Genomic DNA, 1135138 nt, shown 5'->3' with positions numbered 1-1135138 from the left:
AGTCTGGGAGTAATTTAAAGCAATGCCCAAAGGAAGGAGAGTGAGAGTTTTTAAAACAAATTAATTGCCTACCATACAAGTTAACTGATGATCTTCAAAAGTTAAAGGGAACAAAACACCTAACCATAAATAAAATTAAAAGACAAGAACAGAATGGGAGAAGATAGTCACAATAAATACAACAAAGCATTCATGTCCAAAATACAAACAGAAAAAAAAAAGAAAAAAAATACAAACAGAAATCATACAAAGCAATAAGACAAACAACTCAGAAGAACGTGGGAGAGACAGTAGGAGCACCCCACCCAGGCACCAGCGATGAGGGAGAGGGGGCATTGTCTATAGAGAATTTTAAACTGGTAATAAGGCCAGCTGCAAGCCAGTCTTCTTTTTATCATCATCATGCACAGCAATCCTGAATAGCATCAGTGGCAAAACTGTCCTCCCTGGCAGAGATGATCACTCTTGCTGTGTGCCCCATCCCCAATTTGTACACCACTGGCATGGAATAGGATGGGCAGTTCATAGAAGAAGAAATGCAAATGACTGAAACACATCAGGCCAATAAAAAGTAAAACAATGAGATGCTATCACTTTTGCTCATTAGACTGACAAAAATTTCAATATCAATAATATCAAATATTAGCAAGGATGAAGCAAACCAATAGTCATAACCTGTGGGTACAGTATTGGGTGTCTGTCTTTTTCTTGTCCATTTGGGCATTTTGGCAGTGTGCATTACACTTTTTCTAATGTGCAAAAGTAAAAATTATTTAGCAAAGAGCAGACACATGGCTCTTGCCTGCCCGCATCCTTTCTTTGGAGGAAGCACTGTGTCCTGGATACATAGAGTCTAGGTGGGGCCGTCAATCACAGACCCTTAGGCCCCCTCACCCATCCTAGCCTCCGGGGCAGCCTGAAGCAGCATCACACTCCATTTGGTATTTAGTTCACAGACAGCAGCAGCTCCAGGATTTCCACAGAGGAGGGGGTTTAATCTGCTGTAAAGAGGGGCGGGAGGCTACTTGACAGGTCATGAAGTTGCATTTGCTTCATGGCAACCACACTGTTTTTACTCTTATGTTATCTTGGGGTTTGTGGGTACTGAAGCCCCTTGAATTCAGTGTGCCTAAGTTTACCCAGAAGAGTCCAGTGAAATCTACCTCTTGGTTCTTTCTGCTGGAATTCTGTCTACCACGTGAAGATAGTCTTCGTGCAGAATAGTGTCAAGAGGAAGGGAGTGAGGGGCTTCCCTGGTGGCGCAGTGGTTGACAGTCCGCCTGCCAATGCAGGGGATGCAGGTTCGTGCCCAGGTCCGCGAAGATCCCAAATGCCGCGGAGCGGCTGGGCCCGTGAGCCATGGCCGCTGAGCCTGGGCGTCCGGAGCCTGTGCTCCGCAACGGGAGAGGCCACAACAGTGAGAGGCCCGTGTACCGCAAAAAAAAAAAAAAAAAAAGGGGAAGGGAGTGGAGTTGCAAGATGAGAGAACAGACATAATCCTGATAACCATATTTGAGCCCCTGAATCCAGTTGGCCTTTACAGATCAAGCATTTCCCTTTTTGTTTTAAGAGGGTGTGAGTCAGGTTGCTGCCCATCTGCACTCAGAGAGCCCTGGGAAAGAAGGATGAGGAGAAAGCTGAAATAATTGAAGTGCGGCACACCAAAAAGAAGAGTTTACAATGATAATCATTGAACTTACATCAAAATGTTTTTAAAATCTCATTTTTCTCTTTAATTTCTCAACATATCTTTAAAATCTGTTTATTGCAAAAATACTGAATTAGTACAATGAGAATTCTTTCGTGTAAACTACCACCCAGGTCAAGAAATAAAACATAGCCGAGCGTCCTAGAAGTTCCCTCACCTCCACACCTCCAGAGGGAGCGACCTTCCTGATGTACAGCAACAGGGATTTGTTTTACTTCTGTGTGTATGTATGCTGTTGTTGTTGTTTGGGTTTTTTACTTTATAAAAGTATTCTTCTGTGTCTTCTTCTGTGATCGAAACTATACATGTGAGATTCATCCATGTTACACATCCATGATTGTAGGAGTAGTTCATTCATTTTCACTGCCATACAGTAATCTATTATATGACTATTCCACAATTTATTTATCCATTCTAATGCTGGCTGACATTTAAATTGTTTCCAATTATTGGCTGCTACAAATAACTTTGCTGTGACATTTCCTAACTATATACTTAGGAGAGGAATTGTTGGGTTATATGGCATGTGCCTCTTCAGCTGTAGGAGATACTACCAAATCGTTTTCCAAAGAGATTGTACCAATTATTTCAACAACCAGTGTATGAGAGCTGCTGTTGCTCTATGTCCTCCTCTTGGTATCATCAGGCAGTTTAATTTTAGCCATTTGGGTGTGTGTAACTGTATCTGATTGTCATTTTAATTTGCCTTTCCTGGATGACTAATGAGGTTGAACATCTTTTCTTATAGTTACTGGCCAAGTGGATGGATATCCTCTTTTTGGACATGCATGATTTTTTTCCCGTTGGGTCATCTGTCTTTTTCTTGTTCATTTGTAACATTCTCATATTTCTGGAAAGAAATGCTTTATTAATAACTGTAATTGCAAATCAATTCTCCTATTCTGTGGCTCTGTGAATTTTTATTCTTTTAATGATATATTTTGATAAACAGAATTTCTCGATTTTAATGTTGTTCAATTTATCAATATTTTACCTTTTGACAAATACAAGTGTGTCCTCTTTAAGAAACCTTTGTCAACCCCAAAATAATGAAGATATTCTCTCACATTATCTTACAGAAGCTCTGGTGTTTACCAGAATTACCAGTCTACCCAGAATGAATTTTTGAATAAATATTGACACAGGGGGCAGATCAATTTTTTTCTACATAGATAGGCCATTCATCAAGCACCACTTATTTAAGCAAAACATTTTTCTCCATTGCTCTAGTGCTGTCTTAGTCATAAATTGAAAGTCCATATGTGGGTGGGTCTTTTTCTAGACTTCTGTTCCACTGATTGATTTGTTCATGCTTGCATGAACACCACATTGTTTTAATTACCGTAGCTTTATAATAAGTATTTATAGCTGATAATCTACGTCTTCCTACTTTGTTGTTCTTCAAGGTAGTATTGGCTATTCTTAGCCTTTTATTTCCATGTGTAATTTAGAATCAGCTTATCAATTTACACACACATGTATATACACATACACACACAGGGATTTTTCATAGGGATTGGATTTAATCTATAAATCAATTTGGGGAGAATTTATATTTTTACAATATTGAGCTTTCCCGTCCATGAATGTAGTAAGTATATCCATTTATTTCAGTTTTCTTTAAATATTTTCCAATAACAATTTATCATTTTGGGGGTGTTTTTGCTCATTTTTCATTAGGTTTAATTCTAGGTGTTTTGTGTTTTCTGATGATATTGAAAACGACATAGCCAAGTTTTACTTTCTAATTGTTTGTTGATTTTACATAGAAATATAATTTTTTTTACATATTGACCTTGCAGCTAGCAAGGTTATCAAATTCACTAGCTAATTCTAATAGGCCATTTTTAGATGCTTTTGGATTTTCTGAGCACACAATAATGTTATCTACAAATAATGTCATTTATTTCTCACTTTCCATTCATTACACCTTTTATTCATTTTTCTTAAGTTATTGTACTGGTAAGGACCTCTGATAGAATTTGAATATGTCTGGTGATAGCAGTCTTCTTTCTTTAGTTTCTGATCTCAAGGGAACACATATTTCACTATTAAATAGGATGTTTGCTGTTATGACTTCTGTAGACATTTTCTATAAGATTAAGTATGATCCCTTCTATTTCAAGTTTGCTATGAATATTTATTGTAAATAGATATGAATTTTATAAAATGTTTTTTCTGTATCTTCAGACAATCATGATTTTTCTTGTTTTCTTCTGTTAATGTGATAGATTACAGTGATTGATTTTCAAATGTTAGGCTAAATTTACATTTTTGGAATAAATTGAACTCCGTCATGAAGTAATATCCTTTTTACATTAGTAGATTCGGTTTGCTAATGTTTTGTTTAGGATGTTTGCATCTATGTTCATGAGAGAGATTGCTTTAACCTTCTCTTCTTATAATGTCCTTGTCATTATGAGCTGGGGAGTGTTCCTTATTTGTCTATTCTTAAGGAGAGTTTGTGTATGTTAAGTGTTCTTCTATCTTTAAATATTAGAATTCTTGGGTTAAGTTATCTGGGTCTGGAGTTTTTTGTGAAAAGGATTTAAATTATGGATTTAATTTTCTTTAATAAATTTTCCCATTGTTTCTATCAGTTACTGAATGCCATATTTTCAAGAAATTAATCCATTGCACCTAAATATTCAAATTTATTGCCACAAATTATTCATGATATCCTCTTAAATTTTTAAAAAATTTTGTAATATCTGTAGTATTTTTCACTTGTGATACGGGTAATTTATGCCTTCTCCCTATGTCTTTTATAAGTCTTATAAGAGGGTTATCAATTATATTGTTCACAGAACCAACTACTGGCTTTTTGTTTCATGTATTTTATCTTTTTTAATTGCACATTGTTTTGTTTCATTAATTTGTGTTAATTTCTTGATGTTTCATTTGCTGTTTTTTCTAACTTCTTGAGATAGATGTTTAGATTACTTTCTTCCTTTCTTCTTTTCTAACATGTGAACATATGAGTTAAAGATTACTTAAGAATATCTTTAACTGCATTCCACAAGTTTTGATCTATTATATGGATTATCATTCAACATATTTTCTAATTTTCACTAGTTTTTCTTTGACATATGTTTAAAGGTATATTGATTCATTTCTAAACAGAAAATTTTCTATTTATCTTTTCTTAAGCTTTTAATTAATAGTTTAATACTGTTATGGTCATAAACCATATTCTGTAGGATTTAATTCATTTGAAATTTGTTGAAATTCTTTATAGCTCAGCATAGGTCAATTTTTGGTAAATGTTCTGTGTGTAGTTGTTGAGTGCAATGTTCTATATATTCGGTATACAACAGTTTGGTCAATTTTTTTAAAATTAATCAATTAATTTATTTATTTTCGGCTGCATTGGATCTTCATTGCTGCACACAGGCTTTCTCTAGTTGTGGCGAGCAGGGGCTACTCTTCGTTGCAGTGCGCAGGCTTCTCATTGAGGTGGCTTCTCTTGTTGGGGAGCACGGGCTCTAGGTGCGCGGGCTTCAGTAGTTGTGGCACGCAGGCTCAGTAGTTGTGGCTTGCGGGCTGTAGAGCACAGGCTCAGTAGTTGTGGCACACAGGCTTAGTTGCTCCATGGCATATGGGATCTTCCCAGACCAGGGCTCGAACCTGTGTCCCCTGCATTGGCAGGCAGATTCTTAACCACTGTGCCACCAGGGAAGTCCCAGTTTGGTCAATTTTGTTAATCATGTTGTTCAAATCTTCTGTATCCTGGTTGACTGATCGATTGATTTTTGGTCACTGGTTCTATCAGTTACTGAGAGAGGTATGTTAAAATCTCCTACTATAATTGCAGATTTTCATATTTCTCCGTTTTGTTCTACCAAGCATTACCTTATACATCACCAGGTGTATATAAATTTACAATTGTGATATTCTTATGTTGGAATGACCATTTTCTTATTATGAAATGTCGCTTTTTATCTTTATTAACACTTGTTGCCTTAAAGTCTGCTTTATCTGATATATGTACAGGTAAATGAGCTTCTTTTGGTTAATATTTACATGCTATGTCATTTTCCATCCTTTTACTTTCAACTTTCCTGGATTCTTATACTTTGCAACATGCACTTGTGTACAACATAGAGCTGGGTTTTGTTTTGATTTAGTTTTTTGTTTGTTTATTTGTTTTATTCATTCTGACATTTTTTCTCTTTTAATTAGAATTTTTATTTATTTACATACAATAAGTGATATATATAAAATCAAACTCACCATCTTGCTATTTGTTTTAAATGTGTTCTTTCTGCTTTATGTTTCTTTTTTCCTTTTCTTCTTGTGTCTTCCTTTAGACTATGAATTTTTCTTATTTTTATTATCCCATTTCTCCCTCTTTACCTGGCTATTTTTAATTATACAATATTGCATTATGTATTTAGTGGTTACCATAGAGATTTCAGCATTCATCTCTGACTATTAAAGACTAATAAATAGTATTAAATTTACCACTTTCTGGCCAAAGCAGGGCCTTAGTCCAGTTTAACTCCATCTAATCCTTTTCTGCCTTCCCCTGATTCATCTTTCAGTTTATATTCTCTCTCTTCAACTGTATCTAAGCCATTGTGAAACGAATCCATTGAAATCTTAATTTTAGATATTAACTTTCAAGTTTAGATATTCCATCTGATTCCTTATAGTTTCCAGTGCAATTTCTATCTCATCATTTCAATTCTTGAACATACTAATCACAATTATTTTAACCTCCATGCCTGATAATTGCAATATTCAAATCTCTTGAGTGTTTCCCCACTCAGTTTTCAGTAATTTTCCCTTAAGGTATACTAGATAATTTTTGTCTGAATGCAGGGCATTTTCTATTAAAATTTTTTGAGATAATTTAAAGCTCTAGATTGCATTATCTTCCTGAAGGGAGTTTATTTTTGCTTCCAACAGGCAGTTAACTTGGAGCAGATTATCTGACCCAATCATAAACTGAAGTGATTTGAAGTTAGGCTTCTGACTTTTTTTAAAAGAGTATTCTATTTCCTATGGTATAGTAATTTGAGGGTCCCAACCTAAAACCTGACTGGTGCCAAGACCCTAGATCACTGGCTGTCCCTAAACACCAATTTTTGCTCTTCGTGCCCCATAAAACTATTGGAAGCATAGCTTAGCTTCTCAACCTCTAAGCCACAGCTTGGATATTTGCAAGTGCCTTGAGGGAGAAAACCAGTCCGAATGTCACTTCATTTCTTTTTTTTCTTTTCTTAAGGGCCTTGTCCCTTCAAATTTTTGCTGTCTGAGTAGCACTCCAGTGCCTTCACACAGGTATTCTATACATTTTCTCCATCTTTGCTAGTTGTTCTTGGAGGGAAGGTTACCCTGCAACAAGTCATTCCACCCTCACCAGAAGCAGAATTCTCACCCAGCTTGTCTTTTGAGCATCAACTTCATCATCTTGAGATTCTGGAAATTCATCATACTTCCTTTGAGCTCTAAAATTAAATGATGCCCTATGGCTTTCCTTAGAGTTTCTGTTTCTTTAAAGAACCAACTCTAAGGGATCTGTTTTTTTGTTTCAGCTAATATTTTGACCTTTATTATTATCTAATACAACGAAAATATTAAAGATCAACCATAGTTGAAACCAGACAAGTAAGTTTTTTCCCATGTGCCAAAGCACCTGAGGCCACAACTGGTCCAACAGGAAAGTGTGCCATGATAAATTAATAATGCCTACCCTAGAGAGAAGTGGTGGCAGCATATTTACCAGGCATTTGTCAGACACAAAGGAGATGATCCACAAGTGGATTCATCTCTCTGAGAAGTTGCTTTGTATCCATTCAAATTTTAAAAAGACAGCTACTGCCTCTCTCTTCAATGTGGACAAGGATTTGCTAACATGGCAGGTATTCATCCCATAAACTGAGACTAGCAAAAACCAAATCCCAATGGCTGATGGTTTCCCATCGTCTTGTATAAGAGTTTAAGTTTGAATTAGATAGGAAGAGGGGGCAAGCCAGCAACTGCAGAGTTTGACATAGAATACAGTTGTCTTAGTTCATTCAGGCAACTATAGCAAAATACCTTAGATTGAGTGGCTTATACACAAGATAAATTTATTTCTCACAGTTCTGGAGGCTGGGAAGCCCAAGGTCAAGGTGCCACCAGATTCAGTGTCTGGTGAGAGCCTGCTTCCTGGTTGATAGATGGCCATCTTCTCACTGTGTCCTCACCTGGTGGAAGGGGTGAGAAAGCTCTCTGGAGCCTCTTTTCCAAGGGCATTAATCCCATTCATGAGGGCTCCACCCTTACGACCTAATCACCTCTCAAGGGCACCACCTGTAAATACCATCACATTGGGGATTAGGATTTCAACAAAGGAACTTGGGGGGAACACAAACATTCAGTCCATAACATTGCTTGAGACTCAGCTGTCAGAAAATGGAGGGTAATTATGGTGACCACATTTTCTATACCCCAAATAGAGGGAGGCACTGTCTGAGAAGGGCTAATGCTCTTATATTAGCAATAAGACAGAATGTTAGAAATTAAGACTGACCAGAAGCCAGCACATAGGTATAAAAAATATAATTGTCACTGGTTCAAGATGCTCTTGATTTTCACTAATTTGGTTCCAAGACAGGACTTTAGAGAGTTGGCCACATTGATGAGATTTTCCAGAACAGAGTTAAAGGAGGGAAGAGCCTCCCTGCAGCCTGGTCTCAGCCTCCAAGCTGCTCCCGGACTTTCCTACAGGGAACCAGAGAGCGGACTCCTAACCTGCTTATTTTAGACAGTGGCTTTGCTTCTTGTCTCCAGCCTCACAGATTCCAAAGGCCTTTACTTTGAACCAGCCTGCGAGCAGGGACAGTCAGAAGCGGCTGCCACCGCGCCGATCATGGGTTTGTGCAGCTGCTTGCCCAAGGAGCTGCTTTGAGTTGACCATCTGGACCAAACCCACGGCCTCCGCGCTGGCTGCCGCCGGCTCCGGCACAAAGAGAGCACGAGCGCCACCTACTGAGCACTGCAGATGTAGCCGGCGTCGCGGCTAGCCGGGTCGGCCCGTCACCCAGCCACGGGCCTGAACCACCTTTATACAGAGGTTAAGGTGGCCTCGTTTTCTGCCAGAGTTAGAGATTGTTTACCATGGTTAGGCTGAAAAAGTCTCAAGAAAGTTTATTTTGCTCTGAACAAACGAAACTAAACTACAGTTGGGATCCAGGCTGTATTCCACTTTAAGTGAGCCGTGGGCAAGCCAGCCAGGGCAGAGTTTGACATAGACCACAGTTATTAAGGACTCACCCTGAACCAGATGCTGGGTGAGGCACTAGGGACAGAAGGATGAATGATCTACACTAGACCAACAACAGAAAGATGATAAAGCTGTATCTGTACTCCACAACTGGCAAACCCACTAGAGGAACCCAGCCACAATTCACTCCACAGAGTATATCTCAAAGTATGGAACTGGGGGGAATCCAGGTTTCCCATCTTTCCCTGTGTTCTAAATAACCCCCCCGTCACTAAACTTAGATTAAGAAGTCATGATGAAAAAAAAAAAAAAAGTCATGATGACTTCTTTTTTGTTTTGTTTTGGTTTGTTTTTTGAGTTACCAATTAACAAATAAAATATTTGGAATTTTGTTCTCAAAATAGCTGTTTTGCAGATGCCCTAAGCATCCTCTTGGCCTGCCTTTCAGAAAATCTTGCCAGGAAAACTCTCAAAGTGCTAAATCCTTTCCCTGTATTCACAAACTCCTCTACATATGCTAATAGCACATTTCTGACAATGATTAGTAAAATACATTTTTAAACGTTTTTAGCGCCTAATGACATTAGGAAATCTTAAAATACAGACAGACAGACAGACATTAGGCTAGTTAGTAAGTAAACACCCTATTAAGTCAAGACCCCAACACACAGTGATGCGGTCACACTTTTGCAGCTGGGCAGCAGAACCTGAACACCCCGGGGGGCCCCTTCCCTACAGAGAGATCCTGGTGTTTTAGCCACGAGGCACAGCCATCATCCAGGCGTATTCTAATAAGCTGTACAGGTGAGCCTCCTCCACTGGGAGGAGATCAGGTAAATGCAAATGATAGGAAATGGGCAAAGGAGTGCCCTGTTGGATGCAAGATACATAGACTTAAGGGAGAAATGAACATTCACAAACTAAAACTTCTTAAGCTACTAGTGTGAGAATTGTATCTGAGGCCCTGCTAAAGTTTCTGGTATTATACTATGATTTTACTCTTGAATACAGTCCAGGTGAGCAATAACTTGAGTATTAGGTATTAAATATTTATGTTAGCTCCTATTTTTACCCATAAAGATTCATTCATCATGTTTTCCATCCATCCCAACCCCCTTCTTTTTGCAAGGTTCTGTGCAAAGTAGTTTTGAAAATGTTTCCATCCGATCATTTTGACTGCTGACCTGATAAAATTTCTTACATGCCTTATTCCTACAATTCAGTTTAGACAGGGCACTTACAGCAACCATCAGCTACTACAAATCCACAGTTAGCCATTAGGTGGCTGCTGGGAGGACAGGCATACACCGCTCTGGACTTCTCTCAGAACCTGCCACAGGACCCTAAGGCTGCTCTGGCCCTCGTTCTTTCCAGAATACCTGCACTGGTCTGAGGATTGGCCTTATGCTTCTCTAGTCTCTTTTTGAGAAGTGCCGACTGGTCGGTACTGGGCAGGACCCAGAGGCTGAGGCTCAGCCTTCATTCATCCTCCTTCCCTCCCTTCCTCTCCCTCCTGCTCCATCCCTCAAGGTCAGCAAGAAAGTATGAACCGTCACCTGACAGAGTCAAAAATGCTCAAGACTTGGGGACAGCCTTGGTGAAAACAGACAGAAAATGAAACAAAACAAAACAAAATAACCGTACATGCTTATGCAGGAAGGAAACTTAATACTCCAACTCAGCCTCTTACTCAGAGCTTCAGTGCCCTCCGTACTCCCTGCCCAACAATTGTCATCACAATAAACATCTCCAGCGATGGGAACTTATAACCCCAGAGCAGCTCATTCAGTGTTTAGATGAACTTCCTTATATCAGCCAGAATATGACATAATAATACTAGTTAACTTGTTATTCAATTTTGTATATATAATATTTTTTATTCTCCTCAATAAAGCAGTGAGGAAGATACTAATATGGTCCTATTCTACAGATGAGAGAAATGGAGCTTAGAGAGGTTACATAACCTGCCCAAATTTATCCAAAAAGGAAGATTCAGTGCAGGATTTGAACACAGGCTGTCTGACTCCAGAACCCCTCTAAATTATTGAGTTTGCATAGCATAATGATTCCTGCTTCCTCTAACGTCCACTAATTTAGTCTTTGGTTTACCCCTTGGGCCATGAGGGCAACTCCTTCCTCTTCCTCGTGTTAGCCTTGACGTTCAGCATAGAGGAGGTACTGTCCCTTCTCCTAGCTAATTACCCAGGTCCTTCAACGTGCCTCGTAGGGCATGATTTTCATTTCTCTCATTTTCCAGGCCCTCTAATCTCAAATGCTCTATTTGGTCTATGTCCCTCTGAAATGTGTTACTCAGACCCAGCATAACCATATCTTTGATGTGGTAGGACCAGTGCATGGTAGAAAGATGTGACCACTGCCTGCACTCTAGACCAGCACCATCCAACACAACCTTCTGCAATGACAGAAATGTTCTACAGCTGCACCGTCTCACTCAGTAACTACCAGCCTCCCTGGGCTAGCAGGTGCTTGAAATGTGGTTACTGAAACCAAAGAACTAAAATTTGTGTTTTATTTTATTTAACTAATTTTATTTTGCACAGCCCAGTTTGTTAAATGGATACCTTGTGGAGAGTGTAGTTCTAGATTCCACATTTCTGCATCACATCCTAATCCATGTTGAGTCAAATGTTCCCAATAAGTATGTCATCCCCATCATAACATGTAGCTGGCTTTTGGAACCCCTGCACACATTTTACATTTATTTTTGACAGATGTCTCCTCGTGATCATTCCAGGTGTCAACTTAAAGAAAAACACACAACATAAGAGTTGTAAGTTTAAGTTTTATTCTGGGTCTTGCTGAGGAGTATAGCCCAGGAGACAGCCTTTCAGTAGCTCTGAGGGAACTGCTCTGAAGAGGCGAGAGAGAAGCCAGTTTATATATGATTTTTGGCAAGGGAATACGTTCAGTCAAGCATACATCTTGGTAAAAGGCTACTACTGCTAATCACAAAGAACCAATATCTCAAGTTAATGATTTTAGTGCTTTTCTATGTATGGGAAGATGCAAGAATCTGGGTTCATTCAAATTCTTCCTGAGATATGCATCTAACTGCCTAAGGGGCCTTCTTGTCCAAAGCACAGAGGGCCTCACCCTGTCATCATCTTAACTTCTTCTCAGGGTGCCTTGTCAGTCAGCAACTGCAGCTGGTTATAACTTAACCCTTGTAGAACTGGGTGCTGAGTAATGCAGACGGAAGCAGTGTTGCTAACCAGCTGACCTTAAAGTAGGGAAATTATTCTGAATTATTGGGTGGGCCCAATGTACTCACAAAGGTCCTTAAAAGTGGAAGAGGGAGGTAGAAAATGATGTTGGAGTGATGCAATATTAGGAGGACTCAACTCACCATTGTGGACTTTGAAAATGGAGGGAGGGGGCCTTGAGCCAAGGAATGTGGACAGCCTCTAGAAGCTGGAAGGGCAAGGAAACAGATCCTCCTCTGGAGCCCCCAGAAAAGAATGCAGCCCAGGCAACACCTTGATTTTAGCCCAGTGAAACCTGTGTCAGGCTTCAGACCTACAGAACCGTAAGCTAATAAATTTATGTTGTTTGAAGATGCTAAGTTTGTGGTCATTTGTTATATCAGTGATGGAAAACTAATGCAAATGGAAACACATTGGTAAGTTAGAGAAATAGCAAGGAAACATCACTGAAACAAAGTAAACAAGGGAAGGCGTGGTAACATATGCACTAGAGAAGTAACTGGGGGCCAGACCATGTAGTTTCTTGTTGGCCAGTCTAAGAATTTTGACTTTTACTCCAAGAGAAAGGCGGAAGCATTACACAGTTTCAGGTGGGACTGTTATGCTGAAAATTCACTGAGAGGGCAAGGCAGAAGCAGTAAGAGGGACTGGAGGGCTACTGCAACGAGCTGAGCAAGAAACAATGACTTTTTCTCTTGACAGTGACACTGACAATGACCAAGGAGCAGCACTGGGCTGTGTGAAGTGTTTGGATTCCAAATATATTTCAATGGCTGAGTTGACAGTACTTTCTAAAATATTGGATATAGAATATGCAAAAGAAGAGTCCAGCATGATCCCAAGGATCTTGGTCTAAGCAATTGGAGTTGCCAGTAACTAAAACGGAGAGGGATATGGGAGGAGCAGTTTTGGAGGGAAAGATCAGAAACTCGGTGTGGGACATGTGAAGCCTGAAATGTCTAATAGACAATTCTGCTAGATTGTATTGTTCGACATCATTCTCTCCCTTTCAGCTGATGGAGTATACTTCCCTATTTTATTGACTTTGGTCTTGGCCATCAAAAATCCCCACCTACCCTTTCATTCCTGCTCTCTGCTACAAAAGAATAGACCAGACCAGACAGAGGTGGTGCCTTCAGACTGGTACCTAGAATGAGAAGACAGAGAAGATCCATCTATGGAACAAGGGAAAAATCTGAACCCAACCTATAGCCTGGAGCTGAGATGCAGCTGAGCTACAAACCCATGAGCAAGAAATAATGTGTGTCAGTGTAAAAGCCACTGAAATGTGGGGTTCATTTGTTTTTGAACTAATGCAGCCTAGAGTTAAGGGAAGAAGTCTAGGCTAGGTATGTAATGTAGGTATCCTCACTATATGGTTAGCATTTGAAGTCAGGAGACAGGATGAGACCATGAGTATAGACAGAACAAAGAAGAGGGTCAAAGAGTGACCACTGGGTACTTCACGGTTAAGTGAGTGGGGAGATGAAAAGAGCCAGGTGGGGAAGGATTGAGAGGAAGCTAGCCAGTAAGGTAAGAGGAAAAACTGGAACCTGTGGCATGGTGCCCTGACAAAGGGAGTGATCGCTGTATTAAATGCTCATAATTTAAGTACAGTGAGGACTGAGAAATGAACACTAGCTTTAACATATGGAGGTCACTGATGAACTTCGCAATAGTCTTAATGGAGTGATCAAATGAAAACATCACTCTTTGTGATCCTGGTCACCTATTTATTCATTCATTCAATAACTACTCAGAGCACCTACTCTGTGACAAAGCACTATTCTAGACATTTGGCATATACCAGCGAAACAGACACCCACACCCACCCCAGAAAAATACATGTCCTTAAGGGGCTTAGATTTTATTAGAGACACACACAATAAACAATAAGCATAATAAATAAGACAGAAGGTGATGACTGCTATTAAAAAATAGCGCAGGAAAAGGGAAATCAGGGATGCCAGAGGATTGCTGTTTAAATAGGGTGGTCAGGGTAGGCTTCGTAAAGGTGACATTTGATTAATAGCTGTAAAGAGCTTTCTGAGCTAAAACTATACTCCAAGATTTTATTTCCCTCAATGTCCTTAGTTTACATCCCTCAGCTGACATTAAGTAATCAAGTATATCTACAAGACCTGTGACTTTAAAGGAGTCCCCAAATGTTAATTAGTTGAATAAATAAACCAGGAGTAAAAACCAGGATTCAGCCTCCACTTATTTCACTGTTACTCAGGATAATCCAATTAGTACTGTGATCTATCAGAACCACTCAACAAAGAAAACTCATCTTGGATTAAGTCTTATGAAGGTTCATAAGATATTATCAACTCAAAAAAAAAAGCCATTAATGATAGATTATTAAAAACTGAATTACGGGGACTTCCCTGGTGGCGCAGCGGTTAAGAATTCACCTGCCGATGCAAGGGACATGGGTTGGAGCCCTGGTCCGGGAGGATCCCACATGTCACAAAGCAACTAAGCCTGTGTGCCACAACTACTGAAGCCTGGGTGCCTAGAGCCTGTGCTCCACAACAAGAGAAGCCACTGCAATGAGAAGCCCGCACACAGCAACGAAGAGTACCCCCCCCGGCCCCCGCTCTCAACTAGAGAAAGCCTGTGCGCAGCAACCAAGACCCAACGCAGCCAAAATTTAATTAATTAATTAAAAATTAAAAAGAAAACTGAATTACGTGTACGTTTAGCTACTCATAGAAGAGGCTTAGTTAAGCAGACTTGCTAAATAAAACACCAGCATTAGGAAGTTACTTTCACATGACACAGACCTGAAATTAAACTTGGTGTTTCACATGAGGCAGGCAAGGGCCAACAGCCAGTTTCCATTCTGTCTGGGGAACATACCCTGTGATTGCTCATTCAAGACTGTTGATGTCTGAACCACACACACTCCATGGGGCTCCCGGGTACGCCTCCCTCCTAGGAGAACCAAAGATGCATAATAAGTAACAGAATAATTTCACACAAGGTTTCATTTCACACAAGGTTTCCAATCTTAAATTCTTTATTGAAATATATGACCCAGTGCTAGGGGCCAATCATCAGGAACCTGTACATTAAGGTTTTTCATGGTGGAGAGGAAAGAGTTGTGTTGAAAAAGTCTAGTCCAGCAAGGTCCAACAGAACTTTCTCCAATGAGGCACAAGTTTTACAATTGGCCCAGCCCAGTATGATAGCCACTAGCCACACATGGCTATGGAGAACTTAAAATAGCGCAACTCGGGAAGGGGATTTTTATTTTAAATATTTTAAAATTTAATTAGAATGGCCACTTGTGGCTCTTGGCCACTGGACAGGATGGGACGGCTCTGAAGCCCTCGATTCTAAGTGATGCTTGTATCTGTTTCCCTTTCTATAGGAGGCGGATTGACAAAGAGGATTTTTAAGGTGACTTCTATTTCTGACATTCTCTAACTCTGAGTTTTTAATCGTAACCACTTAAACAATCATAAACATGATCACCTTTCTTCTAAATATGTGAGAGATGAAGTGACTTTTTACCAATGCCCCAGAATAAATGCCAGTTCTTATGACCTAGCTATTTCTTTCCTTTTAATATTTTGATATTTGATTTTCTAAAAGGAATCCCCAAAGCAGCAGGCATCAAAAACACAAAACCAGGGAACACAGGATACTGTATGCTATGGTATAACATGTGAAAAGAAAAACCCTTTGAATTCTCCCACAACTAGCTCTTTCGTGTCTCTGGCATGCAGAGCTGCTAGTACATTCAACTGTTCATTTAGTTGATGGGTAAGGCTCTGTCCTGGGCATTATGAACACAAGATGTTGAAAACAGAGGGCCGGCCCTCAGGGCATAATCAGAGTGGTATCTGCCTGGAATCCTATCACATGGTTTCCAGAGCACAACAGTCTAGCATCATCTCTGTACCCCACATCTGGGCAACTTCCTAACAATAAGAGCATCATTGCTAAATGCTGACACTGCAATCGTATAAAACTCTGTTTTCATCTGGCTCTGCCCTCCCCGCTCCTGCACCCCCTGACAGCTGCAGAGACAGTATTGTTTTTGAAGAGTTGAAAGCCTACTTCCTTGGCCCACATTAGAAATCTGACCCGGAAGTGTATACTTTCAAAATGAGCACATCTTCACAAGCAGACCATTTACTTCAAGACATTTCTGATTTTCTTTCTTTGGGGTTTAATGATAAATTTAGAAATCCTTACATTCATAATTAGTATCTTGTTAACTAAAATTATACGTAAACCAAGAAAACTAGTAGTACCAAAGTACTTGTTCCAATCTCAAAATAGAAGTTCTAAAAGAAAAAACTTCAATTTGACTATCTTAAACATCATTCTTCTTAGATAAAACCATCTCTTTTGAATTTTAGCAATTTTGAATACACTTTCTTCCATAGCTTAGATGATTTGCTAGAGATATTTTCTTAAAACTTTGAACTAGTGCAAATCCAAATATGCACATCAGCTCTAAGAGAATCATAAACTTTTTAGCAACAGAAACAATATGCCTGTCACCTCCTTTGCAATGTTTTTACCTCGAAAGCTATAATAAAACATTAGTACTTCTTACACTAAGCATCATATAAATGCTTAAAGTTAAAATCCCAATTTCAAAAGAATAAGAACCAGAGCCTATATCCCGCCTACACAGACACCAGATTAAAGACATCTGGAACATGACTGCGATTCCAACACAATTCTTCAAAAAGCTCTTGCTTCCCTGCACACAAAATGTTACATATGCATTAATAAACCTGAGAAAAATGTAAACGAGAGACATGCCAGGAGTGAAATTTCTCTTTCAGAATGTTTTCAATCTAATAAAATTCTTATTAATTGAAAAACGCAAACCTTGTAAGTCAAACGCTTTGTTAGAACTTCAATTCATTATTTTAAAAAGGATCTACATTTACAATTTCATTTCGGTGTTAGGGTAATCACAGATGAACACAGTAATTTTGAGCAAGAAGTATTTTAGTTGTACATACCTCGAGGAGTCTTGTCACCTCTCACGGAATACCACCACTTCAAAAGTAGAATTCAGCAGAGTTTTCAAAAGATGTTCACAGCTATTGAAGGTGATCAGCCTTCTGAACAAATAATCATGACTCCTTTTGGCTCCTACTCCTGCACATAGTATGTGCTCAATAAATGCTGAATTGACTAGCATTTAGCATGTCAAGAATGACATGTGAAAGATTTATTTTAGTGAGAAAGTCACAGATGTTTAACACCAAAAGTTAAAGGCAGGGATAGATGATTATTATTATTATTTTTTTTGCCATGCGGCATCCAAGATCTTAGTTCCCTGACCAGGGATCAAACCTGCACCCCTGAAGTGGAAGCATGGAGTCTTAACCACTGGACAACCAGAAAAGTCCCAGATGCTTTTTTTTTTTTAACATCTTTATTGGAGTATAATTGCTTTACAATGGTGTGGTAGTTTCTGCTTTATAACAAAGTGAATCAGCTATACGTACACACATATACCCATATCTCCTCCCTCTTGCATCTCCCACCCACCCTCTCTATCCCACCCCTCTAGGTGGACACAAAGCACTGAGCTGATCTCCCTGTGTTATGTGGCTGCTTCCCACTAGCTATTTTACATTTGGTAGTATATATAAGTCCATGCCACTCTCTCACTTTGTCCCAGCTTACCCTTCCCCCTCCCCATGTCCTCAAGTCCATTCTCTACGTCTGTGTCTTTATTCCTGTCCTGTCCCTAGGTTCTTCATAACCATCTTTTTTTTTTTGGATCCCATACATATGTGTTAGCATATAGTTTTTTTTTTCACTTTCTGACTTACGTCACTCTGTATGACAGACTCTAGGTCCATCCACCTTACTACAAATAACGCAATCTCGTTTCTTTTTATGGCTGAGTAATATTCCATTGTATATATGCGCCACGTCTTCTTTATCCAGTCATCTGTCGATGAACACTTAGGTTGCTTCCATGTCCTGGTTATTGTAAATAGAGCTACAACAAACACTGTGGTACATGACTCTTTTTGAATGATGATTTTGTCAGGGTATATGCCCAGTAGTGGGATTGCTGGGTCATATGGTAGTTCTATTTGTAGTTTTTTAAGGAACCTCCATAGTGGCTGTATCAACTTACATTCCCACCAACAGTGCAAGAGGGTTCCCTTTTCTCCACACCCTCTCCAGCATTTATTGTTTGTACATTTTTTGATGATGGCCATTCTGACTGGTGTGAGGTGATACCTCACTGTAGTTTTGATTTGCATTTCTCTAATGATTAGTGATGTTGAGCATTCTTTCATGTGTTTGTTGGCGATCTGTATATCTTCTTCGGAGAAATGTCTATTTAGGTCTTCTGCCCATTTTTGGATTGGGTTGTTTGTTTTTTTGATATTGAGCTGCATGAGCTGCTTGTAAATTTTGGAGATTAATCCTTTGTCAGTTGCTTCATTTACAAATATTTTCTCCCATTCTGAGGGTTGTCTTCATCTTGCTTATGGTTTCCTTTGCTGTGCAAAAGCTTTTACGTTTCATTAGGTCCCATTTGTTTTTGTTTTTATTTCCATTTCTCTAGGAGGTGGGTCAAAAAGGATCTTGCTGTGATTTATGTCATAGAGTGTCCTGCCTATGTTTTCCTCTAAGAGTTTTATAGTGTCTGGCCTTATATTTAGGTCTTTAATCAATTTTGAGTTTATTTTTGTGTGTGGTGTTAGGGAGTGTTCTCATTTCATATTTTTTTAAAGTAGAAGCAAATGGAGTCATTACTGACTTGCTCACTTTAATAACCTCTTGTGTCTATATCTCATTAGAGTTTATAAATTCATGAAGCTATTAATTCATTAAACCTCACTCTAAGAATGTTAGAAAGTTGGTATTTACGTTTTCCTGTTGTAACAGAAAGCACGATTCCAAAGGTTAAGTGATGGGCCTGAGTGTGTGAGAGGCACAATTTAAACCCAGGCTTCCTGCCTCCGAAGCCAGGTTACTGGCCCTGGTCGGCTGAGTGAGTTCAGATGCCTGTCAGGGGTTAACGACCCTGCAGCATGTCAGCAGGTGCATTGCAACTTGGATCCCTCAAGCTGCATCGGGCCAGTAGAGGCAAACACCAGTACCGAAGGGCATCATCCTGGCCAGCACAGGGTGACCATGATCTGCTTCCGTCACATTCCAAGTGTTAGCATTTGCAAGTGATGTTCACTGCACCAAGTCTGGAGTGTGGATGCCAGCCTCCACGGGCAAACTTCAGATGAAAAATACAATCCCTATAGCACAACTGGTAGGCCGGTTTGTTTTCACCATGAAGGGGAAAAAATCATTTTCCAGCCCAAGAAGGCGTAGGTCTTAGTTTGAAGCTACACCCAAGTGGGAAAAAGCAAACGTGGGTTTCATAAAATTTATAACCCACCTTATTAAATCAGATTTCATCTGTTTATTAGTCCCACAACCTCCTGACTCCCTTCGCGGCTCACTGAGGCCTGGTTTTAGCTCGCTTCACACACCCACTGATTTCAGCTGTGTGAAGGAATACCGACACTTCAAAAGTAGAATTCAGCAAATGTTTTTAAAAGATGTTCACAGCTATTGAAGATGATCTGCCTTCTGAAAAAGTAAGGCTGCTCTCAAAAGAAGCTCTTTTATGAGTCTGACATAAAGTGTGCAATTCCTCCCCTGGTATTAAAGAACTCTCTAGATTTTCAGAAGCCCCTTAGGAAGAAGCCTCCTGGGAAGCATCCTGAGATTATCAACTTGCTGGCAATTGCGCGACCTTCAGCCCTGCTTGCCAATATGTGTGTTGTTCAGCCACTTTCCTCATCTGTAAAATAAACGGATTGAGTCAATCTCTAAGGTCCTTCCTGCCCTAATGTTATAAAGATGTTTTCTGAAATAACACACATGATCAAAATTAGGCACATTTTTAGCACTTACTACATGCCAGGATAAGTGCTAAAGCACTTTATTGCACTAAGCACTTTATTTACATTACTTCACTTAAACCTTAATAATACCCCTATCCCCAGGCAGAGACTCTTAATACTTACAGCTGAGGAAAGTCAGCATTAGCATGCTGGAGCAGTAGAATCTTCCTCAATCAACTTTTCCTTAGCCAATCCAGCAAATGCACTGACTCCAATTCATTTTGTAAAACTGCACTGTGATGAATGCCTTCAGTACAGTGGATGCTAGCGGCTGGTAGCTTCTATTAGGCAGGGTCTGCATACAGTTTCCCCCTGCAAAGCTGTGTGCTTACCAAAAGTTAGTCATGTTTGTTCCCAACCTTGTTTATGCCAGTTACACTTGGCACTGCAATAATGTAATTTAATAAAAATAGTACATAAACCACTGACATATAATTATATAAAGAAAATACTATTTCAGTAACTCAGTAGGATGCTTTGGAACGATAGGACAAATCATACACACACAAAAACATTGTTGAGTTAAACATAGGAGATAATACAGTAAAAGATTAGGGGACAGAAATCCCCAAAGTCTAGAGAGTTGGTAAATTTACACTGTTTCTCATATGTCTTTAAGTTCTTATTCCATTTTGAAGAGAACGAGATGGGGGGTTTCTTAGATAATGCATCACAAAAGGAGATTTTGCAAGAAAGGAAGCATGGCCCTACAAGTGCAGGAATCACACATGAAAACTAACAAAAGAAGCAAATCTGTCCAATGAATGTGTCTTCCTGATTTAAATAAAATGTTTATGGTACATAAGTCATTGGGGGTGGGACTTCTTTATGGAGGGGTATAATTAATGTAATAAACTATACATATTTGAAGTATACAGTAAGTTTTGACATATATATAAGAGACCATCCTCATAATCAAGATTATGAACACATTTGTCACCCCCAAAATTTCCTCATGCCCCTTTGTAATCATTTTCTCTACACCCCCCCATTAATATTCCTCTGCCCATCCCCAGGCAAAACTGATCTGCCAATACAGGTTCATTTGCCTTTCCTAAAGTTCCACATAAATGGAATCATGTAGTATATACTTCCCACACCCATCCCGGCTTCTTCCTCTTTAGTGTAATTATTTTGTGACTCATCCCTTTTGCTTGTATCAATAGTTTGTTCCCTTTTATTGCTGAGTGGTATTCTACAGTACAGATATCCCATATTTTGTTCATCCATTCTCCTGTTGATAGACATTTGTGTTGTTTCTGTTTGGGGCTATTACAAATAAAGCTGCCAGAAACATTCATAAACAAGTCTTTTTGTGGGCATGCTTTCATTTCTCTTGGGTAAATACAGAGAAGTGGAATAGCTGGGACACAAAATAGGTTATGTTTAACTTTTTTTTTTTGTTACATCTTTATTGGAGTATAATTGCTTTACAATGGTGTGTTAGTTTCTGCTTTATAACAAAGTGAATCAGTTATACATATACATATGTTCCCATATCTCTTCCCTCTTGCGTCTCCCTTCCTCCCAACCTCCCTATCCCACCCCTCTAGGTGGTCACAAGCACCGAGCTGATCGCCCTGTGCTATGCGGCTGCTTCCCACTAGCTATCTATTTTACGTTTGGTAGTGTGTATATGTCCATGCCACTCTCTCACTTCGTCCCAGCTTACCCTTCCCCCTCCCCGTGTCCTCAAGTCCATTCTCTAGTAGGTCTGTGTCTTTATTCCTGTCTTACCCCTAGGTTCTTCAGGACATTTTTTTTTCTCTTAAATTCCATATATATGTGTCAGCGTACGGTATTTGTCTTTCTCTTTCTGACTTACTTCACTCTGTATGACAGACTCTAGGTCCATCCACCTCATCACAAATAGCTCAATTTCGCTTCTTTCTATGGCTGAGTTATGTTTAACTTTTTAAGAAACTGCCGAACTGTTTTCCATCAGCAGTGTATGAGTGTTTCTTACTTTGCTTATATCTTTGCCAGCAATTGGTATTCTTCAACTCATTCCAGTGGGTGTGTAGTGGTATTTCACTGTGGTTTTAACTTGCATTTCCCTAATAACTAATGATGGTGAGTACCTAATCATGTGTTTGTCACCTTCATTTTTTTGGCAAAGTGTTCAAATATGTTGCACTTTTTTTAAAATGGGTCATTTGTTTTGTTACTGCATTTTGGGAGTTTTTCATTATTTTCTGGATACAAGTCCTTTTCTTCCAGTCTGTGGCTTGTTTTTTTATTTTCCTAACAATGTCTTTTGAGAAGCTCTTAATTTTAATAAAATTCAATTTATCCATTTTTTTAGATTTTACATTTAGATCTATGATCCACTTTTAATTTTTTTTTAATGAGGTATGAGTATGGACCCAGGTTTGGTTTTCACAAGTGGTTATCAAATTTTCCAGCTCCATTTGCTACATTATCCTCTCTTCATCGAATTCTTTTTACACCTTTGTCAAAAATTAACCATATATGTAAGTGTGGTTTACTTCTGGACTCTATCCTTCCATTGATCAACTTGTCTATGTCTGTGCCAACTGGAGGAATCTACTCTTTTTAACTTTTTTTTAAAGTTTTTTTTTGATGTGGACCATCGTTAAAATCTGTATTGAATTTGTTACAATATTGTTTCTGTTTTATGTTTTGGTTTTTTTGGCCCCAAGGCACGTGGGATCTTAGCTCCCCGACCAGTGATCGAACCCGCACCCCCTGCACTGGAAGGTGACGTCTTAACCACTGGATTGCCAGGGAAGTCCCTAACTAACCTTTTTGATTTACTGACCAACTCATGTCTAGGTTTGTCAGGTGGCTTTTACCGTATTCCAATGGTTAAGAAACTTGATACAACAGGAGAGGCAGGAGAAAGGACAAGATAGGAAAGAGAGATGGGCAGGTACAAAAAAGATAAAACAGAGATATCACAACAGGTAAAAGGAAAATGATTAGGAAAAGCAGACACTTTTAAAAAATGGCTTTTTCCCAACTCTGCCATCACCAAAGACCACCCTCACCTAATATAACTCTATCTTGTTTTGAAAGGTTACGTCTGTAAAATAAACAACATTTATTAGGTATTAATTCATTTGTGTTCTCATATATTATTCATCAAAGGCATATACTACTGCCAGTGTTTCTGAGCAGTATGAGATAACCAAGGTTGCTACAACTCCTGCCAAAAATAAACTGACCTTTTAGATATTCTGTGCAGCTTTGTGGCAGGCAATGTTCTGATCTCCATTAAGCTTTCTGAATTATTCACAACAGCCCCCGGGACTACCACCATCTCACTCTCAGCCCAAACTACTTTCTTCTTAGAGCCATGAGGCTCTGGAGCTTCAGACAAACCCTAGCCTAGGGGCTTCCCCTGGCTTTACTTTCTTCATCAACCACTTGCTGTGTCATCAGAGTTTCAGAAAAATATGTGATTCGTTAATGTGATGCAAATAACAAGAAAGTGTAAGGCACCGATTGCCAACCCATGGTTTTGCAATAACTAGGAATATCACTAATTATTAGCTCAAGAGATAACCCTTACACCATGAAAAATTTTAATTGTCTCAGACATGTAACCAGCACTACAAATAAACAGTGACCAGGTTTAGCAACTCAGAAAAGTCTGAAATACCAGAGCTTCAGACAGAAGAGTACTGAAGAGAAACTCAAAGTGAAACACACCAAGGGCAACTGTTTGAAAAGTTTGAAAAGGAAAACTCTGCCCCAATTGGGTTGTCAGATCCGACAGCCTGACAAGGTTGAATCCAGAAACATCTCAAAGTCAGATCCCAAAGTGAACTGAATGATGGATTCTTAGTGTAGATTGTTAAAATGTCACCTTACACTAAGACGCAGTTCTCCTCAAGCAATGACCGATCTTAACAAAAGGGAATAGAAGTCAACAAATGAATGCACAAAATATGAGGTAAAACACACAACTATTGATTTCAAATATTATTTCTCCCTTTTAGAAGTTAGAAGTGTTCCATTTGTTTTCTTCTTTCTAAAAACAGGGGATGCTTTCAAATGTGCTCACCCTCATGCAAGGGTCTCAGCAAGGCCTCTCAGAATTACTTCCACCTGGGCTGCTGAAGCAAGGGCTACTGTACCTTTTACATCCAGTGCCTTGTAAAAATAAACCCAAAGTTCTCAACCAAAAACAAAGTACCTGGGCTTCCCTGGTGGCGCAGTGGTTGAGAGTCCACCTGCCGATGCAGGGAACACGGGTTCGTGCCCCGGTCCGGGAGGATCCCACATGCTGAGGAGCAGCTGGGCCCGTAAGCCATGGCCGCTGAGCCTGCGCGTGCGGAGCCTGTGCTCCGCAACAGGAGAGGCCACAACAGTGAGACGCCCGCGTACCGCAAAAAAAAAAAAAAGTACCCTCCCGCTGATGTCATTTTGAGGACTAGAAGGAATCCAGACTTAATTCCCAGTCAGCTGTGAACTACACGGACTTATTTATATAGATTTAAGTTCTCTGGGCCTCAGTTTAACTCTACAATGAGTACAATAGTCAATACGATTTAAACACACAAATGAATGTAACAAAACAGAGAACCAACTAGTGGTTACCATCGGGGAGAGGGAGGGGGGAGGGGCAAGATGGGGGAAGGGATTAAGAGGTACAAACTACTATGTATAAAATATATAAGCTACAAGGATATATGGTATAGCACAGGGAATATTGCCAATATTTTATAATAATTTTAAATGGAGTATAATCTATAAAAATATAGAATCACTGTTGCACACCTGAAACTAATATAATGCCATAAATCAACTATACTTCAATTAAAAACAAATACACACACACACACACACACACAGACACTATGTGAATACGACAAAAAACACAGTCCCTGCTTTAAATTCTGGTATCTCTAATTCTATGACTTTATGGCTATGAGTTTTCTATAATACTTTGAGGCTTGTGAGAAATGCAATTAGATAGTTCCAAACTTGACTTTAAGATATGATCTAAACTTTCAAACAAGTGTATCAGAACCACTTGGCATGGTGTCCATCACCAGGAAACAGTGCTGTAAGGGCAGATTCCATTTGGACACTGACAAATGTAATCAACGTTTTTACTGAACACCATGAGACAAAGTACTTTGCTTATTTTTACAATGTTTTTGCTGTCCCTGAGGCTTAGCAATACCAAATCGAGCTTATATAAAGTGATTATCACAATGCTAAAGGCTGCCATTAGAAGAAAAGTATTCTTTAAAAATACATTATTTCTAGTACATCTATACAACACTTTACTATCTTCAAAGATATTTCACATTCAGTAGATAACATTTATCCTGTGTATAGAGAGCTGAAAGAACATGAAAAGAACAAAAGCTCAAGAGAAGCTTTTTTTCTTCCAAAATTTAACTCTTTACTAGAGAAACAGCCTATATAATTAGCAATCTAATTGCTGCTAAATTGAAGTCAAAACAATATAAGCAAGGTTTAAAGAAATGGAAACCACTAAGAACAAATAAGATTCTCTTCCATTAAACTTAATTCTTAATAATCACTGTTTAACTTTGGTTTTTTTCTATAATAGTAAGAACTGTATTTTCTTTTCAATTGCAAAGGAATTTTGTTGATATAAATTACACTATCACAAGTGTAATATCCCAAGTCGTTAAGGCTTTAAATGAAATAAAATTTACGCCTCAGATGTCTGTAGTAAATAATGGTAAGACAGGCTGTGAATCCACTGGAGACTCTTTCTTCACCCACGTTTCCTGTGTTCTTATGACTTTGTGGATTTCAATCCACTGGCTGAGTATAATACCTGAAATGAAGGGGACGAGGAAATTTGAAAGATAAGCTAAACTAGATCACAGTGCAAGTCAGCAAGAAGTTTAACAGCAACTCAGTTCTCATTTTCTTATAATGAAGAAGGATATAATCCAGTCTTTTTATTATGAAAATTGTTACAGGCCTAGAAGCAACAACAACAAAGTGTAGAATAGGATTATCTACTTAGTCAATAGGATTCTCTATAACCAGAACAATAATTGTGGATTATCCACATGGAACAAACTTTGTTATACAGAATGCTTCTTTTGTTGCAAAGGGAATTTACATGTGGTACATCACTTTCAAACAGCCTAAAAAGTTCGTAGTTTTTATTAGCTGCAGTAGTGACTTTGAAGTGGCTACCTGAATAGTGATCAAACTCTCAGAACGTCTTCTCTACTACCTTTTCTTATCAAACAATCCCAAGTTCAAAAACCTGGAATCCCAACAAAAAATAAAGTGACACACTAAAGAGAGAATACAATGTTAGTTTCTGAGATTTTATTATTTTTAATACATACATTTCACAAACAGAAACCTTCTAACACCACACAATTCCATAACCAAATGTTTCAATTTTATCAACATTCTTTAACTATTTACACTGTCTTCCCTCAACAAAAGTGCAATCCAAGACATTTGACAAGAAATCTTCACTGATAAGAATATGTTTTTGAGCTGGTGTTAATGATGCCCATTCATTATATTTTCTTGCAATTACCTGGAATAATAATAAAGTCAACAGGACACAGAGATGAGCTGGGTTAGGCAGCATCCTTTTATAGGAAACAAAACACTGAACAAGAGCACTTTCTCCTCACCTCCTCCCCAACCTCCGACTAAAATTACCCAACAGCTGCTACCATGAGACTAAAGAGAAGAGCAACCTGGAGTTACTGACCTGGGCACGGGAGGAGAGACTGCATGTTAAGCATTGATCTTACAGGACAAAACAAAAGATTTCAGCAAGTTAGTTTGGGTGATCTAATAAGTTACGTATCAGTTTAATCTGTTAGTTTTAGGACTTAAACACCTAATAATATTTTCCTGATGAGTTAATTTCCCCCCAGACAGATACGAAAATACTTTTTACTCAGAAAATGAATGAGCTTCTTCTACAAAAACTGGGAATTAAAGACTGTTTGGGGAAAGCTCTTTCTTAATTACAATGGGATAATTCACCCCACTCCCTAACTTCACAGCAAATGTCTATCTTTTAAGGTGTAAACCCAGTATATCAACTGCTTCAAGCGCAACCAGAAGAGAGTGAAGAACTGAGCTGGCCTGAGGAGAAGAAGATGAGATGCTCAGAAACAGTCTTCCCATTAAACTAAAGCAGGTGATTTTATTTGTTCAAGGTATAATGCTTAAAACTAAAACAAGCTAAAGTAGATAAAAATCACTTCTTAGTCACTCATGAGTAGGTTCATGTTACTGAACACTATTTATCAGAAAAACAGAAAGTGGATCTCTTGGGTGACTAATACCCTTTAATATCCAAACCACAACAAAAATAATCATCTTTTCTGATATATTCCAATTCCTATCAAGGTACTCAGAGCCAAGTACTTTGAGAAAGTGTGGAGAACATATTAAGGTCAGCAGGTTCCAAAATGAAATTTATTCTTCACATGGCTGCATACTCAATTACATTTTATTCTCAAATCAGCCAAATTTTCCATTTTAGACAAGAACGCAATGCCTTAAAGGCAAAAGATACTCTTGCATATGATACCTGTGCCTCTCCTTTTATATCAATTCAGCATCCATAGAATCCTAACTTAATCATCAAAATAAAGGCCCAAAGCAAATTTTACTCACTTACAGTGAAACTTCCTCATACTTATTTCTCAGAGTAGACAACAACATGAGGAGAAAACAGGGAACGCATCAGACGCTACACCTGCAGAAGCTTTAGGCTGAGGAGCTTGCTGAATGTGACCTACACGTAAACTTGAAGCTTCAGAACAACAATACAAGCAGGTTTCTCTTTAGAAACCGAGGTGGGTTAAAGAACAAATATTTTACTATTCATTTTAAATTCAGAAATAAAATCCAATGGTACTCTGAAGACAAGAGAAACTCACCAATTTTTATAACTGGGTACGTGAGAGAATCAATAGCAAAACAGCTAGTTCAGTTACAGCTTTGTGTATTAAAGACAAATTTGCCACGGATGTGTCCTATAGGCCTCTTTTCCTTGCATCAAATACTGTGAGAGCAATGACAATTTGCTGCTTCTTACAGACATTCAGCATTTCGCCTCACTGTGATACTCTTCAGATCATCAAACATCAAACTGGATGTTGTCAGCCGAATTACAATCATGCAAACCGAAAGATAAAGAATATTAGTCAATCTCTCACAGTCAGCTGTGTTCTTTCTAACAAAACATCAAATATTCCATGTAGCAGAACTGAAACTCACTTGCAATGATGCCTAAACACTTCTGAGAGGAAAAACAACTGTTTTTCTGAGGGAAAAAAATGGTATAAACGAAATAATAGAAAATATTCACATAACCCCAAATTTAGCTACCCATAAAAGGATCATATTTTCAACATTCTTTTAGCATATATGTGTATTATGGTTGAAATTATCAAATTCATTTTTGAGAAATCATATTCCAATTCCAGTTCTCTAAAGGTATGGGGTGTCAGTCTACTTAAATCAGAAAGCTCTAATAAACAGAAGGCTGGGATTTTGGAAAGCTCAATGCTCTGACCAATCAAGTTCTGTAAAGTATCATCTTCTTCACCAATGGTAAGGTATCATGGAGCTCTTCAGAATAATCTATTTTCAGACATATTGTTATGCATTATAATCAGTGATTTTCCAAAATGAAACACTTTAAAAAGAAATACTAAAATTATTCTTTTCCTTAAAGGTTCACAGATAATTTTTTCCTTTCCTTCTTAGGGCAAAATCTTTGATTTGGGAAACGCAGCATTAAAGGGGTAAAATGCAGCCATAAGCAATTTGGGGGGAAGACAAGTACGGCAATTGGTTCTGAAACTCACCAGTCAGGGTCTGTGGCTGTGAGATTTACCTGTGAGAAGGATCTGACGTCAAATGGCACTTCGACAGTGCAAACTATATAAATCAGTACCGCTCAAATCATGTTATTCTTGGATTCTCCTTAAGAGTTTGTTTGACCAACTTCAAAGACACAGTTCAAATGACAGCGTTCTGCCTGTTTGCCCTCTTGAGTCAGTCTGCATCATTTCCAAATTCATTTAGCATATTCTCTTTGTTATAGGTCAGCTTACCTAAAAATATATACTTTCATATGCCTTATAATTTGGATATTATTTTCAGTATGAAAACTGCCTGCTAAACTACAACAGGGATAGAATCAGGGCTCATGTCCACCTTCCAATGATCGGTCAGTGAGGGGAAACTGCAGGCCAGCATGCACTGCGGAACGCCAAACCAAGGTGGACAAACACACCATCAGCTCTCCAGGCACAGATTACATTCACTTGTCACATGTTTTTTCCAAGGCCCAGAGAAGATCTAAAAGTGGGTCTTTAGACAGTTAACATTTTAGTAAGAGTTTCTTCCCAACTCCTACCGTGCTCTCAGTTTACGACCACATAATCCTTTTCCTAAATTCACCCCATCTTCCCCACCACCCTAAAAGCTGCCCGAGAGACTCTTAGTGATAGTTAACCGCTCTCCCAAGCTCACAGGAGTACCGGCTGGGCTCTGGTCATGACCACAGACTAACACTCGGGAGTCAAGAGAAGGCAAGGGGCAGCCCCCCTTTTAGTGGCACACATACACAAAGGAACTCTCCTTTCAATTAGAAAAGAAATGAATGTCACAGAAGGCTTCCCTAGAAAAGATATGTAATAAAGTAATAATATCAATAAAATAGCTATTACTAAAGCAAAGCTTTCATCAATAAGCTTCGAGAACTTTGAAGGAGGAAAATGGCTTCACGAAATGGTAGTCCAGGTTGCCACAGTGTGGACACTGCTGGACGTTGCTGTACTCGGAGAAGTACTGCATCCCAATCCGCACGTCGATCACTGGCTTCCCGCAGTGCTTACAGTTCAGGCGGGCCTGGGGGGGGGAACACAAGATGCCGTGAGCCACAGTACCCCTCTACGTCACAGCACTGCCAACGTCAAACCAACGAAAACGTGAGACTGCTCTACCTGGGAAACTGATCAAGAGTTTAGTAAAGTATCCCTTTTATTACCCAAAACAGGGTACGCAGAGCATCAGATAAGCATGAGATATACACTCAAACATTCACCCATCAGCCTGAAAGATTAATGGCTCTTCTCTCCCGATGTGCAGCGCTGCTAGTAATTACTACTACTGGTGGGAAGAAAATTCTCAACTTGTACTGCCTAAACTTCTCAGGTAAAGTTCCCCTAACAATTGGAAATCTCTGCCCCCTGGATTTTAAAAAGTGACTGAAACCAACTTCCCTCATCCAAATTTGCATGAAATTTCTTTGAAGATTTTTTTTGTTTATTTTTAAAATCCATATACATTTTTCATTCTACTGGTTACTACATTTCTGTTTTCTTTGGGGTAAAAATAAAATTTCCCTAAAATACTCTAGTAAAATTGAGGATCCAGGAATAAGGGCCACCTTTACCCTGGGGCTTCTGGAACCTGCGAGCACACTGTACCTTTATTCATGCCCCAGCCTCCCTCTAACAGCACAAGACCCAAGCTTTCAGCAATAGGTCCAAGGACTTCAGTGAATAACCAGAAATTATAACAGACTCTCAATTCAGACTCATTCTACAAAGGTAATAGAGAAGCATAATGTCATTTTGTCCTCAAAACGCTCCTGTAGGTAGGTAGTAGTACATGAATTTTAGATGATGGAACTGAGGCACATGGTGATAAAGCAGAAAGGCTGAGATCTGAACCACAGTAGCTTACTCCAGAGCCTGCCCTCTTAGCCATTACATGGACTACCTTTCTGTAACCTGAGAAAAATTCCCTTTTAACTGACTAATCTCTCTGAACAATATTAAAAGTGAGATTCTAAGCAAACCTCTCTCTTTAACCACTCTCTTTAACCTATTATTCCTTTCTAATAATGAATTCCTGCTTACTTTGGTCTCGAAGTCTTATCGGAAGATACTCCTTGATGCCTTAATAGTGTCTAACACTTGTACCTTCTCAGTGAACACAGTTAATTGATTTTTTTTTAAGCCAAAAGTAATCAAACCTGTTTTCCATTTCAGTAAGGGGCCAGAAAAGAAGTGTTTGGGCTTAAATTGTTTTAAGGAAGAAATATATAATGAGGAACAGCAGGCTGGATGTGGCAGGATGCCATTCTGCTTTTCTCCCTGAAGATGACGAAATAACCCCAGTGCCTTTCAGTGGTGGAGTAGAAAGAGCACCAGACTGGGAGTGACAGAGGCTGTGGTCACGGCTGTGACACGTGTGGGTAGACCTGGGAAAAACATTCTAATTGTTTAGGCCTCCACTGTATGTGGAAAATACGAGTCTTTTCCAGTGCTAACACTCTATGAGTTATAGGCCCACACATTCTTTCACTTCCTTACTTCTTTAAAAGATAACCCTGTCTGGTGTGTGTGGGAGAGAGGCATCCCTTCCTTTTGTTCCTCTCATTTCAAGAGCTGGCATCAAGGAACAGTGGGTATTATAAAATGCTACAGTGAATAACTAAAAGACAATGATATCTCACTTCCAAGGCTAAGTTTTAAATGGAAATGTGGTCCATGTATGAGAATAGCGTAAAGGAGTCAATCCTATCTGGAATCAAACGACAGGCTACAGATGGCCATTCAGGTCTCTCACGACCATATTTCTCTTCTAAGATCACTAGTACAGACACAGCATAGCTGAAATACCAACTGTGCCAACCTTTTAATTCAACCAACACAGCTTATCTTCTGAATAAACTAATAATGGTAAGGATATTCTCTTTATAAAAGTCAAACCATAATGCTAAAGATATAAAACTGTGTAATAAAACTAATGAAATGTTTATCAGGTATTTATATTAAAGACTTAGCCACTTAAGAGGGAAGGAAAATACCTCTCCAATCCATGAATATCAAAGAATTATATAACAAGTGTTTTCTTTTCCAAAGCACTTGGAAATAAATCAAGATACTTCCAAGGATTTTGTTTTGTCTCCTGTGTTTCTATGGACTTATGTAAGGCATTTTCCAATGTTAATACTTCCCTCTTTTCCTCATGACAGCTACAGTTCAGATGCTTTCTTAGCATCAGAAGATGCCCCCCCTTAGCAGAGCTTTAAGGACTACAAATCTTTCAAGTCAACCTCAAACACCTGACAGGGCAGGCAGTTCCTGGATAACTGCACTGTCCCACAGAAAGGAAACAAAAAGAAAATCCTGTCTATTTAAGAAAGTGAAACTTTCTTCTTTCCTTTTAAATGACAACTTTTTCTTACTAGAAACTATGTTAATCATATAAAACATTAAAAAATATAAGTAAGCAAAAAGAAGACTAAAGGAACCACTCAGCATCCCACAACCCAGAGACAACCTCTGGTAATAGGCTAGCCGGTTCCTTTTCATGTTCACTTTTTACAAATGGAAGCATATTATTCTGCCATTTAAAGGCGGCTTTTTTTGACTTAAAATACTGAAAATATTTCCCACATAATTACAAGATCCCTTTTAATGACTGCCTAGTATTCCAGTAACAGCAGCACCGTGCTGCAGTAAATCAACCATCACTGCTGGACTCTGGGGAGTCGCATGGCTGCTCACTCCTGAAGCACGTTCTCCACACCCTCCCACCTCCTCCAACATAACTGCAGTGCTGCCTCTAACTCCTCTGCATTCATCTGGGGACAGAAGCCTGATAGCACCCACTACTCGCTCTGAGGGGTAAATACCAACCTGACAACATGGAGAGGCGGCCAGGATGTCATAGGTGTACATGGTGCCCAGTTGGTGCCAGCTGCCATCCCACCGCGACTTACACTTGATGCAGATGATCTTGTGAACCCCTTCCAGGCAGTCCACACACACTGCGTACAGATGCATGAGCCTCCCTGTACACAGAAGACACGATGCTGAGAGTGGCTGGCCAAGAAATCACCTTTTGTCACCAAAGGGGATTAAAACAATGGCTCATCTATCAGTTATAAGCAAAACTTTATCATTTGAATAAATATACAAAGCAAAATAGATGATATTTATCATATATCCCCAAGTTGTCCTTTTACAAAAATGATGGGTTACTAACTATTGTCAATGGGACACATACTTTAAGTTCAATCTTATTAAATACCTGCTTCAATTCATTTTTCCGAAAAGTGCTGCCAGGTTTATAATACGGACGTCCAAACTCAAAATGACCAAGCCACGGATGCTCAAAAGCAGCTGTGATCATGCAGGACTTTCTGCTCAGAGATCTACTGTGGATTATGGAGGCTGAACCAGCAATGTTGGTCTGTGTTCATGGGCTCTCGTGCATCAACAAGTCCCATCATGAAAAAGTCCAAAGTCTGTCTTGGTATTCGTAGCCCAGAATTATACCATAGTCAGAATTACTATGTTAACTGTTCTTGTCTCCAAAATTGCTCATCCATCACCACATCCAATTTAGGAACCAGAATTATATCTTACTTGTGTGTGTTTTGTTTCTTTTTTCAAAGGAGTTCAATGTCTTGTTATTTACTGGGCTCTTGAAAGTCATAAGCCCATTCCTCCACTATTTATCAATATCTAACGCTTGTAAAGGAAAGATGTCACGCTAGTTTATATGGAAGGGTTCAGGTTCAAATCAGGGAAAAGCTGCAATGTCCAGCATCTGTCTGGGCAATGTGTAACAACAATAACACTGCTCTCTATGTGGGGATCGGGGTTCCACTGTGCTAAAAAACTACCAGCAGCAGAATACATACTCCTAAGTGACTTCTTTTTTTTTTTTTTTTTCTAAGTGACTTCTTATTCAGAGTGTGCTGCTCGTTGCCACCAGCCAGACCATGCTCTTCATATTTTCAGTGGTTAAGGACCAGCCTGCTCCTTACACATTAGAAGGGGGTATACAGTACTCACAGGGAAATCTTTCATTTCATTCATTTACGAGACTCTCTCTCCCCCTCCCTGAGGGCAGGAACTATGCCCTCCTTGAAGGCTCAGTGTCTTGCACAATATCTGGAACGCGGAAAGCACTCCATAATTGTACATTACATGAATGGATGAGATATATTAACAGCCTAAGACGTTAAAACCTTGGAGGTCTCTATGCCAAAAAATGGGAAGGGTGACAAGAGCTTCTTACAATACTGCCCACCTCTGCTGTAGGGCACTGAAAATAAAACAATCTCACACTCAGAGTGGGCTGGGGCATTTCAGGATGTCATTTCAATATCTAGCAGCCACACTGGAAAAGGCTTCATTTCCAATCTCCGTCCTAGACGGAGTTCTCAAACACTGCAGATCTCAAACATTCAAAGACATCAAGGTGGCTGCTAGGAAGGGTGGGGACAGGGACAGACGGAGAAGTCACATGTTGGTAGCAATGACCATGATGATGAAGTTGACAGGGAACTTTCACTGAGTGCTTACCAAGGATCTGACACTGTGCTAGGAGGCTACGTGAATCATTTCATTTAACCCTCACAACAACCCTCTAAAGTAGGCATTACTGTTATTCCCACTTCAGATAGGAGGAACTGAAGCTTAGAGAGCTGGAATAGCTTGCCCGAGTTCAAAAAGATAATAAAGAGCAAAGTCCAGACTTGTCTGACTCAACCTCCAGGCTACATCACGGGAATTCCTGGCTGGGAATTTGTTTCAGTTACTGTTATATATTGTCCTAAATACTGAGAATTTAAAATTTCTAAATTCTAGGGTTGTGAGTTCAAACAAAAAGCAGATTTTTGAGAGAATAATTACCTATGGTTCTAAGTGGTAAAGAACTATTGTACCAAAAGAAATTCCTAACTCGATCAACCTTAATAAATTATTAAAACCAAACAAAAACATCTTCTTCTGGAAAAATGAGGGAAGAGAGGCTGGAGCTGGAGGCTGGGGAGGGCACTGAGGGGGAAAGGGCCCAGAGCAAGGGAATGACAATCCACACGGTCCACCACTGGAAATTACACATTATTTCAGCAGCGTATAATCAACTGCAGCCTGGAATCCTGTGGCCTGGAATGTGCCTTCCTACTGGAACTGAAAATGCTTTAAGGAATACATGGTTGAAACTCTGTGATGGAAGAAATTATTGACACTGGCTTGTTATAAAAGAAGATGGCATGGACTTCGAGATGTGGCAATAAAAACACGGACATATGCCAAGGCCCCACTTACGGCATTGACTTGTCTGGTGCTGATAAAACAACCAGATCCTCAGATTTTATCATCAACAGTTAAACTTCTCAAGACTTCTGTAGTGCACACCTAACACATCCATTATCTATTTGGATAATGTGTGTATGTACTTAGGTGTGTACACACACACACACACACACACAGAATTCTTAGGCCTGTCTAATTTTTACCTTTCTCCATCCACTCTGATGGGTACCCTTAAGATCTGGTCCTGGGCTCTGTCATATACTCCTCCTTTTCTTTCTCTTTTCTCCCCATTCAAGGCCTCTTCCACTCTTTTACCCACTAATCTTATAAAATAAGCTTCAGTGTTCATCCTAAATATTTATTTCTAATAGCGCTTGTGAAAGACACCTCCACACAAAAGTTCCAACATCTCTTCAAACCCAATACACACAAGTACCCCATCTTCCTTCCTCTAAGATCAGGTCCCTTCCCCAACTTTCTCTTCTCCTGTTCGTGACAATACTGTTTACCTGGTCTAGAGCCAAAGTGAGCCAACAAGGACACATCTTTATCCCATAGAGTAAAGCTGTCCCCAAAGCTGTGATCTTCCCTTTAATATAATCTCTTACAGCTGTTCCCACCTTTCAATCCCCACCATCACCACCCAGCTGTCTCTCTTCTCCTTGCATCTAGAATACAGATTTAAGTTTCAACTGTATCCACCCCTTTCAAACAACTTTTCCCCCAAGCAACCATTGGTTTTAAAAAAAAAAAATTGTTAAACCCTTCAATTCATCAATATGGCAAAGCTCTTTGTTATGGCTTGAAAGGACACCCACAATCTGTTCTCCACCTACCTTACTCATTTCCTACTCTAGAACCTCTGCTCCAACCAGATGGTGCTCTTCGGTTCTCTCACTGTCTCCTGACCTTTTTATGAACAACTATTCCTTTGCTTACATTACTCCTTATCAACAAACCCCCAGTGTAGTTAGACCGTGTACTTATCAAAGTCCAGTGCCCCTCTTGACATCTGCCTTCACATTACCTCCTTTGACTACCTAGGCCAAAGTGTCCCCTTCCTCTTTGGAAACGATAGGTTGCTTCACGTACATAATATCCAGGCGATACCAGTTCCAAAGGTGGTACTAGTGCCTTAGGCCTGGTAAAGTTAGTTACACTTTTGCAAATGCATCTTATATCCTAAGATTATAGACTGATGAGTGGCAAGGACTGATAGTACCCAGTACAAGTATACAATTCATAAGTTTGATTGATTGGTGAACAGATTAAATGAAAAGGATTTGTCCATCATGAGTAGAAAAAGGACAACTCTCCTCTCATGTACCCTGTACCCTTGTATCCTCATTCATCTTCATAAAGAATATTTCCAATCATAAAATGGTGAAGTGAAGATGTTTCCATCTACTTCCCTCTAAAATTATCCTCACGCAGTATAAAGTACAAGTAACAAAATACAAATTCTATCTTCCATGAAACTATGAGGTACTTGCAACCCTGAATATGAGATCAGAAATTAGATGGAGAAGTAATAAATGGTTTAGCTCTGAAACTGGAAAACAAGCACAGGGGAGGTTGAGATGAGGTGCTGAAAGAGAAAGAGTGGGGTATAACAAATTACTAAATAACCACACATTCTATACAACTTTTTTCATCAAGAAGCAGAGTCTGTTGAATCATCCCCTGAATCTGGGATAGCCTTACAACTTATTTTTTTGAAGAACAGAATGTGATGGAAGTGATGTTACTCAGTCCCAAGCTTAAGCCTCAAGAGAGAGAGGCCATGCAGCTCCATTCTCACCATCTTTAATGCTATCCTGAGAACACCATGTGAAAAAGCCCAGGCTAGTCTACCGGCAGATGAAAGGATATATAAACAGGGATAAGCCATTCTAGCTGAGGCTCCCAAGGCCAACCAGACTGCCAACTGCTAGACATGTGTAAGAGGCCATCCTAACCAACCAACTCATAGAATTGTGAGAAATTATAAATCATCACTGTTTTACACCACTAAGTTTTAGAGTGGCTTGCCCTATAACAAAGGCTAAAAGACACAGGACAGTAGGCAAAACTCTAGCAAATGAATGAGACCACCCCTCGCAAATTCAGCTCCCTTTTCCTGCTGAGAAAGGTGAAGCAGAAATAGCATGCATGAAACAAGAGCAGGATGCTCTTAAAAAGAACTTTTGGAAATTACAAATATAATAGATAACAGAAAATCTTAAACTCAGTAAAAATACTGGAATATAAAATCAGAGAAATCTTCCAGAAAGCAGAATAAAGATAAAGAGATGAACAGGGCCAAAAATATACATAATAAAGGATCTCCCCCCTCCTCAAAAAAAAAAAAAAGGATCAATCTAAGAGGTCCAACATCTCATTAACTGTTCTACAGAGAAGAAAGAAAGGAGGGAAGGAAGGAAAGAAGGGAGGGAGGGAGGGAGGGAGGGAGGGAGGGAGGGAGGGAAGGAAGGAAGGAAGGAAGGAAGGAAGGAAGAAAGAAAGAAAGAAAGAAAGAAAAAATGAAAATGGGAGGAAATCATCAAAGAAATAAATCAAAAGAAAATTTCCCCAAATTGAAGACTATAAGTTTACAAAATCAAAAAGCCAAGAAAGCATCCTGCCCAACAAATGGAAAAAAAGACATCATGGTGAAACTTCAGAATACTAGAGAAAATCTAAAAACCTTTGGAGGATGGGAAGGAGAAATAAAGGGCCAGGAATAAGAATAATATTAGATTTCTCAGTAGCAACATTGGAAGACAGGAGACAGTGAAGTAATGCCTTCAAAATTCCAAAGGGAAAATAATTATAACTTGGAAGACTATGGGAAAATATTCCAAAGGGAAAATAATTATAACTTGGAAGTGTGAAGATAGAATCAAGATACTACCAGACTTTCAAAAACTCAAAACATCTATTCCCATGCTTCCTTTCTCAGAAAGCTCCTAGGGGATGCTTCTTAACAAACTGAGGAAATTTACCAAGGAAAAAGAGAGTATGGGATCTAGGCAACAGAAAATAAAAAATAGGAAAGAGATGAAAGAATTCCTAGAAGGACAGCTATGTAGTACAGCAGGCATTAAGTGCAGCAGGACAGACAGGAGCAGCAAGATGAAAGGCTCCATGAAAGAAATTTCTAGAAAATAATTCATAAAAATGTTTGACAGGTATGTGGACATGTTTTTGAAAGGTGGTTTGTAGAGCTGCTGGAGAGTTAGAAGCACCAGCCAAAGCTTCAAAAAAAAGGCTAAGCAAATGAAAATGTGAAGCAATTATTAACTTTGATAAAAACAAAAGGAGTACCAGAACATACAGTTCTCTAAATAGGAAATACATCTATACTTCTTGGCTCAGCACTAAATATTTATATACTCATAATAACAAAATCATTAAGGATTTAACTAAGAATTGTGATGGATTATCCTGAGAGAAAGGGGAAGATGCAAGAAAGCATGAACCATCATCCACCTTAAAAGTAAATCTAGAGGTAATATGTAAAATCGGAGAATGAAGATAGCAGTTTTAAAATTATGATGGTAAAAACCTGAAGAATCAGTTAAGATTTGAAAGTGTCTCACTCTGAGAAGTGAGACAGCAGGGGTGGGTGGGAAGAAGATAGGTGGGGATATATCATTTTTACTATAGGCTTTTTAAAGCACACTTTTAAAGTTATAAACGGGTTATATGTCATGGATCCCATATTTATATAAATTCAGTAGTTTTACATGAATTGACAGATTCCTCTGTCAACTGACCCACCCCCTGTTATTCATTTTCTGGCTGAAATGTCCCAGTTGTATGTCATCCACAGCGCTAATAGTAAGAAGCTCCCAACGCCTCTCCACCAGGGTAATATCTGAGCTTTCATTTTCCTTTTGCTGCTATCAAGAAAGTCTCACCTTTCATACATTTCAAGATTAATTCAACTAATCTAAAAACATATTGACCCTTCCCTCGCTGTGTTATGTTTACAAGGATCAGAGAGAATACACAGCTTGCTGGGCACAGTAACATAGGTTTGAAAGGCACCTATTTTATAGCAAGTGAAACATTTTTATGCAATTCTTTCTCTAAAGTTCCTCCCAATTACGAAAAACTATACACCTGAATCCTCTCTTCAAATTACAGCAAGACAGAAACATAAAATTACCCACCAGGACCACTGTACTTGGTATAGTGTGACATCAGAGGAAAGGACACCACCTCACTGGGCAGAGCTGAAATATTCAAAAGTTAGCTAGCTCCTGACTAGAACAAAAACACGTCATCAGTTAAAATTAAGCCCCAACAGAGCCATCCCTTCTTGTTGGCTTTTCACTTCTCACAAACAGAAAACAGGCAAGGTGAGCGAACACCTGTACCTTGAAGGTGACAGGGAACATCGTATTCGATCTCATCGTGTCTCGAGGGGCTTAAGAACAGAGTTCCGTCCACCAGCGGGAACTGCTCGAACACCGGGAGTGCCCGGTGGCACAGGGCACAGTTCACCACGTTCCTGTGGCTGGCGCTGAGGGCCGCGAGGATGAACTTCCGCAGATCCTCGCCCTGGCCCATCTGGGCATCGTCCTCCACCCGCACGTGGAAAGTGTTCAGCTTGTGCCGGGGGATGTGAGTGAGGAGCTCGGACAGGTCCAGGCGCCGCAGGAACTGCACGGGCGCGTCGAAGTGGCCCCCTCTGTGAACTGACAACCCGGCCGGACTGTAGTCAAAGTGGGCGTTTCGGAACACGTGGCCCCCCGCCAGGGCCTTTTTGTGAGGCTCCAGGTGGATGGCGTTCTTTAGGAACTCCCCGAGGTACCTGGAGGAGCGGGGGCCGCTGAAGTGGGCGGGGGAGAGGATGGAGTAGCCGGTGGGCGGGGACTGGCCCGGGGAGCCGCAGGGGGAGCGCGCCCCGTAGGCTGCGGCCCCGCCGCCCTTCTCCTGGGAGTTCTGCCGGTCCATGGAATGCCGGCGGGGCAGGTCGTGGCTCAGGCCTTTCTGGGGCTTGGTGGGCGGCCGGCACTTCTTGGCCTCCTCCACCGCCTCACCGGGGGGCCTCCCGGTGTTCCTCTCCGACCCCGACTTCTTCTTTTTCTCATCCTGCATCCGCTTCACCTGGTACCAGTCCGTGTCCTTCTTCAAGTGGCCCTGGCCGCAGCGGCAGGAACAGAAGCGGAAGGCCAGGTCGTAGCCCTTCTTGGTCCACATGTTCTGGCGGCACTGCTTCTCGTTCCAGCTGCGGGCCCGGCCGATGCAGTTGAACTGGACCAGGATGCTGCTCTCCCACTCGTAGAAGCACTGCAGGTGCATCCAGGTGCTGTGAGGGCAGTGCTCGTTGTTGCACACCACCTTCTGGTAGTCGTCCTTCTCCAGGTCAACCGGCCTCCCAAAGCTGCAGATCAGCGGCGTGGCACAAGGGGCTTCTGGGGAGAAACAGAGAGAGAGAGAGAAAGTCAGCTAGCGGGCTGTGGGATTCCAACCCATGGCCAAGTGTGAGATCAAAGCTACCATCCCACCTTAGCCCATTCACGCCAAAGGTACAATTTTTCTGGTGTGGAGATTTCTACTACTGGCATAACACCAGACAGGGTTCAAAAACATTCACCATTTTCTTCTGGTGTGATGTTGTACCAAGGGAATTTATTTTCTGATTATCTGTTCTCTGCTGAAAAACATACCAGTAAGCTTCAAAAAGTCCAAATCCTTCACAGTGCAATTAGCCATATGTCAGTACTTGTAACAGTGTAGTATGAGGTCTTCCTGAGACGTGGGTGTAATGAAAGGCAGTTTCAGGGTTCTTTTAAAAATGAATCACTCCTGTGGCTTCCCTGGTGGCATAGCAGTTAAGATTCCGCCTGCCAATGTAGGGGACACGGGTTCCAGCCCTGGTGCAGGAAGATCCCACATGCTGCAGAGCAACTAAGCCCGTGCGCCACAACTACTGAGCCTGCGCCCTAGAGCCCGCGAGCCGCAACTACTGAGCCTATGCGCCTAGAGCCTGCGCTCCGCAACAGAGAAGCCACCGCAATGAGAAGCGCAAGCACCGCAACGAAGAATAGCCCCCGCTTGCCACAACTAGAGAAAAGCCCACGCACAGCAACAAAGGCCCAGTGCAGCCAAAAATAAAATAAATAAAATGAAAATTTTTTTAAAAACCCACACCATTCACTTTATAAAAACAAACATACAAAATGAATCACTCCAGTGAACTAGGAAATATGACGGAGCCACTGAACCAACAAGTTCAGATGGTAGCTCCAAAAGAGCCCTCGAAACACTATCACGGGATTTAGGTTATACTGAATACCACAGAGAAAAGAAGACAGACTTGCCTCATATAATACAACATGCCACCAAACGAAGTGGCAGAGATGATGGGACCCACAAAGCCTATGGCTATGTTACAAATCATCCCCTTCAGTGTCGGATTCCAGGAACTTAGCAAAATGGCCCAAACTGACCTGTCTACCCCCGTGATCACCGTGGCTTCCCCATCTACCTCCCGGGTGTCACAACGCTTAATCTTCACTTCTCCAAACCCCAACCGTCCAGTGGAGCAATTCACAGCATGGACTCTGCAACCAGACTACCTCGGTTAGAACCCCAGCAGTACCACTGATGAGCTGTGTGCTCAGTGAACAAGTTACTTTACTTCTCTTTGTGTCAGCTTCCTCTGTAAAAAATGGCAGATAACAACTGAATGTACCTTATATGGCTCTTAAAAGGATGAAATATACAGATACACAGGTGGTGCTTAGAGCAGGGACTGGCACGTAGTAAACCTCTTCCCCTTCCTCCCAGTCTTCAAGGCCCATCTCTAGATGCCACGACTCCCCTCTTCCCTTGCATCCTGATCTCCCCACCCCCAGGAAGCTTCTGGACTGAACCTTACTTGAGTCCCCACTGTGGTTGGTCCCCACCGGGTGATGACTCAGGAAAGGACGCCTATTACTCAGCTTTGTGCTCCTGGCACCACTGGGCTCATGCCTTGCACAAATCCAGTGCTGAATAAAGGTGCATTGAAAAGACACTGGCACATGAAACCCACACATGACAAGCAGAGCAGAAGGAAGAGAGAGGGCTGTAATCCTAGGCAGAAAGACTAGTGCAGGGAAGCACACTGAAAAGAAGTAGAAGAGAGTGGTATGTATACTGGGCAAATTAACTGTAGTCACCTGAAATGTAGACACCTTTAGTATCTTAAAATGTTAATTAGTCAATTAAACCAAGTTCAGTTGCTTTTATCTTTAATCCTTCAGAGGAACAGCCTCAAAGGCAGTGACTCTGTAATGTAATGGCAATAACCAAAGTGATATTAACCCAGGACTAAGGAAATCAAATTTAAAGAATGACCTAGCAGTACCTTTGCATTCACGATACCCAAAATTTTAAATGCTGAGATGGACTTGATATTTCTTTTAAAAGTATTTTCACATTTCACACACTAGGTGTTTAGAAAGTAAGTAAATGAATAATGTCATGCCTCTTTTTCAAATTCCTAAGTCTTACAATTTACAGAAACATATAGGAAACTTTTTTTTTTTTTGGCGATACGTGGGCCTCTCACTGTTGTGGCCTCTCCCGCTGCGGAACACAGGCTCCGGACGCGCAGGCTCAGCGGCCATGGCTCACGGGCCTAGCCGCTCCGTGGCATGTGGCATCTTCCCGGACCGGAGCACGAACCCGTGTCTCCTGCATCGGCAGGTGGACTCTCAACCACTGCGCCACCATGGAAGCCCAACATTTTTTTAACTGTAAAAAACAGGACTGGTGGCATTCAAAAATCACACCTATAACAAATTAGCCATATTATAGAAATGTATTTGATTGTTTCCTGAAAGCTGTTTCTAAATTTACAAAGTTCCTAGCTCTTAAGAACAGCAGGCCCACAAAGGTATAAATGGAATACAAACACCTGATACAACCAAACCTTTAAGGAGGAAGTGGAAAGAAGGGAATCCCACATTCAGTGAGGTCCTGTGTTACACACCTCCCCTGGGACATTAGTCTGAGCTGTGATAGCTTGACTAACAAGCAAAATGAGAAAAGGTTCCTTTATACAAAGTCAGCATGGTTTTAAAAGATGTATAGGAGGGCTTTCCTGGTGGCGCAGCGGTTGAGAGTCCGCCTGCCGATGCAAGGGACGCGGGTTCATGCCCCGGTCCAGGAAGATCCCACGTGCGGTGGAGCGGCTGGGCCCGTGAGCCATGGCCGCTGAGCCTGTGCGTCCGGAGCCTGTGCTCCGCAACGGGAGAGGCCACAACAGTGAGAGGCCCGCGTACCGCAAAAAAAAAAAAAAAATGTATAGGAACACTCCAGTACCTGTTTCTACGGCTTCACCGCCAAATATTCCATACTCAGCTTGTATTTCTCCCTGCCCAAGTGAAAATAATCAGGGCTCACCTCATTCTGGGCACAAATCTCAAGTAGTTTCAAGTCTGGACAATAAGATAATGAGGCTGACGTCACTTGGGCAATGTCTGTCACTCTCTTTCTCATCCTGTATCCTTCCTCCCCACTCAGGCCTCGGTCCTCCCCCACCCAGTAAAAGGGAAGGACCTGACTGTAGTCACTTACACTGGCTGCCCAACAAACCCAAAGCCCCTGACAGACTCATCCACGCTAACAGGAACCCCCCAAAGCAGACACTGCCATTTTCAGCTTCTCAACTGTGAAATTTACTGTTTTCACCACTCTTAAAGTAGTTCCAGGCATCACAAGAAGATGGGGAGTTCGGCGGGGTGGAGGGGCGACGAGGGGCTTCTGAAGTCACATGAGGCTTCCTAGACAAAGCCTAAGGTAGGGACTCGGTCATTTTCATCATTGTAAACCCACTACCGTGAAGATTGTATCGTGCCTAACAAACGTCTTGTTGAAGGCAAGTAAGGCCCAGTCGGATTTAGGACTCTGCAGCGACTGGGTGCTGGAGGAGGGACAGGGGAGGAAGGTGGCCACTGGGGAGCACAGCCCACTGCTCCGCCCCTGAGTCGCAGCAGGCCTTCTAGACTCAGCACAGGATTCTCTCTGGGGCAGAGCCTGGCCCTCACCCTCACTTCCTCAGACTTACCATAATCTATTCTACCCTCCTTCGGCAACCAGCTACCAAGTGCAAACTTTAGGGTTTCTGAACAACTATTTTATTTTACGACGGGGATCTGTTCCATACAGTAATTCTTCTTACATGGGAACACATCCCCTTGTTTACAGGGCAAGTTCCCCTCCGGGTATGACGGTTCTGACCAGAGGGTCCTCATCGCTGAGCTTCCTGCAAGGCCAGAGCATGGTGACTGCGGATACGGACTCTGGAGCCAGCCAGCCAGCCTGCATTGACTCTCAGCTCTAAACTTGTTAGTTTTAAGACCTTTGACTAGTCACTTAACCTCCCTGTGCTTCTATCTTCTCAGCTGTGAAATGGCAGAAATAAGAGTGAGCACCTACCTGAAAGGGTTGCCATGAAAATCAAAGGAGTTATTAAGGCAGTTTGAACAGTGTCCGGCACATAATGAGCACCAGTTAAATGTAAGCAATTATTATTAAAAGCTTTATCACTTTATATTACCTGATGGAAAAACCAAAGGACTTTGAATGTGTTTAGAGCAAAGCTACAACCAGGAAGTGACCGTCCTCCTTTCTCCATCTGTAAATAAGTGCAGGAAATGTTCTGCTTCCCTACAACGAACAAAGCAGGGTGGTGTGCGTAAAATAATTCACTAAATATCTACTGACAAGTTTTAAAGAAGAAGGAAAATTTATTTCTTCTAACCCCTTAAAGATTTTCTACTCAGTGTCAGACAAATAAGTATCTTGCTATGTGTATTTTTCAACCTAAACCATCTTTTCCAAGCCTGGATAACAGAGATTCATAAAAGGCATGTCTGTATTTGATTCATGAGATGTGTTCCTAAAGAACTTACATAATTCAAGACTGATTATCCCCTAGTCTGGGGGTAGAGTGTGGGGAAATGCATCCTCAGAATGCATAAATCTGCAGCCGTGTGCTGTATTTTTGCTTTACTGGTGCTTTTTAATATCAGCATTACCTCTAATATTTCTCAGTTGTGCCTCATAAATTGACAGCATGGCATATCATAGTGTTTTATCACCTTTCTGTTCCAAAGTTACAGATTTTCAGGATGTTTTTCAGTACCAGTATTAGCATACTTGGATATTTTGAAAGCTATAATAAAGGTTTAAATTATAAGTTAATTTTAAAATAATAACACAAATGTCACCAAAATCCATGAAAAAGTTCTATAAACAACAAGGGTTCACATAATATTGCCAAGGGTTAGTAAATATTTCTCTTTAAAAGAAAAGGTAATGACATTGGGTAACAAAGCATTTTTATAATTCAGTTGACCTGCTGGCTTTGAAAATATGAGATGGCTTGATGCATAACTTAGGGGAATGTGTCTGTTGAAATTTTCCATATAATGTGAAGCTTTTATTATTATTTATGTGTCATTAGTTGAAATTTGCATAATTCAGTTCGCATATAATGGGATCACACTGTACTAGGAAATAAATTAGCAGGCTGCCTTTTCTCCTGCTTGGAGATTTAGATCTTGAAGACGCTGTATCAGGGAGAACTACATAGCACCCTAGCATTTCATGTACTGCATGCACTCACCCTGAAGGAGAGGTCGGTCCAAGAGCCCTCGGAACCAAACCACAATACCATAGGATGGGAACAGAACTCCAGATTAAGTATATGTGTATGTGCACTAGTGTGTGCATGTGTGCCTGTATGTGTGCATGCATATAACTGCAAAGAGACTGCCCAGTTGTTAAATTATCCCACTGTCAAAGACTTCAGAAAAGACCTCACGTCATCCTCAAGTACTATAATCCAAATTTAAAGCATTTTCCTTGCTTCTCTGAAACACTCTAGAACCTGATTTTGATTATCCTTGTCAGTGGCCTCCCCTTTACCTGCACAAATATTCAAAATATGGCCATAATCAAAACTCCTAAATAATACTTTTTATATGTAATTCCCATTTTACCACCTAAGTTATAAGCACAGTGTGCCCAAAACGTTGACCTACTTCTCTCTTGATGCACCCAGAATGGTGCCTGGAGACCAAAGGCCACAGTGGAGTTGTCCCCTCCCCTTGCCTCTGGATTCCCAAAGCTCTCAGCTTAAAAGACAAATGGCTTCACCTCCCCTCAGTCTGCCCAACAGGTAAAACATATGGCTGCATGATTAACTGGCAACATGGGTTATCTGCAGACCAGGTACCTGTCAAAGAATACGATCCATAACTCACTGCTATTCAATGTCTTCCAAAAGCTCAACTGAGAGAAACAATTTTTAAGAAAGAGTCCATAGATGATGTCCACACATTCCTCTAGATCAGAGTTCCAGCGGGGTGGTCTGGCCTGCAGTGCCTTATTAAACAGGGTTTTTTGTTATGAAGTGTTAAGTGCCTTTTAGGTGTATTATGCCCTCTCTGGGTCATCCAGGCCTCCACTCCAGCCCCGTTCATATACTTACTCATATGCCAGGACCCTGGATTCATTTGGGTGCGTGAGCCCTGCACTAGATAAAAGCTATCCCTTAGTTAAGCCAGGTGTCCCAGAGTTGGTTACTTGGACCACATTGTTTTATTCCCTGGACAGGCTGTTTTGAATGACATGAGCAGGCCTAATTTGTTTTATTTGTTTTATTTATGAAGGGACATTGTCATGGACATTGCTCAGTATTTTATAACATCTTATAAGTCACTGGTTTTGTTTTGCTTCATTTGTTAATCTGATGGACACTGTAGCACAGGCCACTGCTTCTGTTTGCCTCTTTCCTCTGTGTGCTACAAATCTGAAAGCCACATTTGTGACCTACCTCTTGTAAAGCCTCAAGACGTCCATTATTTTTCCCAACAGTATCATCTCTATTACTAATATTCTCACTTATTTATTACTTCTTATAGTATTACATGTATTTTTGAAAGCCACTTTATTTTTAGAAGAAGGAGGCTATAAATGATCAAAACAAAAATCTGTTCCCCACCTCTCCTCATAACCTTCAAACCAGCTTTGCCTAATACGTGTCAAAATTTGGACTTGATGGGGGCCCAGGTGTTCCCCTCCCTTCTCACTTTCCAAAGTCGGCCATAGCAGGGTGCAAAGTGAGAGGGGAGGCCGGTGCTGACCCACAACCCCGGGAGCCCCACAGACACAGCACCTTCAGGAAAGGCTGCCCCCTCTGCCTTGCCTGCGGCACAAGCGGTGGGTCCTGGAGCCGCTCTGCTCACCCGCTCCGTGCCTCTCCCCCATCCCACAGCCCACGCCTCTCACCCACTTTCCCTGGGCCCAGCTTCCCACTCTGCTATTCATACCCAGGCCTCTACTGTTCCCAGCCCACCTGGCTTCTCTCAGACACATCTCGGGCTGGCTTTGCCAGACAACCTGGCTCCTCTGGCCTCCTTGCCCCACCTGGACCGTGCGGGTGCCTCCCCCATCACCTGCTCCCAGCCTCACTGGTGAAATTAGACATGGTGAAGTGGGCTCAGACTCCCCCCAACTCCACCCCGCCTTGTCTTCTTCTGGGGGTGTGTGGAGGGGGGGTCTCTCTCCTGGGCTCTAACCCACAAAGTCTAGACTCTTCCAGGCATTGTCATCCTCATGTGGGCCCAGTCTTGCCTCCACTTAGCTCTTCCCAACAGCAGCCTCTTTACCTCCCCTTCTCCCCTTCTCCCCCCTCACCTAGCAAACCCAGGAATTCAGTTCTGGAAAATATGAAAAGGAGAATCCCATGTTCACTGCAGAGACTAGCTCTAAGGGGTGAGGCAGAAAAGAGAGCAATGAACTGAGAAATTGCAAGTATTACAGATGTGGCCACACAATCTGAACCTGCTGCAGGGTCACATCACCACTGACAACTACAAGAATCCAACCAACTCCATCTTCCTAGGATGGCTACTGAAAAAACGCCAATGTAAAAACTTAATAGCAAGAATAGCAGATTACTGTAGTCATCTCGATTTTATTAATGGCATTAGTAGTTATAATAACAACGTGTTTTAATCATAAAAGTCATATTCATTGGTAAACTAATCATAGATACATGTACTCACATATAAGAATATAAGAAAAAATAAGTTTATACCAGGTGCCAAGTGAAATAAGGCACATGCGGTCATATATATGTGTACATGAGCGTATCTATGAATAACCAGATATCACCTTATCAATGTAATTTCATACACATGCACGTGTACACACACACACGCCTACTCTAGATGCAATATTATTTCCACAGTGAACAACAACAAAAGACCCTTGCTTTTGCTAACCAAGTTCTTAAACAGTTAAATTTGAACCTCGAGATCCACTGTAAACCCATCCTTCTGGCAATTACAATTGCCAGTAAACAACTGTTTGCTTTATGGGTTGCCCTTGCTCATGTCACTCTTTGAATACTGGCCAGCTCAGCATTAGCCACGGCAGGAATCTGTCAACACCTTTTGGAATTCTGACCACATTCTCTAAGATATTAATCATCCCTTGCCCCCCCTGCTTAGCATCAAAGCAAATTCAGTGAGCATCTTCTCCTTGCAGTGACACAGGGCTTTGAAGCTTGTGGGTCCAGCAGGTTTGCCTCATCTTTTTTACAGACACTGGAATAAAAAAGAATGATGAAAAATATAGAAAAATATACACAAATGAGTATTTGGAACCAGGATATATTGTTCCACTCTGTGCACAGATGTGATTCCATCAGCATTTCCGCTTTCCTCCTTCTGCTCCTGGAATGAATCAGGGAACATCAATACAGTGCATGACAACACTGAATTTCTTCCATTGTCGCAATTGATCATGAAAATGGTAAAGGTTTTTCATCTGCAAATATTATGGATTTGAGGCCAGATTTTTTTAATCAGCATATCCTGATAAGTAGACTTAACACCAGTTTACTAGGTCTGACACACTAAAATCTTCTGAATCTTTACTATAAAGAAGTCAAATACAGGATAATATGAGTACTTGACTACAGGTCTCTAGAGATCTGGACATCTGCAAAACAGTACAATAGTTATATTCTCAAAATGCTGTAAAAACTCAAACTATACAGATAAACTTCATATAGGAAATATTTCTAAGTGATCTGGTCTCTGAATAACTCAGTTTTCTTAGCAGGTTTATTATACATAATTACCTAAAGAAAGAGCCTTCAAATTTTCCAGGATACTAATAAACACTCATTTGGGCAAATGTATGGCTTCTTTTAGTAGCTATCATTTAATAAAGACCCTGTTTTAGAAGACGTAATAAAAACACCAGGGTTTGTCTTAGGGTTAAACACTTAACTACAGAAGAAAGAAAATACATGGGGTCTCTGAAAATCAGCTAATAACAAGTCAATTCAAATAACGTTTTTAAACACCTGTTATGTGCCCCGTTCAGAGTCTAACATAGAGGCTGCAAGTGTTGAATAAATTTGTAAGCCATACTTTCCTATATCTTTGAGTATCTTATACTTTTTTGTTGAAAACTGGACACTTTAAATAACATAAAGTGGCAACTCAAAATCAGATTCTCTCTCCTTGCAGGATATGCTTCTGTTGTTACTGCTGTTTGTTTAGTGACGTTTAACTCTGTAAAGTCTCTATTTTTTCGTCAAGTGTAGCCACTGAAGTTTCTGCTCAGTTAGCTTAGTGGTCAGCTAATAACTGGACAGAGACTTCCTTAAATGCCCTAAACCAGTAAGTGTCCCATCCTTCGCCAAGGGGCTGTGTGTGTGTGTGTTGGGCAAGCCTTCAATGCTTCAACAGTTTACAACCTTACTTAGCCTTTACTTTCTGCTTACTCAGAGCCTCAAGGTCAGCCAGAGGTGAGAATGAGGGCCTCCTCAGGTCTTTCCTGGACATGATCAGAGCGCTGCCATGTGCACAGTCCTCTAGAGCACCAGGAATACACCAGAGCTTCTCAAAGCCCCTGACGGACCTCCTACTTCCAAGATATTCTTTTTAAGTTTTTTGACCCATTTCTTGTTTGCTCCAACTGGTATCACTGCTGCAGGCAGTTGCAATGATAAATAATTGCTGCTGAGTGTTTTCAGCAGACATCCTAAGAGGGCTTCCAACACTGGGTGACCTCTGAGCGAGGTCAAATGGTGAGAGTTCCCTAGGGCTAGGGCTTTGGGGGAAGCTCCAAACCTGTCCTTCTTCCTCTAGTGACTACGAGGTTGCTCGTTTTAAAGCTACCATGCATACTACTGTATAAAAAATAAAAAACAAGGTCCTACTGAATAGCACAGGGAACTATATTCACTATCTTGTAACGACTTATAATGGAAAAGAATCTGAAAATTATATACATATGTACACATACATACGTATGTGTGTATATATATATATATATACACACACACACAGACACACACACACACACATATATACAGCAAAGTGATTCAGGTGTCACTCTGCTGTATACCTGCAACTAACACAACATTGTGAATCAACTATACTTCAAATATATATATAACTTTTAAAAAACAAAGCTACCACAGAGCTAGGGAGAAGGAATGGGAAAATAAAGCAAGTTAAAAGAAAACAAAATTCACTGTTCTTACTACAATTCAATCATTTCCCCGAATAAACACTCCTAGGATTACTGCAAGCCTTTAGTTAATTTCTAGAATTTTGAAAAGTTGATTTTGATCATTTTTGCCAGTGTTCTCATTGTTTCTATGGAAAGGCAGATTTCTAGATGTCCTTCTTCTGTCATTCCAGAAGTGCTTCTTAATATAGATTTAAGTTTAAATACATATTTTGTTACAGAAGAATGATAAGATGATCAATAAGAGAGTTTCAAGCAGGACGATACTCTTTCTTCGGATCAGACAGATTCTGGGTAAGAATTTAAAAATAAAGAAAAAATGTAAAATTTCTGACCATTATCTTTTAAATGGCTGATAATGGTTAGCAAGTTACTATGATATTTGGATTCTGTTTAAATACATTAAAATGACACCATTTACAATAAACTATGATATTTGGATTCTGTTTAAATACATTAAAATGACACTATTTACAATAAACTGGAGACTGTATCCTCTGCATTTACTTAAACCTTTAAAAAAACTGGGTGTGACAGTATTAATATGCAAAAGAAACTTTGTTTTCTCAAATTCTTTTAGAGGATACACAAGCAAAAAAGTTTTATCACCACCTTCAAGTCAGCCTTCTAAAAATTACACTTTGACAACATCATACACACATTCAGGAACCTCGGAAACTCCCAGACTGAAGCCCCATGTCCTTTGGCTATGATCAAGGAGCTCCAAAACTAGGTCCCCAGGCTGGATCTCCCACCTGGTCACCCACCAGGCCCTCGCCCCAAGCCTCTGCTTCAGCTGCCATCCCTCCCTGTGGGGCAGTGCAGAGCGCAGATCAGAAAGGGAAGGAGTGGACCCGGACCGCTGTGCCCACACCATACCTCAAACTCACCAGGGGGTTAAAACTCATTTCTTGATTAATTGGTGAGTATTTGAAGTGAAAACTAAAAAAGTTTTAAAGTAAATGTTCTCAAATATTTTGAGATCTTTCTATACTAAAAAATTTTAAAAGACACTAAGTCCTGTACAAAAGGGAAGCTAATACTTCCAAAACATTTTGTCAACTTGTTTTAATTAGTATGGGAGCTATAGTAAAGCTCACTTAAGCATATCTGTCTTAACCTCTGATTTAGTTTATCCTCCCTTATGTTATTTTAGTGTGTGAGACTGTTCCAAAGAGGGTAGCAGGTTGAGTACAAGGAGATTACATTCAGTTAAACATGTTTTTATGCTTTGAGTAGGATTTAAACACAAGGCTTTTCACTCAGACAAACTCAGAGAAATCTATCCAAATAAACATGGAAGCCTCACATTCTCCCTCAACCAAAAAACAAAACAACAATGTGCTCTTCAACTATATTTAACAACTTGGGGTTTTAACATTCTCTTAATATATTGGATTTATTCTCCTAGACTCATTCTTTTCTTACGTTCAGTTAAACTCACAAGCCTACCCAGCCTCAAGTTCAAATTAAACAGAAAGCTACAGCCTTCTATTTTACCCATTTTTGAATTTCCATTCTGGCTCCAACACTCTGACATCAGTAAGAAATCTGTATAAATAATGACTTTAAAGTAGAAAATTCATATTTTTTCTTGTCTGCCAAAGGCCATGTCATGACCTAAAAGGACATGGACCCAAAATATGTCTGGTTTAGGCTGAATATCAGGATGAAGATAATGGTTTCATAGTTTTCCCTGAATGTCTCTTAAAAATACCAACATAGGGCTTCCCTGGTGGCGCAGTGGTTGAGAGTCCACCTGCCGACACAGGGGACACGGGTTCATGCCCCGGTCCGGGAAGATACCACATGCCACGAAGCGGCTGGGCCCGTGAGCCACGGCCGCTGAGCCTGCGCGTCTGGAGCCTGTGCTCCGCAACGGGGGAGGCCACAACAGTGAGAGGCCCGCGTACCGCAAAAACAAAGCAAAACAAAATACCAGAATAGAAATAAGACAATCCCTTGGTTCAGATTCTACAAACACGTCCTGAGCCCACAAGAGGATTCTTTAGTGATCTGCCCAAGTCATTCAGCTGGTAAGGGGCCTTCCCTCTTCCATTCCCACCCACACTGCACACAGATCAATAAAGAACACAGAGCCAGTTTATAAGGAGAGGAGGCAGTGACCAACAGCTTTGTGTAACCAGATCATAGTAAGCAGTTCTATAATTTGGAATAGTGTCTCATTCAAAATTATAGAACTGCTTACTATGATCTGGTTACACAAAAGTTTATTCAATATGGTCAATGTCCATATTAATCCTCAGAATTATTTAAAAACTAGGTCTACAGAAAGTCAAGTTAAAGAAGCAAGTGCTTAGGGCTTCCCTGGTGGTGCAGTGGTTAAGAATCAGCCTGCCAATGCAGGGTACACGGGTTCGAGCCCTGGTCCGGGAAGATCCCACATGCCGCGGAGCAACTAAGCCCATGCGCCACAACTACTGAGCCTGTGCTCTGGAGCTCACGAGCCACAACTACTGAAGCCCGCGCGCCTAGAGCCTGTGCTCCGCAACAAGAGAAGCCACGGCAATGAGAAGCCCGTGCACCGCAATGAAGAGTAGCCCCCGCTCGCCGCAACTAGAGAAAGCCCACATGCAGCAATGAAGACCCAACACAGCCAAAAATAAAATAAATGAAATAAATACATTTATTTAAAAAAGCAAGTGTTTACACCCAATTACAATATAAAGGTTTCCCAATCTTTGCACTCCTTAAAAACAAAGAGAGACAATGAGGTAAATCTACTCTAGCTAACAGAACTGCTAATTTCAAAAAATAAATAAATAAATAAACCATGAGCAAAGGCTTACTCGTTTCTTAATGAGAATAAAGCAACTTTTCTTGGAAAGCATGTAAAGAAACGGCACTCTATCAGTATGCAGACTATCGAATAGGGCAGCAGAAAGAGCACTGATGTTGAGAAACAGAAGCTCAACCTGCTTCTCCTGAATCCTGTTTGGGTCAACATGCCAACTCCCAAGAAGATTTTTAGGGTTACTACTGTATTTAAATCAATAAACCCCCAGCACAACGTGGTTAAATTCATTTCCGTACTCTATCTGTACCCTAAACTAAACTAAATCCTTACACTCCTTTGTTTTCCATGTGCCTTTTCTGTCCTGCTAAACTCCCTGAAAAATGCACTCTTTCACCTCCCCTGCCTTCCCATCAAAATAAACCTGGGAAAATACTTTATAGCAGTAGTCCCCAACCTTTTTGGCACCAGGGACCAGTTTCCTGGAAGACAATTTTTCCATAGACAGTGGGGGGGAATGGTTCAGGCGATAATGCGAGCTATGGGGAGCAATGGGGAGCAGCAGGTGAAGCTTCGCTCACTCATCCACCGCTCACCTCCTGCTGCACGGCCCAGTTCCTAACAGGCCGGGACTGATACCAGTGCACGGCCCGGAGTTTGGGGACCCCTGCTTTACAGCAATCCTTCCCACACTGGCCGTCCCTCTGCTGTGATCTAGGGAGAAAAGACAAAGCTTTTGCCTGTGGGCCACACCACTCAGCCTATTTCTAAAATGATGCATCAGCAACCAACAAGCAACTTATAGAATCTGTTGCAACAAGGAAAGACTTGTCAAAGGAGAGGGCGTGTCTAAGTCTTCTACAGACCTCAGTAAAGTGAAAATGAGACTCAAAAATAAATTACGTCTATGTCCAAGCCCAGTAGTTCACCATATATACACACTCAACACAGCTGTTATAATATGACTTGTTTTCAGGAGAGCATACCATAAAAGTTCCTACTGCAGAGGAAGCTCGACGTTTAGAGCCCAGTGATATATTAAGCCAATGATGTCATTATAACTAGACATTCATTCCTTTTCCAATTACTAACTTTTGTGGAACACAGATATAATTTCCTAGTATGACTATTTTCAAAGACTCAAAACTATTCATTTCTAGGCTTCCCTGGTGGCACAGTGGTTAAGAATCCACCTGCCAATGCAGGGGACACGGGTTCGAGCCCTGGTCCGGGAAGATCCCACATGCCACGGAGCAACTAAGCCCATGCACCACAGCTACTGAGCATGCACTCTAGAGCCTGCGAGCCACAACTACTGAGTGCGCACGCCTAGAGCCCGTGCTCCACAACAAGAGAAGCCGCCTCAATGAGAAGCCTGCGCACCTCAACAAAGAGTAGCCCCAGCTCGCCGCAACTAAAGAAAGCCTGCATGCAGCAGCTAAGACCCAATGCAGCCAAAAATAAAATAAAATAAATTTATAAAAAAACACGATTCATTTCTAAACTATTCATTTCTAAACTCATTTATAAAAGAGCTACCAAATATATCCAGAAGGGCTTCCCTGGTGGCGCAGTGGTTGAGAATCTGCCTGCCAATGCAGGGGACATGGGTTCGAGCCCTGGTCTGGGAAGGTCCCACATGCCGCGGAGCAACTGGGCCCGTGAGCCACAACTACTGAGCCTGCGCATCTGGAGCCTGTGCTCCGCAACAAGAGAGGCCGCGTTAGTGAGAGGCCCGCGCACTGCGATGAAGAGTGGCCCCAGCTCGCCGCGACTAGAGAAAGCCCTCGCACAGAAACGAAGACCCAACACAGCCAAAAATATCCAGAAATTTGTCTTTTGCCGTAAGAGAATTTGTCCAGTTAAATATAGTTCTATTAAAATATATAAATATATACAAATGTATATATGATTATATTCCATATGAATTCTAAACAGTATTTCCAAGTCTGTCAAGAGAAAAACATTTCAAATTAATTCTTCAAAAATTCTTCCAAGTCATCTTTAGATCACATATCTCATGGAACATTAAAAAATAAATTATGAGGAAAACTGATATATTCCAAAGTCAAAAATTTCAAATCTGACTATCTCAAAGAGGAGGCTTGTTTTTAATCGACCAAATCCCAAGAAAAACAATGATTTAAAAAAACACATCCATACATTTACATAAACACACTGATACAGATACATACCCAGTATCACGTGCCTGTAGAAGTTATTTTGATAAAATCCATAATACGGTTTGGTACATTCACAATTCTTTAAACATTTAAAACGCAAAATGTGAAAGGGAGGTAAGGAAACAACTGAAAGTCTTAAGTAAGCATTCCACGTGCTTTTACAACACAAACTCCCACTCCATAGGACCCTAGAGGCAGATAAAGAGCAGAAAGCAGAAAGGCCTGAAGTGAACAGAGATACAAACTAAAGAAAGTGTGATTACAGATACAGGTACACCAGGGTAAATCATGAAGTACAACAGGCCAAAAGTAAGGCTCTGTTAATCAAATGGTTAAAATCACAGTACAATCTGCGGTTATAATGAAACCTGGGGACAGATGATTCACAGATCACAACAAAACCATACACAAGTCAGCTCTGCTCAGGCTGGTGAAAGCATCCTCCCAAAGGCTTCAGCCTCCACAGTCCTTCCCCGCAGTGGGGTCTAGAAGGAGCTCACTCAAGGAGTTGGGCCTGCCCTGAGACCAGCAGGTGAGCACTGCATATTCTCTGGGAAAATCCACATAGCGAGAGCTCCCAGACCGGAACTTGTAGAGAAACTAAAGGCTCCCCCAAGGAAGCAGAATAAGGATTTTGGAAGAGTAACATTCACTTCAAACTCTGTGGGGCAAAGCCCAGGTTGGACCTGGGTTCTTTCAACAAATCGGAGTGTGCATTCATCACTAAGGGAAGCAGCCACCCCACCACATGACAAACAAAAAACCAAACCCCCAACTAGAAAACACTAAAAAACCCCAAATCATGACACAACCATTTGCTTTTTCAAACAGATCTATGGTTTTTTTGCAAAGAGTTAGTCACAGACAATAACATGTTATCCTCGTTTTCCACAGATAAGAATAGTTGGGGTCAGAAAGGTTCATCAGCCTTGCAAAATGGCAGACCTCAAGCTATGACCTGTGTCTCTCAAATCTCACACTCTTTAAACAAGCAATGCGTTTGGGAACCTCTTCCAAGCCACAGACATTTGAGAAGCACAGGGCAGACTGGATCAGCGTGACACACAGGGTGCAAATAAGCTCTTGGTTCAATTCAGTACCACATTCTCATTTTACTAACACAGAAATGTAATTTCAGTGCAAGTGCCAGAAAGACAAAAGTGAGAACTTTCCTATGATTCAGGATTTAAGTTCATTATCACAAGGAAGTTATGGGTAATTTAGCCTTAAGAGGGCTCAGTTTGTAGCAGAGGTGATAAGTAAATAACAAGCCTTTATCTACAAGTTTCAAAGTCCTTGGAACTGGCTCGAATAAAAACCGCAGGGGATTTTAGGAATGCGCAGGAAATGACAGGTGTTGAGCACAGGAGCTTCAGCTGTCAACCAGACAGCAGTGGTCAGGGAGTAGGTCAAGGAGGGCGGCAGGAACTGTAACCAATTCCGAGAAACAGAGCCTTGCAAATTAAATACAAAAAGGAAACAGACCCTCACAGATGTAGCAGCATTACTGTGCACTGATACCCAAATGAACTCAGTCACTACCCTGATGCCAGGCCCAAACTGCTTTTCCTACAAGTAATTTCACAGACAACTTTCTCCACTCTCCCCTTTCTCTTGAGGTTCTATCTCTATGTGGATGTTCTGTGATCATACAAAATTGAAACATGTCTAATCAGCAACACCTTAAACAAGGCAAAAAGATAAACAATAAGCCAGGGAAACGTATGTCAAAAAGTATGCTGAATATAAAAAGACCTTGTTTAGGACAATGAGAATACAACTATCCCATTAGTAAAATGGACAAAAATCACAAACGGAAAAAATACAAATGAACCATATACATATAAAAAGACATTCATTTGGCTGGCAATCCAATAAATGCAGATAAAAATTACAGCGAGATGTGATTTTTCATCTATCTGATTGGCAAAGGTGAAAATGGCTATCAAAATCCCTGTGGAAGGGTGAGAAGAAAGAAGCACTCCATGCAGGGCCAGCATTAGTGGAAACAGGGAAACCCTTTCTGGAAAGCGGTTTGGCAACATGTATCAAAGCCTTGAAAGTCACACGCCTGCTGACCAGTGATCTCACTTCTAGGACTGTAGCCTAAAGAAGATAATCGCATCCTCACTATGAACTGTGATCCATTAAGAACAGGAAGTGTCAGTTCAAATGTTCACTATCGCCACAATCCCAAGACCAGGAAGTCCTCGTGTCATAACGGGAAGGATCAGATTGACAGGAGCGTACGACCAGGAGCGTACGACGTGTCAGCTAAGTGCTTCCTTGGTCAAGTGTTTTCTTGTTTCACAAATTTAATTTCAGTTCAAGTACCAGAATAATAAGCATGAGGCCTTCTAAAAGTAATTTAAATAGCCCTATTGCCTCTTTAATGGTTTTATACTAAATTTAAGCCCTCTACTTAAAAACTTGTTCATTATTCATACACATGTCTGCGTATCAGTCAAGATGGAGCCAGTATCACATAGGATCCAACTGCCACAGCAGGGTCAGGCACATCTCTCGGACACGAGTGTGCCTTTTCTGCAAAAAGGGAAGGAGGCTGTCCCTGGAGCTGAATGCTGCCATCCTCCAATGCAGACCGCAGACGGCTAGGTGTCCTGCTTGGCTTCCAGTCAGCACTCCATAAAGGGAGTCAGCATCATCACTGTTCCTGTCGCTGGCAACAGCTTCTCCTCCTTCCTATGGGTCCATGGGTTCTGTAGCCCCAACACACCTACCATCCAGGTATCTTACCTAATCTCCTACTGAACTGCAGCACATCGTCGGCATTTGTAAAACTAAATGCCTAATACAGTGGAACCATATCATTATAGGGCTAACGTTAACTCCAACATATAAGCACTGCCCAATAAGAACAGATCTGAGGAGTTGGAAACAGAAGAATTCTTGGAGCTGCCCTGTGTATCAGACGTGCTCGTTTCTGCCTCTACCAAGGAAGCATGCTTCCCATTTCCCAGTGTCAGGCTCTCTCCATGGCTTCTGGCAGCACCGTGTCTGTTCGTTAACAACAGTCACCAAGCATCCCAGACTCAGCCTCTCAGATTACAGACTGCACCTGCTGCCAATCAAAAATAGCCAGACTTTGGGCTTCCCTGGTGGCGCAGTGGTTGAGAGTCCGCCTGCCGATGCAGGGGACGCAGGTTCGTGCCCCGGTCCGGCAGGATCCCACATGCCGCGGAGCGGCTGGGCCCGTGAGCCATGGCCGCTGAGCCTGCGCGTCCGGAGCCTGTGCTCCGCAACCGGAGAGGCCACAACAGTGAGAGGCCCGCGTACCGCAAAAACAAACAAACAAACAAAAATAGCCAGACCTTGATTCCCCCCATACCCCAGTCTCCATTTCTGCCCAGACACTGAGGTTTGTCAGGCATAACAAGTAATGTGTCACTTTAATAAGAAGTTATGTTGTAATACAGTTCTACTAAATATTATATTGACATAGTCATCACACAGGAGTGCTCATTTAGAAACCTAAAACAGTTTGTGATTTAGTTTCAACACTAGCATCAAAAGACTATCCTGAGATGCTTTTATAACTTGAAGGGACATCATCTAAGATATCAAACCTATGCTAACCCCTGGGAAAAACATCCATTTTTTAAGTGAGGGAGACAAATATCTCCCTCACTTATAGGAGCAACTTGATACCCTGCTAACTTTTGCCTACAGTCATTCTATCAGTTTTATAAAGGCATATGCCTTAAGGCCATCTATTTCTAATAAATTTCCAATAAAATGAAAAATAGAAATCCGGATTTATGACACTATCTTTTGCTATCTATCTGTAACTGCTATTACAGGGGTGATACTGAACTGCAACAAATTTTGAAGGGGTCCAGAATATACCAGTGTGGGCTAAAAATTATTTTGAACTTAAGGCATTTGAGTTCCTGAAATCGCTTATTTGCCTAAAAGCAAAGCCTCTCAAAAGAACTCAATTGTCATAAAGCCCCTCCCAAAAAGCAACCTGGGAAGACTGACTTTTACCACCAGAGATAACTCTCCACACCACACCTAAACAGACATTGTCACGAAACTATCATCGCCCATCTATTCTCTTAGGGCCCATTTATCTTTTCAAAACGTCATTTGTGGGCTTCCCTGGTGGTGCAGTGGTTGAGAGTCCGCCTGCCGATGCAGGGGACACGGGTTCATGCCCCGGTCCAGGAAGATTCCACATGCCGCGGAGCGGCTGGGCCCGTGAGCCATGGCTGCTGAGCCTGCACGTCTGGAGCCTGTGCTCCGCAACGGGAGAGGCCACAACAGTGAGAGGCCCGCGTACCAGAAAAAAAAAAAAAAAAAAAGTCATTTGTTTTCTATAGGTGTCCTTTCTCCCCTTCTCCTACTCTAAGAAGCCACTCATTTACCTAGAAGTGCCCTTCTCCCCTCCCCTTCACCTATTAAGATGGTATATAAGCGACAAATTATAACCACCCCTTTGAGTCACATTTCTTCTGTGAGTAAATCTGTCTTTTCTCTTGCTGCTCTGTCTTTTGTCAGTTTAATTTGCAGGCCCCAAATCCATAAGCCTAAGAGGGTAAAGTTTTTCCTCCCCGACAATTTAATTCAGTGAAATACACTGCACTATATGTGCATATGAGAACCATGCTAACATTTTTATTAATTATTCTAAACAGTTATAAGATTAACAGTTAACACTTCATTTTTAGGTTTTCCTCTTCCTTCACTTTTCTTTAAATTTCCTCTTAATATCTTTCGTTTCTAATCCTTATTGTTTTCAAGTATTATTCTCCTAAGTATAATTTAGCAGAAATAATTTGTTTTTTCTTTCTACTTCTGATAAATCAGAACATATAATTATTAAGTATTAGAAATGCTACTTATTTTTTGCCAGTTTATAAAAGCCTCTCAAATACAATCAAGCTAAAGCATCCTGTTGATTAAATAAAGCAAGTTACTATTTCACCAACCACTGAGAACTGGAAGCCTTCTGAAACACACAGATTTAAAACACATAGTCAGGGCTTCCCTGGTGGCGCAGTGGTTGAGAGTCCGCCTGCCGATGCAGGGAACACGGGTTCGTGCCCTGGTCCGGGAAGATCCCACAAACCGCGGAGCGGCTAGACCCGTGAGCCATGGCCGCTGAGCCTGCGTCCCGAGCCCGTGCTCCGCAACGGGAGAGGCCACAACCGTGAAAGGCTCGCGTACCGCAAAACAAACAAACAAAACACATAGTCACTTTGGAGAAAACACTGACATCCCCCCTCATCAGTCTATCATTTGTTTCTGTTTTTTGGTTTTTTTTGCGGTACGCGGGCCTCTCACTGTTGTGGCCCCTCCCGTTGCGGAGCACAGGCTCCGGACGCACAGGCTCAGCGACCATGGCTCATGGGCCCAGCCACTCCGCGGCATGTGGGATCCTCCTGGACCAGGGCACGAACCCGTGTCCCCTGCATCGGCAGGCGGACTCTCAACCACTGTGCCACCAGGGAAGCCCCAGTTTATCGTTTTAAAACTGATTCGATGAGGATAAAAATAAAATGACAAAGATAATTAGTCCAACCTGGCACAGAGACAGATACTCTTCTACCAAGATATGAAAAATAAACCACAGGGACAGCCCCTCCCTCCAGAGAAAGTCCTTCTGTTCAGATGGCCCCAAGTCCTCCCTTGGCGTTAGGTTCTCTGAAGTTCACCTCAATTAGCTAACCTCCCATGGCTCGCAAAGCATCAGGATGCTGGTGCCCACAAATTAGGACAGACTTTCCAAACAGCAGCCTTGGGTGCTGTGACACTTTCATCTTGCTGTGCAGAAAGGCAGTGTGTGCAGTGTGCCCACTACTTTACTGAAAAATCACAATCAACAGTCCGCAACAGGTTGTACCACCAAACCTTGATTAGCTGTATTAAAAGGAAGATTGCCAAAAGATACCCATTCTGTTAAAATATACAATAACTTTACAAGCTTGCCAACAACGTATGATTATCCCCCTTTGCAGGCTCAGCTGACCATGCCTTTGCTTATAAACCTCAGGGATGGTTCTGCACTGGTGACGAAAACATCCAGATTTGACCGTCTGGCCCCACTCCCTTTCCAGTCCCATGTCCTACCACCGTACCTCAAACCAGCCACAGACTCCTGGCAGCAACCAGAACTCAAGGCTCTTTCCCACCACCTCCTGCTGAAACATCCTTCCTCTGCTTTCAGAGCTAACTGCGTCTCTTCCTGCAGCACTGAGCTCAAATGTCCCCTCTTCCAGGAAACGAGTCCTTTCTTCCACTGGGCACCCATAGCTCATTATCACACCTCCCGATGTTTGTATGTCTCTGTCCCAGCTCCACCATAAGCCCAGGGGGGTGCAGATTCTGAGGCCTCCAAGAATAATTCGACATTACACTTCCAGTCATAGAAGACAGTAGGCACATAATAAATGTTTAGTAAATGCATGAGTGCATACATGAACAAAATAGTGAATGAGCAAACGAAAGCACAAGCTAATGAATGAACTTTCAAGTTGTTACCTCGGGAGAGAGGAGGGTCTTTTGTTTACTTCTCAATAATATTAAGCCCCGGCTCATCCCGAAAGAACACCCTCAGTGCCTCACCTTCTCTGAGCTACCCTTCACTTCCACGTGCTCAGTTCACTTGCCCCTGTCCTCAGACACAATCCCCAGCTGTAATTCAGTATGTGACCAGCTCACAAGCTCCTGCTCTTTATTCCACAGCTGCCCTTGTGTAGTACACGCAATAACCTACTTGCACTTATTTCCATAAAGACTCCCAACTAGACCGTAAGGCCCCGGGCCCAATTCTTCTGTCCTTGTAATGCCAGAGCCTGACACAGTGCCTGACAAATAGCAGGCACTCAAAACATATGAGATGGATAAATAAATGAATGAAGAAAGGAAGAGGAAACTGTTCTCACACTATGTTTTTAACTTTTTTCTTTTGGTTAAATCATCTGATTTTTCAAGGTAAACTATGATCAGAGAGAGATGATGAGGGAAGAAGAGAAGACCCTGTATAGTCAAATCAATGCCTGAATAAGAACCTGTACGATACCACAGTCTTTTTCTATATTAACACAGAAACCATCTTACTGTCTCTCAGTGTCTGTTTTCAACAGAATAGTTTAACAAGCTTTGTAATCGGATAAGGCTGAACAAATCACAAAACTTATAAAAGATACTGTTGATAGTGTCCATATCTGCCAGACCCTATGCCAAGATCTTTCATAGACGCTGTTTTTCTTAATCTGCAAAAACATTCCAAAGGGTTGCATTTAGAAAATGAAGGCTGAGAGAGGTTAAGTCACTTGCCCCAAAGTCACTCTGCCAGTAAGTTGTGGCACCTTGGGTTACACCTAGGTCTATTGAAACAGCATGCTTTTTGACTAAAACTTTAAAAATTCTAGGCCTTACTTCTTCAGATTAGAATAATGGTGCAGACAGAATTTCAAAGGCTTATGCTTTCATCTTCACTATCACCGGTTGCTAAAATGTCATTCACCATTATTAGGTACTTTGTTGAATCCTTGTGAGCCAGCAAATCACTAAAGAGCACGGGGGAAATAAATGCAGCCTTCGAAAAGCGTGGCAGCATCTGCTCCAGGCTCTTGATCCACATGGGGCCTTCCTACTGCTGCTACATTTGGGGGTATCAGCAATTCTCCAGCATGCCTTTAAAACAATAAGAACTAGGAACTGAAGAGGCTGTGGGGAAAGGGCACTCTGGCCACAGCCCTTCCACAGGGCAATCTGTAAGCATGTATTCATTAAAAGTCATAAAAATATGAATATTCTTTGACATAGCAAGTCTACAGGTAAGAATTTATCTTAAAGAAGTAACTGAATAATGCCCAGAGATGTACAAATAAGAACTTAAAGATCAAACAACAGCAGAATGATCAGTTTATCCAAGATGCAGACATAAGATGGCATATGAGGCAATCATTAAAAATAGTGATGCACCTGTATTTACCGCTCTGCTAAAATGTCCACAAAATATTATACATGTTAAAAGCAGATTATAAAATATATGATCTGATCTTTTTTTCCCCTGAAAACTGCATATGTACTTTTAAAAGTCTGTAAGAAAAAAATTTAAAAGGCTATAAGAATATGTATCACAATGGTGATCTAAGTGGTAGGATTACATGCTTGACTAGAAAGTCAAAGAGAACTTTGCCTACCTTCTCTACTTAAAAAAAATTTTTTTCCACTACACCCATTCTATTACTGGCAAAATAATAAAATAACGAAATATTTTTAATTAAATCAACTCCTTAAAAATTCCAAGGAGCTGGTGATCAAAATCAATCAAGACAGACCTTTTTTCCTAAAGTCTTCCTTTTGATACCTTCAAACTCTTTAAATTGTACATAGCTAACAGCCTGGAGTAAGCTCATAGGAGGATTAAGCTGCAAGATATTTCCCACTTTATCTCCTGTTTTCAATTCTCTATGGAATGATACATATTCTTGGACTTATAAGAAAGCTGACATTGAAGGCTCAGGTCCTGTAACAAGTAAAAAGAGAAAGAGTAAGGACTGTGCATAAGACACCATTAGCAGAGCATGGAATGGTTCTTACTATAATATACAAAGTACACAACATGAAGCTTTGATGGATGAGGGAATATTTTCTACCAATCTCCATTACAAAGGTGGATTTCAAAAGACAAGGTCTAAAGCCAGCAGATATTTTTAAAGACATAAAAAACTAACTTTTAAATAAGGTAAGAAAACTCCAAGAGGACAATGGTGTTCTATATACCTTAGACCCTCAAATAAATATTCCTTGATTTTAAAATAAACAGCAGGCAAACATTCTGCATTTTCCTTCTGATGGATATAGGTAATTTAAATGTAGTAAAGAGGGACTTCCCTGGTTAAGAATCCGCCTGCCAATGCAGGGGACACGGGTTTGAGCCCTGGTCCGGGATGATCCCACATGCCGCGGAGCAACTAAGCCCGTGCGCCACAACTACTGAGCTGGCGCGCCACAACTACTAAAACCCTTGCGCCTAGAGCCCATGCTCTGCAACAAGAGAAGCCACGGCAATGAGAAGCCCGCGCACCACCGCGGAGTAGCCCTGGCTCGCTGCAACTAGAGGAAGCCCGCAGCAACGAAGACCCGACGCAGCCGTAAGTAAATAAATAAAATAAATAAACTTTAAAAATAAATAAATAAATGTAGTAAACATTTAAGTAAACACCTAAAAAGAGAAACTATTTAAAATATAATACAAACCTAGGACTATAAAAGTGTGTTTGATGGCCTAAGTATGAGTAAAATACAATTCGTGTTTACGGGGAAGAGGTGGCACTCCAAAAATCTATTTGTAAGCAGACGTATGAAATTCAGAACACATTTTCCATCAAAACAATGTTACTGTATTATGATGGTTACCTCCTGGCCTGTTCTGCGAAGACTTAGTCGTTCCTGAGAACTATTTATCCCACGCCTGCATTTTAGGTGAATGGCACTAGTGGTCTGAGTGAAGAATCTAATATGACCAGCAGCTCTCCTTCACTCACCGCTGAAGGCTCTCAGCTCCCTCTGCACGGAGGCTCTCCAGCTAAGAGATGCCACCCCCCAGGTCACTCCCTCTTCTCCAGCTAAGAGATGCCAACCCCCAGGTCACTCACCAGTCCATGGCGGGGGAGGGGGAGGAGGTCCCGTCCTCATGCCTCAAGGTAAGATAACTCTGCAGGACCATCCTAGCTCCAGAGCTACCTGTAATCACTGCATCACAGTTCAACTCCTCCCTCTGCCCGGCCCTGCTTCCCTCACTCCCCCACCAGTAACGATGCCAAGAACACATTCAGTAAACCTCTGGCAGGTAAATCTTTGTCTCAAACGCTATTTCCAGAATCTAAGACAAGTGGCTAACCCTTAGCAAGCTCATATCATATAAGTCAGTCACTCTGTGTGTGTGTATATATATGTATATATATGTGTGTGTGTGTATATATGTATATATATGTATATATAAATAATACATAATAGATATAGATATCTTATTATATATGTATGGGTAGGTACTATAATCCCATTTTAAATATGCAGAAACTGAGGCTCAGAGAAGTCAAATGACTTGCCCCAGATCACAGAGCAAGTAATTTGAGGAGCCAGGTCTACTGAATGCAAGGTCAATCACCAGGTAAACTGACTCCATCTACTACAAAGAACTGTTGAATGAATGAAGGCAAACTCAGCAGCCCAGGGGTTCTGGTGGCAGTCAGGAATGAGTGGAGTGGTGAACCATGGTCATCCATAAAACAGGAATTTATAAAAGGACTTGGGATCCAGGCCCATTAAAAAGTAGATACTATGACCAAGGTTCATATATTTTTAGGCCTCAAGCAAAAAAGCAGTGGCCTGATGGAACCAGAATTCCAGAATGAAACTACGCGGGTATAACCCACTGCATGATTACTACTAGATCCTAAAAATAATGACTGGCAAATCTTGTCCACCTACAATCAAAATGTTGCAATATGTGCAGACAGATGTTTACTATATCGGAAGAGGACAGCGCTTTTACTCCAGTCCCCACAGAAATCTTCATAAACCTTCATATCTAAAAACAAAATAAACCTTCATATCTAAAATAAAGCTTCATTTCTAAAAATACTAATAAATTTCTTTTTAGGGCTATAAAGTCCCTACAATTGACATGCAACTCACCCAAGAAGCACAACTGCAACTAGTCCAACTCCTTCAATTACAACCCCGCCCTGGCTTCCCCAAGCTTTCCCTAACTAGCAAATCTTTTTTTATAGAATCAGTAGTTATTTATAACTACTGACTAACAGTGAAAAACTAAGAACTAATATTATCCTACCCTGGTGTCCATGCTGCCCAAGAACCACAAGACATAAAACCATTCTATAAACTCCATACAACTACAAACAAACACTATTAACTTTAGGTGAAGTCATTAAGTTTGCATGTTTGCAGATGCAGATCACAACTGACTCGAACAGTGAAAACAAACTGTTTAAAAGATTAATAGAATGTAGATTTACTACACCCTTGGAATAACTGTTTGATTGGTAATATTTATAATCACAAAATCTAATGTCACAGCTAAATAAAATATTGAAATATACTTAGAAATACCATAATAGTTGATTAATGTCATTTTTTAATTTAAAAATAATTGGGCCTTATCAGTTGATTCTGAGAGTTTGCACATATCAGTTGCCCCTTCCTTTAAAAATTCACCAATGGCACCTCTCCCACCCCTACATTATAAAGCACAGCTTTAAATAGCAAAAAACAAACAACAGAAAAAAGCATTTATAATTTCCTTATTTACCAATTTTGCACACAGGAGGCCTCAGCATCTATGTTAATTGTCATCAACTGCAGTGAGAGGTTCTTCAAATTAAGGTGCATCATTCACTGAGACTTCACACCAGGTCAGAACCAAGAATTTGGCAACATAAAATTCAACTCACTGCTCTAACATAAACTCAAGTTTGTACCTTCTCTAACTGTAATTACTGCAGTGTTTGCCCCATTTCTTCCTTCCCCCCCACCCCATTCATTTAATAAAACAAGCTCCAAATCAGAAATACATACCTTCACACAGATATATACATAACTGCTAAATATACCTTAGATTGCCACTTCAGAGGAGAGCAGTAATAGGGACACCATAACCGTAGCTTAATTTTTACGAATGAGGAGATACCACCAGCCCGAGAAAAACATTTCCTCACACCGCCTTAAAGTGGCCTAATCTTTTGGAGAAAGAAGAAGAGGAAACAGTCAACCTGAAGCTTCCACTCGGACAATAAAACAGCAGGGTAAGCCAGAAACACCCTGGGAATACCAGACCCATGCAGATGTCCTCTCTTGATTGCCACCTCTCCTTTAATACTTAACACAGCACTTGTAACACAGTAAATGTTTAATATCTTTTGAATGAGTGAATGATAGCTATCATTCACTGATCACTTACTTTTCTTGAGAAACTTTACTAAGCTTGTTACAAATGTAACAAGCCTTTAAAACAAGTACTGGGGGCTGGGTAGGGAAGGGACACTCTGAGCCTCACAATAACCTTATGAGGGAGCCAATACAATCAGTATATAATTCTTTTCCCCAATTTTACAGGTGAGGACATTGAGCCTCAGAAAAGCCATCCTTCCCAAGATGACAAAACTCTAAATGGCTGAGCCAGGAGTCTGTCTTCTTTCCTTTTGCCACATCAATACCAAAATGAAGTTTAGAGCGAGGAAAACAAAAGAACATGGAGAATACAGTCTGGCCAAAAGTTGTATTTTTAAACATTCACAAATGGGATGTTTCTGGAAAAAAAAAAAAAACTTCCCATTTCAAAATTGCAGAGACACAGCCAATGGGGCCTAAGGTTCTGCTCCTAATAGGCTACCTTTAATCTCCTCTGTTCAATCACTGTCAGGTTCTTCTAAGTGCAGGTAACCTGTTTAAAAAGTGAGTGATCTGCGTAAAGAATGGCTTCAAAAGCTGAAACCTACAAGTTAAAAGCCAGATATAAAGAACCTAATCTCCCTTCATTAAAATACACCTATATTCCCTGTCCTGAAAAACTGCCTGACCAGAGGAATTCAAAGAACAGTCCAAGTCCGAAAAAGTGTTTGCCCTATAACTAAAATTATATCTCTGCAGTGACAACGGCAATCCTGTCACATCTTCACTATTCCTTAAATGCACCCTCAAAAGGTGCATTCAGGCACTACCTAAGATTATTAGGCTTTCTTCTAAAAATGTGAAGCAGAATTAAATAGAGGATGATTTTTTTTTTTTTAAACTCCGGGCTGAGAACGGAAGTCAAGTTCAGATTCTCTTCCTTCCTCAAGCGAGCAAGAGAATTAAAGAGCACACCCCCACCCCCAGCGACACACACACACCCTACAGTAAAAATGTCTTGGGGCCTCTTCACCTGTGGCAATCGACACAGCAAGCCTCTGTTTTCTGGGATTTTAGGCTCTCCTTCACTCTGGGGAGGGGAAGGCGGGTGGGTGAGGGGAGCCGAGGCAAGATGGAACTGGTGCCTAAGTTTTCAATCGGACCATTCTTCTCAACTTGGGCAGCTCTTTTTTTCCTTCCTTCCTTCCTTCCTCCCTCCCTTCCTCCCTTCCTCCCTTCCTTCCTCTCTCTCCCCGGTCCGGGGCACACGCTCGGCTTTGCCAGCGAGGGCACGAAGGGCAGGGCCCGAGCGGAGCGCCGCCGCAGCCAGGCACCCAGGAGTCCCTTGGAGTCTGGGGCGCAGGCTGCACGGGGCGCGCGACCTGTGCGCCGCGCGGACACCGAGCCGGGGCCGCCGATCGATCGCCGCCGCCGGGCTGTGGGGACCGGGAAGGGGCAGCCGCGGCGGGGCGGAGGGGCGGGGTGAGCACTTCCTGACTCTCGCATTGTCCACGCATCGCCCGCGCCACCCAGGGCCCCGCCGACGCGCCGTCCCCGTCGGCGAGTAAGTTGGCGCTCGCCCCTCCGGCCCCGTCTTACCGTTCTTGGCGTCACCAGCGGCTGCAGTCCCCGCGGCGGCCGCCGCGGCCGCGGCGCCGGGCCCCGCGCTTCCCGCGCCCGCCGCGCCCCCGGTGCCCGGCACGCCCGCCGCCGCAGCTCCGCAGCCGGCCGCCGCCGCCAGGGCCCCCCCGGCCGCCGCGCCCGCCGCTGCCAGGGCGCCGGCTCCATTTTCCTGCTCGTCCCCGCTGCTGTTGGCGCGCTTGTTTTTGCGGCCGCCTTTACTGTTTTTGGGGTTGGGCATCTCGCGAGTGTCCAGGTGCCCCGCGTCGGCGAAGGCGGCTCCCAACGGCTCGGCGCCCGGTCCGGGAGGCCGAGAACGGAGGGCGCGGGCCGGTGGCTCCTCTGGCGCCCGTCTAGCCGCGCGGCCCGCGCCGCGCCATCCCGGCCGCCGCGCCCTCCCCGGCTTCCTGGAGCCGGCGCACGGCCACCCGAGGCTCGCAGCCGCGCGGGCGCCGCGGGCTCGGGGCGCAAGCTAGACGCTCCCGAGCCGGAGGGAAAAGGCGGGTCTCAGGCTTGTTTTGATTCGGCTTCGCTGACACGCTCTGGCCCCGCCCCCTCCCGTGACGACACAGGGGATTCGGCCTGGCCGCGCCCACCAGGTGACCTCACGGTAGCCCGGCCCGCCCGCGTGACGTCACGCCCTGCGCTGAGCCGGCCACCTTGGAGTGACGTCATCGGGGCGCCCTCACTTCCGGGGCCCTGCTGCACCCCGGCGCCTGCGGACCGACCTTCCTGAAATGGCCCCGAAAGCCAATTCAATGGCATCTGTAGTCGGGGGCCTCCTGACCTTCATGCAACTGAGGCTTAGAACAATATGGTCTGGGAAAAATAGGCGGGCGACCAGAACAGGAATGGAAAGCAGAGGTTTTCTAATTAATCATCCATCGAAAGCCTTTGCCATTCAGAAACAATCGTAGATTCAGAAATTAAAGAAATAGAGTTGAGTTCCTAGACAATGGGAAAGCACAGCAGAGTCCGTGAATGGAAGGCCGTCACAGCCTAGTGGTGAAACCGCTCACTCAAACAGGACCCACCATTCAGGGATGTTACTGAACATCGCCTGGGACCAAGAAGCAGGTAGTGCCTGGAGGGGAAACCCAATCCCCTTGGATAGGACTGAGTTGTCCTGAAAGATAGGTGGCCACTGTTGTGAGCAGGTGGAGATTAGAAGGTGACACCTGTGATAAGGTAGTGACTTGAGGGGCAGGGGACCCTGGGAAAAGTTTCACATGGTCTCTTTTTCTGCAGCTCTTTTTCTGCTTTATGGAAAACCAGCTCTTTCCCAACCCTCCGGTCTCAGCTCAAACACATCACTTCCTTCATGATGATATAACTGACACACCTCCCCAGAAGAGCTATCAGAAGTATCACCTCATCCGTCTCTAAGTATGTTGTCAAAGTATAAGTTTACTTATTTCCTGTCTATCTGCTTCTCAAATGAAAGCTCCATAGGTAGGAGATTTTATGTGTCTTGGGCACCCCAGCGGACAGCTAGCATATATTTGTTGAGTGTATAAATTAAGTACTCTCCCCATAAACTATGGAGCGAAAACTATGTTAGCTGACAATTTACAGTTCTCCCTTCCTATATAGTGTGATCTTCTTTAATTAACCCAGCTCTCCAGTAAAGAATCTTAGGCTGTGTTCTGAAGCATAAAGAGGTAGACAGGGAAGTACCCGCCCTGTGCCCATCTAATGGGGAGGCTCTGACTGGGAACTCTGGGCATTTATAGCAGAGTCTGTTCCAGAGCCTGGAGCTACAGGAAAGAGCACTGGATACTCAGGAGCAATTGGTGGTTGGGCTTTTCAGTAGGGAAGTGATGAATCTTTTAATTCCCTAATTTTGTTTGAGGAAAGTGACTCTTTATAGAGGGCCACCTCATAGTTATAATAGATATTTTGTGCCTATACTTTCATGTCTATTTCTCTCCCACCCCAACTCCCCTAAGCACTAGAAGAGCCGGGATTGTCTACCTTTCTAACTAATTCTGCAGAGTCTAGCATAAAGCCTGACCCACAGTTAGTGTTGAATAAAATTTTGTTGAATGGAGGATGCCTAAAGCATTCTTCTTCTGGATATATTTTTCTGAACCTTAAAGTCTCAGCTAAATCATCAATTCTCTAGGAAGCCTTCTCTGATACCCCAAAGTTAGATTCATCCCCATGTGCTCCCTGTACCTTGCCCACCACAAGAGCTTGCACACACAGTATTGAAATTGCCTATTTACTTGTCTGTTGTCTGGGCCCCCACTAGACTATAAGCTCTGTGATGGCAGAAGCTGTCTGTCTTAGTCGTCACTGTATCCATGGTACCTAATGCGGTGCATGGTACACAGTAGGTAGTTAATGAATGCATGACAAATACATGAATAACTAAATGGACAAATGCTTTGAAGGTAGATGCAGCAGGATTTGGTGGCCACTTGGACGTGAGGGATGAAGGAGAGAGTTAAGAAATTCCGAATACTGGAGGAAAGGATGATGGTAGTTAATGAAAGGAAGACTTCAAGGGGAGGGTATTGGTGCTGTGGAGGAATGTAGTGAGTTAATGTGGGCCACTGGACCTAGATTAATTTCATTACTGATATCCCTCACTAGACATGGCTGAGAGATCTCAAAATATTTTGGTAACTTTGGCTGTGACTTTTTTTTTCTTCAAGTGTTTTGAGTTTTGGTTTTTTCTTTAACGGTGAGGATGAAGAAGCTTTAAAGTACAGGAAAATTTAGATAATTCTTTTCTTGAATAAGCGCATTGCTCTCATGCCATATTGAATCAGAGTAATCGTGCATGTACCCTGCAGACAGACATTCCCACCAGCTGCCTCCCACCTCTACATAACTGAGACTTCAGAATTGGAAACTTTCCCACAAAAATATCATAATTGGCTCAAAGCACACAGACACCCAGCCAGTTGCTGTTCTTGTTCATTGTGTGAGCCACCTCCTTCTCATTCAAACTGAAACAAAATGAAAAGGAGGAAGGAGAAGCGGGCCACTTCTTCCATGCCCAACCTTGCTAGTCTATTTTTAGCCTTAGTCAAATTTGACACACAGGCAATAGTTCTGATTTTATTGCAACAACAAAGAAAATGTACTAAATTCAAGATGTTAAAAACAAAACTTAGGTACAGTTAAAAGATTCCATTTTCTACTTTGCATAAAACATGTGGAATTTCACAGGAATCCTACTGTTCTAGCCCTTTTATCTTTCCCTTTTCCCCACCATTTCTGAAGGAGAAAGAGAGGGAGGAGGGAGGGAGGGACGGAGGAAGGAAAGAAAGAAAAGAAAGAGAGAACCAGGTTAAAAAGCACAAGATGGAAGAGATGACACAAAGCCCTCCCCTCAGATGCTTCCGGGGGAAGAACTCTAGGAAAACTGAGGAAGCCACTGAGCTCTGTAGAGCCACACTTGGCTTCTCTTTCTTTAATTTCCCTGATCAACTCATGTGCTCTGAAATGAACTTCAGAAAAATCGTACCTCTACCCAAGCTTTCCTTTCTCCAAACATCATCACTCGCTCCATCACCCAGGTCTTTGCAAAATTCAATGAAACACAGCAACAAATTAAGGTCACCGAAAGTAAACAATTTACACCCTGGAGAAAAGGAACAAGCTAATCTTCAGGGCTGGATGAGACTAAGTGGTCATTGTTTCAATGTTCTTATTCTGTTTGGTTTCTTTGTTTGAAATTTGTCCCTGTCTTCTGAACTCTCAGGGTGAACTAACTCATCTGGGCCAGAGTTAGCTTGATCTGCTAACATCACTTTAAGTAAATATACCTTGAACAATGTATATTATCTCTTTGCACCAGTTTCTTCCTCTGGCAATGGCTTCTCCTTTGCCCACAGGTTTACTTTGAGGAATAATGATAATTGTGATTACAAAGAACTTTGACAAAAATGGAATACTAATATAAATAATAATATGGATTATTAAATGTCATAGATGTGCTCTCCTATTAGGTCATTCCCAATTATCAACAGTAATTTTTTCTCAAATATGTACCCTCAAAATCTCTGTTCAGGCCTTTAGGTTGACTTTTACATTATTTCCATAATATACAAAAGCAGTCACATAAAAGGTCAGAATTCTGCTCTCAGTGACCCCTGTACTGGTTGCTGACTCCACTTCAGTGACTTCTTTGCTCATACTGTTGTCGCAACTCAGCATTAACACTGTCTTGGACCCCAATAATCTAAACAGGATGCTCCTTTCAAGGAATAGGTCAAGTATAATCTTTTGCAAGACAGATTTCCCTGGACTCATACCACCCCATACTCTCATTTTCCACCTCTGTGTGCCTACCACCTGGCTCCACCAATGTTTTCCAAACTGTGGGTCATATTCTCCTGACAGGTTTTAAAATTAATTCAGAGGGTTTCTCTCAGGATTTTTTGTAAATTGGAATAGAAGAGAAAATATCAGAATGCATTGCATATAGAAATTAAGTATTGTTTTGTAAAACATACATATTATTTTGTAAAATTTAGTTTTACACACACACAAACCCAAACATATATATATATATATATATATATATATACATATATATATATTATATATATATATATACTGAGTCATGATGTAAAGTCCATTTCTCATTGTGGGTGCAGACAAATGAACAATGACAACAAAAAAGTCTGAAAGTCACTTGCTATACCATACCATGAAGTATCAGATTTTATACAGGCTCTCTTTCCAAGGTCTTCTCACCACAGGGAGAGCATTTTCTCTCTCCCATTATATTTTAAATTCTCTGAAGATAGGCACCATATCTCATCTTTTATATTTCCTCCGATGAGCCTACCAGCAAGAGTGCTTTGCTTGCAAGTACAACAAACACATATGAAACAAACAAAAAAAATTAATCACCTATTAACCTGAATGGAAACACTTCTTTTCTCATACAGTGGTCCCCTCAGGTCCCCAGGGGATAGGTTAGCAGAGGCTAGCATTGTCAAAGAAGTCTTCATTGGAAAGTGTTGAAGATCAGCCTTTTAAAAAGGCATGAAAGCAAGAATAAGTATGGAGCATACAAAGGGGAGAGAGGAAGCTGTAGACACTCTAGTGTTTGTCGGGTGGAGCTGGAACAATCAGATCACAATGGGCCCAGTGCAGCAGTGGACACACAGCTGGTTACAGACCAAACCTTGATAACTGCTGAGAAAGCTAGAACTCACCCTCCCTCTTTCCTTCCCTTGCTTTCTTTTTCCCCAATAGTACTTAATTACTATACTACATATTTTTTATTTTTATTGATAAATTTATATTTTTTATTTTTATTTAAATTTATATGATATATTTTATGTTTATTTACTTTGTTTACTGTCTTTCCTCACTAGAATGTAGATTTCAAGAGGGTGAGGATTTCTCTGTTGAATCCTCAGTGCCTAAAACAGTGCCCCACAGATAGTAAGTGTTCGACACATATTTGTGGAATAAAAGAACATATAGAAGAACACCAGAAAAGAATAGTTCAAACCAGAGGTCAAGTGGGGGAAGAAAGAGCCTTCTAAAACCATGTTACTATGTTCTTGGTAGACATAACATCCTTCTCCCATAGCTAGTGTAATATTTAATCCAAAGGAGACTAGCTTTTGTATAACAAGGAGCCCTATGACAGCCATATCTTCTTCAGCAACTGCAGTGACCACGCTAATATCACTTTCGACACCTTATATCTCCTCCCAAACTGGCACTGAAAATTCCAAGACTCTTTCATCACCTAGATTTCATCTTCAAGATCCTCTTTGTTTCTTCCCAATTAAATCAGTATTTTTCTACACTGCCACCCTAAAGCACGATTTCACCACTATGCTTTTGTCTCTCCTTCAACTGTCTACAAGGTTTGATTTAAATAATACAGCATTGGTCTTCTCTAAATACCTCTTTTAATACTGCACTAGTTCTATTGCTGCCTACCAAATTACCCCACAATTTAGCAGCTCAGAACAACAAACATGCATTATTTCAGTTTCTGCATCAGGAATCTAGGCATGGCTTAGCTGGGTCCTCAGGCTCAGAGTGTCTCACGAGGCTCCAGTCCAGGTGTCAGCAGGGATGCAGTCCTGTCAAGTCAAAGCTTATCTGGGGGGAGGATCGCTCCTGAGGTTGTTGGCAGGATTCAATTCCTCAGGGCTGCTGGCCCGAGGCCTCCCTCATTTCCTTGTCATGTGAGTCCCCACAGAGGGCAGCAGCTTCATCCGAGTGAGCAAGTGAGACAGCAGGAGAGAGTAAACAAGACGGAAGCCAGTCTCTTGCAACTTAATCTCAGAAGTAACATCCATCATCTTTGCTGCACTCTGTTCCTTAAAAGCAAGTCCCTGGTTCAGCCCACGCTCAGGGGGAGAGGATCACACAAGGACACGAATACCAGGAGATGGGGATCATTGAAAACCATCTGAGAAGTTGCCCACAAGTATGTTAATATATCGCTTGCAATCCAAATTCTAATTCCTAAGGGCTTCAAGTTTAGTTTATAAGACAAGAGGGGTGGATTGTGGTAATCACTTCATAATGTATACGTGTATCCAAACATCGGTCTCTGTACACTGTAAATATAAACAATTTTTATTTGCAATATGACAAAAAGAGTGAGAAAAGCTACTGACTTGTTCTGGTTCTTTCTTTTTAAATTACTGTTTCAACTAATCAATCTTTGATGACTAAATTTCACGAATTTAAAACTTTTGCAAAATGACTTTTGTTTAAACTGTTTCAGTCATCTTATTCAAAACACTACTGATGGGGCTTCCCTGGTGGCGCAGTGGTTGAGAGTCCGCCTGCCGATGCAGGGGACATGGGTTCGTGCCCCGGTCCGGGAAGATCCCACATGCCGCGGAGCGGCTGGGCCCGTGAGCCATGTCTGCTGAGCCTGCGCGTCCGGAGCCTGTGCTCCGCAACGGGAGAGGCCACAACAGTGAGAGGCCCGCCTACCGCAAAAAAAATAAAAACCCACTACTGATGTTTAGAACAAACACACAGTATAGTATATTATTGGATCCGAATGCCTGCTTCAAGGACACAACTTTTTTAAGTGCTAAGGTTACTGCGTGCCTGTTTCCGGAGTTAATTTTGATTGATCTTAAATAGAATTCTCTCTCAAGATTCCTCTTCCTCCTTTATTTCCACTTAGAACAATTTCTACCAAGGGTATCCTGAGAAACACTGCTTATGAAAGATGTGCCTCTATTTCTATGGTTAAATAAGTGTAAGAAACACTGCATATTTTATGAGTCATGATATACATTGCTATAGTAAAGACCCTAAGAAGTCCAGCTGTAAAGAAACCTGCTTACTCCTAACTTAGAATTTCCCAAGTCTATACAACCTATAAATTCCTTTACATGTAATACCATTAACATCCTGTAAAACTAGAGTTCTGCTAAATAGTTTTTTGGGAAAATAGTGCCTTTGAGCAAAAGATAACTACTTCTAGCATTAGCGTTCAAGTGAATAAATACAATGGTGAAAATTCAAATGAAAGGTTGACAGTGGATCCCTCTTGTATGCAACCAGTTCTTTGGAAAATGTCTTGGGAAAGATCTTTAAAAACTCTATAAACTCCAGCTGTTATAATGATAAGGATGCATTAAGTACTAATTCTAAATTATGTAAAACAGCTGAACATTCACGCTACTGTTTCCATTTTCAGAAATGTATTTATGCTATCATTATTCCATTGAAGAACAAAAAAATTAGTGTCCACAGCCTACTAAGGACTACTTTTTTTTCCAATGGGGAGACATCTTTACCAATATTGCAACCAGAAGTAGCGTCCAACTTTTGTTCAGAACTTTTGCTATAATAAATACTCTAGAATCTGAAAATAAATCTCCTGTACCCTCTGAGTATGATGACAGTTCTTTTCTTTGCCATCACATGAAGAATCAGTTTCACCTTTAGTCCAGTTATAAGGGTTGTTATGTATGTTGCTGGAGTTAATTTTGCTTGATAGTGAATAGAATTCTCTCTCAAGATTTCCTTTCCTTCTGCAGAATATTCATTCTGAGTGCTTGAATGTAAATATGGTACTGCATGTATTGAACATGACCACAAGTTTGCTACTCCTCTCTTCAAGAGGCCAAGTCTATTTCCCTCCCCTTGAGTCTGACTTGGCCTTGTGACTTGCTTTGGCCAATAAAAAATGTAGCAAAACTGATGTTGCTGCAGTTCTCATCCCAGCGTTTGCTCATCCTCTCTTAAAGCCAGACATTATGCTGTGAAGGAGCCTGAGCTGGACTGTGGAATGATGAGAGTCCAGTGGAGGAGGTGACAAAGACTCTTTGCTTTTGACCAAACTTGAATCACACTCCTCAGGGTCCTCTTGTTGATTAGGCCAGTTTATCAAAAATATCCCACCCTTGTATCTTATTGCCCTGGCCTGCCCTCAGCAAGAATCCTATCAAGTTGGTTTAGCCAGACTCTCCCTACCCCTGATGTTTTCTCTCAGTAATTTTCCATCCACTGACCCCCACCCAGCTCTGTGGCTATAAAGTCCTAGTTTTTCTTGTTGTGTTTGGAGTTGAGTTCAATCTCTTTTCCCTTGTAGTAGTCCCCCTGAATAAAGTCCGCCTAACCATCTTAAACAAGTTTCAGGAATACATTTTTCCTTAACAAAGGATCTTGGACAGCTGGAAGATAAGAAGCTGTCTTCCAGCCTCAGCCAAGCTCCTAGCTCAATGGTTCTCAGCCTGAGCAGTTTTGCCCCCAGGGGCATTTTTGGTTGTCACTTCTAGCATCTGGTAGGTAGAGGCCAAGGATGTGGTTAATCCTGCAATGCACAGGACAGCCTCCACAACAAAGAATTATCCCAGCCCCAAATGTAGTGCCAAGGTTGAGAAACCCTATCCTAGCTGAATGCAGCCATATGAGTCACCACAGCTTCACCATATAGAGCAGATTGTCCAGAGGAGCCCGTTCAAGCCACAGGATTGTGAGAAATGGTGCCTAGCTGCTGCTCTAAGCAGCTCTTGGGGTCGTTTCAACGCTGTGCTCTTGCTTAACCACTGAGGAGGGGAAGGGAAGGAGTCCTGACTTGCAGTGTTTGCACCTGCCCAAGGTATAAATGCTCCTACCACAGCCAAGTTCAGGCTACCAACATGAGCCACTGAACACAAGGCTATAAAGAGGCGTGACAGTTGGCTCTGTGAATCAGTAGGACTTGGTTATACTGTCATAGGCAATGGAGGCAACATGTAAAACGTCCTTTTATATCTGAATTCTAGGCAGGGGCTTTCCCATGTTCCGTTGACCACCTAGTCAGGGGTCTCTACTTATATACTGTCTGTGATCACATTTCTATCAGAAGCTTCTTTAAATGCCGAGACATTGATTCCAGTACTTCTGGCTTGCGCCATTTTTTACACCATTAAAACTGTCAAATTGGGTTTAGTCAAGAGGCTCCCACAGAGGATCACAGCATGGGCTCCACTCCAAAGTAATGCCACAGCACTCTCAAATCTGTAGTCCTGAGGTGAATGGTCTGATTTGGAATAAAATATTGCTCTCCCTAAACTGTGGGTTTTCTTTGTGAAATGTAACTTCTGAACAATAACTAGAGGATCCAGGTTAAAGTGGAAGCAGGGGTGGGGAGACAACCACCTAGGCCGGCTTTAGGCCCATGCTAAGGCATGCTTTTGTTCAGAAAAAAAAAAAATTTTTTTTTGGCCACTTGGCTTGCAGGATCTTAGTTCCCTGACCAAGGATCAAGCCCTGGCCCCTGGCAGTCAAAGAGCGGAGTCCTAACCACTGGACCACCAGGGAACTCCCCAGAAAAAAAAATTTTTTTCCCAGATAGATGGAATTTCTTCTAGCACATAAACCCAAAACATTCTTTGTTATTTCCTAGAGCACCCATTTGTCAGGTTTCAGGGTGGACACTGGATTTAGGTTCTATTAAGTGTTATTAGAGCTGTGTGGTTAGGAGACTATGCACAGAGCCAAACTTCCCGGGTTTCAGGCTTGGCTTACTAGCTGTGTGACCTTCGGCAACATATCTGTGAAATAGGGATAATAATGGTATCTATTTCAGAGTTAAGACAGATAATTTTTGTGTAGTGCCTAGCACATAGTAAGCTCTCAATAAACAATAGCTATTATTTTTATTAGCAGGAACATTTGAAGTTTATATTCACTGTTGCTACTCAAAGGCCCTCCTTTTAACTGTAAATGCTATTTAACATTCTACTTTTTTAACTGTAAACAAGTTTTTTTTTCTAAAAGCAGTGCTGGTTCTAGGTCAAGGATAAACTGTTTTCAGCACACAACTTTAGTCTCATCCAAGAACAAACCACACACTACTTCCTGTTGTGTGCAAATACAGGTACCTTAAAGAGACAGTCAAAACCAGGAACACACACGGATGCAAAGATTGCAACAGAGTGCACTCTGGTGTACACAGCTGGCAGCCAGAATGGGAGAAGATTATAAGAAGCACTAGTTTCTTTGCCCAAGAGTTTGAAGTTGATTTGTGTGGATATAAGAAGTTATTGCAAGTTACTAGATTAAAAAATAATGCAATGAAAACAGTATTTTTGGAAGAATAGTCTGACAGTAACATTCAGGACTGATAGGATAGAAAAAGTGGTGACTCGGAAGCCAGCAGAAAATCTACTGTATCATTTTGGGGATGAGATCATGAGAGTCTGGGATTAGGAGGTCAATGGGGAAACCAGAGGAAAGGATGTACATGACAGACATTTTGAAGGAAGAAATCATAGGCCCTAAAGACAAAAATCTTTGACCTTAAAGAAAGGCAATCTCATCACTATCTTATTTGGTTTAGATGGATACCATGAATTTCAATACCCACAAATAAATTGGTAGCACATTCCATTCTGGGAAAGCCCATAAGGGTAAAAAAGAACCCAATATTCACCCTATTGGTTTGTTTGCTTTTAAAGAACAAAATTAATTTACTATTAATCAAGATTTGAAAGCTCTAGTTAACACTGGGCATTTTACCACTAAAAGATGCTGCCCAGTGAGCTAGATGTCTTTTGTACCAACTCTGGATTAAGCCAACAATCCTGGGTTCAATGGTTTCTCAAGACATTTTTAGGTTTCAGTCTGAGATGAAAGAAGTGCCAGACATTGCCTGCCCAGCCTTCTAGGTGACTCTATTTCCTAACCTAGTATCCAAAGAAGTAGATTTAACTACTCAACATGTATTTTTCTGGTACCAATTTTATGCAAAGCTCTGTAATAGATGGCTAGCAAGCACCATTCATTTATAAGTCACGAAGGTGTCATGACCATAGCATGAACAGGTTAAACAGAAGGAACTTTAGATTTGCTCCATCTATTTACCTTTAACTCACGTGTGGGATATCTTCTGACTTCTTGTCTATAGGTGACAATTTGATTCACAGTCTTTTCCCTTTGAAGAGAGAAACAGAAGAGAAAACAGGCATGGATCAAATTACCAGCTGATTCTTTTCTATTTTATAATGACAACTGCATTTGGTTTATTTTCAAAATATTTACTGAGCATATAATGAAGGTCTGTGCCACATCCAACTGCAGTGATGAAGAAACAAACCCAGTCCACTCTCATGGAGTTCAGAGCCTGGTGAGAGAAAGCCACAGATAATGTCCTTATTCTCATGTCTTTCTTCAAAAGGACTTACAGAGAACAAAGAGATGTGCAACATAAGAAAATGAAGTATATTAGAAGAAAATGAGAAAGATAGGGCAAAGGGAAAGCAATGATGGGATCATACAATAGAGGTGGACTAATACACAAAATAAATACAATGAAGGCCTACATGTATTTGCTAAGGATCCACTAGGAATTTGGCTTTAAGCTTTTTAGCAATCTCTGTAAAAGAAGAAACATGGTCAGTCACACAATCCACAGGTTCCACCAGATAAAAGCGGACCAACTACTCAAGAAAAATATAGCTAGTCCTGATATAAGGCCAAACAAACAAACCCCCAAGGATCCTACAAATGCAATACTATTGATATCCTGAAGAGCATCCTCAATAATAAGCCTTATAGTGAAGGAGTGGGGCTATTTCTTATAGCACATCTTAGTGTGAGCTGATGTCTTATCATCAAAGTCCAGTTCAGTAAAAGCAATTTTACATGGTTTTGCCTAAGCAGAAAAATTCATTATAATGTGATAGAAATATGCATAAAGTTCTATGGGAGAACAGAGGGGACACAACTGCAATTTCATTGTTCAAACCGTTGGAGCGTGGGACTTCCCTGGTGGTGCAGTGGATAAGACTCCGTGCTCCCAATGCAGGGGGCATGGGTTTGATCCCTGGTCGGGAAACTAGATGCTACATGCATGCCGCAACTAAGAGTTAGAATGCCACAACTAAGGAGCCCTCATGCCACAACTAAGGAGGCCGCATGCCGCTCCTAAGGAGTCCAGCTGCCAAAACTAAGACCTGGTGCAACCAAATAAAAAAAACCCAAAAAAACTGCTGGAGCAGATGTCATCATTGAGGAGAGATTCTGGGAACTTCTATTCAATTTCCAAAGGAAATATGCAAGTTTTGCTGCAAACACCTAACCTTCTTAAAACTCGAATTTTTATTATGGATGCAATATTGTTTTAAAAGGGCATTCTCACCATGGCAAAATTCACATTAAAAAATCAAGACACTTTCAATTGAAAGATTCTCATTTTCTCTACAGGGTACATATCTCAGCTCACCTTTAATATTAAATATAATGAACAATAAATTGAGGGAAAAAAAAGTGTCTACTAACCTGAGGGGTGGGTGCCCATAGAATCGATGAGAGGTTAGAGTTATATCAAGTTTATAGTAGGCTCCCCCGCAAACCCAAGACCACAGAACAAAGGGAGTTCTTGGGAGATGAGTTCTGATTCCATGTTAAACTGCATTTTTAAAAAAATGATATGGTCAGGAGTTAGATTTCTACCTGATAATAGAAAATGAAAGGACACACAGAAAAAGAGGTTGTCAACATAATTCACACATCTGGTATCAAAGTGTCTTAAATTGCTAATCCATTTAATGAAAAGGGGTGACAAGATTTGTCTTGAAGGGAAAGAAAAGCAAAAAGAATGTAAATGCTTCTATGGTTGGTTTTATGAAGGCAGTATTTTTCTTCAATATTCAAAGAGGTGTGAAAGGGAAGTGGCATTTTCCAGCTCTTTGTACCATGACCAGCTTCCTCATCAACAGGTTCAGGGCAGCCTGGGTGAACCAATCAAGTGAGTGACAGCAGGGTCTCCATAGCACGGTGATTGAGACTAACACCAGATAGCAAAGGATAACGTTAAATCCCTGCAGATAAAAATGCACAAAACGAGAATGATTGGCACAGATGAGAAATCTACTTGCCCACCACCAGTCAAAGAGAAATGAGAACCATTTGCATTGATGCTCTATCTCCCAGTACCTGTGATTAGCTGCTGAGATTACAAAACAATATTTAAGATCTTCACCCAGCAGTGCTTTAGATACTAAGGTTGACAACATTGTGTGCGTGACAGAAATAAAAACCGAGTATTTCAAATCCATTTGCCACCCTGTAAAGAGGGTGGATCACTCAGCTTAAGAATCTTTTGTCTGCTGAGCACAAATGAAGTCATCCTTGGTACTACAGACACTTGGAGACAGTATTAAGTGATGGGTGAGGAGGCGTGGGCGTGAGATCTATTTCTAAGCAGAGAGAGGGGAAAGGTGGGCGGGAAGGAAACTAGAGGGGTAGGAAGCTGGAGGTGTTATGAAAGGGAGGGAAGAGGAAACACAGGGCGCTAGCGACGCATCAACTGGCGGGAGGAAGAGGGAGAGATCTGGGGGAGAAAAGAGATTTGAGGAAGGAGACTCGCCTCTTCGAGGAAATGTTTTGCCCTGTAACCAACTGCCCCAGTCTCCATATACGCATATATCACAATGTAAAACCTCGTGTAAAATGCCAGCCTCTCAACACTGGCTTCCGGGGTGGATTTTCTTTGGGGGAACCAAAAGTCGTGTTTGATCCTACTTCACAGCTGGAGTGGGGCGAGAATAGAGGCGGCCCTGAGAGGACAGGCACATCCGTCCAGTGTATTTTCCTAACTCTGTGACGAGCCAATAAAAATCACTGAAAGCCTGCAGCCATCTTTGTCTCCACATCACTCTTCCCACTTCATCCACTGAGTGTCCAGATCCTGTAGATTCCGCCTCTCCAGTCTCTCACAAGTAGACCTCCTTCCCTTCTATTCCCACCACCATTTCCCCTGTATGACCTTCCCCGACTTCTGGCAGGGCTCAATCTCTCCCAGCCCTCAATACCCGCCACCCTTTTCTGTAATTCACTTCCACCTTGGATCTGTTCTAACTTATATTTTGAATTATTGATATTTACGCAGACACTGACTCTCTGAGTACACCGGCAGCTATATGAGAGCTGCGTTCTCCTCAACTTTATAGATTTGACAAATAGTGTTTAGGAAATCTTCGTGAAAGCAAGGGAGAGAGAAGGAAAGGGGAATGAAAAGGGAAGTCGAAAGGGATGGAATAAAATGAAAGGCGAGAGAAGGAAGGGAGTGGAAGAAATTCAGTAGCATCTTTTTTTCCGGGGTATGTAATAGGTCTTCCGTACAAGTTTCATTTTGTTTCTTCTCAAAATAATCTTTTCCGTACTTTTTCTTTTTTCATAACCGCATCCCTATTTTATTTGGAATAGGTGACTCACACAGCATTTATACATATTCAAATACCAGTGTTTAGCCCCACATTTCCCTCTTACCCTAATACCTCTTCTAGTTTGATTTTCTTTACAATCAATGTTCTTTATTCTTAAGATAGTAGAAAAATAGACTAAAAAGTTTGGAGGCTGTTCTAAATAATTTTATTGTACTATATACTTCATTTATCCTTTCTGAGTATCAGAGGTATTTCATGAGGGCCAGTATGTTATATATTTCTAAAATGATTATTTTTCTCATTTCTCTGGCTCAGAGAAATCTGACAAGAACCTCTGCAGCTGCACTGGTTATAGTCTCAGACTGATCCCCAGCCAGGTGCAAGGACAATGGCTGTTTATTAATATACCCCAGGCCAGCTGTTGTCTTAACATGTGCAATGCCCAGGCCCTGGGGATGAGGACTCTATTTTATCTGCAGCCTCCCCCTTTTTGGTAAGGAATAAACTTTGCTATCAGTTTTGAAATAGCTTCTAATAAGTTAAAAGAAATAAATTTTGTTTTATGCAATATATTTTTCACCCAAAACACCAATGATAGACCCTAATGTCTTCTGTGAAATGATGGGTGAAATGATGTATGTGATTTCACTCAAGTCTGCCATGGAAATCAATCCTCCATGAAAGTACCCTGTAATCGGGTATAATTGAACATAATGAACAGGTAAAACATGGAACAGAAGAACACATTGGCAGGTGATATGTAAGAGGACCAAGGGAATACTCGTAAAAGGGAGACAAGACAATATAGGTGATATTTCAGTTTTTAAAACTACTAACAAAGTTCTCTAAGGAACACCCAAAATAGCAAGAGGGGCTCCAGCTTGCAAATAGGCCATACTCTCCATTCTGTCACTTTTAAGTTTGTGCCTTATTCATAAATACTTGATCATCATCATTCATAAATACTTATCATCTAAAATCAGAAAGGCGGCAGAAACTAAAGTATTCTGTGTCAGATTTATTTTATCCAAAGTCATACAATCTTACATTGGGAAGAGACCTTGCAATCTGAACTCCCGTTGAGCCCTGGAATTCCTTCTACCAAGTCCTGAAGCAGATAATCATTTAGCCTTAGACTGACTCCAAACTTGCTTCATCATTTAGCCTTAACTTGAACTCTTCCCATGACAGTGAGCTAAGGCAGGCTACTACACTATTGGAGATTTGTGTTTCCCAGAAATTTCCTTTGTATGTTAAGGTGAATCTTGCTTCCTTATAATTTCTCTCGATTGATCATAGTTTTGCTCTCTGGAAGATTCTATGTTATCATTTGTGGAGAAACCCTTGAGTAGATAGAGTGACAATTTAAGATATCCTAGGTCTGAAGAGTAGACAATTAAGAGAGGTGAAATAAGATACATACTTATATATCCAACGATGCCTTTGGATCAAAGTAAATAGCATAGCTCATTATTTCAACTTACATTCACAGTACGTAGTGTATACAGTTAAGATTTAAAGGTATGTCACCCTCAAGTACAATGTGATACCTTCTATAACTAGACTCAGCTGTCATCCCTCAATTTGTTATATTGTTCCAATTTCTGTGATCTCCCTAGCCTAAAATCAAGCAGGTGAAAGGCTCTGGGAATGAGAGACATAGGAAAATAATTTTTCCAAGTATTTTTTCCCCTGAAAGTATTCGGGAATGGCATTTCTTTTTGCTTAATTTTTAGCCCAATAAGCTCGATATTAAAATTTGTCACATATAAACAGAGAGGGCTTGGGAGACATCTGCATCACTCCAGACTCAGGCAAAACTACAGACTTTGCAAACAACACCTTGAAACTCTACCACTTCCCCTGCTTCTGAGGTTAAAAGCAAGTGCTTGCCCTCATTACTCTAGTTAAGATCTTATCTTCTGTTGTTTTTCTTCCTCTGATAGGCTGCCCTGGGCACAGTAGAAAAGTGCTTTGATATTTGCTTTCCTCCAGGCTCAAACTAAAAGAAGACCATCAGGAAAATACACTCGCACTCACACATACACACGCACGCGCACGCGCACGCACGCGCGCGCACACAGCATTAGTCTATGCATTTCTAACTTTCCTTCCTCGTTTGTGATGGATAAATCACCATGTCCTCTGCTTTGGGTTTTTATAACCATAACTTCATAAAAGAGATTTGTTCACTTCAAGTAATTAACTTTTTCTTCCTCTAAACAAATTTCGAAAGGGATATATTTTCAACACTGTAGATTAGTTCTCTCATAAGTTACTAATATGCTGAATTCCTTTTGAACAACAACGGAGCATATGTTTCTATCATATACTTCAAAGAATATAGCAGACTGAGTTCTAGAAAGCAGGAGTGCTTTCTAGAAATGGATACATTTTTTAAACCAAATGGCCAAATTAAGCCAGATTATGCTGGGAATCTGAGATATTTAAAAATCATTAGAATTGACAGAATAAAGAAATACCTATTTAGGGCTTCCCTGGTGGCGCAGTGGTTGAGAGTCCGCCTGCCGATGCAGGGGACACGGGTTCATGCCCCGGTCTGGGAGGATCCCACATGCCAAGGAGCGGCTGGGCCCGTGAGCCATGGCCGCTGAGCCTGCGCGTCCGGAGCCTGTGCTCCGCAACGGGAGAGGCTACAACAGTGAGAGGCCCGCGTATCGCAAAAAAAAAAAAAAAAAAAAAAGAAATACCTATTTAAATGCAAAATAATTCTTTTTCTCTTTACCTTTTTAAGGTCAGTGAAAGAGAGTTCTCACAATTTTACGACTGTTAAAAAAAATAAACTATATAACATCTACTTTCATAAATATTTATCCAGTTTAGTCTTAAAAAACAAGCCAGGAGGCAGTACTTTCCACATGTTTGCAAATAAGGAAACAGGCTGAGGAACGAAGAGCTGAGACAGCCTCAACATCCCAGGAGCCAAACTTGGCGTCTCATGACATCAGAGCCCAGGTGTGTCCACTACAGCATCACTATTCTACTGATCTGTGGGTTCACTTTGGTCTGCTATTCCAAATAAAAAAGACCCTTGCATTTGCTTTCTAAATAGTTATATTCCAAACATCGTTAGCTTAGTAAATCTTGAAAATTTTCAGATGATTCTTCATTCATGGACTAAGCCGGTCCTTTGCAGGAGATTTCCAAAAATAAAAAATAAATTGGAACAGATGAACTAAAAGACAAGGTTTAATTGTAAAACTAGTAATTCTAGGGACTTCCCTGGCAGTCCAGTGGTTAAGACTCCAAGCTTCCACTGCAGGGGGCACAAATTCAATCCCTGATTGGGGAACTAAGATCCCGCAGGCCGCACAGCATGGCCAAAAAATAAATAAATAAAATAGTAATTCTACGAGATTACACACAGACACACATCAAAGCAAGAAACAAACATATACTTAAATAGACAAATTAGGGTATGTGAGAATCCTGCTTTATGCAAGACAGACAAACATTAAAATGACCTGGAATTTTCCAAAAATAAACTGTGAGAGCCTCACCCTCAGAAATTATGATTTAATTAGCCTGGCAAAGAGCTCCCAAATTAAAAGTTTTTCTTAAACTTCTTAAAAAGAACTTCTTTAAAGGTCCCTGGGTCATTCTAACGTGCAGCCAGGACCGTGTCTGTGGGGAATTTGGAGAATGGAAGCCAGGCAGAGGACAGTTCATACTTTCTCTTCTTGAGAGTCAACATTTCTGCTTGTATTAAAGAGGTTGTGGTGATAAATACCACAAGAGGCATCCACTGGTATTAGTCTTGGAAGGCCTTTAAAGGAGATGAGGCTTAAGCAGAATTTTGAAAGAGAACAGAGTGTAATTTTGCTATGAGAATAGAGGAGCCCAGATTAGGTCAGGGAGTTAGACGTGTAAGAGTGAATTATGTTCAGAGCTGAAACAGAGCTTTTAACTGAGAACAATTAAGGAATACCAAGAAACCCATGATCAAAACTTTGTTTCTTCTAGGCACTCAGTAAATAGTAATTAAATTTCATTGTAATTGAATTGAAATAATCTTAATGGAAGATCATTAAGTGGCTCAGATTAAGTTCTATATTTATCACTGTGTCCCTGTGTCTGTTTAATCCTGGGTCTGCTCTCAGAGATTCAGAAATATTATGACCCAAGGATCATTCTCTTCACTCTCCCTTCCTACTGCATATTACCTTTATTTGAATGGAAATGCATACTCGTAGTAACATCTCCTCCTTATTTTCAGCAGACCAAATGTTACCCTGACCCCACTCAATTAAAGATAGTTCTGAGATAATATAAAATTTCCCATTATCCCAAACATAGTGGGTAGCTCTTAAGGTCCTATGATGATGGTCCCATGACCATGGGGGGAAATGGATTATATTAATATTTCACTAAAACATTTCCGCTGAACTTTAGAATCTAATAATACCATTAGTGTTATACCTAGTTCCTTGTTAAAAATTGTAAGATATGTCTCATCCTGTTTTAAATATTACTTTTGTTTCCAAGAGAGAGTAGAGCAAAATAAGGATAGTTTGTGAGGTATATAAAGAAACTATTCACTGGCTAATTAACTGAGAGTGAAATTTTAATGAGACTTGCTTGAAAATCCAACATGACCTTCCTGTACCATCTTTCCTTGAGGACCATGCCATCAACGCTTAAAGATCGGTACCTGTAGCTCCAATAGCAAACATAGCAGCAGCTGTCATCAACAGGTAGCAAGACATGGCAGGATTAAACAGAGCATCCTTATCATCTTCAGGTGGAAACGTGGCATAAGGTATGCTGGACATTAATAGGATCTGTGGGAATGGTGTAATCTCTGACCTTGCAAAATATTGAAAGAGTCACAGGCTGTCTTTGAGGACACTACCCTCAATCATAAGTTTATTCATTCACCCATTCATTCATTCAGCAAACACTGAGACTGCACTATGTGCAAGACGCTGAATAGGCCAGGCTACTCTCTGCTCTCACAGGGCTTCGTGGGGGAAAACTGTCAATAAACAAGTAAGCAGATTTAAAATTATAATTAGAAATTGAAAAATAAATATCGTGAAGGCAATAAACAGCGGGTAACGTAAGCGACTAATGAGAGGGCACCAGCCCTGCACACAGTCAGGAGAAGGAATTTGAGCAGAGGGAAGATTCTAGATGAGGCTGGATGGTAAGGAGCTCAAGGCCAGGTTGTACGGGACCTCTTTTCTGTTCGGCCCGGATCCCCTCTGCTGCCCAAGAACACCTTCTGCAGGATCCAAACCGAGTCGGTGCCTCACTGTCTCCTTTGTGAGAACTATTCTGCAGTAGATTCAGCCTTGTATTGTGCATACGCACATGCGTGTATGCATGTGTGTGTGTGTGCATGTGTTGGGGCAGATGTTGCTAGCATAATTCAGGTTTTGAAATAAAGTTAATTATTTTTTTTCTCCCGCAGTTATAAACTTAATTTTTCAAGAAAACTACGTGGGCAATTACTGTTGAGTATTGCTTATCTGGGGAGCCCAAACTTACTGACAGTGAGAAAGCTACCCCAGTGAGACCTCTGAATCCTCTAATTTGCTGAATTTGGGGGGTGATTTGGGGTGGGGCAGGGAATAGGAGTGCTATAACAAGAGCTTAAAAGGCGGTGATGCATGTCAGCAAGTTAGGGAGTATCTCAAGGGAACTGATGTAAAAAGTCAGTTGTGATGGCTACACCATTTAGCTTTGATGTTCTCAACCATTTGAACCTAATATCTACTTTTGATAAATATAAAAAGCTCATATACTCTGTTATGGAGTGAATTGTGTCCCCTCCACCACCCCGCCCCCAAAATATGTTGAATTCCTAATACCCAGTATCTGCAAGTGTGACCTTATTTGGAAATGGGGTATTTGCAGGTGCTTAAGATGAGGTCATTAGGGTGGGCCCTAGACTAATATGACTATATCTTCATAAAAAGGGGAAATTTGGACACAGACACAGTCACACAGGGTGAACGCCATATGAAGATGGTGGCAGAGATCAGGGTGATGCAGCTACAAGTCCAGAAATGCCAAAGATCGCCAGCAAACCATTAGAAACCACGTGGGAGGTACAGAACAGGTTCTCCCTCAAAACAGCCAAACCTGCTGACACCTTGATCTTGTACTTCTAGCCTCTAGAACTGCAAGACAATGAATTTCTGTTGTTTTAAGCAATCCAGTTTGTAATACTTTGTTATGGCAGCCCTAGCAAAACTAATACACAAGACTTTCCATTTTTTACCTCTTTATTTTTAAATAATTATAGGAAGTTACTTTTCCATTTATTTTGAAATTTCAAAGAGACTTGTAGGAATGCGTATAGGCTTATCAAAAGTAGATGTTGGGTTTAAAAGTTTCAAAACTTCAAAGCTAAAGGGTGTAGCCACCACAACTGACTTTTTACATAGGTTCCCATGAGCTGCTCCCTAACTTGCTGACATGCTTTTCAAAAATATGTATCACAGCCCACCCATTCCTGGGCTGATATCCATCATGGTAAGAGAGTATGTATCCCACCTTCACACTGCACAGGTGAGAATCACTGTTCTAGCTTCTCTGAATTATTGGGTGGGCCAAACAGTGCCTTCGGTTTTTAAGTAAAAATAAAAGAAACATTTTTCATTTTCACCAACAACTTTATTGAACAACATATTCACCCTTTTGTTCCACTACCTTCTGCCATTTTTCAGGCAGCTTCATAATTCCATCTTCCAAAAACCTTTCATCTTTTTGAGCAAAGAACTGTTCCAGGTGCCTTTTACAGTCTTCCAGGGAATTAAAATTTTTTCCATTAAGAGAATTTTGTAAAGACCAAAATAAATGGAAATCCGAAGGTTGATTTCCAGTGTATGGAGAAGCACCTTCTCCATACACTGCACAAATCTTTTTTTGTGTTTCAGTTGCATTTTTACCTTTCTTGAAATAATAAAGCATAGTATGCCAAAGATGTAGCTTTTTTTCTTCCATCTTCAGTATTAAAATGGCTACACAAAAATTCACCAATTTTGATGTCTTTCTTAAAATGCACGCTGATATGACAGCTGTCACATACAATCTAACAGAACTGTTTTGAATGAAGTTAAAGACAACTATGTGTGACTAGAGCCATCTTACAGAAAAAACCAAACAAAACTTTTGCCCAACCCAATATATAGCAGTAGGGAGGGAAGGCCTGGGTGCCAGCCAGACCTCTTCTCAACCCCAGAGGAGATCTCCACCAAGATATAATATTGGGGGGAGGTAGTAGAATGCTATACAATGCCCCCCCTGAAACCTCCACCTGGTGATGTCCAGAAAATACTCCAATAGCAGGCTGGACAATTATTTCCATCCTTAGGCATGAGTATCTGGGAAACCACCAACTTAACAGAGGAATGGGAACCAGGAAGACCAGGAATGGAGACCAGGAAGATCTTTATACCATCTTGGCCCCAATCCTAATATGCTATGGAGTGACGGAATTCCACCTTGTCTTGGAACTAAAGTTATAGGTAATGTATCAGCTTCCTGGGCACAGTGGGGGGTGGGGGTGGGGTGGTCATAACAAAGTACCACAAACCAGGTGGCTTAAAACAACATAAATATATTGTCTCACAGTTCTGGAGGCTAGAAGTCCAAAATCAAGGTGTTGGCAGAACTTGTTCTTTCTGAGGTCTCTGAGGGAGAATCTGTTCCATGCTGCTCTCCTACCTTCTGGTAGTATGAAGCTTGTAGATACATCCCTCCAACCCTCTCTCTTCATGTGGCATTCTCCCTGTGTGATTGTGTCTGTGCCTAAATTTCCCCAAGTCATAAGAACTGTAATATGAACACCAGTCATATTCGGCCATGACCTCATCTTAACTTGATCTTCTGCAAAGACCCCATTTCCAAATAAGGTCATATTCACAGGTACTGGAAATTAGGATTTCAACATATTTTGGATAAAGGATGTAATTCAACCCATAACAGGTATCAACCCGGCTCTGTATACTGTGAGAGACAAAAAAGTGTCTATCAGTAAGGTTCTCAGATCGGGACCTGATGCCGCAGGATCAACTACTCAACCGTTGGGAAGAAGCTACCATGAGGATGGATACTGTCAGTGGGCTCCCCCTACTGGAAGAGTCAATGATATGTTCAAACCACTTTCATCCAGCTGCATTTGTACCTGTGTCTCCACGTAAAATTAGCCAATAATTTTCCTTTCTTGTTCAGTCCTTAGATTCAAGGTTATATTATTCTCATAACATGAATTGGAAGATTGTCCCTACTTAACTATTCTTTGGAATATTATGTATAAGATGAAAACTATCTGTTCTGTTGCTTGAAGATTCAGTAAACTTGCTTATAAAACCATTTTGGCCTTATGATGTTTAGTTTTGTTTATAGGCAGGTTTTTTTAAACTGCTGATTCTCTTTCTGTTTGTGTGTATGTGTGTCTGTCTATCTCTTTCTCATTCCCTGCTTTATTTTTTAATTTTATTTATTTATTTTTTATAAATTTATTTATTTATTTTTGGCTGCGTTGGGTCTTCACTGGTGCGCGTGGGCTTTCTCTAGCTGCAGTGAGCGGGGGCTACTCTTCGTTGCGGTGCGTGGGCTCCTCATTGCGGTGGCTTCTCTTGTTGTGGAGCACAGGCTCTAGGTGCGTGGGCTTCAGTAGTTGTGGCACGTGAGCTCAGTAGTTGTGGCTCACGGGCTCTAGAGCTCAGGCTCAGCAGCTGTGGCGCACGGGCTTAGCTGCTCCGTGGCATGTGGGATCTTCCGAGACCAGGGCTCGAACCCGTGTCCCCTGCATTGGCAGGCGGATTCTTAACCAGTGTGCCACCAGGGAAGCCCTCCCTGCTTTATTTTGAATGAATTTGGTTTTATACATTGTCTTTTATTCTTCAACTAGTTTGGAAGTCTTACTTTATATTCCTATTACTTTACTTTCACTTTACTTCTTCTTAAATGTTAACATGCTATGGCAGGTTCTGGTCAAGCTTGTTGTACCTAATTGTTCTTCAACTTTGAAACCCAGGAGACAACTGATTGCATAGCCTACACATTATTACACAACTTCTGTACCTAGAACCAGATGTTCAACGACATAACTATATAAAGGCAGCTTTTGAAACCATAATAGCTAATTATGTTGAAATTTGAAAAACTGGGGGTACAAGAAGCTTGATAAACATTGCTTTACCTGAAACAGGCAGAATTCTATTACCCAGTTCAAACCTGTCTGTGAAGCCTTTGGGAAGACTCAAGAAGCCACCCTCACTGAATATATCTTCGTGTCTCATGTTCTCTGTTATGCTTAGAGCTTATCACAGTAAAATGTACCTGGTACACAATTTATTTGTCAAAGTGCTCACTTTCATCAAGACCTAGAATCAGTCCTCAGCAGAACTAATCTGCCTGGATACTTAACAAAGTCTAAGTACCAGGACTTAGAATACAACACTCTAAAAAAATCCTCCCATCTATCTCACTTACAAACTATTTTCTAGAATTTAGTTTTACCTTGTTTTTAACTCCATAAATAGACATTATTATTTGTTTTACAGACTTATTTTATAATCTTTTTCATTTCATTTTTCATCTTGCATTTCAAATTCCTGAGGGCATGTTTGTTGTATCTACTGACTCTCACTCATGGTAGATCATCTCTCTGTTTGTTTTGTGACATTCTATGTATGTTAGGGACCTTGTTTCACCGGGTTTTATCCTGTGGGAATCCCATCCAGCCTTGGTTGTAGGGCAGTGTCTCCAAGGAAGTTTTGTGTTTTTCTCTGCTCTGACAGGAGATCAATTTTTATGCTAAGTTCTAGATTAGGAGGTTCAGGTACCATACAGATGGTGAGCAAAGAAGCAGATAATAGTAGACATAGAATGTAATACATGACAAAGAAAGCCTTACAAATTAGATGTGAAGAAAATAATTTTTTTAAGTAACCCTGGAAACACAAAGAGTGCAAGAATGACTGCAAATTAAAATAAAACTGTCTAGGAGGTATGTGGCGGCATAGACCAGAATGGAATGCAGAATATGACAAGACAATCTAACTATATTAGGAATATATGAAACAACCTCACTGAAGGAGGTTGGGGCCAGCAGTGGAGGGAGGCACTGACCTCAAACTTTGGAAACGAGTGGAGTCTGTAAAACTAAAGGCAAAAGGAACTGTATATAGACACTACTCTAGCTGATAAAGCTGTTTCCCACAAAATTTGATTTAACAATTCTGCTACTGCTATACATGTATACTGAATTTAAACAATTAAGTAAAAGGATGGCGGGCGGTGGCACCCTGATTTCTCACTGTTGGAGTGAGAGATTACAGATAAGCAAGGTGATGCACGTGTTAATGGTGATGCACGTGTTAATGGATTAAATGATGCACGTGTTAATGGATTAAAGTTGGAGACAGTATAAATTTATGTTTAACTTCATATAGATGTAGATGGTTACATATAGAAATATGTATAAATATGAGTATATACATGGGTTATTATACACATATATATGTCCTTGCACAATTCTCTCTACTTCTGTATATGCTTACAATTTTTCCGTAGTATAAAGTTAAAATAAAAGTTTCACCTTACTAAAAATGACTGCGCATTTTTAACACAGATGCCATATCTATGAAATTGGATAAGTTTTGTTTGTTTAATAAAATCCATTTGTGGAGGTGCTATTGTGGAATATTACACTGATACTCAGCAAATAAAAATATAAGTTTGTAAAACCTTCATGGAAAGCAGTTATGTGTAGATATCTATGTATAATGTATATTTTTATAAATATATATATATGCATATATATATATATGCATACACACACAGACTTAGAAAGGTCTCGTGTACTTAAACTTTTAGGTTAAGATGGCAGACTGAGTGCATCTTTATCATCATTTTATCCCATATCCCACTGAACTGTATAAAAGATACATGGAAAAGAATACATGAAAGAGTGCAACTAGCTGTCTAGAAAGTTTAAAGAACTGGGAGAGAGTATAAAATCAAACTGACAAAGAAACTAGAATTAAGGACATGTAACAAAATAGGAATTGGATTTGAGAAGTATGCTACTCTCTGAGAACCTACTGGAAGACTAATAGAACTCCAAGCTTAGAGTAAGAAAATGCAGTGAGCTAGAATAAATCATGGGGCAATCATCATGATAATTACTTAAAAACTTGGAATATCTAGGCCAGCTTTCTCTACATGTATCTCTCTTCCTCTCTTAATCCTCTTCCCTGGAATATTTGGCCCTAGAATAACGACTCTTTAAAATAAGTAAGATTTTGTGTCATGGGCCAAAGAGAAACATAGAATAAGCCTGCTTTGAACCCATATGACTCATATGGAAGACTTTCACACCCAGGAGAGAAATTCACTGAACACTTCCCACACTATCTTGGCCCCTAAATGAAATTTGCTTCATCTGACAGCTGATGTTGTTCTAAGTCCAACTGCCTGAGTCCCTCCAAAGGCTCTTATGATTCATGAAGAGACGCTTAGCATTGGTATAACCTACAGAGAACCCTACAATCAGCCCTTCTATTTGGGGGACAGTCTGCTATGGAAAGAGATTCACAGTTGCTAGGCAAACACAAGCAGACACCCTGAATGATCAACCATGTTCCTTATTACAAACGTAAACAGAAATCACCAGACCTTTGAGGCATGTAAAGGTTAGGTCAAAATGAAAAAACAGCAAGCTTATCCCAGAAGAACCCAAGGTAATATAGGAAAAAGAAGATAAGGTTGAGGACACCTTTTTCAATATAGATTTAAAAGATTGATGAAGATGATAGAAAAGTTAAGCAAAATAGCTAATATATCTAGCTGAGTAACAGGTGTTTCAGAAGTAACAAACATCAAGAGTAGAAAGAAACGTGTAAGAGATTAAATATAAAATGATTTCCCTGAACTGAAATATGGAAGCATCATGTCAAAAGGACCACTAAGTATCAAGCAGGGTAAATGAAAAAAGACACAGGGAGGTAGCCAGCTGCTGCATTCTTTCATCAGGAAAGAACTGACTGTTCATCTGCCTGGAGTGCAGTTAGCTGACAGTCTCCAGATGTTGGAGGCTTTAGGATCTATTTTTTAGCTTTCGAGCAGAGCCTTTGCCCTTCCCAAGTAGTCCCCAGCCAATGAATGCACATGGCACAATTTTTTTTTCTTTTTTCTTTTTGGCCTCACCATGTGGCATGGGAGATCTTAGTTCCCCAACCAGAGATCAAACCTTAGCCCCCTGCAGTAGAAGTGCAGAGTCTTAGCCACTGGACCACCAGGGAAGTCCCTAACAGACACCTTGGTTTCAGAGCCCCTTGCTGGGTTGGCCAAGGCTTGGTTCAACCTGTCAGATGACAATCTCACTCCTTTAGTTTCATAAGGATCAGATCTGTATCGTGATCCAAACGTTCTCCCTGACCAATTCTTCTTCCTCCTCATTATATTTTTCCTAAGCATTACACCCTAATAAGTCTCTTATACTCAAAACACTTTCTCAGCTTCTGGGCATATATCTGGAGAAAACTCTACATCAGAAAGATACATGCACCCCAATGTTCATAGCAGCACTATTTACAGTAGCCAAGACATGAAAGCAACCTAAATGTCCATTGACAGGTGGAGGGATAAAGAAGATGTGGTACATATATACAATGGAATACTACTCAGCCATAGAAAAGAATGAAGTAATGCCATTTGCACAAACATGGATGGACCAAGAGGTGATCATAGTAAGTGAAGTAAGTCAGAAAGAGAAAGGCATATATTTGCTATCACTTATATGTAGAATCTAAAATATGACACAAAGAAACTTATTTACAAAACAGAAACAGACTCACAAATTCACAGTTACCAAACGTGGAAGAGGGGGGATAAATTAGGAGTTTGGGGTTAGCAGATACATACTACTATATGTAAAAGAGATAAACAACAAAGTCCTACTTATAGCACAGGGAACTATATTCAATATCTTGTAATAAACTATAATGGAAAAGAATCTGAAAAGAATATATATATATATATATATATATATATAAACTGAATCACTTTTCTGTATACCAGAAAGTAACAAAGCATTGTAAATCAACTATACTTCAATTTAAAAGAAAAATTTTAAACAAAAAATCCAAAAATCACTTTCTCAGGTCTGTTTCTCAGAGGACACAACTGAAAAAGCTACACAACTGATCATGAAATTTCTTTTTCTTTTTGTTAATTTTATTTTTTTCCCTAAATATAGTAAAGAGTGTTTATTAGAAAACGATAGCAAATATATTGAACAAATAAAAATATCAAAGGCATTTTCTCAAAAATCAAGACTCAGGGGGCTTCCCTGGTGGTGCAGTGGTTGAGAGTCTGCCTGCTGACACAAGGGACATGGGTTCGTGCCCTGGTCCGGGAAGATCCCACATGCCGCAGAGTGGCTGGGCCCGTGAGCCATGGCCGCTGAGCCTGCGCATCAGGAGCCTGTTGCTCCTCAACGGGAAAGGCCACGACAGTGAGAGGCCCACGTACCGCAAAAATAAAAAATCAAGACTCAGAAGGGATGATCATCCTTGCTACTGTTACTTTGTTTTTGCAATAAGAAAAAATTATCAGTGATGTAATAATGTAAACGAAGAGATAAAACTATCATCATTTACATAATATGATCAAAAACTGGGCAAGTAAAAAGACTCACTTAAAAATAGAGACAATAAAATAGTTTAGTGAGGTGTCAATACAAAGTAAATATTAAATAATGAGTAATTTATCTTTTTAAATTTTAATTTTATTTATTTATTTTTTATACAGCAGGTTTTTATTAGCTATCTATTTTATACATATTAGCGTATATATGTCAATCCCAATCTCCCAATTCATCCCACTACCACCAACATCCCCCCACTTTCCCCCCTTGGTGTCCATACATTTGTTCTCTACATCTGTGTCTCTATTTCCACCTCACAAACTGGTTCATCTGTACCATTTTTCTAGATTCCACATATATGCATTAATATACGATATTTGTTTTTCTCTTTCTGACTTACTTCATTCTGTATGACAGTCTCTAGGTCCATCCACATCTCTATAAATGACCCAATTTCGTTCCTTTTTATGGCTGAGTAATATTCCATTGTATATATGTTCCAAATCTTCTTTATTCATTCATCTGTTGATGGGCATTTAGGTTGCTTCCATGACCTGGCTCTTGTAAATAGTGCTGCAATGAACATTGGGGTGTGTGTGTCTTTTTGAATTATGGTTTTCTCTGGGTATATGCCCAGTAGTGGGATTGCTGGGTCATATGGTAATTCTATTTTCAGTTTTTTAAGGAAACTCCATACTGTTCTCCATTGTGGCTGTACCAATTTACCTTCCCACCAACAGTGCAAGAGGGTTCCCTTTTCTCCACACACTCTCCAGCATTTGTTGTTTGTAGATTTTCTGATGATGCCCATTCTAACCGGTGTGAGGTGATACCTCATTGTAGTTTTGATTTGCATTTCTCTAATAATTAGTGATGTTGAGCAGCTTTTCATGTGCTTCTTGGCCATCTGTATATCTTCTTTCAAGAGATGTCTATTTAGGTCTTCTGCCCATTTTTTGACTGGGTTGCTTGTTTTCTTAATATTGAGCTGTATGAATTGTTTATATATTTTGGAGATTAATCCTTTGTCCATGGATTCATTTGCAAATATTTGCTCCCATTCTGAGTGTTGTCTTTGCATCTAGTTTATAGTTTCCTTTGCTGTCCAAAAGCTTTTAAGTTTCATTAGGTCCCATTTGTTTATTTTTATTTTTATTTCCATTACTCTAGGAGGTGGGTCAAAAAAGATCTTGCTGTGATTTATGTCAAAGAGTGTTCTTCCTATGTTTTCCTCTAAGTGTTTTATAGTGGTCAGTCTTACACTTAGGTTTTTAATCCATTTTGAGTTCATGTTTGTGTATGGTGTTAGGGAGTGTTCTAATTTCATTCTCTTACATGTAGCTGTCCAGTTTTCCCAGCACCACTTACTGAAGTGACTGTCTTTTCTCCATTGTATGTCCTTGCCTCGTTTGTCATAGATTACTTGACCATAGGTGCATGGCTTTATCTCTGGGCTCTCTATCCTGTTTCATTGATCTATATTTCTGTTTTTGTGCCAGTACCATATTGTCTTCATTACTGTAGCTTTGTGGTATAGTGTGAAGTCAGGGAGTCTGATTCCTCCAGCTCCATTTTTTTCCCTCAAGATTGCTTTGTATATTTGGGGTCGTTTGTGTCTCCATACAAATTTTAAGATTTTTTGTTCTAGTTCTGTAAAAAATGCCATTGGTAATTTGATAGGGACTGCATTGAATCTGTAGATTGCTTTGGGTAGTGTAGTCATTTTCACAATATTGATTATTCTAATCCAAGAACATGGTATATCTCTCCATCTGTTTGTGTCATCCTTGATTTCTTTCACCAGTGTCTTATAGTTTCCTGAGTACAGGTCTTTTACCTCCTTAGGTAGGTTTATTCCTAGGTATTTTATTCTTTTTGTTGCAATGGTGAATGGGATTGTTTCCTTAATTTCTCTTTCTGATCATTCATTGTTAGTGTATAGGAATGCAAGAGACTTCTGTGCATTAATTTTGTATCCTGCAACTTTACTAGATTCATTGATTAGCTCTAGTAGTTTTCTGGTGGCATCTTTAGGATTCTCTATGTATAGTATCATGTCATCTGCAAACAGTGACAGTTTTACTTCTTCTTTTCTGATTTGGATTCATTTTATTTTTTTTTCTTCTCTGATTGCTGTGGCTAGGACTTCCAAAACTATGTTGAATAATAGTGGTGAGAGTGGGCATCCTTGTCTTGTTCCTGATCTTAGTAGAAATGGATTCATTTTTTCACCATTGAGAATGATGTTTGCTGTGGGTTTGTCGTATATGGCCTTTATTATGTTGAGGTAGGTTTCCTCTATGCCCACTTTCTGGAGAGTTTTTATCATAAATTGGTGTTGAATTTTGTCAAAAGCTCTTTCTGCATCTATTGAGATGATCATATGGTTTTTATTCTTCAATTTGTTAATATGGTGTATCACATTGATTGATTTGTGTATATTGAAGAATACTTGCATCCCTGGGATAAATCCCACTTGATCATGGTGTATGATTCTTTTAATGTGTTGTTGGATTCTGTTTGCTAGTATTTTGTTGAGGATTTTTGCATCTATATACATCAGTGATATTGGTCTGTAATTTTCTTTTTTGTGTAGTATCTCTGTCCGCTTTTGGTATCAGGGTGATGGTGGCCTTGTAGAATGAGTTTGGGAGTGTTCCTTCCTCTGCAGTTTTTTGGAAGAGTTTGAGAAGGATAGGTGTTAGCTCTTCTCCAAATGTTTGATAGAAATCACCTGTGAAGCCATCTGGTCCTGGACTTTTGTTTGTTGGAAGATTTTTAATCACAGTTTCATTACTTGTGATTGGTCTGTTCATGTTTTCTATCTCTTCCTGGTTCTGTCTTGGAAGCTTATACCTTTCTAAGAATCTGTCCATTTCTTCCAGGTTGTCCATTTTATTGGCATAGAGTTACTTGTAGTAGTCTCTTAGGATGCTTTGTATTTCTGTGGTGTGTGTTATAACTTCTCCTTTTTCATTTCTAATTTTATTGATTTGAGTCCCCTCCCTGATTTTCTTGATGAGTCTGGCTAAAGGTTTCTCAATTATGTTTATCTTCACAAAGAACCATCTTTTAGTTTTATTGATCTTTGCTATTGTTTTCTTTGTTTCTATTTCATTTATTTCTGCTCTGATTGTTATGAATTCTTTCCTTCTACTAACTTTGGGTTTTGTTTGTTCTTCTTTCTCTAGTTCCTTTAGGTGTAAGGTTAGGTTATTTGTTTGAGATTTTTCTTGTTTCTTGAGGTAGGCTTGTATTGCTATAAACTTCTGTCTTAGAACTGCTTTTGCTGCATCCCAGAGGTTTTGGATTGTCGTGTTTTCGTTGTCATTTGTCTCTAGGTATTTTTTGATTTCCTCAGTGATCTCTTGGTTATTTAGTAACGTACTGTTTAACCTCTATGTGTTTGTGTTTTTTACGTTTTTTTCCCCTGTAATTCATTTCTAATCTCATAGCTCTGTGTTCAGAAAAGATGCTTGGTATGATTTCATTTTTCTTAAAAATATCAAAGCTTGATTTGTGACCCAAGATGTGATCTATCCTGGAGAATGTTTCGTGTGCACTTGAGAAGAAAGCGTAATCTGCTGTTTTGGGATGGAATGTCCTATAAATATCAATTAAATCTATCTGGTCTATTGTGTCATTTAAAGCCTGTGTTTCCTTATTAATTTTCTGTTTGGATGATCTGTCCATTGGTATAAGTGAAGTGTTAAACTCCCCCACTATTATTGTGTTACTGTTGATTTCCTCTTTTATAGCTGTTAGCAATTGCCTTATGTATTGAGGTGTTCCTATGTTGGGTGTATATATATTTATAATTGTTATAACTTCTTCTTGGATTGATCCCTTGATCATTATGCAGTGTCCTTCCTTATCTCTTGTAACATTCTCTATTTTAAAGTCTATTTTATTCTGATATGAGTATTGCTACTCCAGCTTTCTTCTGATTTCCATTTGCATGGAATATCTTTTTCCATCCCCTCACTTTCAGTCTGTATGTGTCCCTAGGTCTGAAGTGGGTCTCTTGTAGACAGCATATAGATGGGTCTTGTTTTTGTATCCATTCAGCGCCTGTGTCTTTTGGTTGGAGCATTTAATCCATTCACATTTGAGGTAATTATCGATATGTATTTTCCTATGACCATTTTCTTAATTGTTTTGGGTTTGTTTTTGTAGGTCCTTTTCTTCTCTTGTGTTTCCCACCTAGAGAAGTTTCTTTAGCATTTGTTGTAGAGCTGGTTTGGTGGTGCTGAATTCTCTTAGCTTTTGCTTGTCTGTAAAGCTATTGATTTCTCCATCAAATCTGAATGAGATCCTTTCTGGATAGAGTAATCTTAGTTGTAGAGTCTTCCCTTTCATCACTTTAAATATATCATGCCACTCCCTTCTGGCTTATAGAGCTGCTGCTGAGAAATCATCTGTTAACCTTATGGGAGTTCCCTTTTATGTTATTTGTCATTTTTCCCTGGTTGCTTTCAATAATTTTTCTTTGTCTTTAATTTTTGTCAATTTGTTTACTATGTGTCTCGGTGTGTTTCTCCTTGCGTTTATCCTACCTGGGACTCTCTGCACTTCCTGGACTTGGGTGACTATTTCCTTCCCCATGTTAAGGAAGTTTTCGATTATAAGCTCTTCAAATATTTTCTTGGGTCCTTTCTCGCTCTCTTCTCCTTCTGGGACCCCTATAATGCGAATGTTTGTGCATTTACTGTTGTCCCAGAAGTCTCTTAGGCTGTCTTCATTTCTTTTCATTCTTTTTTCTTTATTCTGTTCCACGGCAGTGAATTCCACCATTCTGTCTTCCAGGTCACTTATCCGTTCTTCTGCCTCAGTTATTCTGCTATTGATTCCTTCTAGTGTATTTTTCATTTCAGTTATTGCATTGTTCATCTCTGTTTGTTTGTCCTTTAATTCTTCTAGGTGTTTTATCTTTAATTCTTCTAGTTCTTTGTTAAACATTCCTTGCATCTTCTCCATCTTTGCCTCCATTCTTTTTCTGAGGTCCTGGATCATCTTGACTATCATGATTTTGAGTTCTTTTTCTGGAAGGTTGCCTAACTATCTTCACTTCATTTAGTTGTTTTTCTAGGGTTTTATCTTGTTCTTTCATCTGGTACATAGCCCTCTGCCTTTTCATTTTGTCTATCTTTCTGTGAATGTGGTTTTTGTTCCACAAGCTGCAGGACTGTAGTTCTTCTTGCTTCTGCTGTCTGCCCTGTGGTGGATGAAGCTATCTAAGAGGCTTGTGCAAGCTTCCTGATGTGGGTGACTGGTGGTGAGTAGAGCTGGGTGTTGCTCTGGTGAGGAGAGCTCAGTAAAACTTTAATCCTCTTGTCTACTGACGGGTGGGGCTGGGTTCCCTCCCTGTTGGTCTGAGGCGAACCAACACCAGAGCCTACAGGCTCTCTGGTGGGGCTAATGGCCAACTCCAGGAGGGTTCATGCCAAGGAGTACTTCCCAGAACTTCTGCTGCCAGTGTCCTTGTCCCTGTCGTGAGCCACAGTCACCCCCTGCCTCTGCAGGAGACCCTCCAAAACTAGCAGGTATGTCCAGTTCAGTCTCACTTCCGGGGTCACCACTCCCTCCCCTGTGTCCTGATGCACACACTACTTTGTGCATTCCCTCAAATGCAAAGTGGAGTGGAGTCTCCACTTCCCACAGTCCGGTCGTAATCTCGTAATTAAATTCTGCCAGCCTTCAAAGTCTGATTCTCTAGGAATTCATCCTCCTGTTGCCAGACCTCAAGGTTGGGAAGCCTGACATGGGGCTCAGAACCTTCACTCCAGTGGATGGACCTCTGTGGTATTAGTGTTCTCCAGTTTGCGAGTCACCAACCCAGCGACCATGGGATTTGATTTTATTGTGATTGCACCCCTCCTACCATCTCATTGTGGCTTCTCGCCTGTCCTTGGACATGGGGCATCTTTTCTGGTGAATTCCAGTGTCCTCCTTTCGATGATTGTTCAGCAGTTAGCTGTGATTCTGGTGCTCTCGCAAGAGGGAGTGAGTACATGTCCTTCTACTCTGCCATCTTGATCAATCATGAAATTTTTGATCTTAAATTTTTTTTAGTTCCAAAAACATATTAGAAAACAGAAGAATGAGAATCATATTGGCATCAGACTTATCAGCTGCTAGACAGGGTGTTTAAATAATAAAACACTTTCCACAAACATTTAAGGATAACAGATTTTATGGCTATACCATAGCTCTATATTCAAACTATATGATTCAAAGGGGAAAATGATACACATCTATAAAATCAAAAAGCTTGCCTTCCACATACAATTTTTGAAAAAAATTCTTAAAGATTTTTCTCCAGAGAAAATTTAAAATAAATAATAATAGAAGGGTGTTATTATTTAAATCTATTTTGTTTACAAGTAACAGGAATCGATGTGAACTAGCTTAGACAAAAGGGCAAGTTATTATAAGAATGCAAAACTATTTTTCAAAATCTATCTTAGATTGAGTCCCCTAGAAACCAAAGCCTGATGCAAAAGCTTATGTGCTTCTATTTAATTAGAGCATGCAAGCCTGGGAGGAGTGAGGGGAAAGGAAGCCATAAGGGAAGGAAGGAGAGCCAAACGAGGGTATGTTACTAAGCTGGTCGTCCCTTGGTGTCTAAAGAGTGATCTGGCAGGAGTATCTATTTTCCAGGAGGCTATGTGGATGACTGAATATCAGAACAGTCTATTCAACAGCTCCTGACTCCATTGGACAATGGTTTGCCCCACAAAGAGGTGACTTCTCTGCACTTCCGTGTGGTACCGTCATAAATGGGCACAACACAGATCCTGAAATTTCCCATGCTGCAGGTCCAAAAGGGAAGCCCCAGGAAGGAGCTAAGAGGAAGAAAGTGAGAGTCAAGCTGTGCAGACATGCAGCAGGCCCTGTCTGGTTGTGCCTAAGTGAAGTTAGAGCTCACCCAGAGCTACTTGCTTATTGGTATAAACAATTGTTCAAAGACTCCAGGGACAGGCGGGGCAGAAAGGATCTGAAGTGCACTTTAGAGGTTGTCTGATACAGAGTCCAGGAGTAGAGATGTAGTTGGACCTCTGCAACAGACTAGAAACAGTGACTGGGACCCAGGAGGATCACTGCTGCCCCTGTTACCATTTCTCTTTTTCTTCTCTCTGTAGGTCAGCTTTATTCTCTTTGACCACAGATGGACTTTCTCAGAAATGAAGGGCAATTGAAAATACATGAGAGAATAGCCTTAAACAAACCAAAGATGATGAGAAGTATGTTTAAGTCAACTCTCTGAACCTAAGTTTCCAAAAAATGAAACAAGCAAATAAATAACTAAAAGGGACACATCGTATAACTAGGTAGGAAGGCACTTATTATAAAGTATCAATAATTCTAAATTAATGTATAAAATGTATTGCCATCCCAATCTCCATTGTAATGGAATATGGAATAGGATCTTAAAATGATTCTGATTTTTAGCTAGAGAAAGAGTTTAACTTTTAAAAATGAAAATCAATGGTAATATGAAGAAATTAGACTTTCCAGCTATTAAAATATATCTAATTATACTTGCTTCATCACAAGAATAAATAGACCATGAGAGATCAATGTACAAAATAATTTATCAAGAATGTCCCTGGTCATTATGCAGACATTAAAATCCAAGTTATTAAGCTGATACTGAATCTGACAATACCTCAGTCTGGGGCTGTCATAGTTTTACCTTGTGCTTTTACTAATCTAAGTCTTTGGCATTTAGGAATTTCTCATTCTTCCTTGTAAACACAAGAAAGCATTAAAAATCGTATTTATCTGAATCCATTCTACATGGTGAGAAGTGAATTTATAACCTCTTCACTCAAGAGAGAAGCCAACAGCCAAACTGAGCCTTGAACCTCCTAATTCAACTCTAACTTTCTCAGGAAATGGAGCTTATATCTCAATTTGGGTCAGAGGTCCACCAGAGGTCCACAGTCAACCGTAGCTTGAGTGACAAAGTCATGTATAAGAATATGGCTGCTCCCACTGTGACCTTGTGGATTGAGCAAGTAAAGAGGAGATATTCCCAGAAAAGCAAGAAATAGCAGAGAAACTTGTAAAACTTAGAGTTAAGTTGAAATGATTGTCAACAATGTGATTTCAAAGTTCAAAGCAATTACTAAGAAAGAATTTCTAAGATAATAGAAGCATAATACTGATCATCAGGAAACAGAAGTGCAGGTGATTGCAATAAGAGATGGTTTATTTGTTTGGAAGGGAAGCTATGTATATTAATTACTTCTTAATAGAAAATTATAAGCTAAATCCCCTGTATTTCATACATACTTTATAGTAAGCAATCATTACATTTGTAATTTTTAAAAAATAATGAGGATAAAAATGTTCATATTCTATGATCCAGTTATTTTACTGGTAGGAATCTATTGTGAGAAATAATTTTGAAATGCAAACAGACATGCACAGGATGTTATTATTTATTTATAAGCATAAAAATTGAAAATAACTTAAATGTCCAAATTATGGAGAAATTATTTTAAATAACTATTGATATATTCATAGAACATATGCTACTAAATCATTACAATGATGTTCCCAAGGGTTGTTAATAATGAAAAAGGTTTTTAGACTAAGCTTAAAAAAAACTAAATATGAAATTGTATAAACTCAAATAAGTGGAAAGAAAATGAATTTTGTGATGCCAGAAAACACATCAAAATCCTAGTTTGAGAGTCAGGACAACAAACGATGTCAGCAGTTCTTGGGGTTTGGGGGAGTCTTTCTCTAGAGGAAGAAATGAGAGAGAAGTTATCCCTACAAAATGACAGATCCATGTACAAAACACATAGCCAAGGATATCTCTGGCCTTATGTAGACTTTAAAATTCACATTCCTAAGCCAATACTGAATCTGAGGTCAACCAACTGGATGCATGAAGATCACACCTTCAGGACTGGAGCGCTCATTTTCCTAGTGGCTTGGAATATTGGCAGCTGGTGGCTCTCAGATGAGTGGCTCTCCATGAGTTGCCATCAGCCAGACAGAGCCACCTGACCCAATGACTGAATAATGGGTCAAATGAAACAACTCTGAAGGGTTTTCTAGTTCCAGAGCTCCCCACAGAATCAGCTGCCTCCCTCTGCCCAAGCCTACTTTCTTCACTCTCCTCACACATGATACCAAGAGCACTCCCCAATAAACTTTCCGCATACAAATATTTATCTCCAATGTATGACACTAACACAGAGGAAAGCATATAGGATCCTAATATAGGATAACAGGATCCTGATTACCATGTTCAAGGCCATGGATCCAACCCTTAGACTTCTTGGTTATATGAGCTAATAAATTTCCTCTTTACTTAAGCTCTTTGGTGTGGGGTTCCTGTCACTTTCACCAAAAGAGACTTGACTAATGATAGCACCTTGGGTACAAGTCTCAGAAATAATCTAGTGTGATCAGCAGAGGAATGCTTATACATTCATTCAGCAAATATTATGGAGCCTCTGCTCATCTATTTCTTGCCAGGTTCAGTTCTAGGCACTGGGAATACAGAAGTGTGTAATTCAATGTCCCTGTTCTCAGAAGGCTAACATTTAAGTGGGGAGAAGAGAAAATAAGCAAATAAGAAAATAAACATAGTGTAGAACTTTGAGAAAAGGCTACCCATCCACAGTTGGCCCTAAGGGATTAGAGTGCCACAGAGATTGGCTCTATTAAGTTGGCCATTCCCAGGTTCTGTACCTATGCCAAAATGTCTCCCTGGAGAGCTACTGTGGCCTATTGAGAATCATCTACAGGAACTAGTAGGGGCCTTGCAATCAACATGCTACCCTCCAGTGCTCCTCTGACCAAGGCTTAACCAGGCAACTCTGGAGACTGCTACATCAGATCTTGACATTCTGGAAAATCTCTCTCTACGGACTTCACCTCAGTCTGCCTTTCTTAGCTCATTCCAAGTGCCTTATGTGAATTATTTCATTTAGCACTCAAAACAGCCCTGTGAGGTGGGTATGACCATCTTAATTGACATGTAAGAAATCTAAGTCATAGAGAGAATAAGCAATTCCTCCACATTCATACCACCACTGAGTGGTTCTGAGCCCAGTCAGTCTGACTCCAGAGACCTTAGGGCCCCTTTGGAAGCCTGCACAACTTGGCAAATCTTGGTCCAGAGGTCATAACTTTCAGGGTGACTGTCAGAACCGTATCTGGGTCTGTGTTTCTTGGCAAGGTCAAAATCATGAGAAAAGGGATTAACATTTACTGGGCACCTACCTTGTTCCAAATACTTTCCATGTGTAAGGTCATTTAATCTTATAAAACAAACCACCCTGCAAGGTTACCATCAGAGTCCCCATTTTTCTCATGAGGAATTAATGCCAGCACAGGTTAACAATATGTCCACAGCTCTAACTAGTGCTAGAGATGGATTTCAGAGCTGGATCTGGCTGACTCCAAAATACACGCTCTTGTTATGACTACAATTGCACCATGGTACTTTCCAAGTCGACAGTCATCTGGATCCACTGAAGTTTAGTTGTTTACTTTGACTCAGCTTCCTCTGAATGCAGCTGCTGTTATTGAAACATCTGAACAGGATTCTTTATCTTGAGAATTGAGAACATACAGAGATTAATTGAGTGAGGCTACACTATAGATGTGCCAAGTTTTTAACGTGGACATATATTTGTGTTCTGTTACCAATAAGGAGTAATACACAGGCATGGTTTCCATGTGATCAACACATACTTTCTCATCAAAGGACTGGTGAGTGTGTCCAGACACAGAAGTGTATGGACACAGCCTCAGTCCTAGTCAAGGTCCTCAGCCTTGCTCTCTCCTGTATTCTAGGCTTGACCTGGCCAGATTACTCTGTCTTTGGCAGTAGTCAGGACTTTGCAGGATTTTCCTCAAATATCCTTAGGCCTTTTGCCTTTTCTCAGGTGACCACCGTTACTTCAATGTTTTTATCTTGTACCTCCTATCACCGTGGAATTCATGTCCATTCACAACAATACCAACCCTATCCCTGAGAACCAGACTCTTGGTGAGGTCCCAAAGCTAGGACTCCTGATTTGATCTGTGATTCTTTATCCTTCGCTCTGCCTTCTCAAAACTGTGATTTCTCTCTGCTCACCAGCTCCCAAAGACAATCTCCCAAGAGGACATGTCTTGGCTGTAAGACCTCAAGATCAGTAACCTCTGTCTGGCCCTCCTCACCCTCTGGTCCACTCGTCCCACCAGCCTCAGTAAAGCCTTTGCTCTTTCCCTGGGTGCTGCTATGGCTCACTCAACTTCTCAGCTCCAAATGCTCCTGTGTCTTCCAGAATCTTGGGTCTCCGCTCACACCTTCCTGGGAAGAGCGACTTCTACCATCCCTGTCATTTTTGGAGGGGAGGATTAAGTTCCTTAGGAATAGATGACTCCTTTCTCTAGAGTTGCTTCCTAGATCTCCTTTGAAAAAATCTCTCTTCTTCCACAGCTCCAGGGCAAGAAACAAAAAGATCTTTACTTAATATGCAGACCTTGCAACTAGCCCTCCAACCACCATCCCTGCGGAGAACCCTTTTCCATGCTTAAAAAACTCTTTTACTTTTTCATGCTCTACCCCCCTGCATATGGGTTATACATTTTTATCACAACATTATAAACTATTTAATGTATCTTTTAATATATTTAACATCATTACAGTGGACTAAAGGAGCTGCTGCTACTTCTTAAGAATTAAGGTTAACCGCCAAATGTAGACTTGAACTTCAGGGCTGATAGTAAACACCATTTTCTTGTTATTTTACCATGAGATATCTATAAGTGCTCTGATAATAACATATCGGTATATGCTTATTCTTAATGCTATTTCCTCCAAAAATGAACATTTAAAAAATTTAAACATAATTCCTGTCCATTACAATTTCACAATGTGGTTTGTAATTGTTCTCTGAGAATAAAAGAAATAGCTTCTACTTAATGAGGATTTACTATGTGCCATGTTCTGCACTAAGCATCTCACAGACGTTACCTCGTTTAGTCCCTCAACAACACTAAGAGGCTGGTATGATCGTAATGATTCCCAATGAGTTAACTGAAGTTCAGACGAGTTAAATAGCTCTAGCAGAGTCCCAGAACTAGGCCACAGTGGAGCCTGACTGCAAAGTCCAAACTTAGCTATCGAGTGGCATTGCCTCCCAAAACCAGGTAAAGATAAAAAAGTGTGTTTCATGTGCCTGGATGTGAGAGAGAGACAGAGAGAGAAATAGAGAACCAGGGGGCAGGGGGGTGTGAAGGGAGGTGGTAGGGAGGAATAGAGAAATATGTAGAGGAAGAAGTCCTTCTTCATCTCAGACCCTCCTACCCCATCACATTCCCCTACATAGATCCTCCACTGTGAACAATAATGGGACTACCGCTAAGACTTAGAACATTCCATTTAGTTATCATGATAACAGAAGGGACACCTTTTTTTTTCTGACCACTGGAAGGAACTTGTCTTTTGTTCTCTCATGAAGTAATCTCCTCAAAACTTCCTTTACTCATAACCTGCATTTTCAAATCACAAATGTACTCAGATTCAAATCTACAGGTGGACCTCAGTATATGAAAAGTAAGCATGATTTGCGCAATTTTGTTTGCTGGGACATCACAGACTTAAAAACAGGCTGGCCTTTTTGTTATCTATAGCATATCATTTATGTAGTTTTATCAGGTTACAAGAAAAATCCTTAAGATACAGTACTAATAATCAGGTCTGTCTTGTTTATTTAAATGTGGTCCATGAGAAACAAAAGAGCAAATGAGCCAGATAATCCTTTTCTTTTTTTCAGATAATCCTTTAAATCCAAATCACATGTTCATGGTAAGGTACCCACAAAGTTGAATTCAGTTTTTCCATCTTGCAGCCTACAAAATTACCATTTGGTGTATTGCCACTTTAGAGTGACAAACAGGCAGCCACTTTGCCCAGATTTCATGGTAGGGAGGGTTGTAGTGTTAATAATAGCATCAATAGTGAGTCATCCTAGTGGCGGCAGCAGCAATAGCAATCTTGATATTGTATTTATTGCATGAAGATGCTATTATTAAGGCTACGAAACCAGAACATGGCACATCTATCTTGTCATCCTGCCATTTATCTGGGAAGAAGCAAATGACTCCTGTTCCATGCCAGAGTAGGTCCAAGAAGCCCTAATTTGTCCTTAGTCCAATGGTAAAATGATGGGGCCTCTTTAACCCCTCTCCCATTTCATGGATCTGGTGCTGGCCCTTGAGAACTGTGTGGGCTCAGTCTGTATGGCCTGATCTTGCCAGAGGTCTTGGGAGCACCTTCCACTGCACGATGACATTCACAAAAATTACTTTCCAGTGCATAAAAAGACTCTGGAATTTTCGAACACACCCCCACCCAAGTTATAGGGCTTAAGGACTTCTAACTGTGCAATAAGATCTCCTAACTTAACATCAGTGAGAGTCATAGTGAACTTCCTAATCTAAGTAAATGCACTCTGTTATAACTCTTGTGATGGATACTGTGGGTTGGTTAACTCAACATGCAACCCATCTCATTCTGGATGGAACGATCAGAAATCTAAGAATGATCTTTCCAAAACTCCCTTGCAGCTGGGGTTCTGGATATGAGTTGTATTCTGTCAAGTGCATACAATCTTGTGAGAAATAGGAGGCAGAAATGAGGCAGAGGCCATATTCCTGCCATGTTCTGGTCATTTTTTTATGCAGTAACGTTCAAGGGCCTGTTCTCAGCTTCCTAAGTGTCATGAACAGTTGGAGCAGCAAAGATGATGTCTTGGTTCCAGTTTCCTGGCCACTGGAACACAGCGGAAAAGCTGTGGTCTTGAATTCATGACTCTAGTGGCAGCCTCAGGAAGAATACCTCCCCCGGGCATCTGATCCATATCATTCTTGGACCCTTAAAGCAACCCAGGCCTTCAATCCTGTACCCACAGATACAACTGTAAAAGCTGTCTGCCCCAGGGAAGGCACACTCTCCAGTGCCCCCCTCAGATGCAGTCAGAGGGCTTAATGGACCAAGAGAGGAAAGCCAGGGACCATGAGGGGTGATGGACAGGGGTACTCCTCCCAAGGAGAAGATGCAGGGTCTAATCAAGGACCTTAGTTCATCACCCAAGTTTTCACAGCTCCTACCTAGCAAGAAGAATTTATAACTCCCATTGACCAATGACCTCACCATGTGCTTCCTGTCCTCTTTTCCAAATGATATTATTTATTGAAGCTACCTTGTTTCTACTTCTCCATTGTATTTTGAGCATAGGTGGAGGGAAGAACACTTTCTATTTATTTATGGGCCAACAAACCAAATGCTCCATTGCCAGCCCAACTAAAGTACACCGCACATCACCCAGAGCTCTTGGACTTGGAGCTGGTTGTAATATCTGGAAGGGAGTTTGAATTGCCTCCTTTAGGGGAGTGAAAGTGTTCAGTGTATTGGAAGAAGAACATGCATATGTGGAAGGCAACAGTGGAGAACCATGGCACAGATCTAATGTCCACCAGATCCATTTTTCCCTTTAATGCTAGAACTCCCAAGTTCTAGGGGCCATATGACTGCCAAGGCATACAATATATCTCTCAGTAGCCCTTACAGTTTGGTGTCCTCATATTACTAAATTCTGGCCAATGGGAGGTGGATAAAAGTGATTTACGCCTCTTCAGAGTGGTGTCCCCCAAAAGGAAGGCATGTGTGCTCTCCTGCTCTGTCCCCCTTTCTGCTGTGTGGTAAATGAGGAGCTTTGGGAAGGAGAAGACACTTATTGAGGATGACAGAGCCTCCCACTGACCTTGACCTGATTAATTCTGGACTGTTACATGACAGGTTTATACTGTTGTCTTATTCGAGCCACTGTTTTGTTATAAGAGCCCATCTTGTAACCTAATATTTGCAGTTTACTAGACTAATGCAGAAACAAATGCAAAAGTTAATGACTAGTTGAACATGGCAAAATCTAGCCAGACGAGAAATTAGAACCACAAATAATAATTACCAGTTGTTGGGACTTCCCTGGTGATCCAGTGGTTAAGACTCCGCACTTCCACTGCAGGGGGAACGGGTTTGATCCCTGGTCAGGGAACTAAAATCCCACATGCCCTGCAGCATGGCCAAAAAAAAAAAAAGAATTACCAGTTGTTACCATTACTCCTGGGGCCTTGCTTTTCTGTGGCATCTGTGGTGATCCCTAAGGCATCTTTTTTTTTTGTTTTTAACATCTTTATTGGAGTATAATTGCTTTACAATTGTGTGTTAGTTTCTGCTTTATAACAAAGTGAATCAGCTGTACATATACATATATCCCCATATCTCCTCCCTCATGCGTCTCCCTCCCACCCTCCCTATTCCACCCCTCTAGGTGGACACAAAGCACCGAGCTGATCTCCCTGTGCTGTGCGGCTGCTTCCCACTAGCTATCTATTTTACATTTGGTAGTGTATATATGTCCATGCCACTCTGTCACTTCGTCCCAGCCACTCTGTCACTTCGTCCCAGCTTACCCTTCCCCCTCCCTGTGTCCTCACGTCCATTCTCTACATCTGCATCTTTATTCCTGTCCTGCCCCTAGGTTCTTCAGAACCATTTTTTTTTTTTAGATTCCATATATATATGTTAACATATGGTATTTGTTTTTCTCTTTCTGACTTATTTCACTCTGTATGAAATACTCTAGGTCCGTCCACCTCACTACAAATAACTGAATTTCATTTCTTTTTATGGCTGAGTAACATTCCATTGTATATATGTGCCACATCTTCTTTATCCATTCATCTCTTGATGGACACTTAGGTTGCTTCCATGTCCTGGCTATTGTAAATAGAGCTGCAATGAACATGATTCTTTTTGAATTATGGTTTTCTCAGGGTATATTCCCAGTAGTGGGATTGCTGGGTAGTATGGTAGTTCTATTTCCTAAGGCATCTCCTCCTTTCCCTTTTCAGGCTCTGATGTCCTTGTGACCTCTCCACTGACCCTTTCTCTGAACCCATTAGTATGAAATAAGTAGGGAATAGATGACAACTCACATATATTGAGCAATTTCTCTATGCCTGACACTATACATGGTGTGAGGTAGACTGTATTATCCTCCGTACTTCTCAGATAAGAAACTTATTAACTTCTCCTAAAGTCACTTGTCTATTGACTGGTGAGATCTGGCTGAAAATCAGTCCCTCTCACTTTAAACCTTAAAGGTGTACAGTTATACCCAGATCTATTAGTGTAGTTTCAGGTGTCTTTGAGTTGGGCAGGAGAGTGGATTTCCTATTTGTGTTCTCTGTGGAGCCATTGAATGAATCATGGCAGAGAAATATCCACACACTTCTGGAAGAACACTAAACTTGCAATTCCTTTGGGGACTTTTAATTAATGTAATAATGACACCATTATAATGCAAGTGACCATGGTGGCTTTCTTTCTTGCATTAATTATTAAACACTCCAGACATTTTCCAATATATCAAGCACTCTCCTTTAGGAGTATTTAGTTCAGTGCTTGCCATGCTGTAGATTTACTGAAAAGAGCATGGCATCCTAATGAAATCAACATAATCATAGCCAACAATTAAACAAAATATAATAAGAGTATACAAAAAAATATCAGAGTGCATTGCAAGTAATATAGGTGAGCATTATTTTGTGAAAACATAGATGGATAGATCAATAGATAGTTAAATAGAGTTTCCTAGTATAACAAAACACCACAAACCGGGTGGTGTTGGCACAGCTACGTTCCCTCTGAAGCTTCCAGGGGAGAATTCCTCCTTGCCTCTTCCTAGCTTCTGCTGGTTGCTGGCAATCCTTGGTCTTCCTCGACTTGTAGCTGTATATCTTCCAATCTCTGTCCCCACCTTCACATGGCCTTCTTCCTGTGTATGTGTCTCTGTGTCTCTTCTCTTCCTACAAGGACACCAGTCATATCACATTAAGGGCCCAGCCTAATGCAGTATGACCTCATCTTAACTTATTACATCTGCGACAATCCTATTTCCAAATCAGGTCACATTCTGAAATTCCAGGTGAACATGAATTTAGGGGGACATTATTCAACCCAGTAGGATACATATGTATATATTTGTGTACTAACGTGTATGTGTGTGTGTACTGGCGTCAGTAAAAACTGTATTTCATATGGGTCATGACCCCAAATACGAAATTCTCTGATTCTAGTTGAAGGGGGCATAACATTCCCTTGTGAAACCTGGCAAAATATCACAACACGTAGTGAACACACCAGTCCTAGGACGATGCAAAGTAGAGATGAGAACTGGGTTATATGTAGCTCAGAAAAACACTCAACATAACACCCACTCTCACTCTTAAGCTGACAATAAAAATATCATTGTCTGGATCGGCGAGTGGGGCTTATCATAAAATTTGGGAATCAGACAATATTTTAAATTATTTTGATGATGGCTTTTACAGTGTTAGCGAACATCATGAATAGTAATTGTTTTGCTGCCACCCTAGTGATCTGAAGCTGGATTTGAACTAGTAACCTAGAAAGGAGTTTCTTGAGCACACTCATAATACTTCAAGGACTTCAAGGATCACTTAGTTATAGTGAGAAAACAGAAGAGTTCAATTAGATATTATTATGAATCCCACACAATCAAGGACTAGAAATTCACTGTAAAAAAAAGTTTCAAGGATACAAGGAGCAACCCACATATTTCTTTTTTAAAATCTATTTCACATCAAAGTATCAAGCTTTCCCTAAGCTAAAAACCTCACACTATATTGCTGATAGAGTTAGAATTAATTGGGGAAAAGCTGAAGCAAATATAATAAAGTGGTAATACTTACTTTTGGTAAGTTGAATGTGGACTCTTCTCATAATATTCTTCATGTCTTCTTTTTTTTTCTTCATATCTTCTTGTACATTAAAAACATTCCTTTCTCGACAAATACCATATGCTATCACTTATATGTGGAGTCTAAAATATGACACAAATGAACTTATCTACAAAACAGAAACAGACACAGACATAGAGAACAGATTTGTGGTTGCCAAGGAGGCGGGGTGGTAGGGATGGATTGGGAGTCCGGGATTAGCAGATGCAAACTATGTACGTAGAATGGATAAACAAGTTCCTACTGTATAGCACAGGGAACTTACTCAATAACCTGTGATAAACCATAATGCAAAAGAATATGAAAAAGAATGTATATACATGTATAACTAAGTCACTTTGCTGTACAGCAGAAATTAACACAACATTGTAAATCAACTATACTTCAATAAAATAAATTTTAAAATAAATACCGAAAAACCCATTTCTTTCTCTTTTTAAGAAATCAGTTATGCCAGACAGTGTTATTGTGCTTATTCAGACCTCGAAGACTCGAGAGGTGGCTGCCAGGGTCCATTCTCAGAGCCCCTGACTTCCTTCTGTGGCCACCTGTACAAGCTCTTCCTTACTCATTCTCTTGCTCTTGAACGTAACAGAAATTGATTTCAAATTCACCAGAAGACTTAGACCTCTAGACCTCGTTTAGGTGTGGTGTCCAGGTCTATCCTGGCTTCTCTTCTTTGGCCACTCTTTAGCCCCAGAATGCCTCCCAGGATCAGCTTTCAAGGAGCCCCAAAAGAGCTCATCACAATAATATCTCATCCTAGAAAAACTGTGGCTCTGGAGGAGGGGCGAGGCCCAGAAAACAGATGTGTGTTGTGCATGGCCAACCTATACGGGGCCTGGAACCCAGGAAAGTCTGAAGGACCAGCTTTCCATAAATGACAATAGGATATATTAGTGATCTTCAAATTACAGTTTGCTCCACAACCTAAAAAGCTTATGTGTTGCGTAAAGACTTTGCAAAACTGTGTACCTCTTCACATATTTTAAAACCTGATTTCAGGAGTACTGGTTATCATAAGGTTTAATGGTTGCAAAGAATATCATTTCCAGTGTGCATTAAATATTGATGCATTATTACAACTGTTACCTCAGTCTTTTAAATGTAGCCAATGGAATCTAAATATCCTAGCGATTTGATACCCACACGTCTGTTTTTAAAAGAGCTGAACAAGAAATTCCATTTAGCAGTCAGAAATTTTACTTTGTTCCTTGCTAAGTCCATTCAACCTCTTCCACATAAATTTATCCAAATGTAGTATCATTCTATGTTCGAGTCTTTTCTAGATCATCATATTACCTGCAAGGCAAACGTGTATATACATTGAAATTTTTTTGCTTTATGTGCCCATAATGTTTTAAATGTTAAAATTTTCTATCATTACAATTACTAGTACACAGTTGATCAAAAAAATCAATATGCTGACACTTTAGGTAGATAATTATTAAACCTAAAAGAATTTTTTTGTTGGAAATGCATCTCTTAATGAGATGAATGAGGGTGTGTTTTTAAAGTTAGTTCATGTATCCATCCATGAATATTATTATTACTAACATAATAAAGACTTGGCATTGTTTTATTCCTATTTTTGATTTGTGTAAGTGTAGGGACTAAGAAATCTTGTTGAGATAAATAAATATACTGGGAATAAAAAATATTTTGCTGAAACACAGTCATTCAATTCTTTGAACTCGTTCTATGTCAAAAGCACCTAGTGATTTGTTATAAAATTCTTTTTCATGTTCTATCAAATGACAACTTGATTAGGTTTGCCTTCAATTTTTGTTAGAAGAAAAGAATTGGAAACCACCTGTCTTGTAACAGAATTTTTATCCAGTTATTAGGTCTTTCACCAGGAAAGCTTTGCCGAGACTTATCAAATGACTATTAATTATACATGCTACTTTTGACTTAGAGGTACTTTGTATCATAAGATATATTCAAAAGGGGTTGATAAAATAAAAATTCTTTAATACGACTTTGCACAGTCATAGTTTTTAATAAAATTATTTTTATCTCATCACATGTTTTAACTATATCTTTTTGTCAAAACTTTGATGAGCTAAAACAACAGATTTAGGTCACTGAATTTATGGAAAATGTTCACCATTTAACTGACCTGGTACAAGCTGTCATATCAGAATTACTCTCTTCAGAATAATTCTGTCTTCAATTTTCAATTCAATCTATTAATATATATTTTAAGAAATATTATGAAAACTATTGGGAAATAAATTATGAAGCACATCTTATAAAACAGATTGTTGAGAGCAGTAAAGTCAAAATTTAAATTATGCAGAGGTAATAGAATTAATTTTTTTATTTTTAACAATAAATCATGAAACAAGAAAATAATGGTATTTCTTATAATAAGTCTGCAATTACATGATGTAGTATGAAATTCCAGCTGAGTGGAAGCATGTTTTTCCCTTTCAAAGGGTAAGAGGACTTCTGGGAAGGCGGATATCAGAATGAAGAACCTTCATAAACATGGCAGCCAGTTCTCAGGCTGATCAATTTCAAGTAAGAGTATGTATGGGTATTGAGAACTTAGAAGTTGATTTCCTTAAAACCACGTATGCTCGGATGCCCCCTGGCAAGTCTTCTATGCCCAGGAGTACCCAGTTTGAAGACTACTGCTGTTAGGAAAGAAATAAACAATCTGCTTTGACACCTAAAGGAACCCGACATATAATTAGTAACTATTATTATTATGCTGAGAAAGGTCAATTGCCATTTATAGGCTAAGGATTCCCAAAACTATCATCACTTGTGCTTTTTCATGATTTTCAGATGCCAGGTGAGTATCACAACTGATGACTCACAGTCCCTCAAACACAGCACATCCATAACCAAACTCATTGTCTTTCTCCTCAGGCCTGCTACTCATTCTATATTTCCTGCCTCAGAGTATGAAACCAACATCGACCTGATCACCTGTAGAAAATGCTTCTGTTGTTCACCCAAAATCCATTCTTCACTAACAGAACAACCATTTAGTTCAGAGAGGCAATATACGCAGTTTAAAACCTTTCTTGCAACTAAGGGTGGCTATACAAACTAGGTCTGGCTAATGCATATTATAATGACAGGGATGGGACATCCAGGAAAACTCTTTTAAATGGGGCAGACTCAGCCTTTTCTCCTTGGCCAGTCTTCTCCATCCAGCCTGGACCACAGATGTGGTAACATATGCTTCTCACAGTAGCAAGATGACAACACAAGGATAAAGGCCCACACTAAAGAAAGCTGAGCAGAAAGCTAGGAGGAGCCTGTGACCCTGGCCACATCACGATCTGCAGAACCGCAGTAGACTGCATCGCCAGCTTTCCTAGCCAAGCACACTCCTGACATCTTAACCAACCCAGAAACTTGCATCATTCTCCAAGGTTCCTTTTCTCTCACTCCCCGTGTCCACATGGTGCCCAAGCCCTAATTACTTTATCTCCCTAACATCTCTGTCGTTTCCATTTTCTTCATCCCTACAATGACTGCCTTAGTTTGAGCCCTTGCCTTTTGGTTTGTCCATTTCTCTGGTAGCAATGTTTTCTTATTAGAGTCTCACCTTGCCACTGAAGCCTTAAATGGCCTTTGTTGGCTGTAGAATGAAGCACCAACATCTTCAAACGAAACATTAAGTCCTAGAATATGATCTGACACTTGCCTTGCTAGATTCATTTCTGACCATGCTTCTCCCATCCTGCACTCCAGACAAACTGAGCTACACTAAGTTGTCTGTTGTTTTTAGACCTTTTCTCTCTCTCATCTTTCCCCTAAAAAAGTCCATCCCTCATGTCATCATAGCAGACATCTACTCTTCTTTCAACACGCGACTCACATCCCTCTTGAAGGCTTTCCTGATTCCACCCCTCCCTTACTGAAATACATAAAGAAAGAGCATTAGGGGATTCATAAAACTTGATTTAACATTTATTTTATCCTTTTCTGAGAAATGGGAATTTAAAATGCTACAATCTCTATGAGAATGTAGAAAATGCTTGCATATATATGTATTTTTGTACAAATATAGGTAAAAATCCAACCTGTTATAGCTGACATAGCTTTAATGAAGTTAATATTTCCACAGAAACTAGTGGTAAAATGGAATGAGCTCAGCCATTTCTGAAAATGCCATGCCTATCAGACTAAGGTCATTATTTTATGTGTTGTCTTAGTATTATTGTTTACTTTGAATAGCCTGGGTGGTTACCTGTCTGATTAATTTGTTTTATGTAGAATCTAATCACGGCTCCATCAATATGTCAGCATTTAATAAACATTTGGGGGTGCTAACTGAATACTAACAATGTGGATTGTCCATTTAATCACCATAATACAGGCGCCATCGTGCAGCATGTGTTGGTTACGTACTCACAGTTGAGAAGAGATAACGGTGCCCAGATTTATTTTGACTATATTAAAATAAACCCTGTGTTTGAAACATCTGGCCAGTCTTTGTTTCCCTGTAATATGCAGCGATTAGTAACTATTTTTAAAGGCCCTTTCTACAATGCTGGAAACCCTGGCATGATATGCACAGAAAGAAAGAAGATTGGACTTGAGAAACTATTTCCTTAGCTTTGTTGAGCATTTATTTTTAATGATCATCTAATCTACTTAATTGAAACACACCTGCACAGTGTGACAGGGCACAATGCTCCAGGAATGTGGGGTAAATACATAAAGTAAAGGCCTCTCCCTTTACCCTTCAGTGCACAGTGGGAAACTGAGTCTGGCGAAATTGCTTCAGAAAGAGCTCTCCATTCCAGGGTTACACAGAATGTCCCTTTCCGCCCTCTTCCTTCCAGATATGCCACAGCTCAGTGTGTGCCCTGGGCCGCTATTCATTCTCCACACCAAGCACAGCCCCCTGCTTTGAATCCGGACCAATTGTTTGGAGGGGGAAGTAGAAAGGAATGGCTAGATCAGAAGGAGAGGTCAGGAAGGAGTCAAAAGAGAGAAACTTCTCTGGCTAAAGCCTCCTTCCCAGTCACCGTTGAGAAGAGAAGTGACTCTCAAAGAGGAGGGCTGGAAAAGGAGGGGAAAATGGTCCTGGCTCACCTCTTCCACCCATGGCCATCAGCCTGTGCCCCAGGGCCCCTGCTCTTTTTTTTTTGGCAGTACGCGGGCCTCTCACTGGTGTGGCCTCTCCTGTTGCGGAGCACAGGTTCCGGACGCGCAGGCTCAGTGGCCATGGCTCACAGGCCAGCCGCTCCGCGGCATGTGGGATCTTCCCGGACGGGGGCACGAACCCGTGTCCCCTGCATAAACAGGCGGACTCTCAACCACTGCGCCACCAGGGAAGTCCAAGGGCCCCTGCTCTTAACTCGGACCCACAGCCCTGGCCCCAGCCTTGCTCTACCTAAAAGGTGGCAACCCCGTGCCCACCCCGGTCCCAAGCATGAGACCCTCCCCAGCAGATGGAGCCAGGGAGGACCTGCGCTCATGGAGCTGTTGGGGAGAAAACTTGCTGCTAGGATGACAGTGAGGAGAGAGAGAGAGAATGAGAGAAAGAGAGAAAGGAGGGAAGGAGGGAGGACAAAGCAAAGGGGGAGAAGAAAGGCAGAAGGAAGAAATGGAGACAAGAGAGAAAAGCAGGCAGATGGGTAAGGAAGGGAAGGAAGGCTAGAGAACCTCCCCCTCTCAACTCTACCCACCCACCCAGGCCCGCCGCCGCACCACCAGGGTTTAAGGATTTAAGCCTCTTCCTCCAGACGTAGAGAAGCATTTGGGCAGCAGGCGTCCCACGGGACAGGGCTCCTAGTGCTGTGTATCTACTTGGCAGACAGGAGGAGAGAAATAGAGGCCATAAAGCCCAACTGACAGATGCTGGATCTGTGACAGAGCCCCCAGCAAGGGGTCACAGAGTGTCTCTAGGACAGAGGTCACAACTCAGATGCCTACAGGGCCGTGCTGGTTTCTTAGCAGTGAAGTCAGCCAGGGAGGACTCTGGTGACTGGTGAGCAGACGTCAGGGGCTACTGTTACTTTGTTCCCAACAATGTTTGCTGTGTCATAATCTTGACCTAGTATTATCAGATATCCTGTTCTGTTTTATTTTTCAAGAGAATCCAGGAATCTGTTTTTTTGAGAAATCTCCTGATTTTTAAATGTCAATAACTGCTTCTAATTGTTTTTAAACATATGGATCAAAATGAAATGCTTCTGTGGAGTAGACATAATCCCGAGGTCCATTTGTCAGTTACATATTTTTTTCTGTTTGTTGAACTTCTCCGTGGACCTTTCTGGCAGGAGCACCTGATCACTCATCTCTGACACTTTCAGGAGGTCTGAGAAAGGGGACTAGGTGAACTGGAAATTAATTGTGAAGCTAATTACTACCTAAAGGAATTGTTAAAATCACACAAATGGAGATACTATCTATCTAGGTTTTTCTGGGAGCCAGGGAACATAATAGCCACTATTTATAACATTATTTTGGGGAAAAACATGTTTCAAGTTCCAACAACAACAACAAAAAAGCAATAAGCTTTTGGAACTCCACCCCTTCATTGGTTGAAGGATGGCATTATATCCAGTATTTTAGTGGGAGAGGGTTTTCTATGATATGACCTGACAAGATTTTGGAGAATTCCTGAAGACTTAGCTAGCTATCTGATGTTCTTGCTGTAACATAGATATCTAATTTCCTATATAACTAAGATATCTCAGCCAAGATTAGCATCGTTGCCTGTGGCCCATGCAACATTAAACAATAAGATCGTATATCACTTGGAATGGACATAAATAGCTACAAGAAGATTAATGTGCTCTGACTAAATACTTGTCAGGGCCATTTAAGCAGAGTACATAACTGACTCTTAATTTTAAACAGGATTTATAGATGCTGTGATGGTTAATTTTATGTGTCAACTGGCTGGGCTGTGGTACACACACACTAGTGTAGATATTGCTGTGGAGGTACTTTTTAGATGTGATAAACATTTCTAATCAGTTTCCTTTACGTAAAGGAGATTACCCTCCATGGTGTGGGTGGGCCTCGTCCAATCAGTTGAAGGCCTTAAAAGCAAAGACTGATTATCCAGAGAAGGAATTCTGTTTCAAGACTGTAACACAGAAATCCTGCCTGAGTTTCCAGCCTGCTGGCCTGCCCTACAAATTTCAGACTTACCAGTCCCCACAATCACATAAGCCAATTCATTAAGATAAATCTATATGTGCATGGATATATATCATATTGATTCTGTTTTTCTAGAGCACCCTGACTGATAAGATACCCATCTATGAGTCTGGAAAGTACACTTCTTCTGGTCAGTCCCTCTCATCTGTTCATCAGTTCTACCCTAAAGCTTTTTTTTTTTTTTTAGTAAAAGGTAAATATGATGAAGTTAATACTTTGTAATGTGGATGCTTTCATGTTGCATCATAAGTTCTAATTCTTCCTTTAGCTGCACCTCTTAGTCTATGGGGAAATAAGAGCAAAGGAACTAATATTTACTGAGCAGACACTTTTTATATATCATTCAACAGACTTCTGAAATAGGCATTATTTTTATTATTACCCTCATTTTTACAGAGAAGGAAAGCATCTCTAGAGTACATGTCTTACATGTAGCCTGATGAATTTTCACAATCTGAGCACACCTGTGTAGCCAGCACCTAGATCAAGAAACAGAACTTGACCAGCACCCCAAAAGCACTCCAAGTGTTATGTCGTATATGTATATATAAATACGTTTGCATGTATATGAATGTATATGTGTGAGGGGGGAGGGGTTGTAACCACTATCCAGATCAAGATATAAAACTTTTCCAGCACCCCAGAAGGCTCCCTTTGAGCCCTCTTACACTCATTACTTCCTTTCAAAGGTAACCGCTATCCTGACTTCCAACGGCAAAAATACATTTTGCTTATTTTTATACCCTATATAAATGGAATCATACAAATGTATACTCTTTGGGCTCCAGATTCATTTCCTCAACATCTATCTCTGTAAGATTCATCCACGCCATTAATATAAAGTTACAGTTTATTAATATGAGACTCAGAGATTGTAAACTATCACTTAAATCATAGAAATTATTTGACCAAGAGCACACAGCCATAGAAAGCAGCAGAGCCGGGAGTCCAGCCCAGGAATGTCTCATTCCAAAGCCCACGGCTTTTTTTTTGTTTTATCAATGCTTTCCAAAATAACATATGTGAAATAATTTTAAGTGGCACATGGGTAAACAGTAATAATTATGTTATTAATATTTTATTGTATTATTAATATTATTAATATGAATATTTACTGTGCATTTGGAAAAATAACTAGCTCCTCAAGCCCATAATAGAAGTTCCTTTTTATAAATATAGTTCAAAAGCTAGATAGATGCCTATTCTACGATCCAGTACTTCTATGTATATACCCACCAAAAGGTAAGTACAAGTTTTATTCTTAATAGTCAAAATGTAAACAGCCTAAATTTCTATCAATATTAAAATGGATGAATAAGTTGTGGAATATTCATATAATGGAATGCTACTCACTAATAAAAAAAGAACAAGCTACTACTACATGCAATAACATGGATGAATCTCTCAGACACCGTGATGAGCAAAGATGGCAAACACACAAAAAAACACGTGCTAAACAACTCCATGTGTATGAGTTCAAGAATAGGCAAAACTGATCTATGGAGATAGAAGCCAAAACAGTGGTTACCTGAGGGAGCAATATTCACTGGGAAGGGGCAAGAGGGACCCTTCTAGTGTTGGAAAAGTTTTATATCTTAATATAGGTGGTAGTTATCTGTGTGTCTGTGTGTGTGTGTAAAAATTCATGGAGCTATACACATAAGACTTGTGCACTTTATCATTTATTCTAGAAAAAAAGCAATAAAATTTACAACAAATTAATGTATTTCCATTTTTTAAAAGTAAATCTACTTAGTCAAAATTCCTGAATTAAGAGTGGTTCCAGCATTCCATGGATATTGTAAGAACCAGGAAGGTGGGATTCACTTCATAAAAGATACTTGAGAAATGCTGCCCTGCACCACAAGGCCCTCTAGCAACAGTAGTGCCTGGGGAGGAGGAGGGGGAGGGGAGGGGGGGAGGGTAGACAGACCTCCCCCCCCCATTTCTCAAAGCATAGTCTGTGGCCAGCAGTATTGGTATCACCTGGGAGCTTATCAGATCTTCAGTCTCCTGTGCCTCACTCCAGACCTACTGAAACGCTGTCTGCATTTTACCAAGGTCTCCAGGTGATTCATATGCCCTGAATGGAACATAGAAGCACTAATAGAGACAACTATTAGACTATTTCACGTGCATTTATTTTATCTTCCTAACTAGATTGTGAACTTCTTGAGGACAGTGTAGAACAGTGGACAGAGAGCTCCGACTTCCAGTTATGTTACTTCCTGGCTGAGTAATCTTAGGAAGCTACTAGATTCCCTTAGCATCAGAATATAAAGTGAGAATAATAATAATGTTGTTATTAATACCTATTTCATGGATGTTGTAAAGATTAAACAAAATAATGTGAGGCGCTTAGTACACTGTTAAATACAGAGTAAAACTGTAATAAATGGTAGCTATTACTATCACCCTCATCATTTCACTTTGGGCTGAGGGCTGAAAGCCATGTAGGGTATACTTGAACATTTATCATTTGATTTGATGGTGAATAAAAAGAAGAGAAACCCATTCACGGTTCTTTGCCTTTTGGTGTCCTTCAGTTTTTGTCTTATTGTACTTAAAATAAACCCATAGTTTAACCCAAAATGGAGAGTCCTCTTGGACTTTGGCAGATCCTAAAAGAGAGAGGAGTAAATTGCTTTGAGGAGCCTTTTTCTATTCTTTCCCTTTCTCGCCCTCTTCTGTCCGCTTCATGAGTCACCGCCTGAAAAGCCACCGACAACACCTGAACCTGTTCAGGGAATCACTGTGGGCCTCAGACCTTCTTCATTCTCAGCCTACTTGTCCCTCGTTTCTCACGTCCCATGTAGATTTCGGTTAAGCTGAGCCTTGAAGACATTCTAACAGAACAGAGAGTAGGCAGACCTGAAATGTAACTACAGTTGACCCTTGAACAGCAGGGGTTTGAACTGCACAGGTCCACTTACATGCAGATATTTTAAATGGAAACACTAGAGTATTACACAGTCCACGATAGGTTGAGTTGGCCCATGTGGAAGCTCAGTTACAGAGGAACAGTGGATATAGAGGGCTGACATGGATAAATTACACTTGGATTTTTGATTGCATGGAGTGTTGGCACCCCAATCCCCTCATTGTTAAAGGGTCAACTGTAGTTAAGAGGCATCTATGCTTTTGCCTAGTTGAAGATCTAGGATTCTGGACCAGAATTCTGGATTTGAGAACTCCCAGTATCAGCATCTCGCAGTTACAGAGATTGGTACCTTCAACCTAATTGGGTCAACGTGGAGTTTCGCATATACTCAGCTATGGGGACCATGTCTTAGAAACCCAGAGCTACCGAAGTATATGCTTCCTTAGCCTCAGGCTTACCAGCTTCCTGCTTGCTTCTTTTTCCTTCTACTTGACACTGGTCTATCAACATGCTTTGCAATCAAATCTTGCTGAATCCTGACACATAGACTTACAAGTATTTGATAATAAAGTGAGGTTAAGACTTTTGTTACAGAACTAGATTCGTTGGCCTGACATCCAACAAGCCAAATGTTGAGACGCTGAGGTTTGCAACAGAGAAGCAGTTTATTCACAAGGCAGCCAAGCAAGGAGGCAAGAGAACAAATCTCAGATCCACCTGCCTGAAGGTGAGGGCCTTGGGATACTTATGGTGAAGAGTCTAATGTGCAGGGGAAGGTGAGTAGAGGCTGGAAAAAGGTGAGGTAACCAATGCTCTGTGCAGGGGTATCTGAGTTACATGCTTCTTCATGGGATGCATGTTCAGAAAATGGCAGCATTTGCATGATCTGAGGGTGGAGTTTTTGTCCCTTTGATGTCAAAAGGTCATCCATCGGACACTCACACAAGCCCAATTGAATGGTTGGTGGCCTCAGCCAGTTTGAACCGGGCAAGATTAGCTCCATGTTTTGTTTTGTTTTTTTGCGGTACGCGGGCCTCTCACTGCTGTGGCCTCTCCCGTTGCGGAGCACAGGCTCCGGACACGCAGGCTCAGCGGCCATGGCTCACGGGCCCAGCCGCTCCGCGGCATGTGGGATCTTCCCGGACAGGGGAACAAACCCGTGTTTCCTGCATCGGCAGGCGGACTCTCAACCACTGCGCCACCAGGGAAGCCCCGGAAGCCCCCTAGAAACTCCTCTTTTTTATTCGACTATATACTCTGAACTTTGTCATTCCCTCTCTCTCAACCCAGAGCTTGAGGCCTCTCCAAACCTTCAAACCTTTTGTCATTCGAAAGTAAAGACTCGCCAAGCCTTTATCCCAATCTACCATTTCCTACTCCTGTTCTTTGATTATCTTTGGAATGTTACAGGCAACAGCAGCCTCATCAGCCAGGCCTGTTTATAGCGGAAGCTTCTATCGGGCACAGGTCTCTGGGAGAACAGCTGCCATCCTCTCTGCCCCTGCATCACAAGCTCTTGTGTAAGTAAGGCTCTAGTTCCCAAATAGGCACAAACCTAAGACTGGATTGTTCTGGATGCATCCCCAAACTTTTCAATTTTGGCACAATCTGGTGAAGGCTCATTTTAATTTCTCTAATTATGAAACATAGTCTAAAAGTCTGGCAATGAAATGAAGGGTTCGTTATTTCATAAAATACAGGAGCCATGTGTTACCTTTCTGTAAGAAAGTACTCATTTATCATCCAAACACTGTATAATAAAAGCTGCCAGAATACTGACTTAAAAAAGCTATAGCACGCCGCCAAATTAAAGAACTGTAACTGCCAACGCATATTCTTTCTTATTATTTTAAGCTGTAAGTGACCATGATACATGAGCACACTTCTGATGCTCAGAACAGCAACCGAGCTCTTCTGCTAAATTTATTCATCCATCCATCATTCTTTCACTCATCCATTCATTTAACAACTATTTATTAAGCACCTATTATGAGCTAGCAATGTTCTAGTACTAGAGATTCACCAGTGAACAAAAAGACGAAGTCTCCATAGGATGGATGAAGGTATGGTGAGTGATGAGAGGTGGAGATTTGGCCTTCAAACAAAAATCCACCAGAGAAAAACCATCATTTGTAAATTTGTCTCTGGATTTAGTCCTATGCCTTTCAGTAAGCCTCGTTTCCTCCCCTTGATTTCTGATGCAGTGAAACCTCGACCACGACCACTTCCTGTTTGCCAGAGTCACCCTTGATGCTCAGGTGATTTTCAACACTGCATAAAACAAATGATGATGACAATTACAGCGCTAACAACAAAGTCCCTACCAAGACAATAATAGCAACAACTAACATTTAATGAGCAATTACAAATGGTCCCTGACTTATGATGGCTTGATTTTCAATTATTTGACTTTACAATGGCGTGAAAGCGATACGCATTCAGTGCAAACCATACTTTGAATTTTGATCTTTTCCCAGGCTAGCGTAAGTGGTATGACCCTGTCTCGTGACTCTGGGCATCGGCAGTGAGCTGCAGCTCCCAGCCAGCCACACGATCATGAAGGTTAACAACCGAAACACTTACAACCATCTGTATCCACACAACCATTCCATTTTTCATTTTCAGTAGTCAATAAGTTACGTGAGATATTCAGTACTTTATTACAAAACAGGCTTTGTTTTAGATGATTTTGCCCAACTGTAGGCTAACGTAAATATTCTGAGCACATAAGCTATGGTGTTCAGTCAGTTAGGTGTATTAAATGCATTTTCAACTTAGGATATTTTCAATCTATGATGGGTTTATCAGATGTAACCCTATAAGTGGAGGAAGATTTGTACTGTATAGTTAGATATTATTATTCCTCCTATTTTACAGAGGGGAGAGACCAAGACTTGAAGGTTATTATGTTTTCCCACTAGCCCAAGCCAAGGATCCAGTTCTTTGATTTGCTGAAGCCCTCTTGGTTGCAGTGGTAGAGTCCTGAACTCAGGGGTAGATCCCAGCTCCAAAAACACCTCACCATTATCACGGGCTCTAGGTGCTAATACCCTTTGCCTCTCCCTGCAGCCAGCTTGTCAGCAAGCTCCCTCTGATGATCACAACATCAACACACAGTAAATATTGAATACATGTACAGACTGTTTTCTATTCTAATCAAATAGTGCACTGTACAAAGTTAATTTGGCACCTATTTAATCAGACACATAATTGTTATTGAATTGTACAGCAATTAGATGAAGTTGTTCCAATAAATTTTGTAATCCGTCCCCAAATATTTATCTCATATTTTCTACTCCCATTTTGTAATTTTGCAGGATCTACCATTTCCTGATATGATGTGCTAGTTCTTCTCCCACTTCCTCTTCTTCTATTTCTTCAGAACACACTCACGTGAAATAAAATATGATGAGTCTAGACTGTATTCCCCAGTGGCCTAAATCCTACATTCCCCAGGGATAAGATCTTTCTGGGCTTCTCCTGGTACACCACACGGACTTTGCTGATCCTCTGTCTGGATGACTTGGAGGCTGAAGGAGTCAAAGAAAGCAAGAATCTGGCAAAGCTTGTTTTGACAGGGCTACAGATGTAGCACAGGCTGGGGAATCAACACAACAGTGACCTCCAACACAGATGATGCAAAGTAGAGCTAAAAATGAACTCTCAGTTTCTTACATTTGCGATCTGGGAGTCTTAGAGCAAAAATATTAGAGAAAAGTTTGGTAATAAAAGAAAGGGAGAGATTTACCACCTAAACGATGGTGAATCAATCACCTTTTTAATGTTCTTTTACTCCTGAATCTTTTCTTAACTGCAGCAAATAAAGTCACAAATTCACAAGGATAAAGAGAATGTGAGAGGAGACAAAACTGATGGGCAGCATCAGTAATCTTCTGGAGTTTGGAAAGCAGATGGAGGAATGATAATAGACTTGAGAAAGGTGCTACCTAAGCATCTACGATAGGGACTGAGCCATCCACCCCCCGCACAGGGCCCCAGAGAGGCTCAGAACATGGCACTTCCAGGGGACCCTTAAGGCAGGAATGAGATCCGTGACTGGAATTCGGGGGACTGGCTGACCATCGGTAAACTGAGCTGGTAGACTTTCCCCAGGTCCCATCTCCCCTCCCATAAATCCAGACAACTCCCCCTACCCCACCACTACACAGAGACACATGGGAAAACGGAGAGGAAGTAGTTCCACACCAGAGAACCCCAGTTATGGTAGAGAGAAAGGGTGATGAGCAGAGCTGAAAACAGGAGTAAAGTTTGCTGATTAAAGAGTAGGACCTGCCAGTCTCTTCTACTGTGCTTCCAAGTGCCAGCAGCCATTAGATAACACCCAGGCAAAAAATAGCTGAATTCTTCTCAGGAGACTGAATGGCTTCAGAGGGAATTAAGCAAACTACAGTGTCGGTGTTTGGGATTTTCACAATGAGAATCTTGCTTTCCATCTGATTACCACACAGCAAATCTCACTAGTACAAGTTGGCAAAATCTACCCCCAATCCAGAGCCTGTCAATTTTTTAGTGACTCACTATTAAATGTTAATGGAAAGCCAAAGATCTCTAGGTATTTGAGGAAATACTCCAGCAAAAACACACAAAAATAGAGATACAAACAAATTGAAAACAGGACCTCAGTTGAAAGAGACAGTGCAGGAAATAGAAGACAATGTCAGTGAAACCATAATTAATATCCTCAGAGAGATGAGATACGAGATATTGTATCAACAAATGGAAACAGAATGCTACCTTTAATAAAAGTATTGGAAATTAAAATATGAAAATAGAATTTTAACTATTAATTTTAAACAATAAACCAAAGTAAATCCCTTAGAAAAATGAAAAGAGACAAAAGATGGAAGGGAAAACTTTTTATATTAGAATATCAATTCACAAGTACTAACATCTAACTAACAAGAGTTCACAGAGGCAGGGGAGACACACACACCCACACACAAAATGGAAGTAAAGAAATTATCAAAGAAAAAATGCAAGGAAATTTCCCCAAATTAAAGAACATAAGTTTCCAGTTTGAAAGAATCAGTACAATGCCCAAATTAAAAGGTTAAAAAATTATCCATACTAAGGTGCAATATGGCAAAACTTAAAGATCCTAAAAGTTTTCACAATAAAAAAAGTCACATAAAACAGGTAAGAAATTAGAATCTCATCTGACTTCTCCACAGCAGAACTAGAAGCTAGTTGACAACCTACTGATGCTACTTTTTCTACCTTGGAGCTCCTCTCTTTCTTACTCTCTCAGATACCTCTCTCTCTCTCTCTTTTTCCATCTCTGTCTCCCTCTGTCTCTCTCTCTCTCCAAGGAGCCATGTCACCCCAGAAGTTGCTGGAAGCTATTTTTTGACCAGGAAGGAAGTCATACTTAGAAACTGACATCACAGAAGGTGGAGTGGAAAAACAGAAAAAAAGCAGGATCTTGGTGACATCACTGAATTACTTGATCAAGCTATCCCTGAAGCTCTGCCTCCCTCTCAACATTTCATTACTCTTGACAGGTAGCTGCTCTATGGCCATTTAGACCTAGCCTCAGAAACCACTAGCATCATTTCCACAGCATTCTATTTGCTGAAGCAGTCACAAGCCTGTCTAGATTCCAGGGGAGGAAAAGCAGAACTACCACTGGCTCTAAGAACTGAAGTTAGTGAGTAGTAAACCCTGAGGCTCAAACGCAGCCTTTCCTGATATAGGACCTGTGCTTAGTGTACCACAGACTCATTCATAACCTGTGGACAGAACACCCCTTAGGAGACACAGAGTTATTTCAAGGAGTCCAGGAAACCATATGCACCAGGCATTTCCTGTGGATAAATGATGTATCTTATATATGTAAATAACCGTATTATTATCTTTAAAGTGTAAGTACTGTTCTTACAAGTAATAAAATGTAAACTTATTTAAAAATCTTTGCTGAAATTGTAGCTTTTGTATTTTATATATTTTGTATTACACATTTTGTATTATGTATTTTTTAATCATGAATACTAAATGTACAACTAACAACTAAGAGGAAATATTTTTTATGCTTAAAAGGGGTGGTCATATCTTCCAAATTGAAAGTTACTGCTTTCGTATTCTACTATAAATCACAGAGAATCTCCGAGGAAATGGTTAGAACGTAGACACACTGCCTACCTGATCCACAGGCACATCTAAGGCAGCTCAGCTCACAGACCCTGTCGCAGCAGCTCCAGGCAATGTGCCTTCCCTGCCTGCATTTGCAGCACAGCTGATTGGACCAGGGGTGGGCAGCTGACCCAATCAATCCTTAAACTGGCCAATGACCTATGGGGTGGTCTGGCACCATAAGGACAAACTGTGCTACTCTTTTATATTAAGCATTTTCATTTAGACATACAGACATTCAGCATATGAGACAGCCAGCAGCAAGAACTGACACTAGTAGATCAAGGTAATGAGGGAGCAAACTAACCCTTAAGTAGAAGCTACCAATAGAGAAAAGATAGAGGAAGAGAAAGCTATTTGCAAGCAGGAGGAGGATCAAATAGAACGAAGTGGATCCAGGAACACAGCTGAGTGGTGTTGACAGAGAAGCTCTTAGGCAGCCAGGAGTGATTCTTCCCCACAGCTGTCCATTAGAATCGGACTGGGAGATGCTACTTCGTGGAAATGCTTGGGGCCCAACCCGGATTTATTCACTCAGAATCTCTGGAATATTTAGATGTTGAAAAAGCTACAAAAGCCATTCTGATGCCCCCTGTTTAGGAGTCCCTCACCCCCCAGGAGCCCTGCTGTGGTGCATTTTCCAGTCTCCTATTTCAGTGCGTTACTTTATCTTCCTAATTGCCCTGTATGCATGCTCATAGTTAAGCCCCGTTACCCAGCGAAGAGCCTCCATTCCCTCCAACCAAAAGTATCTCACTACAACAGTCACTAAAAGGAGAGCTACAGGGGTAAAAAAATCTAAGAACCCTTTTGTTGAGGCTGCTAGAGATACACAAAAGCTACAAGAGAGAACTTTTCATATAAAATCATCTTCCGTAAAAAACGTGTTTTTTTCTGATTTCTTATCATAAAAGCCTCCTGAGGAGTGAGTTTTCTTTGAACAGTTATTTATATCTTTTGTTAAAGAAAAGGAAACTCCAAGATTATCCGACGACAAATAAATTAAAGGTACATGCCTTTCTCTTGACTTTTTCTAGATATACGAGGCTATAAACTAATGAGGTCAACCCCGCGTGCCACACAGAAAAGCAGGCTTGTTCCTTTGCCATCACATGTGTTTGTATTTTGTCTGTCAGTCCATAGGCCTTTTTTCCCCTCATTGTCTGGAACTGTAGGAAGCAACTCAGACACCAGGGAAATCTGGGATGTGAGTGTTCAGTTAAGACAAATTCCTCAAATCAACATTTCTGTAACTTATTTTAAAATTGTGCCTCCAGCACACGAAGGAGTGCTTGGATTTTCTATGACGGGAACTTAAGGAAATTTGAGTTTGCACAAGTGGTAACATTAATCAATTTTTCAATTAACAGTCATTCACTCTGAAGACAATAGATTGAAGACAATAGATATAGATTGTTTTGTATAATCTCAGTATACAAAATAGCACTGTTATGGATCTTACAAATTAAAGTTACTTCATAATGAGTGGTACTTATCAAATTATTTCATATAAGTTTTTTTTTACAGTTCTTCGTAATTCACTATTATTAAGACATACACTTAGAATTGTTTCTTCTGTCTTAATGGTTCAAACTAATGTCCCAATCCTTTCCAGCCTCACTCCCAATACTCCTCTTTCCTTCCTTACCTTAAGTTACCTGCCTTTCTTTACCTTTGTAGGCAGAAACAACTCCACCAGTAAAGTCCTTCGGATCATCCTCCTGCTTTAAGGCAAACTTCACTTCATCCCAGTCTACCCTGTAACAAGTCATCATTTTTGCACCTGTATCCCTCTATCATTTACCCAAAGCTTCTTCTATATTTAATACATATTGTGCAAATTATTTGCTTCTCCTTGAGAATAATAATAACCTCTAATGCATAGCACAGTGACTTGAACAAAGTAGTTACTGTACATTTTTGTTGCAAGAATGAAGAAATGCTTGTTTATAATTTCTAATTCCCATCCACCTATAGCCAATGACACTCATTACTGAGATGATTAACTGGAATGCAGTTTATGGCCAAGGAAAAGCATTTTCACTGTGATTCTGGATCAAAAGAAATCAAATTTATGATTTTGAATTTTAAGACCATGATCCAAATAAGAACTATCCATATATTAAATTGTTACAAAGGAATCGACCATCTTGAATCTAAAGGAAAATACATAAAACTATAGTATGGATGTCAGTACTAGATAGGAATGCTGTTCTATTAATTTTCTCAAAATAACTAAATAACCCCATGGATATATTTTTTCTGGAATATATTTCTCAAATTCTAAGTCATTATGGGTTTGAAACTTTGAAACTTCATTGGATACTCACCAAGAAGATACTTAACAAAGTGACAAACTAAGTAACTATTTCAACTTCTGAAGATTTTTTAAGGAGGTCTTTGACTATGACGTCAACCTGTTTTCTAAATGCCTAATAATTAAAATTTCAACTTAAAGATAATAATAGAGGCAGAATTATGATTATCTATACATATCAAAATTGAGATGAAAATCAATCCTGAACCATAATTCTCAGGTCTCTGTCGATATTCCTGAACCTTCACCTGAGTTCCAGAACCAAATCCTCACTTGCTTACTACACATTTGCAGTCCAGATACTCCAAGCTCACCATGTCCAAATGTAACTCTCCCTAAAACCAGCCCTCGCGCTCCACTCAATTTCCCCATCTCTGCTAACACGTTATTCTCTCAGTTACTAAGGCCACACAAGTAGTAGCTTTTCACCATTTCTTCTCATTTATCTTTTGTTTTCTGCCACATATATATTATATGGATTCATCCTCAAAAGATCTCTTGTATCTATATTCAACCTGTGTTGTTCCCATGTACTTAGCATCCTTCCCTTTGGGGAACTATCCCTCTCCTATTTGAGGTGAGGCTGTGAAGCACAGTCTCCTACCCAATCCTCACTCAGAAACAAGCATGTGACCCGGGTCATTCAAGATATCTCATCCCTCTGGCAAATGTTATTGATCAGAGGGGTAGATTTATGCTGCAAGTGGAGCCAATCAGAGTTTCCTTCTTTGAATTCATAATTAATATATAATTCTCTCTCTGCTAGAGTTGCTCATCTAGGAGTAGATGAATTTGCAACTACCTGCAGGCATCTATATGCAGGAAACATATTTAGAGTAGAAAGAGAATGAGAATAAACCAAAGAAGTCATCAGAGCCGACATGGAAAGTCAGAGTGTTTAAACAACAGTGTTTGAGCCCCTGGAGCCAGCCATGCCTGAATTCCATCCCATCCCTGGACTTGCCAGTTAGATGAGTCAAATTTCAAAATCCTGACTTGCCCACTTTCTGGCTAGGTAAACTTGGAAAAGCTCTTAACTCTTCTGTGTCTCTCTTACCTCATCTATAATACATTCCTCACAGGGTTATATGAGGATTAGAATAATAAATGCTTGATAAATGTTAGCAATGACCATGAAGTACCAGTGAATTCTGTTGTTCTTTAGTCTAGTTTGAATTGGGGTCCTGTCACGAAAGAAAAGGTACTGGTGACAAAGTTTCAATTTCCTTTAAAATGTGCTTGGACTCCATCCTTCCTCTGCCTTCCCATTATCACCACCCCCATGAGATTCTTGAGCAATGTTTTTGCTGGCTTGTCTGACTACCTCTGCACTCTCCACAGTCCACCCTAGTTACCAGTGGCAGAGCTACCTTCACTAAACATCACTTTCATCATGGAATATCCCTGCTCCAATTTTTCCCCAGACTCCTCTCCCTGGCTTCCCAGGTTTCACCTTAATTAGCCAGACTGAATCACCTCTCTTCCTAACATTCCAGTCAACCTGACATCCTACCTTTCACAAGATCGTGCCTTGCTAATTCATGTCCCTCTGCCTTACCTTGAATCATCACCCTCACCCATCCCATCTTTTTCCCTCTGGATATAATCAGCTCCAATCCTGCAAATTCAGCCTCCTCTATACCTCTTCCAACCATCATGCCTTTCACTGATCTTATCCTCCTTGAGATTCGGTATCATTTTCAGTTCTGTACTACAAGCTGCAACATGCAATCACGGATAATCCTGTATTATTTCAGGTGGGTCTAACTAATCCAATTAGAAAGTGAAGTTTTTAGGTTACATTTCTGGGGGCACGTCCCCTATCCCAGTGGCAAGCACAATATAGGCATCAAAATTAATATTTTTTGTAGGGCCAAATCGTAACACTAACCATCCCTACTTTTCAAATTCTGTAGTTTTAAGAGAATTTTTCTTCAAATCAAGATAACTTTTACTGCAGTTACCTAATGTTGATGCAAAAACTCGATTCTGAGAGATACATAAATCTCAAATGACAAAATAAGGCAATAAGGCAATTTGGAGAGAGTTACATGTTTTTATTACATAAACATTACATTCATTGTGGGAGCTAGTCTTCAAGTTTGCTTCTTGATTTCATAGAATGTCAAATATCTGTAGAAATTATCTAAGAATGATTTATGAAACAAACACTCTTGCATCCCCACCAAAAAAAGCCTCATTGCCTACATTTTCCAGCCGGATTCCTGAGAAAAAATAATAGGTTTTATTTATTTTACAGTGTAATACATAAATTTACTTTCAAGATATAAAAAAGGACAGGCTTCTAAAATGAGTCTCCTTTTGTTTATAAAGTTCTATAAAAATACATTAAGTTATGCTAATACGTTTGTCCTTTGATGTAATATTCCAGTTTACCAGAAACAAAAAAACCCACAATAAGCAAAGCTATGCAAGCCACATTAATCTTGCAGCAATATAATGTCCACATCATCATGAACACCTTGCAGAAGTAGCTCTCCTGGGTACGTAATCATCTTCCTTCTTTTTGCAGCTTTGAGAGTTCCTACCAGTGCTTCAAAGAGATTGGCACATTTGTCATCTCGGAAGAGGACCCCAAATTTCACACTTAATTTTCCATCAGCATCTAATTTGAGAAAACACAACGTTAGCCAGTGCAAAGTCTGTTTCTTGCCACCATGTGTGGCAGATACACATAACCTTTCATAAACATCTAACTGAAGGTTAACCAAGATTACAGTTTAGCAGTCAACAGTCAGAAATTCAGTGTAACCTCTTGCCAGATTCAAAATGTGATAGAATAAAAGCAATGTGTGGTACATCTCCTAGCTTCAGTGTCATCTGGACAGAGAGTGGAAGAGAACTAAGAAACAGTAACAAAAAGTAAACGTGTGGGACTTCCCTGGAGGTCCAGTGGTTAAGATTCCGTGCTCCTACTGCAGGGGACACAGGTTCGATTCCTGGTCTCCCTAGCCGGGGAACTAAGATCCAGCATGCCACACGGTGTGGCAAAAAAAAAAGTGAATGTGATACAGCACTGCAGTGGACAATTCCTCTCTGTCTAAATTTCGATTTTTTAATTGTTAGTTGTTGAATCGATAAAAATAACAAGTACAAGAGAAATCCCAGATCAGGAGCAGTGTTTCTCTAAGTGTGTTCTGAACATGCTCAGAATCCCCAGGGAAGGAGTGGTGACCTTAAAAATGAAGAAATCTTTATTTACCAGAATCCCTAGATTATCTAGTTTGAAGGCCAGTTTTTAGTATAGATGTTAAAAGTTAAGGTAAACACTAAAAAGAAGTGAGCTACCAAGTCATGAAAAACGTGGAGGAACCTTAAATATGTATTACTTAGTGAAAGAAAGCAACCTGAAAAAGCTACATGCTGTATGATTCCAACTATGGGATATTCTGGAAAAGGCAAAACTATGGAAAAAGAGAAAACTAAGTAAAAAGATCAGTGGTTTTCAGTGGTTAGGATACGGGAGAGATGAACAGGCAGAGTACAGAGAATTTTTAAAGCAGTGAAGATACTCTATGATACTATAATGTTGGAGACACGTCCTTACGCATTAGTCAACCCACAGAATGTACAATACCAAGAGTGAAATGTGATGTAAACCATGGACTCTGGGTGATAATAATATGTCAATGTAGAGTCATCAACTGTAACAAAGGTACCCCTCTGGTGGGGGATATTAATAATGGGGGAGACTATGTATGTGCGGGGGTCAGAGGGTATATGGAAAATCTCTATACCTTCCTCTCAATTTTATTGCAAATCTAAAACTGTTCTAAAAAAAAGTTTTTTTAAATTAAGGTAAACAAAAGGTGGATCTTTGGCTAAAAGTCAATCAACTGAAGTCTCAAAGGGTAATCTAGGACACCTTCCAACTGTTGGCTGTATCCTTTGATCTACCAGGCTGAACCCTTGACCCAGTCCTATCCTACTGCACTGCTCCAAGTTCTTCCCTCCTAAAGCTGCGCCCCCTGTCGAGTAGATGGCCATCACAGTGAGAAGGGTTCTTGAGTTCCTTCACTCCCCTGCTAGAGCTTATAGCCTGCAGCTTAGTAAACTCCTACTGTGGGTGCAGCCCTGTGCTGGGCACTAGAGGCAGAGAGAAGGAAGTATAGAATCACTTTCTAGCTATCAAAGAAATGGCTTCCATTCCACAAGGAAATAAACATACAGTAAAACAACAGCACAAAGCAGTACGTGATTGGATGTCAAGAACAAGATGACTGGGCTAGAATGGGAAGGAAAGACTTCATGAAGGGCAGTACCTGTTCTGGACTTTAAAGGGAGTATAACACAGAGCTTTTTAAAAAAACTTGACAGTCCTCAGTTGAAATCCTGGCCATCTGCTAGTTGTTTGGCCTTGAGAACTTTTATGTAAGCTCCCTAAGCCTCAGTTTCCTCATCTGTATAATGGGGATCTTAATACCTCCCACACTGTGAGGTTGGGGACACAGTTCTAAAGCACAAAGCACAGTGCCCAGCACATGCTAAGCACTTGATCGATGATCATTATTGGTTCAATTATTTTTTATGGCTATAACACATTTTATTTATCCATTCATCAGTTAACTTTGGTTCAATTATGAATGAGAGAAAGGGGGTATGTGCCATTAGGCACAGGTGAAACAATCAAGTGTCTAGGAGAACAGTAGTTAGAGTGGCTAATTTACTTACCGCAAGTAAACCATCTAAGAGGAGAAGAAGGAGATAAGTTTGTAAAGGAAAACAGAGAATGCTTGGCCTGGAAAGCAAAGATGCACCTGTTTGATTTCCCTTTCTTTTTTTTTTTTGGCCGCACCTCGTGGCTTGCGGGATCTTAGTTCTCCGACCAGGGATTGAACCTGCGCCCTCGGCAGGAAAGCTCAGCGTTCTAACCACTGGTCCACAGGGAATTCCTGCACCTGTTTGATTTCTTAACTTCTAGCTGCACAACCCTCTGTTTGCAATGAGAATCTTTCACTGATTACAGGAATCAGTGCAGCTGCTGGTAACCTGGCAGGTCCTTCAAGCAATCTGAGTTGCAGTTAGGAGGGTAAAAATACCCCTCACACAGCAAGAATACGGAAGAGCTGGGATTCATTCCCAGAGTCTGACTCCAGGGCACACACTCCTTTTTTAAAAAATAAATTTATTTATTTTTGGCTGCATTGGGTCTTCGTGGCTGTGCGCAGGCTTTCTCTAGTTGCGGCGAGTGAGGGCTACTCTCCTTTGTGGTGCGCAGGCTTCTCATTGTGGTGGCTTCTCTTGTTGCGGAGCACGGGCTCTAGGCACGTGGGCTCAGTAGTTGTGGCTCGCAGGCTCTAGAGTGCAGGCTCAGTAGTTGTGGCGCACGGGCTTAGTTGCTCCATGACATGTGGGATCTTCCCGCACCAGGGCTTGAACCCATAGTCCCCTACATTGGCAGGTGGATTCTTAACCACTGCGCTACCAGGGAAGTCCCCCAGAACACACACTCTTAACCACTTCCCAATACACGTTTCCAGTTTATCTGTCTTTTCGATACCTAAAGAGGCCCACAAGGGCTGAGATGGAATTTTGTTTATTTTCCCATCTCCAGCACTTGAGCACAAAGGTAGCACTCAAGAAATATTTGTTAAACAAAGGAGTTTAAATCTCCAAATAATCTTTATCCACTTAATTCTGTTCTACAGGATGAAAAATGAGAGACTTTAAAGAACTTTATTTTAAAAGAAACAGGTAAAACTAAATTCATCAATCTCCAACTTCGGCTGATACATCATATTCAGATTAGTCTAAATCATAATTTAGTTTAGTCAAAATTATTCCAGATACAACATAAATAACCATAACCTGTCAGTAGATAACATATCTCCATAGATGCTTTCCAACTTAAAAAGTCATCTATTACCAGGAACAGGTAAGTCAAGGAGGCCTAGTGAAGTTGCAATGTTCAAAATATTTTCATCTTTATAGAAGTTAGGATAATTACTTTGTAGTCATCTAGTTTGTAAAGCTGCTCATTTTGAAGTGCAGGTTCAGTTTGCCTTAGCAAATAATAACACTGTGCTAGGGATATAGATGTTAGACTTTTAAATGCAATTGAATCTGATCAATAAACACTAAGCTGACATTGAGAAGGATCTAATAAGAAAACCCGACAAATCTTTGGAAATATATCTTTAATATCTTTAACAATCCAAACAATAGTACTACTCCCAAGAGTGACAGAGTTCGTCACAGAGCTCAGGAGAAACTGAGAATGTAGAAATGAGGAACACAGGTAGGGGCATCACTATCGAAAATAAGACTCACTGAGGGACTTCCCTGGTGGCGCAGTGGTTAAGAATCCGCCTGCCAATTCAGGGGACATGGGTTCGATCCCTGGTCTGGGAAGATCCCACATGCCGTGGAGTAACTAAGCCCATGGGCCACAACTACTGAGCCTGTGCTCTAGAGCCCACAAGCCACAACTACTGAGCCCACATGCCACAACTACTGAAGCCTGAGCGCCTAGAGCGAAGGCAGACTGCCTCTGGAAGCTAGAAAAAAGGCTAGGAAACAGATTCTCTAGAGCTTCCAGAAAGGAATGCACCCTGCCAACACCTTGATTTTAGCCCAGGTGACCTTTATCAGAACCTGCTGTGGTCTGAATGGCTGTGTTCTTCCAAAATTCATATGTGGAAATCCTAACCCCACAAGGTAATGATATTAGTAGATGGGGCCTTTGGGAGGTACCAAAGTCATGGGGGGTGTAAGGGTGTAAAGTCATGAGTCATAAGGATTAATGTCTTATAAAAGAGGCTGCAAGATTTCATCAGCCATAAAAAAAAGATGAAACCTTGCCATTTGTGACAACATGGATGCACCTTGAGGGTATTATGCTAAGTGAAATAAGTCAGAGAAAGACAAATGCCATGTGATTTCACTCATATGTGGAATATAAAAAACAAACAAACAAAACCCCCCAAATAAATGAACAAACCAAACCAAACAGAAGAGCATGCTGTGTTGTATCACAGGAAACTTACACAATTTTATAAACCAATGTTACCACAATGATAGATACATAGATAGATAGATAGATAAAAAGGCTACAAAGAGGTCCCTGGTCTCTTTCACCATGAGAAGATACAAGAAGTCTGAGACCTGGAAGAGGACTCCAAGCTGACCATGCTGGCACCCTGATCTCGGACCTCCAGCCTTCAGAACTATGAGCAATTAATTTCTGCTGTTTATAAGCCACCCAGTCCAGGGTATTTTGTTATAGCAGCCCAAACAAACTGAGACAGACTCCCAACCTACCTGACCATTAAGATATTAAATGTGGACAAAACTATAACTCAAAAAGATACATGCACCTCTATGATCATAGCAGCACTATTCACAATAGCCAAGACATGGAAGCAACCAAAATGTCTATCGACAGATGAATGGATAAAGAAGATGTGGAACATATATACAATGGAATACTATTCGGCTATAAAAAAGAATGAGATAACACCATCTGCAGCAACATGGATGGACCTAGAGATTATCATACTAAGTGAAGTAAGTCAGAAAGAGAAAGACAAATACCATATGATAACACTTATATGTAGAATCTAAAATATGACACAAATGAACTTATTTACAAAACAGAAACAGACTCACAGACATAGAGAACAGACTTGTGGTTGCCAAGTGGGAGGGTATATTGGGGGAGGAACGGATTGGGAGTTTGGGGTTAGATGCAAACTATTGTATATAGAATGGGTAAACAACAAGGTCCTACTGTATAACACAGGGAACTATTTCAATATCCTGTGATAAACCATAATGGAAAAGAATATGAAAAAGAATATATACATACATACATATATATATATATATATATATATATATAACTGAATCACTTTGCTGTACAGAAGAAATTAATACAATGTTGTAAATCAACTACACTTCAATAAAACATATTTTTTAAAAAAGATATTAAATGTGTTGCTTCATGCACAGTTTGTAGTACTGTTACATCAGCAACAGAAAACTACAGGGGACATTTGATACTAATGGCTTAATGGAATTTTCAAGGTACCTCTTGTTATTTCAAATGATTTGTGATTCATAAGTAGACAGAGCTAGAAGTAAGAAGAATCAAGCTATAATGACAAGCAACTCTTTCAAGGTACTTTTTAAAGTTGTTTTTCACTTATATGATGTAATTTTAAAACTTTGGGTTCCATTATCCCAGTTGTGGCTGAATGTATCTACTGCTCTTACAATTTTCGAAATGCTCCCCAAACTCTCGTATGTCTGGTCTGAGATGCACGAAATACTTATAGCTACAAGCATAACAGTTGCTTTCATTACAACTTAGGAAAAGGACACTAATACTACCAATTTTACATGTCACAAATTTCACAATAGCCACTTATATGCTGCTAGGGGGAAAGCTAACTTTAAAAGAAAACTACCTAAAGGACGGCTTCTTTTAGTTACATACACACAAACACATGATTACACAAAACTCAAAAACTTGGAGAAAATAAAGACAATTTATGAAAATTTCAATCCGAGTCCCTAGTCATTTGGCAATTTGCAAAATGGTGGCAGGGTAATGCAGAAAAAAATGAATTTTAATAGTGTGCCAAATAAAAATGTGAACATGATTTAATTACAAGATTTCAATGCAGCTAGGTTACAGAAGCACAGCAATTATCTTTCCATTCAAAGGATAATGAAATATCTCAACCATTCTTTTTATAAATGACAGTGGCTCTGTGTCTCCAGAAATCACTTCAGGGCTAAGAGCAGTTATCACCTGAGGCTGACAGAAGAGCTGCCATTAACTTTGTCCTGAATCCCTAGGTGATCCCTTCATATGCCTCTAAAAGTTAGTCCTACCTGCTCTAACACAAACTCAGAAGAAATTCTGTATCCATGTTATAATACTTACTTCTTGAACCCAGACGATGAATTTCCTCCACTAAGAGGTTAACTTCGTGATCCACATTCATTGCTGCCTGAGGGAGAAAAAAATAAATGTGTGTTACTACAGTTTCTACATTCCATTAAACACACCTTGCAAAATCCAAGGGCCCTTTCTTTTTTTCATGTAGCATTTGTAACTATTAATTTACTGTGGCCCTCTTCCTAAAAATACTTGCATGATGTACCCGGCCTTAGAGTACCTCCATTTCCCCAATTTTATAACTGCCCCTCTGGGCTGACCCCACACAGTCTACCGGGCAGAATGAAGCCATTCTCCTTGCACCCACTATGAACTCTAAGCCCGTGCTCTGGGCACCAAAAATACAAAGGTGAGTGACACAGGACCTGCCCTCAGGGAACTCACCATACAGACGCAGAGAAAGGCCTGGAATGAATAGCAATGTGACAAGAAAGCACTCTTTTAGTGGTGGGTCCAAGGCATTAAGGGAACACAAAGGAGGAAGCCACAGAAGTTTTTGTCACTGGGGAGGGGTGGCCAGTAGACAGTTGGGAAAGGATGTTCTAGGCACAGGGAAGAGTATATACAAAAGCACAGAAGCAAAAAACGAAACAAAACCGCAGCACACTTGGAGCAGGCCCTAAGCTAGAAGCTGGTGGTACCAGGATAAAGCAACACAATCCCTCCCCTCCGGGAGCCTGCAGTCCAGTAAGGAAGGCGGATCCAGGTGGATCCAAGGCAATTTTAATACCATGGGGTCAGCGCAGTGATGACCTCTGGGTCCCTTCCTCCAGCAGGGCCCAGTGCAACCTGACTGTAATGGAGAGCCTGTGATGAAAACCATTCATCTTTGGATAAGGAGTTCAGGACTAACAGCGGCTGTGAGAATCCCCTTGGCTCATGAGGTCCTCCATGGGCTGGGCCCACCATTCCACCATTCCAGCCACCTCAAATCTACCCCCTTGAATCCAGGCTGCAGCTCCACGGGGCTTCTTTTTATTCCTCAAATACCCCTCACTCTCACACCTCCAGCCTTCACATATCCTGTTTCTTCTGCAACCCGGACTCTGGCTATTCCTCTTTCTTGGGGCTAACTTCCATACGTCCAGTCCCAGCTGAGATATAACTTCCTGCAGGAAGCCCTCCCTGAATCCCTGGGGTAGGAGAGCTCTCCCACGTGTGTTCCCACAGCATGTGCGCCCTCTTCATTTCACTTGATTGGAATGACACTTCTCAGTTTTTATCACTAGACAGTGAGCTCCTCTATGCGGGGATCTGACTGTCATGCTCACTGCTGGACCACATCTGGCACCAAGAGCAGGAGTTCAATACATAACTGGTGTGCAGACTGGAAAATGATCAAAGACATGAGAAGGGATGGAACCACACCTGTGGGTGTTGTCACCATGGAGCTGCTGATTTATGTGAGGAACAGAGAGGAGCTCTAAGAGGGAGGAAGTGCACTCCGACAGAAAAGGTAAAGGGGCCTGGCAAACACCTACAGAAAGTGGGAGGAGACAAACACAGCAAGAAATAGGAAAGTGCAGGTAGAGCTGGAGGAGAGAAACCCAACCTTGTTGGATCAAAGAAGTATAGAAGTAAAGGAAGAAGAATGAGTTTCTATAGGAAGGCAGTAATTTACAGTGAAAACAGCAACATGAGGGTTGGAAAGTATGAGCAGCTGGGCAAAAGGAATCAATTCAGTCTGTCTGCAAATCGTAAGTTTTCCAAATCAAATAAAAGAGTGGGATTGTGTGAATGGTTTACGTTGGGGTGATGATTTGGAAGAAACAACTTTATTCAGACAGATTGTAACTACTTCTGGGTAGCTTTGAAAAAACAAGAATGATATCTATGTTTAAATGATATTGATCAAGACCCCAGATTTGCTATCAGCTAATAATAAAAGCACCACTATACTACTACACTGCTACACTTTTGTGTAAATCTTATAATTTAAGAAGCCTACATTGCAATAAAAGGCCACATCTTAGGTTAATGCATCTACATAAAACCGAATATCAAAAATTATAGTGTCCAAATGTGGGAACTTTGTGTTGGTGAAATTATAACATTATATTCAATTCAAGATAGTTTAAGAGAGACACTAAAAAGCTAAAACATACCCAGAGGACACAACTGAAAGACATGCCATGAGAATAATGGTAAGAAAAAAACCTGTTAGTGTCAGTGTGGTGGACAGCTGTTATATCTCCCTGCTCAGCACCCATTCCACCTTCTGGCACCAGCAGTCTAAAGTTTGTTTGGATACAGCCTTTCCTTCCTTACTCTAAACCCATGTATCTTGGGTAGAGCCTCACCCTGGACTCCAGGAGTGGTTCAAAGTCAGAATAATTGGTTTGGGACATAGGATAGGTGATCCCATCCTGAACAATGGGTTCAGCCCATGAATTTTGCCTGAACTACTAGTAAAAAGACACTTTCCTACTGGGTTTTAAGGTATAAGCTCACAGCCCCTATATAAATGGCTACCATGTGAAAAGAGCCTGCCAGGAATAAAGCCGACACAAAGAAAACTCCAGCCACATAAAAATGATTGAGTCTGTATATGACCTTGGACTTTCCAGTTACATGAACCAATCTTTCCTGGTTTGGCTTGGGCTGGTTTGCTTAAGTTTCTGTCACTTGCACTCTAAAGAATCTTCACTTTTAAAGTTAACCTAGAGAAGACCTGCAGCTATTTTTTTAAAAATTAAAGCTCCTTTTATGCACTTGTGTGAATAGTCTTATTTCGTGTTGCTCTATTGGGTAGGATGGATAGATGGAACAGAAAGGCAGATTTGAAAGCCATATGAGACAAAATTTCTCAAACAATCAAAACAGTCTAACAGTGAATAAAGTTTGCAGTAGTAGTATGGATCTGTGAGGGTTGATGAAGAAATCAGCCCACATTGGACAAAATAGAAAGGGAAATGTCCAAGGGGATTACAGTCCTTTCCAATTCTCAGATGCTTTGATTTCCTCCCACCCTGAATATTTATCTCTTTAACATCGTTTTCCACTCCTTCCACGCCCCCACCAGCCACGCACTTCAGACCTAATTCTCCTTTAATAATGAGACTCAAAGAGGAAATCCCGCCCTTAAATAGTGTGAATTCCTGGATCACATTAAGCAGATGTATGTTCATCCAATTTTAAGACAGGAAGACAACCAGAATTTCTTTGTAATTAATTACACCTGAGGCTCCTTATCTGCATTAATTCATGTAAACCTAAGAACGTTACAAAGTAATATTATTTATCCCCATTTTATGGATGATGAAACTGACTCCGAGGGGCTTCCCACAATTAAATGCCATTTCTACTGCATCATTCTGGCTCTTCTCCTTTTTTAAAAATTTTGTTTTATTTATTTATTTTTTTGCTGGTTATTATGCCAACTACACTAAATATAACAGTGGGTTGTATTTGTGTGAAATATTACATGCTGAGTGCTTACTAAGGCAGGCACTTACAAAGTAAGAAAGGCTCCCTGCACTGACCCTTCCGAGTGGGAACATAACAGGCTTAGAAACTATTGCTAGCATACGTAATTTGGCATGGTTTACGTCTTTATTTGATTATTTGACGAGGACAAAGGAGTATAAAATACGCTGTTGCACAATCCTTGGAAGGCCCATGACATTTTATAAGGACAGAAGCCTGGGACCGGTGTTAAGCAGCGAGATCAAGAACAATGAGAAGCCATGGGCAGAGCAAGTCTAAGGGAAAGAAAGAGCCCCTCAGTGGGAGGCTCAGGGGAAGGCGATGGCAGATGCTAGTCGGGCCCTCTAATTGAGACAGAATCCAATTAGGCACTGTGCGTGGGAATCACAAAGAAAGCGGAATGTGGGAGCACCGGGCCATCTGGGCCATATGCTGAAATGCTCCCCCATCAATATGCGCTTAAGAATATATTTAAGGACTCTCATAGCTTTTTTCTTTGAGTGGTTGGTTCCTTTTTTGTTTTGTTTTGTTGGTTTGTTTTTTGGTTTTTTTTTTTAAGTTTGGAGGCAATACCTAGAAATTTTCTAATGTCAGGGAATAAGCCTACTGGAGTGGGGACATCTTGGAATCAGGAGTCACCTCTCCACCCTGGGGCTGGCCACTGTTTCCCCACCCTCCTTCACAATCCCTGACGAGCAGCTGGTGCGGGTCAAAGAATGACTGGGTTCCTTCCTGCCCCTCGCAGGCGCGCACACACTCCATATTTGGTCATACCTGCACCAAGTTTGGGAGCTGGCCCGGAAGGGGTCCCAAAACCCTGTCCCCAGCGGGCCATCACACGGTCACCACCGGTACCGGTGCAGAGCTGGGGAGCGCGGGGTTCGGCCCCCTGCTCCGGGGCGCACGGCTGGCTCCCGGGCGACCTCCCCAGGAAGAACCGCATTCCGGAAGCCTTTGTCTCCGAGAGTCTCGCGCCAGCGCCGCCTGCCTGCGCTCCCCGGCTGTCGGTGCGCCCCCGGCGCGCCCCGAGAGCGAGCGCCTAAACCGAGCGACGCAAACGGACCCAGCCCGGGGCTCCCCGAGTCGCTGGTGTCCCCTCACTACCACCCACGCCGCACACAGAATCGGGAGCGTACAGATCCGCACCCGCCGCCGGCGCCGCAGAATCCACTGCCCTGAAGCCACCAGATTCCTCGGGGGAACCTGTCCCCTCACTCCCAGCCCGTCCCCGCTCCGCTCTGCGGAACTGGCTCCCCAAGCGCAAAGCGGACACGTTGCTCCGGGTAAAAATCTTTAAACGCTGCGGATCTCCCTGCCCTGTCCGCCCCCGGGCGGCAAAACGTCACGTGAGCCGAGGGCGGAAGTCTGCTGCAGAGTTGGGGGGCGCAGGGGCGCGCCCACCCGGTCCCCCGCACCCGCTCAGCCCAAGGTCAGTTATACCCTCCAGGCGTCTTAGCCCCGTCCCGGTCCCGGCTCTCCACCCGCAGCCCACGATCCCCCCGGCTGCTTGGCCTCCACCGGCTACCCCCGTCCATCCTTCATACCTACCTGGCCACATCTTCCCAGGGCAATCACTCACCTCTCCGCCTCCTTTTCTTTTCCGAGAAAACTGGGGCTGCGTCGGTGCGGGGTGGTTATCTTCTTCAGCGCACTGGGGAGGAAGAAGCTGAGGAAGGAAGTGACTGAGGCAGAAAAGAGAGGCTGGTGTGCAGGAGGAGGAAGGCTAGCGGGGGGAGGGGGGAGAGTTTCGGTGCTCAGGAATGCGGCCGCCCACACTCCCAGGGACAAGCCTATGAGGAGGAAACTCAAGAGAGGAGATGCCCGAGACGGGGGCAGACTCCAGACAGGTGGCGGAGCGCTGGAGGCTTCTAGGAAAATGCGCCCAGAGCTTCGATTACCGCCGCCTTTCCCCCACGCCGCTCGGAGCCACGGATCCTCAACCCCAGCATCTGATCCTGGTCGTTGACTTCCTGCCAGGATCTCTCTCCTAACTTAGGAAACAAAGCGTCCCCAGCGTGCTGAATGCTGAGGTCTCCTAGGAGGAACGTAAGCCAGGAGCCGGGGCCTTCAGAAAGCTACAGACGTGACAACAGGATGGTCAGTTTTGCAAAAGAAAATTCATGTTTGAAAACCAGTTTGTTCTACTGCGAAGAAACTTTACTTGGACAAAGCTAATTATTGGTCCCGGTCAATATAGATTTCTTCCCCTCTTTATTATTTCCTACACGTAACCGCATAATTCAATCATTTTATTCATGCATCCTTTATTTTAGTAACTTGTTTTAATCAGCGTGTGTTTGTGTGTGTGTATGTGTGTGACATGTTTGCTGTACCTGGTGTCCCTTCGAGAAGGAAACCGAGACCCTGCTGAGAGAACTGACCCAAACTATTCTTAGGACAAAGGTTGCACAGATAACTGCCCCCAAATTTCTCCCCCCGCCCCGCCCCACCATAGCTGACTGGATTAAGAGTGGTCATGTGACCCGAGAGACACAGTCCATAAACTGGCCATCACCCTAAGAGGTGACCTGGAACAAACAATCCTCACCAAACCGGGACTCGGATCATTAGATAAGCCAATCAGATTCTCCCCTGGAAATGGAAAGGGGAGAATACAGAGAATGAGCTATCTGACAGGAAGGCTGAAGCTGAGAGGGCTTGAGGCAGAAGTAGAGAGAATGGGCCACCACAAAGCAAACACTGGAGTAAGCAAAAACCAAAGATGAAGTAGAAGGTGGATGGGGGTGGAAGTGGTAGAAGTGCCTCTATGGGAAGCTGAGACCCAGTGGTATATTAAGAACAACAAAGACCTGCTCCCCAGGAAGATATGAGTATCCAGGTCCCTAGGGCTGCACTGGATCCCGCCACTTCCCAAAGAGCGTTCTAGTTACCCTTTCACAATAAACACCTATGACTTTGGGTGTGACTTCGAATGAGTCTCTGTTCCCTACCACCAAAAGATTACTCTTCAACAAAGGTCTGATTCGTCAAGGTTTCTCATGTTACATGAAGTTTAAGGTGATCCCACCATCCGTTTGAGGACTAATTTTTTCTCACTAAAAGAAAGCTGAGAGGTAGTATTTTATATCTTTCAAAGTCTACATAATGCAAAAATTATAATTCAAGAAACGATCATATTTAGCAATTCTCTAAGCAGGACCTGGCTACTTTGGTTTGTGGCAGTGACCACAATTCTTCATTCGGATAATATCCAGTGAAATGAATAATCAGTTTGTAGTTGCGCCACTTCTTTATGACTAGGTAGTGTTTCACAGTACTTTGCCAATGGGGAGAAAACAAAAGAGAGAGAGAGAGAGGGAGAAATCGATTACTTTTAGCAAGTAAAAGTCCCTGTTACTATAAAAATGGATTCACTCTTAAAATACTTTGTTTATACATGTTGCACTAAGTGTAACATAAACTTCATGTAATCTACAAAGAATTACAATTCAAGAAAGTTGTTTAGAGTAAAAGAAATATCAAAATCTCGCCAAGTAATATTTTTCATACGTAATTCCTACTCTTTCAGTTTCCATGCAGATTTTTGCCATTATCTTTTCTTGTTCTTTTACCAATATTATCATCATGTAGCTAAGCGATGTGGAATTTTAACCTAAAAAACAGAAAATAAAGTTTAACAGTTAAGAAGTACTTATTAACTATCAAGCATGCACTGGCAACAATGTGCCCAAACTGGAGGGTACAAAGTAGCCTAAAGCATGATCTTTGTCAAAAAGAACTTTCAGCGATGTACATATAAAATTTTAATTTGTCATAAAGAACTTTCAGGGCTTCCCTGGTGGCGCAGTGGTTGAGAGTCCGCCTGCCGATGCAGGGGACACGGGTTTGGGCCCCGGTCCAGGAAGATCCCACATGCCGCGGAGCGGCTGGGCCCGTGAGCCATGGCTGCTGAGCCTGCGCGTCTGGAGCCTGTGCTCCACAACGGGAGAGGCCACAACAGTGAGAGGCCTGAGTACCGCAAAAAAAAAAAAAAAAAAAGTGAAATTAATTTTAATAATATGGTTTTATATAATGTTTTCTTTAACCCAGTATATCTAAAATACTATCATTACAACTTGTGGTGAATATTTTAAATTATTAATTAGATATTATAAACTTTGTTTTGGACTAAATCTTCAAAGTTATTGTGTATTTTACTCTTAGAGTGCATGTCAGGTGCTCAATAACTTTATATGGTTAATGACTACTGTATTGGCTGGTGTAGTTACAGATAATTCCAGAATAGAGCATGACATATAGGCTAATAAATTTACTTAAGAAATTACATGTTCCTGGAATGAGGAAAATAATAACACTATATTTAAAGGTTCATTTTTAAAACTATAATTGTCTCTCTTGTAATGAATAGAAAAAAATCTTTGTAAAGGCAGGACAGCAATTCTATCCTGAGTATATACCAATAGAAAAGGTACCTAGATCCACCAAGAGACATGTACAAAATATTCACTGAGTATTCATGGCAGCACTATTTATAATATTTCTAAACTAGAGCCACCCAGATGCCCAGTAACATTAGAATGGATTAATAAATTGTAACATGTTCAAAAAATGGAAATTACCCACCAAGGAGAAGGAACAGCCAACAACTACATAGAAGGGTATGGTTGAATCTCACAAATACAGTGTGGAGTGAAATAGCCTATTATTCATTTTACATAAAGGTTTAAAAGCAGGCAAAACTAATCAGTGATGTTAGAAGTTAGGATAGTGGTTATCCTTGTTGGGTGGTGGGGGATAGTAATTGAGATGGGGCATGAGGGGGGCCTTATGGGGTGCTGACAACATTCTGCTTCTTGATCTGTCTACTGGTTACGCGCGTGTTTGACTCTTCAACAAGCTGGCCAATTAAGATAAATTTTTTCTTCCTGTGGCTATGTTCTTTTTACTAACATTTTCTTAAAAATAAAGAAGAGAGGATCTTGACCAAACAAGGCTTATTCCAGACATATAAGGATTATTCAACAATATTAGGAAACTTTATAATTCCCTATGGCCAATAGTCTCTAATTTTTATCTTATTCTTTAAATGAGGTTTATCATTTGGACCTATCATTCTAGTTCAGACTGTCATCACTTTGTACTCGTGTTAATGTTGGTTATTATGGTAATAATAATGATTATTGCGTATCTTGGGCACTAATTTTGGATCCAAGTACAGTACTGCTTGAGTGCTTTGGGTGATATAAAGAAGTAAAAGTAAAATCTGTGCCCTCAAGAAATAATGGAAAAAGAATTATATACCATGAGTAAGTGAACTTTATTTGAGGAATGCAAAGTTGGTTCAACAAATGGAAAGTAATCGATGTAATACACTATATTAATAGAATAAAGGGAAAAGTCCACATCATCATCTCAACAGATGCAGAAAAAGCATTTGACAAAATCCAATACCCTGTCATGATTAAAGACACTCAACAAACTAGGAATAGAAGGGATTTTCTCCAACCTAACAACAAGCACATACAAAAAACTCACAGCTAACACCACACTCAATGATGAAAGACTGAAAGCATTCCCCCTAAGATCAGGAACAAGACAAGGATGTCTGCTAAGGAATACACAAAAAAAGCTAGCAGGATCAATAACCCAGTTCGGCGAGGTTGCAGGAAATAATATCAATATACAAAAATCAGTTATATTTCTATTTTTTCTATATACTAGGAATGAACAATCTGAAATTGAAACTAAGAAAACAATTCTATTTACAACAAGATCAAAAGAATAAAATACTTAGGAATAAGTTCAACTAAAGAGGTGCATACACTTGTACAAAATAGTATTGAAAGAAAAAAAATTTTAAACCCAAATAAATGGAAAGACATCCTACATTCATAGGTTGGAAGGCTTAATATTGTGTAGATGGCAATACTCCACCAAATCAGCGACAGATTCAATGCAGTACCTATCAAATTTCTAACATCGTTTTTGCAGAAATTGACAAACCGATCCTAAAATTCATATGGAAATGAAAGGGATTCAGAATAGCCAAAATAATCTTGAAAAAGAGAATAAAGTTGGAGTATTCATATTCCCTGATTTCAAAGCTTACTACAAAGCTACAGTAAATGGTACTAGCATAAGGATAGACATATGGAAAATGGAATAAAATTGACAGTCCAGTAATAAACCCCCTCATCTATGGTCAATTGATTTTTGACAAGACAGCCAAGGCCATTCAATGGGGAGAGAATGTTTTTTTGTCTGTTTTTTTTTTGGTTTTTGGCCACGCTGTGCAGCATGTGGGATCTTAGTTCCCTGACCAGGGATCAAACCCATGCTCCCTATAGTGGAACCTTGGAGTCTCAACCACTGGACCACCAGGGAAGTCTCAAGAATGATATTTTTAACAAATGGTACTGGGACACTGGTTAACCACAGGAAAATAGCTAACTGGATCCCTATCTCACACCATACACAAAAACTTAAAATGGATCAAAGACCTAAGTGTAAGAGCAGAAACTATAAAACTCTTAGAAGAAGACATAAGTGTAAATCTTTATCATCTTGGACTAAGTAACATTTTCTTAGATGTGACACCAAGAGCACAAGCAATCAAAGAAAAAATAAACTGGGTTTCACCAAAATTAAAATGTCAGTGCTTTAAAGGACACCATCCAGAAAGCGAAAAGTAACCCACAGAATAGAAGAAAATTTTTGCAAATCATGTCTGACAAAGATCTCACGTCCAGAAAATGTAAAGAACTCTTACAACTCAACTATGAAAAGACTAATAATCTAATTTAAAACTGGGCAAAGAATTTGAATAGATATTTCTCTAAGGGAGATACACAAATGGCCAATAAGCACATGAAAAGATGCTCCACATCATTTGTCACCAGGGAAATGCAAATCAAAAACACAGTAAAATACCACTTCACACCCAGTAGGATGGCTATAATTTAAAAAAAAAGGAAAATAACAAGTGTTAGTGAGGATGCAGGGAAAACAACCCTCAGACAATGCTGGTGGGAATGTAAAATGAATGGTGCATCCTTTGCGGAAAACAGTTTAGCACTTCCTCAAAAAATTAAAAATATATTTTAAATTCTTTGACTCAGCATTCTACTCCTAGTTCTATAGCCAGGAGTTGTATGTCCAGAGCAGACAAATCCACAGTAAAAAGCAAATGGGCTAATGAGCATGGCGTTCCTTTTTAGCGATGAAAAATACTCTGGAATTAGATAATGAAGAAGATCACACAATCACGTGAATACACTAAAAACCTCTGAATTGTACACTTTAAAATGGCAAATTTAATGGTATGTGAATTATATTTCAATTTTAAAAATTTTTGAAAAAGAAACAATGGAAAGACAAGACTAATAAACAATTAATAATTTAAAAACAAACCAGGGAATTCCCTGGCGGTCCAATGGTTAGGACTCCGTGCTTCCATTGCAGGGGGTACAGGTTCAATCCCTGGTCGGGGAATTAAGATCCTGCAAGCCACAAGGCACAGCCAAAAAACAAAACAAAACAAAAAAGAGAACAAATGAAGATGCTTTGGCTGAAAAAAAACTGTTGCACAAAAGGGTTGATAGACTGCCCTGGGAAGATGCTGCCTTTTCCCATTGCTCATTTATCCATTCACTCATTCATTCAACAAATATTTATTGAAAACCGTTATGGGCTAAGATTTACATGTCTCTTTCTCAAAGAGTGGTCAAAGAGAGCAAACTTCCCATGTGAAAGAGAGCAAACTTCCCATGTGAAAGAGAACCATTCTTTGTCAACTGAAGGACAGGACTTTTCTAAACTGGTTTATTAGACAGTATATATCACCATTATTTCCAGGACTTACATTAAGATATTTTTCTTATTTTATTTTTTTCTCTTTTTTCCCCTTCCTCCATATCTTTCTTTCTTTCTTTTTTCTCTTCTCTTCTCTAACATGCAAATTAGAAACAATGGAGTTCAACAAAGCTCAGGTAGTATGTCCATCACTCATCTGAAGTGATTTATTCCCTCTTTCCCTCCTCCGCCCCCCTTTTCCTCCCCTCCCCCACCTTCACTACAGAGTTTCTAGTCTCCACCCCAACATAACTTCGGGTTGCACAAGGCTTTGAGAGTCCAAGGCACAGGCTCTAGCGCCAACCCTTCTTGCTCAGCTCACCACTACCAAATGCATGCAGGCTTTCAGTATGTCAATTCCAGATTCTTGAAAGAGAAAATCCAGTTGGGCCAGTTTGGATCGATTATTATCCCAGAATTCAATCTTCTGTGTCCAATACATAGGGTTGCCCTTTCTCTACAAAGAAGGTGTGGGAGATGAATCAGCCCATAATGTCTACCATAGACAATAGCAACTCTATAGTACAATAAAAATAAAGCCTTGTACAGTAAGTAACTACTAAACCCCTATAGATAGTTTCATTTTTATTTAAATTAATTGAAATGAAATAGCATTAAAACTTCAGATCCTTAGTCAAGGTAGGCTCAATTCAAATGCTCAATTGCTACAAGTGGTTAATGGCTACTGTATTGGACAACACAGAATATTTCTATGTCCTCAGAAAGTTGTTTTGGACAGAGCTGTTAGAGGTGGTTAAAAAAATCAACAAAATCTGGAAAATTATTAAGAACCTTAATAAGATAACTACCATTTAGTTTTTGCATTTCTTCCCCCACTCCCAACGCACCAACCAAAAAAATTTACAGATCACCTCTGTTCTAGGCCCCCTACTTTTCTGACAAGCAATCTAAATTCTTACCCGAACGAGGGGCTAAATGCTACATGCAAAGAGCAGCCACGCAGGCAGCTGTGATGATCACAGGGGAGACAGGTATCAAAGTGGGCACCAAGAAATACAATTTCTAGTCCAAATATCCAAGCTGTTGTCCAGGGGGTGACAGAAGGCCTGGAGTGGAAGGGGTTAATGCCACAGAGCATGACAGTTCGAGTTAATCAGGCTACACGTTAGAATCACCTGCTAACCTCTAAGACACAGTGCCCGGGACCCACCAAAACCAATTAAATCATAATCTCTGGGACATCTGCGTTTTAAGGTCCCGAAGTAATTCTAATGTGCAGTCGAGGTTAAGAACCACCGGTTTGGACAAGTTTTGAAGCCAGCTGCCAGGGAAAGCTTGGGGCAGCACTTGCTCCAAGGGATTCCAAGGGACTTCTGCTGCTTTTCAGCTACAATAGTTCATTGATGTCTTCTTATCCCGCAGCATATAAAGGGTCTGCTCTGGTCTCTGCCCAGGCTCCCTCACTCATGGTGTCTCTGGTAGGGACACTCCCAGGATGAGCAGAGGACAATCTGATCCCTAGGCAAGGTAGGGACCCAGCAACATTATCAGATTTGAGGATTGCTTAGGAAAGTCTCTTTTCCCCCAAATAGCTCCTCTACCATCATAATTTATGCCTGAAATTTCAATCCGTATAGATTGCTTTAAAACAGACATTACAAATTCAAATGCTTTTAGAGACAGGCAAATAATAAATGACAGCTGTAGGAATGTTTACCCAATGTTGCTAACTCCTACCATTTTTCAAGAGATGACAGAAATCCAGATTTGTAAAATATATATATATATATCTCCCATTTTTAAAAAAATGAGGCAATTCATTGAAATGCTTTTAACACACTGTGCAGGCAAAATGAAACTTGTCTGCAGGATGGAAAAGTCCCTTTCCAAAATGCAAATGTCCCTAGAAGTAGCCAACAGACGATTTCCTTTTTCTCAGGTCTCTGTAGGAGCGTTTGTCTCTTTCTACAATCCTGATAAATCCTCTGCTTTATTCACAATTCTTTCCCTCAATTCTGCTGCTTGCTGCGCTTCTGTTTTCTCTTTTTCTCAACATATTTCTTCAAAGAACACTTTAAATTTGCTGCTTCTAGCCCTCACCACCCGCTATGTATTTCACTACTTATAATATGGCTTTTGCCTTCACCTTTTTGCTAAAAGTATCCTCTCTAGTCTAAGGTCACTAATGACTCACGATTGGCGGACACATTTACCTGTCCCCAGCTCTCGTTGCCCTGCAGCTCTCCATAGCACTTGGCATTGTCACCCATCCCCTTAGTCATGATCATTACACAGTAAGGGAGATTAAGTGGCTCTAGGCTGCTGGAGATCAGAAAGAAGTGGGATCCTCAGAGTGGATCTGAGAGTGCAAACAGGGGGCAGAGGAATGCAGGCAATAGGGTCAACTACAGTCTCCTGGGAGAAAAGTGATATGCTAAGGCTGAGTTCAAAAGAAGCACGTCTAAAGCAGTTCAGAGTTGGAGTTCTGATGTGGAAGTTTCAGGTCCAAGAGAGAAGATATAAGCCTGTATGCCTAGCACAGAAAACACTAAATAACCATTTACAGAACAGAAGTGGTCTTCACCACATCCCCTCACTATACTCTGGACCCGATGCAGAAACAGAAGCAGATCTTGCCACTGGGTCCAAGACTGGGGACGGAGGGGAGGAATTACAGCCAGAAGCCAGGGCTCAGGCAGAGGAAATCAGGGGTCAGACCCCGCAACATGCATACCCTAAAGCTCTCAGGAGAAAGTTGGTGAATACTGCCATGCTGATGGGCACCCTCTCCTGCGGAGGGGACTCTGGGAGAAGCTGGAGTCAGACAACCTCAAGTTCCTTTAATCAGCTGTGGGAGAGGAGTGGGAAGACAAGAAAACACTCGCATGTGTGCACAGAAAGGTTGGGAAGGGACAGAGCAGTTCACCAACTCAGACCCTTTCCTGTATCAAGGATGAATAAAGAGCTACCTCGAGGCTTCTCCCATTGCCATTTCTTCCTTCTCTAAATCTTTTTCCTCTCCTGAGACTCTAAACAAAGGAAGAGTTCCCAGCTTGAAACTTGTCACTTTCCCTCTGGTCCATCCTGCCAATGCTTCTCTATGCAGAGTTCTCAGATCCCTGAACCCACCCTAGCCTCCCTGGGTCAGAATCTTTAAGGCAGAGAGTTTGTTAGAAATGCAGAATCACAGACTCGCTGAAACAGAGTTGGCATTACATTCAAGTCTGAGATGCCCTGCTCTGGGCTATCCTTCACCTTACTGTCAGGTTAATTTTCTGAGTACAGCTTTAATCATGTCACACCTGCTAAAAAAGAAACAACAGGCCCCAAATGGAGTCACTTGTGCTAAGCCCCACATCAGCAAACCAAGGCTTAATACTTAACTGAATTGCAGTTACAACCTCTCCCAGGAATGTAGTCTTAACTGGTCAGTATAGAATTTTCTGGTCAGCTCCAATGAGGTAATCTGCCTCCTTCCATCCCCCATAGGTAAGTTACCTAAGCCTGAAACAATCCACTCTTTTCCCCCTTCTGCCTATAAAAGACTTCCATTTTGTACAACTCCGTGGAGCTCCTTTCTACTTGCTAGATGGGATGATACCTGATTCATGAATCATTCAATAAATCATTCAGTGAAACCAATTAGATCTTTAAAATTTACTCAGTTGAATTTTGTTTTTTTTCACACACCCTTGCTCAAAATCTTCAGGGTTTCCTCATGGTCCATTAAATAAAGTATATACTTTTTACCATGCCTTTTAAAACCTTCTACAACCCCTACTACCTTCCAGATTCCTGACCCCCCAAAACCATCTGTGAAAACCATGAGTCAGTCAAATTGAACTCCATCCTCTTCCTTCGCCTGGTCCAGAGTATGGGGAAGAGGTGGAGATCAGTTTTGTTCTGTAAAAGTTTATTTATTTAGCACTTTCTGTGTGCTCGGCATACAACCTGTACCTTCTTTCTCCTGGGCCTGAAATCACAAAATCCTCACTTTCTTTTTTTTTGAATTTTATTTTATTTATTTTTTATACAGCAGGTTTTTATTATTTATCTATTTTATACATATTAATGTATATATGTCAATCCCTATCTCCCAATTCATCCCACCACCACCCACCCCCCTGCCACTTTCCCACCTTAGTGTCCATACTTTTGTTCTCTACATCTGTGTCTCTATTTCTGCCCTGCAAACTGGTTCATCTGTACCAACCAAATCCCCACTTTCTTGCCTTTGCCTTATTTTCCTCTGCCTGATGAGTCCTTCTTTCCCGCCATGTCTTTGCCTACTGAAATCCAAGGCCAAAGCCGAATGCCGGCTCTTTCATCAAGCCCCATGTGTTACCTACAAGGCAGAGGTTACCCAGGCACCCAGTGTGGCTCCAGTCCTGTCTGTGTATGTCCTTAGGAAAGGTATTAACCTCTACAAGTCTCAGTTTTCTAATCTAAAAATTAGTGATCCTAAAACTTACTGGCAGGGTTGTTGTAATGAGTAAATAAAATCGGGTCTCTCTCTTTTTTTTTAATACATTTATTTTATTTATTTATTTTTGGCTGCATTGGGTCTTCATTGCTGAGTGCGGGCTCTCTCTAGTTGCGGCGAGTGGGGGCTACTCTTCCTTGCAGTGCGCGGGCTTCTCATTGGAGTGGCTCCTCTTGTAGTGGAGCACGGGCTCTAGGCATGGGGGCTTCAGTAGTTGTAGCACGTGAACTCAGTAGTTGTGGCTCAAGGGCTCTAGAGCGCAGGCTCAGTAGTTGTGGCGTATGGGCTTAGTTGCTCCGTGGCATGTGGGATCTTCCTGGACCCTGGCTCGAACCCGTGTTCCCTGCATTGGCAGGCAGATTCTTAACCACTGCGCCACCAGGGAAGCCCAAAATTGGGTGTCTTTTTGAAGCATCCTTCCTCTTTGCAAAAAAACTTGGGAAATGAATTAATATAGCAACGTGCCCAGCCCTGCGTCTTCTCCTTCATTCCATTCCTCTCTGTCCCCAATGTGTCATATGCCTCTCTTGGGAGTCCTCCAGCACTTTGGGCATCTTCTAGGACAGTTATATCATGTCACCTTATGAAATGCAAATATCACCATCACCTTTGAAATCTAATAAAATTAATTCAAGTTTCCTACTTTAATCCTCTAGGAAGTCCAATGCTCTTCTATTTTTGCAATTCTCAGGATGTATGTTCTGCTTTCCACTGTTTCTGAGTTCTCTAGTCCTAATTACATCTCACACTTCGTGAATGTTTAGCCATCTACCCGAAGCAGACGTGGAAAAGCTTCGCTTCTTTATTCACCCTTCACACTAACTCCTTCCCCGCTCCTCCCCAAAACTAACCTTTGGCATCTGTGATGAATGTCAGGCTTTACCAAAGGTTTAAGGGTGAAGGCAAGGTACATTAAAGCGAAGCAAGCAGTTTATAATGGAATACGAAAGTCTCGTTTACAGGTTCCCTCACGGCCCTGCCTCTGGAATTGCTCGCTGGCCCCCCTCCCCATAGCTCCAGCCTCCCCATCTGCTGCTGGGGCTGTCCTCACATCTCCCAGCTGCTTCCTAAGGCCCTTCTCCGGCACCAAAACCTCTAGTTCGCTTCCTATTGTGCAGAGCAGTTTAGCTTTCCGGTCCAAACTCCAAAGTCTCATTAATGCGCTCTGCTGAAAAAAAATACCTTCCTCTCTGACCCTTGAACAGCTTGGAAGACCTGGCAGAAGCTTTAGAATTCGCGTTTTTCTTCTTTTTTCTTTTATTTATTTTTTTTGTCTCTCTCTACCACTTACTAATCCCTATGAGTGAAAGTAAAGTCTACAGCCATTTTTTTTCTCAGTGATGTGAGTAACAACAACTCTCTCAGGGAGGCAAAAGTTGCTACGGTATATTGTTCTGAATAATACATTTATGTAAATTTGTATGGAGCTTGTGCCGTAGTCATTTCCTCTTAGTAGACTCTAAAGCTCTTGAGGGTGGACAGTGTCTTATTCATTTTGTATCCTTTGCAAAGCTTGGCACCGCGCCTGGCAGGGAGTGGGCACTCAACAATTGTTTAGTTGAATGGACTTAAAGGTTGACTTTCTAACCTCTTGACTCCTCTCAGGGCTATTAAAATGAGAGATTAGATGTGTACACCAAATACCTTAGTCACTGTAGACTGAATATCTTTTTCACCTTCACCAAAATTTAAACAAGTTTCTAGGGAAGAGATAATATAAAAAAAAAAAATTAGTATGTAGTGAATACATATAATTACCAGCATTTATATTCTATTTCCATTGCCTTTTTAATGTGAGATTAATGCACCTCCACCCTCAGTATCAATGCCTCTGGACCATATTCAATTGAAATAAGCCACTAAAACATGCAAAAGTTAATTGAACGCATTTTTAATGGGATAGAGTGGCAAGCAATCACGACAATGAAAGTTTCATTGATATCATTTCCAACATGATGTGAATCTTTAAAATTATTTATTTATTTATTTTTATTGACGTATAGTTGATTTACAACATTATATTAGTTTCAGGTGTACAACATAGTGATTCAGTATTTTATAGATTACACTCCATTTAAAGTTATTACAAAATGATGGGCTACATTTCCCTGTGCTGCACAGTATATCCTTGTTGCTTATTTATACATATACATTTTATTTTATACATAGTAGTTTGTACCCTTTAATCCCTTTTACCCCTCTTGCCCCTCCCCCCTTCCCTCTCCCCACTGGTAACCACTAGCTTGTTCTCTATATCCGTCTGTTTCTGTTTTTTTACATAGATTAGTTTGTTTTATTTTTTAGGTTCCACATACGAGTGATAACGTAGAGTATTTGTCTTTCTCTGACTTATTTCACTGAGCGTAATACCCTCTAGGTCCATCCGCATTGTTGCAGATGGTAGAATTTCATTCTTTTTTCTCTCTTTTTTTTTTGGCTGTGTTGGGTCTTTGTTGCTGCACACGGGCTTTCTCTAGTTGTGGCGAGCAAGGGCTACTCTTTGCTGTGGTGCGTGGGCTTCTCATTGCAGTGGCTTCTCTTGTTGTGGAGCACGGGCTCTAAGCATGCGGGCTTCAGTAGTTGCGGCACATGGGCCCTAGAGCAGGTGGGCTTCAGTAGTTGTGGCACGTGAGCTCAGTAGTTGTGGCACATGGGCCCTAGAGCAGGTGGGCTTCAGTAGTTGTGGCACGTGAGCTCAGTAGTTGCGGCACATGGGCCCTAGAGCAGGTGGGCTTCAGTAGTTGTGGCACGTGAGCTCAGTAGTTGTGGCACATGGGCTTAGTTGCTCCACAGCATGTGGGATCCTCCTGGACCAGGGCTCGAACTCGTGTCCCCTGCATTGGCAGGTGGATCCTTAACCACTGCGCCACCAGGGAAGTCCCTCATTCTTTTTTTTGACTGAGTAATATTCCATTGTATATCTATACTACATCTTCTTTACCCATTCATCTGTTGATGGACACTTAGGTTGCTCCCGTATCTTGGCTAACATGATGTGAATTTTAAATATTATTAATTGCATGTAAAATTCTTTATAAAAGCTACCTGTTAACTATCAGTTATCAGTATGTATTCACAGTACATATTTTTAACTCCTCAGAGAAAGAGAGGAGAAACGTAGTTTGATGTTTTGTCAACATCAATTGAAAAGATCTATCTACAAGAGTAAATCTTTAAGTCTTTTTGGTAGTTGTTCTATATGTTTAATTAAGGGATAAAACAACAAAAATTTGCTGGGAAGGCACATATACCACATTTTCTTCTTTCTTGGTCTTAACAGTTGGGGGAATTCCCTGGGGTCCAGTGGTTAGGGCTCTGCGCTTCCATTACAGGGGGCACGGTTTTGATCCCTGGTCAGAGAACTAAGATACCACAAGCAGCGCGGTGCAGCCAGAAAAAAACTATTTGGAATGTTCTAAATAAGCCATAAGAATTCTTTGATAAATGGAGAGTTTTTCTTCTAGAATTAATTCCAATCTTTCCATTGATTTCTTAGGAACTCAGAACATGGTTTTTATTGCCACAGATTTCCTTAAAATAGCTAATTAGTTCCATGGGCTTACAAAGTCTGATTGAGTTTGATAGGTTACGTCACTCAAACACTTAGATTTTAATTTAAAAATTCAAAATCCAGATGTGTCTACATGGGTTTCTCTTTTGAATAGTTAGGTGGCTTCAGGGTGCTCCTCCAGCTATGCCACATAGCAGGAAGAATGGCTAATAGTAACCAAGTATGTAGAAGATTGTCTTTGAAACATCAGTATTATTACACAGTAAGAACTGCCACTGTACAAAAAGTTAGATTAGTTATCCACCTAGGGGCATCCACAATTTACAAATGGATTGCTGTATTTGCAAAACCAGATTGGTTTTCACAAAGCAGCTTTAATAATCACAGAAATAAAGACAAAACAATGGGGATTATCCTAGAGGTTATCTATTTCCTGGCACATTGATAGGAATTCAAAGCTTATGAGATGTGGGCTTCCTTGGTGGCACAGTGGTTGAGAGTCTGCTTGCCGATGCAGGGGACATGGGTTCGTGCCCCGGTCCGGGAAGATTCCACATGCCATGGAGCGGCTGGGCCCGTGAGCCATGGCTGCTGATCCTACGCATCCAGAGCCTGTGCTCCGCAATGGGAGAGGCCACAACAGTGAGAGGCCCGCGTACCACAAAAAAAAAAAAAAAAAAAGCTTATGAGAGAAAAGATGAGTGGTAATGTTATAGTCATGCAAGACTTTAATACTAATATTTTGTCAGTTCAAAGTTATTTTTGTCATTGGTAATTATAACCATTAAACAAACATTTATTAAATATTTATTTTTAAATATATATATATATATATATATTTTAAAGTGTTTATCTAGTACCGACTATGAATTGATAGGTTGCTCTTTCCCCTAACAGGGTTTTTTGGTCTGATATCTAGAACCATTTCCTCTGTTGGGGAAATACCTACAAGATAATTCTTGAGCTGAGATTATGTAAGTCCCTTATCAAATGCTCTCTTTCAGTACTTTGCAATGATCTTCAGAAGCTTCTGTTTGTAGCTGTTTTTCTGTCCCCCCATGAGTACATAGGCTCTAATAGCTTGTTAAATGTAGCTTTTATTTTCAACTATTATTTTCAAACCAATTAAAAGTAGAGAGGCCTTACGTACACATGGGGTAGGCAGCCATCACCGTGGTAAAATTTGAGATTAGAAAGCATAATGGTCGCCATACTATGTTTCAAAGCACCTACTTGTATTCCACAGGCAAAGCACTAGAATTTGGCCATATTAGGAAGGCCACTTTCTCAACAGTGAGGCATCAGCATTACCTTGTGATGATTCTTGTTTTCAGTTACTGTTAGTCTGCTTTTTAATTATCGTAAGTGTATTATTAAGTATTTTTATGATTCATTATAAATGACTTTTAATTAAGTACATCATTGTTAATTTAGTGTGTATCATTATATCTTTGCATCAGTTTTATTTCAGGTTCATAATTTTCTAATAAGCCACTGCCAAATGACATGTACTTCTGAAAACACCCCAAATTTGCTGTGTGGTAACATTTAATTCATTATATGCACCCAGTGAATCTACACTATTTAAATAACTTTCATAACACTAAGTTAAGTATAATAATTTACTCTGTTATTTTATAATTTATATATTATTGTCTTAGGATATATGTTATATACCTGTTTTTATGCCTCATAAAGTAAGCTAAATGTTTCAAGCTAGATGTTTACTGTTAACTTTTTTATTCTCTCCATTTTTTTATTATCAAACAGTTCTGGGACTTCCCTGATGGTTCAGTGGTATAAAATCCACCTTCTAAGGCAGGGGACATGGGTTCAATCCCTGGTTGGGGAACTAAGATCCCACATGCCGTGGGGCAACTAAGCCCCTGTGCCACAACTACTGAGCTCGCGCGCCTGAACAAGAGAGCCCTCATGCCACAAACTACAGAGTCCATGAGCCCTGGAGCCTGAGCACCACAACTGGAGAAGAGAAAACCCACACGCCACAACTAGAGAGAAGCCCACGCACTGCAACTAAGACCCAACACAGCCAAAAAAGGAAATAAATAATAAAAAAATTTTTAAAATAAAAGTTCTTTTTTCACTGGGAAAAAATTGGTCCAGTGAAGCTGTGCACTCATACAACAGTGGTGAAAACATTAAAGCACAGACTTTGGGGCCCAACATGCTGTGGATGAAATCCCACCGCTATCACTTCATGTGTGTGGACTCCATCTCTCTAAGACTTAGATCTTTCATACGTAAAATAGGAATAATAACACTTTCTTTGTAGAATAATTGTAAGGCTTACCTAGCCCAAAGCAATCATTCAATGAATAGTAATTATTATTATTATGTATGTACAGTGGGAGTAAATGATGGAGTTTGTCTTTCCAGGCCTTGGGAGGCAGATGTGGTCAGAGAATTAAAATCCCACGAGCAGCGCAGTGGGATAAAGCCAGGCAGACTCTTCTGGAATTGATGGGCAGGATCTGTGTGTTACAGCTTAGTTTCAAGATAAGAAAGTGGGTACCATGTCCCTTTTGCTGACTTGCATTTTGTAGGGACCCAGGAAGCTGAAAGAAATTGCCATGATATCCCAGCAGGAACTTCTGATCTTGCACAGATATGGTAACGCAATTTTCTATTTAGCTTTAAACAAGTTAGTCTGTAATTTAACCTTGTATGGGTGATGGAAACCCCCTTCCCATCGGTTGGATGAGACATTTCAGGATATGCAAAGGGTTCCTTTCAAACCATATCAGGTGCTCAAAGGGCCAAGTAAAAGTGTGTCTTATGCCCACAGATCTGAGCTCTCATAGTTACCTGATGCAGCGGCTTACCCAGGGCCTGGTTTTAGAGCAGAATAGAAGTTTTTTAGAGCAGAATACAAGTTCTTTCCACCTTTAGAACAGAATAGAAGTTCTTTTTCTGAAATTTCCAGAACGCTACTATGGTTCAGGAAACACATTTGTGTGATACCTCAAAGGAACCTAATAGGAGGACCTTACAGGTAAGCTTAACTGGAAACAGGGCCGTGGTAACAGTAACCTGGACTTTGTCCTAAGGCTCAGAAACAGGGTCCGAATCTCTCCCTTCCATTTAGTGAGGGGAGAACATAGCCTGATTAGGGCACTGGTCAAGGGGCAGGAGTTGACCAGGGCTCCATGTAGGGTAGGAGACACAGAGGCTGTAGGAGCAGGAAAATTGAGCTCTCCTTGAAGGAAATTCAAAATCATGCATGATAGCCAAATTCCAAAGAACCAAAAGTATTAGGAGCACCAAATCTGGGGTCTAGTATGAAGGTCGAGTTCAGAAAAAAGGCAGAATATAAGCAAGGTGGAATCGAATGTAGTAGAGGGCTGGATAAAGGGAAAGAAATAAATGTTTTTTCCTGAATTTTCTTCTAGAATTGACATTGATAGTTTTCACGGAATGGCTTGCCGTAAGAACTGAAAAGGTGTCAGTGGCAAATGAGTGTGTGGGTGCTCACAGCTCAGAGATCAGTTATTATCTGAGCCCAGGCTGATTTTTAACTTCTTTGGTTCCACCCTTAACCAAGTATGGGGGAACCTCCCCTTTCCCCCCATGCCAACTAAGAGTAGAGCTTTTACCCTTCTCTCTCAGATGGATGGATATTCGGTGTCTTCACAAGAGCGGAGGGCGGTCTCCTTGGGTAAGCCTGAGTGCACTCCACTCGCTGGGCAGTACACAGTGCAGACAGAGACAGTGGCTGGTTTGCTCCCTGTTCCTAGACGAGGGGCTTTTCCAGTGAAGTCAGGGGTTCTGAGTTTTACGACTATTGGGTCTTCAGACAGCACCCCTCTTGGTAGTCCTTCCAGCTCACCCTGCTTCTCTTGAGCAGTGGCCTAAAGCCTTCTAGTCTGCTTCTCCAAGATCAACCCGCAGGCTCCCAAGGGGCCCTCTGTAAGCCCCTCTCGTTGGAAAATCCCTCCTCTCCTACTTCCCTTTTCCCTCAGAAGCGTTATCTCCCTTCATGACGCCTTCTTCTCCTGTGGTGTTTTCACAATAGACCTTGACAAGTTAGAAAGTAATTTGTTAATTAAAACCTGAAAATTTTGCTCTTCTCGAGAGCAGGGAGAGCTTAACTCCAAATCCTCCCTGGAAGTGGGGAGAAATGTTTGCATTCCATCTTTCCAGTGCAGACAAGCAGGGAAAAACAAAGCATTCATAGAAAACAGCCTGAACTGTCACAAGCTACTGCAAAACATTCACGTGAAAGGGGATCAAAGGCCATTAAAAGAGAACCAGACATCCTCAAACTAGGAACAAAGCCAACTTGGGACTCAGAAGTGTTGGGTGAGGGTGGGGAGGTACATAGACATAATGTACAATACAGGGGACAGAAAAGGAATCGTTAGGTAGTATACACATGTCTCCTCCACTGGACTATAAAGTCCTCAATGGCAATGATCGTGTTATTCACCTTTCTGTTCTCAGCATCTAGTAGAATTATTAACACTTAGTAGGTGCTCAATAAATATTTGCTTGAAATGAACTAAACTTACCAAACTATTTATATGACAGATATTTGTAGGTATGAGCAAAGCCCCCAGGATGTCTTAAAAGTTCCACACATCTCAAACTACTCAAACCTTTAGAGGGTTAGAGATATATTGGAACATTAAATGAATGCATATCAATGAAGGTCCGAGAAAAATGAAGAGAAAGACAAATATAAAGGAAAAAGGCAGAAAAGTACCTGGATGTAAAATATAAACTAAGCGGTAGTTCTCTTCTTCCAAAGCTCATCACATCAAATAATTTCTTTAAAATAATTCTAGTTAATCTAATTAGAGCAGACTTAGAAACACTGAATATTAGTCTTATTTCCAAATAAACCACCTTTTTCTCAAAATGATGAAGGCAACAGGGCAGATATTACAAAACAGAAAATGTCGAGTAAATTCTGGGGTCTGGCAGATTCTCTGTAGAGAATCAGGCATCACTCTCCACTAAGGTTCAGCCTGGTCAACACAAGGATTTGTATTGTGGGAATATTGTTGTTATTTTTTTAATCTATTGCCATTAAGACGCTTAACATTAGTTCTACCCACTTAACAAATTTTCAAGTGTATGATATATTATTGTTATGTGTGCAAACTTTGTTGCAAGAGCAGAACCCTGGAACTTATTCCTCTTGTGTAACTCTTTCATTTTTGTCTCCTTTTTCTCACTGTCTTTCACTTACCTTTGCCTTCAACATCACCTCTAGTTCCATTCTCCATTTTCCCAGCTCCAAAGACATAACTGGACATGTCCTTGCTTTAATCTTGTTAACTTTCACGTGTTGTTTTCTATCTATCAAATTACTGATCATCCTCCTGCAGTTCTCTCCTAAAGAGAGCAACAGCAGGTCAACAGCAAAAAATTACATTGAACTTACTTCTCACCACTCCAGGTCTACGTAGGGAAAATTTCCATATATTCTAGGAGTATTCTGTTTCTCTCTCTTAGACCATGTACCACACTGCATTATAATTACTTGTTTACTCATAGTGAATGTCACCCTCACTGACTTCTTACCTCTTTAAAGGCAAGAAATATTTTCTTGAAATCCTCAAACTGAGCACAGTGCCTGACATGTAGTATGTATTTAATAATTGATGAATGAAGGTTGGGGGAGAGAGAGAAGAAGGAAGCAAAGGAAAAAAGGAAGGAAGGAGGAGGAAAACAGTTAATTTGCTAGTTGGAGAATTCTAGTCATAAAAGAGAAGAATATATATTAAATTTGTGGAAACCAATCATTCATATGCACTCTCACAGTAACTACTCCTCAGCCTGGTCACTTGAAATGACCTGGCTAATTGGGGAGCATATCTTGAGTTGGGGGCAATGGGCCAGTTTAAGCAGCTATTTTTTTTAAAGTTTAAAGTTTCCAAATTCTACAAACACAACCATCAACAACAAACATTAGGCCAAACTTACCAAACAAAAGCAAATTTCATTTTGGTTACCAGGCAATTTCAGGGAAACTTTTGGTTTTGATTCCTCAGCTGAATTTCTCTATTTTTTAAATTTCTTTTTGTACATATAATGATTATCTTAATGACTGCTTTCTAGTAAATAATCCTTTGAAAAGTATTCTCTTTGAGTGAATAAACTGGTTTATTGAGTTACTTTGGGAAAATAGTTTTCTGTTCTTAAATCAAAATATTGATCCAGGGAACATGAGCATTGTGAATCCTGGGATCACTGAGACTGAATCTCAGTGAGTTTATCAACTTCTTGTGGGATTGACCTTTATGAGTTTCTTTATTATATGCTACAGAAAGTAGCATACAGTTAATTTTATAGTTCTTAGCTCAAATAAACTTATTTTGGTAAAATTAGCTTTGCTACTATCCAAACAGTACATTTTCACAATGACAAAAAAATTTTTTAAGACACTATAAATCTCTTTCAAAATAATCCAAGAAAGTAGTTAAACTTATCTTCTATCTTGAAGCTTAATTGTGTCCTGTCTTTAAAATAGCTACAAAAGGCACATTAAAAAAGATTTATGTCAAAAAACAGATTTATGTCAATTTAAAAATCTTAATGCAATGGATAAATTTTTGAGGAAAAAAAAAGAGTTATTCAACAAGAAAAAGAAAACCTGAAAAGGCCAATAAGCTAGGCAGAAACTAATAAAGTTGGCAAAGAAACACCAGCCAAAAATATCAAGTGGTTTTATAGGTGAATTATTCCCATGGTAAATAGAAAAAAATTATCTAGTAAATTTGGAGACCTAAACATAATCTTGATAGGAAAGTGGCAACAGCACAATGCCAACAACAGAAAGATGTTAGATTGACTAACAGAGAAATCCAAACTACAGTAAAGCCCCTGGGAATTCCCTGGCGGTCCAGTGGTTAGGACTCTGGACTTCCACCACAGGGGGTTCAGGTTCGCTGCCTCGTTGGGGAACTAATATCTCACAAGCCACACGGTGCAGCCAAAAAAAAGAAAGATATAAAGTAAAGCCCCTGGTTAGTTGTTTTCATTTTTTGTCATTTATAATATGTATGGTTTAAAAAGGCAAATCATTTTACGTGGCTTATTCATCATAATGAAAAACAGTGGATCCTTCCATCAAAAGGTGGGATATAATTTTCATTTTATTAAATCTGCACTGGCCATCATGACTCACCTATAATCAATAGAATGCATTAAAAAGCTGTTGCATAATTTCTGCCTTGATCGCTTGGAATACTTGTTCTTTAGATACTCCCTCCATAAACCCAACCACTATGCTGTAAGAAGTCCAAGCGGATGGAGATGCCATGAGATGCTCCAGGAGATAGCCCCAAATGAGCTCCCAAATGAGTCAGCATTAATTGCTACCCACATTAGTGAGTCATCTTGGACATCCAGCCCAGTGAAGCCTTCAGGTGACCGCACATAGAAGATACCACAAAAGATATCTGCTTAGCTGAGCCCTTCCCACATCCCTGACCCACAATATCATGTTTTCTGCTGTTCAGTTTAGGGGTAACATGTTACGCAGCAATAGCTAACCAAATCACCTGCCAATTCTCAATTCTAAGAAGCACCCCTACCCCAAGTTCCTACATGGACCAGTGGAACTACTACAGAAGTCACCAAATGCAGAGACTTAATGATTAGAGGTTAAAGGTTACAAGTGATTTCATGATACCAGCCTGATGGCCCAAAAGGCCACACTAACTCTGAGGATACCTCAACATAGACTAAGGGACCAGGCCACAGCAGCCACTTTGCAGTAGAACCAGAAGACAGCACAAGGACTCCTGCCTGTAGATTTGAGGCCCCTTCTCTCTCACAGTTAAATTGTGTTAAGCTGATCTCCATCTTCTGTCCTCATATTCCCCCATGACATCTGGGAGGAAAACAGAGAAAAGAGGAAGAAATATGAAAGGCTGAGCATTTAAGTGAGCGAGACTGAATCACTCGTGATTACATTTTAACAGGAAGATTCTGAGATACGATAACTGACAAAATTAAGTTCAACCCCATGCTGATACTAATGAAGATTATAAGTATTAGAGAAAATTAAAAAGCCACATATAGTGTTTAAAATGTTTGATCCCACTGCACGTATATAATCATTAAAGAAAAGAAAAAAAGATACGTAGATTTTAAGCACTACATGCTTAGTGACCATAACACTTGTTGAATATACCCAAAGCACTAGACACATCAGTTTTTCTCTGTCCAAAGGGTTTACAGTATAGTAACGACTAGGAGGAAATGGATATTATAGCTGGTAATCATATGTTGTAAATAATTATTTATATCTTAATAAAGGTTATCAGCCCTGGTCATTTGAATTATTTGAACAAAGAACAAGAACAAATATAAACAAACAGATTTTTAATGATCATGTTTGTCCCTGATAATAGCTGCCAGTAGTTAAATACCAGTTAGATAACAACCTTTTATATTCATTCTTTCTTGTTCTTATACTGGCCAAATAAAGCATCCCATTTTACAGAAGACACTGAGACTGAGAGATGTTAAACTTGCCTTAGATTACACAGCTAATTAATAGCCAGAATCAGGCCTCAAACCTATTTTACCTCAAACTAGGATTATCTGTTTTCATTACAACTTGATACCTTCCTATTGCTGTAGCCATTAAGACATATTCATTTTCACTTTACTCATTTTTAGTTTTTAAGATTGTACAGAGATAACCTCTAAGCATCCTTGGAAAATGAAATATTGACAACAGCAAAGTATGACACAGGATGAAAATGAAAATACTTCACAAAGCAGAAAACCTCTAGCTCTTAAGCACCATGAAAGGTTATGGAACCCATAACACTGTAAAATGTTTTCATGGCAGGGCAATGGGAGTTAACAGACACTAATAAAGATTGTAGATGTAGAATTAAAGACAGGTTGCTTTATTTTTGTTAAATTACTGGTTTAAAAAGTTGCAGTTTTGGGCTTCCCTGGTGGAGCAGTGGTTGAGAGTCCGCCTGCCGATTCAGGGGACACGGGTTCGTGCCCCGGTCTGGGAGGATCCCACATGCCGCAGAGCGGCTGGGCCCGTGAGCCATGGCCACTGAGCCTGCGCGTCCGGAGCCTGTGCTCCGCAACGGGAGAGGCCACAACAGTGAGAGGCCCGCGTACCGCAAAAAAAAAAGTTGCAGTTTTTGGAGGTGACCCTGCCCAAATGCAAAAGTTTTGCTTTAGAAAACACTACTAATAAAAAAAAAAAGAAAGAAAGAAAAGAAAACACTACTAATGACAAGCAACATGCATTTAGTATTTTTTACAACTACCTCTGCATGCTTCAGTTTTTAAAGAATAGGGAAACCATTCGGACTCTTCTCATTTTAAAAATTTAAAATATTGAAACCACGCTAAATTGAGAAAATGTTTACAAAGGAAACTTAGGGGGAAAACTTCCTTGCATAGAGTAAATAATAAATATTTGTTGGTTTGATTTTTATTTGGAGAAAAGTGCTTTTTCATTTTTGGTTAGTCTTCCCTGAGAACTTTATTTATACAAAGAGTTGATTTATTTTTGCTGTGCCAACAATTTTGTGTGGATTTCTATGCCTTTGCTTCTGATGAACTTCATGCTCATATGAGATCTTACATTTATCTGGCATTTTCTATCTCATTATTAAACCCCAACTGCAACATCTAAAAAAATAATCATTTTATGATTCTCTCCTAGTTAGGTAATGAAAATAGATCCCATTGGTAAGACAGTGTAAGATTGCCTCATGTGGTTTCTGGAGGATACAGTTGTGGTTTTTCAAGTTAACCTGATTATATATCATTTATATTGATGACTCCGAAAGAGGAAAATAAATAAGATTCATATTAAGTTTGAAAAAAAAGGACAACTCTTTTACAAGTACAATCTATATTTGAGTGAAAAAGACCTGCTACAAAAGATATAACAAAGAAGTAGGCATACAATATCAAATACATGGATGGAATATATATATATGTGTGTACATATATATATGTAATGCAGGAATAATATATAGTAATATATAATGCATCTATTGATTTTTTAAATTATATGTTTGTAATGTATACATAACATATTATTTATAAAATATAATGTGTGTATATATACATATATATACTATATATAAAATACATCCCTTTACTTGATATTGTATGCCTATCTTTTTGTGTGGCTTTTAAATAAATGATGTCAAGAAAAATATTCATCCAAATGTTAATAGAGGTTGCCTGTGGATGGCAGAATTCAAGGTAATTTTTTTTCTTTGTTCTTTTTTGAATTATTTTGTTTTTACAGAGAGTGTGTATATTTTTATAAAAATAATAGATTTTTCAAAAATAAAAACCAGGAATTTTGATTACAGGTAAGAAACTATATTCCATTCCAAACTCTACGTCAATCAAACAAGAAGCACACACTGAATATCCCATGTGTCCAACCTATAGATACCGTGTTGTTTTTTGCAACTCCAAGTCTTTCTCCACGAGTTCCACAGCTAATTCAACAGCCACTTCTCTTAGCAATTCACCATCATCACATCTTCCCACAGTATCATTCTTGGTTTCCACAGAAACAAAAACCATCTTTCTGTTTTCTTAATTTGTTTATGTAATGTTTAATCCAGTTATAACAATTACAATATTAAGTGCAACAGGTTGGTAAGCACTCACTAAGTCACTTAATAGGAGCAGAAGTGCGTGAGTGGTTGAGATCAGGTTCCCCAGGAAACACACTGAAATGAAGATTTGCATACAGGAATCCCTTGATAACTCTTGTCAGGAATAGCACCCATACGAAGTGAAAAAAGCCCATAATTGGGCAGAGGGACAACTGCAATGAGGTAACAACAGAGGCCCCCTCCAATCCCTGGAAGAGATCTGGAACTGAGATGGCTCTTCAGAGTTGCTCCTAAACAGTTCAAGGACCTTTAGTCTCCTTTATCCACTGGCCAGTCACTGGATGTGGGCTGCCCTTGGGGCAGGGGTGTAACCTGGGTGAGGCAAGTTCCTTCTCCCAAGGACAATTCCTGGCAAGGGATTCCACTGTGGACCCCTGACAGTTCAATGTTCTCAACAGATGGAAAAATGGGTGAGGTGGGCAGTGATCTGGGTAGTTCACAGCAACCACATGGTCCACACTCACACCACTCAGATCCACTTGCTTCATATAATATAGTACCTGATATGGAAACAACTCCCCCAGGACCCTGATGGGTCTCATTTCCTGGGAAATTTCACAAAAAGAATGTGAGTGAACTACATCTGCCACAATAGCAGCTCATTTCAAGGCCGCCTCTGACACTTATTGTCCCTTCTCTACTTCAATAGAATGAGAAGCGGAGAAGAGTAATGAGAAGCAGAATGTCTCCTCACCCTCTGCTAACACCTCTGTTGCTCTAGGTGGCTTGCCTTTTGGGGTGACACAGCCCCTCATCCCCGAATGGTCTGAGTGCCTTTGTCACCATGCCCTTCTCAATCTGTGGCAGTTATACTTGTCCATTTACCATCAAAACTAAACAGGGGAGACCAATACACCCCAGTGGATCTTCTGGGTGTGAAACATATTCCTTCTTGCCTCAATTGTGTAAAGTAAGTACTATTACCTCCTGATGAGTAGGTTCAATACCCTCCAGTATGTTCTTTTATTCCCTACTGATCTATTGGCACAAGGAGCCCCAAGTGACAGAACATCATTCGTGGCATAAAGTTTAATGGGACTAATAATAACTAACTAATAATAAGCCTCCTAGAGGAGGCAATCCCATGTGAGAAACAGGACATTCAGATGCTCAAAACCTAGGGTTGAAAACCATAATTTAAAAAGACACATGCACCCCGATGTTCATTACAGCACTATTTACAATAGCCAGGTCATGGAAGCAACCTAAATGCCCATCGACAGACGAATGGATAAAGAAGATGTGGTACATATATACGATGGAATATTACTCAACCATAAAAAGGAACAAAACTGGGTCATTTGTAGAGACGTCGATGGACCTAGAGACTGTCATACAGAGTGAAGTAAGTCAGAAAGAGAAAAACAAATATCATATATTAACACATATACATGGAACCTAGAAGAATGGTACAGAAGGACTGGTTTGCAGGGCAGAAATAGAGACACAGATGTAGAGAACAGACGTACGGACACCAAGGGGGGAAAGCAGCAGGGGGTGGTGGTGGTGGTGTGATGAATTGGGCAATTGCGATTGACATGTATACACTAATATGTATATAATAGATAACTAATAAGAACCTGCTGTAAAAGAATAAATAAAATCAAAAAATAAAAACAACCTAGGTTTGAGGGGATGGGAAACTCCCCCAAGTGGGTCACGGAGGGCAAAGGTAAATGGGGCCAGTTTTACTTCCATCCTTTGGTTCTCTGTCCCATATTGTCTACCTATTGGAGACAGAGTAACATACAGGATCGTTAATTTAGGGTGCTTCTGCATCCTGGAGTATGGAGTCCCATCTTCACAGAATATCATCTGTGAATGTGCACCTTTGAAAGGCCATTCTACACTCTCTGAAGTCAGCAGCTTCTGGATGATGCGGAATGTGAGTTTAGTGGGTTATGGTTATGTGTCCACTAATGCACTTCTATTGCTGCAAGGAGGGCCTCTTTGTCTGAAGTCATGTTATGCAGATTACAAGTTGGAGATAAAAACAGTCTTAAACACTTAGATGGCTAAAGCCCTGTGAACAGGAAAGCAAACTTATGCCCAGGATACATTTGATTCCTATAAAGATAAATCAACTTGTCACCAAACGCATGACTGGTCTCCTCGAGGGATGATGTTACATCAGGAATTGAACTTGGTGTTGAGCTGACACCCAGGTGAGCTGAGCTGAACTCAAGTGTTGCTGGCAGGTTGGACATTTGGCCTTGGTAAGTGGAAGCTGTGATGTGGGGCTCATATATACTTTCCATTGCTGCCACAATAGCTACTCAGTTCCCGAGCCAATGTGCCAACACTGGGGTGGCTGCTTGCAGAGGCTGCCTGACATCATCTGGCCAGGTTGTTTTGTCTACTTATGCCTCCTCCATAGTGGATGCTTTCTGGTGGGTGTGAACACGTGATGCAAAGATAGTCACACTTCATGCCCCTTCCCATAGGTTCAACCACATGATTTCCTCCCAGACTTTCTCTTCCTTAATTTTCCAAACTGCTTCCTACCAAGTCCCTGCCCTACCAGCCCAAGCATTTGTCACTGTCCGTGGGTTTACTGTGTATTCTTACCTTGGGCCACCTCTCTGACATTAAGTGAATGACCAGGTGCACCAACAGAAACTCTCTCCAATGGCTTTCCCCTCACTAACATCTTTCAGGGCCACCCCTGAGTTGGACTTAAACCAAATTTTAACAATTATGTTCAGCAAAAGTGAATAAAAAGGCAAGCCACAGACTCTAGAAAATACTTGCAAATCATGTATCTGACAAAGAGCTTGTACCAAAAATGTATAAAGGATTTTCAAAACTCAACGATAAAAAAAGCAAATAATCCAATAAAAAATAGGAAAAGTTTTGAATAGATATTTTACCAAAGAAGATATTCGGATGGCAAATATGCACATGAAAAGGTGCTCAACATCATCAGTCTCTGGGGGAATGGAAATTCAAATCACAGTGAGATACCACTGCACACCCATTAGAATGGTTTGTGAGGATGTAGAGAAACTAAAATTCTATACATTGGTGGTGGGGATGCAAAATGGTACAGCCATTTTGGAAATCAGTTTGGTTGGTTTTTTTTTTTTTGTAGTTTCTTTTAAAGTTGAACATTTAGTTACCATATGACCCAACAATCCCTCTCCTAGATATTTACCCAAGGGAAACAAAATGAACGCTTAAGTTTGCAGAAAAACCTGTACACACATATTTATAGTATCTTTATTAATAGTCACTCAAAATTTAGAAGCAACCCAAATAGCCTTCAACTAGTGAATGGATGAACAAACTATAATCATCCATACAATAGAATACCATTTAACAATAAAAAAATGAACTGCTATACAAGGAAGATCATGGAGGAATCTCGAATGCATTATGCTGTGTGAAAAAAATTCAGATTCAAAATGCTGATTATCGTGTAATTCCATTTACATGACATCCTGGAAAAGGCAAAAGTACAGAAACAGAAAATAAATCGGCGGTTGCCAGGGGCTAAGGGTAGAGGGCAGAGTAGTACAAAGGGGAAGCCCAGAGGAATTTTAGGGGAGAGTCACAGAATGTTTCTGCATCATGATTTTGGTGGTGGTTACATGACCGTTATGCATTTGTCAAAACTCACAGAACTGTATACCAGAAACGACGAATTTTACTGCATTTAATTTATTTTAAAAACTTCATTAGAGGTTTCCAGTTTAAAACAGTTGATATTTGCTAGCAGTAACCGACTATTTGATCTTACCTGAAGACCACTATCTTTAAATTTGTAGCTATATAATATAGCCCAGCTGTTTTAAAATAGCTTTCTCATAATGTCACTTTTTAAAACTGATATATCTAGAAACATATAGGAAAGAAATTAGAATTGGTCTCAAAGGGCCTGTTAAATCATTTTTTCCCCTTTGTACGTGAAAGTATAAATTTAAGTAACGGATATAAAGAAAAATCCCTTTAATTTGTGAAACTGTCAAGCCCTCCAGCACCAAGGCAACCCAGTACCTGGCTGGGGGGTGGAGAATGTCCCCCCTTCGTACAAGACTTTCTGGTTTTTCAAGTGTGTGTATGTTTGGAGGGACTTTAAGCAGATACAGTGCTCCTTATAAGCACTGACGTTCAGGACTCCCCCACCCCCCATAAAAGATTGTATGTCAATTGTATCTCAGTGTTAAAAATGTAAACAAATATACATGCTAATGCCAGGTAGTGAAAAGTGTTATAAAGAAAAATAATTCAGATAAGGGGATAGAGCGTGGTAGTGGGGCTATTTTAGGTCAGGTGTTGAGAGAAGGTCCCTCTCTCAGTACGTGATATGTGTACAGGGACCTGAGGTGTGGGAGAACAAGCCATGCAAAGGTTTGTGGGAAGAGTATTTCAGGTGGCAGGAGCAAAGGCCCTGGGGCAGGAAAGAGCTTCAAGGCCTAGGAAAGGTGGTGGAGAAAAACATGCTGAAGACGATTGTAAGCCAGTGCCTACCTCATGTGCTCCTCCCTATTACACCTTTGGAAAACAGGCCATCTGTGGGTCTCTGGTAGGTGTCCTGTAGGGACATGTGAGGTACTGCTATGGCAAATTTAAAGTTTTAGAGATAGAGAAACTTGAGATTAATGGCATGTTATATATGTAAGTGTACAAAGTGCTACTATTCAAATACAGCTCCACAAACCCTCTTCCTTTTTAAAAAAAGAAAAGTAATGCTGTGCCTATAACTGTGTGCATATTAATATCCCATTGAAGCCTGGAGTAAAATGAATAAATATTGACATTAAACAGCATACATAAAGACTATAAATAGTCTCATGTGAGTTGAGTTGAGATTTTGCCTCCAAATGAAACAGGGCAGGTTTTGCTGACAAAGTGTTACAAAGAACCCTTTGGATTTTCAGTGCTCTTTGAATTTTGGAATTCCAGATACAAGATTTTGAACCTATAATATTACTTTCCTTTTATGGGTCATTTGTAAGATCAGCACTCTGGGGAGTAACCTGTAGCAGACAAAATAAAAACCAAAACTGAAAAATCTGTCTAATTCTGCCCTAGCTGTTTTTGAAATATTTCCTATTTGCTAAGGATAAACTGTTGTTAAGATATTCTATTTGAGATATCTTGCGAATCACTTCTCAGATAGGCGCAGAATAGTGCAACCTCATGATTTTCATAAAGGAGGAAATTGGGGGTCCCAGGAGTGAGCCCCTGTGGTCTGTCCACAGCCTAAACAGCTTTATAGAGCTGATGCTATATATTTATAGCACTAAGTTCCTATTGATCAGAACCACCTTGTACAAAGAGAAAAACTTTGCCAGCTCTTCCCCCTATTCAACAACTTTGTTTCTCAGGTAAACACGGCTTGGAGCAAGAGTGGGAGTTAGGTCTCAGTGGTTGGTGTCTGATGAGAGTTCTCAGATGGGTTGGATGTTCCTAGCCCTTCAGAGCACAAAGAAATATTGAATTAATCCTCAGTAACATCTGACCTCAAAACGCGACGCATACAGTAATAACCTGAACAATGTTCCCCTTTCACGTAATGTTTATTAACCGTTTAGTGCCAGAAGCTTTGAAACAATCCAAACTACAGCCGGTTTCTAAGTTCTCCTGGTCTGAATGGGCGGCGTGCTGTTCCCCCCTGGTCTCCGCTCCCGGGGGTCCCAGCTCTTCCTGCAGGGCGCCAAGGGCGGCTCGGCCCTCCGCCGCGGGACCCCGGCCACCAGGGGGCGCTGCAGCCCCCTCTCCAGGGAGCGGCCGAGCCAGCCCGGTGGGTGTTTCTCTCTCCCTCTCGCGCTCTCTCCTCCTGGCCTCACATCCGGGTCTGGAGCGCGGCAGCCGCTGTCAGTGTTGGTGCGGTCGCGTCGGGGGCCGGGCCGGGGCGCAGTAAATGGCGGCGGAGGGAGGCGGAGCGGCGGCCGCGCTCAGCCTAGAGCCCCCGAAACTTTAGGAGCCCCACAACTTTTCCGGGAAGTGCTGCCTCTCCGGGGGCGTGGACGGAAGGGGCAGGCGAGGCGGGAAGTCTGGGGGGAAGCGGCGGGGAGCCGGGGAGACTCGAACCCGCGGCGGGGGCGGTGGCGGAGTCCGCCCGGGCCTCGCGCCGCCGCGGCCCCCGCCTCCTTCCCCGCGCCCTCCCCGCGGCCGCCGAGGCGGAGCCTCTTAGGCGGCGGCGCGCCGAGCCCAGCCGGGCCCCCTCCCCGCGACCTCCGGGCCCTGTGGCTCGGACGCCCCCGGCGCGCGCGCGAGGCCGGGGCTCCCCGCCGCTTCGGGGGGCAAGGAGGAGGCGGCCGGGCGGCGCGCAGTCCCCGCCGTTCCGGCGTCGCGGGGCCGGGCCCCGGGTGTTGCATGCGGGGCGGGGTGGCTGTGAGCGGAGGCGAAGATGGAAGGTTTAACGCTGAGCGATGCGGAGCAGAAATACTACTCGGATCTCTTCTCCTACTGCGACAGCGAGAGCACCAAGAAGGTGGCGGCCCACGGGCGGGTGCTGGAGCTGTTCCGGGCCGCACAGCTGCCCAACGACGTGGTCCACCAGGTAACGCCGCCGCCGTCCCCGTCCGCCGCGTCCAGGGGGTCGGCCGGCCGCCGAGGTGTCGCTTTCCGGCGGCTCGGGCCTCCAGCCGCCAGCCTCCTCGAGGTGGGAGTGGGCGCCGTTTCCAGAAGGGCCGGCGGTGGGCAGGTTTCCCTGGGTTTCTCCGCTGCGGACCGGGGCCGCAGGTGCCCGGAAGGCCCGGACTCGCGAGGGGAAGGGGGTCGCTCTTCGAGGACAAAAGTCATTCAAAGATACGATGGGGGTGGGGTTGGGGGGGGTCTGTGTATTATCTCTGGAGAGCGTAAGTCGTGTATCTCTCGGCTGCCCCTCAGAATGTGTTTTTCAACACTGGAAGAGCAACTTCAGATGAAAGATCTTGGATTGTTAACCATGTCTTTGAATCCTAGATCCTGGTACCTACTTTTATATATTTTAAGGAAGCTCAATTCTTAGGGAGATTAAAAAATTAGAACTTTTAGCTAGTAGTTTGCAAGTAGCTATGAAAAGAACTTTATAGGATGCGTGGCTGATGTAAACTGGATAGTTTTTCGATTGGCATTCGATAGCCCTTGGTGGAATTTGTGGATTGGGTTGGGAGGTAAGTATTGAGCAACTGGAAGTCAAAGGTGCATATTTGCCTCAATCTGTAGCCCTAGAGGAGCAAGCAGAGTAAGTTTTAAGCTTTCTTCATCACGTCTGCTTTTAAAATAGAAGGCTTCCTGGAAGTTCTCTCTAATATATGTGGTGAGCGTTGATGTTACTCTGTGTTTAATGATGCAAAGCTGCTAGTGAGAGTCTGTCTAAACAACATATCAGGAACAGGTTTTAAGCTTCATCTTTATGGTGATCCAAGCCAGTTATCCAGATCTCCAGAACTTAGAGCCACGTGCATAGGTATGATGTAGTGCCCTGCAGAGAGCCCTGAATGAGGACTTTTCACACCTGGGTCCTTGACCGCACTCTGTTAACCCCCAGTGTGGCTTTGGGCCAAGCGCTCTCAACTTTTCAAGCGTAAGTGTGCTTCTAACAAAAATTCTGGGAAATATAAAAATGTCCCCAAGGCCTCTGTTTTAGAAGTTACCTGTGCACTAGCTATGACTAAATTGAATGAGTTCTCTCTTTTCGCATAATCTTGTTTGTTTTACGTTGCTTTTTAAAAATTTTGGGAGGAAAAGTTCGGTGTCTTACGTACCAACAGCTAGGAGTCTCATATTCATTCTGCTGAAAACAAAGTAAGTATTTTACGCTCTGCTGGCCACATACAGTCTCTTTATGTATATTCTTTGTTTTCATTCTTACAGCCCTTTAAAAATGTAAAAATCATTCTTAGCTCAAGGGCATACAAAACGGGGTACGCGGCTGTGCGGGTACTCTACGCTCCCCATATGGCTTTGGAGTTACACTTATAGGAGTAGGTCTGGTCAGAACATGCTCATTAATGATTTTGCTCTTTTTGTAGAAATACTTTCAAGTCATTAAAAAACTAAAATTAAGGGGAAACCTCTTGTGTTCTATTTGGCTTATTATGTCTGGGGTGGGGGGAGCTGAAATAAACTGACTTTCATATTTTTAAGAGTGCATGTTGTTAAAAAAAAAAAAAGAGTGCATGAAGACTTTATGTTATTCAGGATGCAAATTAGCATTAATTAACCTTTGCTTAAAATATGTTTAATCCAATCCAAGTTATTTTCATGTTGTGCTCAATTTTATTAACACTCAAAAATAAATTTCTGTTGCCTTTTTGTATAAAGAGAGAACTTAAATAGCGTAAATAGTCAGGATTCAGTTACACGTTGGAAACTGGGAACTCCCTGAAGCAGAAGCAGAATTCTTATAGCTTTCTGGGTATTTTGCAGGCAGTTAACTTAAAAATTGGCCTAACACATAAAATGTGGAACAAAAGAGGAATATGGACAATTCCCTTATGGAAGTTCAGCATTGTCTGAAAACACAGCCCTCCCTTGCTTCCTAAGCGGGAAACATTTGGGGCAACTCACGTGTAATGTTTAGTTTTTACTTAGCACTGGGCGAGGCATTGCAGGGCATCAAAACAGGAGTAAGAAGTTCTCAAGGGCCTTGTAAACTACAGGAATACACATGTGTAACATAAAGCAATGTGAATGCCCTAAGAGAGGATAAAGGAGGGTATGAGCAGGAAAGGCCTCTTGACTTAATTCAGGTGGACCTTATATTAGTGTGGAGGGATGAAGAGGACTTCCAGGCTGAGAAAAAACACGACCAAAGATGGAAAGTGTGGGAAGGAGCCTTTGCAAGGACTAGCAGACAGATAGGTTTTACTGAAGCTAGAGTATGTTTTGGGGATACTGGAACGTAGAGTCAGAAAGAGACCACGGTAGGAAAGATTCTAAAGAACAGACAGATTTCATATTTCAGTAGGCAATGGAGACTCAATGATAGTTTTCTTTGTTTGTTTTGTTTTTGTTTTCTTTTTTTTTGCGGTACGCGGGCCTCTCACTGTTGTGGCCTCTCGGGACCAGCCGCTCTGCGGCATGTGGGATCTTCCCGGACCGGGGCACGAACCCGTGAACCCGTGTCCCCTGCATCGGCAGGCGGACTTCCAACCACTGCACCACCAGGGAAGCCCCAATGATAGTTTTTGACTTTGAGTGAAGGAGAGAGTAGAGGGTGGGGAAGGAGGCTCGAACAGTGATCCGGAATGGATGCTAGGTACTGGGCACCCAAACCAGGGTGACAGCAGTAGAACAGAAAGGAGGGGCTGGATGAACAGGTCTGTGTTATTGAAGGGCTGCTGGGTAGCCACAATGTGAGGTGCTTTGTGGGATAATGTTTCATTGAGACCAGATTATCAAGGCTGGGTGGAGAGCTTTGAACTAATTGTGAAGGTGGCAGGGAACTGTAGATTTAAGAGAACTGACTCGTAAAAGCAGTGCTTTAGGAGGCATTTAGAAGATCAGAGCGTCTGGAAGTAGAGGAAAGAAACTGGAGACAAATTTGGGGACTGATTGTCTCGCACATACTGGACTATGGGACTCAAATGTGGGAGTGGGGGACACTGCGGGGAGCGTGATTCTGCCCCCCAGGAGGCATTTGGAGACGGTTTTGCTTGTTGTAACTCAGGGAGAGGGAGCAGTTCTACTGGCCTCTAGTAGGTAGAGGCAGGAGCGCTGCTAAAACAGCCTGCAATGCACAGAACAGCCCCTACAGCAAACAATCACCTGCCCCAAAACGTCAGCAGTGCCGAGATTCAGAAAACGTGATGTGGACTCTTGTGGTGACAGTGGGACAGAAAATGAGGCTTCAAAATCTCATAAAGAGATTATGAAGGTAGACTTGATGGGCTTGGGTTGTCTGGTGATATTTTGATGAGAGAAGAGTAGGGCAAGTGTACTGTCTGTTGGACACCACTCACAATTAGAAAAGGGGCAGGAAGAGGGCCTGATTTTAAAAAGTTGATAATGAGTTTGATTTCAGGCATTTTGAGACGGCAGTGCAAATCTCCAGGGGATAGTTGGAAATGTGTGATTTGTCTACCCTGAGTGCCGGTTATTACAGTGAAATTCACATGTTTGGGGTCTCTCCTCTTTATCACCTGAGTATCTTGGAGGTAGAGGCCAGACGGCTTCTCACACGGTAGGCATGCATTTACACATCAGGGCTTTGACTGATGTGGTAGTTTTCAGCATTTGTTAATAAAAGTCATGAGAAGGCTGAGTCATCTGGGGGAATGAGTATAGAGGACAAAGAACAGAGGGCCCAGAACTGAAGGAGGAAGGAGCTGGCGTTTATTGAGTGCCTGTTATGTTCTTTTACTGGGCAGATCATTTTCATGCAGGAGCTCACTTGATCCTTGTAAGAACCCTGAGAAGTGAGGAGTATTCTTGTTTATTAACTAGGAACTTGATAGGCAGAGAAGTTAAATAACTGGTTAGTTGTATACACTGATGTGTATAAAAATTGATGACTAATAAGAACCTACTGTATAAAAAAGTAAATAAAATTCAAAAATTCAAAACAAAACAAACAAAAATGACTAGTTAGTGAATAGAGTACTTCTCCTTTACCATTATTTCTTGCCACCTCTCAGCTCTTTCCTGCTTTTCACTGTTCATGTGATTGGTTTGCCCATAGTTCTTACGAAGAGTAGAGACTTAAAATTATTTGATTTTGAGTTATATGTGGATTTCTTCCTTTGCAAAATAAATAATTTTATGTATGATGATGTCTGGAAACAGCCACTTACGAGAAATAGGAAGATTCTTGTAGTTGGTATCCTGAGTTTTACATTGCTACAACTGTCAAACATCTTGAGAAACGTTCATTACACTTGTTTTGGAATACCAGAGTAAAACCTGTTCTGAGTTTAAGAGTTTGTTTTGGGGAGACAGTGTGTTAATAGCTAAAGCGAGTGAGCTAAAGCTTTATAGAATTATGCTCCACACCAGAGAGGAACAGGACGAGGGGGAGAAAAGTCTGGTTCATAGGATTTAGTCATGAGGAATTTTGCTGTCTGCTGAGCGAGAAGATATTCAGTGGCTTAAAAATAATCTTCAGAATTATTTTGTTTTTTAAACATTAGGGAAGGTATGCTATTTACCACACTAATCAGTATGCTTTTCTAGCTTTTACTTAAAATTTCATCTTTGGGAAAAGCTTTAAAACTTCATACAGACTTTGAATGAATAATAGCTTGATAAAAGGTTCTAGTACTAACTGTTCTTTTATTGAAGATAATAAGCAATGCATCCTATAAATGAGGCTGAGAAAATCTTTCAGTTCATTTGTGTTGAGCAATATCTTGGTAGAATATTTGAATAACACGTTAGTTTAATGGAGGAAAAGTGATGACAATGAAACATAAACCATTTTGTCTCTCTTGAAATTTGTTCAATTATGTGATCGGATTAGAGATAGGATTAGAATAGAGAAGCAGAGCCTCATTTATGCATTGAAAGTTACAAACTTAATACTTAATGAAATAAATGTCAGGTTTGTTGTTCTGGAGTAGTGATTTTGTCTGTTTGTTTGTAATCACTAAAAAAATTATAACAAACTATAAAAATAATCTTACCTTGAACAGACACTTTACTATACACAGTTGAAAAACATACTGTTTGTGAAAGAAGTCATACTTCATGGCTCTCTGTAGTGTCTGTCATATTTACTTAAAATTTTTTTCTTTCCTATATCATAATGTACTTTTAGTCTTCTCTTTTTTAGACAGTAGGCCAGAGTTAGAGTCTTAGTATCTTGAGAATTCGAGCTAGGCATTTTGACAGAGCTCTAAAAGAGTGTGAGAAGTTGATGTAAGGAGAACTAAACATGGAAGGCAAGTTCCAGCCCTGACCTTGAACAAATCACTTTAATGCCTGGATTTTAGTTCTCACCATGGAAATGATTGAATTGGGGTTTTCAAAGGAGAGGCTACAGTGTAGGGATGGCCACTCTGTCCAGCCACATCCTCAAGAAAGTAGCCACACAGACTTGAAATTAGTTGATATGCTATTTTGAAACTGGAATTGATTTCTTTTACACACTTTGGGAGATTTGAAGAGGAGAATCTTGCCTAGAATGCTGAAGTGAGTATATATAAAAGAGGGAACTGATGAAAGTGTTTTAATGTCCGTGGTACTTATTAGTTCTTCACAGTGTCTGGCCAGTGGAAATTTGAAATGGGTAAGACTTGGCATTTCTGATGTTTTCCCTGATACATGTTTCATTTTCTGTAGCCAAGCTGTGGTAGATGCATCTTGATTTGTCATTTCCCTCTGCCTCTGTGTAAGGAATTTGTGGTTGATGGGTTGCATATATAGGCATGACATAAAAATCAGGTTGTAATAATTTTGCTTCAGAAATCTTTAAGTTCATACCATATACCAAATTTTATTGCAGTTTGATAAATTATAGGACTTAAAAGTCTTAAAACCACATCTCTTCATTTTGTTTTAAGAGTTGACTCTATGTGGAATTTAAGCCTCTTTTGTTAAATGATGAAGACAGAATTTATTAGACTGTATTTCCGTCTAACCTCTTTTTTGGTTGTGGATTCCTTTGAGATTCCTGTTGCACACCTAAGTGTCCATCGACAGATGAATGGATAAAGAAGATACGGCACATATATACAATGGAATATTACTCAGCCATAAAAAGAAACGAAATTAGAAACGAAATTGAGTTATTTGTAGTGAGGCGGGTGGACCTAGAGTCTGTCATACAGAGTGAAGTAAGTCAGAAAGAGAAAAACAAATAACCTATGCTAACACATATATATGGAATCTAAAAAAAAAAAAATGGTTATGAAGAACCTAGGGGCAGGACAGGAATAAAGACGCAGACGTAGAGAATGGACTTGAGGACACAGGGAGGGGGAAGGGTAAGCTGGGACGAAGTGAGAGAGTGGCACGGACATATATACACTACCAAACGTAAAATAGATAGCTAGTGGGAAGCAGCTGCATAGCACAGGGAGATCAGCTCGGTGTTTTGTGTCCACCTAGAGGGGTGGGATAGGGAGGATGGGAGGGAGACACAAGAGGGAGGAGATATGGGGATATATATATATATATATATGTATAGCTGATTCACTTTGTTATACAGCAGCAACTAACCACTGCAAAGCAATTATACTCCAATAAAGATGTTAAAAAAAGAGAGAGAGATTCCTGTTGCACATGCTGGACATCTGCTTAGAAAACATATTTACACAAAAATTTGCATATAATTTGAGATAGCCAGCCTTCACCCAACCTAGTCAAGCTCATCCCATGGACCTCTACATTAAGACAGTTTTAAGGAAGAGCAGGCAGACCTGGGAAAGCTGAACATAGGTCTTTCTTAAGTCAGTTTTGTATATTTTCAGGAAATATTTCTTCATGGCTACTATTTATACTCAGGGTGTGTATGCAGTGGTGAAAACTCAGAAATCTTCCCTGCCTTCATGGATTATAACTTGTGGTAATGTTAAAAAGGAAAAGAACTGTATTAATGGGGAATCATGGGAGGCTATGTGGACCTACTTAGGTATAAGGGAAGGCCTCTCTGAGGAGACGGGGACGTGCTAAGGGAGTGAGAATGAGATGTTTCACATAGAAGGAATGAGCACTCAAAGGGCCTGAAGAGCATGTGAAGAGCTCTGTGTTTTTGAGGAGATGAAAAGCTGGAGCATTATGGGCAAGAGGGGAGAATGGCAGGGGCCACATGCTGCAGGGCCTTGTACACAGGGATAAAGAGTTTGGATTATAAAAGACTGAAAGTTTATATTCAGGGGAGTGGCAGCATCCAGAGTATATTTATCAAAGGTTACCCTGCTGTGTAGAGAAGAGAACATTGGGGCAAGCAGAAACAGGTTGGCCACTGGATGGATATGCAGTAGTTCAGGTAGGAGACCATGATGGCTTACGTTAGTGATGCGGTAGGTGGAGAGGAGTGGACATATTTGAGATATTTGTAGGTGGTAGAAATAGGAGGATGTGATAATGGATTGGATATGGAATATAACCGGGGGAAACATTCAGGGATGTTGCCAGAAGTCACCATTATTGGATGCCTGAAAGACGAATGGGTTTTTCAGGGTTTTTTGTTTTATTTGGGTGGAAGGTAATGGTGAATTTGGGAGTTTTCTTTTATCAATCGTAAGTTCTCAGAAGCCTGTGAGATTGTTAAGAAGGCCTCTATCAGAGAGGATCATCCAATCTTGAGGAACTCAGAGATATTTGGCTTGGAGATGTCAGTTTGAAGCTTATCAGTGTGTTAGTGATATTCAAAGCCATGCAAATAGGTGAAATCACTGAAGAAGAGACTATAGAGAGGAGAGAAGGATTGGTTAGACATAGAAACCTGAGGAACACTGCACATTTCTAAGTTGGGTAAACTGGAAGCCCTCTAGGAAGAAAGCTAAGAAGGACAGCCCGAGTGGTTGTAGGGAAATTGGGAATATATATTGGATCATGTCATGGATACCAAGTAATGCAAGTATTTCAAGAAAGGGATACTTAACTATTGAGTTTGGCTGAGAGGTTGAGAAGATATGGGCAGAAATATGGCTGTTGGATTTGGCAACCTAAAGGTCATCAGTGACCATAATGAGCCAGTGTCATAGACTGGTAGAGGTGGAAGCCAGATTTGAGTGACTTGAGGGATACACAGTGGCCCGGGAACTAGAAATTGGGTTTAAAGAAGTTAAAGGAAACAGACATGGGGCCAAAGTGGAAGAATGAGGATGTGAAGGAAGTCTTTGATTTTTTGAGTATATAAGAAATATTGCAGCATGGTTTTAGTTGTTAGGATTAATAAGGGAAGGAAGGAAGATGAGGAGAGAAGTCCTTGAGGAAGCAAGAATGGTCTAGGATCCTGATGGCACAGGACAGCAGTTCTTTGATAGGAAACGGATAACTTCCACAATTTCAAAAGGAGGAGAGAAAGGGAAAATATAATCTAGTCACAGTAGCATCAAAAAGAATAAAATACTTAGGAATAAACTTAACAAAAAAAGAGCACCAAGATGTTTATATTATAAAACATTACTGAGAGAAATTAAGTACGGTTTTTTTTTTTTTTTTTTGGCTGCACCGTGCAGCCTGTGGTATCCTAGTTCCCCGACCAGAGATTGAACCCAGGCCCTCGGCAGTGAGAGCGTGGAGTCCCAACCACTGGACCACCAGGGAATTCCCCTAAATAAAGATTTTTTTTTTTTAAATAAATGGAGAGATAGTCTGTATTCATACATTGGAAGATAGAATGTTAAGATGGCAGTTTCCCAAATTGATCTATAGATTCAGTAAAATACCTGTCAAAATTCCAGTAGACTCTTGTAGAAATTGTCAAGCTGATCCTAAAATTTATAAGGAAATGCAGAGGATCTAGAATAGCCAAAGCAGTTTTGAAAACAAAATAGGAGACTTACCCTGTCTAATTTTAAAACTTATCTACAGTGATCAAGACAGTGTGATTGGCATAAGGATAAGCATTATAAGTCAGTGGAACAGAATTGAAAGTCCAGAAATTAACCCTTATATTTATGATCACTCCGTTTTTGAAAAAGTGCCAGAACAGTTCAGTGGGGAAGGGATAGTCTTTTCAACAAATGGTGCTGGGACAATTGGATGTTTGTATGTTTTAAAAAATGGATTTAGGGCTTCCCTGGTGGCGCAGTGGTTGAGAGTCCGCCTGCTGATGCAGGGGACATGGGTTCGTGCCCCGGTCCGGGAAGATCCCACATGCCACGGAGCGGCTGGGCCTGTGAGCCATGGCCGCTGGGCCTGCGCATCCGGAGCCTGTGCTCCGCAACGGGAGAGGCCACAACAGTGAGAGGCTCGCGCACCGCAAAAAAAAAAAAAAAAAAAAAATGGATTTAGACATACTGTTTTATATACTTCACACCGTACATGAAATTATCTCAAAATAAATCATAGACTTTGTAAATTTGTAATTGGAAAACCTAAAGCTATAAAAATTCTAAATATTACATAGGAGAAAATCTTTGTGACCCTGTGTTAGGCAGAGTTCTTAGATATGGCACCAAATGCATGGATCATTAAAGAAAAAACTGATAAATTGGACTTCTTTAATGAAGTTTTAGAACTTTTTACACTTCAGAAGATACTTAAGAAAATAAAAAGACAAGCCACAGACTCTCAGAAAATATTTGAATATTACAAACTTGGTAAAGGTCTTTAATCTAGAATATATAAAGAAATCTTACAACTCAGTTATGCAGAAAAAAACCCAATTAAAAAATGGGCAAAAGACTTTAATAGGTATTTCACCAAAGAAGATATTATAACTGGCCAATAAGCATATGAAATGATGTTCAACATCATTAGTCATTAAGGAAATGCAAGTTAAATCGCAATGATATATTGTAACACACCCACTTAAACAGCTATAATTTAAAACTGACATTACCTATTACTGGTATTGTGGAGAAACTGGAATCCTACACACTGCTCTTGGAAAGGTAAATGGTACAGCCATTTTGGAAAAGTTTGGCTTTTTCTTAAAAAGTTAAACATATGCTTACCATACAAACCAGCAGTTCTGCGCTTAGGAATCTATCCAACAGAAACGAAGATGTGTGCACGCAAAGAATTGTAAATGTCCATTTTAGCAGTATTATTCACAATAGTCAAAAATTGGAAAGCAATCCAAATGTCCCTCAAATGGTGATAAACAAAATATGGTATATCCATACGATGGAATACTATTCTACAATAAGGAGGAACAAATTACTGGTAAATGCTACAACAAAGATGAATATCAAAAACCTGATAAGTGACAGAAGCCAAACAGAAAAGAGTACGTATTGTGTGGTTGCATTTATATGAAATGTCTAGAAAAGGCAAATCTATACAGAAAACAGAACAGTGGATACCTGAGGCCAGGGCAGGAGTGGAAACACTCTGGAGGAAAATTTTGGGGGTGATGTGATGGAAAAGTTCTAAGATTGGATTGTAGTGATGATGCACAACTCTATAAATTTTCTTAAAGCTCAATGAATTGTACACTTACGGTTGAATTTTGTGATGTATAAATTATACCTCAGAGCTGTAAATTAAAACTTTAATAATTTGGAGAGTGAGGGGAATGCATGAAATAGTCATCTTGGAGAATGCGCAGGTGAGTGTGGTAGAGAATAAAGGACTCTGTGCTGTCTATATAATTTTAATTACAAGACCTCAGTGTAACTTAATGTAATCTGGCATTTGGTTACGCATTTGTGTTTTGAGTATCATATGAAAGGTGATATATCAATAGATATTATGTATGGAAGAGATTGCCATATGAAGATTCATTACAACTGGGTATAAATAAGTACATTATTTAATAGATTAAGAAGGGGTTGAAAAAATTGTGATTTGGAATAATGGAAATATATATATATTTTTGAAGATTTAATATTTTTATTTATTTTGGCTGCGTTGGGTCTTTGTTGCTGTGTGTGGGGTCTCTCTAGTTGCGGCGAGCGGGGGCTGCTCTTCGTTGTGGTGCGCGGGCTTCTTCTCGCAGTGGCTTCTCTTGTTGTGGAGCACGGGCTCTAGGCGCGTGGGTTTCAGTAGTTGTGGCACACGGGCTCTAGAGCGCAGGCTTAGTAGTTGTGGCTCATGGGCTTAGTTGCTCCACGGCATGGGGGATCTAAGCAAACCTGGGATTGAACCCATGTTCCCTGCACTGGCAGGCGATTCTTATCTACTGCGCCACCAGAGAAGTCCCTATATTAATGTGCTCCTTTGGATAAAAAATAGCTGCTCAGAGTGCTGATCTAAGAGTGATTATTGCTTCTTGTCTGTGGATTATGTAAAATGTTGTATGTGGAAATAGGAATATCTGTGTGCTTACGAAAAGAAATTATTGTCTAGAAACTATTCAAGAGTATTTTTGATTTTTCTTGTCTCATTTGTGACTAGAAGGATCAGAGGTTTGACTGCTTAAACTACAGTGTTTATTGGTATTGTATGTTATTAATAGTTGATTTAGAAGAATTCGTATTTTTTCTAAAGCACTTAATTATATTTCATAGAAAAGTATTTACTTACAACACCCTTGTAATTTTCTGCGTCAGCAAGTATTGAGTATGGTCAAAATTGCATAGACTTAGGAATGTGACAGTTCTAGATTTGAATCTCCACCTCAGTGCTTATTAACTTTCTTGCTCTGAGCAAGTAACTTAACCCCCTTTGAAGACTCCCGTTTCCTCATCTGTAGGCTGAGGATGATACCAAATCCAAAAGTTTCGTAATACCACAGTGAAGTAACATGTAAACATAGTGTAGTGCCTGGCTCTTAGAGGGTGATCAGAGAAGTTTCGTTCACTCGAGCTCTGCTCTATTAAGGAAAATTCATAATTTGTAGGATCTTGGCTTTAATGGTAGTAAAAATCTCCCCATTGTTCTTCAAACCTAGCTTTATACGTTTTGTTGTTTTTGTTGCATTGAACTTACTACACTGCCCTCAATCCTTTGATCCTATCAATAATGCTTTGTGTTTCTCCCTTTCATGGTGTAATTAGAGGATTTTTACTCCTGAAGTGAAGTTTACCACCAAAATACTAAAATAAAGGATAATTCTGAGGTTCTGAGCCTACTTGGCTTGCAGAATGATGATAACCATTAATGGAAATAAAGAAGTGAGGGGGGGCCTAGTTTAGTTGAAGGCAATGTGCTGAATTTGGATGTGCTGAGTGAGCACATCCATGTCATGTTCAGTCCATCTGGGCAGCAAGGTTTAGTGGGCATTTGAAAGCTTGAGAGCAGCAGCTGGGTGGCTTTAGAAGCTTGTGCAGACTTGGTGGTGGTTCCTGAATGACGCTATTCAATAGAAATGAGGGATGCAAACTTAACTTAGTGTATTTGAAATGTCCTTTCAGAGTAGATGGTAAATTGCACTTTTGTGTAGAGATTTAGGTATTCTCACTTACGACTTCAGAAATTTTCTGAAACTCTCTTGAGACTGTTAGGAAGGCAGGGTGGATGAGGAAGTGTAAAGTCTCTTTACCTGAACTTAGTCCAGCCTCCAAATAGCTGTTTGCAAGCAACCTCCAAGGCAAAGAAATTGCATTTAGCTGAGGAATGCGCCTCAGAGCTGGAACAGACTAGCCTACCCTTTCCCATCAGCATCTCGTTGCAGCTTTGTGCTTCTCATTTAACACAAGATCTCTTTTCATCTTTATAATATAAGTCTGACAGATATTGTTATCCCCATTTAATTAATAAGAAATTGAATGCTCTCATGATCCTCAACAATTAGTAGATGTGTGGAAAAATTCCTTGAGGGTGAGTTATCCTGGAGCATTGCTGTACCATTTCTTCAGGGATGGTTCTGTTGAATTCTGCTTTCCATATATTCAGAGTACTTTCTTCTGTTTAATATCTTACAACTACATCATTCATTAATTCAACAAATATTATTAAACATCTGTTATGCATCAGGGTATGCACCAGCGGCATGGAGTATGCAGAGGTGAATGGAAGAGACATGGTTCCTGCTCTTCTGGAAAACTTAAATCTTTCTCCTAAGCTCCAAGAACCTAGCAGGGGGTCACTGTTCCTATCTGGTCACAACTATATCTCTGGCACATTGTTGGTAGTTAACATTTGTTGAGTGTTGAATGAGTGATCATGGATTTATCCTTTTTTTCCCCCCAAATATGTTTGCTTGTCACTAGCTTGAATATATATTGCACCCAATTCAAATAATAATAGTAATAATAAATGCCGGTGTACTGCCTACTGTATGTCAGGCACTGTTTGCAACCCTTTACAAATATTAATTTGTGAAGTGGGTACAGTTTACTATCCCTGCCTTTAAAATGAAGATAAAGAAAGGACAAGTAGCTTATTACAAGGTCACACAGCTCGAAAATGGTAGAGCTTAGATTTAAGTAGTCCTTTTCTTAACCACTTTGCTCTACTTCCTAAATATTATATGATTAAATACTTATTATCCCACTTCCATGCTCATATCTTTACCGTCTACTATATCTCTCAATATTCTAAATTCCCCAATTTCTTCTTTAGAGTTACTTGACATTTACAGATCACGCTGAGGTCCCCACACCAGCTTGTGGAGTCCCTGTACTGCTGTGAGTCTTGTTAGGTTCTAAGAGTTATTATAACAAGTCCGGTTTATCCATGTCTTTCAGCAGCGTGTCTTGGGATAGTTTTGTAAATAAAACTTAAAAATAGGTCCTTCTGCTACATTTACTTAGATGCCATTGTTTATTTTTGGTAGTTTGCTGAGTAAATTAATAATTTTATTGAAATAAAGGGATAAAATTTTAAACTGTTTTTATATAGAATACAAATAACACTCTACAACACAAATAACATTCTAAAAGATGGCTAAACAGAATACTTTTATCCGCCAAGGCCGACTTAGTCAGTGTCTCCTCTAGGAAATCTAGATAACATTAATTTGTTTGACTTTATGAGGACCTGCTTCTCCAGAGGACTGAAACTTAGGAGAGGGTCCTTGGTAACCTGGTTTGGCTCTCCTTAGCATAGGAGTGGCAGTTTACGCCATAGGTATAAATAAGATCAGCCAGGATGAACTTGTGGAGTTAAAGGAAGGAGAGAGCAAAAGGAAGCCTGAGGTAGTAGCTGCCTGAGGCATTGGAGGGAAAGCAGAGAAACAAAGAAAGGAAGGAGAGTTATGGAAAGAGTCATCTGTCACGTGCTACCAAACTCAATATTGGGTTTCATGGAGGCATGAGTGGAAGTCGGATTGCTTCCTGACAAGTTGGTACATTACTCTTTCAAAAATGTGTTCTAATTTAGACTTTGAACTAATTCATACTTGGTTTTTCTTTTACATTCTCTACGCTGTTACTGAGGTTTTATTTATTCAGTATTTTTCCTTAGGATCCAGAGCATATCCTTCTCTTGGTGAGTTCTCTATATTGAGATATTTGAGATATTTGCAAACTAACTCATTTTTTATAGTCCTTTAGTTTCCTTCAAAAATTTTATCCCAGATGTGATAAAAAAAAATCTGAATCATCAAGGAAAATCTTGATGTTCATAAAAGACAATGTTGTACTGTTTTCATGGAATTAGAAAGAAAACGGAAAACCCCGAATGAAGTTTTTGGCCAAACCAATGGTTTGACATCCTGCTTCTTTGAACTTTCCCCTAATCCCCTCTACCAGATAACCCCCTTTCTGTAATCTTCCCATACTGTTGTATATGTTTGTACTTGTATGTACAACTTGTACTTCTAGCTTCCTGTTCGTGTATGTATGTTATCCTTGAGAGGTGACAGGCAATTTGAAGGCAAGCGTTAGCTTATTCTTGTTTTCCTCAGATCACTCTGCTTATGCTAGGCACCCAGATCTTATTGGACTGGTTAATTGGTGCTGCAGGGCTTCACTCTTCGTCAGTACCTTGATGGGTACTAGCCTAACCTCGTCATTTTGTCATACCACTTAAAAAATTCCAAACGACAGGGAATGAGCCTTTTTGAACAATATGGAGCTTCTGAGACCTGATTATATAGATCTTTCAGTTAGACTGTGAATAAGCCAGTTAATATTAATACTTTTGAAGTTGTTCAGGTGGCTTTAGTCAGATATGGTGAGCATGCATATTAATAACTGTTCTTTAAACCATTGTACCTCAAGGATGTTCTTTTAATTTTTTATTTTTAAAGATACCATAGTTTACTTTAGTAATAAACTCACATGAGATTCTCTGCCTTTCAGAAGTATAATTTCTAATTCTTGAACATGACAACGAGCAAATAGTGGTAGATAAGTAATCTAAATAAGGAAACAGGTCAGTAGTTTCTCATTTAATTTAGTTGACTCTTTTGGAGGAAAGCCTAGCATTCTCGTAAAATGCATGGCAATAGGGAGAGCATATCAAATCTGAGCAGTCATGCTTACCCAGCCTTAAAAGTTATCTACCAACTCACTCCCACTTCTCACAATCTTGTTTCTGATTATTCTTCTAACGTGGACTTTGTGTTCTAGCAGATCTGTTTTCTGTTTCTCACAGTTACTTGTTAGGTTTTTTTTCCTCATCATGTTAACTTTCTTCATCTGCGGTACCCTCCCCCGGCTTCCATCCTCCCCCTTTTATTAAAAACGTGCCTTAGTTTTTATATGTTTGGAAATGTCATTTGAACAACCTTACCTTCTCTCTGACTCTCATTTGCCTCCTGCCTATCCTTCTGTATGTGTTTTGCACTGTTACTGCTTTTTGTTCGTTTATGTCATTGCTTGACTGCTTTTCCAGGATATTTACATCCCAGCAATATTATAAGTAAATATTATAAGTAAACCGTAAATAACATTCAGATTTCTTTTCTTTCATGACCTCATGATTATCTAGAGCAGCAAAAGCACATAGTAGATGTTTATAAAACAGAGCTAACTATTTAGGGAAGCCAGTTGCTTAGCTCTGCTATTGCTGTGCATATATGGATGTGATTGGGGTGACGAATTAAGGCACTTCTGGGGTCCTCACCCAGGAAAGTAAAAAGTGCGGGTGGTGAAGCTTGCAGCCTTGGATGTTCCACTGCTAGTGCCATGGGTACTCTCTCCCCACCCCAGTCAGTATTCTGGGCATGAGAAGAGAAGGAGGCAGCAAGAACAGGAACAAATAGCACAGAATTCTCAGAGTTTTGACTTTGCAGCTTTGCTGACCAACATTGCCAGTTCCCTCTCCTTCCCTTTCAGAATGCTTTTTTCCCTATTCTTTTTTTTTTAATAGCAGAATGTAAGAAGTTTAAAAGAAACAAAATAGGAATTTATTGGCAACTAGAATAAATCATGGTGGAATCTTGGCACTGTTGCTTATATTTTCTTTATAAAATATAATAAAGCACAGCTTCTGTCCAGTTCCAGTGTACCTGGCTGAAAGGAGAAGACCACAAATCCATTTAGAGGGAGGGTGCTGGGTACACTCACATGATATCACACAGCGATTGCACATTCCCTAGCACAGGCCATTGAGATTTGTGCCATTTCAGAATTACAGATTATACTACTTGTCACGGTCAATGTAAATCTCACAGGAATAGTAGAAACTACTGATGTTAACCTTTGAAATCTAAGGGCCTACTGTATTCTGTGCCTGCCTTCAGGAAGCTGAGTATTTAATAACCAGAGGAAAGGAATTTATAGTTAGGTTTCCTATTACTACCCACAATTTAAAACTGGTAGAGATAGAAGTCTTTTACTTCCGTAATCACATTTCTGTAGATTACCCCTAAGACTTGTTTCTGGAGTGAATCCAAACTTGTGTTTCTCACACCTAACAAAGGGAAAAAACAGAATTGTCAAAGTTACTAATTGTATTGTATAATGGTTATTTTCTAATAGTGTTCCTTTTTGCTTCCTGTGTTATTTATTTGACTGTACACCCATCTATCTGCCTTCCTATTTTTCTTTTACTGCCAAGTAACAAATGACCCAGATGTCTTCTCTGCTGTCTGTACTAGTAGCCTGACTTTTTTCTGTTCCTCCTACCCTACCCCTTAAAAAAAAGAAAAAAGAAAAAGATATTCTTAAGGTTCACCTTTGTCCTAGCCACCAAGTCCAGTAATATTTTCTTAGGTTTCATTCTGTTTTATCATCTCCCTTGTAAATTGATACTGAATTAATTCTTGGTGGATATTATCTCTTCTTTTTGTTCTCTGTGATGCTAAATTATTATGTTATTTTATATCTTTAAGCATCCTGTCTTCCTACTGTGTCTTTCTCTTGTGTAGAGTCAGCTTTGACCCCTTTTCTTACATTCAGCCTACAAAGTCCTTGAGATTTTCTTTCTCTGAAAAATCTCAGTCAGTCATCCTTTTCTGTCCTTTGCATTAATTATTTTCTGAGCTCTGACTATGTTATTGCTACACTACTGCAGTAGCCTCCTAAGTCTTAACTAGGTTTTCTGTAATTGCTAAAGAACAAAAGAGCGAATTTCTAAAAACTTATATGATACTCTTCAGAAGTGCTCAGTAAAGATTAGTCTGGCATTTAGAACCCTCTCCATCTAGTTTGGTCCAGTTTACTACCTAACCACACTACAATCCCTACTTTGACCTGTTGGCACCCCCCCAGTTCGGATGCCCATCTTGACTTACCCAAAAACCTGTCCATTCTTTAACATCCAGGTTAGGGTTTTTTTTTTTTTTTTTCCTAACAAATATTTCCAACCCATAGTAACTTCTCTCTAATTCTTACAGAAACAAGTATTAATTACATAGCACCTGCTATGGGTCAGGCATTGAACTATTTGGCATATGTTTAATTTTAAACTTAGAGAATATATATTATTTCCGTTTTATAACTGAGAAACCTTGGGCTCCAGAGGCTACATGCTTGACCTAAGCTGGAATTCAGATCCAGCTCCATCAGATGGCAAAACTTGTGTTCAAAACACCAACCATTTCAGTGTATAAGATTACAGCCTTATATGATAGCTTATCTTTGTCATTTGTATGTTATGTTTTCAGCTAGGTTAGAAGTTTCTTAAGAATAGGGGATGTGTGTTAAAACTTTACATGCCTCCTAGGGCCTACTGTGTACTTTGAACATTGTGCGTACTTAAGAGGGGAGCATTTTGCTGAGGCTGAGGCATTTCTGTGGTGCTACTAATTATAACAGTGTGCCTACGTTTCTTGTTAGAGCATTCTCTAAAATGTTACGAGTGCAAGAAAGACTGCAGACATGGCTGCATACTGAATTAAAGGGAGGCAGTAGAGCAGCCTTATGATTTGTTTCCCAAAGTGTGGGCTATGTACCCAACAAATGCGAAAGCACATAGTGAGCTATTCCTTTTGAATTGTTTTTCAAATCTGATTAAGGAGAAAGTTTCGGTTTGTTACTTGTAAGTTTTTAACACCTTTCTAACACAGGTAACTCTCTTAATAAAGAACAGGTTTTTTTGCAGACAGTGGTATTTTGGCTGAAATTAAATGACAGTTTTGTTTTCATTGAATGTATTACTGTTTTTGTTATTTTCTATTTATCTCAGGTGATACTTAATTTCCATTTACATAGTGATACATTTTCCTTCTAAAATAAATTTATTAAGTTTTTAAAGTGTCTTGATTTAAAGAAGAAATATTAAGAACATAATAGCACAAGTAGCCCGTAGACATGGCAGGGCTTGTGATGGTGGTATGCAAGAATCTGAAGTTTGGGAAATGCATAATGGAAAAAGCCAGGCTTTGGAGTTTTCTCAGAGTTGGGTTCATGTCTTGGCCCTGCTGATTTCTAGTCTGTGACCTTGGGCAAGGACTTTCTCTTTGCCTCACTGTTTTGATTTATAAAATGAATGTAACAATGCTTCTTAAATTGTTTGAGGATTGTCTTAAATAAGTACTGGTATACCACTCAATAAATAGTAGCTTTTTCATCATCAATTTTGATAATTTGTTGTTTATTTCCTCATTTGGTCAACTAAAAATCTTTAATAGAATTTTAAAGATGCAGTTGAATTCTTAGTATTTTTGACCCTCAAGCAAGTATTTCACTGCCCTGGGCCTTAGTTTCTCTGGGCATTAGTTTTTTCATCTGCATATTGAGAATAACTTAGCACCTGTATAGGATTGTTTTGGGGACTAAATGAATTTGTAAGATGTCTGATATTTGGAGTAGTGCTATATAGCTATTAGTTATTACTATTATTATTTCCTTAGAAAGGATGTAGCTTTTTGGAAGATCCTGAGGCTATTTTTCCTTTGTTCTTACCATCCTGAGTTGGGGATGGAAGGTGTTTTGTGATATTTGATATGTTCATTAAGATTTACTGAGTGTAAAGCATCTTGGTACTAGCATCATTGTAAACCAGCAAGGGAGAATAAGGAGGTCTTCAGCAAAACTACTCTGAGCCACCACCCAATTATTACAGCATGCAGTTAAAGAAACTCAAAGGAAGACAGATAAGCCACAAAGGACTGAGGGGGTCTGATGTTGAATCATCATGAACTTCTGTATGTTATAGCATTTTCTAATTGAGTAAAATGCCATGGAACATTTGATATTGATATGTATACTTTATCAGCATTTTTTAAAGGCAGTAACATGGGTTCATATTAGTTGAATGGTTATATTTAGTACTATTTTTGTTCTTCAATTTTTATCTATTTTCTAAGGTATACCTGGTTTCAGGACAAGTAGTGTTTGTTTTTTATTCTGTGCATTATGTTCCTAAATGTCGGTTATAAAACAAATGTGGTAAGCCAAGTCATTTTCCTATTTTTCTTGAGTAATTACACTGGTTTTCTTCCTATAAAAGGGAAAATTGACCTTAAGGCATAATAAAAAACTAGAGTCCAGAAAGTTTTTTGTTATCAAATATTTAATACAAAAATATGATAAAACACTCATTTACAAAGCGAAAGTACCGATGCTTGAATTTCACACCAGATATCTTTCCTTTGGAGGCAGATTTACAGGACAAAGTTTAGCAAGTGACTTAATTATTCCTACTTAAATCCCCAACACAGTGAAATTAATTCCTTATAGTTTTTGCTCATCATAACAATTCATATTTAAATATGTATTTAAATATGTATCATTTTTAAAAGGGGGCACGTAACTAATAATCTATGTCTGGTACTTTGGCAGAAATAGATTTTTGAAAATCAGATGTTTTCAGAGGATAGTTTGTATTGTGGTTACAGACTTCATATAAAATTTTCATTCAGAGAAATAATATTTTCACTAGAAGGGATCTTAGAGGTAGAATCTAACATTTGCCTTTTATTTACGAGGAAACAAAACATATTATGTAACTTACCTATATTCACATAGCAAACAGTTATCAAAACTTGATTCTGTGACCTAGTCGTCAAAACTAACAACTCTTGTTTTATGATGTAACATAGTAGAACTCTGGTATAGCACAGCTTATTATATGAATTTACCACTGGGAAAATACGATTGCTATGAAATAATGTAGTGGTTAAGTGCATGGGTTTCAATCCAAGTTCTGTTGTTTGCTGTGTGTCCTTGAGCAAGCTCACCAGCATATCAGTTTTCTGTTTTGAAAGAAGTACCTACCTCATAAGGTTGTTAGGATGATTATGTTAGTTAATATGTTACTGAGCTTGGAACAGTGCTTGACACATTGTATATACACCATCAGTGTTAACTACCATCACAATCATCATTATTGTCATCCTCACCCTTTAATAACCTTCAATAGCCCATAGCACGGGTTAGAACATTATCCTAAGAGTGGGATAAATGGGTTTCTCTTTATCACAAGTAATAGAGGGACTTCCCTGGTGCCGCAGTGGTTAAGAATCAGCCTGCCAGTGCAGGGGACACGGCTTCAAGACCTGGTCCGGGAAGATCCCACATGCCGTGGAGCAACTAAGCCCATGTGCCACAACTACTGAGCTGGCACGCCACAACTGCTGGAGCCCGTGCTCTGCAACAAGAGAAGCCACTGCAATGAGGAGCCTGCGCACTGCAACGAAGAGTAGCACCCCTCCCCCCCAGCTCGTTGCAATTAGAGAAAGCCCACGTGCAGCAACGAAGACCCAACGCAGCCAAATATAAATAAATAAATTTGTAAACAAACAAAACAAGTAATAGATATTTCCCAGGCCTGTGTTTTACTGACAACTGGCCAATGATAGAGAAATATGTACAAGAAATTACATCACAACTGCTTAACCCTGTTCACTCTAACTACTCACTGAGTGCAGACACTTTAGAGCTCCAGTCTATTCTGTGTACTTAGGGAAAGTCATGGGCTTCCAGTCCTCCCAGTAAAGGAGCTGGAGTGGTAACATAGTGCAGTAGGGAAGAACATGCCCTGGAATCCTCCGCTTCCCCATTTCCTTTAACCATGGTGGGTTACTTTACCTCTATCCTTTAGTTCTCTTATCTGTAAAATAGCAGTAAAAGTCTCTGTCTTTCAGGGATGAAAGTTTCTGTTATGAAGACTAAATGAGCTAATTTATAAGGTGCTTAGAATGATGCCCAGCCCATGTTTAAATGTTTAACTTTTATTATTATTTTTAAAATTTTGATAAACTAGAGTTGCTGTGGCTCTAGAATAGTCAGTTAAGTCTCCATGTAAGAAAACAGAGGGGCTTGATTACTAGTACTGGTTTCTGAAAAATGTTACTCTTTAATTAAGATTAATATTCAATATGACATATTGTAAGGGAACATGTTTTAAGTGTTGGCTTTTCCTGTAACCTTCTGCCTTCTGTTGGTTAAATGGAATCATTTATCTTTAAAGGTGTTTTGGAAAGGCAAGTTGTAAGTCTCTCTTTGCTTGAAACAATCCTGGCTTATGCCTCTTATCCAGGCATATTTATAAATAGTACTCCCTTTCACTCTTGCAAATGTCTCAGGTTGGATGTAAATTTTATGGTCACCCTAAGTATAGTTTATTGGCCAGATTGATTTTACTAGATTATCTCCATGTCTCAATAATATTTTCTAAAGGCAAACACTACTACTTTAAGCCTAAGTTTTAGATGGTTTGTGGGATTTTTCAAATCACTTTTGTATTTTTATTGTTTTTATCCTTTCTTACCTTCAATCTATATTTCAGTTTTTTTTAAGTTTTTTTGGTTAAGTAGGTAATACAAAAAATTATTTTAATTGGACATGGGGACTTGAACTACCAATAAACTTTATAGGTAGTCATATAATTTTTCATATTAGAATCTTTACATTTGAGGCTGTCAGAAGTGTTTTATTTCTTTAGACAACTAATGACTGTGATACTGATTATAAGCAATAAAATATTTATTGGTCTGTATGTACTACTCTTATCATAGTTGACTGTCAAAAGGAGTTTATATTGCCCAAAGTGAGTAAAATTATAGAATTAGGGATCAGATATATTGCTAAGAGGAATCTTTTTAATTACCTGTACCATTCAGAAGTTCAAGTCAAGAACTTCATAAACTTTTAAAATCTACGTCTGTCCTCTTTTTGTTTTTTAACCTCTGTCCTCTTTTATAGTAATTAACTCAATATTCTTTTTTTTTAATTTTTAAATAAATTAAAAAAATTTTATTTATTTACTTTTATTTTTGGCTGCCTTGGGTCTTTGTTGCTGCACGCAGGCTTTTTTCTAGTTGCAGCGAGTGGGGGCTACTCTTCGTTGCGGTTCGTGGGCTTCTCATTGGGTGGCTTCTCTTGTTGCAGAGCACGGGCTCTAGGCGCATGGGCTTCAGTAGTTGTGGCACTCCGGCTCAGTAATTGTGGCGTGCAGGCTCAGTAGTTGTGACGCATGGGCTTAGTTGCTCCGCGGCATGTGGGATCTTCCCTGACCAGGGCTCGAACCCGTGTCCCCTGCATTGGCAGGCGGATTCTTAACCACTGCACCACCAGGGAAGTCCCTCAGTACATTCTTTATGGTTCCTTGTTTTAGCGGGTAGAATGAAATCTGCCTTCCAGTATTAAGCTTCTAAGGCCTGTAGCAGTTATCTGTATTGTTATAGTACGTTCTTTGATGAATTGCTGTGATAATATTAGTAAGGGAAGAAGAACTTGTATAATATATTTGAACTTTTTTCTGCTGAAAAGTTATAGGAGACATTTGTAGTTTTTCTTTACACTGAAAAATATACCTTTTGCAAATACTTGTAGTGTAGAAAGGGGATTATTACTTATTTAGTACTTATCTGATATTTCAGTCCCTGATATATAGTAAGGGTGCAAGAAAATTCTGATATTGCTATTTAGCTACAGTATTTGACAAATTTTATACGTATCTTATTTTTGAGGTGGTCTGCAGAATAATGTGTGCCATTTGTCAGCAATGTATAGATGGTTTTCTTGGTTCTTTCTGAGGACATACCGTTGAGGAAAGACTTGGAGAACTCATCCTTAACTGAGATAGGAAAGTGGTTGAAATGTGACATGGAAGCTATGCATGAGGGTATGAGTGAAAGGAAGAAAAGAACCAAGAGAATACCTGTTTATTTACCTAAGTGTTAGGATAAAATCATAGCAGGAGAAAGCAAAGAAGCCATGTGGTTTTGAACTGTAGGCTTGTAATCAGAAATCATTTGAGGGCTTCTCTGGTGGCGCAGTGGTTGAGAGTCCGCCTGCCGATGCAGGGGACACGGGTTCGTTCCCCGGTCCGGGAAGATCCCACATGCCGCGGAGAGGCTGGGCCCGTGAGCCATGGCCGCTGAGCCTGCGCGTCCAGAGCCTGTGCTCCGCAACGGAAGAGGCCACAACAGTGAGAGGCCCGCGTACCGCAAAAAAAAAAAAAAAAAATCAGTTGAGTTGTATAAGCAAAGCAAAAAGCATTAAAGGTTCTGGATAAGAAAGTAATATAGTAAAAGTGAGATTAGATATTTGCCCCAGTGCAACTAAGTATCTCAAAGGGGTTGGTAAGATTGCATTTCACTTCAGACCTGATAAGTTTAGTAGGAAATTGGCGGTGGAGTTGGTCACAGAGTGATAGCTAGAGTCGTTTAGGAATGCAAACATGCTTCATGAATCCAGTAATGGATGAGTTACCCACTTTGTTGGACTATGCTAAGTATTTAAATTAAATTGATTTTGTAACAGAGGAAAATACTAGAGATTAATATGTCCACATAGCTTGTAAACAGGTGAAACATGCTTTGTGTTGACAGCAGTATTTGAAAGGGAATTAAGTCATGTTGGAATGATTGGGCTTTGATGTATGCCCTTATCTTCTTTGCCACTGACTTTTTTTTTCTTGACCTTTTCTACTTGCCACAGTGTACTGCAGCAAAGATGCATGGATGGATCATGTGTAATCCAAACTACATTGGACAATGCAAACTATGTTTATTATTAGAAAATGTTTCATTTTTAAAGGAATGGTAAAAATGATCTTTCCTAGTAAGAAAGATTTAATTCAAATGAAGACTAACAGAATGAATTCGGTAAATCAGGAGGATGTGGGCACCATGGGAGAGCAATTCTCTTCAGCACTAAGTGGCAAAATACAGTGCCAGATCTTTCGGGGGGTTCCAGTATGACTAAGTCATGGTCTCTGCCCACAAGGAGTTTAATGGAGGGAGGAGGTGTCAGGAGTGTGCAGTGTGGTTAACCTAATTACACAGGTAACTCAAGTAACTCAAATGGTAGAAGCTGGAGTACTAGTACAAAGAAAGAAAAAGTCATTTGCATATGGAGTAGAAAGGATAGCAAGTGTTACAGGAAGGAGGAGCCTGTTATGATGGGTTGTGAAGAAAGGGTATAATTTTAATAGGCAGACATAGGTTAGAGAGTGATCTGGTGAGAGAGAAAAGCAAAAATATGGAGATAGGTGAGCCCAGTCTCTAGATTGACCGAAGTAAGACTAGAAAAGCAGTTTGGGACGATTTTACAGAGAGTCTTGAGTGCTAGACTTATGAATTTGTTCTTTAAATATAATATACATTATTCAGAGCTATACTTTAGGTTTGTTAATCTGGTAGTCTGTATAGGAGTAGAAGGAGACTGCAGCAAAGTTGATTCAAAAATATTTCATTCATTCATGTATCCAACCAAAAAATGTATATAGGTACTGTAAATCAGGAGTTGTTCTAAGTGGTGGGAATATAAGAGATCTTCTCTGTTCTTTGGAAGCTCATTCTTTTGGGAGATGTTGACAATAAATAACAGTAGGGTACTCAGAGGAAGGATTGCACTTTGAGCTGAGGCCTGAATGACCGAGGAAGTAGCCAAGCAAAGATCTGAGGGAAAAACTGCGGATACGGCAAGTGCAAAGTCCTTGAAGTGGGAGCAGTCTTGACTTATTGAAGGAAAGGAGGAAGAGGTGTTTTAGAGTTCTTGTATTAGTTATACTGTGGGTGTGTGTAAGGACTGGACCTGACACTCCAGGGAAGGATGAAATAATGCATTTTCTTTTAATTAATTTCCCTTGGTTATTCTTCAGTTGTCTCAGTACTTTGAGTCACTTGCTAGATAACAAGATCTTATATAAAGCCATTGTATAATGATTCATTAATGACCTGAATTAATGACCTGAGAATAATTTGGGGGTGCTTCCAGAGTCTCAGCTGAAATACTCTAGGACCATTATATAAGTAGGATAGGTTAATATATAATAATACCTGTATATATGGTTATCTTTCATGAAACTTGGTCTCACTTTTTTCTACCCTGCTTGCTAGAGGAACTGAAGGAACATTATTGTAGTTTTTGCCATTTATTTTATGCCATTTTTCTAGTAACTATAAAATACCCTCTGAGACAGAATATGTAGATATGTGGTCTAGGTGTTTTAGTTGATCTGCATATTTTAAAAAATTATCTGAATCCACATTAGCATTTTAAAATGAGAACAATATCATAGAATATTCCAGATTTCCAGCTTTACAGAAATCTGAAGATGGCATCATTTGACAGATGTTCTTCTATAGCAGCAGTTAGCTAGAGCTGAATAGCAGCTGCTCTTGTCACACCTGCTCACCTTACCTCACTACATCCCCCATCTGGCCAGTTTCACTGATTTATGGTATACTTGCTTGCGCCTGTAGACATTGTGTTTTCAGTGGCTGCTCTAGAGCAGGGAGTATGTAGCATTGACATCAAAGCAAGAGGTCCTTCTATCACTACCATATAGAGAGTGTGCTCTATAATAGCATTTCTCAGAGTTTGATCTGCAGAGCCCTGGTCTGATATTTTCATAATAATACTAATATGTTATTCCTCCCTGCTCCCCCGCTTTTTTTTTTTTTATCCTGTGTTGACCTTTGCATTGGTAATGCAAAAGAAGTGGTGGGTAAAACTGACTCCTTAGCACAAATCAATGCAGTGTCACCAAACTGCAATAGTATTGTATTCTTTACTGCCATACAAGAAAGAAACCAATTTCACTGAAGAATGTTCTGTGTAGGAAAAAAAAACCTGATTTTATTAAATCTTCACCCTTGAGCATATATCTTTTTAGTATTTTGTGTGATGCAGTGGGAAGTATGCATAAAGCACATTTGCTGCATACTGAAGAATGATGGTTGTCTTGAGGAAAAATACTTATTTTATTGTTTGAGTTGTGAGCTGTACTGACTTTTCTTTTTTTATGGAGCACCATTTTTCTTGAAGGAACAGCTTACTTGGGTATTGGGCAAAGATTTTCTTGAAAATGAAGCAAGTATGACTGTCACTTAAGGGAAAACAACTAATGCTATTTGTTACTAATGTTATAAAATTTGAGCTTTCTGGCAAAAATCAGGATTTTGGAAAACTTAGCTGCAGCCATGTGTTTGAGACCAGTGGTGATATTAACAAATGTAATTTTAAAAAATGTTTTGTAAATAAAATGTGTCAACATTTGGAAGATCTGCATGACTATGAACCAGTAGTTTACATATGACCAAAGCAGGATGCAGTGCACCAGATACACCAATGGATTTTTAATGTAAGAGTAAGCAAAAGAGTTTATTAATATGGCTTTGGATTCTATATTGCAGCTAACCTTTAAGCAACTACCACTTGTAGAGTTTTGGTATGGTATCAAAAAATGATAACAGATTTATCTGAAAAGGCTATTTAAATTGCCCTCTGTTGGGACTTCCCTGGTGGCACAGTGGTTAAGAATCCACCTGCCAGGGCTTCCCTGGTGGCGCAGTGGTTGAGAGTCTGCCTGCCGATGCAGGGGACACAGGTTCGTGCCCCGGTCCGGGAGGATCCCACATGCCGCGGAGTGGCTAGGCCCGTGAGCCATGGCTACTGAACCTGCGCGTCCGGAGCCTGTGCTCCACAACGGGAGAGGCCACAACAGTGAGAGGCTCGCGTACCGCAAAAAAAAAAAATCCATCTGCCAACGCAGGGGACACGGGTTCAGTCCCTGGTCCGGGAAGATTCCACATGCCGTGGAGCAACTAAGGCTGTGTGCCACAACTACTGCCTGAGCACCTAGAGCCCATGCTCCACAACGAGAAGCCACCGCCACAAGAAGCCCGCACAGCGCAACGAAGAGTAACCTGTTGCCACAACTAGAGAAAGCCTGCACATGGCAACGAAGACCCACGGCAGCCAAAAATAAATAAATAAAAATTTAAAAAAACTGTCCTTTGTCTTCCAACACATACCTGTGTGAAGTGAGTGTCTTTAAACAAAGCAACATATTGCAGTGAATCAAATACAGAAGCAGATATTAATCTTCTCATAAGCTGGACATTAAGGAAATTTGTATATATATAAAACAATGTGCTCTCAATTTTTTATTTTGGAAAAAAGTTATTTTCATAAAATTTTGTGTTACGTGTGATAGGATTATTCTTGTGTTTAAATGAATTCATAGGTGCATGTTATTTTAATTTCCCAATTTAAATTCTAATATGGTAAATATCAATAAATACAAGCCACAAAAACAAACGCTTTGAGGGAGTCCTCTTTAATTTTTTTAAGCATGTATAAGGAGGGATCCTGATACCAAAAAGTTTGAATATCACTGCTCTGGGCTCTTAAACAACATTGATTCCCAAAGTGTGTTATACAGAGCATCTGATCTATGGACCACTAGTTCTAAAGCATTTTAATAGATACTAAACCAAATAGAGGTTTGTTTCTAGGCTGTAGGATTTTTTAGTGCCTCTTATGAACTAAAAATGCATTGTAAAGTCGCCAAGGGGGCTATAATATATGTTTATTCAACTACAGAGCATTTAACTTGACTGGTGTTCTTTGGAATACATTTTGGAACTACTGCCCCATAAACATGCCATGTTGAGAGTTCTGTTTAGCTATGCCTTGGAGGCACCTGGGAAGAGAGGCTTCAGACTCAGACTAATCTGGCTTTGAACCCTGACTGCCACCTACTAACCTCAGTTTCCTTTCCTATGAACTGGGGATAATGGTAGCCAACATTAGAGGAGTGTTCTGAGCGTTAAGTGGGACAACAAGTAAACAGTCTTCCTAATAATAGGTATTCAGTGTAATTGTTCCCTGTTTTCCTCTAATTTCTCTAGTAAACCTGAGTCTCCATTACAAGTTATTCCCATGTCGGTAAAGCTGATGAGTCACAGAGAGGTGTGGGGACAAGTCTAACAAGTTAATGGAGCAATAAAAGTTAGACTGACTTGGGAGCCAGCGTTGTGCATGTAGGTAGACCAAACTGCCTGGGCTTTTAAGCCAGCAAAAACAGTCAGCTTGTCCATTGACCCAGTCCAACTTAAATTAAAGAATGTTTATAAAAATGAAAGCAATGGGGTCACCTTCTCAATTTTAACTTGATAGTGACTATAAAGGGAGGATCTTACTTTCTATTATATTTTATTAAACATTCATAACATTTCATTTTGGAGAGAATTTTGACAGTATTCTCAGTGATGATGTATTGATTCTTAGTATTATGTATAGTTTCAATATATTCCTCATTCCACTTTTTTGCATTTTTCTACTTTATAATTCAGCTCGTAGATTCAAGCTGAAATTCTCAAATAACTTCCATATACCTTTCTTGTTGTTAGAATTCCCTGTACCTCATGTTCTGAGCATAGGATTAAAGAGCCTTCCTAGTGCATTTAAACTACTCTTTCATTGTCACTTTGTACTAGGCACTCAACTTTTAGGACTTACTGAGGGTACTGGCTCTGAGGCGCTGACATTATTCTAGGAAAAGGACAGTGGACAGCATGTCTTGGTAGAAGATTAAAAGCATGACTTTGAATTATAGCTCTGCCCTTTTTTGAGCCCTCTGGCCTTAGTTACTTGGCCAGTCTGATTCTCTTTCTTCTCCTGTAAAATGATAAAAATAGCAATTCTACTCCATTATTTTTAGGATTAGATGGGAACACCTTGAGTATTTAGCACTGTGCTTAGCATTGTGTGCACTCAGTAAATGTTAGCCCTCTCCCCATCATGTCCATATTTTGTGTATCAGAAGTAAAAAATGATGCTTGTGTACATTTTGCTCATTGGAGAGCTCTTTGAGTTATTATTAAAGAACTATTTATTCTTGTTTTCTACAGTATTAAAAGGTTGATTCCTTTTCTAAGCCATGGCATACAAGGTAGAAAGGCAATGACTAGAAAGACTGCTGATAGAGCAAAAATGCTACATTGGCAAAAAGGAAAAAGTCACAAATCATTAAGAACAGAACAAAACAAAAACTCTTAATAGTGTTATTCCATTAGGTGAAAGAAAAAAAACCCACTTTTTCTTAAGCACCCCGAATACATATGTTATCTTCCAGCAGTTGTATAATTTTATGCTTTACATTTAGGTCTGTGATCCATTTTGAGTTAATTTTTGTAAAGGGACTAGGTGTACTTTTTTGGGCATTCATTCTGCTTTGTGTTCTCTTAGCTTACTGGATCAGTGGTTCAGTTTCTGGCATTAATTTGGGGGAAACTTTTAGTTATTATTGTTTCAAGTAAATTTTCTGTTCTTTTTATTCTCCTTCTTGTCTTCTTATTGTAATTGTCATAACTTATTGTAATTGTCATACCTTTTGTAGTTGTCCCACAGTTTTCAAATATTCTGTTCTGTTTTTTCCCCTTTTAGTTTTAGAGGTCTTACTGAGGTCTTACTGAGATCCTCAAGCTCGAAGATTATTTCCTCAGCCATGTCCAGTCTACTAATAAGCCCATCAAAGGCATTCTTTGTTTTATAGTGTTTTAGATATCTAGCTTTTTTGGGGAGGAGGGGGGGTTTCTTAGGATTTCCATTTCTTTGCTTATATTGCCTATTCTGTTCTTCTATGGTGTCTACTTTATCCATTAGAGCCCTTCACATATTAATCATAGTTCTAAATTCCTGGCCTGATAATTCCAACATCACTGCCCCTTAGTGGCAGAACAGCAACTTCCTCCTGTGCTGATTATTCATAGCACAAATGACTGTATTTTTTCCTTGTGCAAGTAAACAAATGGTTATTGTTATTGTGATATGTTGCTGAACCATTGATAGTTGCTTTTTTGCAATTCTAGTAAATACTTCTGATTTAGTACCACAGCGTCTCAGGTACCTTAATCTTCCTTGGAGTGTTTTGGGAAAAAGAAAATAGACAAAATATGTTCCCTTTGTACAAGAAGTTGAATTTTTTGAGAAGCTGAGACAAGGATACTTAGTGCTTGTTTTAAGATTACTTTATGATGTCTGTATAGTAGATGTTACTCCACCTTTGGGGATTATAATTTAATCTTGTAATTCAAAATTCTCTTTTCTAGTCTGATACTTGTAGTAGCCAGTCGAGAAATACTTGTTGAGTGACTAGAATGATCCTTGAAAGCCTTCATGCTTTAAAAAAAAAAAGCAAACAAACAAAAATTGTTTTAAAGAAAAGTAGTATAACCACATTAAATATAATCTGGAAAATAAGAGGGAAAAAAACCATACTGTTAATCTCACCTAACAAATTTGTTGGTAGAATTTTTATATATCTGTTTGTTTTAAAAGTTCTGTTTATGTAGTTAAAATTATGCCTTCTGCCTTTTCCCACTTAGTATGTCATTTTATGACTTACTTTAAATGGCTGCTTAATAATCTATTAGTTGCAGAAACTTTTGGCCCTATTGTATGCACAGTGTTTATGAAGAAGAGTAGGTGGTACATTTGTTTCTAAAAGATGTGATTCTTAATAAAATGTAGTTACTTATCACATGAATTTTAATACGTAGGAGAGTGATAACCCTCTTATTGTAAGGTCAGTGCGTTTTTATTTTCAAACATTTAAACCTGAAACTTGAGGAAGTTGGTTGTCAGTTGAGAGTAATATACCATATGTCAGCTATGTATTTTGGAGAAGTGATAAACAGAAGTTAGATAGCTGCTTATGTGGAGAATTATTGTCATAATTCTTAATGTTAACATTGTGTTCTTTTATAGATTATGGAGCTTTGTGGTGCAACTAGACTTGGTTATTTTGGAAGAAGTCAGTTCTATATTGCTTTGAAACTTGTAGCTGTTGCCCAGTCTGGCTTCCCCTTAAGAGTGGAAAGTATAAATACAGGTAAATATGGAATATATTAGTAACTGAAATGAAAATGAACTTCTAATCACAAATGAAGTAAAGTCAGAACTGTTGAGTCTTTCTGATGTTTCAGTGGCATTTGTGACGTTGAGTTAGTGTCATGTCTTTTACTACCATGCTCTTTTCATTTGTTAATATTAGAAAAATATGTCTGTCTTAACTCTGTTATGGCATATATGTACTTCATACATATTTGATGGTAATATAAAAACTTTTAAAATGGTGATTTTTAAAAATTAATTTACTAAAAATTGCTTAGAATTTAGATGAATAATTTTATCAAGGTAAATGATGAATTATAGTGCCCATCTTCATATATGCTTTCCTTATATTCTTTTCTACTAACTAAGTATAAAACAACATTATACTTTGTGTTTTCCTGTTTGGAAAAGCCATGAAAGCTCCATTTGAAATTAGAAAGTATTAGTTAACCAAAACTTTGATTGAAAGACACAGTATTAAAAATATTGGCAGACTAAAACCCAAATACAAGCATCTAACCACCTTACAAATGTCACCTAGGATAATTTGTTTTTCTGTTATTTGGAGGCTCATTGATGCCGAAGTAGATGGAAATTCTATAAAGGTAGGCACTTAAATGCAGAGTTCTTTGGTTTTCATAGGAAAGGCGGGCAAGAGAAAACTTGAGGTTTTCTCTGATGTTAGAATTTTTATAACATAGTTTTCAGTACCAGCTCAGTTTATTAGTCATCCAGAGGTTTTCATTGTGGAGCTCTGGTTTGCCACATATCATTGTTTTAGAGTTGAGAGTTTACATTCTTTCCAGGTAATTTTGAATTCCTTTACATAAATGCTGAATAAACAATGTTTTCCCTTCTTAATGTGGAGATTCTAAAGAGAAATTCTGGTAATCATGGTGGAGGGAAGTACACTTTCCTCTAAAAATGGTTTTGGTGCTGTACTGTTCTAGTCTAAAAGTGTGCAGAGAAATTCTCAGTCTTTTATCCTCTTTTCTACTTAAAATTGAATGTAGAATATTTGCCTGTAGGAGTGTCATAAGCTAGACTGAAGTGGGTGGGTATAACTGACGCCTTGTTCTGTGTCCTTGGTAGGTGAACAGTAAGTTGTTTTCAGGAATTTCTGCAATGAAAATGTCTAGATTAATCTAGTCTCAAACTTAGTGACATATTCTTATTTTGCTTAGAGCTCTAACATCTTCCTTTAGGGAACCAGTGTGAGTAGAAACAGCCTAGGCTTCGGGGTCCGATTCACCTGGGTGGAAATCCTAACTGTCAATGACCTTGGTATCTTGGAGTCTCAGTTTCTTTCTCTGTAAAATGGGGTTGATAATGGTTATGAGACGAGATAGATACAAAGTACAAGCATAGGGCCAGACATGCAATGAACATTTAATACAGCTTAACTCCTTAAGGACAGTTTGGTGTTACTTCTTTCTAGGTTAAAGTTTCCCTAAACAATCTAAGAGAGATGATCTGAATTTTGTAGAGGTAAACATTTTATGCCTGTTGTTTCTGTATCAGTTTTTGCAAAAATTCTTTCTAATGTCAAATTCATCTCTTATTTCAGTTTTTCATGTGTATACCTTTTTTTATTTTGAAGTAATAATTATTTTTGTGGTTAACAGTAAAGGACCTTCCTCTGCCAAGATTTGTTGCTTCAAAGAATGAACAGGAATCTCGTCATGCAGCCTCATATTCTTCAGATTCTGAAAATCAAGGGTCTTATTCTGGTGTAATTCCCCCACCACCGGGCAGGGGGCAAGTGAAAAAGGGATCCACAAGCCATGATACTGGCCAGCCTCGTACATCTGCAGATCAGCAGGTAAGCACGTGCATGTAAATGCTATCAGTTGATGTCCTGTGCTAATGCTTACACTGAAACATTTATTGAGTGCCTTAGTAATGAAAATGTTACCTTAAAATTTAAATTTTAAAGTAACGATGTTTTTCTAGGAACCTGTATCCCCAGTAGTTTCGCCACAGCAGTCTCCACCAACTTCTCCACACACATGGAGGAAGCACAGCCGCCATCCCAGTGGAGGAAACAGTGAGAGGCCTCTTGCAGGACCTGGGCCATTTTGGTCTCCCTTTGGTGAAGCACAATCAGGTATTTAGAAATTTTTTTAAAGTAACATTTATTAAGCGTTGTAAATTGAAGAAAACTTGATAATGTTCCTTTAAGAGTTGCCTCCAAGTCAATTTTTAATTATATGTTAAGTGCCTTAAAGAGAAGCAAAAGCCAGCTGTGAAAGTTTCTAAGTAGATATATCACTTTGCAGAGTGGTAATTGCATTTATTTATATCTGTGATGCTTAGACAAAAGTTTACTGGGATCAGATTCTCTGAAGGGTAAAATGAATAAATAAATATTCCTAGGGGTATATTCCTAAGTATAGATTATATTAGTGAAGGGAAGTACACTTTGTTGTAAAAATAATTCTGCTGCTATATTGCTTATTACAGCAATAAATTGGTTATACCAAATGAGGTATAATTTTAAATTGACAGAAAAGATTCCATTTTGGAAATTGTTAACATTTCTTCAAAGTTAGCATTTAAAAGAAAACTTTTATATGTGTGTGGTGATTTGTTATCATTAAAAACCTTGTAACTATTTTTTTCCTCCAAAAATGAGTCAGCATGTTTACCCATTCTGCTTTTAGGTTCTTCTGCTGGTGATGCAGTATGGTCAGGGCATTCTCCACCTCCACCTCAAGAAAATTGGGTCAGTTTTGCAGATACTCCACCAACCAGTACTCTTTTAACCATGCATCCTGCTTCTGTCCAGGTGTGACATTTTATTGGTATTGCATTTTTATTTGCTTCATTCAGAGTATTGCTGCAGTCATTGTTTTCATATTTTGCTGTTGCAAATTTTATAAATGCAAGTTCACTCTTTTACAAAAAAAACAGAACTCTGTGCGTTTTCTTCAAGTCTGTTTTCATTGGAATGTTTCACTGAAAGTTTTGGCTGATTTTCTTGCTAATTCCATAGTGAAGCTTTGAAAGGTTTCTGCATCTAGGAATATATTTGCTTGGCTTTCTTAGCACATTTTACATAACTTTCTGTTGCTTACATATTGCTGTCGTTCTACACATTTATATAATCATTGTGTGAAAACGTTTAATAACCTATGTAACAAATATGTGGTTTGCTGATGAGTTTGTGAAGACTTCTTATTTTTTAAACATCCACAAAAAGTTTTACTTTCAAAGATAAGTAACCTAGCGATCTTGGTCCATGTAATCATATAGATAGATGCTGTACTGAGGAAAAAATGTTTCATTACAGGACCAGACAACAGTACGAACTGTAGCATCAGCTACAACTGCCAATGAAATTCGTAGGCAATCCAGTAGTTATGACGATCCCTGGAAAATAACAGATGAACAAAGACAGTATTATGTAAATCAATTTAAAACCATTCAGCCTGATCTAAACGGATTTATTCCAGGTGAGTTGTTAAAAACAGAAGTTCTTCTAGATGGGATAGGACAATCTCAATTTCATAATCTAAAAAACATGGTTTTATTGGTCAGAGATTATAAAGGATAAATTAATTCTCAAATTGCCTAAAAACTTTATAATCGCTGGAAACCAAAAACATAGCATGTACACATGTTACGGTTACCTTTTTCTCAGTGACAAAAGTCTTAAGACTCTTACCTCACATTTTATTCTTGGAGCTGTAAGTTCAGAATAACATTAAACAACACTGTTTTAATATTTCAGGATCTGCAGCTAAAGAGTTTTTTACAAAATCAAAACTTCCTATTCTTGAACTTTCTCATATTTGGTAAGTGTGGTATATCATTAGTTGGGTAATGTGGGTTGTTTCAGAGGAGTTTATAGCAGGTAGATTTTTGAACTTTAAAAAATAAACTATTAGAGTAACCTTTTCAGGAATATTCTCAAAGAACCCAGTATTGCCTTATAATAGCCAGCTTCTCTCTCACTCTTTAGAAAAGAAATAAGTGATAACACTGTAGTAGTTCTTTAAAATGGGTTATAAAAATTCTTTAAGCTGTATCACCTATTTCTTGTTGAAAGCATAATGTGTGGAATAAAAGCTAGTTTGCTCATACATGGTTATGTTTATCACATTTGTTTTTTAACAAGTTTAGTAAGTCCTATACCAAGGCGTGATCTTAAGGACATGCTTAGCTGCCATTTAAATATAGACTGAGACTCAGGATAGCTGCTGTGTAGTTGAAATTAGCCATTAAAACACAAATTACAATCACAAATTATTTTTTAAAAACACTTATTGGATAAACAAATGTTATTTCTACTGTATATCAGTGTATTTCTTTACATTCTAAATTATTTTGTTATTAAGATTTTTAGAAGCATAGGATGCTATGGTAGGAAGTAGGTAGATAATGCCTAAAACCAAAAAATCAAGAACTAGCAATATATGCATGCTATTTATGTAGTTTAAGGTAATGAATGAAAAATGGTTGCATCTGCAACCAGAAAATCGACATCAGGGTGGGGCTGCTCTTTCTTTGTATCAAGTCTTGTAATTCTATTGGATGCCTTAAAGTGCATACATGTAGAGGTTTGATAACAGTAAAAGCAGTTTTTAAAAATTTCAGTGACTTACTAACTAAGCCTAGCTTTAACTAAATCCTGTTACTAAAAATGCATATGGGGTAAAGGTCATTTTTTGGTGACTTACTTTATTGGGACTGTTTCTTCAGCATTTTATTATGAGAATTTAAGGCATACAGAAAAGTTTAAAGAATTGTTCCTTGAGCACCCATATGCCTGCTGCCTACAGTTAACAGTTTGCTATATTTGTTTTATTACATATCTTTCCATCTATGGAATTTTAAAAATTATAGATTGCAATTTTCTGGGAAAGGATTTCTCTCCTTTCTGAGACCTAAAGGGAGTCAAAGCAGAATATGATTATATTAATAATAAGTTTTTCTTCCAGGGAACTCTCAGACTTTGATAAAGATGGAGCCTTGACACTGGATGAGTTTTGTGCTGCTTTTCATCTGGTAGTTGCTAGGAAGAATGGCTACGACTTACCGGAAAAACTCCCTGAAAGCTTAATGCCCAAACTGATTGATTTGGAAGATTCAGCAGGTAAGACCAGGAGCTGAAGAGACCTGACTGCATGCCTTAATAAACATAACACTTGATTCTTAAAGCAAAATAAAGATAGACGTTAAAACTTAGTTTAAGAGCATAAACATTTCATCAGAAGCATTTAGATTTGCCATCAGAATAGGATGTACAGGCTGAACCTGGATTAATGGCTTGGCTTATTTAGTAAACTTTAAATAAAGAGATAAAGAATACATGCCACTATTTCACCTTACACTAGTGACTTGCAGAGATCTGAAGAGCATTTCATAGCATCTTGTTACTTTGCTGCCTTTAATTGCATTATAAATTGTCTGAAGTGGGTAAAGTAGCCTGTCTTCATTATCAACATTTTTCCATTTAATGCATCTTAATTTGTTGAAGGGAATGCCTGGTTTATCCTTAGACCTCTGCAGTCGCAAGCATTTTCCTTTAAAAAGCCCACTTCTTTTCTTCAGACTCTAAAGAAATCTGGGAAATTTGTATTTCATTGTAGATAGTGCTTTTTTTTAAATGTTTACAAGAATGCTTTTATAAGTGCTCATACTTACTGGTAGCTTTCTTTAAAAGGAAATAAGACTACAAGGGGTAAAAAATGAGTACTTTTTCCTTACATTCTGAATGAATAAGAGGAAATTAATGCTAAATTATTAATGTACCTAATTAAAACTAAATTATTGTCTACAATTTTTCTATCTAAATTCTCTTGTATTTTATGTTGGAAGGAATTTTATGCTTTTAAAAAGAGAAGATAGAACGAAATTTGGCTCTTAAAAGGGCAACGTCTGTTTAACTCAGAAACGCAAGTCATCTGACTTCACTGTCTAAATTTTACGGAAAGAACCATGTACATGTCATTACTGTCAGGAAGAGAACAGTCTCCTTGGAGTTAAGAATCTGAGTGTGCTTCTAGTTTTGCTACTTAACTCTGACCTTCCTTGGGCAAGTTCTAACCATTTACTCTTATTTTTTCCTTCTGTTTCTCCACCTGAAATGTGGATTTGATGCCATTCATATTTTAAGACCTGAATTGTATCCTGACCTTTTATCAATCAATAGGTTGATTAAATAATTTACTGTTGATTTCAGTCTTTTAGAAACATTATCCTGTGAGAATCCTAGGATTTGCCTAATCATTTCAGGTAGTTATTTGGCGTCAGTTACCCTCTAACTTGAGCTGAAAGCGAAGCGTTTTTGTCAGATAATTTTGCTTCAGAGTTCTTTGGTTTACCTAATTAGGAAATAAACAAAAATCACCTCTTTATTTAGCTTTTTGCTAGTAGCCAAAAGGGAAGCAATTTTGATAGCTACAGACTTGCTGCATCATTGATTTATAAATTGGGCTCGTATGTAGAGTTTTTTTATGACTTTAATTTTTTAAAAACTGATAGCATACTAATACAAGAAATAAGTCAAGCTTATTCTGTTGTATGTCATTTTCTAGAGACTTGTCTGATCTTGTCATCTATTGGATTCAGATAGGTGAATCTGACTTTTGCATGTAGTCAGTAGAGTCTTTGTTTTCTTTCTTTAATTTAAATAAAGTGTGGTTCTTTGTCATGTTGATCTACTGACGGAATTTTAAGGCCGATGATGCAAGTTCTTTCCTGGGCATTTGTCTTTTTACACCTGTTAGATTTGTTTAGCAAAGAGACACTCTGTTTTTTTGCCTGCATGTCTCTATACACTGTTGCTTTAACTATAATTTTAAAGGTGTCAAAGACTCAGTTTTTTCCAATTCTAACATAATATTATATGGTTTCCAGTCAAATTTATTGTGAACATTTTGACCACACAATATTAGATTAAAATCTGCTTTGCCTACTCATAAATGATAAATTTGGAGTTCTGTTTTGAGGTGGGAAGAACCATTTAATCTTCTTTCTCCTACCTATCATAAGCCTGAGATTCATGACACAAAGTTCTTTGAATATAGAAATTGTCCTGTGACACTGTGATTCAATCAGTATCCTTAAAAACCATTTTTCAATAGCTGTGTTTTTAGATGTTCCCAGTTAAAGGAGGCACACCCAAACACTTTCTTTTGGCTGACCTGAGAACTTATCATAAATATTCCTTCTGTGGAGACTTTGTGCCTTACAGGCAAAGGTGGTTTCTATCTTCTCTGATCTTGCACAGCATATCCTATGTGCTGTTCATTATGGCACACATTATGCTGAATCCTGTTCTTTTTTTTCCTCTTTCTACCACTACACTCTGAGCGCCTTAAAAAAATAGGAAATGTATCATATTCATTGTAGTATCCTCAGGACCTAGCACTTGCAGGCATGGACTAAGTAGCTTAGTAAATAATTATTGAGTAAATTATGCTAAATATGTGCCCTTTTTAAAGTAGGGTTTTTTCCTTAACATTTCTGTCTTTGGAAAAACAGTCATTTGTTTTAACTTTATGATGTTGGGACATATTAAAATATTAGCTCCACAAGTATTCTATATTTACAATTTAAGTAACTCTTACAGAAAAATAGATGATGAATAATGATGACTTGAGTTACAGTTGCTTGAAGTAACAAGCTAAGCTTTCTGTAGGCATGCAAACACAGGTGGGATATATATGTATTTTTTCCAAAGTCATTTGATTAGATTTATAGGATTAAATATACCAGATAAAACAGAACAACCAAGGACCAGAGGTAGAAGTACTTGTGTAGGCCTGAATTAAAATATTTAACATTGAACATCACTGAATTTGACAGCTGGAGTAAATAACTTTCGTTGTCTTACAAAAGAAAACATACAAGAATTCATCTGTGGAAGCTTTCTGAAGCTGAATTCAAGAAAGAATGGTAATCTTCTAGGAATAGCTATCTTCTTTTTTTCTAAATTTTTAAAATTTTTATTGGAGTACAGTTGACTTACAATGTTGTGTTAGTTTCAGGTGTACAGCAAAGTGAATCAGTTATACATAGACATATATCCACTCTTTTTTTAGATTCTTTTTCCATATAGGTCATTACAGAATATTGAGTGGAGTTCCCTGTGCTATTCAGTAGGTACTTATTGGTTATCTATTTTATATATAGTAGTGTGTATATGTCAATCCCAATCTCCCAATTTATCCCTCCCCCCCTTAGGAATGGTTATCTTCTATTAAAAAAAAAAAAAAGATTAAGGTGACCTGCTAGCCTACCACAATTGTATCTTAAAGAAAAAAAAAAAAAATGTTGAGTTATTTACATTTTAAACTCAGTCTCCACCTCTTAAACTCAATTTCCAAAGAATCATCTTTGTAGCACAGTTTCAATTTTACATATTTTTTTTTGCGATTATTTGGTCAGTCTCTCTTAAACTAGATTAGAGGTTCCTGGGCAGATAGTAGCCAGATTGGTCTTGTTCATCATGTTTAAGCACCTAGCAGGGTGCAAACTGAGTACACATAAGTAGGCGTTCGCATTTTTGAAATGACTAAGTTGGCTGAACCACTTGTTTAAAACTGTTTCCTGTCTTCACACCACACTGCTCATATGAGCACCTCAGTAGTATCTGCTTGAGATGCTCAGAGAGGTAAAGGAATTTGTTCACTATTCTGTGTCCTCCTCCATAATCGCTGCTTTGTACAGTAAACTTGAGCATGTGTTTCATTGTTGTTGATATGGTGCAGATAGCATAGGTCCCCAAGCTCCTAGTGGTACTTTTAACATGAATATTTTTAAAAGCCAGACTTTTTATTTATGAGTCGTTTACCAAAAATACATACTTGAGACTAGCTTGATGTGAATTAATCAATGTTAATAGTTTCTCTTGTGTTCACACAGAAAATTTTAACATATAAAAGCCTGTAGAAGTAACACATGCAGCTATCTGTTTTTACACAAGTGCATTCACACTGTACATCCTTGATTTTTTTCTAATAATGTTGTACATCTCTGCACTTTGTTACATATAGAGCTGTCACATTCTTTATCATAATTTGTGAATGTTCCTTAATTCAACCAGTTTCTTATTGATGGAATTTTCGGGTAGTTTCCTGGCTTTACTTTTAAATTGGTGTTGCAAAAAAGAAGATACATATGTTTTTGTTTTGTACAGAGAACCTCGAATCTTTGTTTTGGAAAATTTACTCTCCAAGTGCCTTTAGTTGCAGAGGAAAATGAAAATAGGCACTAATATTCATCATTAACTTTACACCTAAGGAATTAATTCTCAAGCCCCCCACCCCATATATGTATACATTCTTAACACTCGTGTCATTTCTTTTCAGATAGCGGGGTATTGGAGGTGATGAATCAGTACAATTGTAAATATTGGCAAAGGTGCACCATTTAGTGAAACTGGACAAAATAACTAAACTCCTCAAATTCCTGGCAAAAACAGTGACAAACAAGGCTAGCTAATACTTGAAGGAGAAAACCTCTGCAAGAATGACACAATAGGGGCTTTAAAAGATTATGGTTTAAATATCAGTGGATTCAGTAAGAGTAAGAGTCCTTGGGTATATTTAATGATACCATTAATTATTTTTTGCAGAAATGAGCTTTTTTCTTTATGATTGTGTTGTGAAAGTCAAAATGAAGTGAAGGATGTCTGTCTTGCTCTGTTAGGACGAGAACTCCATGGAAATAAATGGGAGCCTTGTCTTCTTGCTCAATACTGTATCTTTGTTTACTATATTTACTTATAGGCCCTCAGTAAATGTTCACTGACTGAATTCATGCTTTTATTAATTTTGCCACCAAATTTCGCCCAAAATCTTTAACATCTTTTATGGTTTGTTCTTTATACTCATTTTCTGTGTAAGTCTTGAAGAAAACGCCCCAGTTTAGTTGTTTTTTCTCTTTATGAAATTTTAGTCCTTATTTTAAGTGGATTAACTTTAAATGGGCTTTTTCCATTTTTAGCTATACTTAGATAATGGAAACCTCCTGTATATCTGTGGGTAATATTCTTTGAAGTATAATAGCTGAGCCAAATGGTATTTGCTATAAAATGTTGATCAGTACTGCAAAAAAAGAAAAAAGGGCAACAGATGCAATTTAATTAGTATTTGGGGTGTTTTATTGTTTTCAAACCTTGTTAGACATGTTTTTACATTCATTTTTAAAAAATCTTTGGCTTTAATTCAAAACTAATAGACTTCTACATAGTCCTTCTTAAAATCTGCTTACTGAGTAAGTTTCCATTTTGTGGAATATTGGGGAGAAGTGGAATTACTTTTGGAAATAGAACTTAGTTTTTCGATCCATGTAATATCATTCAAGGCAAACAAAGCATATCTTAAATTAAGTCTTTAATTTCTTTCTGCATATGCATTGCTTATCCCTGTCTTTTAAGTGTGAATGAAAAAGGTGCTATTTATAGGGGGGTTTTTTAAACTTAAAATTTATCCACACCTGTTTTTTTAAAATTTTAAATGTTTTTTCTTGTACAAATAATATTCACATCTCAAATAAATAAAAGATATAGTTACTTTTTGCTTAGATGAAGCTGATAAATGAAATTAAAACCTTGAACCTACATGATTGAAGAATTCTTCCTAGATTTGTTTTGCTACTTGAAAAGAAAATAAGTTTTAAACCATAAGACTTTAGGGAGTGTATATATTTCTATTAGATTGATAGTAGCTGGCAGTCATTTTGAAGCAGTTTTTTAGTGTATTGAGTATAATACTAGGAAAATGAGAGAAATTTGGGGTGGGTAGATTATAAACCTAGAATGAACCTGAAACAGGTTCTTTCTCTTTAAGAAAGAGGTTGTTCAGCAGGTACACTGAACTGAACTGAATCTGGGAACTTTTTAGGGTCTGTGGAGCCTAGAAGGATGAAAACTACTGACAGTGTTTTTATTTTCTAGTGCGATCCTGAAAATAAGGTTTGCACTTTTCATATTATCATTACTAACTTTTTTTTTTTTTTTTTTTTTGCGGTACGCGGGCCTCTCACTGTTGTGGCCTCTCCCGTTGCGGAGCACAGGCCCCGGACGCGCAGGCTCAGCGGCCATGGCTCACGGGCCCAGCCGCTCCGTGGCATGTGGGATCTTCCCGGACCGGGGCACGAACCCGTGTCCCCTGCATCGGCAGGGGGACTCTCAACCACTGCGCCACCAGGGAAGCCCTATCATTACTAACTTTTAAATGTAGATTGACAGTACATCAGTATGATCACACTGGGTTGTGCCTTCCAGGCACACTTTTATACATGGAAATACTTTTTGCATAAAAGCCCTTTTGGGGTTTATTTTAACAAATAATTTAGGCTCATGCTCTTCTTTTTCAGCCCTGATGCTCTGATGATGTCAGGGGCAGAGCAGAACCCTCAGGAGGGAGGCAGGGTTGACACAGTGTTCCAGCAGGAGGCTAGGTTGGAACACTGCATCAGGTAAGAGTAAAATTACACCCCTGCCTCCGTAAGGATACAGTCTTAAAGACTAACTTTTGTGGGCGGCTATGAAACTCTTTGTTGGAGTATTTATAAGGAGCCAAGTTGAGGGAAGTGTAGTTTATTTACAGACCTAATGCCTCTTCCCAGACTCATGACTGTTAGTTTCTAGAACATAGGTAATTTGCTCCTTTTCTACTGCCATTTGTTGTACTATATATGAAGTTAGAAAAGAAGCAATGTGTAATTTTGCTAATTTATTCCAGAGATAATTTTTGAATTTTCTAGGACAGTGATTTTTTTCAAACTTTCTCATCTTAGGGACCCCTTTACATTCTTAAAAATTTTTGTGGACCCCCAAAAAGGCTTTCTTTTTGTAGATTACATCTGTCAATAGTAACCCTATTAGAAATTAAAGCTGAAACATTTTTAAAAAATACTTACTGCTTTATTTTAAAATAACAAAAGTATACCCCTTACATATTAGCATAGGTATTTTTAGGAAAATAACCATATTCTCCAAAATAAAAAAATTGTGAAAAAGGTGGCATTGTTTTACACTTATGCTAATCTCTTTCATATTTGGTTTAATAGAAGACAGCTTAGAATCTCAACTAGCTGCATTCTGCATTCAATCTGATGAGTGTGTTACTTTGTTTGAGGTATATCAGGTGTTGGCACACCAAGCCCTGAGGCCAGATCCAGTCTGCTGACTGTTTTTGTATAACCCGCAAGCAAAGAGTGGTTTTTGTTTTCAAAAAAGAATAATATTTATTACACATGAAAATATATGAAATTTGAATTTCAGCATCCATAAGTAAAAATTTATTGGAACACGGCCAAGCCCATTCCTTTGTGAATTACCTATAGCTGCTTTTGACAGCATTACAGTTGAGTGGTTGCTGCAGAGACCTTATAGCCTGCAAAGCCTAAAATATTTACTGGCTAGCCCTTTGCAGAAAAAGGATGCCAGTCCTTAGTACATGAAGAAAATTTGGCCTCACGTAGTAAAAGGGAGGACTATTTTCAGATAATTTTGGATATTCTTTGGTATTGCACCAAAACTCAACAAATGGTAATTTCTTAAAGGTTAATTGCAGTGTAAAAGCTGAAACCATATTAATGAATTGTTTGTACTGTTACATAGATCTGTCTTGAACTTGGAATGAATCTTTTACCCATGCACGGCTTTGTAACATAATGCGCTGATTATTTGTAAAATATCGGTTCATTGAGTTGTACAGCTTTTTCAAACGTTGGGACATTTTATTATAAAATATCAAAAAGTGTGTTTGTTAATATCACAACCTATCTTATCAAGGAAGTACTGGGAAGCTCTTGAGCTTATAGACATGGATATACATTTTCCAAAATTCTAATCTTCACTTAAAAGCTCAAACTTTGTCATTAGTAACAAATACTGAAAATTGTTATTTTCCTTGAAGGGACAGGGTCACTTAATCCATTTTCAAGAAAATCCCTGCCTACTAGCCATGTCTGAATAATTACAGTTTATCACCTGTTCTTTCAAGAATAATAGTGGCCTGTTCAGCTGACATCTGAATCACACTGAGACAACCGTTGCACTTTAATATGGAGAAGTGCTTCATATTTGTTTCCCATTTTGCCACAGAATATTTTAAAAATGTGTTTCCAGGGGTGAGATTTAATAAAATTAATAATTTTTACTGCTTAATTGTGAACATCCTTCAGTGAAATTGTCATGCATATTTATTGATTTATTTATTTTTACATATTTTAACTGGAATGCATGGTGGTAAAGAATACAATGACTGCTATATTGTAGCAGTAATCACTATATATTTAGGTGCCACTGCCTTGATTCTTGCTAATAAGCTAGCAGTTTTACCCACCATTGCTTTTGCATATGCGAACACAGAGAAAAAGCATTATTACTATTACAAAATAATTTTGATGTTTTAGATCCCCCTAACAGTGTCATGGGGACTCCCAGGAGTCCACGGTTTGCAGTTTAAGAACTGCTACTGTAGGAAAGTAACTGTATTGGAATGACTATGAAGTATAATTATTTGGGTGAATAACACTTCAGTTCTTAGCCTCAAGGGGCTGGACCCACTGCAGCTTGGTACTAGTGAATCAAAGAGGTACCCAGAATCCATCCCAAACCTGAACTTCCCTGCAGTGGGGATGGTGTACATTCTGGCCCTAAATTTGTCAGTAGAAGACTAACAGGAGAACAGAGGTCCAGGCAAGTCAAATCAGGGCCCCAGTTTGCCTTAAGGTGACATTTGAAACTTAAATAATAATGCAGTATGACTTTTAAATAGGTTCTTTTGAAAATTAATCATCCTATAGTTAATACTATTTTTATTCTATTTTTCCTTTCTTTAATATCTGCTTTGGGAGATCTTTTAAAGACGCTTCTTCATTCACCATCCTTCTGACAGAGTTTCACTTCCGGTAAACTATCAAATCTATAGCTATTATCCTTCTTTCTTTAACTCCCTTTCCTTTTGTTTTGTTTTAATTTAATAAATTTATTTTATATTTATTTTTGGCTGCGTTGGGTCTTCGTTGTTGCACACAGGCTTTTCTCTAGTTGTGGCGAGCAGGGGTTACTCTTCGTTGCGGTGCACGGGCTTCTCATTGCGGTGGCTTCTCTTGTTGCGGAGCACAGGCTCTAGGCGCGCGGGCTTCCGTAGTTGTGGCACGTGGGCTCAGTAGTTGTGGCTCGCGGGCTCTAGAGCGCAGGCTCAGTAGTTGTGGCACACGGGCTTAGCTGCTCTGCAGCATGTGGGATCTTCCCGGACCAGGGCTCGAACCCAAGTCTCCTGATCTCTGCCCAGTGACATATGTGGTCTCCCTGCATCCCTCGTCCATCCTCTCCCACATTTGCCAAAGTAGGCTGTCATACTGCTCTGATGTAGAGCTCACTAGAAGCATCTTGCTGGTGAGGTCCAGCTCCAGTTTGCCGTCGAGCGCCTTGCCGTCCTTGCTGCAGTCCAAGTTGAAGCTGCTGTGGAGCCGGGCAGCAATCACCCCCGGAGAGCTGGGCTCAGGGGCGAACATAGAGGCCGAGACCGGCGAGTCCATCCGGGAGCGACTCTGCTCCGCCACCATCTTTAATAACTTAGGCTAATTCATCTCCCTGTGTTACCATAGGAAAAAAAGTCCATGATTTTTGTTCACACTGAAAACCACAAGCTATTTCCATGAGGAATTTGCTGCTACTATTTATTATAAATAATTTTTTCATTAGTTTTTCTCTAAGAGCATTGTGTTAAGAGGTCTTCATAGAACATTATATAAAGCATTTCTGCCTCTTATTTGTTCTGTATCACTTTGGCACTTCTACTGAGAAAGAGATAATTAAGAAAAATAGCAAGAATGCTTGATCTTAGAAAACAAAAATTTATCAAAATATGATGCTGGACTACAAATTAGAACTTGCAGTGTGATATGACTATAAAGAAATAATGTCAGGGTGAGTAAAAGGGAGGTATTTTGAGATAGTCATGTAACAGAATAGGTGAAGAAAAATTTTGAGACTTCTTCAGAGTATCAGTAGTTAATTTTGGTTCTAGAAAAATAATGGTAAAGGAGAATGAATTTAAATGAAGAAGAACACTCAAAAGTAACTCATTCAATAAATATTTGAGTGCCTAATATGTGGTAGGTCCTGTGTTAGGCACTAAAACGTGAAGGATTTACTTATGAATAGATTGGAAGGTTAAAACCTATACATTGCTAAGTTGTTATATGGCTGTCTATATAGGAATCTGAAGTATAGTACTAACATTTAATGGCAAATGTCTTTCTTTCTGATGGAGAAACTCAGGTGCTATTTATTTTATTCAACTTGCCCATGGTCAAACAATGAGATAGTGACAGATATTAGAGTCATATTTTTGATACAGGTTCTAAACAGATTAGGTACTCCCCATTAATTTGGCAATCAATGTGATTTTCAGACTGGGATTATATTCAAAGCCATGTAAAATTTGGGAAGATTGGAATGAGAATTTAGTTACCATTAAATTCCTTCTGTTTTTAAATTACAATTTGAGAGCTTGGAGAAGCCTTAACTAATTAAAAGTAGAACATGATATCACATAATACTTTAAAAACCACTTTGAAATCCTGTCATGGATTTGTAGATCTCTCAGTTAAGTCTGTAAATGCTAGTGAGCCTAACGATAAAAGTTTGTTTCGTGTGGGCTCATTGACTTTGCTTTTTGCTCATGCCTGGGCTCTTTCTCTCCTTTTGCTGTCTGCCTTGAAAATATATGCTGCTTCTTGGTAACAAGGAAGACTTGTAGAGAAAATTCGAGAGAATTAGTGTAAATCAGCAGTTCCCAAAGTATATGCCAAGGGAATATTGAGGGATTTTTATCTGATAAAAAAAGGTTTATATTTGGGAAAAACTGATTTAAACATGACAAGTCTTTGATATACAAATGTGCGTGGGGACACTCCAACAGGGAATTTTAGTATTCCCAGATTTATTTGAATAGAAAACCTAATTTTTAAAAAGATCTTACTGATTGATATTCCATGGAATACACTTTGGGAACTGGTACAAATCCATCCCTACTAGATTCAAAGTATGTGCCCTATTGCATTGCTATGTACAACACTCTTTTTCTACTTATTTCTAACTAGATTTTATTTTCATGGAAAACTCTGGTTTCAGGTAGACAGTAAGTTGCAGGAATAAGTATTGCCTGATTGTCTGATTGTTAAGATGTTTGTTTTGGGAAAGTGAGAAAAGGAAATTCAGATTATAAATTACTACTTGTGAAAACCTTCTGTTAGGTTTTTATGAGTAAATATTCCTAAACTAAAATATATTGTTTATAGAGAATTTCTCTTTTTTAAATTGCAGACGTTGGGGATCAGCCAGGTGAGGTAGGTTATTCAGGCTCTCCTGCAGAAGCACCTCCAAGCAAGTCTCCATCTATGCCGTCACTAAACCAGACTTGGCCTGAGCTGAATCAGAGCAGTGAGGTTAGCAAAGCTTCCCTTTTCTCTCACTAACATTCACTTTTTTAAGGTAAGAAGTTCCGAGCAGGGTAATTTCATCATATAGCTCTTTCAGCATGCATGCATAGTTGAGGGACCATATCAAATGTGACTGTGATAGATATCTGTAATTATATGACTGAGGTTTTCAAAGTACTTTTTCATATGTATATACTATCATTTAGTTTCCACCATTCATTCCTACTAAATCTCTGTGGGTTAGATGGGGCAGATGCATGAACTTAACAGTCGAAAGGGTAAATGTCTTGGACAAGATATCTTACAGCCAGTAAGCGACAAGGGCTGAGATTTGAACACAGGTCCTTTGGACGTTCAGTCAGCTAGCATACCTGCTGTGTCACACTGCCTTCTCATTCCTGTAAGCAAGGCCTGCGATAATAGATTTGGAATCTTAGCATTGGAAGTGATGTGAGAAGCCACTAAACCAGTTTTCCACATGAAAAAGTATTTTCTACATTCCAGGCTATTCATAGTAATTTATTTTATTTAATACAAAATGGAATGATTTAACCCTATTAAATACAGTGGTTAAAGACCATGTTATATAAGACCAAGCCCAGCGTGGAAAACAGAATTTGAGAACCACCCCCCATTACTTTGGAACTCCATTATACAAAACAATAAAAGTAGGGCCACTATGATTAGAATAAGGGAAGAGGACCTGAGGCCCTGCCTCCACAAAGCACCCTCTGAGGCCCCTCTGTTAAATCTTCATGCTCTGTAGAACTTCAATTGAAAACCACTGCTCAGCCTGTTAGAGCACTTTTCTTTGTGAACAAGTTATATTTTTTTTCCTTACAGTCTTTTGTATCACTTTTAGATAGTGCTTGAAGCTTCTGTGCTTTCTGTGTCTTTTAAAGCCAGAAAAATACTGGATTTAAGAGACACTAGTTGATTTTGGACAACTGAAAAACAAGAGAAGTAACTGGCAGGTTTAAAGTACTTTGCTGCTGCTTTATGACATAATCACAGATACCTGCTTCTGAGACATTATAATATACATCCGTCATGCTGTCAGATATAAAACCATTTATATAAGTGTTTTTCTGGAGGGAAGATTTAAGCCTTGAAAGAATTTGCTAGTAGAGAGGCTTTATGGAGAATAGGCTCAGTGTTCTTGAAACCACTGTTTTTTGCTGCCTTTATTCATTTCTGTCATTTTTTTTAAAAAGCAGTATCAGATTAAAAGATTATTTTTACTGATATCTGTTCATAAATAAAAGCAACTCTTTCTAAAGCATGTCAGTTCAAAAGCCCATCTTCATTCCAAGTAAAAATCACATGTGATCATTAAAGACTAGCGATGGAAATCCCTTTCAAATCTGATTTAAGCAGTTGCATTTTCCCTTCTTAAATATTCTTACCAAGTTTCATTTTGTGGTGTTTGCTAATAAGGACATGAATGTCATAATTGGTTTTTTGCACTATGTGTGGAAAATCAAAATGTTACTAAAACTAACATTGATTTTTGACACATTTTAATAATATTTATTTTTTTAAATTTACTTAGGATATGGAAATTATATTTTAATTTCTACCTCAAAGCACTAATATTCTTTCAACAAATATTTATTCAGCATTTGCAAATATGGATGAGGCACTGTAGGGGATAACACTAATAATAATCCGTAACACATTGAGCACTTTTGATGTGCCCATTCTGTTCAAAAAGCTCTTTACATATATTAACTCTTTACATCCTTATAACAATCCTGTGACATAGGCATTATTAATCTCACATTACAGATGGTACAACTGGAACACAGAGAGGTTAGATAACTTGCCTGAGGGTGTGCAGCGTAACTAGGATTCCAGTCGTCTGGTTCCAGAGCCTGTGCTCTTAACCATTATACTAAAGTTACAAAGATAAGAGTGTTTCTCTGCTCTCCAGCTAGCTTACATACAGTCTTGTAAAATCAAGTAAAATCTCATGCCACCAAATAGGTAGACAGATGTCTTCTTTTTGGAAAAAATATTCTGCATCTAAACTTTTCTCCATAGTTAGATAATTAGGATTTTAAAAATTCCTTCTGTACCTATGCAACAATAATTATTGAAGAAACTAATTATATTAACAAATATTGGTAAGTCACTTCCCTGAAGTGATGTCCCTTGATAAAAGTGAATCACTGTGGATTTTCTTTATTCAGGAAACACGCTGAATGCATCTCTTATTTCTTAGTATATCTTAATTTTATGATTTCAAAACTAATCTTTAGGGAAAGCTGTTGAATGATTGCATTAGCCATTTCTGTAGATAATTTTTATAAATGTGTTCATTTGCTAACATTTAGTTTCTACATGCCTTCTCAAATTGAATATTACTATTTTAAATAGTAAGTCGAACTTTGAAGCATAAAAATGTATACTTTTCTATACTGAATTATAAAAAGAGGATTTTGGTTAATGGAGTAGGTGTGTCTGTGTGTAAACATTCATGTGTATATATTGTATATGTGCAGATGTTTTTCCTTCTTCAGAGTATAACTGGTAATTCTTAAGAATCAAATTTTAATGATAATTTTAATATGATTTTGATATAAAATCCTATACTGTTTATTACTAAGATCTTCAAATGGAATTTACTAAAATTAATAATCACTTATCACTCCACCTAATTTGAGGTATGATATTTGTGTACCTCTTTTAGAAGAGTAGTATTTCATATCAAAATACCTCTTCTATATATAACACATACTCAGTTGCTTGATTTGCTCTCATTGTGGCCGCATTCTGATTTTTCTAGCATGGGGTTGGAGGTGGGTGCCTGATTGGCAGTTTTGTCTTGTGGTCTGGCATGGCCCTGTTCATAATGCTGATTACAGGGGTTGACTTGCTACAGATTGACATAAGCTCAAACTTACATTAATTCCAGAATTCTTTGCATTTTATCTCAATTATATTTTATTAAATATCTATACATATGTACAGAATATGTGCACATACATAATAGAATCATCTTTCAGGGGTCGCACTGGCAAGTCGCACTGACTTGCTTTGTTTTGACCAAAACTTTGGTACTCAGAATTCATTAGTACCACCAAATCAGTGCATTAACATTTGGATTTTAAAAGAAGGATTTGAAGTTATTCTTTCTCTAGTCAAGACAAACCCCTTTATATTTTTCTTTTGTCACCATTTATACCACTTAGACTCTGTTCCTTTATTGTGTTTTGAGTTGAATTCTGTAAGGCTTTGAATCTCTCCCATAGAGATTGCAATAAATTGTTACTGTACATTTGATCGTGAAGCTGCTCACTTTACATTACAAGATGACCCAGCATAGATAATGTAGAATGTTTATGGAAAAACAGAACTTACGGAATTTTGTCAGGCCTACGAAACACAACTTGCAGTGCAACCTCTGAATTACTTTGCTAAATCTTCTCCGGTGATCTTTTACTCCATCTTTCTCATCATGCTGACTTGTCTCTCCTCTGTCTGTTCAGCAGTGGGAGACATTTAGTGAACGCTCTTCAAGCTCACAAACTCTGACCCAATTTGATTCTAACATTGCACCAGCTGATCCTGTAAGTCAATCACTTAGCTTGCTTGTTTGAAATTAATTTTATTAACCCAAATTTTCATTCATTATGGTTTTTAGCTGATATGCATGATTCAGTGGAGTGCTTAGAGGGAAATGGTGGCAGGCTTTTCAATTTTTGCGTGTTTAATGGTGGAAAGAACTTTTTTTTTACCATTCTTTGTATTTTCTAGTTATTTTAATGAGAGAAATCTATGTTTTTAAAATCTGATACATGTGTCTAAAGGAGCATTTTGTGACAGTTGATTTAGTTGACCTTGTTTTCATTTGCTAATTGAGTGTATGTTTTATTAAACATATACTGCTTATTGCAGTGTAATGACAGTAAATACTATTGTATTTGTATGCTTACACATCATGTACATGTGCTATGTTTGTAAACATGCAGTGTCATCTTTTATTTTAACAGTCCAGATGGTACAGCTTTGACTTAATTAGTACGTTGAGTCCTGTTACAAGAGAATCAAGTTCAGCAAAACAATAGTGCTGTTGGTCAAAGATTCCCATTGTGCAGAGGAGGCTCTGTCTTGTCTTCCTGTGGTTCACTGTGTTGCTTTGAAAATGCTACAAAGTTCACATCCTGATTTAAACAATAAATTCTGTCCCATAGATTGAACTTCATATATGCCCCACCCGTCCCTCAAGTTATTTGAAAACTTCTATACTGTAGCTGTTACAGTCTTCTCACTGTTCACTCCTGCTTTTTCTTTTATTTTTCATTTTTTCCTATAAAGAGAAGGACATGCTAATACGTACCTTTCAAAAAGAAAAGAGGAAGTAAGTAGGAAGGGAAGAAGAGTGTAAAGGTAGGATTTTTAAAAATGAGTTCAGTGAAAAGAATTGGAGAAAGTGACACAAGGCATTCTTTCTAGATGTTTCTGACCAAAGATAGCCAGCATTTATTAATTAAATGTTAAAATAGTCTTGTTATTTAATATGGATTTGGGAGAAGTGGCATTTAAAGATAATAGTACATCTTCAGCATTTTAAATTAATGGCTCCTTGGTGTGTTTTATAATTTTAAAGAATTTATATCTGTTTGAAATACAGAGAATGCTGTTATATTGAATTCAAACATAATGTATGGAAGTGTTTTAAGTGTCTATTTTATAATCTATTCATTATTCAGGGGCCAATTAATATGTAGATTATCTGAGCCTTTGGCCGTCTCTTTCCTTACTACTTTGAGGACATTAATCTTTGCTTTTAGGCTCTGAAAAATGGGAGAGAAATAAAAAGGCAGCACTTAACAATTTTTACTGCTTATTAGCAGCAGTAATTAAAGTTTCTTGGGAAGTGACACGTGCTATAAGCTAAAAGAAAGTTTTACTTTAGCTCTGAGTTTCATTTCTCCATATTATTCTTATCTCCTACTTACAGAGTCAAGTTAATTTTATTTAAAGTACTTAATAAAAGTATTTTACAGGGAAGGATGTAGCAGTAGAGACTCTTTTATTCTCTAACCCTTAAGAGATATTCAGAGTAATAATTCATAGTATTATGATCTTTGTCAGGCCAGAAAAGAACATTAAATATAAAAATCTAGAACTCAGAGGCAAACTAAATTGACTCGTGACTGGCAGGAAATGCAGGGAAATAGTTGACTTAATAACAGTGATATTCTTGTAACTTTTTGGAAATAATATCCAAATTTGTGAATTCCAGCTCTAGTGTTTAAATGATATGGCATAATTCTTTCTTTTGTTATTTCTAGTATGGCAGGAGGCTCTAGGAAAGAAAGTTTTAAATGGTTAATTGACATTTTAAACTTGAGTTTAGGCCTCTAAATTTGATAAAGTTGGCAGTCTTAAATATTTATAGCCTGGTACCTAGAAACATTTTTTTCTTTTACGCTGGCAAACTATAATCTCACTGTAAACTTTCAATTAGTACAATGCCCTGCTTTCAGTGAGGGTCTGAGTTTCTTAACCTTCATTTAATTCTTACCTGACATCTTACCAGTCTACAGAACACAGCCTATGGCCACATTCCCAAATGATCCTTTGCAAGGTTTATTTAAATAAGGATTATAAGTAAGTAAATAAGGTCCATTCAGATTAGAAGAGACTCACATAGGAGAAAAAGAACACTACAGTTCTGATATGAATTTAACATACCTTACAGTTTCAGAAACACTTAATGGAATAATTTTTAAAAGCCAAATTTTGATAAGTAGATATTGCTCAATAAAGTTTGTCTGTGAAGGACACCAAACTGCTCTGTAGCACTTAGAGACAGCCATCACCCAGGGCAGTGACCTCACATGCAAACTGAGATGGTTAATTATTAGGCTCCCAGAATTGTTATGAAACTGAGTTTCTGATATCTCATTTCCAGCAACCTGATTACTTTTGTTGAACTGCTTATTCTGGTAGAATGTGTTTCCACCAGGAAATTCTAGACTGACGGGAAGTGCAGTGCACTGGTCTCTGCCGTGACTTATCTCTGACCTTGAGTGCCGTAGAATGTTGGACTCACTCAGGGTAGGACAAGGGAGTTCATTTGATCACTGATTATGCCCAGCCAACTCAGTTGGTTTGGTGGAGCCCCCTTCCAGGTGCCTGTGTTATCCTCTAGGAATACCAAGATGTCAAAAAACAAGTCCAGTCTTAAGTAGACCACAGCTTAATCATTATAAATTGATGGTTGTAATATAGCTGACTTTGATAATTTTCATATGTACCCGTGAACAAAACTGTGGGCAGAGAACTGTGGGCTAACTCAGCCCAGTGTGTTTGGGCAAGTTTTCACAAAAGAGGGTATGTTTGTATGATGAGTTTTGAATGAAACCGTGAATTGGCAGAAGTGGACAAGGGCATTGCAAGAAGAAGGTCATGAGCAGCAGGAATTCAGTGCAGTGAGAGTGTAGGGTAGACACGTATGGGGGAGTGATGGGGAGCTGAAGAGTGTGGCTGAAACCTGACTGGGAAGATCTTTGTTTCCTAGACCAAGGATCTGAACTTAACTGGGAGCTAACAAGAAGTACCATGATAAGATGGGGGCGCCAAAGAGGTAGCTGGGGAAGATCGTTCAGGCAACAATGTGAAGGACTGATGGGATCAAGAGAGAGTGAACAAACACATGAAAGAATGCTCAACATCATTAATCATTAGAGAAATGCAAATCAAAACTACAATGAGATATCATCTCACACCAGTCAGAATGGCCATCATCAAAAAATCTAGAAACAATAAATGCTGGAGAGGATGTGGAGAAAAGGGAACACTCTTGCACTGCCGGTGGGATTGTGAATTGGTACAGCCACTATGGAGAACAGTATGGAGGTTCCTTAAAAAACTACAAATAGAACTACCATACGACCTAGCAATCCCACTACTGGGCATATACCCTGAGAAAACCATAATTCAAAAAGAGTCATGTACCAAAATGTTCATTGCAGCTCTATTTACAATAGCCCGGAGATGGAAACAACCTAAGTGTCCATCATCAGATGAATGGATAAAGAAGATGTGGCACATATATACAATGGAATATTACTCAGCCATAAAAAGAAACGAAATTGCGCTATTTGTAATGAGGTGGATAGACCTAGAGTCTGTCACACAGAGTGAAGTAAGTCAGAAAGACACATACCGTATGCTAACACATATATATGGAATTTAAGGGGAAAAAATGTCCTGAAGAACCTAGGGGTAAGACAGGAATAAAGACACAGACCTACTAGAGAATGGACTTGAGGACACAGGGAGGGGGAAGGGTAAGCTGGGACGAAGTGAGAGAGTGGCATGGACATATATACACTACCAAACGTAAAATAGATAGCTAGTGGGAAGCAGCCGCATAGCACAGGGAGATCAGCTCAGTGCTTTGTGACCACCTAGAGGGGTGGGATAGGGAGGGTGGGAGGGAGATGAAAGAGGGAGGAGATACGGGGTTATGTGTATATGTATAGCTGGTTCACTTTGTTATAAAGGAGAAACTAACACACCATTGTAAAGCAATTATACTCCAATAAAGATGTAAAAAAAAAAAAAGAGAGAGTGAGATGATGAGCACCTGAACGAAGTGACACAGGAATAGCAAGTAGACAGGGCTGGTTTCAGACAGACAGGATAGTAAGATTTAAGCCAAGTAGAAAATGTAGATATTTGAGCACAATAGAATATTCAGTAAAGTACGAAGATGTATAAAATCAAGTACCTAAATATATGATACAAATGTGCCATGAGTGTTTAGGAATGGGTTTCCTAAAGGCTTTGGGTGATTTGGATAGGTAGAAGAAAGTGAGCAGAGCTTGCCAGTCAGTCTCTTTACTTTTTTCTCTGTTTTTAAATATGGGGATGCTAATTTGGAGCAGAGAAAGTGTTACTTTGGCATCTTGTGCTCAGGACCCAGAGACTTACAGGCATTTATGGTTCTTCATCTGGGTGTTGAAACGCTTAAAGTCAAAGCTCTTTCTTCTGCTGCACATCACAGTCACAGACCGAGCTTCTGATCACTAGTCTGAGGTTGGGCCTGGTCATCTGTGTTAAAGCTCTTCCAGGAATTGCCTTGTCCTACTAGTAGCAGGATCCACTGGATTAAAGCTGTTGCAGGCTCATAGCAACAATTAGTTATATGACTGAAGTATGCAATAGGAAATTGATTTGCTGGTACAGAAACTTATGCAAATTATTTAGAGAATGAATAGAACATGATTTTCTTTTTGGGGGGTCATTATTGTGACTTCCCTTTATTGTACTGGAAATATATGAAAAGGCTACTTAATATATCTGTTACAAATTTTATAAATATGACTATGTACATATACACAGAATATATATTAGATCAATATTATGAGTTAAAGCATCTAATAAGTTTTCCTTGCTTGTTTTTTCTTAGTGTGCTTTGGGTTTGGAATAAGCATGAATCTATCATGCTTTCTCCTTTAATCTTGCCTTAGAATGTTAAAATCTGATTCTCAGCAGTTATTTCTGCTATTAAAATTGTAAGTTAAGAAAATAGTAGTTATTCTTAAAGCCATGTTTTTCATAACCATAAACATAACAGACAACATCTTGAGTGTATTGTTAATAATTTCCTGAGTATGACTCATTCTTATGTGAGAAATCTAAACTTTTATCCATCTATTATGTTTATGTTTTATAACTGTAACTTTAGAGTTGTAGGGGAAATGTTAGTTCAGGTTTATTAAATAGTACATAACCCTGTCCAGAATCTCACTAGTGTAGGGACAGGAAATTACTGTAAATGGATTTATCTCTATAATTGCAGTAAAGAATTCATTTGTTATAAATGGATTGAATTTAGAGATTATGCAAATAAGCCAAGGAGACCTGTCAAACAGGAGATGGTATGCTAGAACTTGCAGAGGTGTGGTGTTAATACTGTCACCAAAACAGTGTCCAACTTAAATTGAAAGGTCATTATCCTTCACACTAAATTATAAATTTAAACTCATTACTAGATATTTGAAATTTAAGGATCTCAAGTTCAGTCTTTAGCAGCAGCACATACAAAATATGAGCTGACTCCTAGTAGAAGGGGCTGAACTCCTGTAGGCATGTTTTTTAGCTGGTCTGTTGCTGTTAAGCCAAATCCTTGATCCCGTTCTAGTTCCTCCCCTGCGTGTCTCAGCTCCCAGGGCCAGGCCTCCCTGGCTACCCAGATGCACCTTTCTCTCTTCCTTCCCTTTTGGAGAGGCTGCCATACATTGCCTTATACTCTTTTCAGAAGTTTATTCTGTCAGTTCCTTTACTCCTCTAACTAGACTTGCCACTCATGCCTTATGTTGAGAATTATCAGATGTAATATAGTCACAAAAAAATTTAAGGAAAGTATTAATGTTACAGTAGGAGTGTTACTTATCCTAACTCTTAAAAAAATGGGTTCCTTTTGTGGAAGTTTTATGCAGTTCTGTAGAACTAATCTATAGAAAGTATGTATCATGCCTACTGTTACAATATGACAGGCATCTCATTAACTTTGTTTTATATATGAAAAAGTAAAGTGTCAAATTTTTTGAGCAGTTTAGTGAAAATGAATTCAATCTTTTACTTAGTCTTTGGGTTCTCATGAAATAGTTCCTTTTAACCTCAAAGGTTCAGATTTGAATAATTTCATCAGATCATTTCACACTTTGCCTTTGAATATTGTCTTGAATTGTATTTTTATAAGATCAGTTTTCTTCTCAAATCTTTAATCACTCAAAGTTAAAATGTACTTTTTATAAAAGAAATCAGATTATTAGGCGTATACAGAAAACTTGACTTTTTAAAATATAATTCTGGAACTTTTATTTAAAAAATTAATTTTCATGCTTGCCTTAGTGTGAATGAGGAACTCTGTCCACCGGTTTTTGAAGTGTTTTTAATTTTGGTTATTTCAGGGTACCTGCTTGGCATTTTTAATACAAATTCTGTATTTCCTCCCATTTGTCTGTAGGATACTGCTATTGTTCATCCAGTTCCCATTCGTATGACTCCAAGCAAAATCCACATGCAGGAAATGGAACTTAAAAGGACTGGCAGTGGTAAGGAAGCTGTTGCTGGGTTGTGTCTTAGTTTAGGAGGTTATATTTTAGATTAGCATCAAACCAAAATACACAGGTAATCATTCTGAGTTCAGGTTTCTTTTGTTAATTGCTTATTTTTTTAACATAGTACTTTTTCTGCAATTATATTTGTACTGTGTGTGTGTGCTTGTATATTTTTTAAAATTTATATTACAGTTTTAAAAGCAAATTACTGAATTTAATTTATAAAGTTTTTAAATAAGGACGTTTGGAAAACGTGACTTTTCTGATACCCTGTGGGTTTTTATGATCATTCTTGTGAATTTACATTTAAAGCATGTTCAAATTTTAACCGAAGAGGTATATGTTAAAGTGAATCTTGACTTTGAAATAGTATATTTTGCTTTAACTCTTGAAGTTTCTCCTCATTTTAGATTAAATGTTTTAGTTAGGGTCTCTCACAGATAGATTTGTTTTCTATGTAAGTCAACAACATAAATTACTTATTTTACAGTCATTTGTGTGGTGTTTTATTTAACTAATTGCCCTACAGGGATAAAATTAACAAAGTATGAACATGCAGATTGACTTTTTCATTATAAAGTATCTTCTGTTGTGGCAGAAAACAAAATTCTATATAAACAGGTTTATGTTTGTCCTAGTAAATATTATTTTGTCTTACATTTCATGGATTTACTTGCTACTTCTTCGGAGTATTGAAACAAAGTCTTGTACTCTGATGTTTATGAATTTATTAATTCAGATATCTATATCTTGTATTTTTACCTATTAATTCTCTCCTAGATCATACTAATCCCACTAGCCCATTACTTGTGAAAACAGCTGACCTTTCAGAAGAAAATAAGATAAATTCATCAGTGAAATTTGCTTCTGGAAATACTGTAGGTAAGTGAAAGGTAGAATTACATCTTCCATTTGAGGTTTATTAAGTCTGGACTTAGAGTCTGAATAATTCAAATATATAACCATTTAATATTATCTTCACTGGATAATGCAGAGAATAGTCAGTCCTTTTAAACACCCTACCCTCTGTATGAATAAATGGTTGCCCATTGCCACTAAACCTTCTTCAAGGCAGGCCTCCTGTTTGCCATCCCTCTTAACTAGCCAGATTTTGTACATTGTCTCTTTCCCACTAGCTCCTTTCTTTCTGTCTCACAAGAAATTGTGTATATATTCATTCATTCAGCCAATGTTAATGGAATACTATGTGCCAGGCTCTGTTCTAGACACGGGATTCAGCAGTAAACAAAACAAAACAAAAAAATCTTTGCCCTTTTGGAGTTTACATTCTGTAGGGTAGGTAACCGAAAAAAAGGACTCATATCTTAGGAGATAATTAACACCCTGGATAAAAATTAAGTTGTGAAAGGGGAGAGGTAGTGACATTTTAAATAAGGTGATCAAAGAAGGCCTTACAAAAGATGACATTTGAGTTAAAACTTGAAGGAGACGAGGAATTGGGCTGTGTGAATATCTGAAGGAAGGATGTTTAAGGCACAAGGAACAGCCAATATGAAGCCCTGGTTTAGGGAAGATGCCTTATTTACTGGGAACAGCAAGCAAACGCCCGAAATAGAACTAGTTAGTAAATTTGGCAGGTAGAGGTAGCAAGTGGGAGAATAGTAACTGGGGAGCAGTGTAAGACTGACTTGTACTGAGTAAGATGAAAAGCTATTTAGAAGGGTTTTGAATGGAGAAGTGACATAATCTGACCTTCCTTTTTTAGCAGGACTATTCTGGCTGCTGTATTGGGAATAGGCCAGAAGAAGGCAAGAGTTCAAACAGGGAAAGACCATTTTAGGAAACAGTTATAACAATACAGGCAAGAGAAGATGATGGCTTGGCCTAGGGTGGTAGCAGTAGAAGTGCTGAGAAGTGGTCAGATTCTGGTTAGATTTTGGTAGGAAAAGACCACAGGATTTGCTTGAATGTCAAGGGGTGGGGGTGGGCAGTCATGGGTGGTTCAAGGGATCTTAGCAACTGGGAATTGACAGAGTCTGTGGTAGAAGGTTTGTGTGGGGGGTGGGGGAGTCGGAGTTCAGGTTTGGACATGATAAGTTTGAGATGCCTATTAGAACATCCAAATGGAAATTCATTAATTTTAGCATCCTTCTTGTACCAATTAAGTAAACTTCTCAGTGATTTGACAAGAAAAAGGAAAGGGATACATTTTGAAATGAAACTAAACCAAACAACCAGTCCCTTCAATTTATCACTCTTGAAAGGTATGAGTAGTATTTCTTCAAATTATCCCTAGAGTTTCTATTTTAAAACTTCTTTACTGCTTCACAACTCTTAGTCTCTTCTGGGATTCTCTTCTCTTTCAGAAGACTTTGAGGAAATTGAAAATGATATTACCTCAGGTGAAAAATTGGTACCCTCTGGTTAATTTCATAAATTTTATTATTGTCTAAGCACATTTTATTCCCTTGTCAAATTTTTAAAAATTTTACATTAACAGTTTTTAAGTTAGCTTTTTTACTTAAGATATTTCTAATTTATTCTTTAAAAATGAATTTTTTCATTACAAAAATTATTCACACTTGTAGAAATGTAATAAATAAAAATAAGAAAATGAAAATTACTTGCAATCTCACTATTCTGCGAGTGACCGTGATTAGCATTCCTTGTCAACCTTAATCCTCATTCTGTGCATGTTATATTCTTATATGAAATGAAACTGTAATATATGTACTGTTTTCTATCCTCCTTCCATGTAACTTATTTTGAATATTTCTGTTATTAAATAATAACTTTTTTAGATTGTAACTTGTTCACTGTGCATAGTATTGTGTTGTGTAAATAGTCCATGATTTATTTGATTTATATCTAATTTTTTACAGTTAGTAATACTATGATGAAATGTTAACGTGTTAGCCAATCTTTGAATATTTCTGATTTGAAACAATAATTCAGTTATATAAATGATTATTATTAAATAGGATATATCCCATTTATCAGCAGATGGCTACAGTAGTTCAGACTCTTTTACTTCGGATCCAGAACAGATTGGGAACAATGTAGCTCGTCAAAGGTTAGTGTTTCTGTCAATAAAAAGCATAATTAAAATATCTTGTTAACGTTTTAATATTTAAAATTATTTAAAACCAAGTATAAGTTATTTTTCTCTATTCTTCAGTTCTGCACTTCTCTAAAGGCTATTAGGTTACCTACTGATTTATGTAAAAGGGAAATGATTTTGATTCTTTCCAACTTTAATAGGAAAACAAAAGGAACCGTTATGTCTTCATGGTATTCTGTATGAGCTGATAATTTCTTGGCAGTAGTGGTTGAATACAGTCCTTTTTGTAGCTCATCAGTGAGAGTCTATTTAAGTAAGAAATGTGCAGATTTCCTTTCATAGCCTTATGGGCAAGTACCAAAAGAATTCAGTGTTTTAAAATGTCATCTGGAAGCACAGCCCAGTGTTGGACTACCTACCCACCCTGAAGATCTGCATTATATATAACGTCTCAGGCACAAACAAAAAAAGGTGTGGGGTAGGGTGAGGGTAGCAAGGGCTCTGTCTACAAGGGCTTCACCGTCCACTCAGAACTGTGCACAGGACAGAAGCATCTTTCTCCCCCGCTTTTCATGCATTGTAAGAGCCTTTTGCCACACTCCTGGAGGATATATGGAGAGAGTGGTAATATAGAATCTCTGAAGAGCTCACACAGTCAAAAGGCTGCCTTTTCATATATCTTAGAGTTCTCAGCCAGTTTGGATTTTAGTCTACTTTTTATTCCTAATAGTGAGGATCAGATTGCTAAAGTCCATGAGACTCTTTTCAGAATACATAGAAGACTTTGGTGGCCAGTAAGTGAATCTCGAGAGAGGGTTGAGCATGAAGATAAATAATCACCTCTAAAATGAGAGGGCCTGTGGTAACACAGGAATGGGCATCTCACATAGTGGAGCCACATTCTACCTCAGCTTACCAAACTTTAAATAAGTTGAAAGCTAACCATATCTGAAAGTAGAGTTTCTCTTTTTTGAAAATAGCTTTTCAGACTAATATTATCTTTAAATGAATGGAAAAACATTACACTAGGTTAGAAGTCTACCTTGAATTCATGTTAATAACTAACTTTCTTTTTAAATTTTTTGAAATTTTGTTGAATGTATAATTATACTTTATAAAGAAGATTCTTTGCTATATTAAATAACTACTTGTGAGTGCACATAATAAACAGCATTGTTTGTTCATTGTAATACTCGTCTGTCCTCTGGAGAAAATGTCTCACCAGTAAGATCCTTTGCTGCTTAGCTGAGTTTGAATGCTTAAGAAGAAAAAAGAAAAGCTCCAATGTCAGTAGCATGACCAGTTGTAACGGGGCGAATTTTGCAGGTCTCATTCAGGAATGTCGCCTGATAACACTGCACCACCACCTCCCCCTCCAAGGCCTCAGCCCTCTCATTCTAGATCGTCGTCTTTAGATATGAATCGGACCTTTTCAGTCACCACAGGTAGGGGTTAGAGAACCATAATATATATTAAATACATTAAATATATTAAGCTAAAGATACACAATATTTTCTCTTATTTTTTGATATTTATAATGAAGAAAAATTTTGAATTGAAAAAGTATCAAATGAGAGGGAATTTTTTTTTCTTAATGACTACCTAAATTGAGTTCAAATGATAACGATGGGAACCTGAGAGATGCCACAAGAGATTTTAAAAGAACGATGTGGAGGTATCAAGGAGGTAAAGCTAATAGGTCTTAAATTACATGACAAAAGAGAAAGAAGAGTCATAACTTACTCAAAGGTTTCAGTTTTTATATGACCGGTCGTATTGTTATCACGCTGGTGGAAATAGAAAAGTTAGGACGGAGGGTGATGATGTTCTCTTTTTGATATTATGCGTTTGGAATGATGAGAAAAAAGAGAAATAATCAACAGGCCAATTGGACTTGTGGATTAGGGAAGATTGATGTATTATTTGAGAATCATTTACATAGAATTAATAGACCGAAGTGTTAAATGAGAGAAAATTTGGAAGTCTTCATATTTGATAGCTAAAGAGCAATCAGAAATATGGGAAGAAAACCAAGAATGTATAGTGTTATGGAAATAGGGAGGAGCAAGACAAGAGTGCCTCATGCAGCAGAGCAAGAGAGATGAGGTCTGAGAAGAGGCCATGAGGTCTGACCACATCTAGACAGCTTTACAAGTTATATGTGGCTTACAGTACCATATGTTGGTATTGGAAATCTTTTATCATTTGATCGCATTCATTCAGCCTGTCTGTTCTATCAGCAAAGTAATTATATATTTACAAAAAGAAGACTTGTGTGTTCATACAGGACAGCAACAGGCTGGAGTTGTTGCCCAACCTCCTGCAGTGCCTCCAAGACCACAGCCCTCACAGGTAATTCTCCTAGGTATTCACTACTAAGCATCAGTTATTATAGTCCCCTTAGTCAACTTGTCTGTTAGGTCTTTGATTCTATTCTAGAATTATTCTGAAGATCAGGAATTACATAATTGTCATTCTTAATGTGCATTTATTAATAATGCAGGGAAGGGGACTTCCCTGGTGACGCAGTGGTTAAGAATCCACCTGCCAATGCAGGGGACACAGGTTCAAGCCCCGGTCCAGGAAGATCCCACATGCCGCGGAGCAACTAAGCCCGTGCGCCACAACTACTGAAGCCCGTGCGCCTAGAGCCCGTGCTCCGCAACACGAGAAGCCACCGCAATAAGGAGCCCGCGCACCACAATGAAGAGTAGCCCCTGCTCGCTGCAACTAGAGAAAGCCCGAGCGTAGCAACAAAGACACAACGCAGCCAAAAATAAATAAATACATTTATTAAAAAAATAATAATAATTCAGGGAAGCTAGGTCTTATTTTAGAAGATAAGGATTCCAATAATGATTTATTTTTTGAAAGAAGCTCAGAAGTGAACCAAATGATAATGTCTTGACAAAGGAGGGTTTAGAGGAAAGAGCAATGGACTGGGAGATATGAGGTGTCCATGTTATGTCCTGGATCTAACAGTGACTCAGAGTAACCTCCCTGCATCTCCCTGGATTTGTTACTGCATCAGTGAAGGAAGTGTTAGATGACTTCTGCAACCCCCCTGCCAGGTCGAAGTTGTTTGCATCTGCATAAAACTGTTATGTTCCAAGATAGATTCTGGAATATAGCTTAGTTCTATGTGACTGACTGGCTACCTTTTACATGAATGAGTTCGGTTGATTTTTCTGAGTTAGATTCTTATAATGAAGTTGCTTATTTGCAGTTAAAAAGATGGTTTCCTAATCATCAAAGACACTGAAATTTGAATATTCCAGTATTTATTTTATCTAAAGTGCCAACAAAAATGCTTTTACTGTGTTAAGCTGTGAAACCCAGTGAGTTGGTCTCTTGACTCAAGAACCAGTCTAGTGCAAAAGACAGAACTGTAAACAACAATTATAATAAAAGTGCTGCAGTAGACATATTTATAAAATACTTCGGCACAGCTTTTCTAGCTGGTAAAGTCAGGGATCACGTTGAAAAGGTCTAAGTAAAATGAAGTAAGTTAGACTTAAGCAGAGACTTGAAAGATAAAATGGTATTTCTTGGGGAGAGGGCATTACAACCAGAAGGAATGGCATAGAGGTGTAAGGTGAGTCTGGCATATTCTTCAAGGAAAAACCATTGAGTTCAGTACAGCTAGAGTCATGGGAAGGGAAATTAAAGAGGTGGAAAAGGGGCAGAGCATCTCCTATGTCATACTAAGAAGGTGGAATTTTTCTTATAGGATATAGAGAATTTTTAAAGGGACTTTATAAAAAGACTTCAGATTTATTCCTGTAGCATCCTGTACTTAACTTCCCTTGTCATAAAACTCCTCACACGGTATTTTAAACCCTTGTTTATTTATCTCTTGTCCTGCACTAGGCTTTATTAGGGGATGGGCCTTACTTGTTTATTCACTATTATATCCATAGTGCTTGGCCAAAAGTAGATACTCAATAAATTTATTTTTCGATTGAAGACGTTAGAAGATTTGATCTGGCAAAGGAGTGGAGGACAAATTGAAGAAACGTGCACTGGAGTGTCAGAGAGTAGCTAGAGCACGGGTTTTCACACTTTAAAAATAACAATCTTTGGGCTTCCCTGGTGGCACAGTGGTTGAGAGTCCGCCTGCCGATGCAGGGGATGCAGGTTCGTGCCCCGGTCCGGGAAGATCCCACATGCCGTGGAGCGGCTGGGCCTGTGAGCCATGGCCGCTGAGCCTGCGCGTCCGGAGCCTGTGCTCCGCAACGGGAGAGGCCACAACAGTGAGAGGCCCACGTACCGCAAAAAAAAAAAAATTTTTTTTTAATTTCTTTAGAAACAAATGAAACATTTAAAAAAAATAGCTTTTTTAAAGAATGAACAATTATGCAGTAGCCCAATTAAGAAAAAAATAGATGCATGGGGAGAATCAGATTAGGGCCAGAACTTCCCCTCTCCTGTGATGCCCTTTCTTTGCAATAAGAGTTTTGTAGAAGTATCTTTTTTATTGGAGGTTTGTCATCTTAATTTTTTTAGTGTCTTAGCATTTCACTTAAGGTTTTTTAGAGCTAAATGTTACTGTACCTCACCTCCCTGAATTTTCAGCTAGTAAAAAGAGCATCCTTATAATAAATTTTCAGAGAAAAAGAAGGCTACTCTCTGACACTGATAACACCAATAAAATGTCTGTTCCTCTATATCCTAAACCCTCATATAGGCTGCTGGTCCCGTCGTGCATCGCCCGGTGGATGCCGATGGCCTAATAACTCACACTAGTACCTCACCTCAGCAGATACCAGAACAACCAAATTTTGCAGATTTCAGCCAATTTGAAGTATTTGCTGCATCAAATGTAAATGAAGAACAAGATGATGAAGCCGAGAAACATCCAGAGGTCTTGCCGGTCAGTTTTCAAGGGCTTATCTAATTTTCTGCTGGGAATCTTCTCATATCATGCTCAGAGGAACCCCTAAAAGAGCAAATAATAGAAGGGACATCAGCGAGTAAAATATCTGCTGCTGCTTCTTTTAGAGGATTTATATTCCCTAGGTCAGTGCTTCTCAATTTCTTATTGGCCTCAGATACCTGCTGGTTGCATAAAATGCTTAATGAGAATCAAAATCTGGGTGAGGGGTAGCTGTCACATGAAAAGACACAAACACAACCATCTGGTCTTGGCTAAAACACTGTTCTGGGAGTTGTACCTTAATGCTAAACATCTCGTGTGATTTGGTGAACATTTCTGTATAATAAGAGGCTATGGTTACCATAGCTACACTCAGTTTGTATGAGACTAAGTCACTTTATGGGGGCTTGCATCTTACTGCTAAGCATTTGATTGTGTGATTTGGTGGAGATTGTATGAGAGGAAGTCACGTTAGTTAGACTTAACAGACTACAGGGTGTCGAAATTTAATCTTTGCAGACAGTGTTCTGGGAGACTCTTTAGTTCTAGCAGCAAGAACTTCTCTAGGGATCCCTGTCTTCGCTAAGTGTAAATGTGGAGTTGGAGGGAACAGGGGAATTCTGAAGTCCATTCTGATTGTTTCAGTTTATACTGATCTTCTGTTAACACATCCAAAAATCTGATTGTTTGACTGGCGTAATTTAGACAAAGTGTTCTTATAGGTCTGATCCATGGAAAGTTTTCTACTAGCCACTTCTTCAATCCTGCAACTTTCTGCCTGGCCTGGGGCTACTAGGGAAATGGGCTGCACCTCCAGGAAGGCAGGGTGGGCCTAAGGGGAGTGCAGGTGTGTACAGGGTACTGGTACTTACTTGCCTGGAATGGACGCTTCCCCTCCCCCAACCAAAGAACTTCCCAGACAGTGCTGCACCCTCAGCCGCCCCCCCACCCCCTCAGAGATTTATTACCTCCCCTCTCTGCCCTTTAGTAGTAGAGAATGATCATTTTATAAGGTATTCTCAAATTCCCTCTCATCTTCATTTCACGTTTCTTATTGTCAGAATGAATATTTTATAAACATTTAACTCTCTGATTTGTTACATGTATATTTATTCATATATGTATATTACTTATATATAATTTGTGATAATAATATATTCATCTCTAGGTTGAAAAAGCTTCTGATCCTGCAAGTTCTCTTCGAGTTGCCAAAACAGATAGTAAGATTGAAGAAAAGACAGCTGCTAGCGCTCCCGCCAATGTGGTATACAGAAGTCTTTTTAAATATTGATCATTTTATGCATATGAAAAGTTATATGAGATAATTTGAAAATCTTAGAAATAAAGTTCGAGATGATCTAACTCATTCCACTGCCTTTAACTGTAATATGCCTAGTCCATCTCAGAACACAGTCCACCTAGAGATAGAAATGATAGCCTATCATTTGTATTAATGCATGCCACAGGTTCTCAAATCTTATGTGGTTATTACAGTCTTTCAAACATATAAAGTAGAACTTCCTTATTTGTCATATTCAGTTTCTCTTATTGCAGTTATGAGTATAATAGGGAAAAATTATCAACCCTTTAAGGTTAATGTTATACTCTGTGCTCTTTTTCTTTAACTGTCTTAGGAATGATTTTTTTTCCCAAAAATTTATTATGAAAAATTTTAAACATACAGAATGGTTGAGAGAATTTTACATTGTACATTAGTAAACCCACACCTTGATTATACCATTAGTATTTACTATACTTTTTCTTCCAGTTTTATTGAGATGTAATTGACACACAACACTGTATAAGTTTAAGGAGTACAGCGTAAAGATGTGACTTACTTACGTCATGAAATGACTGTCACAATATGTTTAGTGAATGTCCTTCATTTCATATAAATACAAAATTAAAGAAATAGAAAATATATATTTTTCCTTGTGTTAATATACTTGCTTTATATCTCTATCCTTCTCTCTAACTATATCAATCCTTCTTATCTGTTGCTTGCATTTCAAAGTAAATTACAGATATCAGGACACTTCCCCTTGAGAAAAAAATTTTGGTAACTTTTTTTTGTCATCATTAAGACATTCCCAGTAGTCATGAAAACAGTGAGTGTTTCTGAAAGTGCTTAAATTCTACTTTCTGGACACTTTAATTTTTACTACATTTAGTAGTTTTGTGATTTTTTTTAATAGTGAATTTTATTTTTGTCAGTTAATGGCAATAAATTAAAAATAGCACTTAACCAAAGAGATGGCATTTGACTCTTGTTTTTATTTATTAACAGGTCAAATCAGGTTATGGTAAATACCAGAATACCATATTTGATTCTGCTGAGGACACATTCACAGTTACCAATAAAATGTCCACTCATTTTCAAAAATTATAATTATTGTGCATCTTAGTGATGGATTTTTAAAGAATTGCCTAGTTTTCCACTTCTTTATAAATTGTTTTATTCATTAAGATAATATATCTTAGGATTTTTGAGTAGGAAAGCCTATGGAGATAATGGATGCATATTTCTGGAGACTCCCTTTTATAGTTATTGAATAAGTATATATCGAGTGTATCATATGTTAAAACTGAATATGATAGCTTTGAGTCACAGAATTCGGGCCTCAAGGAGCTTATTATGTCACCCTATAAAAAAATTTGTCTAGTAAGTACATTTACAATTGTAGTGTCACTAGGAACGTTCTTTCCCATTGCAATTTAAGTCAGTTGTTGCCACAAATATATAAATTGTTTCAAAGTAGGACAGGTGACTCTTAATTTTTGGAGAATGAATGGCTTAACAAAACCATATGATGTTGGCAAAGTGCTAACTAACTGTGAATGTCTTCAAGAAATTATGAATGGAATTCATAATTATCATTATGATGATATAATCATAATCATTATGAATGGAATTCTTGTCTCCTAGAGCAAAGGCACAACACCTCTTGCTCCACCACCTAAACCTGTTCGAAGGAGATTAAAATCAGAAGATGAATTAAGGCCAGAAGTTGATGAACATACACAAAAGACAGGTGTCCTAGCTGCTGTTCTTGCATCACAACCTTCTATTCCTAGGTAATCAAAGCCATTCCTAAACACATGTAACTACTAGAAACAAAAAGCACAGCAATTAAAAATATCAAACTGAAAGGAATTATGGTCAGACTAGTCCTGTAGGTGAGCATAGGCTTTCACTGCTCCTCTTTGAGAGTTTTCTCATTTTTGAGCGGGTAGAATATTCTTCCCACTTTTTTCCCTTCTATTTTTAAGTTCAATTCCCATTCCATTTTTACACTCTATTGCAAATCCTGGAGCAGACTTTAAAAATTATAGTGCACAGGGACTTCTGTGCTGGCGCAGTGGTTAAGAATGCGCCTGCCAACGCGGGAGACACGAGTTCAATCCCTGGTCTGGGAAGATCCCACATGCCGCGGAGCAACTAACCCCGTGCGCCACAACTACTGAGCCTTCGCTCTAGAGCCCGCGAGCCACAACTACTGAAGCCTGCGTACGTAGAGCCCGTGGTCCACAATAGGGGAAGCCACTGCACTGAGAAGCCCATGCACCACAACGAAGTGTAGCCCCCGCTCACTGCAAGCAGAGAAAGCCCAGGCACAGCAACGAAGACCCAACGCAGCCAAAAATAAAATATAATAAAATTTTTTTAAAAAAATCTTAACCTTTAAAAAAAATTACAGTGCACAGTAACACTGATGTTTTAACTATGGTAGTTGTAGACCAGGAATTGGCAGACGAGGGCTCATGGGCCAAAGTCAGCCCATGGCCTGTTTTTGTAAGGCCCGTGAGCTAAGAATGGGCTTTTACATTTTTGTAAAAAAGAGAAGAGAAAAAGAAAAGATACAAAAAAAAGAAGAACATTCAGCACAAATGGTATGGCCTGCAAAGAAAATACTTAACTGTCTGACCATTTACAGAAAAAGTTTGCTGATGCTTGCTCTAGACTGACTTAAACTCAGGTAATTGTACAGAATAATCATTAAAACAACAACTACAATAATTAAGCCTCTGAAGCTTAGATACTTTTGGTGGAGCATTAAAACTGAGCAAGTGAGGTTGAGCTATGCTAACAAGGCAAAGATGCTTCCTCTGCATTCTGGGTTTAGAGATCAGGGAAGAATGGAGAGAATTTAAAGATAAAAAATGAAGGTAATTTTTTTTATCTTCTCAGGTCTGTTGGAAAAGATAAGAAAGCTATTCAGGCGTCAATTAGACGCAATAAGGAAACCAACACAGTTTTGGCCAGATTGAATAGTGAATTGCAGCAACAATTAAAGGTAATGTAGTTTCTGAATCTTTATTTGGGAAGTTCCATGGACTCAGAGCCTCTTAGTGTTGAACTGGAACTTGGAGGAGATCCAGCAATTCTTAACGCTAGTATGAAACTTTACACGTAGCAAGAGAAGTGTAGATCTGAAGTGTTTTATATGCCTTTGAGTCCTTTAATAGTAAAAAGAATTTCCTGTACTCAATTCTGGTATGATTGCCTTATCCTACATGTATATAAGGCATCATATTCCTAAAATGTTTAACTTTCATAATGAGACCCAAGAGCAGAAATGTTGTGACCTCGGATACCTCCAGTATCACATGTGTGGCTCTCTACACTCTAATTCTAAAATGATTTGAGTATTGTTAATTTACTCTTTTATCAAAGACAACTCAGATTCTATTAAAATGACTTAAACAGGTCTAAAGATGAGGGATGGGGGCAATTTAGATCATCTCTAAAGTAGAAAAGACAAGCCTTAAATAGAAATGGTGCTTAGCGCCAGTGTGTACTCCTGTCATCTGTACTTGAGAGGAATGAGTTTGTTTTTCTTACTTACTACTAACCATGATTTCTTTGAATCCCTACAAAAAAAGCTAACAGCCAGAATCATTTATGACTCATCAACATTATTAAGCATTCATGTCTTATAAACCAGTGGTTCTCAAACCTTAATGTATATATGCTTAATTAGGGGTCATGTTAAAATGAAAATTTTGATTTATATCAGGTATGGAGTGGGACCTGAGAATTCTGCAATTTCTAATAAGCTTCCAGGTGCTGAAGATGCTGCTGGACTTTTGGCTCCACTTTGAGTAGCAAGGTTGTAAACCACAAAGATGAGGAAAGAATCCATTGAAATGTAAAATGAATACAGAGTTATTGAGTCCCATAACATTCTTTTCATATTCCTTATCTAGCCTTTATCACATTGTCCATATCTATGGCACATTTGTCTCTCTGTCCTAGTAAAACTGAACTTGTTGAGGGTAAACCATGATCATTTCTGTTTAGGGTGACCATATAATGTTCAAACCAAGGTACATTTTTTTTTTTTTTTTTTTTTCTGGCTGCGTCGGTCTTAGTTGCAGCATGCGGAATCTTTTGTAGCAGCGTGCGGGCACCTCGCTTTGTTGTGGTGCACAGACTTCTCTAGCTGTAGCGTGTGGGCTCCAGAGCACATGGGCTCTGTAGTTGTGGCACGTGGGCTCTCTAGTTGCGGCACACGGGCTTAATTGCCCCGCAGCATGTGGGATCTTAGTTTCCCAACCAGGGATTGAACCGGTGTCCCCTGTACTGCAAGACGGAGTCTTAAGCACTGGACCACCAGGGAAGTCCCCAAACCAAGGTACTTTTGAGAGAAAAGAGAGAGATGTGTTAATAGGCCAGGACATGAGAGATAAACTGAGACTGTCCTAGATAGATTTGTAACTATCTTGTCTCTGTCCCCAAAACCTCGCACATGTTAGGCATTTGATAAATGTATGTTAAAGGAATAATATTCTTGTATAACTCTCTGATCAAAGAATATATTCATAGCTGTTCTATGATTATGAATTTGGTCCACTGTAAAGGAAGAATGTAAAACTCATGACAGGCTTGCTAGTACCATACCTCAAAGATGAAAGTTTTATTAATGCATGTTTTTCTGAAGAACTAAGGAAAATCATAGCAACATGTATATAGGAGCTATTTTAAAAATCACTTTTCTCATTATCTCTGAGGACAGAAAATAGGAAGTATGGTACCAAATAGGAAGAGGTCATCCTGGTTAAAACACTATACTATTAGTATGATAGAGAAAAAGAAAAAAGGAAAATGGATGAATTAGAAGTTGTGGGCTATCTGAAAAGTCTGCTCAAAATCAACAGTAATTAGAAATTCTGATTACAAAATACATTTATTCATTGTGAAACTGAAACTCAAAAGGTGGTTCAGGAGTCGTTATGACCAGATGTAATCACCAGGGGAAAGAATCTGTGTTAACTGATTCATCTACGGTTACTACAGGGGGTAGGCGTCATGCAAAATTCATGCATCAGTAACTATCATTTGCAAATATTGGCTTTTCTGATAATGAAACAAAAAACATTTTATTACCCTGACTTAAGAAATAAAGATTTAATTAAGATCACATTTTAACATTACATACATATAAAGAAACTACATCTCTAAAGTAAAGTATCCTTTTAAAATATGAAGTTGTCCTTCCTCTTCTTAACAAATTTAAATTGTTTTACTGAATGCAGAGCCGCTGTTAGATGTGTCTTCATTTTTATACATGTTGAAACGTAACTTGGCTTTGCATCTTTTTCAGGATGTTCTTGAGGAGAGAATTTCCCTGGAAGTTCAACTGGAACAGCTTCGACCATTCTCTCACCTATAAGCCAATTGCCGTTAACTGTGAACATACCCATTTTTAAGCGGTTTTGGGTTCAAAGCCAATTTGGAGACCCAAACGTTCAGCTCACTGCTTAATTCAACATTAAATTTTATGATTCTGTTTCGCCCTATGTGTTCACCATTGTATTTAAGTACCTTTTATTTTTTAATTGCAACAATAAAAGGGTCAGGATGACTTCGTGGAGGGTATGTTGTGTTTGTTGGCACAGCCCACCCTTGTTGCTCCGTAGCGTTAGGAGTACATAACATTGGTCCATTATACTTATGTGGCCAGAACCGCTCACTGCTTGGATTTACAGAACGGGCTTCTCATTTACACCTCGAGCACAGACTCAGAAATATTTACAAAAGGAGACAAAATTAAATAAACTGTCAGTTTGTCTTTAGGTTTAGTACTTAACATAAAGAATCCAAAAATCTTTAAAATGCGTTTCCTATTTAATTTTTGATTTGAAAGAACTATATGGTATAAGGCATTCGTTAACCATAAGCTCTGCCATAATTAACATTCTTCAAGAGTCACATGGTACTTTCAGACTTTTCCACATCAACTTGGGGGGCAGATTTTGTTTTCCTTGTGAAAATTTGATCAGTTTCACCTGTGACTTAAACTTGCTTGTGTGTGAGATTTTAATTCCACAGCAGTCATGTAAACTTACAAATTAACTGTGAAGACAGGCCTTTTAAAATTGTCCCCTAGAAGCAAAGGGAAAGTGTTGACACCATAGACAACGTAAGTACTGTCCATTTGCAAACATCACCACTTTTTGCATGATTTATGTACTTAACTCTCAATTAGAAGCTTATGCTCATCAGCCTCTACAAGTTTTTTCAAGTAATATGTTTTAAAATTTCTGAGGACCTTAATTATTCACAGAATAAATGGAAATTCCTTAAGATTTCTAGTTTATCTTGAGCTATCTTGTTACTCATTCTTTTGCCATAGAGAGAGGTTTTTCCTGTTAACAAAGAGTTTCTGAAGTTTGTCCTATTCAGGATAATGTAGCGTCTCAGGATTTGTTTTGTATTAGATGATATTTTCATTTTGATCACATTTGTAAGTTTGCATTTATTGCTGACTAACAGCAGATATTCCTTTAACGTTTTCTTCTGTGTGTGGCATCATAGATGTTAAGCTGCATGGATATATCATAAAAGAATCAAAAGTGTGATTTTACACTAATAAAAACAGTATTTTAACTTTTGTACATTTTTTAACAAGAGTTTAAATTTTTAAGAATTAGAAGGAATTTGTATTTTGTTGAAAGAAGAAAATGTTTAAAATAGCCTAGTTCACAATCCTAGACTGTACTAGTAAATTTCATTTCCTTAAAGGAGAATGTGAAGCAAAAAGGAGACTGACAACCAAAAGCTTCCTAGATTAATACAACTTTATCTACCATTATTAAGTAAAAATATTTTTACTACTGCATATATCAGCTAAAGTTTCAAAGTGGCTAACAGGTTATAGCTTCAGTTTATTAAATAATTAAATGAAGGCTTTAAGCGCCCAGAAAACTACTCAATACCTATTTTTATTTTTCTCTGTTTTAAAACAGTTGTCTTAATTTCTTCATTTTTTTACTCAGCAAAATTCCATTACAGGCAAGTTTTGTTTTTTCAAAGGTACCTCCCCACACCCCCTGCCAAACAGCCTTCTAATTTAACAGTGTAACAAATTTTTTAATCTTTTTATTTGGAAGGTCTAAGAATTTAATTTTGCAAAAAAAGACCGCTTAAAAGTTACAGAAAAATTTTTAGTACTGTATAGTGGTATATTTTTAATGCTCTCTGGAGGAGTACATTTATATTAAGGATATATGTGACAAGTTTTTAAATAAAGTACCAGTTATATTTCTTTTTTTTTTTTTTTTTTGCGGTATGCGGGCCTCTCACTGCTGTGGCCTCTCCCGCTGCGGAGCACAGGCTCTGGACGCGCTGGCTCAGCGGCCATGGCTCATGGGCCCAGCTGCTCCGCGGCATGTGGGATCTTCCCGGACCGGGGCACAAACCCGTGTCCCCCTGCATCAGCAGGCGGACACTCAACCACTGCGCCACCAGGGAAGCCCCCAGTTATATTTCTTATACATATTTTTTAAATCCATAACTATTTCATGAAAATGTTAAAGATAATTGGTAAATCACCAACAGATAAAGACATTTCTCTGATCATTTAAGAAACACTTTTCATTATGACTTTATTTTTCATTAGATCGGAAAACAAAACTTTAAATACCCAATATCCTTATTCAGTCTTAGGTTCTGTCGGTCAGATTACTCTAAATAATACTGTTCATGAAAAATAACTACCAAAAGAAGTGGTTCAAAATATCGTACTCAAATTTTTCTTACTGTGCATTTCACATAATTGAGCATAGATGATGAAGTTTAAAAGTTAGGAAGAGCTTTATGGGTCATCCTAGTTCATCCTCCCATCATCCATGACAAATAATCATTCTGCTCCTTACTGGATCTTCTGGAACAGAAAATAACATGCTGTCTGTCTTTGCCAGGGCAGGTTGGAACTCCCAGTGTTTTAAGTCCAGTCTCACTTTTCCATACTACTTTCGATGGCATTTTGGAGTACTGACAACCGCAGGAATTTATCATCCTCAACTTCTGTAGCACAAATCCATTCATGCTTTGGACCTTGAAGAATAAATGCATTCCTTGATATCTATAAAAAAAAACATTTGAGGTACACTAATTAGTCTTTGCAGGTAAAAATCAAAAGGAGAAAATGTTTTAAAATTCAAGTCATCTTGAAGAATTTTTTGAAAATTAAAAAGATTCAAACAAATACAAATCCAGTTTAGAAAATAACTTCCTAAATTACTGAATTATTCAAATATAGTCTAAAATAGTCTTATCTTTACATTATAATTGTTTAATTATAATTAGCAATTATTTTTAAAGACTAAGTGGTAGACGATGCAATGTTCTTTAATTCCAGAAGGTACTGGAACCAGTAAAGGTCTTTACTAAGAGTTAACTGTAGATAAGAAATGCTGAGAGCTAGACCTAGGCCATCTTGGTATGAGGCCAGGACAGAATTAAGCCAGTGACTTAGCTGAATGCCCACTTTTAGCTAACATTATGATGTTCTGACATATAGCATAACTGATTAAGGGGAGGTGAAAGGAGACATGTCATACATGTTATGGTTAACTAACCCTTCTTAGCTGAGTTTGTCTTCTAGGTGAAATATTTATTCCCACATTTAGTGTTCATTTTTTCTCATCCTCAGATTTTAAATGGAGCTGAAGCTAATGGGAAGCAGACCTTTTTAGATAAATTCCTTCTCTAAGATCTTGGTTCTGGCTTTAACCTTAAGTTCTACCTTCACATGCAGTGAAGAATATTGGAATGAGAGGTGTTACATTCAGATTGCCTGGCCTAACAGAAATATAGGAAAGAGATACGGATCCTTTTAAGATTGGGAAGTAGAATGTAAGATAAAAACTAAAAATAGGTACAGTAGGTTTAAGTAGGATTTCTTTTTGTAACAAATGATATTTGTTGAGATTATTATGAATGAAATGTTTGTTATTAAATACCCTTTACAAATCGATCCTTTATACAAGAACTCTTAAATATGAACTTACGGAAGAAGAGGTACAGTCAGATCTGCAAAAATCACTTAGTCCTAGTAGAATGGAAAAATAATAGATAAAAACCTAAAATTGTAACATCCTCAAGCAAAATAGAGTAATGGTTAAGGACTCCAGCTCTCCTGTCAGATTACTTCAAAGAATCCTTCACAATGATGTAGGGTGGTTTCCCTTTGTGATTTTTTTTTTTTTAAGATGTTGGGGGTAGGAGTTTTAATAATTTATTTATTTTTGCTGTGTTGGGTCTCATTCCTGTGCGAGGGCTTTCTCTAGTTGTGGCAAGCGGGGGCCACTCTTCATCACGGTGCGCAGGCCTGTCACTCTCGCGGCCTCTCTTGTTGCAGAGCACGGGCTCCAGACGCGCAGGCTCAGTAGTTGTGGCTCACGGGCCTAGTTGCTCCACGGCACGTGGGATCTTCCCGGACCGGGGCTCGAACCCGTGTCCCCTGCATTAGCAGGCAGATTCTCAACCATTGCGCCACCAGGGAAGCCCCCTTTGTGATTTTTGAAAGCTGTTTTCTTAATGTCTAGGGTGTGTGTCTGATAATGCCAGCATTCCTTTCTTTTGCTATTTTAGAGGTAGATGAAAGTTTACATTAATGAGACCCTAGAAGTATTTGGGAAATTATTTGCAAGCTGTCAAATTCTAGTTCTTGTCCTGCTTCTCTATTTTAATAGTTAATATGTTTTATATAATGTAGCTTTCTAAAGGTATTTAACTCTTGGGAGGAAAAGAATACATACATTTGGAATCTGGAATATCTTCGATGAGTAGTCTGTGAAGGGCCACTGATGCAATGAACTGGTAGGTTGATTTTGAAGTCCTTTCAAACGGAGTACGAGATGTGCCCCCACTAGAAACAAGCAGTGCATCGTTGAAGAGGAAAAGACTGAGATCACAGGTATGTTCATAGAGCCTGGGTTTAAAAAGAGAAGGAGCAGTTTTAGAAGTTGTACATACGTGTTTTGTTACACAGTTCACCATCTTTACGCTCATAAGCTGATAGTCAAGGTTCTTCCCTACCTCAGACCTTTTGAATGGCTTATTGAAGTTCTCTGTATATTTTCCTCCTGGTGTGAATAGTCCCTCTGTCTCTCAGACCAGTCATGTGGGTGGGCCTCAAGGTTCCTGGTGAAATGGTTTGAGCTTATCCATTGGACAAGTATCCAATCAATGCAGGAAGAATGAACACTGCACTTTCCCAACTTTATGACATGAATCAGGTTAAAGCTGTGTTTTTAAACTTTTGTCAGAAGGTTGGTATTTCGTGTTGATGTATTTAGGCAATCTGGGGAAAATACGTTTTCATTTGGTTTGGTTTCATCTTTAAGGGTAACACGTTGGGTTAGAAAAAAGCACAAGAATCAGTAAGGTGCAAGGTGTCTTAAGTAGGAAGCAGGGGAAAGAAAAGCATTCACTAAATAGGAAATAGGGATTTTTCTAATTTTGATTGGAGGAAAATTGATAAGTATGAAAAGCTGGAATTAAGTAGCTCTTCATTTCCACAGGGGTTGCTACCATGGTCAACGGTAGGCATGTTTATCAGCAGGCAAAATATTGTGTCCCTAACCTCCATCTAGTATCTTCTGTTGGTGGACCCAGGTCACAGTGTTTAGTAGGTTTCACTGTACTCTAGTATGGGTTATCTCATGTCAGTACTCAATGCAGCATCAAGTGATGTGCTAGGGAGGAGCTTCGGGGAGCCCCACCGAGCCCCGCCCATCTTCACCCCCCACCAGGAATGGCCAAGTACAGCAAGCTCATTTTTTTTGATGGAGGATGACTGAAAAAAAATATGTTTTGCTGAGAAGCATCAAGCAACCCACAGGAAGCTACTGTGAGGAAATGAGTCAATTTACTGGCTTATTCAGAGGAATTCTCTTATTTTTTATCTTCATCGTCTTTGTTTAATTTTAAAGTTGTTGATTTAGATCCACATAAAGTTTTACAGCAATGCTAAAGTAACATCAGAATATACTATCAGCTTTTTTCGTGTACTGTTCTTTTGTTTCACTTTTTCTTTTTGCTTGGCTCACTCCTCCCTCCACTCAGGTCACCCTAGTGCACATCTTTCCACTTTTCTTTAACCTGCCCAGGTAGTCACTCACAGATGTACCTGTATATACATCTATTTACAGGTAGGGTGCCATTGTTTCAAGTATTATTCGAGAATTTTTTCTTGATTTTCTCATCAATGGAAATCACCTCAAGTTCTTTTTAATGACTAAGTGATACTTAATAGTGTGGATGAACCATGATTTATCCGACTCTTCCCCGTTTGATGGGCATTTGCTTTGTTGACAAGCTCAGGTCTCTTTCTTCCCTCCTTCCCTCCCTCTCTGTCTTCCTCCTTTCATTTGTTCTTTCTTAATTGCCACTGTGAGCAATGTTGGGATAAATCGATTTCCTTACATATAAACAAATTCCTTACATGTGCTGTTACTTCTATCAGGATTCCCAAGGGTAGGATTGACTGGCCAAATGGCATATATATTTTTATCAAAGACTTCCAGGTTGTTCTCAATAAAAGCTGCTATAATTCACATTTAGAATCCACTTTGTATTATAATGGCTCTGACATATATAGTACAAACTTTAATGTGCATCTGAATTACCCAGAGATTTTATTAAGATGCAAATTCTGATTCGGTAGAGCTAGACTAGCCTGAGATTCTGCATTTCTAACAGCTCCTGGGTGATGCTGATATGCCGACCACACTTTGACTAGTGAGGCACTTAAGTTGTTTATTTATTAGTCATGTGTGTGACGTAGGCAGAGGACTAGATCGGGAGTTAAACATTTTTAAGGAGTGCTATACTTCAGGTTCAGCTCTTTGGAGCGTGTTAGGAAATACAGGTCACGTTAGGTGTGCGGATAGATAGAAGTGCAGTGGTCATCCAACCACTGGAGCTAACTTCCTTTTTCAAACATTTCCTTCCCACCTCTGTGATTATTTAGGCTGGAAGGAGTGGGATGCTTCATATTTACTCATAGTTTATAAGAAATAATGTTCTAGATCAATTTGATAGGTTATTCTGAGAATAATGGAGCACATAGAGCTAGGGATGAGGGAGAGGGGAATCAAGAAAGATGGGGTGTGTTTAAATCGGTGTGTGGTGGGCTGTATATGGTGAATGGCCACTTTAAATAGGCAGAAGAACTTCACCCATATTCTTGACCCTTTTTTGGCAATATTTTTACTACTGATAAGAATCATGATATCATTTTAGAAAAATGTTCAAAGCTATAATAAAACTTTGCCGTTCTATCTGAATGACCAGGGAATGTGCCTACAAGAGTGTTTTGAAGAAGTAGCTTTGAAAGGGGTGTTTGCTTGATAAACAGATGTTTGTTTTTTTCCTGTGGAAGGGACAGCATTGAAAGTAGAGGTAAATGAAGGAGAATTCTAGTTTTGTGACCCACTTGGACTGGTTGGGTGGATGGCCCAGAGGAGGGAAGGAGCAGGCACATTAACTTGAGCTTGGAGTTGAGGCCACTTGTAATCTGAGGACATGAGAAGGGAAAGATAAACGCACAAAGAGGTTTTTATTATTTTAATCTGATTAGGAAAGTGCTATTTAAATTATATATAAATGAATTTTACCTACAATAAAGCTTTCCGAAAGCCATTTACACCCCCCCCAAGATCTCCAGTAATTTTCATCCAAAGACAAAAAACAACAGAATCTTTTTTAAAAAACTTAGTTCTTCTGCACGTGTAAAAACAAGTAATTTTGCCCTTCATACCGACATAATGGAGCAACTGAAATGGGAGCTCTGGATCCTACTAGGGTTTCATAAAGCTGCTTCTGCTCACATTCAAAGGAACCAACTCCAAGGTTAGAGTTCTTTCCTTGAACTTGGATAGGATTTCTTTGCTAATTCACAAATAGGCTCAGTGAGTCAGCCAACCATAGTTTAAATTCTTAACACCATTCAAGAAGTGTTTTGTTGTTTAATTACTACATTAGCCAGACCAAGAGACAAAGTACCCAACTTCCATAAATACATAAAACTTTGAAAGTAATTTTCAGAGCACAACTTTGGCATGAACAGACAACAGTAGGTCATTGGTTCTGTGAGCGGACCTGAGCCAAAACTCTGAATGGTGGATCATTGTGGCTTCTTGGGTTGCCAGGATAAAAATCAATTCAGAGCCAGAGTCCAGTATCCCTGAGAAGTCTGGGTATTTCTCTTTCCCCAGTGCCTAGTTGCCCTGGTAAATGACTCTAGGTCCCTTTGGGTAAGCCAAAAGGAATGTTAACAGTATGCATGCTCGGTAGTGTAGTAGTGTTCTTCCTCAAGAGGACTCGGGGGTCTGAGAAGTGGATGGCTCTATTTGGTGATTTAAAGCCATGCCTGTATTCACCAGTCTTAGAGGGCTCCACTTTTGCATCTTTGGCGACACCCCCATTAGAAGGAGAACAAAAATAAACAAAAATGCTAAAAATCAGCAAGCTTAAAGTCACATAGATGAAAATTGGTGTTTCTGAAAAAAACAATAATATAAAAATTCCAAGGTACATAATGTATTATAAAAGCTTAACAAACCCAGAACTCTGAAGGCTGTATCCAGAGAGGGAAAAATGCCTCCAGATTCCCTAACTCTAAAAGGACTGCGACTTCATCTCTACCCCAGAGCAAATTTTTTCATTTATAGTACAAATATTTACTTGCTCTTTTTGTGTCACTGCTCTTGTTTATTGGTAATTTGTTTAGTACTTTTTGCTGTGTTGGTGAGTTTATTATGAGGAAGTCTCAGTTCATCTTTCCACCTGCTGGTCTAATCAGTGGATAGAACACTGAGACCTGGTTTTGAATTCTAAACAAGCACTTACTAGTAATGTGACCTCAGACAAGTTACTCAAGTCCAGATTCCCCACGCATAACATGGTTCCATTCCTACCTTCCTCACCAAATGATTGTAAAGAGTATATCAAATGAGAGAAGTTAAAATATGTGGTAAACTATAAAGCTTTAGACTCATGTGAGTTGGCACTGTGTGCAAAAATATAAGCAGACTTTCTTCTAAGTAGAAATCCCTGATAGAAATCATGGGAATGTCATTTCTTGGGTTTCATATGACTTCCTAAAATGACAGAAAACAAGGTTTCAGCCTAAATGTTCTGTGATAACTTTTGGAATATGAACCTTTTTTGCATTTACTTAATTTAAATATTAATGTAAAATTACATTTGTATTTATTGCTTGGCAAATCACTGAGATAGTGCCTACTTAAACATAAATGTACCTTGTAATTAGAGTGTAAAATAATGTAGTATTCCTGTTTTCCTGAAACTCTCAAATGTACTGTTGTCCAAATACTAAAGCAGAAGTCTAAATTCTAATATTTGAGACTTCCGATTGGACGTGTAAAGAGCTTGGAAGTCATCACTTGCATCGCACGACAAAAAGGAAGCTGAAAACTCAGAGTCAACAATTCTTCTTAGATCCATCGAAGAAGTGAGGTTATAAAGTAGATTACCACCCCAAAGCTGAAGAGACAAGCTGATACGTAGAATCACAGCTTACTGAAAGCAGAAACTGCTGTTGCAGCCAGCATCAGGTAAGAATATTAAAGGGTAGTTGACTAATTGCTAGAGCCTGAGTGTGAACTAGTTCAAGAGATTACGAATTCCTGGAGGCCTAGCACTGGCCCACACCACACCCCCGCACCCTTGCATGAGTTTAAAACTTGCAGGAGTTTTACCTTCAGGAACCTCACCAGCTTCTCACTGTGAAACTCAGAAAAATACCCTCATTCTTCCCATGGAGAGGGAGAAAGTAACCATTTGAAACATGCCCACAGAGTCCTATTCTATTCTCTTAACAAAGGCCTGCCTTCAAGGGAAACAATTTTACCAGAATCTAACCAAGATGAGGAAAGGGAAATACCCAATCCCACAGCTACCTCTAACCGTCCTGTCTCATCTTAGAGGTGACTAACAATAATAATAATAATAAAATAATAAAAGTAAAAAAGCTGATAGACACTTGTAAAGGTCATAGCCCAGGGCTACAGTCTCACTAAAAACCTGAGACCTAATGATAGGACATACAACTCTTCCCTTCCCCTCACATCTTCCTACCACATCAACAGGACTTATAATAACAAGGTATTATAGCTGAAAAGGACTGCAAGGTTCAAATCCTATTTAAGGAATATCTAGGAAAACCCAAAGACAACAGGGGAGACAAAAATGAAAATTTTAGCCTCTGACACCACAGCTACAACAAATGGTAAATACAGGCTAACATTTAGCCAGATAAATGTAAAACTTCATACTAAAGACCTATTGACCTCATTCCTTTTATCCAATACATCATGTCTAGCTTTCAACAAAAAAATTATAAGGCATGCTAAGAGGCAGGAAAACACAGTCTGGTAAAACATGGCAAGCAGCAGAACCAAACTCGGATATGGTAGAAATGTTGTTAGAATTATCAGACCAGGGAGTTTAAAATAACTAAGATAAGCTAAGTTAAGAACTCTAATGGAAAAAGTGGACAACATGTAAGTACAGATGGGTAATATAAACAGAGAGATGGAAATTCCAAGAAAGAACTAAAAAGAAATTCTAGAAATCAAAAACACCATAATAGAAATGAATAATGCCTTTGCTGGGCTCCTCAGCAGACTGGACATAGCCAAGGGGAGGATCAGTGAGCCTGAACTACATCAATAGAAAGAAAACAGAAGAGTAAAAAAGAAGGGAGCAGAATATCCAAAAGATGTGGGACAATTACAATGGGTGTAGAAATGTCTAATGGGAATATCAGATGGAGAAGAAAAAGGATGAAACAGAAGAAATAGTTGAAGTAATAATGGCTGAGAATTTTCCAAAATTATTGACAAGCACTAAACCATAGGTCCAGGAAGCTTAGAGAATACCAAGAAGGATAAATCCCCCCAAATCTATACATATCACATACAAGTTCGAGAAAATCAAAGAGAAAGATAAAATCTTGAAAGTATCCAGAGACAACAATGAAAAACAAAACAAAATGAAACATCTTTCTTATAGGGGAACAAAGGTAACGATTACACTGGATGTCTCTTTGGAAACCATGCAAGCAAGAAGAGAGGGGAGTGAAGTAAGTGTTGAAAGAAAAAACCCACCAAACTAGAATTCTGTAGCCAGAAAAAGTATCCTTCAAAAGTGAAGGAGAGGGGACTTCCCTGGTGGTGCAATGGTTAAGAATCCGCCTGCCAATGCAGGAGATACGGGTTCGAGCCCTGGTTCAGGAAGATCCCACATGCCGCAGAGCAACTAAGCCTGTGTGCCACAACTACTGAGCCTGCGCTCTAGAGCCCGTGAGCCACAGCTACTGAGCCCACGCACCGCAACTACTGAAGCCCATGTGCCTAGAGCCCGTGCTCCACAACAAGAGAAGCCACCGCAGTGAGAAGCCTGCGCACTGCAACAAAGAGTAGCCTCCACTCACCGCAACTAGAGAGAGCCTGCACCCAGCAGCGAAGACCCAACGCAGCCAAAAATTAATTAATTTTTTTTTTAAAAGTGAAGGAGGGGCTTCCCTGGTGGCGCAGTGGTTGAGAGTCTGCCTGCTGATGCAGGGGACACAGGTTCGTGCCCCGGTCCAGGAAGATCCCACGTGCTGCAGAGCAGCTGGGCCCGTGAGCCATGGCCGCTGAGCCTGCGTGTCCAGAGCCTGTGCTCCGCAAAGGGAGAGGCCACAACAGTGAGAGGCCCACGTACCGCAAAAAAAAAAAAAAAAAAAGTGAAGGAGAGGGACTTCCTCCTGGCGGTCCAGTGGTTAAGACTTCACTTTCCAATGCAGGGGGTGCAGGTTTGATCCCTGGTTGGGGAGCTAAGATCCCACATGCCTCACAGCAAAAACAAAAAAAACAAAAAAACCATAAAATATAAGCAATATTGTAACAAATTCAATAAAGGCTTTAAAAATGGTCCACATTTTTAAAAAAAATCTAAAAAGAGAAGTGAAGGAGAAATAAAGACATTCTCAGACAAAGGGAGGGAATTCATTGAGGGAATTCATTGCCAACAGATCTACCTACCTAGCAAGAAATGTTAAAAGAAGTTATTCAGAGAAAAGGTAAATTATATAAGTCAGAAACTTAGACTTACATAAAGCAAGAGTGTTTGAGAATGAATATATGAAGGTAAAATAAATTCTAATAATAAAAACTGGAATAATCCCTAGCATGTCTCCTACTACACCAGTGCGTTTAGAATTGCTGGCTTGACAGCTAGTTTCCTTCTACCATTGTAGCTCATTTCTATTGCTACTGACCAAAAACAACAAAACAAAACAAAAACACCATGACAATGAGAAAAGTGACACAACTGTGTGATTTGATTTTCATTTAATATCCACTCCAGGTGGGGATGAGGTGAAGGGACTGGAAGGGACTGGTTTCTTCCAACCTCCCCCCTCCCCTGCCACTGCCACCACCCTGCCCTGGGCCTTTGGGAAACATTCACTGAAATATTCATTGAAATAACAGGCAAACCAATTTTCATTTCTTTTATTGCAGTTAATTCCTCTCCATTTGGTTGCTCTTTGTTGAGTTATCATCTTTGCCATTAATACTGAAAACATAGATTGGCAAACAAGTTTCTAAAGCAGGAATTGAAAAACTACAGCCCCACCCCTTGTCTTCTGTAAATAAAGTTTTATTGGAACACAGCTACACTCATTCACTTAGGTATTGTATTGTTTTTGAAGATTGTATTCATTATGTACTGTATTTAGGTAGCTGCTTTTGTGCTACAACAGCAAAGTTAGGTAGTTGCCACAGAGATCATTCAGCAAGAAAGACCTAGAATACTTACCATCTGCCCCTTTACAGAAAAAGGTTGCCCATCCTTGTTCTAAAGGAGGAAAGGGAATGCTAGCACCCTCTCGTCACAATAGCTCTTATACTGTGAGCACTGTACAAACTAGATATGTGAGACCTCAATACCATGGTGGTCTTAGGGTGAGACCTTCTGAATACTGACCTCAGTAACTAACTGCGGATAATCAACTGGTCTTCTCTTTCTCAGAGTTGAGCAGATCATCCATGTGATACCCGGCAACACTTGGCTCTCCTCTCAATAGGAAAGTGACCAAACTTCAGAATTCCTCTTTCAGTGGAGTTAGTGGTCCCGGCAATGACAATTTAGTTTCTTCCATTCTACCCAGTAGCTGCCTGGTATGCGAGTAAGGTGATAAAACACCTTACTTCGTCTCAGAGAGGGGTGTGTGTGTAACTTTTTAGTTCAACACAAAGACTTATCGTAAATTTACAATATGACAGGCGTACTGGATTCTGGGTACAAGATAAATATGACACAGTCACAGCCATAGGATAGTTAGATATTTACCTTAAAGAGAAACTTAGTTCCTCATCACAGCAGTGAAGTTGGGCTACATCTTGGACCCTAATCAGATATCTGTTTACTTCTGATAGAGTCTATGAAATAAAAAACAAAATTAGAAATATATAAATTTTTAGAAAATAATTTCCACTACTGAAGAACCATTTTATATCCCAGAAGATGTAAGTGTTGAGTAGAACTCAGTTCAGTTATGAAAAAGCATTGTTTGTGAAACAGTGAAAACTATATTTGAGGGTGTAGTCTAATTTTTAAACTATTGAAAACATTGTTTTTTTATAAATGCTTTCCTAGCATCAAAAATAAGGTGGAGGTGGGGTGAGTCAGAAGGGATCTATGGAGAAAAGGAGGTGAATGAAATGTTACAAATTAAGAAGTCAGGCCCTTTTACTGATCTAGCCATGGAGATGATCACTTGATGTGTATAGTGATCCAAAGGTAAAGTTCTGTGGGCTCTGTGAGTTCCAAGATTTTGGATTTTCTGTAATCCAATCAACTCCACCTCTTTCCCTATCAAAATGTGCAGATCTAAATTAGGCCCAAACAACTCCACCTTGCTTCCCCAGTTTGAGCAAATAACAATAACACTTCCAGTCAACTGATACTTTAATTCAATATAATTCATATATTGAACTCCTAGTATATGCTGAATACTAGAAGACATGTAAATCATAGTTCATACCTGATGGAGCTCCCAATCTTGTGAATAAAGGACTGAAGGAAAACGTGGCAGAGACCTTCAGGGTGCTGCAGAATACCTAGGAAGGGGCAGCTCACACTGGAGATGTTGTGGGATACTTTACAAAGCTGACAAAGATTGAAATGGATCTTAAAAGGATGAATAGGAGTTTATCCAGTGGAGTAGAAAAAGAAGGCAATTTCTGAGAAGGAAGAGCATGGGCAAGGCACAAATGTGTGAAGAGAGGCTCACGTTATTAGAGAACTGTGAGTAGATTTATGTGGTTTGATCATAAGGTGGTAGGCGAGGCAGTGAGAAGGAGGGTGGAATGGGACCAGATGATATTCCGTAGGTAACAGATAGCCAGCAGAGGACTTCTAGGATTCCCGCTGATGTCCTCAGTGGGCAGAATCCTGCACCAGATACTATGTGCAGGGAGATATAAAACAGTAAAGACACGGCCCCATTCCTCAAAGGGGGTCATGATCACAGTAGTCCCAAGAAAGGTGCTAAGACTGCAGAGAAGTTATGGGATGGTGTCAAGACCACTTGTGCCTCTTCTCATCTAGCATCCTTGCCAATAACAGGGATGTGGAATATGAGAGCTTGGCAGCCCCTGGCACACAGCAGGCACTCAATGGATGTTAGCTGAATCAAAATCTGTATGTCTCATTTTTGCCAGTGACTTGAGGTTATAATTCATGAGCCTGAGATGGAGCAAGTGCATCAGAATACATACCGGGCACCCACAGATGATTCTCTCTATGTCTGACAGCTGATCTTTCATATTGATGTTCTGCTTCAACTAGAAAACAAAGTGATTTTAGGGAAAATGAAATTGTGATATTTTTATACATAAAAAATAGATTAAAATATTTTATGGCGCTTGATAAGGGCACGGTATTTTCATAAACTATTATGAGAATCTCCATTTCCTGTACCCAATATGTTTTAAAACAATGAGGCTAGCGACAACACTGTATTCAAAAATTTCTTCTGGGCATAATGAGCTGTTATTTACGTTCAGCCCAGACTCCCATGCACTGTGCACGTCACAGTGATATTTTCAGAATGATAGTACCGTACTCCAGGATGCTGAATTCCTGCAGAATATAGCTGTACTTACTTAGGCAGGAAAGTTAATTAATACATGAAAAAGTACATTCAGAAACAAAGGGTTTTACTCTTTTTCTTTTCTTTTAGTTATCTAGGAAAATCACCCAAATACTCCATTTTTTAAACTTTTATATTAATAAAGATTTTATTGTACTTCTACAGGTATCTGAAAACATTGTCTCATGTGATTTGGTTTAGAATAGGTGCCCTCTGTGCTCAAAATCACTGAATACAATGATTTCACATTAAAAGGATGAAAGACTTTGAAGTAAAGAATACCCCAGGAGGATAAGGTATTTCAGGATCTTTGAGGTAGAGTACACAAAAGCACTGTAACATTTTTAAAGGACACAGGCTCTTAGCAGCAGCCAACCTGATCTATGCAACCTTTGTATTTCTTGATTACTTCAATTGCAGTGGTCAAGTCCCGTGGTCAACATGTTCTGCAGAAGTGTGAAGCCTCAGAGCGTAGAGAAGATGAATATATTCTTCAGACCTTTGGGATGGGTGCAAAAGCAGCTCTGGAAGGCTGTATGAGGCACAGACAAGGGAGCCCTGGTCTCTTTCTGACGGCCAGAGAACGCCCATACTTGGGGTGCCCCGGCTGTGCTCTCCCTCAGAGCTTACCTCAGCATCTTTGTAACAATGGTCTTATCATGCCTCTTCAGGAAAGCTCGGAGTGCTGGTATCATTTCTCTGCACTAAAGGTGAGCATTATATTGTCAAATCTCTATAAGACAGTTTTGAAGCATTCAGTTCCACCAGGCGAGCACCATCTGTGAAGCACTCAAAAGCAAAAAGGCAACATCTACATCTAATCACAGTGTTATTAACACTATAGGTGCTTACTGATATCCTAAGTATAGTGTTTTAATTATACCATAAACCTAACCCTATTCATTGAACTTAATAAGTATAGAAAACTGAAAATGGGCTTTGTGTGCAGGTAGGCCTGGATTAGAATTAGAATTCTAATTTAATTCTATCTAATTCTATGTGACTTTGTCAAGTTACTTAACTTCTCTGAGCCTCAGTTTTCTCATGGATATCATATCTAACCTTGCAGTGAGTGGGGAGGGGGCGAATCCTATCTGTAAAGTGCCCGTCACACAATAAAGGTTATTTCCTAATAGTAAGAGACTATTAATGGGTTCACCGGTAATACTGCTGTTAAGCATGTTTTCCACAGCAACATTAAAAAGGTGCTCCACTATACTTAATATCTGTTTTAAAATGTATTATTCATCACCATTACAGCCCCCAGGAAGTTACCTCATTTTTCTCAGATGGAAGTAATGCTAATTTCTAGAAGTCAAATAATCACTGATTTCAGAAATGTTAAGAGCTAACATTTATTGCGTGCTTACTTATATTCACCCCCATGCTAGTGAAGTAGATACATTATTATCCATAACTATAAAAATGTTGGCACAAATTTGCCTGTAATAATATATGATGCTTTGTTCCAATTCTTGTCCTAAATGTCAGTTCTATGAAATTGCTTTATTCATGCAACTTTCACATAATCGAGTTGTCCTGCAGTGTTTAAACTCCCCAGGTGGGGCAGGAAGAGGACAGCAAAGGGCAATGCCTGAGGTCAGGAATTGTCCAGAGACTCCCCAGCCCCGGGCTTTCCCTTCAGGGCCTCAGTGCAGACAGGTGGACACGGCCACACTGGACGTGGGGACCGTGGCAGAGTGCACCGCCACGTCACAGGGTGCCTCTCCTGCTACCCTTTTGATGTAAACTGAGGAGGGAAGAGAGGTATCCTACTGCCATCAGAGGAGATCCCAACAAGAGCAGCAAGGGGCATAGACGGGAGCTGCATATTCCCGCTCAGACAGTGTATGGCAGGAGTCACAACAGGGACAACTGTTTATAATGCACTCGCTCGGGAATGTAAGACAAAGGAACTCCTTATTTCATTGTGAGATTTCACACATTGAATGTTTTTATTCCAATGTGTGGAGTATGAATTCCTTTTCTCCATGAGAGAGCTGGACTCGCCCAGGCCACCCAGGCCTGTAGTGGCAGCATGGAATCAGGGTTAACAGTCTTGCTTCTGTCTCATTGTGAAGCATGTTCCTGTAACCGAGCCCCAGGGTAACTGGGACAGGTGGGAGTCTGGCTTTTTGCATGAGGATTAGTTCAGTCCCACAACCAGTTCCAGGGTGCTGCTGGGTCAAGCACTGTGCCAGCCCATAGCGACACAAAATTAGGTAAGTCAGGGTCCCCGTCCTCAAGGAGCTCACAGTAAACCAGAGAAGATCTGGAAGCCAAGAGTAGAGAAGAAGTCTTTCCTGGTAATTCTAGTCCTTCGGGTTACACATGAAACTTCCTCTCAAGCTCAGAAGGGCTAATAAGTGCCTGGATGGTCACTCAATCTTTTACCTTCTCCATAGTTTTCAGAATAACAGGGTAATTGTTGAAGAAATTGGCGTATATGTTCAACTGGCTTCCAAACTTTATGAATATTTCTCCCACGCAGTGAGCTGGGCCCCATTCCTGTAGTCTGTCTCTCAAGTCATCTAGAAACCACCTGCAATATGAGGAAAGCGTGGCCATGAAATATTGGCTAGTGACAACCTATAAACTTAAAAAATAAATTTGTGGTCAGTCGTTTAGGGCAGGGCTTTTGTCAAATCCTTTTGTCTTGACACTGAGCGGTTCAGATTTGACAGGAAAGGAGGAGATGGGAAGTGAGGTTGCAGGTTGAGTCAGGTGGTCGTCCACCGAAGACCTTCCACCAGTTTCCACCGAAACTCAGGCTCTTCTTTCCATGTTTAGGGAAAAGTACCTGTGAACCCGCCACTCCTGGGTAATTAGGTTGCCAGGTGGTCCGTATTTTCTATATATCATAGAAATAAAAATAGTCCTGTTTTATTTTGTATTGCAGAGGGAAAAGCCATACACTGGTGTAAAGAAATCCCACATCCTGATATTAACTGTGCTATGTTTATGTATGGAGAAATTAATTTTCCTTACTCGGACTAGGTAATTCCTTTCCTTATATTTGTACTTTTGAAAAGTTGTAAAATTAGTATCTTTACAACAGAAAACAATTACAGTATTCAATTTTTAAAAATCTAATGGTCTAATGGTGTTTTAAAAATCTAATGGTCTTTTGAGCCTAGAAAGATTAAAACTCCTAGAACACAATTTCCTCTTTCCCCTCCAGGCCTAGGTCTGCCCCACACTGCCCCAAATAAAATATGACAATACTAACGTGTAATGCCATGTGATCTTCACCTGAAATGTCAACCATAATTTCATGAACTAAAATTAAAATGTAAAAGTAATTTAAGAGAAAAATCAGAAAACTCATTCTGTTTGAAATACTATAGGCACTGTTCTTGGTTAAGTTTTATCTTTCAAACACATGGTCTGTATATAATGCCTATTTAGACATATCTAATGAGTTAAAAAATACATCTATATCCCACTTGGCAGTTGGCTTACAGCCCACATTATATTTTATGTGTATTTACATATTTTTAAAATACTGGAGTGATCTAATATTTAGCATCATTTTGACTTAAGGTTTCAGTTGTCAAAACTTCTGTCGTTGTCTTAAAACCATTGTCAGGTATTATTACCAATAGCCGGATGAGATTCTATCATAATGACTGCACTATGTAAATGCCCTCCTCCTTGGTGGTTCCTGGGGTTGGGTTTGGGGATGAGTGAGCGCGGGGTCGGCGAGGTCCACTGCGGCACCATTCACTGTAGGTGGACCGGCCCTGGGTGTTGTGTGACTGGGAAAGAACCTTGGGGCTGAGCTCCGCGCTGCAGGATTCAAGATTCTCTCTTTGCCTGTTGTCTGACCTTAGGGAAATCCTTTAAGTTTTCTGACTTTACTTCTTCCTCTACAAAATGTGGGTTCTAACACCTGACTTACAGGGTTCTGTGGTTGAAACGCGATAATAAATGTGGATGTGTGTTGCAGAAATGCTAGACGGCATGCATGCACTGTGTTACTGTCGCACAGGACCAAGCCTCTGCCTGTCTGCACCTGCTTCACCCACTACTACCCTTTCTAAACGGAAAGACAGAGCCCTAAAAGTTATATTGATTATACTCAGCGTTTGAAGTCAGACCATAGCTGATGGGTCGGTTAAACCCTGTGAACCTTCACGTCCACGTACCACTTCTTTAAATGCCGTCCTAGTGTCCTATCAGAAAAGCAAGGAGTAGCACAGAGATGGCTCTGTGCTATGTTACACGTAGCACATGTTACACGTCCGAGATGTGTAACACGTCCAGCCTCTTGCCTCAACTTCTTTTTAGACCAGGATTTATTCAAAAGAAAAATCTACTGGCTGGATTTCCCCCAGTTATATTTGGAGGGTTCTTTCCCCCTAAGAGAAACTTTCAAGAAAAAAGGAAGAACAAACCAGAATAAAGGTTGAAGCTTTTTTTTTTTTTTTTTTTTTTTTTTGGTCAGGAGCAAAACAAATAGAAAATTCTTATTATGTGATAATTGGCTTACCAACTCAAGCAGCAACTCAAAATTTGGACCGTTTTTGCTGAGACTTGATTTTGTGTCCTGAGGATTCTCTTCTATAACATTTCTTTCCTGAGGATTAAATGCAGACTTGGTTATTTGGGGCAGGCCCTGGGATGTCTAACTGCCCAGTCAGCGCCAAGCTCCCTGAGGGTTCAGAAGCTCTGCCCTTCAGCCATAACCATAGTGGCCCTGAGACACAATGAACTAAGCACTCGACAAATTTGATGCCTCTCTTAAATTAAATGTTACGTTAAAAAAAATAATAACCTTTTGCTTCCTAGGAACTGCATGATACTTGAGAAACTAAATGCAGTGCAGCTCCCGTTCGCCTGGAGTCAGGAGAGGGATTCTGCTCTTGAGCTGCTCCTCCCAGGTGCCTGGGACCAGGCCTCTGCCTCAGCTCTGCTCTGTCACCAGGCAGCAGATTGCAAACAAGTTATCTTGCTTTTAAGCGCCAGAAGCAAAAGCTCACAGTACTTTATAAAATTCACCTCTTTGTTCACCTCGTGAAAAAGCGTCAGAAGTAATTCACATGCCATTTCTAGATCTGTTTCCACGTTAAATATGGCTTATTCTTTCTTTACTTTGCCTTGTTAATTGTTCTTGTGGCTTCCATATAATTTAGCACGTTAAAAAAGAAAGCCCCCCCCTTCGGCCTGCAGCATCCCAGGGTCCACCCCAGCAACGGAACAATGGTCCCATGTTTGTGCTGAGACGCATGATAATTAATGGCCACTACTGCTGCCCTTCCTAGTCAAAGACAAAACTACCTATAGCAACCCATTGATATGTAGGGGGGAGACTGAAAGAAAACACCAATTTATAAGCAAGACTCCTTTTGCCTTACTCTACTCAGGCAAAAACAAGTTTTTATTCTGTACCTGCAGCCGTCCCCTATGGCTGCCTGAAGCCTTTGTATAAGAGCCCTGGTCCTGGAACTGCATGCAGCCAGCCAGCGCCTGAGCCTGAGCGCTTCACAGCTGCCCCACAGAGCCTTTCTGCCCTGTCCTTTGTCTTCCCCGTTCGGGGCTGACCCATAGCGGCCTGGCACGTACTTATACTTAAATCTACTTTGAATTTTGACACAATAATTTCTATGCAAGGAACACTCTCTTCTTTCAAAATAAATTATAGTGCTGATAATTTATATGGAGAAATGATAACTTCAACCAGTCAGGGTGACACCCGTAGTTGTGTAGGTAGACGTGGTTGCAGGCATAAAATGAAAATGAAACTCAACCTGCCTGGCTGAGGTTAAGAGAACCCAAGCGGTACAGATCGGATTGTGGATCCCACAGACGAGGGAGGCCCCCTTATCTGGGATATCATCTTTTTGTACAGGCCCCCATGAGTGCTCAGGCATTAAACTTAAGGAGTGGACTCCTAGACCCCCCTGGCTATCCTAGAACCTGCTTGCTCATACTGGGGCTTTGTTTCATCTCTGGCTCAGCAACAGCTTTTTAAATTTTTTATTTATTTACTTTTTGGCTATGCTGAGTGTCTTGCAGGATCTTAGCTCCCTGACCAGGGATCGAACCTGGGCCTCCTGCAGTGGCAGTGCAGAGTCCTAACCACTGGACCGCCAGGAATTTCCAGCAACAGCTATTTTTTAAAGGTAAAATTTTCTCTGTGGCTAGGAAATCAATTTGATGCAGTAATTGTGTTTGAACCTAAAAACAGTGAGTTCTCTCATTTTATATTATCCGTCTAATTATTAGGATTTTTAGAGTCTATTTTTTGGTTAAGATACCATCCTCTCTTCGTTTTTAGGGATGAATTTGGATGAAGTAACAGGGGCAGCAAACTTTGCACATTTTTAAGAAAACAATTATTTGGAGTTGCTGGGCCTTTGCCTTGGCTCTGTCCATGACCCGTAAGCAAGACCTTGGATCACATGTTAGGAATTTTCCTCTAGGATCTTACTTATTGCTAACATCCTAGTTATTGCTGGTGCTTCTCCCAGAAAACACTTGGCTGCCTGAATTAGGGACCAGAAATAGTTGTGAAAATGACAGGTACAACTATGTCATATGTCATTGTCAAGAACAACTATGATTCTGGCTGTGACTCATCACTGTGGTTGTATAGTATCAGTGTAAACACTATAGGCATATCAAGGCCAGGAGTTAACTACTCACTGGGCAGCAAGATGATAGATAGAGTGAGTGAGCTATATATGTATCTGTCCATATGTATATACATGTGTGTGTGTGTGTGTATTTGGTCCTGGATTTGGCAGACAAGCCCTCTTACACAGGACCCTGTGGAAGGGTCTTTAAAACAATTATCTCAGAAGAAGGCATTACTTTCCACTCCTATGGCTGAGAATTTGTGTGCTTTTCTGGACAAGTATCTACACCTTTAAAAATAAACCCCGAGGTGTGGAGATACTCAGCTTCTCTATTTTATCTGAATTCAGCACCTACGTTTAAGCTGTGGTTTTCCTTCCTAGGGTCCCCAAATTTGTTTCATAGGCATCACGCACAAGCTCTCAAGTGTATAACAGAGAACCAAATAAGGATCTAACACCTGTTTTTTCTGATTTGATTTTGAAAAAGGAAGATATCAAAGACATTCCTAGGCACTAAGGTGTTTCACATTTCTGTAGTTTTATTACAGGCAGACCATGTAACAAGAGCAGGCCTGATTTCCAGCATGGAGGCAACTTTAAGCCCAAACTTTCTGCATCATTTTATTAAAGTGATTAGATGATTAGGTTGAAAAGACTTAATTCAGTGTGGATTTTATTTGGCAGTGGAAAGAATGAAAGTATCTTTGAGAGGAAATGTTCTAGGTGACCATTCTTTTAGGGGTCAGAGATTCCAGAAATTGTTCTCAACAATAGTAAGGTCTTTCAGATGTAAAATGAACACTTCACAAGAAGAGGCACTTATAGTTTTGTTCCTTTTGCTTTCTTCAAGCTATCCTGCTCCAAAGAAGGGCATTTCTGGGGCCTGTATGTCCATGGTTGAGGGTGACAGCTTCATTCTTAGGAATAAAGGTTGATGGAAGAACTTCAGTAAGGTTTCCAGGGAGTCAGGAATGACCAAGATGTTGTAAGGACTTTGGAATAATTTGGAACCTGTGTGATGTGGTTACATGTCGATTATTCCCTTAAGTGAACCAAGGGGAAATGAGTGGTACTGGAGCCCTGGGTGCTATATTTCAAAGGTTTTCACAGGCTGAAGGAGGGATGGAGACTACATCCACCTTTTTGGGAGAATAATCCTCAGAAATCTCAAAGAGATAGTGGCCACCATAACAAGGCAAAAGGACTCTGAGAGGCAGAAAGAGCATCTCGATTAAATGCCTCCCCTTGTGCCCCACCCCCTCCTGGTCATTCTGCTAACAGGAATTAATCAGGCTGCGCCATCTATGTATGTGTCAGTCTTATCCACCCCAAAGGCAGAGGCTGTGTCTTATTTTATGTCTATCCGCAGGGCTAGCACAGTGCCTAGCACATGATTGCTTCCTGTAAGTATTTAGGGAACTGAACTGAGAAGCTGGGGACTTGACCTCTGCCTGAGAAGTGGTTTGTGATGGTTAATTTTATACGCCAACTTGACCAGCCCACAGAGTGCCCAAATGTTGGCCAAACGTTATCCTGGGTATGTCTGCTAGGATGTTTTTGGATGAGATTAACATTTAAATCAGGAGACTGACTAAAGCAGATTGTCCTCTCTAACGTGGCTGGGCCTCATCCAATCAGTTGAAGGCCTGAGTGGAACAAAAAGGCTGACCCTCTTGCAAGTAAGAGAAAATTCCTCCTACCTGATAGCCTTCAGACTGGGACATTGGCTTTTCCCTGCCTTTGTATTTTAACTGAAACATCAGCTCTTCCTGGGTCTCTAGCCTGCCCTGCCTTTGAACTGGAACTACTCCGTTAGCTCTCCTAGTCTCCAGCTCACTGACTCATGCTGCAGATCTTAGAACTTGGCAGCCTCCATAACTGCATGAGCCAATTCCTTATAACAAATCTCTTTCTCTATATATACACTCACATCCTATTGGTTCTGCTTCTCTGGAGAACCCTGATGAATACATGGTCCGTGAGCGTTTCCTGAAGAGAGAGATTTAGGGGTGGGGCGTCAGGGAAGCAGGGCTCGGACCTCTAAAGGGTTTAGATGTCCCTGCGAATGTGTTTATGAAGACTCCTCTCGGGGAGGATGCTTGTGGTTGGGAAGAATAAGCCACTTCAGGGGGAGGAGCGGCCGCTAAGGTGCACAGTCCGCTAATGACGGAGGGCGGGGGCTGAATAACTGCAGGCCTTCCGTTCTGCTGAGCAAGTCTGGTGGAGGGGACGCTGCCTCCAGCCGTCCACCCTGTTTGCCCCTCCCTGCACTGTGCTGTTCTCTAAAGCCAGGTGGACAAAAACTTCCAGAATATCAGGTTAATGGGGCAACACACGATTTGCCTGCTGGGGGAACCCACAAGTCTATTCCTCCTAACACTGTCCATGGTGACTTTGTGTTGGGGGTGGCATCCAAGCCTTCAGTCATCACAGATAGGTGCTTTTTCAATGGGCATGAAATGACATTTTCATAGAAATCAGCTCTCTGAATGACAATGCAATTTTCAGTGTTTCCTGAATCCAGATTATTTCACTTAACCAAGAATGTACGGATTCTGAATATAGTACTGGCAAAATTATTTTTTCTTGACTGAAGAACTAGCTTCAAACCCACTTTTTTACTTTTATGAATTTGAATCTCAACTTAAATTTAAAAAAAGAAAAAAAAGAAGAACCATTTTTAGTTTCACCAAAAAAGTGTCCTGGGCCACAGATGAAAAAAAAAATTCTTTAGGTTATGTTGGGCAGAATGCGAGTATCCAGTTCTTCCCCCAAAAGCCAACTAGTTTTACTCCCGTCAGTGTGATGCCACGTATGCTTGTAAGTGGCTTAGATGTTACTCACATTATGAAACTACAAAGCATACTTTTTTAATAATAATCCATGAAAAGGTAGTTCTTAGGAGATATGACCAGGTGAAAGCTTTCCAGGCAGAATTATCCGTTTTTGTTTATGAATTTCTTAAGCACATGTGTCTAACTGTACAGTGAAGCAATGGCATAAAAATGCAGCAGCAGCTTTACCTTCATGAGTAAATTGCATGTTGCCTTTGGGTCACATTTTGTCAGAATAACATTTCCTTCAAAGTCTGCTCTTTTTACTACATTTCTTCAGCAGGAAATATGACAAAAATTCCAGAGGGTTGTCCTGAAAAATCCACCCCCCCCAAGCAAATTTCTATTTCAAATACAGGTCAACAGAAGTACAGCAGAAAACACATTTTTTAAGTAGAGTTTTCATCTCTCTACCTAATTAATTTGCAAGTCCAGAAAACAAAGTAACTGTTATTCAATTAGAGTCAGTAAATGGAGCTTTCCAGTTAATCTTGATTCTCAGCTTATGGTCGCAGTTCAGTTAGGATGCCAAGATCTTGTGGGAGGGTCTCAAGATCTTCAGAACCAAAGTGGCCCACACTTTTTAGCCAGATGAGGAAAGGGGACAGGACAACTCTTGTGTCTTCACAGGAAAACGAAGGTCTGGGGGAGAGGCTCCAGCAGCAGAATTCCCGGGGAAAACACCCCGTGAGACTCCCAAATTTGGTTGCCGCCCTGACTGTAGGTTTGAGCACCACCAAAATTATATCATACAAGGTTATTTTAAAATAATTTGACGGTAATAAGTACCATGAACCTACACCAAACATGTTGACTAATTCGTTGGTGTTTGGGGACGGTGCGGAGAATTTCAGGGCCTCAGGATCATCCCTGTAAACGTCTCTGATCATATTATCAGCAAAGTTTTCCAGGGCCTTTACCACTGAGCTGCCTGAGGATTGGCTAGTGCGGTGCGGAGCTGAGTCTTCAGGGAAGAAATTCATGGCTAACGGCAACTCCCCAGGGTTCTCATTGGACAGCGTACCCAGGAGATGTCTGGTGCTTACCCAGGAAGCCAAGTTGAAACCACGATAGATAAGGAGAGAGTGTCCAAAGACGTTGTTAAAGCACGCACAAAGTGGAATTACTACAGTGAGAGGGAAGGATTTGAGAATTTTTCCTTGGAAAACTAGAGACCTTACACAGCATCAGGTATGTTAGTATCACCCCCTACTCCTGTCCTATTCTCAACTGCCCCTGAACTGAGCACTGCATACAACTGTCCCTCCGTATCCACGGAGATTGGCTCCAGGATCCCGGCAGGTGCCAAAATTCTCGGGTATTCAAGTTTCTTATGTAAAATGGTGTACTACTTGCATGTAACCTAGGACATCCTCCCGTATACTTTAAATCATCTATTGCTTAATACCTCGTACAATGTTAATAGTTGTCAGTGCACAGCCCAATTCAAGTTTTGCTTTTCGGAACTTTCTGGAATTTTTTTCCCCTATATTTTCCACATGTGGTTAGTTGTCCTAGGATGCAGGACCCATAGGTGCAGAATCCACGGATACATATGGCTGACTGTATTTTACTTTCCTATAACCTTGCCATGGTCTTGGGGCAGAGTGTGTTCTGTACACTGCCTCTACTCACTGTGTCCTGGTATGTGGACTGACCTTTGTAGAAAAGCGTTCAAGATTTGTTTCTGATGAAAATGCTTCTTCAGGCTTTCTCCCATGCCTCTGCCCACCCAAATTACTGATTTGCTTACTTCTGTTCTTCTGTGTTCTCTTTCCCTTCCTCTTATCTAGCCTTCCTTGCCCTTCATCTTTTTATATCTGATTTCACATTTTCTCAGGTTTTCTGCCATAATTGTTTTAACTGTTGAATAATGTTTATGTGAAATATAAGCCACTAAACGTGTTTTTTAAAGCCACTTCTGACTGAAATTAATCACAAGACAGAAAACAGTGCATCATGTGATCATCTTTAACTTATCGAGATTTTTCCTATATGTCTATTTTATGCAGCTAATACATCTTGGGTTCAGAATCTCTCAGTGGCTTTTTTTCATAAATTGATGCACTTCCTCTGAGGAATTGTGTCCCAGAGGGATAAACTGGTAAAAAACAATAAATGCAAACTAAAAATTTATTTAAAGTTGGGGTTTTTGTACTTTATGCGGGCCTCTCACTGTTGTGGCCTCTCCCATTGCAGAGCACAGGCTCCAGACATGCAGGCTCAGCGGCCATGGCTCACGGGCCCAGCCGCTCTGCGGCATGTGGGATCTTCCCAGACCAGGGCACAAACCCGTGTCCCCTGCATGGGCAGGCGGACTCTCAACCACTGCACCACCAGGGAAGCCCTTGTACTTTGTTTTATTCAAAGGAACACTTACAGAATTTTCTTTTGAAAGTTCAATCAATCCCTCTGCCAGAGCTTGTATAATTTCTTGGTTATTCAGAATGTTAGCCATACTCATGGTGTCAGATACAAATTGCCCTGAAAATATAAGGTGATAGGCCTGTAATTAAAATATGTAAGAGATATGATCAAGAAGAAAACTCAGTCCTCACAGTTGCTTGTTAGTGGATAAAAACGCAGACTAAGAATAAAAATTCTACTATGCCATGTTATCTACCATGATGAAGTAGAAAATGAGCAAAAGCGTCTAGATGTGTAGCGTATAGAAAGTACCCACCCTGACAGAGCTTGTATTGAATGAAATCTGTAAATTGGACAAGGAAAGAACATGTGAAAAAAAACCTTATAAAGTTTAGATTCTCAATTCCACCAAAAACGCTTCCATATTCTGCATTCGTTTTGTGCTCAAATCCGTAAATATTTTAAGTCCATAGGGAATAACATACAAACATACATACACAGACATCTTCTACATTTTAAAAATATTTTTAAAAACTTGCATTTATTTGAAAAACAACCTTTTTCCATTTGACTTTTCATTGCTTATGACCTACATGACATACTTCTATCATTCCTCTTGCCACTTTTCTTTCTAGTCCTTAATATCTGTGAAAGAACCAGGAAAAATAATTTCTCCTTGTTTATAGTCTCATAACTTTTAAAATACTGGTTGAACATCTACTAAATGTGGTAGAGTTAAAACCAAGAAGACAGGGCTTCCCTGGTGGCGCAGTGGTTGAGAGTCCGCCTGCCGATGCAGGGGACACGGGTTCGTGCCCCGGTCTGGGAAGATCCCACATGCCGCGGAGCGGCTGCGCCCGTGAGCCATGGCCGCTGAGCCTGCGCGTCCAGAGCCTGTGCTCCGCAACGGGAGAGGCCACAACAGTGAGAGGCCCGCATACCGCAAAAAAACAAAACAAAACAACAACAAAAAAAGCCTAGAAAACCAAGAAGACAAATCCCTGCTTTGGAGACCTTTGTGTAAAGAGATGTAGGCATATGTTGACATAAAATATCCCCATGCATATTTGTGTGTTACAGCTCTTGTGTAGACAATAATTATGTTAACAGATGTCAAATAAGGAGCAGGGCAGGGGAAGGGAAGAAGTAAGGCATATGACTTGATTGGTACAGTGCTTCAGTGACATGTGAAGAGTTAGAGAAAAATGAGTAGGCAGTTAAAGACACAGGAGAAACCTATTTAAATAGGTGGGCTTTGTTTGTTTGTTTGTTTTTAAACACTTCATTTTAAAGAACTGACTGGTTTAGATGAAGATCTAAAGTTGAAACAGGAAATGGTTTCCAAAAGACTTTATTGTGATAATTGGATCATGAGTATGACGTGTAAATGAGAAAACACATTCAGTGATGTCCGATAGGCTTGTCCATGGAGCCCATCACCAAATTAAATATTTTAGATAGAAAATAAATAGAACTTAATTATAGAACAATTTAAGTCATGGGTGCTGTGGTCTAAGAGATGCTTAATTGGGATGTTGGCAATTAACTTTCAGAGCAAATTGTAGAGGGAAATGGACCGAACTCTCTGGCTTAGCAAACAGTGAATTTTGCCTAGGTAAACAATTGACTGACACAGAATTAATAAGATGGTAAAATTTGAACCCCGGAACTAGCTTCAGCATTTTGAAGATGAATATATTTTTTCTTAGGAGATATGAAAAACAAAGGGAATAAAGTTTTACCAAAGATGCTTAAGAGTCAACTTTTACTTGTGCATTCCTACACTTGTATTCACTCTGGATGTGTTAACAAGCTTCAAAATTAAGTTGCAACAGAAGTAGCAAGAGTTCTTACCTGTCATCCTGCCACTTACGTTCCTCTGCAACTCCTTGAAGAGAGGACTTAGCTGTTGCCTTACTGATTTCAAGGTGTCTTCCAGGAAGTCGGTGAGGCTGGACCATGTCTGCAGCTTTGATTCGCTGAAGTAGGTGGAAGGGGGCGCCCTTTCCCACTGCCGTCCCAGCCAGTCACTAAGAACTGACATTATTTTCTCCTTTTAGCATCGCAGACTTAAGCTCAGATGAAAGAATTCTTCCTGTTTACAGGATGAAAAAAACTTAATTGCATTTATATCAGGCTTATTATCCTTTCTCATTAGAAGACTAAGATAAACACCCATAGTCTGCTTTCAAAGGTAAAATTAGAAACGCAAAAAGGATGCAATGAAATCAAAAATTAATAGCTGCTGGATTTTTGCATCAGAAAGCAGAATAGACACCCAAGTAAGGATATACAATTGTATGTTTACCTCCTAACAATAAAAATACAGAAAAACCCCACTCTGCCTGGTTTCCCCATCGTGTCATCCAAAGTCATCCCCATTGTAGCCAAGCCTGTATCTTGTTTACATCATGTCAAGCTACTCTTTCTCTACAAATATCTCTACAAGACTGTACTGGGTGCTTCAGAAAGTTCCTCTCCTTGAAAATCAGTGACTGAATGTTACAGGGCCAAGTGAAATTTGATTTTCTGTCCTAAATGGACAGTTTGATTCTTCTCCCCACATTTTTTGCTGATAAACGTGAAAGTATTTGTAACATGTTCTTCTAGAAGGAGAAGAAGAAGAGTGGGAAAAGGAGGAAAAGGAGACAGAGGAGGAAAAAAAGAAGAAAACCTATTTTATAAACAGCAGTGTCTGCACCCCGCTGTCTCTGCAAGGCTGATTCCTCCCTGCTCGGGGCCAAATATGCTCTCATTGGATGATGGTGCTATATAAACTAAAATTAACAAACACTTCTGCTACAAAACTATATTAGGTCGATGTGCTTTTTGTTGTATCTATATGGAAACTTTTCCCTTACAAGCCTCCCAATCATGCCGGCTTTCCTCAGTCTTGAAAGGCCCTTAGCGTTCAGGATTAGAGAAGCAATGCTTTATATAGTTTTACATCACTCTGAGTCCTCTTTGATAGAAGGTGAGGGATTTTTGAAGGGGTAAATGATTAACATTATTATAGCAAAGCAATTTGGCTCTCTCTGTTGGTCAGCCTATGTTACATTTTGATCCAACAGTTGCAGCTTTAGTATCTAAGTGAAATTTTGCTCTCAGGTGTATTTTACCTTTGTTCTTCCTCTCGGATAATGAAACTTGAGCTGGTCCCTTCACCATCTCTTTATAGCTGCAATTCATTTTTCCAAATGAAAGCACATTGATAATGTTTTACTAAGAAAAATTGTTCTCTGTATTTATTATTTCTCTAAATCAGCTACTATACATCTTTGTTTAGCTGTTAAAGCTGGTGTTTTCAACGGAGTTTTTGCAAGTGATGGTTTGAAGCAAATATTTGCAGTAATAATCCCCTTCTGAGCAATAATAATCCCATTCTGAGTGATGAGAAATGACCTAGTTTGGGAAGTGACAGCATTCCTTCAGAGAGGAATGAACCATTGCCAGAACCAGGATTATGAGCTGTGCTTTGTCCTTGGTGATCCTGGAGTTGGTGGCTGTCATTGGGCACAGTGGTCAGTGCCCATATTCCCTTACTGTGTTGGTATGAGCCGGTGGCAATCCCAGTGGGGGGTGGTCAATAACGTGCCAGTCAGTTGAGACAGCTGAGAAAGAACTTCTGTTCCTGCCTCTGCACAGCCAAAAATACTTTCATGAGTTTGCTCACAGGTTTTGCCATGAACAGTTAAATATTACTTAGAAGCACTAATGAGCTGGCCAAGAAAGGCCACTTGTAGGTCTTGTCTTCAATTCAAATCCCTCATGGAATAGTCCATCAACACTTTGCAGTTCACCCCTAAGTGCTGAAGTCCAGACACTTTATTCAGGAAGACCGACAACAGGTTGGAGAAAGAGGCGAGAAGTTTGACCTGGTGCTAATTTTCAAATTTGGAATTCTCAGGCCAAAGACAGAGAAAAGTCTACATATATTTTCTAAAATAGCCTGATTCAAAGAAGTCTCATTGTCACAGGGGACAGATTTAAAACTGTTAAACATATAATGGAATACAATGGTCAAATTTTAGCATTAATTTTACCCCTTCTTTGGTGACACAGCATATAGATTGAACTACTTCAAATAAAACTATAGGGTAATATATTTTAATTCTTTGTGGTCTAGGAGTAAATAATTACTCCAACTTGTTTCAGTTGCTTGCAACGAGATGGTAGTGGCTCAAAGGTCGGGGTGTCTCTCACTTATTGGTGTCTAATGTTTTCACTGACAAATAGATCAGTGAAATTAAAGAGCATTCATAAGTTACCTACACATATATAGTCAGTTGATTTCAACAAAGATGCAAAGGAAATCCACTGGGAAAAGGATGGTCTTTACAAGGAATGGTGCTGAAATAATTTGATAGATAGCCACATGTGTTTAAAAAAAAAAACAAAAAACTCCAATCCATACCTTGTGTTCTACTTAAAAAAAGAAAAAGCATAAATCAAATGGATCACAAACCCAAATTTCAAACTTAAGACTATAAACAATTTAGGAGAAAACACAGAAGTGACCTTGGTTAGGTAGAGTTTTTAGATATGACATCAAAAGCATGATTTATAAAACTTAAAGACGGATAAATTTGACTTTATCAAAATTAAGAATTTCTTGTCTTCAAAAGAAACTGTTCAGAGAAGGAAAAGATAAGTCATAGACTAGGAGAAAATATTTGCAAACAACTTTTCCAGAATATACAAGGATCTCTCAGTAAAAAACAAAAAAACCTAATTTTTAAAATGAGCAAAAGATTTGAACAGACACCTCACCAAGGAAGACAAATGGCAAATAAGCACATGGAAAGATGCTCAACGTCATTAGTCATTAGAGAAAATGCAAATTAAAACTACAGTGAGATACCACGACACACCCACTTGAATGCCTCAGATTAAGAAGACTGACCCTACCAAGTGCTGGGCAGCTGGAATGGAAATATAAAATGACACAACCACTTTGGAAAACAGTTTAGCTTTTCTTTTTTGTTTTTTCCTAAAGTTAAACATACACCTATCATATGACCCATTCATTCCACTCCTAGGTATTTTCCCAAGAGAAATGAAAGCATATGTTCACAGCAGCTTTACTTGTAAAAGCCCCAAACTGGAAAGAACTCAAATATCTATCAACAGGTGAATGGAACAAGTTGTGGTATATCTATACAATATAATCATTCCCAGCAGTAAAAAGGAATGAACAATTGATAACAGCATGAAGTGGATGAATCTAAAATAACTATTTGGAGTGAAGGAAGCCTGACAAAAAAGCATGCATACTGTATGATTCCATTTATGGAAAATTCTATAAAGTGCAAACTAATATATTGTGAAATCAGTGGTTGCCTCAGGTTGGAGTGGAGAAGCAGAGTGAGAAATTGCAAAGTGGCAGGAGGAAACTTTGGGGGGATGATGAATGTGTTCATTATCTTGATTGGTTTATGGTTTCACATAGTGTGTAGACAGACATATGTCAAAATTTATCAAATTAGGGACTTCCCTGGTGGCACAGTGGTTAAGAATCCGCCTGCCAATGCAGGGGACACAGGTTCCATCCCTGGGCCGGGAAGATCCCACATGCTGAGGAGCCACTAAGCCCATGTGCCACAACTACTGAGCCTGTGCTCTAGAGCCCACAAGCCACAACTACTGAAGCAAGCACGCCTAGAGGCCGTGCTCCGCAACAAGAGAAGCCCACGCACCGCAACGAAGAATAACCCCTGCTCGCTGCAACTGGAGAAAGCCCGAGTGCAGCAATGAAGACCCAACACAGCCAAAAATAAATAAATAAAAATTTAAAAATCACTTAAAAAATTTATCAAATTACACACTTGAAATACTGTATATCAATTGTACCTTAATAAAGCTGTTTAAACAATTTAAGTAATGCCGAGAAAGATGAGTTTTAGGTGTCTGGCTTATGCAGTAACTGGTGAATGATGACATCTTAAGTGAGGAATCCTGGGGGAGGGGGAGGTTTGTGCTGGGAGGCAATCAAGAGTCTGCTGTAGGCGTGTGAACTTTGAGATGCCCATTAGCCATGCAAACTAAACACCCACATGAAGATGTCGAGTAAAGCCTAGATATGAGTGCAGCTGAGAGATTTTAGAGCTGGAGACATAAGTTTGGGAGTCTTCAGCATCCAGGTTGAATGTAGAGTCATAGGAATAAATGAGGCTCCCTGGGGGAAGAGTGTAGTCATGGAAAGGATGTGAGCCCGAGATCAAGTACGGGACACTTTTTTTTTTTTTTTTTTTGGTGGTACGCGGGCCTCTCACTGTTGTGGCCTCTCCTGTTGCGGAGCACAGGCTCTGGATGCACAGGCTCTGGATGCACAGGCTCAGTGGCCGTGGCTCACGGGCCCAGCCGCTCCGCGGCATGTGGGATCTTCCCGGACCGGGGCACGAACCCGTGTCCCCTGCATCGGCAGGCGGACTCTCAACAACTGCGCCACCAGGGAAGCCCCCGGGACACATTTAAGGGTCTTGAGGAGGAGAAGCGGGAGCCAGCAAAGGAGTCTGAGAGGAAGAGACCCCTGAGATAGGAGGCAAACAAGGAGAGGGTAGGTAGTATTGGGGAAAGCACGGGAAGAAGGAGAGTTTCCAGAAGTCTTCACCCTCCTCGAATGCCGCTGAGAGGTCAAGTCCCGGTGAGGATGGAGAAGGGACCGTCGGATTTGGGCACATGAGAGTCACTTATAGTTTTCCCAAAGTGATTTCAGCAGAAGGAGACCACTTGGACGAGCTTGAGGGGTGAGTGAGAGGCGAGGAAGGTGAAGGCAGCCATATAGACCAGCAGTTCTCCAAGTGTGGCCCCCGGGTTAAGCAGCATTGGCATCACCTGGGAACTTGTTAGAAAGGCAAATTCTCAGTCCCTGTGCCAGACCTACTGAATCCGAAACTCTAGGCTGGGACCCAGCAATGCGGATTGTAACAAGCCCTCTGTGAGTCAAATACACGTGAAAAGTTTGAGAACCACTGGTATAGTCCACTCAAAAATTGGTGAGACAAAGTTTACGGTCTCTCTTTTTGGTGGGGGGGAGCGAGAGGGGAGGAGCTACTACAGGTGTTCTTGATTTGATAGGAATAATCCAATAAAGAAAGAGGACTGAGGCTGTGGGGGAGGATTTGAGCATAGGAATGACGTCTTGGGAAGGTGAAAGGCGATGTGTTACAGAGTCCAAGCGGAGTAGTTGATGTTTGATTCGAGCAGGGGTGCTTCTTCCATCGTAACAGAAGGGAAGACAGAATGAAGGTAAGAGGCGGGATAGGTGGTGGATTTTGTGGTGGGCGGTAAATTAAGGAGTTTCCTTAGGGAAGTAAAAGGCGAAATCAAGTGAGAGTTATTGAAAGATTGACTAAAGGAGAGAAGGGGGCTTCCCTGGTGGCGCAGTGGTTGAGAGTCCGCCTGCCGATGCAGGGGACACGGGTTCGTGCCCCGGTCCGGGAAGGTCCCACATGCCGCGGAGCAGCTGGGCCCGTGAGCCATGGCCGCAGAGCCTGCGCGTTTGGAGCCTGTGCTCCGCAACGGGAGAGACCACAGCAATGAGAGGCCCGCGTACCGCAAAAAAAAAAAAAAAAAAAAAAGGAGAGAAGGGACAACATAGTCATTTTAAGAGTGGGGAAACGAATTTACCAAGGAAAATGTGATAGGATTGCTTATCAGAGCTGCAATCCCATTTGATATTTATGCCATTAAAGTTAGATCAGTAAGAACAGTTGTATTACTCTTTCCAACAGTCTTCAGCTGCTTTAGTACAGGCAGGCATAGATTATGCAGATGGTTGTGTTTTAACCAGCATTGGGACTTAGCCAAATGAGCTGAGATTTGGCCAGGAGAAAAAGAAACAAAGAAGTTCAGATTCTTTGCAAGAGAGTAATGATAATGACGAACCAGTAAATCCAAGTTTCATGAGGAAGGAACCAAGGTCGAAGCCATGGTGATAGAGAGTGAGAAAGTGGGAGTGTGTGCATTGGAGGTCCTCAGACGAAGAACTGATAGAGTGGGAATACTTGAGTATATGATTTGGAAGTTGTACTCGGAGAGACAAATGCTTGAGATCAAGATTTCAGAGGTGATACAGCTACTGGGGAGGACAAGCTCAAGAGTGATGCCTGAGGCGGTGGGAAAGAGATTTGTGACTGAGAAGCCTGGGCCTTCTGACTGAACCAGGGGCTCGATGGTTCACCCAGGTGGAAATTATATTTGACACGAAGTTCAGCGATTATTTTGGAGCCCAGAATGGCGGTGGGAGATACATTGTTTGAAGACCATTAAGTTTCACTTGAGACCATTTTTGTGTCACCAAATCTATTATTCTTTTCCCTTTTCACCCTCATTCTCTCGGCCTTTGAATACTTTACTTTCCCTCATCCTTTCTTTTTTTCCAAAACAAATTTTAGAAAATTTGTTTTGCTCTCATTTTAAAAGTAATACTAGTTCACTACAGAAAATAGAGGCAAATAAAAGACATAAAAGAAAAAGGAAAAAAAAAGAAAGGAAAACTCACTCATCCAATTATTGTTAGCATGTTGGTATACATCCTTCCAAACCCCTTTTATACACACACACCACCACCACCCTCCCCGACACATACACGGGATTTAAGCATTGGGATCACACCTTCCATATTCTTTGTAACTTACTCTTTTCAAACTGATTTTAAAAGTAGGAAATTTGAAAAACACATCCAGAAATAGATGGTGTTAAGAGTTTGTTATATTTCCTCCTAGAGTTTTCTATGCCTATTTTCTACATAGTTGAGATTATGTAATTGTAGTAACTGTAAAAAAAAAAAATTTTTTTTACAATAATTTATACTTTGTTTTTTTTTAAACTCCTTCCTATCCTTTTTCTTTTGCCTCATGGAATCCTGCCAGGGTCATGCTTTGTATGTACTGAATAGTTCAGTGAAATCTGAGGATTAAGAACTTTAAAACTCACAGTTCCCTAAGGAATGGGTAGTAAGAAACAATTTGAGAAACTTTAATTTCACACTCCCTCTCCTCTGCTTGATTAAAAAAACAACAAAAGCAGACAAACAAAAAAAACATAGCCCATGAGTCCATGAATACAGAGCTTTTATTTAACAGATATCTGTTAAATATGGCTGATATTAGACAGGTAGGCACTTAAGATTATCAGCTACCACACATCTTTACAAGGCACTTCACCATTTTTAATACTCAGAAGAAACAGAAATACATTTCCTGGCTGGCTCTTGCCACTAGTGACTTTATTTCTTTAGGGACAGTTACTCTGACCACTAACCCTGATGCCCTTTCCCCCTAAATACCTGAGTATGTGAAGTATAAAGAGAAAAAAAATAAAAAATAAATGTGACTGAATCATTTGAACTGACGGCATTTTATAAATCCACAAAATACCATCACGAGGTAGGTATGACCACTACCACTCAAAACTGACCTGATGCTCCGAGTTGTACAAAGAGGTCCACATGACCCCCTTCTTCTCCAGGGGCCACATAGCTTCCTAATTTCTCCCAGAAGTCTCTCACTTCAGGCCTCAGTAAATTTTTAATACCAATTTTATAGCCTGAGGGGGGAAAGATCAAAATGTCATATCTGCTCTAACACTGTTCACCACCATCTAGAAAATGAAACCAGAGCTGTAGGAACCAAAGCTCATTACTTTAGAACACTTATTAATAAATTAAAAACAGTGAATATGTAATCTGTGATTTTTAAAGACTATTGTTTTTCTTCAAAAGCCATAGGAAGAAGATAAGATTTCCCCTTCATTGGTTCCTTTTTAAATTATTTTGTTTCTTTTCTAAGAGGGGAAATTTAACTGCATTTGTACCTCCACCACTCAGAGAGAAATACTAACAAATTATTTTCCTCTAGCTTTTTTCCTTGTACACACCCATGCACAGAGACATATATACTGCTTTTAAAAATAAAATCGAGATCATACAATTTTGTAATGGACTTCTTAAAAAGATTTTGGGGGCTTCCCTGGTGGCGCAGTGGTTGAGAGTCCGCCTGCCAATGCAGGGGACACGGGTTCGTGCCCCAGTCCAGGAAGATCCCACATGCCGCGGAGTTGCTAGGCCCGTGAGCCATGGCTGCTGAGCCTGCAAATCCAGAGCCTGTGCTCCGCAACGGGAGAGGCCACAACAGTGAGAGGCCCGCATACCACAAAAAAAAAAAAAAAAAGAAAAGAAAAGATTTTGTTTTCCTCTTAATTATGAATTTTCAAATGATCAATGTTGATAAATATTTCCCATTTAAATAAATATTAAAACCACTGTTCTTTTAATTCAACAACCAAATAAACCTTTCATTGTGATATAGTGAATTCATTAGCAGCAGACAGGTTGGAAAGTCATTGAAGGCATTGATTTTTCCCAAAACTTCATGCCACTTTCTGGAGGTCACAGTTCAACTGAATAGAGAACTGCCACATGGTTACATTCTAGTTTTTACCTAAACCTCCATTACATTCATAGTCAAATAAGTAATTATGGCATAGTCTTATGTAAAGAAGACAAATAGGAGAATGGACTCATTTGATTCCAGTTTATTCACCCTAACTCTGTCACCAGTTATCCTCTGTGCCCAGCATTATGCATTTTTAAACATTAGAGAAACTATCTATGGCCCACATGGAGATCAAAACTCTGATCTTGCTTTCATGTGGATCCATTAAGCTAGCCAGTTGTAAATGATCAAAGTCAATTCCTAGATGCCCAAAAAGAAAAGTGATTTCATACCTTGAAAGCAACCATTTTGTTACAAATAAGAAATTTTTGCAAAAATTTTCTAGGTAAGCCATTGAATGTAGTCTACTAATGCCATCCCTTATATATGCGCTTATGTGTATATTAATGCATGTATATATACACATATATACATACATATATAAATACATGCTTCCTATGTCTTCTTTGTGCTTCCTTTTTCTTATATTGAAAGTTAAAATATATAACTTTATTATAGAAAGCAGATTTTCATCTAATGGCACCCTCGTTAAATAGATCACAAAGTAGGATTTCTGACATTTTTCTTTTGAGAGATGGTAGTTATATGATATTATTAAGTTCCTTGGTCATTCCAAAGAAAATTTAAAATAATTTGTGTCACTTTGCTCTTTTAAGGATTAAGTGCAACAAATTCGATTCAGTAAAAATGTATTGGACACCTACTAAATGCAAGGCAGTTTGGGTCTTTAATACTTTTTAAAAAATAATTTTGACTTATGGTTATTTTTATTGCTTCTGATTTTTTAAAACTGTTTGGGTCTGTACATTTCCACCTAGATCAGACCGCTTTCCTTTTAGAAGATGAATCATTTTCGTACACATGGTGACCAAAAGATTGCCATACGTCCTCTAGGGGAGATGAAAAAGACCCGATTCAAAACAGGACTGGCCTCCTAACACACTCTGTACCTAATATGCAGGAATCCGAGATGATATTACTATGAAGTGTGGCTGGAGAGCATGTGAAGAGCTGCTGTCATTTTTATAAACTCCATGCCAATTTTTCTTTGATAATAAAGGGTAGGAATGGCATCCAGAAACATTGCTTCTGTAGGGAAAAAGGGAGAATAAGTGAAGTTTTGATTTTCTCTTAATTTGACTTTGACAAGTGAGCACCAGTGTGTCCTCTGGACATCAGTTATCCTGTACAAGGCAAGCGGCCTCAGTACCTCCGTCTCTCCCTGCGGTTTTCAGGGACAGCAGCAAATGGGGTTCCTGGGTGAGTGGGTCCAAAGCTGCCCTCTGGGCCTCTCCTCCTGCATTTGTGGGATGCCAGAAAGGGCTCTTGGAACTTACTTTTGTGGGGCACTTAAAACCAATGTAGTGACATACTTAAGGGCTCAAAATGACATCTGTAGAAGGATTAGTCAAGAGATTTTATTTATTTATTTATTTATTATTATTTTTTGCGGTACGCGGGCCTCTCACTGCCGTGGCCTCTCCCGCTGCGGAGCACAGGCTCCGGACACGCAGGCCCAGCGGCCATGGCTCACGAGTCCAGCCGCTCCGCGGCATGTGGGATCTTCCCGGACTGGGGCACGAACCCGCATCCCCTGCATCGGCAGGCGGACTCTCAACCACTGCGCCACCAGGGAAGCCCCAAGAGATTTTAAATTTCCTTAATCACCTGGGCCTCATGATTTTCTGAGTAGTGTCCATTCTCTCCACAGTCACCCCTCTCCCATCACCATTCAGATAGGCTTACTCCTTACAAAAAAATTTCTGGAAAAATGTTACTTTTGCTCAATAACTTTATACAGAAAATACGGTACGTCCACAATATAGCCTCTTTGCGGGGTTAAGAATATTTAAAACGTAAATTTTGAATGTTTTGTATCTCCCTCTTCAAGAAGCACGTTTAAGACCACTGTTCTTGAAGATTAAGGAACTATTTCTATTGCTGTTTCATAGGATAAGAGCCATATAATTATACAAGATCCCTGCATGTTAGCTGAATTATTCTAGAATGAATTCTTGGTGTCATAGGATGGTCCTCCACCTTCAGTAGATGGAGGTTTGCTTACCGCTTGGGCAAAGCTTCTAAAGATGCAAAAACAAGCTGTTTCTCCAAAGTTTCCTGTAATCCCACTCACAGTTTGGGAGAGACGTGGTTGGCATTTGGATTCGAACAATCTAGAGCAGCATGTTCCATTCACCCAAGGGGGTCGAACTTTGAACAAATCTTCTGAAAAACAAACAGCAGCAGGCTCGGCTGTTTACTTCATGCTTCTCCCAGCCAAGTCTACACAGTTAATGGCATAAAAATAAAGCTGTTCCAAGGCAGTATTCCAGATGGCAGTAATTAGAGCCACTTTTTACACTCTTTGGCTTTCTTATCCTCTCGGCTCTGTGGCTGCAAGTTACCAGTCACTTCAGGTCAAGAAACAAGCTCAGAGAATAAGCAACTCTTTTCTTGTAGAAACCAGTTCATCAGTTTGTAGGCTTTACCTCATTTTTGGCCTTCTTGGCTTCAAGTAATTTCCCATTTGTTACAATCTCGCAGAGGGTGAGTAAGTGAAAAAAAAGGATGGGAGAACTCAAATCAGGTTTGCTCATTACCTTTACACACCGTGTAAATCAGAAGGCTTAGCTCAGAGAGTGTCTCATCCTTACTCCCTTTCCACTTTAAAAAAAAAAGTCATTATTCCTGCTTCCGTTGCCATTTTCATTTTTCCTCCTTTTTCACCGATCCTAATTCTTCCGAATTGTCCTGATCCTATTTATTTGCTTTTGCCTGTATTCGTACTTCCCTCTCCTTATTTTTGGTCTCACAGAGGCACTGACATTTGACCTTACATATTTTATCAGAAATCTTTTTGTTTTTCTTAATTAATAGTGAAGAAAAAAAGAGTTTGTCCTGAGATACTTTAGAGAATGCCACCTACAGGCTGTTTCAGAAAGACCTCGCTATCTTCTGTGGGAATTTGTATGTAAATCCATTGGTTTCTACAATACTTGGTTAAGATATAAAGTTGTAAAATGCCACTCACTCTTTTGTAGTGCAATTTTCTCCCAAATTATTTTCCTTAGGCACTTTTCTCTTTGCCTCTCCTGTAGTTGCTCATCTTCTGTTTTGGGTTCATTCAGGGTCCCATAAAGAGCTGCGGCTTCCCTAGGGGTTAGCCAATCTAGGTTGGACACACAGCAATGTAATGGTGCTTCCAAGCACCATACTCATTATCTGTTGGCGTATAGGGCAGAAACCATCCAAACTTCATGCATTTGGGCATCCATAAGCAATCCTTCAGAAAAAGAAATGAGAAACATAAGTTACAAGGACCATTTCCCAGTAATAATCTTTTCCGGTACACAGATCATTTTTCTTATTACACTGAGATTTCTAGTGCAGTTGACTTGCCATCTAAACTTGACTCTGAGAAATAAGAAGCATACACCTTACTACACAGGAAAAATATTCTTTGATGAACATGTTTATTATATATGAATATATGTATTAGTCATCTTTGTACACTTATTCAATGCTCTCATAGCATTTGGTTACTTTAACCCCAGATTTTGAGAATTCTGCTTCTAGCAATGGTATAGTAGTTTGTCTCAGACCAACCCTCCCACTGGGACCCGTATGATATTGCCAATAGGCAACCAGTTTTGAGATATGAAAACTGCAAATTTCATGTAGTTTCATCTAATCAAATATTCAGACAAAATACTATAAAACAATGACTTGAGCTACCAATTCAATAAGGACTTGTGCAACCAAGACCTCAGAGAGGAGGGAATCCCAGAGAGGTAATATCCTGATTTGGCCTCACTTTTCACTTCAAGGCACTTGACAGTTCCAAAGTAAAACTAAGGCTGAGAAGCAGAGAAGGAAGTTATGACTGAAAGACTTAGAAGCTGTTAAGAATTTTAGGTATTTTTGCAGGGAAGAGAGGAAACAAATTTAAATTCAGGGCCCACTAAGGGAAATAGCCCTGGTAATGACACCAGGCTTTTAGCTGAATCCTTTTCAGTAAGGATGACAAGGAATTAGACTGAAACTAGCTTTGAAATACTCTCTGATTGAATTTAAGTGAGCAATTCCTAGCCTAACCAAATGCCAGAAGCAAAAGCAAGATCTCTCTGGAGGAAGATAATATCATCCGGCAACTCAAATTATTGCATCGATTTTTTATATTCAATATTTGGTACTCAACCAAAACTATCAGGCATGCAAAAAGACAAGAACTGTTTGTTTCTTCTTTTGTTTTTTAATAAATAGAGACCCTCAGAAGATCCAAAAGTTGTAATTATCAGACATGAACTTTAAAAAAGCCCTGTAATTACTATGCCTAAGAAATTAAATTGCTGGGTGGAAAATTTTGGCAAAGTAAGCAAATTGACACTCTAGAACTAAAAAATATAATAACAAATTTAGAACTCAATGGACCAGTTTAAGAGCGAATTAGAATCCAGCTGAAGAGATAATTAGGAAACTGAAAGCTAGGCCAGAAGAGAAATCTAGACTGAAACACTGAAGGCCAAAATGATGGAAAAGGCACATTAGAGAATATGAAACTTACGGGACATGGTGAATCAATCAAATGTATTGAAGCCCAGGGCTTCCCTGGTGGCGCAGTGGTTGAGAGCCCGCCTGCCGATGCAGGGGACGCAGGTTCGTGCCCCGGTCCGGGAAGATCCCACATGCCGCGGAGCGGCTGGGCCCGTGAGCCATGGCCGCTGAGCCTGGGCGTCTGGAGCCTGTGCTCTGCAACGGGAGAGGCCACAACAGTGAGAGGCCCGCGTACCGCAAAAAAAACCAAAACCAAAAACAAATGTATTGAAACCCAGAAGAAAAAGAGAGAAAGTGGAGCAAAGGCAATATATGAAGAGATAGCATCTGAGAACTTTGCAAAACTGATAAAAGACATTAAAACCCCCAATTAAAAAATCAATGCAAAATACAAAACAGGATAAATACACACACACACACACACACACACACACACACATACACACACCCCTCCAGGTACATTGTAATAAAACTGCAGAAAACAAAAGACAGAGAAAAAGATCTTAAAAGCAGCTAGAGAAAACAGAAATATTACCTTTAAAGGACCAACAATAAAACCCCCTACTTCTCCAAAAACATGAGAGAACAATGGAACATTTTCAAAGTTCTATAAAAAATTAACTGCCAACCTAGAGTTCAAATTCCTGGTGGAAATACCCTTCAAATTTGAAGGTGAAATAAAGACATTTTCAGACAAAAACTGAGACTCTGTCAGCAGCAAGCTGCACTAAAATAAATATTAAAGAGAATTCAGAAGAAAATTGATCCCAAAAGGAAAATCAGAGATGCAGGAAGGTATAAAGAACAACAGAAAAAGTGGTTACTTCCATGGTGGTGCAGTGGTTAAGAATCTGCCGGCCAATGCAGGGAACACGGGTTTGATCCCTGGTCTGGGAAGATCCCACATGCCACGGAGCACCTAAGCCCGTGCACCACAACTACTGAGCCTGTACTCTAGAGCCTGCGAGCCAGAACTGAGCCTGCATGCCACAACTACTGAAGCCCATGTGCCTGGAGCCTGTGTTCCATAACAAGAGAAGCCACCGCAATGAGAAGCCTGTGCACCACAACAAAGAGTAGCCCCTGCTCGCTGCAACTAGAGAGAAAGCCCACGTGCAGCAACGAAGACCCAATGCAGCCAAAAAATAAATAAGTAAATAAATAATAAAATTACTTTAAAAAAAATAAAGTATATATTCTGACCACAATGCAACTTTGAAAAAAAAATTTTTTTGAAGTGGTTACTCATAAATAAATATTAACTATATAAAGCAATAGTAGTAAAGCCTTGTGAGGTTAATATATATATATATTTTTAATGTGTGTTTGTGTATTTTATATATGTATGTATGAGTAAAACTAAAATATTTGAAAACAAAAGCGTACAAACCGAGCAGGGAAGCAGACAGAGTTTAAGAGTTCTATGCTCCTTCCATTACCTTAGAGGTGGTAAAATAACCCTGGATAAGTGGTGTAATCTCTATGGTAGCCATAAGAGAACTGCTAAAGGGCTTCCCTGGTGGCGCAGTGGTTGGGAGTCTGCCTGCAGATGCGGGGGACACGGGTTCGTGCCCCGGTCCGGGAAGGTCCCACATGCCGCGGAGCAGCTGGGCCCGTGAGCCATGGCCGCTGGGCCTGTGCGTCCGGAGCCTGTGCTCCGCAACGGGAGAGGCCACAGCAGTGCGAGGCTCGCGTACCAAAAAAAAAAAAAAAAAGAGAGAACTGCTGAAGAATTTACAATTAACCTAAAAAATATTTAAGCTAATCCTAAAAGAGACAAGGAGTAAAACAAAATATAAAATAAATTAAAATCGTAAAATGTTGGACTTAAGCCCAAATATATCAGTAGTTACATAAATGTGAACAGACTAAATTACCCCAGCTAAAAGTCAAGGATTGTCACATGTTAAAAGAAAACCACCACCACCATATTCTGTTTATAAGACATGTTCCTTAAATATAAGGACACAGAAAGGTTGAAAGTAAAAAGAGGAAACAATATACCATGGGAACACTAAGCTTGGATTCATAAATGCTCTAAATCCAGGGCTCACAGTTGCCTTTTGCATGTGGCCCCTCCATGGAGAGCCAAGTATTCTCCAAGATCAGAATCTCAACATAAGCCCATTCTGGAAAGTTTGTATAAGTTAAAGGAGTAAATTATTGACTTGTATTTAAAGTATGTCTACCTTTACATTTCATTAAGTCTTTTAAAAGAAAAAGAGGAGACAAACAGGCCAAATGCAGAGATAATGGCAGAGGATGTAGATCTAGATTTATATTCTTCAACAGATGTTAGCCAAAGAGGAGCAGTTAAAGTTGTGGTTGTATAGCAATTTTTGAGGTGGGTTATCATGAATAAAACAATATCATGTAAAAACCAAAGTTTAAGTAATTTTTCACAAAAAAATGGACTTCTTAACCAAGATAGTTTCTAAATAACTAAATTGAGTATTTAAAGATTATTAAAATTACATGAATTATTAGAAAAGTGTATATCCCTCTGACTTATAAAATAAATTACTGTATTTAATTCATCCCCATTTTTTTCTCTTAGGGGTAAGTTAATTATGGTTCAGATACGCTCAGTTATTATCTTCAGGAAAGGGAGCTACCCCAATCACCTCATTACAGATGACAGCTGCATTTGGGCCCTATTACTAGGAAATTACAAGTGGTAAAGCTGTTCAGTTAAAAATTTCCAGGGCCAGCTGACTTGTGCCAGCTGCACACAAATCTTTTGGAAAGGAAAAGATACATAGAGAAATGAAGCGTGGTAGAGAAATCCACTTTGGCCACTTGCATCCTTTCTGAAAACCAGTCTTGGACAACCCTAAAAAGAAAAATGCAGAAATTTAGTTCAGATCACTAATATCTAAAATTGATTAAAATCCAGTATAAATATTGGTCACTGTTCTTTCTCTAGTGTTCTACCTATTAAAAAATTAAGTCCTAAATAACATAAGGCTAGATTTTTAAGTATCCACTTTCAATGATCCATTCTAAAGAGCAAGATGCATTACAAAAATATCTAAAATCCACAGGGGAAAAAAGTCTGAAATAAACATAGTTGTTTGATATAAATATGGGTTTTTTCCTTTTTCTTTATCCAAATTCAATAAATCAGCAAGTCCTGTCGGCTCTATAGATATACATGCCTCAAATATGTCCCCCATCCCAGCCACTTCTCTCCACCTCCCAGCCTTCACTCTAGTCAGGGCACCTCCACCTCTCTCCTGGGCGGTTGCAGCTGCCTCCTGATTGCCTCCCTGCTTCCACTCCAGTCTTCCTAGAGCCCATTCTCCACACAGCAGCCCAAGTGGTTTATAAAAATGTAAATTAGATAATGTCACTCATGCAAGTAAAACCCTACAGTGACTTCCCAATGCAATTAGAATAAAAACCTATATAGCTCCATCACACTTAGTAGTGAAATAGTAAACGCCTTCCTCCTAACAAAGCAAGGTTGACTACACGCTCTACTTTAACATGGAATAGAGGTTGTAGCCAGTTCAATAAGGAAAGAAAAAAATAATGAAAGGTATACGTATTGGAAAGGGAGCAGTAAACTGTCTCAACTCATGTACCATGTACGTGGAATCTATAAAACAACTATTTAAATTGTTGAACTTATTAATAAAACATTGTTGCTAATTTTCTTTTTTTTTCAAATGTTTATAGAATCTATAGCAACATCCCCTTTTTCATTCCTGATATTACTAATTCACATTTTCTCTCTTTTATCCTTGGTTACTCTTCCTAGGAGTTCATTGATTTTACTACTACTTGTAACAAACCAGCTTTTGTTTTCATAGATTTTCTCTATTGTTTGTTCATTTTCTATTTTATTGATTTCCACTCTTATTTTCATTTCTCTCTTTCTATGTACTTTGGGTGTAATTTGCTATATTTTTCCCCTAGTTTTTTTTTTTTTTAATTTAATTATTTTTGACTGTGTTGGGTCTTTGTTACTGCACACAGGCTTTCTCTAGTTGCGGTGAGCATGGGCTACTCTTCGTTGTGGTGTGTGGGCTTGTGGTGGCTTCTTTTGTTGCGGAGCAAGGGCCCTAGAGCACGCGGGCTTCAGTAGTTGCAGTGTGTGGGCTCAGTAGTTGCAGTGCACAGGCTTAGTTGCTCCTTCCCAGACCAGGGATCGAACCCGTGTCCCCTGCATTGGCAAGAGGATTCTTAACCACTGTGCCACAAGGGAAGTCCCTCCCCTAGTTTCTTAAGGGGGAAGTTGAGATCATTAATTTTAAATGCTTTTTCTCATTAACATAAACATTTACATTATATTGTTTTCCCTCTAAGCTGTGCTGCAGACCACATGCTTAGCCATGTTGTATATTCATTGTCATTCAACTTGAAATATTTTCTAATTTCCCTTGTGATTTCTTCTTTGACCATAGGTTATTTATAAGTGCTGTTAGTTTCTAAATGTTTGGGGATTTTCTAGATGTTTTATTTTTATTAATCCCAAAATTTATTGCATTGTTGTTAAAGAATATACTTAATAAGATTTCAACCATTTTGAAATGTATTGAGTCTTAGTTTGTGGACCAGGAAATGAGGTATAAAGGTATAAATGTTACTTTGCTCATAAAAAGAACATATATTTGGAAATTGTTGTGTCTAGTTTCTATAAATGTTAGTTCAAGGTGGATAAGAAGATTGCTCAGTTCTTCTATATTCATACTGATTTTTTTCTTTAGCTCTATTCCATCAGTTTTTGTTTCATGTAATGTGAAACTCTGTTATTTGGTACATAAACATTTATAATTGTTATGACTTCTTGATGAATTGTTACTTTTCTTATTATAAAATGTCCATCTCTACCTATCTCTCTGGTAATACTCCTTGTCTTGAAGTCCATTTTGTCTGATATTAATATTGCCATCCTACTTTTATATGCTTACTATCAGCATGGTGTATCTTTTCCTATCCTTATACTTTACCAATCAGTGCCTTTATATTTAAAGTGTATCCCTCGGGGCTTCTCTGGTGGCACAGTGGTTGAGAGTCCGCCTGCCGATGCAGGGGACGCGGGTTCGTGCCCCGGTCCGGGAAGATCCCACATGCCGCGGAGAGACTGGGCCCGTGAGCCACGGCCGCTGAGCCTGCGCGTCCAGAGCCTGTGCTCCGCAACGGGAGAGGCCACAACAGTGAGAGGCCCGCGTACCGCAAAAAAATAAATAAATTTTAAAAATAAAGTATATCCCTCATAGTCAATATACAATGAAATTTTTTTAGCTCATTTGACAACCATTGCCTTTATTTGAGGGTTTAGTCTGCTTGTATTTAATATAATTATTGTTATAGTTGAACCCAAGTCTCAATTTTGTTATTTGTTGTTTGGTTGTCCCATCTGTCTTATGAGCCTTTATTCCTCCTCTCCTGCCTTGGTTTGCGTTAATACATATTTTTGTATTTCATTTTAATTCCTTTATTAGCTTTTTAGGATATCTTTGCATTAGTTTTATAAGTTGTTGCTAGGAAGTATAATATGCATCTTTAATTTTTTGTAGTCTACTTAGAGGTAATATTCATATAAAATTAAAGACCAGTGCAACAATATAATTCTCACCATCGTTTGTGCTTTTGTTGTTATCTCTACTGCATCTACTTATGTTATAAACCCCACAATACATTGCTTTTGCTTTAAATAGTCATATGTCTCTAAAATAACTTCAAAATTTTATATCTTCTCACACATTTATCATTTCCTGTTCTCTTCATTCCTGTTTATAAATCCATGTTTCCATCTGGTATCAATTTCCTTAGCCTGAAGAGCTTCCTTTAGCATTTCTTTACTGCAGGTCTTCTGACAACAAATCTTGTCAGTTTCCTTTTATTTGAAAATGCCTTTATCTCACAGTAATATTTGTAATACTATTATGACCCCATTAATTAATTCAAATAATTATCATCCTGTAGCCAATCTGGTTTCTGCTACATCCTATTTTTCTTCTTCCTCGCTCATGCCGATATCATTTTAAAGCAAATCCAAGACATCATATAATTTCTTTTTTTTTTAATTATACTTTTTAAAAATTTATTTATTTACTTTTGGCTGCGTTGGGTCTTCGTTGCTGCACGCGGGCTTTCTCTAGTTGCGGCGAGCGGGGGCTACTCTTGTTGTGGTGCGCGGGCTTCTCATTGCCGTGGCTTCTCTTGTTGCGGAGCATGGGCTCTAGGTGAGAGGGCTTCAGTAGTTGTGGCGTGTGGGCTTAGTCGCTCCGCAGCATGTGGGATCTTCCTAGACCAGGGATAGAACCTATGTCCCCTGCACTGGCAGGTGGATTCTTAACCACTGCGCCACCAAGGAAGTCCCAAGACATCATATAATTTCATCCATAAATATTTCAGTGTGTATCGATACATAATATGTTGTTTTTTGGTTTTGGGGTTTATTTTTTGGCCGCACCTCGTGGCTTATGGGATCTTAGTTCCCCGACCAGGGATAGAACCCAGGTCCTTGGCAGTTAGAGCATGTAGCCCTAACCACTGCACCACCAGGGAATTCCCTATCACTAAATACTAATAATAAAAAAATTTTAAACATATACTGCATATAATACTATCATCATACCTTAACATTCAACAATTTTTTAATGTGACATTCATAAAGAAAACTTTTTAAATATGACATCCATCAAGAAAGACTTGTAAGTGAGGATCCAGAAGAAGTAAACTTCTTACAAGCATGCCACCTAAGTACAGACAGATCTTGAATGAATACGAAATCCAAGACCCTACTCAAGGGGTCATCTTGGAAGCTATATAGATCTTAGGCCAAAGAAACGTTTCATGGCCCATGAAGGATGTAGTGCTGGCTCTGCAGCCAACAGCTGTACACAAAACAGGACACTGACTACCTGATTGTCCTCTGTATATAATGAGCAATAAACATCTGCTAAAGCCCCAAAAAGCCACCAGATGGCAATCCAGGTATGAGCAAATCTAGCTTTTCCCTGAAACTCCCGATCTCCTCCAAACTCAGCAGAATTAGATATTTGTGGCCAGTCTCACAGCTGATTGGAAACTTTGGTGTAAGAACCCACCAGAACTCGTTTACCTAAGGCCACTGGGAATACAAGACTTCTTCTCGCTACTAAGTGGCTACCGCTGCCCAATTACTTGGTCCTAACGGACTCAGATTAACTCACTGAAAGAAAAGCGGTAACTCTGAACAGACTTCATCCTGCAGCGGATCTTCTCTGACCTGAATTGCCATAGAGTGGGTCAAGCCTCAGAAAGTTTCAATGTGAAATGAAAATGACACCTCCAATTAGGTACAAACAAGACCTTAGTTACCCTCACCAACACATTGTTGAATATCCATTAGACCCAGAGACAGTCTTGACCATGAGTTAACGAACTTTTGGCTTAACTGGAGCCTCACTTACAAGTCTTGGGAAAGGAAATGTTCTACCTTGCTACACAACACCAATTCATACATGTAGAAGGAATTAAGAGATGAGAAAATCACCACTTGGTACCAATACAGTAATAAGTGCTTCAGGTAAGAATCATCCATGTATGCTAAAACTAGTAAGTAAAAGTTTGACGAGGAAAAAAATACTTGCATAGATTCAAATACTTTTTAATTAAGTTAAAACTAATCACTCAAATACTTCTTAGTTACTTATTAATTAATAAATACTAAATACTTAATAATTAACCGTCTTAACCAAGTGGTAAAGTTAAGATCATAAACAGTAGGACAAATTGACATGCTATTCCCCCAATATGATCCACTGAGAAGAACATAGCATTAAGTCTGTGTTATTCCTGCCAAGAATGCATGACCTCAGTGTCGTCTTGAGGAAATATCAGCCAACCACAAACGGAAGGTCATTAAACAAAGTAGCAGATCTATGCTCTTCAAAAGTGTCAAGGAAGAAAAGATGAGGAAAAACTGAGCAATTGCTCCACATCGAAGGTGGATGTAGAGACATGAAAACTAAATACAACAGATGACCTTAGATTGGATTTTGGACTGAGAAGGAAAGGACGATTATAAAGGACACCGTTGGAACAATCAGGAATATTGAATGGAGTCTGTGCACTGGACAGTAGTGCTGAACCAATGCTGATTTCCCAACATTGCAGGATGTACTGTGAGTTTTCAGCAGTTTGCTTGCTTTTTAGGAATCATACTGAAATGCTTAGGGTTAGTGGGGCGTTACGTTTACAGCTCACTCTCAAATATTTGAAATAATAAGGTAAAAATGGTAAAATGTTAACAATCAAGGAATCCAGATGAAAAGTTTAGAGGAATTGTTTACACTATTTTTGTAAGTTAAACAATATTGTAAAAAGTGGGTTTTTTTTGTTGTTTTCTTGTTTGTTTTTAAGAAGCAGCTACCTGCTTCAGTTCCAAGGTTTAATGATTGCCTGTTATTTTTGTGTATTTCTACTCCCCTGACTTTAAGTCACTGCTTTTTCTTGGTCCTTGTCCATGCAGCTTTGTCATAACTGGAGACAAAACAGAGTGGCTTAAAATGAACCTGTTGGCAGGGCAGTCTGGAGAGAGGGCGGGAGTCGGGGTGTAAGTGGGAGGAAAAAGAACGGAGCTGTGTGTGTGCTGACAGCACAGGTGTCCCTTAGGAGTCTTCTCAGTATTGATAGAGATTAACGTTCAAACTGAATGAGACTTGTGACCACACCAAGGACAGTTAATCCCAGTGGATTCGTGACCTTAACTCCTGCTTCATAGTCATTCCACTGGCCCTTGAGAGACAACTTGCTCTCATTTGGAACTCTAAGATCAATAAAATAAGATGCAAAACAGAAACGTTTTCAGCCTCCTTTTCAGAGATGGGTCTCAGTATCTTCAGAGTCTTTGTGCCCACCTTCACAGCATCTACTGTTCCATCCCAGCCAAGCAAAAGAATTGAGCCTTAATTGCTTTTTAAAGTAAACCTTAATCATACATATTTTATATTTGTTCCTAGTCTGTGCTGCTGCAAGGACACATTCGAGTATAATGGATTTTAAGCAAGAAGGAAATAAAATGCTTCAGTCACATTAAAAAAAAAAAGTCAGTACATGAGGAGCAGAGAACTAGGGTGGTTTGCGGTAATGACATTGTGGCTCATTGCATTTTAGTTAATGTCACAAAGTAAGAAATCCGTGAAGAGAAATACCAGCATGTGAGGAGACAGTGAAGAAAATGTGCTTCGCTCGTTTGTTGTGACAAAGATAGCTTCATTGGAATAATTCATGATAGCGCCTCGCAGCGCCACGCACAATGTGTGCTTTGCAAAACTAATAAGCTTAGCGATATGGGACTTGAATCTAATTCTCTGCTCTGAAGTTTGTGATAAGAAATAGAAGGACGCTGCCCGAATTGTGATGAAATGGCTGAGGAGCAGATGGGGGAGGTGACCTGGAGAGGGCCGAGTGCCTTTGGCAGAGGTCCCTGCACTCTAGTGGCCCAAGCGGCACCTCCCCGTCTTGTCTGGTGGCTTGACACATGCTCCATGGCGTGGTAAGGGTCTGTGTTGGGTGGATTTCCACATGGAGGCCAGTGTCACACAGCATAACGACCAGGTCTGGGGTGGACAGAAAATGCAGAACCGTGCGCTGAGCTCTCCAGTGAGCGAGAGCAAAGCTGGGTGTGGGTACAGCAATAAGGAGGGCGACTGAAGGGTTTTTTATTTTAAGCTTTAAAAATAATTTGTATATTCTGATTTGTAAATAGTTAAATGGGTACATAAAAGCATAAAAAATTAGGTTACACTTAGTTGGTACAATTATGGGTGATTGGTAGTTTCCTCTTTTTGCTTATTTAAACTTTCCAGTGTGTCTCCAAAGGCCTGATTTTACCACTGAATGGTAAAAAATGTCTTGTCTATTTCCTACACATCCTTCAGAATCCAGCCTAAATGTCAAATCCTCAGGGAAGGCTTCCCTGAGCCCCTGGACTAGGTGAGGTCCCAGTTACTTTTCCTTTGTCACTTAGCATCACCGTGGCTATTTCTTTGATATCTGTTGGGTTGGCCATGCCTGCCCTTGGGTGGTGGAAAATAAAGGATAATGCATGCACATGGATGTGACATCACTACATGAGTGCAGGATGACTTCCCTTGTGTGATTCTTATTATTATATGACTTGTGGCCAATGAAGCAGTAGGGTCCTGAGGAAGGAGTAAGAAACTTTCTCTGGAACCAGCATGGTAGATCCAAGTCATGTGGCTAGTAAAAAGCTACTTTTGCAACAATGTAGGTAACACTATAAGGCGATGTTAGTGGGTTTTTGGGGTGGTATTTCTGGGGTACTGCCAGAATCCTCTCACCTTCCCAACAGGCTGACCATTCCTGCTCCCCAAACACTTCCCCGTGGGACACTACTCTCGCCCACTGAGCCCTGCCTGCTTCACGCCATCTCATATTCTTTGCCGAAACCTGTATCCTTTACACTTGATGTGCACTGAAGTGTAACCTAAGCACTATTTTTGTGTTTCCTTTCTTGCTGACCCTCAAATTTAGTCCTTTTTTGGACTCATTCACCATTTAAAGTCTTTCTCTTCCACTGGACTGGAAGCCCCGTAAACAAAAGGTATGGCAGCCGTCTTGTTTGCTGCTCTGTCCCCAGCATCTGGTATGGTGCTTGTAACTTAGCAGGGGGTAAATAGATATGTGTACATTAGAATAAAGAATGAAAAAAAAAAGTTGAAAAACAGGAAGAGAAAATCACTGCTTGTATTAATTTCCTGTTTATTATAACAAATTACCACCAACTTAGTGGCTTAAAGCAGTACAAATGTATTCTCTCAGACTTTTGGAGATCACAAGTCTGAAATCAGTTTCACGGGGCTATAGTCAGGGTGTTGGCAGGGCTGGTTTTTTTCTGCAAGCTCTAAGGGGAGAACTTGTTTTCTTGTCTCGTTCAGGGCCTAGTAGCTGTCTCTATTCCTCAGCTCAGGTCCCCTTTATCTTCAAAACCAGAAGCATAGGATCTTCAAGTCTCTCCATCTCTCCCATCATCACATCATTTTCTCTTCCGACTCTGATGTCTCTTGCATCCCTTATAAGGACCATTGTGATTATGTTGAGCTCCAGTGATGCAGGATAATCTCCCCAACACAAATTCTTAATCACATCTGCAAAGTCCCTTTGCTGTACAAGATAACACTCATAGGTTCCAGAGATTAGGGCCTGGACATCTTTGGAGACAATTATCCAGTCTACCACAGTGCTCTAACTTCTGAGACATGCAAAGCACCCCCAATTATTTCCAGCGGTGCTACGTTGTACTGTCAGATATCCAGTGAGGTGCATGAACATCCCTCTTGTTCCATTTTAGGCCAAGTTTTAGTCTACTAAAATATGAACTTCAGAGGGTAGGGGTCTCTTACACTCTGTTTAGTGTTGAATCCCACTCACCCAGAACTATGCTTGATATACAGTAGACCCTCGGTAAATATTTGTTGAATGCTGCATGAATAGACTTTAGCTTTTGTCATCCATCATTTACTTCCTCTTCTTTAGATAAAATAACTTCAGTTCCTATTTGGTGGTCCATGTGCTTCTACAGGAGCTGACTTCATTCCTGACTCCAAAAAGCACATGGTCAAAGCTAATGAAATTCATGTGGGTCAATCCCGTGGCCACAGCCACTGGCAGGAGGGGGCATGGACCCAAAGTAGTCCAGAGGGAGACCAAACAGAGAATTCTTTTCTTCTGGACACAAATGAGGAGCCATAATAATGACGCCATGACTGCTGAAGGCAGAGCAGAGGGCCAGAAAGAAGCAAGTCGTTTAATTGCTGAATCTCTGGATCGAGCTTCAACTGCAGCCAAACCTACCTATGGGTTTTCCAATTACATGAGAGTCAAATATTTCTTTTATTATTTGTGTCAAGTTTAAGATTACTTACAATGAAACAGTCTAAAACCACTAAGAAGTACTGCAAGTGAAACATGAAAAATCTACAGAAACAGAACAAATAATTTTGTTTTGCTAATAGAGAATAGGAGGGATGGGACACTCATACCATCTGTGTTCCAGCCTCCAAGAAGGAGTAGATGAAAAGGTGGAAGAAGCCTTGGGGCCTTTAGGTCACCCAGGCCTTGTGTCTTACCCTTGGCTGGATACCAAATCACCATGGGAACTTAGTAAAAACAGCTTCCTCAGCCCCATCCCAGGTGTTTTGAGCCAAAATGTCTATGGGTGAGGCTCATAGTTCATGTTTTTAACAAACTCCAAGTGACTCTAACGGGTTCACCCTCCTCAACATTGGTGAACTTGGCGGCCCACTGGTAGAAGAGGCAGCCTAGAAGATCCTGACGGTGATGCCAAAGTACAGAGTGTTGGATACATGTATGGTGTCCTTAGGAGAATGTATAATCCTATTTGAAGCCCTGAATTAATTAAATACTTAGACTCTGCATGAGGGTCTGATGTGCTCTCTCCTATGTGTAAAAGACATCAGTTTGACTGCTAAATGCTTTTTGTTTTTCCAAACCTGGCTGGTTCTCAGCTAGATTCTGGAGAGTTGGTATAACAAGAGAAGTGACAACTAGATAAATGGACTATTATGGACCATTTTTAAACCTATTTATCTTCCTTTCACTTTCCTTAAATAAGGGAAATCAGGATAGCTCCAGGGTTAGTGAATTCAAGAACTCAGTGTCACTAATGGCCAAGGATTTTCTGTATTTTCACTTTGCCTGCTCAGTAATTTGCTTTGGTCCCTCCAACTTGTTCCCTGAGGTGGTTCCCAAATGACTGACTGTTGTGAGCAGAGATCTGCACACAACAGAGATCACAGGCTATAGGGCAGAAGAGGGCATGTCCTTCCCTCTAGTTCCTTTTTAGGTCCCTTTGAGAGTGAAGAAAACTCTCCCAGAAACTCTAGCAGCCACTCTCTTGTGTTTCCTTGGGCAGAATTAATATATACATGCCCTTTCTAAACCAGACGCATCAAAGAGGATGGAATGACCATGATTCTGTCCAACCCTGACTCACTCTTTGGGGGTCAGTGTGACCCACCACCCCTGAAGCACATGATACCTGAGGGGAAAAAAAGGGTTTTGTCAGGAAGATGGAGAGGAATTGGGGAATGGCATGGGTGTGTGGGTGTGTGATGGACAGTGTCTAGCCCACTAAACAGGAATTGATGCAAGAAGAGGAAGGATCTCCAGCTGCCCAAGCTTCTTTCTGATCTACCCAACCCTTAAAGACGCCTGCCCTTTCCCTTCCCTTCAGAGCACTTACTTATCTCAGTCCTTGCTTCCTTACACTTGAGATACTACATGGGGATATTTCATAAATGGATAAAAGTAGTTTTAATATCTGGTAGTACAACTCTTACTAATTTTTTTCTTTATATTTAAATTTTTCGTAGCTGTTGTAGTCCATTTTCTTTTCCAGATTAGCTTTAGACTCCATTTCTCAAAGTCCATAAGAAAATGCCATTTTGGGATTTGTACCAAGATTGAATTGAATTGAAAGATTAATGTGGAGAGAATTGGCATCTTGAAACATAGCATATCTATCTATTTACCCAGGGTTTTTTTTTCTACTACCCTTTAATACAAATTTCTAATTTCCTTCATAAGGGTCTTGCACTTATCTTTTTAGTTTTATGCAACGCACATAAGGAAGCAGAGCTGAGAGAAGGAAGAGAGTGAGTGAGCCCTGGTAACATTGAATCTAAGGATCTAGCGCAGCCTAAAGAAGACAAATCTTAAGTCAATAAATTCCCTTTTCTTCTTAGGCTGGTTTGAATTCCATTTCTGTTATTTGCACTTGAAAGCATTCTGACCATGACATCAAAAGAATACATAGAGAGGGTAGGACAAAAGATGACAGGCAGTCACCAGGCACTTGCTCTGTATGTAATAAGAGCATCCTCCTTCTGCTTCTAAGACTTGCTAGCCGTTTAGGTCTCACAGGGAGCTACGTCTACTCTCATTCTGCCTCAACCCTCCTGAACATTTCCTAAAGAGATTTTAAAAGACAGAATGGAGACAAATGGTCTCTTAAAACCTTGTCTCCATTTTCCCGTGAACTATCTGTGGATTTGACCCTTCGCAGAGGGTAAAGGATACTTGGTAGATCTGGAAGCTAACATCATGTCCTTTATGAATGGCTGGTAGTATCATCAGGGCTGCTACATTTGGGAAGTTGTGCAATGAACAAGTTTAGAAGGTGCCATTCACACAGGTGATAGAGTGAAATAGCATCCCTTGGAGGTGTGCGATATGGCACCCTTGGGTACTATTACTATGCAAAATTCCTTTTGGAATTGCTTTATAGAGGTCTTGAATTAATTAAATAATGAAAAGTCTTCAATGAAGCAAAGTATTAGTAATATCCTATATTCTAAAACTTGTAATATCTTGAAAAAATCCTTCCTCTGAGAGAACTACCAAAGGAAAGCTTTGTTCTGATTACCTTTTTGTTATCATCGTCATTAGGAGTGTTTTACACATCTTCATTCATTCAAACAAGCATTTATTGAGTGGCTACTATGAACCTGGTATTGTTTTAAGTGCTAGGGACAGAAAGAGTTAGCAGAAAAAGTCCCTGCCCTCATGGAGCTACCTTCTAGTGGAATAGGCAGATGGTAAATGAATAAGCAAGTACTATGGTGTATAACATAATGGCAAGTGGAGCTACCATACTGTAAAGAGAAGTGAAACATTACAAAGGGAGAGTAGCAGCACTTATAAAACCAGAAGTGAGGACTTGAAGTGCAGGGGCTTTGCCTAATGTAAGCCAGTGACCGTCCTACCACCCACTCTCCCTCTGTCCCCACCTCCACCCAGTAAAACAGCTTTGGGGTTTGGCTTCTCCTTTCAAACTCCAGGATTTCCTTTCTTAGCTTCATCCACCCCTAAAAGCCACCCAACAGCAAATGCTAATATTATATGTGGTTGCCCACGACCATCTGATCTATGTGAAAGGACAGAAATATGTCCAGAATATGGGGCTGAGGGGAGGGAAGAGTCAGGATGACCCACGTTTCCAGACCTGTCTTGGATACTTAGAAAACAATGGGTCTCTGAATACTCCCCTCTCCCCTCCACCACCTCCACACAAAAATGTCCTTTCACATGGACGTCAGTAACTCAGCGTGATGTAGCTGTTCTATATTTAAGGATAATCTAGAAGTGTGTTGTCTCTGAAAAATTTATGTACCAGATTTCCTCAGAAATTACAATCGAGATAAACATCCTCAACTGAGCCCTCCCAGGGGCTGCAGGGAAGACGGGGTGGGTGTACTGCGGCGAGAGTGCGGGACAGCGTTGTTAACTATACATGGGTTGGTATGTTTTTTGGTACGTTTTTCTGCCCTCCAACCCCCCTTCCAGGTGACTCTGATGGAGACAAGCAACAAGAGCTAATCCTTGTTCGGTGGTGATCTCCCTCTCCCTACACACACACACACACACACACACACACACACACACACACACACACACACACACACACACACACACACACACACACACACACACACACACACACACACACACACACACACACACACACACACACACACTCCATGTCTTAGGACTGCAGTTACATGAATCATGAATGTTGCCCCACCTACCAGGAAAAGCTACAAGTTTGAACAGCTCCAGCCCTGTAATGAAAGGCCTTTGTAGGAGGCATTACCTCTTGCTGAACAGAAGCAGTTTGAAACCGGTCCCACCAGTGTGACTAGGAGACTGATTCAATCTTCTCATAGGTTTCTTCAAGTGTGGCAGACACAAACAGCCCAGTTTCCTTTAAGGAGTCACAGGAAAGGTCAGCCTACTCAAGTGGCAGGGGGACAACACCACTGGAAACCGTCAGACGTGTGGACAGATAAGCATAATGTACAGGGAAAATGCCACGATAGAGGTTTGTACAAATGATGGGGGTGAAAGATGAGCAGGAAAGGCTTCCCAGTGGAGGTGACATTTAAGTTGAAGTGAGAGGGAGAACTTGCCAGAGGGAAGGTTTAAGAAGATGAACCTTTGAAAAATGTCTTAAATATTATAAAACTCCATTTAAGAAAATTTCCAAAGTCTTAACAATATGGAATATTTATTAGGATAGAAAAGAAAAATCTTAGATATTTGAATATATCTCATAGAGATTAAGAAGAAACTTTTAATGAAAACTGTGACAACATATTTCTGACTGGTACTTCAATATCCTGTTTAAGCTTTATAACTGCCTGAATTAAAACAAAGTTATTCAGAAATTATAAAACAAAGCATCTAAAACAATGGCTTCTCTGTCTGAAAAGCAAGGTATCGCACAAATATAGCTGAGCTTACATGCAAAGATTTCAGGCATTCGAATAATGCTAAATTCTCTCTTTTATTCACAAGCTTATTCATAGTTATGGGGGAACAGGGACTAGAGGAGTAAATATAATTCAGAAAAAACACATAATAATTAAAAGTTGATTGCAGTGCTACCATTTGATGCAGCAATTCCATTTCTAGTTATATACCTAAAAGAAGAAAAGCATCCATATAGAAAGACTTGTACACAGTTGTTCATAGCAGCATTACTTACAGTAGCCAAAATGTGGCAACTACCCAAATCTCCACCAACTGATGAGTGGATAAATAAAATGTGGCATACCCACGCTATGGAATATTATTTGGCAATAAAAAGGAAAGTCTTGATATATGCTATAAAACAGGTGAACTAAAGGCCACATATTGTATGATTCCATTTACATGAAAAGTCTGGAATAGGCAAATTTATAGAGAAATAAAATAGATTAGTGGTTGTGCAGGGCTGGAATTGAGGGGGATTGGAATGGGGAGTGATTGCTAATAGATAGGGGGTTTCTTTTGTGGGTGATGAAAATGTTCTAAACTTAAATTGTGGTGGTGGTTGCACAGCTCTGTGAATGTACTAAAACCAGGGGTCCCCAACCCCTGGGTCACCAACCGGTACCAGTCCACGGCCTGTTAGGAAGCAGGCCGCACAGTAGGAGGTGAGCGGAGGGCAAGTGAGCGAAGCTTCATCTGCCGCTCCCCATTGCTCCCCATCGCTCACATTACTGCCTGAAACACCACCCCCCCAACCCTGGAAAAACTGTCTTCCACGAGACCGGTCCCTGGTGCCAAAAAGCTTGGGGACCCCTGCTAAAACCATTGAACTGTGTCCTTTAAATGCATGAATTTTATGTATGTGAATTACATCTCAATAAATATACTTTAAAATTTTATTGCATTAACTTTAGGCTAAAAATGAAAATAAGTTGGGCTTTTAGATTGGGTTAAAATCAAGCACAGCTCAAACTGGATTAGACCATCTGCACATGGTGTCTTCAGCTGTCAGTAAGAGGGAAGAAATGGCTGACCAAAAGAGATGGCAGGAAGTCATGTAAGAAAGACTTCATCCAGACTGTGGGGAATGACCTGATTGATGTTCAACAACAAAAACCACCACTACAAATTAAAGATCCTGGTTTCAGGATGCCAAACCCAGAGACCAGAAATTGACAAACAACTTCCCCCGAAATTAGTAGCCCAGAACATGTAATAACAGCTTCATGGGACTATGAAATACACATAACTCTGCAGAAACACAGCTGCTGTCAAACAAAGCAGCGTAATTTCACTTAACAGGTTAGTTCCATATCCTTCTCCCACAGAAAGAAGAATTCAGGTGCCAGACAGTGAATGAAGTTTCCAGTGAAAAAATGTCAGGCCTAATATTGATGAGCCTCAAAATATACCACAAGATCACTAATGACCTCCAGTGGTTACAACTAAAATTGCTCGGTTTGTGATACATGAGACTAGAACAGGATGGCCCACAAAGCAATTATGGATAAAGGGTTTGGTCTCTTATTTTCTTATCTTGAAAGCTGCAAAATTGAAGTCAAAGGAAGCCTACCCAATGACTACCATAAAAATCTCCCTTCCTTCTGATTTTTTAAAAAAATATACATTTATTTATTTATTTATTTATTTTTGGCTGCGTTGGGTCTTTGTTGCTGTGCGCGGGCTCTTCTCTGGTTGCGGCGAGCAAGGGCTACTCTTCAATGCGGTGCGCGGGTTTCTCATTGCGGTGGCTTCTCTTGTTGCAGAGCACAGGCTCTAGGCACGCGGGCTTCAGTAGTTGTGGCACGTGGGCTCAGTAGCTGTGGCTTGCAGGCTGTAGAGTGCAGGCTCGGTAGTTGTGGCGCACGGGCTTAGTTGCTCTGCGGCATGTGGAATCTTCCCGGACCAGGGCTCAAACCCGTGTCCCCTGCATTGGCAGCCAGATTCTTAACCACTGCTCCACCAGGGAAGTCCCCTCCTGATTTTTAAGCATTGACTGAAGAGCCTCTTTGTCTGTGGCCTGTCTTTGCAGCCTCTTTTGACATGCCTGGAAGATGGCTGTCTCCCTCCAGTGACTTGGTGACTCCATCGGGGATAATCCACTAGGAGCCCCACGGATGCAGAGAAAGCTGACAATGGAGAAGGTGCGTTCGTAGGTAGGAGAGATGAAATGACTGTGTGAAAGTGTAAGAAAGACTGAGAGAAGCAGGTATTGTAAACTAAAATTACCCAATTTGGTCTTGCACAACTCTGACACTTTTTGGTGAATATCTAAGAAGTTTGAGGGTTAGCCTGTCCCCCAAGCCCCACCACCAGGTTGTAGTGAAAGCAGCCCCAAATGATCCCTACCTGGAGTTTCACTGAACAAACTTTAGTAAATAAGCCCAAACCACTTCATACAGCCTCCTCTGTAGGCCTGACAAAAATCCCAGCTCTCTGCCCTTTGGGTGAAAGATTCATTCAACTGAGAAAGAACAGTGTTCCATAAACAGGATTCCATTACTATCCTTTTTGTGGCCTCAGGCTACCAGAAAAGCCCCAGTCAGACAGGGCCATTTTTTGGAGATGAAACCATCCTTAATAAGCACCAACTGGCCTGGCTGGATTCTTCAGACTGGTCCAGGCATGCCAGAGGGCTCTCTGGAATATTTTGGTCAGTTCACATATCTGAATACCTTTAATTTCACCAAAGACAGGCCATTTCTAGCATTCAACCAGCATGTTAACAAGCCACTAGTTGCTCTGATAATAACTAATATCTAATATTTGCTATGCTAATTAGCAAAGTATCTGGTATAACTAAAACACTGTGACCTTTCCAATACAGTGCTAGCTAATCACCCCTAGAGTACTAACTCTTGATCAGAACACTAGCTGCCCCTGGGTGTAATTTCAACTAACACTTTCCCATGTCACACCAGCCATGCTGGAGTATTTTAAAATAAATTACAGATATAATAGGATGCAAGGGAAAGAATAAGAAGAACCAGGACTTAACGGCAATCAGTGACCACTGCCATATGAATCTTGCCCATATTCCTAAATGCTGCTGCCACTGTCATTTCTCAGATATTTTTTGGATCTATTCATTCATGTAACAAATATTTCGGAGTACCTACTTCAAATATCTTATCTGTCTGAGAGTTCCAAGGAGAATTTAATATACTAAGAGAATGTTAAAAATTCATTGGCTGGGGCTTCCCTGCTGGCGCAGTGGTTGAGAGTCCGCCTGCCGATGCAGGGGACACGGGTTCGTGTCCCAGTCTGGGAAGATCCCACATGCCACGGAGCGGCTGGGCCTGTGAGCCATGGCCGCTGAGCCTGTGCGTCTGGAGCCTGTGCTCTGCAACGGGAGGGGCCGCAACGGTGAGAGGCCCTCATACCGCAAAAAAAAAAAAAAAAAAAAATCAGTTGCTTTTTTTCTGTAGAAAAAAAGAAACTCTTAAAAGTTATATGAACATTTTATGATATTTTATTTTCTTTAAGATAATTACATCATTAGGCTACATTTACCTTAATTGTAATTTAGTGCATCATAAAAAAATCGTGAATAAGAATTCTTGATGTTGCTTGTTAGTCCAGAGGTCAAATCAATGACTTATAAGAGCAACTCTTTCCTGAAAGAGCAATAAGGGAGAGAAAATGACATTTTCCTTTACAGTTCAATATGTTCTTAGTTGCTAAGCAATCCATAGGCAACCTAACAACCTCACAGCTAATGTTTGCATTGCACGTTACAGTTCACAAAGCACTTTCACATATGTAGTAAGGGTCTCTCCCTTCAGCTTAAACTCCTTTTATCTAGGGATGCAGGCAAGCCCAGGCTTGTTGGGTGGGTTGGTGGGAAAGGCTGGCAGGGATGTAATTGCAGAGGGGCTCAAGGAGGGCCCAAAGAGGTAATGGATCCTCACTATTGTTTCCACCTAAGCTAATGTGGTCCGGGAAACAGATCCCAAACATTTCATCTTGAAAACACATACTGGCTACTTGCTTAATTGTGAAAACAGGGCCATGTGAAGTAGGTGTGATTTTACTAACCCATAGTCCTACCTCTTCATAGCACCCACCAAAAGGAAAGTTAGTAAATTTTGCTGAAGAGCCATTGTTAGGAGCGTCTCCATGAAAGACATACACCAGGACCAGCGTCCCCCCAAACCAGGACTTCAGTCCAGCTTGGCTCACAGGACATATATAAACCCACTGTCTTTATTATTAGTCAGGCTTTGGTCCCAGCCCATCTGGTCTCCTTCCCTTGTGAATGCGCCTGGACCACGCAGGAGCTCTGAGGACCCAGGCAGCCCCCTTTTCCATGAAGGTCTGGCAGAGCTGCCTGGGCCATTCCAGTGACTACTTCCTGCATTATCTTTCAAAGGAGGGGCATCCCCTGGCCCCAGGGAACCATGCAGTTGGCACAAGAGGGAAGAGAGAATTAAAGAAACAACAAACATATCAACACTCTCCACACCAAAATACCACCAAAGCACCTTCTCTTGTCTCCTCCCCCTTACAGCAACCAGGGTGTGTCCTGGAGGTTTCTGTTTCATCTCTGGAGGTGCTGACAGGGCAAAGGTGGGAGCAGCTCTTGCACCTCCCATAAGATTGGAGTCGTGGACTGGGGTGAGGAGAGACTGTCTTTGGGGTAGGTTTATTTCTGTTTAAAGTGACTCAAAAACTAAGTTCTTTACAAGTATTTATTTTATTTTAAATATGGCAACATGAGACCCAATATATCACAGTAAAATTCACCTTAGAAAGCTTGTCTTATTCTAGAGTATGTGACTCACCTGTCAATTTAATGACTTGTTGCTAAAAGGTGTCCAGGCACTGAATCTTGTGTGGAAGCTCTTCATTTCCAAGCTTTCCCTGGGAGAATTCCCAGCTGACATCTCAGCAAATTATTTTCGTCCACACCTAGAACATCCAGTATATTAATGTTGTCCATATAGGAATAATCGAATTACAGCAATTCATTTACATATATTTGTTTCTATAGATACAATTAGAGCAATTCATATATATATATATATATATCCATACAAATATACACAGAGAGTTCATGAACTCTAAATCATTGCGATTATTCTCTCCTCAACTACCTGGACCCAAATGTGAATCCAAACCAGAGCTGTTTTTTACTCTGCTGGCAAAATGACTCAGAAATTGGAATGATTCTTTATCAGCCATGAATACTGAATTTTTCTTTCTCTGGAAAGCAAGAATCTGAAGGGCTCAAAGAGGGCGCCCCCCACCCCCACCCCAGTGCCTAGCTTTTGAGGACATAAGTCAAAGAGGATATAGAAGAAAAAGTTAGGCTAATATAGTAATGATCTATTGCTGCATAGCAAATTACCCTAAAACTTAACAGCTCAGAACAACAAACTCTTCTTATTATCTCAAAGTTCCTGAGGGTCGGGAATCCAAGCACAGTCTAGTGGGGTACAGTATTGTTAGTCTACTAGGGCTGCCACTGCAAAACACCACAGACTGGGCGGCCTGAACAACAAAAATTTGCTTTCTCACAGTTCTGGAGGCCGAAAGTCCAAGATCAGCATGTTGTTTCTGGTGAGGCCTCTCTTCCTGTTGTGCAGGCAGTAGTCTTCCTGCTGTGTTCTCACAAGGCCTTCATTCTGAGCACACACGGGGTGGGGTGCAGGAGGTGCTCTGGTATCTCTTCTTCTTCTTCTTATAAGGATACCAGTCCTATTGGATTAAGGCCCCCCGTATAACCTCATTTAACTTTTATTACTTCTTTATAGGCTCCACCTCCAAATGTAGTCACATCGGGGGTTGGGGCTTCAACATATGGATCTAGGGGTTGGGGGACACAATTCAGTACATACCAGGTACCTCTCCTTCAAAATCTCCCATAGGCTGCAATCAGTGTGTTGGCTCTGAAGCTCATTCATGTGTCTGTGACCAGGATTCAGTTGCTCGTGGACTGTTGGGTGGAGGAATCCTTTGCTTTCCTTGCCACATGGGCTTCTCCTTAGGGCAGTTCACATGGCAGCTGGCTTCCATCAGAGGAAGCAAATGAAAAAGCAAGAGAGGGCACACAAGAGGGAAGCCACAGTCTCTTTGTAACCTAACCTCAGAACTGGTATTCCATCACTTTTGCTCTGTTCTATTAGGTAAAAGCAAGTCACTACGTCTGGCCCACACTCAAGGGGAGAGGATTACATAAGAGCGCAGGTAGTAATACAATCTACCACAGTTCACCCTTTGGATCAGTTCCCTTCCTTTCCCACATGCAGAACACACTCATCCACGCCTTAAAGCAGACAACCCCAAAGTTCCATCTCATCAATATTTTGAGCTTAGATCCCAGGAGATAGAAATGATTCATAACAGCCTCTACAGACCCAGATATACCTACTCTTGATCTAGAGAACACTGAACTAAAAAGATAAGCTATCTGGTACTAGCCCCTACACACAATATATATAATGGTAGAACAGGAAAAGGATAACTGCAATAAATATTCCCATTTGTAAAGGAGAAGAACGATATATAAAAGAGTTAATCCATAGCAATTCTGAGATCCTGCTGTAGAAGGCTGGAACCCAGTTATCATTTTTAGTCTCAATCACATTCTCTTTTGTACCGTGTAGGTAACTCCTTTGACAACACGGCTTTCTCAATATCTATCTCAAGTTATTTGATTCCAGGCAGTGCTATGTGCCACAATTGTTTAGAGACTTGTCTCTCTCTCTCTCTCTCTCTCTCTCTCTCTCTCTCTCAATTTAATAGCAAGTACTTTGAGCCTATCAGACTTTCCTTAGGAAGAGCCAAACCCTAAGTCTCCCCTCTTTGAGAAATTTTCCCAGTGTGAAAGTATTTGCTGGGTACCACCTTATTCCATTCAGAGATCCTAACAATGGTGTGACAACCATACTCTTCTTGACTTGGTCTTTGCCACTAGGCAGAGTTTTAAGCAGACTTTTTCGCTCAAAGGACTTCTCTGTTGCTTCTTAACTAGTTGAACATGTGAATTAGTTGCACCTTCCAAGCTTGCAAAACCCTGAGTTTTTTGGTTGTCTCTGATTTCCTTTTCATTCCTGCTTGCAAACCAGCCAAATATTTTCTGAGCTCCTTTAATTCTTGTAGTACCTTGGCAAATGCAGCCAGTAGAAATGAACACATTCTAATAACAGTCATTTTCTACCTCTTTGTATAAAGTACAAGCTCGTTACATATGTAATATGCCTTTTAAGCTATTCTAGACTATATTTTTATACATATTTTTTGGTAACATGGATTGCTGACTGTCCAAGTCTCCAATAACAATTTCATGCTGCCAGACTGGATGTTAATGTCACATAATTTGGAATGTATTGATGTTGGTATGGCAGCACCCTACTTCTGGAACCAATATTTGTTTCTACCAAACATTTAAGGAAGAAATAACAAACTTATTCCAGAGAATAGAAAAAGTGGGAATTATATCCAGGTCCTTCTATGAAGTCAGCATAACCTTAACACCAAAACCCAACAAGAACCTTATAAGAGAGGAATATTATAGGTTTATTACCATAAACATAGGTCCAAAAATCCTAGTCAAAATATTAGAACACCAAACCCAGCAATGTATTAAAAATGTTAATATATCACCAGCAAGTTGGAATGTAAATTTGATTTGATATTACAAAATCAATGCACTTCTCATCATTAATAAAACAAAGGAGAAAATCATGAAAATCTCAGTAGATACAAAAAGTGCATTTGATAAGATTCAACTCCCATTCATAACAAAAAAAATCTTACCAACCTAGAACTAGAAGAAACTTCCTAATCCAAATTAGGACATATTATAAGAAACTAGCAAACATTAACTTAATAGTAAAATGTTGAAACTTTCCTTATAATTGCCACTACCATCTTTATTCAATATTGTTCTGGAATTCTGTCCAATGTAATAAAGCAAGAAAATTAAATTATAATCATTGAAAAGGAAAAAAACTGTCATTATTTATTAGTGGCATAATTGTATGTAGAAAATACTGAAGAATTTACAGGTAAATTGTCAGATTTAACGCATGTTTAGGAAGGTTGCTATACACAAGGTCAACATAAAAAAATTTGTATTTCTGTATACTAACAACAAATTTTTATTAAAAAACAGTATGTCATTTATAATAACTTTTAAAAATCCAATTTAAATCAGAGGTACAAATGTTCCACATAGAATACTAAAAATTTTATCAAGAGAAATTTTTAGAGATCTAAGTAACAGTAACGTCTATATAGATGTTTAGTTGTACCAAATTAATCTATTAATCAAAACCCAGCAGTGGGGTGGGGTGTTTGTGTGCACGTGTGTGTGTGTGTGTTTGACAAACTAATTATGAAATGTGTATGAAAATGCAAAGGGTCAAGAACAGCAAAGACAACTTGAAAAAGAATAAAGTAATAAGACTTACTCTACATGGTATCAGGACTTATTTACTATAAAGTTAGTGTAAATAGAGCATGAGGTATTGGCATAAGAATAGACAAATAAACCAGTTGAGTCCAGAAACAGACTCGCAAATATATCTCACTAGATTTATGACACTAGTGGCACTGCAGAATAGTAGGAAAGGAAGATTCTAGTCAGCAACACATGGAGTAGAACCACTGCATTCCGTTGGGCCCAGCTGATCCTCAGAATCATAACAGTAAGAGATTGTTTTAAGCCACTAGAGTTTGGAGCGTTTTGTCATTCAGCAATCAAAACTGATAGAAAAAATTCATACCTGGAAGTAGAGTATTGCCATAACATAACTTAAAGCATATGGCAATGATGTCGAAAAAGAGCAGCAAGTGGAAATTGGAAGGGTGGTGAGGAGACTGTCAGTGGAGCCTAGAAGAACAGTGAAGTTGCTAAGAAAGGCTAGAAAAAGGATCACCTGTGTTATGTAGCAGTGGAATGTTTAGTAACACTGTTGCCTGCATTAATGTGGACAATGGGAAATCTACCAAGGAATGTGCAGACCCGGCTAAAGAGATTCCAAGCAGGATATAGAAAGTTCTGACTGGCTTCTTAGCTGAATATGATACAATAAGAGAGACATGAACTGACCTGAAAATCTAGTTTTTTAGCAGAAATAAAGAACATCTAGTACAGTATCTCCAGCCAGCAAAAAGTCTCAAAGTAATAAATGGCTTCATTTCAAAGACCTCCTTGATAAGGTCTTTGAAAGGTTTAAGGTGGTGTGTCTCACGGACACTCTCATTTAGAAAATAAAAGAGTTCCTAAGAGTCTTAGAGACTTTGTCCCACAGCACCCTGATTCATATCCCAAGGCAGCCAGGGGCCTATCTCAAAGGGATTTGTGGATGCAGCCTTTGTTGAAGAGAATGGATTATAATAAGATAACACAGAAAGCCCACAAAATTGTCAAGAAGATTGTTCTGGTGAAAGCATGACCAGTTTGAAATAAAAGGGACTGAGAAGGCCTGAAATAGTCTCTGAGCCTCCAACTTTCTACAGGTAAGAAGCAGGCTGAGAAAGCTTTGCAACTACAACAACCACAGATAATTTCTTATTGAAAAAGATGGGTGACGCAGAGGACAGAGCGAAGAGTCAGTAGTGCAGAGCCAAGAGAAGCTGAGAACAATGGATCAGGAGATTACTCCCAGGGAGTAGACCTGGACCATAATCAAGGAATCATCAGGACAACTGGTCTGGCTGAATTTCAGAATTGCTATGGACCAGAAACTACCATGTGACTTGCTTCCTGCCTTTGTGAATAGGAAAGACTGCTGTGGTTACCCTTTTTGTGTTTCACTAGTGTAATCTAGGTGTCTGGGAGACAGCTAAATTCACAGGTCTCCAGTTCAAGTGCAGAGACAGACAAGGAGCCTCACTTGCAATTGGACCTGATGCAGATCACGAGAGACTGGACTTCTAGACTGATACCATAATTGGATGAGACGTTGGGTGTCTTGGGATGGGGTAAATGCATTCTGCTTGTGAAAGGCATGTGAATTGTTGTGACCAGAGGATGCAACGTGGTATATTGTCTGTACATGTGGCCAGGAATGATTGCTCCCATCCAGTTCTCCCATCAAGAAGTGGAGTCTTATTGCCCTTCCTCCCGACAAATCTGCATTAGCACTGCCTTGTTATAACCAATAGGATGCTATGGAAGTGATGATATATGACTTCTGGTCCTGGGCTTTGAGACTTGCAGTTTCTCTTTCTGCACTCTTGAGATCTAGTTGCCGGGTAAATAAGCTCGGGCTAGATTACTGAGTGAGGTGAGACCACATGGAAAGACAGAGGTTGAACCAGCCCCCAACTATTTCAGCCACCCCAGTCAGAGCACCAGATGTGTGAATGAAGCCATCTCGGGTATTCCAGTTCCAGCTGAGCTCTCAGGTAAATGCAACCAAACGAATGACCCCAGCCTACAACAGCAAGTGGAACTGCCCAGATAAATTGTGAACCCACAGAATTGTGAAAGACGATTCCTGTTTCAGATTTGGGGATGGTTTGTTATCCAGCACAGACTGACAAAGTTGTGTGTTGGTGAGCATCCAGAACTCATATATAGCTGCTCAAAGTGTAAATTAGTATAAGTACTTGAAAAACGGGCATTATTTCCTAAAGTTGAACATGTGCATACACTTGACCCAACAGAAAAACATGCACATGTGGACCAAATATATCCACAAGAATGTTCATAGCTGCTTTGGATAGCTCCAAACTGGATACAACCCAAGCATCCATCAACAGTTGAACAGATAAATATATTGTCATATATTCATACAATAGAATGCTACAGGTCCATGAACAGGCTGCTGCTACACACAACAGTATGCATGAATCACACACCTAAGACATTAAACAAAGGAAGCTGGAAACAAAGTAAAATATCTTGCATGTTTTTTTTTTTTTTTCCTTTTTTGCGGTAAGCGGGCCTCTCACTGTTGTGGCCTCTCCCGCTGCGGAGCACAGGCTCTGGACGCGCAGGCTCAGCGGCCATGGCTCACGGGCCCAGCCGCTCCGCGGCATGTGGGATCTTCCCGCACCGGGGCACGAACCCGTGTCCCCTGCATCGGCAGGCAGACTCTCAACCACTGCGCCACCAGGGAAGCCCCTTGCATGGGTTTATTTATACAAAGTTCTACGCTCTAGTGGTTGAAGTCAGGATAGTGGTTACCTTTGGGGAGGAAAGAGAAGGTAATGACTAGAAGGGATATGAGAGGGGATTCTGGGGTGCTGGTATTGACCTAGGGGTGGGAGCCTGGGTGAGTTCACTTTGTAATTCATCGAGTATTACACTTATAACATGCATATTTTTCTGTATCTTCTATTTTGATTAAGAAGTTTTAAAATAACATCAAATACTACTAAGTACCTAGAAAAAGTAAAAGTACAACTTTATAAAGATAGAAAACTTTACTGAAAAACAATTTTTAGAGACCTAAATCAATGGAGAGAAATGTTTAGAGATATGTATTAGAGATTCAGAAAAATGAAGAGACTAATTCTCTCAAATTGAGATTCGATGCAATCTCAAAAAAATCCCAAAGTGATACTGTATGTGTGTAACTTGAAAAGCTGATTCTGAAATATTTATGGAAATTTACAAGGCTAAAGTAGTCCAGACAGTCTGGAAGAGCAAGAGAGGGAGATGTGTTTCTAGATATCAAGACTTATTATAGGAGAGGAGGGATAAATTGGGAGTTTGGGATTAACATATATACATTAACTGAATCACTTTGCAATACAGCTGAAACTAACACAACTTTGTACATCAACTGTACTTCAATAAAAACAAACAAAAAAACAAGGATATATTGTATAGCACAGGGAATTACAGCCATTACCTTGTAATAAATTTTAATGGAGTATAATCTATAAAACTATTGAATCACTATGCTATATACATGAAGCTAATATAATATTGTAAATCAACTATACTTTAATAAACAATTAATGTAGAAAAACTTATTATAAAGCTGCACTAATAAGATGACGTGGTATTAGCATGGGGACAAATAACTAATCAGGGGAGCAGAAGAGAAGGGTCCAAAATAGATAGACTCATGTATACATGGGCACTTCTTAGATTTCAAATCAAAGAGGAAGAGAGAGAATTTTCCATTTATAGAAAACAGAGTATCTATTTAAAAAAGAGAAAAGCAAGTGGACCACTTTCTCACACTGTACCACACGTACATTAATATCTGGAGGCTTTTTACATATAAATTCAATTACACGTGGCTTGTGAGTGCCCAGAAGACAAAATTAAGAACAATGGATGAGGTCAGAGAGATGGATTTTGGCTCAGTCTAAGTGGGAAAACAATCACTTCAGCAGCATTCGCTGTCTTGGGAGGTTATGTCCATTACAGAAGATGTTAAAACACAACTGGATGACTGCTTCCAGTGAAATTCTAGCTGAGATTCAAGCATCAGAAATGTCTAAGTTTCTAAGCAACCCTCTGTTGCTATAAATACCAAGAAGAGAGGGAACAATGTGAATTTCTTCAGCCTGGAGTAGCTGAAGAAATTTTATTGGCAAGTCAGAAGAATCTGAGAATAAGCCAAACGCTGGTGGTGCCTCTACGCTTATTACACTTCAATGAGACAGAAGCACATTTTAAAAATGAATATCTCGGAAAGGCATGTACCATCTTAGGAACAGTTTTAGAAATATTACAGAAGGGCAGCATGACATGGTGATCATCAAATTTGAATTCCTGCTCTGATCCCCCTAAATTGAAGCCTTAGGGACTTCACTGGTGGTCCAGTGGTTAAGACTCCATGCTTCCACTGCAGGGGGCATGGGTTTGATCCCTGGTCTGGGAACTAAGATCCCACATGCTGCACGGCCAAAAACAAACAAACAAAAAACCTCAACCTCCCCACCCCAAAATTAAAGCTTTACAAGTAATTTCATCTCTGAGCCTCAGTCTTCTCACGTGTGAAGCAAGGCAGTGATGTGTCTTGGCAAACTACAGTACAATAATGTTCAGATAAAAACCTCATGGCAATGTGGAAAATTAAATACCTCCCTCTGAATCAACATTAAATCAAAACAAATCCTTAGTTTCATAAGATGCCCAGCTGTTGTTATGTGAAATCTCTCCAAGAGCCAACATAAGGGATTTTTATTTAGCAACTTCTCAAAATTGGTATTATCCTCTGTGGTAAGGTATTACTGAGTTACAAAATGAGCGGAACATTACAGAAAGAATAGTTGCTATCTCTGCTGGTGGGCTTCAATATGTGAGTACAGTACATCATATACAGATATAAACATAGACACAGATACAAATTCCCACAGGATTACATTCATTCTTTTAAATGAATACGTTACTTTATTGACTAGTTATTTGATCCAGGGAGAGACAGCATGCTGGCAATCACTACTTCTTTAAATGGGATGATTTATTTTCATAGTCCAGCATTTAAAATCTCCCAGGGACTTCCTTGGTGGCACAGTGGTTAAGAATCTGCCTGCCAATGCAGGGGACATGGGTTCGATCCCTGGTCCAGGAAGATCCCACATGCCGAGGAGCAGCTAAGCCCGTGCGCCACAACTACTGAGCCTGCACTCTAGAGCCTGCCAAGGCATAACTACTGAAGCCCGTGCACCTAGAGCCCGTGCTCCACAACAAGAGAAGCCACCACAATGAGAAGCCCATGCACCACAACGAAAAGTAGCCTCCACTCACCACAACTAGAGAAAGCCCACATGCAGCAATGAAGACCTAACGCAGCCAAAAATTTTAAAAATAAAATAATTTTTAAAAATTCTTTCAGCCTCTAAAAAATAAAACACAAAACTCTCCAAATAGTAGCTCCGTAAGATATTAATAGGTATTTCCCAGAAAAGCAGCGTCTGTGGTTAAATATGCCTGGAAATGATTGATTGAAAAAACTTAAAACTTTTTTTGTAGGATGTTTTGCAAATTTAGTATATTGATGTTCAGTCAATCTCCAAGAGAAGGAGGTAATATGTAGCATATCTCTTGTTCATTGTTAAAGGAGCTTATCATGAAGTGTATTAGTTGTCTAGTGTGGGTATCATGGTGGGTATCTAGTGCTGTGTAACAAACAGTCCCAAAACGTAGTTGCTTTAAAAAAGCATTTATTCTCTCACAGTCAGGGGTCAAGCATGGCTTAACTAGGTCCTCTGGTTCAGGGTCTCTCACAACCCAAGTGTCAGCTGGGGCTTTTGTCATCCCAAAGCTGAACTGGGGAAGGATCCACTTCCAAGCTCGGGTAGAGGGTTGTCACACGATTCAGTTCCTCACAGACTGAGGAGAAAGGGCCTCAGTTCCTGGCAGGCTGGAGGCTCCCCTCCCAGGTGGGCTTCTCCACAGCTTAGCTCACAAAACAACAGCTGGCTTCCACCCAAGTAAGCAAGCAAGAGGGCAAGAGAGGGCAGGCAAGATGGAAGCTAGAGTCTGTAACAAAATCTCAGAAGTGATATACCATTGCTTTTTGATTCATCAGAGCAGGGGTCAGCAAACATGGTCAGCAGGCCATATTTGGCCCAATGCCCATTTTTGTAAATAGTTTTATTGAAAGACAGTTAATCATATTTATTTACATATTGCCTGCGGTTGCTTTTCAGTACCACAGCAGAATTGAGTAATTGGGAAAGAAACCATATGGCTCACAGAGCAAAAAAGATTTCCTACCTGGCCCTTTACAGAAAAAGTTTGGCAAACCCTGCATTAGAAACAAGTCTAGCCTCCACTTGAGGGGAGGAGATTCAAAAGGGCATGAATACCAGGAAGCTGGGGTCGTTGGGAGTCATTTTAGAAGCTGCCTACCTTGTAGTGCCTGCCAACAGGTAGGGACTTGGCAAGTAGTTGCTGAGTGAGTAAATGAATAATTGTTCACATCCACCAATTTTCTAAATTCAAGGGCTGAAAGAAAAGTTGCTAGCCAAGAAAAAGCCAAATTCCTTCACCGATTATTAGGATTTGACAACTGCATCACAACTGTAACAACTTATCAACTTGTGTGATCTTCTTATTAGTAATTTCTATCATTATGTCAAGTGAGTTAGATGGCAAAATAAGCTTAGGATTGAATTCATATGTAGATTGGACAGATTATTCTTTCACAACATCAGCAAATTGGAAGAAAGCGTACGTATTTGAGATGAGAATTCACTCTGGGGGCAAGAATATTTATTGTGAATTATGTTTACAATCGGACAGCTACAGTATCTTCTAATACCAAGAGAGACTCAAAACCTAAATGTATAAAATCAAATTCTCATCCATTTTTTTCATCTTTTCTCCATGTGCTTTCTCCAAAAGCCAAAATACTGTACCACAAAGTTCTTCCTTGATCATTTAGGATCTCTCTTGTTCTAGTACAAAGTAGCGAGTCATTCTTGGAAGAGGAAATGCCCCGCTGCTGCTGCTTTGCTTACAGCCTAGTTTTCCACTGAATTGAAACTCCAGTGTGGGTGACACAAACTGGAGAACTATTTCTTACCTCGCTCTGTAAAACAAGGGCTCTAAATATTTCTAAAGTTTGGTGCAAAAAGGGAATAAAATAGGAGACCCCAATCTGTGGTTTTTCTCATGTTACTGGATCCAACAAACATATTAAGTAACTAAATCAAAGTGGGGAGGGGGACATGGAATAAAGGCTATATTTAACATCCTACATTTTTTTGAGTAGCTACTCTGACTGGCACAGTGCTAGTAAGTCTCTTTCCCATACACGAGCTCATTTATTTCTCACATTCATCCTGGGAGTTTGATTACAGATGAAGAGAACAGGGTAAAGAAAATATTCCAAGGTCACACAGGTAGTAACTGGTATCAAGTTTAAAGGTTATACTGGATTTTTCCTAACATGTGAGTGTAACTTGAATTGGATGTATGACTGGTATGGGTTAATTTGGAAATATACTTTCTATCCCATGACTTATTATTCTTTATAACTGACATATCAATGAGAAACTCAGCAATCCACACTTGCACCTCCATGCTTAGGGAGAAAAAGGTGGGTGGTGGGTGGTGGGTGGTGCCTGTTGTGTGACAACCAAAGCCAGGTTAAGGGGTGAGAGGGCTGGACAGCTGCCAGTCCATACAGAGAGCTAAATCGTCACTGGGATAAATCAAAACCCTGTTGTCATTAACTGTGTTTCCACAGGTGATTGGTTACACAGCTGGAGGAATGTAAATTACTCGGGTCCTACTCCACTGTGCAAGACACTGACTTGGAGTGGAAACTGGAAACAAAACATTGTTCCCTGGCACAGAGGTACCTACATTTGAGTACTTTGGCAATTCACATTGCAAGTTGTACAATGATTCATTTATTTTCTAAAAGTTAATTCTTTAAATATGCCTCCTCAGAGGTTGTGTGGTTCTAAAGATTGCAGAAAAGAACGTATACAGGAAAAGTGAGTGTGATTTGTGAAAAAATAGAAATGAAAGATAATTCCAGTTAAGTAAAATGTCCTATATTCAGGGCATGTAAAAACATGCCATTTTGAACATAAACTGGTATATAATTTTTATTAAATGCACAAATAAATAATGAAAGTAATAGCATGTTTTGAGGCACAGGAGTTTTGTGGCCAAAACTGGACATAATCAAATGCTGGATTTGCTCACAGATATAGAAGTTTAAAGCTATAACATAAAAATTATAACAAGAAGTGACTGTACTATTTAAATTCATTCAAGAATAATAATCAATTATTGTTGTTCTAAAACTTCCAAGTCCCAACCCCTACTTTCTTTCACGTAAATAATGGTTTTTAGAGCACAATTTTTGAGGTTCCTATGATGCACAAATGTCAAGACGGGCCTGAAAACAATTACACGGGTTGTGCTGCACTCGAATGCGTGTGTTGTTAGGATATTCTGTTCTGATACATGGCAAGGTTGATTAATAAGCAGAGCATGGGTCCTTTTAAAAAGATAAAATATAAGTATCACGATTTTAACTAAGATCTGATCTTATTGATCTATATATGACTATAACCCTATTCATCAAATCTTAGCATATTAACTATTCAGAGCTATACAGTTCTAACCACTTACTGTATTCGCAGTAGATTCTTTGTATTTCTCTTTCACTACCTGCCCCCCGATCCCTCTCACTCCCCCCCCCGCCTCGTGACCCCACTTTTCGGACTCTGGCCGGAGGAAGAGGGTGAGAACTGCCCGAAGGAGGGAGGGAGTCGCTGTGAGCCAGCTCAGAATCCTATGAAGATCAGTGTTTTCCAAACTTCTCAATAACTCAATGACTTCATCCCTATCTCAAATGCATGCTCTGCAGGAGATAAGAGTTTACTGGCCACAGCCCAGTTCAAACCTGACCCTAGGCAGGGACAGTGGTGTTTCTCCCAAACGCCACTTCAGTGCTGTGGTTCTCCAAGGTCACCGAGGGGGAGCCCAGCGAGGGCGCTGCTTTGGGTCTTTCCGAGGCCGCACCGGGAACTAAACCGCCCGGGAGCTGAGCCCCCATGGCCCCAAGAAAAAGCTGTGCAGCCCGGAAGGCAAGCGCTTTACCTCCGGGAGGTGGCGGAGAGTCGCGGCTCCGAGCGTCTGCCTCCTCTTTGGACCTCGTGGAGCTGCAAGAGCAGGACCCCGGACGCAGCCTGAGGGGCAGGGGCGGGTCCGGCAGCCCGCCGTCTCCATAGAGACCGACCACATGGCCCCGCCCTCCCCCGCAGCTCCCGGCACCAGCACCCAAACAGGGTTCCAGAGCGGCTGGAGGGACCGCGCATGACCGACGCCGCCTTCCCAGCTGGAAGGCCCAGAGGCCGGGCGAACCAAGCCCGAGCGCCAGTGCCCTGCCGGCCAACGCCCCCTCCTTAAGGGCTGCACTGGATTCCGGCCCGGGGCGGCGTTCCCGTTTGTCACCCTTCAGGGAGTCTGGGGTGGGATCCCGGACATCACTGTAGTTCCAGAAGCCCCTGAAGACACGGAGCATTGGGGCCAGACCCCGACAGGAGACTTGGATACAGAATCCAACGTTTGCTTTCTCTCAAAGAAAGCCAGCAATTTTAAGGCTGTGTGATGGAAAAGGTGGGGTTTCTTATCTTCAGCAAATCCTCATAATATTTTAATACTTATTGCCAATTTTCACATTATACAGGAGGTACCAAAGCCAAAGCAACATCCTTCTTAATTAATTTCTAATGGTTCTGGTCAAAATGGCTTTAAGTATTTATTGTGAAGCCTGGAAGTTTTTTTCATTTATATGTAGATGAATAGTTACCACCAAGGGAAGATGTTCACAACATGAAAAGCAGGTTAGAAAACCATATGAATATTACTACCTAATTTTTGTAAATAAACGTTTGTCTAAGAAGTCTGGAAGTATGTAAACAAATGTTAAATGGTTTGCTCCCGTAGTACTTTTAAAAAATCAATTAAAAAAATTCTACAATAAATATGCAACATCTATATAAATAAATTTTATTCTGATCCAGGCACCTCATTTTTTTCCCCTGTTGCCTTTAACATGTTTTAGTTGTGTGAAAGGATACAAATTAGATAAACTAAAAATTTGTTACCTGGGACCCACATGGGGTTCACTGACACAAAGGACAAATGAACCAGCTGAATAAACAAGGTCAATCTGCTGCTCTGTCACTAAGCCACAGGAAACAGCTTTTGCTTTACTCTATCTCAGGACCCATCCAAGAAAAACACGTCAATTGGCAAAGTTTCCTTTTGCTCTGTCAGACCCTAGAATGCTTTTTCCCTTGGAATCCCTATTTGCTCAATCCAACAAAGCAGTTTTGAAGGTTACATTGAATGTTCTGGTGATTTTCTCAGTTTTAAAAGGGGTATTAAAAGGACTGATTAGATAAACTGATCAAAACTCTTGGAACGCAGAATGCCAAAAATTACTGAAATTGAGACTTTTAAAAAATATTGTTCAATGGGTCCCCACCCTCCCCATCTCCCATTGGGTGCTTGTTTCTGTGGCCTGGAAACAAGGAGGAAGAAGCATGGACCTATTCTACAAGGTGAAGGCAAGTGAGCTATAAATGAATAAACAAAATGTGGTATATCCATACAATGGAACGTGATTTGGCCAGGAAAAGAAGTATTGATAACATGCTACAACATGGATGAAACTTGAAACCTTGAAAACATTATACTAAGTAAAAGAAGCCAGTTACAAAAGCCATGTATTGTATGATTCCATTGATAGAAAATGTTCAGAATTGGCAAATCCGTAGAAACAGAAAATAGATTACTGTTGTCAAGGGCTGAGGGGTTCGGGAAGTAGGGAGTGACTGCTAATGAGTTTCTTTCTGAGGTGATGAAAATGTTCTAGAATTAAATTATGATGAGGGATGCACAACTCTGTGAATCTATAAACCGCTGAATTATACGCTTTAGAGAAGGTAAATTCTATGGCATATGAGCTACTTCAACAAAGCTATTTAAAAACTCATGTTAATGTTCAGCTGCTGTTTGCTGAACATTACTGGTGTCAGCTATTGTGCTAAGCATCTTATAGGTACTTTTTTACTTCTTCATAACAACCACTACAAGCTGGTCATTAACCTCATTTTCTAGATTAAAAATTAAAATTAAAATAGAAACTGAGTAAACACACATGAACCCAAAGCTAATGGGCAGAATGCGGATTCAAATCAAGGTCTAAGCAAGGTCAAAGACCATATGCTCTTTTCATTATGCCAATATTTAAATGTGCATAAGTTGCAATATTTGCAAGAAAGTTACAGAACCTCAATTTTTTAAACACAGTTTACCTTTGAGGACTGAGCCCTTGTATTCCCAGATTGAAGACTACAGGTTTCTCCAAAACAGAGAGAGAGACTAATTTAAAACAATCACTTTATTAAAAATAGCAAATTTCACAAATACTCATTTAACATTTTGTTGTCACTGGCCACTGGAAAACACACCGGGCGTGTGTACTGATTATCTAACGTAAACTGAAGCTGGGCTCCCACAAAAAGCCTGGGCATCATCAACTTATGATCAACAGTGGAGTAAGTTTGGTGAGCTCAGGAAGGATAAATTGTTCGGCCCCATCAACAACATTTAGCACAGTGCATTTCAAGTATAACCCGTAAGGCAACAATATAAAGCATAGCAGCAAAAGCTCTGTATCACATTTCCTGATTATGCCTTCCACGAGGCCGAGGCCTCCAGTTATGGGGAATTATGGCAAGTCGAGTTCACTGAAAGCAGCATGTGAAAGCAGTCGCTGCACTTGCACTTTAATTAATTCCTTATTGTGGAAGATGATTCTGCTACTGGGTTCAGCTAGAAGAGTAAAGAATGCTGCTTTTCTTCAAACCACGAGAAAGCGACTGCATTTCATTTTAGCCGGCAGAAGTATTTGGAACATCTTGTGCATCTGCCAAATGGAGTTTCTGTCTGGATTCATCAGTTAAGAAGATTTTCATTCTCTAATGAGTGCTTCTTTTAAGTTTCTGGAAATTACATTCAAGAGCTAAGAGACAGAGGTAATAAAAAAAGAAGTACGTTTAAAGGGAAAGTGCCTATGCTGCTATTGAGAAACTTGGATGTGGTAAGACAATCTTTAAATGGAGTAAAGTAATTTTACTATGTCTAGAATTCGAAGATTTAAAAACAAATCACTGATTCAAGACTATGTTCCAGGACTTCGCTGGTGGCGCCGTGATTAAGAGTCCGCCTGCCAATGCAGGGGACACAGGTTCAATCTCTGGCCCGGGAAGATCTCACGTGCCATGGAGCAACCGAGCCGGCTCTCTAGAGCCTGTGAGCCACAACTACTGAGGCCCACATGCCTAGAGCCTGTATTCCACAACTACTGAGCCCACGCGCCTCAACTACTGAAGCCCGCACGCCTGGAGCCTGCGCTCTGCAACTACTGAAGCCCACGCACCTACAGCCCGTGCTCCGCAACGAGAAGCTACCATAATGAAAAGGCCGTGCACCACAACGAAGAGTAGCCCCTACTCGCCGCAACTAGAGAAAGCCCACGCGCAGCAACAAAGACCCAAAGCAGCCAAAAAAAGAAAAAATAAAAATAAAAAATAGGGCTTAAAAAAAAGAAAAAAGACTATGTTCCAGGTTCTAAGAGAGCACAGAATTATTTTAATGCAGCAAGAATCATTCTCATGGTAAGAAGCTGATTAGAGGCAAATATGAAAACTTACTGGATTAACAAAATTCACTTGAAAAGACAACACCACTTCATTTCCTTGGGAAAATAATTTCTTTGTGGAAGTCCAAGAGAATGAAATAAAAGCGTCATAGCTCTAAAAGCTTTCCTATAATCCTCTGAATTATTCTTCAAGAAAACTTGAAATAGAATAAAATTCCTGTATAGTTTATTCCATTCCCTTCTCATCACTGCCTTTCATTTTCCTCTTTCATATATATGATCCACTTGCCACCTGTTTTTCAAGACTCAATTCAAGACTCAACAATGATCTGGATATACTGAGGACAACTAAATGCTAGGAATACGTGTACAGCAGACGTTTGCAAAAATGTACAGACATGAGCTGTGCCGTCAGAGACATATCTTGTTCAATTGGAAGGTTGAGATTTAACACATATCAACAGATAATGAAATAACGCAGAATGCTAGTTTGGGGTACAAACAAAATGCTTTATGGAAGTGGTCAGCTTGAGTGTTATTTGATAAGGAGAAGGGGGAGGCCAGAGCAACTCTAGGTAGAAAGTACAACCTGAACAAAGGCATTAAGGTGAGCATGAACTTGGGCATCCAGAGAGCCAACTTGGTGGGAATGAAAAATAATGAAAACTATAACAGGATGAATATGCCGTGATCAAATTACTGAGAACCTTTTAAAAATCTGACATAGTAAAAACTTGGTAAGAAACAAGAATGGCAAGATGAAAGTGATGTTTTAGGAAGAATAACTCAGTGGCAATGTCTGAAGTCTACAGCAGTACTGTCCAATAGAAATATAATGTAAGCCACAGACATAGTTTTAAAAATATTTTACTTATAATCATGAAATTATCATTTCAACATGTAATCATAAAAATATTGAGATAGTTTACATCTTTTCATTCTAAATCTTTGAAATCAGGTGTGCACGTTATACTTAAAGCACATGTCTATCCATGTTGCCGACACTTCGTGTGCCCAGTAGTTACTTGGCTAGTGGCTGCCATATTGGACAGTGCAGCTCTAGGGTTTCTAGAGAACAGAAATTTGCAAGATTGTGGAATCAGGTGATGAGGGTAGAGAATGAAGGAAGAATACAAAACAGAACTGCTAACACCTGACAACTAACTGTAATTAAGAGACAGCAAATAATTTCCTGTCCCTGCCCGCTAGAGGCAGATAGTGCCAGGACTGATGAGCAATGTCTGCTACAGTCACAGAAGGGATTTTTAAACAATCTTCAAGATTAAAATAATAGGGGCACTTGAGAAAACCATAATTCAAAAAGAGACATGTACCACAATGTTCACTGCAGCACTATTTACAATAGCCAGGACATGGAAGCAACCTAAGTGCCCATCGACAGATGAATGGATAAAGAAGATGTGGCACATATATACAATGGAATATTACTCGGCCATAAAAAGAAACGAAATTGAGTTATTTGAGGTGAGGTGGATGGACCTAGAGTCTGTCAATACAGAGTGAAGTAAGTCAGAAAGAGAAAAACAAATACCGTATGCTAACGCATATATATGGAGTCTAAAAAAAAAATGGTTCTGATGAGCCTAGGGGCAGGAGAGGAATAAAGACGCAGACATAGAGAATGGACTTGAGGACACAGGGATGGGGAAGGGTAAGCTGGGACGAAGTGAGAGAGTGGCATGGACATATATACACTACCAAATGTAAAATAGCTAGCTAGTGGGAAGCAGCTGCATCGCACAGGGAGATCAGCTCAGTGCTTTGTGTCTACCTAGAGGGGTGGGATAGGGAGGGTGGGAGGGAGGCGCAAGAGGGAGGAGATATGGGGATGTATGTGTATGTATAACTGATTCACTTTGTTATAAAGCAGAAAGTAACACAACATTGTAAAGCAATTACACTCCAATAAAGATGTTTAAAAAATAAAAATTATAGGGGCACTGATGACAGAGAGGAAAATTAGGAGGGGAAAGTATGAATACGGAAAGAACATTTATTACAGATGAGGAAACTAGGGTTGCTAGGCTTTGCTCAAGGTTACACAGCTGCTTACCAAGACCTGAGACCAAGCGATTCAAAGGCCATGCGCTTGCAGTCTGCCACCACGGCCTGCTGAACCGTTGGGGCTGAAGTGAGGAAAGCAGGAGACAAATGAGTCTAAATGTTTAACAGAAACTCAGATAAGAGGAGAGGAGTTATGTGTCATAAGCAGAGAGAGAATATAAAGCATAGAATATAACGTAAAACAAATACAAAGAAAAAAAAGAACCGGGAACTACTCCTAAGAAAAGCCTCCTAATTAACTCCTATCTTACCCCCATATTAAACTCTTTCTTGGCAGTGGTATCTTACATTAATATCTCCTACAGATTATGTGGCTTCTCAAAACTGTATTTTCTTCATCTGTAAAATGGGGAGTATAATACCACCTACTTCCAAGAGTAGGACCAAATGAGATAATGCATGTAAAACACTTCATATAATACTTGGCAAATAGTAGGTATTCAATAAAGGTGAGATATTAATTACTATTACTGGATTTGTATATATCTTCCTATTTCTTCATTGTTTTTACTGCACAATTCAGCAGTTAGTAACAGTATATGTTATTGCAGTAAGAGTGATTTTTTAAAATATATATTCTATATAGTTTGGAAATTTTCATATACACATGATTACATGTAGCAGTTACCCCATATATTAAAGACGATACTCTGAAATGTTAAACAATCTACCCAAATTTACATTAGCAAAACGTGGAACCAAATTTCGAAAATCAAATCTCTTAACTCTACAACCAGTATCCTTTCCAGTATCTCCATCTTCAAAGAGATGTCTTACCACTAAAATTATTTTACAGGCAGGATCATTTTTTTGTTGTTCTTATATATCTCACATTGTGCCTATCAGTATGTTCAAAAATACATTTTAAAAATTTCTTGAAATAATTGCTCTAAATTGAAATGTCAAAACATGAATATTTTACATGTGCCTTTGTGATTTCCTTTAAGTTAATCCTATAATACACTTTAATGCATCTAAAATATTCTAGTCCTAATACTAAATTTAGAGTACTGTATTATGTCTGCTATCCCACTTCCATTTAGCTTAAGAATCTAAGATTCAAAATAATGTATACGGCAACTAGCCTAATTCTTAATTCTCTTGATTAAAACATTTTAAAAATTTGTCTTAAAAACCCAGAAACCATACAGAGCAAAGCACAAACCATAGAAAAACAAAATTGCAGCATACAAAACAACTGGGAAATTCCATTTAGAAACTAAAGGGAAAGATGGCCCCAGTAAATAGCAGTAGGTTTCTTCACTTGATTAGGACTATTCACCAAAAATTATAATCTGTGAACTTTTCACTGTTGATGTTAAGCAAAGGATACATGGAAGAATTCAATTCTTCTAGCTGTAACACAAAGTAACAAATTTAATTTTTATTTTTATAAGATAACTATCATAGATAATTGTTAACCATACATTATTAAAGACATTATTTTGCATTTAAGCTTTCTTTAAACAAAAAAGTATTAAAGAAAAAACTTTCTAAAAATTTCCAGACGGGGAAATTCACTTATGCAAAATAATAATAAAGTAGCTTTAGTATTTATGAAATAAGAATATAAGAGAATTAAAACCATATGATAAAAACTGAAGTTTTATAAGGATTCTTAAAACCATGCTTAATTATAATCATCTCTAATAATAGATTTTTTTTTAAAAAGCTGCCATTTTAATGATCAAAATCTTTAAAAACTTTATGAATTACAAAAACGATTTTATGTGATATTCAGTTTTTAGTATGAGGTAGAATTAACCACCTCTATTTTACAGAGAGAAAAATCTGAGTTACAAAAACATTAAATTGCCCAAAGTTATACAGCTCTATGTAGACCCTGGACTAAACAAAGGCTCTCTGGTTTCAAATTCAGTTTTCAGCATACCACAATCACAATTAAAAGTATAGGTTTGGGCTTCCCTGGTGGCGCAGTGGTTGTGAGTCTGCCTGCCGATGCAGGGGACACGGGTTCGTGCCCCGGTCTGGGAAGATCCCACATGCTGCGGAGCGGCTGGGCCCCTGAACCATGGCCGCTGAGCCTGCGCGTCCGGAGCCTGTGCTCCGCAACAGGAGAGGCCACAACAGTGAGAGGCCCGCGTACCGCAAAAAGAAAAAAAAAAATATAGGTTTGAGGGCTTCCCTGGTGGTGCAGTGGCTGAGAGTCTGCCTGCCAATGCAGGGGACATTGGTTCATGCCCCGGGCCGGGAGGATCCCACATGTCGCGGAGCGGCTACAGGCCCGCGTACCGCAAAAAAAAAAAAAAAAAAAAAAAAAAAGAATCCTATATGGTGTTACTGGTTGAATTGTATCCTCCCAAAATTCATGTTTTAGTCCTAACCCTTAATACTTCATAACATGACTATATTTGGAGACAGGTTCTTAAAAGAGGGAATTAAGTTAAAATGAAGTCATTAAGATGGGCCCTAATCCAGTATGACTAGTGTCCTTACAAAAAGAGGAAATTTGGACATAGGGACCCACACAGAAAGGAAGAATGCCATGTGAACATGAAGATAGTTTTCAACAAGCCAAGGAGAGAGACCTCAGAAGAAACCAACTCTGCTGACACTTTGGTCTCCAGCTCTCAGCCTCCAGAACTGTGAGAAAATTAATTTCTGTTGCTTAAGCCACCCAGTCTGTGGTACTTTGTTACAGCAACCTTTGCAAGCAAAAACACATGGCAACCTACTAAATTACCATAAACACCAAACACACTATAAGTAACTACCACCTGAGTAAATAAGGCAAAATGCATTAATCATGCCAGGATCTTTTGACCTACTATCGTCTATATCTTAAGATCTTTTATATGTACAGAAGCAAATATTTTCCTTTTAGATTTGCCAATATCCCAGAAAATGTGCTTAGATGTAAATATAAGGATATATTGGATCCCAGTATATCCTTTGGATATACTGCTTTCAAAAAAGAGTATGAAGTCCAACGTGGATAAAACTTGAAAACATTACACTAAGTGAAAGAATCCAGACATAAAAAGCCACGTATTTTATGCTTCTCATTTATATGAAATGTCCACAATAGGCAGATCTATAGAGACTGAAAATAGATTGGCGGTTGCTGGGGGATGGGGGAGGGGAGCACTGAGAGGTACGGATTTCTTTTTGGGGTGATGAAAATGTTCTGAAATTAGATGGGGTGATGTCTGCACAACATTGTGAATAGACTAAAAATCACTGAATTTATACTTTAAAATGGTTAAAATGGTGAATTTTATCTCAATAAAAATTTTGATTAAGAAAAGAGTAAAGAAAGAGGACTGTACTCACATCAGACAGAAGCCTATCCAGATTGGAGTCACTGGCTGCTTTTCTCTTATCCTCAGGAAGTTCCTCTAGCTCCCCATAGAGCTCCAAATTCAAGCGAGCTAATTTCTCCTGCATTCCCCGAACATGTTCCATCTGTTCAATGGAACATTCATTTCCTGGGGGAACATTCCAGAACATTAATAAAGATTAGGATAGGTCAAACTAACTGTCTTGAGGAGAAACTTCTAAAGTCAAGTTGCTTAAAAGAAATTGGTTTTCCTTCTTTTGTAAATTACATTAATGACTGCATATTTTCTGTGTAAAATTATAAATCAAATCTCCAACCAGGAACACAACAATCTAAAAAATAATCATGGGCATTAAAAAATGATATAGAAAAAAAATTTAAGAATGAAAGAACCCTTTAGGTAAAAAAAATTTTTTCAATAGTAATATATAGAGAGGTGTTAACACCATCTATTCACGTCCTAGTTGACAACTGCCATTAAAACTGAGTAACCCAGGGGCTTCCCTGGTGGCACAGTGGTTGGGAGTCTGCCTGCCGATGCAGGGGACGCGGGTTCGTGCCCCGGTCCGGGAGGATCCCACATGCCGCGGAGCGGCTGGGCCCGTGGGCCCGTGGGCCTGTGGGCCTGTAGGCCGTGGCCGCTGGGCCTGCGCGTCTGGAGCCTGTGCTCCGTAATGCGATAGGCCGCAGCGGTGAGAGGCCTGCGTACTGCAAAATAAACAACTGAGTAACCCAACATTTTATAATGATTTGAGTGAAACTAAGAGTTCTATAAGGACTTCAACCGTGAATCATTCTGCCAACCAACCGTGTACTCCTCCTTTAAGAAATATAAGTGAAAATATTAATAAAGTGTGAAGAATGTAATGAAGCATGAGAACCACAATGTATACACAGTAGAGAAAGACAACTTATTGCTAAAGGATAGGTCTTGCGTTGTTTATTGACTAGACTCCTCTGAGGTAGCATTATCTGCCCAGATCAACTGATGTATATACATGAAATATTACATATTTTCATTCAGTTTCAGTACAGCCTCTCCAAATTCTTGATACTATCATTTTCCCCTCCCAAAACCTTTGATTTTTCTCAAAGGCATAATATAGCTCAGCTAAAGTTGAAGTATTTATCTTGAATAAATATGAATTAATGTAAATTATACTATCTTTTCCTCTAGCCAGCTTTATAACATCTTCATAAATTGACTATATTACATTATGTTAAGGACTACTAATAATTTTAAAGCTAGTTACAGCTCTTTCAAAATCATCCTTTCTTCATAGTAAAATATCTCATATTTCCTCTATTTTAATGATGTTTTTCAACAGTTAGCAACCTGGAAGGTCAAGTGGAAGAACTACCTCAAGAGATATATATGTATGTGTGTGTGTGTGTATACATATAAAGATGTACATATATTATATAGACAGAGGAAAACAATATAGAGTAAAAATATAAAGAGGTAGAAATCACAAGGAACAAGAGAAGAGATTCAGGGGATGGACCCAGGTGACCTAACATGAGAACAACAGAATCTCCAAAAGGATAAAAAGGAACAGATGGAAGAGAAATAAATGACCAATAGAAAAAAATGTTCCTTGAGATGAAACATGAGTTGGCAGATATGAAGGGCTCACTGATTTCCAGGCAGGGATGATACGGTCCTAAGCATATTCTGGTAAAGGCTTAAACTTTAAAGATAAAGAAGAATATCTTTCAAGCATTGAGACTGAAAAAAGTTACTTGGTAAGAAAGAATCCAGGGACTTCCCTGGTGGTCCAGTGGTAAAGAATCCGCCTTACAATGCAGGGGATGCGGGTTCGATCCCTGGTCAGGGAACTAAGATCCCACATGTCGCGGGGCTGCTAAGCCCACACGCCACAGCTACTGAGCTTGCATGCCTCAATTAGAGAGCCTGCGTGTTGCAAAACTACAGAGCCCATGCCCTCGGGAACCCGCACGCCACAACTACAGAGCCCACGTGCCCTGGAGCCTGCGCGCCACAACTAGAGAGAGAAAACCCGCATGCCAGAACTAGAGAGAAGCCCGTGCACCACAACGAAGAGCCCCTGTGCTACAATAGAAGATGCCGTGTGCTGCAACTAAAACCTGACTCAGCCAAAAATAAAATAAAATAAAATAAATAATAAATAAATCTTTAAAAAAAAAAAAGAATCCAACTGGCAATCAACTTCTCATCTGCAATGCTTATATATAGCAAACCATCGAATAACAGAGACTTCAATCCAAGAATACAAAGTCACTTAAAAGTTAGGGCAGGAAGGGTGTTGGGGAGAAGAGTGAAGAAGTAAAAGTGATCCAGAGATTATATCTCAAGGGTGGGAGAGAAGAGAGGGGAGAGGGAAGTGAAAGTATTCTAAAGATGCCACCTTACCGGGATGGAGTAAAGCAAGGAGGAAGGGATGTCATAAAACATCTTTGTGAAATAAATAACGTGTTTTAATGTCTTCTTTGCAAATAATAGTATAACCATGACTGGAAACCCAGAGAATATAAGAAAAAATAGACATATTTGAGTATACAAAAATTTAAAACTTTTATAAGGCGATGTATACCATAAAATCCACAGACACACTAATGTTGCTTAAAAAAATAAAAACAAAAGAGGTCAGAGGGTTAGTACCTAAAATATGCAAAGGGCTCTTAGTAATTAACAACAAAAGGATAAATAACCAAATAAAAAACTGGGTAAAGGTCCTAAAAAAGAGCAATCCAACCGCTTAACAAACATTCATGGCTATTCAAACTCAACAGTAATAAAAAAAACTCTTTACACCAACAGGCTGGCAAAAATGAAAAGGCTGGTAATACCTATTAGCTGGTGGGAATTCAGAGAAAAGAGTTGTTTCATAAATTGCTAATGAAAACTAAAAGTGCAATAGCTTTTCTGAAAAGCAATCTGGATACTTTTATTAATATTAAAATTACTTCTATGCTTTGACCCAGTAATCCCACTCATGGGAATCCATCCCAAAGAAATCAAAACAGCCACATAAGGATATATGTAAAATGATGTTCACTACACCATTGAGTTTAGCGGCTCCAAACTGGAGACAAAGTAAATGCCCTTCAACAGAGAAATGGCTGAATAAACCAGGGTATATTCACAACTTGAAAATTATGTAGCCATTAAAAAAAAGAATGAATTAGAGCTATACCAGGTGACTCAGAGAGATTTTCATCAGGTATTGTTATTTTATTTATTTATTTTTTTTTTTGCGGTACGCGGGCCTCTCACTGTTGTGGCCTCTCCTGCTGCAGAGCACAGGCTCTGGACGCGCAGGCTCAGCGGCCATGGCTCACGGGCCCAGCCGCTCCACGGCATGTGGGATCTTCCTGGACCGGGGAACGAAACCGTGTCCCCTGCATCGGCAGGCGGACTCTCAACCACTGCGCCACCAGGGAAGCCCCATCAGGTATTGTTTAGTGAGCAAAGCAAGACACCGAAGAGTGTATATAAGATACTATTTGTAGAAAACAATGAAAAGAAAAATCTGTGTGTGTGTGTGTGTGTGTGTGTGTGTGTGTGTGTGTGTCACACAGTTAAATGGTTGGGGCTGGGGGGAAGCAGAGGCAGTAGAGGGCGTAAGGGAAGGGGTAGGGAAGCCAAGTAAAAGAGCTGGGGAGGGAAAGACAGCACTTAAAAACACAATATTTATGTTGATGACATTTATGCTTTTGTGTGAGATTCCATATGTGTGCATTCAATAAGTTTTAGATTGCTTTTTAAAAATGCAGGGAAATAATTTTTATCATCAGAAAAAGCTTATAAAGTGAGCTGGAAGCTGAACATGAAATATCTGACCATACACTTTGTGAACTCGTATACAAAAATACCTATTCAGAGTTTTATTGGGACGATCAGTTAACTGTTCTTACATCTTCATCAAGCCAGATTCTTTAATATTCGAAAGTCAGGCATTGTGAGCAAGAAACAAGTTTAGGCTTGAAAGGGTAAAGAAAAATGATCTTGAGTCTTTCTAAAACTGAAACACTAAATCTAAAATATTTCAGTTGACAGAAAATGTCCCTTTTGTTTGTCACACTTTCAAGATACTTAGTCCCTCAACAGCAATCCTACTTTAACAATTCAACTAACCCTCCCTTTTTAAAAAACTTTTTCCCTGAAATCTTACAAGACAAATTATATCCCATGACAAATGAAATCTAGGTTGATTGCGTTTTATGCCTCTGGACTGTTGTTTTTCTTTTTAAATAAAAGAAAATGACACTTCAAAAAGGAATTGCAAAATACATGCAGAAAATATGATGCAAACATCTTGAGAAGAAAAAGAGTAGAGAGAAACAGCTATGGATTACCGAATGCTTGGAGTTTTCCAGAGTGGAAGTCATTCAAAAGGCTGAGGAGCCCCCTCTCCATCTCCTGGACATCGGAGACGTCGGTGAGGAAGGAGTGCTGGATCGGGGTTGACTGAGCGCCTTTGCCTTCTCCACCCTGAGGTTTGGTCTTTTCTTTCATCACTCTGTAAAAAGGGTGCAATAAAAAATTAATTGCCTATAATTACCTTTAAAGAGAGATATTTTTTCAGGCTGTTCTAGATTAAGGAAAAAACAAGACATCCGAATAAAATCAATACTAAATAAAAACAGCCATTTCAAGGCAGAAACCAAAAGAACAGGCTATGAAAATCTCAAACAAATGTATAAAATATAACTACTAAGGTATATAAAGAGTTTGAGTAATGTACTTTTACTCTATGGTAATTCTTTGGACTGCAAAAAAAACTGAAGAGAGAATTAGTAAGTCTTTTTACTAGCCTGTGTTTCATATTTCACTTCTCCGTAAACATATTCTGCCTTCCCATCTAACTTTATCCTAGCTGTTCCCTGAACTATGGGCTGTCCAACAAGTGGTTATGGGGCCCCTACTCTGTAGCTGACATGGTGCTAGATACTGAGTATATGAATGCATGCAGGCCATCAGTGACTGCACTGAAGCACGCCCAGTCTAAGGAGAAAGACAGACATAAATTCACAATCAACATGTGATGGAGCGCTAGAACCTGTTGGTCACACCCATAGAGCTGTCTCTAATCTCTCCTCCTCCACTGCCACTGTCCTATACCTGACCCAACTACTCCAGCAGCTTCCCAGCTGGTCTCCCGGCCTCTACGTGCAGTCTCTGAGCCCACAGAGCAGTCAAGTCAATTTTTAAAAAGTAAAGTCAGATCACATAATTTACTTAATGCAAAGCTTTCAGTAGTCCGATAACCTGAAGAAATTCTATCCTCTCTTGTATGTCAATGCTCTACACATTCTGAATCTCTTTTGCTTCCTAGAAATCCCTTCTCTCATCTCCTTGCAGCTAATCCTCTGCCCACGTTAGCACCCTTCCCCTCACTGCCATCCTTGCCAGGCTACCTCCCACACATGCTTCAAGTCTCAGTTTAAATGTGATCTGCTCAGGAAGGCCCTTTCCGAACCCCTAGACTAGGCTAGTTCTCATTACACAGGTCTAGCATATGCCAGGCTCTCAAACTCTGGAGTGATGGTGCTATACATACTGTGATATGGGAGCAGAGAGAAAGAACAGTCTACTCAACCTAAGGGTAGCAGAGAAAACTTCCTAAAGGTGATATGTGAGTGAAGGCTTAAAGACTAGGAGTGAACCAGGCAAAAATGGGAGAGGGGGTTGTGTGTTACTTTTATAACCCCGACACGTGCTATAGATCCTGACGTAACACATATATTCAGGACTCAGTTAATTTCTACATAACATAGCATGAAGACCTCTTCCCCACAAGTGCGCTCGCCACAATGTGGGTAAGACGAATAGGGTGTACTGGGGGCTGTGAGTGTGTGGGCAAAGGTGGCAAGACTAATTAATTCCCGTGAAAAGAAATCAACTTAGAACACATAGGCCGTTGACACTAGGTCACTAACAGTTCTTCACAAAATGGGATTTGTAATTTTACATACATGATATTAGATTTACTATCACTATCTAGTATCTTGCTACTCAAAGTGCTGTCCAAGACCTGTACCATCAGTATTACCTGTGAGCTTATCAGAAATGCTTAGCTGAAGCCCCATCCCGAACTAACTGATTCAGAATCTACATTTTAAAAACATTCCCAGGAGATCCATATTCACATTAAAATCTGAGATAAACTACTATGGACTATAAGGTTTCAGTATAGCAAATTTTTTTTTCTTTCAAATTGGAAGCTTTATCCAAGTAAGTGTTTTGCATCAGTTCATCACTTAACAACCTTCTCAGAAAAGAAAAGAAAAATCTGTTTCTTCTTACTTCGGTGTTTTTGATCATGTCACACTGTCTCACTTTATGTTAAAATAATTCAATTAAAAAGCACTCACTGAAATTATACTATGTGCAAAGCCCCACTCTAAATACTGTCTGGCACACAAGACCCAGCCCTCAGGAAGCCCACATTCTAGAAGAGGGTAGAGAAATAAAAGTACAAGGTAGAAAAGACAATGAGATACAAATAAACTGATGCAAAAACTTGTAAAAAGGAATGATTTCCTTTCAAATCTCTTGGCTTTCTTTCCTCATCAACCATAACCATATTCAAAATCTGATTCTAAATTAAACTCCTCCAGGAGGAAAACCCCTTTCCAATCTGATAGTATATTAAAAAGAAGCCCTTATAACTTTATTTTTCATTTAGTCCTTATTGGAATGTTCTTTTCCAAGGGTCTCTGGCTATGTCCCTTTTGTTTCCTCAAACACAGTGTGAGATCATCACCAGCAATCTTGTCTTTTGTGTTAATCCAGTGGCTACAAAGTGCTACAAGCATTACTTCCTTAACTAACTCTCATGATGAGCTTGCAGTTAGAAGCTTATTTAATCATAATTATCTAGAGGATTGAGATTATGAAATGCTTTTTCTCTTAAGATATTATCCTGCTTTCCAAATATCTAACCCTACAAAATACTCATATATGCAGCAATAATAGGTAACATTTAAACTTGCCCCTTTTCCTTTAAAGCCTTAAGACAAATATTAATATGTTCACTAAATATTAATACTGATACTTCTAGGTGGTAGGATTTTAGTATTCTTCTGTTTCTTCTTTGAATTTTTCCTGTGTTTAAATATTTACAATAAATACAAATCACTTCTATTAAAACAGTGAACTCATTCTTTAAAAAAAAATAAAACTACCAAAGCACAAACACTCAGCTTAAAAAAAAACAACCACCAGATATGTCTTTTCCATTTCTGGGTAACTCATCAACTTTGTCTGCAAGGTTTCTTGCTCTGTATTTTTTTTTTTTAATATTTATTTATTTGGTTGCATTGGGTCTTAGTTGCGGCTCGAGGGCTCGTTACTTGTGGCATGCAGATTCCTTAGTTACGGCGGGCAGGCTCCTTAGTTGCAGCATGCATGTGGGATACAGTTCCCGGACTAGGGATCGAACCCGGGCCCCCTGCATTGGGAGCACAGAGTCTTAACCACTGTGCCACCTGGGAAGTCCCTGCTTTGTATATTTTAATACGAGACAAAGTAAGAGCCTTAAAGCCAATCATTCATTCTGCATTTTCTAATCTCTATACACTGTAACCTTCAAAAAATTCTTTTCTAAATCACATGTAATATGTGCCTCAAAAGTCAAACCAAGAGGAAAAACATGTTGTAAGAATTAGTGGATTTAGTATTTACTTTATAGCATTTTGCTGTGATAATGTGAAAGAAGAGAATTCACCTTTTTAACTTTGGTCGCTGTGAAGTTGACTGTGATGCAGGATTTGAAAACCCCGTGCTTTTACTAACTGGAATGGCATTTTTTTTGGCATTAACAACCTGAGTAGAGTGGGCACTAAAAGACTTAGGACTCCTCCTCTTCACTTTGCGCTCCTCCATTGTTTTAAGTTCCTTACTGCACCAAGGCCAGCTTCTTATGACCTAAGGAAATACAGCAAAATTATACATATATGCTATAATACGCCAAAATGAAAGGGCTTCAAAGACCCACTTCACGGGCTGTAAGAGGATCAAGAATTTCAGAGGTCATTAAAGAAAGTTAGAACAAGGATTCTTAAGCTTAGTTTACTGTATTATGTACACAGAAGCCCTAACCAAAACTGCCTGTTAGACAAAAAATTTTTTCACTGTTTATTAATTCATCCCACAAAAATTTACTCTCTTCTACATGTCAGGCACTATTTGGGGCATTGGGGAGACAGTACTGAACAAGACAAAGTCCCTGCCTTCAATGTTCCCTACATTCTTATCGAAGGGGAACAACATATAAACACTAAACAAATCATCCAGCCTGACTCAAGCTTTATGTGCCCCTTAGGTCTCCCTTCTAAAACGTATTCTTTGAAAAACCACCTAGATACAAACAGATATATAATTGACATGGGTACCTGCATTTTAATTAGCAACTAGAAACCTTATTTCAACTACCAAGTAGAAATTCAGTTGCTGCCTAGAGTTAATACTGATTCTAGTTCCTTGATCAAATGAAGTTCTGTAAAATTAAACTTGTTCCATCACAATTTTAAATTTACTTTCTCTACCTATTTCCAATGAAACATGAAACTTTATTATATATGTTTAGTTTTGTCAATGTCAAAAAAGTTACACTATGAAGTTACAGTTGGTCCTTCCATAGAGAATATGTGTAAAACCTTCTATTTATCCAGTACTTTCCCTTTATGTATTAACCAGCTTTATTTCTCTAACAGCCACCCATCTAAAAATATCCTTCCACATTTCCTTTTTATTTATGCATAATATTAAATTCTTCCTAAATATATTGTTTCATGCATCATAAGATGAGAAATTTATATGGCTATTCTTCTCATCAGATTGTAAAGTGCACTAGGACTGTTAGGTCTTTTATTGTATGTTGTGTTGAATTTAATCATTCTATGACCATTCAAAAAGTCTCAAATCCACTGATGTCACTCCTCAAGTAATTATTTGAGAATTTTAATGAAAATAGATTTTTTTTGGCTACTGTCTGGACTCCGAGCTACTAGCACTGTTATTTAAACCATTGAGCTCAGTTGGCTCAGGCTGACTCTAGACAATCATAACTGGAGCTAAACCTCCAAAGGACCAAAGGCTGTAAAGGAGAGGCTCTATTGCCCAGTCTCTAATCCCAGATAACGAACGTAAATCCGCTTAAATCTTGGCTAACAATTTTTCCTTTAAGAAGCATTTTAAGTAACAGAACAGACATTTTGGGGTTGTTTCAGCATGCAACACAAATTAAATGTTTAAAAAATAACTGAATAGAGAAGATGCGATATCAGTTCTCCAAAGAGGCAAGGATCCGTATAAATTTATGATACACATAAACACACTGGTTTTCGAATTTAATTATGCTTATACACAGTTGGTGACACAAGAATAATAATAAAAAAAAACCAGGAAACAATGCAAATAAACCAACAGTAGTCTAAACTATTGATAAGATGTTCTGAGGGGCCAGGGCTCAAAAATTATGCTTTTTTGGTGAGATAACATCACTACTACAAGAGCACCGAAACCCTTCTTTTATACCAAGCAGCAAGGAACCATTCGGAGAAGACCTTCATAGACTACAGCTCGTAGTCTAACTCACACATTGGTTTGAGAGCCAGGAACCCACAGCCTCCAAGCCGGAGAACTAGAAATTCCTCTTGACTTCACCTCATTGCCCTTCCCTAATCAGCCGTCACGGAGAACCTTCCCCGCCCAGAATCCGAGAGCGGCCAGAACCGGTGGTGGGAGGGGCCTACAGGGGAACATTAAGGGGGTGCCTTTGCTTCCACTTCATACCTGGGGAAGAAGGGGATCGGGGTCCTCTTCCTCAACCTGCAAGGACCCTGGGGCCTCTGAAGCCACCGCCGCAGCTGCAGCCGCCGATACTACAGCTGCAGCTTGAGCCGGGGTCACATCCCTGAGCTCTCGCCTTCACAATGCCCTTTGTTTACGGAAGTGACGTAAGGAGGCGGAACCTCCGCTTACTAGCCGGGAGCCTCGCCTCTTCCTGTTCCACATGTGCGGCTCCCGTCTCCGGCTCTGGCACCGTATTGCTTCCCCTGTCCTGCATTCAACTGTAAGTTCGACGGGCATGGAAAGGAGGATCCAGAACTGGGCTTTTATTTTGGTCTCAGTGGCCCAGAAGCTGGGAGGGTCAGGAGGGGAGGTGGAGGCAAGAACCGGAAATGTAGTACCTTTTCCGGAAGCTGTCCCGCCCCCTCCGTGTCAGCTCCCACGCACTACAATTCCCAGCACGCTGTTCGAGCAAGCGTGGAGGCGGAACTAGAGTGTCGCCATAGCAACTGTTCCGGATTGTTTCTGACGCCTCGCCTGGACTTCGCAAGGTAAAACAACGTTGGCTTGTAAGGCCGCGTAAAAAAACGTGATTCTGTTTAGCAACCCCGAGGCTGAGCCCCTGAATGAAATGCTATTACTGATGCTATAAGTAGCTACTGTTCAGGCACTTGACAGACGTCATCTCTAAACCTCACTGCAATCTATGAATTAGGTGTTAGAATCCCCCTTTTAGAAATGAGGAAGCTGACACTCAGGCTGCGTCTCTCTGTCGCCAAGACAGTTCCTCCGTACCTTTACTCCCTCTGGAGAAGGAGTTGAGGATTGAGAGAGATCGAACTCTCTTAAATGAGGGGAGAATCCATGTTTTATACCCTCATCTGAGTAGCCTTCCCCGTTGGGGGTGGGAGATATTAGGTTCATAGACCTTTAGATTGAAGAGACTAGAAAGCACCATGTACTTCTCCCTCGTTTGCTAATAAGGAAACCGTATCTAGAGGTCGTTTTAATGCCCGAGAGGCAGAGCACAGACGAATGCAATTATCCTGGTTTCTAATATGGGATGTTCTACCGCCACCCCCTCCATTTTTAAAAATTCTGAAATGTTTTAAAAAGAAAAACAGAGTAAACATTCATGCACCCACTATCTAGAATTAACGGATATTACGTTTTATCATTTTATATTTTTAAATGAAGAAATATACCATTACAGATAAAGCGGGTGCTACCTATTCTCAGTGCCACTCTACTTCCCTTCTGAGGGGTAACTACGGTCTTAAATTTGATACGCATCTTGCTAATCTAGTTTCGTATACTTTCACTGTTACTATGTATTTGTAAACAATATATAGAATGACTTTGGGCTTTTGAAGTTTTACATGAATGCTTTATATTTTGTGTATTGATCTACAAGTTGACTTCTAACCCAAGTCTGTTTTTGAGAAATAGGCTTGCCACAAACTATCTGAGAATTCCCATAGTGATGGACGTTTAGGTTGTTTCCCATTTTTCACCGTTACAAACAATGCTGTAGGGGGCAATCTTCTCAATATCTTTTCTCAATGTCTCTTAACTCATCCCTGAATTGTCTTATCTGAATAAGCAGAACTTGCAAACTGGTGATTCACAGACTATTTTTATTTTTTTTTCAAGTTGGTTACTAACAGTTAAAAGCAAAGGAATTAAAAATGTCAGCTCATCCATTTGGCATCCCAGTAATAAATGGGAAGATCTGACCACACTAGATCTGCACAACAGACTGGCAACAGTCGTTCAAGCCCAAGAGCAGCTGCCTCCTTTAGATCAGTTCAGGTGATCTCTATTTTTCTCTAAGACACAATGTGTTTAGTATCCCTCTGAGCCCTGTGGTATTTGCATTTGCAACATAATACAGTAATGAGATAGAGTCATAGAGGTACTTTTATTTGAAATCTAGAGTTCTTGAAAGAAATCTTGTTCTTTGAGACTTACTAGATTTTCCTTTATACTGAAAGATCCCTGCTTTGGATTGTTAAATGCACACCTTGTGTAAATTAATCAGATACTTTCTTCCTAAAGACAGTATGTATTTCCAGGATAGGAGCTGTGATCAACAAGACCACTCCCCTCACCCCCCACTAATGTACTCTATATAGCATATTTTCAGGACTTCTCTGGCAGTCCAGTGGTTAAGAATCTGCGCTTCCACTGCAGGGGGCACGGGTTGGATCCCTGGTCGGGGAAGGTACCACATGCTATGCAGTACGGCCAAAAAAAAAAAAAAAAAGACTAGCATATTTTCAAAAATATTATTTCTTATGGAAAATTTCAAACATATACCGAAGAAGACAGAATGGTATAATGAACCCCTAAGTATCCATCATCTAGCTGTTGGCTCATGGCCAATCTTGTTTCACTTATACCCCTCCCCTGACATTTTCTCCTGTCCAGTAATATTTACATTGAAGCAAATCCCAGATATCACTGAATCTGTAATATTTCAGTATGGATCTCTAAAAGACTTTTAAAAACTTTACCATAATATCACTATTATTCCTAACACAACACTAATTGCTTAATATTTTCAAATATGCAGTGTTCAAATTTCCAATAGCATCATAAGTGTCATAGTTTTTTTTTTTACATTTTATTAAATCAGGAATATTTTTCTGTAACGTCCTTAGGTGATGAATGGGTTTGGAAGCCACTGTTGTACATCTTCATTTGTTGAGCTGCAAACTGGCAATGTCTTTCCCCTGGAGGTTACACTCTAAAGGAGATGGAAGGTATCTCAACCCAAAGCAAATGGCTATTCTACCTCAGTGCCTGGAAAAGAGTCATGCCTTATTGTCCCTTGTGGTTCTTTTAGGGAAGAGATTTTTGGGTTTTGATTTTTTAACTTGGAAGCCTATCTATCATTTCCAAGGGTTCCTACATCTCCTTTTCCTCCTATACCAGAATGCCTAGGCCAAGATAGATCAGAATCAATGCTTCTTTGCATGCCTGACTCAGGAAACAGCTAGTAAACAAGCCTTAAAGCAGAAATGAGCTTGCCATATTCATGGAACTGAAAGAATGCCAGTCAGTGTGGTGGTGTGGATTCTGGTCTACTCTAAGATGTACATCTTAAGCATTAGTGAAGGGTCCCAAAATAAACACAGGGACCCTTAAAATTGTAAGTATTTTACTGCTGACGGCTTTGGAAATGCAAACAAGGGGGTAAACAACTGATTTGAAAAGTTACAGACTTAGACATTTACAAAATTCTCACATATATGGTCTTTGATTAATCTGTCTCCCTCAATAGGCTTTAAGTTCCTTGAGGGCAAATACTATTTTTTATTTGATTTTTGTATCTTAAGCACATTTCATTGTGCATTACATAGAGCATGACATAAGGTAGGTGCTCAATAAATGTATGCGTTATGAATGAATGAAGTTCTCTGATTTTATTTCTGAAAGTAAAGTGTTTCACATAATTCTTCTTTAAACCCCAAAGTCCATAGATGTAGGCCCAGTCATAATGCCAATCAGATGATGTCACTAATCCCCAGGCAAGGGCTCTGTTTTTAGCCGGGCAGTTTGTGTTTTGTTTCCCAAGCCTTCATACCAAGGGATCTAATGAAGGAACTAATCCTGAAGCTTAGGGAAATTGTTGCCCGGGTGATTATTTTAAAAACTTAATATTTGGTATAGTTTCGGTTTGTGATTCTACAAAATTAATGTTTTAATATAATTTCGTATTCACACTTCCTTTTTAAGGGCAGGAGTAGTTAACAGGATTAGGGGATGGCTGTCAGCAAGATACGAGGACAATTCATCCTTTCTCTAAGTTCTTGTCAGAGGGACACTCCACCTTTAGAAGAAGGCTTACTGTAGGCTTAACCAAAAAACAAAGTATACCGGGACCAGCAAATTAGCTACACTGCATTACAACCCTTCCATCAGTTTTATTTCTTTTTGTTGAGCTTTAATTAAGTAGCAGTATTATCATGAAGCATCACAAGATTGCTAAGAAATACCTGTTGGGATAGCTTACAGAGTAGCAGTATGAGATGCAGGGGAGGAAGGAGGGAGGAAGGAGGGAGGAGGGAGAGAAGAGGGAGGGCGGGCGGGAGGGAGTAAAGAGTAGGAATGGCTCCCATAACACTATTTATATCTCTATTTAACGAAGAAATTTTGAAATGTTACCTAAATTCTAAGCTGCTACCACTCTGTCTTTTGAGTTGCCATAATTCCTATCAATGGGGAAATAAATGTTTACATTGGGGCAAGAAAAGGGATGAGACTCTAGGCAGATGGCCCATGTGTGTCGTAATACAGTAATGAGAATTGGATACGTACAGGTGAACGGGAGGCTGAGTTTGGGGATATGAGGTTAACAAAGGCGAATTGTTCTGTATGATAAAGTGGGGGAAATTGTTCTCAGTGGCAGAGGATGTGGGTTGAGAAATGTTGCTCATAGTTAGCAAAAAAGTGGAGAGCAGAGGGGGAACGGAGGGACAAAATGGTGGGAAGAAGAAGAGCAATGAGGGCTGTTATCCAACTGTAACTGTTAGTGTGGCTATAATTACATACACACACACACACACACACACGTTCTCGATGCTTCCAAACATCAAAATAAATCCCCTGCAAGCTCAAGGCTTTGTGTAAATTAGTCATTATGGAAATCAAAGGAAAAGCTTTGTATTCTACATCTTTAGGAGATTTGGAGAACAAGGGCAGTATGTATGGAATAGTAAAGTAATCCATAAACTAAACTATGTCAGATGAAGCAGGAGCTAAGAGTCCAAGGTGAACGAGAAAATTACAAGCCACAGTTTCCCCTACAATCTTAGAAAGAGGGAGAGACATGAATTTTCCACCATCTGAAGATTGGAGGTTTATATTAATTTCATTTTAACCTTAAAGGGCAAGGGTACCTGGGATGACACCTGGTAATCTGCTGGTCTCTCCCACTAGTCTGTTACCTACCTGAAGGAAGGAACTATATCTTACACAACTTTATATTCCCAAGGTCTAGCATATTGTCTGTCATACAGTAAAAACCTAGAAAATGTTCATAAAATGAGTGAATAAATCAGGAGAAAACTAGACTTATATGATTGCGAGTAGCAGAATGGCATTATTAATTTAATCAAGTGTCACCATAACTCAGATGACTAATTCATAGAAATTACAAGGATTCTTAGTCATACCTACCTCTGACCTCCAGGTGGCAGTATTATATTAAATTTTTTGAGACCAGATTGCATTTAACATTTGAGGGGGGAAAAAATAACCGTAAATGAATTAAACAATTCTGTAGCTTACTTCTGTAATTGTACTGAGCAAAAATAAGAAATAAAATGTACTTACATGAGATTATAGATTTCTTCTCCAATTTCAACACAAATGAGAATTACCGGTCATTCTCTAATTCAAGCAGTTTCCAAAACTTTGAAGGTAAATACAAATTGGTGTACTTTGCTTACAAAACACATGTATTTCTTTAAAGTACGGAAATGTGTGTGGGGGGCAGTAATATGTCTAGAAATAATTCATCTACCAACAAACAAGTTGACCAGATTAAATACAGGATGGTCAGTTAAACTTGAATTCTAGATAAAGAATACTTTATTCATATAAGTATATCCCATGCAATACTGGGAACTAAAAAAGTACTTGTTTATCTGAAATCAAATCTAACTAGTCATCCTATATTTTGCTTTGCTAAATCTTGCCATCTTACCAACAACATTTTGTTGTCGTCATTAATTACAAAATAAGCAGAACTCTCCCAGGTCTGCAGGGCCCAGTGCTGTTTCTTTATTTGGAGAGATGAAAGGGAAGTAGCTTGGTAGGGTCGGCTTCCTCGCTGTAAGTCTAACTTTACCGTTCTTTGTACTCTACCCATGCAGATCAGAGTTCCCCAGCTGAGTAACTTATCTTCAGGAAACTGACCTCTCAAGCAAGTGCAGATGGTATAGCCTAAAGTGGTGATTTTACACAAACACAGTGTTTTATAGCACTTGTGAGTCTGGTTGCAAAAGCCAAACCATGAATGATATTCTAGACTCCGTCACCACTGATTTATACTTTTCAGAGGTACCTGATCCATAACAGCTATGACAACAGAAATAGGCGAATTGCTTATGAAATAAATCCTATTTCAAGAAAGTAAAGAATTTTCTGGTAAATTCAATCATATGTTATAGTTCTATGCACATTTGCATTTTTAATATAAGCATTCCCTATCTTCTAGATAAAATGTGCTTCATAATGTCATTTATAAACATTTCTGAATTTAAAATAAGCTTTCCAGGAACTTCCCTGGTGGTCCAGTGATTAAGAATCCACCTTCCAATGCAAGGATGGGTTCAATCGGTCGGGGAACTAAGATCCCACATGCCTCGGGGCAACTAAGCCTGCGCGCGCCTGCAACTATAGAACCCACGTGCTCTGGAACCTGCACTGCACAACTAGAGAGAAGCCCGCACGCCGCTGTAACAAAGAGCCTGCGTGCTGCAACTAAGACCCATGCAGCCAAAAATAAATAAATAAATATTAAAAAAAAAAAAGCTTTTCATAGAAACAATATTATGAATGGTAGCTCTTCAGGTTACCTAGTAAAAGTGTATTTAATTATGTGACTGAACCACTGTATTTTAAATTTAAAACAGGTTTTTTAAAGGTAGTTATAATAATAGTATTTTAAAGAGTAAGAAAGAAAATAGGTTTTAATTTTTTAAATTTTTTTTATTTTTGCGGTACGCGGGTCTCACTGTTGTGGCCTCTCCCGTTGCGGAGCACAGGCTCTGGACGTGCAGGCTCAGCGGCCATGGCTCATGGGCCCAGCCGCTCCGCGGCATGTGGGATCTTCCCGGACCGGGGCACGAACCCGCGTCCCCTGCATCTGCAGGCGGACCCTCAACCACTGCGCCACCAGGGAAGCCCAGAAAAAAGGTTTTAAAACATTGAATATTCGTGTTTGAGGAAATCTCAGTAACTCTTTGGCTCTTGCTCTGTCCCAGAAGTCATTCTAAGTGATTTAAATGAATTAACCCGTTTAATCCTCATAGTAACCCTAGGCAGTAGATTTTGTTATGATCCCACAAAAGTGGGGCAAGGGTTAAATAGCTGCCCAAAGTCACACAGCTACCGAGTAGTTGAACTGGGACTTGGGCCCGCCCACATCTGCATTAAGCCCTGTACATCACAGCTGCGTTGATGTAAATACAGAGTTCAGTGAATTGTGGGAGAAGATTCTGAAGGGGACATCTGATCACTGTCTAGGGTAGTACACTGTATTGTTCACTGAGCCTAGAACAGTTCAAAGTGAAGGGCTGGTCTTTTCCTTAATTTAGGTGTATTTTGAGTGCTCCTTTTGTGCTTACCAGCCAGAATGGAGCTGTTTTGGAGTTTATAGATGCAAAAAAAAGAGTGTCAGAAAGAGGAAGAAAGATTTACCTGAGGTAACTGGATAAGAGTTAATAAAAGGTGGAAGAAGATTAAGGGGCACATGTGTGTAGGTATGAGAAAGAAATTTCTGGGGTGGAATAACTGAGTTGAGACCTGAAAAGAAAAATCAAAAGGAGAAGAATTTTACTTTGTTAATTAACTATAGGAAAAGGAAATGGGAAGTGGAAGAGATATTGCCCCAAACTGTTGCTAGTTCTATCTAACTCGCTCAGATTTGTGATACCTGAGGTGAGTCATGCATGACCCAGTTGTGGCAATGGTGCACTTCCTGAAGGCCGTTGTTCAAGGCACAGTCCCTCATGTGCTGAAGGAAGAGTCAGACTCCAAACCCCACTTAGTCGTCTTTAGACACTCTGTCCACCCTTTACCCTCTCCCAAAGAGATAAGAGGTAGGAGGCAGGAGGGAAAAGAATCCTGGACTTACTCTTTGGGGAACAGCCTTCTGACCTTGCCACCTGGCTAGTTGGATAACCTTTGGCCTCTGTTTCCTAAGCTGGGAAAACAGGCATGATATTACCCACCTTGTGATATAAGCACCCAGCAAATATTAGCTCTCACCCCATTTAATCTTCATAACTCTGTGAGGAAGGTATCATTCCCATTTTACAGATATGGAAAAGGAGGCTCAGAGGGGTTAAGGTCCTTGTTCAAAATTACGTGAGTGAGGGCTTCCCTGGTGGCGCAGTGGTTGAGAGTCCGCCTGCCGATGCAGGGGACGCTGGTTTGTGCCCCGGTCTGGGAGGATCCCACATGCCGCGGAGCGGCTGGGCCCGTGAGCCATGGCCGCTGAGCCTGCGCGTCCAGAGCCTGTGCTCCGCAACCGGAGAGGCCACAACAGTGAGAGGCTCGCATACCACAAAAAAAAAAAAAAAAAAGCACGTAAGTGTGAGTACAGAGGTGGAGATAGGATTAAACCCTGTCGTTTAATCCTAATGACTGTTGCTCTTTCCTTTGCAGTATTGCCTTCAGTAGAAAATGCAACCACTGAAATAAAATGGATTACTTTTTTTCCCCTATAGTGAAAATAAAATAAAGCCTTTTTCTACTTCAGTCCTGATAAATAGGAAAAAAATAAATAAAACCCAGAAATATTTTGTTTCCTAAGATAGCAAAAATGGAAAGGTTTTCTAGAGCAAAATATACTGTTTATAAACTTCCAAAAAGCTTTCAAATTATGAATAAGTAGACACTAGTAGCCTTCATTCGTTATAGTAACTTTTATTTTTAAACTATGCCTTATTACACAAGTAATACAAGCCTATGCATTCAACATGTGTTTACTGAGCATCTACTAGGTGTCAAATATTTTTCTAGGCTCAGAGAACAGTACAGACAAAAATACCCGTTCTCATGGAGCTGGTATTCAAATGTAAGCATGGCAGATTGTACGAATAACCATAATAACGAAATCACTTCTATAGAATAGAAAGGATAAGTATTATGGGGAAAATAGACTTGGGAAAGGGGAATAGGGTTGTGGATTGCAGTTTTAGATAGGGAGCTGTGTACGGGAAGGCCGAATTGAGCAGGTGAGTTGTGAGCAAAGACTTGAAGAAAGGGAGGGGGTGAGTCATGAGAACATCTGGGGTAAGAGCAGAGCAAGGACCATTGCAGTGGCAGAAGGTGGGGGCATGCTTGGTGTGTAAAGACCAGTAAGGGGGGCAAGCTGGCTTGAGAGGGCTGAGCACGGGGAAGGGCAAGAAGTGGGGAGGTGGGAGAGCTAAGGCTGCGTGGGTGGGAGGGTGGGAAGAAGTGGCAGATTATGTGGGGCCTGGTGGGCCATTTTTAGGGTTTAGGGTTTTTTCCCTTTGAGAAATGGAAGCATCTGGAGAGTTTTGAGCAGAGCAGTAACATGGTCAAGCCTCTGTTTTGATAGATCACTACCTCAGGCTGCTGTTGGGAATAGACTGTGGGAGTAGAGGGGAGGAGCAGGGAGACCAATTTGGAGACCATTGAGGTGATCCACGTGAGAGATGATGGTGTCTGGACCAGGGTGGCAGCTGGGAAGGAAGTTAGAAGGGGTCAAAACCTAGATCCATTTTGAAGGTAAAAGTAACAAGGTTTGCTGAGAGATTGGATACGGGGCGTGGGAAGATGAGTCAAGAATCACTCCCAAGTTTTTTGGCCTGAGCAACTGCAAGGAAGGATTTGCCATAGACTAAGATGGCAAGACTTGTGTGTTGGAAGCCAGGGAGGGCAGGAAGTTCATTTTGAGATATGTTGTGTTCAAGGTGATGTTTTAGGCATTCAGGTGGAGATGCTGAGTAAACGATTGTATGCTTAAGTTGGAGCTCTGATCCAGCCCGGATGTATAAATTTGTTCAGCACAGAGCTAGCATCTGCAGCCGTGAGACCTCATGAGATCACCAAGCAAACGCAGAGAGCGAAAACTCCTGAGGACTGAGCCTTGGGAAAAGAGGAACTGGCAAAATTAGGAAATCAAGACAGAGAAGACTAAAGAAGGAGAAAATTAGAAATACCAGACAATGGCTATGCCATTCACATTTTCATGTATATCATTCCAGACCTTTTTTCCTTGCTTGCATATGGCTTCCTTTTTCAAAAGTTCACTTAGAAATATAATCTAAAATTTTACTTTATAGATCCCTTTAAAAATAAATTTTGAGTGTATCCATACATGTATGTGATATTCTAATAAAAGGTAATAAAAGTTTTATGATGAAAAGGAACTCTCTCTTCCAGACAGCCTGGTTAGTGGTCTCATCTCACATGTGGACAATATATGAATGTATGTGTATATATACACACATGTATTCACACATGCTTAGGATATGCACATTGTTCTGCCACTTTCTCTTTTCACTTAACAATGTATCTTAGATCTTGTTCCATATTGACATATGCAGAGCTTGCACTTTCTAGACATACTAGTATATTAAGATTGATTAATATGATAGCTACCCAGGTTATTCTAGTCAAAACTGTCAGGTGATCTTGCCTGGAGAGACCCCCACCACTGCATCTGCCAGAGCTTTGGGTCTGTCTTTCCTTTCATCCCCTTTCTCCTTCTAATCATTCAGTTCTTGGTTTCTTCGTTTTCTCCTTATAGAAACATATCTGCCACGGATTGCTTCCTCTCGGGGTTTCTTTCTGCTTCGTCATGTGAAAGTGTAGCTATTCGCTTACTAAATATTTATTAAGGATTTTCTACCTCTTTGGAACACAGTGTGAGTCAGGAGACAGAGTCTGCAGGAGCTCCTGTCTAACTGGAGGTGCAGGATTGTAAACAAGTGATTACAGTGCCACTTTATATATAGTGCAGTAACAGAGAGAGAGCAATGGAATGCTTTGGGGGCATGGGGAGGGAGGGGGGAAAGGAGCGACTAACCTGGCATAAAAGGTGAAGCTACTATAAGAAAGACTATTTAAAATATATATATAATACATATAAGATATATGATAACATATATATGCTCATACACACACACACACATATATATATGGCTAAACAAGACAGCTTCTGTCCACAGACCTAAGGATAAGGAACAGACTCCCTGGCCTGGGCGAGCAGGGCCTTCTTGACCTAGCTCTAGGATATCCACACCCCTTTCCTCTGTCCCTGCCTGCCGTTCTCTGTCCTTGGAGGCACTTCCATAACTCTGTTCTCACACATTCTGTTCCCTTGGCCTGGAACGCCTTTCCATATCTGAATACCTCTCAAGAGCACAACAGTGATAGTGATAATATCATTGTGAGAATGACAGTAGTCAAACAATACAAATAACTTTAGAATGTATTATGCACAAATTTACATGCAGTCTCATCTAATCCTTTTAACAACCTTATGAAACAGATACTGTTTTAACCCTATTTTTAAAATAAGGATGTTGAGGATAAAAGATATTAAACAGCCTATCCAAAGTCACACGGCTAGTCAGTAGCACAGCGGGGATTTTTACCTAGCTCTAGCTAATTCTAGAGCCCACCTCTCAACTTTGTTGCTACTCAAAATTAACTCTTTAGTAAAATAATCCTGCAACGTAAATATCTTAAGCAAAAATTTCCTCATATGTTCTCCAGTTATTTTATCGCCTCACTTATTAGTGTAATACCCATTACGATTAATTTTTACTTTTATTTTTCTTAATTGCAAAAGTAATGTTTATTATAGAAAAGTCAAAACTATAGATAAGCAAGATAACAAGAATAAGGTAATTATTATCCATAGTCCCCCATTCTGGGGAAAAAGGACAATTTTAATCGAAAGACTACATACTGTATGATTCCATTTATTTGGCATTCTGGAAAAGGCAAAAACTGTAGGGAAAGAAAACAGTGGTTGCCAGGGGCTGAGCTACAAAGGGCATTAGGGCTGATGGGAATGTTCTATACCTTGATTGTGGTGATAGTTACACGACTGTATATATTTATCGAAACTAATAAAACTGTACACTAAAAAAGTACATATAAACTATACCTCAGTAAACCTGACTGGAAAATAATTAACATTTTCCTGTATATCCTTCCACACTTTTCCCTATGCATATATATTGTAAATATATATACTTTTAAAATAGTTTATATATGACTTTTATTAATATATTTGTTAGAATATTTGAAGATTTACAGAAAATTGCAACGTTAGTGTAGAGTTCTCATATCCACCTCCTACATAGTTAACAACTTGTATTAGTGTGATACATTTATTACAGTTAATGAGCCAGTGTTGATACATTATTATTAACTGAAGTCCAGAGATTATTCAGATTTCTTTAGTTTTAACCTAGTGTCCTTCCTTTCCTGTTGTAGAATCCCATCCAGGACCCCACATTATTCTTATTTCTCGTTTCTCTTTAGGCTCCTCTTGGTTGTGAGTTTCTCAGACTTTTCTTGTTTTGATGACCTTGACAGTTTTGAAGTACTGGTCAGTGATATTGTAGGATGCCTCACTATTGGGATTTGTCTAGTGTTTTTCTCTTGATTAGACTGGGGTTATAGGTTTGGGGAAGAAGGCCACAGAGGATATATGCCATTTTCATCATATCTACATTAGGCTTTATAACCTACTTTTCACTCAAAAAATGTATCAAATGCATATTTGCTACTCACTACATATAAATCTATAGCCTTCTTAATGGTGATAATAATATTCTGTTGTATGGGTGTAGCAAAAGTCGCTTACCCAGCCACCACCTCTTCTGGACACTGTAGTGTTTTCACTATTGCAACAAATGCTACTCTATATATTTGTTCAAACATCTTTGCAAACTTGTCTGAGGATTTCCTTAGGTTAAATCCTGAGCTGTGGAGCTGCTGAGGTAAATTGTATTCACCTTTTGTTGGTTGTTTAAAATGCTTTTGATACATAATACTGAAGTGCCCTCCAGAAAACTTATTATTAATTTGAGCTTCTAGCAGTCATTTTTCAGTGCTCTGTTTCCTCACGTTCTAGCTAATGCTGATTATTATTCTTTTCAACCTTTATTATTTATTATATTAGAATATGTATTTCTTATTATTTTCAACTTCTGTCAATTGTAGTAGAAAATGTATCATGTTGCATTATATTTGTGTATTATCTTCTGCCAGACAATGCGCTCCTAAAGGAGAAAGACTGTATCTTATTCATTTTCCAATATCCAGAGTCTAAGTTTCTGCCTGAAAGAAATAGGGGATATAATCCGACAAGAGAATCCATGCTAAGGAGAGAAAGGGTTTTCACCATCCCTGGGTGCAGTTGCATCCTCTGAGCCAATGACCTGTGTGCATTATGTAATTGAAAGGTGTGGCTCTAATAGTGTGAGCTTCAGACCAGGAAGGAGAGAAATCTACACTAGACCAAAAGAGGGTGAACAGGATCTTGCCGTTTTCCTCAAATAACAGGCATGATGGCTGGGGATTTATTTTACCAACTCTGAAAAGGAGTGTCACCCGATAGTTCCTTTAAGCTGTAATGCTATCAAAGCATTACATGTCACAGCCTTTTAAAGCAATTAGATATATTTGTGATTTCGAGATCAAAAAGAAAAATTTTCAGTCAATACCATCTTATATTTGTGGCCTTACTTAACAGTAAGAGCTGCTAAAAATTTTATTCCTCTTTTTTTTCTGCACACTTCTCCAATATTTTATTTATACCTTTTCTTATAAAACCTTGACTTTCTCCCCTTCCGCACACTTAGTTCTTCTTAAATCTTGATGTCACTTATAAATGTATTATGTAACCATAATGATAAATGTCATTGTTTCAATTTGTTACTGGAAGGGAGCGCTATACAAAAAGAAAAGGAATCTGTATTTTCATAGTAAATATCAATATTTTTAGTTTTGTTTTCTAGTTTTGCAAGATTGACTCAATAGGGTCTGAAAAAAGGAAAAAATGTTTTTGAGGTCTAATGGTAATTCATCACTCTTCTAAGATTATTAAAATTTTCAGTGGGAGATTTCCTCAAGGTGCTGCTAGATAGAGTATCCCTCACATCTAAGAATTTCCATATGTTCCTTACAGGGGCTTCACCATCCCTCCTCGTTATCACTTAACCTCTTTTGAGTTATGGGAGTTCCCTTACTATATAATCTAGGCTGACAAAGACGGGGCCCCAAGTTGTAAGATAGGATAAAAAAGAGAGCCATCATCATTAGGGCATGATAAGAGAAATTATCCAGTAAGTAAGAAATTATCTTACTCCAGACAAGTTCCTGGAGTAAGAAGTGCTGTAGTATTACGTAATTTCTTTTTTTTTTTTAATTTTTGGTTGCATTGGGTCTTCATTGCTGCGCGTGGGCTTTTCTCTAGCTGCAGCAAGCGGGGGCTACTCTTCCTTGCAGTGTGCGGGCTTCTCGCTGTGGTGGCTTCTCTTGTGGAGCACAGGCTCTAGGTGCGTGGGCTTCAGTAGTCGTGGCACGCGGGCTCAGTAGTTGTGGCTCGCAGGCTCAGTAGTTGTGGTGCATGGGCTTAGTTGCTCCGTGGCATGTGGGATAAATGCTTTAAAATTATGTCTTTAGTTTTTTCTTTCATGTCCTTAGTAATTTCTCATACTAATTGTCTTGGTTTGATTACTTAAAAATTATTCAGTGATTTTTTTCATTGAAGCATTATTAATAATTATGGTATTTGAAAAAGTAATAGTCTCTATTCAAGTTAGATTAGTTTATGTTTTAATGGCGTACTTTTTGTTGCTACAAGTTATATTTATTATTCACCTAACAGTGCCTAGACAACCTTACTATTAACTCCTAATCTAAAATTTAGTAATGTGTTAAGATGAATAGAAGTCAAAAGAGTAGGAGATAGGAAACAATGAGGACTTTAAACATCATTTAAATTATCAACGTTGTCTACCTGAGACTGTAATTGAGAAAGAGGGGGTTCAGAATTGAGTTACAAGAAGTAGCCTCTTACTGTTTCTATCTTTAAAGAATCAAACCTGATAGGGACTCTAGAATGTTTCCTTGACAATCTGAGGAAAGGAACTTGGGGCTCAAAGCCTCCTCAGTCACGCTGGAGTTTAGCCATTTAATGATCAAATGATAATCATCAGGCATTTAGGTAAACTAAAATGAATATATCTGACTGCATCCCATCACTTCAATTCCAGAAGGTTAAATCTTTTAGAATAACCTGAATATTACAGCTACATTAAACCTTTCAAATATGAAGTTAGGTATATAGAATTCCCAATATAGTATTTCAGAAAAGAAGTTCCACAAGGCCTATGAATCTCCTTGACAGAGTAACATGCAGAATGATGTCAGCCTAGTCAAATGTTTTGATAAAACAAGACTTTCAGATGGAATGATAAATTTAGCCATTGTATAAGTCAGTCAAGATTTTCTGAACAACTCTGTGAACTTAAGATGGCAGAGGCAAACTTTCCCACGTGAAACAATGAGAGAACAATAAGTAGTAGCCTCTCTTCCTAAACTATGTTCCCATCATGTCTCTATCTTGCTCAGAAGCCTGTCCTTCCCTCTTTCTTAGAGAAGCATCTCCCCAAATCTGTGCCATGGATCACTGGTATTCTAAAAGATAGTAATAATCTTGCTGAAAAATAGATGCCTGTGGGAAAAAAGAATTCAAAAATGTGTTTTTAATTCTACGTATGTAAGAAAAACTCTAGGGACTTCCCTGGTGGTCCAGTGGTAAAGAATCTGTCTTGCAATGCAGGGGATGCGGGTTCAATCCCTGGTCAGGGAACTAAGATCCCACATGCACGGGGGGCAACTAAGCCTGCATGCCACAACTACTCAGCTCGCGCACCTCAACTAGAGCCCGCGTGCTGCAAACTACAGAGCCCATGAGCTCTGGAGCCTGCACGCCACAACTAGAGAGAGAAAACCTGCATGCCACAACTAGAGATAAGCCCTTGCACGACAACAAAAGATCCCTGCGTGCCTCAACAAAGATCCCGCGTGCTGCAGCTAAGACCCGACGCAGCCAAAAATAAATAATAAATAAATAAATCTTAAAAAAAAAAAGAAAAACTCTAAACACCTTTAAGAAATTATTAACGTGGAATAATTTGCCTTTAAGAAATGGAATGCCAACTTCTGTACATCAAAAATCACTTTTAAAAAGTTAAAAGACAATAGAGACTGGAGAATTTACACGCTGTACATTTAAGTGACAAAAGATTGGTATCAAGAATATATTAAAGGACTTACCTCGTGGCGCAGTGGTTAAGAATCTGCCTGCCAATGCAGGGGACACAGGTTTGAGCCCTATTCCAGGAAGATCCCACATGCTGCGGAGCAACTAAGCCCGTGCGCCACAACTACTGAGCCTGCACTCTAGAGCCCGCGAGCCACAACTACTGAAACCCACGCGCCTAGAGCCCGTGCTCCGCAACAAGAGAAGCCACCACAATGAGAAGCCCACGCACCGCAACGAAGAGTAGCCCCCTCTCGCCACAACTAGAGAAAGCCTGCGCTCAGCAACAAAGACCCAACACAGCCAAAATTAAATAAATAAATAAAATGAAAAGAATATATAAAAAAGTGAGCAAAAGGTATGAACAGTAATTCACAGAGGAGAAAATCAAAATGATCAATAAACACATGAAAAGATGCTCAAATTCACTAGTGATGGAGTGAATGCAAATTAAAACTAAAAATATCATTTCATACTCAGATTGGCAGAAAACTAAAGAGTCTGATAATGTCAAGCGTTGTGAAGAATGTGAAACAGAATTCTCATACACTGCAGGTGGGAATATGAGTAAGTACCACCCTGGAGAGTTGATTGGCAATATCCAGTAAAGATGTGCTTAACTCATGATCCAGTAGTTCTAAGTAGAAGCACATGTGCACAAGGAAATAGACAAGAAAATGTTCATGGCAACATTGTAAGAGCAAGAATTATGTCTCATGTGCCTAAATGGAATGGATATGTTGGGAAATAGTCCTTCATTGATTCAGTAAATATTTATTGAGCTCCTGCAGTATGCCAGTGCTGTTCAGGGTGCTGGGTACACATCAGTGAACAAAACAAAAAATATCTGCTCTCACAGAGCTCACATTTTATTGCGGGGGTGGGAGGTGGGGGCGGGGAACGGTGAGATGCGTTGTGGAGAAAAACAAAGCAGAGGACAAGGAGGGACCAGGGGGAGGTCTTGGGTGCTCAGGAAGCTAAGACCCTGCAGAGCGAGGGAGTGAGCTGCACAGACATCGGGGGGAGAGCGTGGGAGGCACAGGAGGCTGCAAGTGAACTTGAGGCAGGAGGATTCCTGGCGATTCTGAGAAATGGCATTGGTGGGGTGGAGGGTTGGCAGGTGACTGGAACCAGGTCAGCCTGAGCCCACTTTGAAGACCGCTGCTCTAACACGTGGGGCACTTGGTTACTGAGCGCTCACGATAATGCTCGGCACCATTCTCAGCTTTTTACATGTATCTTGTCATTTCATGTTCACAGTCTTCTTACGTCTTCTGAAGGTATTTAGCCTCATTTCATAGATGAGGCGTGTCGTTTAGCATATGCTATTGTATTCCAGTGAGTGTAAGATGCTCCAGGTCCACTGGAAGTCGAATCTTCCACCATCTGGGGCCTGATCAGTTCTGAGGAGTTTGTATTGTATCCTCAAAGGCAATGTCATTCTTTGAAGGTTGTGCCCTGCCCCCTTCCCTCCTGTCTCACTACCATTTGGGTGTAAAGATACTCTGTACAAGGACATGAGTCACTGCAAGCAGTGGTGGTCTCTGGGGAGGTGAACTAGAGTAACATGGCTCAAGGGTAGGAGGTAGGGAAATGGGCTTTCACTCTTGACCTTTTGTGCAGTTACAATTTTTTTTTATCAGTATACATAATACATTTTCCAAAAAAGTAAAAACTGAAATGAACAATCTGGAGGTGAACTATTGAAAATATACAGTGATTTTTGGAAGAGCCTATTTCATATATTATAGCATATGCAGTGCTTGCTTTGCTATGATGCACCTTGTGAAATGTCATTTTGTTTTGTGAAAACAAAATGAAGGAGCAGACTTGATGCAGTACCTGATACAAGAACCTGACCTGAAACATTACCTTTAGCATCAAGCAGCCACATTATGGGGAAAAAAAGAGCCCCTTTCACATTTAAAAAGATTTTTGCGTGTCATTTTGTATAGTAAAAATATAACGTGAGAGATATTTAACATTAGGTATCATTTGTTTTTAATAAAATGTTTTGATTCTATAAGTGGATCTGTTAAAAATGGAAAAAAAATCCCATTTTGATCATTTCTTATCATTCATCTGAGGGGACATTTTTGGCCACCTATTTTAATTTGGGCAGAAACTGTAACTACTGATTTTCTGATGGTATTACACGAAGATATTATTACATCAAAAAGCATTTAACTCCTGGTGGTCAATGTGAAGACATTGTAACGTTAAAAAGCACTCTGGGGTCAGTTTGCTTTGACAAAGAATAAAGATGAAACTCCTCAGGCCTTCTCATGGTGGTTCCCAGCCACTGTGCTTTCCCCTTTTGTGAACCTTCCTTTACCCAAAGTATTCTATCCTTTGTACCCTAGTTCCATTTCATTTCTTACATTTTCCAGACTTTGTTCTTATTCCTTCTTTCATTTGGACCCCTCCCACTCCACTTTTAAAACTGTGCTTTAAGGGCCAGAATAGATCTGCCTTTTTCTTTAAGCTTTCACTGACTGTCCTCAACTGCAGTGACTTTAACCGCCTGCCAAAATCCTATCATGTACCATTTCTTTACCTCACTTGGTCATTATCATTTACTGGGTGCAGAATGCAGAATAATGGCCTCCCAACGATGTCCACATCCTAATCCCCAGAGCCTACGAGTATGTTAGGTTACATGGTAAAGAAGAATTAAGATTGCAGGTGGAACTAAAGTTGTAAATCAGGAGATCTTAAAGTAGGCAGATTATCCTGGATTAGCCAGATGGACCCGCTGTAATCATGAGTCCTTTAAAAGTGGAAAAGGCAGAAGAGGGAATGAGAAAGATGCAGTGTGAGGACTCAGCCTGACATTGCTGGCTTTGAAGGATGCCATGAGCCAAGGAATGTGGGGAGCTTCTAGAAGCTGGAAAAGGCAAGGACACAGGTACTCCAACAAGAGTGTCTAGGAGGATTGCAGCCCTGCTGACACCTTTATTTTAGTCCAGTAAGATCTGTTGCAGACTTCTGACCTCCCAGACTATAAGATAATAAATCTGTATTGTTTAAACGACTAAGTCTGTGGTAATATGTTACAGCAACAATAGAAAACTAATATACTAGGATTACTTAGTTATCTTTTTAGGTATTTTGACATCATCCTCTTAAGTGATTTTAAGTTCTGAGAAGATTGGGTACCAAGCTTCAAATATCTTTATAGGCCAGCATTATAACAGGGTCTTGAGCCCAGTGTCATAATCCGATACTAAGAATTCAGGAAAGAGAGGGGAGAGTTAACCCACTAAGAAACCCTGTACTGATTTTTAGATGTCATATCTACACACACAGCCTTTATTCACAGGGCAATCATTCTTGGCTTTACTAGTTCTGATAGGGGCCATAAGTCTTTATGCTGGTATTAAACAGCTCTCCTGAACAAACTTAAAGGGGAGGATATAATTTGTGCATCTTCCTAGTGAGTCATTTATTCAATGCACATGATGTGAAGGGCTTCAGATTGCTGTTTAAAAAATGTACTTCCATAGCTTCACTGATGCTTGTGAAGCCAGTAGTTAATATTTACAGTGTGCTTATTAAGAGCCAGGTACAGTTCTAAGTGCTTTACATATATTGTATTATCTCATTTCACCTTACAACCCCATAAGTGGGGCCAGTTATCACCCTATTCTGAGGAAACTGAGGGACAGAGACCTTAAGCTGCCCAATTACACAGAGTTTGTAAGTAGTGGAGCAGTGATTCATCCCTAGGCAGCCAGTCTCCAGAACCCAAGCTTTGAATTTTAACTTGTGCAAACCCAGCAGTTTATCATAAAATCCTTCATACCTCAGGCCTGTGGTGTTTAGGTAAAAGTTCAAAAAAAATGTTAGTTATAGGGGCCTCCCTGGTGGCGCAGTGGTTGGGGGTTCTACTGCCGATGCAAGGGACGCGGGTTCGTGCCCCGGTCCGGGAGGATCCCACATGCCGCGGAGCGGCTGGGCCCGTGAGCCATGGCCGCTGAGCCTGCGCCGCAACAATGAGAGGCCCGCGTACCGCAAAAAAAAATGTTAGTTAGAGGTGGCTCCTTATTCATTTTTCCCACCTCTTTCCAATCAGATTTGTTTCCTGATCAGAATTTGGAAAATAATACCCAGTTGGCATCTCTAACTTTTCTGAGTTATTAGCTCTTTTCAAAGTTCAGGTAGGAATAGCATAATTCACCCTATTTACATACAGGATTTACTCACTTGTCAACGTTTGGATTTGAAATTGAATTTGACATTTGGGTTCCCAAAGAATATGTTTTTAATCCATTTCTTTACACTGGATTCTTATCCATAACATAACATACATCAAAGTATAAACAGTGAATATATCTGGTTGGTGAAATTTTGGGTGATTGTTATGTTCTTTGACCTTTGTTTTCCAAATTATTTTCATGAATGTGAAACTTTTATGATGAAAAATGCTATATAAATATTAAATCACAAAATGGTTCATACTACATAGATTTTATGTGTTTTTCTTCTATGCTGTTTTTAAAATGTATTCCCATCTTACTGATGCTACTTCAGTGACATCATCCTATTCTATAATATGAAGATATTATAATTTACTTTGCTGATATCTAATCACCTTTTTTTCACATTTCAGTTGTGAGAAACAATGCCACAGTAAACATCTTTGTAACTAAATATCCATGCACTTTCATTATTTCCTTACGATACATTTCTAACTGTGAAAATGCTATGCCAAGGATTTGCAGGTTTTGTAGAGCGAATTTTCGTGGCATTTTAAACATATGCCAAATTTCCCTTCAGAAAACTTGTACTGCCTTTCTCTTCCCCACTAGTGTTTGAAAGGTTAGGTTTCCCCCTCCCTTGACAATACGGGATATTTTACCCTGCATTGTTTGTGAGTTTAAATATTTCCTTTTTATATATTTGTGAGGTTTTTTTTTGATTGCCTAATTTGATTTTTTTTTGGTCCATTTAAAAAATCTGTCTGTTTTCCTTATTGATTGATAAAAACTTCTTAAAGACATTAGCTCTTTGCCTTATTTTTTTAATGATTATTTTCCCTAGCTTTTCTTTGCATTTTGTTCATGGTGGGGTTTTTCTGCTTGTTTGTTTGACCTTGAATCAGGGGGAAGAAACTGTACAGACTCCTTGGTTCATGACACACCTTTATCACTCTTTCATTTAAGGCTCTTCTCATGTGTTATCTATTATTTATTTTTTTCTGTTTTCCATTAGCCTTTGTCTCCAGTCTTATGGTTCTACCTACCCCTGGCCCTGGACTCCTGCTCCAAAGTGTGATGTCATTAATATATGTCCTTGAATATGTATACGTTGTTTAATTATATAGATAGAGAAATATATTATAGTGTTATTTTATGTGCAACTGTTTTAAATTTTCCTAAATTATACTCTGCTATAGATCTTGCTGTGTCCCTTTTCATTTTCACTCAAGCTGTGATTTTAAGATGAATTCATGTTTTAGTATATGTATCTTTAGTAGTCCATCGAATAAAACTACAGCATTTAACTTATCCCTTCTAATGATGAAGACATAGCTTGCCACCAGCTCCCATCTGTGCTAAATAGCGTTGGCTTGACTATCCCTGTGTATGCCAGTAGACACCGCTGAGTGAGTGTCTTTAGGACAGGGTTCTCAACCGTTTTTGTGCTGTGACCTCTGTAGCAGGCTGGTGAAGCCAGTAGACTCATCTCAAAATATGTTTTTAAATGCGTAAGACAAGATACATGGGACTGCAAAAGGTATGCTTCTTTGTTAATGAATTAAATATATGATAACTAATAACTAGCCATAAATAAAAATGAAAACATGATTTCTGTTCATCCCAATGTCACAGATACTACCAACGTTAGTGTGGTTAGTTGTTTACATACCTAATCAAAGAAAACGCTAGATTTCTACATTTAGCATATATTAGCTCTTCCTTTGGGAGGATTTCCCTTTACCTGCATCTTTTTGGGCCATTCCTGTGTGGAGTTGTGTGTGTCCGCATTCTGTTTTTGGCTCACACCAACATACTGAGTGAACCTGTCTGACAACCAAGCCTGCGTTTTATCTTCCTCCATCATTTGGTCATAGGTGCAAAGTGAGGCATTGGTACAATAAAAGTAGGAGATGTGGGAGCTTGGACTACCTGTTTATGTAATTTACTTGAGCCCTGGGGACATGCGGGACCTTATCCTGTATGTACCACTTACGTTTTACGATGGGTTACCGCTACACCCATCTGAATTTATGGTTTAGTGGATCTTCTAATCTCTAATTCATGATGGGTAGGTAGCTCTGGTCACACAGTCACTTGATGTCTCACGACAGGAAATCAGTCTCTACTGGGGCCTAACTGTACACCAGGAGCTGCTTTTCTTTTCTTTCTTTTTTTTTTTTTTACGGAACGCGGGCCTCTCAGTATTGCGGCCTCTCCCGTTGCGGAGCACAGGCTCCAGACGCGCAGGCTCAGCGGCCATAGCTCACGGGCCCAGCCGGTCTGTGGCATGTGGGATCCTCCCGGACCGGGGCACAAACCTGTGTCCCCTGCATCGGCAGGCGGACTCCTAACCACTGCGCCACCAGGGAAGCCCAGGAGCTGCTTTTCAAATGACAAGTAGTTCTCTGCCGCCAAAGACATCACTTTCCAGCAGAATCCTAGGGTCTGAGTTGCAACTCTCCTATCGAGGTTCTCCAGTGATCCTTAACATCCTTAAATCCTTAAATATCAAGTATACTTCTAACATCATTGGTTCTTGGTTAGCATATGACTTGAGTGGCTTAAAATTGCAGGTGCATGTTCTCTTTCTCCAGGCCCCACTAGCTGGCAGCCCTCTGAACTGCTTGATAAATGGGTTGGGGCAGTATTCCCAAGTTTAGTATATACTGCCTCCAAAATCTAAAGAGGCCCCCCAATCCCTGTGCTCCTTGGTGGTGGTACAAGGACAATGACTTGTCCTGTTCCTTAGGTGGTCTGTCTGTGACATCCCAGGCTACTGGCCCTCTGAAAGTTTCACTGAAGTAGCAGGCCTGTGAATCTTGGTAGTGTTTATCTCTCACCCTCTGGCATGCAGGGTTCTTACTACGGCATCCAGAGTACTCGTCACTTTCTATTCATCAAGTCTACTTAGCATGATGTCATAGTGGACCAGCTTGATTTTCCGGAGAATATCAAGATGATCAAGAATTCTGAGGACAATACTATGAAGAAAGCAGAAGAGTTTAAAAGCCCTGAGTCAGGACAGTAAAATATACTGCTGTCCTTCTCATGTAAAGGTAAATTTTTTGGATCCTCTTTATTGTGGGGCAAGAACTATATACTGTACACCAGAGCTTGTGTTGATCATTTCTATTAAACATACTACATCCAGCTTATCAGTTTCAGTTGGAGCTAGCAAGTGGTTAAGTTTAAAATATCACCATTAAGCAACATGATCTATCTGGTTTTTGCGGTGGTCATACAGGTGAATTAAACAGGGAAACCAACACACTGCATCCTCTAAATATTTCAGAGCTGTGTGAATTCTTGAAATTCCTCTTGGGATGTGTTTGGTTTACTATCTTGGCACTTAGACTGACTATAGTGGGGGGACATTTTCAAGGATTTCTTTGTAGCCCTTCTTACCATGATAATTTTTACATAGTAGGTCACAGAATGTGAAAGTTCTGCCAAATGATAAGTATGTCCATTCAAATTTCACACCTGGGAACTAGGGAAATAACCACAGAATAGATTATTCCCTATCTTTAGGATTCTGCTCTGTTCTGCAGCTTTGGGGACCATAGTAACAATGGACTAGCGCCAGGCATCAAAGATATCACCTGGCATCCGTAAGTCCTTACTCTACCCAGAGGTCTATGATGGCATCTTGGGTTTGATTGTTTCAGTGTCAGTTCAGGCCCTATTATGTAACAGTCCTCAAAAAAGTCTAGGAAGAGGGACTTCCCTGACCGTCCAGTGGTTGAGACTTCGCCTTCCAATGCAGGGGTTATGGATTCGATCCCTGGTCGGGGAGCTAAGATCCCACATGCCTCACGGCCAAAAAACCAAAACATAAAACAGAAGCAATATTGTAACAAATTCAGTAAAGACTTAAAAAAAAATGGTCCACATCAAAAAAATCTATTAAAAAAAAAAGTCTAGTAAGATTCTTTTCTCCAGTGTAAAGTTTCTGTTTTAAATGGCTGCAAGAGGTTTTAAAGAAAGATTGGAAGAATTTTTTTTGTGCAGACTTGAGGAGGTATTATAAAGTCCTTCCTCAAGGAGACCCATACCCGCCTTTAATCATGGGATCTGGTCTACGAACTGGCTTAAAACTCAATGAGAGACCACAATATTTTTCTATTTTACAGCTGATATCAGTCTTCTCAGCAGTTATTTTGTTATTTTGTTTTTCATTTTCCAAGGCAGATAAGTAACGCCTTGATTGGGTATCCATCCCTCTGTCTTGCTCCTAGCAAGGTGATAATCTGTAACCATTGCCACAGCTTTCTGTAAAGACACTGTTTGCCATTCCAGCCTTGCTGTCAATAACGGTAGTTATGTCCATATTGACTCTGTCAGGTGCCATTCCCAGGCCTCTGCCATTCTAGAATCTTATCACCTCTATTGAATGCTGGTTGCAAGGCAGCAGCTCTTCAACACAGAGGAAATGTGTCATGAGTTTCTCAAAGATCCCAATTCAAACTGCTTGATGCATTTCTCAATTCCCTTAGTGAAGCCAATGTCCTCTAGGGCTTCCCGGGGTATATGGTCAGACAGTGCGTTCTCAGATCACGTGTAAGGAGTGTCATAAATCTATCTGAACATTTTCACCTCCCTGACCTTTATGACCCCTTCCTTAATATTCTGCCAAAGTAGTTCTGGCATCTCAGCCTTGCTTACAGTAAGACATCTAGATGGCCACACTTCAAGAGCCCATCTCAGCAGCATGTTAGAATAACTCCAGATTTCCTTCCCAGGAGGCGTAACCCCAGGTCACAGAAGAGTGCTTCAGTGTCAGCAAGTTCTCCACTGTGCAGATTTATATTCTTTGCCCCTTACCACTACCCCGATCGATTGAGCACTCTCGAGATACACTCCCACACGTGCTCTTGCACTTCTTGCCAGCCTTTATTATTCTGGTCCTGTGATTGTTTTGATTGTATAAGCTATTTCCTCCCAGAGTGGGAAATGTTTTTTCCCAGTAAACACTTGTTATTCCTGAGGCGGTGAAGGTTGTAGCAGCATATCTTAAACAGAAAAAGCATTGTCTTACAAAGCAACTGACTCAGGTGAGGTTTTTGTAAAGCTTCCAGCCATTGTGAAGTTTTCTCTCTAGCAAGGGGGAAAGGATTGGTGCTTCTGGCAGAAGTTTCATGGACATTTGGGGATTCAAGATATTCTGATGTATCCACCCAAATGTCACTATCTCGGATGTCAGGATACAGCTTTCCCTAGCAGGGCCCTGACTTAGGCACAGAAGACTTTTTGAGGCTGTGTCTTCACTCTCCTTTGCAGTTTTGCCACTCTTACAGTTAAGTCTGAGGCCTAATTTTTTAAGCATATATTGCCCTACAGCTATAGGAAATGAGGGTCATTTTATTTATTTTTCCCCTTTCTCTTTTTATTTCCTTTTTTAAAATAAAGGTAAAATTTACATATAGCAAAGTAAATACATATTAAATGTAGATCTTAGTATATGTTTACATTTGTGTATATGCTTATAACTGCTACCCAATCAACATACAAACCATTTCCAACACTCCAGAAGGCTTCTTCATATCCCCACCCAATCAACATTTTCCCCAGAAAGGCATCAGTATTTGATTTCTTTCATCATAAATGCATTTTTCCTGGGAATTCCCTGGTGGTCCAGTGGTTGGGACTCTGCGCTTCCACTGCCATGGGCCCAGGTTCGATCCCTGGTTGGGGAACTAAGATCCCGCAAGCTATGCAGCATGGCCAAAAAAAAAAAGCACTTTTCCTATTCTTTTTAGAATAATTTTTTAAAAATAAATTTATGTATTTATTTTTGGCTGTGTTGGGTCTTCGTTGCTGCGCACAGGCTTTCTGTAATTGCGGTGAGCAGGGGCTGCTCTTTGTTGTGGTGCGCGGGCTTCTCATTGTGGTGGCTTCTCTTGTTGCGGAGCACAGGCTCTAGGCGCGCGGGCTTCAGTAGTTGTGGCTCGCAGGCTCAGTAGTTGTGGCTCGCGGGCTCTAGAGCACAGGCTCAGTAGTTGTGGCGCACGGGTTTAGTTGCTCCGCGGCATGTGGGATCTTCCCAGACCAGGGCCTGAAACCATGTCCGCTGCATTGGCAGGCGGACTGTAAACCACTGCGCCACCAGGGAAGCCCTTTCCTATTCTTTAACTTTGTAAAAATGGGTTCGTGTTTTGTACTCTTGCTCATCATTATGTCTGTGAACATATTATGTTGTTGTGTGAAGCAGTAGCTCTTGTTCATTGCTGTTTGGCATTCCATCGTTACCATAGTTCATTCATCTGTTCCCCTATTAATGGACATTTGGGTTATTTCCAGTTTGTGCTATTATGATAAAACTGCTATGCACGTTACTTCATGTGACTCATGGTGAACATAAACACTTATTTCTTTGGGAAGTAGAATTTTCCCAGAGTAGAATTGCTCAGTTATTGACCATATGTACATATACCTTTAGTTAAATACTGCCGAGCAGTTTCCCAAAATTGTTGCACTGACTTAAACTCCCCTTCCAGCAACAAATTCCACTTGCTCCACATCCTCACCAGGTACTTACATCATCCTGACAGTTCTTTTCATTTAAGTCATTCTTGTGGGAGTGTAGTAGTATCAAATTATAGGTTTAATGTGCATTTCCTTGATGAATAGTGAAATTAAATCATCTTTTCATATGCATTTTGCCATTGTTTATCCTCCTTGTGAAAAGGGTTTTGGAGGCAGTTTTTTTTTTTTTTTTTTTTAATTGAAGTATAGTTGATTTACAATGTTGTGTTAGTTTCTGTAGTTTCCGGTGTATAGCAGAGTGATTCGGTTATACATACATATACATATTCTTTTTCATACTCTTTTCCATTATGGTTTATTATAGGATATTGAATCTAATTCCCTGTACTATACAGCAGGACCTTGTTGTTTATCTATTTTATATATAGTAGTTTGTGTCTGTTAATCCCAAACTCCTAATTTATGCCTTCCCCCCACCCACCTTCCCCTGTGGTAACCATAAGTTTATTTTCTATGTCTGTGAGCCTGTTTCTGTTTTGTACATAAGTTAATTTGTGTCATATTTCAGATTCCACATATAAATGATATCATGTGGTGTTTGTCTTTCTCACTTTTTAAATTTAGCATGATAATCTCTAGGTCCATCCATGTTGCTGCAAATGGCATTATTTCATTCTTTTTTATGGCTGAGTGGTATTCCACTGTGTATATACCACATGGAGGCAGTTTTCAAAAATCCAGCTATATGAGTTTCTTTTATTCTTATTGATTTGTAAGAATTCTTTATGTGTTCTGAATCTAAGTACTTCGTTGAATACATGCTCCAAGTCCTTGTCTTGCCTTTTAACTCTCTTAATGGTGTCTTTTGATGAACAGAAGTTATTAATTTTAATGAAGTCCAATTTATCTATCTTTTTTTAAAAAATAAATTTATTTATCTATTTATTTTTGGCTGTGTTGGGTCTTGGTTGCTGTGCGCGGGCTTTCTCTAGTTGCAGTGAGTGGGGGCTACTCTTCGGTGTGATGCACGGGCTTCTCATTGTGGTGGCTTCTCTTGTTGCGGAGCGCGGGCTCTAGTCACGTGGGCTTCAGTAGTTGTGGCACACAGTTCAGTAGTTGTGGCCCGTGGGCTCTAGAGCGAAGGCTCTGTAGTTGTGGTGCACAGGCTTAGTTGCTCTACGGCATGTGGGATCTTCCCGGACAAGGAGTCAAACCCGTGTCCCCTATATTGGCAGGCGGATTCTTAACCACTGCACCACCAGGGAAGTCCTATCTATCTTTTCTTATAGTTAGTGCTGTGTATGTTCTGTTTAACCCCAAGGTCATGAATATGTTCTCTATTTTCTTCTAAAATCTTTATTATTTTTTTTTTAATTTTTAAAATTTTTATTAGAGTATAGTTGTTTTACAATGTTGTTATTAGTTTCAGGTGTACAGCAAAGTGAATCAGTTATACATGTACATATATCCACTCTTTTTTTTTGATTCATTTCCCATATAGGTCATTAAAGAGTATTGGGTAGAGTTCCCTGCACTTAAAAGCTTTATTGTTTGTTTGTTTGTTTTTCGGTACGCGGGCCTCTCACTGTTGTGGCCTCTCCCGTTGCGGAGCACAGGCTCCGGACGCGCAGGCTCAGCGGCCATGGCTCACGGGCCCAGCCGCTCCGCGGCATGTGGAATCTTCCTGGACCGGGGCACGAACCCGTGTCCCCTGCATCGGCAGGCGGACTCTCAACCACTGCGCCACCAGGGAAGCCCAGCTTTATTGTTTTAATATTTACATTTAGGTCCATGATCTACTTAGAATTACTTTGGGGATATGGTGTGAAGTAGAGGTCAAAGTTCACTTTCTCCATATGGATATCCAGTGGATCCAGAACCAATTATGGAAAAGACACTGACATGGAAGACTTTTTATTTTTATAGTGGGCTTTGCGTTATAGTTGAATGGCATGAATATGTTTTCTTTTATCAAGACTTCTAAAGCAGTTAACAGAAGCCAAACCATTCTATAATTCTTGTAATTACTATTGCCATCTGTTCCAGTCCCAAATTACCACATAACCATGCTATGCCTTCTACTGCCACCACATTACAGTCCAACATGGGCGATTGCAATTTGCGAAGCCATTGTTATCGGAGATTATAACCATCTCACATACTACCAACAATGGGGTTCTTTTTGCTGCATGACCAGTGGGTGATCCAGGTTTAGAATCCTGTCTTTTTTAAAAACTAAATTTATTTTTGGCTGCATTGGGTCTTCATTGCTGTGCGCGGGCTTTCTCTAGTTGTGGTGAGCGGGGGCTACTCTTTGTTGTGGTGCGCGGGCTTCTCATTGCGGTGGCTTCTCTTGTTGCGGAGGACGGGCTTTAGGCATGCAGGCTTCAGTAGTTGTGGCTCGTGGGCTCTAGAGTGCAGGCTCAGTAGTTGTGGCGCATCGGCTTAGTTGCTCTGCGGCATGTGGGATCTTCCCAGACTAGGGCTCGAACCCGTGTCCCTTGCACTGGCAGGAAGATTCTCAACCACTGTGCCACCAGGGAAGCCCTAGAATTTTGTCTTGAGGGTTTTCTTTCTGTGGCTACTTCTGGTATCAACTTGTTTATTCTGGGTTTCTCCCAAAGCAGAACCTGGATCTAGGGTTACATGCAAATAGTTTATTTGGGCTGTGATTCAAGGAAGCAGAAAGGAGGGACCAACAAAATTGAACTAGGGAAGGAGAGGAAGGCAACACTGGGCTGCATTATTAGGAGACTGATTGGTGCTCGTTCCTGCCGAGAACTTCTGCAGACCTCTGTCAAAGGGAGAAGATGAGAAGCATTTCCCCCAACAGCTGGTTTGTGCTTCTGGGTGTGTTGTGTCAGTACCAATGAGCTACCACATTGTCCTATACCACTGGCCCAGAGAAACCACGCACAGGAAACAGGAGTGTGTGGTCCACTCTCGAGGAGAGATGCTGTAAAAGAAAGAGTGGAAGCCTGTGTGAAATCAGTTGTATCACAATCAGATGTGAGAAAAGGAGATGTACACAAAAGCTCTCCAGTTCATGGGACCCAAGAGTAACAATGCAGCTGGTATCAAATGTATATGAAATCAAGTACTCGAAATCTCATTAGGTACTCTCTCCGTATCTGCTTTTCTCTGTACATCTCATTCATTTCCAGCTCCCAGCAGTATAGCTTTGTTTGATTCACAAATGCTGGGTGAGTGGGAAATGACCATCCATGTCTTTTGTGTTTATGTGTTCCCTATTCAATATGGCAACCAGACAGAACCGCAAGTTCTTTATTCCAAGTTCAAATTCCCTGAAATTCAGTGTGAGCAGATATGACTTACATTATGTCTAAATAGAAGTGTTGATTATTATTGTGTTTTTTGCCAACTCTCTGTATTCCCTCTACTATGAGAATGTTAAAGAAGAAACATGTGGCAGAAGAATTGCCATCAACCCATGGCTGATAAGCAATGTGAATGAGATATAATCTTTTATTGTCTAAGCCACTGTGATTTGGGGGTTGTTACTGCAGCTTACCTAGTAAAAGTTGACCAATCCACATGCCATGGTGACCGCTGACAATCATGTTTTGACTGCAGTTATCAGCTGGGTATATCTGACTCAGATATCTTTTATAATTACCTGAAGTTCTTTAACTCAGGAATTTTTATAAATAAAGCAAAAAGATTAATTAGAGTTACTGGGACCTCACTGGGAACATGTACCACATAAATTTTACTCAGCAGTTATCTTAAATATACTCAAGATATTAAGCTCTTTAGGTTATAAGTAAAAGGGACATCTTTCGGCAGAGTTTAGTAATGACGATTATTATAAAAATACAATTGGCAAAAAGAGAGAGAGAATCTCAAAGGAACTTAAGACCAGTAGATATCTTCAGAATCTGGAACATGTCCAAGGCAGTACAGGGAGAGTTATGTGTGGTCACACAGGGTTATGAGTGCCCTGGTATTAATATGACTCTAATAATCTTGATCTCTGCTTCTCTTGCTGTCTTTTTGCGTCTCTTTCTGCTACCACCTGGCTTCCTCACAGTCTATTTTATGCACCTTCTCTTCCTCATAGCTTTTTCTATATCCATAATTTCTGAATTTTAGTGCCTTCAGCTTGCTCATAAGTTTGGTTTGCCCTTGGTTCCTTCTAGGACATCGTTGAAACTTCAACTACCAATATTAGTTGCATCGTCTATATTCTCCCATCTATATTCAAATTCCTGATATTATTTGACCCAGCTGTAGTGGGCTGAATAGCATCCTCCCAAATTCATGTCCACTCAGAACCTCAGAATGTGACCTTATTTGGAATAAGGGGTTTTGCAGATGTAATTAAGGCATGGATATCAAGATGAGATCATCCTAGAATAAGGTGAACCCTAAATCCAATCATGAGTGTCCTTATGAGAGACAAAGAAGGATAAGAAATAGAGTCACAGAGAGGATAAAGGCCATGTGAAGACGGAGGCAGAGATTAGAGGGTAGCCAAAAGCGGAAAGAACGCCAAGAATTGTCAGCCACATGAAGCCAGGAGAGAGGCATGGAATGGATTCTCCCTTGGAGCCTCCAGAAGGAACCAACCCTGCCAACACCTTGGTTTCAGACTTCTGGCCTCTAGAATTGTGAGGGAATCCATTTCTGTTTTAAGTCATCCAGTTTGCAGTAATTTGTTATGGCAGTTACAGGAAACTAATACCCCAGCTCATCTCTGAGGGCTTTTAATAGTCCTAGGCCATTGGCTGGGCTATGGATTGGCCACCCCTGGGTGAAGTGCTTAGAGCAGGGTCATCAGTAGGGCTGTGAAAAGGGTGATTTCCTTTGAAATGACACTGGACATAGGAGACATGTAACTGGCATATCTAAAACAATTTAATGCTTGGCCGCCAAGCATCTGTACTCTTCTTCCCTGATGGACAAAATGTCTCAGTTGATGTGATTCAACTCCCCCACTCAGCACTGCCTATGTCCAATCAGACAAGTCTGGAGGTGATGTCACAGGAGCATTTCAGAATTTACTTGTCATTATCAGAATCCTCATTTTCTGGGCAATGTCCATTTCAATGTCCTCTATTCAACTGAAATCCCGATTGGTATTACGCTGTTGCTATTCAGAATCCTATAAATGAAACTAAAGTTCTCAAATTTGAGCCTGATCTACTTTAAAAGGGCATATACAGCTGAAAACCCTCAGTCTTGACTTCAGTCATTTAAACAATAATGCCACCTTACAATGTATTAAAATAAAGCTATGGGTGTAAACCTGTAGAGCAAGAGTTGGCAAAATTTTTCTTAAAGACTAAGATAGTAAATATTTTAGGGTTTGTGGGCCATATCATTTCTATCCTGACTATTGTAGCATGAAGATAGCTGTAGACAGTACATAAAATGAATGAGTGTGGTGTCTTCCAATATTTGGGGACAACGATATTTGAACCTCATATAATTTTCACGTCATGAAATATTCTTCTTTTGATTTTTTTACTCCAACTATTTAAAAATGTAGAAGCCATTCTTTGCCAGTGGCCGTATAAAAGCAGGCAATGGGACATACTTGGCACATGGGCCATACATAGTTTGCCAACTCCTGCTATAGAACTTTGGGCTCTTTGTCTACCCAAAGTCACCCCTTATTTTGCTAATGGGATCCTAATTTCATTTGGGGAACCTATTTCGCACCTCCACTTCTCATTGAAAACTATCTGTCTGCTTCACGTTGTGCTACAGGAGATATGGCCTTGGGTATAGTGACTGGTTCGACCAGAGTGCATACTGCAGTTGTATGGGGTCTACTTTCTCTTTGCACAGAAACTTGTAGCAATAAGGACATGATTGTAAGCCTGGAGATGCCAGAGGCTACCACATGAATCTTAAGGATGAAGCTGACACAGCAGAAGGCTGAGCCAAGAAACTTAAGAGAAACTGAATTTTGATTACATTTTTGGAGCCCCTGGATCAAGCTACTCATGACACTAAACAACCCCAAGGCTACATGAATAAATAAATTTTTCTTTTCTATTTAAGTGAGTTTGAGTTCGGGTTCTCTGTCACAACAACAGGATACTAACTGAGGCAAAATCTTTCACCTTGACATTTATTAGAACTACAAAACAAAAACAAAATTTCAAACTAGATGCCAACTTAATTACCAAACCAGAAAAGTTCACATCAACAATGCTATAGACGTTGTTTTACTGAAACTAAATTTCTCTTCCCAATGTGAATATGGCATTGGCTAATATGTTGTGGGTTGTTTGGAGTTTTGCATGCCTTTGTGTCCTACACAGAAGGTGTGTGCTCTGCAATGAATCATTTCTTCACTGCTTTTCTCTGTTTGAACTATTGCAAAACTTTCATTCACAGAGCCTGCTGTGACAGCATTCAGTCTCGTCTTGGTACAGATGTACAATTTACACAGAAAGTCAGCCTCTTTACTTTCCTCTTTTGCTAAGACAAAGAAGAACATCATTGTGCTTGCCTTGCAAATTATATTGATATCAAATTAAACTTTCATTTTATTAAATTACTTAAGCCAAAATCTTTGATCTGTGAAAATATTTTTCAACCATGAATGGAAAATAAAGCTTTGTGTTTTTAACAAGAAGCAAATTCAGCTGTGGTGATTGTGTCAGCCATTGGGACATGCCAACTGTTGGTAATTAAGCAAGCCTGTGATGTCTAGACCTGCTTCATTTGTTTGTGGCCCTTTTTCTGTACCTTCCATTGATTCCCACTTGTGTCCCATGATTCCCTTCATTGGTGTGGTCTATTACTTCTGTTAGGGGTTTTAAACTAATTGCACAATTTGTTAGAGTCTCTTTGTCTACAATTGCATGAAGTCCTTGTATTACTTTTCAGTTGGAATACTATAATCCGTACTTGTGCTACTTGTTTTAACCAGGAATGGTGTATTATTGCTCCAAAAATCCTGCAAAGATCTCAAAAACACTGTGGCTTATAACAGGAAGCATTTCTATTTTTGCTCACAGGCCTGCAGGTTAGCAGGGGTAGCTCTGCTTTAGGCTGCAGGTTGGCTTGTCTTGGCTCTTGGCTTTAGGTCAAGTGTAGGACTGCCTGCGTATCTTACTCTGGGGCCCATACTGATGGGCAGCAGCTAGCTGGTGCATGCCTCTTCATGGCAATCACGGAGTGCTAAAGACTGAGTCAAAGAAGGCAAGGACATTTAGGTCCTTTGTGCACATCATGTTCACTGACATCCCATTGACCAGAGCAAGTTACATGGTGCAACATCAGTGAAGTAAGGAAATACACCCATCCACTCTAGTGTGCTGTAGGTTTACATGGCTGAAGGATGGAGGGAAGAATTGTGAACAATAATCCAGTCTAGTACATATGGCTTCACTTTGTATGAACTCTGTCTCTGCTCCTCCAGCCCTCTGATCTCAATTTCTATTGCTAATATGCCCTGTGGGAGTGAGAGGGCTTTCTATAGCTATTTTGGATTTTAAAGGAAGAGAATCGTTTCCAGATAGCTTAATGGCTATAAATCCAGTAGCTGTTACAGCTGAGTTTCCATTTTGGCTCAACCTTCTGGCTTCTTTGTTGATTTATTTTTATGATAAAATTAATATTTTAAAATATATTAAGACTTAATTTTGTGTTTTAATGCAGTAAAAAAATGTATATGATTCTATTTTTTTGATGTATCCTTAAATATACAATGTAACTAGTAAGACAATAAGGGGTCTTATTCACAGCCAGGTTTGTAGGACCTAGCATAGTGCTGGGCATATAAAGTATGCTTGATAAATATTTGTTACTTGAAGTACATTGCTTTCTTACTTACTAATTGTTACTGATCACTAGGTAGTAACTTGTACATGAATAGACATTTTCTTTTTTAATGTATATATAATTAATATCCTCCAACTTCATCCATCTGTTAACTGTACCAAAAAGGTGTTTATGGGCTTCCCTGGTGGCGGAGTGGTTGAGAGTCCGCCTGCCGATGCAGGGGACACCAGTTCGTGCCCCGGTCCGAGAAGATCCCACATGCCGCGGAGCGGTTGGGCCCTTGAGCCATGGCCGCTGAGCCTGCGTGTCCGGAGCCTGTGCTCCGCAACGGGAGAGGCCACAACAGTGGGAGGCCCGCGTACCGCAAAAAAAAAAAAAAAAAAAAAGGGGGTTTATAATGTTCTACGTAGAAAGGTGATAAGTTTGTGTTTGCTCTTTTCAGGACTAGTGCAAATTGTTGGTTGTGGTTTTTCTCAGGTTTGTTTTAAAAATTATTTACATACCCCTTTGATGTGCTAAGAGTCCTTAGAAGAATATCTAAATGGATATTTAGAAATATGTACCAATACAGGGCAAAATGTAGATCTACTAATTTTCAAGTGTATAAATATCAGCCAGTGAAAATACCATTTTAAATTGCTTTAAAAAAGCATTTAAAATTAAAACTGGGTATGATATAAAAGGATCATAATGCATGAGAAAGGTAGTAAAAAGAATAAGTGCTCCTTGAAAGATTATTTCCTCTTAGAAGGAAGTAAATTAATTCCTGGAGTTGATTTTATGAAAACTGAACACATCATAAAACAAAATGAACTTTATTGAAAGACAGTTTTCTTTTTATAATAGGTCATCCACTTAAGAGAAGAGCAAGACCAAAGTAACTAAATGCCTTCTTGGGTTTTTTTTCCCAATGATTCTGAGAGTTCAGGCTATTTCCTTTGCTTTTTTACAGGAAACATTTATTATAGCTTAAACATGCACTAATGTCTCTAGTTATAATCATCTTGCCAGATATACTTAAGGCATAAAGAAAGGAAGGAAACTAATATTCATGAAGTGTCTACTATATGTCTGGTAAGGTGCTAGAAGCAAAGACTTGCTGAGATGAGAAATATTCTTGTTTCAGAAAAGAGGAAACTAGGTTCAGAAGTTTAAATGTCAGGGTTTTTTGACTCCAAAGTCATGTTCTTTGGCACGAGCTAAAACCGGAGAAAACTGTCCATTTGATAGTGTAGTAAACTGGCATGAACTCCACTTGCAAGTTCAGTAATTGCAGTTTAGTAAAACCAAGTTTTATTTAGAGATAAACAAACAAGTTTGTACATATGTTTTGCAATAGACAAACCACAGTGGTTCAAAGTCTTACAGTGGGTATTCCCCAGTGCCACATAAGAGGCCCCAAGGAATGGTTCAAATGTGAATCTACCCACTGGACGCTCCCCAGTCTTGGGCTTGAGTTGACACGTTGATTCCTCCTGGCTGCAGTTTCTGCTTGAGGTTGTCCCTGCTGTGTCTGCAGTGCTGACCTTACCCCTCAGCTCCAAATCCACTTCTTCTGGTGGTGCCTTGTTTTCCTCGTGCTTCTAGACTCACTTTCCTACTCTGGTGAAGCCTCCAGACACTCTATTTTGACATTTCTTGATTTAGAAGAAGGCTTCCAAATTCCTTCTAATCCCGGCAGGTGGTATCTCTTTCATCAAATACTTTTCCCAAATTAAAGGATTCTTTCCTTGATTATCAATTATCAACATTTATCTAGTGTTTGTGGTCTTTACAATCTGCTACTAATCTTTCCATCCTGTCCTGAAAGAATTTGTAATCTACTGAAGGAGAAAAGCTGTTTACATAAAAATAAAAGCTGCCAAGTGAGAGCTATGGGTAAGAATAGTAAGCATTTCAAGACTTCCTAGGAGGGAAGCATGAACCTGGACTGTGGTTCTCAGGGAGCTGAGACTAGAGCTGGCCTTAAAGGGGCTGGTTGACCAGAGGTCCTTCACCCCCCAGTCTAATATCAGGCTCTGGCTGGCATTAAAGGTCGCATCAAAGACGGGGGGAACACAATGGGGCTTCCATTCTGGAGGAACAAAGGCATCCACATACTCTTTCTCCTGTACTGAGTCATCTTCTCTCTCCCCCTGCAGAACTTTAAGGGGGTTTGCTTTCTTCCCGGTCCGTGACTTCCCTCAAAGAGCTCCGGGCTTATGAGAAAAGCTGGTCTGGTTCTGCTCTGGGCCTAAGGGGAAGACATATTTGTGGTTTCTATCTTGTCTGGCCCAACTCACAGAGTACGAGATAAATCTCAGGCAGAAACTCTAGTCAGAGGAGTAGCTAGTATGCATTTCCCTCGAAAGAGCTGTGTCCTATTTCTCTGGAGTCCTATGCAGTGATGAGACAGGATAGCAATAAAAACTGCCTAAGGGCTTAGATTTGGGAATAAAAAAATATTTTCCTTAAAATAGCTGTTCTAAATATAGCAGTAAGAGTTGGGAGAGGTCTAGAAGACTTCAACAGAGCTAAAGGTAGAATTTGGAAAAATATCTGATTATTATTCCACTTCTCCAGAAGTTGACAGGACTAGGTGCTCAGGATACCTGAGATCAGAGGTTTTCTGTGCTTCTAGGTTCTTCACACATGTTCATAATACCTGGTTGAGGTGGTAGCTCCATTATAAAAGACTAGAGAAGTTAACTTGCCCACGTTTGTGAAACTATTAAGTGACTGATGAAGCACTTGATGGGATGTGAATATAGGTTCATGGATTGAACTCGTTTTTAATTAATGTAATTGAAGAATTAGCAACCTGAGAATCAAATGAATAGTTCCAGACTGCTCCACTGCTCTAACTCACTAGCTCAGCTAAATTTTTAAAGCAATATAAACTTGCTGCAAATGAAAACTTACTCCAAATCCCCTTAAATAGAAGTGCGTAAATCAGGGCAGTTCTGGCTCAAATGCGAGATGGTGTAGGGAGTGGGTGGTGGACTTGCAAAATCTTCTTTTCCTCCATTTATTTTTTCCCTCCAGGTTGCCCCTGACTGACTCCAATGGAACTCTCTGCTGTAAATTATACATATGATGACCAATCCCAAACTTAATCCCAGGGGGATGAGACCTCTAATCTGGTAGGTCTCCAGAGGTCTTCGAGTGTTCACCCTACAGGTGGACACTGAGACTTTCATGGCAGCTATACCTTGCCTATAGCTCCTAAGTCTCTTTCCTTTTGAGGAGATTGACCTAATCTAGATAGCAGAAATTTTCTCCAGTTTAATTATGTCATTTTGATTACAAAAATTAGACAAATAACCAAGAGCTGTCTCCAAAATTCACATCATCTCATGGGTAGAGGCTTGGCGAAGGGAGTGGTCAAGCTCTGTTTTGTAACTCTATCTGGTTCTGAGAGTTGCCCCAATTTACTTACTTCACCTACCCCACCACAGCCCCAGAATGAAAAACGTAATGTAATTATGTTGTGATATTTCAACTTAATAGTGGAGAATGTTTTTAATTTCTTTAGGAGACTATAGCTGCAAAGACTGGTTGTATTGTAGATTCACAGGCCATAATTTCACTGATATTCTCTTTAAATATTAATTCTCCATGAAAATGAAAATCTTTTAAATGTTAACTTTTTTTTTTCACTAAGTTGATTCTGCTAATAAGCTCAGGAATGCAAAATTCACATTGCACATCATGTAAATCAAGTTTTTTAGGCATTCCTAGTGCAGTTTGATAAAACATCTTTCTTAGGTTCTTTATAGTCTCAGGAAAAATAAGTTATAATGTCAGAGGGTAATCTGTTTTCCTTGGTGTATTACTTTTATCAGGTGTAAATGTGTTTGCCAGCAAGCAACTGAAAATGCAGGAAAGAGAGGCTTAAACATGTAAGAGATGTACTTGCCTCAAGCAATGAGATATCTGGGGTCAAGCTTCCAGAGTGGGGATGATGCCTTAGCAATGCCTTCATGTGGCTCTCATTTTCATGGTTGAAAGATAGCTTCACTTCAGGCATCATGTTAGTTACAAGTGGGAAGAAGGAGGAAGAAGGAAGGGCAAAGTGTAAAGGAAGTTGCCAGTCCAGTCTTTAAAAAAACTTTTTTATAAACCTCAGGCAGAGACTTTTGTTTACACTGCATTGACCAGAACTGGATCACAGGGCCACCCAACTTCTATCGGCCAAGTATAGGAAAGCAAGTATCTCTCTTTACAACCTGCATCCTAGTAGAGGAGGCTGGATGGAAAGCTGGTGAAATGGGTGGTCAGGGAGCCAGCTTACAATATCTGCCACCACTGACTGGGATTTTTCTCTCACTGATTCCTTGTCAAGTGGAATTATTTTAAGCAAACAAAAAGTTTTCAGTTCAGAAGTTCTAGTAGAAGAATGCAATGTCCTCACCACTTATTTCCTCTTTTAAATGATAGATTTGGGCTGTCTTGTCTCTAAATAGCTACTTATTGTAGCTTGTGTTTTGAGAGCAGCATATCTAAGATCAAATGACAAAATGAAGGGAAACATCTTGTGACCTTTTGGTTTTAGTCATTTGGGATGTATTTCTTGCTAGGAGAGACAGTTCAGTATTTTTAAATATTCTGGTGTTTATTTGTTCAAGACCAGACAGAACCATCACGGATAATGAAGATACGAAAAAAGAGCCAAACAATGAGATATACAAATGAACAAGAGATTCATTTGAGTCTGTTGAACTAAGACAGTTCCAGTTAAAGAACTGTATTATCTTTTTCTTTGGAGGCAAAAAAAATTGTTAATTTCCATGGGTAAAATTTCACACTGTAGTTCTTAAACTCTACTAAAGACATCTAAACATTGTTTATTGATCATAAAAATATCTAATTTGAATAGCCGATCTTACTGTAATTCTAATCATTAGATTATTGCAACTCAGACTAAAAAATGTTTCTTTTTACAATTAGAATAAAACACTCATTAGAGAAACTTTGTAAAAGGAGAGAATACTTCATACATCCACTATTGTGAACACTTAACATTTTGATAATATTTCTGTTTATAAATAGGAAATAATAATAGCCAATGTTAATTTAATATATACTCTAGGTTAATAATTTTAGATGCATTATATAACTTAATCCTCTCAAAAACTCTAGGAGCTAGATACAGTTTTATCCCTGTGTTTACAGATGAAGATAGTGGTGGTTAAATAACTTGTTCAAAGTCATATGGTTGGTAAGTAACACAGCTGGAATGTCAGTTCAGAAAATCTTTGGAACCTCAAAATTCTCAAGACCTGAATGGGCCTTGTTGGGTATCTAGGAGGCTGCAACAGACAGACTTGAGGACTTGCCATTGCTTTTGTGTCTTTGTAACATGTGATTCAAGATTCTGATTTCCAGGGAAGATGGCTGAGCTGTCCATCAGTAGCCTAGATCTGAGAGCCGCCTTGGTTCTTGTTCTTCGTGAGGACTGAAGTTTCATGGATCCTTACATTCTGTGAGCCTCTCCCTGGTGTTCAATAAATTTTCCCCTTCATTTCCAGAGTATTTCTGATGCTTCCTATCAAAGAACACTGATACAATAGGTTTTGTGACTTAAGTAGAAAATCTAAACGTTTTCCCATGGGAAAATGCAGTTTCCAACAAGAAACCCGTAGGTGAACATCTTAAAAACAATCCATTAGAAATTTGGATATTCTATTCATAAATATAAAACATATTATGTTCCTTATATCCTATCCTAATTGACCTTTTAAAAAAATTATCTTTTGCAGTACTATTTGTTCATTTTATTATTGGAAGTTATGTACATAGGGGCCTCATATATTGACCCTAAAATTGTGTACCTTTAGCCATTTCCATTTGGTAGGAACCTTACCGGTTTTACATAATAGCTAATACACTATTTATGCTTAGTAAAAATTATTCATACTCTCTCATTTGTTTTAGTTAAACAAGTTATAGTGAACTTACTCATGTGTAAAACTTCAAACAAAACAGGCAAACTGGTAAATATTTTTAAACAAAACTGGAATTATTAAAAAAACCTAAACTAAAAGGCTCCTTTTAATTCCTCCCAATCTCCATCCCTTCGCTAGAGGTGAATTCAATTATCAGTTGGCAGTGAAACCTTCCAGTTCTCTTCTATACATTTACCTACATGCATGTCCACATATAGAAATGTAGAGGTTTGCTCTGTACATTTTATTTTTTAAAACTGAAATGTGCTAAAGAATGCCAGTTGCTCGTGTCACACAACAACTTGTCTCTGAGCTCTTTTCCATGTCAGTACATTATGGATCCATCTTATTCTTTTAAGCTGCTACCAGGTATTCCATGATGTGGATCTACAATGGATTGTTTAATATTCTTCTGATGGACAATTTAGTTGTTTGTAATTGTTGATTATTACAGTGAAGTTGTGGTGAATATCCTTATACATTTCTCCTTGTGCATATGTGCCCATATTTCTCTAGGATAGATATCTAGCAGTCGATTTCTTGAGTTGAAATATGTGCGCTTTAAAAATTTTTTTAATTAATTAATTAATTTATTTTTGGCTGTATTGGGCCTTCATTGCTGTGCGCGGGCTTTCTCTAGTTGCGGTGAGCGCGGGCTCCTCGTTGCAGTGCTCGGGCTTCTTATTGCAGTGGCTTCTCTTGTTGCGGAGCACAGGCTCTAGGAGCGTGGGCTTCAGTAGTTGTGGCGCACGGGCTCAGTAGTTGTGACTCGCGGGCTCTAGAGCGAAGGCTCAGTAGTTGTGGCGCACGGGCTTAGTTGCTCCACGGCATGCGGGATTGTCCCGGACCAGGGGTTGAACCCATGTCCCCTGCATTGGCAGGTGGATTCTTAACCACTGCGCCACCAGGGAAGTCCCTAAAACTTTTGATAGGTAGTAAAATATGAACTCATAGCCAAGTACGTGGCCGTATACCATCAGTTCCTTGTGATCACACTGAATCTTTTGTTTCTCGACAGTTATTCTTACAGAACATCATTCTTACGTTCCTTTTTCCGATTCCTCTCTCTCATACTTCCATTCCTCTAAATGACTCATATTAAAGATGCATTTTTGGTTGCAAGGAATAAGAAACTTACTCAAACCCACTTAGACAGAAAGGGTAACTTATTGACTCATGTAACCAAACTGTGGGGAAGGCCCCAGTCTCACTGTATCTCAGGGCAATGGGCATTTGAGGCCAGAACACTGCCAGGATGCATTTTGCTTCTCAGTTTTTTGTTTTTTTTTAATTAATTAATTTTTGGCTGCGTTGGGTCTTCGTTGCTGTGCGTGGGCTTTCTCTAGTTGCGGCGAGCGGGGGCTACTCTTCGTTGTGGTGTGTCTTCTCATTGTGGTGGCTTCTCTTGTTGCAGAGCACGGCCTCTAGGCATGTGGGCTTCGGTAGTTGTGACATGTGGGCTCAGTAGTTGTGGCACACGGGCTTTGTTGTTCCGTGGCATGTGGGATCCTCCCGGACCAGGGCTTGAACCCCGTGTCCCCTGCATTGGCAGACAGATTCTTAACCACTGCGCCACCAGGGAAGTCCCTTTGCTTCTCAGTTTCACTCCTCTTCTACAGGGCAACTTCTTTCTTTGAAAGTTCTTTATATTCAGATAAAGTCCTTTATTAGATATGTGCTTTGCAAATATTTTCTCCCATCCATGGCTTGTCTTTTAATTCTCTTAATGGTATCCTTCAAAGAGCAAAGTTTAAATTTTAAGTCCAATTTATTAATATTTTTCTTCTATGAGTTGTGATTTTTAGTGTTATATAACACTAAAGAAATCTTTGCCTCACCCAAGGTCAGAAAGATTTTGTCCTGTTATCTTCTGAAAGCTTTGTAGTTTTAGGTTTTACATTTAGGCCAATGATCAATTTAGAGTTAATTTTTGTATACGGTGCAAGGTATGGATGGAAGTTTATTATTATTATTATTATTATTATTATTGTATGTGGATATCTGATTATTCCAGGTGGTTATTGCAACCATTTGTTGAAGACAATCCTTTCTTCACTAAATTGCCTTTGCATCTTTGTTGAAAAGCAGTTGTCCATTTATGTGTGGGTCTATTTCTGTACTCTCTATTATGTTCTATTGCTTTATTTGTCTATACTTCAGTACTACACTGTCTTGAATACTGTACCTTTTTTTTTTTTTTTTTTTTTTTTTTGCGGTACGCGGGCCTCTCACTGCTGTGGCCTCTCCCGTTGCGGAGCACAGGCTCCGGACGCGCAGGCTCAGCGGCCATGGCTCACGGGCCCAGCCGCTCCGCGGCATGTGGGATCTTCCTGGACCGGGGCACGAACCCGTGTCCCCTGCATCGGCAGGCGGACGCTCAACCACTGCGCCACCAGGGAAGCCCTGAATACTGTACCTTTATAGTAAGTATTGAAATCAGGTAGAGTTAGCCCTCTAACTTTGTTCTATTTTTTTAAAGTTGTTTTGGCTATGTCAAGTCCTTTGCATTTCCATATGAATTTTAGAATCAATTTGTCAATTACTGTAAAAATGCCTGCTGGGATTTTATCATAAGTAGATTTTAAAAAATTGAGATAAAATTCATATCACATAACATGAACGATTTTAGCCATTCTAAAGTGTATAAGTTGTGCAACCATCACCACTATTTACTTCCAGAACATTTCTATCACCTCCAAAAGAAAGTTTGTATCCATTAGCAATCACTCCCCGTTACTCTCCCACCAGCGCCTAGTAACCACTAATCTGTTTTCTGTTTCTGTGGATTTGCCTTTTAGGGACATTTCATGTAAATGAAATCATACAATATTTTGCCTTTTTGTGTCTATCTTCTTTCATTTAGTATAATGTGCACAAGAGTCATTCATGTTGTAGCATGTATCACTTGCTGGAATTTTGATTGGGACTGCATTGAATTCGTAACTCAATTTTTGGAGAACTGGCATCTTAACAATGTAAAGTGTTCTGACCCATGATGAGATATCTCTCCATTTATTTAGGTCTCCTTTAACTTCTCTCAGCAGTGTTTTGTAGGGTTTTTGTTTGTTTGTTTGTGTTTTAACAGATTGGTTTTAAGCAAATCTTTTTACTGTCCTGATACTTTTGCTTCTATTTTTACAGAGACCTACTTAACTAGATTATTATTTTTTTGTCTAGAGCTTTTTTAAAAATATGTTTGTATTTATTGGTGTATCTTTTTAAAAGTTGAAGTATAGCTGCCGTACAATATTATATAAATTACAGATGTACAATATAGTGATTTTAGTATAGAAGTCTTGCACATATTTTGTCAGCTATATCCCAAAGTATTTTATACGTTTTTGACACTGTTGTAAATTGTTTTTTTTTTAATTTCAATATCCAATTGATCATTGCCAATATACAGAAATACAATTGACTTATGTATATGAATTTCATTGATATTCTCTATTGTTTTCATGTTTTCTATTTCTTTCTTTCCTCTGTGACCTTAATTATTTCCTTTCTTCTGCTTACTCTGGTTTTCATTTGCTTTCTTTTTTCTAATTCCTTAAGGTGGAAGCTGGATCAGTGATTTGGTACCTTTTCTTTTTTCTAATGTAAGCGTTTAGTGCTATAAGTTTCCCACTAAATTGTGTTTTAATTTTCATTCAATTTCAAATACTTTCAAGTTTCCCTTTTGATTTCTTCTTTGACTTATGGATTATTTAAAAGTATGTTATTTTTATTCCAAATATTTGAGGATTTTCCAGAGATCTTTCTGCTATTTATTTCTAATTTAATTCTATTGTGGTCGGAGAACATACTTTGTATGACTTGAATCCTTTAAAATTTATTGACACCTTTTTGTGGCCACAGATATGATTTGTTTAAGTAAATGCTCTATGTGCAACTGAAAAAAATTGTTTTCTGCTGCTGTTGAAGAGTTCTATAAATGTCAGTTAAATCAAATTGATAGTGCTGTCCCATTCTATACCTTCCTTAATTTTCTGTCTACTTGTATTATTAATTATTGAGAGAGGGAGTAGAAATCTCTGACTAAAACTGTAGATTTATCTATTTCTCCACATAGTTCTATCAGTTTTTGTTTCATGTACTTTGGAACTCTGTTATTAAGAGCATAATCATTTATGATGGCATCATTTTATGATGAAAAAATGACCTTTTTTCCCCTACCAATGTTTAAATGCTATTTGTGTCATACCTTTTAATTATGCATGTTATTAAGTCTATAATACACTGTTATGTTTGTTTAAACATTCAATTAGCATTTAAAAATATTTAAATGAGAGAAAAAATCATATAATTTACCCACATAGCTACTATTTCCAGTGCTCTTTATTCCATTTTTAGATCCATATTTCCATCTGGTATCTATTTTCTTTTGCCTGAATATTTTCTTTTGCTTTTAATATTTCTTAAAGCATGGGTCTGCTGGTGATGAATTCTTTCAGCATTTGTATGTCTCAATAAAATAGGAACTTTGTGGTTAAAATGATTTAGTCTTTGTTCTCAGGAGTAGTTAATAATTTATTACAGGCTTGAATGTGGAGTATCTGTTTATTCATGTTGACATTTATATCTTTCAGCATAATAATGTCTTATTTTTAAATTGGAAATTTGTTTATTTGTTTGTTTTACTGCCTACAATGGGGCAGGCTCTGTTGCTGGGTGAAAGGGCTGTCCCAGAGATAACACCAGCTTTGGGGCCTCATGGAGTCTCTCATCCAGCCATGGGATCTCACATTCAGTACATCCAGTTCCCAATCACCATTTTATTATAATTGTGCCTATATTGTCCCAAGATAAATTTTCCTTTTAAATCCTAGGAAAGCTTTATGAAATTATTTTCAGCTTTTCTCCATTCCCTTCTTGAAATTTGGAATTATTCAATTGCTATTTCAGTATGCATTTAAACTTCTTTGGAATCTTCAAGGTTAAAAGTTCTTGTACAAAGGACATCAGAAAAAGAGTAACAATGTCTAGTTTTCACAATTTTCTGGTGTGTTAGAGTGACTGTGTAACACATTTGTTCTTATCTGAGTCATCAGTGGACAGCTTCCAGGTCTCTATGGAACTTTGTTTAGCAGATGGTTTGTTAATCTGACTATGTCAGAAATTCAGTCTAAAGGGTTGATATAGCTCACTTAGTGACAATGATTAGTTTGCCAATTGCATTACTCAGTACTAGTCTAATAAGTGAATGTAATTGAACATGTATACTGAGCAACATTTTTATCCAGTTTTCCCATGGTACCTATCAGAAGTAAATACATAGCTTTGTTTTACATTTGCTCAGCCAGTAAATATAATTGTTCGACATTTTATAGAAATATAAAAAGCATCAAAACTAAGCATGTTATAAACCTTTTAAAGGGATGTTCCATTAAAACTGGAAATTTTATTTTAAGAGTTCACGTTGTTGCTGGATCATTGGTGCCTCTAGGTTAGCGCGCAGGATGAGTCTTGACCTCAGATACAGAGGCCAGAGGGGAAATGCAAGATGGGGTAGAATGAGGCCTGGGTAAGAGCAACATATGGGGTTAAAGATGCAGAACATTCCAAATGGAAAAACGGAATGGGCTCTTCCGTGAAGCAGTGTGTCTCACTAGGTGTGTTCAGTGGAAGCTGGGCTATATGGACTGTCATAGGATATACATGTATTAAGGAAATGTGACTTCTAAGACCCCCCCCTCTTCATTTTAAGCTTCTTTTATTTTAGTAGTGCTATATATTATAGCAAAAGTTTATAAGTATCACAAATGCTCAACATCAGGGGACAGATTACACAAACTATGACATATGCATTTTAGAACATAAAGTTACAAGTGTACAGGCTGAGTCATTAATAACAAGCTCTACATAAATCATTTTTTAAAAAACAATCAAGATTGCAAGTTTATATTGATTATAGGCGTGTAAAATATGTTTATTACATATTATTTTAAAAGAATATGAAATAATAAAAATTAATGATGGAGTGTGTTGATTTTAAATAACGTCCTTTAGAGTCTTAGAAATTTTGTTATTAAAGAGAGTATGTATTTTATTTAACAAAGTTTTATTTAGTGCCCAGGGATGAACTAAGGATTAACTGATTAATCCTTACAGCAACCCTAAGAATTATTATTATTATTATTACTATATGCTTTTAAGTTTAAAAAAAAAGCAAGGTGGAGAACAGAGAACAGTGTACAGAATGCTACTGCTCTTAAAGAGTACAGATAGAGATATAGCCCTGCATATGCATCAGACTTCTCTGGAAGAATAATTCTGTCTCTGTCTCTCTTTCACTTTCTCTCTCTCTCTCTCATACACACACACACACACACACACACACACACACACACACACCTGCCTCTGGAGAAGGGAACTGGGGTTCAAGATGGGTTCAATACGTTTTTGTACTATGAAATTAAAAAAAACATTTGCATCTATTATTTTAAAATACTATTAAAATAATTTGAGTCTATACTATATAAAAACAAAAAATAAAATATCTTTAGTTCTGAAGTTGAAGCCCAGGAAAAAGATGTAGCAAAACCAGAAGTCAGTGCTTGAGATGGGTTAAACTTCATACATGAATAATGCCATAAGGTTCAAATAATGGTTGAAGGTCCACAAGAAGGAAATCAGCAGCTAGATAATGAAACAGAGATTAGGATAAAACGAGAAGTTTAGGTTAAATGAGAAGTCATAAATCAGGAAGGAGAGCAATTTCTAGGCAAATGCTATATCAGAGGGTTATAGCCACTGGGTGATCAGACCTAAAGATGGTTAAGAAATTCACAACACAAAAAGAGCATAGTGTCAAAAGTCCTGGAAGTTGATATCTGTGGAGCAGTTGATTTACAAGCAGCAACCTTTAGTCCTAAGACTGCTTCCTAATGGTGACCCAGGCACCTTTTTACTTTTCTTGTTGAGGCAAATGGCCAACCTCACTTGGCAGACACAGCTCTTACAGATGAGAGCAAGTCCCACGGCATGTTCACAGGGAAATATTTCTCTCCTTCTCACTCACCTTTCATCATCTGTCCACTCCCTGGATGTCCAATGAGCACCTACTATGCACCAATAACCTTTAATAGGCATAGACTACATTTCAAAATTTAGGGAAAAGAGCGCTGTTCTCTCTAAACTGTTTAATAGGCAGTCTGACCCTTGGTTTCTAGATAGGTATTGTAACTTAGTACCATCTGGCTTACTGTGTCATTTGTGGCCTAGCAAACATCATAGGCTAATGTGTTAGTTTCCTGTTGCCACTGTAACAAAGTACCACTAACTTAGTGGCTTAAAACAACACAAATTTACTCTTCTTACGGTTCTGGAGGTCATAAGTCCACAATCAGTTTCACTGTGCTAAGATCAGGGTGTACACAGGGCTACATTTTAAGGAAGCTCTAGGGGGGAATCCATTCCCTTGCCTTTTTCTTCTTCTACCAGCTGCCCACATTCCTTGGCTTGCGGCTGCATCACTCTGACCTCTGCTTCTGTCCTCACATCTTCTCTGACTCTCTTGCCTCCTTCTTTCCCTTTAAGGACCCTTGTGATTACATTGAGCCCACTCAGATAGTCCAGGATAATCTCCCTCACTTAAAATCAAGTGATTATGGACTTCAGTCAAATCTACAAAATACCTTCACAGCACTACCTATTGTGTTTGATGGGATACCTAGGGAGATAGACTGGCCATAAGCTGATCACCACATTTACTTAATATTTTCTTTAAATATGCTCACTATTTAAATAAATTTACTGAAAGGAAAAGTTTGTTTTACTACATGATGAAAAACCCATATCACATTCCATAAATAGAAAATATATGAAAACAAATACTATGAAAATACTTGTTAACTTCCAGCTAGATACCACTGCCTGCCGAAGGCTGAGCCTGTGGCTTGGTCTCATTGTTTACAAAAGGAGACCAGCAAGCATTAGAGAGGTGTTGACAATTCAGCACCAAACTGAGCCTTTCTCCTTGATAGGAAAAGAAGGATTGAAAGACCTTCAAAAGAACATGACTTTCTCAATATTTAATGAAGCATCCGTGCACCAAGTAAAATCCTATCACAGATTGCCAGAGATTGTGTTTCAGACTCTGGGAAACATTGACATAAAGTTTTCAAATCCAAGCTCTTGAATCAGGCTGAATATAAATCCAGAGTCTCTCCTTCATGCACTAGCTATGCACCACATCTATTTCCTTACCTGTACAATGGCAGTACTACTAAAACCTGTTTGTAGTCCTGTTTGTAGTTATTTAAATGAGATAATGCCTGTACAGTCCTTGGCATAATGCCCAGTACATGGTAGGTAGGTGCCTCGAAAATATCAGTAACTTTTTTTTTAATAAATTTATTTATTTTTGGCTGCGTTGGATCTTCGTTGCTGCGCGTGGTCTTTCTCTAGTTGCAGAGAGAGAGGGCTACTCTTCGCTGCGGTGGGCGAGCTTCTTATTGTGGTGGCTTCTCTTGTTGCAGAGCACAGGCTCTAGGTGCACAGGCTTCAGTAGCCGTGGCTCATGGGCTCTAGGGCGCAGGCTCAGTAGTTGTGACGCACCTGCTTAGTTGCTCCGCGGCATGTGGGGTTTCCCAGGGCTCGAACCTGTGTCCCCTGCATTGGCAGGTGGATTCTTAACCACTGCGCCACCAGGGAAGCCCAGAAAAGATCAGTAACTTTTAAAGGAGAAGTCACTGTTGTAACTCCAGCATCAGGGCACTTTCCGATATTGTCAGCTTTCTCCTTTGCCCCCGCCTACCCTCAAGTTGAGATACTTGGCCTTGACCTAATCTCTTCACTCTCAAGGTACAGAAACACATGACTGAATCTTTTATTTTGGCTGTGGAATCAGAACCACAATTCAGGCCTAAGTACCCTCTAAGGAAGCGGCATGGAAGTTGATCCAGGTGTGGATTGTGGGCAAGGTCACCTGAGCAATTGATGGTCAGCAGTGGCTTGCCATCATCTTCATGGCACATTACCAACAGATATTTAGCGTGAGCACCTACTATGGGTAAAACTTATGAGAGCTTCGGGGCACTATGCTGGGTGGCCTTTGTGAGCTTGAGGCTGGATGTCTGCAACACACTTTGAGAAGCCATTTGGAAGCTACAGATCATGCGCAGTTGGGCCACTTGATGGTTGAGAAGCACAAGCCCTAAGGAATAAAATTATAAATTGCTCAGAATTGTATTCTACATTTCCCTTTGGCTGCCTGTTTGTTTCTCAGTATAATTTGAGGTGTTAACTATGGCCCACAATAATCTAGGTGGTTTGGGGTACTGAGCTGTCTTATGAATTACCTTTCTCTCTAACTTCCTTGTGGTTAAGATTGGCAAGCATAGTTTAGGATTATAATTGCTGAATTTCAATGACAGAAAGAGTACTCTGTAATGAAAGATACTTATATGTCATAAACATCCTGATTTGATAAGACATTAGTTTTCCTTGCGAAAAGGTCATAATGGACATGCAATTTTTTATGTTCAGTTTTTTTTTTTTCTTAAATGTAGTTTTTTCTAGAAGGGGAAATGTTGGGAGAGACATATTATTTCAACTGTTTATGGGCATACATTTAAAAAAATCTGGGCACATCTGTGAAATCTTAATTGTATACTGAATTATTGCCAAATTCTAGTTTATTAGGAAGTGTGAGTTACGGCTAAATTATTAATAGAAGTTAAAAGCTAATTATTTAAATTACAGTTGGACTTAGTTGAATATTAAAAAGGGCATTTCTTCAAATTGTATTTCCATATTACTTTAAAAACAGCCTAATATAAATGACCCAAATAGGCACACATTTTTTTCTGTCTTATGCAATTAAAACAGTATTTTATAGAAGAGAGCTGGTTTGCTGTAGTTACAGTCTTACTTTGAGAAAAATAGACTGCTAGGTCATTTTCCATTGAGATGAGGCATAGATCTAGGCTTTATGCAGCCCAAAGCTTATGCAATTTTGGAGTCCCTCTTTGAGAAAAAAGAATACCAAATAATTGATTTTTGCAAACTTCACAAAAATATGTGGCCCTGTGAACACATTGGTAAGGTCTTCTCACAGGGCCAAGGAAAAATCAAGTGAGGAGCCCTGAGGCATTAGCCTTGTTACCTTCACAGTAAGTTCACCTCTGACTAAATATACATTATTGTGAAAATTTCTGAGAGTGCTCCAGTTTCCCACATTCATGAAAAAGCTCTTTGGGTTTGATCCTTAGGGATGCATAATATTACAAATAATCTATTACCTACGTAAAATGATGAATTATTCTGTTATTGACAGTGTTCCCTTATCATATCTGTTTATTGAAGCATAATACAATAATTTAAAATTTTACCATTTTGTATTTTTCAAAAGAAATAGCCAATAGCCCTTTCACAGGATGTGAGAAAAATGGAAACAAAGGAATATATATATATATATATATATATCTGAAAGCATTTTTTTTTCTCTTGGTGTAGATTTTTTTCTGGAGACTTAATAAGTAAGAAAATTATACCTTGCTTGTATTTACATAATAGCTTTCTCATAGAATGTTACATTAATATATTAGGCTTAAGTAGTGGTTGAAAATGGGGGGAAAAAAAAGAGTAAAACAAGGAGCCTAAACTTAAAATAACTTCACAATGGAGAAAGAACAATTTTCCTGACCATGTTTCTTAGATCTCCATGATCGAAAAGAAGTGGACAATTTAGATATTTACTGCAGGTAGGAAATAAAGCAATTTCTATAAATAATTCTAGAAAAAACTTTTTTTCAGAGCTTCTTGAAATAAGAATATTCTTAATTTTCCATTTTGACTATAGAAAATTGGTCTCTCAATTTTTTCTTGTCTCAGGTACATAGTTTTAATAGCCTAATATTTGGTCATGTTTTTCCCATTTCTGTTTTAAAATTTATTTTACTGAAGTATAGTTGATTTACAGTGTTGTGTTAATTTCTGCTCTGCAGCAAAGTGACTCAGTTATACATGCATACATTCTTTTTCATATTCTTTTCCATATGGTTTAGCACAGGTTATTGAGTATAGTTCCCTGTGCTATAGAGTAGGACCTTGTTGTTTAGCCATTCTGTATATAATAGTTGCATCTACTAACCCCAGACTCCCAATCCATCCCTCCTCCACCTCCCCTCCCCCTTGGCAGCCACAAGTCTGTTCTCTACGCCTATGAGTCTGTTTCGTAAATAAGTTCATTTGTGTCACATTTTAGATTCCATATATAAGTGATATCATAGGGTATTTGTCCTTCTCTGTCTGACTGACTTCACTTAGTATGATAATCTCTAGGTCCACCCATGTTGCTGCAAATGGCATTATTTTGTTCTTTTCTTATGGCTCAGTAGTATCCCATTGTATATATCTTCTTTATCCATTCATCTGCTGATGGACATTTAGGTTGTTTTGATCCCGTTTCTTCTTTTTGAAGATGAAGAATGAAATAAATGACCAGACGAGGGAGGAAGGAGAGGAAAGAGGCATAAAATTAGGATCCTCGACTGGAAATTGGAGAAGGGAAATAATACGAATTTACTGAAAAATATATTCATCTGACCCACTTCATCATCTTATGACACCACATTTGGAGCATGGACACTGGAAAAGAGAGAGGCCTACTCTGCGGATAAGACGATTTGTCACCTCCAATGGAGCAGGACTTGCTCGGTCTGTCCAGTCTGGGCAGCAGGGTGGTCTCTGCAATTGCCAGGTGGGCTCACTTGGTTTAGGTACCTCCCCTTATGATAATGCATAAACTATGTTTGCAACCTTAGAACATTAAAAGTAATAAGAGGGAAGGTACAAACTTTCACATAAGCACTAGGGATGCGATGTACAACATGATAAATATAAATTAACTTTGCTGTACATTCTATATGAAAGTTGTTAAGAGAGTAAATCCTAAGAGTTTGCGTCACAAGGCAAAACATTTTTTTCTGTTTCTTTAAGTTGTATCTATATGACATGATGGACGTTTACTAAACTTATTGTGATAATCATTTCATGAGGTATGTAAGTCCAATCATTATGCTGTACACCTTAAACTTTTACCGTGCTGTATGTCAATTATGTCTCAATAAAACTGGAAGAACACCTGGCAGTCCAGTGGTTAGGACTCTGTGCTTCCATTGCAGGGGGCCCAGGTTCGATCTCTGGCCAGGGAACTAAGATTCCCATGAGCTTCATGGTGTGCCACCCTCCCCTCCTCCCAAAAAAACTGGAAGAACAAAAATTTTTTTTAAATAAAAAAATAAAAATAGTAACAGGGGTTAATTGGGAATGATGGCACCCATATTAAATAACTAATACATAGTTAATTTAAATTTAATGCACACCTCACCTTTATCAACCAAGGATTTGAGGCAGCTCACCAGGTACACATGTAAAAAAGTAAATATTCAATAAATAGAATTTTGTTTAAAGTATGGTCATGGAAAATAGAGTGGAAAGTTAATAAGTGTGGTGGTGGGATTGGGTGAAAATACAACACATATATCCTGGCCCGGAGGGCACAGGTACTATAATAGGACAATAAATTTGTCATGAAGCTATGGGTCTACGGTCAGTTAAAATTTTTTTAATTAACCGCGGAGAAAAAACATACTCATTTCTTCTAGGAAGCAGTGCTTTTCCTAATATAGGTTTTAAAAGGAATTTCTCAAGTGAAGCTGTAGTAAACAATATTCATAGCAAACAAAAAATAATAGGTTTATAAGCTGTTTCTTGTATTGTCAGTTGATGAAGACCAGCTGAGTTTTTTAAAAGCTGCTGGGTAAAAACAGCTCTGCAGGGAGTAATCCATACTATGGAAAGAACCTGATACTCTTTACTAAACAGTTCACCAAAGTATAAATATGAAAACAGAAAGCTAAAAAAATACATAGTGTAATACTGGTACTTCCAGTCTCTTAGTAAGATGTTGAAATTGGCTAAGAGAAATGTTTCTGCCTTGGTTCTGATTCAGGTTTTCTTTTACCTTGTTTTTTGTAGAATTCATACATTATAGTCGAATAACTGTAAAGAAGTTATTTCTAACTGCTCTGGTTGAGATTTTAAAGGCTATTTATTTGCTGCATTTCATCTTCTATAGCTGTTTTCTCTCTTTGAGTCACAGTTCCGTCATTCCTTCTTGAGGTGGTTACTTGTAGAAGAATGGCAACGTGATTTCAGTAAGGTCTTTGATAGTCTCCCGTGATCTCCTTATAGACAAGACGGTGGAATATAATTTGGGTGGCAGATCTGTAGCCAGTTGGACATCTCTGTCACTCAAATGTTTACCAACAGATGGCTGTCGTTCTGGAGGGAGGGCTCTGTGGTGTGTTATAAGGAGTAGTCCAGGTATAAGAAACGCTAAGGGAGGAGCAGGTTGGTGTGGTGGAGTAGATGAGCTCAGTTTTGGATATTTCTGTGAGACTTTCAGGTTGAAATGTCCTTAGCAGTTGAGCAAATGGATTTGGGGGAGGGGAGGAGGAGGAGAAGAAAAGGAAGGAAAGGAAAGAAGGAAGGAAGAAAGAAAAATTGAGATCTAGTTAAATAACACACGTTTATTAAGTACCAACAAACTATATACCAGGCAGTGGCTAAGCACTTTACAGGTTGTAACTCATGTGGGTATCACAGCAGCCATATAAGGATTATCTTGCTATGATCTCTGCTTTACAGATGAGGAATGGAGATACGAGTGGTGAACTGCCTTTCCCAGAGCCACACAGCTGGGAAGTGGAAAGAGCTGAGCTGTGAGCTCTGGTGAAAAATGAAGAGCTGGGCATTTAAGCAATAAAGTCATAGGTGTAGCTCTGAGAGCCTCTATGAGCTGAGGTACAGTAGCTCCTCCAAGGTCAGTGTGTTGGCCTATAGAGGCTCAGAAAAATAAAAGCCATATTTCCTGCAAATGTGCATTTTTCACAGCGTGTTCATAGCTTTTAGCCCCTCAAATTAGGAAAATATAGAGTGAGTGAAAAAGGAGCATGGCAGAAACCTGGGAACAGCTTCAAGAAAGTGGAAATGGTCAAAAAATGGGAGATGCAGCATAGGGTCAAGGGCCAAAGCAAGCACGAGGTTGTGGGTGACATCAGCAGAGCCATTTCACAGGAGAGATGGGTGAGAGAGAAGATTGCAGTGACTTGGTTTGTGGACCTGGGGACCTCAGATGCAGACTAGTCTAGAAGCTTGACTAGGAAGGGAAAGAGAAAGAAGGGTGGGGCAGCTAATTACATAGAAAATCAGGATGAAGGGAAGGGTTTTTAATCTTTTAATGAGAGGCGTGAGTGTGTCTTAAATGCTCCAGTGGCAAGTGGGGATAGAGAGAGAGCAAAGATTCCAAAGAAGGGTGATTGTAGGAGCACGGTGTTGGAGATGCAGGAACAGATGAATCCTTCCTAATAAGCACAGGCAGGTAGAATGTCCACCTGGAGATGGAGGAAATGATGTGTATGTATACAGGTAAGTCTGGAGGTAGAGGAGAAGCCTCTGTACTGTTTCATCATGAGGAAATAGTGGCCCAGATAAGCTAAGAGATTGCTATCTGGTCTCACAGCCAGCTTGTAGCGTTTTTGGAGCTAGTAGAATCCACTGTGTTTCCATGATATTATTCCTCTCCCAGTGAAAAAGTCTCCCCTTGACTTCCAAGATACTAGGCTATTTTTGGATCTTCTCAGGCTTATTTGAGGAACTCTTTTCTGGTTTTCTGGATCTTGTTTCTTTTCTTACCAGTTAAATGTGTTCTGGGTCCCCTTGTAGTGTGACATAGTTGAATAGTTAGGGATCCTGGGGCCTGACCTGGGTTCAGACTCCAACTCTATTCTTCCTAGCTTTGAGCTCTTGGACAAGGTACTTAAATTTACTGAGCCTGTCGGCTACCTCATCTATAAAGTGGGTACAATAAAACTTACCTTCAGATTACATGAGGATTAAGTGAGATAATATACACACAATGCCTGGCACAATCCCTGGTACGTAAGAGGTGCTCAGAAATACAACGCCCTGTCTCTTCTCTCTCCCTTGGTGAGATCCCTAGAGACCCAGGCTCCTTGCTTCTGTGCAGTTTTGAGAAAGTCACTGAATCTTTCTGAATCTATTTGTTCATGTCAAAAAATGGAGACAATCTTACTACACACCACTGTTGTGAGAATGAAGATGGCTCTATGGAAGTCTCCGGGAGACTGCTCCATCAGTCTTTGTTGACTCTAAATCTTACCTACTTCCTGAGCTTCACTTCTCACCCATTATGAACATCTCCCCACAAGCATATCTTCCAGCCTCTTCTCACTTGAGCATTAGGTTCTAACTACTTGTTGGATGTTGCCTGGATCATCTGCTAATGGGTATGATTATTTTTATTTTTAACTTGTTATATTCACACTCGTCTGTGATCTCTTTTGTATCTTACATAGTTGGCAAACTCTTCCTCCTGACCTTTACTTTCCCTGGTGGCAGCCACTTCTTCTTCTATTTCTTCTTATTGTACTGGTTATTTTCTATTTGCTATCTATCCCCTCCTCCATCCTTCATGCCTGAGCATCTCTCAGTCTCCCTAGCCAGCTGGCTTCTCATGAGAAGTCCTCATCCACAAGGGGGGAAAATTGTCTATGTTCTGCTAGAGAACATAACCATGGTTCTATTAAATTGGAAGCTAAGATGACCCTCTTGGTTATTTGGGGCTCCTCTTGCCACTGGAGGTATTGGCTGCTTACTAAAGAGATATCTGGTTGTTGCTACACAAAACAGTCAATGGAAAGCTATTGTCCAGGACTCAGATCCTGCAGGAATGAAGGTTTGGTTTACCCTAATGGGTGCTGACCAAGAGTAAAGAGAATACGGAGTGGGTGGCAGAAGAAGGGTGCTGTGGTCACCAGCTTAGACCCCCCCAAGACTAGTTATAGAGGTGCGTGCGTAACTTATGCTAATTGATTTTTTTCTTTATCCTCCCCTCCTTTCCTGCTACCCCATATGAGGTTCTGAAGGTAGTTAACATTGCAATTTAGGTCCTGCTCAGAACATAACTGAATTGATATCCTGTGGCTGACAGTAGCTAGGGGTGTTTCCCACATGTTGGGGGTCAGAGTTTCTTCATTGAGGGAGGATGCTGAGGGGAAAAGGTGGGCTGTTCTGATTAACCTCCATTTGTGTCTGCTCCCCTCTGCCCACCACAACTATTACCTGGTCTGTTCTAGCCCAGGATGTTGGGCCAGCTTCCCACCAGTGCAAAGTACCAGCAAGAGATTGAAAGTGGGGAGAGGAGAGGTTGGGATATTCCCCCCCCCATTCTCTTCCTGCTCAAGGGCTACATTTTTGGCAGTGAATGCACTTCTTCAGTTTACAAGTGACCTCCTTCTCATGGCACCAGCCTGTATGGTGCTTTGAGAACACTTCCTTCCCCTGGGCTTTTTTTCCAGGTCAGGTTCTTTGGGAAACAGACTCTGATACTCTGTCTGTAGAAGGTTTGCTGAGGAGTGAGTGCTTGGGGTTGCTACTTGGGGTGGGGAAGTGAGGGAAGCAGGACTGGGCAGAATATGTTGGGATGGCCCTGCAGTTAGTTGCACAACTGGGCAAGTGGGCGGGACCTTTATACCTCCATGTAGACCAGTCATTGTGTGTGGTTGCCTCTAGGGAAGGGCATGTCTTCAGTAAGGAAGTTCCTTTTAGTGAAGGACAAGTCCCAAAGAGGGATTTGGCTAATGCCTGTTGGCCACCAGTACTCCCAGCTGCTGGTGGATGAGGTCAGTCCTGGAGGGGCATCAGGGAGGTGCTCCTCTTACACCCTTCAAACCCAGGGGCCCCAAAGGCTTCCCACTACTGCTAGTCCAGGGGGTCTCAGCATCCATCGATGCCTCTCTTAACCTGCTCACACCTCTGTAACATCTTATCTTTGTTCAGTTCTTTTAACTGAACCATCTGAGTTGATTTGTTTCCTTTCAGAGCCCTGACTAATATAGATATTAATTTACAAATGACATGAATATATAAATACAAACTCTCACATGTTCGAGAAGGAGAAGTTCAGTACCTGATGATAGGGAGACCTGACCTGGCTGGGGAGGTGAGGGCAGGTTTAGTCAAGGAAGTGATGTGAGTGAACATCTGAAAGGGGAGTCAAGGTAACTATAAAGAAGAGAATAAGGCGGGGGGAGGGGAGGAGGAAGGAGAGACTTTTTTTTTTGGCCATGCCACGCAGCATGCATGATCCTCACTGACCAGGGATCGAACCCGTGACCCCTGCAGTGGAAGCTCGGAGTCTTAACCACTGGACTGCCAGGGAAGTCCCGGGAGAGAATCTTTTAACTGAAGAAAATATTGAGTCTCTACGGCCCACCCCATTCTCAGGTGAGGGTGAGAGTAGAGACTGGAGAGAAAAGCAGGACCACACCTTCAGGCTTTAAGCCCCCCATTAAGGATAATTCCAAGGGTATTAGAAATGCTTTGAAGGTTCTGGAGCTGAGGGCCATAATCAGATTTGCATTTGAGGAAGATCTCTCTGGCTAATCAAAGACCAGTGTCATTTTTAATTTGGGGAAAATTACCACTTGCCTGCCAGTGTCTGTTAAAAGCAGAAGACCCTTTGATTTATAGAAGTCTCCAGACTGACTAGATAGAAATTTCTATCACTTGGCAAATCCCACATATAAACTACAGTATATTTCATGGACGGAATGTTACATGCTACACCCCACTGTGCCTATTGTGTCTTTTTCACATTATGATAATTTGTTGCATTTTTTCCTACTGGGTGATACTAATAGTGTATCAACCATGAGACTTTTCATACAATAACAATTTGTACTATATATCCAAAAGTTGGAAAATACTGTATACTCTATCAGGACTTCTGATTTTGCTTTCCACTAGTTTTTGGAGTCTTTACAAAGTATATAAACTTCTACCACTTTGGTTCTGGAGTTGATTTAATAGGATTTCTCTTTATTCTCTCTTCAAATATGTTAATGGAAAAGTGTGAATACAGAGCGCTAGTCATGGTTTCATGTACAGATGTAGTCTCGGACCTCAGGGCCCCTTTCTGCTTTCTCAGTTCTTGTTGACTGTTGAGCAGAGATCAACAGAGTCAAGGGCAGAGCCCGATCCCTTGCAGAATTTATGAATGGAGGAAGAGGGGTGACAGCCGTACAGAACAACTGACAGGAGGGCTGTGACCAGAGCCCAGAACACCAGCCTCACCCAGTATTTCTATCCTGTCGCCCTTCCCAGCACCCCCTGCCTCACCCAGAAAGGTCCCAAACTGGGACCTGGGAGTTTAATATGCCATTGCTTTCTGTCTCTAGTAATTTAGGCATGAAGATTCTCTTTATCTAAATAATTAACCAGAAACAGTTGATTCTGTCATCTCATTGGGTTAGTGTTACTGGTTTAATTGTGTCCCTTAAAAAGGTATGTTGAAGTCCTAGCCCCCAGCACCTCACACTGTGACCTTCCTTGGCAGTAGGATCTTGGCAGATGTAATAAGTTAAGATGAAGTCTTACTGGAGTAGGGTGGGCCCTTAATCTAGTATGACTGGTGTCCTTATAGGAAGGGTAGAGACACAGAGACAGAGGCATGTGGGGAGAATGTGGCCATGGGACAACAGAGGCAGGGACTGGACTGATGCACCACCTCTAAGCCAAGAAACACCAGAGACTGTTGGCAAATACCAGAAACAAGAAAGGATTCTCCTTGACAGGTTTCAGAGGGAGCAGGGCCCTGCTGACACCTTGATTTCGTATTTCTAGCTTCCAGAATAGTGAGACAATACGTTTCTGATGTTTTAAGCCATCCAGTTTGTAATTTGTTATGGCAGCCTGAGGAAATGGATATAGTTGGTGTCCATTTTTATCATAAACCCTGAGGTGAAACCCGTATCTATTATCATGTAACGTTTGAGTCCTTTTTGATAAGATTTACTGACTACTAGAGGGACAAAAAAGATTTATTGAGCACTGTAGAAAATATTTTGTTTCAAATGGGATAAATATTTTATTTCCATTAAAGGCAGATTTTAATTTTTACCTTTTGGATAATTATCAAGAAGAAGACATCAACTGTACATCCCCTAGTTGGTTGATGCAGTTTGCTTTCCTTTGTCATTAAGAACATTTCTTTTTTCCATTCACATAACCATAAGTCGTCGTTCTATCTCTGAGATTTCGTATCTGGTGCCCCCTTCTCTAATCACCACGTTCTTGCCTATTTTTTCTGATATTCCCCTGCAGCCACTTCAGGCCCATTCCGTGAAGTTCTGGGCCTTCCCAGGACTGCATGCTGGAAACTCTCCCCTCGAACTCAGGCCATTTACTTATGTTTGTCCGCCACGTTCTCCAATCCACCTCATACTCCACAGACAGCCTTTTAATGATGATCTTCACTGTGACCTTGATCCCCCTGAAGTTCCCACTGTGTTAATTTGCAACCGTCTGCTCTCTCTGTTCTGCAGCTTCTAGACTGCAGAAAAGTTAGATCCACGTACCTCTTACTCAAGCCATCCAACTCACCTGAGCTGTCATTCAGTAATTCTTGTATTCTCCACTTGTTGAGTTGCTAAGAAACTCCCTACATTTCCTTTCTTTCTTTCTTTCTTTCTTTCTTTATTTTGCGGTACGCGGGCCTCTCACTGTTGTGGCCTCTCCCGTTGCGGAGCACAGGCTCCAGACGCGCAGGCTCAGCGGCCATGGCTCACGGGCCCAGCTGCTCCGCGGCATGTGGGGTCCTCCCAGACCGGGACACGAACCCGTGTCCCCTGCATCGGCAGGCGGACTCTCAACCACTGCGCCACCAGGGGAGCCCCGCACATTTCCTTTCTCATATCCCCTCCAAATGGATGGTTTTTGCTCCCGTCTTACTGAGATCTAGGCCATCTGGCAACTTCATTTGTATTCTTGGTCTCATCCTTCCATGTTCACTTAATTCTCTCCAGAATCTTCAATCCCTTGATCACCCACCACTTCTTCCCCTCATAAATTACTACATATTCAACTGAAGTAACAGAAAAATCCAACCAACAGTTTAGTGCTTTTCAAACTAAAATATTACAATACATCTGATTCACCTGGGGAGCTTGTTGAACCATTCTCAGCCAATCTGGGGCCTGTGATTCTGTAGTTCTAATGAGATTCCAAGTGATGCTAATGTTCCCGGTCCCCAGACCACGAGGATTTACCCCTTAAGTGCATATGGGGTCATCCTTATGGGGCAAGTGCAGTATTTGCACGATGGCTTTCATTCTTCTGGGTTGCGTCTCATGGTCTCAAGATCCTGCCGCAGTTCCAGATATCCCATCATGATCAGAGTGCATCCAAAGGCAGGAGGCAGCGGTCTGACCAGAGAGACGACAATGAGAGAGCCTTCTCTTTTCTTTCTCCTCTCATGAAGGAGGTGAATATTTCTTGAAGGCTCCCATTTCCCCTTAAAATTTATTGGCTTAGAGTTGGGTCACACCTGACCACTCACTGTCAAACAAAGATGGGACAGAAGGATTATGACATCTCAAGAGGCTGGACATACTGGTACACAAGGTGAGTTCTGTCAGCAGAAAAGGGGGAGGACGGCCCACTAGGATGGGCAGTGTCCTGGTTTTCATAGTGCCATCTTGAGCCAGACCTGGTTTTCAAGCACTACTTTGAGGGGAAAAATGTTTTGATAATAATGCCTTATTGAATCCATTTTTGAGCTTCTTTTCATGGCAGTTTTCTCTATGAATGTTCCATACACACACACACACACACACACACATATCCTCTCTATTCATATCACTGATATCTGGCTTCTGCCCCCACTGTCATAATGGAATTGTTCTTTTGAAGGTTGCCAATAACCCCTTCCCCACTTACCTCTACCTGCCTCGTTTTGGCCACTTTTTCAGTCTTAAGCTCCGCTACCCTAGGGATTGGTGAAAGCCACCACTCAGATTTCCTCCTCTGTTTTCTTTCAATCTCCTTTCTTCTCCTCTTGCCCCCTGGCTGGGGCCTTTCCCTGACTTGGACCTTAGCTCTCTGCTCATCCATCCTTACAGTTAGTCATCTATTAGCTCTTAGGACATCTGTTCTCATGTATTTAAGTATTACCTTTAAGCAGTACCTCTATGGCTCCCAAACCCTATCTGAATTCCACCCTCAGATCTTTACCTACCCATCACATCCTTCTAACTGCATGTCACACCAAACCACTTCTCTCCCAATGAGATTCTTTTCCTACTTTCCTTAACTTAGTAGGTGGCATTAAATTCTTCTTGGAATAAATTAGCATAGTTTTTTCTGTTATATATATTATTTTACAGGATGTTAACGGGGAAGTTGTGACTGATGCACCAGGAGATGACAGCTATCAGATACCAAAATGAGTTAGGATGGAGACTACAAGGTGGAAATCTCAAAAGTACTGAGTGGTTGAGGACTGATGAGATACCTATTCAGACAGAGACTACAAAAGAGGTTACTGTTGGGAGGGCTTTGGGAGGAGCATTTGTTTGGATGGAGCTGCCTGGGGAGTTTTGGCCTCATTCCGCAAGGGTAGGGGCACTGGCATCTAACACCAAGCCAGGTGAGGACTTTCTCAGAACCTCTGAGAGCGTGGTGTAGGCCCCAAGCTGACAGTGGATGGTGCCAGATTCCCACCTGAGGAAGGTACTGCATCCTATGGGGCAGAGTAGAGGGCCACGTCTGGGAGGAAGTTGTTCTACCTTTCAACCATAAGCTTTCTAGAAATGTGTGAATCTCAGAGACCATATGGGAGTCCACAGTAGGAAGGTCAGCTTGGGGTCATTTTGAAAGAGATTCTGCCTAAAAGGTCTTGCTGGAGAGTTGAGAGGACCCAACAGCAAGAGTCTGTGCGGAGTGGACTCAAGGAAAACCAAGACTGAGGTAGAATAAGCAGTTAGAGAGACTTCCTTGCCAGCCTTGCCAGCCTCTCAGGAAGTATGTTCCAGCATTCCCAGTAGGGGCCACAAAAGTGTTCATGAAAGATTTGGCTTCAAACGTCCATCAGGCCCAGAGGGTGTGATGCCCTTTCTGTCAGAGTACCAGCCCAGGATAAACTTTCCTACTGCCCCACGCCTCCCTCCCCTCATGATTGTTAGCAAGCTGGCCGGGGAGGGTGAGATGGAGGACAAAGCCCTTTGCCTGACTTCTGCCCACAGAAAGCCCTGCTGGGGAAGGAGCAAGATTTTAATTACTGAAATAAGAGCATGTCTTATCTCTAAGTAATAGCAGGACTTTCAATTACCTGAGAGAAAACAAAATAGTTATGGGACTGCTTGAGTTGTCATTAAGTGGAAGGGGAAGAACTGATTTTTAATGGGGCGGTAGGCAACAAAAATTGAGTTGCTTTTATGGGTACACTCCACAAATCATGTTTATTCAATGTTCTGGTTACGTAGAGAGCTTAAATTCAGCTTCTGGAGTACTGAAATCATTTTATTAAAAAATTCTATTCAGGGCTTCCCTGGTGGCGCAGTGTTTGAGAGTCCGCCTGCTGATGCAGGGGACACGGGTTCGTGCCCCGGTCCAGGAAGATCCCACATGCCGCGGAGCGGCTGGGCCCGTTGGCCGCTGAGCCTGTGCGTCCGGAGCCTGTGCTCCGCAACGGGAGAGGCCACAACAGTGAGAGGCCCGCGTACCGCAGGAAAAAAAAAAAATCTATTCATATTGCCCCAGGATTACAAATTAACAAAAATGTCCTTGCTCCCCTTATATTAGTTTATGTGATTAAACCATATTTCTTTGCAGACCAAGATGACAGTCTCAAGGGATGAGAAGGATGAATGCACAAATTAATGAATGCTGAACGACAACAGTCTGCTGAAGCAGTTAGTGTTATTCATGATAAAGGACATGTATCTAGACTATGTAAAGACCTATTCCTCCTTAATAACAAAAAGACAATAATCCAGTCTTTGAAAAATGGACAAAATTTCTGAACAGACATTTCTCCACAAATGTATGCTATCTTATTACAAAGAAGAGAAACAAATGGCTAATAAGAACATGAAAAGATGCTCCAAATCATTAGCTTTCAAGGAAATGTAAATCAAACCCACAATGAGATACCACTTCACAACCATTAGGATGGCTAGAATTAAAAAGATAATATCAAGTATTGGTGAAGATGTGGAAAAATTGGAACCCTTGTACACTGCTGGTGGGAATGTAAAGTGGAGCAGCTGCTTTGGAAAATGGTCTGGCAGTTCCTCAAAAAGTTAAACATAATTAGCATGTGACACATCAGTTCTACTCCTGGGTGTATACGCAACAGAAATGAAAGCCTATATCCACACAAAATCCTGTACATGAATGTGCATAGCAGCAGTACTTACAATAGCCCCAAAGTGGAAACTCAGCTGTCCGTCAACGGATGAATAAACGAATGTGGTATATCCATGCAATGTAATATTATTCAGCCATAAAAGGAACTGAAGCACTTATATAGGGTGTAATATGGATGAACTGGGAGAACAGGATGCTAAGCAAAAGAAGATAGACACAAAGGGGCACATATTGTGTAATTTCCTTTATATGAAATGTCCAGAAGAGGCAGATACATAGAAACAAAAAGATGAGTGAGTATTGAAGAGAACTGTGTTTTTGGTGGAGGGGGGGATAGAGGAGGAGGTGATTAAAATGTTCTAAAATTGTGATGTTTGCATAACACTGAATATACTAAAATCCACTGAGTTGTATAAATAGGTGAATTATTTGTGAATTCAAAATGTTAATTCTGGTTCCCTGCACCGGGAGCCCCCTGATGGCTGGGATGGAGCCAACTTTGCTGACTGTATCTTAATTTTCTAGCCAGGCTTCACACACAGGCGCTCAACAAATACTTCTTGAGAGAATCACACACTTTTATACGGTACCTGATGTTTATACGGTGCTTCATAAATTTCAAAGCATTTTTTTCAGGGACAGCAGCAGTTCCTTTGTGCCTCATAATAACCCGCAGGTTGTCAGAGTGGGTGATCTATGAGACTGTTATTTGCCCATATTGTGAAAAATGATCAGCTGTACAAGGGAAAGACCAAAACCCATTTCTATTAACTTTCATCTGAAGGTGCTCCCTTAGGCCTGTTTGTCTTGCACTTCTTCTGTCTCCCAGAGAAAGGGAATCCACTTTGTAGTACAATCAGCACAGCTCTGGGAGACTGATTCCCAAACTGCAACCCAACAGCACAGCAATTCGGGTCACTTGGGGGGCAGAAACCGAAGAACCGAGATTCCGTTGCTGAGCAAACATAGCGAGGAGGCCAGTGAGATTTTAGCTTCGGGGTATTGGACTCAGTCTCCTCAAATACTTCTAACCAGAAGGTTTGAGTTAGTGGGGTGTCCCATGACCGTGATCTCAATAGCATTCAGCTTAAACGTCTTCCAGGCACCGAATTCAGGGTTCTAGGTTCTCGTCTGCCCTCTCCCCCGTCCCCCCACCCACCCACCCCCGCTCCCCACTTTCCCAACACACACACACACACTCACCCTCTCTCTCTCTCACATGCTTGGGGCAAGAAACCCAGATTCAGCACATTTCTCCAGGACCCTTCCGATGGAGGGGGGGGAGCCACAGGAGGAGCCATTTTGCTAAGAAAGACTCACTTGAAGCACCTCCAAAAAGAAGTCCTTAGAGTCCTCCCCGCCCCCCAGTTGGGACGCGCGCACTCCTAGTCGGCTACAGAACCCCTGGCCACTGGGCGATTTAACGAGGTCCTCTTTTAGATCCACCGAAGCGGCCCGGAAGCCGTGGCCGCCTTCCAGAGGGGGACTGGGAGAGCCTAGGGAGACCCACAGAGGCCCCGGAGGGGCGCCGGTGGGCGGGGCGCGCTGACCCGGGCCCCGCGAGCAGCAGCGCAGGTGAGCAGCCAGAGCTGGGCTCGCCGCCGCCGCCCTCGTGCCTCCGCCCCGCGGCGCCCCCCCCCTCCCCGCGCGGGGGCCGGGGGTCGGGCGAGGGCTCTGCCCAACCGCCGGGGGGGGCTTTGACGGGAAGTGGGGCGGCGACGTGGGAACCCCCAGACCGGGCGGCCGTGCCCGGCCCGCCAGGGTATGTCCAGGCGCGGGGCCACCACCTCCCCGCGAGCGCTGGGAGCGGCGGTCGCGGGAGCCGCAGGTGGTTCCCCGGGCCGGCCCTTTTCTCCTCCCCCTTTCCTTTCTTTCGCCTCCCCTCCCTCTCGCCCGGTGTCGGCGGCACTTCCCCCGCTTCCTCCTCCCTCTCCAATCGGGAGGGAGGGAAGGAGCCGCCGGCTCTTTCCTGCCTCCCTGCAAACTTCAGCGGGACTCGCGTCTCCACTCGCTGCCTCGCCCGCCGCGCCCCCAGCCCGGGAGCTGCTCCTCGAACTTCCTTTGGCCGCGCGGCCCGGGAACCCTGGCGGCTGGAAGGGCGCCGCCGGGCGCCAGGCGGCCGCCGCTGGGACCCTCCGGAGCCCTTCCCCGCGGCTCCCCGGGCGGCCGCCGCTCCTCCTCCTCGCCGCCCGCCCGCCCGTCGGTCCGTCCCGCCCGCCCGCCTCTCCGCTCCCCGGCGGGTAGGAGCCTCCCGGCTGCCCCCTCGGCGCCCCGCCGCCGCCCGGACTTTTCTTTGTGTTGGATGCGGACTGGCGCCCCGCGCCGACGGGGGCCGGACTGAGTGCCGCGCTCGCCTGCGCCGCCCGGCCCGGCCATGCCCTTCCACCAGAGGACCGTGGAAACCGCGCGGCTGCGCCAGCCGGAGGCGGCCGGGGCGGCGGGCGCGCCGCTCTTCCGCTCGCTGGAGCAGGTCAGCTCGCACGCCCTGGTCTGCCTGCTGGAGCAACTCGCCGACCTGTCGCGCTGCGCCGGGGACATCTTCGGCGAGCTCGAGGGACAGGCGGCCGCCCTGGGCCGCCGCACCGCAGCGCTGTACCGCCGCCTCGACGCCCTGCACGCCGCCACCGCGCGCCTCGACCACCGCCGAGTGAAAATCCGTGAGTGGCAAGCGGCTCGGGGGAGGGGAACGAGGCGGGGAGGCGCCCAGCCTGCTGCTCCCTCCCGCCCCCTGGCGGCCCCGAGCCGGCTCTCGGGCATCCGCGCGGAACCCCGGAGCCCCGGCCCAGCGCGAGGGTCGGGCTCTCGAGTGGGGACGGCGGGACCCGAGACCCGGCGGCCGTGCAGGTGGCGGGCGCGTGTGGCACTCTCGGGTTCCGAAGGTTCCTGGCCGCCTCGAAGGAGTGGGCGCCCTGATGGAGTGTGAGAATTGGGCTGGCCCCGTCCCACTGTCCACTCCTTCCCTCTTGTTTGTCTGTGTGGGGGGCTGAGAGGAGCCCCGGGGGCGCTGTAGGCAGAGGAGGAGCCGAGGTCGTGGGAAAAGGGTCCGGGAAAGGTAGTCTGTTGCAGAAGCAGGGTACCACATAGGTATGGACTTAACGATGATTCTAGTCCTTGAGACTTCAGGAGGATCCGTTTGTGAAAATCTGAGGATCTCAGCGAGCGTTGGGGCTGCATTCACCTCTCTGACCGGTGCTCTTACCTAAGTACAAACAAAAGTCCGCTTTTAGTTCAGGGTTTTCTTTTTTGGTGCTAATTTTTGCCTCTTCCCGACCCCCGGCCCCTTCACTGACCCACCAGCTCTTTATAATTCAGGGAGCCTTGACCTTATAGTGAGACTCAGCATCCCATTCGTCTTTGTCTAACTTCCTGCAACTCTGAAAATCAAGTCTCTGTCCTGAGGTAGTGATCTCTCCAAGCATCTATTTCATTTCAGCAGCTTAACCAGCTCCAGTGAATGAAGTAACTGGAATTTCCTGTTGGCCCAAAGTAGAGAAACTTTCAGTGTGATGTTTATGTGGTTTCTCCCCTTTTGGTACATGGACTTGGTCATATTCCTCAGTGTAAAGAGTAAAGTGGAGATGGTTGATGAATTGCAGGGTGGGAGGGGAGGTGTTGGTGTAAAACACGCCTAGATTTCAGCAGCTCTGGATGAAATACTGTCTCTTAGAATCACTTCATATGCAATCTTGAATAGCTGGTTTACATTTTTTTTTTCATCCTTGCTAGAAAAGCTTAGCTATATTTTACCACTTTACAACTGGAACAGTTCAAGTTTTTAGTACTTTAATACTGGTGAGATTGTTTGCTGTAATACATCTTTCTCCAAGTTGTGAAGTTATGTGATGGTTTTACATTTTACAGTTCATCTCTCTGATATTGCTGTCAACACATCCTTATAAGTTGTGGGCTGTTCTCAACCAGGGAGAGTTCCCCCCATTCCTCCTCCACCAAAATAGAAAGTTAGAAAGGGGGGGGGGAGTCAAAATGGTCTCATAAAGTTGTTGGACATAACAAGAATATATCTACTTAATGTGAATACTGACCTCATGCATCAGGATATACTGTCTTAGTGGAATGTTACTGTCATCTCAGTAATCACTAGATGCTTCTATGCCTTTCCCGGGTAGAGGGTCTGTGTGTAGGTGAAGGAGAATTTCACCCTTGAAGAATGCTGTGATGAGGCAGATCTGACTGCTAGGTGAACTGATCTATTGTGGGAACTGAAAGACAAGAGAAAACTTCCTGGAGGTCAAGAACTCTTTCTTTTGCCAGTTTTGTTTTACATTTGAACGTATCACTTTTCTCTTCATACATATGCACCAATAGCTAAGGTTCATAGTCAAAATCCCCCAAATTCCCTGAATTAACTAAGGTTGTCCCAATTAGTGACCGAAGTAACTCACTTCAAAACTTTTCACAAGTTTCTTTGAATCTTTGGCTTTGATTTCATACTGCAAAACCTGGCTCATCCTTTTTTTTAATGATGGAGAAGGAAGGCTTTTATTGAATATAATTATGTCTGAGAGTAGAAGTACACATATAGAGAAGAAAGCTGAACTATAAAGACATGGTGTTTTTGTGGTTTTTCACCTTCACTCACTTAACTTTTTTATGTGCTAAGACGCATTGAAACACCATGCATTCATCTTATTTAGACTCTGTTAGGATTCTTTTTTTTTTTTAATGTCTTGTTCCTGTGTAAAAGCTACATTTTGAAGTCATTTTGGTCCCCTTTTAGGCAGGTCTAGAGAATAACATGTTACATTACAATGGACGTGTAGACTTTTAGACTTGAAACTGCCTGTAAAGGACATCTCTTTCATTAACTCTTAACAAGGGAGGAAATCGGGTCCAAGAGAGTTGAAGTGATTAGCCCCAGGTTAGGTGGTGGGCTAATGGCACAGCTGGGCCTGGAGCCCAGACCTGATTGACTCGCCTCCTGTCCCACTGCATATATCCTGCCCCTTTTAGGGTTATGTGGGAATGGGGAACAATTTAGATACATTCCATAAACAGTCCCAAGGATGACAATGACCATTTAATTTCATCCTTCTTGTCAGATAAACCTTGTAATGAGTCTCCCAAGGAGCAAGTAACAGAACTGAACAGTTTATCAGAAGCCAGAGTGCAGCAGCAGTGTATGTTTCACTGCCTGATGGGTCTCTGCTATAATCACGGGTGTGAGTGGAGCTGTTTAAAAAACGTATACACTTTTATCTTTCCAATACAGAAACAGCATTTTAGTCCTGTGGGCCAGCCCTGCCTCAATAATTCTGAGAAGTATTTAGTCAAGTTTGCCATTCCTCAAAATCTCATAGGTAATCATCCAAAATAATTTTTTTTGTTATAATGGGGGATAGCATACATCATTTTTTCCCTCCTGCTTATCCTTAAAGACTCCCCTAATGCTTCCCCCAACACCACCAGGTTGGAGGGAGGGTTCCCGTGGCACCCAGTATAGGCATCTGTTCGGTCCCTCCATCCCCACATTTACCAGTGTGGGCTGAAATCCTCTATTCATTTCTGCTCCCCTCTGCTAGGTAGCAAGCTCCTGAGGTCAAGGATGGCTGCATCTTTGTTTTTCCAAAGTTTAAAACAGTGCCTGGAATGCGACAGCTCAATCGATATTTGAACTGAACTAATATTTAGTTTCTTAGCGCTCAGTGTCAGGAAGAATAACTACAAAAACCTTTGGGAGGGGGCTTCCCTGGTGGCGCAGTGGTTGAGAGTCCGCCTGCCGATGTAGGGGACACAGGTTCGTGCCCCGGTCCGGGAGGATACCACATGCCGCGGAGCGGCTGGGCCCGTGAGCCATGGCCGCTGAGCCTGCGCGTCCGGAGCCTGTGCTCCGCAACGGGAGAGGCCCCAACAGTGGGAGGCCCGCGTACCGCAAAAAAAAAAAAAAAAAACTTTGGGAGGGACTGTTATACTGACTGCTGCAAGTCTGCATGAACAAGACAATTGCTTTATTTTATTTATTTTATTTATTTTTTTAAAGGGAACATTTTGTTCACTTATTTTTGGCTGCGTTGGGTCTTTGTTACTGCGCATGGGCTTTCTCTAGTTGCGGTGAGTGGGGGCTACTCTTTGTTGCAGTGTGCAGGCTTCTCATTGCGGTGGCTTCTCTAGGTGTGCAGGCTTCAGTAGTTGTGGCCCGCGGGCTCAGTAGTTGTGACACACGGGCTAAGTTGCTCCGCGGAATGTGGGATCTTCCCGGACCAGGGATCGAACCCATGTCCCCTGCATTGGCAGGCAGATTCTTAACCACTGTGCTACCAGGGAAGTCCCGAGAATTACTTTAAAAACAGATGAAAAAGTAAACTTTCTGCCTCTTTAAGGTTATGAGTATACTTCCATAAAAGTCAAATGTCGTTAATTCTGCTGACAAAATAAGTTCCCATTAAGAATAGTGACAGTGGCCAGAAATCTGGGTAGTTACATCTTGGCTCTGTAAATATTCGAAACAGACTTTTCTATACAGAAATCAGTAGACACTCAATCTAACAGCCCTGTATTATTTTTAAACCCTGAGTGATTTGTTTCTTTTTATAATTAATAATAACGTTATACTATGTAGCACTTTTATAACTGAAAGAATGTTTTTCAATTCTTGCGAGGTAGGAAGGCCAGGTTGTAGTATATCCGTTTAATGGACAAAGAAATGGAAGTTCTGGAATTAGTAAGAGGTATACATATACAGACATTGAGTCTTCTGATTTCTAGTCCCAAACTTCACCTTAACAGTGCTTCCTGGGTGAATACGAAATGTAATTGTCGAAACAGATTTGGAGAAAAGATGATTTGCTGGCTTTTTTCCCTTATAGCTCCAGAAAAGCAGATTTTTCACCCCCTTAGATTCCAGAAGTGTTCTAAGTTCAGAGAGGTTTGTTGTGTTGCACGACTGTAGGGGCACCATTCACACCTTAGTGTATGTTAACTGTGCTTCCGTGGGGTTGGTGTGGCTCTCAGCATGTGCACCCATACGTGATGGCCTTGGTAGAATGTATACAATTTTTATAGGTGACATAAATGGCATTCAAGATAGCTTGCTGGCAGAAAGATCATATGGGCACTGTTTTTGCATAAACAAGGTATGGGTTTGTATTGTCTGTATTAGGCAGACACTATAGCCTAATACTTTCCAGGTGGTGCTTTAAGTGTCAAACTGCATTGTCCTACCTCACAATGAATGTTCTCCTGACCCAACCAGAGGGTTGGCTGGTCCTGATGTCAGGGTATCTTTGCTTTTTTCTCAGAATGAATCTTTCATGCAAGGTGCTTATCAGAGTTGGGAAGACAGTACAGACTTCACTGCACTCTTGAGAGCAGGTTGCGTGATTGTTCTTGTGCCTGCCTGCCTGCTGATGAATGTTTGTTATTTCTGGTGACATTGGCATAAGACTTGCTTTCATTGAAACATACCACATGCTGGGGAGGATGTTGGCGTGGAAATGAGGCCTCCACCAACCTCTAATCCCTGGATGGTCCCTAAATGTATTACTAGAAACTGACAGCTGAGCGGCCAGATTGCACCTCAGGTTCAGGAGGCCGCAGGAGATGAAGCAGTGTTTCCCATACTTGCCTGACCTTAGGAACTGCCTGGAACTCTCGTTTAAGTTACGGATTCCCAGATTCTTCCAAAGCTTTGTCGAGCCGGAGTCTCCAGTAGGCTTAACAAGTGCCCTTGTGTTCTTAGAGGACTTGGAGGCGTGCTGAAATAGACAGGAAAAGCTCATGGGGTTGAGAATTGTTAGACGTGAGTCTGGCGTCACCTCTGCCATTTTCTAATGCAGATCTGGAGTAACTTATTCAAGACCTCCTTTCCTTGTCTGTAAAATAGAGACTTTGTCTAAAATAACCTCTATGGGCCTTTCCAATTTTGGCATTTTGAGATGCTAATGAGGGGTTACTATTTGGTAATAGTAGTATCTCAGATGACCTTGTAAATACAACTTTGATCAGTAATCTCTCTCTGATTCTTATCGTTAGGCATCTAAAAAAGTGTTTGTGTCTAAAATAAATTCTTTATGACCATACGGACTCCTTTAACTCATATTTTACCCACGTGGAGTGCATGGAGCTTCACATCTTGAGGGGTTAGTCATTTTCCAAACACATCAGGTAGGTACTTGTTTCAAATTTGCGTGTATCCTGCCCACAGCCCATTCATAGCTTCCTCTTCATCTTTGAAAAGTGATAACATCATTTTGGAAAGAGAACTGTTTAAATGCATTTGCCATATGTTAGATTTCTTAAAAAGAGTTATTTTTGAAAAAAATTATGAGCATATATTGTTTAAGCCGAAACATCAATCTACTTTTCGACTCCTGGGTACTGAAACTATAATTACTTGGTTTAAAAAGCTACCTAGGGTTTCCCTGGTGGCGCAGTGGTTGAGAGTCCGCCTGCCGATGCAGGGGACACGGGTTTGTGCCCCGGTCTGGGAGGATCCCACATGCCGCGGAGCGGCTGGGCCCGTGAGCCATGGCCGCTGAGCCTGTGCGTCCGGAGCCTGTGCTCCGCAACGGGAGAGGCCACACAGTGAGAGGCCCACATAGCGCGGAAAAAAAAAAAGCTATCTACATTTAGGTTGAAATGATTTATTTAGCAACTACCTAGTTTTCTGCTATATGAGAGAAAGAGCCAGTATTAAAATTTCATCTGTATGTATTGTGTTAGGATTGGGACTGGCAAATGAAAAAACTTACATAATAGGAGAGAGATCTTTGAGAGTCTTAATATTTTGGAAGAAAATTTAGAAACAGAGAAGAATAACGCAGTGTTTTCCTCTAGCTATCATTTTAATATGTTTTAAAAAATCACATTTTAAGTATAAAATAAAATGGTTTGCACCTAAGCACCTAGTAACTTATTTATTTAACTGTTTCTCCTCAAATTGGTTTATATCCTGGAATGAATTAATTTTGCAAGATTTGAAGTTCAAAATCAGCAGGATGGTGCTGGATGATGTTACGGTTGTGGTAGAGGATGTTACATTTGTGCTGCACGCCTTAGCAGCACTTTAGACAAATGTAACAAAAGAGATGGAGCATCTGTTTTTGAATGAGGGCTCTTCTGAGAAAAGGCCCTGGAGGTCCCAGCGTCAGTCCCTTTCCTTGTGAATTAAATGACATGTGTGTGAGAGCATTTAGCATCACTCCAACAAAAAAACGACATTAGTGGTATCAGTATCTAGGCAGCAGCACAATTCCAGTTTCTGGTATTGGGCTGTCTTTTCGGCAACTCTGTACTGCCTGATAGTGAGGACGGCTAATGTCAGAGCGCTTGCTATAGGCCAGGCACTTTACTATGCACACTAGCTCCAGGAAATGGGTACCATTATTATTTCTGTTTGACAGGTGATGCAGCTAAGCCACAAATAATTCGTTTGTCTACATTCGCAGCTTAGTAAGCAACAGAGCTGGGATTTGAACCCAGGCAGACCTGTGTCCAGAGCCTGTCCTAACCATTCTGTGGTACTGTCTCTCCTCAAGTCATGGTATTTTGTACTCAGACGAGGGAAGCTGATGCTAAGAGGATATGGCAGGAACCTGGCAAGTCTCTAGTGGGGGCGGACTGGGGGAAACTCTAAGTCTTTTGATCTTCTCCCTTTTCCTTCTTTTTTGGTTTTGAAACCTCTCAAACTGTTAGCATATAGCCAAGAAATGTGAGACATGCCTCTGAAGTACTTAGCACAGTGCTTGGCACACAGCTAATGTGTATTTAGCCTTTGCTGTTGTTTTGATGACAGTGAAGGCTGAGTTAGCATATGAGGGTACATGGATGTTCACATACTACTGCAGGTGGCCCAGTGCGTCTGAGGCCACTTACTGAAGCCTAGAAGATGAAGCTTTGGTCAGAGATAAACATACAGATACTTCTCATTTGAAAACCAGAGAGTTCTCCCCAGGATCTTAAAGTACATGTGGTTCCTGACAGGAAGCTGGGAAGGGTGGTGGTTTCTTTCTGCCTCCCAGGGGTCTGGCCTGTGGAGCTGGGGTTGGAGGAGCGAGCCTTTTCTCCCGGGGCCTCTATGAGGATGTCTGAGAGCCCTCTTCACCTCCATTTCCTCCTTTCTCCTTGTAGCAACTGCAGACCCAGCTCAGCTCCCACTGGGTGCTTAGCTCTAAGAGCGTCCCCTTTACCCCAGATGCCCAGGGAGCTGTCAGCACCTAAACCCTGCTCCTACCTGATTTCACGTCCCCACTCAGAACTTGAGGGGAGCTGCTCAGACCTCAGCTTTCCCTGGGCATCTTGGGACACAGAGCAGTTGTTAGCACTATTTCATTCAGCTCGTGTTTCCCACACTTTCTGAGTTATCAGAAATGCACCTGGGCTCTGTTTAAAAACAAATTCCCAGAGATTCTGGAGACTCTGAGTCAGCAAGTCTGGGGTGAGGCCAGGAACATGCCTGGCTGACAAGTACCCCCAGGTGATTCTGATTAACCGAGTTTTTGGAAACACCAGTCTGTGTTACGTGTTAGGAATCTGGTCCATTGAAGATGGCGGGCTAGTCCTCCATTCATGAAGTGTATTTGGGGTTATTCTGCTAGTGCTGAGTTGTGAGGGGTACAAGAGGAACAGGGTCCTCCTTCAGGTACTTTACCGTATGGTGTCAATGATTCAATATGTAAGTAAATATTAAGGAATTAACCATTATTGACGACATTATTTCCTCCCTTCTGGAATAAGATTTTTTTTTCCCCCTGTGGGATGGTGGGAATTTTCTTCCATTAGTATTCTTTTATTTTCACTTATTCTTCTGATTTGTTTCACAAGAAATTACCCACCCACACCCCCAGAGGAAAGCAGTGTCTTGCTTGGGGAGAACAAACAACTGTTTCTGGTTATTCTGCAGGGAAATCCTCTCTTGTTCTTTTCCTCTACTTTTTACCCCTTCAGATTAAAAGCTGGTAAAGTACTGTGTGGAGAATTGTGCAGTAACTGGCTGATTAAAACGGCAGTAACACATGGTAGAATGAAATGGGGGCTTGCTACGTGGCTATATTAGACATCCGATGAAATGTTCTGCGGACTCAGAGAGCACCATGTATATAGCAAAGGAAATCGAGTTCAGTGGAGGCTATGCTGTGCACAGCCAACTCATGCCTGACTTACGTTGGCATCTGAGAACGACCGTTGAGGCGCTCTGCCATTTCCCCGCGGATGGTCTGGCTGCTGTGACCATCATCTAGGCAAGGGAGCCGCCTTCCCTCTCTCAAGATGTTCCAGCTGTACTTAGCTAGCTGGTGGCATGTCAGGGAGCTCCAGGTAGCCTGACTCTACAGCTGGGATTCTTTACTTCTGCATTATATGAGGGCTCAGGTTGGTGGAAAATCATGATGCATTCCAAATAATCTTAGCATAACTTTTCATTTCATTTGTTGAATAGGCAGTACAGTTACATTGTTGAAAAAATATATATACAAAGTTATGCATTGAAAAGTCTCACTCCTGCTTCTGTCCCCTTTCTGCCTTGTCCTCCTCCACTGCACTAGAATAACCACTTTATTAACTTCTCTGTATTCTTCCAGAATTTCTTCATGCAAACATAAAAAGGTTAATTTATGTTATTTTCCTTTCGTTTGCTATCTATCGATATATAATTTCTGGATTGTCCTATTGCCTTTCTTTATTTGTATATGTGATCCAAAGTGATTATTTTCATTATTTTTCTGTATGTCTTTTAAGCCGGTTTCTTTTTTATTTGTAAAATCGAAGTTAACTCTTTTTTTTTTTGTTGTCAGAGAATGCAGTTGATTTGGGAAACACAAGATTAATTAACCTTGAAATGGATTGTTAATCTAAGCACCTTCTTAAATGTTTTTTATTGCCAGTGCTTTGATTTAGATACATTTAAAATATGAGCTTCCCAAGAGATGATTAATCTTTTCCTGTATTAACAAAGGAAAAGGGAGGAGGGGCTTCTGTTAAATGTTTGTAAGAACCCAGTGTAAGTTGAGTTTATTTAAAAGTGGGCATTTTCTGCCTTTTACCTGGATATCCAGCATGCTGCATGTGAATTACTTCCTGATGTGGGAGGGGACTATTACTGATATAGGGCTGCATTTGAATTTTAGTGTGGAATGTTTTACTCTGAGATAGTGACTTCATTAGCTAAACAAATGCATATGATCTGGAGGTTTTCTTGGTATTTTTAACTTCACTGTCTTGGTTATATCTACCTTGAGTGCAGAGTGCACTGCGGAGTGACACTCATGGACATTTGAATGAAGCAACTATGGACATTTGAGTTACTTTTTTCCTGGTTGTCAGCCTGCTTAAGACCAAAGGTTGGTACTGAATTAGTACAGAAATGACTAACTTAAACATTATTCATGAGTGTAGACTCAGAAACTTAATCATTGAATTACACAGCCTACCGTGTAGTTTTGTGTAAATAAAAGTACATTAAAAAGCTTTCAGCCTTGCAAAGTATGTCATCAAATAGTTCTGATTATAAAATTGTAATGTATATTCATCATATATTTCAAACCTGTAAAGTACAGAGACTATAAAGAAGAAAAAAGTATTACAACCTAGGGAGTGTCCATTTCCTCTTTTTTTTTTCTGGTTAATAAATATGTATGGATCTATCTATAAGTATAGCAATAGATAGCATTTTTAACAGAACGGGGAACATCACTGTCGCTATATAATTTTTTGTCCTGATCCTTTAAAACCTAGCTTATATTGTGAGAATTTCCCCCAGGTCATTGACATCCAGAGGCTGTTTTAAATAGGAGAAGCATTGGGGTGCATCTCTCTGACAATCTCTTACTTTGCTTTGGCTCCCAAGTGAAGTCCTTATGATGTTCCCAGGGGTCTGTGTGTTCACACAAGAGTTATCAAGCAGACAGAATTTTTTTTTTTTGTTCTCCTGGTGCTTCCTAGGGTTAAGGGTGGCAGGGGATGAAGGTGTGTAATGGGTGGGAGAAATGTCTTTGAGTGCCATTAGTACATTTCACATAATCTAAATATATTGCTTGTAAATTGCCCAGTCCGTTTAATAATAAGTATTTAGGTTAACATTGATGGGATGACATTTGTAGGCTACTTACTGTGGGCCAGTTTCATTAATCCTCATAAAAACTGTGTAAGAGAGACATTACCACCCCCACTTTACTGAGGGGCACAGAGGTAAGGTAATTTGCCCAAGGTCACAGAACTGGTAAGTGGTAGAGACAAAATATGGTATAGGTGAGTTCTGTGTTTAAACATTTTTTAAATTTTAGTTAATTTTTGTGAACTTTTAAGTTCATTTTAATATTGAAAAATTTCTGAATATGCCTAGGGGTTGATAGGTATTTTCTATTTTATTCTGGTTATTTTTCATCATTTTGCCACTAGCCCAGTGGCATGACCCATGGAGGTGAATTAGCAGCCCATGTGACAGTGCTCTTGTGAATCTGTAGAGAATTAATAAAGTTTGGCTGGTTGTTTGAGCTGCGCTGATGAAAGGTGCTCTCGTCTCTAAATACAAAGTCTTTTTGTTAATGCGTCCCATCTTCTGGTCTCTTTTCTTTTGCCAGATATTCATGATCAGTGTCAGAAGAGAGGTGATATAGGAACAAATTCAATTTCAGGCTTTTTTTTTTTTTTTTTTTTTTTTTTTTGTGGAACGCGGGCCTCCCACTGTTGTGGCCTCTCCCGTTGCGGAGCACAGGCTCCGGATGCGCAGGCTCAGCGGCCATGGCTCACGGGCCCAGCCTCTACCACGGCATGTGGGATCTTCCCGGACCCGGGCACGAACTCGCGTCCCCTGCATCGGCAGGCAGACTCTCAACCGTTGCGCCACCAGGGAAGCCCCAGGCTTATTTTTATTTAGTGCTATGTTAAGTGGGCAAATTCTCTTCTTGCCTTTCCCTTCTCTCCCTAAGCCTGCTGTATTTAAATACTGTGACACTGTAACATGCTATCTCAAGCCTATACCTCAAGGAAATGGCTTAGTTTCCTTGTTAGTGACGGAGGAGGAGACTAGCTGGTTGATACTCCACTCTCTAGCACATTTACCTGTGTTAATGGAAAATACCTTTAACCGCGTGGTGCTTGCTGGTGGCGGCGGCCATGGAAATTGGGATCCATAACCATTAACTTAAATCAGCAGTTCTCAGAGTGTGATTCCTGGGCCAGGAGCATCGGCATATCCTGTGAACTTGCTCGAAATGCAAAATCTTGGCCTCCACCCCAGGCCTACTAAGTCAATCCATGTGGGTGGGCTCAGCAATGTGCTGCCAACAGCCCTCCAGGTGATTCTGTTGCTGGAGTTTGAGAACCACTGTCTGCAGTATCAGCCGGCCCGGGGCCAGAGGAGTGAATCTTAGAGACTGCGCTGTGCTTGGGGCAGTGACTGGGGCTGCAAAAGCTGAATCCCCAGAGGGCCCTTTACCAAGCTTGCGCCTCCGCCGGGGCAGTTCGGGTTTATGAACGCGCACTTCATTACCATACAATGGGAGTCTTGCCTTAAGAGTCTCGGAACCCTGCCAGTCTGTGCCTCAGAGGCACACGGGCTAGCTGGCCTTCGGCTCTTTGGAGATTAATAACCTGCCCCCTGGGCTTGCTCATCGTCCTCAGGGCTAAGGGCAGCCTCTCTGATTTCCCTTTTCCCAGGAACTTTAAACAGCATCTAGAGAGCAGGGAGGTGACTCACCACAATCGTAGGGCAGGGACACAGTTTCTAAACAAAATCTGAAGGGAGAGGATTATTCTTTCTAAATACTGATTACATAAAACCCCCATTTCGATATTTTAGTGAGTGCCTCCTAACGAAAAAACGTAACTAGGAAAACTTGAGGCAGACATGGGAAATTTTACTTGTGGATGGGACTTACATGTTTGAATAAATGTGAGAAAAATATACAAGCATAAACGTATTGAGTACTTGGTGTTCTGTTGCTGGTGGTGGAATCCTATTTTGCTTTACCCAATATAATTCAGCCTTTCCATTGATTATTTTCTTATTTACATAAGCTGTCCATAAATTAGCTGTTAGTACAGTATAATCCACTGTAATTTGGAGAGGTCAAAGATAATTGAAGCAGTTTGATAATGGCTGCAGAGCCTAGTAAAGAGACAGGCTGTGTGACCTTGAATAAATTACTTAACCTCTCTGTGCTGTGTTTTCTCCTTGGTAAAATGGGTATTGTGTTAGTGGTAGTTGTGTGGATAAAATGAGATATATAGAACAGTGCCTGGCCCATACAAACAAGAAATATTAGCTGATAGGTACTTTGGATTGGCCCTTACTATTTTTTTTTTTTTTTTGGCGGTACGCGGGCCTCTCGCTGTTGTGGAGCACAGGCTCCGGACGCGCAGGCTCAGAGGCCATGGCTCATAGGCCTAGCCGCTCCGCGGCATGTGGGATCTTCCCAGACCAGGGCACGAACCCGTGTCCCCTGCCTCGGCAGGCGGACTCTCAACCACTGCGCCACCAGGGAAGCCCCGCCCTTACTATTTTTAAAAAACTTTTAACTTCTTTTTTCTGAGTGTATTTCAAAATTGCAGTGTAAATAAAGTTAAGACTTTGGACTTAATTATTTGTTTGGACCCTAATAGTGTAAAGTTTCCTGATGAGTGTTCTGGTTAATTGTGTTCTGGTTGATTTAGTTTTCTCGATAGCTGATAATTAGGTTTGATAATTGGGTTGATTGTGGGACTTTAAGATCATTGTTTTGGATATCACGATAATTCAGTTCTGAAGGTCTAGAATATTGGATTAAATTTATTCAGCATGTTCTCTAAAAATAGTGTTTTTGATATGAGTTTTGATGTCATGAGTTTGATGATATGAGTTTTGATGTCATTTTCCTCTTTTCAAACTGGGATCAGATAAAATGAAGTTAGTTAGGGGTTTTGGTTTGTTGAGTTCCAATGAGTTGTTTTTATTACACACATAATCTCTAATTTAGAAACCTATCAAGTTACAAAAGTTAATTTGTAAGTTGTTTTGAACTTGTAATACATTTCCTCTTACAAACCGTGTTTCCAAAGCATGACCAGGCTCAGGACACAGGGCAACCCCCGAAAGCCTGTTCAACCTGAAATATAGATACCCAGACCTACAGTGCCACAGGGTCTAATCATCACGAGAATTTGCTGTGGGAAAATGGATTATAAATGGCAACCAGGATACAAGATCACATTCTTCTGTCCTCCGAACCCTTTCCCTAAGCTGTGTGACACTGGCTTCATCTATAGCATGAATGGTTTGAATCAGGCCTCCAAATTCCATTTTGGAGGGGAGGGAAGGTAGACTTTATGGTTTTGTGATAGCAGGATGTGTGAGTTATACAGCTTTGGAAGCAGAGGGTAGGGTGGCTTCCAGGGTGCATAGGTGTATGCGACTGAGCACGTTTTAGGTCTTGTGCTTGTTTAGCAGGATCTTGGCTGTGGGCACTCATTACAGTTGAGAGGTTCAGGCGGGGTCTGGGAAGGCGAAGCCACCAGCAGCCTTGCAGGTTCATGTGGGGCAATTGTTTAGCAGGATCTTGGCTGTGGGCACTCATTACAGTTGAGAGGTTCAGGCGGGGTCTGGGAAGGCGAAGCCACCAGCAGCCTTGCAGGTTCATGTGGGGCAATTGGCAACTATATGCAGAGCATTTCAAGCTGAGTGTTTGTAATAGGTAGCTGCTTATAGTGCCTCTTTTTCTAGGAGAGTTTAAATGGATGCGGGTCAGCAGTTTTATCAGTTTCAAAAACCCACTTATTATAATCCTTATTTTTTTGCTTTTACTTACCAGTTTTATATGAGCATGCATTTACATTTGATTTCTGTTCGAAGATTGTGTGTGTGTGTGTTTTTAAAATAAACAATATGTAAAGCATTAAAGATCCTTTCCACTTCCACTCAGCATTCTCTGGAAAAGGATCTGAATTGTTTATAGAATCCAGCAAGCTTTTGGTAAAGTACATGTTTTTAAATCATCTTGAACATGTAAAGAAAAGACAGACTAGAGCTTGTTAAAAAAAAGTACTCCTGTCAACTCCCATGTAGCTTCGCCTGTCAAACAAGACTTGAAAATGTTTTCCCCAAGTGGCCATGTCTTAACAATTTATGTCCTTGAGGGAGTTCCTTGGAAGGAACTAAATTCTGGGAGGTCACATTTTTCTTTCAAGTTTGATTTCCAAAGTGAAAATGAACTTCTGTTTTTTAACTTGAACTTTGAAAAAAACTCGACGAAGAGCTTTTAGAACTGTGCAACGATTGTGTTATACGGAACTGGGCTTCCCCATCTCTGTAGCCAGAAATGAATCTTGACAGTTTCCTTTGTAGCTATAAAAATGAAGGGAGAAAGAGAAGAGGTAAAAAGTGCTGAGCCTTAGAAATTGTTCTAGCCACTTAAATCTTAGCTACATAAATGTCTGTTTATATTGATGGGACAAGACCAAATAATAATAATTTTTTTTTCTAGTGAAATATTTTCTCCCTTGGGAAACCACTTTGCTTATTTCTCAGTGAAAATGTATGAATAGCCAAAATCTAGTATTTAGCATAATTAGGAAATGTACAGTTTTGACAGTGTTTGAAAAGGAATATATTTCATGTTTTGAGAGTCATATGTAGTACTTCAAGTTGAACCATGGTGAGTATCTGTTTCAGGAAGAGTTGGAAAGGATTCTGAATTACCTGTAATGTCCCTTTTGTTCAGATGTTTTTGCTGTAACCATTTTATATTAGAAATAAACCATCATCTTTCAGATGGCATTGCAGATCTAGACAAAGCTGAAGTATCCTGTTAGTATACTGTGGGTTTTAATTTTCCTGGGTCACAGATAGTAATTAAATGCTTTACTTTTTAAATCTTATTGTTGAGTGGTGGGTGGTCAGAGGAATAACTATGAAGGGGAAAGAAAATCATAAGGTGGAGGCAGTGATAAAATTCTTCATTGGCTGATACATAGTTATTGCAACACCTTTAAGGGTAATGTATTGTCCTTAGCATTCAAGGATGTAACTGCTAAGGGTTTGTTAAACTGCTCGCTTTGACTTTTCCCTGTGGCTGTAGAGGATTTATGGTGATTCATTTCATGCTTCCTTTGATGAGAGCTGACTTCATGGCCATGGAAATGAGCAGCGGGGATTGGCTCATGTGAAAAAACCTATGGACTTGGGTCATATTCTATCCTAGAACCATTTCCTCTCTATGTATCTAAAATGGTACCTGTATTTCTGGGCTGAGTTAAAAATCCCTTTCTTTCCAAATGTCTCTCTTTTCTACTTAATAATAAAAATTAGAAAATGGCTTGCCTTTCATGTTATCTCTAAAGTCCAACAAAAATACTAATTCCTCAAGAATGGGAGCTGCCTTATGCTGCTTAAGATTCTTTTACGTGAACTCATGGATGTTCAGACAGAGATCCAGAAACAGTATCTGTGGGTGACATTGGAAGAGTGTTGGAATTTTGAGGATTTTACCTTCTAATGCTTGACACTATGACATGTAGGCAAGTTATATCACCTCTCTAGGCTACAGTTTTATCATTTGAAATGTAGGTGAATGAGACTACATGATCTCTAGAATCCAAAGTAAAGAAAGAGGATTTTTTGTTTGTTTTTCTTAAAATTCCTAAGGAACTTCTCACATTGGGATGCTATGAACTGACATCAGGTAGAATGGACAAATAGGGTAAGAGTTTCTGGTGATTTCAGAAATTATATAGTAGGACTTTGGTCACTGAATGCAGCTGGCATTTCTCTGCTTTGGGTTTTAAAGAGGAGTTATATTTTCCTTGGACTCTTGTTTAAAGTTGAGACTGTCGATGCTGGTTAACACTTGGCATATGTGTCCATTGTAAGAGTTCTTTCCCAGTGATTCTAAGGTTTTCGCACAGTGTGTAACATGTATTAGAATGTCTTCCTGACTTCATAGGAAGAGTGAAATATTAGCTGTTACAATTATAGAATTCCATAAGTGATGAACTTTTTTCATAGTCCTGTACCCTAAGATGCAACTACTGTTGGCAGGTGGTGTATAACAGAAGGATTTGAACATCACGGATATTTTCCGGTTGTTCACTTGATATTCGCCTTTCTAAATTCATGTTCATGAGAGTATGGAAAGGATATGAAAGTAGAGAAGATAATGAACAAAATAAAGATATATTCCTTTGAACAGGCAATTAAAGGGTCTGAAATTTCTTTCTGTTAGATGCTTTGCGTTTTGACTTACTTGGGATTTGGTGAGAGAATGAAATTCTAGAAGAGAATTGAAAACATTGTGGTTGACCAAACATTGACATTTTATCCTCCTTTTCTTTCCCTGTTCTTTAGAATAATGTCTCAAGTATATGCGTTTCCATTTGGTTCTTTCCAAGAGAAATTATGTCGTGTTGAGTGATGGTCATGCTATCCTGCTTAATTTTTTATATACAGCAGAACCCAGGCTTCGCTTAGATGATTTTTGCATTATCTCACATGATGACAAAACATGAAAATCCAAATTTTGATGTAGACTAGAAAGCAATTCTTAGTGTTGAAGTTTTCCAGTATTTCAGTCTTTTTTTTTTTTTTAACAATGCCAGAAGTTGCTTCATTGTTTTCCTTTTACCTCCTATTGACCAGTTGTAGACAGAAATATTCTTTAATTTCAGTAAGAAGGACATTGTTGTATGGTAGAACATACCTTTTACTGTCCTACAAAAAGCTTTCAATTAAAGAGTTGCTGTTGTAAACTGTTATTGGACTTTGAAGTCTGAAACAGCCCAGGAATAGGCATTTTAAAATTCCACTTTGGTTTTTCTTGTTATGCTTGTGCTATTAATTAAGTTCAGAAATGGGACTCCGCTTGCCTGTTCCTGCATTTAGCGTTCTGTCTGGAGTCGCAGTTCTAGTTCTTTGCCTTGGCTAAGGAATTGCCATCTTTAAAGGAATGTTGACACCAGTTTTCCCATGGAACACGGCTCTGGAACGCTAATGGCTGCAAATAGATGCAATTTGACGTCTAAAAAAAACCTGATAAAAATATTATTCTGTACATTTCAGTGAAAGTATTCTTTCCATAGTAGTCATTTTGAGGGAGTATGTGTTTCATCCAGTGTTGTTGCTGTTGCTAAAAACATCGAATTTTTAAAAAATTGAATCTGGAATCTGTTAGCACATTTATATTTTTGGTTTGTGCTTGTGTATTAGTTGTATGATTAAATTCTCATTGAAAAGGTGCCAGTGCTACAGGATTTTGTTCCCCACACTCACTGGTGCCACTCCCCTCTGCAGAGTTAATCACAGTCAGCATTTTGGTGTCTGTCCTCATAGCTCCCATCACATTGTTTTGTCATCCTCCTGTGGATAGACTTTTGGGTTCTTTTTCAGTTTTTATCATTTCAAGCCACGATGCAGTGAAAATCCTTGTACCTATCTCATTGTGTAGCAGTATTGATAATATCTGGTGTTACTGCATGGATTTCGTTTTTGGCAAATTTATGGCAAGAAATCTGGTGATAAGGTGTGTGTTCAAGCTCTTCAGGTGTTGAACATTTTGACATAGAGTGAGAGTTTCCAGAGTTATTCCTGGAATAAATGTCTCAAGATCATTAATTCAAAAGACGATATTTATCTGGATATAGCAGTTCCTAGGGGTGTGTGTGTGTTTAATTCATCTCCTTACTTTATAATCAGACATGATACTTGATGTGCCATGTGAATTGTGTTTAGTTATAATAGATGATTTTCCTGAATCTTTAGTTAAATAAACGTACTCTGATTCCTTGTTGACTTTCACCCCCCAAATGATAACTGCTGCTGTTTTTGACTGCATGGCCTTTCCTACAGTTTGTCAATCGGACTAAATCTACTGACTCTTGCAAGGAGGTGGCATTTGAGCTATGTTGTGTACTGCCTCTGTGCCTGTCCACTCTCCTGCGTTCTCACGGCACCCTGTACCTACCCATCTTAGAGCAGCTGCACCTGATGTCCTGTTCCTTCTTTACTGTGTGTGTCCTTGCAGATAAAGTGCATTGAGAGCTGGCACTGTGTTACGGATCGATTCATCCCCCAGCTAGACACCGTGTGTTTATTAAATTCATGACTCAATATAGTAGCGGAATAACTGCAGAGAGAATCTGGAGCTCACACTGGGAGGGACTCGGTCACTAGGTAGAAAAACAAGATGTTGATTTCAATGGGCAATAGGGAAATTAATGGTATTTGAATAGAGGGGTGATAGGATTATACCTTTAATTAAGGAGATTTAAGTGTTGTAATGTACGAGATGAAATAGAAACCTGAGACAGGAGTTTAAAAACAAGTGAGGATGAGGATAAAGTGGTCTGGCTTGTATTTGTGTAATGATAATAGAAAAAGAAAGGAGACAATATTTTAGAATAGAATTTACAAGAATGACAACTGACTGGGTGCAACACCCGTGTATTCATTCAACTACCCGTGTGGTATGACGCACTGGGCACTGTGTTAGGCATCGGTGGGAAGGGGCAAAGGACAAGCCTGCCGAACAGGTGTGGAGAGCAGGTGACCTGTAGTGTAGCATGTTGATGCAGCTACAGTTGAGGTAAAGTCAGGAACGAGGAACTGGTTTTGTTGGGCAGTCTTGTTAGCTTTTTTTTTTTTTTTTTTTTGCAGTACGCGGGCCTCTCACTGTTGTGGCCTCTCCCGTTGCGGACGCGCAGGCTCAGCAGCCATGGCTCACGGGCCCAGCCGCTTCGCGGCATGTGGGATCTTCCCGGACCGGGGCACAAATCCGTGTCCCCTGCGTCGGCAGGCGGACTCTCAACCACTGCGCCACCAGGGAAGCCCTTGTTAGCTTTTTGACTTGTAGGGTTTAAGCTGCAGAGGGATGATGAGCAGAATAATAGTTGGCACCGTGAGTTCTTTTGAAATGGATTTTGGGTTTAATCTGTGTGGAGGAGATAGTTGAAGCCACAGAAGTAAAGCAGTGCAAGAATTCGATTCTGCATTGTTAGAAAGCTAAGTCGCTGTCTGTTGTGGCATGGTGCAGAAGCCAAGGGTTTCTGAAAGCCCTCCTCCCTCACATCCAGGGCAGCAGACACAAGGACTGAGAAGCGAACACTGAATTTAGGGGAGAGAAAAGGGAAGGTGGAAAGTCGACAACATGAAGATGTAGGGCCAAAGAACTGCTTATTTCGTTGTATCTGTTTCTTATTCCACTCTTCTGACTTGGCGTTCATGATGGTTAATTTTCTGTGTCGACTTGGCTAGGCTGTGGTGACCAGATGTTTGGTCAAACACCAGTCGAGGTGCCACTGTGGAGTTATTTTTCAAGTGTGATGAACACGGAAATCAGTAGACTTTGAGTATAGCTGGTTTCCCTCCATAATGTGTCTGGAGGATCTCATCCTATCAGTTGAAGTTCTTAAGATACAAAGACTGAGGTCCTCCGGGGAAGAGGCAATTCCGCCTCCAGACTGTAACGTCGGGTCTTCCCCGGCTCTCCGGCTGCCCTGCAGATTTCAGGCTTGCCTGCCCTCACAGCCGCATGAACCAATTCCTTAAAATAAATGTCTCTCTCTAGATAGATGGGTGGACACACACACATGCACACACACAAGCACACACACACAACATACATACCTACACATACACACATACACTCTAACATGGCTAGAGGCAAGTTGTAAATATTTTCTATTTATTGAGCTTATTCTTTAGCATTTAGTGTCATCCCCGGTTTTGGAGTCTTTTGACAATTTAAATTCTCCACTTCTCAGGCAGTTTCCGATTCTGCTCTTGCTTAGTTAGTACCTTGTGTGCGCCCCTCTTGGGCATTATGTTATTGTAATTGTTCGCCTGTGTGCCTGTTTCCCCAAATGAATCTGCAAGCTTCTTGAAACTTACGACTTGCTCCTACTAGCCTGTGTAGCTTGGGTAGCCAGCCTAGTGGGCACATAAGAATTTGTCACTATGTGTCTACTGAGTGAAAGAGTTTCTCACTGACTGATACTAAAAGGAGCTTGAAAGAAGACATACTAAAATGGAAAATAAGTGTGACCAAACAGAACCAGAGAGGCAGGCACATCGGCAGCATCTTCTGGATCATAGTCTTATATTGGATGGCAGGTGTGAAATGTATTATGGTCATTTGGATACCACAGCGAACCATTATCTAATCAGTATTTGGTTTTCAATTTGTCAAATATTTACTCAGATATGACTTCACCAGTCATGGCCAGATAAAGCTAGACTTTAAAATATTTCTTAGAGACATTTTCAAGGAAACATAGAAGCATTGGGAAAGAAAAAGAAATGCTTGTAATCTCATCACCCACAAAAAAAATGAACGTTTTTTGGTATAGATCGATCTAGAATTTTTAATATACTCAGACATATGCAATGATAGCATATTGTATATGCTGTTTTGTTAATTGCTTTTTCTCAAGTAAACATGTCATGACATCTTTAGCTGTTATTAACTGTACATAATTTTTAATACCTGTGTAGTATTCCATTACAGGGAAATATATATTACTTAATTAATCCCCTTATTATTGGACATCTACTCTCTCTCCTCCTCCTCTTCCCCCTCCCCCTCCCCTCCCCCGCCCCTCCCCTTCCCCTTCTTCTTCTTGTCTTCTTCCTTTCTATTTTAAACAGGGGCTCAGTGCATATATTTGCACATATATCTTTCTACACTTAACTATTATTTCCTAAGAATGAATTTTTAGAAGTAAAATCTCTGGGTCACTGGTAGCCAGCTTTATTTTTAACGGAGGTTTTTGCTACATGTTACCTAAGTGCCCTCCAGAAATGTTTTACCAATATATATTAATTCCAGTGGTGTAGGAGAGGTCCATGAAAGGCGTTCTTGCAGTATGTACAGGTATGTGACTGACCGATTGCGGTTTTCTTTTTTACCCTTTCTAGGACGGGTTCCTTTTTCTTAAGTTTTGAATATTCTGCATAAGGTCTTGTTCAACTTGTTAAGCCTATTAGTAATTCTACCAGGATACATTAATAGTCATCATATATCCAGGCTTGTTTGAACAAAATGCTCAAGCATCCAGAATATGAGTAGCCAGTCCTGCAGCATTCGTGAGTGACTCACTTGTTTGTTTGAAATGCAAAATGATGGGAGGAGGCAAGTCAAATGACTATGAATCTTCTTTAAAGGAACCATAGTACAGTATGTAAGACCAAAGGACTATCCCCAACCCCAATCCTGGGGTGATGGAGTATAGCACATCCAATCATGTTATATTGTCATAAAAGTCCAAACAATTACCAGTGATACAACTGTCAGTTAAAAATAATGGTTCCCCAAGGACCAGGATCACAACATCTCCGTTAGTATCTTAATGCGTCTCTGGTAAGAAATGTTAAAAGAGTAACTATTGTAGCCTCAAATTGAATTTTTCTCACGGATTACAATTAAACTTACACTTGTAATGTTACTTCATGATAATCCAGAAAGCTTTTAGAATGGAAAAACATCTATGAAAGCTATGGTAGTTACTTCTGTTTTTGTTGTTGTTCATAACGCTACATTCATTTAACATAAAGGACTATCATTTATTCTAAGATCAATTTTTTGAAAAACAGTTTTATTCTAGGAATAAATGTGTTTCCTCATTGAAATTATTCAAGACTCTTTTTCCTACTTAGATTTAGCTCTTTCTCCATGAAGCCCAGGACATTCTAGAAACTTAACTGAGACATGGTTTCATAAGATCAGTCCTGGTATTTCTTGTCTCTGTTTACTGCAGTTAACAAATGTAATAAAAGGTAAATCTGAAATATGAGAAATGAAATTTAAATTTTCTCCTGTTTAACCATTTTTATTTTTTGATTAAAGATCGTTAAACAGTTGTTGGAATTTTGAAATATTATGGATAAATTTAAAGTAGTTCCCATGGTATTTATAAATTAAGGGGGTATGTGGAACTGAATGAATCTGCCTTTCTGTGTGTGTGGTCAGAGTCCTATATTTTTCTTTCCCAGAGTTCAAGGAAGGAGTTCTTTTATAAAAAACATTTCTGTGTAATCAGGTTTGTGCATTCGATTTGTTCAGTATTCAAATGGAAGTACTAAGACACACATCAGTGAAATCTTCTGTGCTCAGACTCAAGTTATAGCTAATTAAAGTCTTAGAGGTTCCAGCACAGCCTAATTAAGAGGTAGAGGAAATGGAAAAATAGACAAATGACATAAAAACGTAGTGCTGCTCCTGAGTGTGCTGCCGCAGGAGGGGAATTACGGAGGTGTGGTTACCACTGCTAGTTGGAGTTAAATCTGCCAGGTAAAAACCCCTGGGCTCCAGGGTCTTCAGTCATGGGGATGTTTAACAAAAGATACAGTATTTTGCATCAGGAAAGGAATAAGAAAAATGTGAGGTATTATGTGAAAGAAGGACATCATACAATTTATGTATTTCATAAATTTATTTATTTTTGGCTGCGTTGGGTCTTCGTTGCTGCGCGCTGGCTTTCTCTAGTTGCGGTGAGCGGGGGCTACTCTTCGTTGCGGTGCGCGGGCTTCTCATTGCGGTGGCTTCTCTTGTTTCGGAGCACGGACTCTAGGGCTTCAGGAGTTGTGGCTGGAGGGCTTGGTTGCTCCGCGGCACGTGAGATCTTCCCGGACCAGGGTTCGAACCCGTGTCCCCTGCATTGGCAGGCGGATTCTTAACCGCTGCGCCACCAGGGAAGCCCCAAGTTATGTATTTTAGAAACGGTGTGGCAGGGAAAAGTAACTCTCCCTCTCTTAATTAACTCGCTATGTACTTGCTCGACTCAGGGTTGTATTCAGTTAACATAATTAGTAAAAATGTCACGAAGGATTTTTAATACTGTGTATTTTTGTAATTCTCAGGCTCTTAAATCCTCAATGGGTCAATCGTTAGATGTTAGAGCATCATTCTCTTAACTCCAGATCCATAATTTGTTAGGAGATGCCCAGGATTATCTTGGCTTTTCTTCGGTTGTAGAGAAATACTCTCCTTCCCAGCTGCCATTCAGAAGTGTCTTAAATTTATTTACACTTTCACTAGTAGTCAGGAGAAGTATGAGAGTGATTTTGTAAGATGAAAGTTAAGAATTAGTGCAAGTATCTCAAGCTACTTCCCTATACTCTTGCCCTTTGTCAGTATGTGTAATTGTTGACTACCTACTCCAGCCCTGTCTTGCTTCGAGTACAGCTGTAGACTTAGTATGTGTGGGAGAACAAGGGTACAACTGTAAATATAAAAGAAAGGAAACATTTTCAAAGTTCTGTTCCTTCCTGCTAGCCCCATGAAATCCTCTTGTCATGAGAGTAAATTTTGTCAAATTAACTTGAAATTCTTTTAATTACAATTTAAAGTTTAAAAGACTTGTACAGACCACAGCTGAACTCAGTGATAGCTAGAGGCTTCTGTTTTAGGAGATAACTGTAGATAGCCAAAGATTGTTGCCAAGGTAGTCTTATACTTCATCAGATATTCTTTCTTAAATGATGGGTTCAGAAATTTTTTTAAAACATTTCCGTATATATCTTAAAATTCCTTTTTTGCAATTGTTTTCTCATTGGAATTATTTATGGACTTTTTCATTACCTAGATTTCGTTCATTTTCCAGATAGTTCAGGGACATTGTAGAAACTTCCAACTTCTACGCAGAAATGAAAGACATTCGTTCTAGAGACAGGGTAGATCAGCCTTGGTGTTTCTCTACTGCTGTTACCAAATGTAATAAAAGATAAATCTTTTTACAATACGAATATGAGGAATGAAATCTAAATTTTCTCATACTTGATAATTTATATTACTTTAAAAAATTAGATGTTGGTGTTAGTCCTGACATTATGCCAGGACCTAAGATGCATGGGTATTGGCCCTCATTGGGTGGAATGATTTTTTTTTAACCTCTTTATGAGGAAGAGTCTTTGGCTCTGTTTCTAATGTCATTGAAGGCCTCTGATAATTGGCTTATAAAACCTTTCTGAAAATGTATATGAATTTCTTTTAAAAATTACAGAATAGATAACTAAAATGTAAGTAAAAAAACCCAGTAACCTCAATTCTATGAACTCTGGTCTTCTGACAGAACAAAACCTGTGTTGATTTTTTTCAGGCGCCTTGATACATGCAGCCTTCTCAGAGTGACTCTTTAGTGAGAGTGATTACCCAGTTATGCATGAGTACGGTCAGCAAGGAATCCAGTTCAAATAGTAGAATAGCATCTATGAGTAAGAGAGAGAGAAAGAGAGAGAGAGAGAGAGAGAGAGAGAGAGAGAGTGTGTGTGTGTGTGTGTGTGTTTACGGGATGGAGGACAATACATACAGATTGAGGCAACAGTAAGTCAGGCTGAAATCCTCTATAAATGAGAATTGATTATTGCAGCTGATAAATGTGGAAATGGGTAATTAAAACATGGTATGTAAGGACACAAAGTTTTCCTCAGTGTTGTCTTCGTTGTTTTGTTTTGTTTTTTAAAATTTATTTTATTTTATTTATTTTTGGCTGTGTTGGGTCTTCGCTGCTGCGCGCAGGCTTTCTCTAGTTGTGGCGAGCGGGGGCTACTCTTCGTTGCGGTGCGCAGGCTTCTCATTGCGGTAGTTTCTCTTGTTGCAGAGCACGAGCTCTAGGCATGCAGGCTTCAGTAGTTGTAGCACGCGGGCTCAGTAGTTGTGGCCTGCGGGCTCAGTAGTTGTGGCCCACGGGCTCTAGAGCACAGGCTCAGTAGTTGTGGCGCACGGGCTTAGTTGGGATGTGGGATCTTCACGGACCAGGGCTTGAACCCATGTCCCCTGCATTGGCAGGTGGATTCTTAACCACTGCGCCACCAGGGAAGCCCAGGGTTGGCCTCCTAAGACAATTAGTGGTGTTGAGAACCTCTGTCAGGCTTCTCAATAATGTTTTCTTAGCTGGGTAATTAGGATGTGCTACTGATGTGATCCAAAAAGTTTTCAGCTCTGAAAGAAGTTGCCAAAAGAGGGGAAGCCTCAGTGTGTACCAGTCTGGAAACAGAATGTCGATTCTACTTAGGGGTGAGTGGTAAAAGCATTTCACCAGTGTGCCTGTGTGTATCCTCACAACGTGCATTAGCAGCTTTGCTCTCTCCTCGTTTATATATGGTTTTATCCCCTAGATCACAGCTTCCATTCCCCCACATTATCCTAGATCCTCTTACTGTCTCAGCAACAGGATTCAGCACTGAGTGTGTTGCTAATTTCCACCCCCATAGATAATATATCACTAGGAATGTTTTTGGCTGCAACGGAAAACCCCTGCACTGGGGTAAACAGACATTTATTTTTCTGAGGTAACAGAAGGTTGGGCAGGTAGGCAGTCCAGGGTCACACAGCTGCTCACCAGCGTTGTTAAGGACCAGGCTTTTCCTATTTTGGGGGACCCATGTTGGTCATGGGGGTTCCTCCTTAGAATTTTTTGGGGAGGTAATCTCTGGTGACTTCCACCTACATCACATTGGCAAGAACCGTGTATGTCCACCACCAGCTGCAAGGGGTCCTGTGTTTTCATCTGGGCACATGGCTGCCCTGGAAAGTAGCTGGTGTTGGATTAGTAAGAAGGAGGGGAGAACGGGTCCTGGATTGGCACTGCAGTGTGTGCCACAGAATGCTATTATTATTCCACTGAGTTTATTTGGATGTAATCCTTTTGATAATCGCTCACATAAGGTGATAGTACATCATGTGGCTTTGCTTAATTCTTTTAGTTTCAAAGTTACTAAATTGCAAAAAAGTTAGTATTCTTTATAGGAGGAAGGAAAGACGGATTGTAATTTTGTGTTCAGCTGTTGCTGTTGAATATGATCTGTTTTCCTCTGACTTATCTCGAAACTATAACCTGCGTAAAACTCATGCCAAGTTAGGTATTTGTTTCACAGATTAAAAAAAAAAAAAATCATCATTCAACTGCCTCTTACTGAGCAGCAGCTTTTCAAGGGAGAGTGGAGAGTGACCAATGGATGGGACGTGGCCTCTGGCCTCACAGAGCTTCCGGTCTGGTGGGGCAGCCGCGGGACCAGCTGCTGACCGCAGTGAAAGGGAACATGAAATACAAGCTGGATGTGGAGGTTAGAGTCATATTTTAACGCGTATTGTGGGAAGAGAGCAACAAGGTGGACTTAAAAGTCAAGTAATGTTGTTGTTCAGTTTCCACGTTTTAATTGTCTTTTTATGTATGTTTAATTAACATAGTAAAGAAGGATCTTGTCACTTTAATAGGAAAGGAAGAGGACTTTTATGACTCAAGCATGTCATTAGAAGCATGTTCATTCCTCTTATTCTCTTTCCTTCCTGGTTTTATGGATCTTTCCCAGGCTCTACTCAGTCCTAGTTCTGAAAGGAGCCACTGAAGGTGTCTAAATATATAATGAAGTTTAGTTTCCCCAAATAAAATATTGTTAACCTAAAGAAACTAAACCACAAATACAGAAAGAAATTCCTTTTCTTTTTAAAATCAAACAATATTGGGGCTCATAGGGCAGGATCTGTAAATCCCTTCACAGGTACCCAAACTGACTGCATTCACATGCGCACACACCAGTGTGGCTGATTCATTTTCACATAGTTACGGTCGTACTCTATGTGTGGTTCTGCAACTTGCTTTGTTTTTCTTTCTCGTAGCATCTTTTTTTGATTCTTTTCCCCACAGTACACATGGAATAGTGGTTTTCTCAATCAAATATGGTGCCACCCTCCCCTAGGGAGTATTTTTAAATATGTGGGGGCTTTTTACGACAAAGTATCCTGGCCAGACTGCCAGTAGCATCCCATGGAGAAACAGTGCCATGGAAATACCTTGTCTTTTTCACATTTCTTTATGTAATTAAAAAAATGTGATTATACCATAAATATTCCCTCCCCGATGGTCAGTGTCTTTAAACATACACACACACACACACACACACACACACACACACACACACGTGTCTGTGCATCTGTAAGAGCCTAGCACAAATTACTAGAAGAATTGCTGGGTCGAGAGGGTATGCATGTTTAAAGTTTACTTATATGCTCCCAATCGCTCTCCCAAACCGCTGTACAAAATTACAGTCCTAATAACAGCGCGCACATTCTCCCACATCCTTTTCAACGTGAGATATCATCAGTTAAAACGTTTTGCCTACATAATGAGAAAAAATAAAGTCGTGTTTAAGTTTCCATTTTCCTGTCCAAACTCCTGTTACAGAGTCCTTTCAATATGGTGATAAGCAACTGATTTGCTTTCAGAGAAGCGCAGTCAGTGCTCATCTGCTCTGAATATCCCGTTGCCTGTTTCATTCATGTTTCAGAAACAGCCCTGTTCACCAGTCAGTCACCTCTTTGGAGTGTCTTTTTTGTCTCATCTGCTGGGAGTGTCATACCAATACTGACTGGAGTGATTTTTATGAAGAGCTATGAATTGGTACTTGTATAGAGGGAGCTGTGTTTTCCAAAATCTGGTTGCTACCCCAGTCAGTGGGTTGGTAAAACCAAATTAGGGCTCATAAGCAGTATAAAAAAAGAAATAGAATAGAAAATGTTGGAGGGTCTCATATACAGTAAAGGTAAGGCATGTTTCATGAAACTTATTCAATGAGTATTTTAGAATGTGTTTTGAATATGTCTGTGCCTAAATACATGTATATATGCCTCTTTAATATGTCTGAGTGCTATACTGTGATGTAAAATATCGCTGGGTTGAGGATTTCTGGTAAGGAGAATCTTAGCTTTAAAAATTTATTCAGGACACGATTTATTTCTGTCCTAACCGAGGAAGAAGTTTTCATACTTGTTTGTGGCATTAAAAAATAAATTTCCAATAGTATCAATACTTATAAAAGGTTAAAGACTAAGGCTTTCAGAGGGGCTTAAATGCTTAAAGATAGGCGTGTCACCTAATTGGACTTGGAGATATAATGGGTGTGGAAAGCCAAATCGGCTTGGGTGCAGGAAGAAGAAATGATGAGTTACACCATGCTAAACTTAATTTCACTGAGCAATGTAATTTATCTGCACTCCAGTGCTGTCCCTGCTCTTTACTCTGCAGTAGCTGCGCTGCTACGCAGGCAAGAATATGCAGGGGAAATCTTGACACTCAACAGTTTTGCCCTGTGAGCAGCACATGTGCAACTGATCATCCAAGAGTGGTGGCTTGAACTAATTTTGACTGTTTTGCTTCCCTCAATTCCAGTGCTGATCTTAAATGCGTCGCTTAGAAAATTACGTGTTGGTGATTATAATAAAAGGGGGTAATTAAAATTAAAAAAAAAAAAAAAGCAATGGGACACTGCATGTGGGTGTATTTAATTACCTGGCAGCTGTTCCTGTTTCTAAAGTGTGAGACATATGGGCAAATGATAGCCTTTCTGTTAGAAATTCTACCCACACTTTTGTGTTTCTTCCCTTTTATAGGTGGGTGTTTTCCATCATTTGCAGAGCAATAATGATGACGACTATTTTGTGCTGTACTGTATGTTTCCCAAGTGCTTATATCTTTCATTAACTTTGCCTCTACCAGTTTTAATGTTCTTACTTGAATTATTCTTATTCAATAATTGCATCTTCATAAAAAATGATATGAGTGGAAACTTATTTTCTGGATTTGTAAATAGTGATGTTAGAAAACTGGTGTGTTTACAGTTCTGTGGTACAGTCATAAATTAATTTCTTTCAAATTTTATGAGGTATTGCTGATACATTTTTGGCAAATATAAACACTAGATAAGAAATCTTATTTCACAAACCAAAGAAGATGGAAGTGAAAGTTCTGTAAGGACTATCAACCACCACATGATATTATTGGGTACTAATGTTCTCTCTTGTTCATATGAAGCATGGAGAGGCAGTGTTGACATTGAGTATACTTAATTGTGTTACTTTAAATTTAGGTAAAATCTTTTAACCCCTCAAAAGGTTTCAAATTATTTTATTTTATTTAATTTATTTATTGGTAAGCACACTTCTGTTTTGAAGTATAGTTGATTTACAATGTTACTTTCAGAAAATAATTTTATACATATTCTTATTCAATCTAATCCTGTCTATGTGATGGCATCCCAGGAGCAGAGCATGCATTTCTCTGTCCATCTCAGTTTTGCTCAGTGGTACCAAGGCATCTGATACCTAGTGTGATTTTGGATCAGCATCTCCTACTGACTTAACAGAAAGTTTGCTTGAGTAAGTACTTTGTCAGTGGTGATTATAATGACTGAGATTCCTGTTAAGCGTCTTATGGGACTTCGTTAGTTAGAAGATTCTTGAGATGAATTTATAGTTATCTTACAGAACCATGTTATTGTTCTTCCTCCTCCTTGAAAATCACTCCTTTCCATTTACCTTTCATCTAAAGAAGCTGCAGCGTCAAGAAAGAGAAGACAAGGTTTAGGTGATGTGAGTGAGTGTTAATGCTTCATTGTTTCTCCTTTAGCCCTTCTATTTCGTAACCTGTGTCAGAATTTAAAATGATGTAAATGATCATTTGACCAGTTGGCTTGATGAAAGAATCTTGTATATTGCAGAAATAGTGTCATTTTAGTAGATGTTTAGAAAGAAAAACCGAAAGCTAATGTCATAACACATTATGCCCTGTATGTTCAATTTAGGAAAACCTATTTTGTGCGTTTCTTCGAATAGTATTATTTGCGCTACTCAACAATTTTTTACTTTTTCTCTTCTTTTTCTAAGATGCCCTCCCCAAATTTAAATAGTAAAAGGACTAGTGAGCATTTAGAAAAAACTAAAGAAATGCCAATAAAAGTCAGTTGTAGTTTATACAGTTTTTTTCTTTGAAAATATCAAGTATTACGTTAAGTTCCTTGGCACGTGTAGGCTTAACAGACAAGTTTTGTTGCGTGTGCTCAAACTATGAGGCAATTTAAAACAATCGTGTTACAAACAGATCTAACTTGCTCTAATTAAACAAGACCCACACAAAACCTTTCAGAAATAGAATTCCATGTTTTTTCTCAGTGGCCTTATAGAAGGAAATAGAGATCTATATCATATTTAGGTTTAATTATTGGAAGATCCGTAGAGCTTCAAGTTTCAGAATGGCTTCTTTGACTTGAAGAAGTAACGCTATTGCATGGAAATGGTCTATTGAATGAGGCTATCTCTAGTGCCTTCCCAGTGAGGGGCCAGAAGAAGCTTACAGAACCCACATCCCCTGCAGGCTGTCGTGGTCTGTGAGGAGTTCTGGATATAAAGGTTGAGCCACTTCTTGCTGTTGCCTCCCCACTCACTCTGCTTGGTAGCCTGACTGTCATCCTAGTTGCCGATGAGGGTGTAGTGAATACACTTTGCTGTAATAACCTGGTGTGTCATTCTCTTTGTTCAGCTCCTTGAGGATTATGTGATACGTAATAAGTAATGGCTAAAGAAGCTTCTGTGTGCAACTCCTTCTTAATTTACCAGTAAACCAGTTTGATGATTTCAAAAAAACCAGAATATATCAAGGTACAGTTTTTACACCAAATTTGTTCAGTTTTGCTATTTTGTGGTCGATTATATTCACCTTACCTTCCACCCCCTCTACCACTCTCATCTAGTAGTACCTCTCTTTCAATTATTTTGCCTGAAAGCTTTTTTTAAAAAAATTCTTTCCTCTTGCATGGCACTAACCCAAAGAAATTACTGTGTAAGTTTGGAAGGTGGACTGTAAGTTGCCCTGATGGTCTGTTACATTGGGGAGTGCAATAAACAGCTCCTACCAGTATTTACACCATGGTGTGGCCCTTCCCTCTGAATGTGGTTTTGGTCTGAGAGGTAGCTGACAGAATCAGCAGAAGTCACACTGTAAATTCCAGACCTAAGCTTTAAGAGGTCCCGCTACTTACATCTAAGAAGTCCAGAGACCCTAAGGAAGAGGGCATATGGGAGAGAGGCCCTCCGACTACTGGAAAGAGAGGGGCCTGGCCCTTCCAGTTTCTTAGCTGGCCCCTGCTGGCTCAATGCAGCCTCCTGTGATGACTGGCAAAATGAGCTGAAGAGAAGACTTGCCCAGCTGAGCCCAGCCTGGATTGCAGCATCGCCGGCAAATAAAACAATTGTTTCTTTAAGCCACTAGGTTTTAGGGTGGTTTGCTTTTGCAGCAGTAGATAAATGAAAACACCCTGAGATTTGAAAAATGCATTTTAATAGCTACTTAGCAATAATTTGTATTTACATGCTAGAAAAGTAAAATATAAGTTATTGCTTATCAGCTATTAACATAGATTCATCAATGTACTGTGTGCTGTTTACTAATATAGTTACATCAAGAGGGAAAGAATAAAATAGCCATTGGAGAGACTTGACTGTCACTCAGTGGTGTTATTAAATACAAGCTCTAAAAAGTATTGATGACTTTGAAAATTTTGGCAGCAACTTAGACCGCAAAGTTGGAAGAGAAATGTAAGTAAGAACGTTAAAAATATTATTATTATTATTATTTTTGTGGTACGCGGGCCTCTCACTGTTGTGGCCTTTCCCGTTGCGGAGCACAGGCTCCGGACGCGCAGGCTCAGCGGCCATGGCTCACGGGCCCAGCCGCTCCGCGGCATGTGGGATCTTCCCGGACCGGGGCACAAACCCGTGTACCCTGCATCGGCAGGCGGACTGTCAACCACTGCACCACCAGGGAAGCCATAAAAATATTATTTTTTTGATGGGATGCATTAAGTTCCTTTTCTTCTCAGAATCCTTTTCTTTTCAATTGATGTTTCAAACTAAATACCTCTGTAGGTTGACTGATTACAAATGTTTTCACTCAAGCCACACTAGCTTCTAAATCTGTCTGTAAGCTGCTTTCTTAAAAAAGTGAATAAGCTTAGGAAATAATTATTCCACAGAGTACACAAAACTCCCGAGCAAGCTTTTGTTCCGTGGACAGACTTGATTCATCAAGAAACATCAAGATAATTGTCACGATTTAAATTTTTAAAAGAAACCAAGAAGCCTTTGGCTCAAGTATAAAACTTTCTGTTGTTTTCTTGGCATGACGCCTTGAATTGAATATTTTGTGCTGTACGTTGCTCCATTTTGTTTTGTTTTGTTTTGTTTCATATTTTTGCCCCTGGGACAGGAAACTACAGAACAAAATATATTCACTTTGGTAACCAGTGCTGGTCCTTTGGTGACTCATTCTTCTTGAGTGATTAGTACAAAAAAGAGAGGCTGGCACTTAAATGCTGCTCCCTAGTGGATACAGACGACGAGCCAAGGTCTTATTCTTTCATCACAGATATTTTCTAAAGCCGGGAATCAGTATTTTGACACAAGAAGGACAACATTCACATCCAAGCCCTCTCCTGTTTCATAATTTTTTTCTTCCCGATGTAGTATGTTCCATTTTAATTAAAATTCTTAATGGGCTCCAGCAGTGTACATTTGAATACACCAGTGTTCCCTCCCTCTTGGCATTAATCTGTGTGATCGTGTAAAAGTAATTTTATAGAGAAACATTTTCTCTCAAAATTGTAAGCTTCACAAAGGCATCATGTCTTATTTGCTCAAGACTGTAAAATCCAGAACCTAGGACAGATCTTAGCATTTCTAACTCTACACTCAAATTATGTTTTGAATGAATGAATTTAGCTTTTTAGTCAACTTTTTTTTCCCCCCCAGGAGTTGCTGGTCTAGGCAGTAGGCTAACAGTCCCAGATTGGCAGCTTATGGTGAGGGATTATGTCACAGTTTCCTACTTCTTCCTCAGTGGATAGTCACTGATTTTTTTCTACCCCAATTCTGTTAAAGCATTGATAATTATTTTTAATTCAAGTATCTATAATACGCTGAGTCTTTTCAATATACAGTTTCTAATGCTTACAAAATATCATTTGGAGTTAAGGGTTAAAAATATTGGCATGGTTGATTTTCTTATAATTCCCTGCTGAAACCCTGTGTAACAAGGGATTTATGTGGAATGTTAGGAATGTTTCGATGTTTCTGGAATTACTGAGTTGGAAGGTGCTTGAGGAAGAAAGATGCATTGGAAAGGCTTTTGTATCTCTATAATTGCATGACAAGAGGGAAACTTTAGGTTCTTGGGAACTTTACTAGGATTTTCTGTTAACTGCTTGTATTTAACATTTCCCCCTACCTGAAAGAATATAAAGACGTTTTGGTTTTAGGTTTACCTTTTTGCTCAGAATATATCGTACTTCATTTTTTTAAAAAATTAAGTTGTATATATATCGAGCACTTATTTATCATATCATATATATCATACTTCATTTTTTAAAAAATTAAGCTATATATATATCTCGAGCACTTATTTTATGCCAGATACCTCTTAAATTCTTGAGGTGTCATGGTGAACAAGAAGACCAAGATCCCTGCTCTGGGGAAGTCTGCCGCGTAGTACGGGAGCAGACAAACAATGAAAATAACGGCAAAAAGGAGATACTATAGTAGGTTGTAAGGTGACGAGTGCTATGGAAACAGTGAAGCAAGGTGGGTAATGGAAATCAAGGAGAGAGAATGGGTTATAATTTTAAATAAGCCGAGCAAGCCTCTTTAAGGTGACTTTTAAGCAAAGCTGGAGGAGGTGAGGGAGTGAGTCTGGAAGATGCGGGGCAGGAGAGGCTTCCTGGCAGAAGGAAGGGTAGGGGAGGAAAGAGAGGGGTGGGAGAGGGCCTGAGCGGGGTACAGGCTGCCTGCTGCTTCTGAGGAATGCTTTGATGGTTAAACTTGGTCCAGATTGCTGCTAGATCATGCTAGCATTTGTGAACCTTATTGGAAATGAGCATTATATTATCCTATCATCAAATAAAATAAGACTAAAAAGAGAAATTACTAGAATAGAACCACATTATAAGATACAATCTTCAAACATTTCTCCTTTATGGTTTTGAGGCCCTATGTAAATCATACAGTACCTTAGTGACAGGTAACTGTTGTTCTAGAATTCCTGATCAGGCCCCAGAGGCCTTTTAGATGTTTAGGGTCATTGACCTTGTATCCAAGGTTAGAGACCATATAAATCAGATAATTAGAATGAAAGGAGTTGAAGTATGTAAAATTCCTGAAATCTGTGTCTATACATAGTAAGTACTCTGCAGATATTAACTGCATCTAGAAGCAGAATTTTAACTGGAAGATGAACTTTAATATTTATATACTTATATAGAAAACACATCAGTTTTTTATTTAAAAAGTAATAATTTATCTTTTGTCTCATCTTCATTTTCTCTGCCACCTTACTTCCTTATCTCAGTCTCTATTCCTCAAAATCAAAATCAGATTTTGAATTAATAACAGTAATAACAACACAGTAATGCCTGTGTCTCCCTTTTAAAAACATTGTTTTGTGTGTTACGCATTTTCAGCTTTTCAGTCCAGATGGATTTTTAAACTGATCACCTGACACTTTGGAAGATGTTGCTTCTTATTGCATATTACAATATGAAAATAAGTTTTTGAGAAATTTTTTGCTGCCTTCTTGTTCTGATCTCCTTTTTTAAACGACGAATACATATAAACTTGAAAAATACGTTTTACCTCTTATTAAAAGTGTAAGCGATTCTGTTAAAGTGGTACCTAATTATACCATAATTTTGATTTTATCTTTTTTAATTTTGATATTGTTTAGGGCCTGCTTTGTGCCAGGGGCTGACGAGGTGCTAATATAGGCACATCTCCATCTTACATACATGTGTTTTTAAACATATGTAAATGAGTATGGGTCTGAATATTGGCCCTACCACTTTTAAAGATGTGCCCTCATTCAGGTGAATTGATTCTGTGAGACTCAATTTTCCCATTTATAAAATATAGAACTGATGTTACCTTCAGAATTGAGAAGAACGAAGGCGATGTCTGCAGAATACCTAGTTTAGTGCTTGACGTACAGTAGACTCAATAAATGGTAGCTGCTGTTAATTTTAAAAAACCCAGCATCTCACTCAGGAGCTATTTCGGCTTGATTTGCTTTCATCTCTGACTCGTCTTCTACCTAATGTGTTAAGCTTACCTGTCCTTACCCTGCTCGTCAGCCTTTTGAAAATAACCACTTAAGTGTTTGATGAGTACGTTTATGAAGCAGATCCAGTATTTAAAAGAATCTTAGAGTAAAATACTTGAGAATGATTACCCTTTAATTATAGTGTCTTTCTTTGAACCCTTGAGTTTCCTCTTCATTATTTTTCCCTTGCAGGCCCACAGCCTTTATCTCCTTGTGCTCGGCCCCCTTTTGGATCTCCCCACTAATTACTCCCTCTTCTCCGCTCCCCCCACTTCTCTTTTACGCTCTACACTGCTGCTAGAATAAATTTCCTAAAGCATCGCCATACCCCTTCTTTCATTTTCTTAAAACATTTACATTGGCTCTTTGTTACCGCGTCCGAAGTCCTTTGCCTAAACTTCATGGTTCGCTATAATCTGGAACCCTCTTACTTCCTTATTCAGTTTAACTTTCCATGATTCCTAAACCAGTCAGTGGAGACTACGCACAACCTTATCTGTTTCGTCTCCGTTCCTTACTTGCGGCTTTTCGTGTGTCCCAGTCTTTCTGCTCACGTCGTTCTTCCTCATCTTCTCTACCTCAAGTCAAGCCCATATTGTAAGGGTGTATTCAAGTTCTACACTCCTTTAAACTGTCTCTTTCTGACTCTGATTTCAGTGATTTTTTTAGAAAAAAATTTCATGCATAAACCAGTAAAGCATTAGAGAATGTACTTTGTAAAGCACTAACTGCTCATTTTAGTCTTATATCCTGAGGAGAAATATACATTCTTTGTAGAATTGGCCTCTTTCACTAAGTGTAATATCTTTGAGATTCACCCATGCTGTTGCATATGCCAATGCTCATTCCTTTTTATTGCTGAGTAGTATCCCAGTGTTTGAGCGTACCTAAGTTTGCTTATCCATTCTCCTGTTGATGGACATTTGGATTATTTCCAGTTCTGGACTATTATGAATAAAGTTGCTGTGAATATTTGTATATAAGTCTTTCGTTGAACACAGTTTCGTTTCTCTTGAGTAAATACCTATGAGTGGGATTCGTTGGTCAAAGGATTGGTAAATGCTAAACTTTATAAGAAAGTACCACAAATTTTTCCAAAGTGGTTGGAATGTATGAGAATTCTAGCTGCTGCCATCCCTGCTGTTGTCATTCTTTTTAATTTAACCTTTTTATTATGTATGAAGATATATCTCATTGTAGTTTGAATGTTCACTTCCTTGAGATTGACTACCTTTTCATCTACTAATCGGCCGTTTGTATGTGTCTTTTCGAGGAGAGCCTGTCCAAGCCTTCTGCCTATTTTTGTTGGGTTGTTTGTCTTTTGATTATTGAGTGGTAGAAGTTCTTTATATATTCTCATTATAAGTCCTTTTTCAGCTCTGTGATTAGGGATATTATATTGCCTTTTTCTTAGCTATTCAGAGGCAATAATTCTAGAAAACTGCTGCTTTAGACATTCTGTCCTTACAGAACTGTGTAAAGGCAGGATACTGTGGGGAGCGCTAGAGGCCAGGCAGCTAGAGAGAACATCTATCTTATGTTTTCTTCCTTCTTCTAAGAAGTGTTTTTTTCTTTCCTAGAAAAGCCTTGCCCATGGCCCCTCAGAAGACTTCTCTGTATGTCTTGTTGACAAGAACTGGGTTAATTGGCTAGCCCTAGATAGCTTGCAAGAGAGGCTAGAAAAGTGTCTCTTTTTAAAGAAAAATAAAGTGTCTATGGTGGTAGGTGGATGAATGAGAAGGGGGTTAAGAATGTAGTCTACCCATAGCTAGTCAAGGGCAGGGTGTCTCAGGGGAAGAAACATACCAAGCTCTCAGAGGTGAGAGCACATAGCCTGTTCAGGGAACGGGTGCTATTTTGAGAGAAAAATGAATAAATTTATTGCTTGAAGAACCTTTGCAGGGTATCTGTTTGAATGTGTTGGTAGCCAATAAGCCAGTACATTTGAGCTGGGAATTTGATTTGGAAGCACTCAGAGAGTAGGTGGTACTTGAAGCTATGTGGTAGAGAGATCGCTCAGTGAGAGTTTATACGATATGAGAAAAAGGCAGACTGCAGGCCCTAGGGAAAACTTAATTTCAGGGATAGCCAGTGGAAATTGGGATCCCAAAGTAGACTGAGACCAACTAACAGAAAAGTAGACGGTGATAATACAGCCATGGGAGGAGTTTCAGGAAGGAGAGAAGAGTGGTCAGTGGAGTAGGAAGTCCCAGAGGAATCACTGTGAGGTGTCAGGGATATCTGTTTGGATTTGGCAGTTAGGAAGATACAGACCTTCTCAAAAGCAGTTATTTGGAGCGGAGGGAGTAGAGGTCAAATTGTCGTCAGCTGAGGGAAAATGGGAGTAAGATGGTGGTGGCATTGAGTTAGGCTACTTAATCAAAAAGCTCAGCTGTAATTCCATTAAAAAAGAGCCTTTTCGTATGGAGGGAGCATTTAAATATTAAGAGATGTTAACGATATAGTAAAGAGTGAGGCAGTGATGGCCCACCGTCCCTGAGGAGGTGGGAGCAGAGACTGAGGGGTTACCTTTCTGGATAGGAGTAGGAAGGGGCTCCAAATCTTCATAGGCTAGAGGCATGTGGCCACGAATAAGGGACACTTAATTTTTAAATTAAATTTAATTTTTTATCAAAGTATAGTTGATGTACAATGTTGTGTTAATTTCTGCTGTACAGCAAAGTGTTTCAGTTCTACATATATATATATACATTCTTTTTTATATTCTTTTCCAATATGGTTTATTTTATTTATTAAATTTTTTTGGGGGGGGGAGGGGTCACGCTGCACGGCTTGTGGGATCTTAGTTCCCCGACCAGGGATTGAACCTGGGCCCACAGGAGTGAAAGTGCCGAGTCATAACCACTGGACCGCCAGGGAATTCCCTCCATTATGGTTATCACAAGATATTGAATATAGTTCCGTGGGCTATACGGTGGGACTTTGTTGTTTATCCATTCTATATATAGTAGTTGGCATCTGCTAACGCCAAACTCCCACTCCATCCCTCTGCCACCTCTCCTCCCCCTTGGCAGCCACAAGTCTGTTATCTATGTCTGTGAGCCTGTTTCTGTTTCATAGATAAGTTCATCTGTGTCATTTTTTTTTAGTGTATTTATTTATTTATTATTCTTATTAGTCATTCATTATATACACACCAGTGTATACATGTCAATCCCAATCTCCCAAATCATCACACCACCACCCACACCCCCCGCCACTTTCCCCCCTTGGTGTCCGTACGTTTGTTCTCTACATCTGTGTCTCAATTTCTGCTCTGCAAACTGGTTCATCTGTACCATTTTTCTAGGTTCCACATATATGCGTTAATATACGATATTTCACTCTGTATGACAGTCTCTAGATCCATCCACGTCTCAACAAATGACCCAATTTCGTTCCTTTTTGTGGCTGAGTAATATTCCCTTGTATATATGTACCACATCTTCCTTATCCATTCGTCTGTCGATGCGCATTTAGGTTGCTTCCATGACCTGGCTATTGTAAATAGTGCTGCAATGAACATTGGTGTGCATGTGTCTTTTTGAATTATGGTTTTCTCAGGGTATATGCCCAGTAGTGGGATTGCTGGGTCATATGGTAGTTCTATTTTTAGTTCTTTAAGGAACCTCCATACTCTTCTCCATAGTGGCTGTATCAGTTTACATTCCCACCAACAGTGCAAGAGGGTTCCCTTTTCTCCACACCCTCTCCAGCATTTGTCGCTTGTAGATTTTCTGATGATGCCCATTCTACCTGGTGTGAGGTGATACCTCATTGTAGTTTTGATTTGCATTTCTCTAATAATTAGTGATGTTGAGCAGCTTTTCATGTGCTTCTTGGCCATCTGTATGTCTTCTTTGGAGAAATGTCTATTTAGGCCTTCTGCCCATTTTTGGATTGGGTTGTTTGTTTTCTTAATATTGAGCTGCTTGAGCTGTTTATATATTTTGGAGATTAATCCTTTGTCCATTGATTCGTTTGCAAATACTTTCTCCCATTCTGAGGGATGTCTATTCGTGTTGTTTATAGTTTCCTTTGCTGTGCAAAAGCTTTTGCGTTTCATTAGGTCCCATTTGTTTATTTTTGTTTTTATTTCTATTACTGTAGGAGGTGGATCAAAAAAGATCTCGCTGTGATTTATGTCAAAGAGTGTTCTTCCTATGTTTTCCTCTAAGAGTTTTACAGTGTCCGGTCTTCCATTTAGGTCTCTAATCCATTTTGAGTTTATTTTTGTGTATGGTGTTATTGAGTGTTCTAATTTCATTCTTTTCCATGTAGCTGTCCAGTTTTCCCAGCACCACTTATTGAAGAAACTGTCTTTTCTCCATTGTATATCCTTGCCTCCTTTGTCATAGATTGGTTGACCATAGGTGTGTGGGTTTATCTCTGGGCTTTCTATTCTGTTCCATTGATCTATATTTCTGTTTCTGTGCCAGTACCATATTGTCTTGATTACTGTAGCTTTGTAGTATAGTCTGAATCCAGGGAGTCTGATTCCTCCAGCTCCGCTTTTTTCCCTCAAGGCTGCTTTGGCTATTCAGGATCTTTTGTGTCTCCATACAGATTTTAAGATATTTTTGTTCTAGTTATGTAAAACGTGCCATTGGTAATTTGATAGGGATTGCATTGAATCTGTAGATTGCTTTGGGTAGTATAGTCATTTTCACAATATTGAGTCTTCCAATCCAAGAACATGGTGTATCTCTCCATCTGTTGGTATCGTCTTTAATTTCTTTCATCAGTGTCTTATAGTTTTCTGCATACAGGTTTTTGTCTCCCTAGGTAGGTTTATTCCTAGGTATTTTATTCTTTTTGTTGCAGTGGTAAATGGGAGTGTTTCCTTAATTTCTCTTTCTGATTCTTCATTGTTGGTGTATAGGAATGCAAGAGATTTCTGTGCATTAATTTTGTATCCTGCAACTTTACCAAATTCATTGATTAGCTCTAGTAGTTTTCTGGTGGCATCTTTAGGATTCTTTATGTATAGTGTCATGTCATCTGCAAAGAGTGACAGTTTTTCTTCTTCTTTTCCAATTTGTATTCCTTTTATTTCTTTTTCTTCTCTGATTGCCATGGCTAGGACTTCCAAAACTATGTTGAATAATAGTGGTGAGGGTGGACATCCTTGTCTTGTTCCTGATCTTAGAGGAAATGCTTTCAGTTTTTCACCATTGAGAATGATGTTTGCTGTGGGTTTGTAGTATATGGCCTTTATTATGTTGAGGTAGGTTCCCCCTCTATGCCCACTTTCTGGGGAGTTTTTATCAAAAATGAGTGTTGAATTTTGTCAAAAGGTTTTTCTGTATCTATTGAGATGATCATATGGTTTTTCTTCTTCAGCTTGTTAATATGGTGTATCACATTGATTGATTTGCGTATATTGAAGAATCCTTGCATCCCTGGGATAAGTCCCACTTGATCATGGTGTATGATCCTTTTAATGTGTTGTTGGATTCTGTTTGCTAGTATTTTGTTGAGGATTTTTGCATCTATATTCATCAGTGATATTGGTCTGTAATTTTCTTTTTTTGTAGTATCTTTGTCTGGTTTTGGTATCAGGGTGATGGTGGCCTCATAGAATGAGTTTGGGAGTGTTCCTTCCTCCGCAATTTTTTGGAAGAGTTTGAGAAGGATGGGTGTTAGCTCTTCTCTAAATGTTTGATAGAATTCACCTGTGAAGCCATCTGGACCTGGACTTTTGTTTGTTGGAAGATTTTTAATCACAGCTTCAATTTCATTACTTGTGATTGGTCTGTTCATACTTCCTGTTTCTTCCTGGTTCAGTCTCGGAAGGTTATACCTTTCTAAGAATCTGTCCATTTCTTCCAGGCAGTCCATTTTATTGGCATAGAGTTGCTTGTAGAAGCTTCTTAGGATGCTTTGTATTTCTGCGGTGTCTGTTGTAACTTCTCCTTTTTCGTTTCTCATTTTATTGATTTGAGTCCTCTCTCTCTTTTTCTTGATGAGTCTGGCTAATGGTTTATCAATTTTGTTTATCTTCTCAAAGAACCATCTTTTAGTTTTATTGATCTTTGCTATTGTTTTCTTTGTTTCTATTTAATTTATTTCTTCTCTGATCTTTATCATTTCTTTCCTTCTGCTAACTTTGGTTTTTGATTGTCCTTTCTCTAGTTCCTTTAGGTGTAAGGTTAGATTGTTTACTTGAGATTTTTTCTTGTTTCTTGAGTTAGGCTTGTATTGGTATAAACTTCCCTCTTAGAACTGCTTTTGCTGCATCCCATAGGTTTGGGATCGTCGTGTTTTCATTGTCATTTGTCTCTAGGTAGTTTTTGAGTTCCTCTTTGATTTCTTCAGTGATCTCTTGGTTATTTAGTAACGTGTTGTCTAGCCTCCATGTGTTTGTTCTTTTTACATTTTTTTTGTCTGTAATTAATTTCTAATCTCATAGTGTTGTGGTCAGAAGAGATGCTTGATATGATTTCAGTTTTCTTAAATTTACTGAGGCTTGATTTGTGACCCAAGATCTGATCTATCCTGGAGAATGTTCCGTGCGCACTTGAGAAGAAAGTGTAATCTGCTGTTTTTGGATGGAATGTCCTATAAATATCAATTAAATCTATCTGGTCTATTGTGCTGTTTAAAGCTTGTGTTTCCTTATTAATTTTCTGTTTGGATGATCTGTTCATTGGTGTGAGTGAGGTGTTATAGTCCCCTACTATTATTGTGTTACTGTCGATTTCCTCTTTTAGAGCTGTTAGCAGTTGCCTATGTATTGATGTGCTCCTATGTTGGGTGCATATATATTTATAATTGTTATATCTTCTTCTTGGATTGATCCCTTGATCATTATGTAGTGTCCTTCGTTGTCTCTTGTAACATTATTTTAAAGTCTATTTTATCTGATATGAGTATTGCTACTCCAGCTTTCTTTTGATTTCCATTTGCATGGAATATCTTCTTCCTTGCCTTCACTTTCAGTCTGAATGTGTCCCTAGGTCTGAAGTGGGTCTCTTGCAGACAGCATACATACGGGTCTTGTTTTTGTATCCATTCAGCAAGCCTGTGTCTTTTGGGTGAAGCATTTAATCCATTCACATTTAAGGTAACTATTGATATGTATGTTCCTATTACCATTTTCTTAATTGTTTTGGGTTTGTTTTTGTAGGTCCTTTTCTTCTCTTGTGTTTCCCACTTAGAGAAGTTCCTTTAGCGTTTGTTGCTGGGCTGGTTTGGTGGGGCTGAATTCTCTTAACTTTTGCTTGTCTGTAAAGCTTTTGATTTCCCCATCGAATCTGAATGAGATCCTTGCCGGGTAGAGTAATCTTGGTTGTAGGCTCTTCCCTTTCATGGGAAGTATAAGTATATAATGCTACTTTAAGTATATCATGCCACTCCCTCCTGGCTTGTAGAGTTTCTGCTGAGAAATCAGCTGTTAACCTTATGGGAGTTCCCTTGTATGTTTTTTGTTGTTTTTCCCTTGCTGCTTTCAATAATTTTTCTTTGTCTTTAATTTTTGCCAGTTTGATTACTATGTGTCTTGGCGTGTTTCTCCTTGGGTTTATCCTGTATGGGACTTTCTGCACTTCCTGGACTTGGGTGGCTATTTCCTTTCCCATGTTAGGGAATTTTTCGACTATAATCTCTTCAAATATTTTCTCGGGTCCTTTCTCTGTCTCTTCTCCTTCTGGGACCCTTATACTGCGAATGTTGTTGTGTTTAATGTAGTCCCAGAGGTCTCTTAGGCTGTCTTCATTTCTTTTCATTCTTTTTTCTTTATTCTGCTCTGCAGCAGTGAATTCCACCATTCTGTCTTCCAGGTCACTTATCCGTTCTTCTGCCTCAGTTATTCTGCTATTGATTCCTTCTAGTGTATTTTTCATTTCAGTTACTGTATTGTTCATCTCTCTTTGTTCTTTCATTCTTCTAGGTCTTTGTTAAACATTTCTTGTGTCTTCTCCATCTTTGCCTCCATTCTTTTTCCAAGGTCCTGGATCATTCTCACTATCATTATTCTGAATTCTTTTTCTGGAAGGTTGCCTATCTCCATTTCATTCAGTTGTTTTTCTGGGGTTTTATCTTGTTCCTTCATCTGGTACATAGCCCTCTGCCTTTTCATCTTGTCTGTCTTTCTGTGAATGTGGTTTTCATTCCACAGCCTGTAGGACTGTAGTTCTTCTTGCTTCTGCTGTCTGCCCTCTGGTGGATGAGGCTGTCTAAGAGGCTTGTGCAAGTTTCCTGATGGGAGGGACTGGTGGTGGGTAGAGCTGACTGTTGCTCTGGTGGGCAGAGCTCAGTAAAACCTTAATCCGCTTGTCTGCTGATGGTTGGGGCTGGGTTCCCTCCCTGTTGGTTGTTTGGCCTGAGGTGACCCAACACTGGAGCCTACCTGGGCTCTTTGGTGGGGCTAATGGCGGACTCTGGAAGTGCTCTCGCCAAGGAGTACTTCTCAGAACTTCTGCTGCCAGTGTCCTTTTCCTCACAGTGAGCCACAGCCACCCCCCGCCTCTGCAGGAGACCCTCCAACACTAGCAGGTAGGTCTGGTTCAGTCTCCCCTGGTGTCACTGCTCCTTCCCCTGGGTCCCGATGCACACACTACTTTGTGTGTGCCCTCCAAGAGTGGAGTCTCTGTTTCCCCCAGTCCTGTCGAAGTCCTGCAGTCAAATCCCGCTAGCCTTCAAAGTCTGATTCTCTAGGAATTCCTCCTCCCGGTGCCGGACCCCCAGGTTGGGAAGCCTGATGTGGCGCTCGGAGCCTTCACTCCAGTGGGTGGACTTCTGTGATATTAAGTGTTCTCCAGTTTGTGAGTCACCCACCGAGCAGTTATGGGATTTGATTTTATTGTGATTGCGCCCCTCCTACCGTCTCATTGTGGCTTCTCCTGTGCCTTTTGATGTGTGGTATCTTTTTTGGTGAGTTCCACTGTCTTCCTGTCGATGACTGTTCAGCAGTTATTTGTGATTCTGGTGTTTTCGCAAGAGGGAGTCTAGTGTAGTTATCCATTTGTGTCATTCTGTAGATTACACATTTCTCTTTCTGACTTACTTCACTTAGTATGATAATCTCTAGCTCCATCCATGTTACTGCAAATGGCCTTATTTCATTCTTTTTTTATGGCCGAGTAGTATTCCACTGTATATATATACCACATCCTCTTTATCTGTTCATCTTTCGATGGACATTTAGGTTGTTTCCATGTCTTGGCTATTGTCAATGGTGCTGCTGTGTACATAGGGGTGCATGTATCTTTTTGAATTATAGTTTTGAAGGCCACTTAATTCTTTATGGGTGGAGGGAAGGATGGGGTACAAGTATTTGGGGGCAGGTGGTGATGGGTGGTTTGGGTAATGCCATTGGAAGCAGACAGTGTTCTCCTGACTGCCTCTATTTTCTTTGAAATTAGAGGGGCAGGAATGGTCATCAGCTGAGATTGGTTTTGGGATAGATGGGGAACTGTTTTAATTTTCTTTTATTTTTCAATTCTACTTTAGAACAGGTCTACAATATTTTGGAAACATTGCTTACCAGTTATAAACATTGTTGTTGTCAGCAAAGCTGATGGTTTGTATATGTTTGGAGAGTTCAGTCTGATAATGTATCAGCCCATGAGCTTGAATGGGCCCAGGATTGAAGGTGACTTGGTTTTATTCACCAGTAAATATTTTTAACATACCTATTACATCCAAGGCATTTTGATAGGTGCTATTAAAATACAAAGAATTACTAGGAAATGATAGAATAAGTTCGGTTGCTCTAGCCTAAAAGTCAGAGTACTAGGTTCCTTTCACTTATCAGCTATGCCACTTTGTATTGTAAAGGAACTTTTGGGCCTGGGAATTTCCTTTTCTGTATAACAGAGGGTGTGGACCAGATGAGCACTAAGATGGTATAAGATAGTAAAATACACACTTACACACCCACAACTTATAGATACTTGATATAGATACTTGATATAGACAATAAAACCTTGATATAGACATTAACACCTGAGGACGATAAGAAGGGGAAAATTTGCCTCGTGACACAAAATGTTCAAGGATAGGGCTGTTGGCGGATCTCCGTGAGAATATAGTCTGTAATACAGTGTCTTACTGATGGCAGCTTTGAAGCGTTGATAGTACTCCCTCAGGCATACGTGATGAAGTATATAGCGTTCTGGAAAAAAAGCTAAGTTTCTTCAAAAAAAAGTAGCTAAAATGAAAAAACATTAGTTTGTATATAAAGATAAGAAGGTTGTATACATTGATGTTTTAAGCAGTTAATGAGTAAAAGTTACTATATGGCAATTACTTATTTTGTGGTGAATAAAATATATTTGTCCCAAATTCTCAAGTTTTTAGATAATACTTTTTATCCTGAAGATAGTTTCAAGGAATATCCTTAATTGCTCCCAGGAGTAGATGGAGAGAAGAAGTAATTTGACAGAGTTTCCAGATGGCCATTAAAAAATACTAAATTTCCTTTCAGTTCCTAATGACACACTGTGCATTTTGTTGTATTTCCTCTCCAGACAAATCAAGTAATCCTGATGTGAGCACGAATCTGCTGTAACCCAGATTTAACTTTATTAAAACAGACGGTACAAAAGGAGAAGAAAAGTCTTTTACCGTCCCCTATGGGCAAAGCTCAAACTTATTTATCCTCATCCAAAGGCAGTTTCTCTCTGTTTTGGCCTGACTTCTGGGAGCCCAGAACTCTTAAAAGATGTTTTCTTGAACATAGTGAGCTCTTTTCTTGTCTGTCCTAGTGTTCTTGGCTGAGCTTCCCGTATTCTGGCTGCTTTTACTCATTAATATTCAGCTTGATCCATAGTGACCGAGAAGGCAGCAAAGGGCTGGAAATTAGTGCAATGAAAGGTCCTATCAGGGCTTTCTGAGGAAAGATGCAAATGTATCCAGGAATAGTGTAACCAAGTTTCATTTTCTCAAGTTAGTTGAATGCTTAAGGCTTTCAATCCATTTAAATAGGAAGTGGTTGGTTTTTTTTTTCTTTTTTTTGATGTGGATTCAATTAGGACTTAACTTTTTTTGCCTCCTTTACAGTAAATATACTTTTCTCGTTGAGAATAAAATAATGAATCAGGTTAAGATAAGCATAACACATTTCTTGGCTCAAGCATATTTACCCAGATTGACAAATATTAAATCATTTACCAATTGCTGTCAGCCACATGGCGGAGATGAAATTGATTGTAAAAGTGGAAACTGTATAACTTCAGAATTAGTTGTTTCCTTTTCAGCATACTGAAAAAACACATTTAGCTATTCATCCAAGGATGTAATTATTTCTTTCAAAGATGGCTTTGAAATGAGTAATCAACATATATACTTTATAAGGTTTTACAGTATAGAGTCTTATTTTTTTTTTTAATTTATTTATTTTTGGCTGCTTTGGGTCTTTCTTGCTGTGCGCAGGCTTTCTCTAGTTGTGGTGAGCGGGGGCTACGCTTCGTTGCAGTGCGCCGGCTTCTCATTGCGGTGGCTTCTCTTGTTGCAGAACACGGGCTCTAGGCACACGGGCTTCAGTAGTTGGGGCATGTGGGCTCAGTAGTTGTGGCTTGCAGGCTCTAGAGCGCAGGCTCAGTAGTTGTGGCGCATGGGCTTAGTTGCTCCGCGACACGTGGGATCTTCCTGGACCAGGGCTGGAACCTGTGTCCCCTGCATTAGCAGGCGGATTCTTAACCACTGAGCCGCCAGGCAGGTCCCTACAGTGTAGAATCTTTCAGTATAAGTTTTGGGTTTTTTTCTTCAGGGGAAATTGATTGTGTTCTGTTAAAGAAAATCTGAAAAGTACATAATTGAAGAGTGTGGTCGTTATTTCTCCAGACTGCAGCACTTTTTTATGAAGCCTGTTTTCATAGAAATCAATTTGTAAATCCTATCTGTTTGCTTATTAAGGTTTGAGGCTTCCTAGAAGGCTAGAAGGAAATCCTATTACCACAGATGCTTCCACAACTAAATCTGTGCATTAAAAAAAAAAAAATCTGTCAATTGCTTTTTTAAAATTCAGTGTAATATTGATATAAAAATTATTGTGCGACAAACATATCTGATGCTTTTAAGTCATAATGGGATTTGGCCTTCATTGAAATAATTAGGGTGAAGACTCCTTGCTATCCCATCAGTTGTCCCATACTGTAGCAGCGTCTGGGCAGGGCTGATGGGAGGGAGGTAGAAACCATTACCCTTGGACGCTAACTTTATTCAGTCACATCATGAACAGAATATTCTTATGTGGACAGGCAGTGGAGCTTCTTCAGATGACTTCAGTATTAAACACTGTTTTTTTTGAAGTTGCAGCCTTGAAAGACAACTGTGTTTTATCATTAGAATTCTGATAGTGCCTCTCTGAGGCTGATGTGGGATGACTGGAAGTGGTTGAGCTCTGTAATGACATGTCTGATGTTTTCTTCTCAAACCTGTGCTGGATAAAAATGTTGTGTTTTTTCAGCATCCATTTATCCCATAAATATTTACTAAGCACCCGATTATATGGACTAATTCAGTTTTTTCACTAACAGTTTCTGCTAATCAGCGAGGCTTCAAATGCCTTCTAGTCTTGGCCCGTGGCTACTGTGGAAAAAGAACGGAGGAACATGCTTTAATTACACAGAAACAAGTAATTTAAATGAAAGTGGTTCAAAATAATATTTCAGAATAATCCAAAATCAGTATTTTGAGTTACATAGTGAATGGTTCTTCTTGGGCTACTCAGGATAAATTAAAATATTGAAATGGGGAGTTAACCTAACTGGTGTAGGGTGTAGTGTTCCAAAGTGTGACGGTAAAGCTGTAAGCCATCAACTCCATAGAGCAACTCAAATTGGCCTTGCTGTTTGTGATGCCAGACATTAGAATCCTCTCCTAGATATGCATATTGATATGCATATGATATACAATAATGTTTTGTTTAGTCTTGATTATTAAATGAGATAGTCATCTATAAAAATGTTTATTTGATTACATAAGCAATATTTGCTAATGCTGAGAATTTGGAAAGTACAGCAACCTGCCACATGGAGTTGGTGTATTCTGTTATGTTTTGCCTTTTTTTTAATATTAATTTAGATCCTGAAGGGTAGTTGAGATTTATATGTGCATATGCATTTATGTATAGACTGTTATAGTTTGATATTCTGTTTTTTTAATCTACTTTTTTTTTTTTTTTTTTTTTTGTGGCACGTGGGCCTCTCACTGTTGTGGCCTCTCCCGTTGCGGAGCACAGGCTCCGGACGCGCAGGCTCAGCGGCCATGGCTCACGGGCCCAGCCGCTCTGCGGCACGTGGGATCCTCTCAGACCGGGGCACGAATCCGTGTCCCTTGCATCGGCAGGTGGACTCTCAACCACTGTGCCACCAGGGAAGCCCCCTAATCTACTTTAAAAAAAAATTTTTTTTTGTATTAGCACAATGACTTTTATTTATTTTTATTTTTTAACATCTTTATTGGAGTATAGTTGCTTTACAGTGGTGTGTTAGTTTCTGCTTCATAACAAAGTGAATCAGCTGTACATATATCCCCATATCTCCTCCCCCTTGCGTCTCCCTCCCACCCTCCCTATCCCACCCTCTAGGTGGTCACAATAATCTACTATTATCATGAACATTTCCTCATGTTTTTAAAATTGTAATTGCTAGTGAAAACATAATATTCCATCACATGTATGTACCATAATTCAACCATTTCCCTATTTTTGAACATTTAGTTTTCTAATTTAAGTTTTTACTGTTAACTTACTATAGTTTGTCATAATCTTTAATGAGCATAGTTGCTTGATTCTTTGATATGTGTATTTTTGTTACATCTAATATGATGAAATTTATACATGAAATATGCATATGATTTATTTAAGTGAAATTTTAATATGGATATATACACACACAAACACAATTACTATACTTTAAATTTTTTTCAAAATTCTGACATTAATCAGAAAAAATGCTACTTTGAGTAGAGTGAAGACTGACTAGGAAATATTTTATACTGTTACATTTAATTATTTTACTTTTTTGTGTAGCCTTAGATGTGATCATTGTTATCTTTTTCATAAAATAAAGCTATAGAAATGTCTAATTAAATAAGTTGCTGAAAGTAGAAGTGTTTAAGGAGAGTATTGAGATGGAAGTTTCATGGTAGGGATACAGGAATAGGAAATAATGTCTGATTAACCTGGGAAATGGGAGAGTGGGTCCTTTTTATTTTCATTCGCCTGTTTGGAAATTTTGTAACTTGATGGAGGCATAAATTTGATTTTAATATCAAAACCCCGTGTGCCAGTTAATGAATCGATAACACAAAGTCTTTAATGCAACATTCAATTCCTACATTGAAGACTTAGTGCTGTTTTAAATTTTCTGGCAGGAGCAAGCTGTTTCTTTATCCTTGTCTTTATTTCCCCATTAAAGTCATCCCTTAGGACGGCTGTGGGGGGATTGGTTCCAGGACCCTCAAGGATGCCAAAACCCGTGGATGCTCAAGTCCCCTGTATACAATGCTGTAGTATTTGCATATAGCCTATGAATATCCACACTTCAGATCACCTCTGGACTACTTAGAATACCTAATACAGTGTAAATGCTACGTAAATGGTTGCCAGCATGGCAAAGTCAAGGTTTGCTTTCTGGGACTTCCTGGAATTTTTTTCCTCTGAATATTTCTGATCTATGGTTGGTTGAATCCACACATATGGAACCTCAGGATACAGAGGGTGAACTGTATATCCTGTATTATGTTTTTTAAACCTCTTGCATTTCAAATTATATGTTTATTAAAAAATTTTTTGAACATGATTACTGTGTGGTAAGTTTTAAAGTCACTCCTGCCCCGCTCCAGGCTGTATCATGAGTGTATAAGAATTCAGTTGATCTTTGTGGATTTTTTTCTTTCTCAGGTAACATTGCTGCTTGTTTGTCGCTCTAGGGGCCAGCAAAGTACAAATCTAGAGAGGAAAATTGAGGTAATGGGCTAATAAGAAGGGCCAGGAAAAACCCAAATAGCTCCGCAGGGGCAGAGAGGGAATGTTTATGACCTAGACTCAAATTGCCAGGACTGGAGAGTAGGAGATAGAGCCAGGAGCTTCTGTCTCACACACACACACACACACACACACACACACGCACACACAGGAGATAGAGCCAGGAGCTTCTGTCACACACACACACACACAGGAGGTAGAGCCAGGAGCTTCTGTCACACACACACACACACACACACACAGGAGGTAGAGCCAGGAGCTTCTGTCACACACACACACACACACACACACAGGAGGTAGAGCCAGGAGCTTCTGTCACACACACACACACACACACACACACACACAGGAGATAGAGCCAGGAGCTTCTGTCACACACACACACACAGGAGAGAGAGCCAGAAGCTTCTGTCACACACACACACACACGAGATAGAGCCAGGAGCTTCTGTCACACACACACACACACGCACACACAGGAGATAGAGCCAGGAGCTTCTGTCTCTCACACACACACACACACACACACACACCCCTACCTCAGTACCTGGCTGCTCCTCTTACCCCCAGGGCTGTCAAATGCAGTAAGGGAAAGAGGAGTATTCTCCTTAAGAGGTTCCTCCCCTGCCAGGATCACAGAGAAGAGAAGCTGATGCTGAAACCCCAGTGAACAGCTTATTGCAAAAAAGGACCCAGTTGAGCCGTTTAATGTGCCCTCAATCCCAAGCGCACTTCACAGGTATGTCTGGTATGTCTGGTGATTTAGCAGAATTTATAGACTATAGAATCAGCCCATCTACGGACATCAACTGTGAGAAAATGACAGTAGCTGTTTTGCGGTTTTGCCTTAAGAGGAGAGATTCTTGCGTTAACATCCCACCTAAAAGACTTAGTTCTAAAAATTGAATAACAGTCTTTAGATTGAATTAAGTGGACCGGTCAGGCAGGGCTGGATGCTTGTTTCCAGATGTTTCTTTCCCAGATCAACATTAATTTGTTGGCGAAGAAGGCACATGGAATGATTTGGACACCTCAGAGCCAGGGATCATTTGATCAGTTAAAACCAGACTGTCTGGAGACAGCCTTCTGCCTGTTCTTGATTCTAACAATGGATTGTTGTAGCCGCTAACGCCTCCCTGCAGGGTCAGGAAGCTGACCGATGCTGAAGGCCGGAGAGAAACACCCCTCAACGGTAATTTTCCACAGAGCGGAGCTAGGCTAAGGAAACAACGTTCATTCAACAGATACTTTTGAGCTTACACTGTGTTCATTGCACTGTCTTGTCCTCCAAAAGTCTAGAGGGAGAAAGAAAAGAACTCCTTCAGGGATACAGAGCAGTCATGTAGTGAGGGGTAAGTGAGGGGTGGTAGTCCAGACTTGAAGTGTGAAACAGACATGAACTCTGGAAAAGCAATGTCTGGACAATAATCAGGACACATGGTGACCTGAAATTTTATTTAGAGAGTTCACAGTTGGTTTTTCGGGTTATTTGTTCCACGCTTCTTTGACAGAACTTGAGGGAAACCTGTAATGCAAAGTAGTAGAGACAGGTAGAGACATTTAAGAAATTTGGTTCTCATGAGGGATCTTTCCAAGGATCTGTCGAAGTTTTTGCAGACGCGCCTTCTGCTGCCATTTAGGATCTTTGGAAATATCAAAGTTCGTTTGTTTGGGGAAGAATGTTAGGCGGTGTTCGATCGTATTTAATCCAGGTGGGAGAAATGTGAGAAGGTGCAGAGGCAAGCCTTACTGATCTGAGTGTCAGTCAGCACGGGGTTTCTGAGCGATATAAATTGCCCACTCAAGCTAAACAGGGCATCCGTTCTTCTGCCTTGACTTACATAATTTCCCCAGGTAATCTCGTTCCATCTGTTCTACTTTTTGTACTTGTGGGAATTAACTCCAGACTGACGACACCAGACGCATGCACCCAACTTCAGCAACCCGAGTCACCTTGTGTCATACAGTGAACTCTTAGAGCTGCCCCTCCTTCTCTTCTGTCTACTCCCTTGTCTCCTGGAGCAAGGGTCTTCAGACCCTTGCTCCTCTAAGTGCGGTCCATGACCCGCAGCATCAGTGTCACCCGGCTTGTTGGAAATGCAGAGGCTCCAGCCCCAGTCCAGACCTACTGAATTTGAATCTGCATTTTAACAAGCTCTCTATGTAATTCTATGCACATTAAAGTTTGAGACATGCCGTCTTAGACTTTGCTGTCTCTCACCATCTCACATCCAGGCAATCAATTAGTAATGTCAAAAGGTTGTCTCTCCTCAGTAATCTCAATAATCAGGATAGTGGGTTGGGATTGTATCTGTTGAAAGGCACACCATGGAGGACTAAAGCTCTCCAGTGCACTGCAGCCTCCAGCACTCCCTGCTACCTCCTTGCCTCTTTCAATCATTTACCTGCCTGCCCCTGAAGACATCTGTTCCCGAGCATCCTGCCCTGGCCACCCTCACTTCACTGCACCAGTCCCGAGCTTCATTTTCTTTGGACTAAGTGACTGCAAGGGCCTCTGAACTGGCCTCCAGCGTCGTTCTGATCTGCTCACCCTCAGATCCACCTGCCTATAAATCCAGATTCCACACCTGCTGAAATTCCTTGGTGGCTTCTCATCACTCGCTGCTCTTTTCTAGAAGTTACTCCCTGAGTACACCTGGCTGATTCTGTCCTCTGTTTTGTACCTCCCCCCCCGCCCCCGCCCCCATTTCCCTGAACTCTCCCTTCCTGCTCAGCCCTTGGACATCACTGTAGTGTTACCTACCCTGTCTGCTCTTGACCCCCTCCCAGTCCTGTCCTCTACTACCAAAGGAGCACCGCCCAGAGGAAAGCTGTGTGGCTGTGCTCTCCCACAGGGGAATGTGATGCCCTTGGGAGCAGGGGCTGTATTTTTATTTGTACCTGATATCCTGTGGCTGAGTGCAAGGTCTGATAATTATAGAGAGTGATCAATAGATGTTTCTTAACTTGAATTTGTTACACTGACTAGGAAATTTGGTTTGTTTTCCTGGAGTTATTCATACAGCTAAGTCTTCCCCCCACCCCTTTCTGGAACTCGGGTACGCATAATTAGATCAATCATAGTTCTTGGTTTATGGCAGATTATCGTTGGTCCATGCTCGCCTCCCTTTATTTATTTAATAGTAAATTAATATGCACTCCCGACACCTCTTCCTCCCCAACATGAGAACCAATACCTTATTGTTCATCTTTATTTGGTTTTGTATCTCTCCTTTGTATCATCCCCCGCTTCCCTGCCACCTCCCCTGCCCACCCCATCCTTGACAACTTATTCTTGAATTCCCTTGACCATTTATTCTGAGCCAGGCATGCTGATGAGCAAGTCCCTGAGTAACTCACGGAATCCTCCAAACAACTCCGTGAAGTAAGCAATCCAATACAATTCTTTCTTTTTTCTATTTTATGCTATTTGAGGGCAGTGGTTACTGTCATCTTGATTAGGAATGGTATCACATGGTATCCTCACCTTGTTGCTGTCTTTTTACTTTTTTAAAATCGAAATTGGCTCACAGTATTTCTCCAGTAGGCATGGGGTTGATTTTTGGTTTTAAGTGTATGTTCATTAGTACCCTTAGATACTTGCTTCACTGCATCACTGTTTTCCTTTAATAAGGTTTATATTTGGAAAGGCTGATGTTTATGGCCTTCTTGCCATCTACTAAGCTCAATCTGTTATGATATGGATTCTCCCCTGTTACTATGAGAAATCACGATGTTTTTCCTTCTGTAAAAACCCTACTGAGTTTCTAGTTCTTTGTTTAAATTGAATATGGCTCATTCTTCTCTCTTTCAATCTTTGGGATCAAAATAATGTTTTCTCTTAAGATAAATTAAACATTTCAGTTTTATCTATATTTTATAATTTGTTATAAGTAGAGTGATTATATATTTATGAATTAAATGTAGAACAGGTTCTGCTGAAGTGTACTAGTGTAATACTAGGACTGACCGTTTGAAATTTGAACTTTAAAGATCATACTGTAGAGTCACTTTAATTATCAGAATGATTTTTTGAAAGATTGTCAGATTTTTCCAGTTCCTTCACTTGAATCTTTCTTGGGGAATGGAATTTTGTTACATTTGGAAATTTCCTCTTTTTTAATATAGATTTTCTTTCCATTTATTGAATTTATTGATGTATTTCCTACTCACATACTTTATAGTTTTGTCCGCTCTTCTTAGCTTAAAAATCTATTAACTTTAGGTGTCAGTCATTCATTTTCAAAAGAATCATGTACTGTTTTTGGTTGTCAATTTCATTGCATTTTCCTTGTCTATATTGTTTGTTTCTTAATAGAGTTTGCCTTTTCTAATTTTATTTTGGCTTGTTAATAATTTGTTCCCTAAGTTCTTCATCAAGAGGCTTGGTTTATTATGCTTTTCTTTTTTCTTTTCATTTTGTCACCAATATAATCACAGTCGTAGAGAAACGAATTCTCTGAATTCTCTTTCCTCCTGCTTTCCAGCATTTTGTTATCTTATTTACCAAACATATTTTATTGTGTTCTGAATTCCTTCCCAGGTTCAGCCTTTGAGATACTTTGGTTTTCAGTTTGCATATACTGGAACATTATTCAAGATTGATTTTTTATTTGTTTGTTTGTTTGTTTTTGCGGTACGCGGGGCCTCTCACTGTTGTGGCCTCTCCCGTTGCGGAGCCAGGCTCCGGACGCGCAGGCCCAGTGGCCATGGCTCACGGGCCCAGCCGCTCCGCGGCATGTGGGATCTTCCCGGACCGGGGCATGAACCCGTTTTGTCATAATGTAGGCCAAATTTTTGACTTACTGCATGATCCATTTTTGTAAGTCATTTGGTTAGAATTGGAAATCTAGTGTGCTTCTCTTTTTTTTTTTCATTTACTCCTATATGGCAGTTAGGTTATTCCAGGCGAATTTCATTGTCTGCTTAAGCTGTCCTGTTCTGGCAGGGGCCTTTCAAGTCTTACTCTTGTAGTTCTCTCTGGCCACGTCATCCCAGCTTTCCCTCTTTTGTTTACATTGCTGCTAGCTTTTCATTTATATTTACTTATTTGCTGGCTAGACTAGAACGCTTAGATTCGCTGGCTAGACTAGAACAAATAGATTTGCTTTAATGTACCTTGAGGCTCTTTGTCTAATTCCCTAATAGCTAGCGTGTTTGGAGCACCCACTACCTACTATGGTAGTTGCTTTTACATACTTTCTCTTGTTTACTCTTCACAGGATCCCTGCAAGTTAGGTGGCATTATTCTCATTTGACAGAGGAAGAAGCTGAAGCATTGAGATGCTGGACACAGTTCCCCAAGTCACATGACTCGTAGGAGAATGACCTAGCAGACAGGGCTGTCTCCTTGCTGGAGCTGGCTCTGAAGCATGGCCTTCCTGTGACAGTGACAGTGACAGTGGGTTCTGTACACACTGGGTACACCTGGGAATGTCCCCTGATTTTTAGTCTGTGTGCATTTTTTGGATAGGTAATCAGTTACACTAAAAAAAAAAATAATTCAATGGAACTTTAAAAAAATAGGAAGTTTGTTCTATTTATGTTTTCTTTTACATTCGAGATATTTCACAAGATAAGCTACCAGATGTAATTGGGATGTAATTTGCGCTGTTCTCCACTATCCTGATTGTTTTTGCATTTTCTTGCTTTCACGTTTCTGGGATGAACTTAAACTCTGATTTTCTATGGAACTAAATTGGAAGATAATGATATGTGCTTATTCTGTATAGGCAGCTCTGAACTTTGCTATATGTGATTTGTGTACCATTGGTAGTGTAATTAACCCTTCTCAACAATCTCTTTATTCAGGATTCAGTGTTCTTCAGATTTCTTAACTCTGATGTTAATAGATCAGCAGTGACTCTAGGAAAAAGCTGCTCACGTTGGTGCTACTATGGCCTCATCTGTTTGACACTTCACCCCTCACTGTTCTGTCTCCCCCAGACTAGCTCCTTAGGGATTTAGTAAGGGCTGCTCTGACAGTGGTGTCCCCTCACTCACCCCATCTTTCCTTCCCACATGTGTGGCTCAGGTATGAAGCCAGGAGGAATTGTCCTTAGGTCTCCTGTCTCTGATCCCCTACTTCTGCTCTAAATACCCAGCACATCGGATATTTGAAAAATAGAGACTGGCTCACAAAATCATAAGCAGGGGACACTTGGGAGATCGACCAACTTGTCTCAGGCCTCTGTAGCTGTTTCCCACCTTAAACACTAGTCAACATTGCCACACACTACTGAGCTTGAAGGAGGCTGTACTTGATGGAGCAATAATCTGGAATATTACTACATGGTTTTTTTTGGATTCTAGAATCCTTTCCCCTCACAGTTCAAAAGCGTATCTGTTCTAGTGTCAGGTTTGTGTTTCAGCATGCTTTTTGAATAGCATTATAGGCAATAAGGAAATGCTTTTATTTCCATTTTTTCATTAGCATTTGTAGTAAAATTGTTTAATTCTTGTTATTTTATATTAGCGACTTCCATCTTGGCCTCTTTTCTAGAACTGATGTGGCGTTTAGCATTTTCAGTAAGTCATATTCCATCATTATAGTAACAGACTCCCTTGATCTTCTGAAAACAATCGACTAATGTTATAAACAATTATAACATTTTGCTAACATTAAATTATTAGGGGGAGGGTCATGAGTCTCCTGCATAAGCTCTTCCTACCCTATTGCTTTTGTTGTGACCTGCTCAGGTGTTGGTCTTATTGACAAATTGTTTCAGATCATTTAGGTCATGAAATACTTTCTTCTGTCTTCAAACAAACTGAGGGTTTTGCCTCAGTTCTGGGCCTGGGTGATAATTTCCTTTGTGCATATTTTCTTTCAGGCTCTTCTTTCTCTTTCCCTAAATCTGAAGGATTCTTTTCTTTGCATCTTAAATGTTATCTCATCTTCTTTCTTGGCAGGTACTACAGAGTATCCTGTTTTTTGTTTTTTTAATGCAGTTTAAAAACTTGACCATTGGGTTATGGTTTTGTTGTTTTTGTTTACTTGGGTGGCTTTAACTTGAAGATTGCTTCTTAATAATTTATGTCAATAGTCTCCTTCAATTCTTAGAAATTAAAAAAATTACTTCTGTGATTTTGGTTCATATTGTTCAGTTTCTCAAACCTTTCTGCTCTCCATGGTTTTCTTGGCCCATGAATTTATCTTGCATTGTTACATCCATTTGTGCACATTGTACTGGTATATTTTCAAATCAGTTAATTCTCTGGAATGGGATATGGTTTTGATTTTTGTCAGCTCGTTTATACCTTTAGTTTCCTTCTGAAGAAATAGTTCATAAACTTTTTGGAATAATGGACTCTTTTCTGGGCTTGAACACAACTACTGATGGGTGGTCCTACAGAAGAACTGTGGACCCCTTCCCTTGCCCAGAAAAAGGGGGATACATAATTTCAGAGCTTCGTGGATCCCAAGTTTCTGTATGATTCTCCCCTCCTTTTTAAAAACTCCATGGAGAACATGCTGTATATGGACTGCTTGACCTTGCTTTTTCACTTAAACCATATTGGCAGGTCCTTTAATTAGGTGGGAATGGTGACTATGAAAAGCAGCAGCCAGTCAGTCCCTCCCATAACTGCTGGAGTTAGTGAATTTTGTTCTACTTCTAATTAAACTAGTTTTTTTTTTTTTTTTTTTGCGGTACGCGGGCCTCTCACTGTTGTGGCCTCTCCCGTTGCGGAGCACAGGCTCCGGACGCGCAGGCTCAGCGGCCGTGGCTCATGGGCCCAGCCGCTCCGCAGCACGTGGGATCTTCCCGGACCGGGGCACGAACCCATGTCCCCTGCATCGGCAGGCGGACTCTCAACCACTGCGCCACCAGGGAAGCCCTAAACTAGTTTTTAATAATGACATTAAGTATTATGTTCTTCCTCTATAATTAGACACTTACCTTGGGGAAATGTCAGTGGCTCATTTGGTATTTACACGTTTTTCATTTTGTTATTTTAAGTAGCCTGTATCCTCCTCCTTCTCACCCTCATAGAAGTGTACATTGTGGAGGAAGAGGCAGGAGCCTCTGACACTCAGGCCCAGGGGATGAGGCCAGTGACCCAGGAGACAAGAGTGTCATGACATGTGAACATTCTTAGGTGATGATTTGTATGGTTTTTAATAATTTATTTTAAAAAAGTCCCCTCAGCTTTATTGAGATATAATTGACATATGACATTATGCACATGTATTTTAAATATCAAGCATCACAAATTCGCTTTAGCAAACATGTAATGCTCAAGTCTCTGCCAGGTGTCAGACAGGCCTCCTGTTTCATCTACATGTGGCTGGAGTGGGACCTCTTACTGTCAGATCTCTCTGTGCATTTCTTTCATACGAAAGTGTTTTAGGGCTTCCCTGGTGGCGCAGTGGTTGAGAGTCTGCCTGCCGATGCGGGGGACACGGGTTCGTGCCCCGGTCTGGGAAGATCCCACATGCCGCGGAGCGGCTGGGCCCGTGAGCCATGGCCGCTGAGCCTGCGCGTCCGCAGCCTGTGCTCCGCAACGGGAGAGGCCACAACAGTGAGAGGCCTGCGTACCGCAAAAAAAAAAAAAGTGTTTTAGAAGAGCGTAAAATTCTGTAGACGCAGAAAAAAGAAGGAAAAGTATTCTTCCCTACCCTAGTGGTGTCTCTGCAGTTCCCTTCATACCTTCCTCTTTTGAGTGTTATAGGTAAATTTGTTTTAAACTTTATTGGAGTGCATTTTACACGTCACCCATTTCCAGTGTACAATTCAATAACTTTAAGTAACTTTACCGAGGGGTGAAACTATCATCATGTGTTTTAGATCGTTTTCACCACCCCTTGCCCAGTAAGATCCCTCATGCCCATTTATAGTTGATTCTTGTCCCATTGCAAGACCGGATGACAGCCGCTGATCTGCCTTTTGTCTCCATGTTTGCTTTTTCTGGGTGTCTCATCTGAGCACAGTATGTGGTCTCTTGTGTCTTCCTTCCTTCCTTCCTTCCCTCCCTCACCCCTCCCCCTTCCTTCCTTCCTTCCCTCCCTCACCCCTCCCCCTTCCTTCCTTCCTTCCCTCCCTCCCCCTCCCCCTTCCTTCCTTCCTCCCTCCCTTCTTTCCTTCCTTTCTTCCTTCCTTCTTTCTTTCCTTCCTTCCCTCCCTTCCTCATTTATTTATTCACTTATTATTGAGGTATAGTTGATTTGCAATATTATATTAGTTTCAACTGTACAATAGTTAAAATTTTTAAAAATTGATTTCATAACTGGTTGTTGCGATAGCCTATACCTCTCTGGCCATATCAGTTAGTTGAGTGGTTTATCTGCAGTGATCTAAACAACTAGTCAGAAAATGTTTCCCATCAGTGTTTTGCTTTCAGCTTCACATAGTCGTTATTCGAAAAGTGCTTCCTCTTATGAATAGGACGGGACTGGAAGACAGCTACTAATGCAGGTCCTACGGAGTGCCCAGAATGTTCTGAGTCATTTAAGACTGTGGTGTACGCCAGGTTTTAACTGTGTGTCAGAACCAGTTGGAGGAGTTTGTTCAAAGTAGGCGTGTCTGAGCATCACTCTGGTCCCAGTGAATCAGGAGCAGGGTTTGGGGCCCGGGCATGCAGCTCTCAGCAAAATCTCCTTGGGTGGCTGGTGCACGGCCTTGATTGGGAAGTCCTGATCTAACAGGTGTTCCTTCTCTAGCATTCCCGAGAATGCTTGCATGGCTTTGCCCTTCATTCTCTGTTATAAGTTTCTATAAATTAATGCATATTAAATAGTGGCATACGAAATCATATCCATATGAAGGTATTCATATACCCCTAAGTACTGAATTTGCTAATGGATGTTTTCTATTTTTGAAACTTCTCATGGGCTCTGCCTCTGTGTATCTACAGAGTTTTAGTCAAAACCCAAGAGTGGGCACAAACAAAGCTTCATTAGAAATGTTTGGTGGTCAGGGTGAAAACTGCATCAGTGACAGCCTCAGATGTGAGCATGAAGCTGTCGTCACCTTGCGGGTCACTGTGTGTGCCCTACTCGGCTCACGGCAGTTTGAACGGCATGGGACTGTGTTGGGATCAGGCAGGGAGGGGGTGTATACCCTTCCGTATTACTCAAGCCCGTCATTCAGTAGTGATGTGGACGTGGTACCTGCCATTCTGTAGCGTTCCTGATATACTCAGAAGGGCTGTCAAGCCTAGCTAATTGCTGTCTGGTACCTTAGCTTTTTTGTTCTGTTTTTCATTCTCTATTTGTTTTGCAAGCATGACTTTCTCTTCTTAACTGTTCTCAATACAGCAGACTCATGTCCTGAAGAACGGTGCTTCCTCTATGAACAAATAGTGGAGCGAGGGAGGGAGGAATAGACTAATAGATGGAGGAGCGCATGAAGGGTGAACTTGATGTCTTTGAATGGAGAGGGTGGCTCGTGGATGGGAGGGGGTGGGAGAAAGAGAGAAAAAAAGAAGGGGAGGCAATTGACTGATTAACCTTTCCAGTGAGTCTGGGAGGTAAATGGATTTCATTGCGGGGGGGGTGGGGGGTGGGGGGGGTTTGCAGTTTATCTGTTTCCTGTGAAATTCTTCTTGCAACAAGCCAGGACACCGACCTGACTTCGTATACATGTTACATCTGCCTCTTCCCACAGCCAGAAAAGATCTCCTTTCCTGCTCTGATTAGCCAACATTTTCCATTATGTATAAGACTCACCGTGGCCCTGTGGTCACTCCTTCCTTCCTCTGCAGCCTCTAGTTTTCCTCCTCTCCCCTGACTTACTATAGTATTTGAGTTGCCCTTCCCACTTTTGCGCTTAATTACAGTCTCTTTTGATTTGCTTCTTGCTTTATGTGACGGAGGTAATTTGTCTTCCCAAACAGACGGTAACCTTACCAAGAACAGCACTGCATCTAGGTCACTTCTGCATCCCTGTGACCCCTATGAGAGCAGTGCTAATGCTTCCTGGTCCAGCTCTGACCCTCCCAGAGAGCTCAAAGGGCTACTTCCTTTTGGCTTCTGGCTTGATGAGTGACGGAGAGATACACCTCTGCTCCCCAGACTGGATCAACCCTAAGAATGGCAACTTCTGTGGCTGGAGTTCACTGTTTCTTTGACCTGGTTCTAGCTGACAAGGCAGTTTTCCTGGAGAGCTTCCTCCCATTGCTATAGTCTTGGTAGGAGGAGAGGGGAATGTAAACTGGTTTCACAAATTCCAGAGATCTAGCAAGACCTGTTCTGTACCGCTCCCCTCAGTTTCAGGTTGTTGAGTGAGCCCTCTGTGGTCTGGTTTATCCTGACTTGCAGGGAGCCCCTGCCCTTGCTAAACATTGACTCAAATACTCGGAGTGGCAAGGAGCACTGAAGGAACTTTATTCTCTCTTCTGCCTTCTCTCTCCCTCTCTCTGTCTCTCCCTCCCTTTCTTTCTCCCTCTATCCCTCCCTCCCACCCGCAGGCTCCCTCACTAGAGGAGTTGCAAATAGCAAGAATTGGCCTGTCCTGCTCCTGCTGTAAGTTTTGCTACTCAGCGGAGTGAACATTCTCCTTGAATTCACTGTTATTCATTGACTGGTATCTTGGTGTTCAAGAAGTGCAGTGTTGGAGCTAAGTATCTGATGTTTATGGGGTCAAACTTGCAGTTTTTTGACCTTGGGTAGCAATTGTCGCATTGTAACATAGCTGAGCTGCAATGCAGAGTCCGCTTGTGGTCCCTTCAGCATGTATTTCAGAAACAACATCAACAAGAAATAAAACTTGTGTATGAATTTATTTGCTTTGCTTCAAAAAATAGCAAAATCAGACTTTGTTATTTCTGGGGCTTTGGTAAATTTGATTAGAGCTGATATTTTGAAATAGAGTACTAACTCTGCTTCCATGTCAGTAGAGCCATAACCAGGAGTCATAGGTATTGGCATAAACTTGGGCATCACTCTTCTTTTTTTTGTTTGTTTGTGCGGTACGCGGGCCTCTCACTGTTGTGGCCTCTCCCGTTGCGGAGCACAGGCTCTGGACGCGCAGGCTCAGCGGCCATGGCTCACGGTCCCAGCCGCTCCGCGGCACGTGGGATCTTCCTGGACCGGGGCACGAACCCGCGTCCCCTGCATCGGCAGGCGGACTCTTAACCACTGCGCCACCAGGGAAGCCCTGGGCATCACTCTTTAAGTCAGTGGGCATTGGTTTGAATTTGCATGTTCTTCCTCCCTCCTCCTATTATTCTTAAGTATTTATTTCTTCATTTACTTAGTTACTTACCTGGCTTGCTTGCTTGGGTTATTTCCATTTCAAAGCGTGGTTTCTTAAACTAGGCACCTCTATTCATATAAAATGTGAATGTCTTTTTGTAGCTAAAGACGATTGGAAATATGCCTATGAATAGAATCATCATTTTCACCAACAAGATAGCTGTATTGACAAGGAGGGACTAAAAGGCATCATTTTAAACATTACAGTAAGAGCACTGTGAACCACACAACACAGTTTTTGTCTGGTTGCTGCCTGGAGGGCAGCTTGGGCTGGAAGGCTCTCCTGTGTGGAGAAGGCGTGGAAGGATGGCACTTACCCGGCCGACACCTGCAGCAGCCCGTGAGCCCAAGGTTTCCGTAACACTGGAGGCTGAGACCTGGGGAGGGATGGGCTTTCTTGCTCTTTCCCAGACCCCTGGAGCTATTCTGTCTGAACTCAGATCCCTGCTCTGTTATTTCCTAGCTTTGTGATCCTACGGTATGTTATTTAAATTTGCTGTGTCTCAGTTTCCTCAGCTGAAAATGGTGCTGTGGGTAGTAGCTACTTTGTAGGGTTCTTGAGAGGATTCAGTGAGTGGCTTCCTTCAGAACAAGTCCTGCTCTATAGCAAGCACCTGCTTCATTTGTCATCATTCATACGTCATCATACGTCCCAAACAGTGGTGGTTAATCCATGTGGATGTTTGCTTTCCTCTGTAATGAGAAGTTCAGAAGCAGGTATCCCAGGGATGATATGGTGGTGTCACGAGGCTATCATCATACTCCATTGTTTCTGCTCTGCTATCCTTATTGGGCCTGTCACCTCGTAGTCATAACATGGCTGTCTCATCTCCAGCATCTGTCTTAGGTTCCAAGCAGGAAGAAGAGGAAGGGCAAAGGGTGAGCACCAGCTGAATTGCCTCATCTTATAACGAGATTTCCCAGAAGCCCCATCCATCAATTTCCACTTGTATCCTGTTGGCCAAAATGGTAGCACGTAGCCTTACCTATGAGGGAAGGAAGAAAGAAAGCGTAGCTGTTTAATTAGTCACATTATCATCCTCAACAGTATCAAGGTTGTTACTGGTAGGAAGAAAGAAGTAGGAAATGGATATTGGGTAGGCAAACCAGCAGTGTCTGGCACTACACTCAATATTACTGTAGAAAGGGTCCTTGAATGTGGATGTCCCTGGAGATGGAGAACCTTGGAGGAAAGAGGTTTCATGATGCTGATTAGAAATTATGGAAATATGCAGACCTTCTGGAGAATGATTTCTAGAGTGAAACATCCATTTCCCGGCCATCCCAGAGTAGCTGTGAGCCTAGCACCGACCCATTCCCATCTTTCTCCTGCTTTCTCAGCCTTGCCCACCTCCCCTCCCCTGTCACTTTCCAGGGACTCCAATGCCCTTTTTAGACATTTTCCCTCTATTCTGTTGCCCACAAACTCCGGGGTGCTTTGGGGAGCACCCATGGAGGCAGTGGCCCCCTGGTGGCCTCACCAGCCCTGAGGACAGGATGCAGGGCAGCCCGGTCATCCCCAAGGGGTGGGAAGCATGCATGTTAGCATGCCTTGGGAGAATTTCCCAGTGTCCAGCTCCCTGCTTGCTGTATTTTTTCCTCCTCTAATCGAATCCTTTGGCCTACATACTTCCTCGGTTTTATTGACATTCCATTCCCATGGTGAGTGTTGATGAAATGGAAAAAGAGCCTCTGCCTGGATGGGTCAGCAGGGGAAATCTTGGCGCAGGCTCCTGGACCCCGTCATGGCGTTTCCCCTCTGCGGTGGCCATCACCGAAGTGACTTGTGCACAGCACACATCCATTAGTGCTTCTGAATTTGGGGAAGGGCAAGAGGCCAGATGTCATCGTCTAAATCTCCACCTCAATCAGAAATAATGAAAGACTTGTCAGCATGGGAACAACTACTTAAAACTCAGGCTCGGGCTTCGTTATAGGCTGTTTTATTAATAGCCAATATTTAGGCCTGCATTTGCTTAAAAGCACAATACCAGCCAATATTTAAGCAGCTTTCCATACCTGTTTGCAGCAGTCTCACTTTCCCTCCAGAATCGGTAAACTTTCCATTAGGAAAAAAAAGGGGCCTGGTGTGGTGTTTCTCAGGATTTGCTTTAAATCTACTTCTAATTCCATTAGCTCTCTTTAGAGAGCCAATGCAAACACAATTACGGACAGCTCCTTATGAAGGCATAAATGCTCCTTAGTCTGGCTGAAACTCAAGGTGGTATCTCCAGTGCCCTCTCCTTTAAAAATGAGGGTTTTTTCCCTTCTGTCAAGTGGTTTATAAATGCAGTGGCTCAGCAAGGGAAGTTAATTTTTTTTTTTTTTTTTTTTTTTTTTTGCGGTACGCGGGCCTCTCACTGTTGCGGCCTCTCCCGCTGCGGAGCACAGGCTCCGGACGCGCAGGCTCAGCGGCCATGGCTCACGGGCCCAGCTGCTCCACGGCATGTGGGATCCTCCCAGACCGGGGCACGAACCCGTGTCCCCTGCATCGGCAGGCGGACTCTCAACCACTGTGCCACCAGGGAAGCCCGGGAAGTTAATTTTTTAAAAGTGTATATTTAATTTGTTTAATGCTATGTGAATTCCACAAACCAGCTCATTTAGTACAGGGAAGATATATTTAAAGTCCACAAGTAAAGGTGGATGCTATTGTGTCAGACTAGTTAAAAAGGAATATGGTTGAAAGACTAGTGTTTCAATTCAATTATAAATATATGGTTTTTGTGTATGGAAACGTTTTCATGGTAAAACATTCAAACACTACAGTTCTCCTTGACCACTTTTCCTAGTCCCCTCCTCAGAGGTAACCACTGTTTTCAGTCTGTCATATATCTTTCCAGACTTTTTTTCTATGCATTTATATTTACTTACAGAAGTTATCCTTAAAATTGCATATAGTTATTATAATTTGCATTATACAGCTTTCTGCTGTTAACAGAATATACCCTTTTTTAATTGAAATATATTTGACATATAACATCGTGTAAATTTAAGGTGTACATGTTAATTTGATATATTTATATATATTGTAATATCATTGCCACTTTAATGATAATTGGCACCTGTAGTGCATGACATAATTATCATTTCTTTTATAGTGGTTGGAATAATTAAGTTCTGGTCTCCTAGTAAATTTGATGATCAGAACAGCACATCCTGAAGATCATTACACATAGGCACATTTATACTTGTCTCATTCTGTTCATTGCTGCGTAGTATTCTGTATTATAGTTACACCGTAGTGTTCGTCATTCCCCTGTGGCTGGTCATGTAGGTTGTTGCCAATGTTTTGGTTTATGGCTTTGTTTTTTGGGTATCACAGACTATGGTGCAGCTCTTGTATTTGTCTTCCTGTGCACAGGTGTGAGTGTTTCTCCAGGATAGAATACTGAGAAGTAAAATATTTGAGGCATAGAGTATGTGGCATTGAAAATTTTAATAGATGCTTCCAAATTGCCTTCTAAAAGGGCTGTACTAATGCACCTTCCCAGCAGCAGTATACGAGAGTTTCAACATACTTTTTATATGGCATTTCTTTTCTGTGTTTTTAAACAGCCTTTAATGGTTAGCTTTTGTATACATTTTTATATGTGTTCTGGGGTTACACTTAGTACTCATATGTATTTAATAAGCTTTTAATTTGAAATGATGGTAAATATTAAAGCACTTTTATCCCACTGAAGCAGCAAAAGTACACTGAGAAATTGTCCCCCTAACTCTTTTAGTGAGGTATGTATGTATGAAAAGCATGATTAAGGTGCTGTCTGTTGATTGCTATGTTTTTTTAAAAAATATTATTTATTTATTTAAAAAAATTATTTTGGCTGTGTCGGGTCTTAGTTGTGGCGCATGGGCTTCTCTCTAGTTTTGGCATGGGGGTTTCTCTCTAGTTGTGGCGTGTGGGTTTTCTCTAACTGTGGCATGCGGGCTCCAGAGCGCGTGGGCTCTGTAGTTTGCGGCACATGGGCTCTCTAGTTGAAGCGTGTGAGCTCAGTAGTTGTGGGCTTAGTTGCCCCAGGGCATGTGGGGTCTTAGTTCCCTGACCAGGGATCGAACCTGCATCCCCTGCATTGTAAGGCAGATTCTTTACCACTGGACCACCAGGGAAGTCCCTATTGACTGCTATGTTTAATTGGCATTGTGAGTTGCCTACCAAGCATCCATCCACGCTATAGTTTTATTAGCAGAACCTCTTATTTTTTTTCTTCAGAAAGTGACCCCATTTCAGGAGTAAATCATTGAAATACCATTTTCCTTGCCACTTGAGTTGAGGTATAAACATATGTTGTAGTTCTGGCCCACGAGATATGGCAAGACACCTGCTGAAGGAATTCTGGGAAGAATTTCCTCTTATTCGGCGTGTATTATTTCTCACTGTGACACCTACAGCAGTTGTCTCCATCTTTTGATAAGAACAACATGTTAAGGGAAGGTGGAAAGAAATTGGGTCCGTGGTCTGCCAGATCAGCTAGGATTGGTCTCAGCTGCAAGTAACAGAAATTTAAATGAAGTGGCTTAAATAGGGATTTATATTTCTCATTTTTCTTGGCTCACCTTCCCAGTGATGTTATCCCCGCTCGGGTTTATCTACTTTCCATATGCTGACTTTTCCCCTTTATGCTTGTTACTTCCTGGCTTCTCAACTCTAGAGGGAAGGAACTCCCATTTAGCAGAGAGCAGACGCCTCTCAGCAGACTGGCTCTTTCACCTCATGCCCAACACAGGGGCACACGGCTGTCTTCACCCCCAAAGCTAACCGGAGTCGGATATTAGGCATGGGGGAAACAATTTTCATGATTTATCTCCTAATGCAATCTTTGCAGCCGTATAACAGATCTTTTTCTTGAGACATTTTGGTTTTTTGTTGTTTTTTTTTTTTTTTTTGCCACTTTTAGCCAAAACAGTTCTAACACATTCAAATAAACAGATGAGAATATCATGCCAAGAATCATTGTGCTTCCTTAAAGGCATGAATCTAGTCATGTGTTCCTTTGACAGATATGTGTTATTTGTGCCTTCTAGCATACATTCCCTACGTTTTCTGTAAATAACATCTTTATTTTCTTTTGGGAGACCTCCTACCCCATTCTTGGTTTTTGTGACTTTGGAGGCAGCTGAGTTAAGTGTGGGCACTCGCCCCCAGCTTGGAAAGAGTTATTATCTTGGGTTTCCTGAGCCAGTGATAATCAGCCATGGGTCTTAGGCTGGGGCCATCAAGAGACAGGATGAAATGAACCCAGAAGAAAGTTGAGCTGAGAGGAGAGTTTTGCGATCACGTCTTTTGAACTATCTGTCCCTGGACGTGTCACTTTTTGTTTATGTCTTTTAAGTTGTGTTTCTAGTATTTGCTACTGAATGTCTAGCCAATGTAGCCTCCAGACCTAACTTGTCTTTCTTCTCAAGTCTTAGTTGGCTCAAAAATTTGTTTGGGGCACTTTGGGAGGAGACGTTGGTAGAGGCCTGTCGGGGCAAACAGCCAGCCCCTGTCTTGTTGAAGTAGGCGGGGGTGATAAGGGGAAGAAAGCTGAGAGTGTCCTGCTGAATCCTCAGGTCAGATACAAGGGAGAAGTGTGGCATGACGCCAGGAACCTACGATGCACCCTGCACCTGAGCGCCTCTCTCCCTTCAGTGGACGTTCCTGGGGGGCGTTGCAGTGGTGGGCCAGCAGTAATGGTCGTCATCATTCCAGTGATAGCTGTTGAGCGTTGCTGGGTGCCAGAGGCTGTGCTCAGCACTTTGCATTCATTATCTCATTTAATCCTCATAACTACATCTGAGATAGATGATGTCGATATCACCATTTTATAGAGGAAAATGAAGTTAAAAAACTTGGTCGAGGTCACACTGAGCAGCAGTAGTGGGACTTGAGCCCAGGCAGTCTGATTCTTGGATTGCGTGTCCCCCGCAGTGATGTGTTTCCAGCTTGCTTGAGCAGCCTCTCCTGTGTCCTGCCTTTTTCCTGGCCGATGCTCTGCCACAGTTTTGGTCCCCCGCTCCTTCTCCCTTCATTCAGTGCACCATTTCTATTAGCTTTGGCCTGTGAAACTCTGCCCCCTTTGAGGCCTCTGGAAAATCCACTGTTCTTGGTCACTTTATTTGAAAGTAACGTTTCCTGGGAACTCTCCAGCATGTATTGTCTGTATCAACAATTCTTCGTCTTTTAGGGACTGTGCACTCTTTGGATAAGCTTTATTCTCCCTAGAGAAAATTGCATATATGCATGTCAGTTTGCATACGGTTTCATGGGCTCGTGAGTATCCTGAAAACCACTGTGTCTCTTTACATGCCCAGCATCTTCCAGTCTCTAAGGAGTAGATGTGTAATACAGTGGATATGAGCGAAATGTTCCTATCATGTAAATATCTTGCCTGCTTTTAAGGTTTTTTCCTAATCCCCCAGAAGGAAGGGATAGTCTCAATCTTATACTGAATTTATTTGTATATTATGATGTAACTAGCACAGTTATTTGTCTAATAAATTGTAGAGTTTTGTTCATAGCGACAGTTGAAGGAGACCCCTCTGCCTTATTTTTTTGCCAAATCATCCTTGTTCCAAGTAGTTACTTCAGTTTCTCGTCCTTAGTAATGGATCAGGAATTTTCTTTATGGAACGTTAACTGAAATAATATGGAAAGTTAGTAGATACAAAAGTTCCAGTGCAGGAAGCAAGTCTTATCAAACCTAATAGGCTCAAGAAATGAGTTTGGGCTACAGACCTATCACGTTGTAACATGCCTGTTTTATAGAGAAAGTGGGAATTCTTGGATACATACTGCGTTGAAACGTGTATAAAATTTTCAACTCTCTTCTTAACAGTTTAGTTGACTCGTGCATGTGGAGCCTGAAAATGAGCTCATTTTTTTTTTTTTTGAAGACCGACTGTTAAAATTCTGTTGCGTGTGTGCATTATAGTTTTTGTGTTTGGATTATTGGTGCTCAGATTGAAAAATCTTGAGACCCTTTTGTTGTTGAAAACTGACCTCCTTTATTTCAGAAATTACTCGGCATGAAAAACATGTCATTCAGAGTAGTTTTCATGATTTTCTGACAGACAGACATGTTAGCGCCTTTCAAACAAACTAAAGCCTTCCTCTAATACGATTTCTGCTCCTGTGAACTAAAATATGTGCTCGGACAAAGCAGTGTCTTGGTCTAGAATTCTTTTGTTGGAGCTCACTCTTGTAGAACAGATTTCCCTGCTTCGCCCTGTGGCTGGACAGTGAGTGAGGCTGGCAGGGTCGAAGGTTAGCATGGGGGTGGGGAACTGGGGAGGCAGCAGCTCCTCTCTTAGGATGCTCGGGGAACACCACTGCATCTCCCGAGAGGACCTCAAAGGGAGTTGTGCCGCTGAGGCCCCAGAGAGGCATACGGCCTCCTCTCACAGTCACCGACCATTGGAGCCTAGATCGTGGGACTTTTTAATTTGATTTCCTAGTAGGTATGAGTTTAAAGACATTACAGAGCATCCATTTGGTCTCCTGACTGTGTTCCCTTTGAGTAGTTGTCCTTTTGAAACAGACCTCAGCATTTAACTTGAAAGCCTGAGAGGATGGAGGGAGGCAGACGAGGAACTCCACTCTGTGGTTACTGTTATGACCACTGACGGTCCTCACATTTATGAGGCATTCGTCACCGCTTTTATTCTATGCAAAGCAACTTGCTTTTCTTGAGTTCCCCAAGCTTTTGTACACTGAAGCAAGAATCAGAGCATCAAAACTGTAAACCTGATTACATTCCACCTCACTTCCAACTCAAAGAAATTTGCACAATTTTAAGGTGTCCTGTGTAAATTGAAACTCGTATTGCTACAAGAGCTTTTTTGCTTATGGGCCAGATGAAGTGTTTTTGTCTTCTCATCTGTTTCAGGGCTCATCTATGTGAACACGTTCTTTTTCTTTTGGTTGGTTTATCAGATGACAGTATATTTAGAAGTGATGTGCACTGCAATGATGTCAGAAATTTGTAAGCGGAAGACCACGGCTGACTCATCTCTCTGTTTACAGTGTTAGCACTGTGACTTCCATTCAGTGAGTGGATGAATTTATTGCTTGAATACTGACTAAGAGGCATGGTGCTAGTTTGTGGAGATACAAAGTTTAATAAGGTACTGTTCTTCTTAATGAGATGGAAGAGAGAGATAAAGAAAAGGAAATAATTACTAAACAGGATGGAGCATTCAGGCTGGTGCACAGGGAATATGGTAGCACTGGAGAGATCTTTATCCAACTCTGGGGCGTCTCCTCTTTGAGAAGGTCCTATCTTAGTTGATAGGTGAGCAGGGGCATTGTGAGTCCCAGAACACAGCATGGTGTGTGCTAGGGAATATAGGCATTGCGGACACGATGCTAGGCGGCTGGTGGCAAGAGGCCTATGATGGGTGGGGGTCCTTTTATCGTGGAGGACCTCGTGTGGCTGGCATACAAAGGAGCTTTTGTCCTAGCCTAGAGAAGTGACCTGGAGTAATACGGGCAATATGCCGAATAAGTAGATGACTCTGTAGGCTTGTTAAACAAATGGACATCTAAAACATCCATCATGAGGGACGCTGTGGGACTCTGTATCATTTTGTTGTTTTGAAATTTCGTGATGATGATTGATAATTAATTACAGTCTGTAGTAGATGGGAATGAGACAGTGGTAATAGTTCCTTCTTTGCGGAGAATGAAGTATTTTGGTTGCAAGAGGGGAAGGGGGGAAGGGAAGGAACAGGAGGAAGAGGAAGGAGGTGCAGACGGTGTACTCTCCAGGCTGGATGGAGGGAGTGGAGCCGCCTGTGTAGGCTGTGATTCGTGGGAAGGGGGCTGGCACAGCAGAGTGCTTTGAGAACGCAATGAAGACTTGCATTCATAAAGCTCTTTCCTGCTTGTGAAGTCCCTTCACCTGTATTATTAATTTTGAGCTCACAAAATCCTTATTTAAGAAGCCGAAAAACAGCAAGAAAAAAGAAGCAGAACAGTAATTCCTGTTGACTTACAACTGAAGTTCAGAGAGATTGCGATGTTCAAGAATATGCAATTAGGAATTGAAAGATGTGGTAAAACCTCTCAAATTTCTGACTCCAGAACTCATGTCCATTCCGTATTACTGCACTTTTGCCCTGCTTCCTGGCAGTTCAAGGGTCCTGGACCTTTTCCTCCCAGCTTTGCAAGCAGCTTCCTTCAGCAGAGAGGCCGCTGTGTGGACAGACCCTTAACAGTATAGAAACTTATCTTATTCAGATGAAAATGGTGATGGGCCTACTCTCTGGAAGCAAAATCATTTTGGTTGTATGATGCCTCGCTTTGAGGGCAATTTTGCTTTTATGGTTGTGCCTAACGTGTTAAAATACCCTTCAAATTAATAAAGTCATGGTGGGGAGACAGGGTGGGCGGAGCTGGCACAGCACTGAGAGAATTAACACCTTTGTCTTCTTTTCTGCTCAGTAGTTCCTTATCACATACTTACAGCTGAAAGAAATCTGTTCTATTTTTGACTGCTGCAGTATTTTAATTCTGGCAAACTCCTTGGAGGAGAGAATGTGAGCATTTATATTTTTATTTGTTTACATAAAAAGGTAAAAGTGGTGAAATCCAAGTTAGGTCTGCTGTGTATTTAACAGTGCTGTGCCAAGCAGTTTCTGCTTCTGTTAACGGAGGGTTTTTTTTTAATGCCTTTGTGCCAGGCGTTATCCTAGGTGTAGAATAACGGAGATATGTCCTTCTGCAAGGGGTTAGCCGGAAAGGTCTCACCTTCTGTTTTTGTGCCGTACAGCTGGGATTCTTAACCCGAGGTCCATGGATTTCAGGGGTAACATTTGTGTGTCTGCGTGCTTTCTGCAGAAAATATCCTTAGTGTTCATCAGATTTTCAAAGGTTAAGGACCGCTGTTTAGGATGATCACTTCTCTTGCGTGGATTTCAGAAAGAAATTTCAATATATAGGAAAATCCTGAATGCAGTTAACTCCTGCTCAGTCATCTTTGGAAAACTTCTGCCCCTCATTCCAAGTGGCCAACTTGCCCACACATCTCTGCTATTCAGAATCTCTGTGGTCTTCTAAATTAATTCCAGGTAAGCTTAAAATTCACAGTGTATTTTACCAGTTCTCTCATCTATATGTGGTTGCTACAGGTGTGTGCTTTTTCTCTCAAAAGAAAAATTACAATCGATTTGGAATTTGTATTGAACCACATTGCCCTGCAACTATAGCTATGCCTCTTGGTAGCATTTAGTGTGTATGACGTGTTTACATTTGAAAGGGGTGAGATGTTCTTAGAATGAGAGATTGAAAATGAGAGAAGGGAATTTGGAACTAAAATAGGTCTGGTTATACCTGTAAGAATTTATAATGGTAACTTTTAAGTCAGCCTCCTGTCTTTAGATTGTGGGCTGCTTCAGGGCAAGGGCTGAGGCCATTCTCATTTGTTCCTTAGCACCTAGTGTGGGGTCTGCACACAGTAGGTATCCAGTAATCTTTTAGTGAAAGATCTTCTCACATGAGCACTAGTTCTACTGTGCAGGTCCCACCACTTCATAGTGCCTATCCAGGAACGCATGGGAGATCTTTACACTGATCTCAGAATCCTGAGGGCTAGAGCAGTGGTCCCCAACCTTTTTGGCACCAGGGATCGGTTTCGTGGAAGACAGTTTTTCCACGGTTGGGGTGGTGGTGGAGGCGATGGCTCAGGTGGTAATGCGAGCGATGGGGAGCAACAGATGAAGCGTCGCTCGCTCGCTCGCCCGCCGCTCACCTCCTGCTGTGTGGCCCGCTTCCTAACAGGCCGGGGACCTGTAGTGGTCCACGGCCTGGGGTTGGGGACCCCTGGGCTAGAGCGCTGAGTGGTGTTTTGTTTTTAAAATGCTCAAAATCCTCAAAGGGGTTTCTCCTAGAAGTGGATAAAATGTTATTCTTCTCTCAGCAAACTATTTCATTTTAAAAGCTTAAAACAAATAGTTACATTTTGGCCAGTTGTTTAAGTAGCTAATTTGGGGAGTGGAAGGCCTCTTTCTTCTTCCTATAAAAGGAAACTGAGGCCAGCAAAAAGCACTGTGAGCTGAATTACTTTTTGTTCATGTTGGCAATTTCTCTGTTTGTTTGGAGAGCTTTCTCTGTGGGTTCCTCACATGCTTAACCATGATGGTGTCCATTGTCAATTTATGAACTGCCTAGGAAGGAATTCTGCTTTAGTTTGTAACAGCACAACAGTGTCTTGAATACATGGATTCTTAATGATGAGGATATAATTCTATTATGCATACTGATGATGAAAAGAACAAAAAGCATGCCTTATTCAGTTCCAGGGGGATTCTCTTTGCTGCATTACCCATGGAAAATGATAAATGCCTCCACTTGTTGGACACGATCCAAAATTAGATCAAATAGAGATTTAAAAATAATTCTATTAACATGCAAAAATCATTTGCATTTCTATGGAACTGGACATTTAAAATGTAATATCCTTATTTGCTCTGAAGAAAATGAAATAATAAACATGTACAGGATCTGTATGCTGAAAATTATAAAATGCTATGGGTATTGAAAGAAATCAAAGAAAACCTAAATACTTAGAGAGACATACCATGTTCATGGATTGGAGGATTCGCCATATTAAAGATGGCAGTTCTTCTCCAAATTCATCTTAGATTTAATGTAATTCTTACTAAAGTCTCAGTAATTTTTTTTTTTGGTAGAAATAGACAGACTTATTCTAAAATTCATATGGGGGCTTACCTAGTGGTGCAGTGGTTAAGAATCCGCCTGCCTCTGCAGGGGACATGGGTTCGAGCCCTGGTCTGGGAAGATCCCCCACGCTGTGGAACAACTGAGGCCATGCACCACAACTACTGAGCCTGTGCTCTAGAGCCCTCGAGCTACAACTACTGAGCCCGTGTGCTACAACTACTGAAGCCCCCGTGCCTAGAGCCCGTGGTCCGCAACAAGAGAAGCCACTGCAATGAGAAGCCCGTGCACCGCAACAAAGAGTAGCCCCCCTTGCCGCCACTAGAGAAAGCCCGTGCACAGCAACGAGGACCCAACACAGCCAAAAATAAATAAACTAATTAAAAAAAAATAAAATTCATATGGAAAGGGAAAGGACATAGAATAGCCAAAACAACTTTGGAAAAGAAAAAATAAAATGGGACCAATCACTCTTCCTAATGTTAAGGCCTACTGTATAGCTATAATAATCAGGACATTGTGGTACTGGGGTTGGGTCGACAATAGATCAGTAGAACAGAATAGAGAATTCAGAAATAGGTCCACACAAACATGCTTAATAAATGATGCTGGAGCAACTGAACATCTATAGGCAAAAAATGAACCTTGACCTAAGCTTACACCTCATACAAAAATTAACTCAAAATGGATCATGGATTTAACTGTAAAACATAAAACTACAGAACGTCCAGGGAAAAAACATTGGAGAAACTCTTCAGGACTAGGACTAGGCAAATATACACAGAGACATTTCACTGAGAAAGGAGATACAGATGGCAAATAGGCATATGAAAAGAGATCCAAAGTCATTAGGCATTAGAGAAATGCAAGTTAAAACCATAATGAGATGTCACTACATACCATTCAGAATGGCTAAAATGAAAAAATAACGCCGAGTGCTAGTGAGGATACGTAGAAACTGGATCATTCCTACATTGCTGGTACAGAAACTCTGGAAAATAATTTGGCACTTCTGTTTAAAATTAAAAATGGACTTGCCATATGATCTAACAGCTGGACTCTTAGGCATATATCCCAGAAAGATGAAAACGTATACTGTTAATAAAGCTGTTAATAGCAGCTTTATTGGTAATAGCCCCAAACTAGAAAATACTCAAATGTCCTTCAGTGGATGAACAAACTGTGATACATCTATACCATGGAGTAATACTCAGTAATAAAAAGGAATGAACCTCAAGGAAATTATGCTGAGTGAAGAAAAAAAAAAAAAGGCAATCTCAAAAGGAAATACGCTGCATGATTCCATTTGTATAGCATTCATGAAATAACATAATTATAGAGATGGATAACAGATTAGTGGTTGTCAGGGGTTAGGGATGGGGTGGGTGTGGCTATAAAGGTGTAGTCACTGTGGTGATGTAATATTGACTGAGGTGATGGTTCTTCAAAGTAACATGTGGGACCCATATATATGCTGTCGACAAGAGACCCACTTCAGACCTAGGGACACATTCAGACTGAAAGTGAAGGGATGGAAAAACATATTTCATGCAAATGGAAATTAAAAGAAAGCTGGAGTAGCAATACTCATATCAGATAAAATAGACTTTAAAATAAAGAATGTTACAAGTGACAAGGAAGGACACTACATAATGATCAAGGGATCAATCCAAGAAGAAGATATAACAATTATAAATATATATGCACCCAACATAGGAGCACATCAATACATAAGGCAACTGCTAACAGCTCTAAAAGAGGAAATCGACAGTAACAAAATAATAGTGGGGGACTTTAACAACTCACTTACACCAATGGACAGATCATCCAAAATGAAAATAAATAAGAAAACAGAAGCTTTAAATGACACAATAGACCAGATAGATTTAATTGATATTTATGGGGCATTCCATCCAAAAACAGCGGATTACACTTTCTTCTCAAGTGCACGGAACATTCTCCAGGATAGATCACATCTTGGGTCACAAATGAAGCCTCAGTAAGTTTAAGAATATTGAAATCATATCAAGCATCTCTTCTGACCACAACACTATGAGATTAGAAATGAATTACAGGGAAAAGAAATGTAAAAAACACAAACACATGGGGAGACTAAACGATACATTACTAAATAACCAAGAGATCACTGAAGAAATCAAAGAGGAATTCAAAAACTACCTAGAGACAAGTGACAAATGAAAACACGACGATCCAAAACCTATGGGATGCAGCAAAAGCAGTTCTAAGAGGGAAGTTTATAGCTATACAAGCCTACCTCAAGAAACAAGAAAAATCTCAAGTAAACAATCTAACCTTACACCTAAAGGAACTAGAGAAAGAAGAACAAACAAAACCCAAAGTTAGCAGAAGGAAAAAAATCATAAAGATCAGAGCAGAAATAAATGAAATAGAAACAAAGAAAACAATAGCAAAGATCAATAAAACTAAAAGATGGTTCTTTGAGAAGATAAACAAAATTGATAAACCATTAGCCAGACTCATCAAGAAAAAGAGAGAGGACTCAAATCAATAAAATGAGAAACGAAAAAGGAGAAGTTACAACAGACACCGCAGAAATACAAAGCATCCTAAGAGACTACTACAAGCAACTCTATGCCAATAAAATGGACAACCTGGAAGAAATGGACAGATTCTTAGAAAGGTATAACCTTCCAAGACTGAGCCAGGAAGAAATAGGAAGTATGAACAGACCAATCACAAGTAATGAAATTGAAGCTGTGATTAAAAATCTTCCAACAAATAGAAGTCCAGGTCCAGATGGCTTCACAGGTGAATTCTATCAAACATTTACAGAAGAGCTAACACCCATCCTTTTCAAACTCTTCCAAAAAATTGCGGAGGAAGGAACACTCCCAAACTCATTCCATGAGGCCACCATCACCCTGATACCAAAACCAGACAAAGATACTACAAAAGAAGAAAATTACAGACCAATATCACTGATGAATGTAGATGCAAAAATCCTCAACAAAATACTAGCAAACAGAATCCAACAACACATAAAAGGATCATAGACCATGATCAAGTGGGATTTATCCCAGGGATGCAAGGATTCTTCAATATACGCAAATCAATCCATGTGATACACCATATTAACAAATTGAAGAAGAAAAACTATATGATCATCTCGATAGATGCAGAAAAAGCTTTTGACAAAATTCAACACCTATTTATATAAAATCTCCCCAGAAAGGGCGCATAGAGGGAACCTACTTCAACATAATAAAGTCCATATACTACAAACCCACAGCAAACATCATACTCAATGGTGAAAAACTGAAAGCATTTCCTCTAAGATCAGGAACAAGACAAGGATGTCCACTCTCACCACTATTATTCAACATAGTTTTGGAAGTCCTAAGCCATGGCAATCAGAGAAGAAAAAGAAATAAAAGGAATACAAATTGGAAAAGAAGAAGAAAAACTGTCACTGTTTGCAGATGACATGACATAGAGGATCCTAAATATGCCACCAGGAAACTCTAGAGCTAATCAATGAATTTGGTAAAGTTGCAGGATACAAAATTAATGCACAGAAATCTCTTGCATTCCTATACACCAACAATGAAGAATCAGAAAGAGCAATTAAGGAAACACTCCCATTTACCATTGCAACAAAAAGAATAAAATACCTAGGAATAAACCTACCTAGGGAGACAAAAGACCTGTATTCAGAAAACTATAAGACACTGATGAAAGAAATTAAAGATGATACTAACAGATGGAGAGATATACCATGTTCTTGGATTGGAAGAATCAATATTGTGAAAATGACTCTACTACACAAAGCAATCTACAGATTCAGTGCAATCCCTATCAAATTACCAATGGCATTTTCTATGGAACTAGAACAAAAAATCTTAAAATCTGTATGGAGACACAAAAGACCCCGAATAGCCAAAGCAGTCTTGAGGGAAAAAAACGGAGCTGGAGGAATCAGACTCCCTGACTTCAGACTATACTATGAAGCTCTAGTAATCAAGATAATATGGTACTGGCACAGAAACAGAAACATAGATCAATGGAACAAGATTGAAAGCCCAGAGATAAACCCACGCACCTATGGTCAACTAATCTATGACAAAGGAGGCAAGGATATACAATGGAGAAAAGACAGTCTCTTCAATTAGTGGTGCTGGGAAAACTGGACAGCTACATGGAAAAGAATGAAATTAGAACACTCCCTAACACCAAACACAAAAAATAAACTCCAAATGGATTAGAGACCTAGATGGAAGATTGGACACTATAAAACTCTTAGAGGAAAACATAGGAAGAACACTCTTTGACATAAATCACAGCGAGATCTTTTTTGATCCACCTCCTAGAGTAATAGAAATGAAAACAAAAATAAACAAATGGGACCTAATGAAACTTAAAACCTTTTCCACAGCAAAGGGAACCGTAATCAAGATGAAAAGACAACCCTCAGAATGGGAGAAAATATTTACAAACGAATCAATGGACAAAGGATTCATCTCCAAAATATATAAAGAGCTCATGCAACTCAATATTAAAAAAACAAACAACCCAATCCAAAAATGGGCAGAAGACCTAAATAGACATTTCTTCAAAGAAGACATACAGATGGCCAAGATGCACATGAAAAGCTGCCCTACATCACTAATTATTAGAGAAGTGCAAATCAAAACTACAATGAGGTATCACCTCACACCAGTTAGAATGGGCATCATCAGAAAATCCACAAACGACAAATGCTGGAGAGGGTGTGGAGAAAAGGGAACCCTGTTGCACTGTTGGTGGGAATGTAAATTGATACAGCCACTATGGAGAACAGTATGGAGGTTCCTTAAAAAACTAAAAATAGAATTACCATATGATCCAGCAGTCCCACTACTGGGCATACACCCAGAGAAATCCATAATTCAAAAAGACACACGCACCCCAATGTTCATTGCAGCACTGTTTACAATAGCCAGGTCATGGAAGCAACCTAAATGCTCATTGACAGACAAATGGATAAGGAAGATGTGGTACATATATGCAAGGGAATATTACTCAACCATAAAAAGGAACGAAATTGGGTCATTTGTTGAGATGTGGATGGATCTAGAGACTGTCATACAGAGTGAAGTAAGTCAGAAAGAGAAAAACAAATATCGTATATTAATGCATATATGTGGAACCTAGAAAAATGGTACAGATGAACCGGTTTGCAGGGCAGAAATTGAGACACAGATGTAGAGAACAAACGTATGGACACCAAGGGGGGAAAGCAGTGGGGGTGGGGGTGGGAATGGTGGTGTGATGAATTGGGCAATTGGGATTGACATGTATACACTGATGTGTATAAAATTGATTACTAATAAGAACCTGCTGTATAAAAAAATAAAATAAAATTCAAAAATTGAAAAAAACACAAAGTAACATGTGGTACAATTGCATAGAACTACACACATACAAACAATGAGTCCATATATAACAGGTGAAATATAAATAAGATGTATGGGTTGTACCATTGTCAGTTTCCTGGTTTTGATATTGTACTGTAGTTATGTAAGATACTAATTTTGGGAGAGGGGTGCATGGGACTTCCCTGTACATTTCTTTGTACCTTCTTGTAAATTGAAAATGATTTCAAAATCACACGTTTTAAAAAATAAACCTGTTTCACCTTTGCATCTTAAAAACAATTCCAACTTAATCCTGTCATTTTTCAGTATATGCATGGTGCTGTCTCATTGTTGTCTTAAGGAGTAATGATACACTTATTGTGCTGTAGGGGTTTTTAATCTGATAGGTCACCTTAGGAGGAAGTTAAAGCATATACATTTTCTTCCTCTTTAATCTTAGCTTTGGCTTTTGTCATTAAAATAAATGAATCCCTGAGTTTTTGTAGTGCTATTGCCTGATTTAAGAAAAACTCCTATGGTCAGTATTAGTCATTATTTTAGCTTTACCAAAGAGGACTTTAAAAAAAAAAAACCAGTATTCCTCTGACACGCATTTTCTGCGTGACAGGTGCACTTAGGCAGTAGCAACACATGTCCAAGGATGAAACTGAATGCATAACAGAAGGTTAAAGGTTTTCCAATAGATTACGGAGAATGTTTGACATTTCCTTAATGACGTAGGTGTTGGTTTAGCTTGAGGTTGGGTATACAGAAAACTGGAAAGTATAACTTAGGAGAATTTTAAGGTAACAGTGGCTATAGTTGCTGTGTTGGAATGAAAGAGTTAAAATCAGGCCAAGAAGTGTAATCAAAAGGTATCCAACAACCCTGGTGAGGTTTACTTTAGATCAAAGTTCCAGGATAAATGATTTAGATTTATAGTGCAACCAGATTTTATAGTCATTCCTTTCCAGTTAATCCAAATTCTATCCTGTACATTTAATCTCTCAAAAGGTAAATGAAGGCACATAATATTGGAATAGGATCCTTTGTCTTCTGTTGAATCCAGTGCCTTCATAATCATCATGAAAAAATGCTCTCAGATGGGTAACAAATGATTTCGAAGTGGAGGCAGCTCTTTCCAAGTAGACAGTATATTCTGACACGTGATGATACATGGAGACGTATCATGTTACAGAATGATGTGGCCATTTTTGTGGGATGAATTTTCTAAAGAACATTTTGAAATATTGGAGGTTTGGATTATTGTAAAACAAATTTTCCCCCTCACAAATTAAAACCTTTGGTCCCTCTAATTGCCAAACATATAAATTCTAATGAGGATATTAAGATCTAAGTGTCTGAATTTTCTGTTTACTAAAAAAAACTTTAAGAAAATCTCAAGTAAAATTCTGGATTGTTAAAAAGTGCCAAAATTATTTTTCCATTTAAACTTACTGTAATATAATGAGACAAATGGTCTGAACCCAAGGAAGCATGGATTGCACTTGATTTTGCTTAGCAATGTTCTCTTTTGATTAAAAAATGAAAGTTAAAGTTTAAAAACATTTGGAAAGAAAGTTCTTAGGTTTTTGTCACTCAGCAACCTAGAGTTTAATGACCATTTATACTGCTAATAAACACTTAATTTTTGCAGTAGGCAATGTTAAATCAAGTTGAAAGAAGGCAGTGAGAGAACGTCAGAATACCTCTGTATTGCTTCATTTTAAATTTGCTACATTCTTCATCTGGGTATCCAGAGCATTATATTCTGAATTCTTTCAGCACCAATCAACAGGAAAGACATGTAGGTGACATTGGAAAGTTACTTTCTAGCCCTTCTGTAGGTACTAACCTAAGCCAACCTGAGACCTTGCCTTGAGATCAGATTGGACCAAACTGCACATCTGTCATTTGATAAGCTCAGGGTATCTCGAGCACTCAAGGAGAAACTGGAGGTTTCGAGGGTATCTGGGTTACACACTTGGTTAGATAAGCCAATTCTAATTTCATTAGCACCATTATTTCTGTGTATATTTACAAGGGGGGAAAGAAAAAGACTTCTAAGGAGTTCCAAATCTCTCTCATATAGTACAGGTTACCATAAAACTATTCATGTTGTATAGAATTTGTTTTGAAAAGATATATACCGGAATTCAAAACAATTAGGTGGCTCAGAATGTTTTCTGTGCTGGGAAGTAACAAATAAAGCTGCTCCTAATTTTACAGCTGGATAAACTTGAACACATAGAGAGTAGGTGATTTGTTGATGATCAAACAAGGGGATCTGACGGAAAGCATGGCTCTGAGCTCTGAACTTTGACTCCTGTACTTTTGTTAATCTAATGATTGAAAACACGAGAGTGACCTGAATTAAAAAGAAATGTGCAGAAGGTCATTTGCTGGAATCTCATCTTCATTATAGAGCTTAAGGTGTGAGGATGCTGCCATCCTAGAAGGAACAGAGGCAGGATTCAGCACTGGGTAGAATCATATAGTTTCTACCACCCCACTGCAAGGAAATGTTCCCCTCATTTTAGTCTCTTTGGACAAATCTGAATCTGTGAGTACTGTGGAGAAAGGGTCATGCTCAGGTATTGTTTAAATGATCTCACTAATCTAACAAATACTTTGTGGTATCCTTTCCTATATTAAAATAAGAACTTCTTAGGCAGTGTAATCCATTTATACACTTTTTTTTTTTTTTCTTGGTGTTGCTCTGCACAGCACGCGGGATCTTAGTTCCCTGACCAGGGATTGAACCTGCGCCCCCTGCAGTGGAAGCACAGAGTCTTAACCACTGGAATGCCAGGGAAGTCCCTATACACACCATTTTAAAAAGTCAATATAACACCCTAACTGTAATGTAAGGAGAAATAAAAGGAAAGTCATTTGTAGCTTTTCATAGTCATTGCTCAGGCAAAACTATACTAGAAGATGTAATGACACAATTAGATGCTTCCATGTATATGGAATGACCATGATGAGAAGGCTGGTGTTTCAAACACTGCGAGCGGGGGTGTTGTCAGTGATGCAATTTTCAGAAATGATGAATAATTCTCGATAAAATTCCAAAGTAAGCAAACTGAAATGATCTTTCAATTTTAACAATATCTGTATTTCTGGAAGATTTGGCATACAGTAAAGTCAAGCACAAATATTGCATTTTTATGTAAAATAGAATTGAGTTTCTAAGCTCAGATGATATGAAAAAGACTTTTTTACTAACATAAGTCTGTAACTTCTGAAATCTGTGAAGGAGGTAGGACCATATACTGTCCCACACATTGTAAGATGTCCAGTATTCCCTGCTGCCTGCCCACAAAATGCCAGTGATGTGACCCAGTCAATGTGGCAACCCGAAATGTCCCACACAGTTCAGGATGCCTGCTAGGGGGAGGTACTACTACCATTGAGAACTTCCAGGGTTCATTTCCTGCTTCTTTTGATGATTTGCCTGCTTTTCAGAAGGCGGCACTCTGTCACACCATCTCCTAACTTCTCTTCATTGGGTACAGTCGTGGGCGGGAGGTGGGAAAAGATTGTAGTTTGTAGTACTGGAGAGTAGTGTGATTTTAATTCATGAGGGATGATGGGTCTCTACCCTTAATAGTGCTGTTTACCCCAGAAAAAATCATTTCCCCGACCTCATCTTCTCCACAGTTACGCTGGAGAGTATGTTAAAAAACTATTGTGAAAAAGGATTGTTAATTAGAATTTTTCTTTGGAAGACTGAACTATTCAATATTATTAACGGTAAAATTTCAAAGCCTCAGACCACCTAGTTTTGGTCATCATAGCAGAACCAGTCACTGACAGCTGAGTGTGACTCTGTAACCTATCACGTGTTGCCGTATTTGACTAGTGTGTACCAGCAGTCACCTGATGGAGTAGACACAGTATGTGCTGTAACATAATAACAGTGATTTGTTATAATACTGTCCCCAAATAATGTTAATTATGTTGCGTTTCAGATGCTACACCTCATGAAGATGTGCTTCTCTGATGCCCCATCCCCACCCCTCGTCCTCAGAGCCATGTTTGTTCAGGGAGCCTGACCCAGTGCACTGGACTAGGTTGACCACCAATCCAAAGCTGGTCAGTCAGGGTGTCCTCTTGGGTATTGTGACAGGGAGAATGAAAGACGAGGGCAGAGAGAAAGAGAGAGAGAGAGAGAGGGAATTACTCTGTGTAGTAATTTTGGATTTGGGTGCTAGAGCTGAAATCAAGGTGTTGGCAGGTTTGGTGCTTTCTGAGGGCTGAGGAAGGATTGGTACAAGGCCTCTCTCCCTGGCTTGTAGTTGGCCATCTTCTCCCTGTGTCTCTTCACATTGTCTCCCTTCTATTTGTATCTGTCTCTGTGTCCAAATTTCCCCTTTTTATAAGGGCACCAATCATATCGTATTAGGGCCTGCCCTAATGATCTCATTTTAATTTGATTACCTGTTTAAAGACCATATCCTCAAATAAGGTCACGTTCTGAGATACTGGGGGTTAGTATACTAACATATCTTTTTTGGGGGGGCGACCCAATTCAACCCATAAGAGGTCCTCTAAGCCATTGTCTTACTGTGTGGACTGGGGAGCACAGGAAGTTGATTTGCACAGATAAAGAAGAAGGCACAAACAAGACATGGAGAGAAATAACTTCATGGATTCCTGACATGTCATTTCCAGTTTTCCCTGGAGACCAGTTGTATTCTTAATGTTGGTTTCTATGAGTTACCATTTCGGCCTTCTAATACATTCCCCTTGCTTAAGTTTGTTTAAGCTGGTTGCTGTTAGTTTTAGCCAAGGGATGCTAACTAATAAAGAACCAAATTGAGACAGGCATGCCACCCTAAGGAACTGGTTATGACTTTCTAGGTTTTGTGAAGCTGTTGCTGGTTAGATGAACTAGAAAAAGGAGGCGGGAAGAACCGTTTGAAGCCCACTGTCATAGAATCATGAGGTAATGGAGGGAAAAGTAGAAAGGAGCAAATAGATATTGATCCTTTTCAGAGTATCTGTTATTACATGTTATGGATTGAATGTGCACCCCCCTGCCCAATTTATATGTTGAAAGTGTGATGGTTTTAGGAGATGAGGCCTTTGGGGGTGGTTAGGTCATGAGGGTGGAGCCCTCATGAAGGGAATTAGTGCCCTTTTAAGAAGAGACATGAGAGCTTGCTTACTCTGAGTTCTCTGCCATGTGCGGATTCAACAAGAAGACCACCATCTGCAAACCAGGAAGCAGGTTCTCAATAGACACCCGGTCTGCCTGTTTCAGCCACCCAATCTATGATATTTTTGTTATAGCAGCCTAAACTGACTAAGACACTGTGTAAACCCTTTCATTTAATTAGGGTCTGAATTAAGGACGTGGATTAAAGAGATTCAAAGAAAGATGGAAAGTGAGAAATCCACGTTGACTTTGAATTTTCTGTTTTAGGCGGTGGGGCTAATGGGTTTGGTATTAACCAGTTAGATGGTACTAACTTTTCGTTTGAGGAAGGACCTTAAGTTCTGATTTGGAAGTACTGAGGTTGAGGGACTTTAGGTTAGTTAGATGAGGATTGCCAGGAAAACAGTTGGCCATGGTAACAGGAGTGCAAGTGCTGGAAACATGGTTGTAGAGTTCTTGTAATATGTTATGTTGTTTGAAGGCATGTTGACTGGAAGATATCACCAAGAGAGAATCCCAGAAAGGGCCATGAATGAACATCACCATTTGAGGGGCAGAGGAGGAGGAAGGTCAGCAAAGAAGACTACAGCAGAGAAGTGGCCATCTGATATAGCAATTGGCTTTAAACAGACTCAATATACATTTATCAGACATTTATCAGCGTAGCAGGTACAAAAGTTGTGAAGTTGTATTGCTGTACACTGAGGCAAGAACCGTGCATTGAAAAAACTGAGGCAACGACATAGATTGTTCCTTCAGGACTGCAAGAAGGGAAGAAAATGGCTGCTCAAGAGGAAGGTAGGATAGAAGGAATATTCCCCACACGAAGAAGGGAATCCATATTCCTCCAAAGATGTGCTACTTAAAATACCCGTTGTTCACTGAGGCGTGCAGAGTGTCTGGCTGAATGCTCGGTATACATTAACTAATTTACTCCCCTTCTACAAACCTGTTTGACTTTAGAGAGAGAAGTTGGGCTAAATCTTTCTGTGTACCTCAGATTCATACAACGTATATGGTGTTGAGCCAGTAAAGGAGCCCAGGTCTGTCTGAATCCACAGCCATACCATCCCTCACGTCTACCCTCCTAAAAAATGAATTCAAAGTGTCAGTTAAATACAAGAAAATACAGAAAAGCAATTCAGGCCATCTCCTGGAGTTTTTGAGGTGGGATTTGGCAGGCATACTACATTACTGAATTAAATGAACAATAATAGGTTAAAAAAATAAAATTGTAAATGGAAATAAGAGGCATAGAGGTCCTGTTTGGCTTGGAAAGAAATTGGTCCAGGGTTAATTGTGTAAGTGAAATAATAGGAATAGAAATTACAGATTCATTTGGGTGGCAGTTAGGAAAAAAAAAATCAGTTAATAGAAAGCTAGACGAGTACTTTCAATAAAGATCAGTAATATAATAAAGGTCACTTCTAAGAAAGCAGTTAACCAACCTAGATATGAGTGTCAGAAAGCCAGAAAGGCATGAGTTTGAAACTAGACTAGTAGATGAGAAAGTCAAAGATTAATGCAGAAAAATTAAACAGAAAGGTATAGTGAAAGAAACCCCCACTGAAAAAAAAAAAAGAATATCGAGATGAAAGGGAAGAAATTAATAAACTAAAGTTGTTCTCCACTGGATAAGTAAAAATTTAAGTTTAACATTATTACATGACATATCTTTTCTTCCATATATAAAAGGGTATGTGTAAAATAGAACCATGCAGTTCACAAATTGAAAAGTAATGTATCGTTTATTGTAGTAATGTCTACTAACTCACATTCCCCTACCTTTCTTACCATGCACCCACTGGAGCACCCAACCACATCTTACTCATCCTGTGTCCTTAGTAGTTCCCAACCTACCTGGTACACAGTGGTCCTAATAAATACCTGTTAATTCTATGTGTTCTTTCACTTCCATTTGATGCAGGAAACCTAAGAGGTGAGGGTCAAGGGTTTTAGGTACTCAAGTAAACAATTCACTAGCTCAAAAGAATAAACACTATTTTGTTTCTATATCTGGAGTTGGAAAACTAAGAAATAGGGACTCTTAAGATGATGTAATTAAGTTACATTAGATTTTTCACATTATTAGAAATGATGCCTATTATCACTTGGTTTCTGATTACAAATCTGTATTTCTCTTCATTATCCGATTTTTAACCCAAGATGACCTGTTGGAAAACCTAATAGGTACCTTCCTATTTAAGTGTTTTGTCAAACTGATGCAAGGCTCTATGTTACACAAGAGAACGGTGTTATATTTTGTTGATTTTTTTGAACTTTTAATTGAAAATAACATTCATACAAGGAAGTGTATATGCTTAACTGCTTTTCTTTTTTAAAGACACCAATTGTACTTGAACACTTGTTACATTTTTAAAATTATTTATTTATTTATTTTTGGCTGTGTTGGGTCTCCGTTTCTGTGCGAGGGCTTTCTCTAGTTGCGGCGAGCGGGGGCCCCTCTTCATCGCGGTGCGCGGGCCTCTCACTATCGTGGCCTCTCCTGTTGCGGAGCACAGGCTCCAGATGCGCAGGCTCAGTAGTTGTGGCTCACGGGCCTAGTTGCTCCGCGGCATGTGGGATCCTCCCAGACCAGGACTCAAACCCGTGTCCCCTGCATTAGCGGGCAGATTCTCAACCACTGCGCCACCAGGGAAACCTGCTTAACTGCTTTTTAACTTGCACATGTCTTCTGCTTATTGAACAGTTTCATGGAGAGTTGGCTGGCCCTTCTTCTTGTGCTTTAATAGATCATAATATTCATTTCTGGGTCCTCCTAATGTGCAGCTGCTAAAGGAAGCAAGAAGGGCAATGCTAATATTAAAATATGAAAAAAGAATGTCCGTTTACATAGGACCTGCTGGGAGTACGGCATATTAGGTTTTTGTGTTCTACTCACCGTTTGGAGGTCTTAACGTTTTGACTGCAGGGTAGGACTCCTACGGGCTTAGAAGTTCCCTTGAGAGATTTTTTTTGGTTGAGCTTGACTCTTGCAAGGTAGGAATAGTTTGCTGCTGCAGCTGCCTCTGGAAACTATTCTAAAGGGTTATAGCAGTGAAGCTTTGAGAGCCTGTCCGTAGATGCCCATCTCCCCACCGCCACCTCCGTTGAATCTAGGTGAGAAATGGATGTGAACTTAATAATGTACACAACCGCATCAACCCTTTGGAGATGCTCTGCTAAATTAATTGCGGCAGACTCCTCAGGGTGTCCTTTGGTGGTACTGCTGATTCTTTTAAGAACCTTGGCTGTTTTGCCAAAGGTATCACGTCTTTATAATCTTAAACATATTAATGAATGAAACACTGTTCTCGTTTCTTCACTTGCTTTGAGGTATGTCATTGATAGTTTAGAGATCCACTTAGCCATCAAAATCCTATATTGACTTGTCCACATAATCCTTTTAGCCTATTTTTAGATTTATTAAGTGCTTTTCATGTAGTTGATGAAAAAGCTTTCATTTAAGAAATTGTTTCCACAAGACCCTGGGGGCCTCCCATTGTAGCTTAACAGAAGTTGAGATGTTGCATCGTTTGTTGGAAACTGCGAAGTAGAGTCAGTCCTGGCATATGGGCACCCTAGCCTTAGAGCTGGGAGGGCCTCGGGGTGGTAATTTAACCTCTTCATTTTACAGTCACGATGTCCAGAGAATTTCAGCAACTTATCCAGGCTGACTCCACTGGTCAGACAATGTAGATTCTGACTCCTAGGCCCTGTTCTCTTGCCTACGTCAGACTGACACCTGAATACCTGAAGACATTGAGATCTTTGCCAAAGAAGTGCCTTTCAAGTTGCTTTGTGTGAGAGATGCAAAGGAAGAGGTACTTTTGTCCTGAATGTGTTTGGTTTAAGTTTTCAGACAGAAGTTTATGGCCTTTTTTTTCTCCTTGGGGTTGGGAAAGAAGGCAGTGTTAAAGGAGAGAGAGACCCAGAAATGCCACCGTGCTATCATAAATGAGGAGAAAGGTGGGCCATATTGGAGCTACCATTGTCAGTTATACAAGTCCTGCAGCAGGTGCACATACAATAGATGGCGTGGCAGCAGGAGCCTTGGCAGCCTCTAGACCCCTCACTTTCTCGTATCCGTCATCTGCATCAGGACTCATGGCTTTGCTTCCACCATTTCTCAGCTCTGTCTTTATGCCGGACTATTGTTACCCATTCACCGTCCGTAGATATCTTTTCTGCTGATTAAAGAAATTCAGAAAGGAAAGAGAGAGAGATTCTTTTTATATGCTATTCCAGGGTCCCCTATTACATATATTAAAGTTGGTTCTTATATATATATATATATAAATTTAAAATTTTAGCTCACTCCCATTTTGTCATGTTTGTTCCCTTTTCTGACACTCTGCTTAGAGACGATACATATAAGAAAGGCTAAGTAAATATAATGTAGGAAGAAAGCTGGTTTTCGTACGTCACTTTCTATCTCACGTAGGTGACTGAGCTCCTTACGAAGGTCCCCCTGGAGGCCCGTACCCCATGCTGTGTAGCATACCGTAGTCTTGGCTTCAGTATAGTGAGCACTTCTGGTTTTCATTTTCTCAGGTGACCTCCAAAGGTTCAAGACATGTAATGAAATGAGTCCCAAATTAGGGTCATGTGCAGGGTGGGCGGGGGTGGGGGGTGGACTTAGCTCACGGAACCAGCAGATCCCCAGGCGCAGCCCTCTGCGCCTGAACGGGCTTTGGTGAGCGTGCTTTGTTCCAAGTACCTACTCCTCTCAAAGGAATATATTTGTGTTTCTTTGTGAAAATGGCCCAGAAATGAAAAAAAGCCACCTGTGATTTGTCAGTAAATTTGGGGATTTATTAAAATCGTGCTATGCAGCCCTTCCTTATTAATGTCAATGGGCTCAATTCATGGTCCACGCATGGTTGATGATTTGTCGATTGACTTTGTCTTCCTAGGAAGCAGAACAGTGGTTTTCAGCTCTGGCTGCTGCTTCTTGGGAATCAAGCTGGATTCTGTAGATTTGGCATTGTGCCCACACATCTGTAGAGTTGAAAGCTCCCTTGGTGATTCTGATGTACAGCTATGGTCAAAACCCATTGAACTAGACTAGAGCACGAACTTCAAAGAGTTCCGGGGAAGTACACAACTACTCCAAGTCATTCCACAGGGACAGGTAAGGAGGCTGTTTTTGCTGAGAGCCAGGGAGTGATTTCGGAAGCCCAGAGGAACTGGCAGTCCTGGTGGCCGTGAGAAATTAAGCTCTTAGGGATTTAGCTCTGTTTGGGCTCCTCCTTCCAATCCCCATTTGATTTAATAAAGACTCTCGCCTTATCCTGAAATAGTTGTGAATGAGAATGTAACTGTTCCCTGCTGCTAAAGCACAAGTATATATACTCCAATGAAGATGTTAAAAACAAACAAACAAAAATAAAATAAAATACCCTAAAAAAAGTCCTTTCTCCGCTCTCTGTGGCCTGGAAGCGAGGAACCGGGGTAGTGTGTTTCTCATATTTTATTCCCAACACCCCTGCCTCCCTCCAGATAATAGATGTGATCAAATAAACTGAAATCCCCTCTCACCCCATCCTTGGAAATTTTCAGCATTAATTAGCATATCAAAGGCTGGGAAAAGTCCTGTGGTTAACACGATAACAAAAAATCTCTCTAAAACTTTGTGTGAGTTAAACAAACTTATTTGCATAGGAAGAGACTTTTTGCTCCTATTATACCTACAACTAAGTATTTTTTCCTTAACACCAGTTTGGGAAAGACTGGCCAAGTCACTTTCTGATTCAGTGATTTTCTGAGGGTTGATTTCTGACAGCTGAAGCTCTTTTTAAAATCCCCTTTGAAGTTGGACTGAATTAACAAATGGAAGGCTTGGCAAAGCAGCTTACTAATTCATAACTATATCCCTCTGCTTTCTTTGTGTTGCTAAGTACTATAATCTTTGACCTGAAAGGAAGAATACTGCTAACAAGTAAATATTTAAAAGGCCCATGAAGTATAATGTGTATAATGTGCGAGTTTGTGCCTGGGGAGCCCGTCTGCTGGCTGAAAGCAATGACTCACTTTTTCATCTCCTAAATAGGCTGTTGTTTTACAGTAGGTTGAAAGGAAGTATTTTAAGTGCTAAGAGTTAGATTTTTTTTATTTTAATTTTTAGATTTAGTTAGCCATTGGCTTCACCGATTTGAAGGTGACGTGTAATTCATAACTCTTGAGTGTGCTGGTACTCTGTACAAGCAAGTTAGCGTTATTGTGAATGAATGAACTCTGTGCCACCAAAGACGACTTGGAACAGAGTGGGGAAACGGAAACATGACTCATTGATGGACTTGAAGAGTATCAAGGGGGACTCACTAACTTCAGAGCCAGAGCGGAGGCGTGGTAAAGCAGGGAGAACCTGGATGGGGCAAGGAAACCAGGGTTCCAGTCCCAGCAGTGCCCCTGACTGCCTCGGTGACAATGGCTGATTCACTAAACCTCTCGGCCTTCTTTCTGCCCATAAGGGGAAGCGTGAATTATTTGTTGCTAGGATAACTGCCAGCTTCAAGACTTGATGAGCCCCTGAATTCTACGGATTTTCCGGTTTGTGTGGAAGTGGGTGTGTATGTCTTAATGGCCTTCAGATGGGATTCATCAAAGCTCCGTGAAACAAACCTTTATTTTTAAATTTTGAAGTGAATTGCTATGACAGAGTATGGCTAGGAGAGTCCATGACAGACAATGAGGAAGCAAGTAAACTTTGGTTTGTAAGGCTGTGGGCAACTGATTTCCTGTGGCTGTGGCATTTGGTATAGAATGATGCGTAGGGGATACTGTCAGAGAAAGGTTCATTATTGTCTACAGGCAAAAGTTTTGCTCTATCAGGGTTTCTTTTCAGAAGCTGTAAATTAGCTCCTAGCTGCCCTGTTCAATATACCTCACTGTGTTTTAAAAAAACATTGAGATCACCCTACTGAAATATATCCACAGACATTTTTCATTAAAAACAGCAATCTGCATACCTGACACCTGATTTTTAGCTCTTGCAACGTAGTTTTTGCACAGTCACTATTGTATGAAAGTAATCCTGTGTTCTGCTATGTTCATGTAATGATTTTCTTTCACGCAGGCTAGATTGACAGGTGCATTGAAATATCAGTGCTATGCCTGTTGGAAACTAACCTATGTATTCCCTAAAGGTGATAATCTGACTTGAATGTTTTGGGGAAGGGGGATAGCACAGTATTCTGAGGGTCATGATTAATTCTCTTTAATTATGGCTATGAGAATACATCAATTGTCAGGGAATAATTGTACCAAAAAAAAACCACAAATATTTTTAAAGGGTAACTTTCAAAGTTAAATCATATGTGAAAGTCTCTGTAATTTTATCCCTTTTTCTTCCTGCAGCTTAAACCACAGTATAATATTTTACTACCAGTGTTTTTTGTTTTTATTTTTTGATAAACTGGTGCCAGTAGTCCCTTACCTGTTTTTTTTCTGACTGTATTTTGCAAATTCTCCAGTTCAAAAAGATACGCCTGACAATAATGATTTCCAGGTATGCGTTGAGGGCGTCCTACAGTGCTATGTGCTTGACTCATAACCCCACTAGGTGGCAGTATTATTATTCTTGTTTGTATGTTTTCAGTGGGTGGCTGGATTCAGAGAGGCTTGCGCCAGATCAAATTGTCAATGAGTATGTGTTGAAATCAAGATTGGAATCCAGCTGTGCCTAATTTAGATATTTGTGCTGTCCCCCTCTCTCTCTGCTGTAGGAGCATGTCTTGGGGGGGTAGGGGAGGAAAGTGGAAAAGCCTTGCTTCCTACATGATCTATTCAGTAAATTTCTACTGAACACCAGCAGAATTAACATTTTTCTTCTCAAGGAGTTGCCCATCACTGGTGGACAGGAGAAGGGGTAGTATGGGTGGTTAGACATCAGTTACCTATGGCAAACTAAGGAATCCCATATGCCCAACTTCGTGGTGCCTTGCAAGTTCTTGGGGCGAGGGTGTGCATAAATGAATAGCCACTTCGGAGGGTCAGAAATAATACAACCAAGGGAGGGGTACTGAGATGAATCTAGAAGGGGGTGGGTTGGCCTCTGCTGCCGAGGCCTAAATCAAAGACTGAGAAGCCTGGGTTAGATTAGCAGCGGCGGCTCCTGACAAGGAGCGGCATTTGACAAGATCAGGGCTGCGGTTCGAGGCTGACGTGGCAGAACGTGGAGGCCCAGATGGATCAAACTAAGCTGGAAGCTGCGGGGATTTCCCTTAGGGCAGATGGGAGAATGGTAGAGGGACGTCTCGACTGTCGCTTTATTTAAAGGGAGGTTATCTTTGAGTCTGGGTATGAAGGTGGGAGTGAGGCTGAAAGGAAAACCTAATGGTTTGGAACAACCTGGGCGACGTGCAAAGTAAGCGTAGAAATACTGTAGGAAGACGAGGGCCCAGTGGAGGTGGGCGATCCAACTTGTGGTCAGGCTGTTTTCCCCATTTACGGGGTGTTAGGGACTCACAGGATGAGAGTGAGCAGCGAGTGGGGGGCTGTACTGTCCCCGCCGCAGACGGAACTTGTGTTGAGGAGGCCGCACCTGCGGGGAGGCGTTTTGTTGTTTGCAGTAGAGGGAATCAGAGGGAGAGGGAGGCAGCCTCTAGAAACAGAGGCTGAAAGTGCCAAGGAGCAAATTCATTCATGCTGTAGATGGTGAGCCGCAGGCAGGAGTCAACCAGGAGAGGGGAGATGGGATAAGTGAGGTTTCGGAGTGAAAAGGAGGGACAGAGAGATGCGGGGTCAGGGGTGGGGAGCCTGGCGGGTCCCCCAGCTGACGGGGAGGCTTGCTGGGCAGCGGTAGGGCCCTACCCCGTGCTGAGCAGTGACGTTAGTCAGCCTCGCCCAGCCAGTCGATGCCTACCCTGACCTGTACCTCCCCTCCAGGTAGTTAGTACATAGCCAGTGACCCCCAAACTTGTCTGATCAGCCCCCCAGGTGCTTCCCTGGCCCTTTCCCCAGAGGTTGTGTGTGTCTGGGAGGGGCCCCCAGAGTTTGTGTTTTAATAAGCACCCCCCAGGTCATGCCGACGAGCAGGCAAGTTTAGGAAACACTGACATGGACGCCCGAATGTCCTAAAGGCTGGACAGCGTCCTCTGTGATATTTCTTCTTCAGCTCCTCAGCCATCTGGCCTGTGTAAGTATGAAAGACACTTCTGAATTTTAACCCGTAGATTATTGAAGTGCACGGATACCCGACTGTTTCTATTTTATAAGATACCGTCAGGGTTTGAGTTTTACGTAGGATTCTTTGCTGGTTCCTAACCCGGGCTTGGCCAGTGTTTGAATACTACAAATACTCTCCCTGAATTTACCCAAGCCTCTACTGCTTGGGGCTTTCCAGAAGACGGATTGTTCTGTTCTGCCACCTGCTGGTCAACCACAGGCAAACCCTGTCAGGTTTTGAGCATGATTTTCAATGGATCCTAGATGAGGCAAAAAGTCTTATCTCTAATAAGGCCATCTGCTCTTAATTAAACCTTGTATACTTAATGTTGCAAATCTGACAAAGTTAATTTTCTCTTCTCTCTGGAACCTTTTTTCCAGCCCAGGTGTTAAAATACTAATAACAACGACACATTCTGAGAGATCAGTTACCTGTGTTAATCTCAGAAAGAATGGTTTTTTTATGCCTCATGTCTGTCTGTTCTATGGACAAATGATTCTGGCAATTCAAAACCACGGTGAAGACAGATGGGATTCAGGCTCCAGAGTATTGGAGGAGTGTAATCTTGGAAAATTGCTTTACGTCTCTTAAGATCAGTTTATTTTCAGTGTAGTTGAGTCATCTTCATCACCATCACCATCATCATCATTATTTTAAACTGTGCCTGACTCTGGGTCCCAACTTTGCTGATGACCTGACAATTAATTTCTAAAAATGTTCTGGGGTATCTGTTAAAGGCTGGGCCACACAGTGGTAAACTACTTAGATGGAATTCCTGCAGCCATGGAGCTAGTGTCACAGTGTCACACAAAACCCCTCAGATTCTTTGTTTCCTCATCTGTAAGACGAAAGTGTATGACAGAATAATCTCTAAGATCTCCTTTGGTCCCAAGCTCCTGTAATTCAAACAATCAGCGTGAGTGTAAGACTTAGTTTTCCTAGTGACTGTGGAAGGCAGTGTCTGTTCTCGGCCCTTCAGATAGGTACCCCTCTTCCCCCCCACCCCCAGGCCCCAGTGACACCAATGCTGTCTAGGAAGCTTCTGAGGAGACTAATTTATGCTTTGCATCTGATGCTCTTTTAAACATTTTAAAAAGCTAGAATTGGAAAAATGGCAGGCTTCTTCATTTTATTGTTCCTTTACATATTGTTAGTTGAAACACAGAACCAGCATTAACTTAGCTTTATCTGTAAACAAAGTGTAAACTTTCTCAAAGATTGGTGTTTCTTAATTGGGGGTAGGGGGCATACCTTACACAAAGTGTTTGATGGCCAGAGAGACACAGGATGGGTCAGGCCCAGCTGGAATTGTATTAGTGCCTTGATTCTCAACCGTGGGTGAATATTGGAATCACCTTTTGTAAGAGATTCTTGTCCAGTAGGTTATGCATAGATTGGGTTTGGGGTGTTTTGTTTGGCCACTTACGTTTTTAAAAAACTAATGCAGTTTCACTTTGGGGCTGACCCCATCCTGTGTATCTTTGAGCAGTGCTAGGCCATCAGACATTTGGGAACTTACAGGGTTCCAGACACTGTGCTCAGCTCTGGACACTGGACACCCACAAATGCTTACTGGTCATCACCTCTGTCCTCATCTTTCTCGCCTACCTTTACTAGGCTGGTGACAAAACATTTTATTAGGCTGTTGATTCCTTAATTATTCTTTAGTATGAGGCTGTCCCTTAGATAGGTAAGTTAGATTTTGAACTTTCCTCAGGCTTCATTGTAATCTCATTTTGTAAAGGGTGTCTCTTCTGGAAGTGGCTGAGCATATGCTTACATATTAATTCTTACTTGGCTTAGGTAATTCTTAAATGATGTCACTTCCTTAAGTGACACCCTTTGACCTAATCTCAGATACAGGTTACAACCTACTATAATTCCCTATGGCCTGAACAAGCAATATTGCACTATGTAATAAATTAAAGGTTATGTGACACCGTTAACTTTTTTTCTTATTTTGAATAGTAATTTACTTTTAGCCAAGCATTTTCTTATCAACTATAACCAATAATGTGTATTTTATGGAACTATACAGTAACTGGTACTTTTCTTCTGTATTCATTCCTCCTCTACCAAATATTGTCAGCAAACTAAACTTTAGAAGATGCTGGAGCACATCTTGAGTATGTGTGTGCATGCGTGTATTTGGTGATGAAATTTGGAAGATTCTTTACTTTTTAGCAATTTTACACAACTGTCATTACTTATGAGGTAAGCTACACCTGTGCTATTTTTGTAGCAATTCCTTTTAACCTGTCAGGATTTCACACTTTTCTTCAAGCCCTTCATGGCCTCACCTCATTTGGGAAGGGAAATGCGCCTAGCAGTTCCTTGAGAAAATGACACAGGTGCAGTTCCTTGAGAATTTTGTCTGTGTAGGTGAGGCCTGCATGCTTGGTTCTTTTCCTCACAATACTGGCGTTGAGTGAACTGTTTTCCTGCTGGGAGTCTGACCCTCCTTTGCAGCTCACCATCCCCTTCCTATATATGCGGCCACAATTTTAATCTCCTGCGTCTGGCCTTACCAGACGTCTCCACTTGTGTACTAGCCACCTCTACTTCAAGTCCTGTAAGATCAATGGTTACCTCTTTACTGCTGCTGCAGATGTTTTCAGGGTCCCTGGTGTCTTTGTCTTGCAGGGGGTTGAGCCCAGGAATGAGAACAGAGGGTGCCGCTCACTTGGGGCCTTTTGAGGGAACACTGTCCTAATTGTCCCTGCGTTTCAGGGAGACAGCAGAGTGGCTGGGCTGAGAGAAGGGAGATTAGAAGGGGGAGTCTCTATAACTAATGCCTTCGTCTGTGCTAGCCAGTCTCTATCCACCCACTCCAGCTTGCCATCAGTGGCAAGGGTCTAGTGTTTATTTTGTAGAAATACTTCACCCTTCTTTGAAGTTCTTTTCGACGGCATTATCTTAAAGAAGCATATTATAGAAACAAAAATTCCCTTGATTTAACACGTTCATTTTGACCCTGGAGAGCAAGTGTTTCAACCAAAAATTTCTGAACGTCTTAAGTGTCTTTCAGGCCATTTGTTTTCTGAATTTCTCCTTATCAAAGTGAGTTTATTACTTAAGACTGTGACAAAAAAAACAGCCAAAGTCGTCATCATCAGATTGAATTGCTCTTCTCTAAGCAGCCCTTTTACTTGGAGATTTTGATGACTGTAAAAATTTTGAGCTGAATGAAGAGAAAAACATATAAAGCCATCATTATATGCTTTGTTATATTTTCATGTGTTCCAGAAAGCTTAAATTTGTTAAGCTTTTAAAGAAAACACTCTTATGCAACGAGTGAAATTTTAATAGACACAGTATGTGGAAGAAACACAAAAGTCCATTCCCTTAAGCAGATTTGCACATCGAGTGTAGAAGCTTAGGTATCGATTTTTCTCAGACATACCCTGCTGTGAAGTGTTCCTTTAATTACCTAAACAAGGTTGTAGGAAAAGGATCAGGTGAATTGATTCATGAGAGGTACCAGGTCCTTGGCACCTTTACCCATCATGCCTCTGGTTGTAGAGTGAGTGGAAATTTTTTAATATTAACTATTTTATAAAAATAAGTTTAAGAATGATTTGCAGGGCTTCCCAGGTGGCGCAGTGGTTAAGAATCCGCCTGCCAATGCAGGGGACACGGGTTCAAGCCCTGGTCCAGGAAGTTCCCACATGCCACAGAGCAATGAAGGCCGTGTGCCACAACTACTGAGCCTGTACTCTAGAGCCCGTGAGCCACAACTACTGAGCCTGCGTGCCACAACTACTGAGCCCGTGTGCCACAACTACTGAAGCCTGCTCTCTAGAGCCCACGAGCCACAACTACTGAAGCCCGCCCGCCTAGAGCCCGTGCTCTGCAAAAAGAGAAGCCACCACAATGAGAAGCCCGCGCACCGCACCGAAGAGTAGTCCCCGCTTGCCGCAACTAGAGAAAGCCCGCGCAGCAACGAAGACCCAACGCAGCCAAAAATAAATAAACAAAAGAATAAATAAATTTAAAAAAAGAATGATTTGCAGTATAATATAATTTATGAAACTTCGACACACAAAACAGTACTATGTCTTGATGACCTCACTGGTATGTAGAAAAAGTGTGGAAAATATGTTTGGGAATGATACACACTAAATTTAGAATGATGTTACCACTGTGAGACTGGGGACAAGAGGGAAATTTATCTGTACTACTTTTAAAAAATAAAACTGAAATGTAGCCATACGTTAACTATTAAATCTGTGCTGATTTCTCTCCTTTTCTCTATGTCTAAAATAATTCTGCATGAAAATTAAACTTTACTTGACTAAAACATTTATAGCCTGTGTTTAGCATGCAAATTATGGAAAAACAAATGCCAAAGTAAAAAATTTAAAAATTTGTTATACTGTATCTTGCTTGTAATATCCTACGATATATCATCCTGGTCTATTTTGTATTCATTTGGTATTATATCTATACTTTGATATAACGTTTGTGCTTTTTTTTTTTTTTTGCGGTACGCGGGCCTTTCACCGCTGTGGCCTCTCCCGTTGCGGAGCACAGGCTCAGGACGCGCAGGCTCAGCGGCCATGGCTCACGGGCCCAGCCGCTCCGCGGCATGTGGGATCCTCCCGGACCGGGCACGAATCCGTGTCCCCTGCATCGGCAGGCGGCCTCTCAATCACCGCGCCACCAGGGACGCCCGTTTGTGCGTTTTTAGTGGAATTATGAGTAAAGATTTGAATCCTGCGTATCTGTTTGAATCGTAGTGTAATGATGTTGAGATTAGTGATTTTCAAATTGTAACATGCGTGAAACTCATTTAAATGTGGACTCCCAGGTTCCTCTCCAGAGGTGTGAACTAAATAGGATCCAGGAATGTGCATTTTTAACAAGCCCTCCTGGCCTCCTAACTCCCCTACCCCAATCCAAGTTGATTCTGATACCGGTATCCTAAGGAACACATTTTGGGAAACACTGGTTTGAACTATGTGTGCTTGTGCAGTCTGCACAACTCCGAGTGCCATTCCTACTTCTTCTAACCCAGGGTCAATAGGCTATGGTCTAGGGACCAAATACAGCCCACCACCTGTTTCAGTAAGTAAAGTTTTATTGAAACCCAGCCACCCTGATTGGTTTACATACGGTCTGGTGCTTTTTTTGCCACAATGGCAGATAGAGTCGTTGGAACAGAGACCGTAGAGCTGACGAAGCCTAAAATACTTTCTCTCTGGCTCTTTACAAAAAACTTTGCTGACCCCTGCATGTAATCCATCATTTTGTGTGGGAGCATGTCAAAGGTAGTCCAGTAAAGAAACTGGAGTATATATAATAAGAGAGAGTTGACTATGATGATGAAGGGCGTATAATTGACCAGTTTAGTTTAACAGGCATTAATTCAGTCCTTACTGTATGCTAGGTACTGTACACGCCTCGGTTTTCCCACTTGGGCAGCTTAGAGTCTTCCGTGGCAAATGCATGATTTCAGATGTGTTAGGGGAAGGGCAGCATTTCTTTTCATGGTGTGCCATGGGAACGTGGCATCTAACGCAGTCTAATCCCCGAGGTCGGGAATGATGTCCTAGGAGTCTCTCACCCTCAGTAACTTGCCCAGCAGCTGCCTGTGGTAGATGAGATTCAGAAATAGGCACTCCCTTCCCCTTGCTTGCTCAGGTGAGTGGAGTGTGTTGCCCCGCCCCAATCAAGTTGGCTTGGCCACGTGACTTGCTTTGGCCAATGAATGTTAGCAGCCCTGATGCAGAAGAAGCTGGTGCAGTTGAGCTTTGCTCTTTGGTGCCATTTCCATGAAAAAGGTAAGCCTGGACTGGCCTGCTGGTTCTAGGAGGGAGGAGAAGCACTACAGGTTATCCCTAGGGTGACCAACCATCCCAGTGTGCCTGGGACTGCCCCCATTTTAAAATAATTTCCATGTCCTAGGAAATTTCTCCGTCTCGGGCATACTGGAGCAGAGCCACCCCAAGCCGAGTCTAGCCTAGATTAGCTGGCCTCCAGATGACCCACAGAATCGTGAGAAATCCTAAATGATTGTTGCTTTAGGCCACTGAGTTTTGGGGTGCCTTGTTATGCAGCAGTAGCTAAGCAGTATAGCGCCTAATAAACGTTTGCTTATTTCAACTGAGATAGCTCCTGGCAGAAATTTTGAAGGTTGAGTAAAAGTTAAGCAGGTGAAAAAGATGAGAGGTGTTTTGGCAGATGGAGGCACAAAAGGGTCAAGGGCCCAGGGGCCTAGAATATAGTGTGAGCTGGCCCGCGGAGGACAGCTCTGAGCGGAGCGCAGCTGAAAGCAGGGGGCCCCTTTCCCAGGGTATTGTCATAGCCCAGGGGAGAGGCCCGAGGCTGAGGCTGTCTGCATGGTCGAAGGAAGGGCAGTGTATGGGAGGAAAGACCTTGGCTCAGATCTCAACTCTGCTACCTAATGACTTGGTGGGGGGTTGTTAGGCAAGTTACTTTATCACCTTTATCCTTGGTATCTGCATCTGCAAAATATGTATGATGATACATATTTCACAGGGTTTGTTTGTTTGCGGTACGCGGGCCTCTCACTGTTGTGGCCTCTCCCGTGGCGGAGCACAGGCTCCGGACGCGCAGGCTCAGCGGCCATGGCTCACGGGCCCAGCCGCTCCGCGGCATGTGGGATCTTCCCGGACCGGGGCACGAACCCGTGTCCCCTGCATCGGCAGGCGGACTCTCAACCACTGCGCCACCAGGGAAGCCCTTCACAGGGTTTATGTTAGAGGGAAGAAACCAACAGGAAAGTTTGTGATTTCTTCATTCTGACTCTACACTTACCTATCAAGCTGGCAGCAAATGACCCAGCTAGAACAGTGTGGCTGAAAGCAGGATGGGCATTGCCACTCTTCTCACTGGTTTCAGAACTTTTCAAGTTTTCTTTCTCCCACCTTTTTTTTTTAATGTTTGAATTTCTCATTTATTTCTCACACATTTGTCTGGTTCAATGGAATCATTGCTGGTATCAGCAATATTTAACACATGTTTAGCAGGGAATGGTAGTATAATAAAGGGAATTGCTGAAATGATAAAATGTCTGTTAAAAAAAACAGATATATTCAATGTGCTCTGTAGAGCCATAGTGAATATAGTTTTAAAGATAGAGCCAAATAGAATAAACATTTTGGAAGGTCACTTAAAGCTGACTGAAAAAACTCTTTGTCTTAATCATGTACCAGGAAAAACTGAACAAAAAAATTTTTTCCACTGCCACAGAGCAACTAAGTTTACATGGTGGAACCCAGGAGGTCCCAGCCCGTCTGCATGGATTACCAGGTAGGATGTGGGCTGCTTTTCTGATTTTGGCTCTTTGTTGATTGTCCCAGGTTCTGAGTGGGATCATTGAATTCCAGAGTTTTGGTGGATGGAAGCAATGTAGATGTCTTTACAAATTAAGAAAAGCATGCCACCTAGCAGTTAATGACCGTCTTTCTTCTCAAAGTGATGCAGTATAACTCTATGGATAATGGAAATTTATTATTAACCCTTTAATTCAGATTATATATTTTTAACAGTTTACAAATTTTACTTCTGCTTTTTGTAACTTAGTGATAAAGGAATGGAATTTAGTTATAAAGGTCAAGTTATCTCTTTGACCTGGAACATGCTAAAATCAAAAGAAAGAGGGAACATGGGAATGAGTAGACGATTCTGTTGTTCACTCTTGTTACCAGCATTGGTTAGTGCTGGCTGTGTGTTTGGTACCGTAGGGAACATGGAGGGAAAAGGATGAGATCCCTGCTTTCGGGGACCGTTATCGGCTAGCACTGTGCTAAGTCGAAGACGGTCCAGGGCCCTACCTGGGTGCTTTGGGAATTCGGAATTTCAGACCTGAATCCGACTCTGTGTTTTACTAAGATTTCCTGTGATTTATGTGCAAGACAAGTTTGTGAAGACCTGGTTGAGTAAGTAGAAAAAATAATAATTACAAGGATCTGGAGAGGGATGAAGTACAAAGGAGATTATGATTAAAATTTTTTTTATTTGGAGTTTTATTTCAGTTTCAGAGTAGGTTCATCCTTGAATTTCAAAGTGAATGCTCAGTTTTAGGGGAGCTTCTCGTATGAACTTCTCGGATGGGGACGTTTTCTTGGTCAAGGTTGGGGCAAAGTTTGCATTCTTGGCAAGCCCCTAGCAGTGCACAGTACACATCAGTGACAGTATCCATCAGTGACAGCTTCTGACCGGGCACAGGCCTTACCCCCTTGCAGGGGGTTGAGAGCAGTCATGTGATGCCATATTGCTCCTGTATCAGTGATCCTGGGGGAACAGTGTCACTAAGGCTTCGTGTCAGAACTGTTCAGAAGTCCTTTTCAGACATGAAGACACTGAAAGGTGGGATTTAGGCTTGCGGTGATACATAAATACAAGTGTTTGCATTTAATCTTTCCAGTTGAGGGAAACATTATTAATTCCATTGAAAGGGACCTATTCTGACTTTCAAAGCTAGAGCTCAACGTAAAGGCAGTGCTTTTTATTCTTTTGAGTATTGAAGCAGTGGTAGGTGAGGAGAACCCTAAAAATAGACCTCTCTCTGAATAGTTAATTGGCAATGTTTCATCTTCTCTGACTTCCTTCTTGAGTAAATCAGGTGCTTAATTCGGTAGGGGGTGGGAGGTGGATGAGGAAGGAGGATTTAGTGTACTGTAGGAGTTGGCTTGCTGTGGCCCTGGGGGCAATATGGGTTTTTTGTTGTTAGTTATAAATGTCTGGCTCGAACTGTTTACTTCTAGATGTTGAGATAAGCTTTCATTATTCGTGTGTACAAATTACCTCATAGAAAGTTTGCATTCGAATCTACTCTTCAATTATTTACAAGAGATGACAGTTGGAAAAACTACTGCACCCTGTCCTAGAAGCTGACGGCCTCTGTGACTCATGGGGTAATCTGATAGGATACACACTTCACTGCTTCTACCCAGTCAGGGCTGCTTTAGAACAAGACACAGTTCAGAGTGACTCTCCTTGCTGCGGTATATGTTTTTTTTCACCCTGTCTCTGTTCATTAAGCCTTCTGTTTATGCGCCCCATTCCAGCCAAGCCAGCAACCCTACCAACTCTGACCATACAGCACTGTTCTCCATTGGTTTCTGGCATCAGGGTTCTGCCTCTCCTATTCTTCCTTTCCAGGTTTGAGGGAGAGGTGTAATAAGGAAGAAGAACCTTTTGTATTCTATTACAAGTTAATCACTAAAGGGATGTTACCTATAAGCTTAAATTACACATAATGGCCAATCTCTGGGCCCGCTGCTTCCCAGGTAATGAGCATTAAGCTAAAATACCTTTGTTTAGCTCACAGGAAATATCCTGACCAGGCTCACCTGTGAATGACTGCAGGGAGGATGAAATTAACACATCCCCTCTGGAGGCTGATGGGAATCAGGAAATGTTTGACTTTACTCCCTCCCCTTTTAGTATAAAAGTATAAAAGGAGCCTGAATTCTCACTCATGCAAGATGATTCTTTGGGGCCCAAGTCCACCATCTTTTCTGTTTGGTTGCCGGCTTCCCAAAGAAAGTCGCTATCCTTTGCCCCAGCAATTTATCTCTCGATTATTGGCCTGTTGTGTGGCTAGCAGTACGAGCTTAGGCTCTGTAACAGAGGGTCAGGGCAGAAAAGGTACACATGGAAATTAAGAGTTATAATGCTCTTTTGTGGCCTTTGAGGCCAAAAAACTGATGGCACTTGAAATTAGTTCCTACTCTTGGCTGGCATTTTACACAGATGGCAAGGGCGGCAATTACATGCCTGATTGAGTTGAGAGATTTGTCTAATCCTGTATCCTGTCATGTTTAACAATTCTTATTAAATCAAAAACTTCCATTTGAGCTTAACTCATCTTTAAGGATGTCGGTATATATCGAAACATGAAATATTGTGTCTTTTGGCAAGGACTTTCCAAATGTATTCAATCTATCCCTTTGACTCTTGGTGGAAATATAAATAAATCATTCCAGATTAATGGGTATTTGACTCAGGAATTCTCAAAGAAGATGATTCTAGAACTTCCCTTAGTAATATATTCTGGTGCATCCCAGTTTTTATAGTTAACTTTTCTTTAATGTATTACTTAAATCATTCCTGAAATAATACAGAGTAATTTCTTGTCTTTTGGTCAGTAATGTTGGGTAAATTCCTCACCACCCTCAAGTGCTAAGAACTTAATATAAAAGAGGCAATAAATCATAAACCTGGTTTCAGTCCACCTGGGGGTCGTTATCTAGAGGCTGCTCCTCCAGCCATTTCAACCCTTGGGCTTCCATCTCGCAAGTGAAAGGACAAGGGTGCTGGCCAGGAGGCAACTGTAACAAAGCCCTTCCTTCCACTAAAGCTATGTATTTCACTCCGTGAGTGCTCATGACTCCCATGAAGCATATAATTTAAGCAAGATTATTTATCTGATTTCCTGTTGCCTGAAGCTCAGCAGGGGCAAAATGGTAGGAAGGGAGCAGTTATTGGCACGTATGATGACAACAGAAGTTTCACTTTGACAGCCTGACAGTGAGGGGGGAGATGGGAAAGCACTGCACAGTAAGGAGTGTGGATAAAAAAATCTGTTCAGCATGTCTGTTTAAAAGGTCTGGGAAGAGTGTATTCTATTGTAGATTTTCTTGGGAAAAAATGGTTAAATTATGATGTTTTATTACATTGAAGATTATAGTGGAATCTAATATTTGAAGAAACAGGTTATATTCTGAAAGTAGGGATTTTCCACTGTGGGGTTATTATGAAGATTAGCAGTAGTATATGTGATGTGCGTGGCACGAAGTAGCCATGACCCCGATGCTGCGGGCAGGGGTAGATTTGTATGACCCTAGGGTTGATAGTCCAGATGCTTAAAGTGTGTGGTTCATCATAGTTGTTGCATAAATATAGGCTGAATGAATGCAATAGCTTTTTAAGCAGTTCGCTTATGTTTTTCTAAGCTAATTGGAGTACATATCTAACACAGATAGTTAAAATACAAATATTTCCTACAAAGCGATTTAAGTCATTATATTTTATCTTGGTCATAGGGGAACTCTGGTCCAGTTGTAAAAGTAGTTAAGTTATTTGACCTTCTTTTACATAAGTGAAGATATTAATAATCAAGGCTCAATCTAACAGAAACGGAATAGCTAATAGATGGAGAATTGGTTATATGCAAACATATCCCTCTGTCTTGTGAATGATGGGAAATCCATTAAGTTTCTTTGAAGTCCAGCATTAAGTGTGTATTCACTTTGAGGAAGAGTCATGAGTCCAGTCCTTGAATGGACCAGTTTTGCTTCTTGATTGCTTGGCAGTGAATATTCCTCTAGCCCCTGCCATCAGCTCTTCTTCAGATGTGTGTAGGAGGTACCGGAGGAAAACACACCAGTTACTAATAACATCAATTCATCTATGCTGTTGTATGTGTATGTGTGCACACTCCAAGGAAGCTGGTCTGGGGACACTGTTCAAAAGCACTTGCTGAATGTAAAGAACAGCATGAGGTTTATTTCAGGGCTTAGATATTCCTAAATTAAAACTGTAACTGCAGGATGTAGACATCAGTGGGGATACCACTGTGTTCCTTGTTTGGGGTCCGTGGGTCCTTAAAGAACGCATACTTGGGTGTCAGGGGGTCCCATGAGCATCTGAAATGGTAAAAGCAGCATTTGGGATGTTTTCTGTTTTCTGGCACGAGGGTCTTTTTTTTTTTTTCTAAGTTAAATTTTATATTTTGAGTTTCTCAAAGTCTTTGACTCAGAAAGAATATTGGATATTTGAACTTTGATGTTAGCCATTGATGCTATATGTAATTATATCACTTTTGCCCTTATAATAGTGATCAAATCACGTACGTTCTCTGGACCTGAATTTCTCCATCAGTAAATTGAGGGGCTTAAACTACATGATTTCTTGAGGACACTTTGAGCTTTTATACCGAGTCCATGTTTTTGCTACCTGGACTGTTCTGCACCTTTGCCCTTTAGTCCTAGTACCTGTTCTCTGTTGTGGTTTCCATGGTAATATGAGCTGTCCATCCAAGGAACACTTGGCAGCTGCTCTGTGTTTTTCTTCTATAAACGTCCCAGTCCTGGTAAGCGTGTAGAGCCTTTTTCTTACGATCTCAGTGAATTGCAGTAGATGTATGATGCAAAATCCTGCTTTTATTATTTTTAATCAAAGTTTATTTTCTGTTGTAATTTGTTAGCTTTAATATATTTGCTATTACAGGAGAGCGAGTACAGGAGAGTGAGATGGACCCAGTTCTGTACTTGCCCTTACTCTGAATGACACTTTGGGGAGAGGACACTGACCCAAGTCTCTATGATGAAAAGTTGCAGAAGTTCTTTATACCCCTAGGACCATGGAATTATGTTGGCCTTGGGTGAAATGATGCACCCAAATGCATTCCAACATGTGGCTCTAGATATTTTGCATGCCCTGATTAAGGGTTTCCAAAGGGCTGGAGCCTACAGCTAAAAGCTACTAGCATAGCTCTCAGATTATGGTTCTCTGTGATAGGATGATCATTCAAAGCCAGAGAGGAATGACCCCCAGGGGCTGCCGGTGGGGAGGCAGAAGTGGCTCCTCAGCCCCCGACTCCTGCTGCTGGTAGAAGACAGGAGAGGCAATGGCAGGTGCAAGAACGGCTGCGTTTCACCTTCGCTGAAAGCTGGGAGTGACATAATAGCTGGGTCAGTTTTATTCCCTTTGGAAGTACATTTCCTTAGATGATGACATTCCTAAATCCACTTAGGAATGCTGGATGTGTATATAACTACATAATCTCTGAAAGCTCCTTCTCAAAATCCCACTTCCAGAAATGTGGTCGGACGATAATTAATTAAGTTTTGGCTTTAAAAAGAAAAAAGTGTCCAGAAGTGTGTATGCGTTTCTGTAGCTTTGCCTGGAGTTCAGAAGTTTGAGCTGCCTCTGAAGTATTGACTGCAGCAGGGAGGCGGGGTTTTTTGTCTCCAATGAGGTGGCTTCAGTGTTGGGAAAGCCTATCGCCTTTCATAGGAGCGCTTACTCTGTAATCCAAGCAGTAGCCACACAGCCCGTTTTATTGTTTGTGGAGTCCTGTGGCTCCTGAGTGCTTCACAGACAGGAAAGAGGGCAAGTGAGCTGAACTCTTTGATTTCTCCCAAGTCACCTGTGTGGCTGAACTTTAAACTAGGCGCCTGGGTTGGCGCTGAATCTTTCTCTCCAGCCTGAGGGGTTCTTTCTGTCTGCAGCAGACGGCTGGCTTTCTGCCCTTGTGGGGAAAGATGCCTGGGAGAGGAGTAGGATTACAGAATGGGATGCTAGGTACACACCAAAGAGTCGGAGTGCCTTGGTCTTGTTCTTCACCAAGTCCTGACAAGCGTCCCTGAAATGAACACCCTGCTTCATTTTTAAAATTATACTTCTAGTTATTTTTATTTTCTGGGGGCAAGGTAGGGACTGTGAATAGTCCTGATCTAGAGACCAGGTACCGCAATGTGGCTAGGGTAAAAAAAAAAAAAATTTTTTTTTTGTTTCCTAATCTCTCATTTTTCTTTTCTTTATAATTGGGTGACATAGAAGCAGTCTTTCTGCAGAATGCCCTGCCTGACTCTCAGGATTGTCTGAACAAGTAGGAAGGAGCAGTTTCATTGAAAGGACGTGGAACGATTTTTAAAAACAAGCTTTTTGTTGGCTGGACTGTCCTTTGTCTGTAGTTGATTTTGATGTGAAAGAAGATGAAAAAGGAAGGCTCTTCAGGTCCCTTCAGACTCAAGTCAAACCCAGGTTCCCTCTCACGTGCTGTGAGTTGGATAAATTTCTCCTCCTTGCCCAGGCAGACGAAGAGGCTGTTTCGCAGCGATGGAGAGCTCTCAGTTAAGAGGCTGTTTCGCAGCGATGGAGAGCTCTCAGTTTGTGGGCAGCAGGTGGAAGCGGACGATGAAAACTGGACCTACAGAATCCAGCCCAGAAAAGGTGACTTGACTCTTTTCTATTTAAACATTTTTAGGAGTTTGCTATCTAGAATTCTTGGTTTCTATCACTGATTTCTGTTCACGATTCTTGGCCCCGTTAGGAGTTTTTGTGTGTTTTTGTATTGGAATTCAGTGTCAGTCATTTGTTTGCATGTCTAAAATAAAAATGCTCCTTCAATTAGATTCAACCTGAGATTGTGTCCTTCTAAGAAGGATAAAATAGCTGTTATGTGTCCTCCGCACTGCCCCCCACCCCCCACCCTCCAAATCATATCCGCACGCTCATGTGACTTGTGCAAAGTTCATTGGTAAACTACATCCTGGGAGGAATCTTCTGCTCTTTACAACAATTGAAAGTTAGGACATGGAGCTCTTTTCTGAAACAGTGCACTGAGAAAACTTTGGGAATCGTGGATAAACTTTTTGCATATTTCTTTAAGAAGACTGATGGATTACACAAACGCTTGAATTAAACAGGTGTTGGGGTGACATCGAGGAAATGAACACACGAAGTGTGATATCCTGGCCAGAAGGAGTTTTTGGATTTCTTTCAAGTTCCTTTTCGGACCATTGCTGGTCTCTGCTCTCAGGTTTAGCATGTTTTGTCTTCTTCAAGGTGAAGAAATATAGCAGTCCTGGCGGAAAAGAGGGAAATGTTTCAATATTTCTTAAACACACCCCTGTTTTATATTTAGAATTTCTGAGGTCTTCCTTTTAGAATGTTTACTGGAGAGACTGAATTGTTAGGCTCTAAAATGGTTTCTCCATTCAGAGCCGTGTCACAGCCCAGTGGGGGAGCACTATTTAAGGTTTACAAAGGAACCTCGTCCAGACATTCCGCATGCTTGTATTTTCCCTATTTATCACATTCTTCCCATGCCAAGAGAAGCCTCACTAAAACCTTTCAGGGACCTGTCCTCCCCCTTCTTTGGGGAAATAAAACTGCTGAAACGTGAGAGAGCTAAGTTAAATCTGTGCTTATGGGGACAGTAATTATATTCCGTGGACTGAGAATTAAACGCACCCTTCTTCATGGATAATGTGGGTTAAGCCATTTGCTCTTGTCTGTTAAACTGTGGCACAAGAGGGACTAGTTAATGCTCTTTGAAGATGTCAGTTGTTTATTATGTCAAGAAGGGGGTCCACAGTGGTCTGCTGATACTGAGCCGAAATACACAGGTTTTTAGTTCAGATGCTGTATAATTGCCAGGCGTAGAAAAGCCATTTGTGCTTTCTGGCTGGAGTTGTGTAGTTTAGTAAGTCCACGAACTTTACTTTTCTAAATCAGGAATAAGCTGTGGTTTTGGTAAATGGGTGGGTTGTAATGTTCAAAGGGTGGATACAGTAGTACTGTGGTCGCGAGAGGGTGTAGTTTTAATTCCTTTGGCCTTTGCCAGGGGTTGCTTTTTTATGGCTTGTTTTGTTTTAAATCAACTGCTGTCAAGTTTCTGTTAAAGATTGTGTACATGTGAGCACGCGGCTTTAGGATTTCCATCATAGATGCGCCATCTAAATTAAGGCTAAAGGGAAGGAGACTGTGAATTTGCATGGATTAGTTGTAGTTGGGAAATGAAGCAAATACTGTACACTTGACTTGTGAAAAATAAAGAAGTCATTGTAAAGACCAGGGGCGATTTGTAGAGGGAGGACTTGTTTATGTAACAATACAAAAGATTGTGCCCTTTATCCCTTACAGTAATAGGGGATACAGTAGCCTCCTGAAGATAAATGGTGGTATAATACAGTGTGTAAATTTGTATGGTCCTTAGAAATAGTTGGACATGGATGATATTATCACTTTTGACATGTGCGGTTAGGGGAAAGTCCTTAAAAAGCTGCCTATAGATCAGAATTCGTGGTCTTAGATTCTTTTTTCATATTTGACTTGCAAAAGAAAATTGGCTCCCAACTTTGACATGTTGCCTCAGGGGCATTATAACAGTTGATCTTTATTCCACATAATTCTTGCCTTTGGAGAAATACAGAGTGACATATGTTTACGCTTACAGATCAAAAGAGGGAAAATCTTTCAGAAAAGTTATACAGGATTGGAGTTTTGTTTCATTTTTTTTTTTGGAGCATCAAATAAATTTGCTAAAAGCCTAACAAGGATTATCAGTCAGTGCTAAGAATGCCCGATGGCCATATTAGGATTTGTTTGCAAATAAATATGCATCGAAGACATACTGGTCTGTGGGGATTGTGTAGCATCTTTCTCAGGCATCCAAATCCACTTTCCTTTCAGCCTGCTCCCTAAACCCCTGACCTTATATTCACATTTTTTGATATACACAGGTTTCTAAAAGCCTGCTCGCCCTTCTTCTCCCGTGCATACATATACTGCCATCAAGCAGTGACAGCCAGAAGTAGGGCAGTGTAGCTTAACAAGTCAGCCTTGTGTCAGTGGTCCTGTCTGTGTTCTTCCCTCTACCCGCCGCACCCCACCCCACCCCCAAGGGATCTCTGTCTGATGAGGTGTCTGGTTCTACAGACTTTCTCCCTCCCATCCAGCAGCTGCCACAAGGCCGGAGTGCTTGCCCTGCTCCCTGCCTACATCTCCAGGTCGCATTGCTTTGCACAGTTAGCCCCCTGAATCCCTACTGTCAGTGTAGGTAGTATGTTGAATAAGATGCACGTTCATTCTATAAAACAGTTCTTTGAAGTTTTGTTTTAGAAGTTCTTTTTATAGTGAATCTCCATGCTAGATTGCTTATCAGTAACATCAGATTAAAGTGTTTGAGTGGTTACCTTTATGGATATCTGTCATTACATAGACCCATAGCTTTACAATCCAGTGTTACCGCTTATACTCGAGAAGCTAAGGATAAAATTCCTGAGCCTCAAAAGTAACTAGAAGATACGTATTTATGTGTCCAAAGCAATCACAAGTAAGGACCTGTGTGCTTTCTCTTGTTCTAGCACATGGCAAGTTTCAGAACTCTCCTGCACTGACACTTGTACTCTGGAAGGTAAAGATGAATTGAGTCCCAGCAGTGACCCGTCCTCATATTCTCCGTGTGATGTGACCCACTCGGACGGCAGATAATGTTTCCACTTAATTAGCCATAAAAATCAAGGGTGTGAATCACTGTCCTTTTGAATGTTACATTTAGTGAATCATGAGCTGTTTTGCTAGATGCCTGTGTGGTCAAAAAGTAGAAGTCGGTTGTAGACGAGACCGTATGTTGCTTTTCACGTGGAGTTGTGGGACTATTTAGGAGGAATTCTCATGGAGTACCACGTGTGGGATCCAGAGAAATGTAGCACACAGGCCCTGAAGTCAGGAGTTCATACTTCAGTGGAGAAGCAGATAGGGCATTTAAGGGAGAATTAAAGAGGAAATGCAGGATAATTGTGAAAAAGTGTCAAGTGGGTGGCTTAGATGAGAAGGTACTTTATATGGAGCATTTCCGTGTTTTGCATGGTCTTCTGGCTGTGCATTGATTTCAACAATATTTAATGAGCTCCTGCTTTGTTTCCAGCACTGTGGAAGGTTCTCAAGGGAAACTAATGACCAGTAGTAGTTATTCTGTGCTTCCCCTGTCTTGCTTACTTACTCTTCTCTTGTCAATTAAAACCAAAAGAGGAGGAATAATAATGGCGTATCCTCTCATTGAGCAGAGCGTGTTTTGTTGGAGCCCCAGTTCCGTGTTCAGCTGGGCAGAGGCATGATTGATGATCCTGGTATTGGCAGGTCAAGAGACTGGGTAATTGACATGCCAGGCTGCAATTTAAAAAATGCTTTCATTGTGTTCTTCTGGACATTGCCATATGTATTAACAACATTACCAAATTGGAATCATTTGGATTTCCGTTCCCTCCCTTTCCAGGAACGACAAAAATGACCAGAGAATGACCTTACTAGATACCAAGGGTAATGAATAATCCATACACTAGATAATCAATTGTGTGGAGTTGGCTGTATTTAAAATAATTTCATCCCAGTGTCCTCCCTAATAAAATAGTTGCAGAAAACAGAATCCTTGTGCATAATTAGATTAGCAGTGACTTCAAATACTACAGTGGAGGAAAATGGCATGGCAGACCAAAAGCAAGGTCAAGATCCTGTTTCTATGTAAATACCTGTAATTTATTTTTGATCATAAAATCCTTAACAGTATAAGATCTAAGAACATTTCCTTCGTGGCATTAAAAGAACCTGAAAAATATTAGCAGATATTGTCAAAGCAGAACCCCAAATTTGATAGTAAAATTAGACAAGTAATATTTATCCTGAGGGTCACTATGTATGTTGGAAAAATAGCTCAATGGAGTTTATCTTGGTGTCTTAATAAAAAGAGATAAGAATAATATTCTCAGTGCAGTGAATGTAATGTTTTCTTTCTTTCTACTGAAGTTGCGATTCTGTGAGAGAGACAGTGAGTGCCACTTAATATTTTAATCTGGTTCATCGAGACTGCCCTTTATTAACCTTTGATTGTTTTTTCTTTTGAAGTTGGGAATCTGTTGTCTCGCTGCCTTGCTTTATTGCAAAAATGATCCTGTTTGTTATTAAGTTGATGAAGTTCTGTTGAAATGATATTTTAACGAATACCCTTCTTTTATTGTTTTTAAAAGTTTGTGGGTTTGTTTTGAGACTTAGATACTTATTTAGATTACTGGAAGTATCATAGAGTAATGAAGGGAGTTACTTATTGTCAGAGCTTGGGTTTGGAAGTGAGTAACCTGTGTTCTTTTTCTTTCTTTTTAAAAATTCAATTAATTAATTAATTTACAAATTAGCGTATAGTTAATATAACCTGTGTTCTTTTCCATGGAAATGTCTTTACTGGGCTTTGAAAACTTTTTTGAAATTGTTCTTTTCAAACAGTTATTTTAAAAATAATTTAGAAAGACACTACCCATTAATTAGGGTTAATTTTTATGTCTCTTACAATTCATATTATATTTATATAATTATGTATCAATATTAGTCATAGAAAGTGTTATATTTTCATGTAATTTCAGGGGTTTGGGGTTTATCTATCATTTTCTATCAGATTGAATGATGTGTGTGTGTGTGTGTGTGTTTTGTTTTTACCACAGTATTTCCTATCAAATACTTCAGGTAGCTCCAATCTTATGAGTTTTACCTCAAGACCTGTTGTGTCTGCAGCCATCTGTCCATCCTTACTGTGGTCCAGGCCCTCATCAGCTCTTACCTGGCCTTCTGAACGGTCTTCTACTCTTGTTATCTTCACTCTTGCCACCTTTGAGCTATTCTTGAGTCTACACTGTAAACAGAGTGATCTTCCTAAAATACAAATACCATAGTCCCCCCTTATCCACGGTTCCACTTTCTACGGTTTCAGTTACCCGTGGTCAACTGTAATCCGAAAATATTAAAGGAAAATTCCAGTTTTAAAAATTCATAAGTTTTAAATTGCACGTCATTCTGAATAGCATGATGAAGTCTACCAACATCCTACCCTGTCCTGCCAGAGACGTGAATCATCCTTTTGCTCAGGGTATCCCGCCTGTTAGTCACTTAATAGCTGTCTCATCTCGGTTATCAGATCGACTGGTGTGGTATCATGGTATCGCAGTGCTTGTGTTCTAGTCACCCTCGTTATACTTAATAACAGCCCCAAAGTGCAAGAATGATGTTGATAATTCAGATAAGTCAAAGAGAAGCCATAAAGTGCTTCCTTTACGTGAAAAGGTGAACTTCTCAACGTAAGGATAGGAAAAAAAAATCATAGGCTGAGGTTGCTAAGATGTACGGTAAGAAGGAATCTTCTGTCTGTGAAATTATGAGGAAGGAAAAAGAAATTCGTGCGAGTTTTGCTGTTGCACCTCAAACTGCAAAAGTTACAGCCACAGTGTGTTGTAAGTGCTTACTTAAGATGGAAAAGACATTAAATTTGTACAATAAGATATTCTGAAGGTAAGAGAGAGATCATATCCACATAACTTTTATTACAGTATATTGTCATAACTGTTCTATTTTATTATTGGTTATTGCTGCTAATCTCTTATTGTGCCTAATTTATAAATTAAACTTTATCATAGGCATGTATAGGAAAAAACAGCGTACGTAGGATTCGGTACTATCCTCAGTTTCAGACACGCACTGGGGGTCTTGGAACGCATCCCCCGTGGATAAAGGGGGACTACTGTCTAATGGGGTCATTCTTCTGTGGCGCCCAGTGTGCATGGAATGAAGTCCTTATCATTTAACATAGCAGGAGATCCTCCTCCATCTGACGCCTCCCTGTCCCCTCTCCCTTTGAACTCCAGAAATAGCAAACAGACCCACGGCTCTTTCACAGCTCCAGAACTTTCATCTCCCATTCCATGAGTCAGATGCTCCAGTCTCCTCCTCTGCCTGTTACTTCCTGCTTTACAACTGTGAAGTCCTCCCCGATTCCCAGAGGGTAGAGCTGATTTCTCCCTTCTCTGTGTTACTCCTGACCCCCTGCATACCTTTGTAATTGCGTCTATCACACACCGGGTTGTACTTATTTGTTTACTCGTCTGTGACCTGAGCTAGACTGTGAGTTCTTTTAGGACAGAGACCAAGTCTTCCTTACCTTTTTTATCCCCAAGGCTAAGTACCCAATAAAGGGATGCTGACTGGGTGAACGTAACCCACCTGGGACACTGTTAATAGTGCTGTTTGCCCAGGCCCACGTGCCAAACAGTACTCTCTGAATTTGCTTACAGCATGGTGGGTTATAGGTAGCACTGCATGCTTACTTTGTCGATTATACTGATGAATATAATCTTACAAGTGCTCCTGACTCTGGACTTTTCTGAGTGTAACAAAAGAGAGGGTGCAGTTTGTGGGAACATAAATTTGGTGGCAGTCTGCTGTTTCCTGTTGCTCCACGCAAACCGTGTACGTATGAAACACTTTGTACAAGCGTTTGATCCTGGCTGTTTTGACCATGAGTAAAGTTGACTTAGTGAAGAGGGATGAGGTGTGGGTTGGACGATGCCATGCCTGATAAGGAGAGGCAGCTCGGCGCTATCGCAATCTTTTCTTAACCGGTTTTCCTGCTTTCACTCTTGTTCGCCCTCACCCCAAGCCAGGCAGTAACACAGCAGCCTCAGCAGCCCTGTAAAACATCAAACATAGGTCGAGCCGTGTAACTTCACTGCTTAAAACCCTTCTCAGACAGTTTAATAACGTCTTTACAATGTTCTATGAGGCCCTATGTGATCGGCCTCCCTCGCCCCATTGCTTCCCCAGCCTCATCACCTGTGCTTTCCCTTCACTCTCCAGTAAGCCAGACCAGGCTCCTTGCTGCTGTGAGAACACACGGTGCAGCTTGACCTTGCCCTCCGCTTAGAATCCCAGCTGTGCACACAATTCTCTCTCTCCCTCTCTCCCTTTGGCCAGGTTTTCGCTCAGAAATCATCAGGGACCTTTTTTAAAATTGCCACATCTTCAGAGAGTTGGCACATGTATGGTCTCCTCATTTCCCGTGCCATCCTGTGGAACAGTGATTGGCTCAGTAGCACTGGTCCCACCATGAGGCTAGACTCCAAGGGAAGCATCTTGCCCTCTGCAGCTGCATTCCTTTCCTTTGGTGCTCTGCCTTGTGGATGATGGGGATATAGTCTAAGCGGGGACACCAGAGTCTGAACTTGGATGCACCTGCTCTGGGATTGCTTAATGCCAGCAGCCCTGCACCGAGCTGCCTATAGGAAGTTGATCTTTTCATGAAGCCAAGCTTTAAGTATTTACCGATGTGAATAATTTTCCTATTCCAAGGTAATGTTTGTCACTACTTACCAGCAAATAGAAAGGCATGCGTGATCTAAGCAGTCTTCGCTGCCGTCACTTGATGATAGACTTAGCACTTATGTTTCCAAATAAACATATATGTTCTCCCAGACCTACAGTAGTGTAAGCCATGACTCCATCTGGCACAACTTCTGCTGACATCTCTTATCACATGGGCATATCAATGCTAGTGTCCTCCATTGAACTCTGAAACCCTACGGGAAGATAATTTGCCTTTTTTGCCTTTGTGCTACCTGGACATTTTACAGTGCTTAGAACAGAATATATTAGATGGTCAATAAATATTTATCAGACTAAGAAAACACAAAATGTTTCCTTATAAAGCAGATATCTAAGAGAAAGAAATGAAGGGAAGCAAAGATTTAAAAAGCATATACACAAGTAGCTTGAGACCTTAATAAAGTTCCAAGTGGATTTCCACCTGCAAAAAAACCAAAAATAATAATAATAAAATTGCCACCTCTTCATCCTGGCCCTTCTATCCATATCTCTGTTTTACTCTGAAACGCTTTCCACCATCTAATATACTATATACTTTTTGTATTTATTTTCAGTACTGCCTGTCTCCTCAAACTAGAATTTAACCTCTAAGACAGGAGTGATTTTTTGGGTTTGTTTTGACCACCAGTGTTTCCCCAGGCCTGGCCCATAGTAAGTGTTGAGTAAATTTTCATTGGAAGGGAATGAATGATGCAAAGACCACGAGGTCAGGAAATCTGGATGTTTTGCTTCTGTCACTCGCTAATTGTGTGACCTGAAACAAATCACATGATCTGTTTAAGCTCTAGTTTTCATTTCTGTAAAACAGGGTAATACCTATGCATCATACATATGGGTAGCAGGTACAGCTTGTTTACTGAATAATAAACATGAGTTTGTGTTTTATAGATACTGTGTAAGCCTACAGATTGAATCTGGTTGTATTTAATGGTACTGCCCCTGGGTTGGCAATCCCTTCACTATCAATAGTTGAGTCAAAAGATGTCTTTATCCTGGTATAGAATATATATATACTAATCTCAGAATTTTCAGTATAGAAGTAATTGCTTTTAAACTACTTGTGTAACCTAGGCAACCCAAATGGAAGCTATCACTTCCTTTACATAATTTTCAAGTAATTTATACCTCAGTTTTTATGTCAAATCCTGAAATGATTAAAATACTAAATTGAAAGTCGTGTCTAAATCAGTCAAGCCCCCGCCCCCCTTAAGTATTAACAATAGCTAACATTTAATGGGTGCTTGCCATGGCTCGACACTCTTAATGACACAGTACATGAATGAACTCATTTAATAAGTACTGTCTGGATACCATAAGTAGTCAATAAAAATAATAGTTGGTTTGATAAGGAAGGATTAGATCATTAGGGAGAACTGAAAACTGGGCAGAGAAACTTATATGTGGTGAGACAGGGAACCAAGCATAATTCTTCAGGAAGAGAAATGGCATTGAAAGCACTTAGGGCATTTTGGGGTCTTTGACTCGTTAGCTTCTGTTTTCAGGGCAAATGCTCTGCTTTGAGACTATTTGGGTATGTGCTTATTTGAAGCCCTTTTAAGTCTAGCCTGGGTCTTATCCAGTGTCTCGTACTTTACAGAGAGTGAGTGAATACCAGTTGTGTGAACACATGATAAGCAGCGCTGGAGGAAAGTGCTCTGGTTTGGGCGTGCAGAATGGATCGTAGCGTTTGGAACTAGAATCCTGCCATATAGGGGCTGTAGAGGTTGAAAAGAGGCAAAAGTGCTGGTCGGGGCTTCCCTGGTGGCGCAGTGGTTGAGAATCTGCCTGCTAACGCAGGGGACACGGGTTTGAGCCCTGGTCTGGGAAGATCCCATATGCCGCGGAGCAACTAGGCCCGTGAGCCACAACTACTGAGCCTGCGCGTCTGGAGCCTGTGCTCTGCCAACAAGAGAGGCCGTGATAGTGAGAGGCCCGCGCGCCGCGATGAAGAGTGGCCCTCGCTTGCCGCAACTAGAGAAAGCCCTCGCACAGAAACGAAGACCCAACACAGCCATAAATAAATAAATAAATAATAATAAATTTAAAAAATTTTTAAAAAGAGTGCTGGTCAAAGCGATTATGTAGGCACGTGAGGAAAGCAGTTACGGAACCACAGATTTCCATGTTAAGCCCTTTTTGTTAAGGTAAGTCATAGGTTTTTTGTTTTTTTTTTTTCCGGTACGCGAGCCCCTCACTGTTGTGGCCTCTCCCGCTGCGGAGCACAGGCTCTGGACGCGCAGGCTCAGCGGCCATGGCTCACGAGCCCAGCCGCTCTGCGGCATGTGGGATCTTCCTGGACTGGGGCACAAACCCGTGTCCCCTGCATCGGCAGGCGGACTCTCAACCACTGCGCCACCAGGGAAGCCCAGTCATAGGTTTTAATAATTACTTGTTAGTGTAGCAACAGTATCTGTGATTTTCAAAGGTATAGTTACACTTTTCTAGCTTTATGAAGTGTGGGTAGTTACACCTTGTATTTCTAATCTTCCTAATTAAAGGTGATGTTTATGGTGATCACTGTGATGATAAATGCGATTGGAAAACTTACATGTAATCAACGTACACATTGTTCCTAGACACAGATGTGTGTGGTGTGAGGCTGGGGGAGCCAGAAGCTGGTTGCAGTGGTGTCTCTGCGGTCTGCCACGCTTCAGCCTTTACTGAACTTCTCTGTACCATCAAATGCAGCATTGCAAGGTGTTCTCTGTCATTTATAGCTGACATCTGATGAGCGACTAGTCAGCAGAGACATTAGATCAACAGCTATTTATTTAGTTCTTGCTAGAACCCATCACTATGCTGGGTGCATCACATTTTGGCCATTTATACGTGTACAATACATGGTGAGCGCTTGCCCAGGAAGCAGGTGTCTGAGACCATCTCCCTAGGGGCATTTGTTAGCCGGAGTTCTCAGTTAGTTCCCTCCCTCAATACCACCCTTTACTTAGTCTCATTCCCAGGATCTGGGTGTGGGTTGTGGATTCTTGGATTTTGAGAGCTACTGTTGCCTTATAGACTTGATATAAAGCAACACCTTGAGAAAGCCACTTGGAAGAGTGAGCCTCTCCTAGATTCAACGTGAAAATGGCTTGGCTTGTGAGTGACCTTGAGTGACCTGACACACAGCCTTCCCTAGAGCAGGCACTCGTTAAGGCTGATGGAATGAAGAGTGACTCTATCCTGCCATTTTCATGCCCTCCTATTTTCAGAAAAGGCTGTGTTGGGGGCAGTAATGAATGGAAGAAGGTGGCAATAGATAGGAGTGAAGAAGGGAGGATAAAGATATAAGGAGAGAAGAGATAATGAGTCTCCGTACATCTCTGTTCTGCCTTCTTTTTGCGAACACTTTTCTGATCCCATCTTCTAAATCAATAAAATAATAGTAGTCTACTGGGACTCTGACACGTTTCTGCATATGCCCCTTGCAGGACTGATTGTGCGCTTGTAATAGTCAAGGTTTGCTTGCTTTTAAGGCATAGCTTAATAAAGTTTCTGTACATGGTTGAAAGAAGTGTGGAGTAAGGATAAAGGCTAATCTGTTCACTGGTTAATATAATTTCAGTGGTGCAAGTGAATTGTCAGATTAGAGTTTAATGTATATTTATCTTTCTGTAAGGGAAGCCCAGTTATAAATAAGTAAAAGCCACAAGCAGTTGAGATTTCAGTAAACTGTATCACTTGGTTTTTGGGTTTTTTTTAGTAAACTTTGAAAAGAGGAAGAATAAATATATTTTATTGTTGTTACAATTCCTTTGCCTCTATTCCTGAAGGTTCTCTTTCACTTTGTAACTAGAAGCGCCTCAGCTAAAGTAGAAGCTGGGTATCTGGTGTTTCCGGATTACATTTTGAGATACGCTGGAATTCCTACCTGGACACAGGTGTGTATTGCTTCAGTCTTGAGTGGCTGGGGATTCTTTTGCAAAGAATATGGAAGTCAGTTTGAGTTTACCCTGGTGGGCAGTTGTTGGATTGGTTGCTCTGGTCATCTTGACTGGTGGTTATTTATTTACATACTTTTTTTTCACCAATGGAAAGTACCTGGAGTGCTTTGACTTCCTGGAAAAAGAACTTTGATTTTCACCTTAAAGTAATTTTATTGCAGAGTTAATCAACACACTGTATTCCAACTATGAAAAGATCATTTAAGTCCTTTCTTTCCTTGCTAGCTTTCCACGTCCAATTCTTTGTCCTTAAGCATGAATGTCTGAATGTCTGAATGTTGTTCTATTCTAAGGACCCCGGTTCTTTTTGATTTGTAAGCAATTTTTGAGACAGCTTGTTGCATTTGGGATGTTCTTGTGTGCTTTAGGAAGCTGGAGAGTTTGGGATTGCTCTTCTTCAGTGTTCCTTTGGACCATCAGACCTTGGTTACTTCCCACACACTGGGGTATGCGTTAGTTTGTCCCGTGGATCTGTGTGCTCCTGTCATTGTAACTAGGGGAGAGTTATGTAACTGAGTTTAGAAATCCAAAAGGTTATGTTTCAATTCCAACTAATAAAAGTCTGAACAAAAACACAATTGCTAAAGTTTCCTCCAGTTTCTGAGAAAGTTAAGCTAAGTTTCTCTCCAATAAATGTTTGCTTGGAATGGGAGAAAGAACCTTCTGTAGTAGGTCTATGATGTGAATGTTGAGTTTTTCAGTGCCCAAGGAGTTTAATTATAGTCGTTTAAGTCAATGACTTTCAGAAGTTTTGCCTGTGTCCAGAGTAACAAGTACACGTTACTTTTGTTCCTAGTCTATACAACGCATATAAACACACACATAATTCATATACATACATACACACATTTGCATCTATATACAATGAAACAAAAGCTTTGTGAAACTACTTACCTTTATTGCATGGCTACATGTGATACCCTCTCTTTTCTCTTCTGTTTTATTCTGTTATATTTTATTAGACAGAAGACGTCAGTCCCGACCTACTAAATTGATTTTTATCACTACCTATTAGGTCACAGCCTTTGACTGGCCAAATAATGCTTTCAGAAGACTTCACTTCTGGTGGTAGGGTTTTATTATGCTGTGTTCCAGATAGCTCCCTCACAAAGCGTGATGGAGTTTCTGCAGCTAGTCCATCATCATATTACTGTTGTAGGAAGGCTTCAAACACCAGAAGTATCTTGAGATGGAATGCAGATTACTGGTGCATCTCAGAAAAACCACCCGGTCTGAGAACTGAGCAACGCTGTTTTGAGCACCTGAGCATACACTCACCGTAGTAAGTCCTCTTCTAGGTTTCCCTCTGTGCCCCCCAGCCCAGGGCCATGCTGGCGGATAAGGGGAAATGCTTGAAAACTCGCAGGCAGGACTGAGCGATTTCCAGCATGGACCTTGCTCCCTGCTGGAGCACAGCTGTGCAGAGCCTGCTAATGCACTCCGTGCGTTACTTGCACCTGCTCCCCGGCCCAAGGGAAAGCTCATGAATAGCAATGTCTGACGAATATCTGCCCTAGTCTGGAGATTTCTCTGTCATTATGCTTACTGGCCTGTTGTCCATCCCCCATAGAGGAAAATTAGTTGAGAAGTTCAGTCCATTTAACTTTACTTTCAAATTGTTGGACTCTAGCCTGTATGTATCAGAGATCCTATGTCTGAACTGGAAGAAAAGCTGCATTTTCTTTGAAACACAGTTATTGTAAAAAACTGACGACTGATAAGAGATGCTTTTCTAAATTGTGTTCATATGGACTACACGTTAGCTTATATAAAACCTTGGAGGAAGATGTCTTTTATTATTTGTATTTCCGTATAACAGAAGCTCGCTTCATTCACAGTTCAGAATTCTAAAACAATTTAAAAAAATGTTAATGAACATCTTTCTAAAATTTGCTCTGCAGATAGAGTCTGTTTGCAGGTCATAGTTTACCCAGTACTCACTCTGTACGGTCTCATTTCATCGCTCTGACAGTCCTGTGAGATGGGCAGGACGGTGACGTTTACCGAACCCTTTTGTGCTGAGAAAGCTGTCCCTGAGAGATGAAGTGACTTGCCTGAAGCCTTCGAGATAATAATGGAATAGTTGGATTTGAATTCACTTCTTATGACCTAGTCCCTCCCTCTCTGCATGACACTGTGTAGTATCTCTGCTCAATCCTCAGGACAATGGAAGCTGGTCTGGATGCCGTGGTGTCACTGTGAATAGTCACTGAACCTTGTAAGCACCTGGTGACACCCTGGTGGTTATTGAGGTTTGTAAGGTTCTTTGCTTTGGCACGAGGTGGGTCTCCACTGCCTGCTTCTTAGTCCGCTTTTGCTGGAAGGCTGTGAGCTTTCTCTTTTCACCCACATAGTCGTGCCTGCCTCTTGTCCCCACCACTCTCTGCTCTGGGGTTTCTAATATGTTACCTTGTGTGGAGGGTCTGGACAATCCAGTTTATTACCACAGTAATGACTGGAGGATCATAATAAGATCCGAACCCACAGTCCTGTGAGTATTGCTATCTGGTAGCACAAGTGTGGCTATCTTGTATCTTGGCCATATTTTGAGTGGTTGAGTGGTTGGGTTTTTCAGAAAAGTGATCTCTTAATAAGTGGGATGTTCTGTAATATGTAAATATGTTTTTTCCATGTTTATCTTCTTCTGTTGGATTTTTTTTTACTACAGTTAAATAAAGCACATGTTTGCATTAATGTTACAGAGTTGTGTCTATATTTGGGCATCCCAGTTCTTTTTGTAAATGTTAAATTTTAAACACATCTATAAAATCACTCTGAGTTTCCAAGTAGGATTACTGCGTTGTTCCACTTAAGCAAGCGTTGCTTTTCAGCTTTGGTCTCATCGTTAACCGCTTTCTCTAGTAATGTGTTGAGTTCTCACTCGCCTCTCTTCTCTCCATCGGATAGCTGGACACCAAATATATATTTTTGCTTTTCATGTGGTCGAAATGGCCTCTCCATATCTTCACTTTCATATCTGCTTCTAAAAAAGTCAAAAGATGGTGACAATAAGACATGTTTCTGTTATCTGAAATCAGTTCTACTCCACTAAACGTTTTTGGCCAAACACTTAAGTGACGTTTGATCCTCCTGAACACAAATGGGAATTATATGAAATGTGACTGAAGAAGCTGCTTTGTCTCTGCTTTTTCTGTGAATTTCTTAATAAACCACTAATACACCAATACTTGGAACTAATATGACCTTTTAATAGTCTCTGTTGAAATAGTCCTCATTTTGGCTCACAGTAGTTGCTCAGTGGATGCTTTGATTTATACACAGGAGAGCTGCAAAAATGCTCGGGTGCAATTTGAATACATTGAAAATAGAGATGTAGAAAATACTTTTTTTCTATGACTCAAGAAATGAGGCTCAGAGAAAAGTAACCATTTCCAAAAGTATTGCTGTCTTTTCTCTCATTCTCCAAGCATAAGAGAATTGATAGAAGAAGCTCACTCCTGATACGAAAAGCTTTTGATATCCAAAATAGTTATTCTGTGTTGTGTTTGTAAAATCTCAGAGATGATGACAATTGTAAAGATGTCTTTCCTTTCGAATGAAGTGAAATTTCAAAGAATTCTGACTGTTCTGGGTATACCTAGAGAAACCAACTTTAGCAACTCTTCGAGAGAGAGCTTATTGAAGCGATGATCACATATTTTTTTCTCTCGGTGCCATTTGAGAGCATTTTAGTAAATATCTGTATATACTTCCTAAATTGGAGTTATGAAGGTATCTAAGTAGAGTTATCTTAAAAAACAAAGCTAATTTGTCAGGACTCGAGGAACCTCCGAGATAGCCTTGTGTGACAGATGAGAAGTCGGGGTCCAGGGAGGTGAGTTCACTTGCTTTAAGACCTCACAACATGGGACTTCCGTGGTGGTGCAGTGGTTAAGAATCCGCCTGCCAATGCACGCGACACGGGTTCGAACCCTGGTCCGGGAAGATCCCACATGCCGTGGAGCAGCTAAGCCTATGCACCACACCTACTGAGCCTGTGCTCTAGAGCCCGCAAGCCACAACTACTGAGCCCGCGTGCCACAAATAATGAAGCCCACGCGCCTAGAGCCCGTGCTCCGCAACAAGAGAAGCCACTGCGATGAGAAGCCTGCGCACCGCAACGAACAGTAGCCCCCGCTCACCGCAACTAAAGAAAGCCCGTGAGCAGCAACGAAGACCCAATGCGGCCAAAAATAAATAAATTAAAAAAAAAAAAAAAAGTCCTCACAACCAGGAGCAGCCCAGTTAGGCTGTGCCCTTGTGTCCTTTTCTACTTTTTTTTTCTTTTTTTTTTTGGTGGTACGCGGGCCTCTCACTGTTGTGGCCTCTCTCGTTGCGGAGCACAGGCTCCGGACGCGCAGGCTCAGCAGCCACGGCTCACGGGCCCAGCCGCTCCGCGGCATGTGGGATCTTCCCGGACCGGCGCACGAACCCGTGTCCCCTGCATCGGCCGGCGGACTCTCAACCACTGCGCCACAGGGAAGCCCCTTTTCTTCTTTTTTAAATGGTGTTGAGACTGTGTTCCTTTCTATCAGTTTCTTTAATTTTGACACTCCTGACTGCCCTATGAAGGTCAAGTGACAGATTTCTCTGTTGACCTTCCAGAGCAGGTTTTGGAAGTTTTTCATCCACTCTGTATCACACAGAAAGTTTTCTAAATAGATGTGCCGAAAACAAGCAACTTACTGGTGACCTGCGTCACTTTTACTCTGCTTACAAAAGCAAAATTCATTCAGGTTTGAAAGAATTGAAGGGAAAAAAAACCCCAAAACAAACAGAAAACCCCAAGGGTCTCAGCCTGCAGCCTTTCCTTTGTATGAGCTGAAGTCCTTAGAGACAGTTGAATAACTTAATAGAGTCCTCAGAAGCATACCTGCCTTGAGAGAAATAAGGGCATTTTAAAACTGTGAACTTAGTATTCTGTTTTTGACAGAGAAACTTTTTCCTCTTGAGGAACTGTAGATTTTTATTATCCTTAATAGTTGAATTTGCAGAGATGTGTTAAATAAAAATAGAGCACGAAGTAAATGCCAGCTATTTCCATCAACAGAATTGTAGGCGACTTTTATTAGAACTTTACTGATGTTAAGTGAAGAAAGAGGGAAAGAGAAAAGGAGAGAGGAAGAGAGAGAGAAGGGGGGCAGGAAGGGAGAGAGGAAGAGGTAAAACAAAAATGAAAATGGAAAAAGCGCAGATCTGTTCGTCTTGATCAAAGAGGAGGCTCAGAAAAGAGCTGTTTCTGTGGGATACTCTGTCCTCTGTGGATCTTGTAACTCTGTGATTATCTTGCCCTGTGGCAAGACGCCACCCTGAAATCGGTCTGCCAATTTGAAGAATCATTTTCTTGCTTATTTTTAAACTCCTAAGGACAGGGGAAAAGACTGAAGGAGCCTAAATGCTGTGGTTTCCTCAAACCATTATTGTTGTAAATCCTATGGGTCCTGAAATAACTCGCTATTCCTGAAGTTTCAAACTGCCCCCTTGCTCAGAAGACTTGGCAGTTGAAAGGGAAATGATTAGCTCTTTCCTTTAAGCGCTGTCCCCAAGGTTTAAGTGGGTCAAAATTGAAGAATGTGGTGATTGCAGAAGTAAACTACCTTTTTTAAATGGAAATTCTCTAGTTCTTTATACAGAGCTTTGAGTTTTTCAAATATTTTCTAAATCAAACATAAAATATTTTAAATTTATAAATCTTAAGTAACTTAAACATTAGATTATTTGATTTTCTATGCAGAAATCATCAGGAGCCTGGGCATTTTAACTTGGTGTCTTCCTTTTAATGTTTATGTTTTTGCTTGGTGATTAAAAGTAATTATAGTCCAGTAACTCTCTCTGGTTATGGGCTTATGTTTTACTAACAAGTAACTTGTGGCAGAACTTGTGTTCCTTCTGGTTGGCTGGTACATGATCTTGAATACTGTTGATTTGTAGTCTGACTTCTTTTTAGAATGATTTAGGACGGTGATTTTGTGGACAGAAGAGTTGCACCTGTTTCTAGAGTTGAAGGTTGGCTATTGTTTTAACTTCCTCGCATTACTCAGATGCTTAGGAAAAAATGATGCAAATTTATTTTTGTTTGGTTGGGTTTTTGTGGGGAGGCTTGCCATTGATTTGTATATTTTGGGAGTCAGTCCCTCCACAGGCACATTGATGAAATATACAGCATGAAAGGTTATGAGTTTATTTTGATGGGTTTTAACCGAGACTCTCCAAAATATAATATGCACGTATTTGGCACACTGACAATGGCAAGTCTTTAAGAGGATGAAATTTACACTCTAGTGGTTTTATTTTTTTCCTATAATACATTCCATTATAAATTCAGTAAGAAAGGGGATCTGGGGTCATTATTATGACATCTTTTGGTGTCCTCCCTCCAGCTGGACACACTGACCTCAACATTCTTGTATGGATACTTCCAGAAAAATTCTTTTTTTTTTTCCTTTTCTACTTCCATCATCCTTCAAACATTTAATTTAGGCTGAGTGAGAGAAGGAAAAACTGCCTTCTGAGTTTGCTCTGACGAACTTGCCTTGAGAGAGAATGGTATCTGTGTTTGTGGGTTTGAAAATGAGGCCCCCTTTGGACTATTAGTTTAAAGAAATGATGATTTATAAAAATTCCACCATAAGTTCAGCTATTCAGTAACTATTGTTTAATGTTGAGTTTTAGTACAGTTGTATGTGGGGAAATAATATCTATTTATTTAATTTTTAAGGAATATGTTAAATATTTTTATGACTTTTCATAGGAATCATTATGCACTTGGATAGATATCTCATGCAGGTTTTATACACTCTCCACTATTTACTTTTGGGTGAAACAGTAGAGTGATAATTCTGGTTTATGCTATAAGCATTGATCATCTATTGTGTTTCAGGCACCTCACAGGGCATTGGAGGTTAGGTGTGAATGAGCAAGTCCTTATTTTGAGGAACTCTCATTTTAGGTGGGCAGACAGAATTGTGACACTATCATAGCTACATAAATAAAGCTGGGGATTCTGCTGGGGGAGAGGAGCGAGGTCAAGGATGGCTTCAGAGAAGTAAAAAAACAGGCTGTGGGGATGGGGGCTGTACTCCAGACAAAGACAGTAATAGTCTGATCCAGGATAGTGCAGGTATGAGACCATATGGAATATGAAACAAAGCCTACAGATGGGGCCGCTGAAAGAAATATGGCCGGAAACTTTGGGGAAAGAAATTGAGTTCAAGTCCAAATTTATTGCTAGATGAGGAGTTCGGGATTTATTCTTGTGTTTTTTACATAAGTGGAAACATGATTTCTTTTTTTTTTTTCCCCCCCGTAAGGGGGAGAATGGAGCACTAAGTGCTCTTTTGGAAAGATGTAGTAGGTCCAACGGTGGATTAAGAGGTCAGACTTAGAAAGAAAAAATAAACTCTTATAAAGTTATAAAGGAATATTGTCACTTGAGGAAACATCTTAGCCATCAGCACGACCTTTTGAAGCTCCATCAGGCCGGATGAATGGAGCAAGGTTTCACAATAAAGGCTCCTTTCTGCTGCCATTGCCTAGGAGGCATACTGTGCTCCTACATGCGCTAGACTGGAGCCCCATGGACAGCAGTGGAGTCAAGGCAACTCTACATATCTAAGGGAGATCAGGAGAGGCTGTAAGATGATCTAAGCTAAGAGCTCAGGTCAACTTCGACACTCATTCTTACATTCCCTAGGGAAATAGAACCAGAGGGGCCCAAGGGTTCTTGAAAAAAGAAAAAAGTCAAATCATTTGGGTGTTAGAAGAGCTAGGGGTCCATGAATGAGAATAGAGACAAATTGCATGATAAGGAACCAAATGAGGGCTTCCTTCTTGGTTGTGATGTCAAGAAGTCTAGACATAGACTTGGCTCTGAAGGAAAAAAAAACAAAGGAAATAACTAAGAACTGGCTCAGGAGAGTATATTTTAAAATGGCCAATTAAAGCAGAACTTCCATGATTCCAGGAGGAAATACAGTGATGCGAATGAGGCTACCTAAGACCAGAAGCCGTTGAAGAGCCCCCAGTGCAGTATTTACAGGGTGCCTTGGAGCTTCATAGTTGGTTTGCGTTCAGCACAAAGTAACCTGTCTTCTTAACGAGCCAGGACTGAAACGTCTCCTGAGGGAAGAGTGACTGCAGAGAGGATGAAGGTTGCCTTTGGGATCAAGTAGGTCAGCCCTGGCTGCAGAGTGCAGAAAAATCAAAAAGGGTTCAGGGTCAGATGACATTAGGAGGAGAAAGAACAAAGTCCTGTGTGCCGGATTTTCCAACGATGAGCCAAAACTGCCTACAGAGGTGGCCAGACTGGAGTACTGCAACCAGTATTAGCTTTAAACTAGCCAGTGTAAAGTTATAAGGCTGTCATTTTTTTCCTTCTTTCTCTTGGTTCTGTGGTAGTAATAAATATACAGAAAAACTCAGACTGAGTCTCTCTCTTTTCTGAGAAATTCAGAATATTGGTAAGAACTGAAGTATCCTAGCACAGTGGATAAGATGGGAAAGACTAACCCTTTGGTAAGATGTTCAGAGAGTGCCATTCAGCCTCGGCCACCAGAATGGCTTCTTCTGTGGTCATTCTCATATAAGCAGCACCAGAGGGTTTCAGCATCTTGTTTCTGGCAGTATAGGGGGAAATGGGAGCACTGGTGTTTGGGAATATGTCTTCAGTCTCCTCTGACTTTTAAAGCACCGAGGTATGCCCCAAGATATAGGTATGAAAACAGGCCTTGCCTGATTTCATACCTTTCTAGTTGATGCGAAACAAACCCTCGAATGGGTACGGAAAAGGGTTTTTCCATCTTTGTCTGACTTTTTTGGGTAAGAGTCAAAATCAGGATGCGTAAAGAAAAATATGGTTTGCCTGTTTTTCTTGTAATTTTGTTTTTTGTTTTGCCAGGAACAAAGAATTTTGAGCCCATCTAAGACTCATTCATTATATGCATTATGCAAATTAATTCCTAATTTACCCGCATCCCCATTATTTTATTGAAACCAAACAGACTTTTTTAGCACGCAAATGAAATAGCACTGCAGCGGTTTGGAAGACCTGAGCATCTAAACATTTTTGGCTGTACGTGTGGCTGCCACTCCCTCTGACCGAGACAATAATATTAAACTTTAACATGATGCAGGATGTTGTAATCCTACAAGAGAGAGAAGTGGTTGGGCTCTCTAAGGTCATGGTTGGCAAAGGCAAGACCTTTGTTCTGTCTAGAGGGCTGTAAATTCTGTGAGCGAGCATCATGCTTGGCCCGCTCCCTTCACGCAGGCTTCCTAGGGATTTAGTTTTGTTTGTTTTAATAAAAAAAAACTATGTTAGTTTTATATTTTTTTATTTGTTATTTTTTTTGGCTGCGTCGGGTCTTAGTTGCGGTACGCGGGCTTCTCTCTAGTTGTGGCGTGCTGATTTTCTCTCTCTAGTCGTGGCTCGCGGGTTCCAGATCACGTGGGCTCTGTAGTTTGTAGCACGTGGGCTCTCTCGTTGAGGCATGTGAGCTCAGTAGTTGTGGCGTGCAGGCTTAGTTGCCCCTTGGCATGTGAGATCTTAGTTCTCTGACCAGGGAGCGAATCTGAATCCCCTGCACTGGGAGGTGGACTCTTTACCACTGGACCACCAGGGGAAGTCCCCTTAGGGATTCAGTTCTGAATTTCACTAGCAGTGATCAGTGGGGGTAGATAATAATAATTTTTTTCTTCTAGTTTTATTGAGATATAACTGACATACAGCACTGGTGTACAGCATAACGGTTTGCCTTAACATACATCATGAAATGATTAGCACAATAAGCTTAGTGAACAGCCATCATCTCATGTAGATAGAACATTAAGGAAATAGAAGAAAGATGTTTTTTCCTTGTGATGAGAACTCTTGGGATTTACTCTGGACAACGTTCATATTCACATACAGCAATGTTAATTATATCTCTTCTGTTGCACATTCCATCCCTAGTGCTTATTTATCTTATAGCTGGAAGTTTGTACCTCCTGACCACTGTCATCCAGCTCTGCCTCCGCCCCACCCCCCCCTGCAACCTTCTGGTAACCAGAAATCTGATCTCTTCTATGAGTTTGTTTGTTTTTGGAGTATAATTGACTTACAGAACTATGTTAGTTCCCGGTACACAACATAGTGATTTGATATTTCTGTGCATTTCAGAATGATCACTGTGGTAAAGATATTATATAATTTTTGACTATATTCCCCACACTGTACATGTCATACCTGTGACATTATTTTGTAACTGAAAATTTGTACCCCTTAATCTCCCTCACCTATTTCTCTCCTCCCTCCACCCCCAGATAATAATTTTAATGAATAGTCCTTATTCTTTTTTCCTAGTTTAAACAGTGTGCCTTTTCAGGTTTTATTTCTCAAACCTATTCACAGTTGTTTGATGGTGAAACAAGGGATTTGTTTTTTAAAATGATTTTTGATATTAATAAAAGACTATTCCATTTCCACTGCTTGTGTTTAATGCTGTGACTTTTCAGATGGTGATACCTATCATTTCGCTAATCAAACAGAAGATGGTATTCGTATTGTTTAGCAGTGTTATATCATGGAAAGATTTTTTTTTCCAGTAAAAATTTAGCCATAGTAAGTACAGTGATATGGGGAAAATAGGCTTTAAGCCCTTGTGATCAGAAATTGAAGTCCGTTTAAAAAGAAAAAAGAAAAAAAACCATACCCCTTCTCCAACAGTTGCTACCTTGCTAAATGGATTCGTTTCCTTGAGCTGTTGTACCAGAGTACCACAAATGGGGTTGCTTAACACAGCAGGAATTTCTTCTGTTCTGGTTCAGGAGGCCAGAGTCTGAAATCAAGGTGCCTGCAGGGCCTTGCTCCCTCCCAAGGCTCAGGGAGAAAATCCTTCCTTGCCTCTTCCAGCTTCTGATGACTCTAGGCATTCCTTGCCTTGTGGCCACGTAACTCTAATCCTTGCCTCTTCACATGGCCTTCTCTGTGTGTCCTTTTCTATCTCTTATAAAGACACTGTTACTGTCCTTAACACCACCCTAATCCAAGATGTCATCTCATCTTGATCCTTATCTCAAGCATGCCTACAGAGACTGTATTTCCAAATAAGGTCACGTCCTGAGGTTCTGGGTAGACAGGAATTGCGGGGGGTTGGGGGGGGAGAGGAAGAGAGACAGTATTCAACCCATTACATTAAATTATAGATGTTTTAACCTGTAGCTTGGTTAGATGGTAATAGGCAAGAAGCTGTCATTGATCATTATTAATTTTGCGTATTCTTCTATTATATAATTATTATATAACTTATCACATTGTATTACAATTATTTACCTACTTGCCTCTTGCATTAAATCATAAGGCAAAGATTGTCTTTTTTCCTGATATAATGCACCTAACAAAATGGTTATTTATGTTATATTAATATACATATCTACATATATCACAGCAAAAAATGGAGTAGGTTAGAAGGATAGAATCTTAGAGTAATTTAGTCCCTGCCTTCAATCCACACCTTTACAGGTCATGAATTGCTCTAGAGACCAGCTAGATAAGCCTACAGATGTGGCTACAGTCATGTTCTCTTTACTTTCCAATTCAGTGTGCTTTCTAGCACATCAAATCATCTCTATATTAAAAGGTTTAACTGTGAGTATTCATAGAGTGCTGTTAAAAGCACGCAACCACCCCCAAACCCTGGGTACTAACCTATGTTCAGAAGCCTTAACTCTCCAGGATGTGGAATTTCTCTCTCTGTGTGCAGTTTTAGAAATTGAATCTAACCCACAAGAACATTTTCAGGAATATCTTTGCAATTCATACATTGCATAGAAGACCACTTGAGATAGGAAAGGATGAAGAATGACTGCAGCCATCTGTGGGGAGGGTCACATGTTGAGATGGGAAAGGCTGAATCAGGTGGTTTGACTTTGATCTTGAGGCAGCTGCTACTTAGTTGAGCAAATCACTTCATCTCTGAACGGGTTTCCCCGATGAGATGAGCTGGTTCCTTCCAGTTCTGTTCTAAGAGTTAATATCACTGTTTGTCATTCCACATGCAGGTTTCTTTTCATCCCAACTAGCTTCTGGCTAAGAACCTCTTCCATTTCTCTGTGGTCATGGCAACTAGTACAGTGACTTCCTCGTGGTAGGGAACTTATTATTATTATTATTTTTTTTTTTCTTGCGGTACGCGGGCCTCTCCCGTTGCAGAGCACAGGCTCCGGACGCGCAGGCTCAGCGGCCATGGCTCACGGGCCCAGCCGCTCCACGGCATGTGGGATCTTACCGGACCGGGGCACGGACCCTTGTGCCCTGAATCGGCAGGCGGACTCTCAACCACTGTGCCACCAGGGAAGCCCTGGTAGGGAACTTATTAACCAGGCCCTGCTAGTGATACTGGAAGGTGAGGAGCAGAAACCCAGCCAGGCTATGCTGAACCTCATGTCTAAAGCCAAAAGGCTCAGAGCATCCATCGTATGTAGCCAGGGCTGCAGCAAGCACCCCAGGACACAGACAGACAGATAGACTTGTTCTGAGTCAGTTTCCTGTATCCTGTGGAGTCAAAAGGAAGACCTGCACACAGCAACGGGCCTTGTGAACAATGGTCACTTCCTGTGACCAGGAGAGTCTGAGGGCCGGGGGTGGCCACTCACAGTTCAGACAGCACTTTCAGGCAGGGTGCTCCCGAGGCCATATCTGTAGACTGTTTCTCTTCAGATCTGCATAAAACTCCTTCTCTCCCTTTTTAACCTGTGTTAAAGAGTTTACAGTAAAGTAAACCTTGAACTTGCAAGAGTGAATTTAGCTTTCCCGTGGAGGGGGAGATAAGTAATACTCTGCTTATGGGTACAATGGCGTTGGATATTCACATACTCCGATGCCAACTTAACTATATTAATCTTTGTTTCCTCGTGTGAAAAATGGCAGTGCCATAGAAGTTTTAAAAAACCCTCCCACACACAAGAGGGAGGGGATATGGGGATATGTGTATATGTATAGCTGATTCACTCTGTTGTAAAGCAGAAACTAACACAGCATTGTAAAGCAATTATACTCCAATAAAGATGTTTAAAAATTTTTTTTAATTAAAAAATAAATAAAAAACCCTCCACGTTTTTTATCCTAACACACAAGTATATTAATAGTAGTAGTAACAGGGGTAGTCGACACTTTTGTAGTGCTTTTACTATTTGTCTGGCACTGTTTTGAGCACTTCACACATATCCACCTATTTATGTAGACTCAGCTGTGTGCACAATTTCATATCATAATGTTCAGTGCTAATTCTGTACCAGTATGTGAGTTGTTCCACATCAGAAAAAAAAAGAGTGTGACTAGCAAAAGAATAATGATGTCAAAGAATAGTTGTGAGAATTAATAGCAAACAGTGAACCCGAATCGAGTGATTTCTTTGTTGTGTTGTGGATCACGTGAGGTGCTCCACCTGCTGCAATGGAAAATGCTGAGAGATGAGAGAAACAAACGGGCTGGCTCTCGTGCTGCCCCGCACTGGACCACACGAACATCGACTGCTCGCCCCCGGCTCCCCTCACTTTCCAAGATGATCCTGGCTGATCCCAGGGTGTGAAACTCCGTATGAAAGATAGGGAGGTGTCAGCAGCTCAGCCCAGAAAGCTGGGGATTGGGCAGTGGCTTCCTGTAATCCCAGGCGCTGGCTGACTGCCCCGCTCTTGGCAGTGCGGGCTGGGAGGTGGGCTGGGAGACAGCTGTGCTAGCACTGCAGCCCGCACCGGCCCGTGGAACACTGGCCCCTCATGGAACTGCCTCACTATGTTCTGCCTGAAAGGTGAGGGGGCTTCGGGCCCACTGGGGTGGTGAAGTTACAGTTAGAAAAATGTTCGTTTGGCATCAGAGTCTAAATCCAAGAGCTAGTTCTCTTAAAATCAAAGTTTGAGGGAGTTTTGTTAAGCATGAAAGTGAAAAAGTCATTGTTCTTTTTTGGTTGCAAACAGGAAGAAAGACCTCCTGCTGGGGAGATGGAATTTTTCTTTTAGACAGAGAGGATATTTCTCTGTTTGGATGCGTTTTGGATGTGTTCTGTCATAGACAAGAGTAATTAAAAGTTTAGAATGAAAGGAAACTTAATAGTCTAAGTGGGAATGGTTTACAGCTGTAGTATGAGTCCTGTTAAGAGAAGTTTTCATGTGATGATTTGCTTCTGTAAAGGGTTAGAGTGAGTAGAAAGGGGGAAGCGATTCTATTGCTTTCAGCTTTAATGTGTGAATCCAGGAATTAAACTAATTTTTACCGTAGAACAGACTTCTCATTCTAGCTATGTGTGTATGGATTATAGTACTTTGGGAAGTACTGGAAGATGGGGAATATATAAATATATGTTGTGATTCCCGCATTAGTTGGAGAGTATTTTCTCTTCTTAGGCAGTTATTTTTTCTTCAACACTATTTTTCTTCCAACTCTTGTCATAATGTAATTAATTTAAGCATTTAAGGATGTGTTTTTTGATGAGGTTGTTGGAATGGGGGAGTTCAAATGAATTTCCTTGGAAACAGAGTAGACTATTTTGTTCATATCTTTTGGTGTATATCATTGTGTTGATGCGAAATTCTTGATGGCTTTTTAATTTTTGGAAATAAAGTGGTCCTGGCTTGCTTTGCTGATTTGCCCCTTTGTCCTGAGTCTGTTACTGAGGTGTTGACCAGGGTTCTCTAGTCTCACCCTTTATAGATTTAACCCTGACACCTTAAAAACCACCAAAGTCTTTAATATTAAACTTTGAGTTTGGGTTGTTTGTTTATATGGTTGGTATAAGTTTGATCAAATCGACGGGGTAAAAGCAGAAAAGAACATCACATCTTTCTCTCCCTAAGAATTCAACTAGGGGCTTCCCTGGTGGCACAGTGGTTAAGAATCCACCTGCCAGTGCAGGGGACACGGGTTCAAGCCCTGGTCCGGGAGGATGCCACCTGCCGCGGAGCAACTAAGCCCGTGCACCACAACTACTGAGCCTGTGCTCTAAAGCCCATGAGCCACAACTATTGAGCCAGCGTGCCACAACTACTGAAGGCCGCACGCCTAGAGCCCGCCACAGCTAGAGAAAGCTGCACACGGCAACGAAGACCCAGTGCAGCCCAAAATAAATAATAAGTAAATAAATTTATTAAGAAAAAGAATTCAACTAATTCTTACTCTAAAGTGTATCTAGTTGCAATGGATTTCTAAGGAGCCCCATCAACAGAAATGAATTTGAATATTTCTGAAAAATAATTTTAGGTGAAATGAGTTATGGGCTTTCCTGATGCTTTCTCAAAAAATTGTTTGCTCAAATAAAAAGTGTAACTATGAAGAGCCAAAATTCAGTATCATTGGGTGAGTGTGCCTCCTAACCGAGTGTCATTTCCCCAGCTGAAATCATTATGATCTAATGACAGCTTCCGGTTTAGGATTTTTAATTGAATGCAGGTGTGGAGTTGTTGCAGGGCATGACTTCCGCTGCTTCAGCGTGTTTGCCTCCACCCATTCCCATCACAGCAATTTCATTTTATTAAAGAATATATCAATTTCATGGACTCTTAGTTTCCGAGATAACTTGGGAGATTTTAGAAAGTCAAGTGAATGGCATGTGATGACAACTGAATGCTTTCATGCTGAAGTGTGTGTTCTAATCAGGACTCCACAATCCCTTTAAAAAAAAACAACAACCCACTTTCCCATCTCCCAGCAGCCAGGACAACATTTGACATTTTGCTCTCTTCCTGTGATTTATAGCCTCTTGATTTACAATAATGATTTTTAGGTTGCCCTCTGTCCTACAGGAGGCCAACCCAAGATAAAAGTCATGGTGAGTGAGATTAAACCCAGGAATATTAAGGGCTGCATGTGTTGCTTTGCGTTCCTACTGCATTTGTGTTTCCCTCTGATGGAGGCTTTTTCAGAGGACTTCATTAATTGGCCTGTTTCTGTGGCTCCCTGAGGTCCTAGGAGCTATTGGTTATGATTAGTGTGGACATTAAAGGAAGCATGATTGCCCTTCTTTTGGGTTCAGTTGTGTCTTTGTGTATTTCTTTTAACTGTTGAAGAAAACACATCAGACAGCCTCCCACGTGGATTCAGGGTTTCCTTTTCTCCATTTATACTTCTCTTTTTCTGAAGTCATGTCTACTCAGCTTTTGGTCAATTTGGTGCTAGAAAAAGCGTCTTCTTGGAAGAGAGATGTCATCTTTGTCACTGTTGTTGGCTATAATAGCTCGTATAGTTACAATCACCCTCTACTGTTGCCATTGAAATAGCTCAGATACATTCACTCCACCCACGTTTGCTTCCTATGGGCAACATCTGAGCTCCCAGTCTCTGGGAAGATGTTCTCTCAAGTTCTGCCAAGGTCCTTGTCGTTAACAAAGCCGAGGTATGTTGTTCCTTCAGTGTGTGATCAGCAGTCTGGGAAGTGAGTTTCCAGCCAGTCAAATAATATGATTCACAGGAAACTACCATGCATAAATTATATACCATTCATGGATGACTTTATTCAAGAAATTAGAATAAAATATTTTTACCTCCAAAACTGCATGGAACATAATTATGTTTCTCCGAGACGATTCAGAAATGCAGATTTCTTAACTACAGAGCACCAGCTTCATCTTTATAAATATTAATTATCTTTTCAGTACATCTCTAACTCTGAAGACTATCTTTTTCTTTTAATTTCCAGTCAATCACAGATAAGTATTTTGTAAAACATAAAATCACATGCTGTGGGCTGTCACCACAATGTCAAACAGGTGTAATAAAGTTCTTAAACATTTTATTTCATTTTCTGTAGTAATCTTACTGTAGACTGGTAACAAAGCATTGGCACTTGTAAGTAGACAAATCTGTATAGTTAGTAGACACTTCTGTATTAGTTTCCTAGAGCTGCTATAACAAATTACCACCAAGTGAGTGGCTTAAAACAGGAATTTCTTCTTTCAGTTCTAGAGGCTAGAGTGTGACCTCAGGTGCTGACAGGGTCTTGCTCCCTGTGAAGTCTCTAGGGCAGAATCTTTCCTTGCCTCTTCCAGTTTCTGGTGGCCTCAGGTATTTCATGGCTTGTGGCAGCACCTATGACTCTGCCTTCACATGGCCTTTCTACCTGTGGGTCTCTCTGTGACTCTCTGTCACTTGATTTTCTTATTAGGACACCTGTCATTGGATTTGGGTTCTACCCTAATCCAGTATATGAGCTCATCTTAACTGACTACATCTGCAGACTCTACTTCCAAATAAGGTCACATTCTGAGGTTCCCAGTGGACATGGACTTTGGGGGGGACATTAGTCACTCTATGAGAATGGACCATGCATAGTCACATGGATTGAGGGTAGCATTATAGGAGGTGTATTTAATGGAGAGCTGTAAGAATGGCTGTCCAGTGTAGCTGCTGTGATGATGTATTTGAAATGTATAGCATTGCAAGTTTGACAAGTTTGTATGTGTAGGTAGAAGGGTTGAGTGTACCCACTACGATCAGTCATGCAAAAGAAAATGTTGCCTTTTTATTTCCTATAAAGGATCCAGTTTCCTTCATGTACTCTGATCCTGCTGAGATGGGGAAAAACAAAAAACAAAATTGAACTTCAGTTCACTGCAGTCAACTCAGTGTGAGCCAAAAATTTAAACAGTTGCATTAGCTCCGCTCAGGCTGTTGGATGAACCGGTCTCTCAGAATTCTCCTATTATCTCCTTCTCTCCAAAGTGGATTCTGTTAAGTTCCTCCCTTATTAATATAACAGAAGTGATGCATGCTAAGTTATGTACTTTTGAATCATTGACTTTCTCATTACCTAATTTTTGAAATGTTAAAGCAGGATACTTCCGTGTAGTTGCATTTAAAACATAAGGTATTTTTAAAAGTGTCCTCACTCTTAATACGGAAAGGATTAATACATACATCCTTTTGTACTCTAAGAATAATTTCAGTACGTTTCGTAAGAATCGTGAATCTTAAGTTTCTGAATTTAATATTGATTTTACCTGGCCGGCATTCTCTCCAGGGATTTAAACCTGGCTTTCGGGTTGGACTAGATTCTTTCCCTTCCTCTCCTCTTACTGTCATCCAAGATCCAGAAATTGAGTTTCACGGTTTGGAAAAGTGGTGCATTCTGTACAGTGGGTGTATCCCAGCTGCCTACATACTCAGCATGGTAGGGTCCTGTCTGCATCCTTTTCTGCTTCACAAGTTACAGATTTAGGAAAGCCTTTAGGTTGTCCAATAATAGCAGAGTTATGTTGGAGATTACAGCTATGAACTATGTCAGGCATGTATTTCTGCTCCCGAGAGGGCAGTTCATCGTAGAAATTCAGCTCTGTCCTTCCTCCTCGTGCACCCTGGAACAGATCACAGGCCTCTTTCCAGTTGTCTCGTGTATGTTGTACATGTAAAAGAATTCCTTAGATTCTTTTCTTAGCAACATTTGGAAAATAATGTCTGGAATCAGAAACAGATTTGTTATTTCTGTGCTGAAACAAGTGCATTTTTCAAGTTAGCAAGCAACCATTTGCTCTGGAAGGTTCCCTGCCCCTTCTTAAATCCAGTAATAACCTGTCAAGTAAGTGTTGAGCAAGGTTCATGCTATTTTGCTATTTGATTCTGAGCATCATTTTAAAAGGCTTGAACAATCAAAATGCAAAGTGACCCTGGGAATATTGCATCTGTGTGAATCTGGACATTTCACTATCATACATTCAGATTTTGAGTTTTACTTAAATTAGGAGCAGCCTTTAGGACCACAGTCCTGCAAGCCTTTCCTCCTTTCATTTAAAAATGGCATATAATTGCTAGCCCATAACCTATAGCTACCAAGAGGAATTCGCATTTGCTAAATCTGCAATTTAAAGTAGCACTTTTAATAAACACACTGATGATATCATGCATTTTTCAAACTGGCGGGCAAAGCCCTTGAAATTTAATAAACCAAACAAAGCTAGCCCTTTATTTCCTTTGTCTTTCCCTTGAAAACTTTATCACGCTTTCCAGTTCTCTTTCTTCCTTCCACTACTAATCAAAATCTTGCTTTTAAATACGTTGCAGTAGAAGCCAGATCGCTGTGCTGAAGAGGTGATATAATAAAAACTAGGAGATGCCATCCTTAAGGAATGAAAGAGCAGTTAACAGAGCTTTGCTGCCTGAAGCACGCAGGGCTGGGGGTCTGCTTGTCTGTGGAGCATGCTCTGTGCAAGGATAGTGCCCTGGGTGATTTGGTGGAACTGAATCAAATGACTCGAATTACCAAAAGCTTTGGCAGAGGTTTCCGTTAGATTCTCCATTTGAATATCTCCTGTCCCATTTTTACCTATTTTTGTTTTCTTTCTTTGCCGATTTCCGTGTCTCTTTTTTTCTAGTTTTTCCCTTTCCTCCTCTCCTCGTCCTCTGATTGCTCATTGAGGGGGCTGCATCATACCTAAGCTGGCTTGAACTCCCTCTGGTTACGAAGGTGCGGATCAGTAATCTGCACACGCGTTAGTAAAGGTGATAGTTAATAGACGAAGGCAGATGGACCAGTGTGATAAAGGCAATTTACCACTCAGGACATCATGTCACCACCATCAGCCAGGCACAAAGGTATGCAGGGGTACGTATTTTTCTATTTTAAACATCAGAAGAAAATACTGCCGAACAACCTAAGGGCCTTTAAGCAATTAATAGCTTTTGCATGATTGAACGTATTGGGGGCGCAGGGTAGGAAGATGGATATTCCTAGACTTGAAAAATGTCCATTGTTTTATAAAATCATACATAGCAGTTGGATTTGAAATTAAGAGGTCTTCATTTGACAGGCAGTAGTATAATGACCAACTATTGGGTATCATATATGAGCAATGTCCGTGCTCCATCTGCTGATTATGTCATGTTTATCGGGTTTTGTTAACTTAAATTGGGTTTAGAATTTGTATTGTTGTTACTGTCAAAATGTGGCTAATACTGAGAGCCATTGAGACAAAGGCCATGCTGGCTTGAATGAGGACTTAATTTGGGGGGGTGGGCTTGCACGATAAGAGCAATGTGAGTGCTTGTCGCCACTTCTTCATTGGAATGTCTTCTTATAACAAAAAGATATAAATAGCATAAATTGAGCTTTAGAAACTGGGAGTTGAAATATAGTTTAAGTGAATTTATATTTAAGTGGAGTGTGGTTCTCAAAGGTCAGATTATATATTACATGTTTGTTCTTGAGAGATTTGGCAAGAGGCAAGACAGCATTTGGAAACAAAAGAGAAAAATTCCCTCCTCTGATGACCATAAGAGGACATCTATTCTCCTTGTGGTTTTATTTCACTGAGTGAAACTGTGCAAGCTTTGGAAACTTTTAGAATGAAAGTTGGGACACCTGCCTCTGCTCTCTGATATGTGGAGGGGGAGGGGCGGAGGGGTGCCCTGCGACTTGCCCGGGGTGTTCTTAAGACAGGGAAGAGAGAGGGCGTCCAGAATGGTTAAGGTGGCTTCAGGAAAGGCAGGAGTCCAGGAGATTCCAGAGTTGGTAGAAGGTTGGCTGGGGAAACTGAGAAGCTGAGAGTAGCGCCTTTTCTGGTTTCAAACAGAAAAGGTTCCTCAGCAAATGAAAAGGGAGCCTCAGAAGATGCCTGTGAGGTGGCATGGTGAGGGAGAACAAGGCATGTGGGAGCACCTAGCCCCAGATGGTACTCCGTCTCTCCTTCCTTGGCCATCTCTTACAAATTTGGAGTTTTTCTTTAACCCTTTCCTCATTTTTAAGAGGACAAAGGAGGCTGTAGTTCCTTCTTTTCCTGCAAAAATGTTGCTATAACAGAATACCTAGTTTTATGCAAAAAAAGGCCAATATTATCCCAAGGTGGCTAATTTATATATCTAGATTCATACAAAACTTGTTGATATTCTGAAATACCTCTGAGGTTCATCACATCTGACCGAACTGTTTTGACAGAATTTAGGGTGTAAGTATTAATTCATCACATGTTAATGGGTACTTACCATGTGCCTGGCTCCCCCCCGCCCCAGGAAAGCCTTCCATCTCCCACGGTCCTGGACTTCTCCCAGGCCCAGGACTCCTCGGCGCCCAAGACCTTTCCAGCTGCTTTCCTTTCCTCTCAAAAGGCACTACTGCTTGCGCCTGATTTGGGGGTTCCTTTTTCCCCAAGATTGACTTTGAGAACAAGACAAAGCCAGAGACTTTTTAAAGGGTTTCCCCGCTAATGATGACCCAGATAACAAAACATTAACAGATTAATCTATGAAGAAGATTCAAGAAGTCCCAGCTCTGTCCGTTAATAACATAAGCTTGAGTAAAGATCTCCTTAGCTATGAGAGTAGCAGCTACCTGACAAAAGATCAAGGATTAAATAATAACTTACATAAAATGCTGGACCTTTTCTCACAAGTAGGTAGTAGTGTTAGTTAGATGTGACCTCTCTAAGTGCTTCGTAAAGTCACTGATTAGACTTACCTTGGGCTTGTGAAAGTAAAGACCCACTTCTACCACAATTTGCGAATACAATATAACTATCATATATAGTGAAAAAAGGCAGATATACTTCTGGTTTTTCATTGCAACATATTTACACCAACTTTTGTAAAGTTTTCTGGAATCACCTTTGTATAAATACACCCAGATGAATACAGAGAATCATAAGTCACATATACTGGCAAATGAATACTGTAGCAACACAAATATTTTGAAAGCGGGGGAGGCCAAGGAGAGTATCCTGACGTGGTTCTAACTGCTCCAGCGGAAGTGTTTGCTCCCACAGCAGTTGAGATGAAAACCATTCCTTTTTGGAAATGGAAATGTTCCTGGCAGAACAAATACTTGATAACAGTTTAAAACAAGATTTGGGCTGCTCCTATGGTGCCTTTTATGAAACTGCTTTGTATTCAGAAAAATCTCTGCATATCTATAGATGAGAGGAACGGATGGGTGGGAAGTTTTATCCTTCATAGGTAGCCATGTCCTTATTTCAGGTCGACTGTTGAGGAATCGGTAACTGGCTCTCCTTAATTGCTGGAGTATTTCTCCTTTCACTCAATTCCTTCTTCCATTGTTAATTGGCCCATATTCCACCTCAGAGAGAACAGGTTCGTGAGTGTAGGAGTTGTCCAGCTGAACTGTCAGTAAATTACAAAGGAAGTTAAAAAAAGCAGACTCGAAAGATGACATTGTGTGTCCATTCCTCCAAGAAAGCAGGGTCCATAAACACCGGAAGGACTGAATGCAGACGAGTAAATTTTTGATGGCTTTAAGCATGATTTAAAGCATCGGTTAACACGAGATAAAACATTAGTTTGATATTTGCCATCACTTTTAGGTTTGGGATTATATGATTACAACAGAGACGGCTTCCTTTCAGTCATCTATTGCGAACATCTAAAGCTTAAAGGTCCAGTATGTTTTCTGTTTCCCACAGAAAGTTAATGTTGGTATGGCAGACATTATAAATCTTTATTTGTATGCTCTTTTGGCTTATAGTAACAAATTTGGCTAGAAGTGAGTTTGTCTTAGTTGCTCCCCGCCCCTCACTCACCTTCATGAAATGGTTGAATAGATCCATTGTTGGAGTGTTATCTGCAAAAGATAAAGTGTCTGTGAACTGAGGGGAAAACAGGAGCCCCTAAAATAGATGAGATTCCTTTGGCACATGACATACCAAAGGGTTCTCCCCGACTGCTATTTTGGACAGTGTTTGACTAGGTTTTCTTTAATTTTCCCTTTCCCTCATTTCAACACTGGAAAGTGACCCTCCTGCTCTGTGTATGAAGACCAGCTACCTTTCTCTGTCTCCCGCTTGATATTGGCCCCATAGCAACCCTGTGACGTCTGCAATTAGGTCAGGCTGTAGGGATGCCCGATAGAGAAGCGAGAGAACAGGCAGGCTTCTCTCTGCCAGAGTCGTGCTTCCTCTCTGCACAGCGAGAATTCTCATGTCAATTCTAAGATAATACTCTAATCAGTGTCAAGAGCCCTTTGCTGCTTTTCAGTAAGGGAATCTAGTATTTGTGACGTACTGATAATTCGCACCTTTCTATCTCCAACTGGGACCTCTCCCCTAAATTTCAAATGTGAATATCCAACTGCCTCCTCCACGTTTCCAATTGGATGTCTGAGGGACCTCATGAACTCTCCTGGTCCCCTTCCCGCTTTGTCCCCACATCTCTCCCACCGCAACCTTCCTCATTTCCATAGGTGGCAAATCCACTTTTGCAGTTGAGCAGGCTATAAACCTTGAAGTCATATATGATTCCTGTTTCCCTGCTAACCTCCCCCGTTTAATGTCAGAAAATCCTATTGACTCAATTAAAAAAAAGTATTTTCTGGGATCTGACTACCTCTGGCCACCTCTACTGCCAGCTCGTTGCTGGGTCTCACCTGGACGACTATCACAGCTTCCCTTGACAGCCTGTTTTCAACCCAGTAGCCAGAGTGAACCTTTGAAAACCTAAGTGAGCTCATGCCACTCCTTTGCTCAAGACACCTTGCACTCAGAGTAAAAGCTCAGGCCTTGGCAATTTCTCGTTGTTTTGGGAACATCAATCACAGGCCAAAACTAAACCATAGAGGAGAATAGTGGTTTTCTGAGGACCACAGAATTTGTAGCTGTGTCAGATCCTTTATTCTGGCAGAAAATGAAAAGGTTTCCTTGCTGAAACGACAGCCCCAGGTGACTAGTGTTCTTGTCCGGTGCCCATGGAAAGTGTGGTCTTTCATGAGACGCCTTCATCTTTTCTGCAGTGGGAATGAAGATCATTCCAGTCTGTCTCATTTTATCATCAAATGTAGCCATTTGTGTATTTAATGCAGCTACCAAGGTGTACCTTTAGTTTTTAAGAAATAAATTTGATAAGAGAGTTTCTGTTGGAATTTTGGAAAATTGATTCCCATGGCTTTTTTTTTTTTTGATAGGGATTAAGTTAGAACTAAACAGTAGGGAGCCTATCCATATTAGGAAGCTTACAGAAATATTTAATAAGCAGCTCACAGTTTTTATTCTTATGCATATACTTGGTTTTTGTTTTTTGTTTTTTGCGGTACGCGGGCCTCTCACTGCTGTGGCCTCTCCCGTTGCGGAGCACAGGCTCCGGACGCGCAGACTCAGCGGCCACGGCTCACGGGCCCAGCCGCTCCGCGGCATGTGGGATCCTCCCGGACCGGGGCACGAACCCGTGTCCCCTGCATCGGCAGGCGGACTCTCAACCACTGTGCCACCAGGGAAGCCCGCATATACTTGTTTTGCTGAGCCTTGGTTTGTTATAAGGAATATCAAAAAGTCCTCTCATGATAAGTGCTTGATATTTTACTCTTTCATAGCACCCCAGCTTTTTTTCCCCTTTCATAGCATTATTAAAATGGAGGGCAGGCTCTGACCCACTCGTTGAGTGAGATTTGCAGGTTCTTTGTGACATACCGTGTCATGTGTTTGGTAGTGAAAGGTGCTGTGGCTTCCCCACTAGATTCTAAGCTCCCTGAGGGCTTATCCCGTTATCTTGACCAAGAAAGAATTCCAATTGGTATCTGTGATTAAAGGAATGAAATGTAATAGTTAACCTAGTTTAGGTGGAAAGGACTTCATCCATCACTCTCCATGAAAATAAATGGACTCTTCTGAGGATAACTTAAAATAGAAAAGTGGATTTTTCTACTTTCAATGGGACTGAAAATATGCAGGCCATAAGGAGAGCAAGAAAGATTTTTAACTTTCAAAGTTTTATTTTCTATACAACCTGATAGAAAAACCTAGTGCAACGATTTCAGTCATTAATGGCTTGTTAAGAGGGGGAAGCTGATCAGAGAGGAGGAGCAAGGTTAATGTGTTTCTAGAAATTCAAACATTCAGAACAAATGAGTCTAGACTTTGTGGTGACAGGGAGGGAGACATGCCTCCCAGGTACCTTCTTGGTCTTTGAAGTGGCAGGTCACCACCAGGGAAATGGCCAGCCCCCTGCTGGCTCCTCTCAAGCACCGCCCTGAAGTGGTTACTCTCCTAAAGGACCGGGGATTTACTCACCACGGAGAAGCGCAGCCTTTAAGCACTTTCTTCCCTCTTGAGTTTTCAATTGGAAAAAAACAAAAGCAAAACAAAACAAAACTCTGCTCCAATGCATAGTCCCATGAATGGGCAGTTGACTGTAGATAAAAGGAAAGCGATAAAATTATCTTCAGAAATACGAGATTATTTTCTCTTAACAAGTCATCATTTAAATATGGGACTTTTTCCTTTTTATATCTATTTAAATATTTCTATTGAAATTTTATATCGTTTGGCCTTCCTAGCCCTGATTCTAAATTTTCAGATCCACTGGATTATTTTCCAGGGTTCCCCTGTATGCATTTCACTCTATTTCCATTACAACACTTTTTCCCCATTTTCTCCATCAATATGCTTACAATTTGGTCCCTGTGTTTTTCTGTCCATGTTAGGTACTATGAGAACAAGCTGGTTATTATTCAGGACGTTATATCAGAGTGTACCTAGAGGTGCTTTATTAATATGTTAGTGAATGAGTGCTTAGCTGCATTAAGGACTTTATTTCTTCCCCTTTATCTCTGTGAACTATTATGGTTATTAAAAATTACAGGAACTTTAACCTATAGGTTGTGTTTTCAGCTCAAATAAAATGAAAACGGTGGGGCTTCCCTGGTGGCGCAGTGGTTGAGAGTCCGCCTGCTGATGCAGGGGACACGGTTTCGTGCCCCGGTCCGGGAAGATCCCACATGCTGCGGAGCAGCTAGGCCCGTGAGCCATGGCCGCTGAGCCTGCGCGTCTGGAGCCTGTGCTCCACAACGGGAGAGGCCACAACAGTTGAGAGGCCCGCGTACCGCAAAAAAAAAAAAAAAAGAAAACGGTGGACCCATCCATCATTTTAACGACCAGTTGAGATCTTACTAAAATGCACATTCAGGATGGTGAGCCTGAAATCTGCATGATGTGATTAACCACCAGTAAAATTTTTGCATGTGAAGCAGAAAGACTCTTAACCTAGGAGTCAGAGAGAGTTTCTCATCCTTGAGTCTGCCATTTACTGACTCTGAGGAAGTCACTTAACCACTGAGCCATTTTCCCCATCTAATAACTAGAAGTGGCTGCCCTGCCTGCTTGATGGGGTGATTTTGTGGGAATCAAGTGAGATAAAGTACCTGGAATGTTATTGGGGAAACTGGCAATTCTCTTGCTTCCTCCTCTTTCATTTTCCTACACTTCCTGTCAATTCCACCTTTTTAATATGTTCTGGAACCTGCCTCTCCTTCATCCCCTGGGCTAGCACTGCCTTAGTGTGATGACTTAGCATTTCATGCTTTTATTGGTTTATCGGGAGTCTAACTTTCTGATTCTAGGCTAATTGCTCTCTGATCCCCTACTTCAGACCCTATCCAGAATGTAACAGACCTCATCGTGTTTCTTCTCTTACTGTAACTCTTCAGTTCCCCCACCCCCACCCCCATAACACTGCCTTCAGGATAAAGTTTAACTTCTTTAATATGATGCAGGGGAGCCCTTTATAAAAGAACATCTCCCTGTTTTCTTCTTCAGCCTCAGTGCTCACTTGCCTCTTCCCCCCATCCACATTCACCACTTTTGCTCATCTTTCTTTGCACGTGTCAGGACCCTCAGCTTAGGAGGACCATCTGTTTCTCCCGTCACATCTACCTAACATTTAGATTGGACCAACAAGACTTAGTTCATACATTACCTCGTCTTGGAAGCTCTCTATCACTAACATTCCAAAGCCGGTTTTTAAGCCCTCCTCCGTGCTGCCTGTCACATTGTCATGCAGCTGTGTGTCTTCTTGTGCTAGGCAATAGGAATCTAGAAGGCAGGGCGTTTGTATCAGTCATTGTCCTTGATGCCAAGAATCACATAAGACTTGGTTGAGTTAATTCATTCATATTTGAAAATCTTTAAAAATATGAGGGAAAATTCTGGTGTATCATCTGGCTTAGTATTAGAAGCAAAATAGAAAACATTACCCTGCCCGTGTATAAAGTTATAAACTTTTCACACCTGGGATACTGAGGCTCATTCCCAACTGTTCTCTTTAAGTAGGTTCCAAGGAGTTGAAATGCATTAAGAATTGCACGAGTAAGATTTTTTTTTTGTCTGGGAAGAAGTAACTATGCCAAAAAAAAGTCCTAAAGTAATTTGGGTTTTACCTGGGAAAACCATGTTTGGGATGCAGGACCACATTATTCTGTAGGAATAAATGACACGGATATTGTCAACCAAAGCCGGGTGTTCGGGTCTAGGGATTTATGACCTGGATGGTGGTGCGTACCAAAAATATTAACCCATTCAAGACAAGTACAGATAAACAATTTAATGATGGAGCTGTAATTGATTATCAAGCTAAGATAGTATGTTTGAGTCTTCTGGAATGAGGAATCCAAGTCATGGAATACCGCTTCTCTGCTCCACCAAGCGTGATATGCAGACTTTGGCCCCGTGATGTCCATCAGCTGGCGCCATGCCTGTCGTCGTGTTACACTACATGGCAAAAAGGGACTTCGCAGATGTAATTAAGGTTACTACTCAGTGACCTTAAGAAGGGGAGATTAGCCGGGATTATCTAGAGTGGGCCTCATGTAATCACATGAGCCTTAAAGAGCAGAGCCGCTGGCGAAGGGGGAGTGGGAGAGGCTCCAAGTGTGAGAAGGATTCAGTGTGCTCTTGCCAGCTTGAAGATGCGGGGAGCCACCGGGAAACCTTGAGAAGGAACTGAATTCAGCCAACACCTGAATGAGCTTGGAAGCAGCTCTTCCTCTACAGCCTCCAAGTAAGAGCCCACACCAGCCGACACCTTGATGTAGGCCTTGTGAGACCCTAAGCAGAGAACCCAGCCAAGCCTGCTGGACTTCAGAGCTGTACAGCCCTGAGATAAATAAGTGGGTATTGTTTTAAGGTGCTGAATTCATGGTATTTTGTTAAAACAAAAATGGGGCTGACGTATGGGAGCTTCTTAGTTTGGGAACCTTTCTGTTAGGACACTTGATTTCCGGTGGCCCTTCATATTGAATGGGCTATGTTTGACAGACACTAAAATTAAATGCTCTTTCCGATAGCTGTGAGGGGTCTTTACTTCCGGCTGATCTGAGATCTTTCCCTGACCTCCGGAACATCAGAGTTGACCCGAAGCATGCCCATGAGTGTGTCTTAGACTTCTAAAGGCTCCAGTGGAAAAATCAACCAGGGGAATCTTATGTTATTATATGCTGACTTTGTTCAGGAAAGGTTAACAATAAATCTGAGGAATGAAGATTGTGTTTGGTAGTACAGTATCAAAGGCTCATTCTCAGTTTTTCCAAGTGTTGTATAAAAGTAGGACATCTAAGATGTTTACTTGCTTTTAGCATAGTTTCTCTAACATTGCCTTTATGAGAGCTATTCTCTGTCTAAGGCCCCGTCAAGCCCCAAATGCTTGAAATATATATAATCTTTCTTTAAGGAAAAGAGAGAGGATTTGATTGTGACTTCATTTAAGAAATACTGTCCTCTCATGTTGCAGTTCTAAAAGCCATTCATTTTATCTGTGATGTACAGGACAGGCAAAGACTTAAGTCTGGGCCATGCTTTGTCAATGTGGTGAATTTCTCCGTATTAAATATTAAAACAGTTGACTTGGTATCAAGATAGGAAACAGTTGTGTCTACATAGCATGATAACAGCAGAGTCAGAAATTAACAGAGTTGATAACCCTGCTCACTCACTCGCCTTTGTAGAAATTGACAACCGCCTGAGAGGACAAATGTATCTATCCCTCTCAGAGCACGGTATATTGGGAAATAACAACCTCATAGATAATTCTTTGAATGACTAGTTGAAGAGTGAAAATGAAAAAGAATGGGCTACTGACCTGATGGGGCAGCACTGCCAACAAAATTTTTTTTTTTGCTTGCTTTGCTTGTTTTATATGTGTAATGAATTTGAGATATAATTTTGACTTTGGAAATAAGAGTTCCACTTGACCTTCTGCACATTCATTTCATCCCTCAGATATTGTCTACATTTTCTTGTTTTTCTAAGTCAGCCTCTTGTCTTTGTCTCTGCATATTTATCTTTTCAAAGAAACATTTATGTAGTATGAGAGCGGAGCTCCTGCCCAGTGGTGTTTGAAGACCAGGCTGGCTACTAAATTGTCCGCCTCCACTTCCTTTCTTCCTTGCTCCTCACACTTCCTTGGGCACACTTATTAACCTAGATCTACTTACTTATTGTTTTTCTTCGAAATATGTTTCATCCCTTCCTTCTGAATGGAAACTTTTGGGTTTTTTTTCTCTCCATTCTACCACTCTTCATAATTCTTCATTACTCCAGTTTCTCTCTGAGTATTAGGAATATATTTTAAAAAGAAATATCAGAAACAAAATCTGGATATTTTAGGCTTATCGTATAATCGTCTGACATTATATTTACTTGTAAAGCCTTATAATTATGTCAAATAACTTGCTTTCTCTCCCTGATCCTCTCACCTGAGTCTTATGTGTACAATTTACTAGTGCCCAGTAAATGACAAAGTATGAACTGGAAAATGGCCCATGAACCCCAGAGGAGGAATAAATTAGGAGACAGGTCTGGCATCCAGTTCACAGGCTCTTGTGTGGAGCTGTCTGATCACTGGTGACTTCAGCTCTGCAGGGGACTGTATGGCCGGGGGCAGGAGTCACCTACCTTCCCTGCATCTCAGCTCTTTCACCTCTAAAATACAGATGGTAATTCCCTAACTCGTGAGATTTTCACGCACTTCCAATGGTATAATGCATGTAAAGCTTGCCTGGAACCTGTCTAGACCCAATAACTGTTAACTGCCGTTTTTCTTTCTGTCCTATATGTGTGTTAAATGCCACACAGCCTCTGTTAATCTAACCGCTGTTTGTGACACTGCAGCGTCAAAGAGGATCCTTTCACTCAGCGTTTTCTGTTTCCTAAGTGGATTGGTAGGGATCTACCCACTTGTTTTTACTCTTCATATGCAGATGCTCTGAGCAAGTGCCCAAACACCGGTAATCCTGCTGCACTCTGACTTGCCAGTGACGGGAGCTGTAAATTCAGCTGCTATGCACGCATGAAAACGAGGGGATTTGTTTTCATAGTGCGACAAGCCTTAGAAGCCTTATTACTCTTTTGTCACTTCATATTTTAAAAAGAACAGAAACTTTTGCTGTTGTTGCACTTTTGCCTTTCCTGCTTCACTGTCCCAGGCTGCTGGTTGTGAGCCACATTGGAACGTTCATCTAAATGTCCGTATGGGTTTTGGTGTTTCATTGTGGGGTTTTTTTTTCTTTTTCCTCTGCACATAACTTTAGTTTCTAAAATATGTAACTACGAAAGAAAGCCTTATCCGTACAAAATCCAGTGCAGCCTCACAGCGCTGTTCTTGACCTCATATGTCAATAGGATAAAAAGGAGGAGCCCAAAGAGAGACAGCATTGATTTGTGCGCTGCTTATACAGCTGGCTCAATTTGCTTTCTTGTTTAAACACTGCAAAGCAAAGACAAAGAATCTAATGTTACACACGTTACAGGGTATATTACCTTTTTTTAAGGCATATCTGTAAGTGTAAAGAAGCAGGATAGATGCTGGGGGCATTTTAAAAAAAGGACCAAGATTGACAAACTTTTTATGGATATTATCAAGATGGATTTTATTCAACTTAAGACCCTGTGTCAGGTTATTTTAAAATTCATTAGTATTGCAGGTAAAAAATAGAAGGAAATGAGGATATTTAAATACAAAAGTAGACTCTTGAAAGTAGTGATACAGAGAAAGTTAAATTTCAAAACTGATGAAATGTAGCCAAAACTGCATGCAGAGGACAATTAGTAAACTTACATGTTTGTATTTTTAAGCAAAAAAAGAATAAAAATCAAGCTCTTGACTCCAGGAAAAGTATGAAGTTTCATAGTTATTGAAATGGCTTATAATAAAAATTGGAGAAAAATGGCAGACCCACTGGAATTTGTTCATATATTACTGGTGTTCTGGGTAAAAGAAGAGAGGGCAGGGAAGGGGCATATATAAGAAGGAAGAGAAGTGGGGACTGTGTATGACAAAATGTGGGGTTTTAACATTGTGACCCGAGATAAAATTTTAAATTTTATCTTTAATCTTGTGATCATTTTGGCCAGATATTTTCAAATCATTTTTTTCCCTAATAGACTTCCTTATCGGATCCCCAAATATTTCCCCAACACTTAAGTTGTCCTTAGAACTCTGCTGCATTCCCTCTTGTATCAGCCTAGCGAACCTCCAATTTTATGTTTGTCTTTTATTTTGCAGCAAAATAAAATGATTTTATATCTTCTTGCTCGGGGTGCATATAGTGACTGTACAGGACTGAATCCTTGCTGTTTCTGACAGGCTAGAAGCATCTCTCTTATCTATCTATATCACATAAGTTTGTGCCCCAAATAGAACTTTGAGCTCAACTAGTGTGATTCTGTCATTACAGATGTGAAAAAACCAAGGCCCAGACACAGTAAGGTTCCAGATCTCACCTATCAAGGTGTGAGGACTAGAAATGGCAGTCCTTGGCCAAAGGCTACTCTGTCTCTACCAGTTTGTAGCCAGCCCAGTTATTATATGTGCCAACCCTTTCAACCAATTTTCTCTTTGGCTTTTATTACATGAAAATTTGGCAAGAAGGGCTTCCATCATTCAGATGATTTTCAAAGACAAAGACTCTCCTTTTAATTTATTTTTGATATTTAAGAATGGTCCTGTGATAATCACAGGAACATCCCTTCAATATTTTTAAATTCTGTTTTTACTTGAGTACTCATTTGATGTGGAAGAATACCTTTAAATCACTCTACTGGTCTTTCCTCTGTGGAAAGCTTTTTGGCATTATCTACGTAGAAGCTGGATATATGCACGCTATGAACCAGCAAATTCCCCTTTTAGTGATGTACCCAACATAAAGATATAAATATGTTCACCAAATGACATGCATGAGAATGTTCACAGCTATACTTTTCATAGTAGCCCCAAATGAGGAAAAAAAATGTCCATTAATAATAAAATGGATGAGTAAGTCTGTTACCATACAGCAATAAGAATAAACAAACTACTGCTACATGCAACCACCTAGATGGATATCACAAACATAGTGTTGAGTGAGATATGCCAGACACAGAAGAGTATGATTCCCATCATATAAAATTCAGAAACAGGCAGAAGTAATCTTTGGTGATGATGTCAGGGTAGTGGTTACCTTTGGGACATGAACAGGGAGTTCTGGAAGCTGGTAACCATCTATGTCTTGATCTGGGTGCTGGTTACATGGACATCCACTTTGTGGCAATTCAGTAAGCTGCTCCCTTAAGCATTTGTGCACTCTTCTGTACCCGATAAAAAGTGCACTTAAAATCCATGCTTAAATTTAGCTTTCGGTTCTCAGGCTTTGTGTGCATCTGTGTGGGGTTTGGCTTGCTGTGTCTTCTTTGTTAAGTGATTATTCCTTCCATAGGCATTCCCCAGAGGGCCTATGGGGTGGCGAGTAATTAGGAGTGGGCTTCCAGCATCCCATACCTGGTTTTAATTCTTGCCCCACCACTGGACAAGCTTACGGCCTTTGAAAATTACTTAGCTCCTTACTGCCTCTCTGTTTCCACAAGGACAACTCAGGGCTGTGATCAGCACATCAGTGAGTTAAATGAGATAATGCATGGAAATGGTCAGCTCAGAGTAAGCACTATTAACTTCTAGCTATTGTTTTTATTTTGTCTCCCTAAAGACTGTTCTGTCCTTTAAAAATACAGAGCAATCTTGCTATTTGGCACCAGGTCAGACCTACAACGTAGACATGGGTTTGGGCTTCCATTCTTATGTCCTTAGACTTCATGCTCTCCATTACTCTTCTGTTCCAGTATTCATGATTCCATGTCAAGAATTCCCAATCAAGGGAGTCAAGAATTCCCCTGTCTCAGTGCACTGTCTTCTATTCCTGGAGATATGGAGCTATTTTGCTCCAGCTTTTTTACCTTAAAATGTCCTCATTAATCCATTGCCTTCCCCACCCCCTCCACCTCCCAATGACAATTTTTTCTTCCTAAATACAAAAAAAATGCTGGGTGAGCTGCAAGACATGGGGAGCAGACTTCCCGTAATTGCCTTGCTGGGTACCTTTTGCCCAAATGAGTGATTCTTCTCAGGAATGTTCAGAACCTGTATCCAGCCATTGTTTGGTGGGAAGATGGAGATCGCAAATGCTATACAAAGAGATCAGGAAAGGGTGAAATGGGGGGGGCGGTGGAGACCCTTTCTTTTTTCCATTAATGAAACTCATCGATTCAGAAAATAATCCCCTCCCTTTATGCCTAAAGATTATTGTCATTCATTAACCCGGATTGTTGAATCTTGTTTTGTAATAATGTGAATCTAAAAAGGACTTTTCAGTGACCCATGGACAGAGAAACAAACCAGAGAGCTTGAAGAGAAACAGACCAAAAATTTTCTGAAAAGGGATGTTATAATGATGTATTTCAGAGTTTGAAACTACTTTCTTGACCTCACATATCCTTTACGTGCCCACCCATTTTTCTCTTTGTCTTCAGAGCAAAACATGTTAATAAAACAGGTGGTCTACATCCAATCTCCTCACTTTCCCGCCGCCTCTTCTCTTTTTCGTGGATGTGGATCTGGATTGCCGGTCGTCCACTGCAGGCTGTGCATCCCCTCAGGGTACTCGCAGCTTCCCTGCGGCCGGATGCAGCGCTTACATTTTTGTCTTTGCCTCACTTTAGTAGCACATTCTGTGCACGTGACTATTTCCCCCATTTGATACAGTTTCCTCCCTTAGAGTTTAAGAACCTACTTCATTGGCCACTTCTTGACCCTTTCTTCCTCTTTCTAACCAAGAGCCTTAGGATTCAACCCTCGTTCTCTTCTACCTGCCTTCTTTCCCCAGGTGTTGTCATTCAGTGCTTTTTTTACATCTTTATTGGAGTATAATTGCTTTACAATGGTGTGTTAGTTTCTGCTTTATAACAAAGTGAATCAGCTATACATATACATATGTTCCCATCTCTTCCCTCTTGCGTCTCCCTCCCTCCCACCCTCCCTATCCCACCCCTCCAGGCTCATTCAGTGCTTTTAAGTACCTTTTGTATGCTCATTTCCAAGACTTTTTTTAAAAATTTATTTTATTCAAGTATAGTAATTTACAGTGTTGTGTTAATTTCTGCTGTACAGCAAAGTGTTCTTTTCCGTTATGGTTTATCACAGGATATTGAATATAGTTCCCTGTGCTATACAGTAGGACCTTGTTGTTTTCCAAGTTGTTTTTAATCTCTGACCCCGACCTCTCCTCTGAGCTTCAGACTTAACGCGCAATTGGCCATGTGAGATTTTCACTTGCGGGTCCCATGGACGGCTCCCTTGGAGCATGTTTTGATTCCCTTCCCCTTCAACTGTTCCCCCTCCAGGGTTCCCTTTCTCAATAAAACAGCATCACTAGCCTCCCCCAAGGTAAATTCTGCAGAAAACAACAACAACAACAACTGGAGTTAACTGATCCCTCCCTTTCTTTATGTCCTACATCTCACCTTTTTTTTTTTTTTTTTTTTTGCGATACGCGGGGCTCTCACTGTTGTGGCCTCTTCCGTTGCGGAGCGCTCCGGACGCACAGGCTCAGCGGCCATGGCCCACGGGCGCAGCCGCTCCGCGGCATGTGGGATCCTCCCGGACCGGGGCACGAACCCGTGTCCCCTGCATCGGCAGGCGGACTCTCAACCACTGCGCCACCAGGGGAGCCCCTACATCTAACCTTTCTATTCTACCTCCTAAATATATTTTGAATCCACCCATTTCTTTTTTCAGCACCAGTTCAAGCCCCCATTATTTCTTGCCTAGTTCACCACAGTTGCTTCCTACTTCCTGTTACTTGTATACAGCCTGTTCTCCACACAGTGGAAAATTGGATAGTGGTCAGAGAGATCTGGTTGAAGCTCATGTGTTTGTTCCAAAAATTAGAACTCAAGGTGGAATTGACCAGCTTCTCATTCAGGCTCTGTTGTCACTGTTCTTTTTTAGAGATAGAACATTTCAGTAATATAAATGGGAAGCAAAGAGTTACTTACTAATCAACCCTCTCTGAATCCTGAAATGGAGGGAATAAGAAATACGATATGGCCAATGTAAGTGTTCTGGATCCTTCTCCAGACATCTTGTTAGAAACCCTTAGTTGTGTGTGGAGGAGCGTCATTTCTGAAGTGTGAGAAAGAACTAGCACCAGACAACAACCTGCAGACAGCTGTGCTTGTTTTCAAAGATTGTTTACGAAAATTGCCCTGCTCCCTGTTGCTCTTCTGACGTGGACTATGTATCATGACGATTAAAAAAACATCGTGTACACATGTCACACTCACCTTGCAAAATTAAATTATTCATATATCGAGACGGCAGTAAATTACTTTCTTCATCCAAGATGCCATTTCTCTGGTTTTTAAAAAACCGGGTAAGAACGTTAATATTTAATGCTTTTATTTTATAATATCAGGGTGTTTATGAAGAAATAAATATTTTTGAGTAATGAGATACATAGAAATTCCATTTGATTGTCATTTGTTTCTTGATAAGACTTTCTTCAGGTCATTTTATCAAAAGGAAAAATTGGATAGCAAAATAGAATTTTTTAAGGAGATTCACTAAATTACCACTCAATTATGCCTTGAAAAAGTACTGCTGAAGATATTACTATCTACATGGTGTTTTTTTCCTGCCTCATTCCAGAGATGGCTTATTTGTGCCGTGTGCTCAGAAAAATTGTGTTCTCTCAATAGATGCTCACCTATGGAGTGTTTAATTCTTCAGTGGCATCTTGGAATGTGTAAGTATCAGAGTTTCTATATCACTGCTTAGATTATTCAGTCTTCTTCCTGAGAACACATGATATAGTAGAGAATTAAGGCCAAACATAAAACTTTTCTAGCATTGTTTCTGTTCATTTTTTTTTCCAATTTTAATTACATAAGGTAGATGGAAAAGTGAGTTTATCGAACTTGCTCTTTTAATTAGTGAAGTCAGATTGCAACAACCTATGGAATAATTCCGGTTTCTTGAAAATCATTCCTTTGAACCTTCCACTCTCACCTCTATTGCCATTATTTTTCTTATGTAATGTGAATTTGAGCATGTCTTTTTAAAAATCTGCTGTAATTCTTTTCTTTTTAAGTTCTCCAAAAATGAAGTCTATGGAAAGAAACCAATCCTGGGCTGTGTTGAGTTGATGTACTTAGTAGGTGACGGTGTTGGCTACTACTTGTGGGCCACTGATGCAATTTGAGTAAAAGAATTCTCCAACTTTCTCATCTGCTGATTTAGGAAGATCAGATGTAAATGACTATATTTCTGGATCTGAATCAAGAACAGATATAAAAGGCAATGAATCCCAGTTGATTTTGGAGCCTCTTGTAATTATTCTTTCTCAAGAACTTGGCCAGAAATCCTGCAGCAGTTTCTGTCACTGGCTCATTCAGCTCCATCTCACTCCCTGTCTGGCCTGACTTCTCCTATCATGTTAGCTAAGCTAACACCTTCATTTCCCAGACTCCCTTGCAGCTAGAGTTGCAGGTACATGACCTAGGCTCTGTCACCCAGACCCACTGATTGAATTTGGATGCCAAACTTAGGAATCGTAGGCAGTAGCTGTGTAGGCTGTTTGGATCTCCTGGCAAGCCCAGCAGCCCTGGTCTGTTGCTCTTCCAACATTTGCTTCTGTGGACACTTGACATCCAGACTTGTACGTGATCAGTGTTAGCCGGTGATGACCAGCAGGTGGCGACAGCAGCAACGTTTCTTTGTAACAGTCGTGACTATGTGGTGTGTAAACTTATCCTCTGGCCACCTGGAGATTCTGAAAGCTCCTTAAGGTCCCTCAGTAATTCCTCTTACCTTAATATAATGAGTGGATTCTGTTTGCATCTAAGTGTTCTGGCATTGCCATCATAGCTGCTTTAATAAGGTGCTGGCTGTCCTGTTTCAATTATCTGACGTTCTTTCCCTAAATGCTGATAGTGGCTAGATTTTCTTGTGTATTCTTCATCAGAATTGATGCAGTATTTCAGAGTTGTATGTAATTAGCACTGAGGAAAAGACAGTGTTTTAAAAATAAAGAGAAACTATGTTATTTTTCATTTATGGTCTTTTTTATAAGATACATTTCTTTATTTTTTTTCTTTTCCATTATAGGTTATTATGAGATATTGAGTTTACTTCCCTGTGCTATACAATAGGTCCTTGTGGTTCACCTATTTTATATATAGTAGTGTGTATATGTTAATCCCCAAATCCTAACTTATCTCCCCCCTGACCCCCTCTGTCCCCCCGCTATCCCCTTCAGTTACCATAAGTTTGTTTTCTATGTCTGTGAGTCTGTTTTGCAGATATGTTCATTTATATCATTTTTTTAGATTCTATATGTAAGTAATGTATGATATTTGTTTTTCTCTGTCTGACTTCACTTAGTATGATAATCTCTAGGTCCATCCATGTTGCTGCAAATGGCATTATTTCATTCTTTTTTATGGCTGAGTAATATTCCATTGTGTGTATATACCACATCTTCTTTATCCATTCATCTGTCGATGGACATTTAGATTGCTTCCATGTCTTGGATATTGTAAATAGTGCTGCTATGAACATTGCCTGTATCTTTTCGAATCAGAGTTTTCTCTGGATGTATGCCCAGGAGTGGGATTGTGGGATCATATGGTAGCTCTCTTTTTAGTTCTTTATGGAACCTCCATACTGTTCTCCATAGTGGCTGTACCAATTTACATTCCCACCAACAGTGCAGGAGGGTTCCTTTTTCTCCACACCCTCTCCAGCATTTATTATTTGTAGACTTTTAATGATGGCCATTCTGATTGGTGTGAGGTGATACCTCATTGTAGTTTTGATTTGCGTTTCTCTAATAATTAGTGATGTTGAACATCTTTTCATGTGTCTATTGGCCATCATTTATGGGCTTTGTTCATGACCATACAGTTTATACAAACCCCACTCTTAGGGGAAAAAAATCAGTTTGTCAAGGTAAGAAGTAATCAGGAACTAAAATGTTCATTCAAAATTGTCCAGCAATGTGAAATTGAAAGAGAGACTGGTGAGACTAGAGGCTAACGTGAATCAGTAGGTGACTGTATCCCATCCCCCCAGATTGTTGGTGTCCTACCTGGAATAGGTTAGCATTGAAGAGAGGGAGGCAGTGTTAGGATACAGCCAAAGGTGAGGCATGGGGGAAGTCATTAACATAAGGGGCACAGACTACTTACCTCCATTCCTTCTTTCATCAACATTAGTTTATCTTGGTTTTATGGAATTTGCCTACTATCTCAATTCATTTTTCTATGTCTTTCAAATTTTTCTAAAACACAGGATCACTGCCTTATATGAAAACTTTTGGTGTCCAATCATTACTGACTGAATGAAGTCTAACACCTTTATTCAATAGGCAAGATTCCTCCCAACCAGTCCTGACTTACTTTTCCAGCCATATTCCCACTGCCAGCCCTAGGAACCCCATTTTTTCATCTGAAGGGCCAGCAGATTTTCTCAGGCAGGTTCAGGTGCAGACAGCAATGTACGCAGGATACGCAGAAGGGGATTCAACACAGGGTGTAAGGATCGTTGGAAAGGCTTGGGGAACAGATCCAAGCTGAACTCCCAGGAATGATTTCCAAGAAACCAAGGGAGCCGTTATCTCTGCTGCAAGCAGAAAGCTGGCACTCAGGTTTGGACTCCAAGATCACATTGCCACAGCTGTGTACCTTACCTGCGAAATGAGTGCCACTGGTCTTGCCTACCATCTCCACGTAAGGAGGGACTGGACACTGAGGCTGCAGTTACCACTCCTACTGAAGTGTCTCAACAGTCAGACTAACCACCAGAGCTAGCTGAGTGCAGACTCAAGTTCTCAGCCAAGTTTAGGTGCAGCGACTTTTCAAACCAGGAGGCTCAGGTATACTGGAGTCTGGGAAATGTGGTTTCCAGCTCCCTGTGACTGCAAGGCGGTTTGACTGAGGCCATCAGAGGCAACGTGCACCATTTGTACGCATGACTCAGTATTCTCAGCACACAGACGCCTCGCTCTCTTCTTTCGGCCTTTGCTCTTGCACTTTTGTCTAGTTGGAATGTGTTTCATATCCTCTCTGTAGCAAAGCCTTCAAGGTCTAGCTCGCATGTCATCCTGCTATGTCATGTTTTCCCTGATATCATTTCCTTTTGGCCCCCCTTAGAGTTTACCCTCTGTTTTAAAATGCCTTATTACCATTTGCTTGTATCTGTCTTCTTCTATTCAATAGAATTCCTTACAGACAAGGAATAGATTCATTTTTGTCATTTAGTCAAACTTACTGGCGTCTCCAAAGCCAATAAAGCCCTGGTCCCGGTCCTCAAGGAGGGAAGGTCCTAGTGTGGGAGACAGATAAGGCCAGTTATGGAATGGATAAACCACAAAGGAGTGGACAAGCCACTCTTGCGGGGAGAGGCCATGGGAGATGAAAGGATCAGGGAAGGCTTTGTAAAAGGATTGCCTCCATCTTGGGGTCCCCAGTACCTAGAGTACTTAGTGCTTGGTGTACGGCATCTTTAATAAAGAAGACCAGGCTGGAAAGGAGTGACGTGATATTTTTGAATGAACTTTTGTCTCTTCTTAAAAGCTCTCTATTAATACTGATACTTTAACATTAGTTTTTTTTTTGTTGTGTTTTTTGTTTTTTTTTTCTTTTTTGGCGATACGCGGGCCTCTCACTGTTGTGGCCTCTCCCGTTGCGGAGCACAGGCTCTGGACGCACGGGCCCAGCGGCCATGGCTCACGGGCCCAGCCGCTCCGCGGCATGTGGGATCCTCCCGGACCGGGGCACGAACCCGTGTCCCCTGCATCAGCAGGCGGACTCTCAACCACTGCGCCACCAGGGAAGCCCTCTAGTTATTTTTTAATGCCATAGAGTAAAGCTAAATCCTCTAGAGCTCATTGTGTTTAAACTGTTTCTTTTCTTCCTGTAACTCATTCCTTTAATAAAATAATATTAATTGCATGCCTACTGTGTATCAGATCTGGTGCTCGGCACCTGGACCCTGCAGACCCGCTGAGCTGTGGCCTCTGTTCTGCAGCCTAGATCCTGTGTCTAGTGGGACATACAGTTACTAAACAAATAACTACACATACACAAGTACTAGTGCTATGAAAGAAAAGTGAAGGTCTCCATGAGAGTGAATAATAGAAGGTATAAACAGAATCAGGGTCAGGAAAGGTTTGCTTTCCTGAAGAAATGGCAATTAATCCGATCCCCAACGTATGATGGGAAAAGAGTAAGAAAAAAGTAATCCACTATTCTTCTGTCTCTCATTTTTCATAGCAACCAAAAAGGAGTTTTTCCCTTTAACTCTTCCCCCTTTGTCCATCAGCCCCAGCAATCATTTGGTTGCCAATATACTTGGTATTAAAGTAAATAAGTTCCAATTTCAACACACAAGGAGACATTTCAAAAAATGACTTGTACAATGTATAATGAGGTGAAAATAACCATTATCTGCGTGGAAATTTTTGTTTAGTATTTGCAAGCTACTTCTTAAGGGAAATTTCCATAGAGGTTAAACAACTATGGCCCTATAGACAAATGCTTTTAAAATTTCCAGGCTCTTTCCCTCCCTCGCCTGTTTCATAAAGATGGGTGATTACCCCCTTTTTTTGAATGTGCCCATGAATGTTATGTGTTGTCACATTGTATCAGGTTCCCAAGCATCTGGCTTTTCCTGGCACCAGGATTGGCCCTGTGCAAAGAGATCTGTATGGATTCGGCCCTGGCCCGCCAGGAGATTACAAAAATGGCAGAGGGGTTTTTGCCATGTGTAGAATGCACAAAGCATTAAGGCAAACAACTTAAAAACCATTTGACTTAACCCGAGAATGGATAATTGATGCTAGAGCATAAATAGACCAAGTACCTTCTATTAGGAAAGCAAGAAGAAAGACATTCATCGTGGGGAATGGAGGCAACCTTAGAGAAAGCCCATGTGGAGAGGGCAGGCTGAGGAGAATTAGCTCCTCCTTTGTTCACTGTGGGAATCTTCCGAAGCCGTCTGCATAGAACAGAGGAGAATTTGCAGGCTACTGCTGAAAGCAGTCCTCTGCCCCGGGACTACCAAACTATCCCCTTTTCCACTGCGACGTTTTTAGGACATTCTACACATTTTAGTGCTCTCTGAATGAAGCATTCACGTTGCCATTCAACATGTTTAGTTTGGGGTGCATTCTAAGTCAAATTATACAAGAAGCTATTTGTGGCATGCAGCAGCTTGCAGAAAGAAGAGGCCGTGTTTTTTTGCGGGGCGGGGGGAGGGGAGTGGTGATGTTAAACAATATGAGTGAAGCTAGAAAGTTCAGAATATAGCGTTATCGTTGTTGATGAGTGGTTGTGATTGTATTGACAAGAGGGAGAGGAAGGCTACTACTGAGCGAAGAAATGAAATTTATCCTATTTCAACATGGGGTGTCCTGCTGGAAGTAGCTCTCCAGGGCTGCCCCGGGGATTATTTTGATAATGAACGTAATACATTGTCTGGAGTCTGTGACTGATTCCTCTATCCAGTGGGGTGCAGTTGGTGAGTATTTCTCTTCAGAAAGCAGTTAAAATAATTAAATTCCATTCAAGTGAAGCTGATTGTACGTGAACATCAAGGCACGTATTGAAAAGTGCAGTTATTTTAGGACCGCCCTCGATAGTCTGAATGTATACTTAAATACAGTTTGCTAATGAGAATTGATTGTGGCAGCTTCATTTGAACTTGTTTCTATCATGTAATGATGTGTGTGGATTGCTACGCACAAAGAGATAGGTGTTTCAGATGAGGTGATAAAAATGGATGAAGCTGAGTCTTCTGAGAGCTGCCATACAACTTGAGAGAGGTTTGGGAAAACTGTTTGGCATTGTAAGAACTTAATCTGTTTTATTTTCTCCCCAGATTGCTTTTCTTTTTATTCTGGTTGAGGAAGACATTGATTGCCCATGTCTTCGTTACCAAATTCCTATAGTGGTTTCTACTCCCTTGATCTTTTTTCTTTAGTGAAAAAAGCACACACACACAAAATAATCAGTGGAGCAAATTATGAAATATTCACACCTGTCTTTATATTTCCAAGCTTCATAGTTTTGGCTGCATATTAAAAATAATGTTAGGCACATGAAGAAGACTGTTGATCTTAATCCTGCCTGATATGATTGTATTTGCAAGATGTGAAGAATTTCTTTTTTTTTTTTTCTGCTTTCTGTTTCAAACTGCCATGATGCCGATGCGGAGGACCTAAGCATATCATTTTTTACAAAGCCAATGGCCAGCTGTTACCTAGCATTAGCATTATTGTTTTGATTACCGTTGATTTTTCTCAGATTCTATGTGAGCCTAATTATGTGGGCTCTGCAATCACCATGCTTCCCTTCCCTTCCAGTTGTGTCCAGTTGTATTGTCCTCTAGCACCAGAGAATGCCCACAAGTGTGAAGACACTTCTGCAGCATCAGTTCAGAAATATACATCGTGAAATCCTTGCTTTAGAAAGATTAGGTTACGAGAATTAGGTTACTGAACGTAAGTCTCTACATACTAACCAATGTTTTTATTCTTGTCTCTTGCTGTCATTTGTTGTTTACTTATTTAAACTTTACCTCTCTGGATTGAAAAGAAAAATCCATTAAAGTATATGGAAACTTGAGTTTATAGGCAGGTTTTATTTGTTTCAAAAGTCGGTGACTGCCTAACTTAAGTAAAAGTTCTGTACTCTCTAGATTGTCTGGATATCATTTTATGCCAGGCTGACCTTCCCTTGGTCCTGCTGTGACATCTCCAGCATAATTACAAAACCTTCCTAGCACTCATGCTTTATAAGGAGCTATGGTTTCTCTGAAGAATTCTGCTGCTGTTTATTCAGTGGCTTAGGACAATGTAAATTTTTTTTATAAAACCTAACACGAATCAGATAAATGTTATCCCTACCTAGATCAACTTTTACCATTACTAGAAAACCAAATACAGTTGGAGATATTTAACTATAAGTATTACTGTCAGTTCATCAGCAAACCAAAGCAGTCTGTCTTCATTTGTCTAATTATCATTTTGCATGTGAACCAGCTGGCCTCTTAACAAAAGCAGTTGATCACATCAGCTTATTAATTGTAGCCTTCATCTTAACCATATGTGAAACAATATAAGAAATCACAGGAAATAAAAAAAACTGAACAGTTCATGGAATTCTTCCCATTGCTTGTAAAAGAAAAAGCTCAAGCGATTCTTTTCTCTAAATCTTCATACTTATTGATCATTAGTTGGGAAGAACTTAGGCAATGATAAATCTGATTTCCCCTTGTTCGTTTAAAATTATTTTTTGTATTTGTAGACAATATGGTTTCAGAATCATCTTCTCTCCAAATGGAAACACACTCCTTTGGATTCCTTTGTTATAAGATTTTACCTTTTGGTTGTAAATTGATACGGACCTCTATTTTCTTGGTCCTAATTATTCACTCGTAGCCGCCCCCTTATTGAATCAGAAATGCTTTCTGTAATTCAGGGGTGTTTCCTTAATCTGAGCTTGGTTGTAGATACTAGGGAGCTTATGAATATTCACAAATCTTCCTGGAGGTATGAGATCAACTTTGTCTAAATTGAGGCTCTAAAGGGGCACAGAGATTACAGAGTACGGTCTTTCTTTGGTGGAAGAAGACGAGGACATTCTTTTGAGACATGACCATGAATGTGGGTGTGTTAAACCAGAGCCCTTTTTTCCAAGCTTTTCTGTCAAGAGACAGCAGGAGGAATCCTTTTCTTGTACCAGTGTCTCATTGAGCAGACAGCGTCCCCCTGTAGGTGGCAACCTTCGACTTTATTTTGTCAGTTTTCCCCGGTAGTCATGATTAGGAAGTATCCTTTGCTCTCAGTTTTTTTCTAGGTAGAAAATTCTTCTCAAGTGTAGATTCTTTACAGGTTTTGTAACACCATCAATCAAGCAGGTTCTTAATATTGTCCAATTTAAAAAGTAAAAGAGAGCCCAGAATATAAAGCACCTCAGCTAATCACATGACTCTCTTAAATTAGATTTCCAAGATCATCACATTATACTTTGGCTTTTCATTCCATGATGAGATTTTTTTTCTTCCCTGAAGATTTAGAAGAAAGGTTACATTCATTTTTTTTCTTTTCAAATTTAAAATTTTATTTCCCTTTAAATTATTTTTATTATAAAAGGATATAATTATGTTAAATTTAAATAGCCCAGAAAAAATATTTTTATATCCAAGTGATTGAAAATTATTCTCTTCTCTAAGATGTGCTAGGCCTTTAATATGTACTCAGAAAATATGTTTTGAATGACAGTATCGGGGAAGGTAAAATGAGTTAACTTAATTGAACGAGTTGATATGTTGCTCTACTCATATACATTATTTCTCTCCTGAAATGAGCGATTATATACTTCATATAGGCTGAATAAAATGAATTAGATGAATCAGTGCACTCGGGTGGATGGATTAGGGCTATGCAACATGTGAAGAATAATTAGTCCAAGTATAAGAGGCTTACATTTAGTGATATTATTTGTTCTCTTTCTGCAAGACAGACATAGTTCGCTTTGGAGGAAGTTATCCTTGAAGTAAAATGACGTATATTTTTGAAATAGAGACTTATGAAAGCTCTGTCAAGGAATGCTTCTTAAGGAAGGTTAATGCTTGAATTATAACTTAAAAAATGAATAGGGCATGCCAAGTGGATAAGTCAGGGATCCAGCATTCCCGGGGAAGAATAACAGGGTCACAGAGGGAGAAATGAGTGTGGATGGTTGGAGCCCTGCCCCATCAGCCCTCTGCAGTGAAGGCAGGGTAGCGTGATGTATTGAAAACTGGAGCACAAGATGCAGCATGAGCTCAGCTGCTGGGTAGCTCTGTGATCTACTGCAGGTCACTTATTTTGTAAAATAAAAGGAGTGGATTGGATGCTCTTTAGGGCTCTTTTCAGCTCTACCTTTCTAGGAGCCTGTGACATTTCCCCTTTCCAGTTTGCCCTTGCTGTGTCCCTACCCACCAGTATTTCCAATCTCAGGGCCCCTTCCCTTCACAAAGCTCTCCCCTGTCTGCCCCACCTTATGTCCATCATGTCAGGACAGCCTCTGGATTGTCACATTCCCTACATTAGAGAGACAGTGCGTCCTTCCATCCCCGCAGGCATGGCTGAACTTTGAATGCTCAGTCAGCAGGGCTCCCTTTGTGTTTTAGACTTTTGATGGGGGTTTCTTTTTTCCAAAGCATACTTTCCGTCTGCTTCGCCTTTCATTTGTTCAACATTTGTCACATGAATATTGTGACTTGACTAAACTAGTCACAGTGATAGCAGACGTTTTGAAATTGACCAAGCAGATGGTAGCAATGGTTTTAGATTAAATTATTAACTAGGATCCACAGCAGAAGCCTTTAGCTTTAATACATGCAGAGTAAAGGGTATTTCCTAGCGTCAGGATTAATTGGCAAAGTGGCTGCCAGATCAAGTTCCTTCTAAAGAATTGATACATTATCATCTCTTAAGGTTTCCCTTTCTACCCCCAGCCACTCCCCTGACCAGATATTGATGAGAAGAGAGATTTCCATTTGTCTTGTTTTCAACATGCCATATGATTCATCATTAAAGATTAATTCAGAAGCAGAAGAAAGAAAAGACTATTGTACCAATGAAGTTCTAGAATACTAGTGATTTTTAATACACTTTTGTGAAATAACATAATTCATGGGATGGTTAAAATAATTCTTCATGGGCATCTGCCATCAGACACATATTTGCATTCCAGGCCAGCATCTCTACAACCATGTGTGCATGCGTGTGTGTGTATGTTTAATATTATTATTTAACTGTTAAATGTGTAAGATTACACCCAGTGTATATTCAAATTTCCCCATTTGTCTAAAAGGCCTTTCTTTATAGCTGGTTTATCCAAAACTTGCATCCTATCCAGAATCATACATCTGGTTGTGATGTTCCTTAAATGTCTCTTAATCTGGCACATTCCCTATATTGTTATTATTATTTAATTGATTTATTGGAGAGGCCAGACCAGCAAAATGTTCCACTTTTCAGTTTGAGTGATTGTTTTTGTTTTTTCCTCTAGCTCTAAGTCTTGTATTTCCTGTAAAATGGAAAAATTGAACTTGTCAAAAATGTTTAACTCGAATTTACCATGGGTGATGTTTATATTACTTGGTATTTCATCACGTCAGGGCCCACATACTATCGGTTGTCCCAGTAGCGTCTGCTGGATTAAGGAGATGGCAGGCTGATCCCTCCTTTGTGCTATTGCCCTAATAGTCCTATTAGATGGCAGCTTTTCAGTAATGGCATTTAAAACTGACAAGTAAATCAAAGAAGAAGTTTTAAATGTTTAACATCTTAGACTAAAGAGATGAAGAGTAGTAATTTGTAAGAAAAATGCCTGATGTGAAAAATAAGAGATTGATTCTTCTTTTTTATTTATTTATTTTTGGCTCGTTGGGTCTTCATTGCTGCACGCAGGTATTCTGGCTTTCTCTAGTTGTGGCGAACAGGGGCTGCTCTTCCGGGGGTTCCCCTTTGTTGTGGTGCGCAGGCTTCTCATTGCAGTGGCTAGGAGATGGATTCTTTAGCCAACAACTGGCAAACTCATCTTTCAGTTTTTAATCAATTAAGTGCCAAACAGCAAGAACCTATGGTGAATTCAATTTGTCTTGAATAATATAAAGTATATTTTTCCATCTGCTGTATCAAATACTTAAGGCTATTTTTTAATATCATAAATTACAATTGTATTAACAAATGAACTTGTAGATTTTTAAAAAATCCCTTAATTGTGAAATTTTGTCTGTCTGAAATTCAACTTTATCTGGGCATGCTGCATTTTATTTGGCAGTCCTGTTTTTAAAATTTACTCCCTTATTTGTACATTTATTGATTGTATTAATTCATCTGCCTGTTATTAATTTGCTTTGCAGCTTCAATAATGATGGCCATTTTCGTAGACTGTATATAATTTTATAGACTGTATATAATTTCTCTCAATATGCAAGTATTTATAAAAACATGAAACATAATTCTTCCAAAAGTTAAAGTTATGGGAAGACTTTGTTCCTCAATAAACCGAAGCTAGGCCTAAGCTTTCTGTAAGTCTATTATTAAAGCATTGTTATGAACGTTTATTAAGGAGATTATGTTGCTAATTTTTATAAATTTCTAAAATCTCTTACTACTAAGTGTATACATTTTATTTTATAGACCTGTGGCCTTGCATAGGATACTTTCTGCTATGATTTCCAATCCAAGGAGTCTGAAAAGCATAAGAATGAATGGGTGTGTCTATGGATTTAAACGTTGTTGTATTTCAAGTATTTTAACTATGCGTAATCAGTACACCTAAATTAACTTAGTCATGTACAGTCTCCTATTTCAGATGTTAAGCTTGATTTTTAAAAATAGCATAAAACACATCAGTAGTCAGTAAAAGCACCATTTATAGATAAGGTTAGGCTGAGAAATTTTCTATTTTCAAGAGCTAAATTCCTTTGAGACATGCTTAAATTATCATTTAGAATCTGGAGCTCTGACCAGAACTCCATTACATCTGACTTTTCTTTCCCTTCCCTCCCCTTCCCCACTTAGGTGACCACGGTGGTCTTTGTTGATTATACAGTCCATTTTCAATTGATCTAGGACTCAAATTTTATGTAATTCAAAACGTGTATATATATTATATGGCATAATCATGCCTTGTTTCTGCTTGTAACTCCTGTTTAGTATTTGAAAATGTTTCTTTTTACAAAATACCTTTAAACAAAGTTTGTGAAAGTTTTCGATTCAAAATAAAGACTTTTAATGCCCTAACTGTATTTAATGCCTGAAGCTTTGTGTAAATGGGGAGGGGGAAGGGAAGAATTCAAGGGGGGTGGAGGCCTATCTATGAGTCCTTAGACAGCTCTGCACGTACGCTTGTAGGTTTACACCTGTAATCTTTTGTCCTTAATAAAAAGAATAAGGGTATATTTTAAGGTTTACTGCAAATGAAAGCATGAATGGTAACAGGGTCATTTATTAATAGCTAAGGTCTAATTTTTACAATTTTACATGTTAAGTATATAATGGTTCCTGAAACATAATACACACTGTTAAAGGCAGGCTGCTAAGACCAAGGATGTTGTGGAAAAACAACCCTGCGTGAGAATTGGTTCTGACCTCCTCCGCACTGGCATGATTTGCTGCCACTGGGTCTCCACCTTCTCTCCCTCCCTCCAGTCAAGCCCACTTAAGCCCCTCAAACACACTCTTCACCTACACTAGTGATGTCTTACAATGTCACGCTGGCCATACAACTTCCTCTCTTAAACTCCTTCCGTGACTCCCTAGCCCACCACCTGAATTCCACCCCTTATGACAAGCAAGACCCTTCAGGGTCAGGCCCCTGCCTCTCTCTCCACCTTTCTCCCTGTCACCCTCCCATAAGCTTACACCGAAGCATTTGCAGATCTCCGTGTGTCCCAGGACTGGGCTTTACCTAGAAGTTCCCTCTTCGCCTCTGTTCCCTAACAGCTGTTTGTCTGTTTTCTACTGGAAGTTTTATGGTTTCTTACATTCAAGTCTTTTATCCATTTTGAGTTGGTTTTTGTGTGTGATGTGACATAGTGGTCTAGTTTCATTGTTTCGCATGTGGCTCTCGAGCTTTCCCAACACCATTAAGGGCCCATCAACAGATGAATGGATAAAGTAGATGTGGTGTGTGTGTATACACATACACACACACACACACACACACACACACACACACAAAATGGAATACTACTAGTAAGTCATCCAAAAAGATGAAATCTTGCCATTGGCCACAACATGGATGGACCTTGAAGGTATCATGCTATGTGAAATAAGTCAGATGGAGAAAGACAAATACCATATGATTTCAGTCATATGTGGAATCTAAATAAATAAAATAAACAAACCAAACAAAAACAAACACGGATAAAGAGACCAGAGTAGTGGTTACCAGAAGGGATGGGGGTGGGAAGAGGGAAAAATGGATAAAGGGGGTCAACTGTATGGTGATGGAGGGAAACTGAACTCTTGGTGGTGAGCAGGCTGAAGTTCGGACAGAAGTTCAAAAATAATTTTGTACACATAAAACCTATGTAATGCTAGAAAGCAATTTTTAAAAAAGCTTAAGTGGCTGCCAATAACTAAAATATGTTTGGGTTTGCTTGAATTCTTCTCTAGGGAGCAATACTGTGGCAGTGTTTTCTGACCTAATACCTCAAAGTATGACACAGTATCTAAAGCTAAATATATTAACTTTCAAACACAAATAAAAAACTAATTTATAAAAAATAAATTTAAAATAAGTGAGCTACATACCCTTTGTCATCCTTCCAGTAAACATCATGGTCTTATCTCTCTCGCTATACTTATTCATTGTTTTATTATTTTTATCTGTTTGGGTGCGGTCACTGACTTTCGTAGGAAGTTCCTCCCCGCTGGACTGTGAACTTCCTAAGAAAGTCAGTGGCCATGTTGGATTTACTTTCAACCTGGATGCCTAACACAAGGCAGCTAATAAGCGCTCGATGTAAAATTGCTGACTGGTGGAACATAAATGCATATTCACAGTTAAAATTTTTAGAATATGTGTTACTTTGCAAAATATTCCTCTGACTCTTTGCTGGTATGTTATATACCCGCTCCTGGGAAGTAATCAGATAACTGTAGAAATAATCGGATGATTCCTAGAAGAAAAAATTTAAATGTTGGTTAAAAATAAGATTTCATTTCAGTGAAACATTAAGCAGAAATGTTGGACTTTTATGAGTAAGGATGCCAGTATCTATACAATAGTAGTGGTAATGGAATTCCAAAATTCTGGACTAGGATAAGCCGCCAGGATTATTCAAGTGATATTAGAGCATGTTTTCCTTTGTAATATTTGACGGTATTTTTAGAGAATAATGATTTACTCTTAAATATTTTAATTTATAGGTTCTAATAAGGACTTTTGTGTAAGATACATTAACTTGAATGTACTAACTGAAGACTTCTACTCTTAAATATTTTTATTAGTTATGGGCTCTAATAAAGACTTTGGTGTAAGATATATTAACTTGAATGTAGTAATTAAAGATATCTTTGCAAAACTTAATTGCGCTAATGAAAGAGGGCTCAGGACACCCAGATTCTCATCTTAGCTCTGACATGCATCAGCGTCTAGATCTCAGTTTTCTCATTTTTAACTGGAGTTTAAATGTACCTGTCTGGTTCACTGAAAAATTGACTGTCAGCCCTAATAGAAATGAGAAAGTTCTTGATAAGTCGCTAATTTAAGTAAACTGGCTTAAATTAGACGTTCAGCTTGAGATAATGTGAGATTCGAGTAGAGGTTACTAAGATGGAACTGGAGGACAGACCAATGAAAGACAGCAGATGGAGGTGAAGACTGAGCGGGGTGTTTAAAGGCAGAAGCTTCATCCAGAGGTCAGCATATCTTTCTCTAAAGGTCCAGAGAGTAAATGCGTTCAGCTTTGCAGGGCATATAGCCTTTGACGCAGCTACTCAGCTCTGCAGTTGTGTGCAGCGTGAGAGCAGCGTAGACAGTAGATGAATGCATGGGCGTAGTGGTGTTCCATCACAACTTTATTATTGGACACTGAAATTTGAGTCTCATATAATTTCACATGTCATGAAATATTATTCTTTTAGTTTTTTTCAACCATTTATAAAGGGACCAGCTGGATTTGGCCCAAGGGCCATAATTTGTTGACTCCTGCCTCACACCACCAAAATCATTAAGGTTTCAAGGGGGAATAAGTGAATAGCATAGGACCAGAAGTATAACGACTGGCTCGTGGAAGCTTGTTAAGAGTTTGTCAGAATCCAGAGAAGGGGCAATCAAATGTAGGAAAGGAGCTAGTGGTTTGCAGTGTTGCTGAAGAATAGTGCCAGAACTGGGTCATTAGCCGTATATGATTAAAAAGATAACGAGAAAGATGCGGAGAGAGCAAAAGACCATTGGTACTGGTTAGAAGTTCATGGTGACCACTGAGAATTTTTTTAAATGGTGAGTGGTAGAATTTTAGGCAGGGGGAAAGATAATTTGTGCATCAAAACTGGAAGTGATAGGTTTAGAGCAATCCTTCATGCAGCTGGCTGTTTAACTCTGCAGCACGTAGAAAGACAACCATGAGGTTGTGAAGTTGATTTCCATTCACAGTAAAGGGCATTACTGTCCCTTTATTAAGCTTAAGACTGCTTAGCTGTCTCTTCAGATATTATTCATGTCTCTAACAAATACTTATATATGCTTACCACATACCAGGGACTGTTCCAAGGACCTTGTCAATAATAACTCTTGAAATTCTCATAATAGCCTTGTAATGTAGTGTTATTACCTCCGTGTTACAGATGAGAAAACCAAGGTATGGAGAGGTCACTTCTCTAGTAAGTGGCCAGTATCCTGGGTGACATGGCTCCAGAGCTGAGCTCTTCACTCCTTTGCTATGCCGTCAAGTCTTCCACGTCCAGGATATTAGAACTTCTTAAAAAAATTGTTGCTACTGGTATAGAGCTAAAGTTAGAATAAGAAGTACCATGGATTTATGTATTTTCTGTTGAATGTGTAAATGGAACCGTTGAAAAATACTAGACACTTTTGTAAAACCATGGCTCTTCAATAAACTGTGACATCCAGGCAAATGCAAATTATGAAATGAAAACACTTCATGGGCTTCCCTGGTGGTGCAGTAGTTGTGAGTCCGCCTGCCGATGCAGGGGACACGGGTTCACGCCCTGGTCCGGGAAGATCCCACATGCCGCGGAGCGGCTGGGCCCATGAGCCATGGCCGCTGAGCCTGCACGTCCGGAGCCTGTGCTCCGCAACAGGAGAGGCCACAGCAGTGAGAGGCCTGCGTACAGTAAAAAAAAAAAAAAACCACTTCCTCATTCTCATGCTTCTATGCAGGATGTAAAGTAAGAGATGAGAAAATCATTGGGGAAATCTTTATAATTAAAAAGCTCTTTCCAAACACGACTTATTATGTAACACAATAAATACCATAATTTACGTGGTTCTTTCCTGAAGCTCTGGACTTAGGAGGTTAAGAGGCAGTGCGGAATAATGCATAGAGGACAGTGTGCCCCCTGTGTGCCCTGGGAAGTGGAGTGGAAGCCTGCTTTCTACCCCTAGACTCACCGCTGACTGCTGTGTAACCACATAATGGCATTATCTTTACACAACTCAGGCCACTTAATATCAGGTTTAATTGAATGAGAAAGGAAATTACTCCATGCGTGACTCTTACCAGAGTTCATTTTCTTAGAGCACTTCTCTGACTAGTCCTAATGTCTCACTACCAATAAACATATCTCCCTCTTTAAAATGAGAGCCGGTGGGATTCACTGGATAGATTCTTATTTTATTGCCATTGCCTCCTTCAAGGTTTTACTCAGATCTCACTTTTTCAAGCTCTACCCTGACTCCTGTTTAATACTACAACTTGGCCACCTCCCCTCCTCCCAAGCCCCTTTTATCCTATTCAACTTTTTCGTTTGTCCATTCCACTTACCACCTTCTAATATACCATATAATTGTGGTTTACTGTCAAGTAATGTAAGCTCCAAGAGGGATCTCAAATGAGTGGCCCTTAGTATGTGCTCAATATTTATCTTGTAATGAATGAATCAGTGTTCCAGTGCCATTGTTGTATACATGAAAGGCCATATGCTGTTTCCAGTTGGAAGTTTGCATGGGGACATTCTACCTCGGAAACTTGTTGGTTGTGAACCGAATAGGAGTGCTTCCTGCCAGAACCCTCTACTACCTGTCTGAGTGCAATGAGCTGAGAGGCAGCTCTTGAAGCCGGGCCAGGTTGTCATTCTTGCTTATAAGTGTGTTTTCCTAAGGGAGACTTTGCACACTCGTTTCAGGCAGCTTACACTCACAGTAGTTTGTCATTTGCCATCTGGCCATGTGGTTACTTTTAAATAAAGCTATGTATGGGATGAAATAACACAAATTGGAAATCTGTGATAATATGTATGGTGATAGGATAATATGTGTGTTTTGGTTTTTTTTGTTTGCTTTGCTTTTGTTGTTGTTTAAAAAGTAAGATTGGGGGGAAAATGATTTGAGGAGGAATCATTCCAAAGTTTTCCCTAGAGGGAGCCCCTTATATAAATTTTATTCTTTGACTAAGAGCTTTTGTTATAAACTAAATGTTTTGAATTAGTGGGTTATTACATTTTTCCATTCAGTTGTAAGCCTGGCCCAAAGCTATGAAATAAGAGGTTGTCTAACGTGCCTCAAAAACTGTTTTGCCATGAAGTGGAATTGGGGAGAGATGTGAGGAACATTCTTTTCCTTTGTCCCTTTTCATAATATTTTCTTATTTGTGTTCTTTTCCTTTTTGTTCCTGTCCCTTTACCCCAGAGTGTATTTTTTACAGTGTCTGCTTGTACCACGTTTCGGATTCTTCTCTGTTTGTGTTTCCCCAGTTCTCTGTGGCTAATTGCAAATGGACAAAAGAACCAGAACTCAGTACAGTACATTCAAGTTAAAGAGAAACTCAAATAATGATTGTTAGAAATTATTCCTCTTCTCTCCCGTGGGTGGTGTTTGATGTGGAATTTTAAAAACCTGGCTTAGATGATAATTAAATTTAAAATACAGATTTAAATGATTAGGGTACTATATCATCTAATTTCTCCTTTGGAGTGGGAGAAGTTGAGGGGTTTTTTTGTGGGGTGAGGTGGGAGAGTTGCGGCAGCTAGATGCAAACAAGATCACCCTTTGGAACAATGACAACGCTATGCTCACACTGGCAAGAAAAAAAAAAGAAACTGGGTGAGAAGACAGGGCGTACTAAATTGCAGGAAAATGCAACCAAGTCCTCATTTACAGCTCCATGGAGATTCTATTGTAAAGTTTTACTGCTTCTTTGCAAACATTCCTTTGGTGTGGGAGGCTGAGCCTGGGGGCATGGTTGGGGAAACAATAGTCTGGCTCTTCCCCCCCCCCCCCACCAAATCAGTTCAAATGCCTGACTTAACTAGGGAGTCAAAGAATCAACAGACTGGCTCTAAGACTTGGCGGCTCCAGTAAAAAGATCTGGATGTTCACAGTGGCCCAGTGAAAATGGGGAACACATTTACTTCACCTCAACTTCCTTAAGGAAAATCTGCACTGTTTTTGTGGAATCCAGAGAGGAGAAACTTCTGATCTATTGGAGAGAAAACTGAATAATTGAGCACCAAGACAGAAAGACCGATGTGGCTGTCATGCAAATAAGAACTGTGATTGGCTTTCTCTTTCTGTACACGTTGTCACTGGCCGCTCTCAGCCTTAAAGATTAGGTTTCAGTGGGAGCGTTTCAGGTTCAAGGACTGTTAATGGTTTGTAACTGCCTGACAATAAGCTCAACCTCAAAGTTACATCACCCCGGGCAGATGTCTAAGGATTCAAGGCCAGAGGAAGAAAGTTCCGAATCTGGAGCAGAAGGATGCCGCTTGCCACCTGCTTGCTGCACTGAGCTTTCAATGTGATTCAAATTTCTAAGCCCTATGTAGACATCCTGGAAATGGTGGTCTTTATTAATACAAAGATCAAGTCTTTAATTAAACTTTTTAGGAAGAAAAGTAAGTAGTTTCTTTTCTCCCCCACTACATGAGAGTGTGTGTGTGTGTGTGTGTGTGTGTTTTATGTACTACTTCATCCTTTCGAGTGACGGAATTAAGAGTGTGAAACAGCATAATTGGCATGAGTTAAACTCCATTCTATACCAAGTTGTTCAAACACCTCAGACTTTTGTAACTCTAGGGCAGAATTCTGTGATTTTTTTTTTTTAGCATGTCTTATTTATTTATAGTTGGGATTTTAGGTGAATTCATTTCTGCTGCTCGAAAGAAGTCCTTTGAAGAAGGGGAGGGAAAAAAACCCTTGTATTTACTTTATGTCTGCCTTGATGTACAGTGTATGGTTTTTTGATTCCTTGGCTAAATATATGAGGAGCCTCTGTGTAATGTATCACATATTTTTGGTGGGGATGATCCTCTAAAACTCCCTGGCACTCTGTTAGGTATTTAAGAGCTCAAGGACAGGCTCTGTCTAGACTGATCAGTCATTGTAAAGTACACAGCTTTTGTGATGTGGCTTCATTGTATTCTTACCACTGGTTTAAATTTCTTTAATCCAGGCGCTTCTTCATTCTTTGGAAAGTATACTTTTTATAAATACATGGTTCTGTTTTTTACATAGTTGTTGGTTTATTTTATTTTACTTTAGTTTTTGGACCAATGGACTTAAACTGGATAAATGTGCCATGGGCAGGAGCCACTGGTAAGAGAAACTTTGGAGAAAGCAAAAGAACAGCCCTTGGGGCTCATTTCTACAGCGTCCCTGGTTGAAGGCTGTCTTTGGATGGGCTGATTAAAGTCTGCCCTGGCAAGAGTGAGATACACCAGGGGAGAGACAACTGTTCTTTCTTAGGAGCCAGTTTGGTAGCTGTGTGGTGGGGCTGATGGTGTGATTACACAGACACTATTACTTGGATTTGATTTGTAATTGGCGAATAGGAAGAGTTTCAATTTTCAGTATTTTCCAACTATGAAGTATGGTAATTCAGTCTTTCAAATAAATAGACATTAGCACAAAACATTGTAGTTAACTGTGGCTACTCTTTGGGGGACATATGGTGAGTCCCACCCTGTGCAGGATTCTCAGATACATAACTAAGAGCTAAATCGGGTCTCTGTGGATTTCATAGATTAAGTTTGATAGTTCTATGCACCATGCAAAACATTTGTTCCACGGAGGTTATGTGAAATGCCAGGTGCCTAGTTTACATGCTGCTTTTAGCAAACATTAAAAGCAGAAAGCACACAGGACATTTCGGTTTTTATTTAACTTGATGTCTAGTTCTCAATGTTTATTTTCCCGTTTAGCAATTTATGGAGAAAGTGGGATGGTTTTAAAAAATTTTGTCCAGTTTTATTGAGATATAATTGACATATAGCACTGTGTACATTTAAGGTGTATAGCATGATTTGACTTGCATACATCATGAAATGATTTTCACAATATGTTTAGTGAACATTCATCATCTCATATAGATACAAAAGAAAAAGAAAAAATTTTTTCTTTGTGATGAGAATTCTGAGGATATACTCTCTTAACAACTTTTATATAGAACACAGCAGTGTTACTTGTGTTCATCATGTTGCATATCACGTCCCTAGTACTAATTTATCTTACAACTGGAGAAGGTGGGATGATTTAGGAAACGAATTATTTAAAGCCTGCCTTGTAGAATTCAGAAGCTGTAGAGAAGATGGTATATGGGGTGAGCGCTGACCATGGTATATGTGGTGGCTTGTGTTCCCAGGGGCACTGAGAAAGGCCAAGTTCCTCTTCAGCGATGGTTGAAAAGTCAGGAGCTACCTTCAAGTAATTGCACTGCTCTCGCCACAACCGTTCTTTACATGAGTTATTGCATAAGCTAAGACTTTACATATATTAGTTCCTTTGATCTGTTTAATGGCTGTAATAGCTGTACTGCAAGGTACGTTGAGTTAACTTTAAACATGTTCAAATAGAAAGGTTCAATAGTTCATGCACACCTGTTGATTTTATTTCACGAGTCTAATTTATGGTCTCATTTCCAGGGACATGTTACGTTGCAGAAACAAGTATGCCCAGAGTGCCCTGTGTGGCATAGGTCAGAGGTAGGGGAAGACTCGCCCCTGACTCACAATTGTCGTATCTGCTGGTTTTACAGGAGTTAGACTTGTCACCCTCAGTAACTGCCTCAGCACAGGGTCCTTCTCAAACTTCTTTAGTCTCTTCTACACCTGGCTTATGGCAGCAGTTATACAGAGAGTATTTAAAAAATTGTTGTTGAATATTTATGGTGCTGTCAGTTTCATGTTGGTACCCCACTTAGATTGTGTTGTCAGGAAAAAATGAAATGCGTAGACAAAGCGATCCCAATCCCTAGAAGGATAAAGGAAAATTGTCAGAGATTTAGCCTACCTATCATTTCCCCCTCTGATGTCCTCAATCTCTTTTGTGTTGGAAAAATTCAATTGAATTGGATTATATTGGGAAAAGTCAATTGCATTGGAATTTCTAAAAACATTGGAATATAAAAGTATTCCATGAAAGCGAGAAATACAGAGAAAATTTTGTAGCACAAATGGATTTCTAATTAGATATGCTATTTAAATGTATTACCTTGAATGTTTATGATTAGTTTTGTAAAAATTCAATTGAGTTTATAACAGTGATGTTTTAAAAATAATGCCTTAGAGGGGAAAGAATTGGTCCCAACTTCTTAGTAGAAAATTTGTTTTCTGTCTTGACAATCTAACATTTACTAAAGCAATGACATAGTACAATTGACTAGTATTTGTCATGGCGGAGTTCAGCAGGAGTTGGAGGTCTTCATTGATTTTGTTAATCGTATTCTAACATTTGGAGTAGAGGGAGGGCCTAAAAAGCTGGGAAGCAGTTAACTGAACAAACACGAAACACAGTGGGAAGGACCCCTGGGATCTGAGATTGAATCTTTTTTTTTTTTTTTTGCGGTACGGGGGCCTCTCACTGTTGTGGCCTCTCCCGTTGCGGAGCACAGGCACCGGACGAACAGGCTCAGCAGCCATGGGTCACGGGCCCAGCCGCTCCGTGGCATGTGGGATCTTCCCGGACCGGGACACAAACCCGCGTCCCCTGCATCGGCAGGCGGACTCTCAACCACTGCACCACCAGGGAAGCCCCCTGAGATTGAATCCTATTCAAAATTTGTTCTATTTCTCCCTTGCTGGCCCTTACCTATGGATGTGTTAGGTACCAAGAACTCACCTTGATGTAACACATTTAATTTGACCTCTGAATGTGTTCTTTCTTTCTACAGCTGTTTCCAACCTAGATGAGGAGAGTCGATGGACAGTCCACTACACTGCTCCATGGCACCAGCAGGAGAATGTGTTCCTTCCCACCACAAGACCCCCCTGCGTAGAGGACCTGCACCGCCAAGCCAAGCTCAACCTCAAATCAGTATTGAGGGGTAAGATGGTGCCCTGCAAGCTTGCTGTTCTTGGATTATTGACTGTTAGAATTGAAAGCATAGATTTGGTTGCTATTTATAATGAACGGATAGTATGCTGTGTCTTTATAAAATATCATAAATACTCACAACCTAATACATGCCTAATATGATCTGGTCTCTGAAAGCTGCCGGTTTACAGATATGCAAATCTGTCCTTAAAGAGCCTGCTCCATGTTAGAACCCTCGAGCATGTTTAAACCACTGGTACCAATTTAATCCAAATAAACACCTGCTGATGTGGGAAATTTTGCCACTGCCTTTTTAAGACTAATGTAAGTATTCAAAGCAAATTGTTAAAGCTAGTACTTTGTAATGGTTTGTTCAGTTAGTTCAAGTTGGGTGGAAAGGGGACCTAAATATAGACTGTGAAGGAGTGCAGAGTGGTTTGATTTATCAGAACTTGGGCAGCACCCAACGGGGCTCCTTTAAGCCCAGGTGGGCAGAGTGCACTGTGGCCAGTAGGAAATCCAGGAAGAGTGTACACCTGTGTCTAGTTTAAAATTCTCATTTTTACCTCAGCTTGTTGCTGATGTTAAGGAGAGTTTATGCATGGTACAAAGAAGGCATCCTAAAAGTGATAAAGGAGGGAGGACGTTCTTTAAAAGAGGAAGAAGTGACTTTTAAGATTCAGAGACTTGCTCTTAAAGCAACAAACCAACATTCTTATCCTACCAGACTCTGCTTCTACCAGTTTTCTCCTCTGTGCTGTTTGGGATCTAACTATACCAAAAAAGTACTTGTTGCCTATCTGAAATTTAATTTAATCAGGCATCCTATATTTTAATTAATTGTTTAAGACTTACATCTAAGAAATACTGTTATTGATTCAAGAAAAACCCAGCATGATTCAAGAAAAACCCCTCTAATTTTTATGATAGTTTTTACTTGTGTATCAGTCATTTATTAAGTAATTCATATATTAATGTACTGTTGCTATAACTGCTGTGGTTACTAGCTAACATTTATTAAACACTCAACTCTATACCAAGTATTGCTCTAAACCATTGCACATATTATCTCTTAATCCTCACAATAATCTACAGACCATCACTGTGCCAGTTTTGCAGATGACAACATAGAGACACAAAGATTAGAAACTTGCCTAAGATCTCAAAGTTAGTGGCAAAACCAAGATTTAACCTTGGACAGTCTCAGGCTGTAGAGCCCATATTCTTAACTGCTGCCTTTAACAACCTTTTGTTTGAAACCTATTATTCTGGCAGAAATGCAGAATACACAGACAGGGTCTCAGCTCTCGTGGAATTTATACTTATACCTAGAGTGCAAATCACAGTGTGAAAAATACTCGAGAGGTGCCAAAAATTGCTGTATTGTAATTAAAGAAAGCAGATAATCTCTGCTTAGAGAAGGAATAGCTGTCCGTAGACTCACAATAGATTTGGTATTCCGAGCAGAACTGTACAAACTTCGATCATGGCCCTGTTTTTTCTTCCTGTAATCTTTTATAATGCTTCAGTTATCTCATATGTATCTTGCAGTCTTATGTATCTTGTACCTTACAGTCTTGGCATTGGACTATCCAGCAATGAGGACATTATTGAGCTCCCTTTTTCATTTAGACTGAATACCCTGTATATTTAGTGACTAAACGCTTAAATGAGAAGAATCACGTTAGTTGGGCTCCTCCGTATGGCCTTGGAGTTGTACTTTGACCTTTGTTGACTTCATGAGGTGCCTAAATCCAGCCACAATTTCTTCTAGATCCCTTCAGTTCCTAGTGATTTGTCTTTAGTAAATTTTGACAAAGAGCTTCTCTACGTAGAGCTCACCTTCCTCCACCAAAGAATTACTAAGAAGATTAAATGGCACGGTTCCCAGGACAAACCCCTGAGGGAGTGCCATTGTTAACATTTCTCTTGTTGCTCTGCAGACGGAACACTGCATGGTCTGGCTTGTAGAGAATGCTTTCTCAAAGGTATATGTGAGTTTGAATATTCAGGCCCAGTGGTTTTTTGATAACTCTCCAGGAAATTGTGCTTCACTACCTCTTTCATGTATTTTTCAAGTACCAGATCAGAGCTTCTCTTTTCTGCCCTTAGAACACTGAGCATCTGTATATAGATTTTTCTGATTTTATTTTATTTTGGACTGTTCAACAGATACCTATGAAATATCATCACCACTGGTTTTGCCTACACTTAGATTTTATTTTGAAAAGGTAAATGCTTCAGTGATTGCTTAAATGCCCTAAAATCGTTCATCGAAGGGATTTACTATTAATAAAATTAATAAGTTTGGGAAATTCTTACAGCTCAACTTTTAAATCTGGATTTAAATGCACCTTAAGAGATTTCAGATAACTGATAACTTGAAGAATAGTGGTTGAGAAAGATGAAACGAGAAAGAACATCTGAGTTCTTTTGTTCTTCATTTATTTACTTTTAGTCACATGCACAGAACTTCACTTACCACTTCCCCTACATCATGTTAGCAACTCGAAATAAACACATGAGTGCAGAGTATTTATTGCCTCGTTATCAGTGAAGATTAAAAAGAAAAAATCCAGTCCCTTACTATATGGCAGCTGTTAAAGTATGATGTTATATAAGATTATCAGTCTAAGTTAATATGACCTCAACAGCCTTTGCTTAAAAATACAGAAAGGTAGGTCACTATTCACAACGAGCATTCTAATATTTTGTTCCTCCTTTTAGTCTTACTATGACTTTGTCCATTGTTTTAAGGAAGAAATACTATCGTTTAATGTTAAACAGGTCGGTGCTTTTTCTTAATCATTAAATGCTCATTGTCGGAGCTGTTCTGTCAGTTTTTGTGGGGCGCTCAGCTCCCCTCTTGAGGACCATAAAATACAGAGGGAAATGATACAGTGAATACTAACAAATGGACAACTAAGTGTTGTAAACATTTGCTTATGTTAAAGTAATGCACAGATGCTTACTGGTCAGTAGAGTGGTTGAGGAAGGCACTTTTTTTACGAAAAAGCTAAGCTTGAGTTAGTACATAAAGGTAGATAATAGACACTACTTAATACGTATTTGAGAATCAATTCTGTGCTATGCCAGGAGTTTTTAAATGAAGAGACAAAAGGTCGTGGGTCCCCAGCTTTAAAGAGCTGAGCTTGCTGTCTGGTGTCAAGACTGAAGTAAACAGACAGTAGTGTAATGGAGACGGGCGTGAGGTACGCTGGGCATATAGGGGAGAGCTCGGCCAGCCAGAACAGCACTGGGAGACCACCACTCTCCCATTCCCCCACTGCGGAGGAGATGGGCTTTCCTGGTGCGTCACACAGCATGTGGAGTGCCTGCAGCAGGTGGTTTCCATTCCGGTCCAAATAAAGCAGAGATCTTCTATATTTGTTGTTGGGGGCTAGTCTCTGGAGAACTTGATAGAATTTAGTGACCATGCTCTTGGATCAAATGATTTGGTTTTGTTGATTTATTTAGTTACTAGAGATTTAGGTAATGACTTATTGCTAACAACAGTACAAACGTGTACCCATTTGTTTTTGTTTTTTTATTTTTGGCTGTGTTGGGTCTTCGCTGCTGCGCACGGGCTTTCTCTAGTTGTGGTGAGCGGGGGCTACTCTTCGTTGCAGTGTGCCGGCTTCTCATCGCAGTGGCTTCTCTTGTTGCAGAGCACGGGCTCTAGGTGCATGGGCTTCAGTAGTTGTGGCTCGCAGGCTCTAGAGCGCAGGTTCAGTAGTTGTGGCGCACAGGCTTAATTGCTCTGCGGCATGTGGGATCTTCCCGGACCAGGGATTGAACCCGTGTCCCCTGCAATGGCAGGCAGATTCCCACCACTGCACCACCAGGGAAGCCCGTACCCATATTTTAAGAGTATTTTGATATTTGGGTTAACAGGACATCTGGCTAGTAATGAATAGTGAATTTTACTGAATTTCCAGAATTCTTCCCTTTTAATTTCCATAGTTATTTGAACCCTTCATGAACTTCATCAGAGTTAGTTGTGATGATCAGTAACCTTTATCTATCTAAATTTTTATCTAGGTAGTTTTTATATATATTGAAGGGGCCACAATTCAGTGGAAAAAGGGGACTTGAGGGATGAGGTGGGCTTGCTCAGACTCAATGAAAGTTTCAGATTTTATTTCTTCACAACCTGTAGGCCTCATTTGACAGTTTTAAGATTATTAAAGGCTGAAACAAACATGTTATTTTTCAGCCTTCATTCCCCCAAAAGGCCAACTTGAGAGAGAGATAAACATACTTTCTCATAGTATGTTTAACAGGCAGTTTGGTTACTGCATCTGTGTTAACTCCTGCCTGAATTAGTTCACAGAGCATCCGTTGTTGGTATCAGAAACCATCTAGTCACAGCTCTCATTCCTGAAGAAACATATTTTAGCAGGTCAGCCTACTCTGTGGCTCTAGAATTAGGAGTGCAAGCACAGGGTGGAATGTTGGATCTGGCCTGTGTTAATTCAGAGTCAGAAGGTTATGTTTATTGTACCTGGAGAGATAAGAATTGGGGATTTACACTTTGAAGAAATGACTATTTGTACCAAGTGATTTAAAACAATAGTGTGTGTGTGTGTACAGACCAACCTGTTGAACATTAAAGAGTGGTATACCTTTCTTAAAATTATGGACAAGGTCTCCAAGTAGTCCCAGCCAGGTTTCTCTGACAGTTCGTGACACACAGACTTTATCTAAGGGTCACTGCATCTACCTTTCATTGTCAAGAAACCACCTACTAGTTGCATTTTGACTTGGACAAGTAAGTCTGTTCTGGGAAGGGCTGTGGGGATCTCTGGATTTGATGAGGGGGCTTAGTGGTCTCATTTGTCTGCATTGGGCTGATGGGCCCCTGGGATATCCCAGGTGCCCTGTGGTTTTGGTTATAGAGTCTCCTCTTGGGGGTCCTGTGGCATTTTTTACAGAGCTTTCTGGAAGACACCTTTCTAGGCATGACCTGGGGGATGTTGGCTGAGAGCTCTCTCTCTTGCAATGATACATCTGCTCACCACCCAGACAGGCTCAGGACGAACATCTGCTTTCCCCACCTTGTGCTAATGACAATGAATTTTTCATCTTTTTCTTTTCTGTCACTTTTTAAAAATTATGACATAGAACACAGACAAATACATAAGACTTGTACAGTTTAACAAATAATTATAAAGCAAACATCTATGTAACTATTATTACTCTGGTCAAAAAATAGAATATGACCTGAACTCCAGAAACCTCCTGCTGTTCTTGCTTTCTAGTAGGAAAAGCCCAGGTTTCACGAAAAGTGCATGGCTCACATCTAGGTTCACATCCTGCCTCTGTTATGTACTAGGAATATATTATTTGAGTTTAATTTTGAGTGTATCTCTTTAACATTTTGAGCTTTTTTTTTTCATCTATAAACTAAGATCATAATATCTGTTTTCGTGGGAATAAAACCAACTTATTTATATACAGTGTCTCAAAGTACCTGTGCCTCAATGTGGAAGCAGTGTTTGTAGAAAGAAGGGTGCCTTTTAAGTGCAGTGGAATACAGATAGAACTTTCAGCCCTCTTTCCCAAAAGGCTGTCATGATTTAGCTGGCACTTCCTCTCCCAGCCATTATGCTCCAGGGATATACAGTGGGGAGGAGGGAGAGAGGAAGAGAACAAGGAACTTTGTCAGATGACAGTGACAGCCGTCAACACTTGTTCATTTCATCCACATGAGCAAGATTCCTTTTCCCCAACTCCCCATCAACCTCTGAAAGATGCCCAGGATGCTAGAGCTAGAAGGGCCCTCCCGGGTCCTCTGGTTAATAAATCCCCTTTCCATTTTGTAGATCAGGACCTATCAGAGTTAAGGGGTTGATTGACAGCTGCTTTGCAGTTTATAAATGGCTCTGCCAAGAACTCCAAATCAGGTTTCTCAGCCCATGCTGGCCTGTTCTGATCTCAGATCCCAAGGGCCTATCTCTGACGCCTCTTCAGCTGCCCTCAACTTCCAGAAAGGTCACTGGGACAGGGCTTACACGGGGAATCCAAAGGCTCACGGCAGATTTGGTTTCTTCAGCCAGTTAATATAGGAAATGCAAAATAGCCTAAGGTGGTGGCTTCCCTGTTGCTCGTGAAAACTTCTCTTCACTCATTCCTGATTTCATTAAAAGTCAAATATGTTTAAGAGAAATAAAGAAAGGAGGCTTCATCATGAGACATCACGTGTGACAAACATCTGTAACCATTGTTCATCCTAATAGCATTTGGTGCATATTTTTAGGGCAACGGTAGGTCATTAGTACCTCGATGGACTTAAAAAAAATAGTAATAAATAGGTTATAAAAGCGACAAAGGAAAGAAAGATAAGGGAAGAGAAACATTAAGTATACCAATGATTTAGCACTTGTAGCCAGTTTACTCTTTGCCTACTTCTGTACTTACATTCTTCCTGAAGAATCCTTTGGTAAAATTGATGTGTAAAGGGAGATGGTTAAATGTCACTGGTTAAAGAAGGATTGTCTTTCATTTTTTTTTTATAAGAGAGAAACATTACATTACACTCATTCATGGAGAATTTTAACTTATTTACTAGTTTAAACAAAAATAGGCATAGAATTGAGGGCAGGGCAGGGAGTGGTTTGTTATTCTGGAAAAGCCGCTGAACAGAAGTAGGATGTGTAATTGTCTCATCTTTCCTGAACCACAGAGGCATTGACATCTTGTTCTGTTGTCAGTAACTGTTCTGAAAAATGAGTTAGGAGACCAGAATTGTGATTCCAGTGCTGCCAGTAGCCCATGAGATGTTGGAAAATCATATACCTTTTTTTAAAAAATAAATTTATTTTATTTATTATTTATTTTTGACTGTGTTTGGTCTTCGTTGCTGCGTGCGGGGTTTCTCTAGTTGCAGCAAGCAGGGCTACTCTTCTCTAGTTGTGGTGCGCGGGCTTCTTATTGTGGTGGCTTCTCTTGTTGTGGAGCACGGGCTCTAGGCGTGCAAGCTTCAGTAGTTGTGGCACGTGGGCTCACTAGTTGTGGCTCGTGGGCTCTAGAGCGCAGACTCAGTAGCTGTGGCGCACGGGCTTAGTTGCTCTGCGGCATGTGGGATCTTCCCGGACCAGGGCTCAAACCCGTGTTCCCTGCATTGGCAGGCGGACTCCTAACCACTGTGTCACCAGGGAAGCCCCATATCCCATTTTTGTACTTGGCTTCCTCCTCTGGAAAACAATTTTCAATCTCCAAGTTCCCTTCTAAGCTCCAAAATTCTGATTGGCCTCTTTTAACTGTTTAAGAGTGATATGCAAAGTTTATTAACACAAAGATGCAATTTACGGCTGAACACAAATACTGACAAATTGAATTGTCCACAAATCTAAGTTTGTGGTGACATAAAAGTTTCTAAGTGCACCCAGCAAGTGAGGCACTGGTCTGGATGTTGTAGCAGAGTCAGAGATAAATCGACATGGCTGCTTTCCTAGTTTACACCTCGTCAGAGAGAGAAGTGTGTGAATAACTCACAAGCTTGATAATGGTGGTATCACTGAGCCACACCCTTGTCCATGGGTGTTGTCTTTAAAACAGAAATCTAATCATGCCTCTCATTAATCATTTTTTACCAGCTTTCCACCATTGGCAGGATAAAACCTAACTCCCTTAGCATCTGAGAACCTTCATTACCCCTGTTTGTCCAGCCTCACCTGACAAATCACCCTTTCTCCCCCATGCTTCTCTCCTCCTACACCCAAGATCTTTACCTTGTGCCCTTACACGTAAGGATAAAGTCCTTCTGTTGGAACCCTGGCTTGTCTTGCCCTCCCTTTCTCTCCACTCCACGTCTCAATCCACTTCCTCTCTCTTCTAAACCACAACCTCTCACACCTGGCCAACTCCTGTTCCCCTTGTAAGGGTCATCTGGTTGATGCTCGGATTCCCCCAAAGCTTTCCTGGACTCCTCCGGGCAGACCTGGGCATCCCTTACCCACTTTTCTACACATGCCCACAGAACCTTACACCCCTCCATTAAACTAGTAATTGTGTTCACATGTTTATCCCCCCACCTGACAGCAAGACCTTTGGCAGCAGGACCTTTTCTTGTCATTTGTGTGACCCCAGTGCGTGGTACTGTAAATACTCTTGTATTTGTGGAGGTCCTGGAAAGGTCATCTCGAACTCACGAGGAAGATCAGTCACAGAACAAGTGGCGAGAACACGGGAGTGAGGAGATTGGAGATAGAGTGCAGGGAGAGGAGTTGTGAAGGTTGAGCCTGGAAGGCTTTGATCTAGGGGGTTGGAAGGAGAAGTCAGCAAAAGAGTAACTGGGGAAGAAGAGAGGAAGTCAGGATGGGGCAGTGACCATGGTGCTCGGGGATGGGCAGAGTCGGAAGAGAGGCTACTGAATTGGTCAATAGGCAGTCATTGGTGACCATCAAAAGAGTGGTTTCAAGGGGGTCTGTGGATTTAAGAAGCCAGGTTTCACGAGATAATTATTTTAACAAGCAGAAAAATAATACAAGTACTATTTTTTAAGAAATAAATGATGTCAACAAGGCAAAGAGAAAAAGGACAGTATTTTGAGGTGGTGGCAGGCTAGAAGTAGTAGTATTATTTGTTTTAAAAACTAGAGCCAATTAAAACATGGTTGTAGACAAAAGAGCCCACAGGAGGAGAAAAGGTTGCAAATATAGAGAATGGGAGCATTCCCTGAGGAGACAGCAGGCAGTGAACGGGCGCAGGCAGAGGTCAGGTTTCGACTTCTAGTTCCCAGACAGGACTGGGGAAAGGGCATTTTGAGATGGAGCAAAAAAACACTGAATTTGTTTATTAAGGGGTGTTGGAGTCTTGATAGAAAAATGGCCCCCACTATGTGGCTAGTTCCTTGGTGAGAAGGGTGACTTCATTTGGAGCTCTCTCGTTCAGTGCTTGTGAATTTAATTAGGTTGACTTTTCAAAGACAAATGGTAATGTTATTAAAGACTTTTTTTAATGTTTAGTATTTCATAAGACTTCCTTTGGAATTTTTATCCTTAGGGAAAGTTGCCCAACCTGATGAAACAATGGATTGAATTCTATTGAGAAAAGAGAAGTGCAAAGGCAAAAATAAAAAATTAACGGAATGGGATGATATACAAAGGTGGCAGTTTAACTTCTGTTGTTTGATTTGATGCCACACAAAATTTTTTATAATACTAACTCTCTGGGTGTGATAACCCTGAAAGGGTAGTTAACCTGTGAGAGGGAAGTCAGATGCAAGAGCAAAGAAAAAGGAACAATCATTGCTTTTTCAGTGGGTAAAGAGACCTGTTGCCTTTTTTTAACGGTAAGCAACACACAAAAGATAGAATAGCAAAGACAGTCATTTAAATGATCCAGGTCTCAACAAAGCACTATGGATTGTTTAAACAAAAGGCTTTTTGTTTTGTTTTTGTGTCCATGGTCAGTCTGCTGTTTCAGCAATTCCATTTTAATTCCTGATAAAGTGAGTAACTTGAGTGGCTGCTATATTTCGCCCAGCGCAGCATAAAAATGCTACATTGAAGGTACTGTGGATAAGGTTTGTTATCATTCCCTGAACAACTGAAGTCCCTGGTGTTCGTTTAGAATCTCTGCAGGCTATTTGATATTGAGTAACCTTGGTGATGCTCCACGACTGCCAGTGATAGGGGTTTTTCATTCTAAAGTGAAATGAGATCACCTCCAGTTTGGCTGTGCTCTGGTGGTGCTCAACTAGGGCTTGCAAACTCGCAGCACCTTCACATTTATCATGGGCACCAGAAAGCTTTCACCTTAATTTAAATCTGATTTAGTTCTTCAAGTCTCCTTAAATGACTTTGGGTATGTGAAGAGAAGAAACGTTAAAAACCAGTTTTCTGCCATGGCAAATAACATTTGAGGAATAATTCCTTCCATGGTTTGCAATGAAAAATAAAGCTAACAGTTTTATCCAATGGTATAAGTTTTAATATTTAATTCCTGCGTTTTGGGAGGTTTTTATTCCACCCTAATAGAAATTAACCATAGAGGGAGAATATCGGTCAAAATGACCTTTTTTTGCCCTTCTGCATAAGTGAGATTGCCTAAGGTGTTTCATGTCAGTGAAGGAGATACTGGTCCCAGGGTATGGAGCGAAAAGACTCTTTTCAATGCCTTCTCAGTATATTAGTCAGCAGATTCATTTCCTGTGTGACTGTTGAGCTAATGACACCACATTTTCCCATCCTGACCACTTTATCTCCCCAAACTCACTAAGGAGATTGAAATGAGAAGTCATTTGGAATAGTGCTAAAATAAGTGTTAGGCATATGAATTCAGCAGTCTGCTTGTCATTCCCCCCCTCCTTTGGCAAAACCCATCCATTTCAAAGGTGGCTTTTCTGACCATCTCTCTTCTGCCTTACTCCTTCCCAAAACTTTTCTGGGAGCTTTCCTGTGACATCTGTTCTCTCTGACCAGAATCTTTGGGGGAGTTGCCTGTGATGGAATTAGTGTTTTCATGCTGGATTTGGTCAGTGTCCCTGAAGTTCTACCAAGACCAAATTTTCTTGTATAGATAACCCAAATAGAGCACTGAGTATCATCTTCCCTACCTGCTCTTCCCTCATCCTCTTATTTCCTGAACATATATGACTGAGACCCCTTCCCCCTTAAATTCTGTGTTGCTGCTGGCCCCAGCCCATACCTGCCAGTTGTGCTTAATAAACACTTATGACATGGGTGGTGTACCAGATAGATAGGCAGGTCCCATGCCTTGGGTAAATTAAGATGGAAAGTATGGCCAAAGATAAAATACACCTGGGTGAGGGATGGGGACGGCCCTTCTGTCACATAATCACAGTACCCTTTCAAGTACTGATGGTTCATTCATTTAATGAACTCCCTGGCCACCCACACTGAGTAAATCATGTCTGGCTTAGACACCTTCAGGAGGACATTGGCTTTTACTTTCAGGGCCTGGGAAGCCATTGGAGAGGTTTGAGCTCAGGAGTGACATAATCTGACTCATCATTTTTAAATGGTTAAATCTGGTTCTGTGTTAAAAGTTTGCAGTAAAGGGATCGGGGTGATGCAGGACACTGGGCAGAGATACCACTGTAATCAAGGGAGAGGCAGAAGCAGCCTGAATCGGGAAGCTTTGTTTAAAGCCGAGCTGAAGCGGTACGTTAAAATAACAAGACCTCTTCAAGCGGTTTAAGGGAATCTTGACCTGTAAAGTACTTCTACAGGAACAAAATTAAAGCTTTTTCTGAAACACAACAGTATTCCTTAGGAACCGAAAGTAAATACCAGATATAGCATTTCTCCTCCTCCTGCAGTGATCTGTTAAATTCTTCTTTGTCCTTTGTTTCCTGTTTTCCTCTCAAGTTATTCTGTTGGTGAGTGTGGATCATCTGTGACATAATAAAAGCAACAGATTAACTCTCTTTTCCCCTCGGGCCTTTTATCATTTCTCACCTAGAATATGTAGGAAATCTTAAACTATGAAAATCCTGCTTCCTTCTTCGGGAGCCTCTCCTCTAAGTGGAAGACTTTTCCTTTTATGTCACACCTACCCCAAATGGTTGAATGGATTTCACATCAAGCACCTTTAATATTGTTTCTCCTTCTCTGTGGCTACTTTACCTTCCTCTGAAACAGTTTTCTCCTCCTGTGGCTCCCAGACCAGCAGTAGGAACATCACCTGGGAACTTATTAGAAATGCAAGTTCTCGGGCCCCACTCCAGACCCACTGAATCAGACACTCTGGGACCCACCACTGGTCAGCCAAGTGGTTAACAAGCCCCCAGGGGATCCTGATGCACCTTAACTGGGAGAACCAGTGCTCCATAAATTGTCATGTGAACTTGTTAATCAGTCACCTAAATCGTGAACACCTTGAAAGTTGTGCCCCTTCAGCTTCACTAGCGCATCGCAAGCTAGGGTTCGAACACAGAGCTGTTGACTGTCGGAGTTTGAGCCCTTGACTGTCGCCATTCATCTCCCTGGCTGTTAGCAGAAGGTTACTTGAACAAACTGATTCATCTCCTTCCAGGACGCTTCCTTCTCCTTGACACGTGGGTGATTGTTGGCATATTTTCTGATTGGCCGTCTCTTTCTTACCTGCAGTTAAACAAAGTATACTCTAACACCTGGAACATTTTGTCTCATATGCACCATTAAGAGAGGAGATATTTCAGAACTTTTAGGGAGACTTGGGCTCAATCATTAAAGCCATATATTTTCTCCTTTTTTATTTTATCGTACTTTGGATGCAAAGTATCTTTGACGTGACGATTGATAAAGAAGTTGTCTTATGGACTCAGATATGCAGTTTTTGGAAGATAAATTTGGATATAATACTTCATATATAATAATATGCTTTTATATCATTGTAAGTATTGCTGTATAACTTCATATCAATACAAACTCTTAAGCGGAGAGGGCAGAAAAGAATGAATCATTAGTGTAATAGTAAACCAAAAAGGCATATTTATTTGGAATCTATTATTTTAAATTGCTGTCAAATTATCTAGGACAATATCCATTGAAAATATCTATATTAAGTCCATGGTGTCTTTAGATTTAACATAGCTTTTCAACTCACTTGATATGCTGCAATTAACTGAATAACTTAAAGACATTTGACCATTTATAGTCTCTTAATTATGTTCTAATTTGTTGATTCTTAAAGACGATTTAAATAAATTGAAGTACAGCTGTTCTGAAGAAAAGAATTTATGGAAAGTCCAAATGTAATTTTGGAAAATCCAATATACATGACTGGCAAGGCAGAATCTGAACTACAGTATCAGTATGATTTCTTTCTCTTGCTCAGGATTGCCAAACCCAATAAATTAAGGTACTAGAAGGCAGATCCCTTCTATTTTAAAATACATTTTGGTTTGATTTTCATTAAGAAAATAAGTTCCCTAATGTTTACAGAGCATAATATTTGAGTGCAGTAAATTTTTCCTACATGCTCATTACTTGAAAGCTCGAACTAGAATCTTTAGCTATATAAGATCTGATACAGCTGTTGGACTGGGATTGATTATTGATTTTCTTCTGAATATATGTTTGTAGTCTTCTGTGTTCTCAGTTCTCTGGTACCGGACAAAGATATGTAATAGAACTGGTGTTTGACCCTGTCATTGATAATCTGATGGATAAATAACTGGGATAGAAGTTTGGAAACCTGGATCTACCAGAAACTTAAAACACTTGCGTTTTATAATCCATAAGACAGGTATAATATCTGCTTTCCTTCAATTCCCACAGAAATATTTTACACACAAATCAACATGATGGCCAGGGGCTTTCAGTTTAGAAAATAACGCATTTATTAAGTGTCATCAGGAGTAATGGCTTTAAAAATCAGTGATCTGAAAAAAAGAGTGTTTTAGACTGTGGTTCATCACAGAACATTCTCACTGAAGCAGTGCATCATGACCACTATTTATAATTAGCTTTGGAACTGGAGTCCTCCCAATTGTTAATGACCTTGAATTATAGGAGGAGGATTATGAAAGGTTTAATCTGTTAAAAAGAAACCACATTTAGATTTTAAAGTATGGTACATCTAAATGCTGTTCTGTTGTAAAATACCAACATTGTGCTTTTGACCTGAATGTTTCAGCACTTTCCTAGCAGTTCATGGTCATATACACCACCACTATACATATAACCTGAAAAATGACAAAATAATCTTTCTTAACTAGTCCTTTTGGCTTTTAAAATGCAGCAGTGCTTGTTTTCTTTTTTTTTAAGTATAATTAATTTACAATATTGTGTTAGTTTCAAGTGTGCAGCAAAGTGATTCAGTTGTACATACGTGTGTGTGTGTGTGTGTATATGTATATATGTATATGCTTTTTCAGATTCTTTTCCATTATAGGTTATATTACAAGATAGTGAATATAGTTCCCTGTGCTATTCAGTCAGTCCTTGTGGTTCACCTATTTTATATTTAGTGGTGTGTATATGTTAATCCCAAATTCCTAATTTATCTCTCTCCCCTACCCCTGCTATCTCCCCTGCTATCCCCTTTGGTAACAATAAGTTTGTTTTCTATGTCTGTGAGTCTATTTCTGTTTTGTAAATACATTCATTTGTATCATTGTTTTTAGATTCCACATGTAAGTGATATCATATGATATTTGTCTTTCTCTGACTGACTTCACTCAGTATGATAATCTCTAGGTCCATCCATGTTGCTGCAAATGGTATTATTTCATCCTTTTTTATGGCTAAGTAATAGTCCATTATGTATATATACCACATCTTCTTTATCCATTCATCTGTCGATGGACATTTAGGTTGCTTCCATGTCTTGGCTATTGTAAGTAGTGCTGCTATGAACACTGCGTCTATCTTTTCGAATTGGAGTTTTCTCCAGATATATGCCCAGGGGTGGGATTGCTGGATCATATGGTAACTCTATTTTTAGTTTTTTAAGGACAACAGTGCTGCTCATTTTAAATACTTCCTTTATCATTGCTTTCTCTTCTTACTCAGACAAGCTAACGTTCAGCAAACCTCACTTGTTTCCCTTTTAGCGTCCACTCATCTTACCACATCATTTCCTTGGGGAATAAACGACAAATCCCTTTTTCTTCCCACCTTGCATTCAATTTCTCTTTCTCCATCTCCTCCTTTTCCTTCTGTCTTTCGTTTAAGTAAGTCAGAATTTAGTAACCATTTAAGTTAAAAACTTTGTTCTCTCAGAGTATACTTCAAAGTCTTTATAATAAATTCATGAAATTTTTCACTTATAATTGTCTCTTATGGAATTATAAATATGAAAAAATTATGACAAATTATACAAATCAATGGTAAAAATGCCAGTGTGCTTTTACTAGCATCACTAGGTGATGTACTTTTCCTCATACAGGTAACGTTCAGGCTCTTATTGTGGTTTAGTTGGAATTTATGTATTTGAGTACTGTTAGCTGAGTCATAGCATCTGGAGGAAGGTGGTAAATACAGGTGAGATCATGTCACTTCTCTGTTGGTAGTCTCCAGAGGCTACCCTCCGGCCTCGTGGTGACAGCCAGAGTCCTTACAGGAACCTCCAAGGCCCTATGTAACCTGCTCCCCCTTTACCTGTCTAACCATCTCCTATTGTCCTTCCTCTTCACCCAGCCCAGATCACTCTTCCCTCCAGCTCTTTCTTAGGGTGATGGAACCCACTTTCTTCACTCAGATGTCACCACTCAGGTAGCCCTGCTTCAGCACCACTCCCTGTGCCCTTCCCTGCTTTATTTTTCTCTTAGCACTTAGGACCTTCTTACATATTATGTAGTTGATTCTTTTTACTGTTTGTTGTCTGTGACCTCTTAGAGCGTAAGCTCTATGAAGACAGGAATTTTTGTTTGTTCTGTTCACTGTGGAATCTCCTGTGCCTGTAACAGCACTTGGCAGGTAGTAGATGATTCATAAACATTTATGACTTAACAGATAAACGTGGCATGGGGATGCTTTCCTCTGGACTATACATGAGGAACCGAGAAAAGAGAATTGTCTTAGGGGTTAATGACTTCTTCCAGCTTCGATCCTGCCTTTTTGGCAGTAATTGCTACTCTACCTCCTTACTCCTTTTCTTTGCTATTCTTTCGTTAAAAACACCAATTGAACCTGGCACAGCAGAGGATCTAAGGAAGTATGTGATATGGTTTATAATATTGAAGAGTTCAAGCTAGCATGGAACGTTGTAGTAACTAGGGAAGACTTTGTGGAAAAGGGGATTTGAAGTAAACCTCAAAGGATTTTGATTGAGCTGTCTTGTAGTAGCACAGTGACTTGGGTTCCCTGTAAGCATGGCGGCTGCCACTGCCAGCCAGTAGACCCTGGATGCCATCGTCTGTAAGAGGGTTTGGGAACTGATGATGGTAATATACATTATATATTAATATGTATAATTAATATAAATTGAAGAATTTATAAAATAACTTCCGGGAGGGATCAAAAGATTTTCTTCTTAAAATTCTGAGTCTGCTAATCTTTTCATTACCCATTTGAGATATGCAGTGTTTTCACCTACAGACCTGCTTTCCGTTTGAGGAGAAGTTAAGAGTCCATCTCTAATCTTAATTTTAGTAGACCTTAAATACCAACATCCTTTTAGATGAACATTTACTTATTTCATTTTGTACTCATATTTTCGTTCTTGTTGTTATGGAAATGTAAGTATAGGGGAAAAACTATAATAAAACTAGTTTAACATCTTTTCTTTCTTGGAAAGAGTTTAAGGAAACTAAAACCCAAAAGTGAATGTACCGATTTGCTAGATAAAGGCTAATGTTATTTTATACATAATTAAGGGTGGTACAGAGAGATGAAGGAGGGTAGTTTCTCGTCATAAGCGAGTTGATACTCTCAGGAAAGAGCACCAGCTTTGGGGCCAGAATACCTGGATTCTAATGTTGGCTCCACCAATTGGAGCAAGTTTCTTTTTGGGTCTCAAGGTTTTCATACGTAAAATATGGATAATTATTATCCCCATCTCTTAGGCTCATTGTGCAGAGTAAATGATTTACTGTATGTGAAGTGCTTAGAGCAATGGCTTGTTCATAGGCAGCCCTCAATCAAAGTCAATATTATTAATACGCAGTAGTTAGTATGTCTCCTGAGAGTTGTTTTTACATCTCGCCTTTTCCTACTACAAAGGGTAACTTTTCTTGGGACCTTAGAGATTGGGCCTGAAGCTAACAGATGTTTCTTGCCCAGAGTTGCACACCTCTTCAGTAGCCAAACGGGCATCTCCAGATGCCCAATTCCTGTCACAGTTTCTTTTCCATCATGCTCTAAGATTTCTGCCAAAGGCACCCCTGTGCCATTTCTTTGAAGATCCTTATGAACGTCTTTCACATCTTAGCATCTCCTGGTTCCACACTGGGTTAATTTCCTAGGGCTGCGATGACAAAGTACCACAAACTGGGTGGCTTAACACAGTAGAACTAAAAACAAAAACAGTAGAACTTTATTGTCTTACAGTTCTGGAGCCTATAAGTCCAAACTCAAGGTGTTGGCAGGGCCATGCTCCCTTCAACCTCTAGTGGAGAATCCCTCCTTGCCCTCTTCCAGTTTCTGGTGATCCCACATGCTCTTTGACTTACGGCAGCATAACTCCAGCCTCTGCCTCTGTCTTCGCAAGGCTGTCTTCCCTCTGTGTCAGTGTGTCTCCAAATGTTCCTGGTGTCTCTTTTTCCTCTTCTCATAAACATCAGTCATATTGGATTAGGACCCACTCTAGTGATCTCATTTTAACATGCTTACATCTGGAAAGACTATTTCCAAGTGAAGTCACATTCACAGGTACCAAGGGTTAGAACTTCAGCATATCTCTTCTAGGGACACAGTTCAACCCAGCACACATACTTTCAGATCAGAGAACCTTGATCCTTTTCTCTCCTTGCTTTGGTAGTTACAATATATCAAATACATGTACCAAGCACCTGGCTGATACTCTTTCAGTGTAAAAACGCCCCTAAGTATAAGGCTTTGTCTTACATGAAACTGATTAGGTTTGTAAATTTTGCAGTTAGATTAGTTCAAATATTTGTGCTCTTTTTTGGATTGAGAGGAGTTAGAAATAAATGTTCAGGCCATTGACAGTAAGAGAATCCCTGTATGAGTGTCATACTGACTTGGGAAAAGCAATACAACCTCCTGATGTTTTGGTAAAGACGTAGCCAACAGCTTGGTCAAAGTGTAGAATCTTAAAGAACTGTGTAGGGCTTCCCTGGTGGCACAGTGGTTAAGAATCTGCCTGCCAATGCAGGGGACACGGGTTCGAGCCCTGGTTGGGGAAGATCCCACATGCCGCGGAGCAACTAAGCCTGTGCGCCACAACTACTGAGCCTGTGCTCTAGAGCCCGCGAGCCACAACTACTGAGCCCACGTGCCACAACTACTGAAGCCCACGTGCCTAGAGCCCGTGCTCCACAACAAGAGAAGGCACCACAATGAGAAGCCCGCGCACCGCAACGAAGAGTAGCCCCTGCTCACCACAACTAGAGAAAGCCCATATGCAGCAACAAAGACCCAACGCAATCAAAAATAAATAAAATAAATAATTTATTAAAAAAGAAAAAAACAACTGTGTAGCCAAGCAGGTCTTGTTATGGAATTGCTTACTGGCTTTTAAAAGTGGGAGAGTTTGGGGCTTCCCTGGTGGCGCAGTGGTTGAGAGTCCGCCTGCCGATGCAGGGGACACGGGTTCATGCCCCGGTCCGGGAAGATCACACATGCCGCGGAGCGGCTAGGCCCGTGAGCCGTGGCCGCTGAGCCTGCGCGTCCGGAGCGCTTGCTCCGCAATGGGAGAGGCCACAACAGTGAGAGGCCCGTGTACTGCAAAATAAATAAATAAATAAATAAATAAAAATAAATAAATAAAAGAAAAAAAAATAGAAGTGGGAGAGTTTGAGGTAGTTATGGTTTATGTGGTAAATGCTGACAGCAGTGACTGTTTTTTGAGCACCCGCCAGGTGGAGGGTTCTGTGCAAAGTCCTGACACACCCTGACCTAGTCTCTCACCTTAAAGAGCAAAGTACTTGGAAATATTTGTTGACTGATTCTCATGATAGCTTCCCAGAAGAAGTACTGTGCCAGCGCTAGAGGTGGGATCTGAGTTTCCAGAAGGTTAAAATGCTGTCCCCCAGGTCTCACAGGTGGTGAGCGGTGCCTGGTTTGTCCTGGATTCCAGACACTCAGCGGCTTCCCCATAGAGTCCCTCCCGAAGGTCAACGCCCTGTTACTGAAACACAGCAGGGTAGCTTTCCATCGCAGATTCCACATCGGAAGCCTCTCAGTCTCATTCAGGAAGGATTGGAAATAAACACTTAGTAAGTGTTGGGAGAATGGGTGACAAGAATCTGGAAAATCATAGATTCAGTGTTGTCCCTCTTTTTGGAGGAGTCATTAGAGCTGGTGTGGGATAGTCTCATTCTCCCCCTTGCTTATGAGGTAGGGTGGCCCCTCCTTGTCCCCTCTGAAGTTAGGTATGGCTGTGTATGTGACTTGTTGTGTCCAAAGAAATAGGAACGGAAGTAAACTCTGGTTATTTCTGGCAGAAGTTCCCAGAGCCAGTGTGAAACGCACATTCTCCCAGCGCTGCTGCGTGATGGTCCAAGCACAAACTGAGAAGGATCTTCCCTCGGCCTGGTCCCTGCGTGACTGTAGTGAGCAGAGCCCCCAGTAGCTCTGCCTAGACCAGGAGAACATGCAGGAAAGAATCTTCTTGTTGTATTAAGCCACTGGGATTTTGGAACTGTCTGTGACTGCTGTATATTCCAGCTCATTGTCACTAATTCAATACATTTAGGAGCAAAACAGAGAGTGGAAATTCATCAAGGATTTCCAGTAGAGAAAGTGATTTTGAAGATAACTCTAAATCTTCTTGCAGCGGACTCTCTCAGCATATATAAAATATTAAAACAGAAAGTCTAAAGAATAGTTTAATATGTGAAGGTTTGGAGGACAGAACAGTATTAAATTCACAAGATGTTTAGGTAACCATCTAATCCTATGACAGTATTTTTTGCTTCTATATTAAAAACTTTGGTCTACCAAGGTGTTCGTCCATTGTTCTTGCCCTAAAGAAAATAGTTTGACATGAAAGGAAGGAGGAAGAAATTTGTGGCTGGGAAACCAGAGGACACAATAAACAGTGACACCTTTATCCAAGTAGTACTGTGAGAACAATAGCATGGTTTTACTCTTAATTTCTGTTGCAAGAGACGTATGTGTTAAAGACAGAGCTTCTGTTACATTTAGTATCGTGTTTCCCTCCTGTGGTTACTGGCATAACCTGGCTTTAAATTATGCTTTGCCTTGCTCTTACCATCAGTTCAGTGTTTGAAAAGTCTTTGTTTATTCATGATGGCTAGTACTCACTTACATCTCACTCCACAGACAATAAACTCAGTTTTTAATGAACAAAGCCATGGTTTAGAAACTGAGAGCCATTGCAACTTGACAGGAGGAAATTTTCCTAGATTTCCTGTAGAGTTGGAATAAGATAAATGGCAATGGAATTTGATGAGTTTACTAGATTGCAGAAATCTGATAAGGGTATAAAAAATTGGTCATCTGCCATAAATTTATATGGACTTTTTTTTTTTTGTCTGCGTTGGGTCTTCGCCGTTGTGCGCGGGCTTTCTCTAGTTGCGGCGAGTGGGGGCTGCTCTTCATTACAGTGCGCAGGCTTCTCATTGCGGTGGCTTCTCTTGTTGCAGAGCACGGGCTGTAGGCGTGCGGGCTCAGTAGTTGTGACTCACGAGCTCTAGAGCACAGGCTCAGTAGTTGTGGCGCACGGATTTAGTTGCTCCACGGCATGTGGGATTTTCCTGGACCAGGGATCGAACCTGTGTCCCCTGCATTGGCAGGTGGATTCTTAACCACTGCACCACCAGGGAAGTCCCTATATGGCCTAATTTAATCTTAGACCAGCATCGTGTTCATTTGATATGCTACTGTTTGTTATACTACTATTTAAATATTTTTGTGACATAAACTTAATCTTGGGGGAAAAAAAGGCATTATCTTTTAAACTAGGCTTAAAAGGTGACACACATTGGAAATACTAATAATTGTCAGCCTTTTATGCTTTTAACCTATGGATAATAATTTTACGATATTTTGGTCTTTTAAGATTCAACGGGTATCGAGTTATTAGGTTACTTTAAATTTCTTTTTAATTAAAAAATTTTAATTGGAGTATAACTGTTGTACAATATAGTTTCAGGTGTACAACATACCGATTCGATATTTAAATACGTTATAAAACAATCCTAATAAGTCACCATACAAAATTATTACAGTATTGTTGACTGTATTCCTTATACTGTATATTATATCCCTGTGACTTATTTATTTTGTAACTGGAAGGGTTTTTTTTTTTGTTTGTTTTGTTTTGTTTTGTGGTATGTGGGCCTCTCACTGTTGTGGCCTCTCCCATTGCGGAGCACAGGCTCCGGACGTGCAGGCTCAGCGGCCATGGCTCACGGGCCTAGCCGCTCCGCGGCACGTGGGATCTTCCTGGACCGGGTCACGAATCCGTGTCCCCTGCATTGGCAGGCAGACTCTCAACCACTGCGCCACCAGGGAAGCCCTATAACTGGAAGTTTGTACATCTTAATCCCCTTCACCTATTTTGCCCAACCCCACCTCCCTCCCCTCTGGCAGCCATCCACTTGCTCCCTGTATCTATAAGTCTGTTTCTGGTTTGTTTTGTTTTTTAGATTCCACATATAAGTGAAATCATACAGTATTTGTCTTTCTCTGTCTGACTTATTTCACTTAGCGTAATACCCTCTAGGTCCATCCATGCTGTTGCAAATGGCAAGATTTCGTTCTTTTTTATGGCTGAGTAATAGTCCTCTGTATGTTTGTGTGAATATTGGAGTACATATGTCTTCTTGAATTAGTGTTTTTGTTTTCTTCAGGTAAATACCTAGAAGTGGAATTGCTGGATCGTATGATAGTTCTATTTTCAATTTTCTGAGGAACCTCCATACTGTTCTCCATAGTGGCTGCACCAGTTTACATTCCCACCAACAGTGCACAGGGGTTCCTTTTTCTCCACATCCTTGCCAACACTTGTTATTTCTTGTCTTTTTGATGATAGCGCTTTGCTTATTTTTAATATTATTGCCAAGAATATCAGAACTAATATCACCTTTAGAGATGATCTAGCCTAGCAGTCCCTTGCAGAGGAATCTTTTTCAAATACATTCTTACACGGTACCTGGTACGTGAAACAGATTTTTTTAATATTATAAACTTCTATAATTTGAGACTTGTACTTTTCATAAGGTCAGTGGATGAGGGGAGAAAGGATTATTTTGAACAGGGAAAGGACTTAGTTGAAGAGGCCCTTGGCCTTCACTTTGTATTTTGTTTTGTTTGGCAATTATTTGAAAGCACTGAATTACGTGAGAAGTAGCTGCCAGTGGTAATAGGTTTTATTGGTTTGTTTTACAAGGTTCACCCTGAACCCTTAGGCGACTTCAGTTTTACAGGACTACAGAGAAGTTAATTTAGCAATACAAGTTAATGACATGTAGAACCGTGGAGCTGTAATTTTTTATCTTAGCTTTAAGATAAAAAAATAAAATCAAATATTTACAGAATCCCAGAACTCTGCACAGAACGCCGTTTGAAAACTAGCTGTCGTGCTCCAGGTGACATCGCTGTAGAACGAGAGCATAGAGTCCGGTTGTACTATCTACTTTTGCAGAGAGATTGTCAAATATTGGAGAAAATGTGAAAGCATTTCTCACTGAAAAAGGTTAGGGTTAGTAAATCCTCATTTTTAAAAGTGTGTCCTGGAAGTTTCCGAAATTTTTTTTTTTAATTTTCTGTTTTACTCAGTATTAACAGTGGTTGCCAGCCCACACATTGTTCAGCCCATAAGTAACTGAAGTAGTAGGGTTTAGCTCTCTTACGATTATTATATTATTAAAGTATTAATTTTTAAGTTAGTTTGGCATTCTAAAAGAGCCTCATGACTATTTCCATGGGACTTTTAAAAAATCTGATTTATAGTTTTGGTTTGGTTCTCCACTCCCACTGTGAGGTAGATAGCACAGGAGAGTGAGGATTTTTTCATTCTCCAGTTGCAGAATTTTTATCCCTCCACTAAAGCAACTATTAATCTCCTCTTTGAAGAAGAAGCTTAGCTCCTAGTGTTAGAAGGGAACGCTGAAGATGCCCTACTTTACTTCTGTGCCATTAGGCTCATGGTTTTGTAAAGCTGTGCAAAGAGGAAACTTGTCCAAAACCAAACACATGTCACCTTCCTTTACCAAGCTGGATATTTAAAGGAACCCTGTGGGGAATCCTTTTGCAAGGCAAATGCTCCTCTGAGGTATTTGGGTAATAGGAGAGCTCCTGGGGCTTTGAAAAGCCATTAGAACTCTTCTTTCTGTGCTCACCCCCACCAATGGGAGTTATCAGTGCAATGGTTTGTTGCTCCTTGAAGAGAATCTCTAATCTCTGAGCAGCCAGTGGTCCTAGTCCCCCTGCGATCCAGGGCTGCTACTTACCTTCCACTCAGTGGTGCCAGGCATTCCTCCGTGGACTGGAAGACATCTCAGACTGCCAGCCAGCTTGTACTAACTAAATTCTGCACAGTGATTATAGGCTGTTTAGCATCAAAGTTAAATTGAGAAGTAAAAACAAAATGAGAGCATTATAATCCATGATTTCTCTTGTCACTTCCAGCTAATCAGTCTAGAAAACAAGCCTAGCATGAAAATTGCTTGTGTTTTTTGATGTGGAATTACTTAATCAATTGTTTCATGTCAAAAATTATAGTAAGTATGGAAACCAGTATGGAGGTTCCTCAAAGAACTAAAAATAGGGTTGCCATATGATCCAGCAATCCCGCTCCTGGGCATATACCCAGACAAAACTCTAATTCAAAAGGATACATGCACCCCTATATTCATAGCAGCATAATTTATAATAACCAAGACATGAAAGCAACCTAAATGTCCATCGACAGATGAATGGTTAAAGAAGATGTGGTATGTATATACAACAGAATATTACTCAGCCATAAAAAAGAATGAAATAATGCCATTTGCAGCAACATGGATGGACCTAGAGATTATCATAGTAAGTGAAGTAAGTCAGTCAGAGAAAGACAAACATCACATATCACTTATATGTGGAATCTAAAATACCACACAAATGAACAGACTACGAAACAGAAACAGACTCACAGACATAGAGAACAGACTTGTGGTTGCCAAGGGGGAGGGGAGTGGGGGAGGGAAGGATTGGAATTTGAGATTAGTAGATGCATACTATCATATATAGGATGGATAAACAACCAGGTCCCACTGTATAGCACAGGGAACTATAGTCAGTACCTGGTGATAAACCATAATGGAAAAGAATAAGAAAAAGAATATGTATATGTATAACTGAGTCACTTTGCTGTATAGCAGAAATTAACACAACATTGTAAATCAACTATACTTCAATAAAACTGGAAAAAAATTATGGTAAGTAAGACCTTGGGTTCAAATTCTGAGTCCACTGCTTACTTGCGTAACATTACACAACAAGTGATTTAATTACCCTAAAGTTGACTCAGAGGGTTGTCGTGAGGTGTAAAGGTAATTCCTTTGAAGTGTATTAACGTGGCATGTAGAGTGTGGCAGCTGCTTTACTAATTCGTAGTTTTTACCATAATTTTTATTATTAATATTGTCATTATTTTGAAATTGTGTTATGCGTAGAGAAATATTACTAGGAAAGGTAAGTAAGGAGGATTAAACTAATCCTGGTTCTTAAAGCCCTTTCTCCCCTCCCCGGCCTGTACCCCTGCAGAATGTGATACGCTGCGGCAGGATGGCTACCGGAGTTCTCAGTACTACTCCCAGGGACCCACCTTTGCAGCCAACTCCAGTCCATTCTGCGATGATTATCAAGACGAGGATGAAGAACCAGATCCAAAGGTAAGGCTTCTAAATGCAACAGAGGATCCTGGACTGGATCCCAGAAGAGAAAAAGGACATAAGTTGGAAAAACTGGTGAAATCAGAATAAGTCTGTTTTTTAGTTAATAGTATTATCCCACGTTAATTTCTTAGTTTTGGCAAATGTACCATGATTATGTAATATGTCAATATTAGGGAAAACTGGGTGAAGGGTACACAAGGAATTCTCCATACTATCTTTACAACTTTTCTGTAAGTCTAAAATTAGTCCAAAAAAGGTAAGTTCAGGACCCAAGGAATTCATTAAAGGGACATAAACAGTGTATTGATTTCAGTACAATATTCAGTAAATTACATGAGCTATTAAACACTTTATTATACAGTAGGCTTTGCATTAGATGATTTGCCCTAACTGTAGGCTAATGTTAAGTGTTCTGGGCATGTTTAAGGTAGGCTGGGCTAAGCTGCAATGTCCGGTAGGTTAGTGAATTATATACATTTTGACGTTTGTTTTCAACTTACGGTGGGCTTATCTGACAAAACCCCATCATAAGTTGAGGAAGATCTATACAAAGAAGGTCTTTTATTATAATAGGAAAAGCAGCTATTTCAAAATTGATCTAGCCTATAATTTAAAAAACTCACTTTTCTCTTGTTGGTGTGAGTAAGGAAAATTAAAATCAGAAGATGAATTACATGGTGAGGATTTTGTTTTGTTTAGATTAAGTTTTTTCAGCTTTATTGAAATAGAATTGACAAATACATTTTTATATATTTAAAGTGTGATGATTTGACATACGTGTGCTTTGTGAGACGACCATCACAATTGGGTTGATTAACACATCCATCACCTTCACTACTTTAAACACAGAATTATAATTCATTTTTTATAAAGGAGTCATTAAGCATCTTCTGTGTGCCAGGGACTCTTCTAGGTGCTGGTGATGTAACAATGAAGCAAACAAAAGAAATACTCGTCCTTGATGGTGCTTTGATTTGACGGTGAGACACCGAGAATAAATAAGCAATGATGCTGTACTAAGTGACGTGTGCTGTAGAGTAAAATAAAACAGAACAAGAGGTTGCAATTTTAAATTAAAGGGGTAGGCCTTCCTGAGCAAAGAGGTGATTGGGATTAAAAGAGTGAGCCATGCAGAAATCTTGGAGAAGGACATTCCAGGAAGAAGTAGCAGCCAGTGAATAAACGTTTCTTAATGTATATAGCATTTACCTGCTACTACAAAATGTGAAGATTAATAAGATATCTGTACTTGCCTCAAGAAACTTAGAGCTCTCAGGTAGGGAGAACTCACCAGAATGAAAACTTTTACATATATTAACATGGTGCAATAAATGTTTGTCATATAGTGACATTCGAAAGAGAAATTCTTCTGACTTGGGCAGTCACGAAATGGGGAAGGGGTTGGGAGAGGGTGAGGTGTGTAAGAAGAATATTTATAGACTACTGCAACAGGCAAGAAGTCCTAAGGACCTCGAGATCCAAAGAGTGGTTGTGAATGGTGAGGAAGGGGGAAGTTAAAAGCTAAAGTTAAGAGATGGTGTTATTCTAGGAGTTAAGGAGACAAATTTCGAGCGTTAGCTCTGCCACTTGCTGCATTTCTTTGGATGTATCACTTGGGCCTTCAAGGCATTAATTTCTTTATCTAGAAAGTGGTGAGTGGAAAATTGTTCTCTAAGATCGGAGCTGTACTTCTGCCCAAGTTAATTTTAAAAATTAACACAATACCAATATAGTAAGTCCCCTACATATTAACGAGTTCTGTTCCGAGAGCATGTTCGCAAGTCCAGTGTGTTCGTAAGTCCAGCAAAGTTAGCCTAGGTACCCAACTAACACAATCGGCTATATAGTACTGTACTGTAATAGGTTTACAATACTTTTCACACAATACGTATAAAAAAAACACAAAAAATAAAGAAAACATATTTAATATTACAGTATAGTACCTTGAAAAGTACAGTATGGTACCGGCTACATCACCACTGCTTTTACACTTGCTTCCGGACGTCCTGGGCTTGAAATAAAGATACTGTACTACCGTACTCTATACAGTACTGTACAGTAAAGTACACAAAAGCATAAGCACTTGTGGAGGATGCATGCATGTGACAGTGTACGCCAGATATGTGACTTAAGTGATTGGACATGTGAACACGGTTCGCATCTTTGAAAGTTCGCAACTTGAAGATTCATATATAGGGGACTTACTGTAAAAAGTTGAGTAGTTTTGTTCTGTTTTCGTTTAGAGCTATTTTAGGGGCTGGGAGGAGGAGGGCGAGGACTGGAGAAACTGAGTCCAAGGTTCCTACCTGGGAAAGCCGTAAAACAGAAGAGCAGTGGTGGGGGAAGGAGAACCAGCCTGACCAGATATTAAGACATAAAGAGTCAAGAATCATGCCAGTGTGGCACCTGGATATACAGACCAATAGGACAGAATATTAAAAACAGACTGTAAAGTCCAGGAGTAGACCTAAATCTTTAGGAATTTAGTATATGATGAAGTTGGCATTTGAGATCAGGTGGGAATCCATTAACTGTACGAGGGGCTCCAAGCTAGCATCTTATGGTCTCCACGTTAAGACCAAGACCCCTAACTGCAGTCATGTCCTTAAATGTCATTCTAACAGTTGGGATCATTTTAAACATGGAGTATATAGAAGTCAACTTAGAGGGAAAATTCTACTGGGGAAACCCTTCACTTTGTATTTCCAGGTGGGCAGTGGAGGTGGGTCTATGGTGAGGAGAGCAGTGAACTATAGAGAAGAAGGGACAGGTACGTTAACAAATGCTTAAGGGGCAAATGGTCTGAGAGCAAAATTAGGATGAAAAGCACCTAACTTGCATTCAAGAAATAATTAAGCATCTATTATGTGCTTAGGATAGAAGCACTCTCCTAAAATGAGAGTTGCTAATAGGGCAAAAGTTAAGGACATAAATTAGAACAGAAAACTTAGGGGACGTCTGTTTTGGTTATTTATTCTGGCTAATCGTTCCAGAATAATTATCCTAATGCAAAACATTTCCCAAGTAGGACTTGTGTTTATGGTGTGGTGAAAGGTATTTTGCTAATGATATCCACATACATCTTTCAAAGTAGTGGTGTAGTGTAGCAAGAAAAGAAATTGCTTGAAATATTTCCAACTATATATGTTATGTGTATCATTAAATAGTAAACATGCTGCATGAAAAATGCCGTCTGCAAAGAGATTCAGAAATCTCACAAAATACCTTTTTATTCAACTGTGAAATCAAAGAGTAAGGCATTGCTTTAGTATTGTCCTAGCCTTGACATTTTTTTGTTCTTTCAGTTTTCAGTATGTTTCAGGTACTACCAAAGAGGTTATTCAGGTATTTGAAGAAAATTCAGTTACAGATGACAGAACACTTCCTTGAGAAGGCATTTCTCCAACTGCCATTGCTGGAGGTTATGTTTGATGAATATCTTCACTGAATCAAGGAAACATTCATAGGGGCCCCATTGTCTCAGCAGAAAGAATGTCAGTCATTACTCAATCTCTTGCGTAAAATTCCCCCACAAACAGATAAATTAGACTGGGATTGTGGCAGTAAATCGTTGGCTCTAATGGTATTGAGAGAAACAGAAACTTTCTTTTCTAGTTTCTGTTTTTCTTTGAACTGGCATCTCAGGTTCTGTTTTAGTCTTCACTGATAAGAGATATTTAAATTGGAGGAGGACTTAGAAGATGACAGAAGGACAGTAGCCTTACTCTGTGACTGCACATGGAGGAGGCTTGTATAAGGTGATGCTTCAGAGCACCGGTCCGGGGCAGCTTTTCCACCTGTCGAAGCTGGTGGCCTTGGCAAATCGCTTCCCTCTGTGAGCTTCAGTTTCCTCAACTGTGAAGAGTCATAAACTACATGTTCTGGTTTTGCTCAGGACAGTCTGGTTTACAGCTGCTGTTCTGTGTGATTATTCAAAGCACCCCTTTCACTCTCAAAGGTGTTCTGGTTTTGATAATAAATTGCATGATTACCTCACCCACCTTGAGGATGATTGTGAGGTTGAAGTGAATTAAGGTTTGTAAGATCCTTAAGCATGGTGCCTGGTGCATAGTATATGCTCAAATGATGATGACTAGTGTCTTATAAACTGTCCGGTTTTATGAAAATTGGCCACTCTTTCAGTCACTCTGAGTCTTTTATTCCACCCACATAGAATTTCCTACCTAAGGCAATGAATTTGAGAGGTTTCAGCAATTACTAAAAAATTTCTAATTGTGTCTTCACAGGTTATCTACGTGTAGAACTACCAGTGGTTATACTGGTACTAACTTTATAATGATAGTAAAATGCTTTAGAACTTTTTCAAAATCATATCTCATTTTCACAAGAACTCCCATGAAATAGGTACTTTAATAATTATTACTACCATTGTAACCATCTGGAAACTGAGACTCAGATATATGAAATTACTTTCCCAAGAAGATCACATAGCCAGAATGAGTCAGAGGACATGACCCAGGGCTTCTCACCTTATATTTCATTTCTTTTCGTTGCACCATATTGGTGAAATAAAAGGGCAAGATTACTAAATTACCCAGTGCCTTCACAATATGCCTGCCGTGGTCATTTGTCCTTCTATTTTTGACTTGTCTGATGTTCATTCATTCATGCTATTGTTTTCAAAAACCATTTAAGTCCTGCTTGGCCTCAGTATACAGACAGGGCCCCTGGCCTAGGGTAACTTACCATCGAGAAAACCTTTACGACGATCCTAGATACAGTCACTTCTCACTGGGTCTCTCTGGGTGAGTAGTTTCAGGAGGACACAGTGGAAGCACAGAGGAGTCTTTGCTGGCTCCTTGTGTTCACTGCTCTGCGGTTTGTGGCCCTTGTTACTCTGTACCTTTGCAGGCAGGGTGGGAAGATTGGGGTCTGCCATTTCCAGGCCTTTATGCATTCCAACAGTGAGGCTGTCTCTCATAACTTGTTCCAGTTTCTCTTGCGACACACATCCCATTAAATTGGAATGGGCTGTATTCATATCTGCCCTCCATTCTAGACTGGGGCAGGACGGGGGGACAGACACACAGCATTCTCATTGTGTTGATCTCTTATTCCCAGTACGGAGCCAAGCACCTGGCACAAAGAAAAGCTCAGAGGCTGGGCTCGGTGCTGTGTGTGAGTCTACTTAATACTTACTGCAACCATGCAAGGCAGCTTGCATTGTGCGCGTGTCACAAATGCATCTCGGAGGGATTACACCACTTGCTTAAGATCACATAGCTTTTAAACCCTGAAACAGGGTTCTCTCTCTCTTTTTTAAAAAGAGCATTATGTGGTATAATTTACATAAAGTAAACTACACGTCTTTAAAGTATACAATTTAATGAGTTTTGACATATTTATACATACAGGAGACCATCACCACAATCAAGATAGTGAACATACCCTTCGCCCCCAAACGTGAACTAGGATTAAAACCCAAATCTGTGACTCCACAGCCCCTGTTTTCCCTCAAACAATGAGTGTATGCGGAATTGAGGCTTAGCTACAGCTCTTTCCTGCTAACTGCTCTCTTAGGGGAGTCTTGAATTGTTGAGATAATAGGAAGAACATCTTTTTCAACCCATCATCCATCGGATAAATAAATGTGTTAGAATGGAATGTAGGCTTCAGTGAAATGGATTAACTATAGCTCACACAACAACATGGATATGTCTTCGAAACAATGGTAAGTAAATAACACTACAAAGAGAATGGTACCATTTTCATAAAGTCAAGCAAGTCTAAATATGTAATTTAGACATATTTATGCATAACAACAATTTAGGGAATGATAAATAACATAGAATTCAGGAGAATGGTTACCTTGGGGGAAGCAGGGAAGAGTTTGGGGTGGATGCAATTTTTTGGTACTATTTTAAGTCATGAGTTGGGTAGTAGGGTCTTAAAAATTCATGTTATTTTGTATATATGATTTATTATAATAAAAGGTCATTAAAAGTAGGAAATTACATTATCACTTTGAACATTTAGGTTCACTTAATATGTGATTGTTTAAATCCAAAATATTTTAATTCAGTACAGGGCAAGAAAGTTTAGAGCCCATGATAAAGAGGCTAGGTTTGTGGTAATATACTGAGTAGGAGAGAAGGAACAATTGAAATTATTTAATAATGTGAATGTGGAAACCACCTCCTGGCCATCGTGGAGCTGCTGGATGGGCCATGAACTGTGCTTCTGTGTGGATCCCCCCAAACCACTACCCTTGTTTTTTGTTGTTGGGTCCAGGGCCCAGGGGGCCCGGGGGAGGAATAAGGAGAGAAGAGAATGAAGTCAGGATGTCTTGTGTCTCAGTGTATTGACGGTGGAAGAAGCATATAGCCAAAAAAGACTCCAAACATTTTGGCACCTTATTAAAACTATCTAGAATCTTTAAAAAGAAAGAGTTGACCCAAGAAAGATTTAATTCTGGAGAGAAAAACACCATGGACTAAGTAAGTGTCCTGTAAAAAGGACCGGAATGTATGTGGTTTTCCTCTTAAATGGTGCTCTATATAGTTTCATCTGTTCTGTATCTATTTTTATGTAATAATTGCTAAATGAATGCTAACTTTAACTCTGGCTATAATTAGGTTTTCTAATTTTTTTTAATTTATTTATTTTTGCTGTGTTGCGTCTTCATTTCTGTGCAAGGGCTTTCTCTAGTTGTGGCAAGCGGGGGCCACTCTTCATCGCGGTGCACGGACCTCTCACTATCACGACCTCTCTCGTTGCGGAGCGCAGGCTCAGTAGTTGTGACTCACGGGCCTAGTCGCTCCGCGGCATGTGGGATCCTCCCAGACCAGGGCTCGAACTGGTGTCCCCTGCATTAGCAGGCAGACTCCCAGCCACTGTGCCACCGGGGAAGCCCAGGGTTTCTAATTTTTAAAAGCATAGCAGATTTAAAAAAAAAAAAAAAAAAAAAGCCTGGGTGGGCACATGTGTTTCATAGTTAAGCCCACTTTTTGGTAACTTGGCCGTCTGCCAAAGAGACCATGTTTCAGGCCCCACCATCCATCTGGTGGGAGCTTGTCTGATTTCCAGACAGGACCTAGTAGTCTCTGAAATGCAGGACTTAACAGCATCCAAAATTCACAAAACAACTGCTGGTATGGCAGGTGATCTCCCTTTGTGAATTAAGCAATTTGACACAAGAAATCGAGGTTTCTTATGTTTCATTTGTGACTGTCCATTCCTTCCAGGATAAGGATATGGGGTGTTAATGAACATTACTGATCAATTTACAGTTTTTAAAACTGCATTTAAGTTCTGAAAGCAAGACCACTTTAAACTCAATATTTAAAAAAATAATTTACCCTGTACCGAGGGATCCCTTAACATGAAGCATGGTGACGCTATTTAAGTTATTCTGTTCTCAACACAGGGAGCTTGAGTTGCTCAAAACATACAGCTGGTAAATGACAGAGCCAGCATGCTGATACTTACTGTTTTTTACTCCAGAGTGTAGTGTTCCACCTACTACCCCACACTGTTGACTTTACTCTAGCTTTTTTAAAGATTTTGTTCTTATTCAGAGATATAAATGGAGATTTTATTTTATTTATTTTTGGCTGTGTTGGGTCTTCGTTGCTGCGCACGGGTTTTCTCTAGTTGCGGCGAGTGGGGGCTACTCTTCATTGCGGTGCGCGGGCTTCTCGTTGCGGTGGCTTCTCTTGTTGTGGAGCATGGGCTGTAAGCACGCCGGCTTCAATAGTTGCAGCACGCGGGCTCAGTAGTTGTGGCTTGTGGGCCCTAGAGCTCACAGGCTTCAGTAGTTGTGGCGCACAGGCTTAGTTGCTTCCCGGCATGTGGAATCTTCCCAGACCAGGGATTGAACCCATGGCTCCTGCATTGGCAGGCAGATTCTTTAACCACTGTGCCACCGGGGAAGTCCGGAGATTTTAATTTTAGATAGAAAACCTAGTAATTTATTGCAAATATTGCCAAGTTGTTATTTTACACTGTTTGACAGCAGAAGCTTTGAGGGCACACGTGGGTTCTAGTCCCAGTTGCCCACTTGTGAAGTTCCCAAAAGTGAAGTTGCTTTACTCCATTTCCTTATTTACAAAACAAGGCTAATGCTGTGAAGATTAAATGAGGTACCAATTCCTATAAAGCCTGTAACCCAGGGCAAGGCATTGAACAATCAGTTACTAAATGGTGACCCCCTTTTTTAGCTAAAATTGTGAAATAGCTCTCTATGCAATTCTGATTTAAAGCCTTCTGAAACTTACATTCTCATGGGAGAGACAAACAAGGTGAATAACTAAAATATATGCATACTGGTGATATGTACTGAAGAGAAAAAAGAAAGCTGAGAAGGGGGGTATAAAGTATTGGGGAGGAGTTGAAATTTTAGGTAAGTGGACAGGTAAGACCTCAACAAGAAGGGGACTCTTGACTAAGCACCTGAAGAATAAGAAGGTGCTGTCTGTGAGGATGTCTAAGGGAAGAGCAAGTGCGAAGGCCCTGAGGCAAGAGAGTGCTTGGTTTGTACAAGGAACTGGATGGAGGATGGTGAGGCTGGAGTAGAATAAATAAGGGATAGTATAGTAGAAGATGAGGTCAGAGGTAGCAGTGGGCCAGTTCATAGGTCATGTTGGGTCTTGTAGGTTATAGTAAGGATACACAGGAGCAGCCATGATCTGACATATTTTATTTATTTATTTTTAACATCTTTATTGGAGTATAATTGCTTTACAATGGTGTGTTAGTTTCTGCTTTATAACAAAGTGAATCAGTTATACATATACATATGTTCCCATATCTCTTCCCTCTTGCGTCTCCCTCCCTCCCACCCTCCCTATCCCACCCCTCTAGGTGGTCACAGAGCACCGAGCTGATCTCCCTGTGCTATGCGGCTGCTTCCCACTAGCTGTCTGCCTTACGTTTGGTAGTGTATATATGGATCTGACATATTTTAAAAGGACCCCTCTGGCTTCTGTGTTGAGCAGTAGACTATTAAAGGGGCGGTGGGGAGAAGGGGAAGGTGGCCAACAAGGTCAGAGCATGGAGACCAGTTAAGAGGCTAAGGTAATAGTCCAGAGCATTACAGTATCCATCCTAATGGAGTAACTGTGATGTGTTCTGCCATCGAGATGGTTGAGGTTTCTCCTGTTCCCCTGCTGCATTTATAAATGCTGAGAAGGATGGAAGTCAGATCATTCTGGAAGTTGTACCATCCTGGTTTTTTATTTCTCTTTAGTAGATTGTGGCACTGTATAACAGTCCCATTTGCATATAACTTTATCTGTGACCTGCATGTCTGTGAAGTTTTCTTGCAAAGGAAGGGAGCACTTTATAAAATAGATGATCTTAGGGCTTCCCTGGTGGCGCAGTGGTTGAGAGTCCGCCTGCCGATGCAAGGGACACGGGTTCGTGCCCCGGTCCGGGAGGATCCCATGTGCCGCGGAGTGGCTGGGCCCATGAGCCATGGCCGCTGAGCCTGCGCGTCCGGAGCCTGTGCTCCGCAACCGGAGAGGCCACAGCAGTGAGAGGCCCGCGTACCGCAAAAAAAAAAAAAAAAAAAAAGATGATCTTTGTCCCTTGTCGTACTGGAGCGGTCCCTGGTCATCATTCCATGACAACGAGGCTAAACTGAAGTACTATTGCACTGTGACAGTTTTCAATTCTGAACACTCTCAGTCAACTGAAAGAAAGGTAGGTTACTAAGGCTGATGAGCCCCATTGAGCCAAATACAGACCACAGAACAGTGCTTCTCCACCTCCCTAGGCAGACGTCACATGGAAAAGGGAACCCTCTTGGTAGGGTGTCACCATGCTGTTTATTCTCCATCAAGCTGAAGCTTTACTTTTCTTTCTTTCAGACCTTCTTGATTAGGATTTGCTTCTTATGGCCTTTAAAATTTGTGCTATATTTCAAAGTTGCCTGAAAAATTATTTCTGTGTATAGATATCAGAAAATCAGAGTAACCTAATTTACTAAACTGAGATTCAACTTCAGACATGTGACCTTTACACAAACTGCATGAAATTCTCAAATAAAATTAATTTTAATTTGTGTATCTGCAACATAAGGGTAGATCATGAGTATTATAAATCAAACCCAACGCGAGCGTCACAACTGCCAAAAGGATAGAAATAATTGATTTACGTCGGCATGGCTTAGCTGCTGCTGCTGATTCAGTAATCCCTTTGATTGCCTCTCAAGGATCTGTAGGAGTTGTGATCATTTTAACCGGTGTTGGATCAAATATGAATAGATATGGTGCAATTTAGTATCATAATAGGATGTCAGTAACATATGCTCATTATAAATTGAGTATATTGTCAATTTAATTACACCCATTTCACGTTTTCCTTAGGTGGCAAAGAAACTAGGTTATCATTTTATACGTTTTATGTACTAATAATATAAAGTCTCAAATATCAAGATGTCTGTTCATATGATTTATATTTTTATTTCCACAATGCCTTTCCCACAGCTCTCATGTCACTAGGTTCACGAATACCTCTAGTGGCGTGTGGAAGGTAGGGAGGATAGCCCTTTTTTACAGCCAAGTAAACTTCAGTGTTTAGGAACAGCTTCAAGATCAATTAACTGTAAAGTGAGTGACCTGAGTCTTTGGATTCTTAGCCTAGAGCCCTAACCCCGCACCATCCCATTTTCATTAGCCCTTGTGTAGTCTTTTTCAGATTTGTGGAGTGCTAGTAGTTGTAGGATAAATACAGATATTTTGCAGGAGGGTTAATTCAATAGCAGTAAACAGAGATGGCAGTGTTCTTTTGTTTGAGATATCTAACTAATGCATTTCTGTAGATGTCTTACTGATGTCCTCTTGGAAACTTGCGTTAAATCCAGAAATGCATCAACACATGCTTTTTTTTTTTGTGGTACGCGGGCCTCTCACTGTTGTGGCCTCTCCCGTTGCGGAGCACAGGCTCCGGACGCGCAGGCTCAGCGGCCATGGCTCACGGGCCCAGCCGCTCCGCGGCATGTGGGATCCTCCCGGACCGGGGCACGAACCCATGTCCCCTGCATCGGCAGGCGGACCCTCAACCACTGCGCCACCAGGGAAGCCCAACACGTGCTTTTTAAAGATAGAAAAATCTTCACAAACATAACGTTAAATGAAAGAAATAAGTCACGAAACAGAAAATACAATATAATTTCCCTTAGAGAAAATTCAATTACAGGCAAGTGAAGCTGGGGTGTTAGGAGTCAGGATAGCAGTTACCCTTTTGGGGGGCTGTGCGGTTGAGGGGTGCTGAATTGACCTGGGTGCTAGTATTCTAGGAATTCCCTTGGGAAGGTTTATTGACTTTTCATTTTTAAGGAAAACCTGTCTTAACTGCCTTAGGTGGTAGTTAGTTTAAATGCTTTTGACTTGAAGAGCAGTCCTTAAGCGTTTATTTTGATTATAACCTGCCATTTCCCAACAAAAGTCAATTACCCTTTTTTGTTGTTATCGTTGCTGCTGTTCCTGAAACCGTCACATTTCTTTTGAGTTCTTGGTGTTTTCTTGTCATAGAACCAGCTGCTGGAGCCATGGTGAAGTTCATCATAAAATGCTTGCCAAAACAACTTTCTTGCTTACACTTTTTAAGATGTTACAGGAAGAAGGGTATTGACGAGGGCTCCCCAGTTAGCATGTTAATCTGTATAAAAACAGACACTGCTAGAAATGTTTTCACGGGACTTTGATAAGGCTCCAAGCAGAGCTTCAGTCAGCTTCTTATAATTTAACAATTTCACACTGATTTTTTTTTCCCCATATAAATGGTTTCCGAAGAGCACAGATAGTTGTGCAACAAAAGCTCTATCATTTTCAAACTGTTCTTTGAGGTCAGAGCCTAAAGGAAATGAGATTGAGGCTTAAAAAATTTTGTGGGTCAGCAAAACCTTTTGCAGTCCTCATGGCTTAGAGACTAAGGCCTCTGCAAATCATATATATTATGGGTCATACTCAAGGTGATGAACACTTCTCTTGCAAACCGTTGCTTCTGTCCCTAAATGTGACCAATTTTTTTTTTTTTTATGGCTTGCTTCAAATCAGTTTAAAAAAATTTTTTAAAGAAATGTATTTTTAAATGTTTCTGCCAGCATTTACACATACTATGGCTTCCTCTCACTTTTTTCCCCTGCAGTGTTCTATCTCTTTGTCGGAAGAGGAAAGACTTTCTACCAGGAGACCTAAAACGCCAACCTCAAGTGACTTCTCTGACTTTAATACTCAAACCAACTGGAACAAATCACTTCCCTTGCCAACACCGGAAGAGAAGATGCGACAGCAGGCCCAAACAGTCCAGGCTGATGTAGTTCCTATTAACATAACTGGTATGCTTTGCTCTGCAGACAGGTTCCAAATGTTCTGGGAGAATGACTATGGCTCTTTGTTTGTTATATGCTCTTAGCATGTCATTTATACATCACAGGTAAATAGCTGTGGTCTGACTTCCTGCTCTTTGTTTAATGAAGGGAATACTAAAACATATATATGTGTGTGCATGTCAAATATATATTGCTTTTAGATTAGAAGACTCTATGTCATCAAAGGTTGATGTCAAAGAACTCAGTGGTCCAGCCATTCAGCTGAAGTGTTTCTTTTAATTGATTTGCCTTCTAAAAATATTTTGGCCATGTGGGAATATCTTCCAAATGTGATCTTGGGTAAGAAAAAATTAGGTTTACCTTCTGAAGGGCTATTTTAATTGATTTTTAGAAGTGAAGATATAACACTTTAGTGATATCTCTGAATGATTTGCTTACCTTCTTGTTTTCTCAAGTAGAAAAAGAGAAAAATTACTTGAAATAAAAATATCAAGTGAATTAATAATAACTATAAATATATTTTTTTAAAAACTTAATAGGGTGGTAAAATTATATCTTGAGCTCCATAATTTGAATTCTATAACCGTCAAATAAAAATCCATTCCTTCTGAATTTAAAAATATCATCTATGATAATTAAAGTGACAACAAGGTACATAAAGTTCAAAGACAGTATTTCACAAATGTAGAAGAACTGTTAAAAGATATCAAAACTTTTGTACTTTATCACTTCCATAGCCTGCAGAGAAGCTAGGTCAGTGGTTTGGGGAGTGTACAAAATGCAAAACAGACACGTTAAGAGTTAGTAGCTTCAGCCATTAGACTATGTGTTCAAGAGAAATAGTTTACTGATAGTTATATTGATAATCAGTCCATACAAAGCCTGGCTTATAGGGCCAGAACCTAAAAAAAATCGGGTGACCAATAAGGATAAGTTTTCATAAAAAATTAGGATGAAAACCCATAGCACCCTTGCTATGTTTCTGAGGCAACTGCTCTTGACTACTTAGAAAGCTTTTTGCCATGGCATTGGTGGGACTAAAAACATTTTGTAAGGGACTAAAAACATTCTGTAAGGAACTGAAAACATTTTGATAGTTACTGATGAATTTTTTAAAACCTTACAGGATGTTTAAAAATTACATTTAAAACTCTATTTTGAATTCCAGAGAAATTTAATAAATAAGTACCTGAATTATTTTAAATTCCATGTGCATTTTTCCATATTTACTATACTTAAGCCTTAAAGGAATAGCATGGCATTTCATTCCATTTTCTATAAAAATAACATTGATTTTTTTCTGAGCGTGATTCTCATTTACCTAGATCATATTTTATTTTTATTTTTATTTTTTTTGCGGTACGCAGGCCTCTCACTGCTGTGGCCCCTCCCATTGCGGAGCACAGGCTCCAGACGCACAGGCCCAGCGGCCATGGCTCACGGGCCCAGCCACTCCGCGGCACGCGGGATCCCCCCGGACCGGGGCACGAACCCGCGTCCCCTGCATCGGCAGGCTGACTCTCAACCACCGCGCCACCAGGGAAGCCCTAGATCATATATTTTAAAGATATTTTTATACGTAGTTACGTTTCAGAGCAAAGTACAATGTTTATTGCTCAATGAAATACATGGTGCATATTTTCTACAAGATAATGCATTACATTATTTGATTGATTAAATGCAGCAGAAATGTAATTACATTATATATGATTAAATGCCTCAGAAATAATATTATAAGATAAGATTGTGCTATGAAATGTGACAGTCCTTAATGGAATTAGGGTAAAATGCATTATCGTGAAATTAGGAAATTTAAAACAGTAACTAGAGTTTCAGGAATAAAGAATAATTTGCAGTGAAATACATTGTCACAACAGCAGACACTGTCAGTCTCTTTGAACTTAATTCTCTCCTGTGTGACGACTAAGTGGATATGAATTACATAGAGTTTAAAAGGAGGGCTTGAAAATGCCACACAGGAAAGGTGAATGACAATAAACAAATGAGCAGTATGAGTTAGGAAAAACTGCAGTTTAATTCTGAGTGGTTAACGTTTTTGGAAATGTAGAAAGCAAATACCTAATTATGTATTTATTGATCCATTTTCTAGATCCATGTGTTCACATATACACACATATTTGATAAAGAAGTAGTTTTTCTAATATTCTGGTATAAATAAGCATTAAATTTTAAATGTTTACTTTTAGTGGTTGAATTGACATAGGTTATACAACTTCCTGCTCTTTAAACGATATATTTCTAAAGCCCTAGAAGACGTTTGAAATAAAAATGTAGCTTCCTGTAGGGCATTGTCATGTGTTCATTTTTTTGGATGAACATTGACCTTCTATTTGGTTTGCAGTACAGTTCAGCAGAGGGAAGAATGCCAATAAATATATTATTTCAAACCCAGAGAGATGCTCGCCAGGCATAGAGGTAGAACATTAGCACAGTGATCTGCTGGCTTGAAAATCAATTTAATCCCTTTAGTCATAGTCCTGTGGGACTCGTCATGTTCTAAGAGTTGAGAAAAAAATGTTTAAGATAAAATGTACATATGAGTATGTCCCATAGTCGGCCATGTGGGATAACAACTCTTCCACCTGGAAGATAAATAGCGTGGGTAAACATACTTAAGCACTTCTTACAAACTGCCTTTGTACTGATGTTCGAGCTAGCTAAATTGATTTCTAAGTAGTAACCATAACCAACTAATGCCATTTTTCAATGAAAGGGAATAATTAAATTCCTCTCAATTCAGTAGATATTTACTGAATAACTGCTTTGTATCAGGCATTGAGCTGAATGCCACAGGCGATGCTACAGTACATGATTACGGACCCTACCCTCCAGAAATGTATAATCCAGTGGGGGAGACAGTCCTTTTAGGTCACGATTCAAGATGGAGTGTCGGCACCAGTAATGGTGTATGTCTTAGATGTTCATCTTCATGATTTGTTTCTTAATTTCTTTGGAGCTTGGGTGGTTTATCTTTGTTTTAGTTTAGGATGCAAAACTGGAGACTAAATGCAGCTATCTGTTAATGTTCTGTCCATTCTTAATGGCTTGATCCAAGAAAATGTTTTTCCTCTGCTTCAGGGAACTAGTGGACCAGTGAACTCCTGACTTGTCCCTTACAAGCGCCATGTATGCTATTGTACATAGTGACCCATTTATCACAGTGATGGTACCTTCCAGCGTTTCAGGGTCTTCTCTAAGTCATTTCTGTTTTTCTCCATTTAGGAACAGAAGTGTGAGCATTTTCAAGTTTGCAAGCGCTTATCTAAGTTTGTTGCTTTGTAGGTGAAATGTGTTTTGATCATTCAGATCTTTTATCCTCTGTTTTGACTAGAACCTTATTGGTTCTATTCACAATTTATTCCCATTAAAATAGAAGATACATTGTTTACAACATACCCACTTTGAATGTGCGTCAATATTGCTAAAAAGAGTGAATAATTTTTATACTTTTCTTAAAACATAAAAGTATGTATTTTGTGTATGTATTTTTTTTAAATCTCTTTGAGAAGAACCATTTAACAAGGTCAATACTATAAAACTTTCTTTAATTAAACTGATAAATTTAAAGCAGACCAATCAATAACTGATACGTTACTATTTTATGGTTTCCCATGATGTGTTAATCACACAGCTTACACGCTAGAAAGAAAAAGAGTCCTGTGGATGTGGCATTCTGGGTTTGGTTTCAACATAACTGAAATGAGTTTAGATCAGCTTTAAAAAGTGATTAAGAAACGGCAAGAAGCAGTTCAGCTTTAACAACATCAGTGCTTCTGGGTCTCATTGTGATAAAAGTACTTTATCATTATAAGGCTTTTTCTTTTCCATTATCATTGTATCTCACACCATAGCAATTACCACAGTCTATCCAAATTATCAGCCTCCTTGATGGAAGAAAAAGCTCTTCATCCAAAATTCTTGATTTGTTTCATCACATAGGACAAGACATTACATTGGTCTCTGGAGAGGACCAGATGAGTCAAACATATTCATCGCTGGCACCGCATACACACTGATGTTAAGCGTGATTTCAGTGACCAGAAGACCTTTGTAAAGTACTTCCAAAATGATACGTTTTTTAAAGAACACAAAATCACTTTTCCAGTGTGTTATTCACCAGTTTGTATTTGCCACTCCAGCTCATTTGCAAATGAGCTCAAGGTGCTTCCTTCGGAAGGACACACACATGGAAGTTGGAAAATAGCCTTATGGTGCTAATGCGCTTGCCTTCCTTTTTTGCCCTTCAGCATTCATTCATCATCGTATGACTGGCTAACATTATTAATACCTTCTTATCATTTTACAACAAGCTCCTGGAAGAAAGTGCATGGTGTCGGCTTGCTTGAAAATAACCTTGCTTTGCTTGTTCTACTGCTCTACATTAGGGGAGAATTTCGATCGCCAGGCCAGCCTTCGGCGGTCTCTAATTTACACAGACACTCTGGTAAGACGACCGAAGAAAGTCAAAAGGAGAAAGACTATTACAGGAGTCCCTGACAGCATACAGAAGGAGCTAGGTATGGCTCATCAGAACTGTATTCTGTTGCCCCTCATTGCTACTCACCATTACTGCGCTAACCTCATCGGTGGTGCTTATGAAATCGATACATTCTGATAGCCTTTTGGTGCCCCAAAGGGCCAGCTTCTTTCCTGAAGGAAGCACTGGGTACAAATCTTAACATCCCACGTAGATGATGTTTTCAGCTTTGTTGAGAAGGTAAGAGGAAGAGCCTATATGAAGACTATTAATTGGGATGATAGAAATTTAAGTTATGTCATCATCTCTATGTGCCTTGAACAGTGGGCATTCCCACAATAAAATTTACTTTCAATTTAGAGCTTAAGTCTTCATGAAACCAAAAACTTATTCTGGGACTTCAAATTATGAATAGAGACTTCATTAGTTGTACCGACAATATCGGTGGCATTTTGTCATCAGAGACAGCAGTATAGCATAATTAGTAAATACCAGTACAGTAGAAAATAGTCACTTATGTGGGCTGGTGCTTTATGGGTACTTCGGTGAAACAATTTCATAGCTTTTTGATTCAGTATTTTTCAACCTTTGATAAAAAAAAGAAAACGAAAAATACTTTCGGCTGGTGGAGAGGGTGATTTACTTCATTATTCGCTCATACATTTTGTTTCTGCTTCTCTTTATATATGCTTTGGATAATCCTTTCCTTCTTTTCTTTCTATATTCACTTCCTCTCCCTGTTTTTTCATGGCCCATCAGGAATGTCTGCCGAGATAGCAGGGCTAAGAGCAGGGGCTCTGGTGCCAGGCTGCTTGGATTTAAATCCTATCTCTGCCAGTTACTTGCTGGGTGGCCTCAAGCTGGTTACTTCACCTCTCTGAGTCTACTTTTTCATTCAAAAAATGTGGCTGGTGATGTTACTAGAACCTACCTCATAGGGTTGTTTGAGGATTTAATGAATTTATACAGATGAAGCACTTGGTGCCTGGTACTACTATAAACATAATAGCTACAATTACAATTATTGTATTCAACTAAATACTACCTATCTTGAAACTTCCCTTTTTCTGTTTGGCCAACCTGTGGACTTCTTTCCTTGTAATTACTTCACCTGGTCTTTTTACTTTTATTTGCTATTGAGGGCTATACTCTAGAAACTCCTAATCATTATTTCTGAACTTGCCTATTAGTCTTTGAATCAAAATGAGTTTATCCTAGCAATATTGGTATATGTTATAGCAGTTTGAGGTAGCATTTCAGCCTCCAGGTGCCACAGACATACTCTTGTGTGTTTTTTCCTAACACCCTTGCCTAAATGCTTTGTATTAGGGAAGGAAGTCTCACTCTTCTGCACCCCGCGTCTTCTCTCTTACTGCCATCCAATTCTACAGCATGTGGCCTCTGCCTTCCAGACTGTAACAGCAATGGGGCAAGAGTAGCGATGCTTCTCCTCTGCTCTAGGTAGCTCCAGTAACCCCGATGACATACGGGTGCTCATCTTATCCCATAACACAGGAGTTTAATCACAAACAGAGGCAAGATTGCATCCACAGGATTTATGAAAGTTGCTTCTGGTTCATGCCCTCACATCTGCCTTCTTTAGTGGGCCAGGGCTCCTGTATCCCATTCTTTCAGGCTCTATTTTTCTCTCTCCTTTAGATAACAGCTAACTCATTTGAGAAAAAATAATATGTACTAGTATGTTCAGCAGATATTAATGGGCTAAGTTTTTACAGAACTCAGGTAATATTTATATTTTAACTGATCTTCTAGGAGATGAGCCTTAACCTAAAAAAGTGACTTTAAAGACAGCTCTTTGCAAGATAACAAGGTTGATGTTTCCAGGTAGGCTACATTTTGAGTGGCTTTCCAACCAATATGGGTAGGTTTTGGATGGCTTTGTGCAGAGTATAAGAATAGTTTGGCCTGAATAAAGATAGACATACACATAAGTATTCAATACGAATTATCTATCCATCTATCCATCCATCTATCTATCTATCTATCTATCTATCTATCTATCTATCTATCTATATTTCCAGAGCCTCAGAGTTAAGAACTTTTATCACTTTTATTACTGAACCAACCAGTACGGAGCCAGTAACTCAGTTGCCTCTTTGACGTTACTGGAAGGATCTGATCAGCTAGGTAAATCATATCTTCTGTAATTTTAATATTTTTAAAATCAATGATAGAGTCTCTAGGGTCTGCATTCATTTCTCTTTTGCCCGTAACATAGGAACACCACTAATCCTAGGGGAAAGGCAATAGCTTTCCCTACATCATCTGTGTTGTGAGTGTTACCAGATGTGAGACAGTTGATGTCATTGCAGTTGATGACATGTCCTGGATCACCGCTGGAGGTCAACTGAGACAGCTGTATCTAAGTTAGAGCTAGTTTTTTTAAAACAAGACAATTAGACAACCACTCTAGTTTTTTGTTTTTTGTTTTTTGTTTTTTTGCGGTACGCGGGCCTCTCACTGTTGTGGCCTCTCCCGTTGCAGAGCACAAGCTCCAGACGTGCAGGTTCAGCGGCCATGGCCCACGGGCCCAGCCACTCCCGGACCGGGGCATGAACCCGCGTCCCCTGCATCGGCAGGTGGACTCTCAACCACTGCGCCACCAGGGAAGCCCCCACTCTAGTTTTATAGATAGGGTAGTTGGAAGGATTCGTGGGTAGAGTAAGGGAAAGTAACATTTGAATACAGTAACATATAGCAAAAAAATTAGATCTTTTCTTCGTTCATTTGGACAAAGGTTGACCTTGCCCTTTCTTCTAATATTTTGTACTTATAAGGTGTCTGATTGGAAAGCTTTGTGCTACCTAACTAATGATTATCAAAAATAGACACTTCATGTTTTCTTTAAAAATTAGTCGTCCTGGGCTTCCCTGGTGGCGCAGGGGTTGAGAGTCCGCCTGCCGATGCAGGGGACTCGGGTTCGTGCCCCGGTTCGGGAGGATACCACATGCCGCGGAGCGGCTGGGCCCGTGAGCCATGGCCGATGAGCCTGCGCGTCCGGAGCCTGTGCTCCGCAATGGGAGAGGCCACAACAGGGGGAGGCCCGCGTACCGCGTAGGGAAGGATGGCTGAGTCAAACAAGTTAGATTTTTAAAGGATACGATTATCTGAAAGAAAGACATTTAATAGGAAAGATACAACCTGTCCACTAAACACTGCCCAAGTTGTTGGGACTTTGGTTTTTTTTTTTTTTTTTTTTTTTTTGGCGCTACGCGGGCCTCTCACTGTCGTGGCCCCTCCCGCTGCAGAGCGCAGGCTCCGGACGCACAGGCGCAGCGGCCATGGCTCACGGGCCCAGCCGCTCTGGGGCACGTGAGATCTTCCCGGACCGGGGCACGAACCCGTGTTCCCTGCATCGGCAGGCGGACTCTCAACCACTGCGCCACCAGGGAAGCCCGGGACTTTGGATTTTTAAAATCTAACCAGGGATGCTCCCGGAAGTAGAGTTAATTGTGCTTAATTATATGCATCTTTTACTTCAAAATCTTTAGTGGCCTCGAGAGACCAGTCAATATATAAAGCTTTAAAATCAAGGTATGATATTTTCTGTTTAAAGCATATTGATGGTATATAATGTGTTGCCTTCCGTTTAAATAAAAGGCCAAAATTTCTAACTCTTTCTTTACTCTCATCTTAAACGTACATAGAATTGTATTTGAATGACCTGTTATGAGGGTTCCTCTTTTAGAAGCAGATAAGATTATTTTGTTGGTATATAATGGTTGTTTGGCTGCTGAATCATGTGGGTACTCCTGGAACTTACCCCAAGGTGGATTCCCCAAGCAGAAAAGGCCTTGTTTAAAGGAATCCCCTCTGAATAATTTTTGCTGGTTTGTACTAAGAACATTACTTTAGACCTGACAATACATTAAACCTTAAGTAAAACTAACTTGTAGATGTCTATCATTTTTGATTACATGTGTTTTTTAAAAATTGGGCAGTCCTTGCAGTATTATATAATAAGTAAAAGAAAAAATATGTGTAATTATTTTAAAATCAGGTAAATCCCATCAAGATTTTTAGCAGCACCTGAGCCGACTATATTTGTTTGTAGTCCTATTTTTGTAATTTTTGCTGTTTAATGAAGATAGCATTCATCTGTGTCCTGTAATATTGTCACACTTTTTTTGTACTGTGAAAATTTTGGAGGATCTGTCTTGGGAATAGAATTTTGGTGGTCCCTGTGATAAATAATATCAGAGTTGTTTTATATGTATATTTTAGAGGTCTTTAGAAAAGCATTGGTTTTTTTTGTTTTGTTTTGTTTTTTTGGCGGTACGCGGGCCTCTCACTGTTGTGGCCTCTCCTGTTGCGGAGCACAGGCTCCAGACGCGCAGGCTCAGCGGCCATGGCTCACGGGCCCAGCCGCTCCGCGGCATGTGGGATCTTCCCAGACCGGGGCACGAACCCATGTCCCCTGCATCAGCAGGCGGACTCTCAACCACTGTGCCGCCAGGGAAGCCCAAAGCATTGTTATTTTAATTAAAAAATAGTATTGAGCTCTAGGTGGTAAAGAAATGGCTGTAGTCCCATTTTCAGAAGCCTAGAATGGTTTCACATGCAAAATTGTTACCTGAAAGAATCAAGACTTTGTTTATGGCCCTTAAAGACATTTAAAAATCTATCACTGACCTCATGTAAAAATTACTACAAATTTGAAAGAAAAAGATATTAACATAATAAGGTATGCTGAATGTTTGGAATTGAACTGGTGCAAACTGATACAGAGCTACAAGTCAACCCCCCACCTTCTAAAATACTAAACTGCAAAAACTTGCACCTTTTTTCTTTCCTTAAAGTGGGTTTTTCTTCTGTTCCTGCCCTTTTGCCCACTTCCCCTCTTTCTGAGGCAGAACGTCACATGTGCACGTGAGTGTGTGTGTGCAGTAAGTATACTTGGCAGAGGGTAGGAGGAGGAAATAGATCTTCTTTGCCAAAGATACAGGTACAAACATGATTCTCCATCATCACAGTGAAGGAAAGAGCTTTATGCTGGGAGCCTTCGTTGCAGGGTAACATCTCCTGTGCATTTGATACAAGACCACTGCTGCCATTTTAGCATTATGCTTTGCTCCTTGGATGAGCTGTGCTATCCAGTCAGGGACATGTGCCATATGATGGTTAATTTAAGTGGGGTAGGGAGGGAGATCTCAGGAATCCCATCATCACCAGTGTCCCTGTCCAGGTAAACAGGGATGCCAGTTGCTCCTTGTTGGATGATAACAACATAGAAAGAATTATGGTTTTGCTATTATTTTTCAAGATTTAATTTGTCCTAAAAGATTACTCTGCATGGATTGATTTTTTTTTCTATTTATACTTTGAGTAAGTTCTTGGCTTCATGATTTTTTTTTTTTAAGCTTCTCTTCTTTCCTAGGTAGCTTGAAACCTTTACCTACACTTCAGGATTTTTCTCATCCATTTTCCTCCCTCTCTGTAAATGCTGCCTCGTGCTGCTGCTGCTTCTTTTCTTTTTAAACATACTATTCTTTCTGTTTGGTTGTAAAGCTCCAAGAAATGAATAATCCTAATCTGAGGAAGTGTTCACTGGATCTGTTCCTGCTGCTTTTTCCCCACCAGAACACAGCAGATTGCTGCTGAATTTTGAATGTCATCCGCAGACAGATGATAATGGCTTAAGATGGATAGAAGAGCATTGTTATTCATGGATAATGAAATGTTTGAAACACAGATGGGCCTGTAAATCATTTTTCTTTTTCTTAGGATTTCCTTCTGACATAAAAAAATTAATGTAATTAACAATGTTTTATACCAATATCCCTCATAAATGGTATCTCTGTAGCCCTGTTGTTGAACTGCTACATTCATCTGTCTTTGGAAAAGACAGTCACTGCTTGATGGCTGTTCTGTGCAATGACCAGGTGGGTGAAAGGCTACCTTTACGAAAAGGAGGTTATGTGAAAAGTAAACCTTCCAAGAAGCACTCAGCTTTGATCTCAAAGGCAGTACCCGAGAATCCTATATGCAGCACTTAATCTATAGGAGGATTTGAAGTATATATTAAGAGAAGTACCCAAAATTCATAATAAGGATTTTCATTTTAGGGGCTATCAGTAACTGTCAATACTTAAACCTTCTCTTAGGTGCTTACAGGAAAAAAGAAACCAGACCAAATAGAAAAGGTTTTTTTTCTTTTAAGTACAACAGAACAGAGTCAGAAGAGGGTGAGAGATCAAGGTAATGAACTAAGATACTGATTTTCATTTTTAGGTGACAAGCCTCTTTCTGCTTTATCTCCAGCTTCGGGGGGCACTGGCCAAGATGATGTCGGTGGCCACTCAGTGGACGCCCCAGACCACTGCTCTACGCTTGGAAGGCTCGATGGCCATCGATCTGCTGGGCAGCGCTCAGAAACCAGGGATTCCAGCTGTCAGACCGAGGAAGTGAAAATCGTACCACCTTCGATGAGAAGAATCAGGGCGCAGAAGGGGCAAGGCATTGCTGCCCAGATGAGTCACTTCCCAGGCTCCTCTGGGAACATGTCTGTGCTGAGCGACTCTGTGGGTGTCGTGTTCCCTTCTCGTCTCAACAGTGACACTGGTTTCCACAGTCTCCCCCGGTCTGGAGCGAGGACAAACGTTCAGTCCCTGGAGCCACGGCTGGGTGCCCTGCGCCCTGCAGAAGACGCAGACGAAACTCTCGCCTACCAGAGGGGTCACCTACAAGTAGACAAAGACTTCGGACATCTAGGAGCTGCCCCAGGGACTGGAACACTTTTGAGGCCCAAATCCCAGGAGCTGGGGTACTTGGAGGGTGAAAACGTAACAAGCCCGGCATGCGTAGTCTCTCCTCACACGACCTACTCCACCAGTATCATCCCAAATGCCACACTCTCCTCCTCTTCAGAGGTTATTGTGATTCACACTGCTCAGAGCTTAGGGCAGCTGGACAGTAAAATTACCAGTTCATCTTCATACACAAAGATCAAATCCAGAGACCACTTCCTCTCCAGGCAGAAAGATGGTCATCATTCTCCCCGTGGTAACTGGACTGAGGGGCACCCCACCATTTTTTCACAGGCCTCAGATCCTCATTCGTCCAGTGCAACCACTGTGCTGTCCCTGTGTGATTCTGCGGTCTCTCTAAATACGCCCGCAAATCGGGAGAATGGGTCCCAGGCCATGGCCTATAATTGTAGAAACCACCTGAGCTTCCCGGCCCACCCCCGGGATCTGAACAGCAAGACTGAGTCCAGTCATTCAGGAGGCAGGGGACACGGCGGCAGCGCGGAGCCCTGGGAATACAGTGCCCCGGCTAGTGGGCGTGCGTCCCCACGGAAGCCACATTTGGCAACTCCTGTAGGTAACATGAGCCGTGGCAGTTTGGACCAGACGTCCGACAAAGATGATGCCAGGGCCGTGTATCCAGAGGACCACGATGGCTACTACACTTCTCTGCACACCAGCTCTGGACACGGACCTGGGAATGTGTGCAATAGCAGCGATGGCTTTGGGAACCCGAGGCACAGCGTGGTCAGTATTTTTGATGGAAGAGCGCGGAAGAACCAAGGGGACCGGTCGAATTGCCAAGACAAAAACCTTTCTCGAAACATCTCTCTGAAGAAAGCGAAGAAGCCTCCCCTGCCACCCTCTCGGACAGACTCTCTGCGCAGGATTCCCAAGAAGAGCGTCCAGTCGAACGGGCAGGTGCTGAACGAGAGCCTGATCGCCTCGCTCCAGCACTCGCTGCAGCTGAAACTCCCGGGCAAGGGCGGCAGCTCGCCCTCCCAGAGCCCGTGCAGTGACTTCGAAGAGCCCTGGCTGCCTCGCTCCCGCAGCCAGAGCACAGTGAGCGCGGGCAGCAGCCTGACCTCCGCCACCACCCCCAACGTCTACGCCCTGTCCGGGGTCACACCGGCACAGAGCGACACGAGCAGCGTCAAGTCCGAGTACACAGACCCGTGGGGTTACTACATTGACTACACGAGCGTGCAGGAGGACCCGGGGAACCCAGGCGGGGCGGGTCCAGCCGGCAGCGCCGCGTCGCCCGGAAACGGGCCAGGCCGCCATCTCCCGGACGGGTCCAGGGCCGCGGTAGCCCCGGTGCCCGATGGCGCGGTCAAACCAAAGATCACATCGCCGGAGAAGTCACACAGGGTCACTTCTCCATCCAGTGGGTATTCCAGCCAGTCGAACACACCCACGACTCTCACCCCTGTGCCTGTGTTTTTAAAGTCAGTGTCACCAGCCAATGGGAGGGGGAAGCCCAAGCCCAAGGTGCCAGAAAGGAAGTCCTCTCTGGTATCTTCAGTATCCATCTCCTCCTCGTCCACGTCTCTTTCCTCCAGCACTTCTACGGAAGGAAGCGGAACCATGAAGAGGCTAGATTCGGTGCTGGCCGCTCCCCTTGCTGCGCCTCCTCTGCCCTCTCTCCCATCTCCCTGTCCCAGGGACAAGTCTCCTTTCCTCCCTCCTCCCCCTCCACCGGCAGATTTCCCCGAGGGCTCGCCTCTGCCGGACTCTCCCCTCTTCCCCACTCCACCGCCAGAAGTTCTCACGCCCTTCTGTCCCCCCACCAGCGCCTTCTTTCCTCCGACACCTACAGCACTCAGCCCCCGTCTTCTGCACTCATCTGCCTCCCTGCCACCTCCACCACCTGCCTTCCCCCCCTCGGTGCCGCCGCCTGCCCCACCGCTTGACCCCAAATTGATGAAAGATGCCAGGCCTTCTTTCAAAAAAGCTGGCCAGCCAGAGCCCTCCCGGGAGGCCTGCAGGCAGCCTTCCACCAAGGAGGAGGGCGGTAGACCCCCCATGCCCCTGATCACCACGGAGGCGTTGCAGATGGTGCACTTGAGGCCGGTGAGGAAGAACTCAGGAACCGAGGTAGCACAGTTACGTGAACATGCAGCTCAGGAAAAACGAACTCCGGTTGTTCCCCAGTATCATGTAAAGCCATCTGCTCTCCTGAAATCCCGAAATAGCATAAATGAAATGGAGAGTGAAAGCCAGCCTGCCTCCGCGACAAGCTCGCTCCCGACTCCTGCCAAGAGCTCGACTCAGGGTCACCAGGACAGTGTAAACGAGCGTGGCCTCCCGAGCCGCAGCCCGGGCCGTGCCGGGGAGGCAGAGGCCGAACCCGGGACCGCCCCGCCCCATGACCCCCCCAGCCCGTCGCCCAGCAGGAAGCCCCCCCCTGTTTCCAAGAAGCCCAAACTGTTCCTGGTGGTGCCACCTCCGCAAAGAGATTTCACGGCGGAGCCCGCAGAGAACGTGAGCAAAGCGTCGCCCAGCCCCATGAGAGGAGAGGCACGAGAGGGGTGTGCAGCCGGGGCTGGTTCCGATGAGACCGACTCTGGCAGCTCGGTTCTTGCGGGAGGAGCTTCAGGACCTGAGTCCCCGGGCAGAGTGGAAGCCAATGTCCCCATGGTGCAGCCCGATGCTTCGCCAGCCCGCTCGCGGGAGGAGCCGGGCGCCGAGCGCTGTGCGGACGCCGGGGACAACGTGGAGAGCCGTTTGTCTCTGCAGGACCCAGGGCGTGAGTCTGGTTTTCTCTTGTTCCCCTTTGACCATATGCAGCTGAGGCGAACAGGGCTGGTGCACGTTCACGTTCAAGCCAGCAGTATGTGGACTCCCTGCGCTGCCTCGTACTTAGGTTACCAACTTGGCATTTCTATGAAAAAAAAAAATTTTTTTTTAACCTAGATCTAAGGGTAGAGCTTACAGAAGCGCAGAAAATAGAGGGGGTGGAGTGGTCGGCAGCAGGCTGGGTATTAAATAGCAGTGAGTAATCCCCTGGAGAGCTGCAAAGAAATGTTCTAACAAAATTTAAGGGAGATTCAGTCAGTTTATCTAGACTTTAACAGAAAAGCCTGAGCTGTGACTGTCATGCTTGTGTCATTTTCCCCATCTTTGTAAAATATCAAACTACAGGCCCTACTGCCTCTCCCTGTGATTCTCCCGTTGTCGGAATGGTAGGGAAGCATATTTGGGAGCTTGGCTAAAGACTGAAATTCAAGTCATTTGTGCATCTTGTGCCTGCCTGCTTGTTTCTCCACAGCTGGGGTACCGGAGGCTGACACAGCCGGTTCTTCCTCAGAGGCCTGTGACTTCTGTAAGGAAGATGGGAGTGATGAGGTGATGACCCCCAGTAGACACCGGACCACGGAAGACCTTTTTGCAGCTATTCACAGGTATCCAAAATTCCTTCCTCTTTTTTTGCACCTACTTTATGAGTCCCCCTTTCCAAATCGTTTCTCGATGTATTTTTCTTTCTTGAGGTTTCTGCTGTCACCCAGTTAGGCTTCATTAACCTGATTATTGATTTCTTGGTTTGTTTCTGTATTTTTATTTGCCTTGACTCCAATTTCTGTTTTACTTAGTTCCACTGATTTTTATGATCATATGGGGGACAGAGGCTCAACGTGATGATGCCATTTGGTTGGCCCTTCTCTTACTAGCAAGAAATGCAGTGTCGCTGTATTTGATTGGATATTTACAGGAGTTGGGTTAGAGTAGCCAGTGGTCCAGTCTAGGATGAGGGATGCTGTGTTCTAATGGACTTAAAATGCACAGAGTAGCCGTACGGGACTTCTTCTTTCCTAACAGTGTTTGGTTTTATTGCTGTTATTATTTAAATTTTACAGAAAAACTAGGATTTTATAGTGTAATATCTTTGGCTACTTAAATGTTTCAGTAAAAGTGCATCTTTTTCAAGCAGGAGCAAAAGGAATTAAACTTGTTTGTTACTATATACTGCTAGTGCCATCTACTGGCATAAGAAATTATTGGGTTTAAAAAAATGTAGAGTAAAATTTTCAGAATAACTGCTTGAACTGTTGTACTCTTTACATGTGATCACCTTGGAGAATGAATATGACTTAGCACTAAAGTTTTATTTACTATCTCATTTTTCTGGCCATAAACAGTTGAGTACTCCCACAACGGTTTCATTGTAAAAATGGATATGATTGTGTTCGTGCAAGGACTTTAAACTATATGCTGTATAAACCCTTTACTTCCTTCTAAAATTCCTTACCATAGTATTTTCAGATAACTCTTATGAATGCCCCTGTGCTGCCAAGGTCCCTGAATCAAGGTCCCTTTTTTTTCCTCCTGAAACTAAACATCCTGTAAAATCATTTGATTCTCTGTGTAAGTAACCTGTGTCAGCAGTGCTTTCCCAATTCTTGGAATCTAACTGAAAAGACTGTTATTGCATGAGATGGAAAGCAGAGGCTGTGCAGTCCCTACCTGCGATTCCTCGTGCAACATGTAAACATCTAACTTAGGGGGGAAAAAACCAAGCTGATGAATTAAGGTGTTTGTCAAGAATTATGTTCTTTAACTCTTGACTCCACTACTGGTATAATGTCCCAATAGACTCTAAAGACTGCCTTTTTAACATTGTCTGACTGCTCTCTGTGCTCTCATTAGAAATAAAAAGGTAGCTAGTGATCACATTATTCCTCCAAATAGGGAAATAAAAATTCCACATCCTTTGAAAGCAACTTCGGTGACATGTCTAGAGGTTTACGCTGATGTTTCTAACTCGAGTCATGCTGGACACCTAACGAGCTCTCAATGACTGTGTAACTGTCAGGAAATTCTTCCAAGGATCAACTTCTCCCGTTCTGTATGGGATGCATTGGGTTGCTAAATATGCAGGCATATATATTTAAAACAGCATCCACAGAGCAGATGTGTTGCCTGGTTGCTCTGTGCACTGAATACTTGGTCTCAGAGAGAACCCCAACTGTTGTGGGGCCACATTACTACACACTTTTCCTAACAAGATACCAAGGATCTCCTCTGTATTTTATTGTGGCAACCTTCTTAAGGCACTAAAAGACTGTGGTTTCTCCTACCAACGAGTTACATCTGCTGCAGATGCAGAAATTGGCCAGTCTGTATTGTTCCGACAGAAGGAAAGACTGAGTAGGGTATGGATTACAGAGTGAGAGTAAGGATGCAGGCTAATTTTTAGTAGATGGATGGAAGGATAGATAGATAGATAGATAGATGCAGGCTAATTTTTAGTAGATGGATGGATGGATAGATAGGCAGATAGATAGATAGATAGATGCAGGCTAATTTTTAGTAGATGGATGGATGGATAGATAGGCAGATAGATAGATAGATGCAGGCTAATTTTTAGTAGATGGATGGATAGATAGATAGATGCAGGCTAATTTTTAGTAGATGGAGTTATAGATATAGATAATATATTAGCAGACATAATAGGAAGCCATCTAAAGTCTGTGATTTTTAGGGCTTTATTTTATATCCTTAAGTACCTAAGCTAATAATCTAAATTAAAGAATATCTAAATTGAAACACAGCTTTCAAATTTTATAATGCAAATTAATTCACTTCAGATTTAAAGCCAGATGGAAAATGTAGAACACCAGTTGAGGTGTGAAGTTTTTATCTTTATTGAAGTAATTAATTTTTTTAAATTTTTTTGAAGTAATTAGTTTTTAAGCCAGTGTTAATTGTTCAAGCATTTTTTATAGCCATTTTCCTTAGAAATACACACACACACATATTTATAGTCTGTGTGTATATATATACATACATATATGCAGAGAATTCATATATTTAGTTTTAATTCTCATTTTAGTGGGCAGTTACTCTTGAAAAACAACAATACTTTTATAAATTCCCGACAGTTAAAGGTTGTAGCTTTAATCAAGCATAGCTATGGCTTGTTATGTGGATCTCAGCACACCCTCTCCATTTAAAAGCCAAACAGAAAAGCCACATTTAAAAGCCACAAACCAATACCTACAAGAATCAGATGAGCAGAGATGTCTTTGGGAAGCAAACAGTATAAATTGTGAGGTCATGTGCTCTACTGGAAAGGTACTCCATCAGGTCTTACTTCTTGTATTAAGCTGTATGACTTCACTCTCTAGACCTCGAACACCTTCTCTGGTCAGACCAAACCGCCTAAATGTTTTCCATTTCTGAAATTCTGAGGTGTTATTGTTTCTGTGGCTTTTGTCAGTGGGTCAGCAACTTAACTCCAGAGCAACGCTCTTGTTGACAGTGGAATAGAACTGTTGAACCAAAGTATCATAGGCCAGTCTCTGCTGTCCTAAAGGGGCTGGTGCTATGTCAGCCCTGGCCACCCCCTTCAGCCTCTTAATTGGGTTTTTACCACTTCCTGTCTTCCATTTTAGTGGCTTCTTTTTGGCCAGAGCACAGAGAGGACCCTGGGAGCACCAAGCCCAGGGCAGCCATCACGGGCCCATCCTCCCCTGTGCCTCGATGTGCAGGACAGGTAAAAACAGCACTGAAGCCTGAGCTGATAGCAGGAAGGAAGAATTATATTTCCCTAAATGACACTGAAAGGCTTGCTAGGCACCTACTCTATGCCTGACACTTTATGGCTATGACTGCATTTATCTTTATTGATAAGCTCTGAACTGTCTGCTGTTATTCCTCTTTTCCAGACAGGAACCAGGATCAGAAAGTGTAACATGCCCCAGTTTACAGAGCAAGGAAGCTTTAGCAGTGGGTGTACCCAGGTCTGTGTGACTCCAGAGGTCCTTTATCTCATTGAATCCTCACAAACCTGTGAGGTTGTTATCATCATCCACATTTTACAAGTCTGGAAAACTTGTAAATAGATGAGTAACTGGTCCAGGGTCACACAGCTAGAAGTTGCTCAGATTCAACTCTTAATCTCTGTGTTCAGACAGCATCCTCTCAACCTTTGCCTGTTGCATGTTCTAGAATTTTATAGCAGAAAAAGAGGTATAACCACATCTTTAGTAAATATATCAAGTTTCCTTATAGCCAGTCCACCTGCACTTAGCTGAGAGATTCCTCCCACACTGAGTTGTTGGTATGAAGAGACCTGCAAGGGGCCACTTGGCACATCTGCTTTATTTTCTCCAATGCATTCTCAGCAGAAGACACATTGAGCCAGGAGATTCTTAGAGACTGGGTATAAGAAATTCCCCTAGGACAATTTTACTTTTCCTGAAGGCCCCTCCTCTTTCACATGCTACCCACATCCCTCACGTTTGCTTGCTCGGCTAGTGGTTCTCTGCAGTCAGCCAACAGGATCTGATGTGGAAGGTTCACTCTTACTTTCCAGAAAATTGGATTTCTAGGAGTTGACGAATGGTCCAGTAAGAGCCAAGGAGAGCTGGTTTTATGCCAAACTCTAGAATGATGGAGAGTGTAAAGTTGCAGAGTTGTTCTAGAACCTGAGGTGGGGGCCTGTCTCAGTATGTGGGACATTCTAGGAGTTGGCTTATCTATTAGGCCAGTGGTCCCCAACCTTTTTGGCACCAGGGACCAGTTTCGTGGAAGACGGTTTTTCCACGGGGTGGGGTGGGGGGGGAGGATGGCTCAGGTGGTAATGAGAGCGATGGGGAGCAACAGATGAAGCTTCGCTCGCTCGCTCGCCCGCCGCTCACCTCCTGCTGTGCGGCCCGCTTCCTGACAGGCCCCGCTACCCCGCGGCCCGGGGATTGGAGACCCCTGTATTAGGCCATTCGAGTGCCAGCACCATGAAATTCACTCAGCCTCAGCCCCATAAGAAGAGTTAAGTAAGAAATGGCAATGATTAAAAACGTTGGAAATGGTCCTATCCAAAGTAAGATAATATGATGTTTGAGATTTGTTTCAGAGTAATCCAGTGAGGGTAGAAATGAAAACAGGGTGGCCATAAGTTAATAATTATCACAGCTGGGGCATGGGCACACATAGTAATACAATGAACTATTCTTTGTGCCTGGGTGTTTGGTACTTTCCATAGTGAAAATAATAGATGGTGACCTTAATGTGCGGTGAGAGAAGCAGGGTGGATGTGGTGGGCATCCAGTGGCCCACCGGGAATTAACCTTCATCTTAACGTTCTGAAATCTCAGGTCTAAGAGGAAAGTCCTTGGCCGTAAAGATTCCGATGATGATCACTCCCGAAACCATTCTCCCTCCCCGCCAGTGACACCCACTGGTGCTGCCCCCAGCCTGGCCTCCCAGAAGCAAGTGGGATCGATTCAGAGAAGCATCCGGAAGACCAGCACCAGCAGTGACAACTTCAAAGCTCTGCTGCTGAAAAAAGGGAGTCGGTCAGACACCAGTGCCCGCATGTCCGCAGCCGAGATGCTCAAGAACACAGACCCCAGATTCCAGAGGTCAAAGTCGGAGCCTTCGCCAGACACCCCCGAGAGCCCATCAAGCTGCTCCCCGAGCAAGAACAGAAGGGCCCAGGAGGAGTGGGCCAAGAACGAAGGCTCGATGCCTCGGAGTCTGTCCTTTTCTGGCCCCAGGTACGGCCGCAGCCGAACTCCACCTTCCGCCGCCAGCAGCCGGTACAGCGTGCGGAACCGGATCCAGAGCAGCCCCATGACCGTCATCTCCGAGGGCGAAGGGGAAGCCACGGAGCCTGTAGACAGCAGGGCTCTCCGGCCCCTGGGCACTCTGAGGGGACGTTCGCTGGAAGCACTGGTGGGGGATGGAGTGGGTGAGGGCAGCCTGCTCTGTGCAGGGCAGCCCGCTGCCTCGCGGGGGGCGCAGGCTCCTGGCCCCACCGAGGGGCGGCCCAGCGCAGAGGGCACGGGTCCATCAGAACAGCGTGGAGGTCCCCAGAGGGAAGAGAGCTAAGGGCAAGAACCTCCCAGGTGACGTGGGGAGATGTGCAGCACATCACTCTGGGAAGCCTGACAGGTACCCTTCCCTGCCTTGTCCATGGATCCCGCTCAGCATCTGTGCTGTGGGCCCGGCACGGCCGGCCCCGCAGCGGAAAGGGAGGGCTATTTAGGACTCACTTGGCACTTGCCCTGTGGCTTAAAAGCAAGTAGAAGCTTAACTTCTAAAAGTGCTTCCTGGGGAAGATTTTTTTTCTTTTTTCCTCTAAATGCTGGGTGTGTGTGCAGGGATGTGTATGTGTGTGCATTTGGAACACTTTTTATGTTAAAAAAAAATACAAACAGCATGTACAGAAATAGGAGAGACAGCGTTAAGCTAGGTAGAGTAATGGAGCCTTCTGAGCAAGGTGGTAACTGCTTTAAAAGTATTACGTTTATGGAAATTAGTGAGTTCCAGAAGGGAGAGGACCATTACTTCTGAGAAAGAGGGGGTAGATTTGCTGGTTCTGAACGCACAGAACGGGTGGGGATGTGCACAGGTGTGCTTTCAAGGGGAGCCATGTAGTGGTTACCCCCAAAAGTTGGTAAGGGGCTAAGTGACTCATTGGTTCAGGTACTTTTTTCTGGGGAAAAAAGGCTTTGTTTCTTTTTTGTAAAAATGACAGATACGTGGACATGGCAACGCTGTAACTCGGAGTCTGCTGCTGTGCAGCCACAGACACACAACTTCTAGCCTGGTTTGTAGAAATGTAGGTAATTTTTTAATGACTTTCCTCCTTGAGCAGCAGCTGAGACCTCCTTGGAGAGCTGAAATGACAGTGGCACATACAGAGAGGGTAACAGAGATGAGAAAGGGGAGAGGAGTAAGTGATACACTGCTGGAATTTGTTTCCTGCTTATTAAATGAAATTATTTTTCAGAATTAAATTTTAAAACTTGCACTACAGAACTGTGGGTGGAGCCTTTCCTTTTACAACTTTTTTTTTTTTAAACCAGAGTTTAAACCTCCATTTGACGATTTCTTATCACTTGAAATGTCAACATCTGCTAACTTTTGGATATCCTTCTGGTTACACCAAAGAAAACGTTAATGCTATTTTTCCTTGAACTGCCTGCCGTATCGTGTCCTCACTTAGAAAGGTTTATCAAAATCTATTCTATATTATCTTACTTTGAAGAAAATGCTGAAGAGCTCTTTTTGGTCAAATAAACTGATAAAAATTGGCAGGCCTTGGCTCTTAATTAGCCCTGGGAAATGAATTTTTAGATTAAAAAGATTTTTTGCATCATTTGGTTTGTGTGTTTTTATATTTTTTACAAGTAGTTGAGTTCACGAATTACCTTCTAATCTTCTCCGGTTAGAATTTTAACACTTTTAGACATGGAAGAAAAGTGTGTAAAGTATTTATTTTTATGTGATATTCTTGTGACCACTTCCAACTGCCATGTACATAGACTCCTTTATTTGTTGGTTAAATAAAATCAGTCTTGTCTTCATCAGAAGGACGTAAGATGAGAGTACTGGGATTATTAGCCTAAGTACAGTGCAGCTGCCAATTATCATCTTTTTTGGTATGAAAATATCATCTAAAAGTTGGACTGCACAGGCCCAACCATCACAAGGTTTATACAGTAAAACATTAGGTACCCATTTTAGACACGTCTTTGAGACAAAAACAAACCTAAAGAATTGAGACTCCTTCCATCCTCTGAAGAAAACAAAACACGTCTTTTCACACAACCAGAAATCAAGACCTGACATTTGGCCAAGAGCAAAAGGACTTTCTACCACTTGGAGCAAAGCGTCTGCTACATTGGGCGCAAGAATCTTTCCTCCTAAATTTTAGAAAAGTGGCATTGGCTTTTGAATATGAAATCTTTTCATAGCTACCTAAAAAGGATGAGAATGTACGTGGATATCAGAAAACAAATTTAATATATAAATCATTTATGTTGAAGGTAAGATAAGCACCCTCAAAACTAATTATAAAGCTTTTTTTAAAATCCCCATTTTTAAAGGAAAAATATATTAAGTTTTTTAATTTGCTTTGAATAAAACAATTGTAAAGTAAACATTTGAACCTTTTTTGTTCTTGCTGTTTGTACGTGCATCTTTGAATGGTGAGCTAGGTCTTCTGGTTACAGAACTGCTGAGTGCTTCACTGGATACGAACAGGATGGCAGTGATGACCAGAAGGTGCCTGTGGGAAGTGGGGACCCAACAGAGAGGAAATAGACCATCACAGACACTGTGGGTGGTGCCGTCCAAAAGGACCTAGGGAAAAGCAACTCTAAGAGGTGTCCTATGGACTTTTGAATAAAATCCCAGTAAGGTATCGACGGAGAGTTCAGGTGATGTGACGTGTAGAGAGATGCAAGAACTTCTCACAGCATGGTTGAAATATAGGGAGACAAGGATCTAGACTTACCCCGGCAACGCATGGCACCTTCAGCTTTGCTACTTTGTGGGGCTCGATACTGTTAATGCCCCATATGTACTTAAAAACTCCATGAGGACAGACTTATTGACTCTTCCCTATAGCCCGAGACTTTAAAGCCCCAGGGCTAAGCTATTTCCACCTTGTTTTTCTAAGAGTTGGGAGAGAAACAGATGACCATTTGGTCTGTTGGTTGGAAGCAGCCTCAACTTTCACCTCATTTCTGCCCTCCTATTTCTGAAAAATGTTGATTGAAACCATTGCTTCTCCTGTGGGGATGAGAGCGTATTTGGGGAATCACAAGGACAAGGAAAGAAAAGGAGACATTTCTGTTTCTCGATCTTATTTCCCATCCACCAGCACCACGCCCAGCTCTGGGGTGGGTGTCCCAGGAGGACAGGGGAAACACAGGATTAGTTTTCTGCATTAATGTGTTTTCAGCACATAAATTGAATTTGAACAATTGTTTATATTGCTGGGGTGCCATCATGAAATGGGTACAATAGGATAATTTCGCAGACATTAGGATATTGTTGGGCGGGTAGGGGGAAGGAGGGTCTTTCGAATAAAACATGGACCCGATTCTTGAGGTTCTGTAATAAGCTATTCAGTCACTATAACATAGTTTCTTTCAGTGAGCTGCCCTAAACTGCCTTCCACACAGGCCAGCCTTCATTCACAGAACAAGAACTAGAGCAATCTGTAGTCACTTGTTCAGCATTGAAAAAAAAAAAGCCTTTTATTAAATACTTCTCATGTGCTAGGTAAGGAAGAGAGAGTTCTAAGAAAAATGTGGATGAGAGATCATTAAGGTGCTTCCAGCCTGGTGAAGAAGACACACAGTGAACTGTCAGAGTAGACGAAAAGGAAGAACCCTGGGCAGACGTTGCTGCGTGCCCTCCCGCACCGTGTGAGTTCCCCTTTACCAACAGAACACCTGATCAGTCAGCCAGTGCAATGGGGAACTCTGGGGAAAAGATCACTTACCTAAGGAGTCCTGTGGTGGACAGAAACAGCTAGGTCCTTTACCACTGTCTCACTTGGTCTTCGGCAAGAGACTAGCAATGCACCAAGTAACATACTAGTACCGCCCACCCCACCAGCTCCCACAATCCAACGGGCCATGTGGCACGGTTTTGGCCAGTGAGACTGGCAACAGTCTAGGAGTTGCCAAGAGAGTTGCTTTCCTTATGTAGGTGCCATCCCCTTCCTCCTTTTATCCCTAGAGTGGGTGGGAGGCTGGAGGAGGAACAGTACTCTTGAAACCTTTGAGGCACCAATAAGGACGGAAGAAGCCACATGTTGTGGAAGGCGGAGGAGAAAGGAGCCTGGTGCATTGATGACAGCCAGAGTCACTGCACCAGCCTCGGGCTGTCTACCTCCAGACCCACTGGGTAAGTCATTTGTCACCTGCTTTGCAGTTGAGTGGTACTGTTCTCAGAGGAAGATAAGAGAGGGATTGGCTATGGTGAACCTGAGCTAAGAGTGTACGAATGAGGAGGATTTTGCCGGACACAGGAAGCTGGCAAACGAAAGACACTCCAAACGGAGGGGATAGCATGAGCAGAGGCACAGAAGCAAAGTGTTTAGAGGAAACCAAGGAGCTAAAATAGGAAGTCTCTAGAAAGACAAAGTGGGACATGAGACTGGAAAGGTCACCTCAGGCAAGAATGTAGAGGTCCTGGGATGTCATCCCAGGTAATTTGGGTTATGTTTGTAGTACTGGGAAACAATGAAGGTTTTTAAGAAGGGGAATGACGTGACCTGCCTGGGGTCTTAGCCTTTTCTCAAGCTACTCTCTCCCTTGGTAACTGCATCTAATCCCATAGCGTTACATTAATGTAAGATATACCCGTCACTCCTGAGTGTCTCCTGTCCTGACTTCGTCAGTATATCAGTTGCCTACTCAGAATCTGCATTTAGAGGTGTTTTAAACTTAAATATATCCAAGCCTTTATCAATGGGCGTTACCACTCACACAGTGGCTCAGGCCCCAAGTCTAGGCTCATCCTTCTGGCCTCTCTTTTCACCCCACATCTAAACCAGAAGCAAGTCGTGTCAACAATATTGCCAAAATATATCACAAATCCAATCACTTCTCCTCAGTTCCACTGCCACCTCTCAGGTCCAAACTATTATCTCAGACTACTGCAGAAGCCTCCCAACTGGTTTTCTTCCCTTTATCATGCATCTTCAACCACCCTCAATTCACCTTACAAAATTGCTTTTAAAAACAATTCAAGCACTCCCCTGCTTGAAACGTTCCAAAGACTAGATGTTACAATTCGAATAGGCTTCTAACTTCTAGCTGTGGCCTGCAAGGCCTTTAAGATCTGCCACTATTCCCCTCACTCAAAAGGTTCGCCTCATTCTTCTTTCTGTGCCCTGATAGACGCTACTTCTGGACTTACAGACTTTATTCTAACTATTGAAAAGAAAGGTGCCTGTGTTTCTATGCTGGTTTAGGTTCCTTAGGAAGTAGACACTGTAACACATTTGAAAGGAAAAGGGAGGAAAGAGAATGGGGCGGGCAGAGCTATCACCCTGTAGTACTGATCAGTCAGCTAGGTCCTTCATCAGTGTCTTGCTTGGTCTTTTGCAAGAGGCCACCCTGAGAAGAGTGTGCCCTCAATTTCCACAGCTTAGTGAAATCACTGACCACTTATCCTGCCTGCCTTGAGAAATAGCATGGCCTCAGCTTGACAGCTAAGGTGGACCTTTTGAAGCCAATAGTTGGAGGCTGTCAACCATGCACACTTCTTGCAGCTGGATGGCAAGTCTTTTCTTGAGGGGGGATATAATGGCACATCTCCATGCCTGCCACACTCCACCACGTGCACTGTTTGGATCCAGTTCCGCATAAGCATGTGGAGAGCAGCTCTTCCAGGGCTCTGGTGGACCTCTCTTCCTGAGGAGAGATTTTAAAAGAATTTGATAGGACCAACTATAGAACCTTCCAGCAAATAGTCTCCAGGACACAAGTGGCACTCATCGTCCCCCACCTCCACTCTAAATTCCTTTCACCCTCAACTATCACCTCTGTTGGGCTTGGGGCTTTTCCGATGGTGTGAACCAAGCCCTCATTCCAGAGTGTTCTGAAATCCTGGGAGCCAGGGTGGCTGTACTTGCCTGTGGATAGACAATTGGGGAAGGAGTACAAAGGGTGCCCCAAGTGGGCCCTCTATTTCCCCACCTCATGCAACTGTAGGCTTGCCTACAGTTCAGGGTCAGTTGCCCCTGACAAGATGGTGACTCTTCTTGCCTGCCTGCCAGTCCCTGGATACAAAAAGACCAGAGTGCCCAGCTGGAAGCAGTAGGTTGAAGTTCAATGGAACCCTTGCTATGTTGCCAATGGGGAGTGTACACCTCTGAGAACAAGGACCTCTGGCTCTGCAGAGCCCAGAGTTGTGGGGTGGAAAGTCCTACATCCCTAGTGGTTCATTGGGAGTGACTGATGACAAGTGAGGTCACTCCTCCTTCTACCCCTTGGTTCCCAGATCCACGTGTCCTTCCTATTACAGACACGGCACCATATAGGTTCTCTGATTTAGTAAGTGTACTGTGTTTGGGAGATGGCGCCCCATCTTGGCAGGGTATTGCCTCCAGCCAGGCACTAAAGCAAGTCATTCCAATATGCTATCAGGCCAGCAGCTTCTAGGTGGTGCAGTATGTCAGAGAACCAGTGGGTCCTGCGGCCATGAGCTAACTCTCCCTGATTGGATGTTATGATGTGTAGATCACACGTTCTGTAAATCCACGCCAGCGGATCAGAGACTTTGTAAGTTTCTAGACTGTGGTGCTGGGCAAGGCCCTGTGAGCAGGAAAGAAAGCTGCATACCCAGAATAGGTGTTAACCCTCGTGCCAATGAATTGCTGGCCTGCCAGGAACGAATGAGTCTAATATACTCAACTTGGTATCAAATGACAAGTCAGGCTTCCGACAGCCTTACCAGGGTCTCAGCATTGGTATGTATTGCTGGCAGGTTGGACATTCAGATTCAGCAGTATCTAGGTTGGCCTTGGTAAGTGGGAGTCTGTATTTTTGGGGGTCCATGCATAGCCTCCATCTTTGCCACCACGGCCACTATATTTGTGTGCCCATTGTACCAGCCCTGGGGTGGGCACCAACAAGAGCTAATACCAACGGGCAAAGTCATTTCGTCTACCTGGTTGTTTAGTGCCTCTTCCAGTGGGTACTTTCTAGTGGGCCTTAACACATGATACGGTTTTTCAGGCTCTGTGCCCGTTCCCAGATGTCTAACCATATGCCTCTACCCGCAGACCTTGTCTCAATTCCATTCTTTTTCTTTTCAAACTCCTGACCAGTTGGACAAGCCATTGGCCACTGCCAAGATTCCATATCTATTTTAACTTTTCTCTCTCACGAAGTGAGTGACCAGGTCCATCACCAAAAATTCTGCCTTTTTTTTTTGGCAGAAGATTTTTTTTCTCGAAGCTTTCTTTCGACGTCACCCCTGAATGGGGGTGTAATGCAACTGCTGTCCATCTCCAGCTCAGGCCCACATAGTAAGCCAACCCACTGACCAAAAAGCAGGCTCAAGTCCCTGCCCCCCCCCTTCAGCCTATCTTACAGGTCCCAACAGCCATAGGGAGGGAGCAACGTGGGGGCAACCGTAATGACATGGGGATCTGGGCCACCTGCTCATGTCACTTGCTCACGTGCTCCACTCTTGCACATGACTGCTCCTCGAGGTATCGTTTCCATCTCTCGATGAAACCGCCTAAGGTCCCAGAGACCTTAGGACGCGGTGGTTCTGACAGGGCCCAGCTAAGATGGGAAGCTCTGGATGTATCATCACTTGGTGTCTCATGGGTCCATCTCTACCAGGACCCAGTAGCACTCCAGAAGCTACTTTTCAGAAAGCATGCGGTTCTCTCCTGCACTTAGCACAGCCCTGCTTCAGGACCCCAGGGACCTGCATTGTGTGGTCCCACTGGGTCTTATAAATTCCGCACTGCAATTTTTTTCACCACTGACACCTCCAGTACCCTAGAGTCTGCCAGACCACATGGTCCAAGTGGCTGATTCCTTCATATCTACCCCTTCTGGATCTGTCTTTAGTGATTGATTCCCCCCTGATTGTGGGTCATATTTTTCTGTTTCTTTGCATATTTTTCCAGTAATTTTTTTATTGGATGGTGGGAACTGTGAATGTTAGGTTGCTCGTTGACAGATTTTACTGTATTCCTTTAAATAGTATTAGGCTTTATTCTGGTGCACAGCCAAGTCTTTTGGAATCAATTTGATCCTTTCAAGGCTTTTAAGCTTTGTTAGGGGAGCTCCAGAGAAGACTTTGGTTTAGAGACAATTTAACCTACTACGAACACCATACCCTTTTGAAAACTCTACCTGATGCCCCATGCGTTATGAGTTATTTCCACTCTTGCTAGTGGGAACAAAAGCTATTCCCAGCCCCAAATGTGATCTGTGACTCATTTGTTCTGCTGCTTTCCAGTTGTTCATTTCTTGGCAGGGATAGTTTCTTCTTACACCTTCACAGATTAGTGCTCAGCCAAGACTCAGAGGGACTCGCTGCAGATCTACAGAGCGCTCTGTGTGTGTGTGTTCCTCCTCTCCTTTATTCGGCCCAACAAGTCCTAGCCACCTTGGCATCCCATAACACTGGTCCCGGTCTCCTCAACTCAGTGAGACCACTGGCCTCTGTTTGGCTTCCTCCTCCCTTCCTGCTTTGCTGCCTGGAAACTATACCTCCAAGCCATAAGCTTGAACACTCACTGGACTTCCCTTTCTTCCCCTTCTCTCAGAGATCACAGTGGTGTGCTATGGACTTTCCACGTCTGGCTCCTGTTTCACCATCATGGCCAGAAATGGATGTTCATCTGGGGAGTTTTAAAGAGCATTGCTCAAGGGAGTACCGCTTTACTTACCACCCTGGTTGAGGGAAAGGGGGTTTAGAGACTTACACTCTTACTTCACAGGTCAAGGAATCAGTGTGGGTTTATCCTAGCTGCCACGTACGTCAATCTTAATTATATATCCAGGGATTGGAGAAATAACAATGAGGGTTCGCAGACCCAGTGGGCCACTATAAGCCAAACTTTGACTAGTACTCCATTTATTTTCTGACGTCCACATGCTCCCACTTTAAATGGGAAGGGGAACTAGGATGACACTGAGCTTCTGGGTGTCAAATGTCAGTTTGAATCCCGGCGTATCTGGATATTTTTCTTTCTCCGATGTGTAGCCACCTGAGTAAATGGCCATAGGACCTTTTGGAAAAATACTAGGGGAATCATTACTGTATACACTGAACTATTGCAGTGACCATTATCCTAAGGGCCCAGTCAATGGGTTTTGAGTCTGGAAACTGGGCAAGGGATCACAGTTTTGTGGGGTTTTCTTGGAGGTTTTTTTTGGGGGGGGGGGAGGTGATCTCAGCCCCCTGCTTATCCATCCTTGATCTCTTTTGATTATAAAGAATTACCCTTATTGGTTACCCTCTCTGTTTTGCCCCTAGGAATGCCATGTTCTATTAACTACCTCCGTAAGACTTCACAGATCAGGCCCCCTTGGCTGCCATTTTGACTTTGGTGTTTAATATAATTTACGCACCCTTACTTTTGTGGTTAGCACTGCCACCCTTACTTTTGTGGTTAGCACTGCAAGGTCTCGTCATCATGCACATTGCTCTCAGCAAGCCAAGTTCCACCCCAGCCTTTCCAGCCAGCCCAGCCTGCAGAGGAGATCCTCCACAGAGTCCTTGGTGATGCTCACACCTCTCTTACCAGTGCATTCCTACTGGCCTTGGTAAATGATGGCTCCTCTGGGCCTTCTCGTGGAACACAATGTCTATGGACTGAATTGTGCCCACCCCAAATCTATATGTTGAAGCCCTAGCACCCAAGGTGATGGTATTTGGAGATGGGCCTTTGGGAGATAATTAGGTTTAGGTGAGGTCATGTGAGTGGAGTCCCCAAGGTAGGATTAGTGTCCTTACGAGCTTCCCTTCCCTCTCCATCACGTGAGGATACGGGAAGAAGATGGCTATTTACAAGCCAGGAAGTGGGCCCTCACCAGGCACTGATTTGACCAGCACCTTGATCTTGGAATTCCCAGCCTTCCGAACTGTGAGAAATACATTTCTCTTGTTTAAGCCACTCAGTCTATGGTATTCTGTTATAGCAGCCCAAACAGACTACGACAAAAATCCGATGGGCCTTGTTGCCGCCTATGATATACCCATTCCAGCATGTCCCTTCCGTGAGCCTTTTCAGTCCTTCCTCTATTACCTCTTCCATCAGTTCAGGCATTTCAACATTTCTATCACTTTTTCAGGCTACTAGGTGCCTCCCTAAAGCAGTGAGTTTGCTATACCCCATGGAGTTCTACTCATGGTGTTAACTCCTGTATCCAGAGCAATATCCCCAAGTCAGTAAGCTTCCTTTATCCAGTCTTGTGTCCTGGCACCTTTGACTGAGCACCTTCAGAGCCTAGTCCCCAGGGTACAGGTACTGAGTACAGGTACTCAGTACAGGTACTGAGCACCTTCAGAGCCTAGTCCCCCTAGTCTCCTGACCCCTGCCAGTACACCTTGGCTAGGCTACGCGGCAACCTTTGCACGTCGTCCATCTCTTCCTTCATCAGGCCCAGCCTGGCCTCTGCCAGGTTATGCTGTGACTTAACCTTGGGTGAATGCCTGATAGTCGGGAGATGGGGTGGGGACAGCTCCCAGAGGCACCTGTTGCCTTGTGGGCAAAAGACCTCTATATTGTCTTTCCTCACACTAGGGCAGGAGGAGGGAGAGAGGGTAGTTCTAGCTCTTAATGGGGGGAAGGGTGAGCCTCTTCCACAGGCCCAGAATGTTCAGAAACTTTTAGGGAGTCAAAACTGTTGGGGGCATCCACCGGATGTCCCCATTTCATGTTCCAGGTTTGGTCCTGACCTTGACACGGCAGATCGGGCTTGGTTGAACATCCGTTGGTGGTTATTCCTTTTACCATCCAGTCCTCATGCTGGCCTTCTGCATGAGGTGAGGACTTCTTAGCAAGCTATGAAAGAGGCTCTGGCCCTCACATGTAGTTTTACATTCTTTGTTAACTGACCGCAACTTTTCATTATCCACCTGCAGGACAACAATCCAGCTTAGTAACAACCATTCAAGTCTATTGTCCTTGTACTCATTATCTACCCCAGTCCTAATTTTTGAAGCTCCTGAATCATTCACCAGTCACTGCATTCCTTTTCACCAGTAAGCTATTCCATTTAAGGGATTAATAACTAGACAGCCTCGTGCCATGAGCTGTGTATGTACGGCCTGTCCACAGGGATGGGGAACTCATAACCAGCCAGGCAGTGCATGACCCAGTCCCCCAAATGCTGTCTTACTGCCCACAATCTTGGGGCCACACTGATACCAGCTGTGCCAGTTCGATGCTGAGACAGAGTTGGGAGTACAAAAGGTGTATGGTGATGTCATACCAATGAAAGGAAAAAGGAAAAACAAGATTGGGCAGGGGAGCTGTCAGACTGCAACACAGATCTGACATTTTCTACGAGCCCGCCAGGGAGCTCTGGAGCAAAGACTGTTTATAGGAAGTGTCCCGAGTCGGACAGAAGTGGCTAGGCCTTTGTACCACCAGCTTGCTCAGTCTTTGGCTGAAAGATGTCAGTAAAAAAGCATGCCATCAGCTCCTGCTGCCTCGCTCCATTGTAGGCTAGGTACCCCCCTGAAAATAGTGTGTCCTTATCTTGAAATCTGCAGTGGATCCTGAAGAAAGTCACAGCTGGAGACATCGGCTAACCACACCCCTCACAGCTGGGCAGCGGTCCTTTCATGAAGGTGGATCTGAGTGGCATGCCCCCACCCCGTGCTTGCCAGCCATGACTCCAAATCCCAGAAGAGATATGCCCATTCTTTGGCCACGATCAGAAATAAGTACCAGAAGTGATTGATGACAGCTTCGCTTCAGTAACCGCGCCTCTGAACCAAGCTCCTAAATCAGGCTCAGCAGCAGCGACCCTGCCCTGGTAACCGCACCTCCACAACTAAAGCTCAGTCAGTTCCTAAGTGATTCCGAAAGTCCGCTAATCCTTGAACTCTGCACTTCCAGAAGCTCCGTACAAGTCAGCGTTTTCTGTGTCCAGAGAGACTGTGTCCTGCAAGCACAGCGCTCCCTGCTCAGCAAGCAGTATGTGCAGCTTTGTTCTGGATACTGAAGGAGGCTTCTCCCTTTGACACGTCACCTCTGCTCAAAAGGCTTCCCCCGCCCCCAGGCTGTCATCTGAGTGGCTCCTTCTCATCATTCAGATCTCCTGTCTCTTCCTCCAGAGGCCTGGCCTGCCCGCCCACGTGACAGCCACTGCACTCCGCCCAGCCACACCCTATCTCACTGCCCCATTGGTATTTGCACTCCCTCGTTCTCCAGAACACTTCACAAGGACAGGGGCCCTGCGTGTCCTGTTCACTGTTGTATTCTCAGCTGGAAGGTGGACCGAGTAGGAGAGTGGAAGACGTGGTTGGATTTGATGGGTACAGCCACTGATGGGGGCATTTCTGCCTGTCACCATAGCCCAGCCCCTGGGATAGTGTGCAGAGCCTGCGACCCAGGAGGGACTCCATAAGGCTTCTTGAAGAATGAATGAAAATAAATGGCATTCCAGTGAAATATTTAGGAGGAAAAGCAAGATTTTTAGAGGGTTAAGTGATGACTAGAAAGGAATGAATGAATGCACTCAGTTTAAAGGATTATTTTCAGGCTTTTAAAAGCATGAAAAATTGACATACACGTAGACTAACGTGGATGGGTCTGTGGGAAGCACAGTGGTGGTGGTGGAGGGGTGTTGCCCACCTTAAATCCCTGTCATGGTCCCTGAGATACCTCCTCACAGCCTAGAGCTGCAAGGAAGCCTCTGGACAACTCTTTCCAGAGAAACTGGATAATCAAGGTAAGGGAGAAATGGGAATTATTGTCCTATGTAAGGGTCAGGGGGAACTAGGATTTTATTCTGGGGAGCTGGGAGGATCAAGCCAAATCAGAGCATGTTGGGAGGGAGAGCCTGAAGATGGGAGAAGGCCTAATTGATGGAGCATGAATTAGACCAACAGGAAAGGTAGATGGTTTAGCCTCGGAAAGGAATCTAGACATGAATTTCCTATTGATAAGAGAAGAAAAATCTCAGTAGAAATGTTGAGGGATATTTTGTAGTCAGTGCCAGCCACATAATTAAAATAACTGATTCATTGCTGTGAGAAATACTCTCTGGTCTGGATTAATTGAGGGCTGAAAAATGTTTTATTTATGATTTATGGACCAGGAGGGGAAAATGGGATACCTTGGTATGAATAGTACAAAATCGCGTTTTTATGGAACATGTTTCAGATTACAACTAAATCTTGGCAATCAGACATACGCTCTTCTCATCTAAAATGGAAGTTACTGCATAAGAGATGTCTATTTTTATAGAACTACGGGGTAAATATATAAATATTTACCTCATACCAGTAGAGGCGAGTACTGTGGACTTTCATTAGTAGGAGGGCTAGAAGGTGACCCACAGTTGGTTTTGGTAAATGAGCTAAGAAAGAAATTTAATCTCTTTTTGGCAAACACAAAAATGCAAAGAATAAAAAAATAACCAATGCAAGCAAATACCTTTGGAAAATAATTGCCTAAGACTTAAAAAATTATATCTAGATAATAATTTCAAAACCGGAAACCTATCTTGTTTCGTATCAAAAATTATAATCTAAAAGGTATCTCTGAGGTCATAATCATGTTGATTATGCATGCCTGACACGCGGGAAGGACCCCTCAACACAGTCCTAGCCCACTGATGGCCTGAGAAAGCTGCACTCCAGAGCACTGACTGCCAGTGGGCGCAGTGGTTAACAGTCTGGACCCAGGAGTCCGACTGCCTGGGATGGAATCGGCCTCTGCCCTTACGGCTCCAGCTGGAGGCAAGTTACCTTACATCTCTGTGCCTCAGTGTCCTCATCTGTGAAACGGAGATGACACAAGGTGGCACACAGGGTTGTTCTGAGGGTCGACTCTGGGAATTCAGGTGAAATGCTTAGAAAGCTACACCTAGAAGGCAATCCATAAATGTTAGCTATGGAAACCATTAACTCTAGGTACCTTGGTCTAGTGTACCCAGGTTAGGGAGATTAATTTTAAGAGACACCATATAATGTTGGGGCTGCAGGGACCTTGAGCATCATCCGGCCCCACCCTTTCATCCACTGGAGACCCACACCTGCCACATAAGTGATCACGTGCCTGCTTGAACACACACAATGATGGAAACGGGAAGTAATGTCATTCGTGGGCAGCTTTACCTATTGGGAAGTCACTGAGCTCCAAGCTGCTTTTCTCCTTCGTGCCTACAACCATCATCCACTAGGAGCCCACAGTAAAGCTATGACCTTCCCATGACAGGCTTCCAGATATTGACACTCTTCTCCAGGACAAGTGTGTTCCAATACAATTAGGTCCAAATTTCAACCTCTTTGATTTTGCAGCAAACCCCTCTTTGAATACTGAATCATTTTTATATACTGATTCAGTATATTAAAATACTGCATAAAATACTTTAAAAATTCAAGTGAATTTTTTTTTTAATTTATTTAATTTATTTATTTTTGGCTGCATTGGGCCTTCGTTGCTGCGCACAGGCTTTCTCTAGTTGCAGAGAGCGCAGGCCACTCTTAGTTGTGGTGCGTGGGCCTCTCAATGTGGTGGCTTCCCTTGTTGTGGAGCACGGGATCTAGGCACGAGGGCTTCAGTAGTTGTGGCTCACAGGCTCAGTTGCTCCGTGGCATGTGGGATCTTCCCAGACCAGGGCCCGAACCCATGTCCCCTGCATTGGCAGGCGGATTCTCAACCACTGCACCGCCAGGGAAGCCCCTCAAGTGAATTTTAAAAGTCTACGTTTGTATACATTTCTTCAGAAAAAACATGCCTCTCTTGAGTATCAAAATAAAATAGGAAGTCCCTAACTTCATACATTTATTTTTTGTCACGGAATATTAGCAACACTTTTGAGTATTGTGAGAGCTTTTCTCGTGTGTGGGGAGCAGTGGGCAGATAGGAAAGAGGGCTCAACGGAAAAAGTAACAGCGGCAGCTGCAAAAGACACTTTGATTTTTGTTTCCAACTGAACTTGAGTTCTCTAGGCTTGACGGCCTTGTAGTTCCACACAGGGTAAACTTTAACATTTTTATTGATAATATCTGGAGGAGGTAACATCCAACTGACACAAATCCAAGTAGAAATAAGGCAACATGATTGTGATACAGTGAAGAAGGGGGAAGTAACATGACGTTTCCCTGGAGCCTCATAGAAATAAAGATCGATTTACATGTTTATAGAATACTGTCCCCTGTTATCTGTGTATCTAAAGCTTCAAGCATTAAAAAGGCACAGTGGAAATAAGCTCAATTCATAGTAGTACTCTCAGGTAGAGCTACTAGACACGTTTTGCTTATGGGTAATGTTGACGTCTATGTTAAACAGAGGTTTTGCCCCTGGCAATGGACCTTCCTCTCATTTGCTCATTCCTTTTCTTTGGAGGGTTCTTTTTTCTGAATCAACCACACCTCATTTTTTCTATCAAGCAATTCGAAAGGACTGTTGTAGGCTGCGGTGTAGTAAACCTTTTCATCGAAAACTTTTCCTTCTTCCCTCAAAATGCTTGCTAATGTCAAGAGTTGTTCTTGATTCCTTTGGGCACTAGAGAATCCATCGAAAGACCTACAAAGGAGAAAGTAAATGACCATAAATGATTCTAATACTGACGTGAAGGTCAGTCTAAGAAGAAAAGTGGGAGCTGATACAAGGAAACCTGGATGGAGCGCAGTTTCAAAGCCCCTCCCTCTTGGCAGCTGAACTGACTGTCCCCTTCCTCTGGTTGCCAGGCTCAGTGTGACCTCACACGCACTGAGGGGACCTGGGAGGAGGCAATACGCCCCAGCTGTTGGGCAGATTTGGAAGTTATGCCATCTTGTGCTCTAACTGTGTGCTTCTCAAGCTCTAACATGCATGCGAGTCACCTGGGAAAACGCAGGTTCAGGAGGTCTGGGCTGGGGCCCAAGAGCCTGCGTTTCCAACGGTCTCCTGTACTACTGATGCTCCTGGTCGGAGAGCCACAGTGAATCCTCCTTAGCAGCCTCCCTTTCAGTCTTTCTATTTTCTATCGAACATTTCCCCTTTCTTTTTCTCCTTAGAAAAAGGGCAGGCACTGTATTACAGATGAACATAAGTTTTGACCCTATATGGAAGAGATGGACATTTTGGCAGCTCTGTACAGTCTGAGAAAAGCTTAACAGAGACAGAACCAAAGTGCTTGGGAACACTGAGGATATGATTACATCGGGGCAAGGTGTGCCTCTGAGTGGGGCCTGGAATGGAGGATAGTTTTGCTGGGCAGAGAAAGGGGAGGGATAAGAACAAAAGTCCAGAAATACAAAGCAATTTCATAGTGAGGCATAAAATGAGGTCAGAAACGTGAGTCAGGACTTCCCTGGTGGCGCAGTGGTTGAGAATCCGCCTGCCAAGGCAGGGGACACGCGTTCGAGCCCTGCTCCGGGAAGATCCCACATGCCGCGGAGCAACTAAGCCCGTGCGCCACAACTACCGAGCCTGCGTTCTAGAGCCCACATGCCACAACTACTGAGCCCACATGCCACAACTACTGAGCCCACGTGCCTAGAGCCTGTGCTCCACAACAAGAGAAGCCACTGCAATGAGAAGCCCGCGCACCACAACGAAGAGTAGCCCCTGCTCGCCGCAACTAGAGAAAGCCCGCGCGCAGCAACGAAGACCCAACGCAGCCAAAAATTAATTAATTAATTAATAAAAGAAAGAAAGGTGAGTCAGAGCTGGAAGGAGGAAACTTGTACATCATCCTAAGGCCTTTTGAGATTACTCCAAAGGATGTTGGAAAAGCAGAAAAGTAACTTGATTAGATCTGGGTAAGAATATAGGCAGAGAGATGGAAACTAGATTGGAGAGAAGGAGCCAGTTAGGAGGTTGCTAAGAGGATGAGGATGAAAAGACAGTCAAAAGATTTGCATAAAAAGTAGGAAAATAGAAGTTTAAGTGTAGATTTTAAAGTATATAAACAAAAATACCCTGAGATTAAATCATGACAGCACACCGACCTAGCTGAGTTGCTGAAATGTAAACATGATGAATTTGAAGGCTGAGAATAGGAAAAACAGACACAAAAACATTCCTAATATGCCTTCTTTAGCATAAATAAGGTTTATTATCAATGTGCCAGTGGAAAAGATCATTCCTACCATTCTTCAGATAAGACGTAAGGTCTCGAGGGTATGAACCAGGCCTGTTCTGTTCAACAATGTCTACCAGGCACCTAGTCATTCCTGGCCTGCAGTACCTTTTAAATCCCAGTTGAGTAAGTAGAGGAATCTGTGTATGCACATGTATATAAAATAAAACGTTGAAGATAAAGTGATAAATCTGTTCTATAATTTCCATCATGCTGACTGATGATAATTCTGAACCATGTGTTAGGAAACATTTCTGCTCCTAAATTTATTATTTATTTCCTTAAGGAATGTTCTGCCTAAAGGGAATCTGTTTCAGATTCCACTTCTTCCTTGAAATCAAATCTTGAGCCTCTTACTTAGAAATCATCTTTTGTCCTCTGAATACACGTTGTTCTACAATGATCTATCCACGGCTTTATTCAGGACACAGACATAGACTGAGCCTCCCCACACACACCTGCCTCACCAGCAGCCAAAGGATATGGGCAGAGTAACGTGTTGCTGTATTCTTGAGGAAATTACAGTCTATCAGTAGGTCATTAGAATTTAGAATCATAGCACCGAGAGGCTGGCTGACTGGAGAAACTGAGGAAGGCATCACAGACAAGGTACCAATTGATCTAAGTCCTGAAGGATGAAAGTAGGCTCTCCAGGAAGAGAAGAAAGAGGGAGCTGGAGCTGGTAGTAATATCATGCTCATGTTCTAAGTATTTTAGGTAAATTAACTCATCTGATCTTCATGGCAACCCTGTGAGATAGTAGGTAGGCACTGTGATGAGACACATTTTACAGATGAGATTTTTGTCAAGCAAAGTCTCAGTAACTTGCCTAAGGTCAAAGGTACAGAGACGTGGAGGAACTCAGCCTACTCAGTGAAGGGCGGGAGGTGGGGGGGGAGTCGTCAGGGAGACAGGTTGGGCCGCGTGTTGCAGGTGATGCAGTACGCGGAACGGTCTGAATGTCACGCGGAAGCAAGAGGAAAAGCCAACAGATGTTTAAACACAGTAATAGGTTGGGGTTTTGTTGCTGTCGTTGTGAGAACGATCGGCGTTCCAGAGTGGAGGGCCAGGGAGAGGAGACTGGTGGGCAGAGAGAACAGCTGGGAGGCTCTCGAAGTGGAACCTGATACTGAAAAACGTCAGAGTAGCTGGTGAGTGTCAGGCATGTGCCGAGCACTGGGGTAGCAAAGAGGACTTAGCTGCGGTCCCTGTAAGGTGAGGGCCCGAGCAAGTAACAGTGGGGAGGAAGGAAACGGAATCACGCCCCTTTCTAAGGCGAATGGGCCAGATTCAGGGGCTGAGTGTGCTGCCGATGGCTAAGACAGTCCTTGCTGGGGAGGCCGGCAGGCTGATTACTCGCTTTACTGAGACAGGCACTGTAAGGTCAGAGTAAGGAACCAGTAAACCAACCAACAGAGGCAGTCACTGCGGAAAGCAGCTGCCATCCTTTGCGCTGGGGGAACAAAGGGAAGAGTTTGAGGCTATCAGAAACTAGGAGTTGAGAGGAGGGGTACCATGCATTGTTTTAAGGTATTTTTCTCCATATTTAACTAGAGGGCAGGTAAGGACAGTCTTTTGCTTTTGTGGGGGAAGGTCCGGTGTGTTTGTATTGCGTCTTATCTGTGGAAGGTGTGCATCAGCCTTCTCATTAAATGTATTAGTTATTTCTTGTAAAGGACCCTTAGTAACGTATAAAACTAAGTCACTAGGAAAACACCACAAAACGCATTAGACCTGTTTTTATGGAAGGGGGAAAAGCATAGGAGCTAAGCTGCACAGGAGCTAAACTATGAGTGCCCGCAAGTAAAACCAACAGTCAGAAAGGCTATAAATTATCTACCACTTACCGTACAAACACCGTCATTTCAGCTCTGTCTTCAATGAAGACATCTGACTCTGAAGGCCTGGGGGGATCAGATTGCTGTTCAGAGGGGATATACAGGGAAATGGTAATGGTAGACTCGCTAAAAGGACCTGAACCGGGCTCCACGTAGCTTGTCACTGGAGCTGTCATCTTTATTTTCATCTCTGTGCCACAAAAAATATATATTTAAATGCAAAGGAGACCGTGAAAGTAGATTTAGTGTATTTATGACTACATTTAAAAACTTATTTTTTGACCTGAGTTTCTTGATTTACTTGACATAAATATTTAACCTTTAAGATAATTTTCATCTTAAAAAAAAATAATAAGGGCAAAATGACAATTATCCACTGCCCACATTAAACACTTTCTGTATTATTAATATTTTTCATTAATAAATTCCATAGTTTTAGGGATAGAAGGGGAAATGAGAGATCACATAGTCCAGTTCATTCTTTACTTTTACAATTCAGAAAGAGGTCCCATTGGCTAAGTGACCTGCTAAAACATAAATAGCATGAAAGCCAAACCAGAAGATTTATCTTGACACCCTGGATCTTGTGTTCTTTGACCCTTCCTGCCTCCTAATGTCTCTTACTCTACCAGTCAGTCACCAAATTATCTCAAAGCATTAGCCATGAAAAGGCCTTAATGCTAGTTACACAGAGGCCCAGTTCATCCAGCAGAACCACAAACAAGGAGAACAGAGGCTAAAAAGCACTGCCCAGTACTACACTCCTCTAGACGCCTCGGGTCCTGAGCAGAGTCCTCCTCTTCAAACATTAGGTCTTTGATGATCTGGTTATTTTTCTATTCTAAAAGGTATTTATTTAATCAGCGAAAACTCAATAAGCCAGGGCACTCAACCACAATACAGTGTGTATAATTACAAGGTAAAGTGCCTTCACCTTTCTCGTTTTTGCCTTGAATGTAGCCGTTCAGCCTTGTGAAGCCAGTCTGCATGGCCGAATCCCAGTCCATAGACTCAACCGAAGTGCTGACCCACTTCGCAGGTCCGTAGTGTCGGATCTCATAACTTCCAGGCTAAGATGGAACAGGGGGAGCTTGGGGAAGCAATTCTAAGAAGGCAGAACGTGAGATGCAACAGTACAGGTACCTTGATCTCGGGTCCACCTGGGCCAGCCAGTCCAGGGGCTGCGCTCCCCTGGGGTCCGGCCGGAGGTTCTGGCTTCCCAGCACCGGGCAGGGCTCCTCCCCCGCGGCTCCCATCTTTGGATTAAAGACGCAGGCGGCCTCTGCCCCACAAGCAGGGGTAGGGACAGTCGGCTCGATTCGGGTTAAAAGCAAGCAACTGTTCCGCCCCCGCCCGGAGGGTCCCATCGCAGGTTTGGGGACGTGGTCGATTTTTTTTTTTTTTTTTAACCGCAAAGAAAAGAAATTGAGATGTGGCCAGTGCCTGGGGGTAACTACGGCTTACCGGCCGCATCTTCCCGTTTGTGCAGGAATGGAGCTAGGGACTCTGACCATTTTTAAAAATGTGCTTTTAAGTTAAACCTATGGGACCCTCCGGCCGCATTGAAGATCACCTCGAGGACAGCCCCACGCTGCCCACCCCCCCCGGCCCTCACCCTTCGCGCCCGCGGGTGGAGCCTACCTGGGGACTCGCGTCCTCCGGGGCTTCCCAGCCCGGCGTCTCTGCGAGGGCCTCCGAGCCCTCGGCTGCCGCGGGATCTGGCTCCAGCACCTCGGCCATGGGCAGCGCCGACACTCCGAGAAAGAGGCCGGTGAGCTGCGCCGGAAGGGGGCCACTCAGGACCGCCCCGCCTGCGTGTCCCCGAGTCCCCGCCCCGTAGACGCCCGGCCCCCTCTACACACTGCAGCAGCCCCGAGTCGCGGGGCACTGCGGGGCCCAGGCCGGGAGGGGGCGCTGCTACCGCGATCCCAACCCTGGCCGACCGCTCCCCTGCGGGTCCCCCAGGAGACCCGATGGCAGGGTCTGCTTGGCCAGGCTTTCTTTGCGGGGGGTTCTCCCTTCCCCACCCTTTTTTTCTTTTTCTTTTTCTTTTTTTTAACATCGTTATTGAAGTATAATTGCTTTACAGTGTTGTGTTAGTTTCTAATGTATAACAAAGTGAATCAGCTATATGCATAGGTATATCTCCATATACCCTCCCTCTTCTGTCTCCCTCCCACCCTCCCTATCCCACCTCTCTAGGTGGTCACAAAGCACCCAGCTGTTCTCCCAGTGCCATGCAGCTGCTTCCCACTAGCTATCTATTTTACATTTGGTAGTATATATATGTCCATGCTACTCTCTTACTTCGTCCCAGCTTACCCTTCCCCCTGCCTGTGCCCTCAAGTCCATTCTCTACATCTGTGTCTTTATTCCTGTCCTGCCCCTAGGTTTATCAGAACAATTTTTTTTTTTAAGATTCCATATATATGTGTTAGCATATGGTATTTGTTTTTGTCTTTCTGACTTACTTCACTCTGTATGATAGACTCTAGGTCCATCCACCTCATCACAAATAACTGAATTTCGTTTCTTTTTATGGCTGAGTGATAGTCCATTGTATGTATGTGCCACATCTTCTTTATCCATTCATCTGTCGATGGACACTTAGGTTGCTTCCGTGTCCTGGCTATTGTAAATAGTGCTGCAATGAACACTGTGGTACATGTCTCTTTTTGAATCATGGTTTTCTCAGGGTATATGCCCTGTAGTGGGATTGCTGGGTCATATGGTAGTTCTATTTTTAGTTTATTAAGGAACCTCCATACTGTTCTCCATAGTGGCTGTACCAATTTACATTCCCACCAATAGTGCAAGAGGGCTCCCTTTTCTCCACACCCTCCCCAGCATTTATTGTTTGTAGATGTTTTCATGATGGGCATTCAGACCAGTGTGAGGTGATACCTCATTGTAGTTTTCTTTTGTTTTTTGTTTGTTTGTTTTTGCGGTACGCGGGCCTCTCACTGTTGTGGCCTCTCCCGTTGCGGAGCACAGGCTCCGGATGCACAGGCTCAGCGGACATGGCTCACGGGCCCAGCCGCTCCGCGGCATGTGGGATCTTCCCAGACCGGGGCACAAACCCGTGTCCCCTGCATTGGCAGGCAGACTCTCAACCACTGCGCCACCAGGGAAGCCCCTCTTCGTAGTTTTGATTTGCATTTCTCTAATGGTTAGTGATGTTGAGCATCCTTTCATGTGTTTGTTGGCAATCTGGATATATTCTTTGGAGAAATGTCTGTTTAGGTCTTCTGCCCATTTTTGGATTGGGTTTTTTGTTTTTTTGTTATTGAGCTGCATGAGCTGCTTGTATATTTTGGAGATTAATCCTTTGTCAGTTGCTTCATTTGCAAATATTTTCTTCCATTCTGATGGTTGTCATTTCATCTTTTTTATGGTTTCCTTTGCTGTGCAAAAGCTTTTAAGTTTCATTAGGTCCCATTTGTTTATTTTTGTTTTTATTTCCATTACTCTAGGAGGTGGGTCAAAAAGGATCTTGCTATGATTTATGTCACAGAGTGTTCTGCCTATGTTTTCCTCTAAGGGTTTTATAGTGTCTGTCCTTACATTCAGGTCTGTGATCCATTTTGAGTTTATTTTTGTGTTTGTGTTAGGAAGGGTTCTAATTTCGTTCTTTTACATGTAGCTGTCCAGTTTTCCCAGCACCACATATTGAAGAGGCTGTCTTTTCTCCTTTGAATACTCTTGCCTCCTTTATCAAAGATAAGGTGACCGTATGTGTGTAGGTTTATCTCTGGGCCTTGTATCCTGTTCCACTGATCTATATTTCTGTTTTTGTGCCAGTTCCATACTGTCGTGATTACTGTAGCTTTGTAGTATAGTCTGAAGTCTGGAAGCCTGATTCCTCCAGCTCCGTTTTTCTTTCTCAAGATTGTTTTGGCTATTCAGGGTCTTTTGTGTTTCCATACAAATTGTGAAATTTTTTGTTCTAGTTCTGTGAAAAATGCCGTTGGTAGTTTGAGGGGATTGCACTGAATCTGTAGATTGCTTTGGGTAGTATAGTCATTTTCACAATGTTGATTCTTCCAATCCAAGAACATGGTATATCTCTCCAGCTGTTGGTATCATCTTTAATTTCTTTCATCAGTATCCTATAGTTTTCTGCATACAGGTCTTTTGTCTCCTTAGGTAGGTTTATCCCTAGGTATTTTATTCTTTTTGTTGCAATGGTAAATGGGAGTGTTTCCTTAATTTATCTTTCAGAATTTTCATCATTAGTGTATAGGAATGCAAGAGATTTCTGTGCATTAATTTTGGTTCCTGCTACTCTACAGGATTCATTGATTAGCTCTAGTAGTTTTCTGGTAGCATCTTTAGGATTCTCTATGTAAAGTGTCATGTCATCTGCAAACAGTGACAGTTTTACTTCTGCTTTTCTGATTTAGATTCCTTTTATTTCTTTTTCTTCTCTGATTGCTGTGGCTAGGACTTCCAAAACTATGTTGAGTAATAGTGGTGACAGTGGGCAACCTTGTCTTGTTCCTGATCTTAGAGGAAATGGTTTCAGTTTTTCACCACTGAGAACAATGTTGGCTGTGGGTTTGTCATATATGGCCTTTATTATGTTGAGGTAGGTTCCCTCTATTCCTACTTTCTGGAGAGTTTTTATCATAAGTGGGTGTTGAATTTTGTCAAAAGTTTTTCTGCATCTATTGAGATGATCATATGGTTTTTATCCTTCAGTTTGTTAATATGGTGTATCACATTGATTTGTGTATATTGAAGAATCCTTGCATTCGTGGGATAAACGCCACTTGTTTGTGGTGTATGATCCTTTTAATGTGCTGTTGGATTCTATTTGCTAGTATTTTGCTGAGGATTTTTGCATCTACGTTCATCAGAGATATTGGTCTATAGTGTTATTTTGTGACATCTTTGTCTGGTTTTGGTATCAGGGTGATGTTGGCCTTGTAGAATGAGTTTGGGAGTGTTCCTCTCTCTGCTATATTTTGGAAAAGTTCGAGGAAGATAGGTGTTAGCTCTTCTCTAAATGTTTGATAGAGTACATTTGTGAAGCCATCTGGTCCTGGGCTTTTTTTTGTTGGAAGACTTTTAATCACACTTTCAATTTCAGTGCTTGTGATTGGTCTGTTTATATTTTCTATTTCTTCCTGGTTCAGTCTTGAAAAGTTGTGCTTTTCTAAGAATTTGTCCATTTCTTCCAGGTTGTCCATTTTATTGGCATATAGTTGCTTGTAGTAATCTCTCATGATCCTTTGTATTTCTGCAATGTCAGTTGTTACTTCTCCTTTTTCATTTATAATTCGGTTGATTTGAGTCTTCTCCCTTTTTTTCTTGATGAGTTTGGATAATGGTTTATCAATTTTGTTTATCTTCTCAAAGAACCAGCTTTTAGTTTTACTGATCTTTGCTATTGTTCCTTTCATTTCTTTTTCATTTATCTCTGATCTGATCTTATGATTTCTTTCCTTCTGCTAACTTTGGGGTTTTTTTGTTCTTCTTTCTCTAATTGCTTTAGGTGTAAGGTTAAGTTGTTTATGTAAGATATTTCTTCTTTCTTGAGGTAGGATTGTATTGCTATAAACTTCCATCTTAGAACTGCTTTTGTTGCATTCCATAGGTTTTGGGTCATCGTGTTTTTGTTGTCATTTGTTTCTAGGTATTTTTTTGATTTCCTCTTTGATTTCTTCAGTGATCTCTTGGTTGTTCAGTATCATATTGTTTAACCTCCATGTGTTTGTATATTTGACAGTTTTTTTTCCTATAATTGGTATCTAATCTCATAGCGTTGTGGTCAGAAGAGATACTTGATACAATTTCAATTTTCTTAAATTTACCAAGGCTTGATTTGTGACCCAAGATATGATCTATCCTGGAGAATGTTCCATGAGCACTTGAGAAGAAAGTGTATTCTGTTGTTTTTGGATGGAATGTCCTGTAAATATCAATTAAGTCCATCTTGTTTAATGTGTCATTTAAAGGTTGTGTTTCCTTATTTATTTTCATTTTGGATGATCTGTCCATTGGTGAAAGTGAGGTGTTAAAGTCCCCTACTATGGTTGTGTTACTTTCAATTTCCCCTTTTATGGCTGTTTATTCTTTAACATTTATGGCTGTTTAGTTCTTCTAGAGCGTTGTTAAATGTTGCTTTAACATTTATTTAATGTATTTTCTCCATTCTCTTTCCAAGATTCTGGATCATCTTTACTATAATTACTCTGAATTCTTTTTCAGAGGTTGCCTATTTCATCTTCATTTGTTTGGTCTTGTAGGTTTTTATCTTGCTCCACCATCTGTAACAAATATTTTGTCATTTCATTTTTTTTTTAATGGGAGCTGCTGTATTCTTGTCTTACTGGTTGTTTGGCCTGAGACATCCAGCCCTGGAGTTTGTAAGCAGCTGGATAGAGCTGGGTCTTGGTGCTGAGATGAGGGCCTCTGGGAGGCCTCACTCCAATTGATATTCCCTGGGTTCTGAGGTTCTCTGTTAGTCCAGTGGTTTGGACTTGGTGCTCCCACCACAGGAACTCGGGCCTGACCTCTGGCTAGGGAACCAAGATCCCGCAAGCTTCGTGGCACGGTAAAAAAGAAGAAAGAAAGAAAAAGAGGAGCAGTACAATATAAAAGCATAAAAAACAAAATAAAATTAGAAAGGTAAAAAATATGTATTAGGAAAAATAAAACTATAATTGAAACAACTGCAACAAGGTAAAATAAAACCACAACAGAAAAAAGAATAAAAAAGGAGGTGGGGGAAACAAGCCTAAAGGAGAGATCACTAACAAATTATAAAGAATAAAATAAAGTTAGAAAAATAAAAGATTTATTAGGAAAAATAAAAATATAAAAGAATCAACAATGAATCAGCAAGGTAAAACAGAACCCCAATCTAAAAGAGAAAAAAAAAAAACCTTGGCTATGGGGGCAGAGTTTAGGCGTGGGGGTGGACCGTAAGCAAGGGTGAGGTTTTGGGTGGGGCAGACCTAGGTGGGTGGGGGGTGACTTTTGAGCGTGGGCCCGCCCTTGTTTTTTAATTAACAGGTACACAGAGACATCCACTCTGGGAGCCGGAGGCAGAGGACTGGGCAGGGGGCCAGTGGGGTTTCTTGTGTAACCAGTCCGGGAACCTCTCCCACGGCCCCACCCGCTCGGAACTGGTTCTGCTGATGGTCTACTCCTGGGAAGGGAAGTGAGCAAGGCCCGCCCTCTGGGTGCCTTCAATGAAAGGTGGGAATGGGGGTGGGGAGGGGGAATGCTCCTACTGACTCTGATCTTGGCCGCCCCAGTCCGCACCCCGGTGGGCTGAATGGTCGTGCGCGGGTTGGATCCGGGGACCCAGCCCGGGGCGAGTGGCCAGCCCCACTCACACCTAGACTGCGGCTTAGGGCCCAAATAGCCGTCAGGGACCCTAGGGAGAGGAAGTGGGTGGGACCACAGCCCCACCTGGAGAAAATCTTCAACTGTACTGGTTTCTTGTCCTCTTCCACCCAAATGACCCCCACGCCTCTGAGTCATCCCACCAGACCTAACAGGCTGGGAAGGTGGGATGGGAGAGAGCGAAGGGACAGTGGCCAGACCCTAGTGATTTTGAAAGTTTTTGGTTAGATTTATTCTGTATTTTTTTCTAAGAGAATTATTGAGATAAAATTCACTTACCGTATAATTCACCCACTTAAGCCATACCATTCAGTGGTTTTTAGCGTATATTCACAGTTGTGTAACCATCAACCACAATGAATTTTAGAACATTGTCATCATCTTCAACCCCCCAAAAGAAATGCCATTGAAACCCCTTTAGCCATCATTCTTCAATCCTCCACCACCCAGTCCTAGGCAACTGCTAATCTGCTCCTTATTTCTATTCTGGACATTTCCTATAAATGGGATCATACAGTATCTCAATACATTGGGCTGCTATAACAAAACACTGCAGACTGGGTAGCTTATAAACAACAGAAATGTGCTTCTTACACTTCTGGAGGCTGGAAGTCCAAGATCAGGGTGCCAGCAAGGTCAGATGAGGGCCTTCTTCCTGGTGGGACTACTTATGGTCTCCTCACATGGTGGAAGAGGCAAGGCGCTTTCCCTGGTCTCTTATAAGGGCACTAATTCCATTTGTGAGTGGTCTGCCCTCATGACTTAAACACTTCCCAAAGGCCCCACCTCAGTGCCATCACATTGGGCATCAGGATTTCAACATACGAATCTTGGAGGACACAAACATAGCATATAGAACGTGGTCTTTTATGACTAGCTACTTTTGCTTAGCAAAATGTTTTCAAGGTTCATCCATGTTGTAGCATGTATCAGTACTTCATACCTTTTAATGGCTGAAAAATATTCAGTTGGATAAACATTTTGTTATTCATTCATCAGCTGATGAACATTCGAATTGTTTCAAACTTTTGGCTATTATGAGTAGCAATACTGTTCTACACACTTGTATACAGGTTTCTATATGGACATATGTTTTCTTTCTCTTGGGTAAATACCTAGGAATGGAATTGCTAGGTTAAATGCTAACTCTATATTTAACTTTTTGAGGAACTGCCCAACTGGGTTTTAAAGTGTCTGCACCATGAGAATTCCCTGGTGGTCCAGTGGTTAGGACTCTACTCTTCCACTGCCAGGGCCCGGGTTGGGGAACTAAGATCCCACAAGCCACATGGTGCAGCCAGAAAATAAAATTTAAAAAATAAAAAATAATTTAAAGTAAATAAAGTGGTTTTACATTTTCACCAGGGGGATATGGGCAGTTTCTCCACATCCTTACCAACACTTCTTATTACCTGGCTTTATTATTATAGCCATCCTAGTGGGTATGCCTAGTGCTTTACATTTTTTTGTTTTGATATATAATTCACATAACATAAAAGTCACCATTTTAAAGTATACAATTCATTGTTTTTCAGTATATTCACTATGTTATACAGGCAACATCACTAATTCCAGAGCATTCTGTCACTCCAGGAAGAAGCCCTATACAATTTAGCAGTCACTCCCAACCTCCTGGCCTCTGGCAATCACTAATCTACTTTCTGTCTCTATGGATTTGCCAATTCTGGACATTTCATATAAATGGAATTATATATAATATGTGATCTTTGGTGACTGGCTTCTTTCACTTAGTGTAATGTTTTCAAGAGTCATCCATGTTGTAGCATGTATCAGTACTTCATTCCTTTTTATTGCTGAATAATACCCTGTTGTATGGGCCTCCTGCTTTTAAAGCAATTGATGTTTTTACCTTTCCTTCCCCTTCCTGGCCCATACAGGTATGCTGTGGCCTGTGGATACCTGATACTTTCTAGTGTTACAGCAAATCTATTATTATGCTGAGCTAAATTTGAATTATTTAGTGAAGGCTTAATAATGAATTTTGACTTATTTTTTTAAATAGCCTTATTATTTTAACTTATGTAACAGATGTGATCCATTGTGTAGGTAACTTTGCAAAGCTAAGAATACAATTTTACTTTACAGAAAGGTTTTCTTTTTTTTAAAAGAGGAAAGAGAAGTAATTTACACTGTTGCTTAAGAAATCTGTTGTTCTTTTTCAACTGCACCATACCTTTTACAGTTATTGATGCTTTTTGAAGGCAAGAGCATTTTATTTGTAGAAAGACTGAGGCTAAATTTGGAGACATTCATTTTATAGGGTGTGGAATATACAATTAATGAAGATAACAGCAGGTGACTAAGCTGAATTATCTATATTTACAAGGTGATAATTAGTCATATAAAAGAAGGAAGGAAAGAAAAGGATTTATTTTAAACTAATATAATTTCAGTTAGAACAAACAATGAAATTCAGAAGGCTCAAGTTTTATACTCATGTGTCAAATAATCTAGCTAGTTTTCTTGTTGATTAATTAAGGTAAAATTTTTCTTTCTATCAGCTCATATTTAATTGATGTTTATGTGACATTATGAAGATATTTTAAGATTTACAGCACTTGTGGCACCTTTGTATCACCAGGGGCCTCCAAGTTCATGCCAGCAGGGAGCAAGTACGGGAGAATCCTGCAGCAGGAATTCCAGCTGGTTCTTATTATTCACGGCAGGTATATATGTTCTATAAGGTCACCATGGACATTGAACTAGTCAATACTGAACCATCACTTCTAGAAGAAATACTGACTTAGGTTCCTGTGAGCCTCTGGTTACAACATTTTCATCAACAGATCAATATATAACCTCGTTTTATGTGTGTTATTGTATAAAGGTAACTCATTTAATATATACTGTTAATTCACTAACATTGAACTCACAAAAAACAACACTGTAACTTACACCTTAATGAAGTGTATATAACATATATCTTCTCTGAAAGGCACATCCCAGCCTTTTTGCACTTAGGAGCACTAGATAGCACTTCAGCACTGCTTGGGGTGCATTTAAAATAGCAAAATCACCAACAAGAAGCACAAAAATGTGAAAAACGTGGCACTAAATAAACTGTGAAAAGGACACTCGTTTACCATATAAGACCTCAAAGTAGAAGGCAGAGCTTAGCCTTGCTCGACCTCAGCTGGGAATGTGCAGCCAGTGGCTCAGCTTTTTCACCATTCTACGCACGCACGTATCCACCTGCAATCCAGAAAGTGCTGTATTGATTCGGGGGTTACAAATATGTATCAGCAAGTAGGTGAATTTGTAAATATGGAATCTGTGCTTAATGAGGATTGACTGTGAATGCTTCCTGCACTAAGCTATATTAGTCACTTCCATTCATATTTCATTGATCAAAGCAAGTCATCGGGCCTTAACTGACTTCAAGGGGGTGTGAAAGCGCAGTCACACTGTGTCGTCAAAGAAGATTTCAAATATTTGAGAGAAGTACTGATGCCAGTTGCTGAAGATGTCGTTTGGTCATTCATTGATTATTCCATACGTGTGGCAGATTTTAGTTCCCAAAGATAGTTGCAGCATTATCTCCCATGCAACATGCTGTTCTTATTATGGGACTTTGACTTACCTCCCATTGAGAGAATGAGGTCTCTGCTCCCTTTCCTTGAAACTGGGCAGACTGCGTGACTTCTGAGGCTGGGTCATTAAAGACCTCCACCTAGTTCTAAGGACACCTACTCTTAGAAATACAGCAACCATGCTGAAGGGAAGCCCAAGCAGCTCCACAGAGAGCTACGTATAGGTTCCTAGCTGATGTCCTGACTGACAGGTGGTATCAACCACCACACGTGTGAGTGACCAAGGGTTCAGATGGCTCCAACTCCCTGTCCTCCAGACAGCCTCCATTCTTCCAAGCTGAGGCCTCAGAGGTCATGGAGCAGACACAAGCAGTATCCACAGAATCTGTGAGCGTAATAAAATGGTTATTTTTTATGCCACTCTGTTTGAGGTGACTTTTTTTCAGGAATAATAACTGGAAGAGTTATATGTATCATCTATGTATAGTGCTGTAGTAGGTGTTCGTGGGTTTTAGAAGTGTATAAAATTTGGTCCTAGTCTCCATATATTTTACATTCAGGTCATTGTTTAAACTGAGGCCATTCTTGTACCCACAATGTAATTAAATAATTGGTCTTTTTATAGTTACCATGATCTCAAATATGATAACTATAAAATGGGTAGCAGCTTGGTATTCTAACAGAAAATGTAATGTTTTATTTTGCTTGGTTTCTTCTTTAGCTTTGGTGAGAATTTTAATACTCATCCATTATTTAGATACAAAACAACCCACGAAGCTCCATTTACACTTAGCACTTTGCTCAGTGCCTGACACGTAATTGCTTGATAAATGTTGAATGAATGCCAGTCCGAATTTATCAGACACAGACCGTGATCGAGTGTCTTTAGAAAGCACTTGTGAACCACCTTTCTCATGGGCCACAGAAAATGAAGAGGCATTGATTGAATGTGGGGTTGAGGATAAGAAAGCTAAGGTCTAAAGCTGGGAATGTCTTTAAAAATTAAAACATAAATTCTAATCAATATGAGGCTGATATAACTTCTGAGACTGTGGTGTTTGTAAAAACAGAGAGGGATATCCACACTGATTTTAAAAGGTTCATGCGTTGAAGTAAAAGTAGACAACCAAATACACCACAACTAGGTAGCCAATGTTCTCAAAAAGCTCTTAAAAGAAATTAATATAAATTCATATTTAAATATATTACATACATTTTGTGTTTTAGTTTGGGTTTTATTATTAATTTAATGTTTAGAAACATGGGGAATTTTTCCAGGTTCATATTTATTGTACAAATGGAATATCATTTGATGAGCTGATATTAGCTTCTCTAGGGCTGAGAACATAATGGATGCAGTAGAGACAGGTTGGACTCCATAAATGTTGCTTTCACATCTGCAACTCTTTTGGACCTGCACTTGAAATACAGGATAACCAAAGCAAAGCCTGCATATGTGGTCTGTACATGGTTCATTCTACTTGTGAGGGTGTAAGTGTTGACATTTTTTTTTTAATACCAGTGAACTGGAATTGGGTATCAGTTTCTGGGCCTACAATAGCTTCAATCCTGCCATAGTCATGAATTCTATAGCTTGCGTCCTTCAACATATAAAGCCATCCCTCCACCAGATCAGAAGAAGGTGCCTCCTTCAAGATTTAAGAGTCTGGCTTTCCATCCCAGCTCTCCTACTTCCTGGTGTGTGACCTTGGGAATGTGGTTCAGCCTTATTGAATCTGTTTCTTTATTTGTACAAATGGATGGTATTCACCTCATATGATTTTTGAGGATTCCAAGAGATAATGCCTGTTTATCTCTTAGCCCAATGTTTTGCATGTTGTGTCCTGATAAAAAGTAGTTATTAGTATGGTCTTTTGTGAGTAAAAACTCTGGACCTGTTCATTAAGAACTGAAATTGGTTCTTTGAACTCACCTGATCCCTTGCTTATTGAACACACATATTGCGTTCTTATACATTCTGCCTATAGGAGAAAACTTATTGAGATCACTTACTTGTTTACTTTTATGATGACGTTAACAAAATGAGAGGAGAGAGGGAGGGAAAGCGTGGCTAGAACCATTGGGTTTGTGTAGGGAGGGGAGAGAGAGCACAGGTGTTTCCTCTGAAAAAATTCAGATCTCTCTTCTCTTGCCTGAAGCTGGCTTGCTTTGAACTGGGATAGCCTCTCTCCCAGGGCTGCATTATAACTGTGACAGGCCCAAGGTACTTTTGCCTTGGTGGGTCCCTTCCTCTGTAGAAAAATACAAAAATTATATTTTATGACTGTGCTGGTATAAAGATGAATATAATCTTTGACCCCCAAAGTTAACTTTTAAAATTCTGATTTTAAAAGAAATTAAAATATTTTTATGGGCCCCTAAAAATAATGTGAGCTCTAAGCATGATGCCAGGTGAGGCTAATGGACAGGCAGGCCCTGATGTCTTAGTTTCCCTACAAGAGAGTAAGAACACATGATGTGTTATAGGGGATGATAAATACAGGAAGGCACTAGTACTGACTGCCTTTTTGGCAGATGTGTGTTTTAACATTGTATCCTTCTAACAACCCTCTGAGGCAGGTCTTATGAATGTGATAAAGGAGTAACTAATGAATAATTTAGAACCAAGAAGATTCAGTGTTTGAAGTGAGAAAATTTAACTTTGGCCTCACCTTGTTCCGAATCCAGATGGAGAAGATGAATGCTAATGTTGGCCCTTCAAAACATCCAACTATGTGTATTGTCTGAAAACGCTGGGGAATTGGAGAAGGAGAAGGTAAGTTTTAACTCTATATTGAGAGCCCTGCACTGCACTAAGAATACGGTGGGGCTTAAGAGTTTGTTGATGCTTATGATACCTTATTCTAACATCAGAAGATGGTGATCTCAGTTCCTTTACCAGGGGCTGATTTGGTCTTTGGGACCACATGGTTTCTGAGGAACAGTCGTGTGTAATTCTCATCTTTCCTCTTCTATAGGTAAGGTTCTCTCCCCCAACCCCCCCCCCGCCAGCTTCTTTCAAGATTTTTTCTTTATTTTTGATTTTCTGCAGTGTGAATATGATGTGCCTAGGTGTAGTTTTTGTTTGTTTTGTTTTGTTTTGCTCTGTTTTTGGCATTATTTCTGCCTGATGTTCTCTGAGTTTCCTGGATCTGTGGTTTGACATTAATGTAGGGAAATTTGCCACCATTGTTGCTTTGGATATTTCTCCTGTTCTTTTCTTTCTCGTCTCTTTCTGGGATTCCCATTACTCGTATGTAACCCCATTTGTAGTTGTCTCACAGTTCTTGTATATTCTGCTTTGATTTTTTTTTTCAGTTTTTTTTCTCTTCGCTTTTCCATTTTGGAAATGTCTATTAACATTTCCTTAAGCTCAGAGATTCTTTCCTCAGCTATGTCCAGTCTCCTGATAAGCCCATCAAAGGCATTCTTCATTTCTGTTACAGTGTTTTTGGTTTCTAGCATTTCTTTTTGGTTCTTTCTTAGAATTTCCATCTCTCTGCAGGCATTGCCCATCTGTTCTTGCATGTTGTCTATTTTTTTTCCATTAGAGCCCTTTGCATATTAATCATATTTATTTTACATTCCTGGTCTGATCATTCCAACAACATTCCTGCCATCTCTGAATCTGTTTCTGATGCTTGCTCTGTCTCTTCAAACTGTGTTTTTTGCTTTTTAGTATGACTTACAATTTTTTCTTGAAAGGTAAATTCAACGTACTAGGTAAAAGGGACTGCAGTAAATAGGCCTTTAATAATGTGGTGGCTGGTGGTTAGGTGTGGGACAAGGGAAAACGTTTTATAGTTTTACGATTAGGTCTCAGTTTTGTAGTGAGCCTATGCCGCTGGGCTGTGAACTTCACAAGTGCTTCTCTGTTGCTTTTTCTTTTCCCCCATTAATTGGAACAAGATAACTAGCAGAGCTGGAGTTGGGTATTTCCCTTCCGCAGAGTAAGACTAGAACCAGCTGGGGCTGGGAATTTCCCTCCCCCCAGTTGAGTTAGGCTCTGATAAAATCCCAGCAGGCTGGGCCCTGGTGAAGTAGCTTCTCCTGAGGGCAGACCTCGTTAAGAAGATCGGCATGTTCTGAGGTATTTCAAAATGGTTCCTCTTCTCCTTCTGCTGGAAGCACGAGAAGGTTTTCTTCCCAGAGCTCCACTGTGAGAATCTGGTAGGGCTCCTAGAGGGGCAAGACTAACTGAGTTTGGGCCCCTCTGGAGTTTTTAATTCTCAGATTTGTGTACTCTGATCCTCCAGCAATCCTTCGATTACAGTTCAGCTTTCCCCACCCTGGCGCTGGTCCCTGAGGACGTTTCTGCTTGCGGATTTCTGCTCAGGTAAGTTGTGATTCTTCGTATCTGCCTTCTGCCTAATTTGGGGGACAGCGGTTTGTGACCTCAGTTCTCTGAGGGATTTAAGAAGAGTTGTTGATTTTTCAGTTTGTTCAGCTTTTTCTTGTTGTTAGGATGGAGGAATGACTTTCAAGCTCTTTTCATGCCAGACCAGAAACTGGACTCCTTTTCCTTTGTATAAAATGTTACCTGAGTGATATTTTCTCGTCCCGTGTAGAACTTAGTGAAAATGTCCACATACTGGTCCCTGTTCCTATTATACTCCCTCCCATTCTTAATCTTTTCTGGCTACAATTATTGCTTCCCCAAATACTTTTTAGCTGTTAAAGGTCTAGTTCTTTCATGCCTGGATTTTTTTTAAAATTCCACTCTCTGTCTTGGAGTGCTAACAGCTAGTACTACCCATGGGTGCCAGTCGTGTCAACATTTAAACCAGGATGCACTGTTGACACTGTTGCTAATGCTCTGCTGGCAGTCCTGCTTTGTGAGTGGAATTCACATTAGGCTGATGGCTTCAGGAAGGGGTTTACAGAGAATGCTGGGTTATAAATGACGGTTCAAAGCTGGATTTACAGATCTAGTTTTCTCTAAACCTGTTACCGTACATCTGTCCACAATGAAGCTCACCTGTATTTTGTACCCACCCACATTACCTGGAGAAAGGACTTTCAGCCTTGCTTTCGTATTAGAATCACTGGCTTTATTTCTGTTTAATTGGTCTAGATGGGTCTTGGTATCAGTATTTCTAGCAGTTCCTCGAGTAATTCTACCATGGAACTAGGGTTGGAGTCCACTGGTGTGCAGCAGGTTTCAGCAAACTTTTTTGCTAAAGGAACCGATAGTAAATATTTTAGGCTTTGAAGGTCATATGGTCTCTGTTGTAACTACCCAACTCTTGATGTAGCAGCCATAGGTAAGTGGGCGTGACCGGGTTCCAGTAACTTTATTTCTAGCTGCCAAAATTCTAATTCATATAGTTTTCATGTGTCATGAAATATTTTTCTTTTGATTTTTTTTAACTATTAAAAACTGTAAAACAGTCTTCTCAGGATGTACAATTAACAGGTTGCAAGTGAGATTTGGCCTAGGGGCTGTAGTTTGGCAATAGTTCAGCTGTAGTTTATTTTCTTCAATGCTTCAGTTTGGTTCCACAAGAGAAAATGTTTCCTTAGCTACATCATTCACAACATCTTCAATGAGTCCTAACATTGACTACTTATTTCAAGTAAGTCTATCTAACATTTTTAAACATGGCAATGTATTTCCTTATTAGCCTTTGAAATTGTGGCAATTGGGATGCTTTTGTCTACAAGTAACAAGCATGGCTTAAATGGCTTTAAGCAGTAGGAAAGGTATTCTCTCATTAAAACATAGATAGCTGCAGGGTTATTCAGCTGCTTGACAATCATCAACCCAGGTGTTTTCCATCTTTCTACTCTACCATCCTCAATACTAGTCCTGGCTGATGTCTTGCCTCATGGTTGCAGGATGGCTGTTGCGGCTCTAAGCATCACATGCAGATACATAACATCCAGCAAAGAGGAAGAGTATCTCCTTCCATGCGTTTATTTTTAATATGAGGCAATCTTTTTTAGACCAAGCCTCTCCTCCTGTGTAGATCTCTCCTTCAGTCCCAAAGATCAAATCAGCCACCAGTGAAGGAATTGAGATCACCATAATTAATTATCATGATGCATCCCCTGTCATCGGGCGGGATCTGGTCTGCCTCTCACAGGTGGTTCCAGGATCCCAGAACCAAATCAGGGTTCTGTTAGCAAGGGAAGAGGAAGAAATGGCAGTTGAGAAAGACTCAACAGAGTCTCCCAAGAGAACTAGATTCTTAGGATTAAAAAAAGAAGGCTGTCTGCTGAGCTTCTCATTTCCATTTGTTTATTTACTTCCCTTAAAGACCATTAGAGAATTGTTCAGTACAATTTTCCTGAAAGAAATATTGGGTTTTTTCACTCAAATAGATTATATTTTGCTTCAGCCCTCAAAGAAATTACTTTATTTCTATCAGATTATGTTTGAAAAGTAACGCATCCTACTTTATTTTTCTAAAACTGTACCACGTTGCATATCTAGCACAAAAATGTTCATGTCAAAAAAGCTTTAAAGGGGCTTCCCTGGTGGCGCAGTGGTTGAGAGTTCGCCTGCCGATGCAGGGGACACGGGTTGCGCAACGGGAGAGGCCACAACAGTGAGAGGCCCGCGTACCAAAAAAAAAAAAAAGCTTTAAAGAGTCAGTTTTTGTTCATTTTGAACCATCAAAATGTTGTTTAGTTTTGCAGTTTATACTGTGAAGACACTAAAAATAGTTTTTCCCCCGAAATTACAGCAGTGAGTACAAGTTTAAGAACCATGTGTGGTTCTTATCCTGATACCCACCCCTGTGGGTATCCTAATACAGCTCCCAAGTAGTACATGACCCACCTCTACCTCCCCATTTGAAAATCATGGATGGAGATTTGTATCCCATTCCAAACTCAGAGCTATGTCCATCCTGTTTTGAGTGCTGACCCCCAGTCAGGAGCGGGGACTGAAATTCCACATTTGCAATTTCTTGGGAGACCAGCTGGCACCGTGGAAGCTGCTCTGGCCCAGGATGGAGAGGCCAGGCTTCTGGTCCCAGCTCTGCCACTTAGGTGGTATTTAACACTGGACAAGTTACTTAACCTCTCTGAACTCTAGTTGTTTTTTGTTTTTGTTTTTGTTTTTGCGGTACACGGGCCTCTCACTGTTGTGGCCTCTCCCGTTGCGGAGCACAGGCTCCGGACACGCAGGCCCAGCGGCCATGGCTCACGGGCCCAGCCGCTCTGCGGCCTGTGCGATCTTCTCGGACAGGGGCACGAACCCGCGTCCCCTGCATCGGCAGGCGGACTCTCAACCACTGCACCACCAGGGAAGCTCTGAACTCCAGTTTTGACATCGGCAAAGGAAGAGTTTGAACTATGCGAAGTATAAGATTCCTGTTAGAGCTTATCTGTGTTTCTCTTTACCATGGGATCCAAGATTGCGACTTTTCCCTTCCAATGTTAAGCTGATTTCTATTCTTGCTCCTGCTGCTTGGTGAGGACACACACTGTCACTGTGTCCCCCAAGATAATGTGTCAGAGCAGCTACCCTTTGTTCTGCCACAGCACAGACAACCCACAGTATTCTAGTGTGAGACATTCGCATGTAACTAAGCCAAATCCTCTCATTCTAGGAAGCAAATCAGAAAGTAAGCAAGAGCAACACTACAAAGGAGAGAATTTTGGAGAGCTTTCTTTTTTTTTTAAACTAAAATGTTTGCAACTGTCTTTTATTATTAATATTGAAACATTTCACCATTATTTACTACTACAGCTCTAGAGGTGTTTTTCTCACCTTCTAGAACTCTCCATGCATCTTCACACAGAAGTGAAATGATGAGGCCCTGAAACACTTCTGTAGGAAGAAAAGTTTTATTTTGGTGGCAAAAGCAGTTATCTTTGGCTTATCAACATTTTTCTGTTTTTCTTTTCAGAGCTACTTCCTATGTTCACTAGTAATTCTTTTTCTTCCTCCTTTTCCTTCCTATGTTCACTAGTAATTCTTTTTCTTCACATAGAACTTTCTTGTTTTTCTCAGGGCCGTTATATGTTATAAAAGAGCCCGGTCATCTTTAGAACGACCTGGGGAGACTTTTCCCTAAGGAACTTGAAAATGCATTAACAAGATTGACGTTTGTCAAGCTCCCCCCATCCCCATTCATCCAGGTGTTGGCCAGTGAATTGCAGCTTCTTAGGTCCAGAGGCCCTTGTCCCCCTGCTCAGGCGGGCTCAGTGAAAGGTGGAGAGCTGTTTTAATGGTTACAAGAGCGGTTTATAGTGGCACATCCAGTCCAGGTGAACCCGCTTTATACTGAAGGCCCGCATCCAGGGCCTCTCCTCCAGGGGCGTTCCTGGTGGCCTCTTCATAGGAGGGTGGTGAACACGAGAGAAGGGCTACCTCCCCGGGCAGTGGGGAGTAAGGGAAGGTCTGCTCGCTGCTCCAGGGTAAGCCCGGCAGGAAGTCGGTCACCTCTCCTGCCGGCGGGTGCTCTGGAAGGTCGAGGCTGGAAACCTGCCCCTGGGGCCGAGAGGCCTGGCAGTGGCAATGCAGGAAAAGCAGCAAAAAGGCCAGGAAGAGCAGGACGGTGGCTGGAAGAAGGATGCACAGGAAGGGCTCCACATCTTCCTTGGTGGAACTTATCTTCTGGGTGCCCTGGAGTTAGGGAACGGAATTGAGTTAGAAGATGGGGAAAGAAGACCGCTGCATTTCTAAGGCTGATCTCTGTCTTTGTCTTGTATTCTCCTTATCATTTACTGACTCTAAAAATCACTCTAATCATTCATTTATGCCAATGAGCTTGAGCCTGCATGAAGTAGAGTGTACTTCCGTGATAAAGTATGAATTCAGAATGTCCAAAGTACACAAGGGTACCCTACAATATTTCCACTGAAGTAAAAATTTTAGGATAAGTTTTAGTTGGCAGGTCCATCACTCATTCTTTGAATGAGAGCTCTTACTATTTACGTACTTATTTTGTTTAGAATTAGACCAATAATGTTTTATTGCCACAGAAGGATTATATGGAACTGACTTCTTTAATTCTGGAGTAAAATCCGCCATTGGTATGTGCTCGTATCTCACGCCATTGGTATGTGCTCGTATCTCACGCCATTGGTATGTGCTCGTATCTCACGTAATCAACATCTGAAATCCGATTGGATAGCTGATGCTTATGATGATTGAGATTTTGAAATTTCCTCAATATGTTTTTGCAATATTTGTAAGATAAATATGGAAATTTGGAATTCTCTCAAGAAAAAGAATTGCAGATAAATTTATTTATTTTTGGCTGTGTTGGGTCTTTGTTGCTGTGTGTGGGTCTTTGGTTGTGGTGAGTGGGGGGCTACTCTTCGCTGCGGTGCACGGGCTTCTCATTGCGGTGGCTTCTCTTGTTGTGGAGCACGGGGTCTAGGTGTGCGGGCTTCAGTAGTTGTGGCTCGCGGGCTCTAGAGCACAGGCTCAGTAGTTGTGGCACACGGGCTGAGTTGCTCCGCGGCATGTGGGATCTTCCCAGGCCAGGGCTCGAACCCGTGTCCCCTGCATTGGCAGGTGGATTCTTAACCACTGTGCCACCAGGGAAGCCCAAGAATTGCAGATAAATTCATTCTTAAGCAACCTAAAAGGTATTGATTTTTCACAATAATGATGGTTCTTGATGGAGCAAATAATAGGCATGAAATGATACTCCAACGGCAAGGTAGAAAAGCCATATGAAAAATTAAGTCCTGTTCCAAATTGCATAGACATTGCTTTACACAAAGCTACTAAGAAATAATGAAGTATTAAAAAGCTTCTCTGTTCATTCACAACACATGTGAATGTTAGTATACACTACTACAGAGGAAAAGAAAACAGTGTAAAGCCTTATAATTGTGTTTAAAGAAACAACATATTAAGATCTTTGTCTACTGATTTAAAATAAAACTTATAGTAATAAAACTATGAAAGCTGAGGTTTTTGCCTTGATTTTGGTGGAAAGAACAAATGTTTTGCTGGTCTTGACCTCTTAAGAGACTGACTTATCTAGTGTTGTTCGTATAATCTTTTTTAATTCCTAAAGAATTTACAACTATGTTGTTAATTCTGACTCAAAATTAGATGGTTTATTTAATATTTACACTGCTAAATATTTTGTTTTCTCTAAGATATGAGTTAAGATATTTTAACTTAAAGTGCATACAATTAAAGGTTTTCTTGGGAAGCAGAACATCGTCTTTGGGCTTTGACAGCTGTGGTCTTGAATTCCAATGTGACCTTCTGATACCTGCGTGACCATGAACCATTCACTTGCCCCTTCTGTATCTACTTTTTCTTCTCTATGAAATGAGAATAAGAACATCTTTTTTGGAGGGTTGGCATGAGAATTTAATGCATCAATGAACTATGAATTCTTTCTGTTTTCTCACACATAATCTAGTTTATCAAAACTATCAACTAAAAATCTGTTGTGCTGTAACAAGGACTTTGATTATAAAAGCTATAAGAACTCAAATAAATTTACTACAGTTATTAAAAAATCAAGTTGGACTGAAAAAGCAATTTAAATGTTTATTTTCTTCCACTAGGTGAATCATTTAAAATGTTAAAGCTATTATCTCTTAATACTTAATCACTCTTCAACCTTGATAAACAAGAGCCATTTTGCATAACTGATTTTTCCTTCATTCTCCTTCAGTAACTGGATGATAATAGTTTCTAAACAGTTGTGGGCATCAAATTTTAAATACTCTATTTAAACTCTCTAACTTCAGTATGCATAGAATATGAAGGTAGTTAATATTCTATTTAAAAGCTTTTCTGTAATAGACCCTCTTGCTTACCATTATGCTATTAATGCTATTAGTTGCAAAAATTTGTGAAAACAGAGATGCTACAGTCCCCTTCTGTAATTGGTACATCCATTGGTTATTTTGTCCAAATATTGAGTGGCACTGAAAGACTTATTTAATACCACAGACTAGGACAATTTCTTAAGATAAAGAACTCTTCTTTCTTCCTAGTTAAGAGATCACAGAGCTATGAACGAATTTATGATGGTATCCTTAATTTGTTTATTTAATGATTCATGGTAGATTGGTTCAAATTGTTGTGGATTTTGTTAATGCAGAAAGGATGTCTTTTTTAACATCTTTATTGGAGTATAATTGCTTTACAATGGTGTGTTAGTTTCTGCTTTATAACAAAGTGAATCAGCTATACATATATCCCCATATCTCTTCCCTCTTGCGTCTCCCACCCTCCCTATCCCACCCCTCTAGGTGGTCACAAAGCACCAAGCTGATCTCCCTGTGCTATGCGGCTGCTTCCCACTTAGCTATCTATTTTATCTACATTGGGTAGAGTATATATGTATATACCACTCTCTCACTTTGTCCCAGCTTACCCTTCCAGGATGTCTTGTTTTAGCCAAATATTCTAATTGTTTCACTACCCTCAATGTGGTTTTTTAACTTTTAATATTTCTCAAGGACTTTGCTGTTCAGGGAATACTTTAAAGAAATAACCAATAGAAAGTGTAACTGCTGCAGGATATATCATATATATGTGTATAATTTATTTCTGTTAAAAGTGGTTTTAGAGAATTTAAATACCAATCTCACCACTCGATTTTCCAGAAAACAAGAAAATAGGTTTGTTTCCCCCTTTCTGGTGGGACAGTAGTATCACTCATTTCCCTGCTGATCGTAAAATTAATTCTGAGTTTTTAGGTTTCCACAAATATTTTTCCTTAATGACGCCTCAGATTGAGACTTCTTTGGGGATTTCCCAGGTAAAGCAAAACAGCTGCTGCATTTCTTAGTGAGAGGCAAAGCATCCTTAGACCTCTGCTACCCTTCCTGAAGTAAGATCCTTCGCTTCTGCTGGTTCTTAGAAATAGCTGGAGAGCCAAAGGGAGTCTCTCTTTTTTTTTTAATGTAGACTGAGCAAAGAACAAAGTTGTCATACCAAGGCATAAAAATTTGTTGACTTCTAGCTTCGCTGTTCTTTGATATATTTGATATGTCAAGCGTTCTTAGAATATATTTATGACAAGTTTTACTTGAGTTTATCATTGTCAAAAGATACCAACTTTCAAGGTAGTTCCTTAGACCAAGCCATTCAGTGAATTCATATTTTTGTCACACCTGTAATACAAAATGTTGCCACTAAGTTTTCCTAAAAATGTAGGCATTGTTGGTTTTAAAGCTAACAAAGATACTTTGGGGAAGAAAAGGCATAAGTCATAGGTACAAACCTGCAGGTGGGTTTCCGGAAGAGGTAGGCTCGGTTCACTGGTTAACCACTCGTATGTCCCCCTGCCAGCGTGGCCAAACTTCTTCCAGCTGCTGCCCATCAGTTCCCGCATGTTTTCACCCGACTGATGTGCCAGTCACCCTTCCCCCTCGCTGCCCAGATTTCAACAATACTGCTGCTGCTTGGCCTGCATCCAGCTTGGATGAATTCGGCTGATGGCTGTTGGGAAATTTGTTCTGAGTGTCAACAGGGAAAAGAAACCAACCAGAGAGACCTCTCAGGACTATATTTAAATTCAGTGCCTCTGGGTTTGCTTTTGTGGCCTTTATCACTGTAAGGATCGGCATCAGATATCGGACGTGGAATAGATTTCAGACAGAGGAGTTCTTCGCATTCGTGTTACTATAGTGTCGCAAATGGTCTCAGTGAATAAAAAGCTGTTTGTATTTAGATGTAAATACGACCCTCTCCCTTCCCTTACCATATCCCTCTCCAGACATATAGCTGAGCAAGAACTACCCAAGCTGAACTTCCTGTAATTATTTCTGGATTCTGTGGTACAGAGAGAAGGAGTATTTGGTAGTGAAGCAAGACTCATAAATATCATTTTTGTGAATTATTTAGATGAAAGACACTAAATGATAAAATTGTACACAAGCCAGAGAGACGATAGCTCTGACTGTTTGGATGGAATGTTTGCTGTTTTCATAGTCTTAGTTCTGATTACCTTGTGAACTTTATAAAATTATTTATATCAAGCAATAAGAAACTTTCAGTTTACACATTCACTGAGGTAACTTCGGGATGTTTAATTCTACTGGACATTTAAGACATGACAGTTGGATCCTTTCTTTTAGTAGAGTAAACTTTAGCTTCAAATATTTACTCAAAATGTTACAGCTCAGAATTGCAACTACCCATGTTTTTATCCAGGCATCCTTTTCATTCAAATGATTGTTATGATTGTTAAGTGGGATTCTTTTCTCTTAATTAGGATTCTCAATCTTTGGCCCATGGTGGTCTATGGATAGGTTTTGGGGAGGGTGGTGAACTCTCTAAACTTTTAGGTACATCTAATTTTCATGGGAGGATCCATAGTTTTCATTACCTTTTCAAAGACAGCTGCCCTCCCCAATACACTTTGGCACTTTGTCAAACTTATTTGTGATAAAAAAATTTTCACTAAGTGTCCCAGTGTCTCAATCAGTATCCTAGTGTGGAACACCTTTGTCATTTCATCCTTTCCTTTCTTCATGTGGAATGAGTTGATTTTGTGCTTTCGGTTAACATGTTGCTTTGTTCCATGGATGTGTTCCTATTTTAAGTCAATCCTGTATCCCCACTTTGAAACATCAGGAGCACCTGGAGACCAGTGCACTATTTTGCTTTTTTGCATGTCAGTGGTTTTGCCAATACTATGCCCTCAACTCCTTCTCCATCTTTTTTTTTTTTAAATAAATTTATTTATTTATCTTTGGCTGCATTGGGTCTTCGTTGCTGCACACAGGCTTTCTCTAGTTGTGATGAGCGGGGGCTACTCTGTTGCGGTGCACGGGCTTCTCATTGTCGTGGCTTCTCTTGTTGCAGAGCAAAGGCTCTAGGCGCGTGAGCTTCAGTAGTTGTGGCACGTGGGCTCAGTAGTTGTGGCTCGCGGGCTCTAGAGCACAGGCTCAGTAGTTGTGGCACATGGACTTAGCTGCTCTGCGGTATGTGGGATCTTCCTGGACCAGGGCTCGAACCCATGTCTCCTGCATTGGCAGGCAGATTCTTAACCACTGTGCCACCAGGGAAGCCCCTCCTTCTCCATCTTATCTACTTATTTACTTTCCTTTCTTGAGAAGCAAATAAGCAAGTTGGAAATATGGATCAAAAGCATTAAATGTGAATCTGTAACGTTGACCCTCCTCCAGCATTGAATGAATCAGAAAAAAATTACTGCTTTTATGGATACATTTTTGGGGGGACCAAGAAAAAGAAACATTACATAAATAACATGTAATACATCAGAAGGTGATAGATGCTGTGGAGAAAAAGCAGAGAAGGAGCAGAGTAAATGCTGAAAGAGGGAGGCATTTTTAAAGTGGGAAGTCAATTAGGATCTCACAGGGAAAGTGATATTTGTGTAAAAAGCTGAAGGATTCAAGGGACTGACCCATGAAGGTATCAGAAGGAAGAGCACTGCAGACAAAGGGAATAGCCAGTGCAAAGGCCCTGAGGCAGTCATGTGCCTGATAAGTTCTCAGAATGGCTAGTAGGTCAGGGGGGCTGGAGCAGTGAGCCAGGAAAAAAGTAGAAGATAGAAGACAAGGTCGGGGAGGATACATGGGTGGGAGGTGGTCGGGTAGCACGGAGTGCAGGATTTATAGAGCATTGTAGGAATTTGGCTTTTATTCTGAGTCAAATGGTGAAGCAGAGGAGTGACAAGATCTGACTTCCATTTTAAAAGAATCACTTGGTCCTCTGCATTGGAAATAGTTCCAGGGATTAAGGGCAAAAGTAGAGAGACCAGTTGGGGCTCTTTAAATCAGGGGAGAAATAACGGACCAGACTAGCCGAAGTGGAGGTGGTGAGGTTCTAGATATATTTTAGACTTAGAGTCAATAAGATTTCATGAACTAAAGGTGGTGTAAGATTGAAAAAAGATCAAGGAGGAAGGAGGATTCTGTTTTAGACTTGAGTAATAAGAAGGATGACCATTGAAGGGGAAAGACTGGATGGGGCAGGTTGTTTTGTTTTTTAGGCAAGATGAGTAAAGATCAGGAGTTGAGTTTTGGGCATGGTAAGTTTGCAATGTGTGTGAGTTTGTGTGTTTGACTTTGGAGTTTAGGAGTGAGAACCAGACCACGGATAACAGCTGGAATTCATTGGCGGGAAGATAGTATTTAAAACTATGAGACGTAATGAGATCACCAAGAGAATGAGGGTCAGTAGGATGGGGGGACAGAGTGAGTAGCCAGTGAGGGAGAAGAGAAACCAAGAGCGTGTGATGTCCTGGATCTAAGGGAAGAAAAAGTTTCTATAAGGAGGGAATGATTATCTATCCCAGAAGCCGCTGTGTGATCAAGTAAGATGATGAATGAGATTTACCCTGGGATTTAACAAAATGGAGGGAAGGAGTGTCATTGGTTGTTTGGGTAAGAGCAGTTTTGGTGGAGTGGTTGGGGAAAAGCCTGATTGGAATGGTTATGAGAGAGAAAAAAGAAGAATTGGACGTGGTGAATATCAACAACTCTTGAGTTATGTTGCTTGAAAGGGGATCAAAGAAATGATCCAGTAGTTGGACAGAGAAGTAAGATCAAGAGGGTTACACAGTAAAACAGAGCAAGTTAATAGATTATAGAGAAAAGAACATATCAGTATATGTCAGCAATTCCACTTCTAGGAATTTTTCCTAAAGAAAGAATTTGATGACTACTCAAAGATATATGTACTGTTGAAAAATGTTTTAACAAATCTTAGATGTCTATAGTAACAAACAACTAGAAATTTTTTAAATTCTACAAAATGATAATTGGTTAATAAATTAAGGTAAACACATCTTATCACCCGAAACTAAATACCAGAAAGATGTAAACATGCTTACCATGCATTAAGAGAAACTTGTCAGAAAACTGCATGTTTATTATAAATTTCCATGTCTCTGCTTATAGAAAAAAGTCAGTGTTAACAGTGGTAATTTTTCTAATTAGTGGGATTGCGTTGTTTCTTATGGGACTAGGGGTCTTCTTTTTGCTGATCCACACTTTGTAATTGTTCATGAATGTGTTATACAAGCAAGACAAAATAGTTTCAAGATCTGTCCATCTTTGGAGGCCCACGTGAAAGCCACCCTGTTGTAATATCCTGCAATCGCCTGCCCTCCACCTGAATTAGGAATGAATTACAATGTTCTCTGAATTCCCACAGTTACTCCAATAATATAACACTTATTTAAGTCAGCTTTGTATTTCAAAAATAAGTTAGGAAATTGTTAGTTGACTCAGAAAGGGGCTCACTGAAGAGCTGTATAAAATAATGTTCTCTGATATGACTTCAATTTATTGGGATATGCTTAGCCTAGAGAGACAATAGCTGAATTTACTATAACTGCCTACAGAAATGCTGTAGTATTTAACTCTAGAAAGTTATACCTGTATGGATTTTAGCAATCAAAGTGGTTTTTTTTTTTAGGCCTCCATAGTAGATGATCTTTTTCTTTTCTTTTTTTCTCCACACTAAAAGGCAGAACACTTCCTGTTATTTCAGTAGGCTTTTAGCTAAGATTTTTCTGTTTAGGACTTTTATAGCTTGATTTTAATTATAAACGCTGACACAATTAGTCTGAAAGTTTGATTAGCTATTTCTAAAACTTCTCTAAGTATTTTAGAACTGAGGAGAGAAGAGTTTTTCCATGCTCTACTTAATTCTTTTCCTTCTCCCTCTCTCTCTTTTGAAATTGACTTGTCTTCACCCATTTGATCTATTCTTTCTTAATTCCCTTGAACTCAACATTATAAATTTTCCATTTTTATTTTCAGGAACTACCAAGACTTCTTGGTTTTCTCCTGATTTGTGGAACTTAAGGGAGTTTGACTTTGTTGTGTTACACATTTCATCTTCTGGGTCAGTAATGGAGAAAAAGTCCTTGAAAACTCAAGGTCAGGGAAGATTGAATTAAGCGAAAGATGCCTGTAAAATGGTAGGGTTTTTTTTTTTTTTTACATTTAATTTCTAAGCTAGTAAATACATTTGAATTTTAGCCACTGGTCACTGCACTTTCTCAAGATGCTGTTATAAGAATTAAATAAACATATTGGATTAGGATGACTGAAAAACGAATCAGCAGATGGCAGGCAGTACTGTGACGAATCACTGCCTGCATCAGAGCCGGTGGAGGCCCAGGGGTTCACCTAAGGGTCAGCAGATCTGGCCTTGGTTTTTGTTCAACTTTGGCCCTGATAATCTGGAAGGAAAGACATAAACAGTTTGACTAAATCCACCAACAATATGGACTGAAAAAAGAAGCTACCCCAGAATGATAAACCAACAAGTATGACAATAAAAAAAGAAATTATTGATATGAAGTTTACTTTGGAAGAATATGAGCACTTACGGAAAGGGAGGTTTGAACAGAAGATTTAAAAAAAAAACTTTTTATGAGGGAATAATATAAAACAGAACACAAAGATCTTCTGTGTTCAGTTTGATTAATTTTGACAGTTTTATTCACTCCTATAATCACTACCTAAAACAAGATATAAAACATTTCCATCACCCCAGAAATTTCCCTCCTTCTGCAGTCAACTATTTTAAAATTTCTATCTACAATGGAAGAGTATTTTTTAAAATCTCAATTCTTCAGAAAAATCAGGGAGCAGGATATGAAATGTATAAGCTTACTGTGTTCTCTGGTTATGAACTTGAGTATTTTCAAACATTTGGCCTTTGGTTTTCTATACTTGGAATCACGGAAAATCTAAGCATATTTAAAATAGAAAATGATCACAAATGTATGGAAATCAAATTGATGAATTTAAAACAGGAACTAGTAGGTAGATACATTTAGATTAAAATTTCTCATGTAATTTATGTATAGTATTTTTATTCATATATACGACAGGGAGTGGGTTAGACAAGGGTGGAAAAAGCTCATTATTTGATACTTAAATTGTCATATTATCATATTATATATTTTTCTTATAATAACTCTTGTTATAAGAATTTTTCCTAATTTTGCAGATTAGGAAGTTAATTTGAATTAAGCAAACTTGGGGAAAAAATTTCCAAGGTTTTCCAAGATGATACAATTCCAGGAGCCAGGTCTGGATATATCTAATGCCTCACTGTCTGTGAAGCAAAGGAAGTTTGTATGACAAAGAAGGCCGTTCCTCTCTTAACAGGTGTAGCGGCCTTATATTTGGTGTACAATCCTAGAGATGGCAGATGTGGTATGACCATAAATACGAGCCTCATAGAAAAAATTAGAACTCCTATTCTTTCTTTAGCATCAGTTATTTTTTGATGCCTCCCTGTTTTGACACCTCCCTGATTTGCCTCTATCACCAGGCACAATCAACTACCACCTCCTCTGGACTGCTTCTGTGCCATGTACATGCTTTCATTAGTTCACATGCTATATTTTGTGTTGAAATTGTGTGACTGTCTTTCTTTTCTTCACTGGTAGAAGACAAAGAATTATCTTTTAAGTTATTCTCCTAAAGCTCAGTTGAGGCCTGACATCTCATAGGCACGTGAATGCCTTGGAAAGAATGAAGTGCTGGTGTCTCATTTTACGTGTGATCTATATTACTCTTTGGAATGCCGTCAGGAAGAAGACCTCACCAGAGAGAGGCTCTTAGTGGACTGCATGCACCTGCAGTACGTGACGGGACCCTGGGGGTTGTCCTGTCAGCTGCTGAAACTACGTCTAGCCTCTGGGCCAGTGCCTTCCTCTGTGGTCTCTGCTTATTCAAACTCAACTGTTGCCGGAACTTAATCAGTGGGCCTACGCACTGTCCTGCCATTTACTTGAGCTTGTCAGAATCCCCCCAAAGATGTTGCTAATAAAATAAGTTTAAGCAGTTGTCACTTAAAATATCCAAAAATGTTCTCAGGAGGATTTTAATCTGAACAGGGAATTTAGCAAGTAGTTTGGGATAGAACAAATACCATAACTGGCATATGTTAGGTCGAGTACAGTTTATGAATAAGCAGGAGCTAATCTTAGACATAGAAAAGAAGGATTAGAACATTCATAACTCTGATTTAAGTACATGTTTTGAAGTCCTTTTTTACATTAAACTCTTCTCATCAGTTTAGAAATATTATCATATGAAAATGCTTGATGGATTTGAGTTCACGATTCAAAATCAAAGAGAAATGAATTCAAAATACATCTTGACTATGTGCAGCCTGATAATTGACACAAAATTTCTTCCTTCAACAAACATTTCACCATGTTTGAAATAGTTATATTATTAAAGTCACAACGTATAGGTTCCTGATATTCTTTCCCCTATAGACATCAGTCAATAATTATGTGAGTTTGTCCAAATAAGAACAAAAGCTAAACACCCCGTCCATGCCCTTGCAAACACACACACTTATGCTAACAGAATAAAATCTTTGTTGGATTTGTGATTACAGGCAGAATTATGGAACTTCCATTCTACAAAAATTAGGTGGAGGGACCTTTTGGATTGTTGTCTAAAATGTTGTCCTGTTTATTCTAAATAATATTATATAGAAAGATTTAAGCAATTTGAGGATGTATTTTCTCTTGGCAATAAATTAATCAGGTGTCAAGCTAACCAGAAATGAGAAGCTTCTGTTTACGTAGGCCACAATTGCCTGCTCCAAGGCATTTACCTCTGCTTTTTTTCTTTTACTCTAGTTTATCACAATTAATTTTAATCTATCTGTTCTTTATAATCAAAATATAAGCACAAATAATGCATTGAGAGTCATTCTCAATCAAAATATAAACATAGGGAAATAATCAAAGCAGTAATTTTCACTAGAATCTCTTTAATATCAGAAATGGATGTAAATGACACTTAACCTGTTACCTTTGCATAGCCAGCGTACTATTCCACTTAGAGTTCTAATAAGGCAACAGTTTCCCAGGAGAGCTTATACATGACCCAATTACATTTCATTTCCTGATCATGCTCTCTCTTTTGAGATTTTAACCAAGAGGAAAAATAAAAGTTTAAAGGATAACAAAGGATATAAAGGATTCAAAATCTAGGTAATCAGCTTTTGAATAGCAATTGAAAACTCATTCTCTTTTTGGAATTTTATGAGAAATTATAGGACCTGAAACAACATAAATGCCCATATACAGGAGAATGTTTGAATAAACTGTGATGTGTCCCTACAAAAGCACACTCTGCAGCTGTAGAAAAGAGTAAGGAGCATCTCTATGGATGGAGGAATGAGAACGTGGCAATAGGGATAAGAGGGAGCAATACTTCTCTGATTATACCTTTTTGTATCTCTCTGACTCTTAGAATCTTGGTAATGTCTCACATATTCAGAAATTTTTATTTTTCTCTAAGTTGACCGATTTTATGTTTTCAAATTTATTGTCATCATTGGTATTATTTAAAAATCACACCTGTGTCTATGGTTAAGTTCTTTTTTTCATCCCCAGTTTTATTTGTGCCTTGTAATATTTTTCATCTTTGAACAAGATTATACAGATTTGTCAATTTTATTAATCTTTTCTAAAGACAATATTGGGCTTCTTGATTCTATCTTTGTTTTCTATTTTATTAATTTCCACTCTAAAATGTTTTTTTCTACCTTTTAATTTATTTTGCTCTGATTATTCTAAATTTCTTGATGAATGCTTAACTCTGGAAATTTTTAGTCTTTTTTCCTAATATGAGGATTTTAGGGCTATAAATAACCCTCTAAGTATTGCTTTAGCTGCACCCACCAAGTTTTTATATGTATAACTTTCATTATTTAGTTCTGAGTATTTATAGATTTCAAATTTTTTTGTTTGACCTAATACTTATTTAGATATGCATTTAATTCCTACCTGTCAGGGTTGTTCATTTACACTTGTTTTTGATTTATATATAAGCTTGATTGTTTTCAGAGAACATATTTGTATGAAACCAGTTCTTTAAAATTTTATAGCACAATAAAAATATGTGGTTGGTTTTTCTTAAGTGTTCCATGTGTGGTTGAAAACCGTGACTGTTCTCTAAGTGTTGACTTTAAGGTTCTGAATATTTTAATCAGATCTTAATCATTTTTTTCAAATAATACAAAGAACTTGGATCACCTTAGCCCTAGCCCCACCCCCAACTTGAATGATCTGATATTATAGTTCTGTTGTTTTTTTTTAAAATTTATTAATTTTGGGGGGGTGGATAGTTTTAGGCTTACAGAAAATACTGAGCAAAATGTACAGAGTTCCCATATTCCTTTTTACCCCACCCCCAATTAACCATATTTTTAACACCTTACGTTAGTGAGGTAGATTTGTTATAATCAATGAACCAATATTAATGCATTATTATTAGTTAAAGTTCATAGTTTAATATTAGGGTTCATTCTGTTGTACTACGGGTCTTGACAAATGTATAATAACATGTATTCATCATTATAGTACCATACAAAATAATAGTTTCACTGCCTTAAAAATCCCCTGCCATTCACCTATTTATTCCTTCCCTCCTCCCCACAAATCCTTGATCTTTTTACTGTTCATAGTTTTGCCTCTTCCAGAATGTCATACAGTTGGAATCATACAGTGTGTGGCCTTTTCAGACTGCCTTCTTTCACTTAGCAACATGCAGTTAAGTTTCCTCCGTGTCTTTTCATGGCTCCATAGCTCATTTCAATTCTGGGTGTTTTTTTGTTTGGTTGGTTTTTTTGAGTCTGAAAATAAGACACTCTCGTTTTAGGTAATTCTTGTTTAGATTTACCTACATATTTACAAATTTCTTGGCTTACTATCCTTCTTGCATCAAATTTTCCTTTAGCAATCGTTATTCATCTTAGTTTCACGAAGGAATAAAAGCACTCTTAAAAACACAAAATACATTTATTTTACTCTCATTGTTGAGATAGCTTTTCTGAGCAAATATTTCCAGATTGACAGCTATTTTTATCAGCATTTTGAAGATGATATGCTGCTGTCTTCAATATCTGTTGTTGAAGAGTTAGTTATAACTGTAATGTCTATACCCTTGTAACTAAGTGATCTAGCTCTTCTACCTGGCTGCATTTAAAGAGTTTCTTTTTGGTCTTTAATATCATTGTGAAATTAAAGGTGAAGATAACATTTTATTTAAATCTTATAAGTTGTGTTTTATACATCTGTGGGTCCTTGTCTTTCATTAGCTGTTGGAAAACTTCGAATTACTATCCTATTGCCTTTCTTTCATTCCCTTTGAGTTTGTTACTAAATGTGTTTGACCTTTTTATGCTGTCCTTAGTGTCTCTTCTCTTTTCATGTTGCATGTCTTCAAAACTGTGCTGTGTTTTGCATTTATCAACTGATTAGTAATTCCTCCACCAAGTCTAATCAGCTGTGAAACACATTCATTCTTGAGTTTTACATTTTAACAATAATTTTCATTTCTAGGTGCTTTAGGGTTTTTTCCCCTCAAAATTGGTTGGCAAATTTTCATAGTCTATTCCTAGAATCCTTTATTTTTTTGTAACCTATTATTTATTTCTTTAAATATTTCTTAAAACTTCATTTCTTTATCTCATCATTTAAATGTCTATGTCCTTTAAGGTTAAAGTCTGTTTATTTTTGCTTAATCTCTCTCAGGAGACTGAGAGCTCATATTTGGTTGAACCTGATCTATGGGAATCCTGAGATACTAAATTGAAGATGCTTTCCCTAGAGACGATTTGCATTTAGTACTGATGGGGCCAACACCACCCTGGGATAACACTTTAGCCACACTTAAGGATTCAGGATTAAAAATGGGAGTTGCAGATTCAGCTTTTGTCCACCTTGTTGGAAGCCCCAGGTTCAGTCTTTTAATTCCATGGTGATAGAGGCAAGTCTACCTTGCTGCTCTTTTCTCTGGTTTCAGCTTCACCTCACCCTGCCTGTCAGATTCTTGAGTATCCTTCTGTGCATTGCTATAGGATAGAGAATTTCTTTTCTAAAATTCTTTAAAAAAATTTTTATTGAAGTATAGTTGATTTAAAATGTTAATTTCTGCTGTACATCAGAGTGACTCAGTTTTACACATATATACATTCATTTTAAAATATTTTTTCCATTATGGTTTATCACAGGAAATTGAATATAGTTCCCTGTGCTATACATTAGGACCTTGTTGTTTATTCATTTTCTATGTAACAGTCTGCATCTACTAACCCCAAATTCCCAGTCCATTCCTCTCCCACCCCCCCTTCCCCTTGGCAACCACAAGTCTTTTCTCTATATCTGTGAGTCTGAGTCTGTTTCTGTTTTGTAGATAGGTTCATTTGTGCCATATTTTATATTCCACATATAAGTGATATCATATGGTATTTCTCTTTTTCTGACTTACTTCACTTAGTATGAAACTATCTAGGTCCATCCATATTGCCGCAAATGGCATTTTTTCTTTTTTTATGGCTGAGTAGTATTCCATTGTATATTTTATCCATTCATCTGTTGATGGACATTTAGGTTGTTTCCATGTCTTGGCTATTATTGAATAGTGCTGCTATGAACATAGGGGTGCATGTATCTTTTTGAAATATAGTTTTGTCTGGATATATGCCTGGAGTGGGATTGCTGGATCGTATGGTAATTCTATTTTTAGTTTTCTGAGGACACTCCATACTGTTCTCTATAGTGGCTGCACCAACTTACATTCCCACCAACAGTGTAGGAGGGTTCTGTTTTCTCCACACCCTCTCTGTCATTTGTTATTTGTAGACTTTTTAATGATGGCTATTCTGACTGGCATGAGGTGGTACCTCATTGTAGTTTTGATTTGCATTTCTCTAATCATTAACAATGTTGAACATCTTTTCATGTGCCTATTGGCCATCTGTATGTCTTCTTTGGAGAAATGACTATTTAGGTCTTCTGCCCATTTTTTGATTGGGTTGTTTGTTTTTTTGTTGTTGAGGATAGAGCATTTTTTAATATTATTTGATCATGGAGGTTTTTTTTGGGGGGGTGGGGGGACTTATTTTCAGATCTAGTTTTCCAATGAACATTCCTTGAGCAATGCTGTTCTAGTTCAACACCTTCATTTTATAGGTGAGGAAACTGAAGCTATGTGACTTATCCAGTGTTTCACAAAGAATCGGCATTAGAACCAGGGGAAAATCCTTTACGTCATAAAACTAGTGTGCTTTCTAACCCTGAAAAATTCCATAAGTAGAATGTATGTGACATGTCTCACCATTAGACATGTTTCTAAGAATGACTATCTTGGGGTAGATATTTGTTAAAATATATAAGTAAAATCTTAGATTTTTTTGGAGAGAGGATTTTTGGGGGGGAGGGGTGTGATGTTATGATAAGTATTGTGCTTGGTTGGAGAATACGCTGTGTAGTTTCCCAATAATTAGGCTAGGTGATTTAGAAAGATATTTATATACTCTAGGGTATTGCTGTTGAAATACAGAGGGGCAAGGCATTAATAAGTAAGTTCATGGCCCAATTTATCCAGATGAAAGCCTTTGAATTGAAATGTGCATTATTTAACAGTCCTGTTCTTTGATATACAATTGGGATACCGGTGATTTGATTTTGGGACATCAGATTTGAAATGCCATCTTTAATCTGTATTCCCATTTTAAGTCTCATGCCTTAAAAATAGTATTTGTAACTAAAAAGTTTGCTGAATCTTATATTTCAATTTCTTACCATTATATATTTTGCTTATACTTTACACATATTTTTAATATCCCTACTGGTAGTTCTCCCTGCAAATAGGTATTAGTTACCATTGTTATAATAAGCAGTTAGTACTGAATTGAAATTTGAAACTCTTTGTCCGTCACTGACTGAATTATAGAATACTGGAGTTTGAAGGATTCTTAGGTGGTGGAGTCTAAGTTCAGGGCCTCAGATTCAGAATTAACCACCAAGCAAATGGTATAGATCTTTTACTACTTGGCAATATTTTTGTCATTTATTGAGCAAGCATTTCTATTGGGTATCTATTAAATTCTAGGCATTATGATGTGTACATATAAAACAGTCCCTGCCCAAAGAAACTTGTAACTGTGTGTAAGACAGACAAGCAAATGAACATTTAGAGGTCAATGTGAAGCATTTGGGCATCTGTATACCCAAAGAGCAATTGGAAACCTTGAAGAGGGCAGCTAAACCTAATAGGGATGTGAGGACCGGTCTTCTGGGATAAATACACAATTAACTCTTTTCTTGCTCCTTCCAAACATTCACCACTCTCTTTAAACCCTATGCCAACCTCCCCTCTTTTCTCCTGGGCTCATTTTTTTTCTCTCTGAAATAAGTATTAAGCAAGACTCTGTCCATTCTCACTTTCGTTAACTTTCCTCATCTTTTCTCATCCACCATGGTGGGGGGGTTACTGTGGAAGAGCTGTCCTTTTCATCCAAAGCAGCTTCTGTCTGCCCAGGTCCATCTCCAACCCATCATCCAGCCCAGCCTCCTCCCTCCTGGGATCCTGTTTGCTTTCTCCAACTCGCTCACTCTCGTGCTCGCTTTGTTGCTCTCTCTTCCACTGTCTCTCTCTTCCTCTCCCTCGCTATCCTGTCCCCTTCTGTCATACCACAAGATACCACATCCACCCCACCCCTCATCCTTAGCAGATAGTGGCTGTCTAGCTTCTCTCTTTCAAATGATTTCCCCTCAGTCCATAAGCATTAGATTCTCTCCCATCTTGAAATAAACAAAACAAAAACTGTTTTCCTTGGCCCTTGTTCCTTCTTGCCTTCCTTACCTCCACAATTTAAAATGGTCATTGTTCATGTCTTACTTTCTCCAATTGCTCTTCTCTCTACGGTGTGGCTTCTGCCCTCACCTTTGCCCTGTGATTGGTCTAATGAAAGTTATCGCAGTCGTCAAATAGACTGTGGACTATTTCCAGTCTTCATCCCACTTGATATTCTTGCTGAAAGCTCTCTTCTTGAAGTGCTCATTTAGTCGACTTGGTTAACACTCTGTTCTCCACTAGTCTGACTGGTTGTTGTTTCTCAGGCTCCTCTGTAAGCAACTCTGACACAGGCTTGTTTTTGCCCATTGATTGGTCCCATGGTAAGCTCTCTCCAAAAAATCAACTTTAAATATAAGGATCCAAATATATTGGATGGAAAAGAATAGAAAAAATATACTGTGCAATCATTAACCAAATGATTAATATCATTAATATCATAAATTGATATCAACATAAGGAATATTAACAGGGGTCAATTTGTTAAGATGATATAATAGTCCAAAAGATAACAACAGAGCTTTGATATATGAAGCAAAACAGAAGAAATTTTAAAAAGATAGATAAATGCACAATTATAGTTGGAGATTTTAACATTTCCTTTCAGTATAATTGACTTAGTTAATATTTATGGAACATTCCACCCAACAACAGTAGAATATGCATTCCTTAGGTATACATAGAACACATGACCATGTTATATGGTCAATAAGACAAACCATATTTTGGGCCATAGAAGTCCTTAATAAATTGAGAAGTGTTGAAATCACGTTCTCTGGGATTTAAATTGGAAATCAATGGAAACATATCTGAAAGATATCCAAATATTTGGAAATTAAACAACACACTTTTCAATAAAGCAAGATTAAAGAAAAAAATCACAAGGCAAATTAAATATTTTGAACTGAATGCCGCCTTAAGAAACTTAGAAAAAAAGGAGTAAATTAAACACAGGTAACAGAAAATGGATCACTGACTTAAACTAAGAGTGATAGCAAAACAGAACAAAACAAAAATAAAAAAACTGCTAGAAGAAAGCACAGGACAATTTTTTTAATGAACTTAAGCAAAGATTTCTTAGATGCAAAAATCATGACCTACCAAAAATTAAAAGTGATAAATGTGATTTCATCAAAATTAAAACTTTTGCTTTTCAAAATTTACTGTTAAGAAAATGAAAAGACAAGACACAGTGATTTACAAAAACTATATCTGATAAAGGACTGTATCTATAATATAAAAAGAACATTTACGACACAGTAAGAAAACCAATAATTTTTAAACGAGTAAAACAGAGATATGGAAGTGGAAAATAAACACATGAACAGATCCTCAACATCATAGTCAATAGGGGAGTGCAAATTAAAACTGTTGATACAATGAGCTGTTACCAAATATCTCCTTAGAATGGATGAGATTAACAAGATGTTAATCTCCCTGACAATACAGATGTTGACAGGAATATGGAGAAGCTAGAGTTCTCATACTAGCTGCTGGGCATGCTGATTAGTATCACCACTTTGGAAAAAAGTGTCACTGGTTTTTAAAAAAGGAAAACCCACATTTGCCCTAAGATCCAGCAATGCTACTACTGGGCATTTATCCAAGCAATAAGAACATATGTTCACACAAAGACATATATGCCTCAATCCTGGGACAGAAAATGGAATAAACATTAAATGACAGAAGAGAAAGATGACAACAACATACAGAACAAAGTGGATCAACAGTTTTCAAAGGAGGGGGTTGATATGAGTCAGAACAATGGTGTGGAAGCAGATGGTGGGGAGCCTAGAGTCGTCCTATACTTCTTCCAGCCTGACTTTTAGAAATGTGGAATTGAGACTTCCCTGGTGTCACAATGGTTAAGAATCTGCCTGCCAATACAGTGAGCACGGGTTCAATCCCTGGTGCAGGAAGATCCCGCATGCTGCAGAGCAACTAAGCCTGTGCACCACAACTACTGAGTCTGCATGCCACAACTACTGAAGCCCGCATGCCTAGAGCCCGTGCTCTGCAATGAGAGAAGCCACCGCAATGAAAAGCCTGTGCACCGCAACGAAGAGTAGCCCCTGCTTGCCGCAACTAGAGAAAGCCCGTGTGCAGTAACGAAGACCCAACGCAGCCAAAAATAAATAAATATATTAAAAATAAATGTGGAATTATCAAGGAAAAACTGTTTTGTTTAAGATGAGGCAGTTGTCTAGAAAAGAATTGGCAAGGAAGGGGAGTTTACTGATAAGAGAGCAATTATAGATTACCACCATAACTGGATCAAAAGCAATATAAGTACAACTCTAGAAGATAACTGTCTGTTCAGGCAGCTATAACAAAATACCATAGGCTGGATGGCTCATAAGCAACAGAAACTTTTTCTCACTGTCTGGAGACTAAGAAGTCCAAGATCAAGGCACTGGCCGATCGTAGACCTCCATCTTCTTGTTGTGTTTTCACATGGTAGAAAGGGTAAGGGAGTGTTCTGGCATCTCTTTTATAAGGTTTCTAATCCCATTCATGAGAGCCCCACCCCATAATCTAATTACCTCCCCCAAACCCCACCTCCAAACACTATAACATTGGGAATAAGTTTTTTTTTTTTAACATCTTTATTGGAGTATAATTGCTTTACAATGTTGTTAGTTTCTGCTGTACAACAAAGTGAATCACCTATATGTGTACATATATCCCCATATCCCCTCCTTCTTGAGCCTCCCTCCCACCCTCCCTATCCCACCCCTCTAGGTGGTCACAAAGCATCGAGCTGATCTCCCTGTGCTATGCAGCAGCTTCCCACTATGGAAATAGGTTTCAACACAAGAATTTTGGTGGGACACAAACATACAGTATATAGGGATAACTCAAGTTTTTTTTTTATTAGATTTTGGATCTATGCATAAAATAGACTAATAGAAAACTTTAATTTGTTGCTGATATGGAAAGTCTTAAGATCATCCAGTGCCATTATGAGAATTAAATATTCAATTACTATATCCCACTGAATTTTACCTATTCTAGATTAACATAAATTTTAAAAATTTATGCATAAATACTACTTGGATACAGTTGTTTGATAAACTTTATACGTTTTCAGATTATTCTATTCTGTAGGTTTATGAATAGGCTTATAGGCCAGTGGTAAAAGGCACAGGCTCTGGGGAAGACTGGTTTGAATCCTACATCCACTGTTTAAACATGAATGGCGAATTAGGCAATGTCTTTAAACCTCAGGTTCTCCTTCTGTAAAATAGGGATAATGCCTAGCTCAGAGCTGTCATGAGGACTATATGAAAAAATTAATATAAAATCCTTCATACTTAGTAAGTGCTCAACGTCAGCTACTGTGATGATAGGAAATGCTATTTCTGTTGTTAAAGGAGAATTAGAAAATTTAACAGAAATTTAACCCTGAGAGCTCTTGGGTCATAATACTCTTCTTGTTGTTGGTCTCAACTCTTTAGAGAAGTATGTGTTCTAAAGAGAGACTGGAGACCTCATAGACCTTCCCTCCTCGCAGTGGTGCTGATGGACCCATGTGGGATTGAGCCACATTTGCTTTAGATTCTGTGGGTTGTGACACTGAATGGTATCTGGCTAGTATGGAGCAGAAACTTGGGTGTCTGGTGTGACCCTCATATTAAGAGGATCTGCAGGTGTGTATGCTAGTTATGTTACAAACCAGGTTTGTTTTCCAGATGTACAGCAAGTCAAAAACCGAGACACTGAGATTTGCAGCAGAGAAAGGGTTTATTCATAAGGCAGCCAAGTGAGGCGACTGGAGAAATCTCAGATTTGCTGCCCTGAAGGTGAGGGGCTTGATATATTTATGCAGTAAAGAAGCAGGGTAGACTTTGGTGTGGGGAAAGGTGATTATAGGTAGGGAAGAATGAGGTAATCACTGTTCTGCCCAAGTGTATCCGTGTTATATGCTTCTTAATGGGATGCATGTTCAAAAATGGAGATGTTTAGCATGATCCGAGGGTGGAGTATTTGGCCCTCTGACATCAAAAGGTCATTCAGTGGATGCCTACACAGGCCCAGTTTTAGGGCTAGTAGTTCCAACCAGTCTTAGCTGGCCCAAACTGGACAAGAGCTGACTCCCAGTTTCTGGAAAATAGCTTAAGTCCCCATTACTATACAACCCCATACATCAGAGGTGTCATCTGTAGTGGGTGGTTAAGGACACAAAAAAATAATTAAGGTGAGCTTGGTCAGTGAAGACAGATTACAAGTGGAGGATTTTTTTTTTTAATGTTTAAGTATAAATTTATATAAATACAGATTATCCAAATAAATAATATATATACTCTTATCACATAGAGAAAAATTGCTAACAGTTTGTTGGTTTTTCATATATATGGAAGACTTTAAAAACGAGATAACTAACATTATATACTTTTCATTATCTATCTATGTTGTCACTGTTATTATCAAAGGCTGCATGCCAGTTGGTGAACCAGGGCCATGTTGGTGACACCTAGACTATTTTGGTATTTCCAGCATTTTTAATTCATGTTAAGTTTATTAGCTTCACTGAAGCCCCTCACATCTCTTAGGTCCGTTGTAGGAACACCCTTAAACCAATCACTGACGTGAAGAATAAAATGATGGTGATTAGCTTGAACTAAGAAATGTTTCTAGGAGACTTCTATACATAATTTTCCCTCATTCTCTTAAAACCTCTTCTATCTGTTTAATTATACAGATACAAAACCTGAGACTCAGAAGTAGTAAGCAACATGCCTAAGACATAAAGCTTGTCAATGACAAAGTCAAAAACAAAATCTCCCAAGCCCTAGCTTTTAATTTAGTGTTCTTTGCCTACTTCAAAGTCTATCCATAGGGACAATCTGTGACTTCATTCTGTGTTGTCCTATGGTAGGTGAATTGTGATGATGAATGCCACCAGCCCTGATATTTTTATGGCATGGAGTTTAATATATTTTTCTATAAAAACATGTCCACTGAGGGCCATATCTTTGGGATAGAAATTATTATGGGAGAAAAATATGGTTTTCTCTGTAGTTGAAATCCCCAAAATTAATTTCTGTAAATTATACCATATTTTTATTGCTCACAGCTCTGTATAACAGATTTGAAAGATAAGACCAGAAAGATAAACTACACTGGAATTTGGGCCAAGACAGGATGAGATCTGCCTATAGGAAATGATCATTTGTGTATTATAGATCTCTGCCTTTTTTGTTGTTGTTATAAAAGATTATTTATTTATTTATTTGCTATACAGTAGGTCCTTTTTAGAAAAATTTTTATTTTATATTGGAGTATAGTTAGTTGGTTTCAGGTGTACAGCAAAGTGATTCAGTTATACATATATATATATATCCATTCTTTTTTAGATTCTTTTCCCATATAAGTTATTACAGAATATTGAATAGAGTTCCCTGTGCTATACAGTAGGTCCTTGTTGATTATCTTTTTTATATATAGTAGTGTGTATATGTTAATCCTGAACTCCTAATTTATCCCTCTCTGCCACCTTTCCCCTTTGGTAACCATAAGTTTGTTTTTGAAGTCTGTTTCTATTTTGTAAATAAGTTCATTTGTATCATTTTTTTCAGATTCCACATGTAAGCAATATAATATGATATTTGTTGTTCTTTCTCTGACTTACTTCACTTAGTATGATAATCTCCAGTTCCATCCATGTTGCTGCAAATAGCATTATTTCATTCTTTTTTATGGCTGAGTAATATTCCATTGTATGTATATACCACATTTTTTTATCCATTCCTCTGTCAGTGAACATTTAGGATGCTTCCATATCTGGGCTATTGTAAATAGTGATGTAATGAACATTGGGGTTCATGTATCTTTTTGAATTAGAGTTTTCTCCAGAGTGGGATTGCAGGATCATATGGTAACTATATTTCTAGTTTTTTTTAAGGAACCTCCATCTGTTCTCCATAGTGGCTGTATCAATTTACATTCCCACCAACAGTGTAGGAGGGTTCCCTTTTCTCTACACCCTCTCCAGCATTAATTATTTGTTAATAATTAATTATTTTGATGGTGACCATTCTGACTGGTGTGAGATGATGCCTCATTGTCGTCTTGATTTGCATTTCTCTAATAATTAGTGATGTTGAGCATCTTTTCATGTGCTTTTTGGCCACCTATATGTCTTTTTTGGAGAAATGTCTACTTAGATCTGCTGCCCATTTTTTGATTGGGTTGGGTTTTTTTTTTTTTTTTTTGATATTGAGATGCATCAGCTGTTTGTATATTTTGGAGATTAATCCCTTGTCGGTTGCATCATTTGCAAATATTTTTTCCCGTTCTGTGGGTTGTCTTTTCACATTGTTTATGGTTTCCTTTGCTGTGTAAAAGATTTTAAGTTTACTTAGGTCCCATTTGTTTATTTTTGTTTTCATTACTCTAAGAGGTGGATTCAAAAAGATATTTCTGCAATTTATGTCAAAAGGTGTTATGCCTATGTTTTCCTCTAGGAGTTTTACAGTATCTGATCTTACATTTAGGTCTTTAATCCATTTTGAGTTTATTTTTGTGTATGGTGTTAGGGAGTGTTCTAATTTCATTCTTTTACATGTAGCTGTCCAGTTTTTCCAGCACCACTTATTGAAGAGACTGTCTTTTCTCCATTGTATAATCTTGCCTCCTTGTTCTAGATTAATTGACTGTAGGTGTGTGGGTTTATTTCTGGGCTTTCTATCCTGTTCCATTGATCTATATTTCTGTTTTTGTGCCAGTACCATACTGTCTAATCGATTACTGTAGCTTTGTAGTATAGACTGAAGTCAGAGAGCCTGATTTCTCCAGCTTTGATATTCTTTCTCAAGATTGTGTTGGCTATTCAGAGTCTTTTGTGTTTTCACACAAATTTAAGTGTTCTTGTTCTAGTTCTGTGAAGAATGTCATTGGTAATTTGATAGGAATTGCATTGAATCTGTAGCTTGCCTTGGGTAGTACAGTCATTTTGACAGTATTGATTCTTCCAATCCAAGAACACGGTATATCTTTCCCTTTGTTTGTGTCATCTTCATTTTCTCTCATCAGCCTCTCATAGTTTTGGGAATACTACAGGTCCTTTGCCTCCTTAGGTAGGTTTATTCCTAAGTATTTTATTCTTTTTGATGTGATGGTAAATGGGATTGTTTCTTTCATTTCTCTTTCTGAACTTTTGTTGTTAGCGTATAGAAATGCAACAGATTTCTGTGTACTAATTTGTATCCTGCAACTTTACCAAATTCATTGATGAGCTCTAGTAGTTTTCTGGTATCGTCTTTAGGATTTCTATGTATAGTATCATGTCATCTGCAAACAGTGACAGTTTTACTTCTTTTCTGCTTTGGATTCCCTTTATTTCTTTTTCTTCTCTGATTGCTGTGGCTAGGACTTCCAAAACTATGTTGAATAAAAGTGGTAAAAATAAAAGTGGTGACATCCTTGTGTTGTTCCTGATCTTAGAGGAAATGCTTTCAGCTTTTCACTGTTGAGTATGATGTTAGATGTGGGTTTGTCATATATGGCCTTTATTATGTTGAGGTATGTTCCCTCTATGCCCACTTTCTGGAGAGTTTTTATAAATGAATGTTGAATTTTATCAAAAGCTTTTTCTGCATCTATTGAGATGATCATGTGATTTTTATTCTTCAATTTGTTAATGTGGTGTGTCACACTGATTGATTTGTGTATATTGAAAAATCCTTGCATCCCTGGGATAAATCCCACTTGATCATGGTGTATGGTTCTTTTAATGTACTGTTGGATTCGCTAGTATTTTGTTGAGGATTTTTGGATCTATGTTCATCAGTGATATTGACCTTTAATTTCCTTTTTTTGGTGGTATCTTTGTCTGGTTTTGGTATCAGGGTGATTGTGGCCTCATAGAATGAATTAGGAAGCATTCCTTCCTTTTCAGTTTTTTGAAATAGTTTCAGAAGGATGGGTGTTAACTCTTCTCTAGATGTTTGATAGAATTCTCCTGTGAAGCCATCTAGTCCTGGACTTTTGTTTGTTGGGAGTTTTTAAATCACAGATTCAATCTCAGTACTTGTGATTGGTCTGTTCATATTTTCTATTTCTTCCTGGTTCAGTTTTGGGAGATTGTATCTTTCTAAGAATTTGTCCATTTCTTCTTGGTTGTCCATTTTATTGGCATATAGTTGCTTGTAGTAGTCTCTTATGGTCCTTTGTATTTCTGTGGTGTCAGTTGTAACTTCTCCTTTTTCACTGTACTTTTATTGATTTGGGCCCTCCCTTTTTTTCTTGATGAGTCTGCCTAAGGGTTTATCCGTTTTGTTTATGTTTTTAAAGAACCAGCTTTTAGTTTCAGTGTTCTTTTCTATTGTTTTCTTTGTCTGTATTTCATTTATTTCTGCTCTGATCTTTATGATTTCCTTCCTTCTCCTAACTTTAGGTTTTGTTTGTTCTTCTTTCTCTAGTTACTTTATGTGTAAGGTTAGGTTGTTTGAGACTTTTCTTGTTTCCTATGGTAAGATTGCTTCGCTATAAACTTCCCTCTTACAACTGCTTTTGCTGCATGCAGGTTTTAGATCATCATGTTTTCATTTTCATTTGTCTCTAAGTATTTTTAAATTTCCTCTTTGAATTCTTCAGTGATCCATTGGCTGTTTAGTAGCATATTGTTTAGCCTTCACATGTTTGTGTTTTTTGCAGTTTCTTGCTTGTAGTTGATTTCTAATCTCATAGCAGTGTGGTTGTTCCATGTGCACTTGAAAAAAATGTGTATTCTGCTGCTTTCGAATGGAATGCTCTCTCTATATTAAGTCCATCTGGTGTAATGTGTCATTTAAGGCCTGTGTTTCCATATTGATTTTCTGTCTGGATGATCTGTCCATTGATGTAAGTGAGATGTGATGTTCCCACTATTATTGTGCTACCGTTGATTTCTCCTTTTATGTCTGTTAACATTTGTCTTATATATTGAGGTGTTCCTATGTTGAGTGCATATATATTTACAGTTGTTGTATCTTCTTCTCAGATTGATCCCTTGATCATTATGTAGTGTCCTTTTTTGTCTCTTGTAACAGTCTTTAGTTTGAAGTCTATTTTGTCTGATACCAGTATTGCTACTCCAGCTTTCTTTTGATTTCCATTTGTGTGGAATACCTTTCTGCATCCCCTCACTTTCAGTCTGTATGTGTCTCTAGATTTGAAGTGAGTCTCTTGCAGACAGCATAGTATATGGGTCTTGTTTTTGTATCCATACAACCAGTCCATCTCTTTTGGTTGGAGCATTTAATCTGTTTACATTTAAGGTAATTATCGATATGTATGTTCTTATTGCCATTTTGTTAATTGTTTTGGATTTGTTTTTTCAGATCTTTTTTCTTCCTTTCCTCTTTTGTTCTCTTGTGATTTGATGATTTTCTTTAGTGTTGTGTTTGGATTCCTTTTTCTTTTTCTGTTATAGATTTTTGGTGTGCAGTTACCATGAGGTTTTGATATAGCAGTCTCTCTATATACATGATTGTTTTAAGTTTCTGGTCTGTTAATTTCTTTTTTTTTTAAATTAATTTTATTGGAGTATAGTTGCTTTACAATGTTGTGTTAGTTTCTGCTGTACAGCAAAGCGAATGAGTTATATGTAAACATATATCCCCTCTTTTTTAGATTTCCTTTCCATTTAGGTCACCACAGAGCACTGAGTAGAGTTTCCTGTGCTATACAGTAGTTGCTCATTAGTTATCTATTTTATACATAGTAGTGTATATATGTCAATCCCAATCTCCCAGTTCATCCCACCCCCCATCACCCCTTGGTATCCATAAGTTCTCTACATCTTTGTCTCTGTTTCTGCTTTGCAAAACATTCATCTGTACCATTTTTCTAGATTCATGCTGGTCTCTTAATGCAAATGCATTTCAAATACCCTGCATTTGTACTCTCCTCCTCTCATGATTATTGGTTTAGATATCATGTTTGTGTGCTGATGATTTCCTACCTTTACTGAATGTTTGTCTTTTCGGGTGAGCTTTCCCATTTTGTAATTTTCTTGTTTCTAGTTGTGGCCTTGTCTCTTCCACCTGAAGAAGTTCCTTTAGCATTTGTTGTTAAGCTGGTTTGATGGTGCTGAATTCTTTTAGCTTTTGCTTGTCTGTAACACTTTTAATTTCTCCACCTAATCTGACCAAGAGCCTTGCTGGGTAGAGTATTCTTGGTTGTAGGTTTTCCCCTTCCATCACCTTAAATATATCATGCCACTCCCTTCTGTCCTGCAGTGGGTGGGTTTTTAACAAGCTATCCCTTACCCACTGTTCTGCAAGACAAGCTCAAGTATTTCTCATAGTCATAGTTTCTGTTAAGCCTATGGGGCACAGTTTCAGGATGGGCTTTTTAACCCTATGGGGCTTGGTTTCAGTTGTATCATAGAGTTAGCTAGATCACATGTTTCTTGAGAAAATATTTTATTTACATGTGATTTATATATTGCTTGCTTACAAAAAGGCTTTAAGGTTGTTCATAAATAAAAACCATATAAAACTAAAGGGCAGGGCTTCGCTGGTGGCTCAGTGGTTAAGAATCCGCCTGCCAATGCAGGGCACACGGGTTCAAGTCCTGGTTCGGGAAGATCCCACATGCTGCAGAGCAACTGAGCCCGTACGCCACAACTACCGAGCCTGCGCTCTAGAGCCCACGAGGCACAACTGCTGAGCCTGTGTGCCTGGAGCCTATGCTCTACAACAAGAGAAGGCTCACAATGCACCACAATGAAGAGCAGCCCCCGCTTGCCGCAACTAGAGAAAGCCCACGTGCAGCAACGAAGACCCAACACAGCAAAAAAAAACAAACAAACAACAACAAAAACCTAAAGGGCAGGGAAATGGGTACTTCCAGAGGATAAGAGTGAAATAATTCTTTCCACATGGCTGGAAGAATTGAACTTTGAATCAGACCTGGGCTTGAATTCTGACTATTTTCTAGCTGGGCAGGCTTAGGAAAGTTGTCTCAGTAAACTTTCCTTGCAATAAAGTGACATGAATTGAAAGGACTTTGTTGAATCGTTGTAAAGAGTAAATAAGCTGAGTTAAGATATGCAGTAAGTAACATGGGGCCGGTGGGTTGTTCTTCCATTACTCCTCAGCTCACTTCTCTGCGTGAGCCTGAATTTAGCTCTGAGTTTTCTGGAAGTTAAAAACTAAAACAAGTAAGCACCCCATTTTTGGAAAAGTCAGTAGTTAATGCACGATCAGATAATTGTTATCAAAGACTCTGGTTTTGAATTCTGGAAAAATGGGCCTCATGGTTCCTTATATAAGAAAACAAATGAGTAATGTAATGGGCACCTGCTATTAATATAGATTTATGGAAGACAAATTTGGCGATTTCTCATATCAACCCTTTATAAAAGCTGCGGGCATGATATTAAATCTTAATTCAGTGAAGGCATTTCGAAAGGAAGCTGAGGTAATTTGGTCTAAATACATTGCTTCTCAGTAGCAAAACCTAATGCAGGAATAAAATTAGAAATTCGAAAACTTGTGGATATTTAAAATGACCTTTTAGTTTGTCTTCAGTATTAGCTCCCTCAAGTTTTCCTTTAGCAAATGCTAGATTGTTGGGTTGAATACAAACATCAGTTGAATTTTGTGATGCTTATTTTTTATTTTTATTTTTTTTTACGGTACGCGGGCCTCTCACTGTTGTGGCCTCTCCCGTTGCGGAGCACAGGCTGCGGACGCGCAGACTCAGCGGCCATGGGTCACGGGCCCAGCCGCTCCGCGGCATGTGGGATCTTCCCGGACCGGGGCACCAACCCGTGTCCCCTGCATCGGCAGGCGGACTCTCAACCACTGTGCCACCAAGGAAGCCCTGTGATGCTTATTTTTATAGCAGGTGGATTTATTCTGTATTTCCCATGGTCATGACACCAGGCCAGCTCTTGTCGTGAGGACTAGTGTAACACAACTATTTTGAGAGTACAGGTTTTAAGAAAAGGTTTGAAATTTAGGTCTGTGGGTGATTTCAACTGATTGAGGTTGGAGATGCTGTACTGGACAGGGTTTTATCCAGATTGTTAATTTCATTTTCATTTTTACCCCAAGGTATCATGTGATGGAGAGAGCATGGCTTTGCGGTTAGACTGATCTGGGTTTGATTCTGGCTCTGCCAGTTGCTAGCCATGTGACCTTCAGCAACTTATGCCCCCTTCTATTTTTTGGAGCCTTAACTTTCCACCGGTAAAATGTGATCTGAGAAACTTACCTTGCAATGTTTGGTGAAATGAGAGGACATATTGTAAGTACGTTGTCTAGCACAGTCTGGGTATTGAGATAGTGAGGATGTGATTTTGGGGGCTTGTTTGGGTTCCTTGCCATCTGATGCTCCATTCAGACAGGAAATATTCTTTCTATGACAAGCTTAAACATGGAGTAGCAGAGATGCCTGTTCCTCTGGAAAGTTCTGTCCTCTTAGTCTCACCTTTCTTAAGAAAATGCTTACTTCAGTGGTCTATAAATTCATTTTAAAAATGAAAATAACAAAAAAAAATGAAGAAATGATTTGTCAACACTGGCTGCCCATTATTGGTGTTGTAGGTAAAATTCTCCTAGATTTTTTGCATAGTCTGTTGACTAATAGTATGAGACTGTGATAATAAATGAGTTTGACCATTTATCTACCAGGTTTCCCTAGTAAACTCATTGTCAATATTAGTTATTGAATATTTTAGAATGAATATTAGCTTAGTAATTAGCAGTCAATAGGGTCCAGACATCTAAGGGTTGGTGTATTCATTTATAGGGTGCCAAATCTGGATAAGAATTTAAAATTCATTCTTTTGAGTTATATGTTACCCATTTCATCTTTAAACATTGTTAGGTCTATTTTTATTTTTGAAGTGTTCCTAATTCAAAGCAATTTAAAAATTTATTACATGAGACGAGTATTTTTTTTTTAATTTAAAGGGCCAATCCCAACATTAAAACATTGAATTTTTCTGTTGTTAAATGTTAAATATTTTTTCTTACAGTGCTTTAAAAACCTAGACCTAGTGGAATTTTTAAAAAAATGTATGAAATTCATGAATACATACGGAACTGTATGTAAACTTTATAGTAGGGAGATACTTCTTAGTAGGAAAAAATCTGTGCACTGTTCCTCATCTGAATATCTCCAAAGCAGCAGCCTTTGTGAGAATTTACAGGAGCTGCCTTTCAGAATTCTGGTCAGGGAAACTGAGTTGTTTATATTTTACCAGATGTAGGCAATCACTTCACGAGCCATGTCACGTAGGAGATGAGGGAATGAGACTCGGAGAGATAATTTGCTTACAAACACACTGTGTTGATCTAAGGCTGGGAGTTAGGGCTCCTGATTCCCAGGTGATCACAATAGAATATAAGGTGACGTGAGAGAAAATGCACCTGTCCCAAACATAACTTGATGAGTTTACCCTAGATTTACAGCCATCCTTCATTATGATAATCCTAGGACAGAATTTCTTTCACTGACTTTTGTGCCACAGATTCCTTTGCAGTTTGGGGAGGTCTATGAATCCCTTTTGAGAGTAATGTTAAAGATTTGAAATAACTTTAAATGCATAGACTAAAATACATTTTATTACAAAGGAAACCAATGTAGCTGTCAAAATACTCAATTTTTGAAACAGTAATATATAGGTATTCTTCCCCATTAACACATTAAATGACAAGATCTAGCAACTCTAGTGCTTCCCAAATGTGAGAATTTTGAGGGATCTGCAATAGGAAAAGATCTGTGACTTAATGGGTAACAAGTCACTAGGCCTGCCATCATCACTGTGGTTTGTTTCCTATATTACAAATTGAAAGACATGTTAAATTTCAGTTAGAAGTCAGTAAAAATAAGGCTATACTTTTTCCCTTTCTTGTTTAAGAATCCCCTAATTCTTTGCACACCCCAGGTCACAAATCTCTGCTTTAAAGTGAATCTACCCGGGGGGTTAAATGCTTGAACAACTGCTACCCACTTCTGGGCCTCTACTTACACTATTCCTTTGAGGGACCAAACTTACAGCCTTTTAATTTTAGGTCAGATTATACATCAGATTCTTAGAACTAGATTCTTAGAATAAGACTAAACGTAGAATAATTTTTGAAGAGTGATCCATAGGCTCTCTATCAGAATCCTGTTGAAAGGTTGTCAAAATGCAGCTCCCTGAGGCCTGCATCATTCTTACTGTGAGAATTTCTATGGTAAGGCCTGGACATCTGCAAGTTCAACAATCAGTCAAATAGTTCTTATTTCCATTACAATTTGAGACTGTCCAGGGTAGCTGAGCTGGTGCAGGTGTATAAGTTGGAGGTACGGGGAGGCATGTTTTTCATAGATATTGAGTCACTCAGTAAGCTTTTGTCCTGTTATGTTCCTTATGGAGATTATATAAAGAAATAATTTACAGTTCTAAGACGGAATTTGGCTACAATCCACATGGAATGGGCGATGTCTTTAGCCGGTTAGCTAAAACATGAAGTGGGACTAATGCAGCCACTGGCAGAAGGGAGGTGAGATACCTAAGTTTACCTGGAAGCGACTAGAAGGGAGGCTAGGGAATCAGGTGGAGGACACATTTGGTTTACTTACAGCATCTGGGGCCTCCAGATGGGAGGAACCAAACTCTACTCTGTCAAACTAGCTCACACATCTCAGGGGGGAGAATTTGGGGCCTCAGTGGAAGATGATCTGCTGAGGCAGCCTTATTCCCAAAGAGGCAGAAACCTTTCTGATGCTGCCAAGGGCCAAAGGCATTGGACCTGGGAGGACTCGTCAAGTGCCAACTCTGTCGGCATTTCCCTGGAAATAAATTTGCATTTGTAGGGGCAGCTGCCTTGCAAAGCTAGACATACCGTGATTTTAGATTATTCGCTGCGAAAGCTGGTGTAAATCTCAGTCCACAAAGCTCACGTATCACATTTCAATTCTCTTTCTTTCCTTCTAACACCCAAAAAGTGCTCTGAGCCTCCATTCTGCCAGGGCGGCTGATCACTCTGTTACTTCTACAGCATGAATTGGTGTGTGGAGATCTTTCTGCTACTCTGTGACATACCTAGGGACTGGGACGTTTTTCCCAGGCTATCTGGCCTGACTGCAGCCAAGGAATACCATGCAGGAATGCTTTTTCTTATAGTTTTGCCAGTGCAGGGGTCCTCCCTGACCTGCAGCCTTTCTGCTGTTAAACCTCTTCTTCCTCTTCCTTCCAGCCCTGGGAATTCAGCTCTAATCAAAGAGGAAGGATTTCTTTTCCCGCACGTTTCTACCCTAGAGAGTTTGTCTTCATTCTCCCTTTCCATGACACCCTTCCCTCAAAACCCACAATTAAACTCCCCTCCCCCCCCTCCCTCCTCCTCCCTCTCCCCCTCTCCCTCCTCTCCCTCTCCCCCTCCCCCTTTCCCTCTCCTTCCCCCTCCCCCTCTCTTTCGGAATATAAGAGCCAGAGAATCTCACAGGCAACTTCTTGTTATTCTGCCCCATCATATCCCTATCCCTCTCCTGGAACAGTGAACCCCAACCCAGTCATCTACTTGAATAGATACTGAACAGATGTCAGCTATGTTCAGTTTTCCAAGAAATCTATTTCTAAATGGTTTTGATCTGAGAGGGATTTTTAATAATATATATTCCTTCTACTTCAAAAATGAATCTATTTTAGGGTTTGAGAAGAATGTTATTTTTGTAATTTATTATTAATTAGAAAATTCATTAATACTGATTTGATGGCCATCTTAGCAGATTAAAACAAACCTTAGAATATTGAACTTTTAACTCTAATATAGCTAACAGTATCTTTTCCTTTATAATTGGTAAGTTAACTTCAATACTATTTCAAGTTGAGTTATAATGGAGCCTTCTGCATCACAACATTTAACATCTAATTTATTTTCTTTAAGATTATTCTCTGCTGGAGAGACTGGCAGAAGGATGTTGTTTTACTTCCTTATATCATTTGCATTGGTTATAAGAGTAGCTCAATATAGCAAATAATATATGGATATAAAGACTAGGAAACCATATCAAAATCAATTAAAGTTCAGTATTTGAGTTCTCTGCTCTAAACTGTTGTAAATCTGATCCCTTCATCTTGAAATACTTTTTTGTGATTTAGAAACTACTTATAAATTTTTCTGGGATTTTATTATGTTGGTACCACGTCTGAGTTTGGATGAGACCATTAAACTAAATAGTTTGTTTCTCTGACAACAGAACATTTTGTGCAAACAGATTAAGTTAGCAGGGCAGACTCAGGGCACAGATGACTTGATGTGGTACCTAGGAATCTATAAATAAAAACAAACAAGGAAGAGCTTAGAGTGCTCTTCCAAAGGCTCGAGATAATAGGAATGCTGGTCCATATGTGAAAGCCACAATATTGCATTATACTTCAATTTTATCTTCACTTATGTATTGAACCTATCTTTAAGCTGGATGGGAAAGTGAATTTTCTAATGAGTGATATAAAATATTTATCAAAGCTAAATCATAATAGAAGTTTTGATCATAAGCCAAATAGTTGAAGCATATCAAGTCTCTAAAGAAATATAGATTTATGTACATATTGTATTTATTGCTGAATATGAATAATGGAAGAATTGGTATCGACCTAGAATTTATTTCCAAAGTGTTCGGTTAAAGAGATCTGCATCTGAGCTGCTGACCTCCTCTTATAAGATTGGCACAAGATGTTAAGCTTTCTGTGTTGTAGTGCATTCCTGGATGTGAATGTCAAGGATATGTACACATCAGACCTCAAGTATAAATCATCTTGCAGAATAGTGGGGCTAGTTATGAAATGGGTTATTCTCTAACACATAGTAGTTAGCATCTATTAGGCATTAGCATTTACAAAGCACTGCAACATTGGGGCTTTCACGTTATCTTTCAGTTTACAGAGCAGGAACCTTGAGCTCTGTATGCAAGTGTTGTCTTCCTACTCCCAGGAAGGGGCAAAGCGTAGGATGTGAAGTCAGCTTTTCTGGCTAAGGTCCAAGGCCCTCTCTACTGCCACAGCTGTCTCTATGAACATGCTTGGTCCCTTGTTGGTGATTTCCTTATGCAAAGTATGTTCGTGTCTATTTTAGATTTATTTTGTTCATACAATGGAAGGGGCTGAGTCTTAGCAGTACAACTGTGAGATTACCAGAGTGTATGACAGAATGATAGAATCATGATTTAAGGTCATATACACAAATTCCATCCATTTTGTACGGCTTTTATCCCTCTAGTGGCCAAATAGCAGTTTCCCACAATTTGGGTTTGATGATTCCTAGGCTTATACTATTAATAGGCTTTTGAAAGAGTCAATTTAAAAACTGCAATCCAATAAGATAATGAAGTTAAAAGCGGCTGTATTTTTCTTTTTAATATTACCTTTTAATAACAATATTCCTATTTAGGGATTTGGTTGTTTATGAACAATCAAGGTAATACATTCGTTTAGTTCTTTTAAATGAATAAACTACATCAATATCTACTGATAACATGAATTTGATATCCATTCTTATGAAGTAAGACATCAAAATAATATTGTAAAATACACCCTCTTTTTATTTTTATTTATTTATTTATTTATTTTGTGGTACACGGGCCTCTCACTGTTGTGGCCTCTCCTGTTGCGGAGCACAGGCTCCGGACGCACAGACTCAGCGGCCATGGCTCACGGGCTCAGGCGCTCCGCGGCATGTGGGATCTTCCTGGACCGGGGCACGAACCTGTGTCCCCTGCATCGGCAGGCGGACTCTCAAACACTGCACCACCAGGGAAGCCCCAGCCCTCTTTTTGAAAAGGAAACAATGGTATATATGTAGTAGATATATATAGTAAATATTATATATAATATAGTATAATACTGTATATAATATATAATACTATGTTATATATATATTTTTTCTTCAAATGTATTTTCTAGGCATTCACCAAATTGTCAAGTGACTGCCTCTGTATTATAGAATTGGAAGGGGGAGTTTCTTCAGAGTTATGAAACGCCAAGGAAAGGAACCTAGTTCATTTAGCAGAATTCTGTAAACAGGATATTTACATAGATTATTTTGATATATTTATTCAGTGAAGAAAATGGTTTCACATATCAGATTTTTTGATGCATTTGAATCTTTATTCTACAACACAAGCAACATAAATACAATATCTTTTAAAATATTTTCTCTTTAGAATTTTCATTTTCACCTCAGATAAAATGTACACAAAATACACTTGCAAGCTTGCTTACAGGAACCTGTTAAACAACACAGATTATATCAAATCAAATAGTTATATCAGCATATAAAGGATGGTGGTTTTCATTTTTTTTTTTTTTAAATAAATGTGACCAAACTGGCTAAAAAAGAAGGCAAAACAAAAACTGTACTTCCTTGACAAGTCCTTTGGAGTAAACAAAATGCTTCAAGGCTCCTGGTGAATAGGGTTGCAGGGATGAGTTTTGCATTCTATGGATAAAATGGTATACGGACTCAAATCATTATGGCTATACCAAGCTTCATTTATTTATAATTTTCAGTGAAAACAAGTCTAGTCTTTGGCATAATACAAGAAAGGATAAAAGGACCCTTACCACCTGTTGGCTTTACTTAGAGTGGGAGATGGTAGCAGGGGAACCAATTATAATGTAATTTATCTAAGTCTATTCCTCTTAGAACAGCAGGAAAATCATCTTGAATCAGTTTTTTGGCATGATTAGGGCAATAAACTTCTTATTCTTGCCCCCATCCCCACCCATCCACTAAAAACAAATTAAGAAACAAAACCAAACAAAACCAGCCTTTCCCTCTAGGCACCTGCTCCTGCCCCGTTCATGCCATACCTGGAAATTCTACCACATGGTTCCAATTGAAGTGAAACCAAACATATCAAAAAGCATTAATCTTTGTCCAGTTTTACCTATTGTGTGGGAAACCAAGTTTTATTGGAGAGGACCACTTCCAACAAAACTTGGATGTAAGGAGAGAGGGAGGCCCACAAAGTTGCCTGTACCTAGTCACGAGGCAGCCGTGGTGGCCGGTAGAGCCAGGGCCGTGAGCTTCCCAACTTTAAGAGAAAACATACTTTACATGTTAGTTTCAAAGACTGGTTTTTGGATTCCTCCCTCCCCTTTTTGGCACCAGCTGGTAAAACAAAAATAAATTATTACTAGAGATTAATTAAAATTTAATTCAACATCCGTTATTATTAAAAAAACTAAACGCACACATCATTTCCAAAAATGATTAGGGGAAATGAAACTGCAGTAGAAAGGCTTCAATTATTCCTGTCTACAGAGGCAAGGACTTGAATCCTTGACATCATTAACACTGGTGTGCTTTCTCATCTCACTAATTCTAGTAAATATAGTCATTACTTTCTACTTATATAACAGTTTAAATAATGTCAGGATACTTAAACAGAAGTCTTTAGAGAAACTTACTGAATCAATAAAAATTTTGTGTCATTAGTATATATACAAGGGAGATGATTTTGAGGTACTCAATTTTTTTTCTCTTGAATTATTACCTCTGTGGTCCTTATTTTGTTTAATGGAAAAAGAATTTCCAAAACTAATTAACTGAATAAAGAGTTAAGAGATAAACTAAGGCCCCATCTATATTTAACATGATTTCACTGTATTCCCAAAGCATACTGATGCGCTTTTACATTTTTCTCCTCATTTGGGAAATGAGATAATGAATATGGTCTTGATTGTGTAGATACATGCACAACACAACATATGTAATGAAAAGTCCTTAAAACAGGCACATGTGCTGCTCAAAAGGGAGTTGGTTCCACTTGCAAATTCTCGTGAAGCCATTTGGTAGACTCTTTACAGATATGTAGGAAATTAAAATATTAATTTACACCAGACAGTTAAGTGAAAGATGAAGACACATCAAGTAGTATAGTATCATCTTGATGTGCTGGTATTCTGTTGACTAAAGAGGGATATAAAACTACTGGCAAGAGAGCAACTACTCAAAAATTTCTGGAAGCCAGGAGCCAAGGTTGTGATGGAATCAACATGGAAACATCTCATCAAAACTATGGACAGAAGAAATTAAAACACTACATACTTTAAAATCACCTTCAGTACAAGTCAAAAAGTCAACATGATACAAAAGGTCATCATAGAGTTAATGTTTCTAAATACAATAGATCTCACTGTTCCACAGAACTTATACATTCATTGTCTTCTACCTTGTAAAAATCAATTGTTGGCATAATAAACCTGGAAACTGGGAAGACTGAACAGCAGTGCTGTAGAGAATCCAATTCCAAGTTGTCTGCCCAAGGTGAAGTTTGGTTTTTCTCTAGTGCTTGATAAGTCAGGCTGATCTTAAAGGGAGTAGTTAGAAATTTTTTCCAGGTATTGGACCTCAAAGTGTGGTCCCCAGACCAGCAGCTCTGGCCTCATCTGGGAACTTGTTAGAAATGCAAATTTCTAGGCCTACTGAATCAGATACTCTGGGCTCCGGACCAGCAATCTGTGCCTTAACAAGACCTCCAGGTGACTCTGATATGTGCTAAAGTTTGACAACTACTGTTCTAACGTCAAAAGATACGAGACGATCACTACTTGAACTTTCAGGATAGGAATTAACAGTACAAACAATTTCTGGTAGTGGAAAAGGCTGGAAGGACTGTAATTGGATGGAATTCAGCAGAAGTTGACTGCAGTTGTGTCACTAAGATGGCCAGCTAGCTAGTCTCTCCTCCCTATACCCCCCCTTGCATTATCACACAAAGATAGAGGGGAAAGGTTTTGCATGGTGCTAGCTGTGTGGTAGTGGGTTTTTCTTCAATTGATAAATACTGCCCCTCTTTACAAGGAAATTAGGCATTGTTCTCAAGTAAGTTTCTCCTACATTATCCCAGGGGATGATTTTTTTTTTTTTAGTCTATCTTCCCTGAAGTAATAATTGTATTTTAGAAATGTAAATGGTGTTGTAATCCAAAACCTTAACTAAGTTATTAGTTGCTTCCACATCAGATACAAATATTACAATACAGCCAGAGGAAAGGGATCTCACGAAACACAGAGACAATGTTTTCTAGATTGCTGCACTCGTGAAGGAGGAGCACATTTTTTTTGGATGAGGCATAATTATAAATGACTTCTTTACCCAATTTCATAAATCTTGCCATAAACAAGGTCATATATTCAATAAAAAGTGCTTAAAAATAGTCTTGCTTTTTTAAGGCCACACTAAATCTTCCTAAATGGTACCCAAGCAGATGTAAGTTCTGTCATTCACTTACTGCATTATGTTGAATTTTTCCTTCTGTTTCCTTGTCTACAAGGCAAGTAGAAATATTTAGGTGTCATGGCACACGGTTACTCTGCATATTGACCTGATGCCCTCAGTACCTGAATCTTGAAGCAATCTTGTCTGACCAGTTGCTTCTTCTTCAGAGAATATGCATTTTGAAAAATGGTCATTTATTTTGCATATTCCCAAAGTTTGATGATGACCTACAATTCAGTCCTATATACTTCCAGGGGAAGCAAGTAGAGAGGCACTGTTGGCTACAGGACACTTTATTCTGAGTGATTAAATGGTAATTGGTAAAGGTCAACAAATTGTTGCTGTCATTCCAGACACAGACTGTCATGTTTTTCCACATAATAGCTGGCCATGGACAATATTATTCCATCATTTCCACCTAATTTGGTGAGTTTCCTCAATTACCACTGAGGATCTGCTTTAAGATTAGATTTTGTTTTCTTTATTTTCAAACATAAAAATATTATGTTATATATGACCTTACTATGCCTAAACACCATCTTTTTCTTTTAACCCTATTGAAAAATCCCCATAACATTATAGATAGGGACATCAATGTAATATCTTCAACTCATTTTAACTGTTTAATTGCTTGAAACACTGAAGTGTTTACACTGTACACTTAGACATGGTGTTGTAGAGAGCCTGGCCTTTGAACTCAGGAACATCTCTTTTGCAACCAACTTTGCCATTTACGGGCTATCTTGGGCAAGTTTCTGAACCTCTCTGGGTCTGCATCCTCATCTGAAAAAATGAGGACAATACCTGTTTCACAGTGTTATTGTGGGAATTAAATATGGTAAAAGTAGATAAAGGTCCACGTTCTCAGAGGCACTCAATGATGTTACCTCCCCCCACTGCTGTTTGTAACCTCTTGCTATTGTTATCAGCTCCAAACAGAGGTCTTCATTTTTTTTTTTTTTTTTTTGCGGTACGCGGGCCTCTCACTGTTGTGGCCTCTCCCGCTGTGGAGCACAGGCTCCGGACGCGCAGGCTCAGCGGCCACGGCTCACGGGCCCAGCCGCTCCGCGGCATGTGGGATCTTCCCGGACCGCGGCACCAACCCCTGTCGCCTGCATCGGCAGGCGGACTCTCAACCACTGCGCCACCAGGGAAGCCCCAGAGGTCTTCATTTTGCTTAGTTTGATAGGACTGACACAAACGGATTTTTCTTTCTGAGAAAGAAAACTTTCCTACGTAAGCAATACTATGATGTATTTGGGGAAGTCAAAAATATCTATTATATAATTGCATTACCTTCTTATAGTTAAGGCTATTTGACTCTCTCAACTGACTCTGTATAAGCCCTCTCCTTGGAACAATAAGAACAGCAACAACAAAGCCTACTGATCGCTGTACCAAGAAGTTTCAATTTAAAGGTACTTTGGAATTATCGATAACATTTGGTCATGTTTGATTTAGTCTGAGCTGTTTTCTATGTTAGCATCTGCCTTGGTCAGTCATTAAATAGCCTAAAAGTGGTAAAAGTTGCCCTAGTTTTGTATTGATGGAGGAGGCAGGAAAATAATCGTTAAGGGGAGAGATGACAAGAGGGTGTAAAGAGACAGCCTAAGCATCTGTCAAAGCTGATCAGGAGATGCAAGAGGTAGGAGAGAGCCTATGAACAATCTATTGGCCCTGCATCAAATCTAAGACCTCCTATGGCAAGGAGAAATCTGTTGCAGAGTGTGGTGCGGTGCACTTGGCTGGGCTATTCAGTCAGGAACTCGTTTGCACTCTGAGTTTTCTAGCGTGCTTCCTCACTTTGGAAAAGATGAACGCTACCAAAATATTAGAAAAAGAATAAATCTCACCCAGAGGGTAGCACACTTTTGGCAGTAAATACAGGCAACTAAAAGCAATAAAAATCTTATTCTGCTTAGATCTGAAAATATATGGTAATAGCCGTTGTAACTACAAAGGCTTGTCTTGACCTTGGTCTTTCAGAGACCATGGGAGGGAATGAAAGAAGAGATGGGGAAAGGCAGAAATGGAGACACCAGGAAGAGTGAGGGACTGATGGGGCAGTGTGGGGAGGGACCGCTCATCTACTAAGGGTTTTTACATATGTCCCTTTCTTCTTCACCCCTGGGAAGATTTGACTGACTTCTCTGTGACTTGAAGTGTACTATTCCTCGGAGATTATTTGCGTCAAGCCACGTCCTTTTTGAAAGCTGCAAATACCTCTGAGAAGTATTACTGTGACTTAGCTAACTTTCCAGCTGAAATCTGACATGGATGTGGTGCACAGAGTGTGTTGGGAATGGAGGTGGGTTGAAGACTGCTGTGGGCCGGAGGGGTGGTCTACAGAAAAAATGACGGGAAGGGACCAAAACCCTCTGACAAGATTGTAGGTAAAGAATGATGTACATCCTCTCATCTTCTATTCTTGGGACCCATAATTAGGTTGGTACTAGAGCAGTGCTTGAATACAGAATGGGGTAAACTTGTTTTCATAAGCTAGCCATGAATCCCACAATAGAGAATCTGTCAAGACAATGAATTCTGACTTCTAAACGGTTAACAACTTCCAGGACATGACCTTCATGAATTGAGACTGGCCTCCTTTGAATTTTTATACTTTATAAAAAGTTGCTAGATAGAAGCATTTTGTAATTACTCTGATTTGATAATACTCTGCTTTGCTGAAGCTCCCCCCGCCCCCGTAAACTGCGGAATACTCACAGGCTCACAAGGAAATGAACCTTAGATGAGCTACAAAAAGAAACAAAACTACAATGGTGTACTGCTTTTGTTAAAAAAAAAAAAAAAAAGTATCCAACTTTCAATTCTACTTACAAAATATAAAAAATCTAAAGTATAGAACACAACTTATTGCTATCTCAACGATTCATTGCTTGTTAACATCAAATTGTTGATCTGTTTCTAAACTTGCATTATTGTCTAACGAGCAAAAACTGAAGGCAAAGAGTGTTTTGTGGAACTGGAAAAACATCTTCTGAATTCTGTGGTGATCTCTGGATGGCATAGCGAATGATAAGGTTCTTTCTTTTAGATTGCCTAAATAAATCAGGGAACCCTGTCTCCCTCTTAACCTTGTAGATAGTTATATATTCCCAAGGAAGACAAAGTTTATACCAGCACTGAATAAAGCTGTCAGTTTTAATACCAGCACTGAATAAAGCTGTCAGTTTTAAATCCTTACTTCCACCCTTAAGAGCTGATGTTTTAGGGACAATATTTTCAATTACGAATAATTTTTAGGAGCTGGGAAAATTAAAACATATCTCTTAGCAACTAACTCTTTAGAATGTGTGTGAGTGGGCTTGACTGAGGAGTTTTAATCACTATTATAATTTAAGAAATATTAAATATACTGTAAATAATAAGATAAAGATTCCAAATTAATTTTCTAGTAATAATTAGGAAAATAAATATCTGGTTAAAATATGCCTGAATTAAAAGACCTCAAACAGAGGGCAAATCTACTTGCCAGAGAGGAGAAATATTTTAAACTGAAAAACTTCATTTCCTAAACTTCATTCTGTGTCCTTTTCTCCTGTAGTTTTATTTTCTTCTGAGACTAGAGTGTGTATGAACGATACCATAATTTCATACGATTGTTGTTTAATATTTTCAGATTTAAAATGATTTCATCATCACCTCCTTTCCCACCCCTTCCAGCTGTCTCCCTAACCCCACACTTCCTGCTCCCTTCCCTGAGAAGTCTGTTCATTGGACGGTGAATTCTTGAGTTCCTTTCTTCCAAGGGTGTTGATATAAAATGAGTTGTTTTGTTTTCTTAAAGACAAAATGTTATACCTTATGTTCAGATAATTGTGGAGCATGGAAATGTGTGTGCAACAAGGAACTAAGGCACCATTTTTTCTTTCCCTTTTCATTTTTGCGTTGGGAACAAAAGCAAAGACTATTGGGACAGTCAGGGTGGCCGGTCTTAAGTCATTTGGCACTATCTGTATCAGCCAATACCACTGAGTACTATGTGTCAAAGGCTGCCATGCCACAGACTTAAAATCCTGCCATGAAAGAATGTCCTTCCTTTACAAGTAGGGAAGTGAAGGCACAATAGTACCTTACATGAGGAAGTTGGTAAATACCAACCAGAAAACCTTGACAACGTAGGAATAATTTTGAAATGTTCTGGAATATTTTAAAGATTATGACACCCAAGAATACATTTTTCCAACTGTTTTCTTCCCTGCCGAACTCATAATCATAATATAAATCTTCCTCCAATTAATCATGTCTGGTAATCATGTCTATGTGTACATCAGCTTGACTTACCAGCAGGCATTTCTTTAGCTATTGCATTTTTTAAAATGATGGATCGTCCGGGTTCAATCCCTGGTCGGGGAACTAGATCCTGCATGCATGCTGCAACTAAGACCCGGTGGAGTAGTAAATGACCGATGTAGTCATAAAGAAATAAATAAAATGATGGATCAATGTAATGTTTTCAAAGGAGTGGCCCTTGAAAGTGACTCATTTGGGGACAATATTGCAGGCAAAGGCATTGGGAAATAAGATTTAGAAATGTGTCAAGGAATGTAGAGTCTTCTGAAATTATGTGCAAATTTAGAGTTTCACTTTTGTCATCCAGATACAACCTTAGTATCCAGAATGGCCCCAGTGCGGATTAGTTAGGGAGCAACTGGGTGTTCTCCGAGTCACGGGGGCTGGTGGTGGGGAAAATGCTATCAGCTGGATTGGCAGACATACTCTAAACCCTCCTAGTGTATCTCCTTGGGAATGGAATGTGAGTCTTCTACACAATGATGTCATAGACACGGCCCACTCTGCCGAGCCATTCTCTCACAGCCTGGCGAACTCTGATGTCAGTCACGTGACAGGTCAGCTGGCTGATGCATGGGAACACTGCTGGCTGGAGCGCTGTGAAGGTCTGGTCCGGAAGGATCTGAATCTGATTGAGAACTGTTAGCACCATGTTGGTCCATGCCTAAGAGAAAGGGATTAAGAGAATTAGCCGTTTTCTCCAGCAGTTTCATTTGTACTCAAGTGTGGCTAATATGCAAATGAGTTTTCTCAGGCTTTAGGCTTCAATACATGTAGTCTTTACTAATTTAATGCACTTATAATAAAACATCAGTTTAAGTTCATATATATATATATATATATATATATATATATATATATATAAAAGGACTAGCAGAGACTCATTTCACATTAGGAATACATTATTTCCAGCTTTTACAAAATACAAAAATCTTACTCCTCAGATTTTTAAAAACTCTCTTGCCTTCTCATGATGAGATTTTCATAGGCCATATGACATTTTTAATCAGCAGTCTCTCTAATGTCTAGAAAACTTGGAATAGGTCTACCTTAATTTAGGGTAACTTTTGAAATCATAAGCAAATCTCCAAGACATGAAAAAGCAATTAAGATCTGTTATTTGTCAAGAAGGTCATCTGTTAAAGAATAACCTTACATCTCAGTTTGACTGGATACTTTTACAAATACAGTCTAAGATAATTTTTGTGGATTCTGAACTATGAAGTTTAGTTCTATGTTCAAGATACATCAGAGGAAAAAAGTATCTTGCAAGATTCATACTAATTCCAAGTTTATGTTCATTCTAAGAATACATTCCTGTATAGGTCCATAGAATCCTAGGGCCCAAGAGCTCCTATCTTACTATGCCTGCAACAGGAATCTACAACTTAATAAACGTCCAGATGGCTTTTAAAGGGCTCTCCATGAGTTTAGATCCTTCTATCTTTTCCCATCTCATCGTTTCTTAAATTGAATGAAACAGTGCCCCTCTTCTTTACTTCTCAAGCTCATTTTTGGGAGGTACCATAGAATTGCAAATATTAATTATATAAAGGAATAGGAACACTCTGAAAATGAGAATTTTTATGTGCTCAGGACGGGCTAGGAAAACAATTCATTGGAATAACCACATAATATGCACTTTGCCTTTTCCCTTTACATAATTCTTCATAACTACAGAATTGCTTCAGGGCTATCTTCAAATGATTAATTGAGTCCTGGGTTTAAGTCCATCCATTTTCTAAGCTTTGGCGTCATCTCATTTACACAGGTGGGTTCCTAATTCTCAGTAGTATCTGTTATAACCTATAGAAACAATTCCTGAAATTATATGAGAATACAATTTCAGTTTCACAAGGATACACTGATGGATCCTATGTCTTAGGGGCAGGCAGTCCCCTGACTGTGGAGGATCATAACGCGTCTGAGTGCTCCCTGAGGGGCACAGGTGTGTCACTGGTACCCAGCTTCTCTCCTGCATGGCCGGCTGTGGACCCTTGCATCCTCCGGTGGGGGGCGGGTACCCACCTGGATCTGGGCTTCGGCGTCTCTTGCGGAGACACTCCGGGAGCTGCCGGTGGAGCCCGAGCGGGGCCTCTTCTCCTGGCGCAGCAGCTCGGGGCCAGCGCTGAAGGAGTGTCGCATCTGCCCCTGGTCCATCAGGTGCTGGGGCCGCTGGAGCAGCGGGGAGCCTTGGCCCCTGGGCCCCAGTGGCTCTCCCTTCTTCTCCACCTTGACCTCTTTGGGGAAGGTGGGCAGGTTATGCTGTTGTTTCCTCTTCTTGTACTCGGTCATCAGCTTTGAGATGGTCTTGTCAGCTGCCATTGTGTAGATTTTGTTGCCGGCGTTCTCCCACCACTCCTTCTTGCGGCTGGGGTCCTTCTTCTCTACCTTGGGGCTCGGGGGCAGCAGCAGCATTTCCCCGCTGGTCCCCCTCAGGCTCGGCGGCTCGCCCGCGTGATCGCGGGTCTGACTGCGGTCATCCTCGGAAGGTGTGTCTTTCCCCGAGAAGCCCCCAGTGGACGGGGTGGATGACCCCGACTGGAAGGAGGGAAGGATGAAGAAAGGGTCGCTCTTGAAGATCGGTGCCTCCTCCATACTGTTTTCCAGGTCCAAGTGCATCTGGATGTAGTTATTACACAGCTCCATGCACAGCTTGTGAAGCCTCTTGACCAGCCACACCCAGTCCGCGTTGCTGATGGGCTGGACACTGAGGGAGGGCATCCGAGCCCTCCACTGCCTCTTCTCCTTGCCTCTAGGGGGGCTCACCTGGGCGGTCTCCTCAAAAATGTCTTCATCCTCTGATGAACACTGCTGGGAGGAATCTGTGCTCCTCTCACCGTCCTCAGAAAGGACCTTCTTCACTTGCTCAGCAGTGATGGCTTCTTGGTTGCTGAGAACAGCGCAGATCAGCGCGTGGAAATAAATGTTAAAACTCATGGCAGACTGGCGGTAGAGGTTGGCGGCGCCCCCGATGCCAGACACTTTCTTCAGCAGGCACTTCAACCCAGGGCTGGTGTCAAACTCTCTGGCCGTCCTGTAGGAGTCCAACAGCAGGTCAAAGATGACGGCCAAGTTCTGCATGGAGATGTATCTGAGGAAGCCAGCCAGCTTGGTTTCTGGCACTTGGATCTTCTCCTCCCCGGGAGAGGGGCCTTTGACAAACTCTTCTAACAAGATATCATATAAGTTCTGGAGTAACACTTGATGGGATAGTAAACTCACCACAATTTCCCTGAAGGAAACACTTCAAATGAAAAGAAAGGCATTGATTAGTAGCCAGCTGCCTCATATGAGTTACCTTAAAGCAATTCAGACCTTACACAAACAGAATGACTAGGCAAAATTACAAACTAAACTACTTGTATTTTAATGTCTTTCTTCAAAAAGGACAAATTTCTTGGGGCATTACAAGGTGACAGTTTTAATCATGATTAATGGAATTCCTGACACTTTTAAAATCTGGGAGCTATAGAATTAATATTATGATATTGAGTTAACGATTCTCAACAAGACTTAGGAAACAAATAGAACAATTTTATTAAAAAATCTTTAACGTAGACACAATTATGTTATATGACCTGTTTTCTTTCATAGTTATGAGTAATAAAACAAATCAAGAAAGTAACAATTTCTGTTGAGTTATAGTAATTTTAATTGGCCTTTTCCCAACCCTTTGCCATTTTTCCTTAAACCCAATGCTTTTACTATTTTTTTAAGTGATGGCTGAGGAATTTTTAATAAACAGAAAAATTAAAATATAATAATTAACATTATGCTTGGACATTTGAGTTCATTTTGTTTCCCCAGTTTCACTTTTTCCTGCATATCTAGGAATGAAGTCTTTATTTCACTAAGATAGGCTTAAGAGCTTAAAATCTCTCTTCTGCTAGTTATCTAGGGAATCCAAGAAATAGCTAATTGCAAGATTCCACGTTATTCTTTAACTGGTTGCATCATTTTATCTTGTGCAAGGATAGCCTCTGAAAGTACAAAGTCAGGATGTGACAGCACGTTGTATAACATACCCAGACAAAAGCAATATTCCATATAGGCTTGGGGGAAGACAGAGGAAGAAGGAAGTAGTTACTGGTCTGCACATTCCAGATATAGGAATTCTGACTACAACTGTCAAGTGTGTCAACTCTGCTAAGACACCTAGCTATGAGAATACCTGGAGAGATTTTTTTTTTAATTTAGAGTATAGTTGATTAACAATGTTGTGTTAGTTTCAGGTGTACAGAGAGTGATTCAGTTATACATATACATGTATCTATTCTTTTTCAAATTCTTTTCCCATTTAGGTTATTACAGAGTATTGAGCAGAGTTCCTTCCCTGTGTTACACAGTAGGTCCTTGTTTGTTATCTATTTTAAATATAGCAGTGTGTACCAGTCAATCCCAAATTCCCAATCTATCCCTCCCCTCCATACTTCCCCTCTGCTAACCATAAGTTCATTCACTAAATCTGTGAGTCTGTCCCTGCTTTGTAAATAAGTTTGTTTGTATCATTTTTTCTGGATTCCGCATATAAGCGATATCATATGATATTTGTCTTTCTTTGTCTGACTCACCTCACTTAGTATGATAATCTCCAGGTCCATCCGTGTTGCTGCAAATGGTATTATTTCATTCTTTTTAATGGCTGAGTAATATTCCATTGTATATACGTACCACATCTTCTTTATCCATTCATCTGTCAACGCACAGATGAATGTTTCCATGTCTTGGCTATTGTAAACAATGCTGCAATGAACAATGGGGTGCATGTATCCTTTTGAACCATTTTTCCCTGGATGTATGCCCAGGAGTGGGATTGCTGGATCATATTGCTGGATCATAGCTCTGTTTTCACTTTCTTAAGGAACATCCATACTGTTCTCCATAGTGGCTGTACCAATTTACATTCCCACCAACAATGTAGGAGGGTTCCCTTTTCTCCACACCCTCTCCAGCATTTATTGTCTGTAGACTTTTTGATAATGGCCATTCTGAAGGGTGTGAGGTGATATCTTATTGTAGTCTTGATTTGCATTTCTCTAATTAGAGATCTTGAGCACCTTTTCATGTGCTTCCTGGTCATCTGTATGTCTTCTTTGGAGAAATGTCTGTTTAGGTGTTCTGCCCATTTTATGATTGGGTTGTTTGTTGTTTTCAATATTGAGCCGCATGTGCTGTTTGTAAATTTTGGAGATTAATCCCTTGTTGGTCGCATTGTTTGCAAATATTTTCTCCCATTCTGTGGGTTGTCCTTTTGTTTATGGTTTCCTTTGCTGTGCAAAATCTTTTGAGCTTAATTAGGTCCCATTTGTTTATTTTTCATTTCATTTCCATTATTGTAGGAGACGGAATGAAAAAGATATTGCTGCAATTTCTGTCAAAGAGTGTTCTGCCTGTATCTTCCTCTAAGAGTTTTATAATATCTGGTCTTAGATTTAGGTCTTTATTTTGTGTATGGTGTTAAAGAATGTTCTAATTTCATTTTTTTACATGTAGCTGTCCAGTTTCCCCAGCACCATTTCTTGAAGAGATTGTCTTTTCTCAATTATATAGTCTTGCCTCCTTTGTTGTAGATTAATTGACTACAGTTGTGTGGGTTTGTTTCTGGGCTTTCTATCCTGTTCCGTTGATCTATATTTCTGTTTTTGTGCCAGTACCATACTGTTTTGATGACTGTAGCTTTGTAGTATAGTCTGGGAGCCTGATTCCTCCAGCTCTGTTTATCTTTCTCAAGATTGCTTTGGGGCTTCCCTGGTGGTGCAGTGGTTAAGAATCCTCCTGCCAATGCAGGGGACACAGGTTCGAGCCCTGGTCTGGGAAGATCCCACATGCTGTGAAGCAACTAAGTCCGTGCGCCACAACTACTGAGCCTGTGCTCTAGAGCCCGCGAGCCACAACTACTGAAGCCCACGTGCCTAGAGCCCGTGCTCTGCAACAAGAGAAGCCACCGCAAAGAGAAGCCTGCGCACTGCAACGAATATTAGTCCCTGCTCTCAGCAACTAGAGAAAACCTGCGTGCAGCAGCGAATACCCAATGCAGCCAAAAATTGAATAAATGAATAAATAAAAAAATTTTTTAAAAAAGATTGCTTTGGCTATTTGGGGTCTGTTGTGTGTCTATACAAATTTTAAATGTTTTTGTTCTAGTCTTATGAAAAATGCCATTGGTAATCTGATAGGGATTGCACTGAATCTGTAGATTGCCTTGGGTAGTATAGTTATTTTGACACTATTGATTCTTCCAATCCAAGAACATGGTATATCTTTCCAACTGTTTGTGTCATCTTCAATTTCTTTCATCAGTGTCATAGTTTTCAGAGTACAGGTCCTTTGCCTTCTTAGGTAGGTTTATTCCTAGGTATTTTATTCTTTTTGATGTGATGGTAAGTGGGATTGTTCCTTTAATTTTGCTTTCTGACCGTTTGCTGTTAGTGTACAGAAATGCAACAGATTTCTCTGTATTTATTTTGTATCCTGCAACTTTACCAATTTCATCGATGAGCTCTAGTAGTTTTCTGGTATCATCTTTAGGACTTTCTATGTATAGTGTCATGTTATCTGCAATCAGTGGCAGTTTTACTTTTTTCCAATTTGGATTCCCTTTATTTCTTTTCTCTGATTGCTGTGGCTAGGACTTCCAAAATTATGTTGAATAGGGCTTCCCTGGTGGCACAGTGGTTAAGAGTCTGTCTGCTGATGCAGGGGACACGGGTTTGTGCCTCGGTTTGGGAAGATCCCACATGCCACGGAGCAGCTGGGCCCGTGAGCCACGGCCGCTGAGCCTGTGCGTCTGGAGCCTGTGCTCCGCAGTGGGAGAGGCCACAACAGTGAGAGGCCTGCGTATCGCAAAAAAAAAAAAAAAAAAAAAAGTTGAATAAAAGTGATGAGAGTGGACATCCTTGTCCTGATCTTACAGGAAATGCTTTCAGTTTTTCACTGTTGGGTATGATTTTAGCAGTAGGTTCGTCATATATGGCCTTTATTATGTTGAGGTATGTTCCCTCTGTGCCCACTTTCTGGAGATTTTTAAAATCATAAATGGGTATTGAATTTTGTCAAAATCTTTTTCTGCATCTATTGAGATGATTATATAGTTTTTATTCTCCAATTTGTTGATGTGGTGTATCACACTGATTGATTTGTGGATATTGAAAAACCGTTGTATCCCTGGGATAAATCCCACTTGATCATGGTGTATGATCTTTTTAATGTATTGTTGGATTTGGTGTGCTAGTATTTTGTGGAGGATTTTTGCATCTACGTCATCAGTGATACTGACCTTTAATTTTCTTTCTTTTTTTTTTTGTTGTATCTTTGTCTGGTTTTCGTATCAGTGTGATGGTGGCCTCATAAAATGAGTTTGGGAGTGTTCCTTCCTCTGCAATTTTTTGGTAGAGTTTGAGAACGATGGGTGTTAGCTCTTCTCTAAATGTTTGGTAGAATTCACCTGTGAAGCCATCTGGCCCTGGTATTTTGTTGGGAGTTTTTAAATCACAGTTTTAATTTCAGTACTTGTGATTGGTCTTTTCATATTTTCTATTTCTTCCTGGTTCAGTCTTGGGAGATTGTACCTTTCTAAGAATTTGTTCATTTCTTCCAGGTTTTCCATTTTATTGGCATATAGTTGCTTATAATAGTCTCTTATGGTCCTTTGTATTTCTGTGGTATCTGTTGTAACTTCTCCATTCTCATTTCTAATTTTATTGACTTGAGCTCTCTTCCCTCTCTTCCTTGATGAGTCTGGCTAAAGGTTTATCAAATTTTTTTATCTTCTCAAAGAACCAGCTTTTAGTTTCATTGATGTTTTTATTGTTTCCTTTGTCTGTATCTCATTTGTTTCTGCTCTGATGTTTATGGTGTCTTTCCTTCTACTAACTTTGGGGGTTTTTTGTTCTTGTTTCTCTAGTTGCTTTACGTGTAAGGTTAGGTTATTTGAGATTTTTCTTGTTTCCTGACGTAAGATTGTATTGCTATAAACTTCCCTGTTAGAACTTGTTTTGCTGCATCCCGTAGGTTTTAGATTATCATGCTTTCATTTTCATTCATCTCTAGGTCTTTTTTGATTTCCTATTTGATTTCTTCAGTGATCCATTCGTTGCTTAGTAGCATATTGTTTAGCCTCTATGTGTTTGTGTCTTTTAGTTTTTTTCTTGTAGTTGATTTCTAATCTCATAGCATTGCGGTCAGAAAAGATGCTTGATATGATTTCAATTTTCTTAAATTTACCAAGCCTCGCTTTGTGGCCCAGCATGTGATCAATCCTGGAGAATGTTCCATGTGCACTTGAAAAGAATGTGTATTCTGCTGCTTTTGGATGGAATGCTCTATAAATATCAGTTAAATCCTTGTGGTTTAATGTGTCATTTAAAGCCTGTGTTTCCTTATTTATTTTCTGTCTGGATGATCTGTCCATTGATGTAAGTGGGATGTTAAAGTCCCCCACTATTATTATTGTTACTGTTGATTTCTCTTTTATGGCTGTTAGGAGCACCTCAGTATATAATGCGGATACTATGTTGGGTACATATATATTTGCCATTGTTATATCTTCTTGGGTTGATCCCTTGATCATTATGTAGTGTCCTTCTTTGTTTCTTGTAACAATCTTTAAAGTCTATTTTGTCTTATATAAATATTGCTACTCCAGCTTTCTTTTGATTTCCATTTGCACAGAATACATTTTGCCATTCACTTACTTTCAATCTCTATGTGCTCCTAGATCTGAAGTGGGTCTCCTGTAGACAGCATATATACACGTGTTGTTTTTGTATCCATTCAGCCAGTCTGTGTCTTTTGGAGCATTTAATTCGTTTACATTTAAAGTAATTATTGATATGTATATTCTTATTGCCATTTTAATTGTTTTGAATTTGTTTTTGTAGGTGCTTTTTCTTCCCTTCCTCTTTTGTTCTCTTCTCTTGTGATTTGATGACTAACTTTAGTGTTGTGTTTGGATTACTTTTTCTCTTTTGTGTATCTATTGTAGATTTTCGGTTTGCAGTTACCATGAGGTTTTTGATATAGAAGTCTATATAAAAGCAAGATTGTTTTAAGTTGCTGTTCTTTTAATTTCAAATGCATTTCCAATATCCTGCATTTGTGATCTCCTCACAATTGCTGGTTTTCATATCATATTTGTGTGCAGATTATTTCCTATTTTTACTGTACGTTTGCCTTTACCAGTGAACTTTTCCATTCATAATTTTCTTGTTTCTAGTTGTGGCTTTTTCTTTTCTGCTTAGAGAAGTTCCTTTAGCATTTGTTGCAAAGCTGGTCTGGTGGTGCTGAATTCTCTTAGCTTTTGCTTGTCTGTAAAGCTTTTGATTTCTCTGCCAAATCTGAATGAGAGCCTCGCTGGGTAGAATACTCTTGGTTGTAGGTTTTTCCCTTCCATCACTTTAAATATATAATCCCACTCCCTTCTGGCCTGCAGAGTTTCTGCTGAGAAATCAGCTGATAACCTTATGGGAATTCCCTTGTAGGTTGTTTCTTTTCCCTTGCTGCTTTTAATATTTTTTCCTTATCTTTAATTTTTGTCAGTTTGATTACTGTGTGTCTCAGTGTGTTCCTCCTTGGGTTTATCCTGCCTGGGACTCTGCATTTTCTGGACTTGGGTGACTGTTTCTTTTCCCATGTTAGGGAAGTGTTTAGCTTATCTCTTCAAATATTTTCTTAGGTCCTTTCTCTTCTCCTTCTGGGGCCCCTATAATGTGAATTTGGTGTATTTAATGTTGACCCACAGGTCTCTTAGGCTGTCCTCCTTTCTTTTCATTCTTTTTTCTTTATGCTGTTCCACAGCAGTGATTTCTATCATTCTGTATTCCAGCTCACTTATCTGTTCTTCTGCCTCAGTTATTCTACTATTGAGTCCTTCTAGTGTATTTTTCAATTCAGTTATTATATTGTTTGTTTGTTCTTTAGTTCTTCTAGGTCTTTGTTTCTTGTATCTACTCAATCTGTGCCTCTATTCTTTTTTTCAAGATCTTGGACATCTTTACTATCATTACTCTGAATTCTTTTTTAGGCAGATTGACTAGCTCCACTTCACTTAGTTGTTCTTCTGGGGTTTTATCTTGTTCTTTCATCTGGGACATATTCCTCTGACGTATCATTCTGTCTGATTTTCTGTGATTGCAGTTTCCATTCCACAGGCTGCAGGGTTGTAGTCCTTGTTGCTTCTGCTGTCTGCCCCCTGGTGGATGAGGCTGTCTAAGAGACCTGTGCAGGCTTCCTGGTGGGAGGGACTGGTACCTGTCCACTGGTGGGTGGAGCTGGATCTTTTCCCTCTGGTGGGCAGAGCCATGTCAGGGGGTGTGTTTATTGGGCAGCTATTTATTCAGGAAGACTTTAAGCAGCCTGCCTGCTGATGGGGGGGGCTGTGTTCCTTCCCTGTTGGTTGTTTGGCCTGAGGCATCCCAGCACTGGAGCCTACAGACTGTTGGGTGGGGCCAGGTCTTGGTGAGAAAATGGCGGCCTCCAAGAGTGCTCACGCCAATGAATATTCACCAGAACTGCCGCCACCAGTGTCCTTGTCCCTGCAGTGAACCACAGCCACCCCCCACCCCCAACTCTGCAGAAGACCCTCTGATACTAGCAGGTAAGTCTGGCCAGTCTCTTATGAGGTCTCTGCTTTTTTCCCTGGGTACTGTGCATGAGCCCTGTGTGCATCCTCCAAGAGTGGAGTTTCTGTCTCCCCCACTCCTGTGGAAGTCCTGTGATCAAACCCCGCTGGCCTTCAAAGCCAGATTCTCTGGGGGCTCCTCCTCCAGACCCCCAGGCAGGGGAGCCTGATGTGGGCCTCAGACCTTTCATTCCTGTGCGAGAACTTCTGTGGTATAATTGTTTTTCAGTTTGTGGGCTGCCCACCTGGTGTGTATGGGGTTTGATTTTATCACGATTGTGCCCCTCGTACTGTCTCATTGTGGCTTCTTTTTTGGTAGGTTCCAGCATTTATTCGTCAGTGCTTTGTTCAGCAGTTAGTTGTGATTTTGGTTTTCTCATAAGAAGGAGTGAGCTCATGTCCTTCTACTCCACCATCTTCAAACCCAAAGCTTTTAGAATCTTACTGAAGTTGGTTTATAGGCACCAAACTAGTTTTCCAGGATTAAAAATGTTAATGCTTTAGGTACATATGTATAAAAGCTTTAGTGCTTCCAGTGTGGGAGATAGAGAAGGTCTAAACACTGAAGAGTTTTTTAACTTTAGAGGTATTATGGGGCTAATAAGAAAGAAATGAAAGAAATTGGTAATTTAATTTGCAGCCTTCTAAAACAAACCTAGGAGAGAAAATAGCATTCACTCAGCACAGGCTAATTCCTTTCTGCATCCTTTTCTGCCAGCACAGACGTGGGACTTGTTTGTGGGCCTTGGGTGTGCATTTGGGGGAGGTGGGAGAGGGTGAATGCTCCCTAGGCATCTGGCCAGATCTCCTGGTTGAGAAGCAGGTGCAACCCGCCAGTCATGACAACTTCCTAATCAATCAGGGCACAGCCCTGATAAGGCAACATTAGAAGTGAATGCTCACATTTTGGTGATCCAGCCCCTTTTGTTTGGCTGGATTCCTGTACTAAGAAAACACTCTCAATTCCAACTGCAACATTTTAATCCACCAATGTGGTTTTGGGTTTATGGTTTCCCATTCTTTTCACTGCTCTTAGAATTTCACGAAAATAGCTTATGCCATGATGTTGCAAACTAATTCCCATAACTGGATAATGACAAAATTACAACTCATTCATACTACTGATTTCAAAAGTCCAACTGTTACATTAATACTTAAAAAAATTTTTTTTATTGGAGTATAGTTGATTTACAATGTCATGTTAGTTTCAGGTGTACAGCAAAGTGCATCAGTTACTATATCTCATACATATTACATATATACCTATATCTCCTTTTAAGATTCTTTTCCCATATAGGCCATTACAGAGTATTGAGTTCCCTGTGCTATACAGTAGGTCCTTATTAGTTATTTATTTTATATATAGTAGTGTGTATATGTCAATCCCAATCTCTCTCTCCCCCCTCCCTTTCCCCCCGGTAACCATTAGTTTGTTTTCTGCATCTGTGACTCTATTTCTGTTTTGTAAATAAGTTCATTTGTACCCTTTTTTAAGACCATGAATTTAAAAAACTAGGAGAAAAAATTTTTAACTAGCAAAAAAGAACAAAAATCCTCCCATACATTTTTTAAAGGTTGACCTTGACCTTTGTGTAGTGGTATCTCAAAGAAAACATCGTACTTTCAGCAAAAATGGAATATGTACAAAGAGCTGTCACTCACAAAGAGTAACCCCTTCTAACATATCACTTAAGCAACTTTTTTGTGGTAAAATATATATAACCTGATGTTACCATTTTAACGATTTTTAAAAGTTCAATTCAGTGGCATTAAGTACATGCACAGTGTTGTGTAACCATCACTGCTATCATTTCTAGAACTTTTTCATCATCACAAACAGAAACTCTGAACCCATTAAATGGTAACTCCCCAACCCCTCCCAATTTGAGGTATTAGGAGACCTGAATATGCACTCTTTTGAAGAAGCAGGCTGTGAAAGCCACCAATTTGGTCTAGTGCTTCATGTCCACAACTACAGGACCCTAACTAAGAAGGGAAATCCTGTCACTTATCACTGGGCTGGCCTCCCCACTATACCATAAATCTTCAAGGGGCAGGGCAGTGCCTTTCTCATCTTCTTGTCCCAGGGCAAACGTATGCTGAGAGAAGCATTCAAAACAAACCAAAATAACAAAAACCAGATTAGTTCTGAGTGCAGGTGCCTGGAAGAAATGGTCTCCTTGAGCAGTGGCTCTGACACTTCAACCCCATCCTGCTGGCAGCCTGGACTCCTGAAGTAGGAAGCACAACCTTCAGAAGTCATCTGTTGATGGACACTTAGGTTGCTTCCATGTCCTGGCTACTGTAAATAGAACTGCAGTGAACACGGTGGTACATGACTCTTTTTGAATTATGGTTTTCTCTGGGTATGTGCCCAGTAGTGGGATTGCTGGGTCGTATGGTAGTTCTATTTTTAGATTTTTAAGAAACCTCCATACTGTTCTCCATAGTGGCTGTATCAATTTACATTCCCACCAACAGTGCAAGAGGGTTCCCTTTTCTCCACACCCTCTCCAGCACTTATTGTTTCTAGATTTTTTGATGATGGCCATTCTGACTGGTGTGAGATGATATCTCATTGTAGTTCTGATTTGCATTTCTCTAATGATGCTGAGCATCCTTTCATGTGTGTGTTGGCAGTCTGTATATCTTCTTTGGAGAAATGTCTATTTAGGTCTTCTGCCCATTTTTGGATTGGGTTGTTTGTTTTTTTGATATTGAGCTGCATGAGCTGCTTGTAAAGTTTGGAGCTTAATCCTTTGTCAGTTGCTTCACTTGCAAATATTTTCTCCCATTCTGAGGGTTCCCTTTTGGTCTTGTTTATGGTGTCCTTTGCTGTGCAAAAGCTTTTAAGTTTCATTAGGATATGGGGAGGGAGAAGGGTAAGCTGTGACAAAGTGAGACAGTGGCAATGGACATATATACACTACCAAAGGTAAAATAGCTAGCTAGTGGGAAGCAGCCGCATAGCACAGGGAGATCAGCTCAGTGCTTGTGACCACCTAGAGGGGTGGGATAGGGAGGGAGACGCAAGAGGGAAGAGATATGGGAACATATGTATAACTGATTCACTTTGTTATAAAGCAGAAAGTAACACACCATTGTAAAGCAATTATACTCCAATACAGATGTTAAAACAAACAAGCAAACCCAGATTTCTCTTTACTTAAATGTTGCAATCTGGTTTTAGTTCCAGTCTTTTTTTCCCCATGGGTGATTTTAATGTGGACCTCTCAGGACGCACCTAACCAGCAGATGCACAAACTTTTCTAACGTCTAACTCATCTTCTCCTACTTTCTGTGCTAAGGATTGCCCCTGTGAATGAGTCAAATCCAACAACGCAAAATACTTAAAGAATTTTTAGAGGATGTTTTAAGGCATAGTGGCTTCTACTAAAGAATTTGTGCTTTTCCTGTTTTACTGAATTTCATTGAGGGGGTAATTGTCTATTGAAAGTACTAAGTAAACTGAGGAACCATGGCGATAAATTTTTAAATCTTAACCTTTTAAAACCGTTAAACCAGTAACATAGGAATATTAGGTGATCCTATTTTTCCTGTGTTTTATTTATAATGTGAATTCAGCTTATTATTCCTCTCCCCCTTTTTCACTTCAAAAATCGTTTTAGTAGGAATAATTGGCTGAAGGGACTAGAAATATATAAAAAAAGGAAAACAGGTAAGAAAAGAACTGAAATTTGAAAGTAGATCAACGCTTAAAGCTGTGGAAAGGAATGCACAATCATTGGTATGCAGAATAGATAAAAATGCCCAACACTTTTGCGTGATCGGCAGTGGAGGGAAGCAGGGCACAGAACTGGGAGGAATACGTGGGATATCAGTAAAGTTCTACTTCTGAAGTGCAGTGGCAGGTTCAGAGTTATTTCACTTTTTATTCATGCTTGATAACCTTTGAACATTCCACATAGTCTTCTGTATGTACCACACACACTTGACTAAAAAAAGTTAGCACCTAGAAATTTCACCCAAATAGGTCTATTAATCAAGCTGCTATGCTACCTGGTAACTTTTGGAAAATTCACACTCTCTCCCTAACATGAAAATGGTAAAGGACACAGGCATTGTGCTCAGCTAGACCTGGTTTTGATTCCAGCTCCCCTGCTTCACAGTCTCCCTGAATGTTTCCTCATGCACAAGTGAAAGTGGATTACCTACTCCCTGTACTTCATCTATTGAACTCAAATACTTATCATCATTATTATTAGTTAGTGTGTCAGAAGTTTTAAAATGGGAACTTTCAGTCACTGGCTTCATCTTAAACTCTAGGAACAATGTTTTTTTTGGCAGGATGATAGTATTTAAAAAGAGCAAGTTTCCTGTGGCATGCACTGAGCTTTCTGTATCCTAACAGCTGTACTGCTCATGAGAAGTTAATGATGTTATTTCTCACTGAAACAATATGAATCAGACCTCATATTATTTTTTTAAAAAGGATTATGCTATAGATACAGTGAGTTGTGCCCCGCCCCCGGCAAATTCATACATGGAAGTCCTAATCCATAGTATCACAGAATGCATACTTGGAAAAAGGGTCTTTAAAGAAATAATTGGGTTAATGAGGGCATTAGGATGGGCCTTAATCCAATATGACTGGTGTCCTCCTAAGAGGAGGAAATCTGCACAAAGACATATACAGAGGAAAGACCATGCAAAGACACAGGGAACGGACGTTCATCTAGAAGCCAAGGAGGGAGGCCTCAGAAGAATCCAACATGGCTGACACCCTGATCTTGGACTTCTGGGCTCTGGAACTGTGAGAAATTAATTGCCTGTTGTTTAAGGCACCCAGTCTGTGTACTTTGTTATGGCAGCCCTAGCAAACGAACACATGTGAAATGTGGGAAATTTGGTTAAAATGCTAGCAAGTTTTTGCTAAGTGACTCGACAACCATTTTCAGTATTCTTGGCTGAAGCTTGAATTACAGTGAGCAGAAGCTGGGGATAAATGAACTGTCCTATTTATAAGCGCTTAGCTGCTTACCTTTTCTTGGTGTGTCCATTTGGCTTCTCATCAGGAGGCAGTTCAATAATGAGCTGACAGGACTGAGCATGATCAAAGTTGTTTGGAGTCTTTGGGGAGCTCTGGGTGTCCAACATAAACACCTGCACACATATACAAAGGTACAGGTCAGAGCGCCACCATCCTCGACCTGCCTCCGCCAGGGATCAGCTGGATGGCCTTCAGCAAGTGGCTCACTCTTTCTACTCATTTTTTCACCTTTAAAATGAGGTTGGTAGTGATTTCCTACTGGTATGTTTGTTGAGAGAATTAAATGAATTAATATGTGTGTACTGACATATGCAAAGCATTAGAACAGAAAAGTACTCAATAAAAGTTAGCTGCTGGCACGAATAGTAATAACACTACTGCTTCTGCCACGTGACAAGTCATTACACGCCAAACAGCAAGGACTGACATTTAATGTTGTTAAGAGTAAATAAAAAGGGGCTATGTTTGTAAGAGGTCTTCTCTGCTTTAGACGTCCGTTTGGTACATATTCTAAACCACGCAGGAACAGGAAACTAATTGGGGCTGCTGCTGTGGCCATGCTGCTTGCTCTATTAACAGCCAATAGGAGAAGTGACTTAGAAAACAGTAGCCACTTCTCGGATTCTGATCCAAATGATTTCATTTGACATTATTTAATATACCTTCACTACTTCCCTTTGGAAACCTGAGTATTCTTAAGGAATTTTTTCTTTCCAAATCTTGTTAAATTATCAGATCACTGAATACTGGGTTATCTGAAGTGTAAATATGGGAGAAGGTTTGGGACTGAAGAAGAAAGTAATATGAAGAAATGAAAGATTCACTAACTGTTTTCTGCGGTTCTTCTCCACTGACTATTTCAGAACAGGATTCCATTCTCATATTCTTGCTGTGGGTGGAAAGATTGCTGGATGCACATGGGGAAATTCCTCATCTAGTCAGCTGTGAAGGCTTTCTACTTAGAGAGGCCACCCCTTCAGAGGAGGACCACCCTCTTGCCTTCTCTGTTATGGTTCCTGGCCAGAACCCGTGTCCGGGATGTTAGGAATGTGCTCAGCAGATGTGAGCAATTGAAGGTGGGAGGTTCTTGTCCCACTCTCTGAGGAGAGCTGGGGAAAGCGCTTCAGAAGCCAGACCTGGCAGGAAACTTCTCGACTAACAGGGTGAACGTGACTGAGTTCTTTTTGTTGATAGGGAATCCTGGGTTATCAGTGTGCTAAGGGGAAATTCTGTTAAGGACTTCTGTAATTTAGTGATTCATTGATTCAAGAAATATTTAATAAGTGCCTTCCATCTGCCCTGCTCTAGGACTACCAATATACAGAATATGTTCTCTGCTCCTGGCTCATCAGCTTACAACCAACTTTTGTGACTTCTGCCATGTGTCAGAAGAAAAAGTCATTGGTACATGGTGATTCCTGCACGGTAAGTACATCTTAATTTTACTGGTTAGTTAACATTCAACTCAAATTTATTAAACAACTTGTAAATGTTAAGCTCTTTGCTGTGTATGGGAGATACAGGAAAAAAAATAAGTTTACCATTTTTAGACACTCATAGTCTAGCATTAACAATAGTATTTCAGTAACTATTTATAACGTAAGTAGTGCAAGTCAAGTTATGTATGGAGTGCAGCGGCCGGGTGGAAAAGGACCCTATTTGATCAGGGTATTGCAGGATGCAACAAGCTAGAAATGGTGAGAGGACCATGATGCTGTTGACTAGGTTCAAGTGATTTCTGGAAAAGAACAGCACTGGCTAGAGCTCAGAGCCAGGACACATATGTCCCTAAAGGAATGAAAGGCAGTGTGGTGATGCACGGCCTTCAGAAACGACCCCTAGCAATATCTCAAGCTTCCAGAGACCCTGGGATCCAAAACCCCATCCTTACCTGCTGAGCCATGGCTCGGATGCGCCAGTACTCGGCCTCAGCACTGGGGGAGGAGGATGGAGCCGCCACCCTCACCTGGCAGCCTTCCCCGCTGAAGCTCTCGGTGCCACTGTGGAAGCAGCCCAGCAGATCCTGGGGAGAAACACAGCAGTCGTTCACTGGGTGCACCTGAGTTCATGGCTCCAGGCCCTGTCTTTGATCTGCCACTGTCACTGTGTCTGGGACAAAGTACTGATCCAGCTACCTTGTTCCCACCAAGTGAGACCGCCTTCTACAAGGAGGGAGGCGGAATCCAGGCGACCCAACTTGAGGATCACCAGGAAGGCTGGAGGTGCCCCGGTCTCTCCTCTGAGTGACTTACCTTCACCGGCTTGAGCGTGGCCGAGAAGGCGTCCTGCAGGGCACAGCAGGCCAGCCTCCACATCTCCTCCGTGAACACGGGGCCCGCTGTCACGAGGACGTACCTGCCAGGAGAAAAAAGGAAAGAAGTCTTGAATTCATGTATTTTATTGTCACAAAAGGTAGGTAGGTCCTTCCAGACGCGTGCCTAGATTTAGTCTATAGTTCCCTTACAAGTCTTGCTGTCTTTTGTCACTCTTGCCTTCGGCCCATCTGGTATGCCATTGTCCTAATACTATTTCCTAACCCATTTAATGTAAAAAAAAAATATCAATGGAGCCCCACTACAAATAGGCTGTTTAAACTTAGGCTTGCATGTATCATATTCTATACTAATTTTCCCATTCCAGCCCCATTTGCCACTACTCTACACTTAACAAGATAAAACCCTCTTGTCACTTGTAACTCTTATCTCCGTGTATGTGTTCATGTTGTTCTTCTGCTTACAAAGTCGCCCCCTCTCGGAAGCTAACCCACCTTGGGAGATCTGACCAAGTATCATTACTACAAAAGGTCGGGCTGACTGCTCTACTCCCCAGGCGTCTCGTCCTTTCATGGCATTTATAGTTCCTCCTTCCTATTATCACTTTTCCCATGACTCTCTTTGTCCTTTAGAACAGGTTGTATGCTCCCTGAGGGTAGGGACCTTGGTCACATCCCTTTCTGGGCAGCAGAGCACCCTGTCTAGTGACTTACACAATAAATATTTGCTGACTGGATGAAATGAAGAGTTAGTAGCACAATCATTTCTATTTATAAGAAGTAGACTGCTACCATCAAAGAATTTAATTCCCCTGGATTTCATAATAAAAACTCCAGTTTTGTGGAGAGCCAGGGAACCTTTATGTCACCTAATACAGGAGCAGCCCACTCGGGAGATGGTTTCTGTGGGCTTGGCCACACACGCCACCAGCAACTCAAAGAGGTCCTTCAGCATGGTGTTGAGCATGCTCTCGTACCTGATGTCTGCAGGAAAATCAAAGCAAGATTGCACTCAGCGGTATTGCAAAGGAACGGGCTGGACAGCATCTATACTACAGCAAAAGAGGAAAGGCTAAATGATACAAAAAATATACAAGTATCTGGGAAATAGAACAATGAGAAAAATGGCCATAACAACAAAAATAAAACACTCATTATAGCAAAAATTATCTTGGTTTTTACCTAATTTTAGCTTGTTTCATCCATTTCTAGATATATCAAGATGAAATGCATGTGGCTCACTTTAATGTGTTGATGTACACTTTTCAAAGTATATAATTCCTCTGCTTAAGCAAAATAGAACACATACTATTATACAGCCTGAATACTAGCTAGTAAAAAATTTTAATTCTTAAAGGGAAAGATAAAACAAACATTCCTTACGGCTGATCGTTGCATTAGATTGAGTTAAATGCTCTTAGTAAACAAAAAATCTTCTCATACCAACTACCACTTCTTGAACCTTTTCAGTTTGGCTTCAGTCTGCATGCTGTCCCCAGACTAAAGAAAATGAGACCTCCCCAAATCACATTGTTTGCCCAGTTCAAGGAATACGCCAGTGTTCTTTTCCACAAAGTCCTTGTGATGCCACAGAACCAATTCTCAGTGGAATCCTCAAGGGTCCTGAGCTGTGCAAAGCCAGGACCTGGACAGAAACTCTACCCCTAGGGATGCAGTTAGTGCCTGCATGTGGAACTACCCATTTTTCTTCTTTCTCGATCGGTGTGTTTTTTGCAGGGCAAATTGTCCTTACTAAGCTTAGTGGAGACCCCCATTTCTTATCTTTGCTTTTTGACTCTTCCTTGGGGTCAAGTTCTCATGAGTTCCTCTAACCTCGCCAACAAGGGAGCCTCTGACCTCCCCTTTTCCCTTAAACTTCTGTATGTCTTTCCCTTTTATTTGTAACCTTTAGGGCTAGCAGCAAGATTCCTCCTGCTCCCAAATTTCCAGATCTTTCCATGGCAAGTATCTGTTTCACAAATGCTGCTCCACTGGTACCACAGCTGACATAACAGCTCCCTCTCTGTCTGCTGACTTCAGCATACTATCCACCCCACACTTCCAAATCTTTTTCAAAGTGCCACAGATATGACCCCCCTCTTCCCCCCTAATCTGTTAAGTAACCTCTTGCCCATAATCTGAGCCTTTTCTAAAACCCTGCCTCTTCATTTAGCCTCCCCAGATGCAGCAGGACCATAGGATACACTCTCTCCCTTACCCCCCAGCCTAGAGGGGTATTTCTTCTTTTTTAATTTATTATATACTTGAACTTGCCTCCCCTCTCCTAATGCACAGATATCCTAGACCTCATTAGGTGTTTTATTTTTAGTCACACATGTATTTTAAGCATTCTGTTTGATAATTTTGTAGAGGACACAGGGGTGCCAGTTTTCTTCTTGACAACCTACTATTAGAAGGCTGGCACTAACCACGTAATTCTATTTTAATAATTCCCAGGACAAAAATCATGCACTGGTGTTTACTAAGCACTTCTAGACAATGCTGCTGTCTACTAAACAACGACTCAGCATGAGCTGCTCTGGCACCATAGATACCTGAGTGGATGAAGCTCTGAATGTGCTCCACCACCAGCTCACAGGACAGACCAATGGCATGCTTGAAGTTAGCAGAGGCCACGTCCCAGTAAGAATGGTCTTTATGGCTACGGCGAAGCCAAAGGGACATCACAGGAAGGAGAAGGTGAACAACTGCATAGATGCCAAACCCTGGTCCTGAAAAAGAAAGGTCAGCATCAGAATTGTGACCTTAGCACCTCTCCTGCAACAGAATGGCAGTGCCAAGTGACGGCAGAGAGCTTCCCTCTTCTTTCCTCTTTCGCAGGAGCTCCCCATTCTGAGAAGGAGCAAGGAAAAAGAATTTACCACTGATTGGGAAATATATTGGAAATATATGGTCTTTGGTGACATTTTTCTTTTTTGTTTCTGCATGATTTTAATTACGTAATACGTAAATATACTCGTTAAAAATTCAAACAATACTGATAAAGCTAAAGTATCACTTGATCAATTCCTTAGTCCCCATAAACATACAAATACACATATAAGAAAAAGTTCACCCTTTGAACTCTATGTATATTATATGAAACTAAGAGTACATATATTTATAAGAAACAGAGAAAGAGAGATTTTTTAAAATTACTTTTATATAAATGGGATAAGGTAAACCTTGGTCTGCATGTTGATTTTTTGCCCATAACAGTTACAAGTTAGAGATCATTCTGTGTCAGCAAATTAGATATTCCTCATTTTTATTACCACATACTGTTCCAAACTATTCAAACTGTATATGCATTAGTTTACTTATCCATTCCCTTACTGATGGAAATTTAAGATGTTTCTATATTTTGCTTTATGAACAACACTAATAAAAATATTTGTGGAAATGTTGATGGATTTTTAAAATTCTGACTACAAAAGCAAGGTATCCTTTTCATAATAAACACAGAAAATGAGAATATAAAGAAGAAGAAAATAATATTTTGATGTATTTCCTTCTAGTATTTTTTGAATGTATTATCTTTGGGTGTATGTGTATATTTATCAAATGCTTCTCATAAAGTTGAGATTGTACTCCACGCTATATATATTTTAACATAATGCCCTATAAACAATTATTGATGTCATTAAATATTCACAGATATTCATTTTAATGCCTGTAGATATTTACATGCTTTTACCGTAACTTATTTAACCCATTTAGGGTGTTCATAATTATTTTGGTATTCAAGATGCTTCATCAAACATCATTATATACAGAATGTTATATTCATTACTGTTAAGTTCCTTTGATAGATTTCTAGGAGTAGAATTATTGGGCTAAAACGCTCTTCATACACACTTAGTAGTAGAAAATGATACTGACCAATAAAACAGATTTAGAAATAGTGGCATATAATTAATTCTATAAGATATCTGCTTATTCTTGGATAGAAAGTCTTTAAATTTTTAATGTGTAGGAGTAGCTATAATGGTGTTCCTGAAAAAAATTCTGATATAAACTTTGCTATGGATCTTCAAACAGTATCACTTATCAAGTCTTCATCAGTTTATACTGAATACAAAACTCCTCTTATTACTCGAGAATTAAACTAGTGGTTTCATTTGTGGTTCTGATTCTGTTAGTGAAAACTAAAATTTCTATAAAAAATTTCTCCGATCTTGGGAAAATTTGATGAGTAAGTGTGCATGCTAACCTTGACTAATTCAGAACAAGAAATAAATTCCCAAGGGCCATTTCCTGTACTATCAGGAACTCACTAGATGTCTTTTCCCAAATATAATCACCTATGACCCTTATACAATTAAGATGTTGCTGTCTTCATACCTTTGAGTGGTTGGTTCATGTCAGTGGTAGACCTGTTAAGCCCTACTGACAGCCCTGGGGCCAGGAGTATATGAGACCCAGCCACAGAGGAAGGCTGTAACCATAGAACAGAGCAAAGCCAACTGGCTCAAGGGGACATTGATACCACAGCATTGGCCTGAATGTAGTGGGGTTCTACACATTCACCTACCTGGCCACCACCCATTATTTATAAATGGACTGGTGGGAAACCTATAAACAATACAAGGACATGTCTTAAATATTCAACAAATATATATATCGAGCATCTATTATGCTCTCTGGGGTTACATCAGTGAAATAGACACTCATACAAATACCTTCCTGAAAAAAGTTACATGTATAACAAACTCCCTCAAAAGACAGACATAGAAATATTTACCAGGTGTTTTGGTAACATCTCTCAACAGCTCAAAGAGCAAATCCAAGGTCGGGGGCTGGTGCTGACGTGGACAGTTAGACACAGCTGCTGTGAGCTGCTCCAGCAGAATGATCCAGACTTCTATCAGACCTGGAAACCAAAAGCAGACCTCTGTGAAATTCAGTCAAACATGATACAGAATCATCACAAGACCAAACTAAACACTATATATAAAAGGCTTCTGAAAACTACCAAGCGCTATATGGATATAAGGCATCACCCTGTAAGGTAGCCCTCAGTGCCTATAAGCATGGATTAAATGATTTACATGTTCTGACAAAGTCAAAGAAAAAAAAATACTGTTCAAGTGTCTTCCTTATTCCCCTTCAGGAGGAAGGTGATGTGGTATGTAAATTCTACTATATGAAACAATTGTTAGATTCATTGGAAGTTGATGATAGCAAAGTAATCATATCCTTTTAATTCCATCACTTTAATCCTTTTTTAAGAAATTATAAATATATATAACAAAAATTGCCATTTTAACCATTTTTACATGTGTAATTCAGTAGTATTAATTACACATATGATGTTGTGCAACCATCATTACTATTAATTTCCAAGACTTTTTCATTACCTCAAAGAGAAACTATAACCAGTAAGCAACAACTCTGCATTCTCCGCATCACTCCAGCACCTGCTAACCTGTGTCTGGCTTATTTCACTTAGCATAATGTTTTCAAGGTACATCCATGTTGTAGCATGTATCATAACTTCATTCCTTTTTATGGATGAATTATATTCCATTGTATGTATATACCACAGTTTGTTTATTGAGGTACAAAAGTATCTAGAGTAGAATATGCAAAATAGCTCACTCTGTATCTTATTTTAATACTTCCAATTTTCCAGCAAAAGAAAACTGTATGAGAAGATGCAACGTTGAAATACTCCCATTAAAAAAAACCTACTTCCCCAATTTTGAATATCCCCATTAATAGGAGCCAAAACCAAAGTCATACACAATAAATATAAGAAAACCAGGTGACAAGAATTTCTCATGAACCTCAAAATATAAGTGGGGGTGGACAAGCTAATTAATAGGATATGCAGGGGAAAGAAAAACATGTTATACACTACTGTAAGGGGAGCAACCAATAAAATCCAAGCGGAAAGCTCTACGTGACAAAGAACCTCTCTTCTTCAACAAATAAATTGCAAAGACGTAAAAGAGAGATGGAGAGGAAAATCTATAGACTGACAAGGACTTAAGAGATGGAGCAGCCACACATGTAGTGTAGATCTTACATGAACCTTGAAAATTAACTGATATGTATAAGAAAACTGGCAAATTGGCTATAAGTTAAAAATAGCTGAAGCCACCTTGGACGTGAATCCAGGCCTGTCAGGCCCAGGTGGAGTCCCTGGCATGCTGGGCAGCGCGGGCAGTGCAAATGGCCTGGCTCTGACTCTGAGAACACCAGGCTGCCCTGTGCACCTGAGGCCACTGCCGTGCCCCTCCTGCAGCCCTGGGTCCCCATTGCCGTGCACCAGCCAGGCAGTTCCAGGGATTTGGATGTCCGTGTTTTGGGGTGACCGTTACTTCACCTGCCGCATGCTTGCGGGATCTTGGTTCCCAGGCCAGAGGTCAGGCCTGAGCTCCTGTGGTGGGAGCTCCGAGTCCAAACTGCTGGACTAACAGAGAACCTCAGACCCCAGGGAGTATCAACTGGAGTAAGGCCTCACAGAGGTTCTCATCTCAGCACCAAGACCCAGCTCTATCCAACTGCCTGCAAACTCCAGTGCTGGATGTCTCAGGCCAAACAACCAATAAGACAAGAATACAGAAGCACCCATCAAAAAACAAAATTAAACGACAAAAAAATTGTTACAGACGAAGAAGTAAGGTAAGAACCTACAACACCAAATAAATGAAGATGAAATAGGCAACCTACCTGAAAAAGAATTCAGAGTAATGATAGTAAAGATGATCCAAAATCTCAGAAACAGATGGAGAAAATACAAAAAACATTTAACAAAGATCTAGAAGAACTAAAGAGCAAACAAACAGTGGTGAACAACACAATTACTGAAATTAAAAATACTCTAGAAGGAATCAATAACAGAATAACTGAGGCAGAAGAACAGATAAGTGAGCTGGAAGATAAAATGGTGGAAATAAGTGCCAGGGAGCAGAATAAAGAAAAAAGAATGAAGAGAATTGAGGACAGTCTCAGAGACCTCTGGGACAACATTAAACGCACCAACGTTCGAATTATAGGGGTTCCAGAAGAAGAGGAGAAAAAGAAAGGGTCTGAGAAAATATTTGAAGAGATTATAGTTGAAAACTTCCCTCACATGGGAAAGGAAATAGTCAAGTCCAGGAAGCACAGAGAGTACCATACAGGATAAACACAAAGAGAAACATGCCAAGACACATATTAATCAAACTATCAAGAATTAAATACAAAGAAAAATATTAAAAGCAGCAAGGGAAAAGCAACAAATAACATACAAGGGAATCTCCATAAGGTTAACAGCTGATCTTTCAGCAGAAACTCTGCAAGCCAGAGGGAGTGACAGGACATATTTAAAGTGATGAAAGGGAAAAAACTACAACCAAGATTACTCTACCCAGCAAGGATCTCATTCAGATTCAATGGAGAAATTAAAACCTTTACAGATAAGCAAAAGTTAAGAGAATTCAGCACCACCAAACCACCTTTACAACAAATGCTAGAGGAACTTCTCTAGGCAGGAAACACAAGAGAAGGAAAAGACCTACAATAACAAACCCAAAACAATTAAGGAAATGGTAATAGGAACATACATATCAATAATTACCTTAAATGTAAATGGATTAAATGCTCCAACCAAAAAACACAGACTGGCTGAATGGATACAAAAACAGGACCCATACATACGCTGTCTCCAAGAGACCCACTTCAGACCTAGGGACGCATACTGACTGAAAGTGAAGGGATGGAAAAAGAGATTCCGTGCAAATGGAAATCAAAAGAAAGCCGGAGGGACTTCCCTAGTGGTGCAGTGGTTAAGAATCCGCCTGCCAATGCAGGGGACACGGGTTCAACCCCTGGTCTGGGAAGATCCCACATGCCGTGGAGCAATTAAGCCCATGCATCACAACTACTGAGCCTGTGTTCTAGAGCCCGAGAGCCACAACTACTGAACCCACGTGCCACAACTACTGAAGCCCGTGCGCCTAGAGCCATTGCTCTGCAACAAGAGAAGCCACCTCAATGAGAAGCCCGAGCACCGCAATGAAGAGTAGCCCCCACTCGCCACAACTAGAGAAAGCCAGCGCACAGCAACAAAGACCCAACTGAGCCAAAAACAAATAAATAAAAAGTAAATAAATTAAAAAAAAAAAGAAACCTTGAGTAGCAATTCTTGTATCACACAAAATAGACTTTAAAATAAAAACTATTACAAGAGACAAAGAAGGACACTACATAATGATCAAGTGATCAATCCAAGAAGATATTAGAATTGTAAATATTTATGCACCCAAAATAGGAGCACCTCAATACATGAGGCAAATGCTAACAGCCAGAAAAGGGGAAATCGAAAGTAACACAATCACAGTAGGGGACGTTAACACCCCACTTTCACCGGTGGACAGATCATCCAAAATGAAAATAAATAAAGAAACACAAGCTTTAAATGACACATTAAACAAAATGGACTTAATTGATATTTATAGGACATTCCATCCAAAAACAACAGAATACACTTTCTTCTCAAGTGCTCATGGAACATTCTCCAGGATAGACCATATCTTAGGTTACAGATCAAGCCTTGGTGAATTTAAGAAAATTGAAATTGTATCAAGTATCTTTTCCAACCATAACGCTATGACACTAGATATCAAATACACGAAAAAATCTGTAAAATATACAAACACATGGAGGCTAAACAATACCACTACTAAATAACCAGAGATCACTGAAGAACTCAAAGAGGTAATCAAAAAATACCTAGAAACAAATGACAATGAAAATACGATAACCCAAAACCTATGGGATGGAGCAAAAGCAGTTCTAAGAGGGAAGTTTATGGCAATACAATCCTACCTCAAGAAACAAGAAAAATCTCAAACAACCTAACTTTACACCTAAAGCAATTAGAGAAAGAACAAAAAAAACCCCAAAGTCAGCAGAAGGAAAAAAGTCATAAAGATCATATCAGAAATAAATGAAGGAAACAATAGCAAAGATCAATAAAACTAAAAGCTGGTTCTTTGATAAACAAAACTGATAAACCATTAGCCAGACTCATCTAGAAAAAAAGGGAGAAGACTCAGATCAACAGAATTAGAAATGAAAAAGGAGTGGTAACAACCGACACTGCAGAAATACAAAGAAAGGATCATGAGAAATTACTACAAGCAACTATATGCCAATAAAATGGACAACCCGGAAGAAATGGACAAATTCTTAGAAAAGCACAACCTTCCAAGACTGAACCAGGAAGAAATAGAAAATATAAACCAATCACAAGCACTGAAATTGAAAGTGTGATTAAAAATCTTCCAACAGGGCTTCCCTGGTGGCGCAGTGGTTGATAGTCCGCCTGCTGATGCAGGGGACACGGGTTCATGCCCCGGTCCGGGAAGATCCCACATGCCGCGGAGCAGCTGGGTCCGTGAGCCATGGCCGCTGAGCCTGCGTGTCCGGAGCCTGTGCTCCACAATGGGAGAGGCCACAACATTGAGAGGCCCGTGTACCACAAAAAAAAAAAAAAAGTCTTCCAACAAACAAAAGGCCAGGTCCAGATGGCTTCACAGGTGAATTCTATCAAACATTTAGTGAAGAGCTAACACCTATCCTTCTCAAACTCTTCCAAAATATAGCAGAGGGAGGAACACTTCCAAACTCACTCTATGAGGGCACCATCACCCTGATACCAAAACTAGATAAAGATGTCACACACCAAAAAACTACAGGCTGGTATCTCTGGTGAACACTGATGCAAAAATCCTCAACAAAATACTAGCAAACAGAATCCAACAGCACATTAAAAGGATCATACACCATGATCAAGTGGGATTTATCCCAGGGATGCAAGGATTCTTCCATATATGTAAATCAATCAATGTGATAAACCATATTAACAAATTGAAGAATAAAAATTATATGATCATCTCAAGAGATGCAGAAAAAGCGTTTGACAAAATCCAACACCCATTTATGATTAAAAACTCTCCTGAAAGTAGACATAGAGGGAACCTAAGTCAACATATTAAAGGCCATATATGACAAACCCACATCCAACATCATTCTCAATGGTGAAAAACTGAAACCATTTCCTCTAAGATCAGTAACAAGACAAAGCTGCCCACTCTAACCACTATTCAACATAGTTTTGGAAGTTTTAGCCACAGCAATCAGAGAAGAAAAGGAAATAAAAGGAATCCAAATCGGAAAAGAAGAAGTAAAACTGTCACTGTTTGCAGATGACATGACACTTTACATAGAGAATCCTAAAGATGCTACCAGAAAACTACTAGAGCTAATCAATGAATCTGGTAGAGTAGCAGGAACCAAAATTAATGCACAGAAATCTCTTGCATTCCTATATACTAATGACGAAAAATCTGAAAGAGAAATTAAGGAAACACTCCCATTTACCACCGCAACAAAAAGAATAAAAAACCTAGGTATAAACCTACCTAACGAGACAAAAGACCTGTATGCAGAAAACTATAAGATACTGATGAAAGAAATTAAAGATGATACCAACAGATGGAGAGATATACCATGTTCTTGGATTGGAAGAATCAACATTGTGAAAATGACTATACTACCCAAAGCAATCTACAGATTCAATGCAATCCCTATCAAACTACCAATGGCATTTTTCACAGAACTAGAACAAAAAATTTCAGAATTTGTATGGAAACACAAAAGACCCCAAATAGCCAAAGCAGTCTTGAGAACGAAAAATGGAGCTGGAGGAATAAGGCTCCGTGACTTCAGACTATACAACAAAGCTACAGTAATCAAGACAGTATGGTACTGGCACAAAAACAGAAATATGGATCAATGGAACAGCATAGATAGCCCAAAGATAAACCCATGCACATATGGTCACCTTACCTTTGATAAGGGAGGCAAGAGTATACAATGGAGAAAAGGCACCCTCTTTAATAAGTGGTGTTGGGAAAAATGGACAGCTACATGTAAAAGAATGAAATTAGAACACTTCCTAACATCATACACAGAAATACACTCAAAATGGATTAAAGACCTAAATGTAAGGACAAACACTATCAAACTCTTAGAGGAAAACATAGGCAGAACACTCTATGACATAAATCACAGCAGGATCCTTTCTGATCCACCTCCTAGAGAAATGGAAATAAAAACAAAAATAAACAAATGGGACCTAATGAAACTTAAAAGTTTTTGCACAGCAAAGGAAACCATAAACAAGAGGAAAAGACAACCCTCAGAATGGGAGAAAATATTTGTAAATGAAGCAACTGACAAAGCATTACTCTCCAAAATATACAAGCAGCTCATGAAGCTCAATATGAAAAAAACAGACAACCCAATCCAAAAATGGGCAAAAGACCTAAATAGACATTTCTCCAAAGAAGATATACAGACTACCAACAAACACATGAAAGGATGCTCAACATGACTAATCGTTAGAGAAATGCAAATCAAAATTACAATGAGGTATCACCTCACACCTGTCACAGTGGCCATCATCAAAAAAATCTACAAACAATAAATGCTGGAGAGGGTATGAAGAAAAGGGAACCCTCCTGCACTGTTGGTGGGAATGTAAATTGATACAGCCACTATGGAAAACAGTATGGAGGGCTCCTTAAAAAACTGAAAATATAACTCATATGACGCAGCATCCCACTATTGGGCACATACCCTGAAAACCATAATTCAAAAAGAGTCATGTACCACAATGTTCACTGCAGCTCTATCTACAATAGCCAGAATATGAAAGCAACCTAAGTGTCCACTGAGAGATGAATGGATAAAGAAGATGTGGCACATATATACAATGGAATATTACTCAGCCATAAAAAGAAATGAAACTGAGTTATTTGTAGTGAGGTGGATGAACCTAGAGACTGTCATACAGAGTGAAGTAAGTCAGAAAGAGAAAAAACAAATACTGTATACTAACACATATATATGGAATCTAAAAGAAAAAAAATGTTCTGAAGAACCTAGGAGCAGGATAGCAATAAAGACGCAGATGTAGAGAATGGACTTGAGGACACGGGGAGGGGGAAGGGTAGGCTGGGATAAAATGAGAGAGTATCACTGACATATATACACTACCAAATGTAAAATAGATAGCTAGTGGCAAGCAGCTGCCCAGCACAGGGAGATCAGCTCAGTGCTTTGCAACCACCTAGAGGGGTGGGACAGGGAGTGTGGGAGGGAGATGCAAGAGGGAGAGGATGTGGTGATATACATATGCATATAGCTGATTCACTTTGTTATACAGCGGAAACTAACACAACACTGTAAAGCAATTATACTCCAATAAAGATGTTAAAAAAAAAAAAGTTGAAGCTGGATGATGGGTACATGAAGGTTCATTATACCATTCTGTCTAGTTTTATATGTGTTTGAAATTTCCATAGGAGAATGGAAAAGCAATTATTTGCCTTCAGAAACCAGAGGAATAATATCTAAGTATATCGATGATGAGAAGTAATTTTTAATACTAACTTAAAGCTCTTACTTTTATTCTTTTCTCTGATCAGCTATGTTTCATATATAACTTTAAAGCCCTCAATGAATTTATACTGTGGGAAACCTTAGGTGGGCTGCCTAGAAAAAAAATGGATTAACGATTTGCACAAATGGGCAGGGAATGCTCACTGTTACATATACAAACTGTTTGCAACTGTTTTAAAGACTGTACTATAGATAAGCAACATTAGTTTCTGCTTTTAACCGTCTGGGTTGGAGGTTTAAGATGCTATGTAAAAATTCCTATCTAATTATTAAAAATGAAACCTCTATTAGGCAACATCTAGCCAATTTCCAATATTTAATTGTTCTGTACAGTAGATATTTATTCTTTCCTATATTTTTTCCTGAAAACGAATCTGAATTTGTAAGGTTTTACTGTTTATAATCCCTATGGAAAACTGGAAGATTTCTAGATATCCCCGTAAGTGAATTTGTGTCTTGAAAAATAAAACAGACGAATAATGAAAAACAAACAAAAGAGCAAATTAAAAAATCTTCCCCAGAAAGTCCTTTTGCAAGGGTTTGAAACACCTGCGCTCAGATATTAGACTTCTTTAAGGATATCGTTTCCATTTTTAGGTCTAGAAACAGGACAGGGTCATCTGAATTAGAAGACAGCAAATGTGAACATGAGTGAACCAATCTGAAAATTATCCAAAGTTACTAGATCGAAGTCGAATTCACAGGAACTTACACAGGAACTAATTTGAAACATATTTTTTAAATTTATTCTTTTAATGAGCCTTCAGCTTCACCAGTCACAAACAGATTGTCTCTTCAGTAATGACTTAATTTCCCCAGTCTCTAACCAGATAGTCCTACAGGAAGTAATTATACAATGATTGTGTTTCCTAGAAGGTATTAAAGACAATTACCAGCCAATTTAAGTATCAATGCACCAAATGCAACCACAGTCCAATTTGCTAAATTCAAAAGAATTCAGAGTTAAAAACTGTATTTAGTGGAATCTGCAAATCTACACTGGTTTTAGATCTAAAAAGGATTGGTTTGGAGACACTGATGTAAAATGTTATCGGAGAGTCCATGGAAACTTTAGGTAGGCTTGTTCTGTTCGAATTGTAAATAATAACAACATAAATGGATGATCATTCATGATCTGTAAACTACTGAATTCATGGCTTAGGCTTTTGGGAATACAAACATAGCAAAGAACCTGTTAGGCCCAATCAATTAACTTACCAGTGTCATCATCAAAGTCAGACAAGACTGACTCAATTCCATCCTCACTGCTTGCTGACTGCTCCTGAAGTCTTCGGGGCAAGCTAGCGAGTCGCCCACTAAGGAACATTGGCTTCAAGGGCATTTTGTAGATTTTAGCCAACAACTAAATTAAAAATACCAAATTGCAATTATAAATTGGAAAAAGCTGCACTCTATTAAATGACAACAAAACTATATACTGGAAGAGAAGGTGGAGAGAAAACCAGAAAAGCTCCCACTGTAGCAAAGTTTTAAATTTGCCTGTGATTTGGATTCATAAGGCAGTCCACAAGAGGCATTTATCCCATGAAGCAGCTGAAACAGCATTCAGTGGCAACAAAAAGGTAGAGGAAAAGATTCTGTGGATACCTTTTCAGCATCTTAATTGCATACGAGTTTTATAGACTTTTATAAACCTGTGAAGGGAACCATAAACATGTCAAGAATTTTTGCCTGAGAGAAAAGTGTTCTATGGGGATCACTGGGAAGACAGCCTGTAGGCAAATGAGATACCAGATTCTGATTTCCCTTCCCCTGACTCAACATCAAGGAAATGGGGGTGGGGGGAGGGCACATGGGGGATGGAGGAATCCGAGGGCAGGGTGGGTGCGATGAAGGTATGAGAAGCAGAGCTAATAGGCTGCTCGGGCTCTTTACTCCACTCTCACTGCTACAGCCCAGACCGCGGGAATCTGTTACTGGGACAGACTCCCAAGGAGCCTTGTACCTTCACGAATTAGAATTGTGCCTGCTGTGGCCCCACTGTTTCAGAAATTAGGGAAACAGCTGGGAGTGAGACAGACAGAAATCCTGCCCTGTGCATCTTACAGACACACTCCTTTCACAAATAATAAATAAAATTTGACAGAAACGTTATAGGCAAAATTAGGCAGTCCTAGAACGAGCGACCTAGGTGTGCGGGGAATGCTGGCAGGGAGTTGGTAGATACCTAAGCCCTGGTCTCTCTGAGGAGATGATGTTTCAGATGAGATCTGGACAATAAGGCGTGTCATACAGAGATCTGGGGAGAGAAAATTCCAGGCAGAGGGAACAGCAACAGCCCAGAGCAGTAACAAGTAGGGTGTGTCTGAGGGACAGAAAGGGAGTGTGGCGAGCACAGTGAGTGAGGGGCAAGGAGCTGAGGGGGGAAAGGGAGCGGGGTCAGGTCATGTGGGCCTTGTGGAAGCAGCTGGAGGAGGAAATCAGGGCTGTGCATCCTTTCTAAAGCCCTGGGGCTTAATGCTATTGATGCTATCACCAAGGGAGAGTGAGGAACAGACAGACAAGAGGACGCCAGGGACACAACCTTAGAAGACAGGAGAAGAGCTACGGAGAGGGGGTGTCACCGAAGCCTAGGGAGAAAGGGCTTTGAGAAGGGAGCATCATCTTGTCCCATGGGCGTGTGACACGGTAACGACAGAGGGTCGCTGGACTTAGCATAAGGAAGGTCACTGTTCACACTGATAAATGATGTTTCATTGGATTTTTTTTTACTAGATCTTGACTGCATACTTTTTAAAATGTCTCCTTTCACTGTGTGCAGCCCACTGTCCATGTTTTCGTACCATCGGAAGGATTTCGATATCTGACACAGATATAGAGATTATGGTAGTTCATGTATCGGAGTATGAATGAGAAGTTTCAGAGATCTCAAAACCCAATTGTGTGTTTTAGTACATTTTCATTACTTTCTTTCTCTCCTTTGTAGAAGCGGGGGGACAAAACTTTATACTCCAAAACTAAGCCCCAATCTCCTCAGAGACAGCAGAAAGCACTTCGCTTAGGCATCCACAAAATACCTCCATGCATGTTTTGTAAGCATCTTCTGAGGTGGGTTTCAGGGCCTGCGTACCTGAGAACAGCGCCTGAGGTAATCCAGGGCAGGGAGGCACAGGTCTGGGGACGTGGCTCCGGATCCTGGGACACAGTCTCCGATTTCTTTACAGTCCACCTCCCCTGGAGGCAGCAGGGGAGACAGAGACAAATATTGTTTATCCCCTTATAACAGAAGACCTACTTAGTCATACAGCATGCGTTCCCCAAATGTCTACTAACGTAGAAAAGAAAGGAAAAATTACTCCAAATTGTACAACCCTTTCAGTCAAATTTCCCCCTACATGTGTACATTTGGGATCACACTGTACATCTTACCTTGTTGAAATTATTCTGTTCCGTAACTCCCCTTTTCACTAAACAATGACCACTTTTTCCATATCCTGCAACAGTACTTTCAGTGGCTGGATGGTGGTTTTTTGTACCTGGACACACTGCAATTTTTCTAATTCACTTCCCTGGGCCCTGCTGTTGATGGTGTGACTCTGAAGCTTTGATGACAGGATGATCCTGGAGACCAGCCATGTGCTGGGCAGAAAGGAAGCACTAGGCCTCTCTCTGTTTGGAAAAGGACCTCCTTTGTTGCCAGTGTTCAGCACTAAACAGTGATGATAAAGGAAGACTCTGGGAAGATCTGAGACATCTGGGGTTTGGGGATGGAGACTACTAAACTGAACTGAAATGACTTCTATTTTGTGTGTATATATCTAGAAATTTAACAGATCTGTAGAGGGCATCTAGATAGTCTACAGGCGCACAGTAGTTGGAAATTATCATTTTTCTTCTCATGTACGAATCTACTTCTGCACTTTTAATAAAATTATTCCGCAGTACTGTAATTGTTTCTGTCTACAATTGTAGCAACTGGCACCCTTCCCTGTGGGTAAACAGACATAATTACTAGGTATTAGTTAAAATTTAGCAGACAAAGAGGCATGTTTCTCCTTAAGAAAGAAAAGATAACCATTTGTATATTTTAGATCAGGGACTGGTAAACTTCTATACAGGGCCAGACAGTAAATATTTTAGGCTTTGCAGGTCACACTCTCTTTGTTGTAACTTCTCAACTCTGTCACTATAGCACAAAAACAACCACAGACAAATGACCAGGGCTGTGTTCCAATAAATCTTGATTTCTAAAAACTCTGAGTGGGTGGGATTGGCCTGTGGGCCATAGTTTGCCAACCCCTAGTTTAGATTAACACACCTTACAGTATAAAAACACAGAGCAGTTCAAATTCATGTTGACATAACCAAGTGGGAATAAAAAATAAATCCATTTCCTATCCTGTTAATCACAGTGTTCCAAGTTTTTTACGGAGGCTGCTGTGTCACACATCAAAGTCTGTGCACGGGTTGGCCCCTGGAGGCGGGCAGGACACAGCCAGAGTGGCTGTACTGGGGCCTCGGATGTGCCCACTGACCCCAAGCCACAGACAAGTAACTCCACCTTATAATTCACAGAAAAAAATGGAATCTTTCTGTTTTAAATATCCTCAGGTGCACACTGATAATTCTGCATCTCCATTTTCAGGCCCCAGCTCCCTCGCTGAGATAAGATCTCAAACTTCTAACATTTCTACCGTGAAAATTTCTAACATCTCCACTTGAATATTTCATAGAAACTCAACATGTCCCAGTGTCCAAAGATAGAATTCATTATTGTTCCTCTCCTCCACTCCTTTTGGATATCCTAATTCTGGGAAACGTCAGTCCTGGCAAGGAACCTGGGGAGTCAACCTCAGCTCCACCCTCCCTTACGCCCGTCAGAGCGGTCCAAGCCCTCCGGACCCCATCTCTACAATATCCTGACCTCCATCCTCTCTGTTCTCTCCCAAACTCCTGCACACTGGTCTCTACCTGTAGCCTCTTGTCCTTAACCCACAGGGACACGTGCCTGCCAGTTTAGTTTCTAATGTCACATGTGATACACCACTCGGTGGCTTCAAAACCTTCCCTGCACATTCTCGATTTCCTGGTGTGGCATTCAGGGCCCTTTAGAGCCTGGCCCCTTCCTCTGTTTCCATCTCATCACCCAGGATCCCTCCCTTTGTGGTACCTCCAACGTACCCTACTTTTAGAAAAGTAAACCTACAGCAGCTCACACCACAAAATTCAAATGTCACTTTCCCTTTGAAGTCTGCATGGCCCTGCTACCAAGCACCCCGTCTCAGCTGCTTGTTCATTTCAGCTTAAATAGCTTTTTTCTTTTTTTTCCTAGCCTCTATGAAAATATTCATCTTCCTGAACTGTGACTATTGATTTGTGTGTCTGTTTCCCAGAAGAGGCTGTGAGCCTCTCACAGGCAGGAAGCATGTTATATTCATCTGTGTATCCCCATAGTATGTACAGGTCACCATGCCCCCGTAGCAGGCCCTCAACTGTTCACCAAACAATAGAATACCAATAATAATGGTTCTTAAATAAAATATAGGGTTGTGGAATAATGGAAAATACATATGTTGGTCTCTGCCTCTGGCTCCTGGCACAGAGCTCCTAAAACCCTTATTTCCTACATGATAAGACTACTAGGCTTCTTTTGTTCTAATATTTGATCTTCAACTCTAGTTCCTGATACAGAGCTCCTAAATCCCTTGGAATTTCCTGGGTGATAGAGTCTTTTGTTCTAGTGAGGCAAAGCTTGGTAAGCTCCTGGCTGGGGGCTGGTCACCAGAAAGGCCATAGGAAGAAGAGGGGGGTTGGAAATTGAGTTAATGATTGATCATGGCCACATGATGAAGCCTCCATAAGAAATCCCCAGAGTATGGCATTCAGAGAGCTTCTGGGTTGATGAACACATCTACATGCTGGGAGGAGGGTGTAGCCCAACTCCATGAGGGCAGGAGCTCCTGAGCTTGGGACCCTCCTGGACCTCAACTTATATAACCTCTTGACCTGGCTGTTTATCTGTATCCTTTATCATATCTATTACTATATAATACGCTGATAAAGGTAAGCATTTCCCTGAGTTCTGTGAGCTGTTCTGATGTCATTTGAAATGGCGGGGGGCAGTCTCATAGGACCGAGCCCTTCCCCTGTGGGGTCTGCTGGTCTGACTCTGGCTGGGGTCAGAATTGATTTGACAATAGGACACCCAGCTGGCACCACAGAGAACTGCTTGGCGTGGGAACAAAGCCCACACATCTGGTGTCAGAACTCTTGTGAGTGAGGTAGTAGTTGAGAGAGTAAAGGAGAAGTACGGGAGGAAAGTTTTTTCTAAACAAGGACTGGATTTTTTACTATCTAAGGCAGAGATCCATTACTTTAAGGTATTCTTGTGATTAAGACACTAAACTGTTTGGCTTCTGTTTAGTGTAGAGCAGAGTTTAAAAAGGATAAAATCTTACTCTGTCTTTCAAAAGACACCTTCCTCTGAAGCCCAGTCTGTAAAGTGGATAAGTGAGGGGCTTTCATGGTTGCCCCTCAGCTCAGCCCTCTATTTCCCAGGGTATACAGAAGCATAGAATGGGTGTATGTAAGAACAGAATATAACAAGGATGGTCTGTGGATCAGACCTGTGGCCTCCAGCCTCTGTCTTGAAACTTGCATTGTACTCCTGCTCCAAAATAAGGGGAACATGAATGAAGTCACCTAGCTTCTCTGGGTCCTATTTTCTTTTACAAAGAAATTGTCAGTTATTTTGCAAGAATACAAAAGAATATTATGAACCTTATATTTTCTTATTTTAAAAGAAGGCTACAGGTCTCAGAGCACACCAGGGTGAAAATCTCAAAACGTAAAGACTTAAGTTCCTTTTAAACGTTGGGTTTAACTAACTGCTACTCCCTTCCATTTCACCCCAGATAAACACGTGTTATACAAACATCTGATCCAGCAGGTTATGCTGTAGAGCAAGACTCTACTGTGTTAAAGTATTTCTAAACTAAGCATAAAATCAGCTAGGTAGTTCCTAAAACACACAAAGTCTCAAAGAAGGGTGACTTCTACACCTTCAAAATACGTTTTGTAATCAGTAAGGTCTGGGGGAAGGCATTCTTAATTTTTGCTTAAGAGCTGGGAACTCAAACTCTACTTAGGCTAATAGACTAATTGACTTCTAATTATATGACACTGAGGACAGTAGTTTCCTGTATGAGGGTAATTATCGAACATAATATTGAATATTTTAAGATTCAAACAGAAGCTGGAGTAAAATAATATATGAAGACAGGCTTCATTATAAAATTATTCCATGAACACAATGAGAAGTATCAACCCTGGACAGAATCCAAGCTGCGTTTACAGTAAGCTTCGTGCTTCTGAGCGCACAGCATAGCGCCATCTGCTTCTGTACCAGGATGCTGGCTTGCTTGCTGCAGCCAGTTCACACACAGCCATCCAGGAGAGGGTCCCCAGATGTCAGGAGGCAGGAAAGGAGGGCTCCACTTACCCAGTCCTTTGACAAACTTCATAAGGCACATGATGTAACTAGTGGCCGCATTAGCAAAGACCTGGATGTTGTCGGTGTTGAGAAAAGCTTCAAATACATCAAACACCGGAGCCTGGCCTTTTCCTGAGGGAGGAAGATTATAGAGTTTTAAGAAAGTTAAGTCTCTATCCTTCAGGTTGCCCATACTCCCAGCACCTTCCACAGAGCCTTAAAAAAGGTCTGTTGGAGAAAAGCCTGGGCCTTTTGACTGGATAACTGGCTTGGCTCCCATGCTGTCCTTCTCAGCTTTGCCTGCAGAGGGAACTGTAGGAAGGCTATGAAGAGAGCTCAGGAGAGGGACGAGGGCAAAGCCGGCTGAACACAGGGCTGAGGCAATGGGTAGGTCTACATAGGGCAATTAAATATGTGGTCTTTTGGAATTCTCCTCCACACATAATTATAGGGAAGGGAAGGTTTAGATAAACCCCTGATGGCATATACTAATTTATTCATACCTGAGCCGAAAAGAGTTAACATAGAAGGCTTAAGGCTGCTATCCTTAGAAAGGCCTGCTTGCACAGTGGGCCCTTGGCTGGAGTCTGGGAAGCCGGCTCTCAGAATATTCCCAAGCAACAGTTAACTGGATGGTTCACTGTGACTGGATGGTTGGTGCAAACAGCGTGGTTTAATCTGAACCCCTGCTTTTTTTCAGGGAGTATGGATTTTGGAATATGCTAGGCAGAGGGTACCTAAGTGACCAGCCCTTAGCTGGGTCTCTAGTGGGCTTCCCTGGGCAGAAAGATCTACACACTGCCCTATGGTCATACATGTTGCTGCATTTTCCCTGTTGGAGGAAGAGTGTGCTCTGTGGGACCCCCTCATGGGATGGTGAGAGTTCAGGGAAGCCTGTGCAGGGATTCTGTGTTTTCCCCTTATGATCTGGCTTGTCCTTACTATGTTGCCATGATAAATCTTGGCTGTTAGCCATGCAATAAATCTGAGCTATGTAATAAATCTTGGCATAACTACAGGCTGAGTCCCATGAGTCCTTCTGATGGGTCTCTTAAGTGCAGGGGTAGTCTTGGGGACCCCTGACACAACACCTCTGGTCACTGGGCCTGCTGTATGGCTGCCCATCTATTTCCAGCCAGACCTGATCTCCCTAATTCGAACTCCCTGTTATTTGGATACTTTTTGCTTCTTCCTAGCAAGTGGATAACATTTTTCTTTTGGCTTTATGAAAGAACTCAACACAGATACGTATAAGTGAAACAACATAAGTCTCTCAGCCTTTTGTCCAATCTGTCACTGAGAGCTGGGCCTGATAACGCTCAGGGTTCTTGGTCTGCTGGCAGAACTCAGAACTTGTGTTCCTGATACACCAGTTCATTTCCTGATGCTAAAACAGCTGAATGCCAGTCTTCCCTATTATCCAACTTCTTTTTTTTTTTAATTTACTTATTTTTGGCTGTGTTGGGTCTCCGTTGCTGCTCGGGGGTTTTCTCCAGCCGTGGCGAGCAGGGGCTACTCTTTGCTGAGGTGTACGGGCTTCTCGTTGCGGTGGCTTCTGTTGTTGTGGAGCACAGGCTCTAGGCACGCGGGCTTCAGTAGTTGTGGTGCACAGGCTTAGCTGCTCCACGGCATGTGGGATCTTCCCGGACCAGGGTTCGAACCTGTGTCCCCTGCCTTGGCAGGCGGATTCTTAACCACTGTGCCACCAGGGAAGCCCTATCCGACTTCTTTTGATAGCATGAAGCTTGGCATAAAGAACTAATGCTCCATAGCCAGAATCATCCACACGTTCTTCCCACTATCACTACTCCTTTCAACATAGTACCAGAAGTCCTAGCTGGAGCAATTAGGCAAGAGTAGGAATAAAATACATCCAAATTGGAAAGGAAGAAGTGACATTGCCTCTTTTTGACAATGACATGATTGTGTATACAGAAAGTCTTAAAGATTCCACCAAAAAGATTCCACTCAAAAACCTTAGAGCTAGGGCTTCCCTGGTGGTGCAGTGGTTGAGAGTCCGCCTGCCGATGCAGGGGACACGGGTTCGTGCCCCGGTCCGGGAAGATCCCACATGCCGCGGAGCGGCTGGGCCCGTGAGCCATGGCCGCTGAGCCTGCGCGTCCGGAGCCTGTGCTCCGCAACGGGAGAGGCCACAACAGTAAGAGGCCCGCGTACCGCAAAAAAACAAAGAACAGAACAATAAAACCTTAGAGCTATAATAATTATGGTTTAGAACTAATAAACAAGTTTCAGGATACGAAATCAACACACAGTCTTACCCATGGAGTAGTCACCAACCAGGTACTCCTTCACCTCAGACTTGTCCCCACTGTGCACTGTTTCCAGGGCACTGAACAAGGGCCTCCAGCCCGACTGGATCTGGGTGGAACACACTTCAACCAGCTCACCGATGGATGTGACGACCTGCAGAAGCAAAGGAGGTGGCATTTAACGCCTTTTCCTTCTAAGAAGCAGGTGAATTTCTGGGAAGAATGATGTGCTTCTCTGCTCCCTATTTCTGGGTTAAATTTAGCGAAGGATAAAAATCAGAACCTAGAAAAACTCACTGAAAAGTCTTCTAAATAAGCAGCCGTATCACATTAATACGCATTTTACTAATGACTAGTGTTGCTAAAACTTTTCACAAGCCATTTGTAAATATTTTGGTGTTTCTGAAGTTAGGTTTTTGTCTTCTCATTATTGTCTTTTTTATTGAGTTATTAAGAGTTCTTTGTGCATTCTAAGTGTAAGCCCTTCCTGAGATATATGATTTGCAAATTTTTTTTTTCACAGCTTTGGGCTTCTCTTTTTTATATGGTGTCTTTTGAAGAGCAAAAGTTTTAAATTTTGATGAAGTCCAAATCATCAATTCTTTTCTTTTTATGGATCCTGTTGGTGTAATTTCTAAAGAATCTTTGCATAGCCCAAGGCCTCAAAGATGGTCTCCTATGCTTTCTTGTAGAAACATTCATAGTTTTCGCTCTTATTTAAGCCTATGACCCATTTTGAGTTATTTTTTGTGCATGGTAAGAGGAAGGGTGTAAGTTCATTTTAATTGTATATGTTCAAAGCACCATTTGCTAAAAGTAATATCCTGTCTCTCTACTGAATTGCAATGACATCTTTGTCAAAAATTGACCATACATGTGAGAATTTATTTCTATACTTTCTTCAGTTCCACTGATCTATAGGTCTACCCTTACACCAATACCACACTGGGTTGATGACTGAAGTTTTAAAATCGGGTAAATTCTCCAAATTCGTTGTTCTTTTTCAAATGTGTTTTCTCTATTCTAGATCCTTTGAACTTGCATATAAATTTGAGAATCAGCTTCCCAATTTCTTCAAAAAAGTCTGCTGATATTCTGATAGGAATTGCACTGGATCTATGTATCAACTTGTGGAAATCTGCCATTTAAGAAATACTGTCTTTCAAGCCATGAACGTAGCATATCTCATAATTTATTGGAATATTCTTTATTTTTTTCTCAGCAATGTTTTGTAGCATTCAGTGTACAGGTATTTCACATCTTTTACTAAATTTATTCCTAAATATTTTGTTTTCAATGCTCTTGTGAATGGAATTGTTCTCTTAATTTCAATTTTTGATAGCTTACATCTTGAATATAGGAATTCCATTGATTTTAATACATTGTTTTTGTATCCGGCAACCTTGCTAAACTCTTTTTTTTTTTTTTTTTTAATTTTATTTTTTTGGCTGTGCCGCATGGCACGTGGGATCCTAGTTCCCCGGCCAGGGATTGAACCTGCACCCTCTGCATTGGAAGCGTGGAGTCTTAACCACTGGACTGCCAGGGAAGTCCCGAAACTCACTATTAATTCTAGTAACTTTTAAAATAAATTCCTTAGGATTTTCTACATATAAGACCATGTTGTCTATGAACTAAGACAGTTTTACTTTTCAAAACTGGATGCCTTTAATTTTTTGGTACAGTGAGTAAAAGTCATAATGTTGAATAGAACTGGTAAAGATGGAAATCTTTGCCTTGCTCCTAATTATTGGGAAAAAGCATTCAGTCCTTGACCACTGTGTAGTGTTTGATGTAAGATTCTCAAATACTCCCTTTATCCAATTAGGGAACTCCCTTCTATTCCTCATTTCTTGAAAGTTTTTTATTTAAAATGAGTGATGGATTTTGTAAAATGTTTTCTCTGTGTCTGTTAAGATAACCATAGGGTTTCAATCCTTTATTCTACTAATGAGATACATGACGTTAATTGAATTTTGAGCTGTTAAACCAATCTTACACTGATTCTTTCTTCTGCCATCTCAAATCTTGTTGGAAAGCCCATCTAGTGGATTTTTCATTTGTTATTGTCCTTTTCAACTCTAGAATTTGCATTCTTTCAGTTTCCATCTCTCTACTTAGATTCCCTATTTTTGAGTCATTGTCATCATATTTTCCTTTAATTCTTTGAACCTATTTATGATAGCTGCTTAAAGTCTCTGTCCCCTAATCCAACATCCCAAGCCAGAGCCAGGACCCAGTGAACAGAACCCTCTTCCCACCACGTGCACCAGATTTCTTTGGCTAAATACTTTGTAATTTCTACCATGACGGCATCATTGGTAGAGGTCACCAGCTCTTCCAGATCCTGTGTCTGCTTGTCTTCCCGCCTCCAAATCTGCATTTTGGATGCATATAATCCTGGTTTTAGCTTAACCCAACACCTGGTCTCACGCTAAGTCAGTTGCTATTTATTGTTTTTCCCCCAAGTATACATCACGGTTTCTTATTTCTTTGCATATCTCACTTTTTTTTTTTTTTTGCTGAACATTGGACGTTTTAGATAATATATTGTAGCAATGCTGGATTTATTTTTGAGTTTTATTTATTTATTTATTTGACTAAGTTGCTTGGACTTACACTGCAGAATCTGTCTCTACTCTTCCCATGGCATGAGGCACCAATAATGTCTCTACTCAATTTCTTATTTTTCAGCCTGACTTCCTAGTGCTGTCCCCGTGTCTGCATAGGTTAGTTGTCACTTGATGAAGTAGGCAGAGATTCTGCTTAAATACCTTGAGCCTTTAAGGCTTCCACCCTCTGCCAACCAATCTGTGTGTGCAGGCTGGGGAGAATATACAAAGTTCAGCCAGTTCCTAAGTCTCTCTGGTCTTTTACTTTCTGATGGGATCTGTACAGTCTATCCTATATATGCCCACATTTCAGTCAACTAGAGATGGATGCATGACAGATTACCTAGTCCTTCTATGAAATCTCTGGCTTCCAGAGTCCCACGTTACATTTCTTACTGGTTCACCACTGCAGCCTTAGGCTAGCAAAGTTGTAGTATTATTCTATTGCTCATTTCCTAATGAATTCACCACTTTTAGTTGACAGACCAATGGTCTTTTTTCCTCTTCTTCAAACCAAGTCTGTCTCTTAGTGCAGAAATGCTGATTTTCCCAGTCAGCCCCACAATGGTCAAATTACTATTCTTGCCAACAGCTTGTAAGTGATGACTTCCATCTTCAGCAAGAAGGTCACAGACTCCCACTGTTCTTAACCAAAGTTCTGGCGAGAACTATTTTTCACCATAAATGCTACTCAATTTGTTGTCTGCCCTTGGTCAATCGCAAGAGTCCTGAAACGGCTGCTTTTGACAATTTTTTTCTTTTTGTATACTTGATTTTTGTGGAGAGGATTCACTAACTTCTTCATGCCCCTATAGCCAAAATTCCTCCTGTCCTAAATCTTTCTGAACATTGTTCAGAACTTAATAAGCATAGTTATTTTAAAGTCAGTCTCTGATAACTCCAATATCTGGATTCCTGGTGGGGAGTTAGGGACAGTGTGTCTATTTTTATTATTTTATTTCTGTATTCATGACATTCTATTTTCTAATGAGTCAATTATTTTAGATTGAAGGCAGACATTCAGCTTCACCCAATGGCCAATTCCCTCATGGCCAATCCAGTCTCAGAGCTCTGCTTACTTCTTTGGGCTTCCCATTGTTACTTAGTTTTGGGCATCTTAGTATTCTTTACTTTCTTGCCAGTGTGTACATGATATTTAAAATAAAATTTTTAACCCTTGTTGAACATTTTTAGTAGATTTCAGAGACAGAGAATCTGTCTGTGTTCCTAGCACACCATCATGCTAGATAAATATGAAGTCTCTAGCTAGGTTCTTTACCGCCTGTCTCTCCGTAGAGAATATGATAGTGGTTAAGGGTATAGGCTAGGTATGAGAGTATAGACTATTACAGCTAGATTGCCTGCTTCAAATCCCAGTTCCACCAATCACTAATCATGAATCCTTAGCTAAATTGCTTAACCTCTTCTTGTCACAGATTCCACATAGGCTTATTGGACAGATTTAATATGCAGCACGCACAGAACAGTCCTGCCAGTGCACTCAACAAGAGCCAGCAGGCTATGGCAATGATGGCAGCACTGCTACCGTGACACACTGACCTGGTCTTGGACATCCTCGTCACACAACTCCAGCTGCATGATACGCTCAAAAGGTCGGAAGAGTGCTTCATTAAAGTGAAAATGAGGTGGCTCATTCCAGTCGGTGAGAACCTCCGTCAGTATATCATGGATGAAGGAAACTGCCTTCTGAGACACGTGTCTTTCCTTATGGCAAGCAGCCTGCAAAATTCAGAGAGTCAAACACCCTCAGGACTTCAAGCAACTAAGAATCTGGTTTCTCAAGGTCTTCCTAACACACCTTATCGTAGGGAGGTGGAAGCAGCAATTCTGCTAAAGTAAAAGATTTCAAGGGACAAGTATCAATGAACAGCACACTAAACTGCATTTTAAATAATTTAACCAACTGATCAGACACATCTCCAATTTCACTTTGAAGTTTCTGGAAAAATAAGAAGTTTCTAATAATTTCTTCTTCTTTTTTCCTGTAACGTGACTGTTTTCTTGGGTGGTATAGAACATGCTGACTAAAGACACCGGAACCTAGTCTGGAAACCACCCATGGTCTCATTGTTAGCCATGCCCCAAACATACGAAGATCAGATGTGACATCTGTCCCTCAGGGATGTGGGATGATTGCACCAATACAGCTTTAATTGGCTCACATCTTTGTATCCGTGTCCTTTAGCGGTCCTCTTCCACACTGACCCTGGGCTTGGATGTGTGACTTACTTTGAATAATGGAACAATAGCAAATATTATGTAAGTAGAGAATTGAAAAGCAATTCTGATTTGGGGTTTGCCCTCTTGCTTTCCCTTGGAATCCTAAGAATGCCATGTGACTGAGCCAGGGCTAGTCTGCTGGAGGAGGAGAGACCACACAGAGAGGACCCTCATCTGCCCAGGCTTACCAGTCATGAACCAGCTGGCCCCAGTCTTTGCAGAGGCTGACCACAAGTGAACACATAAGGCCAGCTGAGATTAGCCAAGCCTGGCCCAGACTAGAAGAGCTGCACAGCTCAGCTCGAATTTCTGACCCAGAGAATCATAACCTAAATAAACAGTTATTGTTTTAAGTCACTAGGTTTGGGGGGTGGTTTATTATAGTATAATACATAACTGATATATTGTTTCTCCATAACTATTTTTTACCCCCTTACTAGAATGTTCTCAGGTTAGTAAATTTATTTCCCCCAAATACTTTACTTTATGGCATAGCTCTACCAAGTAAGTGCTAAAGGACTATTTGGAATAGTTACCACTGTGAAACAGGGCAACAATTTCCCCATCAACTTAGAAGTAGCCAGTCATCATGTATCGAGATGCTTAGATGGAGTTACCATATAACTTATCATATGGACTGCTTTCTTTTGGAGAGTCAAAGGGGTCCTAGTTAATTTTGTTGGGAAAACCAGGATTTATGGTTCCCCTACTTAGAAGGCACTGCCTAGAATATGTTTAGCTATTAGAAAAGAGAGCCTGGCAGGAACAAAAGACATTGTTAATATTCATGTATAAAAATGAAACTCCAGACTTAGGTTGATAGCAGACCATGAAGTATAAGAAAACGGCAGTGTGAGGTGTCTAGGTGAGTCACATAGTTTTAAAGATAGAGGGTCAGAGTGATACCAGGGCAGCGCTGCCCTTTGCGGCAATTCTTTAGGTGCCATAAGGTATAATCAGAGAACAATGATGCTTACGACCAGGTGATGGGAACCTTACTGCTGTGGCCACAGTGCCCTTTGTCCCATGCTGACTGGAGAGCCCTGTGCTGGCTCTGCTGCAGGAGGCCCCTGGGCTGCCCACTTTCCAGGTGCTCACCTCCACCAGGTGTGGCGCCACAAGACTCCAGCAGCGCATCACGTGGAACAGGGGCCTCGCTTTGCTCTGCACGATCCTCAGCATGGCGTCCCCCAGGCGGAACAGGTGGAGGGCACTTTTTCGGTCTTGGGTGGATTTCACTTCTCCTACAGGAAGGTAAGACCATGAAAGCCATCAATCCAAAACTCAGAAATAGTTTGACCTGTTCAAGCATGGAGAGAGGATGAAAATCAAAGAGCCATACTCAGATCAGTGGGATTATTCGATATGAATTTACCAAGACAGGACAGGAGCCTGGATTCAAGAAAGAACAGGTGATTCACTTAACAAAGCCAGGGCCCACCTCTCCTGTTCACTGTAGCATCCCTGACATTTACACGTGTCAGGCAAACAATGCTTGTTGATAAGGAGGAATGATGTCGTGGTTAAGTAGAAGGGCCAGGGAATCGGCTGCCTAGGCCCAAATCCTGGCTCCATCATGTAGCAGTTGGGTTACGATGGACCAGAAGTTTACCTCTCTAATCCACAGTTTCTCATTGTAAAAGTGGGGATAAGAGTACCTACTTCTTAAAGTTTCTTCAAGGATGAAATGTGATAATGCTCATAACGTACTTAGCACAGGGCCTGGCACAGACTACTTGCCCCACACACTTAGTTATACTGTTACTGTTGTTATCGTCCCCATCCTTTACCGCCACCATCCACTTGGTCAATGCTTAATGGTACCTCTGAAGCCCTTGCCAAGCAGGTCAGGCCCCTTTGCACCCAATAACATGCGATCTAACCTCTGTCTTGCTTCCGTACAATCCTTGCCTACTCGGACCTCTTGCTACTTCTCTGCCACTGTCACCTTAGTCTCCTCCACTCTCTTTCTGCCCATGTGTTCCTGCTTCTCCCATACAGCTACAAAATACTGATCACGATCAGCCTCTTCCAAACAGAATGTGCCTTTCTAAGTCGTCTTGCCGTATCAAATAAACTTCAAGATGACAGTACCAAAAATCACTGACATTTACTGATTGTTTACTCTGCATCAGACATTGTGTTGGCTCTTCGTGTCTTTAATCACTCTTATTTTTATTGAAGTATAGTCGATATACGATGTGTTCATTTCTGCTGTACAGCAAAGTGATTGAGTTATACACATATATACATTCTTTTTTATATTCTTCTCCATTATGGATTATCATAGGATATTGAATATAGTTCCCTGTGCTATACGGTAGTACTTTGCTCTTTATCCATCCTGTATATAATAGTTTGTATCTGCTAATCCCGAACTCCCACTCCATCCCTCTCCCACCCCTCACCTTGGCAACCACAAGTCTGTTCTCTATGTCTGTAATCACTTTAATTTTAAAAGCAACCCTTAAGAAGTAAATGTAACTACTGCCATGTACAGATTAAAAAACTGCAGATCAGAAAGGTGAACCAACTTGCCTAAAATGACGCAGCTGGTAAGTAGTGACGGCAGCATTTTAACTTGGATCTGATTGATTCCAAAGCCAATGCTTCTTCCCCCTAGGTCTGCTGCCTCTTCCTGACCCTCACTGCTCATTGTTTTTTGTAAGCTCGGAGTCTGCTGATTTCTCCATGCAGAAGACTCTGAAAGTGGTCCCTGGGCTCAGAGATGCTCCGGCAGTTGGCTGGATCTGGGAGGTTGGCTTTATATAGCTAAGGTTTTAAAGTCTATTAAAAACTCATGGGAAAGGACTATGGTTCTCAAATTAGAATCTGCAGTAAGAATCAAAATTCCTGATGATGGAAGGAACTCGGAGGTTGTGCACTTCAACCTGCCACCAGTGCGATTCTGGCCCACGGCTCTGTGACTCTGCCATGGGGACAAGGTACTCACTGTTATAGCACAACAACCCTGGCTGCTGATGGACAGCTGAGTTTGTGAGCAACCTGCCACCCACTTGGGACGCCTGGTGATTCAGTACAGCTCTACCCCCTCTTCCACGTGCTGGCCTTCAAGAGGGCCTTCATCTGGCCGCATCCGTGAGGACAGCGATACTGACCCACCGTTAAAGGGAGATGCCATGAGAGCAGTTTTTCTAAGAGTGGCCTGAGGCTTCTGTCAAGCCTTCCATTTTTCTCTCCCAGGCCCTTCTGAAATTAGAAGCTGCTTCTGCAAGTAGGCTGGACTAAGGCAGGTGTGTGCTTTGTGATACGGAGAGGAGTTCCTACCCTCATGTGAAGCTATCTGCACCCTGAGGAGCCACACCGTTTCTACATCACAAGCACAAGTTTTAGCAGAACATAGTCCAGCTCCAGCGGTAATACCTGCAACAGTGGTGGCAGCAACATTTCCAATGACAAAGAATGACACCCCACGCAAACCACCAACCCCCATCTGCCACGATCGTGCCTCAACACCAGATGACAAATTTTCACTCAAGCCAAGGTGACTGTGTACGAAGGGAATGTTGGTTCAAGTCTTTAGGCAGGCTGTTGATATCAGAGATCTGGGCTGTTTCCTGCTAACCTCATGGCACAGTTTCTGCCGGGAAAGAATTACCTGGCATTGCCAATGAGTAATCAACTGTTTCTGTAACGGAATGGAAAAGCTGGGACTGTGATGCTTTCTTCAGCTGGTAAAGAAAACCTCCCAGAGCCATGAGGTTCAACTTATCTGTAGCATCTTCAAAGAGCCTGGATGAAACAAAAAGACTTGTTACTTGGAAACAATTCAGCAAAGTCTTTATGGCAGAATGATTATGGTAATTTTCTTAGATGTGATTAATGAAAATGTGTAAACACTGTGAAGAAATGTACAGTATTATATCTGTATTATGTATTATAAATGTATATAAATGTATTATAAATAATGTATTATATAATAATGTATTACGTCTCTTATTACTGAGTACAAGTCTACTCTAAGATTCTAATCTGAAGGGCACAGACCATATTTAAAAAAATAATCTTTGTAGCTCCATGGCCTAGCTCAGCTGAGATGGGCACTCGTAAAACATTTGGCAAGAAGTTGAAAGATGGCAAAGCATCGTTCCCAGAAACTGAAAAACTGGGAATGGAATTCTTACAATTTCACAAGCTATGTTAAAGAAAAAACGCAGCAAGTTAATCAAGGCTTTTGTTGGGCTACAACTGGCGAGTTTAATGCTGGGCTTGGCTCTGAGGAGGATTCAGAAGCAGAGTAAACTTGATCTGTAAGCCCCCCAGGGGCAGGGACTGACCTTCTTACCCCTCTGACTCATGCACCCAGAGCCCTGGACATGGTGAAGCTCAAGCATGTACTGGAATAATGAATATTCCCTAACATAAAGGACTTTGCAGGTTCTTTTTGTTTTCCACTCTGTTGGGCATAGACATTTCTAGAAGGAGTTAGGGAGAAGGAGGTAAGCACAGGTAGCAGGGCTTAGAGGAGGCTGAGGCTCACTGGCACTTGGAATGTTGGGATCAAACACCAGTTTATGTGGCACATGAGGAATGAGGCGAGCCAGCCTCCCTCTCCTCTGGGGTCATCCTGATGCCTGCCCTCCAAATCCGCGGTGACACGAGAAGAGGAAGCAGCCCTATGGGGTGCCATGTTCTGGGTAAGGGAGAGTGTCTCCAATAGGAACCGAATAACAAAGCCCTTGTGAAGGGATAATACAAGGCACACAAGTTTGAAGATGGGAATCAGTGGATTAATCAGTCACAAATTATCTAAACAAATATATTTTTCTTGTTTTGTAATTTCAACACCATTTGGTTTCTGGATCCCATTAATCATTTCTTCTTCCTCTCTCCTAGTAGGAAAAGAGTGGTGAATATTATATCCCGTCTGACACCTGTATACCACTTTCCAGCTTCCCAAACACTTTCACAGCCACCCTGTTGGATAGACAGGAAGAAGGGATTATTGTACCAAATCAGTAGATGAAGAAACTGAATCTCAGTGCAACTATTTACACAGACCCAACCCTGCAGTTGGTTGGCGTCAAAGCCAGGAATGAACTCGAGTCTTCTGAGCCCAGCCAGCGATGCTCCTCCCACATCTCTACGCCCTTGCTGTCCATCCTCCCATGTGAACTTCACTGCGCCTGTGCTGGGTCGTCTGGGGCACAGCCGCCAAGTGTGGAAGCGTGAAGTGGGATGGTCTCCATGTGAAGGTGACCAAAGCACTTTCCGCATCAAGAAGGGCCACCTCAGTTCAGAAAAGCAGATAACAGGAAAGAGGGGGCTCATTCTTGTCTAGTTTCTTGTGCAGCCACAGGAACAAGTAGCCAAATAATCACAATATATTATCATTTGTACATAGCTCACAAATATTAGTACATTAGTGTAATTCTGCACAGGCAGAAAGAAAAACCTTTTTGAAGACAAATTGGGACAAATGTTGACCTTAGCCTTATTATACTAGGGGAACAAATGGTATCTATTAGTCTTGCAATAAATTCTTAAATGTTTTAAGATTGCATTTTCTCTAATAAATATGCATTTTTTTTTTTTTTTTAAAGAAGGAGGACCACCTAACAGTTGGAATTACTGATGATTCCTCCCTCTACATCTTCATGTGACTGCTGGGCATCAATTTAGATCACACTCCTGGGTGCAGGATTTTAAAATATTATCATAAAGATAGCAAATGTTTACTATTTGCCAAGCTCTGTCCAACTACTTCCAGCAAACTAATTAATTTAACCTTATGGCTAGCCTGTGAGAGTTACGCTACTTTATGGCCCTATTCTACGATGAGAAAGCAAGGCCTGTGGAAGTTGCCTGTGGTCAGAGTAAGTGCAGAGCCTTCGCCCCCCGGTTGCCTGACCCCGCCCCTGAGCCTCCAGCCTTAGTCACTAGACAAAAGAGTTCATTGTGAGTGTGCAGCGTGATGGCAGACAGAGACGTACTTGAAAAAAATTACAAGAGGCTTCAATGACTGGCTAACAAATTAAGTTGTCCTGGGGATGATTTTGAGAGCAGAGAGGAGCATGTGGTGTGGCCAGCAGACGATGGGTGCTCTTTGAGGGACAGCCCCCCGGGGCGTGGTGGGAACAGCGCGCACCTGTCGGCCTGGGTGGAGAGCGTGAGCACGACCTTGGCGGCACTGCTGCCCGTCATGAGGCTGCCCCCACGGAAGTCGGAGGCTCGGCCTCGGCTGCCTTCCCGGACGAGTTCCTGGATGGAGAGGGGCTGGATGACGGGGGCCGCGCTCAGGGAGCTCCCCTGCTCCAGGCTCTGCTCTTGGGGTGAGCCCTCGCTCTCCGGGTCCCCGAGGAGTCCGCCTCTGGGGGCCTTCTGAGGCTGGCTGATGGTCAGTGGGGGCCGAGAGGTGCCGTCGCTGAAGTGGGTATGCTCCAACGTGCCCACATACTCGCACACCCTGGAGAGAGTCACACACAGCAGCCGTTGAAAGTTGCAGCTCAGCTGGGCCCGCTCTGGCGACCCCACAGTGAGATACAAAGGAGCTGAGCCAGCCTTACAGTCCTCCTGAATTGTTCCCCTTCCTCCGGCGAGAGCCACTTCTCTCCCCCTCTCTCTCCACTCCCACTTCCTCTCTTCCCGCTATACATACTTTTGTTTGAGTTGGACCATACAGCCTGGAGGTGGGCTAAGGATTCCTCGGTGAAAGTTTGGGAACAGAGCTCTGTTTATCCTGGTACGTCCTGTCCAGCGTACTGGCTTATCAGGACTTTGGCTGTTTGAGTGAGTTTTCCCAAAGGGTCCTCTTCCCTCTCTCTCGTGCTCTAGTCAGGACTCGGGAAACATCTCCTCACTTTGAGATCCCAGAATGGGTGCGCATGTGGTGGACTGGCCCTCTGGCCACAATGGGCCCTCACTCAGGGGTTCCATCCAGCCATGTCCCACTGGGTCCTGATAGCTCCACGTAACCACTACTGGGGCAGGGGGTGAGGTAGTCACCTAATCACAGTAAACTCAGAGAAGAGTCACAACATATGGTACAGCTGCCAGCTTCCAAACTGTTCCCAATAGGACCTGGGACTAGAGACCCCTCACCCCAGAATAAGTCCAGTTACTAGGAAAGACTATCGTGGACAATCCACTCTGATGTTCCATAATCAGGCCATTTTCTGATTCCATAGAAATTGCTTGAGTGCAATTTAAGTCTTTCTCTTTTTGCCTGTGAAAGCAACAGAGAGTAGCGTGTCACCAGCCTCCACATTAAAACCCACTGTGCTCCAGGCCGATTCATGCTGGCCCTTCCACATGTTCCTCTCAAGATGAGTTTTTCAACCCTAGAATCATCTTTGAAAGTCGACCAACACGCACTCAAGGCTGTATTTGCTTTGAGGATGATAAACAGAGCCTAGATCTGGCCAGTGCTCTGGGAAAGACCTGGATGCCTGAGCCCTGCTGCGGGCCAACATCCTTCTCCTGACCGCCCTCCACCACTCGGCCAGAACTGAGCTTGTAGAGGCTGGGGTGTGTGCTGGGGAGATGGGCAAGAAAGACGCAGCCTCCCTGTGCCTGCTGCGGGTGGAGAGTGGTCCTCCCTTTGTCCGAGGTCCACCCGACCGCCAGTGCCAGGGAAGGCAGGCTTTTCTTCTTGGTCGTGGGAGGACTGTGGAGCTCTCACTTTTTTGCTTTACAAGTGCTGTGAACTGTGTAACTGATTGGGAGGTTCTTTTTACTTTGATACTACAAAGCCAAACTTTTGGCTGTCTTTGACACAATGTACTATTCTATTTTTTCCTTTGTCTAGCTAAATTAAAAGTAGGCAAACTGTACTTATGATATGTCCATGTAAGCTACCAAAAATCCTTCTTTCAATAAAAAGGACATTAATAAACATACAGCCATGTTATGTTGTTGACACATGACCAGGTTTTAGATCTGCCTAGTATTCACCTAACTTATGTGGTCTTTTACCAGCCTCTAGTTAAGAATCAGTTTTTCTTCCCTGGGACAATGTATCCGCCTCTCACAGACAATGTCAATGATAGTTCACAGTTTCCTAAATTCAGTTCTGTCACTCTGTTCTCTGAGACATACATTCAGTTGGGCCCTTATTCCCTCTTCTCTTTTTAACCTCTCATTTGGGGCTTTTCCAAACTCTGTGAATTACTGTGAACTGTTTACGTGCTGGCAGGTGCGGGGTTCTACCCCTTCCCCATGGCAGGCCCCCTCCCGGCCCTCCCCCCCACCGGCAGGCAGTGCCAGGCCTGCGGGACTGGGGATCCGGTCACACACCTGAACACGTGTGGCCAGCAGTCCGGGTTGTGGCTGCCCATCTCCAGGCCGACACTGAGGATGGCATCCATGCACAGGACGTGGGCTGTGTGCAGCCATACCCCCTGCAGCTTCCCGATCTGCTCCAGTTTCTGCTCCACTTTTAGTTTCACTGCGTCAGAAAGACATTCATTAGAATAACAGTCCAAGTAAGGGAGACAGAAGGGGAGGGAGAAAGGAGGGAAAGGAAAGAATGTGCTCTTGTGCAAGGGCAAAAGGAAACGGGGGATGTCACTGGATGTCACTGGCAGCGAGCCCTTCATTGGCAGGTCCCCGAGGCTCATCATGCAAACTCCCCAGCCCACAGGCCCCCAGACACTGGTGACCCCAGCCCCGGGGTTTCAGAAGTCCATGGATTCTGAGCTGGCAGGTACAGTTCCTCTGGGCCCACCCCTGGGATCTGGGTCAGTCACAGCAGTGAGGATGGGCTTCAAGTGCCAATCCCAGCTAAAGCCATCTGTGCCCAGACCCATCCTCTGCCCCTGTGTATTATCATATTGATAATAAGAATTCCTGGGCTTCCCAAGTCCTCTCTGCGGTTTATTTAATGTTAGGTGTTCATGAGGATGATCGTGTAAAACAACAAATGTATGTACACACTCAGCGCCATGATGACCGCTTTGTAACTGAAAATTCCCGTATCATTTCACTCCCTGAGTTTACGTTTATACTTGTGATCTTCAAATAATACTTTTTAAATTGTAGATAATGAATGAGAAAGGATGCAGAAGGTGACTGAAGGTGTCAATTACGCAAAATGCCAAGGCAAGGCCAAACGACAGCGTCCTCCATGAATTAAGGTGTCCAGTCACTGGAAGATGGGTCTAGTGGGAAAACTGAGCAATGGTCCAGAACCCAGAAACACAGCACGCTCACTACAGAGGAAGCCGAACCATGCTCCTACTGTAAAGGGCAAAGTGATTTTTAGCAAAGCAACATTTGTCTCACGGATGTGATATTGATTTTATCTTTTATTTGTCTATAATTCAAATACTAGCTCTGGTTTAAGAGTTTTTGAAGAACTTTAAATTTAAGTATTTTTATGTAACTTATAGTTGTACATTTTAAGTAAAAGTGTGATGCCCTTTTGCAGTTAACACTGGGGATGTGTAAGAGTTGCTTTGTTCTCACATGATTCTATTACTCAAGTTTGAAGAACACCAACCTAACCTGTTTTTCTCAGCTAAAAATGTGCTGACTCTTTCTGTGACTACCTATTTTACATACCTGATACATTGTTAGCACAAGTTGGACCAAGCTTCCAATTTTTCCTTGTTTGCTGTCTGCCATTTATCTTCCACTGCTATTAGAAAGGCCATTCTCGTGCTCGCTTCGGCAGCACATATACTAGAAAGGCCATTCTCTTTCCTTATATCTAGATAACCATCCACTTCATTGACTGACTAATTTTAACAAGTTAAAAATCAACCCTCTCCCAAGTTCACAAAGCTCAGGTTTTTCTCTGACAAGAGCAAAGCCTTCCTGAGCCTCCTCTCAGGGATTCCTCCATCGGTTTGATCCCCCCCTCAGAACCCTGGCCATTCTATCTTTCCCACTGTAGCCTGAGGGGGTCCTCAAATGTGCACCCTGGGAAGCTTCAAAGCCAGTGGCCAGAGGACGCCACAGGTGTGAATAGCTGAGCCAGGTGGGCCTCTGGCTAGCAGCCAGGTGCACTTTCCTAGTCGCCAGGAGCCAGTATGTCTCTTGTGTCCAGAGGGACCTATTGTGAGCAGTCTGGAGGGTCAGCCACGTAAAACTGACCCAAGCCTGTGGTCCAGCGGGATCTCATCACCAGTGGTATACAATACGCCGTGTATCACACATGCCAACAGGGACAAGTGTGTCTGCTCGTGTGTGTGGGCACGTGCAGACCTCACAAAGGCACCAGGTGGATTCTAGCCCTTCTGCTGTTACCTTGTGCTATGGCATCACCGGGCTCCTGGATTTCCCTTTCCTCTTTCTCTTCCTGGACACAGGAGGCAGCTGCCATCTGGGCGAGGGCTGACGCACAGTTGGCTGCAACTCCTTTAGAGGAAACAAACAATCACCCCTTAACTGAGTCTATTCTCTAACCACTCACCTGGCAGAAGCACTTCTAAAAGACTTGTTGTCCACTAGGGCCGTTCCTAATGTGTTCCTCGGGAACACCCCTCGGGCCACGGGTCAGGGATACCGTGTCCGCCATACCTAGAGCACAGCTCAGCCGTGCTGCTTTCCGCAGCCCATCGAGGCTCATGCAGATGGCATCGCGTTCTTTTTGGTTCTGTTCTTTGATGCCTTCAGCTCCCAGAATGAAGGCCAGCCCTTTGGAGCTCCCCGCCATTCGGCCGGTCAGGGGGGTTGATAAAGTGTCGATCAAGTTCTTCCAGCAGCCAACCAGAATGTAGCGAGCGAACGCCACACCTAGAACGTGAAGGGGTGTGGGTCACCTTCCGGAGATAAAACAACCTGGCGATGAACGGCCTGGGATCCTCTGACCATCACATTAGCATTATGGAGCCATGTGCAATTCTACTACAGGAAATACAATGGAAAGGGTTATATCGGATTGTGTTTCACTTTGTGCTGATAAATAATGAATGTTGCACCAGCAGCTGGACGATGCTAGTAACTTCCATCAGGTATTTTTCTGCCAAGATGAAATCTTAATTCATTTACGTCAGTACAGAAAGCTGCCACATAATAATTTAATTGCTGGTAACACGTGCGATGGATGTATATTCATAAACTCAAGAGCCAAGTCACTACCTGCCACTGTGGAGTCATCAATTCTCCTGCCCTGGGTGAAAGGAGACTCCATAGAAGCTGAGGCCATCAGCTGCCCTCCAATTGCACTGCTCTCTAAGCCATCGATATCTGTCAAGGAAAAAGGGCAAGGTTTTTTCTTTTCTTTTTAAAGAACACTCCAGTCAAAAACAAATGGCTACCACAATATTCATTTTCTTCCCAACAAACAGTCATGGGATCTGTTATGTACCAAGTATGTAGCAACCTTTTATCAGAATATTAAAATTTTTGTTTTATCCATTCAGTACAGTTTTCTTTCATTGCTAGAGCATTCTTCTGTGAGGCTGATGCGTTTTTTTATTTGAAAAAATAAAGATAAACTCTGATACCTCTGTTGCTAGAAAATCTATTGATTTAGAATATTTTGATCTTTGCATACTCGCTTTTATTCAAAATCGTGGCATTATTCCCACATTTTATATGTACAGGTTACTCCAACATGGATCTGTTTTTCAGAGCTTCCTCAAAAGAATTAAGAGGAGGATAAGCCTCTTTGGTCAGATAATCATATAGTCTGATTGGAAAGCACAATATCTTACTAAAAATACCTTACAATTTTCAAAGTGTTTTCACATAACATTTTTTTCATTAGATCTTCCCAACAACTCCAAGTACGTAGGCAGGGTAGGTATTACCTTTCCTTATTTCACAGAGGAAGAAATAAGTATTCAAAGTAGGTAAATCGCCCACATCCTGAGGCTGGCAAAGGAAGGAATTAGACTTAGTATTCACGTCTTCTGACACCCATCCAGGTCTCCTTCCATGACACCAAACTTCAGCTCAATATGGGATTCTAATTCACCCTGTTTAAATTTTTGTTAAAATATACTCTCATCTACAGAATTAGTTCAACGAACCATTCCTTAACATACTGGTAAGAAGAGACTGGCCTGGGTTGAGAGGGCTGGGCTTCAATTCAGCCTTGCCTCTGAATTAAGTAGTCTTGTAGCCTTGGGCCAGGTACTCCATTCTCTGGGCCCCAAATTCCTCAGTAAAAAGGAGGTAACCATTGGAGGAGTGACCATGGAGTAGAAGCATATGCATTTGAATACAACTAACATAGGTGAATGCACCACAGAGGGGACGGGAGAAGAGGGTAACATAAGCTTATTCCCTGACTTTAGAACTTCACCTTCACCCCAGTAGGGTGAGACTTGCATGGTGTTTGAAAATTATTTCATTGTATCTTTGATTCTTACAGTAACTCCAGGAAGTCTAGAGACTTCTGGTAACACATCTCTTTGAAAGTTGCTCAGAGAATGGATTGTAAAAGTTCTCACCTCAGTGAGAAAAAAATTTGTAACTATGACAGGTGATTGATGTTAACTAAACTTACTGTGATGGTCATTTTACCATATATGCATGTTATCAAATCATTATGTTGTACACCTGGGATTAACATGTCAATTACCTCTCAGTAAAACTGGGTGTGGGAGGGAAGGCAGGGAGAAATCTATAGGACTACTACAGTGGGAACAGAGCAGTTTCACTGAAATTAATTTGACTTATGGTCAAATGGTCTAATGACATTTGCCAGAAATTGCCACGTATCAAAGTTTTGTTTCCTACGTGCTAGGTAAAGGGCTGACGAATTCTAGTAACACAAAGCTTATCTAAGTGCTAAAATTCCACAATCTATAGAATACTTTGACATGACATGACGTGAGGAATGGCCACAGGTAGTACAGTGTTGATGACCAGGTTACCGCTGTTGCTTTTCCTTACACATAATGGAAAGATTAGACGGATGTTTCCAAGCTCTAGGTTAATTGCTGCTCAAATTCACTTGTCACTTCACACCTGAAATTTGCTACAAAGAATCACAGAACGTAATTCTGTTGAATTCTTATGAAAAGTCTCTGTTTCTCTATCATTAATCTAAAGTTAGATAACTTCCCTATGGATGAAGCAATTGAACTTACCGTTCCATTATAAAAGAGATGGCTGATTAACAGTGATGACTGACGAATACGGCTCCTGTGAAGAGCCTGTTATTTGTTCAATTTTTAAAATTTATTTATTTATTTATTTATGGCTGCATTGGGTCTTCATTGTTGCGCGCGGGCTTTCTCTAGTTGTGGCGAGCAGGCTTCTCATTGCAGTGGCTTCTCTTGCTGCGGAGCATGGGCTCTAGGTGCACGGGCTTCAGTAGTTGTGGCTCGTGGGCTCTAGAGCACAGGCTCAGTAGTTGTGGCGCACGGGCTTAGTTGCTCCGCGGCATGTGGGATCTTCCCAGACCAGGGCTTGAACCCAGGTCCGCTGCACTGGCAGGCAGATTCTTAACTACTGCGCCACCAGGGAAGTCCCTATTTGTTCATTTTTACATCTATTGTATGACTCCTTGTATTAAGATTCAGGGAAGAAATTCAGAGATTAATTTTGGCAGAAACTATGGTATTGAAATTAAAGCTGGCATGTTGAAGACCTTCATCTAAATTTCAAGGCACTTAGAAGCTCTGGACAGTACCTTTAATCTCAACCTGAAGCCAGTTTGTGCAGAGAGACGGAAACCAAGCATTGTTTACAGGTAGACTGAATAAACGTCTTGTAAATGTCTTCATAAATATGAATTCCTATTTTTCAAATGGATGTAAATATTATCATGATTAATAAAATACTAATTGGTCACTTGTCTGGTGATGATGGTCCGCAAGGCTTGGGACCCAGTCTTGCTTCCAATTCCATCCTAGTTCTGCAACCAACACTCCAAATGCCAGACAATGACCAAGACACTGCCTGCTATGGATAGACCTCACTGTATGTCTGACTCCCTGCCTGATTTCTAAATAGTGCCTTCCCCCAAATTCCTCAGTGTTGATCTCCACCTGTCAGTAGTTCACTCTGCCACCTTTGTAAGAGTGGCAACCATAGGCAATATAACATATCCTTTGGGACAACAGATTCTGCCTCCCAGCTGGACTGACCCAGGTTCCTGCTGGTGTGCCCTGTCCGGTGCAAAGCCGTGTTGAGCTGTGTGAGGACATACACACCACAGAGAGGGCAGGGAAGCTGTCCACGTAGGGCCATGCTCTACTTATCGCATCAGTGGGAGCCATGAAAAGATCACTCAGATAGAAACCAGTCTGGGAACTGGGATCAAATTTATTAAGGCTCCTGATGACCAGTCCAAACTTTTGAGCACTCCCCGATCTTGACCTGAATTGTAGTTATGCCATGCAGAGCCATGAGTGGCTGCTTTGGCCAAAACGTTGCCTTATGACCACACCCCATACTTCTCTTTATGTTCTCATATGATATTTCCAATAGTTAAATAGGATGCTAAAAACTCAAGACACTAAAGAAAAGATGCTGGGCAAGCTATTTTACATTCTTTCTTTTTTTTTGGGCCATGCTGCGTGGCTGGTGGGATCTTATTTCCCCGACCAGGGATTGAACCCAGGCCCCCTGCAGTGGAAGTGCAGAGTCCTAACGCCGGGCAATTCCCTTGCATTCTTTTTCACTCTGGTACAGCTGGGAAGGGAAGGGAGGATCTCTGATACCGACAAGAAATGGGGATGAAGCCAAGTTTAAAATCAATCATCTTACATTACTGGCAAATTCTCAGAAGCACTGAATGATACAGGGTATCTATGAGCATGTCAGAGTTTCCAGGAATAATTCTGGGCTTTGCGCCCAGACAGTACTTCATATCCCCAGAAGAGGTCTACAGTTTTATCCCAACAGACATAGGTGCTAAATAATTCCTAATCCAATGGGGCACAGTGAGCCTGCAGAGTCCCACGTGGAAAAAGGAAAGAACGTTCTTATGAGGTGAACTCATGACACGTCCCTGGAACGGCCATCAGCTGCCAGGGGGGCTTTGTGGGTGCTGCTTGAAACACTACTGCTTCCCTGAAAGCGGCTTTGAAGCGTGGGCCCTCCCCACCCCACCGAGTGCCATGGAGCCGTGCAAGGAGCCACTGACCAGTCAGCATGGTGATGAGGGGAAGGCTGTTGTCCTCGGGGCTGCCCCAGTAGCCGGCTTCTCCGAGCATGTTTCTGTCGAGAACCTGGTGGTAAAGTTCCTCGATCCAGGCCTGGGAGAAGACCATCAGCACCCCGCTGGTCTGGACCTGCTTCATGAACTCTTTCTGCAGAGAAGACCACACGAGAAGGTGACCAGATGTGATCCCTTGCAAACAAACAGGCTCTCGTGTTCCTCTGCCGCCTCTTCCCGTCCCGAGTCACTGAGTCACCGCTTATGGGAAAAACACAACCTTGTCGACTGGGGGACAGAGGGTGGCGAGGGAAGCGGAAACTGCAATGGAAAAGCCCCAAACTTCATGAAGGTCCTTTCATTTATGTAATCTTTTTAAGAAACCCTGTAGAAGGAGTAGGGATACTACATTTTATATTTTTGCTCTTTGACATGTGGGAGGATTGGAAAATGCACAGAAATGTTTCACAGAGCACCTCCTTCTTACTGTCCCATCAGCAGCAGAGGTGGCATGTCCTCCCTGAAGGACATATGTGTCTCAAGAGATACTTGACTTACACTCATGAAGCCACCACTTACCCTCGGAAACATACAATTTGTCAATCATTTATCAAACAAATGATTGCTGATCCCTTAATGTCGCTCCATGGATTTAGGCTCTCGAACTGGTACCAGGGTCTGCCACGGAGGGGTCTGCTCACGCCAGGGAGCCAACCACGAAGAATCCTCATCACTGTCATCACCTCACAGGAGGTGTTCTGTTATTAGTGACCTTAGCTCTGGGTCCGAGCGGGTCTTGGTATATTTTGGAACTCAGTGAAGGGTTTTTGTAGCAGCATGCCTGCATTTTCTGCAAAGGGGACCACTCTCCGCACATCTCCTGCTGTCACTTAACACGCTGATTACGTTTCTGAATATGTCTTACACGCGTGTGTTTAATGCCACTGGATGAAGTTACTGGGCCACTGGTACGCAGCCCCTTCCAGGCACACGGGGTTCTTTACTCCTGGAGCTAGGTGGGTAGCTCTGCGGCTCACCGAGCGTGCAAATTGCACAACAGTTCCTGGGCATCGCGTCCGCCCACCCTCCACAGCCCCGCGGGCATCACGCATTCCAGATCAGTGTGAGATAGAACACACCGGCCATTCCTCTCGTGGCAGTGATGCTCGGGTGCCAGCCCAGACGCCGTCGCTGGTCCTCGGCGTGGCGGGGCGGAGACGCACACTCACCATGGTGCCTGGCGCCAGGACGGGCCGCTTCCGGTAGTAGTCGCCGTGGGAGAGCTTCAGGTTGAGCAGCAGGGCGCAGTGCGCGGCCGAGTACAGGCTGTCCGCGTTCATCAGCATCTGCAAGCCCAGGCTGCCGTTCCCGTCGAAGCCCGGGGAGTGCATCATGCCTGTGGGAGAGAACCCAGAGACCTCCAACACCACGCCTGGCAAGACCCGCTTAACGTCCGGCTTACCGCTTACGGAGAGCCACGAACCAATCCCAGGGAAGGGGCACCTCGGAGGGCATTTCTGTAAAGCAACGACAGCCAGCAAGGACTAGCATTCGGGCAGAGACGCGCCCTAGACTGGTGCGGAAGAGCATGCACTCCGGAGTGAACCTACTTGGGAAAATCTTTTTTGTTATTCACCGGGTGCTTTGGTAAAATCACTTAAAGCCTTCTTTACCTAGAAATAGGCAGAATAATTGATTGCCTGTCTCCTGCTCAAGCTCTCCAAATGACTTCCCATCACAATATAAAAAAACCCGACCCCGCCCCTCCCCTCAGCCACCCCAACCTGTCTGTTGTTCCTTGACCTCACCAAGCCTGGATGTGCCTCAGGGCCTTTGCATTTTTGCCTCTCCCCAGAATGGTCTCCCAAGATCTCTGGATGACTAGCGGCCTCGATTCTTTTCTTGAAATTAACTAATTTATTTTATTTTTGGCTGTGTTGGGTCTTTGTTGCTGTGCGCGGGCTTTCTCTAGTTGTGGCGAGAGGGGGCTACTCTTCGTTGCGGTGCGCGGGCTTCAGTAGTTGTGGCACACGGGCTCAGCAGTTGTGGCTTGTGGGCTCTAGAGCACAGGCTCAGTAGTTGTGGTGCTGCTCCGCGGCATGTGGGATCTTCCCAGACCAGGGCTCGAACCCAGGTCCCCTGCATTGGCAGGCGGATTCTTAACCACTGCGCCACCAGGGAAGCCCTGCCTCGATTCTTTTAGGGCTCTGCCCAGGTGTCAGCTTTTCACATACATTCCCCTTTAATTCTATCTAAAATAGCATCCCTCGTACCTACAACCATCCTCTGCAATATTGCCCCTCACCATGCGCTTTTCTTCATTGCCTTAACGGCATTTATTAATATATATATTTGTCTATTGTCTGCCATTACTACTATTATGTAAGACCTACAAGAGAGTGGAACTTTGTTCACTAGAGAACCTCAGTGCCTAGAACAGTGCCTGGTACATAGTAGATCCTTTAAAATTACTTGCTGGATGAATGAATAAGAATGAATGAAGAAGTTTGCTATGGCGACTAGATGCAATACACATTTAAGATGCTTAGTGAAGTAACTCGTAAGTACAAACTTTTCTAAAAGTAATAATGTTCCTCAAAAAGCTGAACACGGAATTACCATATGACCCAGCGGTTTTGCACTCTTAGGAGTGTACCCAGAAGAGCTGAAAACCAGAATTTGAACAGATACGTGTATGCCAGTGTTCACTGAAGCAACTAAAACAAATAATAGTGTAATAATAAATAAAAAACCTTTGAATTGGGCACTTTAAATGGGTGCATTGCATGGTATGTGAATTATATCTCAATAAAAGCTGTTAATCAATGAGGAAAGTTTCAAAATATGTATTAAAAAAGTTATTGGTTTCCCCCCAGCTATTGTTTTGAAACATTCTTTTATATTTCATAGTATGGTTTTCACTTTGAAAGCCTCCTGTGTTTTTCATAAATTAACTGTAAAAACAAAAACCAATGATACCTCATGCTCTAAAGATGGCCTCATTCAGCCAGAGAGAGTTGATGCCTAGGTCAAACTTACACAGACAGCTTGGGGTGACAAAAATTACCCAAGCCTGCTTCTCCTCATCTGGTACTATGTCTGCCCCAGTGCTACACTTGTTCCTACACTCTGAGGCTGGATTTAGGGATGTAGGTGAAACAGCCCATCCTGAATATGTGCATGCACATGACACGCACCTATATACTCTTCAGAGCATGTCTAAAATTATCCTGTAATCAAAAATGTGCCTCTTACATGAAGTGCAAAAATTCTCGGTCAAATAAGTGGGAAATACAAATGTCTAACTGGAATGGTTACTTATATATCTGTGAACTTCTTAATGAATATGCTGGTAAGAAGATATGAATCAGAAGAAGCTTTCAAAGCTGAGAAAACTTTAAGACCTCTGCTCTATTTGAGAACAGTGTAAACATTTTTTGGTGGGAGTAAGTATGTCTATTATCCCAACGAAACCACCAAGGCAGGCAAAGATTAGGCATTCCCTTTGCCTTCTGTATAGAGTTCGGTGAGAACTTTGCAGCTGCCTTACGAGATTCTTTTACTGAGAGTACTTGGCCCTGATGGTCCATAGGAATACTCCACCCTCTTAAGGTCCTGGTGGGTTGGTTCCAGTTCTCTGGAGTAGATAAAGCACAAGCGCAGTCTCCTTCCACAGTACACAGAAAGCAGCACGCAGTGCTGCTGGGTATTTAACTACCCTGGGTCACAGGTGAAAGGAATATTTGAGTCTAGCAACCGGCGGGGGGGGGAAGAATCTGCAAGTGGCTTTGATCTTAGACATCAGTAATAATTTCTTTTAAAATTTTGAAACCAACTATTTACCTTGGAATATGTTTTGGAACCTGAGCACATGCTCAGATGCTGAAAGTGAAAAAAGCTAATGTGTCTGCTGACATGAAGACCCAAATCATTAGCAGAGGTGTGACAAGGCCCTGGAAGTCACCGCTGGTGGCTATGCCGAGTTCTGAAATAATTTGTTAGATGTGTTAGGGGCAATCTGTTGGTACTGGCGTATATCTCTATGCAGATTAATTTCTTACAAAGAACTGGCAAATTTGACAATAAAACAAAAGAAGCTATAATCTATTAATTTAAGGAAGATAATTTTCTTGATTTACCAGATATAGTTCACTGGTGATATTAATAATGCAAATAACATGATTGGTGCAATTTATTAAATGCTTTCTATTTTCCAGAACCAATCTCTTCTCATACATTATTTCATTTGATATATAATATATATCAATGTATCAATATATATATATATATATTAATTTGATATATATCAGATGCCCCACTTTATTTTACCAGTGAGGAAAGTAACTTGAAAATGTTAAGTAATTTGCCCAAAGTTATACAGCTAGAAATTGGCAAAGGTCTTTTGGGCCCAAACTCCAGGCTTTTTGCACTCTGCCACACTGTACTTGCTTCTAATGTTGGGAAAAGATCCCAATCTATCATGTTCCTAACAGATCCTCTATTTTCATTCATCCTTCTGATTGGCCTCACTGAAGTGTTATTGAATTTGGGGTGACAAATTATAGTAACTACGACCTTTAACATATTCTGGCTATTTGGTTTTTTCTCTACTTATCTGTAACTAAAGTTCATTCTCTCTCTATAGTTAAGATGTCCTTTACTGTTAGCAACAGGAGGATGGATCACCTGTTTGACTGGTTACCAGTGCAAGACTGGATACAAGATTAGCATAAAATGACCTTGAAAAGTACCTTCCATGTCTAAGATAATGTGATGTTTCTTTTTAAAGTAAACATTAAATACTTGATGTAAAACATTTAACAGTACTGAAGGGTATAAACGATATGAACAACAACCCTGCTTCTCCCAAGCCCCAATGAGGCCCCTCCCAAAAAGACCCACTTCCTTCTGTGTATTATGTGGAAATACAATCACAAATGAGATCATATGACATACATTATACTGCAACTAGGTGTTTTCTAAAAAATATACCTTAGACATCTCTTGATACTGGCACTTATAGATCTGCCTCATTCTTTTTTAACAACTGTGCATATGCCACTGCATGACTTATTGTGATTTATTTAATTAATGCTTTATTGGTAGACACTGATATTTTTTCAATTATGAAAAAGGATGAAATGATGAAATAACACTTCTGTAAGAATATCTGTGGGATATGTTCCTAAAAGCAGAATAAACACATATATTAAGTTTGATAGATGTAGCCAAAATATCTTCCAAAGACGGGACGGGCCCGAGTCCCAGACCATCACAGAGCACTGGACGGCCTACCTGAGACTCAATGTAGGGGGAAGTTAATGAATCTTTCTTTCTTAAGTAATCAGTTGAGTTTCCTACTCTATGCATACAAACCTAATCCTAACTGGTAGAGGCGAGATTTTCTACCTGTATTTTACCTTCTATTTTCCACAAAGATACTGAGATAAATCTGCATTATCACGTTTTGGGGTGTTTAAATCATGGGGCCACAACCTGAAGCTGGCAACATACTTGCCTTCTGGTTCCGTATTCACAAAGTCAGAGCTTCTTCCAGAGACTATGGTCCATTTCTGGAAGGTGATGGGAGGAGGAAGCAATGAGGAAGAGAAGGGAGATGCCCTGGCTGGGCAGGGGATGGAGGTCTGTGGCTCTCTGCTACCTGGCAGCACCTGGAGGGTTGGCAGGACCCCGGAGGAGGACACAGGATGTGCAGGGGCGCCCCCAGCCTTGCCAGAACATTCCAGGCCCCACCCTGGCAGGGAGGTAGAGAAATCATGGGACCTCCCAGAAAGGCTGTGAAGTGGGACAACGGGGGCACATTGGTGACGTGAGAGGTGAGGGGCCTCCCTATCCAGATCCCACATAAGCTCCCACTTCTAGTTTTACCCTGGCATGGGGACCTGAGGGCTAGCAAAGATCAAATGTCTGGCCAGTTAGGCAGGCTGGAGGTCTGGAGGCAGATTTGTTTTAATTTAAATAAATAGATATTTCTTGCACAACTGAGATTCATACTAGCTCTACTACCTTTTACGGAATTTGGTACTTCATAAATATCAGGTTGCTTGCAATTAGCCTCACACTTAGTCACAGTCAGTCTCAAGATCCTCACCAAACACCAACAGTCTAAGGAACAGCAATCCCAAAGCCACGTGCCCGTGCCCCTGTCAATGGCTGGGGGAGGTTGGCTCTTGCTTTCTGGTCCCCAAGGAGCACCTTACCCAGATGCCACTTTGTTCTATGCAGGATCAGACGCATTGCAGCAGCCATCACAGCTCACATCCAATACCATCTTTATAAAACCCATGTTTGTCGGAAGGTTTTCAAACTTCCCCACCAGAAGAAACTTTAATTGCTTTCGAAGAAAAAGCTCCCCTGAATCATGTGGAATTCAGGAGGCTCATTTCAACTGTAAGTTAGCTGTTGGAGGACAGGAGCCCCTGAGAAATACCAAGTGAGGTTGACCTTAGCCAGGAGGGCAGACCCTGCTAACAAATCAGGGACAAATGCTCGATGGAAGTTTTGGGGAAAATAAGGTTTGAAGCATTTGACACAGAAGTTAATAATGAGTAAAATATCTGGGTTATGACTCCGGGAGACTCCCTTCTCCCCTTCTCCTATTTTGGCTTTCATAACTTTCTCTTGGGTGAACAAAGGAAATCTGCCATCCCCTTGCCTCACAGGTACAGATGTTTCTCTTTCACTCATCTTTCATCTTGGAGGTGACATGTGCAAGGGAAGGAGAGCTCTGCCTAAGGCCAGACGTGGACCCAGCATCCAGTCGCTTCGGCTGACCCACCGCGACAGTCAGTGTGAGCCACTAAACCACTAAACCATAGTGGTAACTGAAGAGAATCAGCTTATTGGCAGCAGGACCACAGAGTGGCGGGTCTGTAATTCAGATACAGAGACCAACTCCTAACTGGTAAAAGCGCTGTGGAGGTCACCAGAATCAAAAAGACAAATGCCTAACAATTTGGTTAGAGACAATCACCATAAACTGCATTTGGAAACAACCGAAAGATTTTGAAGTCTCTTTTCAATGTATTGATTTCTACATGTAAAAATTAGTGTCACAGCATGTTGGGTTTGACGGGACATTTTATAGACCTCTTAAAGTTGAGCAGTTTGCAACATTCATGGGGCCGCATTCTGGTCACATAAAACATTCACGAAAGTGTTGTTGTGCACGTGCTACAAATAAGTATTGATTTGAAAGACACGAAAACACAAATGTGAGGCTGTGCTTCAAATTTTGTAAAAAGACTTTGCTAGGATTATGTTTCCTAATTCTCATAGGAAATAAGGCAGGCCCTTTGGAAGTCATTGTTTACCACTGTGACAACTCATTTGATCTGGAATTACTAGGAGATGTTGTTTGTAAACATGAATTTATCTGAGAGCTGAATCTTACATACTTAAACGCTGAAACTTCTGCAGCCGAGTTATTTTGTATGGATAATTTTAACTTTAAATAGAAGGGCCTAAATATAATTTTACCATTTCTTGATGACTCAAGGCCATCATTACTGCAACCAGGGGCAGTGCTGTGATCTGATACACAGCTGTTTTGGGGGATCACTGATGGGTGCCAGACTCTCCGCCTTGGCACCAGGGACATCAAGCTGGTCAGAGCAGGCTGCCAAGCTCCTCCCCGCAAGAATGCTTCCAGCTGGGAAGAGGCACAGGGTTAGAGGCCCTGCCAAACTCCTTCCAACTCAGGCTTTACCCTTGATTCTCTCAGCACATGAACTATTCATAGCTTTAGGAACCAAAAAGCAAGTTCATCAATCTACAGTCAATAAATATGTATTGAGGATAAACCATGCATATCTTGCACCCTTAGGACATAGCACAGTGAAGTTTCTCTAAAAATGTTGACTGAAGAAGCATTTGTGTGTGCACGTGTGTGTGTGAGAGAGAGAGAGAGAGAAAGAGAGAGGGAGGGAAAGAGAGAAACAAAAAAGACATACACAAAACACATACACTGGGAATGTTCAATAAAAGAATGTAAAATCTAATGATGGTGGCATAAAAGATATTAAGATATTAAGATATTAAAAGATATTAGGGAGAAATATAATTTTTTTTTTTTTTATGGTACGCGTGCCTCTCACTGTTGTGGCCTCTCCCGTTGCGGAGCACAGGCTCCGGACGCGCAGGCCCAGCGGCCATGGCTCACAGGCCCAGCCGCTCCGCGGCATGTGGGATCTTCCCGGACCAGGGCACGGACCCGTGTCCCCTGCATCGGCAGGCGGACTCTCAACCACTGCGCCACCAGGGAAGCCCTAATTTTTAAGAAGAGTATTTATATATTTTTCTAGTTTTTCAATGAAACATGATTTTTTGGTGTGTGTGTATATTCCTTCACACAAATCAAATATCCAAACTCTATTTTTATATCTAATTCCAAAAAGAAAAATATTGAGAAAAAATGTTGGGTAGCCTTAAAAATCGGTATTTTCATGCCTTAAAAAGAATCACAGTGCAGTCAGGAAAGTTGAGAAATTATATGCATCTCTTCTAACCACTAGGTAGGTCAGAGAGTTACTGAGCAGCCCAGGATTAGAAGTGCCATATCTCTGCTGGTGCTTGCTGCTACAGTACTGGATCATTCTCACATCAAAAAATGTTCTTCCTTAAATACACCTGGATCAAAGTGTTTTTCTTGTCCTTTTGACAAAGGACAATCTGATCAGCTTCTTAAAGATACCTAAGCTCCCTTTTAACAACACAGCAGTCCTTTCTACCAAGTTCCAGGAACTGGGCTAGAATTTTTTTTGTATTTGTGTGTGATGTTATTTGTTAGAAGATCAAAAATGGGGTAGACAAATGTAGGAAGCATCACGACAAACACACGTTCAAGGCTCAGTGGTGGAAGAGCAAGCGGTGATCTTGGCTTTTGACGGTTCCATGCTGGTCCTCAGGGTCAGTCCTTTCTAGTCCTGAGCACAGGCCCAGGGAGGTCCATGCACCTCAATATCCTGTGGTCAAGAGACCCCTGAATTTCAGGGGAAGGCACAGTTGATCACCCTGGGGTCAGGCAATCAATTATTCCTGCCATAAATTTTTTGCACCCATTAATTGCTTTCTTTCTGTAGCACTGTGAGATAACAGAAAATATATACATTGGTCTCCGCCCCCAGTTCCTGGCACAGAGCTCCTAAGACCCTTGTGGTTTCCTAAGTGATAAGAACACTGGGAGCATCCCTCGTCCTCATATGTGTCTTCGATCTCATCCGTGACCCAGGGCTCCTAAAACTCTTGTAAATTCCTAAGCAATAAAGAACACGAAGAGCATCTTTTGCTTTAATGAGGCGACTCTGGGTGGGCTCCTGGATGACTCCTCAATGGGAGTAAAGAATTTTGGGTTCCACCCCCATCACCCCATCGTCAAGAAAGGGGAGAGGGGCTGAAAATGGAGCTAATAATTGATCATGCCTGCATGAGGAAGCCTCCATAAAATCCCAATAGTAGGGGGTTTGGGAAGATTCCAGGTTGCTGGACACATCCACTCCGGGAGGGTGACACACCCCAACTCCACGGGGACAGAAGCTCCTATGCTCAGTGCCCTCCCAGACCTCACCCTACGTAGATCTTCATCTGGCCGTTCATCTGTATCCTTTATCATATCCTTCTGTAAACTGGTAAACAAAAGTGAGTGTTTCCCTGAGTTCTGTGAGCTATTCTAGCAAATTAAGCAAGCCTAAGGAGGGGGTCATGGGAACCTCCGGTTTACAGCCAGTCCATCAGAAGCACAGGTAACTTGTGTTACCTGGGCTTGCAGCTGGTGTCTGTAGCGGGGGTAGCAGGTAGGTAGCGTCAGAACTGAGTTAAACTGTAGGACACCCAGCTGGTGTCAGAGGCTTGCTTGTTGTTTTGGGGGAAAACTTCCACACCTTTGATGACCAGAAGCATCAGAAGTACAGTGTTCTGTGTGACCCATAAAAGAAGGAAGAAACACAATAGGAAAGAACTGGGGTTTTCCCTACATAGAAAGGAAAAAGCTGGGTTCTCCCTTTATGAGTACCTTTCAAGAAAACAATCTTTAAATTAATTATTCCGTGTGAAATGCTGCTACCCTGTATTCTTTATCTCCTTCCTCCACCAAAATCCTAGGTGACGATCTTCTACCCTTCAATAAAACTAGTATAACTCTCTGGTATACTTTGGCCAAGATGCCAACGGCACTCCTGTTTAAATTACAGTCTGGGTCACAATGTTGACATTTGACAGACAGGAAGGATCTGAGATTGGAGAATGTGATGTTGCCATAGTATACTGGAGTATCACACACACACACCGTTTGACGTTCAGGGGAATTCAGAATATATTGGGAGGACAGCCTGCATCTGCTCCAAGACCTCATTTGAAATAATTTACACGTCAATAAACCAAGTGTGCAGTGCTCTATGATTCTTAGACATCAAGGCGTAGAAGCATAAGAAGAATTCAGTGTTTTGAGAGTGACAGATTGTCATTTTGTTTCAGTCAGTAGCAGCTTTCTAGAATGCAGTTACCTCTTACCCTTCACTCCGCACCATACAAATTTATCAACCTCACAGTGTATTCCAGCCATCGACGGCTGTGCACTTCAAACAAACCACCAACGGTAAGTTAACATTCCTTTGCTCTCTCTAAATATAAGAAACCCAAAGATTCATTAAGATGCTCTGAGCACTTCAAACTTCACGCATGCTGGTAACTGCCCCTTAAGCAAAATGTTCTGAATAGTCTTGTTGACTATGTAGCAAAAAATGATTCACAAACCTGAGCAGAAGGTAGAGGCAAAGTTCTGGAGGGCCGAGTCCACCTCTTCCACGCTGGGCAGGGCCAGGAGGCGCGGCAGGAGGCTCTCCAGGGACTGCACGAACAGCCGGGCGCTGTGTTGATCGGCTTCCTGGTTCTTCAGTAGTTTGAGAGACAGAGCCGCAGTCCGCAGGGACCTGTGGCCCAGGCAGTCCCGAGGGGTCTGCTCCCCATCAACTAGAGAACAGTTGTCGGACCCGATGTCCGACACGTCAGACCTCCCCGAGTCCTTTTCTGCTGCCATCGAGTACTGATCACAGGAATCAAATTCCGTCCTAGAGAGGTCTTGGTCATCTATGCTGAAATTGCTCTCACTGTATCTGGATCCGTAGGACCTCATCCTGCAGTCAACGGACAGGAAGTTAGTTATATCGGGGTAGGCAACCATGTGGCTCCTTTGAACCACATCTGGCTGGTCCACGGCTTCTGGTTCTGACACTTTACTCAGAGTCTCCTTGCCCTCCTGGACGGCTGGCGACTTGAGGCCATTCTTGTGGTTTTCGGAGTGGTCCTCGGGTGTGGTCTGACCCAACTCTCCCTCCAAAGTGGTTTGACCCGTGTCCGTGGTAACGCTGATGCTGATGTCAGGGCTCCGCTCGTTCCCCGGCTCCCAGGGCGTGTGTTCCGAGGACAGGACTCGCCGCTGCCAGCGGAAGTCAGCCTCATTGATCTCCATGGAGTCTCGGCTCGACTCGGCCCCGTCCTTCAGCTCCTCCAGGCGCAGAAGCAGCAGCTGGACCTGACTTTCGCTCAAGCCCTTGCCCTGGCTGAGCTCTTCTAAGGCCCCAAGCAAGGTGCAGACACAGGACACGGCAGCATAGCAGGCTTCGATGCCACCCTTGATGCACGCCTCAGTCACGCCATCCATGATGCTGAAAGCGTTCAAAGGAGAAGACGGCATCAATACACGAAACATAGAAAAATGCTCCAAAATGAATAAGAATTGTTAGACTGGTGAACAGTCTAATATTCAAAACAGATACTGTAATTTACTTGAAATCTGGGCAAAAAAATAAAATGAACAGTAAGTGAAACAAACATGGTCAGGCTGGAAAGTGGCCCACCTTGAATCACACTCTCAGTTGGCTGGTTTATTTGAGTACAAATAAAGATTGTGGATGGGAATTTATAATCTTCACAAGGACAGGCACAGAATCATCTCACTTTTGTATTATGTTCAGTTTTCCAAAGAGAAAACATTTATAATGGCTATAGGATAATATGGACCTTCCTCTATCAAAGAACTATATTTCTGAAGAGATGCATGTGACTACAACTATTACAAATCAGATAATATTCCATTTCCTAGAGGGGCTATATGTAAAGGAATCATATAGCTACAGTATTGTAAATCAAAAAGGATTTCCCTAAAATAACCCCAATGAAGAATTTTTGGACATTTCATCTGGTACACTTTTTCTTGAAGTCAATGAAAATATGGAAAGTTATACGATTATAAAAAATTGAGGTAAGACTTCTCCTATGGCCTGCAGGTACATTATTAGTCCCATTTCATATAATATAGATTCAAACAATTTCAGGGATTTGGAAACAACGTTAAGAATATTCAGAGAAGCAGTCTTCACCAATCAATACAGACCCCCAAATGAGAATGTATCTTACAGTTTGAGAAGATCCAGATGAGACTTTCGTTTTGAAATTGATCTTTTTTTGGATTCGGGTTCAGTGGAGCTGGGTCCTGCCAAATCACAGAGACGCTGCGGGCTCCCAAGTAGCTTTAAGAATAAGGAAAAAAGAATAACAGAAAAGTGAATATCATAAAAAAGCAAAAGAACCGTGAGATCAAATAAGCATGTACATTCTCTATTGCACGATACAGTCTAAGGAGAAACACAACTATTTGGAATTCAAATCTTAATAAATCTGACCTAGGTGTTCTTGACTTGGAATGCACATTGGGTTCCTGGCTCCCCAGTTCAGGACTGGCTTAGATAAAGAGTATCCCCTGAGGGATTGTTTCAAAATTTTTTATAGCACAGAACCAAAAAGCACCTGCATCTATGCTTTTCAGTAAGCCTGGCCTGTAATTTAACTTCCTGATCCTCTCCCTGTCTTATTTTGCTATCAAATTGGCTAGCTTCAAAAACTGGGTTGAGAAACCAGTTCCCTTTCTATTCCCTGGAAAAGTTCATGTATTATTAGAACTAACCCATTCTTTGAATGTTGGTATAACTTGTTTCTAAAGCTGTATGGGGCCACTAATTTTTTTTCCTTAATGGAAAAGATTTTAACTACTGACTCAATTTCTTTAAAGATGATAGGACTACTTAGGTCCTCAATTTCTCCTTGAACCAATTTTTTAAAGGTTGTGTTATTTCCTAGGGATTTATCTATTATATCTAAGTTTTCAAATTTACTGTCCTAAAGGTGCCTTACTATCTTCCTTAATTTCTTTAATATTTGCAATATCTATGGTTATATGCTTTTTTCCCCCATTCTTATTTCTATTTATTTGTTTTTACCTATTCTAGAATTTTCAATTGCTTTTGCCAGGAGTTCTTCGATTTCCTTAGTCTTTTCAGAGTCCTGGTGTTTTTCACTTTATTAATTCACTATATTACATTTGCTTTTTATCACATCAGTACTTACTGTTTTCATGCTTACTTTTCCTCCTTTCTACTTTTTTGAACTTAATCTGCTCTTCTTTTCCAAACTACCTAAGTTGGAGAATTAGAACATTAACTTTAGGCTTTCTGTTTTTTCATGTAAGTCATTGAAACTATAAATATCCTTCTATGCACTGTTTTGGCTGTATCTCACAAGTCTTCATGTATAGAATTTTCATAATTTTTCAGTCCACACTAATTTTTATTTCCATATGGTAGGCGTCTGTACAGAAAACTTCAATTTGAGACTAAGAAAGATTGATTAATTAAGTATATTGAAGCAGATATCCTACTGCTATGTCCATTATTTTCAAAGTGACTTATACTTGCAAGAAAATGTATATCAAGTAGAAAAAGTTACATGTTTTTCTCTTTCCATATTTCTTTCTTCTGCCAGAAATTGGGAACTTCTGCTCTCTTGGAGGCACAAAGATGAAGCTTCCACTTTTTTCCTTTGACATCAAAAAAGCAGTGATAATGCCAGAGGTCAAGGCAGTCTCTCTCTTTCTCTCCCCCTCTCTCCCTCTGCCTGCCTGCAGGCTGGCAGCCAAGTGAAGTGGCTACGCCTCTGGGCCTCTAGCTGTCCCATCTCTTGTTAGAAGGACAAGTGCATTTCAGGGCCACAGGAGTGGGAAATCTCACTTTCTCTTGGGATCCCATTACATTCCCTAATCCAACTTTACCAGTAATAAATTAGATGACATATTTTAATTCTCACATTGATCTTGTGTTTATTTTTCAGGTGCTTCAGAACCTGGAGCGAAAGGAGACTGAGTGGTTAGGCTTCTGGAGGACTCTCAATAAATACTTAAAGAAAAGCAAGACATGTTTAACCTCATCTTCTTCCGGTGGAAATGAGGAACGTGGTGTCAGGGGCTAGGGTGTCACCGGTCTGATAAAGACTAGGGCTTCCTTCTAAAGCCGAAACGTGGGAGAGAGAGAAAAGGAAGCAAGGTGTTCTTTTTGATGATGGAATGTTTTGTGGGGGAAAGTAGAAGCAAAAAAGAAAATGTACTTTGAAAAGCAAAATGTCCTGTATGCCTTTGATTAATAGGCACAGAGCACACGTGGTGGAGTGACGAATTAGAGAGAACAGGGAAATAATACACGGGCGTTCAAACTCCAAGAGGGTAAACAAACATCCTGGGCGCCCAGTGGTTTTCTCTGTGTGCATAAGCCCTGCACATTTTGGTTTCTAGGTTACCAACCTTCCCAAGCTATTGGTATTGCCACAGTAAGTGGAGGCAATGCTTCTGAGAACAACCTGGCCCACGTGAGTCTGCCACGCTCCGCGGGGCAGCACGGCCTGGATGTGATCCCCTGGTGTCAGTTCCAGCCTCGCCCTGCAAACTGACCTTGGGAAGCTAGCAAATCTATGAAAAGGGAAAACCACAACTAATTTCCTTTGCAGTACTAAAGAAGTTGTTATTGAAAGTACACTGAGAACTACACACCTTGTAGGCAAAGTATTTACTTAGCATTCAGCTATCTAGTGGCTCTACCGTGGGCAATAATCTCTCCAGTGCCTGTCAACTCTGAGGGGGAAAGAAGGGATGCTGCTGCTTCAAAACACCCTGTTGGCAGATATTCTGTCTTCGGGTTTCTCCGTCATTCAGTTAAAATGTACACTTATCCTCATTCAAGCACTGTAGTGTTAGGTACCAGGGGAACACACAAAAACAATGTATACAAAACTATATTTAGGGAGACAAGAAGCGTGTTCCACATTGTACTGTGAAGCAGTCAGTGTGATGAGACATATAATCAATTGCTAAATGGTGGGATGGGATTTACAGAAGAGCGAAATCAATGGCCTGAGGAAGCAGAGCCATAAAGAAAGAGGATTTTAACAGAGAGGCAGCTGTAATTAGAACATCTGGGTTTATGTTTTAGTCATACTGCTCACAAGGACTCTGGGCAAGTAAACCTCTCCTCATGTAGCCTCAGTTTCCCCATCTGGAAAATGGGCATAATATTATATCCCTAAAGGAGTTTGTAAATAAGCTAATATAAAGTGCCAGCAGTGTCTGCCTAGCTTATTGTGATCAACCATTTAACTGGGTGAAGTGGAAGTGTGGCCAATGGGCACAGAACAGGGGGAGCTAGAACAGAAGCAGGAAAGTAGAAATTGAACAAAGCAGGGTCAATTAGATGGAATGAGGGTCCATCCTGGGAAATGACGGGACGTGAGAATGATGCCAGATCTGGAAACTGGGCAGAGTATTTCAAGCTTGATGGGAGAGGCAATAGGCACCATTAAAGAGTGGAAAATTAACAGTGGCGATTTACAAACATGAAGTCCAGGAAAATAAAAGGAAGAAAAAAAGACAGGCAGGAGTCAAGGAAACCAGGTCGAAGGGTACACTGCTTCAGGCAGGAGGTGATGAGAACCAGCTGTTTTCAGCCTCTGTATGTTTTTCTCTTCCTCAGGGTAGCAATAAGTTTACCAGATGTTTATCACTTTAAAGACTCACAAAGTACTTATACAAACTTTACTGCATTTTGAACTGGCAATCTTTGGAATACTGCCACTATGTACAGATAATAAAATGGTTAAGTTCAGAGTTAAATGATTTAGCTAGTATAACCTAGCTGATAAGTGGCAGAGAGAGGATTCATACCTTGACTCAGACCCAGGTTCATTAAAGGGGTAGCTGAACCAGTGCTAGGAAAGGAGTCGCTAGAATCATCTACATTGTAATACGAAAATCAAGTCCAGTGAGAAATGTGTGTAGGGAAGACCACAGGCTTAGGGTCAGATGGAGATCTGCACTCTTTCTCTTTCTTTTGACCCTGGGCAAATCATTTGACCCCTTGAAGTCTTAGTTTCTTTGTGGAAGGGAAAACTTTCTTTTTGGGGTAATGTACAAGCTGAGTATGAAATCATTTTGAAATCCAATTCTGGCAAAAGTGAATAAACATATACATCTGTGGGGGCCTCTGGAGTTTGAAGAAAAAGCTACAAAGATAAAGTACACCAGCAATGGTATACTGATGCCCTATAATCAAAGTCTACATTTTTGTCAGCACTTAAAAAATTTATAAGAATCTATACACTGATTAGTAAGATGGCAGAGCAGAAGGACACGCTCTCACTCCCTCTTGTGACAACACTGGAATCACAACTAACTGGTGAACAATCATCGACAGGAAGACACTGGAACACACCAAAAATGATACCCCACATCCAAAGACAAAGGAGAAGCCACAGTGAGACAATAGGAGGCACACAAGCAATCACAATAAAATCAAATCCCATTAACTGCCCGGTGAGTGACTCACAAACTGGAGAACAATTATACCACAGAACTCCACCCACTGTAGTGAAGTTTCTGAGCCCCACGTAAGGCTACCGAAGGCTGGGGCTCTGGCAATGGGAGGAGGAATTCCTAGAGAATCAGACTTTGGAGGCTAGTAGGATTTGACTGCAGGACTTCGACAGGACTGGGGGAAACAGAGACTCCACTCTTGGAGGGCACACACAAAGTAGTGTGCGCATCAGGACCCAGGGGAAGGAGCAGTGACCCCACAGGAGACTGAACCAGACCTACCTGCAAGTGTTGGAGGGTCTCCTGCAGAGGCGGGGGGTGGTTCTGTCCCACCGTGAGGACAAGGACACTGGCAGGAGAAGTTCTGGGAAGTACTCCTTGGCGTGAGCCCTCCCAGAGTCCGCCATTAGCCCCACCAAAGAGCCTGGGTAGGCTCCAGTGCTGGGTCGCCTCAGGCCAAACAACCAACAGGGACGGAACCCAGCCCCACCCATCAGCAGTCAATCGGATTAAAGTTTTACTGAGTTCTGCCCACCAGAGCAACAGTCAGCTCTACCCACCACCAGTCCCTCCCATCAGGAAACTTGCACAAGCCTCTTAGATAGCCTCATCCACCAGAGGGCAGACAGCAGAAGCAAGAAGAACTACAATCCTGCAGCCTGTGGAACAAAAACCACATTCACAGAAAGATAGACAAAATGAAAAGGCACAGGGCTATGTACCAGATGAAGGAAAAAGATAAAACCCCAGAAAAACAACTAAATGAAGTGGAGATAGGCAACCTTCCAGAAAAAGAATTCAGAATAATGATAGTGAGGATGATCCAGGACCTTGGAAAAAGAATAGAGGCAAATATCGAGAAGATGTAAACATGCTTAACAAAGACCTAAAAGAATTAAAGAACAAACAAACAGAGATGAACAATAAAATAACTGAAATGAAAAATACACTAGAAGGAATCAATAGCAGAATAACTGAGGCAGAAGAACGGATAAGTGACCTGGAAGACAGAATGGTGGAATTCACTGCTGTGGAACACATTAAAGAGAAGAGAATGAAAAGAAATGAAGACAGCCTAAGAGACCTCTGGGACAACATTAAATGCAACAAAATTCCCATTACAGGGGTTCCAGAAGGAGAAAAGAGAGAGAAAGGACCAGAGAAAATATTTGAAGAGATTATAGTCAAAAACTTCCCTAACATGGGAAAGGAAATAGCCACCCAGGTCCAGGAGCGCAGAGTCCCATACAGGATAAACCCAAGGAGAAACACGCCGAGACACATAGTAATCAAATTGGCAAAAATTAAAGACAAAGAAAAATTATTCAAAGCAGCAAGGGAAAAACAACAAATAACATACAAGAGAATTCCCATAAGGTTAACAGGTGATTTCTCAGCAGAAACTCTGCAAGCCAGAAGGGAGTGGCATGATATACTTAAAGTGATGAACGGGAAGAACCTACAACCAAGATTACTCTACCCGGCAAGGATCTCATTCAGATTCAATGGAGAAATCCAAAGCTTTACAGAAAAGCAAAACCTAAGAGAATTCAGCACCACCAAACCAGCTGTACAACAACTGCTAAAGGAACTTCTCTAAGTGGGAAACACAAGAGAAGAAAAGGATCTACAAAAACAAACCCAAAACAATTAAGAAAATGGTAATAGGAACATACATATGGATAATTACTGTAAACATGAATGGATTAAATGCTCCAACCAAAGGACTCAGGCTTGCTGAATGTATACAAAAACAAAACCCATATATATGCTGTCTACAGGAGACCCACTTCAGACCTAGGGACACATACAGACTGAAAGTGAGGGGATGGAAAAAGAGATTCCATGCAAATGGAAATCAAAAGAAAGCTTGAGTAGCAATACTCATATCAGATAAAAGAGACTTTAAAATAAAGAATGTTAGGGCTTTCCTGGTGGCGCAGTGGTTGAAAGTCCACCTGCCAATGCAGGGGACGCGGGTTTGTGCCCCGGTCTGGGAGGATCCCACATGCCGCGGAGCGGCTGGGCCCATGAGCCATGGCCGCTGAGCCTGCACGTCCGGAGCCCGTGCTCTGCAACAGAGAGGCCACAGCAGTGAGAGGCCCGTGTACCGCAAGAAACAAAAACAAAAAAAAATAAAGAATGTTACAAGAGACAAGGAAAGACACTACATAATGATCAAGGTATCAATCCAAGAAGAAGATATAACAATTATAAATACATATGCACCCAACATAGGAACACCTCAATACATAAGGCAACTGCTAACAGCTATAAAAGAGGAAATCAACAGTAACACAATAATAGTGGGGGACTTTAACACCTCACTTACACTAATGGACAGATCTTCCAGACACAAAATTAATAAGGAAACAGAAGCTTTAAATGACACAACAGACCAGATAGATCTAATTGATATTTAGAAGACATTCCATCCAAAAACAGCAGATTAAACTTTCTTCTCAAGTGTGCACGGAACATTCTCCAGGATGGATCACATCTTGGGTCAAAAATCAAGCCTCAGTAAATTTAAGAAAATTAAAATCATATCAGGCATCTTTTCTGACCACAACACTATGCTTTTTTCCACAGGGAAAAAAACGTAAAAAACACAAACACATGGAGGCTAAACAATACATTACTAAATAACCAAGAGATCACTGAAGAAATCAAAGAGGAAATCAAAAAATATCTAGAGACAATTGATAATGAAAACACGATGATCCAAAACCTATGGGATGCGGCATAAAGCAGTTCTAAGAGGGAAGTTTATAGCTATATAAGCCTACCTCAGGAAAAAAGAAAAATCTCAAATAAACAATCTAATATACACCTAAAGGAAATAGAGAAAGAACAACTAACAAACCCAAAGTTAGGAGAATCAAAGAAATCATAAAGATCAGAGCAGAAATAAATGAAATAGAAACAAAGAAAACAATTGCAAAGATCAATAAAACTAAAAGCTGGTTCTTTGAGAAGATAAACAAAATTGATAAACCATTAGCCAGACTTATCAAGAAAAAGAGGGAGAGGACTCAAATCAATAAAATGAGAAATGAAAAAGGAGAAGTTACAACAGACACCGCAGAAATACAAAGCATCCTAAGAGACTACTACAAGCAACTCTATGCCAATAAAATGGAAAACCTGGAAGTAACTGACAAATTCTTAGAAAGGTATAACCTTCCAAGACTGAACCAGGAAGAAATAGAAAATATGAACAGACCAATCACAAGTATGAAATTGAAACTGTGATTAAGAATCTTTCAACAAACAAAAGTCCAGGACCAGATGGCTTCACAGGTGAATTCTGTCAAACATTTAGAGAACAGCTAACACCCATCCTTCTCAAACTCTTCCAAAAAATTTCGGAGGAAGGAACACCCCAAACTCATTCTATGAGGCCACCATCACCCTGATCCTAAAACCAGACAAAGATACTACAAAAAAAGAAAATTACAGACAAATATCACCGATGAATACAGAGGCAAAAATCCTCAACATAATACTAGCAAACAGAATCCAACAACACATTAAAAGGATCATACACCATGATCAGTGGGATTTATCCCAGGGATGCAAGGATTCTTCAATATACGCAAATCAATCAATGTGATACACCATATTAACAAACTGAAGAAGAAAAACTATATGATCATCTCAATAGATGCAGAAAAAGCTTCTGACAAAATTCAACACCCTTTATGATAAAAACTCTCCAGAAAGTAGGCACAGAGGGAACCTACCTCAACATAATAAAGGCCATATAAGAGAAACGCACAGCAAACATCATTCTCAATGGTAAAAAACTGAAAGCATTTCCTCTAAGATCAGGAACAAGACAAGGATGTCCACCCTCACCACTATTATTCAACATAGTTTTGGAAGTCCTAGCCATAGCAATCAGAGAAGAAAAAGAAATAAAAGGAACACAAATTGGAAAAGCAGAAGTAAAACTGTCACTGTTTGCAGATGACATGATAGTATACATAGAGAATCCTAAGATGCCACTAGAAAACTACTAGAGCTAATCAATGAATTTGGTAAAGTTGTAGGATACAAAATTAATGCACAGAAATCTCTTGCATTCCTATACAGTAATGATGCAAAATCTGAAAGAGAAATTAAGGAAACACTCCCATTTACCATTGCAACAAAAAGAATAAAATACCTAGGAATAAACCTACCTAGGGAGACAAAAGACCTATATGCAGAAAACTAAGACACTAATGGAAGAAATTAAAGATGATACAAACAGATGGAGAGATATACCATATTCTTGGATTGGAAGAATGAATATTGTGAAAATGACTATACTACCCAAAGCAATCTACAGATTCAGTGCAATCCCTATCAAATTACCAATGGCATTTTTTTTACAGAACCAGAACAAAAAAATCTTAAAATTTGTATGGAGACACAAAAGACCCAAAATAGCCAAAGCAGTCTTGCGGGGAAAAAAGCCTCCCTGACTACAGACTATACTACAAAGCTACAGTAATCAAGGCAATATGGTACTGGCACAACAATAGAAATATAGATGAATGGAACAGGATAGAAAGCCCAGAGATAAACCCACACACCTACGGTCAACTAATCTATGACAAAGGAGGCAAGGATATACAATGGAGAAAAGACAGTCTCTTCAATAAGTGGTGCTGGGAAAACTGGACAGCTACATGTAAAAGACTGAAATTAGAACAGTCCCTTACACCATACACAAAAATAAACTCAAAATGGATTAGAGAACTAAATGTAAGAGCAGACACTATAAAACTCCTAGAGGAAAACATAGGAAGGACACTCTTTGACATAAATCACAGCAAGATCTTTTTTGAGCCACCTCCTAGAGTAATGGAAATAAAAGAAAAATAAACAAATGGGACCTAATGAAACTTAAAAGCTTTTGCACAGCAAAGGAAACCATAAACAAGATGAAAAAACAACCCTCAGAATGGGAGAAAATATTTGCAAACGAATCAACGGACAAAGGATTAATCTCCAAAATATATAAACAGCTCATGCAGCTCAATATTAAAAAAACATACAGTCCAATCCAAAAATGGGCAGAAGACCTAAATAGACATTTCTCCAAAGAAGACACACAGATGGCCAAGAAGCACATGAAAAACTGCTCAACATCACTAATTATTAGAGAAATGCAAATCAAAACTACAATGAGGTATTACTTCACACCAGTCAGAATGGGCATCATCAGAAAATCTACAAACAACAAATGCTGGAGAGGGTGTAGAGAAAAGGGAACCCTCTTGCACTGTTGGTGGGAATGTAAATTGATACAACCACTATGGAGAACAGTAAGGAGGGTCCTTAAAAAACTAAAAATAGAGTTACCGTATGTCCCTGCAATCCCACTACTGGGCATATACCCAGAGAAAACTGTAATTCAAAAACACACATGCACCCCAATGTTCATGCAGCACTATTTACAATAGCCAGGTCATGGAAGCAATCTCAATGCCCATCAACAAACGAATGGATAAAGAAGATGTGGTCCACAGATACAATGGAATATTGCTCAGCCATAAAAAGGAACGAAATTGGGTCATTTGTAGAGACGTGGATGGAGCTAGCGACTGTCATACAGAGTGAAGTAAGTCAGAAAGAGAAAAACAAATATTGTACATTAACGCATATATGTGGAACCTAGAAAAATGGTACAGGTGAACCCGTTTGCAGGGCAGAGACTGAGACACGGATGTAGAGAACAAACGTATGGACACCAAGGGGGGAAAGCGGCAGGGGGTGCGGGTGGTGGTGGGATGAATTGGGCGATTGCGATTGGCATGTATACACTGATGTGTACAAAATGGATAACTAATAAGTACCTGCTGTATAAAAAAATAAATAAAATTCAAAAAACCCAAAAACCAAAACACATATACATCTGCACAGACAGTACCTGAGGGAGCAAAATGAAAGCTCAGTCTGGGGTCCAGTCAGATGCATGTAGTTAAAATTATCAAACGGCTTTGCTTCAGTGAGCACTTATCAACACCCCCTTAGCCCAACACATGCACACACAGCCCCCAGTGCTAAAGATACTATTTGTTACTGGATACTGTACAGAAGCAATTAAGTTCCAGCAGGTGACTGACAAACATTTTCTAAGTACTTCCTTTGTGCAAGACACGTGGCATCCTTCACTGCCTCCCTACCTCTTTCATTATTTTGATGGCTTCCACCCGGTGCTGGGGTGGGGGATAAAGCAGCACGCGGTGATAGAGCGACTGCAGCACGGGCTTCATGGAGTCCACTGACCCCACCAGCCGGACCAGCTCAGCTGCGATGTAATAGATGGTCCGAGCCACGGGCCCACTGAGGGCTGGTGCGGTGGAGGAGCAGCCTGACCCCCGGCCGTGGTCAGAAACCCCTGGAGACGCAGAGTCCGATTCGATGCTGGTACTCGTGTTGCTGCTATGAGCAGAGGTGATAGTTTTGTCATGAATTGGATTGCCCAGGATCACGATGAGGGCAGGGCAAAGGTTTTTCCTGAGAAGAGAACGAGAAGAAAGGAAAGTTTCCCTACAAGCCGAATGACAAAATACGAATACTATCCTGAGGGTAAATGCCAGGTGCCTTAAAAATGACAAGTAAGGGCTTCCCTGGTGGCGCAGTGGTTGAGAGTCCGCCTGCCGATGCAGGGGACACGGGTTCGTGCCCCGGTCCAGGAAGATCCCACGTGCCGCCGAGCGGCTGGGCCCGTGAGCCATGGCCGCTGAGCCTGCGTGTCCGGAGCCTGTGCTCCGCAGCGGGAGAGACCACAACAGTAAGAGGCCCGTGTATCGCAAAAAAAAAAAAAAAGACAAGTAAGAGTTGGGCTCTTTACTGCTCCTTCTTCTGGCTACCTTCTGCCCCAGCGTTCCCTGACTCCTCATCACTCCTGGGAATACCAACAGAATACTTTGCCCCATAATTCAAGCTGGGGTTAACTACATAAAATATCAAGAGAAGCATTAGAAATCATCTTATGTGAGGAAAATGGACTCAAAATGCTAACTTAGTTATGAAGTGTCATTTTACTATAAATAACAAAGTTATTTATACTCCTCTTTTGAGAAGTCAGTTTAAAATTCTGACACATATCATATACATAGCATTCGACTTTCTCCCTGTCAATAAGCGCAGGAACCCAGAGCAGCTAGCTGGCTGCCTGAGGGTCCTGTCACTTGTGTGAATCTCTGACTGTGATTAAGAGACTAGTATTCAGGTTGAGATGGAGAAAGTACAAGGGTGAGGCTGAGAAGAAGGTCCAGTTTTGGCGAAGGTGAATCGCCTCGCCTGTGCAACCCTCTGGTGCCTTTATATGACTTAGAACGTAGGCTCTCATGATCCTATGATGGAAACAAAATGCAAAAGGGCCTTGGGAGGCATAGTTTGTTACAATAATTATCGCTTTCTCTCTCCTTTCTCTCTGTAGCTTCGTCTGGTGCATATAGGCAAAGCTGTCTCCTTACTTTCCCTCTAATATATTTACACAGAGATGAAATGGCCAGTGAGGCATGGATGCCCTGGGAAGGGACCCGCAGACCCAGCTAGAGCGAGCGAGCCTCCCAGGTTGGGGTGGAGCAGGGGTTGGCGTCAGGATGAGCACTCACCAGATGAGGTCCGTGAAGCCCCTGTGCAGCCGCACGGAGGAGGAGGAACTGCTGAGCACGGACAGCACGCACTCCAGGTACAGAAGCTGCAGCTGCTGGCTGTCACTGCAGAGGGACAGAACCAACGCACAAACGCACACAAGGTAAAGGCGAAACTAAAGAGGTGACGCGTGGAAAACACTTGGGAAAATGTTAGGTATCACAGGGTGTTAATTTTGGGGTAGGGGGCATTGGTAGTGTTATGGGTTGACTTGTGCCCCCCGCCCCCGCCTTTCATATGCTGAGGTCCTAACGCCTGGCACCTCAGAAATGGTCTTATTTGGAGTTGGGACCTTACACAGGTAACCAAGTTAAAGTGAAGTTATTAGGGTAGATCCTAATCCAATACGACTGGTGTCCTTATACAACAGGGAAATTAGGACACAGACATACATATGGAAGGAAGACAATGTGAAGAGACATGCGGAGAAGACGGTCGTCTACAAGCCAAAGAGCGAGGCCTCCCAGCCCTGAGAAGGAACCAACTCTGCTGACATCATGATCTCCAATCTCCAGCCTCCAGAAGCATGAGACAATACACTTCTGTTGTTAAAGCCACTTGGTTTGTGGTACTTTGTTATGGGGGCCCCAACAAACTAATACAGTTAGGATGATTTTTCTGTAATAAACCTTACTTTTTAGAACAGTTTTAGATTTACAGAAAAACTGAATATGGTATGGAAAGTGACCATATTTTACCCACCCCTGCACGTGGTTTATCCTGGTAAAGATGTTATTAACATCTTACCATTAATGAACAAATTAACAGCTACCGTTAATGAATAAATATTGATATATTGCCTAAAGTCCACAGTTTATTCCAGAAATATTAATTTTTAATATGTTTAATTGTCTAAATATGTCTCAGATGTTTTATTGTACCATGATATCTTCTAGATGATTAATGCTTTACTAACTTGCATTTGGCTTTTCTTCTTTATTTTGAAAGCAGCATGGTTTTTCAACAGACGAATTATTTTTCTCATGATTATTACTATGGGGTTCCTCAATAGAACCAGATTAAAAAAAAACAGGTAAGTTTATGGGATGCACATTTTTATACCTGGATTAAGTTTTCTGCCTAACCCACCAGAAAGTATTAAAATCCAGGTGGGTGGTCTTTCTGACCAATCACTTGACTCATAATTAAGAAAAATAATTATTAAATGCCCTTACTGAAAAATGTCTATCTTTCAAACTGTCAGTCGAATATCACAAAACTAAAATAACTATAAACAATAAAGAGTCTCAGCTTCTGAAATCACTGGAAATAAACCCAGAGAAAAGCTACAAGCAGTCAAGTTCCCTATGAGTACATATCAGCAAAGCGTGCTGCAGCAATATGGCAACCCCAAGGCATCAGACTTGGTGACAGAGAGAGCTCATTGCCAAGGAAACTGGCCTGGGAGTCTCCTTGGAGACTGAATGCGGCAGCTTTTCTGTGGGCTGCTGCAGTCCGGACAAATGAGTACTCGTGGCCTGGCACGCGTCATGTCATTAGAGGAGCACCTTCCATGCGTGCCCCTCACTAATACACACATGTGTGTGCACAGTGTGTACGTTTCATATTTGTCTGACTATAGACAGACGAATCTGTGAGATGCACAGGGCAGAAAGGAGCCTAGAAACTAGCCACCTCTTTCAGCACACACTAGGGAACACCTGCCTACTTAGGAGGGCTGTGAGTCACTTTGTCTGGCCCTTTGTTTGAACAGGTTGAGCGCCTACTGGTCTCACCCTCTGCCCGTCTCTGGATTCCCTCCCAGGCCCACGATCCACAGAGAACAACGCTCGTGGGTAGACCAGTGGTCCACGAAGGAGGGGCAGTGCAGCCCCGGCAGGGTTGCTGTGACAGCAACCTGGCGGCACATCCTCGATTTCTGGAGTTCTTAAAATTTTGTTTCGCTTTGAACTATTTTGATTTTGCCTCCCTTAGAAACAGATTCAAATTTAGTTAGAAAAAGGAGAGAGAGAGTTGCATAAGGAGTGGAATGGAATTAGAATACACAGTATGAAGGCTCAGCCTCGCCTCATTGATTCCAAGACGCCTCAGTATAGATTCCTCTCCGACATCCGGTACTGAGAAGAGAGGAAAGTGGGGAGAGGGGGGTGGGAAACCAACGGGCAGAGAATGAAAAAATATCTTTCTAATCCCAAGTATCCTTCCAAAAATTCTTGGATTTAAACAGCATCACGTAACTCAACTTGCCTAATATAGAGCTCTATTAATACCGCATCTCCGAGGCATGTGAGTTAACCTGTGTGCCTGAATGCATTTTCTGATTTCTCCTGAGACACTGAACATATCATGAGTACATACCCCTACAGAGCTAAAGACCTGTGAGGTATATCGGCATTGATTTTGGGAATGGATATTGGGTGGGAAGTAATGACCGTGGTGTGATTTCAGAGGAAGAGAACCTACTTAGAAGGTAGGAGAGGTGTCAAGTTTAGCCAATGGAAATAAAAGGAGTTAAAGTAGTAAAATCAGAAGAAACTATATAGATGTGAAAATTTAAGGAGAATTAATAGAACCACCAGAGTGAGAGCAACCAAGGGCATGGTATTATCTGACTAGGGGGTGTTAAACGTCTCCCAGTGAAGCTGCACTAAGTCTGCTGCACCCCAGCTTCTGCAGTAATAGAACCCCCATCTTAGGACAATGGAACCATGATGGGAAAGGCCATAACCAAACAAGGAGAGGAGTCTCCAGAGGCAGAATTATGATAAGGAAATTGCTTTGAAAAAACAAGCAAGACTATGAGAATCCTATAAAAATCATTAAGCTCTATAACAATATGCCTAAAGCCATCTTTGATCCAATGTCCAATGAGAAATCCTAGAAAACCATATGCATGTCACGTGAGTTTTTTTTTTTTCCATTTAAAGCCTATCCCTGAATTATATGGTTTAGAAACGTTTTCATTTTTTCAGTGACTGATAGAAATGTATGACCTTTAGTTTCTAATACACATATGTGAGCATTTGTAATGTACGTTTGTGCATTGTATTTTCCCAACAACCTTCAAATTTCTAATGTAAGAAACTCAGTGTTCCTAAACGCATCACCAACTAGAATTAGCACTGATAATTCTGAAAGCAAACAAGCTATTTTAGAGCTAATATTTATCAAATATTTATTATGTGCTGTGCAGTAAAAAAAAAAAAAAATTCCACTTATACCAGTACTTCCTAGAAGATATTGATATGAGTGTCTTTAATAATAATTATACAATAAGCATAACTTTGGACTGTTTAAGGTAAGCCAAGTTATATGGTTGCCCTACAGGTAGGGGTCCCTGTAGGTGACATTAGAGCCATCCAGGTTTTAAAGAACCATGAACTGAATGAACCCCAGATGCCAGGCAGGTCCTTACTAGACTTTGCTAAAGGCTCTTTCTGGACCAATGAACAATGGTATCATTTATAGACCTACAGACTTGTTCTAACTTCTCCTGATGGCTATTTAAAATTATTAATGGCATAATTACCATGAACTATTATTAGCACTTTTGTAGCACTTAAAAATTTTAGATTTTTCCCTTAGCAAACTACTCAGAAAAAAATAGTTTATTAGTTTTCCCTTGTCAGCACAGTAATGAACATAGCCTTTAAGTTTTTCAAAATTTCGGTGGTCTTTGTTTTATTCCCCGACAAGGCTAAGACCTGAAGGGGTGGGCCAAGAAGAAGAATCCTTGACAGCTGGCACAGCCATCTTACTAGTTGCTACCAGCCAGCTGTGTGTTCCCCTGGGGAACAGAAACAACTGCACAGAATGTTAACATCAGATGAGGACTCTCCACAATGATGATGTAACAAGATGCAAGCAAATTGGCAATCACATCTGAACAGAAATTTTTTTAAAAATCTGTACAATTATAAAAATGACCAAATATTATCCTCCCCTGTAAGTGACTCCTGCTGCTTCTCCAGTGACAACTCTGGCTCCCATCTGGCCCTCTTGTCAGCTAGATGAAAACTAGGATGCTCAATGCTAGAATTGCCCCTTGCTTTCTGACAGTAGCCAGTCCTTGAACAGAACCCCCAATTCCTTTAATCCGCACCAAATTACCTAACTCAGGTTCAAATCCTATAACAATTCCTAACACCCACCCTTTTACTGGATGTCCTATCGCTCGCATAGTGTACAGGCTCCCCTACTGCAGCAAGTTAATAACCCTAATTCTGTTAACCTCAGATGTTCCTGGTGATCTTGGGTTGGTGGGCACTGACAGTCTTTTAGGTTAATTTTCTCATTCAATCCTTACAAAAACCCTAACATATTTTATATTACTAATATTATAGATATTACTAGATTATAATGATTATAATGCAAATTAAAAATATTTTGAATAATCATTAAGCATATCAATATTAAAATTATATTACAAATATAATTAACATTATGTTATTTTATTATAAATATTATAACATAATAAAATTATAACGTGCTAATAATAATTAATTATAGGATCAATAAGCTTAGGGTGGTTGAGCTCTTTGCCCAAAGTCAAGAGCTAGTAAGGGGCCTAACGGGGGTTTTATCCCAGGTAATCCAACAAAGATATTGCAGTTGAGCCAATAGTAATTAAACTCTGATTGTCTCTCAGAAGAAAACAAGCCAATGAGAAACATATTCCAGCTCTAACAGCTGGCTCTGCCAAGACGGACGGGAACTGGGCAGGGGTGGTGAGAAGTTAGCACTGGAAGAGATCTAAACCCCGGGCATGGATGGGTAGAGTGGATATATAACCTATCCCAGCCTGGACACTGTTGAGAGTAAAGGAGGGTGATTGTAATCATACACAACGGGCACAGCCTGGGACTGTCGCAAAGAAATCAGGCAGCACGGGGTCCCTATAGATGGGGTCACCGTGGCTAGGGTTAGAGCCTACAGGTCAGGATGCTCATCTGAATCCCAGCCCTACTGCTCCAACTCTCCATGGTCAGGAAGAGGGGACCTGAGTGGGGCACGGGAGCAGCCAGGTACATTCCATGTACATTCCCCCCGAGGGAAAAATAATGCCCATACCTGCAGCCTGCCTAGGGTCCTGGGGTGGGAGAAACTTGAGGGTGGGGGGTGGAAGAAGTTAAGCGCTATTTCGTTTTGGTTTGTACTACCTATGTATTAAATAAATCTCTTCATTTTTTTAGTGCCTGATATAAATTGAGCTTAATCTGGTTAAAATATGCAGGTGACCTGGAGGAATGATAGATAAATTGAAGTAGAGACTATTCGGCAACAACTTTGAAAGAGTAGTTTTAAGCCTAGCTTAAAAATAATCCTGAGTTTATGAAGAAACAAAAACAACAAAAACAAATTTCTGCTGTGTTTCCAGCAAAGTGAGAGAGCTCGTTCATGTCTGCAACTGGACAGTTTCTCGTAGCTCATTACCACCTATAAAATTCTATAAGCAAAAGTTTTCTGAATTATCAATTACTCTAGTTACCAGTAACAATAGTTTAATGTGTCTTTCCCAACTCAAAGGGCACTTCAGAATCCTACCATGTTGTAGAATGTTGCAGTTAATTATAATATGTAGCTGGTAGAGACTTTCAACTCACCTTGGCAAAGTCTGGCCTTTTTATGATTTGTCTTTACTACAGATGCAGAAGTTATCAACTTACTGCATGGAGAGTTGGAGCAGTGGATGTCACAAATGAACTAATATCACTGATTAAACTGCCATGCAAATAAATGAAAAGTAGATAAAAATCAGAATAACACATTCTTTTTAAAGATAGGTGTGTGAGCTCACAGGTTCAGGAGATGTTAGAAGAAATAGAAAAGATCACACAGCCCAACCTGGCCATTTAGCAGAGGAGGAAGGTGCAATAGCTGGATGAGAAGGCTCATCTGGAGCCACAGTCCTGGGACATGCCAGGTTAGGACTAGCCCTCATATCAACTAGCTCTTAGCCAACATTTTTTCCACTCACCTCCATGCTCAAGGGATTAGCTCTTCTGCAAGGTATTGTTTTCCCTTTTTCTCATCAGAAAATTACATCCTTCAGTAATTGTATTTGGTCATGTGGGCTTGCCCAAGATCACTGAACACATGTCTCAGGAAAGACAGTGAACTGCTCAGTGAACACCAACGGGGTGGTGGGAACCACTGTCCCTATGCTCTGCAACTTTAAGTGATGCTGCAGGCAAAAGTTACTTCAGAAATAGTCGGTTAACGAATCAGAGCACCAGTGTTGAAGGCACTTACTTGATGGCAGCTTGGAGCTTCTCACACAGAACAGTGAGCACAGAGACAAGGTCATCACAGAGGGACTCTACTGTTGACCCTTCAAACAGAGGAGGTGACAGGCATTAGACATCGGCAGGGGGCACTACAGGCTTCCTCAACAGTCCTTCCCATCTTCTGCTTTTGATACTTTCAGGACTGGAAAGATGATTTTCAGATGCTGAGCCTTCCTCAGGTCACCAAAAGGGTCACAGAAAAGAATTAAAGGACTGATTATCCCATCAGTCCTTTCCAAAGTAAAACACTCAAGACAGTCCAGGAAGGAAATAACAGACTATTCATTTTAAGTAAAATTCACTCGCACTTAACAAAAAAGATCTGGTTAATTTAAGGAACAACACAATCGATAACAATTTTATCAATATTTAGGCCAGCAGGCTACACATGTATCCCTTATTCTGACCTCTTCAATTTCTGGGTCTCCTGAGCAGACTTGAGCTGTATCCCAGAGAGAGAAAATATGGTGGCCTGGAAGAAAGATGGGCTTTTCATACTAGGAAACTAGGGAAAGGAGGCAAAATAAGTTAGTCACCATCTTCACCTATTTTAGCTATTTGTCCAGCATCCTCAGGGTACGTGGCCTTCACTGTTAAAGGAGCAACAGCCACGGTCAGAAAAAATTTTCCTTTCAAACATGTTTGTGTCCACAATCTAGCAACAAAACTCCCACAGAAGCACCGAAGTGTATTGGAAAAAGGCTGAAATTTGGAATCTGTTCAAGTACTGGTCCACAGTTTGCTGACTGTGTGAGCTTGGGTAAGCTTCAGTTTAGCCTTCGGCAAGATGCGATAAATAATAATGAAGTCCCAGCTCTGTTAGGCCAAGTGAAGTAACCAGTGGAAGCATTTGCTTTTTTTTTTTTTAAATAAAAACCTGTGGAGAGCTATACAAATGTGCCCAAGTGTTTGATGGATGTATAGAATGAATGAATGAATGAATGGCCATGAGGTCAGAGAAGATGCAGAAAAAATGGCAAGAGTGTAAGAAGGAAAATAAAAATAAAATTGGAGGAGGGCAAGGGAATGATAAATGGCTGATCCTCAGAATTTAATATTTTAAATGCAGGAACAAATTGAGAAATGATAAAGTACAATGATAAAAGATTGTTTAAAATAAATAAAACCCCCAAGTAGTCTTGAAACTCAATTTTAGGTAAATTTCAAATGAGTCCATCAATTTTTTTACTGATATAGATTTTAAAGATGCATCCTTAACCAAGAGGACTTTGACCTCTTTTTTTAGTTTATAAAATCATCCTACGTTAAAGGAAGACATTATGGCAACTGCAAGAGCCAAAAGAGGAAGAGACTGGTGGAAAATCTTGGAGTATACCACTGAGAGCTTCAAAAGGTGAAAGGATGCTGCAGCCCAAGAATGCAGGAGGATGTGACTAAAACAACATGCTAATGTGATGCTTTAGAAAATGACTTAAAGCAGTCATTTTTCTTTCACTTATTCTTTTTCTAACTGTGGCTGTTTAGCTACTTCCTTCTGTTTCATTCCCTGGTCTTTTTTATCTTCTCTCTACCCCGCCCCCCCCTTCCCCATTATTAACTGGCAAAAATATCAAAGAAAAGCAGATCTTTTCCAACATTTTAAAAATTACTGAATAAAATTCAAAATAAAAATTATATTTCAGCATTTCAATCAGATAATTTGAATTTTTCATATCTCTTTCAGAAAACAATACCATCAAACATTTTGAAGAAGTCAAAGTGCTTGTCTGTTGTACGCGGACCTTTATTTTTTCCTGTCCTGTGGGTCAGAAGGAAAGTTCCTTACCTTGATTTCACCTGCTACTGAAACTGGGCTGTCTGTCCTTCCCTGTGAGGTGACTCATTTTTCATGTCAAAAACTCGGTGTTTCACAAATACCCTTCAGGTGAAATAATGAACCTGACTTCATGAAGAGTGATGTAACTACAAAAACTAGCTTCCAGCAGGAAGGTGTGTAAAGAGTTAATTTCCTTGACACAGCTGGAGCAGGGACAACTATGGTTGGCAGAGGGTGTAGGAACAGAAGGAAACAACAGCTGACTAAAGCTAAGCAGAGCCTCCAAGGAGAATGGGGAACTAACCCGAGAGCTTTCACTCAGCGTTACATCCCCACCCCAAGCACATAGTAGGTGTTTTTACATCGGCTTTTTAAACTGAATGCACAGAAATCAAATCCAATACCTTGACTCCTGAATTCCTGCGGTACATCCGGGTTTTCAATTATCTAGTAAGGGAGACACACACAGGACAATTAGGAGATTCAGGCAAGAAAAATCCCGACTGTTAAACAACGGAAAGTTCTAGGAAACAAAGTGTCATCTGAGTGCTCTGGGCTCTGCTAACTTACCTAGGCGCACCCTCCGGCTCTTGATAGCATTTCATTACTCATGGTACTTATGAAAAGGCTGTGATGTCTGAACTGAGTTATCAGTTCCAAAAATAACTCATTCAAGAGTCCACAACCCCCTGGAAGTTTAAGGCCCACCGTGCACTTGATCATTCCGGGATGCTGCAGGGCTATGACCTGAGGCAATACCTGCCTAAACAGGTGCGTTCTCTTTGCACAAAAAAACAATTTGTCCCAAGGTCACAGACTGCACTCTGACTGGCACCTAATGAATACAGATTCTTAATCGTAAAAAGAATCAGGTTCCTGGACATCAACATACAAGTCCAAGATGACTGCGGGTCAGAAGCACCAGATTCCTAATTGATGGGGGAGTGTATTAATTTCTGACTGACCAGACTGACCCTCTAGGCCATCTCTAGTAGATCTAGAACTATCAGGGTAGAGACAGAACCTGGAGGGAAGGGAGAATAGGAAGGAAAAGACATTTACTGGTAGTAAGATTATTTCCCGTGGTAGGGATAATTCAGTGACTACTGAGCTGAGAGCAGGAAGGCAACCCTTCAGTCTCCCCACCTCTTAGCATTGGGAGATAAACAGAAGGCATTTCCATGCCAATTAACTACCAGATATAAATCATAGCATAGCACTGATCATTTTTAAACTTGTTACAGGCATGTATTTCTACTCTTCTGTGTTCATAAATTTGCAAGCTCAGCAACTTCTACAGCGTTTTGGGAAATGCTATGTTAGTGCCTACAGCTCAGCACATGGATAAATATTAAGTTCAGAACAACATTTTCTGGAGGAAATCCATCTGAATCATTTTTATGGATAGGAGAACCACTACCACCTACCCCCCCCCAAATATTTACATGTGGCATTTTTTTTCTTTTTAAAATGAGTAACAATTTAACAATGGCTTTTGTCATCGAAAGAATTCAAAAATAAAGCTCGATAATAACTCAGGGTTTCTGAGGCTACAAAATCAAACTGAGTAATCTGCCCTGGGAGTAGGGGTTGGGAGGGGCTAGACATTAAGTTGAAGATACATTTCACGTTAAGCTTTTGGCATTCTAGATGTATTTTCTTTCCACTCTGTTTAAGTCTTTCTAATTCTGAGATGGCCCATGATGTCTTTCCGGTGATGGGTCATGCTAAGCACTATTATACACGTCTTCTGCGAGTAATGCTAAGCGTCCCATGGGAGAACATGCATCCTACTTAGAGTGCGCCTCACCATTCCTAGGGACCACTCCCCTTTAATAGCTTTTTTTTTAAAAAATAACCATTCTTAGGTGGCAAAAGTTATGTCTCTCTCTACTAAACATCCTAAGTGCTTCAAATATTAGCATCCTGAGAATCATGATTTTCTGGGACACAAAAACATCTCCAGGGATCTAATGAGTAATAGAAAGGAAATTAACAGGAAACACTCATTTTCTATCTCGTTTGGGATCTTGCCTCCGGATGGGGTGAGTCCAGATGGTCAGTGATGAGGGGGACCAGAAGGTTGATTAGCCACACAGTACCTAGGACAGAGGCAGACAACCCTGTAGTTTTATCCAAACCTCTACAACTATACCTGTCACCATTGTTACAGAAGAGCAAGATAAGCTAAAAAGCTGAGTCGTTTTACTTAAAACCCCAAATTCTCCTACTTAAAAATATAATGAAATAAACTATCATAATCGAAATCTCTTTGAAACTACAAAGTTTCATTTAAATGCTTCATCTTAAAGCATTAGTGTTATAGTATTTCCCATCATGTTGCCATTTAGCAAGGATGGAACATGATAATATACTAGTATCAGGACTCTCAACATCTTAGCTTTGTTTCCATTAAGAAACTTTTTTCTCTTAATGCTTTCTGCTTATAGATTTGAATTTCTTTTAAACTAATGTATCTATACCGTCATATGCAAAACCTTAGTATAAATGAAATAGTTTTTAACAAAGAGTAAGCTAATATAATAAAAATATCTCAAGTTTAAACCATTTTTAATAAAAACTTGGGCTTTAGATATAGCAAACAGAAAAGAAAATCAGTATTTGTTTTTTCAGATTAGTGGATTTAAACAAAAAACAAAAAAACACTGGCTGCCAGACTGCATATTAATAACCTGGACTGGGAGTCAGTAAGGAGACTAGGGCTTTTGTTCTGGCTCTTTCACTGATATGCTCATTAATTTTAGATTTCAATTTCATCTCTCTGGGCTTCATCTTCCCCAGCTGTTTTTCTGGGGAATAAAAGAATTTGACCAGATAATCTCTAAGGTTTCACTCAACGCCATGATTTTCTAAAAATTATAAAATAATTGAAGTTAAAAATTAGAAATGAACTCTTCATTTCTGTAAAATTAATTTCTGAGATATTCTGGATTGCCATTGAGATTTCCTATTCTAAAAAATAACTCATAAAGTGTTCATTTCGGAATACTTCTTGCAGATTTTAAAAGAAGTTTAATCTGAATTATTAGAGGCATTTTTTTTTTAAAACACCAAATTTGAAGAGGAATCATCTCCTCAATTAACATTCCCAGGAGATAACATATACAAGAAGCTGATCACATTTACGTTTTTCCCAGAAATGCTCATTTTAGACAAACTGCTGAAGTTTAGAGCAAAAAGCTCGAGTGGGCTTTGATGACAGAGAGAAGACAAATTCAGCTTTTTCCGATGGCACCAGCAGGTGAAGGAAACCTCCTGCCCCAGCCTTTTATTTCATAAACAGAAACATATACACCAAGCCTCAAAGCATGTAATTAATTAACTGCTAGTAATTTTTCTTAATTCTGAATTTACTTGTTTGCTAATACATCAAAATATTTTAAATAAAATTGTTCAATCAGAGATGTTTAAAACATGATTTTAAAAGAAAAGTGAATTTTACATTAATGACTAAAAACATGACCGAAACCATAAGGAAAAATAACTCTCCAAGCTTTGGAGTGAAACAGGCAAAGACACATTTAAAGAGTTTAATTTATATAAATAAATGTTCTTCTGAACCAAGCCAGCCCTTCCTAACGTTTCAGTAGGAAGCAGCCCTGGCAGGGGGAGGGGAAAGCATATAGGACGTGGGACACTTAGCATGCGGTTACACAGAGACACTGGCAAGACCGGGATGAACGTGTGGGTACGGAGAGGCTCACCGTATTCTCCTGCCTTTGTCGTAACTGTAAAGTCAAGTCACTCAGCATTTGACTGAGAGTTGCCCGCACAGCAGTGTTTATACTACGCTGGTGACAGCTACATATGTATGTTTCAATGCACACCTGGTAAAGAAATAAGACAGCAACATACACGATCTGTAGATATCAGTTCATTACCAACATGCTTTGGAATTAATTGGAGAGGATGTTAAATCTCTCTTAAATAGAAAGTCAGCCTGATTTAAGACTAGTTGTCAATGAGTACTACTAAATATGTATTTTAAATCCCTGGGAATTTGTTTTTAATCATATAGGAAAAGTAATTTTTCCCTAAAGATTATCACTCTTAGAAGCTTATTATTCTGAGTATCACAGAAGAATGCAAATTAGTGATTTTTAGATATGCCAAATAATTCTACCTAGAACAAACTCAGGTGGCTAGAAATTAATCAAGAAAAGTTCTCTCCATGACAAAACAGGAACAGAATTTAACTCCTGAGTTATGAAGTGCGCGGAAAGGGTTAATGAAACCCTTTCTCCTCTATAAACAAGTTTGACCTTGGATTAAGTCTCCAGCTGTGTTCTTTTGGAAACCTGATAAAAGTGGGACAGTTAGCTGTGTTACTAGGCAGCATGGCTTAGGGTAGAAATGTCCACCGATTACTAAGCTGCATCTGAATTCGGAGAACTGTGAATGAACTATAAAAACCTGGTGAGGAGTTTCTCTGGGTGACTGCTGTCATTGATCACACCCTCTGGGACCTCTGCCAGCTGAGCTCATGCAGTTGTTACAGATTATTGGTTCCTACATAGTTGAAACCTGCGGAGGCTAAGCCAAGGTGACTCTGTACCCACAAAGGTGGCTCTCATCTTTTTGCTCCTAAGCTGACATTTGAGAGCCAGCAACTAGCCTCTGGACTGCAGCAAGGACTCCTGTGAAAGATAAATGCCTGCCGTTAACCTACTTCTGTTTCCTGTCCTATATCCTGCTAAGTGAACATAACATAACGCCAGTTGTGGTCTAGTTGGGTCTTGTGAGTCTGAATGTGTAGCTGAACATGAGAAGACTCCCTGATGGCTGCTGCATGGAGAAGTCCCAATTTGGGGGAAAAAAAAAAAATCTCTCATTTGATGATGATGTTGATGTTAAATGGAATGACTTTTCAGATTTTATTGCCTCTAATTCCTTTGGAAGCTATAGGAATGGGCATTGACAATAAATGCATGCTTTAAATTTGCCCACTTTTTCCTCTGCATAAGATATGTTATCCTTTCCATTTTCCAAGCATATTTAGTCCCACAAAAAGAAAAAAAGGGGGATTTAATGTACCTAAATTATTTTTCTAGGAGTAACTCCAAGACTATCTACAAGGAAAATGCAGGGTTCTCACCCAAATGGCAAATTTAATTTGATGATTGATAACTGAAACAAGAGAGAAACTAAATGTTAACCTTTGTTGCTGCTACTGCTTAAGCTAGACCTTTCTGCCGGGCCCCATTATAATAACCTTCTTGGTAAAATTAACTAGGTAAAAGTAAATATTTTCTAACAGTTTAATTTATCTCCTATTGAATGCTTAATATTCCAAACGAGCATTGAAAACTCAACGGTGTATTTGGAAGTTGGCTTAGATTAATTCATTTTACGTTAAAAAATAAGAACAAGTTCCAAAATATTTGTTTTTCAAACTACCATTTAGGGTATATCAGTTTTAAATTCATTTTCTTAAACAATCGTGGATTATAATGTACCTGAAGGTACAATTTATACATACTTAGAAAAAAACATGTTTTAATCTTGAAAGGCTTTTACTTTTGCATGTGATGAAATAGTTTAAAAACTGTGAAAATACATCTGAGTGAAGTATTTCACTTTGATGAAATCAAATTCTCCACAGAGTAACCAGGCACACTCATACTATTTATACCTTAGGATTTAACAGTTTTCTTTAAATCTTATACTCTCCCAAGAAATCTTTATAACTGTTGATCTTTAAATCTCTAAGCTCTGACGTTATAAATTTAAGGGGAAATTTTAAGCCTTAGACGCACTAAAGATGAGAGTAGCTATCTGGAGAGCTGAACTATACACTTAACATAAACATGATATTCCTGAATACTGAGAGCCATCTATATCCTGCTTAAAAAACTCTATCAGTCCCTTTAGACCCAAGAAAGAAAGCACCCATGAAGAACTGGATTTGAAGCAACACAAACAGTGCTGCAAACAGATGAACTTCACAAGTAACAAATGCATTTCTTTGAGTTTTAACGTTATCACCATTTTTAATGTTTAGGTGCTATTACTACACGTACAACACTGGAAATGACTTATTGCAAGAGGCGTTTTATTAAGGGAAAAGATAGGCATGTTTAGTCTGCTTAAAAAAAAAAGATTAACCTAAGGATCTCATTCTACTAAAGTTGGGAGTATAAATATGGAATATGACAAAAGGGTATCCTTTTAAATATAAAAATGATCATGGGGCTTCCCTGGTGGCGCAGTGGTTGAGAGTCTGCCTGCCAATGCAGGGGACGCGGGTTCGTGCCCCGGTCCAGGAAGATCCCACATGCCGCGGAGCGGCTGGGCCTGTGAGCCATGGCTGCTGAGCCTGCGCGTCCGGAGCCTGTGCTCCGCAACGGGAGAGGCCACAACAGTGAGAGGCCCACGTACCGCAAAAAACAGGAAAAAAAATAAAAAGATCATGTATCTGATAATATCACTCTCTTTAGGTACTCAGAAAGAAATGCTTTATCAGTTATCCTGACATCTTCTAAAGAAAAGTTCCTTTAACTTGCTATATTAATAATAAATTGGTAAATCCGAAAGGTTTGCAGAACTACGTTTCCCCTTATAAACCTGACCATTGTAATTCAAGACCAGTGATTTTTCACTTTGTGAATGTTTTTCTTCCTATACCTCAGGGCAGTGCTAAGATGAGCACACTGACACAGAGAAGCTCAGGGAACACCATGTCCAAAGTCAGGCTGAGTTTCTGGAAAAGGAGCTTATCAGTTTCTTCTTTTCATATATCCTGTATCAGTTCTGTCTCCCCATGCCCTTTGCTTTCGTGGTGCAGAACTGACACTTAAAAAGCCTCAGTCCTGCACCTCTGCCAGAGGCTCAAAGGGCAAGTCAAATACCTTGTGAAAAGCCACAGGCCTCTGATCGCCAGGGAATGCACGAAGACACAGGGCAGTGAGGAGTTTCGTAAGGGACATTTTGATCATTTCATGCATTTGTGGACATCTAGCTTTATGGCATGCTAGACACAACTGAGGGCAAAAACATACATCATTAATGAAGCAGAACAGACCCCAAAAGCAGGAAGGAACAAGAACAAGAAAACACAAGTTTGCAAGCCATACATAAGCAAGTTTTGTATCACCGAGTCAGTAGACTGATAAATAACAGTACTAGGTTACAACCACGGTGTAATTACTATTATTAAATATGAAGCAGCGTAGTGGAATGTAGCAGAGATTCAATATACGTTAACCAAAGTGATAATAAATTTTAAAGAAGCTGCCACAGTAGAAGTTTGCTTAGCTTTACAAAGTACGTATGACCTTCACTTTGTTGAACTGTGCATTTACCTTCTCTTCCCTATCTGAATGGGGTTAGTGGCATAGCTTCGTTAAAACAGTGCATGGTACTGACTAATGAGTTCTATAAAGGGAAGAGCTAGTATGTTTCCAACTGGAAAATTTTTACGGAGATGACAATTTATGGTGATAAAAAATAGAAAGGATCAGAGATTAAGTAAGCTACAAGAAAGCAGAAATGTCTCTTATATGAATGCTTGCTGATCACATTAGAACCAAAGGAAATTTTGATGACCACTGTAAGTCTGAACCCTGTTATATCGTGACGACAGCTCAGTGGCTCTGCCGTTCCCAGGTAAACAGCAGTAACGGTATGTGACAGGAGGCACCTCATCAAACGGGTCCTGTTGATGCAGACACACAGGCACACACACATACATACACACAGACAGAATGAACTGAAGTTGTTTTATTATTCCTAAGAAATACCTGTGTAAGTAAATCTGATCCCATGCTGGGGTAGGGAAATTTGCTGGTTTTCCTTTTGGATCTCAACTTACAAGGAAATTCTTAAAGTGCCCAGGCATTTACGGAAAACTCATTGGGACTTCCTTCTTCCTCCTCCATGTTCTTCCTGGCTTCAGCTGGCATATTCAAATGGCTTAAGACCCCTCAACCCATCAATGCCTGCACCTACTCAGGCAGAGCCTTCTGCTTTGTCTACACAGGGTCTACCAAACTCTAGCCTCTGTCCAGTGAACCAACCCAAAATGAAGTAGAGGGGATCTCTGCATTGCTCAATGTGTCTTCTAACTCCAACTAAGTTCTTCAAGAGCCAGAGGTTAAAGGAAAGTGGAGAATGTCTTGCAAAGGACTAGTTCGCTCAAAGCCTATCTGGCAGTAAGTAGCCAAAGAACAGACACCTTAGAGGAGTCAAACCAGAGTCAGCAAAGAGACTGGCCCACGAGGAAGGAAAGAAAGAGTTTCTGGAAGGAAAAGTGGAGAAGCTCCTTAGAATGGGGTTTCCTCAATCCAGTAGCCTCAGCTGGTTTAATGGGCCAGCTTCCTTGGTTGGTTTTCTTGCCAGGAGGTGGGGCTACCCCTCCCAGTCTTAAAGAGAACAAGACAAATAAGATGCTTCCAGGATAAATGGACCAAGTAAGTCATCTGTGTACTCTTTTTCCAGGTTATATGTGGAGACTATCTGCTCCTTAATTGTAAAATATTTTATTTGAGGTATGGCTCAGAAACAATGCTTCCACATCAGAGTAAAAAAAAAAAGGATCACTGAATATTTAAAGAGAAGTCAGCCCAATTAAAATAATACTTTAGTGACAACTAGAACCGTGACATCAGAATCTTTGGCAGCAGGTCTTGAGCTTCAGTGTTTTTTAAGTTCCCTGGCATAACAAGTGGAACTATTGCTAAACTCCATATCCTCTGAGGATAACGTAATGTTCAGAAAAGACAAACTGAGTATCAATATGTAAAGACACCCAAGAAAGTGGCATATGCCCGATGGTCACTTGAATCTACGGTCACAAAAAAAGTAAAATGAATCAACACTTCTGCTTTACATGTAAAACCACCATACAGCCATTCTCTAACTAAATGCCTTGGTAAAGGTCCAAAGTGGATAAGAATCCAAAGAATCAGTCAGTTGCTATATTAATATGGCAAGATTTCACTAACATTTTCTAAGACTGAGGGTAGCCAGGAAGCAATAGTATAGCATAGTGGTTAACAGCACATATTTGAAATATAAAAAGCCTAGATTTGAAAATCTAAAAAAAATATTTCTTCAATATTGTTTTTTATTTATAAACAAATCAATATAAAATAAGTCTAGATGGCAGTGGGGGGAGCTTACTTACAAAGGAAGCATGTGGAAAGTGGAGTGGGTGCAATCAGACTCCAGCCTGGAGACCCCTCCCTCCCATCCACCTTTGGGCTTTCCTGGCCTAAAATCACTGGGCAAGCAAATTAACCTCCCTTTCTCTGGGATTCTTTATATAGCTTGGTTATGGTAAAGATTAAAAGAGAATGTGTGGAAAATACAATACTTATTGACATGCCCTAGGAACTCAACCATCAGTAGCTACCATTATTAACCACTGTTTTGGAATTGAGGGATGGAGGATGGATGGAGTAAAAAAGGGAGGTTCCTGAAAGTAAAAATCTTAAAGAAAAAAAAAATGGTCTTTGAGAGAGACTCTGCTTGAACTTGATAACATGCCACAGGATCAAAGACTGGAAGTTTCCCATGACTAAGATCAAACCAGCAAATACACATTTACAAACAAGGCTTTCTCACTTAGAAAAATCCCATAGAGCAGCCTTCAGCAAGCATGAGAATATGCTCCAAATCTTACCAATGAAACAGTATCATTAACCATCTTCAAATCAGCTTCACAGAGCTTCTGGTTATGCACTACCTCTTCCCAAGGCCTTGGCGATTTTTACTTCGACAGCTTTTTCCTACGTTAAGGTAACTATCCTCGGAACACTCAACACATCTGCTCACTTGGGCATAATAGTAGGAGAAATACTAAGCGTCCAGCTTTCAACCAATGAAGAGAATTTTGTATCCATACAGAGTTTTAGTAATGATAATTCATGAAATTAAACAGAAAACACATGTTGGATATTTCATAACTGTCCAATTCTAAATTCGGTTGATATTTATTCCTCCTGCATCATAGAAGCCCCTATTCTGAAAAACTGTCATTACTGCAGTTTAATTAAGCAAGTTAAAGTTAGACACACAAATGAAGGCTGCCCTCTTATTTACATTTTCAGCGCTTAATGATCCTTTTATAGTTTCAGCAGTACCTTGGGAAAACAGACTCATTTTTCATACTTAAGCACACATCCCGTTTCCTGATCAACAGGTTCCAGGGTAAACACTATTCTTGAGTAACAGTCAATGCAGACGGAGTAAGAAAGAAGAGAGTGTGTGGATTCTCTCCCAACATTTCCACAGGGGTTTTAAATGATTTACTTTAAGGTCTTTTTATAAATTGTTTCCCTAGCTATATCAAAAGTGACAATAGGAGAAAAGATTTTTTTTCTTGAAGTTAAAGACTTATTTTTATGAGAAATTCAGCTACAACCAAGAAAGTTTCCAGGAGCTAAGTGGTAGTTTTAGGCTGAAATGTCCTGCTTTAAAAATAGAGATGCAGATTTTTCAAAGGCTAAATTAGCAGGTAGAAAGCACTTGAGAACATGCAAAAACCTGCAAAATCATTGGGTTTCACTATGTCTACAGAATACCATTATTTTTGTGGCAGTATAACTCTTTTGTAGTTAATGCTTCCTGTTGATGAAAAAGTATTTCTTAAGCAACTTCTATGGTGAAAACCCAAAAGGTTCTAAGCTATTTTGCAAATCTGAGGAAAAATAAAATGTAGGCAATGTAAGAAAAATACTTATACCTATCACGTGTATCTGAAGTAAACAATGATTTCCAATAAGTCTACTATCCTTTCTTAAATTATGCATACATAATGCACTTAATAATCTAACAGCTGTAACTACTGATCCATAAGCTTATATTTATAAATTGTTCTTATGCTTTTCATATAAATAGATCTACTCCATGCTCGTCTTATGCCAGATTACATAAATATGGATTCGGGGAGGAGCTATGATTTTAAAGGTTGACAGGGCCTTACTGGTGGAAACACATACTCAGAAGGAACAGTGGGATAGCTCTGTGGCAGTTTAAACCATTAAAGCGTTTTAAGAAATATGTTTGATATATATCAAGCAATGACAAATGGGAAGGAGAAAACATGGAGATGGTTTGGCAGGAGAAGATGATGAAAGACAAGGGAAATTAGAAGAGTCAAAATCTTGTACTTATTAGGGGCCACCATTGAGAGGGTTCTGCTGCTGTGTGGGCATCCCTACTTCGTGAAGGGGGCTCAATTAGCCATGGCAAAGAGGCATGACAGACCTTGCCTGGGATTTAGGTCTATAAACCCAGAAAAACACTATCTTTAGATCTCATTTTAATGAGATTATACCAATATTCACTTGTGGCAGCGCTTCTCAAACTTTAATACGTTTATGCATCCCACGGGGTATCTTATTACAAGGCAGCTTCTTATTCAGAGGTCTGGGTTGGAGCCCGAGGACTTGCATTTCTAACAAGCTCCCAGGTGCTGCCATGCATCTGCCGAGTGGACCACACTTGAGGCTTTAGAGCATCACAGCTCCTTTCAATATGGTTTTACAACACAGCTTGTTGGAGAGAACAGTAACTATCAGAGCAGTGATTTTCAACTTGACTTCTGCAGTAGAATCAACCGGAGGCCTTTACAAAATTTGTTTGCCCAGGTCCCTCCAAGACCAAAAAGCTCAGAATTTCTAGGGCAACCCTAGGCATCTTATTTTTGCTAATACTTCCCAGGTGATTTGAATATGCAGCCTTTGAAGAGAACCACAAACATAAAAGTAGGGCCTCTGATGCTTTGCAACCGTAAGTATCCCATATGTAAGAGAGTTCATTTCAGGAGGGTAAAGAGAGGTCAAAGTTTAATCAAGTAACTACTGAAAATAGTCAGCCTTATACAGGAACCTATGCAAACTTGTATAAGCCTGTCTCTAATTCTGACCTTTAATCATTGTTGGTGGTGAACTGAGGCATACTATTCTCTTAAGAAAAAGATCTATTTTAAAGATAAAAGGCAAGATTAGTTTAACTTCAACACTGTGTCTGCAGGGTGCTCACGCCTGGGAATGGTCTGGATGAGGGGAAGGGTAGCCCCTTTGAGAATTACCACTGGTTTCCACGGGGCAAGTGTAAGGGCCCCTGTGAGTGTCCCTTCCACAACCAAACTATGACAGCACGTGCTACAGGGTATAAAGACCAAAAGTTCAGTCATACCGACCAGTCTCGCTTCCTGGTTCTATCACTTCCTAGCTGTGTGGCTATCAGTCATACCGACCAGTCTCGCTTCCTGGTTCTATCACTTCCTAGCTGCGTGGCTAGTACAGCAGTACTGCTGTGCAGATGATATGATCTAATACAGGGAAAGTTCTGAGAACCGTGCCTGGCAGAGAGCTAAATATGTACTAAAGGTAGCCATGGAACACTGTCTTAGCCATGTAATATGTACTTATCTCTTGCCACCAAGAGTGATGTTATGTTCTCAAGCCTCCTCAGAATGATCAACTCTGAGAGGAAATGGCCACAGAGAGCCCAGAGCTCTAGCTAATGCCTGGTGGAAGTGCTCTGAGTTGCAGCCAAGCCTGATGGATAAAGATCCACGATTCTCAGCAGGAGAGCACTTTCCAGGGTGTTTTTCTCACTGGCTTTCTGATCGGTGCCACTGGATAGAGTGAGCCCCTGGTGCTGGAATCGGCATGCTCGTCCTCTGCTTCTCTCAGCAGCCTGGCGTGCAGATGTCCTTACCCATGGACTGTCCAGCTGCAAGAGTTGGATTCTTACTCCCTTCAACCTGGTGTCCACGCCAGGTCCAGGCTAGCACAGAGGAGTGATTCTGCACACTGCCATTTATCAAAAGCACTTTGAAGTGGTGACCATTGTGGTCCTTACAAAGCAGTCTCCATCCCCCTGCTATGCTGGAGAATCTGCTGATGTTTCCAGTCACCAGAAAAGAATGGGGCATCTAAGTGAGGGCTGGGGCAACCTGCAGCCTCAACTGTTAAGTTCCACCACGGACAGGGAGGTGGTAGGACCTTCTTGTGGATCTACAGGAGAGGCGGGGCCTAAAAACATCTTCTGGGAGCCTGCACACTGTCAAGGGAAGGTCCCCGCTATCAAATACAGGATGAAAAGTTTATTTTTAAGATCTTTGCCAAGTCCTTCCTTCAGAGGAATGCAGTCCGAAGCCTCCATCCTGAACAATAAGTCAAAGCTAGCACTGGAAGTAACGCATTTTTCCATGATGGTCTGACCCCTGCTTTATGACCTTCATGCTGACATTCTGCTGGGAACTCTTCCAACTAGGGGATCTCAGGAGGCTGCAGGAGGGGCAAGAAGGGGAAGTAAGCTTGCTACTGTTGTCTCAGGAACCTAAGCCCAGTTGATGACCCATCCCTTCAGGGTCCTGGCCGTGTCAACATTATTTAGTGGAAGCCTGGACGTCGTCATCCATCTGCTGCTCCAGGAGAGCAGCAGCTAACCTTGACCCAGCATTTACTATGCGGCTGCCTGCACTGAAAGCTTTTTACATGGATTCTATCTTTCTTGTCTAATCAGCACAACCATACCACGAGATAGCGAGGTAGGCGCTGTTAGCATTGCTTTTACACAGAGAACAAACACAAGCCCAGGGAGGTATCTAAGGCAACACCGCTGGGAGGTGGTAAAGTCAGGATTTACACCCGACCAGTGCAACTCAAGAGCCCACACTGTCACCACCAAGCTCAAACGCCTTTATATCACTCTTGGGCTGAGATTTAAAAAATAAATAAATAAAAGGTTTTTTCCCTTTATAGGTTCTGGTAGAGACCACTGTGTTTTGATGTTTCATCCTATCTAGACAGGTCTGCCAACTCTCTACTCTGGCTTCCAGATCCCCTCTGAAATCACCCTTGACTTGGGTGGTCCATGGCAGTGTGTATCTGCTGTTTGGGAATTACATCTCGAATCTTTCAGATTCTCATTCAAAAACTCATCCCTGTGAGGATGATAAAGACCTCACACTCTCAAAGGGAGCTTGGGAATCCGTGGTGGCCTCCCCAGTCCTGAAGAGTCCTACAACAACCCATCCCCTTCCCCATACCCCTCCTGGGCAGGGGTCGAGCTAGGCAGTGGCTGGGCAGTGACACGCTGCATTTCCCTTCTTGTCCCTTCACATGGCAAAGAAATAACAAGCCTCTTACGTGCCAATCCTGTTTCTTGCTCTGCTCAAAACTACATTTGTCACTTTAAAAGCAAACCGGCATGAGGTATCTAAAATTGTCAAACTCACAGAAACAGAGAGCAGAATGGTGGTTGCACGGTGTGGGGAGGAGGAGGGAAATGGAGAGTTAATATTCAATGGGTATAAAGTTTCAGTTATGCAAGATGAATAAGTTCTACAGACCTGCTATACAACACTGCACTACGGTTAACACTACTGAATTGTACAGTTAAAAAGATTGTTAAGGGGCTTCCCTGGTGGCGCAGTGGTTGAGAGTCCACCTGCCGATGCAGGGGACGTGGGTTTGTGCCCCGGTCCGGGAGGATCCCACATGCCGCGGAGCGGCTGGGCCCGTGAGCCATGGCCGCTGAGCCTGCGCGTCCGGACCCTGTGCTCTGCAACGGGAGAGGCCACAACAGTGAGAGGCCCGCATACCGCAAAAAAAAAAAAAAAAAAAGTTTGTTAAGGTCTCATGTTGTGTTCTTACCACTGTTAATAAAAAAAAAAAAAGCAAACCTACAAATGACAAGATCACTCACAAGTGCCTCTTAAAATTCAACTAAAAATACCGATAGCTATTCTATTTCTTTACTTATATAGAGTGAAACATACTAATGTGGTAAAGAAAAGCGTTCTTTCTATCTACATACATACGCATTTGAGAACTGATTTATGTCATAGTGAGGGGTCAGCTGTCTGTTTTTCTTTTGACTGACACATAAAAATGTTCTATGTGCTCAAAAATAACTTTCTCTCAATTTTCACTCTTCAATGCCACATAATACCATAAAAGCATGTGTATCAGCCAATATAAATACTACTCATGATAATGTTAACTATGCATGATGATGGATATGTTAATTAGCTTGACTGTGGTGACTATTTCACAATGCATATGCATATCGAAACATCGAACATTTTATTTGTTGGTGATACCTCAATAATGATGGGAAAAAGAGGAAAAAAGAAAACATGCCCTAAGTGTTAAGCGTCTACCTGGTATACTCAATAAATAGTAATCATTAGTGTTAAAAAAAAAAATACCCATGACTGTTGATAGTTAGGCTTTCTTTTTCTCTATAATTTCAGAATTCTGAATATATCATTGGCTCCTTGAGGTCTACGTGTGTAGTCTTGTCAAAACATACAAATCCTGAAGGTACTCTTTTCAAGAAGTGGCAGGTAATTCATTCTAAGCATAGTAAAGTACAGCTTTGGAATGATGCTGTTCCCAAAAGCCAAAGGCATATGCCGGACATTCAAGAAAGCAAGTTTTCTGTTGGACATACTGTGGGGAGTGCTGAAGGCACATATTACTCCAGGCTGCAACACAGATGGAAAAGAGAAGGCTTTCCAATGATCGTTACAAAATGCACTCATCAGGGTTTAGGAGACGGGGATGCAATTTAATCAATAAACGTCTCCTCTAAATCTCACACTTGGTTTCTTAAAAACCATTAAAAAAAATCAAATTCTCTTCCATCAATCTTAGGAAAAATAGTAAGTGCAAAACCTAGGTGTAGCAGCGTCGGGAGAACCGGTACTGTTATTTCCATGGCTAAAGCCTCAAGTCAAGCAAACCAAAGCATGCAGAGCACCGACTAAGGATGGTGGCCCACATAGCCTGCTTCCCACAAATCAACTCCATAGTGGAAATTCCCCACAATAATGATCAGAGAAGGGCTCACCCCACTGCTGCGGCTTGGCTCCACCCCAGCATTTATCCCAGGTCGGGGTAAAGCAGCTGTGAGCAGACAGCACACACAAGCAGCACTTGAGCGTCTGGGGAAAACGGATACTCACCTCCGCGATCTTCAGCACTGCGCTCCCATTCAGGTCAAAGGTTGGGGTGTAGGTTATGCAGAGTAAAACCTTTAACAGCCAGGAGGCAGAGGAGGAAGGAAGAGAGAAGGAAGTAAAAATTTAGAAATAAATTTCCACTTCACATGTTATTAGTGCAGTCCTGTTTTTTATGACTCTTTCGCTCTTTGCTTTTCATATGTTTCTTTCCATCCCACCCACTGCTCTCTAATTAGTGACCACACATTGCCCAATAAAATAGAGACTAATACTTGTAAAAGGAAGAAGCATTGTAAGCCTGGCCAGAGATGGCTTTCTTCAACTCCAGGTCTGTCCAGTAATAAAGAAAACCAAACGGCCAGGCTCACTGCTAGGTCCTGTACGTGAATTACCTAGACTGATATTTTTAGTAAGCGTCATTATTACCGTCCTCATCTTACTGATAAGGACACTGCACCTCCGAATGATTAAATAAGCTGCCAAAGTCACACAGGTACCAGCTGTGGAGCTGAGATCTGAACCCAAGTAATCTGACTCCATGCCCTGACTGACCATGCAATACTGTCTCTACCTCTTCCTAGACCGGAGCGTCACTGTATTTTTCTGTTCCTCTCGCCTTCCCAGATCCACATGGGATTAGACATTCTTTTATGGGCACTTTCTTCTTTCCTTCTTTATTTCCCCCAGCACACTGCCTGGGGCTTATTTATTAGTTCCAGATTCCCCTTATTCTCCAAGTTACATAGACAGTGAGTCGATGACATTTACAAGATCTTTAAAGACCACTAAAAATTCCACTCTCTACTTGTAGAGCTATTAGGGAATAGATCAATAAAAGCCCAGGGCATTTTAAGAATTGCTTCTAATTTTACAGATAAAAGGCTAGATGCTCCCCTGTCCATTTGGCTTCTGATGCTGCAAATTATCTCGCAGGTGGTCCCAGACATGAAATTGCTGATGTCTGCTCCTTGATCCCCAAACCCAACAGCCACGTCCTGCCTGCAGCTCGGCCTGTCAGTGGCAGCCTCAGAGGATGTTTCCCACCTGGTTCTGCCTAACTCGTGAAAGAGCGCTGAAGCCTAGCAAATTTACCATTAGGATATACACCTGCTCAGCACATCAAAAAGTGTAACTGTCCCATGGAGCAAGGAACCTCCTAAATCGCTCAGTCTTAGTTACCAGCCAGGCCAGCCCTAGGAACAGTCACGCCTTTAGAGAAAGCAAACAGGTAGGTAATTAAAGAAGGAAAAAGGGATTCTTGCCAATTTTAGTCACAAGGTTAGAATAAATTCACAATTTTTTGTTCCTTAAGGCACCTGAGAGCCAAGAGCTGACTCCACATAAAAATCGTCTGAATGCCACGTTGGCCGAGAGAGGGGGACTGTGGGAACTACTGCCCCATGGCTTCATGGGAAAAGGCTTTCTTTTGTTTGATGACTACCTTTGGGGGTCGGAGTCTGGCATGCAAGGAGGGATGAGAGCTGAGGACAACAGGGTCACCAGGTCCTAATTTCGCCTGGGGAGAGGCCATGTCTTCTAATGCCTCTGTAGTTGATGGCATCTCTGCCTGACACCCTCCTATCCTGGGATCCTCCTAGGCTTTTTCCTCATGTGGCTCATCTCCTGGCTTCTTGGTGATCTCAACTCAAATGTCGCCCCTCAGAGAGGCCTGCGGCCCTCCCTGAACACTCTCTCTGAAATGGCCTCTCTCACAGCTCCTTGTTTCACTTGCTTCAGAGCAAGCACCAGTCTCATAAATTACTGGTTTATTTACTTATTTATAATCTTCTCATTAGACTATAACATCCACTGAGCATCTGAAAGGCCCTCAGGCTTTCTCATATGAGGCTTTCGAACTTTGATTTCTTGCTACCTTGCACAGCTTCTCTTTCTTATTTATTTTTTCTATGTCATGTTTCACAGCAGGTGGGTGGAGGGTATGAGACAGTGGCTGGTGTAGGTGGTGGTCTGGGGAGGTGAGGTGGCCCATCTTGGCCCTTGGTTTTTTAAGTCATTACAATAAAGGCTGGCAACTGGCAAGACCTTACAATATGAAACTAATCATGGCAAATTTTTGTCTGAACTGGCTAATTAATAATGTTACTTATAGGACCAATGATCGACTTCCTGCCTTCCATCGCTCCGTGCATTCATACAAGGTGTGCAAGGGTAAGAAAGAAGTTTTCAAAAGCCAACCCAGTTTTCTGTGAACAAGAGCTGCTTTATGCAACAGAGGCTGGAGGAAGTGGGAGCCGTGTCTATGGTGAGGTCTTCGGGAAGGGCACTGAGTTGGCATATTTGCTAATCAAGCTTCTCAGGGGAACAGAGGAGGCTGGACTCTGCCACCGGGAAGCCAGCCAAGTGTAGAGGGAGGCCTCACAGCAACAGTCTGAAGGAAGCTGAAGATCCCTGCACCCAACTGATGCTGATCCTGTTCAAAAGATCATTGAAAAACAGGCTCTCCACACCTAATGTCTGGCCACTAATATCCAAAGACTCACTGAGCTCTATGCAAAAACTAAAAACAAGAAAAAATAGTGAAAGTGAAGCATAATAATGAAGCCGTCTCCTTAAGCTCACACAACTTGTTTTTCTGGAAGCAGAGCAGGTTTTAACTCCAGAGCTGACGGTGCCCATGGCCTGCCTATGACTCCCAAGACACATAAAGGGCCCCCAGTTTCTAGCTAGGATGGTGCAGCAGACAGATGTGACTTATTGCAAATGATACACGGAAAAACGGTGCCCAAAGCCTGGCAAGCACTAATTCACTGGATTCAAACACAGACCGGGTGTAGGAAATTTAGGGTGACGGCAAATTAATTTCAAGTGTCTGACTTCCACTGCATAATGAAAGAGTAAGAAGTTTAGACTGGTATTCTGAGCACGTTGGCCTCAAGGAAAACAGGAGCACCTAAATATTGAGGACAATTCCAATAAAAATACATCCCTCACAGGGTCATTAAAGCATACTGGCTATATTATCACTGAACAGCAAGAACTTGAGCGACAGGCAGCGTCTTGCAATCTAGATGGTTGGTGCTGCCTCCATAAATAAGCCAAGAGGATGGGGAAAGTAGGTGCAAAACCGTCCACAAAAAGGGCACGATCATTACAGAGGCTAATAAAAATCGCAATTATGAAAAAACAATAACTGAATAGCTACTATATACAAGAAACAACCCTGCAATTAAAAATGTGTATAGAAACAATGGATAAAACAGATAAGACTGGAAAGGAGAAAGAGAAGCTGATTTATTGCAAGCATTGGGCCCAAGTGATAAGAATCTGAAAAATTTAGCCACATTAGGAACACAGAGAGACAGATGCGGATAGATAATGATGACAAGTGCAAGATCACAGGTATGCACTTCTCATCAGGAAAACCCCGGATGAATCCTCTCCCGGATATCCTCTCCTCTCCCGGATAAGATGCAAGGGCATCTTATCGTCATGATTGGGGTTTCTCCATCAGGCTCATTCTGCCCTGCGATCACAATCACGACAGAGCAGGGGCTGTGATGTCAGGGCTAAAACACAAGTGTTTCAGTAACGTGACTGTGGCATGTGATTTAGTATTTAATTGCTGTGAATTTGCCTACATCCTCTAAGCCCCTTATCTTTAAAATTCCCATCCCACCTCACAAGGATATTTAGAGGAAAAATTAATTAAATGACTTTAAAAAAAAAAAGAGGGGCTTCTCTGGTGGCGCAGTGGTTAAGAATCCGCCTGTCAATGCAGGGGACACGGGTTCGAGCCCTGGTCGGGGAAGATCCCACATGCTGCGGAGCAACTAAGCCCGTGCACCACAACTACTGAGCCTGAGCTCTAGAACCCGTGAGCCACAACTACTGAGCCCACGTGCCACAACTACTGAAGTCTGCGCGCCTAGAGCCCGTGCCCTGCAACAAGAGAAGCCACTGCAATGAGAAGCCCACACACCGCAACGAAGAGTAGCCCTCACTCGTCACAACTAGAGAAAGCCCGCACACAGCAACAAAGACTCAGTGCAGCCAAAAATTAATTAATTAATTTTTTAAAAAAAGAGTACACACAGTACATATATCTCTAGGCTATCGTCTCATAGAGATTAAACAAGTCTCCATTTGATGTAACACATGGCAGCCATTCCAGTGTAAATAATTAGATGCATTTTAAGTAAAACAAAAGAAAAAAAATCAATCAGATCATCCGCATTCAAAAGTATAAATCTTTCCAAGTCTTCATCCTACTATGTATCACTGCCCCCAATTCCTGCTGTCTAAAGCCCTCGTCATTCTGACCCAGCTCCACTTCCTCTCTCCTTGATGTTCTCCCTTTCAGGCCCCAAATCAATTCAAGGCATTATTCGCCAAGGTTCTAATTGCTGTGGGGTCACAAATACAAAGCAAGCACCATCTTTACCATTACAAACTCACCATCTATTGGAGAAATGAATACTTGTACAACTATACTTCATGGCTGGCTATAGTGAGCGCTACTGCAACCGTGAGGTATATAATAATTCTTAAGGTCAGAAGACATCTCAACTTCGGAGAGCAGAGAATTCACAGATTAGATAATGTGTGAGCAAAGCACTGATACAGGAGAGAAAAGGGACAGATGTACCAAGCAAAGGAAATGCTGTGAGTAAAGGTATGAAGTGTGAAAGCAGAGGCTGGAGATGGTGCTAAAAAGGTTGGCTGGAACCTTATTACACATCAACTTAAATACCCCATGTTAAGTCTTTTGCACAGATTATTTTAGGGCTGGTTGGGGCAACAAATCACAACTAAAACTAGATGTAGGGACTTCCCTGGTGGTCCAGTGGTTAAGACTCCAAGCTCCCAAAGCAGGGGGCACGGGTTTGATCCCTGGTCAGGGAACTAAGACCTTGCATTCCACATGGCACAGTCTAAACAGACAAACAAATAAAAACTAGATGTACTGAGGCAAACCAGAAATCAGAGCAATAAAGCAGACAATATGTTGTAGATGAATTAAAGACAGAGCCTAGTCATTCCAGTGGCAATGAACTGACTGGGGTGCATTGGTGAAGGGATGAAGGGAATTCACAAATAGAAGGCAATGGTCACCCATATATGAAATCTGGGTGTCACCCAACCACTGTTCTCTCCCCACCTACTCCCTACCATTCTAGTCAACCTGGTTGAAATCTCTCATATACCCCTATTCCCATATATTTCATAAAGCTTTATATTAGATAATAAAGTAACATGTTTTAGAGAACAAAGATATACCTTGTTCAAAATCCGTCACATAAATATTACTCTACAGATGTGAATTAATCCCAGAATGGGCAGAAAACGCAAAAGGCTTATTCCATAGCATTTATTTGGAGCAGTTTAGATATACTACTTAAATCTGGGTGCCCTCTCCACCACCCACTAGATTTATGAGCTCCTTGGTAGTAAGGTCTAACTTTTTTTTTTTTGCGGTACGCGGGCCTCTCACTGTTGTGGCCTCTCCCGTTGCGGAGCACAGGCTCCGGACGCACAGGCTCCGCAGCATGTGGGATCTTCCCAGACCAGGGCACGAACCCGCGTCCCCTGCGTTGGCAGGCGGACTCTCAACCACTGCGCCACCAGGGAAGCCCAGGTCTAACTTTTTGATGCGCACCATGTTTATAGTGCCTTGCCAGGCTCTGGGAGGTGTGGTGAGTCCCAGTCCACGCTCAATCCCTCCTATGCATTGTCCACATGAGTAATCAACTACACAGAGTTTCAGTGGGACTGTGCATCTGTGTGCCTAGTCATTATTGTAAAATGTGTAGGCAATGTGATAAGACAGGCCGGTGACACAGAAGGAAATTGTCCTGGGAATCTGAATGTCAGATCCAGGTGGTGTGACTGGCTAAAGGCAGTTTTTGCAGCCTTATGGGTAATAATACTAGAGCTTCAGCTGACCTCGTTAGGGTAATCAGAATTTAGTGAGTCCCCATTCAGGAGGTCCAGCTATTTGGCAGGACCTCAAGCAGGACAGGGAGAAAAACATCTCTACCAACCAGAGGGCATCTCCCGTGAGACTTATAGAACACCTGTTACTCTCTGCTGAGAACCTATTTTTTTTGCACTCAACACAGTAACTGGTAACTTATGTAAGATTTCTGAGTCAAAGAGCTCATTTCTGCTAAAGTTTCAAATGAGTCCTCTACAGGACCATTTGCAGGGGATGAAGGAGTAAAGAAATGATTCCTAAGCTTACTGGATAGCAACTGCACTCCCACTTTATCTCTCCCTTGTGCTGCATTACTCAGGCTGCCATTCATTCATTCATTCCACAAATACTTACTGAGGTGTGACAAGTGGTCAGGCCTAGTGCTAGGTGTTGGGCATACAGGAGGAACTAAAAAAGATACCCTGATCCTTGCGCTCTGTAAAGCTAACATCTGGTTTCGAAGACAGTGACAAAACAAGGGATTACAATAAGTTGTGATGAACATGATGACTGGGAAAATGCACTGGACTCTGAAAAGCATATCAGGGTCTAACACACAGTACACTTGTAATGTTATACTCCTTTTTTTTTTTTGGCTGCACCTCACGGCCTGTAGGATCCCAGTACCCCAAGCAGGGAGTGAACCCGTGCCCCCTGCACTGGAAGGTGGAGTCTTAACCACTGGACCACCGGGCAAGTCCCTATACTCATCTTTAATAGAACTCTAAATTTATGCTGTAACACGTATAATTAAGGAGTGAAAAACCCAGGGAGGAAGATGAGGAGACCGTCAAGAAGTGAGCTAATCCGTGGGAGTCAACCTACCCTAAGGCACACTGGGGACACGGAGCCATGTTGAATGAACAGGAATCTTCTTTTCCTTACACTATTAAAATATACATTGGTGCTTAGTTTACACGTAAGTGCTTCCTGAGGTCACTGTCGTTTCATTTCTCCAAATATCAGATGCTATTTATGAATCAAATAATCTACTATAGCTCAAAAAAGTAACTCAAAATTTGAGTACAGCCCACAGGGGCTTTGTCTTTCCCTTATTTGAAGAGGAGCAAACTCTCTGGAAATCCTTGATGCCAGGCACCGTTTCAAACCCCAGCTCTGGTTCTGGCTGAAATTTTTGCTTTGTTATTTAATGCACATTCCCTTCTGGCCTCTCATGTATATTGGCTTGAAGATTCATAAACTTAAATGTATTTGCATAATTCCTTTTCTTGAGAAACAGCCCAGTTCTTTTTTTTTTTTTTTTAACTCCGTTAAATTTGGCAAAAACAAGGATGGAAAATTCAGTGACAAGGACAGGAATACTGAGACACCAAATGCCTTTCTCTCGTGTGCAGGGCTTGCCCCCCTCCTGGGGGTGCAGCCTTATGATTATGTGCTGCTGAAAGCGTACCTCAGCCATGAAATAGATGCTTCCCTTCATGGTGCACCTGTAAACAACAAAGCAGGCTCAGTCTCCCACAGACAGCAGAAGGGCAGAGCACACATCTTTAGTTTGGGGGGTGCCGTATCACAAAGGCAACAGAGAATTTCAGAGGCCATCTTCCTATGGTCTAAATTTAAAATGTGGATGGCCAAAGATAAGCATTTTTTTCTTGTCTTGATCAAAGTTGCTCAACCTCAGAAATACCGACATTTTGGGGCCAAATAATTCTCTTCGTGGGAGATTGTCCTGTGTATTATAGGATGTTTAGCAGCATCCCTGGCCCCCATAACCTCTAGATGGCAGTGGCTCTCCCTCCCCCAGTTGTGACAACCAAAAAAAAACGTCTCTAGACATTGTCAAATATTCCCTGGGGGACAAAATGCTCACCTGTTGAGAACCACTCTTAGGTCATTTATACCCCATGCCTTGTGGATATAACTGAGAATCTCTACATCACCCTGCTTCCAAAAGCCTCAGAGCTAGAATGCAGGACTTCCAGAGGGGACCTGGGGTGAGTCACTGATCCTTCACCGGGCTTCAGAGATCCTGAATTGAAGGTAACAACAAGGCTGTTGTTGAGCCACACCCCAATCTTTATTTTGATCCAAAGAAAATGAATCAAATTATTTTAGTGCATGAAACGTCTACCACTTGTTACTTAAATTGATTTACATTAGGCTGAGGTGACAGGTAATTACAGAAATCACTTTCTGGCCCAACTTGCCCAAATTCTGGCAAATAGCTATTCTGAGAGGTTTTTTTTAGTCAGTAGAAGATTTTTCTAGAGCTCATGAGTCCCCAGTTTGGAAAACATTGCAAATTACTTATTGGTTTATGGTCATGTCTCAGGTTCTTTCCTGGCCTTTATTTGTTGCCACTACTAATAAGTTTAATATTCAACATACACATCAGATGTGCCCTTAGCACCTAATTCTAGCAAACAGTACACCAGTGATATCTGTAGAAAAAATATGTAAATATTAAATTATAATGAACTTGAACTTAGCTAATTTGCTTGAACAAATAATCCAATCGTTCTTATTCTTCTTACCTTCTCCCTCTAAACTCTCTTCCTTGGCAAACTCTCATAACTCTTACCTCTAACTAGAAGGCTCACAGATGCATTTCTAGAGCCAATATTTCTCCCAAGTTTCAAACCTTAATTTCAGCTTATAAACATCAGAAATGATATATGCAATTTCATGAAAATCACATAAACCATACTAAGTCTCCAACATGGTAAACAGCTTAAAACTTCTTCCTGCTCTAAAATTCTTAATTACGCAACCATTAAAATTATCTGTGAGGGGATAAATATAGCCGTGTGGGAAATGCTTACAATCTAAAGTTAAATGAAAAGCAAAAAATAAAATCATATATACACAGTGAATGTAACTGTAAACACATAAATCAATATGATTAGAAACGCATATACAGAAGTCAGTCTCAGTGATGAAATCTACAATGAATGCTTTCTATTTTGGAAAGCCTGTAATGTGAAACTCCTTGTATTTATTCTTTTAAAATATTGTAACTCTTTGATATCTGACAGTATGAATTCACCATCTCTCTCCTAAGTTAGCCCCTTAAAATCCATCATTCAGCCAGAAACTCCAGCTGCAAGTCTTGATATCATCTTGGATTTTCCCCTTCTCACCTACTCACCGCCTATGCCACCGCCCATCACCAGCTACTGCAAATCCCCTCAGTGTCCTCAGCTGCACTTGTCTGCACTCAGCTGCGGGGCACCCCTCCTGTCCCCTCCAACCTGGCTCTCACAACGAGCCATCTCGCCAGTGCCTCCGACTTGGCTCTGCGGATTCTCCAAGCATCCTGCAAAACACTTTCCCCTTCCCCCCACCTTCAACATCTAACACCCAGCTCTGAACATGTCACTTTCTTGCTACTCTGAAGACCCCCCAATCTCTACAGACTCCCGGCTACTTACTTACTCTGACCAGGTCCTCTAGAATCTGCTTCAACCTCCCCTTCAGGCTCATCGACCATTATCCCTCACTAATCCGGGTTTCCGCCCTGTGCTTTTCCATCTCCAAGACTTTTCCTCTACCAAGAATGTCCAGCCTCCCTCCCAATATATATAATGAACTGAATTCCAAACACCTTTCAAAGTCCAACTCAAACAGTATCCCCTCCTTGAAATCCCCAGTTGAATGTGGGTTTTCCTTCTGTATTTTCCCATTGAACTTTTCTTCTGCTACAATATATGCAACTATCTTGAATTATGGTAATTGTGCACATCTTTATCTTTTTCCTATTAGATTATAAATCCTTGTCTTGGTTTTGCTTTTAATACTATAAACTTTTATGTATTGTTGGTAATGTAAATATATTCACAGACAATGAAATAAAGTTAAAAAAAAAAAAAAAGTCCAATGAATTATCTTTTCTAGTTTAACTGTAGCAAATTTATTTTGACCTAATCTCACAGTTAGATTTTTAAGAAGTTAATTTCATCAGTGTGTTCCGGATAACACCCTTACACCTCCTTCTCTCTCTCCCTCTGAGTCTCCACAGGATGGGCGCCTCACCTCAGATCGTCTGCCTATATACGCATGAGGCTTTTTATACTCGATGCTTAGAGAAATGAGCAACAAAGCATCTTGAGACAGTTTATAAATGGCTAAAGACAACTTGATTCTCTATATGTTAAACATTTAATAATTATAAAACTCTTGTAGAATATCCAAATCGTATGAACTCTGCCTAGTAGGACAAAATAGGAACTTATTTGCACAGATAAATGGTGGGATGTTTTCTGTAGACCATGGGATCATGGCTATTGGTTAGAACCCTAAATATATCTAGGTGGATAATAGATATATAATTTACAAAATTCTTCTTTTAAGCAAGGAAGCTACAATTCGACAATAGTAAATATGATGAGGTCCCTTTTCAGGAATCAGAAATATATATAGTTTCTTTTCTTTTCTCCCTTCCTTTACTATAGAAGAAAATTATAGGCTGTTATAGGCTGTATAGGAAGGGGCTATAGAGGAAGAAAGACAAGAAGAAACACATAACGCAATGGTACTTCTAATGTTCTGGTTCATAATTTGAGTGAGTTCAGAGGTGTTCATTTTATTATCATGCTACACCTACTCTTTTCTAATAACTAACAAAAATGAAAGCTAACACCAACCCTATGCCATGCACTGTTCGAGACACTTCTTTTATATTAACTCATTTAAGAGTCACTATAACAATAATATTAATATTATTTGCATTTTACGGATCAGAAAACTGAGGCAGATAAATAGCTTTCCCAAGGTCACCAGGCATTCTAGCTTGAGAAGCTGTGCTCTTACCACTCTGCTACCAGGTATTTTGAAAAGAAGAAAAGTAACAAGAAGTTTAAAAACAATAGAGTCCAAAGACTGTTTCATAGGACAGTTACACAAAGCCATTCTTTCTCCCAGACACACTTGGCCACTTACAAGTTTCCTCAATGAATTCCTATCTACTCTAAGAGATTTCTAGTCTCTCATGATGTTTCACTCTTTTTCAGAAGCCATATTACTCACATTTGCCTTGCAGTTAAACAAGGATGCACAGTTTTCTTCTAAAACCACACATCCAAAAAGCAGATCGGGGGCTTCCCTGGTGGCGCAGTGGTTGACAGTCCGCCTGCCGATGCAGGGGACACGGGTTCGTGCCCTGGTCCGGGAAGATCCCACATGCCGCGGAGCGGCTGGGCCCGTGAGCCATGGCCACTGAGCCTGCACGTCCGGAGCCTGTGCTCCGCAACGGGAGGGGCCACAACAGTGAGAGGCCCGCATACCGCAAAAAAAAAAAAAAAAAAAAAAAAAAGCAAAAAACAGATCAACTCCCAGCCTTGTTACAATGCCTTTCCAGAAAAACACAAATGACTGAAAAAGCGACTCTGCTACCAACAACTGTGTAAGCCCAGCCAAGTAACTGAACCACTCCAGCTTCAATTTGCCTATAAAAAGAAGGATCTGATTATGTATGAGGTTACTTTAATTCTAAAGTGTGAATACATGTTGATCTTTCTCATCTTTGAACTCAGATTATTGAGTTTGGCTTCTTTTGTCAATTATCCTGGTGGGCCACTGGAAACCACCACGTGTGTTTCCCTCTCTCCATTAGTCAGTAACTAAATTAGCAAGCAATTAGTAAGCCATATGCCAGATGCTCTGTTAGGCACCAAAGGGATAAAAACAATACTAATAATATGTAATTAGTTTTCACTTACTAACTAGTGAACTTTTCCACTATGGCTGAGTTGAGTTTAGGACTAACTAGTTGGAGAAATTATGATATGTAGTTTCCCTGAATAAGCCACAGCATATGCAGTTTCCCTGAAGAAGCCACGGCCTTAGCTAACCTCATACCTCTCTGAATGCATCATCATCCCTTCCCTCTGAGGAAAGTGCAGTAAAAAAAAAAAAAAAAAAAAAAAAAAAAGCAGCAGGTGGTGGAGGGGATGATGCACCAGCTGCCTCTAACTGAGGGAAAGAAAGCAGACTATGATTCTCACGTGATAAGTGATGGTGGCTGACTGCCAGCTCTCTCTCAGCACTATCCCCGTCTTTTTCAAGAATAGAATTCTGGGCACATGGCTGCCCAAAATAAAGACTACACTTTCCAGCCTTCCTTACAACTGTTGCCATATGACTGAGTCCTGGCCAATGGGAGAGAAGCAGAAGTGTCCTGCATCACCTTCCTCCTGCCAGTTGGCTGGAATGTAGACATTTTGGCAGGAAACGGGGAGCCCTTGTGTTTCACAACCTGGAGAAACATAATCCAAGATACAAGAGTCTCTGATAATGGGGTTCAGCCAATACTGGCCTAAGGTAGTGCAAAAGAAAAACAAATTTCTGCCTTGTTTCAGCTGAAATGAATCCTAACTAATACAGCCTTCCTTTCTTCCCTTTCTCCAACCCTATCCTTGCCTACCTGATTCTTCCTTATGCTTTCGATCTTATTTGTTTTAAAAATGTCACTTCTTAAGAACAGCCTTCTCTGTCCTCTTCATCTGCCCTCCAGCAGGGTCTATTATAAATACACTTTTCTAAATTTTTCTTTCCTTATATTTATCACAGTTTACATGTATTTATCTATTTCATTGACTTCTATCTCCATCACTAGCCTCCAAACAAAGATTCTTTTTTGGTCTGGTTTTGTTTTCTTCACCATAGGATCTTCTGTGCCTAGCACAGTGCCTGACAGGAAGAGATCAAGTATTTGTGGAGCAAATGATTGAAAAAATTGGAGGATCTCCCCACTCTAGGAATTCTAGAACATCCACAGTAAATACCACAGGGCTCTGCATTTATACTTGCTTTAACAAAAATCATGGGGAAACGTTTAAAAATACTTAGCAGAGTTGCTCTCAAATATATTCAAAGGGCATGGCATTGAAAATGGTGGTGCTTGCTTTAAAAAAAAAGGGAAATTAATAGATAAGATGAAAATAGCTCCATCTAAACAAATAATGCACAAAGTATTTAATGGAAAATCACTTTTCTCAGTTTTCAATTGTTTGCTTCTGACTTTTTCATATATTTTTATTGTCTGTCTAATGCAGTCATACCAAAGGGTAAAGAAGTCTGGGAGGAAAACTTAGGATTTTCTCTATATGTGTACAAAGGAAAAAGATGATCAACATTTGATCTTAGCAGCAGGAAGAGGGAGGGCTCTTTGAGAACCATTTAGTTCACAGAACCACGTTTTAGATACTTCCCTGCATTAAGTATGGAAATAATATGTAAGCATGTAGCTAACCTCCAATAATGGTACATTCTAAATTAAACATTTTTCATCAAACACCAGATTTTTTGTTCATACCAGAGATTGCTGCAAATCTTCTAAGTTGGTAGCTTTAGACTAAGAAGGGATTTCTCCTTGCTTATGAGAAGGCAGGACAATTCAACCATTTCCCCTTCAAATTTTACTAATGATCATTCCTTCCATAAGGCACTCTAGAAGATCAAATGCCCAGAATTAGGGATATAAAAACTAACCATTTGAGTAAATGGTCCAAATATAAGACTTTGCTATTAAAACATTACTGAGAGGAGATTTAGAAATGGTCCTTCCATTTGGCCTGTTTCTTACTCTCAGACCGAGGCAGTGACTGCCATGCTGGTACCCTGTAGGACCAGGTTCTAAATGGAAATCCCGAAGCTTAGGTCTAGCAGCCCTACAGTTAGTAAGCTCCTTCTCCACTAGTCTCTCCCCTTTACATTTTCTATAGATGTTTGGTTGGCTTTTGTTATAAAATATAAAAATACCTCAATGATATTCTCTTCCTTCCCCCAACTCTGTCACACACACACACACACACACATACACACCCAGAGACATGAGCTAATTTGACGGGAAAGAGACTTGGATTCTTTCTTTATATTTGAATCTAGCTCACAGAACTAGTGAGCGAATACACTGTCATGGAAGGAAACAGAAAACACACAGGACTTTGAGCCACTCCTAGCTTTGCCCCTTATTAGCCTGTAACTGATCTTTTCTATTCAATCATCTGTAAAATGCGGACAGTAATGACAACCATGTACGTCTTTCAGGATAGACTTAGAAGACAAGGTAACCTACTGTTTGAGAAAACAGGTTTGAGCCTAGGCCGAATTACAATTCAAATACCGGTCCTGCCATTTCACTAGCTGTGTGATCTTAGTGTGAATGCATTTAACAGTGTCTAATGCATAATAAATGTTAAATAATTGGCCCCTGTCATTTCTCCTTTGAAAATGTAAAGCATTCCACCAATATTCAATTATATTATCTAAAGACTCACATAAAATAGGATGTCCAAAAACAGAATGCTCATCAAACGCTTGCTCAGTATCCAGCATCATATCCTTCCTTACCAACAAAGCCGGCTGCCCTCCCCAGACAGGATGCTCACATCTCTTAACATGCTTACAGAGGCAGAAGGCCAGCCGCAATTCCCTCCTTTCTTTGAAGAGTCAGCCAGCTGTATCAGTTAATAACATCACTAAAGATTATCCATCAGAAAGAAGGAGAAAAAAGTCCTAATTGCTCTAGTCAGGTGTCATTAGTTATGTACCTGGCTCCTATGAAGTCTGCATGGCATTTACGGAAATGGCACACACCACGGGAAAAATGTTACCAAAGCGAACAAGTATTTAACCTAAATATTAAGTGGCTCCCTGCCATCTACTAATCCATTTCAAAGGTAATGCATCTTCAGAGAAACCTTCTTCCTCATTATCTACAGTTCTGACACTCTACTTGCTCAGCGGTAAAATCTTTATTTGGGTTCCACAGCCATTTCAATAAATCAAAGTTGCCTTTTCTCCCCCTCCTGTTAGACAGCATAACTAAGTGATCTAACCTCATCCCTAATGAATTTGTCAGAAGCAAGTATCATTGACATTTTTTAACCCTCCAATTGAAATTCTAGGGCCTTCTTTCTTAATGAGAACACTACCATCAGAATCTTGGGTTTCATTATTAGCTACTTTCTGTTCAATCTCAGGGAAATCTCTAAAAGAGGAAACCATGTTATTTTCTCCCCAGGAATTTAATACAATTGCTACAACGCTTCTAAGAATGTGACATGGCTCAATTTCTCACGTTTATAAACACTAGCAGATAGCAACATGTGAGTAAAATGTACGATACAGCTTTTTGAAAAACAGCACGTAGGATTTGTCATAAAAATGTACTATGCCATGGTTGGAGAGACAAAAACTGCAGGGTGTGGCTTTATCTCTCCTGAATAGTATACTCAGACCAACATGTGAAAATGCCTACCACATAACACTTTAAAAGATTTTCCTAAAATCTATTTCTATAAAATGACTAGAGAATTTTAACAAGAAATATCTAGTTTAGATAATTTATTATCAGAATGAGTTACATAGAAGCACCAAGAATAAATTAATATACCCTTCATATATAATGGGAATCCAGTCTTTCCATCCGAGGACTCATCCAATTCATATTCTCTCTGTCTCTCTTTATATATACATATTATGCGTGTGTGTGTGTGTGTGTGTGTGTGTGTGTGTGTGTGTAATTTCTGGGAGGAAGAGTGGTAAAAGCATTTTAATGTGGTAATGATATTAGCAAAACAAGGACTTATTTTAAAGTTTTTACTTGGGTCATCACAAGCATTACAAAATTATAAGATTAAAAGGGTGCACACATCTGTAGATGACTAAAGTTGGTATACAAATTCCTCATGCATGGAGGGTATAAAACTTATTTCTAAGCCCCATGTGCTAGAAGTTGTGTATATCTTTAGGCCCAAATGAGTAATTTAAATCTCAGAAATAATCATGTAGCCCTCACTTGTGGGTTATCACAGTCAGACCACCAACTCCAAAGTTTCATCTGATGTTAATAATATTACTGGAGAGAGAGCTTCAAGATGGCGGAAGAGTAACACGCGGAGATCACCCTCGTCCCCAAAAATACATCAGAAATACATCTACACGTGGAACAACTCCTACAGGACACCTACTGAACGCTGGCAGAAGACCTCAGACCTCCCGAAAGGCAAGAAAGTCCCCACGTACCTGGGTAGGGCAAATGAAAAAAGAATAAACAGAGACAAAAGGATAGGGGTGGGACCTGCACCAGTGGGAGGGAGCTGTGAAGGAGGAAAGGTTCCCACACACTAGAATCCCCTTCGCGGGCGGAGGCTGCGGGTGGCGGAGCGGGGGAGCTTCGGCGCCACGGATGAGAGCACAGCAACAGGGGTGCGGAGAGCAAAGCGGAGAGATTCCCGCACAGAGGATCGGTGCCGACCGGCACTCACCAGCCCGAGAGGCTTGTCTGCTCACCCGCCGGGGCGGGCGTGGCTGGGAGCGGAGGCTCGGGCTTCGGAGGTCGAATCCCAGGTAGAGGACTGGGGTTGACGGCGTGAACACAGCCTGGAGATAGTTAATGCGCCACAGCTAGCCGGGAGGGAGTCGGGGAAAATGTCTGGACCTGCCTAAGGGGCAAGAGACATTTTCTTGCCGCTTAGTTTCCTGGTGTGCAAGGAAGAGGGGATAAAGAGCACGCTTAAAGGAGCTCCAGAGAAGGGCGCAAGCTGCGGCGGCTATCAGCGCGGACCCCAGAGACAGGCATGAGACGCTAAGGCTGCTGCTGCCGCCACCAAGAAGCCTGAGTGCCAGCACAGGTCACTATCCACACCTCCCCTCCCGGGAGACTGTGCAGCCCGCCATTGCCAGGGTCCCGGGATCCAGGGACAACTTCCCCGGGAGAATGCACGGCGCGCCTCAGGCTGGTGCAACATCACGCCAGCCTCTGCCGCCGCAGGCTCGCCCCACACTCCGTGCTCCTCCCTCCCCCCCGGCCTGAGTGAGCCAGAGCCCCCGAATCAGCTGCTCCTTTAACCCCGTCCTCTCTGAGCGAAGAGCAGACGCCCTCAGGCGACGTACACGCAGAGGCGGGGCCGAATCCAAAGCTGAACCCCGGGAGCTGTGCAAACAAAGAAGACAAAGGGAAATCTCTCCCAGCAGCCTCAGGAGCAGCGGATTAAATCTCCAAAACCAACTTTGGATGTACCCTGCATCTGTGGAATACCTGAATAGACAACGAATCATCCCAAATTGAGGCGGTGGACTTGGGAGCAACAATATATATATATTTTTTCCCTTTTTCTCTTTTTGTGTGTATGTGTATGCTTCTGTGTGTGATTTTGTCTGTATAGCTTTGCTTTCACCATTTGTCCTCGGGATCTGTCCATTTCTTTTTATTACTTAAATATTTTTTCTTAATTATTTTTTATTTTAATAACTTTATATTATTTTATCTTCTTTCTTTCTTTTTTTCCCTCCCTTTTATTCTGAGCCGTGTGGAGGACAGGCTCTTGGTGCTACAGCCAGGCATCAGGGCTGTGCCACTGAGGTGGGAGAGCCACGTTCAGGACACTGGTCCACAAGAGACCTCCCAGCTCCACATAATATCAAACGGTGAAAATCTCGCAGAGATCTCCATCTCAGTGCCAAGACCCAGCTCCAATCAACGACCAGCAAGCTACAGTGCTGGACACCCTATGCCAAACAACTAGCAAAACAGGAACACAACCCCATCCATTAGCACAGAGGCTGCCTAAAATCATAATAAGGCCACAGACACCCCAAAACACACCACCAGAGGTGGACCTGCCCACCAGAAAGACAAGATCCAGCCTCATCCACCAGAACACAGGCACTAATCTGCTCCACCAGGAAGCCTACACAAACCACTGAACCAACCTTAGCCACTGGGGACAGACACCAAAAGCAACAGGAACTACGAACCTGCAGCCTGTGAAAAGGAGACCCCAAACACAGTGAGTTAAGCAAAATGAGAAGACAGGAAAACACACAGCAGATGAAGGAGCAAGGCAAAAACCTACCAGACCTAACAAATGAAGAGAAAATAGGCAGTCTACCTGAGAAAGAATTCAGAATAATTATAGTAAAGATGATCCAAAATCTTGGAAATAGAATGGAGAAAATATAAGAAACGTTTAACAAGGACCTAGAAGAACTAAAGGGCAAACAAACAGTGATGAACAACACAACAAATGAAATTAAAAATTCTCTAGAAGGGATCAATAGCAGAATAACTGAGGCAGAAGAATGGATAAGTGATCTGGAAGATAAAATAGTGGAAATAACTACTGCAGAGCAGAATAAAGAAAAAAGAATGAAAAGTATTGAGGACAGTCTCAGAGACCTCTGGGACAACATTAAACGCACCAACATTCGAATTATAGGGGTTCCAGAACAAGAGGAGAAAAAGAAAGGGTCTGAGAAAATATTTGAAGAGATTATAGTTGAAAACTTCCCTAATATGGGAAAGGAAATAGTTAATCAAGTCCAGGAAGCACAGAGAGTCCCATACAGGATAAATCCAAGGAGAAACATGCCAAGACACATATCATCAAACTATCAAAAATTAAATACAAAGAATATTAAAAGCAGCAAGGGAAAAATAACACAAAAGGAAATCCTCATAAGGTTAACAGCTGATCTTTCAGCAGAAACTCTGCAAGCCAGAAGGGAATGGCAGGACATATTTAAAGTGATGAAGGAGAAAAACCTACAGCCAAGAGTACTCTACCCAGCAAGGATCTCATTCAGATTTGATGGAGAAATTAAAACCTTTCCAGACAAGCAAAAGCTAACAATTCAGCACTGCCAAACCAGCTTTACAACAAATGCTAAAGGAACTTCTCTAGGCAGGAACACAAGAGAAGGAAAAGACCTACAGTAATAAACCCAAAACAATTAAGAAAATGGTAATAGGAACATACATATCAATAATTACCTTAAATGTAAATGGATTAAATGCTGCAACCAAAAGACACAGATTGGATGAATGGATACAAAATCAAGACCCGTATACATGCTGTTTACAAGAGACCCACTTCAGACCTAGGGATACATACAGACTGAAAGTGAGGGGATGGAAAAAGATAGTCCATGCAAATGGAAATCAAAAGAAAGCTGGAGTAGCAATTCTCATATCAGACAAAATAGACTTTAAAACAAAGACTATTACAAGAGACAAAGAAGGACACTACATAATGATCAAGGGATCAATCCAAGAAGATATAACAATTGTAAATATTTATGCACCCAACATAGGAGCACCTCAATACATAAGGCAAATACTAATAGCCATAAAAGGGGAAATCGACAGTAATACAATCATAGGAGGGGACTTTAACACCCCACTGTCACCAATGGACAGATTATCCAAAATGAAAATAAATAAGAAAACAGAAGCTTTAAATGACGCAATACACCAGATAGATTTAATTGATATTTATAGGACATTCCATCCAAAAACAGCAGATTACACTTTCTTCTCAAGTGTGCATGGAACATTCTCCAGGATAGATCACATCTTGGGTCACAAATCAAGCCTCACTAAATTTAAGAAAATCGAAATCATATCAAGCATCTCTTCTGACCACAACGCTATGAGATTAGAAATGAATTACAAGGAAAAAAACGTAAAAAACAAACATATGGAGGCTAAACAACACATTACTAAATAACCAAGAAATCACTGAAGGAATCAAAGAGGAAATCAAAAAATACCTAGAGACAAATGACAATGAAGACACAACAATCCAAAAAGTATGGGATGCAGCAAAAGCAGTCTAAGAAGGAAGTTTATAGCAATACAATCCTACCTTAAGAAAGAAGAAACATCTCAAATAAACAACCTAACCTTACACCTAAAGCAATTAGAGAAAGAAGAACAAAAAAACCCCCAAGTTAACAGAAGAAATCATAAAGATCAGAAATAAATGAAAAAGAAGGAAATGATAGCAAAGATCAATAAAACTAAAAGCTGGTTCTTTGAGAAGATAAACAAAATTGATATACCATTAGCCAGACTTACCAAGAAAAAAAGTGAGAAGATTCAAATCAATAGAATTAGAAATGAAAAAGGAGAAGTTAACATCTGACACTGCAGAAATACAAAGGATCAGGAGAGATTACTACAAGCAACTATATGCCAGTAAAATGGACAACCTGGAAGAAATGGACAAATTCTTAGAAATGCACAACCCTCCAAGACTGAACCAGGAAGAAATAGAAAATATGAACAGACCAATCACAAGCACTGAAATTGAAACTGTGATTTAAAATCTTCCAAAAAACAAAAGCCCAGGACCAGATGGCTTCACAGGCGAATTCTATCAAACATTTAGAGAAGAGCTAACACCTATCCTTCTCAAACTCTTAAAAATATGGCAGAGGGCAGATCACTCCCAAACTCATTCTACAAGACCACCATGACTCTGATACCAGAACCACACAAAGATGTCACAAAGAAAGAAAACTACAGGCCAATATCACTGATGAACATAGACGCAAAAATCCTCAACAAAATACTAGGAAACAGAATCCAACAGCACGTTAAAAGGATCATACACTATGATCAAGTGGGGTTTATCCCAGGAACGCAAGGATTCTTCAATATATGCAAATCAATCAACATGCTACACATATTAACAAATTGAAGGAGAAAAACCATATGATCATCTCAATAGATGCAGAGAAAGCTTTCAACAAAATTCAACACCCATTTATGATGAAAACCCTCCAGAAAGTAGGCATAGAGGGAACTTTCCTCAAAATATTAAAGGCCATATATGACAAACCCACAGCCAACATCATCCTCAGTGGTGAAAAACCGAAACCATTTCCACTAAGATCAGGAGCAAGACAAGGTTGCCCACCTCACCACTCTTATTCAACATAGTTTTGGAAGTTTTAGCCACAGCAATCAGAGAAGAAAAAGAAATAAAAGGAATCCAAATTGGGAAAGAAGAAATAAAGCTGTCACTGTTTGCAGATGACATGATACTACACATAGAGAAACCTAAAGATGCTACCAGAAAACTACTAGAGCTAAACAATGATTTTGGGAAAGTTGCAGGATACAAAATTAATGCACAGAAATCTCTTGCATTCCTATACACTAATGATGAAAAATCTGAAAGTGAAATCAAGAAAACACTCCCATTTACCATTGCAACACAAAGGATAAAATATCTAGGAATAAACTTACCTAAGGAGACAAAGGACCTTTATGCAGAAAATTATAAGACACTGATGAAAGAAATTAAAGATGATACAAATAGATGGAGAGATATACCATGTACTTGGATTGGAAGAATCAACATTGTGAAAATGACTGTACTACCGAAAGCAATCTACAGATTCAATGCAATCCCTATCAAACTACCACTGGCATTTTTCACAGAACTAGAACAAAAAATTTCACAATTTGTATGGAAACAGAAAAGACCCCGAATAGCCAAAGCAACCTTGAGAACGAAAAATGGAGCTGGAGGAATCAGACTCCCTGACTTCAGACTATACTACAAAGCTACAGTAATCAAGACAGTATGGTACTGGCACAAAAACAGAAATATAGATCAATGGAACAGTATAGAAAGCCCAGAGATAAACCCACACACATACGGTCACCTTATCTTTGATAAAGGAGGCAAGAATATACAGTGGAGAAAAGACAGCCTCTTCAATAAGTGGTGCTGGGAAAACTGGACAGCTACATGTAAAAGAATGAAATTAGAACACTCCCTAACACCATACACAAAAATAAACTCAAAATGGATTAAAGACCTATATTTAAGGCCAGACACCATGAAACTCTTAGAGGAAAACATAAGCAGAACACTCTATGACAAAAATCACAGCAAGATCCTTTTTGACCCACCTCCTAGAGAAAGGGAAATAAAAACAAAAATAAACAAATGGGACCAAATGAAACTTAAAAGCTTTTGCACAGCAAAGGAAACCATAAAAAAGATGAATTGACAACCGTCAGAATGGGAGAAAACATTTGCAAATGAAGCAACTGACAAAGGATTAATCTCCAAAATTTACAAGCAGCTCAATATCAAGAAAATAAACAACCAAATGCAAAAATGGGCAGAAGACCTAAATAGACATTTCTCCAAAGATATACAGATTGCCAACAGACATATGAAAGAATGCTCAACATCATTAATCATTAGAGAAATGCAAATCAAAACTACAATGAGATATCACCTCACAGAGGTCAGAGTGGCTATCATCAAAAAATCTACAAACAGTAAATGCTGGAGAGGATGTGAAGAAAAGGGAACCCTCTTGCACTGCTGGTGGAAATGTAAAGTGATACAGCCACTATGGAGAACGGTATGGACGTTCCTTAAAAAACTAAAAACAGAACTACCATATCACCCAGCAATCCCACTACTGGGCATATACCCTGAGAAAACCATAATTCAAAATGAGTCATGTACCAAAATGTTCAATGCAGCTCTATTTACAATAGCCAGGACATGGAAGCAACCGAAGTATCCATCAACAGATGAATGGATAAAGAAGATGTGGCACATATATACAACGGAATATTACTCAGCCATAAAAAGGAATGAAACTGAGTTATTTGTAGTGAAGTGGATGGACCTAGATACTGTCATACAGAGTGAAGCAAGTCAGAAAGAGAAAAACAAATACCGTATGCTAACACATATAGATGGAATCTAAGAAAAAAAAAATGGTCATGAAGAACCTAGGGGCACGACGGGAATAAAAATGCAGACCTACTAGAGAATGGACTTGAGGATGGGGGGGAAGGGTAAGCTAAGACAAAGTGAGAGAGTGGCACGGACATACATACACACCAAACATAAAATAGATAGCTAGTGGGAAGCAGCCGCATAGCACAGGGAGATCAGCTCGGTGCTTTGTGACCACCTAGAAGGGTGGGATAGGGAGGGTGGGAGCGAGGGAGATGCAAGAGGGAAGAGATATGGGGACATATGTATAACTGATTCACTTTGTTATAAAGCAGAAACAAACACCCCATTGTAAAGCAATTATACTCCAATAAAGATGTTAAAAATAATAATAATAGTATTACTGTAAAGTACAGTTTTCTCATCATTAATTTCCTAGCTGTGTGGCCAAAAATGTTTGTCTAAAATAAACGTATACTACAAAAAAACTATGTTAAGGCTAGGTTTATCGTGAATTGAAATATTTTTTCCCCAATACCAACAATGTTTAAATGTTTAAAAACAGCAGCATGTACCAAAGGCCCTTATGTTTCAAAAATCTTTTGGATATCTAATTTTGAAGAATGGCAGCCCAGATTATTGTTTTTCTTTTCTTCTGACAATGTCTGATCTATTCCCAGACATTAACTACAAGTACCACAGTCTAGTATAGTATCATTAGAAAGTCCATTAAGACAGGCTTTCCAGGATTTCCAGCAGAGCTAACATGTGTCAACTCCTCTCCTCAGCAAGGCTAGCAGAAGGCACCACTGGGCTGGAATTAGAAAGCAAGTGTAAGTTTTTAGAACAGGTGTTTCTGTTGACATAACCATTAAACATCCTGCCATAGCTCCTAGAAGAATAGGTACTTTCTCATTTTAATTTTTAATACAAATTCCTATTTTCCATGAAAAGCTGTATTCCTGGGAGAATTTCCAGAATAATATGAAATCTGTAAGGTGTGTCTCTTAGTATGACATCAACACTCAACCTCCAGTATTTGGAGACCTATTAGTGGAAGAAGGATCAACAGGCTAGACTTGAAAGTCATAAAAGCAATGAATATGGCAGTGGGCCTTGCCTCTCTCAATGGTGGCACAGAGGTAGCAGAAAAGTAAAACAAATCTAAGAGGCAGTTACTCTTCGGTTCCTAGGAATGCACAGCTGCCCAATGTATGTCAAAGGATAAGGCAAAACTGGATATTCCAGAATCAAAGACAGTTAAAGTCAATGAGAGCTTAAAGATCAGTTAGCTCAGAGATTCTCAGTGTTTACTGTGTATAACAATATTCCTAGACCCACCCACTGAGATTATGACTCCGCAGCAGTACACAGTGGTAGCAGAAGTAGTAGGAATAGAAATAGTCATGTACAACACTTCTAAAGCACTTGCTTTGGGCCAGATACAACTAGCACCTTACTTAATCCTCACAATAGTCCTATTGGGTAGGTGCTTCTATTTCCCCCTTTCTCCAGATGAGGAGACCAAAGCACAGAGTGGTTCAGGAATCTGTCCAAGGAAATCCAACTAGGAAGTGAATAAGTATTCAAAGCCAGACAGGCTGGCTTCCAAGTCTGAGCTCTTAATCACTACACTAAATTACCTACCAACAGGGCTAGGGGGAGACGCAGGGCATTAAGACAATGTCATGATTGAAGTTGATCTTTTCTCTTCTCAATGGAGAAACTGAAAGCTGGAAAAGTGACATCTCTTATCAAAGATAAAAATCCTTCAGTGCATTTCCAGGAAGAAATCAACCATTATATGACAGCAACTACTCTTACACATTTCTCTACACACACTCCTCTAGGGAGGAAATGGACAGATGACGTGATCAAAAGCCACCTCATGGGTTCCAGCTGTGTTACTCTGACCAGGCTGCTGTTCTGGGACAGAGATTTCCATCCTTTTCTGCCCAACTCACTGTTCACTCACAGGAGGGAAAAAAGGGGGGAAAGGGATGGCAGAGACGCTATCCCATGTGGGAGATAAGGTTCACATAATTTGAGGACGGAAATAAAGCTGTGATTCTGATATGGCTCCCAAGGATGGTCTCCCTTCCCTTAAACTGACTATTCTATGACCTTAGTATATGTCAAAACGTCATTAGGTCTTTGTTTTACCATATACAGGCAGGCAGGATGCCTAGAACGATCAGATCTACCCCAAGCTGCAGCTACTCACATACATTCTCTCAAACGGCCACAGAAACATTTGCTAACAACATTTGATGCGCAAGATGAGGCCAAAAATCTTACGGATTTATTGAAATCGTACCTTTTTACTTACGTTGAACGGAAATGATCGTTGTCATTTCCGTTCAACGATCAAGGTTATTCTAGGGCATCCTAAGCGAGGATAATAACCATGTATTCCAAACCACCACGCGGAGGCGTTTTCAGGATAACAATGAGGGCGGGAGCATCAGCGTTTGTTCCCATCCCAGTGACGCAAACCGGGAGCCGCGTCCAACCCACCTTCATCACTTCCACCTGCAGGTCTTCGTGGAGGGAAGGCGTCACTTTCACGGTGTTCAGGATCTGATTGAGCAGCTGCTTCTCATCAGAGTCCGTTTCCATGGATACAAACCTCTCTTCCGCCAGAAGCTTCTGTAAAGAGGCACAAGGCAGTGATCAGATAGGCTTTCCCCTGCTGCCTCATTCTGTTGTAGCTTAGCATGTACTGAGGATAATGTTTCTTACTGTGGAGGCATATAGCTGGAGGCCATTAGGAGGAGCTGCTGCTATGTGCCATTAAAAAGAAAAATGCACCAAGCCTTTGGTAAACGGTTTTTGGCAGAGGCTTTTTCTTGCTATTAGATAATTCACTCTAAATTTTATGAAGTGCAGTTCTAACTGCAGGTCATTTGGTTGGTGGGGACGGAGGACAAATGTGCCAAGGGGAATGTAGCCCCTCACAACATTCACACTTGCCTTTTTTTTTTTTTTTAAGTTTTTAATCTGCTTTATTTTTGGCTGCGTTGGGTCTTCGTTGCTGCGCGCGGGCTTTCTCTAGTTGCAGTGAGCGGGAGCTACTCTTCATTGCAGTGCTTGGGCTTCTCATTGCGGTGGCTTCTCTTGTTGCGGAGCACGGGCTCTAGGCGCGCAGGCTCTAGAGCGCAGGCTCAGTAGTTGTGGCACACGGGCTTAGTTGCTCCACGGCATGTGGGATCTTTCCAGACCAGGGCTTGAACCCGTGTCCCCTTCAATGGCAGGCGAACTCTTAACCACTGCGCCACCAGGGAAGCCCTACACTTGCCCGTTCTGAATGTAGCTTTGCCACAGGAAAGGAGAAGGTCCTGGAGACGAGTTAATTTTTCAAATATTTACCTTTGTACTTCCTAATGTGAGCTGTCATTTACCCAGGAATTATTCATGAATCTACAAATCTTAATACCATTCCATCAGAAAATCAATCCCACAAAAACCTACACAAGACGACAGTCACTTTCATGATGTTTCCCAGAAGTCATTACATCTTGCAGGATAGCTCTCCTCTATGTGAGAACAATTCTTACTTTTCATAAAATTCTTTCTGAGATTGTACCAAAACCCCACTGCCTGCCACCTCTATGCCCTCATCTGTCCCTGGAGTCACGCAGATTAAGCTTCTGAAATATCTCAAGTCAGCTATGAAGTCCACCTAAATCTCTTCTTCTCCACACTAAACCTCCTCGGGAGCCATCGGATGTTCTCTCCTCCTTAACATGTGGCCTCCAGTGCGCATGTAACACTTCAAGGGTGGTCTTCTGGTACAGAGCGGGGGCACCCGACAGTGCATATGAAGGTAAATGTATGGACTTTGGGTGATTATGATGTGTCAATGTAGGTTCATCCTTGGTTAAAAAAAAAAAAGTACCATTCTGGGAGTGATGTTGATGCTGTGGGAGGCTATGCATGTGTGGGGGGAGGGAGTATATGGGAAATTTCTGCATCTTCCTCTCAATTTTACTCTAAACCTAAAACTGCTCTAAAATAAGTCTTTTAAGAAGAAGAAGAATAAAAAGATGGCAGAGGGGAAAGAAAGAAATGTGGTCTTTGGTGGCACCATTGCTTTCCTATTCCAAACCTGGAATTGCTTACCTCTATAATTCTAGTTGTGTAAGATAATTAAATCTGTTTATTGCCTAAAACCAAACAAAAAACAGTAATGCAGAAGTTTAATCACATTCTCAGATCAAATTAGCTTAGTTCTAAGTCACAGCACATTCTGTGCTGACTCACCCAGAAACTTCTCATTCACAAGGGCTGCAGTTAAGCTGTTCTTCCCTATTCTGTCCTGGGGCAATTGGTTTTTGAGACCCCAGTGTAGGACGGATTTTATATTTATCCCTATTAAATATGTCCTTGTCTGATGCAGCATAGGGTTGCAGCCATGAAGAATTTCTGGAATTCTGATTCATCCAGGGTAATGACTCCCTCTTCTAGCTGAATGTCACTGCAGATCCGGAAAACAAGTATTTTAAACCTTCTTCTTAGGACTCCCTGAATTTGTCTATACAGCTATACCTCATTTTATTGCACTTAGCTTTACTCCACTTCACAGGTACTGTGTTTTTTATAAATTGAAGGTTTGTGGCAACCGTGCGTCAACCGAGTCTATTGGCCCCATTTTTTCAATAGCATTTGCCCACATCGTGTCTCTGTCACATTTTGGTAATTCTGGTAATATTTTAAACCTTTCCATTATTACTGTATTTGTTACGATGATCTGTGATCAGTGATCTTTGATGTTACTGCTACAGCTGACTGAAGGATCAAATGATGTTGGCACTTTTTACCCATAAGGTATTTTTTAATTAAGGTATGTACATTTTTTTAGACATAATGCTATTGCACACTTAAGAGACTACAGTATAGTGTAAACATAATTTCTATATGCACTGGAAAATCAAAAACTTCATGTGGCTCACTCTAATATTTGCTTTATTATGGTGGTCTGGAACTGAACCCACAATATCTCTGAGGTATTCTCTCAAAAGAGATTTTTGACTCTCCTGTAATATATGTAGGGCAGCCCAGAGTTAGTTTATATACAAACCTGTTTTTACTTAAAGTGATAAAGACTAGAAAGCTCTTAAAAAATGCCTTAAGTTAATGGGAGGTCACAAGGGATGCTGAGAGGAAGACTCCCTGCCCCCCAGATCAGTGAAGTTCCCACGATTATTGAAAACATGATACTGTAACTTAGAGTGTTTGAGGGTTAAAAAAAAAATTAACTAAATGGAAAATCTATATACTACTAAAGAAAAGGGAACATAGTGGCAGGTCAAAACAAACTCCCATTCTTTTTTTTTTTTTTTTAATTAATTAATTTAGTTTTGGCTGCGTTGGGTCTTTGTCGCTGTGCAAGGGCATTCTCTAGTTGCAGCGAGCAGGGGCTACTCTTCATTGCCGTGCGTGGGCTTCTCACTGCGGTGGCTTCTCTTGTTGCGCAGCACGAGCTCTAGGCGTGTGGCCTTCAGTAGTTGTGGCACATGGGCTCAGTAGTTGTGCCTTGCGGGCTCTAAACTCAGTAGTTGTGGCGCACAGGCTTAGTTGCTCCGTGGCATGTGGGATCTTCCCGGACCAGGGCTCAAACTCGTGTTCCCTATTGGCAGGTGGATTCTTAACCACTGCGCCACCAGGGAAGTCCCCCATTCATTTTTAAAGTTGGCCCAATTACTTTGGATAAAAGTTTTCATTGTTTGTTTAAAATTTTTTTTAATGTTTAAGAATTTCTAATGCTATTGCATATTGAGATAAACATCCTCTAATTCCAATCTTCTAGGGAAAAAAAGAGTTGTAATTTTCTTACTCTTTCATATTTATTTCTCTAAAGGTATTAGAGACCTCTCTGAACTTAAAGAGCTAACGATGAAACAGTAATGTGAGAAGACATCCAACAAATGCCACCAAGCCCTGGTCATGCTGAAAGAATACCCCGTAGGCTTGAACTCCACAGTACTTGTCATTCACATACCAAACCACTTAAGAAGTCAATGTATCTATACAGCCAACAACTTTAAACCTTTGGAATTAGACCTATTATGTACGGTGTAAAACAAAATGAACAAATGCTCAGAGCAGGAAATGCATTTGTGCAATCTGACTTTTCTGACTACACAAAATTTCTTTCTTCTTCCCAATCTTGTTCTGGAAACAAAACACATTAATCCATTCGCCAACCTAACTGTAGAACAGAAAACAAAACAAACTCTTTCCAGCTTACCATCATTGCTCATGACACCGACCCAGAGAACTTGAATGCATATAAGATTTGAGTTGGTATAGAACTGGAAGCATCTCTCTTGGGAGCCCTTACTATGTTAAAAGTTTGGTGTCACACAAACCATTTCATTCCTGTGTGGGCTTAGCTGAGTCGCCATGAGTCAGTGTCTGAACAACAAATGTTTAGCAAGATAATGCTGTACACAGAGAAATGCTGGTAAATACAAGAAAATCCTGTTATCTTCTCTGGTTATTACCCAGTTCCATCAAATTTTTGTCTGGGTCTTTAAACAGCTAGTATTTAGAATGTTAACTATTTGCTCTTTCAATGCCAAAGTGGTCTGTCAATTTCTGTCATCCTGTTGCACTCAGAGCCATACCTGTATCCCTGCCAAGGCATGTTGGGCCAGCTTCACATTCTTGGATTCCAAAGCCAACTGGAGAGGCAGCAGGCATTTCTCCCTGGCAAACACATAAATAAGGACAACATGTGAGCTCAGCAACGCTGGCAGTCAAGTGATCCAAGCCTTATGTACACCCACCCCCAAATACCGCCACACACGTACACAAAACTATGACCAATAATGAAACTGCACATGGATTTTTAAAAACACAGCCAAAAAAAAAAAAAAAAGCTGTGCAGAAATCATAGCATATCATGGGAATTCCCTGGCGGTCCAGTGGTTAGGACTCCACACTTTCACTGCAGAGGGTTCGATCCCTGGTCGGGGAACTAAAGTTCCTCAAGCCGCGCTGTGCGACCAAAAAAAAAAAAAAACAACAGCATATCAGCAGCTCACTTTCTTAGGATGGCTACAGAGAAAACATACACAAGTACTCTCAAACAATTGTTTTGGTGAACTAATCATGACGTGGTAAGTCCCTTACCAGTCCATGAACACGCCCTGCTCTTTCCAGAAGTAATATAATTGCCTGTACTCAGTACACCTGGGGTGTATAACTCTAGAAAACACTGTTTATTTAGATTTCTATGCCTTGTTCATTCCTCTCCCCGACCTGGCAAATGAGGGCATCACCACCACTACTCTGCCTCATGGATATAAACTGAAATTTGATGCACTTGTCAATTTCTTCCCCAATTCAAATTGTTCAATAATCACTTATAATTTATGAATTTGCCCTTTAGTCTCCATCAGGGAGACCTAAATTTTGTGATGGATTATTTTTATTTTTTTTATTTATTTTATTTTTGGCTGCGCTGGGTCTTTGTTGCTGCTCAGGCTTTCTCTAGTTGTGGCGAGAGGGGGATTCTCATTGAAGTGGCTTCTCTTGTCACGGAGCACAGGCCCTAGGTGGGAGGGCTTCAGTAGTTGCAGCCCACAGGCTGAGTAGTTTCCACACATAGGCCCTAGGGCACGTGGGGTTCAGTAGTTGTGGCACGTGGGCTTAGTAGTTGTGGCATACGGGCTCTGTAGTTGTGGCTCATGGACTCTAAAGCGCAGGCTCAGTAGTTGTGGAGCACAGGCTTAGTTGCTCCACAGCATGTGCAATCTTCCTGGACCAGGGATTGAACCCATTTCCCCTGCATTGGCAGGCGGATTCTTAACCACTGTGCCACCAGGGAAGTCCCTGTGATGGATTCTTTTTTTTTTTTTAACATCTTTATTGGAGTAAAATTGCTTTACAATGGTGTGTTAGTTTCTGCTGTAGAACAAAGTGAACCAGCTATACATATACACATATCCCCATATCTCCTCCCTCTTGCATCTCCCTCCCACTCTCCCTATCCCAGCCCTCTAGGTGGTCACAAAGCACCGAGCTGATCTCCCTGTGCTATGCAGCTGCTTCCCACTAGCTATCTATTTTACATTTGGTAGTGTATATAAGTCCATGCCACTCTCACTTCGTCCCAGCTTATCCTTCCCCCTCCCCGTGCCTCTAGTCCATTCTCTATGTCTGCGGCTTTATTCCTGTCCTGCCCCCAGGTTCTTCAGAACCATTTCTTTTTTTTTAGATTCCATATAAACATGTTTCCAAGACAGAAATACAAACAAACCATCAACAGCTTTGATCCATGAGAAGTACCTGGCGTCAAGTGAAAGACAAAAAAAATGGCTTGAGAACTATTTGTATATTTTGAAGCTTAAGAAAAAAATAACTGGGCCCTAAAATATGTTAGGAATAAACCAAAAAGGCTACAAAGAGAAATCTATTTTTCGGTAAGAAGCATTCACTCTAAATAATTAAACAATAGATCAAGAATTTTAATCAACCCATTATTTCCCCACAGAGTTACAATGGCACAACAAATGAAATGTTACTTAGTTTTACCAGGTTCCTCCACCCTCACTTAAACCAGAGCAGCCCCACTTTTATCTGTTTTATATTTTCAGCATAAACTGAAAGATTCATTGACTTTAGAGAGTATGAAAGCCACAGGGTAAGACTACAGTAGTGGTTGGAGGAATAAGGGTCACTGTTGCAGAACACAGTGAAACAGAAAGTTCATTATAGCTCTGATTTCTTCCTGTGCACCCTGCAGCTTTTCCATGGAATCCTCCATCAGCAGCTCCATGACAGATTGAGAGAGTACCAGACACTCCCCCTAACGCTGGCCACAAAGAACAAAACCAGACTATCGGAAAGAGCATTAAGCCCTCCTAATTCTTCTATCCCGAAGTTACAATATCCCACTTTTATATGAAAATTGATTCACACTACAGCCATTTTTCATTAGTACATCCTTTGACAGGTGGATAAGTTACCCAACTGTGTTACTTCCAGTTGGGTGGCTATAATTTTGTCACTCTTACGGTTATCGTCAGTTTCTCTCAGTTTCAAGGCAAACACTGCTATGCAGTCAGTTAAAGCAGGAATAGCTAATTTTCCCAATTTTGTTTCTTTTATTTAATCACAACCAGTTTACAAGCTTAGAAAAATTAATTGGAAGGGTGAAAGTCAAGTGAGAATTAGCAATAATGGGCTGATGGAGGAATTAACAGAAGAGCCATAGAACTTCATCTGGAAACCCTTGAAACAATCAAATTTCCACCAGGCTTAATTCACTGTGAAAGAACTTTCATCTCCAGTTTTTGGAGTCAGATCTGCCAATGAGGGCATGATAGCAGTGAGCAAGTGTCGATGTCCCAAACTCTTAACAGTCTCATAGCCTGGGCCAGTGAAAGTCTCTGTTGAGTGGTTGTGTGCTGAAAATGCACACGTATTACACATTTCTCATCCAAGGCACCAAACGAGAGTGGATGCCACATTCAGCAGCAACAAGGACCTTCCTAGAATGCTGAACACCCGACCCTTAGGGAGCAGCATTATGTTTGCAGATAAACAACAGCATGCTCACATTGCTCTGCCATTGACAGTACCAGTCCTTGAAATCCTCATTCCACTCTTACCTACTTCTACATTCACACAATTTCTATTGCAGACCGGAAACAGATTGCTGACAAATGCCAGGACTACCAGGTCCCACCACGATTCCAGGGGACATCATTGAACTGTTCCCCATGCCAGTCGTGGTCACCAGGAAGGACTGGAAGATGTAATTGGTTCAGCTAGGTTTGGGTTTAATTGCAAGGTATCACCATTTAGTGGAAGGACTATGGGCTGTGGAATCACACAGACCTGGATTCAAACCCTAACAATTATAAATTGTTCAATCTCAGTTAATATACTTAACTCTGTTGAATCTTAGCTTCCTGGACTTCCCTGGAGGCGCAGTGGGGTTAAGAATCTGCCTGCCAATGCAGGGGACATGGGTTTGATCCCTGGGCTGGGAAGATCCCACATGCCACGGAGCAACTAAGCCCATGTGCCACAACTACTGAGCCTGCACTCTAGAGCCCGCAAGCCACAACTACTGAGCCCATGTGCCACAACTACTGAAGCCCGTGCGCCTAGAGCCCGTGCTCCGCAACAAGAGAAGCCACTGCACCGCAACGAAGAGTAGCCCCAGCTCTCCACAGCTAGAGAAAGCCTAAGCGCAGCAACAAAGACCCAACGCAGCCAAATAAATAAATAAATAAATATTTTTAAAAAAATCTTAGCTTCCCAATCCATAGCAAGGGCATCTTAAGACCAATCCTGCAGGGTTATAGTAAAGAGTACAGAAAATATATATCAGGGGTTGGAAAACTTTTTCCATAAAGAGGTAGACAAAAAATATTTTAGGCTTTGAAGACCATACGGTCTCTGTGCTCAACGCTGCTATAGCACAAAAGCAGTCAGAGACAACATGTAAATCAATGAGCCTGGCTACATTCCAATAAAACTTTATTTACAGGACTTCCCTGGTGGCACAGTGGTTAAGTATCCACCTGCCAGAGCAAGGGACAGGAGTTCAAGCCCTGGTCCAAGAAGATCCCACATGCCGTGGAGCAACTAAGCCCATGTGCCACAACTACTGAGCCGGCGCTCTAGAGCCCATGAGCCACAACTACTGAGCCCATGTGCCACAACTACTGCCCAGAGCCTGTGCTCCGCAGCAAAAGAAGCCACTGCAATGAGAAGCCCGCGCTCAGCAACAAAGACCCAACACAGCCAAAACTAAATAAATGAATAAATAAATTCATTAAAAAACCCAGAAAACTTTATTTACAAAAACAGGCAACATGCCAGATTTGGCCTACAGGCTAGTTGCCCAGCCCTGATATAGACAAAGGCCCAGCAAAGACCATGATTTTCAGCACAGGATAACAAGGTCTATCTCACCTTGTCATAGTATCCAGAAAGATTTTGCAAAGGACATACAGCACATGTCCTGGGAGGGTCTTAGCAAGACAGATTTCTCTTAGAAAATCAGTGCTTCGAGGAAGCGTCGACTGACAGACTTCATCTGGGTACGAAACCAAGGCACTCCAGCCATCCAGCTATCCATCCAACCAACACTTGAGTGCCTGCTGTGTGCAAGGCACCGTCATAGATGCTTGCAAAGACCCAACAAGGAACAAGACAGAACAGATACTTGCTTTCATTTTATTCATGGGATGAAAAGGAGAATAAAAATTACTTGTTATTTAATCTACCAGTCACTGTAACCTTAAAATAGGCATTCTTACCCTTGTTCTACATTTGAGAAAATGGAGATTCAGAGAGGGTTCACAGCCTGCCCAGTGTTACATGGCTAAAATCTATCAGAGACAATTCAAATGGAAATCCATCTCACTCCCAAGACCAAGTTTCTTCCAACACCCTTTGTGTCAAAAGATCAGAGCAAAGCTAGAATAGTTATTTTTTAAGCTTTTTTGGATCATGAACACAAATAGATCTTCTTCCTAGAGGAGCATGCAAGTAATTTCAGGGGATTCACAGGCCCCCTCAAGCCCTAACTCCACATAGATCCCAAGTTAAGAGCCCCTGCTTTCCGGAGAAAGGACCTGCCCAACATGGCAGAAACCTCCGTGTCTGTGTAAGAGAAGTGGGCCATGTTCCCTGGCTGGGCTCAAGGTTCCACTAGGATGAAAAGCTTTGAAGTGATATTACACTGAGCCCTAAAGCAGAGAGGTGGGTGGGTGTGTGTGTGTGTGTGTGTGTGTGTGTGTGTGGCCGTGTGTGCCTGTGTGTGTGTGTGCGTGTGGCTGTGTGTGTGTAGGAGGTGAGAGGGACGACTAACCCTCCTCAGGATCCAAGGCCTCTCAGCGCCTCAGCCCCAGCAGGCCCCTAGATGAGTGTCATGAGCCTCAGATCACGACTTTGACATGAAACGAACACACGTGGGGCACAATTGATTTCACTGCTTGCTCTGTGGTACCATAAAAACCCTGCTGCCTTAATTTTTTAAAGTGATTTTAATAAAAGAGAATAACAGGCCTGTTAATTGAGTCTCAGGATGAAATTTATAATGAAGATGCAACGTGGCACACACTCAGTCCCCTCTGCACAGACCATCTTGGAATAAATCATCTTTTGATCTTGCTAGATGATGCCTAATTGGGGAAAGGGCATACCAAAACCAACATTCAGTTACATCAAGCGATTATTTTTTATGCACGAGCATGTGCAAGATCACTCTTGCCTAATTAAATGTGGACAGTGGCCCCGGGTTTCATGCCTTGGCATGTCATTATTTCTTAAAGAAGAATAATTAGCAACTCTGCACATGCATGAGGAAGACATTATCCCGTGACAGTGTCTGGTTGTGTCAAGGAGACTGAGTCTCCCTCCTTAACTGTGTTGTCATGGTTCACAGACAAGCTTTATTGGGCTGGAAGATAACAATGGACAAAGGGATATTAAAATGGGTGAATAGGGGAACAGATAGGATTTACCAAAACTTACCTTTCAATAATGAGCACAAAAATGAACTTCATGTAAAACCAAACCTGTTTCTGAATTTTAAGTTGCTTCCTCTTTGATGCACTACATGGGACGGAGCACAAAGATACCTTAGATTTCTGAGGTCTGCTTATACTGTATACTTCTAGGATTCTATGATCGAAGCCATTTACTCAGTAACTGTCTGGATTCCTTCACATAATAACCATGGCTCTGACTGAATATCACCAGCCTGTGTGTCCCAAGTACCATGTTCACACCGTCATATTTACTGTTGACAAAACAAACTAAGAGAGACTAGATTACCTGTCCAAGGCCACATGTTTGTAAATGACAGAGCTGTGATTTAAGTTTAGACCATCTGTCTTCAAAACCCCTGTTCTCTGGCCTCCGCCAGCCGGCAGCTCCCCACCAACTGTGGCATATGGCACCCTGCTTTACAAACAGCAATTCAGATGTCCACCCGTTTAAAAGAATGGGGACAGACATCAAATAAGTAATGTAAATTATCTTACTGTGAGGGGTCGTTCATGAACAAATGTGTTACATTTGACAGTTGGAAGGCAGTTATGAATGTAGTTATGGAAAGGTATATACAGCTTGGATGAGTGGGATAAATGCGGCTTTGGATCTAGCTGCTGGGTTCACGGACAGCCATCACTTTTCCTAGTAATCATGACCTTTCCTAGTTTGAGTACAGAAGGTTTTTCAGCCCCTTGTTGTGACACTTGGGATATTATTTGTGTTTGTGAATACCGATGCTTTAAACAGTTTGCAGCAACATTGATGAATTTTCATTGACTAAGCTTTCGCCAGAGCCAATTCACTGAGCCAACTGGAACTGAATTGTTTCCTTAATTGATTTTCTCTGCAGTGCAGTTAAAATGTTTCCGTTTTCTTTCTATTTTCACTCCTATTTTTATGAAATTATCTTCATCAGTAACCTCTATATCTCGCAACGAAGATTAGGTTCATCCTTCAGGAACTGTTCTAGGTCCTAGGGATACAACTGTGAACATAAAATCCCATTTCTCCTGCAGGATTTCGAGATGCCTTAGCAAGCCTACTGCGATTATTATGTAGAACGTACGAAAATGCCATTTTCTGTACATCGGAAAGGGTTGAACATTCATAATTTTACATGATTCACTCTGTTAAAAAGAATCCTAAATAGGTAACCAACAAGGTCCTACTGTACAGCACAGCGAACTATACTCAATATCTTGTAATAACCTGTAAGGAAAAAGAATCTGAAAAAGGATATACATATATATGTGTAACTGAATCACTTTGCTGTGTACCTGAAACTAACACGACATTGTAAATCAACTATATTTCAATAAAAATTTTTGAGAAAAGAATCCTAAATAATATAATATGGTTATGCTCATATTTTCCCTCAAAATATACTTTTATTATATTTCATTATAAAAGGCATACATGTACATTACAAAATCCAAACCATACAGAGAGACACACAACAATGAAAATCAATTAGGGCACTACCTAAGAAGAGAGCTGGGCTGAATGCTGACCATGGGTATGTCCAGAGTGGCATGGGGGACTTTCATTTTCTTTCTATTTATACTTTCTATGTGTATTAATTTTTATATAATAACTCTAGAATATACTGATATAATCTGAAGAAAATATTCAAAAAGCCACAAAGTCACTGGCTCCTCACAAGTTAACATCACAGTATTTTCTTCTCCTGTTCAGCTCAAAAAGGTGAGTGAATCTGCACATACACAGAGAAAATATTAAATATGGAACTCATTTTCTTCCTGGCACTTACATCAACAGTCCAAGTGTCCTTTTTAGCAATTATATGTACACTTCTTGTTTAAAAAGTAAACCTCCATTTACCTGATGGGCCTCACTATGCTAATAGGTTTTTGTACTGAGAGGACAACTGCAGACAATTTAGTAGGTTATCAATCACCTGAAAATTTATAAATACTATCTAGATTTTTATCTTTGCTATTTGACATGTCTAATTAAAAAATAAGCCGTAAAAGAATAGAAAGCAACATAAATACGAAAACATTTTGGTATACTACTGTAATAGGGAAATGGGTTTATCTTTTTCATTTTAATATTCTTGCAATATTTAAAAAATATAAAACACAATAGGTCAAGAAGATAATTTATAAGAGTAAATTTTTATTCATTTTGAAAAAACTTTTTTCCAATGACTTATTGAGACATGTTAAGTTACATATAACATTGTAGAAGTTTAAAGTGTACAACAAAATGATTTGATATATGTATATATTGCAAAATAACGACCCCAATACGTTTAGTTAACAAGGATCACCTCACATAGCTACAATTTTTTTTCTTGTGATGAGAACTTTGAAGTTCTATTGTCTTAGCAACTTTCAAATATATAATGTAGTATTGTTATAGTCACCATGCTGTATATTATATCCCCATAGCTTATTTATCTTTGAAAAAAATTAAAGATGGCTTGGTATTTTCACCTGCAATCTAGAATTATCAATACTACTACTTCTACCAAAAGACATAAATTCTATGTAATCGGGGGAAAAACACTAAAGGTTTTTTTTTTCCCCCTAGAGGACAAGAAAAGAGAAAATAAAGTCCATATTAATCATAAGGAGGTTGTTCCTGATTTTTTTTTGAACAACTACTGAGCATCTATTATGTCTGGGGCACTGCACATGGCACTGAGTAAAGAACAGAGGAAGGACTTCCCTGGTGGCGCAGTGATTGACAGTCCGCCTGCCGATGCAGGGAACATGGGTTCGTTCCCCGGTCCGGGAAGATCCCACGTGCCACGGAGCGGCTGGGCCCGTAAGCCATGGACGCTCAGCCTGTGAGCCATGGCCAATGAGCCTGCGCTCCGCAACGGGAGAGGCCAGAACAGTGAGAGGCCCGCATACCGCAAAAAAAAAAGAACAGGAAAACAGATATCATTCCTTTTCAAGATAGAGACAAGCGTAAATGTGTACCTTCACCTTCTGAATGGATGAATGAGTAAACAAACGAACAAATAAATAAGTGGAAAATGCCTAAGAAGTGTTAACATAAAGGCCATTTAATGATTGGTTGAGCTTATAAAAATAAACAAGTCCGGTTAAAAAAAAAAAAAAAAGACCAAATCAAGTGGCATTCCCCTTCCATTGGATACAACACTCTGTGTTGGACACAACATACTGGCTTTTCTCTTTGGATGGAGTGTTCTGTCGCTTTCAACCAGAGGATTACTAACTGGTACAAGGGAGAGGGACAGCGGATGTCACAGAAGTGCCAACTGTTAAAGCCTTAGTGTGCCACACACCAGGCTAAGGGCCTAGGCACACAATTTCATCTTAGCTGCACACCAAGCCAACGAGGAAGGACGAATGTTATCGACATTTACTGATGAGGGAAGTGAAAGGGAGAGAGGACCAGTCACTCCTGGACAAGGGCTGGCGCGCGGCGCTGGACCCCTGAACTCAAGCTCCTTAACATCATGTGACGTGAATGGTTACCATTTGTCACTCTCACACCTGTTCCAAGACCTGGTTAAGCATTTCACACACAGCAAGACCGTGAAGCACCCTTCACAAAGAAACTCCTTTCTGTCCATCATCAATCCATCCTTATACTTCCTCACTTTATCTCCCACATCAATCATTCACGCATGAACTTTTACATTTTTCCACTTATAAACCCCTCCTCACCTCCATCAACACACTTATCAGCTCCTCACATAACCACTTCCTGTGGCACCATGGAAAGATTTTACTCTTTAATTCCGTCATCAAAAACAATTTGTCAATGTATCTCAAGAGCTTAAAAATATTAGTATGCTTTGACCTAGGATTTTCTATTGTATGAACCTTTTCTAAAGAAATCATCAGAGATATAGCAAAGTATCACGTGCAGAGATTTATCTGTAGTTTTATTTATAATGTAAATAAGGTTAAATAAATTCTGGTACATCTCTGAAATGGAATAACATACAATAATTTAAAGTATCTTGAAAAGTTTTTATTAACACAGGAAAATGCTTTGAAAATGTTATGTCGAAGAAATTTAAAATGAGAATACAATGTAGAAAATATACCATACCGTGGTCCTACACTTGAATTAAAAAGTTATATACACACACAAGTGAGTGGAAGAAAAAGGGACTGAGGCTGGAAAGAAATTCCTCAAAACCCCTCTGGAATATATCTCAGTCTTTTGGGAACATGGATGGTTTTGGTTTCATTATTTACATGTTTCAACATTTTAAAATCTTTCAATAATAAAATATATTACCTTTAGAAATAGAGAAGAAGGGACGCTAGCCCTCTCCTGTATGTGCATAAACACACACCCCCTTTCCTTCAAAGCTTTGGTCTAGAATCCTCAAAGGCCGTGTTTCCAGTAACGGCTTCAATCTAATCCTTCCTGAATTTCCTCTGTGCCAACTTCATCTCTTCATCAAGTCACTACCCTTCCCACTTTATCAAAAGCTGGACAATATTCCTGGAATAGTTTCTTTCCCCAAAGACATTTCCTTAGCATCTTTCAAACACTTACTGAATTCTTTCTTCTCCCCAAAACCTTTGTGGCTGAAAACAGGCTTGCTTATGACCCTCAAGTATTGATATAATTACCAAAGTCACATGTATCTAAAATCAGTATGCTTAAATTAATTTTGCTTCTTTCTATGGCATGTTTTCTTCCAATCAAGCTTTCAGGTTTACAGTGTGAACATGCTAACAGAATGAAACATGCCTATGGGAACTGCCCTGCCCTCTAACATGGAACCACAGGCATTTTGTTACTTAACGATTTTTTTCATGATGAAAATGCTCTGACAGGCAATCTAGAGGCAAGACTCTGCCCAGAATCTCTGTCGCGGAGGGGCAAGTAGGGAGAAAGCACTAGAACAAATAAGATTTCTAACTCTAATACTCAAATCTTAGGGAAGAAGAGAAAATGAGCCATACCACAACATCATCTTTTTTATGTGCTGATAACTTTATGCAAATGGTAGTTACCTCTTGAAAAACAGTAAGCCTATGCAATAAACATCATTCAGAAACACCTATATAATCAAAAACAGGTAACTTAAAAAACAAAAACTAGGGCTTCCCTGGTGGCGCAGTGGTTGAGAATCTGCCTGCTAATGCAGGGGACAAGGGTTCGAGCCCTGGTCTGGGAGGATCCCACATGCCACGGAGCAACTAGGCCCGTGAGCCACAACTACTGAGCCTGCACGTCTGGAGCCTGTGCTCCGCAACAAGAGAGGCCGCGATAGTGAGAGACCCGCGCACCGCGATGAAGCGTGGCCCCAGCTTGCCACAACTAGAGAAAGCCCTCGCACAGAAACGAAGACCTAACACAGCAAAAATAAATAAATAAATTACTAAACACCTACCCCCAACATCTAAAAAAAAGAAAAAAAAAAAATCACTTCTGTCATATAGTCACAAGCCCAACCAGATTCAAAGAGAGGGGATATAGACCCCATCTCTCAGTTAGAGGTGTGTCAAAGAATCAGTGACCATGTTAAAAAAAAAACCAAAAACTAATCCCTTTGAGACAAAACTGTGATTTCTTTACATTCTATTCAGAACTCACTGGCCTATTAAAGCTCACAAATGGTGTGTATACGTTTATTATAATGACTTCTCACCACTTAAATGTCATGACAGCAAAACCGTAGGATTAAATGTAAAGTTACATTTTTCTGTGAGATAGAAATTTCCAGTTACGATGTCAAAACGCCTGTAAAACCAGTCTATTAGCAAATCAACACAAATGTCAGAACTCAAATTTGTATTCCTCAATGGCTAATAATCTATCTTTGAGAAGTATGTAAGTTGTTCAGTAATAAAAAGATTTTTTATTTTAATATTTATGTAGCCTACTAGACATCCAGGCTCTGTATGAAGTATTAGGCATAATGATGAATGAGAGAGTTCCTGTCCACAAGGAACCCACTGTCTAAGGGAGATAACACAGGTACAAAGTAATAAGCACTTGTATTAAGGTATACACAACTACAGAAGTATATAATAGGGGCAGGAGAGAGCCTATCTAGAAAAATTCAAATGTCTTCATGCACAAGGTGATACTCATTTGGCCCTGAAAAAGGAGGGGACAGTATGGGACTTGGTCAGCCAGGTGAGGAAGAGGGAAAGGACATACCCAGCTGAGACTGTGAGTGCAAACGCAGAGTGGATTCATGGAACAGCCCAAGTACAATTATGACCCAATAAGTCATGGTGGGAAGACTGGTGAGAAATGAGTTTGACAAAGTAGATTTGAACCAGGTTTTGAAGGGTCTCTCATGCGACACCAGAGAGACTGGCCTTTAGCCAACTGAAAATGAAGAGCTAATAAAAGATTTTTAATCAAGGGAATAAGGTGATCTCAGACATTTTCTATACAAAATGGAACTCTGGCTACAATGTGGGAAATGGATAAAAAGTACAAATATCATGGAAAAAAATTTTGGGGTCAAACTAATCTGGGTCAAATTTAGGCTCTGCCAATTACAACCTGTGCACTAAGTTTTCAACCTCTTCAAGTCTCATTTTATTCATCTCAAAATACAGAAGTAACATTATCTACCTTGAGAAGTATTGCGATGGTTGATAGGATGCTACATTAGAAACACTGCCGATTCCCAGCCTAACCTTCCCAGCACTCCTGAAGACGCCTGGGCCAACCCCCTTCTCTTCCAACCCCTGGCTCTGTCCTGCCCCAGGAGAGGTCTCGTGGGCACAGGTATGGACATCACAGACTGCAGGCAAATCTCAGACCATAACCCATGCAAACAGCTGCCCTGTGGCCAGGCCTCAAGCCTACAGATGCACATTCCCAAAGACAGAGGTGAGGAAAGGGCCCACATGCTATTTCTAGAAGGAGGCTCAGCATAATCTAAGTAGGGAACTCTTAAGTCTCAAGTACACAGAGCATGAGCTGAGGGTGCAGGGTGGGCTCTGGGTGGGAATGTTCCCTTTCCCCTGAGGAGACGGAGAACGGGGCCTCTACAACATGAGCCCAGGGCAGGGTCCCACCTCACCCAGGGCTTAGGGTGGTATGATAGTGCCTAACATCTTGTATGCCCAACAAATGATTGTTGTCATGGTACTTTTTCTTACTGGTCACACTGTCTTGTTATTATAGTTTTGTTGTTGATATTATTTACTGGCAGCGGAAAGACCTGGAAGAAGGAACTGCCCTCTGCTATAGGGGTGTAGTCCTGAAAGTACAATGTACTTGGGCCTGTATTAAAAAATGGAAAGGAGGAAACAGAACCTAGAGACAGCACAGAAGTAGAGTAGAGAGGACCTACTGGAAGAACAGTTTTAAGGAAGGAAGTGGGAAGGATAATAACTATAGTTTTGTATTTTTTGAGTTCAAGATTCCTTTGGGCATCCAAGTACTAACAAACAGAAAACTGGATGTACCCATCTGGAGCTCAGAGAAAATGTAGACAGTAGCCATCTAAAAGTGGTAGCTGAAACCTCGGAAGTGGATGAAACTTCCAAGGAAAAGTAAAAGATGTAAAACAGAAGGACAGAGCTTAGAAAAATCCCTCCAGTGAGTGGAGAGAAAAAACGATGCCAGCAAAGGAAAAGTCGAAGGAAGCTGTGGTGCTCAAGAGGATGGCAGAAAGAAGGCTGCCTTCAAGATATGTCCATACAGTATTAATACCAATCGGTCATTGAGTGCCCACTCTGTGCCAGGTATTATGACTTGGCATATATACATGATCTCGTTTAATTTAGTACTTATAGCACTATGTAATAGGTAATTATTTCCATGCCACCAATGAGCTAACAGGCTCAGAGACAGTAAGTAAATTGTCCCATGTTACATAACTACTGTAAAGCATTAGGTGACGTTATAAGCTGAACCCTACTGTTAAAACTGAGGAAAAACTAGGAACACTTTGGTCTCTGTTGTACAGAAGAAGGTATGGAAAGGAAGAGAAGTGATGAGCCCATCCAATGGAAGAGGCTGTGAACTAGGAACTTTCTCATTATGTTACCTCGTTTAATCCTCATGAGAAATGGGGCAGTGGACATTATCAAGTCCACCTTACAGTTCAAGACATGGAGGCTCCCAGAGCCAAGTAGCCATGGACAGAGCTGGTAAATGGATGAGTCCAGATTCAAATGTAAGGACTGTGTGACACAAAAGCCTACACTCTTTCCATAGCAACATGTTGCCTCTCCATCATTAGGGAACAGGAACTAAAAGGGGAAGGGAAAGGCATCTACAAGGTGGAAACAAACACAGACCTTCCTGGAAATTAACCAAAGTAATAAAAAATATTAATCATCCAGTTGTCTTATGTTCTCCCCTAAAACAACCCAGCAGCACAAGAAAGCCAGTGCAATAATCCCCACTTCTCTCAGGACAAGTACCATCAAGAATTGTTTCTGTCTGAATAAAGATGAGCTTTAGCAAGGATGTGGAGAAAAGGGAACCCTGTGCACTGTTAGTGGGAATATAAATTGGTGCAGCCACTATGGAAAACAGTAGGGAGATTCCTCAAAAAATTAAATATGGAATTACCATACGGTCCAGCAATCCCTTGTCTGGGTATATATCCAAATGAAATCAGTATCTAAAAGAAATATCCACATTCCCATGTTCACTGCTGCTTTATTCACAATAGCCAAGTTATGGAAACAACTTAAGTGTTCATCAACAGATGAATGGATAAAGAAAAGGTGATACCTATCTAGCTACAGATAGAACCACACACAATGGAATATTATTCAGCCATAAAGAGGAAGGAAATCCTGTCATTTGCAACAACATTGGTGAATCTACAAGGCACTGTGCTAAATGAAATAAGCCAGAGGCAGAAAGACAAATACTGCATGAGCACACACACTTATATGTGAAATCTAAAAAAAGTCAAGCTCAGAGAAAGAGGGAGTAGAATGGTGGTTGCCAAAGGCTGGAGGGCGGGGGAATAGGGAGACGCTGGTCACAGGGTACAAACTTTCAGTTATGAGATGGATTAGTTCTGGGGATCTAATGAACAGCTTAGTGACTATAATCAGCAATACTGTACTGTATACTTGAATCTTGTATACTTGAATTTTGCTAAGAGAGTGGGTCTGAAGCGTTCTCACCATACACACACAAACCAACCATGTGAGGTGTTGGATGTGTCGATTAACTTGATTACGGTAATCATTTCACAACGTATACATATATCAAATCAATACACTGCACACCTTAAATATATACTATCTTATTTGTCAATTACACCTCAATAAAGCTGGTGGGGGCAGAATGAAACCTTTTATATTCTGAAGTTACAGTCTCTGTCCCCTGTTGAAAGCGCTGCAGCTCTTTTCTCCACAGGCACTGAAAATCACTTTCAGCCATCCACGTACAGAGGTGACTCCCTTTAAGCAATTCATTTTGACAACAGGCATCAGACAGAGAACAGTGATGTTAAATTTTATTTTCCCATAAGCAGCAACTTCTCCCAGCAATAATATGTTTGTGGTATTTCAACAACGGAATATCCCAATACATTCAGCATTGCAAGCACTTTGAAAAAAATAAGTCTTGGGTGAAAGCCAAAAAAGGTTAATTTTGTTCCTTATTAGCTGCCTGCTTTAAACACATTACCGACTCTATACTTTCCCTCTCCCAGCCTGTACAGTCAGCTGAATAAGACCTACATTAATCTGCCACTCAGCAGGTAGGTCTGGCCTCACCTGGTGTGAAGACACGACTGGGATTAAGTTTATTTTTAAAGGCTGGGTTTGTTATTGGCATTAGAGTGCCAAATTGAAAGCTGCAGTTTTCAAACTTTGGCAAGTTACCTTTCGGCCTGTTTTAAACTGCCTTAAACATGCTCACCCTGTAGGCAGTTTTATTTACCATACGTCGGCCATGGGCTACTTTATTCCTCTCAAGGTAATATCGTATCTATTCTATAACTGCATGACCTTCCTAAATGCAATATGCACTGGAAGAAAAACAAATGCCCAGTATTTTTTTATGCACTGAAGGGAAGAAACAGTAGCAGACTGTCCTCTTAGTGAAATTTTTAAAGACCAGAAGACTGGAAACCAAGACAGTAAGAGCAGCCTGACACCAATCCCAGTCCAGGGCCTGACAATGCGACTGCAAAGGACTGAGCTGTGACTAAACAGGAGGGCCGTCCAGACCCTCCTTCTCATGGGCGTTCACATAAGTCTTGCTGGTGTTATTATCCTTGGCACGCTTATCCCTCAGAGGTCACAAAGAACAAATGCAACACAGCCATTCACAACAGTCTTGGCTGTAAATGCCCTAAATCCAAATAGAGACTTAGTGAGTTTGCAAAACTACATATCCCGCAAAATCAGTGGAAACAAGCTAAGGTCCTCAAGTCTGATAAAGATGTTCATATGGCAGAAAGGGAAATGTGTCAGTGAATTTATCAAGTATTCACATATTTTAAAAACTATAACTATGATTCTGCTATAATTACTATTTTTATCGGTAAAATCCCACTATATAGACTCTTCTAGCTAAAGAAAAGAATCTCTCCTTTTCCAAGGTAATGAAAGGACCCCCATTCAGAAAATGGAGAGTAACTGACTCGACCACGTAAACACTCTTCCAGTTGCACAAGATGCCCTGTTACTAGGGTGACCTGACCCACTGTCTATATCACAGCAGAAACATGCTGAACGGGATCAGAATGACCAGGAACCCTGCAGCTGAAAGGGTCAAATCAACCTGGGAAATAAACATTCAGACTCAAGTTTATGGGCCCTTACGCATCACCACTCTCACAGCCACAGTGGGTGGCTGTCCTCTCTCCCTGGGGACAAAGAAGGACCCAATGTCCCCAGGCAGGCTGAGCTCCGCCCAGTCATCCCCGGAGACATTTCTGCTGGCATGCCAAGGCAGCCAGACCTGCCCAACTGAAAGCTCAGGGTGTCTGAGCAGGGAGCACCCCTGCCCTGGTGTAAATGTGAAGGCCATAGGGAAAATCACAGCATCGTGGAGGGCAATGAAGTCTATTAACTCTGGCCCAACCTGGAGATTTATGATTTCGTTTTGGCCAACAAACATAGGGTATAATCCTGGGCATGTTGCTGAGCTCTCTCTGGGACGTCGCTTCTACTCACAAGACACTGGGAAGGGTCTGCCCTTCCCAGCCCCCTTCAAAAGGATGAGAAGGATAAACTGAGTAGGAAATATGAAAGGGCTTTGAAAGCAAACACTTTATAGAAGTATCAGGGAGGTGTACTGGGAGAGGTGTACTGGGGAGAGTAAACTCTAAGGAAACCCTCTTTCGTCCTGGCTCAGACACCTGCCTTCTTTCTAAGTCTCAGCTGTCTTATCTGCAAGATGGAGATCTCTCTATCACCTCTTCAAATTCTAAAAGCCTCTACTTCTCTGAAATGTGTGGTTGGCAGCCTTCTCCTTAGCAACTAGATTCCAACTTTGTTTTGACTGACAGTATGGTCAGCCTCAACTGGTAGATCAAGATTGGTCTAAGCCTTTCTGGAGAATCCTGTTTCCTACTTTTCAGCCTCCCCTGTGGCTCTGAACAACCTTTTGCTTTCCTGATATAAAGGACTAGACCTGTTTAGCTGGCACTGCCCTTCTGCCTTCAGTTTTTTTGCCTTCTGTCTTGGATTAGGATGTGATGACTGGAGCTGCAACAGCCTGTTTGTGGTATGAAGAGCCAACTATAATGGAAGGCCGACAGAATCCTGGACATACCAGTGCTGAAGGCCTAACTCCACACTGCATATTATATGAGGGAAATAAGCCCTATCTCGTTTAAACTGCTGTTAGACTTTCCACTACTTACCACTGAAGGCATTCATAACCTATACACTGTGATACAGCCTATTCCTAGAGAAGAGCCAGTATTCAAATAATTGCATATATGCCTTCTCTCTCGATACATTTTTCCAAAGAGGAAAGGGGAAATGAGGGAACAGATAGGGACAACGTTCATTCCTATTCTAACACATCTAAATGACAGGTATTCAGCAAACATGCATCAAGGACATGTATTAGTTAAAAGAGCAATTTTCAAGTCAGACCTGTATTTGAACCTCTATCATATATTAGCTGTGTGACTTCAAGCAAATGGTTTTATCACTCCAATCTGTTTTATCATTAAAATATAGGTTATATTAGAACCTACTGTACTTGTTGTAAAATTTAATAAAGACAATGCATAAAGTCATCAGTACAATTCCTGGCATAGATCAATGCTCCATAATTGGTAGCCTTCAGTATTGTGGGGGGCAGGCACACTATATAGACCAGGGTCCCTGAGTATAAAGACGACGGAGTTTGCGGTCTAACTCACGGAGCACACGAGTAAATCAGTCATTTGCGGCAGCGGGACAAGGCTATGATATCCACCTGTGTGCCCAGGGTGTGGGAGAGAAGCCTGGCTCCATCTCCAAGGCCCCAGGCCTTGTAAATGCCACAGATGTTTCAGCTCTCCTATTCCACCAGTTACCAAATACTCAATTCAGAATTTCAACTTGACCTGCAGAAGAAATAAAAAGGACAACAAAATGGCCAAACGACAGCCAGAAAAGAGGAAAAAGATCCCATCGATAGATCTTCAGGTTACAGCTGCCACATTCACCTGGGCTATCCTCCTATCCCTGTGTCCCTGAGGGTCACAGGATTCCTTTAAGGAGAGTGTACTGGGGAGGGTGCTTTCAGCTGCAAGTGCTAGGAAATCCAACTCCCTAAGAGGCTTAAACAAGGAGGCAGGCTGGCTCCAGGCTGAGGTAAGTCCATGCTCTCAAGGCACAGCCAAGAACCCAGGTTCTTTCCATCTTTCTACTAATCCACCCTCGATTTGTCAGCTTTATCCCCTGGCTGGCTCCCCTCACAGAGACAAAGCAGCTGTAGTTGCTACAAGCATCATTCAAATGTGACAAGTTTCAGAGGAAGAAAGAACTTCACCTCGACAGGACTGAGACAGCATCCCTCTCACGCTCCATTCTGATACGCGGGATGCAGGGCAAGCCCATGGCCACACCAGACAGTCCAGCCTTCAATGGGGCAGCCTCCTCTGAAGCACATGGCTGATAATAGAGGCAGTTCCTGATACCCAATCAGGCCTGTTGGGGGGTAGGGGGTGGTTAGGCAACCAAAGGTTTCTGTTCCACAGAAAAATGATAGTTCCAGTTCCCTATTTCAGATGCCAGAATTTATTTTAAAGAACATTTACAAGGGCCACAGTGCAGTTTTCCAGATCTTGCCAACTTGGGCTGATTTGTCTGTAATTTCCAAGGGCCAATTAGGCCTCTTTGTATTCTTGGAAATCAGAAACAACACTTAAATCCAGATTCTTATCTGCTCCTTTGTTCCCAGAACTTTGTTTTCCACTCTTAACATCACACTTTGAAACTCAGGACCAGAAAAAACAAAACAAAAAACCCTTAATCCTGCTACAGACTGCCAGAACACCGTGAGCCTATTTTATCAGAGGGAAGCTTCTCTTGTGATTTGCTGCATATTCTGCAAAGTACTGTCTTATTTGATATCTTATGTAATCTCCATAAGACCTCAATAAGGAGGATATTGTTTGCAGGACTATGATAGGGCAATTTCCACGGCTAGTGGTTCTAAAAAGAATCCGGGAACAGTTCCACAGGCCTGGGAGGCAGGAGAACAGCCAGCCACCTCCCTCCAAAGCATAACCGCATGCTTGCTAGGCAGGCCTAAAGCTTTGGGGGCCAAGGCAAGGTCCTGAGAAGGTAGGGCTGAGAGCAGCTCCTGTTCTCTGGTATGAGGAAGAGTTGGTGACTCCGAAGAATGAATGATTTGAGATTCTGGCTTCTGAAATGGGGAGAAATGGTTCTCAAAGTATAGCCTAGACACCTGAGATCTTGTCAGAAGGTCCATAAGTTCAAAACTTTTCATTCTCAATCTCTTAGGAGTATACAGTAGAGTTTATCAAAAAAAGAATATTCACAATTATTTGAAAAGATGATGAAAATTACCCTCCTGTCTTAAACCATTTACCTGTTGAAGCTGGATTTGCTTTATCTACTTCAACCAAAGCAACAGATTGTAACAGACTGAATGGAGAAGCAGAGCTGAGGATACAGCTGTTTTCTATTAAGCCAGATAGTAAAGGTATTGGCAAAATGTAAAATTTGTTTTGAAAGCAGTTACCTTTCATTTAAAAAAAAAAAAAAAAAAAGGGTCTTTACAGGGCTTCCCTGGTGGTGCAGTGGTTAAGAATCTGCCTGCCAATGCAGGGGACACGGGTTCGAGACCTGGTCCGGGAAGATCCCGCATGCCGCGGAGCAACTAAGCCCGTGCGCCACAACTACTGAGCCTGCGCTCTAGAGCCCGTGAGCCACAACTACTGAGACCACGTGCGGCAACTACCGAAGCCCGGGCGCCTAGAGCCCGTGCTCCGCAACTAGAGAAGCCACCGCAATAAGAAGCCCGCGCACTGCAACAAAGAGTAGCCCCCGCTCACTTGAACTACAGAAAGCCAGCGCACAGCAGTGAAGACCCAATGCAGCCAAAAACAAAATAAATAAAATGAATAAAAATTTTAAAGTCTTTATATTAATATGTAATGGTCTTATTTTTAATGAATATTTTAAAATTTCTATTTTAATGTCTAATATGGTAAATATAATCCAAAAAATTCTTAAAAAGTTCTTTGAGGTCCTCAGTAGTTTTTTAAAGTGTCAAAGGTCTTGAGACCAAAATGTCTGAGAACTGCTGCATTAATGTAACGAATGAATTGAAACTGAGCAGGACCCCGTGGGGCTCCTGGGCGTGGAAGCCTTTCTGTCCCCCATTGCTTGTTTGTAGGCAAAAGACTCCAGCCTCCATGACCTTCCAAGAGTTTCAAAGGGGAGATTCCAACAGTTGCTAATCAGGGAAGGGAGGGGATGCAGAGACAAGGTAGAAGCAGCGGAGAAACAATAGTGCAGCCTTGGGGCAGGGTTCTGGTTCGCCTCAAGGGATACACATACATACATCTTTGAATTCTCTACAGAACTAAAACCCTCAACAAATGGAAGGTGTTAGCATTCTTCATTCCAGAGAAGACCACCTGAGGCCAGATTAAAGGGGCCAGAGAAGTTTATCAAGAGACCACTTGAGACCATTAAAGGAACCTGAGAAGCTCACTAGGAGAGACCACCTGAGGCCAGATTAAAGGAGTGCAGACCCTGCACACACCCTAATATTATCAGCAACCCCGCCCTGGAACCTTTGCTATAAAACTCACCAAATCCAAGTTGGGACATACAGTTTTTGAGGGGCACGAGCCCACTGTGTCCCCCTTTGCCTGGCAAAGCAATAAAGCTATTCTTTTCTACTTCACCCAAAACTGTCTCAGATTTCGATTCAGCACCAGCGCAGAGGCCGAGTCTTCAGCAGAACAGATAAAGAAAATGTGTGATTTTCTGCACCCAGTTTCAACGGGGGAGTCCCCCCCACCACCAAGCAACTCTCCAACATCAGTGGGGTGTCCTACAGTTCAACTCAAAACGCTGTCTACCTGGAGACAGCATCAAATTCCAGTTAAGTCCCACAAGACTCAACCACCCCCACCCCTGCTTCAGATGCCAATCACAAGTTTAGGGTGTTACCTGTGTTTCAGACCGACCTGTCACAGAGTGGACGTTCTCAGCACACCCTCCTTAGGTTGGATGAATTTGCTAGAGCGGCTCGGAGAACTCAGAGAAACATTTTACTTACTAGATTATCGGTTTATTATATAAGGACATAGCTCAGGAACAGCCAGATGGAAGAGATGCAAAGGGCAAGGTGTGTGGGAAGGAGCTTCCCTGCTCTCTCCAAAGCGCTCCACTCTGCAAATCTCCACAAAGAAGCTGTCTGAATTCTGGAAGCTCCAAGACGTAGGCACGATCGATTAAATCATTGGCTCTAGGCTACTGAACTCAATCCCCAGCCCCTCTCCCCTCCGCAGAGGTCCAGGAGTGGGGCTGAAAGCGCCAGCCCTCCAATCATGTGGCTGGCTCCACCCAACCAGCCCCCACCCTTAGGTGCTTTCCAAAGTCACCTCATTAACCTCGTTAACATAACAGAAAACACCTCTTTCGCTCTAGTCACTTAAGCATTTCCAAGAGTTTTAGGAGTTCTGGTGCCAGAAATGGGATGAAGACCAAATACCTCTGACCCTTGAACACCCTGGGGGTTAGGAGTGGCGACCACCTGCAGTAGAAAATCCAAGTATAACTTTACAGGCGGCCCTCCTCATCCTTGGTTCTGCATCTGTGGATTCAACCAACCTCGGATCATGTGGTACTGTAGTATGCATTAAGTGAAAAAAATCTGTGTATAAGAGGACAGGACCCTCACAGTTCAAACGTGTGTCGTTCAAGGGCCAACTGTATATATTTACTATAAATCACAATATCACAGTGATTTGCATGTGTGTGTATATATATATATACACACACACACAAACAGACACACAATGGAAAATTACTCAGCTCTAAAAGGAAGGAAATCCTGCCATTTACAATAACATGGATGAGGCTTGAGGGCATTACGTTAAGTGAAATAAGTCAGTAAAGGACAGATACTGTATGATCTCATATGTGGAATCTAAAAAACCAAACACATAAAAATGGAGTAGACGGATTGGTGGTTGCCGCAGACACGGGGTGGGGGGATGGGTGAAAGAGGTCAAAGGGTACAAACTTCCAGTTATAAGATGAATAAATTCTGGCCATCTAATGTACAGAATGGTGACTCTAGTTAATAATAATGTTATTGTATACCTGAAAATTGCTAAGAGAGTAAATCTCAAAAGTTCTCACCACGCACACACAAACTATGTGAGGTGATGGATGCGTTAACTAACCTTATTGTGGTGGTCATTTCACAATATATACTTAAGTCATCACATTTTATACCTGAAATTTACACAACGTTATATGTCAACTATATCTCAATAAAGCTGGAAAAAAATGTATATATATATGCCAGTGACACAGAGGGTCCTGAGACAAACCCTGTGGGCTAGAAGCTGCTTTCTCACTAGGATGCTGAGGAAATATGAAGATGCGGGAGGGAAAACAGGCAGCAGGCAGGCATGGTGAGCCCTTGCTAGGGAGAGCTGGTCCGCACCTGTGGCCTGCAATGTGGTCCCTGCAGATCTGTCTCCTTTACATCTACTGCTTGGTCAGTGATCACAGGGGGAAAATAGAGGTACCTACCTTCACCAGTGCCCATCCTTCCGTGTCCATATCCACTCACAGAAGCTGACAGGCAAAATGACTAGCTCAGGGTCCCAATGGCCCCTCATGGGAGCACCAGGACTTGCACCAAGGACCTAATGTATTACGATTATGTTTGCCTTCCCCTCAACAAGTGGTGGGCTCTTAGAGGAGAGATTTTGTGTCTTGTTTCCCACTGTGTTTCCAGCCCACAGAACGTTGCTTGCTCGGCCCTAACTCCAAACCCAGGACACCTGCTCACCCCAGCCACTGCCTCTTTCCCCAGGGCCCAGATCCCCCTCACATTGTCCTCCTACTACCGATCAGAGCTCCAGATGCCGCCAACAGAGATGTGGACATTCAAGACCCAGAGCTGCAAGGCAATCAGCGCGAACAAATATTTATAAAGGCGTCCACTGTACTGAATGCTTGGGTGTGCACACCTTAAACTAACAATCGCTTTCTTTCTTAATCAAATACCCTACTGACTTTAAATTACATCTATATTTTTACTATCTCTGAAACACATGCATGCTCTCCTCCCCCGTTTCAGCAAATATCATGTTACTGGCCTTATCATCCACATCCAACTTTATTTCAGAGACAGAGATGGAGTGAAAATCCTGGAGGGTCCGCAGCCCTCCGCGGCCCAGGCTGGGCGGCCTCTGTGCTCAGGGCCCTCCCTCTGCCCTCTCCCCAGGACTCAGCTCCTGCACAGCTGGACCCAGTTTCCCGGCTTCTCTACCAACCTCTCTGAAATAAGCACACAAAACCCCTTTTGTTTTTGAAGGACTTTCCTCCCAGCTGGTAAATACAGAAAAACAAAATGGGGTTTACAAAACAAAGCCAGCAATGGGGAGAGGAAAAAAAAAATCTTTGAAATGCAACAGCTCTCTGGATGTCACTAAATTAAAAATGAGCCTAGGTCTGCCCCCATTCAAAAATACAACCTGTTCTAGATATATTCCTTTAGTTTAGGCCTAAAAATGAGTTCTGCCATAAGTCTTCTCTTGGTCATTCTGCAGGTTTCCTCATCTTAACCATCCCTAAAGAAAGCACCTCAGTTGCTACTTAGATTCTTCCCTCCACCACGTAAGCAGAAACCTGGAGAGGTAAGGGTTCGTTTTTGAATCACATAATTACCCAGGCTTCCCAGTGTGTATTCACATCAATCCCAGACTAACATCTCTTTCATCTGAAGTCTCCTTTTGCCTTTCAGACAGGAGAAATCAATTTAGGTCATTTCCTGGCAAAGTCACATCTACACATTAATCTCGAAAGCTCTAATAATTCGTGGCTCGCCCCTCATCTGCATATAGGACACTCCCTCTTTTAAAGGCTCTAGCTCCTCGGAGATTGCACTTAAAGTTGTTTTCAATACAAAGTGGTCTCATTGATATTGCAACATTGGTAAGTTGTACTCATAAATGAGCAGTGGCTAACTATAGCCGATTTCCCAAGAGTTCTTTACAATCATGGTGCTTCGTCAAATAATTTGTTGCATGAAGTTTAGTTTTATATATCTCAGCTTTTCACATAAATTACAAATCAGAAAACAGAAACTTCTGTGTTAAGTCAATAATGGGAGAGGTAATACTCTGTAATGGGTTAAGAAGGTGAACTTTGACCCCAAGTCCTGACTGTCCCAGACTGGTTCAAGGAGTCTTTCCATCTCAGGGCTTCCCCCCACCTCACAGGAGAGCAGGCAGGATGGAGACCAGCATGTATAACACCTAAGAGTCCCTGGCACATAATAAAGGTTGAAAAATGTTGACTTAGTAGAACGTCCCAAACTTAGTTGGGAACATGTGAATCACAGGCAATTAAGCATGCCAAGAAGCATCGTATTAACAGTACTGAGCTATAAAACAGATAAAGGGAGAGCTCCTGTGTCAAATTAATTGGACTTAACTTGAAAAATATGTATCAGGGCATTATGTAATTACATAATCCTACTGAGTTATAAACAGTTCAACTACACATAACTATGCAGTAAAATATAAATATGAAATAGTTAATAAACAAAGATGTCCAAAGAAACTAAATACGATTCTAGTCTTTGTACCATCCGCAGTAGAAAGGTTCTAGCGGGTGAAAAAGAGAGATTCAAATACCTCACTGAGCCATTTACATCACTGAATCGATAAGCTCAGGTCCCTACCCATCTCTTGGAATCCATTTTTATAACCCGTCAATGTAAACAATTTCTCAGAGTCATACTTTGAAATTAAAGCAGGAGATCTGGACCTAAGTTGCCGTAAGACACCGTTTAATTATAAAAAGCACGCACAGACTAACCCACACAGCAAAAATCCTACCTTCATTCCACTCAAAAGGAATGAAAACCCAACAAAGAAAACTCATGATTGGGCTGTTAGACTTTTTCAAAATTGAGTATGTTTCCTTCTAACACTTCCCTTTAGAGCTAAGTGCCAAAAAATAAAGGACATCAACTACTTGTTACAAAGGAAGGATGAGTGGTCATGGCTGGTTTTGAACATTAATATGTTGCTCACATCCCAAAATATCACTCAAGCCCAATAACCTCTACATCCCAGCTTGGGTAGGTTATGCACGTCTCTAACTGACTGCATCATTTAAAGTGCTTTTAGGTCCAGGGCTATTAACAAGGAGAAGCTTTATAATTGAGAGTTAATTGTAAGTCTTCCTTATCAAAGGGGTTAGAACACAAAAACCATTAGAATTGGCTTCACAGGCTGGCAGATACACAGAAGCAGCTGTTTGTAAGTTAGGAAACAGTATATATAGTACTGTCCCTTATACTATGTTAAAAGGTGACAGGAATACTCTTTGTTTCCACAGCAATAGGGAAAGGAAAAAGAGAAACTAGATCTTCGGGGCACCTTGATTTCTAACGTGGATTTCAGCAGCCCCACTGCTAAAGGGTGGGCTTACCGGCTATTCCACATGCCACTTTCTCCCTGCAGACTGGTTTTTGTAGCTAACACAGAAATGTCACTCTGCTCACCTGTTTAGGGGGAGCCAGATCTCAGGGAGCTGGAACAGTTCAGGTTGACTTCATGGCAGGCCCTTGGTCGCTTAAATGATTCCCACTGACCCCGGGCAAGATTGACAGCTCCCTCCATTTTTCCTTTCATGGCTCCGTGGGATAAAGACGTCTCTAAAACTGAGCCAGGCTTAGACTAACCAAAGTGTCTAAAGCCTTCTATATGTATATTTTTTTCTGGTGCAGAACCAGAAAAAGATCAAGAGAGCCAAAACTTACTTACATTTGCACGCTTCTGCAAACAGAAGTCAGCCGTGGTATGGAGGAAAGCCGGAAACCGCCAAGAGAGGAGACGTCAAGATGAGTTTAAATCCAGGAGAAGCACAGATGTTTGCAATTTACCTGGAATAACGTGGATGCCTCATCAGAAGCACCTGTCCTGCATTTACGCTAACATCCTCCCTTCAGTCAGCATAAGCTGAAGGACCTGGGAATTCTACACTGGCGTCCTCTGCCTCCTCCTCTGGACAGCAGGAGGTAGCAAGGGGAGCCCAATGCTTCTCCATGACATAAGAAGTGGAAACAACAAATGATGACATCCAAACTGCCTGCCAAAACCCACTGCTCCATTTTAAATCACACACAGTCCTTCCCAGTTGATGTGGAGACACTTATTTCTTCAATTAAAAAACAAACAAAAGGACTTCCTTGGTGGGGCAGTCGCCTGCCAATGCAGGGGACACAGGTTCGAGCCCTGGCCCGGGAAGATCCCACATGCTGTGGAGCAACTAAGCCTGTGCGCCACAACTAAGTGAGCCTGTACTCTAGAGCCCGTGAGCCACAACTACTGAGCCCGTGAGTCACAACTACTGAGGCTGCGAGTCACAACTACTGAGCTCACGTGCCAATACTACGGGCCTAGAGCCCGTGCTCCACAACAAGAGAAGCCACCGCAATGAGAAGCCCGCCCACCACAAGGAAGAGTAGCCCCCGCTCACTACAACTAGAGAAAGCCCACGTGCAGCAACAAAGAGCTAATGCAGCCGAAAGTAAAAAATAAATTAAAAAAAAAAAATTTGCACAACCTGTAGAAGTTGCCCCAGGGCTCAAAGCACAGAACTAAAGCACTAAAATAGATAAAGGCAGCAGAAAAGCAATTAAAACCATACAAAGAATAGGAAGCTATTATGGATGGTTCTCTCCAAGTATAAATGCTGCTGAATGTGTTCTCACCCTACAGGAAAGCTCAGCAGGTCCCCAGATCAAAGTAAGGAGGAACATGTCAATATCTGGGCTGAGAGAAGTGTCTGGACCAGGAAGGCAAAATGAAGCTGGGTAGAGGCTCAGCCAGGGTGGGGATGGGAAGGGGTGGGGACCATATAAGGACAAATGGGAAGGAGGCTGTTAGAGTCTTTCTGGGAACTGCAACTGGCAGAAGAAAAGTAATTAGGCTGAGGCTGACTCTGAAGAATCATGGAGAAGGCAAACAAAATGGCAGCTGAGCCATGGCTGGAGTAATATGTGTGATTGTTCCCCAAGGGCACTGAGAAATGCCAACAAGAGGTTTGCTGCCAATGGCAAAATGGCAGCTGAGCCACGGCTGGAGTAATGTCTGGGATTGTTCCCAAAGGGCACTGAGAAATGCCAACAAGAGGTTTGCTGCCAATGGCTGTCTTTTAACAAAATTGCTCAAGGATTCCCTTGACGGTTTTATCTCATCTGGACCAGTCCTGTTGTAAGTTACTTGGGCTTAGAGAAAGGGAAAATCCTGGATTGGAGAGGGATGGAGGTGGAGATTCTTGAGCTCTTTAGAACAGAAATACTCCAAGTCAAATTCATGCTGGGGGCGGTGTACGGTAGGCTGCGTGCTTCTTCCAGGTGGGCCAAGGACTCTTCATGGGAACCCAATGAGAGCTGAACCTCTTATATATTCAATGTCCTTTGATACAGAATAGTAATCAGGGTCTTGATAACTATCACCAACCCTCAACCTCAATCTAATAATACACATTAGACTAGTCAGGGCTTTGGTTGAGTAGAGAGTAAGGAGTTTAAGACTATGTTAGCTGAGGTCAATGGATTGGGTGTTGGGTTTCCGGTCTACTCTTTGGGACCTACTATTTCGGCCAGTGAGATATTAGAGGTTCTGTCGCCAAAGTTGAGATTCCCACTCTGGCACAGATTCTTCCAAACAGTATGTCTTCCAAGAATCTAGGTGATGAGGACACAGGTTCCCTGAGATGCAGAGTCTGGAGAGGCACTGAACTAGGGGCTGAAAAGATGAATAATTTATATATATGAACTCCTTGAGGACAGGGTCTCAGAACAGACGCCCTAAACAACAGCCAACCTGATTGATAAATGCCATGACAGAATCATGCGAAGAGTACAGTGAGAGCATGAAGGAGAGAAAGATCACCGTAGCTCAGTCTTCAAGGGTAAGTAGGAAGAGGAAGCGGGAAAGATTGCATGCTACGAGACACACAGTGGACAATTTTGATGAAGAGAGCAGCTCAGAAAACATCCCTCTATTATTTTAGTGTCCCATATAAAGGGGAGTATTGGATTGCTAACTATAGACCTCCAGACCTGCTGTCTTGGTCTTGGCATGCAAAAGGAAGAGGACTTGTAACAAGTATGCTCTACTTCAACGTATGAGATGGTCCCCAAAGGAGGAGGGGCAGAGATTGGGAAATGCTCCTCTGTAAAACCCTAGTACATGTGCAAGAGGGTATCCTGGAGTGGGGGCCTTACTAAACGTGTCCTCGGTCATGGGAAAGAGCTTGTTTCTCTGATGGCGCACGCCACTGAGGTGCGATTCAAAGCAGGACAGGACCACAGTCTGTAGAACCTGGAGGAGGCAGAATAGAGCTTGACTTGAATGTGGCTGGCCTCAGAAGCTCTGAGAACTTTCTCACAGAATGGGGAGTGTGGGGCCGGAACTAGGGTAAGGGAGTTGGCCTTGGGTACAAAATTTAAGGGAGCACTAAAATCTCAGCCCCCAAGATAAATAACATTTTAAGGTCGCATTTGAAAAACTCAAAATTAATGTAAAAATTCTATGATGAGCAAAACATAAAAATTTTGAGACAGGATCTGGCATGTACTTGTACAACTCAGCCTCACTCACCTCACCCTGGTCCCAGTCCTGGGAAAGTGAGCCCCTTGGAAATCTGGCAGGGAAGATGGAGTGGTACATACAAGAGCAGGCAGCTCAGCCATGATGTCCAAAGTGGTAGAGGCTGAACGTCTGTGGGCCTCGGCACGGGCTGAAAAGCACCCTCCTTGCAGATCCACACAGAGCCATGTGAGGGTATCCAGACCCAATGCTCCAGGATTTTGAGTTTCTTTCTTTTTTTTTTTAACATCTTTATTGGAGTGTAATTGGTTTACAATGGTGTGTTAGTTTCTGTTGTATAACAAAGTGAATCAGCTATCCGTACGTATAGGCCCATATCTCCTCCCTCTTGCGTCTCCCTCCCTCCCACCCTCCCTATCCCACCCCTCTAGGTGGTCACAAAGCACTGAGCTGAGCTCCCTGTGCTATGCAGCTGCTTCCCACTAGCTATCTATCTTACGTTTGGTAGTGTATATATGTCAGTGCCACTCTCTCACTTCGTCCCAGCTTACCCTTCCCCCTCCCCGTGTCCTCAAGTCCATTCTCTGCATCTGCATCTTTATTCCTGTCCTGCCCCTGGGTTCTTCAGAACCATTTCTTTTTTTTTTAGATTCCATATATATGTGTTAGCATACGGTATTTGTTTTCCTCTTTCTGACTTAGTTCACTCTGTATGACAGTCTCCAGGCAGGATTTCGAGTTTCAAATCCACTAGAGAAGACAGCAGGCAGGACATTCTGGCCCAGATGCCAGGAGAGAAGCTGACCATTTCCAACCAAGACTCGGAAGCAGAAGAACACTGCAGGAGTCCATCAGAAAGGGAAGAACATTCCCTGGGAATGCGCCTGCAGGTCAAGAATGTTCTAAAAGAGCCAATGACTGCAAACAACAATGGTACTGAACGGTCCACAGAAATGGCATAAGCCCTTTTCCTACTAACATATACGGTTAGATAAAAATATAAGCTTCTCAACACTTCAGAGAGAAAAATGATCAGACAGATGTAGGTATCATCATAATCGAGCCATCACAAAGACAGTGGGGCACAGAAGGGGAAGACCGATGCATCAACTTGCATGAAGCTAAACATTACAGAAGTTATGGTACCTCCAGGTGGGCTTAAGCCTGGTGACAGCCTCACAAAACAGACATCAGCCCTAAATATTCATAACAAAAACCAGAGCAGCCCTGAAAATTCCATAAATGATCAGGTTACTTTGGTTATATTACTTGATTCCCAAAACCACAGGGAAAAAGGAAGAGGTGTGGGGGTGAGAGGAAGTAGAAAAACGGGAAGAGAAAACATTTAATATTGTTAACTACTAATAGTTCTTGATCAGCAGCTTCCAGGACTTATTTCTTACGTGGCTGAAAGACCAGCAGCCAACAACAACAGAGTCAGTAACTATTAGCAATACCTTGACTTGGGCAGAGACATTTTACCAAGTGTGTCACTGTGAGTGATCAACCTAAGCTGCCTTTTGCTAGTCACACAAGGAGGCCAAGGAGATGGTAACCCCGACCTGAGTGACAGCCTGAGCCCTGGAAGGCCTCTTTCTTGAGTGTGGGCACACCGCGATGGCCCACCAACTCACAGGTTTTATTCAACCCCGTGAAGTTGTGTAAGATCTGAAGTATAAGAAGAGGGGAGAGAGGAGGAAAGACAGTGAGGGTCCAGTCTCCACATGGAGGAAGATAAGGGTGCTTAAGTCTCACCCCCAAGATCAAAAGCAAGACTATGGGCAGGAAGGTGGAAAGATTTTCATATAACTATCTACTAACAAACTTGGGAAATATTCCACAGGGTGGGTTTCCTAGTCCTTCCTCCATCCCTGACATTCAATCTCACTGGGCACTCTGCGTGAATCCCCACCCTGGTTGCTAAGGCTGCTCACCGTACCACCAACGAGAGTGGGCATTTGCTCAGCGAAAGAGCCCAGGGCAGAAATAAACAATGCCTCTGACCACTCCTTCATTCCAGCTAAAACTTTTTTCTGTGGGTTTCTCCCCTTCAGTGCCTTATGCATGACCAACTCCAGTCACCAGAGTCACTAAAAGCATTCACGTGACATCTAGACTTGTTTTCACAAGAAGTCCTCAGAGCAATCAATGACAAAAAAATAAATAAAAGATAGTACAACAATAGTTCTTTCAAGGTTTCAATTTTCTTCTGGTTTGAGCTACCACTACCAACGTACACAATTGATCAGAACAGTATTAGTCGTTATCTATCAGAATGTTAACATATTTAACTTGAAAAGCAGTCAATTAATGGCAAAAGAAAAAATAAGAAAATCAGCACAGCAAAAGTATTTGACGCACAGCAAAGGAAACCATAAACAAAACGAAAAGAAAAGCCAGAATGGGAGAAAATATTTGCAAACAAAGCAACCGACAAGGGATTAATTTCCAAAATATGCAAACAGCTCATGCAGCTCAATATCAAAAAAAAAAAAAAGACAACCCAATCAGAAAATGGGTAGAAGATCTAAACAGACATTTCTCCAAAGAAGACACACAGATGGCCAGAGACACATGAAAAGATGCTCAACATCACTAATTATTAGAAAAATGCAAATCAAAACTATAATGAGGTATCATCACCTCACACCGGTCAGAATGGCCATCATCGAAAAATCTACAAATAGTAAACTCTGGAGAGGGTGTGGAGAAAGGAGACCCTCCTACACTGTTGGTGGGAATGTAAATTGGTACAGCCACTATGGAGAACAGTATGGAGGTTCCTTAAATAACTAAAAATAGAGCTACCATATGATCCTGTAATCCCATTCCTGGGCATATACCTGGAGAAAAACATAATTCAAAAAGATATTATACTTGTACCCCAATGTTCATTGCAGCACTATTTACAGTAGCCAGGACATGGAAGCAACCTAAATGTACATCAACAGATGAATGGATAAGGAAGATGTGGTACGTATATACTATGGAATATTATTCAGCCATAAAAAAGAACAAAACAACGCCATTTGCAGCGACATGGATGGACCTAGAGATTGGCATATTCAATGAAGTTAAGCCAGACAGAGAAAGACAAATATCATATGATATTGCTTATGGAGTCTAAAAAAAGGGTATAAATGAACTTGTTTACAAAACAGAAACAGAGTCACAGATATAGAGAACAAACTTATGGTTACTAAGGGGGAAAGGGGGAAGAGAAGGATAAATTGGGAGATTGGGACCGACATATATACACTACTGTATATAAAACAGATAACTAATAAGAACCGACTGTATAGCACAGGGAACTCTACTCAATACTCTGTAATAAACTATATGGAAAAGAATCTAAAAAAGAGTGGATATATGTATATGTATAACTGATTCACTTTGCTGTACAGCAGAAACTAACACATCATTGTGAATCAACTATACTCCAATAAAAATCAATTAAAAAAATTTTTTAACATCTTTATTGGAGTATAATTGCTTTACAATGGTGTGTTAGTTTCTGCTTTATAACGAAGTGAATCAGCTATACATATACATATATCCCCATATCTCTTTCCTCTTGTATCTCCCTCCCTCCCACTAAAAAAAATTTTTTTTTAATTTTTAAAAAGTATTTGGGATTTGATTTAGTCCTCATAGCTCTTTCCAAAACCTGAAACAACAAAAAAAATCTGCAAATAATCACTTCTACGTGATTATGTAACAGAAATGGAAACAATCTGAATATGAAATCAGAATGCCAAGAAATAGTTTATGAACCTGGCTTCTTTCTCGTATACTAAATATCACTGAAGAAAAAACTCACTAAAATAGAAACATAACTGAAGAAAAAAAATTTAACATATCCAAGTTCTTTCTTATAAGCAAATATTTACAGTGCCTACATTTAAAATTTTTTTTAGATTTATTGTGCTCAAACAATAGAAAGATGCCATGTTAATAATGGACACAGTAAGTGCCCTGTGGGCTTAAAAATGCCTGGAAGAAGGCTTCCCTGGTGGCGCAGTGGTTGAGAGTCCGCCTGCCAATGCAGGGGACACGGGTTCGTGCCCCGGTCCGGGAAGATCCCACATGCCGCGGAGCGGCTGGGCCCGTGAGCCATGGCCGCTGAGCCTGCGCGTCCGGAGCCTGTGCTCCGCAACGGGAGAGGCCACAACAGTGAGAGGCCCGCGTACCGCAAAAAAAAAAAAAAAATGCCTGGAAGATGAATCAAAGGATTAAAGGAAAACTGATTCACAACAGAGGGGGAAAGTCCACTATGGTGTAGGTTCTCATTATATCACTTCCCTGATATCAAATGAAGTAGACAATCAGACTTGATTCAATAGCTCGTTTTTGTTCTAATTATGGCTTATTCCTATACCCTAAAAAAGGCTTTGAAGGGCTCCCAACTATTACAAATCACAGTCAGGCTGAAACCTTCTGATATGCATAAAATTCTACAATAAATTTATACTTGGTGCCTCTTAACAGTGTTTTCCAGCTACATTTGTCTTCATTCTCCTCCCTCGGAATATAAAACTGAGTGCAAGGCTTAAATCTGCTATGTCTCATCCATACATTCAGTTCTCTGTACAAGAATGCCTGACGCACTTTGTCGCACATCTGGAATACAATGACGCACATTCCTCCGTATACAGGATGACATCACCAGCTTTTTATCATTCGGACAAATACTCTGAATCATATTTCTAATAATGGTGAAGATATGTAAACACACACACACACACACACACACACACACACATATATATTCATATTCATCCACGGTTCCTCATCCAGCAACTTTCCCACCAATTTTGTCATTACCTCCTATGGTTGAACAAGATGGCCAGCTGGCTCTGGGGTAAAGCTCAAGACCATGGACAAAAGCAACACTCAGTGGCTAAAGGGGATCAAACACGGCCCATTAACACTGTACTTTCTCCAACTCATTTGGTCACACACACACCTAGAGTTGGAAAATGTCAGTTGTCTTTTGATGAACATTCCCAGGCACTGTACCAGGAGCCTCTTCTGGTATCATCATCACCTTCTTGCCCCTAACGCTGAAGGCAAACCTTATCAGAGACCCAAAACCATAGAAAGTCTCACTGTAGCTTCAACAACACTTTGGATAGAGAAACAACCTTTAGAGCAGTATCATCAAATGTTTTCACTCATACAGCCACAAAGAAAATTTTAAAATTCCACTTTTCACACATTTTGACATTTAAATTTCTCAACCATAATTTTAATTAACGGCAAAGGCTGTAATTCTGGCATATTGGAATTAGTAAAATTCTAATTAAAACGTATCACTCATTTCAAGGTATCTAATGAAATCCAAATACCACACCAATTTGAAAACCACCTTCGTCCATCAAAAAATACATGAACAAACTCTTCTTTTAGAGTAAAAAAGGCTGTATTGTTCTTTTGTCACAAAAATGTGTATAAAGTGAGTTTTAAAAATTTCCTGTGGCTATAAGGCTTAAAAGTGTTCCATTTTCTTCTGATGCAAATGATTGATCCAAACAACATTAATTATAAGAATGTTAATATAGTTAACATGGAAATTACAATTTTATTGGAAATGTATTTCTAAAGAAATGGACAGGGCTTGTTTATTTTGCTCAACTAGTTCATATATCTATAGATGAATATTCTCTATTGCTAAAATAAGGTGGGGTTTAACATCAATTCCATACCTTTTTTTCCCAGGTTTAAAGACATAAGCAATAAGAAACGATTTTTTATATAAGAAAGGAATGAAGGAGATTTATCATCAAAAAATCTTTTTGTCTATTATCTCATAACTAGATTAGCTCCTCCTTCAATTTTGTTGAAAGCCAAGAAGTAAAAACTAACCTGCAAAAAGATGCGTGCCCTGATCACTGTATTCATCCCCTTTATCAACACAGACACTAATATTTTCATAGTCCTTTGTTGGTAGGAAGAGGGTTTTGCACCCCAGGAAAACACACCACAGTCAGATTCCGGATGGGATGGGTAACAGCTGTCCTTTGTCAGGAGAAGGTTAAGAAGTGAAATGGAAAAGGAGACGTGGCAAAATCAGTTCTGAAGCAAATAATTTTAAGACAGGGTACCTATAGAAATTGGGAAATCGTCTCCTTTAAACCATCCACGCCTTAGTATCTCTTGGAGTGTTTTCACATGGATACCCCAGCTGGAATATACCTCCTCCAGGCAAGAATGTTGCTGCCAGACATTCTACCCATGTAGAAGCTTTATATCCACAAAAGTACACTTGGTTTGATTAACATATGAATTACCTTACAATATATCAGCCTGTAGCAGACACTACAGAAGTAATATATTTTTAAAAAAGACAGAAACATAACTCTCGTTCAATCTACTTGAAAAGAGAGAAAATACCTAATAGATCAGTGTCCTGACAATATAGAAACTATACGCAACAAAAGATTGTTTTTAATAATCTCAAAGAAAAATCTGGAAACGATCCAAATGTCTAACAATAAGAAAACTGCGAAATAATTTATGTTGCAGCAGCCATACAATGGACATATATGCGATATTTTAATTTGAAGAACATATGTTGACATTAGAAAATGTTCTTCATATGGTGCTGACCGAAAAAACAAGCAGGAAACAAACTTGTAAATAAAACTTCATATTAATTTGTATGTGTGCTGGGAGGAAAGTCTATTAAGAAAATCTATTAAGCCATGTTCAGTGGTTATCCTTAGGTGATGTAATTATGGGTAACCTTCTTATTTGCTCTTTCCCAATTTCCACAAAAAGCATGTATTTCTCTCACGATGGTGGAGTGGGGTGGGGAGTGGGAAGTTGAGGAATTGGGGAAATAGATTCACTGTCTCAGGGCTGCTGCTGATGCCTATAGAGTTTGCGAGATGGTGTCCAACCAAGGGGCCAGTGAGAGCTTAAATCCAACCCACATGGTGCAGGGCTGCTCTCCCACTAAGGGGGCGCCGTTTCCCAACTCACAGTGGAAGATTCTGTCCACTGTCCACATCCACTCACTTAGATTTTGGTCATTTCTCTCCTTGACCAATTTTATCCTTTCATCCCTGACTTCTACAGCTGGTTCCTTTGGATTACTGACTTTATTCACTCCAAGACAGGTAGAAATCAGTGCAGTCAGCTTCCCATCATGCTAACCTCATGAAATATCCCAGTTCACTGAGGCAAAAAAGCCACCAGTCAGCAAGTAAAATGCTATAAACCAGTGAGGTTTTCTGGCCCTTCAGGAGAGCACAGCGGGCAATTTTTACTTCCACTATATTATACAACTCCAGTCTCCTTACCTCAGCAAGTGTGGAGGGATCTTGACAATGGTATCCACGCTATCCAGGGTTTCTGCAAAGGGAAAATTACAAAGTTAAAAATAAATATGTAAAGACTGAGAATTTAGATTGTATACAAATTTCACCGTTAGTTTCTTTTTTCCCCCTGGAAATTCCTATAATTATAAATAGTCAATTCTCAATTATCTGCACGCAAATCATCCATACTTAAAAATCCTTTTCCTTTGCTATACCCACAAGACTTCCTCTCAGAGCTTAAAGATTAGGACGCATTTCGCTTAGAGACAGAATAAATAGTTAAATTCCTAACCTGAAACAGAGTGCCAATTTAATCTAGTTGCACCTGGCTAAAAATGTTGTATTCTTGCAATAACAATAGAGAAAGAAAAGCTATTTCCTTGAAAATACCGTTTTAATACCCTTAAATAATAACTTATACTTGTGAGAGACTTTCAAGTTCACAAAGCACTTTATGCAACAGCTCATCTCACACACATTTAGGACATGGCAGATGAAACTTTTTCAAAATCATACTATAGTTAGGGATACTGACTGGGAGGCTCATCCCCCAAGTCTCATGACTCTGACCTGGATGTTCAGTACTTTACCATTGTTGTGGATTATTCACCCTCTTGCTGCCTCCAGTTGTTGAGATAATGAAACATTCACTATTCTCTTCAAAAATAAAAACTGTTCTATTTCAATAGCTCTAACAATGCTGCACCCAATTCCAATGTGTGTGCGCGTGTGTGTGCGCCCGCGCGCATCAGGGTTGGGGGGGATGGTTTTCCCACACCAACAAGCAATTCCCTGACAGCAGCTGGGTGTCCTCCAATTTAACTCAACTCTGACACGAACTGGAGAGAGCGTCAGATCCCACAGATTTGGGCTCAATCCTACAAGCCTGTAGCACCCCCCGCACCCCACCTTCAGATGCCAATCTCAAGTCCGGTTGTCACCTGGGCTTCTGACCGACTGGCTAGAAATTAAAGTTTCCAACAACCCCCTCCTTGGGTTTAACTAATTTGCTAGAATGGCTCACAGAACTCAGAGGAACTCTCACCTAGTAGATTACTGGTATGTTACAGGATATAACTCAGGAACAGCCAGATGCTAGAGATGCATGAGGCAAGGTGTGGAGAAAGGGCAGAGAGAGTCCTTGCTCTCTCGGTGTACCACTCTCGCCAAATGTCCCTGTGTTCATTGGCCGGGAAGTGCTCCAAACCCCATCCTTGGGGGGTTTTACAGAGGCTTCATTACATAGGCATGATTGATTGGCCACTGGTGTTTGAACTCAATCTTCAGCCCCTCTCCCCTCTGTGGAGGTCAGGGGGGTGGGACTGAAAAGGACGGTTTTCCTGGCAGCCAGCCGTCTGTGTGGTCCAACAATCACTTCATTAACCTAACAAATGACTCTATAGCGCTCTTCACTTGGGAAATTCCAAGGGTTTTAGGAGCTCTGAGCCAGAAACAGGGACCAAGACCAAATATATATATTTCTTATTATAAATCACACACTCCAACCGGTCTCCAGTTTTTCTGTTCAAACTCTTGCCTTCTCTCTTCACTGTTTAGAGTCAACAAGCCCTGTCAATCTGAACTATTTTTATTGGGGAAGGAGAAACATCTCTCCCCACCCTGCTACCAGATCAGAGGGAACAGTGGACACCAAATGTATCCCTGAGACTCAGGACTGAGAACAGGCCAAAACATGATGATAGCATCTGGGCCCGCTGTGGTCCATGGGGCAAAACAGTGGGTGTAAGCCAGACAGATAGCAAAATAGAAAGATGGATCAGCAGGGTCGGTGATGCTGTGGTCACAAGGCCAAGGGAGGAACTAGAAGGACTGAAGTCAGTTCTTAAGATGAGACAGGATAATGAGAAAACAAAAGCCTGAGATGCAGATAGAGGTAGTGAGTCTGCACCTCATGGGTGAGTCCAGGCTAGCAGTCAACAGGGAAAAGCCAGTGCCCAGGACAACTTGATGCTGCTTCCCAAGAAGAGGGTGTGACGCTGAACAACCAAATCGCTGTGGTTTTCCTCATCACACAGAAGGGTTTATATTCAACTCAGGATGTGCAACAGTGCCCAACTCTACAAGTGCTAACAGAGAGCTAGAGGAAAGGGAAAAGAGAAAGGCAGTCACAGAGCAGCCATAACGAACCCATCCTGTTCCAGAAGGGACGCCGGGTAGGAAGCTGCATCGGGGGTGGCATGTCAGAGCACAGGTGAGGGATGTAAATGTGGGCATCGCATTCTCTGAAACTGAAGCTGTGGCTCTCAAAGTGTTCAACTCCAGTCGGGCTGCGAGTCAGAGACCAGAGCTCATTCTTGTGAAACGCAAACTTTTAGGCTGGGGAGGAGCTGCAAAGGGGACGGAGCAGCTCAAGAGGTCGGATCGAAACAGACGGGGTGCGGGCATGAGGCCAAGGTCAAGTGGGGGCCCAGTGTGGCTGAGAGGACTGGTAAGAGGGGTGTGAGAATGGTCTGCTAGACTGAGGTCTGGGTACCTTATTCTTCAGTCGGTGGAAGAACAGAGGAGGAAGTCAGATCGCAGTGAGTTGAAAAGTAAGCAGGAAGTGAGAATGTGGACACAATCACTACATTCCCTTTTTTTTATTATTAATTTTTATTGGAGTATAGTTGCTTTACAATGTTGTGTTAGTTTCTACTGTACAGCAAAATGAATCAGCTATACATGTACGTATGTCCCCTCTGTTTTGGATTTCCTTCCCATTTAGGTCACCACAGTGCATTAAGTAGAGCTCCCTGTGCTATACAGTATGTTTAGTTACATTGACTTTTTAAGAAGGTTAGCTGTGAAGGTAACAGATGCTGTGGCTGGAAGGAAAAGCGGGTGGAGAGATAGACGGAAGGATGGTGGTTAGATAGACCATCCTTCTTCTCTTACTTGGTATTCAGGCCTCTAATTTTCTTTCTCTTCTCCATTTTCCAAATCCATTCTACAGGAGCTCCCTGATATATGCAAACAACTAAAGTTTCTAAAAGGGACATGGTCCAGTTCTAATGTTCTGTCATTCTATTTCATCCTGCCATTCCCAGCTCCCAAGCCTCCAGGATTGCCAGTGCTTGAAGGAGAATGCTATTCTTTCAGGCTCTCCACACGCTGACCCAGTCCCTTGTTCTTTTCTATTCCTTAGTCAGACCATTTCCTCACTGACAAAAGTATCTAACCTAGATAGCTTAAAATAGAGAAAACGTACATACATGTTCCTTGCCCGTTATTATGTGGCCATTAAGAAAACTGATTTTCAGAGACATATTAATAATAAAGTAGAAGAAAAGCTGAAGTTGAAAAACAAGTAACAATCCGCCATATACGTAGAACCCTTTGCAGAAGGGAAATACTCCGAAATGTGATGAGTGTTTTCTCTGGGTGGTGACATTATGGGTGATTTTAATTTTTTCTTTATAGTGTTCGAATATTTTTCAATATTCTAAAATGAGCATATGTAACTAGAAAACAAGACAAATATCACTTAAAACCCAAATAAGACATTAACACGTTGATTTATTTATGTGCCGAACATGTGCCTCTCATATTGTAGGTGCAGAAGCCACAGACAAGCATACAGTCCCTGTGCTCAAGAAGCTCACGTCTACACTGTAGACATTTGTTGCTTTCGTTGACTGGCATCCACTCCGCTGTCTCTGATGCAGCAAACCCTAATTTTGTTTTGAGGAAGCCATCCTTCCCTGACTCTGGGATTTCACTGGGCCTTGTAGCCAGCTAGCCCAGAGGACTGGTTCAGGGATACATACTCAACCCATCAGGACAAAGAGAGAACTGTGACACCAAGGGCTGGGTGGGAGTGACTGGAAGAGCCCCACTCTCTTGAGATGATCCCATGATAGGCCAAGTGGGAAACGACCCCTTTCTCCTGTAAAGGCCTAAACGTGGAGATGCTCGCTCTCTCTCTTCTATGACAGTTTTAATGGGAGATGACTCCTCTCTCCTGTGATGGTCTAAATGTCTTTCTCCTATAATAGTGGGAGATGAGCTCTTCTGAGATGGAATAAGTGTGAGGATGACCCCTCTCTCCAATGGTACTTTTGATAAGAGATGACTCTTTCCTGGGATGGTCTAAATGTCATGGTGACCCCTCTTCCCTATAATGGCCCCAAGTGTAAGATGACCCGTCTCTCCCATGATGGTCTAAGTCAGAGACGATCCGTCTCTCCTGAGATGGTCTAAGTGTGCTGATTCATGAACCCAAAGCTGTGGAGACTCATGCTGAGAATGTTCATCATCCCAAAAGAGCAGAGCGAGGTCCTTGAAACAGTATCTAATTCCTGAACCAAACTCAACCCACAGCTAGCCTTCAAGGGGTATTTAGTTCGTACTGAATACATGCTATTTTCCTTAAGTCTGCTTGAATCAGCTTTTTTGGTCTCCTGAATCCAGTATATTTCTCAATCATTCTGCCCCTAAAAGAGTAGCTTTGTGCATAACCACCTATAATCCCCAGCAGCAGGTGCTATAAGAGGGTCCTGAGAGCAGGGCTCAGAGCCCAGAGGAGCAAGTGATTTGACTGCAGAGCTCAGGGGAGCCTTCGTATGTGAGCTGGGCCTTGGGATTCTGGAAAGGGAAGCTGTGGCAGAAGGATTAGCAGAAGCCCAGGCAGAGAAGTGGGCAGCACATGGCATGTACAAGAAAGTACGTGGCTTACTGGGGACCGACGAACCCTTGCTATGGGGGCGATGGGAAAGAAGGCTGGGGCTAGATTCCAAAAAGCATTCTAAGGAATTCACACTTTACTCTAAAAAAAAAAAGTATGGGGGTTGAGGAGTGAAAAGCACTTTATAGCAAAAAAAAAAAGATGGAACAGTGGAAAATGGACTGGAGTGGGAAAGAGAACAGGAAACCATACCTTCATGTCTGTTTCTGCCTCATTCTCCCTCCAACATACCCTTCTAACAAACTAATTATAGGGAGAGAGCATTTTATTCATCTTTCTATCCCCACTGCTCAGTACAGAGGAGGTCTTAATAAACCTTTGCTACATAAGTGAAGAAGAGAAGAAACCCACAGCTTACCCATTCTCCAAGTCCAATTTACTTCAAAAGCCCCACCAGCTCACACCAATCCCCCCAGCACACCCCTGACCCCACATTCATCCCCTCTTCTTTGATCTCTTTTCCTGGTTTACTCATTCCAACCTGCACAATGAATTCCCCGCACTGTTATTTAACTGTTTCATGAGCTCCCATCTCTTCTTGCTTACTAAGAACAGCCACTGGGAAAAGAATCACATCTACTCTTCCAGACAGGCTGGACTCCAGGCTCTGCTCAGATCATCTACCTGCCTCAGCTCTGGGCTTCCCGGTCACTTCAAGGACCTAAACTAGGCAACACTGCACTTTAACTTAACAAGATGTTGAGTATCGACATTAAAATTAAAAATACTAGATTCCTCTCCTCCTCCCTGTTATCTAAATCTGCTTAACTTACAGCAAAATAATAACGAGTACAAGGAATAGCATGTTTAGAGTGCAGTCAGCCCTGCTTTATTATGTTACCCAGCCATCTGTGACCCTTCATTAGAGGTATTTGAGAATCTACCCTGATCACTCTGCTGAATGACAATGGCAATGCAAAAATAGTACTGTGGCTTTAAGAGCCTTGCTTCTCACTTATGTACCTGGTCCATTTTTTTTTTCCTCTAACAGTAAACAAATGGTCAAGTTCTGATTCTGCCTATGAGATAAACTTCCTAGACAACATTCTAGGAAATTTTGTGATGATAGGCAGACATAAAAAAAAAAAAATGATGTGGCTGTGATTGTTTGTACACACACACTCAAACATATGTGAATTCAGACCTAAATATTAACCGAGTCACCAGCTAAAGCACCATCAGAATTCTCCATTTAGTGGAAAACCTGCTAATAGCCCTTCTCTATCTCTTTTCAGGCTGTACCACAGTACAGTGTCGTGACAAGCACTGATGGCTCTTTGGTTGAGAGAGAAAGGGATTCAATTTTATGTTTTAATTAAGTGGCAACTGAGGGATCACATGCAGGCTTTGGGCAAGGCCAGAGGCCAAGAGAGCTGCCCTGGTTTCTCCTTCGCCTTTCCTTTTTTTTTTTCTCCTTAAGCATCACTGTCACCTGAGCATGCTCCTGATCTCTCTGCATTCCCACCCAGACAATTTTGATTGCCCACGTTCTTGCCTAATTGGAATGTCATTCAATTTTCTCCGAGGTTGAGTTCTACAACCTGAGTCTGATGGGAAACACAAATTTGCTACCTGGAACTTCTTTCAATGCTTGCACAGCTCACAAATCTAAAATCCCACCTATCTGAAGGGCAGACAACAACAGAATTGCAGAGGTAACACCATCCCACCCGTACGTTATTCTTCATGTAGAATAACCATGAAAGCTAATACTTAACAAGCTGGCCTCTATCAGGAGAATCAAATTAAACAAGCTATTCCTTCCCGGTTACACTCGCCAAGGTTTTGAGATCGGGGTTGATGGTTCAACTTCCCTCTTGCCCACAAGCGCTTCGGAATCAGGCCCCTGGATTCCCACCGTCTTGCGGTCCTGACTCGGAGATGGGTGACCACCGTCCGCCGTGCTGGGGATCTGAAGAAAGGGGCCGCCCAGAGGGGAGGACGGCGTTTCCCCGTTAAGGTTTGGAAGATGATAAAGAGACCAGAGGGAAGGCGGATGGATGTCAACGCCCGAACCCAAATTCGCGTATCACACATCAGTTTACCGAGGCAACTCTCGCAATTGCGCGAAATGCTTCGATCACAGATGCTCAGCGAAAGCCCCCCACGCAGAGGGGCCATTGCAGCCAGCCCGCGCGACCCTCCGGCGGCGGCGAGCAGGACCCACCGGCAGGTGCCCTACGCCCCGCGCCCCGCTCGGCGCGCTTACCAAGGGCCCAGGTGCAGGTCTCTTTGATGGCTTTGTACTTGCTCCCGGACGCTTCCTTCTGCAGCTTCCTTAGGATCTCTTCCATCTTGACCTTCGCCGGGGGCCGGCCGCAGACAGCAAGGGGAACGCACGCGAGGCCCGGCGGGGACGCCGCCGCCGCCGCCGCCGCCACCGCAACCCGGCCCTGGGCGCCTAGGCTGCCGCTGCGCTCGCCCCACTCCGACCCCGCGCGGCGGCTGATGAATCACGCCCGCTCCATGCAGCGGCCACGTCAGGCCCGGAGCCCCGCCCGCCGCCCCGCCCGCCGGGTCAGGTGCGCCCAGCGCGCCGCTACAGCCACGGCGACGGCGGGCTGGGGATCGGAGGCCGCGACTCGGCCCCGGCCCCCGAGGCGGTCCCGGAGGCACGGAGGCTCGCGGAGAGGTGGAGGTGGACGTCCTGGGCTGGCTCGCAGGCTGGGCGTTGGCCGGGCTCGGCCCGAGGGAGCGTCTGGCTGCGGCCGGCAGCGGGCGGGGAGGGGCCTCGTCGCTGCTCCCGCCACACCCCCATCCGGAGCGGGCGGAGTTGGGGCGGCCCGGCGCCGGCTCGCTGAGCTCCCAGCGCCGGGTGGCGTGGCGCCCTCTGCGTCCCGCCGTCCAGGCGCTGCTCCCTCGTTAGTGATGAGCAGCTCTTCTGGGCCACCCTCTGTGCCAGGCTCGGGCGCTACCTGTGAATAGACTGTGATTCTGCCCAACCACGTATTCCACACCATCTCACACGTGTGTGTGTGTGTGTGTGTGTGTGTGTGTGATGAACATCCTCATTATTCACAGGTTAAGGTACTTCCCAAAGCAACAGGATTTGGACTCGAAACACACTCTTGCATCCAAAACCCCTTTTAAAAATCTCTCTTTATTCCCTTTCCATTCCTCTGTTGACCTGAATTGTTTTCCTCTGAAGAAAAATAAAGGCGGGGGTGGGCGGGGGAGTGGCGCACAAGGGCTACGTGACTTGGTTAGGGGTGGGAGAGATGGACAGAGAAAGCTTCAGCAATGAAGAACCTTCAGGCCGAACTTGGGAGGCGGACGCGGACGTGGGGGGCCGGATGGGGAAGGCAGTGTGAGGCAGGACCTCTACTCTTGGGAGAGCACCTGTGTTTCAAGAACTTCAAGTCGGGTTTAGCGATGGGAGCCCTAGGATGGTTGCTGCAGGAAGAAAGGAGAGGAAAGCAGGAGTCTTATTTGGAGTCTCATTTTTTTTCCTGTTGTGCAAGCTGCGGTTGGGAACTAAGAAAGGATTTTAAGCATTTTCGTTGTTCTTTAGAAATGTAACTGTGGTGGTAGTGAGGAAGTTACATTTCAGAGGAGTAGACTGGCAGCTGGGAAAGGAGTAAGAAGATTCTGCAGTAATCTAGAAATAAGTTAAGCCGATGATAGATGGAAAGGAACAGAGGAAAATATAGCAAGAGATATTTAAGGTGTCGAAGCAGTAGGATTTACTGACTGATCGAGGTAGTAACATATGGGATAACTTCCAGGTTTTTTGTTTGGGAAAATGGGAGGATGGTGGCCCCATCCTCCAAGTTAAAGAAGAGAGGAAGAGAAGGGTTTGGAATCCATGGGGTATATGAGTTCAGTTTTGGACACGTTTATGTTGAAATGGTAATGAGATACCATAAGGTGTTTTGTTTATGGGCAGGAACTCAGGACAGGGCTCCGAGATAGAAATGAGGATTTGAAACCATCAAGTATTGAAAATTGTTGATGCCTAGGATTTGGCAAAGGTTGCTGGGAGGCAGTGGATCAAATGGGAAGAGCAGGAGGCCAGAGAGGAAATTGGGGGCCTCTTACCCTCAAATGATGGTCAGAGGAGCAAGTGCCCTCAGAGGAGGCTGAGAAGGAGCAGTTAGAAACCCGCAGTGCGGGAAGGAGGGCAGCCAGGAAAGGGAGTGTCGCAGGAGGGTGTCCAACAGATGGGGCGTGTTCAGACTGCTGCTTAAGCCCTCTTGGTAGTGAGGAGGCAAAACTTGCAAAGTCTAGCCCCCTAGGGACCCTTCTCCTCACATCCACACACCTTATGAAACCATCATTTGAAGAAGTGTTTCCAGTGCTTAAAAAAAAAAGTTCAAAAACACTGTAGTCGATAATATAATTATGTTAGACTACATTGTTAACTATTTGGAAATATACATAGAGAGATCACAACTTTATACCATATAGAGAAATAAATTACAAATGCGTTAATATGTTAAAGAGTTAAATTTAAGAACTGAACCATAGAAGGTTTAGAAGAAAATGTAAGTGAATATACTTATCTTAATGCATTAAGATTATTTCTAATAAACCAGCTAAGGAAGAAACTGAAAGGCAAACAGATTTGACTATTTCAATATGTAGAAGCTTTATGTCAAAAGTTCCATACAAAAAATGAAAAGCAAATGACATTCTGAGGAGCAGATTGAAAAGAGAGTAACTCACCTTTTAATTTTATGTGTAGTTATGGTTTTTACTCTTTTTAAGATTATTATCTTTATAATTAAAAACAAATTCACTTAAGCTATACACCAGAAAAATAATATTTCAGAGATAAAATGATTCAATAGCTTTGTAAAAAAGCTTTTACAAAGTATTAAAAAAAAAACAGATGCACACTTTAAAACAATAGGCAATATTATGAAGTCATTTCACAGAGGAATAAATACAAATGACACAACCTATGAAAAGTGTTCAAGCAACTACTAATCAAAAGGGCACAAAATCTTTCAATAAAAGGTGATTTTCTTTTTAATAAAATTGGCTAAGAGGTTTAAAATACTATTGCCTGGTGTTAGTAAGGAGCTGGCCAATTAGGTCCTCTCATGTTATGGGTGCTGGTGGAAGGATAACTTGGTAACCATTCCTGGAGGGATTCTGAATGTGTTTATTGCAGAGGTATGGCTCCAACCCAGAAATCCCACTTTTAGAAATTCATCTTAAGCAAGTGATTATGGAAGTGGATAAAGGTTTTGTTTTGTTTTTTTTCCACAAGGATTTCAGTGTGTCATTCAGTTATCTTTAAAAATTGAAAACTATCTAAATGTCCAGCAACAGAGAAATGGATGAATAATTTATGATGTATGTATCCATAAAGCAGCAAAGTATATATATAGCCTATAAGATTAATGCAGGAGAGGAATATTGAATGACATGAAAAGCAGTTTCTACTGTATAGTTAAATGAAATAGAAGGTTGTAAAATGCTATGTACTTCTTTGCACTAAATGAGCCCCATTTTATTATTTAAATATTTGATATGGATGTACATATGTTTTAAAATATGTACATATATATAAATGGAAAATAAACATAAACTATTAACAGTGCTTATCTCTGATGGGGTTATAGGTGAGTTTACTTTTTCCTTGAACATTTTTACTTTTATGATTGCAAATTATTTTTTTAAGTGGTGGGAAAATGAAATAAAAGTAGTATCCGGGCAACAAGGTCAATGGCCACAGAGAGGACAAAGATAGACACAAAAAAGGATTAAATGGATGTGAGAGTTTAGTCAGGAAGCCTGCCCCAGAAGAATAATGAGGGCAGAATCTGGTTGCAGTGGATTAAGAGCAGGTAGAAACACATGTCTAAATAACCCACTCAAGATAATTGGCTGTGAAGGAAAGTAAGAGTAGAATAGTTAAAAGACCTTTGTTTTAAAAAAATGTCAACTCACAGCAAAAAATGTCCTGAGTCCACCCAGTATACACATAGGTACATGTATAGCTAGATTAAAAAACTGAAACAGGGCTTCCCTGGTGGCGCAGTGGTTGGGAGTCCGCCTGCTGATGCAGGGGACATGGGTTCGTGCCCCGGTCCGGGAGGATCCCACATGCAGTGGAGTGGCTGGGCCCGTGAGCCATGGCCGCTGGGCCTGCGCCCGGAGCCTGTGCTCTGTGACGGGAGAGGCCACAGCAGTGAGAGGCCTGCGTACCACAGAAAAGAAAAAAAAATAACAAAAAAAAACTGAAACAAAAATTTTATTTCTAGAAAAATACTTACTGTTAAATAAAATAGAATTACTATTAAATATGATTTTTATGCATTGTTGCAGGCACACTTACCCATTTGGAAATTCAATCCAGGTTGGAGACATGAACACAATGCTACATGTGTGACACAGGTGCTTTGTGCTTTGATGTCTATTTCTTTCCACTGTTTTTAGTTATGTTGGTTAAAAACTCTGGTTCACACACAAATAAGTGGTGTGGATGCTATTAATAACAGTATACTCTACTTAGCGATAGAAATTGCAAATTTCAGTGAAGTCTTCTTTAATCTTAATCTAAAATGGTGATAAACTTATAATCATTCTTCAAGATATTTGAATAACAAAGTATTAGTAATTAGTTTCCTTCTTTGGGCATCAACTTTAACTCAAATATGCATCTGGGATTTTAAAAACCAAATGGATCTTTTATCTAAATGCTTTTCCTTGATATTTCAAATTTCTCTTTTGGAAATGTTTGAAGTTTCAAACAAATACTCGCAATATTATTAGTATCTTTCATTTTATTCCATTCAAAATGTTTTCATTAATAATGTTCTCTTCCTGTGTTGCAAAATGTTGAGGACATATAGTAACCACAGTGATTACTTAAAATGTATTTTGTAACTGTTGGATATCATCAACATCTTGAAATATATTTTTACTTTTTCCCTATAGATCCAAATTCAGTTAATTAAAAATGTCAAAAAAATCTAGTTACATGTGCCAATTTTGTTACTGAAACATCATCTCCAAAAATGTTAGCCAAAGGAGATTGCTTTCAAACAGAAAAATGTTTTTTAGTTCATATAACTTAATTAGTATTTTCCTCATAGCAATCAATTACTCCAGTATGATATAACATATGCACATATTATTCAATGGAAAGGCTAACAAAGATCCAACAATACAGTGGTTTACAGAACACAGACTTTTATTTCTCGCTTAAATTAAGTCCTGAGTTGGTGGTGCAGGTTGATACAGCAGTTCCAGGAGATCATTCAAGGACCATGTACCTTACATTTTACTCCCCTACCATCCCAGAGCAAGTTGTTCTCATCTGTGTGACCAAGGATGGGTCCTAGGCAGGTTGTGCTCTAGTTCACAGGAAGAGGAAGAGAGAGTAAAGGAGTCCAGGTCTCAGATGTAGATGTCACACAAATCCATTTTCCTATATTCCATTGGTGAAGACAGTTGCAGAGACACACCTGGGTACAATATAGTCCATCTGTGCCCCCAGGACCCCTGCCACAGCTCTGTTCCTGTGGCAGAGAGAGGAGGATTTGGTGGGTGACAGCTAATCTCAGCCACACCTTGAATTTCTGAACAAAGCACATCAAAAAGTGCTTTCTCTTAATGAAATCAAACAAATATGATTGGTTTTCAAGAGATTCAGTAAAGACTCAGTAGAATCCTTAAGATGCCAAATCTTTACAATGTGTGAAACAGTAATTCCAAATAGTAAAGTAGATGGTAATTTCTAATAATATTTTAAATTACTTTGTTATGTTTCCTGGTCATATTTACTTCTGAATCACTTGCAATTCTGTTACAATTTGCCAGTTTAATTTATGTTTTCCAAATAATATATTTTTCTAATTTTATCAGGTTACTTAAACCAGTTATGGGTTAGGTTAAATTTAAACAACACAATAAATCCTTTATAAAAATTGTCTTGTCATATACATTTGGCATAAACTGAAAGTATATTAGTGCTTTTGTTAAGTAGAGTCACATAACCTATGTCTGCTCACATCGGCCTAATAAGTATTAATTCTATTCTATATGTTCTATAGAACCACAAATGTGTTTAAGAGAATGTCTTATCACTTAGAAGTATATTTTTAAATTTCTCAGCTGATTTATCATTAAGAATCATATTCATCATGTCCATGTATGCTGAGAATAGTTTTTTCAGTAACTATGTGAGTAATTTTCTCTCTCGCCACACATATGCAACTAAATATGATAGTAATATTTTTTCATTAACTGACCTGAAATAGTGTTGACAAATTTATGTCTTTTTTTCTTTCTTTGAAAATATTTGAGGGCCTTACTAACCAGTTTGGCTTGTATTTCCAAGTTTATATGTGTGTGTACAAATTTAAACTTTCATTTGCAAAAATATTACAAATAATAAAGTTTCAGTGGTGTTGAGCATTTGACAAACTATATTTAATCTTTATTAAGAAGGCTTGAATTTATTTTTTTGATTAAGCTCAAATTTTAAAATTTATTGATTAAAAGAAACATTTTTCCCAATGTTTTTACTATTTGTAGGTCCAGATCTGGCAGTTCAACCAGAACATCCTTCTGTGCTTTTTACATCATCATTCTCATTTCTTGTAATAATAAAATAAACTATTTTGAGAATAGCTTATACAGGTTTGATTAAAATGTACAATTATTGCAAAGCCAAAAATACCTAACAATTACACCTAATCCAAAAAAACGCATAACCAAAACTTGATGGGAAGTCTTGCCAATAGTGGATAAATTCTTCTAAACTTCATTTCATGATTAACTGTAAATTACACTGACACACATTAAACTATAAAACATTTGGTAGTGTACATACCATTATGGTCAAATCCAGAAAATCAAATGAGATAGCAGTGAACAGAAGAGTGAATGGCCGGCTGACTCCCAGCCAATGCGTATAGCCATTACATCCCCTCCACCAGCTGTCACTCAACTCAGGTTTCCCCAGTACTTGCTGCAATGTGGACAGCACCATTTAAAATATATATACACATGGCATTCTGATATTGAAGGTGCCACATTACTTTACTTCTGAAAATAATATTATCTGATGAAACAGACTAATTGATTTTACAATCCACTAACGAGTAGAGAACTGAAATTTGAAAAACACCAGACCAGCAGGAGATTTGATGGAAAGCATATTATACAGAAAAAAGACATAAAGGCAGAAGCTGAAGAGGTCGGAGGTAGCCAGCCTAATGGGTGAAACAAGTATTCTAAGAATATAGGGAAGATGGTATTTAGAGTACAGACAGAGTCGTTGGTCCAGTTAGGGGATGAAGGGCAATCTTCAGACAAGGAGGGGAAGCCAGGAGACTGAGTTTTGATAGTGTTTAGTTTGTTGATGTGGGAACAGGAATTTGTGGGAGCTACACCTGATAGCTTCTGCTTTTCTTGTGAATTAGGAAGACATTTATTGAGTGTAGGAGGAGAAGTGAATAGACAGAGGACCAAAAGTTTGGAAAAGGGAAAGAGAGATGACAAAGAATGCATAGAAGACTTCCTTGAAGTATTGAGAGCCTTAGTCTCTGAACCTAAATGTCTATGAACATTTAGGAAGCAGTCCCAATTCAGCAAAATTTCCAAGTCTGGTAATACCTAGTGAATTTGCTATTGCCTCAAATGCTGATCACAAAGGTTGATGGTGCTAAATCCATATTTCCAGCTCAAATCTCCCTTCCAAACTTATTTTACCTGATATTCAAATCATTGACCTTTTCACTTACTCTGATGCCTAACTCACAGTATATTAATGAGACTTGTTTGCAACATCATTTAACCCAAATATGCACCGGTATAATCTAAAAGTAAAATAACCTTATTTTTGGGTTAAATTCAATTTTGTATTAAATTCAGCCTAGGAAAATAGCATTTAATTTGAAGATGGTTTATAAAATCATTTGTGATCTTGAGCATTTAAAAAAGTAAATTAATTTTTATTAGAGAAATGCAAAACTACAATGAGGTATCACCTCACACCAGTCAGAATGGCCATCATAAAAAATCTACAAACAATAAATGCTGGAGAGGGTATGGAGAAAAGGGAACCCTTTTGCACTTTTGGTGGGAATGTAAGTTGATACAGCCACTTTGGAGAACAGTACGGAGGTTCCTTAAAAAAATAAAAATAGAACTATCGTACGACCCAGCAATCCCACTACTGGGCATATACCCTGAGAAAACCATAATTCAAAACAAGTCATGTGCCAGCTCTATTTACAATAGCCAGGACATGGAAGCAACTTAAGTGTCCATCGACAGATGAATGGATAAAGAAGATGTGGCACATATATACAATGGAATGTTACTCAGCCATAAAAAAAAAACAAAATTGAGTTATTTGTAGTGAGGTGGATGGACCTAGAGACTGTCATACAGAGTGAAGTAAGTCAGAAAGAGAAAAATAAATACCGTATGCTAACACATATATATGGAATTTAAAAAAAAAAATGTTCTGAAGAACCTAGGGGCAGGACAGGAATAAAGACCCAGACGTAGAGAATGGACTTGAGGATACGGGGAGGGGGAAGGGTAAGCTGGGATGAAGTGAGAGAGTGGCATTGACATATATACACTACCAAATATAAAATAGATAGCTAGTGGGAAGCAGCCACATAGCACAGGGAGATCAGCTCGGTGATTTGTGACCACCTAGAGGGATGGGATAGGGAAGGTGGGAGGGAGATGCAAGAGGGAGGAGATATATGTATATGTGTAGCTGATTCACTTTGTTATAAAGCAGAAACTAACACATCATTGTAAAGCAATTATACTCCAATAAAGATGTTAAAAAAAAGTAAATGAATTTTAATACATTTTAAGTAATTTATATAATATATAGTGTACCCTTGTATACGGATAAAAATTAAATACAAAAAATAGATAATATTAATAATTATTAACATTGAAAAATGATTCCTTTATTTGTAAAACAGTTTTCTATTTTAGTAATAATTAGTATGTACTTCAATGTGATACATTTGGACTTTTGCTTCTGGCTATGATAACAGCAGCTTATATTGGAACAAACTTACTGTTGAAAGCAATTGTAAAACTGTATTTAAAAAATTAAAAGCATTGTTTGAAGGCATCAAAAGCAACCAAAACTGCCAGGACTTGAAGGGCCAAGATCCTAGAGTGAAGGGGAATGCACAAAAGTGAGCCAGTTGTTTACAGTTACTTTTTCCCCTTGGAGCACTTGCTAGTTCACATCATAGCACATAGAGGCCAAGCTGAAAATGGTAATCTAGAGATGTGAGAGTTCTCAAGGTATGGGATGATGAAAATTGTAGTTCTGAGTTATTAAGGCAATTAGAACATGAGGAAACAAGGTGGTAGGGAAAGGGGAATCACACAAACTTAAGGCTACATAAAATTATATATAACATTATAAATAATAAATAACCCCCAAAACTTGACACCTACTCATTAAAAAAATTTTAATGAACAGCCTTTCTCATAGTCGTGATAAATCTGTGTGTGTAGATGTGTATATGTATGTGTAAATATTGGTATACTTTTATGCAAATGAGGTAACATTATACATGTTCTTATACATTCTGCCTCTTTTCACTCAATGTTTTGTCACAGACAAGGCTTCCTTTTTAATGGCTGCTTATTATTCCTGTTGTATGACTCAATCTATATTGTTGGTTCCAGATTTTACTATTATAAAGAAGACTTCAATGAACATTTAGTTATTATATTTCTTCCCTACCTCCGTACATACCTTCCTAGAGTAAACTCCTAGAAGTGGAAGTGCTGAGTCAAAAAGCATACACAGTGAAAGGGTTTGACAACTTATTGCCAGAATATGATCAAGGTACACAGATATCTGTTTCCACAAACAGTGCAGGAAAGAACCAGTATTGCTATTCTTCAGCATCACAATGTATTGAAAATTCCTCAGAAGGTTAGAGAAAGAGCCCTACAGCATATTATGGAAGCATTTATTATTCCTCAACAATGTGTCCATTTGAGATTCTGATTCCGAAGCAAGCACCAAAAAGAAGGACGAGATAAGAATGTTCCAGTCACCACTTCTATTCAACTGTATACTGACTAAAGATCTCAGGCAGCACAATGAAACAAGAAAAAAAGTACAAGAATTAGAAAAGGAATAAATGAAATAGTCATTATTTGTAGGTGATATAATTATTTACAAGGAAAATCTAAAAGAATCTACAGATAAATTTTCAGAAATAATAAGGGTTTAGCAAGATTTCTAGATATAGTATTAATATAAAAAGACAATTGCATTTCTATTCACGAGCAAAACCCCCCAAAATTTAGTAGCATAAAATAATATAAAGCATCTAGGAATAAATATAAGAAAATGTGTGCAAGTCCTTTGTTCAGAATACTCCAAGTCTTTACTGAAGAATTTTAAGGAGATCCAAGAAAATGGAGAGATATACCTCATTTGTATAAAGAAGATGAAATATTGGGTAATAAGCAATTCCAGTGAAATTCCCAACAGGTGTTTTCATGGAGCAGAAATGGATGACTTTAAAATTCATTTGGCCCCTTTGTCATAAATTAATTGAGCATATGTGTATTGGTTTATTTCTGGGCTCTTTACTATGTTCCATTGATCTATATGTCTATTTTTATGCCAATACCATACTGTTTTAATTACTATAGCTTTGAATATAGCTAAAGTAATATAGCCAAGAATGTACAATGGGGTAAGTATGGTCTCTTCAATAAATGGGTTGGGAAAACTGAAAGATGACATGCAGAAGAATGAAACTCAACCACTATCTTACACCATGCACAAAAATTAACTAAAAATGAATCAGAGGTTTCCCTGGTGGCGCAGTGGTTGAGAGTCCACCTGCCAATGCAGGGGACACGGGTTCGTGCCCCGGTATGGGAAGATCCCACATGCCGCGGAGTGGCTGGGCCCATGAGCCATGGCCGCTGGGCCTGCATGTCCGGAGCCTGTGCTCCGCAATGGGAGCGGCCACAGCAGTGAGAGGCCCACGTACCACAAAAAAAAAAAAGAAAAAGAAAAAAAAAGAATTAGAGATTTGACATCAGACCTGAAGCCATAAAACTCCTAGAAGAAAACATAGGCAATAAGCACCTTAATGTATGCCTTGGCAATGATTTTTTGAATCTGACACCAAAAGCAAAAGCAACAAAAGCAAAAATAAACATGTAGGACTACATCAAACTAAAAAGCTTCTACCCAGCAAAGGAAACTATCAACAAAGTGAAAAGGCAACCTACTGAATGGGAGAAAATATTTGCAAATTATACATCTATTAAGGGGCTAACAATAAAAATACACAAAAGTTCATACAACTCAATTGCAAAAAAATTCAATTAAAAAGTTGGCAGAAGATCTGAATAAACGTTTTTCCAAAGAAAACACACAGATGGCTAACAGGTACATGAAAAGATGCTGAACATCATTGATCATCAGGAAAATGCAGATCAAAACCACAATGAGATATCACTTTACACATTTTAGAATGGCTATTATCAAAAAGACAAGAAATAATAAGTGTTGACGAGGATGTGGAGAAAACGGAACGCTTATGCACTGCTGGTGGGAATGTAAATTGGTGCAGCCACTGTGGAAACCATTTTGGACATTCCCCAAAAATTAAAAAATAAAACTACCATACAATGCATCAATTCCACTTCTTGGTAGTTGTCTGAAGAAAATAAAAACACTAACTCAAAAAGATATATGAACCGCCATGTTCACTGCAGCATTATTTACAATAGGCAAAACATGGAAATAACCTAAGTGTCCACTAGTGGGTGAATGGATAAAGAAGATGTGGTATATATACACAATGGAATATTATTCAGCCATAAAAAAGAATGAAACTCGCCATCTGTGACAATATGGATGGACCTCAAGGGCATTACACTAAGTAAAATAAGTCAGACAGAGAGAGACAAATACCATAGGATCTCACTCACTTATACGTGCAATCTAAAAAAAGCCCCAAAACAAAAACCATCAAGCTCATAGATATAGAGAACAGATTGGTGGTTGCCAGAGGTGGGGGGTGGGGGTGGGATGGGAGAAATGTGTGAAAATTTTTAAAAAATAAAAATAAGTTTAAAAAAGAAAATAAAGGGACTTTGTAAGATCTTATGATCAAATTAAAGGAAAAGGTTTTAAGTTTAATTAGCTATGCATATTGCCATAAAAACCAATATCAAAAAGAAATCAGTCTTGAGATTAGGAACCAAGATGGTGGAGTAGAGGATCTGTTCTCACTCCCTCTCGCGAGAACAACAGAATCACAACTAGCTGCTGGACAATCATTGACAGGAAGACACTGGAACTCACCAAAAAAAGACACCCCACATCCAAAGACAAAGGAGAAGCCACAATGAGACAGTAGGTGGGGCGCAATCACAGTAAAATCAAATCCCATAACTGCTGGGTGGATGACTCACAGACTGGAGAACACTTATAAAACAGAAGTCCACCCACTGGAGTGAAGGTTCTGAGCCCCACGTCAGGTTCCCAACCTGGGGGTCCAGCAACGAGAGGAGGAATTCCTATAGAATCAGACTTGAAGGCTAGTGGGATTTGACTACAGGATTTCGACAGGACTGGGGGAAACAGAGACTCCACTCTTGGAAGGCACACACACAGTAGTGTGTGCATCAGGACCCAGGGGAAGGAGTAGTGACCTCAGGGGATACTGAACCAGACCTACCTGCTAGTGTTGGAGGGTCTCCTGCAGAGGCGGGGGGTGGCTGTGGCTCACTGTGGGGACAAGGACACTGGCAGCAGAAGATCTGGGTAGTACTCCTTGGCGTGAGACCTCCCAGAGCCTGCCATTGGGCTCACTAAAGAGCCCGGGTAAGCTTTAGTGTTGGGTTGCCTCAGGCCAAACAACCAACAGGGACAGAACCCAGCCCCACCCATCAGCAGTCAAGTGGATTAAAGTTTTACTGAGCTCTGCTCACCAGAGCAAGAGTCATCTCTACCCACGACCAGTACCTCCCATCAGGAAACTTGCACAAGCCTCTTAGATAGCCTCATCCACCAGAGGGCAGGCAGCAGAAGCAAGAAGAACTACAATCCTGCAGCCTGTGGGAAAAAAACCACATTCACAGAGAGACAGACAAAATGAAAAGGCAGAGGGCTATGTACCACATGAAGGAACAAGATAAAACACCAGAAAAACAACTAAATGAAGTGGAGATAGGCAACCTTCCAGAAAAAGAATTCAGAATAAGGATACTGAAGATGATCCAGGACCTCAGGAAAAGAATGGAGGCAAAGATCTAGAAGATGCAAGAAATGTTTAACAAAGACCTAGAAGAATTAACGAACAAACAAACAGAGATGAACAATACAATAACTGAAATGAAAAATACACTAGAAGGAATCAATAGCAGAATAACTGAGGCAGAAGAACGGATAAGTGACCTGGAAGACAGAATGGTGGAATTCACTGCTGCGGAACAGAATAAAGAAAGAAGAATGAAAAGAAATGAAGACAGCCTAAGAGACCTCTGGGACAACATTAAACGCAACAACATTCGCATTATAGCGGTCCCAGAAGGAGAAGAGAGAGAGAAAGGACCCAATATTGAAGAGATTATAGTCGAAAACTTCCCTAACATGGGAAAGGAAATAGCCACCCAAGTCCAGGAAGCGCAGCGAGTTCCATACAGGATAAACCCAAGGAGAAACACGCTGAGACACATAGTAATGAAACTTAAAGTGTTGAAAGGGAAGAAACTACAGCCAAGATTACTCTACCGGCAAAGATCTCATTCAGACTCGATGGAGAAATCAAAAGCTTTGCAGACAAGCAAAAGCTAAGAGAATTCAGCACCACCGAACCAGCCCTACAACAAATGATAAAGGAACTTCTCTAAGTGGGAAACACAAGAGAAGAAAAGGACCTACAAAAACAAAACCACAACAATTAAGAAAATGGTCATAGGAACATACATATCGATAATTACCTTTAACGTTATTGGATTAAATGCTCCAACCAAAGACACAGGCTTGCTGAATGGATACAAAAACAAGACCCATATATATGCTGTCTACAACAGACCCACTTCAGACATAGAGACACATACAGACTGAAAGTGAGGGGATGGAAAAAGATATTCCATGAAAATGGAAATCAAAAGAAAGCTGGAGTAGCTATACTCATATCAGATAAAATAGACTTTAAAATAAAGAATGTTGCAAGAGACAAGGAAGGACACTACATAATGATCATGGGATCAATCCAAGAAGAAGATAAAACAATTATAAATATATATGCACCTAACATAGGAGCACCTCAATATATAAGGCAACTGCTAACAGCTATAAAAGAGGAAATCGAGGGCCTCCCTGGTGGCACAGTGGTTGAGAGTCCGCCTGCCGATGCAGGGGACACGGGTACGTGCCCTGGTCCAGGAAGATCCCACATGCCATGGAGCGGCTGGGTCCGTGAGCCATGGCTGCTGAGCCTGCGTGTTCAGAGACTGTGCTCTGCAACGGGAGAGGCCGCAACAGTGAGAGACCTGCGTACCACAAAAAAAAAAAAAAAAAAAAAAAGGAAATCGACAGTAACACAATAGTAGTGGGAGACTTTAACACCTCACTTACACCAATAGACAGATCATCCAAAATGAAAATAAATAAGGGAACAGACGTTTTACATGACACAATAGACAAGATAGATTTAATTGAGATTTATAGGACATTCCATCCAAAAACAGCAGATTACACTTTCTTCTCAAGTGTGCATGGAACATTCTCCAGGATAGATCACATGTTGGGTCAGAAATCAAGCCTCAGTAAATATAAGAATATTGAAATCATATCAAGCATCTTTTCTGACCACAACACTATGAGATTAGAAATGAATTACAGGGGAAAAAAACGTAAAAAACACAAACACATGGAGGCTAAACAATACGTTACTAAATAACCAAGAAAACACTGAAGAAATCAAAGAGGAAATCAAAAAATACCTAGAGACAAATGACAATGAAAACACTACAATCCAAAACCTATGGGATGCAGCAAAAGCAGTTCTAAGAGAGAAGTTAATAGCTATACAAGCCTACCTCAAGAAACAAGAAAAAGTTCAGGTAAACAATCTAACCCTACACCTAAAAGAACTAGAGAAAGAAGAACAAACAAAACCCAAAGTTAGCAGAAGGAAAAAGCTCATAAAGATCAGAGCAGAAATTAATGAAATAGAAACAATGAAAACAATAGCAAACATCAATAAAACTAAAACTGGTTCTTTGAGAAGATAAACAAAATTGATAAACCATTAGCCAGACTTATCAAAAAAAAAGAGGGAGAGGACTCAAATCAATAAATTTAGAAATGAAAATGGAGAAGTTACAACAGACATCGCAGAAATACAAAGCATCCTAAGAGACTACTACAAGCAACTCTATGCCAATAAAATGGAAAACCTGGAAGAAATGGACAAATTCTTAGAAAGGTATAACCTTCCAAGACTGAATCAGGAAGAAAGAGAAAATATGAACAGACCATTCACAAGTAATGAAATTGAAACTGTGATTAAAAATTTTCCGACAAACAAAAGTCCAGGACCAGATGGCTTCACAGGTGAATTCTGTCAAATATTTAGAGAAGAGTTAACACCCATCCTTCTCAAACTCTTCCAAAAAATTGCAGAGGAAGGAACACTCCCAAACTCATTCTATGAGGCCACCATCACCCTGGTACCAAAACCAGACAAAGGTACTACAAAAAAAGAATATTATAGACCAATACCACTGATGAATAGAGATGCAAATATCCTCAACAAAATACTAGCAAACAGAATCCAACAACACATTAAAAGGATCATACACCATGATCAAGTGGGCTTTATTTGAGGGATGCAAGGATTCTTCAATATATATAAATCAATCAATGTGATAAACCATATTAACAAATTGATAAAAAACACATATGATTATCTCAATAGAGGGAGAAAAAGCTTTTGACAAAATTCAACACCCATTTATGATAAAAACTCTCCAGAAAGTGGGCACAGAGGGAACCTACCTCAACAGAATAAAGGCCATATATGACAAACCCACAGCAAACATCATTCTCAGTGGTGAAAAACCGAAAGCATTTCCTCTAAGATCAGGAACAAGACAAGGATGTCCACTCTCACCACTATTATTCAACATAGTTTTGGAGGTCCTGGCCACGGCAATCAGAGAAGAAAAAGAAATAAAAGGAATACAAATTGGAAAAGAAGAAGTAAAACAGTCACTGTTTGCAGATGATATGATACTATACATAGAGAATCCTAAAGATGCCACAAGAAAACTCATAGAGTTAATCAATGGATTTGGTAAAGTTTTAGGATACAAAATTAATGTACAGAAATCTCTTGCATTCCTATACACTAATGATGAAAAATCTGAAATAGAAACTAAGCAAACACTCCCATTTACCACTGTAACAAGAAGAATAAAATACCTAGGAATAAACCTACCTAGGGAGACAAAAGACCTGTATGCAGAAAACTATAAGACACTGATGAAAAAAATTAAAGATGATGACAACAGATGGAGAGATATACCATGTTCTTGGATTGGAAGAATCAATATTGTGAAAATGACTCTACTACCCAAAGCAATCTACAGATTCAATGCAATCCCTATCAAATTACCAATGGCGTTTTTTACGGAAGTAGAACAAAAAATCTTAATATTTGTATGGAGACACAAAAGACCCCGAATAGCCAAAGCAATCTTGAGGGGAAAGAAGTGGAGCTGGAGGACTCAGACTCCCTGACTTCAGACTATACTACAAAGCTACAGTAATCAAGACAATATGGTACTGGCACAAAAACAGAAACATAGATCAATGGAACAAGATAGAAAGCCCAGAGATAAACCCATGCACCTATGGTCAACTAATCTATGCCAAAGGAGGCAAGGCTATACAGTGGAGAAAAGACAGTCTCTTCAATAAGTGGTGCTGGGGAAACTGGAGAGCTACATGGAAAAGAATGAAATTTGAACACTCCCTAACACCATACACAAAAATAAACTCCAAATGGTTTAGAGACCTAAATGTAAGAATGGACACTATAAAACTCTTAGAGGAAAACATAGGAAGAACACCCTTTGATATAAATCACAGCAAGATCTTTTTTGATCCACCTCCTAGAGTAATGGAAATAAAAAGAAAAATAAACAAATGGGACCTAATGAAACTTAAAAGCTTTTGCAAAAAAAAGTAAACCATACAAAGATGAAAAGACAACCCTCAGAATGGGAGGAAGTATTTGCAAATGAATCAACAGACAAAGGATTAATCTCCAAAATATATAAACAGCTCATGCAGCTCAATATTAAAAAAACAAACAACCCAATCCAAAAATGGGCAGAAGACCTAAATAGACACTTCTCCAAAGAAGACATACAGATGGCCAAGAAGCACATGAAAACCTGCTCAACATCACTAATTATTAGAGAAATGCAAATCAAAACTACAATGAGGTATCACCTCACACTGCTCAGAATGGGCCTCATCAGAAAATCTACAAACAACAAATGCTGGAGAGGGTATGGAGAAAAGGGAACCCTTTTGCACTCTTGGTGGGAATGTAAATTGATACAGCCACTATGTGGAACAGTATGGAGTTTCCTTAAAAAACTAAAAATAGAATTACCATATGATCTAGCAGTCCCACTACTGGGCATATACCCAGAGAAAACCATTATTCAAAAAGACACATGCATCCCAATGTTCATTGCAGCACTATTTACAATAGCTAGGACATGGAAGCAACCTAAATGCCCATCAACAGACGAATGGATAAAGAAGAAGTGGTACACATATACAATGGAATATTACTCAGCTATAAAAAGGAATGAAATTGGGTCATTTGTAGAGACGTGGATGGAGCTAGAGACTGTCATACAGAGTGAAGTAAGTCAGAAAGGGAAAAACAAATATTGTATATTAACGCATATATATGGAACCTAGAAAAATGGTGCAGATGAACCAGTTTGCAGGGCAGAAATAAAGACACAGATGTAGAGAACAAACATATGGACACCAAGGGGGGAAAGTGGCGGGGGTGTGGGGGTGGTGGTGTGATGAATTGGGTGATTGGGGTTGACATGTATACACTGATGTGTATAAAATTGATGACTAATAAGGACTTGCTGTATAAAGAAATAAAATAATATTCAAAAAAATAATAAATCTACACAAAACAGTTCTGGGATTTTGATAGACATTGTATTAAACCTGTAGATCAGTTTAGAGAGAATTGACATCTTTATTATGTTGAGTCTTTCCATCCATGAACATAGTGTATCTTTTCATTTATTGATTTCTTTCATCAGCATTTTATATATTTTTAGGATATAGATCCTGAACATGTAAATTTAAAAATTTTCTTTGAAGCAATTATAAATGGTATTATGTTTTCATTGTCAGTTTTCACTTGTTCATTGTTAGTATATAGAAATTAGGTTGATTTTTCTGTGTTGATTTTGTCCTGTGCTTTTGCTGACTCATTCATTTGTACTAGGTTTTTTTTTTTTTTAGTAGATCTCTTGAATTTTCTATGTAGACAACCATGTTATCTGCAAATAGAATTTTATTTTTTTCTTTCTAATATATATGTCTTTTATTTATTTTTCTTGCCTTGTTGCAGTGGCTAGAACTCCTAATATGATGCTAAATAAGAGTGGTAGGAGTGGACTCCCTTGTCTTGGAGTATAATGTGGAATTACCACTTCTGTTTGGGCCACTTTACCTTTCTGTTTTAAATATCATTGCCTTGATTATCAGTTGGTGTTATAATGTTTGCTTTAATCATCAAATATAATTTAGAAAATTTATATAAAAAAGCATAGTCTATTGTAATTTCCCATATTTCTGCTCTCTGTATTCTACATTCTTCTTTCTGATATTCCAAAGTTCCTTCTTCTATCATTTCCTTTCTGTTTGAAGAGCTTCTTTTAGCTAGTCATTAAGATGAGGGCTGTTGGTAACAGATTCTTTTAGTTTTCCTTATCTGAAAATGTTTTTATTTTCCTTTTTTTCCTAAAGGGTAGTTTTTCTGTACATAGAATTTTCAATTGACAGTTCTTTTAACACTTGAAGAATATTGTGCCACTTCTTTCTGGTCTCCATGGTTTCAGATGATTAATCCAGTTATTCAAATTGTTGTTCTTTCTTAGGTAATGTGTTATTCTGGCTGTTTTCCAGATATTTTCCCTTGTCTTTTGTGTTCAAGAGTTTAATTGGGTTGTGTCTTGGAATGGATTTCTTTGGGCTTACTCTTTTTGGGGTTAGCGCAGCTTCTTGAACCTGTAGATTCATATCTTCCACCAAATTTGAGAAGTTTTTAGATATTATTTCTTAAAATACTCTTTCAGCTCCACTTTCTTTCTCCCTTTCTTCTGGAATTCTGAGTAATGACCTTACCTGGGATGTCTTCTGTTTCTAGGTGAGCAGTCAGGAAACACTGGATCTGAGTGTCTTCCTTCTGTTGGTGAAGGAACACAAGATACCCTCCTGCTGCGTTGTTCCTCCAATCCTAGGGTCCCAAACTAGTTTTCTTTCTTTTTTACCACCTTTAAGAGTTCTCCTTTGGTGTCTCATTATTTTCATAGTTTGTAGTTGTGCTTAGCAGAGATGAGTAGGGAAAAATGGGTCAAAGCCATTTTGTCCAAGCTGGAAGTTCCTTGTATATGCTTATCTTTTATATTTCTTTATACAAAAATTCATTTTGAGTTTTAGTTACCAGAATTTATTTTTAAAGCCTTATATACATGATGAACAACATAAGCTCATGTTATTTTGGTAAGTTTTGATAAATTTAGATATTTTAATATGTGGACACAAATCCTAGATGAACACTTGTATATCGAGTATATGATGATTATCCAACAAAGTATATTATTTATCATGTGTTAAAAAAAAACATGTGCTCAAGTTCATGTTTAGGCCCATTTTCTTCTCATATAATGTAAAGCTTTCGTAGCTACAGTGATAGAATTGAAAATTGCTTTCTTAAGAGCTGAGTAATAACAATTTGACATCCTTTTTGATAACAAGGGAGTATGCAAGTGTCCATACACAAAATGGATAATTGTGTTAAGTTACTATATTTTTCACATTTGTATTTTAAACATGGGTGTTAATGCTCTGAAAAATAAGTTACTAATAGTTGAAATGATTAGTGAGGATTCAGAAGAAAATGTTTCCTGACAAAGCCATACTCTTAAAATTCTGTGTACATGTGAGAAAGGCATTGTACAAAGAAACTTATTAGCAAACACATTTTTTAAAATGGAAACTTATATTTGTACACTAATATAAAAACAAACAGAGAGAGATCTAATTTATAGTTTCTAGTTTCTCTTTCCTTCCCTTATGATACAGTTCATGCCCTAAAACTTTACAAGCTATTATAGTTTCTGAAAAGAAAGAAATCTAAATGATATTGAAAACACGAATCACTTTTTCCTAATCTCCTCATTTTCATGATATGGCTGCATTTCATATAAAGGAGAATCATCTTGTTATTAATTATACTGCAGTTAATTAAAGAAACTGGAATATTGGCACTACTGGGAGACATAGCATTCAATTGTTTAAAAAATATTTTTTTAAGCACAAAACTTTCTCTACAAATAAACTCAGATTATAACTCGGAAAGAAGAAAGCAGCCATTTACCCTGTTGCAGACCTCCAGACACCTCCTTAGAACTTCTGGGACATCAGGGATTTTTGGAGCCCATTTTTCAGATGAGGAAAAATGAGACTCAAAACAAGGGACTTTATTGAAATCACATAGCTAACCACAAGGCTTCATCGGTTGAAACATAATGTCAATACACATGCTACCTCTGGGTCTTTTTTAGTGATTTCCTTTTGGTGGGATCTGTTTTTTAAACCTTACATCTATCTCCAATAAAAAAGAACAGCCAAAAATTTATGAACTCCATGAATATTTAATATAATTCTGTGTTATAAGATTTTATAAATAAATTATCTTCATTCATTCATTCAAAAAAAAAGAAATCAGTCTTAAAACCCATAACACTTTTGATGATTCTTGTTCCCCCTTTATGTTGCTACCATTCTCTTAGCCTGATTCTGTTGTTATTTGTGATGAATGTAGAAAAGACCCCTGGAGTTAAAGGGAGCTTTGGTAAATGTGCAGGCAAAAGAGACTTTAAATGTTCCACTGGAAAGCTATTCTCACCTCATAGCAAAACTTAAAACTCTTATTTTTTAAGTAAGAGTTTTTAAGTAAAATAAGCAAAACTCTTATTTTCTGAGACTCTAAGTTGTTTATTCAAGAATCACAGTTTAACTTTAGTGGAAGATGAGAGAAGAAAGACCAAAAATGTATTGAGCAACTCCTAGGTATTAGGAATTTTTACAAATATTTCTTTTAAAAAATTGGTTGTGCATAAAAGATAATAAAGTAAAATAAAATTCATTTGAAAAAGCAAAGGTCAAGAAGAGCTAAACCATTGTTGAGGAAGAAGAAATAAGGAGGGGACATGACTTACCAGAAATCAAGACTTATCCAGCTATAAGAAATGGCAGGGGGCGGGGGGGCCTTCCCTGGTGGCACAGTGGTTAAGAATCCGCCTGCCAATGCAGGGGACATGGGTTAGGGCCCTGGTCTGGGAAGATCCCACGTGCTGCGGAGCAACTAAGCCCGTGCACCACAACTACTGAGCCTACACTCTAGAGTCCACGAGCAACAACTACTGAGCCTGCGGGTCACAATTACTGAACCCAGGGGGCCACAATTACTGAAGCCCACGCGCCTAGAGCTGGTGCTCCGCAACAAGAGAAGCCACCGCAATGAGAAGCCCGCCCACCGCAACGAAGAGTAGCCCACGCTTGCCGCAATTAGAGAAAGCCCGCGCGCAGCAACAAAGACCCAATGCATCCAAAAGCAAACAAATAAATAAATAAATTTTATAAAAAAGAAAAAAAAAAGAAATGAGGGGGAAATCTCAGAAGAGTGCTCAAGAAGCTTCAAAATCATGACTCAGCAGTAGCTACAGAAGTGTTCACGCTATTAGTCTTTGAACTGTACATGTTATATTCCCTTTTATATGTAAGCTCCCCCTCTTAATAAAGTGAAGGCGCAGGGAACAGTTTGGAATTCATTCCTGCAGTGATATGATGGCAGTGGCACCCAGCATCTGGTGGCAATAGTGGCAATGGAACCAGGTAGGGGATGGCTGGCTAACCTACCCCCCACCTGGAGACTTGATCTTGCCACTGTATCCCACATTGCTCGGTCTCCTTTAGAGTTGTCCTGTTTTCTAAGCTTCATTCTGCAGCCTTTCCCTGAAAATTCTGTGAACTACCAAATATCCTTTCAAAAAACTGTCTTTCTGCTTAAGTTTATCAGAGTTGTTTGTTGCTGTTGACAGTCAAGGAAGAAATATGGTCATTGCCATATGGGAAGTAAACAGTGCTTATAGAAGCATATAGCAGGGGCACCTAATCAAGACTTGGGGTTGGGAGCCTTCCCACAAGTAGCGCCATCTAAACTTTGACCTGAACGTGAGTAGAAGAGAACCAGGTGGCCAGAGGGGAGATCAAGGGTTCCAGGTTCCTCATGTTCTGCCTCTCCCAACTCCTCCTCTTCCAAGTGGTTTGTTTTAGTGATGGCTCCTGCCTCACCACTCCTGCCAGGTCTCTTCTTTAAATACTTTAGGCAAGCTCCATTTTATTGTATCTCTTTATTTGATATCATTGATTACTTTGTCCTTGAAACACACTCCTTTGCTGGATTCTGTGAAACCACATTTCCCTTGTTGTCTTTTTATTATTCTAATTGCACTTTCTAACCGTACCTCCATTTTCTCTGCTGGTTCTCATTAGAGAGAACCAGTTCTCAATCCTAGCTCTCTTTTTCTCATGGTTCTTTCTCTCTGTCTCTCTCTCCCTCCCTCCCTCTTTTCTGCCTCTCCTCTCTCTCCCTCCCACCCTCCACAGGCTCTCACACCCACTCTTGGAGCTTTTGACACTATCACTGTGCTGATCACGCGCCAGCTCAGCCATCTCTTCCAAGTGCAAGTAGTTTAACAGCCAAGAAGGAAGTAACCATGCCTGTTTCGCTCACTGTTGAATGCCAGTGCCTAACTTGGTGCCCGGCACACAGCTGTTATTCAATAACAATACATGAATGCTTGAGTGAACAATTTTACTTACATTACTCCAGGTGTCTGGAAACACCTATCTTTATGTTTCTATTCGACCTTCTGGCTTACATTTAAACCTTAACTGTCCATTTACTAAGGGAACAAATAAACTATTTCAAATCTTTTTGGAAGTAGGTATACCTTTAGATAAAGGATTGTATTTTGTTAGCAAGCTCTGAGAGACTCACCAAGTCAATAATTTAGTGGTTGGAAGAGAATTAATTTTCTCTTGGGACTTAGGAGTGGATTCAAGAACCAAACAAAATGGACTTCACCGCTCTAATCTCAAATGGTCTCATCTACGGCTGAGTACAGAATTCAGGAGAACTGGGAAAGAGAATTAGGATCAACCAGATATTATCTGACCTGTGGGAGCTTGGGTAGCAGTGTTCTACTCCTTGACTACAACTCTGTGGGGTGTGGTTTAGAGTCTACGAGTCCAGGACACACAGGGAGATGGTGGCTGGTGGAGCTGTCTGGCTGGCGGGATAGGATAGATGCAGAAAGTGAAGAACCCTCCTCCTGGGCCTGCTGTTTTGGAGAAGAAACTTTTGGTCCCAGAAGTAGAAAGACATGAAAATTGCCTTTTGGGCAGTAAAACTACACAGGGATCTTCTCTAGAGCTCTACTGTGATCTGCCTTTGTCACAGCTGGAAGTTTATACTGCAAAAATGTTCTGGTTTTTTTTTTTTTTCCTTTATTTTGTGGCTGCCCCACGCGGCTTGCGGGATCTTAGTTCCTGGACCAGGGATGGAACCTGGGCCACGGCAGTGAAAGCGCCAAGTCCTAACCATTAGACCACCAGGGAATTCCCAAAAATGTTCTGTTTTAACAAAACCTGAAGAGATTTTTGAAGAAATTCAGAAGTGAAGAAGGTTGAATGTTTCTTCTCCGCAATTCAGGTTATTTATTTATTTTTGATTTAGGGGGAACAGTATGTATATATTTTACAAGCACAGATCATGCCCCCCCTCAGAAGCTTAGGGGTTTTGACACACAAACAAATGTAGAAGGGAATTGACAAGCCATGTATTTGAAGGGGAAAGAAATTCTGCTTGCCTTTATGGCTGGTAGATCCTTGCAATTAGCTGCAGGCATGCCCAGAAAGGAGCACTTCCCTTTTTATCTTTACAGTTGGACTGGGCTTTAATATTAAAGATAAAATGTACATTTGATTTAATATTTTATCATTTAAATAATATTTTATCATTTTAAAAGATGAACTTTTAATGTTCATCTTACAGGTAATCCCAACTTATGAAAGGTATATAACCTGAAAATTATTTTGTTCAGTCTATGATTATAAATGGTGGTTACATTCTTAGCCAAACTCACAAAATCTTATTTAATCCATCACAGGGATCACATATTCCTGGGCGTAGTTCTTAGTATTCCCAGAAAAAGAGACTGGACCACCACCTCACACTCTAAATTCTAAGCCCTAACACTGTTGAGTCTTGAGACCCTGAAGCCCTGATGATTTTGTCAATGGGAAGAATGGGTGGAGGTGCCACTGGCCGGAGAGGCCCCAAACAAGGGCTCCTACTAGTCTCCACAGAAACGGGAGGAAAGGGCTCCATGAATCAGGTGTCACCAACACGGGAAGGTTCTTGGTGAAGAGGATATCAGTGATAGGAGAGGAACTGTGGGCACGTGGGAGCGGTCATTCAGTTGTATTATTTAGTCAAGTGTTTATAAATCAGGGGATATTTGTACATATAATAGTTTCTAGACATTTCATTCTAGTTATTCTAATTGGAAATGTTAATTCATTCAACAAGTACTATGTTAAGTCTACAGATGCAAAGATAAAAAGTCATGGGTGATCTTCAAAACCACCTGTGGTTAACCACTTCCCTCAAATATTAGCATTTGATAGGTGTTGTAGAGCAGACAATTTGACTCTAAGGACTTTGGTAAATACTTGATCTGGAAAAATGGGAGAGCCCTAGATTGTTTATTGGAAAGTGATCCGTGTGTATTGAATACATGAAAAAAACGACAAAGTTGACATTTGTCATGAAAATTCAATTTCTTGACCTTCTTATACAAAGTTATCCATATCTTCACTGAAGTCAACTCTTTTTTTCCACCTTTACAGAGAAGATTTAAAAAATATGGATTCCTGAGATGCAGATCTGATTGACTGGTAATTACAATGAAATCTTCTGTGATGTCCATAGCTTAATTTCAAAAATTAAAAGGCAATAAACAGATTGATAATGTTTCGACTTCATAAAAATGTTAATTTCTATAGAAAATAATAAACAACATTAAAATGTAAATGACCAAAAATAGTACGATGAATTGATAAAAATATTTGCAATGCATATGAGAAAGATTTAATATCCCTAGTAAGGGAGTGTTATATGGTAAAATTAACATTAGAGAAAATTGGGCAATAGGAGGTCATCTCAGATGAAATACAGATGACCAATAAATCTATGAAAAGGTATTCAAGCTACATACATGTTCATAAATAAACACATAAAATGGTAAGACCTGACACCCTCGCCTTATTCTTCCTCTTAGGGGTAATACATTCAGTCTTTCACCATTACTTATGATGTTAGGTGAAGGGTTTTTGTAGATGCCCTTTGTTGGGTTGAGGAAGTTCCCTTCTGTTCCTAATATTCTTAAAGGTTTTATCATAAATGATGATTCTATTTTTTTCCAATTCTATTTTCATTTAATGAAATAATCACATATATTTTTTTCTTTTTAGCTTTTAATGGGAAATTACGTTGACTGCTCTTCAAATGTTAATCCAAACTTGCATTCTTGGGATAAACCTGATTTGATCATGATGTATCATCCTATTTATGTATAGTCCAATTCAATTTGTTAATATTTTGTTTAAGGTTTTTGTGTCTCTATACCTAAAGGATATTGGTCTGCAGTTTTCTCGTCTTATAATGTCTTCTCTGGCTTTGGTATCAGAGTAATGCTGGCCTCATAAAATGAGTTGGAAAGCATTCCTTCTTTCTAGAAAAGTTTATATAGAATTGGTATTATTTCTTCTTTGGTTGAATTCACCATTAACTTTTTCTGGGCCTGGTCTTCTTTTTGTGGGAGAATTTGTAACTATAATTTCTTTAATAAATATGGGGGCTATTCAGATGATTTCTTCTTGAGTGAACTTTAGTAACTTATGTTTTTCAATGAATTCCATTTAAATCAATTCATATAAATTGATTATATTCTTTATATCATTGATTTTTTGCAACAGCTTTATCGAGATTCATGTATCATGCACTTCACTCATCTAATGTGTAAAATTTATTGATTTTTCATTTATTCAGAGTTATTCAATTGTCAACTACAATCATTTTTTTAGATGTTTATTCCACTGTCTAGGAGGCAGAAATATGGGTGGAACTGCTCAGCTCTTCTCTACTTTCTCCCTCCTCCCTGTGGCAAGAGGATGACCTAAGTGGTTGGTACATTTTTAAAAAGGGACTGAATGTTTTGGCTTCGTCTCTTCTGGGCTTCTGTTCCCTTTGGACCCAGTCCCTCTGCAGAACACATACATTCTCAGTGCACCTGTGTGACAAGGCCTGAGGTGGCCCAGGTGGGCCACTGACTTAAGTGACAGATATACAAGGAGGCCCATTGTTACAGCACTTGCAAGCTACCTTCACTAGTCCATCTTCTATCAGTAATCAAACCCATATTTTGCTTTCCATCTATCTGATTCCAGCATTGAACACTCACTTACTTCTAAACTCAGAAAGGGATAAAAGTTGTGTTGCTTATTGGTCTTTTGCAATTTCCAGCTAGAATGAGTGAGAAAAGTCAGAAGGAAAATTCAGCTGGGGTTAGTCGTTTGAAAACGACTAACTTGAATAAACTTATTTTACAGAAAAGACTTCTAAGGCACAATGATATTAGAGAAGTTTTAGGTTACAGGGTTAGTTACTGGAGAGTCTGAGTGAGAACTCAGGAATCCTGACTTTTTGAATCAAAGTTTTTACCCTGGGAAGCTCTGTTATTGTCATTTCTCAAATATTAATATGCTTGGCATTCAAATTTATTTGTATAAATTCACCTGTGCGCAGCTGTGTTTCCTTCAAAAAATTTTGGAGAAGAAATTATAGCCATACATAATAAAACAGGAAAGGCCTTATGAAATGACATGGTGTCTTTTTTCTTAGGTATCTTTGAAACTGTCTTAACATAATCCTCTACAAACTCAATTCTGAAAACAAGAACTTAGTCCACATATAGAAAAAAATGATTAGAAGGTCCTCAAACTTGACCTATTTTTTCTGGAGTCACATAAAAATTGTCAGAATAAGCTATTACAATGACCTTACAAGAAGTTAAATCGACTGTGATTTTGTGAACGCTTTCATTCCATACATTAAAGAAAATATCTTTTGCAATCTGGGATAAAATGCAGAGAAACCGTTTCAAAGGTTGAAGGAAAGTACACTCTACTTCATTCAGTAAGCTGTGCAAAGTGCAACGTTCTGTAAAGACACACGCTGTTAAGTACAAAATTATTGTAGTATTTCAGATGGTGACTGCTACTGTTCTCGCCCCTTGGGAGCCAGGCAAGGGTGGAAATCCCTGCTTCTGCAGTCTGTAGCAGCTGAGAGCTGCCACCGCATCTTAGAGCAAAGGAACTCTTACCAGGAGCTGCGCGGCTCCTTGCTCCCCAGCTGTACTTTTGACAGCCCCTTTCTCAGGCGCATGCGCGCAGTGCAGACGCCCCCTAGCGCTGGCTCTTTAACTTGCCCTACTGTGGTCCTGCATCTCCCTCTCAATTCTTTCTCCAGTGACCTCTCCCCTCCTTAGCCCCTACACCCTATCTTCGCACCTCTCTGGTCACACACTTGGTCCCTCTGACTTCTCTCTGAATCCCCATCAGTGGTCTGGGTATGTATTTCCCCCAACACGTCCCTGGACCCCGGCCTTCCAGGGGCCCCTATTAAAGAGGCGATTTTCCCTGACTCCCTCAATAAGAACTTCCAATTGTATGAGATCCCTTGAACCTCAGGCTATCTTTCTCTCCCGCTCTGTATTAGGCCGTGAGGGCTTTCTCCTTCTAAGTGAGATAAACTTTCTCCTTCTAAGTGAGGTAAACTTTCTCCTTCTAAGTAAGTGAGATAAAGTGCCCAAGCAGATAGTAACCAATCCCAGCTGACCTCTGAGGAGGTCTTGGGATGAAATAAATTCATGAGAACTGAAGCCCCTCTTCTACTAAAACAACCTTGAGTAGGGAGACCAGCGGGAGACTGGACCTAATATTTCACACACTTTTCCTTCTATTGGCTTCTCCCATTCCGAAGTCTCTGGAAAATCTACTTTGCCTGGTTCTCCAGGGTAGGCGATAAGGTCCCCGTTTGCCCAGGACTTGGTTTTAGCATTGAAAGTCCCCTTTCCCTGGGGATCCAGGTAAGCCAGGATGTTTGCACCCTCTCCCTGTAAGACGCCCTTCCTTGTGACAGAGCAGATGGTTCCCTCCAGGTAGAAACTCTTCCTAGAAGTGCTCTAGGTCCCCAGCGACGGAGGGAGACGATTAATTCCCTCAGGGGCATTCCCATTCTCTCTCCACAAGAATCACATGGAATTCTTGGTAAGTATACACCCAGACCTACTGTTAGTGACCATATGGTCTGGTTTGCCAAGGCCATTTCCTGTTGGCCCAGCATAACATTTGGAAGATAAATTTGACACACCTCTCCCTTCCTACAGAAACATTTTCTATAGGCATGAAGCCTAGAAAGTTGTGATTTTAATAAGCACCCAACTGATTCTTATTATTATTACTAAAGTCTATGGTTAGTATAGAATCTACTATATCAGTATTTGGCTTACCAGGGCAGAATAATAATTTTTCGAAAAACAAGGGACCCACACTTGCCTAAACAGGTGCAATGTGAATATCATGAGACTGTGGCTTTAGTTAGAGCTTAAATTTATTGTTCGCAGTAGGTTTTATTCTACTACAGCAGGATTTATTATTACTCTGATTGTGCAAATCTGCAGAGCATATAGATACAGGTATAGATATATCCTCACATCTTGTTTTCTTTTTCTCTAATAATCCCTTTCATCTCAAAACACAGATTCCCACAAAATGAATACAGTTGAAATTATTTATCTCTGTGTCATCACCCTACCATAAGCATCATCCCTTAAATAATTCACTTTCTGTTGTGCCTTAATGCTTAAGAAGCTATGAACTTTTCATTATAGTCATACTCCAGCATCATATTAGATTTAGGAAATCATTAGTCCAGGAAACAAATTGTCCTGTCATGTATGACCAGTTCACTTCGTGGTTCATGCCTGAATCCTGAGTAATCATAAATGTCTTCTTAGCAGCATTTTTAAATGAAAGAAACAGATACAGGGATTTTAAATCATTTTTATCTGTTACATGTTTGTGAGTTCTCCCATCATTTATAATTAGTAGGCAGAGGAGACAGCAAAAACTATGCATCAGGGGATGTAATCATAAAACACCACTCCCCCTAAAGCAGAAATGTTCTAAATTGGAAACTTATTTATTGAAGGATTTTTTTTACTCTGCTGGAATACATTGCAAGAAATTAATACATTAGATAAAAAGATATTTCCACATCAGGAAGTTCAAAAGATTAAGCTGCTACTGAAATGTAAATTAAAGGAATTCATAAATGTTTCAGAAAACATTACAGTAGAATTAACTGTAATTTGAGAAAGGCAGGCTCTGCAATAAGGTGAGATTCATTACAAAGCCAAAATTATTTTTTAAACCCCTGACATATTTAGATAGAATTTTCACGCCAAGTCAAATAATTATGAAATTAAAACATTGCTTGAAGGGATGCTTGGAATTTTATGCTAATGAGGCCTTAACTTTAGAGGCTTGTTTTTCTTTGTGAAAATGTTATGTTTTATGACTTTCTTCCAAGCTCTCAATGTGTATAAGTGTGACAAAATTCCTATAAGAAGCTGAGGTAAGAGGAACTTGTACATACTTATTCAAATGTTCCATTTACTCATTTAGTTATTCATTCAGCAAGTATCTATTGAGTGTCTGTGCCAGATGCTGGGCTGTGCAGCATAGGAGGACACAGACAAGGCCTCTCTGCCTTCATGGAACCATCTGCTAATGGGGAAGATAGTCAACAAGCAATGAATAAATGAACAAGGACATTTCAGACTGCACAGTGAGAGGTTAGCTTAACAGGCCCAGGTTGTTCAAACCCTGCATGTTCTAAAGAAAGTCCGGTTTTCAGGGGGAGTGGTCTTTGACCATCTCCCGGGAGGTAACCTCTGAGTCCTTGCATGTCCTGCCTGATAAGAGGGTTTTCAGATGCCTGAGGCCTTGGCCATGCTGTGTCAGTTTGACCTCTGCAGAGAGGTGAGCTGGAAACTGAGTAGTAAGTCAGCCACGTGGGCACTGCAAATCTATGTGACTGACACTCAATAAAAACCCTGGACACGAAGGCTCTGCAGCACTTCCCTAATTGGCAATAGTGCACCCGTGTTGTCACACATTGTTACTGGGAGAACGAAGGGCATCTTCACGTGACTGTGCTGGAAGCAGAGCTGGAAACATGCATCCAGTTTCTCCTGGACTTCACCCATGCACCTTTTGCCTTTGCTGATTTTGTTCTGTATCCTTTCGCTTTAATAAACCACAACCTTGAGTATAATAGCTGTTCTGAGCCCTGTGATTCCTTGTAGTGAATCACTGAGTCTGAGCCTGGTCTCGGGGACCCTCTACACACAAACCATATTAAATGAAATAAATAGGGTGATGTGTTAGATTAATGGGGTGGGCGTGGGGTGCCTAGTTAAGATGGGAAATGAATTAAAGCCTGAGGGATAAGAGGGTGGTGAGCATGGGAAGAGCTTAAGGAGGTGTGCTCCAGGCAGAGGGAAGAGTAACTGCAAAGGCTTTGGGACAGTGAAGTTGTGGGCATGTTGGAGGGACAGTAAGGACACCAAGAGCCTGGGGGGCAGAGACAACGTGGCAGCAGATGGGGTTGGTCAGAGTAGCAAGGGCCAGATCATGCAAGGCTTTTAGGTCTCAGAAAGGGGTCTGGATTTTGTTGGAAGCAAATGAGTCTTCACTGGGTGAGGTTACATCCAGTTCTGTTGCTTTTTTTTTTTTTTTAAACTACATCAGTAACTTGAGGCAAGTGAAGTCATTTTATGAAGGGGCTCAGTCAGGTTGCAGCCTCACTTACAGCCACCCCTGTGTATCCCTGGGTTCTACATCTGCCGATACGGGGGGCTGATTTCACTGCACCACTTTACATAAGGGACTTGAGCATCCGTGGGTTTTGGCATCTGTGGGGTTCCTGGAACCAAGTCTCCGTGGATAATGAGGGACGACTGTAAATCTTACCAGCAACAACCAGCAAACAATTCTGGAAGGGCAGGGGTCTTCGGGCACTGAATACGAATTCAGATAAGGGAGAGGTTACTCCTTCTCCATATCTTCTGCTCTGAGTAGCAGTTACCCTACTTTCAGTGCTATGCACAATCTTAATTTTAAATCACTAAGAAATACAAATGTCCAATATACATGTTCCAACTCGCTTAAAATAAGCTGAACATCAAATCAAGGAGAGGCCTATTTTTTCCCTTATCAGACTGGCAAAAATGACGACATTTATAAAACACGATGTTGGCAAGCATTGGTCAGAACTCCGTGTGCTTTCAGTGGAAATAAAAATGGGTGCCACCATTTGGAAGGGCAGTTTGTTAATATCAGTCAGTTTGCAACGTCATCTCTAATCCATTATTTCCACTGATAGAGATTTATCCCAAGGAAACATTTGCAGAAATACACAAGGGGATGTTTGTTGTGGCAGAAAGCTGGTAACAACTTAAATACCCATCAACAGGAGAATGGTTGACTTAACTGTGGTTACTTTATACCATGGAATTATGATGCATAATGAAAAGTGAATAAGGTAAAACAGTGTCTGCAAGTATTGAAAAAACTGTTGCACAAGCCAAGCTTTATGAACAGGTCATACCATTTCCCATTTTTATCTCTATCCATATGATGATCCAATTTATTTGGTGGTTATATTTCCTGAAATCAAGAGTGATGGAGGGCTCCCCTGGTGGTGCAGTGGTTAAGAATCCACCTGCCAATGCAGGGGACACGGCTTCATGCCCTGGTCCGGGAAGATCCCAAATGCTGTGGAGCAACTAAGTCCGTGCGCCACAACTACTGAGGCCACATGCCACAACTACGGAAGCCCACGCACCTAGAGCCTGTGCTCTGCAACAAGAGAAGCCACCACAATGAGAAATCTGCGCAATACAAGGAAGAATATCCCCCGCTCGCCGCAACTAGAGAAAGCCCGTGCACAGCAACGAAGACCCAAAGCAACCAAAAATTAAAAAAAAAAAAAAAAAAAAAAAGGAGAGTAATGGAGGCTGCTGGTAGATTAAGTTGTCATTGTAGGAATACAGAACAGTATAAATCTTCCCTTGGAGGTTTTTAAGGTCATTTTGGGAGATGACATGGACACCTGTGTAGAGGCAGCCACCAAGACCAAGCGGGTTCTGAAAAGTCATTATGGGCTGGGCTGAGGTGACCTCACATAGTGGGTCAAACGTAAGCAGGACAGAACTCACAGAAAATTCCAAAAAAACCAAAATGTCCGTTTCAGAAACAGAGTGAAATGTGGAAATTTTAAATATAAAAAGTCTTCTAAACATTGATGGTCCCTTCAATTTGTTAAAGTAACAAGTTTGTGTAATTTTTAAATACAACTCTGATATGCCTTCAGTTTGCTAAAGAAGCATGTCTGTGTAATTTTTAATAAAACCTTACTCAGCCTAGGTCTGTGCTTTCTCATCCTCTTCCCTATCTTGCAAGTGTATTTTTTAAAAGTGCATTTTGAGAGCATGTATTACACATTTAGGTCTTAGCTGAATATTTATTGGAAAATTTCCAGGCTGACTTGCATTTTAGTGATCTCCCAGGAGCACAATAATCTCCTTTGTACTGGGGGGGTGTGGGGGAAGGAGGGGGAGGGAGAGGGAGGGAGGGAGGGAGGGGGGAGAGAGAGAGAGAGAGAGAGAGAGAGAGAGAGAGAGAGAGCGTGAGAGCAAGCATACTCTTGAATTGGTTTGGAGAGATAACTAGAGTCTTAAAATATATACTGACAACTGGCTATGCTCTACAGATTTCAAATGTGCGCCAATAAATTTAAGAATATGCACACTAAAACTGCGTTTCAGGAGTTAATTGTGCAGGCTCTGCAGCGAAATGTCTGGGCTTGACGCCCAGCTCTGCCACTTACTGTGTTATCTGGGGAAAGTCATTAACCTCTCTGTGCCTCAGTTTCCTCATCTGTAGAAGAAGTGATAGCTGTACATTGCTCATGATATTGTGAGGATAAGAGAAATGAATGGGTCTTTAAAACGGGGACTGACACATAGTAAGTGCTAGAGAAGGGTTAGGTGCTATTATTATTATTTGCACAGTGGTACTGAGGTCTTAGACTAAGAAGGTTGGTCTGGCCTTGTCCTAGCTCTAACAGCAAGCTGCCAAGCAATCTTTTTTCTTTTTAATTAATTTATTTTATTTATTTATTTTTGGCTGTGTTGGGTCTTTGTTGCTGTGTGCGGGCTTTCTCTAGTTGTGGTGAGCGGGGGCAGCTCTTTGTTGCGGTGCGCAGGCTTCTCATTGTGGTGGCTTCTCTTGTTGCAGACCATGGGATCTAGGCGCCCGGACTGCAGGAGTTGTGGCTCACGGGCTCTGGAGCGCAGGCTCAGTAGTTGTGGCGCACAGGCTTAGAAGCTCTGTGGCTTGTGGGATCTTCCCAGAGCAGGGCTCGAACCCGTGTCCCCTGCATTGGCAGGCGGATTCTTAACCACTGTACCACCAGGGAAGCCCTGCTGAGCAATCTTAAACAAGTAATTTAAACTATGTGTGTTTCAGCATCTCTGTCTGCAAAGTAGACAATAATTGAGCCTACCTCATAAGATTGCTCTGAGAATAAAGAAATGAATACATATCATATACTAAGAATAGTGCTACATACCTTGAAACACTCAATAAATGTTAACATTTATTATTTCTAATTAAACTTATGTGTTCCAGATGACAATTTTTGAGCTCAGTATTTCAGTCTCTATTTGTTTCATGGCTTTCAGAGCTTGGAACTGATGCTGGGATTTAACCATTATCTATTCACAGTATATGCCTACACTAACCCTTCATTAACTCTGTTTCCTTGTTGGTTCCAAATGCTGTACTTACCTAAGACGCCACCTTTAGCTCAACTCAGAGATCATGACATCAGTGTGATGGCGTGGACATGGCATGGACATCGCACAAGTAGGTCAGAGTCTGAATCCCCTCATTTACTAAAGTAATTTACTTAATAGCTCAGTTTTAGTTTTCTTCATTTGTAGAATGGGCATAACAGCATTTTTTAAAAGTTTTTTTAAAATTTTATTTTTTACTTTTTTTTTGGCTGTGCTGGGTCTTCGTTGCTGTGTGTGGGCTTTCTCTAGTTGTGGCGAGCGGGAGCTACTCCTTGTTGCAGTGCACGGGCTTCTCATTGCAGTGCCTTCTCTTGTTGTGGAGCACGGGATCTAGGTGCATGGGCTTCAGTAGTTGTGGCTGATGGGCTTGGTTGCTCCGCGGCATGTGGGATCTTCCTGGACCAGGGTTCGAACCCGTGTCCCCTGCATTGGCAGGCGGATTCTTAACCTCTGTGCCACCAGGGAAGTCCCAAATGGGCACAACAGCTTTTAACTCACAGATCGTTGTGAGAATTTAAAGAGATATTACTTGTATGATAACTTGGTGGAGCTCTTGGAATGTAGCAATTTTAAGCAAACGTTAGTTGTTCCCACTCAGTGGAAATCTGTCAACAAGTCCCTTTTGGAATGTTGGTACAGTAGTCCCAGGGAAGGGCTTAGAACTGGAATTGAGTTATAATCAGGCACAGAGAGCAAACAGACCTGAAACAAGCCTTATGTCCCACTCTTAATAGTTGTGCTGATTGCTCCAGAGCCATCAGTGATACACACCCCACTCTGCTCCTACAGCCCCAGGCACAGTCCTGCACTAGGATGGCACACAGTGCTGGCATCAGCAGTATCACTTGGTATAATTATCTTCTGCAAAGCCCAAGTACCGAGTGGGTGGCTATGGGGCCATGTCCTCTCCAGATCTCTAGGCTATTTCCTGGCAGCGTGTATGAGTGCAACGCAACAGATATTTCCTGGAGGAATAAATATAATATTCAGTATTATACGGAAATGTAAAGATCCAAACAGAGAAAATAAAGGTAGCAGAGGTAGGACAAATCAGGTATTAAATACTGTTATGGAAAGTGTAAACAGAAAAGCCACTTGGCAAGGTGTATCAAGAACTTCCAAATATTCATATTTTTACCTATCAAATAAAAAAAACAGGATACCAAGTTATATTTAGAGTTTAATCCTAATTTTGTAAAAACCAAAAAATATATAATCCATATAATGTATATGGGTGATATGTGTGTGTCCATACAGAAAAAAAGAGAAACAGAAAGAAGAGATATATCAAAATATTTTGAGGCAAGGGAGGAGCCAGGATATATAGGAGTTTTTGTAAGGAGGCATTAAGCAAACCAACAGAAAGCCCAAACAGTCAGGTAATTAAACATCAAAAGATTACTGCTAATTAAAGAAAAACCAGACATCTCAAGTTAATGAACTTAGTGCCTTTCTGTGTATGGGAAGAGTCTAGGCCTAATGAAATCATTCCTTTGATGTGCACCTTAATTATCTAGGGCCATTATCCTGCTTTTCTCCATCCTGAATCCTCTCAGGGTGCACTTTGGGTGAGGGTGGCTTCAGTGGCTGACGGGGTCATGGCAGCAACATCCTTTGTTTACTGTTGCGGCTCCTCCCTTACCTCTTTGTAACAGTCCCTCAGAGCTATCTTAGAGGCTGTACCTCAGGCTTACGTCCTCAGTAATGCCCCAAGCAAAACATAATTTTCAGCTTTTAGGTTGTGCTTTTTTTTTTTTTCAGTCCACACTGGATACCTAAAACATTTTTAAAATTTGAAGATTAATTATTGATTTTAGGGTTTTCATATTTAATTTTATATGAGGAAAATGATTGATATTGGAATTTTCATTTTCTTATGAGGAAAGTTATTTACCAAGCAATATAGAGGCATTGAAAAATCAAAAGGGGCTTCCCTGGTGGCGCAGTGGTTGAGAGTCCGCCTGCCGATGCAGGGGACGCGGGTTCGTGTCCTAGTCCGGGAAGATCCCACATGCCGCGGAGCGGCTGGGCCCGTGAGCCATGGCCGCTGAGCCTGCGCGTCCAGAGCCTGTGCTCCACAACGGGAGAGGCCACAACAGTGAGAGGCCCGCGTACCACAAAAAAAAAAAAGAAAAATCGAAAGTATTTTTGGAACAGTTTCAGATTTACAGAAAAATTGCCACAGTACAGAGTTCCCATAAACCCCTACCGATTTCCTCTGTTATTAACATTTTACATCAGTATGGTACGCGTGTTACATTTAATGAATCAATATGGATATAGTGTATTAACTGAAGTTATAGAGTCACCCTGAAAATCATACTATGTGACTAATAGTTTCTCTATGGTCGTTTAGTCGATTTTGTCTTGCACATGCTATACTGAATAACAGTGTTCTACTGCCATCTACTGTTCTGAATAATTTTTTTTTCAATTTGATTCTTAGAATTTTTCATTTATCTATACTTTCATAGCCTTTTAGAGCTGTTAGTTTCCCTACGGTTCATTTTTTTAACCACCTCAATAAATAAGTGAATATATTGAGGCTCAGAGAGACCAAGGCTCACAGGTGGCTATTGACACAGCCATTCATCCATTCATGTATTCACCAAACAATTACTTATCACCTGTATTAGAAAAGGTGCTGGGGATACAAGGCGAATAGGAGAATGGTCACTTTCCTCAAGAAACTCACCGCCTAATGGGGACAAGAAAAGGATGATTATAAAACAATCTGATTACTACATATGCTTCAAGTCTTCTGGGAGCACAGGGAAAGGACACATAGTTACCTTAGATCGGAGGCGGGAAGGTAGGGAATATGCCAAGATTCAGGGCCATCTTGTTGGAAGACATGTGGTCTGAAGCAGATCTTAAGAGATCAGCAGGAACTAAATGGGTGAATAGGGCGGGGACTGGGAAGAGAGGAATTCCAGAAATAACGTCAGAAAGAAAGGCAAAAATAGTCCGCTGTATGTGAGAAATTTAAAAGAAGAGCAGAGAGTGTAAAATAAGCAGAGGTGACAGATGAAGCTGGAGAGGCTCACAGGGGTCAGACCATGGAGGAATTTGTGTGTCACTTTTGGAAATCTCATTTTTGTTTGTTTGTTTGTCTTTCGCGGTACGCGGGCCTCTCACTGTTGTGGCCTCTCCCGTTGCGGAGCACAGGCTCCGGACGCGCAGGCTCAGCGGCCATGGCTCACGGGCCCAGCCGCTCCGCGGCATGTGGGATCTTCCCGGACCGGGGCACGAGCCCGCGTCCCCTGCATCGGCAGGCGGACTCTCAATCACTGTGCCACCAGGGAAGCCCTGGAAATCTCATTCTTGATCACAGAGGTGACGGAGCAGCAGTGAAGGGAGCCTGGAGGAGTGTCAGGGTCAGGGTTCACATTTAGCTGTATCATGTTAGTAGTCCTGTGGAAGATGGATTAGGGAGGGCGGGCGGTGTCCAGAACTGGAAACACGGAGGGCAGTGAGGAGGCAGCGTGGCAGTAAAGACAAATGAAGTAGAGCAGGAGGAACAGGGATGGAGCAGAGAGTCTGCATTGTAGAAATACTGGGCAGGTAAAGTAGGTGGCAAAGCTTGGATACACAAGAAAGAGTCAAGGATGATCTTGGAGTTTTAATTTCGGTGACCAAGGTGATGGAGATACTACAGAAAGAAGCTAATGGTTTAGGGAAGAGAGGGCCATTTGAACTCTGCACAGGTTGAGGTTAAATTGTCTGAGGGAGAATCCAGGTGGTGCCATCTTGCTGGAAGTTGGTCTAAAGGTTTGAAGCACAGAGGAAAAGTATGCACTGGAGATATGTATTTTCAAGTCATGAGTATGTAGGTAGGGGTTGAAATCATGAAAGTGGATGATGTGACTCAAAGCAAATGTATAGAAGGAACAGAAGAGTGGTGAAAGGAAAGAAGCCCAGAGAACGCAACCCTGGATGAAGGCAGGGGCAGAGGAAGACTAGCACAGTAAGGACACAGGGAAGGGGTGGATGGAGAGCTAGCGTGAAAGAAAAAGACATCTCTGACAGCTGGTAGTTGGCCTGGCAACCAATAGCTAGGCTATGACGATCCAATGCTGAGCATAACTAATTTCGCAGACTATTAACACCAGACAAGGTTACTCTGTAATTGTGGTAGCACAAGACAAAAACAAGACCACTCCATAATTAGATTTGAATGCAGAAAAAACAAAAACACCATGCAATTCTTCCTGACATAATGTAACTCAGAACAAAACACCCACTTCCTTGAATCCTCTTCAAAATCACCCAATAGAAGCCTAAATCTTACTACTAGCCCCCCAACACCCTCTCACTGAGACATCCTCATGGGGTACGACCTCCCTAGCTGCAGTGAGTCAGTAAATCTAACTTTATTTGACTATCAGTGTGTTCCTGGTGGTCTTTGGCACTGGAATTTAACATCTTTTTCTTTTTTTTTTTTTGCGGTCCGCGGGCCTCTCACTGTTGTGGCCTCTCCCGTTGCGGAGCACAGGCTCCGGATGCACAGGCTCGGCGGCCATGGCTCACGGGCCTAGCCGCTCCGCGGCATGTGGGATCTTCCTGGACCAGGGCACGAACCCGTGTCCCTGCATCGGCAGGCGGACTCTCAACCACTGCGCCACCAGGGAAGCCCCTAACATCTTTATAGAAGCCAAGAGAGTAGAAAGCTTCATGGAGGGAGATATTAAAGTATCTATTGCCACAAAGAGGCCAATGATATCCATTGAATTTGGCAAATAGCTTACTGGTGACCTTTGTGAGAGCAGTTTTAGTAGGATATTGGGAGTAGATGCAGCGGTGTGCTCTTACTAGCTTGAGACAAATGATTGTATATATTCTTCCTAACTCTGTGTTCAGTGACATCAAATTGGTAGCTGGAAATCAGCCATGGGAGAGTAGCTACCCCATAGAAATTGGCAAATACTATATGTCAAGGATTTTTTTTTTCTTCAGAGAGTTGGTTGTTAAACTTTGGCCATCACATCACTAGGTAGAAGGAAAATTACAGTTGGCTGAGGAAGGAAAATGGAGAGAGAGAGAGTAGCGATAATTAAAAGGTTGCATAAGCCAGGGAGAAGAGATTGGATGAGGATTAGAGGGGAAATACAGGGTCAGCAAGAACCAGAACTCAGACTACCTGATTTTCTGTTCAGTGCTTGTTTTACCATCACCTCTTTACTGCACTGCTGTCAGTTTGGTTTACTAGTGAGGACGTGACAACTTAGACGGGGGTCATTTCACTACAGCTTGGGAGAGAACTGGCAGTGGTTTGGATGCTTTTGAGGGCAAGGAGAGGAGAGAAAGAAGGAAACTTCTGGAGGACTGTCTCCCAAACTCTAATGAGTGGCTGTTATAAACAGTACTGTCTCTGGTGTCAAGCTGGGTGGCGTGTGGCTTTGCCACTCAGGGACTGTGTGATCTTGAGAAAGCTGCTTAACTTCTTTGTGCCCCAGTCTTATCATCTATATGCAGGCGATAGTGGTACACACCTCATAGGGTGGGTGTGAAAAACTTACTGGCACATAGCAAACTCCCAGCAAATGTGAGTCAGCTATTATTATTACTGTTACTTTTTCTGGACAGGAGGGTAAAACAACTAAAAATTTTCACTTTAAAATGATATATTTATGTATTTTTGTTTATAACACTCATTGCTTTTATAACCATAAACCCCCCAGATTTATAAAAATAGAAACTTTTTTCAGGAACAATTTACGTTGTTGAGTGTTCTGCAATCCATATATTATCCAGTAGGGGGCGCTATTTAACCATCTACTATCCACTATAATCCATCATTTCAGGAATATGGCTGGGTGAATGATTGCACTGTCTATGGTAATGATTTACTGTTAATATTCATACATAGAATTTGCCCCTTACAAACATGAAAAGCCCCATTTCCAGCCTTATTAAAATGGAAAACCTATGTGAAAATCATCATCGTAATCATCACCACTAACACTTCTGTTGCAGCTTACTATGTGTGGGCATTATCCTGAGCATTTTACATATGTTAGCTCTTTTGATACTTATTACAATGCTGTGGGGTGGGCACCATCCATTCTATAGATGAGGAGACTGAGGCACAGAGAAGTTAAGTGGCCCAACGTCACACAGCTAGTATGAGAAAGGATCTGAACCTGAGCTATCTGGTTCCACAGTCTGGGAATCACGTGTGAGGTATGTTATTGTTGGAACCCAACCAGGGTCAGTTTGGGTCTCTTCCAGAAATTCTGAAGAGTACTTTCCTTGCTTTCACTTCAGCATTAATGAGCTCTATTCCTCAAATCTACTGAAACAAGACAAAGAAATCATATCTCGTCCAAAATTATCTGAAGATGTTAAGACACCAGTGAAACTCTCAATTTGTTTGAAATCACTTTGCCTGCAATCGGTACTTTATTTGATTTGTAAGAATATGATTTTTCGTCACAAATATATTATACAGCTAATAAAACAAATATTTTCATTACTTTTGAAAACTGAGAGCATTTTCTTCACACAGTCTATACCGTATGCAGTTAACTCTTGGCAGAATAGCCCCTCGTGCTATTTTTTAAAAAAAAATAATTTTGGGCTGTGTTGGGTCTTCGTTGTTGCACGTGGGCTTTCTCTAGTTGCAGGCAGCAGGGGCAACTCTTTGTTGCGGTGCGCGGGCTTCTCACTGCGGTGGCTTCTCTTATTGTGGAGAATGGGGTCTAGGCATGCAGGCTTCAGTAGTTGGAGCACGTGAGCTCAGTAGTTGTGGCTCACGGGCTCTGGAGCGCAAGCTCAGTAGTTGTGGTGCACAGGCTCAATTGCTCCGTGGCATGTGGGATCTTCCCGGACCAGGGATTGAACCCGTGTCCCCTGCATTGGCAGGTGGATTCCTAACCACTGCACCACCAGGGAAGCCCCTTTGTGTTACTTTTGAAAGTGAAAATTTTTGTTTTTAATGAAAATATGTGAAGCTGGTTTATGTAAAATGAAGGCTGGGGAAATTATTTCAGGTGGTTTCAGACACTAACTTTCTCAGTAATTTTATTTTATTCATCCTCAAAAATTGCCAGAGAACTGCATAACACAAAATATAGTATTTTGTTTCTATTGAGAATACCAAACTGAAATATAGGAGACTAAATTTTAAACACAGCTAAATATTTCCCACTTCTTTCATTTTAAATTAATGGAAAAAGTAAGGGATTCACATCTGAGAAATGCAAATCAAACCCACAGTGAGATATTTCCTCATGCCTGTCAGAATGGCTATCAACAAAAAGACCAAGGATAACAAATGTTTGTGAGGATGTGCAGAAAAGGGAACCCTCCTACACTGTTGGTGGAAAAGTAAATTGGTATAGCCACTATGGAAAACAGTATGGAGGTTCCTCAAAAAACTAAAAATAGAACTATCATATGAGCCAGCAATTCCGCTCCTGGGAATGTATCTGAAGAAAAGGAAAACACTAATTCAAAAAGATACATGCACTCCAATGTTCACTGCAGCATTATTTACAATATCCAAGATATGAAAGCAACGTAGTGTCCATCAACAGATGAATGAATAAAGATGTGGGGTGTATATATATATAGAATATTAAAAAAGAATGAAATTTTGCCATTTGTAACAACATGGATGAACTTGGACAGTATTATGCTTAGTGAAATAGGTCAGAGAAAGACAAAGACCATATAACTTATATGTGGAATCTAAAGAAATAAAACGAAAGAATAAAACAAAACAGAAAGACTCACAGATATAGAGAACCAACTAGTGGTTACCAGTGGGAAGAGGGAAGGGGGAGGGGCAAGATAGGGGTAGTGGATTAAGAGGTACAAACTTCTATGTATAAAATAAATAAGCTACAAAGATATATTGTACAGCACAGGGAATATAGCCAATATTTTATAATAATTTTAAATGGAATATAATCTATAAAAATACTGAATCACTATGCTGTACACCTGAAACTAACAGAATATTGTAAATCTTCAATTAAATAAAAAGGAAAAGTGATTCAGAATAAATCTTTGGAAGTACAAGGTAAGATATGACCCTCATTGGATATTCTTCACGCTTTGCCCAAGGCCATGGCGGTGCGGACATTGAGAACTTGTTTCTCCTCAGTCCCCCTCCCATCCACACCTGAGGAGTCATGGTGGTGACAGAAGCAGGGCCAGGACACAGGAGGGTGGGGCTTTAGGTGCTGGTTGCATGCTGACATGATATATGATTTTTATTTGGAGAAACCTCAAAACAGGAAATGAAAAGGGTAGATGCAGCGGGGTCTAAATAGGTAAGAGATTTGTGGTAGGGAGTGGACTGTGGCAAAGAGGACCTGAATTTATCTGGAGAAGCCGGGTGGAGCGCTTCTAGGACGGAAATAGGCATTTGTTAATTTCAGTGGGTTCGCGCATAAAACGTTTATTGTGTCCCCCTTGAGACCCAGACACAGTGCTGGACACCAGGGATACACAGATTAATAAAACATGGTCTTTCTGTCAAAGAGTTGGCACCCGAGTGGGGAAGGTGGGGATGTAAGCAGTGAAGAGTCTGAAGCAGCCATGGTACAAGGTACAAAGGTGGACCCCAGCAGGAATCGCCCAGCCCTGCCGGGTAGGGTCAGGGACCGGCTCCTGGGTTCGGTACACGCGCTTAGAGTGCGGCAATGACCCCTGTCCAATGTGAACACTCATCTCAAATGGCTCGAAACTTAAATATCGTATTGTTGAAAATCAGGCCGTGATCCGACTTCAGGGGTTAAATATTTAATTGGTGATGCGCAGATTAAAATGTGTACACGTTGAAGCACTGAGAAGAAAAGCACTGGATGCGAGAGGACCAAGTGAGAGGGAAACGAGGCAGTGGGACCCCGCGGCTCCAGGTCTCTCCGGGCAGAGTAAGCTCACACACACCCAGTGTAACCCAAGCCCGGCCCCTCCTCCCCCGCGCGCGCCCGGGCCGGCCGGGCAGGTCAGGGCGGTGCGCTCTGAGTCACCGGAATCTAGGTGGGGCGGGCGCCTCGCCCCCGAGGCCAGCCCCGAGCCGCGTCCTCCAGGAGCCGCCTCCCCGAGGCCTCCTCCCTTTTGTCGCGCTGCCGGCGCTCTAGGGTCACTCTCCGCCGGCGTCCGAGCCCCACGCTCTCCTCTCCTCTCCACCACCGCCGTCGAGATGCTGGCCTGCGGCCTGGCCTGCGAGCGCTGCAGGTGGATCCTGCCCCTGCTCCTGTTCAGCGCCATCATTTTCGACATCATCGCGTTGGCCGGCCGCGGATGGCTACAGTTGAGCAATACCGACGAGTCCTACTCCTCGCTGTGGTGGCAGTGTACCTCCGAGGACAACTGCAAAAGCCTCATGAACTTTGGTGAGTGCCGCCGCCTCCGTGAAGTCCTCCGGGCGGCTGCTGGGCGAGCGCCGGCGCCCTGGGAGTGCGGAAGTCGCCCTAAGAGAATGGACTAAACAGGGTCGAGAAGGGACTGAACAGGGTCGGGGGTAGTGGGTGATTCAACAAATCTCTCTTTAGAGCCTAGGTTCATACATCCGACCCGAGCAGAATAAAGCAGTAGCAGCTTTCCGTGTCCAAAACCAGGCTCGACACTGGAAGAAAATGGCCCTAGTTCAAACTACGTTTATTCGTAGGGTCTGTCGGTACAGCAAAAGATGATTTCAGCCATTTGAAATGGGTTTGATGAGTAAATGTAATGAACAAAGTATATTTTCTTGGAGACCTACTGAAATTTCTTCCCATTCCGCCACCTATTTTATATCTTAAAATATGAAATATGCCTTATATTTTAAAATGTAAGTATTTAAAATGCGTACCTTCCCTAATGTTGCTGTATTATTCGTTTAACTTGAACTAAGTGAAAGCAGCTCTTCTTCCTTTAAAAAAGCCCTTTAAATCAAAGTTTCAGCAGGGAAGATTTCAGTAGATACTGCAGTGTTTAATGCTTCAGGCTAATTCTTGTTAGAGGGAGTGTCTTTTGGGTTTAGGCCTGGCATTGCTGTTTAGAAAACTTTATTTTAATCTGATTTGAAATCTAAAAAGCAAACACATCTTCTACACCGGCGAAATGAAGCAGAGTTGACAACTTAATATACTGCAGATAGAGTATTTTATTTTTCCAGCATGGAGGAAGCCTCAGGGACTACCTGTTACTCTTACGCGGGACTGGAGAGGAGCTTGCTCTGGGCCGGTACCACCCCCTGCTTTCTCGTAGATGGGAAGAACAGCCGGGGTCTATCGTGATTAGCATTGTGTGAGGGGTTCGGGAGAGGAGGGTTTAAGTATGAGAATAATCAGAAGTTTAAAGTCAACTACTACTGAATGGAGCCTTACCGACTGAGTTTAATAGTTTAAAACTGAGAAAGAAGGCTACCCTGCTTTTTTCCCCCATTCTCTGCTAGGACCTTTGACTTGCCCCGCACCTCCAAAGTGGCCCAGGGCTTCAAACCAAACTCTGTTTATTTCTGGGACCCTGTATCAGGGGCTTGGTGCTTTATCTTATCTACTGTGGAATTATTTGGAAGTTCTCCCCAAAAATTTACTCCCCAAAGGAGGCATGGTTCTCCTTAGCAGGTAATAAAATGTAAAGACTAAATGGAATTCCTACTTTCCTTAAAGTCTGTGTTTTTCATCTCTTAAAGCGCAAAGAGCACGCCTGCCAGGGTTTGTATTACCCCAAGTCTTTTAGGTTTTCAAAGGGAATTAATTTCTTTGAGATAATATGTCTCTATCTTCTGGTTAAAATGCAACAGAGTTCAGTATCTTGTAGGGGATTTAGTAGACTTGCTTAAAACAGGTGTGTTTTTAAACAGACTTTGATAATCGTATCTCACTGCAAAGACTAATACAGACCCAAAGAATATTCAGCGATCCTGGGCATATGAATTAAGAAGGTTAGTGTGCCGCGGGGAGAAGGGTGCAGGCAGAGCCTAGATCAGCACTACTGCTGGGACATGATCTGGCCTGCATAGCTCTGGCTGTGACCACAGCCCTCTTGTGAAAAATACACAATGCGGTTTTTATTTTTCTTGATTTGCAGGATGAACTCACCTTCCTAGGGTGTGGCTCTTCTAACCTCAGGCTGATAGAGTGCTTTGATATAGAAGGGAGTAAGCAGGTTTTGTTTCTGTTTTCTAATTTTTTAATTAGACAGGAGTCTAAAGCATTAACTTTTTTTAATTGTAGAGAAAAGACAGATCCAGTCAGTGTACAGCTGATGTTTCAATTTGATATAGAAATTGGTCTTTAGAAAAGTTCGGTTTTCCAAGTGAGCCTTGAGGAATCTAGTACTGCCTCTGTGATGCAGCAAGAATGATTTTCATAAGTGGTCGGTGGCTTTCACATTCCAATTTGGTTATTCTGGTGACCTTTGCAAAGATAATCAAGTGCCAAGGATGTGTTAGACGTGGCTTTTGCTCAAGCCCTAGAATCAAATAATGAATCTAGCACCCACTGTCACTAGTTGACCTTGGGAAGAAGAAAACAGCTATGATTTCACCAGGAGAGGTCCATCCCAGGCTACTGAAGTCAAAGATGAGTTGGAGTGATTATTATACTTCCACTCCGTCTCCTGCCATGGACTGTTGGCTAGTTTTGCCTCACAGGTGTAGAAATTGTGTACTCCTATCCCGTAGGTTGATTATCTAGGCGTCTCTGAACTTTTGAGATTTTCAGATAGCTGCAATTAGGCCTTGCCAAAAACAATATGTTCACATGAGGTCATATTTTATCTAAAATACAGTAAGCAGTTTACACACACTCCCACGTATGTACAAACACAACAAGGAATAAGGTTGATGGCTCTAATTAAACTGATATCTCAATATTGAGAATTAAGTGTGTATAATCACTTTTTAAAAAATTCGTGCTATGTGCTAGAAAATAAACCTTGTGATTTACCACTGTAAACTACAGTATTAAGAAAGTATACCTGTTTATTACAAAATGCTTCACTATCTCTTTTATTTGCTGACATTTGTAACAATATATTCATTTTGCTGGCAGGTATCAGCAATAATACTAAATAATAGAGATTTTTTTTATAAAGGTAAATAGTTCCATAGAATTATGTAAAAAGAAGAATGTTATATTCTTCACTGTCATTAACTTTTTTTTAAAGAATTTCAGATTACCATATCACCTCATTTTTCCTCATCAATGAATCAAATTAAACACTGAATATTTTCTTTTACATAATAGTAACAACTAAATAAATACAAATTCTTGTTTGAATTTTTAAAAAAGTCATGGTTTCTGGTCCTCAAAATTGGAAAAGAAAACTCTAGATTTAAACATTGAAATGATCATTCAAATTTCATGTATAAAGAAAATGCCAAGTTAGGACTTCCCTGGTGGCACAGTGGTTAAGAATCCGCCTGCCAATGCAGGGGACACGGGTTCGAGCCCTGGTCCGGGAAGATCCCACATGCCGCCGAGCAACTAAGCCCGTGGGCCACAACTACAGAAGCCTGCGTGCCTAGAGCCCGTGCTCCACAGCAGTGAGAAGCCTGCGTACTGCAACTAGAGAGAAAGCCTGCGCACAGTAACGAAGACCAACACAGCCAAAAATAAATAAATAAAAGAAGATGCTAAATTAAATTTGAATCCATGTTCACAGATAGTATTTTTGCACTCCTGGCACCTTCTTTTACAGTTTTAAGAAAGAGTACCTCAGGAGGATATTTTCAGCATCAGAGATGTAGATTTCAAGTCCTAAGCAAGCTCTGACTTGTCAGGGTAGAGAGTAATGAAGATAAGTTTATGCATAAATTACAGGGACAGCTGAGATGAATTTATGCTCCAAGAATGATGGTGGGGAGTCAGTGTGGCAGCATTGGAGAGCCTTTGCCTTGGATCTGAACTCAGAAGTGCAGAGCCTCATTTTTACCAAAGATACCACATTGAATGTTTTTTACATGAAATCAGCCTTGGATAAGTCAAAGAATCAGGTTAATACAGGAAATATTTTTAGATCATCTAGCCCTATGGTTCTTAAATGTACGAGAAATGAGAAAAATATCAGTAAGTATGAAGTTAATAGTTTTACATTAGCCTAAATTCAACTTAAAGGATTTCATTTTGAGATTATGTTCTTGTGGCTTTTTTGCAGAGGGGCAGGGTCACGTATTCAAATGCTCTTATTTTATGAAATTAGGCATTAGTAGATAGATTAATCTTTGCGGGCATGTGTTCACATTCGTACATAGTAAAACAAAAAGTTGGACACTCTCAATTGATTTTCATAATTAAAAAAATATATGTTGATTTATAAAATCTAGACATCTAGGAACCAGTGATCTTCACCAGTTTACTCCACATTTGCTGCGCTTAGCACTACCAGAGAGCCTCAATTCCTGATTTGTCTTTTCTCCTTGTAAATGGCCAGAGACTCCTAGACTATTAGATCTAGGAGGGATGAATAGTGCGCCTACTCAAGCTTTCTCCAAAGCCCACCTATCAGCATCGCCCGTGGCTGATCTGAGCTTCTTCCCGTTGTTCAGCAACTTAATTTTCTCCACGATGCTATTTGTTTAAAAGTACCTCTCTTACACTGACAAGAAGTGAAATGTGCTTCTCTGTAAATTCTTCTTTCCAGCCTTCTTCCAACGGACAGATTTTCAAACATTTGAGGGTAGATTCCAAATTTGCTGCTAGTTATTTTGTCTGAGTTCACACAGAATTTCCTGTATTTTCCCATCTTCCCGTGTAGGATGGTTTCCCCCACTCAGACTTTAAAAGAAGGCCATAAGGGGTAAAGTTCCATAAAAACCAATGGGAAAGGGTTATCATCTGGCTCAGTTTCAGGGGAAAATGTAGAGCATGTAAAGAATCTCACACCTACTGTGGAATTTCTCCCCAGAGACCCCGGCATCATTCTTCCTTTAAGCCATTCCTTTCCTGCCTTCCAAACCTTCTGCAGAATCATTCTTCCTGTGTCGATTTTTTTGGAGGCTTTCCTGAGTCATCCTCCAGATTTTTGCTACTCGTGTGTTACAGACCAGCAGCATGAGTATTATCTGGGAGGTTACTGGATATTCAGCATCTCAGGCCCCACCTACTGAATTGGAATCTGTATTTTAACAAGGTCCCCAGGTGATGTGTAAGCACTTTTAAGTTTCAGAAGCACTGGCCTGTATTACTGCAGATCTCCTCATTGACTATGCAACAGTCTTTTTGAATATATCATCTACCCATGTTTATATTTATTTGTAGATAGCATCTTTTTTTTTTTGAACCTGGAGGATATATATATATATATATATATATATATATATATATATATATATGAGTATAATTGCTTTACAATGGTGTGTTAGTTTCTGATTTATAACAAAGTGAATCAGCTATACATATACATATAGTCCCATATCTCCTCCCTCTTGCATCTCCCTCCCATCCTCCCTATCCCACCCCTCTAGGTGGTCACAAGATAGCATCTTTTTTATTTTTTCAATTATGGTCTTGTCCAGTTTTCAGTTCTGCTTGTGTATGACATAAAGAACTTTATAGAAACAATAGGAAGGAATCTGACAAAATCTTGTATTAATGGGTAGGGCTTTCTGTATTGTTCATAGATGAATCCTTTGTTCTGGAAAGGAACCATCCTCTACTCTAGTTGGGTGACAATTTGGAATCTGCAGGGCACTGAGTAAGGGGCTAGGCCACAGACTGTTTTGGTCAATGCTTGGTGCCCACATGTAAAGCTACTGACGAATGCAGCAAATCCATTAAAAGAAATACTAATTTGGGTTGAAAAAGTAATGACAGTCTCCAAAATGTCACCCACGATATAGCAGTAGTGCTCTCCTTGTCTTAAAATAAAAGTTTTGTTTATTTTTTCTTTTCATAAGCTTAACTTTGATTTATGGTTTCTAGCTTGATATTCAAGGTATTTATTTATTTTTACTTTTATTGCTCTTTTCTTCTCAGTCGATCTTACTGGTCTTTTCCCAGCTGTATTTGCCTTGTAACATCATGTTTTAGTATATAATCTCTGGAAAAACGTATAGCATTATCCCTCATACAAAAAACTTAAAAACATTTTTTAGAAAAAACTCAGAATTTCATTAGTAACCAGTGAATGGTTTCCATGTTGTTGACTTAATGTTGAATCTTTGCAAGCAATAGCAAAATCTGATAAGCCATTCATTACCTAAATGGATCTTTAATGAATCTTATCTAAAAGTGGATTTATAATGTTGCTGGTTTCTTTGATAACATAAATTTCTTCAAGTGGTACTTAGAAAAAATAAACTTAGGACAGAATAAATTACATATATATATGAAACACCGAATTTATCTTCCCTTAAGGAAAAAAAACAAAAAACAACATCCCTGCGCAGAAACTCTGTTTACCTGGAGTGCAGCATGCTTTTGTGGTCTCAATTCAGAGAAAGATAATTGACAATGACAATCCTTCCCCAATCCCCTACACACACACACACACACACACACACACACACACACATTCTGCTTATTTGAATTTAATGATAGTATTTAATTGAATTTAATGATTGGCAGTAACCATGAAAAAAATCTATAGAAATGAGACTATAATTGACCGTAGGTCACATACTGAAAGTTACACGCTCCTTTTTGGCAGTGCTGCAATCTGTTTTTATAAGGAGATTAATCATCTATCTTAGTTGTTCTCAGATTTTAGTATGGATGTAAGAAATACCAGTAAAATGCGGATTAGGAAAGGCAGAAATTTAGTGTATAAAATATTAATGAAGGACAGACTTGTCTTCAGAATAGATGAAGATGGACTGTCTTCAAAGACCTGAGGACCATCTGTTGATGTTGAATCATGAAAGAAGTAGCTTCAAGATAAGTTTTACAAATTGATATTTTTCCATTGAGGCTGGTAAATAGGGTACAATTTAGACCAAGGTGTAATATAAAAATATATAGTTCCCAAAGGGTTGGGTAAATTTATAGATATTAGACTCATTCTGGGTGATTAAGGGAGACCAAAGGCACTTAGCCTACAGATTTATCTTAAGTTTTCAAAATGTATGTCATGGAGAATTGCCATGTTGTTAGTCTACATGGCTGTTGGTTCCCTTCTCAGGCAGAATATTGGGCTGGAAGGACCCTGCTCAGACCTGGTAGGATCCATCTCATCACCTTACAACAAAATAGTCATTGACATGAGGCAGCAGATTGCCTTCCTTGTTATCCATCAGTCAGGACCTTCAAAACCATGTCAAGATTTGTATCTTTTTTTTTAGTTGATACCTCATTGTAATTTTTTTTTTACATCTTTATTGGAGTATAATTGCTTTACAATGGTGTGTTAGTTTCGGCTTTATAACAAAGTGAATCAGTTATACATATACATATGTTCCCATATCTCTTCCCTCTTGTGTCTCCCTCCCTCCCACCCTCCCTATCCCACCCCTCCAGGCGGTCACAAAGCACCGAGCTGATCTCCCTGTGCTATGCGGCTGCTTCCCACTAGCTATCTACCTTACGTTTGGTAGTGTATATATGTCCATGCCCCTCTCTCTCTTTGTCACAGCTTACCCCTCCCCCTCCCCATATCCTCAAGTCCATTCTCTAGTAGGTCTGTATCTTTATTCCTGTCTTACCCCTAGGTTCTTCATGACATTTTTTTCTTAAATTCCATATATATGTGTTAGCATACGGTATTTGTCTTTCTCTTTCTGACTTTCTTCACTCTGTATGGCAGACTCTAGGTCTATCCACCTCATTACAAATAGCTCAATTTCGTTTCTTTTTATGGCTGAGTAATATTCCATTGTATATATGTGCCACATCTTAAATGATAGTTAAGTGAATCAATGTGGGTGTTTCCACTCTCAAGGAGCAGGTTTTACACGGTCTACTTCCAAGGCAGCCTTCCTCCAGACAGACTGTTACTTAACTTTCCATTTTGATTTTCTTTAGACTCAGCATTTTAAATAAGATGCTAATTGAGTTGATTTAACATAACGTAGGAAAATTTCTTAAAATGATCTGTTCATATTTACATTCACCTGTTGGTTTTAGGTTAGGTGAATTGGCTTACTATTTCTTTTATTTAATTCCTTTCAAGTACCTGAAACTAAATGTAAATTACACCTCAGCGGTAATGTCAGCGGAAGCAGTAATAGCAATAATCTAACTTTGTATTAATCTTCCTCAAATAAACAGGCAAAATGATTGATGTTACTCTTTATAGCAACATCATACATAATTTATTTAGCTATACTTTAAAAACCTTAATCTGTGATTGTCAAAATTTGATTACTAAATATGTTCCCTGTTAGGATGCTTCTCCTGTTTTTATTGAAAACTCACATTCTGCTATACAACTGATCTTCCTGTTTTCATTCCTCTGTGTGGCTTATATAGCTGTGTTGCCTTTTCATTGAACAGTTTCAAACATGTGAACTCACCTTAAAAGGAAAACTCAGTGTCTGCTTATTGGAATTTAATGATTTTATTTAATTGAATTTAATGATTGGCAGTAGCCATGCAAAAATCTACAGACATGAGACTGTAATTGACAGTGGGTTACATGCTGAAAGTTACATGCTCCAGCTATTTTTATAAGAAGATTAATCATCTCTCTTAGTTGGTCTCAAACTTTAGTATAAATGTAAGAAATACCAGTAAAATGCAGATTCCTTTCCAACTCTGATTCAGTATGTCTGGAGGGATGCATAGGAATCCATACTTTTTTTTTTTTTTTTTTTGCGGTACGCGGGCCTCTCACTGTTGTGGCCTCTCACTTTGCGGAGCACAGGCTCTGGACGCGCAGGCTCAGCGGCCATGGCTCACGGGCCCAGCCGCTCCGCGGCACGTGGGATCTTCCCGGACCGGGGCACGACCCCGCGTCCCCTGCATCGGCAGGCGGACTCTCAACCACTGTGCCACCAGGGAAGCCCGGAATCCATACTTTTTATAAGCACCACTGATGATTTTGAGTCAGTGGTTTATGGGCTAGACTTCGAGATGGTCTGATTAATTAATGTTCTTTCCAAAGCATGGTCCGTTTTCTCTGGAAAGTTACCTTACTCGAAGGACAAGGCAAAAGTGGGAAAAGAGACTTAATCTCACATTTTGGCTTTATCCATGTCTATTTTAAAATAAAACATTTCTATTTTACCTTGGTCTTACTGATCTCATGGGAAGAGAGCAAGACGTGGAGGAAAGTAATAAAAATTATAAACATATAACTAGGCCCACTCAGGTACTGTCATGACGCCATCCTGACCAGTGCCACTAATTTGTGTGAAAACATGGTATTTGAGCATGTAAAAAACATTGAGCATGTGTCATTTCCTTAATTACCTATTATACCCCAGTCATCCCTGAATCTAGATGAAGATTTGGAGGGAGTGTGGAGGCTAGAGAAGGGGACAGGGGAGCTCAGCCCAGGTTTGTCTCTAATAGTTGAAGATGTAAACATGCAGTGGAGAACTGAGGAAGAGTCTTCATGTGACAGTGTAGAACCTTGAGAACGTTGAATAAAGTGAAAACTTGAGGTACTGGAGAAAGTCATCGGAATACATGAGGACATTTTTGAACAGAGAGGGCTGGAGAATTAATAGCTTCATGACTTTTCACACAAGAGCTCTCATCCTCACCGTAATCTTGAAAGAAGGCATTTTAGCCTTGGTTAACAGAGGAGCAGACTGACAGTGGCTAATAGGTAATAGAGGCAGGGTATACATGAGGGCAAGCTGGCTCCCAAGCCCTTGTTCTTTCTGCTAGTCCTTAACTTTGTCTAACACTGACCAGTCCAGTGACCCCAAATTAAGTCAGGATTTGTTTGCCAGCCAAGCTCGGTTAAAGCTGGAGCAAAACCAGTGCCGAGGTACACGCAGCTCTCCTTTTCAAATGCAATAAAGAGAAATAGGTTAAGGGTGCATGTTCATCCATTAATGAATGAGTGGGTAAACATAATGTGGGCTATCCATACAATAGAATAATTATTGGTCATAAAAAGGAATGCAGGGCTTCCCTGGTGGCGCGGTGGTTGAGAGTCTGCCTGCCGATGCAGGGGACACGGGTTCGTGCCCCGGTCCGGGAGGATCCCACATGCCGCAGAACGGCTGGGCCCGTGAGCCATGGCTGCTGAGCCTGCGCGTCCGGAGCCTGTGCTCTGCAACGGGAGAGGCCACAACAGTGAAAGGCCCGCGTACCGCAAAAAAAAAACAAACAAAAAGCAAAAAACAAACAGAAAAGCAGTCCTAATCCATGCTGTTCCAACATGGGTGAACCTTGAAGACATTATGCTAAGTGAAAGTGTAAGACAGTCACAAAGGCCACATAGTATATAATTCCGTTTATATGAAATGTCCAGAATAAGCAAATTTATAGAGACAGAAAGTAGATCAGAAGGTGAAGGAAGTGGGGAGGAGAAGGGCACTGCTAACGGACATGGGGTTTCTCTTTGGGGTGATGAAAATTTTGGAATTGAAAGTGGTGATGGTTGCACAACCCTGTGAATGGAGTGAAAACTACAGAATTGTATGCTTTAAATGGATGAATTTTCTAGTATGTAACTTATATCTTAAAAAAAAGAAAAAAGACTCCTGTTCTGGATTCAGACAGTCTGGAAATCAAACTTGGCTGCCAGCTGTGTGGCTCTGGGCAGGTTATCTGGACTCTCAAAGGCTTAGTATAATCTCACTTCTAAAATAGAAATGATAACAGAGTGTGAACCTTAAAAAGTTATTGTGAGGATTCAGGTTGCTAAGGCATGGCGGGTTCTTAGCCCAGTGCCTGGTACAGAGCGATTACTTCCTACATGTCAGTTACTGCCTCTAGAGAGAAGGTTGTGTGGGAAGAGATTTTACGAATCAGTGCAGTTTGAACAATAAGAATGATTGGCTGGAATCCTTAGCTTGGGAGTCATGACTCTTCTTTTCCCACAGGGGCAGAGGAGAATGACCCAGGGCTAGAGCTGCCCATGTAGATCTTCAAACCTAGAACTCAATTTCCACCTCATCCTTATTGTTTTTAGGGCCCATGTCAATAATTGAGAATTATTGTGCAATAAATTCTGAATACTTCACAAGTTAAAATTTAGAAATGTTGTTTGCACCTAAACTTGTTATAAAAAGCACAGCTAGCTACTTTACAATTAAATTGTTTTATTTTATATCTCTGTCTAGTCATACGTACTATGAGTTTTCAGTAATTATTTTTGCATGGGACCAAACCTTAATATGGAAAAAAGATCCTTTTAAAGGTATTTGAAACAGTTCCTGAAGAGATTGTAATTTAGATTGTTCCATAGTAAAAATGTTGTTTATTGTGGTCATGTTATAGTAGAACTTGAGTGACTCTTTTAAATATACCTGTTTATATGCCATTTTATTAAATGAGATACAGTTTAATGTAGTTTACTTTTCATTTTGGAGGTATAAACATTTGCCCCAAAACTGAGGGGATAAGGCATTACTGCATATCAGTATGTTAATGTCCTACCTATGAATTGCCTATTCTTCCCTTAAAATATGGAGATGCTTAAGTATTGTCTAAAGAAAATCTGTTCTTCCACCCAAATACAATTAGTAGAAAGAAAAAAAAAAACCCATTGTTGCTTTGATAAGTAACTTTTAAATTTGGCTTGTCTGCCTTACTAATTGCTGTTTCTTTCTTATAGCGTGGGGAAAGGCAGTTGCCGCCATGCTCTTCTGTGGCTTCATCATCCTGGTGATCTCTTTCATCCTCTCTTTCTTTGCCCTCTGCGGATCCCAAATGCTTGTCTTCCTGAAAATGATTGGAAGCCTCCTGGCCCTGGCTGGTAAGACTGTGCGCCAGCAATCCTTTCTTCCTATCTGCAGGGGACATCAATATAATAATGTCCACGCCACAAAGAAGATCTCTGACAATACAGTTCCTGATCTGTTCTCGGAAAATGTGTCACCAAAGGCAGAAGTAACAGAGGAGAGATGTATTTTAAGAGCTGGATCCCTTTTATCCTCTGCCTGAGACAGCGTTCCATGTCCCCCATCCAAGTGAGGAAGGTTGTCACTCTACCTGCTGGTATCTCTCGTAGATGACCCCATGCCCTTGACACCCCTGCCCCGAGGGACCAGGGTTGGAAGTGCAGTGTCTCCATAGTGGTCCCAGGCTGGCCTCCCATGAGCCCCATGCCTGAGGGGACTGGAATGTCCCTGAACCATTGCACTTGTTGAAGGCGTTCTGCAGTCCTAGGATGTGGTGGGTCACAGAAGGGTTTTCTGCAGTGGGATGGGGGATCTGGGAGGGGCCAGATCTGGAATTGCCTCTTTGCAGCTTAGAGCCAGGGTTGGGGGATGGGAAACTTAGTTATGCAGCTGGGTGGGGCTTGGAGAGATCATTTATTAAGGGAATATCAGAACTAGCAAGAATCTAGAGGCAAGAATTATTTAAAATTTTAGGTGGGCACCTGGCAGTAGGGAAGTCTGCCAAAGGAGCAGGACCCCAGCCACAGAGCTGGATTTAGATGCAAATCTGGATTTCCTGAGGAGGGGAAAGAAGAAGAAGATGCTGATAAGGGCAAAGTGAGGCGGCCATAGTCCATTTCTCAAGCTACTAACTTAGGCTCATGGAACAAATGCTGAAGTCCAGCCACAGACCTGGGGTATAAATACAAAGTGAGCATATGGTTTTGGAAACAAGTCAGAAGCCTTGTAACTAGAGGGGTCCATAGGATCAAGCCTGAGCCTGAGTGGGACTGCTGTGCGCAGGGTTCCCTGAGTACAAAGAAGGTGATGGCAGGATCTAGGGCAGGATAAGTGAGGAGCAAAAAGGCCCTGGCTGGGAGGAAGGAGGTAGCCTCCGAGAACCAGCCAGTGCAGGTCTAACCGTCCCCTGTACATTTAAACATGTCTCCTGATTCAAAATAAAGTTTACTTGAGTGTTCCTCATGTTTCAAACTTTGCTTTTGGAATAATATTTTAGAATCAGAAATGGCTAGGAATCACAAAACATATGAAGAATCTTGTTGAATCCTCCCTCCACTTTTATTTGGTGTTTTGTAGTTCAAATTTACAAGACCTTATCAAAAACAATTTGATGTAGCTTCCTATCACATGTCTTAGAAGACTAGGTAGATGCCTATATAAATCACCATTAGAAATAACACTATGGCATTAACGTTCATTGAAGAATCCTTTATGACCCATCAATTCCACTTCTAGGTATATATCCAAAAGAACCAAAAGCAGGGATTTGAATAGGTACTTGTACGTCCATGTTCATAGCAGCATTATTCACAATAGCCAAAAGGTGGAAGCAACCCAAGTGTTCAGCAGCAGATAAATATATAAACAAAAGGTAGTCTATACATACAATGGAATATCATTCAGCCATAAAAAGGAATGAAATTTTGATGTGAGCTACAACATGGACGGACCTTGAAAACGTTATGCTGAAAGAAATAAGGTAGATACAGAAGGACGAATATTTTATGATTTCACTTGTATGAAGTACCTGGAATAGGCAAATTCACAGAGACGGAAAGTCGATTGGAGGTTACCAGCAGCCGAGGGGAGGGGGAATGGGTACATATTGTGGATGTTGGAAGTGTTTTAGGTATGGATAGTGGTGATGGTTACACAACATTGTGAATGCATTTAATGCCACTGAATCGAACACTTAGCAAATGGCTAAAATGAGAAATATTACGTTGAGTATATTTTACCAAAATTAAAAGAAATCGTAGTAAAACTCTTCTGTCCACCTTAACCTTAAAACATTAAGATCTAGTAATCGCCATCTCTAGCTAACAGGGTTGCAGGAGTTATTGTAAAAAAAACTCGCTCTGGTGAGTTTCGATAGATAAACAGCTGAACTGTCCTGCTTAACCCCGTGTTCTCATTTTACAATTTAATTCTCCCCTTCTTCAAAGTTGGACAAGTGGAATGGGAAATGTTTAATAGAAAAATAAAAAGCCTAGAAATCTCAGTACATTTTTAGTGGTAATAATGTTGAATAAGCCCTACTTGAATTTTAAGATATATTTCATAACAATTCTTTTTAATGTGATGTATATTATTGGGTTAAAATCAGAATAATTGAACACCAATACAATTTAGATTTTGTAAAAATTGATCCAAACCATTACAAGAACTTTATGTGATGAACCAAAATGGGTAAATAACAATGTTTAACATTTATTACTAGGCATATTAGAGAAAAATGCAGAGACGTGTTCCTTTTGTGTCATACACAATGATTTGCAGAAAATGACAAACTTAACTAGTGAGAGTTTGTTATTTAAACTAGACAGAAAGTGGGACTTCCCTCATGGTCCAGTGGCTAAGACTCTGAACTCCCAGTGCAGAGGGCCTGAGTTTGATCCTTGGTGGGGGAACTAGATCCCACATGTGTGCCGCAACTAAGAGTTCGCATGTTGCAACTAAGAAGACCACATGCCACAACTAAGAGTCCGCATGCCACAACTGAAAAAAAAAAAAAGATCCTGCATGCCACAACTAAGACCTGGTGCAGCCAAAATAAATAAATAAATAAATAAATATTTAAAAAAAATAAAGTAGACAGGAACCAGAGAAATATCTAAGATCTGCACTAAGATTGCCTTTCGTAAGTTGCCAAAGAAGAACATTTTAAGTTGGGAAATAGAAGCAACAAATCAAGATGTGGAAACATCTACAGCCTTTCTAGTAATTAAAAAAAAAAAAAGAAAACTAGTTAAGGGTATATCTGTGGAGCTAGTAGAAAAAAATTAAGGTGAAATAAAAGTGGTGGCGAGGACTGTTCACTCCCTGACATACTCCTGGGAGCTCAGCCAGCTGATCCCTCTTTGTGAAGAGTAGCGTCTGAGTGTCACAGAGCTAAAATCTGCTTATACCCAAAGTCATGGCAATGCACATACTAAATACTAGGTAAAAAAATGCATAGCATAGCATAGCATAGCATGTGTATACTCATTAGAGCTTTATAGAATTAGGCATGTTCATTGAAAAAGACTACAAAGTAGATTTAATAAATTCCTTTTATTTTTAAGCAATGTAAATTGTTAATACATGATTAATAATAATTGTAATAATGTGACTCATATCAAAGAGTTTAGAAATTTTTTTGACATATGTTTTCCTTCCCGTATCTTCCCTTTCACTTTTTTTTTTTTTTTTTTTTTTTTTGCGGTACGCAGGCCTCTCACTGTTGTGGCCTCTCCCGTTGCGGAGCACAGGCTCCAGACGCGCAGGCTTAGCGGCCGTGGCTCACGGGCCAGCCGCTCTGCGGCATGTGTGATCTTCTTGGACCGGGGCACAAACCCGTGTCCCCTGCATCAGCAGGCGGACTCTCAACCACCGCGCCACCAGGGAAGCCCCCCTTTCACTTTTGAAAGCACTGTGGTTATTCCCCTCTTTTGCTTCTATTTCCCCAGAGGCTGGAATGCTCTTCTTCCTCTCCTCCATCTCTTCATTTCTACTTATTCTTCAGATTCCCCCTTCCTCTGCAGGCTTTTCTTCTGATTCTCCCATTGATCATTCGCATCACTGATTCATTGTTTTATTTAGTCATTTATTTATTGAATGAATATTCCTCTATCTGTGTCTGTGTGTGCATACACACAGACATATGTATATGTACATATGTTTTATTTTGCTAACACTGATAATATTAACTTATGTTTGGCACAGGAAAAGCAAAGATGAAAAAGTAGGCTCTCCTCTACCCTCTTGCTTCCTATTGCACACCACAATTCAGCACGTTTTAGTTTAGTATATATAATGCTTACATAGGTACATGAATCTCTAATTTTCTGTCTGTATTTCATATACTCAGTATTCTACTCAGTGCCAGGTATCTCTGACACACAATATTCAGTCATCTTTTTTGGCTTATGATTAACTAGACTCCCCCAGCCCCTTTTATCAGCATTATTTAGGTGGATTTAATACTTATTTTAAGGCAAAAATGTTGTGGAAGAGGAAATAATCTGTTGTTACCATGCATTCATTCATTCATACATTCATACGTTGTATTTTTTTTTCCTTCCTTTTAGCTGTGTTCCAGATCATCGCCCTGGTAATTTACCCTGTGAAGTACAACCAGACCTTTAACTTGGCTAACAGCTCTGCTGACATTTACATCTATAACTGGGCCTACGGCTTTGGGTGGGCGGCCACGATTATCCTGATTGGCTGTGCCTTCTTCTTCTGTTGCCTCCCCAACTATGCAGATGACCTGCTGGGCAATGCCAAGCCGAGGTACTTCTACACATCTCCCTAAGGTGGGGAATGAGCAGAAGAACATCACTGCTGCTGAGATGGATTCCAGAGGAAGAAACTGTTTCCCCCGGAATACTCTGAACCTATGTTTGGGGCAGTGTTCATATCATTAAACTATAGTCAAAATGCTACAATACTTTGGGAGAGAATATTTCTTAAATAGTTTTAGAGTTTCATATTCATCTTTTATCTGTGATTTGTAGAGTTAAACAAGACTTACTTCTTTTAACTAATTACCTAATTACTAATATGCCAGTGTTTCCTTATATCTAGCCATACCATTTATATTGCATTTGTAAAAGAATATGAGAAGGAAACTTACGTAATTTGTAAGGTAAAAATGAGAAGGCTTCAGAGATTTGAGTAATCTGATCCGGTTTCTGTTTTTCCCAGATGGAATGAACTGGGTCTATTAAGGACTAAGGAGAAGAGGAAGATATTGGTAAAAATTGCCAGTGACCAAATATTCTAAAAGAAATGCAAAAAATAAATATTTTTTCAAACCTTCAGCTATTTAAAGAAGCAAAATCATTTCCTAAATGCATATCATTTGTGAGGATTTCTAATTAACATCATGAATAACTGATTTGGGGCTAAGCTTCCCGTTAACTTGATATGGCATCTAGGAAAGTATTCTTTCATAGCCAAAGCCTGTTGCAGTAGTAAGACCTCCTTAAGTAGTGAAATCTTAAGATGAAATTTTCTCTTTTAAAGTGGTTTGTAGGGTTGGGGTGTGGTAAAGTGCTACTAATAATTCTGCACTGTTTGGTGTCTATATGTTCTAGACTAGGGTAGACTGGATTAAAAGGTGGATTGGTCTAATTCGTCGTAACCTCTAGGTAGGATTAGGTTGTTTAGTAAACCATTAGGAGGGCCATTCCCATCACAAAAGTAACATTAAAAGAGCCTAAAGAGAAGAAATGGCTTGAATTTTTCGTCTTAGGCTTGACCAGGCTCTAATCATGTAGACACAGCTTCTGATAGATTGCAGCTGTAATCAAAAACTCAAATACGGTTAAAAACCTGGTTTCCCTTGGTAAACAGATTAAAAATATCTGAGGTAAAACATGCAACAGGAGAATTCAGGGATGTGGGATTTCTCTGAATGGCAAATATGATATATCACATGGATTTTTAAAAAATATTTGTACTTATGTAATGGAAACCAATTCATTTTATGTATCGAATTATTATCCTGTAAGTTGTAAAAATAAGCAGTTGCAGTTTCCATTATGAATTTTTCCCAATAAACCAGGTGTTCTAATCTTGTATCTAGTTTGCAGTTTTTTTGGTTTTGCTTCTCAGCACCCCCCCCCCACCGCCAATCTGAGGAAGGGGATTTCTTTTTTAACATCTTTATTGGAGTATGATTGCTTTACAATGTTATGTTGGTTTCTGCTGTATAACAAAGTGAATCAGCTATACATATACATATATCTCCATATCCCCTCCCTCTTGTGTCTCCCTCCCACCCTCCCTATCCCACCCCTCTAGGTGGTCACAAAGCACCAAGCTGCTCTCCCTGTGCTATGTGGCTGCTTCCCACTAGCTATCTATTTTACGTTTGATAGTGTATATATGTCCATGCCACTCTCTCACTTCGTCCCAGCTTACCCTTCCCCCTCCCAGTGTCCTCAAGTCCATTCTCTATATCTGTGTCTTTATTCCTGTCCTACCCCTAGGTTCTTCAGAACCATTTTTTCCCCCTTAGATTCTATATATATGTGTTAGCATACGGTATTTGTTTTTCTCTTTCTGACTTACTTCACTCTGTATGACACACTCTAGGTCCATCCACCTCACTACAAATAACTCAATTTCCTTTTTTTATGGCTGAGTAATATTCCATTGTATATACGTGCCACATCTTCTTTATCCATTCATCTGTCAGTGGACACTTAGGTTGCTTCCATGTCCTGGCTATTGTAAATAGTGCTGCAATGAACATTGTGGTACATGACTTTTTGAGTTATGGTTTTCTCAGGGTCTATGCCTAGTAGTGGGATTGCTGGGTTGTATGGTAGTTCTATTTTTAGTTTTTTAAGGAACCTCCATACTGTTCTCCATAGTGGCTGTATCAGTTTACATTCCCACCAATAGTGCAGGAGGGTTCCCTTTTCTCCACACCCTCTCCAGCATTTATTGTTTACAGATTCTTTGATGATGGCCATTCTGACTGGTGTGAGGTGATACCTCACTGCAGTTCTGATTTGCATTTCTCTAATGATTAGTGATGTTGAGCATCCTTTCATGTGTTTGTTGGCAATCTGGATATCTTCTTTGGAGAGATGTCTGTTTAGGTCTTCTGCCCATTTTTGGATTGGGTTGTTTGTTTTTTTGATATTGAGCAGCGTGAGCTGCTTGTAAATTTTGGAGATTAATCCTTTGTCAGTTGCTTCATTTGCAAATATTTTCTCCCATTCTGAGGGTTGTCTTTTCATCTTGTTTATGGTTTCCTTTGCTGTACAAAAGCATTTAAGTTTCATTAGGTCCCATTTGTTTATTTTTGTTTTTATTTCCATTACTCTAGGAGGTGGGTCAAAAAGGATCTTGCTGTGATTTATGTCATAGAGTGTTCTGCCTATGTTTTCCTCTAAGTTTTATAGTGTCTGGCCTTACATCTAGGTCTTTAATCCATTTTGAGTTTATTTTTGTGTATGGTGTTAGGGAGTGTTCTAATTTCATTCCTTTACATGTAGCTATCTAGTTTTCCCAGCACCACTTATTGAAGAGGCTGTCTTTTCTCCATTGTATATTCTTGCCTCCTTTATCAAAGATAAGGTGACCATATGTGTGTGGGTTTATCTCTGGGCTTTCTATCCTGTTCCATTGATCTATATTTCTGTTTTTGTGCCAGTACCATACTGTCTTAATTACTATAGCTTTGTAGTAGTCTGAAGTCCGGGAGCCTGATTCCTCCAGCTCTGTTTTTCTGTCTCAAGATTGCTTTGGCTATTCGGGGTCTTTTCTGTTTCCATACAAATTGTGAAATTTTTTGTTTTAGTTCTGTGAAAAATGTCATTGGGAGTTTGATAGGGATTGCATTGAATCTGTAGATTGCTTTTCTCAGGGTCTATGCCCAGTAGTGGGGTAGTAAGAACATTGGATAAAATGAAAAGTTGCTTTTATCATTTTCAAGTTTTAAGGGTCCTGCTTATTTTAGGTGAGCATTCAAAAAACAATTTTTGAATGAACTTTAATGGTTTCTAGTAGTCTACTCCCTGAACTTCTTCCTCAGTGACCAATACCCAGGACACAGATATCAAATAGTATTTATCCAGTGCTGTCACCAGAGGGAATGGACCAAGAGCTTTCTGGTAGGTCAAGACACCCGGGAACATCAGTGTGGTTTAGTTGGTGGCTCTCCTATCTTCCGTGGCACAGCTTCCCGCTTGAGATGGGATCTTCTTCCATTCAGGTCATGGGACTGCAAGCAGTCTCTTTACTTCTTTTCCTCTTGTCCATCTTCCATTTGCCGGTTGATAGTTTTTTTTTATCCACGATGGCTCTTAGGTGAATTCTCCTCTGGTGTATATAAATGTGAAGAAGGGTTGCAGAGTAGCATGGTGGGAGAAAGGATATTTCTTCTTAGTGCTTCTATTGGCCAGTTGGTCCTTGGCAGTGACTTTTTCTTCTGTGCATTTCAAAATTTGAGGTGAACGTTTCTCATCATAAATCCACAAGGATCTGGTCTGGGTGATTGTTTACACCAAAATTAAAACAAAAAAAAACAGGGTTTGAAGTGATCATTAACAATGTTTAAAATGCCATCTTTTAAAATAATTGCATAGCTAATTCAAGAAGATAATGGATATCTAGAGATTCAGAAACTGGGTCTCCCATTAGACATGAAAATGACTCTCAGATACAGGTCCTCTAAAGCAAGCACTTTTGTCTTTGGATTTTTTTCCCTTCCAACTCTCTTCTTCCCTTCCTAAACAAGTAACACACTAGATCCTAATGATGCACATTTAGGAAAAATACAGCTTCCTGGAATCCATGGTCTGTACTAACAGAAACATTTCTGCTGGAATGTTTGTGACAAAGACAGAGGAAGCATCATTACTTTGGTTAAAATGTTCCGCTTCTTTCAGCCTTGTTCCAGCATAGAGATCCTCCATTCCTTGTTAGTTCTGTCATAAACAGAGCAGGAGAATTCCAGGGAATTCAGGAAAGTAATGGAGAATTTGACTGAGAAGCCATCTGAGGACTAACAATGCATTGCATGAGATTTCCCATGATGAAGCCAAGCTGGTTTCTAGCTCTGTAATTATACTGAGTCCCCAACCTTTAAACAAGCAGTTCTAGGTTCCCAAACAATTATCTCACGCTCCCACTGTAAGTAGTCAGGTATGCCAAGTGCCATTTACCACTGAATGTAACAAAGAGGTAATGTGTCTAGGACTTTGAGGTCTCACACAAAGTAACTGTGGAGTGTAATTACTTTTAGCTTCAAAACCATACGTTGCAGGGCTGACATTAAAGTTTGATAGGCTTTCCTTCCTTAAGAGAATCAAAACAATGGAAAAATATAGTCATAACAACCTCATTAGGTTGATTTTTGGTACAAACGCCTGATAACAGTCCTATTAATATAATAAACACAAAGGCTGGATCGACTTCTTTTGTTTTCCTAGGAAGACCTGAAAAGGACATATTTGAGTCTCATCCCATTGTTGGCTCTTGCTAGCTATGCAGGAGTCTATAGCTTGAGTGGTTTACCACCCCATGTGTTTCATAACCTCATCTGTAAAATGACTGCAGTGATCCTTTTCCTTCAGAATTCCCTGATTCAGTGTGTTTGTATATGCAGCTGCTCATTTATTAATTTACTCAAATATTGTTGGGCAAAGGAAAAATGGTAAAGTAATGCTATTTTTTGGTGTGTTTTTTCAAGTTGATTTTCATAACTAGAGACAATGACTAACATCTTTTTAATACTGTCATGGAATTTTTTTCTTTAACTGAAAATTAAAGAATATTCCTTTCATTGGAAGATCTACTAAATAAGTGTATATAGACTCTATCATGAGCATAAGGAACCCTGAAGCCTAGAAGAAAATCTTTATATTCCACGGAGCTTCTGATTCAAGATGGTGGAATGGACTCTATTTAATAATCACTTCTGACCAGGACAGAAAAAAGTGTAGAATAGTAAACAAGTGCCAGAGGAAATAAATCCATAACCAAAGAGGGATGTTATCAGCTGACCACAGATTCTGTCAAATTTCTGGAAGATGAAAAATGAGTGACATTGTCAACATAGCACTGGAGCTGCCACCCAGCATAAACTCAAGCTGGCCGTCAGGCAAGTAACAGCTGTGCTGCTTGATAAGTGCCAGAGAAGTGCCAAGCTTGACGCTGGCAGGGAAAAGTAGGACTCGGAAAGGAGGAGGGTGTAAATCAGGGGGATTAGTTAGAGGTCTGCCCCATGAGGAGTTCACCAGTTGGCCTGGCCTCCCATGCCCCCACCAGGCTGCCAGCTGAAACTTACAGAGTGGAAGAACCCAAAGATGATGGTCATGCTTCCTAAGTAGCATGCTCTAAGTGCTTCCCATGTACTAACCCACGTAAACCTGGCCTAGACCCTCTGATATGAACTTAATGATCTTAATTGTTCAGAGAAGAAATGGAAGCACAGGAATGTGAAGTAATTTTCTCAAGGTCAGACAGCTAGTAAATAACAACGGTAATTATATATACAGAACACACCGTGTTGCGGTACAGTTGTTTTTTTTTTTTTTTTGCAGTACGCGGGCCTCTCACTGTCGTGGCCTCTCCCGTTGCGGAGCACAGGCTCCGGACGCGCAGGCTCAGCGGCCATGGCTCACGGGCCCAGCCGCTCCGCGGCATGTGGGATCTTCCCAGACCGGGGCACGAACCCGTGTCCCCTGCATCGGCAGCCGGACTCACAACCACTGCGCCACCAGGGAAGCCCGCGGTACTGTTTGATGCAGTAAGGCATAGTCCAGTAGGTACTGATACCATATGAGGATTCCAGGCTTCCCTCTCTTTCCATCGTGTCTGTATGGGTCTCTCAACCCCTTCTAATTCTCCATACTCCAGGGAGGGTTCTGCCTTGCCTGTGTGTTCTGGGGGCATTTTATTGTATAATGGAGAAGCATGGAGGGCTGGAGTGTAAAGGACTAGGCCTGGGTGAGGGCTGGTTCTTCAGAGAGAATTGGGGGTGAGAGAGGAGGATGAAGGAAATTAATGGGAAAGAGAAAAAGGGAATTAAAAAAACCTTCTAGGATCTCTATCTCACTGCACCATGTGTGAGAAACACAGTTCACACTGTGTTGAGTTTTCATGGTTCGACTATCTTCTTTTGGGCACTTCTCTGTGCTTGGACCCTTACTTCCTGAGTCATGACTTCATGAACATCACAGGTAGGAGCCATTTTCCAAATCATCCCAGGGGTGTGGCTGATATTAGAGGGGCCAGTCTTTTTTTTTTTTTTTTTAGGAACTTATTATATTACTGATAGTTTTAGCCTCTTAAATTCTCAAGTCCTATGAACAAATTATAAGACGGATATTATCATCAGAGTTTTAGATACAAAGACAAACATATTAACAAGTAATAGTAGAATTAGCATACAAAAGAGGGCCTATTTTGACTCTCAAGATAAGACTTTCCTAGAGGGGCCAGTCTTGATGGAGTGGGCATTGTAAAGAAAAACCCTTTCATCTTCTTTCCGAAGCACTAATTTTTAGACTTTCTAAAATGTGCTGCTTTTGATACTACAGATTACTGGTCCTAACTGAAGTATAAGTTTTAAAAAATAATAGAGTCATCCATACACTGTATAGAATGCTGTGCATCTTCATTGTTGTATAAAGGATATTTTGAAATACGTATTACAGAAGAAAACACAGTGAACACATGATATTCACATAGAACATAGAGTATATCAGTATCGATACACCATATGTCATCCTTTTGGCTTTTGTGACACCGAATATTCCTGATCCGAAAAAGAAATGCATGGAAGAAGGGCTCCTTTTCACTTTCCTACATCATCACCCAAGTACTGTCAGGAGAGGAAAGTGAATACATAACCCCCAGTTTTACCTTAATTTTTTTTTAAATTTATTTTTGGTTGCATTGGGTCTTTGTTGCTGCATGCGGGCTTTCTCTAGTTGAGGCAAGGGGGCCTACTCTTCGTTGTGGTACGTGGGCTTCTCATTGCAGTGGCTTCTCTTGTTGCAGAGCATGGGCTCTAGGTGCACGGGCTTCAGTAGTTGTGGCTCACGGGCTCTAGAGCGCAGGCTCAGTAGTTGTGGCGCATGGGCTTAGTTGCTCCGTGGCATGTGGGATCTTCCTGGACCAGGGCTCAAACCCATGTCCCCTGCATTGGCAGGCAGATTCTTAACCACTGCACCACCAGGGAAGCCCTACCTTAAATTTTTGTACAAATGTTTAATCTGAAATATAGATTAAAATATATATAAAAATATATAATTTTTTAACCATAAAAATGTTTTAAATCACAAATCTATTAATTACTTAACCCTCCACCTTCAGTCCACAAACTTTCAAATAAAATAGAATGACGTGAGTGAAGCTTGTCCCATTTGGGGAAGACATTGTTTCCTTAGAGGCAATTAGGTAAACTCCAACTCCTTGATTTAATTTAGGTAGAAGATACAAATAAACGTTTTTAATAGTCCTAAGACTTCATTCCCTTCCAGCGCACCGCAATGAAGAGTAACTCCCGCTCGCCACAACTAGAGAAAAGCCCGTGCGCGGCAACAAAGACCAAATGCAGCCAAAAATAAAATAAATAAATTTACAAAGTATTACCAGTAAAACCATGATAGGAATTCAAACAATTTTGACATCTAAATTGGTCTGAAAAAGTGATGACTTTGAACGAGAATATTTCTACAATTATGCAGTAAGGATGTAACTGAAACTGTGGCCAATGGTTCTGCCACAGGCAGGAGCAGGTTGCTAGGAAGCTGGGGTGAAGAGATTCAGCGCTAGCTCTCTCTTTTGAAATCTCTTCTCTTTTCCTTGATCTTTCTGCAACAGTTATTTTTGCAACAGAGCTTTAAAAACAGGTTTCTTTGGGGGCAAAAGATGGCTTTATCTTATCTCTGTAGAGTGGTTTCAGATTTTAAAATTCCTGAAGACAGACCGGGCTTGGGACCCACTGGTGGATGATCAGAGCCCTTGGCTTTTGGAGATTATTCTTCAGTGAGCTTGGCTTGCCCTGTCATTCTTCCAGAGCATTGTTCCTGGATTTCTCAATTCTGGTAAGTATCTGGGTGTGTTTTCGGGGTGTGGCAGAAATGAGTATAACACACCTGAAGTGTGGGAAGAGAAAGCCAAAAAGGGAAATTAAAAGAGGTTCAGATTCTGTCCCACTAATGATGTTCCACTTGTACTATTCTGTGTTTCGCTGTAAATTTTAACAACGTACTCTCTCCAGCTGCAGAAATAAAGGAAAACTCAGAAGTGTGTGTGTGTCTGTGTGTTTAAAGATAGTTCTCTGGTGAAGAAATGGAATCCTGTTGATTTAAATGGCTTAAGATTGCCTTAGTGATAATAAGTCATCAAATAATCATAACAGACAGTTGTATAATGGTTTGCTCAGCTAGTTTTTCCCGTACAAAGATTCAAGGGAACTAACCTGCTAGTATCAACTGTTTTTGAATAAGTTACTTTCAAGAGGTTACTCACTTGGAAACTCTGAATTTAATCATTAAAAGTAAATTGCTGAGTGAGACTTTGAAACCAAGTTTCATGTGCGAATCCCCTGTTTCCCTGTTCTATGCTTTCTCTTCAGCGGGTATTTCTAAATTGAAATGCTTCTGTGAAAATGCATGTTTTCAAATTACACCTCACTCAATTCCTGGTCAAGCAACATCTCAATACCTAACCCTTTTTTAGTAACAACAACAAAAAGAAAAACTGGTTTCAGTGCAGATGTAGAAGGTTAATAAACTGAAGCGTGTATAGGAAGCCGGCATTTGCCATGATTAATTTCATGTTGACAGAATTTACCATTGGAATAATTTCCTCTTCTGAAGATGTCTAGCAGGTCAGAAATTGGGTCTCAAGACTAGAGATATCAGTGTGATAAAATGAATTCCCGGCTGACACCAAACAAACACAAACCGCTTTTGTAAATTAGCCTCCTGGCCCTCACTCTGGAGGGATCTTCCCAATAGGGCTGTTATAACTTAGGAAAAGAACAGATGCAGCCTCCCACCAGGAGCAATGTGGGCTGGGTGCCCTCGTGCAGGACACAGCTGCACAGCCCCACCAGGGGCAGCCCTGGCTGTGGGATCAGGGCATCCCAACACCACAGTGGAATAGCCCTCACTCCAAAGAGGAGCCCTGGTACGGATGAAAATTACTACCAGAATAGTTTTAAGAAGTCAGCCATGCCTTCTTCCATGCCCTCTGCACACCTCCCTCCCCAGATGTATCAATAACTTCTATAAGGCTCAGAAACACAGAGGCATCAGGGACTTAGTACCAGGTGAACACACTAAAGGGTAAATTCAACATCTGGAAACATCACCACTTAAGTTGAAACTGAGTCAAATGATTTGTCTTTTTCTATCCACATGTGCTGCAAACACAGGGACCTCAAGGGAAACTATGCCATATTAAAAAAAACAAAAAGAAAGAAAAGAAAGAAATGCTGCATTGAAGATCCTCAGCTCAGAATGCTACTTCTGCACCTCCTGACTGAGCAGATTAACAATAAGCTTCTGGCTCTAACTGGCTAATTCCTAGCCTAATTGTCCTGGTGGGACTCTCTGAGAATCACTGGAAGAGCCGCGACTTTCACACTTGCGTAGATTGGCACTGTCCTTGTCCCACAGCAAAGGTGAGTTGTTAACGGTAAAGCCATTTCAAGCAGACAGCCTGCCTTTAGGCTTCCACTGGAGTTGTCTCAATTCAACCTGTTTGGTACTAAGGGATTTGTGTATAAAACATGCCTAGTTGTTCATGTTCTTTTACTTGACAGGTTTTTGTTCTGAGATTAGAAAACTTTTCAGAATTTATAGCTGGGTAATCTTAGGGCTGCTTTAGGAAATGAACGAAGAATGGGGTGATGTTAAGCCCAAGGCAGCCTGTCTTCTGTAGTTTTTCTTTTCACGGGTCATCCACGAGGAAAGCACTGTTTGCGGCCCTATGTTTTGGTAACAGAGCAGCCCCATCTTTTCCTCAACCTGGGCGAGTCATCACAGCATGAGTTAAGACTGGCAGACCCGGTGTAGACAACTTCTACACGTTAAAACACAAAACTTTCAAATTAGGAGTTTGGGATTAACATACACACACTACCATATATAAAATAGATAATCAACAAGGACCTACTGTATAGCACAGGGAAGTATACTCAATATTCTGTAATAGCCTATATGGGAAAAGAATCTGAAAAAGAATGGTTATATGTATGTGTATAACTGAATCACTTTGCTGTACACCTGAAACTAACACATTGTTAATCAACTATAGTGTAACATAAAATAAAAATTAAATTTAAAAAAACACAGCGTTTTCTCCTGAAACACCTCTTTTCACTGAACAAAGAAGTTTGGAAACGTGGACAAAATGAGAATCCTCAAAGACGCTTCCAAGGCTTATATTCCATGCCAAGCTTACATGTTCAACACAGGCTTCTCCTTTGCAGGAATTAACTGATACAAATGCTTTTTTTCTTTTGAGTTCTACAAATGCCTTTAAAACTTTCATAGAAGAAAAGTCACCATATAGAATCATGATTTAATATTCTAAGCACAAGATGAGAGGTTGATTTTCCCTAGAGAAATACATACAAAAAGCTCCAAAAAATATTTGTGTTCCAGATGTTAATAGCTGTTACTAAAAAAGATGCTATAGTCACGTAACTACAGTAACATCTACGTTTTATCACTTTCTTACTATGTACCAGGCATTTATTTTTACCTTAACAACAATCCATTTAGGCAGTTACTTTATTACCTCAATTTTAGAGTTTGGGATCCAAAGGCTTAGGAGAGGTGAGTGACTCCAAAGTAAATAATGGAGCCGTCATTCAAACCAGGTTGGTTTGATTCCAAAGTCCATTCTTTCAACTATACACAAATATGCTAGAGAAATACAGTGGTAAATGCAGTGTAAAGAATTTTGTCTTATTTTTTGTTTTTTATTACAATACAAATTTCAGAACTATTAAGGTGCTAAAATGAATTCTAAGTCATCAAGAGGAGCTTTTTTTTTTTTTTTTTTTGCGGTACGCGGGCCTCTCACCACTGTGGGCCCTGCCATTGCGGAGCACAGGCTCCGGACGTGCAGGATCAGCGGCCATGGCGCACGGGCCCAGCCGCTCCGCAGCATGTGGGATCTTCCCGGACCGGGGCACGAACCCGTGTCCCCTGCATAAGCAGGCGGACTCTCAACCACTGTGCCACCAGGGAAGCCCAAGAGGAGCTTTTGACAATAGAGCCTTTTGTCATGGCACACTGCCCTAGTTTGGATTCCCGAGACAAGGACTGGGGGTAAGTAGTTTATTTGGGAGGTGATCTCAGGAAGTACCAATGAAGGAATGAGCAGAGTAGAAGAGCTTAGGATAAACGACAATCAAGCATGTGTTTATAGTCACATCATGGACTTGGGGCTCAAGATCGCTGAGCAGCTGTGAAGAATACACCTCAACGTAGTTCTACTGCAGGACAGGGCGGCTGGGCTATTTATCCAATGGCTGCTGTCCTTTATTGTTGATATTTGCTCTGGGGTTTAAATCCCAGCACGTTTGAACTCTCCTGTGTGCAGGCTAAGCAAATTCCCATGGCGCCAGGCAAAGGTCTCAGGCCAAGGGGCGGAGAGACAGACATTTGGGCTGGGAAGCTGTCAGTGTGCAAGGCCACTGTCCTGTAGCTGCGGGGCCAGATGAGTGCCAAGGAGACATGGTGGGACATTGCCTGTTACAGTCCCCCACTCCTGGCTTTGCTCAGAGTACCCCTGCCCCACACTGAGCAGCTCTGATACTGATGCCTCAAGGTAGTTGAAGGCCATGGTCTCTAAGTAGACTTATAAATGGGAAGATGAGTGAAATGAATTACAGTCCCCATAGCTTCAGCCTTTGCTGAGGCTTTAATCGATATTTTGTAACAGCAGCTGTTCCCTTCTGTGATGATCAAGGTCAATTAACACCAGTACAATAACTGGTTATTGGCCTGTTGGTCCACCTACATGAGGAGCCCAAAATAACCCTTGGCAGTAGCTTTAGGTTCAGTGTAACACTTATCATGTCCCCTAGTCGAAGCACAACCCCACAAAGACGTAGACCTCGAATTCTGCCGACCCTAAAATTCCTACTACAGGGGGCATAAGTTCCCTCAAATTAAACACTGGGAGTGAAGGTACAAGGGCCTGACCCCAGCTCTGAAAGGTCTGTGAGCTGCTACCTTAGCTGAGACTATAAAAGCCGGTTTTAATATCTCATCAATCTGGCAGCTTCTGGGAGATTCAGTAAATCGAAAGACCAGTGGATCTCATGGTCATGTGCCTATTGTCACACCTTGGCTCCCTTAGTTTAAGGAAATATTATGCAGGATCTCATGTCAATATCTCGAAAACTCCATAAATCCTTGGATATTGGGCTTGCAAGGGAACTGCTCGCAGGGAAGGGAAACTGAAATAAACATCAACCCTGGTAGGACGAACTACTGCCCCCTTTGGGATGGAAGGGGCTGATGTAATCAACTTGTCTCTAAGTGGGTGGTTTATTTTTTTTTGAGGGGTGGTTCATTCCACCAACCAGTCTCTCAATCCAATATCCCCAAAGTCCACTCTTATATATGTTCCCTCAGTACCGACTGGGATGCATCAGCCAGGTCCTGCAGCTCTTTTGGTGGATAAATCGTTTCTTCCTGTAGCTTTACTTTCCTTTTCAGGGTATTCTAAGACCTTTGCCTAGTCACTGGTGTAGACTCAATGAGGGAAGGAACAATGAGGAGGGCACTAGCACCGTGTGAGGCATCTGCCTCAAGAGAGGCCTTTGTATGGTTCCAGGACGTGGGAGGTTGCTTGCCTCTGCTAAGGGGAAGGGGTCCATTCTGCCAGCCTGGAGCTTTCCACCCAATGTCCGAATCCCAGGTCTTAGAGTCCAACTCTTTTCCTATCAGAGCCTGATTTTTAACATGAAAGACCTCCTAGGACTGTGCTTGCAGCTTCCGTTGTAGGTCTGTTATCCTTAGAGCAAACCCTAGACCTGATTTTCAACACAGTGTTGCCCTAGAGATGCAGGAGATAAAGACCTCATTAGATGCTTCCATCGAGGACCTCTGGCTTTCACAATGTGCCACCATGAGTTGATGGTTGGTTGACCCAAGCTTTTTATTCACTTTCTTCAGTTAACAATTCCGTGGTCCTTATCACTGCCGTTGCCCCCATAGGTTATCTTTCAAGTGCTACAGAGATCATATAAGCCAGTGCTTTCTCTTCCATTCCAACCCCTCACAGGTAGCATTTCAGTAATTGTGCTCCCCAGGCGGTCAGGAGTTACCACAGCTGCAAACACCGCCAACGATGCTGTTCTCGTTATGGTCTGACTTGAGGGAGCCAGCTGTAGGCTCCATCCTGAGAGCACTTCCCGAACCACTTTTCTTAGTTTGGTTTTCCCAGAAGGTGAGCTTGAGACATTCACCCCACTTACTTCCATTGCTTCTCACAGCCTATAGGATTAAACTGCAACTCAGTAGCATGGCTTAGAAAACCCTGCATGATCTGGCTCTGTGCTTTCCTAGGCTCATGTCTTGAAAGTCATTCCTCTCCCAGCCACTGCCTTCCCCCCCCGCCCCGCCACACACACAGAGACACTATCACTGCAGTCTACGTTTTGGCCATAGCCGATTTCTTGCATTTGCCTGATATCTCATTTCTCTCTGAGACCCTCCTCATTTCCTCTGCCAAGAATGACCTTTCACATACTGATTTTGTCTATCAGAGACATTCCAGGATAACGGAGGTGGTTGTAAGACATTGTGAATGCACTTAATGCCGCTGGATGAGACACTTAAAATGATTAAAATGGTTAAATTTATAAATAAATTACCACCATAAAAATGTGTTTACAAAATACAAAATATGCTGGACCCCTAGTCTACCAAAAAATTCCCTTGTGTCATTATTTAGCTAAAGTAACACAGCTCCTAGGAGACCACCTCCCACAACTGAATTGGCCCTTCTTCTTTCCGGATCTTATATTTGAGCCGATATCATCTGGTGCTTTCTTATCTGTGATGGTTAATTTTGTGTATCAGCTTGACTGAGCCATGGGGTGACCAAGTCTTTAGCTAAACGTGATTCTGGCTGTGTGCGCATTCCTGGATGAGATTAACATCTGAATCAGTGGACGGAGTAAACGGGGTTGCGCTCTCCAAAGTGGATGGGCCTCATCCGATGTGCTGAAGGCCTGAATAGAACAAAAAGGCTCAGCTGGAGAAAATTTACTATCTTTGCCCGACTGTCTTTAATCTGGGACACTGATCTTCTCTTGCCTTCGGGCTTGGACTCAGACTAGAACTTATACTGTTGGCTCTCCTAATTCTAGGCCTTCAGACTCAGACAGAAACTATACCATTGGCTCTCCTGGGCCTCCAGTTTGCCAGCTGCAGATCTCAGCCTCCAAAACTATATGGGCCAATTCCATATAATAAATTATACACATCTCCTAGTGGTTCTTTTTCTCTGGAGAACCCAAAATAATATACCGTCCCTTGCATTCTAGGCAGAACTTTCTTAAAGAAGACACATTCAAAGGCTGGAGAAAGCTCATAGTAATCCTCCACCAGGTTTCATCAAACTCCCTTGGAGGTAATTCTTTCTACTTCCCCTCCTCCTCCATAGCAACCTGACTCCTATTTTATCCCCACACCCACCTGGGTGCAGAACTAAACAGTTTTTAATGTTTCTACAAAGCCTTGAAGAGCACCAAGAATTTCATTGATGTTCATGACCTTCCCTGATGATTCGGGGGAGAGCTGGGGATGTGGTCACAGCGAAGAGCATTCAGTCATCTTAACCATTTATCCTTCCCTATCCTCTCCCTTTTGGATTCTCCCAAAAGATCCAAATTCTTCTTTCATATTATCCAGAATTGTATTCCCCTTTCCGTGAAGCCCTGACACTGGCTAGCAGCCAAGCCCTGGACCGTGTAGGCTCACCCCATCACTCTTACTCCATCTCATTGCTTCTCTATGAAGCAAAACAGCACAGTGATTGTGAGTAGTGATGTCAGACATCTTTGCTCATTATTTGCTGTGTGTCATTCAACAAATATTTAATATCTTTAAGACTCAGTTTATTTATCTGTAAGTTGGGGATGATTATAATGTTTGTGACGATTAATTGAAAGAATATATGAAAAGAGTCCAGGGCTTCCCTGGTGGCACAGTGGTTAAGAATCCACCTGCCAGTGCAGGGGACACGGGTTCGAGCCCTGGTCTGGGAAGATCCCACATGCTGCAGAGCAACTAAGCCTGTGCGCCACAACTACTGAGCCTGTGTTCTACAGCCCACGAGCCACAACTACTGAAGCCTGCATGCTTAGACCCCGTGCTCCGCAATGAGCAGCCCGCGCACCGCAATGAAGTGTAGCCCTTGCTCGCCGCAACTGGAGAAAGTCCACGTGCAGCAACAAAGACCCAACTCAGCCATAAACAAACAAACAAACAAACAAATAAATGAGCCAGCACAGTGTCTGACACTTACCAAGTGTTCAAGAAATTAGAGCTCCTGCTCTTTGTAGATAGTGTAGATGTTTTGAAAATTTTTCTAGCATTGTTTTCTCCCATAAACCTTGTTTTACTGGGGCTTTTCCTTGGGTTGAGAATAGGAATCAAGGAGGGGTAGAAATCACAGAGAAATAAAGAGGGTTGTGTATAGCATTCACCTCTTCACAGAGAGGGTATAAAACACCAAAATAAAGAGGTGGTTGGTCAGCTCTGACTCTCAGAGCTGACGTTCTTGAGTCTCCTGAGTTGTGAAATCAGCCTAACTGGAAGAAAAAAGGAATTTCTATATTCTAAGAATTCCCCTTACACATCAAGAGCAAAGCAGGGAGGTCTTATTACAAAGTTCTACTTTAAGCCTTAGACAGAGAGAACTTAGTATGTGATTTATGTTAAGTTCCCACTAAACAGAACAAGAAAGCCTTTTGCTAGAAAAGAGGAATTGTGGGTGGAAGTAGAGGGTAGACAGAGGCAAGTGGTCAGGTTTAAAAGTCCTACTTACCCTCTTAGGATAAAGATCTGGGTTGAGAAGGGGCATCAGGAGGGATAGAAATTACAGAGAAGTAGAGAGGGAAGCTCAGAGTGAGGATCTGTGTTTGTGTGTGTGTGTGTGGCGGGTATTTATCACATGCCTCACTTTCCACTGAAAACTTCAGAAGGAAGCCATCTCTCTTAGCTTGCCAGGTGGCATGGAAGGGACCCCTATCCTCTCCACCACACCCCACAAGGTTACCAGGCAGTGCTGACCACCCAACAAGGTAGACAATGTTTTTTCTTGTCCCCGTTTTACGGATGAAGGAATCAAGGCATACAGAAGTTAAGTAACTTGCCTACAATCACAGAGCTAGTAAGTGGCAGGGTTGGGACTCAACCTCAGGCTGTCCTATGCTTTCAGCCTCTCTACCACATTGCCATTTAAGGGTACAGGTATTTACAGCACAAGCTAAAGACAAGGAGGGCCATGCCAGCGGTAACTGATGGCTAAGATCCCTGAGAAACTGCACCCAAGCCTTTTGCTAGAACCAAGGAAGCAGACGACCACTCCAAGGATGGGCCTTTGTTAAGGGAGAGAGAAGCAAATGGGGATCAATTAGGGAGATTATGATTCAGCAATTATGAAGACCACTCCTCCCCACAAGCAGGTAAATGCTCCCTGCACCCTGTTGTCTTCCTGGGAAGGGGGAGATGGATGGGAGACCCCTGAGGAAAGGATGAAACAAAGAAGTGTGAACTTTGGATAATAAGTATTTGCCTGTAGAGGATTAAGTTCCCCTAAGAGAGACTATTAAACTAGAACAGGCTACTTTACCTTTCACTGTCAAGTTTAATTTCACCTTCCCTCACTCTCCTGCCATTACCAAAATGCAAGCTGAGATCAGTTATGGAAAGTACAAGAGCTACATTTGTTTGTGAGGCACGCTTGCCTCACTCACTCACAGTGTGTAAATTGATTTTTCTGCATTACATATCTGTTGCACATGATAATCTGCCAACTCCCCAAGGGCGCTGTGCATGTCTTATTTGTTTTTTATTTCGTGGTGCATACAGGTGCAGGTCTGGTGCATACAGGTGTTCATTAGTGCCTCCTGAACAAATGCATGAATGAATCCCTTAGAGCATTTGCCTCTGTGGTCCCACAAAAAGTCACTTTAATCAACTACTGCGTCATTTGTCATCCTTGTGGATTGTCTTCATTCACTAAAGAACTGTTTTTTTGTTACCCAGCAACAGCTATAGCAGGGAATTCCTTGAGAAGTCATGGTTGTTAATTTTTCTGTTGCCTGCATTATCAGGGGTGTCTTAGTAAATTACTCCCTAATGTTGGGGACTTAGGTTTTTATGCAATACCTTTGCTACTATCAATACATGCTATAATAAATATTTTTGTGCATTTGCATTTATCCACTAGATTTCTTTCTTTGAGAATAGATTCTTGGGGGTGGAACTGGTAGGTTATATCTTAATGAGAGCTAGTGTGGTGCTGTAAAAAAGCACAGATTTTGTTATCAAATGCAGGTAACTCTTGAACATCGCAGGGTAGATGGTGGTTAGGGGCACCCACCCTCCTCAGTCAAAAAACTGTGTATAATTTATACTCAGCCCTTTGTAACCACGTTCCTCTGTATCTGTAGTTCTGCAACCCGGATTCAACCAATGTCAGATTGTGTAGTACTGTAGTATTTACTATTGAAACAAGTCCCCCTATAAGTGGACCCACACAGTTCAAATCCCTGTTGTTGAAGGGTCCTACCTTTTTCATTGGTTACTGGCATGGCCCAAGCAATGGGTTTGACTTCACCGACTTTCAGTTTACTTACACACAAAAGGGAAAAATATGTCACTCTCACAGGTTTGCTAAAATGATAAAATGAGGTATTCCGGTACCTGCCATAAAATAAATGCTTGATAAGTGCTTCCCTTCATCCTATAGTTTTGAAATATACTGCCGTATCACTTCTAAGGTCTTTATGGTGCTAGCAATTCTAGGTGTCAATAAATTTTCCTCTTTGTCATACAGTCATTAAAAAGCATATATATATATATACACACACACATGCACATGTGTATGTTTGTATAAAATAATTAGTATGTAATGATTAAAAAATTTCTATAAATGAATTAGAAAAAGAAAATACATAAGAAAAATAGGCAAAGAACATGAATGGGTAATTGAGAATGTGAATGGCAGAAACAAAGAAAAGATAGTTAACTTCATTAATTTTTAGATAAATGATAACTAAACAATGATATGCTATTTCACACCCACTAGACTGTCAAAATCAGAAATCTTAAGTTGAAAATACTTAACTTACTCAAGAGGGTTACTTACACTGCTCAGATCCAGTAATTTCACTTCTGGGTATTTACCTGAAGGAAATAACGCTAATTCAAAGACATGCACACCAATGTTCACTGCAGCATTATTTACAATACCCAAGATATGGAAGCAATATAAATGTCAAATGGATGAAGAAGGTGTGGTATATATACACAGTGGAATATTACTCAACCATAAAAAAGAAATCTTACCAATTATAACAACATAGATGGATCTAGAGAGTATTATACTAAGTGAAATAAGCCAGACAGAGAAAGACAAATACTGTATGATCTCACTATATGTGGAATCTAAAACACAAAACAAATAAATGAAACAGAACCAGACTCATAGATACAGAGAATAAATGGATGGTTACAGGGAGGGGAAGAGGAGGGGTTGAAATAGGTGAAGGGGATTAAAATCTACAAGCTTCCATTTATAAAATAAATAAGCCACAGGCATGTAATATAAAGCATAGGGAATATGGTCAATAATATTGTAATAACTTTGTATGTAGATAGATGATTGCTACACATCATAGTGATCATTTCATAATGCATGCAAATGTCAAATCACTATGTGGTACATCTGAAACTAACCTAATATTGTATGTCAACTATATTTTAATTTTAAAAAGACAAAAATAAATACATAATAGTTTATGTTTTCCACAGTAGTCAGAAAATTTAATCTTTCTGATTAAATTCATGTAATTATTCAGTTTAGTAAGGATGGACAAAATATGCTTAGGGTTCCAAGAAATACCTTCCCTGAGAGACTACACTATAGCATTGTGGTGCTCAGCTGGTATGCTGAGGCGCATTGATGGACCACAATTCTGTCATTGGCTTGCAACCAAATTTTGATTAATGTGTAAGTTGCTGTGTGTGTGTGGTTTTTTTTTTTTTTTGCTATAATTAATGACATTGGACATACCAAAGAGGTAAAGGAATAACAACGCACTTTACATCAGAGAAAGATCTCATTTGCTAAAACATGTGTGAGCTTTAATCCTAAGTTTTGAAGGGAGACTTGCTGAGGCAGTGAGCACTTTCAACAAGGGTGCCAAGACCACTCCAACAAATGATACAGAGAAAACTGGATATTCACAGGCAGAAGAATGAAATTGATCCCTTAGCTTATACCATATACAAAAATTAATACAAACTAGATTAAAAACCTAAATGTAAGACCTAAAACTACACAGCTCCTAGAAGAAAACATAGAGGAAAAGCTTCATGACATTGGATTTGGCAATGATTTCTGGATATGACCCCAAAAGCAAAGGCAAGAAAAACAAATATAGATAAATGGGACTACATCAAACTTCAAAACTTCTGTGCAGGCCTTCCCTGGTGACGCAGTGGTTGAGAATCTGCCTGCTAATGCAGGGGACACGGGTTCGAGCCCTGGTCTGGGAGGATCCCACATGCCGCGGAGCAACTAGGCCCATGAGCCACAACTACTGAGCCTGCGCGTCTGGAGCCTGTGCTCCGCAACAAGAGGGGCCGCGATAGTGAGAGGCCTGCGCACCGCGATGAAGAATGGCCCCCGCTTGCCACAACTAGAGAAAGCCCTTGCACAGAAACGAAGACCCAACACAGCATAAATAAATAAATAAATAAACTCCTACCCCCAACATCTTCTTTAAAAAATACAAAAAACCCAAAAAACTAAAAAAACACAAAAAACCCACAAACTTCTGTGCATCAAAGGTCACAGTCAAAAGAGTGAAAAGGCAACCCACAGAATGGTAGAAAATATTTGCAAACCATATATCTGATAAGGTGTTAATATCCAGAATATATAAACAGCTACAAATCAACAAAAAACCCAAATAAATCAGTTAAAAAATTGACAAAGGACTTGATAGACATTTCTCCTAAGATGATAGGTAAATGACCAAAAAAGCTTGTTAAAAGATGCTCAACATCACTTATCATTAAGGAAATGCAAGTCAAACCACAATGAAATGTCATCTCAATGGATAAAGAAGATGTGGCACGTATATACAATGGAATATTACTCAGCCATAAAAAGAAATGAAATTGAGTTATTTGTAGTGAGGTAGATGGACCTAGAGACTGTCATACAGAGTGAAGTAAGTCTGAAAGAGAAAAACAAATACCGTATGCTAACACATATATATGTAATCTAAAAAAAAAAAAAAAAAAGGTTCTGAAGAACCTAGGGGCAGGACAGGAATAAAGACGCAGATGTAGAGAATGGACTTGAGGACACTGGGAGGGGGAAGGGTAAGCTGAGAAGAAGTGAGAGAGTGGCATGGACTTATATACACTACCAAATGTAAAATAGAAAGCTAGTGGGAAGCAGCCACATAGCACAGGGAGATCATCTCAGTGCCTTGTGACCACCTAGAAGGGTGGGATAGGGAGGGTGGGAAGGAGACGCAAGAGGGAGGAGATACGGGGATATGTGTATGCGTACAGCTGATTCACTTTGTTATACAGCAGCAACTAACACAACATTGTAGAGCAATTATACTCGAATAAAGATGTTAAAAAAAAAAGAAATGTCATCTCATGCCCATTAGGATGGCAACTATCAAAAAAATGGAACATGGCAAGTGTTGACAAGGATGTAGAGAAATTGGGACTCTTTTGCATTGTTGGTGGGAATTTAAAATAGTGCAGCCACTAAGGAAAACAGTTCTTCTGAAAGTTCAAAATAGAATTACATACAGTTTAGCGATTCCACTTATGGGTATATACCGAAAATAATTAAAAGCAGGATTTTGGAGAGATATTCGCATTTCCACATTAATTGCAGCATTATTCACAATAGCCAAGAGCTGGAAGCAATTCTAGTGTCCATCGACAGATGACTAGATAAACAAAACATAATATATACACCCACTAGAATATTATTCAGCCTTAAAAAGGAAGGAAATCCTGTCACATGTTACAACAGGGAAGAACCTTAAAGACATCATGCTAAGTGAAATAAGCCATTTAAATAAAGACAAATACTGTACAATTCCACTTGTACGAGGCATCTAATGTAGTCAAATTCATAGAAACGGAAAATAGAATGGGGGTTGCCAGGGGATGGGAGGATGGGAAAATGGGGAGTTATTTAATGAGTACAGAGTTTTAGTTTTGCAAGGCGAAAAAGTTTTGGAGATCTGTTGCACAACAATGTGAATGTATGAACACTATTGAACTGTACACTTAAAAATCGTTAAGATGGCAATTTTTCATTATGCATTTTACAACAACTTTAAAAAGATTTAAAGAAGTGTGCTATATTCCCCAAGGTTTGGAAATCGGTGATGTGAAACGCTAAGTAGTATGATTCTCACTTCTTACAACACCACTTGCAGCTCTGCTGTTTTGGGCAAAGAAACTCAACGTACCTTGGCCTCAGTTATTTCTTCTGTAAGACGGGGTTATTATCTCTGTAGGTTACGCAACTTTACTTAATAAGGAGAAAAAATGTCAAACCTCTTAATTGGTTTGTTTCCTTGAAAGAAGCGTTTCCTGATAGGGAGGTAGAGTTGGGCCATACTACTTTTGTTCTGTATCCTGAAATTTGCTCTCCCCCTCAAGCTTCAAATTACCACAGACCTTGCCTCTAAAGGAGTCCTTTCTCTCCGATCCGTCAGGGTAATGTGGACCTATGACTCTTCCCTCAAGTCTGGGAAGCATTGGTGAGACAGGCTGGAACATTCAAATAAGGCTTTACCTACACTAGGGGATAACACATGGAAAATAAACGCAGATGGGCCTATGGGCCTACATAACCTGGTTTATAAAACAAACCTACCTCTGGTTTGAAAACATGCCCTTTCTTGTGGAATGAGGAGGAAAGACTCTAGGATTATACCTTTGCTTTTAGGCTCCCAGTCTGAGTACATATGGCGCTGATGCCATCTTATTACCCAAGCTCTTAGGAATTCAGTCCTTGATTTTTGATCCAATTAAGAGATGTCCACTGTAGGGTTAACTTCATGATGGAGGCTAGAGGGATGATGCAGAAACACTGTTCTAGAAACCTCTTTTTCTGAATTAAAGTAATCTGAACCAAATATCTTAACAGATATCAGAAACTGGATTAATGAAACACATATTATCACTAAAATTCAATAATCAAATAAACTAATAAAATGCATTTCTTTATTTAGTATCTCCCCATGGAGTAAGGGAAATCACACTTTGGTCAAGTGTTTTTTTGAAGGTATTGAGCACTGCCTGTGTCTCCCGAGTCTGATGCGAGACCAACATCACCACTGAGGAAATAGTAGAACAGACAAAGAAGAGGAAATTCTGCACTTGACATTTGCTTGTCTGTGATGTATTCCACCTTGCCATTCCCCACAAAATTTCTGGCTTCTGAGGGAAAGCAGTGAATGGGGGAGCAGTATATTATGATGCCTCTGAGAACGTTTAAGCTACTTTCATCTTGCTTTCTTATTTATGGCACGTGTCAAATTTATCAGTCCCTTACCTGTTGGGCTAACCAGGAAGGCGATGGCTCTGAGGTTCTGGTCAGTGTGCGGAGTTTTTCCTAGGTGGTACTCTTATGTTTCATTTTGAGAGAAAATATAGGTAGGAAGTAAAAAAGTCAATTTTACAATCTTAAACTCTCATTAATACATGCTCCATGATAGTTGTTCATCTTTTATAAACATTAATCCTTGGAAAAATTAAATTTTGATAGTAGGTCTAGAACTAATGGAAAATAACTGCAGCACAGAGGGCTTTCTGGAATATATTATTTTTACAATAGAGCTCTGGTCTATGCTGATCATGGAAATGAGCTAGAAAACTTTAAAATAATTTCCCAGGTACCTGCCTCCCTGACCTGGGACAGGGAGGGGGGTGAATACTTTTTTTCCATCTTGTAACAAACATTTATTTGGCAAACTATTTTATAGAAATAGACCCTAAAATCAAAACCTGGGTGGGGCTTAGGAGTTATTTTTAATTTCTTTAGTTCTTCAGGCGACTCTGAAGTACGGTAATTAACTACTGCTCTAAACTAAACGGGAGACTGACCCTTCCCTCTCAATTCCTGAATACATCATTCTTAGTTTCAGCTTCCTGTCCGAGGCCCTCTTCTCTACCTGAAGATTGACACCAAATGAGCTTCTTAGAGCAAAAATAGTATGAGTTACACTATTTGTGAGAAGCTTCTAAAACCAGCTTCAAAGATAATGACTAATATGATGCTCAGAAAGAAGACCCAAAGTGCTTCTGGCAAAATACCTTTGTCAAATGACATGAGGGACATTGCACAAAGGAAATGGCTTTCGACATGGAAGAACAATTAGTATTGGGCATTTGTGGACAGATATTTTGCTGTAAGGTTAGGGAAAATACTAATAGAATCTGTATGGAGCAGTTCTTACTAATGTGTGATTGATGTATGGAGAATTGCTTAATGGTGTTTTGGCCAGCATCTGACTACAAATCTCTGCTGTTTTAATTTAGTTGCTATTATTCTGTGAGCTCTGCCTCGGTGCCTACTGAGCTCAGTGACTTGGGCACAGGAGGGCTCTGGCCCCCGCAGCAGAAAGAAGGAATAGCTCTGAATGCCAACCTGCTGCATGGCTGGTGCTTCTCAGGATGCTTCTTGATGGTGATTCAGTGATGGAAAAATGCTACAAGCTTTGCCCCAGCCAGTCACCTCAACTGAATGGAGTCATATTTTGTTGGGGGTTAGGGTCTAAACTCAACATTTGAAGGAAAAGCCCAGATAATCAAATTACCCTCGAAAATTCTATCCTCACACTGAAACCCCAAAGCAAGTTATTTTGGTTTCTGCTTGTGTTTTAATTATGGTCTCCATCTCCCCATGGGAGTGAGGTCAGCATCAGATTTAAATGGAGAGAACTACAGAGTTGATAAAAGGATAGTTTTGTTCCTCTGATTTCTTTTTTGTTCTGTTTTTTCCCCCCAGTTCAGATAGTTTAACTCATGTTGGTTTTCTATGCCATTCACATATCATTCTTCCATTTCTCTCAGTTTTTTTTTTTTTATTTTGGAGTAACATAACATTTTGGTACATAGGTCTTGGAGTCAGGCTTCCTGAGTTCAAATCCAGGTCCTACAATTTATTAACGACACCCCTGGGCAAATTACTTAACCTGGGCGAGCCTCAGTGTCCTTGTGTGTCAAAGGGGGGTACTAAGTGTGCATACATCATAAGGTTGTGAGGATTAAACCAGTCAACACGTGGAAGACCTAAGGACAGTCCCTGCTAAGAGTAAGGGCGGAAAGGGCAAAGTTATTAACATTTAGTGGTGACTGTGGGGGGATTGGTTGACAAGGCAGTGTTCAATCTTGAGAGACGCACCACAGAGCTGTGAGGATCCCAGGTGCTTTATGAACATAGGTGTTCTCTTCAGGTGAGACAGTGCAAATATTCTTATATGACTCCAGTGATTAATTTTTGAATATTTCCCCATTGCAGCCTAAATAGCCATGATATCAGCCTCTGGCTAAAGGAAACACCACCATGAGCGACTGTTCTCTCTTTGAACTCAGTTGATGAGTCCTAGAGCCTCCTTCAGGGCATCTCAAGACCTCCTGTCATTCCTCCTCCTGGGTGATAGACAGGCTGGCACATTCTCATTAGAGGGAGTAAGTAGCACTTATTGTCATTGTTTCCAGGAAAATAACGTGTTCTAGGACATAACATGTATAAGTATTGCTTGAGCTTCTTACATGATGGTGACATGGCTTAGAAAGTATGTAAATACTCATTCGTGGAAACGGCGCACAGAAATCAGCTGGTGAGAGATCAGATCAACTGGCTTTTTAAATAGAGGCTACCTCGTCTTTGGTTAGAAGACAGGGTAAGCGACTAACAACCTCAGCAACAAATGGGTGGCTCATTCAGTTATAAGATCAGGGTCTTGTCTCTCAGAGTCCCTGCTCATATGGTTCATGGAAATTTTATTACTTGGGACCAACCTACATGGCCTCCCGATTGGCGAGTGAGGTCAACTTCTGAAGGTGTGTCTTTGATGTTGGGAATCTGTTGGCTAGCCGAGTGGGGTCAGGCTGAGGAGGCCCTCAAAAGCCAGGTAAAGGAATGGGATGCATCAAAGCAGGGATGCATCAGAGCAGGGCCAAGTGTAAGCGATTTTGGTTTGTTTGGTTTTGGTTTTTTGGTTTTTTTAAGTGTAAGTTATTGTGTCGGGTTGGTCATCCTGCAACTCTTGTACCTTTAATGTCTCATCTGGAGCCTCCTCCATTTCTCAGGGAGTAGATAGCTCTCATGCCCAGCCTCTAGTCTAGAGGAATAATTGTGAGAACTAAATCAGCATGCACACAGAAGCTGAAATTGCTTCTCCCCTCCCTACCCCACCCAGGTTTTGACAGCGTTCCCACCTCCACCTGGGGCCCTCTACCTGAGCCCCTCCCATGAGCTGACTCAGGAACGCTGGCCTCCACACTCCCTGGAGGCCCGGGAGGATGGCAGCCCCTCTGCTCGGGGCTCCATGCCCTCTGCCCAAACAAGCAAGGCAGCAACACATAATTCCCTGGCTTGGTAACTCTCTTGAGATGATTTCTCACAAGGTGTGAAGATTTTTCGGATGATAGTTTCCAATTCCTTAGGGAGACTGGTTTATACAAGGATATCTTGCATAAACCTAGCAAGGTAGAGCTGTTCTCAGGACAGCTGCAGTCATTTACCAATTCACCATATGTTTGCTGAGCACTATCTGTGTGCCAGGCAGGCACTGTGTCAAAGAAAGGCTGAACAAAGATGAATAAAATGCGGTCTTTGGGCTTCCCTGGTGGCGCAGTGGTTGAGAGTCCGCCTGCCGATGCAGGGGACACGGGTTCGTGCCCTGGTCCGGGAAGATCCCACATGCCGCGGAGCGGCTGGGCCCGTGAGCCATGGCCGTTGAGCCTGCGCGTCCGGAGCCTGTGCTCCGCAACGGGAGAGGCCACAACAGTGAGAGGCCCGCGTACCGCAAAAAAAAAAAAAAAAAAAAAAAAAAAATGTGGTCTTTGTTGTCTAGGAGTCCTATGCTAAATAGCGGAGGCTCATGCTACTCAGACGTCAGCTGCCCACCCTCCTACCCTCCACACATCTCTGACATCTAGATGGGCATGGCTGGACCTCCACTTTATGGCTGGGAAGTTCTAAGCCTCGCCAAGAGATAACTATATCTATCTATCTATCTATCTATCTATCTATCTATACCGACATATAAAAACATAAAAGGATATATCTATATATACAATTAATTCCAAAGGGTTTGCAATCCCACAATTCTTCTGTCTCTGGGTCTGTGTCTACACATGTTGCTTCTGATTCCTTTCAAATAAACCTGGATGCCATATCCCAACTCATTTCTGCTTTCTAACAACAACTTATTTATTGTAAGGCTGGTTGGCTTTTCCAGGGGAAAGGATCTCATCCTAGAGTGTGATCTAGGACACTTCCTTACCCTGCCCATATATTTCTCCTTCCTATATTCTCTCCCCTTGCTCTGAGGATCAAATAGATGGCTCTCCTTGTCTGGTGTGATCTGGACCTTTTCTCTGAGGTCTAAGCACCAGATGATATTTCTTGCAGGAACTCACTAAAGCCAAGCAATCTTAAGAAAATTTTCCCAACAAAGATGCTTCCGGCCCTGAGAGAAATCTCATGCCTGCTACAAAGGAAGAGAATATTCTCTACCCTGTTACATATATTACAAATTAAATATTATCATAGTGACAGGTGTCTTCATAGAGACCTATCCAGGGAACTCCAAGTTTACCAAGGAAGATGGCCAACTTGGCCTGGGGAATTTAGAAAAGCCTGCATAGAGGATGTGACACAGCTCTATGTGGGGTGGAGGACAAAGGTGCTGGTGTGCTGATCTCAGCATAGGGTCAAGCTTTCATTCTAAGCAGCATCACAGCTGAGGTGTCAGCTCTCAGGAGGTAGTTGCTCCACCTGTCTGGGGACTGGGCATATCCATCCCAGGGGTTCAGGGCAGAGGCTGGGAACAAACACAGCTGCAAGCAGTGGGGAGTCCCGGCAGGTGGAGCATGGTATGTGAAAAGGATGGAACTAATGCCAAGTGGCAGTCCAGGCAGGTGATGGCGTCAGGGAGGTCTAGCCAGGCAGCTCAGAGCTCTGGGAGGGGAGCAGAGTGTGGGGATATAGTAGTTGAACGAAGACAATCTGTGGAGATGTGGTCAGGTTGATGGTCTGACAGAAGCCAACAGGATGTAACTGAAAAAGGGGCTTCAAGATCAAAGCTCTCATCCTGGGAGGGAGAGAAGGGACAGGCAGAAGCTAAGAAGGTTATTAGCTCAGAGGAACTGGGAGGTAGCTTGGGGTTACTTGGAGCACAGAGTCAGGAGAAAGCTGACATTAAGGCTGACATCTAAGTGGCTGAGTGGCTTGGGGCAGGGCCCCTCCAGTTCTGTCTGATGAGGTTCAGATGCATAGTTGGATACGGGCGGTGGGCACTGAGCCGGAGGAGACTTGGCTGACAGTTAAGGATGAAGGTGCAGAAGCTGGGTAGGGAGCCGGGCAAAGCACTGCTGTCTGATCCTAACCTGCTCATCTGTCACCTTGCAGCATCAAAGACTCCTCGAGGTCTTCCAGAACTTGGGGATGTTTCAACTCTTTCCTTTTCTGGACCTGCATCTTTATCATAATTTCAGGGCTTAATTCTAGGCCAGGAGGTACTATTCTTATTTTCTGCTTTTAGTTTTATTTCTCACTGGTGCTGAGTGAGACGCAGCAGAGTTGTACCCTGGCATATGGTCTTCCCTGGGGAAAAAGGCCCCGCCCACATGTAAGCTACCAGGCTCTGAGGCAGGACAGCGTGGGTTTGAATACTGGCTCGACTAGCTGGGTGACCTTGGACAAGTTACTCAACTTTTGTCTCATCCTCCTCTGTAAAACAGGGATAATAATAGCGCCCACTTCATAATGTGGTTGAGGATTAATTAATGTGGATATTATAAGCATTTAGAACAGTTCTTGGTACTTAATAAACAACTAATAAATGTCAGTTATTATTTCTCCAATAAGGAGGGAGCCTGAGAAGTATCCTAGGCTGATCTGAGGGTGTTATTCACTCAATTAATGTATTTGGAGTGCCTTCCATGTGCCAAATATTGCTCTAAGGTTTTGGGGTATATCAGTCAATAAACAGACAAAAACCCCTGCCCTATGACGTCGTCTTTTTCTGTTGACTCTGAAACAAAAAGTGGGATTTTCAGAACTGCTCTCTAGGGGAGCTGCAAGAACTCCTTTTCACGTTTTTTTTTTTTTTTTCTGTAAAATCATTTACAAGGATTGAGGTAGCAAATACTGAGGCCAATCCAAGGGCCTCAGCCAGGACAGACCTGACCCACCACAACTGCTTCCCTCCTGCTGGGAAGCACTGTTACTCCTCACAAACCTCCTCAGAGGAAACCCAGGACAATGCTCTGCTTTCTCTTTTATTTTTTGGCCATGCCACATGGAATGCAGCATCTTAGCTCCCCGACCAGGGATCGAACCTGTGCTCCCTGCAGTGGAAGGGCAGAGTCTTAAGCACTGGACCGCCAGGGGAGCCCCAACGCTGTGCTTTCTTAAGAGCCAGTGAGCACTTTGTGGATCTTCTCTCCCTGCTTTTCCTCAGTGTAGGATTGGTGACATACTCTATCTAGATCAGGGCTTCTCAACCTTGGCACTATTGACATTTTGTGCCAGATGACTCTTTTTGTTGAGGGGAGGCTGTCCTGTGTGTTGTAGGATGTTTAACAGCATCCCTGGCCTCTACCTGCTAGATTCCAGGAGCATCCTTCCAGCTGTGACAATCAAAAATGTCTCCAGACTTTGCTACGTATCCCCTGGGGGTAAAATCATCCCTGGTCAAGAGCCACTGATGACAGTTCCACAGTGGATGAGGCTGCTCGTCACAGCCTCAGTGCCCACGTGGCTCTAGTCTCCATTGTCAGTGAAGCTTCTTTGGTACCCAGAATCTGAGCACCTCTCCTGGCCTGTGCTGACGGCTCATGGCTTCTACACTCTTATCACGCAAATGGGCAACTCTAGAAGCTCTCTGACTCGGGTTCACTCAGGACACAAGGGTGGTTTGTGGATGGGGGAGTAGAAAGAGGAAGAGGCAGCTGTTCACTCCTTTGCATTTTTACGGGTCTCAGACCACACTTACAGATGGAAGCTACGCCAAGAGTAGCATCCAGCTCTTTCTGAGACAGAAGCTGGGTTCACTGCACTTGGGCAGAGTCAGGTATGAACAGTGGCACATTTTTTTCCTTTATGTTGTTTCTCCTCCATGTTACAATACTGTCTAAGCTGGAGTCAGCTCATCTGGGTGTGTTCTGAACTGGTTTGATCTAGCTCAGGGGACCTAACAGCTAGTTTTTTTGGGGTTTTTTTTTTGTTTTTTTGTGGTATGCGGGCCTCTCACTGCTATGGCCTCTCCCGTTGCGGAGCACAGGCTCCAGACGCGCAGGCTCAACGGCCATGGCTCACGGTCCCAGCCGCTCCGCGGCATGTGGGATCTTCCCGGACCGGGGCACGAACCCGCGTCCCCTGCATCGGCAGGCGGACTCCCAACCACTGCGCCACCAGGGAAGCCCAACAGCTAGTTTTGAAGTTCCCAAAACACTGGCAGAGAGTGGTCATCCCTGAGAGCTGTGGCTCAGGCAGGGCTCACAGCTGAGTGCTGGCTCTGAGAGGAATTGAAAGGCCCATGGTGTCCTGCATCCCCCAGCACGTCAGCAAGGATATTCACTGGCCCTTTTGTGTAAATGCCTCGTTCAGTGTGCAGCTCTGGAATGGTATCTCTTCTCGCAAGGTGACTGCCACATGACTGAATTATTTTGGAGTCAGAATTAAATCTAGAATATATGTTGGCATATTGATTTTGAGGGCACACCTTGTCCTTTAAAATTTTTTTTTTTTAATTCAAATCTCGTTTCTTTGTAAATTGCCTTTTGAAAAACGTAGGCGTGCAAGGCTTGAGGGACTCCATTCTTACAAGTTTGTAAAATGATTTTCCAACTCAGCTGGACTTTGCTCTAGTGCAGCCCTTGACAGCACAGTTCTTTACCCTGTTCCTGATGCTTCTGGTTCTTTCTTGAGCTCAGACTTTTTAAGGGGATCCATCATAAACCATTACCATAGGGTGTTTTTAAAAAAATATATGGTTCTAACGTTATGGGCAAGAAAAGAACAAGCGAAACAAAAGAAGCAGCCACACTGAAAAGGTACACTGAGGAAGAGAGGTAGCGGAGAGTTTTGAAATGATACGTGTCTTAGAGGCAGGGCCTGCTGGGAAGCCGGGCGTGGCCTGCTGTCTGGCAGAGGCCCTCTCCCCCGACAGGGTCCGAGCCACAGATGCCTCAGAGGAACAATTTCATACCGAAACTTCTTTCCTCTTGAAAACTACACTCAGTTATCTTTCAGTTTAGTTCACTCTGAGTCGGACAGCTGAGAAATGTGAAGAAACCCTGAGGATGTGGTTTGCTCCAGGTGACTCAAATCAGTGGCTCATAATACATGACAAGTTTCTATCCTGGGAATTGCTCTTCTTCAAGTCACCTGAATGGGGCTTCCTGTCAGGGCTTTACAAAGCCTTTCTCCAGCCCTTGCTACACTTGACAGAGAATCAAGCATATTTTTTCGCCCTTTCTCATAGAATGTGCTGGTTTAGCTTCTCTGTTCTCTGGTATTAGCACAGCCCAAAGCCTAGAGAGCTTAGGGAATGGGACATTTTAGACAGTTTGTAGAGAGACTTTTTTTCCCACTTTCTCAAAACAGCACTGCTCGTAGCTATGTTTCTCAAGAGCATCCACCTTCTCCTGGGAATTTTCTGTTCCTAATGGTGAATGGTCTGTAGGAACCTGCCCAATCTTGCTTCACAGTATGTCTACATCACTTAGGAATTCAAAACGAGTTCACCATAAGCAAGGGTCACGTTCTAATTATTTCACAAATATCAGACCAAGTACAGAGTTGGGTTCTAGGAAATACTTTCCAGCTCGGTTTTTCCTCCTTCAATATGAAACTTACAGGAAGAGCTACTTTCAAAATCCATTTTTTCAGACTTCTGGATTGTATATTCGTGAGTGACTAGATTGCAAAACAACCAGGTACAAAAAGGAGCCAATAAATTCAACGGAAATGAACCGTTCAGCTGAGAAAATCACCACTTGGTGATAATATAGAAAGAATAGAAAAATGGTCTCAGAATTGTCCTCTAGAATAAGAATACTACTTGCTAATGATTGCAGAAATTTTAAAAAGTAAAAGGTTTCCAGATAACTCTGCCTGAGGGCATGATCAGTCAGTCGTTCATCTGACAGATGTACTGTAGTGACCACCGCCTTGCAGCCCAGCTCTGCCCTGCTTCCCCTGCACAGCCCCTTTCCGTCATATTTGATACATCATCTCACATAATCCCAGCCAGGCTGGCCTGAGCCTTCCAAACACCCAGCCAAAACCTGACATGGCTCTTCATTGCTTTTTTCCTTTTTTCTTGTACTTTTGAAATCAATTTTCCCATGGAAGTAGCTCCTGGAGATTTTCTATGGAAAGAAAATATAGAAGATCCCATAGGCAATGGGGATTGTCCAATTTTAAGAGTTGCCTGTGATATTGAAGTCTCTTAGTAATTTGACAGTCTATGTTGTTAAAAACACATTGCCATGAGGTAATACTTCATTATATTTTTCTTCTTGCAACACTGTCCTATAGATTTTCAATAACAGATTTAAAATAGGGATTGCTTAAGGGAGAATAAAAAAGAATCCATTTTACTTGGCCTAGCAACAGAAGACGATCTGTATCCCAAGCTGCCAGCATACTTTACACAGCACAGCTGCGTTCAGATTCCATATGGCTGCAGTCTCCATCCTAATTGAAAGACAGCATCTCATTGCTCATGGTCAGAGGGCTGGGGCAGGCCTCCAGCACAGGTCACGGAGAAACTAGCAATATCCTTGTACCCACTGTAGGGGTTCCTACCGCTGCACAGGAAGCTCTGTGCAAATTCTTGGTTGAGTTATGCTACAGAGGAGTGGTTCCCAAGGTCTGAACATGGACTCCTGCAGGTCTTTTCTGAACAATTGACATTTATCTGGAGTGAAATGAGGAAAAGAACAAGACAGTAATGATTTTTTCTTGATGTTAATTTAGTCAAAGGCTCTCCCTTATTTGAATCACGTTCTTCCCATCTTTAGATGTTAAAATTTCCTTTCATTTAAGATACAACGGTGAGAATGGCAGGGTCTTGTAATGCCTATACATGACAAAATAAAACTCTGGCATTCTCTGAAATTTTGTTTTGAAATGTCCCCAGCCTGTGAATCCCTGTTATAGATGCAGTTGCCAACTAGACTTCTGAGGAGCAAGTCTTATAGTTCATATTTCTATTGACCCCTGGGCTGTGAGCTGGTCACTGACAACCTTGGCAAGGCCTTCTGATGCCTTTAGTACTTTGTTAAAAATAAAAATGATAATTAAGTTATGATCACATCTCTCATCTCTCCAAAGCATTATTTTCACTTATCTGCATTTTTTAGTGTTTTTCATTCTGGAGGAAAAAAAAGGTGGGGTGAGGGGCTCCTCTAGGGCTCATGTAGGGAGGAAAGCTGATGAGAAAAGTGGAGTCCAGAACTGCATTGGCTGGTCCACGTGAGATAAATCACGAGGAGAAGTGCCTGGCACTCATTCCAGGTGAAACAAGGAACGGCCCCTAGGGAGTGGGACCTGTGGCATCATCCGATGGGCGGGACCCGCTGGATGGGATTGGGTCACTCGCCCCAATGCTGTGAAGCACCTCTCATCAAGGTACAGGCTATACCTGTCTGGTGGCTCAGGGAGCCTGGGGCACTGGCTGAGGAGCCCTATCTAACCATCAGCACCCAGTGTACCATGAGAAAACCCAAAATAAGATCAAGCAAAGCCAGAGGAGGAAGAATCCGAATAAACTTTGTTACCCATCCTGCGGGAGACTCACAGAAGATTCACATTGCCTTTCTTGGGGAGAGCCTATTGGACACTCCCTGCGACTGGAAAGGACTTGAACACTAAAGTCTTTTGCTTGAGCCTGCTTTGCCTGGGGGACTTTAGTGTGTGCGGAATATTGGAGTCTGTTAAGTACCTTTGTGTTCTGATGTAATTTCCATAATTACTTGGGGCTCAAAGACAGAGATAAACTACTGAGGCTGTGTTGGGTGGTGAAGAGTTTGGGGGGAGGTGATCTGGGATTTCCCCTTGAGTGAGTGGCATTGTCAGTATGGATTGTTGGGTTGGGAGTAGTGGGAGATGGATTGAGAAACATTTATTCGCTCAGCTTCCTTCTCCATTGGCTACATATTGGTCCCATGGGACATGAATTATGAATTTCTGGGTGGTGATTGCACGAACCCCGACAAGTTCTCTTGGTGCCTGATTCCTTAGCATCAATAGGAAAGCCAGGGGAGGAGGTAAAGAGTATGTGGCACTGGCGTGAGACAATTGCTATTGGGTAGTGGCTGCTTGAAGTTCAGGGCATATGTGGAGATGTGGAAACTCTGCCCAAAGACCCCAGAGACAGGGGAGGCTAATGTGGCACCTCAGTGTTTTACACGTTGCACCACTCAAATTCAGTTGTGCTCTCTAAGTGTCTAGCACCCATAACTAAAATGTGGAGACTCCATTTTTGTGAGAACAAGATTTTCTCACTTATTCCTCAGGAGAGAAAGTGTAAGTTCAACTGGTCACAGAGTCTGCTTCAAGGTAGTAGCCAGTTATATGTCTGAAAAGATTGAAAGCAAGAGGATTAGTGAAACAAATTATAATTCCCAAAGCTGTAGCTAATCCAATGGACATAACTGATTTTCATTATCTTGTTGCTTCACCATCCCTTCTAGAATTCCCTTTTACTCCACCGTCACCGAATTGGCCTCAATGATTTGATTGATGGTTGACCCAGGTTCTTATTGTCAAGTGATGTTACCTTGCTTTTATTTGGGGGTATAATACCTGCAATTGCCCATTTATCATTCTCACTGGGCATGGAGTCACCAAGAGAGCCCCAGTATATTTCTTAGATTCTAAACATACTCTTCCCTGACCCATTGTGTAGAAAAAATCCTAGAACTTCACGGTAGTCATTATCAGTTACTTCCGTGGTAGTATAATTCCTTTATATGGTTGCTGGTCCACCGCTAGATGGTGATCTGGTGGTAGTTACAATTCCAAGTTCAATAGAACCTTTATTGTATCCTTTGGTTGATGGTTTCTCCCAAAGAACTAAGATTTTTAACCTAGCAGAGTCAAAGGCTTCAAGGAAGGGAAGCATAGATTCTATAAGTGGGATAATGGGAGAGGTGGCAAGAATGCCCAATTTTATTTGTACTACTGGGTTTCAGGACCAATGTATTATAGCTAGTGGGGATGCACTCTGTATCAATCTTTGGTTGAATGTGTCTATCACATGCTAGCAGAAATTATCCCTAAACCACAGGGTTTTGCCCCTCAGCTGACTTCTTATCTGAATCTTTAACAGACGCCATTTTTTAGAATACAAATGCCTCTGAATGATGGGGCACATGATAAGCACAGTGGGTCCTGTGCTCATGTACCATATTTTTGTACCTCCCTCACTGTTAAAAAAGTTCCTCGGAGGGGCTTCCCTGGTGGCGCAGTGGTTGAGAGTCCGCCTGCCGATGCAGGGGACGCGGGTTCGTGCCCCGGTCCAGGAAGATCCCACGTGCTGCAGAGCGGCTGGACCCGTGAGCCATGGCCGCTGAGCCTGTGCGTCCGGAGCCTGTGCTCCGCAACGGGAGAGTCCACAACAGTGAGAGGCCCGCGTACAGCAGAAAGAAAAAAAAAAAAAGTTCCTCGATCTAAGGCAATGTTCTATAGGATACCAAGTTGATAATTCAAGTATTCTAGAAACTCTTGGTTCATGGTACTGTGGACATACTGAAAGCAGAGAAGGCAAATGCTTATCTGAACTTGGTATCAATTCTGCTAGGAACTGTGAGGTACGGGATTTATTTTACCTTACTTTTAAGTTAATAAGTTAATCTGCTACTATTTTATGGATGTTGGCAGAAGACACAAGACTCTTAGATCAGAGACAAAGACTTTTTACTCTTAGTAAGCAGCATGATGTATAGCATTTCCTCCCATGTCCAAGTCTCACAGAAGAGTGACAGAAGGCCCAGGTAGATTTGCATCACAAATGAGGAATACTCAGCTTGGGGAATCTGTTGTTCTATAGCAAGCAATAAACCAGCCTTCTCTTTGCCCTGAGGGGAGACCTTACCTCATCCCTCATGATAGATTGCTGCAAACACAACCCTGAGACATGGTCTGGGTAAGAGCTATGAGGGCTTTGTATTCTTAGCAGGCTCAGAAAGAATGGGCATGGATGCTTACGGGCCTACGGCAGATTCCCTCTCTGAACAAGGACAACTCCTTGTCTCCTCTCTGGTAGAGGGACTGGTGTTATCAACTTGCCACCAAGTGGCTTTATGGCTTCCTTGAGGAATGGCTCTATATTGAGGGTTCAGTGTTCATTACTGCTGCCAGAAGGTTAGGGATTCACCAGTAGCAGCGGCTAGGTCAAGCTTTGTGTGAAGAACCACAAGTGTTGGGCCAATGCAGAGGCGCCATTCATGGGCCCATTCTGCAAAAACAAAGGTGGCCTAGGAGACAGGCTGGATGACATCCACAGAACAAGTCCTCTCCTCCTCTTGGTGGTTAAGTGCCACTCCGCAGTGGCTGCTCTCTACTGGGCATTTACATGAGATGTAGAAAACCTTGTGGTTTGTGTCCGTTCACATCAGCCCACCTGTATACCTTTTTGCTAAACTTCCAATCTTGCACCTTCTGAGGCCCTTCAGAGGAGTCCAGTTGCTGATTAAAAACTATGTGTAACGGGCTTCCCTGGTGGCGCAGTGGTTGACAATCTGCCTGCTAATGCAGGGGACACGGGTTCGTGCCCTGGTCTGGGAGCATCCCACATGCCGCGGAGCAATTAGGCCCGTGAGCCACAACTACTGAGCCTGCGTGTCTGGAGCCTGTGCTCCGCAACAGGAGAGGCCGCGATAGTGAGAGGCCCGCACACACCGCGATGAAGAGTGGCCCCCACTTGCCACAACTAGAGAAAGCCCTCGCACAGAAACGAAGACCCAACACAGCAAAAATAAATAAATAAATAAACTCCTACCTCCAACATCTTAAAAAAAAAAATGTTAATGACATTAAAAAGAACCCAAAAAACTATGTGTAATTTTTCAGTCCTGACCAACTACAAATGTAGTTACAAAAGGCTTCTCCCAGCAGGTCTCACCAGGAAAGCTGCCCTCCCTACACCAGACTTGGTGCACAGCAGATTTTGAAAGAAGTTGCGGTCAAGGACAGAGGCCCCTCTGGCTGTCATGCTCTTTATATATTTGCATTCTTAGCCCAGGTGCTGGGCTCTCTATCTGAGACCTTGGTCCTCTTCAGATGCCTCTGCTGAAATGTCCTTACGGGGGAAGAAAGGGGAAACCCTGAAGGTGCTTTTTTCCCAACTCTCAGTACCTATTACTTTCCTGCTCCTAGCCCTCTACCTATCCCCTTGACCTTCCCCTGACCCCAGAGCCCATTAAACTGCTAGAGCCTTTTTCTCTGAGTTCCTTCAACAGAGAGAGGCCCCCCACGTCTGTGCTTAACCCCCTCATCCTTAACCAGCACACTATTCCATGGGAAAAAATGGGGACAGGCGGGGTCAGCACTTGCTCCAGTTTTAGCCTTTTCTTAACACTATCACAGTAAGTGATTAAAGGTTTAACCCTTTCATGCCTCTCTTCATTCTTTGTGGCTCCTTCCTTCAGCTGGCTACTCCCATACCTGGTAGCCCAGCTCTCTCTCTCCCAGCTCAGCTGAGCTCCTGACACCTTCAAGTCAAGCAATTTTTCCATTATCCAGGCATTCATGTGTATCCTTACCTTAAGCCATTTTTGCCAACCAAAAGCTATAATCCCTTAACACCTGTATATACTTCTATAGGTTATCATCTACAACATAGATCAGTCAAGAAGACGAAAACCACTCAAGGTATTTCAGGTAGGAGGGGATACAATACAGGAAATTCACTTCCAAGAAAACAATGTGATGGGTTGGAAGAGCCTAGCCTCTGCTAGCTTTCAGGAAATCGGGAATTCCAGGAATTGTGGGCAATCCCCACAGATTATCTCAGGTACCTGCGACACCAAAGTGGGTGATTTGCAGGAAGACTTTTGGAGAAGCTGCAAAACTTTATCTCTGTCCTCTGTCCAAGACATGCCTGACCACTGCTGCTGGAGCAATAATGGCCTCTCTTTCTCTCATGCCTCCCAGATCTCATGCGGTGCCTCTCAGAACCAAAATGGAACCTTGCTGACAAGAGAAACTACAGATGTAGTTTTCAGGGTTCCAGATCCTGGGATACAGGGAGAGCATATGAGGGAGCAGGAATGGGATTGTTACACCCACACACAAGCTGGGCCAGCATATTAGATTAAGATTGTGTGTCTCTCTCCTGTTCAAGGACTGCCTCCCATATCTTTATGCCCCTAACACCTAGTCCAGTAACTGACACAATGTGGGTGTTCAGTATACTGCTATGCTCCTTCATCCACTAGCTTTCAAGAGGTCACATTCCTGAAATTTGGCTTTGTAGGTTTTAATAAATAATGTGAGTAGTTGTAAGATAAATAGCTTTTTTCTGTTTTATTATTTCCAAGCATACAATTCAATCATGTTTTCTAATAAAAACTTTCTTCTACTCACTCTCAAGGGTCAAGCTATCACATATGGCCCTAGCTTTGCTGTTATTTGCTTCCATAACAATAAATAGAAAGGCGATAAACAGATTATAGTTGTCTATCAAAAAAATTGTTTCATGCCATTTCAGTAAAAACTGTATAAAATTGTAATAATTCAGAAGTTACAATAATATAATAGATAAGTAATATTTGTATGTTTTTTAATGTATAAAACACTTGTATAAATGCTTTTCCCTCTCTCTCATATCAACCGTGTGAAGAAGACAATATTGCTTCCCCCATTTTACTGACAACACGTGTTAAAAAGTTGAGATACTTCTTGCTCCTTACTTAATGTTCTTTTACGGCATTTAAACATTTCAAGACTTTTTTTGGTTTCTGAAAGTGTTTTTTTTTAATATGTTAGGTTGAACATTTTCCTATAAAGATAACCATAAAATATTTACATTCAGACCTCAAAAGAAAAATGAAAATAGACAATATTTTAATTGTAGTTTTTACAGTTGAAAAGAACCACTGAGTTTACCTGATATAAATCTTTACTTCAGCAGCATCCCAAGAACTAGCCATGGAGCTTTCCCTTAATACTCCATTAACGGTAAATTCATTATTTTACTAGGCAGCCCATTCCCTCTTGTACCAACTATATATTATTGATGGAGCACAAACCACTTCTCTTTCACTTTAACAACTCGACTCTCATTTTGCCTTCCAGAGTTACACCATGTTAAATCAAATCTCTACACCATGTGCCCAGTACTGTCATTTTTGTGTAGACGTAGTTTTGGAAAGAACACTGAACTAGGACTCAAGAGACTTGGGTTACTGTTGCAGCTCTACTATGAACTAGCTTTTTATCCTCAATATCCCTGTATTTCTTTTTTTTTCTGACATCTAAAATTGCAGGGTGCCGGTGGTCAACTAAACCGAACCTCTATGCATCTCCTTTTTCTGTGGTTTTAGTTCTGCGCAGCAGTCTGGGAAAGGTTGAGGAGTTTTTTATGTGTCTTGACTGTGACCTTGGGGCATAGAAAGTTGTTGCTCACCAATATTTGTGTTTCTAAACACACTGAAAGACTATCTTTCCCAGCCCCTTATAGTTAATGGGGCTTTGCAACAGAATTCTGGCCAAGGAGATGTAGATGAAAAAGGTGAGGTACCACTTCCAGACCTGGCCTCCAGACCTCATGTGTTCTGTCTCTCTCTCTGTCTCTCTCTGTATTTCTCTCTCTCTCTCTCTCTCTCTCTCTCTCACACACACACACACACGGTATGTTTCTGTTTTATATTAGCATGTATATAAACACTAGGGGAGAGAAATACAAATGAAACAACAGTGATATAACATTTTGGGCCATAAATAAAAAATATTAAACAGACTGGCAATACGAAATGTTGGGAAAGTGTGTGGGCAAAAGGCTCTCTCATATACTGCTAGTGGGAATGTAATAGAAAAGGTATTTTAGGGGCCAATTTGTCAGTATTCATTAAAATCAAAAATGAATATACTTTTCCCAACATTTGCTCTTTCTTGATTCTACCACAGAGAAAACTCTCACTTGCCATAATAAGACATAGGAAGGCAAGTTTATTCACAGCAGTACTTTCTGTTTCAGAGAATTGGGAACTGTCTATATGGCAGGCAATGGCAAAATGATTAAGAAAAATCTTATATTATTATACTACGTAGCAGTTTAAAAGAAGAGGTACATCTATGGCAAATCCCCAAGTCAAAATGCTAAGTGAAAAATAGGTAAGTTGCTGAATAATAGATAAAATGTTACATAGATAGATATAGATATAAATATAGATATATCTACATCTTCCTGTCCATATATATCTATGTACATAGATTGGCTATAATTGTACAGAAATATAGATTTGGAAGAATATTCACACTACTGAAAACAATGGTTAAATCTATAAAGGAGAATGGAATTAGGAAAGTTCATTAAGAGAATTTTTTTTTCTTTTTCATATCCTTTTCCATTATGGTTTATTACAGGATATTGAATTTAGTTTCCTGTGCTATACAGTAGGACCTTGTTAGTTATCTGTTTTATGTATAGTAATTAGTATCTGCTAATCCCAAACTCCTAGTTTACCCCTCCCCGCTTCCCCCTTTGATAACCATAAGTTTGTTTTCTATGTCTGTGAGTCTCGTAAATAAGTTCATTTGTGTCATATTTCAGATTCCACATATATATAAGTGATATCATACGGTATTTTTCTTTCTCTTTCTGACTTAATTCACTTAGTATGATAATCTCTAGGTCCATCCATGTTGTTGAAAATGGCATTATTTCATTCTTTTTTTATGGCTGAGTCATATTCCATTGTGTATATATACCACATCTTTTTTATCCATTCATCTATTGATGGACATTTAGGTTGCTTCCATGTCTTGGCTATTGTAAATAGAGCTGCTATGAACACTGGGTGCAGGTATCTCTTCAAATTATAGTTTTCTCCTGATATACGCCTAGGAGTGGGATTGCTGGATCATATGGCAGCTCTAATTTTAGTTTTTTAAGTTTTAAGTTTTTCCATACTGTTTTCCATAGTGGCTGCACCAGTTTACATTCCCACAAACAGTGTAGGAGGGTACCCATTAAGAGAATATTTTTTATATTTATATATTTTTTATAATTTTGCATTGATATTTTTAAAATGATTGATATATTCAGACTCTTTATAATGATTCATACTCATATAATACTTGTGAGCTTAAAATTATAATGAGAACTACCAGGTGATTTCTCCTCATTTGTTTGAGAACGGAGAGGAGATGACTACTCGTGCTGTCTGTCCCTTGCTAACCCTAGTACGTCCTGGTTCTACTGTTGTCAGGTCACCTTGGTTGACCTGGGCACGTCACACTGGTTTTTTGAGCGCCAGCCTCACATGACACTGTCCCCACAAGGTTAAGCTGAGTGGCAGGAAGCCAGCTTGGTCCCACTCCATACTTCTCAGGAAAGACTAACTTCTGTGGTAAAAATAAACAAGGTGCAGAGTACATCCAGCACACATTCTGGTTTATCTTGTAAAATCTCTGGGCGTCCGTTCATGCAAGTCTGGAAACGTCAGTCCTCCCAACAGAATTGACTCCTGTTACTGAATAACGCCGGGTCTCAGCCACTCTCCCTCAGCCCTCTCATTTGGATCAGCGTTACCTCTTTGTCCATCACATTTTCAGCCCCACTGGCTGCATGAGAATAGAGATGCGTGACTGGGATAATTGGGGCAAGGCTCTAATCCAAATTTTCTTAAATTCAACTACAGACTCACCCTCAGAAATGACAGTAACAGGGCTGCCTTGTAAATGGCCAGTTCAAAGCTGTTTTTTTTTTTGTTTGTTTGTTTGTTTTTTGCAGTACGCGGGCCTCTCACTGTTCTGGCCTCTCCCGTTGCGGAGCACAGGCTCTGGACGCGCAGGCTCAGCGGCCATGGCTCATGGGCCCAGCCGCTCCGTGGCATGTGGGATCTTCCTGGACTGGGGCACGAACCCACGTCCCCTGCATCGGCAGGCAGACTCTCAACCACTGCACCACCAGGGAAGCCCAAAGCTGTGGTTTTTAATGGCAGAGTTTTGATAATAAGAAACATGTCGAAACATTCTAGGGACTATAGCCCCATCAATTTTTTTCACAGAGTTAATCTTATAAAAATCATATTAATCCTTGAATAATGATGTTTTGTCACTTTCAAGGAAAACAATATCAGGTCCCAAAAGCTTTCTAAACAATTCTTCTTTGTGGATGATGTCCAAGTGTATTACTGTTAAATGAGCTCATCTGTATGTAGTTGTCAAAATAATATAATGGCTACCTTCTCTAATGATTCTGTTTTTTAATAAAAGGCATCCTTTACAAATGGATAATTCATATTAATGGCTTGTTTCTTTAAAAATTTTATTGGAGTAGAGTTGATTTATAGTTACTTTCAGGTGTGCAGCAAAGTAAATCAGTTATTATACATATTTAATGGCTGGTTAATGATTTGGATTCCTCAGGCAGCTTCTCTAATTATTATTTAAGCACTTAGGCACTGGTCAGTCTGGGACCGTATACAAATAATAATATTTAAAACTTCTAGCGGAGGCGGGGCAATGAATTCTTGCTTATAAGGTAACCAAGGGCTCAGTACATCAGCATCCAACATTATTCTTCCTGGATCATAGTCTACTCTGTACTTAGCAAAAGAATCTCTCATCCCTTGTGTGGTAACTGAGTCAATGAGAGGGTTTGCAAATCCATGGCATGCTGCTTGCCACTCCGCCAGCTGGCGTCCCCCACAGTCATTGCTAGTTGATCCTAGTGGTCTTTCCAACTGAGCCCAGATATGTCTTCAGAATCCTTCCCAAAAGATGCTCTGACATAGCCACCAACCAGCAGAGCTGGCTCACGAGATTCATTTTGTAATAGGTTTATCCTATTATGTTATGGGCTGAATTGTCTCCCTGAAAAATTCATATGTTGAAGTCCTAACCCCCAGTCCCTCAGAATGTAACTGTATTTGAAGAGGGGGTTTTTAATGAGGCAATTAAGCTAAAATGAGTTCATTGGGGAGGCCCTAATCCAATGATTGGTGTCCTTATAAGAGGGAATTTAGACACAGACATGTACAGAGGGAAGATGATGGGAAGCCACAGAGATAAGACAGACATCTACCAGCCAAGGAGAGAGACTTGGACACAGCTTTCCCTATGGCCTCAGAAGAGACCAACTATTGTCCACACCTTGATCTCAGACATCTGGCCTCCAGAACTGTGAGAAAATAAATTTCTGTTGTTTAAGCCACCTAGTCTGTGGTACTTTGTTATTGAAGCCCTAGCAAATGAATACACGTCTCATAAAAAAAGGACAAAATAGAAGTAAAATGGTGGAAGTGATTAAGAAACTTCTTGATTTCTATAATAATAGAAAGGAATCCTTTGCGATTTTTAAAAAATATTCACACTCAAGGTAACATTATCCCTCTAGGTTGAACTATAAGATATGGATACCCCACTGTTATCTGGCTTGTGGTAGTTAGTTCCAATACCATAAAGTCTCTGCAAAAAGGAACAAGGTTTTATGTACATTATAAAATTCTAGAACAGACCTGGAAGTCAGAAGTTGAATTTGTAACATGATGAGTCTAAAAATATGAAATGGCTCTGTGGTAAATGGAATAATGGTTCCCAAAGATGACCATGTCCTACTTGCCAGAACCTGTGACGATATACTATATGGCAAATGAGAATGAAGGTTGTACTTGGAATTTTGGTTGCTAATTGAGTGACCTTATAATGGGGGAGATTATTGTGGATTATCTGGGTGGGTCCAACGTAATCACAAAGGTCCTTAAAAGTGGAAAAGGGAGGCAGAAGAGGAAGTCAGAGTGGCACAATATGAAAAAACTGGACTCACCATTGCCAGCCTTGAAAATGGAGGGAGGGGGCCCACGAGCCCAGGTATACAGGCAGCCTCTAGAAGCTAGAAAAGACAAGGAAATGGATTCTCTCTCAGACCTTACAGATAGGAGTGTAGCCCTGCCAGCACCTTAATTTTAGCCCAGTGAGACCCATGTCAGACATCTAACCTACAAAACTGCAGGATAATACAGTTGCATTGCTTTTAAGCTACTAAGTTGGAGGTAATTTGTTATGGCAGCAATGGGAGGCTAATAAAAGCTCCAATAACTGATTAAATATACTTGCAATGCTAATTTTAGAAAGATGTTGCTGAAAACGATTTGCTCCTAGAATAGTGGCAGCTCTTGCTTGTTTTTTTTTTTTTTGCGGTACGCGAGCCTGTCACTGTTGTGGCCTCTCCCGTTGGGAGCGCAGGCTCCGGACGCGCAGGCTCCGGCCGCGCAGGCTCAGCGGCCATGGCTCACGGCCCAGCCGCTCCACGGCATGTGGGATCTTCCCGGACCGGGGCACGAACCCGTGTCTCCTGCATCGGCAGGCAAACTCTCAACCACTGCGCCACCAGGGAAGCCCTCGTTTTATTTTTGAAGTAGGGGCATCATGGACTATCTGCTCCTTATCTTTATCTATAACTTTGCCCTCTGACCTTTCCCCCAGTCCTCTACTTTTCATTCCTCCACATCAAGGTCACCAGCAGAAGCATCTGATTTCCTTACGTATTTTAACACATTACCTTTATCCAGTCACCCACACTTAAAGCTCTGAGGGTGACTTCACCTCCTGCCCCTCCTTCCCCACCCTCTATCTCATTAGATTTCACATTCTGTCTATCTGTCATCTTGTTTTTCTCACTTACTCCTTCCTTTAATCCTACTAGCCCAGTTCTGCACTCGACCCTTGATTCCTCTTGCCTTTCCAAGTTTTCTAACTGACTTCATGACCCTCAGTGCCTACACATACCAATCTTCCTCCCCCACTTTTGCCAGGATAACCTTCCCATGAAGATCTAAAAATCGGCTTCCCTCAAGGTTGTTTTTCAAGGCCATCTACAGGGAGGCCCCAGCCCCTCTCTGTAGTATCACCTGCACCACCACTCATTAATCCACCTAAGCCTAGCAGTAGTTAGGTCCCAGGTCAGGGGTTCTCAACTGTGATGCACAGGAGAGTCACATGAGTAGCTTTCAAAAAACACTGATTCCCTGGCCAGTTAATCAGAATCTCTAAGCCTGGGGTGTAGGAAATGGATACCTTTTTAATTTCCACAGGTGAGAATAATATCCAGCTCAGACTGAGCTGCCCTGGTCTAGCCAGGTGGTTCTCAAACGTGAGTGTGCATCAGAATCACGCTCACGTGCATCGGATAGAACACAGGGTGCCGAGTCCCATCCCAGGGTTTATGATTCAACAGGACTGGAGTGAGACCTGATCATGTTTTTTCTTTTTTTCTTTGAGATATAATGCACATATTATAATAGTCACCCTTTAAAAGTACACAATTCAGTGGTTTTTAGTATATTCACAAGGTTGTGCAACCTTTAACACTAATTCTAGAAAATTTTCATTACCCTAAAAGAAACCCATTAGCAGCCACTCATTATTCCCCCCTTCTCCCCAGTCTCTGGAAACCACCAACCTACCTTCTGTCTCTGTAAATTTGCCTATTCTGGACATTTCATATAAATGGAATCATATAATATGTGGTCCTTTGTGACTGGCTTCTTTCACTTAACACAGTGTTTTCAAGGTTCATCCATGTTGTAACATGGACCAGTATTTCAGTTCTTTTTATGGCCGAATAACATTTCACTGTATGGATATAGCACATTTTATTTATCCATTAGTCAACTGATAGAAATTTAGGTTGTTTCCACTTTTTGCCTATTATGAATAATGCTGCTATAAACATTCCTGTATACATTTTTGTGTTTTCAATGATCTTGGAATATAGATCTAGGTGAGGAATTGCCGGGTCATATGGTGACTCTATATTGAGACCTGAGAATCTGTCTTTCTAACAAGTTCCCAAGTGATGCTGAAGTTGATGGTCCAGGAACCACATTCCAAAAACCACTGCTCTATACAAACTGGGCTACCAAGTCTTTCCTCAGATACCCTGAATCTTTGACATCTGTATCTTGTTGGTCACTTGGTCTGATGTTCTTTCCTTCTTATCTTTACCTTGTGAAATCCTACTCATTATTTTAGGCCTATCCCGAGGCTGCATCCGCCATAAAGTCTATGAAACCATTATCTGTGTGGTGTTTTTCTTCCTCTGACTGATTGTAAACTCCTTATGGCCATTGAGTTCATTTGAGTCATCTTGATAGAAAGCCCTGAAGATAAGCCTAATGCTCATATGTTGCTGTTCAGTTGAACAGAATTCCTAGTCTTTTGACGTGGTTGTCTAAAGACAGGACACTAAAAGGTGTGACTTTACATTTTTCCCTTTCTCTAACACCTGATATCTGATAAATTTCAATAATTTAGTACTCCTGAAGGCCTTTGACAAGTTCCTCCCCAGCTGGTCTCATGATCAGGAACCAGAAGATTAAATTATAAAGATCCTTACAACTTAAAATTCATTTTTATGAAGGCTTCTTGGACATTAATATAATTGTAATCCTAGAAGCCAGGGTCTCTATGGAATGCTAGGAAATGACCAGGGAAGCAAAATTTGCCTATCGATAGATTACTTCAGATGTAGAATAGCACGTCTATTTGTACACCTTTTCATGTAACTTTCATTGGTATTCAGTGGAATATTGCATTTCCCAAGTTTTCAGCAATGCTGGGAAATAGCTAAGACACAAAACAAGCCCTCTATTAGCAAACTTATATTTAAGGGTTAATCATACTCCAGAAGGCTGTGATGGGGGCTCAATAAGAAAGTGAATATAAAGGAGCTGGCCCCGCTTCAGTTCCCAATATACGGATTTGCTATTAGTAGTAGCAGTAGTTCCCATCTCCTCAACTCTTAGTGCCAGCAGATTTTGCTTATAATTTACTATGAAAACAGAACCATGAATGAGAACTCTGTCTTGTCCTGTTCCACATCTACAAATGTATCTGCACCTGCCCCCAATCCTTTCAACTTTCTCTTCCAGAAGGTGAACTATGCCCTCCTATGCTCCCAGAGTCCCACCCCTTCTCCTTACTCAGGAACTAGACTCCATTTATCATCCATTCCTGTCCCTCCTAGCAGGGGAGCCAAGCTTGGCATTAAGCATTCCCTTCCCTTCCCCTATATAGAAGCTAAGGAGAATCCCACCCAAGTCTGAGTTCTTTTTAAGTATCTCATCTCAAAATTTCTCTAGTGTAACTAAGGGATTATAACACTGTGTCTTATTGAATCCAAGCAGAGAGGATTCTGGAAACTTATGAAAGAGTTAACAATGTATTTTATTCCCCTTTGTAAGTCTATCCTTTGAGAGTTAATGTTTGTTTTGGGAGACGTGTGAATAGGTGCCAAGAGACGTGGGGAACCCCAGAGGGGATCTGACTTGGAAGGCCCACACCCAATCCTGGCCACACCTGCTTTCCTTCTTCCTAAACCACATTTTTGAGCACAGCTTTCAGTTTCCTCCTATGCTATATAATCCCCACTTCATTTCTCCAGTCCTTTAGAAGAGAATGGCATATACACCGCTATAGTCAGATGTGGAACAGCTGGGAAGACCTAAGAGGTAGGGTATAAGTTGAAAGAGGGGGTGGTTCTCTTCTAGTCTTGAAGGAAGAGGAGCCTGGGCAGAAGAGGCTGCATCCAGCCTCATGCGGTCGTTCTCAATGGACTTGGGAGAATTGGGAGGCGCCCAGAACACAGAGGAGCAGATCTGTGTGGATACTCAGCTGGAACCCAAGAGAGTTAAACTTTCCCACCTTATGTTAAAAAGGGTAAAGACCAATGGGTGGGCTCCATAATGGGCTCCATTAATTCCTGACTCTACATCCCCTCGCATCTTCTTCTTGGGGTGTTCCTCTGCCTCTCTCTTCCCTGTTAGAGTCTAGCTAACCGAACGCATAATTCATGCTTACTGTTTGACCCTCAGCTCATTAGTCTCTTAGCGGCTTTCTCACTAAGCCCTCTCATCTAGGTCACCAGGAACTTCTATATTACGAACATAATGGGCACCTTTCAGTCCGTATCTTTCTCAACGTGTCTGTGGCATTTGCACTGTTGATTATGTCCTCCTGCTTGAAATGATCTACCACTCTTTAGCATCCGTGACATATTCATCTCCTGCTTCTCCTACTAATGGATCACTCATATGTGGCCCCCTTCCTGGAAACCTCATTCTCTGCCTCCCCTTAAGTATTGTCCAGAGTTCTGTTCTCAGCCTTCTTTTCATTGTAAAAGCCATAGATCCAACTCTATGCTTAAGTTGTGATCTCTTTCCACTGCTGCATATTAGATAGCCAGACCTGGATGTCCTTAAACTCAATGTTCATTATTCTAGAATTCCTTATTTTGGAGAACAGCACTGTCATTCTCTCAATGACGGAGGCAGAGACCTGAAACATAATTTAAAATATCTCTTCTGCCTTTTCCTTATACTTTCCTTCATCCATACCCTATATTCAATCATATCCATCTATGCTCTATACCTTTCAAATTTATGATCTATCACCACCATGAGGGCCATATACAGAATAAGCATTAAGGACAAGTATCGAATCACATATCTTCTTGTCCCTAGCGCATAGAATACTGGCACAATTTTAAAATATTGTGTCGAATATATGAAAGATTTAACAAGTGGATACACAATTCAATAAATAAGTAAATGGATCAATCGCAATTCAAATTTAGCCCTTCTGATTTTAAGAAATGGAGACTTCCATAACATAAGTCTAAGTATAAAGGAAGATGGGGCAGTAGGGTGGGTTTATTATTATAAGGAAACACATGGAACCTAGGGAGATGAACCAAAGTAAAAAAATAAGAAACACCAGATCAGCCAGCATCTGGTAAGGCAGCAACGTTTAAGAGCCTCAACAGCTGGAGTGTCTGAACCTTCACTCTGACTCTCTTCCACGCTATTTTCTGAGGGTTTAGCTCTGTTCCCCTCTCACTGCAGCTCACCTTTCCCCTCTACTCTGCATACCTTTCCCTACGTCATTGACTCTGCCAGCTCATAGTTTCTGCTGTCTCGTGACTGGTTGGCCATGACTTAACATGACTGCAGCCTTCCCTCCCGGCTTCCTCTATGTGTCCCATCAACTTTAGCTCCTGCTGCCAACTGCCTGCTACTCTCTGTCCTTCCCAATTCAAGTCCCCAAGGGAAGAGCCTGATTGGCTTAGTTTCAAAATGCCAGCCCACTGATGAACTGCCCTTGAGTAGGTGCCCAAGCTAGTCCACCATAGTCCAATTACTACCATCCATTGGTAGGTTAAGAGTCTCATGGTATGAACCGTGGCTGTCCTGGGTTGCATTTGGCAAAAGCCGTGGTCAGAGCAAAAACTCTAAGGCATCCACACAGACGTGTGATCACATTGTTCTTCCTGGGATATTAAAAAACTATAAGAATTCTTATCCCCAAAGAGAATGGAGGCTCATCCAGTATTGTGGAAAAACTGGAACTCCAGAAGATAGCAAAGTCCAAAATCACTGAGGAGTATTGAGAGTGCAGACGACAGGAAGAGGTTCTGGAGATTCAAGAAATCTTGAAGGGGACCATAGGAGGCGATTGGGAGGGAATCAAGGTCCAGAGAATTTCTAAGGATACTGTTTTCCACCTCTGGCTTGCTATGTACAAAGACTCAGAAACTGAATGAACTGTAAATACCAACAAACTGATTTTTCTGCTTCTAGTCTGGTTCCTCCAGCTGACATTTTTATGTTCTAGGTAATGTATTTCCCCCCGATTATAAAAATGTTTATTTAGAAAATTTGGAAAAATTATAAAAGAAGAAAATAAAAGTCTGTGATATTTTTACTACCTGGCAAGAACTGTAATTACTATTTTATTTCTTTTTCTAGTCTTTTTCTCCATGTTTTTTCCTGAAAAATTGAGATTTTCATGGCACATAGTTATATATTGTGCATTTTCCTTTAGTTATAATGTCACTAGTAACTAATACATTCCCTAAAAATATGGTTGCAAAGATACTGTCATAGGGTGGTATAATTTATTCTACCATGTCCTATTGGTGACGTTTAGATTTTTTCTGATTTTTCCCCGTTATAAATTAAGGAGTTGAATAAAAAATTCCTAGAAGTAATATCCTGCATTGAAGGGCAGTATTATCTTATAAAAACACAAATTTGATCATGTACCTTCTCAGCCTAATATTCTTCAAAAGTCAACCTTTGTCTTTAGGATAAGTTTTTAATTCCAGCAGTTACCATGAGAGATGCCGCATGGTCTGGCATTTTCTTGCCTCTCCAGCTTCACCTCCTCCAAGTCCTCAGATGTGCCCTTGCCGTCCTGTCATCCTCTGCTACTTGTGGTTTGCCGAAATGTGCCACAGGCTCTTGTGTGCCTGCAGGTATCAGCTCACACGGCTCTGCTTAGGACCCCTTTCTCCTCATTCTTCCTGTGTTAATAAGCTGTCCCATCCTCTAAGACTGAGCTCCATTGTTACGGATTCTAGGAAGCATCCCCATCTTCCAGAGCGGGTGTGAACCTGTACAAATTTGCAGTTCAGACTGCAGTCAGCTGCTAGTCAGAGAAAACCTGACTTACGAGCATGTATACAGATAAAGGAAGCTTCTGTTATTTGTTTAACAGTAGAGGTTAGAGCTAGTCTATCTATGATTCTCTTGGCTTTTACTTCATGGTTACAAAATGATTGTAGCAGCTTCTGGCAGCTGCCTTGGGCTCCAGATAGAAATAAGACAGGCTGTACCAGTCATATACATACACACACACATATATATATACATATATAAAATTTTTTTTTTTTAACAGAAAAAGCAAAAGCCTTTTTGGAAGCTCCCAGTTGATTTTGGCTTATATCTCTCACGGGTAGAACTGTCTCATTACCACTCATAGCTTCAGGGAGGCCGGGGAAAAGAGTGTCTAGTTTTCTGGTCACTATACTGGTGCGGCAAGGGGTTTGGGAAAGCTTGCTGGATTAGCCCATAATCAGCGTCTGCACCCATCCCCCTTCTCTGCGCTCCTCCTTGATGCCGCTGTCTGACTCCTTTCCCTCCCCCTCCAGACTCTAAGCCTCTTGAAGTTAAGCGTGTTTTTCAACCTTGTTTCTTGAGGACCAAGCATGTGCCTTGAACACATTACTTAGTACATGTTTTTGAATAAATGAACTACTTTTAGAGACAATGCCCACCCCCGACACCCGCCAGGGAGGAACTTGGAATGGGAGAGCAGAAGGGAAAGCTTCCCCAAAACACACTATCCAAAAATGGCAACATCATTCTAAAAGGAATGTACTGACCTGACAGTCGTAGAGCAGACGATGGAACTGCGAGGGCAGGAGTGCCTGAGAGGTAGCTACCTGGATGGGGGTCGCTGGTGCTCAAACATGGCCGCACATCACAATCACCTGAGGTTGATTTGCAACGTCCCTCCTGCCCAGGCTTCACCCCTGACCACTGAAAAACAGAATCTCCAGTGAGGCCCTGTCACCTCACTGGAGCGCTGGGGCTGGCTCATCCTGCCTGTGCTTCTCTCTCCCCAGCTCTGTTCAGGGACATCAGCTCGGTGGCTTAAAATCGGCCACCATGTGGTATTTCTACCATAGCAATTGGCAAATACTACAAATCACAGATCTGCCCTCCTCGTCCTCCCCTTAAGAGCTGGTTCACCAGCACCACGTTGGCATTTAAAAAAAAACTTCCCAGGTGTTTCCAATGCGCAGCCACGCTTAAGACCGACCGGTCAAAAGCAAGCTCTTCCTGTGGCCTGTAGCTTCCTACCAAATGGTATCTTGGGGCCCTCCTTTGGCCCTAGTCTTTCCTTTGGTTAGACTCCTCACATGGTGCAGCTTGGCTTGCCTCCGGGGGGACCCGAGTGAAGTACAGAAGAGAGAGGAGAATCGTGGTTTCAGTTTTAGTTGTTACTGAGTTTCTTTGCATACTGCTTGCTTTCTTTTAAATCTAGCCAAATCTCTTTCAGGCTACCTCTAGGGCTGGGTCCACAGAGGCATGCTGATTCCTTAAAGGAGGTGGGGAACCTCTGAATAATGTTGTGCTATCAGGAACTTTAATTACCGCCTCCCGAGGTTGTTAAGTCCTCTTTTGGAGGCATAATTGCTGTGTGATTTGCTAGATCTGACTACCCTGGCTGAATCTCATCTGAGTAGAGTGAGCCCCACCCAATCCTAGGGTAGTCTCACTATAGCTGCCACTCATCACAATGACTTCTTAAAAATTTTTTTATTTTTTAACATCTTTATTGGACTTTAATTGCTTTACAATGGTGTGTTAGTTTCTGCTTTATAACAAAGTGAATCAGCCATACAGCAGGATACATATATCCCCTTATCTCCTCCCTCTTGCCTCTCCCTACCACCCTCCCTATCCCACACACTGACTTTTAAAATTTTATATATGTATATATATAGTATGTATGGTATGTACGTACCTCAGATATAGATAGGACACTAGACATAGGGAGAGGTTTGTAGCTTTCCTGATATTATGCAGTAAGTAAATGGCTGAACTGGATTTAAACCCCAGTGGTCCATCTCCAGGATCTGTGCTTCTACGCACACTACCATCCTATCCCAGTAGAAGTATTAACGTAACACAGACTGACTTTCCTGCATCATAAAGACACACCACAAAATACTCAATCCATTCCTCTCCCATAGGACCCCTTAGTCATCTTTTGCAGCGTTAACTCGAATGAAACTACCGCCACTCTGTGATGTACACGTCTGGCTGGAAAGACACTGATTCAGCAAACTTGCAAGGTGTCATGGGTACCTGGAGATCCCAGTGACAGAGAGGACCCTTGCACAGCTGGGAGCCACTTGCTTCAAAAAGTGGTGCAGGGGCTGTAGAGAAACTCAGAGCTAGTAGGCATCATTGGTCTTGGCCCAAGGAAGCATAAAGATGCTGGAGGGCTGCTCTCAACCACGACCGAGGTGGGAGTCCTATCAGGATTTCTTCCTGGGACCGGGGCAGCTGAACAGTCCTGCTAAGCGTACACACCTTGGGGCTCTCTGGGGAGATGGGCTGCGAGGAAGACTTTCAAATGCTCTAACTTGATTTCTCTCAAAACGTTATTGCTCAAATGCCACCCTGAATAACTTAAGAAGAAATTCCTCTTAATATGTTTTTCTTATCTGAAAACTTTCTTGTGATTAGGGAGAATGGAAAATTATAAATTTAAGAATTAAAATATACTGTTCAGGAAAAAAAATTAAGTAGAGACTTCTAAAGAATGTTTTCTGTGACAATAAATGGAATAGATCTAGACACTGACTAAATTATAGAAGTGAGGGAAATTTCTAGTATGAGGTCTTAACTCTAATGAATGGTTTCTAGTGCCTTATAAATGTCATCATATCCCTCTCATCTGCACCCAGAAAGAGGTCCGAGAACCATCCGAATAAGTCAGCCTGCTGCAGGAAGGGCAAACATGGCCTTTCTATTCTGTTCACCTGCCATCAAAAGACCAGTAATTTATGATTGTATTTCTCTATTGTTTCTGGGCTTTCGTTCCTATTTTCTTTTCTCCAAACTTTCTGTTCTCCATACACAATGTAAACATCGTTAGAGCTATTATCTCTTGGTGTATTTTAGCATGTCATTTTATAGTGTGATGGTCTTCGTTGAATCTAAGAGTATATCTTACATTGGTTAAATATCATGGGCCTAATTTCTCTATAGTCAGTTATATAGGGGAGAAAAAAAATCTACCCATGTTAGGTTCTCCAGCTGGGGCCTTGCAAATCAGACAACAAAAGACAGATTAACGAGGGAAAAACAAATCCACGAATCCGAGTTTATGAACCTGTGCAGTGTGCATCCACATGGGGCACTCAGAGATGAGTAATTCAAAGGGGTGTTTAGAACCTGGGGCTTATATAGCATCTAAACAAAAGAAGAATAAATTTGTAGAGAAGGTTCAAGACAAAGGAAAAGGACTTTGAGCTTCTAGAGCAGCAAATTTTGGGAAGGTAAGCATATGGGGGAACTAATGGAAGGTAAGTGTTAAAGTTTGTTACGTAGGTCCTGAGGTATTGTGTCTGAGCTGATAAGGGTCTAGGGTTGTCTCTGGTGATTAACTTGTCCTTCCTGGTAAAGAGGGGCTGGGGGCAATCGGGGACACAGACTTATGTCCTGCTTTTAGGCAAATGGGGGAGGGCAGAGAGCTTCCCTGTACCTACTTCTTCTTAATTGCCTTTAGCTCAAAATAATCAATATGCTAAAGTGGCATATTCTCCTACCCTTAAATGGATAAATCATTCATTTCTTCTTGCTCTAATCTGCTGGCTAGAGTAGCTGAAATAGAATCGTGAGAAGAAAATAGTACAAATAAAATAAAGATTACTATTTTATTTCTTTTTTTGGTTACCTAAACGTCTCCTTCCCCAGCAGTGATGTGTCTGAATCCTTTCATCCCTTGATCCACTGTAGGTCTAGGCAGAACCTAGAAGCTTTGTTTCTGAGACCACTTTTCTCCTTTCTCACCTCCCAACCTTAAACATCCATGTAAAATATAAATTATATTTGAACAAAATTTCTTTTCATATGGGTGTTTCACCATTAATACTTTTTTTTTTTTTTTTACCAACCCTTGCCCTCTTCCCTACTCTCTGTCAGCAGCAGGTGTCAAAATCTGTTTACTCCCCGTCTTTCTGAAGATGTTCAAAGTAGCCATTTATCATGGATGTAGCTTTGTTGTTCAATGGGCTCGTGAAGAGAAAGTCAGCCTAGACAAGATTATAAATCTGGGACTTTCCTCGTGGCGTAGTGGTTAAGAATCCACCTGTCAATGCAGGGCACATGGGTTTGATCCCTGGTCCAGGAAGATTCCACATGCTGTGGAGCAACTAAGCCCGTGTGCCACAATTACTTAGCCTGTGCTCTAAAGCCCGTGAGCCACAACTACTGAGTCCGCGTGCCACAACTACTGAAGCCTGTGCACCTAGAACCTGTGCACCTCAATGAAGAGTAGCCCCCACTCGCCACAGCTAGAGAAAACCTGCATGCAGCAATGAAGACCCAACGCAGCCAAAAAAAAAAAAAAGATTATAAATCTGGGAAGTCTTGATTTTAAACTTTTTTTGACTCTACTTTCTTTTCTTTAAAGATTTACCTTTCAAAAGCCTTTCTATTTTCCTAAACCATTTTCCACGTCAACACAAAATGGCATCGTAAAATCATCTATACTACAGTTTAAGCTTTATTCACATCACTTGGTGAGTGAGAACATGATTATGTATTGGTAGGAACGTGATCAAATGAGAAGAGAAATTCTAAAGATGACATTTGTGTAAAGGCAATATTAATTATGGCAATTATGTGGCCTGTTGGAAGTTATGCCTAGTTACCATGCAGGACATTATTGACGGTACATTGTGAAATGATTGCTAATTTTGCTGTGGATTTTATTTGATTAGATTAGTGTACTGTAAATGCCTGTTCAGCCTTCAGGGTTTATTGCTGAAGAAGCAAACCCACAATTTAAAGAGGCCCAAGTAGGGGCATTTTCCCCAGTGGGAATGAAGGGGGGAGGGGAGGAGCATTCTGTAAAGGTCACAGATTTCCTGCCTTAAATCCTTGCTACTCAAAATGTGGTCCTTAGACCAGCAGCATCAGTATCAGTTGGGAACTCATTTGAAATGCAAAGTAGACCAACTGAACAAAAATCTGTATTTTGAACAAGATTCCCAGGTGAGTCAATTTGCTATAAAATTTGAGCAGTGCCCCTGTAAATCACTCCTTCCTGTGTCAAGGGGAGTTGACAGAGGAATGGAGAGTACAAGGAAAAACGGGGCTCTAGCTAGTATATTCACAGGTCAGAGGTGAGCCTGTGGCTTATTTAAAATGAAGATTCCAGCCCCACTCCCAGAACTTCCCTCTCTATAGGTCTAGGGCAGGGTCAGTCTTCTACCTCTATAACAGGTACCCTGAAAATGGCTGGACACCTTCCAGTTGGAGATCCACTGTCTGTACCTACTGAGAAAAGGGCAAGGTTGAGAACAAGGCTGCAGTGGGAGCTGGGGTGTGTGTCAAAAAAACAGCACAAGTGTCTAGAGAAGGAAGAAAACTGCAGTTTCTCATGTTCTCTGGGAACTTCTGTATTTACACTTGAATTCTAAGGATCAATTGAAAAAATCTTTCAGGTGAAGAATGTACTTTTTTGGTGACTAATCAGGCTTTCAGTGGCCCTGAGCCTTAAATAAAAACCATATTTTCTAGAGCAGGGGTCCCCAACCCCCGGGGTCTAATGCCTGATGATCTGTGGGGGGGCTGATGTGGTAATAATAGAAATAAAGTGCACAATAAATGTAAAGCGCTTGAATCATCCCAAAGCCATCCCCCCGCTCCACCCCCACCCCATCCTGGGTCCGTGGAAAAACTGTCCTCCGTGAAACCGGTCCCTGGTGTCAAAAAGGTTGGGGACGGCTCTTCTAGAGGAAATACCCACGATGTACACAATGATCTCACCCATCGCTACAAAGTAAGAAATGAAATCTGCTCCACCAATGGGTGTCGGTCTTTCCCCATCATTTTCAAGACTGTTTATTGTTTTTTTGGTTTGTGGCAATCGTTGCTTGGGGAGGAGCAAGGCGATTTGTGGGAGATATGTCTTTTGAAAAATCCTGTGAGGCTGTCTTTGTTTTGAGCAGGACTTAGTAACAGGATATGTTTTCAAAAGCAAGACTATGGATCTCTATATTTATATGTATATATTTTTATGTAGCAGTAATAAAAGACTGTAATATTAAAATATCAAATTACACAAAGGTTCGTTAGAGAATATATTCTCTAGATCCTTTTATATGATTCTACCTGAATTTGACTCCATTATTCAGGCATTTGCTGAAACTAGTGCAAATAAGAGTACTGTTGTTATATTTGAAGACAAAATGACTCTGAACAGCCTCTTCATTCCTCTCATTACGATGCATTTCTCTCCAGGAGCAATCGATGCCTTCCCAAGGGTCCCACCCGATGGAATTTCATGTATAAGGCATTCCATTACTGTGTTCCCACCCCACCCCAAATTTCTGGGCTAATTTTCTTTCATTTTTGAACCTGTGTGACCATGGTCACCAGTGCTTCTTAGGGTCCCATCCCAGAGGATATTTAGCATTTCAAGGCAACTGGATCCATATTTGCTGAACACAGCGTAAATCTGAAGTTGCTAGAGAAAGAAAAACTTAGCTAATGTGGGTCTGATTCATAGGTTTTTATTTGATTAACTTCACGCCCTAGCTGGCCAGTAGCCAATAATCCTCCAGGGATTTCATGAGTTAAGAGAACATGCTCAACATACAGGAATATGTCATAGATTTTTCTAAATGCACTTGGTCAGATACAATATGTTTAAATACAGTTCCACATACAGTGTAATTTATATGTTTGCATAATTTGTTAAACAGTGAAAATTTTATGATACACTCCAATATATAGTAAAAATTATTCTTTAAGTAGTAGGCCTGAATTCTTCCAAAGTCTCATTAATTATATGACCTTTGAGAAAATATGAACCACATGAGCGTAGAGAGTGTGTAACTTTGGGGTAAATGTAATAGAATGTAATGTAATAGACAGAGCCACATTTGGTAACATAAGAATTCAGAAATACAAAAATTAGATTAGTATATATATAACAATTCATAAGGGAAGGTGCTTGGCAACTTGTTTAAGAACTTAACTCCCTAGTTCAAACTACCACTGAAGACTTTCTCTAGCTGTTCATCATTCATCCTTTCATTCATTCATATACTAAATATTGAGGATCTGCTCATCACTAGGCACTGTCGAGGTATAACATGTGCGATGTACATCTACATGTTTCTGGATTTTTCCTAGCAATTAGAAAGTGGGCTCCTAGAAGTGCGGAAGAGACATTATTGCTATACAATGGCATTGTAAAATGAAATACAAGGACCACCAAGATGTCAAGGGCATTTTTAATTAGACAATTCCACCTACACATTTCAAATTCATTAAGGAACCTCTCCTCTGTATTTCACTGTGCTAAAGTCTCAATAATCACTAAGCCCCTGGCTTTTCAGTTTTAAACTGTGCTACTTCTCTGCATCATTTAAAGTTAATCAGGGGGCTTCCCTGGTGGCACAGTGGTTGAGAATCTGCCTGCAAATGCAGGGGACATGGGTTCGAGCCCTAGTCCAGGAAGATCCCACATGACGCGGAGCAACTAAGCCCATGTGCCACAACTACTGAGCCTGCACTCTAGTGCCTGCGAGCCGCAACTACTGAAGCCCACAAGCCTAGAGCCCGTGCTCCGCAACAAGAGAAGCCACCGCAATGAGAAACCCGCGCACTGCAACGATGAGTAGCCCCCGCTCACCGCAACTAGAGAAAGCCCACGCGCAGCAACGAAGACCCAACGCAGCAAATAAATAAATAAATAAAATTAAATAAATAAATAAAAAATTAATCAGGGGTTTCCTGGGCACTTAGTATATTTAGCTAGGAGCTGGGGAAACATACAAAGAGGAATGGAACCTGCCCTCAAGGAGTCTGTATTTTAGCTTGGACTGTAAGACATATGTATGTGAATAGCCAGTACTGAAAGAAGTTATTGTCAGGAAAACATCACAATTCACAATTCCTTACTCTTAAAATTCCATTAAAGAGCCAAAGTACTGAATATATAAAATGAAAATTTTAAAGATGATAAAAATAATACAGAGATGAATAAACCACAATTTACATCTCTATGTAGGTTACTGCACTTTACACACAGCCCTTTTGTCAGGAAAGCCCAATTTTTTTCTCCCCAGTGTTTTATTATAAAAAATTTCAAACATACAGAAAAGTTTAAAATTGTACAGTGAACACCCATATGCCTATCACCTAGATTCTACAATTAGTATTTTGCTATATATGTGTTATCCCGTACCATTTTGATTCAACTTGCTGCCCACGTTGGTAGACATCTTCTGTACTCTGGCGCCACCTGGAGACAGGCTGGCGCCACGCAGAGGACACAAAACGAGTATAACTGGAGAAACCACTACAGGTGAGTCTGTAACTGGAGCAACAACTCCAGATGCACTCTGTTTGAAACCTAGGCAATTCTTTTTTTTTTTTAATTTTTAAATTTTATTTTATTTATTTATACAGCAGGTTGTTATTAGTCATCAATTTTATACACATCAGTGTATACATGTCAATCCCAATCGCCCAATTCATCGACCCACACCCACACCCCCCTCCACTTTCCTCTCTTGGTGTCCATACGTCTGTTCTCTACATTTGTGCCTCAATTTCTGCCCTTCAAACCGATTCATCTGTACCATTTTTCTAGGTTCCACATATATGCATTGATATACGATATTTGTTTTTCTCTTTCTGACTTACTTCACTCTGTATGACAGTCTCTAGATCCATCCATGTCTCAACAAATGACCCAACTTCGTTCCTTTTTATGGCTAGTAATATTCCATTGTATATATGTACCACATCTTCTTTATCCATTCATCAGTAGATGGGCATTTAGGTTGCTTCCATGACCTGGCTATTGTAAATAGTGCTGCAATGAACACTGGGGTGCATGTGTCTTTTTGAATAATGGTTTTCTCTGGGTATATGTCCAGTAGTGGGATTGCTGGATCATATGGTAATTCTATTTTTAGTTTTTTAAGGAACCTCCATACTGTTCTCCATAGTGGCTGTATCAATTTACATTCCCACCAACAGTGCAAGAGGGTTCGCTTTTCTCCACACCCTCTCCAGCATTTGTTGTTTGTAGATTTTCTGATGATGCCCATTCTAACAGGTGTGAGGTGATACCTCATTGTAGTTTTGATTTGCATTTCTCTAATAATTAGTGGTGTTCAGCAGCTTTTCATGTGCTTCTTGGCCATCTGTGTGTCTTCTTTGGAGAAATGTCTATTTAGGTCTTCTGCCCATTTTTGGATTGGGGTGTATGTTTTTTTAATATTGAGCTGCATGAGCTGTTTATATATTTTGGAGATTAATCCTTTGTCCGTTGATTCGTTTGCAAATATTTTCTCCCATTCTGAGGGCTGTCTTTTTGTCTTGTTTGTGGTTTCCTTTGCTGTGCAAAAGCTTTTAAGTTTCATTAGGTCCCATTTGTTTAATTTTGTTTTTATTTCCATTACTCTAGGAGGTGGCTCAAAAAAGATCTTGCTGTGATTTATGTCAAAGAGTGTTCTTCCTATGTTTTCCTCTAAGAGTTTTATAGTGTCTGGTCTTACATTTAGGTCTCTAATCCATTTTGAGTTTATTTTTTGTGTATGGTGTTAGGGAGTGTTCATATTTCATTCTTTTACATGTAGCTGTCCAGTTTTCCCAGCACCACTTATTGAAGAGACTGTCTTTTCTCCATTGTATATCCTTGCCTCCTTTGTCATAGATTAGTTAACCACAGGTGCGTGGGTTTATCTCTGGGCTTTCTATCCTGTTCCATTGATCTATGTTTCTGTTGTTGTGCCAGTACCATATTGTCTTGATTACTGTAGCTTTGTAGTATAGTCTGAAGTCAGGGAGTCTGATTCCTCCAGCTCCGTTTTTTTCCCCTCAAGGTTGCTTTGGCTATTCGGGGTCTTTTGTGTCTCCATACAAATTTTAAGATTTTTTGATCTAGCTCTGTAAAAAATGCCATTGGTAATTTGATAGGGATTGCATTGAATCTGTAGATTGCTTTGGGTAGTATAGTCATTTTCACAATATTGACTCTTCCAATCCAAGAACATGGTACATCTCTCCATCTGTTGGTATCATCTTTAATTTCTTTCATCAGTGTCTTATAGTTTTCTGCATACAGGTCTTTTGTCTCCCTAGGTAGGTTTATTCCTGGGTATTTTATTCTTTTTGTTGCAATGGTACACGGGAGTGTTTCCTTAATTTCTCTTTCAGATTTTGCATCATTACTGTATAGGAATGCAAGAGATTCCTGTGCATTAATTTTGTATCCTGCAACTTTACCAAATTCATTGATTAGCTCTAGGAGTTTTCTGGTGGCATCTTTAGGATTCTCTATGTATAGTATCATGTCATCCGCAAACAGTGACAGTTTTTACTTCTTCTTTTCCAATTTGTATTCCTTTTATTTCTTTTTCTTCTCTGATTGCTGTGGCTAGGACTTCCAAAACTATGTTGAATAATAGTGGTGAGAGTGGACATCCTTGTCTTGTTCCTGATCTTAGAGGAAATGTTTTCATTTTTTCACCATTGAGAATGATGTTTGCTGTGGGTTTGTCATATATGGCCTTTATCCTGTTGAGGTAGGTTCCCTCTATGCCCACTTTCTGGAGAGCTTTTATCATAAATAGGTGTTGAATTTTGTCAAAAGCTCTTTCTGCATCTATTGAGATGATCATATGGTTTTTATTCTTCAGTGTTAATATGGTTTATCACATTGATTGATTTGCGTATATTGAAGAATCCTTGCATTCCTGGGATAAATTCCACTTGATCATGGTGTATGATCCTTTTAATGTGTTGTTGGATTCTCTTTGCTAGTATTTTGTCGAGGATTTTTACACCTATATTCATGAGTAATATTGGTCTGTAATTTTCTTTTTTTGTAGTATCTTTGTCTGGTTTTGGTATCAGGGTGATGGTGGCCTCATAGAATGAGTTTGGGAGTGCTCCTCCCTCTGCAATTTTTTGGAAGAGTTTGAGAAGGATGGGTGTTAGCTCTTCTCTAAATGTTTGATAGAATTCACCTGTGAAGCCATCTCGTCCTGGACTTTTGTTTGTTGGAAGATTTTTAATCACAGTTTCAATTTCACTACTTGTGATTGCTCTGGTCATATTTTCTATTTCTTCCTGGTTCAGTCTTGGAAGGTTATACCTTTCTAAGAATTTGTCCATTTCTTCCAGGTTTTCCATTTTATTGGCATAGAGTTGCTTGTAGTAGTCTCTTAGGATGCTTCGCATTTCTGTGGTGTCTGTTGTAACTTCTCCATTTTCATTTCTAATTTTATTGATTTGAGTCCTCTCCTGTTTCTTGATGAGTCTGGCTAATGGTTTATCAATTTTGTTTATCTTCTCAAAGAAGCAGCTTTTAGTTTTATTGATGTTTGCTATTGTTTTCATTGTTTCTATTTCATTTATTTCTGCTCTGATCTTTATAATTTCTTTCCTTCTGCTAACATTGGGTTTTGTTTGTTTTTCTTTCTCTAGTGCTTTTAGGTGTAGTGTTAGATTGTTTATTTGAGATTGTTCTTGTTTCTTCAGGTAGGCTTGTATAGCTATAAACTTCCCTCTTAGAACTGCTTTTGCTGCATCCCATAGGTTTTGGATTGTCATGTTTTCATTGCCATTTGTCTCTAGGTATTTTTCGATTTCCTCTTTGATTTCTTCAGTGATCTCTTGGTTATTTAGTAATGTATTGTTTAGCCTCCATGTGTTTGTGTTTTTAACGTTTTTTTCCCTGTAATTCATTTCAAATCTCATAGTGCTGTGGTGAGAAAAGATGCTTGATATGATTTCAATTTTCCTAATTTACTGAGGCTTGATTTGTGACCCAAGATGTGATCTATCCTGGAGAATGTTCCATGCACACTTGAGAAGAAAGTGTAATCTGCTGGTTTTGGATGGAATGTCCTATAAATATCAATTGAATCTATCTGGTCTATTGTGTCACTTAAAGCTTCTGTTTCCTTATTTATTTTCATTTTGGATGATCTGTCCAATGGTGTAAGTGAGGTGTTAAAGTCCCCCACGACTATTGTGTTACTGTAGATTTCCTCTTTTATAGCTGTTAGCAGTTGCCTTATGTATTGAGGTGCTCCTACGTTGGGTGCACATATATTTATAATTGTTATATCTTCTTCTTGGATTGATCCCTTGATCATTATGTAGTGTCCTTCCTTGTCTCTTGTAACATTCTTTATTTTAAAGTCTATTTTATCTGATATGAGTATTGTTATTCCAGCTTTCGTTTGATTTCCATTTGCATGTAATATCCTTTTCCATCCTCTCACTTTCAGTCTGTATGTGTCCCTAGGTCTGAAGTGGGTCTCTTGTAGACAGCATATATTATATGTTTTTTTTTTTTTTTTTTTTTTTTTGCAGTATGCTGGCCTCTCACTGTTGTGGCGTTTCCCGTTGTGGAGCACAGGCCCCGGACGCGGAGGCCCAGTGGCCATGGCCCACGGGCCCAGCTGCTCCGTGGCATGTGGGATCCTCCCGGACTGGGGCATGAACCCATGTCCCCTGCATTGGCAGGCAGACTCTCAACCACTGCACCACCAGCGAAGCCCTGGGTCTTGTTTTTGTATCCATTCAGCAAGCCTGAGTCTTTTGGTTGGAGCATTTAATCCATTTACGTTTACAGTAATTATCCATATGTGTGTTCCTATTACCATTTTCTTAATTGTTTTGGGTTTGCTTTTGTAGATCCTTTTCTTCTCTTGTGTTTTGCGCTTAGAGAAGTTCCTTTAGCATTTGTTGTAGAGCTGCTTTGGTGGTGCTGAATTCTCTTAGCTTTTGCTTGTCTGTAAAGCTTTGGATTTCTCCATTGAATCTGCATGAGATCCTTGCCGGGTTGAGTAATCTTGGTTGTAGGTTCTTCCTGTTCATCACTTTAAGTATATCATGCCACTCCCTTCTGGCTTGCAGAGTTTCTGCAGAGAAATCAGCTATTAACATTATGGGAGTTCCCTTGTATGTTGTCATTTTTCCCTTGCTGCTTTCAATAATTTTTCTTTGTCTTTAATTAGTGCCAATTTGATTACTGTGTGTCTTGGCATGCTTCTCCTTGGGTTTATCCTGTATGGGACTCACTGTACTTCCTGGACTTGGGTGGCTATTTCCTTTCCCATATTAGAGAAGTTTTCGACTATAATCTCTGCAAATATTTTCTCTGGCCCTTTCTCTCTCTCTTTTCCTTCTGGGACCCCTATAATGCAAATGTTGTTGCGTTTAATGTTGTCCCAGAGGTCTCTTAGGCTGTCTTCATTTCTTTTCATTTTTTTTTCTTTATTCTGTTCCGCAGCAGTGAATTCCACCATTCTGTCTTCCAGGTCACTTATCTGTTCTTCTGCCTCAGTTATTCTGCTATTGATTCCTTCTAGTGTATTTTTCATTTCAGTTATTGTACTTTTCATCTCTGTTTGTTTGTTCTTTAATTCTCCTAGGTGTTTGTTAAACATTTCTTGCATCTTCTCGATCTTTGCCTCCATTCTTTTTCTGAGGTCCTGGATCATCTTTGCTATCATTATTCTGAATTCTTTTTCTGGAAGGTTGCCTATCTCCGCTTCATTTAATTGTTTTTCTTGGGTTTTATCTTGTTCCTTCATCTGGTACACAGCCCTTTGTCTTTTCATCTTGTCTATCTTTCTGTGAATGTGGTTTTTGTTCCACAGGCTGCAGGATTGTAGTTCTTCTTGCTTCTGCTGTCTGCCCTCTGGTGGATGAGGCTATCTAAGAGGCTTGTGCAAGTTTCCTGATGGGAGGGACTGGTGGTGGGTAGAGCTGACTGTTGCTCTGGTAGGCAGAGCTCAGTAAAACTTTAATCCGATTGACTGCTGATGGGTGGGGCTGGGTTCCCTCCCTGTTGGTTGTTTGGCCAGGCTCTTTGGTGGGGCTAATGGCGGACTCTGGGAGGGCTCACGCCAAGGAGTACTTCTCAGAACTTCTGCTGCCAGTGTCCTTGTCCTCACAGTGAGACAGAGCCACCCCCCACCCCTGCAGGAGACCCTCCAACACATGCAGGTAGGTCTGGTTCTGTCTCCTATGGGGTCACTGCTCCTTCCCCTGGGTCCCGATGCACACACTACTTTGTGTGTGCCCTCCAAGAGTGGAGTCTCTGTTTCCCCCAGTCCTGTCGAAGTTCTGCCGTCAAATCCCGCTAGCCTTCAAAGTCTGATTCTCTAGGAATTCCTCCTCCCATTGCCAGGCCCCCAGGTTCAGAAGCCTTACCTGGGGCTCAGAACCTTCACTCCACTGGGTGGACTTCTGTGGTATAAGTGTTCTCCAGTCTGTGAGTCACCCACCGAGCAGTTATGGGATTTGATCTTACTGTGATTGCGCCCCTCCTACTGTCTCATTGTGCCTTCTCCTTTGTCTTTGGATGTGGGGTGTCTTTTTTGGTGAGTTCCAGTGTCTTCCTGTTGATGACTGTCCAGCAGCTAGTTGTGATTCTGGTGTTCTCACAAGAGGGAGTGAGAGCACGTCCTTCTACTCTGCCATTGTGGTTCAGGGACAGTCTCTAGGAAATTCTTGACCTCCTTTCTTGACAGAAAGTGGGACTCACCACTATCTATGACATAACAGTGTCATCATCTTCTACTTTATTATGCATTAGAGACATTAAATATGATTTTCCAATATGATAGAAAAATCAGTATTTTGGTTTACTAAATATACCAATTAATAAAAATTTATCATGTTAAACGCATGGTATACCAATTTTCAAAGAATCAGGACATATCAAATATAATTGATGGTATATTAAGTGTAATGGAATCTTTTCTTGATGACTAGAAGTCACCTTTGCATCGTTACTGCCTTGGTAATCACTGTGAACATTAAAATACAAGTCTAGAAGATGTACTGAAGGCTCAGTTAGTAGTGATAATTTGAGATCTTGTGATTGAGCTATTATAGAAAAGAGTGTCAATAAGGATATTTATAAGAATTATTATTATATTAACTATAATTTTTACTAGAAGTCTAAACTGGAGAAATATTTAAAATGGGAAAGATAAATGAGAAAGATATTTCTCACTCCTCCCTAATGTAATTATGTATATGTTAGTTTGAAGATGTATCTAAATTCAATGATAAATGCCCAGTCCTGGGAAGATGGAGGGCAACAATTTTTTTTTCTTTAAAAAGAAGGACATTCCGTACAACTGAGCAATGGCACATCTTAGTATTTATCCAAATGAGTTGTAAGTTTATGTCCACACAAAAACCTGCACCTGGTGTCTACAGCCGCTTTGTTCATGATTGCCAAAATTTGGAAGCAACCAAGATGTCCTTCAATTGGTGAATGAATAAATAAACTGTGGTATATCAAGCAATGGACCATTCTTCAGTGCTAAAAAGAAATGAGCTATCAAGCCATGAAAAGATATGGAGGAACCTTAATTGTATATTACTAAGTGAAAGAAGCCAATCTGAAAGGGCTACATGCTGTATGATTCCAACTGTATGACATCCTGTAAATAACAAAACTAAGGAAACAGTAAAAAAAAAATTAAAAAAAATAGTCCCCCAAAGTGTGGGGAAGGGAGGGATGAGCAGAGGGATGAACAGGCAGAGCACAGAGGACTTTTAGGGCAGTAAAGTTACTCTATTTGATACCATAATGATGGATACATGTCATTATACACTTGTCAAAACCCATAGAATGTACAACATCAAGTCCCGACAAAACCTATTCTCAAAGTCATGTTCACGTTGCAATTATGACCAGCTTATTTGTGAAACAAAAATTGGGGTCCTTTATCTGACAAATATGGGCACAATGGGAGAACATATTTGAAATCTGTGCTACTTATATGAATCCTTGACCTGAACTAAAATGTAAGCTGGATTTTTCCAGGAGAGACTACCTTCACTGAAAACAATGCATACTCAGAATTTCTGGCATCAGCAACTGCTACCTACGTAAAGCTGGATCTCCCTAGATTGGCAACTTACCCATTGCAGTCATTTCAGGATCCTTTAACATTCTCGGTTACCAGCTCCGTTTTGAAAGCTATTTAAAATTCTGTGTGCAAAGTCATTCTCAAGGAATGTCTATTTTCCTCCCGTCTTTTCACTGACTTGTTTCTTCTCTTGTTTTGGATATTCAATGCTTGGAAATCAATTTGCAACTAAGAAGACACTTGGGCACAGGAATTAAATTGTGTAAGTGTTTGAACACTCGTTCATTTATTCATTCATATAGTAAAGATTTCCTGAGCACCGTCATGGACCCTGCAGAGTTCCAGGTACTGGGGACTAAACAATGAATAAAGCAACTCAAGTCCCTCCCCATCTAGGTCTGACATTCTAGTGGAGAAGAGTGACCATAAGCAAATAATCAAGTATATAGTATGTCTGATGGTGACAAGTGCTGTGCAGAAAAATAAAGCAGGAGGAAGCGAATCAGAGGTGTCAGGGGCTGAGCACAGATCTTAAGAGGTGAGGGAGCCTCTACGTTTGTTTTGAGAAAGGAGACTCTGGAGGAGTGAGCAGCCGGAATGAAAACAGAGGCAGGAACCTGCCTGGTGTGTTTGAGGAACAGCACGGGCTGCAGGAGAGTGAAGAAGAGGAGGTGAGGTCGGAGAGTAAAGTGGGGACAGGTCATGCAGGGGCTATAGGCCACCCAAAGCCTTTGACTTTTACTCAGAATAATAAGGGAGCCACTGCAAGTCTCTGAACACAGATGTGACACGTTGGGACTTACGTTTTTAAAGGATCATTAAAGGATCATCTTATGCGGAGAAGAGATGGGGGAGGACAAGAAACAGGATCTGCTAGGACCAGGTGAAGTTGTCTTTGATTCATGACTCAAAACACTGTATTCTAAACTCAAACCTCAGTGGCGTCTTGCTTCTCAAGATAACTGTCCTGTTCTGTAAACAGGTCGTCCGCTGGTTGGTTGGTGCCTACCCTCCTCTCCTCACCTCACAGGCATCCCCTACTGGCCGCAATCAGAACTGAAGGGCTCTGGCATGCTGATTTCAGAGCCCAGGTTCCCTGCACCAAGCCACCTGTCTTACAGTGTCATAGGCTGGGATCCTTATTTTAGAGGCATGAACAAATAACCATATTCACAGGGCTTCCCTGGTGAATTCCCTTTTTGAGTCTGGTTGGGCTGTACTGGTAGGTTCCCCAATCACAGAAGGGTGTCAAGGAGAGAGGAGTCACAGAGAGAACAGTCTCAGAGAAGTGAGCTGAGGGGCCATGTAGATTGTGACATGCCTGGTCCTGGCTGAGAAGGTGAGAGAGCCCTGGAGAAAGACCTGGGAGAGATAATGTGAGGAGTGCCAAGTGCACACTTAATCAGGAGCCTCACTGCCTTGCTTTGTGTGTGTTGGGGGGTATGTGGGTGTGTGAAATGAGCTCAAAGTCCTGTCTAGAATTTCCTGCAGTCTGGAGGAAGCTGTGTGGCGTCTGATGGACAGCCCCTCTGTTGCTCCCATTGCTAAGTGGCAAGGTCAGTGATGGTCACTGTCTGAAATACTAATTGATGTTTCTTAGCAACACTGTAACTTTATAGAGCTCTGCAGAGAAGCTTCACAATGCTTAGTGAGAGAAACTGAAGGCTCTGTTGTGAACGTGTAACCTTTTAAACAGCTGTCTCTGAGCTTTGTCCATAGCACAAGGCCCTCCAGGATAAAAATGTTCAATAAATCTTAGTCAAGTGTCTTGCAATTATATTCTAACAGATTGAATTTGTCATATGTGTTTATGTGACTATTCAAGGAAACAAACTGATGAACTTCTAATCACTTTTTCTCTATAGGTAAACTAATACATGGCTTACAGAATTGAATTATTCCAGATAGGTATTTAAATATAGAGTCCCAAGTAACTTAAATGTTTGAGACATGACAAGAGTATAATGTTCACAGTAAAACCAAAAACTCAGGGATATTCAGGTTCTTACCCTGACTCCTTTATTATCTAACTGTACATTCTAAGACACTTATGTTTGAGATAACATAATATTTATTGGGTGTTTACCATGAGCCAGGCACTGTTCTAAGTTTTTCACATTTATTAACCCATTTAATCCTCACAACAGCCCTATGAGTTGGATGCCATTATTATTCCCACTCTACAGATGAGGAAAGCAAAGGACAGAAAGATGAAGTGACTTGTTCAGAGATACATGTGTGTCGTGCATCCCTGAGCCCCCCCCCCCCAGGGTGAGTGATTTGCTAGGACGACTTACAGGACTCAGCATGCAGTCATCCTCATGGTTGTGATTTATTACAGTGAAAAGATACCAAGCAAAATGAGCAAAGGGAAAAGGCACATGGGACAAAGTTGAGGGGAAACCAGGCACAAGCTTCCAAGAGTCCTCTCCCGGTACAGTCACCCAGGATGCACTTAATTTCCCCAGAAATGAGTGGCGACAACACATGTGAAAAGTGACTCCCAGGGAAGCTTATTAGTGACTCAATGCCTGGGGTTTTTATTGGAGGCTGGCCACACAGGCAACCTCTGCCCAGCATGTATCAAAATTCCAGACTCCCAGAAGGCAAGCAGGTTTTCAGCATGAATCGTATCGTTTGCCCAGTTCAGACACAGGGAGTTACTCTTATCAATTTGGGAAGTGGAGTGAATGCTCTTGAAAACCAAGTTCCCGGATGCCAACCAAAGACCAGCCTTGCATGGAGGCCTTTTTAAGACCAGCAGTCACACTTGATATGTCAATGCTTTTCCGCACATGCATCTGCTAAGCAGAAGAGCTACGCTTCCATCACAAGTAGATTCCGGAGGCCGAATGCTGAACCACTGTGATCTATGGGTTATCACAGATGTCCAGCAGATAGATTCAGGATCCTAGAATTCAGGGGAGAGGTCTGGTTAGAGATGTCGTTATGGGAGTTGCTGGCCTGTAGTGACATTGAAAACTAAGTTCACTTAGGAGGGGAATGTAGTTTGAGCAACAAAAAGGTCAGAGGACTGTACCCTGGGGCCCTCCAACATCCAGAGATCAGGTGAGGGTGAAGTTCAGTGGACGTTTAGAAGAGGCCAATGGATTCAGAGGAAAACCACGAGGAAGTCACGCCCTACAAGACAAATGAAGTTAGTGTTTCAGGAAGGCAGAGAGGAACAATAGATACTGCCGATGGACCAGACAAAAAGAGTGTGGAGTGACCATTGAGCATGACCACATGCAGGTTGCTGACTTTGACCAGAACCGTTGCAGTGGAATGTCAGGCAGAAGCCCAGTTGGAGTGGGTTCCAGAAAGCATGGGAAGAGAGGAAGTGGAGATCACAAAGGATTAAAAACTCTTTAAGGCATTTTGCTATAAAAGAAAGAGGACGAATAGGAAAATAGCTATAGAGGAAAGTGGATTTCAAAAGATGTGGTGTGTAACGTGGGAGCTATTACAACACGATGAGACTGGTCCAGTAGAGGAGGGCAATGAATGATGCATGAGATCCAGGGGATAATGTTGTCTTTGAGTAGATGAAAAGGGATGGGACACAGTGTACAAATCGGTCTTAGATTAGATCATGGGCTGTTTAGCCAGAGTTACAGGAGGGAAGGCAAATTCTTTTTACAGAGGCAGGTGGGGCGGGTGGGTGAACGTGGAGGTGGCAGGGGATAGGATTTTTCTTCTGGTTGCTTCAACTTTCATCACGAAGTGGGAAGGAAATGTTTAGCTGAGAGTCAGGAAGCGGGGGGATGTGATGGGAAGTTGGAGACGAGGAGGTGCCTGACAGTCATCTACGAGGTCACAGGAGTGAGCTGCCTGGGGAAGTACGGCAGAACTGCTGGGGCTACTGTGGGCCTAGGAGAATCTTAGACATTTGCTGCCATGAGCTTAAAATAAGACCGGCTGCCGTGGTGGGGTGGGTTTTCCAGCCATGCGCAGTGGTAGGGTAGTGATAGAGGGTTGGACTTAACCAGGATGGGGTTTGGCCAGGCAAGTGTAAGAAAGAGCAGAAGCGGTGTGGGCATGGAGGGTGGATGCGGCGGAGTTTATCTACAGACAGAGGCAGAGGGCTGTGGGACCCAGTGCTCACTCTTCCCTGCAGGTTGGGACTGGAGGGCCTCAAAAGTCATTTCCCTTAAAGGTACAGTGTATGGTGCAATAAACACGGAAAGAGTGCAAGACTAATCTCTGAAATAAAGTCTAGTGCTTTTGCTGACTGTGACTCACCTTTGAACTAGTTGCCCAGGTTGGTAATCACTAATCCACCGAGAACCAGTGACAGGTGGCTATAACTTTCTCAGATGTCACTGTCCTTGGGGCCTTGAAACAAGCACGCTCTCTATGAGCCTGGCCCTCACCCTTTACAGTCAGTACACACCATTCACAGAGCCAGCCCGGAAGCACCAGTCCCCCACATTTTTGGGAAACAGGTTTCAACTGGTTGATTAGTTGTTCCCACCCAGGTGTGAGGCCCGGTTCCTCCCTCTCCAGCCCTGAACCTGTCAGAGGACTTTGTCCGGTTCTCTACTTCTTAGTCAGCTTATGGCCTCTTGTCAAGCACACACCTCTGGGGTCTTTCGATTTGTTCTTCCTTTACTGCAGGCTGCGGTGACTCAGCCTGCTTTCCGGGACCCTTCCTGTTCCCTGAGGGCCGGGCCCGCTACCCCCTCCCCTGCCCCCTCCCCCTCCTTACTCATCTCTGAAGATAAGTCCCCAGGCCCTTTGGATTTTAAAAGATTTATTGCATATCACCAATATATAAGACAACAAATAGATCACAGATAACTAAAATTGGCATAATACAGAGTTTCTAGAATCCCAACACAGTTGGTATAACTATGGTTCAATGTATGGTGTGGGCTCTGGTCTGGGAGAGTGACTTAGAAAACCATCAAGTCTTCCCTCCTGTGTCTCTCCTTTACTCTCACATGACTACCATGCTCACAGCACTTCTGACGCTTTTCTTCACCAAATGTTTGTGGGGTTTTCCCCCACTGAGTGATTTTCTGTGACACCGGGTGGGTGTCCTACAACGTAACTCAATTCTGACACTATCTACCTGGAGTCGGCATCAGATCCCACAGGGTAAGGGCGCAGTCCCAAGAGCCTGCCCCTCTCCCACATCAGATGCCAAATGCAAGCAGAAAGAAGGTCCCCAGGTTACCTACAACCTCTGTCAGACGTGGCTACATACATGATCTTCTCCCCCTCGGATTCGATTATTTGCTAGAGGAGCTCAGAGCACTCAGAGAAACACTTAACTTACGTTTACTAGTTTATTAAAGGATACAGATGAACAGCCCGATAAAGAGATACCCAGGGTGAGTTCTGGAAGGGTCCTGGATGCAGGAGCTTCGTCCCTGTGGAGTTAGGATGCATCACCAGCCTGGTACAGGGATGTGTTCACCCATCTGGAAGTTCTCTGAACCCCCTACTATTGGGATTTTATGGAGGCTTCATCACATAGGCATGATGGATCCTGAAGTCCATTTCCAGCCCCTCTCCTCTCTCTAGAGTGGTGGGGGTTGGGGGAATGAGGCTGAAAGTTCCAAGCATCTAATCATGACTTGGTCTTTCTGGTGACCAGCCCCATCCAGGAGCCCAACCACAGTCGCCTCATTAGAACAAAAGCTGCTCCTGATTCTCTATCACTGAGGAATTCACAGGGGTTTCAGGAGCTCTGTGTCAGGAACCAGGACAAAGCCCAAATATCTATTTCTTATTATATAATAAAATCACACTATCACAGCTGGGGGGCGGAAACTTCTGCCTTTAGCTAGTTCCCAAGGCTGAATTCCCCATCAACAATAGGAATGTCTTCCGTCTCCCCAGTATCTCCTAAGAGCCCCTCCTTCCAACTCTGAGGGCTGACGCACCCCCTCCCTGGAGATCGAGATTGGCACTGCTGAGGACCTCAGTCATCAGAGCTCATTTCCCCACAGGCCCCCTTGCTTAACTTCTCTGAACCTAAACTTCCTCATTTTGAATTAGGGAGAGTAACAGATGATTTATAGAGTGGGCATGAAAGCTGGAAACATAAAGGTTAGTTTTCTTTCCCTTTTCCTTTCTTCAGAGCACACGAAGATCACTCTAAACGGCCTTCCCCAAACCACAAAGTCATAGAGTTGGACATTTAAAGCTTCTGAACAAAGAGAACCACAGAACTCAGGGTAAACTCCCAAAGCACAGGGAGAAAGTGGATGCTTTCACTAAGGGAAGCATCAGTGACCAGACTCACACTCATCCCCCAAACCCTTATCGCATCCGATGTTTATGCCAAAGGGATCATCCATCTCTCCATCTCTCTTCCCAGAGAATCCTTGGAATTGTTTGTCAGATTAATGGTATTCTGATTCCAGGGCTGCCTTTAGACAAGCCAGAGGGTCACCCCAGCTTGCCGGGCCTGTTTCTTATCTGGAAACCATGGCAGGGGCCCTATAGTCTTCCTCACTCTAAAATCCTATCTTATCTGTTGCTGAGAAGCATGTTCAGAGGCAGGTTAAATCAATATTTCTGAGCATTCACTATGTAGCAAGGAAAATGCACCAGAGCCCCTACCCTCTTGTAAAAGGAAAAATAGAGATGAAAAAATGAATTATCAGCAAGAGGTTTGTTACAAAAGGAGAAGTACAGGTGCATGTAGACAGGGAAACCCACCTAGTGAGAGAACGCACAGTGCTTGAATCAGAAGAAGGTAAATACAGATGGAACACAGGGGACTGGGGAAGTGGACAGGGAATCAGATCTGCATTGGGGATTTCAGACTTTAATCTGAGGACAAGGGGGACGAATGAAGGACATTAAGGATAATTATATGATCAGATAAGAATTTTAAAGAGATACAGTGTGGCTGTAGTATGGAGACCATGTGCATGTGTGTGTGTGTGTGTGTGTGTGTGTGTGTGTGTGTGTGATGGGTGTGGGGAGGCTGGGGAAAGAGATGAGTGAATTTCATTTTGGATCTGCTCAGTTTGAGGTCCTAGCAACACCTGAGGGACCCAGACTCCTTAGAGCTTTCATTAAATATCAACTTTGTATTTTGTGTAGCAACTTTGTCTATTGCTACAACAAGGCAACAGACATTTGTATTGTTTCATTGAACAAATTCTATTTTGACCTTTAAAAATCTCTCCCTAACTTTTTTGTGTTGTTTTCTGCCTGTCCCAAAGTATTTGACTTCGGGTTACTTATCTGGGTTAACATCAATGTTATGACTTTAGGCAATTCCCCTATGTTAACATTGTAGATCTTGAATCTACATGGATGACTTGAGACAAAAGAATTCTGAATGCTCAAAACCTGAGAAGTTCCTTCTAAAGTGCTAAAATGTGCCACAGGCCTATGTAAAGTGTTTCTTCTTCTATACTCAAGGGTTTTCAAGACTCAATTTGGTAACAATGTTTGCCTCCTTTCCTGGGAGAAATCACAGGTTCTTGGAGGAGGGAGGATCGTAGGGCTTGAGGGGGCCTTAGCTTTGGGCCCTGGATCTTAAATCATAAGGTGAGATGACATTGATTCTTAGTTAACTAGGGTTGTGCATTTTCAGGTATTTCAATAATTCAGAACTCTGCGTTTGACTGGCTGAATATCTCAATTCACCACAAGATGGCAGCACGAAGTTAATTTTTAAAAGTAGGTGACTTTCTAGAGCTCGCATAGAAAGAGGACTTCGAAAGGAAACCATAACTGAGAACTTTTCTTCTTGTTCCTATAGCTGGAAAGAAAGGAAGAAAGAAACATGGAAGGAAGTAACACAGGTAAAAAGAAAAGAAAGTGGGGTGCAGGAGGGAGAGGCGGCAATGAAAAAGCAAAGTAAAAGAACGGAGAAAAAACATTTCACAAACATTCAGCTAGATTACATTTAACGAAAGAAAAGAACCAAGCCACCGATGTAGGAAATTTCCGAGAGAGGAAACCAGTGTTATAACCACATTTACTCACAGCCTCGATGTGTGAGTATAAGATAGACGTTTGACCTTCTTATAAAAGCAGTTGTGTCTTTGGGAAACTATGAGAATGAGTTTACATTTACAAAGTGTTCTGGTCCAGTTAAGTCAGTCTTACATTAGCATAAAGATCAGCTTGGATTCAAGACTTATTTTATCTAGTACCCTTCATAGAGGTCTTACACGTTGGTTTCCATGTTTAATTGTGTGGGGAAATAGGATACATTATTCAAGAAGAGAATAATTAGACACATACTGGCAGCAATGCCTTGATATGTTGGAAATAGAAGGGGTGCCACCAGTTCAGTGGTCCTGGAAGCCCCTGAGCTGAGAAGAATTCTTTCAGCATTGGCTCTTTGATTCTCCATTGACCACCCACCACTTACTTGACCTACTGTCGTTGATCTCTTCTGGCTACTTGCTCTGTCCCCTGTCTCATGAATTTGGAATAGCAGAAAGTTCAAGAAAGGGAGAGATCTTAAGAATGGTGATTGCTTCGTCTTGAGACTGAGGCTTTTTAACCTTGGCACTAAAGACATTTGGGGCCAGACAATTCTTTTTCTCGTGGGGAGGTGGTGAAGGGCTGTCCTTCCCATGGTAGGATATTTAGCAGCATCTTTGGCACATACCACCAAATGCCTGGAACACCTCCACCCCAAGCTGTGACATCCAAATTGTCTCCAGACGTTGCCAAGGGTCTCCTAGGGAACAAACTTATCTCCACCTCCCCATTTGAGTGCCACTGCTTTAGATAAACTTTAACTAACTGAAGAAAATCCTGAAAGTTTTGTTTATCTTGCTGTCCTGTTCATGGGCAAAACTCATATCGAGTCCACAGAGAAATGTGTGTTTTTCAAATGTGTTTTCCAAGTATGAAATTGGACATAAATGCCTTTGTTAGAGTCAGAGTAATGTTCTCTATATGAAACAAATCAACAAATATTTATTATGAATGTTTTGTTGAGCAAGGACCTATGCCAGGCACTGTAGGGCATACAAAGCAGTAAAAGAATTTTTATAGAAATGAAAACAATTAATGCTGGTCGAATCCTTACTATGTGCCAGACACTTTTTCTGTCCATTGTGAATATGCGTCTTCTATTCATCTCCTTTCAACTTTGCAAGCTCTCTATGAAGAAATATTATTTGCATTTTATAGGTGAAGAAACTGAGGTTGAGAAAAGTTCAGTCACTAGCTCAATGCCACGTTAATGGTAGGTGACAAAGGCCAGTCTTCCTAACACCAAGGACTGTGTATGCTCTAGTCCCAAACACCAACCCTTGAGGAGATTACAGTCTGGTTAGGGGAACAATGCATGTACACAGGAAAGGTGTCTAATGTCATAACGTCTAATGTCATATCTATTCCAAAAAAATTACAGGACGCATTGCTATAGACTAGAGTGATCTGAGAAATAGAGTGTGATGGGTCTTGATCTGTGTGTCCTTAAAGAATAGAAGATTAGAGAGATGGATTAGAAAGATGGGCAAGTGTAGGTTCCATTCTATAAAAGGGCAATCTTCTGAGAAGCGATAAAACTGTGTAAGGGTGTTGAGAGCATAGGGTACAGATGGCTAAATGGAATGGAAGATCTGTGCTGAGAAGGAGAGGTAATACGGGTTGGAAAGGGTGGCTGGCAACAAATGACAGAGGGCCTTGAATATAATCCAGAAATAATAAACTGGCAGGCCAAAATAATAACTTTGGTTCAGTTCAGAGTTCTGAAAATTGAGAAATTTGGGAAAAGCTGGATTTCTAACATTCTTGAATGTGGTGACTTTGAGTCTACATTCCTGTATCTCAACACTTTGCTGAAGCCAAGGAGGGGTCACTGTCTTTAATGGGCTCTGGGCTCTCCAGTTCAGCAAAACCCACACCACGCCCTAATCTATTACCCTCCTCTTGCTTCACTTAATTATCTGCCTAGCCCCTCTAAGGAGTGGAATTTGCACCTAAATTTAGAAAAGGGTGTTCTCAAAATTTAATCTGATAAAACCAATGAAAATGGACTTTTTCTTCTAACAGTCCACTAGAAATGGGAGACAAGAGCTAACCCTCCATTCGACATCTTTCCATATATCCAAGGACTATTATTAAAGTGTCCTTTCCTTCCTGTCTTCCCCGCTGTGATCACCCCTAGTTGTGTAGCTTTCTCCAGGAGCTGTGCACTATAAACCTTCCACCGTTGTCGCTGTTCAGTGCTGGAGTTGATGTGGACTTTCACATCTTTGTAAACTGTGAGCACCACGCTGTGTACCCCAGCACTGATGCCACTTCTTCTACTTGTGCCTGGTCTGTGACAACTCAACCCCGCAACTGATATTCCCACTATGCTCCAGGCACTGTGTTAATGAACGTCGACTATCACTAACAGACAAAGAGCAGGAGGATTTATATCCTAGTGGCAGAGATAGACAGTAAGCAATGAACAGAAAACATAAGTAAATTATATGTGTTTGAAAACGATATCTGCTAAGGAAAAAAACCAATAGAGTGGAGTTAGGGGGCTGGCAATGCGGATTGCAATTTTCAGTAGAGTGTTCAGCGTAGGCCTCTTTGAGAAGGTGGCATTTAAACAAAGACTTGAAAGAGGTTGCTGTGGGAAATGACCTTAATGCCGTAGGAACATCCAAGTACCAGTCAAGCTCTTCTGTTATGGAACAGAAAGGCTCACAGGCCAAACTAAGATACTCAAATCATGCAGATTATTGAATCAACCTAACACATAACACATGGAGAGTAGCAAGAGGAAAGAGATGGTATAGGTTAACATATGTAGGATGTTGTATAGCAGGTAGAAGGCTCACACTAGATGAATCCTGAGTTGTGCAACGTTAATATATTCTCTCTCTCTCTCTCACATACACACATACACACACACAAACACCAGCCTTCTCGCTGATAGTAAAGTTATAGGACCAGACTTGAACTTAACCCAGAAGCTCAGCAGAGAGAAGATGCCTGGGGGCCAACACACGCTTGCTCTATCAGAGAGACTCAAGGCCAAGCACTCTTGGTCTAAAGCTGTAGCTCATATAATAAGCCTGTTGAACAGCCATGAGCTTTTCCTGGTTCTCTTGGGCGGAAAACACGTGGAGTCAGAGTGGGGTCCATGATGCCTATTCCCAGGGGGTGGTCAATTTGAGATAACACAGCTGTCAGCCTGGAGGTGGCACGATCAGGACCTACTGCTTAGTCATTCCATCCCTTTCTTTATAGAAATAACACCCTTGATGATTCCATGCTTTGAAAGTCATATATTTCACTCATTACGTCTAGCTTTAGCATATCTCATGGGATATTTACTTAGCGTATTTAACATATCTTAGGAGTTTTATCCATCCCACTGTTTTTCCCATCTTTGAGAGCAGAACTGTATATTCTCAAATGTAGTAATCACACGTTACGGAAGTGAAGGAGTTGGCCAGGAGGACACCAAAGGGAAGAACAGCCTGGGGAGAGTAGTGGTGAAGGGGAGCTGTGCCTGGTGTGTTTCTGGAACGGCAGGAACAGCGTGGCTGGGGTGGGGTGAGTGGGTGAGTGGACGTGCGCAGGATAGGAGGGCAGACTTTGCTGGGCCTGATGCCCACTGTGAGAACTTTGTCTGAAATACTAACACAGACCCATCCTTCGCCGAATTACACCGTCGGCTCTATTTTTCCATCCTCTAGGAATTACCCTTTACTCACACAGAGCGGGGAAAGCACTGCAGTGCAGTGTCATGGAAGCCGGAGAGAGCTTCCGAAAGAGGTCAACTGTGGCAGCCGTCACTGAAAGGGCTTTGATACACGATAGATTCTGGGGGATGATGAGGAAAAGGTGGAAGAAAAGGCCATTTGAATTAGCAGTAAAGATGTCAGCAGTGACCTTCAGGGACAGGTTTCAGTGAAGCAGCCAGGCCAGACGCTGAGTGTAGTATCACAGAGGAAACTGCGGGGAGGAAATGGATGTGCTGCTTCCGAGGGCCTGGTGACCTTTGTGCCTCACGGTTGTGGATGTGAGAAAGCACTCCCCTCTCCTCTGTGGACTGTGGCCCAGCCTTCGAGCACTTCCCAGCAGAGCCCCACAAACCCAGTTCCCATGTATTAGGGTGCTGATTAAAATGTTTCCAGCAAAATCTACCAGATTCTTTGAAAGGCCTTTGAGGTTGCTCACTCAAGTAAATCCTTCTACTTACTATTTTGTTTGTATATGTGTGGAAGGAAAGATGAGATTAATAATCCTCTCTGCTAATTGATCATTTCTAGTACTTAAGAATCTGTCATTCTGGTTCCAAAGTTTATCTGCACTTCTATCCCTGCATGCATCCCTCCATCCATTTGTCCTCTTCTTTTTTTTTTTTTAAATTTATTTTCTTTACTGTTATTTATTTATGTATTTATTTATTTTTTGCTGTAAGCGGGCCTCTCACTGTTGTCGCCTCTCCCGTTGCGGAGCACAGGCTCCAGACGCGCAGGCTCAGCGGCCATGGCTCACGGGCCCAGCCGCTCCGCGGCATGTGGGATCTTCCCGGACCGGGGCACGAACCCGTGTCCCCTGCACCGGCAGGCGGACTCTCAACCACTGCGCCACCAGGGAAGCCCCCTCGTCCTCTTCTTGATAGCTATCTCCATGAAAGACAGGCTTTCCTTATCTACAAATTCACTTTGTCCACCTGACTCTGGACTCCAGTCCTTCCCACCCCACAAAACCCTTCTCTCGCCCTCCTCACTCTCCCCAGACACCTTGCAGACCAGTGAATCCCTTTTTATTTCTGATCTCTAATCTCTCCCTTTCTTGAATAAACCCAAATTGTTTCTATCTTCAAAAATAACACCTCTCCCCATCCCTGTCCATCTGCTGTTATCACCCTAGGTCTCTTGTTTGCTGAGAACCAAGTCCCTTGAATGCCACATCTGCACAGCCTTGTATCTGTCTCTGTCTCTCCACTGAAAGTGATGTCCCTAAGGCCCTGACGCATCCATGTCACCTCATAACACCCCCACTTATTTATTATATTTGATGTTGTAATTGTCTATTTTCTTTTCTGTCTCACTCAATACACTAAGTTCCCTGCCAGCAAGACGGTTTCATAGTTACCTTTGTGCCCAGCATCTAGAACAATCTATGGCACAGATTAGACATTCAACATCTGTTGAATGAATGAGTGAATGAATGAGTGAGTCCTGTCTGTGACCTCTTTTACACGCAACTCAGTTAACCATGTCCTCCTTTAAAAAAAAAAAAATTCTTCCATTAGTTGCTCAGATAACGTTCTCTTTGGTTTTCATTCTAACCCTCTGTCAGTTGTTTTGTGGCTTCTTATCTTTAAATGATGCAATTTCCTAGAGGTCTGCCTTTGTTCTTCTTTTCTTAGCATTGTTTATTTTACCTGGGCAAGCTCATTAGTAGCCAGCAGCTTTAATTACAACCTTGTCTATGCCTCCAGCCCTGATCTCACTTTGGTCTTCAGACCCATAGACCTAGCTGCCTACTGACCATCTCCATTTAACCATCTCACGGGGACCTCAAGTTTATAAGTTAAAACCCTTAACTCGTAACTCCTAACTCAGTGAATGGTATAGCCATCCACTTAGTCATGGAAGCTAGAGGTATGGGAATTTTCCTAGATATCTCTTTTTCCCTCACCTGTCTCAGTTAATCAGATAGTCGTTTCTTTAGATAAGTTATATAAGATGTATTTGAAATGTGTTTTCTATCTCTCCATTTTTTTGTGTCATAGTCTAGGGGTCATGGGTGAGATATGAGGCTTTTTGGGCAGAAGTAATGAGTTCTGCCCCCTGAGGGAATACATACAGAGCTGTGATCAGAGTCAGGACATTGCAAATGCTAGCTTCCAGGCCTTCTAGCCATTGGTGACACAAAGCTGCTAACCTCCTCCCTGCCAGCAGAGACAAGACATCTGGGAGGGAGCGCTGAAAACTAGGATACAGCCCATGATAATGGCCCCCCTCCCAAGCCTCCCGCTCCCATCCGAGAAACTTCTCTTTCAAACAGTATAAAATAAAATAGAAAAAAAGTGATAAAAAGAAACTAAAAGATATTTAGATTGGGACAATTCCCACCACATATTTCAAAATCACTGGTTAACTTCCCTCTCTCAATTCCACTGCACTGAGCACCCCTCCACAAAGGCTTGACATTTGAGAAGTGGAGTGTGTTGCCTCTTCTCTGCATCATTTTAATATAGGTTCATCAGATATTTGACACCCTGAGGCACTAACCACACTGTAGAAGCATGAGCTAGGACAGTAGAGAGGTGGTAGGGACAGAGCTGGGGACAGCAGGGTGATGGTGGGGGACAGAGATGGCACAGCAGAGAGACGGTGGGGGACAGAGATGGCACAGCAGAGAGACGGTGGGGGACAGAGATGGCACAGCAGAGAGGCGGTGGGGGACAGAGATGGCACAGCAGAGAGACGGTGGGGGACAGAGATGGCACAGCAGAGAGACGGTGGGGGACAGAGATGGCACAGCAGAGAGACGGTGGGGGACAGAGATGGCACAGCAGAGAGACGGTGGGGGACAGAGATGGCACAGCAGAGAGACGGTGGGGGACAGAGATGGCACAGCAGAGAGACGGTGGGGGACAGAGGTGGCACAGCAGAGAGACGGTGGGGGACAGAGATGGCACAGCAGAGAGACGGTGGGGGACAGAGATGGCACAGCAGAGAGACGGTGGGGGACAGAGATGGCACAGCAGAGAGACGGTGGGGGACAGAGATGGCACAGCAGAGAGACGGTGGGGGACAGAGATGGCACAGCAGAGAGACGGTGGGGGACAGAGGTGGCACAGCAGAGAGACGGTGGGGGACAGAGATGGCACAGCAGAGAGACGGTGGGGGACAGAGATGGCACAGCAGAGAGACGGTGGGGGACAGAGATGGCACAGCAGAGAGACGGTGGGGGACAGAGATGGCACAGCAGAGAGACGGTGGGGGACAGAGATGGCACAGCAGAGAGACGGTGGGGGACAGAGATGGCACAGCAGAGAGACGGTGGGGGACAGAGATGGCACAGCAGAGAGACGGTGGGGGACAGAGATGGCACAGCAGAGAGATGGTGGGGGACACAGCTGAACGCAGGGATAGATTCCCTAACTTCCTGGACGTAGAGGGCATCACTAGGTCCTTTAGCTCCACATTATCTGTGACAGCTTAAGTTGCTCATGGTGATATTACTTTATTACTTCTCTCATTCCAGTTCTGGGGAGTGACCTGCGTAGGTGTTGCCACTGAGACACAGGGAGGCGGAAGCTTCAGATAACTTTAGAGAGTTTGGATTTTTATCCTGAAGGCGAAAGGAAAGAACCCAAGGATTTTAAGCAGGGGAATGATCGGATCAGACTTAAGTACAGTTTTAGAAATAATAATATAAATAATAGCCAATATTTATTAGTGCTTATTATATATCAGACATTGTTTCACATGTTTTACATGTGTATCTTACTTAATTTTAAAAGCAGCTCTATGAAGTAAGTACTCTTAATTTTCGTTTTTACAAATACTGAAGCAAAGACCTAGAGGATCATTTGTCCAACTTCTCACAGGTAAGAGGAGTGGAGCTGGGAATCAGTGCCAGGTTCATTGGACTCAAGTCCATTTCAACTGTTACCCAGAGCCCAGAATCATGACAAAGGAAATGCATAAAAAGGTATTGCTAGGGTAGGTTTTCTTTTTCCTTATGTGAATCCCCACCATCCTTCCGAGTCTCATTTTTTTTACCACTTGCCTATGTTGAAACTGCACGTCAGTCATATCCATATACGCCAGGCTCTCTCCTGTCTTTGAGCCTTGGCACATACTGGTCCCTCCCCCACCCTCCCCAGAAAGTTCTTCCCCTCTCCACTATGGTGACCACCCTTACTCCTAGCCCTTCAAGACTTCCTACCCACCACCTCCTCCAGCCAATCCTCTGACTACTCCTCCTCATTCCCTTGCCCAGTCCTGGGGGTTAACATAGGTATCCATCCGCTTACAGCATTGATCTTCAAACATCTTTACTTTGATCCCTTAAAATTATTTGAAAAACTAACTACTCCCATGCATATTTTCAGCTTGACATTCTGAAATTTGTCATCACAAGCTTAAACAGTGGCAAGGGATGTAATTTCTTACATATTGTAAACAATAGATTTTTAAAACATCACTTTTTAAAATCTATCCAATGGAAAACAAGTACCATATCATTTGATATCCATCATCCCCCTCTTTCAGACTATGTTATTTTAAAAACCTAGGTCAGGCCCATCCAACAAGGACACATAAGAGAAATTTTATGTGAACAGAAATAGTTTACTTGCTCACCTATAGGAGAGAAGGAAAGAAAATATGGCCCAGGCTGCGCTTTCAGAGTCTGGAAGCTCCAGGGGCAAAGGAGGTCTCCATCTAGCATAGGTGCACAGATGTGGAAAGATGAACTTATAAAGTATTCTGATGCAGGACAGGCAGGCATGTCCATTCTCTTTGCTCATTCTAGAGCAGTGCATGCTATAAGAATTGGGTAAGATTTTTATAATAAAGTCTTGAATTAATTGGATGAGCATGGCCCACTTTAAAGAAGTGCCTATGTTACTATTTTTTTTCTTTTTTCTTTTTTTTTTATTCTGCCTATGTTATTAAATTGTATTTTTGAGGTGGTGAAAGAGCCTCATTACTTCTCAGTGGTGGCTAAAACCGTCTTTTTCAAGAGGTAGTGTGTGTAGTAGACAGAGAAGGGGCTTTGGAGTCTAAGAGATGTGAATTTGAATTCAAGACTTACCACTTTGCTGCCTGCTGAAACTTGAGCAGATACTTAATTTATCCGAGTTTTGGTTTCCTCATCTCTGGAATGTCCATACCTGGGATTACCACCAAAGCTCAAATTCCCGGAAGAAAGCCCAGCTTGGATTAGGTGTTCTTATGTCTAGAACGCCAAGAGTTGACTGCAGAGGGAAGCTGTCTCCTCTTCCCATCCCAGATCTTGGCTCCCTTCCAGGGCCTGCAACCTCAGGATGGAACATGATGCTGGGGAGAAAAGCATGGGTGAGATAACGATGAAGCTAGTGATCCAGTTGAGGGAGGCTTGGTGAAGTGTCATTAGCATCTGTGTGAGGATGAGTGTTTGCTTCCAGATCTCTTCCCTAGCTGCCCTAACCAGAACAAATGCCCAAGTATTCCTTTAGCAATTATCCTAGACTCATTTTATTTATAGACAGCAGATATACACTGTGAATTGGAAGAGTGCCAAATGGTTCCTTGCCCTAACGTCTCTTCCTTAGCTGACTGTCCCAGTGCCTGAAGTTCCCAGATTGATTAGAATGATTGCTTTGGGCAAGGCATTACATGTCCAAAGGCCCCATTAGAATGCAAAGAGGTAACATCCTCAGACACTAATATGTTAGCAAGGACCAGCTCATCTATCACACTGGCTGGCTTTCAATTAGCTGAGAGCTGGATCCCCAACGAATCGAGTGGCAGGATAAGTACAGTTTGCTGGAAATGAGGGGTGAGGAAACGCTGAGGTTTGAAGTATTAAGCACTTCACAGGTAGATCCAGACCACAGAAGGAAAAAGAGTGAGAGGTGAGAGATGTAAGGGAGGTGAGGAGAAAGGAGGAGAGGCAGGACCTGAAGGAAGACAGACTCTTCGTACTAATGCCTTAAGGTCGGGCAGTGTCTCTGACAAGGCACTCTCTGGTCATAGAAATCTGAGAGATGGTAAACAAAGAAAAATTTTCTATTCCTAAAATTCTTCTCAGATTCTTAATTATGCTCACAGGCCTGTAAATCTTAACCAAAATATCAATAATCATATCAACCATAATATTGATAATAATAGCTAATACCTTTAGAGGACTTGCTTCGTGTCAAGTACTGTAGTTTGTGTTTACATGTGGTAGGTAGTTCACGGAATCCTTACAACCCCACGAGCCGGTGCTGTTCTCATAGATATTGTTCTATAGATAAAGAAGCTGACATTTAGAAGAAGTTAAGAAACTTGGCTAAGAGCACGACCAACAAAGCTGTGGCACTGAATTCTCATTGGAATTCTTGCTTTGACTCCAGCGTAAAATCCTTAACCATTAGAGTGGGGTTATTATGTCTTGCAGGGGGTGAAGTTCTAAAGCAGGGGTTGGTCAACTTTTTTGGGTGAAGGGCCAGATAGTAAATATTTTTGGCTTTGTGAGCCATATGGTGTCTGTCCCAATTACTCAACTCTATTGTTGTACCATGAAAGCAGCCGTAGATGATGTGTTTATATATAGGTGATATATAAACAATAAAACCATACAGGAGAATGGTTTGTTCTAAAGAGACTTGAAAAAGGCAAAAAACAGTATACAGTCACAATAACCCTTCAAATAACAGTAGTTGCTTGTAAGGAGGGAAACTACCTTTAACAATATTGCTGGTCTTATGGAATCACAACAGTAGAGAATTAATGTCTTTGTTTCTCTATTCTCTCTATCTTTTTTTTTTTTTTTTTTTGCGGTATGTGGGCCTCTCACTGTTGTGGCCTCTCCCGTTGCGGAGCACAGGCCCTGGACGCGCAGGCCCAGCGGCCATGGCCCACGAGCCCAGCCGCTCCACGGCATGCGGGATCCTCCCGGACCCGGGCACGAACCCGCGACCCCTGCATCGGCAGGCGGACTCTCAACCACTGTGCCACCAGGGAAGCCCCTCTCTATTCTTTTGATGGTGGAGACCAAGTCTAGTTTGAAATGGAGGAAGAGAAATAGAGGATATAAAGGATTCTCCCACCACTCCTTCCTTTTTTTGTGTGTGAGGTAAGTGTAGTTTAATTCCAGTGAGAAAAAATGCATGTGTGGTGCAGGTCCATCGTTCCCAAACGGCTTAACTCACACTTTGGGGAGGGGACAAAGCATCTTATGGACATAAAGTTCCCTGGAACATTCTTGAGAAAATGCTTGCCTGGGAATGCGTTTCCGCCTTCCCTCTCTGACTAAGGGAAAACTACACTTAGAGCAGGAAGAAAGGGTTTGGGGCTGAAAAATTAGAGTAACTGGCCCTGGAAGCTGCCGACTGGCCAGATATTGTAGGGATGCAACTTGTTGAGTTGTGGATGTGATTTCTTTGGAGGCATATACCATGAATCCCTTGAGACCTAAGGAGAAACATAGTCTTATTTTGATTCAGTATAAAAACTCAACTTGGGTTGACTTCAGGAGAGCCAAGACTGGCCTACAGAGGAAGTATGCATATTTGGAAGAGCTGGGAAAGTGCTTAAGAAAGCTCCTTCATGTATCAAGTATCTCCCAGCTGGAGATTAGGAGGTCACTATTTCAGATTTATTTCTTGCGATTAAATCTGTGCTTCAGCCAAGACTGTTTTCTTCAGTTACAAGTGTCTGTGGAGGGATGAATGAGAGAGGCAGACCTGTGCGATGGCCAAGCACCCAGTTTCAAAATGTCCTATCTGGTCCCATCCAGGCTCTGCCACTTCTTAACAATAATCTGGGAACGTCCCTGTCCTCTAAGTCTAAATGTCTTCATCTGTAAAATGAAGGTAATAGTAATGTCTACTTCTTAAAAATCTAGTAAAGATTATAATGTTGCATAAATAAAGCATTTTGCTCAGTGACTAACTAGCCCACAGTAAGTGCTCAATAAACCTTAGCTATTATGTATGACAGGCTATTATTAACCCTTATTGGCCCTTATCATTAGAGCACATTTAATTTATCAGATTGATTTCCACAGCGATAGCTCCCTAGGAATATTGGACAGGACAGAGGGAGAGAGAGAGAAATCTTCCTTGCTCCATGAGGAAGATACAGGGATAGTGTGTATACAGGTCAGGCAACAGAGGCAAGTTTAGGCATGAGATGTACCTAGATTCCAGTCCTGATTTTGCTACTTGAAGTTCTTGGGATAATGGGAATTTACGTAGTTCTCTGGGCCTCAGGTTCTATTTCCATTAAAAAGTGGAAAGTAATCCTACCATCTTTCTAAAGCACAAGCTGGAATAAGGTAGGGAGAGAATAAATGAGTACATGATAAATAAAAGCTACCTTATGTGGGGCTCAACCCATTGGAGCTCTTCTTCATGGGAAGGCGCTGGGTACCAGGTGGGAGCTGAGCATCCCAGGGAAGAAGACAGCGCAGTGTGGCAGGTGGTCCTTAGAATGGGAGAGAGAAGTGAATCAAGGACAATCCTCACTTCACAATTTTATTCTAAGTCACTGTCAAAGTATTTTGTTACACTGAAGCTTTCTTTTCTTTTTCATCATATCATGGACATATATGGGAGTGATGGCTTTTAATGCTTTGTCTTCAGCTTGCTGCAAACTGAACACAAATCTGATGAAGGAGTGAACACAGCTGGCGTCAGAGGCTGGGAGGTGAAGGCCCTCATCGATTGAGTGGGGACATGGTGGGCAGGAGGAGAGACTGGTGGGGATACAGCGTGAGTGTGTGAGTGTGCAGGGAGGGGGATATTTTGAGATTAAGTGTAATTATCCACCATGACTCTTGCCATAAAGAAAAAAACAGCTGAAAAGTCATGTTGTAAAGTATGGAAACGAAAGAACTGTCTCATTTGCAATGAAAAACCCTCTTGTTTCAAATAACACTCTATTTTTTTCCAAGTTGCTAATACATTTAGACTGTTCAAAATCAAAATGATATAAAAGGTACACACAAAGAAGTCCACTTCACATCTGTCCCTTCCCATCTGTCCTATCCTCTCTCACTTCCCACTCTTTGTACTACTTTTGGTTTGTTGGCTTATTTACCTTTCCAACAGGTCTTTTTACATACGCAGATAGAACAAAATATAGTTACCCATCCTCCTCATTTTATTACACAAAAATGCAGCCCACGTTGTATTGAGTTTTGCATGCTGTTTTCTCTGCTTGACAGGACAGCCCAAATGCCTCTGTACAGCAGTGCAGAAAAGTTGCTCATTATTTTTTTACAGCTGCATAGGACTGATTTTGTAAATATGCCATGTTTTATTTGGGTCCTATCCAAACTCCGTCACAATAAGTAGTCCTGCACGTTTTCATTTACTATGTGTGCAGATGTAACTGTAAGAAAGATGCCCAGGTGTGGGGTTGCCAGGTCTAAGGATCACAGAACCTGTCAGATTCCCCTGCACAGGGCCTGCGCCATTTTTCTCTTCATGGTAAAGTAATGCCATTTTTATTGGTATTTCTCATATTAATTTGTATTCCATTTGGCTATGAATATTTTTCTATGAAATGTCTGTTCATGTGCTTTGCCTGTTTTTCTGTTGGCTTCTTCCTAATCTTCTTTATTCCTGGGAGCTCCTTAGGAGTTCATTATCTATTCAGGAGAACAGTATTAGTCATTTATAGGATTTGCAATTTTTTTCCAGCTTACTATTTCATCATTTACTTTGCTTATGGTGTATTTGTCATGCTAATGGATTTTAAAATACGTATGTAGTTTATCGTCTTTGATTTTATGACATGAATTTTCAGTCATATAAGGGACTTCCCTACTCCAAGGTTAGCAAGGAATTCACTTATGTTGTCTTCTGTGATTTTTAAAAACTTCATTATACTTTTAAATACTTGCTATAATTGAAGGTTTATCCCTATGTATAATGTGAGGTATAGATCCAATTTTATTTTATCTTTTCTTTAGGTGGACAAGTTGTCCCATTAATCTAAAGATCCATCTTTTTTCTATTGATATAGATGTCATCTTTATCATACACTATATTACTGAATGCGTGTCTATTTTTGAAATTTTCTTCAAATCTACGGGTCTTTCTATTTATGTACCAACCAGACATGTAGTTATTAAGACCCTGTGGTGAGTTTTAATATCTGGTAGACTGAATCTCCCACATTCTTTCTTCTTTTAGTTTATCTAGCTATTTAAATTTATTTTTCCACATGAACTTTATGGTGTTATTTGGTGCAGATAATGCCATATTTAGAAGTTAACTTTGGGAGAACTGGCACCTTTTCTTTATTGAGTCTTTCCATCCATGATATCTAAGATATGTCTTTATATACGTTGAAGTTCTAGGGGAGGAAAAACTATTCCCCTCTAACTGCCAGGTTCTTCAGCTGGGGCCCTGCAATGAGACCGACAAAAGACTAACAAGAGAAAAAGCACTTTATTTTTTATTTATTTATTTTTAATATTTGAGGAAGTTCTTGAATTTGTAGGTGGCTGATGTAGTTATAAGATTTCTTCCAATTATTATTATTAGTTTTAAGAAGATGTTGGGGGTAGGAGTTTAGTAATTAATTTATTTATTTTTGCTGTGTTGGGTCTTCGTTTCTGTGCGAGGGCTTTCTCTAGTTGTGGCAAGCGGGGACCACTTTTCATCGTGGTGCACGGGCCTCTCACTATCGTGGCCTCTCTTGTTGTGGAGCACAGGCTCCAGACGCGCAGGCTCAGTAGTAGTCGTGGCTCACAGGCCTAGTTGCTCTGTGGCATGTGGGATCCTCCCAGACCAGGGCTCGAACCCGTGTCCCCTGCATTAGCAGGCAGACTCTCAACCACTGCGCCACCAGGGAAGCCCGAAAAAACGCTTTATTAACACATGCTGTACTCATGAGTGATGAATAACTCAAAGGGGTGGTTAGAACGGGGCTTACATAGTATCTTAGCAAAAGAACAATGCATTTGTTAAGAAGTGACAAGACAAAGGATAAGGGGTTTAGGTTTTTAAGGGCTTGGGAAGGTAGATACATGTGTGAAACCAATGGAAGATGAGGACTAGTTAGTAAGATTTGTTATGTAGATTTCTCTGGGCTGATAAGAGTCTAAAGTTGTCTCTGTAGATTAAGAATTGTCCTGCCCTGGGATTCCCTAGTGGCGCAGTGGTTGAGAGTCCGCCTGCCGATGCAGGGTACACGGGTGCGTGCCCCGGTCTGGGAAGATCCTACATGCCGCGGAGCGGCTGGGCCGGTGAGCCATGGCCGCTGAGCCTGCGCGTCCGGAGCCTGTGCTCCGCAGCGGGAGAGGCCACATCAGTGAGAGGCCCGTGTACCGCAAAAAAAAAAAAAAAAAAAAAAAAAAAGAATTGTCCTGCCTTTCTTGGTAGAGGAAGGGAGGGCAGAAAGGTTTTGTGTGTGTGTGTGTGTGTGTGTGTCTGCTTCTTTTCAATTGCCTTTAGCTCAGAATAATCCTTACATCAGAGTGGCATATTTTAGGGTGGTATGCTCTGAACCCCTGCAAAGTCTATTGTTAGGTTCTTCAGGAGGGCTTTACAATTTTCCTCACATGAAGTTGCACATTTAAAACATCTTTTTCTAGGTATTTTATCTTTTTAGATGCTACTGTAAATATGGTCTTCTTTTCCATCTTATCTTCAGACTAGTTGTCTTAAGAAATTAGGAAGCACCATGAGACGACTATATATTGAAATTAAGTAATTTATAAGGTCAGTCAAGGAAAGCCACAATGAATCAGCTTCAGAACCAGTTCAGTTAACAAAATTTGTACAGACGCTTGTCAGTAGCATGAAGTTACTGTAATACATGCTGGTTATGTAGCTTCTAAAACCTGAACAACACATACAACACACAACACAAAACAATTGTTATTGAAAATGGTAGAATGCCAAATCACAATAGGAGACAGAATTTTAAAGGGGTTTTGGTCTCATTTATAACTTGTCACTGCCTGTTTTTTTTTTTTTTGGCCACACCACGTGGTATGCAGGATCCTAGTTCCCCAACCAGGGATCAGACCCACAGCCATTGCAGTGGAAGCAGAGTCTTAACCACTGGACCACCAGGGAAGTCCTTGTCATTGCCTTCTAATGGGTGGCCTTAGTATCTGAAGGGGCCGTCTCTTTTGCTGAGGTCTCGATGTGAGCCTAGGGGTTAAGAGGATGTTGGATGGGGTGGATATAAATTGTTCTGGTAAGAAATAGAAGAGATATAGATGCCTGGGGAAATATCTTGGAATGTGAAAGCTTAGAGCTACCTGGGATGGAAATTGGAGGGGGAAGGACTGAGAAGGAACCCCTCTGGTTGGATGAAAAGTTTGGGGTGGAAGAAACATGCTGAATTGGGATGTTTGAATTTGTGTGTTGAGAGCTGGGCTGTGGTTACCCTTCTGACTTCCCTGTGAAATGGTGGTTACTGGCTGAGAAGTCTATCCTTACGGATATCTGAACCTATTTCTCCCCACTCTTCTCCAAGAAAACAATCCATAAACATTTTTCCAAAATTAGCCTTCCTGCAAAAGGATGACTTCTCCCTGTTGCATGTCTCATCACGAGAGAAGAGTGTAGCACTCAACCCTGTTTGTGCGATGAATTTTGTGATGAACAGGCATGTGGGACAGTTTCTCTCATTTCTAGCTGTCCACGCTAATAAGCCTGATTCTTGCTGCATTTTGGATGAAGAAGAGAAGGGCGTCGTTGGGCTCATATGCATTTGCTGTGGCTCCACCCAGATGTTCCACCAGGTGACCTCCATGTGGATGGGTGCCTGCTTCTTATCAGGTAAGTTATTGGCTCATATGCCATCATGTTTTATCTTTTTCCTGGGAAATACCTGTATTAAAATTACCTTATTTATTTATCTGTTTATTTCTTTATCACAGCCTCTCTCACTCAAAAGCTCCATTAGACTGCAGATCTAGTCTAACCTGTTAACTGCTGTATTCCCAGTGTTCAGAACAGTGTCACGTGGTAGGCCTTTAACATTTGTTGAACAAGTGAATAAAATATAGTTCAGCTTCTATATTTCTTTTGCTTTCTAAAGTTGCAGTTTGTATATGCTGCACTGGCTGAAAATATAGGTTCTGTATAAATTAGTTTATCCTCATTGCAATAATTAAAAAATTGTATAATAATAACGAACTGACAAAATGACTTTCAATTTCCCTTTCTAATCTTACTGTTTCCATATCAAAGGATTTCAAGTGTTCCCACAAATCACCATCGTCATAAAAACAAGTAAAGTAAAAATCAACATCTCAAAACAATCCCAAGTTTTAAAATTTAACAGCTGAGAGAAGGAAATTAAGATAGGAAGGGCTGGGCTTGGTTTGTACTTGCAGTTTCTTTTCACTTGCTAATGGTACCTTACTTTTCCTCTTTATGACATGCAGACTGCGATTTCCAGTAATATATTTAATTTAGTCCAGTTATAATAAAATATACCTTTTTTGTGAATGCACCTAACATCTACAAAGTACTGGATGGGAAATAGCTCAAAGCAGAAAAATATTTTGGTTAAAGATTGAAGCAAAATACATTAAAAATTTACTTGAAAATGTGTCAAGTTCAAAAACATCTCTCACCAAAGGAATATTAACTAATATCCACTGATTAAATTAAAAAACTGAAAGATGAAAATTATGTAGACATTTAGCTCAAGATACTCAAGAAAAAAAGACAGAGTAAACAAAAAACAAGGGAAAGGAAGAAATGAAAATAAATGTAGAAATTAGTGAGTTAGAAGGCAAGTACTCATACTCTAAGGTAAAAAGCTAATGAGCTTGACTATGTCAAAATTAAAGACTCCTGCTAAATAAAAGGCAACATAGAAAAGCTGAGATGCACAGTATATTAAGAGAAGGTATTTGCAATATTTATAACTGACAAGTAATAAATCTAGAAAACACAAGGAATTCCTGCAAATGGATAAAAACATCAACCACCACCACAAATGAAATACCCTGGAAATACCCTGGAAGAAAATGAGTGAAGATTCCTAGAAATAGAAAGCAGAATGGATAACAAGCATATCAACAGACGGTTAACCTCACGATAGGAACTTGATGAAAATAATGAGAAAACATCAGCTCCCCTAAGAAGAGTAAATAATTAGAAAATCAGGTTGTTGGGCCGAACCCCGCAGGCTTGCACGCCTTATAGTTGCCCAGCCTTGAGACTGAAGAAAGAGACCAGAGACGGCGACAGAGACAGCAACAGTTCATTGGACAGGGGATCTTACCGGTCTGAAGCAGAAGGGTCCTGGAGCGACATCCCACCGTGAACGGCAGACCGCCAGGCAGGACATGGCAACCATTTGCACTATCCGGGGGAGAAGGAGGCTACCATTTATAGGCGGAATTGACATCTGACTGGCCCATCAATTACCAGGGAGACCAGCGGCTGGGGCAGGGGCAAGCATGTAGGCAGTGACTAATTAAGCCCTGTAATTAAGCGTATTGGCGGTCCGGTGGTTAAGACTCCGCGCTTCCAATTCAGGGCGTGAGGGTTCGTTCCCTGGTTGCGGAGCTAAGATCCCGCATGCTGCATGGCACGGCCAGGGGGGAAAAAATAAAATAAAAGAGTATTGGATAGTCATGTGTGTCAAGCAGGGCCAGTTGAGCAGGAGATGTACAGAGAGCAAGAGAACAGCCATCTTGAATGGCCTGACTATACGCAGATATTACCATGTTAGCAGGGATGTGTGGGAAATAAGAACCTACTTGCACTGCAGGTGGAGAGCAACCTAGACATATTGGAGAAATGGCCTGTCTACATACTGCAATTAGCAACATTTCTGGGTATAACTCAGGGCTATGGCATGGAATTTTGGCCCTTTAGGGAAAATTGTTTTCGGGTCTCCTATCAAGGGTGGACTTCTGCAAACACCTTTACATGGGATTTGTACTGATATCATGCTAGGCCCTTGTACCCTTCCAGATGGTTGGTAATTTGTATCAGCTCCTCCCACCCCTCATTTTCCTTCTGTATAGCATTGAGAAAGTCTCACACAGATTCTTAAGGGGATGTGTTAGAGGATATTCATTGAAGAGATGTCCATGTTAGCAGGTGTCCATCCCTAGGGGCATGGATAAGTTAAGGATGGTGCATATATGACATGGAATACTACACACCTGTTAGAAGAGATGAATTAGATGAGTACTGTTGTAGGCTGAATAATGGTCCTCTAAGGATAGCCACGTTCTAATCCCCAGAACCTGTGCAGATGTGATTAAGTAATGTTAAGGGTCTTGAGGTGGGGGAAGAGTATCCTGGATTACCCAGGTGGGCCCAGTGCAATAACAGGAGTCCTTATCAGAGGAAGGCAGTAGGATCACAGGAGTAGGAGATGTAATGAAGGAAGCAAGAAGCTGGCGTGAAGTAAGGAAGGGGTCATGAGCCTAGGAATGCAGGTGGCCTCTGGAAGCTGAAAAAGTCAAGGACACAAGATTCTTCCCTCAGAGCCTTTGAAAAAACCAACCCTGGCAACGCTTTGACGTTAGCCCAATGACTTAAGGTGGTAGTTGATATTAACTTTTAACTTCTGATCTCCAGAACCATACGATAATAACTTTTGTTGTTTTAAGCTTCTAAATTTGAGATAATTTGTTATGGCAGCAATAAGAAACTAATATAAGCATACAATATGGATAGGTTTAAAAATTAGAGTGAAATAAATAAAAAAGATATTATGTTTTTCTAGAAAACACACTGATCCAAGAATTGGAAGAAGTCTATTTAGGAGAAAGGAATGGGGGTAGGGATTACAGTAAAGTAAAAAAATAAATAAAAGAATCGAAATAGAGAGTCTTGTACAGAGCAATTGTAAAAATGAGTCATAAAGAAGGAAGTATGATTAACTCTTATCTCTGCACCTGAGATTCCCTGTAACGCTCCTCCTATCAAATTAAAAAAAGAAAGAAAGAAAGAAAGAAAGAATGAAAGAAAAAGAAAGAAAGAAAGGAGCGGAATGGAATGGCATGGAAAATATGGAGGTGGTTCTATGAAAAGATCCCTGGCATCCGTGACCATGAAGAAAAGGAGGAAAACAGTAACACCATTTGACGTGGGAAATGGGTTTTAACCACAGACATAGAGGATACTTAGGCAGTAAATAGTATTTATAACATTAAGCAAAGAAATTGAATATTTAGATAAAATCAGTACTCTTTTGCAGGAATTTTAAATTACCAAAATTGACTCAAGGAATGGCTTAAAAAAAAAAAAGCAAAAAAATAACAAAAGAAACCAATTAGGTGGAAAACCAAAGAGGAATTTAACATATTTCCTAAAATGTAATCCTCCTAAAGCCAGATTTGGATATTTTGAAAGACTAATTCCATAAATACCTTCCAAAAAAAGATGATTTCTATGCTGTTTAATCTGTTCCAGATCATTGAAAAAATGGAAACCTTCTATTCTGCTCCCAATAGTAAGCTCTGATAGGATTGGCAGTGTGATAAAGAGGAACCTATTTAAGAGTCAGGGACCTGTTTTCCAACCATGCATGTTTCACCTGTAAACTGAGTGCTCTCCAGCAGTTCACTTGGTACCCCCTGCTTTATAGCCTCACCTGTCAAACAGGTGCTTGATAAATGCTGGTGTCATCTGCCCTTCGTTTCCCAGGCCTATCTCAGATCTTCACTCCTCTCGGGTTTGCTGTTGCCTCTCCTCTCCTACCCGCGTGTTCCATCCCAGTCCAGCGTCTGAACCCATCCTGACCTAGAATAGGCTCAGTTCCCTTCTCCCCACCCCTTCAATCCAAGACAGATTTCATCTTTGTGATATTCATAGATTCTCAATAAAGAAGAGGAGGCAAGGCTGACCACAAGAATCAGCATGGTTCCCTAACACTCACAGTTGCCCCACTCCCTACCCCAGGCCATGCATCTCATTCCCTGAACAGCTCCATTTCCATGTCAGGGATTCTGCTTTTGTTCCTGCCCATCTGTCCAGTTCTAGCCCAGGGTTTCCCAACCTGGTGACTGTGGATACCTGGAAGATTTCAGGTAGCAGTTGTAAGAAAGTTAATTCTTTTATATTCCAACTATTGTCTGTAGATTGACTAGCTCATACAAATATGTGTTGTTACTTTTCCAAATGAACTTGTATCAATCTTGGTTCAATCAAGACACAAAAACCACACAGTAATGTAAAACAGGGGGTGTTTAACATAAAGAGTTATCAAACTATGATAGAAGAGTAACTATAAAGATGTAAAAATAACTTTAAAGGGCATCCTAGGACGGAGGAAGAGTACCCATGAGAGGACAACTTGGAAGGAGGGGTTCAGGCCTTGCTGGAGAAGGTGTGTTTGTAGCCCACTGGATGTCAGAGAAGACGACTGTTTGCTGGGACCAGAGCTGGTCCATAGTTCCTGGGCAAGCAGGGAGCAATCTCCGATCAGGGCCTGGGAACAGGCTGGGGGGCGGGCTTGCAAAGGAGTGGGGAAGGTGCATGCTGTGAACTGAATGTTTATCCCCCCCCACCCTATTCATATGTTGAAGCCCAAATATGATGGTATTTGGAGGTGAGGCCTTTGGGAGGTAATTAGGTCCTGAGGGTGGAGCCCCATGATGGGATTAGCACCCTTAAAGAGGAAGACAGCTAGTTCTTTTCCCCTCTCTTTCTCTTCTCTGTCAGAAGACTAGACACCCATAAACTAGGAGGAAGTACTTCACTAAGAATCTGACCACATGGGCACCCTGATCTCAGACTTCCAACCTCTAGAGCTGGGAAAAATAAATGTTTGTTGTTTAAGGCACCCAGTCTGTGTATTCTGTTATAGCAGCCTGAACTGACTAAGACAGTGTAAGACCTGGAATGCTTGGTGCATGTGTTGGGAAGACAGTGGGAGCAATCCTCTAGCACATAGGCAAGCTGGAGCTGGTTGGCAGGTGCATGGAGGGAGCCAGGTTGGCTCTGTGGACATTGTGAGGCCCAGAGCACGCAGTGCCCACATTGGAGGGCTGTGCAAAGGAGGTCACAGCCCAGGCTGGGGCTGAATAGTGTCTGGGGAACTGTATCTCTGGGCATGTGGCAGGGGCACACATGGCACCACAGGCCAATCAGGCAACAGGAACAAGAAGAAGCAGAACTGAGCACACCAGAGCCAGGACGGGAAGACCCCCCACCCCCAGCAATGTTATTCCAGCTCAAGCCCTCACTAACAAAGTTTAGCATTGTGCTCACCGTCAAGGAGAAATGCATAAAGGTTACAGTTCACGTACGCAGAGCCGTTATGGAAGGAATTTGGAACTGAGAGGCAATACATTGAAAACTGGCATAGTACTGCTGGAATCAGTGAAGTATAAATTCATTTCAACGCTTTAGTGATTCCTGGTTGATTTTTATCATTATGTGTTTCTCAATTAACAGATACAAAGAGGACAACTATTAGCATGGGGGGAGGGAGCCCCCAAGATATTTTGCTGTTGAACATGAATACTTTCCCTTGACAAGGTGAGAATCTGTTGCTCCAGCAAGCTGTCAGTCATGAATCCCAGTGATGCCCACCTGGTGGCTCGGCTCTCAATTAGCATCCTCCCTGCCCAGCTGTCAGGTTTCTGTAAATCTTGTGCTGTTCACTCTAGTGCGAATCATTTGCATAAATTATGATATAGAAACTCCTGAGTGCCTTGCATGTCACTTCTTGACCTCTGAGTCCCAGGATGCAATCAGCCTCTGTAAACACCTGGCCTTTGCTCAAATTCCCCGTCCATTTGGCTCAAAGGGGCTGTTTGGACTTTTGCCCCCTCACGAGATAGGACGGTTGACTTGAACGAATGAATGAATGAATATTCAACCACCTCCGGCACAGTTCTGGGGATTACTGGGAAGAACATACACTAAATGTATGTGGAGGTGCACTGAATAGTATAAATCGTCATGATGGTTACTGTTAGTAATAGTGTAACTTTTAAATGAGGTTTTCTTTGCATTTCAGTAGATTTCATTTGCAAATTGGTGTGATGGAGATATGCATGTATATATACGTATGTATGTATGTGTGTGTGTGTATACATATACACACATATATATATTCTACTCTTATATACAAGCTCACTGGTATCTAAGCAACTCAAAATTTCTGTAGAGTCTGCATTAAATAGAAGATTCTGTCATTAGACTCTTCTCCCTCACACACCTGTGTCTAAACATTACAGTCACCGTACTGTGTAGTCCCAAATGCTTCGGCACCTGGTCTGGAAGATAAGAACCATCTCATGTTGCATATGAGAACTCTGACCTGAATGACATTTCCAGGAAGTAGATGAGAGTAAGGGAGAGGAGAGAAGGAGGGAGTATTAAGAGCAAAAGTGAGTTTCATTTCAAATGAAACAAGCAAGTCAGCTGAGAGAGGGCTACATAGCCCTGCTCACTTTGCAGGTTGAAGTTTTACCTTAAACTCAACTTTTCAGTGAAAAAAAAAAAGGAAGAAGAAAACTCTAGGGTACAAATTGTGAAACTGGTAATGATGATGTGATACTGGAATTTGGTTAAAATTCAGGACAATATAAGTCAGTACAACTTTTGGCTGACACAAATAAGGAGTTATACCTAAGTGCACAAAAGCTTTCTCATGAGCCATTTGTTTTTGATTTTAATAAGGCTCCACCTCTTTAAAGAGATTACCGGTAAATTCTTTTGCTAGTTTAATGCTAGAAAACAAATGGGAACCTTGAGGTTTTTCCCCTTAAGATGCCCGCTTCTAATATCAAGATTGCTACAGCCATTTCGGGGATGGGAGTATGGAGGAGAGAGAAGACCTAAAAAAAATGTTTGAGGTGGGGGAAGTCACAGGAAGAAACTCATGGTAAGGAAAGATATTTTTATAGGTGCGTGATGTGTGTAGCTAAGCAACCTGACAAGCTGATGTAGTGATTCAGGTATACAAGTTCTGAGAATTTATCTCAGCAAGCCTCTTCCTAGTGTACACTGAGCCCTGAAGATGGACAGAGGGACTGGTTGTTGGCAGAGCTCTGTCTAATGATTGATCTGAGAATTTGTGTCTACTGTTCATTTCACCAAACTTCCTTGAACTTTAGAGGTCACGTGATACGTGCATTTTTAATATTTTTAATGTGCCCTAAGAGTTATAGATCCTGAAGGATTATTTTCCAACTGGGATCTCAGTTGTGAATGTTCCTTTCTCTACCCACAACCTTACTGGTCTTCTCTCCCACTCTCCAAATCTACTCAACTTGTTTCCTAACCAACCACAGCCCAACACTGGATTCCATCGTCAACTGACTTCCTCTTCTTTTGACCTTCCTGAGCCCATGGATCACCCTCCATCAACTTTCTGTACATCTCCATCAGTCTATGAAGCCCAGCTTTAAGAGGACCAATCTGTGTGAAGTCCTGCCTCAACTAAGACCCAGGCACAACATCATCACTATCCCATATTGTCTATCACTCCTTTGCTATGGGACCCTCTCCTGTGTTCCCCTCCTGGTGGCTATTTGAGGAGCCTCTGTCTGCAAGCTTCCTTCTTCCCTCTCCACAGAAGATCAGACCACCTGTTTAATTTTTTTTTTTTTTACTGAGACGATCCAAGTCAACATGCATGAGTTTCGTCAATTAAACTTGTCTTCAATTCAAATGATCTATCTTTACATCATTTTCTTGGTTCTTATTTTCAGACTCAAAGAAGATGTAGTCTCTGAGTCCTGGATCAGCAATTCCCAAACTTGACTGCCTGTTAGAATCAATTAGGAAATATTACACGTTTTGATGCCCAGGCACTCCCAGACCAATTAAGTCAGAAGCTCTGGAGGTGGGATCCAGGCCTTGATTGTTTTGAAGGCTCCCAAATGACTCCTTTATGCATCCCAGCTTAAAACCCACTTTTTTAGCTCTATTTGGTCTCAGCTCAACTTCGAAGGGTGTTTGCACCCGTCATTATTCTCTCCCTTCCCACATCTTCATTCTCCTCCCACCCCTTTTGCTTCCTGTATTCTACCTTTCAATATTTATAGGTCTCCCAAATTAAGCAAATGTTTCCCTTTACCTTGCTGTCTTCTCTAGCAACCACACTACTTGCCTACTTCTGTTTGCTGTCAAATGTGTGAAAGAGACTGTCTGTACCTTCAGCTTATACTTCCTCCCTCATTTTGCTAGTAATCTGCTTCTAAGTTCTCTATTAAAACACTTTTCTGAAGTTAAGTATGAACCTAATTTTCTTCCCCCAACTGAAGAGACTTGATACTGTGGACATCTCCTCCTTGAAGTGCTTGACTTCTAAAACACTACCTCATCCATCTCCTCCTTTATTCATCAGCCTTATATTCTTTGTTCTCTTTCCTCTATTCATCACCCTTCTTTTCCTTATTCCCTAATATAAACATTTTCAGGCCCTTTCCTCAACTGCCTGGTTTTCTCTTCCCACTTTCACCTTCTCTTTTCAGGGATGTATGCATAACATTTATATTTTTGTGGCAGGATAGCTGTTCCTCTAACTCTCTTCTTTCTCCTCCTCACCTCTGATGGGAAATGCATCTTTGGGAAGATGGGGTGGAGAGACAGAGCCCACCCTGTGAGAGTGTGTAGGTCAGTGGTTTAGAACAATGATGCTGCAACCCTACTGCACTGGTTAGAACCCCAGCTCTCCTAGGTAGCTTTGTGATGTTAGCCACTCTGTGTCCCAATTTCCTCTGTAAGAAAAAGAAAATGATAGCACCTATCTTAGAAGGTTGTTATAAGGAACAAATTAGTTAATTTATATAAAGTGCTTAGATAAGCGCTTTATATAAGTGCTGGATCATTTTTAGCTCTTTTTAGAGACATCAATATAAGAAGAGGAGTTTTTGGTGTCATACTTTGTTTTGTTGTTCCATTCCGAAAAATTCACATCACCCGAGCGTGATACTATATCAGCCCCCAAAGACCTGCTTCAGAGTCCTGAAGTTAATGCTTGAGGCCCTCATAGTGAGCCTCCAAAATGGATATGGGATGCTGTGAGGAAGGATCTAGGAATAGAAAACACAGAAGGGAATTCCAGTAGGGGGCAGGGGAGGTAAGAGGGTGGGTAGATTAGAGAGAGGGAGAGGCCCCTCTGAGGAGCAGGCACTGTCTTTTGGCCTCAAGGAGTGTGTGTGTGTGTGTGTGTGTGTGTGCGAGTGTGTGTGTGTGTGTGTGTTTCTGCTAACAGACTCTAACTGAACAGCTTTCTAGATATGGTATTGTGATCACAGTGGAGAGGTTATATTTTTGGATGCACAAATTTCAAATTCCTGACCTCTCACCCGAGTAAGAGCTCTACCTCCAATAGTTTATTATCCATCAAACCTTGGATATCCAGCTATCCGCTCAGCATAACACATCTTCCCTTTAGAGCCATCTCTGTCCAAAACTTATTTATGCCATTGGAAACACCGTTCCTCCAATCGCACAGAACTGAGCTCTGTAGTTATTTCCAATTCCTCACTCTTAAAATTCAAGCTCTAATGTGTGCTAGCTAAGTGACCTTACCGAGGCTATTTGCATTTCTGATCTTCATTTCTTTATCTGTAAATTGTAGTTAATTTGAACTACCTCATATGGGTTGTTGAAAGAATAGTGGTACTACTACTATGGCTACTACTAGAAGTAGTATTAATATTAGTAGTAATATAGAAGAATAGTACTGGTAATAATAATTGTGACTAATATTTGTTGATCTCTTAGTATTTTCTCATTTAATCCTTATAACAACTCTTTGAAGCAGGGTTGTATGTTTTATCTTTGGGTCACAGAATAAGAAAATGAGACCTACAGAAGCTCATCCATTCATTCAGCAAGTGTTTACTGAAAGCCTAGTCTGTACCAGACACTCTTCTAAGAGCTTGAGATTCTCCAGTACATAAGACAGCATCCTTGATCTTATGGAACTTACATCCTAATTAGGGATAACTAAGTCAACAAATAAAATAATTACAGACTGTGAAGAGTCCTGAGAAGTAAAAGGTAGAGTCTTGTGAGAGTGACTAATAGGTGGGTTGGCCTACTTTGGGTTGAGTAATTTAAAAAGGCATATATTTAAAATGGATAACCAACAAGGACCTACTGCACAGCACAGCGAACTCTGCTCAATAGTATGTAACAACCTAAATGGGAAAAGAATTTGAAAAAGAATAGATACATGTATATGTATAACTGAATCACTTTGCCATACACCTGAAACTAACACAGCATTGTTAATCAATTATACTCCAAAATAAAATAAAGTTAAAAAAAAGGCCTAATGAGTTTAAAAAACAAAAAGGAAAAATTTCCTTAAAAGAAAAAAAAAAAGGCATCTCCAACTAGTGACATTTAAGCTGAGATGTAAGGGATGAGAAAGGATTTAACCAAGAAAGGACAGAGGGGAGAGTCCAGAGGCCTCAAAACCAGCAGGAACTAGCATGTTTAAGAGACTTAGAGACAGGCAGGCCTGGAGCAAAGTGGGGCCAACAGTGTTGAGGGAAGTGAGGCGGGAGAGGCCTGAGGATGGAGGACTCTGTGCACCATGACAAGGAGTTTGGAGCTTATTCTATGCCCTGGGAAGTGAGAGCAGTGCAAAGACTAATCTGAATCAGAATTTAAAATATCCCTCTGGCTTCAGTGTGGTGTAAGGCTGATGAGGGTGCAAGACGTAAACCTGGGAGACCAGCAGGGCGGCTACTCCAAGAGCCACCGCAGGAGATGATGGAGCTTGGGCTCAAGGAACAAGTGGAGATGGACACAAGTGAAGAGATGAGGGGCCTATTTTTTTTAATATAAATTAATTTAATTTTAATTTTATTTTTGGCTGCGTTGGGTCTTCGTTGCTGCACGCGGGCTTTCTCTGGTTGCAGCGAGCGGGGCCTCCTCTTCGTTGCAGTGCAGAGGCTTCTCATTGTGGTGGCTTCTCTTGTTGCAGAGCATGGGCTCTAGGCGCGCAGGTTCAGTGGTTGTGTCTTGCGGGCTCTAGAATGCAGGCTCAGCAGTTGTGGCTCACGGGCTTAGTTGCTCCGCGGCATGTGGGATCTTCCCGGACCAGGGCTCAGAATCCGTGTCCCCTGCATTGGCAGGTGGATTCTTAACCACTGCACCACCAGGGAAGTCCCGAGGGGCCTATTTTTAGGCAGAGGCTTCGTGATGTGCTGGTGGATGTGGAGGGAGGTGAGGAAAAGGGAGGATTTAAAAAGAGTTTCTAGCTTAAGCCACTGGGTGAATGGCAGGGCCAGGAACTGAGTTGGGAGGACTGGAGTAAAAACAGGTTTTGACAAAAAGAGATGGATGTGAAATCAGGTTTGGCTGTGTAAAAATGAGAGAGGAACCATGCAAATGAAGAGGTCAGTTAGACAGTTGAATATACGAATGTGGATGAGACAGAAAGAATATGGGTTTATCTGCATATACATGGTGTTTAGGGCCACTGGGTTGGAGGAGAAAATATGCATAGAAAAGAGCAGGCCTCCCCAGGTCTGAGCACCCCAACATTGATAATTTATAGGTCTGGCAAAGGAGAAGAATCCACAGATGAGAAAAGAGAATCTTGTCCCAAGTCATCCAGTTAGTAAGGAGCTGAGCTGTGATGAATGATGTAGGATTTGTGAAGAGTCCCACCGGGACCGAGAAACCCTCCTCCCCAGAACCAGAATTACCGCAACATCTTATTCCACCTCAAAACTGCTCGTCTGGCCTTCAAGGCCAACTTGAATGGACTCATTGCTACTTCCCCAAACTATTTCTGGCACCACAGATGTTCCTAAATATTTGTTGACTAAGACACACTCTACAACTTACAAAGTTCTAGGTACTTGTAGGGCACAGTTTTAGGTAACGGTAACCATCACAACAATAATATTCATTCATTCAACAAACATTGGGCGTTTGCTGCATGTCAGGCCCTCTTCAAGCTCCTGAGGAGACTCCAGATAACAAACAGGTGAAGCCCCCGCTCTTGTGGAGCTGACACTGGAGAGAGGGGTCTCCCCGTCTAGTCTTCTCAGGGGCCTGCCCGTGGGTCATATCCATTCCAACCTCTTCAAACGTTCATTCTTCCTCCTTACCTTCTTTCCTCCCCTCCCTGTATTCAAATCCTCCATTTCCATAGAAGCCAGACAGTCAAAAAATAGCATCAGTTACATTCCCACCTGTGAGTGCTGTTGTATCTAAACATCAACATCCTCTGCCCGCCTCCGCTCCTGCCTACAGAGATCCTGCTCCAGTGAGAGGCATCAACATAGAAAGCTGTGCAGAGACAATCAGAGCTCCATGTGTCAGCTGATACCAAGAGAGAAATCGAGAGAAACAGACTCTCAGAGGAAGGGGCGTGAAAGCATGAGCTTTGGTGACTAAAATGGAAGAGGGACTTTAGGGAGAGATGGAAGGTAGATGAGAGGTCAGCAAAACAACTTCAGGCCACCCAGATGGAATGCTAAACCCAGAAGGCCCATTAACAAGTTTCCAGTGGTCATCTGTGCTCCATGCCGATTGCCAAGATCAGGAGGCAGTGATAGCCACCCTGGGGCTTCTCTCAGCAGCCTGGGCTTAGAGGAAGGTGCTTACAAGGAAGGTCAATTCTTCATACCTAGCAAGCGCAGGCTATATTAGGGAAGTTTCCCTGGGGTTAACCTATTTACACTAAAGCCTTCTTAACCACGTAGATTAGTCTAATGCTCTCCGATGTGGTCACACAGATAATTCTCTCATGTCTTACCTACAGCTAACAAACAAATAACTTCCATTAGCACAACTGGCACAGTGAAATAGTGCATTATGATTTAATATACACGAAGGATCATCTATATTAAACACCAGTGGGACACGGGTTAATTTCCCTGTATTCCAGCAGATGGAGCTACAGCCTGGAGGGGCTCAATGCACTTCAACGGCTGATGCGCACCCCTCAGAAAAATCAATAACAAGAAGTGTGGGGAAAGAGGAGAATTACCAGTAATAATAATATCAACAACAACGTTCGTTGGTATAGAACAATTCTGTGATTGTACACTTGTCTGAATCAGTGTCTGATACATAGTAAGCACTCAAATAATGAATGAATACATTCGACATAATCTGGTGACCAGATTGTGGCTTGAACATGCTTTGAATTGTGATTTTCTCCTCCTCATTCGGCTTTGCTTTCCTCTCCCGTTCCTTTGAATATTTGGATATATACACCCTTTGGACGCTCATTTCCCATCAAAGTGTCACGGAAAAATTCTGTGAAACTTGACTGCAGGGTCACACTGATGTCAAAGGGAGGTGTTGGGAGAGGCATTTGATAAAAATAGCCTAACCGAGGTTCCCACCTGTTTCCCACGACCGAACTCTGTGCTCCAGGCACTGTTTCTTTCCCCCTTACCCACCGCCATCTGCATCACTATCAGCTGGGTTGCTTGTCAAAAATTCCAATTCCCAGGCCACAACCCAAAGAATCTGATTCAATGCTTCTGGGCTGGGGCACCTCAAATAGTTCCTCCGCACAACCAAGCTTGAGAATCTCTCTTCTAGAGGAAGACAATCCTTTATCCTCAGTCCTGAAACCCAGAGAGTACTAAAAACTCTGAAAACTGAAACATTTGCATAACTTACTGGGGTGGCAGAATCTGACCCATGAAGTGCCATGAAGCTATGTAGGATTCTTATTTATTGCACATAATGCAAACATTCACACACTTCCCTAGGAAATATGAATGTGTTCGATTAGAAGGTGCCGTCCCAACCCCACTGGGGATATTATGAGATATGTGGTGTGTGCGCTGAACTGCCTTTCTGAAACACCTTTCGAATTAACAAACACATATCGCCTCAAGGGTTTCAGATAAAAGACACCTGTACTGTGTTCTCACATCCCAACCATAGGCGGTGTTTGAAGCAGTTATATTTGGGTTTGACAATGATAAGAAAGCCTAATAAAAAGATGACTGGGGCTTCCCTGGCGGCGCAGTGGTTGAGAGTCCGCCTGCCGATGCAGGGGACACGGGTTCGTGCCCCGGTCCGGGATGGGCCCGTGAGCCATGGCCGCTGAGCCTGCGCGTCCGGAACCTGTGTTCCGCGATGGGAGAGGCCACAACAGTGAGAGGCCCGCGTACCGCAAAAAAAAAAAGATGACTGGACTGGGAGCTGAGAGACTTCACCTTTCTGGGCTTCTGTTGTTTCTCCTGAAAATGAAGGAGGAGATGACATTTATGGCCTTCTGGCTCTAAAATTCTGATTTTCACTCCTTGTTGCTCTCTTAAGAAATGTTGAGGCATTCATGCCACAAAGAGTAGATTGTGGCGTCATTATTTTCACTAAGAAAATTTTAAAAGGTAAAAACCTTTGTCTGTCTTCTGGGTTTTCAGACAAATTCTTGACTGACATTTCTCTTGGTGGAGTGAAAGAGCATTTATGCAACTTTACAGATATTTGGATACATTACTGCATTCAGCAAAACTGCTGGGAAACTGCTAGAATAGAGAAGTAGTCATGAGCTCCAGAGAGTACTATGGAACACTATGGAAAAAAGTATTATTTATGTTACTTATAAGAGATACAGACCTGAAATAAGGCTCCATTACCAGCTGCTCTCAGAGCTTAATTCATCCAAGGGCAACAAGCTGCCTCTTAGAGAATCCCAGCGATCCCTTAGCCCATGTGATTCAGGGCCTTCTCTAGCCCTCTATGCAGTAACTGATGTTTAAATGCTCATCCTAAGACCCTGTGCAATTCCAAAGCAAGATATTGAGCAATTTTTTAAAAACTCATAAAACACAAAATAAAGCAAAACAACAAGCTCTGAATTTGTTCTATCAGAAACAATGTGTTACAGGTTGAATTGTGTCCCCCTAATATACATAGGTTGAAGTCCTAACCCCCCAATAAACAAGGAATGTACACTTCTTCGGAAACAGGGCCTTCACAGAGGCAATCAAGTCAAAGTGAGGTCCTTAGGGGATGGCTCCATTATTGGGTGACTTTTTTTTTTTTAAATTTTTTAACATCTTTATTGGAGTATAATTGCTTTACAATGGTGTGTTAGTTTCTGCTTTATAACAAAGTGAATCAGTAATACATAAACATTATATCCCCATATCTCTTCCCTCTTGTGTCTCCCTCCCTCCCACCCTCCCTATCCCACCCCTCTAGGTGGTCACAAAGCACCGAGCTGATCTCCCTGTGCTATGTGGCTGCTTCCCACTAGCTATCTGTTTTACGTTTGGTAGTGTATATATGTCCATGCCACTCTCTCACTTTGTCCCAGCTTATCCTTCCCCCTCCTATTGGGTGACTTCTAATCCAATATGACTGACGTCCTTATAAGAAAGGGAAATTTGCACACGCACACACACACACACACACACACACACACACACACACACAAGGAGAACACTGTGTAAGCAAGAAGATGGCCAAGGAGATAAACCAAGGAGACAGGCCTTGCAAAATAATATACAATGTTTAGTCCAACGACAGAGGGAGGCGCCTGTGAGCTCTGGTGTGAGCATTTGAGCACCGATTGCACTCCTGGCTTCATGTATGCCCCATTCTTCGTTTTCCATTGTTTCATTTTTCTAATTTTGTCTTCTGCTTTTTTAGCTTGCTGTCCTAGATGTATCTTTGTAAGCTGCCTGAAATTCTTTTTAGCTTTAGAAATGATATACTTTGGTAAGTAACTATTACCTTGCCTGGCCACATTTTGCTCACTTAACAGTAGGTATGAAACAATTAAATGGCCAAGTCCAGCTCTCCTATAACTCTTGGGGAAGGAACTGTGAGAGATGATAAGGTTTAGTTTCACAGGACACATGCCTTCTGCACTCTGGGAAAGAATTCTTAAGGCAATATGCTACTTTAAAGTGGGGCTTGAGTCACCCCAAAGTCAGGACTCTCTTCAACTCTTCATGACACAGAGCAGAGAGGGGGGAGATCATTTCCAGATGAATGGCTGTGGTAGGAATTTTATAAAGTGTATTAAGAATGAAAGGAAAAAGGATGACTGTTTACTGCACATCTGCTATGTGCTAGACAATGCTATGCAACACATGATTTAATCTTTACAATGAATTTAAGGAGGTATTCCCAGCACCCTACTTAAAACCGAAAAATATGTAGCTCAGAAAGGTAAAGTCATTTGTCTATGAGCAGATAATTAGTAAAAAGTTGAGCTGAGATTTGATAGAGAAATCTGACTCAACTTCACAATATTTCCATCCCTCCAGATTTGCCTCCTTAAAATTCACACAATTTTTGGCTCTTTGCCGTACAAATCAGGATCATCAATAACTATAGAAAGATAGTTGATGAAAAATCTTACCTTAAATTGAACATTTAGAAATGTTAGACCAAGACACTCAAAAGGATCTGTATTTGGTATAAAGGTATATGGCGTGAAAACATGTGGACCACAGAAGAGGATCAGGAAAAATATTTGGAGTCATAGCAATGAAAACAGGGCAACTCTAGACTAGGTTTTTCACCAAGTTTTCAGTGAGAAGGGATTGGAAGTTAATATCAGAGCCACTCGATCGATTGTACATGTTATATTCTGATCCTTGGAAAGTAGGCTGTGACAGAAATTAGTAGTTGTCCTGTAGAATCCATTCTCTTCTTTTAAAAATAGTATGTGGTTACCCAGTTCCAGTTTTTATTTATTTCACAGCTTTCCTTGCAGACAGCTGTGGCCATGAACTTGGTTCTGGCCAATGGAATATGAATGGAGCTGCTGTGTGCCACGGCTTGCTGTGCTCTTGGAGGGCAGGGGGTGCCCTCCCGTGCCCTCTACTCCTTCCTCTGGCTGGGAGGAAGGTGTGGTGGTGAGAGCTGAATCAGCCATTGTAGACCTTCAGATGGAAACCAGTTGAGGATGAAAGAGTAAAAAAAAAATAAGGGCCTCAAGATTGTGGGGTCACCTCAACAGGCTGTATTGCCAACTTGCCCTTTTATACTGGAGAGACATAAACGGTCTATGTTTTAAAAGCCACTGTTATTTTGAGTCTCGTTGTTACTGCAGTCAAACCAATACTCCAGTTAATGTTATATCTAACAACTAAATAGAGCACCTCATTTCCAAATCTTCCGAATGCAAATGTATGTGAAAGTTTTCTCTGTAGCCTTATCTACTCCTTTTCAGTTTTCCCTTTGTGACCCAGTTGCTACCAACAAGGAGAGATCTGTAAATATTGGGGGTGCTTCATTTCCTTGGTTCCTGTAGTCTCGTCAGGAAAAAATCTACCCATGGGAACCTGGCTTCTCATGTTCCCTTAGGAGCATCTGAGCTGAATCTGGAAACTCTGGTTCATTTCTTTTGAGTGTAGTTGTGAAAGTGAAGGCATTGTGAGGATGATCTGATATTTATTAGTGATTTTGTTTAAGCACAAACAGTCCAAAAAGTGACTGGAAATTTCTGCCAAGATCTGACCTAAAAAGCCCTTTGAAAGCTGGGCGGGGTGTTGGATCAGGGGTTTCTCAGACTTGCCTGAGGTTTCTAGACATAGTACATTGGCAGCTTCCGGAAGAGACGGGGGAGGGGGTGTTAGAACCAGAATTCCCCTATAGTCCCCTTTTCTAAAATAGAGTTTAGAGAAGATGTGGGAGGAGTCCCCCTAAACCACTGAGAAGTCTCAGTTGTAAAACCAGTGACTTATTGATGAGCACATATGGGGTCAACTGCAAGTTCTATAATCCATTTCAGTGATGAGGAAAAGTGAAAGCGCATTTACCCAACTTCAGTCTCTATTCTAAGAGGCAATCGCACTCAGCGAAACTGCTAGGAAAGTTATTAGAGAGTTTAAAGCAGAGTTAGTTTCAGGTGGGATCAGGAATTGCATGTAAGTCTCTTGAATTTTGTCTTCACGTTTGCCAGAGCAGAACACAAGGGGCCAGCCTGACATAACAGATGCTCGAGTTAGGGTGGGTGGGATGGGGGAGGCGGGGAGACCACCTAGACATATCAGCTAGTGCCAGGAAGATGAGCCTGATTATGGGCAAAAATCCTCCCTGGAAATGGAGATATTAGAATTATGCGTGTTTTTTTTTGTTCGTTTGTTTTGCATAAGGTAAGAAAGAAAAGTGAGAGGAAGAGGAAAATCATGGGGCTCATTAAATAAAAAAACAAAAATCCATAATGAATATTGGCGGGGAATTATGTTGTAAGGAGAGATAAAAGTATAAATTCCATCATTTTTTTTTGCCTAACACAAGAAGTCTGTTCATTAAATTGAAAAAGCACAAGGCCCAATGGTAATTATTCAAATAATGTCATCACATCATATTTCTAAGTCCTGGGCGGATCTAGGTGAAGAAAACTAAGCAGATATGATAGTCCCTGTCTGGAAAATAAAATCCTAGGCAGATAACAGTGACCTAGATTGAGGAAAGCTACAAGGCTACAAGCTTTTATTTTCAACATTCTTGTTTTGCTATCTCCCCAAAGAAATTTCTGCAGCTGTGGACTCGTATTGAGTTAAGCTAAAATTTAGAAACATACGGGTTAATGAATTTTCTCTAGTAGTAGAAAAACAAGTTATGCGAGAAGAAGCCTATCTTAACAGCAAGTAACTGCTGGCATCCTAAGAAACCTCTACTATCTTTCTTTTTATTTAGTTTGTAGGACGTTACTGGTAGAAAAATGGATATTCCGGAACAAATCAGTGTGAGCCATTCCCACAGGTGGTTTCAAGCCAAAAGCCCCATCTTCACTTATGGCACAAGACAAATACTGTAATTCTCTGAACGTTTCCCTCTCAGGCTGCCCAAAGTCCTTTGTTTATTGTCATGAGGCGATGCTGATATGAGTTGGTCTCCAGACTGAGGCTGATACACAGTCTTGCTGGCCAGCTTTCTTTAGGCTGAATAAGGTCTTCTCATGTCTCAGGCCAAATACTAAGGAAGTGCCCAAGGCGAGAATTATTTGAAATACGGGGAGAGTTGGTGCCTCTACTGAGTTTATGCCTCAAAGTAATGAAACCAATCTCTGAAACACAAACTCTGACACACAGCAATCACAAACTGAGAAGCAAATATAGGGGCTGTTGAATGAAGGGGTAACTCAGCCAGGCCTTAACAAAAACAGTGTTTGGAAACAGATGACATAAAAGACTAAAAATATCTGGCACAAGCAGGATTATTAAGAATGGCAGGGGCCAGCTGAGTATGGAACATGTGCCCGGATGTGGACTCAGGCTTAGTTTATATGGCTAAGGAAGTCCCGTGTTTCGGAGAATATGTGGATCCCTGTGTGTATGGACACCTCACCAGGGATATTTGTAAATGTGACTTTAACAGACTGCCCCTTATTTAACTTCATTATGGTCTTTACTATGACTTCTCTAAGAAGAAAATAAAAGTATATAAAATAGGAATGCCATATATTTGAATATGATTCAAGAGTTTTTGGATACATAGGTGTCACTTTGTGATCTTATACACTTTTAAAATAAAAATGCGTCGATTATTATCTAAAAGTTGTTGCTGTTCTTTTGGATCTTTAAAAAACTGTCTTCAACCTATGAATCCAAGAAGAATGTATTATGGAGAAAGGAGGTCCTCAAAATTTAAGAGACTGTAAAATACCAGAGTAAGATTTGCCAGATGCCTTTTTCTCTTGACGCTGTTGACTTGTATTCCGTGAATCATACATACTGACCCAGGGCGAGAGTAGGCACCAGGTAGATCTCAGTGTGTTTTTTTTTTTTTTTTTTTGCTGTACGCGGGCCTCTCACTGCTGTGGCCCCTCGCGCCGCGGAGCACAGGCTCCGGACGCGCAGGCCCAGCGGCCATGGCTCACGGGCCCAGCCGCTCCGCGGCACGTGGGATCCTCCCGGACCGGGGCACGAACCCGCGTCCCCTGCATCGGCAGGCAGACTCCCAACCACTGCGCCACCAGGGAAGCCCTGTCAGTGTGTTTTGAAAGACAGGAGGAGATACACAAGAACTTTTATTATAACAAAAAGGAGAAATAATCTATTTTTAGGTTCAACCTGTTCAACTTCATATTCTAATATCATTTTCTTTAATATTTTAATTTATTAAAATTCTAGATCTTTCATTTGACTAGGAAATCCTCCTTGGGAGCCGTGGGGTCTGGCTCTGACATAGAATCAACATGGGATACTGGTTGCCAGAATTAGCTTTCTGTAAAATGCTTTTGCTTTTGAGGATCAAATCAGATAATATTTATGAAAGTACATTGAAACTATAAATCATTATACAAATGGAATGCACTATTTTATAAAATTATTATCCTTTGCTCATAGAATCATGGCTTGGTTATCCTGAGAACTAATTGGGTTTTCTGTTTTATCAAAAAACAAAGGAAAAATCAACAATAACACACTTTGTCTCTTCTCACTGACTTACAAAGCATTCTGCTATAGGTCAAGTGATTTAAAGCTAGCCTAGCAATTATCTTTCTGTTTTCCCTTTTCCTGAAAGGCAAGACTTTGTGCAAAGTCATCTGCTGACAGTTTCCTGTCCTTGCTGCTAACTACAACCGCAATTTGGTTAAGAGCCTTGATCCCTGAAAATAAGTCTTTCTTGCAAAAAGACATCATAAAGTTTAGCTATAAAATAAACATCTTTTGTTTCATCTAGATAATAAAAAAGAACATTCATATTCTTACATTTCTTTGAACGGGAAAGTAGCTAGTCAAACTCATGTCAAATGTTTAAAAGACAAAGAGAATGGAATTAAATATTTAGACTATATCTGATAGATAAAGGATTAAGTTAATTTATAAAAGAGCCCATTAAGTTAAAAAAAGACAATTCAAAATAAGTGACAAAATAACATAAACATGCAATTCCTAGAAGTGAAATAAGTGATTAATAAACATAGAAATTAAAAAGTCAATTAACTATAATTGCATAGTCTAAAATTAAAAAGACTGATAACATGCAATGCTAATAAAAATATGGGGAAATAAGCACACTCATATATTACTAGTTGGGAGTACAAATAACTGAATCTTTTTGGAAAGAATGTATGAACCACAGTAATTCTAAATACAATTGTCAGAAAGGGTGATTACCCATCTTCATTCACTTATTCGTGAGAAAAATATTTCTTGCATGCCTACCCTCTGTTAGGGATGCAGAGGTGAACAAAATAGAAACACATCTCTCTCGTGGAGTTCATAGTTTATTGGGAGAAAGACAGACAATAAGCATAATAAATAAGTAAATTTCATAGTATAAAGAAAGTGATATGTACAATGGAAAGAAAAATCAGCAGAGTAAGGAAAATATATAATACTGAGATGGGAGTAGGGGTTGCAGTTTTATATAGGGGGGTCTGTGTAGCTCTGGACTGAGAAAGTTTGAGCTAAGACTTGAAGGAAGTGAGGGAGTGGCTATTTGGATGTAGAGTGGAAGAAAATTCCAGGCATAGGAAACAGCTAGTGTAAACATAAATACATATAAATAGAAACATAAATAAAGAATATAAAAAGCTGAACTTATAAAAACAAAGAGTAAAATGATGTTACCAAGGGCAGGTAGTTTGTGGAGTAAGAGAGATGTTGTGTAAGAGTACAAGCTTGCAACTAGTAGATAAATGAATCCTGGAGATCAAAGGTACAGTATAGTGATTATAAATAATACTGTGTTATAAACCCCAAACTTGCTAAGACACTGGATATTAGTTATTCCCACCCCCCCCAAAAAGGATAATTACATAATGTGATAGAGATTCTAGCTCATGCTAAACGGCGATCATACTGTAATATATAAATGGATCCGATCAACATGCTGTATGCTTTAAACATACACAATGTTGTATGTCAAATACATTTCAGTTAAAAAAATATGAAATACTATTCAACTATAAAAAATAATGAAATTTTGCCATTTGCAACAACGTGGATGGATTATGCTAAGTGAAATAAGCCAGACAGAGAAAGACAAATACTGTATGATATCACTTATATGTGGAATCTAAAAAATACAACAAACTAGTGAATATAACAAAAAGGAAACAGACTCACAGATATGGAGAACAAATTAGTGGTTACCAGTGCGGAGAGGGAAGGGGAGAGGAACAGGGACAATATATGGGTGGGGGATTAAGAGGTACAAACTATTATGTAGAAAATAAGTAAGCTACAAGGATATATTGTACAACTTAGGGAATACACTCAATATTTTATAATAACTATAAATGGAATATAACCTTTAAAAATTGTGAATCACTATGTTGTATACCTGTAACTTATATAATATTGTACATTAACTATACCTCAATAAAAAAAAAAAGCTGAACCTGAAAAAAATATGAAAGAATAATGGACGGAGATTACGTATAGTAACTACATATCACTAATGCCTCTACCTCTTGCAAAGGAATAGCAATGATCCCTCAATTTGTGCTTTTCCACTCTTTTAATTTGATGGGAGAGAAGGGCATTGTTTGTTCTGTGCCTCATTTTCCTGATCTGTAAAATGGGACTAATAACTGCCTTGGCTATTTCTCTGGCCTTTTATAATGACAAACAAAACAATAGATGAATAAATTTAATGACAGGAAAATGATTACAGCATAGCAAGTGAAAAAATTATGTTATGAAATAGTATATCTAGCATGATCCTAATAAGAGGGGTGCGGGTAGCAATATGTGCTTATAGGCATAGAAAAAAATGCCAGAAAGCTATTTCCCAAAATGTTTAGAGTGACAATTTCGGGGAGATGATCCATACTGGTAATCCAATTTCCTTCTTGATGTTTTAAAATCTTTTCCAACATTTCCTAAGTAAACATGAATTACCTACATCATTAGAAAAAATAGTTAATTTTTAAAAGTACACAGGGTGGTCTGAGAGGCTGCCTCGGGTCCCTGCTGTGGGGTCACCTCACTTCTACTGTTTCCCATCCTTGGCTGAAAAAAATCAGAAACTCAATCTAACAGCAACAGAAGTAAACAGCACATTAAGAAGTAAGGAATTACAGTGATGAACATTACTAAGCCACGAGATGCCTGTCTTCAGTTATGTAAAATGTGATTTTAATTATTTTCTCTGAACACTTAGGGGCTTTTGAGATATCATTATATTGTGTCAGGGTTTAAGAGTGAAAATAAATGAAGAAAAGCTGTCTCAACGTTGTCTGGAAGGTGTATGGGAAATCACTGTAAATGCCTCTCAATTTTGTTGTAAACCTACCACTGCTCTAAAAAAACAAAGTCTTTGAAAGAATTTGCCTGGAAGTAGGTGACAGAAGCAGTTTGCTCTGATGGCTGTCCGGGGCTCATCCTCTGTCCCTCAGAGGCCAGACGGGGAGGAAGGTGTGAGGGGCTTTGCTGTACGTGGCAGGGGCCTGTCTTAAAACCAGTTTCTGGTGAGGATGTAGCCCTGAACATCAAGAATGTAGAAGTGTCTGGGGCAGGCTAATTGGCACCTTAAATATAGCCCAATTCAAGCTGAACATGGACATGAACTTGAGGGAGTGTCCCCACGTGGACAAGCTTGACTTTCTTTTTAAAGTGACTGCTATCTCTCTCCTACATTTAAAATTTGCAAAAAGAAACTGCCACATTTCTCCGTCAGTTCTTTAAAAGTTAGAGAAGTATATGAAGTATATTTTCCAAAATATAAGCCTCTTTTTAAAAAAAAAAAAATTAAAGCTAATACAGACCGTTTCAAGGAGAAGTGTTGGCGGAAGTCCAGAAACTAGTACAGAACTGAAATGAGGGTTAAAATGAAATGCTTGAAAGGGAATATCTGTTTAAGTGGGAACCGCACTGACACATGGGATTCAGCTCCCTGGGCACCAGGTATCACGTTTAATTGATAGCGCTTGTTAGTGACCCTGTGGGCGGCAGGAAGGAAGAGGAGTGGCCGTGGCATTCACCAAAGGACGCTCTGTCCTATCGGCAGCACAGAAATTCAATTCTTAGACGGCTCGACCACTGACTTGTGTGGTGAAGGAGGGGATTTCCACTTTCAAAAATAGTACGACTTCAGTTAGGTTTGCTTGCCTTTTTGGGAAGTTTGTTATATTTAGAAGCTTTCTCCTCCCCACGCCCCATCATGGCTTTTAAAGCCCATCTGCAACATGGCACGAGTCTTCAAAATTTTCTGGCCTGATTTACCCCGGGGGTTCTGTTTGGAATCAAGATGTTTTCTGAAAACGTAGGAAAGAGCTGTTACATTGACAAGCACAAATTTTAATTAAAATGCTTAAAGTGGTGAAATGATAAGGGACTTTTTTTTTCTTCCTCAGGCTTCTCTGTACTTTTCAAATTTTCTATATTGTGGTTTTCACCAAGGAGATGTCCCAGATCTGGGCAGTAGTTTCTCAGTGCCTTGGTGAGGGCCTCTCCAAGCCATGAAGACTCGGTCTGGAGCCAGCAAGCCTCAGGAATCTCCATGTAACATGGAACGTCAGTTACACATCATGCAAAAATAGAATCAGGAAAAAAATAAATTCTATTACGAGCAGTTTTGCTCACAAAGTAAAAATAAACTTATTTTTAAAAAGCAAAAAAAAAAAAAAAAAACAAACCCAAAAACAATCCCTTTAAAATTCAATAGCTCCATAAGGAAAGCTTGGTTTTCAAAGATGGGCTTTATGTGGAATCTCAGGTGATCTCTCACATATAGTTTAGCAGGACTTACTTGGTGTGTTCTGGGTACCCAGTAAGGTGAAGGTTAGAGAGATTATGTATCGATGTGGATTTAATTTTGGATTTAGGGAGGTGCATGGTCAGTCCAATCCAGTTTCTATTTTATTTCCTATCCCTCCTGCAAAGGACTTTCTGTGCAACTGTAATGTGCTATGCCTCTCAGTAGCCCCAGGGTGTAGCTGATGGGACAAAACCAGGACGAGGGAGGAAGCTCTTTTTGCCGTACCCTAAAGGACTCATAGAGGATGATTCTTTGCTTCCATTTAAAAAGTGGAAGGAAGATCCAGAAATCCCAATCACTTCCTGTCCCTTCCCTTGAGCAGTGATGCCAAATCCACAGGTTGGTGGTTAGAGTTTTCCATCAAATATTTAAAAATGTCTCCTTTACCTGAACACCATCCACTTGAAACGACTAATTCCTTCTGTTTTGGTGCATTTTTGCCTCCAAGTTTTACAGAATGTTTTAGAATGTTCTGGTTCTTTTTCCCTAACTTGCTAATCATTGGCAGAATAAGCGGGAACATTCCCAGACGGCAGCCTTTCTGGGTAAAGCTCCCCTGTGGATGGAATTTGGGAACCACTGGTACCAGGGTGACATACGAGCCTGCCAATGGCTTGGGCCACTTCGGGATTCTAAGGCACTAGATTCCTCTCATCTCATGGAAAGTTTCATCTATCCTGTCCGTCCCAAGGTGCATTCCAAGAGGTTGACCAGATCCCACCCGCCACCCAACCCCCGCTTTTTGTTTTTCAAGCCCCAAAGCTCTATTCTGAGCCAGATGTTTATTGATTTGTTTTTCAGAGGGCCGCCTAAAGTATCAGCAAAACCCCTTGCACGTAGGAAGCCATCAATGGCCATTTCTGGGGAGTAGGGAGTACATGGGCTTGAAGAGGAGAAAACTAGAGCAGTCTGCGGAACAAAGCCCACAACCTGGAAACTGGTGGGAAAACTCCCAGTGGACTGACAGGGGCGGGAGAACTCAGGACAGGACAGTATGACACAGAGCCTTCGTTTGGTGGGAAGAGGAAAGGCAGAGCCGCAGAGCAGGTTCTCCTGGGGTTACCAAAACGCCAACTTGGCAAGTCACATGGCCCTTCCAGGACTCAGTTTCCTGTTTTGCAAATTGAGGGAGTAGAATGTTTTGGATTAAATGCTTTCTCTCTAATGCCCCTTCCGCCTTTCCGTTTTGGCAAGATAAATTTCAGCGAAGCTTCTAATTCAACATAAAGCTTCTAAAGAGACAAGTCAGGAGATCTTGGAAAGGGAATCCTGACTGCAGTTGATGAATGACATGTAGAAGAAAAGACAAGACGGAGGACTTAATCTGTGAGGCGCAGTATAGAGGGTGGGTGAGCTGGGTTTCTGCTCTGCTGTGTACTGGCTGTGTCGCCTGTGGCTGTGGTACCACCTCTCTGAAGCTTTTTCAACTGTAAAACATAAAATTTGGGTAACACCAGGACCTGCTTTACTAGTACTTGTGCAGGTGGTGAGGGTCACCTGACATCATGAATGCGAAGATCTTGGCTCGTTGCCTAGCATGTGGCTGAGAAATGTTGGCTGCTGGTGTGAAACACGTGAGGATGGACTCGCAGGTGAAGGAAGGAGAGAACATGGGAGACTTTTGAGGATGCTGTGGTTTAGGAAAATCCCCACTGGAGGTAGGTTCCCATACAAGGAAGCAGTCAGCACAAACCTGTATCAGAAATAGATCCCTCGAAGGGCTTCCCTGGTGGCGCAGTGGTTGAGAGTCCGCCTGCCGATGCAGGGAACACGGGTTCGTGCCCCGGTCCGGGATGATCCCACATGCCGCGGAGCGGCTGGGCCCGTGAGCCGTGGCCGCTGAGCCTGCGCGTCCGGAGCCTGTGCTCCGCAACGGGGAAGGCCACAACAGTGAGAGGCCCGCGTACCGCCAAAAAAAAAAAAAAATAGATCCCTTTGGCCTGTGGCCTGTATTCAATAATACTGATGCTAGTTTAGTGTAAAATTTTCTTATTTGTTCACCTTGGATTTTTCCATTGCTTTTTAGTTTTTAAAATACAGCATTAAAATCCTATCTATCTTGATGATAGGGTTTTGCCCCCTCTACCCCACCTAAATTTTGCAGTCAAGGCCGGTGTTCACTCGTCTCACCTGCCAACTAAAAACTGTCACTTGCCATCTGGTTCTACAAGAATGAAGTCATTCGCCACTGCAGTCGCTGACCCTCAACACCCCCTGAAAGGAATTTGGGGCTGAGATCAGGAATGAGGCACTCTGTGCTCTGGGGAAAACTAGCAGAACAGGCCTTCACATAGTTAGATATCTTCAGGACAAGATTTTATGAGCCCATTTTCTCACATCTTCTCATATCTAGAAAAGCACTAAAATCATTCGTGGTGACATCTGCTCCTCCTGACTGGCAGCAACCTTCTGCCAAAATGCGTGCTTGATTGCACGTACCCCCTTTTCCAAATCATATATATAAACTGACCTCCCCCGACCACCTCTTCAGAGCAGCTCCTCAGAGCTCTCTGAGAGGCTGTCTCCAGGGCTCTAGTCCTCATTTGGCCCCAAATAAAACTTAACTCACAACTCTCATGTGGTGCATTTTATTTTTCAGTCAATGCACCCCAGCCCCAGCCCTGCCCAAAGCAAGGTTGAAGACTTGTTCAGTCCTCAAAGTCAATCCCATAACACGATGTGTAGTGATTTGGTCTCGAAAGTTGAGGGAAGCAGCATGTTCCACCCCCCAAATGTGCCACTTTGACATAAGAATTCTTTTGACATGAAAACATTTGAATTCCTGACATCCCTTATCTGCCTAAAAGCAGAACCTCTCGAAAGAACTCAATGGTCATAAATTCTTTCCCTGGGAGCAACACTAATGTTCTCTTTTGGGAGCAGAGAAGACCATACCACATCCAGACATCTCACAAGTAATCATATCTCCCATCTATTCTCTTAAGGGCTCAGTTATCTTTCCAAAAAGTAATTTGCTTTTCCATAAGTGCCCTCTCTTCCCCTCCCTTTGCCCAGCTAAGTTAAGATATATAGACCCCGAGTTCTAACCACCCCTTTCAGTCACACATCCCCGAGTGTTCCCATGTGAGGTGCGATGCCCGTGTTAATAAACTTGTTTTCCTCTTGTTAATCTGTCTTTTGTCAGTCCGGTTTACAGTGTCCCAGCTGGAGAACCTAAGATGGGTAGAAGAAAAAAATTTTTTTTCTCTCCCCAACAAGGCTCAGCCCCATCTAAATGATGACAACAGCAAGAAGAGAAGGAAAGATGCCTTTGTTCTACTGACTACGGAAGGAAGTCAGAAAATAAGAGCTACCATGTCTCGCCTATGCTGGCACCCACTTGCCATAAAGGCAGAATGTAGGCCTCCTAGAGCAGAGGAAGAAAACGAGCGAGAATACCGTTAACATAAGCCTTCACTTAGAATGCCAGGTGTCAGACTCTCTAACTTGGAGGACGGTGGACTATTTTATGGGGCCTTAGTAGGAGGGAGTAGGCAGAAGTCCAGCTAGCTTCACGGCTAGCTGGTCAAAGATGGTTCTCTGAAGAAGGAGGAGTTGTTCTTGTGGATTAGCAGCTGTTGGGCAATTTGGATTTTTATCAAGAGGGATAAAGAGGAAAAGTTGCAAAAGTGGGTGTGGAGGAAGAACTGCAAAAAACAAGGATGGGGACGCCACTGGGGGTGATGCTCAGTTCTTCAGGGCCCCTGGCAGCTCTGTCCCTCCATCCACAGGTAGGAGGTCTAGCAGGCCTGGGCAGGTAATTTAACATTTTCAAAGAGGCTCTAATTATTACCTTACAGCGGGAGAGGGGGGGTCAGGTGAGGGTGGGAATGGAGAGCTTTAAGTATTCTGGAAAGTTTGTATTTCCCTTGGGCTCTTGTCTGTTCTCAGGGGAGACAATAGCACCATTCACAGCTCAAATGACAGGCCACATAGGCAACAGCTTGGCAACACTTAATGCCCAGGCCCTGTGCTGAACCGAGGGGCCACTCATATGAGGGCCTTGCCCGTGGAGCTCATGCAGCAAAGCCCCGGGGAACCTAAGTTACTGACGTGGTATGAGCAGTGCTTTGCTAACTCTGTCACTTCGTATAGCAACTAAAGAGTTTCATTGTAAAGAGGTTTTACATGTAGCACCTAGTTTTTGTTTTCACTACCACACTGTAAGGCAACAACTTTTAGCCATTTCTTTTATGGATGAAAAGACTCCCCCATAAAACATTTTTTTTTTTTTTTTTTTTTTTTTTTTTGCGGTACGCGGGCCTCTCACCGCTGTGGCCTCTCCCGCTGCGGCGCACAGGCTCCGGACGCGCAGGCTCAGCGGCCATGGCTCACGGGCCCAGCCGCTCCGCGGCATGTGGGATCTTCCCGGACCGGGGCACGAACCCGTGTCCCCTGCATCGGCAGGCGGACCCTCAACCACTGCGCCACCAGGGAAGCCCCCCATAAAACATTTAAGTGGCTTACTCAGTATCACTCAGCTGGTTAATAACAAGACGGGAGACTGAATTTCCCAATTCTCATTCTCTGGTTATTTCTGGGAGACCACATGGTGGAAGAATTTGCAGCTAGGAATACCTCTGACCCCAACAAGCTCTCCTTTCATCGTGGTGCTTTTGTTGCCAAGGTTGGCTGACCTCCCCAAAGCAGGCTGGGAAAATCCAGTAACCTGAGCCCACCAGCCAGTTCTTAGGTGCCCATCAAAGATTTCTTCCACTCCTTCCCTTTTATCTTTGTCCCAGGAAAGTATAAACCTTTTAAGTTATCCCACCACTCATCACAGAGTAAATTTCTGGTTGGCATCTGAGGTTTACTCCTGGTTCTTTCTCTATCAGAAGGGAAATACAGTGTCCCAGATAGTATAAAAATGTATTAATGGGCTTCGCTGGTGGCGCAGTGGTTGAGAGTCCGCCTGCCGATGCAGGGGACACGGGTTCGTGCCCCGGTCCGGGAAGATCCCACATGCCGCGGAGCGGCTGGGCCCGTGAGCCATGGCCTCTGAGCCTGCGCGTCTGGAGCCTGTGCTCCGCAACGGGAGAGGCGACAACAGTGAGAGGCCCGCGTACCGCAAAAAAAAAAAAAAAAAAAGTATTCATTATATGGTTTCGATTCCAGGGACATCATCATCATTATCATCACCACCATCAATGGGTATTAGAATTACAAGGAAAATATGAATTCTCTATTTTCAGGGAACTTTGCATAAAGGGAGGTGACAGACTTACAAACAGACCATCTTTACAGTCTGTGATGGCTGTGGGATGAGGATGAGGTTCAAGGGGCCGTGGGAGCAGAGAGAGAAACATGCTTCAGTCTTCCCCAGGGGTGTGATGAAAAGAAATTCCCTGAATACAGACCTCTCATGAGGTCGAGGTCACATTTTGTGTGAGTGTGTGGGGAGCGGGGCATTTCAGAAGGAGGTTAATTATAGGTAAACAAATTCTACTTAATATTTTAGAATTATGCTTGAGGCTACAGGGTCACCTGCAGTTCTGTGGCCAGGATTGACCAGAGAATTAAGTAACTGAATAAGAATTTCAGTAGCAATTTTGACTTTGTTTGTATCCCTGGGGAAGTGCTCTGCTCTGCTTTATAATCAAGATACTGCCAAATACAATTTATTGAGTGCCCACTATGTGTCAGATATTCTGGGTACTAGGGTCATTTTGGTGAACAAAACAAGGAAATGAGGCTTATATTCTAGTGGTGTATATTAAATAAGCTTTTTTTTAAGATGTTGGGGGTAGGAGTTTATTAATTTATTTTTGCTGTGTTGCGTCTTCGTTTCTGTGCGAGGGCTTTCTCTAGTTGTGGCAAGCGGGGCCTACTCTTCATCGCCGTGCGTGGGCCTCTCACTATGGCGGCCTCTCTTGTTGCGGAGCACGGGCTCCAGACGCACAGGCTCAGTAGTTGTGGCTCATGGGCCTAGTTGCTCCGCGGAATGTGGGATCCTCCCAGACCAGGGCTCGAACCCGTGTCCCCTGCATTAGCAGGCAGATTCTCAACCACTGCACCACCAGGGAAGCCCTTGAATAAGCTTTTTAAACGACATTGACATCTGTTTTCCTTGAGCAATGGTTCCCAAACTCTGCTCATTAGAATCACTGGGGGACCTTTTAAAAAATTCCAAAGCTTAGCCCAACCTAGACCAAATGCAGGTAATTCTCATGTACAAGCAGGGTTGAAAACCACTGCCCTGGAAATTCTGATGTACTTCCCTAGGGAGACACACCATCCCTTTCCTGCCTCCCACCAAACTTCTGAAGGTCGTTTATATAATTCACAGATGAGAAAACCCAGACTCAAAGGCTCAGAGTGACATGTCCAAGGTAAAGGGCACATGTAGAGAGTCTCAGGGCCAGAACTTGAACCCGGGTATTCTGATTTTAAGTCTAGCATGTTTTTCACTATGTTGAAAGAGTGAAAAAAAACAGTGAGTATTGTTACTGCTTACTGCAAAAGGCCTAGGGGCTTCCCCCAGGGGAGTGAGGTGATTGTCTGCAAGCCTCCTGATCACTCGTCCTCACTCACTGAAGACTTTGGCACCTGGACTAGTCTTTATCCTAAAAAACATAAATAACCCAGAGATCCATTTGATGTAGAGCCCATCCTACAGGCCCTTTCCTACGACCTGCTCATTACGGTACATTTCTCTTGCACTCCACCTCAGCCGTACCCCATTGCCATGTCCTGGACACCACCTCTATTACTAGTTCACAGGAGAACTTCCCCAAGGAGAAAATTGCATCCTTTTAGCGTGTAAGCTAGACTTCCATCACTCCGACAGTTTGCCATCTCATCAGCCTTGAGCCTGACCCAATGCACTCACTCTCTCTTTTCTTTCAGCACCTCCTTCTTTCATTTTCCTTCATGTCTGCTTAAGAATCCTTGGGCTGCCATTTTCATCATTGTGAGGCAAAGATTTGTAACTCCCACGGCTACTTCTCCAAACACTCTTTCCCTTGAACACCAGCCTTCACCCCTGTCAATGTCTGGTACCCTCTTCCCACACCTTTTGGTCTGAGTCCTAATTATCCTTTAGGTTTCAGTTTAATGACCCTGAGAGGTCCTACCCCTCAGCCTAACAGGGGGGGTCCTCTTGTTACACCATTCCTTTCCAATCCTTATCGTAAGTTCTAATTCTACACATATCCGTGTGATGCTTTATGTCTGTTTCCGCACCAGGCAAGGGCACGAGGCTTTCTGTTTTGATTATTGTTGTGTCCCCAGTTATTGACATATCTTTTGGCACATAACAGGTACTTTATAAGTACATGAATAAACAAACCAATAAATGAAAGAATGAGTGAACTAATTAACATCGTCAAAGTCACAGAGGGTTATTTAGTGGCAGAGCCACAACTTACCCATCTGATTATGGTTTGACCTTTGAGATAATTTTCAGTCACAATTACATTTTGCAGCTGAACTCTCAAGGTGCCCATCTGCACGAGCCCTGTTGCACAGGACTCCACCAGAGGCAGAGTTTGCCCAGTAGTGAATCCGAACGCCCCACCATTGGAGACCATATCTTTTACGAGGCAGCATCAAGAAGTCATCCACGCATTATGGGGTTATGAACCCCAGAGGTCATCGTGCATCACGGGGCAGGGCTGAGAGTCACTGTGCTGGCTGGGGCTACTGTCAGCCCTGAGAGATGGCCCCTCCAGCTCTCCCCTGACCAGGCCAAAGGGATCTTGCTTATTATACAATTTCTCTGATTCAATTTTCAATAAGTCTTTTAAATGTAAATTTAAAACTTTCTTCACACAGGATGTTTGTCTACATAAAAGGACCTTTTACATTCTGAACGTGCTCAACTTCTCCCTAAAGATGCCACCTTCTGGCAGGGCTTCTCCAGGTTTCAGACACATGAGCTATTATAAGAACTATTTTTTCCCATGGGAGATTATTCCAGATCCCTCAGGAATCTCAAACTTTTATTGCTTCTTTTAATATATATGTAGGTACCGATTGATGAGACAGAACTAGGGACCTGGGGAATGGAATCAGACAGCTGCTTCCTTAATTCGTTAATTTATTAAGCACAAACAGGAGGCTGGCTGTGATAATAGTTTCATGGAGAGTAAGATATATGTGCGGAAGGTTTCAGGCCATGGCCATCCAAGGTGAACTATGCAACATAGGCACGCACCCTTTGTTCTCCACTTCGTATCCTCACCAGAGACAGGGCATGACATGTGCTACTGATACTCGTCAGCCATCCAGATGGGACACATGGTCGGGTGACCTTCTGTAACTACTGTTTTTACATAGCCTACGTAAATTTGGCTTCCAACCTCAAACTAATGTTGATGCTTGAACTTTACCCCAGGTATATCATTAAGAAGAGCTGGAGCAGAAGTCGGGTGTCCATAGTATTAAAAAATTCCACACGTTGATTCTGACACTTGGCCAGAATTAACTGCTTGCCCCCTTTACTGAAATCTGAGTAAGGAGTCTTTTGATGATTTAGATGACTGATGTTATGTGTTTATTTACTGCAAGAATCATCTAGCTCCTGTGTGTTAGAGAGCCCAGTGTTTCACACACACATAAAAAGTAAATTTGTTGAAGAATAACATACGCGTGGCTCTGTGTCTTGTGATCTGACGCCACATGCTGGCCTAGCGTACAGCCCATAACACCGTTCAAGCCCCACGGAAGCTCTGCAGTGTTAGAAGTGGGCCTGCTGGGCAGCGCAGTAACCAAGGGTCTTCTCTGAGGATGGAGCCAGCTGAGCCCCCATCTCACACATGTTCCTACTTATTCTCTGCCCACCTTCCCCCTCCTCCTTCCCCATCTAACTAGAGTATCTTTTGGCTATACTAAGGAGTTTTGGTGAGAAGGAATTATTCATCTGAAGCTCTTTCTTAGGAGGCCTCTTTTCCTTTGATAGGGAATCCTGAGAAACCCAGTGGGGAAAGCACTAGCCCTGTCTGGGCTGTTAGTCTTTATTGAACCATGAATTCCCCTGGACTGGGGCCTAGTGTCGAAATCCCTCATTCTTTACATAAATAAACAAATAAATACAATCTTTTGGCTGGTACCTAATAAAAACTCATACAGGCAAATCAAGATTAGCATATCTCCTGGAAACTCCCAGCTTTCAAACTTGAAGAAGATAGTCATAGGGTATCTGACCCAATTAATGTGCCCCCATAAAATCCCCTTTTAACTTAACAAGTAACAAACAGGCTCTTTTGCTTTTCTCCAGACCCTTTGATTGAGGTTTAGGGGCTAAGGCTGAGATTAGCGATGAAAAATATTACTAATCTGAAAACTTTTTCTTGGGAGGAAAATACCACGATGTATCAAAATGTCCTAAATAATTGTTTAAACAAAACAAAACAGGGAATTCCCCGTTGGTGCAATGGTTAGGACTCTGCGCGCTCACTGCTGAGGGCAGGGGTTCAGTCCCTGGTTGGGGAACTAAGGTTCCACAAGCTGTGCGGCGCAGCCCAAAACAAAACAAAACAGGTTGAAAATGTCCTTTCAGCAAAGATATTTGCCACTCTTGGCTCCTGTGCTTGCATGGAAAGGATGAGGGTAAAAAGGGTAAGTATCACACCCCTGCTCTAGCCATACGGTTTTAGTTTTATTTGGATCAGTTTGGACAAGAAACTTCCAAAAGCAGAGACTGAATAGCCTCTCAGCTTTCAAGTAATGCCAAAGCAGGTTAGGTCCCCAGCTATCTTGGTCCCAAGGCCAAAATCATGAAATGAAAAATCCCCAGCAGGTAGAATTTATTTCTAGTGGCATACGTTTTATATTTAGAGTTTGGAAACTCTCATCTAACGTGACAGAGGTATAGGTTAAGATCTTTGGAGCCCTTTTATTTTTCTTCGAAAGCTCTTAATGCAGTGGTTTTCAACTGGGTGTGACTAGTTTCCCCCAGGGGGTATTGGACAGTCTGGAGACATTTTCTGTTGTCACGGAATGAAGATGGGGGTTGATGCGGAGCAGGTTCTCTCTAGTTAGCGGAGAATAGATGCTGCTAAAATCCTACAGTGCTCAGGACAGCCCTTCACAATAAAATGTTATCTAGTCTAAATGCCAGTGGTGTGCCAAGGTTGAGAAGCTCTAACATAATGGGTACCCTTAGCCAGCTATGGAAGTTACTGTGTCATGGATGTACTCACCAGGGAGATGGTGAATAATAAGAGCTATTATTTATTGAGTGTTCCCTGTGTTTATTTTTTTAAAACATATTTATTTATTTGGCTGTGCTGGGTCTTAGTTTCATCACTTGGGATCTTTTAGTTGTGGCATGTGGGATCTTTAGTTGTGGCACGAGAATTCTTAGTTGCGGCATATGGGATCTAGTTCCCCGACCAGGGATTGAACCCCGGGCCCCCTGCATTGGGAGCTCAGAGTCTTAGCCACTGGACCACCAGGGAAGTCCCTTCCCTGTGTTTTAGACACTTAATGTACATTAGTTTTTTAAAATTAATAGACTTTACTTTTTAGACCAGTTTTAGGTTTACAGAGAAATTGAAATGAAATTACAGAGTTCTCATATGCTCTCTCACCTGCTCCATTTCCCCTATTAGTAACATCTTGCATTAGTGTGGTATATTTTTTACAACTGAAGAGCCCATATTAATACATTATTATTAACTAAAATCCAGAGTGTACATTAGGGTTCACTCTTTGTGTTGTACAATCTATGGGTTTTGACAAATGTATAATGACATGTATTCACCATTATGGTATCATTTTTCATCACGATCCAAAAAGCAGGAGAACAAAAGGGCAGTCAACTAAAAATGATGGAACTCAAACCTAGAGAGAGCCGGTGTTGTTGATTTTGCTGCCAGCCTGATTCCTTGTCTCCAGTCTCCTGTGATGTGACATAATTTAAAGTATGTTTTTTATTGAAAAGTGTCTCACTTGCAACTTTTTCCAGGGTCAGCACTGATCTTTATAGTGTCCTTTTCACTCATTTAATTGCAAATATAGTAGCCTGGTTGCAAAAGTCCAGCCCTGTTTGAATATCTAACAGGCAGTTAGGACTGCTCAGCATTTACAATATGTGGATCATTATATGAGTTCGCTAAGAATACAAGTGACTTTATACTGAACCGAGTGTCTTACAGGTCAGAATTTGTCTATGACAGGGGCAGGTTAAATCCATCACACATAACAATAGAATGATGAGCACATTAGCAGGTGGAACAATATTTTCAAGTAGAAGGATTTTAAAACGTGATAGAGCACAACACAGTCCTCTTTTCAAGAAGCCTACTTTCTAACTGGGGATAACATTCACTCACACTAAATAAGAAATTGAAGGAGACGTTGGGAATATAAATGCTAAGGCGGTACATTGAAGGGTGATCATAAAGTTAGATGAGATTAATGAACTAAGTCTTTCACCAAGAAGTACTTTTTTTGGATGTGAGGGCGATCTGGCTGCGACATCTGTCACCCCATTGATCGCCAGGCTTGATTCGGCTGATCTCGTTGGCTAGGCGGGTGTCCCCTTCTTCCCTCACCATGTACGTCCCTCCCAAAGCTGCGTGCTCCTTTCAAGATGATGACCTTCCCCATAGAGGAGGACCGTTCTTTGGTCAAGGGTATAAGAGTAGCTGCGATCCCCTGCTAGAACCTCCAAACAAGCTCTCAAGAAGTACATTTTTCTTTTCTTTTTAATATTTATTTATTTATTTATTATTGGCTGTGTTGGGTCTTCGTTGCTGCACGCGGGCTTTCTCTAGTTGCAGCAAGGGGGGACTACTCTTCATTGCGGTGCGCAGGCTTCTCATTATGGTGGCTTCTCTTTGTTGCAGAGCACGGGCTCTAGGCATGCGGACTTCAGTAGTTGTGGCATGCAGGCTTCAGTAGTTGTGGCTCGCGGGCTCTAAAGCGCAGGCTCAGTAGTTGTGGCACACGGGCTTTGTTGCTTCGCGGCATGTGGGATCTTCCTGGACCAGATCTTGAACCCATGTCCCCTGCATTGGCAGGTGGATTCTTAGCCACTGTGCCACCAGGGAAGTCCCCAAGAAGTACATTTTTCAATTGTACTGATAGACAAGACTGCTTTTGGATATAGTCCAATTTGATTTCAAAGACTGATTAAGAGAGTTAAAAATGATGGCGGATCTTGCAGGCTGACAGAAAAGGAAGTCACTGTGCTTGCTGGACTAATTCGTTAGGATGCCCTCAGGACCTGCCCAAGAAGAATCTCTAAATAGGAAATGAATTTAAATGAAAAGAATGGCCACCAAAGAAGAAGAGCTTAAGAGGCAGGAGAGAGGCAATTTGGCTCCAGAATTCTGTTGTTTCCCTAACATATTTCCTGCCTGTCCCCCTGCCAATCGACCTGTTTTGTAGCATAAAAGTGCTTCCCCAGCACAAATGAGCAGCGAAGATGCCAAAAAGGAGTGTGGCTTTAGCCATCAATCCTCACTTCCATTCATTGCCTAAATCTGCTTATTTTTCTGTTTGACTTGATGGGAGGGCAGTTTTTTGGTGAAGAACGCCGTGGTGAGAGATTGCGGCAGAAGGAAGCTCCGGAGGGACTTGCTCTACAGATCATTACCTGGTCTGGGTGAATGAGCTGCAACCAGCTGACTGTCATGTGGCCCAATGGGGCATTTCAGATCCTTTCCCTTCATTTCAATTCAATCAGCATTCGCCCAGTGTCTCTGAAAAGGGGCCACTCTAATCCGGAGGTTAAACTGAGCTCAGGGGGTTGCTGAAGTGAATGCAGCATGCTCACATGCACTGCGGGGTTCACGGTGGTGTCTATAATATACATGATGTGGAAACTATGAGAACACAGCACAGTTTCCAACGCTTTCAGGCCTTGACACCCTTGGAGGGTCAGGGAAGATTTCTTAGTGGGCAGTAAGCGTTGAATGCCCATAAGGAACACTCTTTGAGAATAAAAACAACTGAGCTTTATTTATAGGAAAATAAAATAGGAACAGACAATTTTCTGTTGCTAAAAAGAATAAGATTATTGGGGTGGAAGGAGATTTTAAAGACGTTGGAGGATTTGTGGATACATGGCTTAACTGATGAAAGCAATAATTAACCCGCAAATGATTGTTTCATAGCTCTTGCAAGACCAGCTATAGTCATGTTATATTTGAAGTCAGGAGTTTTAAAGGTGGTAGATGCCAAGGAAGAGACAAGGGACCTAGATAACCTATTGGGTAAGTAATGACCCCAGGAAAACATAGTGTTGTTATTATTATAAAAATAATATTTTAAAAATACATGTCGATGTGCTGGGTTTTATTTTAATAGGTGGAAATTCCATAGGCTTGTGTTTCTATAAAAGGAATAGACTTTGGAAATGGTGCTTGAAGGCATGAAGCAGGAGAGGAGGACAGAAAGGGACCCCAGCCAAAGGAGGGGTGAGAGATGGAAGTCCCTGTGGTTGGGTTTCCTCAAAGCCACCCTCAGCCCCCTTCTCCCATCCCTCTTCCCATTATGGCAGCCACAGAATTTCTTTCTCACACTCTCTTGGAACTGAGGGTGGCCATTGGGCCCATTTCTGGTGAAGAAAGCATTGAGTAGATTTGTGGAGGGACTTTTGGGAAAGATATTTTGTTTTCTAATTAACAGGAGAGAAACTTGCCCTTGTCCCCCATACCTGCTTGAGATGCTGAGTTGAGGACAAAATCTTACAACGATGAAGCAAAGCCACAAGGACAAAGACAACACCTTGAGGCTGGCTGAGCAGACAGATGCATCGCTTGGGAACCTAACAGTTATTGAGACACTTAGTGAACCCTGGAAGTACCTATCTCCAGGCTTCTTATAAACAATACAACTGAAATCATGGGTGTTTCTGTATGTGCCGTTACAAGCATTCTTTTTTTTTGCGGTACGCGGGCCTCTCACTGTTGTGGCCTCTCCCGTTGCGGAGCACAGGCTCCAGACGCGCAGGCTCAGCGGCCATGGCTCACGGGCCCAGCCGCTCCGCGGCATGTGGGATCTTCCCGGACCGGGGCACGAACCCGTGTCCCCTGCATCAGCAGGCGGACTCTCAACCACTGCGCCACCAGGGAAGCCCTACAAGCATTCTTAATTCCTATAGAAGAATTAAGAAAGGTACCTGCTACCTTTACAAAACAAAATTTTCTCACCTCGACCCTGCCCCTAAACACAGTCCTTCTCTTTTACCACTTGAATTAAGGTAGATAGATGGAAGTTATAGGAAAGATACTTAAATATACATTAATTTTTATAGAAGGAGAATAATAACTAATGTTTATTTCTAATTTGTAAATGCACAGACATTATTAAAGAAAATAATTGAGTAAAATTTAATTGTAAGATAAACAGATCACTGAAGAAAGTTATAGCATCTCCATCTATGATGTCTTGAGTAACTGCTGTCTTGTTTAAGAATTTGGGATTGAATTTTCTTTTGAGAGCTACTTGCACTATAAGACTAGGAGCATATGAGGAAATGGGAAGGTCGATTCTTGGGGTCCTATATTTTGCCTTGTATTTCTGTCTGAGGTGAGCCCCAAGCACTGGTGTTGCCTGTTTCCCTCTTCCTTTTCCGTCAATCTTCCTCTACTTTGACCTCCTTCTTTTCCATTGAATTTTTTCACTTGACAAGTGTTTAATGAGCCTCCCTGCCTGCCCCTCACAGGGGTCTCTTATCCGCCATTGATCTGCTATTCCCTTGCTTGTACTCTTCTGCTCTCTTGACAGGTTTTACTCACACTTTCTCTCCTGTCCCTTATTTTTACCCTTCACATTTTTTGTGCCCTCTCTCCTGCCCTTTCCTCCCTCCCCATCCCTATACTTTCCTTCTTCCCTCCTCTTTGAAGGGAAATGAGAAGTAATAAACTGTAAAATTACACTTTTGGAAGACACTCATGATTTATCAAGCAGATCACCGAGCTGAAATGGATGTTCCAAACACGATGATGAAATGATGAAATTCTTACATTACCTAATTTTCTTAAACCGACACGATTTAACCTTCTTCACCTTTAACATCTTGCTTGGCTACAAAAAGAGAGAGTCTTTCATTTCTGCTTCACGAGTATCCTCTCTTCAGCTCCTTGCTTTCCCTTTTCTAAGCCCATTCTTCTTTGGAGAGGTCATTTTGATGATGACAGTGGTAGAGGACACAATCCACATTAGAACACCAATGACCGGGGCTGATGCCTCAGAAAAACTCAATCTGAATCTCGAGGTAGGGCTTAGAGATGGGTATTTAAAAAACTCCCTAAGTGATTTTAATGTGTCTCCAGGGGTGAGAACTAATATTGCAGAACTAGCATTCTCAATATAGTACTACCTGTTAAAAAACTGTGTAAGTTAAAGTTGGGCTGGGGATAGAAGAAAACCCCTCTTTGAGTTCAGAGTGGTAAAAAAGAAAAAAAGCAGAAAAAAAACCCCTCCCCATAAGGGTATCAGGATTTCCCAAAAGGGTAAGTGGAGGCTGAGATGAGAGTGCGTGGGCGCTGCCCACGTTCAGGGGTATGCCCGAAGCTAAAATTGTTTCCAAAAACCCCCGCAGAACCACAGACAGAGATGAGCTTGTCATACTTATATTTAGAAACAAAGCAATAAATACATGAAGGAATTCCACCAGATGTGATAAAATTAAAATAAAAAGCTTCTCTCAACTTAGAAAGAAAACTCAAGTTTTATACTCTAGTCTTCTTGGTGAAAACTGCCCGGAGAAAATCCTTTTTTTTTTTTTTTTTTCCTTAAACTCAGCGGGAGCAAGCATAACAATACCTAGGGTGGGGAACTTTGCAAGGAGTTTTCCCAGGTAGTTTTAGTGAAAATTTTAGGAAGTTTTTTGGTTCCATTTAATGATTCAAGTTTAGAGTCTTGAGACGTGTGTGTGTGTGTGTGTGTGTGTGTGTTTGTGTGTGTGTGTGTGTGTGAGAGAGAGAGAGAGAGAGAGAGAGAGAGAGAGGGAGGATTACAGAACGGATCAGACGCACTGTTGGTGGACGTTCATATTAGAACATAATCTCTGGAAGGCAATTCGGCAATATAATTTTTTAAAAAACTTAGAATTTTGCACTCCACTTCCAGAAATTTTTCTGAGGAAATCATCACAGAACGGTGCAAAGTTATAACTATTTATAGTAGCAAAAAATTGAACACAGTATGTATGCAACAAAATAATTATAACACAAATATGCATATAATTCCATGTACAATGGAATATAATATAATATACATGGAATATAATTCCATGTATAATGGAATATAATATGCATTCATCAAAAATAATATTGCAGAAGAATCTTCAGTGATGTGAAAAAAGCTACATATATTATTTATGAAATATATCAGGTTACATAATTACATGTATATTACCTCATTTGTGTTAAAAATATGAATTTATCATTAGAAAAAGGACCAAATGAGTAGAACATCAAAAAGTTTACAGTAGCTATTCACTAGAAAGCAAAATCTTTGAAAATAGGAAATAAATAGCTGCATTTGGATACAAAGTAGGTTATTAAAGTATATATTGTTGAATTTTATTAAATTGTGTGGTAGAATTATGGGTGATTTTGATTTTCTTGTTATGCCTATTTTCTGAGTTTTCTCATCGAATAGATATTATTTAAAAATGAGAAAACATATCAAAATATATGCTATAGAAAATTTATGTATATGGACAAATGATGCAATAAATATACAAAAGGACTTCAGTTTTCCAGTGGTAAAATAATAATGGATATTATTATTTATTATATTATTAAAATAATGGATACATTTTAGTCTTTAATGTATCCTTATACATGTGTGCATACACACATACACATAAAACTTGAAAATCATACTTCTTTATTGAAGTAGATTTACAATATTGTGTTAGTTTCAGGTATACAGAAGAGTGATTCAGTTATACAAATATATATGTATATATATTTACACACACACACATATATATATATATACACATATATATTCTTTTTCAGATTCTTTTCCATTGTAGGTTATTACAAGATACTGAATGTAGTTCCCTGTGCTCTACAGCAGGTTCTTGTTGTTTATTTTATATAGAAAATCACACTTATGATGTAACTGTTTACATAGAGAACACAGAAGAATCTATAGAATTTATTAAAACAGAAAATTTACAAATAAAAGTCAATAGTATTTTTATATAAGAGCAAACAAGTTAGAAAAAGTAACCAAATTAAAAAAAAGTCAGTAGTCATAAAAGCAATAAAAACCATAAGGTACATGGAAATACCATTTTCAAAGGAGGAGCACGAATGCAATGGAGAATGCTGTAACATTTTAATTATTGAATCCAGGTGGTCTTGCTTCAGACTATGTGGCTCCCTTGAATTCATGGAAAAAAAATTCCTCACTATTCTTTACTATATCCCTAAAACAAATTCAGAGATATTAATTATTTAAATATGGGGAAAAAAGCTTAAAAACGTTTAGGTGAAAACACAGGATAACATTTTTATGACCTCTGGAAACGAAAAGATTTTGCAGGTAAGAGTTTTGCTTACAAAGGGAAAAAAAATTAAATTTGCCAACATTAAAACTGACTTTCTCTTTGTGGAAAGCCAGCCAAAAATTTGGAGAAGGTATTTGCAACATATATGTCTAATGAAAAAATAGTAATAAGAATATAAAAAGGCAAACTACAAATTAATAAGAAAATGGCAAACAGAACAACAGAAAAACATTGGGGAAATGAGCAAAACATGTGAGCAGACTTGTCACAGAAGAGCAAACTCAAATGATTAGTAAGTATATGAAAAGAATTTCAAATTCATTAGTAATTGGGGAAATTAATACCAAATTCAGAATGAGCTATCATTTCAGACCTACCAGACTGGCCAAAATCAAAAGCTCTTTTAATGACAGCAAGCATTGATGAGAATGTGGAACAAGGGAACATCTGAAATACTATAAGTATAAATGTAAAACTTCTTTTTCAAAATATTAAAAAAAATACTTGGCATCATCGTGTAAGATTGAACGTTCACATAGCCTTTAACCTGCCAGTTATACTCCTCTGTATACATATATGGCACATGTGTACCAGGAGATTTAGACAATAACGTTATTATTATATTTTTTATAACAGCAAAACCCAGAAACAACACATGCAGATAAAGGAGAGATTGGATAAATAAATGGGGTATATTCTTACAGCTGAATACTATGTGGCAGTGAAAATGAGGAACTGCACACCATTCTTATCAGCATAGAGCATTTTGAATGAAGAGAGCTAGTTACAAAAGACATTTTATGAAGTTCAAACCCAAGCAAAATAAAACAATACATTGTTTGGGGATAAATTCCTATGTGGTAAAACTGGGAAGAAAAACAGAAGAATCATAAACCCATAACAAAAAACCAAAGTGCTTTTCTCAAGAAGCTTACTCTCTAACTGGGGAGATGGCTCAATCCCATGAATGAAATCATCGTCAGTCTCTGGAATGTTGGAGAAAAATAGGGCTGGGGAAGGTACAAAGGACTTCAAAAGTGTTGCTAATGTCTGATTTCTTCAGCCCAGAGGTGGGTATACAATGACCCATTTTATTATTGTTCTTTAGAACTTATACATAAGTTGTAAATATGCTTTTTTTGTATTAAATGTTTATTTAGAGTCTTTTGTTAAAGAATACAAACATTGAAAATGAGAGAAAAATATTACACATTCCTCTTAGTGTAGCATTTCTCTTTTGAGATAGATAAGCCACATTTTTAAACTTGGCCGTGTGACATTTCTGAACAACAGTTTTCTTGTTTGTCAAATGGGAATAATACTTAACTCATAATGTTTTGTTAGAATTAAATGAGATATTCTTTTTAAACCCAGCTCATGGTCTGCCATATAATAAGTTTGCAATAAGTGTGGTTTTATTTGTTTATTTAATTCATTATTAAAATATATTACAAGTTCTGGGACTTCCCTCGTGGTGCAGTGGTTAAGAATCTGCCTGCTAATGCAGGGGACACAGGTTGGAGCCCTGGTCCGGGAAGATCCCACATGCTGCGGAGCAACTAAGCCCGTGCGCCACAAATACTGAGCCTTCGCTCTAAAGCCCGCGAGCCACAACTACTGAGCTGGTGTGCCAGAACTACTGAAGCCCACACGCCTATAGCCCACGCTCCGCAACAAGGGAAGCCACTGAAATGAGAAGCCCACGCACCACAACGACGAGTAGTCCCCGCTCGCCACAACTAGAGAAAGCCCTCGCGCAGCAGCGAAGGCCCAATGCAGCCAAAAATAAAATACATAAATAAAATATATTACAAGTTCTTTAAAAATGGAAAAAAGTTCTTAAAAATAAACAGAAATAGAAATTACAATCTTTTGAAATGAAATATACTGAGGTTATACTAAATTAGTGCTGTATTATTTATAATATTGTGCCCAAATTTGAGGAATATGTTTTATCCAAATAACTCAAAATAGTTGCTGTACATCATCTAAACTTTCTCACAGCCTATTTAGTAAGGGACATTTATTTACATGGCACTTACATTTTGTCCACTATCTTAGTGACTATTGGTCACTGACTACTTCTTAGTGACTATGGGTCTTCAGAGAGCAGGCATTCAAGATCATTCATATTGATGTTCACTTCTCATCAGAAGATAAAGTAGAAAAGTGAGGTGAAGTTCAAAGAGGAGACTGAAGGCGACAGGTCTGATCAGACTCCCCTGACAAGTGCCGCTTTAAATTACACAAGGATTTAGAGGCAGGCTGGGACCTGGCTCCTGCAGGGTTAGGTTTTTCTTAGCAGCTCTCCACCTGAATGACATCATTTGATAAAGTATTTTTTACAGCCCCAGAGAGGTGGGCTTGGGGTTGCTTCCATCGCCAAAAGTCATACATTTAAACAACAACAAAAAAATTAAGCTGCTAAAATTTCTGAACCAAAAGAAGACAGAATTTCCTCCAATCGCAAGGAACCAAGACAAATGTCACATTTCCTGGCTGCCCACACGACTTCCCACACCCCTCCCCCAGCTCCCCTTTAGCAACAGAGAAAGAAATCACAGTAGTGAATTAATAATTCTGTGAGACAGACTTTCCTTCCCCCAGTGTGATTCAGCCCTGCAGCCCGAGGAGGGGTAGGTAGCGAGTTCTTTAACTCTGCGTGCTCTGGACCAGCTTTCAGTATTAGACATCTGGAGTTTTTGAAAATTAACACTGGAACAAAAGTGACTATCATACTCCGTGTCCCCTTTACCCGCCCTCAGTCAAAATTTTATTTAAGTTTCTTTAAGGTCGCTTAAAGAGAAGAAAAAAGGAAAAAGAAAGAAAGAAAGAAAAGAGTGGGAAACACTATCTAGAAATGTAGAAATCAAACCATCACTGAAAGCGTGTTGTAGAAATTACCACCACCTGTGATTGATTTTGCTACAAGCTAAAGGAAAAAGGTGTTTTACCATAGATGACACTCCTTCGACTCTCTTTCCAGCAGATCTATTCAACCATGCTTGTCTGCAGCAAGGTGATGCAATCGTTTCAATGTAATTGCCTTATCTAGGCCTGGAATGAGAAACCTCCTGTGACTGAGGAGCTGGCAGTGTAGCCCCCTTGGACATCAGAAGAGCAGCGAGAGTTTTTCTACAGTGGCTTCGCAGGGGCGTCTGTGGCACCTGAACCTTCTGGGACGTGCCCCCCAAGAATCCACAGACTAGACGGGAACTCCAGGGTACTGGGCTGACTTTCCTGCCCTATACATTTCTAAGATAAGAGTCTAATAATAAATTCAATTTCCGGTCCCCATGTCTGCTTTCTGGGTTTTCAAAACCTGAAAGACTTACTTAAAGCTACATATCCCCCCAGAGGAAATCCTGTTCGCCTGTAGTGGGGCTGAGGACTCTCAGATGTCCTATTGACTCTAGTTTTTCAGCCTTTCACAGACATTCTTAGGATGGCATCCACTGGTGATATGCTTCTAGTGGGCGAGCTTCCCACTAACAGGCAGTGTGCACTCTTCCAGACCACCAGAGTAAAATCAACACTCTGTGCTAAAACCTCACAGGATGCTCTGACCTCAGGAGGGTGAATTATGGTATTGACAACACAGCTGCGTAGACAACTGTACGAGATGTTTGTCTCCCCGAGCAGAGAATGAGAGAATCCTCAAAACTCGACTCTCTGCGATCACTTGAAATTCACTATTCTTATTCTCCAGCCCATGACAGAGCACTCTAGAAAGTGCCCAAAGCTGTTCACTCACAAAGGAATAAAGGAACCCCAGATATGACTTGGGGCTGAAGGGTGTTTGGACTATGGTCCTCCTCTGAGGAGGAGAGCTTGGTGCTCTTGGTAGCAAGAGCAGCAGTGAGAGGTCACCTCACCTCCTTCCTACCTTCTCTGGGAAACCTCTGCATTGGATTTTAACGTCACAAATCAATATGACCCAATCTATCAAGTGCATTTCACTGAAGCTATGTGTAAATTACTTGAATATAGACTGTTTTCCAGTTACAAGTATGTTCCCGTTGTTAAAAGAGAAAATTGGCCCCAACCTTTTCTTGATAATGTTAACATTTATTGAACAATACTTGAAGAAGAAAACTGAGATTTAATCTTTGTGCATTCCATTCTTTCCCAGCCATCCCTGGAACTGGGGTAAATGGACAAAAATGTCTTATGATTTAACATTGCATTTAGAAATACTCTATTGGACTTTGTTGATATTTATAACTTCAATACCTTTTAGGAAGGATGTATGATGGTAAGAGAGTGTCCTTTTATTCTGTTGAACATACGCACACTCAGAGTTATAAATATAGGAGCATAGCCTGTTTATCTACTTCCTTCATTACTTCATTAGCATTTCCCAGGTTTTCTTCAAAAACAGACATTTTAGTGGCTGTATATTAAGATAATTATTAAAATGAACCCATATTAAAGTCCCTGTGAATCCCAGAGAGAAATTTTCATTGTTTTTCAGATGAGTAGTTAATGTTTGAAAACTCAGTACGACAATACATTAATGTATATCTTTACTTCCTGTTAAGTTTCAGGCACCTGCCAGTCCTTAGCTCCATCCTAGCCCTGACCCGGCTGGCCTGACCAAGCCAGGTGGCTCAACTCTACCCAAAGGTGCCATCTTGAATTTCTGTTGGAGCCAAGCCACTGTGCATGGGGTGGGCTCCCATATCTCTAGCCCACTGAACTGCATCCCTTCTCTTCCTTCTGGCCAGCAGTGAGCTTGCTCATCCCATGTCACTGGGCAGCTCATCTTGATTAACACTGATATTCCCCATATGTGTCTGGAACCAGGTTATGAACTGGATTCAGCTTTTCTGGGACCTTGGCAACATACTTTCCTATTGCCAGATATTTATTCATTTATTCTATTAGTCAGTTGGTCAAGTTGATAAAAATATATTGATTGCCTACTCTGTGCCAAGCTAGTGTGGGTGATACTACTGCCTGGACCTTGTGCTACTGCTGTGATATCATTCCAAAACAGATAGAGCCCACTCAACCCTGCCAAGCACCTGATTCTGAAAATCACCACTGCTTGGAGTCCTATTTTGCCCCAAACTGGACCTCTTGGATAGTGATACCATATCAAGTTTACTATATCCTTTCGGACACTATAACTTGAAAATCTGGCCACCCAACTTCGGATAGTTCTATAGCCAGGTGAGTCCCCAGCAATTCCGGCTTCCTCTCCTATCTTCATCTCCCCTTTGCCAAGGTCCTGGCAGACTTTTCAGTAAGCCTTGTTGGGTTCTGACCTTCACAACATTTATAGTTTACAAAAATATCTTCCCATCCATTTCCCCATTCTAGTTTTAAATCTTAAAATAACTCTATGAGGTAGGATGGGAGGCTTGTTAAATTTCTGTTTCATGAAGAAGAAATTGACTTTAAGAAGTCAAATGACTTATGTTTACATAGTTAATAAATGGCCTCTTTAGGATTTGAACACAGACCTTTTGTCTTTTATTTCAGTGTTCTTTCCACCTGACAGGGCTGGCAATGACTAACCTCCACTTTGAACTGACCTTACAATTCAACTCAGGAGGCAGCCAACTTTCCACTATGAAAGATTAATATATTAAGCCTTTTAGGACAACACTAACCTCCAAATAATTACTCAAAAGATAAAAATAGATACAGTACAGTTAGAAGGATAAAAACCAATGAATGTGAAGGGCCTTTGAGAACCATCTTTTAAATTTCTCCTGCTCTAGGGCCATGTGAAAATATGGCTCCTACTAAACACAGATCTATCAAGCAGAAAGCTCTGTACTGCATTTCTGCAGGTCTAAGATGACTTGGCTATTTCAGAGTAGAGAAGTTATCCCAATACACAGTGTATGGGTAGTGTTAGTTGCTACCATCTTTGCTGGCCCTTCCAAGCTTTCTTTTCTATATAGGGGCTGAAGGCCTAGAAATGACATTTCCCAGCCTATCTTGCTAGCAAGTTTCTTATTTAGAGTGCCCCTCTGAGAAGAACTCAATAAAGATTTAAAAGCAAAAGAAAAGGAGAGAGGCCGGAGGGGAAGATGGCGGAAGAGTAAGACGCGGAGATCACCTTCCTCCCCACAGATACACCAGAAATATATCTACACGTGGAACAACTCCTACAGAACACCTACTGAATGCTGGCAGAAGACCTCAGACCTCCCAAAAGGCCAAGAAACGCCCCAAGTACCTGGGTAGGGCAAAAGTAAAAAAGAAAAAACAGAGACAAAAGAATAGGGACGGGACCTGCACCAGTGGGAGGGAGCTGTGAAGGAGGAAAAGTTTCCACACACTAGGAAGCCTCTTCGCGGGCGGAGACTGCGGGTGGCGGAGGAGGAAGCTTCGAAGCCGCGGGGGAGAGCGCAGCAACAGGGGTGCGGAGGGCAAAGCGGAGAGATTCCTGCACAGAGGATCGGTGCCGACCGGCACTCAGCAGCCCGAGAGGCTTGTCTGCTCACCCGCCGGGGCGGGCAGGGCTGGGAGCTGAGGCTCGGGCTTCAGTGGGAGCGCAGGGAGAGGACTGGGGTTGGCGGCGTGAACACAGCCTGAAGGGGGCTAGTGCACCACAGCTGGCCGGGAGGGAGCCCGGGAAAAGATCTGGAGCTGCCGAAGAGGCAAGAGACATTTTCTTGCCTCTTTGTTTCCTAGTGCGCGAGGAGAGGGGATTAAGAACGCTGCTTAAAGGAGCTCCAGAGACGGGCGCGAGCCGCGGCTAACAGCGCGGACCCCAGAGACGGGCATGAGACGCTAAGGCTGCTGCTACCGCCACCAAGAAGCCTGTGTGCGAGCACAGGTCACTATCCACGCCCCCCTTCCAGGGAGCCTGTGCAGCCCGCCACTGCCAGGGTCCCGGGATCCAGGGACAACTTACCCGGGAAAACGCGGCGCGCCTCAGGCTGGTGCAACGTCACGCCGGCCTCTGCCGCCGCAGGCCTGCCCCGCACTCCACGCCCCTCCCTCCCCCCCGCCCCCCCCCCCACCGCGGCCTGAGTGAGGCGGAGCCCCCGAATCAGCGGCTCCTTTAACCCCGTCCTGTCTGAGCAAAAAACAGACGCCCTCCAGCGACCTACACGCAGAGGCGGGGCCAAATCCAAAGCTGAGCCCCTGGGAGCTGTGAGAACAAAGAAGAGAAAGGGAAATCTCTCCCAGCAGGCTCAGAAACAGCGGATTAAAGCTCCACAATCAACTTGATGTACCCTGCATCTGTGGAATACATGAATAGACAACGAATCATCCCAAATTGAGGAGGTGGACTTGAGAGCAAGATTTATAATTTTTTCCCCTTTTCCTCTTTTTGTGAGTGTGTATGTGTATGCTTCTATGTGAGATTTTGTCTGTATAGCTTTGCTTCCACCATTTGTCCTAGGGTTCTATCCGTCCGTTTTTAAAAAATTTTTTTTCTTAATAATTAATTTTCATAACTATTTTATTTTACTTTATCTTCTTTCTTTCTTTCTTTCCTTTCTTCCCTCCTTTAGACAACAAATCATCCCAAAATTGAGGAGGTGGACTTTGAGAGCAAGATTTATGATTTTTTTCCCCTTTTCCTCTTTTTGTGAGTGTGTATGTGTATGCTTCTGTGTGAGATTTTGTCTGTATAGCTTTGCTTCCACCATTTGTCCTAAGGTTCTATCCATCCGTTTTAAAAAAATTTTTTTTCCTAATAATTATTTTTTAATTTAATAACTTTATTATATTTTACTTTATTTTATTTTATCTTCTTTCTTTCTTTATTCCTTCCTTCCCTCCTTCCTTCCTTCCTTCCTTCCTTCCTCCCACCATCCCTTCCTCCCTCCCTCCTTTCTTTCTTTCCTGCTTTCCTTCTTTCTTTCTTTCTTCCTTCCTTCCTTCCCTCCTTTCTTTCTTTCTTTCTTCCTACTTCTACTAATTCTTTCTCTCTACTTTTTCCCCCTTTTATTCTGAGCCGTGTGGATGAAAGGCTCTTGGTGCTGCAGCCAGGAGTCAGTGCTGTGCCTCTGAGGTGGGAGAGCCAACTTCAGGACACTGGTCCACAAGAGACCTCCCAGCTCCACATAATATCAAACGGCGAAAATCTCCCAGAGATCTCCATCTCAACACAAGCACCCAGCTTCACTCAACAACCAGCAAGCTACAATGCTGGACACCCTATGCCAAACAACTAGCAAAACAGGAACACAAACCCACCCATTAGCAGAGGGGCTGCCTAAAATCATAATAAGTCCACAGACACCCCAAAACACACCACCAGACGTGGACTTGCCCACCAGAAAGACAAGATCCAGCCTCATTCACCAGAACACAGACACTAGTCCCCTCCACCAGGAAGCCTACACAACCCACTGAACCAACCTTAGCCACTGGGGACAGACATCAAAAACAATGGGAACTACGAACCTGCAGCCTGCAAAAAGGAGACCCCAAACACAGTATGATAAGCAAAATGAGAAGACAGAAAAACACACATTAGATGAAGGAGCAAGATAAAAACCCACCAGACCTAACAAATGAAGAGGAAATAGGCAGTCTACCTGAAAAAGAATGCAGAATACTGATAGTAAAGATGATCCAAAATCTTGGAAATAGAATAGAGAAAATGCAAGAAACATTTAACAAGGACCTAGAAAAACTAAAGAGGAAACAAGCAAAGATGAACAACACAATAAATGAAATGAAAAATACTCTCGATGGGATCAATAGCAGAATAACTGAGGCAGAAGAACGGATAAGTGACCTGGAAGATAAAATAGTGGAAATAACTACTACAGAGCAGAATAAAGAAAAAAGAATGAAAAGAACTGAGGACAGTCTCAGAGACCTCTGGGACAACATTAAACGCACCAACATTCGAATTATAGGGGTTCCAGAAGAAGAAGAGAAAAAGAAAGGGACTGAGAAAATATTTGAAGAGATTATAGTTGAAAATATATATTCCCCCTAATATGGGAAAGGAAATAGTTAATCAAGTCCAGGAAGCACAGAGAATCCCACACAGGATAAATCCAAGGAGAAATACGCCAAGACACATACTAATCAAACTGTGAAAAATTAAATACAAAGAAAGCATATTAAAAGCAGCAAGGGAAAAAGAACAAATAACACACAAGGGAATTCCCCATAAGGTTAACAGCTGATCTCTCAGCAGAAACTCTGCAAGCCAGAAGGGGGTGGCAGGACATACTGAAAGTGATGAAGGAGAAAAACCTGCAACCAAGATTACTCTACTCAGCAAGGATCTCATTCAGATTTGATGGAGAAGTCAAAACCTTTACAGACAAGCAAAAACTGAGAGAGCTCAGCACCACCAAACCAGCTTTACAACAAATGCTAAAGGAACTTCTCTAGGCAAGAAACACAAGAGAAGGAAAAGACCTACAATAACAAACCCAAAACAATTTAGAAAATGGGAATAGGAACATACATATCGATAATTACCTTAAATGTAAATGGAGTAAATGCTCCCACCAAAAGACACAGATTGGCTGAATGGATACAAAAACAAGACCCATATATATGCTGTCTACAAGAGACCCACTTCAGACCTAGAGACACATACGGACTGAAAGTAAGGGGATGGAAAAAGATAGCCCATGCAAATGAAAACCAAAAGAAAGCTGGAGTAACAATTCTCATATCAGACAAAATAGACTTTAAAATAAAGACTATTAGAAGAGACAAAGAAGGACATTACATAATGATCAAGGGATCAATCCAAGAAGAAGATATAACAATTGTAAGTATTTATGCACCCAACATAGGAGCACCTCAATAAATAAGGCAAATACTAACAGCCATAAAAGGGGAAATCAACAGTAACACATTCATAGTAGGGGACGTTAACACCCCACTTTCACCAATGGACAGATCATCCATAATGAAAATAAATAAGGAAACACAAGCTTTACATGATACATTAAACAAGATGGACTTAATTGATATTTATAGGACACTCCATCCAAAAACAACAGAATACACATTTTTCTCAAGTGCTCATGGAACACTCTCCAGGATAGATCATATCTTGGGTCACAAATCAAGCCTTGGTAAATTTAAGAAAATTGAAATTGTATCAAGTATCTTTTCCGACCACAACGCCATGAGATTAGATATCAATTAGAGGAAAAGATCTGTAAAAAATACAAACACATGGAGGCTAAACAATACACTACTTATAACGAAGTGATCACTGAAGAAATCAAAGAGGAAATCAAAAAATACCTAGAAACAAATGACAATGGAGACACGATGACCCAAAACCTATGGGATGCAGCAAAAGCAGTTCTAAGAGGGAAGTTTATAGCAATACAAGCCCACCTTAAGAAACAAGAAACATCTCTAATAAACAACCTAACCTTGCACCTAAAGCAATTAGAGAAAGAAGAACAAAAAAACCCCTAAGTTAGCAGAAGGAGAGAAATCATAAAGATCAGATCAGAAATAACTGAAAAAGAAATGAAGGAAACAATAGCAAACATCAATAAAACTAAAAGCTGGTTCTTTGAGAAGATAAACAAAATAGATAAACCATTAGCCAGACTCATCAAGAAAAAAAGGGAGAAGACTAAATCAATAGAATTAGAAATGAAAAAGGAGAAGTAACAACTGACACTGCAGAAATACAAAGGAACATGAGAGATTACTAGAAGCAACTCTATGCCAATAAAATGGACAACCTGGAAGAAATGGACAAATTCTTAGAAATGCACAACCTGCCAAGACTGAATCAGGAAGAAATAGAAAATATGAACAGACCAATCACAAGCAGTGAAATTGAAACTGTGATTAAAAATCTTCCAACAAACAAAAGCCCAGGACCAGATGGCTTCACAGGCGAATTCTATCAAACATTTAGAGAAGAGCTAACACCTATCCTTCTCAAACTCTTCCAAAATATAGCAGAGGGAGGAACACTCCCAAATTCATTCTACGAGGCCACCATCACCTTGATACCAAAACCAGAAAAAGATGTCACAAAGAAAGAAAACTACAGGCCAATATCACTGATGAACATAGATGCAAAAATCCTCAACAAAATACTAGCAAACAGAATCCAACAGCACATTAAAAGGATCATACACCATGATCAAGTGGGGTTTATTCCAGGAATGCAAGGATTCTTCAATATATGCAAATCAATCTATGTGATAAACCATATTAACAAATTGAAGGAAAAAAACCATCTGATCATCTCAATAGACGCAGAGAAAGCTTTTGACAAAATTCAACACCCATTTATGATAAAAACCCTGCAGAAAGTAGGCATAGAGGGAACTTTCCTCAACATAATAAAGGCCATATATGACAAGCCCACAGCCAACATCATCCTCAATGGTGAAAAACTGAAAGCATTTCCACTAAGATCAGGAACAAGACAAGGTTGCCCACTCTCACCACTCTTATTCAATATAGTTTTGGAAGTTTTAGCCACAGCAATCAGAGAAGAAAAGGAAATAAAAGGAATCCAAATCGGAAAAGAAGAAGTAAAGCTGTCACTGTTTGCAGATGAGATGATACTATACATAGAGAATCCTAAAGATGCTACCAGAAAATGACTAGAGCTAATCAATGAATTTGGTAAAGTTGCAGGATACAAAATTAATGCACAGAAATCTCTGGCATTCCTATACACTAATGATGAAAAATCTGAAAGTGAAATCAAGAAAACACTCCCATTTACCATTGCAACAAAAAGAATAAAATATCTAGGAATAAACCTACCTTAGGAGACAAAAGACCTGTATGCAGAAAATTATAAGACACTGATGAAAGAAATTAAAGATGATACAAATAGATGGAGAGATATACCATGTTCTTGGATTGGAAGAATCAACATTGTGAAAGTGACTCTACTACCCAAAGCAATCTACAGATTCAATGCAATCCCTATCAAACTACCACTGGCATTTTTCACAGAACTAGAACAAAAAGTTTCACAATTTGTATGGAAACATAAAAGACCCCGAATAGCCAAAGCAATCTTGAGAACGAAAAACGGAGCTGGAGGAATCAGGTTCCCTGACTTCAGACTATACTACAAAGCTACAGTAATCAAGACAGTATGGTACTGGCACAAAAACAGAAATATAGATCAATGGAACAGGATAGAAAGCCCAGAGATAAACCCACACACATATGGTCACCTTATCTTTGATAAAGGAGGCAGGAATGTACAGTGGAGAAAGGACAGCCTCTTCAATAAGTGGTGCTGGGAAAACTGGACAGGTACATGTAAAAGTATGAGATTAGATCACTCCCTAACACCATATGCAAAAATAAGCTCAAAATGGATTAAAGACCTAAATGTAAGGCCAGAAACTATCACAAAAATATTTGTACATCCCGTAAATTGGCATTGACATCCTTGTTAGGGTTCAACTCAGTGGTGATGTGTCTTCTCATGGAGGGTCATTAATGGTGATCATGACAAGAGAAGTTGCATATATTTTTTTTTTCATTTTTTGACTTATGGTTGAAGGTACAGAGGGCTGAACCCAGGCAAAATATGAAGTTTTGATCTCTAATAAACAAATTAGACCTCAAATACTGTCTCGATATTTGTTTCTAAGAGAAAGTCCAAATTGTGTGGGACACAGAAAAATAAAGTTTCTTTACTTTAATAAATTCACATTAATGATAAGTTAACCAATAAGTACAAAGTAGTGACAGAAAGTGCATAGAGTTTAATGGGAACAGCTAGGAAAAGCAGCTACCTCAAACTGGAGAGTGTGAGACAGAAGGCATTTCTTTGATTATGGAAATCTGGAGTTGAGTCCTGAGGGCTGCATAGGAGTTGGCTGGGGCACAAGAGTGGGGTGGGTAGTGGGAATGGCAGGGGCAGGCTATAGGCTCATGGCACGTGGGATTCTATATGGGATTCTATATCCCATTCTGTATGGGATTCTATATGCAGAGAGCCACTGGCCCAAATCACAAAGGGACTTGTGGGCCATGCGAAGGAGCTCGGGCTTAGCTGAAAGCCCGTGGAGGGCCATATAAAACCAATCCTACAGTTGAGTGAAATTCTGCTCAGAGTTCAGGGACTCCAAGCTTCATTCAAGTCCTTGCCCCTAAAATCCTCCCGGTCTAGGGTGTTGCACAGGCCCCAAGGCAGGGAACATGATTAGATGGACATTTACAAAGACCCCACTGACTTCACTGTATAGGATTGTTTGCAGGGGTCCTAACTGAAAGCAACAGGTCCTGGTCCAGGTGAGGAGCAATCTGTTGATGAGCATGGGAGCCTAGAAGAGCTGATAGATTCCAAATGAACAGACTTTAACCCTTCTTCTCCTCTTAAAAAAACTTTTTTTAATTAAAAAAATTTCTGCTTCATTTTATTGTTATTAAGTAATATTTTAAAATATCATCTATTTACCTAATGGTTTGGAACATATGCCTACCATATTATTATGACATCTTTAGTAAATTCTCTGACAATCAGGTATGATCTTTAAAGTATTTTGGGTATGGAAGAGACATGAATGTATTTTCTCAGACATGGAATACAAGTTGTCCTTTCTTCAAAAATACAAGATCCCGGGCTTCCCTGGTGGCGCAGTGGTTGAGAGTCCGCCTGCCGATGCAGGGGACACGGGTTCGTGCCCCGGTCTGGGAGGATCCCACATGCCGCGGAGCGGCTGGGCCCGTGAGCCATGGCCGCTGAGCCTGCGCGTCCGGAGCCTGTGCTCCGCAACAGGAGAGGCCGCAACTGTGAGAGGCCCGCGTACCGCAAAAAAAAAAAAAAAGTACAAAATCCCACATAGACGACAAAAGAAGCATGAAGTCAGTCTAAGTAATATGTTTCCTAGTTCTGTGGTTAAATAATTGTGGTACACTTTCCACAGACCCACAGACTATTCTCCCTCTAAGGGTGTGTAGCTTCTGCTGGGACAATGGAGCTGATCCTTCTGTAGGTTCAGAAGCCTCTGTGTCAACAATTTCCTTTTTGCTCTTCAAAACGACTCCTGTTTTCTTTCTTTCTTTCTTTCTTTTTTCCCCTGTGAAAAAGATCATTCCTTTTAAATATCTACTCATTAAATACATTTTTTTTACCAGCAATAATTTTGCATGCTTTCTTTTACAGTCTGTTTATGGGTATTGGAAAGCTGTAGGTCTCAGTCTCAGGTAAAAATATCAGTCTCCTATTTTGAAAGTATTCTCCATTCTGAATATTGTGTTTTAAATAAAATGTAACTTCAGGCATGAGTTAGAAAACATAATACTTTGAGGAACAGGTAGCTAGTATTTTTACTTCAAAATGCCTGTTTTAAAAACCACACACCTGATGATATCTTGAAATTCTCAAGAAGATATAAAACAACCACCAGGCTTCTAGCTAGCCATTTTTAGTTTAAGTTTGCTCAAGATAATTATGAAAAGTGTGAAGTGCTAGCTATTTCCTATTTTCTGACTCATCGTTCTACTGGAAAATCTAACTATAAAACTGGAATTCACAGAGAAGCATTATATGCTCGTGAAACTAATTCAACATTCAGCCAACATTTTCATTGATTTCACCTTCATCAGACTGCTGGTGAGAGGGCATGTGGAACCTCCTGGACCTGGAGGATTTCGGGGGCAAGGACTTGAATGAAGTCCAGGTTCTTAAAACCTGAACAGACTTTCACTGAATCATAGGATGGGAAGATGTTAGGATACAGATAAGTAGATGAGCACTGTTTTAAAGGCAGGAGGCAGGTTGGAGGTGGGGGGAGGATGGTGAGAGAGAGATTTATTCCACCTTTCTCAAATCATTTCAGGGCTCCATATTTCCCTTTTCTTTTCTTTTTTTTTAAGTTTTTTTTTTTTGATGTGGACCATTTCTTTCAAAGTCTTTATTGGATTTGTTACAACACTGTCCCCGTTTCATGCTTTGGCCCTTTGGCCGTGAGGCATGGGATCCTAGCTCTCTGACCAGGGATCGAACCCGCACCCCCTGCATTGGAAGGTGAAGTCCCAACCACCGGACCATCAGGGAAGTCCCTCCCCTTTTCTTAATATTAGGAAATTCATGCTTCTGTTTGCTATGATTCCTCATGCTGTAAATAATGTCTTCTCTTACTTTGATTCTTGTGTAGACTGACAGCCAGATGCCATTTTTAGTACAGTAAACCATACAATGATATTTGAAAATCTCATTCTAATAAATTCTAAGGATTTTCCAAATTACCACCTTTTAACCCAAGATTCCTAGGTAGTGACTGGAGGGGGTTGTATCTTGGAAATGGGATATCCCTCTGTGTGTTAAATAATAAAGCAGTTCAGAAATGTACAAAGTCACCAGAAGAGACAGACTGTGGCCTAACTGAAGGTGTTGACATGATTAGAGGAAAATGGACCAATCAGAAGGCACAGGTGGTGACACAAAGAATAGGCAGGGTCCCAAAAGCAGACATGGTCCATCCCAGCACCATATGCAAGAGACAGCATCATGGAGAACGCCTGCGGTGCACAGAATGAAGACTTGACCTGTCGGAGACCTGGAAACAGGGATATCCCAACATTCAGCAGAATGCACCATGGCATGACGTCAGGCACTAGCTCCCCTGGATCCAATTCCAGCCTCACCAGGCCTCCTGATGAGAATGATTCCCACAGAGTGAGCCTCTGAGCAGGGAATGCCTTGACCAGAGGTGCAAGTGTTTGTATGCCTTTGGTAGAAAATTGTTCTCATGTAAACTATCAGTGCAGTAGCGTATCTCTGATCTTGGTTAACGTGCTATTGCCTCTGGAAGATGGAGCTTTTATGCTACTTCATGCCAAAGAAGACTCACAATGATAAGAAATGCCAAAAAAAAAAAAAAAAAAAAAAGAAATGCCACCTAGTAGGGGTTCAGATGACAAGCTGGTCACCTGCAGAAGGCGCCACCTGAAAGAAGGCACCACCCTCTTTAACTGCCCCAGTCGCACACTAACTATACTTGTGTGCCCTCCCTCTTATTGTCTCTGTGAAAATAGGACTCTTTGGGCTACTAGTGATTCCAACCCCTGGCTGCATATTAGATTCATCTGAACTTAAAAAAAATGCAAAACCTGAGAGCGCCCTCCCAGGCCAATTAAGGATGGGAATATCTGGGCATTGCCTTGGTTTAAAAACTGTCTGTGTGATTCTAATATGTCCCCAGGGTTGAGAACCATGAGTTTGATTATTGATAGAAAGGGGGAGAAGTTCCCCAATGTATTTTTAAAAACATTTAATGAGCATTTTATGGATGAGAAACCCGAGGCTCAGAAATATGAGGCAATTTGCTCAGGTCTGTATAGCTAATAGGCAATAGGACCAGGGTTTGAACCTAAAATTTCTTTGACAAAATATCAAGTTCTTTCCATGATATCTGGGCTCATGCAGAAGAGAAGGTAAGAACTCTGCCAGATTCTGGTGAAGGGAGAAGATTGAGGGGAGTGAAGGCAGAAAGGGCTTCTGGAAAGACTGCCCAAGAAAAGACAGAAAGGTAGAGACCTTTGCAGAATGGTCTCCAGCAGCTGTCTCCAAAGAGTGTGCAGAGGACTCACTGGGGGCGTGACAGGAAAATGGTAGGATTTCTCTTAATTAGTTTTTTTTCTTGTTTTTTTGCATGTTTTACAAAGCACAGGATACACTGATATGGTAATATATGTATATAATTTATAAAGAAACATATCCACATACAGTGGGAGTACATGCTCAAAATTTTTTTTTTTTTGCGGTACGCGGGCCTCTCACTGCTGTGGCCTCTCCCATTGCGGAGCACAGGCTCGGGACGCGCAGGCTCAGCGGCCATGGCTCACGGGCCCAGCCACTCCACGGCACGTGGGATCTTCCCGGACCGGGGCACGAACCCGTGTCCCCTGCATCGGCAGGCAGACTCTCAACCACTGTGCCACCAGGAAAGCCCTCAAAAAATTTTTATGGTAGGGGCACATAGTCAAAAAAGTACAGAGTCCTCTGCTTAGAGAAGATCTTCTAAACCAGGGCTGGTGCAACCCAATCTGCCCAGGCCCCTGCCCTGCAATACAGTCGGCCCTCCCTCTGTTATCTGTGGGTTCCACATCCGTGGATACAGAGTGCTGACAGTAGGACACCATTTTATACAAGGGACTTGAGCATCCGGCATTTTGGTATCTTCTGGAGTCCTGGAACCAATCCCCCGAGGATACAGAGGGACGACTAGATGCTCTGAACTCCGGGCTGGAGTCGGGGTACAGACGTGGGAATTCTCAAAACATTTCTGCAGGTGTTACTAGTGTCATGAGAACCCTTGGTTAAGAATCATTGTTCTAGAGCAGAGGTTCTGAAAGTGTGATCTGGAGGCCTCTGGGGGTCCTTAAGACTCTGTCAGGGACTCCGTGAAGTCAAAAAATATGTTTATAACAATACCAAGGTGTTATATGTCTTTCGTGCCCTTAGTCTCTCATAAGTGTTCAGTGGAATTCTCCAGAAGCTCCATGACATGTGGTAATGTTGTCATTCTGGAAGCTAATGGGATGTTTGCTTGTGTATTTTGTGCTTAGAAGTTTCTTCAGTTTCAGTTTCTAAAATGGTAAATATAAATAGGTATAACACACATACACAAAAAATCTCTGGGGTCCTTAATCATCTGTAAGAAGGCAAAGGGGTCCTGACACCAAAAAGGTGTCCTATTCTAGAAAGTATAGAAGGCCAGGAGATATATATAATATAGTGGCAGAAGACAAGAATGAATAGTTAAGTTGGTTCAAATGGCGAAGAGCATTGCATAGCGTGTTGGCATTGGACCCCAATGGCTTTTGATCTCATACCATCTTTAAAAACATTTTTGAGCATGCATTCACAGTATGTGTGTTATTTTAAATTAATTAAAATACACTATTATATAAAACATTAAAAATCAGAAAATAGAGGAATTTTAAAACAGATAAAGATGAATCAAGCAATATTTTCAAATAACGATTTTTATTAATGGTAATTCTGCTCTAAATAAGAAATAAAATTTTTAAACATGTTTTATTATTAAAAAAAATTATCTATTGCTTTATAACAAAGCCATTCCAAAGTCTGATTCTAAATTCACTTTGTTGTAATCCTTGACTGAGCTGGAAAAGATACCTACAGAAGATAGAGAAACAATAGAAGATGGAGAGAAAGAAAAAAAATCATTGTGCCTCCTTATTCATAATAAATTAAATTTCATTTCCAGCTATCAACTATGCAAAAATTTTTGTTTAAACTTAGCTAATAAATTTCAATCTTCTTTGATTTCAATTAGTTGGGAAGGTGTAAAGACACATCCAGATTTCCAATAAACAGGTTCAAAACCCCCTGTAACTCTTCCTTTGGATACTTTTTAACCAGACTAGAATATTTTGTTTCCAAGTTTAAGTGTGCAGGTAAGAGAGTGTCTAGGTGGCACAGCTACATCAGTTTTGGCAATAAAATCACTAAAATCACGTAACAAAGGATAGGTCAAATTTTATTTGTATCAAGATGCAGGAAGTCAGTGAATGAAGGCACTGTTGCTACCCCCTCTGAGCTGAGCAACTCACAGTTACTTCAGGACTGCTTGGGTGACAGTGACCCCCTGATGCTGACAAGGGGAGAACACCAGTAGTAATTCATATATCAAGTATCAGCAAAATGAACTCAGAGTTTTCCTGTTTTCTTCCTGCAACTCCTGGTTGCACACACCTGGCTTTAGGAGCAGTAGAATCCATGGGGGAATTTTAATTAAAGCAGAAGCATTACCAGGTCTGTGATTTACAAGCATAGGTAACTAGCAAGAGACTGTCTAGAAAGGAGAGACCAGAGGCAAAAAAAGACGGCAGGAGGCTGGGGTCCAAGCTGGAGCTGCAGGAGGAAAGGGGGGAAGAATGGATTTGCGAGACATTTTGGAGACACACTTCACAGAAGTTTGGATGTGGGAGGATGGGGAAAAAGTCTAGAGGTGGCGTGGAAGCTGATTATGCCCTTGCCTGTGCATGGAAGGAAGAGGGCAGGAATAAACATTACGCCTTCGGTTTTGGATGATCTGAACTTCCACCCATGTGTGGTATGAAGGTGATATTCTACAGTGTTAGAAGATCTGGGCAAGCTGAAGCAAAGCCCGTTCCTTCCAAGTCTTATTTTTCAGCTCTCCACGCCTAGGTCCTTTGCCTTTTTGGAAAGTCATCGATTTCTTTGAGACTTTGAAGAAAGCCACTGGCCCCACTTCAGAAAGAAAATGTACACACCCCAATATAAAATTGTACATATGCTTTATAGGGTCCCCAACCCTGAGGTCCATCCACCACTCCAGATTGGAGATGTGCCCTAAGTGGCTCTCTTGCTGCCCTCCAAACCTGCCCTATTTCATGTGCCATTTCTCTGAGTCAGAGATAGTTTGCTAATTATAAGTCACTTCCTATTTTAGAAATCCTGATGACTTATGGTCAAATGTCTATGTTCATCATGCTGATTGAAGGACTGTAATTTTTAATGTTGGGTGAGAGACGGAGGAAGAATGGAGAAAAAGAGGTCAATTCAAGGCTTTGTGATTTCTCTGGGTAAGCATTCATACAGCTCAGATAGGATGGGGTGTCGTGGGACACACACAGCGTCACCTGTGAATGATTCTTGCCTGATTGAACCTGAATCTAATAAGAAGTCTAGAAAGACAAGTGAAATGACACCAGAAGAAAGCAATCTGCCAAATCGAGAATGTGAGCTATTCTACAGAACAAATGACCTAATCGCCTTAAAAATAGCGTGAAAACTTAAAAAGGGAGTGTCACGGACTAAAAGAGCCTTAAGAAATGTTAGCAATGAAAAGCAACAGGGGGCTTCCCTGTGGCGCAGTGGTTGAGAGTCCGCCTGCCGATGCAGGGGACACGGGTTCGTGCCCCGGTTCCGGAAGATCCCACATGTCGTGGAGCGGCTGGGCCCGTGAGCCATGGCCGCTGAGCCTGCACGTCCGGAACCTGTGCTCTGCAACGGGAGAGGCCACAACAGTGAGAGGCACACGTACCGAAAAAAAAAAAAAAGAAAACAAAAGCAATGGGACTCTGTATAGTGGAAAATGTGAGAAATTAGAATACAAACTTAAGAATTGGATGGTATTAAAAATAATTTAGCTGGGTGTAATAATGGTGGTTATAGAAAAAGAACCTATTCTTAACAATCAGAGATGCACACTGATGTATTTGTGTGAGGACACAATATCTGAAATTTGCTTTAAAATAATCCAGAAAAAAAAAGAGGTGACAGATGAAACAAATTTGGCAAGATGTTTCTAACTGTTGAAACGGGATGAGAGATATATGGGGGTTCATGATACTCTTATCTGTTTTCTTGTATGTTACAATTTTCCACAGTAAGTTTAGAAATATTATAAATATTTCTTTAAATGCATGGTTCTAAAATCTGGCTGATGATCAGAATCTCCTGGGCAGCTTTAAAAAAAAGAGAGATTCCAGGAGCTGCACAGTCCTTCGGCATCAATCTTCTATAGGTACATTTGTATTGGGTGGAAGAACGGGCCGTTTATAATTTCCCAGGACTCTGGTGCCGCCGGTCCTCATGGCCATCACAGTCATAGGTCGCCTCTTCTAAGATCTGACTCAGAGGTCTTATACTCCTTCCTCCCCTCTGATTTCTTTCCTTCCCGTCTCTCTCTGCTCCGCCCCCTTGTCTTTTCTCTCTGTACTTAAGGCTGAGGGCAGGAAACTTCAGAGGAGCACAGGTAACAGGCACTGGCACATCTTTCCTACTTCCCTCTGGGCCTCCATGTTTTCCCTGTTAAACCAGATGCCTTACCCTTAACAGTAAGTTCTCTTAATACCTATGGGTGAGAGATGTACCCCCTGCCCAGGTGTTCCTTGAAATAAAGTTGTTTGGGAAGTGTGGTCTTAATATTGGGGCCTTTTTCTTTCATCATTCGTAAACAGAAAACATCAGCATTTGTTCTTAAATAATTTACTTTTTAATCTTGACTTCTGTGAAAAGTTACATTTAAATTTAGGAAAACTTGAAGAAAGCCAATAGAGAGTCAACAGTTTTCTATCAGAGACAACTAAATGTGCAAATTTCAAATGTCTTCTATAATAAGTATAAATAATCCCATTTATTCACATTAAGAATGAAAATATTGATACACAAAATATTAAAATAGCAACTTTAAAAGAACTAAATGAAAACACTGAAGTTTATGTGAAATCTTTAGAAAGACATTATAAAGAGATCTGTCAAGGAAAAAGGCTTATGGTATCTCAAGGGGAAAACACATCACATAGGACAAGTAAAGACTATGGAGAGTTAGTTACAGATTGCCAAAATTTTCAGGTTCTAAGTCCAGACCCCCCCCCCCAAAAATAGCAGCCTTTACCTCTGGGGACAATGTGTTTCCCTTCCTTTTTTTTCTAGAACAAGTATGAGAGTAACACAAAACACACAGAGAAACTGCAGGCCAAGGACAGAAAGAAATTTCCTCGTACTCATGGTTACAAGGTTGTGCTGTCCCAATGCTAAGGTGGCCACAAGGTCACTGCCCTGCACCCCAGCACACAGCATTAACACAGCAAACAAAACCATCACCAAAGGCTCCAGATTTCCCCGTGACCTTCTCCAATCTCATCCCCGCTCCTTCCCAATCGTCTCTCTAAGGAGGTAGGATACGCAGAAGCATCTACACACTGTGGAGAATGGTTTCTCATCAGAGGGCTGGGAAGTGGCTCTGACCAAAGTTTCACGAGGAAGCGTGAGAGTTTAATGAATTTATTTGCGATGCGACTTCTTCTTTCCAAAATGTGTGGAAAAGGTCGACTCCGCTACTGTGGTGAGGAGTTTGCTGCGTCTATAACATGACCGAAAGCCAGTATGTTATCTCAAGAAGACAGTATAGCAATTTCTGCAGACCAGAACAGCTTCACTTAAATAACCTTAAAGTTTGCAATAAAATAAATAAAGTGATTACACAGACACAAGAGTCTGCTGGTGGAGTTCAGGCGGGCTGTGTCTACGAGTCGTGCTTGCCCCTACAACAACCAGAAAATAGGTTATTATTATCAGTCAGTCTTCTTACTTAAACTTCTAGGGCAGCAGCGCAACGTAACAAACAAAATTCCCTCATATGTAACATAAGGGGCCATTATATGTGTAACCAGGTGTATGCTCACCTCAGTTCAAGTTAAGCTTTAGAAGTAAAGACAGTGATAACCAAAAGAGTTACACATCTGCCCACTGAGAATATTCTGGGTCTTACAAGGTGCATATTGTAAAGAGCAGCTGGTGTGCTTTTCACCGTGGACTTGTTCAGTCTCAGCAGCCTCAGCATCACAGTCTGTGGACGGTTTTGCCGTGTCCGTGGGGAAGGAACGACGCAGGTAGGGCGAAACCGTGAACGACCGGCACTTTGAGCCTGCCCGTTATCCCTGAGCTTCCCGAGCTTCCGGCACAGGGCCTGTGGGCCTCAGCTCCCCATCTCCGAGAAATGCTGATGGAGGGCAGGGGGACTGGCTCCGAGTTTCCCAGCCCGCCTGACCTGCGTCTTTTCCCTTTTCTCTAAAGATGAGGCAGCAGTCCTGGCACGCGTTCTGAGTCCATGAGGTTCCTGGCCGCCTGCTTGGAAGGAGAGGCGCGGGCTGAAGCCCACACAACCCGCGGCCAGTCACACACTTTGCTCAGATTCCAGGCCGGTGACCGAGAGCTTCTTTCTTGCCCTGCTCAGAGACACCCTGGCCCACCGTGCAGGGCCGGACCCTCGGGTGGCACCGGGGCGCTGGGAGCACAGCGCCACGCGGGCTAAGGCTCCAGGCCCCTCCGGGCTGGGGCTGGCCCCCTGGGTCAGGTTAGCCGTACATCTGCTTGAACTGAAAGCACTCGTTGCAGTAGCCGTTGCACTTGGCGTTGCCGAAGTGCTCACAGGCGGGGGCCCGGCAGCGCTGCGTGGGGGGCTCCTCAGGGACGGGCTCGGGCCGCCGGGCACTGGCGGCCACGCGCTGGCCGAGGTGCTGGCACTCCATGCACAGCTCCTGGTTGCAGCAGGCCAGCATGTTCCTGCAGGTGGCCCGCGTGCACTTGGACCAGGAGGTGCTCTGGGTGGCTCGGGGCAAGTCTCTGTGCTGGCTCGCCCTCTGGGTGGAGAGAGCAGAGAAAACCACTGTCACATTCATTGTTCAGGGACCACACGGTGCCATCTCATCCGACGGTGTGGGTTCTACAAAGGGCTGGGTGTGGTGAAGGGCACCTGCCTGACCAAGCGGACAGGGGGCGGTCTATGGACGGGAGCCTCCAAGGACCTTTCCTCCCCATCCCAAGAAAACAGATCTGGCCCCAGGGAGGCCCGGTGGAACCACCATCCCTAACACGGAGGCCGGCAAAGGCTGGCCCGGCTTGCTTCCGTCCGGATTAATACTAAGGTGCCCTCATTTAGACAGATTCCCTACCACCCTCCAACCAGTAGGAGAGGCATCTATCCATGAATGTTTGCTTTTCTTATATGCCAGTAAGTGGAGGCACCTGGGATGTTCTGCCTTTTCCTTCCATCTCATAATAAGGGGATTACTTAAGAAAGTCTGCACTTCTGCTACAAATGCAAGAAGTCTCTGATCGCCGTTTGGCTTTTCGGAGGCTTTAACGGGTTTTATTCCACGGCTGGTTTTATTTGCTTCTTAAAATGAACCTAAAGTAAACTTAGGCCATGAAAATCAATAGGAACTGCTGTGCTTCCAGCCCTGGGGGCCAGGCTGACTTTTCCCCTGGTTTTTCCCTGGAACTCAGCAGGGAGGAAAGCCTGCTTATCGCTCTGGCAAGGAGGCGGGGCCCACAGGAGAGGGGGACGTCCCTCAAGATGTCTCACCAGCTGCTCTTCAGTCCTTTTCGCTTCATGAAATCTCTGGTTCTGAGCTTCGATGAAACACTTCTGACAGTATCCTTCAAACACACTGCTTCCGAGGGCGCCGCATTCCCTGCCCAGGCAGGGGACAGTGTTCTGGAACCTGGAGGCCGTGGGGCTGGCTTTCCCTGAGGCAGGGACAAAATCTACAAGAGAGCAGAGGCTCATCAGTAACACGTACGGTTCACCAAGTGGACAGATGCTGACATCAGGGAAACAGACAGGTTCCTAATACAGATTAGACCAGCTGCGCTCTACCTATGAGAGCAACCTTTCAGAAACCTAGCAAAATAACCAACAGAAATAATACTATAATAAAAACATCTTTGACTTTACAGCTCTCTCCCTTTGGAACAGGCCGCACTGGTCGGTCACAGGAACAGAACAAGCAGAGACATTAAGTGCCCATCCTTCTTTCAAATTTGAGATTTCAAAAACCACAAATGGACTCTTACGACGTCAGTGAAGGCCGCTCTCTTTCCAGCTACCACTCATCAGGTTTTGAATTTTCTCTAGTATGCCAGAGTTTCAAAAGAAGTCTCATCTAAATTCTACCTTACAAACACTACACCACATGACCTTATAAAAACAAATTCTCTGAACTCTACCCACAGGGCTCTTGTGGGTTTTGGAACATGCTGTTCTGTACTTTTGCTTCCAGGTGTGCCGGCAGAGCCACTGTGACTGTCCCCCCAACGCAAAGCACACTCAACGCCACAGCCCTTTCTTGAAGGGGCTCCCTTCTTGAATTTCAGGGGCAAACTGCCTTCTACGAGGGTTTTTTTTTTTTTTTTTTTTTGCGGTACGCGGGCCTCTCACTGTTGTGGCCTCTCCCGTTGCGGAGCACAGGCTCTGGATGCGCAGGCTCAGCGGCCATGGCTCACGGGCCCAGCTGCTCCGTGGCACGTGGGATCCTCCCGGACCGGGGCACGAACCCGTGTCCCCTGCATCGGCAGGCGGACTCCCAACCACTGCGCCACCAGGGAAGCCCTACGAGGGGTTTTGAAACAGGGGTGAAACCCATCCTCTCACTCACGTTTATTTTCTCTGTACTCGATGAAACACAGCGTGCAGAAGCCTTTGTTCTCTGGAGTCCCAAAGTACATGCAGCCCGCTTTCCTGCACTTGCTTGTCCCTGTCCTGTCCCCTGGAGTCCGTGCGGCCGAGGAGCGGTGGCCAGAGGGAGCCTCAGGCCCGGCTCTGCGGCAGGCGTGCGGGGAGAGGCTCTGTGCGAGCTGTGAGGGGTCAGACTTGGAGCGCTGGTGGCAGGAGAGGGGGCTGCTCGAGCTGAGGTTCGGGGCGGGCTCGGCTGTAGTCCTTTTAAAGCAAGCACTGCAGATCCCATTAAACGTCCTGGTGACGTCCTGGAGGCAGGCTCGGCACTTGCCAGGGTCGAGATGCTGCGCAGGGTCCGAGGGGTGGCCCGCGGGAAGCTGCCGGGCGTTGTGGCATCGCTCGCAGAAGCCATTGTGCTGCACGTTGAGGGTGAAAGGGCAGCCGGGGCTCCTACACTTCATGGCCGTGGTCTCGCTGAACAGGAAGAGGCTGGGTGCTGTCGGAGGGGCTGAGTGGGGACCCCCGGCGGGCTCCTCGGGGCTCCAGGCCTCCCCCCGGGAGGCCCCGAGCACCAGGCGGGGCAGCGCTTCAGGGCCCGGCTTGGAGTTGGGCTTTGGGGCTTTGGTTTGTTTCTTTTGCCGCCTCTCCGAGCACTCGTGGCACAAAGGCTGGGTGTTCACGGACATGAAGAAAGGGCAGTTGGGCGTTTCGCATTTGATGTCCATGAGAGAAAGCTGGGGGACGGAAGGTTCCAAAGGATTCTGGGGGTGCGTGTCTCTCCGCCCCTGCTCATGGTTTTCCTGCCACTTCTTGTACTCGTGCTGGACAAGTTCAAAGTAATCATCTACCAGGTTTATTTCTTTGGGTAAGTTAGCTTCATCCAACCTAAAGACCACAAGGAAAAAACATGAGACCACACACACACACACACACACACACACACACACACACACACAGCTTTACACCACTAGATCATAGAGCAAACTTTTAAAACGCGGACTGTGGTAATAACTTCATAACCATTCACTGAAATGCAGCCTGTGATGAAGACTTTGCACCTCTAACGTAACACAGTCCAATACTGTTGAGAAGACGTCATTATTTTGAGAATCAGTCTTATTTAATTAATTTTGGTCCAGCCCAAATTATAGATAATTCTAAAGAAAGGGCTACTCAGGGGCTGCTTCTACACTTAATTACCCTCTTCCTCTTTGAAAAAGTCACTTTTACTTTCTAACTTCTCAGAGACCAAATTTCTAGTGAAATGTTATTCAAGGTATTCATTTGGGAAGAGATTACTTTATAGTACAAACTACCTTGTAATGCGTTCTGTATTTTTCTTTATCAATTTACTTTATTAATTTTAAACGTGCACCTGGTCTCTATTAGCGGTAACCGCCACGAGCAGTAACTAAGAGGCAGACACACCATCAGGCGTTACATACTGACTTCTGACTCTGTAACTTGTTCATCTCCACTTTGAGAAACCGATTCTCTTAGGCCTTCTCGGTCTTGTGCATTTCAAAGTTCTAGGAAATGGGCATCTCTTTATCATCAAGCCAGTGTTTACAATTTTGATACCTGTACAACCTGTACTCTGGGTCTCTCCTCCCCACCCCATGCGGCCAAGTCACGTGCCTGCCACATAAACACATTCTACAGCCCAGTCTGCGTCTGGTGTGTCTGCCTTACCCAGAAGCCAGGAGAATGAGTGTTTTGTCTCTAAGAATTTTCGCTTGCTAGTCTAGCACTAGGGCAATTTAAAAAAAAAAAAAAAACCCATCCTCGATGTGAACGCACTTTTTAAAGCCACAGGGCTGACACTCAGCATCCAGATATGCAGAAAAATCATTTTGGATCAATTACTTGTTCCCATTTGAAACCCAAGTTAGTGCTACCTGAAGTGATTGTCTCTGACTCACACACAAGCCCCTAAACTTGTTTCACGCTGGAGGAAACCAGCTTCAAATAACTTTACTGTTGGTCTTTAGGGTAGCAGCAGCTTAAAGATGACAAAGCATAGAGCGAAAAACAAACTGCTTACTTTGCAGCGTTAATTAAATGGGTGGTGCCATGGTCCCAGCCTTGAACAGGGATTTCTATCACCATCAAGTACTCTTTCAGGAGCTTTTCCTTCATCTCATTTTCAGGATCTGTCAAAAAGTGAACTTTTAAGTCTTCGAATCTTCCTCTCTCTCTGTTAACAAGTGGAACAGCTCGGATTTCTGAGGGAAAAAAATAACACATCAGCAAAATATGATTCTACTAAATGAGATTATGTGTGAGGCCATATATATAACAACTACATTTTGAAAATGCAGAAAGGATACAATTACAGAGGGGAAAAGTATTATCTAGCCACAAAATCAAATGGGGAAACAAACTGTACTAAACTCTAATAAAAAACACACGGCTGGGACTTCCCTGGTGGTGCAGTGGATGAAAATCCGCCTGCCAATGCAGGGGACACAGGTTCGAGCTCTGGTCCGGGAAGATCCCACATGCCGCGGAGCAACTAAGCCCGTGCGCCACAACTACTGAGCTTGCGCTCTAGAGCCTGTGAGCCACAACTACTGAGCCCATGCACCTAGAGCCCGTGCTCCGCAACAAGAGAAGCCACCGTAATGAGAAGCCCTCGCACCGCAGCGAAGACCCAATGCGGCCAAAAATAAATAAAATTTAAAAAACCCAAAAAACCCCCACACGGTTTCCAGGACGCCCACAGCACATTAAGCAGCCTGGAGGCAGTAGGTCTTACTGGTCAAATCCCACACTCAGAACCAGACCGACCTGGGTTCGAGTCCTGACTTTGCTACCATCCATCTCTGTGACATCAGGTAAGTTATTGAACTTCTCTGAGCTTCAAGTGCCTCATCTGTACTATAAGGTTACTGCATCCACAGGGATGCCGTGAAGATGAAATGAAATAAAATAACGTACCTAAGCATTTGTAAAGTGCCTTATTAGTTCCTCATTAACCTATTACAATAATTGCTAACCTGCCAGACATTTACCTGCCCCATGCCAGGCACTGTATTACGGGGCTAATTAAGAAATGGTAGCAGTAATATACATTATCTCCTACTTGCCACTAACATGCTGAAAGAGCTTCCCAAACTATAGACAAAAAGTTGGGGGCGCATTACGATGACTGCTATTACATCACTGTTGCTAAACAACTGACAGAACACTGTATTTAAATGAAACTAATATACTTAAATGAGACTTTCAATAAGAAGCAAAAGAGCAAACCCTGATGTTCAGGAGGAACGGGGTGTACCAGTATCTACCAGCAAGTACAAATGTGAATAGATGCTCAGTTTTCTCACCAGGTCCACTGTCCTTCATGGTCACCAGGGGTACAAAGTGTTGGCTGTCGTAGCCGAGAATGATGGGGTATCTGTAGCATTCCTGGGCAGGCCAGTGGAGAGGCAAGTAAATTCCGCCCACCTTCAAAGGAGCGAAATTGGAACCCGATTCCAAACTTCTCAACATTTTGTCTGTTTAAGGAAAGAGAAAGAAAAGATAAGGCCCTCCGCGGCTTTCATCAGATTCCATTTAACTATGGTCTCCTGTAACTTTGGTAGCATGGGTTTTCCTAAGAGGTAAAGCACTAATAAAGCTGAAAAGCACTTAAATACAGATAAGCCATCAGCAGGCATCTCACCTGAAATGACAATGATCGGCCTTCTGAGGATGTTGCAAAGGACAAATATGTGTATTTCTTCCAGTGAATTATACTGCAGTCCACTGCGGGCCACTGGTATGTCCGTGGATGCCATTTTGACAAGGCTGTCCCATTCATCAGTCCAGTTCTAAGGGGACAGAAAGGAAATCATTGAATGTACTCTGCACTAAAAAACAATTCTGGCTTCACTCTATAATTTATCACTTGTATCACTCAGCTTGCTTTTACCTTTTCTTGAAATTATCATTTAAACGATCACCCTTTTGTCCCCACTTTGGTTTTCTTCCCTTACTTTTTTCCACTACAAGGCAAACTCTAAAGTAGGGGAGGATGGGGACAGCACCTGCTTTCAAAAAAATCCCTAATGAGGCATAATGTCAACGCTCCTCATCCAAATGTGCACAAAAATCCCAAACTTGTGACTGAAAATGGGGAGGCACCCGTCTGAATTTGATTGGCTGGCTCAGTAAAGCATGAGAAGGGCAATCAAACTGAAAAACAACTAAAACACCACAGGGAAGCCCGAGATCAGAAAGATCATTCTAAAATGACTCCCCAGCTGGGAAGCTGCTGCCCTGGAGCCTCCCAGCAGCGACAAGAGCCTCAGGTCCATCCCACAGGAGGTTTCTGGTGTTTTCCATTGACTCTGCTTTGCCAAGTTCATGTGACCCGGCAAATCACATGCTCCTTGAGAGCAGGGACTGGCCGAAGGTACTGTTTTGCCACCATGGAGCTCCGTCAATAGATGCTGGATGAGGAAACACAACATACCCGGGTATCGTAGCAAAGCCCCGTTTCCACGAATTCCTGAGACTTAAGAGACTCCAGCTGCCAGCGGAATTTAAAGTTGCGGGTGTCCGTCTCCTTGAGGGTGCTGAAGAGCGCCTTCCTCAGGACCAAGTCTGTGTCCTGAACACCCCACATGTACTGGGAAGCAGCGTGCATGAGGCAGTTTCCGTCACCTGAGGACAGAAGGGAAGCCAATTCAAGCAATCTACATCTAAGGCCTAGCAGGCGTTTACAGAATAAACTAGCCTTACGGCTACCATGCGGGGACCCAATAGCGCTTGTGAGAAACGCCAGTGGTTTAATGTCTTAGTCGAAGGGCCAACTGGTAACATTTCACAAGGAGATGACAGCTTTAACGAAAAAAACATATATCATTCTTTTAACTCTTATTTTTCATGAATGATACTAACAGCCAAGGAACCAGGGAGTGAGAGACAGGAGCCCTTGGTTCCAGCCTGGCTCCGCCCTAACTAGTTTAGGTGAACTTGGGGGGAAATTCCTTAACCTCTGAGTATTTTTCCTCTTTGGAAATGAAGACATTGGATTATGATCTCTGAAGTCCATTCCTTTCTAACATGCCTTGCTTTTCTGGCTAAGACGCTGGCACTATTGCTCTCTGACTCTGAGAGAGAACCCCCAGGGTAACATGCTCAAACCAGGAAGCTGGTCTGGCTCCATTTACTAGACAGGGACGGCCTGGCCATGACTCAGTGGTACATGACTTGACCATCCCACCACAGCCTTTGGGGCCTGGGAGCTTCCTCTCCTGGTCTGTAAAGTAGGAGTGAGAAGACTGAATTACCTACTGCCTGCCCACCCCACCCCCAGAAATGCCTTGTGTGAGCCCGCCTGTTAGCAATTAGAGTCCTTTTTCAGAGTTTAAAGAGGGCCTCGATGTCTACATTTGAAAATAATTCAGTGTTTAGGGCTGGCACTTGAAGAATTTTGAGGCTTTTGAGGAAAAGATAGGTCTAATTTTATTCTATCACTTTTTACTTTTATAGGTTAAAATCCACAATTCATGAGACTGCATTGCTTTTTGAACTCCAAAGAATAAACATTTTGGAGGTCTGTTTAATATTAAAAAAGTTAACTCCTTAGTCTCTTTTGGGAAGTGCATAATTGTTTTTATAAAGAAAAGTTCAATCGTCTTCTTACATTGTTCTACGGGGCATTAAAGCTATTTGAAATTTTATCAAATCTTAATTATAGTCAACTGTAAACAACAACAACAACAACCCCTCAAAAATGTATCCACAGCCAGTATCCGTTCAATTTACACACTTAGAAAAACTAGCTAAATAAACATTCAAACCAATGAACCAAAAAGATCGCTCAAGGCTTGTGTCTTGGCAAGAAATGTAGCAACAACTGCATTCTGTTGAAATTTCCCCTTTGCAAAATCTAGAGCAAAGATAAGGCTTTTTTTCTTCTTGTGCTTACTTTCAGTTCTTTATTGAGATGCACCAGCATAAAATTCCCTAAGTAACATCTGGAATTCCCCAGCGCTAAGTTATTTGACTAGCAATTGAGCAACAGCTATTGTACTTTTTGTTCTGGTGTGTAGACATTTAAAGTGCGAAGTGCACCCTGGACTTTCCAAGTGGGTGTGGTCAGGGTGAGCTGGAATAGGGCTACTCATTATACAAGTGAAATCGCTGCAGCCAATAGACGTTGGAATTTTTCACATGAAGTTTCGATTTTATGCCACCTACTCCCTTCCTCATTCACCACAGTCTCATATCCTCAAATGCAAACTTGCAAATCACCCCCTCCCCAAACAGACCATTGACTTTGTAGAGCGCTCCTATAGGGGGAAGGCTTAAAAAAAAAAGGGCTAATAAAAATCAGACAGGGAAAGTCATTTGTTTCCTTCCTTCCCCTAAATATCTTTTCTTCCTTTTCCAGAATTTTAAGGAATTTTTTTTTCAAGTGGTGAAATAAAAGGATTCTGAGCCTAAAAATCCTTACTTCTCAGAAAATGATATCAGAATGCACTTGCCTTTGTAGTTTTGCTTGTAGTGTGAATCCTTGATTTAAATGACCTATCTTTGCAAAACAAGTATTTACTTTTTATATTCAATTTTTTCTCTTAAGGAACCAGAGCAAGTTAACCCTAAAATCTCAGTTCAGTTCATGATAATACGGTTTTTCTCTTTCCACCACATTTCTAATTTGGCAGAATCTCTTCTTTCCAACTTTCCCACATCTTTTTGTAACCAAATGGGAGAGAGTTAAAACCACAAACTGTCAGGAACATAAACCCCTTGATGATGACTTCACATAATTACCTACTTCTAAGCATCACTTGACTTAATGCCAAGAACAACATAAATACTACATAGCCCCAGTTTTCTTTCTATGTTTCTAAGAATCTATCCTTCAAAAATAAAAGCAAGATGTTAAGGTGATGCTAACTCCCAGAACCAAAGGAAAAAAACATGTCCCTCAATCGTGCCAAGTTAACCAAGTCAAAAATGGCCAAAGTGAATGTACCGATTTATTTAAGTTGATGTTCTTATCATCTCACTGTCAACAAGGATGTACTAATTTTGCCCTTCGACATATTATTTTGATCGGGATGGTTTAGGATTGTCACTGATCTAAGGCCAGGAGCCTTTTGAGAAAAAGGCCTTACTTAAGACTATAAGCAGTCTACTTGCTTCTTGTAATGATTCGCTACATTTATAAAGTAGAATTTTGTATCTGCATTAAACAGTATGCTCGAATGTTTCTGTGATGTGCATACTCTTGCTTAAAGGAAATAAACAAAAGACAAAACAGTAAAGCTTAGAACAGGAAACACCTACTAGTCATAAACGGCCATTGGGTAGACAGTCACAGACAGCAAGAAATGCAGTACAGTACTAGGACTCCCAAAAAAAACATGAAGTAGAGGTCTAAAACCTGCACTAAAAATCTCAAGTATCTTTCTAGTTCGTATCATGGGACTGTGGGCAACAGAACCCAAGTAAGGGAGGAGCTGACAATAGTCACTGGTTAACCCATAAAATGTGTCACTGATTCAAGAAGTGTAAGGCCATCATCACAAGCATTTTCTAATGACAGTGGGAAACGCTACCAGTTTTCACACAATGCTTTCCTTTTGAACTTAAAGCCTTTTGATATTTCCATTACTGGCTAGGGAAGGTATTTCACAGATGATTGAACAGTTGCAAGAATTACATATAGAAGTCATACATACATACCATACACATATACTTAATAGGTGCCTGGTGTCTAGAGGTGCATTCTTAAAGCCTCAGTGCGCTCTGCTGTCTAACATACACTAGAAAATATCCTTAATTAAAATATTCACAAAACAAGCTTGCTTTTGTTACGTGCCCCTTATAGAATCTCTATACTAAGGTACCTGCGGCCTTAAGAGATTCGATCTGGACTGGTGCTATTACCTTCTAATAAATGGGCACCCAGCCCGGTGGGAGCTACCCCGGCCCCCAGACAAAGGCAGGTCTTACCATTTGTTTTCAGCGCCACAAGCTTCCTGACTTCTCGGCACCAGTTGAGCTTCTTCTGGCTTTCCAGGGAGGCCTGGATGTTTCTGTCGATGAGAGCATTGTGGATGATCTCCCGAAACTGTGGACAAAACTGGCAAGTTCTGAACATTTCCAGCGTGTACCGGTGCATGGATTTAAAATGGTGAATGATTCCATTGGTAGGTTTAAAAATATCTTCTGGAGTTCTCTCTCTTATCTTCACAGCTTTCCGCATATTGCTCAAATACAAAGCCAGAGGAAGGAGTTGCTCAGCCATGGTGCTCTCCAACACCTGAAGAGGAGGGAAAGAAAACCCCATGCCGTTAGCTCGGCTTTGATATGACTCCTATATACCTGCCTGCAGGAAACCCCAGTGTTTGATCTTGTCATTACCCTAAGGGGTAGGCAAAAGATCTTAGTCACCCCTACTCCCAGGATACTAGCTGGCCCCAAAGATGAACTCACACCGGACTGTTTTAAGTTACATCACTTTTAAAGATTAGTCTAAACAAGAGAAGGAAGGCGAGGAGTGGGCAACGAGGAGGAGGGGAATAACCCATGTTTTCAGTAACATTTGTCAGGGAGCCATGCCTGTCTGTCAGCAACAGGTATGGTGCCTTGTAACCGACTGAAAATCCCACTCCATCCTGATGCCGCTCTGGGGCAGCCACTGGATTTGAGGCGCCCTGAATGCCAGTTACAGGCACAATGTAGTCCTGACAAGTCTGGCTCCTTTCCTAACGGCACCACCGAGCAACCCTCGCTCTTAGGCAAAGTCTTGATTTACCTCTTTCAAGCACTCCCTCCCTATACTGGAAAGACAATAAATATTTTGCGAAAAATCCTGCAATTTTATGCTGCTACCTAGGCTGTTGATTGGACTTTTCTCTTTAGACCCCAAAAGAAATATTTATAAAGCGTATACTTGTAAAATGTATTGTAATATACAAAGAGTTAAACTGAATGTTTTATAACCAACAAAAAAGCTTATTCCCAGCAAGATGTTTTGCAATTTTAAGAGCAAACAGTCAGCGGTCTTTCAGAACCTCTCCACTGAACTTAACAACATCAGAATAAAAAATAGAATAATGATAACAATAATAGAATAATAAATTCTATACTTCCAAGAGGAGATATTGGAAGTACAGAATTATATTCTATATAATTACAGAATTAACTGTATTACTTCAACTCAACCGTCAACCAAATTTTATTATCGTCCTCCAGGTACCAACACTCAGATGGATTTTGCACCCTGTCTTCACTCTGAAATCTTCAAGCATAATCGACTGGTGGAAAGAAATAAAAGTCTGGAAGCAGACAAGGAAAGAAGTTTCAGCCAGAGGGACCACTCAGGACAAATGAAAGAGGAGGGGGGCAAACCCCAGCGTCTCCAACCCATGCCAACAGCATGGAATGATGGAATGATGTAACGTGGGATCTTTACAGAGCAGAGCTTTGTGGAGAGCCAGCTCACATTCACTGGCCCTTAGTAGGGAGCCTTGCCATCCATCCTAATTTCCAAGATGAAGACAAAGACATTTTCAGAGCACGAAGAGAGCCCCTAGGAAGTTTCACTGCATTTGTTAATCCCACTCTTGTGTCATACTCTTTACCGGGGCAAGCCTCTAGCTGAGAAAGAAGTTAAACCAATGTAAGAGGGAGAAGAAATCTAGATTACAGAGAAGCCAGTCCTGGTGGGTCTCAGCTCTCTCAAAGTCATTGATAAAATGGTCTAAATTCTCACGGGCCGCTACAAGACTCTGAGGTTGCTTCTGAGGAGTCTTCTGGTGGTGAATTTAGCTCAGGATTCCTTATCTGATAGCTGGATGATGCCTGGAAGAAGTCATTCTCTGGGTCAAATGGTAATCTCTGCTTTGATGTCAGATATTCCTTGCAGGTAGATTTGGGCAAAATCATGGCAGGACCACAGACACAACGAAGGGACAAAAAGATCACACACACATCCCCTTGGTGGCATGCAAATGCCTCTTTCACGATGTCATTCATTTGTCCATCCATCACTCAACAAGCACTGCCTGACCACATACTTCTACTGCCTGACCATCAGCTTGTTGCTGAGGCTAAAGATAAAGACAACCTTATTCCCCGGCTTGAAATCACATGACCACCTTAGTCTCCATCTACGGCAACTGTAGGACTGGTCCTGCTCAGGTAGGTCCCACACCATCCAGGGGCAGGGCTTTGCTGAGAAGCCTGGTCTTCCAACACCTGCCCCTTGCTAATCTCAGAACACCACTCCTGTGGTTGCAGAGTGCCTGCTGCCCTCACAAGGAAACAGACAGGCAAGAGGAAGATTTGAAGCAAGCTAGTTGTAGCCTCTTTTTTGCTTTTTTGACTCTTCTTTTATCTTCTTCTTCACCTAAGATCTTTCACCAAAGTTCTCAAATAGTGAGAGCTGGAACCATAGGCAAGACGTGCAAATGTCAACATTTGATAGTCCGGTGTCACCTCACTCATAGGTTCAGCCTCGCACGGCCTGCAGAATTGCCTCCTTAAAAGAAATCAAAACCCACTGCCCAACTGCCTAGGACTTGGACTTCTCCATACTTAAGATTAAAGAATAATCTGACCTGTGATAAAGAATTTCTGAGCTATGACTGTAATGTCCTTATATGCAAAGACATACAATATTACCCGTAACATTTCTTTCATGTTGTTACCTCATTGGCTTTTTATCAACAAATATCGACTTTTTAGAAAGTACCCCTCCAAAAATTCAAAAACTGTACAAAGAATTGGAAAAAAAAATAAAGAAGCACTTTAGACCACCAAGACTGAAGCAGTAACTGGCTGTTTAATACTCTGGGACATTAGGGCTGTGGTCCAGAGGACCCTGAAACACTGGTTCTCTCAG

At 40.9% G+C, this 1135138-nt stretch overlaps 11 protein-coding genes, 3 long non-coding RNA genes, 1 other non-coding gene and 1 pseudogene across 53 annotated transcripts in view; 6 read left to right on the top strand and 10 right to left on the bottom strand.

The window, feature by feature from the left end:
- Positions 1–26334: 26334 nt before the first annotated feature.
- On the bottom strand, positions 26335–69638 carry HECA (HECA ribonucleoprotein granule regulator). Of its 2 annotated transcripts, XM_089922057.1 has the most exons (5): positions 69099–69638; positions 39497–40537; positions 39290–39352; positions 32721–32875; positions 26335–29916 (listed from the first exon to the last, which is right to left on the bottom strand). In XM_089922057.1, exons 1-5 carry the CDS (start codon positions 69358–69360, stop codon positions 29752–29754), a joined length of 1686 nt encoding a protein of 561 aa, XP_089778183.1. In that variant the 5' UTR covers positions 69361–69638; the 3' UTR covers positions 26335–29751. The 2 variants fall into 2 exon arrangements, with proteins under 2 accessions (XP_089778183.1, XP_022413607.2); XM_022557899.2 differs by lacking the exon at positions 39290–39352 and having other exon boundaries at positions 69099–69636.
- A 66100-nt stretch (positions 69639–135738) lies between these two features.
- On the bottom strand, positions 135739–147749 carry ABRACL (ABRA C-terminal like). Its single transcript, XM_022557877.3, has 3 exons — positions 147628–147749; positions 142608–142674; positions 135739–136322 (listed from the first exon to the last, which is right to left on the bottom strand). The coding sequence occupies exons 2-3, from the start codon at positions 142666–142668 to the stop codon at positions 136138–136140; spliced, it is 246 nt and encodes an 81-aa protein (XP_022413585.1). The 5' UTR covers positions 142669–142674; positions 147628–147749; the 3' UTR covers positions 135739–136137.
- Positions 147750–178290: 30541 nt separating this feature from the next.
- On the top strand, positions 178291–251570 carry REPS1 (RALBP1 associated Eps domain containing 1). Of its 11 annotated transcripts, none has more exons than XM_022557829.3 (20): positions 178291–178975; positions 210180–210303; positions 211931–212127; positions 212259–212412; positions 212969–213030; positions 213598–213760; positions 214039–214102; positions 215249–215403; positions 226606–226727; positions 230213–230293; positions 236713–236800; positions 237587–237688; positions 239768–239840; positions 241155–241273; positions 242098–242180; positions 244516–244701; positions 245873–245968; positions 247631–247779; positions 248894–248999; positions 251310–251570. In XM_022557829.3, exons 1-20 carry the CDS (start codon positions 178823–178825, stop codon positions 251376–251378), a joined length of 2346 nt encoding a protein of 781 aa, XP_022413537.1. In that variant the 5' UTR covers positions 178291–178822; the 3' UTR covers positions 251379–251570. The 11 variants fall into 11 exon arrangements, 10 of the variants coding, with proteins under 10 accessions (XP_022413537.1, XP_089778179.1, XP_022413509.1 ...); XM_022557801.3 differs by having other exon boundaries at positions 178292–178975; positions 212969–213093; positions 239771–239840; XM_022557824.3 differs by having other exon boundaries at positions 178293–178975; positions 212969–213093; positions 239771–239840; positions 242116–242180.
- A 690-nt stretch (positions 251571–252260) lies between these two features.
- ECT2L (epithelial cell transforming 2 like) lies at positions 252261–329532 on the bottom strand. Its single transcript, XM_089921676.1, is given in 29 exon segments — positions 252261–254064; positions 254220–254222; positions 255747–255923; positions 264359–264447; positions 265789–265854; positions 266539–266591; positions 266594–266694; positions 266793–266866; positions 268557–268704; positions 270560–270741; positions 275767–275833; positions 275835–275890; positions 277958–278061; positions 279799–279981; positions 281488–281521; positions 281523–281581; positions 287365–287527; positions 289208–289490; positions 290467–290532; positions 290534–290627; positions 291433–291588; positions 291591–291686; positions 295641–295677; positions 295679–295736; positions 295738–295788; positions 312762–312901; positions 314033–314159; positions 314769–314948; positions 315089–329532. Coding segments are annotated over 27 exon segments (2763 nt in total). The 5' UTR covers positions 314135–314159; positions 314769–314948; positions 315089–329532; the 3' UTR covers positions 252261–253943.
- Positions 272189–272261, bottom strand: TRNAG-GCC (transfer RNA glycine (anticodon GCC)). Its single transcript has one exon. It is a non-coding gene; the product is annotated as a tRNA-Gly (tRNA).
- Positions 329533–330946: 1414 nt separating the features above from the next.
- CCDC28A (coiled-coil domain containing 28A) lies at positions 330947–345647 on the bottom strand. Its single transcript, XM_022557764.2, is given in 6 exon segments — positions 330947–333702; positions 333704–333748; positions 335687–335841; positions 340035–340198; positions 343409–343608; positions 345478–345647. Coding segments are annotated over 5 exon segments (558 nt in total). The 5' UTR covers positions 343567–343608; positions 345478–345647; the 3' UTR covers positions 330947–333666.
- A 49121-nt stretch (positions 345648–394768) lies between these two features.
- Positions 394769–410658, top strand: LOC149747898 (uncharacterized). 2 transcript variants are annotated; one of them, XR_016395237.1, is made up of 3 exons: positions 394769–400340; positions 406255–406397; positions 408606–410658. It is a non-coding gene; the product is annotated as an uncharacterized LOC149747898 (long non-coding RNA). The 2 variants fall into 2 exon arrangements; XR_016395236.1 differs by having other exon boundaries at positions 407159–410658.
- Positions 410659–411417: 759 nt separating this feature from the next.
- On the top strand, positions 411418–748024 carry NHSL1 (NHS like 1). 20 transcript variants are annotated; one of them, XR_016395233.1, is made up of 13 exons: positions 411418–411799; positions 512686–512745; positions 588979–589131; positions 613412–613539; positions 625654–625843; positions 630244–630375; positions 636618–639851; positions 640374–640506; positions 674425–674509; positions 678062–678149; positions 679630–679709; positions 743376–743492; positions 744218–744480. XR_016395233.1 is itself a non-coding variant. In XM_089922047.1 (10 exons), the coding sequence occupies exons 1-10, from the start codon at positions 411517–411519 to the stop codon at positions 645273–645275; spliced, it is 4491 nt and encodes a 1496-aa protein (XP_089778173.1). In that variant the 5' UTR covers positions 411418–411516; the 3' UTR covers positions 645276–645367. The 20 variants fall into 20 exon arrangements, 11 of the variants coding, with proteins under 11 accessions (XP_089778173.1, XP_089778175.1, XP_089778168.1 ...); XR_016395232.1 differs by having other exon boundaries at positions 678276–679709; XR_016395227.1 differs by adding an exon at positions 745218–748024 and having other exon boundaries at positions 674425–679709; positions 744218–744479.
- On the top strand, positions 438127–451490 carry LOC149747897 (uncharacterized). Its single transcript, XR_016395238.1, has 2 exons — positions 438127–441208; positions 442368–451490. It is a non-coding gene; the product is annotated as an uncharacterized LOC149747897 (long non-coding RNA).
- Positions 660541–666272, bottom strand: HEBP2 (heme binding protein 2). Its single transcript, XM_022557720.3, has 4 exons — positions 666108–666272; positions 665401–665536; positions 664476–664656; positions 660541–661088 (listed from the first exon to the last, which is right to left on the bottom strand). Exons 1-4 carry the CDS (start codon positions 666204–666206, stop codon positions 660890–660892), a joined length of 615 nt encoding a protein of 204 aa, XP_022413428.1. The 5' UTR covers positions 666207–666272; the 3' UTR covers positions 660541–660889.
- Positions 676706–677050, bottom strand: LOC111168308 (ATP synthase F(0) complex subunit k, mitochondrial pseudogene; annotated as a pseudogene).
- SMIM28 (small integral membrane protein 28) lies at positions 683571–688025 on the bottom strand. Its single transcript, XM_030760320.2, has 2 exons — positions 687535–688025; positions 683571–683951 (listed from the first exon to the last, which is right to left on the bottom strand). The coding sequence occupies exons 1-2, from the start codon at positions 687643–687645 to the stop codon at positions 683571–683573; spliced, it is 492 nt and encodes a 163-aa protein (XP_030616180.2). The 5' UTR covers positions 687646–688025.
- ARFGEF3 (ARFGEF family member 3) lies at positions 718866–907251 on the bottom strand. Of its 3 annotated transcripts, XM_089922040.1 has the most exons (35): positions 907064–907235; positions 900153–900204; positions 863753–863834; positions 859641–859772; positions 834732–834800; positions 825652–825783; positions 822508–822630; positions 819187–819229; positions 816971–817049; positions 810718–810822; positions 809278–809611; positions 798826–798938; positions 797164–798074; positions 787623–787789; positions 786382–786547; positions 782418–782525; positions 781857–782072; positions 781584–781694; positions 779631–779781; positions 777484–777801; positions 774994–775127; positions 772473–772618; positions 770694–770873; positions 766531–766675; positions 764261–764383; positions 759890–759993; positions 758017–758161; positions 749084–749212; positions 746895–747071; positions 745209–745323; positions 744320–744422; positions 743959–744090; positions 742059–742180; positions 728464–729682; positions 718866–727099 (listed from the first exon to the last, which is right to left on the bottom strand). In XM_089922040.1, the coding sequence occupies exons 1-35, from the start codon at positions 907146–907148 to the stop codon at positions 726908–726910; spliced, it is 6663 nt and encodes a 2220-aa protein (XP_089778166.1). In that variant the 5' UTR covers positions 907149–907235; the 3' UTR covers positions 718866–726907. The 3 variants fall into 3 exon arrangements, with proteins under 3 accessions (XP_089778166.1, XP_022413405.1, XP_022413413.1); XM_022557697.3 differs by lacking the exon at positions 825652–825783 and having other exon boundaries at positions 718867–727099; positions 907064–907251; XM_022557705.3 differs by lacking the exons at positions 822508–822630; positions 825652–825783 and having other exon boundaries at positions 718868–727099; positions 907064–907250.
- Positions 907252–950302: 43051 nt separating this feature from the next.
- PERP (p53 apoptosis effector related to PMP22) lies at positions 950303–967707 on the top strand. Its single transcript, XM_022557689.3, has 3 exons — positions 950303–950588; positions 961855–961995; positions 966211–967707. The coding sequence occupies exons 1-3, from the start codon at positions 950396–950398 to the stop codon at positions 966435–966437; spliced, it is 561 nt and encodes a 186-aa protein (XP_022413397.1). The 5' UTR covers positions 950303–950395; the 3' UTR covers positions 966438–967707.
- A 45897-nt stretch (positions 967708–1013604) lies between these two features.
- On the top strand, positions 1013605–1105507 carry LOC149747896 (uncharacterized). 5 transcript variants are annotated; one of them, XR_016395224.1, is made up of 6 exons: positions 1013605–1013835; positions 1029313–1029514; positions 1032777–1040483; positions 1040566–1040608; positions 1057077–1057236; positions 1095583–1105507. It is a non-coding gene; the product is annotated as an uncharacterized LOC149747896 (long non-coding RNA). The 5 variants fall into 5 exon arrangements; XR_016395223.1 differs by lacking the exon at positions 1095583–1105507 and adding an exon at positions 1057338–1081881; XR_016395225.1 differs by lacking the exon at positions 1095583–1105507 and having other exon boundaries at positions 1013700–1013835; positions 1032777–1033098; positions 1040398–1040483; positions 1057077–1081881.
- Positions 1105508–1120297: 14790 nt separating this feature from the next.
- TNFAIP3 (TNF alpha induced protein 3) overlaps positions 1120298–1135138 on the bottom strand; it is a 15955-nt gene continuing 1114 nt past the window's right edge. The window contains exons 2-10 of one of the 2 annotated variants that reach the window (XR_002642578.3): positions 1132243–1132552; positions 1128746–1128936; positions 1127954–1128101; positions 1127616–1127786; positions 1126331–1126511; positions 1124267–1125171; positions 1123195–1123376; positions 1121513–1122469; positions 1120298–1121371 (exon numbers count right to left, since the gene is read on the bottom strand). Coding sequence is in view for 1 of the 2 variants with exons in the window: in XM_022557673.3 (XP_022413381.1) it covers positions 1122185–1122469; positions 1123195–1123376; positions 1124267–1125171; positions 1126331–1126511; positions 1127616–1127786; positions 1127954–1128101; positions 1128746–1128936; positions 1132243–1132537 (2358 nt within the window). In the remaining variant the exon portion in view is untranslated. Of the gene's footprint in view, positions 1122470–1123194; positions 1123377–1124266; positions 1125172–1126330; positions 1126512–1127615; positions 1127787–1127953; positions 1128102–1128745; positions 1128937–1132242; positions 1132553–1135138 lie in introns of both variants that reach the window. The other variant, XM_022557673.3, reaches the window with a different exon arrangement.

Source organism: Delphinapterus leucas, chromosome 12 (genome assembly GCF_059928025.1).
Source record: "Delphinapterus leucas isolate spDelLeu-1000000601 "Yukka" chromosome 12, BTC_Dleu_Yukka2, whole genome shotgun sequence".
Lineage (NCBI taxonomy): Eukaryota > Metazoa > Chordata > Mammalia > Artiodactyla > Monodontidae > Delphinapterus > Delphinapterus leucas.
Note: the sequence above shows the minus strand (reverse complement) of the source record. Positions and strands in the feature narration are given on the sequence as shown.

Excerpts from the sequence above, each read along its gene's own strand:
- ARFGEF3 (XM_089922040.1), bottom strand. The coding sequence starts at position 907,148 with ATGGAAGAGATCCTAAGGAAGCTGCAGAAGGAAGCGTCCGGGAGCAAG. Across the intron at positions 819,230-822,507 it reads GACAAAGGCAGGAGAATACG|ATAATTGAAAACCCGGATGT; the intron begins GTGAGCCTCTCC and ends CTCCCTTACTAG. Across the intron at positions 772,619-774,993 it reads TTACTCATTGGCAATGCCAG|GAGAAGTGAAATCCACCCAA; the intron begins GTAATTCTTTCC and ends ACCTTCCTGTAG.
- NHSL1 (XM_089922042.1), top strand. The coding sequence starts at position 411,517 with ATGCCCTTCCACCAGAGGACCGTGGAAACCGCGCGGCTGCGCCAGCCG. Across the intron at positions 411,800-512,685 it reads CCACCGCCGAGTGAAAATCC|AGCAACTAAGTTTACATGGT; the intron begins GTGAGTGGCAAG and ends CCACTGCCACAG. Across the intron at positions 512,746-588,978 it reads CCGTCTGCATGGATTACCAG|CTGTTTCCAACCTAGATGAG; the intron begins GTAGGATGTGGG and ends TTCTTTCTACAG.
- REPS1 (XM_022557792.3), top strand. The coding sequence starts at position 178,823 with ATGGAAGGTTTAACGCTGAGCGATGCGGAGCAGAAATACTACTCGGAT. Across the intron at positions 226,728-230,212 it reads AGCTGAATCAGAGCAGTGAG|CAGTGGGAGACATTTAGTGA; the intron begins GTTAGCAAAGCT and ends CTGTCTGTTCAG. Across the intron at positions 241,274-242,097 it reads GACCTTTTCAGTCACCACAG|ACTTGTGTGTTCATACAGGA; the intron begins GTAGGGGTTAGA and ends TACAAAAAGAAG.
- HEBP2 (XM_022557720.3), bottom strand. The coding sequence starts at position 666,206 with ATGGCCGAGGTGCTGGAGCCAGATCCCGCGGCAGCCGAGGGCTCGGAG. Across the intron at positions 664,657-665,400 it reads TCAAGGCAAAAACGAGAAAG|AGATGAAAATAAAGATGACA; the intron begins GTGAAGGCACTT and ends TTTGTGGCACAG. Across the intron at positions 661,089-664,475 it reads GAAATGACGGTGTTTGTACG|GTCTTTCGATGGATTCTCTA; the intron begins GTAAGTGGTAGA and ends TCTCCTTTGTAG.
- SMIM28 (XM_030760320.2), bottom strand. The coding sequence starts at position 687,645 with ATGCGGGAACTGATGGGCAGCAGCTGGAAGAAGTTTGGCCACGCTGGC. Across the intron at positions 683,952-687,534 it reads TTCCGGAAACCCACCTGCAG|GGCACCCAGAAGATAAGTTC; the intron begins GTTTGTACCTAT and ends CCCTAACTCCAG.
- PERP (XM_022557689.3), top strand. The coding sequence starts at position 950,396 with ATGCTGGCCTGCGGCCTGGCCTGCGAGCGCTGCAGGTGGATCCTGCCC. Across the intron at positions 950,589-961,854 it reads CAAAAGCCTCATGAACTTTG|CGTGGGGAAAGGCAGTTGCC; the intron begins GTGAGTGCCGCC and ends TCTTTCTTATAG. Across the intron at positions 961,996-966,210 it reads AAGCCTCCTGGCCCTGGCTG|CTGTGTTCCAGATCATCGCC; the intron begins GTAAGACTGTGC and ends CCTTCCTTTTAG.
- ABRACL (XM_022557877.3), bottom strand. The coding sequence starts at position 142,668 with ATGAATGTGGATCACGAAGTTAACCTCTTAGTGGAGGAAATTCATCGT. Across the intron at positions 136,323-142,607 it reads TCATCGTCTGGGTTCAAGAA|ATGCTGATGGAAAATTAAGT; the intron begins GTAAGTATTATA and ends TTCTCAAATTAG.
- HECA (XM_089922057.1), bottom strand. The coding sequence starts at position 69,360 with ATGCCCAACCCCAAAAACAGTAAAGGCGGCCGCAAAAACAAGCGCGCC. Across the intron at positions 40,538-69,098 it reads CGCTGGTGACGCCAAGAACG|AAGCCCCTTGTGCCACGCCG; the intron begins GTAAGACGGGGC and ends GTTTCTCCCCAG. Across the intron at positions 32,876-39,289 it reads TACCAAGTACAGTGGTCCTG|GGAGGCTCATGCATCTGTAC; the intron begins GTGGGTAATTTT and ends TTCTGTGTACAG.